General features: G+C 37.8%; 9 protein-coding genes and 3 pseudogenes across 27 annotated transcripts; 5 read left to right on the forward strand and 7 right to left on the reverse strand.

The window, feature by feature from the left end:
* Nucleotides 1-20,524: 20,524 nt before the first annotated feature.
* LOC100582494 lies at nucleotides 20,525-22,427 on the reverse strand (annotated as a pseudogene).
* Nucleotides 22,428-160,588: 138,161 nt separating this feature from the next.
* On the reverse strand, nucleotides 160,589-195,911 carry DTWD1 (DTW domain containing 1). Of its 4 annotated transcripts, none has more exons than XM_030814107.1 (6): nucleotides 195,769-195,911; nucleotides 191,435-191,753; nucleotides 184,558-184,701; nucleotides 182,073-182,331; nucleotides 173,395-173,501; nucleotides 160,589-162,943 (listed from the first exon to the last, which is right to left on the reverse strand). In XM_030814107.1, exons 2-6 carry the CDS (start codon nucleotides 191,696-191,698, stop codon nucleotides 162,794-162,796), a joined length of 924 nt encoding a protein of 307 aa, XP_030669967.1. In that variant the 5' UTR covers nucleotides 191,699-191,753; nucleotides 195,769-195,911; the 3' UTR covers nucleotides 160,589-162,793. The 4 variants fall into 4 exon arrangements, with proteins under 4 accessions (XP_030669967.1, XP_030669968.1, XP_012362600.1 ...); XM_030814108.1 differs by having other exon boundaries at nucleotides 195,777-195,857; XM_012507146.2 differs by lacking the exon at nucleotides 173,395-173,501.
* A 128-nt stretch (nucleotides 195,912-196,039) lies between these two features.
* Nucleotides 196,040-477,701, forward strand: FAM227B (family with sequence similarity 227 member B). 8 transcript variants are annotated; one of them, XR_004030437.1, is made up of 19 exons: nucleotides 196,040-196,190; nucleotides 198,786-198,955; nucleotides 201,689-201,812; nucleotides 205,971-206,024; nucleotides 227,489-227,720; nucleotides 229,352-229,419; nucleotides 241,926-241,961; nucleotides 242,736-242,840; nucleotides 244,471-244,569; nucleotides 251,260-251,361; nucleotides 273,528-273,654; nucleotides 308,942-309,079; nucleotides 443,336-443,433; nucleotides 447,122-447,282; nucleotides 448,248-448,325; nucleotides 449,460-449,534; nucleotides 451,905-451,974; nucleotides 458,576-458,741; nucleotides 477,127-477,701. XR_004030437.1 is itself a non-coding variant. In XM_030814111.1 (18 exons), exons 3-18 carry the CDS (start codon nucleotides 201,762-201,764, stop codon nucleotides 458,579-458,581), a joined length of 1,500 nt encoding a protein of 499 aa, XP_030669971.1. In that variant the 5' UTR covers nucleotides 196,040-196,190; nucleotides 198,786-198,955; nucleotides 201,689-201,761; the 3' UTR covers nucleotides 458,582-458,827. The 8 variants fall into 8 exon arrangements, 5 of the variants coding, with proteins under 5 accessions (XP_030669971.1, XP_030669969.1, XP_030669970.1 ...); XR_004030439.1 differs by lacking the exon at nucleotides 477,127-477,701 and having other exon boundaries at nucleotides 451,239-451,974; nucleotides 458,576-458,590; XR_004030438.1 differs by lacking the exons at nucleotides 458,576-458,741; nucleotides 477,127-477,701 and adding an exon at nucleotides 455,081-455,094 and having other exon boundaries at nucleotides 451,239-451,974.
* Nucleotides 328,843-424,641, reverse strand: FGF7 (fibroblast growth factor 7). Of its 2 annotated transcripts, none has more exons than XM_030814119.1 (4): nucleotides 423,081-424,641; nucleotides 389,648-390,200; nucleotides 333,866-333,969; nucleotides 328,843-332,780 (listed from the first exon to the last, which is right to left on the reverse strand). In XM_030814119.1, the coding sequence occupies exons 2-4, from the start codon at nucleotides 389,931-389,933 to the stop codon at nucleotides 332,586-332,588; spliced, it is 585 nt and encodes a 194-aa protein (XP_030669979.1). In that variant the 5' UTR covers nucleotides 389,934-390,200; nucleotides 423,081-424,641; the 3' UTR covers nucleotides 328,843-332,585. The 2 variants fall into 2 exon arrangements, with proteins under 2 accessions (XP_030669979.1, XP_030669981.1); XM_030814121.1 differs by lacking the exon at nucleotides 423,081-424,641 and adding an exon at nucleotides 392,170-392,542.
* GALK2 (galactokinase 2) lies at nucleotides 455,208-634,214 on the reverse strand. Of its 5 annotated transcripts, none has more exons than XM_030814115.1 (10): nucleotides 633,964-634,214; nucleotides 588,175-588,263; nucleotides 571,480-571,603; nucleotides 552,557-552,647; nucleotides 549,166-549,312; nucleotides 507,307-507,405; nucleotides 505,666-505,818; nucleotides 491,840-492,050; nucleotides 463,851-464,052; nucleotides 455,208-455,784 (listed from the first exon to the last, which is right to left on the reverse strand). In XM_030814115.1, the coding sequence occupies exons 1-10, from the start codon at nucleotides 633,981-633,983 to the stop codon at nucleotides 455,577-455,579; spliced, it is 1,344 nt and encodes a 447-aa protein (XP_030669975.1). In that variant the 5' UTR covers nucleotides 633,984-634,214; the 3' UTR covers nucleotides 455,208-455,576. The 5 variants fall into 5 exon arrangements, with proteins under 5 accessions (XP_030669975.1, XP_030669974.1, XP_030669977.1 ...); XM_030814114.1 differs by lacking the exon at nucleotides 633,964-634,214 and adding an exon at nucleotides 619,569-619,854; XM_030814117.1 differs by lacking the exon at nucleotides 507,307-507,405 and having other exon boundaries at nucleotides 455,213-455,784; nucleotides 633,964-634,206.
* Nucleotides 633,129-633,652, reverse strand: LOC100581165 (annotated as a pseudogene).
* Nucleotides 634,215-634,324: 110 nt separating the features above from the next.
* COPS2 (COP9 signalosome subunit 2) lies at nucleotides 634,325-664,687 on the forward strand. 2 transcript variants are annotated; one of them, XM_003266896.2, is made up of 13 exons: nucleotides 634,325-634,455; nucleotides 644,894-645,007; nucleotides 645,668-645,745; nucleotides 650,326-650,451; nucleotides 652,513-652,623; nucleotides 652,745-652,822; nucleotides 655,462-655,636; nucleotides 655,863-656,041; nucleotides 656,157-656,209; nucleotides 659,161-659,258; nucleotides 660,418-660,500; nucleotides 661,220-661,278; nucleotides 661,885-664,687. In XM_003266896.2, the coding sequence occupies exons 1-13, from the start codon at nucleotides 634,402-634,404 to the stop codon at nucleotides 662,027-662,029; spliced, it is 1,353 nt and encodes a 450-aa protein (XP_003266944.1). In that variant the 5' UTR covers nucleotides 634,325-634,401; the 3' UTR covers nucleotides 662,030-664,687. The 2 variants fall into 2 exon arrangements, with proteins under 2 accessions (XP_003266944.1, XP_003266943.1); XM_003266895.3 differs by having other exon boundaries at nucleotides 634,334-634,455; nucleotides 652,534-652,623.
* A 76,345-nt stretch (nucleotides 664,688-741,032) lies between these two features.
* SECISBP2L (SECIS binding protein 2 like) lies at nucleotides 741,033-799,258 on the forward strand. Of its 2 annotated transcripts, XM_003266893.3 has the most exons (18): nucleotides 741,033-741,320; nucleotides 749,464-749,642; nucleotides 751,565-751,889; nucleotides 754,423-754,558; nucleotides 758,681-758,910; nucleotides 759,191-759,215; nucleotides 759,880-759,995; nucleotides 768,355-768,489; nucleotides 770,267-770,347; nucleotides 770,880-771,047; nucleotides 771,192-771,333; nucleotides 775,076-775,245; nucleotides 776,043-776,175; nucleotides 778,538-778,700; nucleotides 786,788-787,008; nucleotides 787,898-788,052; nucleotides 791,307-791,526; nucleotides 794,971-799,258. In XM_003266893.3, the coding sequence occupies exons 1-18, from the start codon at nucleotides 741,297-741,299 to the stop codon at nucleotides 795,651-795,653; spliced, it is 3,306 nt and encodes a 1,101-aa protein (XP_003266941.2). In that variant the 5' UTR covers nucleotides 741,033-741,296; the 3' UTR covers nucleotides 795,654-799,258. The 2 variants fall into 2 exon arrangements, with proteins under 2 accessions (XP_003266941.2, XP_003266942.2); XM_003266894.3 differs by lacking the exon at nucleotides 768,355-768,489 and having other exon boundaries at nucleotides 794,971-798,762.
* Nucleotides 799,259-814,525: 15,267 nt separating this feature from the next.
* On the reverse strand, nucleotides 814,526-822,197 carry LOC100591986 (annotated as a pseudogene).
* Nucleotides 822,198-823,933: 1,736 nt separating this feature from the next.
* On the forward strand, nucleotides 823,934-963,446 carry SHC4 (SHC adaptor protein 4). The gene is made up of 12 exons (XM_030814122.1): nucleotides 823,934-825,421; nucleotides 862,711-862,781; nucleotides 896,083-896,146; nucleotides 902,548-902,667; nucleotides 914,793-914,846; nucleotides 919,075-919,126; nucleotides 929,111-929,234; nucleotides 930,817-930,988; nucleotides 935,663-935,723; nucleotides 943,620-943,799; nucleotides 952,184-952,437; nucleotides 961,083-963,446. Exons 1-12 carry the CDS (start codon nucleotides 824,837-824,839, stop codon nucleotides 961,236-961,238), a joined length of 1,893 nt encoding a protein of 630 aa, XP_030669982.1. The 5' UTR covers nucleotides 823,934-824,836; the 3' UTR covers nucleotides 961,239-963,446.
* EID1 (EP300 interacting inhibitor of differentiation 1) lies at nucleotides 907,058-908,808 on the reverse strand. The gene has a single exon (XM_030814123.1). The coding sequence runs from the start codon at nucleotides 908,715-908,717 to the stop codon at nucleotides 908,148-908,150; it is 570 nt and encodes a 189-aa protein (XP_030669983.1). The 5' UTR covers nucleotides 908,718-908,808; the 3' UTR covers nucleotides 907,058-908,147.
* Nucleotides 963,447-976,192: 12,746 nt separating the features above from the next.
* CEP152 (centrosomal protein 152) lies at nucleotides 976,193-1,047,992 on the forward strand. Of its 2 annotated transcripts, XM_003266890.1 has the most exons (27): nucleotides 976,193-976,377; nucleotides 981,531-981,624; nucleotides 988,107-988,210; nucleotides 988,428-988,497; nucleotides 988,579-988,857; nucleotides 989,986-990,136; nucleotides 992,680-992,820; nucleotides 994,776-994,915; nucleotides 997,134-997,334; nucleotides 1,001,991-1,002,138; nucleotides 1,003,900-1,003,991; nucleotides 1,004,773-1,004,936; nucleotides 1,013,409-1,013,613; nucleotides 1,017,024-1,017,149; nucleotides 1,017,774-1,017,883; nucleotides 1,018,624-1,018,752; nucleotides 1,018,895-1,019,027; nucleotides 1,023,108-1,023,389; nucleotides 1,025,518-1,025,649; nucleotides 1,029,430-1,030,080; nucleotides 1,033,505-1,033,625; nucleotides 1,037,348-1,037,515; nucleotides 1,040,970-1,041,066; nucleotides 1,041,610-1,041,713; nucleotides 1,043,858-1,044,011; nucleotides 1,044,253-1,044,356; nucleotides 1,046,639-1,047,992. In XM_003266890.1, the coding sequence occupies exons 2-27, from the start codon at nucleotides 981,538-981,540 to the stop codon at nucleotides 1,047,676-1,047,678; spliced, it is 5,133 nt and encodes a 1,710-aa protein (XP_003266938.1). In that variant the 5' UTR covers nucleotides 976,193-976,377; nucleotides 981,531-981,537; the 3' UTR covers nucleotides 1,047,679-1,047,992. The 2 variants fall into 2 exon arrangements, with proteins under 2 accessions (XP_003266938.1, XP_003266939.1); XM_003266891.2 differs by lacking the exon at nucleotides 1,037,348-1,037,515 and having other exon boundaries at nucleotides 1,046,639-1,047,989.
* The last annotated feature ends 90,091 nt before the right edge of the window (nucleotides 1,047,993-1,138,083 follow it).

Genomic DNA, 1,138,083 nt, shown 5'->3' on the forward strand with positions numbered 1-1,138,083 from the left:
TTAAAACTATGATCTAATCATGATTTTAATTGGTTCTTTTCGGTTTACAAACCATGGTCCACCAACTGCTTACAGTCTCAAGGTGGAATTTCTAACTTTCCCCAGAAAGGAGTAGTCATACAACAGAGAGATCCCTGAAGCCAGAAGACTATATTCCATCCATGACTCTGGAGTTTACTAGCTGCAAAATGGTACCTCACAGGACTATTTTAGGATTAAATGAGATGGTATACATGTAAGCACATACAGATGTAGGTGTAAGTACTATTTCACTTGTGTCTCTATGCTCCTCAACTCTCCTCTGCCAAATAAATCCCTTGGCTTATTAAAAACAAAACAAACTTTAAAAACCAGGTCTATGAAGAAAAAGACCAGTCAGATTCATTGACTCCCACTCCTTCCTCCATCACCATGTCCAGAGTATTCCTTTCTCATTAGGAGTAAATGAACTGCAATTGGATCAATGATTCTAAAGTAGCACAAAGAATAAATGTGGTAGAGACTTGGTAGTCATTTTCTGTAAGGCCTACAATGCCAAACCGGGTGTTTAGTCTGCTTCAAGGACACAGTCTTCATCTTGTTCCTGTCACTAACTACCGCATGACCTAAGTCATCCCTTTCCCCTCCTTGACCTCAGATTCATCAAAATGAGTGGTAGGTGCTGAAATTCCTAAGTTGATGTTCATCATAGTCTTGTTTTTAAGTCACCTATAGCTGAATCAGCTGGGCTGCTTCTTAAAAGGTGCAGATTGCCCAGATCCCACTCACAGCTCCCTAATTAGAACCCTTAGGCAAAGGACCTGGGAATCTGCATTTTAACTCCTTTCCCCCAAGTAATTCTAATGCACACAAATTTGAGAATCACTAACGTAAATTCCCTTTCAGATAAAGAATTCTATGGTGTAGGCCAGTGCTTTTCAAACTTCAATGAATTCCTTGGAAATGTCGTTAAAATGTAGTTCCTGATTCAGTTGGCTTGAAATGGGGTTTGATAATCTGCATTACTACTAAGCTCCTAGGTGCTGCTGCTGCTTTATGTGATACTACATGGTCACACAGTAGGCTGACTTACTTTTTGGGATGACAATAATCTAGGCAATGGCTCAAGGGTCCATACACATGGATAAGGGAGAAGGGCATACACATGGATAGTGACCCAAAATATTTGCTTGGCTTGAGTGAAGCCTTAGCTGATTGATTACCTTTGGGTGACTTAGACCATTATTATAGAGAAGACACATCTTTGGAGACAGCAGACTTCATTAAGTCCACCAGTCTGCCACTTCCTAGCCCTGTGATCTGCAGAGTGTGAGTTAAACTTTTAGAGCCTTAAGTTCTGAATCGGCAAAACAGAGACAATAAAATATCCACCTCATAGAGTTGCTGTGAGCATTAAATGTAATCTCATATATAAAATTCCCAGCCCAGTGCAACAATATCAGTCCCCCTAGCTTTTCTGGGGACCCTTCCAAAGCTACTACTTAATTCCCTGAGGAGGCCTACTTATTGAGACCTGCGCCTCTCCCACAGACATCACCACCTGGAGGGCAACAGACTCTCCACCATAAGAAAATAAAACTCTTGATTTTCCCAGGCTACAGAGTGATTTACCACACAGTTGCTCTCCCAGACTTGGAAGGCTGGCAGCAACCCTGCCAGAGACAGATGGGAGAGCTGGAGTCCAGTCGCTTGTCAACGATGTTCACTGAACGCATTTATAAGGCTTTTCACACTTTTCTGGCATCCTCCTGCATTAGCCATACACCAGAGGCAACCACATGCCAGGAAGGAAAGCTGCATGCACACGTGCTGGCCGGGGCCCCCAAGTACAGCTTCATTTTTCTTTCCTGTCTGCTTTCATTACTCATTTATATGTGGTTGTGGTCAAAATACCACCCAACTTTTCATGCCAAGTTCTTCTAGTTTTTTTTTTTTTGAAAGTCATTACTGTCTTTCCTTTCCCCCTAAATAGTTCACTACATAAGAAATGAGTTGCAATAGTACGAACTTAATGTGAAGAATTTTCAACTATTTTCATAGTCATTTGTAAAGGTTATCTACAAATATTTGGTCAGCAATTTCAGTGTGCTCAGCACCGTCCCAGGTGCTTGAGGGATATATAATCAAATTATTTGTTCAGTCACTTGGTCAAGCTATAGGAAGCAAACAATGAAAGTGGTTTTCTTTTTCCTTTAGGACAGTTTCCTTTAATGCAGCTCTGGCTGCATATTGTAATCACCTTACGGAGCTTTAAAAACATACTGATGCCTGTGCCCAAACCCCAGAAATTCTGAGTTAATTGATCTGGGATGCAGCTTGGAGACTGAGAGTTTTAAAAGCAGCCAAGATTGAGAAACATTGCCTTAGAAATAATGTCTACACATAATTTTTGCATATTGACTCAATTTTTAATCACTATTTATTTTCAAGACTACCCATTACAAAACCTTTTCACAGAAACAATCTATTTTAGCCTCAAAAACAACCCCATAAAGCAGTTAGTCAGAATTTGTATATTTGTGTGTTAGCCTCAATTTGTATACAGAAAAGTGGGTCTCTGAGAGGTTAAGTAACTTGCTCTGCAACAGACTGCTGGTAAAGGCAGAAGTAATCTTTGAACTCATGGATCCTGGTTCCACTATTTCTTCCACTACTTTGTAACTGCCTCAGTTCAGTCTATCATTGAAAAACCATTCACTGGACCATAATGCATCCTACTCTAGATTGTGTGAACTTTAAAAAAATTCTCTGATTTCTGTATTGGCAGATTTAAGTAATATTCATAAGAAAAGAAAGGCAGTGATAATGAGAAGATGGGTCCTTCCTGGTTTGGTGACACTTGACAAATACAGTGTTATGTGTCAACAGACATTCAGTGCATGATGCTACTTATTAAAGAATTTGATGTATCCTGGCCAAAGGCTGGATACTCAAAGCTCATCTCTAAGAGCCACAAATCATCTCAGAAAACAGACCACATCCTTCTGTGATGAAAGACATTCTGAGTTCTCTGAAAAGCGGAACAGATCCTTGCTTGAAGACAGAATCATCTGTTGATTCTCATAAATAGAGAGATCAGATAGAAGGATGACATATTTCTCAAGCTGGTGTGATAGTACACTGATGTGAAGCCTCCATCCCTGAGGTATTTTTCATGTCACAGGAAAAATACACATTTTTTAAAAACTATATTAACTCTTGAGGACATGAAGTTACCATATTATCTACAACTTCTTTCATATATTATTAAGCTCACCAGGATGGAATGGGGAAAGACTGGCTGATAAAATGGATTCTCAGCAATCTCTTTGAACCTTATGAAGGAGCTTAGAGTTCAGGTGTCATGGTTCTGACTCAAGGCTGATGCCACAGCAAACGGGAAGGTGATGGTCAAAGGGTACCTACTGATCCATGAGTGAGCATGGGACAGCACATTAATTAGCATAGTGTTGCTCGTGGGGTTGGTCCAGTTAGGCTTCCACAATCATTTGTACTGCATAAAGACACCATCCAATCAAACCGCTGATCATTCTGAAAACAGTTGTTTGAATTAATTCCAACATACAGTTTGCAACCATTCTCGTATTCTAGCATTTTTGTACGTGTGGGTACCACCATAAATGAAGAAGAGAGTGTGCACATTAACCTCACAAATGGGATTATAAGAATTACTAATATCATTCTGAAAGCCCAAGAGTTTTCAACTTGAAAAAAAACACCCTAAAGGGTATCCCTTAACCAATCCTATCAAAATTATCCATTAATGGTATCCTTAAATGCAATTGAAATATGATTTGTCTTTACAGTTTCTCAGTCTCAGAAACTCTGGAGATGGGTCTTCAAGTACAGAGTTTGCAAATCTGTTGAAATGATGACCTTTAGGCAGGACCAACTAGATAATTTATGAGACCCAGTGCAACATGAAGGCACAGGGCCTTTTGTTTAAAAAGACTATTAAAAATTCCAGTATGGTGACAACAGAGCATTAAATCAAGCTCATGGCCCTGTGTGACTGCATAGATTGCACATTCATGTAGCTAGACAGCCCTGTCCTCAGGGCAGCAAGACCCCAATAGTGCTATGTATTCCAGCTACCCATCTATTGAGTCATTGGAAGTAACTGACACTTTGTTGTGTGCTGCCAATTGTTATGTAGGCAGATGGCCCCAGCTGTCCATGGGACATTTGCAGGGATAGCAACAGAAGGAAAACATGATGAAGAATGAAGCAAGTATGTCTGTCAGAAGTAACAGCGGAAGGACAAAGTTTTGGTACAGCTGTCAGGGAACTCAGAAAAAGAAGAGTTGACTATAGAAGAGCCGCCTGAATGCCAATAATGTCCGAGGGAGAGAGTACCTTGGGTATTCTCATACCTAGATGAGATTATGTGGCAGTGTATCATGAGATATTTCTCATATCTCTATCAATCAGTCTATCTGGATCTGCAAAAATCTATTAATTTTTTTTGTATTTCTAACTTTCCACCCTACCCCTGACCTAATGGTTGGCTCTGTACACATTATCTCAAGGGAGAGACCTGCCAGCATAAAAGGAAGAAAGTATCCTAATAGTCATCTTGGATATAGGTACACAAGCCTAGGTCCCAGAGATAAGAGTCAATTTGGGGCATAGAACTTGTCTTGGCCAGAACCATGAAATCAGAATTTTCCCCAGTCTAGAAGAATAATTTTCCTGGTCTTGGAAGGGAGAGTAAGAAGGCCAATGTGTCTCTAAGCAAGAGGATATATACCCCACATCCCAGACAGAACCATCTGGGAGGTAGTCCTAGCCCTACAGAGAGAATAGCTGTATAGGCAACTAGGCAGGTAGAATAACAGGTACCCTTGGCCCCAGGTAGGGCCCGAGAGCACAGAAGCGGCAGGCAGCATACTGGAAAGGGATAGAGGATATCCCACTGGCAAATTAGATAGCCTGGTAATGGAGGATCAAGGACCACATGATATGCAATGTGCTCTCCCCACTCCCACTCTGACATACATAGCTTTGCACAGGATGGAGGAGAGGGAAGCAAGAAAATGACTGAAGCTATATTTTCTAATAGACTGGCAGGAAAAATACTAGAAATAAAAATTAAATCGCAATGAATAATTTTTCTCGTATACCTGTTTGTGCACTGGGATTCATTCTAACTATTCTGTGATGATATCTTAGATAGTTAGAATATTCATTCTAACTATTCTGCTATGATGTTTTCTAAGCTCTTCCAATTCCCATTGGTCTTAACTCTGCTTTCACTGAGCAACTGAAGAAAGCAAAGACTTAATTAAAAAAAAAAAAAAAACCTTTTAGGTTCACAGCAAAATTAAGAGGAGGAGGAGGAGGAAGAAGAAGAAAAGAAGAAGAAGGAGAAAAAGAAGGAAGAGGAGGGGGAGGAGAGGGAGGAGAAGGAGGAGAAGCAACTGCAGTAGCAGCTATATTAGTATAATGTAATAGTGAAGAGTGCAAAGGCTATGGAATCAGATTGCCCAGGCTTATCAGATTCTGGCTTTGCCATTTATACAATGATTTTTAGCAAGTTCAAAAAAAATCTAATAGTATTGGTATGAAGAATAAAGATATTAACACATGTAAAACATTTTGATTAGTGGTTAAGTATATGTAAAGTACTATGTAAATATTAGCTTCTGTTTCTAGTTTTATTGTTCTTATTTAAAGTATTCCTTTCTAGCATTTAAAGTATTCCTTTCTGGCATATGTCCAATTGTATGAATATCTTCTCATGTTGCACATAATAATTTATTCTCATTTTAATCTAACTGCATTATATCATACATATTTTGTATGTTTTTATGATCATTTTTAAAAGTTAGAATAACTCACTAAATATTTCAGCACTTAAAACTGATTATGCTATATGACAGAGATACTAAAATGATAATAAATTGGAAAAATTCGCAAAGGTGACAAATAGTTAAAACACCAAAAAGAAATATATATGGCCAAAGGAGAGGCTTACTCTAATAAGAGGTTGGTAAATGCAAATTAAAGCAATAGTTACTATTTTCACCTAGCAGATTGGAAACAAAATTTGATAATATCAACTTTAGATTAGGGCCTGGGACACTGGGTACTCCCCCTCCTCTGCTGGCAAACTGTAAGCTGGTGCAGCCATTTAACTAGTAACATTTAAACGCATAGACCAGACCCTCTATACCCAACCGTTTCACTCTTCTTTACATGCCCTCAAGAAACAGTCGTTAAAGTGCATCAGGAGACAGAAGCAAGAGTGTTCATCTAAACAACGTTTGTAATTATGAAAATGGAAAGCTACATCAATACCTACCAATACTTGGAGTGGTTAATTAAGCTGTGATATATTCATCCCTAAATTAAAAACAGTGAGATATATCTATCAATACTGACATGAAAATCTTCCAAGGCATGTTGCTAAGTGAAAAAAAAAAAAAAGCAAAAACCAAATTGCAAAAAAACAAGTACAGCCAAGATAGCATTTTTGTAACATACAGTAAACAAAACAGATACCTCCATAGATATGTGTATGTAAGTGTACATATATATGTGTAAATGTATCTGTGGGTGTTTGTGTAAGTGTCTTAAAAAATATCTCAGAGTGCACACCAAACTGTTAACAGTGGCAATTTTTAGATGGAAAACTAAAATTGGTTAAGGAGAATTTTAGCTTTTTATTGCATTAATTTTTTTATAATGACAATTTTTAAAAGTGTTCCTTGTATAATTAAGGTTGAAATTTAAAAAATTAAAAGATGAATAAGACAAGGTTCCTGAATTCCGAAGTTAATATTCTATATGGTGGATATGTAACAATTTACTTAGCCGTTGACCTATATTTGACAGTTCTGGTTGTTTCCATATTTTAATATTATAGATTTTTATATACTTAAGTTTCTTTTTCTTCTGTTGATTTATTTTTCTAGGATTAATTCCAAGAGTAGGATTACCAGAAAAAATGGTACAAACATCTTTCTGGCTCTTGTTATATTTTTCCACACTGCTTTCCAAAAATGTTGTGCTTTTCCTTCCCTATCATTACTACAAAGTTTAAAAAAAAAAATTAGCTCTCCTACTACCTAGCACCAACCTGCTTTTCTATTGCCATCTCCTGGTTCTCAGGAATGTGTACTTTTCACTTCAGTTTTCAACCTGTGTTAGAACTGGAATCTCCTAGAGGACCTTCACTTCATAGTCTTTCTCTCATGCCTAGTGTATGTATATCCCTGGAAGATAGACATGATTAACATTTCCATTTTTACATAGGAAAGCACTGAGGCTCACAGAGGTCAAGTAACTTGCCCAGGGTGCCATAGCTAAGGAGTAGCAGAGCCTATACTTTCGATTGTGTCTCTACTCTCTCCATATCTGGTATGGTTCTCCATCAATTTGGTATGAACAGAGTTGATTTGAACCCAAATACCTCTTGATTACTTACAGAGTCTCTATCTGTCATGGCTTTCCTACCCCATCTGGCCGCTTGGTACCAGCCCATGTCTGTGTCCTTACTGCCTTTCTGCCTGTGCTCCTCTTCTTGGCCTAGTTCTCAGCTGGCCAGCTTGTTTCACATAGTCAGACTTCTTCCCTATCTGCTTCATCTACCTCAACCAAGATGTTAGACCAGTGATTCTTAATCCTGTATACATGCCAGAATCACTGGGGAGCTTAAAACCAAGGAACCAAACACACTGGAGCCTGGATTTCATTCCCAGAAGTGTGAATTTAATTGATACGGGGTATAGTGTGTATGAGCTTGCTTCTGGGATTGTTTTTGAAGTTCCATAGAATTTTGGGATGAGAATCTCTACTTTAGATGCTATTCTTATCTTCCTCCTGGGTTTAGTGAGCAACATGCCTTTGTTTTTGTTTGTTTTGTTAGTAATAGCTCCCCTGCCTCCCTTGGCTGCCACCTCCACTTGCAGTGATTTACCTATCTGCCCTGCTATCATTCTGCCTGTTCTCTTCTGTTCTGTTCCTCTGTGTCCTCTCTTAGCAAAAGCACGTTGCTGATCTTGCCTTCAAATCTTTGTCCTTGCTATTGTGGCGGCTTGTAATCACTCCTCTTTTCTCTATTGGAATCTTGTTGAACCAAAGTTTCGCCTTCTCCATGCAACTCTCTCTCATCACTGCCCACACAGCTGGCTGCTGCTTCTAAACACCTATTTGAATTCCCACCTGCATCATTCTAGTGGCTTTTCATTTAGCGATGAAAGGTGGTCTGTGATTTTCATGTGTGGACAGGAAGCTCTTAACCACTGTTAAGAGCACAGGATTCAGAGTTGGGAAGATTGGTGTTTCAAATTCCAAGCTGCCACTACTTACCTACTCTAAGGCTCAGTTTTCTCATTTATAAATTAAAGATAACAGTGTTGCCTATTTCATAGAGCTTATCTGAAGCATGGAGAGCATTCAACACAGTACCTGCTACATGGTAAAATTTGATACGTCTAAACTACTGGAAACAGGATATATATGGTAATGAGACTGATTTCATTTAATTAAAGTGGTAGAAATGAGAATTTATGCATCCAAATTTCCCCTTATCATCTGCCCCATAAATATTGGGCATAGAAATGGAAGATACCCACTTATTGTGATGATGCTGTATTGCCCAGATCTTTTCCGGAAATCCTCTTTTGGAATTGCTTACAGAGCCAGTTTATGTGTCAGAAAGATAAAGGGCCCTATTACTCGACTCCCTATTTGTTTTTACCAAAAAAGGTAATACTCAGTTTCATTGCACATTGTATTCATCAGCTTTGGTGCCAAATGACCTTTGGCTTCTTTTTTTCCTTTTAACTTCAATCTACCCCAAGAGGATAAAGATGCCACTACTAAGAATATGTACAAAAAGTGTGATGGATTCTTAAGGGAATTTCAGAACAGAAGTTCCCAAAAAGTTCTACCCAGGAGACTGCAAATGCCTTGAGAATGGGGACCTTATCTACAAGCAGGGGTTCTTAACCTGGAGTTAACTAGACTTTCGCCTTACAACTTTTCTGGTTTAGACGGTCTGTAGCTTTCTTAATATTTTCAAAGGGATAAAAAAATGACTAAAAGAGGGTAAGAATATGGTTTTAAAATATTTCATAGGTGCCAAGGCTCCTAGGAGAGGGCTATTTTGTTAATAATAAATTTAAACGTTTAAGGAATAAAAATGTATTATCTTTCAAATACTACAACAGTGATATTCATCTATTATTATAGCACACATTGTTATTTTAACAGTGGGGGATGGCTTTGAATAAAACAATAAACATTCCCTCAACCACTCCCTGACTTCACTTGTGCATGTATTCATCAAACAGCTGGCAGGGTTCTAGTGTGTGGAGTATGACTTTGGAACTTTTTAGAAGTGTTTTATAAAATAGAGTCTAAAGGAAAACCCAGCTATCATGTTTCAAAAACAACAATATCAGAATATGAAAACTGGGAGGAGGATTATTTTACCATTGTGTTTTTTTGTCCGGTGGTGTGCTGGTAAACCAGCTCTCTGGGGCGGGTGGGGGGAGGAAAACAAGCTCTGATTTGTAATGTTTGCCAATTTCTATGGTGTAAATACTCCCACCATGGCCAATTTCAAACTACCAGTATGAAATCACTGAACAGTATTGGGAAGAGATGCACAGAATTTGTTCTCTAAGCCAGTACAAGCTGTCTGTAGTACACCACTGCTTGTAACCCTTGTAAACCTAGATGCCCGGGAGAAGGGTTTCTAGAGGAGGTTCATTTTACGGCAGTGTATTTTGTAAGCAGCATAATTTAAGAGCAAAAAAGGAATTGGAAAGGAATTCTTTTGGAGGGTATTGAAGGAGATTGAAAAACAGTTTAAAACACATTTCCCAAACGTTCTGATAATATTCATCCTCCTCCACCCAACCCACTAAGGTTTTCTCTCCCATTTCTTCTTCCTCCTCTAATTATCCCAGTGTTTTTTGTTTGTTTGTTTGTTTTATTAGATTGACTAACTCTCCTAGTAGGAAAGAGTCCTATTTATGATCTGACTGCAGATTTGGTGGGGAGAGATGGGCTATCTTTTGATGGACAGGGAAGGGGGAACTGAGGTCTGGGAATAGTAAGATATTAATAATCTTTATTCTATCACATTATTTGCCCACTTTTAAAATTTTCCCATTTTTTTAATTTGACCATTATTTTTATTTTCAAATAAAAAAATTTGAGGAGGAAAAAGTATAAAAGTGAAACTACCTTCTCTCAAAGTTTGTGGCTTGTGAATCAACAAGTCTTTATAAACAGTATCCTTTAAAGAAGAAAAAGCAGTGTAAATATAAACCAAATCTTTTTATTTTTTTTTCCATTTTCATATGGGCATTTCTTAACCTGTATGTACGTTTATAAACCAATTTGACTCACGACCTTTGGGATAGTAAGTGAAAAGCCAAGCCAATTGTTTGTCTATCCCAGCTGATTTTATATTTGCTATCTGGTCAAACTTGCAATGTGACCGTGAACAAGTCATTTGGCCTTTCTGAACTTGAGTTACATCATCTGACACTGGGATTGAACCGAATGGTGTTTAAATTGCTTTCTAGCCTTAAGAGCTTGTGGTACTTATATTGCATTTAATAAGAAGCTTCACAATTTTTCTTTTATGAAATAGACTAATTATCTCTACTTTTAAAATGTCATAAGCCTGCTAGTTTGAATAAGTGGATTTATATCTAACTTGACTAGTTAACCAGAACTCTTCTGCCAATAGGAAGAAGAATTTTTGCTTGAGACTCCAGTTTTCTCTGCTGACGTTTTTCTCTGCTGCCCTATCTAGACTTTGAGGTTCACCAAACTCATCTGGAGGAAGAAACCCTCCTGAGGTTGGAAGGATACTAAGCATAGATCAAGGATCCTCCTCTAATGGTCATCAGCATTTCAAACTCTGTCCCTAGATCATTCTGGATTTTCAGGATTCATATTTTTTTAATACACTTGATCTTCTAGGTATTTCCTTCTCTTTCTATTTCCTGCTCCTTCACACCCATCTCAGGGCTTCTGGCCGAGGAAAAGGATACAGTGAGTGGGCAATAAGCATGTCTTTCTATCCTCTCTGGTATTATATCACTTGGCTCTTATCTATCAAATACCTGATGATTCACTTTGTTTAGGAGACTGCAGAAAGATAATTATGGCACTTACAATAGCTAATATTTGTTGAATGCTTATATTTGCTAAGGACTTTACAGACATCTCATTTAGTTTCTAACAACATTAATTCTAGCCCCATTCTATACACAAGGGAACTAAAGCTGAAAATGGTTAACCCAAGGTCAGAACGAATGAGAGAAGCAAGACATGATATACAATCCCAGAACTGCCTGGCCTAACTTTTGTGCTCTTGTGCTCCTAACCACTGACTCTTCTGTGGTTGTATCTGAAGCTGCTAAACCAAAGCTTGGAGTGAAAAGCAGAAGGCCAAGTAAAAGCTTTAAGATGGGGAGGATTAGATGGAAATTTGATTTCATGTTTTTCAAGCTAAAGAGAGGACTTGGGCTGCTCGGGTGAACACACACAGCTCTCAGGATCCGCTCCCTTTACTTGACTCTCTATCCCGCCCCTAGGCTATCTGGTGCAGGAAGTTACAGGCTTAGCCCTCAGCTCAGGTCATTCTGATTATCAAACTGAGGATGGGAAGTTAGTGGTGGGGGACAGGACTCTCAGCTCTATTATTTTAGTTTCCTGCCCGTGTATCACTCATCCAGGTGCATAAAAACTCACCTTTTAATTACACACTGGCGAAAGTCATCACTAAACTAGGCTGGGCATGATGGCTCATGCCTGTAATCCCAGCACTTTGGGAGGCCGAGGTGGGCAGATCACTTGAGGCCAGGAGTTCGAGACCAGCCTGGCCAACATGGTGAAACCCAGTCTCTACCAGAAATACAAAAATTAGCTGGACATGATGGTGTGCACCTGTAGTCCCTGCTAGTCAGGAGGCTGAGGCATGAAAATCACTTGAACCTGAGAGGTGGAGGTTGCAGTGAGAAGAGATCATGCCACTGCACTCCAACCTGGGCATTAGAGTGAGACTGTCTCAAAAAAAGTATCACAAAACTAGTTATATAGTGCCTTCTCTACTGAGCAGAAAGACTAATCTTAAGATGATTGCTTTATGTCCATTACCAATGACTTTGGAACCTTAGTCCTAAGAAAATAAAGAAGACATGAGACATCTCAGAAAGTGTCCAGCTATTTTGGGGCTGCAAAAGCATTTATCTTAAATTCAGCCTCCCTGCATTTTTAGTCTTCCATTTGGAGACTGAAGGTCTTTTGCTTCATGGAGGAAGGCTAACAACTGTTCACTGGCATGACTTAACTCTCTACATTGAAGATGATGAAGTGACAGGGAGAAGCAAAAGCGATAAATGTTTTTCAATTGATAAGAAAACATGATGGCACATATAAATATGAAAGAAGAACTCAGGAAGAAAGAAAATATGCTGATATGGTTTCGCTGCATTCTCATTCATCTTGAATTGTAACTCTCACAATTCCCATGTATCATGGGAGGAACCTGCTGGGAGGTGATTGAATTATGGGAGCGGGTCTTTCCTGACCTGTTATTCTGATGGTGAATGAGTCTCATGAGATCTGATGGTCTTAAAAACAGGAGTTTCCCTGCACAAGCTCTCTCTTCTCTTGTCTGCTGCCATGTGAGATGTGCCTTTCACCTTTTGCCATGATTGTGAGGCCTCCCCAGCCATGTGGAACTGTAAGTCCAGTAAACCTCTTTGGTAAATTGCCCAGTCTCAGGTATGTCTTTATTAGCAGTGTGAAAATGGACTAATATAGTAAATTGGTACCAGTAGAGTGGGGTGCTGCTGAAAAGATACCCAAAAATGTGGAAGCGACTTTGGAACTGGGTAACAGGCAGAGGTTGGAACAGTTTGGAGGGCTCAGAAGAAGACAGGAAAATGTGGGAAAGTTTGGAATTGTCCAGAGACTTGTTGAATGGCCTTGACCAAAATGCTGATAATGATATGGACAGTGAAATCCAGGCTGAAGTGGTTTCAGATGGAGATGAGGAACTTGTTGGGAACTGGAGCAATGGTGACTCTTGTCATGTTCTAGCGAAGAGACTGGCAGCATTTTGCCCCTGCCCTAGAGATTTGTGGAACTTTGAATTTGAGAGAGGTAATTTAGAGTATCTGGTAGAAGAAATTTCTAAGCAGCAAAGCATTCAAGAAGTGACTTGGGTGCTGTTAAAGGCATTCAGTTTTATAAGAGAAACAGAATATAAAAGTTTGGAAAATTTGCAGCCAGACAACACAATAGAAAAGAAAATCCCATTTTCTGATGAGAAATTCAAGATGGCTGCAAAAATTTGCATAAGTAGCAAAGACCCAAATGTTAATCCCCAAGACAATGAGGAAAATGTTTCCAGGGCATGTCAGAGGTCTTCATGGCAGCCTCTTCCATCACAGGCCCAGAGACCTGGGCCATAGCTTCAGAGGGTGTAAGCCTCAAGCCTTGGTAGCTTCCATGTGGTGTTGAGCCTGCGAGTGCACAGAAGTCAACAACTGAGGTTTGGGAACCTCTGCTTAAATTTCAGAGGATATATGAAAATGCCTGGATGGCCAGGCAGAAATTTGCTGCAGGGGTGGGACCCTCATGGAGAACCTCTGCTAGGGCAGTACAGAAAGGAAATGTGGGGTCGGAGCTCCTACACAGAGTCCCTACTGGGGCACCACCTAGTGGAGCTGTGAGAAGAGGACCACTGTTCTCTAGACCCCAGAATGGCAGATCCACTGACAGCTTGCACCATGCACCTGGAAAAGCCACAGACACTCAATGCCAGCCCATTAAAGCAGCCAGGAAGGGGGCTGTACCCTGCAAAGCCATAAGGGTGGAGTTGCCCAAGACTGTAGGAACCCACCTCTTGCATCAGCATGAGACATGGAGTTAAAAAGAGATCATTTTGGAACTTTCAGATTTAACTGCCCTGCTGGATTTTGGACTTGCATAGGGGCTGTAGCCCCTTGTTTTGGCCAATTTATCCCATTTGGAACAGCTGTATTTACCCAATGCCTGCACCTCCATTGTATCTAGGAAGTAACTAACCTGCTTTTGATTTTACAGGATCATAGGTGGAAGACTTGCCTAGTCTCAGATGAGACTTTGGACTGTGGACATTTGAGTTAATGCTGAAATGCGTTAAGATTTTCGGGGACTGTTAGGAAGGCATGATTGGTTTTGAAATGTGAGGACATGAGATTTGGGAGGGGCCAGCGGTGGAATGATATGGTTTGGCTGTGTTCCCACCCAAATTTCATCTTGAATTTTAACTCCCACAATTCCCACATGTCATGGGAGGAACTGGGTGAAAGGTGATTGAATTACTGGGGTGGGTCTTTCCTGTGCTATTCTTGTGATAGCAAATGAGTCTCACAAGATCTGATGGTTTTAAAAATGGGAGTTTCCCTGCACAAACTCTCTTTTCTCTTGTCTGCTGCCATGTGAGATGTGCCTTTCACCTTCTGCCATGATTGTGAGGCCTTCCCAACCACATGGAACTGTAAGTCCAATAAACTTCTTTCTTTTGTAAATTGCCCAGTCTTGGGTGTGTGTTTATCATCAGCATGAAAAGATAATAATACAGATGCCTTTAAAAACTGTTTTGATGAATTATCCATTTGATAGACTCAAAGACAAGCAAGTTTGGTACCTCTTTAATCATATTTCATTTTTTAATGGAGTATTAGGTAAGAAAGGGTCCAGGGGTGAGTGGAGACCAAGGGCATATGTGGGCTTTGTGGAATCTGGATCTTGTACAATTTAGAGGAGGAATCTCAAGAAAAATAATACAAACACAAAATTAGAAATAGAGCCTTGGAATAAGCTCATGCAAGTGAAAAATCTTGAGATGATGCTTTATTCACTTTGTTTAAAAATCCTTGTATGGTTGAGATAAATTTTCTCCATCCAGCTGGGAACACAGACACACCATGCTGAGATGTTCTGAACTGATAGACTACTGAAGAATCAGGGAGAGAGATGGAAAGAGGAGGATACAAAGAGGTCAATAAAATGCTGAGGAATTACAGGGAGTTTACCAGGTGGTGTTGTGCAATATTCAGAGAGAAAGTCATATGTGTACACAATTTTTACACACCAGCGTTGTCTTTAAGAAAGTACAGAGGTGCCCAGGGCTATGTGGACTATCTATGTGGTTTTCTTGCCCAGAATTTGACAGGAGAGATAAGGATCAACAGCTTCACAGCTGAAGTTACTGTTTGTTCTCTCTTCTGGTTTCTACTAATTTTGTTTTGTTTAATATGCATCTTCAGCATGGGCAACTCAAACAACCAACACAGTTCATTTGCTATCCACCTCCTTTCTTCTTTTTTTCCCTAACTATATGGATTGATTATTTTTGCTGTCAAAATAATAATTTATCACAACACAGGAATCAAAAGATGTAAGACATGTAAAACATTTTAAACTTTGAAAACATTTTAACTATCATCAGATTTTTATGACTATTTTTAGATACCTCAAAATGTAGGGTTAAACTAAACTGATGATGTCTCTTTTAAATTCTGGGGCAATAGAGAAAAAGAAGGCCTGAGATAGTCCCAAGTCTCCAGACTGACCAGGGCTGTGGAGAATCCTAATTTTATGGAGTGCAGATGATTTGGATGGTCTTGTTACTAGTCATGAGAATCTTAAACCATTCAGCAGCTGACAGACTGCATTTACGTTGGAAAAGAAAAGTTGTCAGAAGCTTTTATGGTGACCACACAATCCAGGAACAAACTTCTCATTATAGAAAATATGATATCTTTACAGGAAGAATTAATGAAACTCACAAAGAAGCACCTAAACAACAAATATCTAAGTTTTAAAATATTTTACCGGAAAACAAACAACAAAATATACTGCAGATCAAATACAGATGGGCGAGAGAGGAGGTTTTAAAAGCAGATTGGCAGGGGTGTTTGGGAGACATGGTAATAGGTTCTCTCTGTCCTGAAGGGAAGCCAGTGGAGGGTGACAGGGCCAATTTCTCTGAATACTGGCACTCAACTCCTCATAATAATCAGTAAAAGGAATGTTGGATGCCTAATATCTGGCTCCTGATATGTGCCTTAGGCCAAGATACTCATGCAGCAGGAAAGGAATATAAGAATGGTGGGAATGCCTCTTGACATCTCTGCCCTAATGCTGGGGATAAGGAGTGTCTCTCAGTACACCTTCCAGTCAGCCCTCTTTCCACGTAGCCCAAACAGAGGTGAGTCCAGCCAGGGCAGGGGCATTTTCCAACATAATAGATACATAATAGATACAGGTAGGACAATTTCAGCAGAAGAGGATTGAGCAGCGCCCATAATTTTAGTTCACAAGGAGATTCAGTGACTCTGTATGTAGTGATTTGTACTTTTTGATGTTAAAATAGGAAGTAGCTTGCTTGCTTTCTTCTTTCTGTCTTCTGTTTACTTATTTTTTGGATTCCAGGAAATTGCTCAATTTACACACACTGGAGTCATGATTTTATAGAGTTAAGAGGCTTTTTCTCCATCATCATAGAGTAAAATTTACTTTTTTTTTCTCTTTTGGTATACAGTTCTATGAATCTTAACATGTTGATTTCTGTTACCATGACCATAATCAGGATACAGATCAGTTTCGTCTCCCCCAAAACTCCCTTGCATTATCTCTTAGCCTCCAATTGTCTGCTCTTCCAGTTTTATGTAGGCAGATAATTTGTCTCAAGTCAGAGGAGGTAGTCTGATTGTCCACTCATTCATTCCTTCTTTATGGACAGTCTTCTGGGCAGATGGTAGTATTTGTCAAAACATCATAAGACACAATTCCTGTCATTAAGGAAGGTATGGCCTAGTTCAAGGCTAAGATATCTCCACGGTAGCAATAAATTATCAAATGGCAAGTGAATGATACTGACAATATAGGAGATCACAAAAGGCTTAGAAAGGCCAGGAAAGGCTTAAAAGGAGAAAAGAAACTTGACCTATAGTCTGAATAGATGGAAGGAGTTTCGAATGTCATGTAGAAGGCAGGAAAAGCCTTTTGGGTAAAGCAAGGACATAGAGGCATGTATGTGTATGAACTTGGGAAAACCCTTGTAGGAAAGGAAGTGGGACTTTCTTTGAGTAGTAAAGGAAACTAAGTGCAAAAATGGTCACAATTCTCTGTCCTTTCCCATATCCATTCCCATTTCAATATGACTACAGCTCCTCTCATGAACAGATGGAATCTATTCCCTTACTCTTTGAATCTGGGTTTGCCTACTAATTGCACCGACTGACAGAATGAGGCAGAAGTAACGGACTGCCAATCTTGAGCCTAGACTCAAGAGTCTTTGAACCCCTTTTCACTATCTTGGAATGCTGGAAAGCTGCCAGGTGAACAAGTCCAGCTAACATGTTAGAGGATAAGAGACCATATGGCAGACAGCCACATGGTTGTTCTAGCCAATTCCATCCTAGAGCAGGGAAGAACCTGCAATCCCCAAACATGTGAGAGAACCTTGCCTATAGCAGCAGAGATGCCTAACTGACCCACAGCTAACATCAGATAGATGAGTGAGCCCTAAGGAAATGAAAAGTATCCAGCTGACCCATCAACTTGTGAGCAATAATAGATGCTCATTGCTTTATGCCACTAAATTTTGGGGGAAGTTTGTTACCTAGCAATAGCTAACTGAAACAAGTGTCTAGGGATCTCTATCTTATAAGTAATGAAAGAGTTATTAGTAGGTATTGTGACCCAACAAAGAAGGTACATTAGGAAGTTTCCTATCAACATTATAGTAGTGGAGATTAGTGATAATTTTAGTCTATCTAAAATTCATTTTTATTTTTATAAAAACAATAAATGCATAGTTTAAAAGGTTAAACAGTACTATGAGGCTTATCAAGGAAAAATGTAGTCCCAAGCTATACCCTCACTCATGTCTCAGTATTGTTTCTTAGCTTTCTCTTCTGAAATCTGTCTTCATATTTGTAACTATTATGTCTATACTCATCTTTATATTTACCTATTTTAGATACAATCTCTTGCCATCATGTTATTGCAGATGAGAATTTTTCTATTCTCCCTACTTCTCTTCCATACCTTACACCCTTTTATTCCAATTTATCCATGTAATAATGGATATTATCAATTTAATAGCACCATGTTTGTTAAATAAATATTTTACATTTGTATTATAATGTCTATGTAAATATTCTTCACTATTAGGCAGGTGGGTAGAGTACTAGTTTCTTTTTATACAAATTTTGTTTTTCTTTATTATTAGTTCATTATTTTATTTGCTTAGTTTTCTACGTACCAGGATAAAATAGATGCATAATTTTCTCCAAATATGATGATATGAAAAAAAAAACCTCATTTTCATTCTATTTTTCACATAGCCAGATGCATTAGTTTGTTTGTTTGTTTACACAGGTCTCCATCCAGGAGTTCTTTTGTTTTAATCTTGGCTGGTTTATCTTATTTTTTTTAAAAAAAGGTAAAATGTGTTACATTAGCGCCATAACAGTGAAATCTGCTTATATTAAAAAAAAAATAAGTGAAGCTTTGTTTGGACATTATTCCCTGCAAGAGCAGTACATATCCTTAGTAAACAACTACCATATTTACAAGTTAATTTCCTTGATACTTAGGTAGGATTGAAAGCCAGGAGAAATCATGAAAGAGTGAGCTTTGAAATAAGCTTTACAGCTAAGCTGATAACAGTGAAGGTAGCCAAACAATTCCTAAAGCAGACTTGCTTATTTTGTAGAGTATTTGACTAGGTCTGGGTAGCTAGCTTGCTTTGATAAAGGCCAAGGACAAGTTCAATCCCTATTTTGGCCTGTTAAAGCTTTTCCCAGAAGAACAAATATCTGCTGCATAGTCATTCTAATCCTAACCCCAACTAGCCTCACAAAAGAAATTAGGCAAGAGGACTGGGGTTATCATGAAATTACTCTTACTACTAAGAAAATAACATAAAGTGCATGTCCACAGATGGCGAGTCAGCAGGTCTCATTTTCATATATGGGCAGCACAATCAAAATGTGAATTTCAAATAACCCAACATGACTCACTTTCGACAAAGGATAAAAATCCCTTAATCTTCAACTGGTCTTTAAATTCGAGATGTTAGGTCTGTGTTGGAGATAGTAACGAAATATTATCAAGTGTGCACTGGTACCTTAAATGTCAAATCTCAAAAACAACACAAATTCGAGACTTTCCTATTAACACACACGTGTACCAACTGCAATTCATATGCTAAAAGTGGTTTTATGGTCTCTTTCCTCCATCTTTTCATTTTCGAGGAGCAGACTTGTAAAAACATCAATTTAACTTGTGCTAGGTGATAGTAGTTTGTTTTTCTTAAACCAAAACTCTGCCAAACTTGCCGATCTTCTACTTCATCTACTCAGGTAGAATACCAGGTCAAGCTGCTGCTGTGGCTGCTCTCACCACATGAAACCAGTTTGTGTCTGCATTATTACTGTCTTCAGGAAAACTTTAAATTCTTCAGAGCAGTTTTCTTTACTTCTCTCATCTTTCACTTCCTGCCTAAATCCAAGTTAAATTATACAGTTTCCACTGGTCTTCAACACAGTTTGATTCTGCACTGTCCTTTCCTTTGCATGTCACAGTAGCTGTTCACATACATTAAATATTATAGATATGTTCTACTCTTGACATCTACACACTTACAAAAGCAGCTTTGTACTTTGTTTGGTGTGTCTGTTACTGTGTTGGCCCACAAAAAGCAGTCTTCTCAGTTCTAAGCATGGTACTTTACAATTTTTAATGCATTCATACAACAATGCATTGGAAAAGTACTGAGCCTCTACAAAATAGCTTTACATTTTTAAACAAATGAATGTGATTTTTTTCACTTACATAAGCATAGGCTTTTTGATATTTCCACAAGATAAATACCTCAATTAAACTATAAGCTCACTCTACAGTGTGCCACAGTGATGGGCTTGGGAGACAGTTATACACTTAGAAGATCCTAACCTTAGTTTTATTTACACTGACATGTCCAGTATTACCAAGTCTGAAAGGTGAACAAACAATATTCAGAATGTGGCTGAATTTGTGTCAACTAATAACTGGGAATGGTATAGCTTTAATCACTTATGAAACACATACTGTAACTTAGTCTAAACTGGCAATTTCCTTCGCCCCTCTCTCTTATGGCGTGGGAAAATTTAAAGATCAACATGAAACAGGAGCCATTGCTAAGGCGGATCTTTTAAGATAACAAAGGAAAAATTGACAAGTGTATATGATAAACTATCAGTAACAGTGATGCTACCAGTTTAACTGGTACAGAAATCAGATTTTTAGGTCCTAAAACGTGGCTTTTAAAATATTTCCTTTTATTCTGGAACAAAAACTGGAGAAAGGACAATGATTCCTTCAGAAGGCAATGACTCAATTCAGGTTGTTACTTTACATTTAAGTACCACTCAAAAAGTGGACATAAAAGCAAGTGATTCCTGTTTGCCCATCACTACATCAGCTACATAGCTGAGAGTCCAGATCTTAATTACACAATACTTTCTCTGTTACCAGAAGCTAAGACTGCTCTGCGACAAATAGGACAGGTAGAATTCTCAGACAACCAGCGATCGATGCAGCGGACAAGGTACTCATGGGAACAAGGTAGTTTACGAAGTTTGTTGCTTTCTGTATATTCTGTAATGCAAAGACTACAGGTTTTTAATGCATCATTTTCACCAAAACTTCTCATTGCCCAGTTGTCAATCTGTTCTTTAGTGAGTCCTCTAGGTTGGTCATCATCATCCTCATTTAAGAGGAAAACTGAGCCAGGCTAAGGAAGGGCAAAGAGCCACTTTCATCAAATATGACGGGCACCCTATGTCAACCCTCTCGCCTGGCACCTGATGAGCCTGATGATGAGCTTCCTTCATTACTGCCTTCAAATAAATCTGAGCTAGTTTCTGAACTTTCACCACCAGAACTGGAACTAGGACTGGAACTGGAACTGGAACTTGAACTGGAACTCGAACTGGAACCAGAACTACTACCACCACCAGAACCCTCTCTTCCACTCCGTGACTCTGCCCTTTCCATATTTTGATTTGGGACTGAGCCAGTAGGCTCTGAGTCGCTATCACTGTATATAAAATAGCTTAACTCACCCAAACCTGTCATTATCTGCCTTAACATGGTCTGAATTGCAAAAGATGTAGTCTCACAGATACCAGTATTTAAGATAAGATTCTACGAATGGGAATTCTGATGGTACTGACATAGGTTCTCACACCTGCCCACTCAGAACGTGAAAATGTACGCCTAAAACCTCCTCGTTCACTTTCATAGGTGACAGTGTTGTTTGGCCTCTGAGACCTAGACCGAGTTCTGCTGGCTATGCTGTCTCTCTGCCGATATTCTCCAGGACGAACTCTTTTTACTTGAAGATCAAGGACTATGGTTGGAGGTCTCTGTGCTGATCCTGTAGATTCACCATTGGCAGCTGTGTCTGAAGAACCTGCTCCTTGAGAGGCATTTCTTGTTCCAGAAGCTGCAAAAAGACCTCTACTTAGCAACTCACGCCCAGATATTTGCTCTCTCAATGTCACACAGGGCCGGGTTCTAGAACTTCCCTCCATCTCATTTACCAAAGGATGCTCAAAAGTCTGAGATGAGATACTATGATGAGATATTCGTGGAATTTCACTCATTGGATGCAGAGGTGACCTACTTCTCTCAGCTCTTGCTCTGGTTCTCCCACGGTCTGGGCTCCTGCTTCTTGCCCTCCTCTGACCTCTGGTAGGTGGGACTTCTGTTAATGCTTCAGTTGAATTTCGTTCTGATCTAGATGGCCTTGCAGATGTTGATTCAGATCGTGGGTTTTCCACTTGCCTTTGGCTGTTGTTTTCCACATTTTCTCCACTAGAACGTCTTGCAGATGGCTCATTTTCATTCTCTGAATTTTGGCTCCCATTATTACTGTTAACATTTATCTCTAAACTGAATCTGAAATCACCACTGTTTGGATTAGTCCGGCTCACTGCTCTCCAAGATTGGTTTCCTGTTTGCCCACTTCTTGTTGTATTTCCAGTTTGTCTGACAGAGTTAAGCCAGTCTATTATAGTCACCATTAGACACATCATCTGAAGAGTCTCCTCCTCTATTTTCACTTGACATAATGAGGTCATGAGTTTTGCGGTGGTGGGCCTTCTTTAATTTGCTGTAGTCTTCTCAGCAACTCTTCCTCAGTACTTTCACCTGGGGTGCCTAGCAAATTATTATCTCTCATAGGCGTTGAATCTTTTTCACTCAGGTTATTTACAAATGGATAGAAAGCTTCTTCCCGATCCAATCGGTCCATCTGACTTCTGCGCTGTGCTGCAGACTGATGACCACTTCCTTTGTCGTTAGAATCCGAGTTTTCCATATTAATGAACAAGTGGAAAATTACTAGGTTTTAGGGTCAGGGTCCGACTCGGTTGGTTCGGCCGCTGCCTCCGAAGCTGCTCCGCACCTCCCTGGCCGCAGCTCTCAAGCCCGCCTCCAATAAGTAGCTGGTTGAGACCCGCCTCTAGCCCAGCGCCTGCTCGGAGACGTGGCTCAGGCAGCCATTATCTTCCCCATTGTTACCAAGCAGTGACAGGAAAACTCTTGACTGGTTTTCTTTAGGCATTTCCCATGAATAGGCATTTTCTATGTCTCTGAGTATTTTCTCTAGTATTTCCTGTGCTGGAACCATCCTCACACCTTCCTCTGTCTTGGTGTAACCCCTTATTGTGATGAAGAATATCCTCCAGTATTATGTGGCTAAAACACCTTTATTCTATAGTATCTACTTCAAGCTTCACAGTCACGAATAGAAGATAACTTTCCCTCAGAATTTCTAATGCATTGCTTCACTGTTTTCTGGCTTTTAAAGTTTCCTGCCTTTCTTATTCACAATCTTTGGCTGTTGCCTGTTTTGGTTGTTGCTACTGTTCATTTGTTTAATTTATTTTTGAAATTTAAGCATTGAAAATTTCACTATGTTCCTTCATGAATCCTTTTTCCCATTTTCATTCAAAATTGTAGGTAACACAATAGACTCTTTCATTCTGGAAATTTGTGCCTGTCTATGGACTAAAAATAAAAATTTGACCTGGTGCAGTGGCTCACATCTGTAATTCTGGCACTTCAAGAGGCTGAGGCAGGAGGGTCGCTTGAGCCCAGGAGTTCAAGATCAGCCTGGGCAACATAATGAGACTCTGTCTCTATGAAAAATAGAAAGGAACATAGCTGGGTATGGTGGCATGCACCTGTAGTCCTCGTTACTTGGAGGCTGAGACAGGAAGATCACTTGAGCCCAGGAGTTCGAGGCTGCAGTGAGTTGTGATTGTACCACTGCACTCTAGCTTGGGTGACATAATGAGGTCATGTTTCTAAAAAAATAAAAAATAAAAATTCTACGTTGTCATTTTCTCTTTCTAAAATTCCTATTAGTCTTATGTTGGACCTCCCAGGTGATTCTTTAATTTTTTTAAAACTTTTTCTTTTCTCTTTTCTATCTCAGCTTTTTAAAATCCTGCTTTCTGGAAAATATCCTCAACTTCACATTCCAATACTTTATTGATTTTTTTCTTTTTGCTCAAACTTTATCTTTCCTAAAAATTCTCTTATGTACTCTGATTTATCCTTGTTTTCTTCTTTTTTCATTTAGCAAGAGATTTTTTGTTCTTTAGCCACAGTTCTCCCACGTTTTTGCATAATCACATTTTTTCATATTTTTAAACATTAGATACATAATTTATTAGAAATTTAAAAGGAAAGCACATTCTTTTTGCTAAATAATGTCACATATTTAACTTAAAGATTATCAACTTTTTGAATATCAAAAATTGAAGATGCTGGGAATCACATTTATTTGTAGGTCCCAAAATAGCCCTGAGGTCTGAATAGGAAAATATCTTTTATAATCTGTAACAAGACTCTTACCTCAAAATTAAACACTATAAAATTTACACAATTGTATCTGTACTCAGTATCTTTACAATATCCAGAAACTTACTGAAGTTTTAGAAATAACAATGCAAATAGGTTTACATTCAGAAAAGAGAGCTTATACTAAGAGAATATAACTTGAAACAAGGCATCCTGTACAGGAATCTGTTCAATCCTTAGACAGTCATAAAGTCATCTTTGTTAAAAGCACAGGTCCTTGGATATCCCCAAATGTCAGGCAGAACGAAGATAATTCCAGTACATTGGCTTTTACTGTTCATCTGAATGGGGTATGATTTTCAAATTATTGTTCCATGGATATAATATCTTCTCTTCTCTCTCTCTGAAGATATTAATTATAGTTTCTTTACTCTGCATCTATTTTTTCAAGTTTTTTCCTTGTTTTGCTTTTGATCTTTATTTTTCATGTTGAGGCTCATCTGATGATTTTCGATTGTCCATTCATATTTCAGAATGAGATCTAGAAAGCTGGTTGCATATTCTTTGTGTCTGTGAAGGGCTTGTTAACTTGGCGTTATAGTAGGGTAATCAGAAAGTGACTAACTTTTTGGTTCAGGAACCCTAAAACATTGGTATCTGCAGGACTTTTCTCTGGGATTTTCAGTCTTTTCAGAGAAGAATCCTTAAATTTGCTACAAAAAGCAGATACAATTGTCTAGAGTATTCTGGGAGCGGAGCAGAGCAGAGGAAAGTGCTGCAGAGTTCCATTTATAGAATAGTCAGACTTTTGCTTAATTACTCATCTTACATTCTAACACTGCCCTTGTTGTCTCAGTACGCAGAACACCCCTATCGATTTCTGTAGAAAATAAGTCTTCATTTTCTGCAATTTGGAAGAGAATCACTCATTTCACTGCACATAATAATAATAATTATTATTATGTTGCCTAGGCTGGACTTGAACTCACGGGTTCAAGCAATCCTCTTGCCTCAGCCTCCACGTAATCATTATTTTAAGTGAGTATGCAACCATAATAAGTATATGAATAGCTATCTTTGGCCTGGGGATCCTGTTTTCAACCTGTGCCATCAATAGGCCAGTTTAATTATTATATCGTGTTGCTGAAACAAAAATTAATTTCCAAAATGGAAATTTGGTGAGTAACAGAGTTTAAACTGAAGGTTTTGAGGCTTGACAAGTAAGATGATTCACATCACAGATGCCTCACACATTTTGCCATTACACATATGAGTTTCTCCAAATTTCCTCCTGTACAGACAGCTTTCTCATGTCTCTTCTTTTTCTCAATTTACAGTTCCTTACCAAAGCCTATTGTGTGAGCATTTCAGTTCCAAGTCTTAACCCCAGCTTGCAGACCACACTCACCAGCCAAACAATAGGATTTTACTTGAGATGCAGAGCAAAAAAACAAACAAACAAAAAGAAAAAAATCAGAATGGAATACATTTTTCCCTAGCAAAAATAATTTAACTATTATTAAAAGTCATACTGATGAAACCTATCAGTAAATTGAGAATCACAGTAAAGTACTTAATCACAATGACATTGTGCCTGATTTGTGATTTTATTTTCAGAAAATAAGAGAAGTTTAGTGTGAAGCCAGTGTGTATTGATGGTTATGGTTATCTTCTCATGTACTCATCAGCACATGCATGTGAGAAAACTACCTAAGGCTAGGAATGTAACCACCAAAAGAATTAAAGGAAAGAATACTGAGTGCTGCTCACACAGGTATAGGACTAGTTCCTGGTTTCATCAACCAGATTATTAGTGGGGAATAATTAGCCCTATGATATGCACAGCTCTGGTCTCACCTTCTGAATCATAAAAGCAAGACCCAAAAGGATTAGTTTCCAAGTGACTTAAATGCATCCTAGAATAAAGCTCAATAATTATAGGAATACAAAAATATCCAGAATCCAAGAAAGAAAATTTCCCCATGTCTAGAATACAATAAAAAACTACTAGGCATGAAAAAGAAGCAGAAAACTATAACCTTTGTTAAGGAGGAAAAAAAATCAATTTCAACCAGCCAAGAACTGACACAAATATTAAAATTAAAAGACAAGGACATTAAAAACAGTTTTTATAACTACATTTCATATATTCAAAAAGTGAAGTATAGATATGAAAGATATAAAAAAGACTCAAAATTTCCAGAAATAAAAAGAACAATATCTGAAATAAATGGTACACTGAATGAAATTCACTACAGATTGGAAATTTAAAAAGAAAAGCTAAATGGACTCAAAGACAGTTTAATAGGAAACTATCCAAAATAAAAAAAGATTTATTGCGGCACTATTCACAATAGCAAAGACTTGGAACCAACCCAAATGTCCAACAATGATAGACTGGATTAAGAAAATGTGGCACATATACACCATGGAATACTATGCAGCCATAAAAAATGATGAGTTCATGTCCTTTGTAGGGACATGGATGAACCTGGAAACCATCATTCTCAGCAAACTATCGCAAGGACAAAAAACCAAACACCACATGTTCTCACTCATGGGTGGGAATTGAACAGTGAGAACACACGGACACAGGAAGGGGAACATCACACACCGGGGACTCTTGTGGGGTGAGGGGAGGGGGGAGGGATAGCATTAGGAGATATACATAATGCTAAATGACGAGTTAATGGGTGCAACACACCAACATGGCACATGTATACATATGTAACAAACCTGCACATTATGCACATGTATCCTAAAACTTAAAGTATAATAATAATAATTAAAAAACATTGAAAGAAAAAATAAAATAAAATGAACAGAGAATAACTGAGCTGTGGGATAATTCAAATGGTCTAATGTATTTGCAATTGGAGTAGTTTCATAAGGGGAGGGCAAAATATTTGCAGAAATAATCACCAAAAATTTTCCAAATTTGATAAAACTAAAATCTACGGACCTAGGAAGCTAAATTAACCCCAAGCACATAAACAAGAAGAAAACAATGCCAAGGAACATCATAATCAAATTGCTCAAAACAACTGATAAAGATAGTCTTAAAAACAGCCACAGAAAAAGTAGAGGGATAATTATAAAGAATGACAGTAGATTTCTCATGAGAAACAATGCAGGTAAGAAGACAATAGAACAATATCACAAAGTATAAAATACTAAAGAGAAAAAAAACTCTGTAAATGTGGAATTCTGTATACCTAGCAACAATATCTTTGAAAATTAAAAGTAAAATAAAGATTATTTCAAACATAGAAAAGCTGAAAGAATTAATCACTAGCAGACCCACACCATGGTAAGTATTGAAAGAAGTACTTCAGTCAGAAGGAAAATACTACCTGATGGGAATATGAATCTATACAAAGGCATGAAAAGCACAGGAAATGATACTACATGAGTAAATAATAATCTTATTATTTAAATCTTTTAAAAATATACTTAAATGTTTAAATAAAAATAATGACAATGTAGTATGGTATTAATAACATATATAAAAGTAAAATATGGGGCAACAGTAGGATAAAGGCCAGGAAGGGCAAAGTGGAATATATTGTTGCAAAGCTCTTATACTATACATCTATACCTAAAGTGGTATAATATCATTTGAAGATAGACTGTGATAACTTAAAGATATATACTATAAACCCTAAAGCAACCAGTAAAAGACAAGAAAATAAGCACACCAACAAAGGAGATAAATGGAATAACAAAAAAAGATTTTATAATGCAGAAAAAGAAAAAGGGTAAAAGAATGATGGAGCAAATAGAAAACAAATGGCAAGGTAATAGTTGTAAACTTAACCATATTGGTAATCATAAAAAATGTAAATTGTCTAAACACCATAAAAAACAGAGATTGTCAGAGTGGTTACAAAGGAAGACCCAACTATATGCTACCTACAAGAATGCCCTCTAAATATAAAGGCACAAAAGGGTTAAAAGTAAAAGCATGTAAAAATATACACCATTCTAACGTGAGTCAAAAGACAGCTAGGATGGCTATATTAATATCAGATTAAGTAGACTGCAAAGCAAAAAATGTTACCAGGATAAATAAGGTCATTTCATAAAAATAAAGAGTTTAACTCATCAAAGCAATCCTAAAAGTTTGTATATAAAAAAACAAAACTTTAAAACACATAAAGCAAAGACAGAACTATAAAGATAAGTAGACAAATCCCTAGTTAATGCAGGAGACTTTAATACTCTTCTCTTGATAATTGATAGGACAAGTAGACAGAATATCATTAAAGATATAGAACACTTAAATAGTATCATCAATCAACTTGACCTAATTGACATTTATAGAACAGTCCACTTAAAAGTCTCAAAATGTGTATTCTTTTTAAGTGCACAAAAAACATTTATCAAGATAAATCATACGATAGACCATATTTAGATCATAAAACAAGTCTCAGTAGATTTGCAAGGATTCAAGCTGTTTGAAGTATGTTCTCTGACAACCATGTAATTAAATTATAAATCAATAACAATGATCTCTGAAAAACCCCCAAATATTGAGAAATTATTAAATAAATTTGATTAGCTTAATACTCTTCTAAGTAGTCCAAGGGTTAAAGAATAAATCAAAAGGGCACTAAGAAAGTATTTTGGATAAAATTAAAATACAAATTCAATATATCAAATTTGATGCTACTAAAATGAGATGCTACAAAAAAGTAGTTATGGAGACATTTATAGCACTAAACATGTATATTAGAGAAGAAGAATAACTTTATCAAAGATCTGTTTCCACATTAAGAAACTGAAAAAAGAAGAGCAAATTTCACCTAAATAGAAAAAAGGATTAAATAGAAAGAAAATATAGTAAGCAGAAGAAAGGAAATAATAGAATAGAAAGGAAAATAGAAAAAAGAAAACAGTAAACACTGGTTCTTTGAGAAGATCAAAAAATTATAAAACATCAAGCCAAACTAATCAGGAAAATAAAAGAGATAATATACACAAATTATCAATACCAAGAACAATAGAGGTGACATCACTGCAGATTCTACAGGGATTAAAAGGGTAATAAGGGAGTATTTTGAACAACTATAAATTCATCAACATAGATGAACAAATTTCTTAAAAGACACAAACTATTACAGTTTATCTAAGAAGAAATAGGTAACATTAACAGTTCTATTAAATAAATTAAATTTGTAGTTTAAAAACTTCTGACAAAGAAAAAAACCAGCTCCAAAATAGCTTTACTGGTGGAACTTTCAAATATTTACTGGAGAAATAATACCAAATCTACACAAACTGTTGCAGAAAATTGAATTAAGTAACAGAAAGTATTTCCCAATTTATTCTATGAGGCCAGCATTAACTTGATGCCAAAACCACACAGACACAACAAGAAAACTACAGATCAATACCCTTCATAAGCACAGATACAATTTGAAACAAAATTTTCACAAATTAAATCTGGCAATACATAAAATGATAGTATATTATAATCAAGTATTATTTGGTTTGTGGAAGAACTAGAACCCTCATACATTGCTGGTATGAATGTAAAGTGGTATAACCACTGTGGAGCACTGCTTGATAGTTTCTTTAAAACTAATGCACACATCTATCATATAATCCATCAATTCCACTTCCAGATATTTGCCCCAGACAAATGAAGGCATCTGTCCCTACAAAGACATATGAATGTGTACAGAAGCTTTATTTGTAATAGCCAAAAACTTGAAACAACCTAAATGCTCATCACCTGGTGAATGGATAAACAAAGTGGAATGCCCACACAATGGAATGCCACTTAGCAAATAAAAGGAATAAACTACCAATACAATAAGAATATAGATGAATCTAAAATTAATTATGCTTAGTGAAAGATGCCAGACAAAAGAAAGAACATACATTTTTATTCCCATTACATAAAATTCTAGAAAATGCAAACTAAACTGATAGAAAGCAGTTTGGTTACTGCCTGGGGATTAACAAAAGAGAAACAGGGGAGGATGGGAAGGAGAAATTTCAAAAAGGCTCAAGGAAAATTTGGACAAATAGATGTGTGCATCATCTCAATTGTGGTGATGATTTTACAGGTGTAAATAAACTGTACACTTAAATATATACACTTAATTGTATGTCAGTCTTTTCTCACTAAAACTGTTAAATATGTGGGTCACTACAGATTAATATCTATTTCTCAAAAAGCCTCAACAAAATATTACCAATTAAATCCAACAGTATATTAAAGGAGTTATACACCATGACCAAGTGGGATTTGACCCAGCTGCGCAAGACTGGTTCAACATTTGAACGTCAGTTAATGTAATTCATTATATCAACAGGCTGAAGAAGAAAAATCACATGATCATATTAATAGAAAAGTAAAAAGCATTTGATAAAATCCAGTACCCATTTATGATTAAAAACTCTCAATAAACTAGGAATGGGGGGGACTTCCTTAATCTGATAAAGAATATCTGCAAAAGCATCTATAGTTAACATCATATTTAATGGTGAAAAACTAGTAGCTTTCTCACTAAGATCAGAAACAAGGTAAGGATGTCTCCTTTCACCACTCCTTTACAACACTGTACTGGAAGTCTTAACAAAATAAGACTGAAAAGAAAAAGGAAATGAGAAATACACAGATTGGGAAGGAAGAAATAAAACTGTCTTTGTTTGCAGATGACATGATCCTCTATGTAGAAAACCTGAAAACATAAACAATGAAAATCTAGGAACTAATCAAGGTTGCAGGATACAAAGTTAATATACAAAAGTTCATTGTTTTCCTGTATACCAGCAATAAACAAGTGGGATTGAAAATTAAAAATACAACACTATTTACAATAGTACCCACAACATGCCATATGTGAGTATAAATTTAACAAAATATGTACAAGATCTACATGAGGAAAAGCACAAAATTCTCATGAACAAAATTTTTAAAAATTACATAAATGAAGAGGCCGTCCATGTTCATGGATGGGAAGACTCAATATTGTTAAGATGTCAGTTCTTCCCAACTTTATCTATAGATTAAATGCAGTGACAATTACAATCCCAGCAAGTTACTTTTTTAGATATCAACAAATTAAATTTGAAGTTTATATGGAAAGGCAAAAAGTCCCAGAATAGCCAACACAATGTTGAAAGAGAAGAACAAGGTTCGAGGACGGACACTACCCAACTTCAATACTTGCTACACCAATCAAGGCAGTGTGGTATTGATAAAAGACTAGACAAATAGATCAGTGGAACTAAACAGAAAGCCTAGAGATAGACCCACATATAGTCAACTGATCTTTGACAAAGCAGAAAAGGCAAACAATGAAGTAAAGACAGTCTTTCAACAAATGGGTTTGAAACAACTGGATATCCACAGGCAAAAAATTTAACCTAGACACAGATCTTACACCCTTCATAAAATTTAACTCAAAATGAATCACAGACCTAATGCAAAACACAAAAAACTAAAAAACTCCTGGAAGATAACATAGGAGAAAACCTAGATGATCTTGGATATGGTGATGACTTTCAGATACAACACTAAAGTCATGATCCGCGAAAGAAATAACTGATAAGTTGGGCTTCATTAAAATTTAAAACTTCTGTTTTGCAAAAGATAATGTCAAAAGAATAAAAATGCAAGCCACATATTTGCAAAAGACACATCTGATAAAGGATTGTTATTAAAAATATACAAAGAACTCTTAAAACTAAACAATTAAAAAACAACCCAATTAAATGGGCCAAAGCCCTTAACAAACATCTCACCAAAGAAGATATTACAGATGGCAAATAAGCATATAAAAAGATGCCCACAGGGAAATGCAAATTCAAACCAAAACAAGATACCACTATACACCTATTAGAATGGCTAAAATCTGGAACCGTGACAACACCAAATGTCGGTGAGGATGTGGAACAAGAAGAAGAACTCGCACTTACTGCTAATGGGAATGCCACTTTGGAAGACAGTTTGACAGTTTCTTGCAAAACTAAACATAGTCTTATCATATGATTCAGCAATTGCACTCCTTGATACCTACTCAAAGGAGTTGAAAACTTGATATCCACACAAAATTCTGCATAGATGTTTATAGCAGCTTTATTGATAATTGTTAAAACATGGAAGCAACTAAGATATCTTTCAGCAGGTGAGTGGATAACTAAACTGGTACAACCAGACAATGGAATATTATTCAGTGATAAAAAGAAATAAGCTATCAAACCTTCATTCTTCTGTGAACAAACATGAAGAAATCTTAAACACATATAATTAAGTGAAAGAAGGCAATCTGAAAAAGCCACATACTGTAAAATTTTAACTGTGATATTCTGGAAAAAGCAAAACTAAGACAATAAAAGATCACTGGTTCCCAGGGGTTTGGGGTGGGGGATACAGAGACGAATAGGCAGAGCAGAGAGGATGTTTAAGGCAGTGAAAATACTCCATATTATAGTATAATGGTAGATACTTGCTATTATACATTTGTCCAAGCCCATAGAATATATAACACTTAGAGTTAACTCTAAGAAACTATGGACTTTCAGTGATTATGATGTGCTAAAGGAGGTTCCTCAATTGTAACAAATGTACCACTTTGTGGGGAGATGTTGGTAATGGGGGAAGCTATGCATGTGTAGGGGCATGTCCTGCTAGCAGTGGCTCTAGCAGAGATTTTGATTTAGTAAGTCTAAGGTGGAACTCAAGGATCTGATATAACCCATGATTAGAAACAACTGTATTAGGCAAAATTAGCATGCAAGCAAGTATTTTACATTTGCCTCCAACAGAGCCCTCCATCATCAGGCTGCTGTCCTCTCTTCCTCTCATGCCATGTTAACTCCTCTCTCACTTGCCTAATTTCCACCTAAGCAAATAATGATGATATTTTAGAACCCATTTAGAACCATCTCTTCCTACTTCATTTCTTCTCATCTGTCTTCAACCACTGTAGCCTTTCCAATCCCTGAGTCAAAATAACTTGGAGATCCCAGGCTAATACATAATACTCTTCTCTTGCTCCAGGTCAAGGATACAGAAGGAAACCGCTTCACTACATAGAATGAAAAGGGTTTCAAAATAAAGATTTATTTACAGCAAATGAGCTATTCTGGATCACACAAGTCACTGTATCAGGTTCTCTGACATGCCAACAGTTTTTCTTTACTTATTCACTATATTTGACTCTGTCTATGGACAACTAGTGCTATCCAATTTTGGTTTTAAGAAAAATTATTAAGGCTAAGAACAAAGTTGTTTATTTTTTGTCATCCAAGTTTCTGAGATGTTTTAGATAAGCAATTCACCACTGTCTTTGATCTCAAACTATCAGCTTCAAAGTATAACGTTTAAAAATAATTTTATGTGGTTTCTATTATTTTGCCTGTTTTGCATGAACTGAGGATTATTTTAAGATGTCTTTTCTGGTTTTGAGCATTTTTGTAAGATGATCAAGTTAGATGTTTGTCCTTTGTGATAAAACTGAACTCCTTTATATAAATATCCCAGACTTTATTGATTATTGTATCAGACAGAGGTAACATGAATGCATGGCTCTTCTATGCATGACATTTAATGAAAGTTCAGTTGGCCAGGCGCGGTGGCTCATGCCTGTAATCCCAGCACTTTGGGAGGCCAAGGCGTGTGGATCACAAGGTCAGGAGTTCAAAACCAGCCTGGCCAACATGGTGAAACCCCATCTCTACTAAAAATACAAAAATTAGCCAGGCATGGTAGTGGGTGCCTATAATCCCAGCTACCTGGGAGGCTGAGGCAGGAGAATCACTTGAAACTGGAAGGCAGAGGTTGCAGTGAGCCGAGATTGTGCCACTGCACCCCAGCCTGGGCAAAAGAGCTAAAATCAGTCTCAAAAAAAAAAAAAAGTTCAGTTAATGCTCGCTCCCAATCCTTCTGGAAGGGCATAGGCTTTTGTTTTTCCTCTCTCCTTTGTAACTGCACTTAAAGAAAACATATTACACTTTGTGTATCTAATATATTTGGCTGGATGGGAGATGGTTAGCACTATTTCTTTTGTGTGATGGTGGGTAAGCCTTTCTGTTCTTTTTGATCAGATCCAAGAAATAAATCTGTGTTATAGACAATATGTTGCAGAAGGGACATAAATATACCTGAAAGGTCTAATCAAGGGTACATTTTTTTTTGTTTTCCCTGGTTTATGATGTAAGAACCAGTATAATATAGTGAGTGTAGTCAAGAAGCAGCAAGAGCACTAACTGTCTAAAATTAGAGAGGCTGTTTTCTAAATGCTGCTTTTCCACCAATGTGATCTTGGGCAACATTCTTTATTCTTGTGTTAATTCATTCATAAATCCCACAAATATGTCTTGAATATTTTCTATATGTCAGATATTGTGGAAATCACTGACAATGGAAGAGTAACACAGCCCTTGGTCTTATAGAGTGTGGCAGGTATGACAGCGTCCCTCAGAGATCTCCAGCTACAGGAGCAAAATTGATTGAGGGCCTCAGATTCTGTGCTCTGAAATCCAATATAACATTTGCACCAGGCTATGCTTCCCATGGGCGGCTCCGCAAGAGTGACTGACTACAATAGGGATACTAAGGCAAGTTCATTCCTGGCAGACACAGCTGGAAAACTCAGTGATGGTCTGGTTGAGCATTCTTTAGACTGCACAGCAGTCTAGTTCACTTCAACCTAATTTTCCTCCCCTCTGCCCTTCAGTCAGGATCCAGCTTCCAGTGCCTTTTCAGGGCTCTCTCAAACTTACCCTCCCTCCCCGTTTTCTCTCTCAGGCATTTCACCCGACAAAAATCCTGGCGCATTTAATCCCATTTTATTGTTTGCTTCTTAGAGAACCTAAGACTGACATATGGAGTACATTCTAGTGGAGGAGAGAAAACATAACAAGTAAATAATAAGGTAATTTCAGAGCGTGACAATTACTTAAGGTAAAAAAAACAAAAAACAAAAAGTAGTATAGTGGAATAGAGCGATGGCCATGGGTGGTGAGTGGGGACGAGGCACATTGTTCTTTAGCTTGAATTGGCAGGGAAGATTTCTCTGAGAAGGTGACATTCTAGTTGAAAGCTGAATGATGAGGTTTAAAGATGCTGGGAAACAGCAGTCTGTGCAGTGTGAAGGGCTGGAGCCCAGGCTGCGTGTTTGAAGACCGTGAAGACAGGGATTTCAATAACAACCCGCCAGAAGAATATGGCAGCAGGTGAGGTCAGAAAGACAGATAAAGTCCTGGTCATGGAAAGGAGTCTATATTTTATTCTAAGTGCAATGAGAAATTATTGGAGAGTGTAAGCAGAAGTGTAACATAATTTGATTTATATTTTTGAAAGATGACGTTAGCTTCTGAGAGATGATGGACTGTGAGGGGGCAAGAGTGGAAACAGGTTGAGCAGTTAGAATATAGGTATCTAGGAGAGAGATGGCATAGGCTTGGACTATGGTAGTGAGGATGCTGGTGAGAAAAATTAATGATGGATTCAAGATATGCTTCGTGTGTGTGTGTGTGTGTGTGTGATGGAATCTCTCTCTGTTGCCCAGGATAGAGTGCAGTGGTATGATCTTGGCTCACTGTAACCTCTGTCTCCCAGGTTCAAGCAATTCACCTGCCTCAGCCTCCTGAGTAACTGGGACTACAGCCGTGCACCACCATGACCAGCAAATTTTTGTATTTTTAGTAGAGATGGGTAGTACTCCTAATGGTATGAGTCATTGAATACACAGATGTGGAGAAGCAGGAAAGATAATTAAATGTTGATTTGACATATTCTCTGCCCTGCTCCTGAGAAATCTGTGAAATCAGGGAAGATCAGAAAAGGAATATGATAACTTAAGTATGCGGAGAAGGTATGACAGAGGTCTAAAAGAGCCCTTATAAAAGAATGTTCAGTAACATCATGGAATACTGAGAATAACCAAAGTTTCTCAGAGCCTCATAATGCCACAAAGTTCAATGCTACGGTTTTACCTCCCTGGGCTGCCTATTCTTCCCTCACTGATAGGATGAGATCAATAATCTCAAAGGTCAGCCGTGCGGTGGCCCACACCTGTAATCCTAACACTTTGGGAGGCTAACCTTAAGCTCAGGAGTTTGAGACCAGCCTGGGCAACATGGCAAAACCATGTCTCTACAAAAACTACAAAAATTAGCCAGGCGTGGTGGCATGTGCCTATTGTCCCAGGTACTCATAAGGCTGAGGTGGGAGGATCACCTGAGCCCAGGAGGCAGAAGTTGCAGTGAGCCCAGATCATGCCAGTGCACCCCAGCCTAGACAACAGAGTGAGACCCAGCCCAAAAAAAAAAAAAAGAAAAATCCCAAAGGCCCCATACAGTTCTACTATTCCATCACCCTATAATCACCACCCCATCCCAACATTATACTGGTAAGAAACTGAGGCCATATCTTGAGCTTATGGTAGAATGGAAATAAAGCATAGATCTACTCTCTTCTACCCAGTACTCTTTTCACAATAAGAGGAGATAATATTTATTTACATATCATCTATCGTTTAATCCTTAATATAACCTACTATAAGGTAGGTATTATTATTATTCCCATTTTACAAATGATAAAACTAAGGCACAGAAAATTAAGTAGTTTATCAGATCTTCCTTCAAAGCATATCTTGAGGCCAGGCACAGTGGCTTACACCTGTAATTCCAGCACTTTGAGAGGTCAAGGTGGGTGGATCACTTGAGGTCAGGAGTTCGAGACCAGCCTGGCCAACATGATGAAACCTGTCTCTACTAAAAATACAAAAATTAGCCAGGCATGGTGGCGCATGCCTGTAATCCCAGCTACTCAGGAGGCTGAGGGAGGAGAATTGCTTGAACCCAGGGGGCAGAGGTTGCAGTGAGCTGAGATTGTGCCATTGCACCCCAGCCTGGGTGAGAGAGCAAGAATCTGTCTCAAAAAAATATAAATAAATAAATACATAAATAAATTACTCTTCAAAAGAACATGGTAGAATCCAGAGACTCTGCAATGTATAATGTATAATGTCCAGTTGCCATCAAAGATCACTGATACACAAAGACAACAAAAAATAATCTAGAGAAAAAAGGCATTCAGTAGAAACTGACCCTGAGGAAGATCCAGGTAATGGAAATTCCAGACAAGGACTTTAAAACAGCCATAATAAATATGCCCAAAGACTCAAAGAGAAATATACACACAATGAATGAAAAGAAGGGGAGAGTTTCAGCAGAATTTAAGTCCTAGAATCCTTACCTGCTTAGGCCTTGATAGCTCTTCTAAGCCAAGCATTGGGTGCTAATTTACTTTCACTCAGTATTATGGAGCCATAATCAATACTGAGAAGCACCACATATTCCAGTTTAAGTAGCTATAATTGCAATTGGGAAGAGTGTGCATGGTAGTACTGGTGGTGTGGTGGTATTAATGATGTTGGTGTAGTGGTGATAGACAGAACTGGAATTCTAACCAAATATCAGAATATAGGAGAAAATCATTCTAGATTTTTGTTCTAATTAAATGACATTATACATCTGTGGTATTTCCCATGAACTTTTTCATTTGATCATGGCTGAAATTATGCTTCCTCCAGTGTTTCTTGAGAAAGAGATGGATTTCCCCAACTAGCAATATCTAAGAGTAAGAAGACTTAGTTCTAGATTCTGATACTTATCAAATTTGGAAAAGTTAATTAATATCCCAGGAAACCCCAATTTTTTCTTCTTTAAAGCAAGAGGAAGATGGGGCAAAATAATCTTATTATAGCTGTGACATTATATTATTTAATGAATCCTGGACTTGGATTGAGTCTTATTCAATCCCTTTATCTTGGTAATAATAACACCTGTCCTGCTTACTACACAAAGCAGCTATGAAGAACAAATAAGATGATAATAACAACAACAACAATTGGTTACATTTATTGAGGGATTACTATTTTACATGATGGATCTAAATGTTTTCTTTACATGTATTAGCTCATCTAATACAACAACGAGATGGGTACATTTTTTATTATTCCAACTCCACATAAAAGTAAACAGAGGTTGTTTTGCCTAGGTCTCTCAGTAATATAAGAAGTGGGATTTCATCCTTGCAGTCTGTAGTAAAGATGTTTGGAATCAAACTCTCTCAACCCCTACTGTAGATAATGTAAATTAATACAATCACTAATTTACTAATGGATAACAATTTAGATAACAGTTTTACCAAATTGATATCACTAATGGTTAACAATTTGGTAACAGTTGTACAACTAGATGCTCACTCCTATGAACCTGGCACTCCACTCACAGATAGTCGTCAAGAGAAATTCTTGTATATGCACAACAGAAGACAAGACAAAAATGTCCAACAAAACACTATTTGCAACAGGGAAAAATCTAACCTTGCATTATTATGTGAATGGTCCATCAATAAGTGAATGGGTAAATCTGTTACGGTAAATTTTATATATATATATATATTTATTCTATATATATAATTATATATAAATATATGATAGATATTATTATATATATTTAACAATTAAGTGAATGTATATCAAATATGAATAGAACTAGAATTGTACTATCCAATATGGTAGCCACTAGCCATATAAAGCTATTCAGCACTTGAAATGTGGCTAAGGCCATACATTAAAATAATATTTTCAATATACTTGGTTAAATAAAATATATAATAAATTTCATTTTACCTGCTTCTTTTTACTTTTTATGATGCAGCTACTAGAAAATTTAAAATTACATGTATGTCTCATATTATATTTTTATCAGATCACACTGATCTATAAAATATAATTTGAGTGAAAATAAGCAACCTTAAAATGATACAGCACGAAAGAATCCGTAAACACTTCAAGGCATGCAAAGCATGTTTATGAAGACACACACATGCCATTCAAATACAAAAATGTGGACTGAAATGGTACCCTTCAAATTTATAATAATAGCTTCTCATAAAGCAAGAGATAAGCGGTTAGAACTTGAAGAAACAAAAGAAACTTGATTTCATTTATAATATTCTGTTTTACGCATTTAAACAAAATATCTGAAGCAAAGTGACTAAATAGTAACGTGTGATCATCCTTGAGAGTGGGTTCTTTGTAGATTTTGGTATTTTATTTGAACATTTCAAAAATGAAACATAGCAAAAAAGTTCAAATTAGACTAATAACTTTACACACACAGAGACACAGAGAGAGTGAGAAAGAGAGAAAGAAAGAGAAAGGGAGAGAGAGAGCGAGAGAGAGAGAGAGAGATTTACAAATCTCCCAGTCATTAGGCACCATCATCCACCAGAGAATTCAGCAAAGACCACCTTGGAGATATGCAGGTAAGTATGAGGAACTGAGTAGAGAGGCTAATGCACTGTCATAAGACAATTATGTGTGTGAATATTTGTAAAAATAATGACTTTTTGTGACTATAAAAGCAATTTGTGCTCATCATAGTGTTTTAGAATTTTTGAAAAATATAAAGCAAAAAATAATATTCTATAAGCCCATCACTAAGAGAAAGTCACTGGATATTTTGGGTTATTTTCTTTCAGTCTCTGAGTATTTGTATTTTTCCTTTTGCTAATATCTAACAGATATTTTGAAACAAACCCCTGAATGAAATATAATTGTTTTGTCTTTGGTGAAAAGAAGCTTTGCCTTGGGGCTCCAGATTGGGCTTATGTCTTTCTCTTTTTTAAAAAAAATTAAAACAAAAATAAAGTCAATAGCTAATATTTACTAAAAGATGTACCATGCCAGGAGGCTGAGGCAGGAGAATGGCATGAACCTGGGAGGCGGAGCTTGCAGTGAGCCAAGTTCGCGCCACTGCACTCCAGCCTGGGCGACAGAGCGAGACTCCGTCTCAAAAAAAAAAAAAAAAAAGATGTACCGTGCATGCCAGGCATGTTACATGCATCATATAATTTAAACGAATAGTAAGAACTATTGTAATTCCCATTTTACAAAGAGAAAAATGAAGCATAGAGAGGTTTAGTAAGTTGCTAAGGAGGAGTTAGGAAGAGGTAAGACTGTTAATCAAACTCAAAGAATTTGATAAATACAGAGCCAATATCCAACCAAGTCTCCATGGAAGACTCCCTAAGAGTGATTCTTTGGATTTATGTTAAATTTGGATATGTGTGTATGCACACATGCATATGTGTGTAGGTGTGTGTGTTTGTGTGTGTGTTGGCTCATATACCAGAGGCTCATATACCTCGATTACTCTGACCTCAGAATAAAAGGTACACCTGGCCCCTTCTAGGTAAATTCAAAGCTTGGATGGGACTAGTCCCAAGGCTAATGTGAATGTGCAATGGGGCTTAGGCTGTAAAAATACCATATCTTCATATCTTTGAGGGGAGGCAGTCGATTCATCCACTCAGACATGCCTTGTGTTTTTATAGATTCAGAGATTCTCTCTGCAGCCATTGTCTAGCTTACTGAAGCCTCAACAGGCTGCAATTGGAACAAAGAACTCCAGAGTCCCAGAGTCATCAGTGTCTGAGTACATGTACTTCTTTCTGTATCTGAGCACACGAACAGGTATGGGTAAGCCAGGTGAATTTTGTTAATAAAAATACAATTTTATCTTACATTTACCATTTGCTGAGCCCTCATTATGTATTTTTCCCTAGACTAAGTACTTCATATGTTTTACAATGCATTATTTCCTATGAGGAAGGTTGTATTGGGATTCCCATTTCAGTGATCATAAAACTGAGGCAGAAAGAGGTTAAGGAACTTGCTTGGGTCAGAGATGGAAATAAGAATGATGGAGTTGCCCATGCTTTCAAACTGAGGACTAGACTACAAAGTACATCACCCATACTCTTTTTCTCTCCTTTAGTACTCCCCAACATTTAAAGGCTTTCTTATTTTCCTTTGCTAACTCATGTAATGCGGCAACATTTAGGGCCAGTGGAGGGAACATATTTGATATAGAATCCACCAGATAATGATAGAGCCAATCAGATGACTCTTATCTTTTGTAAGGACATTGTTTCCTTAATTTTCTCCCACCAGTCATGCCAAATTTGGGTTGGATCTCTTTTGCCAACTCCTGGTTCCACCCAGTTGGTGTTCAGGAATGGTTTATGACCCAAAGAAGCAATGCTTTAACTGGCTTGTTTTTGCACTGCATGTTGCAGTACTAGGAGGAAACTTGGATGGTTACCAGTTTATAAAAATAAGGAAATGAAAACCATGCTTAATAGCAAAGAGGACTGCCAGCGATTGGAGCCAGCCATTAACCTTTCAAAATACGATGGGAGATGGGTGTGGGGCAAGAAATGGGTCAGGGGAAGGATGAATCAGAGTGTGAAGGCAGCTTAAGCCAAAGGATTGTCCAACAAACAGACTCTAGCCACCTAATAAACTCTAGTAACTCCATAACAGAAGGAGAGGAAGATGTCTTTGAGTTAATTTTTCTTTAATTCCTGTTCATTGGAAGCTAAGGTATAGTCATCATTGGGGGCTTTGACAATTGAAATGACATGCTAATTAGGACAGACCAAAGTGGGTCTGGAAGTGAATGCACCTGTTGCTGGGGGGACCCAGCCACTCCCTTGGCCTTAAACCAGCACTTCACTGTAATACCCTTCCTATTGTATTGTTGGTATGGCTTTCAAACAATGTATTTGGGGTTTTTTCACTATTCCAGGTTCTACTAAAGGCCTGGATCTGCATAATATCGCAGACACATGATGAATAGGAGTTAGCAAGAGAATAATGTTGTCTATAATGAGATTGCAGAACACAGTCCCTAAGGAAAGGGAGCTAGTGAATTAATGGCAGAGGCAGGGAGGATAATCCTCTAAGCACATTTCTGAGCCCTTGATTATTGATGCAGAGATACAATGTTCACATAAAAAAGAGAGTAGATAAAAATGGAAGGGAGTAAGTTCATAATTTTTTCGCTCTTAAGTTCTTTAACCTAGATTAAGGAATGGGTTTTAAGTGTGGTTAAAAAAATTTTTGCTTAACCTTAATGTGTCTGTGATAATTCTCTCTTTTACCAAGGGATGGGTATTGCAGAGAGAAGAATCATGTACTTTCTGGTAAATGACGCCAATGCACCATTTTTTCTTAAGTTAAAGGAAAAAATGATGACAAGCCAAGAAAAAATAATTTCACAGTAGTGCCTTTGAAATTCCTCTGCATATATTTTGTCAGGCTCTAAGGGCAACACTTGTCTGGGGAAGACAGCCCTGTCCTTGTACTCCATGTGTAGGCCTAAAATTAGTCTCCATAGTCACCCAAATATCACAAAATGCTGTTCTTGTTATTCCCACCCTTCACGAATGGGACCATGTAATAGTGGAACTAAGTAGTCAGTCTGAGACAGCTTTACCAGTTATGATGCTGACCTCTTTCTTAACAGGATCTGTTGGAACTTGCTGTGATTCCTTTTTATACAGACAGAAAAGTGGCACTGCACCTGTATCTCAGGCAAAATATTGTCATTGGCCAGGCTTCTAAGACTGTAAAACAAAACAACTAATAACCCCAAAGGGTATAAATCCTCAAAAAACAGGACTATTGGCCAAATCCAGAACTGACTGTAAAAAGTACTAGCAGTTCCTCTCAGTGACAACATGAATCTCCCAGCGATTCGGTGGTGATCAGCTTAATGGGGAACATGTGTTTCTGGGCTGCTGGGGGCACCCCTGGATTTACATTTCTAAAGAATTCAGAGTCATTTTGTATGTCAGAATAAATGGCACTGGGGATAAGAAGAATGGTGAGTTTTTGTAGCGGTCTAAGGCTGGGCTTTACTCAAGGTGTTTTCTTATGGGGGAATGTAGTCTGCACTATTAAAACAACCAGACTTTCCACTCATGGTTTGCTGTTCAGTGCCGAAGTTTCATGGCCATTCCTTTTGCCTTTGTGTTTGGCATTGTTGTTCCTCCTGAACATCTCTGTAAGCAAACATAGGTTTTAATAACCTTGTCTCTCTGCTTTTATTAGTAAGATCATACATTTACAATTCAGAGGATTTAATTGTTTACTTATTGTCTTAAAAATCAAGTGAGGAGGAGTAACGTCAACAAGGTGGTGGAGTAGGAATTCGTAGCCCTTGTTCTTCCACAGAAACACCAATTTAATGATACATGGACCAAAATACCTTTATAAGAATGTTGAAATCTAGTTAAGACATTTCAGTACTCAAGGCAAGCACAAAGCAAAGAATAGCCACATTGAAACAGGTTAATAGGGCAATTTCCCTTTACCTACCCCCTTTCCCGTGGAGAGAAAGTCCTGGCTCACAACTTCTTTCTTGAAGGCGGGGATACCTGGGGGACTTTTCTGTCTCTCCTCATTCAAAGTGCTAATGAAACAGGTATAGTTTGAATGCCTGGAGGCAGCTATGAGACACATGAAGAAACAGGGAAACATGGCCCAAAGAAGGGAACAAAATACATACATAACTGATTGTAAAGAAACTGAGGTACATGAATTACTCAAAAAGAATTAAAAATAACTGTTATAAAAATGCATTATGAGCTAAAAAAATATGTGAACAAAATAAGAATATCAACAGAATTGGAAATATAAAAAAAGAACAAACCAAATAGAAACTGTGAACATGAAGAATACAATAACTAAACAGAAAAATTCACTAGAGGGATCAATAGCAGACTTGATCAAGCAGAAGAATCAATAAGCTTGAAGAGAAGTTATTTGAAATTACACAGTCGGAAATCAAAAATTTTTTAAAAACTGGAAAAGAGTGAAGAAAGCTTAAGGGACTTATGAGATATCATCAAGCAGATCAATATACACATTTATACATTATGGGAATTTCAGAGGAGGGAAAAAATGAGAAGAAAGTTTATTTAAATAAATAATGGCTGTAAACTTCCCAAATGGGAAGAAAATGGATATTCATATTCAGGGTCATTTTATTAAGAAAATTGGTCGATTCATTAAGAGGATATAACAGTTGAAAATATATATGCAACCATCATTTGAGCATCTGGATATATAAAGCAAATATTAAGAGAAATAAAAGGAGAAATAGATAGCAATACAGTAATAGTAGAGCACACCAATACCCTACTTTTGACAATGAGTAGACCATCCAGACCAAATATCAATAATGAAATAGTGAACTTGAACAATACTTGAACAATATGACATAACAGACATATACAGAATATTTCATGTAACAATAGCAAAAAACACATTTTTCTCAAATGCACATGGAACATTGTCTGGGATAGATCATATGTTAGGCTACAAAACAAGCACTAACAAATTTAAAAAGATTGTTATCATGTCAAGTATCTTTTCAAACCACAGTAGTATAAAACTAAAAGTCAGTAACAGGATAAAAATTGGAAAATTCATAAATATGTGAAAATTAACAGTCTCCTGAAATTAGAAAAGAAAATCTTGAGACAAGTGAAAATGGAAACATAACATACCAATATTATGGGATGCAGCAAAAGCAAGTCTAACAAGGCAATTTGTAGTGATAAATGCCTACATTAAGAAAGACCTCAGATACAACCTAACTTTACACCTCAAGGAACTATAAAAAGAGCAAACTAAGTTTAAATTTAGAGCAAACTAAGTTTAAATTTAGTAGAAGAACATAATAAGTACCAGAGCATAAATAAATAAAACAGATTAGAAAAATTAAAAAAATACAACTAAAGGCTGATTTTTGGTTTTTTGAAAGATAAACAAAATTGACAAGTCTTTAGCTAGACCAACTAAGAAAAAAGATAAAAGACTCAAATAAATAAAATCAGAAATGAAATAGGGCCCATTACAACTGATGCTACAGAAATTAAAGGATTATAAGAGAGTACTAAGAACAATTATATTGCCATCAAATTGTATAACCAACAGAAATGAATAAATTCCTAGGAATTTATTCCCCTACCTTATCACCTTACCAAGACAGGATTATGAATAAATAGAAAATAGGAACAGACCTATAACTAGCAAAAAGATTAAATCCATAATCAAAGAACCTCACAATAACAAAAAAAGCCCAAGATCAGATGGTTTCACTGGTGAATTACTGCAAATACTTAAAGAAGAATTGCAGTTTTTCTCAAATTTCTTCTAAAAAATATAAGAGGAAAGAATACTTCCAAACTAATTTTGAGGCCAGAATTATCCTGATGACGAAGAAAAGAAAACTAAAGGCCAATATTCCTGATGAACATAGATGCAAATATCTTCAACGAAATACAAGAAAACCAAATTCAACAGCACATTAAAAGTATCATACACTATGTCAATTGGGATTTATTTGTGGAATTCAAGGGTGGTTCAGCATATGAAAATCAATCTGTAATATACCATGTTAACAGAATGAAATATAAAAACCACATGACCATCTCAATAGGTGTATAAAAGGCACTTGACAAAATTAAACACTCATTAATGATTTAAAACCCACTTAACTACCTGTAGAAAGAAATTATATTGACCTCATAAAGTTTATATATGAAAAACTCATAGTTAGCTTCATATTCAATGCTGAAAAATGGAGAGCTTTTCCTCTAAGTTCAGGAAGAAGACAAGGATACTCACCCTCACCACTTCTAATCACCATAGTATTGGAAGTACTATCAGGAGCAATTAGGCAATAAGAAGAAATAAAATGCACCCAAGTTGGAAGGGAAGTAAAATTGTCTCTGTTCACAAATGACGTGATCTTATATGTAGAAAATCATAAGGATTTCACAAAAACAAAAAACAAAAACAAGAATAAACTTCTTAGAACTAATAGCAAATTTATGAATAACAAGATGCAAAATCAACATACAAAGATCAGTTGTATTTTTATATACCAACAATGAACAATCAAAGGGAAATTAAAAAACAATCCCACTTAAAATAGCATCAATAAGAACAAAATATTTAGGAAAACACTTAACCAAGGAGACAAAAGGCTTATACATTGAAAATTGCAAAACATTTCTGAAATAAATTAGAGAAGATACAAATAAATGGAAGACATCTAGTGCTCATGGATTTGAAGATGTAATATTGTTAAATTTAAAGACAAAAGTAAAATAAATAAAATAAATGGAAATATATCCCATGTTCTTGGATTGGAAAAATTATTAAAATGGCCATACTATCCAAAGCAATCTAAAGATTCAATACATTCTCTATCAAAATCCCAGTGGCATTTTTTACAGAAATATAAAAACCATAAAGACATCTTCATTTGTATGTTTATTGCAACACTTCACAATAGCAAAGACATGGATGCAATCTGAATGCCCATCAACAGTACACTGGATAAAGAAAACGTGGTACATGTATACCATGGAATTCTACGCAGCCATAAAAAAGAACGAGATCATGTCCTTTGCTGAAACATGGATGAAACCAAACGCCATTATTTTCAGCAAACTAATGAAGGATCAGAAAACCAAATAATACATGTTCTTACTTAACAGTGGGAGCTAAATAATGAGAATACATGGACAGAAAGAAGGGAACAACAGATACTGTGGCCTATTTGAGACTAAGAGGTGGGAAGTGGGAGAGGTTTGGGGGAAAAAACCTATCAGGTACTATGCTTAGTCCCTGGGTGACAAAATAATCTGTACAGAAAACCCCTGAGTTATGAGTTTACCTATATAACCAACTTGCACATGTACCCCTGAACCTAAAAGTTAAAATATTTTTTTAAAAATATGAAAACAATTCTAAAGTTTATATGGAACCACAAGGATTCCAAATAGCCAAAACAACCTGGAGAAAGAAGAACAAAGATGGAAGCCCCACACTTCCTAATTTTAAAATATATTACAAACCTGCAGTAATCAAAATGATATGATACTGTCATTGGTGACAGACCAATTATAGATCAGAATATGGAGATCAGAAATAGCTTACATATATATGGTTTTATAAGTCATGGTTCTCCAGAAAAATAGTACCAGACAGATATTTATTATGAGGGATGGGCTCACTTGATTATGGGGTTGAGAAATTCCATAATCTGCCATCTGCAAGCTGAAGGTCCATGAAAGCCAGTGGTATAGTGCCAGTTCAAACCCAAAGGCCTGAGAACCAGGAGAGTCAATGTTATAATTTCCAGTCCAAGTCTTAAGGCTCAAAAACCAGCAGTGCTGGCATCCCAGGGCAGGAGAAGACGGATGTTCCAGATCAAACAGAGAGTGAATTTGCCCTTCCTTCACCTTTCTGTTCTATTCAGGAGCTAAAAGGATTAGATGATACCCATATTGGAAGGGGGATTTTTACTCAGTTTACTAAGGCAAGTGCTAATCTCTCCTGGAAATACACATACACACACACACTCAGCAATTATGTTTTACCAGTTTTGTGGGCATCCCTTAGCCCAGTCAAGTTGACAGATTAAAAGTAACCATCACAACAGTCAAACAATCTTCAATAATGGTGTTAAGACTACAAAATGGGGAAAGGATAGTCTCTTCAACAAATGACATTGAGAAAACTGGATATCCCCATGCAAAAGAATGAAATTGAACACCGACCTTATGCCATATACAAAAATCAACTAAAAACGAAAGAATTAAATGCAAGACCAGAAATAATAAAACTCCTAGAAGAACTTATAGGAGAAAATCCTCATAACTTTGGTCTTGGCAATAATTTCTTGGATCTGACATCAAAAGCACAGGGAACAAAAGCAAAAGTAGACAATGGAAACTACATCAAACTAAAAACCTTCTGCACAGCAAAGGAAACCATCCAGAGAGTGAAAAGACAACCTATAAAATGAAAGAAAATATTTGAAAGCCATATATTTGATGAGATGTTAATATATAAGAAACTCCTGTAGCTCAAAAGTTTAAAAACAGTAACTTGATTTTAAAATGAGCAAAGGACTTGAATAGACATTTCTCAAAAGAAAACACACAATCAACAGGTATATAAAAAAGATGCTCAACATCACTAATCAATGGGAAATGCAAATAAAAACCACAATGAGGTATCACCTGACACCTGTTAGGATTTTCTTAAAAAAAAAACAACAAAAAACAGAAAATAACAAGTATTGTGAATATGTGGACAAATCGGAACCCTTGTGGACCACTGATGGCAAAGTAAAATTGCTATGTAAAATAGTATGGGGTTCCCCCCAAAATGAAAAATAGTATAGTAATATGATCCAGCAATTCCACTTCTGGGTGTTTATCTAAAAGAAATCAGGATCTTGAAGAGATGGTTGTATTCTCATACTCATTGCAGCATTATTTGCAACAGCCAGGAGCTGAAAACAATGTAAATACCCATCAATGGATAAATGCATAAAGAAAATATAATTGTGGTGCATATATATATATATAAATATATATATGCACACGTACACACACACACCCCCCAGATGTGCTTATCCAGCCATCAGAAAGAAATTCTGTCATTTGCTACAACACAGATGAACCTGGGGGACATTGTGCTGAAGGGGATAGGACAAATACTACATGATTTTACTTACATGAGGTATCTAAAGTAGTCAAATTGATAAGTAAAGAATGCTGAATGGTGTTTGCTTGGGGCTACAGGAGAGGGTGAAATAAGGAGTTGCTGTTCAATGGGACTAGAGTTCTTGTCATGCAAGATAAATATAGAAATATTTCAAAGTATTTAAAACTTCCTTTTGAATGTTTCACAATGATTTTTTTCTTTATCTCTAAATTATGACATACAAAAATATACTTTGTATCCAGTAATACTACATACTAAATAATTTTTAATTATTGTATTTCTCCATTAGTTTGTTTGTAATTTTTAAAACTTTCCTTTTGTTGTATACTCCAATTATTGCAACAGGCATTTTTGACTCATTAGAATTTAATGTCAATTAATAATTTTACAAACTTTCCATATCATGCAAAGACCTTGTAACACTAACTTCATTTAACTCTCTACTCATTGTGATTTGGCTATTATGTATTTCAATTCTACATATACTTTAAAACCAACAGACATTTGTATTGGTTTTAAATAATATTTATTTATATTTTCCACTATAGTCACTCTTTTGTTTTTGTTCCTTCTTGCATTATTACACTTGTGTCTAGGATCATTTTTCTTCTGCCAAAAGAATCCCCTTTTGTATTTCTTTTAATGTAAATCTGATAGAGGTAAATTATCAGGAGTTTGTTTTTGTCTTTGAAAAGTATTTATTTTGTCTTCATTTTTCACTGATATTTTAATTGAGTATAGAATTCTCAATTACCACATATCTTTCACTATTTCAAAGACATGATTCCCTTTTTTAATGACTTCTGTTGGTTCTGTTGAAAAGTTGGCTGTCATTATTGCTTATTTGAAGGTAATGTGTGGTTTTCCTTGCTGCTTTAACAATTTTTCTTGTCTTCCTTTGTTTTCAGCAGTTTTACTACGATGTGCCTATGTTTGGCTTTCTTTGAGTTTATTTTGTTTGAATCTATGACTCAATGTGTGGGGTTTTTGGGGTCAGTTTTGGAAAATTCTCAGGTAGTAGTTCTTCAAAATTGCTTCTTTTTCAATCTCACCTCCAGTTACATTTATGTTAGACTTTTACATGGGTTCTCATGTGTCTCTTATGATTTCTTTTAAAAATATTCTTTGTATTTTTTCCCTCTCTGGACTGTATTTTGGACACTTTCTGCTGACCTATCTTCCAGTTCACTAATCCTCTCTTCTACTGTGTCTAATATGTGAAGTCCATTCTTTAAATTCTTAATTCAAACTTTTTCTAAAATTTCCCTTTGATTCTTTTTCACATATTCTATTTTAGTAAAATTCTCCATATTTTATGCACTTGTCAAACATATTAATCATAATGATTTTAAGGTCTATATTTGATAATACCCATATCTAAACCACCTGTTGGTCTGTTTCTATTATCTGTCTCTTCTCTTATTGTTCAGTCACTTGGGCTTTTGTTGTGTTGTGTTGTTTTGTTTGTTTTATGATATGCCGAGTAAAGTTTAATTGAATGCTTGACCTAATATCTGAAATGTTATAAGGGTTCTCTGAATAATATCATTATCTTAAATAAGAGGATTTAATTTTCTTCTGGCAGGCAGTTAACATATGTGCAGATCACCTTGATCTAGTCAAGGTTGGTGTAATTTGATCTGCTCTTATTATTACGTTATAGTCCTTTTAGAGATCTCTATTAAAAACCTGAGGTAATCCATCTACCTTTTCTACTTGAAGGGTCTTGAACTCCAACTTTTATACCCCTAGCACCATGAATTACCAAAATCTTGGTTTAGCATTTTAGCCTGTTGGCAGCTGCTTTTTGCTTTGATTCTTGGTTTCTTATGTCACAGATGCACAGCTTAGGAGTTAAAAACACATCAAAACAAAAATTGCCTGCAGAAAGTCAGCCACACTTTTATTTGGTTCACCTTTTATCCAGGAACTTGGCCCCTCAATCAAGTTCTGTAGCTTTTGTCTTTCCATGTCAGTGAGACTACTATAAGCACTAGGCCACCATTTTCTTCATGATTTCCCTGCCCCATGATTTGATTTGAAAACGCCATGGGTGGGGGGAAAAACAGTGACAAATATTGGACTCTCTCAAGGCTTGCCCCTGCTCTCTGGGAACTTGGCCCCTCAAATTCTGGTTTCCTTGCTTGCCCTCTTATCTGTACAAACTACTGTCTTATGATAGATTGCCTGACTTTTATAATTGTTCTCAATTATTCTGATAGTCAGAAGTGGAAATGCATATTCTGCCTGGAAGTACTGATTTAGAATTTTAGGATTTTGTTTAGAGAAAATGCCAAATTATTTTTATACAAAACCTGGCCCTGATGTCTGGTTTCAACTTTCCCTGAATGGCAACGTAAACAAATTCTAGAATTACTCTTTATCTAAAGCTCCAAATAGATTCTTTTTATCTTTGAGGCTTTGAGAAAGGTTTTGTACTAACTGTATCTGAGAAATAGATACTTAATCCTTTGAATCACAACCCTATAGTTCCTTTAAAGGTGCTTATGGTTCCATCCTTCTACATATAAATAATATATATTAATAAGTGTATTACTTATTAATATAAGTGTATTATATTAAGCGTATTATTAAATAATAATATAAATAAAGAAGTGTATTGCTGCCACTCTTCCCTTCATCCTTTCTCCTTTTCTAGCTTGAGACAACTGAAAAACAATTAGCCCTATATTCAGCACAAAATTGACACAAAATAAATGTTGATGAATGGCTGAATAAATGAATAAGCAAGTGAAATTTCTTCATCCTGTAAAAACTGGTTGAGAAAGGTTTTTGATTCTTCACTTTTATTGTTATTCCACCCCTTATTTTAATGAAAACTAAAGTTTATAATAACTTGAGGCTACTTCTAACGGTCAAAATTTTGTGAGATACAAGGGACTGAATTTTACAGATTTTAATTCATACAAAGGTATGTCAGTATGTTCATCCATTTGTTCTGAATCATTTATTTGCTTGTCATGTAGGTGGTCACCCAGAAGTGATTTTTGACAAAAATATTGGCTGAATGTACTTGACTAATCTTGACTGTTATAAACAGTTCTTGCCATGTGATTGCTATTTGGAGATACAGCTGGTGAGACATAGATAGACTGTTCATTGCCTTGTCTCATTTTTAAAAGGGTCTCTCTTAGAGTAAACTTAGAAATGGGAAGTCACTATGTTATGTACTGAATTTCTGTCAGGGCCTGCTCTGTCTGATTTCTCAGTCTTAGAACATTTTTTTTCTGATGCTTTCAATGTCTTCCTTTTTTCTTGTCTAGTGAACTACACACTTCAGTGCTCAAAATGTTCCCCTTTGTAAAGTTTTACCTAATATCTCAACAACATCACATGCTTTCTCTTCTGGCTTCTCTTTGTTTTCTGATATTCTTCTATAGTGCTTGTCATTGCAGTGAATTATTTGTGTCTCTCTTCCTTACCAGACTCTCACAAGGGCACAAGCATGACCTCACTCTTCTCACTATCTTCAGTGCCCAATAATAGCAATTAATACTTGTTAGATCCTCAGTACATTTTTTTCAAATATAAAATTCAAACATCGAAATTCACCCATTTAAAGTGTACAATTCAGTAGTTTATTAGTAAAGTTGTGCAACAATTACCACTACATAATCCCCTGATAGTTTCATTGCCCTAAACAGAAACCCCATACCTATTATCAGACTCTCCTCATTTTCTACCCTCCTTAGTCCCTGGCAACCACTGATCTGTTTTCTATATTTATGGGCTTACCTATTCTGGAAATTTCAAATAAACAAAATCACACAATATGCGGCTTTTTGTGTCTGACTTCTTTCACTTAGCATAAAAATTTCAAGGCTCTTCCATGTTTTAGCATAAATATTTTATTGCTTTTCATGGGTGAATAATATTCCATTCTACAGATATACCATATTTTGTTTATTCAGACAGATGCTGATGAGCACTTTGATTGTTTTCACTTTCTGGCTATCAGTAATAATACTGCTATGAACATTTGTATACAAGTTTTTGCATGAATATATGTTCTCAGTTCCCTTGGATTATATGTGTAGAAGTGGAATTTCTTGTAACTCTATATTTAACTTTTTGTGAAACTGGCAAACTGTTTTTCAAGGTTTCTGCATCATTTTACACTCCTACCTGCAGTGTATGCGGGTTCCAGTTTCTCAGAATCCTTGCCAACACTTGTTCTTGTCTGTTTTATTGAGTATAGCCATCTATGTGGATATGAGTGGAATCTCATTATGGTTTTGATTTGCATTTCTCTAATGAGTAATGATATTGAGCACCTTTTCATATGATTATTAGTTGCCCATTTTTAAATTAATTTTTCTTTTTATTATTGAGTGTGAAAGCTCTTGATATATTGTGGATACTAGACTCTTATCAGATATGTGATTTTGTCAATATGTTCTCCATTATGTGGGTTGTCTTTTCACTTTCTTGATGGTTTGATGCACATAAGTTTTTAATTTTGATGAAATTGAATTTATCTATTTTTTATTTTGTTTTCTTGTGTTTTTGATGTCATGCTCGAGAAATCCTTGACTAATCCAAGGTCATGAAGATTTACACTTATATTTTCTTCCAAGAATTGTATAATTTTAGCTTTTACACTTCAGTCTTTGATTCATTTTGAGTTAATTTCTGCATATGATGTGTGATAAGAGTATAACTTCATGTTTTATATGTGGCTATGAAGATGTCTCTGCACTATTATTTATTGAAGACTATTCTCTCCCCTAATGAATTGTTTTGATGTCACTTTCCAAAATCAATCATAAATATATGGATTCATTTTGGGACTTTCAATTTCATTATATTGATCTATGTGTCTGTTCTAATGACAGTTCCACACAATCTTGTTTGCCACAGTTTCGCAGAAAGTTTTGAAATTTCATTTCCTGCTTGTACAGAGCCTCAAGTTTGGCCAGATGTGAGCGCATAGGACCTTTTCAGGTCTTTCCTGAGTATGTGCACAGCCCTGGTCATGCTCACTGTCCTACATATGCACATGGCTTTCTACAGTTCCAGGAATGTGTCAGAGTTTTTCAAAGCCCCCTATGGATATCTCATTCTCCAGATTTTCCTTTCAAGCTGTGGTTAGCCTGTTATTTGTCCCAAATGCTATACACCACCTCAGTCAGCCACGCTTGACTGTAATTGTTTTTGACAAATGTCCTCAGGAAAAGATTTTTTTCACTGGATAAGCTCTGTGTTGGATCTGTCAGGTCAGGCACCCTTGAAGTAGGGCTTCCACGGAACCACCAGACAGGACAAATAATGACACTTATCTGGGAAGGTGGCTTTATAGAAACTCCAATCCCATTCTGTTTCCTCCAGTGGCTGCTGGACTGCTGGCTTTCACCATAATTGTAGGCTGTTGGTTTTTAAGGCTACCACAGAGCTGGGGTATTGGGGGCTGGGAATAGTGTAAGTTAAATCACCACAAGGCTCACTTTTCTTACTGGGATTTGTCCATTTTTCTTGGATAAATTATCCTCAGGATGCTGTAAGCTTTTGATTCATTTTTTTGGAATTCTAAAATAGTCGATTCTGACAATATTTTTTTTTTGCTGCTGTTCTCATTGCTTTTAGGAGACAGGATTTTTGGAGGTCCTACTTCACCATGTTTCCTTTCATCCTCAGTACATGTTTTTGAAGGAGCAAATTAATAAATGAATTAATTGGAAATATGTATGCTCACTGAAGTACCCTCATACTCCCCAGTTAAGTCAGGATATTCATTTTTTGAGATGATTTATCTGCTACAACCTGCAGACTCCGAGTTAACAGTCCTAGAATGGACTGTTATAGCAGGAAGTGAAATGAGATGAAAGTTGCTCTCAGTATTGAGGTGCTGCATATTGGCTGTCTAGATTTTTTGCCCAAGGATGGATGGCACCACCTATTGTGTTTCTTGTAGTGTAATTACTTCCTGTCTTCCTACCAGCTTTCAACTCTGGTCTTTGGTCTTGTGTTTGGAATCATATACTTTTGGTTCTTATTTTTTTGCTTAATTAGCAATCGTCTTGCCTTGAATTTAGAGGCTCTGAACCCCTTTGTTTGTTAATTATTTTACTTTTTGTACTCACTGAGTTTTTCTGATGCAAATATCTTAATGAATTTTGAGGTTGAAATCACCTTGTTAAAGTCTTTCTGATCCTTCTTGACCAGCCACCCTTAGGTACATTTATCTGTTATTTTGCTTGACCACTACCCGGTATTTTTGCCCTGTATATGAAGCTAAGCTTCATACCTTATTCCTAGTGATCTTTGTTCACCAGTGCACTCTGCAATGACACCGCCTTAGCAAGATATAAAATCTCTAAATTTTATATCTTTAATTAGATGTGATTTTATATCTTAAATAGATCAAATTAAATCCTTTCAGTTAATCCATAAAAGATTATGTGAATACCCCTTTGGAGATATGTTATCTCTTCCTAGCCACACTGAATGAGTACATTTTAAGATGATGTTTATAAAGCAAGTATTTGTATATCAGATTATATTTGCCCAATAAAACATATTCTAATTCTGGAGATAGGTTCCCATAGAGAAAGAAAAGATATGCATATATTTTAAAATCATAAAAGAACCCCACTTGAAGATCCTTGAAAATACTTTCTCTCCTTGTTTTTTTGTGTGTGTTAGCTAAGACTATGTACTTTCTTCTTCTTTTTTCTCCAACCTTCTCTTAGCTTCACCGTCCAATCAAAAAAAGTATTCAATTTAGTTAAATAAAACTGTTTCTTTGAAAGTTTTTCCTTTAATTGAATAATTGCTTTTCAATAGCTATTAAAGCATGAATAAACATAGTCTATGGCATTTAATTCACCTATATGATCAAATGCCTAATGGAAAACTATCTGCATAATCTTCATGGTCACATTAAGAATTCACATAGATTATCTACTTGTTTCTCTATCACACATTTAATTCTTACCTTACATTCCCTTCATTTTTTCTTTATGGGATTTGATATTGAAATAGCTAGATAGGCAATATTATTTTCAATTTTGAACTCCATTATGAATTTTAGGTGAAAGGGTGGATAGCTATACAGAAATGCCTTATAAAATTTGACTCAAACATTCATTACTGAATGTCTAATAGTCAAAAACACTGCTACCTTTTTTCTGAGGAAACTATACTTGCTTTTGCTTTAAAAGTCATTACCTGAATTCACTTCAATTTAGTACAGATTATTAATTGTTCTGGAAATTCTTTATAAATACTTATTGCAAAAATGGCTTTAAAAGAGATACTATGATGCCAGTTCTGTTCCTCTAAGGATTTATTTTGATTTCAGCCAAAAAGATAAGACTACAAAACCTAGACAAAATCTAATAAGAAATTATTGCCTTTGTATATTACATTTGTATATAGTCCAAACTATGCTAAATAAATGAAGTATACAGCAGATTGCCCTGTAGTGAAGATTCCCCATGCTGTTCATAAATGAGTGATTCCCTCTTTTTTTAAATCCTATGTAATCAGCCTCAGTAACCTTAGGAATAAATAACCCATGCTTTCTAGATGTTGATACTGGGGCATACAGAAATTGGGACCAGTCTCATTCTTTACAAGATAAATTCAGCAGGAAAAATGGAAAAGATGAGACAAACATCCTGCCTATGTGTCTTCCCCAAAGTTCTCACACAAATTCAACTTAAGATTTGCTACAGTTCATACTATTGGTAGGAATTCAAGTTTCAGTCTTCCTCCAAACAAATAAACTTGTTGCCATGGGTGGTGGGCAGAAAAGTGACTTTTGGAATATTAGTGCATTTTATCCATTGTGGTTCTTATTTGTTGAGTATTATCGGCCAAATTAAATAAATGTCAAGTCTCTCTCAGGTCTCTAGTGGTTTAATAAGGATTTAAAAGCCAAAGGTGCTACCACAGGTATTGAAACCTGTTTAGTTTGGACATTTCTAATTGCAGTAAGAACATGAAAACTGTTCCAGCAAAGTCATTCTCTAAGGCTCTCAAAATGAATTGGAACATGATGTACAGATATCAGAATTCATACCTCTTGCTTTTTATATATGTCTTATAAAGGCAGACCTATATACTGGGTAGTACCTCCTTGACATTTGAGGTTTGTATTTGCATTTTCCTAGGGTATAAAGAAAATATGCCAGCAATTGGCTTTCAATTTTTGTGAAGATGTCCACACCAGCAATAATACCCACCATATTTGAGACATATCATCTAAAGAACATAAACAAATCATAATAGCTTCTTCCTTGGTTCGGATAGTTTATTAACAAAAAAAATTATGAGTTTGTAATGTAATGTGACCAGTACTTCCAGAAGTTTTCAAACAATGCCAGCAAGAGTCTATAGAATTTAATTGTGTAACAAAATAAGATAGTCATTAGGAGAAATGTACTTATACAGATTATTAAACCTGTATACGTCTGTCTTTTTTTATTGGAAATGAACTCAACAAGGAGAAGTAAATATTGTTATACATTGGCTATGTATTTTAAGACAGCATTGGTGTTTCACCTTTGACCTTCACCCAGAGCCACAGGTTGATAAAATGCAAGATTATTTGATCGTGATCTTATGGCTTTAATTAGAATCTTACCAAATATGTGATATAAATCTCTTTTCAGCCATGCTTGCAACATATAGAAGTACAGAGTAATGCATGATATCCATTTGATTGTCTTGGCTTAAGTAGTTCATACAACTCACTGTGATATTCATAGAAACTAAAATTGGCAATTATTCTTTCTACATTTTAATGGCTTATTGAGACATTAAATAGTTCACACCCTAGTCATAAAATAGAGGTTTCTTCTAATATAGAAACTACTCTTCAGACCAAGTACTAAATATCTGGTATATGTCTAACTTGCCTATAATCTCCAGAATCCAACTAATCATGTATCTCCTCCAAAGTTGTTTTATGTCATTAAGAGTTTGTTATTGCTATAGAAGACAACTTATTTTACACAGGGCCAAATTTGTTGCTTCAATTTTTTATGATAGCACTGATTATCACAAGACTGTGGTACCCTACTTGTACTGAGCCCTGCTGAATGTAGAACCCAGCTATTTCATGATTCTTTCTCATACAGATACAAACCTAGGCCTGGACTTGCTTTCCCTCTACGAATGAAAAGTATAAGCAGAGCTGGAGACAAACCAGTCTCACTTTCTCCATTGGACAGTCAGGATTAAATTTTACTATGAGTCACAAGCAGGGACAGGCTCCACTCAGGGGACGAGTGACAGCTCTGTGCTCGCTGGCCTGGGACCATTAGATTGTCCAGTTACCAAAGCCTTCATCTGCTGAGTGCTGAATGTGCAAGGATCCTACTGCTGCTCCTCTCCTGGCCCTCCTGCATATGTCTACAGGGCTCCATGAAACATCCACCTAACCCATCATCATTCATAAATAGTCACAATTTGAATCAATTCAAATTTGGAAATGATTCCAGAGTCACTTGGACAAGGCACTCATTAAATGAAAATCATCTACGCTGGTTCATATTGCACCAATTATAGTCTGATACAAGCTACACACTAATATGTTTTCAAGTTTGAATCGCTTCAGACTCTGAACAGATTCAACTCATTTAAAATATAAAATATCATCAAAGTATTTGGGGAATAACAAGAGGTATCCTTTACCGACCTTCTCCTTGATCCCACTCCCATGCCTATCTCTCACAGGCTTTCAACACACAGCTATGTTATCTCAAGGACACTCTGAGGCTGGGTTTTTTGGCTGATCTGACCTGTCCCCCTGAATACCAGCCCCACCCAGCCATCAACAAGGCACAAAGGAACCCCATTAGTTATTGGCTTTCACAAGCATCTCTTACTGGAAGGCACCAGATTCCAATTTGTCTTTCCTTGGCTCTTGTTTGTGCATTTTCAGAGGCTGAAAGAATTCCAAGGCTTAAAGGACTTGAGAGGCGAAGAAAAGTCATGGTCTCAGCCACTGGAAACTGAGCCACTCCAAAAAGCCCTGCTCTCCTCCGAGGTATATGCTTGGGAGAGGAATTGTCTCATTTATCCCACATTTGGAAGGCCTTTTTCATTTTAATCTGCTTTTTCTGCTGTATTCCATTCTTGGTTTAGGAGACTAATAAGGCAGACCAAGTTAGCCCTCCAAGTGAAAAGTATTCATAAGGATAAGTCCTTCTGATCACCGACCCTGTGATAAAATTGTGAGGAAGATGAAAGGCACTTAAGGGCAGTGGTCCTCAAACTTGTTTGGCAAATTGGCTCACTGAACTGTAGGTAGTATCCTTGGAAGAAGTTCTAGCATTTGCATTTTTATTGTTGGCAAAGGCAGCTTTCTTTACGACCTATTCACACTAAAGAGAATGCTTACTCTCTATCTCTTTGCAGCACCGACTCTCACCTTCCACACAGACAAGTTGGGCTCCATTCACATTCAGAAAAGCCAGAACTAGCTCTCTACAGCAACATGGAAATTGCAGAGACAGCTGTGCTACTGCTCCTAGTTTGTTCCAGACAGCACTGGGAGAGAACTCTGTCTGCTAAGGCTGCTTCATGGTTCCCTGGCCAGTGGCTGTGGCATACTGAGCTGGGATGATGCCACTGCTGGGATGGTATCCCAAAGGACAGACTTATCTTTCTTGCTTTGCTAGCTGTCCCTGACTGCACTCCAACTTTATAGTTGAGGATCTCACTGGTTTGTGCAAGTTTCAAGTCTCAGTTATGCCAGCACAAAAAGGTTATGCACCCAAACTTTTTTTTTTCTTGGTCACTATGTAAGGAGCTGGGGCGGGGTGGGGGGGACACAATAATTTATTCAAATGAAAGGAAAATTATGTGTTCCTTGGAATTCTGAAAACAGAGTGTATTTCTATTATTGGCCATGCTAAATCCTTTCTTGCTTTTTGTAACATAATAGAAAAAAAAAAAAAAAAAAAACCAGCTGCATAGTCTTGGAAAGTGAAAGGCAAAGCAGAGACCCTGGTTGAGGTATCTTTGATCTTAGGTGCTTCCAGAGACACTTGTCTTTTAAATCAGGTATAGGAAGAGGTCCAGTCCTGTTCTCTCTAGACTTGCCCTTTCAACTAAGTCTTCCAAGGTACTTAGTGCTAGTTGAGATACTGGTCTCCCAGGAACTGGAGACAGTCCAGGGCTGAGCTCACCATGACTACAGGAAGTTCAACTCATGCTAATGACTTGTGGTGCCTGCCAACCTGAATTAGATGCAAGTCAGACTTAAGAAGCCAAGGATTCCGTATTCCTTCCACTGTCCTCTGGAGTCATCTTCTTTCTTCTGTGCAGTTTCACTTGATGGTTTCCAGAGATAGCACATAGAACCTGAAGTCTTCAGCTAGACTTTAAGGTGAGACTGAGTTGGAGAATGTTGACCTAAATCTGGTATTCTCATCCCATACAATACCCTGTACATTGTCCCTTCATATCGCTCAATCTCTATTTGCATTCATTTTGCTTTCAGGTTATGGTGATTTCTTCTAAGAAAAGTCATTTGCAGGCTTCAAATCTCCTAGGACTGACCACAGCTTGTTGCTTTATGACTAAGGCTCCTGACCCTGGCTTGGCATCAAAAATGTTTTATAATTCCTAGGTCTCACTTTGTAGTACTATAGCAGAATCTTTGTGGTGGACCAGGTATCAGGGTTGCTTTCAGTGTCCTAGGAGATTATGACATAATACTCCTAGTGCACTCCCACTAGACTAGTCATGACACAATTCATCTCTTTCTTGTTTGAGACTGAGAATTGGGTCTCCTAGCTTCTAATCCTTGATTGGCTTCTAAATTTTCTGCATGACCTTGCCCTAAGTCACTGAATTCTCATGGGCTTCAAGTTTTTATCTGTAAGGATGTGAGAGTGGATGGGTGTTGGGCATAAACCATATCACTGTTTATCAAATCTAATTCCCCAATATGTTTGCTTTTGGAAATTTTGTATAATTTGGATCTAGTGGTCCAAATTCATTTCACTTCATTGTATCCTCCTCCAGCCTCTATCATCCCACAAATCCTTTCTGAGGTTTCACACATTCTGAAGCTAGGATGACTGAAGGAGACAGATGGCTTTTAGCATAATAATATATGGAAACCTTTCTTGCAGACATTAATTTTGACTGTGTAAAAGGTCTACTAGCCTTTTAAATAATCACCCTGATGCTAGAGAGTGAATGCTTCTTCAGAGCTTCTTATCTGTCTCTCCTCCTCTCACAGTATCCAGAGCCTTCCCAGATCAACCAGACAGAGATAAACGATTGAATTTGGATAGGAAGCAAAAGGAGGGTTGGCAAAACATATAAACTGAAGGGTCTTGGGAGAGGGGACATGAAAAAAGAGTGCCCAAAGGAAAGAGGTTTCTTTGCTGATCACAAGGGGGATGGCTACATGGGGCAGTAAGGGGTGGGGGTGGGGGGGACACCAGAATTAAGCCCCTGCATCTATTATTGAAGAAGATCGGAGTAGGGATATCCAGAAAAGAGTGAGAAAAGCCATTCCAGACGCTCCACTGCTCTCTGTTGTTGCATGTATTAGAATGTCCCACTCAAATTCAGAGAGCTTTTTGTATAATCTTCTGGATACTGTGTAAAGAGGTAAGATCTTAAGTTTTTTTAATGATGGAATGTACAATCCACCTATAAGTGCTAGGGTACACATGTGATCACTCTTGGGGAGTCTGATTTAATAGATCTGGAGTAGTGCCCAGACATGCATATTTTTAAATATCCACAGGTGATGTGATACACAGCTAATGCTCAGATCTACTTTATTAAGTTAGTTTTTATGTTTTATTTTAACTTGTCCAATTTCTTACCACCCTCTCTCCCACCACTCAAGTTCTTCCCTGCCTTTGTGGGAAAAGGCACCCTTTACCCAAGTCTGAATCCTGCCTGCTTCAGGGCACACAGTTTGACAAGCAGAGTACAGGCTAGAATTAATTTCCTAATTGTCCCATTGCCTGGGTGCTTTGCGGATGGCACAGCTTGCATGCTGTAACCAAAGAAGGAAAAAGAATATGGGCTTTGGACACAGCAGATCTGTGTTTCAGTCTCAACTCCACTTTCTAGCTGTCTCTACTTGGGCAAATTACTTAATCCATTTGAACCTCAATTTGATTGTATCTCAAAGAGGGATAAAGATGCTTACTCAAATGACCAAACTCAATGGCACTAGTCAATCTACCAAAACAATTATCAGGCCTCATTTGACCTATGTGCAGCATTTGCCATGTTTGATCATTTCCATCTTCTTGAGCCACTGCCTCTGTTTAGCTTCTGGGACATTACTTTAGACTTACTTTTCCTTGCCCCTGTGGCTATATTTTTACCAGCCACTTTTGCTGAATTCTTTGTGCCTTCTCAATTTCTAATCATTGGGGTGCCCAAGACTCAGTCAGCAGATCTTCTGTCACCTGTTTACAATTATTTCCTAGGGAACCTCATCCAATCCTATAACTTGATTTATTTGTTTGTTTCAGATGAAGTAAATTTTACTGATACAGTTTTGAAACAAACAAAAACAAATATATAAAATAATAATGACCAGACTGGGAATGGTGGCTCATGCTTGTAATCCCAGCCGTTTGGGAGGCTGAGGCAGGAGGAATGCCTGAAGACAGGAGTTTGAGACCAGCCTGGCCAAGACAGTGAGACCCCTTTCTAATTAAATAAAAACATAGACATTATCAGAGGGACTGGTATTTCTGAAGCCTCATAAAGTTTTCAGGATAAAAGACTTCAAGGTAAAACTAAAATAATAATAACCCATCCAGTTCTATAACTTTAAATACCATTTTTTATGCTGATGACCTTCAAATGTGTATCTCCAGCCCTAAACTTTCTCTGAATTCTAACTCATATCAAATTGCCTAAATAACTCTACTTGCATATATAATAGGCATTTCAAACTTAATATGTCCAAAGCAATCTCATTTTCCTCCCCAAATTTGTCCTTTCCACAATCTTCCCTACCTAAATGGGTAACATCTCCATTTGTCTCATTTTTCATGACTAAATCCTCATTATCTCACTTCACACTTCCAATCATTTAGCAAATCTATTGGCTCTACCTTAAACTATATCCAAATGTTGCCTCCATTACTGTTATTCTGTTCCAATCCTCTGTCTCTCTGAGCTATTGCAATAAAGGAGTAACTGGTCCCCTCAACACATCTTGCTCCATCATAGTCTGTATTCCACATGCTATCCAAAGAGGTCACTTCTCTGGTCAAAATCCTCACATGCCTTTGCCCCTTACTGAGAATTAAACCACAAGGTCTTTCCAAAGCCTTCCCATGAGGGTTTATATGACATGCTTCTCCTTTATTATCCCTCTAATTCTCATAAATCACTCAGCATCTTGATCACTCCTTTCCAGACACAGTGGCTTCCATGTTGGGCCTCAAACATGCACATGAGCTCCTGCCTCAGAGCCTTTGTACTGCCTAGCCCTCTTCCAGGAATTCTCTCCTTCCACATATCTACAGTTCATCAGGTTACTCTGTTTACTTTTTTCGTTCAAAAAACTACCTTATCACAAAGTGCCTCCTTGGTCCTTTATCTAAAATGGAACCCTCCCAACTTCCATAACTCTTTATTTTCTTACCCACTTTCATTTTTCTTCATAAAATGTATTACCACTTGACATAATTACATATTTATTTGTTATATTTTGTTTGTTGTCTGTCTCCTCTCACTTGAAATTAAGCATGTAAGAGTAGCTCTATCCTTAACATACAGAACAGTGGCTGACAGGTAGTATAGGGCTAATATTTGTTAAATAAATAGACACGTGAATAGATATGAGTGATACAATAAGTGAAATAATGCATGTGAAGGGTTTAGTACATGGCTGACACTTATTAGAGATTTAGTAACTGATCATTTCCTCTCCACTTCTAGCTTTCCTCTCTCCTTTCTCAAGGAGTCTGTTGAACTCCTACTACAAGCAACTCACTCTGCTGGATGATGGCGATACAAAATGTCTCAGCTACAAGGAGCTCATGTGCTAGTAGGTGAAATAGAGATATAAAGAACTAACGACCAAACAATGTGGTTAAGAGCTCCAAAAGAGACAACATAGTATGAGAACACAGACAAGATGACAGAGGAGTCAACTCTGTCCTCATAAGTTCAATTGTTTTAAATTTTAGCTCCCACAAATAAGTGAGAACATGTGAAGTTTGTTTTTCTATGCCTGGCTTGTTTCACTTAATGTAATGACCTCCAGTTCCATTCATGTTGTTGCAAATGACTGGATCTCATTCTTTTTTATGGCCAAATAGTACTCCATTTCATATATATACCACATTTTCTTTATCCATTCATTTGCTGATGACGTAGGTTGCTTTCAAATCTTTGCTATTATAAACAATGCTGCAGCAAACATAGGAGTGCAGATATCTCTTAGATATACTGATTTCTTTTCTTTTGGGTATATGCCCAGCAGTGAGATTGCTGGATCATATGGTAGCCCATTTTTAGTTTTTTTGAAGAATCTGCAAACTGTTCTCCATAGCGGTCGTACTAATGAACATCTCCACCAACAGTATACAAGGGTTCCCTTTTCTCCACATCCTTGCCACCATTTCTTATCACCTGTACTGGGGTGAGATGATATGTCATTGTAGCTTTGATTTGCATTTATCTGATGATCAATGATACTGGGCACCTATTCATATACCTGTTTGCCATTTGTATATCTTCTTTGGAGAAATGTCTATTCAGACCTTTTGCCCATTTAAAAATTGGATTAGGCCAGACATGGTGGCTCACACCTATAATCTCAGCACTTTGGGAGTCTGAGGCAGATGGATCACTGGAGGTCAGGAGTTTGAAACCAGCCTGGCCAACATGGTGAAACTCCATCTCTACTAAAAATACAAAAATTAGTTGGTTGTGATGGCAGGTGCCTGTAATCCCAACTGCTTGGGAGGCTGAGGCAGAAGAACTGCTTGAACCCGGGAGATGGAGGTTGCAGTGAGCGGAGATCGCGTCACTGCACTCCGGCCTGGGTGTCAAGAGCAAGACTCTGTCTCAAAAAAAAAGGGGGTTATTAGATTTTTTTTTTTCTTACAGAGTTGTTCGAGCTTTTTATACATTCTGGTTATTAATCCTTTGTGAGATGGGTAGTTTGCAAATATTTTCTCCTATTCTGTGGGTTGTTGCCTTTCTTGACAGTTTCCTTTGCTGGTAAAAGGCTTTTTAACTTTATGTGATCCCATTTGTCCATGTTTTCTTTGGTTGCCTGTCCTTGTGAGGTATTGCTCAAGACATCTTTGCCCAGTACAATATCCTGGAAAGTTTCCACAATGTTTTCTTGTAGTAGTTTCATGGTTTGAGGTCTTAGATTTAAATCTTTAATCCATTTTCATTTGATTTTTGTATGTGGTGAGAGATAGAAGTCTAGTTTCATTCTTCTGCATATGGATATCCAGTTTTCCCTGCACCATTTGTTATAGACTGTCCTTTCTTCAATGTATGTTCTTGTCACCTTTGTCAAAAATTAGTTCACTGTAGATGTCCATACTTATTTCTGCATTCTGTATTCTGTTCCAATGGTCTAGGTTCTGTTTTTATGACAGTACCATGCTGTTTTGGTTACTATAGATCTGTAGTATAATCTGAAGTCAGGTAATGTGATTCCTCCAGTTTTGTTCTTTTTACTTAAGATAGCCTTGGCTATTCTGGGTCTTTTGTGGTTTCATATAAATTTTAGGATTTTTTTTTCTATTTCTGTAAAATAATGTTATTGGTATTTTGATATGGATTTAATTAAATCTGTAGATTGCTTTGGGTAGAGTGGACATTTTAACAATATTGATTCTTCCAACCCATGACCATAGAATACTGTTACATATTTTGTGTCCTCTTCAATTTCTTCAATCAGTGTTTTATAGTTTTCATTGTAGGGATCTTTCGCTTCTTTAGCTAATTCCTAGGTATTTATTTGTAGCTGTGGTAAAGGAGATTCCTTTCTTGATTTCTTTTTCAGATTGTTTGCTGTTGGCTTATAAGAAATGCTACTGATTTTAGTATGTGATTTTGTATCCTGCAACTTTACTGAATTTGTTTATCAGTTCTGATAGTTTTTTTGTGGCATCTTTAGGTGTTCCCAAATATAAGATCATATCATTTGCAAACAAGGATAATTTGACTTATTTCTTTCCAATTTAGATGCCCTTTATTTCTTTCTCTTGCCTAATTGCTCTAGCTAGGACTTCCAGTACTATGTTGAATAACAATTATAAAATTGGGCATTCTTGTCGTAGTCCAAATCTTAGAGGAAAGGCACTTGGTTTTTCCCCATTCAGTATGATACTAGCTATGGGTCTTTCATATACAGCTTTTATTATGTTGAGATATATTCCTTCTACACCCAGATTTAAAAAATTTTTTTTTATCATGAAAGGATGTTAAATTCTATCAAATTATTTTTCAGTATCAGTTGAAATAGTCATATGGTTTCTGTCCTTCATTCTGTTGATACCATGTATTGCAGTGATTGATTTACATATGTTGAACAATGCTTGCATCCTTGGGATTTTACCCTTGGTCATGATGAATGATCTTTTTAATGTGTTGTTGAATTTGGTTTGCTGGTATTTTGTTGAGGATTTTTATATCAATGTTCATCAGGGATATTGACCTGCAGTTTTCTTTTTTTGATGTGTCTTTGTCTGCTTTTGGCCTCACAGAATGAGTTTGGAAGTAGTCCGTCCTCCTCTATTTTTGGAATAGCTGGAATAGGATTGATAGTAGTTCTTCTTTCAATGTTTGGTAGAATTCAGCTGTGAAGTCATCGAGTTCCAGGCTTGTCCTTGCTGGAAGACTATTTATTACAGCTTCAAGATTGTTACTTGTTATTGGTCTGTTCAGAATTTGGATTTCTTCATGGTTCAATGTTGGTAGGTTGTATATGTCTAGGAATTTATCCATTTCTTCTGGATTCTCCAATTTATAGGCATATAATTGCTCACAGAAGCACTAATGATCCTTTGAATTTCTGTGGTATCAGTTACAATGTCTTCTTTTTCATCTCTGATTTTATCTATTCATGTTTTCTCTCTTTTTTTTTTCTTAGTCTGGCTAAAGGTTTGTCAATTTTGTTTACATTTTCAAAAAATAACTTTTTGTTTCATTAATCTTTTGTATTGTTTTCTTTATTTCAATTTCATTCATTTCTGCTGTCATTTTTATTATTTATTTTCTTTTACCAATTTGGGGTCTGGTTTGCTCTTGCTTTTTTTAATTCCTTAAAAAGCACCATTAGGTTGTTTATTTGAATTTTTTTCTTCTTTTTGATGTATATGGCTATAAACTTTCCTCTTAGTATTGCTTTTGCTGTATCCCATAGGTTTTGATATGTTTTGCTTCTATTATCATTTGTTTCAAGAAATTTTTTAGTTTCCTTTTAAATTGACCCACTAGTCACTTAGGAGCACATTGTTTAATTTCCAGATGCAGGTATAGTTTTCAAAATTCCCCTTGTTAATAATTTTAGTTTTGTTCTATTATGGTCAGAGAAAATGCTTGATATTTCAATTTTTTTAATGTTTTAAGACTTGTTTTATGACCTATGTTCTATCCTTAAGAATGGTCACTGTGCTGAGGAAAAGAATGCATATTCTGCAGCTTTGGATGAAATGTTCTGTAAATGTCTATTAGGTCCATTTGTTCCATAGTGCAGATTAATTCTGACAACATTCCATGTTATTATTAATAAGTAAGGACTTACTCCTGCCATTTTTTAATTTGTTTTCTGGTTAGTATATGGTCTTCTCTTCATTCTTTCCTTCCATCCTATTTTTTAGTGAAGGTGATTTTCTCTGGTCATATGACTTAATTTCTTTTTTCTGTTTTTTGTTTTTTGTGTATCTGTTGTATGATTTTTTATCTGAGTTTACCATGACACAAGCCCCACTGTGGCCACCACCGCTGGGACTGAGTTAGGTTAGACCTGAAGGCAAGATAGCACTGGGTTTCATCAAAGGCCCACTGTAACTACTATTTGACTACTGCCAATGTTGGCTCAAGGCTCTAGTGCTCTACAATCAGCAGGTGGTGAAGCCAGCTAGGCTTATGTCCTTCTTTTTAGGGCAGCACGCTTCCCCAGGCTCTGAGTGGATCCACTGATGCCACCTGGGAGCCAGGAACTGACGTCATAAACCATAGAAAACTACCTGGTATTCTATTAAAGTTCAGCTTGGCTGGCACTTAAACCATGAGACACTGCCCTTTCCACTCTTCCCTCCCCTTTCCACACGCAGAGGAGCCTCACCCTTTGGCCGCCACCACCACAGGCCCATAGGGATCATTGCCAGGCTACAGCCAATTTTCACTTACAGCCCAAGTGAAGCTTGTGGTGAAGTCTGCCAGGCCTGGGACTCACCCTTCTGGACAGTGGACTCCCGTCTGGCCCAGGACAGATCCAGAAATGCCAACTGAGTCAACACTTGGAATCAGTAACTCTAAGAGCCTGCTTGGTGCTCTGCTTCCCTGTGGCTGAGCTGGAACCTAAGATGCAAGTCCAAGTCCCCTTTTACTTTTCCCTTTTCCTTTCTCAGGCAAAAACAGTTTCTCACTGTAACCACCACAGCTGGGAATGTGCTGGGTCTCATCTGAAGCCAGCATGTCTCTGTCTCACCCAAGGCCCACAGTGTAGTACCTGAGTATCTCTGCTGGATATTCAAGGACCAAGACCCCTTTAGTCAGCAGGTGATGGGTACTTCCTGGACTGGGTCTATCCCTGAAAGGCAGTGGGTTCTATTCTAGCCCTGTTTATGTCTAGAAATGTCATCCAGAAGCTAGAGCCTGCAATGGGGGTCTCATGACTCTGACTTATTCTTCTATGGCTGAGCTGATATGCAAGATACAAGACAAAGTCCTGTTTACTCTTCCCCTTCCTCTCCTCAAGCAGAAGGAAGAGGTCTCTTTTAGAGCTACAAGCTACACTGCCTGGGGATGGGGGAGAGGTGGCACAAGAACACCCTTAGCTGTCCCAGCTGGTGTCTCAGTAGGTCACATGTCCCCCACATCCACTGGCTGTGAGCCCAGCTCAGCATTAGGACACACCCAGGAATTGCAGTCCTTGTGGCCTAGACTGCCTTTCAAGTGTATTTGGTGCCCCACAGCACTTTTGCCCACAATGGTGACGCTTGCTGGAACTCAAGTTTTGTCCAATGGGATGGACAATTCCCCTCTGACTAGGCCTGGACTAAATACTCCCTCCACAAGTGGGTGTCCACTGAGTTCAGCCCGGATTTGCTTTCCACTGTGACAGGGCATAACTGAGTTCAATGCAAAGTTTCACAATTCCTACACCCTCTCTCTCCCAAGAACACAGATTTTCTCTCTGTGCCAGATGGCCACTGCTAGGGCATGAGAGAAGGGTGGCATCAGCAATTCAAGACTGTCTTTCCTATTCTCTTCAATGGCTCTTTCAGTGATATGAAGCTAAAACCAGATTTTCTGACTGCTCTACTAATTTTTGGTTCGTATGAGGGTGCCTTTTTGCGTAGAAAGTTAAATTTGGTGTTCCAGGTGGGAGGGGAGAGTGAATGGTGTAATCTTTTATTCAGCCATTTATTCCATCCCTCTTCTGCCTTCTGTATCTAAGGATGTTGCTTTTTGTATTTTTTTAAGTTCTATATTATTTTTGATACATAATAGTTGTACATATTTATGGGTTGCTGTGTGATGTTTCAAATCATGTATACATTGTGTAATGATAAACTCAGGGTATTTACCATATCCATCATCTCAAACATTTGACATTTTCTTTTGCTAAGTACATTGGAAACCCTCTTCAGTTATTTTGAAATACATGATATTGTTAACTATAACCACCTTACTGTGCAATAAAACACCATAACCTACTCCTAACTGTAACTTTCTACCCATTTACCAACTTCTCTCCATTGGCCTTTCCTCCTACCCTCCCCAGCTTCTGGTAACCACTATTGTACTCTGTACTTCTGTGAGATCAGCTTTTGTTTGGTTTTACAAATAGCTGAGATCATGCAGTATTTGCATTTCTGTGCTGGGCTTATGTCACTTAACATAATGTCCTTTAGGTGCACCCATGTTACTTCAAATGACAAGATTTCATTCTGTTTTATGATTGAATAGTATTCTACTCTGTTTACATACCACATTTTCTTTTTTTTTATAATTTAAACTTTTATTGTAAGTTCAGGGGTATATGTGCAGGTTTGTTACATGAGTATATTGCATGACGTGGAGGTTTGGGATACAAATGATCCCATCACCCAAGTAGGGAGCATACTACCCAACAGTTAGTTTTTCAAACTTTGTCCCCTTTCCCCACTTCCATCTCTTGTAGTCCCCAGTATCTATTGTTGCCATCTCTATGGGCGTGAGTACCCAATCTTTAGCTCCCACTTACAAGTGAAAACATGCAACATTTGGTTGTCTGTTACTGAATTAATACATTTAGGATAATGACCTTCAGCTGCATCCATGTTGCTGCAAAGGCAGTGATTTCATTTTTTATGGCTCCATGGCATATATTTACTACATTTTCTTTATTCAATCTACCAGTGGTGGGCACCTAGGTTGATTCCACATCTTTACTATTGTGAATAGTGCTGTGATAAACATAGAAATGCATATATCTTTTTGGCAGGACAACTTATCTTATATTGGACATATACCCAGTAGTGGGATTGCTAGGTCAAATGGTAGCTGTTTTAAGTTCTTTGGGACATCTCCAAACTGCTTTACACAGTGGCCAAGCTAATTTACATTCTCACCAACAGTGTATAAGCATTCCCTTTTCTTTGAAGCCTCACCATCATCTGCTGTTTTTTGACATTTTTTTGTAATAGCCATTCTAACTGGTGTGAGATGGTATCTCATTGTGGTTTTGATTTGCATTTCTCTGATGATTACTGATGTTGAGCATTTTTTCATGTTATTGACTGTATTCTTTTGAGACATGTCTGTTAAGGTCTTTTGTGTACTTTTTAATGGGGTTATTTGTATTTTACTCGTTCAATTGTTTGAGTTCCTTATGGATTCTGGATATTAGACCTTTGTCAGATGCACAGTTAGAGAATATTTTCTATCATTTTGTAGGTTGCCTGTTTACTCTTTTGATAGCTTTCTTTGCTGTACAGAAGCTCTTCAGTTTAATCAGATCCACTTGTCAATTTTTGTTTTTGTTGTAATTGCTTTTATGAACTTAGTCATAAATTCTTTCCCAAGGCTGATGTCCAGAGTGGTGTTTCCTAGGTTTTCTTCCAGGATTCTTATAGTTTAATGTCTTACATTTAAATCTTTAATCCATCTTGAGCTAATTTTTGTATACGGTGAAAGATAAGAGCCCAGTTTCATTCTTCCGCATATGGCCAGCCAGCTGTCTCAGCACCATCCTTTACCCATTGCTTATTTGTGTCAATTTTGTTAAAGATCACATGGCTATAGGTATCTGGCTTTACCTCTGGGTTCTTTATTCTGTTTCATTGGTCTATATGTCTGTTTTTGTTCCAGTATGATGCTGTTTGGGTTACTGTAAACTTACAGTGGCTTGAAGTCAGGTTATGTGATACCTTTAGCTTTATTCATTTTCTTACAATTGCTTTCGTTATTCAGGCTGCCTTTTTGTTCCATATAAATTTTAAATAGTTTTTTTTCCACTTCTGTGATAAATGAAGTTGGTAGTTTGATTGGAATAGCACTGAATCTGCAGATTGTTTTGGGAGGTATGGCCATCTTAATGATATTGATTCTTCCAATCCATGAGCAGGAAATGTTCCTCCATTTGTTATGCCATCTCTGATTTCTATCAGCAGTGTTTGTAGTTTTCTTTGTAGAGATATTTCATCTCCCTGGTTAGGTTTGTTCTTAGGGTTTTTTTTTGTGTGGCTATTGCCAGTGGGGTTGCATTCTTGGTTTGGCACTCAGCTTGAAATTTATTGGTGTATAGAAATGCTACTGATTTTTGTACTATGATTCTGTATACTGAAAATGTGCTGATGTTGTTTATTAGAGCTAGGAGCTCTGGAGTAGCAACTATGGGGTTTTCTAGGCATATAATCATATTGTCTGCAAACAGATAGTTTGCCCATCTCTCTATTTGTATGTTTTGTTGTGTCTTTCTCTTAACTAATTGTTCTGGCTAAAACTTATACTACTATGTTCACTAAGAGTGGTGAAAGTGGGCATTCTTGTCTTATTCTGGTTCTCAATGGGAATGTTTCCAGCTTTTGCTTATGCACTATGATATTGGCTGTGTTTGTCGCAGATCTCTCGTATTAGGTTTAGGTATGTTCCTTTGATGCTTAATTTGGTGAAGGCTTTTCATATGAATGGATGTTGAATTTTATTGAATGCTTTTCCTGCATCTATCGAGATGATCATGTGGTTTTTGTTTATAGTTCTGTCCATGTGGTGACTCACACTTGTTGATTTGCATATGTTTAACCAACCTTACATCTCAGGGTTAAAGCCTACTGATCATGGTGGATTAGCACTTTGATGTGCTGCTCGATTTGGTTTGCTACTATTTTGTTGAGGATTTTTGTGTCGATATTTATCAAGCATATTTGCCTGTAGTTTCCTTTTTTCACTGTGTTTTGCCAGGGTTTAGTTCAGGATGATGCTGGCCTCATGGGATGTGTTAGGGAGGAGTCCCTCCTTCTTCATTTGTTGGACTAGTTTCAGTAGGAATGGTATCAGCTATTCTTTATATATGTCTGGTAGAATCTGGCTGTGAATTTCTCTGGTCCTGGGCTTTTTCTGGTTAGTAGGCTTTTTATTACTAATTCAGTTTTGGAATTCATTATTGGTCATTCAGGAATTTGATTTCTTCCTGGTTCAATCTTGAGAGGTTGTATGTTTCCAAGAATGTATCTATTTCTTCTGGCTTTTCTAGTTTTTGTGCATAGAGGTGTTCATAGCAGTCTCTGAGGGGTTTTTTTGTTTTTTTTTTTTTGTATTTCAGTGAGGTCTATGGTAATGTCCCAATTTGTCATTTCTACTTGTTTATTTGGATTTTCTCTTTTTTTTCTTTATTAGTTTAGCTAGTAGTCCATCAATCTTATTATATTCTTTCAAAGAACTAACCTGTATATTTGCTGATCTTTTGTATGGTTTTTCATGTTTTTCATGTCTCAATTTCCTCCAGTTTAGCTCTGATTTTGGTTATTTCTTCTCTTCTGCTAGCTTTGGGGTTGGTTTGCTCTTGTTTCTGTACTTCCTCTAGGTGTGATGTTAGGTGTGATGTTAGGTTGTTAATTTGAGATCTTTCTAACTTTGTGATGCGGGCATTAGCGCTATAAACTTCCATCCAAAACTGCTTTAGCTGTGGCCCAGAGATTTTGGTATGTTGTATCTTTGTTGCCATCAGCTTCAAATAAATTTTCAATTTTTGCCTTAATTTTATTATTTACCCAAAAGTCATTTGGGAGCAGGTGGTTTAATTTCCATGCAATAGTATGATTTTGAGCAATTTTCTTAGTATTGATTTCTATTTTTATTTTGCTGTGGTCTGAGAATGTGTTTTGTATAATTTTGGTTTGTTCAAATGCATTCAGGATTCTTTTATGAATGATTGTGTGGTCAGTTTTACAGTATGTGGCATGTGCAGATGAGAAGAATGTACATTCTGTTGGTGTAGGGTGGAGATTTCTGTAGATATCCGTTAGGACCATTTAGTCCAATGTCAAATTCATGTCCTGAATATCTTTGTTAGTTTTCTGCTGCAGTGATCTGTTTAATACTGTCAGTGAGGGTGTTGTAGTCTCCCACTATTATTTTGTGGTTATCTAAGTATCTTCAGAGGTCTAATAACTTACTTTATGAATCTGGGGGCTCCTGTATAGGGTACAGGTAAATTTAGGACTGTTAGGTCTCATTGAACTCAACCTGTTACCCTTATGTAATGCCCTTTATTGTCTTTTTTGATTGTTGTTGGTTTAAAGTCTGCTTTGACTGAAATTAGATTAGCAACCCCTGCTTTTTTCTGTTTTCCATTTGCTTGGTACATTTTTCTCCATTATTTTCCTTTGAGCTTACACATGTCATTGCATGTGAGATGGTTCTTTCGTGGATAGCTGGATATAGGCCCTCAATACAGTTGGGTCTTGCTTCTTTATTCATCTTGCCACTCTGTCCCTTTTAATTTGGGGCATTTAGCTCTCTTATATTCAAGGTTAATATTGATATGTGCAGGTTTGAGTCTGTCATCATGTTTCTTGCTGGTTATTATGTAGACTTGATCATGTGATTGTTTCATAGTGTGAATAGTCTATGTGGTTAAGTGTGTTATTGTGGTGACCAATAATGGTCTTTCCTGTCCATATTTAGCATTCCCTTAAGGATCTATTTTAAGGTAGATCTAGTGGTTAGGAATTTCCTTAGCATTTGCTTATCTGAAGAGGATCTTATTTCTTCTTCCCTTATGAAGCTTCATTTGGCTGGATATAAAATTCTCTGTTGGGATTTCTTTCCTCTAAGAATGCTGGATATAGGCCTTCACTTTCTCTTGGATTGTAAGGTTTCTACTGCAGTGTCTGCTGTAAGCCTGATGGGCTTATACCCCTTGTAGGTGATATGCCCCTTCTTTCCAGCTGCCTTTATCATTTTTTTCTTTAATTTCAGCCCTGGAAAATTTGATAACTTTTTGTCTTGGTTGTGGTTGTCTTATATAGTATGTCACAGGCATTCTCTGCATTTACTTGATTTGAATGTTGGACTCTTTAGCTTGGTTGAAGAAATTTCCATGGATGATATTCTTAAATGTGTTTTCCAAGTTGCTTGCTTTCTCTCCCTCTCTTTCAGGGACACCAATGAGTCATAGATTTGGTCTCTTTACATTATCCCATATTTCTTGGAGATTTTGTTCTTTTTTTTTTTTTTTTGTCTGACTGTGACAAAAGTCACAGTCTGTGGAACTGGTCTTTGACCTCTGAGATTTTTTTCATTAGCTTGGTCAATTCTACTATTAACATTTTCAATTGTACTATGAAATTCTTGAAGCAAGTTTTTCAGCTCTGTCAGTTTCGTATGGTTCTTTCTTAAAATGATCATTTTGTCTTTTATCTCCTGTATCATTTTATTATATTCTTAGATTCCTTGGATTGAGTTTAAACTTTCTTCTGCATGTCAATGATCTTCATTCTATCCATAATCTGTATTTTATTTCCGACATTTCTGCCATTTCAGCCTGGTGAAGAATCATTGATAGGGAGCTAGTGCAATCGTTTGGAGGTAAAAAGTCACTCTAGCTTGTTGAGCTGCCAGAATTCTTGTGCGGGTTCTTTCTCATCTGTGTTGGCTGATGTTCCTTCAATCTTTGAAGCTGCTGTTTTTTGGATGGCTGTTTTGCTTTTATCTTCTTTGATGTCCTTTGAGGTTTGATTGTGGTGTGAGGTGGGTTGAGTCCACCGGCTTCAATTCTAGTCTGCTCCTGGGTCCTGAAGGAGCCCCTCTGATTACTGTTTCTGTGCCCACATTACTTTTATGCATGGGGTTCTGGTCCGTGGGCCTCCCTCAAACAGGGGCTGAAGATGGCAGACAGGCCATATCTTTGCCAGGTCTGCCCTAATCTGTTGTCTGTGTGCTTTCCATAGCAACATGTGGTTGCACTTGCTTGCAGACTTTGGGCGGGAGCAGGACTGCTGGGTGGAAGTTCTAGCCAGTGTGGCCTGTCTGGATTTGAGAAGCAGGGGTTGATGGAGTTTCCCATCCTGTCTTCCAGGTGTTTCCTGGGCAACAAGAGGCTATGCCCCTCAGCAAATTTAGACAGAAGGAGGACTGCTGGTTTGGAAGTTCTAGCAAGTATTGTTCACCTGCTTGTGACAGTTGGGGGTGGGTGGAGTCCCCACTCTGCCATCTGGGTGTTTCTCAGAACAACAGGAGGCTGTACCCACTGGCTGAGTTCACATAGCAGGAACACTGGGCTAGAAGCTCTAGCTGCCATTTCTTGCCTGGTGACCAGCAATGAGGGTGAGGGGGTGATATGGTTTGGCCTTGTGTTGCCACCAAAATCTCACCTCAAATTGTAATTCCCATAATCCCCATGTATCAAGTGTGGGACCAGGTGGAGGTAACTGGATGACGGAGGTGATTTCCCTGATGCTGTTCTCATGATAGTGAGTGAGTCTCATGAGATCTGACGGTTTTATAAGTGTCTGGCATTTCTCCTGCTTGCACTCACTCCTTCCTGCAACCCTGTAAAGAAGGCACCCACTTCTCCTTTGCCTTCCACAATGACTGTAAGTTTCCTGAGGCCTCCCCAGCAATGTGGAAATGTGAGTCAATTAAACCTCTTTACTTTATAAATTACCTAGTCTCAGGTATTTCTTCATAGCAGGGTACGAATGTACTAATACAGTAAATTGATACCAAAGTAGTAGAGTGCCAATATAAAGATACCTGAAAATGTAGAAGTGACTTTGGAACTGGGTAACAGGCAGAGGTTGAAACAGTTTGGAGGGCTCAGAAGAAGACAGGAAGATCTGGGAAAATTTGGAACTTCCTAGAGACTTACTGAATGGTTTTGACCAAAATGCTGATAGTGGTATGGACAATGAAGTCCAGGCTGAGGCAGTTTTAGATGGGCATGAGAAAGTTATTGGGAACTGGAGCAAAGGTGACTTTTACTGTGCTTTAGCAAACAGACTGATGGCATTTTGCCACTGTCAGGTCTCTGAGCCCAAGCCTGCACATATACATCCAGATGGCCTGAAGCAACTGAAGATCCACAAAAGAAGTGAAAATAGCCTTAACTGATGACATTCCACCATTGTGATTTGTTTCTGCCCCACCCTAACTGATCAATGTACTTTGTAATCTCCCCCACCCTTAAGAAGGTTCTTTGTAATCTCCCCCACCCTTAAGAAAGTTCTTTGTAATCTCCCCCACGCTTAAGAAGGTTCTTTGTAATTCTTCCCACCCGATAATGTACTTTGTGAGATCCACCCCCTGCCCACAAAACGTTGTTCCTAACTCCACCTCCTATCCCAAAACCTATGAGAACTAATGATAATCTCACCACTCATTGCTGACTATCTTTTCGGACTCAGCCCGCCTGCACCCAGGTGAAATAAACAGCCTTGTTGCTCACACAAAGCCTGTTTGGTGGTCTCTTCACATGGACGCATATGACAGCCACTACCCTAGAGATCTGTGGAACTTTGAACTTGAAAGAGTTGATTTAAGGTATCTGGCAGAAATTTATAAGAAATTTATAAGCAGCAAAGCATTCAAGAGCTGACAGAGCATAAAAGTTCGTAAAATTTGCAGCCTGATGAAGCAGTAGAAAAGAAAAACCCATTTTGGGGGGAGAAATTCAAGCCAGCTTAAGAAATTTGCATACGTAATGAGGAGCCAAATGTTAATCACCAAGACAATGGGGAAAATGTCTCCAGGGCATGTCAGAGACCTTGTGGCAGCCCCTCCCATCACAGACCCTGAGGCCTAAGAGGGAAAAAATGGTTTTCTGGGTCTGGCCCAGTGCTCCCCTGCTGTGTGCAGCCTAAAGACTTGGCACCCTGTGTCCCAGCCCCTCCAGTAATGGCTAAAAGGAGCCAAGGTACAGCTCATGCTGTTGCTTCAGAGGGTTCAAGCCTCAAGCCTTGGCAGCTTACACATGGTGTTGGGCCTGCAGTACACAGAAGTCAAGAATTGAGGTTGGGAACCTCCACCTAGATTTCAGAGGGTGTATGGAAATGTCCGGTTGTCCAGGCAAAAGTTTGCTGCAGGGGCAAAGCCATCATGGAGAACCTCTGCTAGGGCAGTGTGGAAGGGAAATGTGGGTCAGAGCCTCCACACCAAGTCTCCATTGGGGCACTGCCTAGTAGAGCTGTGAGAAAAAGGCCACCATCCTCCAGATCCCAAAATGTTAGATCCACCAACAGCTTTCACTGTATGCCTGGAAAAGCCACAGACACTCAACACCAGCTCATGAAAGCAGCCGGGAGTGGGGGCTGTACCCTGCAAAGCCACAGAGGCAGAGCTGCCCAAGGCCATGGGAACACCCCTCTTGGATCAGCGTGATCTGGATTTGAAGCATGGAGTCAAAGGAAATCATTTTGGAACTTTAAGATTCAATGACTGCCCTATTGGGTTTTGGACTTGTATGTGGCCTGTAGCCCCTTGGTTTTGGCCAATTTCTCCCATTTGAACAGCTTTATTTACCCAATGCCTGTACCCACATTGTATCTATGAAGTAACTAACTTGCTTTTGATTTCACAGGCTCTTAGGCTGAATGGACTTGCCTTGTCTCAGATGAGACTTTGGACTGTGGACTTTTTATTAATGCTGAAATGGTTAAGACTTTGGGGGACTTTGGGGAAGGCATGATTGGTTTTGAAATGTGAAAAGATATGAGAGTTAAGAGAGGCTGGGACAGAATGATATGGTTTGGCTCTGTGTCCCCAGCCAAATCTCACCTTGAATTGTAATCCCCATTAAGGGAGGAGACCACCCATTATATTGTCTTATGCCCAATTTCTGCCTCCAAAGAAAGTAAAAACCAAAAGGCAGAAATGAAATCCACAGGCAGACAGCCCGGGGCCGTGCCCTGGGCCTGGTAGTTAAAGATTGACCCCTGACCTAACTGGTTCTGTTATCTATAGATCCCAGACATTGTATGGAAAAGCACTGTGAAAATCCCTGTCCTGTTCTGTTCTGATTACTGGTGCATGCAGCCCCCAGTCACATATCTCCTGCTTGCTCAGTCAATCACGACCCTCTCACGTGGACCCCCTTAGAGGTGTAGGCCCTTAAAAGGGACAGGAATTGCTCACTCAGGGAGCTCGGCTCTTGAGACAGGAGGCTTACCGATGCTCCTGGCCAAATAAACCCCTTCCTTCTTTAACTCTGTGTCTGAGGAGTTTTGTCTGTGGCTCATCCTGCTACACCATAATCCCCCATGTCAAGGGTGTGACCAGGTGGAGGTAATTGGATAATGCAGGTGGTTTCCCCAGTGCTGTTCCTATGATAGTGAATGAGTCTCATGAGATCTGATGGTTTTATAAGTGTCTGGCATTTCCCCTGCTTGCACTGACTTCATCCTGCCACCCTGTAAAGTAGGTGCCTGCTTCTCCTTTGCCTTTTGCTATGATTGTAAATTTCCTGAGGCCTCCCCAGCAATGCAAAACTGTGAGTCAATTAAACCTCTTTCCTTTATAAATTACCCAGTCTTGGGTATTTCTTCACTGCACTGTGAGAATAGACCAATACAGTGGGGTTACCTGCCCTGCTGGGTATTTCCCAGGACAACAGTAGGCTGCTCTTGCTGGCTGAGTTCAGACAGAAGTGGGACTGCTGTGGGCTGGAAGCTTAAATAGGAGTTGCCTGCCTGACTACGAATGCAGGGTTGGGGGAGTGAGGTAGCCTGCCCTGCAATCTAGATGCTTACTGGGAAAACAGGAGGCTATACACATAAGCTGAGGCCCCAGAGAAACAAGACTGCTGGGCTGGAAACTCTAGCAGGCATTGCCTGCCTGGCTACCAGTGATGCAAAGGGGTTGGGCCACTCACCCTTCCATCTGGGTGCTTCCCGGGACAACAAGAGGTTGCACCCTCTGGCTGAGTTCACACAGAAGCAGGACCACTGGGCCAGAAGCTCTAGCAGGTGTTGAGTTCCTGGCTACCAGTGGTGGGTGAGGATGGGATCACCCACCCTGCTGTCTGGGTATTTCCTGGGACGAGAGGCTGCACCTTCTGGCTGAGTTTATACAGAAGTGGGGCTGCTGAGCCAGAACCTGGTACTGAGCACCACCTAGTGAGGGGGTGTGGAGCAATCTTACTGCTCCCAGGCACTGCAACTGTGGCCTCTATTGGGGCTATGGTATCTGTGCTGGTCTACTTCAGGGCCCAAGGCTTGTAGAGGTCCCCTTGGATTCAAGAGTTGCCCTTGGAAAATGTCTGCGTGGCTCTCTGCCTCAATCTAGAAGTGTGGTGAGGGTATGCAGTGAGGCCAGGAGTATTTTCCTGTTCCTGGTGTGCATAGGTTCCTGTGGAGAGTGTGAATCCCCCAAATGGGCTCTCACTTAGTCACTCACCCTCCCTTTTGCTTTTGGAGATGTTCTCCTGGCTCCATGCTGAGCCCAAACAGGCCAGTGCCAGCTTTGCTCCTTTCTGTTCTCTGTGTCCCGCTGCCTCGATGGATCCTGATATGGTTTCTCAAATGATTGGCCTATAGGGTCAATGACTACTAGCCCTTTTGTTTTCTCTCCGTGAGAGCCGTACACATGAGCTGCTTCTAGTCTGCTATCTTGACCTCCCCTCCCCAAATAATTTTTTAAATGAGCTGTTAAGTTCAGCTTGCTAGTATTTTGTTGATATTTACATCTATGTTCATCAGGACCATTAGCCTATAGTTTTCTATTTTTTTGTTGTAGAGCCTTATAGAATGAATTTGGAAGAGTTCCCTCTTTAATTTTGGGGAGTTTTAGAATGATTGCTATTAGTTCTTTAAATGTTTGGTAGAATTCATCAGTGACTCCTTCCAGTCCTAGGTTTTTCTTTTTTGGGAGACATTTTATTATTGATTTAACCTCATTACTCAGTATTGGTCTGTTCAGATTTTCTATTTCTTATAATTCAATTTGTAAGATTATACGTGTCCAGGAATTTAACCATTTTTCTAGGTTTTTTGATTTGTTGGCCTATAGTTATTTATAATAGTCTGTTATTTTAAATATTTCTGTTGTATCAGTTGTAATGTCTCTTTTTTCATCTCTGATTTTATGTATTTAAATTTTGTCTGTTTTTACTTAGTCTGGCTTAAAGATTTGTCAATTTTGTTTATATTTTAGAAAAACCAACCTTTGTTTGGCTGATCTTTGCATTTTTTATGTCTATATTTGTATTTCTGTTCTGATCTTTATTATTTCTACATTTTTTTTTTGGTTTTGAAACAAACACAGTTCTGCTCTGTCATACAGGCTGGAGTGCAGTATGGCAATAATAGCTCACTGCAGCCTCAAACTCCTGGGTTCAAGTGATCCTCCTACCTCAGTCTCCTACCTTAGCTGAGTAGCTAAGACTGCAGGTGCATACCCCCATACCTGGTTAAATTTTTTTTTTTTTTTGTAGAGACACAGTCTCATCTTTTGCCTAAGCTGGTTTGAAACTTCTGGCTTCAAGTGATGCTTCTGCCTTGGCATCCTGCAGCACTGGGATTACAGGCATAAACCATTGTGCCTGGCCTGTTCATGTTTATCAAATTTCTTGAGGTACAATATTAAGTTGTTTATTTAGGACCTTTCTAATTTTTTAATGTAAGTTTTTATTGCTATAAACTTCACTTTTAGAATTGCTTTTCCTGTATCTCATTGATTTTGGTATGTTGCATTCCCATTTTCATTTATCTCAAGAATATTTAAAATTTATTTTAAAATTATTTATTGACCCATTTGTTGTTTAGGAGCATGTTGTTTAATTTCTATGTCTTTGTATAATTTCCAGAGCTCCTCCTGTTATTGTTTTCTAGTTTTATTTCATTGTGTTAACAAAAAAAAACTTGATATAATTTCAATTTTAAAAAGTTTGTTAAGACTTGTTTTGTGAGCTAAAATATGATCTGTCCTGGAGAAAGTTCCATGTGCTGATGAAAAGGATGTGTATTCTGCAGCTGTTGAGTGGAAATGTTCTGCAAATCTCAGATTCATTTGATCTAGAGTGCATTTTAAATCTCATGTTTCTTTGATGGATCTGTTTGGATGATCTGTCCATTGCTGAAAGTGGAATGCTAAGTCCCCTACAATTCTTGTGTTGCAGTCTATCACTCCTTTAAGATAGAATATTATTTGATTTATATATTTAGGTGCTCTGGTGTTGAGTGTTTATGTATTTACAATTATTATATCCTCTTGCTAAAATGAGTCCTTTATCGTTATATAATGACCATCTTTGATTCTTTTTACAGTTTTTTACTTAATGCCTATATTTATCTGACATAGGTATAGCTACTCCTGCTTTTTTTTATTTCCATTTACATGGGACATCATTTTCCATTTTTTTATTTTCAGTCTACGTATGTCCTTACAGATAAGAGTGAATGTCTTGTTTGCAGCACATAGTTGGAGCTTATTTTTTAATTGAATAATCAAAAATATTCAAAGTTTTTTTCATAGGTAAGGATTTATTCCCACCATTCTGCTAATTGTTTCTGGTTATTTTGAAGATCTCTTGTTGATTTTTTCCTCTCGTTTACCTTTGTGGCTTGGTGGTTTTCTGTAATGATAAGCTTTGATTCCCTTCCCTTTCTAATTTGTGTCTCTGTTTTTTTTCTTTGTTGGTACCTCGGGGATTTAAAAAAAAAAAACCTTATAGTTATGAAAGACTATTTTAAGCTGATAACTTTACATTGGTTGCATACAAATATTCTAGACTTTTACACTCCCCCCTACGATTTGTAATTTTTTTGCCTTTATCTTTTTATATTGTATATTTCTTAACAACTTTTTGTATGTATATTGTTGAACATTTTTAATTTTTTTTGTTCCCATTAATGTTTTCCTTTTAAAGAACTCAGTCCACTTGAGAAGAGAACAGTAAGATGGGAGCACAGAAATGAAATATAGGCAAAAATTCAAACATAAGATTGATTCCTGCACAATTTGGCTTGGAGACAGCCTGCAGATGATAGCCTTATTTCCCTTGTTTTCTTGGCTCCCTGAAGCTTATCTGCCCACTTCCAAATCTCCCTCCCCCGCAACTCATTCCCAGTCTGTACTTCAGTTAATGCCAACTTGTAGACCCAGTTCCTAAACCCTGAATCATTTTGAGGGCTTCAGTAACCACTCATCATTACTTTATTAAATCAACATTGAACATTGGCCTTGCCCTTAAAGAGCTCACAATTTCTTGGAAGAGACATTAAGAAAACAGAATAATTACTTTGAAACTATATATTTTGTCCTACTAGAGAATTATTTTCAAAGGGCTGATGGAAGGAAGAGAAAAGATCCAGTAATAACTAGTGGGCACTCTGAAATTAGAGGAGCCTGGCTTCAAATACAGATTCTGATGTTCTCTAGTGGGGAGTCCTTTTCTTTCCCCTTCAACTTTTAAGTTCCAGGGTACATGTACAGAATGTGCAGGTTTGTTACATAGGTAAAAATGTGCCATGGTGGTTGTATTAGTCCATTTTCATGCTGTTGATAAAGACATACCCAAGACTAGGTAATTTATAAGGAAAAAGAAGTTTCATGAACTCACAGTTCCACGTGGCTGGGGAGGCCTCACAATCATGGCAGAAGGCGAAAGGCGCATCTTACGTGGTGGCAGATGAGAGAATGAGAGCCAAGCAAAAGGGGAAACTTCTTATAAAACCACCAGATCTCTTGAGACTTATTCACTACCATGAGAACAGTATGGGGGAAACCACCGCCATGATTCAATTAACTCCCACTGGGTCCCTCCCACAACATGTGGGAATTATGAGAACTACAATTCAAGATGAGATTTGGGTGAGGACACACCCAAACCTACAGTGGTTTTCTGCACAGATCAACCCATCACCTAGGTATAAAGTCCAGCATCCATTAGCTATTTTTTTCTGATGCTCTCCCTCCACACCCCCACAGGCCCCAGTGTGTGTAGTTCCACACCATGTGTCCATGTGTTCTAACGCTCCCACTTATAAGTGAGAGTATGTGGTGTTTGGTTTTCTGTTCCTGAGTTAGTTTGCTGAGGATAACAGCTGCCACCTCCATCTATGTCCCTACAAAGGACATGATCTCATTCCTTTCATGGCTGTATAGTATTCCATGGTGTCTGTGTACCAGATTATCTGTATCCACTCTATCACTGATGAGCATTTGAGTTGATTCCATGTCTTTGCTATTGTAAAAAGTGCTGCAATGAACATACAAACATTTAAAATTTTAGCCTTCATACTAAAGGTTTGAAAAACTATATACCACCTAAATTATAGTAATGGAGTATTCTGAATTTTGTTATGAGTTTACCTCTACCAATGAGTTATATTTTTATATGATTTCACGGTAGTAATTAATGTCCTTTCACTTCTGGTTGAGGTACTCCCTGAAGCATTTCTTATAAGGCTGGTCTAGTGCTGAAGTTCCTCAGGTTTTGCTTGTCTGGAAAAGACTTTATTTTTTCTTCATTTCTGAAGGATAGATTTTCTGGGTATAGTATTCTTGGCTAAAAGCTCCCCCCCACCACCCCCCCCTTTCAGCACTTTGAATATCTGAATCCAATCTCTCCTGGCCTGCAAAGTTTCTGCTGATATATCTATTGATTGTCTAATGGAGATTCTCTTATATGTGACTTGACACTTTTCTCTTGCTGCTTTTAGAATTCTCTTTGTCTTTGATTTTTGACAGTCTGATTGCCATGTTCCTTAGAGAGGACCTCTTTGGTTTAAATCTAGTTGAGGTTCTTGAGCTTCATGGATCTGGATGTGTATATCTCTTTCAAGTCTTGGGAAGTTTTCAGCGATGATTTTGTTAAATAAGTTTTCTGTGCCCTTTTTCATCTCTTCTCCATGTATAATTACCATTATGTGAATTTTTTTTTATTAATGGTATCTCATAGGCCTTGTAGGTTTTCCTTGCTCTTTTTCATTCTCTTTTTCTTTTCCTCTGGCTGGGTTATTTCAAAAGAGCTGTTTTCAAGTTCAGATTTTTTTTCTTCTGCTTTGTCTGCTATTGAAGTTCTCAACTGTATTTTTTCATTGTCTTTGATGTCTTCAGCCCCAAGATTTCTGTTTAATGATATCTATCTCTTGAATTTTTCATTCAGATCATGAATTGTTTTCCTAATTTCATTGAGTTTTTATCTATATTCTCTTGTATCTCATTGAGTTTCTTAAGGTAATTATTTTGAGTTGTTTTCTAGGCAATCTGTAAATTTCTGTGTCTTTGGGGTCAATTACTAGAGAGTTACTGTGTTTCTTTCATAGTGTCATTATCTTTGCTTTTTCATTGTGTACCTGCATTGACATCTGTGCATTTGGTGAAATAATCACCTCTTCCAATTTCACAGAATAGCTATTGTAGAGAAAGATATTTTGCTTGCAGATGTGTCCTAGAGTGTCAGTTGGATAGGGTGTGTAGGCTTTGGTTCTAGCTGGGTTCAGTAGTATGGTCTCTGTGCTGTTTCTTCAGCTACAGTCACTGTCAGCAATGCCTATGAATACTTCAGATGCTGAGGCTCAGGAGTCTGTGCAACTGCTCTGCTGGGTTGGGTGCATCCTCCTCACTGGGGGCAGGGGTACCAGGCTGGTCCACATGTTATGGGTGCATGGGGGATGTTCTGCGAGGGTTGGGTGCAAGCTCTCAGCTGCAGGCAGGGGCACTGAGCTGCTCCATGCACTGTAGGTACATAGGGGTTGCTCTACCATAGTTGGATGTGGCTTCTTTGCTGGGGGAGGGGATACTGAGCTGTTTTGTGCACCATCGGTGTCTGTTCCTTGGGAGGTAGGGTGCCATGTGGGCTCAGGCACTGGAGTTATGGGTGTTTCATTGGGCCTAGGTTCCAAGTAGCCAAGGTTGGGGTGCTGCAGCCACTGGGATGGAGAAGATGGAGAGCTTCTTAGGCAGTCTATTCCCAGGGTGTAGGAATGTATAGCTGCTCCATTGTGGAGTGGTACACTACCTTGTGTTGGGGCAATGTAGTGGTGGCAGAACTTCAGAGACGAGCAGATGCAGTGGCTACTAGCCCCCAGAGCAGGACACACTTTAGTAGTCCTTGAGACTCTAGTCTCAAGATGGTGTTGTATAGTAGCAGCTTAGATCATGGTGAGGGAAGGGGCACAACATGTGCTCCTTCTTCAGAGTCATGCAGCTATGTGAACTCCAGGCAGCTCCCTAGACTGGTCTCAGGTACCAGAAGGACTTTAGGGTTCTCCAACAAAATGACTATAGGTGTCCATAGTTTTAGCAGGGGATGCTGGGGGCCTCCTGCTTACCTTTTCTCTGCAGAGAGAATCCCTCCTGTTCCAAGCTGATCCTGACCGGGGAGATAGGGTGGTAAAGTCAGGGCATTTCATTCTCATCTTTATGTGGCCATCCTGAGTCTCTATGCTCCTCAGGTTCTCTGCCGCTCCTCTGTTGTACTTGATTTCCCACCTTCAGATACTCTCCTTGAAATGTGTTTGTTGTTGTGTTCCTGTGTGTGTGTGTGGGCAGTGGGGGGGCGGGTGGACAAGTGTTAGTTTCGTTTAGTCAGTCATCTTGCTGACATTGTGTTTTTCTTAATTGGCCATATCTAACTGCCATTTATTGAGAACTTATCCTACTATGCATCATGCTAAGTTTGTCACATATGTTATTACATCAGTTTTCACAACAATCGTATAGTAGGTGATATTGTTACTTTTTTTTTTATAAATGAGAAAAACTATCAATTTAGTAGATTTTAAGTGCCTAGTTTGTTAAAACTTAATAAAACAAAGAGGCAGTGCTAGGTTTTGGAATTAGGTTTATTTGATACCAATGCCCATGTTCTTTGAGATCTGTTACATTTCTGAAATGAGATCTAACCAAGCATCCAAGTCCATTTGTCTATTTCTGCTTCCCCTGAGGTATCTATGTAGCAGGGTATGGCATTCTTGGCCTTGTACATGTTATGCAAAATTGTTTAATCACTGGAAATTTCATCTCCCATTGTAATTTTATATCCATATTTATACATTTCTCTAGCCAAGTTATACCACATGTACTCATATACTATTTTTCTGCTTTTGCAGTCATATAAGCAGGATCATATGAATCACTCTCATGTATCCAATTATAACACTGCTAGATAGGAAAAAATGACCACTAATGGTAAAGTTAGCCTAGTCAATATGATTAGTCTTTGTAAAACCATAAACAAAATCAGGAAGAACATTTTTTCAAGCATTTCGCTGACAGCTCTTTTATAATAATCATAAAAAGAAGATGAAATATTTTCTTAATCTACATACATCCTTTCTTAGATGAAGAAAATATTAAAATCCTATTAACCATGAATTTTCTTTCGAATAGGAACTTCTCCCCTGGTGAAGCTCAACTATGCCCTCTATTCATCAGGATTTTTGTGTGTGTGTGTGTGTGTGTGTGTGTGTGTGTGTGTGTGTGTGTGTGTTTAACTTTAGAGATGTGGTGGTGACTTATCTCCTGCCTCTAAAGACACTATTGGTCAATAGATTGGTTGATAGTGTCCACAAGAAAGCAACAAGATTCCTTCTTTGAAGGAAATATGCCAAATAGATGGAGACTTTATTAATTAAATAGAAGGACTAAGCCTTTTTCATAGTGGTGACTATGCCACGATCACTCTCCGCATCAAGAAAATCATTCTACACAGAGTTAACATCAAATGATGGATTCGTGGCCATCTCCAGTGGTCATAATGAAAACTACCCGAAATCCCAGATTCACCATGGATAAATTGCTACTCTAAATAGTCCAGTGCTACAGAGGATCAGATGAATTTGGCTACAAATGGACTTCCTCCTCCCTTTCCTCTTTCTACTTTCTTTCTAGTGATAGTAAGAATAACAATCTTTATGGAGTCATTACTACAAACCAAACATTATGCTGAGCTCCTAATACATATCAAATCATTTAATTCTCAAAAAAATCCTGTAACATAGCTATTACTGTGCCCCTTTTCTAAATCATTATTATGTTATCATTTTATAAAACATATACACTATAAAATTCCCTTCCTCCTATGCCTGCCCTCACTTCCTAATATCCATCACTTAGGAGGTGAGAGAGAGAAAAAGTTTCAAGGTCAGTGTGATTTTGTCTTCAGCTCTGCCTCCCTGCTATCTTGTGCCAAGCAGGGTCTCTAAGGCAATATCATCCACTTCTGGGGCTGTTGCATGCATGTGGATATAATTTTTCTAATCCAAAGAATGTTGGACAGTCCCTTTGGAACTTTGATGCTTGCTTTAATGGAAATCTGTGTCCTGCTGGAAGTCAGAAGCGAAGACATCATATGTCAATGCCTTTCCTCACTGCGATTTGAGTTGCAAGTTGAAGTAGCCACTTTTTTCATAAAATAATGATTGACACACTGAGTCAGTTTGGGTGTTCAGGCTTGGGTTTTTGATAGCATCTTTTAAAAATGAATGAAATGAGCCTGCCCCATAAAAAAAAATATGACTGACAATATTTGTTGACAGCAAATTTAAGCTTTCAAGTGAAAATTAGAACTTTTGAAATCTCAGCAATCAAATTTAAGCTTTCAAGTGAAAATTAGAACTTTTGAAATCTTATGTCCACCACTGAGACTTGACGCCCTCTTAACACGTAAATACTTATCTGATAATACTGGTGTTGATTTTAACAAGCCTGATTATTTTTTTATATGACCTAATAAATTGTGTCAATACTTACAAGATTTGTATAACTCAATAAACCAATATTTTCCAAATGAACAATCAGGCATACTACAAAATCATGTATGGGTTAAAAATTTCCTTCAAAGTGCAGGGGAAGTGACTGGATTTTAAAGTAACAGAGTATTACCTTTAATAAACTAGCACTTATTGATCAAAAAATATATAGAGTTATCTGGAAAGCTTTTAAAATAATTTACCTGTTACAACTTCAAATTGTTTGAGGCCAGATTTTCTTCAAATACTTTAATCAAAACAATATATAACAATAGAAGGAACATAGACTGAAATTCCAGCTGTCTTCTATTAAGCCAGACATAAAAGAGATTTGCAAAAATATAACACAACACAACACTTCTCACTATCTTTTCTTGTTCTGGAAAATATAATAGCTATCTTTATTAAAAATTTTTTATGTTAACATGAAATGGGGTTTTTTAAAATAAATTAATAAATTATTACTAAAATACTTTCGTTTTTAACTTCTACTACAGTAAGCAGTATAGCTATAACTTATACTAGCAAAAGATCTTTGGGGCCCTCGATAATTTTTAAGAGTATAAACAAATCCTTAGAACAATAAATTTTAAGATCTTTGTGCTCTGTGTGCAAAATAGTAAAGTAAATGGTATGGGAGTGCAAAAGTAGAAGAAACAGTATGGGTTAGAATTGGCTTTGCTCCACAGTGGGATGTAGACCACAGACTGCTAAGATTTAGATGAAGGAACCAGAGAAGGAACAGTATGAGAAAGGCATAGTAGTAAGAACAGTCGTGGTAGATTTGGAGTTCTCTGAGTCAATCAGCAGTGAATCAAGCAGTGAGAGTGCCTCTCATGCTCAAAATCTCTTCTTCCACTTCACCTCTCTGACCCTTCTTCCATTATCACCTTTTCTCTCCCTCCTTGCACTCCCTTTCTGTTTCTATCTCCACGTCTAGAAAAGGCTCCCTGCTTTGGAGAATACATGATTATATTGGGTCCACCTGGGTGATAGGCCCTACTCTTCCCAACTCAAGGTCCTTTACCTTAATCACATCAACAAAGGCCCTTTTCCATGTAGGGTAACATATTCACAGGTTCTGTGTATTAGAACGTGGATATCTTTTAGGGTCCATTATTCTGTTTACCACACCATGGGATAGTTTTTAGCAAGAAAGTGGCACAATAACAGTGGTATTGAGAAAACATTCTACAATAATTACCTAGTATGAACTGATCTGGCGCCAAGCTTAGAGCAGAGCTCTGCCTCTGTGGAAAACAGCTTCCATGTGTTTTTAGTACAATGCACATGATGCATCCAGAAGGACATCTGTTGATATTCTGGTAGGCTTATCACTTTCTCATTGCCATCCTGCCCACATTTGTCATTCAGGTCACCAAGGGGACAAACATCCATAGCTTCTGGAAGCAGCTTCTTTGCTTCATTTCCTACCTCTAAAATATTACATGAATAGAAAGGGCGCAGACTTGCCATACTAGATTCTAGAAACTAACATTTCAGCATGGTAAGAAATTTTCCCCTCTCAGGCACTGGGATTTCAAGGGTGACCTTTCACATGAAGCATTTCATTAAAGAGTGTGTTTGGGTTACCAAATATTGAAGTGAGAGGCAACATTTAAATGACTATTTGTTGGGTTACCACCAGTACTCTGGAGAACAATAAGCTTAAGTGATTTTGAGTATTAATTTATCAGAATGGCTAAATTATAAAAGAATGCTTGAATTCGATTTTAAAAAACTCACAAGATGGATGTAGCTCAAATATTTTCCAACATAAGCTTCCTTTTGAAAGTAATTTAAACGTTTGTCTGCCCTCCCATCACATTTATGTGTGATATGTTTGGTAATTAAGTAAGGAGGACAGAAAGGGAATCCCTGCAGTATAAATTCCAGGAACAACTGTAGATTCATCCAAAGGTCACTTATAAATCAGAACAAACCCAAATTCATAAGCTAGCCTCAAACAGAATCAACTATCTTATAAAAATGAGACAAAATGACAAAAGCAATTATTTTCACCCCTAAACATATTTATAAAAAGCAGGATGCTGTTTTTTTAGTCAGGCAAATAACTTACCCAGGGCATTCTTAACTATTGATGAATATTACAGCAGAAGAATGAACTTTGGCATTTGCAACTTGCATTGTGCAAAGCACATCATCTATTCAATTCTCTTGGGTGTGTGGAGCTCACTATTTTTGCCTACGCATGTTTTCTCAGGAAAAAAATGTTATAAAGTCAGAACCATTCTTAAACAGAACAGACAGCATTTTCCCTAACACCTTCTCACTTTTATTTTGCAAGAGTTTCTTCTCCTAAGGAAGTAATCACAGCCCTTCTCTCTGGAACCTACCGCAAATGGTCATGGACAGAACTTAGAATTCTGTACTCTCCTATTCCTAATCCATTGACATTTCTCTAAACTGTATTCCATCTTTTGGACCCAAGGTATTATCCAGCTAATTATAGACAGATGTAACCTAATGGACTGTTTTGTGAGAATGCTAGGTTCTCTTTCAGTAACATTGTAGCCTACACACCCACACCCCACCATAGTATTTTAGTTCGAAATTTGAGCAGGTTTAGTGATTAAGATGTGAAGTGGATAATGACATCCGAAAATTGGAAGGCCAGGGAAAGTGCTAAATTTGGGAGCTCCTGGCATCCAGCTGGGAGAATGCATGTACTATGGGTCCAGAAAATAGGTGTAAGGAGAGTAGACAGTTTTTAGGGGAAATTTAAACACATGAAAGGGAAATTATATCTACTTCACAAGTTTGCCTTTGCTTCTGGTCTGTGATTTGTGTGGGCTTTTTAGTGTCCAGCAATTGCACTGAGGAGACAGTCAGAGTCAGCCATGTGTCTAAATTCTGCTCTATTTTAGGAATCATGAGTACTTGGGCAATTTCCTTTGAACTCCCAGTTTTGTTGGAGAGTTCAAGAGGGAGAAACAGCCGGGCGCGTTGGCTCACGCCTGTAATCCCAGCACTTTGGGAGGCCGAGGCGGGTGGATCACGATGGCAGGAGATTGAGACCATCCTGGCTAACATGGTGAAACCCCGTCTCTACTAAAAATACAAAAAATTAGCCGGGCGTGGTGGTGGGCACCCGTAGACCCAGCTACTCAGGAGGCTGAGGCAGGAGAATGGCGTGAACCCGGGACGCGGAGCTTGCTGTGAGCCCAGATGGCGCCACTGCACTCCAGCCTGGACGACACAGTGAGACTCCGTCCGAAAAAAAGAAAAAAAGAAAGAGAAACAATGAGCCTAGAGAGCTGCGAGTTTGTGTCATGTCACATCCATATAAGCTAAGGGAAATCTCCTGTTAAAATCCTTGGGATGCCCAACCTTGGAAATTCAGAAATGTTAGACTACTGCCTTAATGACTCTGGAGAGACTCCCCTTCCCAGGGTTAATCAATTCCTAGAGACAGTAAAGAAATTGCCCAGGAGCACACTGGCAACCAAACGAATCAGTTCAAATGCAAACCAACCAATCAAGAGCCCACACCCCAAGCACTTCCTTTATTAGAGCTCTCATATTCTGAGCCTCTATCCACTTGCTCTAAGCACTCCAAGGCCAGGTACCAAACAAGCAGGGATAGTACCTATGCCCCAGAATCTGCTGAAATTATTCAAACTAGCTAATCCTAAAACCGTTTCCACTATGTCACTTGTTCCTTCCCACAGAAACAAAAATAATAATGTTCTTTCCTATAGTTCTCCCCTCTCCGTCTGTCTCCTAACTGGCCCTGGTGCTTCCCCATGTGTGCTTGTGGCATGCCCCCTTGTCTTGGGATCTGTGAATATAACTGTCTTTCCAATGGAAGTCATCTCCTAATCTGTTGGCCTTACCATACCTAATAGTAATAAAACCTGTATTAAACAATATGAAATAAAACCTCTCTGGCTCCCTGAAGTAGATGATCTCTAGAGTCTCTTCTAGCTCTAATACTCTTTTATCCTCTTACTTTAAATAGGAAAGCCTTTTACTATCTTTACAATAGGTATTTCAGTTATAATAAGGTCTTGAGCTTCTGAAGTTACTCAGTTTTTAATGCCAAGGGTTTTGTGAATCAGGACTTACATAAAGAGAAATTACACAGAAAGTGTTGTGTAAGAGTCATTGCTTAATCGGAAGCAAGGGAAAATGTTAGTTCTATTTTGGGAAACCTTTCATTTTCCTCTATTATAGCTGAAGGATAAAAATCATTCTTAGTATGCTTTTTCTAGACTCCTGTTAGCTTTTCTACTTTCCTTTGCTTTTCTTTCTTCTTTGCCTTTGGATACAAAGTAGTATAAGGTTCCCTCCTGATGGTGTGATTGTATGAGTTTGGGATGCATGTTGGGAGAATCAGGAAAATATTGGGATAAAATTCTCCCTTTAAAAGGCATGTGGAGTATAAGGCAAAACACAGGAACTATATTCCAGTATATAAAGAATTAGATTAGTAATGGGAACATTACTGAATATTTACTGAACGAATGAACTAAATTCTCATCTAGCATAAACAGGGATTCCCTGTGTAGTCTTAATCCATCACCTCACCTTTCTTTGCCTTTACTTTCTGATAGAAAAACAATTATTCCAAATCCTCCACAAATATAATTAGTAGCACTGTTATGAGGAATCATTTGACTTTCAAAATAAATCTGAAAATTGCTTTCAGTTACTAAAATAAATTGCAGAGGAGGATTATGTTCAAGACAAAATTATGTCTTGTGTAAAGGAATAAACAAGGAAGTGCATTTCGGTGAGAGAATGAACGTTTTGGTTCACATTGTGATACAAGGGTACCATAATTATTTGAAATCAGGAAAACAATTTATGGTATTTTTTTCAAAAAATTTTGTGTGAATTTTTAAATTTTTGTTATTTTGTTTCTGAAAATGCACCCATTTATATAACCTCTGGGAAGTCAGACAAAACAGATGTATGGCTCTCTGAAATGGGCAGGACTCAAACTGAAGTACAGTTGGCTGGATATTTAAGAGTACAGTGAGGAAAAGTCTTACCTTTCTACTCCACCTGAAGTTGTCAAATGAAACTTTCCAAATATTTTAGAGAAACAAAATGCCTCTGGCTCACATTCTGTTTGCCTTTGAGTCTTGCTCAAAATATATTTTTTCAAATGAAAAAAGGAAGGATGAAGGAAACAGACTAAAAGTCAAGGAATTAATTTTGTGCAGAAGGAAAACAAAACCGTGGAATCTCTGGGTTCAAAAATTTGAAAAAAAAAATCAACTTATTTAATGCCCTCTAATTTGAAGATGAAAGAATGGTTGGACTGAGTTGTTCCTTCAGAAAGAGCTCTTTCTCTGTGCCTCAGAGACATTTGAAAGATCACAGAACCTTCCTCCAGAACAATTTCTAAGGTCAGAGAAACTGCCTTCTTCTGCTTACTTCAAATCTCTCTGTCAATGAAAATTTAATACTCTCCCCACAAAAATACTAGCTTCATATACACACAGACAAAAATATTCACAGAACTTTTCAGAGTTATGAGTTTCGCTGGTTTTGTCTTGCTTTAAAGTGAACCCAATGCTGAAAATCTTAAAGACCCTTCCCTCAAATAATAAATACAGGCCGGGCGCGGTGGCTCACGCTTGTAATCCCAGCACTTTGGGAGGCTGAGGCGGGCGGATCACAAGGTCAGGAGATCAAGACCACGGTGAAACCCCGTCTCTACTAAAAATACAAAAAGTTAGCCAGGCGTGGTGGCGGGCGCCTGTAGTCCCAGCTACTCGGAGAGGCTGAGGCAGGAGAATGGTGTAAACCTGGGAGGTGGAGCTTGCAGTGAGCTGAGATTGCGCCACTGCACTCCAGCCTGGGCGACAGAGCGAGACTCCGTCTCAAAAAAAAAATAAATAAATAAAATAAATAAATAAATAAATAAATAAATAAATAAATACAGTGAGTAGCACTCTCCCTTCCCTCCAGAGCTATACTGATATCATCTGTAGGGTTAGGAATTGTGGGACATGAATGAACAGGTAAAAATAAAAATATTGGGTATACCATTAACTCTTCCATTTTGAAAATAAGGTAGCTGAGGTTCAGAGATAGAGGTGCACACTGGAACTTACCCTGAAACCACTTCTGAAAGTAATGTGAATCAGGCCTCAGACACAGGCCTCGCCCAAGGCCTTGTCCTTGCTCTTGCTACAGTGATCAGGGAACTGTGAATGTCTGCACTGGTCTTGGATTCCTTATCTGAGTGACCGAGTGTGACAGAAAGAGTAGGGGGTCCTTATGGACACCCCCTTCCATCCACACCTCGGCCCTATAGATTCTAAACCACCAGAGGATTCTGGGTACAGGCCTTTGAGCAAGCTGTGAAGGTGGTAACTGAAAATGCAAGGTGAGGAGTCAGGGCCTGGAATTTTCAAGGGCAAAACCAAATAATATGGCCTTTTCCTCCCCCATCTCCTATCCTTCATTTTTCCTTCCTTTTGAAGATGTTTTATTATGAGCAATACTCAATAGCAAACAAAATATGGATCAGATGCATCTTCTTTGAGAATTTGGAAGCTATCATTTGGCATCTTCAGGTATGGGAGAAAAGTGAACCTTACCCTCACTGAGTTCCTACATGTCCAGCCCATTGTACTTCAGCTTGAATAATGGCCCATTGTGGAAGACCCTGTGTATATATTCATTTTGCCTAACTGCCCAGGGATTTTGTGAGTGGATCTATTTTCAGAACCAAAATGAATTCTCTACAGCAATCCTCAAATTTTATTCTGAATGAAAATCACCAGGAAAGCTTGTTAAAATACAGACTGCTGAGCCCCATCCCTATCTTTTAATTCAGTAGATCTAGGATGAAAAAAATGCTAACAAGCTTCCAAGTGATACTTACGGCTAGTCCCAGGGTTCAGGGCTAAAAGCAGTGGCTCCTTAGGACCCAGTCATAGATATGATGCTAATCGCCTTACATGCTACCACACACTCTGATAAGCCCTCTCTTTTCCCTGACTCAGCAAAAGGCTATATCCCATGTAAGGAGGAGATGATGAAAATGATGCATTTCATCTTCTTTAGGAAACTTGCTGGTTTTATTCACCTCTTTAATGATTATTTTACACCTCTTTTTAGGCCCATTTATTTTACCCCTCACACATAAGTGACTACAAAATTCTATAGGTTCTGTATCCTAAATATCTGCAGAGGCTCTTCCTCTCCAGCCCTCTTCTCATCTCTTGATTCAGGTAACAATTGTCTCTCACTCACAATTTTGCAAGAGCTTTCTATATTTGGTATTCTTTTCTTACCATCCTTCAACTCATTTTCATTCCACTATCACAGAAAGTTTCCTGAAAAAGAAATGTGATCCTAAAACTGTGCTGCTCAGAATTTCTCCAGTGTACCCCCTTGGCCTTCAGCAGAGAGGAAGAAGGGAGGTGAGGTCTCAGAGACATTAATTTTCACTTTCAGTCATCCTCTTCCTTCCTCCAATCACACCAGTACTCATAGCATTCTAGACCAACCTTGGCAGAAGGAGGAAGAGGTTAAACTGGACAACTTCCTCTACTCAAAACTGCTACCTTTCATTTCAGTTTAATAGCATTTATAGGTACCTGTTATTTGCAATGTTTTGTGCTTTTTCACCAATCCTCACAAAAATCAGGTAGTGTTACGGGGGAAGGAATGAGACACAGCGTGAAGGAGCTACCTAAGGTTATACCAAGCTAATTAGATAAATGTGCCTGTACAGGTTGCTTGCCATTGAACATCACAACAGTCAGTTTGCTTTTCAAATATATGATTTAGGCAGTAGAGGTTAAGAATAGAAGCCCTAACTTCAGGCACTGTTGATTGGAAATCTGATTCTGCCATGAGGTAACTATGAGTAAGTTACTTATCCTTCTAATAATCCCCTTGTGATAATAGCAACCTAAAATAACCCCTGCAGCCTCTGACTCCATGTATTCATGCCTTTGTGAAACAATCTCCTCTTGAGTGTGAGCAGGACCTATGACTTGCTAATAGGATGTAACCAAGGTGATGGGATATCACTCCCATGATTATACTGTGTTATAAGTGAAGGGATTTTGCAAGTGAAATTAAGTTAAGGTTCTAATCTGCAGAACCTCAGAACCTCTGTAGAACTTCTGTTCTAATCTCCCCTAATCAAGTAGTCCTTTAAAAGGGGGTTTATTCCTACCCTGAGCCTAGAGATTCTGGATAGCAGACTCCCTCTTCTGTCCGCCCTAAAGAAGTAAGCCATTATTAATTTTACAGATGTACAGAAATAAATTTTGCCAGAATCCACATGGACTCGCAAGAGGACCCCGAGTCTCAGATAAGACTGCAGCCTCTTGAACATAGTATTGTGAGACCCTAAGCAGAGGAGTCAGATAAGTTTTGCCCAGACTTCTGATCCATGGAAACTGTGAAATAATAAATGCATGTTGTTTTAAGCTGCTAAGTTTGCATTATTTATTTATTTTTTATTACTCCTTAAGTTCTAGGATACATGTGCAGAACGTGCAGGTTTGTTACATAGGTATACATGTGCCACGGTCGTTTGCTGCACCCATCAACCCGTCATCTACATTAGGTATTTCTCCTAATGCTATCCCTCCCATTGCCCCCGGCCCCTCAACAGGCCCTGGTGTGTGATGTTCCCCTCCCAGTGTCCATGTGTTCCCATTGTTCAACTCCCACTTATGTGTGAGAACATGCGGTGTTTGGTTTTCTGTTCCTATGTGAACTAATTTACACTCTCACAAACAATGTAAAAGCATTCCTATTTCTCCACATCCTCTCCAGCATCTGTTGTTTCCTGTCTTTTTAATGACTGCCATTCTAACTGGCATGAGATGGTATCTCACTGTGGTTTTGATTTGCATTTCTCTAATGACCAGTGATGATGACCAATGATGATGACAAGGCATGGGCAAAGACTTCATAAAACATCAAAAGCAATTGCAACAAAAGCCAAAATTGACAAATGGGATCTAATTAATTTAAAGAGCTTCTGCACAGCAAAGGAAACTATCATCAGAGTGAACAGGCAACCTACAGAACAGGAAAAATTTTTTGCAATCTATCCATCTGACAAAGGGCTAATATCCAGAATCTACAAGGAACTTAAATTTGCAAGAAAAAAACAAACAACCCCATCAAAAAGTGGGTGAAGGATATGAACAGACACTTTTCAAAAGAAGACATTTATGCAGCCAACAAACATATGAAAAAAAGCATTCATTTTTTAATGCAGCAATGGTTAACTAACACATCCCTTCTTCCTGTATTTCACCACCAACAATCCTCCTCACACCCGCCAAAAAAGGGAAGGTGGTAGAGGGAAGGCAGGGACCAAAGAGCACAATGTGTACTGGGCCGAGCTGGTTTGGGAGCAATCGCATCTTTACTTATCCGCAACCCTGGACAGGCAGAATGGCTTCAGTAGTGCTGCTCTGAGGAACCAGATAAAATACCCTAGAGGAGTGTGGCCTACCAGAGGGCAGAGGAGTGATGGGATTGGACAAAAAGACACCCTTCTTCTTCCACTTTCCCCACAGTTCTGCTTATTTCTGGAACTCAAGGAGGTAAGAGCTGTGCCAAGCAAAGAGGGTGGAGCTGGCTCTGCTTCTCAGGCTGTAGGCAGCCAGGAGCAGTCAGCTGTGACCACTCAAGCACTAAAGCACCTGAGTACCTAGAAGGTGTAAATCCCCAGGCTGTGGCTCTGTGGGGTTGGGGTTTGTATAAAGACAGGTGTGACATGCTGTGCTCTTTAAGGCCTGTAAAAACTGGTGGGTAGAACAACATTAACATATGGAGAAAGTTAAGTAATAAAGATGGCCACATCAAATGATTGGCACAGGCAGTAATGCATGGAGTGGAGAAACAGAGCTAGGCTTGATGACACAATACCCATAGTCATAGTTTGATTCTGCCACTAACTGCCTTGGGACTTAAGTCCGTCTCAACACATCTTTGGACTTGGGTTTCCTGGACTCTAATATAAAGAGCTTGTATGTTTGCTGGTTTGTAATTTATTCAGAAATAAATTGCCTTTCTCAAGTGAAATGAAGAAAACAGATGAAAAGCAGAGCTGTTCTAGCTAAAGCTAATAAATAAACAGGATATTCATTTTTCATCCAGTGCATTTACTGAACACCTACCATGTGTCTAGTACTGTGCCAGCCACTGTGGATACAGCAGTGAACTAGATAGACATCCCCTAGCACTAGAGGAATAAGTGTGGCATACTGCAGAATTCACTATGCTTATAGTTATTCTGGCTGACTCAATGGCAACCAGCCATCACTGAGACTCACTTGCCATAGGGATTTCTCTGCAGCTGATACCACAGCTATAAAGAGAAAATAATCTTGCTATTTTCCATGGGGAAATTTGGCAATAAGTGGGAATAAGTGTGGCATACTGCAGAATTCACTATGCTTATAGTTATTCTGGCTGACTCAATGGCAACCAGCCATCACTGAGACTCACTTGCCATAGGGATTTCTCTGCAGCTGATACCACAGCTATAAAGAGAAAATAATCTTGCTATTTTCCATGGGGAAATTTGGCTCAAAAAGATAAATGTATTTTAAATTCTTTTTCTGAGATTGTTTAACAGTATACTAAAGTAAGCATTTTCAAGGTGTTCTCTGTTAGGCCTCCTGGCAAATAGTTTCTGTGAGGGTGAAATAGACAAATTGCAAAAGATATGTGTCCTTGGTCGCTTGTGTGCTATCCAGGCTCTCACAACTGGCCATGCCCCTGGCATACTGCTTTGCTGGATAGATTTCAGAGAAGGGTCTTCTGAAGGCCATGAAACCCAGTTTATGGCTCTGAGGGTAGATTAGGGTAAGGTCAAAAGAAAGGGCTTCAGATTCCATGCACAGCAGCTCATGTTTCTGTGAGGTTGTTTTATGACTCTGTGCAAATCCAGAATCCTGTCACTGGACAAAGTGGTCAAGTACAGGATCAGTATCAGAGGATAGAGGATGATGGGGTGCATGGTCCTATTTTAGACAGGGAAGTTCAGAAAGGCCTCCATGAGAAGGTGATATTTGCATTCAAACTAGAATAAAGTAAGGGAATGAATTATAGATTTCTGGAAGTAGAAAATTCCAGAGAAAAAGAAGAAACTGTACGAACATACCAAGGGTGGATAATGTTCAAGTTATAGGAAGAAGATAAGTGCAACTGGACACAGTGAACAAAGGAAAGGTCAAAGGGCTAGATCCTGTGGGCCAGGTAAGCAGACTGAGGGAAGGACTTGGGATTGTCATTTGTGTGTGTGTGTGAAAGAGAAAGAGTGACAGAGAGAGAGAGAGAGAAAGGGAGAGATGGGAAGTTATTAGAGAGTTCTAAGCAAGGGGTGATATAATCTAACATTGTGTGTTACAAGGCTCACTCTGACCAAGGCTAGACCCCATGGACCCAGCTTCCAAGCCCACTACAGTGCCAGGCCAGCCATCATGGCCTCAGGTTCCAGGTCCACCCCAACATCAGGCTGGCTCCTGTAGCCATATGCTCTAGACCAGTCCCTGAAGACCTAGCTTCTAGGCCTACCTCAGCACCAGGACAACTCTTATGGCCACAGGCTCCAGGTCCACCTAGTACCAGGCTGGCCCACTGCAGACACCAGCATCAGTCCCACCCCAGTGAACTCAGGCTCTGGGTTTCCTCCAGAGACAGTTTACCCCCTGAAGCCCCAGGCTCCAGGCCAGCCTTCATGGTTCAGGGATCCAGGTTGTCACCAGTGGACCTAACCTCCAGACCTGCCCCATCACCAGGCTGACCTCACAGCTTCCAGGCTGGCCCTTAGGGTCCTAAGCTCTATGGATCCAGGTACCAGGCCAGTCCCTGTGGACCCAGGCATTGGGATCACCTACCCACTGACCCAGGCACTATGCCAGCTGACCTGGAAACTTTCACAGCAAGCCTGCCTGCAGACCCTGCTGGCTACTCTGCTCAGAGTCTCTGGACAAGCTGACTGGTGAAGGCCTTTCACTGGAGATGTCAGTCTATAAAGACTGGAAAAGGTGCCCACTTGTTCAAATGCAGACACTACTGCAAATCCACAAGGATCACAAATAATCAGGGAAACATGACACCACCAAAGGAAAAAAATAAAGTACCAATAACTGACCCTCAGAAATGGAGACCTATAAACTTCCTGACAAAGCCTTCAAAATAATTATCTTAAAGAAGTTTAGTAAGCTACAAGAGAACATAGACAACTAAACGATATCAGAAAAACAATACATAAACACAATGACAAGTTCAATAAAGAAAAACAAAACAAAACAAAAACCAAATAGAAATTTGGAGCTGAAGAACATAATGACTGTACTGAAAAATTCCATAGGGACCTTCAGCAGCAGACTTCATCAGACAGAAGAATCAAGGCACACAAAGATGTGTTTTTAAAAATTAGCCAGGCAGAAGAATAAAAAGAAAAAAGTGAATAAAGCCTATGGAACTTGGGACACCATCAAACAAATGAATATATGCCTTTTTTGCAGTACCAAAAGGAGAAGAGGAAGAGAAAGGAGCAGAAAGCTTATGTGAAGAAACAATGACAGAAGCATTTTCAAATCTAGAGAAGGAAATGAACATCTGTATCCAAGAAGCTCAATGAATCCCAATAGATTAAACATAATGAGATCTTGATTGAAACGCATTGTTATACAATTCTTAAAAAAATAAAGAATTTTGAAAACAGTAAGAGAAAAGCAACTCATCACTTACAACAGAACCACTACAAAACTATAGGTAGATATCTCAGAAGAAATCTTGCATGCCAGGAGATAGTAGGATAATCAAGTGCTGAAAGAAAATATCCTGGCAACCAACAAGACTATACCCAGCAAAACTGTCCTTCAGAAATGAAGTAGAGATAGAGACTGTCCCAGACAAACAAAAGTTGAGGGAGTTATTACCACTAGATCTGCCTTACAAGAAATGCTTCATAAATTCAAATTGTAATGAAAAATGCTAACAACATATAACAGTACAAAACTCATTGGAAAGGTCAGAGATAGTCAAATTCACAATACTCTAATACTGTAACAATCGTGTGAAAATCACTTTTAACTCTAGCATAAAGGTAAAAAGAAAAAATTGTTAAAAATAACTATAGCTACAATAATGTGTCAAGGAATACACAATATAGAATGTAATTTGTAATATCAGTAATATGTAAGGGAAAGAGAACTTAAAATACAGAGTTTTTGTATGTTAAGTTGCTTATAGCCTAAAATAGCCTGTTATAAGATAATTTATGTAAGTCTCATTATAACCACAAAGAAAAAAACCTGTAGCAGATACCCAAAAGGAAATGATAAAGAAGTCAAAGCATACCACTGCCAAAAAAAAAAAGAATCAAATCACAAAATAAGACAGGAAGAGAGGAATAAAGAAAAGAGCCCAAATAGCCAAGGCAATCCTAAGCAAAAAGAACAAAGCTGGAGGCATTACATTACCTGATTTCAAACTATACTACAGGGCTGCAGTCACCAAAACAGCATGGTACTGGTACAAAAACAGGCACATAGATTAATGGAACAGAATAGAGAGCCCAGAAATAAGGCTGCACACCTACCACCACCTGATCTTTGACAAAGCTAACAAAAACAAGCAATGGGAAAAGACTCACTGTTCAATAAATGATGCTGATATAACTGGCTAGCCATATGCAGAAGAAGCTGGACCCCTTCCTTACACCATATACAAAAATCAACTGAAGATGAATTAAAGACTTAAATGTAAATCCCTAAACTATAAAAACCCTGGAAGACAACCTCGACAATACCATCCTGGACATAGGAACAGGCAAATATTTCATGACAAAGACACCAAAAGCAATTGCAACAAAAGCAAAAATTGACAAGTGGGATCTAATTAAACTTAAGAGCTTCTGCACAGCAAAAGAAACTGTGAACAGAGTAAACATACAACCTACAGAATGAAAGAAAATATCTGCAAACTATGCATCTAATATTCAGGTGTATAAGGTCTAATATCCAGCATCTATACATCTATAAGAAACTTAAACAAATTTACAAGAGAAAATAACCAACCCCATTAAAGTGGGCAGAGGAAATGAACAGACACTTTTCGAAAGAAGACATACATGTGGCCAAGAAGCATATGAAAAAGAAGCTCAATATCAGTGATTATTAGAGCAATGCAAATCAAAACCACAATGAGATATCATCTCACACCAGTCAGAATGGCTATTATTAAAAAGTCAAAAATAACAGATGCTGGTGAGGTTGCAGAGAAAAGGGAGCCCTTATACACTGCTGATGGGAGTGTTAATTAGTTCAACCATTGTGGAAAGCAGTATGATGATTACTCAATGAGCTAAAAGCAGAACTACCATTCAACCCAACAATCCCATTACTGGGTGTATACCCAGAGGAATATAAACCGTTCTACCATAAAGACACATGCATGTGAATATTCGTTGTAGCACTATTCACAATAGCAAAGACATGGAATCAACTTAAATGCCTATTAATGACAGACTGGACAAAGAAATTTTGGTACACAGACACCATGGAATACTATGCAGCCATGAAAAAATGAGATTATGTCTTTTGTGGGAACATGGATGGAGTTAGAGGCTATTATCCTAAGCAAACTAACACAGGAAGAGAAAACCAAATACCACATGTTCTCACTTACAAATGGGGGCTAAATGATGAGAATTTATGAGCACAAAGAAGAAAACAAAGAAGAAACACGCTTCCCTTCACCCTGGTGGAGCAGAAGGGTGTGCAATTAATTTCTGGGCTATGAAGACACCAAGAATGAGCTTGCTCCCTAGATTTGGCAATTTTCAGTTATTTCTAAGCTGAAGCCTGGCAGGAGAGAACTCAAATTATTAATTACATTTGTTTCCAGTGTTCAAGACAGTTTCATGAGTGATATTCACTTCAGAGATATATTCTGCCAGTTTACTACAACCCCAAACTGCTTGCTTCAGAGTCTAGGAGCTCTACATGTCCTCTGGGCACAAGATCTGGGGCAGTTTCAGTCGATGAAAGTAAAATAAGGTTAGAAGCTGAAGTGAGGGTTGTTTCTCCCACCCGCCCCCCAACGCCCTTCACTAGATTTACCATCTCCAGGCAAGAGCTTGAGGTTGACTTACATTTGTCTCATCACTTGTAATGTGACTGTAACACACTGAACTATCTGAATCCCTTTATCTTTCATTTCTGTCTACAGGTTCAGGGAAAGAATGGGATATTTATGAGCCCATCAATTTAATAGACCATGTCAATTTCTGCATCTCAGTCTGTAAAGCATACCCATGTGGATTTGAAAACTGCCTTTCAGACCTGAACTTTATTTTTCATAATGAGGAACAGAGATATTATTGGGGAAGTGAAATGGGGAGAGAGGGAGGAAATAGTAATAAATCTTACCAAGGCAACTTCCAACCCTGGATTAAGTCATTCAATTAGGATATGCTTATATAGATAAAGAGACTAGTCAGTATTTGCTTTCTTGCCTTAGAAAATCCTCCCTGTCACATTAGCTCACACTGGTAGTCCATTCACCTCATAGAAAAAGCACCAAAGCAGAAATCTATATTAATTTTTTTGGTATTTAAAAGATTATCTTATGTTTCATAAGAGTAACTTTTAGATTTATGTCTGCTACTGTTAAACTTCAGCAAGCAAATAGCCGTACATGACTAGTAGCTATAGTTTGATGAGAGGCTACTAGCATTTCAAATCAATGGATTAAAATGGTAATAATACATTTTTAAAAAAATGTATAGTATTTTTAAAGCAATAAAAAGTTATTTTTGTTTCCCTAGCCTATTAAAAAAATCACACATAGGCATTTAAAGATCTTGGCTATTAAAATAGAACAATGGTATATCAAAAGGGAATTAGGATGTAGTCAACCATGCCATGAATTGTTACCATGTATAACAATAATAACAGATGTGCTAGGGACTTTACATATGTTATATTTAAATATATGAATGATTAAGTTCAATACCCTTAGAAAAAATTAAGATCTTCTGATTTCATTACATGATGAAGGGTTTGCAACAGTTAATTTTTGAATTTTATTTTGCTTAATTTAAAAATTAGTTTGCAATTCTAAGCATAAAGTTTATGGTGGACACACAGTCCTGAAACTTAGAATTGTTATCCTTCTTTCATTTAGTTAATGAGTATTTACTGAGTAACTACTTTGTAATAAAGTCTGGGATGAATCAAATAGAAATTTAATTCTAATAAAATGATAAACAAATGCGATTCAAATAAAAACATTTCATGGAAAAATGTTTTTTTCATGGAAATTTTATAAATTTACTTAAAATTTTGATGAAAAAGCAAAAGGCCAAAAATTTCCAGGATTATTTTGCAAAAAGAGAACAAAGTAAGACATTTCTATCTACGAGATACCAGACTTATAATACAGAAAGTTTGTATTAATACAGGGAAAAATAAGTAGTTCAATGGATCACAACAGGAAAACCAGAAACAGACATATATATATATATATGGAACATATGTGAAAGCAAAGACAGTATATAGGTCAGCAAGGAAAAAGCACGCTATTCAATACATGATACTAGAGCAATTATTTATCTACATGAAAAAAATCAAACAAAATTCCTATTTCACACCCTCCACAAAAACCAATTTCAGGTGAATTAAACGCCTAAACATGAAAAGAAAATCTGTAAAACATGTAGAAAATAGTTAATACAGGACACTGTCTTTGTATTGTTAGAATTTCTTAAGAAATACAATAGTAAAATTCATTAAATATATTCATCAATTGCTTACAATAAAATCTGGTTAAATTAGAAATTTTCCGAATGAAAAGACACTATAAACAGAGAGAAACTACAAGCCTCAAACTGGGACTAATAGGAACGTGGAACACAGAAAGAACTCCAGCCGATCAATAAGAAAACAATCCAATTGAAAATGGATGAAGGAAGAGGAAATCCAAATAGCTAGTAAGCTCTTGAAAAGATATTGAACTTCAACAATGGCAGATTAAACAAAGTGACACATTATATCACGACTATCAGAATGATAAATGCTTAAACCTGACAATATAAAATGTTAGCAAGGATACAATGAGAACTTTCATTACTGCAGGTGGGGATTATACAGACTGCAGAGCAATGCAGCAATACCTAATAAAGTTGAATATGCACGTGTCCTGTGGCCTAGCAATTCCATGAGAAATTCTGTCACATTTGCACAAGAAAACATGTGTAAGAGTATTCTTTACAGCATTACTTATAGGAGCAGCAGATTGGAAACAATTCAAAAGTACATCAACAAGAAAATAGATAAATTATGAAATACACTACAGGAGTGAAAATGGACTAGAATTGTATCTTTCAATATGAGTAATTTTCACGAATATAACATTAGATTTTAAATGCAAGTTTGATAAAGACACTTGGAGTCTCCTTATGTTTTAAATGTATATAAGTTTTGAGAGCACGTAAGAACATTATATGTTGTTATGGATTTATGCATATACATATAAAAGCATAAAAAATTAAATATTATATCTAAAATTTATGATAATTATTACCTCTGGGTGGTGGGGGGTGTCAGGCCTCCGAGCCCAAGCTAAGCTATCATATCCTCTGTGACCTGCACGTATACATCCAGATGGCCTGTTCCTTGCCTTAACTGATGACATTCCACCACAAAAGAAGTGAAAATGGCCAGTCCTTGCCTTAAGTGATGACATTATCTTGTGAAATTCCTTCTCCTGGCTCATCCTGGTTCAAAAGCTCCCCTACTGAGCACCTTGTGACCCCCACTCCTGCCCACCAGAGAACAACCCCTCTTTGACTGTAATTTTCCTTTACCTACTGAAATCTTATAAAACGGCTCTACCCTTATCTCTGTTTGCTGACTCTCTTTTCGGACTAAGCCCGCCTGCACCCAGGTGATTAAAAAGCTTTATTGCTCACACAAATCCTGTTTGGTGGTCTCTTCATATGGACGTGAGTGAAATATGGTGCCATGACTCAGATCGGGGGACCTCCCTTACGGGATCAATCCCCTGTCCTCCTGCTCTTTGCTCCATGAGAAAGATCTACCTACAACCTCGGGTCCTCAGACCAACCAGCCCAAGGAACATCTCACCAAGTTTAAATCCAGTAAGCGGCCTCTTTTTATTCTCTTCTCCAACCTCTCTCATTATCCCTTAACCTCTTTCTCCTTTCAATCTTGGTGCCACACTTCAATCTCTCCCTTCTCTTAATTTCAGTTCCTTTCCTTTTCTGGTAGACATGAAGGAGACGCATTTTATCCGTGGACCCAAAACTCCGGCGCCGGTCCCGGACTCAGGAAGACAGTCTTCCCTTGGTGTTTAATCACGCGGGGATGCCTGCCTGATTATTCACCCATATTTCAGAGGTGTCTGGCCACGCGGGGATGCCTGCCTTGGTCCTTCACCCTTAGCAGCAAGTACTGCTTTTCTAGGGGTCAAGAATCCCCCAACCCCTTCTCTCCATGTCTCTACCCCTTCTCTGCTTTTCTGGGGACAAGAACCCCCTAACCCCTTCTCCTTCACCCTTAACAGCAAGTACCACTTTTCTAAGGGGTAAGAACCCCCTGACCCCTTCTCTCTGTGTCTCTACCCCTTTTCCGCTTTTCTGGAGGGCAAGAACCCCCCAACCCCTTCTCTCCATGTCTCTACTTTTTTCTGGGCTTGCCTCCTTCACTATGGGCAACCTTCCACTCTCCATTCCTCCCTCTTCTCCCTTAGCCTGTGTTCTCAAGAACTTAAAACCTCTTCAGGTCACACCTGACCTAAACCTAAATGCCTTATTTTCTTCTGCAATGCCGCTTGACCCCAGGACAAACTCGACAGCGGTTCCAAATAGCCAGAAAACGGCACTTTTGATTTTTCCATCCTACAAGATCTAAATAATTCTTGTCGTAAAATAGGCAGTCTGAGGTGCCTGACGTCCAGGCATTCTTTTACACATTGTTCCTTCTCTAGTCTCTGTTCCCAGTGCAACTCATCCCAAATCCTCCTTCTTTCCCTCTCACCTGTCCCCTCAGTCCCAACCCCAAGCGTCACTGAGTCTTTCTAATCTTCCTTTTCTACAGACCCATCTGACCTCTCCCCTCCTCGCCAGGCTGCTCCTCACCAGGCCGAGCTAGGTCCCAGTTCTTCCTCAGCCTCTGCTCCTCCACCCTATAATCTTTTTATCACCTCCCCTCCTCACACCCAGTCCGGCTTATAGTTTCGTTCCACGACTAACCCTCCCCCACCTGCCCAGCCATTTCCTCTTAAAAAGGTGGCTGGAGTTAAAGACATAGTCAAGGTTAATGCTTTTTCTTTATCCCACCTCTCCGAAATCAGTTAGCGTTTAGGCTCTTTTTCATCAAATATGAAAAACCCAGCCCAGTTCATGGCTCATTTGGCAGCAACCCCGAGACGCTTTACAGCCCTAGACCCTAAAAGGTCAAAAGGCCTCTTATTCTCAATATACATTTTATTACCCAATCCGCTCCCGACTTTAAATAAAGCTCCAAAAATTAAATTCTGGCCCTCAAACCCCACCACAGGACTTAATTAACCTCGCCTTCAAGGTGTACAATAATAGAAAAAAGTTGCAATTCCTTGCCTCCTCTGTGAGACAAACCCCAGCCACATTTCCAGCACACAAGAACTTCCAAATGCCTGAACCGCAGCGGCCAGGCGTTCCTCCAGAACCTCCTCCCCCAGGAGCTTGCTACAAGTGCCAGAAATCTGGCCACCAGGCCAAGGAATGCCCGCAGCCCAGGATTCCTCCTAAGCCACATCCCATCTGTGCGGGACCCCACTGAAATTCGGACTGTTCAACTCACCTGGCAGCTGCTCCCAGAGCCCCTGGAACTCTGGGCCAAGGCTCTCTGACTCCTTCTCAGATCTTCTTGGCTTAGCGGCTGAAGGCTGACAGTGCCTGAATGCCTCAGAAGCCCCCTACACCATCAGGGACGCTGAGCTTCAGGTAACTCTCACAGTGGAAGGTAAGTCCGTCCCCTTCTTAATCAATATGGAGGCTACCCACTCCGCATTACCTTCTTTTCAAGGTCCTGTTTCCCTTGCCTCCATAACTGTTGTAGGTACTGACAGCCAGGCTTCTAAACCTCTTAAAACTCCCCAACTCTGGCACCAACTGAGGCAATACTCTTTTAAGCACTCCTTTTAGTTATCCCCACCTGCCCAGTTCCCTTATTAGGCCGAGACACTTTAACTAAATTATCTGCTTCCCTGACTATTCCTGGGCTCTAGCCACACCTTATTGCCACCTTTTCCCCAGTTCAAAGCCTTCTTCACATCCTCCCCTTGTACCTCCCCACCTTAACCCACAAGTATAAGACCCCTCTACTCCCTCCTTAGCGACCGATCATGCACCCCTTACCATCCCATTAAAACCTAATCACTCTTACCCTGCTCAATGCCAATATCCCATCCCACAGCACGCTTTAAAAAGATTAAAGTCTGTTATCACTCGCCTGCTACAGCATGGCCTTTTAAAGCCTATAAACTCCCCTTACAATTCCCCCAATTATACCTGTCCTAAAACCAGACAAGGCTTACAGGTTAGTTCAGGATCTGCGCCTTATCAACCAAATTGTTTTGCCTATCTACCCTGTGGTGCCAAACTCATATACTCTCCTATCATCAATACCTCCCTCCACAACCCATTATTCTGTTCTAGATTTCAAACATGCTTTATTTACTATTCCTTTGCACCCTTCATCCCAGCCTCTCTTCGCTTTCACTTAGACTGACCCTGACACCCATCAGGCTCAGCAAATTACCTACGCTGTACTGCCGCAAGGCTTCACAGACAGCCCCCATTACTTCAGTCAAGCCCAAATTTCTTCCTCATTTGTTACCTATCTTGGCACAATTCTCATAAAAACACACGTGCTCTCCCTGCTGATCGTGTCTGGCTAATCTCCCAAACCCCAATCCCTTCTACAAAATAACAACTCCTTTCTTTCCTAGACATGGTTAGTAAGGTCAGAATTCTTACACAAGAGCCGGGACCGTGTCCTGCAGCCTTTCTGCCCAAACAACTGGACCTTACTGTTTTAGCCTAGCCCTCATGTCTGCGTGCAGCAGCTGCCGCTGCCTTAATACTTTTAAAGGCCCTAAAAATCACAAACTGTGCTCAACTCACTCTCTACAGTTCTCATAACTTCCAAAATCTACTTTCTTCCTCACACCTGACACATATACTTTCTGCTCCCTGGCTCCTTCAGCTGTACTCACTCTTTGTTGAGTCTCCCACAATTACCATTGTTCCTGGCCCGGACTTCAATCCAGCCTCCCACGGTATTCCGGATACCACACCTGACCGCCATGACTGTACCTCTCTGATCCACCTGACATTCACCACATTTCCCCATATTTCCTTCTTTTCTGCTCCTCACCCTGAACACACTTGGTTTATTGACGGTAGTTCCACCAGGCCTAATTGCCACACACCAGCAAAGGCAGGCTATGCTATAGTACAAGCCAACAGCCTGCCTCTTAGAACTTCTCATTACCTTTCCATTGTGGAAATCTATCCTCAAGGAAATAACTTCTCAGTGCTCCATCTGCTATTCTACTACTCCTCAGGGATTATTCAGGCCCCCTCCCTTCCCTACACATCAAGCTCGAGGATTTTCCCTCACCCAGGACTGGCAACTCTTAACTCCCTCTTAGAGTGGATAGATGATCTTTGCTGGCAGGGGACCCTCCAATACTTTCACCCTGATGAAGTTCTATTCTTTACTTTTATACTCACTCTTATTCTCATTCCCATTCTTATGCCACCCTCTACTTCCCAGCTATCTCCACCACACTATCAACCTTACTCATTCTCTCCTAGCCGTTTCTAATCCCTCCTTAGTGAACAACCACTGGCTTTGCATTTCCCTTTCTTCCAGTGCCTACACAGCTGTCCCCACCTTACATGCAGACTGGGCAATATCTCCTGTCTCCCTACACCTCCGAACTTCCTTTAACAGCCCTCACCTTTACCCTCCTGAAGAAATCATTTACTTTCTAGACAGGTCCAGCAAGACCTCCCCAGACATTTCACATCAGCAAGCTGCCGCCCTCCTCCACACTTACTTAAAAAATCTTTCTCCTTATATCAACTCTACTCCCCCCATATTTAGACCTCTCACAACACAAACTACTATTCCTGTGTTGCTCCTTTATGTATCTCTTGGCAAAGACCCACTGGAATTCCCCTAGGTAACCTTTCACCTTCTCTATGTTCCTTTACTCTTCATCTCCAAAGCCCTTTTCTTGTTTACTTATACCCAGCCCCAAAAATAACAGTGAAAGGTTGCTCGTAGACAACATTTTCTCATACACCATGAAAATCGAACCTCCCCCTCTACGCAGTTACCTCATCAGTCCCCATTAAAACCTCCGACAGCTGTTGCCCTAGCTGGATCCCTAGGAGTCTAGGTACATGATACCCCTTTCAGCACTCCTTCTCATCTTTTTACTTTACATCTCCAGTTTTGCCTCACACAAGATCTTTTCTTCCTCTGTGGATCCTCTACCTACATGTATCTACCTGCTAATTGGACAGGCACATGCACACTAGTTTTCCTTACTCCCAAAATTCAATTTGCAAATAGGACAGAAGAGCTCCCTGTTCCCCTCATGACACCAACATGACAAAAAAGACTTATTCCCCTAATTCCCTTGCTTGTCGGTTTAAGACTGTCTGCCTCCACTATTGCTCTCAGTACTGGAATAGCAGGCATTTCAACCTCTGTCACGACCTTCCGTAGCCTCTCTAATGACTTCTCTGCTAGCATCATGGGCATATCGCAAACTTTATCAGTCCTCCAGGCCCAAGTTGACGCTTTAGCTGCAGTTGTTCTCCAAAACTGCCGTGGCCTTGACTTACTGCTGAAAAAGGATGACTCTGTATATTCTTTAATGAAGACTGTTGTTTTTACCTAAATCAATCTGGCCTGGTGTAAGACAACATAAAATACTCAAGGATAGAGCCTAAAAACTTGCCAACCAAGCAAGTAATTATGCTGAACCCCCTTGGACACTCTCTAATCAGATGTCCTAGATCCTCCCAATTCTTAGTCCTTTAATAACTGTTTTTCTCCTTCTCATTCCGTTTAGTTTTTTGATTCATACAAAACCGTATCCAGGCCATCACCAATAATTCTACATGACAAATGTTTCTTCTAACAACCCCACAATATCATCCCTTACCACAAAATCTTCCTTCAGCTTAATCTCTCCCACTCTAGGTTCCCATGCCGCCCCTAATCCCGCTCAAAGCAGCCCTGAGAAACATCGCCCAGTATCTCTCCATACCACCCCCGAAATTTTCGCCACCCCAACACTTCAACACTATTTTGTTTTATTTTTCTTATTAATATAAGAAGACAGGAATGTCAGGCCTCTGAGCCCAAGCTAAGCCATCATATCCCCTGTGACCTGCATACATCCAGATGGCCTCTTCCTTGCCTTAACTGATGACATTCCACCACAAAAGAAGTGAAAATGGCCGGTCCTTGCCTTAAGTGATGACATTATCTTGTGAAATTCTTTCTCCTGGCTCATCCTGGCTCAAAAGCTCCACTACTGAGCCCCTTGTGACCCCCACTCCTGCCCACCAGAGAGCAACCCCTCTTTGACTGTAATTTTCCTTTACCTACCGAAATCTTATAAAACGGCTTACCCTTATCTCCCTTCGCTGACTCTCTTTTCAGACTAAGCCCTCCTGCACCCAGGTGATTAAAAAGCTTTATTGTTCACACAAATCCTGTTTGGTGGTCTCTTCACACAGACGCGAGTGAAAGGGGGCATCTTAGGTCAGGCCCCAAAACAGAGCCTAATACAGGCATAAATATTGGGAGATGTGATCTCAGGGCAGCCAAGAGTGAAGGAAAGGCAAAATGAGACAGGAAAGGATAAGGAAGAGAAGTACAGTAATGTAACTGCACAGGCAGCACAAAGAACCATCCTTGGAACAGTCCATTAGAGAAAGGAAGGGAGAAGAAATGATTATTTTGGGTTCTTCCAGTCTTCTTGCTCTCATTGGTCATAATTTACTATCAGGAAACTAATTTTCCCACGCTTCCAGGTTCTCTCACTGGGCCTTTATGCAACTGCTGTGGAAGGCATCTCCAGTGCTCTGTGGCATGATAGCTTCATTCAAATCTGGAATTAGTAAGAAGATCTAGGGATTTCTAGTGTTTGCCTGCTGGAACTCAGGGAGTGGAACCTCTGCCCTGAGTGTACTGCAGTGGCACTGGCAGCTCACATGGAACAGCCAAGGGTCAGGAGACATGTGAGGGAGAGAGAATCTGAAAGGTTATGTATAAAATACTCAATATAAAGGGAGATGTGACTGGGAGGTACAAGAGGATTCAGCTGCATTAATAATGTTTTATTGATTAAGCTGAGTATTAGGTTCATAGCTGTTTGTTCTATTTATACCTTTCAGATAGATAAGATAGATGAAATATAGATACAGGTATACAATCATGTGTCACATCACAATGGGAATATATTCTGAGAAATGCATCATTAGACAATTTTGTTGTTGTGTGAACATCACAGAGCATACTTACACAAACCTGCTGTCCTCTCCTATGATAACAATGCCTTCTTCTGGAATACCTCCCAAAGGACGAGTCTGAGTCTGTTTTACAGTTAACTTTTTTCTTTTCTAAATAGAAGGCACATACTCTAAAATAATGATACTTATAGAACAGTGAAAAGTAACACACAAACCTAGATGGTATAATTTACTACATGCCCAAGCTATATGATATAGCCTATTGCTCCTAGGCTACAAATGTGTATAGCAGGTTACTGTACTACATACTGTAGGCAATTATAACACAGTGGTAAGTATTTGTGTATCTAAACATAGAAAAGCCACAGTAAAAATACAGTATAAGGGATAAAAACCTCCAAAGGGCACTTAACATGAATGGAGCTTGCAGAACTAGAAGTTGTTCTGGGTGAGTCAGTGAGTAAGTGTTGAGTGGATGTGAAGGCCTGTGACATTACTGTACACTATTGTAGTTTTTATACACATTGTACACTTAGGCCACACTACATTTATAAAAAAATTTTCCTTCAATAATAAATTAATTTTAGCTTACTGTAACTTTTTCACTTTATAAACTTTTTAATTTTTAAAAATTTTGAATCTTGTAATGACACAACTTTAAACACAAAAATGTACAACTCTGTGGAAATATTTTCTTTCTTTATATCTGTATTCTATAACTTTTTTCTGTTTTTAAGATTTTTTTTACTTTATAAACTTTTTTGTTAAAAATGAAGACAAACACACATTAGCCTAGGCCTACACAGGGTCAGGATCATCAGTATCACTGTCTTCCACCTCCACATCTTGTCCCACTGGAAGGTCTTCAGGGGCAATGCATGATGCTGTCCTCTCCTATGACAACAATGCCTTCTTCTGGAATACCTCCTGAAGGACTAGTCTAAGGCTGTTTTACAGTTAGCTTTTTTCTTTTCTAAATAGAAGGCATATATTCTAAAATAATGATATTTACAGTACAGTAAATAATAAACCAGTAACATAGTTGTTCCTTATTATCAAGTATTATGTACTGTACAAAACCGTATGTGCTAGACTTTCATACGAATAGCAGTGCAGTAGGTTTGTTCACACCAACACCACAACCATGTGAGTAATGCATTGTGCAATGACTTATAATGGCTACAACACCACTCGGTGATAGGAATTTTCCAGCTCATTATAATCCTATGGGACCACCATCATATATGCAATCAGTCATTTACTGAAATGTTAAATACATGACTGTATATTACACATTAAACAACACCTCTAAAGATGTTTTGATCCAGTTCAAAGGGCTTTAAAGATGTTTAATGTATTAAATTGAGCTACATTTTGAAACTTATAGAAACTAGTTTTTTTCCTACTCTTATGTTGGAAGTTGTGCTTAGCATTTTTTTTTTCTTTATACTTTTATGTTGGGAAGCACAGAGCTTGTGAGGAAGTATTGACCAATTATTTAAAAAAACATTTTATTTTCATGTTTGAGTGATGAGTAAGCTAATTTGTACCATTCCTATAATGGAGGTTTCATAGAAGAGGTGAATTTTAAAACTGGCCCTAAAGATAAGAAAATCTGGAAAAAAGTTGACAGGGAAGAGCATTTCATAAAAACAAACTGAGCATGGGATGTTGAAAACTAGCTCAGGGAACAAGGAATAATTATTTGACCAGATCATGTGAAGGAAGAAATGGGATATATAATTGGAAAGACACAATGAAGCTAGAATGCAGAGGACTTGAAATGCCTAGTAGTCTATATTTCACTGGCAAAAGATAAATTGAAAATTCTAAACTATATTTTCCAGCCTGTCAGAAGTTTGATATAGTCACATGTCTGAGTTTTGACCAATAGGACATGTAAGAATGGCTCTTCCAGGCCTGGTCCATGAAACCTCCCTTGCCTGCTAAACAGATAAAGAAAATCTGATGGAGCTCTCTGAGGCCCCAAAAGATGGCAGAGCCGCTCTGGAAGAAGCCTAGGTACCTGGATGACTATGTGAAGCAGAAACCCCACCATATCCTCTCTGTGTATCCCCAGTGGTTGGTGATGTAACCAAATAATAAATCTTTGTTGTGTTAAAACACTGAAAATAACTCTGTTTGTTATAGCATTTAGCCTATTCTGACTAATATGCTACATAATTGCATTTATATGCCTATCTCTTACTGCTAAACAGTGAGCTTTTTGGGGGGCAAAAACATATAGTTCTTAATTCACATTGACTAGCACAAACATATCAATAAGTATTTATTGAATTAATACATACTCAACTAAGGCAGGAGAAAGGACTAATATATTTTATAATGTTCTCCTTGTACCCACCTTTTCTCCTAAAGTGACTGTTGAAACAAACATGCAAAGAAAAAAAAGTTCTTAAACATCAGAAAAACAAAATAGCAAGCCAACCAGATGTCACCATTTCTCAGATATTCTGAGTATCTGACATTTGTTGCAGTAGAAAATAAAGGTTGGTTCTGAGGTTTCCAAAACGCACAATCATACATCCTTCAAAGCAGTAAGGGAAAGAAGGCTTTCCATCCATCATTCTCATCATGAAAAGAGCAAAATTCTCTACATTCTGTAAGTCTAAAGCAATTCCTATCCCTAAGTTGTTACTTGTAACAAGGAAACTTGGAGTCAATTTTGCAAGGCTATTTACTAGAAAGTCATTTTGATGCATTTACTTGGGGCAGCTATTTGTCATAGCTGAGTCAAAATGCATTAAAGTGGCTTGAAATGTGCAAGTTTCCCCCTTTTTTATTACCAGGAAATATTTACAACACATTAACCTCAGGCAATCCTAGGAGACTTTCATTTTAAGGATATCGGCATATGTTTTGTGAGTGCTGAGAGAATCATTAAATATATAATTAAGAATTCCCCATGGAGATTGATGCTAAATTAGTAGATCAAATTACTGCTACCCAAATATCCCCCCTTTCCCAAATTCCATATATATATGTTTGTGTGTATATGTGTGTGTGTAAACATACTAGGAACCCCAACATTTTCAAATTAAAAAAACAGCTACCATTATTAAGCAGAAATTCTATGTATTCATTTAAAGTAAATGAATATGGCTATTATAACTTTAAAAGAGAAATCATGATGACACTCAGAGCATTCATTCATGTAAATTCCTAGAGAATGGGCAGATTAGCTTAAGTTAGGAATGACTGATGGCCTTTTGTGAAATGAGCGAGCTTGGTAAATACAGACCTCTTGGTTATCTGTAGTTTGTCTTTCAGATTGTGTCTAGGTGTCTCCTCATTCTTACTCTTCCCTGATCCTCAGCTCATGCCTTGCTCAGCCCTATGCCAACAGCAATAAGGTGAGGATGATTATATCACACATTTCTTAATACTAAAAACAGTTGATGAGGCTAGAGGATCACTTGAGCCAAGGAGTTTAAGTCCAGCCTGGGCAACATAGTGAGACTTCAACTTTAAAAATAAAAAAATTAAAATTAAAAAGTTGAAATTGTAATACAGTTTGTTTGGGAGCTGTGTGAAAAAGTCCATACATGAAATTGACTGCCTTAAAAGAGCAACCTCAGACTGCCTTTATCCCCCACATCCTTATTCTGCCTAACTCCCACCATCCTGTCAACCTCTATTTTGCCTCAAAGCTTCATGCCAAAGCAACTTCTGGTACTCAGTTTGGTAATTTGGGTTCCTAGTTGTTGAGCACCTTCTGTCTCTGCACATGAATACAAGCACATCTTTTTAATATTCTCCCATGTACATTATTCATGTTATGAACTTTGTTCATGATTTTTTTTTCTTGGGTAAAAACCAACCACTGCTTCGATTATAATGAAAGTTTCAAGTTAAATTTCTCAGGGAAAGTAATAGGGAAATATTTTGAAGTGCTAAGAGGAAACTTAATGGCAAAGTACATCTCCAGTTCTGTTAACTGACAAGTTTAAACTCATGCTAAAGTCTCCAAAGTATTAACACAGCCATACGATTTTAAATTTTTCTAGTAATTCAAGACTAAGACATGGATTTTTAACCTTTTTTTCTAGGTCAGTGAGTTATGCAAATGTATCTGGTTTCCAAGATGCTGGGTTATGGATGTCACAAGAAAAAAAATCAACAGTCCTAGTCACAAAAAGGTAATGAAAGCAAGGAAAGAAGTTCTGTAATTAGAAACTTGAATTAGATGCTAGTGCAAGATGTAGTGTGTTGAATTAAAAAAGTCTGTAGAATCAAATCTGACTTTTAAGAAAGAAATAGTTTTATCAGAGAAAGTCATAATAATGCCATTGCTGTTTGAATCAAGAGGAAAGTAATAAACATCAGAGAAGTAGCAGTGTTTTCTTCAGAGCCATTTCATGTCTGTTCACACAGTGCTTACGCATGAGAATGAAGCACATTATGGTTCAGAAGAAATGAAACAGCAAACAAAATACTGTCATGACACATTTCATCTCAGAAGTCTTAATGATCTGTTGTTTGTATGAAGATTATTATGTTCTGAATATCCCTATTCAGAAATGTTCCCAAGAAAATACCGTAGCCTTGAACAAAATAGAAGAACAACTGCAATCCTAAAATAGCAGGGCAGGAGACAGTGGAAAGTAGAAAAGACCTCTCAGTGTGTTCCTTGATGAGATATGAAGACTGATGATGGATTGCTTTTACTATTTTCTCCCATGATTTATTTTTACAATTATTTGATGAGAAATAGCATTTTATCAGAAAAACACTGCTGTAATGTTGATAAAGCATTGTTCTGAAAGAGAGGGAGGTCCCCTGAAAAATTTAACAGGGTAGTCATTCAGCTCTTTCAATTCTCAACAATCTCTCTATGTGACTCCATCTATGTCAACGTTTTTACACCATACAATAGCTCAAATTGTTAACTTGATAAATCCAGAATAGAGTTCTCTCTTGTTCTACAAACCCATACATCTATATATCCCTTCCTATTTGATATTTACTCCTGAACATCCTTCAGGATCTTCAAATCCACTGAACATATCTTCATCATCTTCACTGTAATTTGTGATCCCTTTGAGAATTGTTGCAATTACTGCTGCATTTGGAAACAGCTCTTCCTTGACTTTCCCCATAAAGATTCAAAGTTTCCTTGCACTAAGAGACATAAATTGCCAATGATAGTTTTAGTCTGTGTTTCTCACAGTGGGTTTTGTTCTTGCAGCAAAGAATAGTATAATCTTCTATAACTGCTATAGATATTAATGAATAAAATGTTACCAACTCTTCTGATCTTGTTGGCAAAAATTCTACCGGTGTGTTAGGACTATCCTCTTTTAGAGGCAGCATTTCTTTTGTGAATAGGTAGGTAGAGAATGGTTAGATAGGTGGATAAAGGGACAGAGAGCTATACACATCAATGATTTACAACATAAAGGAATAAATGGAGGAATCAGCCACTGATTCTCAGTGGGGTGAAAAGTGACCCAGAATGAAGTGAGCGAATCCCTCTTCTGAGGGTTTTTTCTTGATCTGCTGTCAATATGGCTCGAGTTTTAGAGATCAATCCTATTTTCAAATATATTGCTCCATTTTGATACCACTTGTATCAATTTTGGCATTTGGGAAATATGGTCACCAAACTTATGGTAGAAAATGATAAATGTTTGTATCTCATATGTTTTCATTAGGGTTTTTAAAAATATTATGTAAGAGAAAATACATTAAATGTTCAACTGTACGTATACTTCTATTTTTTAACTTTCCACTTTACTTTGGTCATTTCTCAGTCCTCATCTTTCTTGATCTAACAGCAGCTTTCAATAAAATTGAACACTTCCTTTCTTGAATATGTTCTTTACTTGGCCTTAGTGTACCACTCTCTCTCTTAGTGTTCCCTTTACAGCACTGGCTGTTCTCTCTTGTCTCCTTTGGTGGCTCCTTCACATACACTTGACCTCTAGACCTTGTCCCACCTCGGGGGTCAATCTTTGAACATTTTTATATATCTACAATTTCCTGTGGTCTCACGGCTTTTAAAAACTATGCTATCTTTTAAAAGCATCTACCACTGATGCTCAAAGCCTGGACCTGTTACCTGAAGTCCTTTCTGTCTATTCAAAATCTCCACAAGGATGTTTAATATTAATTTAAAGTCAACATGTTTGAAACAGAACTCCTAATTTTTCCCTCAACTCTAATTCTCCTGCCTTCAGCTTCATCTCTACCAACAGCAATTCATCTATCCAGTTGCATGGGCCAAAACCCCTGTACTTTTCTTTGATTCTTCTCTTTTTCTCATACCCCTCCACCAATCTTTCAGGAAATCTTGTTGGCTCCACCTTAAAAATATATCCATAATACTACTAATTATCATCATCTCTTTCTGTTCCAATTTATTTACCCACATCCACTGCTATGACTTTTGTCGAGATATCATCTCTTAGGCTGGGCACAGTGGCTCACGCCTGTAATCCTAACACTTTGGGAGGCTGAGGTGGGTGGGTCACCTGAGGTCAGGAGTTCGAGACCAGCCTGGCCAACATGGTGAAACCCCATCTCTACTAAAAATACAAAAATCAGCCAGGCATAGTGACATGTACCTGTGGTCCCAGCTACTTGGGAAAGTGAGACAGGAGGATTGCTTGAACCTGGGAGGTGGAGGCTGCAGTGAGCTGAGATCACACCACTGCACTCCAGCCTGGGTGACAGAGCAAGACTGTCTCAAAAAAAAAAAAAAAGATATCATCTCTTACCTTGCTTATTGCAATAACTTTCTGTTTTTTTCTCTCTTTCTTTTTGACTTCCCTATAGTCTATTCTCAATAGCCAGAGTGAGCCTTTTAAAACTTGAGTCAAGTCATGTCCTTCTTCTCCTCAGAATCTCCAAAGGTTTCCTATCTTTTTCAAAGTAAAAAGCCTATAAAGCCTTAAATGACTTGGTCCCCCAGTAGCTCTTGTCCTCTCTTCTGTCACTCTTTTCCTTATTCATTATGCTCTAGTCTTACTGGCTTTTTTGCTTTTCTTTGAATTCCTAGCACTCTGCCATCTCAGGGCCTTTGCACTGGCTGTTCCCTTGATTAGAACAATTTTTCTCTAATACTTCCAAGTCTCACCCCTTATTTTATTCAATTATGTGCTCAATTGTCACTTTATCGGAGATAACTTCTCTGACCACATTAACATAAAGTAGCAACTTTCTGTCTCCCTAATCCTGGTTAATTTTCCTCCAATGCATGTTAAAACTACCTCACATACTATATTTTTTGTTAGAAGGGAATGCCTATCCTGTGTTAGTGGGTATGGAGAGAATCTCCTAGGATATTATGACAGTCAGGAGATAGCAGACTAAAAGAAGTAAGAAGGACTGGGCAGAGGCACTGAGGAAAGAGACTGTGGTTTGTAGAAAAGAGCTTTCTTTCTGTGGGCAGGGTTGATGCTGCTGTGCAATCAGCTCTCATGGATTCCATATTGTCTTAATGATCCTGGGAGAGATTAGTGGAAAGACAGAGATTGCAGGCACACATTGTTTGTACATGAGATACTAGAGGTGGAAATGTCACCATTGTTAGCATCAGTTTCCTCCAGTCTTTGCCATGTTGAAGTATATTCATGCTCAAACCGCAAGGTTTCCCATAATACAGCAGGTATCCCAATTATCTTGGTCAATTCCCTGATAGGGATGACTCTTTACATGGTCATATTTCTTATTCCTTTATTTTTTTATTTTTTATTTTTTATTTTTTTGAGTCGGAGTCTCGCTCTATCGCCCAGGCTGGAGTGCAGCGGCACGATCTCGGCTCACTGCAAGCTCCGCCTCCCGGGTTCACGCCATTCTCCTGCCTCAGCCTCCAGAGTAGCTGGGACTACAGGCACCCGCCACCACGCCCGGCTAATTTTTTGTATTTTTAGTAGAGATGGGATTTCACTGTGTTAGCCAGGATGGTCTCGATCTCCTGACCTCGTGATACACCCACTTCGGCCTCCCAAAGTGCTGGGATTACAGGCATGAGCCACCACGCCCGGCCTTCTTATTCCTTTCTTTTAAGGCAATGGTATCGATAGACAGTGGTGAGTTGTTAATGCCATAAGACATCAGTCCAGTAGCTGGTGCCAGGCCTACCACGGCTCACCTCCAAATCCCTGGCTTCCCTAAAACTGCGTGTCTGTACATGTCTGGTTCTAGGGTTATGAAAGCAACACTCTGGCAAAGACCACCTTGAAAATGTGCACCCAGACTGCAATTTCAGGGATTTGAGAAATCACAGAAATAGCTTGTTCTTTCCATTTTTAAAACTGGAAAAATAGATGGCATTTTTAAGGATAAAGAGAAATTAAGTGACTAAGCCCTACTAACTGCCACCCAACGGTCAAAATCCCCAGAGAGGATCACAAAGTAAGAGAAGTAAGTGTGTTTTGTGTATCCCTCCCCTCTGGGAGCCCTCTTTCCCTGCCCTTCCATTTCCAACCAAAGGACAGTCATCCTGTGGTCTATGCATTTCAATTGTCATTCCCCTCCCTAGTCAAAAGCTTCTTTCAGAAAATAACCTGATATAAATAATTTATTCCTCAAATATAAGGCTACTTGCTTTGTTTTGTCTCTGTAAAATACATTTCAGCTCTGCAGCAGGGTGAAGATCGCTCACAGCTCACAGCTGTCAGGAAGATTGAAGTCAAAAGTTGGGGCAAACTTATTCAGGCACCGGGGAAATCAAGACCCACCGGACAAAACTTTGTTGGTGAAACAAAACCAGGGCATGGATTGTACTGCAGTCAGGGCAAGAGGTAGTCATTTGAGGAAATGGCATACACAAAAATTATTCTAAGATCAAAAAATGAATCCAGTCCCAGTGTGGGGAAAGGGTTGAATGTATTCTGTTTTTTAGTAAGGCTTAAGAAATAGGGCATATATGCAGTTGGTCTGGATAAATTCCCAGCCTTGTCAGGACAGGGAATGGGGAAGTGGGGAGTGTCGTTGGGGATGATTCTCTTTGGGAAAGTAAAGACTCTTGGGGGCAGAGCTGCACTTCCATTGTTCTTGAAGAGAGAACTAACATCTACTAAGCACTTTTTTGGTGATAGGTTCTGTGCTAAGAGCTTTGCTTGCATTATCTTATTGAATTATTGTAACAACGTTATGATGCAAATACTGTGTTTATCTCCATCACTTGTTAAAGCTCTCAGAGTAATAAATGTTGAATTCAGGCTGTGAACGCAGCTCTGGCTGTTTCTAGAGACAACACCCACTCGGAACAGCCATATGGCCTCCATATGGTAGAATGTTGGACTAACGCAGTCTGCATTTGATATACAGCAACACTCCCCAGTATCTAAGCGAATGGAATGGGACCTCCTCAAAACTTTCCCTCATATAATGCTGTTTCCCTGAGATTTCCAAAGATCCTTATGATTCTCTGGGTTCAATGATGTTAATTTATGTGTTTTCACATCTCAAAATTTAATGAATTAGCAATGGCCTGCAGGATCTGGTCTCTGAATTACTAGCTTGAGATGGATCTCATATTCTTTTTGATCCAATCCAGATGTGCCTAATGGAGGCAGCCTTAAATAGGTATTATCATAAAGAAAATTCTTAAAAAGGTGTGAGTGGTGGCAATTATATTTTAAATTTTATCATCACCTAACAACATGTCAGGCTGATCCAATTCTTCACTGGGATTTCTGATTCTCCAATAACTGTGGGCCAGGGGACACACTGCCCAAATCCCTGAAGGGAGTTCTCCTAATAATTGGAATATGCTGCCTAACTCCATTTCTAATTCCCTAAACTCTATTCTGGAATACATAGATATTGAATCAATACTTGCTTTGTGTCTCTCATCACAGGGACTCATGCACTATCACACCATTTGTTGGCATTCATTCATTCAACACAGAATCACTAAGCATCTACTCTGGGCCATACTTTGAGACTTGACAGTGAACAGGACAGGCATTGTCCTTTGGGAAGCTTATAGTCCAAAAGTAGAAACCACATTTTAGTGTAACCAGATACTATCCATGAAAGAGTCCCACACCACTTCCCAACAAGCTTCACTTTCTAGACATATTTTTAAATCTTAATAAAAATGCTATAGAGTTTTTGACTCAAGTTGAAACTGTTCTTGGGTCTCACTTAGATGAAGACAGTTCTTAAAAGACTTGAGCTTCCTGACCATAATATATTCCACTTCAAATATGGAGTAAATTTATTCCTGCTTCTGTATATTCTTGCTATGTATACAATTTGCCCTTCCTAGAAAACTTTTTCTTTCTACTTTGTTTATCTAATTCTTGCCTTCCTTCAAATACCAGCTCAGGTTCCCATATTCTTTGAAACTTTCTCTGGCACAAGGGAGTTCTTTGCCTAAAAATTCCCAGGACATTCATTATCTTGTTGTCATGACTCCTCGGATTATTTGTTTCTTCTCATATCTACCTCCAGGAATTTTTGACTTTTTCATCTTTGCATCCTGTTGTTTAGAAAAGTGTGTAGCACATTATGGCTACCCTGAAAATGTTTCTTTATGATAACATATATTTCTCTATTAACTTGATGATTATCAGGCCTAAAGAATAAACTTTTGACACTTTGTGACAATTAGCTTTTGTGACAATTAGCTTTTGGCCAGAGAAATTTACCCTTAGACTTGGGGTCTGCAGTTTTCTTTTAGGTTTCTGCATGGATTACAAGGCAAACTTTCTTTGTAATTAGTCCCAAACATGGCGGCGTATTATGGAAAGCAAGCAGAAGGCAAGAAAGAAGGCTTGTGGTTTCCAAGACTGCTATAGTAGCTGATACTCTTAGGGAAACAGCACTATTGTTTGGCACCATTAATTATATAGGCACTATAAATAACATAGAATAAGAAATTGGATGAAAATCCCAGATAGACTACCAAGAATTAGGTAAACAAGATAAGACAATGGATTCAAATACTGAGAAATGTCAAAACGTAACAAAGAACAGGGTGACTTATTTGATTAATGTCCAGGGAAGTTCTTAAGTATCCAGATCACAGTCTAGGCAGTGAGTGAATCTGGAAACAAATCAAGCAATCTCAACATTAAGGGCCAGGAACCCCAGAAAATTCAGGGCAATAACTCTACAGGGCACCTAGAGTAAATGTCCTATATTTGTCTCTCTAGCCCAGCACTGTCTAACAGAAACATAATGTGAGTCACTTATATCAGTTTTAATTTACTACGGTCACATTAAAAAGTCAAAATTAGGCCGGGCGCTGTGGCTCTTGCCTGCAATCCCAGCACTTTGGGAGGCTGAGGCAGGAAGATCACTTGAGGTCAGGAGTTCAAGACCAGCCTGGCCAATATGCAAAACCTCGTCTCTACAAAAAATACAAAAATTAGCTGGATGTGATGGCACCCGCCTGTACTCCCAGCTACTCAGGAGACTAAGGCATGAGAATCACCTGAACCCAGGTGGCAGAGTTTGCAGTGAGTTGAGATTGTGCCACTGCACTCCAGCCTGGGCAACAGAGCAAGACTCTGTCTCAAAAAAAAAACAAAAAAGTCAAAATTAAAAAGTGAAATTTATTAAACTACTATATTTTATCTAACCCAATAAATTCAACATATCACCTATCTGTATATTCAATATGAAAGTCATATTGAATATAATTGATGTATAAATGACCTAGTTTACATTTTCTTCTTTTCATGGTAAGTCTTCAAAATCTGGTGTGCATTTTACACTAAGAACATAATTCAGTTCAGGCTAGCCACATTTCAAGTGCTGATAGCCAGGTATGGCTAGTTGCTACCATACTGGACAGCATAGTTCTAGCCTACTGGTGAGAGCTGTTTCCTATGACTGCTAATCTTTGGGTTGCTTCACCATCATCCCTTGTTTTGCTTTTTATATACGAAATCACTTGTGGTAACCAATTCCCCAAATAAAAACTTCACTGTTGTAAATACTTGAGGCAGTTTCTGTTGTTGTTTTTTTTTTTTTTAGATCAGAATATGGCTAAAACAAAAGTATGAACCAAAGAAAGAATACATACAGAAGGAAAATCAGAGGGTGTGCCCTAGGAAGATAGAAAAGGAAGGTCACAAAAGCAAACTTTAGTAGCAAACACCAAAGCACTGTTAGAAGGCAGCAATTGTTGGCAATCAGACTTTTACAATTACAAGAATAACATTACTGGTCATGCTGAAAAAGGGGGTCTCAAACTCTATTAGCAAACACTTGACATTCAACTCTTCCTCCTTTTATTCCCTTACTACATTGCTGTAATTCTATGCACACTATGCAATCCTCATTACAATTTGGCTTCTCATGCAGGTCTGTCTACCAGATAAGAAAGCCTTAGCTATGCAGATTAAAAAACTTGCTCTCTTTGGGACTTTATCCAACCCTTGCATAAAGATGTCTCCACTCTTTAGTATCTTGCTGCACATGGCAGATCCTGGCAGGAGTTTCCTATTTTGCTTTCAGTCAGAGACCTGATCTGGCAGGCCTTAACTCTGTTTTTGGGCCTCCATCAGCTCTCCGTCTGTGAAAGAAGAAGAGATGAATTCTATTCACCGTTGTATGATCATAGAGAGCTGGAAGGACTTCTTGTCAGCTGGTCCAAACTCATAATTTTTACAAATGGGGAAAGCGAGACCTATGGGGATTAAAAAAATTGCTCAAGTTCATGCAGCAAGTTAGTAGCAGAATGGAGATTATGACCCATGTTTTCTGCTACAGTGCTCTTTATACGGTGTCATATATTAGATTATTACCTTAGATCACCCAATATTGATTTTGTGATTACAAATAAATTTTAGTAAGTAGGCAAAGTTACAAATACAGAATCCAGGAAAGCAGACTGTGTGTATGTATGCGTGTGCATGTGTGTATGGTGTGTGTATGTGTGTATAATGTGATATTCAGGCTCTGTGCCAAGCACTTTATGTGTATTGCCCTATTTAATCCTTGGAGTAACTCCATGAGATAGGTACTAGTTTTATGACAGTGTGCAAATTGAGGTTGAGTAACTTTCCCCAAATTTGAAAGGAGTAGAGCCAAAACTTCTGTCTTGGGGTCTCTGAATCCAAAGCCTATGTTCCTAGCCATTATGCTGAATTGCCTCCCTAAATGCGTGCCATGAGCTTTTCTTGACTTCAAAATTGCTTTCTTTTCTGGGTAGAGGTCAAGAGATGGTCTGTATTTCCAAAGCATCACTTTTTTGGTGAGTATAATCTAGAGCTGACTTATACTGTCAATCATAGCATTCTCTCTTTTCACTTAACCTGTATGTCTTAAAACACTGACTATCCATGAGATGAGTTGGCAAGATGTTCAGCCCAGATATTTAGGTCTGAATTCTTTAATAGGAAGGGTGATCAATGCTATAAGAAATTCTTCTCAATTTAAGGTAAGGGCTCCAAAGTTCAAATCCATGAAGTGTTTGGAGTTGTGGAATTGGATTTCCCACCCTCATTGAACCACAAATATCAATTTTAACATGATAGAGAATGTAACATTCTGTTTTAGGAATATCAAAAATACATAATTATAGAAGCTATCACTTATTAAAATCTTATCTAATGATTGAATGAGAACACAATTGACAAGGTACTCACTGCTAATATGTAAGTTGTATGGGAAAAGCAATGAATGCTTTCAAAGCTTCCAATATTTTGCTCCTTTCTCTCCACCAAGTGGATCTATAGCTCAATCCTTGAACAGCTTCCAAAATCATCTGCTATTGGCTTATTGTTTTTTAATAGATTCCACAAAAAGCATTAGTTTCATGACTGAATGCAAAGCTTATAAAACTAAGCACTTGGAATACTTGTCTCCAGCAGCTCAGTGTTGTTTTTTTGCTGATTGTTCTGTATTCATCAAATATATTACATGTCAGTTCTGACTGCATGTAAATGGACCATAAGAGCATTTAGGAGTATGACATGAAACAATGACTATCCCCATCCCTTTCCTACTTTCTCAAAAGTGTGTGGTGTTCACTGTTCATTGCCTAGAGGGATTTGCCAAGAACAATGGCTACTCAGGCCAGTAGCATTTATTACAGTTACATCTTGAATTGATTAAAAACTCTTTCTCCATGCAATGATTATTTTTACCTTAAGCCAAAGGATGAGTTTTAATAAGGGATTTGTTGGAATCATCAGAGAAACAATGATATGGAAAGTGAGAATGAAATGATAGTTGTGTTTATCTTGTCAGTTACAACATGAATACTGAATGGAATTATTCAGGTTTGACTGAACCAAATAGCCAATTTATGACTTAAAGATGGAGATGTCACTTTTTTATCCATTGGATTTTAACATTCAAGAAAAATCTGAATACATTAATGACAATAAAAATTGGGAGATTCATTTGTTAAGACTGGGCACTCTATGCTTTATTTTCAGTTTGTGGTTGACAGAAAGTAAGAAATGTTCCATTTAGGTACAACTAGCAATATTCTGGGACAATTTAAGAAAGTATCAACCAATAAAAAAAGAAGTACTAGTTTTGAGGAGTTGGGGAGGAGAAAGAGTATGTTGGCTATTTTGAAATAGTTTATTCATTCCAGGGAATGGATAACTGTTGGAGCTGAAACAAATTCCAAAGAAATAAAAACATCCCAGCTTAATTGACTGAGGAACAGGTATGCTTCAATAATACTAATATGCAGGAAAAGAGATACTTTGGTTACAGATTTCCTAACTACTCACATAGAAGACATGTGAATTTAGTTGCCAACGAATGGATCAATGAGCAAAACACTGGGAAAAAGAACTTGAAGTAGGCATATTAAAAATTATATGCTTTCACCTGTAAAAGAAAACTAGAAATTTTCCAATTCCTCATGAATATCTTTCATAAAGAACAGTCTTTCCTGAAAAGCCTAATTATCTAAGGGACTTTGTAAGGATGGAAGGAAGATTTTGTCCAAAGACAGGTGGGTTAGGGAAAATATGAAGTTGCAATTGATTACTGAATACCAGAGAGCTGGAGTTGCAACAGAGGGACAGGGGAGTTTTTAATGAAACATTAAAAATTTAGCTTATACAGTACTCTGTGAATGTTATACATTCACATTATACATATGTTTCTAAGTATACATTATCACTTTATATATATGCACGAGTGTTACAGTTATGGCTTTTTGCTTAGCAACGTCACATGGCAGGATTGATGGGTTATTTATGAATTATCCATCCTAATTCTCTCCTTGAAGATAGAGGGACAGGCCATTCTGAATCCTTGGAAAAGAATGCCTTTAACCAGGGAATAACAAATCTAGTTTTAAAAATATTTGGCACCCTTATTCCTATTTTTAAAAATTTTAAATCGATACATAATACTTGTATGTTTTTATGGGGCACATGTGAATTTTGATAAGTGCATAGAATGTGTAACGATCAAGTCAGAATATTTAGGATATCCATCACCTTGAGCATTTATCATTTCTTTGTGTTGGGAACACTTTAAATCCTCTCTTCTAGTTATTGTGAAATATGCAATACATTGTTGTTAACTATAGTTACCTTACTGTGTGACCAAACATTATAACTTATTTCTTCTACATGACTGCACGGTTGTACCCATTAACCTACCTCTCTTTATTCCCCTCACCCCACAGGCACCCTTCCAAGCCTATGGTATGTATCATTCTACTCTCCACCCCCATGAGATCACCTTTTTAAGCTACTATATGAGTGAGAACACGTGACATTTGTTTCTGTGTCTGGCTTATTCACTTAACATAATGACTTCCAGTTCCATCCATGTTGCTGCAAATGACAGGATTTCATTCATTTTTATGGCTGAATAGTATTCTCTTATGTATATTATATATACCACATTTTCTTTATTCATTCATCTGTTGATGGACATTAAATTTGATTCCTTATTTTTGGAATTGTGAACAGTGATGTTATAAACATGGTGTGCAAGTATGCCTTTGATATACTGATTTTCTTTCTTTTGGATAAATATCCAGGAGTGGGATTGCTGGATCACATGGCAGTTCCATGGTTAGTTTTTTGAGTAATTGTTATACTGTTTTTCCTAATGGTTGAACTAATTTGCATTCCACTAAAAGCATAGAAAAGTTCTCTTTTCTTCGTATCCTTACCAGCGTCTGTTATTTTTTGTCTTTTTAATAACAGCCATTCTAACTGCAGTGAAATGGTAACTCATTGTGGTTTTGATTTGCGTTACCCTGATGATTAGTGAGCTTGAGCATTTTGTCATATACCTGTTGGCCATTTATATGTCTTCTTTTGAGGAATGTCTATTCATTTTCTTTGCCCGCTTTTTAATGGGATTATTTGTTTTTTGCTGTTGAGTTGTTTGCGTACCTTGTAGATTCTGGATATTAGTCCCTTGTTGGATAGTTTGCAAATATTTTCTCTCATTTTACAGATTGTCTCTTCACTCTGTTTGTTGTTTTCTTTGCTGTGCAGAGCTTTTCAATTTAATATAGTCCCCTTTGTCTATTTAGTTGTTGTTGTTACTTGTGCTTCTGTAGTCTTAGCCATAAAATCTTTGCCTAGATCAATGTCCTGGAGTGTTTCCCTTATGTTTTCTTCTAGCAGTTTTATGGCTTCAGGTCTATACATTTAAGTCTTTAATCCATTTTTAGTTTTTTTTTTTTTTAATGGTAGGAGACAGGGAATTAGTTTCATTATTCTGAATACAAATACTTTATTTTCCCAGAACCATTTAATGAAGGTGTCCTTTCCCCATTGTACGTTCTTGGCACCTTTGTAAAAAAATCAGTTGACTGTAAATATGTGGAGTTATTTCTGAGTTCTCTACTCTGTTCCATTTTAATACTTTCACTGCTCTTTCATAATAGTGAGAGCATTCCTCTGAGGAGCTTTAGGCTTGAATTAACTCTTTATAACTAATATTGTTATAATTATTATATTTGATAGAAACTTCTACATGACTCTGCATGTAGAATCAAGTGAAGTACATGCCAGGTACAGTGTAAGAATAGGCATTGGCAAGCCACAGTTCAAATATTTGATAAAAATAAGTGTTAAGGTCTTTATCTGCTACTCAGAAGGGAAAACACTAATTATAAACAAACTATTAGTTGATCATTAGTTAAATATTATTTAACCAGCTCACTTTAACCTCATAAAGAGTTTTGACTTCAGCCTTAACATATGAAATAAATTTCTGCATGTGTTCACTATACATTTCCGAAATACACAATGGTACATTCTTACTCTTTGGAGAGACAAAGGTACATTTTTTGTGCTTTATTTATGTTTTATCTCCAAATATATGACATGCCCTGAATTTGGTACTGGGGATATCCATGGAAACTCCAGCCTGGTAGAGGAGACAAGCACAGACAGATATTTGTAATACAGTGTGCTGATAGATGATGTGCTAAGTGCTATGAGAGCACAGAGAAGGGAATATCTAACTGTGCCCATGTTAGTTAAGGAGAATGGTCCAGTGGATCAATGAATGCTTGAACTTGGTATTGGAAACTGAATAGGTTGGGCAGCTTCAAATAGGAACCATTTGGAAGCCTGTTATACAGAGTCCAAGTGATTGGTAAGGATCTGAGGATGACACATAATTGAATTTATTTGATGAGAATTTACATAGTGCTAATGTGTCAAGCCATGATCTAAGCACTTTATAAATATTAACTCATCCTGTGTAACTCATAAGATCGCTATGAGGGTAAGTAGTATTATAATCATCCTCACTTTATGGATGAGGAGACCAAGTAACAAATGCCAAGACTTTTGCTTAAGTTAACAAAGCTCATGAATGATAAGGCTAAAATTTGAACCTAGGCAGTTTGGCTCTAGCCTCCTTCCTCTTAACCACTATACCACGCTGCCTTTTTGTATTCCAGAGTAGGAGTTCATCCTTTGACTTGGGTAAATAGGTGAATGGCATCCCATTTATGAAGACTGGGGACACAGAAGGAGCAACATGTCTTTCAGACAAGTGTGGAGCTAATGAGTTCAGTTTTAGGTATGTTGAGTTTCAGATCCTTCTGCTCATTACTTTGCCCAGACCTGAATCACAAAAGATAATTGTTGACTGTAGCTGATTATTTCTAGAGCTCTAGAAAGTGGGCTAAGTGTCAGTGTCAATGCTGGTCTAAAGCTTCTTGGGATCCTGGTAGTGTAAGTTGAAAGCAGTGGCACACCGCAGAAGGAGGCAGGACATGTGTACTCACAGTCCTTCTGTCTACTACCCAAATTCCCTTAAGTCAGACCCCAACATGGGGCAAATCACCGAGACCTGTATTACCCTGATTTTTTTATATAAGTTTGGAAATCTGCAGTTCTTTTCTCCTTTTTGTCCCTCAAATCCACTGCAGAAGTAAAAGACCTTTTGCATTTTGTTGAGCATGTTTTGAACAACAGTCATAATCCAGAGGTCACTGAGTTAGGATCATTGTGACAAAAATGTCAAATAAGTAAGCATCTAGAAGATTTCACTTTAATTCATTTAAGACAAAGCAATGAAAGTAATATCTACTTAAGAGAACTAAACTCAGCCAACTTCTGCCCAAACCCTCAGATTCAACTTTCATTGCTGTCAGTTGGAATTATTCAGAAATATTTAAAAGAGGCAACTCAGTCTATGATGTATCATTTTGCAAGTGCTTTTTGTCTGTTGCTTATTGTTAGTTTTATTTTTTCTCACTTGCCAACGTTTGGGATAGGGTACAAGATAAAACAAATTTTTAAAGCAGGTTTCAAAACTTTGGTGGTTGTTGAATTCCATTCCTTAATATTCTTGTCTCAGGAGAGGAAAGAAATAAAACAATTTCTCAACAAATAGGTAAAGTAAGTCTTGACATTTTGTCCTGTCATGAAACTAGGGGACGGGACAGGGAAAGGCAAATTGTTTTATATTTGAATAAGTGTTGTTTCATGGGCAATGGTTCCTCTGGGAATGTCTCTGAATTCATTCTCTGACTCTTAACTCTTCAATGTGCGTACAGTTTTCTAAGTTTCCATGATGTAACACTCATTCAATAGTTTTCCCATTGTCCTAGAGCATAGTGAATTCTCCCTTAATTTCTCCCAGAAGTTCACAAGTCAGGAAGTCAGAAAACCTCAGCAGACAAACACTTCTAAGTGTTTGGCAGAGTTTGTAGATTATATTAGGGGCATCTCTCTCCAAGTACGAGCTGTACCCATACAGAATGATAAGCATGTGAAGCTACTCAAAACAGTGCTTCTAATACCAACGCATGGGTTTATATTAAGATACTATATTATTATACTTGGAGAAAGTTAGTGACTTTTTCTTTTAGGGACTCAGGACTTATATATCAGACTGCACATAAGTCATCTTTACTAGGATGTCTTGATATTTCAACCTCAATACCTAGTATCTTCTCTTCAAGACAAATTCTTCCTCATACAGTTTCTACTTCAGCTAGTGGCATCATCACATACCTAAACCAGGAAGCCAAGAGGACTTTCCAACTCCTACATTTCCCTGATTCTCCATACTAATCAACCAGCCTTGGCTTTATGTATAATCTTCTAAATATCTCTCAAATACAATCTCTCTTCTCTATCACCATTGCCACAACCATTGCCTTATTTCAGGTCCATATTACCTATCCTCTGGACAATTGCAATTACCTTAAAACTAGTCTCAACCACTTCTAGTCTCTTTACCCATCCTATCTATTCTTCCTTCACCAAGCCATAAAAGCGAAATTTCTAAGTCACAATCTTATAATTCCCTTTCTTAACCCCACCTCCCAATGGCATTTAAATTCTTACATATGAAAGTTCAAGCTCCTCAGTATGGCACCTAAGGCCCTTTATGATCTAGCCCTTTGAAACTGTGTTCTAGTTTTTCTTTATCCTCCAATAGTGAGGTGTCCTGAACTTTCCAAGGCGTTTCATGCCTCTGTCCCTATTCAGACTGAGTCAGTGCCTTCACAGCTACTATTTGAGTAACATCCAAAGCATCTATAAGGACCCCATGCAGCACATCCTAAATAGCTGTAATGGGGTCTTTATGGATGCTTTGGGTGTTATTCAGGGAATTATCCAGGAGTGCCTCTTATCTAGGTTCCATAACTGTCATGTTATACCTATATTTTCCTTCTCTGTCAAGTTCCTTTGGTTCTCAGTAGAGTTCCATGACCTACTTAGCTTTTTACCTAGTTTCTCTTTAAAGCTTTCCTCTTGTTTTCTCACATCTAGTTCCAAGCAGGAAAGCCCTCAGGCAAGTGATACTCCATCTCTACATCCTATACCAAGTTCCTCATGTTAGATCCCGACAAGAGTCCATTTTGGTGGTGGAATGAGTTTCTGCCTTTGTACAACAATGCCATCTCCACCCTCTATTAATTACAGATGCCCTTTATTGTCCTTCAAAACCCAGCTCAAGCCAGGCATGGTGGTTCATGTCTGTAATCCCAACACTTTGGGAGGCCAAGGTGGGAGACTGCTTGGGCCCAGGAGTTCAAGACCAGCTTGGGCAACACAGTGAGACCTCATCTCTACAAAAAGTAAAATAAAAATAAATGATCTAGGCATAGTGGCATGTGCCTGTAGTTCCAGCTACTTGGGAGGCTGAGATGGGAGGATCACTTGAGTCTGGGAGCTCAAGGCTACAGTGAGCTGTGATCACACCACTGCACTCCAGGAAAGGGCTAGATCCTATCTCAAACAAACAAACAAAGAAACATCAGCTCAAATGTCACCAACTCTGAGAAGCTGTTCTTGTCTGGATTAAGATAGTCATCCCCGTTTATCTGCAGCTATATTCCTTGTACATATTTGTATGTCATTTATTCCTCTTTATTGGGTGATCTTGGGCAATGCTTTTAAGTTTGCTGTGCCTGGTTCCGTGAAAATAGGATAAACTCTCACTGTTGCTATCATATTGTAGACAGTAAGTGCGTACTAAGAGCTGGTAGAAAAAAATGCCTCTAACTAGGAATAGAAAACCATGTACACTCCATGGCTATTTTAGAGATCAGAAATAGCATTTCTATAATTGTAAGTTTCACTTACCCATGTGTAAATAATTGTGGCCCTGAAAAATTGTGGCCCATTGGCATAAATGGGTCCTCAATTTCACAAAATGCCTTAGTGAACTTAAATAAAATTAGACAAAGAATGTTACTGTTTGTTGACACAGATTATCTTTATATATCATAAGCAGTAATGAAGTATTTATTCACACAGTGGTCTCCTAACTTATGAGTTGCCCTCGTTTGGTGAAGTGGTCTCTCATCTCTCATCTCTCCTCAGATGGTAAACTGAAGAGCTTATATTCATGATTTATAGATAGCATGCCTTTGCACAACTACATCCTTATATCAGGGCCTCCTATGTAACTCAAGTATCAGGGAATCACATGAAGACAGGCCTAAGAATAATTCTATTCTCTAAATGGAACAGATTCAAAAATAGGTTTTCAACCCTTATTAGATCATTCAGCATCCATTGAACGGTCACCAATGACACTCTCCTCATCTTTTTCTCAGTCTTTGTTCTTCTTGCCCTTTTTACACTATTTATCATTCTTGAAACCCACCTTATTAAAATATTTTCCTCTTGGCTTCTACAATTCTCAATTCTCTTTTTCAAATCATGCCTCTTCTGATTTTTCATTTCTTCTGCCTATGACTGTGGGTGCTTTACCTGCTTTATATCTTGAGCTTCTGCTTTTCCTTCTCTCTATCCTCTCCTCTACACTTGGATGGGTGGATGACACCAAATCAATATCTTCAGTCCTGAATATCCCAAGACCTAGTTTGGAATTTCTTTCTCTCTGCTGGATATTTCCACAAAGATATGCCAACACCATTACTTTAAACTCAACACTCTGTATCCAAAGCCAATAATTGCAACCATCTCAAGAATAGATTCTCCTATCTCTGGTAGTCATGTCTCATGTTTCAGTCATATAGACATTTGATTAATGAACAAAAGTTAAAGAAACATTGGAAGTACATTTTTTCTCCTCTGGTCCCATAGAAGGCAGACAAGATTAGAGGATGCATTTTTCATAATTTTACTTTACTTTTTGAAATTTCTATCAGCAACAGGGTTAAGCTTATGTAGAAGAATATTCAGCCTAATAAATAGTTGTAAAAACGTGTTTACAGAAAATATATCTGGCTTTTTCTTCTTCAAGGGGAAAATGAAAATTAGAAGAAATAAGGCACAAAATTTTGTGCTTTTAGGTTTAGAATAGTATGTTTACAATTCCCTTTTTTTTCTTTCTTGCTGTCAATTTTTTTTATCAGTTAGGAATTCTTGGTTTACTAGGTCTCATTCTTAAGGAATAGCTTTTTGGGTTCCAAGATCTTTAACCAATGCCAATTTATAAATCAAGGTTTTCTAATACAAAGATCTCAAAGGTTCAGTTTTACAAAAATTTAAAATAATAATTTCCCTTGGATCCATACTTGCTAAAAGAGTCAAACTCTCTCATCATTTTCTCCATGATGCCTAACAATACCCTACAAAGCTACTGTAAGAAGAGAAACTCCTTTGTTGCCCCTGCTGGTAGAGGTGAGTGTTCAGTTCTTCTGCTGCTCCTTAGGCCCATGAATATCAGATGTGTAAATAAAACTCACAATTGGCTGAACCTTCTCATCCCATTGTTTAAACCTCACCCATGAGATGATTCAGACTGTGTTTACTCAACTGCAAACTATTTTCTGCTCTCAACATAGAAAATTAGTCAAGCCAGTTGTTGGGCTTACAAGAAGATAGGAAGCTCAGAGAAAGTCTACAGAAAGGAGGTAGAAAGAAGCAAGTTCTTTCCAGAATCCCAAAGTTCCATGAAATAAGGCTTTAAATTATGCAAATTAATAGATTTAGCACTACAAATGTACATGGTCTTAAAATGTTAAGCAAAGATGCCAGGGTAACTGTAGAAGGTGATTATAGGCCTGAAACAGAAAACTTTATTTTTCCTCCTTAAAAAAAAAAAAAAAAAATGTTTTTCCTCCTGTTTTTCTCCTAACAATAAAAACAAAGGGGTCAAAAACATGCCAAAGAATGATGAATTGAAGGAGACAATGCCATTTAGGGATAATTTAAATGTTTGTGTGGTCTTTCTGTTTTAATAATATTCAGTTGCTCAACAATTTTCTTTTTCTTTCCTTGTAGATTTTAAAAATACAGCAGTAAAAGATGTAAGAAGCCATTGGGAAATCTGTCTGATGGTCAGAACTTAAGACATCTACATTTGTTTTCTTCTTCTCTCTACTCCCCCTCCCTTTCTTTTGGTCTCAGGATTCTTTCAACATTTGCATAAAACAAATATTTTACAGTTCAGAGAAATTTTTAGTACAGTTTTCCTGTGCAAATTGCCAGAAAGCCTTGCCTGAGCAAACTGCTCAACCAAAAGTAGCACTATAGAGTGCTCTGGAATGTCAGTTACTGTGAGACAAGGTCATCTACATTAAGTCTATGGTTTCAAATTCCACCTGAAATGGAGTTTGGGGTTAATTGTTTGTTGATTTATTTGTTTTTGCGATTCTGGATCTATATTTTATTTTTAGCCTACAAAAGCATTCAGGGTTGGAAATTTTCTTGCTTCTATCTAAGTAACATGTGTGGCTATTTTTCCAAGAACGATTGATGCCGGATCAACTGAAGCAAGTCCATCAACAGTCAATCTCCATTTCAAGTATCAACATAGCTTCTGATAAAGATTATCGGTACATTACTAAACCTCTGCTTCTTATTAGAACTAGGAGTACCACTGAATTACAGATTCAAAAAGCTCTATGGGAGGTTATTTCTTTCATTAACTGTTTGGACACAAGATTAGTCACAGAAGTTTGAGTCACTAGATTATTTGATTTTAGTACCTAATGCTATTTATTCATTTTGATTATTTTGTAGATTACCCCACTATGTCTTCATCAGGCATTTGAAACTCCTTAAAGCCTCAGGTATTTTGGTTTTCTAAAGTAAAAATAGTTAAAAGAGGCAATGTGTAGAATCTACAATTTAAAAAAGGAAAATGTTAAAGTTAAGCAGACGTATGTGCTACAGCTCCCAACTTACTCTTACTAAAGCCAACAGGCCAACTCAGAGACAGGAAGCATGCAAAGCCTGACACCTAGCAGGTTTCAGTATCCATCCACCAAGTGAATAGAGGTTAGAATCTCAAATCCTAGAAATGAGAGTCGTTTCTCTCCTCCTTAGCTTTTTGGAGTTTAAGAGTTGAAGCAGCCCTGAAAAGTACCGCTTAAGTCAGATAAAGCTATCAGAATTGAACTTTGATTTCTTCTGGGAAACTATATCTAGTTCTTCTGAAGTGTTGTGTGAACTACAGAAAGGTTCCACTGCTGGAAACTTCTTCCATACTGTTGTGCCTTACTACTTAGAAGTGTCCGTGCCGTCTTCAGCTGTGACTCTACTGACCTTAGGAACTCACTTAACAAGGCATGTGGGGACCCTTGCAGGAGCCCTGGTAATGGTGAAATGATCCTATTGTTACACTATTTATGGAGCAACAACTTTGTACAGAGAATGACTTGCTTGGCCTCCAATGCTGAGAATGCTGCTGATGCTGATGCCGCCGCGTAATAGCATCATTTTAGGTGTCCTCAAGGACAGAACTTCCCTTTTGGGTAATGGAAATTAGAACAAAGAACTTCACGGGGGAATAAATATTAATGACTTATGTGACTTTCTTTAAGGAAGAAGAAAATATGCCAGCGTTTATTCCCTCCTGCATCATTTCCATAATTTGCTTTTTTACTGTGAATTTAGAGCAAATGTGTCATGCTGGTGTTTTGTCTTGCTTGTTTGATGCTGGGGGCTTTATGTGTTATACACTTTACCCCTCACATTGTGTAATTTGCATTAAACCTGCGGTAAAAGTCCTTTATTGGTATCTTAGAAAAAAAAAGAAATGTGCTCTATCCAGATAAATATCAGTTGATGAAACTGACTTAACAAACCATGTCCAGAACCAATCAGTATTTGTTAAATCCTTCAAATTTTTTTATTCTAATATACTGAGTTGGAGAACAAAATACCATACTAAATTGTTTATCCCATGCAATATTTAGGATACACTTAAATACTTAAAAAATGTTATTTATCTGAAATTCAAATTTAACAAGGCATCCTGTATTTTATCTGGCAATCTTAGCAAGTAGCAGGCAGAACATGTTGGAAGTCGCAAAGAGGGGACTGTGTTGGGGTGACTGCTGAAAATCAGCCCATGTACCATCTTCAATACTCAAATCTTGGTGACTGATTTCCTATCCATGTTGAGATAGATGTATAATATCTATTATTTATCAGTGTATAGACAATCTCATTTCTACAAATGTAAAGAACAACAAAAAAATAAGCACACTCTGAAAAAAAGTGAATCATTTTGTCTCAGTAGAAATAGTTGAAATTATGGTGCTTTTCCCTCTGAACATATACAGGACAATTCTTTAAAAAACATTTTAATTTTTATTAAAGTGTTTGTTTTACATAGTTTGAGAAATCAAATAGCAGTAGAGTAATACATGGGATTACCGTCCCTGCTCTGCCTACAGTAATACAGGGGATTACCATCTCTACTCAGAGTAGAGACACTGTCCCTACTGCCCTCCCCTACTGTGGAGCCCCACTTCCCAGAGGCAACCCACTTCTAATTTGTTTTGTTTCTCCTGGAGTTTATTTCCATATTTCTAGGTTGCACACATTAAAATGTTATTACTATTTTAGACAATATCTGTTGATTTTTGTCTATAAAAATTAGGATATAGCTCCCTACACAGACCAATGCCTTCCCCCAGCATACACACATTCTAAACTCCTTCTCTGAACTCCTACCCATTCTCTTAATATAACAATCTTTGATTGAATAAAAAGGAACATCATTATTAAGATATAAATATGGTTTATAGCAGAATCACATAGTATATGTTATCTTCCATGTACAACTTATGTTTTCCCCGGACTTAATAACAGCTTAATTTTTCAAAGCTTATTCTTCTATGTACTAACTCTAATTCACCCCCAAATTCTTCTAAAGAATTCTAAAACTGTTTTCATGGTCAAAGTCAACAGAAAAGTTAGAAGTTCCATTCATCTTTTCATTAAAAGTAGCCTTTCTGAAGGCCTCTGTCCTCTTGTTTTGATCTGGACTAGCTACTCTGCAGGCCTGCTACACAGACATTGTTCTATGATTTTTGTTCAATGTTCTCTTTTGGACTTCCCTAATGTTTCCTGTATTGACTTATCAAGATCCTAGATCCTCTGTATTCCTCTTTTTTAAATTAATTCCTTATATTGGTGAAGCATTTTTTTTAGAATTTTGGGAGGAAGGATGCATGGGTGGTGAACACAGACTCCTGAGTATCATGGAATTACATCATTCATCAAAAAAATCTGCACTGATCATAAGTTTTTAGAGTTGGAAGAAATTTTTTAAACTACCCATCATTTCACCAATGAGGAAATCAAGACTGACATAGGTGAAGTAACTCTTGTTAAGGTTACACATTTATGAAACATATATAAGACTATTCAGAAAAATAATTTAACAAATTCTTTTTTAACTTTGAGAGGAAGCTTGTGACACCCTAAGCTACCAGGTTAAGCATGGGCAGAGGTGAGAAAGAAGATAAGCATAATTGTATCCCTATTAAAGCAATTCTTCCTAACCACTACTAGCACAGGGCGCTGGCTTATTAATAATGATCCTGAAATAAATGTATGTACTACATATTGCTGTGATTCACTGACCTCCATTAATTAATAACTAAAGAGAGCTTAAGACTTCTGACGGTTCCAACAAGCCCTTTCAATCTCTTTGAAATCACTTAGAAAAGATATAAAATAAAAATTAAAAATTAAAATAAATACTATATTCTTTTGAGGATTCACATGGCAAGGTTAAAGGGATCTCAAAATTGCTCTCCTTTAAGCAATAAAATACCTTCTTTTTTAACCTCTAACCTCCCTCTTTTAAGTACAGCTTTGGTATCCTAGAGCTTCTCCCAACATAAGAAACTTTTCACGAAAACTGGGGACCAGTCATTTCTAAGGATCACTCCATCTTTATGAAGGAAAGCCCTGACATTCACAGCAACAAAAACGGTCTCTATCACAGATAGGGAGCATAGAATGGGAATATTGTTTTGGTTGAGTCTAATGAAAATAATGTTGGACAGGCAAATGCCTTTGTAATTACACCACAGACTGGGCCTGGGTATGAAAGTGGTGGTTTTACCTTAAGGTAACAAAAGGCCTTTCATTGTTAAGCAATAATATCAAATTTAAATATCAAGGAATTTTCAAAATTGTGTAATACAACAGTCACAATTGATTCAGAGGAGTATAAGATGGTCTGCACCTAGTTAATTAAAATAGAACCACTTTAGCAATGTTAATTTTGGCCTGTGCTGTTATGAAATCTTTTTTCATCAATTCTTGAAGTGTTCTTGCCTCCATAGAATTTTCCCCACTTCTGAAATCATGTGTCAAATCATTTGTAATCTGTTAAAAGCTATTGGTGACCTTTCTTTAAGCTTAAAAAGAAATAACTCCATCTGTTGGTTTCATCACCAGGGAATTCTGGAAAAGAGAAATCTGAGAAGTAAAAAGAGAAGAAAGGCATTTTATCTCCTGACCTTTGAAATTGTAATGTCATTTAATTGAATCTGATTTTTTTGTTAACAGCTATTTCATTGTAACATTTCTGGGAACTGTATTAAGTCAAATGTTCATAGACAAGCAGGTGTTTTCTCTCATGTTTGTGTGTGTTCACATTTTCCCTTTTTCTCTCTGAGTAATTCATTCTCATCATGTGCTCCTCATTTTTTACCTTGTGAATCTTCTCTAGTGAGAAGTTCCTTGTTTAACAAATATTTCTTGACTAAGTGGTAAATAGTTGAAGATCACAGTTTTCCCCCTAGTAAACACTATTCGTAGCTTTATCAGTAGTCATTTGAGCCACAAGACAAATTATGCTTACTTGTGAGATCCCCATATAAATATGGCCTTTGCATTGGCACTTTATTTTATTTTAAAATCTATAAAGTCAAAACGAGTCTATGTATTTTTTTAAAACTAAGAAAAATGCCTTTTAATCTTTATATGTCTTTTTATGTTTTAACCATTTCTTGGGATCTTTATTTCTTTGTGTAGAGTAAAAGGAAAGGTGAGAGAAATGTCTTATGGCATTTAACATTCGAGGATTTTTTCTCAGTTGCCTTTGACAGTCTACTAGTGAATATTTTAAACTCCCTGTAAGATTTCAACACTTTTGCCCCCTGTGAAGAAGCACTGACAATTATAGACCAATTAGTGAGTAAATAGACCAGCTCTGCTTACTCAGAATGGGGTAGAGTGGGGCTGGGGAATAGAAGCACCATACTGTGAAGCTTCTCAGAAACATTCAGCTCATCCTGGTTCCATCAGATAATTCAGCCCTGTGCACGAGCTGGCTAGAGGCCTGCAACAGCCAACCCAACCAACCTTTTAATAAGGTCAGATGCCCATTTTCAGAAGTTAGCTCTTGGCAGGCACTTACCTGATGCAGTTTTGGTCCTAAGGGGCATCTTCCTGCAGCCCACATCCCTGTCCCAGGTTGTCTTCTTAGTATGACTGACACCGCCTCATGTCATCATACTCAGCCCCAGCCTAGCCTCCACTTCGTGCCTTGTTACATGCTGGGATTCATCACATTCTCTGTCTGGATACAAAGAAACCTCGCTGGCTTTAAAGCATCACCCCCAGGGGTTGAAAGGAGTTTAGGAAGGTCTACACTTTTCCATTAATTCTGAGCACAGTCATATTTAGCTTACATTTTCAGATAAAATTTGCATATAATGTAATACACAGATGTCACGTAAGCAGTTAAATGTTTTGACAGTGTATGCCTGTGTAACCAGCTACTCCAATGAAGATATAAAACAAAAGTCCCCTTATGTCCCTTGGTAATCAATCCCTGATCTCTACTTTCTGAGGCAACCACTGTTTAAATTTTTCCCCATATTTTTGCCTGTTCTTGACCTCCTTAGAATAAAATCACATGGTATGTCAAAAAGAAACAACAAAACCCCTCAAACACTATGTGAGCAAGAAGCTAAAACCAAATGGTAAGCTGGGTGTGTTTTTTTGAACCACAAAGAGTGAGTGGAACCAATCTTCAGGGTCACTGACAACTTGGTAACCACAGTAAATCCTGTTCATTATCTTGGGGGGAGTGTTGCAGGATTTCAGAAATGAAATGCTTCCCTGGAGCATATTTCTTCTAATTAATTGGGGTACTACAGGATTATCCAGGTGCAAATTTTTCTATAGGTTTTTTTTTTTAAATACTAAGCCTCTCTTAGGGTTTGTATGTCTCAAGAAGTTCAAGTAGAATCCCTTCATTTTTTCATAAATCATTCCTTAAGAATTCAACCTCTAATGTGAATGGGTAAAACACTGAGTAGCCAGTAAAGTTCCCCAAATGTTTGTTTTATCCCCATTATCAATAGTTCAGTGATTATCAGGGTCCACAATAATTTTCTCACTCACCTCCATTTTTATTTCCATGGCCTCAACTGAGGAATTAAAGGTAAATATGTATATTTTGGGAGACTGTTGATGCATTGTTTGTGGAATCTTCTTGTGGACTAAATTGTTTTAGCTGCTGTGTCATCCTGAAAAATAAATTAAATGTGCTTACAGCCTGACATTTTTACAAAGCTGAGTGCTGGACACACTGTTATTTCATTTTGTTTGATTTTAATCTGAGCTTCTAATGTCAGAATATTCTGTCATAGATATAAAACATGCTCTCACTGACTATACACTACTTTATATCTCCATTCCAGCATTTTTGATACTACAGGACACATTTTTTTTTCTTCCCTTTTGGATGGTACTCAGGCATTTCAGCTTGGTGTAGGTAAATCCAAATGAGTCTCCTTGCAGAGAATATCTCTGTAATCAGATATTGTGTTCTGGGGTGGGATCAAGGAGGTATGAAGCTATTATGAAAGAAAAGTTAAGAATAACAAAATTATCTTCCTTTTAAAAGGAAGCACTTCAGAAACTAAAGTTTAGTTAAAGTCACAGAGGATCAATACCAGAGGAGAAAAGGTGAAGTTATTCAACTAACCCAGGTAGGGAGGCAGCACCTTGGAAAGACTGTGGTCTTCAAAGGTGAGCCAAGTGAAAGTGCCACCTCCATGAAGGCCTCTGAGCCAAACTACATCTGAAGTCTATGTGTTCTCATTATCTGCTCAAGGTCTGTGGGCTGCAGTTCTATGAATAGATGCTGGAAATATGTTCATGAGAAAGATGCAGACCTAGAACCAACTGGAATGTCTACTTATAACACCTTCCTCAAACAAGTGTCTTATCCGTCTGGCCCTAGAGACAAACAGTTCATGCCTCTCAGTGCGTTGGCAATGTCATGTCCTACAACTACAAGAGTTTTAATGTCAAAATGTGGCAAAGGGGTGGAGGTAAGGAAATGGTCAGTTGTACTCCTCACCACTACTCTCAGGTCCAGTCTGTAGGAATATCTGCAGGAAGGGCTGCTCAGGATTTTTAGGCACATGGTGATAATAAAAAGCTGACCAACAACTTTTAGCTGGCTTTATTACTGTTTTCAAATTCTCTGCAGAAAATGCACCCTCTAATTGCCTGTACCCATTGCAGACTGCTCCCACAGATCCTCCCACCCTATAGCCTCCCTTGGGAAGCCGCTGCTGGATTCTCATAATGGGGGTACCCCGGAACACTCCACCATCCTCTTTCACCAAAAATTCCTCTCACAGACCTACTAATTTTGTCTGCTACTTGAGGAAAGCTGAGAAATATAATGGTTTTCTGCCTGCAGGAGACCACAGGAGAGGGATGGGTATTGTTTCCTTGGTAAAAGGTTAGGCAGGATTCGTCAGGGAAAAGAGTTTAAGCATGAAGACTTTGATCAAGGTCAATAAAGTCCAAATGCTATGCCAATAATCATAGTATTTTCTTGATTTAATGTCAAAAAGAGGGAACTGGACACAGTGATTGTTGACTTGGGTGCATCACACTGACTTGTATAAAACAGAAATTCTACATCAGGAACCAGCAGATCTGGGTCCTAATCCTAGCATCACCACTCACTTTATTAGTTTGAACAGATTATTAATAATTATATGCCTCAAGCTTGTGGGGAAAGAGGAACACTTATACACTGTTGGTGGGAGTACAAATTACTTCAGCCATTGTGGAAGACAGTGTGGCAATTCCTCAAAGACCTGAAGCAGAACTACCAGCAATCCCATTACTGGGTGTATACCCAAAGGAATATAAATTATTCTACCATAAAGACACATGCATATGTATGTTCATTGTAGCACCATTCACAATAGCAACCTAAATGTCCATCAATGATAGACCGGATAAAGAAAATGTGGTAGATATACAACATGGAATATTACACAGCCATAAAAAAGAATGAGAGCATGTCCTTTGCAGGGACATGGAAGGAGCTGGAGGCTACTATCCTTAGCAAACTAATGTAGGAACAGAAAACCAAATACTGTATGTTCTCACTTTCAAGTGGAAGCTAAATGATGAGAAGACATAGACACACAGAGGGGAACAACATACACTGGGGCCTATCAGTGGGGGAGGGTAGGAGGAGGGAGAGGATCAGAAAAAATAACTAATGGGAACGAGGCTTAATACCTGGGTGATGAAATAATCTGTACGACACACCCCCATGACACAAGTTTACCTATGTAACAAACCTGCACTTGTACCCCTGAACTTAAAATAAAAGTTAAAAAAAACTATGTGCCTCAGTCTCCTCATTTTAAAAGTTAGGTTGATTACATCTGCTCTGTCTTTCCCAAAGGATTGTTCAGTAACAACATGCAGATGACTGAAGAAGAACTGGGCAGTGGGCAACAAGAGCTGGAAAGAACATTTCCAGCCTTTCTACTGAGAAACAGGCCTCTTCAGCTGGTTTCTGGGCCTCCTGTTCCCAAAGTAAACAAATGACCTCTTACTAAAAGGTATATTCCACACACCTATACTGACTTTATAGTCTAGACATAGACTTACTGGTCTTTATAGTCTTTGTGAAGACTATAAACTGATATCTAGCTGAAGACATAAACTCATGTTTTGAACCAACACAAGGCTGATACTTTGATTATCATAATTGTTACAATTATTGTTTATTTTTATTGAAGTAATCATACATACAGAACAGTGTATAAATAATAAGGGTATAGCTCAATTTTTTTGCACAGCTTGAGCACATTCATGTGACCAGCACCTAGATCAAGAAACAGAGCATAAGCAGCACCCCAGAAACCTGCCTTGTGCCTCCTTCCAATGCTTCCACTTAAAGGTTACCACTATCCTGATTTCCATAGCCATAATTAGTTTTCCTAGTAGCCCTTTAACAGGATAGATATGCTACATCCATGGAGATGCTAATACCTCTTAAACTGTTATAGATCAGACACTCATTTTTTATCAAATGTGCTTCCCGATGAATTAATGAAGAATGGGGAAAAAGTGGGTAGGGTACAGCGGCATACACAGAAGAAAGGACTGGAAATTATCTTCTCCATAATTTGCTGGTTAAGACTAGTGTGTCATTTCCAGCAGGCATATGATCTTGTACTGTAATATTTTTGGAAAAGGAGAGGCTTAATTACATTGGAACTATTATGTTTCTTTTGCCTCGGCTAAATTGCAAAATACAATTTATAGAAATTTTTAAGCATTCTCTGTGGCTTAACTCGATAATTGTCCATACTTGGTGAGAGTTTGAGATGTACAATATAATATTGTAATCTTAGATTTTATTTTGAGGCCCTTTACCTCAAATGATATTCCCAACAGTACAGAATCCAATTGCCAGATCTTGGCAAGATCACCAATATATTTCCTGGGTAGTGATGGGGCGTTGGGAACAGGATGCAGGGGCAGGGAAGGGCAGGGTCTATGCACCAACTGCCTTTGTGCAGAAAACCTTTCCTTTCCCCCATATCAAACCCTCAACTGCATTCCATCAACTGCTAGGCTGGCCACAGCTGTGGCTGTTTCCAAAATGAAGATGGAATCTAGCCACGTTTGGATTTAGTATTTAGTCTAGAACTGCTGTTCCTTTGGATATTATTTTGAGAAGTACAACATTGCATAGGGGTTTAGTTTTTCTAACTGGCTCGTGAAAAAAATTTACAAATCCTCTTCTCCCCTAAATATAAAATATTGATGTAAAAATATTCTGTTTATTACGTTTTCCTTTGGGGTATCCTTATTCAAATGAAAAAAGAGATGATTGCTTGATCTAGCTTGATCTACCTAAAAATCTTTTTTCTCCCCTAGAGCAGATACATTATATACCATATTAGTGACAACACAGAAGTGTATTTGACATAAGAATCTACATCGTGAAAGACTGGTGACTTCTTGTTATATAAGCTGTTTGATTTAGATCAAACAATATTCTCTAAGAGCCTACACTGTACCAGGCACAATGTTAGATACACATGACAGAATGACAAAAAGACATTGACCCAGCCCACAAGGAGTTCACAGACCAGTGAGAAAACAAAAGCAAAACCAATGATAACCATATAACAATTGCTTATTATAATGAAAATACTATATACAATGTTTCTTGGAAGAACAAGTTATTAATTCTCACTGAATGCATGGTCAGGGAAGAGATCACAGAGGAGGTGTTGTAGAATAATTGGCCAGCAGAGAAGAGAATCACACGTGACAGGCAGAAGGAATAAAAAATACAGAGGCATAGAGGAATGACATAGCCTAGTGTTCTTCAGAAACTCAAAAGAAATGAAAATTGTCTAAACAAAAGGTTAAGGTTGGCAGCTGGTGAGGCTAAAGCAGAAGTTTGGAATCAGATCATGGGGAGACTTCATCCCCTAAAATGTTTTAAGTAAAGGACCAATACAGTTACATTTGCAGCTTAAGGATTGACACTGGCATAGGAGCAGAAGCTCAATTTAAGGAGGGTGGTAAAGAAGGCAAGAGGATGGATTAAAAAACAATGTTGTTTTCAGGGTTAAAATATACCAAGTCTTTAGTTTCATGCACACACTCATTCTCACCCTCACCCATTCTCTTGATCACCTCTATCTCTTCTATTTTAAGTACTGCCTTTCTTCCATACCTCTCTAACCCTTTCTTTATTTTTATACTTTAGGTTTTAGGGTACATGTGCACAATGTGCAGGTTTGTTACATATGTATCCATGTGCCATGTTGGTTTGCTGCACCTATTAACTCGTCATTTAGCATTAGGTATATCTCCTAATGCTGTCCCTCCCCACTCCCCCCCAACCCACAACAGTCCCCGGAGTGTGATGTTCCCCTTCCTGTGTCCATGAGTTCTCATTGTTCAATTCCCACCTATGAGTGAGAACATGCGGTGTTTGGTTTTTTGTCCTTGCGATAGTTTACTGAGAATGATGTTTTCCGGTTTCATCCATGTCCCTACAAAGGACATGAACTCATCATTTTTTATGGCTGCATAGTATTCCATGGTGTATATATGCTGCATTTTCTTAATCCAGTCTATTGTTGTTGGACATTTGGGTTGGTTCCAACTCTTTGCTATTGTGAATAGTGCCACAATAAACATACGTGTGCATGTGTCTTTATAGCAGCATGATTTATAGTCCTTTGGGTATATACCCAGTAATGGGATGGCTGGGTCAAATGGCATTTCTAGTTCTAGATCCCTGAGGAATCGCCACACTGACTTCCACAATGGTTGAACTAGTTTACAGTCCCACCAACAGTGTAAAAGTGTTCCTATTTTTCCACATCCTCTCCAGCACCTGTTGTTTCCTGACTTTTTAATGATGGCCATTCTAACTGGTGTGAGATGGTATCTCATTGTGGTTTTGATTTGCATTTCCCTGATGGCCAGTGATGATGAGCATTTTTTCATGTGTTTTTTGGCTGCATAAATGTCTTCTTTTGAGAAGTGTCTGTTCACGTCCTTCGCCCACTTTTTGATGGGGTTGTTTGTTTTTTTCTTATAAATTTGTTTGAGTTCATTGTAGATTCTGGATATTAGCCCTTTGTCAGATGAGTAGGTTGCAAAAATTTTCTCCCATTTTGTAGGTTGCCTGTTCACTCTGATGGTAGTTTCTTTTCCTGTGCAGAGGCTCTTTAGTTTAATTAGATCCCATTTGTCAATTTAGGCTTTTGTTGCCATTGCTTTTGGTGTTTTAGACATGAAGTCCTTGCCCATGCCTATGTCCTGAATGGTATTGCTTAGGTTTTCTTGTAGGATTTTAATGGTTTTAGGTCTAACATGTAAGTCTTTAATCCATCTTGAATTAATTTTTGTATAAGGTGTAAGGAAGGGATCCAGTTTCAGCTTTCTACATATGGCTAGCCAGTTTTCCCAGCACCATTTATTAAATAGGGAATCCTTTCCCCATTTCTTGTTTTTGTCAGGTTTGTCAAAGATCACATGGTTGTAGATATGCGGCATTATTTCTGAGGGCTCTGTTCTGTTCCATTGATCTATGTCTCTGTTTTGATACCAGTACCATGCTGTTTTGGTTACTGTAGCTTTGTAGTATAGTTTGAAGTCAGGAGGCATGATGCCTCCAGCTTTGTTCTTTTGGCTTAGGATTGACTTGGTGATGCGGGCCCTTTTTTGGTTCCATATGAACTTTAAAGTAGTTTTTTCCAATTCTGTGGAGAAAGTCATTGGTAGCTTGATGGGGATGGCATTGAATCTATAAATGACCTTGGGCAGTATGGCCATTTTCACGATATTGATTGTTCCAACCCATGAGCATGCAATGTTCTTCCATTTGTTTGTATCCTCTTATATTTCCTTGAGCAGTGGTTTGTAGTTCTCCTTGAAGAGGTCCTTCACATCCCTTGTAAGTTGGATTCCTAGGTATTTTATTCTCTTTGAAGCAATTGTGAATGGGAGTTCATTCATGATTTGGCTCTCTGTTTGTCTATGATTGGTGTACAAGAATGCTTGTGATTTTTGTACATTGATTTTGTATCCTGAGACTTTGCTGAAGTTGCTAATCAGCTTAAGGAGATTTTGGGCTGAGACAATGGGGTTTTCTAAATATAGAATCATGTCGTCTGCAAACAGGGACAATTTGACTTCCTCTTTTCCTAATTGAATACCCTTTATTTCCTTCTCCTGCCTGATTGCCCTGGCCAGAACTTCCAGCACTATGTTGAATAGGAGTGGTGAGAGAGGGCATCCCTGTCTTGTGCCAGTTTTCAAAGGGAATGCTTCCAGTTTTTGCCCAATCAGTATGATATTGGCTGTGGGTTTGTCATAGATAGCTCTTATTATTTTGAGATACATCCCATCAATACCTAATTTATTGAGAGTTTTTAGCATGAAGGTTGTTGAATTTTGTCAAAGGTCTTTTCTGCATCTATTGAGATAATCATGTGGTTTTTGTCTTTGGTTCTGTTTATATGCTGGATTACATTTATTGATTTGCATATGTTGAACCAGCCTTGCATCCCAGGGATGAAGCCCACTTGATCATGGTGTATAAGCTTTTTGATGTGCTGCAGGATTCGGTTTGCCAGTATTTTACTGACGATTTTTGCATCAATGTTCGTCAAGGATATTGGTCTGAAATTCTCTTTTTTGGTTATGTCTCTGCCAGGCTTTGGTATCAGGACGATGCTGGCCTCATAAAATGTGTTAGGGAGGATTCCCTCTTTTTCTATAGATTGGAATACTTTCAGAAGGAATGGTACCAGTTCCTCCTTGTACCTCTGGTAGAATTCGGCTGTGAATCCATCAGGTCCTGGACTCTTTTTGGTTGGTAAGCTATTGATTATTGCCACAATTTCAGAGCCTGTTATTGGTCTATTCAGAGATTCAACTTCTTCCTGGTTTAGTCTTGGGAGGGTGTATTTGTCGAGGAATTTATCCATTTCTTCTAGATTTTCTAGTTTATTTGCATAGAGGTGTTTTTAGTATTCTCTGATGGTAGATTGTATTTCTGTGGGATCGGTGATGATATCCCCTTTTTCATTTTTTATTGCATCTATTTGATTCTTCTCTCTTTTCTTCTTTATTAGTCTTGCTAGTGGTCTATCAGTTTTGTTGATCTTTCAGAAAACCAGCTCCTGGATTCATTAATTTTTTGAAGGGTTTTTTGTGTCTCTATTTTCTTCAGTTCTGCTCTGATTTTAGTTATTTCTAGCCTTCTGCTAGCTTTTGAATGTGCTTGCTCTTGCTTTTCTAGTTCTTTTAATTGTGATGTTAGGGTGTCAATTTTGGATCTTTCCTGCTTTCTCTTGTGGGCATTTAGTGCTATAAATTTCCCTCTACACACTGCTTTGAATGTGTCCCAGAGATTCTGGTATGTTGTGTCTTTGTTCTCGTTGGTTTCAAAGAACATCTTTAGTTCCGCCTTCATTTCATTATGTACCCAGTAGTCACTCAGGAGCAGGTTGTTCAGTTTCCATGTAGTTGAGTGGTTTTGAGTGAGTTTCTTAATCCTGAGTTCTAGTTTGATTGCGCTGTGGTCTGAGAGACAGTTTGTTATAATTTCTGTTCTTTTACATTTGCTGAGGAGAGCTTTACTTCCAACTATGTGGTCAATTTTGGAATAGGTGTGGTGTGGTGCTGAAAAAAAATGTATATTCTGTTGATTTGGGGTGGAGAGTTCTGTAGATGTCTATTAGGTCCACTTTGTGCAGAGCTGAGTTCAATTCCTGGATATCTTTGTTAACTTTCTGTCTTGTTGATCTGTCTAATGTTGACAGTGGGCTGTTAAAATCTCCCATTATTATTGTGTGGGAGTTAAAGTCCCTTTGTAGGTCACTCAGGACTTGCTTTATGAATCTGGGTGCTCCTGTGTTGGGTGCATATATATTTAGGATAGTTAGCTCTTCTTGTTGAATTGATCCCTTTACCATTATGTAATGGCCTTCTTTGTCTCTTTTGATCTTTGTTGGTTTAAAGTCTATTTTATCAGAGACTAGGATTGCAACCCCTGCCTTTTTTTGTTTTCCATTTGCTTGATAGATCTTCCTCCATCCCTTTATTTTGAGTCTGTGTGTGTCTCTGCACATGAGATGGGTTTCCTGAATACAGCACACTGATGGGTCTTGACACCTTATCCAATTTGTCAGTCTGTGTCTTTTAATTGGAGCATTTAGCCCATTTACATTTAAAGTTAATATTGTTATGTGTGAATTTGATCCTGTCATTATGATGTTAGTTGGTTATTTTGCTCGTTAGTTGATGCGGTTTCTTCCTAGCCTTGATGGTCTTTACAATTTGGCATGTTTTTGCTGTGGCTGGTACCGGTTGTTCCTTTCCATGTTTAGTGCTTCTTTCAGGAGCTCTTTTAGGGCAGGCCTGGTGGTGACGAAATCACTCAGCATTTGCTTGTCTGTAAAGTATTTTATTTCTCCTTCACTTATGAAGCTTAGTTTGGCTGCATATGAAATTCTGGGTTGAAAATTCTTTTCTTTAAGAATGTTGAATATCGGCCCCCACTCTCTTCTGGCTTGTAGAGTTTCTGCCAAGAGATCCGCTGTTAGTCTGATGGGCTTCCCTTTGTGGGTAACCCGACCTTTCTCTCTGGCTGCCCTTAACATTTTTTCCTTCATTTCAACTTTGGTGAATCTGACAATTATGTGTCTTGGAGTTGCTCTTCTCAAGGAGTATTTTTGTGGCGTTCTCTGTATTTCCTGAATCTGAATGTTGGCCTGCCTTGCTAGATTGGGGAAGTTCTCCTGGATAATATCTTGCAGAGTGTTTTCCAACTTGGTTCCATTCTCCCCGTCATTTTCAGGTACACCAATCAGACGTAGGTTTGGTCTTTTCACATAGTCCCAAATTTCTTGGAGGCTTTGTTCATTTCTTTTTATTCTTTTTTCTCTAAACTTCCCTTCTCGCTTCATTTCATTCATTTCATCTTCCATCACTGATACCCTTTCTTCCAGTTGATCGTGTTGGCTACCGAGGCTTCTGCAATCTTCGCGTAGTTCTCAAAACTTGGCTTTCAGCTCCATCAGCTCCTTTAAGCCCTTCTCTTCATTGGTTATTCTAGTTATCCATTCATCTAATTTTTTTTCAAAGTTCTTAACTTCTTTGCTATTGTTTTGAATTTCCTCCCGTAGCTCAGAGTAGTTTGATCATCTGAAGCCTTCTTCTCTCAACTCGTCAAAGTCATTCTCCATCCAGCTTTGTTCCATTGCTGGTGAGGAACTGTGTTCCTTTGGAGGAGGAGAGATGCTCTGCTTTTTAGAGTTTCCAGTTTTTCTGCTCTGTTTTTTCCCCATCTTTGTGGTTTTATCTACTTTTGGTCTTTGATGATGGTGATGTACAGATGGGTTTTTGGTGCGGATGTCCTTTCTGTTTGTTAGTTTTCCTTCTACCAGACAGGACCCTGAGCTGCAGGTCTGTTGGAGTTTGCTAGAGGTCCACTCCAGACCCTGTTTGGCTGGGTGTCAGCAGCGGTGGCTGCAGAACAGCGGGTTTTCATGAGACCACAAATTCAGCTGTCTGATAGTTCCTCTGGAAGTTTTGTCTCAGAGGAGTACCGGGCCGAGTGAGGTGTCAGTCTGTCCCTACTGGGGGGTGCCTCCCAGTTAGGCTGCTCAGGGCTCAGGGACCCACTTTAGGAGGCAGTCTGTCCGTTCTCAGATCTCCAGCTGCATGCTGGGAGAACCACTACTCTCTTCAAAGCTGTCAGACAGGGACATTTAAGTCTGCAGAGGTTCCTGCTGAATTTTTGTTTGTCTGTGCCCTGCCCCCAGAGGTGGAGCCTACAGAGGCAGGCAGGCCTCCTTGAGCTGTGGTGGGATCCACCCAGTTCAAGCTTCCTGGCTGCTTTGTTTACCTAAGGAAGCCTGGGCAATGGCGGGCGCCCCTCCCCCAGCCTCGCTGCCGCCTTGCAGTTTGATCTCAGACTGCTGTGCTAGCAATCAGCGAGACTCCGTGGGCATAGGACCCTCTGAGCCAGGTGCGGGACACAATCTCCTCGTGTGCCGTTTTCCAAGCCCGTTGGAAAAGCGCAGTATTAGGGTGGGACTGATCCGATTTTCCAGGTGCCGTCTGTTACCCCTTTCTTTGACTAGGAAAGGGAACTCCCTGACCCCTTGCGCTTCCCGAGTGAGGCAATGCCTCGCCCTGCTTCGGCTCGTGCACAGTGCGAGGAACCGACTGTCCTGCACCCACTGTTTGGCACTCCCTAGTAAGATGAACCCGGTACCTCAAACGGAAATGCAGAAATCACCCATCTTCTGTGTCACTCACACTGGGAGTTGTAGACCGGAGCTGTTCCTATTTGGCCATCTTGGCTCCACCCCAACCCTTTCTTATATTTTATGTACTACTATAGAAATTTTAGGAGAAATCCTTAAAAATATCCTGCATCATCCCATAGCCAATATGCCTAAGCTCCAAAACCAACTTATGAAAAAGTGAGAGGTTAATATGACCCATAGAAATACTACTTCATTTTCCATTATTATTAAGTATTTTGGAGAAGGCACCTGTTAAAGAATAGATGTGTTTGGTAGCCTCTCTGCTGGCTCTGATTAAATAATGGCAGAATTGGTAGCAGAGCCAAATATAGTTTCACTGCCATAATAAAGAGCAAAGAAAGTTTTTCATTACTAGTGACATGCTGTGCTGCCTAACCTTCCCTGGAGACCTTGCTTGGCCTTAGCCCTTAACCAATCAACCCTGACCTGTCACTAGTGTCCTCATGAGTTGTGACATAGAAGATTCCTTTGCACACTTCTGCATGGGTTAGCTAGCTTTGTGGCCTGCTCCCTTATGGAAGGCATGGGTTTACAGGGAAAAGGAGAAGGTCATCTATGATGATGGATCCATTTCAGAGCATACACATGAGCCACAGTGTAACAAGTTAAGGTGAAAAAGACTTTGAGGAGAACAAGAAGACTGCCAAAGGATCCCCAGATGGGCAACTCTAGATGAATCTGGAAGGAGAAATGATTTGCACTTCCAACATGGGATGTCATCCTTAGGGAGTATACATGAAATCCAGGAGAGGGGGATATAAGAAATTTGAAAAAAAATTAAACATGGCACATGGGTACATATGTAACAAACCTGCACATTGTGCACATGTACCCTAAAACTTAAAGTACAATAATAAAAAATAAAAATAAAAAAAAACAAAGAGTTCTCAATTATGGTGACAAGTGAAAAAAAAGAAAAAAAATTAAAATGACTATTTAAAACTTTTAAGTAAAAAATGTTTCATTTACTTATAAAATTTAAATGTAATAGAAGGAGAGTGTGGGATACTTATATTTGTGAACAGAGAATGTGGGTGTTTTTTTTTTTTTTCTTTAAGACTGGAAAATACTTCTCTAATCTACCCCTCTAACTCATGGAATAGAAGGAGGCAGGGAGGAGTGTGAGTGAAAAATGAAGAAAAGCTCAAATTTGATACCTAATGCAGTGGTTTAAGATATTTTTTTCCTCATTATGCCTTAGTCTTTCCCTCTATAGTAAAACGGAAGAAGCCCTTTGACTCCAAAGTTATTAACTTTTAAAGGAGATAGAAGGACATGCCTTTGAAAATTGGGTATACTAGAAAACATATTTAAAGCCTGTTTCCAATGAGAAATGAAATAAAATATTTAATGTCTGTTTGCAAAGAAGAAGAAAACTTGTACATTTCCTAAGTAGGTTTTGACTTTTCCTTTTTAAGCAAAAATAGAATTTACTTGCAGCATAAGGGTAAATTTAGGATCAAGAATTATGTTTGCTGCATAATACCTAGCAGATTTTTAGACCTTTTAGGAGCTTTTCATGTTTCATTGTGGCATAATGGAAAGGATATCAACTGTACAGTCAGAAAAATCTGAGTTCAAAATCCAACTTAAACTTCTACTGCTGGCCAAGAGTAATCCCACTACAACCTATCTTTCCCATTGATTCTAGAACACTTGACTAACCCTATCAACCAACCTGACCTAACTGTAAAGCAGACTCCAAACTTTTGTTTTCAATTGAAATAGATATTCATGAATATAGATAATATCCTGGACTATAACACAAATCCTAAAAAATTAAAAATAATTGAAATAATACAAAGTGTATTCTCTAATCAAATAGGTATTAAATTAGGAATCAATAACAAAAATTCTGGAAAATCCCCAAATACTTGGAAGTTAAGTGGCACACTTCTAAATAACCCATGGGTCAAAGGGGAAGTTTCAAATGAAATTGGAAATTATTTTGAACCGATTGAAAATGAAGATACAACATGTCAAAATTTGTGGGATGCAGCTACAGCTACGTCCTTCTCAGCAGTGCTTAGAAGGAAATTTATAGTATTAAATGTTTATATTGAAAAAGCAGAAAAACCTCAAATCAATAATCTAAGTTTCAAACTTAAAACAGTAGGAAAAAAAGCTAATTAAACCCAAATCAAGCAAAAAGGAAAGGATAAATAGAATAAATCAATACAATTGATAAAAAGAAAACAAAAGGGAACAAAAAGCTTGTTCTTTGAAATGATCAATAAAATTGATAAATCTCTACTTAGATTTATCAAGAAAAAATAGAAAACTATAGACCTTACAGGCATTAAAGGTAGAAGAAGGGAATCCTATAATCACTGCTTATAGATTCCACAGGTTAGATGAACCGAACCAATTCTTGAAAGAGACAAACTGCCAAACTCACTCAAGAAAAAAGTTAACCTAAATGTTTCTATATCTGTTTTAAAAAATGAATTTTAAGCATAAAGTTTCCAAAAATTAAAAAGTCCAGGCTCTGATGGTTTCCCTGATTAATTCTACCAAACATTTAGGAAAGAAATAATAAAAATCTGTAAATACAAAAATTGCAAGCCTTCAAGAAAACTGGAGATAACACTTCCCAACTCATTTTAGGAGGGTAGCATTACCCTGATACTACAACTACAGAAACACAGCACAAGAAAACTATGGCCCAATATACCTCACAAACAGAAATGCAAAAATTCTCAACAAAGTATTAGCAAATCAAATGCAAAAACATAAAAATGATAATAAATAACCAAGCAAAGTCTATCCCAGGAATGCAAGATTGGTCCCAAATTAGAAAATACAATTAGAGAAATGTATTTTAACATATAAACATACTAAAGAAGAAAAACCACATATATGCATAAAAAATGATAAAGTTCAAATTCCATTCATTGTATATTTTTCAACAGACTCTCAGCAAACTAGGAACATAAGGGAACTTTCTTAATCTCATAATGGGTAGCATGTGCACACATGCACATGAACATGCACACACAACTTAAACCTAGCATACTTAATGGTGAAGGTTTAAATTCCCTCCCTCCGTGATTGAGAACAAGGAAAGGATGTCTGTTCTTATACATCTATCCAATATTCAAGTCCTGGCCAATTCAATTGATCAAGAAAAAGAAATAAAAAGCATACTTACTGAAAAGGAAGAAATAAAACGTTGTCTATTCAGGGATGATGTGATTGTCTATATAGAAAATCCCAAGGAATCTAGCAAAATGTTCACAGAACTAATAAGTGAGTTTAGCAAATTCACAGGATACAAGGTCACTTTATAAAATAAATCACATTTTATAAAGAGATGGCCCCTAGCTTACAATAGTTTTTTATTTTATTTTATTATTGTTATACTTCAAGTTTTAGGGTACATGTGCACAATGTGCAGTTTTGTTACATATGTATCCATGTGCCATGTTGGTGTGCTGAACCCATTAACTCGTCATTTAGCATTAGGTATATCTCCTAATGCTATCCCTCCCCACTCCCCGCACCCCACAACAGTCCCCGGAATGTGATGTTCCCCTTCCTGTGTCCATGTGTTCTCATTGTTCAATTCCCACCTGTGAGTGAGAACATGCGGTCTTTGGTTTTTTGTCCTTGCGATATTTTGCTGAGAATGATGGTTTCCAGTCGCATCCATGTCCCTACAAAGGACATGAACTCATCATTTTTTATGGCTGCATAGTATTCCATGGTGTATATGTGCCACATTTTCTTAATCCAGTCTATCGTTGTTGGACATTTGGGTTGGTTCCAAGTCTGCTATTGTGAATAGTGCCGCAATAAACATACGTGTGCATGTGTCTTTATAGCTTACAATAGTTTGACTTGTAATTTTTCTACTTTACAATAGTGCAAAAGTGACAGCATTCAGTAGGAACTGTACTTTGAATTTTGATCTTTTTCCAGGCTAGATATGCTGTAAGATGCTCACTCATGATGCTAGACAGTGGCAGCAAGCCGCAGCTCCCAGTCAGCCAGGAAATCAGGGGGGTAAACATCCTATACTCTACAGTGTATTGTGTTGCTAGATGATTTTGTCCAACTATAGGCTAATGTAAGTGTTCTGAGCACATGTAAGGTAGGCTAGACTAAGCTATGATGTTTGGTAGGTTATGTGTATTATGCGCACTTTAGACTTAAGATTCTTTCAATTTACAGTGCGTTCATCAGGAATTAACTACAGTTAAGTGGAGGAGCATATGTACTAGCAATGAACATTTGGAAATAAAAAATTTTTAAAAACAGTCACAAGCATGGTAGATATATCTGGCATGTAGTGGATGCACAATAAATATTTATTGAATGAGTAAGTATGCAATTGGACTCTCAAATGTATTCTATTTTTGTTTTTCAATACACTTACATTTCAAGATATGTTCTTCTAGGTATTATTAACATGGTCTTATATCCTTGACAGTATAACAATCATTCATGGACAATAGCAGTGTAGAATAAGCTGTATAGCTAGAAGCAGCCAAACAGGCTTAAAACATTATATTGAATAATCTACCTTAATTTTGATTGAATTCCCTTTACCTGTGGTATTGAAATCGGTACTGTATCCTTCTTGTAAGATAAACTTCTACAAAAACGTTAGCTTCATGTACCTCTGTCATATGTTACATGCTCTGTACACTTGGGTTAATGAACATTTATCATTAAAAATTAAAAATTATATCTGCACAATGTTAGTGACCTTAATTACACTGAACTTACTCACCTTTCAATGCAAATGAAGAGGGACAAATCTCAAGACTAACATTTCTGAAAACGGCAATCTCCAAATTAGTAACCAAGTCCCCCCAAATTAGTATTATACACCTATTTCCAACCCTAGTTTTAGAATGAAAATCACAGACAAGTGGTAACTAGTCAGACAAGAGGTGTCTAGTCAGACAAGATGCCTCTTTGGTGAAGTCAATACATACTGGTTATTTGTGATTAATTTTAGTTTGTTGCATTATTACATTCCTAAACTGTAGTTTTTTAATAGCTGGAGCAATGTTCTATGTTAGTGGGTGAAGTGGGAAAGTTTATTTGAGACACCAAAAGGGAAACATAGCCTTCATTTTAAAGCATTCAGTAATGAAACTATTTTTATCTAACTATTCAAACAGACAAATGGGCTCTAAATATATAAATTTGTTGTCTTTGCTTTGCTTTACTCATTTCTTTCTCCCCTCCCCTCCCCTCTTCTTTCCTTTTCTTTTCTTTTTAGACAGAGTCTCGCTCTGTCGCCTAGGCTGGAGTGCATTGGTGTGGTCTTGGCTCACTGAAACCTCCACCGCCCAAGTTCAAGCGATTCTCATGCCTCAGACTGCTGAGTAGCTGGGATTACAGGCATGCACCACCATGCCTGGCTAATTTTTGTATTTTTAGTAGAGGGTTTCTCTATGTTGTCCAGGCTGGTCTCGAACTCCTGGCCTCAAGTGATCTGCCCACTTTGGCCTCCCACAGTGCTGGAATTACAGGTGTGAACCACTGTGCCTAACCCTAAATATATAAATTTTTAAAAAGTAAGCTAAGAGCTTTAAAAAACTTCTAAATATACGACTGGCTCATCTCTTGACATAGAAAGAACCATTACTTTATGTATTAAAATTGTAGTCAAAGCAAAAATTTTTATAACTACCAAAATACTTATTTGGCCAATGACCTAAAATCAGAAGACTGATAGGAATACAAAAGATTTATTGAAAAAAAAAGATTGATTGCACTATATTCCTAGATCGAAAGAAAATGGAGTTTGTCATTATTCTAGCATGGACTGGAAAATTAGACTACAAATATGGATGCAGCAGAAGTGTTTCTAAGATGAAAGTTTAAATCAATAAACATTTACATCAAAAAGAAGCTAGATCTGAAACAAACAACCTAAAGTTACACCTCAAGTACTAGAGAAATAAGAACAAAGCCCAAGGTTAGCAGAAAGCAGGAAATAATAAAAATCAGAGCAGAAATAAATGAAATATAGATTATAAAAACAATAAAGATGATCAATGAAACCAAAAGTTGGTTTTTATAAAGATAAACAAAATGGACATATCTTTAGCTCAACTAAGAAAAAAAGAGAGAAGACTCAAATAAGAAAAATCAGAAACAAAAGAAGAGACATTACAACTGCTTCTACAGAAACAAAGTATCATACAAGAAGACTACTGTGAACAATTATATGCCAATGATTTGAATTATCTACAAGAAATGGATAAATTCCTGGGCACATACAACCTTCCAAGACTGAATCATGAAGAAATAGAAAATCCAAACAGACCAGTAACACATTAGGGATTGAATCCATAATAAAAAGTCACCCATCAAGGAAAAGCCGAGGACCTGTTGGCTTCACTGCTGAATTCTACCAAATATTAAAAGAAGAACTAATACCAGTCCTTCTCAAACTCCTCAAAAATTTGAAGAACAGTGAATACTTCCAAAGCCAGACAAGAGCACTACAAGAAAAAAGAAACTACAGGCTGATATCCCTGATGAACACAGATGTAAAAATCCTCAACGAAATACTAGCAAACCAAATTCAACTAAAAGGGTCATTCATCATGACCAAGTGGGATTTATCCCAGGGATACAAGGATCATTCAACAAATGCAAATCTGTAAATGTGATACACCACATTAGCAAAATGAAAGACAAAAAACATGATCATCTCAACAGATATAGAAAATGCATTTGACAAAATTCAACATCCTTTCATAACAAAGCTCTCAACAAATTGAGGTATAGAAGAAGTGAACCTCAATATAATAAAGGCCATATGCAACGAACTGACAGCATATAATAGAATTAATGACTAGATAATAAAAAAAATCAGTCAACTACCTGGTTTCTTGATATGGTGCTTATGTGTTATTCAGATTAACTATTTTCAATAGCTGCTTCAAGTGGTGCTGGCTGGGGTTGCTCTTATGGCTGAGTTCACCTTTTGGCTAAGCTGAACGAGCAAGTTCACGAAGGCTTCTCTTACCTGGCCAGGGCCTTGGTGTTGACTGGGGTACTTCAGTTATTTCCCTTCTTTCCTTGGTGTTAATGACTGGAGTACTTCAATTATTCCTTCTCTTTCCTATGTGGCCTTTCTTTCCTTGTAGTGTCTCCAGGGACTTGCCACATGGTCCTTCTCTCCAGCAGGATAGCCTAGATTTCTGAAGATGCCATCTTCCAGCTTTAAATATCTCTGTGCATTGATTTTATCTTAATTTACTTTTGGAATAGCTTCTTAATTCCCATTGTTCAAATAAACTGAGGTGTCCAAGCTTAAATTTGTAAAACATTTTTAACTTTCAAAAATAGTTTCCAAAAATAACAAAGACTTCTATTTTTTAAATACAAACAACATGTTTTCAGGGAAATGTGTCTTGGAAGAAAAAAAAGAAATTATTTTCCCTAAGATTACAAAACATTAGGCCACTTGGTTCAGCCAGGGTATTTGCTTCCTCTCTCCTTCCCTCCCTCCTTTCCCTCCCTTCCTTCATCCATTCTTTCCTCCCTTCCTCCATTTCTCACTCCCTCCCTCCCTTCTTTCATTCCCTTTTATCTCCCTCCCTGCTTCCTTCCCTTCTTGCCTTCTCCTTCCCTTCCATTTCCCTCCCTTCCTTCCTCCCTCCCTTCTTTTTTTCTTCCCTTCTTCCTTTCTTTCTTTCCTTCTTCCCTTCCCTCTGGACAAAGTGCATGAAAATCAGAATATATTGTGCATTGAAGTATTAAAAATTTCTCTAGAGTTGCCTAAAATATTTGTGAAATATTTGCTTGAGAAACTGGAAGGGAAAAAATGTTACAATAGCAAATATTTAATAATACAAAAAGAGACAGGAATATATATCACTGTGACTGTGAAAAAATCCTCTATAATAAATGATAAGAATATTAGGTAATCTCTGAGAATATAATCAATATAGATTTCCTTTAATTTTGGTTTTAGAATCCATTTTACTTGGACCTAAGAATCCTTGAAGGCAACAAACTATTTTTCAGAATCAGGGTGGTTATAAAATTTCAAAATATATGATCAATTAAAATATAAATAATAATCATCAACAATTAGAAAAATTGATTCAATAATTTAGATTCTATTTGCAGCATTGCCAAATATGTATATTTGTTTTTAAAAGTTGACATTGATAATAAAATTATAAACATTAAGGTCTTAGTGTTCAAGGTTAAAGAAATAGTCTTTTAAAATTGTTTGAATTTTTATTTAATTTACAGCAAAGAACCAGGTGCAATCAACACTTTCACATAGGACAAACATAAAGTATTTCTTGAGCTAACAGCCTTCACTTTTAAAAGTAAAACCAGAACTTTTATTCATCTTTCTTTCTGCTTCAGAAATTAACAGCTGCTCATTAAATATTCATTGATGCTTGGTATAATCGTACTGTATTTCACTAAATAAATGTTTATAACACATTTAACTACAAAATAGATATCACGTCTAAGTTTAACTTATATTCATACTAAAATGTAGTATTAATTTTTCAAAGATTTTTATGATAGGCCTAGAGAGGAAGGTAAAATATGTAGACGGCATATCTTCCTATAAACTTAGTGCATATCTAAAATACTGTTGAAGTATTCTCTACTGTTTTCTATTCCCAACTTCAGCCAGCAAAGTATTTTCCATATCATAAATGATCTCAGGGAAAAGATGAGAAAAGCCGAACGTGCCAACAGTAAAACACGGTCCCAGAGTGATAATAAAATCGAAGGCTGTAAGATCCTTTGTGAAGACTTTAGAATGACTTCAAGCTATACCACATCAGCCCAGTAGGTTAGATAATCTTATGGGAATTATCTATAGCACCCCGATTCTTAGCCAAAGGTAGAAAGCAAATGTCTCAATATTTATAGAAGTTGCTTTTGTTCTAATGGGGTGGACTGATCTGATATAAAGGCTCACAGAGTTTTAAAGAAAATTGCATTGATGAAGATACCACCAGCATGGACTAAAAGAAACACAGCAGTATGAAAAAAAGTAGAGGTACGTAGGCCCCTGATTTTCTACATAAGTCTTTTCTTCATAAGTCTTTTTTTCTTACCTCCTCTTCTACAAACAAAAAGACTGTTGTATCAGTTATCAATTGCTTTGTAATAAACCAACCCAAAACTTAATTACCTAAATCAACCATTTAAAAATTTCTCATTTCTGTGTACTGGCTGGTGGTTCTTCAGCTCCAAATGGTGTTACCTGGGGTCACTTATGTGGTTGCATGCAGACAGTGGCTAAACTGAGTTAGAAGGTTCAAGATCTCTTTAACTTGTCTGGGGCCTTGGTGCTTTCTGTGCACTGAAATTCATATGTTGAAGCCCTAAACCTCAATATGCTAGATTTGGAGGTGAGGACTTTGGGAAGTAATTTGGTTCCAAGAAGCCATGAGGTTGAAGACCCTCCATGATGAGATTGGTGCCCTTATAAGGGGACAAAAATACCAGAGTGCTCTCTCTCTCCATTATGTGAGGATATAGCAGGAAGATGGCTGTCTGCAAACCAGGAAGGGAGCGCCCACTAAACACCCAACCATGCTGACACCCTGATCTTGGATTTCCATATTTTCCGTCTCCAGAAATGTAAGATATAAATTTCTGTTGTTTAAGTCCCTCAATCTATGATATTTTGTGTTACAGTAGCTCCAACTGACTAAGGCAGTGCTATTGACTGGGACGTCTCAGTTCTTCCTTAGGTGGCCTTTCTCTCCACTCTTACTACACTGTATTTTCAGGTTCCACACTCTCATTTTTTTAAAGAAAAAAAAGTCACTCAATCTATGATATTTCTGTTATAGTAGCCCAAACTGACTAAGGCAGTGCTATTGACTGAGGCATCTCAGTTCTTCCCTAGGTGGCCTTTTCATGTGGTGTCTCTAGGGACTTACCATGTCCCTAGAGATACGGATATCTCTAGAAGGATATCCTGGAATTCTAATATGAAGGTTCAGGAGAGTGAATGTGAAAACTGCCAGACCTTACTTTTACCACATTCTATTGGTCAAAGTGAGTTAGAAGGCCAATCCAGATTAAAAGGAAAAGGAAATGGACTCTACCCTCTGAAGAGAGGAGTCCAAGGAAGGGAAGGAATTGTTTGAGGGACATCTTCGAAAACTATCACAGTCTGCCCCCTGGCCACAGTTCTTGTCTCACTAACATGCAAAAATATACTTACTCTGTACCCTAAGAGTCTCATTCCATTATGGCATAAGTTTAAGTTCAGAACCTTATTGTCTAAACCATGTCCAGATATAATAAACTTCCTCAGTTGCTGTTTTTCAAGTGAAGATGCTTGAGAGTAGCTTGTCCCAGTTAAGGTTTTCTAGGATGGAATACCACACAGAGACTATCATTCAAAAAAAGGGACAAGGAAACAGGAAGCATAAAACTAAAATTGTTTTCAGGGTCCCCCTACACCAAAGAAAGAGGCTATTCCTTGATTGTGGTTCAGTTCATCCCTCTGGTAGTGGTTTCCTAATCCATTGCTCTCCTTGCTTCGTGGCTCCTCCCTCTGGGATTTTGGCTCCATCTTCCATGTATTTTTCCTTTTCTATAAAAAAATGACAAGTACTAGGTTGGAAAATTTCCTCTAAATTCTGCTTTCAAACTGAACAGTTTCTTCTTTAGTTCACTCAGTAAATGTCTTTCTGTACATTATGAGAAGCAGCCATAATCAGTACTTTCAACATTCACCTGGAAATCTCCTTAAGACATCTACAAGCTATGAAGTTTCATTTTCTGTGCCACATTAAGACAAGCAAAATTATTGCCAAGCATTCTGTCAATGCATAACTCAATACTCCATTTCTTTCAATAATTCAATAATTTATTTACTGCCTTCCCATCCTCCAGTAAGAGTTTGTTCACTATTCTTCAAGGCTTAGCTGGCAGCTTCTTGCCACATGTATTATAGTGTGCTTAAGCAACACAATTTATTCTTATATAGTTATGTAGAAGTCCAACACAAAAATCTCACTGATTTAAAATCAAGATGTTAGCTGAACTGCATTCCTTTCTGGACACTCTGGAAAGAATCTGTTTCTTTGCTTTTTCCAGCTTCCAGAGGCTACTTGGGGCTTGTGGTTCCTATCACTCACCTGTAAAGCCATCAATAGCAGGTTGAGTCCTTCTCATTTCCCATCATTCTGACATCCTCTCATGTATCCGTCTTCCATTTTTAAGGACTCATGCTTATATTGAGCCTACCTAGATAATTCAGGATAATCTCTACATTTCAAAGTGCTTAACTTAATGACAGAGGCAAAGTCCTTTTTATCATGTAAGGTTTAACCTTTTGTTATGGTAACACCCCACTCCTGATACCAATTTCTGTTATCTATTGCTGAATAATGAACTACTCCAAAATGTCATGAGCTGAAAAAAAACTGATTTGGGATTTCTCAAAATTCTGTTTAAACTCTTTGATTTTTTGCTTCCCATGTGCATTAAGGTAACTTTGGCAGCCACATTCAGCTGGACTTCAGTCACCAGACATGGGAAGGGTATGAACTCAAGCACAGTGTCCTTCTGCAGTTGAAGCAGACTCTGAAGGAGCTGACAGTTGGAGGCTGCTGACCTCATTCCTTGCAACTGGGAGGTCAGTCCTTTCTTGAAAGTGAATCAGGCAGTGTAACTCTTTGCTTATTACAATCCACCCTTTGCTCCACATAGATCTACGTCTCCCTGTATGTTTAGGGAGCAGTTCCTAAAGGAATCAAGAAACCTCTTTTCTTGACCCCTCAGAAATTTAAAAGATGGAGATTAGTGGGACAAATTACAGTGCTTGCTGCTGCAGTGGGGCTTGGGAATGCAATAGAAGATGGAAGTAAACAGACCCAACTACAGTGCCTGCTACTTTAGTCAGGCTCAGGAATGCCATCAATAGTTGTCACATCCCCTCAACCTCCACTATCAATTCTAGATTTCCCTCAGCCTCTGCTACCACCTCTGCTGCTCCTGGTGGTTTATCTGGTATAACTCAGACCCACATTCCTTGAGAGGCCTGAGTTCCAGGCCATCATGCCCTTTTGAGGATGGGTTGCCACACCTACACATTACAGTCTCAATTTGGTAGGTTTATCACTTGGGCACCACATTTATTACTTCCGCCCAGTTTGTGTAACCAGGATTCCAATCTCCTCTTGATTAGGGTCAACTGATCTTGACTCCTTTTATTGGCTGCTGCTCCCTGGACACAAGGAACCCAAAGTATCCAAGTAGTTGCTGCAGCTTATGTTTTTCAGTGAGATTTTTTATATATCTCCCAGCAAAAGTGTGTCCCCTTGCGGGACCAAGACCCCTCACTGCAGAGTTCAGAGTTATGAAGAGGTGCAAAGTACCATATGGGTCATTAAAAGTGATGCACAGAGGGGAGGCACCTCTTCTTCCACTCTCTTTGCATCTACCCCTAGGAATAAATGGGTTCCAAGACCCATCTATTCTTCATATTGCGGCACATGCTATATAAGGATAATTGATCCAATATATACTCTGTATCTTGGAGTATGGCATCCTATCCTTGTGGAACTTGCCTATGAACTGGTCTTCAGCTGTACCTTCAGCAGGTTGTTCCAATGTTCTATCAAGCTGACAGATTCCAAGTGGTGAAAAAAGTGATATTATTAGTGTATCCTGCGGATATAGGTCCACTCCTGCACTTGCTTTTCCATAAAATAGGTTTCCCGATCTGATATGATATAATGTGAGATCGCATGCTGGTCAATACAATACTAAGTAAACTCAAATAGTGATACTGACTGAGGCTCTGCAAACAGGAAAAGCAAACTCCTATCTGGAAATTGTGTCTATTTCTATGACAAGGAAATGCTGGTCCTTCCAGGATGGAAGGGGCCCAATGTAACCAACTTGATCTTGAAGAATGGTATTATATCAGGTGTGCAGTATTGTCTCTGTTGCTTGTAGGTTGGACATTCAACAGCAGCAGCAGCTAAGGCAGCCTTGGTAAGTTGAAACTCAAGCTACTGAACCTATGCTTAGTCTTCATCCTTTCCACAGTGGACACTCCATTCATGTGCCCACTGTGCTAGCACTAGGTGGCGAATAATTGAAGCAGGATGGATGATGTCAACTAGGCAATGTGTTTAGTTTGCTTTATTGTTTAGTGACTCTTCAGTACTGAATGCTCTCTGGTGAGCACTGCACGTAATACAGACCTTCACAGTTCATGTACATACTTGACACAAGTATGTCCATTCACATGCCTCTATTCTAGACTTTCTGTGCTTGATCTTCCAGTATTTATTCTTAAGGACAAATACCAGTTTGGCTACTTGGACTATTAAATTCTAGATGAGATTTGTATGCAACCAAAGAAGCCCTCTTTCTACAGAGCATTAGTGGCACTTGGCCATTCAATTCTGTTATTCTTAAATTTACTATTTCCTTCATGAGTCTCAAATACCTGATATACTGCACTCGCTGGTACGTTCTCTTCCATGGGTAAATCTTCTCATTTTACTACTAATAAAAGTTACCACCTTGAGCCATGGGCTTTTGTTCCATGTGCCACATGTGATGGGATTCTCATTGGCAGCTTAGATCACCCCTGCTAACAATTACCACAGGTTGAGTCCTCTAAAGACGAATGCTGAGATGGAGTTTGGGGTGTAAGATGTTTATTAGAAAGTGTCACCTGTCAGGGGAAGGGGCGGAAGCAGGATTGGGCAGAAGAAATTAAGTTGTAATAGAGGGAGCTCTGGGGAAGGTTTTGCCTGACAGTGTAATAAATGAGGCTGAAGTAGCAAGGCCTTACATCTCCACTGAGGGCTGCCCTGAGATCTAAGATGAGGGTAACCTCAGGTGAAGCTTTTTCTATAGCTGTTGCAGATGAAGTGCTGATACTGGTGGATTTCTGTTCTCCACACTCCCTGCAGCTAATTAGCAAGTCCTTCCTAGAAGGGGGATATAGGCAGCACATTTTCATATCTACCACAATGTCTAACCTATCTTCAAATACTGACTCTACCTTAAAAATACATGCAGGATCTTGTCATTCTGTACCACTCGCCCATGATCACAACCCCTGTCCAGGCAAATATCATCTCTCAAATGGACTACTGAAATAGCATTCTAATTGACCTTCCTATTTTATTTCTTACTTTCTTGCAGTCTATTTTTCATAAAGAAGCCAAATAATCCTTTAAAAATATAAGTCAAATCTTGTCACTCATTTGCTTAAATTCTCTGATGGCTTCCTATCTCATCACTCAGAGTAAAACCTTAACATCTTACCATGGCTCCACACCACTATTACTCCGTATGATCTCATCTTCTATCATTTTTTCCCTCCCACATACTGTTCCAAACTAGTGTCTTTGTTATTCCTCAAACATGCTAAGTATACTGCTGCCTTAGTACCTTTGTGTGTGTATATATATATATATATATACACACACACACACATATTGTTCCCTGTAATTAAAACATTATTCACTTAATTATTTGCATGGCTCACTCTCTCTCCTTTCATTTAGGTCTCTGCTCAATTTTACCTTATCACAGGCTTTTCCATCTGACCATGCTATTTAAACTGGCACCCCTTTCCTGCACCAGTCACTATCAGTTCCTTACTCTGCTTTATTTTCTTCTTTGCACTTACTACCTTGGCATGCTATAGCCATCACCTAGACAATAATTTGACACATAGTATGCACTCAAAATTTTTTAGAATGGATGAATGAATGAATCCTGAAACCCTAAAACTTCCCTTTGCTGACTTTTTATTTATTTATTTATTTTTTGAGACAGAGTCTCGCTCTGTTGCCCAGGCTGGAGTGCAATGGCACCATCGTGGCTCACTACAACTTCTGTCTCCTAGGTTCTAAGTGATTCTCCTGCTTCAGTCTCCCGAGTAGCTGGGATTACAGGCACATGCCATCACACCTGGCTAATTTTTGTATTTTTAGTAGAGACAGAGTTTCGCCATGTTAGCCAGGCTGGTCTCAAACTCCTGACCTCAGGTGATCCACCTGCCTTGGCCTCCCAAAGTGCTGGGATTACAGGCATGAGCCACCGCGCCTGGCCTGCTGACTTCTTAATGCTCTCTTTTTTGGTTTTTGGTTTCCTTCTCCATTTTACTGGAAAACATCTTCAGTATTCTCCTAAGCATCTTTATCTCAAGAATATATGGGAGGTAATACCTTTGAGACCTTGTATGCCTTTATACTATATTCATACTTGATTGATTATATGACTAAAAATAGAATCCAAATAGAAAACTATTTTCACTTAAAGTTCTAAAGGCATCACCCCATGTCTTCTAGTTTCCAATGCTGTTTTTAAGAAGTCCTTTAATATCCTGATTATTGGTCGATATACAACCTATTTCTTCTGTTCGAAATCTTTTAGTATTTTCTATCCAGTGTTCTGAAATTCCTTGACGATAAGCCTTAATGTACATCTTTTTTTTACTCTAATGACTTAATGTCCTCAATTTCAGAAATCACAAATTTTTTTCCACGCCTTTCCCATTCTGTTACTCCTATTATTCAAATGAAGGACCTCTTAGATTGGCCCTTAATCTTAAGTTTTTTTCCTCCTATTTTCTTTGACTTTCTGAGAGATCTCTTCAAGTGAAAATAAACAAATTTCAAGCTGGGGTCAGAAATGACCTTTCGAAAGAAAGCCAAAATAAGGCCTCGTTGTTGGATTAGCTAGTAATAGTGGCAGAATTGCTGAATAAAGAGTGAGGTCATAGTAAATTAATCAGCTAAGTGCTGGTATAAACATTACAGCACAGGTCAGTGAATTTTCTCCATCAAACAAAATATTCTGTAATATATAATTAGATAAATATGATTCACTATAACATATAAAATAAGACTATAGTTGTCAGTGCCTCAAGGGAATACAAAAAATGTCATAATTAAAAATAATTCAGGCTGGGCATTGTGGCTCAGGCCTGTTAATCCCAGCACTTTGGGAAGCCAAGGCAGGATCACTTGAGGTCAGGAGTCTGAGATGAGGCTGGCCAAACATGGCAAAACCCCACCTCTACTAAAAATACAAAAATTAGCTGGGTGTGGTGGCACATGCCTGTGATCCCAGCTACTCGGGGGGCTGAGGCATGAGAATTGCTTGAACTTGGGAGGTGGAGGTTGTAGTAAGCTGAGATCGCAGCACTGCACTCCAGCCTGGGAGACAAGAGTGAGTCTGTCTCAAAAATAAATAATAATTTGGGGAGAAGCGCTTTGGCTCATCTCTGCAATCCAGCTAGAAACTCAATTTCATGATAATGATATGCAGTGTATATAAAGCTTAATATACCGTGTATGAATAGACTTTGATTCCATCTACTTAATGCTCATTATTTTTTGTAAACGTAAGTAGTTGGTATACAAATAATCTCCAACCTTCTCCTTTACAACCAAGGGTAATAGCTGTTACAAGCTCTATTGCCTTTCCCCTTAAGGTTTTTAATTAAATATAATGTAACGTAACTAAGATTGGCCTTAGGTATTTGGAATTCAGAATTTTCTATTCTTATGCTATATTTTATCTTCAACTCATATTTAATTTTTATTTCAGCAATCACTTTTTAAATTTCTGAGATCTTTTTATTGCTTGTTCTTTTTCACACTCTCCTATTCTTGTTTTGTGAATACAATACTCTTATTTTGAAGAGTTTCTTTTTGTTGCCATTATTCTCCGTTTGTCTATTTCCTTTGGATTTTCTCCCCTCCTTTTCCCCTTTTTTATTTGAAGGATTTCACCAAGTGTCTAGTGATGTTTGGCTCTTATGTATGGGTGGTGATTTTTGGCTGGTGGCCTTCAACGTAGGGTCAGTGTTTGGCTAAAGTTTTCACTAGGGTCTTTTAATTGTCAGTATTTGGAGATAGAAAGTTGCTATAATTAATGCTTCCAGTAACATGGAAGACAAAAAAATATACCTAATGCATTCATGGCATTTGGTGATATTTCGAGGCTCTTAGGTACCTTATCTATTGTACTTAATAACAGTCAGCTTATTCTTTCAAAATGAAATGTAAGAAACAGACAAGCTCAAAATTAAGGCAATGGGTATGGAAATGGAACTGAAATGAAATACATAACCTAGGATATGCAGAACTGGAAAATAAAATTGTTTCTCATCAAATAAAATGTGATCATTAAAAACAGCCTAGTACAAAGACCAAATCAAGGGATTGCCATTAACATGGCCTCAAAGAAAAGAACAAATAAAAGGTGTGGCCATTTACTCCTTTTTGAGACTTCTGAAGGGATTTAGGGGGACCTTCAGGATGAACCAAAGGGCTCCTAGAAAGATTAGAGGAATGAGACGCTTGATATGCTTAAGATATACGTTTCTACAAATGAAGTCATGAGTACTTTGAGAATCTCCAGCTGACCTAGTTAGTCATTGCTTCTCTAAATCTCTCCTGCTTCGGCCTTCCAGACCTTTATTACCCCAGTAATTCTCACATTGGGGTAAACCTTAATTTATTTATTAAACTTCTTTATTCATGTAATACTTGTAACAATGCTGCTTTTCTAACTAAATCCAGACTAAAACACCTGACTTCCCTAGAAAAAGAGACCCTAAAGGAAATATATCCATTACTTTATTAAAGGTACAATCCAGGCTGGTAAGAGCGAGGAAGAAAGGAAGTGAGGCTGGCAATAATGGGAGGCAAATGCAAACTGATAAATTACAGTGTAGCACTTGCTGCTGTTTCATGAAAAGCCATGAAGAGACACTGCCAATCATGTGGTAAGTACACTTGCTTGGCCACAGAGTACACTTCTGGACAGGCAAGATGAAAAACAGTGTCTCTATACAGTCCATCAGAAGAAGAGCAATTTACCCAGCAGCTTCTTCTAGTCCATTGATCCAAGTTTTTCAGACAGTTAACTTCACAAACCTACCAGACTACATCACCTAGCCTTTTTAACAGTCATTGTGGCATGGGGTTTTTAAAGCCCAGAAGTGTTGTTATAGGCCAGGGATTCTGAACATATGGCTAATTGATCTCAAGCAGAGGAATCATACAAACCTGCTGGTAATCTGTTACTATATGAGGTGGTAGCTAAGGCAAAGCAAGTGGTCAAGAGCTTGAGAAACATGAGACTGAGAATCTTCTAAGGTACTTGAAGAAGATGATCTGATAATGCATCCGAAGATGAGATATCTATAGCCACAATAAATAGCTATAAAACATTGGTGGCATAATAGACATTCCTTGCTCACATATTTGGAATCAGGTAGGTGTCAGTTAGATGACTCTGCTGATCTTGGCTGGAATCATCGATATATCTTGGGTTTGGTTGGCCATCAGCCAATCTAGACAAGATTCAGTGAGGGTGACCAGGGCAACCTGGCTCTGTTCCATGGAGTCTCATGCTCCAGCAGGCTAACTCAGCCATGCATATTCTTATGTCAACAGCAGAAGCACAAGTGTAAGTAAAAATGCACTAAATCTCTGAATGCAGATGACCCAGAATCACAGTGGGGGGAGTACTTCAAAGGAACCTGAAAAATGACCATGAATACAGGCAAGAATAAAGAATTAGGGCCACTGTTACATCTATCACATCAAAAAAAAAAAAAAAAGAAAAGAAACCAAGACAAGTATAGTCAATTCATTGTTCTAACAGGTATTACTAACCTCTTTTGAAAAGAACCTGAGATTTTATCTGGACTTAGCTGTAAATTAGGCTCTTATGAAGTACATGGGTCATCTTTCTTATACCAGCTGAGAGATGGAGGCAAATGAGTGATAGAATTGTTCTCTATCTCTTGCTTTTTTTTTCTTTTCCCTCTGAACTGTTATGTTTAGTTGGTTTGTAAAGCCAGTTAAATGCAATAGATTTTGGCTCAGGGAAGTCCAAATTTAGCCTAGAGAAATCCAACTTTGGCCCTGCTTAAATCAATTCAAGCCTTCCTCTATTCCCAGGGCCAAGTTCTAAACATTAAAAAAAAATCTATTTTAATTCCATTCTTGTAGAATAACTGCTAAAATAAGCAAGCCAGTTAGTTTATTTGGCTAAGACTGTAAGACTAATAATGTTCAAGCCTTATATAATCCACATTCCTTTTTATGAATAGCATAATATAATGGTGACCTTACTGAACCAAACCAAATCAGAAGTTCCAGATTCTAGAACAGGCTCTGCTACTAACTAGGTGTATGATCTATCAATAATTTACTTACCTCTTTAATTCTCAGTTGCCCCATGTATATTAATAGGAATTGCTCTTAATTACAATACTCCAAATGTCCTATTTCCATGGGATGTTAATAAGTGCTACATATTCAAGTAAGTTTAAGATATATCAGCTTAAATAAAGTTAAAATGTTTATTTCAGGACTTTTCAGAACCTTTAAAATGTTTTGCCTTCTGAATCCCTGGGAGGGAAACAACGTAATGTACAGCAAACTAATTTCACCAAGAACTCTTTCCCGCATAAAACATCATGTGTCCCACTGTATATACTTCAGGAAATGTGCTATTATTTCACCCAAACAGGTGAATTTATCAGAGTCCCCAAAAGAAATAGAAGGCTATTTCAAATGGGGATATTTGAGAAGAGTGTAATAAAACAACTACAGTATTTACAAATGTATGAGCAGGGTTTAGGTAAAGCAACAAGTGGTAGTGAACTATCCTGGGGCTAGTAATAACTGTAAGCTGTTACCAGCCCTAAGTGAAAAGGGGTAAAGGGAGGGAGCAGGAACTAAACCTAGTGAGGTAACTGGGATAACGGCTTGGGAACACAAGGGATAGGATTCCTGATAAGGTAATATTTAGTAGAGGAACACAGCCAACTGATGATGACATGGCAGGAAAGGAGCCAGGGAAATAAATAACACCATTTCATTTTCCTCTCAACTTCTAATCTCCCACTGGTGCTTCCCATTTGTTGAACCCAACCAAAAGCAAGAGAGCAAAGGAACCTACCTCACAGAGGAGGGAGCAGAATAGAAAAGAGCAGACAGAAGCTATTCAGCACAGTAGGGCTCTATTCACAAGCAACTAGGTCTAGGTAAATAAATGATGTCATCAGGACTCAGTCTTTTTCTCTCCACTCTGCTTTCCTTTGCTGACTTCATTCTAAGTCAGGCTTTTTTCACCTGGCAGCAGAGATGGCCACTAGCAGCTAGGCTTCAAGTATTATTAGTTCACAATTCCAAATAAAATAAAAAGAGTAAACATATATATAACACTTACTATATTTCAGGTACTGCTGAAAGCCCCTTAGATATTAACTCAGTTATTCCTATAAGGTAGTTGCTCAGTATTGCCTGCTTTGTACAAATGGAAGAAAATCACATGGCTGATAAGGAGAAAGGCTGAGATTTAGATTCAGGTAGTCTAGCTCCAGAGTCTCTGCTTTTAACAAACTTAGGACTTAAAGAAACAGTCCTAGATACCGGAACTCTAATTCTAGTTCTGCCTATGTTTGCTACTAACCTCAAGAAAAATCACTTATGACCTATTTTTCAGCCAGCAGATTGTAACCCCATTTACTTCTAAAGGTGGTCATGAGTACAGGTGAAAAGACATAAAGATGTTGAAATAAATAGCTAATTACATCTAATTGAATATGTTATATCTAATCACAGAGACATAACAGACTATATTAAAATGTAGCAATGAAACTGAGGTTTCACTGAGCAAATAACTTCTGAAACAAGTTTTTCAATCAACAGTATCTCTGAAAAATTCCCCTAGATACAATTTCCTTCCTTTTAAGAAATACGAAGTGATATATACGAAACTGGAATTTTTTCAAATGGTCTTACAGGCATTATATATGATTATTTCTTAAGAAAAAACAAAGCACAAATATAAGTTTATTAATGTTAGCAAAATAAAAAGACATAAGTGGCTTGTTAAAAACTAATGTGTAAGTTTTCCTGTTTCCTTATCTCCAGAGCATTTGGCATTCTTTATCAACTGGTACATAAAAGAATAGAAAAATAAAAGATTGTCATATTGCCCTCTGTATTTCTCTTTTAATATATCAGTATGGTAGTCTACCAGAAAGTAGTAAATGGCTTCAATTGTAGAAAGGAAAGTATCTGGCTTTCCTTTTTGATGGCGCCAAAAGCAAGTTTTTCTTGTTTTCAACTCAACTTGTAACAACCCTGTCAAAAAAAAAAAAAAAAAAAAAAAAGAAAGAAAGAAAGAAAGAAAAAATATAAATATTTCTTCTTAACCACAGGCTTGGTACAATAATAATGATTTCTCTTAATTATTCTAAGAATTTTTTTTTAAAGACCGCAGATAACTTCCTTCAATCCCAGTTTGAAACAAGGTATTTTCTTAAACACCTCAAGGTATATACAGAAGCAACATAAAACAAATAATAAAATCTTATACACGACAGTTAACACTGAGCCTTAGACCAATGAATTAAAAGTAGTTAACATTTAAGATATTCATGTCTTCCAATCTTCTACGTATCAGCATCTTCAAAAATCTGAATCTCTGACAGGACTACATTCACCAATTTTCAGAAGGGTTTCATTTCCTTGACAAACTGACTTTTTTGTTTGTTGAGAGATGAGGTCTCGCTCTGTCACCCAGGCTAGACTGCAGCAGTGTGATTACAGCTCACAGTTACCTCAAACTCTGGACTCAGTGATCCTCCCATCTCAGTCTCCCAAATAGCTGGGACTACATGCGCACACCACCATATCCAGCTAAGATTTTTTACTTTTATTTTTTTTTAGAGATAGCGTCTTGCTATGTTACCCAGGCTGGTCTCAAAATCCTGGGCTCAAGTGACCCTCCTGCCTTGGCCTCTCAAAGTGCTGGGATTATAGGCATGAGCTACAGTGCCCAGTCTAAACTAACTTTTAAAATATCATTCTGAAATTCACTGAGAGATAGGCAGCTTAATGTTCCTTAATACTGGTCAAAGTTTACTTCTTGATTATCACTTTCAGGCTATATTCATGAACAGAGTATCCTAAAGCTGTGGTTTCTTTTGTTTGCTTGTTTGTTTTAGCTCCATCACATGTATGCTGCAGAGCTCAATAACACAGTCAGGTAGAATGCCTTGCTCTTGTACATTTAAAGAGGGAATAATTAATGCAGTCACAGAACAGTACTCTCATTTGTTATAACTCAGCTGTCATCATACAAACCCAGAATGCTTTTAGCTCCTTGGTCCAGTAACTGGACTCATACTGTATTTATTTTTTTGTTTTTGCAAATTTTATTTTAAAGTGTGAAATAAAAGAGAGAAGGTAGCATCAAAACTGGCCCAATGACCAACTGGAATTTCTAAGTCACTAATGATTTCCCACTGTCACATCCCACTTTTACTCAATGTAAAATGTAGCAGAGACAAGAAATAAATAATAAAAGAAATACAAAAATATTCAGAGATATGGAGGATCAAATGACTAACAGGAGTTCCAGGAAGAGAGAACAAAGAGAATGGAAGAGAGGGAGTGGTTAAAGAGATAATGCCTATGACTTTTCCAGAAATTGTTTTAAACTATAAAAAGCCACAGATACATGAAACATCATGTGTCTCAAGCAGGATAAATACAAACAAATCAGTGCCTAGTTCTATTACTTATTTATGTAACTCAAAAACACCAAAGATAAAGAGAAGATTTTAAAAGAAGCCATGGAGAAGGGACAGATCATATACAAAGAAAAGGTAATTAGAATGACCAAAGACAGAATATTGAAGACACCAGAATAATATCTTCCAAGCATCAAACAAACTAACAAACAAACAACAACAAAAAAAAACAGAATTGGCAACCTAAAATTGTGAACACAGCAGAACAACCTACCAAGAAAAAAGTGACACACATTTAATAGACAAATGAAAACTGAACATATGCCAACAAGAGACCAAATTAAAGGAATTCCTAAAGGATGTATTTGATAAAACACTGAGTAAAGAAAATGGTAAACATCTATACAAATCCAGATAAATGTTGCCCATATAAAACAAAAACAATAATAATATCTAATTTGTAGACTGACAATAAAGGACAGAAAAAAATAATGATATTAACAATAACAATGTGAACCAGGAGGAGGCTGAATGAAGAAGCTTCAGCATATGAAGTCCATACAATGTAAAAAAGGAGAGTTAAACATTGTTTGGCTTTGAACTTTTTAAGTGATATGGGCAATTCTCTAAAATAACTGAAATAGGAATAAAAATAGAATAAGAAAAAACCTCAATCAAAAAAAGAAACAAAAATTATAAAAAAGGACAAATAGAAATAAAAATTAAGATGGTAGGAAGTAGATCCAATTATTTCAATACTCACAGCAATTGTAAATAAACTAAACTTACTATTTAAAAGATATAGATTATCAGATTAAAACATGAGAAGGATGACCCCTACAATTAAAGAATTGGGCTTCAATTAAATATTGCATTAGAGGTCTTATTTAACATAGTAATAAAGAACAATAAATTAATTAGATGGATAAGAACTGGAAAGAAATGCAATTGGCATTACTTACACAGAAAATACAAAAAAATCTCAGGCAAATCATTAGCCATATAGTACCTTGCAGAAGAGAAGGATTCAAACAAGACACAAACATAGTGATAAATTCCACACTAAAAAATTTTTTTCCTCAAAAGAAAAGAAATTAAAAAGATGAACCACAAACTGCAAGAAGATATTCTGCAACATTATCTATATTCTAGAATATACAAAGAATTTCTACAAATCAATTAAGATAAAACACTAGAAAAATGGGCATAGATATTTCACAGAATAGAACATGTATATGGCCAAATAAACAAACAATGTAATTATCAATCCTATTAGTAATTAGAGAAAAGTAAATGAAGATGACAATGAGACACCATTTTAAAATACTAAATTGGCAAAAATCAGACATTTGATAATACCAAGGTAGGAGAGATTATGGATCAATGGAGCGCTTATACATTAATGATGGAAATATTCCTTTGTATGTCCACTTTGAAAAACAATTTGCCATTATCCTGTAAAGGTGAATATTCTCATACTCAACAACTCAGCAATGTGGCTCCTAGGGATGTTTCCTAGAGGAGCTTGTACTTGCACAAGAATGTGTGTAGTAGCATTATTTGTAATAGGAAAAACTAGAAATAACCAAAGTGTTTCATTAGCAGGAAACCAGATTAACTGTAGTATATTCACAGATATTATTCAGCAGTGAAACAGAATAAACTATAGCTACAGTGATATGACAATATAGATAAACGCTAGAAACAAAATGTGACTTTAGAAAGAAAGCCTCAAGAAAACAACACACAGGTCAAAATAAAGCAAAACTAAATTATATATAGTTTATGAAAACATATATATAACACTATAATCTAAAAAAGCATAATTCAGGAAAATAACTGTCAGGGGAAGAAGGGGAATGGCACAAGGGAAAACACAGCTAAATGGAAGTTAGAAATACTGGTGCTTGAGTTCTTAATTGTTCATTATATCATTATGCTTTATAACTTAATGTTACATATATATGTGTGCAAGTGTGTGTGTGTATATTATTTCATAAGTATCACAATTTATTCAAAAATATAAAACAGTTAAAAACAAACAAACAAAACCTCTTTGCTTATTTAGTGAAGGAATTGGAGCTTGAAGTCATGTCCCAGCCCAATTCTTTCCATTAGACTTAAAATACAATCTAATCATGTCAATGACAAGCTTAAAAATTTTTTAATGATGCTACAGCACTATGGATAAAAGCACAAATGCCCAGTCGTGCTGAATAAAATAAGACATTCATAATTTGAATTTCTCCAGTCTCTTTTACCATTCTATGTATGCATTCTAGACAACATTAAATATTTCAGTTTCTTGAATGCAAAATATTTTTTATACACTAGTATTTCTAACAATCAGTAACTTTATAATAAAATTATAGTAAAAATCATAAACATTTTTTCTTGAGGTGAGATTTTGCTCTGTTGTCCAGGCTGGAGTTCAGTGGCATGATCATATCTCACCGCATCCTTGAACTCCTGGGCTTAAGCAATCCTCCTGCCTCAGTCTCCCAAGTACCTAAGACTACAGGTGCATACTACCACACCTTTCTAATTACTTTATTTTTTGTTGAGATGTAGGCCTTGCTATGTTGCCTAGGCTAGTCTAGAACTCGTGTGTTCAGGTGATACTCCCACCTTCATCTCCCAAAGTGCTGGGATTATAGGAATGAGCCACTACACCTGGCTTAAAACTAGTAAAATATTTTAGCAGTAGAAACTTAAAGTAGATAATTACAAATGGCTTTTCCTTCCAAAAGTGCTGCCTCAGTTTCTTCAATTGCAAAGTGAGGGTGACATCCTTTACCTCATATATTTGATGTGAGGATTGAATAAGGTAGTACAGGACACAGCACTCACTGACAGGGAGTGTAGTTTAGGCAACGCCTATAATGTGAACAAAGTTATCACTTTAAAAGTTGTATCAATACAGTCAAACTGAAGGGAAAGAGCTGGCTAATTTTTATAACAAATTACAGTATAATGCCATTTAAATATAATTTGCACTCCCACCCAACAAAAAGAAACAATGTCTCCCCCTACATTCTGCCAAGGCTTCCCATGATAAGTCTTTAAGAATGTTGTATCATTCTTCACCTGTAGGTTTAGGTTTACCTTTTATGATTAAATTAGGCACTCTACCTTCAAGTATTTTATTTTGACATTGGTAGAACACACAGAGCTATTTTTCTGTAAAAATTTGGCAAAACTATAAGGTTGTACATTGTTAAGAGGATTCTTAACCTCAGCATTCATAGTAAGATAATGGAAACATAATTTCCAATACACCTGAGGGTTTAATTGAGGTATAGACTCAGTTTGTTCAGATTAATCCCATGAAATGACAAAAAGTTTTAAAACCTAAAGCCAATACTTTATAAAAACCATGGATTGTTTCTTATGGAAGTAACTTGGTTTATTCAGAAATTAGTATTTCACATATACAGAGGTTATAGATATGTATAGAGCCCTAATTGTTTCCTGTGGTGCAATGAGAAGCCACAAAGGACAGGGGTTGAAGTAGGTCATGCAGAAAACTTGCCTCTAGAAATCTGTTCCTTTTATGATTTTAAAGAGATTAAGAAGCCCCTTTAAAAATTTTTGATCTAGCACAGAACTGAAATATATGATACTTTCCATGTGAATTGGGAAGGAATAACAAAAATCTTTTGTACAAATCTGATTTTAGGCAAGCCAAATTCGGACACTCTGAAAAGAGATTTTGAATAATACCACAATAATTCCTTTTATAGTTTTGTCAAGGGCTTTTACTTATGTTTTTTCATTTGATCTTTTCAATTACCATATAAGGTAACTATAAAGAAAAATGGCTCAGAAAAATCTTCAAACTCGCAAGTAACCTGCTGTAAACACCCACAGGAATGTGGCAGGCAGTGTTCCCTTTCTCTCTTTCAAAGAGCACAGCCTTAGGGCTTAGGCGTTTGTCTTTCCATCAAATATCGGCAACAAAATTTCTTAAAGATGTTATGCTCCGTAGTACCTGCCCTTCACTCTCTCCCACACACATAAGACACAAAGCGCACACAATTAGACTTTCAAAGCAACTTTACTAATGTGTAGGAAGATCTCAGATGCATAAACTATATAAATTAAGCTAGTTAAATCTAGTGTTGTCACTCACTTCAGCTTGGAATTAATGAACATCAATCAGACTCCAAAAAGTGTCAAAATGTTCTTTTGTAGATAATGCACATTTTTAACACTAGCCTGAGAGAAGCTCTCCCAGTTTGAAACAAACTGTTTTAGCAACTGCCTAATATCAACTGAATAGCTTTCTAGCCTTCTAATCATACATGGACAAGTAAAGTAACTGTTTTAAATCACTATTACTAGGAACCAAGTTTTTCACTCTAAAAGAAATAAAAATCCTTATAATGTTAAATATGAATTGGAACTATCTGTGTGAACTCATGATACATAACTATGTATTTTTCCTGGCTCTATCCATTGAAGCAATGACATCCCAAAAGTAATGAATTTACCAGATCTTAGTTTCTAATACCATTTCCTATTAAAAGAAACTATAGCTTCTTAGAAAAACAATTGATTCCGGGTCTGAGGCAGAAAAAAAGTACAAGTGAACTTGCCTGTTGTACCAAAAAGACAAATGAGGCCATGCCATGAAGTACTTGGAAGGGTTTCCACTGGCAAAATTTGAGAGAACTAGAGCATCAAAAAGATTATTATCAAAAAGATTAGCATCAATATGCTATAATAAATTATTATAGCATATAATAAATTATAGCATAATAAATTATAGCATATTGAATTAAAAAGAAAATCCATAAGATCATAGTGATCTCAAAAAGGGGTGGAAAGAGAAAGAAATAAAGAACAGGGGAAAAAGGAAAAGCTCTTCTTTACATAAGAATACTGGCTAACTAATGTAGGAAGAAATCATGTAATTAAAATTTCACCATTTTTCAATTCTCAATGTAATTATTCAATTTATGCAGGAATCATCAATGAATACTAAAATCACTGGTGAAAAGTTTTTGGGAAACAGTTCATAGTCTGAAAACATCACCCCATAGATTATTACTACTTACAAAGAGAAAAAATAAACCTTTATAATGGAGAGATTGGGCAATCACCACTTTAATCAAGTAATGAAAGTTATCACAAATATTAGAACAATTTGCATTATGTGCATCCTAATTTGATGCAACAATAAAGTATGAATTCACCTATGAATTGGTTAACCATACAATTTATCAGCTAAAAGGTTCATTTCTGAGAGTGAAATTACATGTTATTAATAATTATACTCAAACGATAAACTAGACATAGACAACCCTGGATTTATCCTTACCTGTTTAAGTATCCTAGCCAACATATTTAGACTGAAACTAATCACAACGAAACATTCAGACAATTGACCTGTCCTCTTCACAAAAGTCTAAGTCATGAAAAACAAAAACAGGACTACTCTAGATTAAAACAGACTAAAGATACATAATAACCAAATAAACTGTGACGAGTTTAAATGCTATATGGGGGAAAGCTACAAAAGGTATTTTTGGGTCAATTAGGGAAATTTGAATATGGACAGTATATTAGATGATATTATGTAATTTTCATTAATTTTCTTAGGAGTGATAATGGTACTGTATTTATTATACAGGAGGACATCTTTTTTTTTTTTTACACAAGTGTCATAGCAACTTTATTTGAAATAGTAAAAAATGGGAAACAACCAGTGTAAATGTCCATCAACAGATAAATAGATAACACTAATTGTAGCATATCCATACAACGAAATACTACTTGGCAATAAATGTATGACCTATTGATACATGCTACAACAAAAATGAGTGTCAAGTTATTTATTTTGTGTGAGAAAGCCAAACCAAAAAAAGGAAAAGAGTACATATTATATGATTCAATTTATATAATATTCCAGAAAATGCATCTAATCTATAGTGATTAGATATAGATCATTGATTAGAGATGGGGTTGGAGAGTGTGGAAGTGTGCTGTGGGGAAAGGTGGATGAGAAAGATCATAAAAGGTCAGGCAGAAACTTTGGCAGGGGATGGACAGGTTCATTTTCTAACTTGTAGTGATGGTCTCACAGCTGTACACATACGAGAAAACTTTAATACTCTTGAAACATATGTAGTTTATTATATGTTAATTCTTCCTCAAAAAAGTTATTTTTAAAAACTGTAAGGAAGGCTGGGCACGGTGGCTCACGACTATAATCCCAGCACTTTGGGAGGCCAGGGCAGGCAGATCACCTGAGGTCAGGAGTTTGAGACCAGCCTGGCCAACATGGTGAAACCCGTCTCTATGAAAATACAAAAAAATTAGCCAGGCGTGGTGGTGTGTGCCTGTAATCCCAGCTACTAGCAAGGCTGATGCAGGAGAATCGCCTGACCCCAGGAGGCAGAGGTTGCAGTGAGCCGAGACTGCACCACTGCCAGCCTGGGCAACAGAGCAAGACTCCCCCTCAAAAACAAACAAACAACAACAACAACAAAAAACCTGTAAGGCAAAAAACAAAAAACAAAAGAGAAGATCTATCTTAGTAAATGTGTTCACCATTAGGGTGTTTATAAAAGAGATGTCATTCTTTATTAATACAGGAGAATATTCTTAGAAAATGTACACTTAGGTCGGACGTGGTAGCTCATGCCTATAATCCCAGCACTTTGGGAGGCCAAGGCAGGAGGATCACCTGAGGTCAGGAGTTTGAGACCAGCCTGGCCAACATGGCGAATCCCGTCTCTACTAAAAATACAAAATTTAGGCAGGTGTGGTGGTGGGCACCTGTAATCCCAGCTACCTGGGAGGCTGAGGTGGGAGGATCACTTGAACCCAGGAGGAGGAGGTTGCAGTGAGCCAAGACTGCACCATTGTACTCCAGCCTGGGCAACAGAGTGGGACTGTCTCAAAAAAAAAAAAAGGAAAATGTACATTTAATATTTAAGGGTGAAGTGTTATAAAGCCTGAAACTTACTTTCAATTGATCAACCAAAAATATATATAATATATAAATACACACTCACATATATAATAAAAAGAAATAGAGAAATAAAGTAAATATGGCAAAATATATAGGTATTCAATGCAACTCTTCTTTCAAATTATCTGTAAGTTTGAAGTTTTTTTCAAAATAAGTCTGAGGGAGGAGCAGTCCAAAAAAACATTTTTTTTTTTTTACCTTGAAGTCGCTCATCAGTGAATATTTTGTTTGTTTGGTTCCAGGTGCTATCTATAAATATAATTTTTTTCAGTGTTGTGCCTTTGCACTTGCTGTCATTCAAATCACAGAACTCTTGTTCTTCAGTTCTTTTGCGTTTAAAAGATGGCTTGTCAGGGTCATCATTTTTGCCTCTAACATTATTTTGAATCCTTTTTTGCAGATGAAAAGAAATATCTTTTATTGAGATAGACTGAGGTCCAGGAAAAACAAGTGCAACCTAAAACAAAGAAAATTGGGTTAGCAGTGTGCTACTATGATCTTCAAAATGTATAAATTTTGATTGACTTAAAATTTTAAGAAAGACATGTTGAATATCTGAGAAACAAGCACTAGGTTGGTTCTATTGTATATGGTTCTTTAATATGTATGGTAAAGTTTTTGGCTCTCCCCTACTAATTTATAATCATAATATACTAATTATAACTACTATTTCAAAATAAGTTATTCACTGACTGATAGATGCCAAGTTAATCATACTTGAAATAAAAAGACTAAATTATATAATTTTTCATAAGATAAAAAGCAAAGTACATTATACTTCGTAAAAGAACCACTGAAAACTGTTCAATGATTAAATGCCATTTTCATCTATATCATAAGCCAAAGATAAAGCAAATGATATAGTGAATGCTGGTGAGGAAATGGTGGTTTGAGGGCAGGATTAAATAGCATAACTTCATGGAAGCAATTTGACAATTTAAATCAAGAGTCTTAAAATATTCATACCCTTTGGTTCAACGATCTCATTATGGGAATGTCATAAAATAATCCTAAACACACTTACAATATCTAAGTATATTTATTACAGTGAAAAATTAAAATGAAAAAATCTAACCTTCCAGGAAAAATTACATAAATATGATACCATTTTTCTTTCCGCACATTTTTACTGAGATTTATGTTGTTAGAGCTTCCAATGTCTGAACAGCTCCTGGCACAAAGCAGGCACCAAGTAAATATTTGTTAAATGAATAAATGTTGGAGAATCAAGGGAATTTTATCCCCATATGTTTCTCTATTTCCCAAATTTTCTTCAATGAGCACACAAATTTTTAAAATAAAAAGATAAAAACAAAATCACAATAAAATAAAATTACAAAACAAAAAATCTTGGCAGGGCACAGTGGCTGATGCCTGTAATCCCAGCACTTTGGGAGGCCAAGGTGAGAGGATCACTTGAGCCCTAGGAGTTTCAGACCAGCCTGGGCAACATAGTGAGACCTGTCTCTACAAAAAATAAAAATATTAGCTGGGAGTAGTGGCGCACACCCATGGCCTCAGCTACTCAGGAGCCTGAGGTATGGGGATTGCTTGGGCCCAGAAATTTAAGGCTGCAGCAAGCTGTGATCATGCCACTGCATTCCAACCTGGGCAACAGAGCAAGACTCTTAAAAAGCAAAAACCTTGAATTTTATACATTTCAAAGTTGTAAAAGTTTTTAAATATTCATAATACATGAAATATATTTCCCCATATATCCAGTTAGCAAAGTCCAGGGCTTCTGAATTTTCTTAAATTATAAGCATATCACATCTCCTTACAGAACATAGCACTACATTCTATTTAATCAACATAAACGGAGTCTAGCTGACCAGAGAAGGAAATATTTTCCTAGATCCAAAACTCAAATATTATTTACAAACATAATTTTTTATATAAACTCAACCAAAATAATACATATATATAGATATAGATATAGATATAAATAGGAAAGTAAAAATTTACCAAGTTCTTCCTGGAACAAATGAATGCACTAATTTTTAATTTTGTTTCTATATTAGCCACACCAACAAATGGCCTCCAGAGACCAAAAGGCTTTTACACGCTTCTTTCAGTACCCAAGGCCTAATTTTTTGAGACACATTGTAAAATTACTTTTCAGCAAGAAGACCCATAATATCTCACCAATGTGACAACTGCAACTGGGTGAAAACCAATTAAGAATCTAAAAATGAGCAACGAAGGCCTCTGAGCAGCCAAAAGAAATGTTATAAAGCCTATGCACTAAAGCTCTTAATTTAGGAGGATTCCTGAATATCCTAACTCAGTCTTTCTTCTTTTAGAAGAAAGAAATTCCAACGAATATTTGTAATCTGGTTTCCCAGTTTGCATCAAATTAGATCATCTATATGTAGCACAAACAGGAGAAGGAGAGGAGAAAAAGTAAAAGCAGGCACAATAGTATTGGCAAGGAGTAAAAACCTGAAGAAATAAGGCAGAAGAGCTATAAAATGCAGAAAGACTCAAAAACGCATAGCAGTCTAGAATCATCTGATCTTTGAAGATATCAATGAAATAAACTGTATATTGTCTAACACTACCTGAGCATAATACTTTATTAAGAAAAATATTAAATTATGTTTGAGTAAGTTCAGAAAGGCAATGGAGGTTAAAATTCATTTTTATATCCAATGTGAAGAGTTATAAAAACTAAGTTGCCTACTTCATGGTCCTTTTCTTCATATTCTGGAATACAAGGATACGTGTAAATGTTTACAAATTCAGGTGCTAAGAGTTTTGCATGTATAGCAGTACTTTTGCCATCTGTTTCATTTGGATGTTTAATGATGTCAATCTTCAACGGAAGCTAAAGGTAAAAAAAAGGACAAATAAAAAAACAAATATAAACATTCTAATTTTTATGTTAATAAAAAGGTCTTTAAAGCTAAATAGGAAGCTCACAATAAATTCCTATAAATACACATATGGTTTAAAAGATATACCAGAATATTAAGAATGGTGATCGTTACAAAACCAACCCAAATTTCTTCCTTGGCATTGTTATTCATGTATTAGGACAACTATTTTCAACTCATTTAACAGAGAATCTTAAAGAAAAGCTCCAATGTCATTTTCATTTAAGTTATATTAACTCCAATTCTTTGCATTTCACCATGTGTGCCAAGGACATTTTTATAAATCCTATAAACTTTAGGTTTGCCTATTTTATGTCATTTTATTTTATTTTTATTTATCTTGAGATAGACTCTCACTCTGCCACCCAGGCTGGAGTGCAGTGGTGTGATCTCGGCTCACTGCAACCTCCGTCTCCTGGGTTAGGCAATTCTGCCTCAGCCTCCCAAGTAGCTGGCATTACAGGCACCTGCCACCATGCCCAGCTAATTGTTGTATTTTTTTAGTAGAGATGGGTTTTCACCATGTTGGCCAGGTTGGTCTTGAACTCCTGATCTCAAGCTATCTGCCTGCCTCAGCCTCCCAAAGTGCTGAGATTACGAGTGAGCCACCACACCCGGCCTCTTACGCTATTTTAAAAGGAAATGTAAGTTTAGGCAAAAAGCTTCAGATCTAAAATTCAAGTTGAAATTCTGTTCCTTGGACATACTTTCAAGTCAAAACTGTTATCCTTTGCAGGAAACATCATGATTTTCAGCATCACATTTTCAACAGCACAAATTAAATAATTATTAATTAAAAAAATAGTAACAATAGATCTAAGAGGTGTAATCTTTATATCATAAACTCTCTTCAAAATCATCTTGCCTAAATAGTCCCCAATCTTTCTGGCACCAAGAAGGACTGGTTTAGTGGAAGACAATTTTTCCACAGACCAGGGTTGGGGGAGAGGGTTTGGGGATGATTCAAGTGCATTACACTTATTGTGCACTTTATTTCTATTATTATTACATTATAATATATAATGAAATAATTATACAACTCACCATTATGTAAAATCGGCGGGAGCCCTGAGCTTGTTTTCCTGCAACTTGATGGTCCCATCTAGGACATGGGAGACAGTGACAGATTTTCAGGCATTAGATTCTCATAAGGAGCATGCAATCTAGGTCCCTTGTATGCACAGTTCACAACAGGGTTCATGCTCCTATGAGAATCTAATGCTGCCGCTGATCTGACAGGAGGCAGAGCTCAGGTGGTAATGTGAGTGATGGGGAGCGGCTGTAAATAGATGGAAGCTTCGCTTGCTCTCCAGCTGCTCACCTCTTGGTGTGCGGCCTGTTTCCTTATGACCAGTACTGGTCTGTGGTCTGGGGATTGGGGACCCCTGTTGTCTAAGTATTTCCCTTAAAGTTTCATTATTTGTTATAGATGTTGTTTGTAACATGTCTTTATGCAAAAATAATATTCTCTTGGATTTCGTAAATTGCATTTTTTTATTTCACTTTGGCTTTTTTGGTTTAGCTCTCTTTGTAATGCTTATACAAGTACTGCATTCAGCCATGATTATGAAAAAAATGCCAAATCATATCTCCCTTACTATATATAAGAAACCCTCTGGAGATGTGTTCTTGACTTCAGCTTTTAAATGACCTTTTGTTTTATTTGGTAGTTCCCACCATCTCCAAGTTCCCATCCCATGCTAAATAAGTAGGATTCTAGGAATTTACCCTGGGCACACTATTTTACCCTGGAGGACAAAACTATTTTTCTTATGTCTTAAACTGTACATATTTAAAGTGTACAATCCAATAAGTTTTAACATATGTTAAATTCTTGAATCCATTGCTACAGTCAAAATAATGATTTGCCACTATCAAAAGTCTTCTCATGCCCTTCTTCCTTCTCCTCTCACCATCAACCACTGCCCTCCTCAGGCAATCAGTAATCCACTGCCACTATAGTTTGTACTTTCTAGAATTTTATATAAATGAAATCATACAATATACACTCTTCATTTGACTTTAGCTAAGAATAATTATTTTGAGGTTCTTCCATGTTGTGTGTGTGTATCATTAGTTCCAAAACTGTTTTTGAATGGAGCAGCTACTAAATAATTTCAATTTCACATTTTTTTCTTCCTGGACAATTATGTTGGGGACAGAACCATATAAATAATACACCCCAGGAAGACCTTGGCCTACAAATAAATTCCTCAAATAGTTTTCAATTAGGGTTTCAAACACTGTATCTCCTACCCTCCCCGCTTAAGCCTAGCAATTATTTATAAGTTAGGCCCAATGATCATTTATAAGTTAGGCCCAATTGCTTCTAATCATCAAACCAACTTCTAGTTATGGGAAATTTACCATTTAAGTTAGCAGTTCACAAATGATTGTACATCAGTCTACTTCTGGCTGAACACTACATCAGAATTTCCTCATGACACTCGGTCTCAGTTGAAACTACCTTCCCTCTTCCTAGGGTCTCTGAGCACCATGTCAGTATTATCTTAGCCCAGGGAAGGTAGGAAGTAAGAAAAGAAAAAGAAGCAGATCATGACAAGAAAAGAAAAAGAAAGCAGATCATAAAAGTGACCTTCTTATATGGCTGACGAGTAAAGCTGAAAATTCCGAAAGCGATCAATATTTCTGACCAGCTAGCTATCTTGGAGGGTATCATTTATATCAAGAACACAGGAGTGTTATTGACAAATTTTATAAATCATGTGCCTAGCCTATTTTTTTAATTATATGATAAAAGAAAAAGCTTTATGAACTAAAGTCTGCAAGCATAATTATGCAAAACCTGTACACAGCCCAGGTATTGTTAATTTTCCATGAGCATGAGATCTCTCGCATCATAAAACCAAAGCACAGAAACAGATCAAATAATGGAAATCCATGTTTGTGTTCTAGTTCACACATGTTAAAAGAAGATTATTTCTTAAGCAATGAGAAGAGTACAGAGTAACAATAATAGTGTTGACCACACAGGAACAGAAAACCAAACAACACATATTCTCACTCATAATTGGGAGTTGAACAATGAGAACACATGGACACAGGGAGGGGAACATCACATATTGGAGCCTGTCTGGGGGTGGGGGGCTAGGGGAGGGATAGCTTTAGGAGCAATACCTAATGTAGATGATGGGTGCAGGAAACTACCATGGCACGTGTGTATCTATGTAACAAACCTGCAAGTTCTGCACATGTATCCAAGAACTTAAAGTATAATTAAAAAAGAAAGAAAGAAAAAAATTTGCTTTTTCACAAGCTACAAAAACATTTGCTCTGAGGCTTCGTACGGACATTAAAGCTTAACTCTGTTTAAAAAAAAAAAAATAGTGTTGACCAGAGGGCAGTCTGAGTAGAGACATTCTGTTTTCAAACAAGTAAAGAATATCAATCTGCTCTCGAACACCTATGTTTTATAAAAGAGACTTACCACAAATCTTTCTGCCCAAGTTTATCAAAATGCTACTGACAAGGAGACCTAAGCATTTTCCCATGGGATTATCAACTTTCCCCAAGAGAGCCTTTTAAATTCTAGGCTCTAAATTCCTATGGCCTAGCGAAGTGTAACCATTATAACATTGCACCATAGTGCAGTATTCATATGCTTGTGATGATGCTGATGTAAACAAACCTACTGCACTGCCAGTCATATAAAAGCATGCTATACAATAATGTTTAATAATGATAATATAAACCTGTTACTGGTTTATATATTTACTATACTACACTTAATTTTTTTAGTTTTAGAGTACACTCATTCTAATTAGAAAAAAGAAATGTCAACTGTAAAACAGCCTCAGGTAGGTCCTTAAGGAGGTATTCCAGAAGGCATTGCTATCATAGGAGATCACAGCTCCATACATTGCCCCTGAAGAGCTTCCAGTGGGACAAGATGTGGAGGTGGAAGAAGACAGTGATATTGATGATCCTGACACTGTGTAAGCCTAGGGTAACGTGTTTGTGTCTTGGTTTTCAACAAAAAAGTTTAAAAAGTAAAAATAAATAAATAATAAAAAAAAGGAAAAAGGTTACAGAATAAGAATATAAAGAAATAAAATATTTTTGTTCAGCTGTACAATGTGTCTGTGTTTAAATCTAAGTGTTATCACAAGTTTTTAAAAAAGTTTATAAAGTAAAAAAGTCACAGTAAGCTAATTTATTATTGAAGAAAAATATTTTTCATAAATGTAGTGTACCCTAAGTATACAGTGTTTATAAAAACTACAATAGTGTACAGTAACATCACAGGCCTTCACATTCACTCACAACTCACCATTGACTCACCAAGAACAACTTCCAGTCCTGCAAACTCCATTCATGCTAAGTGCCCATAAAGGATCACTATTTTTATACTGTACTTCTACTGTACTTTTCTATACTTATATTTGTTTAGATACACTAATACCATTGTGTGTACAACTACGTACAGTATGCAGTACAGTAAAATGCTGTAAAGATTTTGTAGGCTAGGAGCAATAGGTATTGCCCAGGTGTATAGTAGGCTATACTATGAAGGTTGTGTAAGTACATTCTATGATGTTTGCACAACAGTGAATTTGCCTAACAACTCATTTCTCGGGACACATTTCTCAGGATGTAACCCTGTCATTAGGAGACATATGATTATATTTATGAATGCATTCCCTAGAGTAAAATTGGGAGGGAATTTACTCATTATATTGTCATCCTCCCTTCCCAAGTAGGCTATCTAAAAGCAAATGCTGAATGATTTGTTAAAATAAAAATAAAGTAAAAATTGCAAAGAACATTTTGTAGAGTTGTTATTACCATTAATGTATATTAAAGTATAAAATTTTATACAAGGCCATTAAAATATAAACACTTTAGAAAACTCTGCACAGTCCAGACCATTGAGAGATGATCAAACACTAATGTCTTGAGTCATTGCTATTAAATGATGTGTATTAGACCACTGATTTGGAAAATACCCTCTATTACTAAATATCTATGAAAATATCAGCCCTGTAACTATATTACTGATTATTATTATTATAATATGCAATCCATTTTTTAATACAATACACCTTAGGATAAAACTTTTAATGGAATCCCTTCTTTATGTGGCTATGAGAGAAATGTGAAATAGAATAATTCTACGTATACTTCAAAAACCATACTTCAAAATGTAACATTCCTGTAAGATAATGGGAAACCTGAAAATAATTATTACCCTCAAGTTCTTGTTTTTTCTGAGCAAACTGTGAAGCTTATATTAAATTCCACACTTACTTATTCTTGGCTAGCAAACTTTCCATTAGCCTATATATGTGACTTTAGACGCTGAGGAGACCATGGGCTGGCCAAGATGATATAGGCTAAACTGAAATTCAAATAAAACACGAGTGTCAAAGTACTCTTCTTACTTCAAATTTAAATGAACTTTAAAATCATCAAAACAAATATTTTAAAATATAGCTACAACTTATTTTTTTTTGGCAAGTTCTAATGAGTCCATGTGTAGAATTTAGTCTCTCTAAAGTCTTAAATAGTCAAATTTTACACATTAATTGATTTATTCCTAAAGTTTGGGATAATGTTAGACAAATTAACATATATATAAAATAAATTCTTTGATTATGTAGACATGATGTCCTACAGACCTTTTACCTATACAAAAGTAGTCTTGGTAAGCACCAAAAAGTATAAAGGTAAGCAATCAAATCGGGCTTAAAATCACTCTAATGATAACACAGCCCAGGGAATTGGTCTTAGTTTTTAAATTTTACTTTATTTTCATTTTGGTCAATGAAATCTTTTCCCTCCCCATGTATAGGATAAGTCACAAAATCCTAGGTAAAAATCAACTCTAATTCTACTAGAATAGTGTTTTCTCAAGGAGCAGTCCAAAGACATGAGTGTTTGGAGCTCCTTCAGGGTGTCTATAAACTTTTTTTTTAGTATTCATATGGTTATATCACACATTTTTTTGCCATGTTGTAAATAAATTAAAATCATTAATGAAAAATTAATTGGTTTCATTAAAAACACCATTTCAGACCCAGAGACAAGAAAAACAAAGAGGTTTAGTAGTCTGTAGGACTAAATTTTCCATAAATACACTTCGTTTTAATAATGCTAGGAATGATAAATTCCTCTTCAAAAGGTTTAATTGTGTGATGTTCTTGTTCTTTGTTCAGAAGCCCAAGCTCCTTGTACTCTCGTTTCCAGCCTGCAAACAACCCTCCCACTCTTGTTGTGCCCTGACATGGCCAAACATGTCCAGACATGCCTTATACTACAGCAGACAGTCCACTCCTAACCCCTCCTTTTACAAATCGTGCATTTACCCTATTTGGAAAAGTTTAAGTCTTAGCCAACCATAATCAGTTTTGATTGTGTGGTCCAACCCTAGCCAACAAGGGAAGGACACAGGGACAGGAACTGCATTAGGGTTAAAAATCCCTTCCTTCCTTTGTTCAGTGTGCTCTTGCGATCAGGCAGATGCAGGCTGCACCCTTCTGCAGAAGTAAATGTGCCCTGCTGAGAAATTTTCTGTCTAAGTGCTAGTTTTTCTTTGCAGCAGCAAGCACTTGTTTCTAACAATAATAACATTATTTATTAAGTTTATCAATTAGAGTAGGTATACATGAGATGTTTTTAAAAAATCTATTTTCATACTTTCAAACAATTAAATTTCTTACTAACCTTCACAAGTGGAATCTGTTCAATAGGTACATTTTCAACTGGAACATAACATGTATAGCAGTAGAACATTCTGGAACCACCACATTTGAGACATTTTGATCTCCCACTTTGCTGAGCTTTTTGAAGAACTTCTTGAGATGCTAAACATAAGTTTTGAAGGGGATCTTCTGAAGCTATGGGAGTAGTTTGTGACTGTTTTGTTTCCACGAATTTTGAATTATTTTCTTCACTTCGTTTGAGAAATATAGGTGGATTGAGAGACATTCTTCATTCAAACCAAAGTTTAACAGCTATTTCTAAAACACATATCATAGGTGCACTGTAAAAAAAAAAGTGTCAAGAGAAGGCAAAATAAAAACAGAAAACATTTTACTCAGTCTACAAAGAAAATTACTCAATTTAAGTCACAATTGTGTGCTGTTTTAGTACTTATTAAACATGTTTTAAACCACCAAATTGGCATACTTTAAAACATAAGATTAAAAGCAATAAACTCAAACTTATTTCAAATATAAAGTTCAGGTATTGAGAATCCATTTTTCAAGAACCCTTTTCTGTTCCAGAGATGGCAATTTTGTTTTCCAGATATTAGGAATGCAATGGTTCCACGTTAGTATCAGACAGGGATATATTCAATCCTGTTGGCTCTGACTTTGAATTGACATTAATGAAAAATAGGAAGATTCTAGTGGAATTGGCAAAATTTAGTTGGTTATGTTCTAAAAGATATAACCCTCTCCAAATTAAAACACACACTACATATGTGTCTGTGTGTACATGTGTGCATATACATATAAAACTTAATATCCAATAAAAAATAAGAGGCATCTACTACTCATTACAATTTGTAAAATATCCCATAAGGTAAAATATATTATCTTATAAATTTTAAAAATTTACAGAGTAACATTAATGTCCACTTACTCAAAGAATTTATGCTTTTTAAAAACATACATCATTCAGATTCTTTAGTACTAGAGAAAAATGGTAAAATAACTTTCCCATTTAATATTTTCTTCAAAGAAGGGTGATGGCTGCCAAAATTGTTATCTGCATACCCTGTAAGGAAGATATCTTTCAAGGGAGAAACAACACTGGTGCCCTACTGATTCGATATGCATTCCACAGCTGTAAAATAATTCTCTTATTATAAAGCCTCCTGGCATTGTGGTTTAGCTACGAAGCTCCGGGCACTTTAAGTAGAAACAGTGACAAGAGAAATGCTGTGACTCCAGCAGGAAACATTTTGTGGTCTCCCAAATAGAAAGTGAACAAAAAGACCAGAGAAACATAAAATATAACATAATTTGCTGAGAAGAAGTTAGTGACACTAATTTAATTACTCATCAAATAAATTTTTCTTTTCTTTTTTTTTTTTAAGATTGTAAGTCCCAGTGAGTTTGAGACCCAAATAAAGAGATGCAAAGATGCCAGTTATAGTAGAAAAAGGTACTTGCCAAATGTACCCAAGGGGAAAACCAAAATACAGTAAATATTTTTGCTGTGTACTGATTAGGCACAGATTTGCATTTTGGGTAAGAAAGCAGTATTTAAGAACAATGGTCCAATCCCTTGTTCCTGCCTCACAAATAGAAAATCTTACCTACTTCTGACTGCCACTCCAACTCACCTGCCTAAAAATGGCTTTGATCTTTGTGACCATGACCTCAATGACTAAAAGTGCAGGATATTAAAATGCCCTCTTTTCTTGAGCTTCAGATTCTTTTAGGAATCACATGAAAATCTTAAACTTCATCCCTAGAAAATGCATACACAGACACAATATTTTGCACACAATTTCAGGTGGTTTGGAGATCTCCTAGAGTCCATCTATGACCCAGGTAAAGAAGTTCCAAGCTTGGGAAGGGCCAGGCATGGTGGCTCATGCCTATAATACTAGCATTTGGGAGGTTAAGGTGGGAGGATTACTTGAGCACAAGAGTTTGAGAACAGTCTGGACAACAAAGTGAGATTCCATCTCTAAAACAGAGAAAAAAAAAAGTTTGGGAAGAGATCCTAATAGTCCCCAGAAATGAGAGTTGCAAATGCTCTGTTGGCATCTCTTTGCTGCACATACGAAGCTAAGTTTCACCTAAACTCTCTTTGGGTTTGTCCTGGTGTTGCTTGAGGTTTTACAGAGAAACATTTTGAGGCTTTAATAGTCCTGAGTTATTCAGATGATGGGATTCATCCTAAACAATGAAATTTGATTGGAGTAGCTCAACCTGACTTCATTTCCCTGGGTATTCCAGTAGCTATTTAGTGGGATTGCATGTGCCACTCAACGGCCCAGGCATAGTGGGACTGAAAAATGCAGATCCTGTGGATGTCATGAAAGTTACTGTGGTTGCCTGACATTTAACAGAAAACTACTGGTGAGTTTTTGGAGTTATCCGAGGGCCCTCAAAGTGCATTCCTCCTAGAGATACCTCAGAAATATCACTTTGCAGTTCACGGACCTGCTATCCACATAACTAAATGGATATTAGTGAAGCCTTGTATAAATAACCTTCCTCTACAAAAATCAACCACCACAAATACCTGTAAGACAGTAAAAGAGAAATGTTTACGGCTCCACCTCTTAGTTCACCTACATACTCTCACTTATGGCTGAGGTGGCCACGTAGAAGAGGCCAGCAATTGTAAATCATGGGCAGCTCCCTCCAATGGTCTCTGAAACTACATGATCAGGGCATCTGTCCTTATCTAGCCAACAGCCTGCCTCGACTGTGAGAAAATCATTTGTTGCAAATGGGGTTATTTAAAATCTTTAAAACATACTTGTTAACATCAAATATGTGCAAGGAAATACAATTTGAGTCATGGGGGCTAAAAAGACTTAGAAAACATAAAGACTGTTCCTAAGGAACTAACAATTTTAACACCTTGATGGTGTGTCCATCATTCTGGAACTTAAGGCTAAAAATACATTAATTTTTTATTCCTCCTTCTACCCAATTTCCACCCCAAATTAATTATACTCACCAAGTTGCATCAATTCTACCTTGTATATAATCCTCTATCTTCACTCTCAAAGTCAGGACTCTAATTCAGTTCCTTAATAACTCATAGACGGGCCACAGCAATGTCTTAAACCTCTTTGAGTACTTATTATTGGTTCCACATATTTGACATGGAAAAATGCATTTATTGTAGAGGTACTTTAGTGAATCTATCCCCTCCAGCATTCAACTCTGTAAGGGCAGATTCCTTCCCTGATCTCACCTATTCCTGATTCTTATGCAACAGCAGGAACTCAACAAACACTCGTTAACTAAATCAAAACCATTCTGCAAAACACATCCAGTAAGCATCTCGCTACTGAAGTATTTGACAAACTACCTTTATGGGCCAACTGCAGCCTAGCACAAGTGGCAGGCTGGCAATTATTTTTTTCTCCAAAATAATAACAGAAAAAGCTTCTACCTCTTCCATTATTGTAAGCTGACTCACCTCCCAATGGAACATTATATGGACTCCACTAATATATTGTGGACCAATTCAGTATTAGAAAAAAAAAACACTTCAAATTTTCTTTAGAGTATTTTTAAGAACTTGGTCACATAGGACCCACAGGTCCAACATTCATTTTTCATAATCCAAGGTAGTACCCTTTTTTATATAGGATCAATGGCCCCTCCCATCCCACACCACCCGCCATATGGTAGCAGACTGTCTTGCCTTCGTTTTCGTGGTGCATTGGGTTAGTCCTTAAATGCTGCAATCTAAAATATTGATTTTACCATCCAACTTTGTGGGCCTGGCGACTGAAAATGTTAATATACTTCCTTATTGTCCTACATTCCCAATAAATAATTTAGACATAAGAAACAGGCTCTTTTTCTTATTATGTAACCACAACCTCAATATTTTAAATACACTGCATGGCATCACTAATTCTACGTCTGTACTAAGCTTCCCCTTCCGTGATAACCAAACCCCCACAAACCACTCCAAATACTAAAACTAAACTAAACTAAACTAAACTAAACTAAAATAAAATAAAATAAAGTATGGGGTTCCTAGGGAACTGACTTTGCCAGGACATACTTTTCGTTGGGGCGGAATGCACCGAAAATCATTGGTAGGAAAAACAATTTTTTTTTTTTGAAGAAAAATTTGGAAACCCTTTTCCCAAAGGGCCCGCAAGATCCTAAAAAAAGCAAGAGACCGCGCAGGGACCGAGGATCCCCCTCACAGGCGACACCCAGCGCGACCTCCGCTAGGGTCCTGACAAAGAATGTCCACTTCCCGCGGCCGCACCTCTGGGGCCAGACCACTGGTCTCCAGAGAGGCGCGGGGCCCTCCACCAGGGATCGGAGTGGTACTCAGACCTGCACACCCGCGAGTCCTGGAACAGCTCCACGCGTCTCCAGCTCCGCCCGAGCCCAAGCCACGCGCCGGGCCGTGATCGCGCACGGACCAGACGGAGCGCTTTCCCGGCGACACCAGAGGGAGGAGCCAGGCAGTTACTAGCGTCGTTGCTAACGCCGGGGCCGCGCACACCGCACACCGCGCGGCTTAAGCAACAGGCTGGGACGACAGCGGGGCGGGGTTAGACGGGAAGTTCCGCCTCAGCATCTCACTCAGCGGCGGTGTCGCACTTCTCCTGAGAGGCTCTGGCGAGGGGCAGGGCCGCGTTCGTCCGGGACCCGCCTCAAGGCTCGCAGCCTTTCACCCGGTTTCCTCCCGATTCTTGCTGGGACAACATAATTGGGAAGCGGTTCTCGAAACATACTCTCAAGGCGTAGTTGCAGTGAGTTGAGAAGAAATGTTGATCCCAGAGAAAAGTTTGCATTTTGCCCACCTCAAAGATATTTTGGTTGTGAGAACTTGGTTATATTACTCTTCCATGGCTATATCAGTATCATTATTTCGTGTGCTGTATGATAATGAAAGCTATTAGAAAAATCATTTGTATCTTTATGATTTAGTTTGCATAAAAACACGCATATAGAGTTAAGACTACTTTGTGTTTTTCCACTTTGAAGTATAATATGTGGATAAGTTATTAGAACATTCGTCCGTGCCTCTCCCCAAAGAATGCCCAAACTGAAGTGCACTCTAACAACTAAGATTTTAAAACACAATGGTCAAATGTTGAGCAATGTTTTATTGAGTACTCTGAATTTATCAAGTGGTAGATAAAGGGCATTACAGTGCCGTAGAAGTGCTCACGATATCAAGTAAAGCATGTTAAATTGAAGTACAGAAAATGCAATATCCTTATTACTGAGATAAAAAATGGAATTTAATAAATTACAGGAATTTCAAGAAAGCTGAGAATGGAGTGGTCAATAAAGGCTTCTTTTTCGGACTTGGGTAAGGCCTTGAAGAATGATTTAGGTTTAGGACAGTGTTTTTCAACTGGAAAGGGGATTGTGTGGGATCCATTAGTGGAGGTCTTGACCCATTTGTAAGCAAGGAAATCTCTTTACACTTAAAAAAAAAAGAAACAATATAGATTGGAAATATCAGCGCATGTAAGTAAATTTAGTGTTACTTAGTAAAGTACTGCTTTATGGAGCTTTTAATTGTATATATGCATGTATGTGTGCACTAGGGCTTGTTTGTAAAATGTATTTCTTAGTGTATTTCAAACCCTAAAAAGTTTGAAAGCCAGTGATTTAGGGAGAAAGGTGAACTTTCTGGGTAGGGAAAGTAGAATAGCAAAGTCTATAAGCCAAGAATAAGTAATTCACAACCATTTTCCTTTTTAGCTTAACTGTAAATTTTATCAAAGTAGTTAAATTGCAGAGATTAAAAAGCAAATAATACTACTTGTTAGATTGAGCATTGGGTTGCTATCGTATGTAATAAATTACTCCAAAATATGGTGGCTTAAAACAACCATTTTATTATGTTCACAGGTGGTGTCGTCAATAGGGCACAGTCATCAGCTTTTCTTTGGTAACTCAATTAGAAAGACTAGAGTAGGCATGCTAGCAGAGCTTCTGTAACTATAGGGCCGGGGTTTCCTCACAGTATGGCAGCAAGGTAGTCAGGCTTCTTAGCTTAAACTCAGAGCTCCAAAGGGAGTGTTGCAACGAACAAGGCAAAAATTGCCTGACCTTTTCTGACCTTGCCCCAAAAAGTAACATGGTGCTACTTCCCTCACTTTATTTTGCTTACAAGTCAAAGTTCTGTTCCATTTTAGGAAAGGAGACATAGATCCCTCTTCTCAAAGGATTGGCAAAGAATTCTTGTGCATGTTTTAAAACCAGCATAGTGAATTTACTTCTGTAACAGAAAACCCCAAAATATCGATGGTTTAATTCACTTTTTTTTTTTCCTCACAAAAAATCCATTGTGGCTATTTCCAGTCAGACGAAATGTTAAATTCAAGGCCAGATGTTTTTATTTTTAATGGTTCTGCTGCCTTCTAGGACTAGCTTATTTGACAAGAAAGAAAGTATGGCAAATTACCCAAGGTCAACCCTAAAAATGACATATATCAATTTGGCCAAATTCTATTGGCCAGAATTTAGTCCCAAGGCCCCCACTTTAACTGCAGGGGATCCTGGGAAATGTAGAGAAACACACACATATTGGTGAGCACTAACAGTTTGCCACATTCCAGGTTAAAGAAAACCCTGTAGTACCCAACCCTTCTACTCTATTCTCAATTCTTCTCACCAAAGGAAAATTCAAGTCTTTTAAATATTTCATCTGTTACCCCCATGTCTACTTACATTGCAGTTTCTTGATTTTCCAATTTCAGACATTACCCATTGACTTTCTCCTATGAAAGGCAGTGATACAGGTCTTTTATAACAACACCACCTCCAAGTGTGTGAACATTCCCTGTCTACCTCATACACTCTTCTTGTCCCTTCACCTGTCAATATAGTGATATCATAGGCTTTGGCTAAATCAACATTTAGTGTTATCACTACTGTCTAGGTAAATGTAATTCAACCCCAAGGTACATAGTATACTAAGATCGCATTAACTTTTAATACAACCTTTTAATTTCCTTTCTCTTAATAACTGCCATTTTTAATGTATTATTTATCTGTTCTCAAACACTTTGGCAAACTGCTAAAGCATCACAGTGAAATACATCAGTTAATCCAGTAGATTTTTTTTCCTTACAGATACTCTTCCTACAGCGTTACAACCTTTAGTTTATTCAGGATTGCTGGTTTCTCCAACATAATACTGCTCTCCTGTGTGTTAGATCACTTGTTTCCTTTTTCTTTGTTTAATGCCTTTTTAAAAATGAACTACATTCTCTGATACCTTCCTGAAAAAAGGTAAATAGAAGTGTAGTAGATAGAATAATGCCCCCCAAAGATGTCTATGTCCTAATCTCCAGAACCTGTTGATATTTTATCTTTTATGGCAAAAGGAACTTCATATGTGATTAAAGAGATGGGCTAAATTACCCTGGATTGTCTGGGTGGCTGGACATAATCAAAGAGTTCTTATGAGAGGAAGACAAGATGTCAAGAGAGGGGAGAAGACTCTACACTGCTGGCTTTGAAGATAAAGGGAGGAGCTCTGAGCAAAGGATAACAGGTGACTGCTAGAAGCCCCCTTTCTCACAAAAAGATCTTCTGGGAGAAAAAATTATGTGTATTAAACCATTGATATTTTGCGTTTTTTTGTTACACAAGTAAATTTACTATGCTGGGCGACAAGAATGAAACTCTGTCTCACACACACACACACACACACACACACACACACACACACACAAAACATGAAAAGAGCATAGCCCTGCAGACCTATTTCAGATTCCTGACCTCTAGACCTGTGAAATAATAAACTTTGTGATTTTTTAAGCCACTTTGTTAGCTGTTTGTTACAGCAGCAATAAGAAACTAATATGATAATTTTTTTTTAGTATCTTGCAAATCTGAAAAATGCCACACATTTAATTGATGCTTTGTCTATATTTAAATTTACAGATTGAAAGTCATTTTCCTAACATAATCCTATAAATTATTTTTTATCCTCTGATTCTTGTTTACTTTAACATTTCTGTTCTAGTTTCTAGAAGATTTCTTCAGCTATTTTTCACTAGACTGTTGTTGAATAATTTGTATCATTATATTTGTACTTTGCATTTTTTCTTATTCTGTATTCATTTATAACATGCGGTTTTGGTTTCAGGGATGCATTATCTTATTATAGCTCTCTAAGAGTCTTAAAGACTTCTTTGAAGTTTCCTTCTGTTCCCCACATTGTCTGTATATGCCTAGATTTTATTTTTAGTCACTTGTTTGGATTTCTGTTTTTTTGTTTTTATATTTTTTATTTCACAATTAGTCCATAAATAATAATCTTTAGCATTCTATCCATTTTGAAATACAAGGATTAAAATGGTGATAGAAAGCCTCATGGTATCTGAACAGGAATTGTCAAGCATTCAGCTTCATAGTAGAGCAAGGTTTATCACTGGAAGTTTCTCAAACATTTAAAGAAGAAAAGGGACCAATAAAGATAAGAATAAATCAATGAAATTAGAAACAAATGTGCACTAAAGAAAAGCAACAAGGCCAAAACTGGTTCTTTGCAAAGATTAATAAAATTGATAAGCCTTTAGATAGACTGACCAAGATAAAGAAAAGTACAAATTTCAGAAATGAAAACATGAAACATCACCACAGACACTACAGATTGTAAAGATAATAAGAGGATATTAAGAATAAATATTTATATCAAAATACTTGACATTTCAATTTTTCTTGAAAGATAATTTACCAAAATTAAGAAGTAATAGAATAGCTGAATCATCCTGTATTAATTTTGATAGCTTATATCTGTATTAGTCTACCTAGGATGCTGTAATAGAATACTACAGAGTAGATGACTTAAACAACAGTAGTTTATTTTCTCACAGTTTTAAAGGCCAAAAGTCCAAGACCAAGGTGCCATCAGGGTGAGTTTCTAGTGAGGTCTCTCTTCCTGGCTTGTAGACCACTGCCTTCTCACCAGGTCCTTACAAAGCCTCTTCTCTTATACAGACAGAGCATCAGTTAAGTGTGTGGCATTTTTCACATCTGCAAAATGCTAAAAAAAAGAAAAATCACTCTTTCTCCTCATATTAGTTTCTTATTGCTGCTGTAACAAACAGCAAACAAGCAAAGTGGCTTAAAACAACACAAAGTTTATTATTTCACAGTTCTATTTTCACAGATAAAATATCTGTATGTATATGGAGAGAGAGTATAAGCAAGCAAGCTCTCTGGTGTCTGTTCTTATAATGACACCAATCATATTAGAGCCCCACTCTTTTAGCCTCTTTTAACCTTAATTGTCTCCTCAAAGGCTCCATCTCCAAATAAAGTCACATCTTGTTATAAAAGTGTTAGGGCTTCAACATATGAATTTGGGGTGGGGGCATGATTAGGTCCATAACAGTATCCTTAATTTAAAACTTCCCCATAATTTCAGGTTCAGGTTCAGGTTCAGGGAACATAACTAGCAGTGTCCACCAAACATTTAAGGAAGAAAGGAAGAAATAGTACTGATCTTTCAGATTTTAAATTCTTTCAGATAATAGAAAAAAACAGAGGCATTTCCCAACTCATTTTTTTTTGAGACCATAATAGCCTTAATTTCAAATCTTCACATTATAAGATAGAAAAATTCAGGCCAATCTTTCTTATAAACATTATAATAGCTTATATTATTAGCCTTCCCTTGTCCATTTCTTGTTATATGCATGTCGTTTGTCATATGACATAGTAGAACCTCCAGCTTCATGAGCAGAATATCTTTTCCAGCCCCTCCTCCCCTGCTGCTTTCTTGGTGCGTTAGTCCGTTCTCACATTGCTATAAAGAATTACCAGAGACTGGGTAATTTTAAAGAAAAGAAGTTTAATTGACTCACAGTTCCACAGGCTGTACAGGAAGCATGGCTGGGGAGGCCTCAGGAAACTTACAATCATGGCAGAGGGTGAAGGGGAAGCAGATGCATCCTACATGGCTGGAGCAGGAGGAAAAGGGTGAAGGGGGAGGTGCTACACACTTTTAAACAACCAGATCTCGTGAGAAGTCTATCACAAAACAGCACTAGGGGGATGTTGCAAAATCATTAGAAACCACCCCCATGATCCAAACACCTCCCACCAGGCCCCACCTCCAACACTGGAGATTCCAACAGTTCTACGTGAGATCTGAGTGGAGATACAGAGCCAAACTGTCTGACTTGGTAAAAGTCAGAAGTGAGTTTTGGGGGTGAGGGGAAAGGGATTGTTTGGCTGAGTCATTTATTTTTGCATTTGGGTGTCTTTCATACTCCAGTTTGGTCACCCAACTCACATTGATGCCTTAAGACCCAGCTGATTTCTCTTCATTTCTGCAAAGTTACTGTACCATGGCAGGCCAACGAACATGTCAAAGGAGGAGCAGCAGAGCTGGCCCCAGGGTAAGGAAGCTTCCACAGCTTTATGTTCACTTACAAAGGTTATATTTTTCTTGGAATTTCAGGTAATCAGGGCTCCCAGGTAGAGCTGGCTTTGTCACTGAAACACCAAGGGTTTGGTCTAGGTCTTAATGCTCGGTGCACAGATAGCCAATCACTGAGATGAGTATTGCCAAGGAAGAAAGCTTTAATAGGGTGCTGCAGCCGAGGAGATGGGAGATCAATCTCAAATCCATCTCCCTGACTAAAATTAGGGTTTTATATAGCAAGGAAGAAATGTAACCATGTGTGGGAAAACAGAAATTAGGGAATGGTGGTAAGGAGGAGGAGTTGGTTAACAGGAAACAGGTGGTCAGTTAGGCAATCATGATGGGTGATGGTGAGGAGTCTAGAGGCTAATTGTCAAGATATAGTGATTTGGTATGTTTTAGTTCCTTGACACTATCTGGGAGGCCTGATGGTTAGTTTTCTGGGAAGGGAACTCAGATAAGACCAATGTAACTTTCTCAGGTTTTAAGACTAGGAGGATTAATTTCTATATTTATTTAAAGAAACCATAAACATTAGTTCTATGGGACAATTAGGCTTGTTTTCAGCTTCATGGGTTTACAACTTCTGCAGTTGCACAGGGCCTTATGCTGAGAAGTACATGCATTTGGTTTAATGCTCCAATGTTATTATCTTCAAACTCTTAATAATTTTGAACAAGGAACTCTGAATGTTTACAAGTTATTTAACTGGTCCTGCCTCCTGGCATTCACCACTTTTCACTAACCCCATAGAAAAGTATGATTTTTTTTTGTCCAAGTTTGTCTTATTATCATGGAAGTATAGGTGTTTTATATCCTTCTACATCCTACCAAAAGTAGAAATCTGTTTAATTTATACCTTACCTTAATTTAATTTTACCCCAAGAGAAACATGGAATTTTTGAAATTAGTTAGAACTTCACTATGCAAGTTTCACTTTCTTCACTTTTCTAATTCCCTTTAATTTAAATGTGCATAGTATTTTTGGTGCTTTGTACTTGGAGTGGTTTGACAGCCATTACAAGAAAAAAAGGTCAATACTTTAATTGCTTTCATTAAGTTTAATTCTGTATATTTGTAAATGTATTGTGAGTTCCTTCTAGCCAAATTGCTATACCCATTATCCCTGAAGATACTATATCACGAGTATTTTTCTGTCTGTAAGCCTTTTGCATGCACCATGTCTCATATCTCTCATTCTTTTCAATTTGACTAGCTCTGGAGTTCCCTGTTTCCCATAACATGTTCTTCACATCTCTATGCATCATTGCTTCTATCTAAACATTTGTTTTCCTTTTTAAAATTTTTATTTTTAATTTTTAAGGGTACATCATAAGTATATATATATTTATGGCATACATGAGATAATTTTTGATACATACAATATATAATAATTATATCAGAGTAAGTGGAGTATTCATCATTTCAAGCATTTATCATTTATTTATGTTGTAGACATTCCAATTATACTCTTTTATTTATTTTAAAATGTGCAGTAAATTATTTTTGACTATAGTTAGCCAGTTGTGCTATCAAATCTTAGATCTTATTCATTCTCTCTAGCTGTTTTTATTTGTCCCTTTGTTTTTTAGAGAGAGTCTCACTCTGTCACCCAGGCTGGAGTGTAGTGGCACCATCTTGGCTCACCGCAACCTCCACCTCTGGGGTTCAAGCGATTCTCTCACCTCAGCTGGTGAGACTCCGTCTTGAGTAGCTGGGACACCTGGCTAATTTTTTTGTATTTTTAGTAAGAGACAGGGTTTTTACCATGTTGGCCAGGCTGGTCTCTCGTACTGTTGACCTCAAGCAATCCACCTGCCTTGGCCTCCCAAAGTGCTGGGATTACAGGCTGAGCCACCATGCCTGGCCACTCTGTTTTGTTTTGTTTTGTTTTACTTTTTTTTAAATTTTTTATGGAGATTGGCTCTTGCTGTGTTGCCCAACCTGGTCTCAAACTCCTGGGCTCAAGCAGTCCTCCTGTCTTGGCCTCCCAAAGTGTGCTGGTATTACAGGCATGAGCCATTGTGCCTGACCCTAACCTATATTTTTGTACCCATTGACTATACCCACTTTCCCCTCACTTCCCACTACCCTTCCCGGCCTCTGGCAACCATCATTCTATCTCTATCTCCATGAGTTCAATTGTTTAATTTTTTAACTTTCACTAAATACTTATTTTCTATAATGGTTGTCACATACACTCTTTATCTTCTTCTTGTATTATCAGTTATATATTTTCTTATATTCATCATATATTTAGATGAATGAAATATCCCCCAACTCAAATACGTAATTATGTTTTAGAAAATTTTTTCTAAAACATGAACTTGTGGTTCTGTAATCTTGACTACTTTATATATTGATATGAAATATGTTTTAATAAATAAAAATGTAATACAATGTTTTCAGTGATATCATGGATATTAGGGTATTAGACTTCTGAATTCCTCTTATTTTTGTCTTCTCACTGGATTTTCATTCTCTAGAAGTATTTTTATTATTTTTCAAGTACCTGTACATTTCTGACATTCATCTACTCATTTATGCTTTAATTTATGCACACTGTGAGTACTTATTATGCATTGACTATGAACCAGCCACTGTGTGAAATTTAGAAAATTCAGCCATGATTCACATATACACCATGGAATATTATGCAGCCATAAAAAATGATGAGTTCATGTCCCTTGTAGGGACATGGATGAAGCTGGAAACCATCATTCTCAGCAGACTATCTCAAGGACAAAAAACCAAACATCACATGTTCTCACTCATAGGTGGGAATTGAACAATGAGAACACATGGACACAGGAAGGGGAACATCAGACACTGGGGCCTGTTGTGGGGTGGGGAAAGGTGGGAGGGATAGCATTAGGAGATATACCTAATGTTAAATGACGAGTTAATGGGTGCAGCACACCAACATGGCACATGTATATATATGTAACAAACCTGCACGTTGTGCACATGTACCCTAAAACTTGAAGTATAATAAAAAAAATAGCCTTTCCAAGGAATTGGCAGGCTACAAAATAAACATACCAAATTAAAAAAAAAGAGGCTGGGCACGGTGGCTCACGCCTGTAATCCCAGCACTTTGGGAGGCCAAGACAGGCGGATCAGGAGGTCAGGAGATCGAGACCATCCTGGCTAACACGGTGAAACCCCATCTCTACTAAAAATACAAAAAATTAGCCGGGCGCGGTGGCAGGTGCCTGTAGTCACAGCTACTCGGGAGGCTGAGGCAGGAGAATGGCGTGAACCCGGGAGGCGGAGCTTGCAGTGAGCCGAGGTCACGCCACTGCACTCCAGCCTGGGCGACAGAGCGAGACTCCATCTCAAAAAAAAAAAAAAAAAAAAAAAAATCAGCGGTGATTGCACCATAGTTTCTGTCCTCATAGAAATAATCTGCTGTATGTTACCATGGAGAAAACTTTGGGGGATAAGAAAGGCTTGATGGACAAAGTGACTTTTAATTTGTTATTTGAAGTAAGAGTTAAATAGGCCAAGAAAGGACTGGAAGAAGAGGGTTTGGGAAAGGGAGACTTCTAGGCAGAAGGAAGAATGTAGGCAACGTCTCTAAGGCGAAAAGGAGAAAGGTGTGGTCTGGATTAAAATTAGTTTGTCTAATGTTGAATACATTTTGAAATCACAAAGAAACTACTAAAAAATGTGATTTTTATCTATTAGACTGAAACATCCAAACATTTAAATTTATTTTAACTATGTAACTAGTTAACTTTTTAAAATACTTTATCAGCAAGAACATATTATATTTTTGGCTCTGAATTTATTATAGAGGCTATCCATGATACCCCAAAATATCTTGGAACTTTTTTAGGAATCTGAAGTGAGGACATAAAGCAAGATTCATGTAGAGTTTTTCTCTAGGGCTAGTGTATAAGAGGGAAGCCTATTGCAAAATTTGGTTTGGAGGCTAAGAACTTAAACATTTATGTGTGTCCCTTTTCAAAGTGGAGGGATGGTACAAAGTGAGCATTTTATGACATTTTACTGCTCTGAAAATGATAACTTAAATAGAGTGTCATTTTATTTAAGTAAATTATTTGTAAATATTATGAACAGTCTAGTGAGTTTATGCCAATGAACAATGTTGTTATTACTTTATTAGAAAATGCAAGAACCTCCAAAGAGCATTGAAGAATTCTTAAAGTTTCAAAATTGGGTGAGTAGAGCATCTTATTTTATGTGCCAGTACATCATTTTAAAATATCAGTTATGGAGATTTAGAAGGCTTAGAATAAATTTTAAGACTAGAAATTTCAGAAATATGTTTCAATGAGGAAAGTGTATATATAAATACTTATGTCCTTTGAGTAGGCTCTGTGTTGTAGTCTTTCCCTCTTGTCAACATTCTATTCTCTTTTTCACATTAAAAAAATTCTAGCCCTATACAGACATTTCTCTATACTTTTGTTAATGTAAGATTTTTGTCTTAGGTATTTAAACCTTAAAGAATATCCATCAGTTATGCTTACTTACCTCATTTATTTATGCACCACACCTGAGACAGGTAATTTGTAGAGGTGTTACATCAATATTCCTTGATTATTGAATCAGAGTGAAAAATTCAAAATGTGTTTTCATGTTGAAAGTTCAGTTTCCATTGTTATGTATAATTACTGACTTTGCCTGGGGTTATTGGACTTGCTAAGTCTTCCCTTGGATCCATGCACCTGCAAGTGTGAAGGTCATATTTGTTTTGCATTGAGGAATGTCAAGTAAGGGCCAGAATAAAGATGTCAGTATAGAAAACAGAGAAAAGGTAGCTTTTTAATGAGATATGTTTGTATTTTGAGTGGATTGGAATATAAATAATTTACATTTATTTATGCTTAAATGTAAATAGTATTTGCTATGATTAAACTGCTAACAATGTAGTTTCAGAAATATCTACTTTTAAATATCTATCTTCTGTTTTTGTATTTGTTTAGATAAGTTTTTTTTGTGTTTTTTTTTTTTTTTTTTTTTTTTTACTTTCAATGTTTTGGGGAAAGGATTGTGCTCGGATGAAAACATTCCTAGTTATAAAAGTTTACTTCAGTCACATGGTGTATCTAAGTATGTTGAAATACTTTTAGAACAAACTTTTTGTAACTATTTTGATTTAAATGATGATGCAAATGTGCTGCAGCCTAATGACACTGTTTAAGGACTTTTTAATGTTTTAAGTTTTAAGTTAAAATTAAGCCAAATTCAGCAAATAATGGAGACTGTATTATTATACATGTTTGAGGACCTATAATTTTAAATAAAAAATTCTAATTATTTGAAGTAGTAAATACGTTATCCCTTTGCTTAAATTGAGAATGATACCAATCAAATCAAGATAATGGGTTTATGCCAGCTCTTCACTAAATACAGGATAAAATCAAACCATGTCTTATTAATAGTATGTCAGTAGTATCATCTTTGTATGCAAAGGATATATTTATATTTGTATTCAAAGGCTATATTTATAGCCTTCAAGTTTTATCAGATAGCATTTGATAAAACAACATATCCATTTGTATCATTTTGTCATTTATAGGTTTCTCTGTAAATCTTTTCTTATTGTCTGAATTTCCCAACCAAATACTCATATTCTGTAGTTATTTTTTATGGTTTGACTGTGTTTATACATTGCCAAACTATTGGATAGTTGAAAATATTCAGGAATAAAATGACTAGATGTTTAATTTTTTGTTTGCTATACAAAGTCTTTTTCTAATAGACAATGGTAGAAAAGTAGTGACTGCCATGAATTCATTTAAGAAATATTTTTGAACACCTGCTATGTGCCAGGCACATAGATGCTTAGGATATACCAGTGAATAAAAACAAGCAAAGATGCCTGCCCTCATGGAGCTATTATTCTTTTAGAATTGAATCATATTATTAATCCAAGCTCTGCTATTAACTAACATTATAATAGTACTTGCAACCTACATGTTCGCTGCTTGTTTCTCTTGTCTTCTACTTAATCTTTTATCGTATCATCTAAAGTCCTCTCTTTTTTGCCAGTTCCTACCATTTCTATCTTTTTTGGTAATTTTAATATTTTATATCATCTACTCCTCTCTTTCACCTCTTCCTATCTCCTGCTGTACTTCTGTGTATCTTTTTATCTTCAATTGTTTTTATCCTCTCATTTCTCTATTGATCATTTCCCACATTCCCTTCACTCCATCACAATTCTATTTCTAGTTTTATTTTTATAAAAATATTTTTATGTTTTATTTTTATAACATCTTCTTTTTCCACTATTGTTGTATCAGTGTCAGCTCTCTTACTTATCCTATTCATTCACTCATTTAGTTATTTCTGTTCACTACCCACTATTTTGCCAAATATTTTTCTGGGCACTGGAGTTACAGCAATGAACAAAGACAAAAAATTCTACTCTTAAGGAATCTACATTATCTTCTCCCTTTTTGTCTCATTTCTCTTTACTGTCACACTTTAAAAAATTCTTTTTGGTTCTTCAAGTACTAAAGTGTTGATTACAATTTCTTCCATATTTATATATTATACTTTTGATTTTTCATGTTATTTATTTCTTATTACCTTTTTTCTGTGTCCATGCAACTTTTATCTGGTAGAACTTTAATTCATCTTCTCTTAGTTCATCAATGTTAATTTTTGTTAACAGGCCTGTTAGATTCGTAATCTATATCTGGAGAGTACTCCATGCTAAGATTTTTCTTAGAGGATCAAAATTATTTTATGATAGAGAAAATAATTATTTCAATCCCATTCTCTTTTTTGAGGGAATAGCTTGATTTATTTGCTTATTTATTTATTCATTTATTTATCATTAATCCATTTAAATCCTTATATCAAAGCTTAATATAAGGGAAAAAGAGCTAAATAATAGTCACTTTTCCTACTAATTCTAGTCATGCTTCTTATTTCTTAGCTTTTGTTTGATACTTCAGCGTTGTCTCTTGGGCTTTGGGACATGGGTGAAGACTTACCGATATATTCAATAAAAAAAATTCCTCTCTAAACTCCACAAGAGCCCTTTTGTTTGTCTACTCTCCCTTCTCCATCTCTAGTTTTGTATTAGCATATAATAATTTGTGCTTCTGCCACTTCCAAAGTTAATTGCATAATTAAAATAAACATAACAAATACATAGCCAATTCTTGCTTCACTGACCCTGTTTTAAATAAGATAAATGTTCTTCTTACTTATCACTAAGGACTACAGTGCTATAATGTAGAATTTAACTCCTTAGGGAACAAAAACTTCTAGTCCAATTCTTTTGTTCTTTTGGGATTTGAATACATTTATTTACTTTTAATTAATATAATCACTACAGACTCTGGATGCTCATACTCTAGTAGTAGTGTTGATTTTATTTCTGTCAGTATGAGCTGCCTGACAGCTAATCTGCCTGTTAGCTGCTAGTTGACTCAATTTGCCTTTTTAGGTCTGGCCACAAAATGTATTTTTTAGATAACACTCTATTCAAGAGGTATCTTATTGAAGGCAAAATATAAAGGAATAAGGAAGGAAAGTAATAGAGAAATGAGATGGGGAAAATAGATTATGATCTGCTACAAGATATGATCTACTCCAAGATAATCATCTAGTATCCATTTAATACAGCCACAAAGAATTAAAAGAATTTAAAAATCACCTTCTTTGTATTAATGGCTTTGGGACACCAGTCAATTCCTTGATTACCTTGGTAATGTAGAGAAGACAGAGTCTCATCAGCCTTGTAGAATTTCTGGAAACTTTATTCAGCTCATAATATTTCAATATCTTGGGGAAAAGGATTGTGATATCACAAGTCTGACATAAAGAATACATTTTCATCAAGATTTGTACATATTATAACATCTTTTCAAATTCCTATTAGCCTCTTCCTTCCCCCTCAACTCCCCTAACAACAGCAACACATGACTCATAAGGACTGTGTTTTCAAATGTGGCTGCCATTCTAAATTGACAGTGTTGGTCTTCAGGGATTTTACCCTGTGACCTTCTCTTATTCTTCAAAATCTTTTAATTTTTTTTTTTTTTGAGACAGAGTCTTGCTCTGTCGCCCAGGCTGGAGTGCAATGGTGCAATCTCGGCTCACTGCAAGCTCCGCCTCCCGGGTTCACGCCATTCTCCTGCCTCAGCCTCTCCGAGTAGCTGGGACTACAGGCGCCCGCCACCACGCCCGGCTAATTTTTTTTTGTATTTTTAGTAGAGACGGGGTTTCACCGTGGTCTCGATCTCCTGACCTCATGATCCACCCGCCTCGGCCTCCCAAAGTGCTGGGATTACAAGCGTGAGCCACCGTGCCCGGCGAAATCTTTTAAATTTTTGACACAGTTTTCCAGATTTCCGTGCTGGAAAACTTTCCCAAGTGGCTATGTTTCTTATTTAAGATACACATTTACAGGATTTGGAAGAGGGCACTTACACATTTATATAGCACTCTTTTTTTCAAAATGACAGGGGGACCTTTTTGGAAAAGTTTTGCAGTGTTAAGCACTGGGTATTGTTTTCATATCTTACTGTTAGCACAGTTAATAAATGAACACATGTATGATGAGTTTAGGATTGCTTTTAAAGGAAGAAAAAAGGAGATGGAACAGACCAAGGTGGGTTTGAAATTTCTGATCTGCAGAGCTCAGATTTCTTCTCCTTAAGCTAAGGCCCCAGTGTATTTTACCCAAACTCCATTGCAGAGTTTCATCCTACACAAGTCTCCCACCATTCCAAAAAGTATTCTCTTATTCATAAACTTTTAATTATGTTGACTAACTTTCTTTGTTTTGCTATTATTTGATTTATCTTGTATTTAGATTTGCAAATATTAATGTTGTGGTTCTACTTCCCTTCTCCTCTTCATTTCCCTTGTTTCCCTTTCATTCCATCTGCTTCCTTTCCTAAACAATTTAGTATTAAAGCCATTTGGTGGCCAAAACAAGGCAGGCTTCCACATTGAGAAAGAAGGGTTTGCTTGGTGGCCCAGAGCAAGATTTCTGAGCCCAACAATGGTGCGGAGGATGTCCATGTGACACCACAGGCATCAGAATCCAAGGGAATGATGATGATATTCACACATAAAGGGAGAAGAGGAAGGTAGCCTTCACTCCGATGTGAGAGGTCAGAGATCAAGTGGGAGTAAGGAGGATGTCCTCACAGAATTGGCAACCTAACATGGGATATTAGAGCCCAAGTAGTATGAAAAGGATATCCACGTAGGGAAGAGTCTGGGAGCAAATATGAGAGATTGGTTACATAAAAGGATTGATCAAATAAGTAAATATATTAAAGATAATGGTAGCTAGGTTTTTAGTTGTTAGGGATGGCAATTATAATATGGAAAGAGAGAAAACTAGAATGGTTAGAATTGGAATTAGAGGCATCAGTGTGAACTCATGGCTTTGAATATATAAAAGTAAAAAAAAACAAAAAAGATTTAGGAGGAATGACTCCAGCAACATGGCAAAATAGCCTTTATCCCTTTGCAGAAATATCAATTTGAACAACTACCCTTGCAAGAAAAGTACCTTTACAAGAGCTAAGGAATCCAGGTGAGATAGTACTAGCCTTCACTATATGGGAGTCCTAGGTGTAGCACAGAAATAAGAAAAGATACCTTGAAGAGGTTAGGAAGGACATTTTCAAGTTACCAAGCAAGGGCAGAACAGTGTAGAGAGATACCTTTCATGTGGGAAAGGGAAAGGAGAATGAAGTGAGCACGTAACTTTGCCATGGACCGCAGCAAGAGGACTGTGCAAGCCCACCCTCCACAGCCCCAAGCTCCAGGCCAGCACCTGTAGACCCAGTCTCCAGGTCCACTCCAGTGGCAGGATAGCTCCCACAGCCCCAGGGTATCCCTCTCAGACTCAAACTCCAGCTCCATGCCAGCCCCTTGGATTTTTCATTTTAGGCTAGCACATGAGGACCCAGGCTCCAGGCCCACTCCAGCACCAGGCTGCTGCAGGCTCCAGGCCATTTCCAGGGGAGGCAGGCTCCAGGGCAGTCAGACTTCAGGTCCACTCCAATGTACTCAGGACCAGGTCTGCACAAGTAGACCCCAGCACCAGGCCAGCCCATGGACCCAGGCTCCAGGACTGCTCCTGAGACCTAGGCTTAAAGCCAAACCCCACAAGTCCAGGAACCAGGACATCCCCCAAATAGATTCCAGGCCCACCCCAGCACCAGGCCAACCCCCACTTCAGTGTCAGGTTGGCCCCTGTGGACCCAGGCTTCAGTCCTGCCTCCACAGATTAAGTGTACAGGCTGTACCCAGTAGACTACTGTGCCAGGTCAACATCCCTTGAGCCTAGGACTCAGGACCACTCCGGTGGACCCAAGAGGTAATACCACCTAAGGGAACCCAGAGGCCCAACCCCATAAACCAAAGTACAAGGCCAGCCACTGTGGGCTCAGGTAACAGGCCTGCCCACATACTGAACCAGATACCAAGTCAGCTTGCCTGACAATTCCAGCAGGAAGTCCATGGACCCCACCAGCTGGCCTGCCTACATTTTCTGGGTGGGCTGACAGGTGAAGGGCTTTTGTGCTGAAGCCAGCCCCCAGAAGAGGCGCCTGTTCTTCAAATGTGCAGACATCAAAACAAGGCCACAGAGGTCACAAATAGTCAGGGAAACATGACATCATCAAAGTAACAAAATGAAGCATCAGTTACCTAAAAAAATAGAGATCTACAAACTGCCTGATGAAGACTTAAAAATATCTTCAAGAAGCTTAGTAAACAAGAGAACACAAAGAAAATCAGGAAAACAATAAAGGAACAAAAGTAGAGGCTTATAAAAGAGATAAAAAATCATGAAAAATCCACACACAGAAATTCTGGGAGCTGAAGAACATAATGATTAAACCAAAAAATTCCATAGAAAGCTTCAACAGCAGATGTGATCAAGCAGAAGAAAGAATAGGGGTACTCAAAAACAGATCATTTGAAACTGCTGTCAGAGAAACAAAAACATAGAACGAAAAATAGTGAATAAAGCCTATAAGACATGGGACATTGTCAAGTGAAACATATATACATAATAGGAATTCCAGAAGGAGAAGAGAAAGAGAAAAGGGTAGAAAGCTTAAAGAAAGAATGATAGAAATATTCCTAAATTGAGAGAGCAAAATAAACAGCAGGATCCATGAAGCCCAAAAAACTCCAGATAGATTAAGACAAAGAAGAAATCTTCCCCAAGATACATTATAATGAAATTCTCAAAAGTCAAAGATGAGATAATTTTGAAAGCAGCAAGAAGAAAGTTATTTATTATATACAGATATAAGATTATAAGCAGATTTATCAGCAGGTACCTTGAAATCCAGGAGAGAGGGATGATACGAAGTGCTGAAAAAAAAAACAAAACTGCCAACCAAGAATTTGATAACCTGGCAAGGCTCTCCTTCAAAAATGGAAGTCAAGATAACAAGTTTTGCACATATGGAAAAAGTGTTGGGAGTTTATCACCACTAGATGCTAAAGGGAGTTCTCCAAGTTCAAATGAAGAACACTAACAATATAAAAACATTAAAGTTTAAAACTCATTATAAATGTTAAGAATATAGTCAAAATCAGAATACTGTAATAGTGTATTAGTAGTATGTAAATTACTTTTAACTCTATTATAAGAGTTAAAAGGCAAAAATATTAAAAATAACTATGTATCAAACTGAATTCAACAAAACATTAAAAGTATCATTCATCATGGCCAAGTGGGATTTATTCTGGGGATGCAGGGATGGTTCAACATACACAAATCAGTCAACGTGATATGTCATATCAACAGAATGAAGGACAAAACCCTTATGATTTCCACTGATGCTGAAAAAGCATTTGATAAAATCCACCATTCCTTCAAGATAAAAATCCTCAAAAAACTGGATATAGAAGGAATATACTTTAACATAATAAAAGCTATATATGACAGACCCACAGCTAGTAACATACTGAATGGAGACGAGCTGAATGCCTTTCCTGTAAGATCAGGAACATAACAAGGATGCCCACGTTCGCCACTATTATTCTAACTTTCACCACTATTATTCAACCATAGTACTGGAAGTCCTAGGTAGAGCAATCAGACAAAAGAAAGAAATAAATGGCATCTAAATTGGAAAGGAAGAAGTCAAATTCTCCTTGTTTACAGATGATATGATCTTATATTTGGAAAAACCTAAAGACTTCATCAAAAAACCCTCTAGAACTGGGAAAAAAAATTCAGTAAGCTTGCAGGATACAAAACAACATACAAAAATCAGCACTTCTATATGCCAAGAGAGAAAAATCTGAAAAACAAATTAAAAAGTAATCCCACGTATAGTAGCCAAAAGTAAATGAAATACCTAGGAATTAAATTAACCAAAGAAGTGAAAGATCTCTGCAATGAAAACTATCATGAAAGAAATTTAAGAGGACACCAAAACGTGGAAAGATATTCCATGTTTATGGATTGGAATAATCAATATTGTTAAAATGTCCAAACTACCCAAAGCAATTTACAGATGTAATGCAATCCCTATCAAAGTACCAATGACATTCTTCACAGAAATAGAAAAAAAAAAAATCCTAAAATTTATATGAAACCGCAAAAGACCCAGAATAGCCAAAGCTATTCTAAGCAAAAAGAGTAAAACCAGAGGAATCACATTACCTGACTTCAAATTATACTACAAGCTGCGTTAGCCAAAACAGCATGGTACTAGCATAAAAACACATACACACCCATGGAACAAAATAAGAGAACCCAGAAACAAATCCACACACCTGCAGGGAACTCATTTTCAACAAAGGTGCTAAGTACATACATTGAATAAAGGACAGTTTCTTCAATAAATGGTGCTGGGAAAACTGGATATCCATATGCAGAAGAATGAAACTAGACCCCTATCTCTTGCCGTATACAAAAATCAAATCAAAAGGGATTAAAGACTTAAATTTAGGATCTCAAACTATGAAACTACTACAAGAAAACATTGGGAAAACTCTCCAGCACATTGATCTGGGCAAAGATTTCTTGAGCAATATGCCACAAGCACAGGCAACCAAAGCAAACATGGACAAATGGGATCGCATTGAGCTAAAAAGCTTCTGACCAGCAAAGGAGACTGCCAGTAAAGTGAAGAGACAGCCCATAGAATGGGAGGAAATATTTGCAAATTACTCATCTGATAAGGGATGATTAATAACCAGAATATATAATGAGCTTAAGCAACTCTATAGGAAAACTAATGATCTGATTAACAAATAGGCAAAATATTTGAATAGACATTTCTCAAAAGGAGACATACAAATGGCAAACAGTCATATGAAAAGGTGCTCAACATCACTGATCATCAGAGAAATGCAAATTAAAACTATAATGACATACCATCTCACCCCAGTTAAAATGGCTTATATCCAAAAGACAGGCAATAACAAATACTAGTGAGGATGTGGAGAAAAGGGAACCCTCGTACACTGTTGGTGGGGATGTAAGTTAGTACAACCACTATGGTGAACAATTTGAGGGTTCCTCAAAAATCTAAAGATAGAGGTACCATACAATCTAACAGTCCCACTGCTGAGTGTATACCCCAGAGAAAAAAAATCAGTATGTCAAAGAGATATCTGCACTCCCAGGTTTGTTGCAGCACTGTTGACGATAGCTAAGATTAGGAAGCAATCTTAAGTGTACATGAGCTGATGAATGTATAAAGAGAATGTGGTACCTTTACACATGGAGTACTATTCAGCCATAAAAAAGTGGGAGATCCTGTAATCCACACAACATAGATGGAACTGAAAATTATTATGTTGAGTGAAATAAGCCAGACACAGAAAGACAAACATTGCATTTCTCACTTATTTGTGGGTTCTAAAAATAAAAACAATTGAACTCATGGAAATAGAGAGTAGAAGGACGGTTACCAGAAACTGGGAAAAGGAGTGGGAGGACTGGGGGGGAGATGGGGATGGTTAATAGGTATAAAAATATTAGAAAAAATGAATAAGACCAAGTATTGATAGCACAATAAGGTGAGTATAGTCAATAATGATTTAATTGCACATTTAAAATAACTAAAAGAGTATAATTGGATTATTTGTGACACATAGGATAAATGCTTGAGGGGATGGATACCCCATTTTTCATGATGTGATTATTATGCATTGCATGCCTATATCAAAACCTCTCACATATCCCATAAATATGTATACCTACTATGTACCCACAAAAATTAAAATTAAATTATTATAATAATTTGATAATGGATACACAATATATATAAAATGTAAATAGTGAAATCAGTAGCATAAAATGTGAGAGTGGGAGTTAAAGTGTGGAGTTTTTGTATGTGGTACATATGAAGTTGTTATCATCCCAAAATATAATAACTGTAAGATGTTTGATGTAGGCCTTTTATAACCACAAGGAAAAACCTTGTGGACATACACAAGAGATAAAGAGAAAGGAATCAAAGTGTACCATTATTAAAAAAATCATCAAATCACAAAGGAAGAGAGGATTAGAGGAAGAAGAGAATGAAGTTACTATTAGGTTGGAGCAAAAGTAATTGTGGTTTTTTGCCCTTAAAAGTGGCATTAAAAGTAATGGCAAAAACTGCAATTACTTTTGCTCCAACCTAATACAAAACAATCAGAAAACAGTGAATAATGTGGCAGTATTAAATTCTTTTTTTTTTTTTTTGAGACAGAGTCTTGCTCTGTCACCCAGGCTGGAGTGCAATGGCACGATCTCCACTCACCGCAACCTCTGCCTCCTGGATTCAAGTGATTCTCCTGCTTCAGCCTCCTGTGTAGCTGGGATTACAGGCACACACCACCACACCCATCTAATTTTTGGTATTTTTAGTAGAGATTGGGTTTCACCATGTTGGCCAGGCTGGTCTTGAACTCCTGACCTGGTAATCCGCCTGCCTCAGACTCCCAAAGTTCTGGGATTACAAGTGTGAGCCACCACGCCCTGCCCGGCAGTAGTAAATCATTCCTTGTCAATAATTGCTTTAAATGTAAATGGGTTAAATTCTTTAATCAACAGGTATAAGTGGCTGGATGGATTTTTTTTTTTTTTTTTTTTTTTTGAGATGGAGTCTTGCTCTGTCACCCAGGCTGGAGTGCAGTGGTGCGATCTCAGCTCACTGCAACCTCTCCCTCCTGGGTTCAAGAGATTCTCCCTGCCTCAGCCTCCTGAGTAGCTGGGACTACAGGCACACACCACCACACCTGGGTAATTTTTGTATTTTTAGTAGAGATGGGGTTTCACCATATTGGTCAGGCTGGTCTCAAACTCCTAACCTTGGGTGACCCACCCGCCTTGGCCGCCCAAAGTGCTGAGATTACAGGCATGAGCCACCATGCCTGGCCAGATTAAAAAAAAAAAAAAAAAGAAACAGCTATATGCTGCATACAAAAGACTCATTTTAGCTTTAAGGACACACACAGACTGAAGATGAAGAGATGATTAAAATAAATTTATGCAATGGTAATAAAAGAGAACTAGGATAGCCCTACTTCTATCAGATTAAGTAAGCTTTAAAGTCAAAATCTTTTAAGAGAGACAAAGAGGGTATTCATATAATAATAAAAGGGTCAATTTGCAAAGAGTGTCTAACAATTGTAAATATATATGCACCCAGTGTCAGAACACCTAAATATATGAAGCAAATATTAACAGAATTGAAGGGAGAAATAACAGCAATACATTAACAATAGGAGACTTTAAGGCCGTGTTTTCAAAAATGGATAGATCTGGAGAGAAAATTAATAGGGAAATAGAGGACTTGAACAGCTCTCTAGACAAAATGATCCTAACACATATACAGATCATTCTATCCAAAAGCAACAAAATGCAAATTTTTCTCAAGAACACAAAGAAAATTCTCCAGGATGGATTATATATTGGGCCACAAAACAAGTCTTAACAAATTTTATAAGATTGAAGTCTTATCAAGTATCTCTTCTGACCACAATAATATTAAACTAGAAATCAGTAATAGGAGGAGAACTGGAAATTGAACAAAATACTCTTGAATAGCCAGTAGGTCAAGGAAGAAATCAAAAGGGAAATCAAATTATCTTGAGATAAATGAAAATGGAAATAATGTACCAAAACTTGTGGAATGCACCAAAGGATTTCTAAGAGGGAAGTTTATAGCAATAAATGCCTACATTAAGAAAAAAGTCTCAAATAAACAATCTAACTTACATCTCAAGTAATGAGAACAAGCAGAACTAACTAAGCCCAAAGTCGGTAGAAGGAAGGAAATAGCAAAGATCAGAGCAGAAATAAATGGAGAGACTGGAAAAACAATAGAGATGATCAACAAAACTGAATTGTATTTTTTGAAAAGATTAACAAAACTGTCAAATCTCTAGCTAAACTAAGGGAAAAAAAGAAGAAAGATTCAAATAAATAGAATCAGAAATGAAAGAGGAGACATTGAAGTTGATACCACAGAAATATAAATAATTATAGTAGGCTACCATGAGAAATTATATACAAATAAATTGAATAACCTAAAATAAATGAATAAATTCCTTGAAACATAGAACCTACCACGACTAGATCATGAAAAAATATCTGAACAGACCAATAATGAGTAAAGAGATTGAATCAGTAATTGAAAACCTCCCAATAAACAAAAGCCCAGGACCCTTTAACTTTACTCGTGAATCCTACCAAACATTGAAAGAATATCAATCTTTCTCAGACTCTTCTGAAAAATAGAAGAGGAAAGAATACTTTCAAATTTATTTTATGAGGCTAGGGTTACCCTGATACCACAAGGACACTACAAGAGAAGAAAACTGTGGACCATTATGTCTTATGATGAATAGTAATGGCAAAATCCTCAATAAAAACAAGTGAACCCAATTCAACAGTATATTAAAAGGATCATATACCATGATCAAGTAGGATTTATTCATGGGATGCAAGGACGATTCAACATATACAAATCAATAAATGTGATAAACCACATTAGCAGAATAAAGAAGAAAATCATTATCAGCTCAACAGATGAAGAAAAAGCATGTAACAAAATTTAGCATTGCTTCATGATTTTAAAAACTCAGCAAATTTAGGTACAGAAAGAATTTACTTTGAGATTATAAGGACCATATATGAAAGCCCACATCTAACATCATAATCAATGGTGAAAAACGGAAAGGTTTTCCTCTAAGAACAGAAACAACACAAGGATTCCCACTCAGCACTCCTATTCATTGTGGTATTGAAAGTTCTAGAGCAGTTAGAAAAAAAAGAAACAAAGCATCCAAATAGGAAAGGAAGAAGTGAAATTGTCTCTGCAGGTAACGTAATCTTGTATATACAAAACTCTGAAGACTCCAGAAACTGTTAGAAATACTGAATGAATTCAGTAAATTTGCACAACATGGAATCAACATTCAAAAATGAGTAGTATTTCTAGGTACTGGCAATTAACTATTTAAAAAAGAAATCAAGAAATCTCTTTTACAATAACATGAAAAAATACTTATGGATAAATTTAAAGAAGGAAGTATTAGCATGTAGCTTTTTTCTGTTGTCTTTTCCTAGTTTTGGTATTAAGGTGATACTGGCTTCATAGAATGATTTAGGGAGGATTCCCTCCTTCTCTGTCTTTTGAAATAGTTTCAGTAGGATTGGTATCAATTCTTCTTTGAATGTCTAATATAATTCATCTGTGAATCCACCTTGTCCTGGACTTTTTTTTTGTTGGTAATTATTTATTACCATTTCAATATTACTGCTCATTATTTGTCTGTTTAGAGTTTCTATTTTTTTCCTGGTTTAATCTATGAGTGTTGTGTATTTCCAGGAATTGATCCATCTCCTCTAGGTTTTCTAGTTTGTGTGTGTGAAGATGTTCACAGTAGCCTTGAATAAACTTTTGTATCTCTGTGTTATCAGTTGTAATATCTCCCCTTTCTTTCCTAATTGAGCTTATTTGGATCTTCTCTCCTTTTCTTGCTTAATCTCGCTAATGGTCTGTCAATTTTGTTAATCTATTCAAAAAAAAGAACCAGCTTTTTGTTTAGTTTATTTTTGTCTTGTTTTTGTTGTTTTAATTTCATTTAGTTCTGCTGTGATCTTATTTCTTTTCTTCAGCTGGATTTGGGTTTGGTTTGGTTTCTGTTTCTCTAGTTCCTTGAGGTGTCACCTTAGATTGTCTTCTTGTGCTCTTTCAGGCTTTTTGATGTAGGTATTTAATGCTATGAACATTCCTCTTAGCACTGGTTTTGCTGTGCCTCAGAGGTTTTGATAGGTTGTGTCAGTATTATGGTTCAGTTCAATTTTTAAATTTCCATCTTGTTTTCATTGTTGACCCACCGACCATTCAGGAGCAGGTTATTTCATTTCCAGGTATTTGCATGGTTTTGAGGATTCTTTCTGGAGTTGATTTCCAATTTTATTCTATTGTGGTCTGAAAGAGTACTTCATGTAATTTTGATTTTCTTGAATTTATTGAGACTTGTTTTGTGGCCTGACATATGGTCTGTCTTGGAGAATGTTTCATGAGCTGATGAATAGAATGTATATTCTGCATTTGTTGGCCAGTATGTTCTGTAAATATCTGTTAAGTCCATTTGTTGTAGGGTATAGTTTAAGTCCACAATTTCTTTGTTGACTTTCTGTTTTGATGACTTGTTTGGTGCTGTCAGTGGAGTATTGAAGTCCCCCACTATTATTGTGTTCCCATCTATCTCATTTCTTAGGTCTAGTAGTGATTGTTTTATAAATTTGGGAGCTCCAGTTTTAGGTGCATATATATTTAGGATTGTGATATTTTCCTGTTGGACTAGTCCTTTCATCATTATATAATGTCCCTCTTTGTCTTTTTTGACTCTTGTTGCTTTAAAGTTTATTTTGTCTGATATAAGAATAGCTACTCCTGCACTTTTGGTGTGAATTTGCATGGAATATCATTTTCCACCCCTTTACCTTAAGTTTATGTGAGTCTTTATGTGTTATGTGAGTCTCTTGAAGATAACAGATACTAGGTTGATGAATTTTTATCCATTCTGCCATTCTGTATCTTCTAAGTGGAGCATTTAGGCCATTTACATCTAATGTATTGAGATATGAGGTACTATTCTATTCATCATGCCAGTTGTTACTTGAATACCATGGTTTTTTTTCATTGTGTTATTGTTTTATAGGCCCTTTGAGATTTATGCCTTAAGAATGTTTTGTTTTGTTTTCAAGATTTGTTTCAAGATTTAGAACTCCTTTTAGCAGTTCTTTTAGTGCTGGCTTGGTAGTGGCGAATTCTCTCATCATTTGTTTGTCTGAAGAAGACTTTTATCTTGTCTTCATTTATGAATCTTAGCTTTTCTGGATACAAAATTCTTAACTGATAATAATTTTGTTTAAGGAGACTAAAGATAGGACCCCAGTCTCTTCTGGCTTATAATGTTTCTGCTGAAAAATCTGTTGTTAATCTGATAGGTTTTCCTTTATAGGTTACCTGATGCTTTTGCCTCACAGCTCTTAAAATTCTTTACTTTGTTTTGACTTTAGATAACCTAATGACTGTGTGCCTAGGTGATGATTATATTGCAGTGAATTTCCTGGATGTCCATTGAGCTTCCTCTGTTTGCATGTCTAGATTTCTAGCAAGGCAGGGAAGTCTTTCTTGATTATTACCTCAAGTAAGTTTTTGAAACTTTCAGATTTCCTCCTCAGGAGTACCAGTTATTTTTAGGTTTGGTCATGTAACATAATCTCAAACTCTTTGGAGGCTTTGTTCATTTTTTAAAAAATTATTTTTCCTTTGTCTTTGTTGGACTGGGTCAATTCGAAAGCCTTCTTGACTTTGAGCTCTGAAGTTCTTTCTTCTACTTGTTTGATTCTATTGTTGAAATTTTTCAGTGTGTTTTGCGTTTTTCTAAGTGTGTCTTTCATTCCAGAATTTGTGATTTTTATTTATGATATGTATTTCTCTGGAGTTTTTTTGTCCATATTCTGTATTTATTTTTAATTCCTTCATGTTTGTTTTCACCTTTCTCTGGTGCTTTCTTGAGTACAAAATTCAGCATCCCTTTATGATTAAAACCTTCAGCAAAATCAACATAGAAGGGACATACCTTAAGGTAATAAAAGCTATGTCAAATGCACAGCCAACATTGTACTGAACAGGGAAACGTTTAAAACATTCCTTCTGAGACCTTGAACAAGACAACTATGCCCACTTTCACCACTTCTATTCAACCCAGTACTGAAGTCCTAGCTAGAACAATCAGATAAGAGAAATAAGGGCATCCAAATAGGTAAAGAGTACGTCAAACTGTCACTGTTCACTGTTGATATGATTATATACCTAGAAGATGATAAAGACTAATTTGAAAATCTCCTAGATCTGATAAATGATTTCGGTAAAGTCTCAGGATACAATATCAATGTATACAAATCAGTAGCACTGGTATATACAAATAACAACTAAGCTGAGCATCAATTCAGGAACTCCACCTCTTTTACAATTAATTAAATTAAGTTAATAAAATATAAAATAAAATTAAAAATACTTAGGAGTATGTCTAACCAAGGAGATGAAAGACCTCTACAAGATAAACTATAAAACACTGCTGAAAGAAATCATAGATGACACAAACAAATGGAAACACATCTCATGTTCATGAATGGGTAGAGTCAATATAGTGAAAATGACTGTACTGCCAAAAGCAAGCTACAAATTCAGTGCAATTCCCATCAAAATAACATAATCATTCTTCACAGAACTAGAAAAAACAATCTAAAATTTATATGTAACCAGAAAAATGCCTTCATGCCCAAAGCAAGACTAAGCAAAAAGAACAAATCTGGAGGCATTATAATACCCAACTTCAAACTACACTATAAGGCTGTAGTCACCAAAAAAGCATGGTACTGGTATAAAAATAGGCATATAGACCAATGGACAGAACAGAGAACCTTTAAATAAAGTCAAATATTGACAGCCAACTGATCTTCAACAGAGCAAACAAAAACATAAAGTGGGGGAAGGAAACCCTGCTCAACAAATGTTGGTGGGATAATTGGCAAGCCACATGTAGAAGGATGAAACTGGATCCTCATGTCTCACCATATACAATAACCAAATCAAGATGGATGAAAGACTTAAGTCTAAGACATGAAACCATAAAGATCTGAAGATAATATTGGAAAAACCCTTCTAGACATTGGCAGAGGCAAAGACTTCATGACCAAGAACCCCAAAACAAATGCAACAAAAACAAAGATAAATAGATGGGACTTAATTAAACTAAAAGTCTTCTGCATAGCAAAATAAATAATCAGCAGAGTAAACAGACAACCCATAGAGTTGCAAAAAAGTCTTTGTGAACTGTGCATTGGACAAAGGACTAATATCCAGAATCTACAAGGAACTCAAATCAGCAAGAAAAAAAAAATAATTCCATCAAAAAGTGGGCTAAGGATATGAATAGACAATTCTCAAAAGAAGATATACAAATGGCCAAAAAACCTATGAAAAAATGCTCAACATCATTAATTATCAGGGAAATGCAAATCAAAACCACAATGCAATGCCACCTTACTCCTGCAAGAATTGCCAAAATTAAAAAATAATATATATATATTGGTGTGGATATGGTGGAAAGGGAACACTTTTACTCCATTGGTGTGAATGTAAAGTAGTACAATCACTATGGAAAACAGTATGGAGATTCCTTAAAGAACTAAAAGTAGATCTACCATTTGATTCAGTAATCCCATTATTAGATATGTACCCAGAGGAAAAGAAGTCATTATATAAAAAAGACACTTGCACTCACATGTTTATAGCTGCACAATTTGCATTTGCAAAAATGTGGAACCAGCCCAAATGCCCGATCAACAAGTTGATAAAGAAAATGTGGTGTACATATACCATAGAATACTACTCAGCCATAAAAAGGAACCAAATAATGGCATTTGAAGCAACCTGGATGGAGTTGGAGCCATTATTCTAAGTGAAGTAACTTAAGAATGGAAAATCAAATATCGTATGTTCTCACAAGTGGCAGCTAAGCTATGAGGACACAAAAGCATGAGAACGATACAGTGAACTTTGGGAACTTGGGGGAAGGGTTCGGGGGGTGAGGTACAAAAGACTACACATTGGGTACAGTGTATACTGCTCAGGTGATAGGTGCACCAAAATCTCAGAAATCACCACTGAAGAACCTATTCATGTAACGAAAACCACCTGTTCCCCCAAAACTATTGAAATTAAAAAATAACAAAAATAAAAATAAAAAACAAAATGCAGATTCTGACAGCAAAAAAATTTTTTAAAATGAGGTAAATGATCTATACACTGAAAACTATAAAACACTGATGAAAGAAATTGAAGATGAGAGCAGCTCCAAAATGGCCAAATAGGAACAGCTCCAGTCTACAGCTCCCAGCGTGATCGATGCAGAAGATGGGTGATATCTGCATTTTCAACTGAGGTACCTGCTTCATCTCATTGGGACTGGTTGGACAGAGGGTGCAGCTCTTGGAGGTGAGCCAAAGCAGGGCGGGGCATCACCTTACCCAGGAAGCACAAGGGGTCGGGGAATTTCCCTTTCCTAGTCAAGGGAAGCTGTGACAGACTGTACCTGGAAAATCGGTACACTCCTGCCCAAATACTGTGCCTTTCCCACGGTGTTAGCAACTGGCAGACCAGGAGATTCTCTCCTGTGCCTGGCTCAGTGGTTCCCACGCCCACGGAACTTTGCTTACTGCTGGTGCAGCAGTCTGAGATCAATCTGAGAGGCTGAAGCCTGGTGGGGAGAGGGGTGTCGACCATTGCTGAGGCTTGAGTAGGTAAACAAAGTGGGCAGGAAGCTTGAACTGGGTGGAGCCCACTGCAGCTCAGCAAGGCCTACTGCCTCTATAGACTCCACCTCTGTGGGCAGGGCATAGCTGAACAAAAGGCAGCAGACAACTTCTGCACACTTAAACGTCCCTATCTGACAGCTCTGAAGAGAGCAGTGGTTCCCCAGCATGGCGTCTGATCTCTGAGAATGGACAGACTGCCTCCTCAAGTGGATCCCTGACCGCTGTGTAGCCTAACTGGGAGACACCTCTCAGTAGGGGCCAACAGACACCTCATACAGGCAAGGGCAACTCTGGGACAAAGCTTCCAGAGTAAGGAGCAGGCAACAATATTTGCTGTTCTTCAATATTTGCTGTTCTGCAGCCTCTGCCAGTGATACCCAGGCAAACACGGTCTGGAGTGGACCACCAGCAAACTCCAACAGACCTGCAGTTGAAGGACCTGATTGTTAGAAGAAAAACTATCAAACAGAAAGGAATAGCATCAACATCCACAAAAAGGACACCCACACCAAAACCTCTTCTGTAGGTCACCAACATCGAAGACCAAAGTTAGATAAAACCACAAAGATGGGGAGAAACCAGAGCGGAAAATCTGAAAATTCTAAAAACCAGAGCACCTCTTCTCCAAAGGATCACAGCCCCTTGCCAGCAATGGAACAAAGCTGGACGGAGAATGACTTTGATGAGTTGACAGAAGTAGGCTTTAGGAGGTCAGTAATAACAAACTTCTCTGAGCTAAAGGAACATGTTCTAACCCATTGCAAGGAAGCTAAAAACCTTGAAAAAAAGACGAATAGCTAGCTAGAATAAACAATGTAAAGAAGAGCTTAACTGACCTGATGGAGCAGAAAACCATGCCACGAGAACTTCTTGACATGTGCACAAGCTTCAATAGCCAATTTGATCAAGTGGAAGAAAGATATGGAATCAACCTAAGTGCTTTTCAACGTAAGAATGGAAAAAGAAAATGTGGTGTATGTGTGTGGCTATATATACATAGAACACATTTTCTTTGTGTGTGTGCGTGTGTATCCATGCACACATACACAAAATAGAATATTATTCAGCCTTAAGAAAGAGGCTGGGGGCGGTGGCTCATGCCTGTAATCCCAGCATTTTGGGAGGCCAAGGCGAGCAGATCACGAGGTCAGGAGTTTGAGACCAGCCTGGCCAACATAGTGAAACCCCATCTCTATTAAAAAATGCAAAAATTAGTTGGGCATGGTGGTGCGTGCCTGTAATCCCAGCTACTTGGGAGGCTGAGGCAGGAGAATCACTTGAACCTGGGAGGCAGAGGTTGTGGTGAGCCAAGATCGTGCCACTGCACTCCAGCCTGGGCAACAGAGCAAGACTCCAAAAAAAAAAAAAAAAAGGAAGGAAGGGCCAGGTGCAGTGGCTCACGCCTGTAATCCCAGCACTTTGGGAGGCTGAGGAAGGGTGGAAGGAAGGAAGGAGGGAGGGAAGGAAGGAAGGAAGGAAGGAAGGAAGGAAGGAATGGAGGGAGGGCGCAGTGGCTCACGCCTGTAATCCCAGCGCTTTGGGAGGCCAAGGTGGGCGGATTACAAGGTCAGGAGATCAAGACCATCCTGGATAACACAAACCCCATCTCTGCTAAAAATACAAAAAATTAGCCGGGGATGGTGGCAGGCACCTGTAGTCTCAACTACTTGGGAGGCTGCGCCTGTAGTCCCAACTACTCGGGAGGCTGAGGCAGGAGAATGGCATGAACCCGGTAGGCAGAGCTTGCAGTGAGCCAAGATTGCACCACTACACTCCAGCCTGGGCAACAGAGTGAGACTCTGTCTCAAAAAAAAAAAAAAGAAAGAAAGAGAAAGAAAAGAAAAGAGAGATCTCTCTATTTTTGACAATGTGGATGATCTTGGAGGACATGATGCTATGTAAAATAAGCCAGGCACAAAAAGGAACTGTGGCATGATCTCACTTATAAGTGGAATGTATAAAAATGGAACTCATAGGAGCAGAAAGTAGAATGGAGTCTTACTGGGGCTTGTGAAAGAAAGGGAGAAATGGATTAAAGGGTGCAAAGTTTCAGACAGGACAGATAAATTCTGGGGATCAATTGGTCAGCATGATGATTATAGTTAATAATAATGTATGGTGTACTTGAAAATTGCTAAAAGAGTAGATCTTAAATGTTCTCAACACATAAACCCTGTGAGGTGATGGATATGTTATTTACCTTTTTGGCAATCATTGCACAGTGTATACATTTATCGAAGCTTCACATTGTACACCATAAATATTTACAATTTTAATTTGTCAATTATACTTTAATAAAACTAGAAAAAAATGAAAATAAGTTAAAATTATCTCTTCTAATCTTCCCCCTTCCGTTCCCCACAGATATTATGGAACTGTCGTAGACTGAAAGGGACCAAAGAGACATGAAGCCAAAACTTAACATTTTTCTTCTGAACTAGATTCTTTTGCTATGAAGGGCATAATTGGTTCCACTGAAACTTGAATAGAGTCTTTATATTAAATATAAATAATGTATCAGTGCCAATTTCCTGATTCTAATGGTTGCATTTATTATGTAGGAGAATGTTTTTGGTTTTTGGAAATATACACTGAAGTTTTAAAGGATGATGGGCTATCATATAAGCAAATTATTCTCAAATGATTCAGGAAAATAGTTTTAGTAAAGCACTTGTAACTTTTCTGACGTTTGTGATTGTTTCAAATTTTTAAAAAGTGATAAAAAACAATGCTGTGGAATAAAATCTCAATTATAGCTCATTGGTTTTGAACTCTATTATTTAAATTCATTAAAAATGACTTAAGCTATATTCTCTCTTTCACGTTTTTTGCAGGATTATTGGCCAAGGGAAATCCATTTTAGAGATGATGATAAATGGTCATGCACTCTGAAAAAAATAAAAGAAGATAGTTCATTTGTTTCAATTTATACACACCTATGGAAAAATGTTCCTCGAATATTTGAAGCACTTTTGATCATGGAATCAAAATTAAGGGAATATTCACTTATTTTGCAAAACCACACCTCTAAAATATTTAAGTGGAAAAGCATGATTCCTGAGACAAGTGAGCCTTATTTATTTTTATCTTTTATAGAAATGGAGTCTCACTATGTTTCCCAGGCTGGTCTCCAAATCTTGGCCTCAAGTGATCCTCCTGAGTCACCCTCCAAAAGTGTTGGAATTACAGGCATAAGCCAGTGCACCTGGCCAGTCCTTATTTTTTGTGTTAGTAAAGTAATGGTCAGTTGTCTGTGTGTGTGTATGTGTGTGTGTGTGTGTGTGTGTGTGTGTGTGTGTAATCTCATAAAGAATGAAATTCTAAGGTATAAATTTTAAAAATATTTTATTTTAAAACCTCTTCATTTCAAAATGGTTGAATACACATTTTTTAGTTGAACATAAATATGTGGTTTCAAAGGAAGTATTACTAAAACAAAGCCTTAAAACAGTTGTTAAACTGTTAAGCTTTTGTTAAATTGGAGTGGAGGTACAGAGTATTAGGAAAACAGGAGAGCAAGATTGCATCAACTAATATTTTTACTAGAAACATATCAGTAAGGGTCAGGATAGAACAGAAATATCTAAAACTGAAAGTAAAAGGGGTGATAGTTAACCTATATGGGCTCTCAGGCTGGTTTGTAGGAGTAGCTGGTATTCACTATGGAATAGCTGAATGAATGAGAAAGCATACAGCAAGTAATGATAATTTTTACTTCTTTTCAATATTGTATAACATTTTTCTTATCTAATTGTATTAACATTTCCAGAATAGTTTTAAATACTTATAATTATTCTTGTCTTATTCTTGATTTAATGGGCAAATTTGTCATATATATGTCTTGAAAATGATATTAATTGTACTTATAAAGTATTTTTAGGTATTAGATTCATTATGTTATTTCGGTATTTAATATTCTTTTTTGAACTTAGATTTGTGTAATTCTGAAGATGTGTTTAAATACACTTCTATTAAATTAACTTTTTCTAAATTTTCATATTTAAATTGTAAATTTTTAAAATTTTATATATATTTTTAATGTATAAAAGTTATAGCTTCTGTGTATGTATATATAAATACACATATATATAGCTTGTATACACACATACAGACACCCATGTGTGCATATAAATTAGTCTTGTAATGACATAAAATACACACAAGTAAACAAAGTATGAACATATCCTTTCATGTCTTCCTTCTGTTTTTTAAAAAAGGTAATTTTTTATATATATATTGTCCTCAATATGTAGATATCAGAACTTGGATTCAAGTCTATCTAGGTTTTCTGACTTCAGAGCCCCCCATATTGTCTCACTGAGCCATGCAGTACTGCACTTTCTTGAAATTAAGGTGACCACGAAACAACCAAGTGTAAGTGGCTGAGCTATTTGAAAAATGTGGACTTTTTTAGGAGAAGGGATTGACATAAAACTTTATACATAGGAGTAAGTGCCACAGACATGTTAGTTGGAACATGATATTTCAGAAAAAGGAAACAGAAGATATACTTTATATAATAATTACAATTATTCATTCAGCTAACAGTGTGTATTAACATATACTTATCAAAATTGCTAGTTGATTTCATTGAATAATTTTGTATATAATTTGTTTAAAGTATTTAAAATTTTGTTTATTTTTAGAGGAGGTACATATGTATAATATATATACTGTGAATTCTTATTTTCTTAAAGGTTCTTATAGAAAATTGGAACGATATGGGGAATTTCTAAAGAAGTACCATAAGAAAAAAAAGATAATGGTATGGTATCTATGTTTTTATTATCCTTGAAATTTGGATTTTCACAGAAAATATAAACGCTACATTTCCACAGATGAGCACTAATAACATTTTTGTAAATGTCCTTTTAGTCTACTGTTACGAATCTATCATCTCTATGTTTTAAAGATAGCTGCACATACCTTCTTTTCATACTCAATATTACTGAGTATTGGCATCTTCACATAACTACAAGTTATTTGAAGACCTATTTCAAGGTATACTATTACATTTTTTGGTTATTTAATAATGTATAACATACTTAGTAGTGCAGGTCCTATATCAGCCCTCTTATTTTAGAAAATTAATAATTCTTTTTGATGACCTTTACTTTGCCAATTTTAAAAAATCTTTTTGAGATTTTGATAAAAATGGCAAGTCTTTTGAATTACTTTCAGATACTTAGTCTTTTAAAATATATGCTCTAAAATTATATAATGTTAGAGCTAGAAAAACTTTGTATCACCATTAGTCTAGACACCTCATTTAATGCTTTATTTTAAAAAATTTAACTTTTATTTTCAGTTCAGGGTTACATGTGCAGGTTTTTATATAAATAGACTTGTGACATGTGGGTTTGTTGTACAGATTATTTTGTCACCCAGGTATTAAACTTAGTGCCCATTAGTTATTTTTCCTGATTTTCTCCCTCCTCCTGCCATCCACCTTTCAATAGGCCCCAGTGTCTGTTGTTCCCCTCTATGAGTTCATGTGTTCTCATAATTTAGCTCCCACTTAAAAGTGAGAACATGCAGTATTTGTTTTTCTGTTCCTGCATTAGTTTGCTAAGGATAATGGCCTCCAGCTGGATCCATATACCCACAAAGGACATGATCTTGTTGTTTCTTAGGGCTGCATAGTATTCCATGGTGTATATATACCAGTCAACCATTGATGGGCATTTAGGTTGATTCCATGCCTTTGCTATTGTGAATAGTGCTGCAGTGAACATATATTTGCATGTGTCTTTATGGTAGAATGATATATATTCCTTTTGAGTTCTTTCAGAAATCATCAAACTGCTTCCCACAGTGGCTGAACTAATTTATATTCCTACCAGCTGTGTATTATAAGAATTCCCTTTCTCTGCAACCTCGTCAGCTTCTGTTATTTTTTGACTTTTTAATAACAGTTATTCTGACTGGTGTGAGATGGTATCTCATTGTGGTTTTGACTTGAACTTCTCTAATGATCAGTGATGTTGAGCTTTTTTCATGTTTGTTGGCTGCATGTATGTTTTCTTTTGAAAAGTGTTTGTTCATGCCTTTTGCCCACTTTTTAATGGGGTTAGGTGCTTTTTTCTTATTAAGTTCCACGTGAGTTTTGGATATTAGACCTTTGTAAGATGCGTAGTTTGCAAATATTTTCTCCCATTCTGTAGGTTGGTTGTTTACTCTGTTGGTAGTTTATTTTGCTATGCAGAAGCTCTTTAGTTCAATTGGATCCTATTTGTCAATTTTTGCTTTTGTTGCAATTGCATTTGGCATATTTGTCATGAAATCTTTGCCCATACCTATGTCCAGAATGGTATTACCTAGGTTGTCCTCCAGGGTTTTCATAGTTTTAGGTTTTACATTTTGGTCTTTAATCTATCATGAGTTAACTTTTGTATAAGGTGCAAGGAAAAGGTCCAGTTTCAGTCTTCTGCATATGGCTAGCCAGTTATCCCAGCACTATTTATTGAATAGGGAGTCTTTTTCCCATTGCTGGTTTTTGTCAGCTTTATCAAAGATCAGATAGTTGTAGATGTGTGGCCTTATTTATGGGTTCTTTATTCTATTCCATTGGTCTATGTGTCTGTTTTTGTACCAGTTCCATGCTGTTTGTGTGGCTATAGCCCTGTAGTTTATAATAGTTGGAAGTTAAGTAGCATCATGCCCCCAGCTTTGTTGTTTTTGCTTGGGATTGTCTTGGGTATTTTAGCTCTTTTTTTGGTTCCATATGAATTTTAAAATAGCCTTTTTAAAAAATGCTATATGTTCTAAATGCTCTAGTTCTGTGAACAATGTGATTGGTAGTTTAATAGGAATACCATTGAATCTACAAATTGCTTTGGGCAGTTATGGTCATTTTAACGATATTGATTCTTCCTGTTCACGAGCATGGAATGTTTTTCCATTTGTTTGTGTCATCTCCGATTTCTTTTTTTTTTAATTTAATTTAATTTTATTATTATGCTTTAAGTATTAGGGTACATGTGCACAACATGCAGGTTTGTTACGTATGTATACATGTGCCATGTTGGTGTGCTGCACCGATTAACTTGTCATTTAGCTTTAGGTGTATCTCCTAATGCTATCCCTCCCCACTCCCCCCACCCCACAACCGGCCCCGGGGTGTGATGTTCCCCTTCCTGTGTCCATGTGTTCTCATTGTTCAATTCCCACCTATGAGTGAGAACATGCGGTGTTTGGTTTTTTGTCCTTGCGATAGTTTGCTGAGAATGATGGTTTCCAGCTTCATCCATGTCCCTACAAAGGACATGAACTCATCATATTTTATGGCTGCATAGTATTCCATGGTGTATATGTGCCACATTTTCTTAATCCAGTCTATCATTGTTGGACATTTGGGTTGGTTCCAAGTCTTTGCTATTGTGAATAGTGCCGCAATAAACATACGTGTGCGTGTGTCTTTATAGAAGCATGATTTATAATCCTTTGGGTATATACCCAGTAATGGGATGGCTGGGTCAAATGGTATTTCCAGTTCTAGATCCCTGAGGAATCGCCACACTGACTTCCACAATGGTTGAACTAGTTTATAGTCCCACCAACAGTGTAAAAGTGTTCCTATTTCTCCACATCCTCTCCAGCACCTGTTGTTTCCTGACTTTTTAATGATGGCCATTCTAACTGGTGTGAGATGGTATCTCACTGTGGTTTTGATTTGCATTTCTCTGACGGCCATTGATGATAAGCATTTTTTCATGTGTTTTTTGGCTGCATAAATGTCTTCTTTTGAGAAGTGTCTGTTCATATCCTTCGCCCACTTTTTGATGGGGTTGTTTGTTTTTTTCTTGTAAATTTGTTTGAGTTCATTGTAGATTCTGGATATTAGCCCTTTGTCAGATGAGTAGGTTGCAAAATTTTTCTCCCATTCTGTAGGTTGCCTGTTCACTCTGATGGTAGTTTGTTTTGCTGTGCAGAAGCTCTTTAGTTTAATTATATCCGAGAAGTGTTTTGTAGTTCTTGTAGAGATCTTTCACCTCCCTGGTAAGCAGTATTCCTAGATATTTTTGTGTGTCTGTGACAATCGTGAATGGGATTGTGTTTGTGATCTGGCTCTTGGCTTGAGTGTTGTTGGTATATAGGAGTACTAATGATTTTTATACATTAATTTTGTATCCTGAGACTTCGCTGAAGTCGTTTATCAGCTTAAGGAGCTTTTGAGACTATGGGGTTTTCTAGGTATAGGATCATGTCATCTGAAAACAGAGTAGTATGACTTCCTTTCTTTCTATTTGGATGCCCTTTATTTCTTTCTCGTGCCTGATAGCTCTGACTAGGGCTTCCAATACTATGTTCAATAGAAGCGGTGAGAGAGGGCATCCTTTTCTTGTGCCAGTTTTCAAGGGGAATGCTTCCAGCTTTTGCCCATTTATTATGACATTGGCTGTAAGTTTGTCATAGTTGGCTGTTATTATTTTGAGGTATTTACCTTCAATATGTAGTTTAATGAGAGTTTTTCACATGAAAGGATGTTGAATTTTATCGAAATCCTTTTCTGCATCTATTGAGATAATCGTGGTTTTTTAATTTTAGTTTTGTTTATGTGATGAATCACACTTATTGATTTGCATATATTGATCCAATTTTGCATCCCAGGGATAAAGCCTACTTGATTGTGGTGGATAAGCTTTTTGATGTACTGCTGGATTCAATTTGCCAGTATTTTGTTAAGGATTTTTGCATCAGTGTTCATCAAGAGTATTGGCCTGTAGTTCTCTTTTTTTGTTGTATCTCTGCCCAGTTTTAGTAACAGGATGATGCTGGCCTCATAGAATGAGTTAGGGAGGAGTCCTTCTTCCTTAATTTTTTGGAATAGTTTCAGCAGGTATGGTACCAGCCCTTCTTTGTAAATCTGGTAGAATTCAGTTGTGAATTTATCTCGTCCTGGGCTTTAATAGGTTGATAGGCTATTTATTACTGATTCAATTTCAGACCTCATTATTGGTCTTTTCAGGGATTCAATTTCTTTTTGGCTCAGTCTTGGGAGGGTATATGTGTCCAGGAATTTATCAGTTTCTTCCAGGTTTTCTAGTTTATGTGCATAGAGGTGCTTATAGTATTCTCCGATGGTTGTGTTTCTGTGGGGTCAGAGGTGATATCCCCCTTATAATTTTTTTTTTTTGCAAAGTGAAAGCAAGTTTATTAAGAAAGTAAAGGAATGAAAAAATGGCTACTCCATAGACAGAGGAGCCCCAAGGGCTGCTGGTTGCCCATTTTTATGGTTATTTTTGATGATATGCTAAACAAGGGGTGGATTATTCATGCCTCCCCTTTTTAGCCAAAAAGGGTAACTTCCTGACATTGTCATGTCATTTGTAAACTGTCATGGTGCTGGTGGGAGTGTAGCAGTGAGGATGACTTGAGGTCTGTCACTCTCGTCGCCATTTTGGTTTTGGTGGGTTTTGGCCGCCTTCTTTACTGCAACCTGTTTTATCAGCAAGGCCTTTATGATCTGTAAACTTTTGTGCTGACCTCCTATTCTCTTATCATTTCTGATTGTGTTTATTTGATTCTTCTCTGTTTTCCTCTTTATTAGTCTAGCTAGCAGTCTATTTTTTTAATTAAAAAAAAAAAAAACAGGAGTTGTCCTGGATTTGTTGATCTTCTGACTGTTTTTTTGTGTCTCAGTCTCCTTCAGTTCAGCTCTGATTTTGGTTATTTTTTGTCTTCTGCTAGCTTTGGGGTTGGTTTTCTTTTGGTTCCCTGGTTCTTTTAGTTGTGATGTTAGGTTGTTAACTTCAGATCTTTTTAACTTTTTGATGTCGGCATTTAGTGCTATAAATTTCCCTCTTAACACTGCCTTAGCTGTGTCCCAGAGATTCTGGTATATCTTTATTCTCATCAGTTCCAAAGGACTTCTTGATTTCTGCCTTAATTCCATTTTTTTTCCTAAAAGTCATTCAGTAGCAGGTTATTCAATTTCCATGTAATTGTATGGTTTTGAGTGAATTTCTTAGTCTTGATTTCTAATTTGATTGTTGTGTGATCCAAGAGACTGTCATGAATTCAGTTCTTTTGCATTTGCTGAGGAGTGTTTTACTTCTGATTATGTGATCGATTTTAGAGTATGTCCCATGTGGGCAATGAGAATGTGTATTCTGTTATTTTGGAGTGGTGAGTTCTGTAGATGTCTACCAGGTCCATTTGACCCAGTGCTGGGTTTAGGTCCTGAATACCTTTGTTAATTTTCTGCCTCAATGATTCTGTCCTAATATTGTCATTGGGGTGTTAAAAGTCTTCCAGTATTACTGTGTGGGAGTCTAAGTCTTTTTGAAGGTCTCTAAGAACTTGCCTTATGAATCTGGGTGCTCCTGTGTTGGGTGCATATATATTTAGGATAGTTAGGTCTTCTTGTTGAATTGAGTCTTTTACCATTATGTAATTCCCTTGTCTTTTTTGATTGTTGTTGGTTTAAAGTCTGTTTTGTCTGAAATTAGGATTGCAACTCCTGCTTTTTTCTGTTTCTCAGTTTCTTGGTAAATTTTTTTCCATTTCTTTACTTTGAGCCTATGTGTGTCATTGCATGCAAGATGGGTCTCTTGGAGATAGCATACTAATGGATCTTGGTTCTTTATCCAGGTTTCTACTCTATGCCTTTTAACAGGGGCATTTAGCCCCCATTTACATTCAAGGTTAGTATTGATATGTGTTGATTTGATCCTGTCATCATGATGTTAGCTGGTTATTATGCAGATTTGTTTATGTGGTTGCTTTATAGTGTCAGTGGTATGTGTACTGCAAGCAGGTGCAGCCAGGCTGGGACCCTGGGAGAGGCCAGCAGACCAAGGGGTGCCCAAGATGGACTGGCCCCATCTTTTGGGCAAGATGGCCTTGCGTAGTTCAGGTCTGACAGTTCCCCTAGGGCTGTCATCTTGTTGTTAGTTTGTTATTATGCAGACTTGATTGTGTGGGTACTTTTTAGTGTCACTGGTGTATGTACTTAAATATGTTTCTCTGGTGGCTAGTAATGGTCTTTGATTTCCATATTTAGCACTCCCTGAAGGACCTCTTGCAAAGCAGGTCTGTTGGTAATGAATTCCTTTAACATTTGCTTGTCTGAAAAAGATCTTATTTCTCCTTCACTTATGAAGCTTAGTTTGGCTAGATATGAAATTCTTAGTTGGAATTTCTTTTCTTTAAGAATACTTAATACAGCTGGGTATGGTGGCTCAGGCCTGTAATCCAGCAATTTGGGAGGCCGAGGCAGGTGGATCACATGAGGTCAAGAATTTGAGACCATCCTGACCAACATGGTGAAACCCTGTCTCTACTAAAAATAAAAAATTAGCCAGGTGCAGTGGTGTGTAATTCCAGCTACTTGGGAGGCTGAGGCAGGAGGATTTGAACCCGAGAGGGGGAAGTTGCAGTGAGCCAAGATTGTATCACTGCACTCCAGCCTGGGCAACAAGAGCGAAACTCTGTCTCAAAAAAAAAAAAAAAATACTGAATATAGGCCCCCAATCTCTTCTGGCTTGTAGGATTTTTGCTGAAAGGTCTGCTGTTAGCCTGGGGAAGTTCCCTTTGTAGGTTTACCTGCCCTTCTTTCTAGCCGCATTTAATATTTTTTCTTTCGTATCAACCTTGGAGAATCTGATAACTGTGTGTCTTATGGATGGTCATCTTGTATAGTATCTCACAAGGGTTCTCTCTACATTTCCTGAATTTGAATTTTGGCCTCTAACGAGATTTGGGAAATTATCATGGATGATGTCCTGAAATAGTTTTCCAAGTTCCTTTTCTCTCCCCCTTTTTCAGGAACACTATAGATTTGATCTCTTTACATAATCTCATATTTCTCAGAGGTTTTGTTCATTATTTTTTATTTATTTTTATGTGACTGAGTTATTTCTGAGAAGCAATCTTTGAGGTCTGAGATTCATTCCTCAGCTTGGTCTATTCTGCTGTTAATACTTGTGATTGTATTATTAAATACCTGTAGTGTGTTTTTCAGCTGTCAGTTCAGTTTGGTTCTTTCTTAAAATTATCATTTCAACTTTCAGCACCTGTATTGTTTTAGTGTAATCCTTAGATTCTTGGAGTTGGTTTCAGTTTCTCCTGAATTTTCATGATCTTTATTTCTATCCATGTTCTGAATTCTTTGCCTATCATTTCAGCCATTTCAACCTGGTTAAGCACCGTTACTGGAACTAGTGCAGTCATTTGGAGGAAAAAGACACTTCGGCTTTTTGAATTGCCAGAGTTCTTGTGCTGATTCTTTCTCATCTGTGTGGGCTGATGTTCCTTTAACTGTGGTGTAATTTGAATGTAGTCAATTCGCTTTGTTTCTGGATGTTTTCAGAGGGCTGAGACTTTGTGTTGGGTCTTTTTTTGTAGCTGAATTATTGTCCTTGGTTTTATCGGGGCATGTATTTGCAAAGTATTTTTAGTGTTGAAGTTTGGGATGTGATTCAGTAGATGGTGCTTAAGCATACTGGTTAGTAGCTGGGCACTTGCTCAGCCAAGTGGCTCTTCTGTATTTCCTCACATTTACAAGGCATGCTCCTTTCAAAGAAGTTTTAAAATTCTCACTACTTAATTTTATCAAATGACTTTTCAAAATCTATTGAAATGGCCTTTAGGTAAATTATACTAACAAAAGTTTTAATAGTTATTCTTTTTGTTAAATATAAAAGTTTTATTGGATTTATCAATCAGAATTTTAACATGTATTTATATTTTTGTGGTCTCATTTTCAGGTTATATGACCAAAAACTATGTTTTTTGTTACTGCAACTCTGCTGCTTGAAAACTTCCACTATTTCTTTTCCTCCTGCAGAATAAAGCCAGGACTTGGAGATTAACCTTAACATTTAATTAAATCTGACTTCATCTTTTTTATTGATACATAATCATTGTCCCCATTTACAGGGTACCTGTGATATTTTGATGCATGCATAAAATGTGTAATAATCAAATCAGGTTATTTAGAATAGCTATCATTTTTTGTGTCAGGAACATTTCAAATATTCTTTTATAGCTATTTTGAAATATACAATACATTGTTGCTAACTATAGTTGCCCTACTATGCTATCAAACAGTAGAACTTAATCATTCTAAATAACTATATGTTTGTACACATTAACCAACGTCTCTTAATCTCTTCCACTCCCCAAACACCCTTCTCACAGCCTCTGGTAACCACCATTCTACTCTATACCTCCACAAAATAAACTTTTTAAGTTCCCACATATGAGCAAGAACACATAATACTTGTCTTTCTGTGCCTTATTTCACTTAACAAACAACCTCCAGTTTTATCCATATTGCTGCAAATGACAGGATTTCATTCATTTAATGTCTAAATAGTATTCCATTGTGTATATACAACACATTTTATCTATTTATCCTTTGATGGAAACTTAGGTTGGTTCCATACCTTAGCTATCGTGGATAGTGTTCCAGTAAACCTGAGAGTGCAGGTATCCCTTTGTTTTCCTTTCTTTTGGAGAGATATTGAGTAGTGGGATTGCTGGACTAATTGTATGACAGTTCTATTTTTAGTTTTTTGGGAAACCTCTGTACTGTTTTCCATGATAGCTGTACTAATTTACATTCCCACCAATAGCATTATAAGAATTCTCTTTTCTCTTCATCCTTACTAGCATTTGTTGTCTTTTGATAATAGCCATTCTAACTTGGATAAGATGATATTTCATTGTGGGTTTGACTTGCATTTCTTTGATGATTTGTGATGTTGAACGTTTTTCATAGGCCATTTGTATGTCTTCTTTTGAGAAATGTATATTCAGATCCTTTGCCTCCTTTTTCATGGTATTATTTGTTGTTTATTTTTGCTGTTAAGTTGTTCCAGTGCCTTGAATACTAATATATTCTGGATATTTGTCTCTTGTTAAATAAATAGCTTGCAAATATTTTCTCCCATTACAAAGGTTGTGTCATCACTCTGTTAATTGTTTCCTTTGCTGTACAGAAGCCTCCTATTTTAATATAGTCCTATTTCTGACCTCATCTTTATTGATCTGTAGCTTTCAAGCACATAGCCTTCTTTCCAATCATATTTGATCTCATTTTTCCTAAAAAGTCTCTCTTTCTTATTCCTGTGTACACTTTATTTTTTTTTTATTTTTTTTTTTATTATACTTTAGGGTTTTAGGGTACATGTGCACAATGTGCAGGTTTGTTACATATGTATCCATGTGCCATGTTGATTTCCTGCACCCATTAACTCGTCATTTAGCATTAGGTGTATCTCCTAATGCTGTCCCTCCCCCCTCCCACCACCCCACAACAGTCCCCGGAGTGTGATGTTCCCCTTCCTGTGTCCATGAGTTCTCATTGTTCAATTCCCACCTATGAGTGAGAACATGCGGTGTTTGGTTTTTTGTCCTTGCAATAGTTTACTGAGAATGATGTTTTCCAGTTTCATTCATGTCCCTACAAAGGACACGAACTCATCATTTTTTATGGCTGCATAGTATTCCATGGTGTATATGTGCCACATTTTCTTAATCCAGTCTATCGTTGTTGGACATTTGGGTTGGTTCCAACTCTTTGCTATTGTGAATAGTGCCGCAATAAACATACGTGTGCATGTGTCTTTATAGCAGCATGATTTATAGTCCTTTGGGTATATACCCAGTAATGGGATGGCTGGGTCAAATGGTATTTCTAGTTCGAGATCCCTGAGGAATCGCCACACTGACTTCCACAATGGTTGAACTAGTTTACAGTCCCACCAACAGTGTAAAAGTGTTCCTATTTCTCCACATCCTCTCCAGCACCTGTTGTTTCCTGATTTTTTAATGATGGCCATTCTAACTGGTGTGAGATGGTATCTCACTGTGGTTTTGATTTGCATTTCTCTGATGGCCAGTGATGATGAGCATTTCTTCATGTGTTTTCTGGCTGCATAAATGTCTTCTTTTGAGAAGTGTCTGTTCATGTCCTCTGCCCACTTTTTGATGGGGTTGTTTGTTTTTTTCTTGTAAATTTGTTTGAGTTCATTATAGATTCTGGATATTAGCCCTTTGTCAGATGAGTAGGTTGCAAAAATTTTCTCCCATTCTGTAGGTTGCCTGTTCATTCTGATGATAGTTTCTTTTGCTGTGCAGAAGCTCTTTAGTTTAATGAGATCCCATTTGTCGATTTTGGCTTTTGTTGCCATTGCTTTTGGTGTTTTAGACATGAAGTCCTTGCCCACGCCTATGTCCTGAATGGTATTGCCTAGGTTTTCTTGTAGGATTTTAATGGTTTTAGGTCTAACATATAAGTCTTTAATCCATCTTGAATTAATTTTTGTATAAGGTGTAAGGAAGGGATTCAGTTGCAGCTTTCTACATATGGCTAGCCAGTTTTCCCAGCACCATTTATTAAATAGGGAATCCTTTCCCCATTTCTTGTTTTTGTCAGGTTTGTCAAAGATCAGATAGTTGTAGCTATGCGGCATCATTTCTGAGGGCTCTGTTCTGTTCCATTGATCTATGTCTCTGTTGTGGTACCAGTACCATGCTGTTTTGGTTACTGTAGCCTTGTAGTATAGTTTAAAGTCAGGTAGCGTGATGCCTCCAGCTTTGTTCTTTTGGCTTAGGATTGACTTGGCGATGCGGGCTCTTTTTTGGTTCCATATGAACTTTAAAGTAGTTTTTTCCAATTCTGTGAAGAAAGTCATTGGTAGCTTGATGGGGATGGCATTGAATCTATAAATTACCTTGGGCAGTATGGCCATTTTCACGATATTGATTCTTCCAACCCATGAGCATGGAATGTTCTTCCATTTGTTTGTATCCTCTTTTATTTCATTGAGCAGTGGTTTGTAGTTCTCCTTGAAGAGGTCCTTCACATCCCTTGTAAGTTGGATTCCTAGGTATTTTATTCTCTTTGAAGCAATTGTGAATGGGAGTTCACTCATGATTTGGCTCTCTGTTTGTCTGTTATTGGTGTACAAGAATGCTTGTGATTTTTGTACATTAATTTTGTATCCTGAGACTTCGCTGAAGTTGCTAATCAGCTTAAGGAGATTTTGGGCTGAGACAGTGGGGTTTTCTAGATATACAATCATGTCATCTGCAAACAGGGACAATTTGACTTCCTCTTTTCCTAATTGAATACCTTTTATTTCCTTCTCCTGCCTGATTGCTCTGGCCAGAACTTCCAGCACTATGTTGAACAGGAGCGGTGAGAGAGGGCATCCCTGTCTTGTGCCAGTTTTCAGAGGGAATGCTTCCAGTTTTTGCCCATTCAGTATGATATTGGCTGTACACTTTAAAAAGTGAGAATAATATGATCCTCTTTCTGGAAGCAATACATCATTCTTTCCGATTTGTTTTATATGTTATATGTCATCTCCTTTCTAATATATGTGTATGTGTAATATGTGTGTCTGTGTGGTATTGTTTGTGTAAAACTTACTTGTAAGCTAAGTTATTGTTGGAGTAATTAGGAATGTGGAAATTAACCTGCCATCTATCTATCTGTCTGTCTGTCTGTCTATCTATGTCTGTCTATAGTATATATATATTATGTATGTTTTATATATATATATGTAAACATGACTAGATGATCAAAAACTAATCTATGTATATAAAGCAGAGTAGTAGACATTAAAATTGGCCACCCAATTCCCTTTCAAAGAAGTACCTGTGCTCTAGGGCCTAAGAGTGCTGTTAAGAGACACCCTTCAACTGTCAGCCCCTTCATTGGTTTACTTACCTCCAGAGAACTTCCTCTTCTGAGGAAATATCTTTCCAGGAACCATCTGGTGACTGCTCAAGTTGGAGCAGAAAGGCTTGGCTATTTCAGTCCAATGCAGGACAGCTCTGATCGATACTTTCAGCTCTAGAAGTCTTCTTCAAGCCAGTTGTGGCTATTAGGCCTCCATCATAGCTAATTTCTCCATCTGCCCAATTCTGCCTCTTCCCTTGACTGCCAAAGGCATTGATTCCAAAAGGCATTGATTCCAAAAGCACTCGCAATAAACATTCTGAACACTAAACTTCCCCAGAGAGTCTATTTCCCAGGGAACCTGACTGTAATAAGTAGTTTGTTTATTATAGCCCTTATATCTATTTGTTTTGTTTGTATATATATCTGATTCCATTTTTGAACCATAACTAGTTTGAGGGCAAAGGCCATCTTTGAATTTCCAGTATCAAACACAGCAATAGTATTTTAGGCCTCTAGGATATATATACATGTATCTATATTTATCTATGCATACTAGTTAACTGAACAAATTTACTAAATGTAAAATTTCTTTAATTTAGAGTTTTAAAGATTTTATTTAAAATGTTTTCCAGCTTTCAGATGAAATGGAGACAGAGAAGAATATAGAGGTACTTAAAATTTCTGTTCTGCCAGATTGTATATCAAGTGTATTATGTAGGACTAAAATAATGTTTACAACAATATAAACATAGCTCTAAATATAGAGAGAGGTACCAGAGGAGAGAGTTGGAAACAAGTATAGAAGCTTTCTCTTTCTACCTAGTCTTTATTTACTTAAGTGTAGTCTAGCTAAAATTCTTGATCATTTGAGTTTATATCAAAATTCTGAAATATGATTCTGTTTTTATTTTAGATATGGCATATGAATGTGCTAGGGTTCTTAACTTCAAAGAAGCAGAAAATATGAAGGTTTTTCTTTTTTTGCAGGGGGTGTGGGGAATGGAGCCTCACTCTGTGGCCCAGGCTGGAGTGCAGTGGCGCAACCTTGGCTTACTGCAACCTCTGCCTCCCAGATTCAAATGATTCTCCTGCCTCAGCCTCCCAAGTAGCTGTGATTACAGGCGCATGCCACCACGCCCAGCTAATTTTTGTATTTTTAATAGAAACAGGGTTTCACCATGTTGTCCAGGCTGGTCTCGAACTCCTGACCTCAAGTGATCCACCCACTTCAGCCTCCCAATGTGCTGGGATTACAGGCATGAGCCACTGTGCACAGCTGAAGGTTTTTCTTAGATGGGTTATATAATTTTTAGTTAATTTAGTAAAAAGAAGTAATTATGTGAGTGAGTGATAGTTAAATGTTGGTCTTCTGTAGTTATATGAGTCTACTACAGTGAGAAGAGTGAAATATTTACTCTCCTGTTATATTTTCCTATTTCTAGGGTTGCAGCTTCACAGAATTCAAAGCAAATGAACTTACTCAGCTACCCAGACATTTGGATGCTGAACAAATTTATCTTTTTATTTTAAAAGCCCATAATTTTGATGTATGTAAATATTTCATTTTATTGTAGGTTACATTGTGACATTATGATTTAATGAATCAGACCTTTACTTAAAGCTATGATAAATTAGGTGTTCAATGAGATTTGATCCTTTGGGCATTAAATTTGGCAGGAAAGACCAGTGATGTGTCTAACCCACTGATTACCAGAAAAGAATGTTTTAAACTCTGTGTTACTGCTTTGGGACCCTGAGGTTGCTAGCGTACACTGGCTTGGCATGTAACCGTAACAGGTGTTTCTTCCTTCTGTCTATTCCTGCTCTGTCAGCTCAGGATGTTTTAGCCTGCTCATTTTTGATCCTGAAATAAGTTGTGAGTGCCCTTCTTTACAACCCTCTGGGTGTTTCTTTTGAGTCTCCAAGTGTCTGTGGGAATTTTTGGGTAGTATCCCTATAGGGTAACCAAACTATGAAAAACTGCAGGTGTTGGGAGGTAATTAGATCAATAGCCAGTGAATACGAGGGCTAAAATGAGGGTGGGATGGTTACCTGGTAAAACTGGTCATTTTGCCCTCTATTTCAATTTTCTGCTCTTTGTGTTTATGTACATTACATATGTTCTTTTTCATTAAAAAGTATTAAATCCAAGTTGGAGCTGTTACCAGTGTACATCATACTATACTTAGTGGCCCATGAAAAAGATGTGTCCCCACAGAATACATAATAATTTTCTTGCCATGAAAGTTTATATGATGTCCTTTTTATAGACCTGTACTTTAAGAGGAATTCATACCTCTGGATGCACTTAAAAGAAATCTTGAATGTTACTCAATCTGGCATTAAAACATTTTTTGAATAAGGAGATAAAATAATATACTGAATCTGCCTATTTAAACCAAAACTTATATTTTCTAGTAGTTACAGCAGACAAATTTAGCTGTTTATTCCAATTTTGATTAATTGTTTGCTTAGGAAGAACACTAGACAGGCTCAGGATAGGGGTTTATTGGAATATAAGTCCATGATTGATTGTTGATATTTGTCCTCAGTGGAAAAGGGGGAAATAATGGCATGAATCTTACATTTTTGCTGTTCTTGGTGTCCTTTCAATATCTACTAACCAAATGTGGTTATTGAGCATATGAAATATGACTAGTATGACTGAGGAGCTGAATTTTTTATTGTATTTCTTTTAACTACTTTATATATAAATCTAAAAACTAAATTTGATTTAGTTATTAAAAAGCTTTTAATTATGTTTGGAAGAAAATTACAAACATGTATTCTGTGAAGTCTAAATATTAATCTAGTACTTCTGATGAAAATGTAGTGTTCAAGTTGAGATATGCTATCAAAAATATATACCGTATTTCAAATACCTAGTACTAAAAATGGAATGCAAAATATTTTAATAATTTTTATAAAAATTATGTTGAAATGATATTTTAAATCTATTTGGTTAAATAAAATGTCACTAAAATTAATGTCAGTTTTTACTTTTTTGATGTGGCTACAAGAAAATTTAACATTATGTATGTGGCTCATGTTAAATTTCTGTTGGACAGTTCTGATCTATAAGCAATGAAAGCATACTCTTTATAAAGCCTATTTATATTAACATGTTTTGTAATATATTTTAATTTCCATGCATCTCTCTTTTGTTTTTTTCCATAGGAAAGAGTTTTTAAAATCTGGAAGACTCATTTTCTCTCAGAAGCCTCCATTGCTCTTTTGCATGACTCCTTTTGGTGGTGGTTTCTCCATAAATTTCGGGTATAGTGATTTTTAAAAATTTATTTTTTAAGTTGATTTTTGGCATAATTAATTTTTCAGTAGAGATAAGTCTAGTGCAAAAATGCTTTTCTGGATGCAACTACAGAGATTAGTTTTTGAGCATTCCACACATTAGAAATCCTATTTGATGTCTAGAGTTCTTTCAGAGGAGTTAAAACTTTAATATAGATTTCAAAAGATGCTGGATCTTTGAAATTAGACTTCATATATTATATGTATCATAATATATATCACATATTATATAGTTAGAGTCTTAAGTCAGATTTTTAATCAGAAGATCCAGAATTAGAAAGGTGAGAATTCTGATTAGGATTGAACAGATAAAGAAGGTGTGTTAGTCTGTTTTCACACTCTTATAAAGAACCACCTAAGACTGAGCAATTTATGAAGGAAAGAGATTGAATTGACTCACGTTTCCGCATGGTTGTGGAGGCCTCAGGAAACTTACAATCATGGTGGAAGGCAAAAGGGAAGCAAGCACCTTCTTCACAGGAAGGCAGGAAAGACAGAAAGGGAAGGGAAAGTGCCACACTTTTTAAACCACAGATCTCATGAGAACTCACTGACTATTACGAGAACATCATGGAAAAAACCATTCCCATGATTCAGTCACTTCCCTCCAGGTCCCTCCCTTGACATGTGGGGATTACAATTCAAGATGAGATTTGTTTGGGGAGACAGAGCCAAACCATATCAGAGGGGGTATCTGGGAATCAATAAGAGAAGAAATAAACAGCACCTGAAACTGTGTTTTACTAGAAAAATTTCAGTAATAATATTATAATACCCTTAATGTTTAAAAAAAATTGTTCTTGGGACCTTGACTACAAAAAAGGCAAATACCTGGAAAGTGCATCATTCCCCTCCAAACAACAACAAAAGAAAGGCATTTAACTTGCAAAGTCAGTTTTTTTTTAATCCATCATACAAAGTAGATTTCAAAGCAATGTTGCCAGGGATAAAGAAAGTAATTTTATAATGTCAAAGTGGTCAATTCATCAACCTAACATAATTCCAAATATTTATGCACCTAATAAAAATGCTTCAAAACACATTTAATAAGAACTTTTAATACTTCAAAGAGAAATACACAAATCAGTACGTATAGAGACTTCAGCCCCTTCTTTGAATAGTTGGTAGAATATACAGAAAATCAGTAAGGGTACAGAATGATATAGAAGGCTTGAACAACACTGTCAAGAAACTTGACATAATTGACATTTATTAAACATCTCTCTTGTATTAGTTGGTTTTGTGCTGCAATAACAGAATGGTGATTTATAATGAACAGAATGAATTGGCTCACAGTAGGCTGGGAAGTCCAAGATAGAGGGGCCGGCATGTGGTGAGGGCCTTTTTGCTGCATCATCCCTTGGCAGCAAGTAGAAGAGTGAAAGAGGGAACAAGCAAGAGGGCCCCCTCCTATGATAACAAACCCACTTCTGTGATAATGGCATAATCTGTTCGTGAGGATAATGTCCCCAAGACCCAAACACCTCCCATTAGGCCTCATCTCCCAACACCACTGCATTGGGGATCAAGTTTTCAATACATGAACTTTGAGGGACACATTCAAATCATAGCACCTCCCAATAACAGCAGAATATACATTTTTCTCAAGTCCACATTAAACATTTGCTAAGATTAACTATATTCTGAGCTAGGAAAATATCCTAATAAGTTTATAAGAATTCAAGTCAAACACAGTGTTTCAGATCAACATGGAATTATATTATAAAATAATAACAGATACCTAGAAAATCCCCAAATATTTGGAAATGAACACAATTCTCAGTAACCATGGATCAAATTAGGAATCAATAAGGAAATCAAAAATTATTTTGAACTAAATGAAAATGAAAACACATTAAAATGTGTGAGATATAACTAAAGCAGTATTTAGAGAGAAAATCATAGAATTAAAATGCCTACATTAGAAAAAAGAGAAAGTTCTCCAGAAAGAGAAAGTTCAGTTTCTACCTTAAGAAAGTGGAAAAAGAAAAAAAAGCCAAACCTATGGAAAGCAGAAGAAAATAAAATAATAAAGATCAGAGAGAAAATTAATAACATTAAAAAGAGAAAATAAAGAAACTCAATTAGGCCAAAAGTTGGTTATTTGAGAATTCTAAAAATGAGGTAGCACAAGAGCAAATTGAAGCCTGTGTTTCACTGAGAGTGACCATAGAAGAAACAAAACCCAAATACAGCTCATTACTTGACTTAATTGAGTCCAGCTCCTAAAGGCTTAGCAAAAGAAGAGGAATGCTTATTCCCAAGCATAAATATTATATACCTCAGTTTCTACAGGCCTATGAAACTGCCCTGCTCTCAAACAGAAGGTATAAGACATAAAAGAAGGAAAGGAATTGTGGGGTTGTTTGGTATGAAAATGATCAGCTTAATGAGAAAATGTCACATTGTTTTTCCAGGTGAATGTACAATTTTATACTCCCATTGTTAATATATTGAGTTCCCATTGTTCCTGAACAACCAATGGGTCAAAGAACAAATCAAAAAGGAAATCAGAAAATAACTTGAGACAAATGAAAACAAAAACACAACATACCAAAACTTATGAGATGCAGCAAAAGCAATGCAAAGAGGGAAATTTATAGCTGTAAATTCTTACATTAAAAAAGAAGAAAGCCATAGCAATTAGGCCAGATAAAGAAATAAAAGTATCCTAATAGAAAAGGAAGAAGTGAAATATCTCTGTAACAACATCTTATATATAGAAAATCCTAAAGATTCCACCAAAAAACTGTTAGAAATATTGTGTGAATTAAGTTGCAGGATACAAAATCAACATCCAAAAATTAGTAGCATTTCTGTACACTAACAATGAATTATACAAAAAAGAAATCAAGAAAACAATTCTGTTTACAGTAGTAATAACAAAAAGTAAAATACTTAGATTTAAACTTAACCAAGGAGGTGAGAGATCTGCATACTAGAAATATAAAATACTGATGAAAGAAATTGAAGATGACACAAATAAATGGAAAGATATCCTGTGTTTATAGATTGAAAGAATTAGTATTATTAAAATGTCTATACTACCCAAAGCAACCTACAGAATCAATGCAATCCCTAACAAAATTCCAGTGATCTTTAAACAGAGATAGAAAAAAACAGTCCTAAAATTTATATGGAACTACAGAAGATCCTGAATAGTCTGAGCAATCTTGAGCAAAAAGAACAAAGCTTGAAGTATCACACTACCTAACTTCAAAATATACTACAATGCTGTAGTAACCAAAAAAAGCAGAGTATTGGAATAAAAACAGACACATATACGCGTAGAATAGAAAAGAGAGCCCCCAAATGAATCTACACATTTACAACTAATTGGTTTTCAACAAAGGTGCCAAGACACATAACAGAGAATGGACAGTCTTCAATAATTGTTGGGATAACTGAGTATCCACATGCAGAAGACGGAAATTGAACCCTTATTTCACATCATATACAAAAGTCAGCATGAATTAAAGACTTAAATATAAGATCTGAAACTGTAAAACTACTAGAAGAAAACAGAGGAAAAGCTCCATGACATTGGTTTGTACAATGATTTTTTGAATATGAAGCCAAATATACAGGCAACAAAAGCAAAAAATAGACAAATGGAATTGCATCAAACTAAAAAGCTTCAGCAGAGCAAAGCAAACAGTCAATAGATTGAAGAGAGAACCTGTAGAATGGGAGAAAATATTTGAAAACCATACATCTGATTAAGGGTTAATGTCCAAAATATATAAGCAATTTAAACAATTTAGTAGCAGGAAAACAACCTGATTTTAAAAGGAACAAAGTAAATTAGTACAGTCATTTTGGAAAATAGTATGAAGTTTCCACAAAAAAACTGAAGGTAGAATCACCGTAAGATCCAGCAATCCCATTTCTGTTTATATCCAAAGGAGTTTAAACTGCTGTGTTGAAAAGATTTGCACTTTCATGTTCATTTTAGCATTAATCGCAATAACCAAGATATGAAAGCAACCTGAATGTCCATCAATGGATGAATGGATAAAGAAGGTTTGGTATATAAATATATATAATATATATTTAATATGTAATATTAAATATATTCATAATAATATAATAAATTATATACGTTCATAATATGTAATATTAAATATATATTTAACTGTATTTCTATATTCTATATTCTATATTATATAAAAATATATATAGCCTTTAAAAAGAAGGATATCCTGTAATTTCCAGCAACCTAGATGGAACTGGATGTTTTACTAACTGAAATAAGCCAGTCACAGAAGGACAAATACTGTATGATCTCACTTACATGTAGAATCTAAAAAAGTCAATCTCATAGAAACAGCAGAAAGGTAGTTATCAGAGGCTGAGGGTGGGGAGGAATGGGGAAAGGTGAGATGATCAAAAGGTACAAAGTTTCACTTACACCAGAGAAATAAGTTTTAATGATCTATTATACTGCATGGTGACCACAATAAATAATACATTTCAAATTTGATAAAATAATTTGATAAAATTTTTTAAATGGGCAAAGGCTCTAAACACTTCTCAAAGGAAGACAGACAAATAGCTATGTGAACAGTATTTGAAAAAATGCTCAACATCACTAATCATTAGGGGAATACAAACCAAAACCACAATGGGATATCATCTCACACAACTGTTTGATGTGTGAGATTTTATCTCACATGGCTGTTATCAAAAAGATGAAAGATAACAAGTTTTGGTGAGGTCATGGAGAAAAGGAAATGCTTGTATACGATTGGAAATATGAATTACTACAGCTAATATGGAAAACAGTATGGATTTCTCAAAAACTAAAAATAGAACTACCACATGCTCCAGTAATCCCACTTCTGAATATACATCCAAAGGAATTGAAATCAATATGTCAAATAGATATATCTATGTCCACGTTCATTGCAGCACAATAGCTAAGACAGGAAATCAACCTAAGTGTCCATCATGGAAATCAACCTAATTGTCCGTCAACGAATGAGTGGATAATGTGGTGTAAGTACACAATAGAATATTCTTGGGCCTTAAAAAAAGGAAATCCTAACATTTGTGACAACCTGAATGAACCTGGAGAACTTTTTGCTAAGTGGAATTAGCCAGGCTCATAAAGACAAACATCACATGATCTCACTTATATGTGGAACCTAAAAAAGTTGAACTCACAGAAGTAGAAAGCAAAGCAGTAGTTACAGAGGCTGGGCTGAAGGCTGGCAATGGGCACATGTTCAAAGGGTAAAGAGGTTCAGTGAGACAGGAGGAATAACTTTTTGAGATCCATTGCACAACATAGTCACTACAGTTAACAGTACTATATTATATACTTCAAAATTGCTAAGAAAGTAAATTTTAAATGTCTCATCTCAACAAATTATAAGTAACTGAGATAATGGATGTATTAAGCAGCTTGATTTAATCATTTCGCATTGTATACATACATCAAAATGATACATGGTACCCTATAAATAAATACAATTATGATTTATAAATTAAAAATAATAAAACATTAAAAATCAAAGAAGAAAGATCTGAAATCAACCACACCGTCTCACACATTAAGTAACTGGAAACAGAACAAATTAAATCCTAAGTTAACAGAAGGAAGGAAATAATAAATATTGCAGCAGAGATAAATGAAATAAAGAATTGAAAAACAGAAAAAAAAATAACAAAACTAGAAGTTCTGTCTCCGAGAAGAACAAAATGGACAAACCTTTAGCTAGAATGACTATTAAAAAATAGGGAAGACTATAATTACTAAAATTATAAAAAAGTGGGGACAATATTTTCAATTTTATGGAGGTTAAAAGGATTATAAGAGTGCTGTAAATGAATATATGCCAACAAATTGGAATAATGTAGTTGAAATAGACAAATTCTTAGAAACATACAATCTAACAAGATGGAATCACAAAGAAATAGAAAATCTAAATAGATTGTAACTATTAAGGAGATTAAATCAGTAATCAAAAACCTCCCATCAAAGAAAAGCCCTGTACCAGATGGCGTCACTGGGGAATTCTACCAACATTTAAAGAAGAATAAACACCAGTCCTTCTGAAACTCTTTCAAAAAGTTAAAGAGGAAACACTTTCCAACTCAACCTGTGAGTTAGAAGATATTACTCTGATACTAAAGCCCAAAAAGACACTACAATAAAAAGAAACTACCAATATCTTTTATGGTGAATTTTGACACAAAAATCCTCAACAAAATACTAGCAAATCAAAAGCAACAGCATGTTAAAAGGATTATACACCATAACCAATGAGATTTATTCCTGGAATGTAAGGATAATTAACTCATCAAATGTTTGCATGCTTTTTGTTGCCAGGTACTGTGCTAAGGCCTTGAAATACAAAGTTATAAAAATATGATCCCTGTCCTTATTTAATTTTACTACACGCCTTTAAGATAAGTATATATTACCTACATTTGACAGATGAGCAACCTGGGACTTAATTAACTTGCCCAGGGTAATACAGCTAATGCGTAACAGCCAGTTTTAAAATTTGGGTCTGCATTATGCGAAAACCCATGCTGATTCTCTTGTACCAATTGATCTGCTCATGAGAATAAATAAAATTGCTGTCATCACGTAAACAAATTCCAGTTTTAAATTGTAGTACTGACTTTAATTTTACACATTTTTTTAAGCCTGACAGAGAAAACCAAGATTGCTTATTCGATAGAATTTCAGAAAGTTATGTGACACTTTTCATGAGCATACCTCTAAGTCGAAAGGATGCATTTTTTCAGGTAAGCATTGAAATTAACAGTTATGCTAATTATTTTTAAAGTGAATGAAATAGAAAAAATAGTTATTTTATTTAAACCCATATGAGAATATATTTTGTTACTTTTGAAAGCAAAGTTGGTGTAGAATATTAGTAATATTTTTAAAGTTATGCTCTTATTAACCCCTCAAAATATTGTATTCCCTGGCATCAAGGTCTTACATAATCTCCTTAGTGACTACAGGTACTTTGTTTGCATATTAATAATTTTAAAACTACTGAGTCATTCTATGTATGTTCCTGTTTTTTTTCTGTTTACTTACAAAATTATTTATGACTTTTCTTTTACTTTATAATGAATCTTGATCTGTTTAAGCAGACTTTACAAGTTTATTTTATGCCCAAGGACTAAGCACCTGTTACAGTAAAGTACAATACATAAAATTATGAATCAAATGCTTGCCGTGCTTTTCTGTTATTGTACTAACTGATGGACAGGATTTATTCAAATAAGTAATGTCCCTGGGTAGTGTGAAATGGAGATGGTAAGAATCTCACTGGGTATTTTTAAGTTTAATATTTAGCATTTCAAAACACAAGCCATATTCAAATACTTTGTTGCATTAGCAATTTGTAAATCAGAAATCATAGTAAATACTTTGGAGTTTGTAAATGTTTTCATGAGAAAGCCATACCCAAAATAAAAAGGTAAGTGTCTTTCATGATGAAAATATGAACAAGCCTAAATTCACAAATTTGCCAAATATTTATATTTAATCTTGACCTATCTTACTCACAAACACATTTGTAAAGTTTGATAGAAAGAAACTACCACTAGTAGACTGGGAATAAGGATACTTGGCTTCATGTCCAGAATATACTACTGATTACCTGGGTGATCTCAGCAAGCCACTCAGCCTCTCAGGTTGACAGCTGGGTTGTATATCAAATGAAGAGGTTGATTAGATCTTGATTATTTTAAGACAGTGATTCTTAAATTGTTATCAAACAGTGATGTTCTGACAGGTTTTTTCTTATTTGCAGCAAAAAGTTAATGATTAGGCATGTTGCAATTAAATTGTCTCAAGATCACAAAAACAGCTGTTTCTGCTACCCATATTCTTTCAGTTAACCTATTCTTCTATGGCTTTTATTTTAACTATTTACTGAGAGTGCCTAATCCACCTACATGATTTTATGAAATCAAGCATGTTTTAGTACAGGGCCCTTAAGAAAAAGATAAGAGGCTTTTAAACATGGACAAAGAATAAAATGGTGGTAACATTGTGTATCCCCCATTCTTTAGTTTCTGTTTCTACTTTTATGATCCAAATGTTCTCACTTGTGATGGATGTGTCTTTTGATAAATCTTATACTTACAACCTCTCTCAAACCATGATTTGATTTTTTTCTGGGTTCTGATTTTCAGTAACTTTTTCTAAGAAGAAATTAGAAGTTGTTTAATTAAGTTGCAAAGCCTCATTTGAGAACAGACAAGATGTGCTTAATGATTAGACTCCTAGACTTGCACTAAGTCTTCCTTTAAAACTCCCTGTCCATGCATTTATATGCGAGAGCCACCTGCCTTCAGGATCTCATCTTTTATTGACCATAATTTCAATTATTTTTAACTAATTCAAATAAGTGAGGGTTTTCTTACTATTAACTCATCTTATTTATATTTCCTAAGGAAGATAAATGTATTAATATTTAAGAAAGAAAAAAATTATCTTTCAGTCCACTATTTAGCACAAATTAATCTGAACTTAAATATATTTTGTATGGCTTTTACTTTGCTTTCTTCCAACGTCACACAATGATATTCTCTCAGAAATTTTCCAAATAGTTTGACACTTAATCTCCTTCATCTCCTGAAGGCAGGATATTCATAGAAAATGTTTAGAAGTTCCCTTTATTCTCCTTATTCAACATTTTAATTTTAACCATTGGTATAATTTGTGTACCACAAATAGAATATGTGATCATTTCTGGTAGAAAAAAATGCTCATGGCTCATTTAATAAAATTAAATATGTCAATGTATTATAGAGTTTTTCCCTTTTCTCTTCACTTCCAAGAAAAATCATGGAGATCTTAAAAGAACACCATCACTTACCAGCAAATTTGAGCACTAATAGATTAAGTGACTGTATTAGTCTCCTACTACTGTTGTAAAAATTATATATTTAGTGGCTTAAAGCAATAGAAATTAATTTTCTTAGCTATGGAGGCCAGAAGCCCCAAATGAGTCTCACAGGGCTAAAATCAAGGTGTCAGCAGGACCAATGTCTTTAGGAGGGCCCAGAGGAGAATCTATTCCTTGCCTCTTCTGTCTTCTGGAGGTTGCCAGTATTCTTTAGCTTATGGTTGTATCACTCCAATCTCTGCTTCTGTTTTTGAATTGCTTTCTCATTTTCTATAGTCAAATTTCCCTCAGCTGCCCTTTTACAAGGACACTTATGATGACATTTAGAGCCCATGGAATAATCTCCTTATTTTAAGTGGGGATTAAGTTAAGATCTTTAATCTTAACCCCCACTGAAGATCTTTAACTATCACATTTGCAATATGCTTTTGCCTTATAAGGTAACATTTACAGGTTCCAGGGATTAGAACATGTATATATTTTGCACCAATATTCAGTCTATCACAATGACTTGTAAGAGACCTTCTAATTCTAAAATTTTACAAAGTGATGGGCTTAATGTGTGATTATAAATACTTATCTGAATGCAGAGTATGCAAATAGTTGTATCGATTTGTCTTTAATATAAAAATATTGTGTTTTTCTATGTTGAGTCACTCCCTGAGAGAAATTTAATAGTTTAGGGATTTGAAAGCTAACAGGATACTGGTAGTCCCTTATATTTGTTTATTTCTGATTTTTTTTTTTTTTTTTTGAGATGGAGTCTCACTCTGTCACCCAGGCTGGAGTTCAGTGGCGCAATCACAGCTTACTGCAACCTCCGCCTCCTGGGTTCAAGCGATTCTTCTGCCTCAGCCTCCCGAGTAGCTGGGACTATAGGTGCCCATCAGCACCCCCGGCTAATTTTTGTATTTTTGGTAGAGACCATATTGGCCACACTGCTCTCGAACTCCTGACCTTGTGATCTGCCCACCTCAGCCACCCAAAGTGCTGGGATTACAGGTGTGAACTACCGTGCCCGGCCTCTGATTATGGTTTTAATATTGAAATAATACTGATTGCACTATATAAACTCATGAAAACAACCTACAGTTACTTAAAAATATACTTTTTATTGCTATGGCTCATATGCATCATTTACAAAAATTACAACATTTACTTTAGGTTCAGGGAGTGCACATGCACGTTCATTACATGGGTATAGTGTATGAAAGATCCTGTCATCCAGGTAGTAAGTATAGTATAGTGAGTTTTTCCTCCTCACCCCCAACACCTCCCTCTTCTATCTAGTAGTCCCCAATGTCTATTGTTCTCATCTTTATATCTATATGTATTCAATGTTTAGCTCCCACTTATAAGTGAGAACGTGTGGTATTTGGTTTTCTGTGTTAATTAGCTTAGATTAATGGCCTCCAGCTGCAACCACGTTGCTGCAAAGGACATGATTTCGTTCCTTTTTATAGCTGTATAGTATTCCATGTTGTATATATACCACATTTTCTTCATCCAGTCCACCATTGATGGATAGTTAGGTCGATTCCATGTCTTTGCTATTGTGAACAGTGCTGTGATGAACATACAAGTGCATGTGTCTTTTTGATAGAACAACTTATTTTCCTTTGAGTAAACACTCGTTGTTATGGGATTCCTGGGTCTAATGGTAGTTCTGTTTTTTAAGTTATTTGAGAAATCTCTTAACTGTTTTCCACAGTGGCTGAACTAATAAACATTTCCACCAACAGTGCATAAGCATTCCTTTCTCTCTGCAGCCTTGCCAGCATCCATTGTTTTTGAATCTTTAATAATGCACACTCAGATTGATGTGAGATAGTACGTCATTGTGGTTTTGATGCATTTCTCTAATGGTTGGTGATGTTGAGCATTTTTTCATATGTTTGTTTGCTGCGTGTATGTCTTCTTTTGAGAATTGGCTGTTCTTTTCCTTTATCCACGTTTTAATGGGATTATTTCTTCTTTGTTGAAATGCTTAAATCTTAAGTTTATAGGTTTTGGATATTGGGCCTTTGTTGGATGAATAGTTTGTGAATATTTTCTCCTATTCTGTAGGTTGCCTGTTTATGCTGTTGATAGTTTCCTATGTTGTGCAGAAGCTTTTTAGTTTAATTAGATCCTGCTTGTCAATTTCTGTTTTTGTTGTAGTTGCTTTTGCAGACTTACTCGTAAATTCTCTGCCAAGGCCAATGTCCAGAAAGGTACTTCCTAGGTTTTCTTCTAGGATTTTTATAGTATTACATCTTATATTTGTCTTTAATCCATCTTGAGTCAATCTTTGTATATGGTGATAGGTAGAAGTCCAGTTTTGTTCTTCAGCATATGGCTAGCCAGTTACCCCAGCATCATTTATTGAATAGAGAGTCCTTTCCTGATTGCTTGTTTTGTCTACTTGTTGAAGATCAGATGTTTATAAGTGTGCAGCTTTATTTTTGGCTTCTCTGTCCTGTTCTGTTTGTCTGTGTGTCTGCTGTTGAACCAGTACCATGCTGTTTTGGTTACTGTAACCTTATAGTATAGTCAGAAGTCAGGTAATGTGATGTCTCTGAATTTGTTCTTTTTGCTTGGGATTACTTTGGCTATTTGGGCTCTTTTGTGTTTCCATATGAATTTTAGAATAGATTTTTCTACTTCTGTGAAAAATAGCATTGGTAGTTTGATAGGAACAGCATTAAATTTGTAGGTTGCTTTGGGCAGTATGGCCATTTTTAACAATGTTGATTCTTCCATTCCATGAGTATGGAATGTTTTTCCATTTGTTCATGTCATCTGTGATTTCTTTGAGCGGTGTTTTGTAGTTTTTGTTGTAGAGATCTTTCACCTCCCTGGTTAGCTGCATTCCTGGGTATTTTATTTTTGGCTTTTGTAAATATGATTGCATTCTTGATTTGGCTCTCAGCTTTAACATTATGGGTGTATAGAAATGCTACTGAGTTTTGTACATTGGTTTTGTATTCTGAAACTCTACTGGAGTTGTTTATCAGTCTTACAGACCTTTTGGCAGAGTCTTTAGACTGTTCTAGGTATAGAATTATATCATTAGTGAAGAGAGATAATTTGACTTCTTTTACTATTTGTATGCCTTTTATTTCTTTTTCTTGCCTGATTGCTCTGGCTAGGACTTCCTGTACTAGTTAAATAGGAATGGTGAGTGTGGGAATCCTTGCCTTTTTTGGTTCTTATGGGGAATGCTCCCAGCTTTTGCCCTTTTAGTTTGATATTGGCTGTGGGTTTGTCATAGACGGCTCTTATTATTTTTTGAGGATTTTTATCATGAAGGGCTGTTGAATTTATCTAATGCTCTTTCTGCATCTATTGAGATTATCATATTTTTTAAAAAAATTATATTTATGTGGTGAACCACATTTGTTGATTTGTGTACGTTGAACCAACCTTGCATCACAGGAATAAAGCTTATTTTATCGTGGTGAATTCACATTTCGATGTACTGCTGGATTTTGTTTGCTAGAATTTTGTTGAGAATTTTTGCCTCTGTGTTCATCAGGGATATTGGCCTATAGTTTTTTTTTTCCTTTTGTCTTTTCCAGATTTTGGTATCAGAGTGATGTTGGTTTGGTAGAATATGTGAGGAGAAGCCCCGCTAAGGTTCCTCAGTTTCTTTGAATAGTTTAACTAGGGTTGGTACCAGCTCTTCTTTGTTCAACTGGTAGATTTTACTATGAATCCATCTGGTACAGGGTTCTTTTTGGTACGTAGGTTATTATTATTATATTATTATTATTATTGTTATTACTGATTCAACTTCAGAATTTGATATTGGTCTGTTCAGGGATTCAATTTCTTCCTGCTTCAGTCATGGGAAGTTTTATATTTCTAGGAATTTATTATTTATTCTAGATTTTCTAATTTGTGTGTGTAGTGTTGTTCATAATAGTCTCTGAGAATCTATTGTATTTTTGTGGGATTGGTTGTAATATCTCCTTTGTCATTTCTGACCGTGTTTATTTGGATCTTCTCTTTTTTTCTCTTTATTAATCTAGCTAGTGGTCTATTGGTGTTGTTTATCCTCTCAAAGAATCAGCTTTTGGCTTGGATGATCCTTTTTATGGATTTCTGGGTCGCAACTTCATTAAGAACTGCTCTGATTTTACTTACTTCTTGTCTTCTACTAGCTTTGGGGTTATATTGTTTTTATTTTTCTAGTTCCTTTAGGTGTAATATTATATTGTTAATTTGAGATACTTGTAACTTCTCTATGTAGGTGTTTAGTGCTATAAACTTTGCTCTTAACATTGCTTTGGCTGCATACCAGAAATTTGGATATGTTGTGTCTTTATTTTCATTTATTCCAAATATTTTTTTTATTTGTATCTAACTTAGTTGTTTACCCAAAAATTATTTAGGAGCAAGTTGTGTAATTTTCATGTAATTTTGTGGTTTTGAGAGATCTTCTTGATATTGATTTGTGTTGTTATTTCACTGTGGTATTATTTAACTTTTTTTGAATTTATTGAGACCTGCTTTATGGCTGAGCATGTGGTTGATCTTAGAGTATGTTCTATGTGAAGATGAGAATAATGCACATTTCTAGTTGATGGGTGGAGTGCTCTGTAGATATTTATTAGGTCCAACTGATCAAGTGTTGAATTTAAGTTCAGGACTTCTGTGTCAGTTTTCTGCCTCGATGATCTGTCTAATGCTGTCAGTGGGGCGTTGAAATTTCCTACTAATATTGTGTGGCTAAGTCTTTTCATAGGTCCATAAGTACTTGTTTTATTAATCTGGGTGCTTCAATATTGGATGTGTATATATTTAGGAAAGTTAAGGCTTCTTGTTGAATTGAACCCTTTATCATTATGTAGGGCCTTCTTTGTCCTTTTTTACTGTTATCAGTTAAATGTCTGTTTTATCTTATAAGAATAGCTACTGTTGCTCTTTTCTTGTTTTCCCTTTGCATGGTAGATCTTTCTCCAACCCTGAGGCTGTAGGTGTCATTATATGTGAGATGAGTCTCTTGAGGAAAGTAGATAGATGAGTCTTGTCTTTCAAGTCAACTTGCCACTCTTCCTTTTAAGTGGGGCATTAAGACCGTATACATTCAAAGTAAGTATTGATATGTGAGATTTTGATTCTATTGTGAAGTTCTTATCTTATTGTTTTCTATCTTCTACTATGTAGTTGCTTTATTGGGTATGTGGGTTATATACTTAAGTTTAATTTTGTGTCAGTAGGTGTCATTTTTTTGTTTCTACATTTAGAACTCCCTTAATGATCTCTTATAAGGCTGGTATAGCGGTAATAAATTACCTTATTGATTGCTTGTCTGAAAAATATTCTGTTTCTCCCTTACTTACGAAGCTTAGTTTAGTGGGATATGAAAATTCTTGGTGGGAATTTATTTTCTTTGACAGTGCTGAAAATAGACCTCCAATCTATTCCGGTTTGAAAGGTTTCTGCTGATAAGTCTGCTGTAAGCCTGATGAGATTCCCTTCATACATAATCTGACTATTTTCTCTAGGTGGCTGTAAGATACTTTTATTAGCATTGACGTTAGACATTCTGGTGACTATATGCCTTCATGATATTCGTTTTGTATGGTATCTGGCAGGTGTTCTCTTGATTTTTTAAATCTGGATGTCTACCTCTCTAGCAAAATTAGGAAATTTTTCTTGAATTATTTTTTCAAATATGTTTTCCAGGTTGTGAACTTGTTCTCCTTCTCTTTCAGGAATACCAGTAATTCATAGATTTCATTGCTTTACATAATCCCATTTTTTTTATACTTTGTTCATTTTTCTTAATTATTTTTTATTTATTTTTGTCTGACTGGGTTAGTTCAAAGTACTGATCTTCAAGCTCTGAAATTTTTCTTCTGCTTAGTCTAGACTATTGATAAAACTTTCAGTGGTATTTTGAAATTTCTTCAGTGAGTTTTTTATTTCCAGTGCTCTAATTGATTTATTTTCATGATGTTTAGCACTTCCTTCATTTCCTGGATTCCTTTAGAAGTTTCTTTGTGTTGATTTTTAATCTTTTCTTGAATCTCATTGAGCTTCCTTGCAATCCATGCTTTAAATTCATACTTGTCATTTCTGAGTTTCTTTTTTGGTCAGGAGCCATTGCGGAGGAACTAGAGTGATCTTTTGGTGGTGTTGCAATATTCAGATATTTTTGGTGTCAGAATTTTTTTTTTTTTTGAGACAGTCTTGGAGTCTCGCTCTGTTGCCCAGGCTGGAGTGCAGTGGCACAATCTCAGCTCACTGCAGCCTCCACCTTTCAGGTTCAAGTGATTCTCCTGCCTCAGCCTCCTGAGTATCCGGGATTACAGGCACGTGCCACCACGCCCTGCTAATTTTTGTATTTTTAGTAGAGATGGGGTTTCACCGTGTTGGTCAGGCTAGTCTTGAACCCCTGACCTCGTGATCTGCCCGCCTCAGCCTCCCAAAGTACTGGGATTACAGGTGTGAGCCACCTCACCCAGCCTATAGTGTTAGAATTCTTATGCTAGTTCCTGCTCATCTGGAGAGGAGTGGGTGGGTCTTTTGGTATTGCCTCTATTGCCTTATGGTGTTTTAGCTTTGCTTCTATTGCCTTATGCACTTCTGTGGGCTGGTTTTATATTGAGCTGTGCAGTTTGACCTACAAGTTGGTCAGTGGTGCTTTCAGGTGAGAGCCAGTTGCAACATAAGCAGGTAGGTATGTACCTGATCTTTGTTTATTGAGGTGCTCTCTGTTGTTTCAAGTGAAGGACTCAACATTGGAGTACCTGGTGCTGTAAGTTTCCTGTTCTGTGGGGTTGGAGAGACACAGCTGCATCAAGCTGGAGCCCCTTGCTTTCCCACAAATACCCAAATGGCAAGCACAGGCACCTGCCCTGATGAGGGTTAATGGGAGGAGTTCCTTATGAAGTGCACTAAAGACTTTGCAGGGAGTTGAGATGTTTGCACCAGCTTCCTGTCCTATATAGGCAGGCACTTGATCTGTTTTCCTATTACACAGTTGTTCCAGGGCTCATGACTCCTAGTTTAGATTCATATTCTAGTCTATCTCCGGACTACAATGAGGTTGAGAGCCACAATAAATGCCTGTTTTATGACTGTCTGTGAGAGTGGTTTCAGGGCATAATTTAATCTCTGAACCTGTTACAGACAGTTTTATGGCTCACCTCTTTGTCAGTGTGACAGTACTGCTGCTGCTTGTAAATGGTAGGTGGGCAGGGGGGTCTCCACCTTTGGGCCCACATGAGTGAGTTTTGGTTCTGGTGGTGGTGGCTGGTTAGGTCAGCCTGACTTCAGGCCCTGGGGAAGTGGTCCAGTGCCTGTAGAGTTGGAACAGGGTAGGGGTAGGGTACGTAGGTAATTTCCAGGCTCCTAGATGGCTTGCAGAGCAATGGGTATGAGTCCTGAAAGGGCTGTGCCCGAATCAGGCTAACCCAGAGTTCAAGTGCTGGTTATGATGAAGAGTGGCGGGTTGGTCCCTGGGTCACTGGCCAAACTCTTAGGTGGTGGCAGGTAAAATGCTTACATGGTGGAAACCAGGGGCAGGCGGAACACTTAGGTGGGGGGAACCAAAAGGAATATCACAAACTTGTGGGAGTTGGGTTTTCAGAATGGCTGTGGACTGCAGATGAAATGTTCAAGTAGGGTAAGAGTGGCTATGCAGTGGGCCTTTCACTGAGGAGGGGAAGATCCCTCAGCTGGAGCAATGGAGACTGGCAGCTGTGGGGCACATGGCACACTTGCACTTCACTCTTACCCAAGCAGTGCTAGACTTCACTGTCAGAACAATGCAAAGGTGCCAAGCCTTGTTTGTTACCTTTTGGAGTTTTGTCCCAGAGAAATGCAGAGCTGTGACTGACAACAGGTGTTTAGGTAGATCCAGGGCTGCTGCACTGGGAGCCCAGGTTGGCAAGCCCTGCCTTGCAAGGAGCAGTGTGGGTAGGGTTCACACGGTCTTCAGTCTGGGTGCTTCCTGGAGAAATGCAGAGCTGTGACCACCCACAATATTCAGGCAAAGTTGGTGCTGCCGCATTAGGAGCCCAAGTCAGCAAGCCCTGCCAGGTGAGGAGCAGTGGGGATAGGAGGTCACATAGTCTGCAGCCTGGGTGCTTCCTGGAGAAACTCAGAGCCATGACCACCCAGGTTCAGGTAGGGATGGGGCCACTGTGCTGGAAACCCATGCTGACAAGCCTTGTGTAATGAGGAGCAGTGGGGCAGTCTGGCTGCTTCTTAGCACCATGGCTGCAGCCTCTGTTGGGGCTACAGCAGATGGCACTGGACTACTCAGGGATTCAAGGCCTGTAGGGCTCCATGTGGGCTTGAATGGTTCTTCTGCAAAGACTCTAGGTGGCTCTCTATCTCAATCTGGAGGCTCCTGGGGGTCAGGAATATCTCTCATGTCCGGTATTGCAAAGGTCTATCACAGAAGTGTAGATCCCCTCAGGACTCTCACTCACTCACCTTTCCCTGCATTAGGGAGCTTCCTCTACTCTACATCAGTTCTGGGTGGGCAGCTGCCTGTCTTCACTCCTCTTTGTTCCCTGTTGGTCCTGTTGCTTCCTTGGTGACTCTTCATTGGATCTCCTTGATAATCCACTTGAGGAACTAGTATTTACTCACCACTTTGTTTCATCTCCATGAGAGCAGTGTATACTAGTTGCTTCCCGTCTGTCATCTTAAACTCCTCTGTACATGACTTTCTAAAAGAGGATAGCAACAGCAAAGTTAAGTGAAATGAACAATTATGAAGCCTTAAGTGTTCATTTGATTCTCTATCTGAATTAAGTTTTTTTCCAAAACATTGTCAGATTGACTGGATTTTCAACTCTTACTTGTTTATGTCCCTCAATTAAAGGTACAAAGAAGTAATAAAATGGCCAAAACCAAGTTATAAGAAGAAAAAAAGACAGTATATTTCATGAAATAAATAATAATTTCTAAGGTGGCTGACTAGATGCAGCCAGGAGGAATATCTGCTACCAAGGGACTGGGACACTGGGAAGACTGATGCACTCTAAGCATATCATCAGAGGGAAGGCACTGAGAGTGGATGGAGGGAGAATACACATGCTGGGATAGAGGGGGAGGAATATGGGAACTCTGCATGGGGCTACCATGCACAAGGACTTCTTCCTGGCCCCAGTGACTCCTGAGGAAGAGGTGAGATGAGCAGGCAAGGGGCAACTCACTCTCACCAGGGACCTCTGGAATCCTGGCATCAAAGGACCCATGACCCCTATGAACACTTGAGCTAGCAGGGAGAGCTGGTTGGAGATATGTTGGGGCAGGACTGTAGCCTGTGCAGAGGCCAGAGGGATTAGTGCGGGAATGTCTGTGATGGAGCACAACCAGGAATGCCCATACCTGAAGGCTTGCCATGCTACCCTAGGAGACTTTCATTTTAGGGGAACTGTCAGACCTGAACAGAGCAGGGTATCCTTGCCTGGGAGATGGGCCAGTCTGACCTGAGTGCCTCGCTGTCTGTCAGCCTCTCCTTGCGTCCAGCCTGTCCATGGTTGCTTGCAGTATGGCATTGGATGCCCAAATGGGTTGCCTCCCGGGAGCCTACATTAAAGCTCTTGCAGTGGCAAACAGTGCCTGGCCATCAAGAGTTCCAGCAGAATGGCCCCTGTCTGATGAAGTGCTTTTGCTGGCAGCACACATCAGAGTGTTGTGGCCTGTGGCCCAAGAACACTTTAGCCCACCAGCACAGCAGATTTCTAACCTCAAGAGGCCTGGGAACAAAGCTGGGGCAGGATACTAGCTCTCCAGAGTTACAGCACCCTGCCCAGGGGTGCTGAGCTGAGCTGTATAGCCTTCTAATTTCTTTCAGAAACAAAGTCAGTAAACTGAACCCACCTTATACCACAATTAAACCCCTGACAAAATCAAGTAAGATAAAAGAAAAAAAATCCAAAGAAAGCAACTTTAAAGATTGAAGAAACATCAGCTCACAAAGATGAGAAGGAACAAGTAGAACTCTGGGAACTCAAAAAGATAGACTGCTTACCTCCCAACAACTTTACTAGTTCCCCAACAATGGTTCTTAATCAGGATGAAATGGTTCCTGGGTCACTTGTCAAGACTCGATGAGCTGGTCAAATCTGCATCAATAATAACCTAATTCTAGATACAGAATTTAGAATACAGATTAAAAAGAATTCATTGAAACTCAATCCAAGAATTCTAAGGAATACAATAAAATGATACAGGCGGTAAAAGACAAAATGGCCATTTTTAAAAAGAAGCAGCACTGACACAGCTGAAAAACTCACTTCAAGAATTTCAGAATACAGTTGCAAGTATTAACGCAGAATAGACCAAGCTGAGGAAAGACTCTTCACAGCTCAAAGACTGATTCTCCGAAATCAACCAGTCAGACAAATACAAAGAAAAAACAATGAACAAGAATGAACAAAACCTTCGAGAAATATGGGATTATGTAAAGAGACCAAATCTATGACTCTTTGACGTCCCTGAAAGAGGGAGAGAAAGCAAGCAGCATGGAAAACATTTCAGAATATTGTTTATGAAAAATTACCTAACCTCACTAGAGAGGCCAACATTCAAATTCAAGAACTGTGAAGAACTGCAAAATACTATACAAGAAGACCATCTCCAAGTCACATAGTCATCAGATTCTCCAAGGTTGACATGAAAGAAAAACATTAATGACAGCTAGAGAGAAGAGGCAGTCACCTACAAAGGAAACCTCACCAATTTACCAGCAGACCTTCCAGCAAAAGCCCTACGACCCAGAAGAGATTGGCAGCCTGTATTCAACATTCTTAAAAGAATTTCCAAACAAGAATTAATATCCAGCCAAACTAAACTTCATAATTGAAAGAGAAATAGTTCTTTTCAGATAAGCAAATGTTAAGGGAATTCACTACCAACAAATCTGCTTTATAAGAGGTCTTGAAGAGAGTGCTAAATATGGAAAGGAAAGGTTTTTACTGGCCACTAAACCAACGACATTATAAAACAATCACATAAAGAAGTCTGCATAATAACCAGCTAAAAACACAATGACTGGATTAAATCTGCATATATCAATAATAACCTTGAATGTAAATGGGCTAAATGCCTCAATTGAAAGGGACAGAGTGGCAAGTTGGATAAAGAAGACCCAACTGCATGCTGTCTTCAAGAGACCAATCTCACATACAGTGATACCCAGAGGCTCAAAGTAAAGGGATGGAGAAAAATCCACCTAGCAAACAGAAAAGAAGCAGAAGTTGCTATTCTAGTTTAAGATAAAACAGGCAGAGGCAGAGCACAATGGCAGAATAGAAACCTCACTGATTGTCCCTCGACAAGGACACCAAGTTAACAACTATCTACACAGAAAAAAACACCTTCATAAAAAACAAAAATCAGGCAAGTACTTACAGTGCCTAGTTTTACCTTCATGTCACTGAAAGAGGCACTGAAGAGATAGGAAAAGCAGTCTGGAATCACCAACACCACCCCTACGCAACCCCTAGCAGTGGCAGTGTAGTGCAGAGAGCATTTCTGGGTGCTGGGGAAAGAACACAACATTGTGAGGCAGTTAACTCAGTGCTGTCCTGTTAGAGCAGAAAGAAAACCGCGCCAAACTCAGCTGATACTGGCCCACGGAGGGAGCATTTAAACCAGCCCTAGACAGAGGGGAATTGTGGATCCCAGTGGTCAGAACTTGAGAACCTGCAAACGTTGCCACAGAGGGCTACACATTCTGTGTCTCCAAGTAAATCTGAAAGTCTAGGCCATAAGGACTGCGACTCTTAAGCAAGACCTATTACTGAACGAGGTCCAGAGACAATGGACTAGCGTGTGCACACAACATAGTGACACATCAGTAGGGGCAGCCAAGGGAGTACTGGCATCACCTCTCTCATAATCCCAGGCTGCACAGCTCACAGCTCCAAAAAAGACCGCTTCCTTCTGCTAGAGGAAAGGAGAGGGAAGAGTGGGGAGGACTTTGACTTGCGTCTTGGATACCAGCTCAGCCGCAGCCGGATAGGGCATCAGACAGAGATGTGAGGCCCTTATTCCAGGCCCTAGTTTCCAGATGACATTTCTAGACAATCCTGGGCAAAAATGGAACACACTGTCTTGAAGGAAAGGGCCCAATCCTGGCAGCATTATCATCTGCTAACTGAAGAGCCCTTGAGCCCTGAATAACTAGCAGCAATACCCAAGTACTACATTGAGGGCCCTGGGTGATACTCTGAGACTTGCTGGCTTTAGGTACCAGCATGGCCACAGGTGGGGAGAGCACCAGGTGGGCTCTTGGGGTCCCCAGTTCCAGGACTTGACTCTTGGGCAGCATTTCTGGACCTGCCCTGGGCCAGAGAGAAGCCGACTTCCTTGAAGGTTGTGTCCCAGGCCAGGCAGCATTCAACAAGAGCTGATTTAAGAGCCTGTGGCCCTTAAGGGAACATTGGCTGATAGTCTGGCAATATTCCTCATAGCATGGTGTGGCAGTGGCTACAGGGTGAGATGACTCTGCCTTTGGAAAGGGGAGGGAAGAGTAGGAAGGACTGCATCTTGTGGTTTGAGTGCCAGCTCTAAGGTTTTTTTCTTTAGTCTCTGGCTGCCAGGCAGCACACCTGGACCTACCAGGGGCCTGGGGAACCTCGCCACCCTGAAGGGAAGGACACAGGCCTGGCTGGCTTTGCCACTTGCTGATTGTAGAGCCCCAGGGCCTTGAGCAAACATACACAGTAGTTAGGGAGTGATTGCTGCAGGCCTTCAGTGAGACCCAGCGTTGTTCTGGCTTCAGGTCTTACCCAAAGCAGTCATAATGGTGATAGCCACAGGAGTGCTTGTGTCAGTCTACCTACATTTTTAGGTGTCAGAACAGAAAGAGAGATTCTGTATGTTTGGGATAAAGTAAGGGAGGAGAACAAAAGTCTCTGCCTGGTAATTCAGAGAATTACCTCCACAAGTCTGCAAGAACCACAGTGTTACTGGGCTTGGGGTGTCCCTTAAAGTAGATACAGCTTATATCACAACACCCAAGCTCTTCCAAGTATCTGGAAAGCCTTCCCAAGTAGCACAGCTACAAATAAGCACAGACGGTGAATATTACAATAAATACCTAACTCTTTAATGCCCAGACACCAAAGAACATCAACTGGCATCAACACATCCCGGAAAAGACTTCAGCAATTAACTAAATAAGGCACCAGGGACCAGTTTTGGAGAAACAGAGATATGTGACCTTTGAGACGAAATTTAAAAATAGCTGTGTTGAGGAAACTCAGATAAATTCAGGATAACACAGAGAAGGAATCTGAATTATATCAGATAAATTTAACAAAGAGATAGAAATAAAAAGAAGCAGAAATTCTGGAGCTGAAAATGCAATTGGCACACTGCAGAATGCATCAGAGTCCTTAAATAGCAGAATGGATCAAGCAGCAGAAAGAATTAGTGAGCCTGAAGATAGGCTATTTGAAAACACACAAGGAAATCAAAAGAAAAAAGAATAAAAGACAATGAAACATGCCTACAGGATCTAGAAAGTAGCCTCAAAAGGGCAAATCTGAGTTACTGGCCTTAAAAAGGAGGTAGAGAAAGAGATGGGGTAGATAGGTTATTGAAAGGGATAATAGACAATTTCCTTAAACAAGGAAAAATATCAATATCCAAGTACAAGAAGGTTATAGAACACTGAGCAGGTTTAACCCAAAGATTACTTAAGATGTTTAATAATCAGACTCCCAAAGGTCAAGGATAAAGAAAAGATCCTGAAAGCAGCAAGATAAAAGAAAGAAACAACATACAATAATTCTCCGATATATCTGGCAGCAGGCTTTTCAGTGGAAACCTTATAGGCCAGAAGAGAATGGAATGATATATTTAAAGTGCTGAAGGAACAAAAACATTTATGCTAAAGTAGTATATCTGGCAAAAATATCCTTCAAACATGAAGGGGAGATAAAGATATTCCCACACAAAAGCTGAGGGATTCCAGCAATACCAGACCTGTCCTACAAGAAATGCTAAAGGGAGGACTTCAATCAGAAAGAAAAAACATTAATGAGCAATAAGTGATCACTTACATTTACAAAACTCACTGGTAATAGTAAGTACACAGAAAAAACACAGAATATTAAAATACTGCAACTGTTGTGTGTAAACTACTCTTATCCTAAGTAGAAAGACTAAATAAAGGAGGAACCACTCAAAAATTATAATTTCAACAACTTTTTAAGACATAATACAGTAAGATATAAATAGAAACAACAAAAAGTTAAAAAGTTGGGGGACAAATTTAAAACATTGAGTTTTTATTAGTTTGTTTATGGAAATAGTATTATGTTGTTACCAGGTTAAAATATGGGTTTTAAAATAGTATTTGCAAGCCTCATGGTAACCTCAAACCAAAAAACATACAGTAGATACACAAAAAATATGAAGCAAGAAACTAAAGCATGTCACCAGAGAAAATCACGTTCACTACAGGAAGACAGGAGCAAAGAAAGAAGGAAGAGAAGACCACAGAGCAAGAAAATAAGTAACAAAATCACAGAAGTAAGCCCTTACTTACCAATAATAATATTGAGTGTAAGTGGACTAAACTCTAATTAAAAGACTGGCTGATTGGATGAAAAAACAAGACTCATTGTTCTGTTGCTGACAAAAAACACGCTTCACCTATAAAGATACACATAGACTGAAAATAAAGGTATGAAGAAAGGTATTCTATGCCAATGGAAACCAAAAAAAGAGGAATTGCTATACTTACATCAGACAAAATAGACTTAAATACAGAAACTATAAGAAGAAACAAAGAAGGTTATTACATAATAATAAAGGGGTCAATTCAGCAAGAGGATATAACAATTTAAAAATATATATGAAATCAATAACGAGAAGACATTTTGAAAGTAAACATGTGGAAATTAAACAATATGCTCCTAATGACCAGTGGGTCAATGAAGAAATTAAGAAAGAATTTGAAAAATCTCTTTAAACAAATGACTGTGGAAACACAACATGCCAAAATCTATGGAATAGAGTGAAAGCAGTACTAAGAGGCATATTTATAGCTGTAAGTGCCTACATCAATAAAGAACAACTTCAAAGAAACAGTCTAATAATGTGTCTTAAAGAATTAGAAAAGCAAGAGCAAACCAAACCCAAAATTAGGAGAAGAAAATAAATAATAAAGATCAGAGCAGAAGTAAATGAAATTGAAATGAAAACAAATGATAAGAAAGATTAATAAAACAAGTTTTTTGAAAAGTTAGAAAAATCTAACTTGTTAGATTTTCTAAATCGTTAGCCAGACAAAGTAGAAAAGACAAGATACAAATCATAAATGAAAAAGGAGACATTGCAACTGATACTGCAGAAAGTCAAAGGGTTATTAGTTGCTACCATGAGCAACTGTATGCCAATAAATTAGAAAATCTAGAGGAAATTGACAGACTTCTAAACACTACCACCTCTCAAGATTGAACCAGGAACAAATTCAAATCCTGAACAAACCAAGTAATGAGATCAAAGCCATAATAAAAAGTACCCCAGTAAGAAAAAGCCCAGGACTTGCTGGCTTCACTGCTGAATTTTACCAAACATTCAAAGAAGAACTAATACCAATTCTACTCAAACTATTTCAAAAAAAGAGAGGAGAAGGGAATACTCCCAAACTCATTCTACAAGGCAGTATTATTTGGATACCAAAACTAGACAAAGGCACATCAAGAAAAGAAAACTACAGACCAGTATACACTGATGGATATTGATGCAAAAATCCTCAACAAGATACCACAAACCAAATTCAACAGTACATTAGAAAGATCATTCATCAATACCAAGTGGCATTTATTCCTGCAGTGGAAGGATGGTTCAACATATGCAAATCAATCAGTGTGATACATCATATTAACAGAATGAAGGATAAAAACCATATGATCATTTCAATTGATGCTGAAAAAAAGCATTTGATAAAATTCCATATCCCTTCATGATAAAAATTATCAAAAAATTGGTGATATAAGTAATATACCTCAGCATAGTAAAAACCATATATGACAGACTCAGAGCTAGTATCATGCTGAATAGGGAAAAACTGAAAGTTTTTCCTCTAAGATCTGGAACATGACAAGGATACACACTGTCACCAGTTGTTCAACATAGTACTGGAATTCCATCTGCTGATGAAAAGAATGTATATTCTGAAGTTGTTGGTAGACTATTCTGTAAATATCTATTAAGTCCATTTGTTCTAGGGCATAATTTATGTCCATTATTTCTTTGTTGACTTTCCATCTTGATGACCTGTTTGGTGTCGTCAGTGGAGTATTGAAGTCCTCCACTTTTATTGTGTTGCTGTATATCTAATTTCTTGTGCCTAGTAATAATTGTTTTACAAATCTGTGAGTTCCTATGTTAGATGCATATAAATTTAAGATTGTGACATTTTCCTGTTGGACTGATTGCTTTATCATTATATAAATGTCTCTTTTTGTCTTTTTTAACTGCTGTTGCTTTAAAGTCTATTTTGTCTGATATAAGAATAGCTAGCTACTCCTGCTCCCTTCTGGTGAGATCATATGATAGGCCACAAAACAAGTCTCAATAAATTTAAGAAAATCAAAATTATATGAAGTACTCTTTCAGACCACAGTAGAATAAAATTAGAAATTACTCCAAAAGGAACCCTCAAAATGATACCAATACATGGAAGTTAAATAATCTGCTCCTGAATGATCTTTGGGTGAACAATGAAATTAAGATGAAAATTTTAAAATTCTTTGAACTGAACAATAATACTGACATGACCTATCTAAACCTCTGGGACACAGCAAAAGCCATGTTAAGAGGAAAGTTCATAGCATTAAATGTCTATACCAAAAAGCCTAAAAAAGCACAAATAGACAATCTAAGGTCACATCTCAAGGAACTAGAGAAACAAGAACAAACCAATCCCAAACCCAGCTGAAGAAAATCAACAACAAAGATCAGAGCAGAACTAAATGAAATTGAAACAAAAAAGTATAAAAGACAAACAAAACAAAAAGTTGATTCTTTGAAAAGATTAACAAATTTGACAGACCATTAGCAAGATTAAGCAAGAAAATAGAAGATCCAAGTAAGCTCAATTAGAAACAAAATGGGAGACATTACCACCGATACCACAGAAATACAAAAGATCGTTTAAGGCTACTATGAACACCTTTATGCACACAAATTACAAAATCTAGAGGAGATGGATAAATTCCAGGAAATATCCAACTCTCCTAGATTATATCAGGAAGAAATAGAAACTCTGAACGGAGCAATAACAAGTACTGAGATTGCAACAGTAATAAAAAAATTGCCAAAAAAGAATTTGAGGATCAGATAGATTCACAGCTGAATTGTATCAGACATTTAAAGAAGAATTGGTACCAATTTTACTGAAACTGTTCCAAAAGATGGTGAAAGAGGGACTCCTCCCTAATTCATTTTATGAAGCCAGGATCACCCTAATACCAAAACCAGGAAAGAACATAACAAAAAAAGAAAACTACAGACCAATATTCTTGATGAACATAGATGCAAAAATCGTCAACAAAATACTAGCTAACCGATTCCAACAGCATATCAAAAATATAATACACCACGATAAAGTATGTTTCATAACAGGGATGCAGGGATGGTTTAACATACCATCAATATGTCAATAAATGTGATACATCACAAAAACAAAATTAAAAAGCATGTGATTATCTCAATAGATGCAGAAAAATTATTTGACAAAATCCGGCATCACTTTATGATTAAAACCCTCAGCAAAATTGGCATAGAGGAGACATACCTCAGGGTAATAAAGTCATCTATGACAAATACACAGCCAACATTATACTGAATGGGGAGAAGTTGAAAGCATTGCCCCCTGAGAACTGGAACAAGACAAAGATGCCCACTTTCACCACTTCTATTTAACATACTGGAAGTCCTAGCCAGAGCAATCAAACAAGAGAATGAAATAAAGGGCATCCAAATGAGTAAAAAGGAAGTTATACTGTCACTGTTTTCTGTTGATATGATTGTATACCTAGAAAACCCTAAAGACTCATCCAAAAAGCTCCTATATCTGACAAATTAATTCACTAAAGTTTCAGGATATGAAATCAATGTACACAAATAAGTAGCACTGCTATACACCAACAACAACCAAGCTGAGAATCAAATGAAGAACTCAGTCCCTTTTACAACAGCTGCAAATATAAATAAATAAAATAAATAAATAAATAACTTGGGAATATAACTAACCAAGGAGGTGAAAGACCTCTACAAGGAAAACTATAAAACACTGCTGAAACAAATCACAGATGAGACAAACAAATAAAAACACATCCCATGCTCACAGATGGATAGAATCAATATTGTGAAAATGATCATACTGCCAAAAGCAACCTACAAATTCAGTGCAATTCCCATAAGAATAACATCGTCTTTCTTCACAGAACTAGAAAAAATTCTAAAATTCATATGGAACCAAAAAGCCCACAAAGCCAAAGTAAGACTAAGCAAAAAGAACAAATTTAGAGGCATCACATTACCCGACTTCAAACTATACTACAAGGCTATGTTACCCAAACACCATGGTACTAGTATAAAAATAGGCAAGTAGACAAATCGAAGAGCATAGAAAACACTTAAATAAAGCCAAATACTTACAGCCAACTGATCTTTGACAAAGCAAACAAAAACATAAAGTGGGGAAAGAAGACCGTATTTAACAAATGGTTCTGCGATAATTGGCAAACCACATGTAGAAGAATAAAGCTGGATCCTTGTCTCTTACACAAAAGTTAACTCAAGATGGCTCAAAGACTTAAATCTAAGACCTGAAACCATAAAAATTCTAGAAGATAACATTGGAAAAACTCTTCTAGACATTGGTTTAGGCAGAGTTCATGACCAAAAAACCAAAAGCAAATTCAAAAAAAAACAAAAACAGATGGTGGGACTTAATTAAACTAAAAAGCTTCTGCACAACAAAAGAAACAATTGGCAGAGTAAACAGCCTCCTGAGTGGGTGCAAATGTTTGCAAACTATGCGTCTGACAAAGGACTAATATCCAGAATCTACAAGAAACTCAAACGAATCAGCAAGAAAAAAACAATTCCATTAAAAAGTGGACAAAAGACATGAATAGACAATTCTCAAAAGAAGATATACAAATGGCCAACAAACATATGAAAAACTGCACTACATCGCTGATTATTAGGGAAATACAAATCAAAATCAAAATATGATACCATTTTACTCCTGCAAGAATTACCATAATTAAAAAATCCAAAAATAATATATGTTGGCATGGGTGTGGTGAAAAGGGAGCACTTTTACACTGCTGGTGGTAATGTAAACAAATAAAACAACTATGGAAAACAGTATGGGGATTACTCAAAGAACTAAAAGTAGAACTACCGTTTGATCCAGCAATCCCACTACTGGGTATCTACCCAGAGGAAAAGAAGAGATTATATGAAAAAGTCACTTGCACATGCATGTTTATAGCGGCACAATTTGCAATTGCAAAAATATGAAACCAGCCTAAATGCCTATCACCCAACAAGTGGATAAAGAAAATGTGCTATCTATCTATCTATCTATCTATCTATCTATCTATCTATCTATATACATATATATATGAAATGTTTATAAAAAGAAATAATCTGTTCACAAAACCTCCTTAACATGTAATTTACCTATATAAGAAACCTGCACATGTACCCTTGAATATAAAATAAAAGTTAAAAATATTAAATAAATGTAAAACTAGTTTTAAAAACTAAAATTTAAAATCATAAGGAAACCAAAGAAATTTAATTTCCAGGTGGTTGGAGGGAGTGGAGAGTGTGGCATTGCTCCTTACTGAAACATATTCCAGTTAAAATTTAGCTTTCAGGCATAGTGATGTACATTAATTTATATAAATGTGATTTTAGAATTTAAAAAATGGTGAATTTTTGTTTGGTTAATAAATTGTAAGGCAAATTTAAAAAATAATTTCTTTGACAGCTGACATATATTAAAATCTAAAAATATAAAATTAATCTAATATGATTTTATTTTGGTAGATATATCCTGATTGTTTGGCACAAGCCATATATACAACGTTCCATGAAGCATTTCCAGAATCGAGTTACCTCTTTAATGATGAATTTAAAGAAGATCTAGGGAATAACATTTTTCTTTGGTGTTCAGGTATGAATATATCATTTAAATATTGATCATTGTTTTGGTTTCTAAAATTTTGGGGTTGCAGTATTTTATTTATTCCATCCAAAAATATTGGTAGTTCTTTTTCTTACAAAGCATGCCGTAGCAGTACCCATGTGTTAAAATAAATGTTATTTATTTTCTTCTGAAAATTTCATTATACCATAATTAATTACTTATTAAATTTAGAGCCAAATATCTTATAATCAATAGAATTATTATGGAAAACTGAAATGTCACAGAAATAAAGTCATACCATGTATGTACTATACTTGGACCATACATGTTTTAAACTGCTTTTAGAATACTACTTACATTTAATTAGCAAATAATATTATTTAGGTTAAAATCTAGAAATAATTTAATTTCTCAGAGAACATTAATCAAGGAAAACCTGTTTGTGAATCACTGTGTGTGTGTAGGTGAAAATGGTAGGATTGAAAAGCTAAAGGAAAGCAAAACTCTATCCTAGAACATTTATCAAGAGATTTAAGTACTAGAGTTTAAAACTAAGGTATAGAAATATAGTTTCATGTTCCTAGAATGACCTCCCAGCATTTTTTATAAGATTATTATTATTAACCACCAGAAGCTATTAACTGTTTTCACATAGTTCTTGTAAATATTTCAATCTAAATGTTATCTGATTTTTAAAACTGCTTAATGTCAGTTTTTACTAACCAAATCACTTTTATAAGAAAATGTTTTATACTTTATGGAGGGAGCCTTTGAGAGGTAAATACTTGAAAACAACGCTGAGAAACCACCTATGAATACACACAGGTAAGAATCTCCTGCTAGTTATATAAAAAATCAAATTAATTCAAACATAAGAAACAAAAAACGAAATGACCACAGCATTCAAACAATGAACATGATGAAGGGCAGAAGAATTTTCTACAGACCTATTATGAACTGAATTGTATCTTCCCCAAAATTCATGTGTTGAAGTAAATTCATCTCTACTACACCTCACAATGTGGCTGTATTTGGAGGTATGATCTTTAAAGAAGTAATTAAGTTAAATGGCATTACATGGGTGGGCTCTAATCCAGTATGACTGGAGTCCTTATAAGAAGTGGGAGAGATAAATCATATGAGCAACACGGTGGATTAGGTTATACCAGCTTTTATCTCTCTCACACACAAAAAAAATAATTAGACAGCTACCCATGAACAAAAATAGTCCTAGAAGGGCTTAAGAGTCAAATTTAAAACCTACAGCAACACAGTACAGCAAAAACCAATAATTGCACAGAAAGGATTTCTGGGGAGATTCGCATATGTGAGACATCTGGATACAGCTAGGAACAAAGAAAGATGCGGAATATCAGAATCAGTCGTGAGGCAGGTACCACTCTGGTCTCCAGTGGCCTGCTCTGCAAAGGATCCTTGCAGCCTTTTCTGCTAAGGACTTCAACAGTTCCTGAGGCAGCCACACACTCCCTGCAGCTTTCACATCAGATGTCCCCTTAGTGTTCATCCTTTCTGTCTTCAGGACACAGAGGACACTGCTGGCTTTTGCCACTGAGATGGTTAACCAACAGCCATTGCTGTTTTGACCTCCTGGAGAGAGAGAGAGACACTGCTGTGCTCCAACCTCAATAAGAAGCCACTGTTATGCTACCCAGGGCCAGGACCTACTCACATCCAAAACCATGCATGCCACAGACTCCAGAGCCACAGACACTCTCTGCATACCCACATTCTAGGCCTCAGCTTTGTTGCAGGAGCGTGCATGTCCATGTTTCATATTCCAAAGTCATTTTCACAACAAGCTAGCCTGCACCTGGGACCATGGAACCACTTTTACTCCACACGTCTGCACTTTAAATTCTAGCTGTACCTCCACTCCATAAACACCTCCTATGGACACCAGAGCCACTGCTGAAGCAGCTGCATCTGCATTGTGGACTCTAGAGCAACAGTAAATTTGCACATGCCCATGCTCTGGACCTCAGATCCTAGGGCAAACACCTGCACCCATGACACTGGACCCACTGCAACACCACCTCAGATTCCTGAGCTCTGCCTGAATTTACTCTCCAGACCTCATTTTCTTGTTTCTCCAAAAGTTCCCACGTCCTACAAGCCATTATTAATGCTGCTGCAGAGGGACCTGCACCACAGGCACCAATATCCCTACTGCCCCAGACCCTGGAGCCACTGACTCCTCATGTGTACTCAACTCCAAATCCTGGCACCATGGCCACTTTGTGGGTACTGGACATCAGACAGTGATGCCACCACTACTACCACCACGAGGATGCCCACAAACTGAACCTGGCATTTTTAGGGATATCTGTGGACATGAATTCCACTATGGGAGAAAAAGAGATTAGTAAGATCGCAGCAGCCTTTGTAGCTGAAGACCCCAACAACCCTCACAGCCATTGAAGACACCACTAGCCTTGGCAACTGAGGATGCTGCAATTTTCAGTGATGCTGTCCTCATCTGACAGAGCTGCATGGGGAATGTAATCTGTTGCATGCTCACCAAGCCAGAAACACTACACCTCACCTAGCCAATACCTTCACACCCACCCATAGTTGAAGCTCTTTCCCCACCAAAACCAGCATGTAAATTCTGGAAGAGGTGATTGCACCATCAAATGTGCAGACATTAATGCAAGGCAAAAAGAAACAAGGAAAACAAAGAAACATGATACCACTAACAGAATGCAATAATTTTCTAGTAACTGACCTAAAATAAATGGATACTCAATAATTTCCTGATAAAGAATACAAAATAATTAAGGAAACTAAGTTAACTAAAAAGAGAACACAGATAGACAACTAAACAATAGAAAAAGATACTTGAACAAAATGAGATCAATGAAGAAATAGGAATTTAAAAAACCAGAACTCTGGAGCTTAAGAATACAGTGAATGAAATGAAAAATGCAATAGACAGTGTCAACAGGAGGCTTGATCAAGCAGAAGAAAGAATCTGTGAACTCTAAGACAGGTCAATTGAAAGTATCCAGTCAGAGGAGCAAAAGGAAAAAAGAATGAAGAAAGTCTACAGGGTTTATAGGAAACCATTGAAAGAGTTAAATTTTACATTGCAACCTTTTCAGATCAATAGAGAGAAAGGGCAGGACCTGAAGCCTTGACCCACTGGAGCATTTGTACCCCCGGTACCAAGGTGAAGTAGCACCTCACCCCCTGGGGACCCAAAGTCTCAGCCTGCTCTGGTATCCTGCTTCTCCAGTGCCAAATCTGAGGCAATGCTTCACCTTCCAGGGACCCTAAGCTTAGGTCCCCCAGAGCAGTTGTGCCTTCTGGGGCCAAACTGATGAAGTGCTCCATGTTCCAGGGAATCAGAAGCTTGGCTGAGCTGTCCTTGTCATCTTCATGTTGAGTAGGCTGAGGAAAAAGAGAGATTGGTCTTGGCGGTGGTAGAGGCAGATGAAAATCCATATGTAAGTGAACCCAAGTACTTCAATTTATATTCTTCAAGTGTCAGCTGCATAATCAAACTCTCTCCTGGCTTGCAAAGTTTTTGTTGAAAAATCCACTGAAAGCCACCACATTCCCTTGTATGTGAGGAACTTTCTTTACCTTATTGCTTTCAAAATTTTCTGTCCGTGATTCTTTTTTTAACAGTACAGTTTTATTAACTAGTACCTTCATGTTGTACATTAGATCTTCAGACTAGTTCATCCTACATATCTGCTCCTTCATAACCTCTAACCTTTATCTTCCCATTCGTGCTGTACCCCACCCACCTTGCCTGGTCCCAGTAACCAATGTTTTATTCTTTATTTCTGTATCTTTGATTTTTCTTCTTTTCCAAATATCAGTGAGATCATGAAATATTTTTATTTATGTGTCTGGCTTATTTCACTGGATTATTCCTTCCAGGTTCTACATTGTGGGGCAAATGGCAGGATCTCCTTTTTTAAAATGCTGCATAATATTCTGTTTTACATAGACACCAAAATATTTTTATCCGTTCATCAATCAATAAGCACTTAGGCTGTTTCTATACCTTGGCTATTGTGAGGAATGCTGCAATGAACATGGGAGTGCAGATACCCTTATGATGTGGTGATTTCATTTCCTTTGGGTAATATACCCAAAAGTGAGATTGCTGGGTCACATGGTAGTTCTATTTTAAATTTCTTTAGGAACTCTCATACTGTTTTCCTCAATAGCTGCACCAGTCTACATTCTTACCAGTAGTGTACAAGGGTTCCCATTTATGCACACCCTTACCAATTTTTTTAATCTCTTGACTTTTTAATAGCCATTCTATGTGAGGTGATATTCATAGTGGTTTTAATTTGCATTTCCCTAAAAATTAATGATGTTGAGCACCTTTTCATATACCTGTATGTCTTTTCATATATTTGTATGTCTTCTTTGAAGGAATGTCTATTCAAGTCATTGGCTTATTTATTAATTGGGTTGTTTACTACTTTGAGTTGTATGAATTCTTTACAAATTATAGATATTACAATTAATAGATAGTAGTAGTTGTATTATTTGCCAATATATTTTCCTAATTCATAGGTTGCCATTTCATTTTGTTGATTATTTTCTTTGATGTGCAGAAGACGTTTAGTTTGATGTCGTCCCATTTGTTTATTTTTGCTATTGTAGCCCAAGCTATTGGTATGATCTCCAAATATTCATCACATATGTCACTGTCAAGAAGCTATTGCTGTATGTTCTCATTTAGAAGTTTTATGGCTTTATGTCTGACATTTAGGTAGCCTATCCATTTTTTTGTGGAGTTTCTGAGTGGCATAAAATAAGAGTCCATTTCATTATTTTGCATGCAGAAATTCAGTTTTCCCAGCACCATTTATTGAAAAAACTATCTTTTCCTCATTGTGTTCTTTTGGTGCCCTTGTCAAAAATTAATTCACCACATATGTTTGTCATTTATTTCTGGGCCCTGTATTCTATACCTGATCTCTATGTTGGTGTTCATGCCAATACCATAGTTTTTTAAAATTATTATTTCTATCGCTTTTTAATATACTTTTAAATCAAGAGGTTTAATGCCTACAACTTTTTTTTCCTCATAATTGCTTTGCCCTCTCAGGATCTTTTGTGGTTCTATACAAATTTTAGAATTGTTTATTCTATTTCTGTGAAGAATGTCATTAAGATTTTGTTAGAGATTGTGTTGACATTGTATATAGGTTTGGGTAGTATGGACATATTAACCATATTGATTCTTCTGATACATAGCATGGGATATCTTTATTGTCTTCTTCAATTTCTTTCTTCAGTGTGTTACAATGTTCAGTATGCAGACTTTTTACCTCCTTAGTTATATTTATTCTTAAATAGTTATTTTTGACACTCTTATTAAATGGAATTTTTAAATATCTTTTTTGGATAGTTTGTTGTTAATAAATGATTCTTGTATATTGACTTAGTATCCTGTAACTTTGTAGAAATCACTTATCAGTTCTAACTTTTTTGTGAATGCTTTGGGATTTTCTACAGATACTATCATGTCATCTGTAAATACAGATAATTTTATATATTTCCTTTCCCATTTTCATGTTTTTTCTTTTTTTTTTCTTTGTCTGATTGCCCTTGCTAGTACTTCCAGCACTGTGTTAAAGAGAAATGCAAAGAGAGAGTATCCTTGTCTTGTACTGGATCTTAGTGGAAAAGTGTTCTGATTTTTCCAATTGATTATAATGTTAGTTATGGGTTTTGCATAAATGGCCTTCATTATGTTTAGGAACTTTATTTCTACATCTAAACTGTTGAGAGTTTTTATCAAAAGAATGTTGAACTTTATCAAATGCTTTTTTTTGCATCAATTAATATGATCATGAGGCTATCATAACTGATTCTGTTGGTATGATGTGTCACATTGATTGAATTACATTTATTAAACCAGCCTCGCATGCTAGGGATAAAGCCCACTTAGTGATGATGTATGATCTTTTTCATGTGCTTTTAAATTTGGTTTGCTAATATCTTATTAAGGATTTTTACATCATTGTTCATCAGAGAAATTGACCTGTAGTTTTCTTGTGATATCTCCATTTGCTTTCAGTACCAAGGTGATGCTGATCTCACTAAGTGTGTTTGGGAGTATTTGCTCTAGTTTTATTTCTAGAATTTAAAGAGTATTGATATTAATTCTTCTTTATATGTTTGGTAGAATTCACCCATAAAGCCATCTGGTGTTGGGCTCTTCATTGTTGGGAGGTTTTTAATTACCTCTTCAATGTCTTTATTTGTTGTTGGTATGTTCCAGCTTCCTATTTCTTCCTGATTAATATTAATAGGTTGCATTTTTCTACGTATTTGTCCATTCCATTTAGGTTTTTTCAATTTGCTGGCATATAATTATTCATAATAGTCTCATAATTCTTTTTATTTCAGAGGTGTTTCTTGTAATGTCTCCACTTTCCTTTTTATTGTATTTATTTGAATATTCTCCCTTCTTTTAGTCTAGCTAAAGGTTTGTCCATTTTATTTCCTCAAAAAATGAACTCAGTTTTATTGATTTTTAAACGGTTTTTCTATTTTCTATTTGCTTTGTTTCTGTTCTGTTTTTTGTTATTTCCATCCTTCTGCTAACTTTGATTTTAATTTGCTCTTGTTATTCTAGTTCCTTAAGGCATAGTGTTAGGTTATTCATTTGGGATTTTTTTTCATATAGGCATTCGTTGCTATACATTTCCAACTCAGAATTCCATTTGCTGCATCCCACAGGTTTTAGTATGTCATGTTTCCATTTTCCTTTGTTCCAAGGTTTTCTTTAACTTCCGTTTTGATTTCTTCTTTGACCCATTGGCCAGGATTACATTGATTTCCAGATATTTTTTAATTTTCCCACATTCCTCATTATTAACTTGTAGTTTCTGGCCATTGTGGTTGAAAACAATACTAGATATGATTTCAAACTTCTTGAATTTGTTAAAATTTTTTTTGTGGCCTAACATATGGTCTATCCTAGAGAATGTCCCATTTGCATAAGACAGAAATGTGTAATCTACTGCTGTTGGATGGAATGGTCTGTATGTGTCTGTTATCACAGTGCAATCCAGTAATTTCATTATTAATCTTCTGTCTTCTTAATTTATCCATTGTTGAAAGCAGAGTATTAAAGTCTCTTGTTATTATTGTATTGCTATCCATTTCTCATCTCATGTCAAATAATCTTTGGTTTATTTAGGCACTCTGATGTTGGGTGCATATATACTTTTAATTGTTACATCCTCTTGATAAATTGATCCATTTATCATTAAAAAATAATGTTATTTGTCCCTTGTGACAGTTTTTGGCTTAAAGTCTACTTTGTTTTGCTATCGTAAGAGTGTTCTTGCCAAATTCATGTGGAACCTTATTTCTCAGCATGGTAATATTGAGAGGTGAAACTTTAAGTAGAGTTTATTGGGAGGTGTCTGAATCATTTGGGCTCTACCCGCAGAGGTGACTTGCTGTTGGTCTTAAGGTAATGGGTTCTTGCTCTCATGAACCTGAAATGGTTCTCATAGGAAATGATTACTTCCTGTGAGTGTGTTATGATATCAAAATAGACTGCTGTAATTATAATAGGATTTATGTAAGTCACATGGTAACTACAAAGTAAAAACCTACAGTAGACCCACAAAAGATAGACAGAAAGGAAGCAAATTATACAGCCAGAGAAAATAATAAAATCACAAAGGAAGACAGCAAGAAAGTAATAAATGAGCAAAGGATCTACAAAACAACCAGAAAACAAAAAACAAAATGGTAGGAGTAAGTCCTTACATTTCAGTTACATTGAATTTAAATGGATTACAATCTCCAGTCAAAAGATAGAGAGGGGCTGAATGGATTAAAAAACAACACCCAACTATATGCCACCTACAAGAGACTTATTTCAGCTTTGAGGATGCACTTAGAAAGTTACAAGAGGAAAACAGATAATCCATGCAAATGGTAATAAAAGAGAGTGATAAAAGCTCTACTTCTATCAGATAAAATGGACATTAAAACAAAAACTTAAAAAAAGAGATAAAGAGGTTATTCATATAATAATAAAGCAGTCAATTCATAAAGAGGATATAACAATAGTAAATATATATGCACTAGATGTTGGAGCACCTAAATATATAAAGCGAGTATTAACAGAACTGAGGGAAGAAGTAGACTACAATGCAATAATAATAGGAGACTATAGGACCCTGTTTTCAAAAATTGATGGATTTCTACAGAGAAAACTAGTAGGGAAACAAAGGACTTGACAACACTCTAGACAAAATGGACCTAACAGACATATACAGAACATTCCATCCAAAGCATCAGAATGCACATTTTTCTCACGTGCACACAAAACGTTTTCCAGGATAGATCATATGTTTGGGCCACAAAACAAGTCTTAACCACTTTAAGAAGACTGAAATTGTATCAAGCATCTCTTCTGACCACGATGACATGAAATTAAAAATCAGTAATAGGAAGAGGAAAATTTATAAATATATAGAAACTGAACACCCATTGGGTCAAGAAAGAAATCAAAAGGAAAATCAAAATATCTTGAGGAAAAAATGAAAATGGAAGCAACATATCAAAACTTATGGGATACAACAAAAGCAATTGGAGGATGTGCCATTGATGGAGCAGTGGGGGGACACACAAAAATGTGCACCACAAACTGTTTTAAACGTAAAAAATTTAGGGAGTTTTGGTCACATGAGCCTTTGTTAAGGAATTACAAGTGGCCATATGCTAACCAATTAAAATATGAAAAAGATTGTATGGTTTGTACCTACGAAGATTTGTAAAGATAAATGTAAATATTTTGGTGAATGAGCATAAGTAGTTTTTTCTTCTTGTTTATCTTTGTAGTTAGAGCTGTGTGACTCTATGATCTTAGAAAAATCACATCATTTTCTTGATCTGTTTACTTTGTAAAGTTGTTCTGATTAAACAATAAAATGGTTTTTTGAGAAATCTAATATTTTAATAATGTTGAATATTAATTATGATTATAATTGGAAAAATTCTGTAAATGCTCTTTTTTAAGAAGATATGGGATACTTGATGCTTTTTGCATTATTCTGGAACAATTTTCATTCCTGTTTTCTCTAGACTATTTTGTCTAATTTTCCACCAAAGAAAGAATCATTTTATTTGCAATTTTTACTTGACAAAAATATTTGTCATTAATTGCTTTTATTGTCATTACTTTCTCTCAGTCTTTTTAAATGATTGTTTACTCTTCTTTTTTAACTTACAGAGCTGAAAGTTTTGTACATTATTTTCATATTTATTGCTTAGTAATAAAAGATTCAAGGCTGTGAGTTTACCCCTGAGTAAACCTTTATTTATATCTCATGATGTTTAACTATAATTTTTTCACCACAGGCTTTCTTCATTATATGACTCTAATCCCTAAAAATGTGTCAAATAGCAAATTTTCAAATAGTGGTAACTGACATTTGATAATTTAATTGAGAGGAATATCAATGTGCTCCCAAGCCATTCAAAAACACCAACCAGCTTCCCTAAATATCTGTTATCATTTATCTATTATATATAGATAATCCCTTAAATATCTATATAATATGATGTATATTTTATATATAGATATTCCCCTAAATATCTATATAATATTATGTATATTATATATAGATATTCCCTTAAATAGCTATATAATAACCCACCAAGGATTTCTTCATAAGTCATTTAATAGACAAAGTAACTACCTGTTTATCCAGTAACAAACTTATTAATGGGTATGTTTTTTGGCAGTATTCAACAACAATGTACAATAATGGCCACAAATTATATTTGGCTTCTTAAGGCAATGAATAAGTGCTGAAATGTAAATGAACAATGAAATATGTAGTAAACATATTGAATATATTATCTAAATTGTGCCAGGGTTGCACGTTCTCGCAGGCGTTTGGCAGAGAGAAACACTGAGCCTCTTGGAGGACTAAACCCACAGTCGAAAGACAGGGAAGATGATGGGAGTAATGCACAATGCTTTTAAACAATAAAAGCATGAGACATGATCCTTTCTGGAAAATAGCTGATATACAAGTGCAGCATTAGCTGTATCTTCTCACCTAGGCTCCCAAGAAATCTAAACATTTTCACAATGAATGAGATATTTTGTGTTTTTATATTCAGAAATGGAATTTTGATTTTAAATATTTGCAAGTTGTTATAGAGAATATTCAAATCTTGAAGAATTCTGATAGAGATATCTTATTTCCCTACACTTTAAACATTTTATTACTGATTTTTAAATTTTTCTATGATTATTTGTTTTTAACATTATTTTATTGAAATCTAATATACATCCAGTACATTATACAAATCTGTAGGGTGTGCCTTGATACATAGTATATACTATATATAAGCATACACAATACATAATATATATACACAGACATATATACATGAAATCAACATACACATCAAGGTACGGAACATTTCCAGCATGTAGTTGCAATTTTGGTTTGTATTTTTACCTAAGAATCTTTCAAAATAGTGCTTTTTAGTGGCAAAGAATTTCATGTTTATAATTTAATTATTAGTTTAAACTTGTTTATATTATCTTAAACACTGTGGCCTGTGTATTATCCTTGTATTTTAGAATGTATTGAGTTGTTCTTGTCGTGTAATAATGCATAGTAAAACATTATAAATGGAATCTAATGACTTGAAAACAAAAGAATATTCTCTGTTGGAAATAGAATTCTTTGTATTATATTTGTGATTCTATAGAATGCTGTACACTTGTGCTTCTGTGGGGTTTTCTTTATATTTATATTTCTTTATATTTACAGTAGTTTTTAGTATGTGTTGTACTTTTAATTAATAAAAATATATTTTCTTCTATTAAAACTCAAATGAGTTTACAAATAAGAGAAATACTCTCTTTTTTGTCTAACATATATCTTACTTGAACAGTTTAGATACATTTCTTACTCTTCTTTTTACAATAAGTAAGTTTTTGGTATTTTAGCTATTAATAATTTAACATTGGAGCAATTTTAGAGATACATACAATTCAATTTTTTCTAGCCTTTCATTATAGTTCTATTACAACAGAGGCAAAGAAATTGATTTCACTTTTACCCAATGGTATCTCAAAACATGTTAACTTTTTTTGTTGCAGAAAGAATCTCTTAGTCGCTTGCGATAACTATTTTGATATCTTCAGATTAATTCTACCAGTCATAACCTTATAAAACTTCCTGAAACAAGATCAGTTTTTGTTTACTTTAGTTAGAACTACCTATTCTGATATTTAAGTAGTATAGAGCATTTATATTAGTGTTCTTGCTAGGCAGTTTGTGTGTGGAATGATTTTATTGATACTTTGAAGTATGCTTTGAAGACCCATAGGAGTGGCCTAAAGTAAACATTCCAAACTGAATTTACCACAGGATTTCAAAACCATTCTGTGTGAATCTCCTGGGTAATTGATATTGCCTCATCTTCATCTGTTACATATATTGTTTTTTAAATACGCAATAGAAATCAGTTAAAAGCATAATAATTGCAAAAAGTATTAAAATTGTATTTGTAGATGATATGATATATCCATGGAAAACTCTAGACAGTCAATAGTAAAACTAATTTGAACAAAAGGGTTTCAAAGGTAGCCACATACAAAAATTTAAGGGCGAATGATTAAACAAACTATGGTACATCTGTGCCATGGAAAACTACTCAGCAATAAAAAGGGAATGGATTATGGATATATGAAATAACTTGGATAAGTCTCTAAAGAATTATGCTGAATGAATAAAGTCAATCCCAAAAGTTCATATACTATTTGATTTCATTTATATAACAATCTTCAAGTTACAAAATTACAGAAATTGGGAAATGATTAGTACTAGCCAAGATTTAGAGATGAGAGAAGAAACTGGGAAGGAAAAAGAGTAGGTGTGGCTATAAGCAAGCAATTTGAGAGATACTTGTGATGGATCTGCTCTGTATCTTGACTCTATCAATGTCTGTATCCTAGTGTGATATTACACTATAGTTTTACAAGGTGTTACCATTGTGGGAAACTGAGTGAAAAGTATGGAGTATCTCCTTGTATTATTTCTTGCAACTCTATATACATCTACAATTATCTCAAATAAGAAGTTTAATTTAAAAAAATCACACTTACATTTTCTTTTGTGTGTATGTTGTTTTTTAGATTATTTTAGATTATTTTTGATGCAGGTACATGTGCAGTTTTGTTACATAGATATATTGTGTAATGGTGATATTTGGGCTTCTGGTAAACCCATCACCCAAATAGTAAACACTGTACCCAATAGTTCATTTTTCAACTCTGACCCTCCTCTCAACCTCCCCTCTTTTGGAGTCCTCAGTGTCTTTTTTTTTATCTTTATATCTGTGTGTACCCATTGTTTAGTTCCTACTTATAAGTGAGAGTATATGGTATTTGGTTTTCAGCTTCTGAGTTATTTGACATAGAATAATGACATCCAGCTCCATCCATATTGCTGCAGAAACATGATTGTATTCCCTTTTATGGCTGCATAGTATTCCATGGTGTATATATTCCATATTTTCTTTATCTGATCGTCCATTGATAGACCTTAGGTTTATTCCAAGACTTTGCTATTGTGAATAGTGTTGTGATAAACATATGAGTGCAAGTGTCTTTTTTGTATAGTGACTTGCTTTCCTTTGGGTTTATACCCAGTAGCAGGACTACTGGGTTCAATGGTAGTTTTATTTTTAATTTTTTGAGAAATCTCCATGCTTTTCCCATAGGGGTTACTGTATTACACATTCCCATAAATGGTGTGTAAGTTACCTTTTCTCCACATCCTCACCAATATCTGTTATTTTTGACTTTTTGATAATAGCCATTCTGATTGGTTTGAGATGGTATCTCATTGTGGTTTTAATGTGCTTCCCTGATAATCAGTGATATTGAGCATTTTTTCTTATGTTTGTTGGTTGCTTTTATGTTTTCTTTTGAGAAATGTTTGTTCATGTTCTTTGCCCACTTTTTAATGGAGTGTTTTTCTCTTGTTGAGTTGTTTGTAGATTGTGAAAATTAGTCCTTTGTCAGAGGCACAATTTGCAAATATTTTTCTCATTCTGTAGATTGTCTGTTTACTCTGTTTATTACTTCTTTTGCTGTGCAGACGGTTTTTAGTTTACGTCTTACTGGTCTGTTTTGTTTTCATTGCATTTGCCTTTGAAGTCTTAGTCATAAATTCTTTGCCCAAGACAATGTCAAGAAGAATTCTTCCTAGTTTTTTTTCTGGAATTATTTTATAGTTTCAGTTCTTATATTTCAGTCTTTCATCTTAGGTTAATTTTTGCATACGATGAGAGATAGGGGTCCAGTTTCATTTTCTGCATATGGCTATCCAGTTTTCCCAGCACCATTTATTGAATAGGTGTTCTTTCTCTATTGTTTATTTTTGTTGACTTAGTCCAAGATCAATTGGTTGCAGATATGTGGGTTTATTTATAGGTTGTTTATTTTGTTTCATTGATCTAGTGTCTGTTGTACCAGCACTATGTTATTTGGGTTACTATAGCTTTGTAGTTTAACTTGAAGTCATGTGATGTGATACCTCCAACTTTGTTGTTTTTGCTGAATTGCTTTGGCTACACAGGCATTTTTTGATTCCGTATTAATTTTAGGGTTGTTTTTTCTAAACCTGTCAAAAAAAGACATTAGTAATTTGATAGGAATTGCATTGAATCAGCAGATTGCTTTGGGTATCATGGTCATTTTAATGATATTGATTCTTACAACCCATAAACATGGGATCTTTTTTGATTCATTTGTGTCTTTTGTGATTTCTTTCATCAGTGTTATGTAGTTCTCTTTGTAGAGATCTTTCACTTTCTTAGTTAAATGTATTCCTAGGTATTTAATTTTTGTGTACATGTCTATTGTAAATGGGACTGAGTTTTGGTTTGGTTTTAGCTTGAACATTATCAGTGTGTAGAAATGCTACTGATTTCTATACACTGTTTTATTTCCTGAAACTTTACTGAAATAATTTATTAAATCTATGAGTCTTTTGGAGGAATACTTAAGTTTTTCTAGGTAAAAGATCATGTCATAGCAAACAAATAATTTGACCTTTTTTCCAGTTTGGGTGTCTTCTATTATTTCTCTCTTGCCTGAGTTTTCTGGACAAACTTACAGTACAGTGCTGAATAGGAGTGGTGAGAGCATGCATCCTTGTCTTATTGTGGTTCTCATGGGGAATGTTTCCAGTTTTTTCCCATTTATTGTGATGTTGGCTGTGTGTTTGATGGTTCTTACTATTTTGAGGTATGGTTCTTTTGATGACTGAAGGGATGTTGGATTTTGTTGAATGTTTATTCTGCATATATTGAGATGATTGGATGGTTTTTGTTTTTAATTCTGTTTATATAGTATATCACATTATTGATTTTCATATCTTGAGCCATCCTTACATCCCTGGAATAAAACCCACTTGACCGTGATGCATTATGTTTTTGGATGTGCTGTTGGAATCAGTTTGCTGGTTGTTTTTTTGAAAATTTTTACATCCGTATTCATCAGAGATATTGGACTGTAGTTTTCTTTTTTACGGTGTCCTTGCCTGATTTTGGTACTGGGTGATACTGGTTTTGTAGAATCAGTTAGATGAGAGTCCCTCCTCCTTGATGTTTTGGAGTAGTTTCAATAAGATTGAAACTAGCTCTTCTTTGAACATCTAGTAACATTTGACTGTGAATTTGTCTGGTCCTGGACTTTTTTGTTGTTTTTTTTTTATTGATTCAATTTTATTACTCCTACTTGATCTGTTCAGAATTTCTGTTTCTTCCTGGTTCAATCATGGGAGGTTGTATATTCCACAAAATTTATCCATTTCTTCTAGGTTTTCTAATTTGTACACATAGGGATGTTCAAAATAGTCTCTGATGATCCTTTGTATTTCTCTAATATCAGTGGTAAGTCAGTTTTATCATTTCTGACTGTGCTTATTTGAATCTTCTTTCTTTTTTGTTTGGCAAATCTACCTAGTGGTCTATCAATCTTGTTTCTCCTTTCGAATAACCAACTTTTCATTTCATTAATATTTTGTATCACTTTCTTAATCTCAATTACATTTACTTCTGCTCTGATCTTTGTTATTTATTTTCTTCTTGTAGCTTTGGGTTTAGTTTGTTCTTGTTTTTCTAGTTCCTTGGGGTAAATGTTAGGTTGTTAATTTGAGATCTTGATATTTTTGATGTTGGCATTTAACACTGTAAACTTTACTCTCAGCACAGATTTTACCATGTCTTAGATGTTTTGGTATATTATGTGTCTGCTTCATTGATTTCAAAATTTTTTTATTGCTTTCCAAATTTCATTTTTTACCCAAAAGTCCTTCAGGAGCAAGTTGTTTCGTTTCCCTGTACTTGTGTAACTTTGAGAGTTCATTTTAGGATTGATTTTTAATTTTATTCCACTGCGGTCTGATAAGATACTTGATACAATTTCAGTTTTTCAAATTTATTGAGACTTGTTTAATTGCTAAGCATCTGGTCAGTTTTGGAGAATGTTCCATATGCTGATGAGAAAAATGTTTCTTTTGCAATTGTTGGATAGAATCTTCTTTAAATGTCTATTAGGTTCATTTGGTCTAGAGTCCAGTTTAAGTCCAGAGTTCCTTTCTTGATTTTCTACCATGATGGTATCTAGGTCTGTCAGTGGGGTGTTGAAGTCCTCCACTATTATTGTATTGCTGTCCATCTCTTTTCGAAGGTTTATTATTCTTAGTTTCATGAATCTTTGTGCTCCAGTGTTGGCTTAATATATATTTAAGATCGTTAAATCTTGTTGAATTGAACTCTTTAATATCATATCATGTCCTTCTTTGTCTTTTTTTTTACCATTGTTGTTTTAAAGTCTGCTTTATTTGATGTAAGAGTAGCTACTCCTGTTCATTTTTGTATTCTATTTGTGAGATATATATATGTATATTTCTCCACCCTTTAACTTTGAGTCTGTAGGTATCTGTACACATTTGATGGGTCTGTTATAGGCAGGTCCTGTAGAACTGCTCTAATGGTGACAAATTAGTGTTTTATTTCTCCTTCATTTAGGAAGCTCGGTTTGGCAGCGTATAAAATGATTGGCTGGTTTATTAGTCTGTTTTCATGCTGCTAATAAAGACATATCCGAGATTGGGTAATTCATACAGGAAAAAGGTTTAATGGACTTAAGTTTAATGGACTTACAGTTCCACATGGCTGTGGAGTCCTCACAATCATGGCAGAAGGCAAGGAGGAGCAAGTCATGTGTTCCATGGATGGCAGCAGGCAAAGAGAGAACTTTGCAGGGAAACTCCCATTTTTAAAACCATCAGATCTCATGAGACTTATTCACTATCCCAAGAACATCAGGGAAAAACCTGCCCCCATGATTCAGTTACCTCCCACTGGGTCCCTCCCACAACACATGGAAATTCAAGATGAGATTTGGATGGGACACAGCCAAGCCATATCATTTTACCCCGATTCCCTCCCAAATCTCATGTCCTCACATTTCAAAACCAATAATGCCGTCCCAACAGTCGCTCAAAGTCTTAACTCATTTCAGCATTAACTCAAAAGTCCACAATCCAAAGTCTCATCCGAGACAAGGCAAGTCCCTTCTGCCTATGAGCCTGTGAAATCAAAAGGAAGTTAGTTACTTCCTATATACAATGAGAGTACAGGCGTTGAGTAAATACAGCCATTCCAAATGGGAGAAATTGGCCAAAACAAGGGAGCTGGCTGGGCGCAGTGGCTCATGCCTGTAATCCCAGCACTTTGGGAGGCCGAGACAGGCGGATCACGAGGTCAGGAGATTGAGACCATCCTGGCTAACATGGTGAAACCCCATCTTTACTAAAAATACAAAAAATTAGCCGGCCTGGTGGTAGGCGCCTGTAGTCCCAGCTACTCGGAAGGCCGAGGCAGGAGAATGGCGTGAACCCAGGAGGCAGAGCTTTCAGTGAGCCAAGATTGTGCCACCACACCCCAGCCTGGGCAACAGAGCGAGACTCTGTCTCAAAAAAAAAAAAAAAAAAGAAAAAAGAAAGGGGCTACGGGCCCCATGCAAGTCTGAAATCCAGTGGGGGAGTCAAATCTTAAAGCTCCAAAATGATCTCCTTTGACTCCATGTCTCACATCCAGGTCACACTGATGCAAGAGGTGGACTTCCACGGCCTTGGGCAGCTCCATACCTGTGGCTTTGCAGGGTATATCCCTCCTCCAGGCTGCTTTCACCAGCTGGCGTTGAGTGTCTGTGGCTTTTCCAGGTGCACAGTGAAGGCTGTCAGTGGATCTACCATTCTGGGAACTGGAGGACATTGGCCCTCTTCTCACAGCTCCACTAGGCAGTGCCCCAGTAGGGACTCTGTGGGGGCTCTGACCCCACATTTTCCTTCTGCACTGCCCTAGCAGGGGTTCTCCATGAGGGTCCCTCCCATGCAGCAAACTTCTGCCTGGGCATCCAGGCATTTCCATACATCCTATGAAATCTAGGCGGAGGTTCCCAAACCTCAATTCTTGACTTCTGTGCACCTGCAGGCTCAACACCACATGGAGGCTGCCAAGGCCTGGGGCTTCCACCCCCTAAGCAAACCACCCGAGCCCCTTTTAGCTATGACTGGAGTGGTGGGAACACAGGAAACCAACTCCCTAGGCTGCACAGAGCAGGGAGCCCTAGGCCCAGCCGACAAAACCATCTTTCCATTCTAGGCCTCCAAGCCTGTGATGGGAGGGGCTGCCATGAAGACCTCTAACATGCCCTGATGACATTTTCCCCATTGTCTTGGGGATTAACATTCAGCTCTTCATTACTTATGCAAATTTTGCAGCTGCCTTGAATTTCTCCTCAGAAAATGGGATTTTCGTTTCTATCGCATCGGGCTGCAAATTTTTTGATCTTTTGTGCTCTGTTTCCCTTTAAAACTGAATGCTTTTAACAGCATCCAAGTCACATCTTGAATGTTTGCTGCTTAGAAATTTCTTCTGCCAAATAACCTAATTCATCTCTCTCAAGTTCAAAGTTCCACAGATCTCTAGGGCAGGGCCAAAATGCCACCAGTCTCTTTGCTAAAATATGACAAGAGTCACCTTTGCTCCAGTTCCCAACAAGTTCCTCATCTCCATCTGAGACCACTTCAGATTGGATTTCATTGTCCATGTCACTATTGGCATAAAAATGCTGATAGTGAAAGCCATTCAACAAATTTCTAGGAAATTCCAAACTTCCTCACATCTTCCTGTCTTCTGGGTCCTCCAAATTGTTCCAACCTCTGCCTGTTACCCAGTTCCAAAGTCTCTTCCACATTTTTTGGTATCTTTTTAGCAGCACCCCACTATACCAGTACCAGTTTACTGAATTAGTCTGTTTTTGTGCTGCTAATAAAGACATACACGAGACTGGGTAATTTATACAGGAAAAAGATTTAATGGACTTAGAGTTCCACATGGCTGGAGAGGCCTCACAATCATTGTGGAAGGCAGGGAGAAGCAAGTCATTTCTTACATGGTTGGCAGCAGGCAAAGAGAGAGCTTGTGCGGGGAAGCTCCCATTTTTAAAACTATCGGATCTTGTGAGACTTATTCACCATCCCGAGAACAGCAGGGAAAAACCTGCCATCATGATTCAATTACTTCCCACTGCAACCTTCCCACAACATGTGGGCATTGAAGATGAGATTTGGGTGGGGACACAGCCAAACCGTATCAGCAGGCTTTTTGTTTTCTTTAAGAAGACTAACCCTAGGCTCACTCTTCTAGCTTCTCTTCTAGCTTCAAGGTTTCTGCTTAGAAGTCTGCTGTTAGTCTGATGAGATTTTCTTTATAGTTGATTTGCTGCTTCTCTACATCTGCTCTTAAGATTTTTTCTTTCACATTGAAGAGAGTAAAAGAGAGTCTGAGTACTGTATGGAGAGTAGAGATGGAGAGTCTGATTATGTATGCTTTAGTGAAGCTTGTTTTGTATAGTATCTCCCAGGTGTCCTTGAATTTCTTGTATTTGGATGTGTTCATCTCTAGCAAGATCAGGGAAATTTTCCTGAATTATTCCCTCAAATATGTTTTCAAATTCCTTTTTCTTCTTCTCCCTCAGAAGTGTTTATAAATCATAGGTTTGGTTGCTTTACATGATCCCATATTTCTTAAAGACTTCCATCATTTTAAAAAATTCTTTCTTTTTTTAATTTTTGTATGACTGGGTTAATTTGAAAGACTAGTTTTCAGGCTCTGAAATTTTTTTCTTCTACTTGGTCTAGTCTATTGTTAAAGCTTTAAACTGTATTTTGAAATTCTTTCAGAGAGTTTTTTTATTTTTAGAAGTTCTGTTGGTTCCTTAAAATATATTGATTTCCTCTTTCATATTCTGAATTTTTTATCTTTATTGTTTTTCAACTTTGTCTTGGGTCTTATTGAGCTTCCTTACAATCCATATTTTGAATTCTTTATTTGTCATTTTAGAATTTTCATTTGGTTCATATCCATTGCTAGAGAAATGAGTGTGATTCCTTTGGGGATGTCAAAACACTCTTTCTTATTTGCTTCCAGAGTTTTTGCACAGAATCCTTCTCAACTGAAGAAGCTATCACTTATTTTTAAATTTGCTATCATTTAGATGGGACTTTTAAATTTTTTATTCTTTTCTCCTTTGTGGGTCTGACTGTAGTGTATTTTGTGTATGATCATTTTGGTTTGTTCCTGGGTGATCTCCAAGGGCTAAGACACTGTTACGGGTTCCTTGCTTATAGATAGCTTTTGTACATGATTTTTGCCAATGGCTCTTGTTGTAGCTGTGTATTGGGTGTATGAGCTGACTCACTGTCTTCTGTGGGGCTGAGAGTGTGGACGTCTTAGGAAGCTCATCTCCTGCCCTAGCATGGTGTGCTTCAGCAGGTTATTTGGTGGCGCAGTTCAGTCCCCAGTACAGTAGGTGGTGCTTAAGACTGGAAGCCAGATCACCCGCCAGTATCTTGATAATGAGTGGAAATGCCGCCCTGATAGGGGTGGTGGAGGGAGTTCATGGTTGAATGTGCTGAGGTCTGGGGTGGAGAAATGGGGTGGGGGCTGCACCATCTCCTCATCTTTGGCAGGTAGAAATATAATTTGCTTTCCTATCATTCCCCTGTCGTAGGGCTTGCAAGCTTCAGTCAAAATAGATTCCATTCTTTATCTGGAGACCACAATGTGACTAGGTCCACGGAAAACACCCATCTGGTAGCTACCAAAATGGCCTGGGGAAGAAACTCTCTCCCCAGCTCCAAACAGTTCTGCAGCTGGTCTGCGCTCTTTTGCAGGAAGGGGAGATAAGCCCTCCCTTTGTGCAAGCTCAGGTGGCAGCAGGCACACTTTCAGGGAGGTGTAACTGACACAAATAGCATAGGAAAGGCTGTCTCCAAGTTCGTTTGCCTTAGTTCCCAGTGGGGAAAGCCTTGGCTATGTCCACAGCTATAGACAAGGGGAGTAAGAGATGAACCCCTCTCCATGCCCATTGTCAGCCACTGGTTGCTGCCCTTTTGCTAGGCAGAACAACATTGCCCCTTTCAGAGATCACCCCAGACCCATGTTTCCTTTGTTTCAAAGGGCACTTTAATGGGCTGCACTCCCCCTTTTCCTTGGGGCAGCCCATGCTAAGGGCTAGGTCTCCAGGAATCCCACAGCTCCCTAGGGTCTGGCTGGTCACCTGTGATTTTCAAAGTCAGAGTGTGTTCCAGAGCAATTTCCAGATGATCTGGTGATGCAACAACACAGGGCTAAGATTCCCTGGATAAGACAGTGTCCCATAACAAGTGTACAAACAGTATGGCACCCACCACCTCAATTCAGGTTTGAGGGGAGCGTGAACACACATGCACAATCTGGCTGCCCTGTGCTGCACCCCCAGGAAGTTCCCATATCACCTGCAACAGCATTGCTTGTGCTCACAAGGGAAGAGGGACTCTGACAATTCAGTGGTCAGTAGTCTGTCTTGGGGTGAGGGGAGCAAAGAAATATTTCCACCTATCCTTTCAGTGGGACTTGAAGTTCTCCAGGCATCAATCTCTACCAGACTCGCACTGTCTTCCTTTCCTGCAGCCCAGTTTCTTCCTGGGGGTTTGATATGGTTTGGCTGTGTCCCCACCCAAATCTCACCTTGAATTGTAGCTCCCATGTGTCATGGAAGGGACTTGGTGGGAGGTAATTGAATCACGGGGATGAGATTTTCCCATGCTGTTCACATGATAGTAAATAAGTCTCACAAGATCTGATGGTTTTATAAAGGGCAGCTCCCCTGCACATGCTCTCTCTTGCCAGCCACCATGTAAGATGTGCCTTTGCTCCTCCTTTGCTTTCCACCATGATTGTGAGGTCTCCCCAGCCATGTGAAACTGTGAGTTTATTAAACCTCCTTTTTCTTTATAATTTACCCAGTCTTAGGTATTTCTTCACAGCAGTATGACAACAGACTAATACAGTAAATTGGCACCAGGAGAGCAGGGTACTATTAAGATACCCAAAAATGTGGAAGCAACTTTGGAACTGGATAACAGGCAGAGAGGTTGGCACAGTTTGGAGGGTTCAGAAGAAAACATAAACATGTGGAAAAGTTTGGAACTTCCTAGAGACTTGGAGGGCTCAGAAGACAGGAAGATGTGGGAAAGTTTGGAACTTCCTAGAGATTTGTTGAATGGCTTTAACTATCAGCATTTTAATGCTGATAGTGATATGGACAATAAAGTCCAGGATGAGGTGGTCTCAGATGGAGATGAGGAATTTATTGGAAACTGGAGCAAAGTGTTTCTTGCTACGCTTTAGCAAAGAGACTAATGGCATTTTCCCCCTACCTTAGAGATCTGTGGACTTTGAACTTGAGAGAGATGATTTAGAGTATCTGGCAGAAGAAATTTCTAAGCAGCAAAGCATTCAAGATGTGACTTGGGTGCTCTTGAAAGCATTCAGCTTTATGTATTCACAAATATATGGTTTGTAATTGGAACTTACCTTTAAAAGGGAAGCCAAGCATAAAAGTTCAGAAAATTTGTAGCCCAATAATGCGACAGAAAAGAAAATCCCATTTTCTGAGGAGAAATTCAAGCCAGCTGCAGAAATTTGCATAAGTAATGAGGAGCCAAGTGTTAATTGCCAAGACAATGGGGAAAATATCTCCAGGGCATGTCAGAGGTCTTCACAGCAGCCCCTCTCATCACAAGCTGGGAGGCCTAGGAAGAAAAAGTGGTTTTGTGGGCTGGGTCCAGGGCCTTGCTGCTTTGTGCAGTCTTGGGACTTGGTGCCCTGTGTCCCAGCCATGGATAAAATGGGGCCAACATACAATGTACAGCTCAGGACATTGCTTCAGAGGGTCCAAGCCTTGGTGGCATACACATGGTGTTGGGCCTGAGGGTGCTCAGAAGTTAAGCATTGGGGTTTGGTACCTTCTGCCTAGAAATTAGAGGATGTATGGAAATGCCTGGATATCCAGGCAGAGGTGTGCTGCAGGGGTGGAACCCTCATGGAGAACCTCTGCAAGGGCAGTGTGAAAGGGAAATGTGGGGTGAGAGTCCCCACACAGAGTCCCCACTGGGGTACTGCCTAGTGGAGCTGTGAGAAGAGGGCCACTGTCCTCTAGACCCCAGAATGGTAGCTCCACTGACAGCTTGCACCATGTGCCTGTAAAAGCCACAGACACTCCATGCCAGCCCGTGAAAGCAGCCAAGAGGGAAGCTGTACCCTGCAAAGCCACAGGGGTGGAGCTGCCCAAGGCCATGGGAGCCCATCTCTTGCATCAGCATGACGTCGATGTGAGACATGGAGTCGTAGGAGATCATTTTGAAGCTTTAAGATTTGACTGCCCTGCTGGATTTCAGACTTGCATGGGGCCTGTAGCCCCTTCATTTTGGCCAGTTTCTCCCATTTGGAACAGGTGTATTTACCCAATGCCTGTACCCGCATTTTATCTAGGAAGTAATTAACTTGCTTTTGATATTACAGGCTCATAGTCAGAAGGGAATTGCTTTGTCTCAGATGAGATTTTGGACTGTAGACTTTTGAGTTAATGGTGGAATGAGTTGAGACTTTGGGGGACTGTTGCAAGGGCATGATTGTGTTTTGAAATGTCAGGACATGAGTTTTGGGAGGGGCCAAGCATGGAATGATATGGTTTGGCTGTGTCCCCCACCCAAATCTCATCTTGAATTGTAGCACATAATCCCCATGTGTCATGGGAGGGACCTGGTGGAAAATAATTGAATCATGGGGATGGTTTTTTTCCATGCTGTTCTCATGATAGTGAATAAGTCTCCTGAGATCTGAAGGTTTTATAAAGGGCTATTCCCCTGAACGTGATCATTCTTGCCTGCTGCCATGTAAGACCTACTTTTGCTCCTCCTTTGCCTTCTGCCATGATTGCGAGGCCTCCCCAGCCATGTGAAACTGTGAGTCCATTAAACCTCTTTTTTCTTTATAAATTACCCAGTCTTGGGTATTTTCTTCATAGCAGTAAGAAAATGAACTAATACAGTGTTCTCCCAACAGTTTTGAGCATAGTTCCCTTAGCTTTTCACTCAGGTCATGACCATCAACCTGTAACTTTAATTGTTCTGAGGAGTACTGGCATTCAACATCCATAGGCAGCCATCTTAAAAACCTATAAAAATACAAACCTCTATTTTTTAAGATAAAAGATAACCATGCTGGGGAGAGTGTAGGTTAATACGATAATTTTGGACAACTGCCAATATCTACTAAAGCTGAGCATATGCATACTTTTGGCACAGAATATGTATGACGTCCAGGTATATGCCCTATAGAAATGTACACATTTCTGTACACCGAAAAAAGTGCAAAATGTTCATATCAGGCCTATCTATAATCATCAAGACAGAAACTGTAAAAATGCCCATGAGTAATATGAAGTTTACATAAATTGCAGAATATTCATACAATAAAATATTACCAGAAATAAGAGTGAACAAATTATATCTATATACAACAATATGGTTGAATCACACAAACTTAGTTAAACGAAAAGAAAAAGCCAGACACAAGTGAGTAGATGCTGTATGAGTCTATTTATATAAAGGTCAACATCTATAAAACGGGACATAGGTGTGGGCAACGACTTCATGTCTAAAACACCAAAAGCAATGGCAACAAAAGCCAAAATTGACAATTGGGATCTAATTAAACTAAAGAGCTTCTGCACAGCAAAAGAAACTACCATCAGAGCGAACAGGCAACCTACAGAATGGGAGAAAATTTTTGCAACCTACTCATCTGACAAAGGGCTAATATCCAGAATCTACAATGAACCCAAACAAATTTACAAGAAAAAAACAAACAAGCCCATCAAAAAGTGGGTGAAGGACATGAACAGACACTTCTCAAAAGAAGACATTTATGCAGCCAAAAAACACATGAAAAAATGCTCATCATCACTGGCCATCAGAGAAATGCAAATCAAAACCACAGTGAGATACCATCTCACACCAGTTAGAATGGCCATCATTAAAAAGTCAGGAAACAACAGGTGCTGGAGAGGATGTGGAGAAATAGGAACACTTTTACACTGTTGGTGGGACTGTAAACTAGTTCAACCATTGTGGAAGTCAGTGTGGCGATTCCTCAGGGATCTAGAACTAGAAATACCATTTGACCCAGCCATCCCATTACTGGGTATATACCCAAAGGACTATAAATCATGCTGCTATAAAGACACATGCACATGTATGTTTATTGCGGCACTATTCACAATAGCAAAGAGTTGGAACCAACCCAAATGTCCAACAGCGATAGACTGGATTAAGAAAATGTGGCACATATACACCATGGAATACTATGCAGCCATAAAAAAGGATTGAGTTCATGTCCTTTGTAGGGACATGGATGAAACTGGAAGCCATCATTCTCAGCAAACTATCGCAAGGACAAAAAACCAAACACCGCATGTTCTCACTCATAGGTGGGAATTGAACAATGAGATCTCATGGACACAGGAAGGGGAACATCACACTCTGGGGACTGTTGTGGGGTGGGGGGATGGGGGAGGGACAGCATTAGGAGATATACCTAATGCTAAATGACGAGTTAATGGGTGCAGCAAAACAACATGGCACATGTATACATATGTAACAAACCTGCACATTGTGCACATGTACCCTAAAACCTAAAGTATAATAATAAAAAATTAAAAAAATAAAAATAAAAAAAGATAACTCATTATATCGACACTTAAAAAAAAAAATCTATAAAACTAATCTATTGTGTTAGTAGTGAGACTAATAGTTACCCTTGGAATGGATAGTAACTAGAACAGAGGACTCCTAGGTGCTCGTTATGTGAGCACTATATATTAAATTTGTAAAAAATTAATTGAGCTATACATTTATGATTTGTTCATTTTCTGAATATTTATATGAATTAACGAAAAGTTAAGTTGAAAACAAAGGCAATAGTAGCTGCAGTAAAGCCTCTATGATTTATTTAATCATTAATATCTTTGTATAGATTTCTCTTACACTGCTTTCTCTTACAGTTTATATCCATCAAGAATCACATGTTTTTTGAGTCTAATTCTCATAAATGATTTTCTCAATTTATATTTGTGACTCAAATAGATTTTTATCTTTCATTTGTGACTGTTTCGTGCTGGCAAAAGCACTTGTTGAAAGAGTTTTATAAAACATATTTTTATTTCTTTGTTGAGGAAATGTTTGTATTACAGATGTAAAATACTAGATTCAATGTTCTCTTTAATGTATCATATATTCTTCTTCAGGATAAAGTAATCACTTTCTTAGGCTCTTCACAGTATACTGAGTTCCATTAATTTCATTAACAACTGGCTTTAGTTTTGGTTCATTTTTTCACAACTAAACTTATACACAATAAGAGAAAAAAAGGATCACAAGAGGCTGTATTAGTTTTCTATTGCTGCTGTAACAAGTTGCCATTTAGTGATTTATAACAACACAAATGTATATCTTACAGTTCTGGAAGTTAGAAGTCCAACTGGAGTAAAATCAAGATATTGACAGAGATGTGTTCCTTTAGAGGCTTTTTGGGAGAATCTTTTTCTTTATAGCTTCTAAAAGCTCTCTGTATTTGCTATAAAGCTCTTTTCCATTTTCAAAGCCATAAGTGTCTGATCTCATATCACATCACTTTGACACTGACTGCTTTGCCTCTCTCTTCCACATTTAAGGATTCTTGTGAGTTCATTGAGCCTGCCTGAACAATATAATCACCCTATTTTATGGTCAGCCAATTAGCAAACTTAATTCTGTCTTCTCCCTTAAGTCCCCTTCACCATATAACAAGTCATATTCATAGTTTTGGGGGATTAGAACATGGATGATTTTGAAGGCTACCTCTGCCCACCACAGAGACACATTAAGGTTTTGTATAACTGGCTAGACTATGTCACAAGCTTTATGACTGAATTCCACATCCCAGCCTTACAAAAAGCAAAATTAAAACCTGTGCCATTACTTATGGCTTCTGCCTAGGATTTAGATAGCTAAAAATATATTGCTCCCTCCCTTCTACCAAAAAACACTGAACTATCTGCAATTTCAAAACCTTTCCTGAACCCATCAGAGGTTGTAGGCACCAATCCAAAATCCATTTTAAAAAAGTAGCCACCAAGCAGAGAGGGGATGCAAGCCTTGTTTACCCGGAGGAGATGCAGTACTTTGCCATAAAATCAAGTAAGAACAATTTAGCAGAAATTTTTAGTGAATTGCTAAAAGCTGAGCATAGATTAGTGTGCGGATAAAAGAGAAGTTGCCCTACATTTATGTTTTACACCATGGACCTCATAAGAAAGCTTAGGGATAGTGTGACAATCCTGAGAATGTCTGGGAGAATGGAAGAGCAGTCACTGAAGGAAAGGGATAAAGCCCCTACTTTATGTAAAAAATAACAATAAAATTTTTTTTTAAGTATTGGCATGGGGACAGCATACCCTGTTGTCCTTAAAGAACTGGTGAAGACCTGATTGACCTACAAGAAAGAAGCAGAGAAAAAACCCTCTACTTCTGAGGCCAGGACTACATACGAGGTCCAAAATATTAGAGGTGTGCTACAGCTGGAGCAAGTCTGGATCATTGAGAAGACCCCACTCCAAGACACAGTAACATAGCCCATCACTGAGCTGATTCAGGGCAACGGAGGATATCCCATTGCCACCCATCTAACAAACATCAATTAACAAATATCAGCAGTTTATTTCTGAGAGAGGGGAAAGTAGTGTATAAAAATACTGTTTTTGAGAAGAAGGCACAAAGAGAAGATCTAAAGTTGATAGACAAACAGACAAACACAACAAAACACTTGTGGAATAATAGTTCCCATCCTAAGAGGAATTTGAAGCATGTGCAGTACTAAAAGTAATAATAGCAACAAGAAAACATAAACACAGTTTATTCTAGACTAGATTTGGTCAGTTTCTCACACTAAATTTGAGCAAAAGAAGAAGCCCATTTTCAGGCATGAAAACTACTTACCTCATCTTTACTACACTACATAATATATTTGGTCTTCAACAAAAATTATAAGTTATGCAAAAAAGCCATAGAAAAAGAAAACACCATCAAGTGAAAAAGCAATCAACGGAATCAGTTTCAGGTAAGGCTCATATATTGGAATATCAGACAGGAAATTTGAAATAACCATAATTAATATGTGAAAGGCTTTAGTGGAAAAGGTGCATAACATGCATACTTAGATGTGTAATTTCAGCAGAGACATTGAAAACTCTGAGAAAGGATCAAATGAAAAACACATGAACAGAGATGAATGTCATTGACAAACTTATCACATAAACTTGTCACACCCAAGGAAAGAATCCATTAACTTGAACATAGATCAGAGAAATTACCCAAACTGAAACACAAAGAGAAAAAAAGAGTGAAAAGTACAGAACAGAGCATCCAAGAGCTGTAAGACAACCTCAAACTGTCAGGCATATATGTAATTGGAATCCCTAAAGGAGAAAAGAGAGAATATATTATAAAAGAAATATTTGAGAAGGTAATGGCTGAGATCTTCCTAAATGGAAAAGAGTAGTCTTTTCAAAAAATTGTCCTGAGGCCGGGCGCGGTGGCTCACGCTTGTAATCCCAGCACTTTGGGAGGCCGAGGCGGGCAGATCACGAGGTCAGGAGATCGAGACCATGGTGAAACCCCGTCTCTACTAAAAATACAAAAAAAAATTAGCCGGGCATGGTGGCGGGCGCCTGTAGTCCCAGCTACTCGGAGAGGCTGAGGCAGGAGAATGGCGTGAACCCGGGAGGCGGAGCTTGCAGTGAGCCGAGATTGCGCCACTGCACTCCAGCCTGGGTGACAGAGCGAGACTCCGTCTCAAAAAAAAAAAAAAAAAATTGTCCTGGAGCTCATGGATATCCATAAGTTGAAAAATAAACTTTGATTCAAATCTTCTAAACTATGCAAAAATTAACTGAAACGGATTATAGCCCTAAGTGTAAAACTTAAAACTATAAAACTTTTGGAAGAAAGCATGAAAGACATTTTTGTGACATTAGGTTAGGCACAATTTCTTAGCTAAGACACCAAAGGCATAGTGCATAAAAGAAAAATCTTGCCGGGCGCGGTGGCTCAAGCCTGTAATCCCAGCACTTTGGGAGGCCGAGGCGGGCAGATCACGAGGTCAGGAGATCGAGACCATGGTGAAACCCCGTCTCTACTAAAAATACAAAAAATTAGCCGGGCGTGGTGGCGGGCGCCTGTAGTCCCAGCTACTCGGAGAGGCTGAGGCAGGAGAATGGCGTGAACCCGGGAGGTGGAGCTTGCAGTGAGCCGAGATCGCACCACTGCACTCCAGCCTGGGGGACAGAGAAAGACTCCGTCTCAAAAAAAAAAAAAAAAAAAAAGAAAAATCTTGACAAATTGTATTTAATCAAAATTAAGAACTTCTGTTACTCAGAAGACACTGTTAATAGAAATGAAAAGAAAATTCACAGCCTGGAAGAAAACACTGGTGTATCATATTTATAATAAAAGATTTGTATCGAGACATATGAAGAGCTCAAAACTGACTGAAAAGAAATCAAACATCTCAATTTAAAAATGGGTGAAATATTCAAATGAAATAGGAAGAGAGGAAGTCATATTATGTCTGTTTGCAGATGACATGATCCTATATTTAGAAAACCGCATAGTCTCAGCCCCAAAACCCCTTAAGCTGATAAGTAACTTCAGCAAAGTCTTAGAATACAAAATCAATATACAAACATCACAAGCATTCCTATACATTAGCAAGACAAGCAAAGAGCCAACTCATGAATAAACTCCCATTCACAATTGCTACAAAGAGAATAAAATACCTAGGAATACAGCTAACAAGGGACATGAAAGACCTCTTCAAGGAGAACTACAAACCAGTGCTCAAGGAAATAAGAGAGGACACAAACAAATGGAAAAACATTCTATCCTCATGGATAGGAAAAGTCAATATCGTGAAAATGGCCATACTGCCCAAAGTAATTTATAAATTTAATTCTATTTCCATCAAACTACCATTGACATTCTTCACAGAATTAGCAAAAACTACTTTAAAATTCAGATGGAACCAATAAAAGAGCCCACATAGCCAAGACCTTCCTAAGCAGAAAGAACAAACCTGGAGGCATCACACTACCTGACTTCAAACTATCCTACAAGGTTACCGTAACCAAAACAGCAAAGTAATGGTACCAAAACAGACATATAGACCAGTAGAACAGAATAGAGACCTCAGAAATAAGACCACACATCTACAACTATCTGATCTTTGGCAAACCTGACAAAAACAAGCAATGGGGAAAGGATTCCCTATTTAATAAGGTGCTGGGGAAACTGGCTAGCCATAATGCAGAAAACTAAAACTGGACCCCTTCCTTATACCTTATATAAAAATATAACTCAAGATGAATTAAAGACTTAAATGTAAAACCAAAAACCATAAAAACCCTAGAAGAAAACCTAGGTAATACCATTCAGGACATAGGCATGGGCGAAGATTTAATGATGAAATTGCCAAAAGCAATTGCAACAAAAGCTGAAACTGACAAATGGGATCTAATTAAACTAAAGAACTTCTGCACAGCAAGAGATCATCAGAGCAAACAGGCAACCTACAGAATGGGAGAAAATTTTTGCAAGCTACCCATCTGACAAAGGTTTAATATCCAGAATGTACAAGGAACTTAAACGAATTTACAAGAAAAAAAAAACCATCAAAAAGTGGGCAAAGGATATGAACAGACACTCCTCAAAAGAAGATATTTATGTGGCCAACACATATATTAAAAAAAAACTCAACATCACTGATCATTAAAGAAATGCATATCAAAGCCACAGTAAGATACCATCTCACACCAGTCAGAATGGTGGTTATTAGAAAGTCAAGAAACAACAGATGTTGGTGAGGCTGTGGAGAAATGGGAACACTTTTACATTGTTGGTGGGAATGGAAATTAGTTCAACCATTGTGGAAGACAGTGTGGCTTTTCCTCAAGGATCTAGAATCAGAAATACCATTTGATCCAGCAATTCCATTGCTAGATATATACTCAAAGGAATATAAATCATTCTATTATAAAGATACATGCACATGTATGTTTATTGCAGCACTATTCACAACATCAAAGACATGAAACCAACCCAAATGTCCATCAATGATAGACTGGATAAAGAAAATGTGTTACATATACACCATGGAATACTATGCAGCCACAAAAAAGAATCAGATCATGCCCTCTGCAGGGACATGGATGAAGCTAGAAGCCATCATCCTCAGCAAACTAACACAGGAACAGAAAACCAAGAACCTCATGTTCTCACTCATAAGTGGGAGTTGAACAATGAGAACACGTGGACACAGGGAGGAGAAAAACACACACCAGGGCCTGTCGAGGGAGGAGAGGGTGAGGCGAGAGAAGGGAGAGCATCAGGACAAATAGCTAATGCATGCAGGGCTTAAAACCTAGGTGACAGCTTAGGTGCAGCAAACCACCATGGCACATGTGTACCTATGTAACAAACCTGCACATTCTGCACATGTATCCCAGAATGTAAAGTTAAATAAATAAATAATTAAAAAAATAAATATTTGAATAGGCACCTCATCGAAGAATTCGTATGAACCTAAGAACATCATCTCAATTATTGGCATAGCCATAATAATTCTGGAAGATTGTGGGTAATGAAAAGGGACAAAAAATAATTCAGAAAGAAATGTACAACTCTTAGTAATTAATAGAAGAAGCAAGCAAAAAAATGAAATCTAGACAGGTACAAACGATTTAAATAACATGATTAACAAACATGAAGTAATATATACATATAGAACACTACAATTGAAAAATATACATTTCTTCCAAACACAAAATATTTTTAAAAATTCTTTTCATATTCAGCCAAAAATCAAATACTTCCAGCTTTCAAGAGATTTAAATCATATGGAATCATTCACTGAATGCAGTGCAATACGTTAGAAACTATGACCAAAAACTAGGAAGTCTTTATGTAAGTTGAAGATTAAAAATATGTGCCTACGTGTGTAACTATGTAACAAACCTGCACGTTCTGCATATGTACGCCAGAACTGGGAGTATAATAATAATGAAAAGAAATATGTGCCTAATAACATGCTCATTTATCTAAGCCTCCACCCAGTTCTGTTCCCTTGCTGGAGAGGCATTGTGATCACTGGGTATATACCCAAAGAAATATAAATCATTCTATTATAAAGACATGTACATGTATGTTCATTGCAGTACTGTTGACAATAGCAAAGACATAGAATCAACCCAAATGCCCATCAATGATAGGCTGGATAAAGAATATGTGGTACATATACACCATGGAATACTATGCAACCACAGAAAGGAACAAGATCATGTCCTTTGCAAGGATATGGATGCATCTGGAAGCTATTTTCCTGAGCAAACCCAGGAACAGAAAACCAAACACTGCATGTTCTCACTTATAAGTGGGAGCTGAACGATGAGAACACAGGGACATATGCAGGGGAACAACACACACTAGGGCCTGTTGGGGATGCAGAGGGAGGGAGAGCATCAGGAAGAATAGCTAATGGATGCTGGGCTTAGTACCTAGGTGATGGGGATCTGTGCAGCAAATCATCATAGTACACGTTTACCTATGTAACAAACCTGCACATCCACACATGTTCCCTGGAACTTAAAAGTTAATGAAAAAATAAAATAAGAAATATGTGCCTACTAACTCGATCTTCAAAGAAGATATCATAATGGAAATTAGAGAAATGGAAACTAGTTTTGAACAAGTTGACATGAATAAATACTATGTCTCAAAATATATAAGATGACAGCTAAGGTTCTTGGAAAGTAATTTATGGCCTTTAATGTGTATTTTCAAAAAAGAATAAAGACTGAAGACCAGTGATCTGTTTAAGCATCCATCTCAAATGGGAAGAAACTAACCCTTCAGAAGCCTTTTTGTTTTTGACATCTCAATTCTCTATATTATATTCAAAAACAGAAAACAGAGAGAAAGCAAAGTAAGAAATAATCAAAGAATTACTTCAAAAAGTTTTCCATGCTTGAAAAACTTGAGTTTCTAGTTTGAAAGAGATTATCTAGTGCTTAGGACAATGGTTAAAAATTGCTGTATGCCACAGTAAATTGTTGTGAGTCCTTAGAACCCAGAGAACAAAAAGAAAATGCTAAAAAAAAAAACTTCCGGAGAACAGAAAGATTAAGAAACAGAATTGTATCATCCCTTCTATCAGCTACTTTGAAAGATGGAAGAGAATGGAAAAATGTCTTACAAATTCTAAGGGAGAATTATTTATAACCTAGGACCTTAGACCCAACCAATTTGTCAAGTAAGTGTAAAGATGAACTAAAGACATTGTTAACTTATATACATCTTTTCTCATCAAGTTATTGGAGAAAAAACCACTAAAATAAGGCGTAAATTAATGAAGAGGTTAAGATGAGAGTCAAGAAATGGAGGCTTTAACACATGAGACATGTAAATTGAATCTCCAAAATATTGGTGAAGGGAGCTCCCTAAATGATAACTGCACAGGCCTAATGAAAAAATTTGTTCAGATTCGAGCACATTGGCAGGCTTTGGGAGAGATGTCTCCAAGAATATTAAACTGAAAGTTTCTATAATGCATCTGAATATATTCAAAGGCAATTTAGACAATAGTGGGGGGAACAGTTTGGAGCTAAGTTAATTGTAAGTACTTAGAACATAAGAAAACAAAAACATCCAACAATTATTAACTTCAGATAAAGAAATTTTCTTAAGAAAATAAGTATAGCAGATTCATTTTTAAAGTCTCAATTCTCCACATTATTCTCTATATTCAAAAAGAGAAAACTGGTTCAGCTGTCAACAAGATTTTATATAGTTATAATAATGTAAATGCTGATATTCACACAGTGAAAATTATAATGGTTGATATTATGTAAAGACTAGAAAGTTAGCTTGTATGTGGTGATAATGGGTTAGGATGGTGAAAGATCGTTAAATCTTTATCTTCCCTAGTTGGACGTCAATAGATAATGCCTAAAATTAACACATCAAAATGTAACAATACAGCCCTTTTTTGTGTGTGCTATGGTTATGGGTCCCAAATAAAGATAGTTGCTTCTGGGAAGCAAGATATGGTCTTGGGGATGTGTGAGGAACTATGAGACTTTGGAAATTAAACAAATAGTTTGACATATAGTTTCACTCTTTAAATTATATGTCTGTATAAATTTTATAAAATGAAAAATGAAAATTCGAATATATGTAAGTTACCAAATAATTGCAAAGACATTTAAGGTTTTTACCTCCTTTATTTTATGTGCCATTTGTTTCTAAATCCTGTAGGATAACAATTTCCTAGGAAATACTTGAATAGATCCTACTAGAGTTTAGTTTTTTAAAATTGGCAATGTGAAAAGATGAATTTCAAGTGTTGTGGCTCTATATTAATGTCATTCTTTGGAACAATTCATGTTTTGTGACCAGTTTGAATTAAAACTTGTAAATAATGTTGGAATGTAGTCTGATATCAACCAGTGGCTAATTTGCAAAAAAAAAGTAACAGTGAAACTAACTTATATTAAGTGCTTACTATGGATCAGGCACCATGTTAAATAATTTCAGGTCTGCCTTGATGGCAGACAGGGACTAGATTGAAATGACTTTTGTGCCCCTTGTGTCAAGCACATAGTTTGGTACATAGTAATCCCTCTCTCTCTTTATATATCAGGACCAAGTAGGGTTTATGCAATACTGGACAGTATTAACCATGTATTTTATTTTCTATATTCTGATACTTTGATATCTGGGACCTTGATGACCCTAGAAGGACTGCACTTCCTAGGGTTAGTTAATTCCTAGAGGCAACTTGCCCATGAGCATGTTTTTTAAATGCTTTTTGATTTTTAAATAAACCAACCAATTCAGAGGTCACACACAACCGTTTCCTTTATTTGGCTCTTAAACTCTGGGTCACTATCCACCTGCCCTAATCATCCCAGGACTAGGTACCAGACTAGGGATAGTTCCTATGCACTAAAGCCTGCTGAAATTAAACTAGTCAATCATAGGCCTTCTTGCCTTGCCTCTTCCTTCCTAAGGAAAGCACAATAAAGACTCTCCCCCACAGTTCTCCCCTCTTTCTCTGCCTCCTGACTGGCCCAAGGGCTTGCCCATGTGGCCCCCTGTGGCATGACATCCCCCTACTCTTGGGAACTGTGAGTAATAAACTGTCTTTACAAACGCAATCTGCTGATCTGTTGGCCTTACTATACTTCAATTTTTCTATTAATGCACAATATTTTAAAACACGCAATCTATCTAGAAGCACTCAAGTGAATCAAACTGAAGTCTTCTGCTAAATAAGTGGTAACTGTATCTAAAAACATTTAGCAAATTATAATTTGATGGCTCAGTCTAGTGAATAATCCTCATTGAACACTCACTACTGAGAAAATGTTGGCTACATTTATGAGCATGTTAGTTTATAGTCATAATTATTGTTAACATATAATATTAATAATAATATTAGTTCATATTTGTGTCGTACTTTCCCATTTACCAACACTGTAACATATATTTCAAAATAATTTATGTTATTCTCATTTTTATTGCTGAGGACACAGATGTTTAGAGTGGTTAGATGACTTATCTAATCCTACGCAGCTTAAAAGGAACAAAAAAGGAACTTTTTTGTTGTGAGGATGAAGTGTATAATTATCATAAAAATGCTTTGACAAATTAAAAGATATTTTCAAAATCCAAATTTATTTGGCTAAATATGTATTTTATATTAACAGGTTTAAAACCTCAAAAAGGCTTTTGGACCCACTGGAAACTGAAAGAACTCTCCACAACCACCATTCATGGTAGCAAAAAAGCACCTGCAAAATCAGTAAAGGAAAGAATTGCAGACAGTCAAGAACGTATATCAACTAGTAAGTAAAGTTTTTGTATACTGAAAATGGAATAGGTAGCAAAAATCAATTAATTTATTTATTAGGCAGAATTTTCTAATGATTTATTTTTTGGTGACGGCCTTAAAATAACATTTGATTTATAGGTTGATGTCATAGTGGTACATACTTAAGTCCTTTTTCCATTTGCCTGTTACAAAATAATGATTTTTTAAAATTTTTATCCTTTTTGTCTTTATGTATATTACAGATATTCTCACTTACTTGTATTGCTAACTGGTTAATCATGTGTTGTCTCAATAGATAAATTTACATTTTTTATTTTGTTCATTTAAATTATGTTTTCTTTAGGGTTTCAGTTTTGTGGTGTGTTTGTCAAGATTTAACTAAGATTATAAAAATACCTACCTATATTTTTTCTAGTATTTTTAAATTTCCATATAAATTTAACTCTTTGTTATAAACAGCATAGTTGTATTCCAATATGATGGAGTTTTTTTTTCCAAATGATCCGTTTATTAAATAGTCCACTTATAGCCTACTTGAAATACCAGTTTATTTACATTTTAATACTCTTTTCTGTTCCTTTGAGCCACGTGCCAAATTCTTGTGCCAGGACCAAAGTCCTCAGTTACTCTACATTAATAAGCTTTGTAAGGCGAGTTTATTTCTCTCCTGTTTATGCTATTTCTTTAATACTAAACATAAGTCTAATGCTCAGGTCTCATGTCTGACCAGTTAAATCAGAGTCTAGGCTTAGTAATGTTTAAAGCTCCTCAGTGCCTCGGATGATTTCATGTGCAGGCCATGTTACAAACCACTAATGCAGAGGGAAATACCTTTCTAACCTATACCTTGATATAGGCCACGGAAGAGGAGGAATTAACCTACCCAGCCTACTCTTTGGGAAGTTATTCTTTAGTTAATCTTTGATTCTAGAATTATTTAATTAGGTAATTATTCTTCTTCAGATCTGAGAATTTTGAATTTAGAGCATCAGTGTTTTAACTGTGGTTTTCTGTATTCTTATCACAGTATATATCATCCAATATGATTTCTATCTTTTATTAGTTACAGGAAATTTTCTAGTTTGCTGTCACCCTCAGTGTTTTACCAAAACTTCGTACATATTTGTTATGGGGGATGGGGGGCTATTTCTAGGGATTTCTAATAGAAAGAGTAATAGTCTACTACTCACCCAGGCTGGAGTGCAGTGGCGCAATCTCGGCTCACTGCAGGCTCCGCCCCCCGGGGTTCACTCCATTCTCCTGCCTCAGCCTCCTGCGTAGCTGAGACTGCAGGTGCCCGCCACCTCGCCCGGCTAATTTTTTGTATTTTTAGTAGAGACGGGGTTTCACCGTGTTAGCCAGGATGATCTCGATCTCCTGACTATCTTGAGCCAATTTTGTTTATCTGTTTTGATTTCTCACCCTCACATGTGAATAACTAAATTGAGAGTATTTTGTGAACTTTCCATTTTTTTTAAGTAACAGAAAAGTGGTAAGAATAGCATAAAGAACTCCTATATATCCTTTACCTACCAATTATTTATATTTTGCTTGTTCTTTAAATCATTCTCTTTCTTCTTTTTTCACATAAGCAATTAAAGATTAAATTTCCCTAAGCACTGCTTTAAGTGTGTTGTGTTTAGATATGTTGTATTTTATCACTTAATTAAAAATTTTCTAACATTTACTATAATTTCTACTTTGACCCATTAGTAGATCGAAGTAGGCTTATTTAGAAATGTATTGTTTAATTTCCAAATGTTTGGGACCTTTCTAGATATCTTAAAATTACTGATTTCTAATAAAAAAAAAACTACTGTGGTCTGAGGGCATACTCTGTATGATCTTTTGCAATGTATTAAGGCTTGTTTTATGGTCCAGAATGTGGTCTGTCTTGGTGAACATTCCATGTACACTTGAGAAGAATGTATATCTGCAGTTAGAAAAAATCTCAATTAGATCAAGGTGGCTAATAGTATTATTCAGCTCTTCTGTATCGAGTCAGCTAACTGTAGCCTGTGGATTAAATCTGGTGTGCAGCATGTTTTTATACATTCTATGAACTTAGAATGGTTTTTGCATTTTTAAGGGTTGTAAAAAACAGAAACATAAAACAAAATAAAGAATATGTGACAGAGACTACATTGGCCTGAAAATCCTACAATACTGACTTGCCTTTTATAGAAAAATTGTGCTCACCCTAGTTCTATGTCTTTATTGATATTTTATTTCATTCTATTAATAACTGAGAGGGGATATTAAAATATAATTTTAGAATTATCTATTTCTCCCTTTAATGTTATTGATTTTTGCTGTATCCATTTTTAAATTATTGAGCAAATATACTTTTATTAAGTTTTTCCTTTAATCATTATAAAATTTTCCTTTGTAGCTATGATAATTCTCCTTTTCTTGAGTTCATTTTGTCTAATCTTAATATAGACACTTCAGATTTCCTATGCTTATGGTTCACATCGTATCTTTTCTCATCATTTTACATATAAATAGTTCATGTTCTTATATACTTTTTGTAAACAATCTGTAGTTGAGTCTTGTTTTTTTATTCAGGATGACAATCTCTTCACTTGAATTTGGAGTGTTACTTCATTTACGTTTAATGTAATTATTGATATGATTAATCTTATTTCTACTAGTTTCTATTTGTTTTGAGATTTATCCCATCTGTTCTTTGTTTTTCGGTTATACTTTCCTGTCTTCTTTTGGTTAATTGAATATTTTTGTCATTCTATTTTAATTCCTCTATTGGCTATTTACCTATACCACTTTTGTATTTTTAGAGGCTGCTTTAATGCTTGCAAAATGCATTCTTAAATTATCAAAATACTATCTAAAGTTAATATTGTCCTACTTCACTTAAAATGTAGGACCTTGGAGCAGTGTAGTTACATATACACCCCCTTGTCTTTTTTGCTATTGTCAAATATATCTACATAAATGATAGCCTCACATTATATAGTGTCATGACTTTTGTTTCAAATAATTACGTTTTTTCAGCTTTTTTGAGATCTAATTGGTGTTCAATAAATTGCATATATTTAAAGTGTAAAATTTGATGAGTTTTGATGTATGTATAAATCTGTAAAACCATTACAACTCGAGCTAAAAAACATATCTATCTCTCTCAAAAGTTCCTTATGCTTTTTTTGTAATTCCTTCTTGCCACCAATCCGCAGGCAATCATTTATGTGATTTTTGTCACTATAGGTTAGAATGTAATTTTCTAGAATTTTACATAAGTGAAATTATAGAGTGCATGCTGTTTTTCAACTAACATTTTTTATTCCACATAATTATTCTGAGATTCATTCATGTTGTTACATGTATTAATAATCTCTTCCTTTGTATTGCTGAATAGTAGTACTCCATAGTAGGAATACAATACGATTTGTTTATCCATTCATCTCCTGGTGGCTACTTGTATTGTTCTCAGTATTTGGCTATTATAAATAGAGCTGCTGTGAACATTTATATACAAGTATTTGTTTGGATATAGGATTTTATTTCTCTTTGATAAACATCTAGTAGTGGGATGGCAGAGCAGCATGGTTATGTAATATATTAGGTCATTCTTGCATTGCTATAAATAAATATCTGAACCTGGGTAATTTAGGAAAAAAGAGGCTTAATTGGCTCATGGTTCTGCATGCTTTACAGAAAGCATGGTGTTGGTATCTGCTCAGCTTCTAGGAAGGCCTCAGGAAGTTTACAATCATGGCAGAAAGCAAAGAGGGAGCAGGCACATCACATGGTGAAAGAAGAAGCAATTGAGAGAAAGTGGAAGGGAGGTGCTACACACTTTTTTTTTAAACTTTAACATGCACATGAATGACCTTTATTTTATTAAAAGTTTCTGTTCAGTGGGTCTGGGGTGGGACCTGGGATTTTGTTTCTTGCAGGCTTCAGGGAATGCGAGTGTTGCTAGTTCCACACACTTTGAGTAACAAAGTTATAAACAATATATATCTGATCTTTTCTTTTTTTTATTATACTTTAAGTTTTAGGGTACATGTGCACAATGTACAGGTTTGTTACATATGTATACATGTGCCATGTTGGTGTGCTGCACCCAGTAACTTGTCATTTATATTAGGTATGTCTCCTAATGCTATCCCTCCCCCCTCCCCCCACCCCACAACAGGCCCCGGGGTGTGATGTTCCCCTTCCTGTGTCCAAGTGTTCTCATCATTCAATTCCCACCTATGAGTGAGAACATGTGGTGTTTGGTTTTTTGTCCTTGCAATAGTTTGCTCAGAATGATGGTTTCCAGCTTCATCCATGTCCCTACAAAGGACATGAACTCATCATTTTTTATGGCTGCATAGTATTCCATGGTGTATATGTGCCACATTTTCTTAATCCAGTCTATCATTGTTGGACATTTGGGTTGGTTCCAACTCTTTGCTATTGTGAATAGTGCCGCAATAAACATACGTGTGCATGTGTCTTTATAGCAGCATGACTAATACTCCTTTGGGTATATACCCAGTAATGGGATGGCTGGGTCAAACAGTATTTCCAGTTCTAGATCCCTGAGGAATCGCCACACCAACTTCCACAATGGTTGAACTAGTTTACAGTCCCACCAACAGTGTAAAAGTGTTCCTATTTCTCCACATCCTCTCCAGCACCTGTAGTTTCCTGACTTTTTAATGATGGCCATTCTAACTGGTGTGAGATGGTATCTCACTGTGGTTTTGATTTGCATTTCTCTGATGGCCAGTGATGATGAGCATTTTTTCATGTGTCTTTTGACTGCATAAATGTCTTCTTTTGAGAAGTGTCTGTTTATATCCCTCGCCCACTTTTTGATGGGCTTGTTTGTTTTTTTCTTGTAAATTTGTTTGAGTTCATTGTAGATTCTGGATATTAGCCCTTTGTCAGATGAGTAGATTGCAAAAATTTTCTCCCATTCTGTAGGTTGCCTGTTCACTCTGATGGTAGTTTCTTTTGCTGTGCAGAAGCTCTTTAGTTTAATTAGATCCCAATTGTCAATTTTGGCTTTTGTTGTCATTGCTTTTGGTGTTTTAGACATGAAGTCCTTGCCCATGCCTATGTCCTGAATGGTATTGCCTAGGTTTTCTTCTAGGGTTTTTATGGTTTTAGGTCTAACATTTAAGTCTTTAATCCATCTTGAATTAATTTTTGTATAAGGTGTAAGGAAGGGATCCAGTTTCAGCTTTCTACATATGGCTAGCCAGTTTTCCCAGCACCATTTATTAAATAGGGAATCCTTTCCCCATTTCTTGTTTTTGTCAGGTTTGTCAAAGATCAGATAGTTGTAGATGTGTTGCATTATTTCTGGGGGCTCTGTTCTGTTCCATTGGTCTATATCTCTGTTTTGGTACCAGGACCACGCTATTTTGGTTACTGTAGCCTTGTAGTATAGTTTGAAGTCAGGTAGCATGATGCCTCCAGCTTTGTTCTTTTGGCTTAGGATTGACTTGGCAATGCAGGGTGTCACACACTTTTAAACAACCAGATTTTCTGTTAACTCAGAGTGAGAGCTTACTTATCACCAAGGGGATGTCCCAAGTCATTCATGAGGGCTCTGCCTTCATGATCCAACCACTTCCCACCAGGCCCCACCTCCAACACTGGGGATTACATTTCAACATGAGATTTGGACAGGGACAGATATCCAAACTATATCATTTCACCACTGACCCCTCCCAAATCTTGTCCTTCTCACATTGCAAAATACAATCATGCCTTCCCAACAGTCCCCAAAAATCTTAACTCATTCCAGCATTAACTCAAAAGTCCAAAGTCTCATTTAAAACAAAGCAAGTCTCTTCCGCCTATGAGCCTGTAAGGTCAAAAACGAGTTACTTACTTCCAAAATACAATGGGAGTATAGGCATTGGGTAAACATTGCCGTTCCAAAAGGGAGAGATCAGCCAGAAGAAAAGAACTGAAGGCCCAATGCAAGTTCAAACCTGGCAGAGCAGTCATTAAATCTTAAAGCTCCAAAATAACCTCCTTTGACTTTATGTCCCACATCTAGGGCACACTGGTGCAAAGGATGGGCACCAAACGCCTTGAGCAGCTTCACCCCTGTGGCTTTGTGGGGTTCTGCCCCCACAGCTGCTCTCACAGGTTATTGAGTGTCTGTGGCTTTTTCAGGTTCAGGGTGCGAGCTGCCAGTAGATCTACCATTCTCGGGTCTGGAGGGCAGTGGCCCCCTTCTCACAGCTCGACTAGGCAGTGCCCCAGTGGATACTCTGCGTGGGGGCTCTTACCCTACATTTTCCCTCTTTACTGCCCTAATAAAGGTTATCTATGAGGGCTCTGCCCCTGCAGCAGGCTTCTGCTTGGGCAACCAGGCTTTTTCATACATCCTCAAATCTAAGCAGAGGCTACAAAACGTTCTTCACTCTTGCATTCTGTGCACCTACAGGCTTAACACCATGAGGAAGCTGCCAAGTTTTATAGCTTGCATTCTCCAAAGTGGCAGCTCAAGCTGTACCTGGACCTTTTAAAGCCCCAGCTAGAACTGAAGCAGCTGGGATGCAGAGAGCAGTGGCCCAAGACTGTGCAGGGCAGCAGGTCCCTGGACCTGACCCATAAAACTATTTAGTCTTCCTAGGCCTCAGGGCCTGTAACTGGATGACCTGTGTGTTAGATTTCTGGTATGCCTTCAGGGCCTTTTTCTGTTGTCTTGGCTATTAGCACTTGGCTCCCTTTTGTTAGGCAAATTTCTCTAGCAAGTGATTGCTACAAAGCCTACTTGAATTATTCTTCCAAAAGAGCCTTTTCTTTCTCTGCCACATGGCTAGGCTGCCAATTTTCTAAACTTTTATGTTATGCTTCCTGTTTAATATAAGTTCCACATTTATCATTTCTTTGCTACTGCATCTGAGTGTTGGTTGTTACAAGCAGCCAGGGTTACATCTTGAATACCCTGTTGCCTAGAAATTTCTTCCACCAGATACCCTAAATTATCACTCTAAAATTCAAGCTTTCACAGATCCCTAGGGTGGGAAAACAATGCAGCCAAGTTCTTTGCTAAGGTACAACACAGATGACCTTTGCTTCAGTTCCCAATAAGTTTATTATTTCCATCTGAGACCTCATCAGCCTGGGCTTCACTGCCCATATCACTATCAGCATTTTGACCACAACCATTTAACTAGTTTCCAAGAAGTTCTGAACTTTCCCTCATCTTCCTGTCTTCTTCTGAGCCTTCCACACTCTTCCAGCCTCTGCCCATTATGCAGTTCCAAATCTGCTTCTGCATTTTCAAGTATCTGTATAGCAATGCCCTACTCCCGGTACCAACTTTCTGTATTAGTTCATTCTTGCTATAAAAGAATACCTGCGACCAGGTAATTTACAAGAAAAAGAGGTTTAATTGGCTCATGGTTCTGGACGCTTTACGGGAAGCACAGTGCTGGCATCTGCTTAGCTTCTAGAGAAGCATTAGGAAGCTTACAAGCATGGCAGAAGGTGAAGGGAGAGCAGGCGTGTCACATGGCAAAAGCAGGATCAAGCAAGAGGGGGGCAGAGGTGCCACAAAATTTTAAATAACCAGACCTCATGTGAACTCAGAACAAGAGCTCACTTATCACCAAGGGAATGGCCCCAGCCATTCTTGAGGGATCTGTCCCCATGATCCAGCCACCTCCCACCAGGCCCCACATCCAACATTGGGGATTACATTTCAACATGAGATTTGGTTGGGGGTAGATATCCAAACTATATCATGTATGTATAACATTTTAAGAAATTGCCAATCTCTTATCCAAAATTTTACATTTCTACCAGTATACAAGTTACATTTACTTCCTTACTAACACTTGGTATGGTCTTTTTAATTTTAGCTATTCTTGTGAGTTATATACTGATATTTAGTTAGGTTTTATTTTAATTTCTCTAATGATCAATCACGATGAGCTTCTTTTCATGTGCTTATTTGCCATCCACGTATCTTAAAGCTCCAAAATAACCTCCTTTGACTTTATGTCCCACATCTAGGGCACACTGGTGCAAAGGATGGGCACCAAAGGCCTTGGGCAGCTTCACCCCTGTGGCTTTGTGGGGTTCTGCCCCCACAGCTGCTCTCACAGGTTATTGAGTGCCTGCTGAAGTGTCTATTCAAATATTTTGGCCATTTTTATTTGTTTGTCTTCTTATTGAGTTGTAAGAGTTCTTTATATATTTTATGCTTATTTATTTAGTTAGTTCATTTTTAAGACAGGATGTTGTTCTGTCACCCAGGCTGGAGTACAGTGCCATGCTCACAACTCACTGCAGCCTAGAAAAAAGTTATTCATATATTTAGAAACAGGTCCTTTTTCAGATATATATTTTACAAATATTTCTTAATATCTTTTAAAAAGCAAAATTTATAATTAGAAGAAACCCATTTATCAATTTTTTAATATAGTTTGTGCTTTTTGCAGTTTATTTAATAACATTTGTGAACCCAATTTCACTAAGATTATATTCTATATTTTCTTCTAGAAATTTTATAGTATGTAGCTTTATAGTTTAGAGTTGTAGCTCTTACTTTTAGGTCTCTAATTCATTTTGAGTAATTTTTCTTAATTATATGTGTAAACATTAAGAATCACTTCTTAGCATATTGCTTCAGCACCATTTGTTGAAAAGATTATCCTCTCCTCATTGAATTATCTTGGAAATCAATTGACCACACATATTGGTTTATGTCTGTTCTCTGTATTCTGTTCCACTGATGCCAATAACCGGCTACCTTTAAAACTGTAGTTTTATAATATATCTTGAAGTTAGGTACTATAAGTCCTCCAACTTTGCACTTCTTTTACACAATTATTTTGGTTATTCTAGATTCTTTTCATTTCCATATAAATTTGAAAAACCGCTAGTCAGTTTCTAAAATATATACTCAGGCATCTTTATTTTAAATATATTGTATTGATCAATTTGGGGAGAATTGGTATCTTAACAAAATGAGTTTTTCAGTTCACAAACATAGAATATGCCTATATTTATATAATACTTCTTTAATTTCTCTCAGCAGTGTTTTCTAGTTTTTACTATACAGACACATCTTTTTCCAATTATACATGGCATTTTAAATTTTCAATTTTGATTATTCATGCTACTATATAGGAAAAAACTATTTTTACTTTGCATTTTTATTGGGTGCATGTATATTTAGGATAGTTAAGTCTTTTTGTTGTAGTGATTACTTTATCATTATGTAATGCCCTTCTTTGTCCTTTTTGATTATTGTTGTTTTGAAGTCTGTTTTGTCTTGATATAAGAATAGCAACCCTTGCTCTTTTCGTTTTCCATTTGGCTGACAGATCCTTTTCCATCCCTTTGTTTTGAGTCTATGGGTGTCATTTCATGTGAGATGGGTCTCTTGAAGATAGCAGACTATTGGGTCTTGATTCTTTTTTCAACTTGGCACTCTATGCCTTTTAAATGGAAAGTTTGAAAGTGTATTATATATTTTATTTATCTCTAAATATTTGAAATATGCTTTTTATATCTGATGCTAAAACGTGACAAGATTTTTTTGTTTCTGGATGAGATGGTCTAAGCTGTGGGAGCAAGGGCCAAGTTATAGTGGCTGTTTCTTTTAATTTATTGCTAAAATTTTAATTTAATAGTTCATGTTCAGCCTGGGAAAATCTTCAGTTTGAAATATGTACTTGATAAAGTGTGTTAACTTAATAGAGCTAAAGCTCTGTTAACTGCCTTACTCTCATAAATGAGTAATCTTTTTATGTGACAGGTGACTTTTATTATCATCTTCATTTTTATAAGTGATGAAACCAAAATGTAAGTTAAGTAATTTTCCCAAAGCCACATAACTGATCAGTGCTAGAATATGAATTGAAATTCAAGAAATTTTGGCCATAGAGTCTGAACTCATAACCACTTCACATACTGCCTATCAGTCATTTGATTTTACAGGCTTGTAATTATATTAGGCTTAAAATTATCATCGTAGAATAAGTGTTGTAACTTATGAGAGTTACCATAGACTTAATACTTCATTTATGGCAAATGTGAATGAGTTTTTAGGTCTTTTCCTGGATTAAATTTTAATAGATGAAGGTGAATGAGGAAAGATGCTAGTAGAAAGGCCAGAAAGGTAGCAGAAGACAGGACAAAAATTTACTTGTTTTCCAGTTTTGTGTGTGAATTTCTCTAGAAATAACAAGCAGTGGTTAGGGGACTTGGAAAATTCACACTTTGGGGCCAAAGTGGTGCAGAGGCACAATGGCAACAATGGGCCAGAATTTCTAAACCTCTAAAAGAAACGCAGCCTCCACTGAGAATCACATGTCTACCACACACCACTGTTTTTGATGGTGGAATTAAAAGAGAAGTTGTTGTACCATTTCAAAGAGGTAAAGGTCACTAAAGAGGTATTTTTTCTATAATCTTCTGCTTAGATTGTGACTACTAGGAAATCTACTTAAGAAAGATGTTTGTTCAAATTTATGAGTTTCTTTTTTGGACTTTCAGCATCTCATATTTCTCCAGAGCTTTAATCTACTTTTAAAACTATCTTCTGTGTTTTTATATCAGTTAGTGGTCAGTGAGTGCCTCCCCCCAACTCATTGATTTTGTCCTTGATGGCAGAGCAGGGTATGGATTGACAGTTAGAAACTGAAACATTCCTATCCTATAGGAAATTATTGCAAAGGGGCTTGGCTCATGGTATCTGAGAGCTTCTATATCCTGCTTGTTGCTTTACACTTTCTGTGTTCCTTACCCCCTAGTCTGGACACAGTCATTATTGTGGAGAATTCTCTGAACATAAGATTCAGATCAATGTATTTACTGGTGCCATAAGTATGTTTTTGTTTGGAGGCTTTCCTATACTATAGTCCCTAATGTTTCATCTGCTCTAATGTATTCAACTTGCACGTAAAGAACTTGAGTGTCTTTGAGTAGGTCATACAACCCCTCTGAGCTTTATTTTTACAGCTGAAAAATGAGGTGAGTAGAATATTTCTATATTCCCCTTTTCTAGCATTTTGTTCTTTAATGACTTCTATCCATAGGTGCTGAATAATCTTCCAAAGTGATTGCTGACTGTTCAGGTGTAATTAGTAATAGAGACTGGTGGTTTAGGATTCATGATTTGAGAACTCCTCCTTCTCTACAGCTGTGTGTGTGTGTGTGTGTGTGTGTGTGTGTGAGTGTGTGACTTTGTGTATACTAAAACCTTATTCTGTGTGCTGGAGGAAGGCTAAGGCAGATAAAGAGCAGAACTAGGGTAAAACATTAGTATATGTACATATGCATGCATATACGTATATATGACTTAAAAGAAATATTCTGTGTTCCATATATACTGCTGTCTTAGGATTGCTTCTTCTAATCTAAAACATATTTAAAACATAATTTTTTTCTACATTTGAGATGTCACTTATTGTAATGTGGAGTTAACTTTTTTCCAGAATTTTACAAAGAGGACTTTCTGTTTTGTTTTTAATGAAATAAACACACAGTGGATAGTTAAAATTTGCCTTCCAAACAAAATGTCATGATATCTCCCTTTTTAGGACTGGAATGTAAGCAGTTATAGAATTTCAGTATCTGGAATGACTCATGATTTATAAGCCAGCTCCTTTTAAACAGTGTATTGTTAGATTATTTACAAGACTAAAGTTTTAATGTTAATTTCTTTGTTGTGGTACAATACCATTTAAGCTTTTGAACTCAAAGATCATTTTTAAAAACTATTTTTATACCTCTCCCCCAGTTTCTAAATTCAATTTTTTCTCTTTGTCGGATTTCAAGGTTAAAACAATAACAAGTCTCATTATTTTTATAAACTATAGCTTAAACCACAAGCAATAAGAAAAATCCTTATATTCAACTAACATGTACTTTTATGTACCTAGTACACGTTACTGTACTTGGCACTGTAAGGAGATAACAAATAAAAAGAAACACAGTAGTTACTCACATACAAGTACTAGGTGATATTTAGCAAATGACATGTTACAGAAATATTTAAAGTAATAGCCAGATGCTTTAGGATTCCATATGTTATAAAGAGCTACTTAGATTTTATTATTTATTTATTTATTTTATTTATTTTATTTTTCAAGACAGAGTCTCACTCTGTCACCCAGGCTGAAGTGCAGTGGTGGGATCTTGGCTCACTGCAACCTCTGCCTCCCGGTTCAAGCAGTTCTTCTGCCTCAGTCTCCCAAGTAGCTGGGACTACAGGCATGCACCACCACATTCAGCTAATTTTTGTATTTTTACTAGAGACAGGGATTCTCCACGTGGGCCAGACTGGTCTCAAACTCCTGACCTCAAGTGATCTGCGCACCTTTGCCTCCCAAAGTGCTGGGATTACACCATGAGCTACCATGCCCGGCCCGGATTTTAGTTTGCACCTCTAATTTTGCTACCTCTTCACTATTAGCAATGCTCAGGGACAAAAAAAAAGAAACCATTAAAAGTAGGATATAAAATAGCACTTTGAGAACTAAGCCAGTAAAATTTCCACATTATGCTTTTCATTATACATCATTAAAAGAAAACCAAGAAATTTGCACAGCTAAGGAGTGAGGAAACCCCAGAAATATGCTATTAAGATGGTCAGACATACAAACTCCCAATGTGGTAGCAATTTGGTAAGTTGTATTGTTGTTATTGTATTTTACACTATGTAGAGAAAGACTATATGAACAGAAGCAGAGTGAATAACATAAGGCACAGAGTAGCCCAAAGAACTGGAAATTTGGTAGAAATTTAACAGAACTATTCAGATTATTATGAGTTAGATTTCATCATAATTTGGAGAATATGTATATTTCAAACCCATTTTCTCTCCTTTTGCTTTGATGCCATGCTCACCAAGCAATTTCAAGTTATTTAACTTCCAAGATAATTTTCCATGTCTACCATAAGATCACCTGCAAGTACCTCCCCCAGATATATTGGTCTGTTGGTTGGTAGCAGTAGTCAGAGGGGCTGGGTTTAATTTTGAAACAGCGGGTTTCCATTATATTATGAAATGAATTATTAGCATATTATACTAAATGACATTAAAATGCAGTGTTATGGAGAAGTGAATGATAAGAGTTTGAATACCGGAGAGATTTAGTCATCAGTTTGCACAAAACAATGTGATATATTTCTATTCATTTTCAACAATCACATTTGTATCATGCTTGGGTATTAGAATGACTCTTTGCAGTGAGGTGTGCTTATTATTCTGTCACTGCATTGGAATTGGTTTGTCCATTAGTTTAATAAATATTTGCTGAGTGCAATGAACATTTACTGAGTCCTTATATTTCCTGAGTATTAAATATATTTACTGAGTGCTTAACAGATACTCTTAAAGGAGCTTCGGATACATAAGGGAACAAAACAGATAATATCCTTTTCCTTATGTAACTTATGGGCTAGTGAGGAGAGACAGACAATAACCAACAAGTGTGATTAAATAAGTTATATAGAATGTGTAGTAGCCATACATATACCTACCACACACCTCTAGACTGTGGTATGAATACCGTGTGAGGAAAAAAAAAGAGCCTCCAACTGAGAGGATTGCAGGGGAAGCACTATCTTAAGAGGACAGCTAAGTTTTCATTAGAGTAAATCAGTGCAATGTATAAATCTGGCAAAATGTTAGGAAAAGTTTTCACTAATAAAGTCCATCTTGTAACATGGACTTCCAGGACAATACTGGACCCTGTTAAACACAGAATGAAGTCAACTAGAAAGTTTGCAACAAAAACAAGACTAAAATTGCAGTTCTTGACAATATACATTTTTTTGTTCAACTGAATTTTTTGAATTTATTGCTGACTCTATGTTTAGGGTGTTGTGTGTGTGTGTGTGTGTGTGTGTGTGTGTGTGTCTCCCACTAAGGTAATAGAGATGATACTGGTTTGACAGTTGTTTAATATATGCATATTTATATTTAAGATTCAAGCATTAAAATTGCTGTTCCGGTCAAAGCACGATGGTAACTTATACATGTGCTCTACAACTGACATGCTAAAGACTTAGGAAGTTTTTTTCTTGACAGTCTGTCAGCTATCACTTATGGTTCTTAGTGGTTCCAAAGGCTCATTTGTTCCAAATCTGATCCTCATAAAATTGGTTATATATCTATAGGTATGTAATTGTTTTAAATTTTGAAGCATGGATTTTATTAACACTATTACAGTGCCTGACACTGTACTATTGACTACACACATACACACACACACACATATATATATATACACATACATACATACACAGACCCCTTTATATATTTGTGTAACTGAAATAGATGTGGGCATATATAACATAAGTGTGTGTGTATTTGTGTTGCTTAAGTAGATAAGTGTAAATGGATGGATAGATAGACACACAGGTATGCCTAGTTGCTTAAGTAGATAAGTGTAGATGGATGCATAGATAGACATATGGGTATGCCTATCCATCCTCTACTGAGATAGAGATAAAAATTCTCTAAATGCTAGATTAATGGCACAGATTGACATGCAGTGGGAATTTATAGAAGAGAAAAATCATTGTAAGGCAGGACCAAGTCTGGTAATAATTCATTAAAGAGGAGAATCTTGATTTTGTTCTTGATGGCAGAGCAGGGTATGGATTGATAGTGAGAAGTTGAGACATTCTGGATGATAGAGACAATATAGACAAATCACAGAGACACAAGGAAGTATGGTGTGTATACAAAATGACATGAGAACAATGGTCTAAGGAGACTATGAAGTTTGTGAACAGTGAGGAGATTGGACCAGATGGATGGAACCAATTTGTTGATGGTTTTGATTTCTAGTTTAAAGAATTTTACCCAAATTCAGTGAACCCTAGAGAGACAACATGGGTTCTACAATTGGTAATTGACATAGTTTAAATGACATTTTAGGAATATTAGGTAGCTAAACAGGAACTGAGACAATGAGGACTTGGAACAGAAAAACAAATAGGATGCTATTGCTAAACTTTAGGTACAATTTAATGAGGTCATGAAAGTAGTGAGGAAGAGATGAGACTGAGGGACATTAGGTAAGAAGAGTTGAGCAATCTTGGTGATTACTGGATAAAGGAACAGGCCCAAGAAGAAGATTCAGGACACAGTCACCACTAAAATATGATAACAATGACTACATTATTATGAAATTATGGATTTTCAGTAAGTTTAGTTAATTGAATGAGATGAGCAATGTGGGTGCCAGGTTTGATCATTCACGTAGAAGACCATGCTATTTATTACATCAATGCGGCACCAACATCCCACTCTTCCAGCTCCATAAAAACTGAATGTGAAGATAATTTTTTAAAACACATTTGCTATTGTTATTCTAATAATAAATATCATATATATTAATGTAGAAAATTTGAAAATAAAAAGTATTTAGAAGACAATAAAATATCACCTGTGATTTAACCTTAATAACATTAAGGCATGGTAAATATTTCTCTTTTGAAAGGGAATAAAAATTCCAATATTATTTTTGAAACAGTGAATGGAGCTAATTAGGAAGATTTATTCCAAGAAAGTAACATTTTTCTTTTTTCATTATAGAGCAATATCATAAAAGTTGGACAAATGAGTAGCTAGTTGAGTGACATGTACAATAAATGAGAAATATGAAAAATTAACCATGCTGTTAACTATAGAAACTTAAAGTTGAATTGAGATAAGCACTGTCACCTAGCAAAACAATGACAGACAGGAATAAAGAAAAGGGAGAAAAGCTGAAAAATGTTACATGATTCATTCTAAGAAGGCCTATGAGCATGAATTGCTGAACACACTAAGCTTTCAAGGATAAGAGATGAAGTACTTCAAAAGCAAAAAGTTTTGATCTCTTGCTTTTCCTGATGGATTCTATTTAAATTGTATACAGGACTAGCATCACTATCAATGCTATCAAATATCTTGTGCATTCAAACCTGTGACCAATAGAATTTTATTTATAAAATTTTATAAAAGTATAGATGTGTTTTTACCTCACATAGTGATTGCTGCATTTGTTAAATAAGATATTTGTAAAAACAGATTCTAAAGGACCTTGCCAATATATAACACAGACCTTTGTATAGCAATAGATAAGATTATGTAGGCATGATGACAAGACTGGAAAGATCTTTGTATATAAAGTTTATTATATATTTTATCAATAGATTATTAATATGGATCAGTTAGTAAGCAAGTATTAATATTATTAAGTACTTTTTGAGGTTCTATTTCCTTACCAGATTCCATGGGGAATTTTAATAAGGCAATAGTTATTTTTACTTTTATCACACTCGACATATATTTATCATACAGTGCCTGATACAAACATGGTTGAATTGTCAATATATGCTTGTTTAACTGAAGTAGATGAAGACACATATACATAAACATATATATGTGTGTGTGTGTATGCATATGTGTGTGTGCGTGCAATCAATTACTATATTAGAATGCAATAGGATTCAGAGAAGGAAAAAAATTGTTATAAGGCAGGGGCAAGTTTGGGAATAGCTCGTTAAACTTGAGCTTTGTCCTTAAGAGCAGAACAGGGTATGGATTGATTGACAGTAGGAAGTAGAGATATTCTAAGCAGTGGGGACAGTATAGACAAAACTCAGAGGCAGAATCAATTTACAACTTGTGTAAATCATGATAAATAAAATGGACTAAAGAAACTACGAGATTTATATTGACCAGTGAGAAGATTGGACAGTCAAGTTAGAGCCAATTGTTTGACAGCTTTGGGTGCTAGTTTAAGAGATTTAAACTAAACCCAATAGGCAAAAAAGGGCCAATATGGGTCTTCAATTGGCGACTGAAATAGTCAAAGTAGTATTATAGGAAGATTAAAGAATTAGGCAGCATATGAGATGGGAAGGAATTTGAAACAAGAAAGATTAAGGAGCTGTTGCTAAATTCTAGGCATGAAGTAATAAAGCTGTAGGAGGATGAAGAAAGAGATGAATCTGAATGGATGTTGAGAAAGAAGTTAGCTGAGTGTTGGTGATTTACCATATTCACAGAGTCAAAGGGAAGGAGAGACAAGAATAAGAGCTGACTAAATTCTGAGTATAAAAATGAGAATATTTACTCCGGCACTGCTGATTAGAATGTATTCTGAAAAAAACTTTCAGAAAATCAGTTTTTCAATTTTATTTCCTGTAATTGTCCTAAGAAAATCAGAAATATAAGGAAGCATATATAAATTGTTCATATTTATCTTAGTAAAAAAATTGAAATAACCAAAAATAATCAACAATAGAAGATACATAATAAAGAAGTGATAGTAAAGTAGAAGCCCTCTCATCTAGCCTGGTTGTATCTATTAATTGGCTGATTAATGGAAAAATTTCACTCAAGTGGAGAATCATTAAGGTGATATGTACCTGCCCTAAATATATTTACTTCAAACATAAAAAGGCACATTTATCATTTTTCGATGTAGAGCTATGCCCTTTCCTCTGAGTATGATTCTAATAATGATTATACCCATTAAATATTGTCTATAGTATCCAGTATCTGTTTCTTTAAAATGAACCGAGAATTCAGTGATATCTGCCAAACAACTTAAGTGCATAATTTCTGTAGATTTTTGTTACTTTTTCTTGTTGTTTTGCCCACCTAATTAAGCAGCAAAGTTTTTAATTACTCACCTTCTTCCATTGCCACTCCTTAGCCACTATAAGGACAGGCTCCTATTCTGAAGAATATGGAAAACAATTGCAATTTTAAACAGAGGATGCATGATCTGAGATATATTTTAACAGAATCACTCTGGCTGCTCTGTTTGAGAATGGACTGTGGTGGGGGAGGGAGAACTTTTGTGCACTTTGTATTCCATAATCATTCTGATGCAAAAACAACTGTAACTCTCTTTCTAGTGTCTACATTTCCTGTGAGCCCCAGTTGTGAATAGCAGAAAATACGGAGGCATCTAGGAAAACCTAGGGGCAGGAGGGGCTGGGAGGGAATAAGGCCTTTCAAGGTGTTTAAAGAAGAGACAAAGATGAAGAAGCAGGCATAGTTTCTGAAGAGCTTTTTTGGTTTTTGTTGTTGTTTGCATTTACCTAATTAGTTCTCGACTGCAGAGGCACATTAGAATCTTCTAGGGAATTTTTAAAATACCACTGCATGGGCCACCTGTCATATACACTGATGTTAATTGGCCTGCGTTGGGGCCTAGGTGTCTCTCTCTCTCTCTCTCTCTCTGTCTCTTTCTCTCTCTCTTTCTCTCTCTCTCTCTCTCTCTCTATATATATATATATATATATCTCCCGTTCTGTATATATCTATGTATCTATAGATATATAGAGAACAGGGGATACCAGTGTGTACCTACCACTGAAATCAATTGTTTTCAAGTCTTTTTAGGTCTTATTCTCAGATGGTCTTGGGTAACTGGTGGCTGATTGCCTTCAGCATCTAGAACAAAACACTCTAGGCCCAGAGGAATTCCAGCTAGCATCTATGATCTTATTCTCTTGAGGTAGGGCAGCTAAAGGGAGGATTATCTTCACGTTGAGTCTGATAGCAGGGTAATTTGCTTCATGTGGAGGCAAAGGGATATTGTTAGTTTTCCAGCTACACTGGGAGTTCTAAGTCGGCACATCTCAGGCTAATAGGAAGTCCAGATTGGTTCAAACCTTTTCTTAATTATCCTATGTAGGAATGGACCACACAGTATCCCTCAAGGAAGAATCAAGAATGTTTCCACAGAGAATATACATATTTCATCTCTTTCTCTGCTGAATGGATCCCCACTGAAAGCCATGAATTACTCTTATTAGACCCTGTAGAATCCCTGTTTATGGCAGTGACATTAAAAACATCTAGTTTATGACTTGGATTAGGCAGCCTGTAAAATGGCTTCCAGTGATCCCTGCCTTCTGGTATGTATGCCCTTGTATAATACCCTCCTCACGAGTGTAGGCAGAGGTAACATCACTTTTGAAACTAGGTTATATATATTAAAACAAACAAACAAACCTGTGGCTTCCATTTTGGGTACTTTATCTCACACTCTGATTTCTTGCTCCGTGGGAAACAGACTGTAATGTTGTAAGCAGTGCTATGGAGAGGTCCATGTGGTAAGGAAGTGATAGGTCCTGATAACAGCCAGTGAGGATCTAAGGTGGATCACTTTCTGAGTTGAATATTGAGATAGATGACTACAGCCCTGGTCTACACCTTGATTGCAGCCTCCTGAGGAATTCTGACCAAAAACACTGTGCTGAACCATGCCCAGGCTCCTGAGCCACATAAACTATGAGAAAACAAATATTTGTTTGAAGCCATTAAGTTTTAGTTTCTTACACAGCAATAGATAACTAACACATGGAAGGATTCATCAAGAGAAGGGTTTTTCATAAGTGAAATGTTATTTTCATCTCACATTTCAATTATCAGAATATAAATGAAAGGAAATAAATTTGGATAGGCTCTCATAAATTCAATGATAAGAATTTGGAAAATGCAACCACATGATAACCAGGAAGTAAAAGGAAAACATAAGAGGCATCTTCCCAGACGAGAGTAAATATCTAGTTCCCTGAGAAGTGTAGTCTGAGAATGGAGAAATCAGATGTTACTGGAAAGAGGCTAGGACTGTATTATTTCTTGCTTCCTGTCAAGCCTTTTCAACTCAAGAGAAAGTAAATTTTCTTGACAAACCATTCAAAATTAAAGGATAGGTGGGAGTATATGTGTTCCTGAAGGAACAAGTGACCTTCATTGAAAGCAGCAGCTTGGTTGAATAAATACTGTACAGAAGTGGAATAAAGAGTAGCTGACAACAGTGCTGAAATAGTTACACATGAAGTTTTAATGAGCTATTTCATATTAAGATACATATTGAGAATTCAAACCAGAGAGACGAGTTAATAGATATTTTCCCAACTCTGTTTAAGGGTGATCATAGAAATGATACCCACAAGTTAGTCATAGTGGCCTGCATCCATTTCGATATATCAGTGATGTATTCTGATTGGCCAGTAATCACCCATACTGACTGTTAAATATTTTTGTTATCACTCTTATGCATGGTGAATTTGAGTTCTGGTTTTCTTTAGCCTTGTGTTATTTATGTGTAAAGTTGGATTATGGGAGGCAAAGAATCTCTGGTGTCTCATTCACGCTCAAGTAAATGGCAGTGGGTTAGGGATGTAAATGAAACTGCATGATAAGCCCTGCAAGTCATTCTGATGTATCAGTTTTGCTTACTGGTGTTTAATTGCAGACATTGTCATATTAACGCAACCACAAATACATTATGGAGTAAGATGCAAAAATCACATGAGTCTTAAGAGAAAAGAAATGTTCTGTCTGTGGTGGGCCCCCTTTGCATTATTCTCTAACTTCTCTACTATTAGAGAAATTTCAGTAGGAAATCGTGAGGGGCACTGTTTTAGAGTTTTTGTTGTTATAGGATTGCTTTTACTACAGCTAGGTCCCCTCGTACATCTTTATGTTCTTTGGCAGTCTAGAGAACCAGAAGAGCAAACTCTATGGGATAGAAACCCTAAGAATTTACCTCCAGCATCCCTTCTCTTCTGTCATTAAATTGAATTTGTAGCCAACTCAAAGGCTGACAATTTATACTATGGTTTTTATATTTTTATATTATAATTTATATTATGACATGTCAAAATGTTTTGTTCACTGCTTTGAAAGTATCTTTTGTTTACTTTTGTTATCATTTCATATTTTAATTTTTTCCTTTCTAATTGTTAGAAACTCATGTATTTAATTTTATCTTTCAAAGAACATTTTTAAAAGGCTTACTCTGCTTATATGTATATTTTGCACAGAGCTTTCCATCCATAAACAAAAGGCAAATAGGAATCAGAATTGAAAACAACACAATTTCTTTTCTCCTTTGAGTCAAATCATCACAGTATAGATTAGTCATTGTGTATGAAGTGCATTGCCAAGACATAGTCACATTTGTGTACAAATGTAAAGGCTGTATCTCAATAGAAATAAAAAACAAAAAAATGCAGAAGACCATTAGCTAATAATACTAATAATCTAAGAGTAGAAAGCATGTGCTAACTGATCTAGACTCTTGTGACAGTTGTATATCTACCCAGCTGCATGACCTTAGGTGTATCAAAATCTCAATTTCCTAGACTACAAATGAGTAAGAGGGATGGGGGCGCCTTACAGTTTTAAGATTCTAGAATTCTAAGTGTGTGTAACTAGAGCAAATTTTATTTTCTAAAATTTGCATAATAAATTTAAAAATAGGAGAAAAACAAATAATTAAAGTACTTATTTCTAGAAGTCTTTTTTAGGTGACTTATACTACCAGGAATGGATTTACCACTAAATATTGGTTTTCCCTAATTCAGCATTGCTATGTAATTTGATGGAAGTATAACTCCATAGACAAAGAGCATTTGGTCCTAACATAGCTTGTATTTTATGTGTATATACACTATTTCTATTTAAATTTCTATATAGTCATGTTTTACCCTTTTAAAATGAAGATTAGTTTTATTATGTATTTTCTTTTGTCTATAAACATTCAGTAAATTCACACTGAAAACTGATTATGAACAGATAGTCTGCTAGGCACTAAGGAAACACATATGAAAAACTAAGTCCTCCTCTGCCCTCAATATGCTCACAAGACTACAGTTACTGCAGCCTGACCTCAAAACCTAGCTAGCAAAGTCCTTGAATCAGGTGATAGTTCACAATACCATTCATGCTCTCTCCCAAGAGTGTATCTGAGGAAGGGCAGTTCTTTCTAGTTTTCTACATCCTGGTCGTATAGGTCAACCACAGGAAAATTAAATGAATCTATTGTTTTTGTTGACCTAGCCTTTTCATATAACTCTCATCTATAAATGTATTACCAAATACTATTTATATAAAGGGACTTGAATGACAAATATTTTGAAATTAAAACCACAATGGTTAGCATACCTTTTCAATTAGATAAATGTTGACCTCCCATTGGTGAACATATAAAGTGCTACCAAGATCTGCCAATGAAAGACTTTTAAAGTGGAAATTCATCTTTGTAATAATCCTGTTATCTGTAGGCCTACCTCAAGCCTTCAGGACATTCAGGGCCCCTTATTCCTGACTGTATCTTCTATTTTGGACATTGTGCTCTTGCCCTCTAACAGGAAAACAACTTTCAGTGCTGCCACCTTTTGAACAGCAGAGATTTCTAGAGATTAGAAAATTACTAAATTTAAATATACATAGTTTTAAAATATGATACTTTTCTACCCATGCATTCAAATGTATTCTAACTTTAAAATCCTGTAAATACTTATATTTGTAATGATTTTACTTATATGATCCAATTAATTGGCAAGAATATGTGGTGAAAGATTTTTTACATATTTGTATTGTTCTGTGTGAGACATCTATTGTAAGCGTTGCTTCAGGCTCTCATTTTTGTCTGCCTTCCAGGATTTGCTGGCCCAAGTGCTGTGTGCTAAACTTCGTGTCAGTCACAAAGGGGAGGGAAACTTGCAGTTGAGCCAGACAGTTTTGTTATTCCTTTAAAATTAAAAGCATATGAAACAGATACAGCTTATTAAGTTTTTTTTATAAATAACATAAACTTAAATAACAAAACAATAAAGTTCAAAAACAACTTAAAATAGAGTTTAATGCTGTAACCATAGGAAAAAAAGCATGATTATTTGTGGGAAGAACATTATTAAAAGCCATATTCCAAAATATGAATTATACAAAGATAGATTATGTTACTTGAAAAAAACTTAAAGATTTCTCAATTTTACTTTGAGGAATTATAAAATGTTATTATGTGGCAAGTGAGATGAAGTATAGTATTATCATCAATCACTGTTGCTATCTTATATACAAGATTTTTGGAAACATCCTTTTAGCAATACCCTTTCCACTTGAGCAGCATTAGAAATTTTGTTCTTATTAATAGGTATAAGCATGTTCTAATCCTGTACTTTTGTTATCTATTTTATTGACTTTCATAATAGATTTTTTTGAGAATATTCTTTTTTTCTGGTTAGAGTTTAAGTAGATTATAATTTTTCACTAGAAAGCATTTAAAATGCTGCTCATTTTCCATAGTTAGTGTGGCTTGATTATCTGACAAATCCTGCCAGCAGCCTGTAGGTCTGATATACCTTATATAACATCATCTGCATTATTATTATTATTATAGCAGCCATTTTATAAGCAGATAGGAATATTTAAATAATCATTATCAGATAATCAAATCTAACATACTCTTTAAGGGTAAATTAATTTAAGAAAAAAATTACTATTACTAACACCATGATTGTACAACCAGTTTTACAATTTTTTACAACCTTTAGTTACTAAATCTGATTTTTGTGTATACTTTTCAAATCTTTTTTTAATGCAGTGTCTTAAAACACACATAAATGCACAAGTCCAGCTTGATCAGTTTTTCAGTAGTTTTCCAGCCTTTCTTGATTACTAAAAAATAAAAGGAAAGAAAATTTTGAGAAGAAAGAAAACAGTCCACTTAAAGAAATCTCCCTGCTGGAACTGGTTCTTTATATACCATATGCAATTAAGTTATTGCCATAGGAAGAAAGTGGGCTGTTTTTTGTTCTTTCTTCGTTTTTTTTCCTCTTACAGGAATCCCCTTTTGATTTAAGGCAACAAACATTTCCCCTCCATTGTGTGTCCATTTAGCTGATGCATATGTGTTGTAATGGTTTTCCAGAATTAGTTCTTTGAAGTTACAATCTTCATTGCATTCTTTCTGTTAAAACAAACAAACAAACACACATTATCCAAATGATTTTTAGAGAGGCTCAATTAAACAAAGAGTAAGCAGGTAATATTTGGTAGAATTGAAACATACACAACTTTTTTTAACCCTCAGATTGAGCAGGCCTAATGTGGTTTATTAGCTATACTTATGTAGTATATTTGCATAAAAAGATGTCTTAAATTTGAAATAAAAACACCACATAATACACAGCTAGTTATGAAATATGTGTAGCTTTTTGGAAGTTCATGTCAACTATTCTTTAAAATTAGGACCTATTTCCCCCTAAGTAACAGGCCTCATATTACTATTCCCACATCACTCATTCTTTAACCACTGGAAATTTGGTGTAATTAGCAGAACCTCTGCCTCCCTCAGGTGAGAGACTTGTTTCACAACTTTTCTTTATTTACTTCTACATTGTCTTCAATGCTAATGGAAGATAAAAGGTTAATTTGTTCATCCATGCAACCATTTGTTCATTCAATTAAACCTGTATCATTATATAATTAGCCTGTTCCAGGCATTATGCTGAGCTGTGGGGAATACAAAGGAAAGCCAATTATATTTTATTATAGTGGGATGAACTGTTACATATTTTGCATTGTAGTGAAGTGGGAACAATATGAATAATTACAGTTCAAAGCCCATGATTGTGAGATTGATGTTGATGAATGAACTAAACATTTCAAGATTTTTTCCCAAGAATTTTCATGTCAGCTATGTGCAAATTGGGTGAACTTTAACAAAAAGAGCTTTAATACTGGCAAATGGAAATTTTGGATTTTAAATATCTAAAATGCACATGGAATTTTAGAGCTGGAAGGATCCTTAGAGGTCAGTTAATTCAACTCATTTTACAGATGAAGAAACCAAAATCCAAAGAACAAGCCATTTGTCCAAAGTCACACAGAAAACATTTTTTCTTTTAACGTTTGAGTATAAAGTGTTTTAATAAAATCATTAAATTATACAGTTGGAGATAAATTAATTCCATTTTTACTTTTCAGAAAGGTGAGATATTTTGACAAAAAATGAGTTTTAAAAATTAAGCCTAAGTTATAAATTATCAATACCTTTGCATAGAGTTTTCCTTCCTTGTTCATTGCAAGATAGAATTCACTTTCCACCCCTTTGATTGCCACAATTCCAACTGCCACTGTCCTGATTTCCATGATATCTGCAAGGAATCACAGAAAGACATGTTAAATATTCGTTCAGCTTTGCAAATGATCCACGAATGGCCATTTGTTCTTATTTCCGTTTTAATCGGAAGTTTTTAAAATTTTTAATGTGATTATTTACTCAGCCCAAGACCCCCGACCCACAACAGATACACACAAACACCAGAATAGTCATTATATAAGGGAAGTGCAAACTGACGATTTTTATTTTGTAGAAAATGTGTCTGTATCAAGCAAATAGTTACATATTTGAGTTCAGCTTTTTATTCTCTAGAATTAAATTTCTAATTTACTATAATAATAATAGCTAATGTTTATTGAACTCATACCACATGCCAAGGATTATTGCATTGCTCTTATGTATTAACTCATTTACTCATAACCACAGATTGAGGCAGGTAGTCTTGTTATCCCAGTTTTACAGATCAGGAAACTGAAGCACAGAGAAACTAAGAAATTTGCCCAAATTCTTATACCTGATAAGTAGCAGAACTGGAATTTGAACCCAGATATTCTGGCTCTTAATCATTATATAATTACTTTTCTATTTGGATAAACTTTATCTTAAAAATTATTGCCAACAGAATAGCTCTTGAATATACTGAAAGTGAAGAAAATTCTAATTAAAGCAATTGTAAATGATGGTAAACAGAGCCTACTGCCTTAAAAAAAAAGATTGTTTTAAACTGATAGTATTTTGATACATGAAAAGACCATTTAAAAGAAAATTGTGAATCCTGTTTATATAATACTTCATCACTTTATACCTTTGTAATTAACTTTTAAATCTTGAAGTAGTATTTACAAAACATGTTTACACAAGAATGGTAACTTACTATTTTCCTTTATTATATATATCTTCCTTAAATCCTGTGTTTTAATGACACACTAAAGTAAAATCTCAAGAAATTTATTAAAATGATATAAAAATTAAAATTTTAGTGCACTTTTATGCAATTTGCTATTAATTACATTTTCTACATGAAGGTACAGTCCTGAGACATTCTTTTACCTATGTCTAACACAGTACAAAGAAAAGTCGAAGTGTCAATTATCTGTGTGATTGGGCCTTCAAAAGCTATTTTCTAAAATATTGACTTAAAGAAAAAACTAATTGTTTTGTACCATACCTTCACTTCATTCTCTTATTTATTTTTTTGACTTCATTTTTGCTACCTGGATAATAAAATTTCTATTCATGTCATTGGGATTTAACGTAGCCCAGCTAATATTTGTCATTTGCCTCACATATATGTTGCATATAGAAGCCCTTTTCCCAATATACTGTACTTAACGCTAGTCAGAGCTCGTCCAGTTGAGAGTTTCACAGCTACTCATCTAGAAATTGGGTTTTATTAAGAAAATGCAAATGAATGGATATTAATCTTTTTATGTATTTATTAAGCATTATCACAATGCATACAACCCTACTGTGGTTTTAGGACACAAATTAAGAAAAACAGCCCTGGTTTCTGACACCAGAAGTTAAAACCTAGTAGAAACAGCAAACACGTCCATATATTTTGAAGAATTTTGAATAGGCTAGAGAAAATTTTAATAATTGCTTACAAGCACATGAAGGATTATGATGTTGATGCATTCATGTAGTGTTCAACAGATCTTCACTGAGAGCCAATTCTATGCTAGGCTCAATTCACAGACAAGCCTTGCCCTTTTAGAGCACTCTTATTTGGTAACTACAACTTCATTGCATCAAAGGAAGCACAAAGGGAAATAACATGCAGAAGAATACTATTAGGTTAAATTTGTACTAATACAATGAAAAGTACTGAAGAAATTCATTGATTCAACATATTTGCAATACCTCCAAAATGGAATAAATGTATCAGTTAGGTTGGTGCAAAAGTAACTGTGGCTTTTGCCATTACTTTTATGACAAAAACTATAATTACCTTTGCACCAACCTAATATTAAAAAGACATATGGAATAGTTGGTTTCTAAAGATCTTAGCATTGTAAAATATCATTAAGAAGTCAATATTTTCTTTTCCTTCAAGTCTGCCATTCCTCCCTTTATGTAATATATTTTCTTTTAGATAAAAGAGAATGCTGATGCACAAGCTGAGAGTGTCTTTCATGATCAGTTATTAGGGACTGGAACCTGTAATGTTTGCTGGCTTTTCTTTTACAGAACAATTGTACAACATAAATGTTGACTGATAGAGTTATTATTAATTATGATAGGCAGACATCTTCCCTTTTCGGTCCAGTCATGACAGTAAGTTCAGATTGCCCCACTCCCAAAACATTTTCCTCTATCCCCTCCCTGTCTATTGCCCACTATTTCTTTACTGCACTTTACAAGAGGTGATGGCTGGTTGTGGTAGCTCACACCTGTAATCCCAGCACTTTGGGAGGCCGAGTCAGGCGGATCACTTGAGGTCAGGAGTTCAATACTAACCTGGCCAACGTGGCGAAACCCCGTTTCTACTAAAAATACAAAAAATTATCTGGGTGTGGTGGCGGGTGCCTGTAATCCCAGCTACTCAGGAGGCTGAGGCAGGAGAATTGCTTGAACCCGGAAGGCAGAGGCTTCAGGGAGCCAAAACGGCGCAACTGCCCTCTAGCCTAGGCAACACAGTGAGACTCTGTCTCACCAAAAAAAAAAAAAAAAAAAAAAAAACAATTAGTTGGGCATGGTGGTGCATTCCTATAATTCCAGCTACTTGAGAGGCTGAGGCAGGAGAATCACTTGAACTTGGGAGGCAGAGGTTGCAATGAGCCGAGGTCACACCACAGCACTCCAGTCTGGGTAGAGTGAGGCTCTGTCTCAAAATAATAGATAAATAAATAAATAAAAACAAGGTGATGAACATTTTTAATCTTATCCCTCCACATATTAGGGTTAAGGATACCAAAAATTCTTTGTAAAAATTCTACGTTTAGCCAAGATGAGAATAGACTTATATTCTTAATTGCTTGACATATTTAAAAAATACCATTCACACTGGGAAATCAACATATCTAGAAGACGATTCCTTGAGGAGAGCCTTAAGCAGTGTTGGCAGAATTAGTACCTTATCAACCCTATTTTCTAGTCTATTTTGTTCCATGTCCTACGACCCTCTTTTATTCAAGAAAAACTCAAGAATAAAGAAATTAACATTATCACTCTTTTGTTCAGTTGCAGTGTGGGGAGTGATGTTCCTTTCAATATGCACAAATATTTATAGAAGTATTAACTGGGCCGGGCGCAGTGGCTCACGCCTGTAATCCCAGCACTTTGGGAGGCCAACACGGGCGGATCACCTGAGGTCAGGAGTTCAAGACCAGCCTGGCAAATATGGTGAAACCCCATCTCTACTAAAAATATAAAAATTAGCCAGGCATGATGGTGAGTGTCTGTAATCCCAGTTACTCGGGAGGCTGAGGCAGGAGAATCACTTGAACCTGGGAGGTGGAGGTTGCAGTGAGCCTAGATTTCACCATTGCACTCCAGCCTGGACAACAAAAGCTAGACTCCATCTCACAAAAAAAAAAAAAAAAAAGAAGAGGTATTAACTATGAAATCCTACCCTCCAAATCAGAAGCCACAAAGTTGCTCAGAAAACATAAAAAAAAAATATGTAATATACAAATATTAAGTTAGTTACCAATATAAGTTAATTATACTTGGTCTTTTTGTCTACAATGTATTCATTGCCTCACATAAAACAAATAGAAGAGGCTGTCTTTCTTTGTGGATTTCCATTTGTGCTTAAGAGAAGTTTGTTCACATAAGTAGCACTCAGTGAATTTATTCCCAAAAATTTAAGGCATATTACATAGATGCATCAAATTGTTGACATAATGTCCATGATAGCATAATGGTAGAGTTCAAAAATATAAATAAAGGAGAGAGAGAGAATCAGCTCATGCAATAGAACATGAAAAACCAGGCAATATGTCAAGCACATTGACCATTTAGCCTTGTCAGCAATATTGTCAACAATAGCATAAATTTATGATTTAGGATGTCACCCTTATACACTAGAGACTATGCCCTAAATAGCTTCCCTATTTTTTATCCTCTGGTTCAATAATTTATGAATTTATCTAAACCTTTTTGTCTGTTTGTTATTTAAACCTGTATCACACTTGGAATGAAAAGTGGGGAACTTTGATCTAAATGGCAATTACTTTTTAAAAAAATTCTCTAAAATCTTTCAGAATTTTAGGTGTCCCTCTAATCTTGTATTTCAGAAATTGATACCAATTCTTTTTTTAATTACCAATAGCTTTGTGATTTTAAAGTGTTTTAACTTTCCTGTTTGAAAAATTACTTTTTAGTGTCTCACTACACAGAATCCATGCCCACCAATCTCAGCATCATTAATATTTCTTTTTCCTGAAACTTTAAAGCTTTATATTTAAAGTTTTGAAGGGGTATATATCAATATGGCTGTGCTAAAATGATAACTAAATATTATTTTCAAGTTGGAAAAAAAAGTGGAGGCAGCGGTTTGATGGTTAGCCAATCAGAACATTTAATCTTGTCCTTGATCAAATATACCCTCTTCAGCATGTTAAAACTAAGAACTAGTATCAACAACAAAGAAACATTTAAATTTAAATACATTTTGTGATTTTCTGTCAAGCCTGGATTGTTGAGTGGGAAATCTTAACCATTATATATTTATGTTAGGTTTAAGGCTATAGATTCCATTCATTTTACATCACTAAAATACACCGACATATACATATATGCAAAAAATATAGCAATATATCCAACATATACAAAAAACACTGAAAACACAACAATAAGAAAAAAAACTAGTTAAAAAGTGAGCAAAATCTGGACACCTCACTAAAAATACACAAAGGGCAAATAAGCATATGAAAAGATGCTCAATATCATAGATCATTAAGGAATTGCAACATGGATGCAGCCGGAGGCCATTATCCTAAGCAAATTAGCACAGGAAAAGAAAACTAAATACTGCTTGTTTTCACTTATAAGTGGGAGCTAAACACTGGGTACTTAGGGACATAAAGATGGCAACAACTGACACTGGGGACTACTGGCGGGGAGTAGATGAGGGAAGGGTTGAAAAACCATTAGGTACTATGCTCAGTACCTGGGTGACGGGAGCAATCATACCTCAAACCTCAGTATCACACAATATACCCAGGTAACAGACCTGCACATGTACCCCCTGAATCTAAAATAAAAGCTGAGATTATTTAAAAAGGAATTGCAAATTAAAACAACAGTGAGATACCTCTGTACAACTATTAGCATGACTAAACTCCAAAAAACTGACAGTGCTGTATGCTGGCAAGGATGCAAAGCAACCAAAACTCTTTCATTACTGGTGGGAATGCAAAATGGTGCAGTCACATGGGAAGACAGTTTGGCAGTTTCTTAAAAATTAAACATACTCTTACTATATAATCCAGCAGTCATGCCCCCAGGTTATTTGCCCAATTGAATTGAAAACTTATGTCCACACAAAAACGTGAACATGACTATTTATAGAAGCTTTATTCATATCATCAAAAACCAGACGCAACCAGCATATCCAATAGGTAAATGGATAAACAAACTATGGTACACGTATACATTGGAATATTATTTAGCAATAAAAAGATATTGAGCTGTGAAGCCACAAAAAGACAAGGGGAACCTTAAGTACATATTGCTAAGTGAAAGAAACCAGTCTGAAAAAGCCACATACTGTATGATTCCAGCCATATGACATTCTGGCAAAGGCAAAACTTTAGAGACAGTAAGATCAGTGGTTGCAAGGGCCTTGAGGAGAGCAGAAAAAGGATGAAAAGCTGAATCACAGGGGATTTTTAAATCAGTGAAACTATTCTGTGTAATACTGTAATAGTGGATACATGATATACATTTGTCAGAACTCGTAGAACTATACAAAGCAAAGCGTGGACCTTAGTATAAACTGATGGTATAAATAAATATTGGCTCATCTATTGTAATAAATGTGCCACATTAATGCAAGATATTTATAATGGAGGAACTGTGGGGTGAAATGGAGATTGTTTATGGGAACTCTATTTAATCTGCTCAATTTTTTTTTTTTTTTTTTTTTTTGAGACAGAGTCTCGCTCTGTCGCCCAGGCTGGAGTGCAGTGGCACAATCTCGGCTCACTGCAAGCTCTGCCTCCCACGTTTGCGCCATTTCCCTGCCTCAGCCTCCCGAGTAGCTGGGACTACAGGCACCCGCCACCACGCCCAGCTAATTTTTTTTGTATTTTTAGTAGAGACGAGGTTTCACTGTGTTAGCCAGGATGGTCTCGATCTCCTGACCTTGTGATCTGCCCACCTCGGCCTCCCAAAGTGCTGGGATTACAGGCGTGAGCCACCGCGCCCGGCCTGTCTGCTCAGTTTTTTTTTGTAAATCTAAAAGTGTTCTAAAATATAAAGTCTACTAATTTTTAAGTGCAGCTGAATTTAATAATATAATATCATTGAGTGCAGAGAAACTATTTGTACTGACATTTTACGTTATTTATTTATGTCCCAGATATATAGAACATATGGGATTTGTTATTAATTATTATTAAAAATGTCTTTGGTAATGGATTAAGATCTTCTTACCCAATGGATAACTTCTTTTTGTGAAATATGGATAGTAAGGAGGAGTAAGGTCATAATAAAAACACACTTTGGAAATTGTAGGATACAAATACTGGATATACAGACCACTGTTTCACTTGTTAAGTGTACAGTATCTCTCAGGTGTTTGGGAATGGAAAACAAGAGCCAGTAATATTTTAGAAACTTTATCTGATTACTTTAATTATGATATCCTATCTGGATATTAATAAATATATACAAAAATTCAGTTAGTATTTTCTCTTTCCACAGAAAAAATAAAATGAGTGATACCTAGCAGTATATGCCAATTGCAAAAAAAAAAAAAACAGGAAAATAAATAGGAATTCAGAAGAAAGAAGTGGTCAAGGGAGGATTTGAGGAATAGATAGAGCTTGAATTAGATCTTGATGGATGAATAGAGTTGACATAGGTAGAAAAGATGGAAACATGCTAATTGAGAGATAAAAGTACTATGTGCAAGGCCATGGAAGCAAAGATTCAAAAGTCATGTTCAGAAGATTGAAACTAGAGCTGTATGTCTGGAATAGGAAGTGTAACAAAATAGTGAGAGGGTGGAAAAAGAGTTAGGGCCAAATTGTCAAGGGTCTTGAACCTCCCAGGTTCAAGCAATTCTTGTTCCTCAGCCTCCCTTGTAGCTGCAATTACAGGCATGTGCCACCACACCCGCCTAATTTTTGTAATTTTAGTAGAGACCCAGTTTTGCCATGTTGGCCAGGCTGGTCTCAAACTCCTGACCTCAGGTGATTCACCTGCCTCAGCCTCCCAAAGTGTTGGGATTACAAGTATGAGCCACCATGCCCGCCCCTAGCTGTAAATTTTCTGCAAATTGTGTACATTCTTGGGAATTGTTACAAAGTAAAAAAATATAAAATTGTTTTTAGATGTTATGAAAAAATTAATACACTTAATAAATAATAAAGTTAGCATAATATTTTATTTGTTAAATATCTGCTAATCTGTATATTTTATTTTCAAATTTTACTGTCACTATCTTAATATTAAAGTTTAAATACATTTGCAAGCCTTTGAAATGTTCACAGGCTCCCATCTCTGTGCATATAGGTCAAATGAATAAAATGTCCCTGTCCTTAACTCTGAAATCTTTTCAAAGGACTACCCTGGTTCCTTTTCACTAGCACCAACTTTCTTGAACATGTAGCCAGAATCTGCTCATTCTTCTTCAATTTAACTTTTGCATCCTAACTTCTATCTCTTTATTGGCGTTCTCTCTTCAAGCTCATGGATAAACTCCTAATTGCCAAATCCAAGAGTTCTTTCAGTAACGCTTTATTTTATGCACTATTTGGCTCGCTTCACACTCCTTGTTCTATTCCTAATTCTCATGTTTCACTAATTGTGCACTACCGGAGTGCAGGGTGAAAAAATTAATCAAGCTGATCAATTTTTGTGTAACCAATTCTATATGTCTTTTGTGATAATTTATTATATTGTATCTATGCTTAAAAGTATGTTTTCCATACCATTGTCTGAAATATAGTTTATTCTAACTTTTATAGTTTGAATTTTAAATATAAATTCAAATTATCTTAAATTCATCTGGAATTAATTCTGGGGTATGATGTGAGATGATACTCTAAACCAGCAGTCAGAGGACAGGGGCCGGGGGAAGGTTCAGGATGAAACTGTTCCACTTCAAATCGTCAGGCATTAGTGAGATTTTCTTAAGGAGCACACAACCTAGATCCCTGGCATATGCAGTTCACAATAGGGTTCACGCTCCTATGAGATTCTAATGCCACAGCTAATCTGACAGGCGGTGGAATGCTTGCTCACCCGCCACTCACCTCCTGCTCTGCGGCCTAGTTCCTAACAGGCCGCAGACCAGTACCGGTCCTCAGCCCAGGGGTTGGAGGCTCCTGCCGCAAACTGATATTTTATTCCTTCAAATAGCTATCTAGTTTTTTCAACGTTATTTATTAAACATTCTATTCCTTTTTTTACTGATGCCTCTCTTTTACCTTTTATTGACTGTTTTGTCCCACTGATTTACCTGTCTGTCAGCTATATAATCTCATTAATTTATTGTAGGTTACCAGTTTTCAGGTGATTCATTACATTTACAAGTAGCTCTGATTGTGTTACCAATTATACGTGAATATATCCTCTGAAGCTATGCAGAATAAATCAATACCATTTCCACATAACAGCCCTTGAAAGAGGTGAAGACACTGATCATGCTTCCCGTTATCCTTAGTTTCTTTGGCCCTTTCTCATACGGTATGAATTCCAGACTCTTTACCAGCTACATTATTTACTTAAAATAAGTATCTCAGCAAGAACTGGACTGATATAGATAGCCTAAGACAGAATATTGTTCATTATTTTCCTTGATATAGAACATAAACATATTTTACAGTAATACAATCTCACCATCTCCTTAAAAATATTTAATCCTGCCATTATTTTAGAGTTTGAATATAATAAAAAGTTTGCCTATCAAAAATAAATTTTGTTTTAGGTTAGTATATTTTTCAAGGTTATATTATAAAGTTTGTTTAAATATGTTTTATATATAAAGGCAAATGTCAACTGTTCCCCTTCAACAAATGATGAATGTTCTTCATTTTCTTTAAATTAATTATGTTTTTAAAAACCTCATGATTTTTGAAAAAATAAGTTTTAAAATGACCTCATATAGCATGTGTAGAATTAAAAGTGAGTTAAATAAATATATGTTGAAATATAAATGTTATAACATCAAAGATGACAAAATCTAGTTTTGGGATCTAATCATTAAAATTCTTTCTATGCTTTAAAAAAATTAACTCACTTATTTTTACAATTTCTTTGGTTTCTAAATGTTGAAATAAGAGAAATAGTTTTATTCTTCTATTTGCAAATAGTGCTCCATAAATAAAATATTGCAGGGGTAGAGAGTCATTATACCCCTCCAAAATGTGAGACCAACTCCAATATGATTGTCACAATATTTTCTGTAACATACAAAGCTATTTAACAAGTATTTATTGAGTGTTTATTGCCAGACCCATTCTTGGCGCTAGGACTGTAGTGATCTGAAGAAAATTATCTAAAATTAACTGTAAATTGTCAAATATACGTCAATTTAAGAAATAAAATAAAAGCAAATTTTAAAGTTATTTTATGCTTCTAATAACTTATATTTAACTCAATGTTCTTTATACTTTCTCTTGTTAACCAATGGTTTGTTAAGGTTATAAATTTAGCAGCATATGACAATGAATGAACTTATTTATATAATAGTGAACATCATCATGACTTCATTAAATGATGAAAGGATGAGTTAACTAAATTGTGAGTAAATCTATCTCATCTTTCTAAATTCCAGGCATTCATATTTGATATGTTTGTGGAGGCACTCAAACCATTCTTTTCTAAATTGAAAAAATACAAAAATTTTTTTAAAAAATATTAAGTTGAAAAAAGATTACAGTATGCCTTTAGTTAAATTAATCCCCCAAGTACCTTTGGAAACATTTGAGTGGTCCACATACAATTGCTTAAGAAATGGTGAGTTTTAATTCAGTCACTTTAATTCTGTTTATAATTTGGCATGGAATGAATCACAAATAACTGATACATGAGTATATTAAAATTTATGGTACCCAAAATATTAGATACTCCTTTCTCTTATTTGTCATTGGCAAATTTGGGAAATGTCTTCATCTGTAATGTCATGTAACTTTTCCATCTACTATTTATCATTGCATCTGTGCTTTTTTTCTACCCATTTGAAGTTACACGTTTTGATTCTGGCCCTTTTCTTATGAGGCATAATAAGCTTTCTATTCTCTTCTTGTCATATCTTCGCCCCTTAAGTCTTCAAGCTTATGATAGTATAATGTCATTCATTATGATGTTCATTCCTTCAATCATATGTAGGCATTTTTCTCCCCAACTTTCTGAGCAAAGACTTTTAATTGTTCCCAACTTTTATTCTCTCCTTTTTCCATGGCAATAGAATTTTTAGCTGACTGCACAAAATAAACTTTGCATTTCCCAGTCTTTTTTGCAGCTTAATGTGGCCATGTGACCAAGTTTTAGCTGATGTGATTTAACTGAAGTGTCCTATGGCAACTTCCAAAAGTCTTCCATAAAAGGTAGCCAGCAGAAGCCCTTTGTGCTCATTTTTAATCCCTTTATTCCACCTTCCTGCTGGAATTTGGATTTACCTTGGGTTATGAGAACAAAGAGATTATGGAACGGTGAGCTAAATGGACCTGGAAACTTCCAGATGTTTTTGTGGAGCAGAGTTGTCACTCCTCCAGACGTTTATTGCATAGAGAAATAAACAATTTTTTTAAGCCAAACTGAATCTTAACTAATGCACCCCAATTTCATTTTACTTCAAATGCATTCTTCATAAAATGTACATAAAACTCCAGCAGCCTATTTTTTCAGTTATTCTAAGCTAACAGCCAGAAAGACAAGTCTTATTTTCAACACTGTTGTTAATGGCCATGTGTTTACTTTCACAGCTTTTTTTTTTTTTTTTCACTTCTAAAGTCATGAGATAGAACTAGAAGAAAAAATGAAAACAACACCTGTGCTGTCATGTCTTTCACTTTCTTATCCAGAACTTCACTGTCACGAGGGATTCCAAGTTTCTTCTGGTGCTGTCATTTATTCCTACATGTGTCAGCATTTAGTTAGCTTGATAAATCTTTTCTGGCTGCCCTTTACATCTTGATACACGTGTCAGAAGACCACAGCTCCCCCGTCAGCAAACTTTCAAACCTGTGTTCAACTGCTTCCTAGCCAAGAAATTACCTAATATCAGCTAGCTTTTCTGGATGCTCATTATTGTTACATAAAGCATGAGATGCTGTTGTCACTCTCAAAAAGACCAGATTCACCATTCTTGGTTAGAAAATCGTAACTTTTCATTTTTGAATAAAATAAGTTATTGATTACTTAACTATGTTCAGTACTCTACATATCTGTCATCTTTCTTCTGTATATAAATTCATTACATTTGCCATATTATTATTATTATTTTTTGAGATAGAGTCTCACTCTGTAGCCCAGGCTATAGTGCAGTGGCGCCATCTAGGTGCACTACAACCTCCACCTCTCAGGTTCAAGCAATTCTCCTCCCTCAGCCTCCCGAGTAACTGGAATTACAGGTGTGTGCCACCACACCAGCTAATTTTTGTATTTTTAGTACAGAAGGGGTTTCGTCATATTAGCCAGGCTAATCTTGAACTCCTGACCTCAGGTTATCTGCCCACCTCGGCCTCCCAAAGTGCTGGGATTACAGGCACGAGTCACTGTATCCAGCCTCACATTTGCCATATTCTTAATGATGGTTTGGATTCCCTAGCCTCTTTAGATTTTTTCTTCCTGGCTTCCTTTCTGAATTAGTTTTTCTGCTCCCTTTAAAAGTACTTATCTTTTCTAATAAGCTGTAGCATAGAAAAGAGTATCAACAAGACTTTTTACTTTCACATCTAGTCAAGAAAAACAGTTTATATTATACATGAATTGGTAACCATCTCAGGCACAAGATGTGGAACAAACACAACAAATGTGTTCCAAGTGGGCTGCAGTAGTTCCCTTGGTGTCCTTACATCCTGGAATTTCTCCCAGCAAGCTGTTTGAGTTCTTGGATGTATTTCTTTTCATTCTTTCTAGATGACACCCTTGTCACTGCATTTCTACTTCGTTGATCTTCTAGAAAGTAATACATAATACTGGAATGTACCACCTTAATGCCAAACTTCAGCAAATATGATAGATCACAAATACTCATTTATACTTAACAGCAATGATCCAAATTATTTCTATCACATTTACACATTCCTCTTGCTATGCCCATTTTTTCAACTTCCAGGCCCAATGGATGTTGAGGCTAAAGCAAAAGAAGTTAGAGAAGTCAAATATCATTTCAAAAACAGGTCATTTTGAGAATTAAGTTATGATAAAAGTTAAGGGGATGCTATTTTTACTAGGTGGGAGTGATAATGTGTTGGAGTTTTTATGAAGATATTAAGTTTGAAGTGATAGTGGTTGTGTATATACTTGTCCTAAATTTGGCATAAGAAAATCACTTTGTGATCTAGATCCACAGTGAAATTGTAGCTGTACTAGATATGTAGGATCAACAGAATTGCTTATTGGTAATAGAAAAGAAATTTGCTCAGCACCAAAAAATTTCATATCTGACTTTTTAAAATATAGTGATGATAGTGTTTTAATTTTAAAAATATTTAATATGTACTCAGTGTTCCCAATGTTCCCAGTGTTAAAGAATTATAAGGTGTCACTTAAAGTATTCTCACATGTGGTTTTTCTATCCCTGTCTCCCTCTTTAATTTACAATCTACAGTAACATTTTAGAATTCCATCATTTTCCATGCTCTGATCATAATACCGTGGTCTTCGAAAGATGGAGCAACATTAGAATGTCCCATTTTGATTATGGTTTTTTGTAGGGCTTAAATTTTACCAGAGAATTAAGAAATATATTAAAGCATAGCTACCATTTCTATTTAATGCCATCCTCTAATGAAAAGATGGAATCATTAAACTCTTAATTGTACTGTGAAGGTGAGAATTCTTTGGTTTGATGTGGATTTATGTTTTCTCCATTCTCTTTATCACCATTTCTCATTTTGAGTTTGCTTATCATTATGACTTCTTAGAGTCATAAAAAATTGAAAGATAATGACAATATGTTTCAGCCAGTAGCTTCTCAATCACATTACTGCTGTTATCAATCACTTTTAAAGGCATAACTTAATTGTAACCAGTGTCTTGATAGTGAAGATTATTTCATTCTCTGCCAACTACTAATTAGTTCTTGCAAATGAAGTCCTTGGCTACTTTTTGTCTGCCTTATAGTAAAATCAAGGAATTTAAGTAAATACTTTATTGAATTATTTCAATTCAATACTTTATTGAAGTGACACCTAATAATTTAATCCATAAGCCACTGTTTTGGCCTTGACTACAGAAATAAATTTTTCTTGTTCTGACTCTAAGAAAGGGAGTAAAAATTGTGCTATGAAAAGCCAAGTGATTTGTTGGTCTGAGATTTCAGAATGAAGTAAACATAGTGCTTATAAATCACATATAATGTATTAAAATTAAATATAATTGTAATGCTCCATATCCTTCAAATAGAAATAGAATTAAATTTAATTTAATTTTAAGAGTATCCCTGGAGTAAACAGCAGTTTTCTGTGTAGACAATATTGATGAGATAAGTGGTATAATTATCTCTAACCAGGAAATGTTTCTCTAAAAGAAAATATGTTTGAAAGCAGAGTAATATAAGTTTTATATCAAGTGTTATAGACAAATGTCTTATAAGAAAATAAATGACTCAAGTACCATTTTACATTTATTTCATTCAGTCTTACATTTATTTTACAGATGTTTTATGAGTCATTTCTTTTCTTGTAAACAACTTGTATAAGTCATCTCCATCATGAACCAAGTCAAAATCATGTAAATATATACATATACATAAAACATGTAGCTGTATTTTTTTAAGGTGTCAACCTGAAACATAAGCAAATGACCTTTAGTAATGTATGCATGTTATTCAAAATTGACTTATTCAAAAGTGACAGTGAAATAGAAAAAGCCCGAATTATGAGCACTTAAGTTGAAATAAACTTGTTCCATCAGTTAAGCAGAGTAACTGCTTAACATGGAAGACAAACCTCTTTTGTCAGTGCTAGTGTTGGGATAGGACCATTAACTGGATATGCTGTGCACATGTTGGCTTTGCTGCCTGGAGGGAATGATTCAATGTTTGAGTTAGGAAAGAACTGAGTTCACTTTCTCCACATTTCTTTATTGACTTTCACTTTGAAGGGGTAACACAGAGGACTCTGTGGAGGTAGTGACCTCCAGCAGGCTGTATACAGAACCTGCTTCCAGGTTCTTCTCTTTTCCCATGAACCCTGGAGTCCACTATTGTAAAAAAACACAATGATACATATGGTCAATAATGCTAATCTTGTCACTGGATCACTTTACCCTAAGAAAGCATGCCCTGTAGCTGTTAAATAACAGATTTAAGTCAGAACCTTGGAATACACTAAAAGAAATTAGAAAACTAATCGAAGCCTGCAAGAAAGAAACACAAGTAGATAAATTATTACTGAAACCCAGAAAGTATAATTCCCCTCAAATCAGCATGAAATTCAAAACAGTTCCACATGATTGCATAATTGCTGGTATCAAGTATAACTGAAATGTCCTGCAACAAGAGAACTGATTCCACATCATCCTCATTATTAGGGAATAAATCAAATATACTTCTTATTAATCCCATATATATTTTATAATGATGTCAAAAACCATTTAAATGACATGTCTGGTTAACCAAAAATAATTATGTCACTCATTCAAGGATTTATTAAGAAAATAAAACATTAGAAAATCTTTAGAAAGTATATCAGCTTGTGGTACAATTATAGCAATACTTTCCTTTGAAAGAATTTAAGTTGCAGCAGCTTGTTTCAGCAGGGTTAGAACTATATCAGAATTTGAAGTAAACTATTCGGTTGTGCAATATACAGTGTGATATTTATCCAATAGCATATTACTGAAGAATGTCATGGGAACATCATTGAACTGTATTGCACAGACTTAATTTCTATACCAATTTACTGATCATTTTCCTCATCATTTATGGCCTCTCAGGAATGCAAGGGACCGACCTTTCTCCTTTGGGCCAGAGAAGATATATTCCCTGAATCAGACAGGGGGAAATACTCTTTGTTTACTTTCTAATCGCTTAAGATTCTAAACTTTTATCCAGAAAGAATTATTTGTCTGACAATGTAGACTATTTACATCTGCTAAATACTACACTTCACTATGTTTTTTAAAAAATGGCTCCAAAATTATCAGAATAGGTGTGGATATTATAGTCCCAGAACACATGATAAAGTATCAGATTTTTATGTGAAATGGAAATAGTTGAAGCAATCTCTTCCCACCATCTAGAAAATCTCTTCCATTTTCTGGATTTTCCTAAAGTCTAAAATATCTTCAACAGGAAACCAGATTTTCATTACATAGGATGAGAGGTAAGTTTCAAAATACAAATGTACCAGGGAGGAGTTAACACCTATGCATAAATTTATACTGTGTATAAGTGACTATACCTTCTCTGAGAGCAGAATTTGATTGGGCTAGAAGGAAGTGATCACAAGGGCACTAAGAGTAAAATTGAAGGGGGGAAATGGTCAGAAAAAGAAGTTATAGAAACTTTCATTAACGTTTTGTTCATAGCTACCTCTAGGAGTCACAAAGCATGTTATGCTACACTTTATCTAATTCAGAGACACCAGCTTAGATGATAAACTACACATCCACTTTCTCCCTTTATTTTAAATACTAATATACTCCGTGAAATTTACCGTCCAGTAGATATGTAATGTAATCTTTCTTCCCTCCCTCTTTAACTTGTGTTTAAATGTTCTGCTACTCAGGCATAAGATAATTCTAAACATTTTGGTTTCAAATCATGCTGGTCATCAGCATGGAAAAATTAAAGCACAATTTAAAGTCATTTTGGTCATTGGCTTTCTTAGGACTTTTAAAGCATATGTTCTTTGCTAGCAGTCTAAACAAGGAATTCTTATGTGGAGTAGTTAATATTTTTTCACAGAAATGAAAGTGAAAGGAAAAAGAGACAGAAATAAAAACATCTGAGTTTACTTAAGAAGATAATTAAAAGATTTGAAAAGGGTTAAAGACCCCCAAGCTCTTACCAGAAACAATTATGTGTCCTCTCTATATTACCAATGTATATCCAGCCGTTCTCTTCTGTTTCCATTGCCATCACATTAGTCCAGGCCTTCATTTTCTGGTGCCTCAACTATTATTATAGTTTCTTAACTAGACCTTTGCCTCCAGCCCTTCTGACTTTAACCCTTTATGTATTCATAAGACATATGTTATAAAGGTTACTCTTCTGCTCCAAAAGTTTCAGTGGTATACTCTATTAAAAACGAAAGCAAACAAAAACCTCTTTTATTTACATCCAAAGCTGTCCAAAATCTGACTCCAGCCTACAATATTTTCTCCCACTTTTCTTCTACAACTTAGAAGATCCTTTGACTTCAAACAGATTTACTAATTGTCTTCCTCTCCCATGCAAAATGTCAGAGTCTCTACCTGCTCTGCCTACCAGTTCCTAGAATTACATAGAATGCTCTACTCAAGTACTTCCCAAATGTTGCCTCATGGACTGATTGCATGGAATTACAAGATGAACTCTAAAAGATTTTCAGGTTTCCAGTTCCCATTCCTCAGAAAGTCTGATCCAATAGGTATGAGGTGAAGCTTGATAATTAGTATTTTAACAGCTTCCACCTACCTGAGTACCCAAATTGAACTTCCAGTTTCTCCATAGTGATTAATAGTTTTCTAATCTGTGGTCATCTATTTTACTTTAAGAACATACTGCTGTACTATTAATTAGCACCCACCTCTATTGTTCTCTTGTTATTTATAAATTTTGCCTATTTTTAAATCTAGGTTGTCAACTATGTGAAGAGACTATCTTATGCTTCTGCTAACCCCCAATACTTGGTACAGGGATTTGTATTTGACACACCCTCAATAAATGACAAAAACACCATATTAAGTAGTGTGTCAAATTATAAGTTGGCATATGAATGTTATTATTCCAAGATTAAAGAATCAACAAGTTTTCTAATCATACTAAATGTCGAAAAACTAAGGTTAGATTGAATAACAAAAGTATTTGCTAAATTTCCTTCTAATTTTCATTACATTTTGGAGTTTAATTAAATAAGCACAAAATTCCTTGGTTAATTTAAATAATACTTTATCTCAGATTGTATTTTATGACGCCAACTCAAAAAGGTTGAGAGAATCCCAAATATCTCTAGTTTTCCAATCAATTATAGGTCTCTCTTTTTTGGTTTTGGCTAAATCTCTCTTGAATCTATTTGTATTTTCAACATGCAACACTCATATTATGGGTAACAACTTACATATGTTTTCTATGTACTATGTAAGATAGCATATCTGTTTATCTGTCTTACTCCTAACACATTAACACTTTAAGAAGTAGGCCGGGCACGGTGGCTCACACCTATAATCCCAGCACTTTGGGAGGCCAAGGTGGGCAGATCACTTGAGCTCAGGAGTTCGAGCAGCCTGACCAACATGGTGAAACCCGTCTCTACCAAAAAAAAAAAAAAAAAAAGCCAGACATGGTTGCCTGTAATCCCACCTACTTGGGAGGCTGAGGCAGGAGAATCTCTTTAACCCAGGAGGCAGAGGTTGCAGTGAGTTAAGATCATGTCACTGCACTCCAGCCTGGGCAACAGTGTGAGACTCCATCTCTAAAAATAAAATTAAGAAGTACATTCTAGTTCTAATATTTCATGAGTTATCCAAGCCTCTGTTCTTATCCATATTATGATTTTATATACATTGAATACAGTCCATTATAGTTTCTTAACTAGACATTTGTAACATTATAGTTTCTTAATTAGAAACTAGTTAAGGTGTTTATTATCACCTTAATAAACATTTATTATTCTAGATGATAGCTAAAATGTTTTTTAGGTATGTCATGTATGTCTTACGTTATTCATTTATTCATTCTAATTGCAGGATGCTTCCATTGTACTATATAGTTTTTATTAATGCTAAGCAAGGAGAATGGCATCTGTCTTCCAGATGTAGATACACCACACTGTTTACACAGAGATACTATGTGTTCTGTTTTGTGTCTTACATTCTTCCTGATAGTGTCCATACTTTATTGGTCATTTGGGACCACTGCACATTAAGATAACATTTTTATGGGAACATCTGAAATGATTTATTGGTGTCATTTTTGCAAGGAAATCATTATTCAGTGACTTTTATCTTGTAAATATAATTTAAATTTTATTACAAAATTTAATACATTAAAAGTCATCTGCCAGTTTTTTGCCTACCTATATATAAATGTTCTGTCTTCCAACATTTTATCATCATTAGCTTAGTTCATGAATTTAGAGATGTTAGTCTAACCTACAAACTTGGAATTTTCACTACACATACATACTTTTAGTTCATTTATAAAAATGTCAACTAAGTTGGATCATTTTAGAGGAATCTCACTGTTAACACATTTTTATTTAAAATATTAATTCAAACTAATTCCTTTTCTGTTTCTCTTTTAAGAAACAGTGATTCTCAACATGATAGACTAGAGGTGCGGGCAGAAATTGTTGGGCAAAAAATATCCTTCGGGAAATAAAGTGTCAGAATCACTGCTTTTTAAATCTACACATACTCTGTGGAGATTCTGATTACCTACCCTCCCTACACCCTCATTGAGAAAATCCATCCCCTGCCTAACCCATCCCTCATGAGGCTTATCACAGTAGTTAGCCAATGAAACTAATAGAATTATTGTCCATACATCAGGTGTTTGGGGATGGAAAAAATATCATAACTTATTCAAAGCCAGGTTTTAAAAAGCGTCTCACCTCTGCCAATGAAAAAGATTAGCTTTATCCTAGGATAAAAATAGTAACTCTAAAACAAACAAACAAAAAACAAACAAAAACCTTGTTTGTTGAGCCACATCAAATCAGTTTGAAGTAGTCTAAAAAACGATATTTATGTGCTTATAAGAGCGTTAGCAAATACTTAACAATTTTCCCCTTACAGAAGCTGCCTTGCCTTTCCTCAGAATCTGTTCCGTAAACATTATAAGTACTTTGTAGCAGCATAGTAGTGAAGCAGAGAAAATCAGACAGAAGGAACTGTGTGAGAAAGGCACAGAAGCATAAAACACTGTGGCATTTGGGGGTTAACTTGGTGTGCTTGCAACTTATACACAGTGAACTTCCAGGAAAAGAAATAAGAAATATAGGCAGGGCTAGACCGTTAAGAACTCATGCAGCTAGTTGAGTTTGGATTTTTTTTTTTTTTTTTTGAGACGGAATCTCACTGTGTCGCCTAGGCTGGAGTGCAGTGGCACAATCTCGGCTCACTGAAACCTCTGCCTTCCGGGTTCCAGTGATTCTCCTGCGGCCTCCCAAGTAGCTGGGATTACAGGCGCCCATCACCACACCCGGGTAATTTTTGTATTTTTAGTAGAGGTGGGGTTTCACTATGTTGGCCAGGCTGGTCTCGAACCCCTGACTTCAGGTGATCCACCCACCTCAGCCTCCCAAAGTGCTGGGATTATAGCTGTGAGCCACCGCACCTGGCCGAATTTGAATTTTTATTCTGTAGGGGATGGTAAGCCACTGAAAAGTTTAGAAAAATACTTCTAGCAGCAGTGTGGGAGATAAATTGGCAAGAGGCAAGACCAGTGAAGAGATTGTGGTACTGATCTAAGCAGGAGTGGATGGAGGCCTACTCCAGGGCAAGAATCGTCAGGATTGGGAGACAGTGAACTTGTTTCTTCAAACAGGTTGTATTTCCATAAATGGTTCATATAGATCCTGAATCTGTTTTGAGTGATTTAAGACACAAACTCTTTAAAGACCTCAAAGTTTTGTTGATATTTAGAGAATCCAATAATGCTATATTTATCATGACACAGTTCCATTCTGCTAAAATTGAATGTATAAAGTGCCTAAGTTAGGACCTAGAGAATAAAATGTATTTATTTATTTTAAATGTAATATCATTTATAATTTATCAATAATCTTTCAGAATACAGTCATCCTTTCCATACATGCCAAAGTCTTCACTAGTCTAAGCTGCTTTCATAATCTGATATATCATATCTTATCTTTCAAGGTTGTATTTTAACTTAATTGGAAGTAAAATAAATTGAATGAGAGAAAGAAGAAGGAAGAGCAGTCATAGAATCTGTGAGCAACAGTGAGTTAGCTTTCCTCTTATTGGTAAGAGTCACTGTAGCCTACCCTTACCTCCCTACTCTATACTTTCCAGTTCTGTGCCAAGGAAAGTGGATCATGCACAATGAATCAAAAGATACAAAGTTAAAATAGAATCAGTAGAGACTTTTTAACAAATTGTATTAGAAATTATATTTGACCATGCTGGAAAAGAGAATTATGAGACTGGACTAAAAATATTTCTGGACTAAGGCTGGCCCTCTAGTGAGTACAAGGGGAAAAAGGGTTGTGATTAAGAAATATCATCCGAAAACATCTAAATTTAGTATATATATGTTAGGAGCTTACTATTTATCTTGCAAAATACATGTTTAGAAATTATTTTCTGCAAGATATTTTAAATAATGAGACCATTTTCAGTGCACTCATATATTATTAAAGTATAAAAAAGCAATAATCAATCTTTTTTTCATCCCAGATCCTCCAAAGTCATCCCAGATCCTCACACATTTCTCCTTTCACCATGCTCTCATACTACTTTTAAATACAATTTTTTTTTTTTTTTTTGGGACGGAGTCTCACTCTGTCACCCAGGCTGGAGTACAGTGACATGATCTCAGCTCACTGCAACCGCCACTTCCCAGGTTCAAGCAATTTCTGACTAATTTTTGTATTTTTGGTAGAGATGGGGTTTTGCCATGTTGGCCAGGCTGGTCTCGAACTCCTTACCTTAAGTAATCTGCCTGCCTTGGCCTCCCAAAGTGCTAGGATTACAGAGCCACTGCCCCTGGGCAATAATTAATCTTAAAGCTACGTGTATTAGATAAATGAGGATACCCTAGTAACCATATGTAGATAGTGAGCTCCCAGTTGTTTAATTTGAAATTAAATCAATACCATAATTAGCATAAGAAAATTCAACGTGAATTTCACATGTATCTCTTTAAGTTTTAATGGAGTATAAAAATTTTTCATCAAAAAAATAAGGATTGCTCTTATTCTTTTTCATGCTTTGAGAATGTGCATATTGTACCTGCACTATCTGAATACATAGTGTACAACTTATTCTAGCCAGTATCTGCAGGGATTAACTTCATATGCCTAAATTAAACAGAAGTGCATGGCTCTTTCAGAGACAAGACATCTAGCAGTAAGTAGGAGAAGTATAGAGCATGAAATACGCAGTTTCTCAGATTAGCTAAAGTCTGCACTGAAAATTGACATGATGTCAGATAAGCCACTCCTCTTTTTATAGCTTGGATGATGGCTAAGGAATGTGTATTTAATGTTTTTCAAATCTGCATAAAATGAATCAAAGTTATTGACTGTATACCTACTCAGTATCTAACATTGTGCATGGATTTGTACAGGGAATACAAAAAATAAATTGTTAGCTCTCTATCTTTGAGGAACTAATTGCCTTTTGAGATAATGAGACCTGCAATTAGCCCAGATGACAAGGAAGACTCTAAGTGGCAAAGTAGTAAGGAAGAGAAAAGATCTGTCACTAGTCCAGTCGAGGAGGACTTCGACAGATAGGAAGAAGAAGTTCATCAGGATGGAAGAGATATTTAAGTCAGGGAGAAACATACTAGAAAGAAATAGACTAAGAAAAATGGCAGAGGTGGGATGAAGCGTAGTATTTTCAGGGGAAGGCTGGCCCCACAAGATGAGTATCACTCATTCTTTATGGTCTACATGGATGCCAGCTATCAACACTGAGCTTTGACATAGGGGAATTTGGCTTGGACAATATTCCTTTAAGAAAGAAAAATGAAAAACAAACCAAATGCATTCTGAAAAAGACAAAAAAAACATAAACAACGCTCTTCTTTGATATCTGCCTCACACACAAAGCTTTGCCCTCTAATATGTCCCTGCTAAGGACAGAAAATCATATTGCCAAAACAAAGAAGCTGCATAGTTTTTACAAGTGCCAGAGGGGTTTTAGATGTTTAATTATTATATACATGACTGGTATCAAGAGTCCTATTTTTTTCAGACTATAATGAATACAATGTGTGTGTGTTAAAATGTTTTATGACTTGGCTGTTGCTAGAACATTTTTGGGATTGGCCAGTACTCCCACCTCGAATATTTGGTAATGATCGCCTGAACTGTGAAGAAATGTCAAAATATAAGTAGTAAAAACATAGTCCTTCAAAAGGAATCCTGGTACCACAGATTTAGAATTTGAGCTAATTTGAGCACATGCATTCAGACTTTGCAGTGGAATCAGAGATCATATATGGACACCCACTACACAACTAAAACACTTAAGTAAATTATATGTCATTCCACTAAAATCAAACTTCACCTTCCATAAGCATGCCTATATGTTTGTCTCAACATATTGTTATCTGTGGGTGGATCAGTACTTATGTACTATGTAAGTAATTGTGCAGCTTACCTACTTCTAGGGACACTGAGTTTTTTGGACTTTTTTTTTAAGGCTTCAGAAGTAACTTTGGCAGGTACTAGGAAAAATAGTATCACTTTTCTTCCTCTCTTGGGGCTTGCCTCTTCCATGATACCTGATGCTCTGGCTTGACATTCCTTGCACAGGTTGTCACAGTGCTAACAAAAACATAAAGTTTGTTGTTGGTAGAGATGAACTAGGCAGTGGTGAGGTGTGGTGTCAAGGGAAGAAAGTGATAGCTGTGGAAATTTCGTCTACAGACAGTGTGTGGGTGGATAAATATTTAAGAACAGACTCTCCAGAAGAAAAGAAAAGTCTCTGATGTGTGGCATTTGCCCATTTACATTGTGTAAATACCTCCACCATGTCCAGTTTTATGCCCATGTCAAGATACCAACATGGTGTTGGGAAGAGATGAATGTGGAGTTGGAAAGAGATGCACACAGGAGCCAGGATGAGCCATCTCCAGCACACCACCAGCTACAAATCTCAAGCACAGTTTATGTCATGAACTATAGCCTGGTTTTGGCCCCTGAAAATGTGTAAAATCACTTTAGAAAGCATAAAATAATAGTGTAGAGCACTATAGAAATACTAGTTGTAATTATTCCTCAAACTCTATAAATTTACATAAAAGCAATATTTGCAAAATATAGAAGAGATAAAAGAAAACAAGAGGACTTTAAAATATATTAATTAAGATAAAGATAGAGGAAGGGAAAAGAAAAGCACTTAACACAATGCTGAAATGCAGGTTCATTTTAAAAATCTCTTTTCACTCTTCTATCTCAAAAAAAAGAAAAGAAAGAAAACAGCACTGCAAGAATGGACAACACATGGACTAGGAGGTTCAGAAAATTCATGGAATAAACATACTAATTACAGGTGTTCTGATTCTAAGAGAGTTTTTGAATTTGTTGCAGGCATCACATGGTGTGCTGCTCCCCTAGAAAGCACCTAATGCAGAGAACCTATCGGGAGCCTACTCCTCCATGTCTGAAAGTAGCCAAATGTACAATTCTCTCCTCCTCTGGCCAGGACAGCTGACATCTGCACACCAATTACAATGTGGTGTGAGAAACATACATGCACACTCTTTCTCCTGGACAAAGATTCAAAGCATTTTGCAACTTTCTGGGAAACTCAGAAGATATTCAGTAATGTTTGTATTTATATCACCAGAGAAGGAAGATATATTAGTTGAGTATTAGTTATATGACAGAAGATTTTGTGTGTTTTTTAATAGAAATGAAGGACAGTCAAATGAATTGCTTTATTGTTCTGGATAGCAGATCAATATTTTTATAGGCAGTGGTAATTTTTAGCAACTAGTCTCGTAAAAAATAATTATTACTAAATAGAGTAGTAGATTCTACTTAGTAATAGTAGTAGTAGGTCAGTCTAGAAAAAATAGACAAAATACTAGTGCAGGGGAGAAATACTTTGAATTCATCTGCAACACTTATTTTTTATTTATAAATTGAATTTATAGAATAAATTTCTAAAAGACAGGATTTTAGGAACTTCAGAAATATCCACAACTGTAACTAATCCTATTGCTTTTAGGAAACATTATTATGAAGTTGATTTTGAGTTTTGTTTTCTGATGTATTAGATTCCCATTTGTATGAAAGTCAGAAAATATGGGAACATAAAGTTCCCTTTGATTTCTATAAAGACAAGAGCTTGGCAATGGTAAAAAGCAATTTTTAGTCATCCTGTTCTTAAAGAGTTTCTTCTAGTGAGTATTATCTTAAAATGCATAAAGTGTGTTGAATCTTAAATTGGTAAAGAGGGAACAGGAAAATCTTGGATGAAAAATAATCCAAATAAAACCAAAACCTTTAAATGAGAATTAATTAGAAACACAAGTTAACTATGCTGGAAGTGCATGTTTATGAGTTTAAGTGACCTTTAAAGATGACTCAAAGCCAAGTAATAGTTTATTTGTGGATTATGACTATTTAAATGTGCTATTTGGCAGGTGGGGGGGTTCTTTTTCTCCAGAGTATATTAATTCAGTATAAATGAATTAATATACATTGGAAATCTATTGTCATTGGGACCTGAGGACCACTTCAAAAATCCTGCTCTAAGATCATACTCATATCAATAATTTATGTTAGTGATTATAAATACCTTCACTTATCCATCTTATCAAGCTGAAGCCCTACCTCAGCACCTTTCACTAAGTTTTCAGAGAATTTTTACATGTTTTATCTCATTTGATCTCCCCAACAACATCTTGCTATAAAGTGAATATTGTGCTTTTGGGGAAAAAATATTATCAATCGAGAAAGTGATGCCTAACGAAAGATAAGTAACATCAGTAAAGGCTTAATTTTTCTAACATTAATTAAATGTTTAACTTGTGCTAAAATTAGCACAAAAATAACTAGATTCATTTAATTGTAAGTTTTTTATATCATTATGAACGCTTTCCAAAAATATACCATTTAACTGATGACTATAAAAACTCCTATTCTCTAATATAATGTATTAATCAATTCTCTTAATTTTAAATATACTAAATAAAGCCTCAAGACTTGCCATCTATTTTCTAAATACTGAAGTAATAGACATTGGAAATCTATTGTCACTGGGACCTGGGACCACTTCAAAGATTCTGCTCTAAGATCATACTCATTTTATGGACTCATTTTTCAAGTCTGTACTCAAGTTTTCTCTCCTCTTGAGAAATGGAAGTAGAAAAGTTTCTGTTCTCTAAGGAATTTGATAATATATTCACTCATAAAAAGTTATAGATTTTTAAGAAAAAGTGACTCAAGTATTTATATTTTACTGAAAAGTTCAGTCCTCTTGATTTTCCTGTTTTAGTTAATGGCATCATAATTTTCCAAACCATTCAGCTTTGAAATTTGAATGCTTTTAAAAAAATGTTCTCTCTCATAGCCCATATCTAATTACCACTTTCTATGGATTCCACCTACAGTGTAGTTTACACACTGATTTGATTTTTTTCCATTTCTATTGCTAACACCATTGTTACCGCATTTGGAATATTATAGTATTCAACGAACTCTTTCTCTCTTTGCCTACTTTCTCCTCATTCCAATCAATCCAATAAACTGCTTCCTGCTTTCCCAAAGAAAAAACACTGTTAAAAGTTTTAGTAGTTCTCTACTGTTCATGAAATGAAACCCAAACGTCTTGCTGTAAATTATGGAGTCTTCCTATTTTGACAGGCATGGTGGTGTAGTAGTAAAAATGATACTGGCTTTGAGACATGGCTTTAAATCTAGATTCATGCACTCACTAGCTCTGTGATTTTGAGCAAAGTGACGACTTTTTCAATTCTGAGTTCCCTTCTCTATAATATAAAGGTATCTTTAAAAATTAAATTGGATTGAATTGTAATGCACTTAACACAGTAAAAACAGTTGCCTGTCTTTTTCTGGTCCTATTTTTCATCGACAAAGTTGGACTTTGATTCTCACAACTCTGCATCTTTTGCTTATTTGTGACTTCCATCACCTGTCAATACCCTGTTCATCTTTCAAAGTGAGACTCAAGTTCCTTCCCTGGTCCTTTCCTCTTTTTTCTTTTCAGAAATTCACAAAATATAGTATCTCTCACTCTTTTTGGAAAGAACACTTATCCTGCCTTATTTTGTAGTTACTTATGTTAGTTATCTCTCCTTCTCAAACATTTATTCCTTGAGGAGAGAAAGGCAAAGGAAAAAAAAGTAATTCTTGAATAGTCTTATTTTTATATATATCCAGTTGAATGCTTGCATAGAGTAGAAACGCTGAATTTATTGAATAAATGGAAATATAATGGTTGAGAAATTTTACTTCAAGTATGTTACCCACATAGCATTACATTTTACATTAACCTTTCCTAACCCTGTCAAGAAATTTTAATTGGCAGAAATGACTTGTCATATAAGACACTGTCCAGCTGCTTTCCCTTTCCATTATTTCTTTCAACTTCTAAATAAAACTCTGCACTTTGTGCTTCTTTCACAAAGCATTCTATTATGATCATCAAACACATTTTGGGAATTGGGGTAATAATTCAAGTCTCAGAGGGAAATAGGGTAAAAAATGAAATTCTAAAGAATTAATTCTGAAATATAGCATATCTGGAAAAAGAACTGAAAAAAATCTCAATCAAATGTGTTTAACAAAATTATAATACAGAGTCTAGACTTACTTTTAACATTTTAGAATGTCTTATAAGTTAGTGAAAGGCAGAAGTGGCATCAATATGTGGTCATATTAAAGCATGTAACAGCATGTTGAGTTAGTTCTTATTTATGTCAATAGCTCTTCTAGAGTGTTTCTGATACTCCCCTAAACAACATAGTTCCCATTCTGTAGTAATTTCCAACACATTTTGAGCTCTAGAGTGAAAAATTAAGAGGAGCATATTTCTGGGTACATAAAGAAAAAAAAGAATAAAGCCATGGTTCAATAATACCCAATAGTGATAAGATAAGCTACGTGAGACAAACTGAAAAATTTCTTCTATTGACCATACCCAAAGTGGAGCACATTTTATTTTCTCCATTTTAAGCAAGAAAATAGCATACATTTGATGTTTAAAACATCAAAATCACTTATTTAAGTGCTGCCATTTAAAAATATGTCTGTTTAGAAATATAGGACATTAGATTAAAAATTGCTAAATATATTTCTTTAAAGACTTTTATCTAAATCCAAAAACTTTTTTATAACTGACGATGGACCTACCCAGAAATTCAGTAAAGAATATTTGTCTTATCTTTTTCAGAGTAGTGCAATTGAGCACCCATATGGTATCATACCCATTATTTTTAACATTGCCTTACTACAATTTTATTACTTAAGGAAACATACAATTTATTTGAAAAATGCTGGGGTTTTATGCATTTTTCTGCACACAGTATTCATCATGAAGTAGATATTCTTAAAATGAAAGCTGTGTATAAATACAGATTGACCTTGATTTTCATGCTAGATGAATTCATGACAAATATAAGCGCTATACATTAGGGATTCCATGGCCACTTTGTTAACACTGTGTATTCACCACCTAGCGGAATGGCTGACACATAGATGACAGGAATATCACCAGACTTGAGGTGCCTGTCACATTGCATACATACAAATCACCTGAGACGCCAATTAACAACAGAGATTTTGACTCAATAGGTGAGGGTTAAGGCTTAGGGAATATGCTTTAAAACAAGTAAAATAGGTGATCCTAATACAGGTGATCCCCCAACTACACTTTAAATCATACTGCTGTTTAGGGGCAATGTACCTGTTTTCCATCCCACCTCACTAAAATCCCTGGAATTGGTTAATGGAACATGGTGAAACTGAAGGCCTGCAGAGAGTGCTTTCAGAATATATTATGGGCCGGGCGCGGTGGCTCACGCTTGTAATCCCAGCACTTTGGGAGGCCGAGGCGGGCGGATCACGAGGTCAGGAGATCGAGACCACGGTGAAACCCCGTCTCTACTAAAAATACAAAAAATTAGCCGGGCGTGGTGGCGGGCGCCTGTAGTCCCAGCTACTCGGAGAGGCTGAGGCAGGAGAATGGCGTGAACCCGGGAGGCGGAGCTTGCAGTGAGCCAAGATCGCGCCACTGCACTCCAGCCTGGGTGACAGAGCGAGACTCTGTCTCAAAAAAAAAAAAAAAAAAATATATATATATATATATATATACTATTCATTTCAACACCTCACAGAAGAAAAAAATACTGTATCATTATGATACTAATTTTGTGCCTAATAAAACTTTTTTAGTTTTTATAATTTCTTCTCTCACAAAACCTTAGCCTCTATGATACGTAATATATGTAGTTGTCAAACTTTCTGTAGAAATTGGCAAGCTCTAATTGGTTAAAATTTTAAGTGACAGTATTATTTATTTTATATGTAAGTATCCATATTCTTAGTTAATATTTTGGAAACAAATACATATAAACCCTAAAGGAAATTGGTTTTTGATATACTTTTTCTAGGTCATGGGATTTATATCTGACTTAAAATTTTGATTGAATTAAACTGTCATTTTAAAAAAAACAGTTTTTAGACATATGTTTCCCCACTCACACACATACAGATGGCACTGACCAGGGAAATATATTTTGGGGGAAGGAGCATTCAAAGGAGTTGATTAGCTGTAGCTATGCTAACTATATCTATAGTTTAGTTTTTTTCCCAAATAGGTTCAGCCCACACGTGGAAAAGAATAACTGGGCAGCTTCAGACAAAAAACCTAAGCTATCCAATTGCCTGTAACAGATTTTACAGTAAAACGATGAGGTTTATTTTTAAATGAACTATCATAACAAACTCAGTGTTATTAATTTTGTTATACTGGATTTAAAGATCAAGAACGTAATTGAAAACCTATGATGTGGGAATCAAGAGGCATAAGGAAGTTTTTGTTCTCTGAAATGTCTTTCTTATCCAGACTCTTGCCGGCTGCAGCCCTTGAATTGTAGCATTGGAAACTAGTTGCTCTACATTAAACATCATATTTTCAGGGGCACATAACTAAAGAGTAAGTATTTCTGAGAAAGTTTACACATTGAGCTATTAACCATTAATAATGTCAGTTTATAAAATGGCTCTCTAATGGTGTGGCTGGCTAAGAGGAGGGACTTAAAAAAATGGCATTCAGGATAGTTTTGAAGGGTCAGTGTAAGGGAAAAAAAATTATCTGTACCAACATATTCAATGACATAGGCCCAGAGAAATGAACTCTAGACAGTCAGGAACACAATAAAAATTCCAAGATTTGGAAGAAAGAGATAGCTTGTATTGACAGGAAACTGCTAAAAGATGATGATGAGGGAAATGAACACACACTTCATCAGTTGTTCAATTGTTATTCTTCTGTCACTTGAGTCTTGACATAGAAACTAAATTCACTCTTCTGCCATTCTAATTCCATTATTCTGAATTTCTTTATAGTGAATTTCCCTGTAAGAAGGCATGTTTATTCCACAACTCTGTTTTAATTTGTTTCTTCTCTGTTTTAAGTTGTATAAATTATGGATTTATACAACTTTGGCACATGCATTGCTGATCCATTCCTTATGGGCTCATGCAACCACATTTGTATGAATGGCAGCATCACAATCTAGTTTGTGATTGAGCATGACATTTTCTTTGCATATGTCTGTAGAGTGTTCCCTCTATACATTTCCAAAAACCTGTTTTCCGACTCAGAAATTACAACATTAGAATTCACAAGATGACAGTATCTCTAAAGTTAAGTAATCTCTATGGATATCTGATCTCATTTGCATGTATCTTTATTTATAATTGACTGTGATATTGGGATGAAGCTAACAAAATTTAAGAAAGAGAAAAGCAAGGCACTGTAAATACAAAAAGCAATTGCACAATTATAGAAGCAAAGGAGACCTAACTTGGCAGCAATTCATCTGAAAGGGACCTGGACAAGCTTAAGATGAGCCGATAGTATGGCATATTTGCCTCAAACTATATTAATGGGAAGGCAACCTTGGCTGCCTTAATAGAAGTGTAAGGTTGCCAAGGAGGCAGTAATCTTGCTGATTCTGGCCCCACCCTATGCAATTTGGAGCACTGCATTCTGGGTATCCTATTTTAAGTGGTATTCTTAGAGGACTGGTGGGTGGTGAACATCTGAGAAATCATGTTTAAGTGTAATGGTTGAGTGAATTTACATTGCTTAGCCTAGAAAAGGTAAGATTAAATAGAAATATAACTGTCTTTATATACTAAAATCACTGTCCTATAGAGGACAATTTGTAGGTATAGAAGTAAAAAACATTTACCTATTTATGGTCTTATTTTAGATTGATTTCATGATTGTTTTATTCCATATAGAAATAACTAGCAATAAATACCAGGAGCCCAATATGAGCCTATGCAGGTGGAAATTAGGTAACAAGAAAAACTTAGACTTAGTAATGTAGTCTGAGATAGTGCTAGAGTGAGCAGTTCTCTACAGACTGAAGGTATCATTCAAGTCTCTGTTCGAATTCCTATGTTAGCCAGACCAGCATTTAAAATAGCCAAAAATTACTTATCAAGGGGATGAGTGCAGACGGAAAAGAATGTTATTTCTCCTATGAAAGTGGTTTTTTTAGTGGCATATCCATATTATTCATATGCAAATAAAGAGCATGAGGAAAGGGGCTTAAACTGAAGCAGGAGTAATTTCCCTAGATATGAGAAAGTATCCAGCTGTTAGGGTAATATAATATTGGAATCGACTGCTAAAGAAAATTGTAGAGGGTTCATTCTTGGAGAGCTTCAAGAAAAGTGTTGCCAGTTATCTGTCTTGGGTTGCTTAGTCTACTGGGTATTTGGGGGAGCCTTTCTTATCTTATCAGAGTGTGATGAGAGGAAATTGACAGCCACATGTATTAAAAGCAACAGTTTATTTTATATATATATATGTACATATGTGGATGTTCATCAAAGAATAGTATATGCTCATCAAAGAATATTTGGAAATCACTGAAAAAAAGTAAAGAGAATAACCAGAAATATCACTATTGTAATCTAGTATATTTATTTTTAATCATTTTTCTGTGAATTTTGATTAACTTAGGAGTTTTTTAAAACAATAAATATACTCTTTTAAAATTGCTTTTTAAATTTAAGCACAAGGAATTTACCCAGTCACTTTAATGAACAATTAATATGCACTTCAGTTCTATATTGTGGTTAGTTAAAGCAAAGAAATGGAGAAAAGGAATTAAAAGAGTTAAATGGAAAGAAAGGAGAGAAGGGAAGAGAAAAAAGAATAAGGAAAAGAAAAGAGGGAGAAAAGGTAACAGGAAAGAAGACAAAGTTGGAAGGAGATGTAGAAAAAACAGAAGAGTTGGGGGGACAACAATAGTGAAATGTTAGGGAGAAGGTTGAAAAGAAAGTTCTAGTAATTTATGATAGAGATCCTCAGATAACCCTCATTCATCTGGCCCTCATATATGTTAGCTGTAAATAGGAGCATAATATGTTGGTTCATATTTCTGTCTTTTGAAGCTCTAATAAGTCTGTTATTTACTGATTATAAATCTGTATATACTTTCGGACATTAAAATAATTTCAAACTCTCAAATCAATAAGATATCTGGAGCAGCTTTTGAAAGATGAAGTTCTTCTCTGGTTGCAGAAGTAAAGGCTAGATCTTTAAAGGACAAGAGCCTGAGGATTCTACCTCTACCTTATATTAATTGGCATGAAAAACAAAAGGCAAACCTATTGTTTATTCAATGCATTCTCGTTCTGTGTATCTTGGATTTTATGTTTTTATGTTTTCTCCTTCATGTTGGTGACCAGTTAGTTGAATTAGTTTGGAGCAAGCAGTAATGAGGACAAAGTCATTCCACATAAAAATTTCCTTAAGCATTAACAATTATCCATGAATCGATTGCATGTTTTACCCAAATCATCTTCTTCAAAAATGAAGGAGATAGCTTTGAAATCTATCAATTTGCATAAATTTACCAGAAAATTCACCCCAAGCAAATACACCACTGATGGTGAACATGTATTTTAAACCTGACAAACAATACATCAATGCATATGCTACGAAGACTTAGTAATTAAATCACATTAAGATTGAGAAGCTCTTATTCTAGCATGATTTCTATACTAGCTGCCATATTTGACTCTTTTAATGCACATCTGGGTATCTAGAAACATATGTTCCAAATCTGACTCTATCACTAACTAGCTCTGTGATCTTTGCTGACTTCTTAACCTCACAGAAGCTCAAAATGTATTTACCTCTAAGTAAAGTTCAAGTGATGAGAGTATTTTGCCAGCCATGTTACAGAGTTTCTTAGTTAATATCCTCAAGCTCTTACAAGTGTCAAAAGAAATAACAATACAGTGCAATATTATTTACAATGGGCCTGGTGGATTATATAACAACACTTTGTCCACCTAAATTATTATTACAAGGAACACATTTTGAAAGCCTTATATCAGTGTAGGAAACCACAGGCTTGCATATTTGACCTTTAACATGATTTTATTCAGTGTTTAGGGTAACGTTAGTAGAATCACAGTCCATTTATTCAGGACGAGTTCTCGCACCCCCAAATTCCAGTGAGTGTTCTGGTTATACCTGTCAAAATCTCTAGAAACTTCAGAACTTCCAGAGTATCTCTGCCTTGTATCTCTCCTGCTTTCTTGATGTATCTGTGTATTGCTTTTCCTTCTCTTTAGTGAGCACTCCTTCCTCACTTCTCCCCCTGCTTGTATCTTTCTCTATTTGCTTCCTAACATCCTTCCTTTAATTCTGTCTCTCCCATTTATCCTTGTTTTGCGCTATCTACTCTTTTTATAATATGAAGTTAAAATATGTTTTGAAGCATTTTATCTGTTCACTAGCTCGGTGTTACCACTTTCTTTGCACCATATTCTCCAGCTTAGACGAGACAGAGATCCCCATTCCTCACTGTTGTCCTAATGCATCTGCACCTTTTTTTCACATTTTGTTCTCTTCTTTAAAAAAGCTCTTTACCCTCTATGAAATCCTCCAACCAATCCTTCCTTCAAGCAAATGCACCTTTACCAGGAAATTTTCCTTTCCCAGTTCTTCCATTCTGTCCTCTTTACCTCCTTAGGTGCACCCAGAAATATTCTCTTTCAGTCTCCTTATCACTCCTTTGTTCATATGAAACTTACTAGCAACTATCATAACTTACCAAATTATTTCCTACGGCAGTACATTAAGGGTAAAAGTCACATTGTTTATCTTTGTATCCGCTATTACACAATGTCACCTGTACATCGAAGGTGCTCCATGAGTACTGAATTGAACTGCACTAATTTAAATCTTAATGAACTAGATCTAATTGCCCTTTGATTCCATGTAACATTCAGTTAAGATTTTCTAAGATGAGTGAGTGGCTCTTAACTTAAAAAGAAAAAAGTATTCCCATATTTATCAATGAGTGAAGCCTTCCTCAGTGAAAATTGTTGTCAGCCTACTCCCAATTATAATACACTAATTACTTCATCTTTACTTAAAGGTAGTGAATTATTTAATAAAACATTGTTATTTAGAAATACAGCATAGTTTTAATGTACAAGAAAACTAACATTGTAAATATGTCTATTCCAGTAAGGAAAAAATTCATGAATTTATATAAAATTATAATGTAGATGGGGAAGTCTGATACTTGAGCATTTTTAACAAGAAATTATTAATGATAGTATAGATATGTTTGTCTAGTAAACTTTCTGTCTAATTTCAAATGATCATACTAAATTTTAGTTTGAAATTATCTGATAATTGGAATCTGGTGATAAGAGAGTTTCAAATACACTCTTTTACTATTATTTCTTGGCTAACATGAGCAGGACTTTAAACAGATACCTGAAATTTTTAAAAACTGGACAGCTATTATCATCTGAACTTGATGGATCATATACTTTTCTATATTTTATTTTATTCTTTCAATTGACATAATAATTGTACATATTTATGGTGTACACAGTGATGTTTTCATATATACAATGTATAGTGATCAGAGCAGGGTAATTAGTATGTCCATGATCTAGACACTTATCTGAACGAAACTAGTAGAAAATTAACAAAATATAAAACAGCTTAAGCAAAAGGTCCATTTGTTTTGGATAAAAATGTTCTAAAGAAAAAACAATAGAAAACTTACATTTCAAGTGGGAAAAATGTCTAGAGAGGAAAATTTAGCATGATAAAAATAAGTTTGCCACAGGAACAGAAAACCAAATACTGCATGTTTTCACTTATAAGTGAGAGCTAAACACTGAGTACTCATGGACATAAAAATGGCAACAATACAAACTGGGAACTACTAGCAGGAGGTAGAGAGGTAGGCAAGGGTTGAAAACTTAACTATTGGGTACTATGCTCAGTACCTGGGTAATGGGATCATTCATACCCCAAACCTTAGCATCACACAATATACCCAAGTAACAAACCTACACATGTACTCCCTGAATCTAAAATAAAAGTTGAAAAAACACCAACCATTTTAAATTATGAAATTTTAATCTGTAAAGAAAAGGATTACAGAGGATAGGTCTCAAATCTATATAATAATTAGGACTTTAACCAAATGAATATGAATTCATATATAAATATATGAATATGAATCAGAATGAATATGAATACATGAATATTTGTTCTAAAGTATTTTATTTAAATTTACACACAAAGCTTCTAATTACCAGTATTCTGAGATGTGATAAAAACAAAAAAAGAAAGGCCAAACTTTATGCATTAGGTTGTAAATTTATTTTTTTAGCTCAAAGTATATCACAAAAACATTGATTCAAGATGGCTTAAATTGATTATTGAATGATAGATTCATGCAGAGTATTTAAAAAGCTGGAGATATTTGCAATTTATTTCTAGCCTTTGAGACAGACCACAGAAGATATGCACAAAGGGTCCTTGGTCTGCAGTCAGCAACAGAATATAGGCTAAGAAGATTCCTGATTCAACTTAGATCTGCTTCATTAGGCTTCATTAGATACCAAGTTATTTCAGCTTGAGATAAACCTTATGTTCTCTCACACACATAGCATTTTAACTGAGTGTAATTAGACCCACGTACTACAATCTATTGATGTTTTGAAGCAGATAATTTCAGTGTTATTTCTTTGTCTACTTACTTTTTATCCTAAAAAAGTTTTTAAAGACAAATATGTGATCATCTATATTCTTTATTTTTTACTTTTTCATACTATAAAACAGAATCTGTTATAGTTTAAAACAACTTTGGTTCCCTGCATTTTCAAATCTTTTCATAGTAGCATGTTCTACTGAAATGTTAAAATGTTAAAAAGAATAAACACTGGGCTAAATAGCTGGATTGTGGCCTTCCATTCTCCATTTTTTCATTGTCTTGAGAGCAATCATAAATCCTGAAAGGGAGAATGGATACTATAATGAAAAATTAAATAGCACATATGGTTCTCATTGATGAGTTTTCTGCTATCCCAGCAATGCCACTGCCTACCCCAGCATTGCTTCCAACACTGCCCTAAGATCCTTGTAAGAAAGGTGACCTTGCATCCTTGTTTGCCCAGCACAATCTCAGTTTACACCTGCTATCCTGATGTGTTTATTTACAGCACAATCTTTTACTCTCAAAAGTGTTCCAGTTTGGATGATAGATTATATGTAGAAGCATGATGTAAATGTTTAACAACTGACTCTCAGGGAAAAAAAGTGTACATATATATGCACACATAGTTCATTACAAATTCTATTGATATAAAGGAAGCATAGCACACAAGCATATAAATAATAAAATACAATACTCACAAAATGCTTTCACTATTTCTGTTTTTCTCTGAAGCCAAACCATGGTTGTAATAGAGGAACAACTATAGTTCTGACAATAACATTTGTTGATATTTTCATTCATGTTAATAAATAAGAAGAAGGTAAATGAATGAAGATGTACATTGGAACTTCACTCACTTCTCAATGATATGAGTGACTTCTTTGCTGAATTAGATCATAGTTTTTAGAGATACTAGAAAACTATTGTCTCATTTTTGTTCTATTCACAATGAAACAGTTATAGACGCAAACCCTTAAAGTTTAATCTACATTATTAACGTTTTTTTGTATCTTCGCTTAAATGTAGACCATCAACAAAATAGTGAATCAAGCCCTGATTTGTAGCACTGGCCAATTTATGTGGTATAGGTGCTCTTATCATAGTTGGGTCCAAGCTACCAACAAAACATCACTGAACAGAGTTGGGAAGAAATATACAGACACATACCATTATCTAGTATTTCCATCGTATAAATACGTTAGAAATAACCTAGTAGTAAAGAGTTTTGGGTATTTATTACTTTTAATGTAATTTATTTCATTCTAAGTTTATGTAATTAAATGTTTAATAATGGCTGTATTTAACAAGTTTATAAAATTTTTGAAAATTTAACAATTGGCTGTCATGGACCAGTACAAGCGGCTTCAGCAGACCACCAAATATGGTCACCCTACTTATAACTAATCCCATATATTCAAACATTCATTGGCTACATATTTTCAAGCACTTAATATGCGCCAGGAATTGCGCTAGTTTTGTGAGATGCAATACAGCAGAGTTCGAGATAGAAACTATTTCTGCCTTCACACGATTTCCAACAGCCTTTGACTCTCCCACTTCCAATCTCTTTTTCCCAATCAACCCAATCATTAGTGGTGTGAGCAGCACATATTTGGTGGATTGTAGTGACTTAGTAGGGATATAGGTGTCATGTGGAAGCACAAACAGGGAATTAAAAAGAAGAAAAGCCAATGGTTGGGTATTTGAAGTGTCTAGTATAAATAGTAGCAAATTAGAACTGAGCTTTTTCTGTCAAATGTTTAAATAACCATGCTAGTAGATTTCCTTTACCTGCAGCTTTATAATGGCAGGCAACAATAAAAGACACTGCAGTCATGTAATTAGTGAGTAACAACTCTATGCAAAGCACTAGTCTAATGCTGAGATGGGAGGTGAGGGATAAGGAAAGGCGAGAGAGTGACAAGGGAATTTGAAAAGGTTGACATAATAGATGGAAAGACCTATAATACTTCCAACTCCTGGTTCTAAAGTCTAGGAGAATACAATAATCTAAGGAGAAAATCATAACAGTAATGCCTTATATTTGTATACTGTTTTACAGTTCTCACATTTTACTCTCACAAGGTACTCAGCAGTGTGCAGGGGTGGACTGAAATGGCCAAGGGGAGCTTCATGGAGAGTTGAGACTTAATCTGGGCCCTGAAGAATGGGTAGATACTGAGAAGAAAAATTCTAGTCAATATTGTCATGCAGAGTGAAAAAGTACGGATGTTTATAGTCTAGGAAAAATAGTGAATAGATTGGCTGGCTAGAATAGAATCTTTCCATTAGCAAACAGTAGAAAATAAGGTAAAAGAAAAAGCGAGCCAAATTATAGAGTTTCTTAATGATGAGCTGAGAGAAGCCTTACAATACCTTTATTCACTGAAGTTTTTATTGCTTCTTACTTAATTCAATTACTTGAACACATTGTTTCCTAATGTGCTGGACACTATAATGGATCTTTTGATAAAAAGATGAAAAAGAAAAGTTCCCTGCCCTCAAAGAGCTCTAGCCAGACAGACATATACAAATAATTATAATACTTGAGCACTACACGAAATGATAAAAATAAATGTGTAAGTACAATGAGAAGGTTGCTCCCTCCTCCTACTGACCACTGGGAAACACCGTATGCGATTAGTCATGTGACTGATAGGAATTCAATGAGATAATACATTTTCTTTAAAAACTTTACACAATACTGCTATTAAGAATAAGAATTATGAAAATGTGTAATAAAATAAAGAATAAGAATTATGAATAAAATAAAATAGTATTATAATCATTATCATTGTTATTTGAGAGGCTGAACATATGCAATGATGTGGAGCCCCTGAGGAGTACTGCTGTGGTGAATCAGAAGAAAATTATACCATGTCATGAAATGCACTCTCCTTTTCTCTCTCTCTATGGAAATCCTAACTAATCTTTATGTCCCACTTTGTCTGTAATGCTTCCTGGTCTACTTTCCTGGTCTACTTCAATCCTCTGGAGCTCCTGTTGGAACTGTGGCCAATACCATATGATTTAGCCTTTAATGTCTCTCTAATTTTATTTTTATTTTACTTCATCTTGTGTTGATATTAGTTTTATTTCTAAAATTGGATTTTTAGAGGCTGAATCCAAGACATATGTTATGCTTCCTAATCGTTGTATCCCCTAATGAGCCTGTAACACTGCAGACTTAAATTGATGCTAAATAAGTATGAATTGAGTGTTTAATTTGAAAATCTAAGTCATGGGCACCCAGGCAACATTGGCAGTATTGTTTGGTGAGCCCTCTGACCTCCTTCTGCAGTCTCTTCCACTTCTGTATTCTCTTCTCCTTTTAAGGTGATCTCATGTTCTCTGTGTTCTACCCAATCAAAACCCACATTCAGGAAATTATCTTATTTACTCATTCATTTTAAAGGTGTAAGCTATTCATAAGTATTTAAGCATTATGTTTTGGGGGTAATTTACACTTTGAAAGATAAAACATTAAGCCAAAAAGAATGAATCTCTAAGCAGTAAGCAGGTTGAGTTTTCTTGTTACAGTTTTTTGAGTCTAAACCAACTTATAACCAGTATCATCTTGATAGAAAACTTAAAATGTAAAATATTAGAATGTTTAATAATACCTCAGTAATCAACTTCAGAATGTTATATAACAAAACAACTCAATGGGTGGAAAGAGCATTGGCTTTTCATTTCTTTAGAGCCCTGAGTTCAGGTCCTGACTCTGTTGTTTACTAGTACCAAACCATTCTCTGACTGTCAAACTGAGCCTCATTTTCCTCATTTATAAAATGGAATTAGATGAGAGAAATCATGTAAAGCACCAAGTATTGTGCCTGACAAATAGTTAATGCCCAATAAAGAGAAGTTTTTATTCCCCCATCTATTTATTTAATAAATATTAATGCATTAATTTGGTTAATTTTATTTTAGCTATATGACTGTACAACAATATGTCCATTTTAGATAATTTTATGTAAATAGTAGGACATTAAGTAGTTTCAATTTCAGTTTCAATTAAGTATTTGGTTTTATATTATAGATGGCCAACTATAATCAATTTGCTGATCTCTTTTTCCTATATATATAAACATTGGCTTTTCACTATAAATACTTTGGAGCAATATTCTACCCCTCTATGATGACTCTTTTACTTATAAGAAATATGTCAACTTTTTGACATTTGGTGGGGGAACAAAAGGGGAAATGATCCAAATTGTAAGAGTGTATAAACAGAAGGAAATCAGCTAAGCTTTTGGTGTTACAAACCACAGTAATAATGCATATTGTTTACACAGTGAGTTTGACTAAAAGTATGCTGAACTAAAAACCAGAAGACTTCAATTCCAGTCCAAACCACCACTGCCACTAATTCATGATGTCATTTTGAAAAGTTATCTTCTTGTGACTCAGTTCCCTCATCAAATAAAATAAGCATGATAGACTAGATCAGTGCTTCTTAAACTTTTATTGGAAACACAGATACTTTTGAGAATGTGATCAAGGCTTTGAATCCTGTCCCCAATATTTGTGCGTATTTTTTCCTTTCCAGTTTCCCTGAGGGCTATCTGCAAACTTCATGTCAAAATCTTTGGACTCTGATCTCGTGGCTTCCTTCCAGACCTGTAACTCCAGAATGGAGCTGTCTTTGTTTCATACAATCATTAGTGTGATTTTAAGCAAGCAAATCATCCAGTTTATTTCTCAATGCCATGAAGTGGGGTATTAACACATGGTATAAGGTTTCCTCCCTCTGTCTGCAGTAAGAGAAGAGAGCCACGTTCCTCCTAAGGAGACCCTAACCCAAATTAGCAGTTCCAGTAAGGAAAGCTATCTACTTCCTCAGGCTTGTTCAGAAACAAACTTATTCCACAAACGTATTGCTCTGTTTCTCTTCTATTGTTGCTTTAACTTAATTTTATGTGTATTTAGAATTTTAACTTGACTAAAAATTCTTCAGATGCAAAAACCATGCATGGTAGTTAGTCCCTGGTTTGGCCCCAATGATCCCTAACACTTAGTATTCACTATTCACACCCTTGGGTAGTTCCCTCCCCCCACGTTTTACTGTTTTACTAGGGTTGGTGTGTGTGACCAATAAAATAAGGCAGAAATGATGGTACGTCACACTGCAATTTCTATCTTAAAGATTCTCTCTCTCTTTGCCTCCCTTTGTCTCTCTCTTTCTCCCTCCCTCTCTCTCTTTCTCTCCTACCCCTCTCATTGCTCAGTCTGAAGGAGGCCAGTTGCCATGTCATAAGGACACTCAGGAAGCCTGTGGAGAGGCCACATAGCAAAGAGGAAGTTTCCGGCCAACAGCCTAATAGAAACAGAGGCCTGCCAACAAGCATGTGAGAATGCTTTATAGGCCCCAGTCAAGATTTGAGAAGACTTCAGCCCTAGCTGACATTTTGATTGCAACCTTGTAAGAGTCCCTAAGACCAACCCATTCAGCTAAGCTACTCCCAAATTCCTCACCCTCTGAAACCGCAAGACAATAAATACAGTTTTAAGCTGGTAAATTTTAGGTAACTTGTTATGCAACAATAGATAACTAATTTTCTCTCTCTCTCTTTTTCTGTCTCTCTTTTTTCTCTCTCTCTCTGTTCTCTCTCTCTCCTTCTCTCACCTCACCACCCACTCTCTCTCTTTCTCAGTTGCTTAGCACTATCGGTAACATTTAACAACTGAAATCTATTCAAGAAATCTGGCCTACCTCTCTTAATTTTTATTTATAAAACAAATACAAAACCAAAAACTGAGGCCCAGGATAGTCAAGTATTTGCCCAAGGTCATTCAGTTAATTATTGGAAGAAAAAGGATTAATACCCAGGTTCCCTAATATATGATACAGTATTATTTCCTTGTCCTCATGCTCCCTCTCACTTTCTTATCAACTCAGTCTACTCCTATGCTATATATAATGTGTATTAACATTTATACAAAATAACGGTATTGGTGTGATAAGCTAAGAATGACAAATCATTGGTGAATTTTCTAGCCTACTTTTCTCCCTTTTCTCTTCTGCAATTGACAATCTGGTCCATTTATAAATCCCTGTATCAAAGACTGGGTGGAACAAAGCAATGGATATTCATTATCATGAGTTAATTTCATTGCTTTGTGGGTAGTTCTGGTAAGAGGATTTGGTAAGAAAGGTTAAATTTTTAACAAAGTAGTATTTGAGTTATTAATTGATATTAACTATCCAGGTCATTTTTGTGAATAATGTAAATGAATGTTTTTGATTAGTTACTGCTTCTACTATTCTTCAATGGCTCCTTATAGCCTATGGGTAAAGCTTCATATTCCCTAAAACAACTTTCCAAGATATAAGACTTCCCTGCAGTCTTATCTCTTCCTACTTCCTATCTTGAACTTGGTACTCCTGAAACACTAATTCCCATACAAACCTACTGACACACAACTCAGCTTTTTCTTCATGTGCTATTTTCCAGGAAGGGATACCCTTTCTTCTGACTCCCTTCCCCATTTCCTACCCTCTTCTCTAGCCTGATTCACTCCCACTGGCTCTTTGAGATGTGGTTAAAATATGTTTTTTGAAAGTCTTGCCCTTTCTCTCCCAGGTGCTGTTAGCTGGCCTCCACTAGAGTCCTCTAACTCCCTGAACATATCTTTATCACAGTACTTACTATATTCTACTGAAATTGACTCTTTGGTGTTGGTATCCACACATAGGCTGAATTTTTTCAATAGTGGGTCCTTGCGTTGTGTATCTGTGCATACATAGTACATAATACGTAATATATGCTCAGTAAATATTGCAATAAATAGTATTCTAATTGCTGGAAAGAGCCACTGCAACTTTCAGAATACAAACCTTCTAAGATATTCTTAAGACACTGAAAGAACCTAAAGTTAATCAAGTCACAAATAATGCATGTCTAGTTTTCAGAAAAATATTGAGAAGCAGAGATATGATTTACCCAGAATCACACCCCAAAAAAATCCTTAAAATAGAATTCCAGATATACTATCTTTGCATTAATTCATCATTTTTATTCCCTTTCTTTTGCCTCTTACTTTTTGTGGAGCACAGTCCTAAAAGGATTAAAAATAAACTAAGGACATGGACAAAAGAAAGAACCTATTTGCCAGTAAACTGTTTCTTTTTCACCATCCTTCAGACATGCTTGTTAAAACAAACTCTCTGCTGTTTCTTTTATTTGTTTTTGTGTTGCTTTGTATTTGAATTTAGTGGCTTTAGGGAAGGAAATTATCTTTAGGCATTCCTAAATATGACTAAGTTATCTGAGATTATCTGAAATTAAACTGTATATATACAATTTAATATATAATATATGTAGTGTCTGGATAATTATTATTATGCATTCTATAATAATTTTCCAGACACTAAAGAACAGAAGTATAGCTTTAATAAATGTCAGAAATGTGTTTAAAATACAACCAAGTTAAATTTTGTAGCATCTTTAGCAATGTGTAAGCAAAATAAACTGAAGGTTGCTACGCCTTCTCAGAGGAAGACAGATGGATATGTTTTGTACAAGGAAAGTTGGAGTAAGTTTGTATTTAATAAGATGAAGATAATGCCAAGTATTCGTTGGGTCATATTACAGAGAAGAAAATTTCAGTTGTTTGTATTTCTTCAGATGCAAATTATCCCACTGCTTGATACAAATTAATATGTGATGTTTTAATAACACCAGTGACAGTATAGTGATACATGTGGTGATACTAAAACTGTGCTTTGGAGTTAAACCTACTTGCATTCACATCCCAACTTTGACAGTTACTAGCTATGTAACCTAGAGCAAGTTACTTAATTCTGTGAGCCAAAGCTCCCCCATCTGCAAATGAGCATAAGTCTGCCCACCTAATAAGAGCCCTGTGAAGATTAAATTAAATAATGTATATAAAGTGTTTAACACAGTGCCAGGCACATAGAAACCACTCACACATTTAATTTTTGTTGTAGTAGTCTTTTTTGTTATCTTAATACTAATGGCCCATGTTTTCATTGAGGGAAAAAATTTACTTAAAAATGCCTCATTTTTCCTCTTCTCAGTCTCTTAGTAACCAATTGGTGTTGATTATAGGAAAGCTGGAAGGTTTAAAGCAGGATTCCTGCATAGTATTCCATGGTGTATATGCAGCCATAAAAAATGATGAGTTCGTGTCCTTTGTAGGGACATGGATGAAACTGGAAAACATCATTCTCAGTAAACTATCGCAAGGACAAAAAACCAAACACCGCATGTTCTCTCTCATAGGTGGGAATTGAACAATGAGAACTCATGGACACAGGAAGGGGAACATCACACTCCGGGGACTGTTGTGGGGTGGGGGGAGGGGGGAGGGACAGCATTAGGAGATACACCTAATGCTAAATAACGAGTTAATGGGTGCAGGAAATCAACATGGCACATGGATACATATGTAACAAACCTGCACATTGTGCACATGTACCCTAAAACCCTAAAGTATAATAAAAAAATAAATTAAAAAAAAAAAAAAAAAAAAGCAGGATTCCATATATGAACTTCTTGCTCCTTAATATACAATGATGTTAATCACACAATGGACTCATCAGACCTACTATGCAATATATAATCTTTGTAAGTTAACTGACTACTCAAATATTTTCAGGAAACAATCAACATTGTATGCAAAGGTTTTTGATAGGATCATCTGAAACACTGGCTAATTTTGAACACCAATCTTTCTTCATTAAAATGAACAACATCTAAATAGGAAGTAAAACAGGCCCATGTATGATTTTAAGACAGTTAGAATTTATATACCAGCAAACTTATTAAGCTGGCCAATTTCCTGAAGGTCTTTTTTTTCTTCCGTGAAATGAAGTAACAGTGTAATTGCAAGCTTACAGCATGGAGATATTTTGAGAATTAATCAGAATGGAATGTACTCTGTACCAATTTCATTATTGGCATATGTATTTTTAAAGAATTAACATTAATTATATACTTACATTTATTCACTCAATAAAAATGTTCCCAGTTGTACATTGTAAGATTTTGCAGACTAAATTAAAAGATTTATGGCAACAGTAACAAATTTACTTCTATACAGTGCAGTAATTTTAGTGGTAATATTAATTTGAATATCTAATAAACTACTAAATAGTACTTCAAAACATCATAAATTTTAAATTACAACAAAGCAACTATGATGTAGATTTATGCTCATCTTCTTTGGGATATCTATTATTATTCAATATCTGGCCATCTTCCAGCCAGTTAAGAGAAAATTTGAAGACCAAATTTGGCCAGAATCTTTTCAAAGCTGAAAGCACTTCTGTGTGCCTGTTAAACATCCAACATTATTTTATAACACATTATTTATACAAGAAGGGAGGTGAGCCTAATTTTGCAGAAACAAAGACATATCAGTAGTTTTATGAAAGTAGCATACTTCATGAATTAGAGGGCATAAAACTATGCACAGCTGCTTGACTACTGAGTGTCTTGATTACATAGTTGAAACAGGTGATCCAGTGCTCATGGTAGTAAAAGTATGTCTTATCTTAAAGAATGTGGTAGATAACCTTCATAATTTTGTCCTTACATGCCAAACATATGACTCAAAATTATTATTTTTCTCACATTTTAGAAACTGTTAGGGAAAAAAACTCCATAAAGATAACTTCGATTTTACAGCGATTGTCAACAGCTGACATAGGCAAGTTACACTTATGATCAAAGATTGAAAAGGCATTAAAAAGTGAAAAATATTTCATTCTTTTTTTCACACTTATGCCTTTTCCAGATGTACCCCCTCTCACTTCATACACAATGATTTTAATGTATACCATTTTGTATGTGTTCGAAATGAACATTACTGTTTTGTATGAATGTATTTTTATTGTTGTAAAATACACACAACATACTGTTTATCATAAAAAAGTGAAAAATATGCAGTTATTCAGAAAAAATATATTATTCCAATTGAATTATGCCTTTAAAATTTCCCTTTAAAGGAAAAACATTGTATGAACTTTGAAAAATTGGTTCTCTTTTTTTATTAATTCAACAAATAATCATTGATGTTTTCCCTTGCCAGATTGAGCATACACAGTGAACAAATTCACAGTCTATGTTTTTAGATTTAATTTAAGTTGCTGGTAGTTTTTAATAAACATAGCAATCATTCAAAGCATGCAAATTAATAAAGAGTAAATGTTCTTATATTTTTAATAGAAAAAAAAACTTTTACCTTGGTGAGTTTAACATTGATACTTGGAAAGATGTTAAATCTCTTTTCATTTCCCAATCTTGCAGTACTGTTACTACCAAACATCTACAAAAAGCATTTCCTCTGAGGATAATACATCTGTCCTCTATCTTTTGTCCTTTCATCCTTCGGGCCATTTCCTCTCAGAAAAGATTTCCATGGCCTTCTCCTTGTGTTGGGTTAGACAACCTGCAATATGCTCTAAACTTACTCACTCTGACTTGGAGTTCTCCCTTGACTCCCAACTGTTAATTCTGTAAAAGCATGGACTGTATATTTGCTTACTATTGTATTCTTAGTCTAGCAAAAAGAGGTATAAATAACTTGGTTGAATTAATTAAAAACAAAATTCATTAGCCTTTAAAATTTTGCATATCTTCATTATTCATGCAAACAAAGGAGGAAACTATGTAGCACCTACAAGTGACCTTCCTATGAGAGCTGCCTCAATATGAACCAGATAAACTAGGCCTATGGTCAGAAGTACAGTTAGAGACCCCGTAAGATACCAAAAGACTCCTGAAGATCAGGCTACTGGCACTAAAACGAATTGAGAGTAGATTCACCAACTTTCTCGACTTCTCCCTAGTTCTCTCTTCCTATGCATATGCCCTCTCCTCCCTTCAGTGCTGATCACGAACTCCAGGATCAATATTAGTAGGCAGATCCCTGCCCCAAAATTATCAGTCCACTGCTTGTTTTCTAGCATAGCTCATTTAATTATTAAAGACTTTTTCTGTTTTTGTCTCTAATGCAGATATTCCTTAAACCAGTATCAACTATGAATTACTATTTTTTTCTGTTTATAGTTTTTGGCATGCATGGATTAGCTGGCAGTCAGGTGGGAACAAGAATGGGTGTCATGGAGGGCCACAGCTCCTCTAGAATTGGTCTTCACTATGCCCTGCCAATCAACCTTCCAGTGTCACCAGTGGTAACTGTGTCTGCTTATATAGTCGGCCTCTACAATAAACCAAATTTTCCACCAGTTCCTTGAAATCACCTAGAAAGACATTAAATCAAATTGGTTCTGGAGGCCATTTTTTTTTAATGATAGAGAATGAGAGGGAAGTGAGGTGTATTTCTCTTTTATTTCAGCAAGGCTTTTAATTCTTGCCCACTTTAAATTTTCATGATAATTTAGTAATCTATTTCTTATTTACAACTAATTTTAAATGTGTAATAAATTAAAGGATAAATATATTGAGTGATCACCAATCTTTCTCCCCTCTTTCACCCTTTCACCTCTTACACTGGGCTAAGTGCTGCTGTTCCTACCATTGGAAGATTTAAAAAAATAAAAAGTAAGATATGGTAATTATTTTCCCAGAACTGGCATTCTAGTGACAGTGCCAAATGCAAACAGAAAGAATTATAAGACAAGGCAGATGTGCTGTGCACAGGTAGAAAAGCAACTGGGGCACAGAAAGAGAATAAGACCATTACTGGCTCTGTATTTAAAATCTCAAATAATTGATTTATTTGAAGAATGTGGAGATTAATTCATTAAATTTGTAGTCCTTTCATCAGATTATGTTAAATTTCTAAATAATTTTTAGACAGTAAATGAAACTTATTTCTTTATTGAAATAATTGAAATAGCAACAACTTTTGCTCCAACTAGTTTTTTGAAAACTAAAAATTTATTGTTTTAGATGTATACAGTAAGAATTTTTCAATCATATTAGGATCCTAAAGCATTTTTAGGTTACAGCATAGGAAATGTTTTTGGTTAGTTTATCGGTGGCCCAAATAATAGCTGTTGGGCATCATTTCTTGTTACAGGAGGGTGGTCCTATAAATCTGCTCAGAACTCAGAAAGAATTTTATATTAGGCTTAAATCCCGCTGCAAATCCCTGGATTTCTGTCCAGTATTCATGCATAAAATATTACTCTAATAGTCCGAAAATATATATAATCTTCTGACTTTGGCATACATGCTTAGTTGGTCATTATTAAAATGTTAGTTCAGGTCAATTGTATAGTTTTTTTATTTGGTTCAAACAATTTAGTGGCAACTTCGTTTAGTTCTCGACAACACCAAAGATAGATCCTTAGACAATAGCTCTCAAGTTGAAATTTAATAAAATTTAAATATTCCACCCAAACCAGGGACTAAGAATGGAGGTGAGGGAGAGGAGGAGTGTTATGTTGTCAAATAAGTTTAAGAAATCATGTATACTCCTTTACTAGAGTTTTTAAAATTCACATTAGTATAGTATAGACTCAGAGAAATTCTGCTGAAAAAAAATTGTTCGATTTTATTTAACCAAAATATTTCTCAGCAGGTTAGTTAGAGAAGCTGTGCTGCAGGAAACAGCCTTAATATCTCAGGGGGCACTACTGTTATAAAGAAACACAGTTTGGAAATATTACCTTAAGAAAATTCTGCAAGCTGAGTTCATTCTGAATTTGGTCTCAAACCATTTTCTTAGCATTACTTACAGTTACATCTAAAGTTCAAATAGCCAGATAAAATGGGAAATATTACAATAGAATATAACAAATGTGGTATTTGAGGATATTGAAATGTGTCTTATTTCTCTTACATTAATCTTAAAAATAAATTCAGTTTCAGAATAATTCTGCTAAATAAGCAAAGATTATTACAGTTTTCGGCACAAAATCAACCAAGAGATTCAAACCTATTTGAGTAATACCTGTAATAATCTATTATCATTTCAACCCCTCTGTATTATTATCTGACATTATTATTTCAATTTCTAGGTAAATCCAACCCCCAGCATTTTAGTGGTTTTGTTTCTTCCCTCTACTATCTTGTCATTCCATTGTCTTATTCTTTAAGTGCATCAAGAAAGTTAGTGGAGCTATATTTTATGAGAAACTTTGCTTCATTTTAAGTTTACAGAAGATTTAAAATCCATTAATTTTTATGTAAAGTCTTTTTCCTTTTCTCTTTTGCTCTTTTTCCTCCTGTTCAAAAAGATATTTTCTTCCTCTTTATTTTTAGATGGACACTAGCTAATGACTCTATCAAGTACTCATGACCACTCCAGTAGAAGAGATTACTTTCTTCTGGAGGGAAGTTAAGCAACTGGAGAATCTCTAAAGCCAATTTTCCCCAATATACATCAAACTTTTTTCTCTGAGAATGATGTTGCCTACCTAAAGACAAGGTTTACCTGGGCATGGGTACTGGATAATTCTCTCTCACTCCCCATCTTAATCACTGTGTCTTTACATATTGCTACACAAACCCTTTCATACACATAGTTAAGGAACTTTAATGACATTTTTGTTAGTGAATTTGACATGACTTCTCTACTAAAGATATGTCCAGATATAATCTCAAATGAAGATATAAAACTTGGTCCAAAAGCGGTTAAACATTCAGGAACTCTTTAACATAATTTTCCAAATCATGTGAAAGGCAGAGGATTTTCATTTACAACCTATTTGAGGGGTAAAAATATTAGATATTGTTTAGTAAAGGAGTTTATATTGAAGTCTATTTCATTGAACAAGAGTCATTTTTCTCCATATTACTTAAGTATACATAATTTTATTGTATGTGAGATATATAAAATTTAAAAGTGAAAAAGTATTGTATTCCAATAGTGATGTTAGAGAAGTTATTGTGCTACCAAAAATTGTGTGATACAAAGGAAGAAAGCTATGATCCTTAGAAAATAAAAAAAGCTTTGCCTTAATGTTGTGCATCATTCCAGTCTTAAAAAGAGAACAATCCTCTAGCTTTATGTCTTTTCTCTGATCTGGATAGACCCTTGCTATGGTTTGAATGTCCCCTCCAAAACTTGTGTTGAAATTTAATTGCCATTGTGATGGTATTAAGAGATGGGACCATTAAGAGGTGATTAGGCCACGAAGGCTTCAACCTTCTGAATAGATTAATGTCATTTTCTCAGAAGTGGGTTATCAAGAGAGTGGGTTGTTACAAAAAATGATTTCAGCCCTGTGTGTCTCACACTCTCTTACTCTCATACATTCTTACCCTTCTACCTTCCACCATGGAATGACACAGCAAGCAGGCCCTTGCTAGATGCCATTACCTTGATATTGGACTTCCCAGCCTCCAGAACTGTGAAGAATAAATTTCTTTTCTTTATAAATTATCCAGTCTGCAGTATTCTCTTATATCAACACAAAGCAGACTAAGCCAACCCTCTAGAATTGTGGTTCCCTCCCGCTGGGTTTCCTAGGCTGGAGGTTGTCTCCTTAAACCTCTGCCTTTGAACTTGGTGGTGTGGTCATGAGAGGTGAGATCCTAATCTGGGGGCATCTGAGTTCATAGTCATAAGGGGGCTCATTTAAGTGCAGAATAAGCAGACATTGAGGCCTGTACTCCAAGTACCCTACTGCAACACCACTTTAGAGTGTCAGAAGAGATGCAGACCTGCCTGTCATTGTGAGACTGTGGCACAGAACCTATTCTTCCCTGCAGCTAACTCATTCACCAAAGCAGTCTTCTTAACATAGTAGCTACAGAGCTATCATCATGTATGTTTCCAGGCCAGTTCACCAAATGTTGGAGCCACTAAGATTTGTCAGAGAGGTCAAATGAGCCCAGAAGAACCCTCTCAGTGCGTAAGTCAGAGATTTATGCCTAATCAAGCCTATTTCAAAATCCTCTAGGGTTCAAGTTAACTTTGAATCCCTCTACAGGGTCTGAAACATTCCCAAGACACCTGAGGTGGTTCAGGCTGAATTAGAATTCTTGGTCTCCATAAGCAGTGGTTTGCAACCTTAGCTGCACTTTAGAATAATTGGAGAACTTTAACAAATACTAATGCCTGGTCCTTCCCGTCTTTGTGAGATTCTGACTTAATTCCCCAGTAATCTAATGTGATCCCCTTAGTCCAGTGGTTCTCATCCCAGGCAGCATGTCAGAATTATCTGGGGAGCTTTTAAAATTCCTGATGCCCAGACTGTACCTCAGATCAATTTAATGAAAATTTTTTATGGGTGGAATCTGGCATCAGTATTTTTTTAAACTTCCCCAGCTGATTGTAATATTTAGACAAGGTTGAGAATAGAAAAATCTAGAAAAGGCAATTCTTTCAATATATCTAAGAGCTGACTTCTTCCATCCTCTGTAATTCACTTGGGCCTCTGAATGCTCTAAAACTATAGGCTAAAGAGTTATTGTACAGCTGAGTCATAAGGGTCAGTCTAGATGAGGATTTACAAAAGAGAAAAGAGATGGTAAGAGATGCACTCATGGCAATGAATGAACTTATTAGCACTTCGTAAGTGCCAGGCACATGTGATAGCCAAAAAGAAAAGATTATAAAATTAAAAACTAATCAAAGAATAGCTAATATTTTCAAATCTGCTCTCCAGCAATTTATCCATTCTCCATAATTTAAAGCCCTAACAAGTTACTTAAGGGAATGCGGGTCACCAGTTCTACAAGATTCTACCTTGTCTATAATTGCTAGGATTTTGGTTTGACTGCATAGATATGTTACTTATTATCTATTTTTTTAAAGGCAGGGGTTGCCCTTACATTGCTATTTTTGATTCTGATAATGTGAATTATTGTTCTTTTAGATAACTTGCTAGGAACTGTTTAGAATATAAGCAAATTTACCATCTCCATATCCAGAGGCGATATGTGTATTTGCTAGCTTCTAACAGACATTATTGTTAAGTAGGAGCCTATCCAAAGAATTGTTGACAAATGAGTCGCTGAAGGTTTTGTAGCCAAAGTCTAATTCAGCAACACTGTGTTTATTTGCCTTTTGCCAATTGTTAGGCCATATCCCATCACAGTCTAACAGTCTAAAAGAGAATATTGCCAAATCATTGGCCAGTTTTCAGAATGGCTAACCCTTTTCTTGCTATGGAACTAACAATGCTTCATTATAATCAAGTGAGGCAATTTATGACAAGAAATTCTTAAAAGGAGTAGATGATATTGACTATTTTTGGGAAGAGCACAACTTTTTAGTAATTGGATACCAAAAGCAAGAAAATTATCCTGAGGGATTGGATTCTGTCTTCCACATCTGTCTCTCAAGGCGGTCACTGAGTGCCCAGTGCACTGCTGCTGTCTCTCACTCGGCACCTCAATACTCAGCTTAAAGAGCAGTGTTATTTCTGTCAGGTGCAGAATGATAGCCTCTGTCTGCTGTTGGACTGCCTGGTGCAGCAGTTATCTAAATTCACCCTCTGATATTGTCCCCATGGGGAGAGTTCTGACAACAAAAGTGGAAGTATTGACCATTCATTTCGCCCTTTTATGATGTTCTCAATGCTCTTCTTCTTCTTCTGCAGAGAAAATGAATATTTACTTCATTTTGAATGTGTACTTTGGAGGGACATTTTATGCTTTTAGTATTCTTATTATTAGTTAAGGTTAGGTACCAGTTTCATCACCTGGAAACCCACTGTTAGGCTAAATATGAAGCCACCGGAGAGATAAGTAAAGAGGAGAGACTTTCTGCCTCCTGGGTAACAGTAATACACAATCCTTATGACCAGTTCTCTAGTAGCAGCTTCTGTCCCCTCAAGAGTCTGAAATGTGGTCCAGTATCTCTTGGCCTCTCATGAATTCCCCCATCTTCATAGTTCTTATTTATATGTCTACTAATACAAGTCTTATTTCCGTTGGGTTGCTTGGTACACTCTTTCTGTAATATATTCATTCTAATCTAAACTTAAAATATTTCACAAAACAACACAGTAATTAAGGTAAGACTAAAGTAAGTGACAACCTCACAATCCAGGATGGCTTAAGTAATTTTTAAAAATTCCCTAAAGCTATGAGACATGAGCAGTCACATCCACTTGCCCACCACTCCCTTTTCCTTCTCCATGCCCTCCAGCCATCTACCCCAGCCCAAAACATTCTGGAAGCAGAATTATACATCTAGATATTTTACTTCTCCTGCTAGCTCCAATACATATTTACTAGTATCTTAAAAAACCACATTCCTGTCTGAAAGCGTTGCTTCTGCTGGTGAAGTGAGTAGTCCTCTGAAGCCTATTGACATTCTCAGGTCAGTCATTCAAAAAAAAGTCATGAGAAAAGATTGGGGACTTTCTTTTGGTAACCAAAAGAATAATTATATTTTGCATAGCTGGCATATTACTTTTCATGTAAAATTTTATCTTCCAAGACACTAAAATCTATACCAACTTAAAAGACCTCCAAAGAAAGGTGATTGACAACCTGTTGAAAAAATTTAAGGCATCAAAACATTGAAAATGAAATTCTGAGTTTGATTCTGATCTTTAATCAGAATCCTGCTGCATTTCATTCTAGTAGACAATCCAATTACCTTTTTCTCTCATTTTAATGAAAATAGGAAGGAAACATTCTTTCATTAATTTGCCCAGTCATTCAATTAATGATTGAGGAATGTAAACAATCTTCAAATGTCATAATTTCAAGTTTCCATTCTTGTTATTTTAAATAAATTCTGGGCATTTTTTGAACCTGGATTTCCTAATATAGCAGCTTCAACTTCACATGTGTCAGTTAGCACAATTGGACATTCACTCTTAAAATTATTATAGTAAGGCTACCCTTCAAATAATAGGAAATGGCTATCAGAATTTTCTTCTAACATGTTATTCTCCATTGTAGCATTTCCCTCTGTACCTAAGGACTTCCTATAGGAAAAAAAAAGGGTGCCTTATCTTCTTTTTAACTTTGGAGAAATCTTACTGACTTCTTCTCTAATAAGATAGCCACATAACCTGACAACAGTTTTAGGGTTTACTTAAAGGATTCTGATGAAAGTTTCCCTTTCCAGGATAATTAACGGTATCAAGAAAGTATACCATATATACAGCCTATTAAAAAGTTTATAGAAGTAAAAATTATTTACATGATGTGTATCTTGTCTTTTTAGTACACTGGTATTGTGACATTCTAATTTATAACAATATAGAGCAACTTCCTTTTTTTTTCTTTTGTGCTATAGAATTGGTGTTAGAGGAGATGGTTTACAAAATTGGCTTTAGGGTTACTCAAAGTTAGCACTAAATTGTGTTTCAAACTATAAAATAATTTTAGCATTTTATGCATGTGTACTACCTGAGTTTCATCATTTCAAGAAATTTTAACACAAAATAAAATTTACATATGCGAATGTGTTCCAATTGAAGATATTGTTGATCCTAAATAATTATGCATAGTATTCATTTTCACTGGATTTTACATCTACTTTTTTACTTTTTCATTACTCGGTAAAAGGATTCAAAAGGAGTAGTCAGCATATAGAATTCCACAGTTAAGGTTTGGTAACCTTATTACTATAATTTGAAATTAGTTCTGACAGCTCATCCTATTACTTTCATCTCATTCATTGTGTGAGATAATTATACAATGGGTATTTAGGTTTCTTTATATTTATGAAATATATTCTGTGGTTTAAAATAGAATAGATTATAAGAACTGGAAAGTATCTTGGAAATCATCTGTACCTATCCCACATTTTATAGATGAAAAATTGAGGGTGAGAAAAACTAAGAAATTGTCCCCAGATCATAATTCAAATTATGACCCATGTGTCATAATTTTTACCTAGGCTGTGTCCTCTCCACCAGGTTTTATTATCCATGATATTATTATTGATATATAATATTATCCATGATAATATTATATAATATTGTTACTATATCCATGATATTATCCATGATAAATCTGAGCAACTTTTAAATAAATTAATTATAAGCCAAATTCTGTTGCTCATATAGAAGTAGATATCAAAAAAATTTTCTCCAAATAGTCATTTCCTTAGATAAACTTTAGTATAATAAGAATGATCTTCTAGGACTAACATGATACCTTTATTAATCTCAGTAATAATAATAAATAATAATAATAAAACCATAACTGTCCAGTCATTAAAATGGCCTTAACATTCTATATCAATTATGTTTAAAAAGAAGGTCCTCTCATTTTCATATTGGAAACAATTCTCTGAAATTCCCATTTATTGGTTGATTAGTTCAGAACCCTAAAAGTCATTCAGTAAACAGGCAACAAAAGTTTGAGTAATTGCCGCAAGCCTGGCACTGTGATTTGCACATGTTTACACCAGTCTCCCCATGCATTCTTTTTCAAATGACTTTAAAACAATCAATATGAAATTGTATATTAATAACAATGTTGTCTGAGTGCTAGTAATGTAAACAAAATTTATTTTTACTAAGTATTTTAAATCCTTAATGTATATGTTGAGGTGTGTATCTTATTCCATTACATTTAATACTATTGAAGTTGGTTATTCATCATAACCATTAAATGCAAAACACAACCCTGATATTTTAACATAAGAAGAATAACTGATTCTTGGGAAAAGTGTAAGGCATTAAATTGAAAAACATGGAATTATCATCTCTTCCAGCTTACTTTTTTTCCCTCACATTTACATTTTTTTTAAGGTAGCACAGAACTTTTATGACATAAAAGATTTAGTTAAGGAAAATGTTAGGAGAGATCTGTTTTTCTGCCTAAGTTGATAAGTAATCAACCAATCAATTAATACAAGCTCATTATGACTCAAATGAATAAGGATACCACAGATTCCCTTCTGTCATTATACACAATTGCAAAGGAATGCACATCTTAGCACAGATTAAGTATTTTAATTTACATCATGAAAATATTATTTCAAAGAAAATCAAATTAATAAAAATAATTTCCCTACTCTTTAAACTAGTGATAAATAGCTTTTAGTGATAATTTATGAAGTTCTAAATTAGATATCTTAATGAGTTTTGCTAGACAATATTAAGTCACATTTTGGTGTGAATAATATTATTTACATTTTGCTTAACTTATGAGCATTTTCAGGACAAGGAGTATATATTTTCAAATTGGCTTAGATTATTGGGTCCAACTATAATGTAAGTAGATTTACCCTGTTCCAAGAGATATTTTTAGGGGCATAGTTCAACATAGTTCAATTTAGAGAAATTAGATGACATTTTATTTAACTTTTTTTCCAAGAAGCAAAAGGAAGCTGAGAAAACATGTCACCTGAAAATTGATCCATTAACAGATTGCTAAGGTTCATAAGCAGTACTTAAAATAAAATTACTTACTGTAATTATTCTTCATCTCTTGGGTCCCTTTTACTTTGCCTCTTTTATCAATCCTCAGGTACCACTGTGTTCGACAGAAGAGTCTTCTCACTCTTATATCCCCTCCTTCCATGTAATCATAACTTCTTGTGTGTCGCTCAGGGCTGGAACAGTTCACATTTGTAGCCATTTGCTCTGGAGTCATGTCATTGCAAGCTAAAGATATAGTACCCACTAGACAGATAATGTGAAAGTATGATCTGTAGAGCAAAGTTGGCAGGATCCATGTCAGTATCCATTTGTGCATTATAGTGTAGTGCTCCGGGTGTTCATGAATAACATAATGAAAATTGAATCTTGAGTTGATTGTTACTCCTAGGTCATTGACCTCTTCCTATCTGTGAATTGTAGATTGATTTAAGAAAGAGTAGTTGCTCTTTCCAAATTGTTAGCCTTATCCTTTTTGTTCCTGATAACAACACAGGATTCCTCCTTAAATAACTCTGTTGATAAATCCTCATAAAAACAGTTCGTAGTAAGTTCAGTTGCTGTGACGCTGTTTGCTATTTGACTTCTGTTTGCAATGAGAGATTAAGAATAGGGAGGGGAGGAGAGAGGAAGATAAAAAATTGTATGTATAAATTTTAGTGGGTAAGTAGTAGTATTAATATACAGTATAGGTTATTCTTTGAAGATACATTTAAAACAGCCTTCACACAGGATATCAAAATCTTTACCGCTTTATGTGTAGATTTATAAAATTTATGCATGAGTAGAGACAAAACAATATGACTGTATCATTCATTCCCATTGCTATTTTGTGAGAACCATACTGCACTCAGAACTGTTGATTTAAATTAAGTTTTTACAATTACTACTAACAAAGTGTAACTGCTTTCTCCCTAGACTTCTTTATTATATGCTTTTACATTTGTGGTTAATCAATTATTTTCTCCTGAACTGCCCAGGTTTTTTAAGTTAAATGTCAGGATTGCTCTGGAGAACTTCAACCTTATCTTTATGTTCTACAGCATAATTACTATAGATAGTTACATGGCTTAAAAATCTTGTAACTTTCCTGCTCAGTACTAAAATCAGAAAAAGAGATAAACTTTTAGAAAACATTCAGCATTGTTTTTAAAGACAAATAACAGTAACTTACTTGTTTTGTTGATAACAGCTGGATATATAAGAATTCCATGTCTGTTGTCTGCCTTGTGCAACTTGAGCCTTTCTACTGTAGCTACAAACTATTTCTCAGCTGAAAAGTTCTCCAGCAGAATCATAATTGTTTCCATAAATCAACAGGCAGGAGAATTTTCTCTGTGTGTGTGAGCGCGTGTGTGCTTGTGTGTGTGTGTGTGTGAGCCTTTTATTCAGGGCTTTTCGATAAATACCTTTGCTGACCTCATTGGAAGCAATTAAAACTTAGCCAGTGAGCTGTTAGTTGAATACAACAGCGAGAATAAAAGGAGGCTTGTATAGTATTCAATGGTCATGAGAGGGAGCTATGAACATGTTTTATGCTTAAATCTACAAGTGGGTACCTACTTTGTAGAAACAGATCTCTGGTTCTGAAGCAGTTAGAAGGGGAAAGGGAATTTTTTAAACCTTCTTTGCAATATAGCAGTTGTATTATACTTGGAAAATTATTCATTTGAACATATATATAGGGTTTTTTAATATTTAGAAAATCTTTTCCATAGCTTTATGATACATGCATTTCTTCAATTACTTCTTTGTGCTCAGAATGTTAGAACAAAACTAATATATGTTAACTAACATATGAGTGCCTCAAAGCACTGTGTAAATAAGTTGAATATTATCACATCATAGAGACAATTCATTGAATATGAATATAAGTTCAATTTTTATGTATTATATTCCTAGGCTGAAAGTGAGAAGATCTAGATTCTTATTTGAGTTGGACCACTAATGACCAGTATGACTTTGGGCAAGTTACCTGCTGTTCCAGAGTCTCAGCTGCTACATTTGTAAAATTGGTGTATTGGTCTAATGCCTCTATATGGTGCTTTACAATTCTGTGATCTGTGACTTATACTCACTACTAATACAAGGAACAGGGCACCTACTTTTAAAAGCTGTTATTCTTTAAAAAGGAGGAAATGGTTTCACATTGATTATCAGTGTTTGATTTTTGCCTCAATAAGAATATTGGAACAATAAATGTTAATTTAGAGATGGAATTATAAGATGTATTGCTAAGGTAAATAAGAGAAAGCTATTTTACTTTCAGCATGAGTTCTCTCCTTTACTTCCTGTTCTGGTATACATGAAGTAGTGCTGTAGTGTTGTATTAGATTCTTGTTGTAGAATAATTGTGTTGTCTATCTAAATCAGTATTAAGAAAGTATATTAAAATTATCTTTTTCATGTTATATACTCCTCAAAACACACACACACACACACACACGCGCGCACGCACACACACACAGACACACACACACTATGTGAAATGCACTACTTTACCACCAGGTGGTGCATGTAGACCAACTAGGAAAAGGAAATTAAATCTACTCAACTGGATTATAGTTTATGTGATTTCTCTTTGTATCTGTCCCTTTAGGGAACAGAATGAAGAGCACAGAATAGTTCAGATGTACCCAGTTACTCTTTATATGCCAAATGTTGAATGTTCCACATTTATTAAAGCAGAGGAGGACAGACTCTTTGATAATTGCATCTGTTGAAAGCTAAAAAGCTGAAAACATCCTATCATGTATTCTCTAAAAGGAGGAAGAGAAGGAGGAAAGAAAATATAATGTTATTGTGTTCTGAATCACACTCCGCTAGTTTTGGAGGTAACAATAATGAGCAGGCTCAGAATTCCTAGGACTTAGATATTGCTTCTAAAGAAATAAAAGTTATCAATAGTAAGTTTACAGTGTAAAGATATTCAAGAGCTACTAAATCCATTTGTTCCATACTGAACCCACGGATTTTAAACCAAGAAATCAGTAAGTTAGAAGTCCACATTTGCTAACTAAGTGCTAAATACTAAAATAAAAGAAATGGATAGTTTGTTAGCAAAGAGTGCTTAGTGCCTCCTTAATATCTGCTATATAGGATTAACTGTAAAATGGGAAACAAAAGAATAAAATTGTGCTCTATGAAAGTGCATTAGATGCTATTACACTCTGTAATTTGGAAATATGATCCCAGTAATACTAATGAACAGATTAATCTCAACAAGGGATCTATATCAGTGGTTTAAATTCTTTGATTATCATTTTTTATTGGAGAATTATTAATTCAGGATGGGCCCACAATTCATTAGGACCACAGCTATAATGGAGAACCAAACTTAGATTTCACTGTGCCCTTATTATGCTTATGCTTCTAAATGAATTCTCCAGTAACTAAGAATAACTTTAGGCAACTCTAGATGGGGTAACCCTCTGGATGTTTTAAGTTATACATTGGCAATCATTTGTTGCTCTTGTTTTAATAGACCTATAGTGATAGATTAAGCACAGGAATACTTTGAATCATTGTCTTTTTTTGTTATTTGTAGATTGAATTTTCTTTTTTAACACACCATTGCTGGCTTCAAAGAATTAACTGTCCTGGCATGGTGGCTCACGCCTGTAATCCCAGCACTTTGGGAGGCTGAGGCAGATGGATCACAAAGTCAGGAGATCGAGACCATCCTGGCTAACAAAGTGAAACCCCGTCTCTACTAAAAATACAAAAAAATTAGCCAGGCGTGGTAGCCAGCGCCTGTGGTCCCAGCTACTCGGGAGGCTGAGGCGGGAGAATGGTGTGAACCCAGGAAGCGGAGCTTGCAGTGAGCAGAGATCGCGCCACTGCACTCCAGCCTAGGCGACAAAGCGAGACTCCTTCTCAAAAAAAAAAAAAAAAACAAACTGCCTCATTCATAATCATGTATGATATAATCAGTAGAAGGGAACATAATTAAATATTTTCATTACTTTGCATTCTTACATCTTATTCTGTTCCATATCCTCTCAGTTTTCATTCTTCCCCAAAACATAGATAATTCTTTTTATTAGTTTCTTGTGTATCTTTTCAGAGTTTCACTATGCTTATACAGGCAAACTGGATACATATGTTTGTGTGTATATATTTATACACATACATATTATTTTTTACTTTTACCCTTTTTATACAAAAGGTAGCACACCATATGCATTGTTTTGTCTGTTTTTTTTTTAACAGAAAAATCTTCCTATCTCATTATTTAGGAAGCTTCTCACATTTTTGTTGTTGTTATAGCCACAGGGTAGTCTGCTGAATGGGTATATCACAGTGTATTTGAGCAGCCTCCTATTGAGGAACATTTAATTTTTTTCAGTACTTTTCTATTACCAGAAAAATGCTGTAATGAATAAAGACATAAAATATGGACATAAATTTTATACTATGAAAATAAATCTATAGGATCAATTTCCAGAAGTAGACTGCCTGGGACAAAAGGTATAAAAAAAAGGTATTGCCCACTTATCCTCCACAGAGGTTGTACTAGTTTTATAATCCCACCAGCAGTAGGTAAGAGTGCTCATTTATTTCAAAAAATTTATTGTGAAAACATTTGGAGTTTTGTTAGTCTGACAAGTGAAAATGCCATTAAATTGTAGTTACCCTTTGCATTTCTCTTCTTATGAGACAAGGTAACCATCATGGACAAGTGCTACAAAGAAAAGATACATAGTGCCATGAGTATCTATAATAAGTGGCAATATGTAAGCTTTCCCTGCAAAACTTCCACTAAAGGTGCAACTTTACAGCATGAATGGGAGTTAACCAGGTGAAGAGGTACTATACAAAAAAAAAAAAAAAAAAACCCTGTCCTTTTCACAGTGAAACACAGGTTTGGTCCAAGTAGAGAGAATGAGAAGGGACTGTGGTGCATGAAGAGGTTGGAGAGGCAGGCAGGATCTCCATGTGCTTTATTAAGGCATATGATCTGTATTCCAGGAGCAATAGGAAGCCATTATAATATGGTAAGCAGAAGAGTGACATGATCAGAATTTTACTCTGCCTCTGTTCTGATCAAAACTTAATTCCTATTGGCAGAATGGGCTTATGAAATATTAAACTGTGTTCATTTAAACAATTTTTTTCTGTTCTTCATATTTTCAAAAAGATATTGGAAAGGAAAGGTTGAGGGAAAAAGTCATAAATGCTTCCTGACTAGGGCAAAACATGAATCCCTTTCAAAAGGTCATGCCAAGTGCACTGAAACTAAAGGAAGCCCTAGAGTGCATTTGAGAAGCAGCCCAGGGAAACTGTCATAGAGTCCCATGGACCTGGGAGCATAGAGAAAAGTTTATGGCCCCCATATTTGGGGAGCCATGCTTGTATATATATCTGTACCACAGCACATAGCAGAGGCAGCAATACTGCAGAGAATCAGGGCTGCCTCATGTGTCTGAGCAAATAGGTCCATAAGGACCCCTCATAAATATTTCCCATATTTTAAAATAATTCTGAAAGTAGCAGGGAGTTCAGACCTGTAGAAATCATGTGAACAGAGTGACTGAATACCCCAGAAGAGGAATCAGGGTAGACAAATGACTCAACACCTAGATGGCCTAGCTTTGGCCATGCATAAAACTCTTGAAATCTATCCCATCTTGAAACAGAAGAGGGAAACCCAAGAATAACTGAAGTTAAGTTTTTTACCAAACTGGAAGAGCAGAATTCTCAAAATTAAAGCTAGGTTGATTTATATTTATAAATATAAATTTATATGTTATTCTTTGCATATCTGAAATTGTGGTCCAATGCATATTTCTTTTTTTTTCTTTTTTTTTTATCTTTTAGGTTCAGGGGTACATGTGCAGGTTTGTTATACAGGTAAACTCATGTCACAAGGGTTCAGTGTACAGATTATCACCGAAGCACTAAGCATAGTACCTGATAGTTATATTTTCTCTTCCCTCCCTCCACCCTCAAGTGGACCCCAGTATCTGTTGTTCCTCTATTTGTGTCCATTTGTTCTCACTATTTAGCTCTATTTATAAGTGAGAGAATATGGTATTTGATTTGCTGTTCCTGTGTTAGTTTGCTAAGGATAATGGCCTCCAGCTCCATCCATGTTCCTGCAAAGGACATGATGGCTGCAAAGTATTCCATAGTCTATATGTACCACATTTTCTTTATCCAGTCTACCATTGAGGGCATTTAGATTGATTCCATATCTTTGCTATGGTGAATAGTGCTGCAATGAACATACACATGCATGTGTCTTTATGGTAGAATGATTTATATTCCTTTGGGTACATACCCAGTAGTAGGATTGCTGGGTCAAATGGTAATTGTGTTTTTAGTTCTTTGAGGAATTGCCACACTTCTTTCCATAATGGTTGAACTAATTTACACTCCTATCAGCAGTGTATAAGTGTTCCCTTTTCTCTGCAAGCTTGCCAGCATTTATTTTTTGACTTTTTAGTAATAGCCATTCTGACTGATCTGAGATAGGATCTCACTGTGTTTTTTATTTGCATTTCTCTAATGATTAGCAGTATTGAGCATTTTTTCATATGTTTTTTAGACACATGTATGTCTTTTCAAAATTGTTCATGTCCTTTGCCCACTTTTTAATGGGGCTGTTTGGTTTTGCTTATAAATTTGTTTAAGCTCTTTGTAGATGCTGGATGTTAAATCTTTGTCAGATGCATTGTTTGCAAAAATTTTCTCCTATTCTGTAGGTTGTCTGTTTACTTTGTTGATAATTCCTTTGCTGTGCAGGAGCTCTTTAGCCTAATTAGATCCAATTTGTCAATTTTTGCTTTTGTTGCATTGCTTTTGGCATGTCTGTCATGAAATCTTTGCTAGTTCCTATGTCCAGAATGGTATTTACTAGGTTATCTTCCAGGGTTTTTATAGTTTTAAGTTTTACATCTAAGTCTTTAATCCATCTTTGGTTTATTTTTGTACATGGTGTAAGGAAGGGGTCCAGCTTCAATCTGCTTCCTATGGCTAGCCAGTTATCCCAGCACCGTTTATTGAACAGGGAGTTATTTCTTCATTGCTTGTTTTTGTGAGATTTGTCAAAGATCAGATAGTTGTGGGTGTGCAGCCTTATTTCTGGGCTCATTCTGTTCCATTGAACTGGATGTCTCTTTCTGTACCAGTACCATACTGTTTTAGTACTGTTGCCTTATAGTATAGTTTGAAGTCCGGTAGCATGATGCCTCCAGCTTTGTTATTATTTTTTTAAGAGAGTCACCCAGGCTGAAGTGCAGTGGCATAATCATGGCTTACTGCAGCCTCAAGTTTCTGGGCTCAGTGATCCTCCCGCATCCTGAGTAGCTGGGACTACAGGCATGCATCACCATACCAGGCTATTTTTTTGTATTTTTTGCAAAGACAGGATTTTTCCATGTTGCCCAGGCTGGTCTCAAACTCCTGACCTCAAGCAGTCTGCCTACCTGGGCTTCCTAACATGCTGGGATTGCAGGTGTGAGCAACTGCACCCAACCAGCTGTGTTCTTTTGGCCTAGGATTGCCTTGGATCTTCAGGCTCTTTTATGGTTCCATATGAATTTTAAACTAGTTTTCTTTAGTTCTGTGAAGAATGTCATTGGTAGTTTGATAGGAATAGCATTGAATCTATAAATTGCTTTGGGCAGTATGGCCATTTTAATGATCTTGATTCTTCCTATCCATGAACACGGAATGTTTTTCCATACATTTGTGTCATCTCTGATTTCTTTGAGCAATGTTTTATAATTTTCATTTTGGAGATCTTTCACCTCCCTGGTTAGCTGTATTCCTAGGTATTTGTGTGTGTGTGTGTGTGTGTGTGTGGCAATTGTGGATGGGATTGTGTTCCTGATTTGGGTTTCAGCTTGACTGTTGGTGTATAAGAATGCCAGTGATTTTTGTACATTGATTTTGTTCCTGAAACTTTGCTAAAGTTATTTATCAATTCAAAGAGCTTTTGGACAGAGATTATGGGGTTTTCTACGTAGAAAATCATGTCATCTGCAAACAGGGATAGTTTGACTTCTTCTCTTCCTATTTGGTTGCCTTTTATTTCTTTCTCTTGCCTGATAGTTCTGACCCGGACTTCAAATATGATGTTGAATAGAAGTGGTGAGAGAGGGCATCTTTGTCCAAGACATATTTCTACTACATTCTCAGAGATGTCCTTACACTATGAATTTATCTTCCTCTTTTCTTCTGTCTACCCATTCCATAAATCGGCTTGAACCCTGGGTCATGCCATATAACCAATCTTACTTATTTTCTTGATTCATCCATCTAACAAATATTTATCAAATAGATACTTGGTGCCAGATGTTGTGCTGGCCTTTTGGAGATACAATGGTGAATATTCTGGAAGTGACCTTTGCCCTAACACAGCATGCATTCCAGTGAGAGAAAAAACATAAACAAGTAGATTGGTGGGGGTTGGGGGTGGGGGTGGATCTTGGTGTGTTCCAAGAACTGAATGAAGGCTAATATGAATGAAAAATGGAAAAAGTAGTGAGAGATGAATGAGCCTGAAGAGGTAGGCAGGGACCAGATCATAATGAACTTTGTAGGTCACGGTAATAGGAGTTTGGGTTTATTCTAAGTATTAATATAAAAGGAGGCTGTAGTGTGGACGCGTCAACCCAAACCTGATGGGCCTGGTCAAAGACAGTAGTTTAAACTCTGGCATAAAATCCCAAAAGTAATTGAGCAAGCCTGAGGTCCCTATAAATCCTCAATTATGTAAACTTGTGCTTACCCTTGGCATAATGCCCTAACATTCTAAAACTAACTGTATATAAGATACAAAGTATGAGTCATATGTTCAAAATTGTGGTGTGCTGGTGACTCAAATATATAAATATCTCAGTTTACAAAAGTTACTTGACTCTTGTATCTCTGAGTCTATAAAAATTTATGCTTTAATTTTATATTTATAAGAAGTTACCTGAAATGCTAATCTAAATTTAAAGTTCTTAAAATTATATTATGAATTTACTGAATTGTGATACAACTTTAGGCCTAGAGCAAAATCTCTAGTTGGAGCTACTAGTTTGGGTTTTTATTTTCCACTTGTACATTTCTATACAATGAAAGCGTATTATGTAATTCATTCTTGATTGTCTTGATTCCCCTTAAGTTACTGCTTAACTTTAGGAAACAATCAATTTCCTTGAGTAAGTGCTTTACATTGGTGCCTAGTTTTGACAGCTTCATGCCATTCTAAATGTTGAAAAATGTTCTAACAGAGAGAGTTTTGCTTCATCCCTAGAAGAACATCATGACAAACACAAAGACCTTGCGCAATTGAGGTTATTACATTGTTAGCTCTAAATTGTCATTATTTGGTTCTACATGAATTGTCTATGTAGCAAGGCAGCAAAATGAGGGATAAAACTAGCAATAGCAATTTTTCTTTTAAAAATGTTTCATGGATATCAATGTGTTAGTAGCAAAACTGGCTTAATTTTTAATTCATTAGCTTTCAAAGCATGTTCAAAAGTGAGAAAAAGAGGCAGAGTAAAAGTAATTACGATAGTAAAGAAGAAAGTTAGGGAGTCCACCACCTTAATTATAGAGCTACATCCATGAAAAGCCAAGTATTCAGTAAAAATTTGTATTTGTGTAAAACTGGTGGCTATCACAATAACTTATGCATGAGAAAGGAGGTTTATACTTCTGCTTAAGCTCCTCTTCAAGCTAAACGTTATTTCTATCCTCAGCTACAACTTATATTTTTCCTTCAATAGTTTTTAATATTAATTCAAACATAGTGAGTCCTTATTCCTCTAATTTATTTCAAAGAATGTCAATTCTACCACAACTTCTTCTACACCTGTTTCTTCCTATCAATTATCACTGTCACATCCTAGATCAAGTTATTGTTATAGTTCACATTAATTCTATTCCTCATCCACCTCTTTGTATCTTCTCTCCCCAATCTCCAATCCGTTTTAAATGTTGCTATGAGATTAATCTTTCTAAAATATAATTGCAACCATGTTATTTCTCTGCCCCAAAGTCATAAGTAACATCCCCATTTTTCCTAAATAAAACTCTACTCTTCTTTTTCCAATATGCAGACTACTGTTTCCAGTGCCCTCTATGATCCTCAACATCCCCCAAACACTGGGCTCTCTCACTTGGTTTGGAGTGTAGGGAGATTTCCCCCCTCCCTCCCCACACACACACTTCTCTTCTTGGTAGAGAAGTGGACTAACAGAAATCTCCCTCACGAATTCTCTCTCTCTCTACCTTCTCTCCCTCACTATCTCCCCATCTCTTTCTCTCTCTTACATATTCAGTCTGTGTGAGGGACCCAAGAGTCATGTAACCAATTATCAGATATTTCCTTTGAAATTTTACATATTGAGTTTTTAATGATGCAATGAAGTCCTTGGTCCTATTTAACTGATAACTCAGCTAATTATTTTAAATCAACACTGTGTATTCAGATAGTGTGCATTATGACATACTGTTCAATAAGATAAGCAAGGTCCCTGACTTAGAGCTTAAATTATTGGAGGAGGGGGCAGATAATAGACATTAAAAATAACTCTGATGGGTATTACAGGAGGAAATAAATAGGTTGTTATGGTATCATTTAACACAGAAAGGAGAAGGATGTTTCAAATCTCATTACAAAATGTCTTTCTGTAGAATTGCCATTTAAGCTCAGATCTGATACATGAGAAGAAATCAGAAGTGGAGGTAGAGCATTCTAGATAAAGGTAACAAGAGCAAAAGTTCTGAGGTGAAAATGAGCTTGTTGTGTTCTAGAAACCAAAAGATAGTATAACTGGAGCATACTGAACAAAGGGAAAGTTGGGCAATACGAGACCAATGTACATAAGGCCTTGATACCAACATTAAAGACTTTGGATTTGATCCTAAGTATAATAGGTTGTAATTAGCAAGTATAATGGGTATAATCATTCTGAAAACTTTTTGGAGAATGTTTGGGAGATGGCAAAAGTTGAAATAAGGAGACTGGTTAGGAGACCATAATTGAAATACAGGTCAGAGATGGTATCTTAGACTAATTATGGTAGGGGAGATGGAAAGGAGTAGGTAGATGTATGTTGGAGACTGTATTAGTCTGTTCTTACGCTGCTGATAAAGTCATTCCCGAGACTGGGCAATTTACAAAAGAAAGACGTTTAATCGACCCACAGTTCCACATGGTTGGGGAGGCCTCACAATCATGGTGGAAGGCAAGGAGGAGCATGTCAGGTCTTAACACGGATGGTAGCAGGTAAAGAGAGAGAATGAGAGAGAAGCAAAAGCTGAAACCCCTTACAAAACCATCAGATCTCGTAAGACTTATTCACTACCATGAGAACAGTGTGGGGGAAACTGCCCCCATGATTCAATTATCTCCCACCAGGTCCCTCCCACAACATGTGGGAATTATGGGAGTACAATTCAAGATGAGATCTGGGTGAGGACACAGAGCCAAACCATATCAGAGACAAAGCTTTATTCAATGTAAGAGACAAAGAGGAGTCAAGGTTAAATTCCAGATGTCCAATATTTGTAGCTGGGTAAATGGTGATGTCATTTGCTTAGCTAAGGGAGACTGGGAGAAGACCAGGATTAGAGGGGAAAATCAGACAACTGAAAAGTTTGGCTGAGAGAAATGCTATCACCCAAAGGCCAATTCATTCTGGATCAGAGAGATCTGGACCTTTTTACTCCTTTGAATGAGAACCAAGAAGCATCTTGAAATTCAATTTCCACACAAGTGTGGAAGTAGAAACAAAATCTCTTTTTAAGGATATCTGGTGCAAAAGGAAAGTTTTTCTTGTGCAGTATTAACTATGCATTTTAATGAAAATAATAAGGGCCATCCTCCCTCATTTTTCTAATTAAGGATGTCTCTGACAACCAGCATATCATAGGCCCCAGTAATATAATGTGTGATATTGGAAGTCAAACTATATTATGGGACCTTATTGTGAAAACCTAAAACTGATTTATTCTTTCATTTCAGCTATAAATGGGTTTCAAAGTTGCCAAAAAATGTCAATCTACTTAGTGTTCAAATCAATTCTTGTGACACTGAGAAAAAAAAAAATTTAAGAATAACAGTGTTGATATTTTGAAAAAAAATTAATCCTTAGTACCCTCTCTGGTTATTTGACCTGAAAGAAAATTGCTTTCATATTCCTGAAAGCTATACTTCTTTCCATAGAAGGATGTTAGCAGAGAAACATAGTAGTAGAGTTGCTCATATCAGATTATAACACCACGCTGTATTGCACAACAAAAAGAATATGTTAAAACTAAAATATTGTCTAATGCCAAGAAAAAATGGCTAATTTGGCAAAAATTATATTAATCATTTTATAGTGCCCAGAAGAATAACAAAATAAGACTGATTTTTTTCTAATATAATTTTTTGGCTACACATGATTATAGCTTTGATTTCTTAGCCTAAGTAGTTTGGAAGTTGGAAACATTGTAGCATGAGCTTAGAAAGCTGCTGAATAAGTAGAAATACAAAATTATAGCATGTTTTAGAAGAAATATTGCTTCTTAATGCCAAGTACTGTATGTGTAATAAATCAAACTGTCACCTGGTTTAATTGAATCAATAAAAGAATATGGAAATAGCTTATTAGCTTATCTGCAAATGAGGATGTAAAAGTACTGAAAGATGTTTGAAAATTGCTTTCTCTCTAAAATATGTAAAATTCCCCATAACAATTGATATATCCTATTATTTGTGCACAATTTTGGAAATGTCTGCAAAGCAAAAAGGACAAGTTTGAATTCAAAACCCAATTTGAATGGTAACAAATTCTGAATTGAGAGATTCCAAATATAAGAACTTCTGCCATATTTTAAATTATGCTAAGAATACATGGTTTATTAGGATAATATTTATTATTTTTGCCTTGAATAAATAAAATTAAAGGGGATAATTCTAGTTCTTAGTACAACTAAAGGATTAAGTAAAAGTCTACTTCAAAAATGGTAATGACATTTTTTATATGTACTCATCCTTTACCTTGATTGCCTTCTTTATGCCTTCCATTCCATTTTGTGCCACTCACGTGTCGACATATTGTGACAATAAATATACTTTATTTCCAGTGTCATCAAATATAAAACCAGAATGCAAACTCAGAAGTATCAAAAATATCATTGTTCATCTTATCTCTCATAAAGCTGGACAAGAAAGAATGAAATATATAAAATTTTTTGATTATTTTAGCATACCTAGAATATATTTTGATTTAAAAGGGGACTTTTTTTCTTTCAACAATGTTCCTCATCTCGTTAGTACTTAATTTATCCCTTTTAGAAGGAGAAATCATCTTTTTTTCTGTTTTTCACTTCCTTGGTTTACAGATAAAATTATATTATGCTGTTACCCTGGTGATACCAAATATTTACAAAGATTTAGAGATTTTTTTGAGGGGTTCTATTTTCAATTCTGCAACTGTTTTTTATCCTATCCATCCTCCTTCCCTTTCTCTGCATTTTTATTTTCCACTTTGTTATTTTTTTTTCCTAGCTCCCTCTCTCATTTGTTTACTTTCACTCCCTCTCTCCCTGCCCACCCCCCACACACACAGATACACACACACACACACACACACACACACACACACACACTCAAATGCTTTTTCTGTCATTCCCATGCTTCAGGTTTCTAGAAAACTCATTAGGTCATTCTTATATTAATTTTCTACTTGCTTATCATTTTTTCAATCTGGTCTTGAAAAACACATCTGGTTTCCATTCTAATCAGTATTCCTCTGAGAGTAGCATCATGTTATAGAAGTCAAAGAATTCTCAAATAATAACCCATAATGATGCAACTTCTGGTAATTTAAACTTTTATCCAGTAACTTTAAAAGAGCTATTCATGTAGTCTAACTTGGCAGCCTTTTTTTTTTAAGATAAAAGTTTATGGAGGTGGGGTTTGTATGGGTAATCATTTAAAGAAACAATATTTGGAAACCTTTTTCAAAATGACAAATTTTTAACTAAACATGGAAAATGATTCGCTATTTTCAGTAGCAATTCATTTCTGAGAGTTCACAATTGAAATGACACATACAACTTATGTGCTATGGAAATGAGGTGATAGTGAAGCCTATGTACTGAAAAAGGAAGACAAAAACCTTAAAACTACTAAGAAAGAGCAAATAGATGTTGTGAAAAATTATTGAAAACTACTTACAAAACATAAAGCTATGTGCATTATGAGAGGATATAGTATTCAGAGGTAGCATGGAACAACGTGGCCTATGGGGAGCTGTCAGGGTTCAAACAATTTGCAGACATTCTGCATTTGAATTATCGTTCTTAATAATTGTGTGACATAGGCAAGTTATTTAACTTCTCTGAGTCCATCACATGTTACTAGAATAATAGAGGACAAATTTCCACTTGAAGAAGCTTAAAGGGCTGGAGAGTGGATGCAAAAAATAAATAGGGTGCTTTAGAAGATCCGAAGTGAGAGTACAGTTGTGAAAGAAGATAATTAGATAATTCTAGTGCCAGCATTATAGGTGAGATTTAGCAGAAACCTCACGTGGGAAGGTGAGCCTGAAAAGAAATGAGAACAAGGGAAATTTAGAGCCTGAATGATCCTAATAAACAATAAAAGCAGAGATGAATACAGTAGAAAACAGAAAGAGACTAATCTTCTGGCATATATCTCTATTTTATATATTAAAGCCTTACATAGCACTTACTGCATGCCAGGTAGTTTTCTAAGCATTTTATAAAATTAAATAATGCAGTCATATTAAGTTGGCATTATTTTTATCCTCATTTTGCAAGTGATGAAACTAGTCTTAGGTATAGTTTGCCAGAACAGAGAAAGAAGTGGAATAAAATTTGAGGTGACTTCAGTTCTCCAGCAAACATTGCTAGAAAGTTAAGGGAGAGATAGTTCTGTCCAGGAAGAAAATAGTAATAACAATAATGATTACAACAACAGCATTTATTGAGCCTTTATTAAGTGCCAGCCACTGTTTTAAGTTTATATAGATATAGAAAGAGAGAGAGAAGGAACAGTAATAAAAGAGTACAAGTACTCCTTTATCCTCATTTTCCAGATGAAGAAACAAGGCACAAGAGAGTTTAAGTAACTTTCACAAGTTAATAAAGTTTGAAATAAATTGGAATATTGATACAGAAAGGCTAATTTGAAGCCTGAGCCTTTAGTCACTAAATACTTTCAACATACGATTTATTTTCATAAAGGGGGTGGGGAGGGTGTCCCTAACATGCTTCACTTTTTCAAGTGTGCCACATCTTAAAGTGGAATATGCTAGTTGACATGGTCAGTTCACATGTAAAGAACCCAAATAAGAAGCCCTCCAATACTGAAGTGAAACTTGATAAGAAAAAAAACATACTCATCTCCAGAGGACTCTCATGCCAGCCATCCATAATACTAAACTTAATCTTTAATCATACATATGAACCAAAGATGACAAACATTTGGAGAAAAGAAGAAAGATCAAAGTGAAGGCACCAAGAAAACTGATCCTTCATAAAGGCAATCCAAGAAATATAAAATGTGTATTTCAAATTCTTACTAGAATTTATATACTCATTCATTTTAAAAATATTCACTACACACCTCCTACTATGTATCAGACTCCGAATTGTGGTAGTAAATGCCATGGTGATATAACCCTACCCCTCCACCCCCAGAAAAAACCACCACAACAACACATGTTACTTGCTCCCGTGGAGCTTATCTGAAATTATATTGCATTATTTTAAAAGCATAATCTGACAGAAAATGAAGCAGAAAAAAACAAGATTAAGTATCAAGACTATGATAGCAGAACAAATAATTTGGCAGAATGGTTAAGTAATAGACTGAATATGGCTAAAAAACAAATAAATGATTTGTAATGTCCGGCATCCAAAATTAGAACAAAAAACAGAGAGGCAGAAAATAGAGAAATGTTAAAGGATGTGGAAGATCAATTTAGATAGTTTATCTTCACTTCAAAACGAATTCCAGGAAGAAAATATGAAGGAAAAGCGAGAGAGCAAAGAACACTTCACAAAATTGAATAAGAACTCAAGTGATCAATTGAATGACCCACCAATGGCTAAGCATAATGAGTGAAGACCCACGTCATGGTGAAACCTCTGAACTCAAACAATAAGTAGAAAATATTGAAAGTTTCTAAAAATAAAATTTGCACAAGTTGCGTACAAAGGAACTAGAATCAGATTGGCATCAGATTATATCATTAGGCAGCACTTGATGCTAGAAGAAAGTATGGAATACCTACAAAGATTTGAGCAAAATGATATTAAGCTAAAATATATACCAGTTAAAATATTATTCAGATGCAAGTATAAATAAAAACATTTTCATGCAAATAAGAACTTCAAATGTTTCCCAACTTTAGACCCTCCCTGAAATAATTACTGTGGCAAAATAAAAAATGTTTCCAAGAGGAAGTGTGGGATACAAAACAAAAAGGATGAAATACTACTCAACAATAAAAATAAACTATTTGCTGGTATGTAGAACATGTGCATGAATCTCAAATGCATTATGCTAAGTGAAAGAAGCCAGACCCAAAAGGCTACATGCTGTATGGTTCCATTTTACATTCTAGAAAGGCAAAAACTATAGGTACAGAAACAGATTGCCAGAGGATGTGGTGTGGGGATGAGAGATTGACAACAATGGGGCATGAAAGGATTATTTGGGTGATGGAACAGTTCTATATCTTGATTGTGGGGGTAGTTACACAATCATGTGCTTTTGGCAGAACTCACAAAACTAAAGGTGAAAATTACAGCATATAAATGATACCTTATATATAAATACGTATTATATATATATTAGTACGATATATAATTAATATAATAATATAATATATTTTATATTATATATTATATATTATATTATATATAAATAATATAATATAATATATTTTATATTATATATAATATTATATATAATATAATATATTATATAATATTATATATAATATAATATAATAATATAATATATGTATTAAATACATATATATATGTTAGTACTAATGAGGGACAAAACAGCAGAGAGTAAAGAAACTAGTTAAATATATATTTGAATCTCAGTGTTAAAATTTTAAAAACAGGGGAGAGGGCAAGATGGCAGACTAGACAAAGCCAGGTGGAAGAGCTGCCACCGAGGGACTGAGGTGACTGGTGTACTACTAACAGATCTTCAGAGGGAAGGCACCAAGTGTGGTCGCAGGGAAAACACAGAAGCTGGGCTGAAGTGGGAAAAAGCCAGGAACGCTGCCTGGGGCTATGGTGCACCAGGACTTGTTCCTGGTTCCCAGCGACTCAAGGAGAATGGGCCAGTTGAACTGGCAAGGAGCAACCGGCTCTCACCATGGGCCTCAGTGCAGGAGGAGACTCCTAAACCACCACAGACACTCGAGTTGACAGGGAGAGCTGCTTAGAAAAGTGGTAGGGACAGCAAGCCAGCTGATGTGGAGCCCAGAGGTTTGGCATGAGAGCATCTGTAGCAGAACGAGGCCAGGGACAGCCATCCTCCTAGGCTTGGCTTGCTCCCATAGGAGACATTAGCCCCAGGAGAACTATCGGACCTGAACTTTGCAGGTCAGTCTTGCCCGTCAGACGGGGCCAGTCCAACCTGAGCACTTCTTGGTCTGCTGGCTTCTCCTGGGCCCCCAGCCTTGCCACATCTGCTTGCAGGGCATCCTCGGGTATTCTGGGGTCCTGCCTCATAGCTCCTGTACTGGTGGATCATGCTTGACTGGTGTAGAGCGCCAGTGGGGCTGTCCCCATAGCCAGCCCAGCCGCTCTGCCTGCTCCCTCTCCACACTGTGTCTTCCCTCAGGTCCACAGCAAACCCCAATCATGTTACTGGCACACGTGTGTATGGGTGGGTTTTGCTTTCCTTGCCCTGCCAGTGTGTGTGTGTGTGTGTGTGTGTGTGTGTGTGTGTGTGTGTGTCTGTGTATGCACCCTGCCCTCACACTGCTGGGTCAGAAGTACACTCTGCTCCCCCACGGCACTCCCCACCACTAACCATCATTGCAGTCGGAGCCTTGGCTGGCACTTAGCCAGCTAGCCAGCGCCACCCCGGCCAGCACCCCACCCTCCGGCCAAAGCTGCTGCTGTGGGAGTGAAGCTAAGCATGGAGAACAGCAGATCCTCCTCCACCCTGAGCGATCACCCCTGCCTGCAGTGCATAGATCACACACAGTCCTGTACCCTCCAGCGCCCCAACACCGTGCCAACACTACCAACAGTGCAACCGCCTGCAGTCACCAGCAGGGACCACCCCCCCCAACCCATCAGTCCTGGAGCCATATTGCCTCTGCCACTGAGATGAATGCCCATATGAAAACAGGAACCCTGGCATCCACTAGCATCCTGCTTCAGCCAATGAGTGTGCACCCCACCACGTTGCTGCTGCTGCTGCTGCTGCTGCTGCTGCTGCTGCTATGTGTGAACGAAGATGGATCCTGCTGTCACTGCACTATGAAAAGCTTTGACCGACACCACCCATCAGAATGTAGTGACCAGTGGTCTGGGAGCAACTCAGCTCCCCCAGGACAGTGGATTTCTAACCTTGAGGAGCCAGAGAACAAAGTCAGGGCGCAATACAAGTCCCTCAGAGTTAGAGCTCGCAGCCCAGGAGTTGGGAGCTGAGTGTTCGCCCCCTAGAATCTTCCAGAAATGAAGCCAGTTGGTTAAATCTACCTTATACCACAATCAAACCTTCAGGGTCATCAAATAGGATAAAAGAAATAACTATTCAAAGGTCAGCACTTCAAAGACTGAAGGAACATAAGCCCACAAAAATGAGAAAGAACCAGCTCAAGAACCCTGACAACTCAAAAAGCTAGAGTGCCTTCTTTGCTCCAAATGACTGCACCACTTCTCCAGCAAGGGTTCTGAACCAGGCTGAGATGGCTGAAATGACAGAAATAGAATTCAGAATATGGATAGAAATGAAGATCATTGAGATGCAGGAATACATTGAAACCCAATCTAAGGAAGCTAAAATAAAATGATGTAAAAGCTGACAGACAAAATAGCCACTATAGAAAGGAACATAATCAACCCGATAGAGCTGAAAAACATGCTACAATAATTTTACAATGTGATCACAAGTGTTAATAGCAGAATAGACCACATGGAAGAAAGAATCTCAGAGCTTGAAGACTGGCTTTCTGAAATAAGACAGTTGGACAAGAATAGAGAAAAAAGAATAAAAAGCAACAAACAAAATCTCTGAGAAATATGAGATTATTTAAAGAAACCAATTCTATGACTCATTGGTGTCCCCGAAAGAGATGGGGTGAGTACAAGCAACTTGGAAAACATATTTCAGGATATCATTCATAAGAACTTCCTCAACTTAGCTAAAGAGGTCAACATTCAAATTCGGGAAGGCAGAGAACCCCAGTAAGATATTTCACACTAGAAGATCATCCCAAGACACATAATCATCAGATTCTGTAAGGTTGAAATGAAAGAAAAAATGTTAAAGGCAGCTAGAGAGAAAGGTCAGGTCACCTACAAAGGGAAGCCCATAAGACTAACAGAGGGCTTCTCAGCAGAAACCCTACAAGCCAGAAGAGATTGGGGGCCAATATTCAACATTATTAAAGAAAGTGAATTCCAACCCAGAATTTCATTTCTCACCAAACTAGCTTCATAAGTGAAGGAGAAATAATATCCTTTTCAGACAAGAAATGCTGTGGAAATTAGTTACCACCAGACCTGCCTTACAAGAGCTCCTGAAGGAAGCACTAAATATGGAAAAACCATTGCCAGCCACTACAAAAACACACAGACCAGTGACACTATAAAACAACCACATAAACAAGCGCCCATACGAACCAGCTAACATCATGATGACAGGATCAAATCCACACACAACAATACTAACCGTGAATGTAAATGGGATAAATGCACCAATTAAAAGACACAGAGTGGCAAGCTGGGTAAAGAACCAAGACCCATTGGTATACTGTCTTCAAGAGATGCATCTCACATGCAATGACACCCATAGTCTCAAAGTAAAGGGATGGAGAAAAAACTACCAAGAAAATGGAAAAGTGAAAAAAATAGGAGTTGCAATTCTAATTTCAGACAAAACAGACTTTAAACCAACAAACATAAAAAAAAAAGACAAGGAAGGGTGTTACATAATGATAAAGGGTTCAATTCGGTAAGAAGACCTAATTTTCCTAAATATATATGCACCCAACACAGGAGTACCCAGATTCATAAAGCAACTTCTTAGAGACCTTCAAAGAGACTTAGACTCTCATACAATAATAGTGGGGGACTTTAACACCCCACTGACAGTATTAATACAGATCATTGAGGCAGAAAATTAACAAAGATACTCAAGACCTGAACTCAGCACTGGATCAAATGGACCTGATAGATATCTACAGAACTCTCCACCCAAAACAACAGAATACACATTCTTTTCCTTGCCACATGGTATATACTCTAAAATTGATCATATCATTGAACATAGAACATTCTTCAGCAAATGCAGAACTCAAATCATAACAACCAATCTCTTGGACCACAGCACAATACAATTAGAAATCAAGAATAAGAAATGCATTCAAAATCATACAATTACATGGAAATTGAATAACCTGCTCCCGAATAACTTTTGGGTAAATAATGAAATTAAGGAAGAAATTAAGAAGTTCTTTGAAATTAATGAGAACAAAGATGCAACATACCAGAATCTCTGGGACACAGCTAAGGCAGTGTTAAGAGGGAAATGTATAGGACTAAATGCTCACATAAAAGAGATAAAAAGATCTCAAGTTAACAACCTAACATTGCAACTAAAAGAACTAGAGAACCAAGAGAAAACCAGCCCCAAAGCTAGCAGAAAACAAGAAATAACCAAAATCAGAGCTAAACTGAAGGAGATTAAGACACGAAAAAACATTCAAAAGATCAATGAATCTAGCAGTTTTTTTTTCGAAAAAAATTAATAAACTAGATAGACTGCTAGCTAGACCAATAAGGAAAAGAGAGAAGATCCAAACAAACACAATCACAAAAGACGAAGGGGATATTACCCCTAGCTCACAGAAATACGAACAACCATCAGAGAATACTATAAACACCTCTGTGCACATAAACTAGAAAATCTAGAAGGAATGGATAAATTCCTGGACACATACACACTCCCAAGACTGAACCAGGAAGAAATTCATTCCCTGAATAGATCAATAACAAGTTCTGAAATTGAGGCAGTAATAAATAGCCTACCAACCAATAAAAATGCAGGACCAGATTCATAGCTGAATTCTACCAAAAGGTACAAAGAAAAGCTGGACCATTTCTACTGAAACTATTCCAAAAAATTGCAAAGGAGGGACCCCTCCCTAGCTCATTCTATGAGGCCAGCATCATCCTGATACCAAGACCTGGCAGAGATACAACTTCAGGCCAATACTCTTGATGAACATAGATGCAAAAATCCTCAACCAAATACTGGCAAACTAAATCTAGCAGCACATCCAAAAGCTTATCCACCATGATCAAGTTGGCTTCATCCCTGGGATGCAAGGTTGGTTCAACATACACAAATCAGTAAATGTGATTCGTCACATAAACAGAACTAAAGACAAAAACCACATGATATCTCAATAGATGCAGAAAAAAGGCCTTCAATAAAATTCAATGTGCTTTCAAGTTAAAAACTCTCAATAAACTAGGTATTGAAGGAACATACCTCGAAATAATAAGAGCCATATGTGACAAACCCACAGCCAATATCATACTGAATGGACAAAAGCTGAAAGCATTCCTATTGAAAATCAGCACAACACAAGGATATCGACTCTCACCACTCCTATTCAACATAGCATTGGAAGCTCTGGCCAGGGCAATCAGGCAAGAGAAAGAAATAAAGCATATTCAAATAGGAAAAGAGGAAGTCAAATTATCTTTCTGTGCAGATGACATGATCCTATATCTAGAAAACCCCACTGTCTCAGTCCAAAAGTTTCTTAAGCTGATAAACAAATTCAGCAAAGTCCCAGGATACAAAATCAATGTGCAAAAATTGCTATCATTCCTATACACAAACAATAGGTACAGAGGACCAAATCATGAATTGTGAATGAATTCCTACTCACAATTGCTACAAAAAAAATAAAATGCCTAGGAATTACAGCTAACAAGGGAAGTGAAGGACCTTTTCAAGGAGAACTACAAAAGACTGCTTAAAGAAATTAGAAGACACAAATGGAAAAACCTTCCATGCTCATGGATAGACAGAATCAATATTGTGAAAATGGCCATTTGGCCCAAAGTGATTTGTAGATTCAATGACATTGACATTCTTCACAGAATTAGGAAAAAATTTTACAATTTATATGGAATCCAAAAAGAGCCCAAATAGCCCTTTCTCTGCAAAAACAAAGAAGAGCCAATATACACATCATCTCTGTGTCTTTCTATCATGCCCTTTGCTTGTCTTGCAATATTTTATTGTACACCAAGCTTGTATATAAAAGAACTATAGAGTCTGGAGATGATATTATTTGTCACCAGAGGTGGTTCTTCCTTTTCTCATTTAAGATGAGGGACCGAGACTATTATTTAATCAGTGGTTGAGCTAGATCAGAGCTGGAATGCAGTTTTGGTAAGATTAACCCACATTTTGTTCTCCTCTGTTCTTTGGACATGGCATTCATGGGCCTTAAATTAAGAAACTGGAAGTTTCTGAATCCCCAGCCATGAAAATTTAGAGAGATTCAACTCTATCCTTTGAATGTGTTGAGCTTAACTCTTTAACCTTTGATACCACACATCTTCAAAATTTAATATATGTCTTGATGAGAAGACCAACCAGGTATTTACAAGACTGCCTCGCAGTCACTGTAAGAACTGTAAAAGACTTCATAGAGACTTCAGAAGTTTCTGACCCAGCCCTGCCTCAGCCTTTCGAAACACCACATAACTCAGCAAATATCCTGTGGTAAAAATTAGCTGCCATGTATGTGATGCTGCTTTAAATTTTTATACCTGCCTGCATAATTGTCCAAAGTTCTGATGGTTCATCTCTTCCATAGTAATGTACTTCTGCCTATGCTAACCCTGATTCTCAGCAGTACTCAGAATCTGCAGATGCTTTCAAGGGACGAAAATAACTGAGAGTGACAGCTCACATAGGAAAGACTCTTCCCTCTAGAATTTTAACCTCTCCCTTGCCCATTGTTTCCAGTGTCCTTAAAATAGCATTTTTGTAATATCTGTACTTTTTTCTCATTATTGAAGTGGAAACATTGCCTACAAGAACTACTATATCCTACTGAGAACCAAAAGTGATTTTTTAAACCATCTTTATTCTTCTTACAAAAAAAAACTTAAAACCCCCTAGAAAAGTTGAAAACAAAGCAATAGAAAAAGAAAATACCACATAACTATTTAGCAAAAGAAAGCTAACATAGTAATATTCATATAGAATAAATTAAAATTTAAGGAAGAAGACATTGGTAAGTATTAATATGTGTATACCAAAAATATTGCCTAGAAATATATAAAGCAAAAATGTTCAGACTCTCATGGATTAACTGACAAATCCGTAACAACAATATAATATTTTAATCCTCCTCTCTCAAATAACAGTAGTTAACTCTGGCAAAGAATTGTTAAAAGAATATTAGGAGAACATTTGTAAGTTTGGCATGCGTGTGTGTGTTTGTGTGTGTATATTAGACACTGCATTCAACAGTCAAGACTATACATTCTTTTCAAGTGAAGGTACAAATGGAACAATTACAGACATTTTCCACATACTGTCATAAATGAAATCTCAGCAATATATAGACTTTATTACCTTCCTACTGCTCCTCACCCACTGAAGTCCTTTCTTCCTTAACTAAATTAACCATGGCTAATCATTATAGTTATTTATTTGCACTCACCTTCCACTCTTTTGCAATTCTTCCTTTTCAGTTCACTGAAAAAGCCACAAACCTAATTAAAGATAATTCTCCACACCTGAATTTGTGCAGCTAAATGTATACAGAAATTATACAACCGTGCTGAATAGTCTCATTTTAAATTCATAATTATATAACTCAAATCGGCCTTAATTCTGTCAGACAATCCTACTGCATTCCCTATTACTTTATTTCTCTCATTCACCTAGACAACTACTTCCACCTTTATTTCTCTTCAACTCTCCAGCACCACCTCCCCATCTTCAATCTCAGATGGTGACTTTGCATTCTACTTCAATTAGAAATTTAAAGCAATGAGAACCTCCACAAATTCCCACCACCACATCTACCCAATTACCAGCATTACGTACCATATTCTCTGCTTTCCCTTCTTTGCTCCTACCTAAGGTCAACTTTTCCTAGCATTTCACAAATATAGCTTCATTTACTCCTCCAATTATCCTATGAACTGGTGTTGATGGTATCATTTTACAGCTGGGGGGAAAGCTTCAAAGTCAAATCATTAGAGAAGGACTGTTCTAGCTCTGTGTTCTCTATCCCCTTGTTACTCAAAGGTGATTCCACAGATCAGTATCATCACCAACACCCGTGATGTTATTGGGCCCCAGACCTAATTAATCCAAAAAAGCGATGCATTTTAAAAAGATTCTCAAGTGTTTCTTATGCTGTTTGATATTTAAAGAACACTCCTGTATACCAGTTTGTCCCACCCCATGCACATTCCACTATAGTATAGTGGCACCAATTATTTAAAAAATAAAACTGGTTCTTAGATTATGTTTTACTAGAACTCAATCCTTCTCCAAGGTACTAATTCAAGCCCTCCATAAATTCTATTAGTTTCTTGCAAATGAAGTTTCTGATGGTGTTCCTTCTTTTGGTGTGATTGATTTGATTAAGCTTGGATTCAGTTAGTCTCAGTAGTCAGGGTAGGAGCTTGGTGGTAGCCAGATCAAAGAATTTGGAATTACCAGCCTTGTAAGAGCCAATCCTTATTGTATTCATTCATTTTAACTGTTAATTTCTCATTCACTGAGAAAGGACTTGGTTTAATTAACAACAGAACAAAATTTTGCAAATTTGATCTTGATATATGGACTTATTTTAAGGCATATTGTTAGTGGTGAAGATTGGGAACCCACCTATGGAAAAAATTTGAAAGCCTATAATTTATTTTTTTAAATAATGGAATTAAATTTTAGTTTTTTGTTCAGTGCAGAAGTCTGACTTACAGTAAACACTCTGATGGAAATATTTTAGTGAAAGGGTAGGGAACTGACACTACGTCATTAAGACTTCTGCTAGCATTTTTCCCATTAGAGCACAATGGCTCCAAACAAAGAGGAAATGATACTGGTGAACCACAGCACCCTCCATTTACACTAAGAGGAAAACACATTGAACTCTCATGAAAGTTTTCTCTCTTTTACATTTGAGCCCTCTCCCCACATTTTGAAAGAAACCTGCATTTCAAATAAAGTATACATACACTGACCTCACCAAAACATAAATTTTGTTATCATTTTGATTGCATTATTTCAAGGTTTTAAATGTTTAAATTAAAAATACTCCAGTTTATACTTCTATAGTAACAGGTAACTATGTACTCCTTTGCTCCTCTTTTCTTCATGATTTTCACAGTGGTAGGATTGGTCCATTCCTGTTGCTATTACAAAAAACTACACCCAGCTAACAAAAAGTTTCAAGCAAGCCCTTGGCAAACATTTCAAAATTCTCTCTTCCAATTCAAAATCTTCCAATAGACTATCATGTTACCTTTCTCTACTACAAATAGTCTGTGGGGAAATTAAGTCTATGACCATTTGAAATAATTAGGCTCATTAAGAGCTTATGACCTAAGGGGTAAAGCCACATCACTCACGTCGTTCATTAAGCAACTATAATATTTAAATGAACTTATAATTACCCACCAGTTATTTCAATCATCCTCAAAGATTTGAGTTCAATGCATTATTTCTTGACAGATGCATTTTTAAAAGCTTCTTACACTTGGATAACCACTCCATCTTAATGTCCTTTGCTGTTTGTCTTCTTCACGTTCTTAAAATAAGGACACTCAGGGTGGTCTGTTCATTGTCTTGCCTTGTTACTCAGCTTCACTTTTATATACACTCCACTGCCTGAATTCATTTTCCATGTTTGAACCCCTGCAAATCTAATCAGTTTTTAAGACCTCACTGACTACCTCATCACACAGTCTCTTTTGCATGTCCTTCCCCATGCACATTCCACTATAGTGTAGTGGCACCAATAATTTAAAAAATAAAATTGGTTCTTAGATTATGTTTTACTAGAACTCAATCCTTCTCCAAGGTACTAATTCAAGCCCTCCATAAATTCTATTAGTTTCTTGCAAATGAAGTTTCTGATGGTGTTCAGTTCACAGTCTCTTTTGCATCCTAGAAGTTTCATTTCTGATGCAATATATTTGCCTCTTTATGTCATATTAACTTTATAATAGATGTTGAATTTTTTCACAAGTATGACCTGTAATATGTTTTATCAACTCATTTGGTCATAATTGACTGTTAAAGGCTGTATTCTTTACTTGTCTTGAAACTTGCAGTGTTTTTCACATTGTCTACTGTTACTAAACCAAATATGGGTCTGCTTGCCTGGCACAGTAAAGCCAAACACCCACACCAATGTTTGCAGTAAGAGTAAGGAGGGCGTTTATTTGCAGGGTGCCAAGCAAGGAGAATTAGGCAGCTAATCCTTAAGAGCTGGCCTCCCCAATGGCCTATAAGCAAGGGCTCTTAAAAGCAGAGACACCTCTTTTTAGGAAAGCAGAAGTTACAGTCAAAATTGTAAATCAATACCTGGAGGTTATATTAATACATTGGTTTGACCCAAAATGGCAGGCTGTCTTGAAGTGGGGGCTTACAGGTCATAGGTGGATTCAGAGATTCTTTGATTTGCAATTGCTTAAGGAAGTCAAGGTTTTGTTTAAAAACTTGGGGTCATCAGAAGGGAATGTTGAGGTTTGACCTGTGGGCATTACTCTCTCAAGGTCCTTTAGGAAAAAATTTAGAACAAAGAACAGCAATTAGATTTCATATTCCCTTTATCTGAAGTCTGTGTGACTGTGGTTGGCCTTTTCCATCTGGTGGGTTTCTGAAAAACAACTTAGGGACATCTGTCATCTTTAGTTTCTATAGGGAACCAAACATCTTATCCTTCTTGCTTATTGAGTTGCTGATTTACTTCTCAAGGCTAGCTATATGCCTGGAATTTCTCTTGAAGGGACTCAAGGCTTTTCCCTTATTTTCATGCTTGGGGTGTCCCAGCAGGCCCCTAAGAGGGGTCTCTGTTCTGTCTTGCTACAAGAGGTATTTCTTAAAGAAATGTGTGAATAAATGAATAAATGGCAAATAGCTGATTTAGGCTGGAGAAATACTATTTGTGTTTTTTTTCCTGCTTAATAGAGGTAGATTAATTTGATCTCTCTCTTCATGTCTTAATTCATATAATCTAAAATAAAGGACATAATTTGAATATAAATAAAATTTTTTGAAAGGCCTCACTTTTACAAATGAAGAAGTTGAGACCCAATTGGAAAGTGAGTTGCCAGAAACTACATATATAGTCTGAAAAATTTAAACTAGAACTAGTCCTGAATCTTCATCCCATGGTCTTCCTAAGGACAGTTCTTTCCAATGGAAATACCAGGTTAATAGCAGTGTCTCAGTTGTTAGGCTGTTTCAAGGAAGGGATAACTGAAAGGTATGGCAAAGCACAAAGGTCAGTTCATACTGGTTGTCACATGTTTAAAGTTTTTGTTAGTATTAAAACAATGGGCAATATATTTGTATATATATTTACGTATATGCCCATTTTTTCACATAAGGTTTATTTTACATAGCTGTACATAAACGTGTTGAATACAACAGCATAAAATAACATGTTAAATAAGCAGATAAGGAAAAGAGGATTTAAAAAGTGAGATAGGAGGGAAGATAAAAGCCTGAAATGAGGTTAGAATGTGAAATTCTATTGAAAAATCTTTTACTTTTGCTAGACTTGGCCCATGAATTAGATTGGCTCTGAGCATTCTATCTGTCAAGGCAGAGGAAATGACAATGCCACTTTGGATAATTGGGAAGTATCCAAAAACAAAACAATGTGCACATCAAGTACACCTATTCCTTATACTAAGAACAAATAGTATTTTTTTCTTGTGGATCCCTATATCAAACAGGATAGACAGAATTATGCTATAGTAACAAACATTAATAAAATCTTAGTGGCTTATGCTGACAAAGGCTTATTTTTCACTCACACTGTGTGTCCATTGCATATAAGATGGGGTCTCTATCTACCACAGTAACTCATATATACAAGCCAAAGGAGACTTCATCTCATTTATAATCAGTGCAGCAGGAGGAAGAGAAATGGGTGGCCCGTATAGTGGTTCTTAAAGCTTCCACTCAGAAAAGACACATTTCATTTGAGCTCAAATTTCTTCATTTCATTTCCCAGAGCAAGCCCCGTGTCCATACTTACCTTCAATGAACTTAAAGATAGTTTGCAGTCCAACCTTGTGCCTTGGAAGGATGAAAAGGTGAATATTTCTGAACAGCCCAACTGATTACCACACTTCCCATAGAGAAGCACTGCGTAAAGTAATGAGTTATGTTGACACAGAAAATACGGCCAGAACTGAGTCTATGACATTGCACAATGTTGACCAAGGGCATAAAGACAAGGCAAAAGCTGGTAAAAATGGTTCTACCGGTGGCTAGGAAAAATCAGTTCTGATACATAGCTCTTTACTGGTCTACCTGAATTCAGGAATATGTTTCAGCTTTCCTAAAGAAAGGGATAAAAGTTACTCCTACATATATATTTCTTCTCTCAACAAAGCTTTTCTATGTATGAACTAATAGTCAGTTTGCATTTATATCCCTTAAGAAATATTAATAACAATACTTTTTTCTTCTTTTTTAAAATTCAATAGCTTTTGAGGTACAATGGTTTTTTTTTTACATGGATGGATGAATTACATAGTGCTGAATTCTGAGATTTTAGTGCACCCATCACCCAAGTAGTGTACATTTTACCTAATGTGTAGTTTTGTATCCCTAGCCCTCCTCTCACCCTCCCCGCTCTGAGTCTCTAAAATCTATTATATCACTCTGTATGCCTTTGCATACTCATAGCTTAGCTCCCACTTAAAAGTGAGAACATATGGTTTTCAGTTTTCCACTTGTATGTTACTTCACTTAGAATAATGGCCTCCAGCTCCATCTAAGTTGCTGCAAAAGAGGTAATTTCATTCCTTTGAATGGCTGAGTAGTCCATGGTGTGTATGTGCCACATTTTCCGTATCCACTCATTAGTTGGTGGGCACTTAGGTTGGTTCTACATCTTTGCAATTGTGAATTCTGCTGCTATAAACATACATGGGCAAGTGTCTTTTTTATATAATGACTTCTTTCCTTTGGGTAGATACCCCGTAGTGGGATTGCTGGATCAAATGGTAGTTCTATATTTAACTCGTCAAGGGCCCTTCATTACGGTTTTCCATAGAGGTTGTACTAATTTATATTCCCACCAGTAGTGAATAAGTGTTCCCTTTTTCCCACATCCATGCCAACCTCTATTGTTTTTTGACATTTTATTAATAATAATGGCCATTCTTTCAGAATTCACTGTGATATCTCATTGTGGTTTTAATTTGCATTTCCCTGATGATTACTGATATTGAGCATTTTTTCACATATTTATTGACCATTTGTATATCTTCTTTTAAGAAATGTCTATTCATGTCCTTTGCCCACTTTTTAATGGAATTATTTGTATTTTTTCTTGGTAATTTGTTTGAGTTCCTTGTACATTCTGGATACTAGTCCTTTTTTGCATGTGTAGTTTGCAAATATTTTCTCCCATTCTGTGGGTTTTCTGTTTACTCTGTCGATTATTTCTTTTGTTGTGCAGAAGGTTTTTAGTTTAATTAGGTCTCCTTTATTTTTGTTTTTGTTATATTTGCTTTTGGGATCTTTGTTATAAATTCTTTGCCTAGGTCAGTGTCTGGAAGAGTTTTTCCAATGTTGTCTTCTAGAATTTGTATAGTTTCAGGTCCTATATTTGAGTCATTGATTCATCTTGAGTTGATTTTTGTATAAGATGAGAGATAGGAATCCAGTTTCATTCTTCTACGTGTGGCTTGCCAGTTTTCCTAGCACCATTTAATGTAATAAATGATGTTAATTCCCTAACTTATGTTTTTGTGTACTTTGTTGAAGATCAGTTGGCTGTAAGTATTTGGCTTGATTTCTGGGTTCTCTATTCTGTTCCTTTGGGTCTAGGTGCCCACTTTTATATCAGTATCATGCTGTCTTAGTAACTGCAGGCTTATAGTATAATTTGAAGTCCGGTAATGTGATGCCTCCGAATTTGTTCTTTTTGCTTAGGATTTCTGTGGCTATTTGGGCTCTTTTTTGGTTCCATATGAATTTTAGGATTGTTCTTTCTAATTTTGTGAAAAACAATGTTGGTATTTTGATGGGAAGTGTATTAAATCTGTAGATTCCTTTGGGCAGTATGATCATTTGCACAATATTGATTCTTCCAATCCATGAGCATGAAATGTGTTTTCATTTGTTTCTGTCATCTATAATTTCTTTCAGCAGTTTTGTAGTCCTCCTTGTAGACATAGTTAAATATATTCCTAGATATTTTATTTATTTTTTCTTTTTTGCAGATCTTATAAAAGAGATCACATTCTTGATCTGGTTCTCAGCTTGATGCTATACATGAACAATGATATTGTTGTACATTGACTTTGAAACCTGAGACTTTACTGAATTCATTTATTAAATCTAAGAGTCTTTTGGAGGAGTACTTAGGATTTTCTGGGTACACAGTCATATCATCTGCAAACAGTGATAGTTGGACTTCCTCTTCTCCAGTTTCAATGTCCTTTATTTCTTTCTCTTGCCTGATTGGTCTGGATAGCACTTCCAGAACTCTGTTGAATAGGAGTGGTGAAAGTGATCATCCTTGTCTTGTTTCTGTTCTCAGGGGAAATGCTTACAACTTTTCCCCATTCAATAAGATGTTGGCTATGGGTTTGTCATATATGGATTTTATTATTTTGAGATAGGTGCCTTCTATGCCTGGTTCTTATTATAAAGGGATGCTGTATTTTATCAGATGCTTTCTCTGCATCTATTGGGATAATAATATGGTTTTTGTTTTTAATTCTGTTTATGTGATGTATCACACTTACTGACTTGCATATATTAAACCATCCCAGCATCCCTGGGATGAAACCCACTTGACCATGATTAATTACCTTTTTGACATCCTGTGGGATTTGTTTAGCTAGTATTTTGGGGGCAATTTTTGAATCTATGTTCATAAGGAAAATTGATTTGTAGTTTTCTTTTTTTGTTGTGTCTTTTCCTGGATTTGGTATCAGGATGATACTAGCTTCACAGAATGATTTAGGGAGGATTCCTTCCTTCTCAATCTTTTGGAATAGTTTCAGTAGGATTAGTACCAATTCTTTGAATGTCTGGTAGAATTCAGGTGTGAATCCATCTGGTCCTGGGCTTTTATTTTGTTGACAATTTTTAATTCCTGATTCAATCTCACTGCTTCTTATTAGTCTTTTCAAGGTTTCTATTCCTGATTTAGTCTAGGCGGATTGTATGTTTCCAGGAATTCATCCATTTCCTCTAGGTTTTCTAGTTTGTGCATATAAAGGTGTTCATAATAGTCTTGAATGATTGTTTCTGTAATTCTCTGGTGTTGGTTGTAATGTCTGCAGTTTCATTTCTAATTGAGCTTATTTGGATCTTCCCTCTTCTTGGTTAATCTAGCTAATGGTCTGTCAATTTTATTTTTTTCAAAGAACTAGCTTTTTTTTCATTGATCTTTTGTATTGTTTTGTTTGAATTTTATTTAGTTCTGCTCTGATCTGTGTTATTTCTTTTCTTCTAGCTTCAGGTTTAGTCTGTTCTCGTTTCTCTAGTTCCTTGAGGTGTGACAGGTCATCAATTTGTGCACTTTCAGACTTCTTGATGTAGGCAAAACTTTCCTCTAAGCACTGCTTTTGCTGTATTCCAGAGGTTTTGATAACTTGGGTCATTATCATCATTCAATTCAAATAATTTTTAAATTTCCATCTTGATTTCATTGTTAACCCAGATATCAGTCAGAAGCAGCTTATTTAATTTCCATGTATTTCTATAGTTTCGAGGGTTCCTTTTGGAATTGATTTCTAGCTTTATTCCACTGTGACCTGAGAAGATACTTGATATAATTTTGATTTTTTTAAATTTTTTGAGATTTGTTTTATGGCCTATTATATGGCCTGTCTTGGAGAATGTTCCACGTGCTCATGAGAAGAATGTATATTCTGGAAATCTTGGGTAGCACAATCTGTAAATATCTTTAAGTTCATTTGTTCTAGCATGTCATTTAAGTCCACTGTTCCTCTATTGACTTTCTGTCTTGAAGATCTGCTAGTGCTGTCAGTGGCACACTGAAGTCTCCCAATATTATTGTTTTGCTGTCAGTCTTGTTTCTTAGGTTTAATAGTGATTGTTTTATAAATGTAGATGCTTCAGTGTTTGGTACATATAAATTTAGGATTGTAATCTCTTCTTGTTGAATTGATCCTTTTATCAATATAATAGGGACCATCTTTCTTTTTTTAGTGTTGTTGCTTTGAAGTCTGTTTTGTCTGATAAAAGAATAGCTACTCCTGCTCACTTTTGGTTTCCATTTGCATGGAATACCTTTTTACACACTTTTACCTTGAGTTTATTTGAATCTTTCCATGTTAGTTGAGTCTCTTGAAGTAGATATTTCTATTGTGATTTTTTTTTATCTATTCTACCATTCTGTATCTTTTAAGTGGAGCATTTAGGCCTTTTACAGTCAACATTAATATTGAGATGTAAGGTGCTGTTTTCTTCATCATGTTGTTACCTAGTTTGTTTTTTTTTTTCATTGTGTTACTGTTTTATAGGCCCAGTGAGTTTTAAGCTTTCAAGAGGTTCTATTTGGGTGCATATTGGCCTTTTGTTTTAAGGTTTAGAACCCCTTTTATTAATAACAATATTGATTACCATTTATATAACCTTTACAATATGCCAGACACTGTGTTTTTACATATATATTCTCATTTTATCCACTTACCAAGTTTATAAGGTAATTATTATAATCTCCAAATTATGTTTGAAGAAACAGGCTTAAAGAAATTAATTTGCCTAAGGTCACTTAATCAGCAAATGGCAAAGCTGGCATTTAAATTTGTGTCCGTCTGACTCCAAAGCCTATGTGCTTAACTAATATACTACTCTGCATCAGAAATGCAGGTTAAGGTTACATGAATATACTTTAAACAATTGGTCAAGAGGGAGTTAGATCCACTCTCCTAATAAATAGGAGAGGAGAAAACCTGGCCTGATAAGAAACCTTGCCAAACCTTTCTCCAAACCTCCAAAATTCCTGAGTGACATTGTCTTAGGAGATACCTTCAGAGAAGACTCAAATGCTATCAGAGCATGTTTTACAGGAAGAGCAAGGTCCTGAAATTCTCTGCCATTGGTGGGCCATTCACTTTGAGTATAACTGAAATGTTTTTCATGGAAAAAAAACTGGAGCTGTGGTCTGAAAAATAGAATAGTATGTATAGAATCATACATATAAAATATTGTTCCAATAAATGTTCCGATCAATTAAAAAATCTTGTCAAAGTAATTATAAAGAATGTATAAAACACAACAAGAAAATAAGATAAGGAGAAATATTTAAGGGAATTATTAATTAATACATATTGTTGTCATTTTAAATCTTGGGTCTATAATCTTAACTATTACTAGTCACAGCAGAACAGTTTATAAGGCATTTTTATACCACAGCTTATTTATACTTTGAGTGGCAGAATGAAAACAATGCCAATCTGGTATAATATGACTGTTTAATTCTGTTGGTAGGAAAGTCACACACACAAGAATGTTTTCCAATTCCTTGAAATTCCCAAGTGATCAACAACTAAGAGGATCACTGTGTTCCTGTGGCACTTCCATATTTTTTTCTGCTATAGAGCTATTATGTTGCATTGCAACTACCTAAGAATACATCTGAGACTCGTCCCCACCCCATCCCCACAGACAGTGAGCCCTATCTTCATCCTTGTATCCCAGGCATTGAGCATAATTAACACTCAGTAGGCACTTTTGTAATGAATGAATATGGGTAGAATGAGTGATAATATATAGCAGTTTTTGCTACTAGTGCTCAAAGAGTAAAATATCCTTGAGAAATTGAGGAGTTCATACAAGTTTCTTAGTCAAAGTTTTTTTGGTTGTAACACAAATCCGCTTGAACTGTGTAATGGATGTTAAAATGAGGCTGTTTCTGTTCTAGTTTCTTCTGAATTCTTAAAGGCTGATGACATTAATAGGTACACCTAAAGAGAAGTCCTACCTTGCAGGATATTAACCCACCTTGAACCTATAAAACATAGCAAAGAGGAGTGTTGAGGAATCAAGAGAATTCCTTAGGACAGAAGTACCTTTGGAATACTTTTTCCCTCAGTCCCAGTGAGGAACACATTGGGATGTTAAAGAAACCAAGAAACAGAAGCTGCTGCCTCCTCATTCAAAGCCAGGTGTCTCCTGTATTTGGGGGGAGTATGACAAATGGTAGAGAAAACTATGGCCCATCATTAGCACGTGAGATTATGAGTCTCAACAACCTGGCACATTATCTTTTTCTTTATTTGTTTGTCTTTAAATAGCATATCAGCATTTCTTTGATTGCTTTAGTTTCTGGTGAAATTAAAAAATTATTTGCCAATCGTATTCCTTTTTTATAACTTAGTTCTTATGTCTGTCATCTGTTATCTACTGAGGTTTTGTTTCATACTGAGGTTTTGTCATCTGTTATCTACTGAGGTCTTGTTAGAAATATTTTTTGCCAGTTTTCCTTTTGTGGTACTGTACTTTTTGCCTAGCAGGACTTTTGAATTTTTACATAATAAAATATAGGCATACCTCAGAGATATTGCAGGCTTTGTGTAAGACCATTGCAATAAAGCAAATATTGCAACAAAGTGAGTCACACAAATGTTTTGGTTTCCCAGTGTATATAAAAGTTATGTTTATACTATATTGTAGTCTCTTAAGGGTATAATAGCATTTTGTCTAATAAAAAGTACATACCTTAATTTAAAAATACTTTACTGCTAAAAAATGCTGACACAGAGACAGGAAGTGAACACAGGTGTTGGAAAAATGGCAACAACAGACTTGCTCTACACAGAGTTCCATGAACATTCCATTTGTAAAAAAGCAGTATCTGTGAAGTACAATAAAGTGCAGTTAAACAAGATATGCCTGTATATTAATGTTTTACTCTATAATCTCATCTTTTGTAGACTTCTCCACCACCTATACATATATTTTTTCTAGTTTATATATTGTTCTGCTTTTTTTAATCCAGATTTAATTTTCCAAACCATCAACTGTTTATTCTTTGTTAGGGAGCTAAGATTACACAAGAATGGAACACCTCAAAATGATTTTGCATAATAGCACAAAGTAGGAGAAAAAGACAACAGAAGAAGGAGATTGAAATAAATGTTAAATGAACCAATTTACATTTCTACCACAATGAGAATTCAAACCTTGCTTCTGAGTTTAATGGCTTTTTAAAATTGTGCTTTTTAAAATTGTACTCAGCATCTACCTATGATTGTTGCTTTTTAAAAGGTTGTGAATTTCATTCTCGTTATGGTAAAGATATTCTCAAAACCTTTATCAGCTACCCATAGAGTGTTTTCTTTATAAGGCCTGCATAAAAAAAGAGAGCTCCATCTTACCCTAACAAAAATAGCTAGCTGGGAATCTTCACAGGGATTGTTCTTTTTTATCTCATAGACACTGTGAAGAGTGTAATGAATAAGATGTCCTTGTTTATTAAGTTAGCTGTTAAAAAAAATGTGCATTTTGAGAATGATTCCTGGCCCATTTTGTTGCCACTTCTGCTTTTCTCTGTCCTTTCATTACACTTTAATTGCATGCTACGATTGCAGTATTTAGGTACCTTTGTAAGTGCACAAGACATTTCTACATGAATATGGAGAGAATAAGAAAAAAAGGGAAAGAAATTTCATTTCAATATGTGATGCAGTAGAGATCAAATTTATTTTTTCCTAAAGAGTTAACATTTGCCTTATTTCTTTTTATTCAATGATTCATCTTTTCTTAATGGTTAGGAATGTCACATTTGCTAAATAGTAAACTCATTAATATTTGCTTGAAATTATAAATTATGTTACTCTTTCCTAATGATTGCAATACCTAATTTTATGTCCACACCATGTTATTTCAATCATTATTGTTTTATATATTTTAATATCTGACAGTATAATTCTTCTATCATGACTTTTTTCACTACTTCCTGCATATTGTACCTATACTAAACTTTTTAATTTGCACTTTAGAATAAGTTTGCCCTGTTCCCCTCCCCACCAAACAATCATATATAGATTGTTTTAGAATTGTATTTAATATTTATAAATTATTTGGGGGAGAACTTATACCTTCATAATTTTTATTCTATACATTCAGAAATATCATGTGTATCTTTAGTTTGTAATGTTCTGCATCTAGGTCCTAAACATTTCTTAAATAATTTCTTCCTACATATTTCACATATTTTAAAATTAGGAATGAGATTTTAAAATATTTTATTGTCTAACTGGTCAACTGCTGACATTTATAACAGCCATACATTTTTATGTATTTGTAATTTGCAACTAAACTCTCCTACTTAACAATGCTTATTAAAATGATTATCTTGTGTTTGCTTGGAAGACCATAATATCACTTGTAAAAACAAAAAGCAATTAGTGTTGTCTTCCTGATTCCAATATTTACACCTCCTATTTATTTTTATTGGCTTACTGAATTGGTTAGGATTTACAGAGCAGTGTTAAATAACAGTTGTGATGGTGGGAATATCTACTAAAATTTCAGCTATTAGCAAATACAAAGTACCTTATAAATATCACTGAAGCAAGTAAAGAGTTAATATTTTACATAACAAAAAATAATTTTTACATGAGAAGAAATATAAAGGTAGCTATTACTTCTCATGGATGTCACCAAGGAACCATGTTTCTTATGTCCTCCTGCTTCAGCATCCTTAGCATGTTACTTTTATATTGTCACAAGATAATTGCTGTATCTCCTGGCATTCCAGCCACACAGGAAAAAAGAGAAAGGACACCAGGCATATAGTAAGCCTTTTCTTTATCAGGTTTTGCCTTTTTATTTATGAAATAAAACCTTCCCCAGGGGTGATATGATTTGGATGTGTGTGCCCTCCAAATCTCATGTTGAGATATAATCCCCAGTGTTGGAGATGGGCCTAGAGGGAGATATTTGGACCAGGAGGTGGGGGCAGATCCTTCATGAATGGCTTACCACCATCCCTTTGGTGATGAGTGAGCTCTTGCTCTGAGTTCGTGTGAGATCGGTTGTTCAGTTGTTTAAAAATGCATGACACTTCCCCTCCCCCTCGCTCTTGCTTCGTTTCTCACCAGATGACACATGGGCTCCTCCTTTGCCTTTTACCATGATTGTAAGCTCCCTGAGGCGTGCACCAGAAGCAGATGCTGGCACTATGTTTCTTGTACATCCCGCAGAACCATAATCCAATTAAACCTATTTTCTTTATTAGTTACCCAGCCTCAGGTATTTCTTTACAGCAGTGCAAGAATGGACTAACACAAGGGGCTTCTGCCTACATTTCATTGGCCACAACTGTGTCACAAGGGGCCAATTAAATCAAATCAAATCAAATTCAGAGGAGTTAAGTAACTCAAGTGTTTAGCTTGAGTAGAAAAAAATAAAGGGCAGAAAAAAATAAAGTAGAAAAAAAAAATAAAGGACTTTGAAGTTTATGTTAAATGAGCCAATTTACATAACTACCATAGAAAGAATCCAAACTTTGTTCCTGATTTTAATGACATGCATCAAATTATTCTGCATTTAAGTAATATTTTGAATTTTTATTTCAAGATGATTTCTTTAGCATGTTAGAGACATAACCTTCTTTTATGGGTTTACTTAGTGTTTCATTTGGAATGAATATTACATTTTATTAAATATATATTTTTTAATCAATGCAAAACTCCTGCTTGAGAAAAGTGGAGGGAAAGGTAAAGAGGACTTTGTCTTCACCTTAGGTACCAGCAAAGCCATGGCAGGGCAGAGCACCACGTGGGCACTTGGGGTCCCCGATTCCAGGATTTGACTCTTGGACAGCATTTCTGGACCTGCCCTTGGACAGAGGGGAGCACGCCACCCTGAAGGGTGAGGCCCAGGCCAGGCAGCATTCACCACAAGCTGACTGAAGAGCCTGTGGGCCTTAAGGGAACTTACGTAGTAGTCTGGCAGTACTCCCCATGGCCTGGGGTGTCAGTGGCTATGGGGTGAGGCTCCTCTGCCTTTGGAAAGGGGAAGAAAGAGAGGTCTTGTGGTTTGAGTGCCAGCTCAGCTGCAACACAATAGAATACCAGTTAGACTTCTAAGGTTTTTGACACTAGTTCCTGACTCCTGGATGGCACCTCTGGACCCACCCAGGGCCTGGGGTACCTCAACACCCTGAAGGGAAGGAAATAGGCCAGGATGGCTTTGCCACCAGCTGATTGTAAAGCCCTGGGGCCTTGAGCAAACATAGGCAGTAGCCAGGGAGTGGTTACAGCCGGCCTTGAGCAAGACCCAGTGCTGTGCCGGCTTCAGGTCTGACCCAGTACAATCATAGTGGTGGTGGCCACAGTGGTGCATGTGTCACTCCAGCTCCAGCTTCGGGTGGCTCAGAATGGAGAAAGAAACCCTGTTTGGGAGAAAGTAAGGGGTGAGAAAAGAGTCTCTACCTTGTAATCCAGAGGATTCTGCTGGATTATGTCCAAAATCATCAAAGTACAAATAAATAAAATTAGAAATGAAAAAGGAAGCAATACAACTGATATCACAGAAATTGAAAGGATCATTAGTGGCTACTGTGAGCAAATATATGGCAATACATTGGAAAATCTAGAATAAATGGACAAATTTCTAGACACATACAACCTACCAAGATTGAACCATAAATAAATCCAAAACCTCAACAGATGAATAACAAATACTGAGATCAAAGTCCTAACAAAAAGTCTCCTGGTAAAGAAAATCCCAGGATCTCATAGCTGAATTCTAGCAAACATTTAAAGAAGAACTAACCAATCCTACTCAAAATCAAAAACTAGAGAAGGAGGGAATACTTCCAAATTTACTCTACAAGGCCAGTATTACCCTGATACCAAAACCAGATACAGACACATCAAAAAAAGAAAACTACAGACCAATATCTCTGATTAATATTGATGTGAAAACCCTGAAGAAAACACTAGCAAACAATACATTAGAAATTAAACAATACATTAGAAAGATTATTCATCAGATCCAAGTGGGATTTATTCCAGGGATGCAAGCATGGTTCAACATATGCAAATCAATCAATGTAATACACCATATCAACAAAATGAAAGATAAAAACGATATGATCCTTTCAATGGATGCTGAAAAAGCATTTGATAAAGTTTAACATCCCTTCATGATAAAAACCCTCAAAAAACTGGGAATAGCAGGAACGTACCTCAACATAATAAAAGCCATATACAACAGACCCACATCTAGTATTATGCTGAGTGAGGAAAAACTAAAAGCTCTAAGATTTAGAGCATGACAAGGATGCCCACTTTCACCTCTGTTATTCAACATAGTACTGGAAGTCCTAGCTAGAGCAATCAGACAAGAGAAGGAAATAAAGGGCATCCAAATTGGAAAGGAAGAAGTCAAATGATTGTTATTTGCAGATGAGTTGATCTTATATTTGGAAAAACCTAAAGACTCCACAAGAAAACTATTAGAACTGATAAATTCAGTAAAGCTTCAGGATACAAAATCAACATACAAAAATCAGTAGCACATCTATATGCCAACAGTGAACAATCTGAATAAGAAATCTTAAAAGTAACCCATTTACAATAGCCACACATAAAATTAAATACCTAGGAATTATCAAAGAAGTGAAAGAACTCTATAATGAAAACAATAAAACACTGATGAAATGAATTGAAGAGGACACCAAAAAATGGAAATATTAGAAAAATATTCAGTGTTCACAGATTGGAATAATAATATTGTTAACACGTTCATACTAACCAAAGCAATCTACAAATTCAATGCTATCCCTATCAAAATACCAATGATATTCTTTACATAAATAGAAAAAAAAATCCTAAAAGAATACCAAGAAGAACCAAAGCTATCTTAAGCAGAAAGAACAAAACTAGAGGAATGACATTACCTGACTTCAAATTATACTACAGAGCTACAGTAACCAAAACAGCACCGCTATCTCTTGTCATACACAAAATGAAATAAAAATGAAATAAAGACTTACATCTGAGACCTCAAACTATAAAACTACTGCAAGAAAACATCAAGAAACTCTCCAGGACATTGGTCTAAGCGACAATTTTTTGAGCAACACCCCACAAGCACAGGCAATCAAAGGCAACTTTGAAAGATGTGAACACATCAAGTTAAAAAGCTTCTGCACAGCAGAGGATACAATCAACAAAGTGAAGAGACAACCCACAGAATGGCAGAAAATATTTGCAAACTACTTATCTGACAAGGGATTAATAACCAGGGTATATAAGGAGCTCAAGTAACTCTATGGGAAAAGAATTGAATAATCTAGTCAAAAAATGAGCAAAAGACTTGAATAGACCTCTCAAAAGAAGACATACAAATGGCAAACAGGCATATGAAAAAGTGCTAAACATTATTGATCATCAGAGAAATGCAAATCAAAACTGCGAGATACCATCTCACCCCACTTAAAATGGTTTATTTCCAAGACAGGCAATAATAGGTGAGGATATGGAGAAAAGGGAACCCTCATACACTGTTTGTGGAAATATAAATTAGTACAGCCACTATGGAGAACAGTTTGGAGGTCCCTTAAAAAACTAAAAATTGAGCTACCATATAATCTAGTAATCTCACTGCTGGATATATACCCCCTAAAGAAAGGAAATCAGTATATCAAAGAAATATCTGCACTCCTGTATGTTGCAGCACTGTTCACAATAGCTAAGATTTGGAAGCAACCTAAATGTCCATCAGTAGATGAAAGAATAAGAAAATGTGTACATATACACAATGGAGTACTATTCAGCCATAAAAAGAGTAAGGTCAAGGCATTTGCAACAACATGGAAGAAACTGGAGTGAAATAAGCCAGGCACAGAAAGAAAAATATTGCATGTTCTCAATTATTTATGGGATCTAAAAATTAAAACAATTGAACTCATGGACTTAGAGACTAGAAGGATGGTTACCAGAGGCTGGAAGGGTAGTGGCAGGCTGGGGAAGAGGTTGGGATGATTAATGGGGACAATAAAAAAGGTAGTTAGAAAAAATGAATAAGACCTAGTATTTGATAGCACAACAGGGTGACTATAGTCAATAATAACTTAATTGTACATTTTTAACAGAAGAGAAAACCACCCCATTTACAATACCATAAAAACAAATAAGATACTTAGGAATAGATTAGCAAAAGATGTGTAAGGCTTATCCACAAAAATTACAAACCAGTATTGAAAGAAAGTATAGAAAACCTTAATGAATGAAAAAACCTCCATGCTAATGGATTGGAAGATTTAATATTGTTAATACAATACTCCCCAAAATGGTCTACAAATGCAACACAATGCCTATTAAATTCTAGCTACCTGTTTTGGGAATGATATAGAAATTCATATGGAAATGCAAGGGAACAAGAATAACCAAATCACTATTGAAAAAGGAAGAACAAGGTTGGAAGACTCACAATTCCTGATTTCAAAACTTGCTACAAAGCCACATTAATCAAGACAATGTGGTACTGGCATAAGGGTAAACATATAGGTAAATGAAATAGACTGGAGAGTCCAGTAATAAATTTCACATTCGTGGGTCATTGATTTTCTAGAAGAATGTTGAGACCATTCAATGTAAAAAGAATGATTTTTTCAGCACTGCTGTGACAACTGGGGTATTCACCTACAAAAGAATAAAGTTGGACTTGTACCTCACACAATATACAAAATTTAACTCAAAATGGATTATATACTTAAATATAATAGCTAAAAATATAAAAATCTCAGAGAGAAAACAGGAGTAACTCTTCCTGACCTTGATTTAGGAATGAGTCTTAGATATGACACCAAAAAAAACAACAAAATTAAAAATAAATAAATTGAACTTCATTCAAATGTTAAAACTTAGTGCTTCAAAGGACATCATCAAGAAATTAAAAACTTAATCCACAGAATGGAAGAAAATATTTGCAAATCAGGTATCTGATAAAAAAGATTTGTATTCAGAGTATATGAAGAACTCTTATAACTCAATGAAGAAAGACAAACCAATTTTTAAATAGACAAAGAATTTAAATAGACATTTCTCCAAAGAAGATACACAAATGACCAATAAAAACTAAAATGTTGGGTTCAGTGGCTCACACCTGCAAATCCTAGCACATTGAGAGGTCAAGGTAGGAGGATTACTAGAGCCCAGGAGTTCACAGCCAGCCTGGGCAACATAACGAGATCTTGTCTCTACAAAAATAAAAAAATTAGACAGGTGTGGTGGCACATGCCTGTGGTCTCAGCCACTCAGAAGGCTGACGTGAGAGAACTGCTTGAGTCTTGGAAGTTGAAGCTGCATTGAGCTGTGTTTGTGACACTGCACTCTGTCCTGGGTGACAGAGTAAAACCCTATCTCAAAAAAAAAAAAAAAGATGGTTCAACATTATTCAACAACAAGCAAACACAAATTAAAACCACAGTGAAATACCACTTGACACTCATTTGGGTGGCTAAAATAAAAAAAGACAGACAATAACAAGTATTGGCAAGAATGTGGAAAAATTAGAATTCTCATACTTGTTTATGGAATTGTAAATGGTGCAATCACTTTGGAAAAATAGTTTGGTAGTTCCTAAAATGGTTGCATATAAAGATAATATATAACTCAGCAATTCTACTCCTAAATATATGCCCAAGGTGATTGAAAGCACATGTTCACAAAAAAAAAAAAAAAAAAAAAAAAAAAAAAAAAACTTGTACACATACCTGAGACTGGGTAAATTATAATGTACACATACGTGAGACTGGGTAAATTATAAATGTTTAATGGACTCACAGTTCCACATGGCTGGGGAGGCCTCACAATCATGGCAGGAGGCAAAAGGCACATCTTACATGGTGGCACACAAGACAGAATTAGAGCCAAGTGAAAGGGGAAACCCCTTATAAAACTATCAGATCTTGTGAGACTTATTCACTGCCATGAGAACAGTATGGGGGAAACCACCCCGATGATTCAATTATCTCCTACCGGATCCCTCCCACAACGTATGGGAATTATGGGAGCTAATTCCCATAATTTGACTGGGAACACAGCCACACATATCATTCTGCACCAGATCCTCCCAAATCTCATGTCCTCTCACTTCAAAATCAATCATGCCTTCCCAGCAGTCCCCCAAAGTCTTATTTCAGCATTAACTCAAAAGTCCACAGTCCAAAGTCTCATTTCAGACAAGGCAAGTCCCTTCTGCCTATGAACCTGTAAAATCAAAAGCAAGTTAGTTCTTTCTAGATACAATGGGGTTACATGCATTGGATAAATACACCCATTCCAAATGGGAGAACTTGGCCAAAACAGAGGGGCTAAAGGCCCCATGCAAGCCTGAAATCCAGCAGGGCAGTCAAATCTTAAAGCTCCAGAATGATCTTCTTTGACTCCAGGCCTCACATCCAGGTAACACTGAAGCAAGAGGTGAGTACCCATGGTCTTGGTCAGCTCCACCCCTGTGGCTTTGCAGTGTACAACCTCCCTTCTGGCTGCTTTTATGGGCTGACATTGAGTGTTGGCAGCTCTTCCAGGCACACAGTGCAAGCTGTTGTGGATCTACCATTCTGGGGTCTAGAGGACAGTGGCCCTCTTTTCACAGCTCTACTAGGCAGTGCCCCAGTGGGGACCCTGCGTGATGGCTTCAACCCCACATTTCCCTTCCACACTGCCCTAGCAGAGGTTCTTTATGAGGGCCCAACCCCTGCAGCAAACTTCTTCCTGGACATCTAGGGATTTTCATACATCCCCAGAAATCTAGGCAGAGGGTCACAAATCTCAATTTTGACTTCTGTGCACCTGAAGCCTCAACACCACATGGAAGCTGCCAAGTCTTGGGGCTTGCACCCTCTGAAGCAATGGCCTGCGCTATACCTTGGCCCCTTTTAACCATGGCTAGAGTGGCTGGGACACAGGGCAACAACTCCCTAGGCTACATACAGCAGGGGGGCTCTGGGCCCAGCCCATGAAACCATTTTTTCCTCCTAGGCCTCTGGGCTTGTGATGGCAGGAGCTGCCACAAAGGTCTCTGACATGCCCTGTAAGCATTTTTCCCATTGTCTTGGTGATTAACATTTGTTTCCTCATTACTTATGCAAATTTCTGCAGCTGACTTGAATTTCTCCTCAGAAAATGGGTTTGTCTTTTCCATCACAGCGTCAGGCTACAAATTTTTCAAACTTTTATATGCTGTTTCCCTTTTAACACCGAATGCTTTTAACAGCACCCAAGTCACTTCTTGAATGCTTTGCTGCTTAGAAATTTCTTCTGCCAGATACCCTAAATCATCTCCCTCGAGTTCCAAGTTCCACAGATCTCTAGGGCAAAGACAAAATGCCACCAGTCTCTTTGCTAAAACATTGCAAGAATCACCTTTACTTCAGTTCACGACAAGTTTCTCTTCTCCATCCGAGACCATCTCAGTCTGGCTTTCATTGGCCATATCATTTTCAGCATTTTGGTCAAGGCCATTCAACAAGTCTCTAGAAAGTTCCAAACTTTCCCACATTTTCCTGTCTTTTTCTAAGCCCTCCAAACTGTTCCAAACTCTGCCTGTTACCCAGTTCCAAAGTTGCTTCCACATTTTCAGGTATCTTTACAGCAGCACCCCATACTACCAATACCAATTTACTATATTAGTCCATTTTCACACTACTGATAAAGACATAACCAAGACTGGGTGATTTATAAAGAAAAAGAGGTTTGATGGACTCACAATTCCATGTGACTGAGGAGGCCTCACAATCATGGTGGAAGTGAAAGGCACATCTTACATGGTAGTAGTCAAGAAAGAATAACAGCCAGGGAAACCCCTGGTTTTATAAGGGAAACCCCTTATAAAACCATCAGATCTCATGAGACTTATTCACTACCACGAGAACAGTATGGGGGAAACCACCCCCATGATCCCATTTTCTTCCACCAGGTTCCTCCCACAACATGTGGGAATTATTGGAGTTACAATTCAAGATGAGATTTGGGTGGGGATACAGCCAACCCATATCAAGTGGCTACTATGAAAAAAAAATATATGCCAATAAATTGGAAAATCTAGAAGAAATGGACAAATTCCTAGATGCATACAACCTACCTAGATTGAATGAGAAATAAATCCAAAAGCTGAACAGCCCAATAACAAGTAATGAGACCAAAGTAATAATAAAAGGTTATCCAAGAAAAAGAAAACCTGGGACACAATGGCTTCACTGATGAATTCTACTGGGAACTAATGCCAATTCTACTTAAACTGTTCCAAAACATACAGGAAGAGGGAATACTTTCAAACTCATTCTCTGTGGCCAGCATTACCCTGATACCAAAGCCAGATAAAGACACATCAAAAAAAGAAAACTACAGGCCAATATCTCCAATGAATATTAATGCAAAACCACTCACCAACAACTAGCTAAGCAAATGTAATGGTACATTAAAAAGGTCATTCATTACGATCAAGTGGGATTTATCCCAGAGATGTAAGGATGGTTCAACATATGCAAATCAATCAATGTCATACATCATATCAACAGAATGGAGGACAAAAATTATATGACCTTTTCAATTAATGCCAGAAAAGCATCTGATAAAGTTTAACATCCCTTCATGATAAAAAAAAACCTCAAAAAATGGGTTTAGAAGGAACATACCTCAGCATGATAAAAGCTTTATATGACAGAACCACAGCTAGTTTTATACTAAATGGGGAAAAAAACTGAAAGCCTTTCCTTTAAGATCTGGAACATGACCAGCATGCCTACTTTCACCACTATTATTCAGTATAGTACTAGAAGTCCTAGCTAGAACAATCAGACAACAGAAAGAAATAAAGGGCATTCAAATTGGAAAGGAAGTCAAATTATCCTTATTTGCAGATGATGCGACCTTATATTTGGAAAAACCACCAAAAAAAATTAGAACTGACAAATTCAGTAAAGTTGCAAGATACAAAATCAAGATACAAAAATCAATAGCATTTCTATATGCCAACAGTGAGCAATCTGAAAAAGAAATAAAAAATGTAATACCATTTGCAATAGCCACAAATAAAATTAAATACCTAGGAATTAACATAACCAAAGTGAAAGACCTCTACAATGAAAACTATAAAACATTAATGACAGAAATTGAAGAGGACACCAAAAAAAATTGAAAGATATTCCGTGTTCCTGGATTGCAATAATCCATATAGTTAAAATGTCTGATCTATAGATTCATTGCAATCTCTATTATAATACCAATGACATTCCACACAGAAATACAAAAACATATATACAAAGCTATAGTAACCAAAACAGCATGGTACTGGCATAAAAACAGACACATAGGCCAATGGCACAAAATAGAGAACCCAGAAACAAATTCACACACCTACAGTGAACTCATTTTCAACACAGTTGCCAAGAATATATATTGGGGAAAAGACAGTCTCTTCAATAAATGGTGCTGGAAAAACTGGATGTCCCTACACAGAAGAATGAAACTTGATCCCTATCTCTCACCATATACAAAAATCAAATTACAATGAATTTAGTACTTAAATCTAAGACCTCAAACTATGAAACTACTGCAAGAAACTGTTGAAGAAAACCTCCAGGACATAGGTCCAGGCAAAAATTTCTGGAGCAATACCCCCACAAACACAGGCAACTAAAGCAAAATGTACAAATGAGATCACATTAAGCTAAAAAAAAAAAAAAAGAAGAAGGAGAAAAAGCTTCTACACAGCAAAGGAAACAATCAAGAAAGGGAAAAGACACAGAGAATATTTGCAAAACTATCTATCCTGACAGGGAATTAATAACCAAAATATATAAGAAGTTCAAACAACTCTATAGGAAAAAATCTAATAACCTGATCAAAAAATTGGCAAAAGAATTGAACTTTTCTCAAAAGAAAGCATACAAATGGCAAAACAAAAAGTGTTCAACCTTCTTGATTATCAGAGAAATGCAAAGCAAAACTATAATGAGATATCACCCCAATTAAAATGGCTTATATTCAAAAGACAGGCTATAACAAATGCTGGCAGATGGAGAAAAGGGATGTGGAGAAAAGGGAACCCTTATACACTGTTGGTGGGAATGTAAATTAGTACAACCACTATACAGAACAGTTTGGAGGTTCCTCAAAAAGCTAAAAATAGAGCTACTATACAAACCAGCAATCTCATTGCCAGGTATATATACCCAAAAAAAGGGAAATCAGTATATTGAGGAGATATCTGCACCCCCATGTTTGTTGCAACACTGTTCACAATAGCCAAGATTAGGAACCAACCTAAGTGTCCATCAACAGATGAATGGATAAAGAAAATATGGTACGTATATACAATGGAGTACTATTCAGCCACAAAAAAGAATAAGACTTTGTCATTTGCAACAACATGGATGGAACTGGAGGTCATTATGATAAGTGAAATAACATAGGCACAGAAAGATAAACATTACATGTTCTCACCTATTTGTGGGATCTAAAAATCAAAACGAACTCATGGAGATAAAGAATAGAAGAATGGTTAATAAAGGCTGGGAAGTGTATTGGGGGTCTGTGGGGAGGTAAGCATGATTAATGTGTACAAAAAGAAATAGTTAGAATAAATAAGACCTAGTATTTGATAGCACAACAGAAGGACTATAGTCAATAATTTAATTGTTCATTTTAAAATAAGACCAAAACAGTGTTATTGCATTATTTGTAACACAAAGGATAACTGTTTGAGGGGATGGATATCTAATCTTTTATGATGTGATTATTATACATTGCATGCCTGTACCAAAATATCTCATGACCTCCATAAATATATACACCTAATATGTACCTGCAAAAATTAAAAATTCAAAAAGTTTGTTTAAATGTGATTTACTACTGAAAGAGATTAAAAAAAAAAAAAACAAAAAACGCATGACCATCTCAGTAGACACAAAAAAAAGCTTTTGGTGAAATCCAACATCCATTATAAAAACTCTCAACAAACTAGACATCAAACAAATATTCCTCAAAGGAATAAGTGTCATTCCTAACAGAACCATAGTCAGCAGCGTACTGAATAAGCAAAAGCTAGAAGTATTCCCACTGAGAACTGGACAAAGACAAGGATGCCCACTCATCACTCCTATGCAACAAAGTACTGGAAGTCCTAGCCACAGCAATCAGGCAAGAGAAAGAAATAAAAGGCATCCAAATAGGAAAATAACTCAAATTCTCTCTCTTCATTGGTGATATGATTCTGTAACTAGAAACCCCTAAAGACGTCGGGCACGGTGGCTCACGCCTGTAATCCCAACACTTTGGGAGGCCGAGGCAGGCAAATGACAAAGTCAGGAGATTGAAACCATCCTGGCTAACATGGTGAAACCCCATTTCTACTAAAAATACAAAAAATTAGCCAGGCGTGATGGCATGTGCCTGTGGTCCCAGCTACTCAGGAGGCTGAGGCAGGAGAATCGCTTGAACCCAGGCAGAGGTTGCAGGGAGCTGAGAACCCTCCACTGCACTTCAGCTTGGGCAACAGAGCGAGATTCCGTCTCAGAAAAAGAAAAAAAAGGAAAACCCTAAAGACTCTGCCAAAAGACTTCAGCGAAGTTTCAGGATACAAAATCAATGTACAAAACTCAGTGACATTTCTATATACCAATAACATTCAAGCTGAGAACCAAATCAAGAATGCAATCTCATTTACAATAGTCACATACAAAAAATTAAATACCTAGGAATACATCTAAGCAAAGAAGTGCAAGATCTCTAGAAAGAGAACTACAAAACACTGCTGAAAGAAATCATATTTGACACAAACAAGTGGAAAAACATCCCATGCTCATGTATTGGAAGAATCGATAACGTTAAAGTGGCCATACTTCCCAAAGCAATTTACAGATAAAACCCTGTTCCTATCAAATTACCAATGTTATTATTTTTATATCATATATGTTGTCTTTCATACTATTTGTCTAATTATTCTAGTTGTTCTACAATAATTTAGCTTTTATTGCAGTTTTAATTACTTTCCCACACTGAAGCACAGAATGTGCTGAGCATATCAAATAATATGTAAGCACCCCATGAATGCTATTGCTAATAATTTAGATTTTGCTCATTAAATGAGATCAAAAGAAATAATAGAGAACAGTCATAATGTTAAGAGTAGCATATGAAACCATGAGGATTATGGACAAGTTTAAAAGAAAAATGTGGTACATGATAGAAATTATATGGGAAAAAAAAGTTGAATATTTGCCTTTCACACAAAGTATTGCAAATTTTCCTGGCCTTCTCTTTTATGGGACATTTTCAGATATGGAACTGTGGAAACATGGTTTCAATGAGGGACACATCAATAATAAGTTCACACAATCACTAATACAAAGGAGGAACACATCAATAATAAGGTCAAACCATCACTAATACAAAGATGGTTAAGAATTTTTATGACAGTACCAGTCAAGACTGTCAAGGTTTGGTTATAAAATAAAGATAGTCTCAATTCCTTCTAATTTTATTATTCTCAATAAGCATAGTTTGTACTCCACATACAATTAAATTAGTCTCAATTTTATATCATCCTAAAAGGTCTTGTGTAGATAAATTTACATATCATGGGAAAAGTAATTTATCAGATGGTATGCTCTAAGTTTTGCCTCTGAACCCATTTAGTGGTGGATTTTTAAAAAATGTTTTTCATTCTATAGGAAAGATTTTTAAATGGGTCAATAAGTTTCTTCACCAGCACCTTTGATCAAATCTTAAGCTTAAAAGCTACTCTTTTATAAAACATATGTAGTGTTTGGCTTCACAGAGCCTTAGTTCATAAATAAATACATCAGTTTCTTATTCAGATACTTGTCACTTTGGTTCTTATAAAAAAAATAGAAATACTTTAAAAATAATAACTTGTGTCTTGCATCTATAACTTGCCTGAGCAATGATTTGGTCCTTAGAGATACAACTATAATTCATAGTAAGAAATAGTGGATAAAAGTAACTCCCAAAAATGCCAAAATAAAGTAATAATAAGATGGCACTTTCCTTGGGAACCAAATGTGATATGAATATACTAAATTTGGTACAGAATTAGTGAAACCTAAGGATGCTAGTGACCTACATAAGCATACACTTCATAGTTAACAAAGTATATGTATAAACACTCGGACTGTATAATCTCTCTGTGAAGTTATTTATAATTATGTATATTATGTTAACATAACATTACAAGGAGAAGCAATTCTAATTTAGAGCATTGTGAAGGTCCTTAATCTTTCAGTTTGCCAATTTGAACCATGAATTTCACACAGAGAGGTGGGAGGATGGATCTGTAAGTAGGTATGTAGAGAGATATAACTCATTTGAGATTTAATATATATACAAACCAATGACTGGGCCTGCAGATGATCAGATTGAAAGGACTTGGAAGTATGCATATAAAGATCTGAAACAGTCAGAGAAGCATGATCAGAAAATACACACAATAAGACATTAAGAATATACTCACGAGGCCGGGCGTGGTGGCTCATGCTTGTAATCCTACCACTTTGGGAAGCCAAGGTAGGAGGATCTTTTGAGGTCAGGAGTTCGAGACCAGCCTGACCAATATGGTCAAACCCAGTCTCTACTAAAAATAGTAAAAATCAGCTGGCCATGGTGGTGAACGCCTATAATCTCAGTACTCAGGAGGCTGAGGCAGGAGAATCACTTGAACCTGGGAGGCAGAGCCTAGATGGCACCACTGCACTCCAGCCTGGGCAACAGAGCAAGACTCGGTCTCAAAAACTCATGAATATGCAATACTTTATTTGAAATACTCATCATTTTCCTATATTATTGGACAAAATTGCATTCACATTTTATTTTTTATTTGCTCAGATCACATACATTTTGCCTAATGGATACCTATATTTTCTCTTTATTTCTCCTGGCATTTCTTTTCTACCCCTCTCTCCAAGGTACATTCCAACTCTTGAGCTTCTAAAATTATTATTACTGTGCTATTTTGGTGCATTCTATAGTTCTTATTTATGAGTCTTATTGGATTCCTTCCTAGACTTCATTAGAACAACTAAAAATCTCGGGAATTCTGACCATTTACAGGATTTAAAAGTCGACGGTAAAATTATATCAGGCTTGGGTCTCAGGTATTCTCTTTGTAAATGACTGAAAGATCTGATCTTGAAGTAGTCTAGCTTCAAAAATTCTTGCTTTGATACCAACTATCTTTATAAAGTAGAGCTTTTATCTGGTGTGGTTGGTTAATGGAAAAACCAGTTACCCAAATCAGGAATCATGGAAAATGATACTTGTATCTTTTAACAAGTTAAATATTGCATCATTTGTCTGTCTTTTAATGCAAGTATGAGGCCTTTTCTTGAATTATCTTGCATTTCAATACTAGATTAAAAGTCTCTTTCTGAGAGTAGTTCTGATTTTAATTACATATATTCTAAAGTGTATCTATCAGCAATACTTTTTCTGTTTCTATAGTTTAGTCAATTATTGTATTAATATTTGTGGCCTACACTTGACCTTTCTTTAATTTTTCCAACATGTAGGAGTTATTTGCATTTCAGGAAGACTGTTAGAATAAAAACTGCAAAAGTGGATAGTAATAACCATACTTACTTACATGTCTCCCTTTTAGGGGGGATAACATCTCAAAAATAAATAGGAGATAATTATGGAAATGAAAGTTTCCCAGTGCAAGTGGAGGAAGACTGGAACATTTTTTCACTAGTGAAATTTCTGGAGGCTTAGTAAGAACAGTTAAGACATATTTTATTATAGTTTTATCAGATAGAGTCATTTTTGGATTTTCAGGTAATATTCCCAAGCTTTCAGAGATACTGAGAACAGAAGAGGCACTAAAACTATAATTCGGGGGAATATTAACATTTTTCCCTAAAACTAATCAATGGGTTAGAGGGAAAAAAGCTAATAAATATAGGCATTTTAATGTTATTGATTAGTCATCATATCTAGATGAGTTTCTTTGCAATTTTTATTTGACTCTTTTTCTCTTCAAATTGTTTTGCTTTACTATTTTGCCATTGCCTTACTACCAGCTTAGATATTTTGCCTCATATTAATGTATACTACTGTCTGTTAAATAGCAATTCCACAATTAAGCTCAGGTGATCTGAAAAGTAAGCTTTTTATTGTGTGTACAGTGAACATGAAGGAGAGGTTCTTTTATTTTTTTAATTATACTGGTTCATAGAAGACTAGAAATTAAGTAATATCATATATATTAAGTATTATATGTGTATTTAAGAATTTTCAAAATTGAGCAAATTTTGAAGAAAAAAATATGGTTTATTACTTTTCTTGCCCATTCTAATTCTAAATCTAATATTCTTTCTACTCAAAATGTTTAAATGTAAGTTCCTTGCTAACCAATTCTTTAATCCCCGGTGGACATAAATGCTTACCTGCCTTTAGTATTTCAAGCTAATGCCTAATATTTCCTAATGTCTAATGTCAAAAATCAACCCAAGTAACTTTCTTTAACTCTTAAGAGGTTTGTCATCAACATTACAATCACTAGATCTGATTAGTCTACCCAGTAACTGATAATCAGTGCCAGAGTCTAGAACAAACCTCTCAGATCACCTTTTTTCTCGGATGTTAAGATACACTTAATACCTAGCTTGTGCTTTTAGGCTGATTGACATATCTGATTAAATCACATGGTTCTCTTTTCCTTTAAGAAGTGGCACGAATCCCTCTGTACCCTCATACATATTCATGCCGGTTGAAAGGAAAGGTCATCAAGTCTCGTCTTATCTGGGTGTATTGTCAGAATATGGAAAAACAGGACTCTAACAGGTAGAGGCCCAAGTTGCTTATTGCATTTAATTAGAGGGTCATTGCTCTGGACTTAGAAGCAAAAGACCTAGATTTGTGTCCTCTCCTTCTACTACTTAGTAAATAGTAGCGTAAACAAGTCATAGAACTTGCACTTTAGTCTTCTCAACTGTAAATTACGGAAAATGTTTCTTAGCTCATCGAATGGTTTGCGAGGATGACATAATGTAAATAAATGAATTTTATTTCATTTATAAATGAATATTTATAATAATAATAAAGCCCTATTGAGTAAAAATATGAAATGTAATGTTTATTTCCTCTTTGGGACAAGTTATAACAATGTCTTAACACTCTTTATCCATGTTTGCCCTTCTCCATGTTTAGGGTGCATCGTTAAAAGGCGAAAGAGGTATCATGCTTTTTCTGTGAAGGAAAAAAATACCAGAATTTTAAAAAGTATTTTATTTTCTGTTTTAGCTATCGACTTCAATATTATAAAGATTCTAAACAATCCAAGAGCATATACATTGCCCATATCCAAGGAAGAATCAAGATTATCAAGACTAGCAACAAAGGTTTGGAGTATAATAGTTATGAAAAAATTTCATACTTGTTTAATTTGCAATATAATTGCAATTGACTGTGCTGTACATAGGCAATGCTGGTTATTACATTCTTACCATATATTTTGAAAAAGAATTTAATGGTCAAAAGAGATTTGTTTGAGGTTTAATCTTAATATTAAAAAGTTTTATTTTCTTCTGAAAATATCCCCATCTCTAATGAAAAATATCATAATATTTATCTTTTTTCCCCACAACATGTCTTGTCACTGTTTCTCCTTTGGTTGACATACAAAGGCTCCATCTGGTGTTTGCACATGAATATGATCTGAATAAGCAGCAAAGCTGCAGGCAAAACTTCAAAGGAGTATCAGTAATAGTTGACCTGTCCTTACTTCTTAAGCCATGGTCCTAGAATAATTGACCACATGTAGATACTGTTACTCTTGAGTCTTGAATGCTTAGTTTCTCGACATTCTTGAAGGTGCCATGCAAGTAGAGATTTCATGTACTCACCACCATGTGTTGCCTTAGCCAAAATTTGATGAGATTATTGACCCGAAATTCTGAATTTGGTATCTTAATTTGTTAGACAATTAGGTTTTAAGTTGGTTACAGTCTTTATTGCTAAAATATTGTCTACATCATCTTGTCAAGTCTGATAAGATAATTTATTTAAAATTAAAAATTATGCCTATATAAAAACCACTTTCTGAAAGTCAGTATTTATGTTTTTCCCGGTATTTAATAACCCAAGTTTAATAAAATATCCTCCTACTTTATTCTGACCTTCACAGTAAGGCTAAGGATGGTTTGCAGGCACTTCAGATATTAACTGGTGATGTATAGAAGTCAATTTTGAATCAATGACAATGTCACACCATTTCCTTTGGGGCAATATTGCCAGATTTAGAAATTAGAGATAAGTAATAGAAATTGTATATCTGGTCTTCAGCAAACACTAAAAATGGTCTCTTGTACTTTGTTTAGTAGCTAACACATGGGTTTGTAACAGATTAAACAACCTTTTTCAGAGGATGCTGTCAACAGAAATTGGAAATATATCTTTAGTAGTATAGCACATTGCTGCATTTTTTGCCCTGTCCCATTGTACTAGTCAGCTTGGATTGCCATAACAAAATACCATGGACTGGGTAGCTTAAACAACAGAAATTCATTTCTCATAGTTCTGGAGGATGGGAAATCCAAGATCAAGGAGCCAGCCAATTTGGTTTTCTGGTGAAGGCTCTCTTCCTGTCTTGCAGATGGCCTCTTCCTTGTCGTGTCCTCATATGGCAGAGAGAGTGAGCTCTGGTCTCTTCTTCTTCTTATAAAGACTCCAATTCCATCATTGACAACCTCATCTAAACCTAATTACGAAGAGCTCTGAAATCATATTGCTTCAGCAATGGCCAAACTATTTATAAGTATTTCTTCTGGAAGGAAAAGACTCTGAAGGCCATAATAACTGTTTTCAAATACGTAGAGAGCTACTGTAGGAAAGCAGAATTAGAGTTTTTCTGTATGGCTCCAAAAAAAGTATAACTTTTGCCAAAAAATAAGTGAAAGATACAGGGATATAGATTTCAGCTCAAGATGAAAAATTTTCTAGGCACCAAAGTTGTCCAGATGCTAAATGGGTGCCTGTGGGTTTCTAGTCCCTGAAAGTGACACTGGGTATGAGCATTAGCAGAACATATATTCAAGCCTCAAAAATCAATGTTTAGCTTTCTACTCATTGTAGCAATTATCCTTTAATAAATTAACTGAGAAATTAGGCACCCAAATCACCCCTTGGACTTTCTATTTCATCCCTTATGATCATTCTTAAGTTTATGGAGTTGCTTGATTCTTTGAATTTAGGCTAGGTTGACTTCACAATAAAAGTCTTGTTTCATGGAATCTTAAAGTGTTCTGACAAATTTCTGCTATTATCTTTCATGGGATGAATGGAAACATTAGGGTTTCTGCTCATTGGTTTGGCTATTTGGAGTGTCTCTAGCAAGAGGTTTTTGGTTAACTTGCGACATTCTGCTTTAAAAACCAAAACACCAGGCCGGGCGCGGTGGCTCACGCCTGTTATTCCAGCACTTTGGGAGGCCGAGGCGGGCAGATCATGAGGTCAGGAGATCAAAACCATCCTGGCTAACACGGTGAAACCCCATCTCTACTAAAATTAAAAAAAAATTAGCCAGGCCTGGTGGCGGGCGCCTGTAGTCCCAGCTGCTCGGAAGGCTGAGGCAGGAGAATGGCGTGAACCTGAGAGGCAGAGCTTGCAGTGAGCCAAGATCGCGCCACTGCACTCCAGCCTGGGCGAAAGAGCAAGACTCCGTCTCAAAAAAATAAAAACAAACAAACAAAAACAACAACATGGGATTTGCATTTAATACCTATTTGCCTCTTACCTGGCTGAAGTACTCTTAAAAACCATGAATTCTTATAGAGGAAAAAGGGCTGCAAACTGTGATTTTCTTAACTTAATAACTGATAACTGCAGAAAAATAACAGAAATGTCTATTTCTAGAATTTTAGTAAGATAGAATGTTTATCTTATAGTACCCAAGAAAGAAACAGGAAGAGTGTTGCAAAATATATATCTAGACAGGCAAATTTCTTAAAAATCTAAACTGAGCTTGGGCTAGTTTTGCATACATTTTGAAGATTGAGCTATATATAACCCAATGTGAATTATCATGGGAGCTTAAAATGAGGGAGTGATTTACATCATAGAAAACATGTCTGATATTGACATTAACTTTTTACTAGCAAAGAATTGCTATTGATTATGATAGTCCCATTATTTGAAATGATTTTGTAGCTGCTAGGAATTCTGAAACATATTTTTTGCAAAAACCTATAGAATAAAAAAGTGACCATAAGCAAAAGAAATTAAGCGAACTTTATGTATCAATAAAAGCAAATGAAAACAAAATTTTATTTCCCCACAGTAAGTGGAATCAATAAAAAATCTTTCATAATGGTATTACAAAGATTGAGGAAAACTTAAAATATTAGTAGTTGCTATACTGACATTTCTCCCATAAGAAGGGAATAATAGAATCTTGGAGTAATTATATTTATGGTTATTGTATTCTTGACATAGAATTTTTGGTCAACAGGTTTTTTTTTTTCCATCAGCACCTTGATGCTATCCCACTGCCTTCTGGCCTGTTTGTTATGATAAGAAGTTAGTTATTAATCCTTTTAAAGTTCCCCTATATATGAGTTGCTTTCTCTTGCTGCTTTTGAGGTTTTTCTTCTTGTCTTTATTTTTAAAAACTTTGTCTAGGATGTGCTAGGTGTGACTTTATTCTACTTAGAGATTGCTGAACTTCTTGGATGTGTTTTTCATAAATTTTGAAAATTTAGACCATCATTTGTTCAGATATTTTTCCTATGTCTTTTCCTGGCTTTGTTCATTTTCTTTATTTTTTTTTTCTGTTCTTAAGACTGAATAATATCTATTGCCTATATGCAAGCCTGATGATAAATCAAAAGGGTAGAAGAGCCTTACTGCACATACTTACAGACTCATACTTTGGTAAATTCCTCTAATTAAGAAGATGCTTTCTGGAATTTCCTTTATTTTAATATATCAAATGGTAACTTTATTTATGCTAAATATGAAGTTATATTTTATTCACAGTTTTTTAGAAACACAAAAGTAATCATCGTCTTGATTCTTTTCTTCCTCTTACAGTCGCACTATAGTAGTACTGGTCCAGAGTTTAATCGTGTTCTCTTCAATTTTGGAGGTCAGAGTCCATTGATTTTATATTATCTTAAGATGCATGAGCTGGCTGGTATTTCCAAAGCTTCTAAGAAAACCAAGATTAAACTCACTAGGATATTCCAGGAACCATATCCTTTTTAAAGCTTTGCTTTAATATAATTTGTTTCAAAAATAATATTCAAAACGTTTCACTGAATGTCTCAATTGAGAAAAAAATTGAATGTATGTTTTATCAATGCTTCTCTTTAGTATTAATATTTACTTATGCTTAAAACTTTGGTAGTATGTTTGGCTTTTCTTTATTAGATCTAATGCTATGATTTTGCATGTAAGAAAAATAAAACAAACATTAACCAAATAACTTAAAACTGGTATACTTGGTTCTCTGATAAAAGGCTATCTTTGCAACTTTACTGTTCAGTGACTGGTTTCAAACATTTGTCAGAATTATGAGGCATGGGCTTCTAGCCTTCTCCAAAGAGAGTCTTACAGGCTCACGCCTGTAATCCCAATACTTTGGGAGGCCAAGGCAGGAGGATTGCTAGAGCCCAGGAGTTTGAAGTTCAAGACCAGTCTGGGCAAGATAGTGAGAACCTGTCTACTACTCAGGAAGCTGAGGCAGGAGGACTCCTTTGAGCCCAGGAGTTTGAGGTCACAGTGAACTATGATCATGCTACCACACTGCAGCCTGGGTGACAAAGCAAGACCCTGAGTCAAAAATGAATAAATAAATAAGAAAAAAATGAATTTTGGTACATTTTTAATATTTTGGTAATTTTTAATATTTACATTTAACAAGTTGCTGCTTTTAAAACAAACACATACAAAAGGTAATTACAGGATTTATGAGACTATTAAATCATAGTGCCCTGTGGTTGCTGTGGTTGAGATAATGGGACACAAGTTTAAAGTGATGTTGTCTTCTTTCAGTCCTCTGAGTGTAACTCCAGACATAATATTCATGTTTATACTTGAGACTCTTCATTACTGAAAAGTGAAGGTCACATGGTCCCCTTGGTTCCTCTGTGAAGGGTACTATTTACTTCCCAAATGTTTCTAATTGAAAATCATTCCTTAATAATAAGCCTAGCACACTACCTGCTCCAACATACCGTGATGTTATAAAGGAGGCAAAAAGACAATTTGCAAGGAACCAAAAGGATTTTAGGATGTAAGTTGATGCTATACTATTGTTAAATATAAAATAATACTTTTTAAGAGCTGGAAACAATCAGAGAAATCATCTAAACTAAGTTCCTTATGTTAATGATGAGGAGAGTCATGTCTGAGCATCTTATAGACTCAGAGATTCTTTTCAGGTAAGTGTCAAGGGTGTATGTTGTAACCATGGAGCCATGGCAAGTGAGAGGGACAGAAGAAAGGAAGGAAGCTTTGCTTGGTGTGACTGGAGGGGTGCACCCCAACAGGAAGAGGCAAGAGCTCCAGGGAATGGAGATTGGAGTATCGTCCATTTACAAAGATAAGCCCTGGATGACTAGCAGAAAAATTCCCTGCAGTGGAAGGAATTCCTTGGAGATGGGGTGGCAGCTGGGCTGGTGTCAAGCAAGGAAATCAAGGCAGCAAAGTCCTTCCTGAAATGTTTTCTTGGGGGAACATTTTCAGTTATTCATAATAATTTGTAAAATAATTGCTTGTGGTCAGTCATGATAATCTTATGTGCTAGGAAGCCAGGAATGGGTTAGTGAGCGAATATCCATCAATTTTTACCAGAACAGATTGGCAGGGTCCAGTTCTTCTGTCCATGGCTGTCAAGGTTACTGCCTTGAGATGTCATTGCCTTTAGGGGGAGAAAGGATGATCCTCCCTTTTGGGTGCCTCCTGCTGTCCAAGGAGCACCTCCAAGAGAGGTAAATGGAGGACCACCAGTTATGTCCTATCCAGCAGGTAGATCTAAAAGCCTGCACCCCTGCTTTCCAAGAGTCCCCATTCCCCTCTCTCCCACCCACCCACCCACAGATGCATGTGTACGTCCACACACACATATCCCTTAGACTTCCTGTGCTTAGTGGGAAAAACGGATGGACACCTTTCTAGAGGGCCCCTGTGGTAGCAGAAGGTGGAGTCCAGCTGTACTCAGGTGTGGTGTGTGATACCTTCGGCATATGTTTGTAAGAGGGAATGTGCTGAGGGATTCTTTACACTAAATAGTGCATAGGGAGGGAATGAATTCGTTTGTAGAGGGCTTTTACTAACACGTGTATATCAGTAAATTGTTGATTTATTCTTTCGCAATTAGTAATGCCTGCATTATTTTAAAATTTAACTTCAAACTTTGACTTTATAGGGAAAAGCTCAGAATTAATGAAGAAATAAAACTTCTAAAACGGCAGCAGGAAAGAATTGACAAGGAGCTTGATAGGTTTGTCTCTTATTCAACTTGGTAGTGCTTAAGATCATCTTTAATTGAAGAGATGTTAAATAAAACCACAAAACCGCAAAAAAGTTTTCTAGTTAACAGTTAATCTGGAGTAACATTTTAACTTTCTTTAATCACAAAATCATCTACTCTGCTAATTAATTGCTAAACATTATCATCATCTATTTTTACTCTCCAGCCATAGGACTTAAGCTCAAGCCCTTTTCAAAATAAACCTATAAGCCTGCCCCGTCCTATGGAAGTTGTAAACTAGAAAAACAACCGATTTAGCTGGTCTCTCTTGGGCTAGTTTTTTATTTCCCTTCTTCCTCTATGCATATAAACATTTTTCCTCAATGAAGCAAGAAAAATTGGGCTCATTTGTTTATTTTATAAATTAAACTATAAGAAGAAAAACTATAAAGTATTGAGATTAACCTACTTCTTCCAACACACCCGCAAGCACATGCAGAATAAGAAGTACCAGACAAGTTCAGCCCTTCAGACAAGCCCCCTAGGGAGACTATAACTTTGTGCCAGTCACACTTCATACTTCTAAATACTATTTTAGAACTTATAAAGCTAGTTTTCCAGTCACATGAGAAAATTCAACCCACTACTTTAGGATCTTATCTCACTTTTCACCAAAAACTTTATCACCCAGCTTTCTGCTTCACAACACCTGTTATAAGGTTCCATTCCAGGTGACTCTTACAAGTTTCCAAAAATCAAATCCACATAGGACAAGAGTTTTCACCACTGAGAATATGCAGAAGAATGTAGGACAATTCTCAGAGTAACTCACAAGAAGTATTCAAATATGTTTAATGCAATAGCACACTGTTGAAACATATGTATTTGGATATAGAAATCCCATGTGCTTGTTAAAGTTATAGGCACAATGTATGAGCTTCCATTTGTAATCTTCAAAAGAGATATTCATGAGAGGAAAGGCAATCAGAAAGAGGGAGGATTAGCAACGTTATAAAACTTCATGAATGTACTAAAACCACTGAACTGTACACTTTAATGGGTCAATTTTATGGTATGTAACATATATCTCAATAAAACTTATTTTTTTTTAAAGGGGAGATTGTAAACTTTTTAAAAGAGTGACTTGGAAGAGGGAGTGATTTTACTTAGTGAGATGAGACAGATTCTAAGGATACTGTGCAGTTCAAGGAGATTCTAAGAAGGTGTTACTGAGAAACGACACCATAAGAGCCAGATTCGAGACAAGCATGGAAGGAAAAATGTGAGGCCTAAAGAGCAATCAGTGAGGAGGAAACCCAGCTTGAGAAGACAAAACAAGCAGAGAGAGAATGAGTGAGGGCGCATGTGCCAGTCACAGAGCACAAATGCAAGAGAACTTCCGACTAAGTAATCCCACTGTGCCTTCAGGGGTGCACTAGTCTAACTGCTGAAGAAACCTTGGATAGGCCTGGCAAGGGGTTAAATAGCTCATCTAAACTTGCTGCTTCAGCAATGTGCATTTGGGATTTGCAGAAAATTTTACTTCCTGCCAATTTCATGGAAAAATAGGTTTTAAATATTTCACTTGAAAATTGCCAGTGAAATTAATAGTCTTATATATCCTTTATTCCGTTTCTCTTTCTCTCATCTGTGTTACTTTTACTAATGTTTCTCCTTGTCTCAAGTTTCTATCCTTCCTTGCCTAGCTACCATTGCTTCTCCCCTCATTCTTAGATCTCTGGAAAGGTTCCTACTGCTTCCTGAATTCAACCATTCAAGTCCTTCATAAATATTTCTTGAATGAATACTTGGTGACAGATACCATGAGATTCCTGGATCCCTGCTCACAATGAGCATACAGTCTAGTAAGCGCTCTCACCCACTGGCCTTTTCCATCTCCCTCTCTTTCTTTCCTGTATTTCTCCCTTGCCAGTCTCTTTTACTCTTCTCTCCCCACTGTCACTCCTTAAACTCTGGGCTGGAGCCTCATGAGTGGAATCAGTTAGAACAGTACTGTGTGAACCAGCTAACTAAAGAGGATGTGCCACGGCTGGGACGAGAACCACACAGTGGGTGGAATTGAAGGCTTGAGTCACAATGCTTGGGTTCAGACTGTCTCCTTGCTAAGTGTATGACTATTGTGGATGTGTGTGTGTGTGTGTTGCACACCTGCACATGCAGCGGGGGTGGTTGTCTGAACCTATCTGAGCCTGTTTCCTCATTTATAAAATAGGATAAAAGGAGTACCTACTTCAGAAGTTTTAAGGGTAATTGAATTAATATATGTAAAGTGCTTGGCGAATGCCCAGCATATTAAATTCTTAATAAATGTTGGCTATTAGATGGTGTCAATACAAGGACAATTAGTTTGGTTACTGATTTTCTTTATTCCATGATTAGACTCCAAGCAAAGGCTACCAAGAAACCTCATGAAGTGAAACAGGACTTTGAGACGTTCCTACATAAACTGGTAGGTTTTCTTTCTGAAAATAATTGAGAATTCTCTCTCTAGCTTCTTTTATATAGACTGGACGATATTTCATAAGCAATGTATGGTAGCACACCCAAATTACAGTGGCAGGAGAGGATACATTCTTGTCACTTAATCATCCACATGCACATGTAAGAAAATCTCTGTTTTACATATTTAGTGACAACTCATGTTCACGTTCCCCATTTCCAGCTTCTGACCAGGAACAGTTTATGTAACTGAAAAGCTCCAAATGCAGTTAGAATTACAAACTAATAATCACTGATGTTTGAAGTTGTATTTTGTTTTTCATTAATAATTCAACAAAATCATATTGGGTACCAACATTTGTGTTAGATGAATGGTCCCTGCCCTCAATTAATGGAAACACAAGGCAGAATATGATAAGGTTCTAAACAGGACTCAAGTATGAGAAAGAAAAGAAAGGAGCCTGTTCCATCTTTCTGATTTTCCTTGTCATCTTCTCTTTTGCTTCTCTTTACTTATGGGCAGTCTTGTTAAGTCTGAAGGGCTTCTTCCCTCCCAACAGACAAGAACATGTAGAGACTAGTGTATAATATGTCTGAACACTGGAGAATTGGAGGTCAGGGATAGAGGAGAGCCTTTTATTTTCAGCATGTCAAGGCTTCCATTCAAAAATCTAGAGCAATCCCATTGGCTGCTAGTATAATGTCAAAAATGGGTCAAATCAAATTCCTACATGGGCCAGAAAAGTGATAGGAAGAGTGAAACACCTCAGTGTTGTATAATATACAAACAGGACAGTATAATAAGCAAACAGGACTATTCTTTTTCTTTTTTTGTTGTTGAAACAGGGTCTCACTCTGTCACCTGTCATCCAGGCTGGAGTGCAGTGCTGCAGTCATGGCTCACTGCAGCCTTGAAGTCCTCAGCTCAAGTGATCCTCCTGTCTCAGCCTCCCGAGTAGCTGGGATAGCAGGCACATGCCACCACTCCCAGCTAAGGACTATTTTTTACATCCACACACAAAAATATTCATTCTCTCTTGTTTTTTTTCTTCGGTCTATCTTCCCGACTATTGATAGGAACATGGGCACAGAGAAATACCTAATTAGAATAGGAAAACAACAGTGCAAGTGTCCTGATAAAGGGCAAGTGACCTCAGCTGGTAAGTGGTAAATGATGTGAGTGTCAGGGAAACTATTATACAAGCAGTTGTGGAAACTGTAGCGCACGGGAAAGCCATGCCTCATCTAACAAGGCAGCTGCTATCTCAGCCCTAGTTCATTGATGCCCTGTAGAAATGTAGGACAAGTAGTATCAGATATTCCACCACTCAGTAATCCAGATTCTGAGTAATCCAGAATATCTGATACTGCTTATACAATCTCCTGATTTGGAGCCCAAGTTTTTAGTCATTCTGTGGGCCAAACTATATCCATCTGCAGACCAGATGTGGCCCATGGGCTGCTGGGCTATAACCCCTGATCTAAATGCTGCCTGGATTTGACTCTTCAAAAGCTAGCTCCAGCCAGTGTAGTCAATCTTATTCTTCACTACATACCAACGCAAACCCTTCACTCTCACTGAGCCTCCTACACGCACCATGTTTGCCTATAACCATGGGCTTTGCTCATCTGCAGTGTGCACTCCACAGCTTTTAAACTCTACTTATCCTTTAGGGCCATGCTCAAAGTCCATTTACTACATGATCTTTTTTCTAATGGTCCCGGCCCTATCCCTGCCAGGTAAGTTTAGCATCTCTCATAACGTCTAGAATACCACATAGTGATAGTAAGACTGAAACATAGTTCTTTTTATCAAGAGAGAAATCAAAACAAATATAGAATAGATTCCTTGCTTAGAATGACCATGTGTGTCACCCAAAGAAGAGTGCACACTGGAAATTTTTACTCACCTTTTGTGAAGAAGAAATCACCTGGTGAAAATTGTAAATGGAACAGCAAAGCAATGACAAGTGCCTTTTTTTTTTTTTTTTACACTGATCCAGGTATCTTTAAAGAATTATATACCAACCACAAATCCTTTGTGGAAAATGGCACGGTATTAAAAAATAAAGGATTATAAATTTAAATAAATTCAGGTTTCGGATTTTTGGGTTTATAGAACTCAAAATTATTTTAACAAATTTGACTCCAGCTTTCTCAAGCATTTACCTCTCTGCTAAGAATGAAAATGCATCAGAAGTTTATTTTAAAATAGAATATTGGCTTTCCTAGTATTCTATGTATGACTGCTATCCTTTAAGAAATAAAACCAGCTTTGCGCAGGCCTCCCTTAAACTGAAATTCTAGATGGTGATGCCCAATCTGTGAGTTAAACATTAATGAGCTAATGAAATCACAGAATAATAAGTAATTGTGATTTTTTCTGGATAATTCATGCCATAAAACCATTGCTATCTCAATTACCTGAGTATTTCAGCAGAATACTTTTTGGTCCAAATCATTACGTAATTCAGAAAGTGCTTCCTATAGTCCATCTGTAAGAGAAAGCCAGTCATTTGCCATCACCAGCTAAACATTTCTACCCACTCTTGATATACATACAGAGGTACCCATCAATACCATTACAAATCCCAGAACTCATTAAGTCTTTTCATAGTTACTTTCACCCACATACCTGCATACCTGCTTTACACTGGGGTGCATATATACAAACAAGATTTTCTAGACAAGCAAAAAAGGGATATAAGGAGTGTGTGGGATTTCTTGGAGGTGCCTCTTGGATTAGAGAGGTATTTGAGAAAAAGTAGTAGAAAAAGAGTGATAAGAAAGTAAGTTCCATGAACAAACTGAATTATCTGAATTATCATTTAGATAATTCTTTATTTCAATGTGAATAGAAGAGACTTAAAGTGTTTTTTATCTAAGTTTTTCTATTAAGTAATGGAGATAGCTCAGGGCCAAAAGAATTGAAAGTGGTTATTTATATGATGTCACATGGTTTAAAAATATTCAAATGAGTCTGAATTTTCTTCCTGTATCCTCCTTTTGTCAAAAAAAAAAAATCCTTACTCTCTTCATAATTGGAGAAATCTCACATTCAGTTATACAATGTCCAAGAAAATCTGTGAAACTTTAATCACGTATTATCTTCATAGCGTTCTGAAGCTGAAATTGAGAGAGAATGTGTGGCATTACTATCGTCATCATCATCAACAGACAACTACAACTTTGAGGAAGAATACTAAGAGAAACCAGAAATGAACTCTATTCAAGAATAATACATACAATTCAGTGGTGTCAGTTAATTGTAACAATATATTTAATTCAAGTCCAATCCATGTAATCAGTATTAAGAGTGTATTTTACCATTCATCTTTAAAATCTTCAAATCAATAAATCTCAGTAAATTATTCTTAAAAGATCTGTCCAAGCATGATCTTGGCTCTAATAGTAAAACCATATTTTAAGATGGAAAAATAATCATTATGAAGCATAGAGAGCTTTCAACCATTTCTTTGAAAATATATCTTGATATAATAGCAACCATTCATCATAATACAAAACAGAAGGAAGATTAATTTACTGTGGCATAGAAAGTCCTGCCAATTCCTAAGTGCCCTAAATAGTTTCTCTGAGACTTTTTACATTTTTTCAGGCCTCAAGGAAAACCAAAGCCCCGCCTCCAGGTTTGGTAGCAAACAAACTTTGCTTCTCCGGCGCTAAGCTCCCATCACTCCCCTGGTAATAAGCTTTGTGCACATTTGCTAGGAAGCTGGGCAGCTTGTCCGCAGGTACTATTGATACTGTGCAGCCTCCCCATCCTGCTCCAGTAAGTCGTGACCCTTGAGCCCCAAACTTCCTAAAACAATGAGAAAAAAAAATATTAGAACCTATACATGAAAATACAAGTGATTCGCTTGGTGTTTGTAGAACACATAGCCTATCTAAGTTCTAAGAAGAAAATACATGCGGGGTTTTTAGGTGTCATCAAACATTTTAGGACGTTAAGACATTTATACCGTTTCAGACAGTGATGTGGAATTTTTTCATTGTATCTAAATCTAGTCCCTGGTTTTGACTCCAAGTGGTAAGTCAACAGTACTCCTCCCATTTCATGACTGGCAATAACCCACTGTAATATTGATTCCATAAAGTAGCCACTTGAAGAGTGGTATAGCAAGCTTACAGGTAAATCAGGAAGGAGGCATTAAAATAAAACAGGCAATGGTAAAAGAAATGCAGGCAACCCTGAATCAGAAGGTCACTCCAAATGAGGGCAAATCAAAACTTAAAATGTACAGTCTTACACAAGTTTTCCCCAATGGCTATTTCAGCTGCATTCTTAAGGCCGGGCTGTTTCACAAAGAAGAATCAGTCCCCTAGAACAGATAGCCTAGTTCACTGAATAAACTTATCAACAAAAAGCTTGTTATTAAACTCCAGGTTGGGTGGGTGGTTGGTTGAATCTCTAATGGAAAATTAACCAAGCCTTTCCACAAAGGGGATGGCAGTCCCTAGAGGTCCACACCACCTTCCCTGTGCCTTCTGGAGGTGTTGTGATTACTGGATTCAGAAGTTGACATCAGATGACATGTATCTGATTGGGATGGCAACAACTATATAAAGGACCACACAGCAAGAGTTAATTTTAGTTACTGTAAACCAGGCACAGTTTCAAACCTAAGATTTTTAACCAAAGTGAAAGGCCCTATCACAATGTACACAGATCACTTAGCTTTAAAAGATGCAATTTATCCTGATACGAAAGTTAACATGTACTTACAATTAATTCTTCTTAACAAAATTCACTTTAAATTATTAGTGGATTAAAGGCTCTATGATTAATTTAGCACAATTTTGTCTCTTTTTTTCAATCTAAAAGAGATACTTTACTTCCTGGACATATCAATAGAATACTACCTCTACTCTAGAACATCAGAATTACCTCATGTCAGTAATTGATTTTCCCGTCAATGATTCTTCTCAGTTGATTTCTTTTTATCATCTGCTGTATTATATATATTAAAATATGCTTTTCAAATGAAAATAGGTATTTAAGAAAGAAAAAAATGCTTACAAACAAATAAACATCACTGATCTCCTCCTATCCCTTAAACATTCAACTTATGGCCCAGTAGCTGAACTAAGCCTGAAATCCCATCATCTAGGCTAAAAATTTTCTCTGACTTTGGGATCCTTGGATTATTCTAAATTTCTAGGTTGGCAAAGGGCCTGTTTGCAGTTTGTTGGATTTAAAAAATGGTTGTCATGCCGGGTGCAGTGGCTCACGCCTGTAATCTCAGCACTTTGGGAGGCCGAAGCAGGCGGATCATGAGGTCAGGGGTTCGAGACCAGCCTGACCAACATAGTGAAACCCCGTTTCTACTAAAAATACAAAAATTAGCCAGGTGCACGCCTGTAATCCCAGCTACTCAGGAGGCTGAAGCAGGAGAACTGCTTGAACCCAGGAGGTGGAGGTTGCAGTGAGCCGAGATTGCACTCCAGCCTGGGTGACACAGTGAGACTCCGTCTCAAAAAAAAAAAAAAAAATGGTTGTCATATGCAGTCACATCAAACTCTTACTGTGGAAGATGCTGGGGAAAACTGAGGTGCCACTGAAGTGTCTCTGGAAGACCCTAAAATATGGGCATTAAAGCCAGCCATGACATGGTCTAGAGAAGAACAGTGTGCCTTCTTTTTGATTTTCTAAGATCCGAAATATGCCATTTTGCTGGACTCAAGTTATTAAGTCTTTAAAGGTCCTCAATCCAACTTCTAAAAGGCATATTTTATTATACTTTCTCATTTGAACAGTTTTTGAAAGCTATTGTTTTTCAAAATTGAACCTAAAGCAAACTGAGAGTATTGTTTTTAATCTGGCTGTAAAACATATAGGAACTGGGCCAGAGGTCTGTTTTCCTGAGACTTTTACTAGTTTCCAGGGAGCAGAAGCTGGAAGTCTTTGTAGGTAAAGATAATTTGCTACTGAGTCTCCAGAGCTGCTCTGTCACCACCCTGTCTGCTACAGATGAAAATGGACTGAATTGCATCAGTCACACGGTCTGAAATCATCAGGGCTCAAATTTCCCAAATGAAGAATGATAAGTGCTATTATAAATAGCCTTCTGCCCCCAAGTCAGTGGCACATCTGATCACAAGTCAGGGCTGCCCCAACAGCTGGTCAGCAGCCTGCCCAGCTATATACACTTATAAAGGCAGAAAGATCTGTCTGCAGTGTTCCCTGCTGGTGCTTAATAGGCCCTTTGGCATATGCCATAGAAATTCTGAGAAGACCAAAAGTTAGGAGACCAATATACACTTTAAATTAAGAAAGAAAAGTAAGTGAACCAAGGGCGTTTAGTGAACTTTTCACGTTTGCGCCTTTTTCTGGAAGAACAATAAAACATTAAAAATATATCTCCTGAGCTATTGCACATCAGAGAGGCAATACAAGAATTACAAAAACCAAAACCTTAAAATCCCTCGGATCCCACTTTGATGATTGTGATGGCTGGACTGGGAATAACGTAGAAGGGTTTGTTAAAGCAACAAAGGCAGCCTCTGCTTTATAAAGCATGATGGCAAAGGCTAGGGCAGACAAGGGATGGAGATTATGAGGAATGTTCTCTTTGATCCTTGTGTATTCACAGAATTAACTGTCCAGGCACCCAATATAGCCAAAATCAAATTTCCTACTTTTAAGTGAACTAATTCGACCATAAGGCGCTTACTAAGTTGCAAGATACAGAGCAATGGAGAAGGTGGGGAGGAGATCCAGGAGACCCAACTGCACTACACACTTGGAAAAGAGGGAAGGTAAGAAATTATGCCTCGTATTTAAATTCTGTGTCATTTCTTTCTAAATAAGTAAATATATATTATACAAATGGATATGAAATAAATTATTTCAGGAAATCTTGAATTTAGGAACAGGTCACATCCATCTCTCTGAACAGAGCCCAGCACAATTCTAGGAACTTAATAGGTTCTAATAAATGGCTGCTGGACTACAATATTTCCCTTAAAATATTTTTAAAATTATATATAATATAAGCAATCAGCAGTGTACTTTTTTACTTGGGAAGACTTCTAGCTTCTGCTCTCTGGGAAATGGCAAGAATCACAGGTAAGGGACCTTCTAGCAGTTTCTATGATTTTTACAGCCAGGTTAGACACCGTGCCTTCAAATTGCTTTACAGTCGAGAACCACAGCCTTCAGTGTTCAAATGAGAAAGGATAAGAAAATATGCCCACATGTCTACTTTAGAAATGTAAGCCACTTAAAGGCCATTGAAGAGCAGTGGGTTTGGGTCCTGCAAATGGCATAAATATTCATAAGTCAAAGAGGCCCAAAGAGAAGTGAACCCCTAAGGGGAGCTGAAATGGCTCGCCCCCTCTTTTTTTTTTTTTTTGACAGGGTATGCATATTAGCACTTAAGGTCATGGGGAAAGAGCATGCAACAATGGATTTGCACTTCATTCTTCCCCATTATGACCTTGTTAAAGAATGGGTGCGAGAGGCTGAGCAGCCTCACCATGGAATACATTGCAGAAAGACTTCTGAGGAAGACAAAGTAAATTAACTTTTGTAATCATAGTTGATCCACTAAAATTTGTCATTCATCTCCCTTAATAGCTTGGGCAATAATGCAGCAATTAATCCTCTCTAATTTCAACAAGTGTCAAAACAAAAATAAAAGGCATTAACCATTTTGTCTTAAGTAAAACCAGGGAACCAATAGTGAATGAGCTGTCTCACATATAACTGACTTGGTTTCAAAATTGTTTTGTGTTCTCCAGTAAATTCTACTTAAAATTTAGTCATTTATTTCTGTTTACATTTTGTTTGGTTACAAAAGATATTTTATAATTCAGCAAACATTATCTTTTTCCTTCATTATTTACTTTGTTTCATATAATTTAAGTTCTAACATTAATTTAATTTTTTAAAAAAGCCTCACTCTGTAAGTATAGTTTCCTTCCTCCTCCCTGCCCCTTTCTTTAGATTCTAAACTGATTTTCTCTTGAAGAGCAGGAAAAGGTTCAACTGAAAAAGAGAGCTAGCAATGGTGCTCTTTCCCAACCCCCCTTCTCTCCACTTGGGTCACAAAGTTGTTCTATACATTGTCTTATATGCTAACTAGGAGATGCCTTTTTAATTCAGTCTAGCTCAGATCACTCTAAGATTTGCTGCTTGTGTATAGCAACTTAGGTATTCTAGGTATTCAAGCCCTTAATTTACTCACTCAATTAGTTGTCTTTTCATACAAATAGTTTCCAAGAAGCCCTTCAGAAACACCAAAGGAATTTTGAAGTGCCGTAAGTGGACCAGGGAGGGTGATGTAAGATTATTTTTGGCAGTGCTCCTCCTTGAACCCATTTCAGCTTCCCTCCTCCTCCCTCTTTTGGGGAAAACAAGCAACCTGCTCAGGCTGCCCAGTCTTAGTCACACCTTCCCTACTGATGTTAACATTTTGAATGGTGGCAGGGTAATTGTGGAGGTGGTGGTGGTTTTTAAACAAAGCAATACTTTGCCAGAGGTTGTGTCTGTGGCACCAGTGGCTCACACCAGGCCTTACCAGGACCCCTTCCAGTATGTCCAACACCTTCTCTGCCTGACCCAGTGAGACAGTCACAAGGCTTCAGAAGGAACTAGGGCTTACGAGTAGCTCCACTGTTCATTTGAACCTTTCCCCATGTTACTACCTGCTACTCTTGTACCGTCTGTCTTCCCCATCCTTTTTAACTGTCCTTTATCCATCCTTTATCTTATTCCCACTAATTTCTGCATTCTTCTGAACCCCTCCTTCTTCCATCATTACTTTTCAGACATCCTTTTTTTTTTTTTTCCTGAGACGGCATCTTGCTCTGTGGCCCAGGCTGGAGTGCAGTGGTGCAATCTCGGCTCACTGCAAGCTCCACCTCCCGAGTAGCTGGGACTACAGGCGCATGCCACCGCGCCCGGATAATTTTTTGTATTTTTAATAGAGATGGGGTTTCACCGTGTTAGCCAGGATGATCTCGATCTCCTGACCTCATGATCCGCCCGCCTCGGCCTCCCAAAATTCTGGGATTACAGGCGTGAGCCATTGGGCACAGCAAGAGAAAGTCACAGCTTTTGAAAGTGGGAAAGTGGAGAGTAGACTGCAATTTTACATGGTACACAGATACCCATGTGAAAATATGTATTGACTGAAGGAGGGAAGGACATAATGCCTGCATCAACTTAATTCCCCTGGGGCTATCCTCCTCTGAGGTTGCTCTGCCACTTAGGACCTTTCAGTAACTTGCAACCAACTGAAACATTTGAAGAATATTATCTGCTGGTCACAGTGACAGCAAAGAAAAAATTAATTATATAAGAAGCTTTAAGGACCAGACAACTATTCTGGCCAACAAGCCAGAAGATAATCTTTCAATATGGAAAACTTGGACCCTGTATGGTTATGGAATAAGTAGAAAATAATTTTGATACTTAGCAATTGACTTTCCAAACAAAACAATCGTGAAAAAGTGATGGAACTCCTGAATTTTTCACAGAACTTAATTTTTCTCAGAAAATAAATACAGCAAATGAAAATGAAACACTTTAGCTGCCATTAAGAAAGGATTTTCCAAAAACAAATAAAATGAAAAGATAAATAAAAGGTACTCTTCCAAACCCATTTAAGACATAGCCATAAACTTTTTCACTAGAACCATATTTTTTAAATGTGTAGATCTGTAGACTGCTAGAACAGAAAGAGCCAATGGAGATCACAAAGCGAAGCAACAGTTCCAGCTCAGAGTGAAAAGAGAGTCGGAATCCAAGCTTCCTCACTTCCAGCCCACTTTTCATCCTACTCTACACATTACGTTCCTGCTCAACATGACTTTGCTTAATGTTCAAATGCTGGAAACTATGACAACAAAGGCCTCCATCATAAAGCTTCAAAGCTAGGAGATGAAAATAGGTTACAAACACAAATGTACACACATGTATATATGACCCACATTTGAGTGTAATCACATCTCAGTATAACCCAAGGGGAGAGGCAGGTGTGGCAAAATCATTGGATTGGGAGCCAGGCTTTCCAATGAACTCATATGTGAAACTTACTCAAATTATTTAATCTCTTACTGCCTTCTTGGATCTCTAAGACCCCTTCCTGATCTAATATTTTATGGTACTCTAAGATACCTCTTACCCACAATGGTGAAGTGTGCTTTTCAAAAATGTGGCTTTTAGAGGCACAAGGAAAGTTTCTCAGGACAAAAACCCAGGAGTCGTCTTGATTTCTCTCTTTTACCCACACAGCAATTATCTAAGTCTTCCTTCCAGGCATATTTGGCATAGAATTGCCTAGTATTTCCATTGCCCCTTTTCTCTTCTCAAAGCCAGAAGCCTTCCGATGGCCTACACGGCCTATATGGTATGGCTCCCCACTTCCTCCCTTACTTCATCTACTACCTCTCCTTCCTTCCTGGCCCTCTGCCATGTTGATCTTGCTGAGCCTCACACCTGACAGCCAAGTATCCACCTCAGGGCCTATGCATTTGCTGTTCTCATTTATTGACCTCCTTCAGGTCTCTGCTCAAATATCTCTTCCTCAGAGTGACCTTCTTCAATCACTCCATAGAAAGAGTACCCACCCAAACCTGTAGTCTCTATTCCTTCTCATTTTTTTCCACACTTATCACTACCGTTCAAATTATTTTTAATTGTCATTTCTCTCTTTCCCACGAGAATGTAAGCTCCATGAGAACAAGTACAGGTTGACCACTCTAGGAAGAGAAAGTTCATTTGAGAATTCCAGGAAGCTGGCAAATGCCCTTCCACAGCTTTTCAGGTGGGATTCCAACCATCCCACTTCCTTCCAGGAAAAGACATTTCTTCCTGATCTCTGCAGAAATAATTCCACTTCCTCTTATTTCCAGAACTAAACAATATTTGTCCCTTCCGTATACTAGGCCCTTGATATTTTCAGAAAGGAGTACTTAAAATGAAACAAGCTGGGGAAGGCTTTTGGCAATGAGTGAGCAAACATGTCAGCAGAGTGATCTTCATCAATGCTGTGATGATCAGGCCATTTGTGATCACTGGAGTTACTTGGTTTGAACTTTTCAGGCTGGGAGTGTGGCAATGACTGAGGCAGGCCACAAGTGCCAAGTGGTTAATTACATTTCCATTACTAATTGTAGTGTAGCATTGTGTTCTCACAGTGAAGTAACATCTAGCGTTTGAGAGCTCTCCCAGTTTCAGTTCTCCCAGGGTCACTGAGCTCCTTCCTGGGTAAGAGGACTAACTCTATTATCTCCATTCTTTCACAATTTTAGGAAAGCTGATTTTAGGCTTTGTGAAAGAGTTGTCCTTTTTACATTTCTGCTCAAAACCCATGTATCACCTGGGCTTTCTTCAGCCCTTATTTCCTCAAACTGCCTAAACTAAACCTGGATGGCAGGAAATGCTGGCTTTCTGGGTGATTCCTTCAGCAATCTCCCCACACATTCCCATCAAGCTTGAGATCCTCTGTCAGTTTTCTCCCTTCTTCTGAGTAGAACTACTAAACTTAATTAGGACACTGGACAGGAGTTTCTGGCAGAGCAGCAGTATAATAAAACATATCATGAGAAAGTTAACAGGGCCCAGCTCTGAGCAAAGTTACCATCCTGAAAAGTGAATCATCCAGACAGAAAGGTCTTTCTCATGATGTAAAGAGCTGACTCCAAACTGACTCCAAACCCAGAGCCTCATAAAATCATGGAGCCAGGTAGCAAATCTCATCCTACCAGTATTTAGAAGGGAACAAGTTTAGCTCTATATCATCGGAGACCCCTCATATAGGAAGTGGGGAACGATCTTCATTCCCGTAGATTATGAAATGTTGCATTTTTTTCCATTAATTTAAACAATATTATTTGATGGCCCCCACCAGGCTGCCTCACCGACAGATGTCCACCAGCTGGTCCAGCTCAGGGCAGCTGCACTCATACATGTCCCGGCAGCTCATGTGGCTCTGGTTCATCAACTCGCCCAGCAGCTGGACCATGTCTTCAGGTGCTTCTTCACATATCTTCTTAAACTGGAGCACTCGCGCAGCCTCACTGTACACATGCTTTGCCCGCTGATAGAGTTTGAAGATGAGCACTGAGGAAGGAAGGGGATGGGGAAGGAGGTTAGGAATAGTTACTGGACAACCCAGTATAAAGAAAAATACACTTTTGAAGACTTTCATTTCTGTTTTCATTATCAATATCTTTAATAAGTCTCTCTTTTGCTGAAAGGATTCTTTCAATTGAAATGTGTCTATTTGCAAGTCAGTTTTACTTTTTTCTTGATACTGAATAAAATCTTGTAACGATATTTCCTTCACTTCACTCAACACACATGTGCATACACTTGTGTGCAATCTAATCCATCCTAATGAAGATAGACCTAACATGTATTGAGTACACCCTACATGCCAGACACTTTAAAATACTACTTTGTGTAGGCCAGGCGCAGTAGGTCACATCTGTAATCCCAGCACTTTGGGAGGCTGAGGCAGGTGGATCACCTGAGGTCAGGAGTTCAAGACCAGCCTGACCAACATGGTGAAAACCCGTCTCTACTAAAAATACAAAAATTACCTGGGCATGATGATGGTGGGTACATGTAATCCCAGCTATTTGAGAGGCTGAAGCAGGAGAATTGCTTGAACCTGGGAGGCAGAGGTAGCAGTGAGCTGAGATCACACCATTGTACTCCAGCCTGGGTGATACGGCAAGACTCCATCTCAAAAAAAGAAAAAAAAAAGTACTACCTCGTATAGTTCTCATCACAGCACTGAGGGATGTGCAGTATGATCCCTGTTAACAGAAAAGAGAAGGAGGCTCAATAGAGTGAAGTGACATGCTTAAAGGACACACATCCAGAACGTGGTGGAAGCCAGACAGATCAGGGATGCCTGGCCCTAGAGCCATATTCTTTCCACTCTGCCCCAACAGAAAGGACCACTGGAAATTCTTATGGTGGCAATTTTTTTAATAAAAATATTATATGTCCCAGATAAACACAATTATTTATATGGGATATATGTTTATATATGTACCTATATATATACTGCAGCATTATTTATCATAGAAGAAAATAAGAAACAAATATCTAATAACAGAGGACTTTAAAAAAATTATGCTATATTCATTTTTGAAATATTACTGCTATCAAAACTCAGATTCTGGGGCTGGGCGCAGTGGCTCATGTCTGTAATCCCAGCACTTTGGGAGGCTGAGGTGGGTGGATCAGAAGGTAAGGACATCGAGACCATCCTGGCTAACATGGTGAAACCCCGTCTCTACTAAAAATACAAAAAATTAGCCAGGCACGGCGGCGGGCGCCTGTAGTCCCAGCTACTTGGGAGGCGTGAACCCGGAAGGCGGAGCTTGCAGTGAGCCGAGATCGCGCCACTGCACTCCAGCCTGGGCGACAGAGCGAGATTCCATCTCAAAAAAAAAAAAAAAAAAAAAAACTCAGATTCTAAGGCAATTTGATATATAGAAAATTATTCATTATTAAGTGAAAAAACAACCTACAAAACTATATGTACAAGTGATACTAATTTTGCATACACATATTTATGTACATTTTAATTTAAAAAACTGATAGGAAAGCACAAATATGTTAATAGTAGTTATCTCTGTGGTCCATTATGGGTGATTTTATTTTCCTTTTGACACATATATGTATTTTCCAGATTACCCACAGTGATACTGTAATTTCAGCTACAGAAACATGGTCTATTGCAATGGCTATGTCTATAATGCTTACACATTCCTGTGAATAACAACTGAGACTTCCTTACCATTTTCACCCATGCTGAACAGTGGCTGAGCTGGTGTGGTGGGTCTGGGAAAATTTTGGAAAATTTATGAAAATTCCCAGGCCTAGGGGAAAGAGACAGGGCTGAAAATCAAAAAGTCTATAATTTCTTTCTTTCTTTTTTTTTTTTAATTTTACTTTAAATTCTGGGATACATGTGCAGAACGTGCAGGTTTGTTACATAGATATACCATGCCATGGTGGTTTGCTGCACCCATCAACCCGTCATCTCTATTAGGTATTTCTCCTAATGCTATCCCTCCTCTAGCTCCCTACCCACCGACAGGCCTCAGTATGTGTTGTTCCCCTCCCTGTGTCCATGTGTCCATTGTTCACCTCCCACTTATGAGTGAGAACATGTGGTGTTTGGTTTTCTGCTCCTGTGTTAGTTTGCTGAGAATGATAGTTTGCAGCTTCATCCATGTCCCTGTAAAGGACATGAACTCATCCATTTTTATGGCTGCATAGTATTCCATGGTGTATATGTGCCACATTTTCTTTATCTAATCTATCATTGATGGGCATTTGGGTTGGTTCCAAGTCTTTGCTATTGTGAATAGTGCCGCAATAAACATACGTGTGCATGTGTCTTTATAGTACAATGATTTATAGTCCTTTGGGTATATACCCAGTAATGGGATTGCTGGGTCAAATGGTATTCCTAGTTCTAGATCCTTGAGGAATCGCCACACTGTCTTCCACAATGGTTGAACTAATTTACATTCCCAACAACAGTGTAAAAGCATTCCTATTTCTTCACATCCTCTCCAGCATCTATTGCTTCCTGACTTTTTAATAATCGCCTTTCTAACTGGTGTCAGATGGTATTTCATTGTGGTTTTGATTTGCATTTCTCTAATGACCAGTGATGATGAGCGTTTTTTCACGTTTTTTTGCCACATAAATGTTTTCTTTTGAGAAGTATCTGTTCATATCAAAAAGTCTGTAATTTCTTAACAGATCTGTGACAACTAGCTGTACACAAATTGCTACCTTTATAATGCTCTCTTTATTTCATCACCTCTAAAATGAGGTTGAGAATCACTTCTCAGGATCCTTCCAGCCCTAACATTTTATAATTCTATGAAGGACTTCTTCCAAAAGTATCTATCCTTCAACATTCCCCCCATATTGTTATACTTTGTAAAGAAGATACTGTCATTGGTAGCTTTTGTTTACACCCCCAGTTCTACTCTCTGCCCTTTTCCACCCTACTATCAGCCCCAAAGGCCGACCTGTATAGACTACACCAGTGAGTCCCTTGCCATCTAGATTTGAGAGCAGGAAAAGATCAGCAATAGATAGGAGGGAAGAGAGTGAGGTCAGAGGATTTATTCCCCGGCTCCTCCCTTGCAGAGCCATTTAGAGCTGGCACTGTCCCTCCACTGAAGGACACTGAACATCCTTCAAAATCTCCTTTTCTACATGACTTTATCTCCTCCTGGGTCTGCCTCTAGGTTCCTCTCCCCTAAACTATGATTACTTTTTCGGAAGCACTGTTACATTTCTACTAATGAACCAATAATTTTTTTTTTGCCCTTGATTTTTCTTATTTTAAAATCTTTTTTATTATACTTTAAGTTCTAGGGTACATGTGCACAACATGGAGGTTTGTTACATATGTATACATGTGCCATGTTGGTTTGCCGCACCCATTAAGTTGTCACTTACATTAGGTATATCTCCTAATGCTATCCCTCCCCACTTCCCCCACCCCACACAGGCCCCGGTGTGTGATGTTCCCCTCCCTGTGTCCATGTGTTCTCATTGCTCAATTCCCAGCTATGAGTGAGAACATGCGGTGTTTGAACCAATAAATCTTATTAAAGTTTCAGGTTTCGTTTTTTCCCCCTCCACAGCACTGTCCTTATAACTATTACTTTCGTAGATAACCACTATAGCATTATCACACCTAACAAAGTTGTCAGTGGTTCCTTAATATTGCCTCATATTCAGTCCATATTTAAATATTCCCAATTGTCCACCAGTTTAAATTTCAACTGGTTTACACCAAGATCCAAACAAATTCCACACATTATGTTCAGTTATGTCTAATAAGTCTCTTTTAGTCAATCAAGAATTTAGTAGTTCAGTGATTTTTGATACTCTGGATTTTCAATATCCCATCCAAGCACATTTTAGGGCCATATCCTATAATAAAACTCAATATAGTCCATCAGGGAGAGTACACTTTGGTTTTCCTTTAGGATTACATATTTCTTTAGGAATAAATATTTTCTTTTAGGATTAAATATTTTAAAATAGAAACTATCCAGAGAAATGTTTTCTATTAAACCCAGGACTGGTGCTTTGATTTTGACAAAAAACATTCACAATACACCCTGCAGACTACCAGAACCTCACAATCCTGGCACCTTCCTGAATCTGTTCTCTTCTTGCAGAGGAAGTGTGTCACAGCAGGACTTCTGAATAGGAATGTCTAACGAGGACTCTTGCTGGGCATTCTCAAGATGCATGAGAGATTGCCATGGCTTGCAATCTCCTGAACGGTAGTAACTCAGACAACAAGGGAAAGGGCAGAAAGGGCATCTGTTTTCAATTGTGATATAAAAATCTTGCCAAAAGCTACAACAGATTTGGAGACCACCCTTTGGGTGGGAAAGCAGTTCTGTGTTGGCTGAATGTCACAAATGCTCTCTGGATCCAGGGTTCTGGCTTGTTATGTGCTGGCAACTCATCAGGTCTCTGTTATACAGATACCAAAAAATCCAAGAAAATCTGAAGCTTTATCCATAACAGCTTTCTTCCCTGTCCAGCTAACATTATAGCTGGATGTTCCAGCTGTCTATAAGCTCTTGTAATCCTTGGGGGCAATTATTACATTAAAGGATGAAGGAAGCTGTTTCTTACTATGTTCATTGCATGCATGATTACTTCCAAGGCAAATTCAATTTAAGAATATAACACTAGATGATATTTTCCTCCAATATTGTTAATGGGCTATCCTATTCAAGAGAAATCCAAAACTTCAAAGTGGGATATACCGCATAGTCTTCAGAACACTGATTTTCTCCAATGTGAATCTTACATAATTACTGAATCTAGTCATGAAATCATGGCACAAATTCTGAAATCTAAATGTTCATGGCCATATATACTTAAACTGCAAAATAAATATTTCATTTTGTTGCTAATAATTTTGGCTTGTATAATAAATTCTATTGGCTAAATTCCTTCTGACTAGCCTCCTAGCTGGGCTTCCAGCACACCATGTGGCTCCTGCGATAGGCCCGTGGCAGTAGCTGTTTTGTTGTCTTGAAATGCTCTTCCCCAAGATCTTCACATGGCTGGTTCCTTCTTGTGGCTCAACACTCAGATGTCACAGCTTTAAAGAGACTCAACTCCAATCTGGAGTAGCCTCCACACATACATATTTTCTCCATTCTATTTTATGCTCCCAACACTTATCACCATCCAATATTTTCCTGTGTGTTCATTTGTTCATTGGTTTGTGGTTGTCTCCCACCAATGGAAGCTCAGCTCCACGAAAGCAAGGGCCTTGTCTAGTTTCTTCATAACTATCCCTAGCAGCTAAGATAGGATCTGGCACTTAGTAGGGGTTCAATAAATGTTTGTTGAATGCATGATTCAGATCCTTCTCCTTGTAACAAAACTGCACTGAAACTAGGCTAAATAAACAGTAGTGAGACAAGTACAATATGGAATATAAAGGAGACGTACTATTTTGACAATTTACACTCACTCACTGACAATTTTCCTCACCAAAAAGTGGGGAAAGTTTGCTAAAATAAAGTTTGGAAACAATTAGTAAACTTCAGTACCCAAAGTCTACCCTAATATTCATTATCACAGATGACTGAGAATTGTTTATATTGTATTTTGCTTTACAGATGTGAAAGAAAAGAGATTTCTAAAACAAAATCTGTTTCAAATAAAAGAGAAATAATACAAAAATAAATAATCGTAAACAGTTAAAATTAGTTTTTTTTCTTTTAGGTAATCTTTGTAACAAAGAGTTGCCTATTAACGTTTTCCTTTAAAAGATAGTTATATAGTTTATGATCAGAACCCATCTCTAATCAAGGAATCTAAATCAGGGCACACATAATTGGTTATTTTGTTGGATCTCTGGTGGGAAAAGGTGAGGGAAAGCCTTTGACAGGTGAGGCACACTGAGCACCATTTTAAGCTCTGAGGACAGCAGGTCAACAGTAGATAGAGGACATGTCTATTTCATCTCTGAAAGAGTCCCACTGATTTAAATTCAACCTCTGCATGCAAGGGCTAGTGGCCTCTTCTTTATTACCTCATCTTCTGCTAAGAGCAATGCCAAAAGCACTGAGTCATCTGAAAGAGCTTCACTAATTTAATTTTAAGTTCTCCATGCAGGGCTGGTGGCCTCTTGTTTATTACCTCATCTTCTGCTAAGAGGGATGCCATAAGCACTGAGTATGATAGTCATCTAGCAACAGTTAACCAACAGTTCTTATTGAGCACCTGCTATGCACCCAATACCATGCTCCAAATGACAGGAAAGCCACATGAAGTAGAACCTCTGCATTAAGGGAACTTATAACTTAGTTACACAGGTAAGACAAACTACAACACTGCTAGACAGTGAGCAATTGCAGCAGACATCCGAGTGCTGGAAATGCTGAAGGTGCACTAAGAAGACAGGGCTTGCTGGGGAAGGGCCAGTAGTGGGAGATGTCACAGGAGAGGGGCCTGAGCCACACAGTGTCCCTGCTGTGAAGAGATAATGGCCAAAGGCCCAAGTGGGAACAGGCAGAGTGTGTTCATGGGCCTGAAGAGAGCAAGCTGACCAGAATCTGGCTCTCTAGAAAGCTATCCTCACATCTGAGGCTTTAACATCCTCAGCTACATCCACTACACAAAGATTATAAACTAACAACCCATGTGCCATAGCCAGCCACGGTGATGCCTTCTTGACTCAAATATCTTTATATTGGAAGATTTACCTAAGAATCTGGATTTCTACTTACTTTTGGAAAACCCAAAGTTCTGACAGTGCTGGATCTGCATTACTGTCTAGCAACTGTTGCCTGGAGCTAAGGAGTACCTACCCCTTTGAGACAGGGTACACACACTTTATTCCACACAGTTCTCACCATTCCCAACTATGTGACACTTAGCCTGCCTCACTAGTTTATATGCCAGCCTTGTCCTTGCAGGTATGTGCTTATGGTCCTTGTTCTATAAAACTTTCTATAATAGGACCTCTCAGCAGAAGAGTGGGCAAATGTCTTCCCTCAGTGGGTCATCACACCACAATGAGCCACTGTTACTGTTACTATCAAATATCACCTCCCATAGGTGCACTGATAAACAATGAGTTGAATTATAATCTGTCTTCCTGTAACTTCTACTCTTTGGTCTTGGTTCTGTTCCCCAGACATATGTAAACACAAGGTAACCCTTCAGATATCTGAAGACAGCTCTCATGCACTGTGCCTTTTACACATTGTTGAGGGTCCACTATGTACCTGCTTAGGGACCAATAATGAATAAGTGTATTAATCAGGGTTCTCCAGTGGGACAGAACTAACAGGATATATAGGTATACAAAAGAGGGAGAATTGGCTGATATAATCACAAGGAGAAGTCTCCTTGATAGGCTGTCTCCAAGCTAGGGAGGGAGAGAGGACAGTAGTATGACTCAGTCCAAGTCTGAGAACCTCAAAAGCAGAGAAGCCAACAGTGCAGCCCTCAGTCTGAAGCCAAAGGTCCTAGGGCCCCCAGAAGGCTGCCGGTGTAAGTCCCAGAATCCAAGGCTGAAGAACCTAGAATCTGATGTCCAAGGGCAGGAGGAGAGGAAACAAGCCTCTGACATGGGAAGAGAAAGAGAGCAAGAGGACTCAGCAAAACCTATCTCCCTTCTTCTACCTGCTTTGTTCTACCCATACTGGCAGCCTGTTGGATGGTGCCCACTCACATCACAATAAGATAAGCTCTTTACTCTCCACAAGTAATAGTCTACTGGAAAGAAATCATTAAATGAGATCAATAAAGGGCAAGAGATGCTAAAGCAGCATCTCACAGCTAAAATAGAGACACACAGTCAAGAAGGTGTCTGGATCTAGATGCACCTGAGAGTAGAGCTTGAGATAAAGACTTGGATGCAGGGAGCAGTAATCTAGGAAGCAGGGGTGAAAGAGGAAGGAAAGTGATTCAGGAAAGAAAGCAAGCCAATAAAGGGGGCTTAATGAGCAGATTGACTGTGTGGACAGCCCCCAGCCCAATCTCTCAGGGATCTCTCTGAAGAGTCATGTCGAATGTGCCTACCATTGGCCCACAGGCAATGGGAAGGCTGGGGCATTGACCCATTCACATTCTCATTGTTTGAGTGTTTCCCCCAAGAAGGGTTAACTTCTCCACAAAGATGTGCCTGGGTAACACAACTGCCTTCAGTGACTTTGGAGAACGCACAATGGCTACAAAGAAGAGGCACTCATACAAGCTGCTAGCTTAACATGGGCTGCCAGCAATGCTGAAATCAGGTGGGCCAAGGGGATGTAGCACAGTAATCATTACATCCACAGAGGAATTAAACCAGTGAAATCTAAATAGATGAGTAGGTGTTCAGCAAACCAATGAAATGGTGGGATAAGAAGCAAAGAAAAGGGTTGGGCAGAAAGAACATCAAAAGCAAAGATGTAGAGATTATAAACCATTAGGTGCTTTTAGAGAAACAAAATACTTTGACTACTGGAACACGAAAAGAGGATAAAGAAATAGAAGCAACAGACAATGTAACAGGAGAGAAAATCAAAGCAATGGGCTGAGGCCAGCCAGATAATGAGGACTTTGTATGTCATGCTAAGATGTTTAAATTGTATCTTGCAGATAAGTGGTTCTTGGCCCTTTAAGGATTATAGAAACTTCTGAGAAGTAAATAAAACAATGGACCCTCTCCCCCATGTGAATGAACAAATAACCAAAATACTGCATATAACACAACATACACAGATTCCATAAAGCTATTGTTGAATCCAGGTTAAAAATTCCAGTTAGATTGAGGAAAGGATATGCTTGTCAACAAATGGTGCTGAGAAAACTGGATATTTATATGCAGAAGAAGACAAATAGACTCCTATCTCTCACCATATAAAAAAAATAACTTAAAATGGATTAAAGACTTAAATGTAAAACCCAAAACTATAAAACTACTAGAAGAGAACACAGGGGAAATGCTTCAGGACACTGGTATAGGCAAAGATCTTATGGGTAAGACAACAAAAATCACCGGTGACAACAACAAAAATAGACAAATAGGACAACATGAAACTAAAAAGATTCTACACAGCAAAGGAAACCTATCAACAGAGTGAAGAGACAACCTGCAGAATGGGAGAGAATACCTGCAAACTACTCATCTAACAAGAAACTAATATCCAGAATATACAAAGAACTCAAACAACTCAACAACAACAACAAAATCCAATTAAAAAATAGGCAAAGGGTCTGAATAGAGATTTCTCAAAAGAAGACATATAAGTGGATGACAGGAATATGAAAAAATGCTTAACATCACTAATCATCAGGGAAATGCAAATCAAAACCACCATGAGGTATCGTCTCACCCAGTTAGAATGGCTACTATCAAAAAGACAAAAAATAACAAGTGCTGGTGAGGATGCAGAGAAAAGGGAACTCTTCTACACCGTTGGTGCGAATATAAATTAGTACAGCCATTATGGAAAACAGTATAGAGATTTCTGAAAAAACTAAAAATAGAACTACCATATGATTCATCAATCTCACTACTGGGTATTTATCCAAAAGAAAGAAAATCAGTGTATCAAAGGGCTATTTGTACCCCATGTTTATTACAGCACTATTCACAATAGCCAACATATAGGATCAACCTAAATGTTCACCAACAGATGAATGAAGAAAATGTGGCATGTACACTTAATAAAGTACTATTGAACAATAAAAAAAATGAAATCCTGTCACTAGCAGAAATATGGATAAACCTAGAAGGCATTATGTTATGTGAGATAAATCAGGCACAGAGAGATAAAAACCACATGATCTCACCCATCTTCAGGAGCTAAAAATAACTGAGCTCATGGAAGTAGAGAATAGAATTATAGATACTAGAGGCTAGGAAGGGTAGTGGGGGAAGGCAGGTAGGAAGAGAATGATTACAAAATTGTAGCTAGATAGGAGGAATAAGTTCTAGTGTCCTATAGCACTGTAGAGTGACTACAGTTAATAAGAATTTATTATACATGTTCAAAAAAACTAGAAGAGGTCTGGCACGGTGGCTCATGCCTGTAATCCCAGCACTTTGGGTGGATCACCTGAGGTCGGGAGTTCGAGACCAGCCTGACCAACATGGAGAAACCCGTCTCTACTAAAAATACAAAATTAGCAGGGTGTGGTGGGGCATGCCTGTAATCCCAGCTACTCAGGAGGCCGAGGCATGAGAATCGCTTGAACCTGGGAGGCAGAGGTTGCAGGGAGCCAAGATCGTGCCATTGCACTCCAGCCTGGGCAACAAGAACGAAGCTCCATCTCAAAAAAAAAAACAAACAACAAACAAACAAAAAAAACAACTAGAAAAGAGGGTTCTGAATGTTCCAACACAAAGACATGCTAAATGTTTGAGGTGATGTATAGCCTAATTATCTTGATTTGGTCATTACATATTTGTATACCTGTATTGAAATATCACTCTGTACCCTATAAATATGTATAATTATCATATGTTAACAAAAATTAAAGAAAAAATTCACTTAATAGTAAAAAATAAAATAATTCCAGTTAGAAATAAGGAATCATTATAAGTTTTTAGTAATTATATCATTCAGGATTCTTGTTTGTAAACAGAAACCTACACCAACTACCTTAAGCAAAAAAGAAACTTATTTTGAAGATATTAAGACGCTCACAAAATCTTTTAGGATTATATATTTCCATTCTCTATTAGAATGTGAAACCAGGTGGGAAGTGGTTAGAAGCTAAGGGAAGCAGCCAGTGAAGAACACTGCCAAAATCATTCCACAAGAGCAGTCTGGATATGACATTGGAATCTAGACACTTTATCAACTGACCTATGCCTGTTAGACTCAAAGCCCCAGCCATAAACATGTGCCTGGACACCAGAAGAAGCCTAGTACCCTTGTCCACATGCAGGTGTCAAGTGACTCAAAAGAGACAAATCTGACCCTTCAGCTTCTACCATAGAATGCAAGACCTTCCCCATCACCAACATACACATAGCAGATTTCCCTGAGATGGAAAAGGGGCCCAGATGCTAGGTAGCCAAAACTATGGCAGCTGCCACCTGCCCACTGCAGCAGTGAAATACCACAACTATTTGAGTCTTCTCTCCAGAGCAACCTTCCAAGTTCCAACATCATCGAATTTCCAGTCTCCTTCACCTGTTTATTCTTCCAAATACACTTTAGTCTGTGTATGCCCTTCTTGAAGGGTGCTTCCCAGGCCTGAATGCAGTTCTGGATGTCAGTTGATGACTGCAAGGGAGAGCTGGACCATCATCTCCCTCATTCTTTATGCAGCAAGTTTCTCCATGTAGCCTCATGTCACCAAACTGCATAAAGGTTTATAAATAAAGAAGAATGCAGAGCATTGGTTTTCACCTATCAAGCTAAAAAGTAATAAGTATTTTAAGAATATTTTATTACCTTGAATGAAGACTATCTCGGGATAATTAATCATAAAGAATAAATATGCTGGTCTGAGATAATTGGCAATCTTTATCATGTAAGTGTATAATTAATCTTTCTGAGACTTTCATACCCCGGAATATTTTCCCACTGTTTGAGTGAGGGGCTAAAAGTAGTTGTGGCTGTAGCTGGCTGTGTACAATCATATAACTACACATTACTGGTCAATTTCTCTAACAAATAGAAAGCTCTACTAGGCTAAACCAAGAGTTGGTCTCCAAGAAGAGCAATCCAGAGGTGGATGAGGAAAACCACTTCAGAACGCAGAACAGAGTCCTCTGTTTTCCTTTGCAGCGAAGTCATAATAAGAAGTCCGTGCTCTGAGGCAAAGACTCTTTGGAGCATTTAAGCAATATAATTGAAAAACACTTGAATAATCCTCATTGAAGTTGGAATGTGGTTTCAAATTTATTTTCCTAGTAATAATATTTTTTAAAAATGTTAAACTTCTGAAATGGTCAAACCCACAAAAAATAAACTGCTGTTTTCAGCCACATTAGTATCCCATTCCCATGCTGCAAAGACTAAATTAAATTAGCATTTTACATTTAAAGGGAAAATATCTTTACCTGATTTTAAAAGCAAACCCACTGATGAAAAAAATGCACTTTCAACATAAAACACACTAATCCATGGAAAAGTACATTCCAAGAAGCATTTGTGAATATTTGAAAATCAACAGCATAATGCTGTTTTATGGAGAGTAACAGTGCTCCTCATGTTTATGGCTTCCCTTTTTCAGATTTCCAAAGTAGCAAGAGCCTTCAAGGTCTGTTCCATAGTACATTTTACTCCGCTGATCAAAACCTTTGCCTCACTCCACTGTAGTCACCCTCACCTGCATTTTATACGCTGGCATATGCTAAGCTCTTGAAAATAACTCCAGGGTCATACACATTACAAGACAGAGCCCATCACTCTCTTCTTTCCATTCTATCCTCTACCTTTGTAGTTTGGATTCTTATCATCCCTTGTCTGTACCATTGCACTACCTTCTAACTGGTATCCCTCTCCCCTCTAATCAACCTGCTCCTACATACCATAACAAACTTCCCAAATTGCCATTTTGATTGTGGCATTTGTGAATATTTCATTGCATCGAAATCTAGCATATTTTTCCATTGCCCAGCAAATGAAAGCCCCTGTATTTCAATTCATCAAGACACATCAACAGTCCCGCAAATGATATGGTTGTGACACTATCCTCTCCCCGTTGACTTGAGATGCCTGCCCTGCACCATCATTGCCTGTCCACTGGCAGCATGCAGAGTCCCAGAATGAAGATGCTACATCAGCATCCTACCCAGTCTGATTCTGCAATCCCCACATCTCTTTCAGTATCAGCCTGGATGCCACCTCTTTCACAAAACTCTCCAAAAACATAACAGTCAGGCATCCATACCTCCCATCTCGGCACACTTCTTTAATTACTTTGTGTTCCTTTCTAATTATAGTTACCATATACTGCTTCTGGAGGGCAGGGACTGTGTCTATCTTTATAGCCCCCTTGGAACCTAATAGAGTGTCTTGAATATGGCAGGTTCTCAATACACATCATCTTGCTCTCATCCCATTAGCAAGGGAAGAATCTGAAACTGCTCCCTGGATGAGCCACATTTTTGTGTCTCACTCTCTTGAGGGAATTACTTTCCCATTAATTTTCCAGAACTTCCCTAAAACTTCATTCTTGGAAAATGTGAAAAGAGGACACAATTTCAAGCCATTTAAGAAGGAGCCTAGAGAGTGAAGAAGGAATCTTGGTCAATGCAGAGCTGCAAGAAGGACTATGAGAAACATGGTCATGCTTGCCTAGAGCTGGCCTGGCCTGGTATTTTTACATGAAAGGGAATAAGCTCTTGTCCTAGCTTTCTTCTATTAATTGAATTACAGGAAAAATATATAAGAGAATAAAAAGGGATGAAAGAGAGGCAAAACATCTTGAGGATATGAGGAAAGGGGCTGCCTGAAAATGAAGCCAACCCGAAGAAACAGATCCAAGAATTGGATTCTGATGATGGCATCTGCGCCCTGGATCAAGCTGCATCTGAAGCTATGTCTGCTTTTGGACTCTTCTGTTCCATATAAGTCAGTTAATTCCTTTTATGGGTTGAGTTTTCTGTTACTTGGAACAGCAACGATCACATCTATGGTCAGATGATAATTTTGTAAAATACAAATACTGTGCAAATACACTTCAGTATTTCCCTATTATATCACTTATTTCTTTGTTACAGGTTTATAAAAAGGGGCATAAAACTTCCTGAAAATTCTGCCTACATAATGTGTATGAGTTTCATAATTAATAAAAATATACAAAGGTTTCAAAACTAAAGAAACTAAAAGAAAGAGAGGGAAAAGAAAAATTAGTGCTTACCTGTGAAATAAGTAGCATATTTCTATTAGAACACTTTAGTTATTATTTTATTGTTGTCTTCCCACAAAATTAAATAAGAATAAGGATTATGCTGGCCTTACTAATTTCTAATACACAGTACCTAGCACAGTGCTCAAATAGTTGGTTCTCAATCAAACATTTGTTGACAAAGGAATAAAAATCTACCTCTATTATGTTATTTATTTCCCAAAATGATGAAAAAGTAGTAGGTGAACAGATTATGTCAACAGTTTAAGCAAGTATGAAACTATGTTATCTGGCATGTAAAATGACCCTACTAGATTACATAGGCTGTTGTCCAGAGTTTGCTTTTGGAAGTAGGCACTGGAGCAGAACAGGAAGAGTGACCCGGGGTGACTGAAAGTGAGGGAGCTCTGAATCATGTGCCAAATGTGGCCCTTCTCTGAATTTCCTCATGGCAAGTATTGAAGGACAATACACCTACATTATACCTGAACTTTCCAAAATGCAGTGCAGCATTAAGAAGATAAAAATCTTTCACTTTCACAAACATCTAGAGATGTCCCTATTCTCAAGGTGTTTATACTATAACTGGCAATATCCTGAAAGAATAAATCAAGATGCTGCTATTTCATAGTACTCCATGATTACAAATGTGCTTATGTAGCTCTCCGGAAGCCAGTTGGGAAGTGAATGCACACAGGTGTGTTTGTTTGTGGTTTCTCTGCACTTGTGTTTATGTGCTTTTCCATAAGCAACCTTCCCCACTTTATCAGATTCTTTTTCCTGTTTTCTTTATTCATATGACTCTTTCCCTTGTGATCTTCATCCTCTCTGTCCCCCTTCCCTTTTTAGGCTAAAATAGAGAAATGAAACATGTATCTTGCTATTTCTTGTGTTAATTAAGTAGACTTTTATATTGCTTCTTCTTGGAACATTGTATAACTTCTCACTAAAAGACTAAATTATATTGCTTTCCTATGTAGGTGGTCTCTGGTCTTTTTTTACTGTTCCATCAGTGGCTCTTGACAGAATAAGGGTTTCCCAATATTAGAGAAGTCCTAATGGACTAAGGGTGTTAATCTTTGTGGTCTCTCCCATTCTAATCCTTTCTAAAGACAAAACAAGAAACCATCTTCCTCAAACATTTTCTAAAAAACTATGGAGCGTCTCTACCCTGAATATAGAGTGGTGGCCTGTCATATTTTCATCTGAAACCTGCAGCATGAATGACGATCAAATGAGATCTCATATGGTTAAACTGTTAGTGTCTATACACATACAATAGGTCATTATTTTTGTTGTAATTACTATTGATATTTGGCAATAACCTGCTAAAAGCCACTAGATCCATCCACAGTTACTCACCTCAGCTGACTCTCCCGGAAACAAATGGCATAGTAGGTAGAAAGCAGCATACAATTTCTAATTTAGAAACTATTAGGAAACTTTCTTCCACCTGAAGCTAAGTACTTTGAAAAAGGACTACAGAAATTGAACAACTAATAAACAGAAGGAGATGTTTTCTTGACCTAGGATATTAGAATGACTGGCTCCTGAAAAGAGACCATGAACTCTGCAAGACAGGGAAGAAAGTGACAAGCCATCATTACCAAGTAAGCTTTCACCAGATCACATGCAGATAAAATGCCAGAATGAGAGAAATGTGTAATATAAAAAGAGATCACAGTATGTCTGTCTAATTCTTAAATGAAAATAACTTGAAATTTGATCAAGAGCAGTATTCATTGTCTCAGATGTTTGGAAAAAATGTCAACTTCATATCTGTATATGAGAAAGTAAATTGGTTCTCATTGGTATCACCAAGATTTGATGGGATGAGACTCATAGCCACTCAACATGGGAAAGTACAGTTGTCATTAGGCTGCTTCCAAATATTCCAGCTCTCCTCACACATATTAAGACTGTACTACCTCACCCTCACTGAAGTTCATCACATCCATCTGACTGGCTTTGGCCAATCGAATGAGCATAGAGGTGATGCTGGTCACTCTGGCAGATGTTAAGAGCCAGAGAGCAATTAACAACATTACCTTCCTCCTGCCTCAATGATTGTGGACAAACGTGTTGAGATGGAGCCCTCTGCTCCTAGCTCCGCAAGTGTCTTAGATGAACAAACTCTTTTGCTGACTTGTGTTAGATATAAAGAGTGAGTAAGAAATAAACGTTTGCTTGGTCAAGCCACTGAGACTTTGAAATTGTTTGTTACTGAAGCACAATCAGTTTGAGCTTACCAATACAGGAGAATCACTTTGACCAAAATAAATGAATTTCCCCATAAGAAAAGCTGCTTTGTATACAAAGAGAACACTTACTGATGTGGAAACCTACAAAACATAAAAATGAAAGCATAAGTAGCAAAAAAGGAAAATAGGATGGCAAGATGTTGGCCTCTTAAGTAGATGATGACTATAGAAGATGCTTTCCTATAGATGTTTCCAAACCAGCAGAGGAGTGACAGAGGAGACAATGAGATGTCCTTATATCTGCAGAAGCCTCATTCTACTCAAAACATAGTATCTAATAACTTCACAGCTAATCCTTTGATAATTTCACTCCTGAAAGACAGAGATACATCCAAGATAAATTTGAGCAAAGGGAATACTGAGTAACATTTCCTTAGACTTAAATACATATATTTACAAGTTTAGAAATTACACATTTTCCTTTCCTTTTCTTGCCTTCCTTCCCCTCGAGGCAGCCACAAATGAGAAGACCAGCAAGGCTAGACCCAAAGAAGCAGCTGGGGCTGAGGAGATGTATGGGAACTACAGGGTCAGAAACAAAGAGGCCCGCAAGGCTGGACCAAGGTGGTGGTCAGAGCTGAGGAGACCAAGTCGGCCAGTGATGCCAAGGCCAAGGAGGCAGCTGGGGTGAAGAAGACAGTTGGCAGGGTCAGGAAACCAGGTACATACAGGGAGAATGAGCAAATAATTAAATATACCAAGAATGATGAGAGACATGTATTTTTCATGCTTCAAAGGTCTACATAGGAGCAGCTGGTGCCACGGCAGTTCATGCACATTGTCACTTCTCTGCTGGCCTCAGAAGCCAGAACCATGGTCACTATTAGCCTTGTGGGACAAGAGGCACACTGTGAGTACTGACCTACCTACCAGTGGCTGAGAAGCTGACCAACACACAACACAAACCACTGGTGTGATTCCAACACACGTCCTAGGTTCTTCCTACAGAAGTTGAAAGTTTTATGATGCCATGCCTTTAAAAATCCTACTTAATAAGGTATGCTCACATTCATTTTTAGTTTTGAAAGGGGAAGGTGAACGAATGAATAGAAACATATCATGCACACATCTGAAAGAAGAAGTGGAATTTCCTGGTTATCTGCAATATCAGGTGAGCCCATTTTTTTTCCCTAGGAAACAAGGTAGGAACCTTTATTCCTGGCATGAACCTGTCCTCCACAGCCAGACAACTGAAAAGTCAATAGAAGCTGATGGGCAAAAAGAAGTGACCAGGCAGAGAGAGAAAGAAAAAAGGACTAATGAAAACAAATTTTCTGCAAACTTGACTTCCAAAATAAAGAATAATATCTTTTGTGTGAAAGAAAAATCATTATCATATGATTTATTCTTTTATACTTTGTTTTACAACAGTCTATTATTTTTCTCATAAAAACAAAAACAATAGACAAAACCAAAGGACCATTTTATTGGCTTTCTCATTAGAAGTCCATCTCACAGATTTTAAGGATTTCTGTTCAACCAACATCTGTAAACTCTAGAAGGGTCTATAACTTCCTTTGGAGTTTCACCTAGCTTTTTATGGAAAACTTTTCTTCCAAAACATTTACAAGAAGAACAATGGAATCTGTTGAGATCACAGAGTTTAGTGCTTGATATCTTATAAGCTACATTTAAATCAATTTCCTTCATAATTGAGAACCCTTAACTGGACATTTAAATTACTAAACAACTGACCCTTTTTACATTGTAAAGCACCTTTATACTTTTTATTAGATAAAAACAAACTACTCTTCTTAGACTTAACCAAGATAATATATGAGAACTGCATTTTTATTAAACGTGAAAATTCCATAGCACTTCTCACAGCTCTTTTAGAACACAACAGCTTATGCATATTATGGCCAAGTTGAGTTGTTCCTTAAATAAAGCAAGCTTCTAGATGCCACACAGTCTTATCTCTTCTAAGGCCAAAACACTAGAATGGGAAATAGCCATAAAGGAAACTCTTTGGACATAAAGCTACCTATCTTTATCATTACTCCTTAGTCTCAAGAAAAAATTAGAGCCAAGCAAAGTCAAAATTAGATGTCACCTCCCGTAATTGGTGCAGGATTGCTAAGGGCAGCTTGTAAGTGTGCCAAGATTTAAGAAGTGATGGCAGAAAAAATATTGGATTAAGTTAGAAGACTAGGATTTGGGGTCTGGCTCCAGCTCGTACCACCTATGTGGTCTTGACAAATCACTAAATTCTCTCACCTCAGTTTCTTCATCTGTGAAATGCAGATAACCCTGTGCCCCAGGATTGTTGTGAGATTCAAATTAGATGGTGTGTGTAAAGGGTCATGTGGGAACTATAAAGTGTATAACAAGTTGTTTTGTTCTTTTTTTCTTTACCACTGACTCTAGGTGTCTTCCTAAAAAGCAGTCTACATCAGGGCTTTGCTCTTTATTAAAAGCCATGATTATCACCCATGACTCTGGAGATCATACAAGGCAAACAAATGAGAAAGGAACTGACCAGCACTTAGTCAGCATGTGGTCACAGGCAAAGTTGATAACTGAAGTAATGAAATTCGGGTCTACCCCAGCACAGTGTGGCCAAGCAGCTGGGCCACCCCAACCCAGATCAGTTTGGACACTCCCAAAAGAAATGCTCCCAACAAATTCCTTTTTTTGTTGTTGTTGTTGTTGTTTTTTAAGCTAGAATCTAAACCACCTGACCCATTCTCTCTACTTTACTGCCCATTTACTTCCTCAGAAATTCTTCTGTCCTCCAATGTGTGTTCTTGAGTTATACGCTTGATACATGTGCCTATCTCTCCTCACCCTGACCACAGCTTCAAATTTTCTTCTTGGGTCACACCATGGGAAACATCCCTCCCAATTAAGTCTGGCCCCGGAGGCTCCAAGACTCCAGACCACTCTACCATACCCTTAGACAATTCCTACCTGTGGGTAAGGCCTGGCAAATAAGCCTGAAACTATTCCTAAACAGTTTCTAAACAACATCTAAAGGATTGAAGGATTTTGCTTTGTGTGTGTTTAATTTGAATGGCTACTGAGCATTTCTAAATCTAATTATTAGAAATTTGGAAACAGAAAATAGGAACTGCACATGGGCCTTTGGAAGTCTGGCTGGTTTAACAGAAGCTTCAAGCCACAGCTTGATTTGAACATCTCTCCCTACACTGTCACCTCAAGGTCAACATCCTTAAAAAAAAGAAATTCCGACCAAGAGTTTCATATCCGGACAAACAAGTTTCCTAAGTGAAGAGGAAATAAAATCCTTTTCAGACAAGCAAAGGCTAAGGGAATTCATTACCATCGGACCTGCCTTACAAAAGATCCTTAAGGAAGTGTTAAACATGGAAACAAAATACTGGTACCTGCCACCACAAAACACACTTATGTACATAGCCCACCAACACTATTGTATTAGTCTGTTCTCATGCTGCCAATAAGGACATACCTGAGAGTAATTTACAAAGGAAAGAGGTTTAATTGAAATAGTTCAGCATGGCTGGGGAGGCCTCAGGAACTTATAATCATGGCGGAATGAGAAGCAAACATGTCCTTCTTCACATGGTGGCAGCAAGGAGAAGTGCCAAGTGAAGGTTGGAAAAGCCCCTTATAAAACCATCAGTTCTCAAGAGAACTCACTCACAGTCATGAAAACAGCAGCATGGGGATAACTGGCCCCATGATTCAATTACCTCCCAGGATCTCTCCCATGACATGTCGGGATTATGGGAACTACAATTCAAGGTAAGATTTGGGTGGGGACACGGCCAAACCATATCAACTGTAAAGCAATTATATAATCAGTTCTACAAAACAACCAGCTAACAAAGCGATGACAAGATCAAACCCTCAAATGTCAATATTAGCTTGGAATTTAAACAGACTAAATGCCCCACTTAAAAGACACAGAATGATGAGTTAGATAAAGAAGCAAGAACCAACTGCATGCTGTCTTCAAGAGACTCATCTCACATGCAATGACACCTGTAGGCTCGAAGTAAAGGGATGGAGAAAGATCTATCAAGCAAACAGAAGACAAAAAGAGCCGGGGTTGCTATTCTTATTTCAGACAAAACAGACTTTAAGCTAACAGTGATCAAAAAGGTCAAAAATGGGCATTACATAATAATAAAGGGTTCAATTCAGCAAGATGACTTAATCGTCCTAAATATATATTCACCCAACATTAGAGCACCCAGATTTATAAAACCAAGTTCTTTGAGACCCACAAAGAGACTTAGATAACCAAACAATAATAGTGGGAGACATTAACACCCTACTGACAGAACATCCAGGCAGAAAACTAACAGATATTAGGGACTTAAACTCAGCACTTGACCAAATGGACCTAACAGATATCTATAGAATACGCCACCCAACAACAACAGAATATACATTCTTCTCATCTGCATATGGCATGTATTATAAGACTGACCGCATGCCCAGCCATAAAGTAATTCTCAACAAATTAAAAAAAAATCATACCAATCACGCTCTCAGACTACAACACAAAAGAAAGAAGGAAGGGAAGGGGAGGGGAGGGGAGGGGAGGGGAGGGGAGGGAGGGAGGGAAGGGAAGGGAAGGGAAGGGAAGGGAAGGGAAGGGAAGGAAGAAAGGCCAAGAAGATCTCTCAAAACCATATGATCCTATGGAAACTAAACAACTTGCTCCTGAATAACTTTTAGGTAAAGAAGGATATTAAGGCAATGAAATTAATTTTGTAAAACTAATGAAAACAAAGATATATCAGAATTTGTAGGACACAGCTAAAGTAGTGTTAAGAGGAAAGTTTATAGCACTAAACACCTACATCAAAACGTTAGAAAGATCTCAAATTAATAACCAAACATCACACCTAAAAGAACTAGGAAAACAATAGCAAACCAACCACAAAGCTAGCAGAAGAAAGGAAACAACCAAAATCAGAGCTGAACCAAATGAAATTGAGACATAAAAATCCATACAAAAGATCAATGAAACCAAAAATAGTTCTTTGAATGAATAAATAAGATTGACAGACTGCTGCCTAGATTAATAAAGAAAAAAGGGAGAAGATCCAAATAAACATAATCAGAAATGACAAAGGTGATATTACCACTGACCTCAGAGAAATACAAAAAATCCTCAGACACTATTGCAGACACCTCTGTGCACTCAAACTAGAAAACCTAAAAGAAATGGATAAACTCCAGGAACTGAACCAGGAAGAAACTGAATTCCTGAACAGACAAATAAAAAGTTCTAAAACTGAATCAGTAATAAAAAATCTACCAACCAGAAAAAGCCCTGGAGCAGAAGGATTCACAGCCAAATTCTACCAAACATATAAAGAAGACCTGTTAGCAATCCTACTGGAATTATTCCAAAAATTGAAGAAGAGGGACACCTGCCTAACTCATTCTATGAGGCCAGCATGATTCCGATACCAAAACCTGGCAAAGACACAACAAAAAAAGAAAATTTCAGGCCAATATCCCTGATGAATATAGATGCAAAACTATTCAGCAAAACTAGGAAACTGAATCCAGCAGCACATCACAAAGCTAGTCCACCACAATCAAGCAGCCTTCATTCCTTGGATGCAAGGTTAGTTCAACATAGGCAAATCAATAAGTGTGATTCACAACATAAAAAGAATTAAACAAAAACCATATGATCATCTCAATAGAAATAAAAACACTTTCAATAAAATTCAAGAACTCCTTATGTTAAAAACTACCAACAAACTGGGCATCAAAGGAACATACCTCAAAATAATAAGAGCCATCTACAACAAACCCGCAGTCAACATCATACTGAACAGGCAAAAGCTGGAGGCATTCCCCTGAGAACCAGAACAAAACAAGGATTCCCATTCTCACCTATTCAACATAGTATTGGAGGTCCTAGCCACAGCAATCAGGCAAGAGAAAGAAATAAAAGGCATCCAAGTAGGAAAATAGGAAGTCAAACTATCTCTCTACACTGACAATATGATCCTATACCTAGAAAAACCTATAGTCTCTGCCCAAAGGCTAGTGGAACTGACAAATAACTTCAGTAAAGTTTCAGTATACAAAATCCATGTACAAAAATCAGTAGTATTTTTATACACCAGTAATGTCCAAGCTAAGAGCCAAATCAAGAACACAATACCATTCACAATAGCCACAAAAAGAATGAAATACTTAGGAATATAGCTAACCAAGGAGGTGAAAGATCTCTACAATAAGAATTACAAAACATGGCTGAAAGAAATCAGAGACAACACAAACAAATGGGAAAACATTCCATGCTCATGGGTTGGAAGAATCAATATTATCAAAATGACCATACTGCCCAAGGCAGATCCAATGCTTTTCCTATCAAACTACCAATGTCATTTCTCAGAAAAAAAAATTCAAAAATTCAAATAAAAAATGGGCCCAAATAGCCAAAGCAATCCTAAGGAAAAAGAACAGAGCTGGAGCCATTATACCACCCAACTTTAAACTATGCTACAAGGCTACAGTAACCAAAACAGCATAAAACAACAGACACATAGACTGATGCAATGGAATAGAAAACTCAGAAATAAATCCATACACCTACAGCCATGTGATCTTTGACAAAGTCAACAAAAATAAGCAATGGAGAAATGACTCCCTATTCAATAAATGGTACTGGGATAGCTGGCTATTCATGCACAGAAAATGGAAACTGGACCCCTTCCTTTTACCATACACAAAAATCAACTCAAGGTAGATTAAAAACTTAAATGTGAGACTTAAAACTATAAAAATTCTAGAAAAAAAAGCCAGTATATGCAGTTCTGAACATAGAACTTGACAAAGATTTCATGATGAAATCTCCAAAAGCAATTGCAACAAAAACAAAAATTGACAAGTGAGACATAAACTAAAGAGCTTCTGTACAGCAAAAGAAACTGTCAACAGAGTAAACAGACAACCTACAGAATAGGATAAAATTTTTGCAAACTATGCATCTTACAAATGTCTAATATCCAGAATCTATAAAAAATGTAAACAAATCAACAAGCAAGAAACAAATAACTCCATTAAAAAATGGGCAAAGGACATGGACAGATACTTCTCAAAAGAAGACATACACATGGCCAACAAGCATATAAAAAAATGCTCAATATCACTAATCATTACAGAAATGCAAATTAAAACCATAATGAGATAACATCTCACACCAGTCAGAATGGCTGTTACTAAAAAGTCATAAAATAACAGATGTTGCCAAGTTTCCCAAGAAAAGGGAATGCTTATACACTGCTGGTGAGAATGAAAATTAATTCAGCCATTGTGGAAAACAATTTGGAGATTTCTCAAAGAACTTAAAACAGAACTACCATTCAACTCAGCAATCCCATTACTGGGTATATACCCAAATGAATATACATCATTCTACCAAAAAGACACATGTGGACGGGTGCGGTGGCTCACGCCTGTAATCCCAACATTTTGGGAGGCCGAGGCAGGAGAATCACGAGGTCAGGAGTTCAAGACCAGCCTGGCCAACATGGTGAAACCCTGTCTCTACTAAAAATACAAAAAATTAGCTGGGCATAGTGGCGGGTGCCTGTAATCCCAGCTACGCGGGAGGCTGTGGCAGGAGAATCTCTTGAACCAGGGAGGCAGAGGTTGCAGTGAGCCAAGATCGCACCACTGCACTCCAGCCCAGGCTACAGAGTGAGACTCTGTCTAAAAAAAAAAAAAAAAGACACATGCACTCATATATTCACTGCAGCACTATTCACACTAGCAAAGATATGGAATCAAACTAGATGCCCAATGGTTGACTGGATAAAGAAAACGTGGTGCAAATACACTGCGGAATACTATGCTGCCATAAAAAGGAATGAAATAATGTCCTATGTAGCAACATGGATGCAGTTGGAGGGCATTATCCTAAACAAATTAATGCAGGAACAGAAAAGAAAATACCATATGTTCTCAGTTGTAAGTGGGAGGTAAACACTGAGTACATATGGTGACAAAGAAAGGAAAAGTACACACCAGGGCCTACTAGAGGATGGCCAGTGGGAGGAGAGTGAGAGTCGAAAAACTACCCTTTGGATACTATGCTCACTACCTGGGTGACAAAATCATGTGTACACCAAACCCCAGAAACATGCAATTTACACATGTAAGAAACCTACATGTGCATGCCCTGAACCTAAAATTAAGTTGAAAAAGAAAATAAATAAAAGTTCTGGAAAAAAAGAAATAAGATGAAGCATGCCTCATTTTTACAAAAACTGTGAAGTCATTATTCTTCAGGGGGAAAAGCTTATGAATATATACATAGAAAGAGAGGCAGAGAGAGAGCAATACATGTTGTTTGATAAGCAAATTGCTCTTTGTATTTTCCAAAGCATTCTGGGAAATTTACTTATTCAAAAAAAGTCTAAAAGAAAGGAAGGAAAGACAGGCAGATGCAGAAAGAAACGAAGATGGATACAGAGAAAGAGAATAGGTTGTGGATTAAGAAGTATAAGCAAAAGATAAGAATTATATTAAGCTTTTAAGACAGGTAGAAACTGCATTTCAGAAAGGGGAGAAAATTCATTTATAAAAGCACAGTAGTGTTTAGGATTAAAAGCCCAGAGGGAAGACCAAGCTTCCAATTAGTAAGTGTAATGGTTCAACCAAGGTAACACTGTCCACACGGGCATGTATGGGCTCAAAAGGGACACAGGACAGAACATAGTTAAGACAGGACTAGAACAGTTCAGGAATTTAGGTAATGGTTAAGCCTCTGAAAGGCTTCTGAACTAAGTGATACCATGAAATGACTCTTTTAAGATCATTAGACAGTCAACATTTTCAATGTCCATCAAGACTTTCTCACCTTTTCAACAATAACCCCCAAATCTAATTATTATATCATTTGGATCTTTACCTGTTTTACATCTCTATTTAGATATCTTGCTATCACACCAGACAAATTCAATGATAGATAGATAGATAAATCTATCTATCTATCTATCTATCTATCTATCTATCTATCTATCTATCGAGAGAAATGAGCTTGTCTTCTTACTGCCAAAATCACTTCGATACTATAATTTCCTAACTTTCCCAGTTATCCATACCTTGGACTTATTTACCTTATATTTCTTTTCTTCTTCCCTTCCTTCCTTCTTCCTCTCCCTCCTTCCCTTCCTTCTTCCCTTTCTTCTTTCCTTCACTCCTAGATACCAGCAATTGCCAATTGCAACTGAATTCTATTTTATAGTCTTGAGAATCTACCAGTTGAGCCATCTACCCTACTTCAGGCTCTTCTCATTCAGTATAGAGTATAGAGCAATAGTTTCCTAACTGGCATCCTTTTAGGCAGTCTTTTTGTCCTTCAACTTATACTGCACACAATACCTCTTGGTGCATGTTCTCCAGTACTCCACTCCTTGTGCTACTTTGTCTTCATTCAAGCTCTACTCTCTGCCTGGAAAGGCTGGTCATCTCTCTAAGTCTAGGAAATTCATAACTTTCTCTAAGGATCCAGCCAAAATTGAACCACCATCTACAGGACCTGAGCTACTTTTCCCTCCATACTCTTAGGGTTCTTGATAAATACCTTTATTATAGAAGGTATTATTTACTGTGATCATTGTATGGCACTCTCCCCCAATTAGACACTAAGTCACTATAAAGTAGAGACCGTGTCCTGATTATCTTTGTATCCTAGCACAATTTCCAGTCCACAGAAGTCAATACGTGTTTGTTAAAGAAATCAATATCTTAGGTCAAAGGAGAAAGGCAATTCCCCTGAACCTCTCCCTATCCAATACCTAACCCCACTTCTTCATTCAATAAATACTGATTACCTCCTGAATTACCTATACAACACACACACACAAGTTATTTAATACGGCCTTTGGTGATCTGGGTCTGTCTACAACCTTGGCCTGATACTGTATCATTCTCTACTATGTACATTATTTTCAAGAAACACTGAACTATCTGTAGTTCTCTGGACATATAATCTTCTCTCACTTCTTTCTGCCTCTGTATCTACTGTTTTGTCAGACTGGAATTCTTTCTGACTGTTTGCCTACCTAGGAAATACCTATTTATTATTTAACTTTTGGCTGGTTGCTAACTCCTTAGTTAAGCTGGCTAGCTTGCTTGCTTATTTATTTATTTATTTATTTATTTATTTATTTATTTATTTGAGACAGGGTCTCACCCTGGAGTGAGTTATTTATTTATTTATTTATTTATTTATTTATTTATTTATTTGAGACAGGGTCTCACCCTGGAGTGCAGTGGCACAATGTCAGCTCACTGCAACCTCTGTCTCCTGGATTCAAAAAATTCTCATGCCTCAGCTACCTGAGTAGCTGACATTACAGGTGCTTGCCACCATGCCTGGCTTATTTTTGTGTTTCTGGTAGAGACAGGTTTTACTATGTTGGCCAGGCTGGTCTCGAACTCCTGGCCTCAAGTGATCCACCCACCTTGGCCTCCCAAAGTGCTGGAATTACAGGCATGAGCCTCTGCACCCGGCCTTAAGCTGGCTTTGACTTCTTTGTTTTCTGGTCTCCCTAGACCCAAGTACAACTCCATCACCACACTCATCACTCTATTAGTACCTCCACTACCAAGCATTATTCTTAGCACATTATACAGATTATTCTTAGAAGCATTCCTGTTATGCCTATTTTCATGGCAAAACTGAGGTAAACTTCAGTCTACTGCCTTTCTGGAATGAGAGCCAGCAAACATTTTCTGCAAAGAACCAGCTAGTAAATATTTTAGGTTTTGTGGACTATTTAATCTCTATCACAACTACTCAACTCTTATAGTGCAAAGGCAGCCATAACTAATACATGGCCATGTTGTAGTAAAAGTTTATTTTATAAAAACAGATGGCAGGCCTGATTTGGCCAGTAGGCCATAGTTGCTTATTCTGGTTCTAAAGACTCAATCAAGCTTCATCAAATTAAATTGGATCGACAGTGTTAGAAACTAAAACCCAATCCCTGCTTCCATATGATTCCCTTATCTCATCCCGAAGTTTTCAGTACTTGCAGCCTTTAAGATATTACTTTGTGGGTAAATCCACAGTAGCAACTCAACAATCAGTTGTAGAACTGAACTGAATGAGACAGAAATGGGTCCCTGAGGCTGATGTTTGTGTTAATCTCCTACTCATCCCCCATAACCCTCCACTAAGGGCAACTGGATCTTAACTAGATGTCCTTACCCCCAGTACTGATTTCTCACAAATAGATAACCTCTAGTCTAAGCGGAACAGCCAGCCCAAGACTCCATCCTGTGCCTGCAACATTTACCTGGGCTTCATCTCAGTTTCTGATGTTATTGGTATAAAAATAAAATTAATTGAAAGCAGACCACAAATAGAAATAAGCTTCCACACTAAAGTGGGCCACAAGTTTCAACCTAAGAAGTGAACATTTTATAGTGTTCTGAGTATTGTTGCACAGAGTTAGAGCAGTTCTCTTAGTCCATTTTTTATACAAGTAGCATAATAACCAGAAAAAAATGGATAAGGCAAAAAAAAAGATAAAAAAGAGAAGCTTACTGAATTATAAGCCCCTGGAAGACAGGAATCATGTCTCATTCACCCTTGCCTACCCAGCATAGTGGTGAATGAAAGAATGAATGAATACATTTATGAAGCTAAGATTCTAAATAATTAAGCTTGCCAAAACACAGTCTCCAAATTCCCTCAAGTATGCTTTAAAACCAGTGGAGATGTTGAAACCTTCCAGCTGTGAGTGAGGGAATAACCTATATCTTACTTTCTCCAGCCAACTCACCATCTTGAGTGTTTGGACTCAGGATTTGGGTTCGGAGTTCCTCCAGGCTAATTTCCAGACACCTGCAGATCTCCTCAGGGTTATAGGGTTCAGGATGAAGGGCATCTTCTGTGACCAACAGCATTTCTTCTAGACTAATCCCTAGTTTAGCCTGCACCTCCTCCAGCCTCAGTACTTCGTCCCATTGCAAGCTTTTGTATTTAGCCAGGAGCTGCAAATTCAAACCAAGATAATGGTCAGTTTTGATTCAGAATTTGATGTGTACTATTTTAATTAGCCAGATTTAACTTTAAGCTGTTTGTTGTTGTTGTTGTTGTTGTTGTTGTTTTCCATTCAACCTATCCAACTTTCCCACCATTACTTGGAAATGCATACTGGCTTCAGATGCCTGGAATTAAACATGTATGACACTCACAGACTAGTTAAGTATTTGTCCTGAAACACACACACACACACACACACACACACACGCACACACAACTAATCCCTCACTGATTTTTTTTTTGGCCTGTCACCACTTTCCCTCAGAGCTATTTCTTTGAATAATTTTACTCTTTTATCCTTATTCAGTTCATGCCTACTGCATTCCTCCCTAGGAAGTCAAGAGAAAACTATTTAAATCTCATGTGACCTGGGTCTTGAGAGGATACTGTACGTCCAATTAGGGTACTTCCTGTTTACTATATGTCTCTGAAAATGGCATTATATGGGCATTTGGGGTAAAATCCTAAATTTGAAATGAAAACCTTATTGATGACCTTATGTGAAGCACTTCATTAGGTCGCTGGTGGTAGTAGCTGTATGTTCCTCTACCCTCAAGAAAAAGAGTTTGGCTTCTAACTGCATCCTGAGGTACCTCCTCAATCTGACGGTGAGGGTTAAGTATAAACCAAATCTGTAACCACCCATGGGAACCCCAATCCAGAATATACTTCTGTCATTCTCCCCAAGCAATATCAGAGTGGGTGGCAATCAAAACAGTGAGGATTTCTCTCATCCTGAGGTCTACAATATTCATTGCCTGGGTGTGAAGACAGAGGGGCATTTTAAACAGCAAAAAGAAACAAGAGAAGGGGAAATCAGTCTTCAAGAAAATGTGCATCTGATTTACTCTTCCATTATGTTGATGATTTTCTTTCTTTTTGACAGGAAGCAGGGTTTACCAAAAGACTATTGTACTCTGGTTACGGCCACTGACTTCTGAAGAATGTTAATAACAGAAGTTCTTATATTAATTTAATCCTCTTTTTAAAACCCTGGCTCATATATTTGAAATGAGTTAATGATTTTAAGGCCAAACTGGGAAACAAAACAATAGAACTATGATTTTCGGTTTGATTATTTCATGGAACATGGTGTCATTTAAAACAAAAAACAAAAAGCAAAAAAAAAAAAAAAAAAAAAAAAACATGAGCTAAGACTTCTTCTGACCTGTTTGCTTAGCACATTTAGTTCATGGTTATTAGCAGTACTGGACTGATAGCTCCACAGACTGACCCATTCATTCATTCATTTCATTCACTCATTCTTGTTCTATATTCCAATGTATTCCAAAAATAATTTGAGAAAACTTACAAAGATATACATAATACAAAAGAATAGATATTTATTTTATATGAAAAAAAGAGCTGAAGTTAATGATCTCCTACAATGATGCTTTCTGGCAACACATCCACAATCCAACTGAGATAAGCAATGAAGCTAACAAAAATAATAGTGTGGTATAGTCTAAAATATGCCCCGTATTTCTTATAATCTTCAACAACCCTGTGAGACAGATATTATTATTCTATTTAGAAAATAATAGTAGGCTGGGTATGGTGGCTCAAGCCCGTACAATCAATCCCAGCACTTTGGGAAGCCGAGGCGGGTAGATCACTTGAGGTCAGGAGTTCAAGACCAGCCTGGCCAACACGATGAAACCCCATCTCTACTAATAATACAAAAATTAGCTGAGCGTGGTGGTGCATGCCTGTAATCCCAGCTCCTCGGGAGGCTGAGGTAGGAGAATCGCTTGAACCCGGGAGGCGGAGGTTGCAGTAAGCTGAGATCCTGCCATTGCACTCCATCCTGGGCAACAAGAGCGAAACTCCGTCTCCAAAAATAATAATAATAATAGTAAGTGACTTGTCCAAAGTCACTTAACAAGGCTGGGTGTGGTGGCCTCATTAATCCCAGCTTTGGGAGACTGAGGTGGACAGATCACTTGAACCCATGAGTTCAAGGCCAGCCTGACCAACATGGCAAAACCTCGTCTCTACTAAAAATACAAAAACTAGCTGGGCATGGTGGCATGTGCCTGTCATCCCAGCTACTCAGGAGGCTAAGGAATGAAAATCACTTGAAACCAGGAGGCAGAAGTTGCAGTGAACGGAGGTCATGCCACTGTGCTCTGGCCTGGGTGATGAAGTGAGACTCGGTCTCAAAAAAACAAAACAAAACAAAAAAACAAAGTAACTTAACTAGTTAATAACAGAGTTGGAAACTGAATCCAGGTCTTATAACTCTTTCTTCCTTCCCCTAGGCCACATTCTCAATGAGGTATGGATGATAACTATATCATGTTACCCATATGAATTCAAATCACTGATCAAGTCTTAGAAACGCATTTCAAAACACAAACCTAGATCTGTGCTAGAAGTGAACATTCCAGAAATTTAAAAACACTTTGATAAATGGGTTCCTTCCAAACTAAAAAAGAAAAACGTCAGAGAACTGCCCCCAAGAGATGACAGTGGGCTCTTTCTAAGAAGCTTTCAGTCCACAATGATATCCAAGTTCCCATTCCCATTTTCTCTTGAACCAGTCACATTGCCCCAGGCACTTGATCCAAGAAAACTGCGCCAGTGATATGTGGGGAGAAAGTCTGCAAGGGATGGCTGCAGCCCACAAGATTCAGTTTTCAAAGGCAGCCTCCTGATGTGCCTTCTGCAGATTGAGGCACTAACATAGAGTTCACATTCACTCCAGCAATATCCCACTTTACTGTGACACCAGTTGTCCAGTGAGCCCTCAGCTGGAGAATCCACACAGCCAATTTGGTATGTATTTCAATTAAGGATGAAATCTACCATATGCCCTCAATGACAGCTGCACAGCCCGTGAGCTGTTGAATTACACTACATTGAGGTAGTCAAATAGAAAATCCTCTTAAGCCCTTTGAAATTTGGCTTGGAAAACAGAAAGATGACTTGCAGATGAAGGAAATGGGTGGATAAGATCACCGTTGCTCAAAGACAGAGCTTCATGAAGGCACTTGTGGCCCAGGTGACTGGCCTCCTTCACATTTCACTTGTGGCCCAGGTGACTGGCCTCCTTCACATTTGTGAAGCAGGGCTATGAGTCAGGGCTGTGGGTTATTTTGTCACAACTTTCTCAGTCAGTAGTAGGGTGGGGAAATAAGAGAAGGCAGTTCTTTGTCCACATTCACCATTTTCTTTTCACCATGGCAAACATTAAGTATTCATATCAGATACCACTTCTGAGAGCTTCCTGAGCTCTGTTCCATGCTCTGTGGATAAGAAAGCAGGCAACAGGTGCTTTTTCCACAGTCATGGAAAGAGGCACTGATAAATAGTGCTAAAACTCTGTTTTAGGTTGGTTTCTCTCAGACGCAGGCCCTGTGACAAAAATTTGAGGGTAAGAATTTGAGGGGAAGGTGATCCTAAGAAGCATTAAGAGGAATAGAAAGTGAGACAGGAAGAGAAGCCAATATGAGGTGTACTGATGTTGGCAAGTGAGTCTGGGCCTGCTGAGCTTCAAATCACAGGTTCTCTGGAACCTGTATGTGTAAAGCTCAGTCATGTCCTACCATGGGCAAGAAAGCCAAAGTATTTATCCAATAACTCCCAGTTATCACTGATTGAGGCAGCTCTCAAGGATATTAACTCCCTAGCACTTTCAGGTTGTCCCAGACACAAACAAAAATACTAAGCCCTCTGCTCTTGGTCTGAGACTCCTTGGGTCTTCTGGTAAAACGGTATGGTAGAGAAAGTGTTAAGATATTCATGAAGAATTCTCATCATCTCCTACTTTGTAGTCAACTTCTAGTGCATCCTACCTTCTCAAAACCTATCACTGGCAGCACTATGCTTTTCACCAACCATTGCACCTTGAAGCTGTAGCTCTTATTGAGTCAACACGTTTTCTTCATTTCCTTCATTCATGTGCGTCTGCTCACAGTGAGTGTCTACTGAGTGCCTGTTACTTCCCAGGCTACAGGCAGAGAGCAGTGAGTAAGGCACACATGGCTCCTGACCACGTGCAGCTCACAGTCCACCAGAAAAGACAGAGGTTAAATTAAAACTACGTTTAACATAAAGAACTTAATCCAATTATGATAAACTTCTATAATAGAAAAATACAGGACATGGTAAGAGCACATAAAAGGGTGTTTAACCTAATTGAGGTCAGGAGGTAGTCAAGGAAAACTTCCTCAAAGTAATGAAGTATATGCCAGAAGGAAAACAAAAATCCAATCATAGACAGGCTGTACCCAACCCTTACCACATCCAGTCAGAGCTTCTCTCACATCTCTCCCTTTTTATCCCATCCTCACTGATACTCTAGTACCTACTTCTCTTCAACCAAGGCAAAAGCTCCTGCTGCCATATTAATATTTTTAAAATACCTCACTAACAACCACTGCTTTCAAAGCCAAGCCTGGGTAAGCCTGAGCATGGCACTGAAGGTCCTGCCACAATCTGGCTCCATTAAACACATTACCCCTATTCCGCAGTATGTATGTCCTCTGCCATGCAGCTCGGACTCACCATTGCCTGAATACTCCATGCCAGAGTCTTGGCAGAGTATGCACTATTGAATCAACTGGCTGCATGAAATTGGCTACATTCTTGAGTATTTGGTTTTTCTCTGCTCAAATTCAAGGAAACTGCCAAAACCCTGAGAATATTATGCCAACTATTCTGTCACCAGACAAAGAATAAGTTTCATACTAAGTGACAGGAGCTGAAAAACTGGGTGACTGATGGCCCCTGACCAGACAGGCCCTGTAAAGAATCACTGTAAATTTTCCTTGAAGTGTCAAAGGATCATATGAAACTCTCTCCTTCACTGCTTCTCATGTTGCCACAAGGAGCTCAGGGTATACAAAAAGCAACAGTATAATTTCTCTTCCCTACTTGACTTCCCATAATACTTATTATGGGCATCACACATTTTATTCTTCAATGTAACTAAGGGATACTGTATAAGAAAAGCACTTCTGGAAACATTTAAGCCCCAAATGTGTGTAAAATATGAAAAATTTTGTACCTACTAGAGATCCCTGGCTACTTTATCATAAAAATGTGCTTCATTAAGATATCATTTGTACAAGTAGTAATTATAAATCTCTATTGAGTTTGCCTTCAAAAATTTTTAATTTTAGTCAAATGCTCTACAAGGCTCTGATTTTTTATGAATTTGCATCAATTAGCTTTTGAAAGCTGATGGAGAGAGAGAAAGAGACAGAGACAGAGAAACAAGATGAGAAAGACGTTAAGAATAGAAGAAATTGCTAGCATTAATGCAAAACAAAGAAAAATTGTCTCTATTGGTTTAGTGTACTTCCCTGTGTTAACTTGATTTTAACAAGGTACTCATTTTCAAAAAAGAATCTGAGAAAAATAGGAAGAAAGGAAAAATAAATGTTATTCATTACAACTTTGCCATGTAGAGCCCTAGCTGATCAGTCTCAGTCTCATTTTCAAAACTATCTTGATTAGCCATTCTTCAGCTGACACTTCATTATTGTTGTTGGAAAACAAAGTTTGCTCAGGTTGAGATAAGCTTTTTTTTTAACCTTTTTACATGAGAGTTTAATTTATTTAATGAGACCATCTTCAAAAAAAAATTATATTCATTCACATGTTGCCAAAAATGGAAGAATAGAACCATATTGCAAAGAAAATATGCTTAGTAGGATTCCAGACTATATTCCTAAGCAAAAGCATATTCCTAATATCCATATCTCTGAGTAAAGTGCACATTAGCAGTTTTATCTTCATTTCCCTTTTGTATAAAACCTGGGATTTTAGTGATTTGCAGCAACATGATTTAGAAAACATTTTCCATCTTGATAAAGTCTTTCATTTTTCTTTCTTCCACATTTTAAAAGAGAAAAATTCAGAGTATTTAAAACCGTGTGTTTATCTACGTCAATTGGGAGGAGTGTGTAGCAAAAAGCCAAATTCAGATGCCAATTTTGCTGACCAAAGTACCTCTAAAATGCATATGGGGTTATGCAGTTAAACTGAGAAAACATCCTCAAGAACAGGAGGTTCTGCAGTGGATTAAGATCTTCAGCTACTACTGCTTCCAAAGGAGATGCCCTTTTTCTAGTTAACTCTCAAAAAACATTCCCACATCACAATAACTTTTACTACAGAGACTCAGCACTACAATTTTATCCGTCATTTTCTTCTTGTATCTTTGGGAGAGTAGTCACAACATGAACTGATTTTACGTGTCTAATACTTGTTTCAGCTCACCTATGGATCTGGTAGAGGATATCTAATTTCGTGATAAAACTTTGAAAACAATGTTGTGTATGTTTGAGGTCTCCTTAGGAAGGCAATACTTACTCATCAACCTCAAGATAAAAGGTCAACAAGACTAAGCCCTCAAACAAATAAGACACTAATTTCTTCCATCTCCTGAGAAAGGAAGTGTGTCGTGAAAGAAAGAAAGTTCATTGAACGCTTGATATTAAAAAGTTTACAGCACTGTTTCTCTGCACATATGCACTGATCAAATACTATGAAGAGTTCAATGTTAAAGCACTTCTATTACTTTATTTTTAGACATTATCTTAATAAGTAAATTAAAAATTCAAAACATTTAAATCATAATTTTTCAAAAACTGTATGCCCCCAAATATTCCAGAAACAAAAAGCTTTTATTTTCCTCGCTCAGTATATCTCTAATTTCCTGAATTTCCCAACCTCAGAGGATAGAAGTAAGAGGAGAAGTGCTAAGTCAGTAACAAGGGAAAACTACACTTTACACACCTCCACAGGATCTAGGCCAGTGCTCAGCATACAATAGGTACTTGTAAAAAACTGAGAAATTGTGCAAAAGAAAGTACAGAGCAGGTGATACAGGGAGTAGTCATTCATCTATTCAACAAATGTTTATCCTGTGTCTCTTCAGCTTAAGCACCACATCAAGCATTAGGGATATAAGAGTTAACAAGACAAACACAGCCTCAGCTCTCAGGTAAAACTGAATCCGAAAGAAGAGACAGACATTAAATAAATGATTGTGATAAGTGCCATAACTGAAAAATGAAGTGCTTCAAAATATAAAGGGGGCTGTAACTTAGTCTAAGAGTAAGGAAGTCAGGGAAGGCTTCCTTGAGGGACATTTAGACTAAGACTTCAAAGTGGGCTGAAGGAAGAATGTCCTGGGCAGGTGCAAAGTCTCTGAGATGAGAACGAGTCTCATGGCTGGAGTGTAAGGAAAGCACGTGATGCTAAGAGATGAAGAGGATGAGGTGCACAGTTCTCAGATATGGTGGCTCTCCAGGTGGTGATGTGGACTTTTTACTTTATTCCAACGAAATAGGAAGCTTCTGAAAGGTGTTAAGCAGGGGAATTTAAATCTCTCAGATTTAAATTTCTAAACCGTCATGCTGTTATTTAAAGAATGATTGGGAAAGAGATGAGCATGAATTTAAGGAACAGTGAGAAGGCTAATGTCATAGTCAATAAGTGATGATGGGACCGATAGAAAAATATAAGGTCTGTGAAAGATTGAGTTCAATTTCAACATGCTCAGTTTGAGAGGTCTATGATTCATTCAAGTAAAGATGGTCAATAAGGCATTGGATATAGAGGTTTGGAGCTCAGCCAAGAAAGCCTTAGTTGAAGATGTTTATTAGGAAGTCATCATCATAGAGATGGAAGTTGAAACTGAGGGCATGAGAGCAACAGAAGAAAGACCACTAGAAAGAAGACGACGACCAAGGCCAAGGCCTTGAAGAACACCAACATTTAAACATCTGTGGGAGGAGGAGTGAATTCCTGCCATCCCTTCATCCCTGCCCGGTGTGGGTCGGTGGAGGGAATGGCTAAAACTAAAAAGAAATAGCAACAAAAATATAACAGGGAAAAAAAAAACAGGAAGTGAAGTATACTGGAAACCTAAGGAAGAGAATGTTTCAAGAGGGAAAGACTGGTTAACTTTGTTGAAAGATAACAAATAACAATGAGTTTCTTAATCCTGAGTTCTAGTTTGATTGTACTGTGGTCTGAGAGACAGTTTGTTATAATTTCTGTTCTTTTACATTTGCTGAGGAGAGCTTTACTTCCAACTATGTGGTCAATTTTGGAATAGGTGTGGTGTGGTGCTGAAAAAAATGTATATTCTGTTGATTTGGGGTGGAGAGTTCTGTAGATGTCTATTAGGTCCACTTTGTGCAGAGCTGAGTTCAATTCCTGGATATCCTTGTTAACTTTCTGTCTCGTTGATCTGTCTAATGTTGACTGTGGGGTGTTAAAATCTCCCATTATTATTGTGTGGGAGTTTAAGTCCCTTTGTAGGTCACTCAGGACTTGCTTTATGAATCTGGGTTCTCCTGTGTTGGGTGCATATATATTTAGGATAGTTAGCTCTTCTTGTTGAATTGATCCCTGTACCATTATGTAATGGCCTTCTTTGTCTCTTTTGATCTTTGTTGGTTTAAAGTCTATTTTATCAGAGACTAGGATTGCAACCCCTGCCTTTTTTTGTTTTCCATTTGCTTGATAGATCTTCCTCCATCCCTTTATTTTGAGTCTATGTGTGTCTCTGCATGTGAGATGGGTTTCCTGAATACAGCACACTGATGGGTCCTGAATCCTTATCCAGTTTGCCAGTCTGTCTCTTTTAATTGGAGCATTTAGCCCATTTACATTTAAAGTTAATATTGTTATGTGTGAATCTGATCCTGTCATTATGATGTTAGTTGGTTATTTTGCTTGTTAGTTGAAGCAGTTTCTTCCTAGCTTCGTCAATCAAAACCGCTCAACTACATGGAAACTGAACAACCTGCTCCTGAATGACTAGTGTGTGCATAATGAAATGAAGGCAGAAATAATGATGTTCTTTGAAACCAACGAGAACAAAGACACAACATACCAGAATCTCTGGGACACATTCAAAGCAGTGTGTAGAGGGAAATTTATAGCACTAAATGCCCACAAGAGAAAGCAGGAAAGATCCAAACTTGACACCCTAACATCACAATTAAAAGAACTAGAAAAGCAAGAGCAAACACATTCAAAAGCTAGCAGAAGGCTAGAAATAACTAAAATCAGAGCAGAACTGAAGGAAATAGAGACACAAAAAACCCTTCAAAAAATTAATGAATCCAGGAGCTGGTTTTTTGAAAAGATCAACAAAATAGATAGACCACTAGCAAGAATAATAAAGAAGAAAAGAGAGAAGAATCAAATAGATGCAATAAAAAATGAAAAAGGGGATATCACCACAGATCCCACAGAAATACAATCTACCATCAGAGAATACTACAAACACCTCTATGCAAATAAACTAGAAAATCTAGAAGAAATGGATAAATTCCTCGACAAATACACCCTCCCAAGACTAAACCAGGAAGAAGTTGAATCTCCGAATAGACCAATAACAGGTTCTGAAATTGTGGCAATAATCAATAGCTTACCAACCAAAAAGAGTCCAGGACCTGATGGATTCACAGCCGAATTCTACCAGAGATACAAGGAGGAACTGGTACCATTCCTTCTGAAACTTTTCCAATCGATAGAAAAAGAGGGAATCCTCCCTAACACATTTTATGAAGCCAGCATCGTTCTGATACCAAAGCCTGGCAGAGACATAACCAAAAAAGAGAACTTCAGACCAATATCCTTGATGAACATTGATGCAAAAATCCTCAATAAAATACTGGCAAACCGAATCCAGCAGCACATCAAAAAGCTTATACACCATGATCAAGTGGGCTTCATCCCTGGGATGTAAGGCTGGTTCAACAGATACAAATCAATAAATGTAATCCAGCATATAAACAGAACCAAAGACAAAAACCACATGATTATCTCAATAGATGCAGAAAAGGCCTTTGACAAAATTCAACAACGCTTCATGCTAAAAACTCTCAATAAATTAGGTATGGATGGGATGTATCTCAAAATAACAAGAGCTATCTATGACAAACCCACAGCCAATATCATACTGAATGGGCAAAAACTGGAAGCATTCCCTTTGAAAACTGGCACAAGACAGGGATGCCCTCTCTCACCACTCCTATTCAACATAGTGCTGGAAGTTCCAGCCAGAGCAATCAGGCAGGAGAAGGAAATAAAGGGTATTCAATTAGGAAAAGAGGAAGTCAAATGGTCCCTGTTTGCAGATGACATGATTGTATATCTAGAAAACCCCATTGTCTCAGCCCAAAATCTCCTTAAGCTGATTAGCAACTTCAGCAAAGTCTCAGGATACAAAATCAATGTACAAAAATCACAAGCATTCTTGTACACCAATCACAGACAAACAGAGAGCCAAATCATGAGTGAACTCCCATTCACAATTGCTTCAAAGAGAATAAAATACCTAGGAATCCAACTTACAAGGGATATGAAGGACCTCTTCACGGAGAACTACAAACCACTGTTCAATGAAATAAAAGAGGATACAAACAAATGGAAGAACATTCCATGCTCATGGGTTGGAAGAATCAATATCGTGAAAATGGCCATACTGCCCAAGGTAATTTATAGATTCAATGCCATCCCCATCAAGCTACCAATGACTTTCTTCACAGAATTGGAAAAAACTACTTTAAAGTTCATATGGAACCAGAAAAGAGCCCGCATCGCCAAGTCAATCCTAAGCCAAAAGAACAAAGCTGGAGGCATCACGCTACCCAACTTCAAACTATACTACAAGGCTACAGTAACCAAAACAGGATGGTACTGGTACCACAACAGAGACGTAGATCAATGGAACAGAACAGAGTCCTCAGAAATGATGCCGCATATCTACAACTATCTGATCTTTGACAAACCTGACAAAAACAAGCAATGGGGAAAGGATTCCCTATTTAATAAATGGTGCTGGGAAAACTGGCTAGCCATATGTAGAAAGCTGCAACTGGATCCCTTCCTTACACCTTATACAAAAATTAATTCAAGATGGATTAAAGACTTAAATGTTAGACCTAAAACCATTAAAATCCTACAAGAAAACCTAGGCAATACCATTCAGGACATAGGCGTGGGCAAGGACTTCATGTCTAAAACACCAAAAGCAACGGCAACAAAAGCCAAAATTGACAAATGGGATCTAATTAAACTAAAGAGCTTCTGCACAGCAAAAGAAACTACCATCAGAGTGAACAGGCAACCTACAGAATGGGAGAAAATTTTTGCAACCTACTCATCTGACAAAGGGCTAATATCCAGAATCTACAATGAACTCAAACAAATTTATAAGAAAAAAACAAACAACCCCATCAAAAAGTGGGCGAAGGACATGAACAGACACTTCTCAAAAGAAGACATTTATGCAGCCAAAAAACACATGAAAAAATGCTCATCATCACTGGCCATCAGAGAAATGCAAATCAAAACCACAGTGAGATACCATCTCACACCAGTTAGAATGGCCATCATTAAAAAGTCAGGAAACAACAGGTGCTGGAGAGGATGTGGAGAAATAGGAACACTTTTACACTGTTGGTGGGACTGTAAACTAGTTCAACCATTGTGGAAGTCAGTGTGGCGATTCCTCAGGGATCTCGAACTAGAAATACCATTTGACCCAGCCATCCCATTACTGGGTATATACCCAAAGGACTATAAATCATGCTGCTATAAAGACACATGCACACATGTTTATTGCGGCACTATTCACAATAGCAAAGAGTTGGAACCAACCCAAATGTCCAACAACGATAGACTGGATTAAGAAAATGTGGCACATATACACCATGGAATACTATGCAGCCATAAAATATGATGAGTTCTTGTCCTTTGTAGTGACATGGATGAAACTGGAAAACATCATTCTCAGTAAACTATCGCAAGGACAAAAAACCAAACACCGCATGTTCTCACTCATAGGTGGGAATTGAACAATGAGAACTCATGGACACAGGAAGGGGAACATCACACTTGGGGGACCGTTGTGGGGTGGGGGAAGGGGGGAGGGACAGCATTGGGAGATATACCTAATGCTAAATGACGAGTTAATGGGTGCAGCAAAACAACATGGGACATGGATACATATGTAACAAACCTGCACATTGTGCACATGTACCCTAAAACCTGAAGTATAATAATAAAAAATAAAAATAAAAAAATAAAAAAAAAAGAAATAACAATGAGAAATAAGATGAAGACTGAAAAGGGTCCACTGGATTTACCAATGAAAAAATCTTTGGTGGCCTAAGAAAGAGCAAATTCAATATTGTAGAGAATGCAGAAGTGAGATTTTGGTAAATTCCAGAATAAGAGGGAGGTAGAGGAGTAAAGATAACATATATAAAGCAATTTTTGAGAAGTTTAGCTGTGAAGAGAATGAAAAAGTAGAAATAGAAATAGTAGATGGAGATAGCTGTGAGGCTTAGGGTAGACTTTTCTAATACAAAATACTAGAATAGGTGGAGTCTGATAGAAAGCATTTAGTAGAGAAATATAGGTGAGGAACAGGTTAAAGATGGAGTTCCCTGCAGCCACACATGGAAGGGCTGGCTTTGACATGAGATGCAGATATAGAGAGACATGCAGATATGATGGCAGGAAGCCAAAGTCTATGTGACCACATCTATTTCCAACATGAAATATGGGAGAAGATCACTTTTGGAAGTTAGGCTGAATCAAGTAATGGGTGTTTGAGAGAAGTAAAGAAGGTCTGAAATTATTACTACTGAGAAAATAGATTTCAGGCTGTATTTAGGAGCTGGTAAATGTTGGTGATCATAAGTCTTAGGTGATATCCATCAGGAGATCAAAGCAAGAGTGGAAGAAAGCACAGTGGAGCTCCTGACCCAGAATCCACTTCCTAGCCTCCAGCCTCAGTCCTCTCTCCAACTTTCTAGTCGTATTATGAGCTATTCTGGATTATTTATAACATTTAATTACTGTGTCACTTTTTGGATCACTGGATTACTTACTAACTGATCACATATTAACCATTTCCTGTTTCATAATCCCTTAACTTGAACTCTTAACTCTATTGTCCACTCTCTCTAGTCCCATGTCCTATGCCCCTTTGTATATCTTCATGCTGCTAGAACTACAATAGCTACTCGATGAATACTACCTAAATAGATTTAAGGTTTAACTGTGGGGGTTTTCTAAAGAAAGACTTCCAAGACTCCCTGCTGGTTTGTGTTTCCCTAGTAGACATGTAAAAATATTTTTTCTGGGTATGGGCTCTGGGGGGACTGCACCAATCCTGTATTTTTGGAGTAATGAATGATAACCCAATACAAAAACTGCATCTTAGAGGACCAGGAGGGGTGAGGCTGCCATCACTTTTGTTGAGGAAATAAGACCAGCTGTGGTCATTCCCATCAATTGTCCCCAATTATCTTTCTCCACCCACAGACCCAACCCATAACTCTGCTTCACATATATAAGCTGCCCTTTTCTTCCCAGTGCCACCCCAGAAGACTCAACTGGTTCATCTGTCTTCTGAGTTAAAAATCAGATTTCTCTGTACCCAAAGACCTTCAGTTGGAATGCTGTTGCAGTCAGAATGTTGCCCTAAAATTTGGGGAAAGAGATAAAGTAATAGAGAACAATTAAAATAAAGAAAAGGAAAACTCTACTTCAAGTTTCACTAGCTTGCCAAGTTCATACCTTCGCAGCCAGCCGACACTCCATCACCCTGATATTGAAATGGGAAGTTGCTGCCTTATTCATCTCCACACAACTGTTGGCAATCACAAACACTGCTCCACTTGGGAGTTTTACATCAGTTGCCCTCAGAGGACTAAATTCTATCAACTTGGCCTGTTAGAAGAAAGATGAAAGGAGAAATATAATTTATTAGAATGCAGAAAATGTTCAAGTGTTTATGTATTTATTTATCTTAAAGTGTTTTGTCAAAAATGCATTCATTGATTCAAATATTACTTATTGACCTCCAGGTGCTGTACTAGGCACTGGAAATACAACAGTGAACAGGAAAGACACTGTCACTCCTCTCATAGAGCCCACAATCAAGTGGGAAAAACAGTCTAGTAGACAGACAAATACATTTCCAAGTTGTGTTACAATGGTAGCAAAGCACAGATGCTATACGGATACATAGCTGAAGCATCCAATCAGATACGGCCTACTGTAGGCACCACTCAGTTGAAAAAGAGAAATCTAAACTGAGTCCTAAAAGATGAGCAAAAGTAGGGCAGACAGAGGGTTTCTTTCCTCAAAAAGCATGTCAAGAAGAGGGAAGAACTTAGGCAAGTCCAGGGGCAAAAAACAACATGGAATGTTAATGGAGCTACGGGCATGGAAATTTGGTTAGAGCTTACAGTTTGGGGGGTAAGAAGTGGTGAGAGGTTAGGATAGAGGGGTAAAGCAGGGGTCAGATGGTGAAGTGTTTTGTAAGTCCAAAGAACTTGGACTGTGTTCAGACTCTATAGCTAACTTACATTAACATCAGGACTCTGGCCCTCATGTCTGCCTGTTGAGTCTCATCCAAAACACCCAAAGTATTTTCTTAGTATTAAAACAAATTTCCTCATGCCTCATGTCTTTGGCTTAGGGGAATCAATAACAAATATTCTTAATAAGAAGGAATCCAGGTGTTCTTGGAAAATAGCCAAGCCTGTAGGAATCTGATGAAAAACTAAGAAAATGTTTTAAAGAAATGTTTGCTCTATTTTGGAAATGAGCAGCTTATGAGCAACAACTAAAACCTCTGCTCTGCCTAAAGGAGTTGATAGCCAAGGGGAAGTGGTATCCAGCTAAGGAATTCATTCCTGGCTTACTGTCAACATTCTTTTTCCCACCACTGAAGCCCCAAAAATGTTGACAGAGAAAAATGATACCAAAGAGTAAATTATAAAAAGAGGGACTGTGAATATATGTGGTAAGAGAACTATGATTTGGGTTTAAAACCAACATAAGATTATAAAAATGCATGAGATGAAGTGATTTAGGACAGGAGCGGGAAATGAGGTTCCAATAACTAGGGAATTGAGAAAGCTCACCTTAACAATGAAGAAAAATAGAAGAGGGGAAAAAGCTAGACACATGAGAAAAACAGACCAGAGGTATCATTCTGGAAGTGTAAGAGAAAGGCAATCAACATGAAATAGAGTAGGTTAACTGGTGGCAGCCTTGAGTTACAAGCAGTTGGGAAATAATATCCTACAATAGAGCCTAATATAGTAGGCTGTCCATAACCAAGCATCCTGGGGCTTTCAGGGCCTTCCCCTCCATGTAAATTTTCCCACTAGGAATTTCCGAATGGCTCCTATTTGGAATGCTACCTACAGTTCCTTCTTCTGCAAGAAATGATATAGACTGGTCCATGCCTCCTCCTTCAGTGCCAATGTAACGCTCACTCTTGGCACAGATTTCTGCAAGTTCCACCTGGAAAGGTAAAAACTGATTTATACTGTGAGTAGTCATAACCCATTTCTCATTCATTTCTTACTACATGCATGACAAATAGGTTTGAATTCCAGCGCCAACTCTGATCAACTAATAGTAGCCTGCCTGGAGCACTGCATTAAAAAGGGCTCCAGACTATAGGAAAATATACCAACATCAATTAACAATGTCTGCTATGGGTATGAAATAAGATATTGACTGTGCATGCTATGTTTTTGTCATCCCTAAAAGTCTCCACAGAGCAAGCAGTTTCTACCATCTTTCTATTTACTCTATCCTTCCCTAGACTAGTATCACTGAGAATCTCATATGGGCAATCATTCATTTTTGCCTCAGGTTCCTTTGTCTCCCAACAGTGAACTACTATTCCACAGTCTACCCATAACCAAAGTGGGGTCATTAAACTTTATTTTCCTGCCCAAAAGTAATGAAGTCTCTCTGGCATTTCCATTAAATGTAAGAATCAGAACTGGTGTCATCTCATCAGGCTCGTCTTCCTCCAACCAAGATGTTCTAACCCAAAGTGAAAATATTAAAATATCTGTTTAAGAATCTTTAATGGCTTCCTGTTGATTAAGAAATAAATCTAAACACCTCAACCAGGCATTTTGAAGGCTTCCAAAATCTGGGACCATTGTGAAATTGAACACTCTTATCCAGTTAGATTTGTCTCTTTGACCATTTCACACATGTTTATGCAACTTGGTATTACTTCCTGTCTTCTCTCCTGTATAAATTGTACTTTTGTTCAATATCCAGTTTATTGGCTAGCTACTATAGATAAATCTCTGGACTGACCACCGAAATCTTTCATCATGGCTGGGCACTGTGGCTTACGCCTGTAATCCCAGCACTTTGGGAGGTCAAGGCGGGCAGATCATGAGGTAAAGAGATCAAGACCATCCTGGCCAACATGGTGAAACCCCATCTCTACAAAAATACAAAAATTAGCTGGGCGTTGTGGCCCATGCCTGTAGTCCCAGCTACTCAGGAGGCTGAGGCAGGAGAGTCGCTTGAACCTGGGCAGTGGAGGTTGCAGTGAGCCGAGATTGCACCACTGCACTCCAGCCTGGCGACAGAGTGAGACCCCTTCTCAAAAAAAAAAAAAAAAAAAAAAAAAACTTTCTTCATCATGGAGTCTTCTTTGAATATTATTCCCATCATGGTGTCCCCTTTTTCTAAACTCCTAAAATATTTGTAGTTAGTATCATCTAATACTCACACTACTATTCATTCATTCATCTATTCAGTTTTATTTATTGTAAGACTTTATTCAGGCCCTTATTTCTGTTTTACTATATGATGCTTCTAGAATAATTATTCTGAAACACTGATATAATCATCTCTTGCCTGCTTGGTTGCCAACATCTTAATGCTCATACTCTTCAGCATGGTACACAAGGTCTTTAATGACTTAACCCTAGTGCACTTCTCCAGCCTGCTATCCCACCACTCCTCCTGTAAACCCTAAGCTCCAGCCAACAGTGATACTAAACAAATGCTGTTCTTTACTACCCCAGGCTCTTTCACATCTCATTGTCTTAACAAATACGATTTTCCATTCTCTTCACTCAATACTCCCCCCAGCATTCCCAACTAGTCAACAACTCAAGCAGCACCTTGCCGTGGAACCTGCACCACCACCCATATGCACACATACCACATAACTCCTCCTCAGCACTCCCTGTTAATAACTCTATTATCATGTATTGAATATGCTTTAAGTGTGGGTCTACTTGTCTTTTTATCTACATGTCTGTGAATCACAGTGCTATTATTGCTCCTTAATTGTTAATTGTTTCATGTTTCTATCATATCTGTTTCTTGTGAGAAATGAATAAAATATGGTGTTTCTTTCTTGTCCCCTACTTCACATAATGCCAAACACATAGTAAATATTAATAAACACCTGCTGCTTTCAATTTCTGAGAATAGCTGCCCAAACACCATCTGACAGATTCTGCAAGTGTCATATTCCTTGTTGGTCATGTGGATTCACTAACATTAACTTTTGTCTTGTGACATGAGGTAAACTTAGGATTTTGATGCAATAGGCATTGTTCACAGTCTGCTGACACACAGAGCCAGTGTCCATAATATGTACATTAAAAATAAATTAGTAACCAAAAGATCAAAACACTTGGATTTAAAATGTAGAGAAACAACATACAGATGAAGCAGTACATTCATCATTATGTAAGAGATGATGGAACCTGAGTGCCCAACTAACTGTGACCCTGGGCCAGTGTAAAAAGTCCGCTCCCCTCAACAGCAATAACAGCCACATTTACTGAGTCACAGTATGTGGTAAGTATGCTAAGTACCTTGCATTACTTCTTTTGTAAGCATTATCTCCTTCAAACCTCCAAACAAATTTCTGCTTATCCCCATTATAGACATGGGAAAAATGGGGTTTAGAGATATATAACCAGAAGTGCAAGAGCCAGGATTTGAACCTCACCCGACTCCAAAGCCTGTATTCTTTTCTCACTGGACTTCAACTACTCCCTGCAAAATGGAGATGATGTAATCTATTTTTCACTACCTCAAAGGGATATGAAAAAAATGAGATTCACCAAAATTTAAGTATCCTCCCTCTTAAGAGGAAAAAACCAAAACACTGAGAAGTTTGATAAGTTTATGCTTATTATTTTTTCCATGTATTCATATTCTATTAACAATGCTAATAGTCTTAGTAATTAAGGTTTATTGAGCACTTATTAAGTGCTAAGTAGTGTTCTAATTGCTTTGCCTGAATTATTTATTTCTCACACAACCCTATTGATACGGTTTGGCTGTGTCCCCACCCAAAAGCTCATCTTGAATTGTAATCCCCATAATCCCTATGTGTCAAGGGCAGGACCAGGTGGGGGTAATTGGATCACAGGGTTGGTTTCCCCCATGCTGTTCTCATGATAGTGAGTGAGTCTCAGGAGATCTGATGATTTTATAAGTGTCTGGCATTTCCCCTGCTTGCACTCACTCCGCCCTGCCGCCCTGTGAAGAAAGCACCTGCTTCTCCTTTGCCTTCTGCCATGATTGTAAGTTTCCTGAGGCCACCCCAGCAATGTGGAACTGTGAGTCAATTACATCTCTTTCCTTTAAAAATTACCCAGTATCAAGTATTTCTTCATAGCAGTATGATAACGGACTAATACACCTATAAAATAGGTCTCTGCAGCTTACAGATTAGGAAACTGAGTGGGTTTATTAGCTGAGACTAGGCTAGTAATTATTAAAGATATAATTCAAACTCAAATGATCTGACTCCAGCACCCATAATCTTCACCACCACCATATATTACCTCCTATCCATAATAAGGAGAAAAATACCCACCTCCCTAGCCACAGGATTATTGTAATGATCCAAGAAACTAAAGTTTAAAACTTCAAATAAAAGTACCTCATAGTGCTCTAAAGTACTACACAGTTGTTGTTATCTTTACATGATGAATAAGGAATCATCTGATTTACACAAGAAAGCAGCTAAGTCCCAAGCCAAACATAAAGACAAGTTATAATTACTATAGAATACAAGACCATTTTTTAAGTGTTCAGGGAAAGAGAATTTAAAGAATCTGGATTCCTCTAAAACAGCCAATTCAACATTAAGGAGTAATGAAGCCTAAGGCAAACAGGAAAATATATGCCCGATTTTTTTTTTTTTTTTTTTTTTTTGAGAAGGAGTCTAGCTCTGTGGCCCAGGCTGGAGTGCAGTGGTGGGATCTCGGCTCACTGCAAGCTCCGCCTCCCGGGTTCACGCCATTCTCCTGCCTCAGCCTCCCAAGTAGCTGGGACTACAGGCTCCCACCACCACGCCTGGCTAATTTTTGTATTTTTAGGAGAGACGGGGTTTCACCATGTTAGCCAGGATGGTCTCGATCTCCTGACCTCATGATCTGCCCACCTTGGTCTCCCAAAGTGCTGGGATTACAGGCATGAGCCACCGCACCCGACCATATGCCCGATTTAAAGCATTTGGGTCTACTTACAGGGGCAGGGAGTCTCCACTCACAAAATATAAAACATGCCTGTAGTAAAATATTCAACTGCAGGCCCACCAGCTGGTTTCCCTAGCGGCCCTACCTCTTCACCCCAGTACCATAAGCAGAAAGGTCAAATCCTTTTTGTTTGTTTGTTTGAGACGGAGTCTCACTCTGTCACCCAGACTGGAGTGCAGTGGCCCGATCCCCGCTCACTGCAAGCTCTGCCTCCCGGGTTCACGCCATTCTCCTGCCTCAGGCTCCCGAGTAGCTGAGACTACAGGCGCCCGCCACCACACCCGGCTAATTTTTTGTATTTTTTAGTAGAGACGGGGTTTCACCGTGTTAGCCAGGATGGTCTCGATCTCCCGACCTCGTGATCCACCCGCCTTGGCCTCCCAAAGTGCTGGGATTACAAGCGTGAGCCACCATGCCCGGCCAGAAAGGTCAAATCCTAAATCGTTATGAGATGTAAAGAAACTAGAAACAGCCGGGTGTGGTGGCTCACACCTGTAATCCCAGCACTTTGGGAGGCCAAGGCGGGCGGATCACGAGGTCAGGACATTGAGACCACCCTGGTTAACACGGTGAAACCCTGTCTCTACTAAAAACACAAAAATTAGCCGGGCGTGTTGGCGGGTGCCTGCAGTCCCAGCTACTCAGGTGGCTGAGGCAGAAGAATGGTGTGAACCTGGGAGGTGGAGCTTGCAGTAAGCCGAGATTGCACCACTGCACTCTGGCCTGGGCAACAGAGCGAGACTCTGCCTCAAAAAAAAAAAAGAAAAAAAGAAAAAAAAGAAAATAGAAACAAAGGTTAAAAAAATAAAAACCAAACAAAACAAAACAAACAAAAAAAACCCCTCAGATTCTATTAAGAAAAATACTTGCATTCTTCTGATGGTAAACAAAAATTAGGCCCACAGAAATCAAAGAAATAATAAATAATTAATAAATAAATTAGGCCCATGGCCTAAGCCAGAGATAGCATGACCTGAACTCAGAGAACAATTAATGAAGGGATCTGGTGCCTTAACAGCACTACAATGTAAAAGGAAGCAGAGAATGTTGTCATTATGGATGATGTGAGGGAGACATGTGAGTGAGTCTATCCATGCTTTTTCTGTCCTTTTGGACACTGAAAATAGAACCATAAAATGTCCTCCAAGGATTATAATCAGACAGAGTGACTTGCAAAGACACTGAATCAATTTTCTGTCCTTTCGGACACTGAAAATAGAACCATAAAATGTCCTCCAAGGATTATAATCAGACAGAGTGACTTGCAAAGACACTGAATCAATACTCCATACCTACTTAAATTATATAAAATCTCAATAGATTTCACAAGAATAAGGAGTAGCTGTCAAAAGCACATTATCAAAAGCATATAGAAAAGAAGCTTATCGGAAGCTAACTTCATGGATAGAACAAAATGAATTCAGGAACCCCATTCTCTTTAGCAAAAGACAAAGGCATATTTCTACCTGATGGCTAAGTGATTCTAAGGCTTTTCCACCGTACCCCATAAACACAAACACACAACCCGAAAACCCTCAAGCTAGATCAGCAAAGCTCTAATGAAGAATGGGTTCACTCCCCTCTCTACCATGTATTTTATTTTGCTCTTAAACTTGAGCACCACAAGAACCCCAGGGATTTCCAAACTAGTCACTTGTGACATTTTGCTCTCTATCCCTTCTTTCAAAACCCTAATGACTGAGAATCATTAGGGAAGACAACTTGACTGCATGGGAAACTTTGCCAAAGTGTGTAACCAATAAGCTGCTATCTATTCAGACATCTGCCCTCTGGACAGTTAGGAGAAACCTGATATTATTTACAGATCTTCTTCTAAAGCTACTAAACATAGTTAATGAAGCTACTTTAGCCCTTTGTGTGGTTCTCTTGAAGCAGCCTGGGAAGGAAATAAAAGGCTTGTGGCCTTCCTAAATTAAACAGTTTATCCATCTGCACGCCAGTGGAACTCCAGGTAAGAGGAGAAATGAAATAACAGGGTTCAACTTAACAGAGAATCTAATTAAATCTAACTGATTAGCACTGAGAAAGGCTAAAGATTCATGAATGTTATGCCTCACTAAACGTGGATATCCACAAAAAAACAATAATAATAATACAAAAAGACAAGAAAACAGTGACCTGTTTTTGTTTAGCAGTTTCAATAATGAGATTGTTAAAAGTTGAATTACACTGGAAGGAATGTTTCTCTGAGTTAGTTAACCATGCCTACGGGAAGTCTAACTATTCAGAACACAAGGCTCTAACCAAGACAAAATTATACTGTTATATTCGGCTGCCATAAGTGCAAGTCGAGGGAAAAGAAGGAAATAAACAGACCCATTCATTCATTCAACAATCATTTAAATAGTGACCTAACAGATAAGTGAATAGGCCAGTGTCTGCCCTCAAGGAGCTCACAATATTGATAGTGTCTTTAGGTGAACAAGTCTTCCAAAAGAAAATGTAAACCTGGAGTGCCAGACAGCTTCTGTTTGCCTGTCCAGATCTGTCCACTTCCCTTCACCCTGCTATCTGCCCCAGAAGGCTGCCCAGGATGAACTACAGTCATGTGCTGCACAAAAACATTCTGGAGTGGTCTCATAAGAGTAAAATGGAGCTGAACAATTCCTATCACCTAGTGACACCATAGCTCAGAGCAGTTGTAACATCACATTACATTTGTGGTAGTGTTGATGTAAACAAACCTACTGCACTGCCAGTCATATAAAAGCGTAGTACGTATGATTATGCACAGTACATAATACTTGATAATGGTAATAAATGACTATGCTACTGGCGTACATATTTATTATACTTTTTATCATTATTTTAGAGCATATGCCTTCTACTTATTAAAAAAAAGTTAACTGTAAAACAGTCTCAAGACAGGTCTTTGGGAGGTATGCCAGAAGAAGGCACTGCTATCACAGGAGATGACAGCTCCATGCATGTTATTGCCCCTGAAGACCTTCCAGTAGGACAAGAGGTGGAGGTGGAACACAGTCATATTGATGATCCTGACTCTGTTTTAGTTTTTAACAAAAAAACTAAAAGTTTAAAAAGTTAAAAAAAAAAGAAAATTTTAAAAATAGAAAAGAGCTCATAGAATAAGGATATAAGGAAACACTTTGTACAGCTATACAATGTGTTTGTGTTTCAAGCTAAGTGTTATTACAAGAGTCAAAAAGTTTTTTTTAATTTTGTTTATAAAGTAAGAAAGTTACAGCAAGCTAACGTTAGTTTATTACTGAAGGAAAACATTTTTACATAAATTTAGTGTAGCCTACATGTACAGTGTTGATAAAGTCTACAGTAGTCTACAGTTATGTCCTGGGCCTTCACATTCACTCACCACTCACAGACTCACCCAGAGCAACTGCCAGTCCTACAAGCTCCATTCATGATAAATGCCCAATATAACTGTACCATTTTTTTCTTTTAAACCATATTTTTACTTTACCTTTTTTATGTTTAGATACACAAATACCATTGTGTTACAACTGCCTGTAGTATTCAGTACAGTAATATGCTGTACTGGTTCTATAGCCTAGAAGCAATAGGCTGTACCATATAGACTAGGTGTGTAGTAGGCTACACCATCTAGGTTTGTGTTAGTACGCTCTATGATGTTGACACAATGACAAAATCACCTAACAGCACATTTCTCAGTCCATAACCCCATTGTTAAGCAATGCATAATTGTGCATCAACAGGCTCAGGTGCTCTCTGCTTCCCATTAGGTTCTTCTAACAGAGGACTCTGGCAGGAAATGGGGAAGGGAGGGAGAGTGAAGTGAGATCTCTCCCTGTCGAAGGTACCTTCAGGCCCAAGGGCAGCAACAGCACAGCTACGGGTTAGTCCTGGATGTCCCCTAAACCCACATCTTTGTAAACAGTCCCAGTGAAATAAATTGTCCTTTAGTATTGAGTGTGCCATCTGTTTTCTGTTACAACCCTGACTGTTTCATCTAGATAAGGTAAAAACATTAATGGCTCCTCTGACTTTACCTCAAATATTTTCTCTATTTTCTCCCTCTCTAATCCTTCTCCACCCTAACTTTCAAAATTTCTATGTTCTTATCTGGGGGTATTTTCAAATTCTTCCCCAAGTTGTCAAACATATTAGGTAGAGCCCATCCAGGACAGAGAAATTCTCCATGAAATAGCACCAAAATAACTCTAAAAGAGACTGAAGCAGACTTGCTTTCTTTTGAAACATGACTGATGACCAAGCGCTAACTTACAGACACTTTGTAAGGAAAAAAAAAAAAGCCTGTTCTAATATTTTTTTTTCAAGAAGGAGGCTATTATTTCTTCTTCACATCTGTAACCTAAAGAGATGTAATGCAAAGGAATTAGTAACTTTTGCATTTTTTACTTCAAGAAAAGTTGCCTGAGGACAAAGACAGCCAATTCCCAAACTGGGCACAGCAGATGCAAATGACCCTGATGGTTCAGGCTGAAAAGTTCCTGTAAATAATACAGGAAAGAAAGGAAGGAGTTTAAATATCAAAACAAGCAGAAACTAGAAAAAAACAACAACAGTGAGGAGGTTTCTCCAAAGTCAATCTAAGAAGTCTGCAAAAATGTAGAAACACCACAGAGTTTGCATTAAGCACTCCGAGTTTGCATTAAGTACTCATGCTTTTTTCACACATAGCTTGTTTTTAGTTCTTAGGGCTGGATATTCACATGTTCCTATAAAAGCTCAATGGGCTCAGAAAGTGTGTATCACAAAAGAACAAAAGTACACTCTCCTATCTGTGTACAGTGGAGAGAACATGATCTAATGAACCTGGAGAAAGCTAGTAGTTGGGACATGTGGCTCTAAAAATATCTCAGGTGCTCACTTAGGGCAGAAGCACAGTCTTCCAGTGGCTCCCTCCAGACGCGTCGTCGACAAGAGAAAGACAAAGACCACTTCCTTAACCTAACTGACCTGCAATCCAAGTCACAGAGGGACCCAGATTCTGAGAAGGGGCCTTCAACAATGAGGCTGGAGCAAAGTATTTTATTCAAACACTTTGGGATCCTAGGCCCATGGGAATCCTGGGGAAATGTCTATGATAGGTTTCTTCTAGACCTCAACCATCACGGCCTGTGCTGGATGAGGAGGAATCTTATTAGTACCCAACAGTGTACAACCTTGGATATTTCTCCCGATGATGATTCTGGATGTGCAAATGTGTGTGGTAAAACTGTTAAAATATTAACATGAATCTAAAAGGTAATAATGAGATGCAAAGGGAGAAAAGAGTTCAGTATACTCTGCTACTCCAAGTGCGGTCTTCACACGCAGCATTGGTGTCACCCGGGAACTGGTTAAACCTGCACAATCTCATGCTCCATCCCAGACCTACTGAATCAGAATCTGCAGCTTAACAAGATCCCCAGGTGATCTGCAAGCACATTAAATCTGAAACAGCCCTTTAAATGATTTCCTACATGACAAGGCTTTCTTGATAAATTAAACAAATTGGGAAAGAATTTAATAAAAAAGTGAAGAAAGCTGACAAATACCAAATGTCTTCTAAGGCTAGACACTGTGCAGGGTATTTTGTACATCTTATTTAATTTACAAAACAACCCAGAAAAAGAATTATAACTTTTTATAGAATTGTAAATTCTCTATCTCATAGAGAAGGAAATTGAGGCTCAAAAAGGTCAATAAACTGACCTAAAATAAGATTCAAAGCCAAAAAGGCCTGGCTCCAAAGTCCACCAAGCTACCTTGTCATTCTGCTTCAGGAAACAGAGGCTGTGCCCAAAATTGGGCAGTGGTGAGCCAATGGAGCACAATTTGTGCATATCTGAACTGAAACTCCTTTTCATTAGAATGAACAATGAAGTTGACCATAAGTTCTAGGAAGCAGACATTTCTGATTCATCACAATGTTCCTCCATTTTCTCTTCAAGTTAAAAAACGTGTACCTTGCTGGATGGTCTGAGGCTTGGAAGGCTTTGCCATTATCCATCTCCAAACACAATTCCCAAATACTTTCCACCCAAAGATCCCAATGTTCTTCATTGTTTCGCAATCCAGAGTGATCTCAATATAGGGCTAATATCTTGGTATGATTTCTATAGCCCGATAATTGTAATGCCAGCTAACACAATGCCTCAGACACTGTTCTAAGCACTTTTTGTGTTCTATCTAGTTTCAGATTCGTGAGGGAGGGAGTTTCAAATCCATTTTATAATGAAGAAACTGAAGCATAGAGAGGTTAAATAAACTGCCCAAGATCATTCAGCTAGTAAGTGACAAGGCCAGAATTTGAGCTCAGAGTCTTGGTTCTATGCTTTTAAGGATAATACTATACTTTATCTCTCAGGGAAAGGTTTCAGGATTAGACCAGGAACCCAAAATTCAGTAGCCCCCAAAGCCTTCCCTGCATACTTATCTCTCACTAGCACAATTGACTGAATCCCTTTCATTGTTTAAATTCTTAAAAAACACAGGGTGGGAGTTGGAGGGAATAGTCAGCAAACACATACCAAAGTAACTACTACTGGGAAGAGGAGAAGAGGGGACAAAAAACTGCCTAAAAAAAAGTTGTTGGGGAAAGCCAACAGGAGGCAGAAGCCTGGCCGGCCTGATGGAATCAGACAATAATATGACCCAAGTCACTGATACTAAATACCAACAGGGCCTCCATTGCCTGTGGTAAAGGCTAGTGTCACTCCTTTGGCTGGTAGAATACTTATTTTGGCTCTGACCTTCTAAAAATGCTAAATAATGATAATAATGGATGGGCGGCAGGCTTACAATCTCTGTGGTTTGGCAAGCATGTCCTGGAATTGCACATTCCTTCCCATGGATACAGGAACCCTCCTATTCCCTGGAGGAAGGGTTCCTTATACTGTGTTTTGAGCAGAACAGTCCTGTCCTGCCCTTGAGGTCCTAACTGCAGGATCTCTAGTGGCAAACCAATCTGTACTCTCCTAGAGAATGATAAGAGAGGGGCATTTGATGACTAGTTATTATTTCTTTCCCTAGCATAATAATAACTATGAGAATACTTGCTAATTTTCCTAATATGGATCTGATCATACAGATATAGATGCAAACCAAAGAGAAAGAAAGAACCTGTATGAATCATCATCTGAGTCAACCGAATACATATCTCAGTGTACACATTTGCCTTGGGGAAAGGGTTTTATGTATACAATAGTTAATTCGCAAACACTTTGACATGTAGTGGGAAGCATCTTTAGGGTCAGGAAATGCTGAGGGTGTTCCAAGAGTTGTTACATGAAATAAATTGATTTTCCTGCACTGTGCTCAAATGTTATGCTCAGAGCATCTACTGAAGGTCATTATAAGAAACAGTCATGTGAACACCACTTTTGCATTTGTTTTCAGACATTGCAGAGGTGATTTTCATTATATTTTATGTGCTCTAAAGAATCCATGTGAGAAATACATTTCAGAATTTAGCACCCCCAGGGAAAATACTGCCTCTTCTGAAGAACTGCAATGATTCCTCTATTCTGATCATGAGACCCCTATAACTTACTATTGCCCTTTTCACCTTGGCCTCCAGGAATCTTAGTAAGTAAGATTAAACAAAACAATTACATTAAGTAATTAAGAGTTGGTATGTTTTTATTCTTCTTTCTTTTGTCCTAGTTTTCTACTTCTAATTTATTAACCTTATTGAATATTTTGGATTGTATAATTCCTAGACACTTTAAACATAAAGAAAATAGGCACTTGGTACAAGTAGAATAAAAAACTGAGACATAGCAGATGGGAGGAATAGTTACGTTAAGGGAGTGATGATGAACAAGAGTACATTCTAAGAAGGGGGAGCAAGAATGGTGAGGAGGTCCAGTAGCCATATTCCATAAGGAAGAGTTGAAACAACAGTGGATGTGTGGCTTAGAGAAAGAATAAGAGGACACACAAGCGGTTCCTTCAAACTTCAAAGGATCCTAATATCAAAAGGAGGAGACAATTGGGGATACATAGGTAGAAAGGGTAGAGTTTGATTAAATAGAAGGAAAATCTTTCCAGTGATTAGAGTGGTCCAAGAATGAAAAGGGCTAATTTGTGAAGCAGTGAGATCACTACGGTAACAGAGGCTAGAAAATGATCTCCTATTAATATCTCAAGTTGGGAGGTGACTGGAATAAAAATGCACATAGGGAGAGGGCCCCTGAGTTCTGGGGTTCAGAGACAGCAGCCTCTTAACTTCAACTCCTAGGGAAACTACACTTCCTTGTCCTTCTCCAAATTTTAAAAATTTATAAATATTCTGTTCTACAAAAGATGAAAATGTATGTGGAAATGCTGAAACGAAAGGATTAAATTCCTCACTCTTTGCAAAATAGGAGAGGAAAGTAAAAGGAAAACTTCATGAAAGAGTAGAGAATTTCCATTTTGTCCTGTCTTCCAAAATGTGCATTCTTGGGCACAACTCTACTCCCCATGATGTTTATAAGGCCTATGCTGAGTTGAGGCTACCACAAGAGCTCACCTTCACCCTCCATGCAATCTACCAGGCCCCTGACCTTGCACTGCACAATATACCATATGGAAGAAGTACCTCAGGGGCAGATTCATTTTATCTCTTGTATAGCACTTTTTAAATATATATTTGCGGGTCTATGCTACACACCATGGGAGAACCAAAAGAAGTGCTGACAACCAATAACTTTCATGAACAATCTAATTACAAATCACAGCCCAAGTACACTCTAATACATAAGGCAAAAAGCTGACCTAGAAAACCTATCCTTTGAAAAATAAATGATTGTAATCTCTTTCTCCAGATTTTCATTCCTTGAGTACCTATGTATAGTTACTCCTGACACTCCCCCAAATTATAAATGTTATAAATACTATGCTTAACAAAACTTAGATAAAAATAGAAACAATATTGTAGATGATGTTGCATAATCACTATCTTGGATGTAAATATAAAAATGTCATTTAGTTTAGCACACTATTGGTAGAAGGGCTCAAAGGAGAGGGAAGTAATTTCTAATGGAACAAAAGCTAACCTAAACCAGGAGATGTACCCAATTGGTAAGGTAATTTGCTAGAAAATAAATCCATTTTACACACTGCCAATCCATGGAGCAAAAGATGCTAACATTGTCTAAAGAGAGACAGTAGAAGAAGGGGAGAAAAAGAAGATGATCATTTCTAAGGTATACCAGTAAGGATAGAACCCTGGCTGGCTGCTTTGCAAGGTGGATAATGGGCTCCCTGCTACTGAACCAAACAGCAGCCCGCAACATCAGCCACTGTCCTTACATTACACCACCTGTGCCTCAGACTGCAGCTCTGCTCGTTTTCTCTCTTCACTTCATGATTCTTTCTATCTACATCTTTCAGAGGATATATTACTTATTTCTATAGCTGAAGTTTTAGCTGTGCAAAGCATTCTAGAACACTCTGCATTTTACATTGACATATGACATAGTGACTTCAAAAAATGAGCAATTTTTGGCTTGCACCTGCAACTCAGCTTTTACATCTCAGCTGACACCACAAAGCCTTTCCCAAAACTACCCTTTCCCATTTAAATTGGGGTCTCCCTGTTCTCTCTCATAATATGTTTCCTTCATAACATTTATCAGAATCTGTTACAGATATTTGTGTATGTTTGTTTAATATTAGTCTTCCTCCATTAGTCTAAGCTCCATGAGGGGAGGAGTCATTCTGTTCACCTTGTATCTCTGATACCTAAACTATTTGTTGATAAATGAATGCTGAATAAATGAATGAATGAACAAATGAATATACAATGTCAACTCCCCATTTCTCTGCTAACCCACCATATTCAGAGACAAAAATCTTCCCCTAATAAATGAATATGTACCAAATTAAAATCCTGGAACTATGCAGTCATTACATGACACTGGCACATCTTGGAGAGTGAAATATCACTTTCTTTTGCTTCATTCAGAGTTTTATAACAGACAAACCTATCTCATTCTTCTTTATATGTTTATGTGCTGAGATACAGAAAAAAAAACAGAAAATTCACTACAGTCAATATTTTCCAACTTCCTTCTTTGATAAAAACATGAAAGAAGTAAGGATTTTACTTCTTTCCATTTTTCTGATTTATTCAACAAAAATGTGCCAATAACTATCAAAACATCTATAATGTGACCAATATGAAAAGGAGGAAATAAAGAACTAGAAAATTCCACTAAAATAGAAATAACATGTTATCACAGAAATGGCATTATGTGTAGAAGAGAAAGGGTTTAAGTGATAAAACCATCCAAGACATACCCAAACAGATTTCCCAGTCTGTTACTAGAAACACTGCTGCCATTATTGAAGGGATTGGTATTCCCCATTGGACTGAGACTCTGGAGACAGAAGGCCTTGACAAAGATTCTTTGCTTGCCCAAACTTTAGTCATGCTCCTGAACCAGCTACTAGGCCCATCTGTTCACCTTGCTAAATCAGTTTAGTAAGAACACCCCACCCTCAATATCTGATCTCCCTTGAATCTGATAAAGTTGGTCATCTTCCACCATCCCCCAGGTAATGACTGATGACCTTGGCCTGCATTCAGCAAGAATCCTTTTAGGTCAGGTTAGCTGGAATCCTCATTACTCCTGATGTTTAATTTCCCATTCACTGGCTCCTACCCTGCTCCTTGGCTATAACTTCCCATTTGTCCATGCTGTATTCAGAGTTGAGCCCAATTTCTCTCTCCCATTGCAAAATCTCATCACAATGGTCCTTAAGAAAGCCTGCTTTGCCATGTTTTAACAAGTATCATTGAATATTTTTTTTCTTTAACACCCTTTACCCCTTTACTTGGCTCAAGTAACTCCCTTCCATACTGGTTTTTAGTTCATCATCTCTTGTTCCTCCCAGGTCCCAGCCACAACTCTCAATCCCCTGAAATTAATACAGTAGTTATAAAACTCACTGTAATGGACCCATGTGAGATGTCTAGCTACCCTCTTCCCATCTCTACACTTTTCTGGGGACACTGAACTCTTTTTCCTCCTTCTTAGCCCTCTACCTCCAACTATTAATACCACAAGGTTATAACGATATAACTCATAATTGCCAGATTCACACACATACCCAATCTCCCATCCACCCAACAAAACGCTTTATCACCGTTCATAGATCCAGGAGTGGGTACCTGGCTGAAGACACTAACCAGATTCCCTTCTAGAGCTCCTTCTTCAGAAAAATCTTCCCAATGGGGAAAGAGTCAGTTTTAAGCGATCTATGTCTATCTCATATGATCATAGAAGCTGTCAGCAGCCATATTTTCTAAAATGGAGACCAGAGAAGTAGAGGAAGCTGGTCTGAAGATTAAGAAGAGTGAAACAGACAAGCAAAACAGAGAGCAAGACAAGTGAGAGAGGCAGTCTTAACAACACTTAGGTTTCTGGTTTCTGTGCATTCCTGAAATCCAGCTCCATTATATTAGACTGCAAAATGACCACAAATTCTTCCCCTCTCTGTTTCTGTTCCCTTGCAATGTGACTTTGCAGCTCCTCCCATCAAAAGATGAAATCTGTTTCTCCACTCATTAAATCTGGGATAAAACTTGGTTTGCTCAATTTGGATAGAGGCATATGAGATATAAACAGAAACTTGAAAAGCACTTGTACATTGGAGCTTGCCCTCTACCTGTTCTTGGAAGCTGGAGATCTCCATTTGGAGAAGCCTGGACTAGCCTGAAGGATGATAAACATGTGGCCCAAGTCCTCCTATCATGTCGGCTGACAGCCAGCCAATCCAGAAACAGAACTGCCAACCTGACCAGCAGCTGAGATCAGATGTCTTAATGAGTCCAGCCAAAATAGAATTATTGCCAAGCTGAACCCAGTCCAAGTGGTGGTTGTCTTAAGCCACTATATTTTGAAAAAATTTGTTACACAGCAAAAGCTAACTGACATACCCTCCTTTGCATTTTAGGACACATACTTAAAGCAAACAGTCCTTTTTTAATGAAGCTGGCTTGAGTGGGCTATTTTTCCTTGCTAGCAAGAATCTTAAAAACTCAGATGTGCTTTTGGAATATTTTATCTTCACAGAAGCCCAAAGAATATTCAACCATTCAAACAATTTTAAACATTTTGTTCCATTCAGTTAAAAAAAATGGAACTACTCACTTTATCCTTCCCTGAGGTCTATGATCATCTTCTCTATAGCTTATCAATTTTTAGTATATACATATATGTGTACTTCCAAATAAACATGCTTCTGGGGATATAGTAACAGAAGAAAACAGACCAGAATTCTAAACCCTTCTCATGTTCTACTTGCTCTTTCACTACAACTAAATTCAAGGAGCAACTCCTCTGGGGAACTTTTCCTGGCCTCCTGGGATCTGAGTTACATATTTTAACTCTCTGCTCTATTACATCATGTGGGTGTATAGCACAGTGGTTAAAGCATGTAAGTTTCCTCCTCTGCAAAATACAAATTATAATAATTACCTACTTCATTGTGTCACTGTTAGGATTTTAAAAGCCTAGCATATAGTTAGCACATCAATATCCCACCACCTCAGGATCTTTATATCTACCATTCCTTCAGTCTGGAATGCCCTTATCCCAAAATCTCTGCTCAAATGTTACCTCATCAGACAGACCTTCCCTCACTTCCTTAAAATATACTAATAACCCCTGCCACTCTCCACCTCAAACCCTGCTTTTTCTTCAAGGCTTTTACCACTTTAGGTTATCTTTTCACTTATTTCTTTTCTGTCACCCTTCTTTCCCCACTTAATTGTAAGCTCCATGAGAGCAGGCACTGCATTTTAGTAATTGCTCTACCCGAGTGCCAAGAATAGTGCCTGACACAAAATAGATGTTATTAAAAATTGTTAATTGAATCAACATATGAGCTAAATGTAGTCTCTTTGAGTTGTAATATTTAAAGATACAAAGATTTTATTTTTCTCATAATACTTAAGGTGACCGTGAGTCCAATATTTGGTTGTGTAAGATTATGGATAATTTCTTTAATTTCTAATGAAATAAAATTTTATTTTATTATGATTACAATTAAAATTAAATAAAATAATCCATAATCTTATAAAATAGAATATATTGCTTTTACAGTTAAAAAAATTTAAGGAACATATAATCATTTCTAATGAGATCAGGAAAAACCTACGGTTATTAAGAAATATAGTTTCACCCATTTAAGATGTTGTGCTGTATTTCCCACTTCTACCCATGGCTTTGGGAACACCCAGCTCATGAACTAGCCCTCAGTGCTAAAACTCACACTTGAAAACTGTATTCTCATTGCCATTGCGTTCAGTCAGTATTTATAATTTTTAACTACAACACTTTAATTAGAAAATATTTAATTGATCTTAAATTTCTGATAAACAAAAACCCTAACTTTACTAGTTATAATAGCTATGTAATGCCTATGCTTTACACTAAAGGAGAATACAATCAGGGATAAAAGAGAGGTTTCCAAATGCATCCAGAGATATTTATGCCTTTAGAAACATCTCCATTTTGGGTAGCCAATTATATTATAGGAGTGCATCCTATTTCCTTGCCTCTGTTGCTCCTTTACCACCTCCCTGTGTAATAACTCCTTCATCTGAGAATGTAAGAGGCAGGTGACAAAATTCAGCAAGTTCAAGTGTGACATCCAAGAGGAACAGTCTTTACTAGAACTGTTACTATGACAACTTTACGAATTCACATGCTTAAATTTATGGGATTTATGTCTGTATATAGCAGACAAAGCCTATTAGCAACTAGGGGGAACCCAGCAACTAGCACAAATGCCTAAAACTAATGATGATAGTCACCAGCCAGTGTGGCAGAGACACCAACAACTCAGAATAGACATCAGCCATAAGAGAGGCAGGAGAGAGACCAGTGGATCAACCATGCCTGGAACATAATAACTCCTCAGTAAATGTGGATAAATGAATAAATCTTCTGGATTAAACCAAATTGTAAAATTGATAGAATCTCAAGTTAAAACTCAAATAATTATTTATGTCATCACCAGGAAATTATCATGTTGCAAATGAGACTACATTTTTTTTTATTAATTCAGTTAGGCATCATACTGCCTGATCTAAATCAGTTGTGATTTGAGTCTATGGGGATCCAAACATTTAAAAAATAAATAGTCTCTATGCTTGAAAACCCCATGATGGTCTAGAGGGAAACATCTTTACAACACAAACTGAGAAGCAATAGTAAAGTTAAAAGTTAATAGGATATTGACATCTTACAGGCCAAGTTGCTTTAATCAAGGGGGCAACAGGGGAGAATCTATTTAACCAAATACATCTGGCTAAAGCTTGCAAATTGACACGGATGGTACTGAGTAAGCAAATAAAAATGAATGGTTCAGTACCAGCAATACAACTATCTGTCTGCCTCCTATAGATGAGGAAAGGACTGCACTGTTTATCTTTTCTTTCTTCCAATGTGCTAACTACATGACTAGAGAAACCTGAAAAGATCAAATACCAATCAAATGATGGTTCCATCAACACCATCCATCTGGAAAGAAAGAAAAGGCTAAAACACATAAGAAAGCAAGCACATGAAAAGCAGCTATCTGCCCATGTCAGGGCTCTCTTAAGTCCACCTGTTCCCTACAGAAGCTCTGGCTTATGCCACTTTATCTAGAAGGGCTACAGTATCATTTTTACAGTTATATATACTACTGATCAGCCTCTTTTAATCTAACACAGAGCTCTAGAGAATTAAGCCTGTGTAGCATAAACCCCTTAAAAGATTACAATAATTACAGACACAAAGACATGTAAATATTTGTTAGTCAAACCAAATTCACGTTGCCTGGTATTTTCTTTGGAGCCTGCCCATGTCATTATACTGAAATGTGATATATACAAACCCTGAGTGACTGCAAGTGAAATAATGTAACCCTATATACACAGTGGCAGTTTAAAATTACATCTGCTTTGGTTATTTTTATGTTAGACATCTCAAACAGTTTATTCCAAGCTTAGTACATTTTGTTTCCTAAACAAAACAATGAAGAACGTGAACAGACTTAAATAGCAGTGCAATAATGAAGAATTGAAATTCCTTGACAAAGTTGAGAATTTGTGATTTTTAAGTCATCGGTATTTTTCACTCATTTGACAAACATGTATTATTATATTTATTAAAACACGTAATAGAAGACTATGTTATAGTCTCTATCATCACTTTTAATATACTTTTAAAGAACTTTTATTAACAAAAACTCCACCTTTATAAAAGGGAATTCATATGACATACCTAAACTATGGCATTATTTTGATAGGCAGCAGATCTCTACCTATCTCTGTGTATTAAATAATGTTAAGTACAGAAACCATGTGATGCAATTCACCAAGAAGGACATCCATCACCTATACAGTATTCTTGGGGGAAAAAACCTTAGTCTCTATCTAATAATAAGGCAATCGTCTGACAAATCCAAATTCAGAAAATTTGAAGAAAAAAATTTGGCCTGGACTCTTCAAAATTGTCAGTGTCATAAAAGACAAAAAATGCTGGGGAACTGTTCTAAAATAAACTAAAAAAAAAATGAAAAAAAAACTAAATGCAATGATGATATTAATTAAATCCAATTATTGGTAAAACTGAGTATTATTGTGAGTAGTATTTAATTCCTTTCTTTTAAATTTTTCTGATCCAGAATGTATTCAATTATCTTGAATAAGTAAATTCTCAATCAGAAAAAATTAAAAGAAAGAAAGAAAAAGAACAAGAAAAAGAAGTTCTAAAGGACATTACTATTGAGACAACTGGAAAATTTGAATATGAACTGCATATTAGATAATAATAGTATATCAATGCTAAATGTTCCAATGATATAGTGTGGCATGTTAAAGAATGCCTTGCTCTGAGGGGATGAATATTGATGTACTCAGAGGTGATGTCCGCAATTAATTCCCAAATGGCTCAGAAAAAAAAGTAGAGAGAAAGATAAAGCAAATGTGGCAAAATGTTTCCAAGGATCTATGTGAAAGACATACATGTTCATTGCCTATTCTTGCCTCTTCTATACTTTTGAAATTTTCTCATAATTAAAAGTTGGAAAAAAAATTTTAAGTGGTACATTAACAATACATCTAATCGTGTGTGAGAGAGATGTAACATTGCTGTCAATAGGTAACAATATTATCCCAAATAATTGAAGAAAATCAATGAAAACTTCTAAATATAAAAGCACCCTGCATTAACACATAGGTTTCTGTGAACTATCCCTAAAAAATCTACATCTTTTAAATTTTTCCAATAAATTTCTTCCTTTATCACCAAATTTTCTTTTATCCAAATTTTCTGCTTTATCACCAAATTTAAACCATAGTGACATTATTTGAAGAATTATTTATAAAACCTGATGAGAATTAAAATATTTTGTCATGAAAATAAATGTAAATACAAATTAAATTATAAAAATAAAAAGGAGCACTTTCATTACAATGAAAAGGTCTTGACAGCATAAAGAGTTCTGATTACTTAGATTTTTGCTTATATTTTATAAAGCAATAACATAATTTTATCAGAAGAAGAAATAATCAGATAATCTCCGAATGCCTTTGTAACCATAGGACTCATCACCAATTTTACTTTCCCTGTAACTTGCTTAAAATATAAGACTTATGGTCTTTGATGGTCATAAATAAATTCCACAGGGTCTTGCTTCCCTTTAATTTATATAAATACAGTCAAAATTAACAACCAGTTGTTAATTCATCGAAATATAGTACTAACACTAGGGGAAAATGGCTGCTTTACAGATGAAGGTAGTTCACTAATTCAACCCAATCCTATTACTTGCCTCCATTATGTCAGGCACTGTAAAGATGCTCATAAGAAAGTGATACAATCATCTCTCTTTAGGGAGAAAAGTTTTAAGGTTATTTACAATTTGCCAGACTAACTGCACTTCTTTTATTCTGAACAAATTTATATGTCCTTCAAGATTGAAAATTCATCCCTATTGTCAATACCAGTGGCTGACCCAAGATCCAGAAGGGCTGAACGAACCTAAGCCTATCCACCCAATGACTGTGCCCCTCAAGAGTTTTGTGTAGTTGTTGATGATGATGATGATGATGATGATGATCCTTGGTGTTTTAAGGTCCAAAGATGAAATGGGGACAACATTAATATACTATAAAAGTGAAATCTTCCATATCTCTTTGATATAACATGAAGTCTAGAGTCCTAAGTAAACACTCCTATAGCTAGGCTCCAGGAAGTCTCTGAGAGGCAGGGCTCTGGTCTAAGAAGTTGGCAGTTGTACCTTACTTAACAGAGTTAAATGGCCTATCATATGGATCATGGTACAGTTCTTTGAAACTTTCCAAGTGCTAAACAGATGCTAAGTTACATTATTCATGATTCAAAAGTGTATATCTTACTGCACAAATGCTATTGGAAAAAATATTCCTGCTGGCTGCTCTGCCTATCGAGTAGTGATTCTTTTATTCCTTTAATTTCTTAATAAACTTGCTTTCACTATAAAAAAAAAAGAAAGAAAAAATATTCCTGCTTACAAATCTGTCACAGTTTTGGTTCCTCTGAATAAGCTTCTAAAGATAAAAGGTCACACCTGTAGTAGACAAGAACCCTGGGATCCATTTAGTGGAGAAGGTGGCTTACTCCTGAGAGATGCTAAGTAAAATCCTTGAGTCTATGAGGCTCCCTGTGTCCAAGTACTTCAAAATGAAATGAGAGATTATAGAGTATTTTCAACTCAAGGAAGATAAAATTGAATGCACATATAATGATCCTATGCTATATGTGATTAAATATGACTAACGTGACTTTTGCTTCACAATTGTTAGTGTAAAAGAAGTCAAACAGAAAATTAGTTTGAGTAGGGATAAATACTTGCAACATATAATAGATGAATGGTTAGCATATAAAGAGTTCTTACAAAGTAATAAGATGATTGATAAATACTCCAGGAGAAAATGAGCTGAGTTGATATACAGCCAAATCAAAAAATGCAAGTGATCAATAAAAGACATGGAAAAGATTAAACATTTAAACTATCTAATTAAACTAATAATTAAAGAAATGACCATGACAACATCTTTCAGATTAGGAAAGATTAAAAAGATTGATAGAACTTTAGTAGTAGGGAAATAGATCCTTTCATGCAATATTCCTGCATTGCTGGCAAAATATTTCCAGATTGGGCAGTGTATTTCAAAAGTTAAAATTATCATATCTTTTAACCCAGTAACTTTATGTTCTGGGATTTATGCTAAAGAAAAAAGTGAATAAGTATGACAATAATTGTCTACAAGAATATTCATCAGAGCCTTCTTTATAACAGTGGAAACTTGAAAACAACCTACATTTCCATCATAGAGGTCTAGTTAAATAAATTATAGCATATCCTTATAAAGAAATATTATTAAGTATTAAAACTGATGTTATACAAAACCCTGGAAACAACTGAAATGTCCAGTAGTCAGGCCAATTTTAGAACATTGCCATCACACCAAAATCTATAATTGCACATTATAGTATGACCATATATTAGAAAACAAGGCAGCCATTAAAGAGAATTCAGTATATGTAGATGTGCTGACATGGAATGATTCCCAATTTATGGTTTTAAGTGAAAAAGCAAAGCAAGGGGAAAGATGTGTGTGTGTGTGTGTGTGTGTGTGTGTGTGTGTATAATTTTTTTTTTGAAACGAAGTCTTACTCTGTCGCCCAGACTGGAGTGCAATGGTGTGATCTCGGCTCACTGCAACATCTGCCTCCCGGGTTCAAGCGATTCTCCTGCCTCAGCCTCCTGATAGCTGGGATTACAGGTGCTCACCATCATACCCAGCTAATTTTTTGTATTTTTAGTAGAGACAGAGTTTCACCACGTTGGCCAGGCTGGTCTCAAACTCCTGACCTCAAGTGATCCACCCACCTTTGCCTTCCAAAGTGCTGGGATTACAGGCATGAGGCACCGCACCTGGCCAATATATACATATATTTATATATAAAATTTTCCTGGGTGTTTTACAAAAAGGGGAAACATATGTATATATTACATTGAATAGAGTATTTCTGGAAGGATTCATTAAAAACCTTTAACAGTGGTTAATCCTAGGGTTGAAGAAAGTCTTGCTATTTTTTATGTTTAGGAAGTATAGGACATAGAGAAAAGTATATAAAGCATAAAAATAAAGCTCAATAATTTGTCACAAAGGAAACATCCTTGTAACCACCAACAAGGTTAAGAAATGAAGCACTTAGAATCAGAGTGGAATGATGGTTGCTGGTGCAGGGTGAGGGGGATGGGGAGTTACTAATCAACTGGCATAAAGCTTCAGTCAAACAAGCTGGACAAGCTCTAGAGATCTGCTCTACAACATTGCACCTACAGTCAACGATAATGTATTATACATTTAAAAGTTTGTTAAGAGGGTAGATCTCATGTTAAGTGGTCTTGCCACAATAAAAGAAAAGAAAAAGGAATGAACCTCTGCCAGCACTCTAGAAGGTCCCTTCATGACTCTACCTAATCATTTCTCTTCCCTAATTCCCAAAGGCAGTCATTATACTGAATTCTACTAATTTGCTAAGAGTTTTTTATCATGAATGCATGTTAAATCTTATCAAACTCTTTCCTTTATAGATCAAGATGATGTTTTATTGTTAATATGGTAAATAACACTGATTGATTTTTAAATGATAAACCAACTTTAAATTCTCAGAATAAACTCATCTTGGCCACAATGTATTAGCCTATCATATTACCAGATTAAATTTGTGAACATTTTGTTCAGAATTTTTTGCATCCAATGTCATGAGAGAGATTGACCTGTAATTCTCTTTTCTTGTGATGTCCTTGTCAGGTTTGGTATCAAGGTATCACATTTGGTTTGGCAGAAAGGTTTTACTGGCCTCATAATACAAGTTGGGAAGTGTTCTTTGTTTTCATATTCTTTGGAAGAATTTGTATATGCTACTTTTGCATGACATTTCCATTTTTATGTTAATCTAATCTCCCTACTGAAATTATAAACTTCTAAGGCCCAAAGACTGTATCTAAGGTTTCCTATATCCTAAGAATCCAACCCTTTGCTTTGGATATAGTAGAATTTCAAAAAAATATCATTATAACCTTCACAAAGAGTATAAAATCTGTCAACTTATTTAAAAAATCCAATTCACATTAATTATATACCTGAAAATTTATAATTTACTTCCCTGTCTTTTAGGACATCAGAAGGATCACAGAATGTTAAGGCTGGACCTCATCTCCAGAGTGTTCCTGATGTCTATGATACTGATTATGTTAGACAATATGGTATAATTACATTATACCATAGGTAGCATCATGGCTGAGTAGAAAAGTGTCTATTTTGGATCAAAAATATGTGAGCTGGAATCCAGATAACTCCACTTACATGTGATTTGTCTTTGGTGACATTATATAAATTCTCTGAGCCTCATATTTTCCTCTGCAAAATTGAAATAGTAGCAAAACTTATTTACAAGACTACCACAAAGTTAGAGGTGATGTGCATAAAACATCTAGGTACTTAATAGTAATTTTTTTAAAAAGACATCTTTTACTCTCATGAAAATTCTAACATAAAACTTTAAAGTCATATTTTGTAGTAATAACCTCCAAATCTTTGTGTCCCCAATACTGCAATGCATGCTTTAACCAGTTTCATTTATTAACCTTTTCTCTTTGAATCACTTTCTTCTCCACACAATACGATTTGGCTCCTTACTCTTCCCACGACCACTGTTAGAAATGCTTGTTCCCCAGTGCCATAAAGAAATAGCACGTGAACATAAATTTAATTTCCTCAGCAAGGCCATTTTTACTTTCTGCAGAAAGGGTACACTCACCAGCAGCTTTGCCACAAGAGTACACTGAACAAAGGAGACAGAGTCATTTATAACCTGACACGTCCACCCTACTGCTATGTCCGGTTTCCATTGGCTAGAATGGGACCTCACATTCTGTATTTGTCCTGATTGGCTAGCAACTTAGAACTTTTTAAAAGAGGCACAGGTAGACGAGAACAAAGGAAGGAGGAAGTAACTTGTGGAATGCTGAGAAAAGTAAAATACCTCCAAATAAAGAAGAGGAACAGGCCATGACCTAATGCCTGCTTGGACCACTATAAGCATGCCGGGGCAAATTCTTAGGCTAAATTGTGGGAGCTAAGAACATAAAGTACATTGATTTCTTTATTAGAGCTAGCAGATATTTAAGAATGTTAGCACAGCTTTTTGAATAAATTTTGCTTCTAAGAGAAGTACTATTTATTCCTAATTAGACAGGCAGGAGAGTCTCTTTGAAGAGGAACCTCTACTTTACTTTTTATACCACCAATACACTCAACAAAACTTCATACAATTACAAAAACTTCCCTGACTATTAATTTATTTTCCTACCTTACCTATTTTCTTGCTAAACTCTTTCCCTGAACTTCATCAAAATCTCCTATCAGGAAGGTCAGAGAACTGTAGGTATTAAGCCAGTTTAACTGAGTCATCCTTGTGAAGTTAAAGGAAGAACTATTCTCACCCTCATTTTAGAAACAGAAACTGAGGCATAGGGAAGTTATCACAAGTTACAGAGCAAATTGGCCACAGAGGGGACAAAGTTAAGTCAGCCTTTCATTGTCTTCCTTACTCTACCAAATATTAGTCTGGGAGTCAGCATAGGTAACTCTTGACCAAGATGGCTACCATAACCTCTGTGAAACAGAAATGCATAAAAATAAATAAGAAACACTTCTGAATTTGGTAGGGGGGTTATCTATCCTTGTATTTTCATCTTTATTTTCAGTGCACACAACTGATGTAGTAGGTAAATGCTATGCACATATGTGTAGTACTTAATATCACTTGCATTGTTCCAGTTAATTATTTAAACACTGTATAAGACTTAGCTTATTGTGGGGTGCAAGTCAAAATCTGGAGGCCTTGAAACACAGTCACTGAGTAATAACCATTTAAGGATCACAACAAAAGTTCAAAACACAACCAGGCATACATATGAATTTGTAGCAAGAGTGGTTTCATTTGCAACCACTTGCAAACAGTGACCCATACTCCTCAAATCTGCTGTTCCCTAATTATGCTTGTTTGCCTTCGTTTATGCTAAAGGTAAACAAGTATTTAGCCTAGAAAAGAAAACGGAAAAAAAACCCAGAAGTGACCCAAACAATGTCTGCAAAGACAAATAGCTTAGTCATATCACCCAAGTGAATCCAAACTACTCAAAATCATTAAATAAATGATTCAGTCTCCAGTCCTACTCCTAAAAAAGGATACAACCAGAGGATCTCTTTTAATTGACAAAACTACGTGAATGGTTTTGTATTTACATTATTAACTTAAAACTTAGAACACATTTAAACACAGGCCACCCAGAGCTAACACTATAGCTTCCTGGTTTTTGTACCAGTGAGCACATGGCTTCAGTCCATGTTCAACACTTAATTAAGAGATTCTTTTCAAAGATTGTATTCTGGATTTACCATCTTTTCAGAGGCCATACTGCTGCAGTTCATTAGCACTCAACATCTGGCTGGAATGTTTTAAACTACTATTTTCCTTAACCATTATATGGATGAGGTTTCATTATTCTAAGCAAACTGAAACAATGTCCTTGTGTGGACTTCTAAGCGTAATAATTAGTGACAGTGCAAATTGGTTTCTGATTTTTCTTATACCATGTAACAAACTATTAAAACATTCAAATCATAGTTTATATAATCGTGAGATCCTTTTCATTTTATAACATAGACATATCTTTATTCTTTAGGCACAAGATCTTATTCTGAAGGCCAAGAAATATTTCACTGAAATGCAGCTATATGTGAAGAAAAATATAGTCTTGTACTTTCTCAAGGAAACAGCACTTATAAACTCAGAAAAGTGAAAATGTGGACATATTTGGCACAGAACTTTGAACATTCCACTTACTCTGTTTATGAACCTCAGAGGTCTCCAGTACAGTACGGATTTCAAACTTCAAAAACACTCCCCTGAAAAGAGTATCAACCCATGTCTATATAACTAATTTGCCCCTGAAATGAAGTTAAGTAAATCTGTTCAGGGACTTAAGCAACTAGAAAGCATCCCTGTAGTCAAAAAGTTTTTAAAAGGAATTTCATGAGGCTGCATAAGAATTTCTAGGCCTTGGCTGACACCTATTTATAAGTCTGGCTCAGAGAACTGTTAAAATACACTTATGGAGGGTGGAGCCAAGATGGCCGAATAGGAACAGCTCCGGTCTCCAGCTCCCAGCCCCAGCGACACAGAAGACGGGTGATTTCTGCATTTCTGCTTGAGGTACCGGTTTCATCTCACTAGGGAGTGCCTAACAGTGGGTGCAGGACAGTCGGTGAAGCGCACTGTGCGCGAGACGAAGCAGGGCGAGGCATTGCCTCACTCAGGAAGCGCAAGGGGTCAGGGAGTTCCCTTTCCTAGTCAAAGAAAGGGGAAGCAAACGGCACCTGGACTATCGGGTCAGTCCCATCCTAATACTGCGCTTTTCCAACGGGCCTGGAAAATGGCACACTAGGAGATTGTGTCCCGCACCTGGCTCGGAGGGTCCTATGCCCACGGAGTCTCGCTAATTGCTAGCACAGCAGTCTGAGATCAAGCTGCGAGGCGGCAGCGAGGCTGGGGGAGGGGCGCCCGCCATTGCCCAGGCTTGCTTAGGTAAACAAAGCAGCCAGGAAGCTCGAACTGGGTGGTGCCCACCACAGCTCAAGGAGGCCTGCCTGCCTCTGTAGGCTCCACCTCTGGGGGCAGGGCACAGACAAACAAAAACTCTGCAAGAACTTCCACAGACTTAAATGTCCCTGTCTGACTGACAGCTTTGAAGAGAGTAGTGGTTCTCCCAGCACGCAGCTGGAGATCTGAGAACGGTCAGACTGCCTCCTAAAGTGGGTCCCTCACCCCTGAGCAGCCTAACTGGGAGGCACCCCCCCAGTAGGGACAGACTGACACCTCATTCAACCCGGTACTTCTCTGAGACAAAACTTTCAGAGGAACTATCAGACAGCTGAATTTGTGGTCTCACGAAAATCCGCTGTTCTGCAGCCACCGCTGCTGACACCCAGCCAAACAGGGTCTGGAGTGCACCTCTAGTAAACTCCAACAGACCTGCAGCTGAGGGTCCTGTCTGGTAGAAGGAAAACTAACAAACAGAAAGGACATCCACACCAAAAACCCATCTGTACATCACCATCATCAAAGACAAAAAGTAGATAAAACCACAAGGATGGGGAAAAAACAGACCAAAAAAACTGGAAACTCTAAAAAACAGAGCACCTCTCCTCCTCCAAAGGAACGCAGTTCCTCACCAGCAACGGAACAAAGCTGGATGGAGGATGACTTTGATGAGTTGAGAGGAGAAGGCTTCAGACGATCAAACTACTCTGAGCTACGAGAGGAAATTCAAAACAACAGCAAAGAAGTTAAAAACTTTGAAAAAAAATTAGAAGAATGGATAACTAGAATAACCAATGGAGAGAAGGGCTTCAAGGAGCTGATGGAGCTGAAAGCCAAGTTTCGAGAACTACGCGAAGATTGCAGAAGCCTCAGTAGCAGATGCGATCAACTGGAAGAAAGGGTATCGCTGATGGAAGATGAAATGAATGAAATGAAGAGAGAAGGGAAGTTTAGGAAAAAAGGATAAAAAGAAATGAACAAAGCCTCCAAGAAATTTGGGACTATGTGAAAAGACCAAACCTACGTCTGATTGGTGTACCTGAAAATGATGGGGAGAATGGAACCAAGTTGGAAAACACTCTGCAAGATATTATCCAGGAGAACTTCCCCAATCTAGCAAGGCAGGCCAGCATTCAGATTCAGGAAATACAGAGAACGCCACAAAGATACTCCTCGAGAAGGGCAACTCCAAGACACATTATTGTCAAATTCACCAAAGTTGAAATGAAAGAAAAAATGTTAAGGGCAGCCAGAGAGAAAGGTCGGGTTACCCACAAAGGGAAGCCCATCAGACTAACAGCTGATCTCTCAGCAGAAACTCTACAAGCCAGAAGAGAGTGGGGGCCGATATTCAACATTCTTAAAGAAAAGAATTTTCAACCCAGAATCTCCTATCCCGCCAAACTAAGCTTCATAAGTGAAGGAGAAATAAAACACTTTACAGACAAGCAAACGCTGAGTGATTTTGTCACCACCAGGCCTGCCCTACAAGAGCTCCTGAAGGAAGCACTAAACATGGAAAGGAACAACCGGTACCAGCCACTGCAAAAACATGCCAAATTGTAAAGACCCTCGAGACTAGGAAGAAACTATAGCAACTAACGAGCAAAATAACCAACTAACATCATAATGACAGGATCAGATTCACACATAACAATATTAACGTTAAATGTAAATGGGCTAAATGCTCCAATCAAAAGACACAGACTGGCAAACTGGATAAGGAGTCAGGACCCATCAGTGTGCTGTATTCAGGAAACCCATCTCACGTGCAGAGACACACATAGACTCAAAATAAAGGGATGGAGGAAGATCTATCAAGCAACTGGAAAACAAAAAAAGGCAGGGGTTGCAATCGTAGTCTCTGATAAAATAGACTTTAAACCAACAAAGATCAAAAGAGACAAAGAAGACCATTACATAATGGTAAAGGGCTCAATTCAACAAGAAGAGCTAACTATCCTAAATATATATGCACCCAACACAGGAGCACCCAGATTCATAAAGCAAGTCCTGAGTGACCTACAAAGGGACTTAAACTCCCACACAATAATAATGGGAGATTTTAACACCCCACAGTCAGCATTAGACAGATCAACGAGACAGAAAGTTAACAAGGATATCCAGGAATTGAACTCAGCTCTACATAAAGTGGACCTAATAGACATCTACAGAACTCTCCACCCCAAGTCAACAGAATATACATTTTTTTCAGCACCACACCACACCTATTCCAAAATTGACCACATAGTTGGAAGTAAAGCTCTCCTCAGCAAATGTAAAAGAACAGAAATTATAACAAACTGTCTCTCAGACCACAGTGCAATCAAACTAGAACTCAGGATTAAGAAACTCACTCAAAACCGCTCTACTACATGGAACTGAACAACCTGCTCCTGAATGACTATTGGGTACATAATGAAATGAAGGCAGAAATAAAGATGTTCTTTGAAACCAACGAGAACAAAGACACAACATACCAGAATCTCTGGGACACATTCAAAGCAGTGTGTAGAGGGAAATTTATAGCACTAAATGCCCACAAGAGAAAGCAGGAAAGATCCAAAATTGACTCCCTAACATCACAATTAAAAGAACTAGAAAAGCAAGAGCAAACACATTCAAAAGCTAGCAGAAGGCTAGAAATAACTAAAATCAGAGCAGAACTGAAGGAAATAGAGACACAAAAAACCCTTCAAAAAATTAATGAATCCAGGAGCTGGTTTTTTGAAAAGATCAACAAAATTGATGGACCGCTAGCAAGACTAATAAAGAAGAAAAGAGAGAAGAATCAAATAGATGCAATAAAAAATGAAAAAGGGGATATCACCACCGATCCCACAGAAATACAATCTACCATCAGAGAATACTACAAACACCTCTATGCAAATAAACTAGAAAATCTAGAAGAAATGGATAAATTCCTCGACAAATACACCCTCCCAAGACTAAACCAGGAAGCAGTTGAATCTCTGAATAGACCAATAACAGGTTCTGAAATTGTGGCAATAATCAATAGCTTACCAACCAAAAAGAGTCCAGGACCTGATGGATTCACAGCTGAATTCTACCAGAGGTACAAGGAGGAACTGGTACCATTCCTTCTGAAACTATTCCAATCGATAGAAAAAGAAGGAATCCTCCCTAACACATTTTATGAAGCCAGCATCGTCCTGATACCAAAACCTGGCAGAGACATAACCAAAAAAGAGAACTTCAGACCAATATCCTTGATGAACATTGATGCAAAAATCCTCAATAAAATACTGGCAAACCGAATCCAGCAGCACATCAAAAAGCTTATACACCATGATCAAATGGGCTTCATCCCTGGGATGCAAGGCTGGTTCAACATACGCAAATCAATAAATGTAATCCAGCATATAAACAGAACCAAAGACAAAAACCACATGATCATCTCAATAGATGCAGAAAAGGCCTTTGACAAAATTCAACAACCCTTCATGCTAAAAACTCTCAATAAATTAGGTATTGATGGGACGTATCTCAAAATAATAAGAGCTATCTATGACAAACCCACAGCCAATATCATACTGAATGGGCAAAAACTGGAAGCATTCCCTCTGAAAACTGGCACAAGACAGGGATGCCCTCTCTCACCGCTCCTATTCAACATAGTGCTGGAAGTTCTGGCCAGAGCAATCAGGCAGGAGAAGGAAATAAAAGGTATTCAATTAGGAAAAGAGGAAGTCAAATTGTCCCTGTTTGCAGATGACATGATTGTATATCTAGAAAACCCCATTGTCTCAGCCCAAAATCTCCTTAAGCTGATTAGCAACTTCAGCGAAGTCTCAGGATACAAAATTAATGTACAAAAATCACAAGCATTCTTGTACACCAATCACAGACAAACAGAGAGCCAAATCATCAGTGAACTCCCATTCACAATTGCTTCAAAGAGAATAAAATACCTAGGAATCCAACTTACAAAGGATGTGAAGGACCTCTTCAAGGAGAACTACAAACCACTGCTCAATGAAATAAAAGAGGATACAAACAAATGGAAGAACATTCCGTGCTCATGGGTTGGAAGAATCAATATCGTGAAAATGGCCATACTGCCCAAGGTAATTTATAGATTCAATGCCATCCCCATCAAGCTACCCATGACTTTCTTCACAGAATTGGAAAAAACTACTTTAAAGTTCATATGGAACCAAAAAAGAGCCCGCATCGCCAAGTCAATCCTAAGCCAAAAGAACAAAGCTGGAGGCATCACGCTACCTGACTTTAAACTATACTACAAGGCTACAGTAACCAAAACAGCATGGTACTGGTACCACAACAGAGACATAGATCAATGGAACAGAACAGAGCCCTCAGAAATGATGCCGCATAGCTACAACTATCTGATCTTTGACAAACCTGACAAAAACAAGAAATGGGGGAAGGATTCCTTATTTAATAAATGGTGCTGGGAAAACTGGCTAGCCATATGTAGAAAGCTGCAACTGGATCCCTTCCTTACACCTTATACAAAAATTAATTCAAGATGGATTAAAGACTTATATGTTAGACCTAAAACCATTAAAATCCTACAAGAAAACCTAGGCAATACCATTCAGGACATAGGCGTGGGCAAGGACTTCATGTCTAAAACACCAAAAGCAATGGCAACAAAAGCCAAAATCGACAAATGGGATCTCATTAAACTAAAGAGCTTCTGCACAGCAAAAGAAACTATCATCAGAATGAACAGGCAACCTACAGAATGGGAGAAAATTTTTGCAACCTACTCATCTGACAAAGGGCTAATATCCAGAATCTACAATGAACTCAAACAAATTTACAAGAAAAAAACAAACAACCCCATCAAAAGTGGGCAGAGGACATGAACAAACACTTCTCAAAAGAAGACATTTATGCAGCCAGAAAACACATGAAGAAATGCTCATCATCACTGGCCATCAGAGAAATGCAAATCAAAACCACAGTGAGATACCATCTCACACCAGTTAGAATGGCCATCATTAAAAAATCAGGAAACAACAGATGCTGGAGAGGATGTGGAGAAATAGGAACACTTTTACACTGTTGGTGGGACTGTAAACTAGTTCAACCATTGTGGAAGTCAGTGTGGCGATTCCTCAGGGATCTCGAACTAGAAATACCATTTGACCCAGCCGTCCCATTACTGGGTATATACCCAAAGGACTATAAATCATGCTGCTATAAAGACACATGCACACGTATGTTTATTGCGGCACTATTCACAATAGCAAAGAGTTGGAACCAACCCAAATGTCCAACAACGATAGACTGGATTAAGAAAATGTGGCACATATACACCATGGAATACTATGCAGCCATAAAAAATGATGAGTTCGTGTCCTTTGTAGGGACATGGATGAAACTGGAAAACATCATTCTCAGTAAACTATCGCAAGGACAAAAAACCAAACACCGCATGTTCTCTCTCATAGGTGGGAATTGAACAATGAGAACTCATGGACACAGGAAGGGGAACATCACACTCCAGGGACTGTTGTGGGGTGGGGGGAGGGGGGAGGGACAGCATTAGGAGATACACCTAATGCTAAATGACGAGTTAATGGGTGCAGGAAATCAACATGGCACATGGATACATATGTAACAAACCTGCACATTGTGCACATGTACCCTAAAACCCTAAAGTATAATAAAAAAAAAAAAAATACACTTATGGGTTCACTCTGCCTGAAATGCCCTTGGGCCCCTCCCAGTGCTTTGTTTCCCAGCCATTCCTTCCTTTAACATTTTCTTAGAACTCACCAATTACTTGAAATTGTCCCTGTTTAACTTCACCAAGGAGACATTATTTCAACCTCTTTATTCATTTACATATAAAATACCTTACACTTTGTATGAGATAGATGGTCAGTTAATAAATCTTCTGTTACTATTCCACTATATGCATTTAAGTTCCATAAGGGCATTGACCATTTGTCTTTCTTCCTTCATTTCTTTTTTCTCTTCTCTTCTCTTCTCTTCTCTTTTCTTTCTTATTGTTTCCTCTCTTGCCACTGTCAGGGGTATGGTATAATATTCCCAGGTAAAAGAACTTAACCATGTAAATCACATCTTGCCATCCTCAGCTCACAGCTCTCCAAAAGTTTTCCATTACACTTAGAATGAAAGCCAAAGGAGATGCTACACACCATAGCCCTTGACCAACTCTCTCAACTCACCTCCCACTTCTCCCCGCTTCTCTCTCACCACACCCCAACCACAGGGACCTCTTATTCCTGAGACATGACAAACTCTCTTTCACCTTAGGGCTTTTGCACTTGCTGTTCCCTCTGACACTCTTTCTCAGCTGCTCACTCCCTAAGGTCTCTGTTCAAATGTCCTCTTCTTGCAGAGAACTTCTCCTAGCTCCCTAGATAAAATATACGATTTCCCTTAACTACGGCCTAGCTGATATTATATATTTATTTGTATAGCTCTTCATTATCTATCTCATACCATCACTTCCGCCAGTATGGAAACTCCATAAAAGCAGGGGCACTTCACTGGTTTTATTCACAGCTGTATTTCCAGTGCCTAGAACAATGCATGGCATATAGTAGGTATTCAACAAATGCCATTGAATCACTGCTTTCAAGTGGTAGGATAGGAAGTTTATACTGTCTTCTTCTCTTGAAAGCACTCCTCACAAATCCAGTATTATACATGTTATTCTGGGCTTCCCAATACAGGATTCTTGATGCCATCTAAGAGATTCCCCAGCTTCCTCAGTGAACTATAACTCTCAAAGGAAGGTTTTATGTCCAATTCCTATTCTGGGTAACTCAGAATCATGTAAATTGTGTTTTTGACAAAATGCCAGAGATATCCACGTACAAGAATTCTCCCTTACCACACTATTCCCAGCTGGCTCTTTCAGTCTTCATCAACCAAGATAATATGGGTTTTCTCTTCCTTAGACTTCGGTATGGGGGATGCAGCTCAACCCTATACTTCTCTACTGTACCTCCCAGATCCTCCAAAGTGGGTCTTCTGAATATCACCTGCTCAGTCTACAACCTCATGAGTTCAAAATCTACTCCCAACCCCACACCAGCAGAGGGAGGAATTTGTGGATAGATGCTAGTCTAACACACCTTACTACCCAAAACTAGCTTTTAGAGTTGCAACCTGTTTCCCAAGTAGGCCAGCTATTTCTATTCTAAGATTCCTAAGAGGCACTTGGTCCTTTCTTCTTGGTCTCCAAGGACAACTCCAAGAACAGACAGAAACTGGACACTAGAGCAGCCCAAATCCCATTCTTACAAAATACAGGCATACCTTATAGAACACCTCAGCAACTAACGTTTTCTTGGTGAAAGACTTCTTGATTTTTGACACCCAAACTTCATAGAATGTTCATATCTCTCAAAACAACACTTTCTGAAAGGTGTTTATGTAGGAAAACATACATATTTACACCCTAAAACCTAAACACAACATTGTTAACAAAATAGTATGCAGAGTACTGAAACACCAGGTGTCAATACAGAAGACATACCGGTATTACTATATAAAGTAACTGCTTGTTAACAAACATATTAACTGTTGAATGTTCAAGAAAATTGGTTTAAGCATTTTTCATGCTACTTCTGTGTGACTTATATAAAGAAAGTTTTACTGTATTTTTATAACATTGTAGGAAATTACTTAGAGGTTTTGAGTTGAGGAATAATGCATTATACTTTTTCCTATTTTAAAAAAATAGGCCCTTGCTGAATCATTTTGTGCAGAACATCTGATTTGTTGGAATGGACTACTGCTACTAAATGGAAGATGCCTGTATTTTCTTGGATTCTTCCACCCAAAACCCATCAATAGGCCTCACCCTAGGCCATTGATTTGGTCACATTCCAACAGCTCATCTGTTCTCAATCTCTAGCCTTGACTCGTTGAATCCCTTCTCATCTCTTCATTTTCCAGGTTCCCCCAGGTGTGGTCATACAGGTCATCTTACTTTTCATTCTATTTCCATTCTTATTTTTCATTCTATTCACTTCTTCTCTCTATCCTTTATTTTACTTTTGCCAAAGTGATATTTGCATATAATCTAAAAGATTAAATAGAGGTAAAAGGCTTATAACAACAACAAAGGCAGCCCCTAGCTCACTCTGTCATCCCTATCCCCAATGCAATGTGTACAGCAGCAAATACTTTTGGCTCTTTGCTTTTGCTTCCAATTCCAAATAACATTGGTAAATGTTATTGCCTGTTGTTTCATTTTAAACATTATTTATTGCCTTCCTATTATGGTAAGTGAGGATTTTAGCTCTCTTACATCCACCTTTCCTTTACCCTCCTCCACCTTTCTCAATAAAGTTATGCCCAAAATTTTGTTTAAATTCATATTTGGTGTGTTAATTATTGAGATTATTGTTCACTTATGAGCAAAAACAGATTGATTTCATTTCTGTTACAAACTTTTTTGTTTTTCCTATATTTAATAATTGCCCCATTTCTTCATTTGCTTAGATTTGTATATCTAGCTGAGCTTTGTCATATCCTACAACAGCTCTGTGAAATTACTCTGAATCCATTTTCCACGTGGTTGAACATATCAGATTTGGCAGTTTTTTTGGCTTTTTTTTTTTTTACTGACAAGATTTATAAGTTCCATTTTTCCCTCTCCTCATTTTAATCTGCACTGCTTTCTAAGCTGCTGGATATTATGGGTGTTATGTTGGAATTCCCCTTATGTTCTATAAATACCAATGTTCTATAAATACCTAACCCCCTCTCATGTATTGGATTTCTCATTTCCTAGTTCCCATGCGATCTTTCTTGGTTTACTCCCTAGTTTTGGTGGATTACATCCTCTAGACTTTCACACTTTACATGTTGAAAATGTTTTAGTATACCCTCACACTTGATTAATTCATTTAAACAGATAGCCTAAACTAAAATTTATTAATATTTTAGAGACATTTATCAACTGCCTTTATCTTCCAATACTGTTTTTGAGAAATTAGTTTACATTCCTGATCCTTTGATTATGATTTCTTTCCCTTCTTTTCTCTTGCTCTGTCAACTAGCTTTTAGTGTCTTTTCTATAAACACTCAAGTTTCAAAATTTCCAGATGATATTCTTTGGTTTGGCCTTTTACATTTATTATACCAAACACCCAGTGAGCCCTTTCAATCAGAATTCACATTTTCACTTTGGAGAAATATTATTTTTTAAAAAAAAATCTTCTGGACAGACACAGTGGCTCACACCTATAATCCCAGAGCTTTGAGAGGCCGATGAGGGAGGATCACTTGAGGTCAGGAGTTTGAGACAAGCCTGGGCAAAATAGAGAGGCCCCAACTCTATTTTTAATAATAATAATAATTTCTAATAACTGTTTTTTCTGTTTTTCCTTACTAGTTGGATGGATTTCTGGAATTGATCCATAAATTTTCCTGTTTTTCTCTCTTATTGTCCAGCTCTTTTATTCCCTACTATATCAGAGAGTTCTTCCAGTCTGTTCTCTTTTTTTGAGACAAGGTCTTACTGTGTTGCCCAGGCTGGTCTTGAACTCCTGGGCTCAAGCAATCCTCCTGCCTTAGCCTCCCAAAGTGCTGAGATTGCAGGCATGAGCCACCATGCCCAGCTGTTTCCAATCTTTTTGCTAAATTTTGTCTTGTTGTCATATTTTAATATGCAAAAGCTCTATCTTATCGTTGGTTCCTTTTTTTAAAAAGTCACACTATTATTTTTCAATGACTTAACATTTTCTTTTATCTCTCTGAGGACATCATGTCTTTGATTCTTCTGCTGTCAGCATGGTCTCTGTTTCCTCTAGGTTCCTGTTTTCTCTGTTTTTTTCTTTGGTTCATTTTGGAGGTTTTCTTCCCAAATCTTACTATAATTTGATGCCCTATCACATTTAAGACTGAGTCACTAAAGAGCTTATTAGAAGCTTTGTAAATGGGCTTCTAACAAGGTCATAGAGGAGCTGGAGAAGGGGGTGACCAAATGTCAGTATCTGTATGAACCATCTCTGGGATGGTTAAGTTTCCTTTGAGAAGGACCCTTCAACATTCCTGCTGGAGTGTAGGGTGGTGAGGTTGCCAGTGTGCCAGTAATGACTAGAAGAAGGGAGCTAAGAATTTCACTTTTCAGATGCAGAATGTCCTCTAATCTCCCAGTTTTCAAGTCTTTCTCGTCCTGCCTTTCTCGGTGCTCAGTGTCCCCAAGTACAAATGATCTCTGGTTGTTTCTCCAGAGACTCCTGCAAAGGTAGGGGGAAATGGTCCAGGTCAAGAGAGGCCTTTTAGGGTCTAAATAGTCCTCACAAAGGCTTTCAGATAAATCCCCACCCACCATATTACCCTGCTTTCTTCCTAAGCCTTGCCAGAGAGCTGTGGGATGAGTCAGCTGCCTTTCCATCTACAACTCCCTCGCAGGCACTTGGCTCTGACCTTTCTCCATTCTCCTAAGTCATGTAACATTCCTCTATCCACTTTCCATCTTTGTATTTTGTGGTTTATGGTTATTTATGTCTCCTTGGCTTACCAAAGATAAAGCTTGTGCTTCCTTTTCTTATTTTCCCTGTTGTTTGGAAATGATTTTTAAGAAAAGAAGATTAATTTAGGGACACAGAAAACAAGTATGTAAGTCTTATTCTGACATGTTGAAATCAGAAGTCTCTAGATTTTCCTTTTTCACAGATCTTTTACTACATCACACTCTCTTATACCAGTAACATTCTGATTCATAATTTCTGGCTTCCAGATTCTCTGGGTGATTAGCCATATTGTTTTCTGGTTTCAGATATGCAACATTTAGTGTATTAATGAATTAACAAGTTCCACATCTACTTATCATATCCTATCTGCAGTAATTGTTGTCTGCAACTGAATGGGGTTTACTGGATATAAAATAATACGAAAGGCTTTAGTCACCAATCTGTTGTGGGACTTAGTGTCCTTATCAAATAGGCTGGTTATTTTCAGTCGTCCCTCTGTCCCTCTATTCTCACACTTCCCCTATCCCAAAAGGCTGACCTCTATGGACAATTCCCCTCAACTATTCCCACTCATTGCCATTTTCACCTGTGTCATTCTTTCTCTGCCTTGCTGCATTTCTGGCAACATTACTCTACATCCACAGCTCCTAAAGTATAATGGCTTCCAGTTTCACAAGAGAACCCTTCCTAGTTAGTTCCCTTGACCTTACCCACACCTCTGTAAAAGTCTCTTTATTAAACTCTCTTCTGTTATACCTAACATGTCATTTGTTTCCTATGGTAACACTAATACATCAGTAAAAGGAGCATTTTGAACTAGCTCATCTCTAAAGTCCCTTGAATTCTTATATTCTATGATTTTTACAAGAGTAAAATCACATGGCATTTAAATTAAAGACTCTGAACAAATTACAGACTTCCTTTCATTCAAGATTCTGTCTCACTCCAGAAAAAAAAAAACTCTCCAAATAATTATGCTCCGTCCTTAGAAAATATAAATATTGTTAGTACAACTTAGACTAGCTGAGAAAGCCAGGATATCCATTATTGTTCCCTTTTTGCTTAGGCACTGCAGTAAGATAGTTCTGATAAAAAATGTATTTGCTATTTCCGACTTTGAAAACAGACAATCAGAATTCATTCCAAGGGTTCAAGTGTTTCTCTTTATCTTCTTTCCTTCCTATTTCTTAGATATGTATATTATCAAAACACCAGAAAAATAGAAAAACTAAGTTTCCCATTAAAAGTGAAATGAATTCCTTGATTTCACACCCTCCTCCAAATACCAAATTATCTTTTTCCATGCATCGCCAGACTTTTTATATCCACTGAACTTTATCACTTTCTTACCCCTTATAGACCCTTCAACCCATTTCCATCTAAAACTGCTCTTGCCAAAGTTTTGTACAACTTCTTTGTTGTGATATTCAACGGATACTTCTCAGAACTTGTGGTAACCTCTCAGAAGCATATGACAACACTATCACTCCTTTCATGAAACATTATCTTCCTAGTCTTTGCTGTTGCCTCACCTTTCTGGTTTTTCTCATACTTACTGGACTACTCCTCAATCCCTTCAGTGGACATCCCTTCCTCTGCCCATTCCTCAAATGTTCATGCTTCTTGGGGCTCTGTCCTAGTTTTCCTTATCTTTCCACCTATATTCCACCACCAGGTATCTTGATCCACTCCTGTGACTTCAAAAACAATGATAAACTAATGATTCTCAAATGCACCATCTCAAGTCCAGATCTCCCCCTGACCTTCATATTTTTTTCATAACTAAATACTAAATAACTCCATCAGTATGCCCACAGATTCCTCACACTCAACATTTCAGCTTCCACTCAAACCTATTTTTCCCCCATATCTCTTATTCCAATGAATCATACCACCCAGACACCAATATAATCTTTGAGTCTTTGCTGTTCCCCATTCCCATGCCCAATCAATGACCAAGTCCTACTGATTCCGAGATCTTGAATCTATCTAATTCTAACCATTCTCATTGCCACTTCTCTAAACCAAATCATCTCCCTACTGCTAAAACCCTGAAATGCAGACTTTGTAATATAGCCAGGGAGATCCTTCTAAAATACAGATATGATCACCTTACCCTCTTCCTAAAACCCTGCAATGGTTTCCCACTGCTATGAAGATGATGCCTAAATTCCTTAACAAAGTTTACAAGGCCCAGCAACTGATCTCCTGCTCTGTTATCCAAATTGCTGTATGCTTCAGCCTTATTGAGACATTTTTTTTGTTACTCCAACAAGACATGATTGTTTTTACTCTGGACATTTCCACATGATGTTCTCTCCACCCAATACATGCTTATCTGATGTCATCAGTGTTATCATGCCATCAATATCTACAACTCCTTTAATCTTTGGTCTCTCCATTTAGATGTCCTATGCTCTCTAAATCTGGGTTATATCTGCTCCCATAGAAAACTACTTATCCACTTACTATATTCTATTGCAGTTGCCTATTTACTTGTCTCCTTTCCCTTTTAGACTATAAGCATAGTGAAAGTTGAGACTATACCTATTATATCTCCAATGCCTTAAACATTATATGGCACAAAATAGCCATTAAATAAATAATGGTTGGATGATGAACAAACAAATGAATAAATAAACAAATCAGATTAAAAGTTGTACCAGGGGAAACACATTTTACATATGGACTTCCTGTCCCTTGCTTCTTCTCTTCTCAAAAAATAATAATAATATGTAAGCCCCCTTTCCCTCCCAACCAGCCATTGCTCACTAAGGGCTAATTAAGGTACACTTACGCAGGACAGCTAAAAAAAAGGATTCTGTCTGAACCTTTGCTTTCTCCTTCATTTCTGCCTTTCCTCCTATATATAAAATTTTCAAACTGAAAGTTTAAACATGCTTAAAAGAGACTAAGCATGTGGCTGCCTTTCTCTTGATCTGCCCAAACCATCTGTAAACCTGGTAGTATATGTACATGGGGTAAAAAGAACCTATGATAACATTTTATTTGAACCAGAATGCTAAAGCATTAATTAAAGCTGAGCACACCTGCTCTAAACTGCAGAGTCAGAGATTTATGTGAACTTATAAACTTGAGGCTTTCTGACCTCTTGTACAATTTATATTTCCTTTAAATAAGCATTTCCTCTTGTAATGCAATATTTTAAAGTTTATTTCTGTGACTAATCTGCTGGCATATTCAGTTCCTTTATTACCTAGTCTTTACCCTTGTAACCCACTACTTGTCAAATTTTTAATTTAAGGTTTTGGGTGAAAATAAGCAGGCTCAACCATGAGAGGAAGAATTTCTTGCCCTAAATTTAACTTGTTAATGAGATGATCTAAAATGATATCCATACATTCAAATCCCATATTTAATACAATGTATTTTTATACAGTTATTCACAGATCTATTCACTCACTGTTTGGAGGGCATAAGCTACTTTATAGTGATTTATCACTTGTTAAGTTACAATGCTTGTCCACATGTGCAGTCCTTTTAGAGAAGACAGTTTTTCAATCAAGGAAGGCATTCTGACTTGAGATTTGGATGCTAATGATATTAGAAGGAGAGGGTTCTAAGAGGTTTCCTATCAAAGGTAGTTACCTTGGATAGATTCCTTCCCAGCACTGTGAGCGTCACCAAGCCAGCACAACAGACCAAAGCACTGGAGCTGGAGAGGCCAGAACTTGGTGGGATATTTCCATCTACCAGGCAATTCATTCCAGTCAGGTTACTAAGACCAAAGTGTTCCTAAGAATATAAGGAAAAAAGCAACAGTAATTCAGTATTGAATTCAAGGAGTAGTGAAATCTTCTTTCATTCCCCAGAGAACAAAAGTCTATCAATAGACTTATAATAGTTATAGAAACTACTTACGCAATTCAATTTAGTTGAGACTATATGTGACATTTTATTTAATGACTCTTGGCCACAGGGTAATTCCCTTAAATGCCTTTAATTTTCTTGCCTTGAATGTTCTTTTTCTTGAATATTAATTGATTTGAATATGGAAAAAATATAAAATTGCCTTGAATTTTTTTTTTGAGTATTAACTGATTTGAACAAATATGGAAAAAATATAAAACAATTATAATTCAATTTGTCAAGTAGCAAGACAAGAAATATACAATTATCTGTGAGGTGATCTAAATCTCCATGCAGCACAACTCCAGCATTCTGTTATTATAAAAGTCCAGCCCCCAAGCAGTGACTTGTTTCTAAGGAGTGCCTTACTTCAGAAGGTTCTCTGAAAAAAAAGAGTTCCAAACTTTCTCAGTTCTGTTTTACTTATGAAAAAACCTAGGCACCAAGAGATGAAGAAACTTTCCCAAGATGACACACAGGGAGACGAGAGTAGGGCCCAGGTCTCTGATTCCTGTTTGAAAACTTCTCCACTGCAGTTAGAAACCTGAGCCAGCAAACCGTCATTGTGATTTAATATGCCAGCTATGTGAGAAAATCCAGATTCTTACTACAGTTTATAGATACAGTTTAGCCATATGGTAGCTTTAAAGATAGTCAAATTATAGTTCAGCCACAAATGAGAATACAGACCCTAAACAAGTCGAGGAAACTCTATTTCTACAAATAGGAAAGCTCAAAGAAATAATCAGATTCTGATTTAAATATGGAAAGCTCTAGTATACTTACATGACTTTCTAACACTAGGACACTTTGGATGATATCATATCTTAACCTTTGTGGTTTAAGTTTACAAATAAATTCAAGTCTACCTCCTTCTCAAGAAAAAGTACCACAGTCTTTGCAAATTACTCAAATGACTGAAGATTAATGTATGAAATACTATTACCTAATTATGCATTTCATCATACATATTATACAAGGGAGAATTTCAATAAGCTAGCTAGAATAACTAAAATAACAAAATTCTGCAAATAAAAGACTTTTTTCCTTAATTTTTGTCTGTCTGTCCTAGCTAGCAAAACTCTCGCACCACAATAAGAAGAAATTTAGCTGGGTGTACTTCTCTTCCTGATTTCAAGTCATCTAAAAATTTCCTTCCAGAAATACAAACAAACTATAAACTGAAACTCTACTGTTGCCAATGCCCTTTCATACAGAATATTAGACAGCTTGTTTTAAAAAAAAAAAAAACTTGAAGAATACAATATATTTAATATAAACTGATCAAACACAGGTGTCTTGAGTGGGAATCATACTTCAGAACTTATCAGCCAGGCGCAGTGGCTCACACCTGCAATCCCAGCACTTTGGGAGGCCGAGGCGGGTGGGTCACGAAGTCAGGAGTTCAAGACCAGCCTGGCCAAAATAGTGAAACCCCATCTCTACTAAAAATACAAAAATTAGCCGGGCACGGTGGCAGGCGCCTGTAATCCCAGCTACTCGGGAGGGTGAGGCAGGAGAATTGCTTGAACCCGGTGGGCAGAGGTTGCAGTGAGCCGAGATCATGCCACTACACTCCAGCCTCGGCGACAGAGCAAGACTCCATCTCAAAAAAAAAAAAAAAAGAACTTATCATGCAATGTTTAAATGAAAATGTATAACAAATTCAAAATGCAAATGGGTATATGCCATATTCTGTAATAGCTCTATCCCAAAAGCATAACATGTTCCATTTAATATAAGCAAATTATCCTCTGAAACTTTCTAGTATTTGAATTTGAAAGTTTCTGAACAGGCTAGCATTTAAATTACCTTTCTGCCAAAAGTTCATTGTATAAGTTTGCTTTTGCACATAAATTGTCAAACCAAACAGGAAGGCTTTAAAACCTGAAATGCTCAAAAATAACACAAAGCAACATGCATTATTTAGGCCACTTTACCCATATGCTGCAAAAAGGCATGTTGTTACAAGGAAGATTAAAATTGCATTTGCCAGGCAAATGCTTCGAAATACTGTAATTCCCACTAATGCATATGATAAGCCAGATGATTTGAAGATTTAAAACCTGCCAATAACTTTTCCCGTAAGTTATTACCATGTGTCTGAGAGAAAGGAAAACACAAAAGAAACAAAGAAATGAATTCATTAACTTTAAGAACAAAAACCACCCCTGTTACAGTATAGGACTACACATTAGAAATAAATTTGATGTATTTCTGTAATGGATGTGCCACTAAGTCCTAGCTGCTCATTACAAAGTTTCAGATAGGACTGCCAGGCAGTAAGGAGCACAAGCTCTCTAAAACACGGGTCAGTTTGTTTGTTTACTTTTAGCTCACAAAGGCAAAATTTACTTCTTGTTGTCCTACTGTGATTCTATATAAGTCACTACATCTAAAATAATTATTGCAATATAAAAGTGGTTCTAAAAACAGCAAATATCAATTTTCTTTTGGTCCTTGATACTTTTTCAATTATGAGAGTGAAAACATTTTATTTTCTTGTTCTTATGTGTAACATTAGAGATTTTCAAAGTAATTATTCAATGTTTCTTGGAAAATACTTATACTAATACATTTCATTATGTCTTTTTTAATCCCTTCTGAAGTAGCAATAACAATACTAGTTACCATTTATTAAATGGCTACCATCAAGCCTTATGTAATTCTTTTAACAACTCTTTGTCAGGATAGCAATGACATCATTTTACGGATAAATCTGAGACTTAAGAGGTTAAATTACCACAGCTGAGAAGAGCCCAGATTCAAACGTGGGCTGACTCTAAATCCTATTACAGTATACCCCTATACATCCCAAGTATAAATGTAAATAATAGTATTAAAACATATCCTCAAAAGTATGTTTAAACAAAGATTTTAAAACCAGACAGATGTTTGTCAGATGCACCTATTTATGAACAGCCAGCTATATAAAAACCACTACTGCCCCCTGTGAACACTACCCCAAAACAGTCATATCTTCCCCACTCTGAAACACAAACTAGCAAAACAGAACAGAAGCATCGGTTAGTACTGTAAGGAGATGAAAAAGATGTAGTAAATACAATAAATCTGACAGAATACACATGATAATCTCAACTGGTAGTAAGTGCCTTATAAACCAATTTACCTGAATTCCTTTAACTCCACATAAGAAATAGTTATGCCACAAAGGCTTGGTTTTATCAATCTGGATGTTATTAGCACTAGTACTGAAGTCCCTGCGAAGACAAAAGACACCATTAATTTAAAATCTGTAGGCCTTGAGCTGCAAAATCAATGGCTGACTGCTGCCATCTTGTGCCAACACAGTGATACTGACTCTCCTTTCCCTTTTATGTTCAAACTGTGTCTACAGCAAAACATCTCCAGCTGCTAAGAGTTAAGAGAGGAAGTTGTAGTGGCCTTAATGACTAAACTACCTCCAACTGACCCTTTTTATTTCCTGAAACAGACAGGAAACAATATATTTTAGAGTAATCTACAACTATTTTCTCTTTCATGTTGGTCCTTGTTAAACTGGTGTAAACCACATGAATATTATCCTCTGGGCCTGCTGTTTGGCACACTCCCAAACTGAAACAGAAGTACTCAAAGCCATCTCTGCCACCCATCCAATTTTACCGTCTGCAAAATTTAAGAAAAAAAAGAACAAACAAAATAATGATTGGATGCATAATCAACTTAACAAAATAAGATTCCATGAGTCTATACTAATGTAAGTTAACAAAGGAATACAAAGCTAAATGAAAAGGAAGGAAAAACTCTTTATTATGGTAAAATGCTAACTGATAGATATAGAAGGAATGATGTGAATAGAAAAGTCACTACATGGTAAACTTTATGATAATTTGTTTCAGGAAACAATCATCAATGGATTGTTAAAATCAATAAACTGGCTAAACTGGGCTAAACTTAGTAAAAATGTGATGAGAAGCAAGATATTTATAGTATTTCCCCACCAGAAACTTATGAACTACAATGGAAAAACATAGTATCCAGGCTGGGCACAGCAGCTCACACCTCTAATCTCAGCACTTTGGGAGGCCAAGGCAGGCGGATCACAAGGTCAAGAGTTCGAGACAAGCCTGGCCAATATGGTGAAACCCCATCTCTACTAAAAATACAAAAATTAGCTGGGTGTAGTGGTGGGCGCCTGTAGTCCCAGCTACTTGGGAGGCTGAGGCAGAAGAATCACTTGAACCCGGGAGGTTGAGGTTGCAGTGAGCTGAGAACATGCCACTGCACCCCAGCCTGGGCGACAGAGTGAGATTCCATCTCAGAAAAAAAAAAGTATCTGATATGGTTTGACTGTGTCCCCACTCAAATCTCATCTTGAATTGTAGCTCCCATAATTCTCACACGTTGTGGGAGGGACCCGATGGTAGGTAACTGAATCATGGGGGTGGATCTTTCTTGTGCTTTTGTCATGATAGTGAATAAGTCTCATGGGATCTGCTGGTTTTGCAAAGGGGAGTTCCCCTGCACATGCTCTCTTTGCCTGCTGCCATGTAAGATGTGACTTTGCTCCTCATTTGCTTTCTGCCATGATTGTGAGGCTTCCCCCGCCATATGGAACTGTGAGTCAATTAAACCTCTTTCCTTTATAATTACCCAGTCTAGGGTTTTTCTTTATTAACAGCATGAAAACGGACTAATACAGTATCTTTATGGTAGAAAGATCTGGCAGATGGCACCTTAATCAAATGATCAAAATTACCACCACCAGTAAAGGGATGTTTTGTGCCTCCTTGATACAATATACTAAGCATACATCCATGGAATGTGGGATTTCCTTATGCTATTCTTGTGTCTTCTTTGTAAGTCAAAAAAAATACTTCAAAATGAAAAATAGGTAGATAAATAAATAGGCTCCTAAAATCAGCCAAAGGACAATGTATGTGAAATGGGAGAATCAATTAAAGAGGAGGAAATGAGGCAAAATTCCCCATATCGACTGAGTGCTCTAATATAACTGACTAAATATCTACTATATGCCAGTCATTGTAATAGATACCTTCCATGGATTATTTTAACTCAATAACATGGATACGTTATCTCTTTCAAAATATATTAAGTGGCTAACCACTTAAGCATACAAAGCATGCATGGGAATATAAAGGTAAAAGGCAGAAGGCTTGCCTTTTAAAAGTTCACAATCTAGCCAAGATGACATGAACATAAATAACTACCAAACAGTAATGGCATGTGATAATAATACTGGGTGGCATATGTGGCTAAGAGAGTATTATTTCTAAAAGTCCACATTTGATAGAGAGAGGACGTCTTCCCGGAGGCTCAGAGAGGTTTAGTTGCTTTCCAAAAATGCATAGTCTGACTTCAGCTCATCAGAATTTTACTCTACTGTCACTCACAGAAGTTGAAAATATGTTGCTCACAGTCAACAAGAGGTCATAGAATTTGAAAGCAGATAAAGTTATGTTAGCATATCTGACAAGTTCTATTCCTAGTTAAGAGGACATCTTGAAAGTCACTAAGAAAAGAAAACCAGAAAGAGATTTTGAGAGGGGAATATGAACAGAGGGGGTAGGCAGATATGAGGAGAAAAAGAGGAGGATCGTTGCACATATATAGGAAGCTACGTGAGCAATGTTCCAGAAAGAACTGTGATATAATTTGGATTTGCATCCCTGCCCAAATCTCAGGCCAAGTTGTGATTCCCCAGTGTTGGAGGTGGGACCTGGTGGGAGGTGATTGGATCATGGGGGTAGATTTCCCCCTTTGGTATTGTTTTCATGATAGAGCTCTCACTAGATCTGGTTGTTTAAAAAGTGTGTGGCACTTCCCACCTCTCTCTCTTCCTCCTGGCTCTGGCAATGTAGACATGCCTGCTTCCCCTTTGCCTTCCACCATGCTTGTAAGTATCCTGAGGCCTCCCTAGCCATGCTTCCTGTACAGCCTGTAGAATTGTAAGCCAATTAAACCTCTTTTCTTTATAAATTACTCAGTCTCAGGTATTTCTTTATAGCAGTGCAAGAATGAACTAATATGGAAAATTGGTGACAAGGAGAGGGGCATTGGTATAAAGATACCTGAAAATGTGAATTTGGGTTGGGAACTGGGTAACAGGTAGAGGTTGGACCAATTTGGAGGGCTGAGAAAAAGACAAGAAGATGAAGAAAATGTGTAACTTCCTAGAGACTTGCTGAATGGTTGTTTCAAAAATGCTGATAGTGATATGGACAATGAAATCCCAGCTAAGGAGGTCTCAGATGAAAATGAGGAACTTCTTGGGAACTGGTGTAGAGGTCATTTTTGTTATGCATTAACAGAGCCTGGAGGCCTTGTGCCCCTGCTCTAGGGATATGTGGAACTTTGAACTTGAGAGTGATGGTTTAGGTATCTGACAGGAGAAATTTCTAAGCAGCAAAGCATTCAAGATATAGCCTGCTGTTGGCCGGGCGCGGTGGCTCACGCTTGTAATCCCAGCACTTTGGGAGGCCAAGGCGGACGGATCACGAGGTCAGGAGATCGAGACCATGGTGAAACCTCGTCTCTACTAAAAATACAAAAAAAAATTAGCCGGGCGTGATGGCAGGCACCTGTAGTCCCAGCTACTCGGAGGCTGAGGCAGGAGAATGGCGTGAACCCGGAAGGCGGAGCTTGCAGTGAGCCGAGATTGTGCCACTGCACTCCAGCCTGGGCGACAGAGCGAGACTCCGCCTCAGAAAAAAAAAAAAAAAAGATATAGCCTGCTGCTTCTAACAACCTATGTTCATATGCATGAGCAAAGAAATGACCTGAAACTGAAACTTACATTTAAAAGGGAAGCAAAGTGTACGAGTTTGAAAAATTTGAAGCCTGGCCATGTGGCAGAAAAGAAAAGGCCTTTTTGGAGGAGGAGTTCAAGCCAGGTACAGAAATTTGCATAAGTAAAGAACAGTCAAATGCTGATGGCCAAGACAAAGGGGAAAAGACCTCCAAGGCATTTCAGAAACCTTTGCAGCAGTTCCTTCCATCACAGGCATGTAGGTCTAAGAAGGAAGAATGGTTTCATGAACAGGGACCAGGATCCCACTGCCCTGCACAGCCTCAAGACACTGCTCCCCATATCCTGGCCTCTCTGCCTCCAGAGGTGGCTAAAAGGAATTCCAGATACAGCTCAGGCTGCTGCTTCAGAATGTGCAAGCCATAAAACTTGTTAAGCCTGCCAATGTTCAGAGTGCAAGAGTTAAGGCTTGGCGAGCCTCTGCCTAGATTTCAGAGGATGTGTAGAAAAGCCTAAATGTCCAGGCAGAAGCCTGCTGCAGGAGCAGAGCCCTCATGGAGAATCTCTACTAGGGCAGTACTGAAGGGAAATCTGGGGTTGAATCCCCCACACAGGGCCCCGACTGGGGCACTACCCAGTGGAGCTGTGAGAAGAGGGCCATTGTCTTCGAGACTGCAGAATGGTAGATCAACCAGGAGCTTGCACCATGCACATGTAAAAGCCACAGGTGCATGAACACTAGCCCATGAAAGCAGCCTCAGGGGCTTTACTTTGCAAATCCTCAGGGTGGAGCTTCTCAATGCCTTAGGAGCCCACCCCTTGCCCCAGTGTGCCCTGGAAGTGAGACACGGAGTCAAAGGAGATTATTTGGAGCTTTAAGATTTAATGACTCTCTTGCTGGGTTTCAAACTTACATGGGGCCTGTAGCCCCTCTCTTTTGGCTAATTTCTCCCTTTTGGAAAAGAAGTATTTACCCAGTGCCTGTACCCTCATTTTATGTTGGAAGTAATAACTAACCCATTTTTTATTGTACAGGCTTATAGGCAGAAGGGACTTGCCTTGTCTCAGATGAGATTTTGGACTGTGGACTTGTAAGTTAATGCTGGAATGAGTTAAGACTCTGAGGACTGTTGAGAAGGGATGACTGAATTTTGGAATGTGAGTACATGAGACTTGGGAGGGGCCAGGGACAGAATAATATGGTTTGGATTTATGTCCCTGCCCTAATCTCATGTCAAATTATAATCCCCAGTTTTGGAAGTGGGGCCTGGTGGAAAGTGATTGGATCACAGAGGTGGATTTCCCCCTTTGGTACTCTTCTCATGATACAGTTCTCACTTGACTTGGTTGTGTAAAAAGTGTGTAGCTGCCCCCAGCCCTCTTCCTCCTGTTCCACTCATGTAAGACATGCCTGCTTCTCCTTTGCTTTCCACCATGTTTGTAATTTGCCTGAGGCCTCCCCAGCCATGCTTCCTGTACATCCTGTAGAGGATCATGAGCCAATTATACCTCTTTTATTTATAAATTACCCAGTCTCAGGTATTTCTTTACAGCAGTGTAAGAATGGACTAATACAAACTGAAAAGTGCCAGCTCCCACAGAATTAGAAGTATAGCTTAAGTCTGTCAGAAAAAAAAACAACAACAAAAAAACTGCTTTTTGATTATTGATCTTTGCCCTTTCCCGCATCCCTATCTCACCTCTCTACCTAGCCTTTTCTTGAGGTTCAAAACGAGACACTCATTTTCCCACCAACTCTCAACCCTGCATTACATTATCCATTTGCTTTCTCTACCCCCACTTCCATGTTTGTAGAATTCTGAGAAAAGAATCCTTAAAATGAGAAGACATGACCCATTATTATATTAATACTTTCCACTTACATATTTTATTCGTTTACTTGTTCTTCAAAGAAACACCTGCCCAGTGTCTACCCTGTGTGTGTCTGGACCTGGGGTAGGTAGACCATTATAAGACAACTGTGTGTGTCTGGATCTGGGGTAGACCATTTATAATAAGAGTAGCATCAAAAAATACATGAAGTCGGAGGCACAGAAGAATGCCTATAGGCATCTGGTACTTGCCTCCTCCACAAAGAAGAACCAAAATAACAAGTTGACAATCATAGTTAGAATAGATCATGTAAGAGAGAACACTGAATTCAACAAGAAGTGACAAGAAACACCTAAGGCAAGGAAGGAGAGGAAATCAGGGCAGCCTGCTCAGCCAGAATCAGCTGGGAGCCTGGAGAGGCTCTTCAGTGTGGGTAAAGGGCAAGAGAAACACCCCAAGTGGTCCACATTACTATCAAGGACTCCTGCAATCCTAGCCATAGGAGAGCTCCTCAACCCTTCAGGACCATGTGACTGACAGAGGAACTACTTGGAGATCACATGATGGCATTGCTCCAAAGAGGAAATTCATGCTGGGTTTTACACACCCCCAAGTCCTAAGCAACTCACTATCCTGAGATCCCAAACTCTACTAGACTGCATCCTGCCATGGGGACCAACAGCTCCTGTCTCCACATCCTTGCAACCTCTCTGATATCCCCTACCCACAGACACCACGAGTGCTAACTGCTGTTGTCAGAGCCAAAATGTAAGCCACTGGCAATAACTACAATACTCCCAGCAGTGATGCTGCTGTGTATTTTCACGAGCCCTAAATATAGACTCCCTCACTCACAGCAACTTCCATTGCACTGCTGGGGCCAAACCATGAGCCACTGGCAGAACCCTGGTATTCATAGCAGCAGAGCCACCATGCATTTTCAAGTGCCCTGAGGAAAGGCTATGCCACCTACAGCCACCACCTGGAGCCAAAGTGCATGCTCCCCAGCCAATTGTCTATGACTGCTGCCAGTGAAAGCAACCTCACTCTCCCCCGCAGCTGGGCCACAACGCAGCCACTGCCACCACCACCTGGGCATTCCACTAGGTGGCTTGGTTCACTCTACTGCTGCCTACCACTTGCATACACCACCAGGGGGCCTGAGGATAGGCCTGCCCTGCCAGACTCCACCCCTATGCCTAAGCATACCACCCAGGGTACTAAGAATGGCTGTGTCCAATCTACCACCATTGGCACCTGAACACTCTCCCAGGGACCTAAAGATGAGCCCACCCAACCTACTACTACTATCACAGCTAGCTTCCAACTGCATGCAACACCTGTGGCATGGGGGACCAACTCACCCAGCCTAACACAGCCACCAACAACAATGCAAAATGCTTAGGAGCCAGAGGGTTGTTCTACTACTGCTACTGCCATCACACAGGTGACACTAACTACCCAGGGGTCCAAGGACCCAGCCACACGCACGGCTGACTGCTACAACTGCCAGGATCCACAGTCTCCAATAACAACAATATCCTAAGTCACTGAGGAAATCAGAGACCACTGATACTGTTTATGGCCAAAGGAATTATACAGAGACTACAATACTACAAGTGCCAAGAATCAATGCCAACATGCCAAGCCAACCAATAACATAGGTACATCTTTGAGAAAAAGTCATTGTCTATAAAAGCAAATTCTAAAATTTGGAAGAAGCAAATTCACCAATTCACCAGCAATAGATTCCAATGACAAAGAAATTTATTAAATTCCAGAAATAGAATTCAAAGTAATGACATTTAAAAAGCTCAGTGAAGCCGGGTGTGGTGGTTCACACCTATAATCCCAGCACTTTGGAAGGCTGAAGCAGGCAGATCACTTGAGGTCAGGAGTTTTAGACCAGCCCAGCCAACATGGTGAAACACCATCTCTACTAAAAATACAAAAATCAGCCAGGTGTGGTGGTGGGTGCCTGTAATCCCAGCTACTCGGGAGGCTGAGGCATGAGAATCACTTGAACCCAGGATGCAGAGGCTGTAGTGAACCAATATCACACCACTGCACCCCAGCCTGAGCAACAGATTGAGAATCCATCTCAAAAAAAAAAAAAAAAAATATATATATATATATATATATATATATCAGTGAAAGACAAGAGAACACAGATACAAAGAAATCGGAAAAAAATTCTAGCATATGAAAAAGAAATTTAACAAATGGATATCATAAAATAGACAAAAATATTGGAACAGAACAATTCACTGAATGAAATAAAACATGCATTTGAAAGCTTCAACAATAAACTAGATCAAGCAGAAGAATTTCAGTACCTGAAGATAGCTCTTTTGAAATAACACAGTCAGACAAATATAAGGAAAAAAGAATAAGAGAGAATGAGAAAACCTTATGTAACTTATGAAGCATCATAAAGCAACCAAATATTTGAATTTTTGGTGTTCAAGAAAGCAGAGAAAACCAAAAGGATAGAAAACCTACTTAACAAAATAATAGCTGAAAACTTCCCCAGTCCAGTAACAGATTTACATATTCTGATACAGGAAGCTCAGAGATACCCAAACAAATATGACTTTAAAAGGTCTTCTCCATGGCACATTATAGCAAAGTTGTCAAAAGTCAAAGACAACAAGAGAATTCTTAAAGCAGAAAAAGAAAAGCATCTAGACACTTATAAAGGAGTCCCACCAAAACAACAGTGGATTTCTCAGCAGAAACCATACAGGCCCTGAGAAAATGGGATGATATATTCAAAGTGTAGATAGAAAAAGACTAGCAGCCAAGGATACTATACTCAACAAAATCATCCTTCATAAATGAAGGAGAACTGAAGTCTTTCCCAGAAAAACAAAAGCTGAGCACATTTATCATGAATGGGCTGAACCTACAAGCAGTGCTTAAGGGAATACTATACCTGGAAGCAAAGGGATAATATATACACCAACAGGAAAACATATAAAAGTATAACGCCTACTGGTAGAGTAAACTCATGAGTAAGAAAGAGAAAGGACTCAAATGTTACCACTACAGAACACCACCAAACCACAACAAACAAGACAGAAATAAAAAAAAAAAGAAAAAAAGATATATAAAACAACCAGAAGTCAATTAACAAAATGACAGGAATAAGCCCTCCCATATCAATAACAACATTGAATGTAAACAGATTAAAATTTCCAATTAAAAGATATAAACTAGGATAACTGATTTAAAAACATGACCCTAAAATAAGCCCCCTACAAAAATAAAACCTCTTTTCATCCTGAAAAAAACACATATATATTGAAAGTAAGGGAATGAAAAAAATATATTCCATGCAAACAGAAACCAAAAGCAAGCAGGAATAGCCATGCTTATATCAGATAAAATAGACTTTAAGTCAAAAAAAGTAAAAATAGACAAAGAGAGGTATTATATAATGACAAAGGGATCAAATTAGCAAAGGATATGACAATTCTAAACACATATGCATTCAACAACAGAGCACCCGGATATATAAAGCAAATATTATTATGACTAAAGGGAGAAAGAGAGCACAATACAATAATACTTGGGGACTTCAGCAGCCCACTCTCAACATTACAGAGATCATCACAACAGAAAATTTAAAAAGAAACACTGGATTTAGACTGCACTACTGACCAAATAGATCTAACAGAAATTTATAAAACATTTCATCCAGCAGCTACAGAATATACATTCTTCTCATCAGCAGATGAAACATTCTCCAGGATAGACCATATATTAGGACACATAACAAGCCTCAACAAATTTTTTAAAATGGAAATCTTGTCAAATACCTTCTTAGATACAACAGAATAAAACTAGACAGTGTGTATCAAATATCTTCTTAGATACAATGGATTAAAATTAGATAGTAATAAAAAGAGGAACTTGTGATACTGTACAAATACAAGGAAATTTAACAGTATGATTCTGAATGACCACTAGCTCAAGGAAGAAATTAACATAGAAATAAAAAAATTTATTCAAATAAATGAGAACTGAAACACAACATACCAAAATCTATGGAATACACTAAAAACACTGCCAACAGAGAAGATCATAGCAATGAATGCCTACATCTAAAAAGAAAGAGTTCAAATAAGCAACCTAATTATGCATCTCAGGGAATTAGAAAAGCAATAAAAAACGAAACCCAAAAATAGTAGAAGTAAAGAAATAATGAAGATCAGAATAGAACTAAATAAAGTAGCTACTAAAAAACACAAAGGGTTAAAGCTTTTGGAGGGATAGCAGATCAGGTGGCTGACTAGACACAGCCAGGAAGCACCACTCCCACTGAATGAGACTAAATATTAAGTAAACTAACACACTTTGAGCAAATCTGAGAAAGAAAACACCAAGAGTAGATACAGAAGCAACACAGACACTGAGGCTGAAAAGAGAAGAAGCTGGGAACCTTGTGTGGGGTTGCTGAATGCTAGGGCTCATGCTCAGCCCTGAAAGCCTCCTGATGGAAGGGTTAGTGAAGGGATAGTGGGGCAACCCACTCTTGCTACAGATCTCCAATCCTAGGTACAAGAGATCCTATGATGCCCATAAACATTTAAACTGGCAAGGGGATATGCCTGGAGAGTAGGCAGTAAAAGTACTCCAGCCTATATGGAATGGAGGTTTGGCACACATGGCAGCCACAGCAGAATACAGCCATAGGTGCCCATCCCCCAAGGCTCCCCTTCTTCCTCTGAGTAATTCTAACCCCAGTTGATCACTGGGTCAAGAGAACAGGGCTGACTTTCCAGTGGGAATGGGGCATGTCTGTTCTGCAGGCACTCCTTCCCACCAGCCCCTTCCAAGGCCTCTGCCCAGCTGCTCTAACAGGAGCATGAGTACAGTGCAGCCTCCACTGCCCAGTACAGGTGCTTTACCAAAAGGCCAGCCTGAGTACTTTCTCAGAGGTCTGGAAGCAGTTGGAATCCCTCAGCACAGTTGGTGCTGTGCCAAAGGAGCCAAAAGATGGAGCTGTGGGCCAGTCCCAACAGCTCAGGGTTGCAGCATGCAGCTTGGGAATCTTGAGCCAAGATCTGTAGCCAGTGCTAGAGCAGGGAAGGAGCCCACACCCTCAGAAGACAGAGAGGAGTGAAACACACAGGCTTGTAAGCCAGCACCAGAGAAGGGCATCTCTCCCTCTACAGCAGCAGTCCCCAACCTTTTTAGCACAGGGATCAGTTTTGTGGAAGACAATTTTTCCATGGATGGTGTATGTTGGGGAGGAGGGGATGGTTTCAGGTTGAAACTATTCTACCTCAGATCGTCAGGCATTGGATTATCGTAAGGAGCATGCAACCTAGATCCCTCCCACATGCAGTCCACAATAGGGTTCATGCTTCTATGACAGTCTAATGCCACTGCTGATCTGACGGGAGACCGAGCTCAGGTGGTAATAATGCTCACTCACCCACTGCTCACCTCCTGCTGTGTGGCTCACTTCTGAACAGGCCATGAAGCGGTAACAGGGATTGGGGAACCCTGCTCTACAGGACCAGTCCAAGAATGGTGTGGCCTATCTGCAGGTCACAGCCTCTGCCTGAGGGAGCCCTGCAGCCCAGAAGACCTAATAAAAAAAAAAGACAGGATCAGTGCCAGTGATCAGAGGGGGCTTCCTCAAAGCTCAGGAACAGACCTGCTGAGAAGGTCATGTGTCTCCCACTACCCCACTATAGAGCACTACTGCAAATGCACTGAAATACAAAAAAAGCTGTGAAGCTGATTAAGAGCCTATCTGCTGGCCACCATTCTTAAGCACCATTTACTGGATCACAACCCAAATTAAAACACCAAAAATAATCCGCCAATATACACCACTTGTGAAACCAGGGGCAAGAATCTAGCCACAAATAAAGATCCTGTACAGAGCCTTGGCCCTCTGAAAGCAACCAGAAATGAAGCCAACTGACTATCCTCCATTTAAACCACAGTTAAAAGAACACCAGTTCTCTCAGAGGAGAATCAGTGAAAAAACTAAAGTAAAAGGAAAAAAGTTGGAGTTATCACATTACCCAACTTCAAAGTATACTACAAGGCTATAGTAACCAAAACAGCATAGTATTGGTACAAAAACGGATACATAGACATAGACTTATAGAACAGAATAGAAAACCCAGAAATAAAGCTGAACACCTACATCCATCTGATCTTCCACAAAGTCAACAAAAACAAGCAATGAAGGAAGGGCTCCCTATTCGATAAATGGTGCTGGTATAACTGGTTAGCCATATGCAGTAGAATGAAATTGGACCCCTATCTTTCAGCATATACAAAAATTTATTCAAGATGGATGAAAGATTTAAATATAAGACCTCAAGCTGTACGAATCCTAGAAGAAAACCTAGGAAATGGTTAGAATTTGGCAAAGATTTTATGGCTAAATCTCCAAAAGCAACTGTGATAAAAAAAAAAAAATTGACAAGTGAGACCTAATTCAAGAGCTTCTGCACAGTAAAAGAAACTATCAACAGAGTAAACAGATAACTCACCAAATGAGAGAAAATATTCACAAACTATGCATCTGACAAAGGTCTAATATCGGAATCTGTAAAAATTGTAAACAAATCAACAAGCAAAAAACAAATAATCCCATTTAAAAATGGGCAAAGTATATGAACAAACACTTCTCAAAGGAAGACATACAAATGCAAATCAAAACCACAATGAGATACCATCTCACACCAGTCAGAATGGCTATTATGTAAATGTCAACAAGAAAGAGATGCTGGCAAGGCTGTGTAGAAAAAGGAATGCTTATACACTCTTGGTGGGAGTGTAAATTAGTTCAGCCACTGTGGAAAGCAGTTTGGAGTTTCCTCACAGAACTTAAAACAGAACTATCATTTAACCCAGCAATCCCGTTACTGGGTATATACCCATAGGAAAGTAAATTGTTCTAAAAAAAAAAGACACGTGCACTCATATGTTCATTGAAGCACTATTTACCATAGCAAACACATGGAATCAACCCAGGTGCCCATCAGTGGTGGGTTGGATAAAGAAACTGTGGTATACATACACCAGGGAATATATGCAGCCATAAAAAGGATGAAATCATATCCTTTGCAACAACATGGATGCAGTTGGAGGCTATAGTCCTAAGCAAATTAACACATGAACAGAAAATCAAGTACTGCTGCATGTTCTCAATTATAAGTGGGAGCTAAATATGAGTACACAGGGACATAAAGATGGGAACAATAGACACTGAGGACTAGTACGCAATGGCGGGGGCAGTAGGGAGGCAGGAAGTGTGGGCTGAAAAACTGCCTAACTACCTGGGTGATGGGATCATCTGTACCCCAAACATCACCATTACAAAATGTATCCAAGTAACAAACCTGCACATGTAACCCCTGAATCTAAAATAAAAGTTGAAATTATTTTATTGAAAAAATACAAAGAATCAAGAAAATGGAAAGTTGATTATTTGAAAAGAACAAAATTGATAAACTGCTAGCCAGATTAACCATGAAAAAAAGTGAGAAGACCCAAATAAACAAAATCAGAATCAAAAAAGGAACATTACAACTGATACCATGGAAATACAAAAGCTTATCAGACACTGTTATGAACAACTATACTATACACAAACAAATCAGAAAACCTAAAGGAAATTGATAAATTCCTAAACACACAACATACCAAGATTAAATCAGGAAGAAACAAAAAACATAAACAGACTAGTAACAAGTACCAAGATTGAAACAGTAAAATGAAAAGGCTTCCAACAAAGAAAAGCCCAAGACTGGACGGCTTCACTGAAAAACTCTACCAAACTTACAAAGAACAAATACCAATCCTCTTCAAACAATTCCAATAAATTGAAGAGAAGGGAATTAACCTAGTCCCAAAAGGCAAGCATCACTCTGATGCTAAAATCAGACAAAGGTGTAACAAAAACCAAAACTGCAGGCCAAGATCCCTATTTACATATATGTAAAAATCTTCAACAAAATTGCAGCAAACTGAATCCAACAGCACATCAAAAAGATAAAACACCATGATCAAGTGGAATTTATCCCAGGGATGCAAGGATTGTTCAAGAAACACAAATCACTAAATGTGACACATCGCATCAGTAGAATAAAGGACAGAAACCATATAATCATCTCAATAGACATAGAGAAAGCATGTAATAAAATTCAACATCCTTTCACGATAAAAACTCTCAATTATCAGGCATAGAATAAATACACCATAACACAATACAAGTCTCATATGACAAACCCACAGCTAACATCACATCAAATAAAGAAAAGTTTAAGCCTTTCCTGTAAAACCTGGAACCCAACAAAGATGACCAATATCACTACTCCTAGTCAACATAATACTGGAAATCTTAGCCAGAATAATCAGGCAAAAATAAAAATAGAAGGATCCAAGCTGAAAAGGAGGAAGTTAAATTGTCCTGTTTCACAGGTGACATGATTTTATATCCAGAAAAACCTAGACTCCAAAAAAACTCCTACACCTGATAAATAAATTCAGTAAAGTTGCAGTATAAAAAAACCAGCATACAAAAATCTGCAGCATTTCAATACACCAATAATGAACTAGCTGAGAAAGAAATTAAGCCAGAAATGCTGTTTATAATAGCTACAAAAAAAATACCTAAGAATAAATTTAACCAAGGAGATGAAAGATCTCTAAGGAAAACTAGAAAACACTGATTAATGAAATTGAAGAGGACACAAACAAATGAAAAGACATCCCATGTTCATGGATTGAAAAAATTAATATTGTTAAAATGAACATACTGCCCAAAGCAGTCTACAAATTCAGTGCAATCCCTATGAAAATACTACTGTCATTTTCACAAAAATAGAAAAAAATCCTAAAATATGTATAAAACCAAAAAAAAAGAGCCCAAATAGCCAAAGCACTCCTGCACAAAAAGAACAGAGCAAGAGGCATCACACTATCTGACCTCAAAATATATTACAAGGCTATAAAAACCCAAACAGCAAGGTATTGGTATCAAAACAGACACTTGTACTAATGGGACAGAAGAGAGAACCCAGAAATACATCCATGTATGTACAGCAAACTCATTTTCTTTTTTTTTTTAATTTTTTAATTTTTTTCGAGAGTTTTTTTGCTCTTGTTGCCCAGGCTGGAGTGCAGTGGCATGATCTTGGCTCACTGCAACCTCTGCCTCCTGGGTTCCAGCGATTCTCCTGCCTCAGCCTCCTGAGCAGCTGGCATTATAGGCATGCACCACCATGCCCAGCTAACTTTTTGTATTTTTAACAGAGACAGGGCTTCATCGTGTTGGCTAGGCTGGTCTCAAATTCCTGACCTCAGGTGATCTGCCCGCCTCAGCCTCCCAAAGTGCAGGGATTATAGGCATGAGCCACTGCGCCCGGCCAGCAAACTCATTTTCAACAAAGGTACCAAGGAAATACATTCAGGAAAGAACACCCTCTTGAATAAATGGTGCTGGGAAAACTCAATACCCATACGCAGAAGAATGAATTGAACCCCTATTTCTCACCATCTACAAAATTCAATCCAAGATAGGTTAAAGACTTAAACATAACACCTACAACTATAAAACTACTAGAAAGAAATATAGGGGAAACGCTTTAGGATATAGCCAAAGATTTTATGGCTAAGATCTCAAAAGTACAGAAAAATAAAACAAAAATAGATAAATAAAACTATTTTAAACTAAAAAGCTTCTGCCCACGTAGGAAGCAATCAACAGAGTGGGGAGACAACCTGTTGAATGGGAGAAAATATTTGCAAACTATTCATCCAACAAGGAACTAATATCCAAAATATACAAGGAACTCAAAACACTTGATAGTAAAAACTAGTAATAATCCCATTTAAAAGTGGACAAATAACATGAAGAGACATTTTTCCAAAGACATACATACAAATGGCAGATAGGTATATGAAAACTGCTTACCATCACTAATCATCAGCAAAATGGAAATCAAAACCACAATGAGACATCATCTTACCCAAGTTAGAATGGCTATTACTAATAAGACAAAAGATAACAGATGCTGGTAAGGACACAGAAAAAAAGGGAACACTTATACACTGTTGGTGGGAATGTAAATTGGTGCAGCCGTTATAGAAAACAGTAGGGAGATTTCTCGGAGCACTAAAAACACAACTACCATATGATCCAGCAACCCTAATACTGCGTATTTATCCAAAGGAAAAGAAATCAGTATATCAAGGGGATACCTGCACTCCATGTTTATTCCAGTACCATTCACAATAGCAAAGATAGGGAATCAACCTAAGTGCCCACCAACAGATGAATAAATAAAGAAAATGTATATATACACAATGGAATACTATTCAGCCATAAAAAAAATAAAATCATGTCATTTGCAGCAATGTGGATGGAATAAGCCAGGTACAGAAAAACAAACATCAGATATTCTCACTCATGTGTGGGAACTTAAAAAATTGATCTCATGAAGGTACAGGGTAGAATGATAGATAATACAGGTGAGGAATGGTCAGTGAATGGTGCATAAAAAGAGGTTGGCAAATAGGTAAAAACATACGGTTAGATAGAAGGAATAAGTTCTAATGGTCTATAGCAGAGTAGGGGGACTATAGTTAACAACCATGTATTGTATATTTCAAAATAGCTACAAGAAAGGACCTGCAATGTCCCAACACAGAAGTGACAGAGCAAGACACTGTCTCAAAAAAAAAAAAAAAAAAAAAGACTTCTATCTATAAGAAACTCAAAAACAGGGAAATGATTTGAGAAGACCCTTCAACAAAGAATACATCTAGGTAGCAAATAAGTAGATGAAAAGATGTTCAACATCATTAATCAGAGAAATTTTAAAACTTGAAATATGCTACTACACATTTATGAGAATAGCTAAAATTTTAAGACATCTTAGTAACACCACTGGTGAGAATGTAAAATTATACAACTTTGGCAAGCAGAAAATATCTTTCTTTTTTTTTTTTTTTTTGAGACAGAGTCTCGCTCTGTCACCCTGGCTGGAGTACAGTGGCGTGATCTTAGCTCACTGCAACCTCCACCTCCCAGGTTCAAGCGATTCTCCTGCCTCAGCCTCCTGAGTAGCTGGGATTACAGTTGCATGCCACAATGCCCAACTAATTTTTTTGTATTCTTAGTGGAGACAAGCTTTTGTCATGCTGCCCAGGCTGGTCTCGAACTCCCAGGCTCAAGCGATCCATCCACCTCAGCCTCCCAAAATGCTGGGATTACAGGCGTGAACCACAGTGCCCAGCCAGAAAATTTCTTTAAAAGGCTATATTAGTTCGTTTTCATGCCGCTGATAAAGACATACTTAAGACTGAGCAATTTACAAAAGCAAGAGGTTTAATGGACTTACAGTTCCACGTGGCTGCAGGAGCCTCACAATCATGGCAGAAGGCAAGGAGGAGCAAGTCACGTCTTATATGGATGGTGGCAGGCAAAAAGAGAGCTTGTGCAGGGAAACTCCCATTTTTAAAACCATCAGATCTCATGAGACTTATTCATTATCACAAGAACAGCATGGGAAAGACCCAACCCCATGATTAAATTACCTCCCACCAGGTTCCTCCCAGGACACGTGGGAATTGTGGGAGTTACAACTCAAAATGAGATTTGGGTGGGGACACCACCAAACCATATCAAAGGCAAACCAGGATGGATGCAGTGGCTCAAACCTGTAATCCCAGCACTTTGGGAGGCTGATGCAGGTGGATCACCTGAGGTCAGTAGTTCAAGACCAGCCTGGTCAACATGGTGAAATCCCATCTCTACCAAAAAATACAAAAATTAGCCAGGTGTGATGGCATGTGCCTGTAGTCCCAGCTACTCCGGAGACTGAAGTGGGAGAATCTCTTGAACCCAGGAGGCAGAGGTTGAGTTAAGCCGAGATCGCCCCACTACACTCCAGGCTAAGCAACAGGGTGAGACCCTCTCTCAATAAATAAATAAATGGCAAACCAGACACTCCAATCATAGGTATTTACCCAACAGAAATGAAACATATGTCCACACATATATTTGTACATAAATATTTGTAGCAGTATTATTCATACAGGCAAAAACTGGGAATGATCTAAATGTCCATTATTGGCAAACAGATAAACAAATTAAGATATACCTACACAATGAATGCTAAAATGAATGGACAATTCTAGGAGGCATACTGCATGCTTCCTAGGGGTCCTGGTAGAATCGAGCCTCCTGCCTCTAGCAGGGACTATATATCTTGATAATTCACCTCTAATTGCCCAACTCATTCTTCATGCTCTTTCCTACTGCTCCTGGGACCATTTCTCAAATATACTACCTTCATCCAGGTCTGCCTCAGGATCTACTTTTGTGAACAATGAAACTGAAACCACATATTCATTATTGTGGGAATGATTAAGTAAATTTTATTAAATCAAGATGACAAAATATTATGCACCGATTTTTAAATGTTCATAAACAATGACATGAAAATATGTTTGAGATAATGTGAGCTTTTCAAGGGTCCAAAATGCACATAAGATATATTATCAGACATGTGAAATGAAAAGGAAAAAAAGATCTTCTACAGTAAGTTCCATATAAAAGTAAAAAACTTCTACTTCTTGCACAAGCTGGTATAGAGTCTTATCAAAAATATTTTCTGAATACATGAATGTTATTGCAGATAAACTAGCCAATGAATAAGCCAAACATATAATATGCCAAATATAAGCCAAAATCTTTTTCTGTAATTATCAAGTCAAATCCACTATAATACATTAGAAGCAAGTAGAGTTTATCCCAGAAATGCAAAAAGGGCTCAACATTAGAAAATTCATCAGACTAATTCACCATATTTTTAAAAAACTGATCTTCAATTCTAGACATTTAATTAAATTCAATACCCATTAGTAAACTTGTTTAATCTTAGCAAACTAAGATTTTTTTTAAAGACTTTGTTAACTTGATAAAGCATATGTACTAGAAACTTACCTCTATTAGGCACCAGACTCTGTTTTATATGCTAGGGCATTGAAGAAGAGAGGCAACAGTGCCTGAAGTCACAGAGTTTACAGTCTACTGGGTGACACAGGTAAATAAACAGATAATAATAATACAGCATAATAAGATGCTATGACAAGATACTTAGAAGGTGCCATAGTAACATAGGAAAACAACAGACCTGACTTTGCTGGAGTTAATTAGATCAATAGATGATAAGTACCTATCGGACAAGAACAGAGTTATTTATCTTTGTATCACCTGGTATCTAAGACTATGTCTAGCACATGGTAAGTCTTTGGTAATAATCCTTAAATGAATTGACAAATGAACAAAATGAACAAACAATAAATAATGGCCTTAGAATTTTTTTAATGTCAGGTACAAAATATCAGTAAATTAAATGACTTGTTATAAATTTGATATCTCCTAAAGAGTTCATTTGGGTACAAACAGAACCATACATACACACACATTAGCAATTTTAAATACTCACGGATACAAGGGATTTGTATTGGCCAGTTGGAGAGTGTATGTTTTCACAGGTTCTACAGCTATTAGCACATCTTGTTCTACAGCCATAGGAAGAACAGAATATCCACAATAATCTATATGCTCTCCTAGAAAAAAGAGAAAGCTTTTTTAATCATTGCTAATACATAAAACAAAAGCACCTCAAGAAAGTTTACATACAGGAAAAAACTGACCATGAGCCAGGTTTTAACAGTAAATAAAAATAAAGGGAAGCAGAGCAAGATGGCCAAATAGAACCCTTCCATGCTCAAACTGAGCAACTATCTATGCAATAAACACCTTCATAAGAACCCAGAAAATTAAGGTGAGTACCTGAAAATCACAGTACCTGGTTTTAACATAACATCAGGGATAGAGGAATTGAAGAGGACAGGAAAGACAGTCTTGCATTGCCTACAGGATCCCTCCCAAAATGGAGAGAGAAACTGTGTTTGGGGGAGGGAGGGTGAAGTGAGTGTGGGTCTTTGCACTGGAACTCAGTGCTGCCATGTTACAGCAAAACACAAAACAGAGCAGAATTCTGCTAGCACCCAAGGAGGGAGCATTTAGATCAGCCCTGGACAAGACAGAATTCTCAATCTCAGCAGGAGGAACCTGAGTCCCAACCAACCTCACCTCTGGCTAACTAAAATGGCCTGGTGCCCAGAATAAGCTTAAGTGGCTGTCAGGCCACAAGTACTGCAGTCCTCGGGCAAGCCCTGGTACTGCACCGGCCTTGGAGGCAGTAGACTTGGGATGTGTGACCAAGTGTGACACCAGCTGTGGCAGCCAGGGGAGTGCCTGATCACATTGCACCCAACTCCAGGAAGTGCAGCTTGAGGAGAGATTCCTTTAGCTTAAGGAAAGAAGTGGGAAGAGTACAGAAGACTGTCTTGTGATTTGGGTACCAGCTCAGCCAAAGTAAAGCACCAAGGAGATTCCTGAAACTGTCAATTCCAGGACTTAGTTCCTGGACCCACCCTCATTCAGAGGGAATCCACTGCCCTGAAGAGAAGAACCCAGTCTTGGCAGGATTCACCTGCTCACTAAAGATCCCTTGGGCCTTGAATAAACATCAGCAGTAACCAGGCAAGATCCAGTATTATACAGGCTTCAGGTGTGACCCAGCACAGTGCCAGCTGCGGAAGCCATGGAAGTGCTCTAGGCAGCCCAGTATGGAGAGAGCCTACTTCTGACTGGGAGGAGTAAAGGGAAAACATCAAGAGGACTTTGCCTGACAACCCAGGGAATTCTCCTTTACCTTACCAAAACTCGTCAAGGCAGTGCCTCTCTAGATGTCAGGAAGAATTGCAGCATTCCTGGGCTTAGAGCACGTCCTTGTGCTGATATGCCCATAAGGACCACAGGCTTAGAACACAATACACTCAACCCCATTTGAATACATGAAAAGCCTTCTCAAGAATGAAGGGTACAAACAAGCCCAGACTACACAGACAAATAAATATCTAATTTATCAATGCCCATAAGTGATGAATGTCCACAAGCATCAAAAGTATCCAGGAAAACATGACCTCATTAAATGAACTACAGAAGATACCAGTGACCAATCCCAGAAAGATGGAGATGTATGTCCTTTCAGACAGAGAATTCAAAAGAGCTGTCTTGAGGAAGCTCAACAAACTTAAAGATAACACAGGGAAGAAATTCATTATTCTACCAGAGAAATTTAACAAAGAGATTAAAATAGTTTTTGAAATTTCAAACAGAAATTCTGCAGCTGAAAAATTCAACTGACAAACTCAAAAATGTCTCAGAGTCTCTCAACAGCAGAATCGATCAAGAAAAATAAACAGTGAACCTGAAGACAGGCTATATAAAAATACACAGTCAGAGGAGAGAAAAGAAAAATAATTTAAAAAGAATGAAGCCTCTCTACAAGATCTAGAAAATAGCCTAAAAGGGGCAAATCTAAGATTTATTGGCTTTAAAGAGGATGTAGAGATAGAGAGATCAAGGTAGAAAGTTCATTCAGTGAAATACTGACAGAAAACTTTCCAAACCTAAGAAAAGATACAAATATTAAGGTATAAGAAGATCACACAACACCAAAAGGATTCAACCCAAATAAGACTAACTCAATTAATATATTAATCAAACTCTCAAAGGTCAAGGATAAAGAAAGTATCCTAAAAGCAGAAAAAGAAAAGAAGCAAAGAACATATAAAGGGGCTCCAATATGTCTGGCAGGAGACAACTCCGCAGGAAACTTAGAGGCCAAGAGAGGGAGATGACATATTCAAAGTGTTGAAGAAAAACAACTTTTGAACTAGAATATTATTTCCAGTAAAATTATCTTTAAAACATGAAAGAGAAATACTTTCCCAGACAAACACAGCTGAGGGATTTCATCAACACCAGACCTGTCTTGCAAAAAATGCTAAAGAGAGTTCTTCAATCTGAAAGAAAAGCACATTAATGTAAAAAATATATACCACATGGTGGTACAGAACTAACTGGTAGTGGTAAATGAACAGATGAATACAGAATACTCTAACACTGTTAACTATAGTGTTAAAACACTCATATCTTAGTAGGAAGATTAAAAGACAAACCTATCAAAAATAGTAACTGAAACAGCTTTCTGAGCATAAAAAGATATAAACAGAGACAATCAAAAGTGACAAAGCAGCCAGGCATGGTGGCTCAAGCCTGTAATCCTAGCACTTTGGGAGGACAAGGCGGGAAGATCACGAGGTCAGGAGATCGAGACTATCCTGGCTAACATGGTGAAACCCCATCTCTACTAAAAATACAAAAAAAAAAAAAAAAAATAGCTGGGCGTGGTGGCAGGTGCCTGTAGTCCCAGCTACTTGGGAGGCTGAGGCAGGAGAATCGCTTGAACCTGGGAGGCAGAGGTTGCAGTGAGCCGAGATCACGCCACTGTACTCCAGCCTGGGTGACAGAGTGAGACTCCATCTCAAAAAAAAAAAAAAAAAAAAAAAAAAGTGACAGTGAAGAAATGGGGTTAAGGTGTAGTTTTAGGGGGTTTTTTTTGTTTTCTTTTTGCTGATTTCTTTTTTATTTTCATTGTAATCAGAGTTAAGCTGTCATCTGCTTAAAATAATTGGTTATGTTATTTGCAAGCCTCACAGTAACCACAAAACAAAAACCTGTAACAGATACAAAAAAAGCTGGGTTTGTTTGTTTGTTTGTTTTTGAGACAGAGTCTTGCTCGGTCGCCCAGGCTGGAGTGCAGTGGCATGATCTCAGCTCACTGCATGCTCCACCTCCCAGGTTCATGCCATTCTCCTGCCTCAGCCTCCCGAGTAGCTGGGACTACAGGCACCTGCCAGCATGCCCAGGTAAATTTTTTTGTATTTTTTAGTAGAGATGGGGTTTCACCGTGTTAGCCAGGATGGTCTCGATCTCCTGACCTCATGATCCGCCCACCTCTTCCTGCCAACGTGCTGGTATTACAGGCATGGGGCACCGCGCCCAGCCCAAAAACAGTTTTAAATAATAAATTAAAACATTGTCAGAAAAAGTCACTTTTACACAAAGGAAGACAAGAAGGAAGGAAGAAAGAGAGGACCAACAAAACAACCAGAAAATAAATAACAAAATGGCTGTAGTAAGTCTGTACCTTATAACTATAACATTGAATATAAATGGACTAAATTCCCAATAAAAGACAAAGTGGATGAATGGATTAAAAAAACAAAAACAATAAGCTAACCTCATCCATAAAGATATGCAGACCAAAAAATATATATATAAAATGGAAAAAGATATTCCGGAACACACACCAGGGCCAGTTGTGGGGTAGAGGGGAAGGGGAGGAAGAGCATTAGGACAAATAGCTAATGCATGCAGGGCTTAAAACCTAGATGATGGGTTGACAGGTGCAGCAAACCACCATGGCACATGTATACCTATGTATCAAACCTACACATTCTGCATTTATATCCCAGAACTTAAAGTAAAATTTTTAAAAAAAGAAAAAGATATTCCATACAAATGAAAACCAAACGAGAGCAAGAGTAGTTATGCATAAATAAACAGGATTCAAGATAAAAACTCTAAAAAGAGACAAAGGTCATTATATAATGTCAAAGGAGTCAGTTCAGCAACAGGATATAACAATTGTAAATATATATGCACCCAATGCTGGAGCACTCAGATATGTAAAACAAATATTATTAAAACTAAAAAGAAGGATAGATGCCTATAGAATAATAGCTGGGGACTTCAAAACCTCACTTTCAGCCCTGGGGTATTCATCCAGGGAGAAAATCAACAAAGAAACATCAGACTTAATCTGCACTATAGAACAAATGGATATTTATAAAAACATTTCATCCAACAGCCCCAGAATACACATTCTTCTCATCAGTGCCCAGAATATTCTCCAGGATAGATCATAAGTTAGACCACAAAACAAGTCTCAAAAAGTTCAAAAAAGTTAAAATAATATCAGGTATCTTCTCTGATCATAATGAAATAAAATTAGAAATAAACATGAAGAAAAACTTTGGAAACTAAACAAACACATGGAAAGTAAAAAATATGCTCCTGAATGACCAGTGGGTCAATGAAAAAATTAAGAAATTTTTTAATTTCATGAAACATGTGGGAGTGAAAAGACAACAGATCAAAATCTCCATGATACAGAAAGAGCAGTACAAAAAAGGACATTTAAAACAATAAACACCTATATCAAAAAGGTAGAAATATGTCAAATAAGCTACCTAAAGATGCATCTTAACAAATGAGAAAGGCAAAAGCAAATGAAATGCAGAATTAGTAGAGGAAAAGAAAGAATTCGGATCAGAGCAAAAATAAGTAAAATTGAAATTTAAAACTACAAAAAAAAATCAATGAAATTAAAAGTTGGTGTTTTGCAAACATAAACTAAATCAAAAAACCTTTAGCCACACTAAGTAAAAAAGAGGTCAGGCACGCTGGCTCACACCTGTAATCCCAGCACTTTGGGAGGGGAGGCCAAGATGCGCAGATCACAAGGCCAGGCGTTCAAGACCAGCCTGGCCAACAGGGTGAAACCCCATCTCTACTAAAAATACAAAAATTAGCCAGGCATGGTGGTGGACACCTGTAATCCCAGCTACTTGGGAGGCTGAGGCAGGACAATCACTTGAACCCGAGAGGCGGAGGTTGCAGTGAGTTGAGATAGCGCCACTGCACTCCAGCCTGGGCAACAGAGCGAGATTCCATTTCAAACAAAAAAGAAAAAGTAAAAAATAAAGAAGATTCAAAAAAAAAAGTCAGAGAATTTTTTTAAAAGATATTATAACTGAGAGCAGAGAGTCAAGGCATCATTAGAGACTATTATGAGCAACTATATACCAACAAATTAGAAAACCAAGAAGAAAGGGATCAATGCCTAGACCCATATGATATGGCTTGGATCTGTGTCCCCACCAAAATCTCATGTTGAAATGTAATACCTAATGCTGGAAGTGAAGCCTGGTGGGTGTTGATTGAATCATGGAGGTGGTTTCTAATGGCTTAACAAAATCTCCTGAGTGTGGTTCTCATGATAGAGTTCTCACAAGATCTGATCATTTAAAAGAGTATAGCACTTCCCCTCCCTCTCATCCTCCTGCTCTAGCCATGTAAGGCGTGCCTCCTTCCCCTTTGTCTTCCACCATGCTTGTAAGTTTCCTGAGGTTTTCCCAGCCATGCTTCCTGTACAGCCTGCAAAATTGTGAGCCAAATAAACCTCTTTTTTTAATAAATTATCCAGTCTCAGATACTTCTTTATAGCAGTGCAAGAGCAGATTAATACAGAAAACTGGTATCAGAAGTGGGGCATTTCTATAAAGATAATTGAAAATGTGAAAGCACCTTTGGAACTAGGTAAGTGGCAGAGGTTGGAACAGTTTGGAGGGCTCAGAAAAAAGATACGAAGATGAGGGAAAGTTTGGAACTTCCAAGAAACTTGTTGAATGGTTGTGTCCAAAATGCTGACAATAATATTAACAATGAAGTCCCAGCTAAAGAGGTCTCAGATGAAAATACAAAACTTTTTGAGAACTAGAGTAAAGGTCACTTTGGTTATGCTTTAGCAAAGAGAACGAGTTTGAAAAATTTGAAGCCCAGCCATGTGGTAGAAATGAAAAGGCCTTTTTTTTGTGTGTGTGATGGCCAACATTGGGAAACCCCATCTCTAGTAAAGATACAAAAATTAGCCAGGCATGTTGGCACATACCTGTAATCCCAGCTACTCAGGATGCTGAGGCACAAGAATCACTTGAGTCCAGCAGGTGCAGGTTGCAGTGAGCCAAAATCATGCCACTACACTCCAGCCTGGGCAACAGGGCGAAACTACATCTCAAAAGTTAAAAATAAAATAAAATAGGCCAGGCACGGTGGCTCACGTCTGTAATCCTAACACTCTGGGAGGCTGAGGTGGGTGGATCACCTTAGGTCAGGAGTTCGCAACCAGCCTGGCCTTCATGGTGAAACCCTGTATCTACTAAAAATAAAAAAAATTAGCCAAGCATGGTGGTGGGTGCCTGTAATCCCAGCTACTTGGGAGGCTAAGGCAGGAAAATCACTTCAATCTGGGAGGCAGATGTTGCAGTGAGCTGAGATCGCACCATTGCACTCCAGCTTGGGCAACAAGAGCAAAACTCTGTCTAAAAAAAATAATAATAATAAAATAAAATAAATGCTCAGCCACTAAAAAAAGGTAGAAATTTTGCATATAAACAACCTAATGGTACATCTCTAGCAAAAAACAATCCAAATCCAAAATTAGTAGAAGGAAAGAAATAATAAAGATCAGAGCAGAAGTAAATTTGAGACAAAAATTAATGAAATGAAAAGGTAAACATAATAGCAAATCTTTAGCTAGACTGAGAAAAAGAGAACACACAAATAAATACAATTTAAAAAAACAGAAAAGGAGACATTACAAGTGACACCACAAAATACAAAGGATCATTAAAGCCTATTGTGAACAACTATTATGCCAACAAATTGCAAAACCTAAAGGACATGCATAAGTTCCTGGACACATAAAACCTATGAAGATTGAACCAAGTAGAAACAGAAAACCTGAACACACCAATAACAAGTAACAAGATTGAAGCAATAATAAAAAGTCTCCCAACGAAGAAATGCTCAGGACCAGAGGGCTTCACCCATGAATTCTACCAAACCTTTAAAGAAGAACTAACACCAATTCTTTTCAGACTTGCAAAAAAATTGAAAGGCAGGGAATTCTTTGAAACTATTCTATGAGGCCAGCATTATTCTGATACCAAAACTGAACACGGACACAACGGAAAAAGAAAACTACAGGACAATATCTCAGTTGAACATATAATCAAAAATCCTCAATAAAATGTTGGCAAAATGAACCCAAGAACCCATAAAAAGATTATATACCATGATCAAGTGGGATTAATCCTTGAAATGCAAGGAAGGGGTTCAACATACACAAATCCAAAAATATGATATATCACATCAACAGAATGAAGGACAAAACCCATATAATCTTTACAATCAATTCAGAAAAAGCATTTGATAAAATTCAACATTTCTTCATGATAAAAACTCAACATACTAGGTACAGAAGGAACATGTCTCAATACACAATAAAGGCCATATATGACAAACCCATAGCTAACATCACACCAAATGAGGAAAAATGGAAAGCTTTTTGTCTAAGCACTAGAACAAGACAAGCATACCCAATTCCACCATTCTTATTCAAAATACTACTGGAAGTCTGAGCCAGAGCAATCAGGCAAGAGAAAAATGTAAAGGGCATCCAAATTGGAAAGGAGGAAGTCAGATGGTCTCTACTTGTACACAACATGATCTTATACGTAGAGAAACCTAAAGACCACAAAAAGCTTTTAGAGCTGATAAATTCAGTAAAGTCACAAGATACAAAATCAGTATTAAAAATAGCTAGTGTTTCATTAAATGTAAATGGCCCAAATGCTCCACTTAAAAGATAGAGAATCATAAAAAGGATAAGGACTAACTAGCCAACTATCTACTGCCTTCAGGAGACTCACCTAATACATAAGGACTCATATAAACTTAAAATAAAGGGGTGGAAAAAGGCATTTCATGCAAATGGACACCAAAGTGAGCAGGGGTAGCTATTCTTATATCAGACAAAACAAACTTTAAAGCAAGAGCAGTTAAAAGAGACAAAGAGGGATATTATACAATGGTAAAAAGGCTTTGTCCAAAAGGAAAATATCACAATCCTAAAGATATATGCACCTAACACTAGAGCTCCCAAATTTATAAAACAATTACTAATAGACCTAAGAAATGAGATAGACAGCAACACAATAATAGTGGGGGACTTCAATACTCCACTGACAGCACTAGATAGGTCATCAAGACAGAAAGTCAACAAAGAAACAATGGATTTAAACTATACCTTGGAACAAATGGACTTAACACATATATACAGAACACTTCATCCAACAACCACAGAAAACACATTCTTTTCAACAGGGCATGGAACTTTCTCCAAGATAGACCACATGACAGGCCACAAAACAAGCCTTAATAAATTTAAGAAAATTGAAATTATATCAAGCACTCTCTAAGACTGCAATGAAATAAAACTGGGAATCAACTATAAAAGGAACCTTCAAAACCATGCAAATACATGGAAATTAAATAACCTGGTCCTAAATGAGCATTGGGTCAAAAACGAGATCAAGATGGAAATATAAAAATTCTTTGAACTGAATGACAATAATGACACAACCTATCAAAACCTCTGGGATACAGCTAAGGCAGTGCTAAGAGGAAAGTTCATAGCCCTAAACACATGCATCAAAAAGTCTGAAACAGCACAAACAGACAATCTAAGGTGACACCTCAACGAACTGAAGAAACAAGAACAAACCAAACCCAAACACAGCAGAAGAAAGGAAATAACCAAGATCAGAGCCGAACTAAATGAAATTGAAACAAACAAACAAACAAAATACAAAAAGTAAATGAAATAAAAAGGTGGTTCTTTGAAAAGATAAAATTGGGCCAGCGCAGGGGCTCACGGCTGTAATCCCAGCACTTTGGGAGGCTGAGGCGGGTGGATCACCTGAGGTCAGGAGTTCAAGACCAGCCTGTCCAACATGGCGAAACCTCGTCTCTACTAAAAGTACAAAAATTAGCTGGGCATGGTGGTGGGTGCCTGTAATCCTAGCTACTCAGGAGGCTGAGGCAGGAGAAGCTTGAACCCGGGTGGCGGACATTGCAGTGAACTGAGACTGCACCACTGCACTCCAGCCTGGGTGACAAAAGCGAGACTCCATCTCAAAAAAAAAAAGAAAAAGAAAATTGATAGACCATTAGCAAGATTAACCCAAGAAAAGAAGAGAGAAAATCCAAATAACCTCACTAAGAAACAAAAGAGGAGATACTACAATTGATACCACTGAAATACAAAAGATCATTCAAGGCTACTATGAACACCTTTACACGAATAAACTAGAAAACCTAGAATAGATGGATAAATTCCTGGAAAAATACAACCCTCCTAGCTTAAATCAGGAAGAATTAGATACCCTGAACAGACCAATTACAAGCAGTGAGACTGACATGGTAATTTAAAAATTGCTAACAAAAAAAAGTACAGGACCAGACAGATTCACAGCAGAACTCTATCAGACATTCAAAAAAGAATTGGAACCAATCCTTTTCACAGTATTCCACAAGACAGAGAAAGAAGGAACCTTTCCTAATTCATTTTATGAAGCCAGCATCACCCTAATATCAAAACCAGGAAAGGACATAACCAAGAAAGAAAACTACAGTTCAATATCCTTGATGAACATAGATGCTAACATCCTTAACAAAATCCCAGCTAAAAAAAAAAAAAAAGAAAGAAAGAAAAAAATACAAAAAAAAAACAAAATCCCAGCTAACCAAATCCAACAACATATCAAAAAGTTAATCTACCATGATCAAGTGGGTTTCATACCAGGGATGCAGGGGTGGTTTAACATACGCAAGTCTATAAATGAATTAAAAACAAAAATCACATGATCATCTCAATAGATGCAGAAAAAGCATTCGACAAAATCCAGCAAGCTTTATGATTAAAACTCTCAGCAAAATTGGCATAAAAGGGACATCCTTAATGTAATAAAAGCCATCTATAACAGACCCACAGCCCACGTAATATTGAATGAGGTAAAATTGAAAGCATTCCCTCTGAGAACTGGGACAAGACTAAGATGCCCACTCTCACCACTCCTTTTCAACATGGTACTGGAAGTCCTAGCCAGAGCAATCAGACAAGAGAAAGAAATATAGGGCATCCAAATTGGTAAAGAGGAAGTCAAATTGTCACTGTTTGCTGATGATATGATCGTTTACCTTGAAAACCCTATGGACTCCTTCAGAAAGCTCCTGGAACTGATAAAAGAATTCAGCGAAGTTTCCAGATACAAGATTAATGTATACAAATATAGCTCTTCTATATACCAACAGCGACCAGACAATCAAATCAAGAACTCAACCCCTTTTACAATAGCTGCAAAAATAAATAAATAAAAAATAAAATAAAATACTTAGGAATATACCTAACAAAGGAGTCAAAAGACCTCTACAAGGAAAACTACAAAACACTGCTGAAAGAAATCACAGACAACACAAACAAATGGAAACACATCCCATGCTCATGGATGGGTAGAATCAATATTGTGAAAATGACCATACTGCCAAAAGCAATCTACAAATTCAATGCAATCTCCATCAAAATACCACCATCATTCTTCACAGACTTAAAAAAAATTATAAAATTCATATGGAACCAAAAAAGAGCCTGCATAGCAAAAACAAGACTAAGCAAAAAGAAACAAATCTGGAGGCATCACACTACCTGATTTCAAACTATACCATTAGGCCATAGTCAACCAAAACAGTGTGATACTAATATAAAAATAGACACGTAGACCAATGGAACAAAATAGAGAACCCACAAATAAACCCAAATACTTATAGCCAACTGATCTTCAACAAAGCAAACAAAATAAAAAAGTGGGGAAAGGACACCCCTTTCAACAAATTGTGCTGGGATAATTGGCTAGCCACATGTGGGAGAATGAAACTGGATGCCCATCTCTCACCTTATACAAAAATCAACTCAAAATGGATTAAGGACTTAAACCTAAGATATGAAACTAAAAAAATTCTAGCAGATAACATTGGAAAAACCCTTCTAGACATTGGCTTAGGCAAGGATTTCATGACCAAGAACCCAAAAGTAAATGCGATAAAAGCAAAGATAAATAGCTGGGACCTAATTAAACTAAAGAGCTTTTGCATGGCAAAAGGAACAGTCAGCAGAGTAAAAAGACAACCTACAGAGTTGGAGAAAATCTTCACAATCTATACATGTGACAAAGGACTAATGTGCAGAATCTACAATGAACTCAAACAAATCAGTAAGAAAAAAACAAACCATCCTGTCAAAGAGTGGGCTAAGGACACGAATAGACAATTCTCAAAGGAAGATATAGAAATGGCCAACAAACATATGAAAAAATGCTCAACATCACTAATGATCAGGAAAATGCAAATCAAAACCACAATATGATACCACCTCACTCCTGCAAGAACGGCCATAATCAAAAAATCAAAAAAGAGTAGATGTTGGTGTGGATGTGGTGAACAGGGAACAGTTCTACACTGCTGTTGGGAATGTAAACTAGTACAGCTGCTATGGAAAACAGTGTGGAGATTCCTTAAAGAACTAAAAGTAGAACTACCATTTGATCCAGCAATCCCACTAATGGGTATCTACCCAGAGGAAAAGAAGTCATTACTTGAAAAAGATACTTGCACACGCATGTTTATAGTGCCACAATTCACAATTGCCACTATATGTCATTGGTATTATGGAACCAACCCAATCGTGGAACCAAGCCAAATGCCCATCAATCAATGAGTGGATAAAGAAACTGTGGTATATATACAATGGAATACTATGCAGCCATAAAAAGGAATGAATTAACAGTATTTGCAGTGACCTTGATGAGACTGGAGACTATTATTCTAAGTTAAATAACTCAGAAATGGAAAACCAAACATCGTATGTTCTCACTGATATGTGGGGGCTAAGCTATGAGGATGCAAAGGCATAAGAATTAGGTAACGGACATTGGGGACTTGCGAGGAAGAGTGGGAGGGGAGCGTGGGATAGAAGACTACAAATACAGTGCAGTGTATGCTGCTTGGGTGATGGGTACACCAAAATCTCACAAATCACCTCTAAAAAACTTATTCATGTAACCAAATACCACCTGTACTCCAATAACTTATGGAAAAATAAAATTTTAAAATAATAAATAAAAGTACTTTGAAAAAATTTTAAAAATCACTAGTGTTTCTATACACCAACAACAGACTACCTGAAAAAGAAATCAAGCAAGCAATCCCATTTGAAATAGCTATAAAAAATGAATAGGAATAAATTTAACCAAAGTGATAAAAGACCTGTACAACGAAAACAATAAAACACTGATGAAAGAAATTGAAGAGGATACAAAAAAATGGAAAGACATCCCACATTCTTGGACTGGAAGAATTAATATTGTTAAAATGACCATACTACTACAGATTCAATGCAATTCCTTGTATGATACCAATGACATTCTTCACAGAAATAAATAAAAAAAAATTCTAAAATTTGTGTGGAACCACAAAAGACCCCAAATAACCAAAGCAATCCTGAGCCAAAAAAAAAAAAAAAAAAGAAGAAGAAGAAGAAAAGCTGGAGGCATCACACTATCTGACTTCAAATATACTACAAAGCTACAGTAATACTATGGTTTTGGCGTAAAAACAGACATACAGACCAATAGAACAGAATAGAGAACCCAGAGCTAAATCCATGTATTTACGGCCAACTGATTTTTTTTTTTTTTTTTTTTTGAGACAGGATCCTGCCGGAGTGCAGTAGTGGTTTGATCTCGGCTCACTGCAGCCTCTGCCTCCCAGATTCGAGAGATTCTCATGCTTCGGCCCCCTGCATAGCTGGGATTACACGTGTGTGCCACCACACCCAGCTAATTTTTGTATTTCTAGCAGAGACGAGGTTTCATCATGTTGGCCAGGCTGCTTTCAAACTCCTGACCTCAAGTGATCCACCCTCCTCGGCTTCCTAAAGTGCTGGGATTACAAGTGTGAGCCACCATGCCTGGCCAAGGCCAAATGATTTTCAACAGTTACTTTCATTCATAGGGAAAAGGATAATCTGTTTAATAAATGGTGATGGAAAAACTAGATATCCATATGCAAAAGAATAAAAATAGGCCCCAATATCTAACCATTTATAAAAACGAATTTAAAATGGATTAAAGACTTAAACATCAGAACTGAAACTATGAAACTACTAGAAGAAAACATAAAGGAAACACTTCAAGACATTGGTCTAGGCAAAGATTTTATGAATAAGACTATAAAAGCACAGGCAAAGAAACAAAAATAGACAAATGAAATTTTATCAAACTCAAAAGCTTCTGCACAGCAAAGGAAACCTGCCAATAGAGTGAAGAGACAACCTGTTGAAAGGGATAAAATATTTGTAAACTATTCACCCAACAAGGAATTAATCTCCAGAGTATATAAAAAACTTAACAGTAGTAAAACAAATATTCCAATTAAAAAATTGGCAAATGGTCTGGGTGTGGTGGCTCACACCTGTAATCCCAGCATTTTGGGAGGCCAAGGTGGGCAGATCATCTGAGGTCAGGAGTTCAAGACCATCCTGGCCAATATGGTGAAACCCCATCTCTACTAACAATATAAAAATTAGCTGGGCATGGTGGCACGTGCCTGTAGTCCCAGCTACTTGGGAGGCCGAGGCAGGAGAATTGCTCGAACCCAGGAAGTGGAGGTTGCAGTGAGCCCAGATCGTGCCACTGCATTCCAGCCTGGGCAACAGAGAGAGACTGTCTCAAAATAAATTAATTAATTAATTAAATAAAATAAAAATTGGCAAATGATCTAAATAGACATTTCTAAAAAGAAGACATACAAATGACTTACAATCATAGAAAAATGCTTAAGATCACTAATAATCAGGAAATTGCAAATCAAAACCACCAGGAGATATTATCTCACTTCAGTTAGGATGACTATTATCAAAAAGACAAAAAATAATAAGTGTTAGAGAGAATGCGGAGAAATGAGAATTCTTCTACACTGTTGGTGGGAAAGTAAATTAGTAAAGCCATATGGAAAACAGTATGAAGGCTCCTCAAAACTAAAAATAGAACTACCATATGATCCAGCAATCCCATTACTAGGTATATATCCAAAGAAAAGGACATCAGTATGTCAAAGAGATATGTGGCTCTCTTGTTTATTGCAACACTATTCACCATAGTCAAGATACAGAATCAACATAAATGTCCATTCACAGATGAATGGATTTTTAAAATGTGGTGTATGTGTGCAGTGGAATACTATTCAGCCACCTAAAAGAGTGAAATCCTGTTATTCACAGCAACATGGATGAGCTTAGAGGACATTATGTTAAGTGAAATAAGTCAGGCACAGAAAGATACATACCTCATGTTCTCACTCATATATGGAAGCTAAAAGAGTTGATCTCATAAAAATAGAGGATAAATTAATGGTTACTAGAGGCTGGGAAGGATAACATGTAGTGAGGGCAGGAAGAGCAGGTAGAGAGGTCAGTTAACAGACACAAGAGGCCAGGTGTGGAGGCTCGCGCCTGTAATCTCAGCACTTTGGGAGGCCAAGGCAGGTGGATCACTTGAGGTCAGGAGTTCGAGACCAGTCGGGCCAACATGATGAGATCCCGTCTCTACTAAAAATACAAAAATTAATCAAGTGTGGTGGTGCACACCTATAGTCCCAGCTACTTGGGAGGCTGAGGCAGGAGAAGCACTTGAACCTGGGAGGCAGAGGTTGCAGTGAGCCGAGATGGAGCCACTGTACTGCAGCCTGGGTGACAGAGCAAAACTCCATCTCAAAAAAAAAAAAAAGTCAAAACAATCATAAGTTGAGCCATCATTAAGTCAGGGACCTTTACAAGTCTGTACTTGTAAGTTCAGTATCTTTTTGTGGAAAATGAGCAACTTACTAAATCTTATGAAAGGGAGTACATCCTCTATTCTACTACTTCTAGTTTCCATCCTTGAAAACAAATAAACCAAAAAAGTAATACTCATTGGAAATAATAAAATGATAAAATGAAACTAAGGTATCCTTTTTATGAAATTACCTGCTATAATAGTAAAAACAAAATCAAAACCTGGAAATAGCTTTAGTTACAATGAGAGAAAGTTGTTAAATAAATTATATTAATTTAGTAAGCTATCATGAAGTCATTAGAATAATTATGAGCACTATACAGAACCACAGTGCTGTGGTTTGAATGTCTCCTCCAAAACTCATACTGAAATTTAATTGCCATTGTGACAATATTAAGAGGTGGGACCTTTAAGAGGTGATTAGATCATGAGAGCTCTCCCCTCAGGAACAGATTAATGCCACTATCTCCGGAGTGGGTTGGTTACCTCACGAGTGGGTTCCTGATCAAAGGATGAAGTTCAGCACACATCCTTTCTATGTCTTGCATGATCTCTTGCCCTCCTGCCCTTCCACCATAGAATAACTCAATAAGAAGGCCAGACACGGTGGCTCACGCCTGTAATCCCAGCACTTTGGGAGGCTGAGGCGGGCAGATCACCTGAGCTCGGGAGTTCGAGACCAGCCTGACCAACATGGAGAAACCCTGTCTCTACTAAAAATACAAAAAATTAGCCAGGCATGGTGGCACATGCCTGTAATCCCAGCTACTTGGGAGGCTGAGGCAGGAGAATCACTTGAACCTGGGAGGCAGAGGTTGCAGTGAGCCGATATTGCACCATTGCACACCAGCCTGGGCAATAAGAGCAAAACACCATCTCAGAAAAAAAAGAGAATAACACAATAAGAAGGCCATCACCAGATGCGAGTACCATGATCTTGAACTTCTCTGCCTCCAGAATCATGAGCCAAATAAACTTCTATTGTTGATAAATTACCCCATCTGTGGAATTCTGTTATACCAGCAGAAAATGGAAATAGATACATGGAAATATTTATGATATATTAAATGAAAAAAAGATAAAAATGGTATGTAGTCTAAGTACAACTATGTCAATTATTATATATAGGGACATTGATAAAATGATAGTAAACGAAATGTTGAAAGGTTGTGTTATTTACCACTAAAAGGTAGTAAAATTCAAAGTACTTCACAGGATAAACAAAAGGAAAAATAAATTCATCTAGAAGGCCTGCAAAATCTGGACCACACTTTTAGTAGCAAGGAATTGTAAGGTTTCCCTGTGCTCCTCTAACCCAATGAGTAAATATAAAATCATCAAAACTACTTACCACAGTCTAAAATTTTAACATGTGGCCTAGAAAAATATTTTCATTTTTTATGAAAACAATATTAACAACTTGGTTTCAACAAATCAATACATTTAAAAAACAAATGAACAATACTAATAACATGGATTGGGAAAGATAAAAGTGAAGTGTGTTCCTTATGCAAAGGCACATCTTACTATTAGTAGATATATGTGAAATACTCTATTTTGGGAAAAATTGAGAAAGAAATATATTTTTAAAAATTTAGATCTTACCAAAGGATGAAGAAAAAAATTAAGAGAAGGAACTTTTGAAATACCTATTATGTTGACTCTTCCTGGTGCTCGAACATAAAACTTGGGAATAGATCCAAACTTGGAGTTAAACATCTCCTTTAGCTTCAGTAACCTGAAAATAAAAGTACAATATTTCAGAATATCATATAACAGAAAATCCATAAGATAACATACACACACACACACTCCATATTCCTGCCACCATTAATTATTCCTTAAAAGAATAAAAGCAAAATTTCCTAGTGACATACTTCCTTGAAAATCCCAAGATGAACAATACTGTAATCTCTAAATGGCACAAAAGTATAGCTAAGCACACTGAAGAATTTAAAAGTTAAGATTGATATACCCAACAGAAAAAGCTATTTCCTTCCCTTTTGAAGAATGTAGTTTCTGTATACTTTTTTGGCGACATTCAGGGAAGAATCTCTTTACATTAAAAGTGTACCATGCGGTAGTATATTTGGTTTCCTAAGGCTGTCATAACAAAGAACTATAAACTGGATGGCTTAATACAACAGAGATTTATAATCACAATTCTGCAGCCAGAAGTCTAAAACCAGAGGTCAGTAGTACCTCTGAAAGCTGTAGAGGAGAATCATTTCTTCCCTGCCTCTTTCTGCCTTCTGGTAGCAGCCATCAATCCTTGGTGTTCCTTGGCTTACAGCTTTATCACGCTCATCTCTGCCATGTCATCACATAGCATTCTGTCTGTTTTTCCTTCTTATAAGGACACCAGTCATATTGGATTAAAGTCCATCCACTCTAATTGAGTATGACCTCTTCTTAATTCATTACATTTGCGAAGATGCTAGTTCAAATAAGGTCACATTCTGCAGGTTCAAGTAGATATGAATTTGGGGGGTTATACTGTCTAACTCAGAACATGTAGTCAAATGAAAACTAGACTGGTATCAGGAAACCACAGTTCTAATTCTAATGAGACCTCTAATTCAACATCAAAGTTTGGCAAATCATTTTCTCTTGGCCTCTCTTCTCTAAAATTTGAGAATTTGAACTAGATATTCCTCATAGGTCCCTTCCAAATCCAAAATTCTTGTAATATATTTAATAACTTGATACTCTCAAATTATCTCAAGTCAATTCTGTGAATAGCCCTCATTATTTGTAGTCCCACATCATACTGTATCTGGGTAATAACACCAGGATGATAAACATTTATTAAAGCCTAATATATTCAGGAAATTAATTAATTAAGAAACAGAGACCCACACCCAAAAAAACTCAAGAAAATGTAATATAATAATAGAAAAATATGTTGAATATTGTTGGAAGTTATTCAAGCTCGTCTCTTGGGAATTGAATAGTCATCAGAAACTGTTTATATCAGTTTCTTTGGCTCTCTTCCTGCCTCATTCTCTTGTTGCTCCAAAGACACCATTATAAACTTCTCTCTGCTCAGTACTCTTTGCATTCCACCTGCCTCTGTGAACCTCTTAGTTTCTGCTCCTCCATACCTTCAGTTTTCATGACACTGTGGCCTTGACTCTACAAGACTTAACAGCTCCAGCATCCTACACTAACTGATTACATTTCTGTGTCCTTTCGTTCAAATCCTCAAAAGATATAATCAGCTTGGCAGAGTTTAGGTCCTGTATCCATACAGGTCTAAACATCTGTGGCCAAAGGGTGAGGTCGTTTAGTACAAATAAGGTCACCTGTTTTAGTTACAAATATGATCACTTGTGTTTACTCCTTCAGCAGAAGCTGTGGATGAGAACAAAAGATCGCAGCAGGGAGACAATAACTCATATCGCTAGCATATCACTCACAATACATCTACTGGACTACCTGGCAGATGCAGCTGCCTAAATCTTTCTCTATATATCCTCAAAAAACAAAACAAGAACAAATAAAAGTATACAAAAACTTTGTCTTCAGTATAACTAGAAGACAAAATGTCAAACTTTAAGTTATCTATAATAGGGGGAAAAAAGAAGAAGGGAGAAAAGACCATAGTGAACTACAAAACATTAGTGAACTACAAAACATAGTGAAACAAAAATTAAGCAAAAAAGCCAGGCGCCCTGGGTTTGCCTGTAGTTCCAGCTACTCTGGAGGCTAAGGCAGAAGGATCACTTGAGCCTAGAAGTTCTGGGCTGCAGTGCGCTACACTGTCCAGGTGTCTGCACTAAGTTGGGCTTGAATATGGTGACCTGTGGAAGCCAAGGGATTACCACGTTGCCTAAGGAGGAGTAAACCAACCTAGGAGGGAAATGGAGCAGGTCAAAACTGCCACACTGATCGAGTAGCCACTGCACTCTAGCCTGGGCAACATGAGACCTTGTCTTTGAAAAAAAAGGAAAGAATGAAAGAGGAAGGAAGGAAGGAAGGAAGGAAGGAAGGAAGGAAGGAAGGAAGATTTATCAACAGCATCATTAAAGGAAGGAAGGAAGGAAGGAAGGAAGGAAGGAAGGAAGGAAGGAAGATTTATCAACAGCATCATTAAGGAAGGAAGGAAGGAAGGAAGGAAGGAAGGAAGGAAGGAAGGAAGGAAGGCAGGCAGGCAGGCAGGCAGGCAGGCAGGCAGGCAAGGAGGGAGGGAGGGGAGGGAGGGGAGGGGAGGGGAAGAGGGGGACAGAGGGAAAATTGAGTAAAATAAAGAGAAAAGAAGGGAGCCACCAAAACTAAGATTAATCTAAAACTACTATGAGAAAGAAAAGGTCCACCTATTAAAAAACAGGAGGTGTAGGAAAGAAAAAGAGGAAAGTAGAATAAGCTCATTGATTACTAAATAGGCAAGAGGTAAAAGTTAAAAGATACCAAAAAAAACTCACAAAGCAATGACTTTTTTTAAGTTATAGTACAGGCATATACAAGGTATTATTAAACAAACAAACAAAAACAAAGAACAGGGCCTGTGTAGTCAGGTAGACCTGGGCTTAAAACTCTTCTCTACACATGATGAAATTCAGTAATCTCATTCACCTTTAAATGGGATAGAAACATGTATCCCATAGATTTGTTGGGAAGATTAATAAGGTCATTTGGAACAGTGTCCAGCCCAGCACTGGCATGAAGTATGTGTTTAATAAATGGTAGTTATATCTTAGTTCCTGGGTTCAATATCATTTCCAGTCTGTAGCAGGTGAATAAGAATACATCACAAGCTGGGATTACAGGCCCAGGTGGAGGTTGCAGTGAGCAGAGGCCACGCCATTGCACTCCAGCCTGGGCAACAAGAGTGAAACTCCATCTCAAAAAAAAAAAAAAGAATACATCACAAGCAATGAGAGATGGTAGGTAATTAAGTGTTTAGCTTATGTCAGGATAGGAAGTAATGTTAGTGCACTGGGTAATTTTAATGATGCTGTTGATAAATCTCGCTGCTCTCTGCCCAGCTTCTTCTATTTTATAAAGAAGTTTGTTGAAACAACTGAGGTTATTTGTCTGGATTTGAGATAGAATGACATAAAATATTAGTGCTTTTCAACAACCACCACTGGAAAAAAAAAAAACTGACAAAGCAGGTAGTAGAAGTTAAATAAGAAAATATTCCCCTATTTTCTAAGGGTGTTTAAAAATATAAGTACAAAGGTAACCAATAAAACAAAAATATAAATCTTCTTAAATACCACAGAAATTTCAAAACTAAAGGAGAAAAGAAAAATATCTGGTAGATAAAGAAAAACATAAAATGTACCAAGGTATATAATTACAGGTTGAGCATCCCTAATTCAAAATTTCAAAATCCAAATCATTCCAAAATTTGAAGCTTTTTAAGCACAGACATGACGTCATAAGTGGAAAATTCCACATTTAAGTATTTAACACAAACTTTCATAAATAAAATTATTTAAAATATTGTATAAAACTACCTTCATGCTATGTGAATAAAGTGTATATGAAACAAATAAATTTCATGTTTAGATTTGGGTGCTATCCCCAAGATATCTCATTACGTATACGTAAATATTCCAAAATCCAATAAATCTGAAATCTGAAAAACTTCTAGTCTCAAGCATTTTGGATAAGGGATACTCAACCTGTATAAAATAATATGACAGAACTGAGATCAAACATATTAGTCACATTAATAAATGTGAATGAGCCTCAACTATTAAAACATAAAGATTTGCAATTTTGCTCCTAAAACACGACTGAATGTATTATGCTGTACACTAGACACATAACTAAAACAAGGTGATTCCGAAAGACTAAATATCAAGAAATGGGTAAAGGTATTATAGGCAAATGAAAACAATAAGAAAACAAGTAGTAATCCTGATCAAAATTGTAGAATTTAAGCTTACACATTAAATGTGCATAGAAGGATACCTTTCTTTAGAGAGAGAGAGATAGGGACTCGCTCTGTTGCCCAGGCTAAAGTTCAATGGGCAGTGGCATGATCATGGCTCACTGCAGCCTAGAACTCCTGGGATCAGGCAATCCTGCAGTCTCAGCCTCAGCAGAACTACAGAGGCATGCTGCCATGCCTAGCTAAAATATTTTTTAATTTTTTGTAGAGGCATAGTCTCACTATGTTGCCTAGGCTGGTCTCAAACTTCTGGCTTCCAGTGATCCTCCTGCCTCAGCCTACCAGAAGGATATTTCTTAATACTGACAGCCACAAATCAAAATGAAGATATGGCAGTTAAGAACTATCCCAAATGAAACAGTAATCACTTGTATAAGGCAAAACTACAAGGCAATGTAAGGAAATACAGGCAGAAATACATTAACAATAAGAGATTATAAGGCACCTTAGTAGATTAAGGAGTCCAAAAACACAGAGAAAAGACTCAATAAACTTGATAAAGTAAATTTTATGGATGTATACTTACATCAAACATTTTACCCTGATAATAGGCAATCTAACTTCTCAAGAGTACATGGAACATTCAGAAATACTGATCATATATTTGGTTACAATGAAACATTAGTAAATTCCATAAAGTAGAAATAATACAAACAACACTCAATGCAATAGAACTAGAAATTATTAACAAGAAAAATAACAAAAAGGTCTTCCTACCTACAAATTTCTTAAGTGTCTTTTAAACAACTCTTGGGTGAAAGGGGAAATGAAGTGAAAGATAAAATCTAAAAATAATGATAACATTAAAAGCTCTACTCATAAAAAATATATGGGATACATTTAAAGCAGTCAGAAAACTCCATAGCTCTAAACACTTTAGCAGTAAAAATGAAAAATGTTAATCAAAGGCTAAATTCTCAGCTCCATAAGCTAGAAAATAAAAAGAATGACACAAAAAGGTAAGAACAGGAAGTAATGATATGGGGAGTAGAAAACAGCAGACCTAAATTAATAAATTCAAAGCCTGCGGTTTTAGGAAAAAAGTTAACAAAATAAGCCATTAGCTAATGAATTAATAATATGGGGGATAAAGCACAAATGTACAAAATAAAAAAGTAACAAAGGGAAAATACTACTAAACAGAAGACTTTTTTTTTAAATAAGAAATGACTTTGCAGACCTCTATCCAAATATATCAGAAACTATAATAGTCTGATTCCATTTTTGATGTTTGACTACTGCCAGCTTTTAGACCTTAACTCTCCCTCTTTCCCCTTTCTACTTCACATTAGGCAAAGGCATTAAAAAAAAAAAGCCCCTCTCTTTTGCCACCAGCCAAACCACATGTAGAAATCCTCTCCCTGGCTGTACCCTCTAACCATCATAAAAACCCCAAGTCAGTCTCCTTTCCCTGCTCTTTCTAACCGGTTTTGGACCAGCTTAGGCAACCTGCCATGCTCCCCAAGAAAGCCTTATAACGTCAGTAATAAACTTCTGGAAAACCACAGAGAATTAATGATAAAACCAACCTGAATAATAAAAGAATTCACGAAGGTAACAGGATGTAAGATTAACATACAGAAATCAGTAGACTTCACATGCAAAAACAAAAACCAATTGGAGACTAGAATGGTAAAGAAAATATTAATGTTAGCACCAAAAAACACTAAATGCTTACAAACAAACTTAATAAACGTGCAAAATCTATTTAAGAAGAGTTTTTAAACATTCTTGAAAGACAAATAGACTTAAAAGAAACGGGCTGGGCACTGTAGCTCATGCCTGTAATCCCAGCACTTTGGGAGCCCGAGGTGGATGGATCACGAGGTCAAGAGTTCCAGACCAGCCTTGCCAACATAGTGAAACACCATCTCTACTAAAAATACAAAAAATTAGCCAGGCATGGTGGCACGCACCTGTAATCCCAGCTACTCCGGAGGCTGAGGCAGGAGAATCACTTCAACCCAGGAGGCAGAGGTTGCAGTGAGCCAAGATCGTGCCACTTGCACTCTAGCCTCCAGCACAGGTGACAGTGTGAGATCCATCTCAAAAAAAAAAAAAAAAAAAAGAAATGAAAAGATATCCCTGTTTTGGATAAGATGATACAACATCATAAAGATGTAGTTCTCCCAAAGTTAATTTACAAATTCAACTAAATCTCTCAAAAAATACCAATAAGCTTTTCTTATGGAGATAGACAAGTTAGCTAAAAAGATCTTATGAAAAACAAATATGTAGCCAGGCATGGTGGCTTACGCCTGTAATCCAAGCATTTTGGGAAGCCAAGGCAGGCGGATCACCTGAGGGCGGGAGTTCAAGACCAGCCTGACCAACATGGAGAAACCCCATATCTAGTATAAATACAAAATTAGCTGGGCTTGGTGGCACATGCTTGTAATCCTAGCTACTCGGGAGGCTGAGGCAGGAGAATCGCTTAAACCTGGGAAGCAGAGGTTGCGGTGAGCCAAGATTGCACCATTGCACTCCAGCCCAGGCAATAACAGTGAAACTCCATCTCAAAAAAAAAAAAAAAGAAAAGAAAAGAAAAACAAATATGTAACAATAGTGGGCAAAACACTAAAAAAAGAAAAAACAAAAACAAAAAAACCCTGCTTTGAGAGAGGAGTAACCTTACCAAACATTAAAACATACTATAAGGCCTCCGTAATGAAAACAGTGAGATATCAGCACATAAATAGACTAGCAGACTTCAGTGGAATAATATCATGTCCAGAAACAGATTCAAATAAAAATTTAATATATGATGATGGTGGCATCTCAAATCATCACACAAAGGTAATTTTTTTTTTTTTGAGATGTAGTCTCGCTCTGTCACCTAGGCTGGAATGCAGTGGCGGATCTCAACTCACTCCAACATCCGCGTCCCTGGTTCAAGCCATTCTTCTGCCTCAGCCTCCCGAGTAGCTGTGACTACCGGCACATGCCACCACACCTGGATAATTTTTGTATTTTTAGTAGAGATGGGGTTTCACCATTTTGGCCAGGCTGGTCTCGAACTCCTGACCACGTGATCTCCCCTACTCGGCCTTCCAAAGTGCTAGGATTACAGGCATGAGCCTCTGCACCCAGCCTACAAAGGTAAATTTTTAATAAAGAATGCTAGTACATCACACCTGTAATCCCAGCACATGTGGAGGCTGAGGTGGGCAGATCACGAGGTCAAGAGATCGAGACCATCCTGGCTAACACGGTGAAACCCCGTCTCTACTAAAAATACAAAAAATTAGCTGGGCATGTTGGCACGTGCCTGTAATCCCAGCTACTTGGAAGGCTAAGGCAGAAGAGTCACTTGAACCCAGAAGGCACAGGTTGCCGTGAGCTGAGATTGCGCCACTGCACTCCAGCCTGGGCAACAGAGCGAGACTCCAACTCAAAAAAAATAAAAATAAAAATAAAAAAATAGAGTGCTAGTACAATTGGTTAGACTTCTGGGAAAAGGTAAAATTAGATCCATATCTTACACCATACACAATAATAATCTCCAAATGGATCAGGAGTCTAAATGTAAAAAAGAAACTACAGAAAACTAGAAGAAAACACAAGTGAATTTCAATATAACGCAGGCTTAAGGGAAGGTTTTCTAATATGACTCAAAATACAGAGGCAAATTTTTTTAATTTGATAGAGTTGACTATATAAAAATATTTTAAAACGTTTATGGCAAAAACACTACAAAATTTAAAAAACAACAAACAGAAAATAACATATATTATAGATAAACAGATAATATCCCTTACATTAAAAAAAAAAAAAAAAGCCTCTTAAAAACCATGTGAAAAAAGACCAAAGCCTTGATAGAAAAATGTGTAAAAGGTATAAACAGGTCAGGCATGGTGGCTCACACCTGTAATCCCAGCACTTTGGGAGGCCAAGGCAAGTGGATTGCCTGAGGTCAGGAGTTCGAGACAAGCCTGGCAAACATGGTGAAACCCTGTCTCTACTAAAAATACAAAAATTAGCCAGGAGTGGTGGCACATGCCTGCAGTCCCAGCTACTTCGGAGGCTGAAGCAGGAGAATTGCTTGAACCCAGGAGGCGGAGGTTGCAGTGAGCCAAGATTGCACCACTGCACTCCAGCCTGGGCAACAGAGCAAGATTCCGTAAAAAAAAAAAAAAAAGATATAAACAGAAAATTCGTAACAAAAGATAGTTTCATAATGACCCTAGGCCAGGCACAGTGGCCCACACCTGTAATCCCAGTACTTGGGGACGCCAAGGCATAAGGATTGCTTGAGGCCAGGAGTTAGAGACTAGCTTAGGCCACATAGAGTGACCTGTCTCTAAAAGAAAAAAATTTTAAAAAGGCCCTTAAACATATGAAAAGATGTTCAGCCTTAACTTTTAGATAGAAATACAAATTAAAACTACACTGAGATACTATCAGATGGTGAAAATTAAAAAGTAACAACGCATTCTGACGTTGAGATTCTGGGTAAACAGGCAATCTTCTATTATATACTGTTTTGGGAATACAAATTTGGTACAACACTTTCAGAGAGGAAGTGGGCATTGTCTAACAAAAATACGTAGGCATTAATTTTTACCTAGCAATCCACTGTCTAAGACTTTGCCCTGAAGATACACCTCCAACAATATAAATATATATATATAAAAAATATTCATTATAGAATAGTTTATAATCGCAAAATACTGGAAACAATGTAAACACTCTTACATAGGAGAATGTTTGAATAAATTCTGACTTGTTTCCAAAATGAAGTGCAATGAAACTGTTAAAAAGAATATTATTTCTAGAAATGTTGATCTAGCAATTTCCAGAAATACTATGTTAAAAGAAAAAAGCAAAGTGCTTTATCTGCTGAAATGGCCTGGGATAATTACTATCATATTAGCAATGAGCATCTCTAATGCCCAGATCTTTATTTCAAAAGAAATTACAGTTCCTTAAAGAAATGGCTGATTCCAGAACTGGAAAGAGACAATACAATATAGACCTGAAACATCTCTCTGTGCCAGAAAGTAAGGAAGTGCTCAATGATAGTGACATGTCACAATGACACAGAAACCCACCTGAAAAGGTTCCCATTGCCCAAATCTGACCCTGAAACAATTGAGCAGCAAGATAAATACAACAATAATGGAAACATTAGAATCCATAGAATAAAAACCCGAGTCCATAGTGATATAAAAGGAAGAAAAGGAAAAGCATTTCCTTACAGTAGAATGCCAATTAATAAATGGCCGGGCGCGGTGGCTCACGCTTGTAATCCCAGCACTTTGGGAGGCCGAGGCGGGCGAATCACAAGGTCAGGAGATCGAGACCACGGTGAAACCCCGTCTCTACTAAAAATAAAAAAAAATTAGCCGGGCGTGGTGGCGGGCGCCTGTAGTCCCAGCTACTCGGAGAGGCTGAGGCAGGAGAATGGCGCAAACCCGGGAGGCGGAGCTTGCAGTGAGCCGAGATCGCGCCACTGCACTCCAGCCTGGGCGACAGAGCGAGACTCCGTCTCAAAAAAAAAAAAATAAATAAAAAATAAATGAAAAAGTATGGGAAAAAAACACAGAAAATCACCACTTAGAGATCATTGTAGTAATAAGTGATTCAGGCAAGAATCAACAATGGACACTAAAATCAGTAAATGAAAATTTGGTAAGAAATAGGATACCAACATATTCTCAAAGTCTTTCACCAAAAGATACTTATAAATTACAGAAGAGAAAACAGTAACTGTACAGTGGAAAAACCAGCAGACACCTCCTTAAGTGATTTAGGTTAACAGAATTGGTAATGGGACAGACATACATCATGTGCCTTTTGATATGATGTACTAAAGAAACAAAATCACTTTTGTTGTATTCCTCCTAAAAATACATAAGCTGAATCTAACCATGAAGAAATATTAGACAAACTCATTAAGGGAGAAATTTCTTTAAAGTATGTTAAATGAAAATTATAGGAAGCCATTGTTTTAGACTAAGCTGTTGCACTAGACCCAACAGACCAAACCAAAATGTAGTACTGGTACTAAAGTTCCACATCAGCAAACCAAAACTAAGTTAGCTGACTTTCCAAGAAGTCAGGAGAGAGAGAGACAATAGCCAAATTTCCCAAACAGGCCAGTCTCAGTCAGCATAATAATAAAGTTCCCTCTGCCTTTAACAACAAAAAGTAACCTAAGTAGCCTGATGTTGACCAACCAGTAATTTTTGTATTATTTTTTTCCCTATTCCTCCCTTAATAGGAAATTAACATTAAAATGACCAATCCACTTTTTGTTCTTTGTTTCTGCTTTTTTCAGTCCTTTGTCTATAAAACCAACCTCCTCTGTTTAGCCCATTGGAACACTTATTCTATTTTATAGAATGAAGTGCTGCCCAATTCTAGAATTGCAAATAACACCAAGTAAGGTCTTTAAACTGTTAAAAGAAAAACTTCGGTCAAATTAAATTTAAAGGGGTTTAACTGAGCAATGAACAATTCATGAACTGGACAGCCCCCAGAATCACAGTAGATTCGGAGAGACTCTAGGGATGCCTCATGGTCAGAACAAATTTATAGACAAAAAAAGGGAAGTAACACAGAAATCAGAAGTGAGATACAGAAACAACTGAATTCCTTACAGTACTACATTTGCCTTTTTCTAACACAGTTTGAACACTCAGCAGTGTATGACTGGTTGAAGTACGGCTGCTGGGATTGGCCAAGAATCAACTATTGTTACAGGAGCATACTCTCAAGTTAGGTTTTCAATCTTGTCTACCTATTAAGTTAGGTTGCAGTTCATCCACAAGAACTCAAATATAGAAGTAGAGAGGCCTTCTCAGGCCATATTTAATTTGCTTTAACAAAACTAAATTTGTTGTGCTTTTGTCTTTTGACAAATATCATCATGACATATAAAATGAACATATGTTAAAGATTTTATTTATCTCAGTAATTAATGACAGAACTGGTAAGATGTCATAACCAAACAGAAAAAAGAATCCAAAGTCTCACCCATATACAGTAAAATAAGGAATGGCCAATATGCATTTAGAAATATATACAAAACAAATTGAAAACATTAACAGCCAGGGAGCAATCAGTTGCATTCCATCAGATGCAATTTGCAATTTCTATGGAAAAAAAAATCATTTGCATTGCTATCAGTTTTATATGACCTATAGAGTTGTAAAATACCATGAATCCATGAATACAATGAAAGCCTCAGAACTCACATAGAAATCAGATAATTTGAAAGCGTATACTAGACAACTTCTAGTTTTCCTTTGACAATACCTGGTAATCTTTTGGTCCATTTCGAAGTTTTTCACAATTTTCCCTAAAACTCAAACTGAGGAATATTCTATAAAATAGCTGCTCATAAAACACATAGAAAGGCTGAGGAAGTATTCCACAATAAAAAAGATTAAAGAGGCAACAAGTAAGTATAGCATACATCCTAGATTGGATCTTGAAACATGAAAAAATATAGCAGTCCACCCTTATTTGTGGTTTTGTTTTCTGTGGCTTCGGTTATCTGCTGTCAACCATGGTCTGAAAATATTAAATGGAAAAATACAGAAATAAACAACTCCTAAGTTTTAAATTGCACACCATTCTGAGTAGCATAATAAAATCTCACACTGTCCCATTTTGTCCTGCCCAGGACATGAGTCTTCCCTTTGTCCAGCATATCCACACTATATATGCTACCCACCTACTAGTCACTTGGTAGTCATCTCATTATCAACTTGACTCCGTATTGTCTCTATATGGCAGTGCTTGTGTTCAAGTAACCATAATTTTACTTAATAATGACCCCAAAGCCTATGAGTAGTGATGCTGGCATATTGTTAAAATTATTCTATTTTATTTTTAGTTATTATTGTTAATCTCTTGCTATGCCTAATTTATAAATTAAACTTTATCATAGGTATTTATATATAGGAAAAAAGCAAATAGTATATATAGGATTCAGTACTATCTGTGGTTTCAGGCATCCACTGAGGGGTCTTGGAATGTATCCACCAACGTATGCTGTATTTTGCTATAAAGAACATTAGCAGGATAACTGGTAACACTTCAGGTCTGTCAATTAGATAATACTGTCCTACCAATGTTAATTTCCTAATTTTAATCATTATGCTTCCATTATATAAAAGAATGTACTTGTGTTTAGGAAATATGCATTCAAGTATTTAAGGTTAAAAGAGCATGTTAAATAAAATTTATGGAAGACCATTGTTTTGGGCTGAGTTCCTCCACTAGGCCCCAGTAAACCAAACCAAAATGGAGTCATTCTTGCTAAAGTTCCACATCACCAAACCAAAACTAAATTGTTTATCTGATCTATAAAAAAGCAGGGGATCCATGGTAGCCAAATTCCTAAATAGGCCAGTTTTAGCCTGCATGGTAAGGAAGTCCCCTCTGTTTTCACTCTTACAAGAAAAAGAACCTGAAGTAACCTGATGTTAACCAATCTGCTTTTTATTATGCTGTTTCCTTGCTCTTCTTCAAGCTATTTTGTAAAAACCAACTGTTCTGCCATGCCTAGCCTAGCACCTCTCTATTTTTAGATGCTGCCCAATTCAGGAATTGAACATAATAATAAAAGCTAATTAGAGCATTTAATTAAATTAGTTAAGATTTTGTCTTCTAACAGGAATCAGGTCCTCAACTTAATCTCGAACTGTTCAGGAAAAAAATTATAAGGGGATAGGAGCAAGATAACCGAATAGAACCCTCTAGGGATCATCCTCCTGCAGAAATACCAAGTTGAACAACTATCTATCCACAGAAGAAAGCACCTTCTTAAGAACCCAAAATCAGGTGAGTAATCACAATATCTGGTTTTAAAATCATGTCAAGGAAAGAGACACTGAAGATGGTTGGAAAGACAGTCTTGAATCATTGACACCACCTCTCTCTTATCCCCCAGCAATGGTGGTGGCCATGTAGCATGGAGAGAGAATCTGTGCACATGGAGGAGTACAGTGATTATGGGGCTTTGCTTTGGAATTCAGTGCTGTCCTGTAACAGTAGAAAGTAACACAGTGCACAAATCAGCCAGTGCCCAGGGAAGGAGCATTTAGACCAGCCCTAGCTAGAGGGAAATTGCCCATCCCAGCAGCCTGAAAGTAAGTTCTGGCTAGCCCAACCACCATGGGCTAAAGCACAACAGGTTCCTAAACAAATCTGAAAGGCACTCTAAGCCTTTATAAGGCTGTAAACCCTGACAACATTTCTACACATCCTGGGCCACAGGAGAATCTGCCTTGAAGAGAAAGAACTAGTCCTGGGAGAATTCATCACCTGCTGACTAAACAGCTGTCAGACCTTGAATAAACATCAGTGGTTGCCAGGTAGTATTTGTCATAGGCCTTGGGTGACCCTGTGCATTCCCAGCGTGATGGCCATGGGAAGAGACTCGTTCTGCTTGAGGAAAGAAGGAAGATTAAAGGGAACTTTGTCCTGAAGCATGGGTACCAGCCTGGTTACTGTGATGCAGACCACCCAAGGACTCCTGGGGTCCACAATTCTAGGACTTGGCTCCTGGATGGCATTTTTGGACCTGTGCTGGACCAGAGAGGAGCTCACTACCCTGAAGGGAGCATCCCAGGCCCAGCAGCATGTACTACAAGCTGACAGAAGAACCCTTGGGTAAACAGTGGTAGCCAGGCAGTAAACATCAGCAATAACCAGGCATTACTCGCTACAGGCTGGGGGAGGTGGCCACAGGGAAATACTTCTGCTTAAGGAAAGAGGAGGGAAGAGTGGGAAGGACTTTGTCTTGCAGCTTGGGTGCCAGCTCAGCCACAGTGGAATAGAGCACCAAGTAGATTCCTAAGGTTCCTTACTCTATGCCCTGACTCCTAGACAGCATTTCTGGACCAATCCTGGGCTGAGGGGGAGCTCATCACCCTAAAGAGAAGGCCACAAGTCTGGCTGGGTTTGCCACCTGCTTGGGCCTTGAGGGAGCATCAGTGGTAAACATGACATGGTTTCTGCAGGCCTCAGGAAAGACCCAGTGCTGTGTGAACTTTGGGTCTGACCCAGTGCAGTCCCAGTGACAGTGGCCACAAGGGTACTTGTGTCTCCCATCCCCCAACTCCAGGAAACTCAGCATGGAGAAAGAAATTCTGTTTGGGGGAAAATAATGGTAAAGAATAACAGACTCTGCCTGGTAATCCAGGGAATTCTCCCAGAACTTACCCAACACCACCAAGGCAGTACCTCTACAAGAAGGCAAGAGACACAGTGTTACTGGGTGTGGGGTACCCCCTAATAAAGATATAGCTGCAGTGACCAAAGACTTAGATCGTAATACTCAATTCCCTTCAAATACCTAGAAAGCCTGCCCAAAAAGGATACAAATAATTGCAGACTGCAAAGACTACCATAAATACTTGAGTCTTCTATGTCCAGACATTAGTGAACATCCACAAGCATCAAGACCATCAAGGAAAATATGACATCACCAAATGAACTAAATGAGGCACCAGTGGCCATTCCCAGAGTGGCAGAGACAAGTGACCTTTCATACAGAGAATTCAAAATAGCTGTTTTGAGGAAGCTCAACAAAATTCAGGATAATAGACCAGGCGCAGTGGCTCACACCTGTAATCCCAGCACTTTGGGAGGCCAAGGTGGGTGGATCATGAGGTCAAGAGATCGAGACCATCCTGGCCAACACAGTGAAACCCCATCTCTACTAAAAATACAAAAATTAGCTGGGTGTGCTGGCACACACCTGTAGTCCCAGCTACTGGGAGGCTGAGGCAGGAGAATCGTTTGAACCCAGGAGGCGGAGGTTGCAGTAAGCTGAGATTGCACCACTGCACTCCAGCCTGGTGACAGAGTGAGACTCCGTCTCAAAAAAAAAAAAAAAAAAGAAAAAAAATTCAGGATAATACAGAGAAAAAATTCAGAATCCTATCAGATAAATTTAACAAATAGATTAAAATAATTTAAAAGAAACAAACAGAAATTCTAGAGTGAAACAATTGAAATACTGAAGAATGCATCAGAGTCACTCAATAGCAGAATTGATCAAGTAGAAGAAAGAATTAGTGAGCTTGAAGACAGGGTATTTGAAAATACACAGTGAGAGGACACAAAAGAAAAAAGAATAAAAAAGAATATAGCATGCCGACAAGTTACAGAAAATAGCCTCTAAAGGGCAAGTCTAAGATTTATTGGCCTGAAAAAGCATAGAGAGTGAGAGAGACTGGGATAGGATGTTTATTCAAAGGGATAATAAAAGAGAACTTTCTAAACCTAGAGAAATACATCAATATTCAAATACAAGAAGGTTATGGAACACCAAGCAGATTTAACCCAAATAAGACTACCTCAAGACATTTAATAATCAAACTCCCAAAGGTCAAGGATAAAGAAAGGATCCTAAAAGCAGGAAGAGACGAGAAACCAGTAACATATAAAGGAGCTCCATTACAACTGTCAGCACACTTCTCAGTGGAAACCTCACAGGCTAGGAGAGGATGGCAAGACATACTTAAAGTGCTGAAAGAAAAAAATGTTTATCCTAGAATAGTATATCCAGCAAAAATATCCTTCAAACATGAAAAAGAAACAAAGACTTTCTGAGACAGACAAAAACTGCTATCACTGACAGCAGACATATCCTACAAGAAATGCTGAAGAAACTTCAAACGGAGAGAAAAGGTTGTTAATAAGCAATAAGAAATCATCTGAAGAAATGCAAATCAAAACCAAAACCACAATGAGATACCCATCTCACGCTAGTCAGAATGGCTGTTACCAAAATGTGTGAAAAACTAACAGATGCTGATGAGGCTGCAGAGAAAAAGGGGACATTTATACACTGTTGATGGAAATGTAAATTAGCCAGTGTCTGGAGTTTCTTCAAAGAACTTAAAACAGACCTACCATTTGACCCAGCAATCCCATTACTGGGTATACATCCAAAGGAAAATAAATCATCCTACCAAAAAGACAAATGTACTCATGTGTTCACTGCTGTGCTATTCACAATAAGAAAGACATGGAATCAAACCCAGGTGCCTATCAATGGTAGACTGGATAAAGAAAACGTGGCACATAAACACCCTGTAATACTACACAGCCATAAAAAAGAGTAATACCATATTCTTTGCAGTAAAATGGATGCAGTGGTAAGCCATTATCCTAAGCAAATAAACACACAAACAGAAAACAAAATATCACATGTTCTTACTTATAAGTAAGAGCTAAACATTGAGCACACATGGACATAAACGTGGAAACAAAAGACACTCCAGACTACTAGAGGAAGGAGAGGAGTGGGGTATGGGTTGAAAAACTATCAGGTACTATGCTTATTACCTGAATGACAGGATACAGGCCCCAAACCCCAGCATCACACAATATTCCCATATAACAAATGTGCACATGTACCCACATATCAACAGTAAAAGTTAATTTTTTTAAAAAAGAAATCATCTGAAGATAGAAAATTCACTGGTAATAAGAAGGACACAAACACAGAACATTATAACACTATAATTGTGTTATGTATACTACTTATATCTTGAGTAGAAAGACTAAAACATGAACCCATCAAAAATAATAACTACAATAACTTCTCAAGACACAGACAATAAGATATGAATAAAAACAACAAAAAGTTAAAAAAGAAGGTAGATGAAGTGTTTTTATTAGTTTTCTCTTTTCTTGTTTGTTTCTTTTTGTAATCGGTATTAATATCCGTTTAAAAAAATGGGTGATGTTACTTGCAAGCCTCATGGTAACCTCAAATAAAAAACACAAAACAGATACACAAAAAATAAAAAGCTAGAAATTAGAAACCAGAGAAAATCACCTTCACAAAAAGCAAGACAGGAAGGAAGGAAGAGAAGACTATAAAACAACAAGAACACAGTAATAAAATGGCAGAAAAGTCCTTACTTATCAACAATAACATTGAACGTAAATGGACTCAGCTCTCCAGTCAAAAAACATAGAATGGCTGAATGGATTAAAAACAAAACAAAATCCAATGATCTCTTGCCTACAAGAAACAAACTTCACTTCTAAAGACACACATAGACTGAAAAAGAAAAGGGATGAAAAAAGATATTCCATGCCAATGGAAACCAAAAATGAGCAGGTGTAGCTACACTCCACTTCAACACTCCACTTTCAGCATTGGACAGATCATCCAGACAGAAAATCAACAAAGAAACACGAGACCTAATCTGCACTATACCAAATGGACCTCATAGTTATTTACAGAACATTTCATCCAACGGTGGCAGAATACACATTCCTCTCCTCAGCACATGGTTCATTATCAAAAACAGAACATATGTTAGGCCACAAAACTAGTCTTTTTTTTTTTTTTTGAGACAAAGTTTCACTCTTGTTGCCCAGGCTGGAGTGCAATGGCATGATCTTGGCTCACCACAACCTCCGCCTCCCGGGTTCAAGCCATTCTCCTGCCTCAGCCTCCCAAGTAGCTGGGATCACAGGCATGAGCTACTACGCCTGGCTAATTTTGTATTTTTAGTAAAGTCGGGGTTTCTCCATGTTGGTCAGGCTGGTCTCAAACTCCCGACTTCAAGTGATCTGCCCGCCTTGGCCTCCCAAAGTGCTGGGATTACAGGCATGAGCCACCGCACCCAGCCAAAACTAGTCTTTAAAAATTCAAAAAAATGAAATCATATCATGTATCTTTTTTGACAACAATGGAATAAGACTAGAAATCAATAAGAGGAACTTTAGAAACTATACAAACACAATTAAACAATATGTTCCTGAATGACCAGTAGGTCAATGAAGAAGTTAAGAAGAAAATTTAAAAATTTCTTGAAACAAATAAAAATGGAAACACAACACAGCAAAACGTTTGGGTTACAGTGATGGAATGCTAAGAGGAAAGTTTATAAAAATAAATGCCTACATCAAAAAAGTAGAAAAACACCAAATAAATGACCTAATGACGCATCTTAACATGGAAAGACAAGAGAAAGCCAAACCTGAAATTAGTATAAGAAAAGAAATAATAAAGATGAGAGCGGAAATAAATAAAATTAAAGCAAAAAATACAAAAGATAAACAAAAGGGGAAGTTAGTATTTTGAAAAGATAGACAAAAAACATTGGGGAAACATCCAGGACATTGGTTTGAGCAAAGATTTTTTTGTCTAATGTCCTAAAAGTAAAGGCTACCAAAGCAAAAATGGACAAATCAGATCACATCAAGTTTTTTTTTTTTTTTTTTTCTTAAGACGGAGTCTCGCTCTGTCGCCCAGGCTGGAGTGCAGTGGCGCAATCTCGGCTCACTGCAAGCTCCGCCTCCCGGGTTCCCGCCATTCTCCTGCCTCAGCCTCTCCGAGTAGCTGGGACTACAGGCGCCCACCACCACGCCCGGCTAATTTTTTTTTGTATTTTTAGTAGAGACGGGGTTTCACCGTGGTCTCGATCTCCTGACCTCGTGATTGGCCGGCCTCGGCCTCCCAAAGTGCTGGGATTACAAGCGTGAGCCACCGCGCCCGGCCAGATCACATCAAGTTAAAAAGCTTCTGCACAGCAAAGGAAAAAACCAATGCAGTGAAGAGACAACCTACAGAATGAGAAAAAATATTTGCAAACTATCTGACAGGGATTAAAAACCAGAAAATGTAATGAGCTTAAACAATGTAATAGGAAAAAATGTAATAATTCTATTCAAAAATGGGCAAAAGATCTGAATAAATATTTTTCAAAAGATGTAAAAACAGCAAACAGGTATATGAAAAAGTGATTAACATCATTGATCATCAGAGAAATGCAAATTAAAACTGCAATAAGATATCATCTCACCCAAGCTACAATAGCTTTCATCCAAAAAACAGGTAATAACAAATGCTGGTAAGGATGTGGAGAAAAGAGAATCCTCATACACTGTTGGTGGAAATGTGAATTAGTACAACTACTATTGAGAACAGTTGAGAGGTTCTTCAAAAAATTAAAAATAGAACTACCTTATGATCCAGCAATCCCACTGCTAGGTATATATCCAAAAGGAAATCAGTGTATTGAAAAGATACCTGCACTCTATGTTTATTGCAGTACCATTTACAATAGCCAAGATTTGGAGGCAACCTAAGTGTCCAGCAACAGATAAATGGATAAAGAAACGTGGCATATACACACAATGGAGTACTACTCAGCCATAAAAAAGAACGAGATCCTGTCATTTGCAACAACATGGATAGATCTGGGGGACATTATGTTAAGTGAAATAAGTCATGCACGGAAATACAAACTTCATACGTTCTCATTCATCTGCAGGAGCTAAAAATTAAAACAATTGAACTCATGGAGAAAGAGAGTAGAATGACGGTTACCAGAGGTTGCGAAGGGTAGCAGAGATGAGGGAGTGGGGATGGCTAATAGGTACAAAAATATAGTTAGATAGAATGAATAAGATCTAGTATTTGATAGCATAACAGTTATAGTCAACAAAAATTTATTTTACATTTTATAATAACTAAAAGATTATAATTGGAATGTTTATAACACAAAGAAATGATAAATGCTTGAGGTGATGCATACACTATTTACCCTGATGGGATTATTATACATTGTATGCCTGTACCAAAATATCTCATGTACCCCATAAATATATACATCTATATTATGTACCCATAAAAATTAAAAATTAAAAAACATTAAAACAGATAATGATAAAGCAAATGTGGTAAAATGTTAAGTTTGAGGAATTTGGGAGAGGAATATACAGTAATTTTTTCAACTATTATTTGACTTTTCTATAAGTCTAAAAATATTTCAAAATAAAAAACTATTTTTTAATACAAAAATTAGCCAGGCATGGTGGCAGGCTCCTGTAATCCCAGCTACTCAGGAGGCTGAGGCACAAGAATCACTTGAACCCAGGAGGTGGAGGCTGCAGTGAGCCGAGATCGTGCCACAGCACCACTGCACTCCAGCCTAGGCAACAGAGTGAGACTCCGTTTCAAAAAAAAAAAAAAGTCTTTTTTTAAAAAAGAAACATTTACTGATGCTTTACTAAGTACTCTTTGAAAGGAGATGAATAAGAATCCTTGGCCTTAAGAAATTTAAAAGTTGGCCAGGTGCGGTGGCCCATGTATGTAATCCCAGCACTTTGGGAGGCCAAGGCAGATCACTTGAGCTCAGGAATTCCAGACCAGCCTGAGCAACAAGGCAAAACCCCATCTCTACAAAAAATACAAAAAATTAGCTGGGCACCATGGTGCATGCATGCCTGTAGTCCTAGCTACTCAGGAGGCTGAGGTGGGAGAATCACCAGGAAGTCAAGGCTGCAGTGAGCCATAATTGTGCCACTGCACTTCAATCTGGGCAACAGAGTGAGATCCTGTCTCAAAAGAAAGAAGAGGAGATGAGGGGAGGGGGGAGGGAAGAGGAAGGAAAGAAAAGGAAGGAAAGGGAGGGAGGGAGGGAAGGAAAGAAGGAAGGAAGGAAGGAAGGAAGGAAGGAAGGAAGGAAGGAAGGAAGGAAGGAAGGATCGGTCTAGCAAAAGAGGAAAATAGGTAAGCCAAAATTCACAATACAGTGGGACAATACAGAGTGATAAGTTGGCCAAATACAGTCCTTTGGGAGCACAGAGAAACATCATTTAGTCTCTGCTATGACAGAATATGATATGAGTGGTAAGATAAATCAAAAAGAGGGAAGGTACATTAAAAGATCCCCAAAGAGGTGGTAATGTTTGAAATAAATTTTAAAGGATGATGTCAGACAGGTGGGGTAGGGTGAAGCATTCTAGGCAATTGACATGAAAAGGTCCAAGCATACAGCATTCAGAAAACTACAATTAGGTTTCTAAAAACATCAGAAGAGAAAAGGAGGGGAGGAGGTTGGAGACTATCAAGTCTCAGATCTTAAAGGCCCTTATTATGCCATATTGAGAAACCTGGCTTTTAAGATACAGGCAATGGATGTGAACAGACGTTTAAAAATGAAGTAAATCATCAATTTTGCATTTGAAAAAGCTCACTGGGTAGTGTGTGGAATTTGGATTGTAGAAATAAAGAGATCTAATAGCAGTTCATTGTAATATATCTAGAGAGAAATGCTGAAAGTACTTTAAAGCTATAGGTAGAGAAGGGTGAAATTAAGGTGATATTTAAAATGTCAAATCCAAAGGAATTGGTACAATTAAATGTGGGAAAGAGAGCAATAAGTATAACTCCCACTTTGCTGGTTTAGATAATCCTGCTAGCCTTAATAAGGGTTAATGTTTCTGCCTGTGAAAATCATATACAGATGAAATTCAAGTTCTCCTGAACTTGAATCCTTATTAATTTGTTTTTATAAGGACTGCAAACACAAATAACATGAAGTGCTAACAGCAGAGTTAGAATAAGTCTCCTAAAATGTGTCTTAATGAAATTATTTTGAATTATAAAACTTTGTCATTTTCCTAGACTTCCTTGGGAAGGCAGTCTGTTCATGACTTATAACTGCTTCATCGCCAAGAGGCTTACTATACAACATTCCTACCTTTGAAATTCAAATGCATGGAGGCTATAAAAGGAAACAAGGAAAGCATTTTTCTCTAAGAACAGAAAGAACTGAAGTGTACAATGTTTTTCTAAACTTCATACCTAACCCTCTAATAATGAATGGTAGGGCTGTAATTGGGGGAAGTAGCTGTATTTTACCTCTAGGTGAGCTACCAACAAGACCTTGTGTCTTAATGCAGTCACTGAAAGTATGCCCCCCAAAAAATGCAATGAGCATTTCAATATGAAAATAAGAGATCCTACAAAGATCATACTGTTAAAGGGGGAATTGGCCAAAGTATTGCAGCACAAATTGCTAGCTCTGGTGCTCTGAATGCTCTTTTGACTTAAAATCTTAAAAAAAAAAAAAAAAAAAAAGAAAGAAACAAAGAAAAAAGAATAGCAGTATCAGTAACAGAACTTGAGAAACAAAGCTATGACTGTCGTGAATGAAATGGACTTTAATAAAAGGACTGATTCTCTCAGACCATGTGGCTAACTGCAGAAATGAATGAATTAAAATTTCAGGAGCTATGACATGTATTTTCAGTCTTCCACTGTGACCTTGGGCAAGTCCCCCATCCTGTCTGTGCTTCTTTTCTCTTCAATATCAGGATATCGAGGCATGGCATTACAGAAAATGTTAATTTTTAATACTAATTTAAGAACAATTGGTTATAACATGAATTTTTATGTTAATTTGTATGAGTTGCTCCATGCCTCAACTTTCTTCATCTACAAACCGAGGCTAATACTAGAACTCACTGCAAAGGTTTGTTTGAGGGTTTTATAAGTATAAAATAATTATTAGTTATTACTATTATTGCTGTTATATTTGAGAATTTAATATATGTTAGAGATGGAACTTCAAAGTATGGTAATTACCATTGGGAAAGGAGGGTGAATTTGAATCTCTGTTTTGTTCCTTTCATCACAATAAATTTCTCCAAGATCAAAAATTAAACATAAAAATAAAACTATAATTATATTAGAGATCTTAGAAAACAAGGTTATGATGGTGAAAATAAAAATAGTAGATAGGTTGAATAGAAGAATGAAAGGAGTTAAAGAGCAAATTAATGAGCAAGAAGCTGAAGGAAAGTGGAAATTAAGGCCACAGCTATAGCTATTTTGAAACTAATGAGAGGTCTACATATCAAAACCCATGAGACACAACCATAATAGCACTCAGAAAATTTTCTAGCCTTCTATTCATATAAGAAAATAAATAATGGGGGAGAAAGGCTCTTTCCTTTCCATCTGGCAACAGCCATCAGGTAAGCCAAGATAACTGCATACAAGTACATTCAGGAGCTATGAAGGAAGCAGCAGTCTGATACCATGCACTTTCTTCGGAGAGTCCCTGCTAGCAGTACTGACAGCTCTCTGCTCTACCACAGGGCTCCACATCCCACCCAGCCCAAAAAAGTGCACCGACAGGGCTACAAGGCCAAGCAAGTTTACGTTATATATAGGATTCGTGTGCGCCATGGTGGCCGAAAATGCCCAGTTCCTAAGGGTGCAGCTTATAGCAAGCCTGTCCACTGTGGTGTTTTTTTGTTTTGTTTTGTTTTTTGTTTTTTTTTTTGAGACGGAGTCTTGCTCTGTCGCCCAGGCTGGAGTGCAGTGGCGCAATCTCGGCTCACTGCAAGCTCCGCCTCCCGGGTTCACGCCATTCTCCTGCCTCAGCCTCCCGAGTAGCTGGGACTACAGGCGCCCACCACCACGCCCGGCTAATTTTTTGTATTTTTAGTAGAGACGGCATTTCACCATGGTCTCGATCTCCTGACCTCGTGATCCACCCGCCTCGGCCTCCCAAAGTGCTGGGATTACAAGCGTGAGCCACCGCGCCCAGCCCACTGTGGTGTTAACCAGCTAAAGTATGCTCGAAGTCCATTGAAGACAAGAAAGCTGGACACCACTGTGGGGTTCTAAGAGTCCTGAATTCATATATATATATATACACACACATATAATGTACATATATTTTTATTTATACATATACACAGACATATTTATACATTTTATTTCTATATATACATATATATATATATATATTTCTTTTTTTTTTTTTTTTGAGACAGAGTCCTGCTCTGTCACCCAGGCTGGAGTGCAGTGGCACAATCTCCACTCACTGCAACCTCCGCCTCCTGGGTTCAACCAATTCTCATGCCTCAGCCTCCGGAGTAGCTGGGATTATAGGCGTGCACCACCACGCCCAGCTAATTTTTGTATGTTTAGTAGAAACAGGGTTTCACCATGTTGGCCAGGCTGGTCTCGAACTCCTGGCCTCAAGTGACCCACTCACCTTGGCCTCCCAAAGTGCTGGGATTACAGGCATGAGCCACCATGCCCGGCTAAGAGTCCTGAGTTCTTACTTTGGTGAAGATTCAACATACAAAATGTTTGAAGTTATCCTCATTCATCCACTCCATAAAGCTCTCAGAAAAAATCCTGCCACCCAGTGGATCACCAAACCAATCCACAAGCAAAGGGTGATGCATGGGCTGACATCTGCAGGCCAAAAGATCCATGGCCTTGGTAGGGTCATAAGTTCCACCACACTCCTGGTGATTCTCACTGTGCATCCTGGAAAAGGCACAATACTCTCCAACTCCACCGTTACCACTAATGTAAGTAATGTTTGTAAAGTTGATACCTAAAAAATAATTTGGGACGGCCATGTCTGCTTACAAGTATTATTTGTCTGTTAAAACTAGTCTGTAGATGGTTTCATGAATTCTTTGTCAAATTATGAAAGTTAAAGTGCAATAATGTTTGAAAACTATAAGTGATGGTGTATCTTGTTTCTAATAAGATAAACTTTTTTGTCCTTGCTTTATCTGATTAGGGAGTTATATGGCAGTGTTTAAAACATACTGTGTGGTGTAACAGGTTTAACATAAATTATTTAAAAGAAAAAAGAAAATAAATAATGAAAATAAATAAAGTATGCATATAACACAGGAACCTAGCAAAAAGTAATTAAATAAATTAGAAGAAGCAAATTAACAGATAAAATCAAAATTTATTGAACCAGGGGAAAATAGCAGATTGGATAAAAAAATTACAAGGTGGTTCTTCAATTTAAAAAAATATATAGAAAAAAACTTTGAGTGTCATTAAACATAATCAATACTAGAAATAATAGACAAACATAAATTTTAAAAAGGTTTAAAAATTTTTAAATGGCTGATTTTTCTAAAAAAAATACAAATTTCTAAAATTGACACAAGAGGTTAAAAATAAAGAAATAGAAAAGTCAGAAACAAAGCCCGAAAAGTGTTATAACAAGTTAGTTGGACCTTCAAGGAAAAAGTGGTATTTTCTTTTTATAAATGGTTCTAAATAATAGAAGCTGTGGAAAGTTTCCCATCTCACTGTAGGCTAGTCTAACCCAGATGTTTACATTTGACAAGAATGGCCCTCAAAAGCAAACTATAGGCTAATCTCACTTGTGAAATAGATAGAAAAACTCTAAATAAAATGTTGGTAAATTTAATGCAGTAATCACCTAAAATAACCTATGTGACCAAGCAGAGTTCATTCCAGGAATATGAAGGTAATCAGCACCAGAAATCTGTTGATTAAATGAACTATGCTAACAGAATAAAAAGAGGAAAATTCTATGACTTCATGATCCTCTCAAAAAATCCAAATAAGAAACAAATGTATTTTCATAGCCATTCCTTATTTTTTAAAATAAAATATAAAACTTTTTAAATCTCTGTCATGTGTTGATCTAAAGACAAAAAAAGTGAGGCAAACTTAATACAGAGTTTATTTGGGCCAAGTTTGAAGATTGCAACCCAGGAACATAGATTCAAGTTAACATGAATATACCCTCTGATTAGCAGTAGTTACTAGTGGTTTTTAAAGGGAAAAAATGGGGTGGTTCCTAACTTGTTTACCAAGAATTTACATTAAAATAGCATAACCTATTGATTGGCTGTACTTTGTTCTTTGTATCACAGATTACAGGAACATCAAGATAACAGGGGAAGCAGGAACAGGAGAAGTCAGGAACAAAAGGCCTTTAAATGATTGCCCTCTGGCACATGGGTTCCAGGAGGGTGAGGGATGTGACTACAGTGCCATATTCATGTCTCTCTGGGCCTGATAGATTTTTGCATATCTCACATTGTAGCAGGACAAGGCACAGACAAAATCCCTCAGACACCAAGTTAAAGAAGGAAGGGGTTTATTCGGCCGGGAGCATCGGCAAGACTCCTGTCTCAAGAGCTGAGCTCCCCGAGTGAGCAATTCCTGTCCCTTTTAAGAGATCACAACTCTAAGGGGGTCCACATGAGAGGGTCATGATCAATTGAGCAAGCAGGGGGTACGTGACTGGGGAATGCATACACTGATAATTAGAATGGAACAGAACAAGACAGGGATCTTCACAGTGCTTTTTTATGCAAATAACTGATTAGATCAGGGGTTGATCTTTAACTACCAGCCCAGGGTGTGGCACTGGGCTGTCTGCTTGTGGATTTCATATCTGCCTTTTAGTTTTTACTTCTTTTTTTGGAGGCAGAAATTGGGCATAAGACAATATGAGAGGTGGTCTCCTCCCTTAACATAGCTCAGATGGCTCGGAGCTATTTTTCTTTTCTCACCTACTAGAAAAGGGCATGTCCTTAATTTAATAAAGGGTGTTTACCAGAAACAGCAAACATCATATTTGATGGCAAAATATTAGAAGCATTCCAATTTGCGATCTGAGAAACTAAAGTAGATGTCTCTTTATCAAGTAAGGGGGACTCTAAAGTTAAGGTAACAAAAGTTACTGGTCGAGGTGTGACAACTTCCTAAATTCTCATGGCTACAAGTAAAACCACACTCTTGCTAAACCCCCTAGCAATAGGAGCTATTGGACACCTCCTAACTCTGACTTATGATCCAGACCACTACAACTCTGAATGGACAGAGAACCAGCCTTACAAACATTCTTTTCTGATAAACAACTGCAGACCTTTAGCCAGTTTCAGCCAGCCTATAAAGGCTGTGCACTAATTGTCTTTGTGTCCTACAGTTCACCTTGTTATGTAAAGAGCCAAATTCCACCTCATTTTAATGCTAAAACCTGCCGCAAAGTGAACATGGGATGTATGTTACATATATGTTTACCCACTGCGCATGTGCTTGGCTCCCCTCATAAATATGTATAGCTTTTCCCCAAAACCTGCTGAATATGTATGACTCTATTGTATAAGACAGACTCTGTGGGACCTAAAACCCAAACTTCCTCTTCCCTACTCGAAGTTACAGCACCTTCAGTCCACACTGCAGACTCTCTCTTTTTGGTCTACAAACTGATATTGCCAAAAAAGCTCTCCTTTCTACTGTCTCACCATTCTGTGGTTATTTGGATGACATATTAAAATAAGGGTGAAGACAAAGATGCTATCATCATTATTATTCAACATACTACACTGCATAAATTATAAAATGTCTACATAATAAAAGATGTCATAAAGTTAAACTAGAAACTCTATAATATATATAGAATAAATGGTTTCTATTAAAAATACATATACATACAAAAATACACACATATAAAAAAAGTTTCTAAAAATAACAAGAAACAGGCCAAGTGCTGTGGCTCATGCCTGTAATCCCAGCACTTTGGGAGGCCGAGGCAGGCAGATCACGAGGTCAGGAGTTTGAAACCAGCCTGGCCAACATAGTGAAACCCTGTCTTTACTAAAAATACAAAAATTAGCCAGGCGTGGTGGTGCGCACCTGTAGTCCCAGCTAGTTGGGAGGCTGAGGCAGGAAAACTGCTTGAACCCGGCAAGCAGTGGTTGTGGTGAGCCGAGTTCACGCCACTGCACTCCAGCCTGGGCAACAGAGTGAGACTCTCTCTTAAAAACAAAACAAACAAACAAAAAAGCAAGAAATAGGCAATCCAATAACATCTTTTTTGCAGGGCCATTTGACAGGAGCTATCAACATTTTAAATGTTTATTACCTTTGGCTCTGCTTCCATTTTCATGAATGAACTTTTAAAAATTCACACAAATGCTCAGAGAATATATATACATATATGTATATATATATTTTTGTGTGTATATATATATATACACATACACAAGGATGTTTGTTGCAGCATTGTTTATAAGAGAGAAAAATTAGAAATCTAAGTGTACTAAATGTTGAGTGGTTAAATAAATAATGGTATTCATGCTACAAAATACTCTCAGCCCTTAAAAACAGTGAAATAGTCTGGGGCACAGCGGCTCAGCCTATAATCCCAGGGAGACCAAGGTGGGTGGATCACTTGAGGTCAGGAGTTCAAGACCAGCCTGGCCAATATGGTTGAAATCCTGTCTCTACTAAAAATACAAAAATTAGCCAGGCATGGTGGCACATTCCTGTGATCCCAACTACTTGGAAGGCTGAGACAGGAGAATCTCTTGAACCCAAGAGGCAGAGGCTTCAGTGAGCCAAGATAGCGCCACTGCACTCCAGCTGACAGAGCGAGACTCTGTCTCAAAAAATAAAATGAAATAAGTAAAAATAGTGAAATATATCTGTATGAACTGATATACTGGATATCTGAGAAAGATTACGTAAAAAAAAGTAAAAAACAACAAATATATTATAATTATTGGACTTATGTGAATATATCATTTTTATAAAATATAGTAACAATGATATAAGGACACAATAATATTACAAGGATACAAACAAAATGAATAACTTCTAAGAAGGGAAGTAGAAATTGGCAGCCCAGGGTAGAAATCAGAGACAATCAGGAAAGAAACTGTGGGATTTTCAGGCTTTACTGAATATACTTTTAAATAATCCAAATTTGTAATATTAAGAATGTATTCAGTGTCACCCTGCTAGCTCAACTGGTAGAATAGAGACTCAAGAATGTGTTCATACCAGCATTATTCATTAAGAGCCAAAAGATGGAAGCAACCCAAATGTCCATCAATTGTTGAATGTATAAACATAATGTATATCCATTTTTTTATGGTCCTTTTTATTTGACCATAAAAAGGAATGATGTACTGATACATGTTAAATGACATACTGATACATGAACCTTCAGAACATTATGCCACATGGAAGAAGCCAGTCACCAAAAAAACACACATTTTATATGATTCCATTCATTTGAAATACCCAAAGTGACTAAATCTATAAATACAGAAAACAGAGCAGTAGTTGTTTAAGGCTAGGTGAGGGGAAAGGGAATGGAGTTCCGGGGCGTGATAATCTAAGGGATGGCTGGGTTCTTTCTGAGAAGAAAACATTCTAAATTTGATTATGGTGATGGTTGCATATGAATACACTAACCCCATTTAATTGCAAACTTTAAACGAATTAGTTATATGATACGTGAATGTCAATAAAACTGGTCCAAAAATAACAATAATCCAACAAGTTTTACAACTTAATCCAAAAGAGAAAGTAAAGATAAGAGATACAACTGCTGGTCGGGCGTGGTGGCTCACACCTGTAATCCCAGCACTTTGGGAGGCCGAGGCGGGCGGATCACGAGGTCAGGAGATGGAGACCGTCCTGGTTAACATGGTGAAATCCCGTCTCTACTAAAAATACAAAAAATTAGCCGGGCGCAGTGGCGGGCGCCTGTAGTCCCAGCTACTTGGGGGGCTGAGGCAGGAGAATGGTGTGAACCCGGGAAGCAGAGCTTGCAGTGAGCCAAGATCACACCACTGCACTCCGGGCTGGGCGAAATATTAACAATAAATATTTGTTACATGAATGAATAATATAAAAATCATGAAAAGCAAGAAGGAACACTAAGGAAATTCAGTAAACAATTCTTCACTTTTAGTACATGTACCTATACTTGTTACCACCATCCTCCCCCAAACAGGGTAAATATAGATAAAAATGTTGATCTTTATTTTTACAATCACATAAAATGGAAACACATTAGGAATTTACACATGGATATGTTTTATGTAGAAGACTAAACTATAGGCCTGGCACGGTGGCTCACGCCTGTAATCCCAGCACTTTGGGAGGCTGAGACGGGCGGATCACCTGAGGTCAGGAGTTGGAGACCAACCTGGCCAACATGGCGAAACCCTGTTTCTACCAAAAACACAAAAAAATAACCAGGCGTGGTGGCGAGCACCTGTAATCCCAGTTACTCGGGAGGCTGAGGCAGGAGAATGGCTTGAACCTGGGAGGTGGAGGTTGCAGTGAGCAGAGAATGCACCACTATACTCCAGCCTGGGCAACAGAACAAGACTTTGTCTCAAAAAAAAAAAAAAAAAAAAAAAGACTAAACTACAAGAGATCAGGTTATTTACATGTAACAAATTTCTCATTAATCTTATTGGAAGCATGCCTTTAACAGTGTGTCTTAATTCATTCAAATACATAAGGGCAACAGTGCTATACAAGAACCTCTAGAGTATATTAAAACATTCAAAGACATTGAAAAGCAGTCCAAAGCTGTGCTGGACTCTATAATAAGAAATCATGTTTCTTTCTGGTAACTAAAGACACACTGTTTGCTGGTTTAAGGATGAAAGAACATTTTCAAGTTGTAGTAAAGTATAATATCACCAACTGACACATGGTGGTAATAAACCACCAAGTAGGAAGAGCTTAAGGACTTGATGTCAGAGAAAAAAGTGAACAGAAAAAAACTAAAAACAGCAAAGGCAGAGGGCCCGGCACGATGGCTCACGTCTGTAATCCCAGCACTTTGGGAGGCCAGGTTGGGCGGATCACTTGAGCTCAGGAGTTCGAGACCAGCCTGACCAACATAGAGAAACCCCGTCTCTGGTAAAATACAAAATTAGCCGGGTGTGGTGGCGCCTGCCTGTAATCCCAGCTTCTCAGGAGGCTGAGACAGGAGAATCGCTTGAACCCGGGAGGCAGAGGTTGTGGTGAGCCAAGATCGCGCCATTGCACTCCAGCCTGGGCAACAAGAGCAAAACTCCGTCAAAAAAAAAAAAAAAAAAAGAAGGAAGGAAGGAAGGAAGGAAGGAAGGAAGGAAGGAAGGAAGGAAAAAGAAAAGAAAAACAGCAAAGGCAGAGTCAGGAAAGCCTTTGGCTAATGTAGCAGGGGAGAGACTTCATTTTATGAGACCTCAGCCCCATTAGTCAGAACGAAGTATTTCTACAAGTACCTGTAACTGAAAAGATCCTCCCAGAGACATCACTAAACTATTGGTTACTCTGTAGCTAGGGACTGCCAGCAAATTAATTCCCTAAGTGACAGTTCAGAGATTCTCGTGTTTTTTGTTTTGTTTTAAAGAGGATGCAGACACCAAGAGGGTTTTTGTGTTTGTTTTCAATGAATATTTAGAAATAAGACTTTTAAAAAGCAGTATCAACTGGCATGCAAGACAAAGAGAGGAGTTCAGTGTGGATATGGGCATTTCTGCTGAAGCCCAGTAGAAAGAGTGTACTAATTACAGCAAGAAAAGGAAAAGAATCTGCATGAACGAAGCAAAAAACATACAACCCTTCGTAGTAGTCAAGGTGGAATGTGTTTGCCGCGTGATCTTTTTTGCAAGCCCAGCCACGTGTCCTTATAGAATCCCAAGGGTTCTACTTGCTCCCTGGGACCAAAAGCAGCGCCCCAAGGGAGCAGCCAAGTGCTGTGGACCCGATCTACACGTAGCCAACCCAGGAGATCCCAAAGCCCGGCGTCTCCTCTCCCCCACCTGGGATGTTCTGCCACCTGGACCCGACGCGTAGCAGGGCTCTCTGTAGCCATATTTCGCTAGATCCTTCTTTCTTCTGTAGTTTCAAGTGTCTAAGCAAAGCTACCAGAGCAATCACGAGACTTCTGTGACAGGAGCCGTTTTCTTCCGGGAGATAAACAGCTCCCGCCCTGCGGAAATCCTGCAGCTTCGCTGAGGTGGCTGCTTCCAATCGTCCCCGCCTCTGGCTCCTCCTCCCTGGACTCAGCCAGGGTTCCCTCCAAGCAGCAGTCAGGTACAGCCTCCGTCCTGCTCCCAGGGAGGGACTAGGGCCTCGCGGGAGCTCCTGCGCAGAGCACGTGCGAAGCTGACTAGTGAGGTTTTCTTTTCGCGCCGTGTGGATGTCAGAGAACAATGTCATAACCTGGCGCCCTACATACACCTAGTTTCTGATCTGTCTCGGGCTGCGTTTTTTTTTTTTTTTTTTTTTTTTTTTTTAAGTTATGGTTTTGGTCTTTATTGTTCAGCAGCTACTCCCCAAACCACTAAAATGTTTAGCTATTGCTTCTTTTGCGGATTACTTCCAAATCAAGCAACATAAAATTGATGTTTCACTTGATTTAAATAGATTTGCATTTATTTACAGGTTAGAGGCATTGGTGGGCCTTCCTAAACAGTAGTGAAAAGACGGAAACACATGCCTTTTAATGTGCAAGACCCCTTAGCATCCAGTTAAACCTCTTCATTTTTCACTTACCTAGAGAAATCCTAGATGCCCTATCTTAAAAAGTACACTATCCCCAGTACATCACTTGCTTTTCCTTCCTTCACAGTTCTATTTGCTTATGTATTTATTGTGTCTCTTACCACCTCCATCATCACTACCACTAGAAAGCAACGGGAGGCAGGCAGATTGGTTTTTAATGAATAGGTAAGATAAACTGAATGAACGACGAGAGGTGACATGATGTGCCTGAGGTCACAGTGATCATTGGGAGCAAAACTGGAATTAAAATTCAGATCTATTAACTCTCAATCTAGTGCACTTTGCACCTCAGAAATATTGAGATTAAACCCAAGTGAAAACAGCTAGCAATAAACCCACTCCAAAGTTTCCTGATTAAGGAAGTTTGAGCCAACATGCCCAACACACTAGGGGTAGTAGCATAACTCAGAGAGATTCGATAAGTTGTACACATCAGTAAGTTGCTGCTCCAGAATTTCTATATGTATGTGCATACTTTGTCTCCATGTTTCCTTCCCCCTTCTGTATACATGTATACAGGAGGAAGGGGGAAGGAAACATGGAGACAAAGTGTGAATGGACAATAAAGCATAGCCAAAGAGTGGCAGCCCCTTGGCACCCCTTTGGGTTATTACTGTAAATGGTACATCAAAGAAACAAAGTTACTCTGGTCTCAGGGCAGCTTTCTCACTATTATTTCAATCCCTCTTTACCATTTTCAAATGAATAAATTATATCTTCTTGTTTCTGGGCCCCAATAAATCCCAGTTTGATGTTCATTTTGGTTTAATTTTGAGTAACAGGAGTCATCACTGTCACTTGTAAATAGTTTTAATAGGGAGATAACCTAAATTTTTTAAAAAATGTAAAATGTTTAGGGACATCAGTAAATACAGAAAAGAGCAGAATCTTCTTTTTTTTTTTTTTTTTTTTTAGGTGGAGTTTTGTTCTTTGTTGCCCAGGCTGGAGTGCAATGGCATGATCTCTGTTCACTACAACCTCCACCTCCCAGGTTCAAACGATTCTCCTGTCTCAGCCACCCGAGTAGCTGGGAATATAGGCGCCCGCCACCACATCGGCTAATTTTTGTATTTTTAGTAAAGACAGGGTTTCACCACGTTGGGCAGGCTGGTCTCGAGCTCCTGACCTCAGGTGATCAGCCCACCTCGGACTTCCAAAATTCTGGGATTAAAGGCGTGAGCCACCGTGCCCAGCCCAGAATCATTTTTTATTCAGATGTTTCTAATATATTCTTTTGCATTAGTTGAAAAATAACAAATTTTAAAGTTTTGAATTTTTTTAATAGTCCAAAATAAACTCATTTTATACAGGGTTAAAAAAATGACTGTAGAAACTGTTTCAAAAAAGAATACTTCCTACTGAATGTGTACTTGATGACCAAACATTAACTTTGCTAAATGAAACCAGATGGCAAATCATTAGTTTGGACCTTGGATACATTGCTATTGCAGTCTCAACAAAACTGACGCAGACTAGAAAGCACCTTACAGAGCAACTAGTAAAGCATCCTTTTTTGAAATGATTGGCGCAAAGTAAAACAGGATTAACAGAGCTAGAATTAAAACCTAGGTCTCTAGACTCCTAGCCTAGAGGCCATACTACTTCTGAATGTGTGACCTTTGTTGAGACCCCAGTAAACTGTGCTTAAAAATAAATTATTGAAATAATTAGAATCCTTGTCCCAAATTAAAATGTGTACATTATAATTTTCATAAAACATTACTCTTAAAATAACCTGTCCAAACTACTAGAGAACCCCAAATAGACACCAAAAATAAAACTAACATTACTTTCTTATACTACCTTCCTTATACTAGGCATCTTGCTAAGTAAGCACTTTGCATATATTATTGTCTCTTTAAACCTTTCCAACAATCCTTATGGGATAGAAAAATATTATTTCCTTTTCAATTTCAAGAAGATATTCCTTTAGTTCTTATTAGACATATCTAATAGTGAAAATATTTAAGCATTTGGCTGGGTGCAGTGGCTCATGCCTGTAATCCCAGCACTTTGGGAGGCCGAGGTGAGCAGATTATCTGAGGTCAGGAGTTCAAGAATGGCCTGGCCAACATGGTGAAACCCCATCTCTACTAAAAATACAAAAATATAGCCAGGTGTGGTGGCAAGCACCTGTAATCCCAGCAACTTGGGAGGCTGAGGCGGGAGAATCGCTTGAACCCAGGAGATGGAGATTGAGTAAGCCAAGATCATGCCATTGCACTCCAGCCTTGGCAACCAAGACTGAAGCTCCATCTCAAAAAAAAAAAGAAAAGAAAATATTTAAACATTTATATTTTACAGTATTTTTATTTTCACAAATCCTGAACCTCTTGGTTCTTTGCTTTTTGCAAGTAGGCACTCTTACAATAGGTTTAGAATCTGAATTATAAACTAATAAATGGTATATTATGATGGAGTCTTAAACAGAAACCTAATTAATAAACTTGAAATTGTTTCTCCTCAAAGGATATTAGTCTCCATTCAGATAAAATATTATAGCAAACTAAACAAAAACAAAACAAACACTAAAATGAAATAAAACAAAAACCTGATCCAAAATATGAGTTAAAGCATGGGTGTTAGAGACTTACAGATCTGGCTAATGCCTATTGATGTTTCTCAGCTTAGAAATCACTTCCTTTAGGAGGTTTTCCACATTCTCTACCCAAAACTAAGTGTCTAAGACCATAGAGGGATTGACCATTTATCTGAAATAATGTTATTTCTGTATTTCTGTGGTTTAATCTGTTTGTGCAACCTCTGGAAAATATTTCCGATTTTGACTTACAATAAAAACTATTGTTCACAATTGGGAGAATCTACTTCAGTGACCTATTTTGGATATTTTCTCATTACAGTAAATAATATGTAATACTTGTTTATGTCTTCTTTATAATGATGTTACATTCCTTCTTTTTCTTTTTTTTGTTGAGACCAAGTCTCACTCTTGTTGCCCAGGCTGGAGTGCAATGGCGCGATCTCAGCTCACTGCAACCTCCGCCTTCCGGGTTCAAGTGATTCTCCCGCCTCAGCCTCCCGAGTAGCTGGGATTACAGGCACCTGCCACCTAATTTTTGTATTTTTAGTAGAGATGGGGTTTCACCATGTTGGCCAGGCTGGTCTCAAACTCCTGAACTGAGGCCATCCACCTGCCTCAGCCTCCCAAAGTGCTGAGATTACAGGCGTGAGCTACTGCACCCAGTCCCTTATTCTTCTGTTTATAGAATAGATACTGCTCTCTAGTGTATATAATCATTAAATGGCAAAAGATAAACTCATGAATCAGAGAAATCTATATTTATGTAGTTATGGAGGAAATAAAAATTGTGCAAAAATGCTTTAACCCAACATAGATTGTTTTGCAGAGTGAAAAACAAAGCAAAACAAAACGAAGCCTCTAAGCACCTTCTGCTTGCCCAGTCATACAAAGCATCACATCAGTACTCTATTACTTGTGTTTTCTGTCTAGTCTAAATTTTTCTACTCAAAGTGTGGTCCTCAGAACAGCAGCATCAGCATCACTTGAAAGTTTTTAGAAACACATTATCTTGGGCCGGGTGCGGTGGCTCACACCTGTAATTCCAGCACTTTGGGAGGCCAAGGCGGGCAGATCACAAGGTCAGGAGATCGAGACTATCCTGGCTAACACGGGTAAAACCCCATCTCTACTAAAAATACTAAAAATTAGCCGGGCGTGGTGGTGGGCGCCTGTAGTCCCAGCTACTTGGGAGGCTGACGCAGGAGAATGGCCTGAACCTGGGAGGTGGAGCTTGCAGTGAGCGGAGATGGCGCCATTGCACTCCAGCCTGGGTGACAGAGCAAGACTTTGCCTCAAAAAAAAAAAAAAAAAAAAGAAATACATTATCTTGGGCCCAGACCTACTGAATCAGAATCTACAATGTAAGTCAAACATGTCATTTTAAATTTTCTAGAAGCCACTTTCAAAACAGTAAAAAGAAATGTTAAATTTAATAATATATTTTATCTAATACACCAAAATATCATTTTAAATATAATAATTTAAATTATTCAGACATTTTACTTTTTTAAATAAGTCTTCAAAATCCAGCATGTCTCAATTACAGCATATCTCAATTATGATGAGAAACAAGTGGCTGCTATATTAGACAGCACAGAGCTAGATTATAAGCTCCCTGAAGGCAAAGACTGTTTTACTCTGATTTTATAGACTCTGGCTCAGTGTTGAGCAGGCACTCAAGGAATGTTTAATGAAGGAATAAATTAATGAAACTGGATTAGCGTGGTTCCACTACTTTGTGACCCTAGGCAAGTCTGAAATTCCTCTTCTAAAAAAGGGAGATAAAAATACCTACTTCATAGGGTTATTATGAAGATTTTAAAAACCATCCCAACATTCTCTCCAGTTATTCTATATCACCTAAATCTGGTTTGCTGTCTTTAAGGCCATCTGAAATTACATTTATTGATTTTTATACTTATTACCTGTCACCTCCACTAGAATTCATATTCCATGTTTCATCCATTATTCTACCATTCATTCATTCATTTAACAAATGTTTCTCTGTGCTACTATGTTCTAAGCACTATTCTAGACACTGGGGATACGACAATAAACATAAACAAAAAGCTCCTGCTATTATGGCAAATTAAAATTAGTTAAGTAAATAAATGAATATATTACAAAAATTGATGCAAACTCTGCATCTAGTATACATTCCATCATCAAAACGAAATCTGATAAACAAAAATTTAGATTCTGAAATTAGAAGTTTGCATTTCAAGCTTACAGTGTACATTAGCCTGACCAAATTACAGATAAATTGCCCCAATTTAAAACTATATTTTGTTTTCTCCTTTTTATTTCTTTTTTTTTTTTTTTTTTTTTTGATGGAGTTTCACTCTTGTCGTCCAGGCTGAGTGCAACAGCACAATCTCGGCTCACTGCAACCTCCGCCTGCTGGGTTCAAGCGATTCTCCTGCCTCAGCCTCTGGAGCATCTGGGATTACAGGCATGCGCCATCACGCCCAGCTAATTTTTGTATGATTAGTAGAGATGGGGTTTTACCATGTTGGCCAGGCTGATCTTGAACTCCGGACCTCAGGTGATCCACCTGCCTCGGCCTCCCAAAGTGCTGGGATTACAGGCATGAGCCACCATGCCCAGCCTTCCTTTTTATTTCTTAACCCAGAAACTAAATATAGTACCAAGAATCTTCAAACTAGACAATTCTTTCCTCACCTTGTCATAACCATCCAATGTTGCCCACCTCAATGAGGAGCTGATTGTGGTTATTACCTTAAGCAATTTTTTTTGGTTTTTTTTTTTTGGGGGGGGGGAATACATTTGCTAACGCTCTCCAGTGACTGACATAACTGCATCTACTGGTTGTCAGTTGGCTTTGGCTCAAAATAATACTTAGGCCAAAGTAGCATATTTCGGGGTGGCATATTCTGAACCCATTCAATGCTTAATCATACTGTATTAGCATATTCCTCCTATGTCAACTATAGAGATGAAAGATATAATTGCAGTCTGGAGCATTCTGAAGGCTTAGTATAAGTAGTTGTTGGTTCCCTTAACCCTGCCTCCATCTCTATAAATAGTCCCTTAATTAAATTTTCAGTAAACTCCCCTGAGTATGCCACGAGTTTTCTTTCCCGAACTTTACTAATACAAAAGGAGTCCTCTTTTTCTGCTCTTCTAACACACAGTGTTCAGTCTCCCCAAATTAATATAGTAAAAAAAATTTAAAAGGTGATTGGTCTGAAAGGATGCCAAATCATAAACCTGTTTGGTATGACTCAGCCAAGGCCTGTGAAGAGTCATGAATGCTAAAGTTTACTTAAACACATCACATTTTCATTGAGAATCTTCTATAAGCAAGGCATATGCTGTTTCAGAGAATTCAGAAGTAAGAAAGACAGTTGTGTCCTCAAGGAGCTTTCTGTTTAATAATGAATAAATGGAAATAATTGTAATACAAGGTAGCACACAATTATGCAAAATATATTTTAAAAGGATCAAATTATGCTGACAATTAAACTGTCATTGGATTTTTGACAAAGGTGCCAAGACAACTCAATAGAAAAAGCTATCTTTTCAACAAATGATGCTGGAACAATTTGATATCCATATGCAAACTAATGAACCTCCACATTCATTCACACTATACACGAAAATTAAATTTGAAATGGATCGCAGACCTAAATGTAAGAGGTAAAACTACATAAAACTTCCAGAAAAAAACGTAAGTGAAAATCTCAGTGCCCTTGGATATGACAAAGATGAATACAACACAAAAAGCATAAAGAACTCTTACAACTTAACAGTAATAAGATAAACAACCCAGTTTAAAAAATAGGCAAAATATATTTAAAAACATTTCACTACAGAAGATACATGAATGACAAATAAGCACACAAAAAATGTTCAACATTAGTCATTAAGTAAATGCAAATTAAAACTACAATAGTATACTGCTACATTCCTGCTAGCGTAGCTAAAGTTAAAAAGATTGACCACACTAAATGTTGGCAAGGATGTGGAGCAACTAGAACTCTTATGCACTGCTGTTGGATATGCAAAATGGTAAAACCACTTAGGAAAACAATTTGAGAGTTTCTTAAAAAGTTAAATATATACCTACCATAGGACCCAACCATTTCACTACAAGATATTTACTAACTGCATTCACATCTATTCTGCGTAACAATATTACTACAAATGTAGTAGTATAAATAAATACACATTTATTATCTCACAATTTTCCGTCCTGTTTTAAGGTCTCACAAACGCTTATTTGAGGCTCAACTGGGGAAGGATTCACTTCCAAGAGCACATGGCTGTTAGCAGCATTCAGTTCCTTGTGGGCTGTCAGACTAAGACCATATATATATTTTTTTTTTGGCTGGCTGCTAGCCAGATGCCACCATCAGCTCCCTGTTGTGTTGTCCTTCCCAACATGGGCACTTGCCTTCCTCAAAGCCAGCAAAGGAGATCATCTTTCCTGTCAGGATTGACTTAACAATCTTGTATAATGTAATCATGTATATATAATCATGTATATCACCTTTGCTGTATCTTAGTTAGAAGCAAGTCACAGATCCCACTCATGCTTAAAAAGCAAAGAATTATTCAAGGAAATAGATAATGGGTAGCCACCATAGAGTCTGTCTATCATAAATTACCCAAGAGAAACAAAACATATGTCCACACAAAAACTTGTGCACAAATGTTCTTAGCAGCTTCATTTATATTAGCCACAAACTGAAAAAAACTTAAAATATCTATCAACAGATAAATGGGTAAGATGAATTGTAATATATCCATGTAATGAATATTCAGCAATAAAAAGAAACAACTGATACATGCAACAACCTGGACAAATCTCAACATAATTATACGAAATGAAAGAAACCAGGAAAATGAGAGCACATATGGCATGATTCCATTTATATAAAATTCCTGAAAATGTAAACTAATCTATAGTGACAAAAAGTAGATCAGTAGTTACCTGGGAAAAGTTAAAGGGAGAGGAGAGAAATTACTGCAAGGAATCTGTGAGGAAACTTTTGCAGTGATAATATGTTCATTATCTTGTGTCGTGATAGTTTCACAGGTGTATACATATGTCAAAGTTCATTAAATTTTATACTTTAAGGCTGGGAGTGGTGGCTCATGCCTGTACTCCCAGCACTTTGGGAGGCCAAGGCGAGTGGATCACCTGAGGTCAGGAGTTCGAGACCAGCCTGACCAACATGGCGAAACCTCATCACTACTAAAAATGCAAAAATTAGCTGGGCGTGGTGGTGGATGCCTGTAATTCCAGCTTCTAGGGAGGCTGAGGCAGGAGAATCGCTTGAACCCAGGAGGCGGAGGTTGTAGTGAGCCGAGATCATGCCACTACACTCTAGACTGGGCAACAGAGCAAGACTCCATCTCAAAAAATAAAATAAATAAATAAATTTTATACTTTAAGTATGTGCAGCTTAATTTACCTTACTGAGGTAAATCAAGCTACTGAATAATACCTCAATAATGCCATTTTATGAAAATATGTTTTAAAAACATAGGATCCGCTTTCAACAAGGGCAGCATGTCACACAAATGCACTCCGTTAAAATTACAATTTTCTATTATTTACCATTGAATAAAATTAATGTCAAGAAAAAATAAAAGAGAATATCTTAACGGTATAAAGTATTCAGGACAGGCTATGTGAATAAGGTCACATTAACATGGATTTTTAAGGACAGAAAAAGATTTTGATGTGTGATACAGAAAGATTAATCTATTAACATTTTTATTTATCCAACAAGCACTTATTAGCACCTGTGTACTCAAGCAGCACGCTCAGCACAGTGAAGACCTTTTCAACTGCTGTTAGTAAATTTCCAGACTAGACTTAATAAATTTGGTCATGGCCAAGGAAATTATACTCAAAATTTAGCTGCCGTTCACCCAGTCTTCCTACTTACCAGCTTATTTTCATACTTATTTTCCCATTGTTGGAATAAGGCATTACATTTAAAAGCAGCAAATTATGTAATATATTTAAATGTAAATCAACATGCAGTTTCGTATATGTGATCAGTATGCATTTGTTAAGCATATTATCCATTTTGCAACTGCTATCTTGAATACAAAGTAAAACTATGAAACTTTGATTACTCTGAGCAAATAAACCTCTTTACCTCAGGATCCTATTTTCTCTTTTGAACAATTACAAGTAGAGTAACCATGTGATTTACTGTCTAACTTCTGAAAGTGATGGGTGCTATTAATTTTTTTTTTTTTGAGATGGAGTCTTGCTCTATCACCAGGCTAGAGTGCAGTGGCACGATCTCAGCTCACTGCAACCTCTGCCTCCGCCTCCCGGGTTCAAGCAATTCTCCTGCCTCAGCCTCAGGTAGCTGGGACTACAGGCGCACACCACCACGCCCAGCTAGTTTTTGTATTTTTAGTAGAGATGGGGTTTCACTATGTTGGCCAGGATGGTCTCGATCTCTTGACCTCGTGATCCACCCCCAAAGTGCTAGGATTCCAGGTGTGAGCCACCGTACCCGGCCTGGGTGCTATTACTATCATGATGGGTCAACAGTAGTAAACGAGATCAGTCCCAGGAAAACTGGGATGTATAGTCATCCCAGGTATAGGGAGTTTTGTTTTGTTGTAAAGTTACAAGTATAGGTTTCTGAACGCCACTCAGAACTACTGAATCAGAATCTCTACTGCGGGATTTGGGAAGCCTTATACTGTAAAGTGATATCATTAAAGGCTCTTCCAATTCTAATTTATACATTTAATATGGTAATTTTGCATATAGACTGGATATTGAATGATAGGGAATTATTATTAATCTTTTTTTTTTTTTCTTTTTTGAGACAAACTCTCACTCTGTCGCCCAGGCTGGAGTGCAGTGGCGCAATCTTGGCTCACTGCAACCTCCACCTCCCAGATGCAAGCGATTCTCCTGCCTAAGGCTCCTGAGTATCTGAGATTACAGGCATGCGCCACCATGCCTGGATAATTTTTGTATTTTTAGTAGAGACAGGATTTCTCCATGTTGGCCAGGCTGCTCTCAAACTCCTAACCTCAGGTGATCCACCTGCCTCAGCCTCCCAAAGTGCTGGGTTTACAGGCACGAGCCACCGTGCCTGGCCAGTATTATTAATCTTATATGTAATAATGATGTGATTATATAGGAGAATGTTCTTATTTTTAGGAAATACACATAGCTGCATTTAGGGGTGATGTGTCATGATATCCAAATCCTCCTTTCAACTGATACAGGGAACACACACATACATACAATCAAAGCTGATAGTGGGTATATACATGTCCACTGTACTATTCTTTCAATTTTATGTATGCTTGAAATTTATCATAATAAAACATTGAGAAGAAAAGACTGTTAGGGAAAAACATTTGTATGTATAGGTGAGAACACATTATTGTCACAAATACAACTTAAAAGAACTATGACCAAAAAGGTGTCAATTCAAGTAATTACTAAAAAAGAATCAAGTCTGTAATTTCTCTTCTTGGAATTATTTCTTTCTCTCTTCCTTTTTCTTTTTTTTTTTTTTTTTTGAGACAGAGTCTTGCTCTGTGGCCCAGGCTGATGTGCAATGGTGCGATCTCGGCTCACTGCAACCTCCACCTCCCTGGTTCAAAAGATTCTCCTGCCTCAGCCTCCTGAGTAGCTGGGATTACAGGCACCTGCCACCATGTCTGGCTAATTTTTTTTTTTTTTGTATTTTTAGCAGAGACAGGGTTTTGCCACGCTGGCCAGGCTGGTCTGAAACTCCTGACCTCAGGTGGTCCGTCTGCCTCGGCCTCCCAAAGTGCTGGGATTACAGGCGTGAGCCACCGCGCCAGAATAATTTCTTAAAGAATAAAATTTCAAAGATATTCACTGCAGAATTGCTTAAAATAGTGTTATTTCTGCAATACTCTGAATGTATAACAATGGCATGAATTATGGTACACTGGTACATTCAACAAGGAATTATTACACAGCCACTATAATAATTATTATTAGGAATATATTTTAAGACTGGGCAATGTGGTTCACACCTGTAATACCAATGCTTTGGAAGGTTGAGGTGGGAGGATTGCAAGACCATCCTGGGCAACATAGTGAGACCCCTGTCTCTACAAAAAAAATATTTTACATTCATCAGGAATGGCGGCATGTACCTGAAGTCCCAGCCACTGAGGAGGCTGAGATGGGAAGATCACTTAAACCAAGGAGTTCGAGGCTGCAGTAAGCTATGATGGTGCCACTGCACTCCAGCCTGGGTGACAGAGCAAGATCTTGTCTCTAAATATAAACAAACAACCAAACATTGACCTATGCTGCTACATAGATGCAAAAATAATCCAAATCTATATCTATGCTTAATTACATAACATTTTGTGGAGTCACGTGGACAGATCTGGAAGTTTACGTGGAAAATGCTACCTATTTGAAAAACGGTTTTTCCCCTTTATTTCATTTTTTTCCTTATTTTGAATTCTGCCAATGATTTTGTGTAATAGTATTTTTTTAATGGTATGGGAAGAAATCCTTTATCATGTGACACCACATAACAGCTGCCTAACCACACAATGTAGATATGAATAAAGATGGCTCAGAAATAAGAGTGTAGTAGTATTAGTGACTCAACTAGTGACCATTATGACAAATGGAATAAAGTTTTGACTGATTTACAGGAGTTTTAAAATGCATTTTATATTGAGTAGTTATTTCATGTTTTCTTAAAACAATTATTATACTGAACTAAAAATAAAGTAGGTACTTTGTTCACCTAACCAATCTACATTCAAAGACATGCTTACAAATTTTCCACTTAGTCCATTTTTCTGTTCTCAGCATTACTACAAATGCCTCATTCCGTTACCATGTTGAATTCTTTAACATCTTCTATATCATTACCAGGGGCATCTCTGGGAAGTAGTGATGCCTATCTTCCCTCAGAAGCACACTGATAACACTAATATACCCACAATTCACACTTACTCCCTTCTTTGAGGTGTGCTGCTTTTTGGCACATCAGAAAAAACACACTACTAGGATTTGAAAAACTAAGTTCTGGGCCTGGTTAGGTCATAAACTACAGAAACCTTAGGTCATATATTCTCCCCAGGCGTTTCTCCACTACAAAAAAAAATTCACTATTTCCTTGGTCTTTTGTAGTCCTTTACTATTTCATTTATCTTCATGATAACTCTTAAATTTTAGTAAGGTAGCATTATGCTCATTTTATAGAAGAAATTCAATCTCAAAGAGGACATAGTCTCCCAAAGATCCCACAAGTAGTAATATATTAGGCAGAGCTAAACTCACACACTCTTACTCAAGATCCTAGTATTGGTACATGCCGTGCTAATAAGTTTGCTAAAATGGATGAAGCAGCAATTTCTCAGGTCCCTTCCAATGATCCTGTTCTCTGCTTCTACTTGCTATTTTTTCTCTCTTCTCTCAACTAGCATTAACATCCGAAACTATATATAATCACCAAATTTCATTTACCATGGTTTTTTGATTTAATTATTCTTTAAATTTTTCTAGTTCCATGTTAAATCCAGAGAAATGTTACTTTTTCGAAAGTTTCTGCTACTGCCTCCCTCTCTGAAGGCCACGGGACTTACTTATTTGTCAAAGCAGAAATTCCCAACATTTCGTAAACACCACTAATTACTTTTTATAACTGTAAAGACAATTATTCCATACTTAATACCAATTCAAAATAAAATAAATCCTCAATACTTCTTATTCCCTGGGGTAGTCATTTTAATTAGATTTTATTGATTCGTTATTTTCTCCTATGTGCCTTTATTTGGGTAATACTGTTAGTCTACCTTACTATCGAGTCTCTTTCCCTAACAAGAAAATGTCAGTCTTAAGAGTCAGGAAAGCTTTTACTTTCACTATCGCATATGAAGAATGAACTAAACACCTAACTTGGAAAGGAAAACTTAAATGAGGGATTCAGGACACTTCCCAAAGGGTCATATGACCAATTTAAAAGTTGGTATGATGTGTCTAAAATAACAAATTAACTCTTTTACTTATAATAAAGGTACAGATGTGCTGATTAGTCATGCTAACATGTACATATGAAATATGCCTAAACCAAATTAAAATAAAATAAAATACAGTCTATGGCAATCTTGAAAATTCAGGGAGCTCAATAAATATTGAGGATGCTCTCACAATGAGAGCATTAAACACTTGGTAATTAACATAATTTAATATGCAAAAATAAGAAAATATACAGCATGAGGGATGAGGAGTACACATAGGAAATTTTTGTGATTTTCTTCATTTTGATTGTATTGCTTTCTCGTCTTCAGGAGGGAAGATTTTGACTTCAAAAGTAACAAAATATTTAAGAAGGGAATTCACATGTTTCTGTTCTAAATGATATTCTTGGGCTATTTTCTCAGCAGTTCATGTTTCTGGATAAAGTTTATGATTATTGAAAAGTGTCAATGCTTCTACAGTGGAAATTTTGCCTTTGGGAATGCTCTAAATATTTATCATATCAAAGTGATGGCCTTTCGGCAATCTGAATTCCTTTGGCTCCTGACGTGTTTCAGCAGCTTTCACCTGCACGGAAGACACAGGATCTTTGGAATCAACATACACATATTTTAGAAATGACAGCAGCTTGTCATCTTTACGAGCAATCTCTCCCTTAATTTCTGTATAGAGACTAATCTGCTCTGGCAGGAGGCTGTCGGTAGAGGGGTGCCTGGGAGCGAGACAGGGCTTCATGTTGCCGATTTCCCGTTCCGCTCGGTTCTCTTGAAATTCCCGATCCCGCGAGTCACCGCAGCCCACATCTCCTCACAACATGATGCCCTCAGGTTCACAGTAATGTATTTTTTAAAAACCAGTCGTTGTTACCTTAATTCGGTCCCAAGGGCTGTAAAGGTCAGTTTACAATTCGTTGAACAACTGAGTTAAGATTTAAGGCAACTCAACTGATAGCTGCATACCTAATTTAGGATATCCACAGAATTGTTTTGTCAACTACAAATATAACAAGCATTAAGTGTAAACTGTGTTGCTGAAAAGTACTCCAAGTATCTTAGGAACACCCACCGCAATGTGTGGGCTAAATGCACACGTACAATGATAGCAGAAATAATACCTGTCATACAGGACGGACATGTCAGCCTTTTCTCCGCGAAAGGCTTCTGGTCCTAAGCTGTCCCTTACTTTCACCGAAATGAGATGCTTCCAGAGTCCCAAGCAAGGGAGGAGACTGCTCCCTTACCCAGGAGGCTGGAAACTGCTCGACGCGAGCGCAGTTTCTGACGCCCTTGGGCTGAGACCCGCAGCACCTGACGAAGTCCCAGTTGCTAGGTTTAGTTGCTAAGGCACCAACCGCTTCGGAGGAAAAGGGAGGCGGTGCAGTCTCTTTTGGAGTCGTAGCGAATCATCTACCTGTCGAGATAATTGGTTCCGGCAGGAAACAGCTCCTCTAAGAGGGACTGGAAGGCGGAAAGAAGCTGAGAGTGACGCCTCTGAGCCGCGGAGGATTGTGGGAGGAGGTTGTCTCCAATTTCTCCTCCCCCTCCCGGCCAAGATGTCTGACATGGAGGATGATTTCATGTGCGATGATGAGGAGGACTACGACCTGGTGAGGCGCAGGGAATAGAACTCTGGGGGTGGAGACGTGTCTAGTTTTCGGGGTCTGGGCCGGGGCGCCCGCGGCCTCTCCCAGTAGAGCATGTGCCGTTTCCAGCTTCTCTCAGTGCAGTGACAGGACTGGTTTACCTCCTCCCCGTTCCCGCACCGGGCCCGGGCCCTGCTTCTCCAGCATGGGGGAAGGGAGGGCAAAGGAGGCAGCGAAGGGGGCCCCGGGCCTTGCCCTCCAAGTCTGAGCGCCTCTTCGGTTTACACGGATGCCCCTGGCCCCAGGCGTTCGGTTCTCTGTGTCTTCTGCCTCCCCACCGCGCTAGCCGCCTCGGTGACCATGCTGCGGTGTAGGCCCTGGCTTTGCCCTTTCGGGCCCAGCGTTCCGGGCCCCCACTTCTTCACACTTGAACTGGGCGGGTGCGAAATGCTAGAAGTCTGAAAACTGGGGGGGTTTTACTGCTCCCAGGCCTGACCGCGAAACGCAACTTGTGAGTCTCCTGGAGACAGCTTAAATAGTCTTGCCAGGGCCAGTTTTGGTCCGAGGTAAGTGTGTAGGGGAGAGTTCAGAGCAAAGATAACTGAAAAAAAGGTAGCCGAACCACTTTTTCAGTTCTTTATAAAGAAAAGCTGGGGAGAAGGTTTTGCTTGTGGTGTTTTTGGAGGACGGGTGAAAGATAATTGAACCCATGGCTTTTCCCTTAGAAATTTACCAGTATACAAAGTTTAAAACAGCAACAGCATAGAAATAAACGAATTTATCTGACTCAATGGAGATTTTTAAAGATTCAAAGCTTCATTTATTAATGGATTTGCAAGTTTGAATAACGTTTGCTATTCAAAAACATCGTGTGGCAACTCAGAAAATTATCTTGACCCAGAATTAACGTCAGTTTTGCTGTGTTTCTTTATTTTGGGGGTGTTTCATATGGTTCTTTTATGGTGATGCTGCATTATCATAAAATTACGAAATAGATGTTTTGGGACGTCTGACTCATTTTAAGTGCCAGAGATTGTCAAAATATTAATACATTGTTTTGAATTAGTCTATAACTTCTTCGTATATATTTTCAGTTTTTTGCATTGTAAAATAAGGCACACTTTGCAAAAGGGAGAACGGAAATTCTCGCTATTATTTGAAAGTCGTAGTAGAGATTTTTATAATTTTTAAAGTTAAATGTAGTTTCGCTAATAGTTATGGTTTCTACCTTACATTTTAGTTTGTGCAAGCCAGTTGTAGGCAGTGACTTCAGTTCATTAAGAATATGTATCTGTCCGTTTTTACTTATTACCTGTTTATTCATATTACAGGTGTTTTCTTATCAAAATGTTGGTTTTAAATGTGCTTGTATTTTTTTAATTGATTCATAGTATTTTGTACATATTTATGGGGGGTTTTGTTACATGCACAGGATATGTAATGATCAAGTCTGTATTTAGGATATCCATCACCTTGTGTTTTTATCATTTCTGTGTCTAGGGAATATTTAAAGTCATCTCTTCTAGATATTTTGAAATATAAAATACGTTTTAACCATAGTCACCCTACTCCGCTATCAAACATTAGAACTTAATCCTTCTATCTAACTGTTGGTTTGTACATACCATTAACCAACTTCTCTTACTTCCCCACTCCTCTTTCCCCCCAACACCCTTCCTATCATTCTACTCTCTACCACCATGAAATCAACTTCTTTTGCTCCCACATCTGAGTGAGAACATGTGATATTTGTCTTTCTGTGCCTGGCATATTTCACTTAACCTAAATCTCCAGATCCATGTTGCTGCAAATTGACAGAATTTCATTCTTTTTTATAGTCAAATAATATTCCATTATGTATGTATACCACATTTTCTTCATCCGTTTATCCATTGATGGACACTTAGGTTGATTCCCGTCTTTGCTGTTGTGAATAATGCTGCAATGAACATGGAGTGCAGGTATCCCTTTAATAGACCGATTTTCTTTCCTTTGGATAAACCCAGGAGTGGATTGCAGGATCTTATGGTAGTTCTACTTCTAGTTTTTGAGAAATCTCCATAATGGCTATACTAATTTACATCTCCATCAAAAGTGTAGAAGAGTTCTATTTTCTCCACTTTCTTGCCAGCATTCTATTATTTTTTGTCTTTTTGATTAATAACCATTCTAATTGTGGTTTTGATTTGCATTTCTTTGGTAGTGACATTGAGCTTTTTTTTTTTCTTTCATGTATGTGTTGGCCATTTGTATGTCTTCTTTATTTATTTATGCGTGTATATATTTTTAGAGATGGGATTTTGCTGTGTTACTCAGGCTGGGCCCAAGCTCCTGGGCCCAACCAATCATCCCGCCTCAGCCTCTTAAGTATCTGAGACTACTGGCACGTGCCACCGTGCCCAGCTGTATGTCATCTCTTGAGAAATTGCATTTGTATTATTAGTTTGTGTTTGTGTTTGCGCTTATCTCTTTCCTAAGCAATAGTCTGTTGGATATGTAACTTATTAGCACCGTGATTAAGCTGAAGATCATCTTTGAGAATGTAATGTAGTAATAGCAGTGAGAATCTTTTTGTCCCATAAAGTACTTGATTAACTTTTGCAAGATTTTTTATTAAACATACAGTGTTTTAACTTGGTTATGTTTTCCCAGCCTTTTAGGGCCTACACTACATGAGCAGTATAATAAAGTTGAATATATAATTGCGTTAACTTTATTTTTTTTTGAAACGGAGTCTCATTCTGTTGCCCAGGCTGGAGTGCAGTGGCACAATCTCAGCTCACTGCAACCTCCGCCTCCCGAGTTCAAGCGATTCTTCTGCCTCAGCCTCCTTAGTAGCTGAGATTACAGGCGCCTGCCACCACACCTGGCTAATTTTTTGCGTTTTTATTAGAGGCGGGGTTTCACCATGTTGGTCAGACTGGTCTTGAACTCCTGACCTCAAGTGATCTGCCCCTCCTCAGCCTTCCAAAGTGCTGGGATTACAGGTGTTAGTCACCACAACCAGCCTTGTTTTAACTTTTTTATTTCTTAAAGTAAGATTTTGCACTACTACATAATGGAATGAAATGTTGGAGTTTTCTGTTGGGTTTTTTGTTTTTCTTCCCCTAGCATTATATTAAATAGCTCTTCCTGCCTTCATCTGTCTCTCATCAGGTGTCTAATTGTAAAATTATTTATGATGAATTTACTAACAGTTAAAACTTTTGGTGGCATAAAATTTATTTAGTAATTTGTTTTTCATTTCCTTAAATCATATATTTTAAAAAAAAAGATTAATGAAGCAGGTTACCATTTCATGCTTACCTTTTGCCAAAAGAGTTTTTCTTTTTTTAAAATAGTTATTTTGTCTGGGATTTTCTTTTTTTTTTTTTTTTTCTGTTTCTTAGTATTTAAAAAATGTGCAGAATTGACTTGCTTTCTCAAGATTTATTTTTATAAAAAATGTATTTTTTTTTTGGAAAATTGGTCATCACCTCGTTTTAGTTAAAATGTTAACTAAGAGCAGTGAGTATTGCTGACCACAGTGATACTCAGCATATCTTTATTGGTCATCCATTGATATATTTTAACACCCTAAATCACTTTGTTCTTCCCCAATCTGATAGAAATAGGTAGTTAGGATACCACCTGAAAAACTAAGTCTGTTTCTAAAACTGTACTGTTTTTACCCAAGAAAGTAAATAATGATTTCTGCCTAAGAAGGATCTAAAATAAAACAAACTTATTTAAAAAAAAAAAAAAAAAAAATGAATGTAAAAGAAATTCAACATACCTGTATGGTCATGTATGTTCTAAGATCTGTTTGATTTTCATTAGAGGCAGAAGCAGGCATTTCTAAACATAGTAATCTGTAGTAGGCGATGGTGCTAGTAAATGACATTTAATGCAATGCTAATTTTACAGGTTTATAGATTATTTGCTGATCCAGTAATACTAAATAATAACCATAGTGCCATTCATTAAGTTGGTAAGGCCATTGATAAGCTGTTTTAATTCCTCAGTCCAATCGTTCTACCGTGAAACTTCTAATAATCTTTTTAGAAAGAATTTAAGACAAATTGACTTTATTCCAAAAATTAGTCTTTAGTTAAGTCCTGTTATATGTAGGATATTATATATTTGAATATAATTTTTTTTTTTTTTTTTTTTGAGGCAGAGTTGTGCTCTTTCGCCCAGGCTGGAGTGCAGTGGCGTGATCTTGGCTCACTGCAACCTCCACCTCCTGGGTTCAAGCGATTCTCCTGCCTCAGCCTCCTGAATAGCTGGGACCACAGGCACCCACCACCATGCCCGGCTAATTTTTATATTTTAGTAGAGACAGGGTTTCACCATGTTGGCCAGGCTGGTCGCAAACTCCTGACCTCAGGTGATTGGCCTTCCTCACCCTCCCAAAGTGCTAAGATTACAGGCGTGAGCCACCACGCCCAGTCTATATTTGGATATAATTATTTAAATGTATTACAAGGAAAACATTGTCTAAAAATTAGAATAATTCCACTTGGTTAAATATATGACCAGCTGTGAGCCTCATTATATTCCCCTAGTCAAGCTCATAGTTGGGATTAGGAAATAAATGTTTACTAGTATTGTTTTTCTTGTCTTAATATATAGCAGTTTTATTTATTTTTTTAACTTTTAGGTTCAAGGGTACATGTGCAGGTTAGTTATATAGATAAGTTCGTATTACAAGGGTTTATTATACAGATTATTTCATCACCCAGGTACTAAGCCAAGTACCCAATAGTTATTTTTTCTGCTCCTCTCCCTCCTCCCACCCTTTTCTTTCAAGTAGGCCCTAGTGTCTGTTCCCTTCTTTGTGTTAACGAGTTCTCATCATTTAGTCCCACTTAAAACAGAGAACATGCAGTATTTGGTTTTCTGTTCCTACATTAGTTGGGTAGGAAAAATGGCCTCCAACTCCACCCATGTTCCCATTATTTTTTATGGTATAGCAGTTTTAATGCTCTACATTTTTACTTGTCTATTTTTTTGTGTGTAGTGGGGAGGAAAATGAGTCTTAGCTACAGGATCTCTTACAGACTCTCGTATTTGTCATCCTTTTAATAAAAAGATCAGTGGAAAGATGATGGTCAATTGCCAGTGCTATGTACATAGTGAACATGTATTCAGTATAAATGTTAAGTTCAAAAAATATCAAAGACGGTATAATACATATTATCCCAATTTTGTTAGGTGGGAAAAATATAGAAAAATGTCTGCAAATAAATTATCAATGGTTTTAATTTTTTTTTTTCTTTTTTTTGGAGACAGAGTCTTACTCTGTTGCCCAGGCTGGAGTGCAGTGGCGCGATTCTCGTGCCTCAGCCTCCCAAATGGCTGGGATTACAGGCATGCGCCACCATGCCCGGCTAATTTTTTGTATTTTTAGTAGAGACAGGGTTTCTCCATGTTGGTCAGGCTGGTCTCGAACTCCTGACCTCAGATGATCCACCGGCCTCTGCCTCCCAAAGTGCTGGGATTACAGGCATGAGCCACCGTGCCCAGCAGACAGTTTTTTTTGTTTTGTTTTGTTTTTTAATTCTAATTTACTCCATAGTTAACAAATCAGCACCCATTAACTTGTGTGTATTTTTTTAAATGGATAACTTTATCAGTAGCTAAACCATAAATGGCTACCTGGGATTTGAATCGTGTCTGCTTTTTAAGGATAATGAAACACTGCTCTGTACCTCTTAGTGTGCCAACATATGGTACAGCTGTTAGACAAGGCTCAGAAAGCATTGTTAATGGTCAGGATTGTTTTCCTAAAGTACATTTCTTAGGTCTTCTATTGCCAATAGATACAAGAGTAAGTAAATGAGCTATGGAACTGATCCTGATCCTGGAACTGATACTGTTCAGCAGTAGCTACATTCCAGATATAGTCAAAATTGACCCTGGCTGCTGTGTGTTATTTTGGAATGTTTACCCACCTTTTATTTTAGTTAACCAAACACTTACTAAGCGTTTTGTAATATCCCAGGCTCTCGGAATACACAGATGAATAAGAAAGTTCCTGCTTCTGGGAAGTTCACAATTTGGACTGTTTTAACATACAAAGCTCTATGTTAGAGAGATGCATGTCATACGGAAGCATGACTGAGAAAAAAAATTTAGTTTGCTAAGAAGAGTGATGCTAAGATGAGTTGATGAACACATTTCCCAGCAGTATTAGGGCAGGGGAGTATCTTAGGAGAAAAGCAGAAAGTTTGTTAGGAGGGAAAGTGGTTTAGAATTCTAGCAAAAAGAGCAGTTTATGCCAAAGCAGAGATTTAAAATTGTGTGGCATGTTTGAGAAAGAGTAGATTTTGGTTGTGTGGATGGATCACAAATTGCTTGGGGGAAATAACAGGACATGAGTAGGTTGGAACTATTATTGAACTTTGGGGGTTTTTTTATTTTTAATCCCTTTTACAACTGTTCTTGTAAAACAAGTGCTTGTTTATCTTTCATAATTTGCTTAACCTCTTCATTTGTTTTTAAAGCATTCTTTATATACTAATTAAAATTCCACTTTCTCTTCTGTTAAAAAACATTTAAACTTTTACAAATTATTATCTCTTTTTCATTTGATGTAACTAATTCAGTTTAGCAGTACTTACTCAATACTTCTAGATTTCCTATTCTGGGTAATGGCATCATGTGTTACCAAGCCTTCGATTGTCATTATGGATAACTTTATTTTCCTTTATCTTGTGCACATATGGGCACTTTTATTTTACATCCTTAACATTGTTTAACATCTTCTGTGTTTATTCCATCATTTATCGTGTCCCCTACCTTTTCTCCTTATTCTACTTCTTGGGATCAGGCCTTCACAGCTCCTGGCCAGACTTTTAAGATTATCCAGTGGGCCACCTCATTGCTACCAGAGTACTCTTAAAGAAACACAAATCTATTTCCTTGTAAAATCTTTTAGAGGCTCTTTATTGGATCTAATCTCCTTGCAAGACTTCTGTTGTCCTGTTCCTCTGTTCAATACCAGTTCATCTTTCATCAGCCCTTTACATAACATCCTGTGCTTCAGCCCAAACTATTCATACTGTTTCAAGCTTCCTTGCATTTGCATGTTAATTGCATTATTTCGGCTGCCCTTCCTCATTGCTGGCGATTCCTATTCATACTTTTATACCTGACTTGGGTATCTTTTTCCTTCCTCTAACTCAGAAGTAGTTGATTACTCCTTTTCGAGATGCCAGTAGTCTTAGTATGTGTGTCTATTATTGCTTATATTATATTATATTAATGGTTTTGTTTGCATATCTGTTCCTTAATAGACCATGAATAGCTTGAGGAGAAGGGCTGTTAATTTGGATTTGTGTGAGCAATAATTAATTGCTGGCATATATTAAAGATCATGATTGTTGAGTATAAATAGTAGAAGCACCTAAACAATAGAATTGTTCTTCCAAAGACTTCAAAACATTAGTTTGAAAAATTATACCTGTGTAATAACTGAAGAATAATTTGCAGTAGTGCACAGCTTGTGATAATTGATTCAGTGGGGTGCAAATGACGGGTTAGTGATGTCATGATGGCTGATTCAAGCCTACGAACATGGCGTTGCAGATCATAACAAGGAACTGCCTATTTGTAGTCAATCAGTAGAACATCAGTTGTGCCAATCCTCATGTATTTATATATTTTAGCAATAACATTTGTTTAAGAGTTGAATTGCAGTTATGCAAAAGCATTATACATGCCATTTCTTAATCCGTATGATATGAAAAACCAAAAGAATGTAGTCACAAAATGTAGAGGGCTGAATCAAATCTTTTCTCATTGTGATTTTTTTTTTTTTTTTTTTTTTTTTTTTTTGGAGTTGTAACATCTAAAGTTTAGAAATCTCTATCTGAAATCTATCAGGTCCCAGAAGTTACAGATAACTACTCTTATTATAAGTATTCCGTGACTGAATGACAAGACACTGTGTGACATATGACAGGAAATGTCAAGGATCCTGTTTTTAACAATGTTATAATTGGTTCAGTAATTTCCAGACAATTGAAGTTAATCTATTCCCTTTCTAAAATACTGTTTCTTTTGCTAGGAAGCTCCAAAACACTAGTCCTACTGTTGTCATGTATACCTTTCAGCTTCTACTTTCCTCTTCTCAAAACCTGACCTAATTGTTTTTTCTAATTTGTTTTGAGCCAAGAAACCAAAAGTAAATGGACTCTGAATTTTTACTTTGTGATCAGTGTAAATCAGAAATACTTTTCATTTTACTTCCAGGTTCAAGGCTGCATTCTGAAGGTTTGGGTTGCAAAAAATAGTAATTTTCTGGTTCAGCGAGCTATTCCTCTATCTTATTCAACAGTGTTAAGTGAAGTTTTTATTTTAGTTATTGTATGATAAATCATATATGGTAAATCTGTTTATATTTGTTCCAACTTAATAAAACAATTAGAAAAGAGCTGATTTCCAAAGGCATAGAGTGGGTTTTATAGCTGCGATTCTTTATTCCAAGTCTTCTTTAGAATACCCTTAGGCTGAGATCTGAAATGATACACAGTAGTTAACTAGATGAAGAGAGGTAGAGGTAGAGGTGGAAAGAGATAGAAATAGCACATAAAAGTGGGAGAATTTGGCACTTGTTAAGGCCATTGAGTTAAGGCCAGGATGGCTGCAGCAAAGTGAATGAGGGAGAACTTGATAGGAGATAAGGTTGGACACAGGAGTCAAGTTTTGATGATTTTGCTGTCGATTTTAAGAGGAATAGGAACCATTTTTGAGGAGAGGAATAAGATAATTTACATTTTGTGAAAATTATTTCACCTGCTTAACCATGAGGATATTAGAACTTAAAAAGGAGAATGAGAAGGCTGTTAAAGTTTGTGGAGAGATGAAAGTAGTTGGGTAGGGTAGGGTGGTAGCAGGCAGGGGGTTTGGGAGTGGATAGATTTGAGATTTATTTTGAAGGTAGAGTCAATAAGGGCTTTTATGTTCCAACAAATAGTTACCTTCCATTGTTTATGCTGTTACTACATGTACTATTCCCTTTATCCTCTCCCGTTTTGTCTAGCAGGCAAACTTCCATTTATCTTTCAAAATCCAGGTTTGAAGCCATCACCGTCACAGCATCATTCTGTGCATGGTTGGCTTATTCATTCTTTACTAATTTCTCTTTTTTTAGCTTGATCAGTTTCTTTGTAGTCAAGCCTAGATTACAAGGGTTAAGAAGTAAATGAATAATTATGAAACTTATTTACTACCTAGTTTCGTCTTGTCCCTAAAAGAAGTGTTTCAAGTGATTTTCATATGTTAAACATAATGGAATTCCAGGTCTTAAATCTGTAAGACTGACAGACATGTCTTCACACGAGGAAGGAATTATCCTCCAGAGGGCGCACATTACAAAGCCACTCTTGATTATTGAAAAGTTCATCTTGTGTTAATGTGTTTTTGAGCTTTTGAGTAACTTAGTATACACAGCATACCTTTCTTCACTCCTATGCTTTTATGAGACTGTAGCAGAATTTTTCATAAATATCTCATAAAGAAATTTGTTACCTATATTTGGATTTAGAAATAACTATAAAACTATTCTTGTCTTTTTGTGTTTGTTTCCAGGTACTATTCTTAATTTGATATAAACTTGCCCTCTGTAATGACTTAAAGCTGAGAAGGAAATCATCTTTATCTTATGACTCATAAGATAATAATTTCCGTTATACCAATCCATGTGTATTTTGTAATCCTCATTATTTGACTGAATGTCCTGTAACTGTGTGACACTCTTGTTTACACTGCTCCACAAAATAGTTGTTTTATTCCAGTTTTCCCTTCTGCCTTGTTTTTTTTCCACTAAGAATTGAACTCGTGTAATGGAAAGTCTCATAAAATTATATAAATCCATTTTGTTTTATTCTGATTTGTTATAAAGCTGATTAACATTAGTATAAACAGCTGTTGTGTAGTGCACGTAAGGCAAGTATTCTTATTAACATAATTATATTCAGTGCTAGATGACTTTGCCATGTGTAGATTACCATCCTAGCTAGTTTTAAACCATGTTACAATAATGAAATTTAGACTTGGGGAATAGAAAAATTAGATTACAGAACCAAAAATTAATAATTAGAACACATCTACATTAGGATTCCCTCAGATTTCATGACCAACGAAAGCTTAACCACTACAGAATTGGGGTCATTAACCAATATCAGGTCTTTGCATTCTTCTTTTATGTTGATTCTATAGACATTTTAGCTTTCATCTGAAAGAAAGAAATGATTATATTCTGCTATACACTTGATTTTGACTCCTCCCTCCTCCTCTCTTCAACCCCTGATTTTATATACCAGTTGAATTTCAGTGGCATTTTACGTATGTATTCAAAGTTGTTTTGTTTTGTAAAAATATGTGGTTTTTCTGTCTTAACAGCATTCACTTTTTACATTGCTATGTGTGGGTTTCTTTTTTTTTTTCTTTTAATATTTCTTTCTTTCTGACACAGGAATACTCTGAAGATAGTAACTCCGAGCCAAATGTGGATTTGGAAAATCAGTACTATAATTCCAAAGCATTAAAAGAAGATGACCCAAAAGCAGCATTAAGCAGTTTCCAAAAGGTTTATATTCTTTTCCATTTGATTCTATGTGTTAATTTTTTTAATGATATGCTAGAACAAATAAGTCCCAGGTGATTTTATCTCAGAAATGTGTTTTGAATACTTAATTATCCTATCAGTTAGCATTAGGCAGCACAAGCAAGTGTTTCAAAAGGGTTATCCTGATGTTTTTTTCCAATCAAGCTGTCTATGGAGCAGGGCCATTGTCCTGAAAAGCTAGGATGGTTCTGGTAGAAGAACCACCAACATGATGGTCAGTAGGTATTATCACTGCAATCTTGTTTCTTTTAGGGATAAATCACACAGTTGTGGTTTCATTATTATAAATAGCTTGATTTCTTGATTTACTGATACACTTACGGATTATTTTTACCATAGGTTGGTTATTCAGGGCAAAAAATATTTCAGAAACTGTATAATAATCAAGAAGTGGCTCTTAATTTTTCTGATGAAGGAACTTTAAGCCTGCTTATCCTTATGTAGGCATCTTACAACTTGTTTTTTTTAAAGACTGAAAAATGACATTGAGAAATGGTGATATCCTTGGGGAAATGTTTTTTATGCATTAGTGTAAAATTAATTCAGTACTTACACATTGGACATTATTAGAAAATAATGTGTTAATATTAAGATAAACTAAAAATTTCTTCCTCTTTTTAGGTTTTGGAACTTGAAGGTGAAAAAGGAGAATGGGGATTTAAAGCACTGAAACAAATGATTAAGATTAACTTCAAGTTGGTAAGATTTGTTTTGAGGAGAATTAAACTAATAAATTTTGTAGGTAAAAACCTCATCACGACAAAGTACTATTACATCTACTTTTCTAAAGTACTTCTTTGGATGTGTTTTTATATTTAGTCTGCTTTGCAGCTGGGACTATAGTAATACTAAGTAAAAAAAAAATGATTCTTCATAGGATACAGAAGTTTTCTATTTAAGAAAACTTATTCTTTTAGATGCATTTACAGTATTTGCCTTTTTTTTTTTTCTTCCCCGCTCTGTCACCCAGGCTGGAGTGCAGTGGTGCAATCTTGGTTCACTGCAACCTCTGCCTCCTGGGTTCAAGCGATTCTCCTGCCTCAGCCTCCTGAGTAGCTGGAACTACAGGCACGTGACACCATGCGCAGCTAAATTTTTGTGTTTTTAGAAGAGACGGGCTTTCACCGTGTTAGCCAGGATGGTCTCGATCTCCTGACCTCGTGATCTGCCCGCCTCGGCCTCCCAAAGTGCTGGGATTACAGGCGTGAGCCACCGTGCCTGGCCAGGGCTGCATTATTAATAGATTGACTTTTCCACAAAGGATTAGTGTTTACTTTGGAGTTTTAAAATTCTCCTGTTTATTATAAAGAGTTTCTCTTCCATTGACTAGGGCCGAAACATTATGCTTAGCATTATGCTTAACTCTTCTCATTGTCTGTTACCCCACAAATAATCCGTTGGCAAATCCACGTGGCTTTATATCCAGTATGACTGCACTTACCATTTCTACCTCTGCTACTCTGGTCCAAGGCACCATGATTTCTTACCTGGATTATTGCGATAGCCTCTTAACTGGTCTCCTTACTTTCATCATTACCCTGCTGCAGTTCTCCACAAGTAGCAGAGTGATACTTCTAAAATAAGTCAGATTATGCCATTCTTTTGCTCCATGTCTTCTAGTGGTCCCCATCTCCCTCAGTAAAATCCAAAATTCCTACCATGACCTACAAGTCCCTATGTAAGCTCATCCTTTGCTGCTGTTTTTATTTGCTCCATCACTGGCCTTCTTGCTGTTCCTCAAGTCATCCCAAGCACAATCCTGTGTAAAGGCTTGCACCTGCTGTTTCCTCTGCCTCAGAAGCTCTTCTCTGATATAACCATAGGGGTTTTTTCTTCATTTGATTCAGGTCTCTGCTCAATGGCACCACTTATCAGGATGGCCTTCCCATGACCACCTGATATAAAATAGCATTCTTCCCATCATTACTTAAATTTCTTCTTTGCTCTTTTTCTTTGCATATGTCACCATGTGATCTATTATTTATTGCCCCTCTTCATACCACCCCTCCCCCCAAGTAAATTGTAAGCTCCATGAGAGCAGGACTTTGTTTTATTCGTTGTTATATTCTTAGAACCTATAATGGTGGCTGTCATTTGGTTGGTACTCAAATATTTTATTGAATGAACTCATAACTTATTCTAGAGAAACTGGAATTATGACATACTCAAAATGTCATTCCTCGGTTTCTTTAAACTGGTAAAGAATACAGGGTAGAAGTGGAGGGAAAAAGGATCAGGAGATGATAGGACTAGGTACAAACATGAATCTTAGATCACTAAAGAAGAAGAACTTTTGAGAGAAAGATAAAGTTGAAGCTCAGATTAGCAGGAAGTGAAGCAGTTGGAAGGTTCAGGAACTATGGCAAATTGAAGAATAGCTGATACGTTAACCACTTTCTTTTTCCCCTATTTTTGTATTTCTCATATGGTATGTTTCCTTTACCTCCCCATTAGCTTCTCTATCCCATCTGACTAGTACTTGTATCCAGGTTAACTTCTACTAATCTTGTACCTCTTCTTTTTGAGGTACTGTCACTCTGGTATGGTTTATCTCACCTTTAATAGGAGGGGCACTCCATGGCATCTCCTACAGAAGCTGTTGACAAAATGTTTTTGTTCATTTCTTCCGCAAAATATATCAGAACAGTTCAAAACATGTTAAATGTTATTAAGTATATTGTATATTGCATTTAAATCTAGTTAAAGAATGAAAATTATCTACATTATATTTACCCTTTCTACTCCTACTGCTCTGATACTCTCAAAACATTTCTATGTTGCCCAGAGCCCCGTGCTTTCTTTCCATTTTTTGTTTGCAAGAATATTAAACACAAACATTTACTGTATTCAGATTAATAACTTAGAAGGCTGTGGAAGAAGCACCGAGTGTTTCAAGGGACAGAAATTTGTGATTAAACAATTTTAATGCCATTAGGGGCTGAATGTTTAACTCGTAGGTTCTGTGATTTGAGATAATACCAAGAGTCCCTATAGAAATCTGCTATTTTAATGTACTAGCAGTGGTTTCATTTTGAGTCCATTTGAACACTGTGCTACCCTTAAGACTTGGTTTTGCCATTTTTACCTTGAGCAGAGTGGGAAGGAAGGGAGAGGGTTTTTTGCATTTTGTGTTATTTTGTCTACCTTATCTACCTTTTGTTTGCTGTAGCAGCATCCGTGAATAAGTTATGGTTCACAAGAGTGATTTCAGCTTCTGTACCTGCCCCTCTCGTTTTCTGATTGGACTCAGAGTAGGACCTATGTTATGTGTAGTGATTTTAGATAGTAAAAAGTTGGAAGGGTTCACTATCAACTGCTCTGGGACCAATTTACCTACTCTTCCTTCAGTCTTTAATTATAATGTAATTGTTTTTTAAGTGAGCTATAAATTATTATAACATGAGGTAAATTCAAAACTAACTTTTTTTTTGAGGTGAAGTCTTGCTCTGTTGCCCAGGCTGGAGTGCAGTGGTGCAGTCTTGGTTCACTGCATCACTGCAACTTCTGCCTCCCGGGCTCAAGCTATCCTGCTGCCTCAGCCTCCAAGTAGCTGGGACTATAGGCGCGTGCCACCACACCTGACTAATATTTGTGTTTTTTGTAAAGATGGGGTTTCACCATGTTGCTCAGGCTGATCTCAAACTCCTGGACTTAGGCAATGCTCATGGCCTCTCAAAGGGCTGGGATTACAGGAGTGAGCCACCAAGCCCAGCCCAAAACTGTAACTTTTTGCAAAACTCCTATTTCAGTGCCAAGATACAGCTTCAAAGTTAGGATAGTCGTATTTCTCTGATTTCCCTTTTGCTGCAAGATATGTACTGTAATGTGGATTTAGCAGCTCATTGACAGGATGTTACCTATCATTTACCCTCACATGAAACTTGGAAACAGAAGTGGTTATATATGTATACATATATATTTCCATAGTTCTATCCCTTTTTTTTGTCCCATTCACCTCTACTGTTTTCTTTATTGTAATTCAATTCTTGCTTAGAAGGTTTCAGGGATTGTTCTCAAGTTTTCTTGTTCTTCGTGCTGTGCCTCAGGGTAGAATGTATTGTCATAAGCAAGATAATTACAGCATTATTAGTTTATTCCTCACCCTAATAAATACATATGTTCAATTAGTCAAGGAAAGAAGCATTTGTATCTGCCAATGCTTCATGTCTTTGATTAAAAAAAAAATAGAACTCAGTAAAAAGAGAGATTAACAGCAGTTGCAGATTATGAGGATTGTGGGTGCAGGTTATAAGGTTAGACTCACAAATTGACTTACAGTATATACTTAGGAATGGTAAACCTCTCCCAGAATAAGTCTCAGTACTCCTTTATTTTTTAGACCTTTCTTGTTTCCTGGAACAACCTCAGTAGTACAAATACAAAGAATAACAACATTAACTATATCTACTATTGAGTAGAACCTTAGATGGTGGGTCTTTTCTTGACTTGAAACGAGTATTGAGGCTTGAAAAGATGTTTAATTTCACATTTTTATATATAGCCAGCCAGTTGTAGGGAGAAAAGAAACAGGTAACTCTTATTGCAGAGTTTCCTGAGGAAGGGATGAAATTACAGGGGAGAATATAGCTACTATCCTGCATAGAAGGTACCCAAGGCGTTTGCAAGCTTGGATTTTGGCCGAGTGCAGTGGCTCACACCTGTAATTCCAGCACTTTGGGAGGCCGAGGCAGGCAGATCACCTGAGATCGGGAGTTCAAGACCAGCCTGACCAACATGGAGAAACCCTGTCCCTACTAAAAAAAAAAAAAAAAAAAAAAAAAAAATTAGCCGGGTGTGGTGGCACATGCCTGTAATCCCAGCTACTTGGGAGGCTGAGGAAGGAGAATCTCTTGAACCTGGGAGGCGGAGGTTGCAGTGAGCCAAGATCACACCATGCACTCCAGCCTAGGCAACAAGAGCGAAACTCTGTCTCAAAAAAAAGAAAAAACTTGGATTTTATTTGTATGTTTTGGCTTATGAATATTTTAGTAGGTCTTATGATTTAAATATGTTGTGCAATGACAGTTTCTGAAATTTGGAAAATTTAGCAGTTGTACTTGTTTCATAAGCTAACTTTATACATTTGGTTTGAGTAATCTAGTCATTTCAAATTTAAGATAATTATAATGTTCCTGTCATAGTTCCTTTTTTACAAAACTATATTAGGAACTATATGAACTACATTTCATTATGTAGTAGTGTATTCTATAACGTTAATCATGTGTACATATTTTAGTACCTAAATTTGCATCTGATAATTCATTTTTCTTTTCTCACAGACAAACTTTCCAGAAATGATGAATAGATATAAACAGCTATTGACCTATATTCGGAGTGCAGTCACAAGAAATTATTCTGAAAAATCCATTAATTCTATTCTTGATTATATCTCTACTTCTAAACAGGTTAGACTCAATTTTCCCCTCTTGGGATGATCAATGTGTTTATTATTTATAGTAAGAGCTTTGTTCTTTATAGATGGAAAGGCCTAGAGCTTCTATTTAAGTAGTTATGCTAGTTATTAGTATGCTTTAAAAATGATTAAGTACTATTTTCCTGGTTATATTACTGATTATATAATAGTAAAAGGTAATAACTCCAGCTTGATCTCTTTAAATAATGCCTTCAGATACTAAAATCTGTAAACAACTTTTCAGGCTTATGTTAGACTCCTATACAGTTGCTACCACAGGTCCTTCTAATAAACTCCATTAGCACTTTAGCCATTCTGAGGTATTAAATACACTGAATCACAGGTTATTTGTGTGGATTTGGTTATATTAAAATCTTTGAGAAGTGCCTGTGCTCTTATCAGTTAGTGTTTGGCATTACTCAACAGGTGCTCAGTAAATGCTTCTGCAAAGGATGGGTGGATAATGAAAGAAGAGCTACTGAGGAAAGAAACTAAAGAAGGTATTGGGAGTGATAGTGCTTTCATTAAGAGTCTAGATTTTGGTTGTTAAGAAAACCAATGATTATTTTATTTATTTTTTTGCTAAGATAATTTTTAATTGGATCATTTGTCCTTATCCTTGTAAGCAGTATAGTCCTCAGTTTTAGTTTTTCGTCCTCTTACTCTGTGATATTTGAGTACAAGATATAGTCTCTATATCATTTAGTATTTCTTAGAATATTTGATACTTTTTGTACTCATAAAGAATGTTCAGATCAGAATCAGCCTCATTTAATGTCTTTTCTACTAGATGTCATTTTTTTCAGGCAGTTTCTACTCTTTACATTTAAATTTTATGTAATGCCAATAGACGAAGCTAAACTTACATGTTTTGTTAGAATATTAACACTTAACGACACTAATTCAAGAGTTAAGCTATATATCATGGAGCTTTCATAAAGTGGGAAAATGTTTTCCAACTCTTAAAAACGAGTGTCATCAAAACATATTTGGTACACTGTTTATAAATATTATGCCAGTAATTGGAGCAGGGAGAGGGAATCAAGTGATTTTTGAAACTTCAGGACTGCATGCTCTGTGTGCGGTTATAAGTAAGGTTTTTGTCTTTTGAAAGTAACAACAGATATTGGGTGGGTGGTACTCTGTTCTATTCAGTATGCCATCAGTAGTCATGCACAAATAGAGAGTGTTTTCTGAAAATGTGAAATTTTCCTGCTCTTACAGTCCCTTGATCCTGTTAAGCAGAGAATTAGATATTCAAACAAAGGCAAAGCCAGAAGCAGGGGGAAGAGGGTGGGCAGGGGAACTTAACAAGATGTAAAACAAATCATGATTTCCATGAAAAAATGCCACACAGATTGGTGAATTGGTGGTGATTAGACATAGCTAAAATTATACTAGACTTTTCTCTCCACCCACCTCCATGGTTTACCAGTGACTTAAAAGTTATGCAGTAGAGTTACTTAGTCACATTTATAGAAGAATTTTGAGGGAAGGAGCTTATTCTTTGTTTCTTCACCAGCATGCTTAGTGTTTGCCACATTGTAGGCTCCAAATAAGAGTTGAGTGAATAAGATAACACGTTAGTAATAATACAGCTAGTTCTATGTACATTTCATTTACTGCTGTTAATATGAAATGAGTGGCTGATCTGAGTGGAGTGGTATTTACAGCTAATTGAGCACAACCAGTTACAGATTACTTTGTTCCTTCTCCACTCCCACTGCTTCACTCGACTAGCTTTTTAAAAAGTAAAATAAAATACAGAATGAATTATTAGATTGGGAAGGAGAAACATATACTATTACAGCATGAGAACTTACGGCACTATGTTTATATGGGGAAATATTTTCTGGGTTCTGTAAAACAACAGATCATGGCACTTGTAAATTTGGTCTGTATTTTGCTTCAGTTTGTTAATTTTTTGGACTATAGAAGACATTCAGTAAGATACAGATAGTGTATCTTATGTGTATTAAAGTTCAAAGATGCACTTTTAGTTTGTTCAAATTAACTTTATTAACAGGTACAAATTTGCTGTTTACAATTATAGAATTCTGATTTTTTATGTCAGATGGATTTACTGCAGGAATTCTATGAAACAACACTGGAAGCTTTGAAAGATGCTAAGAATGATAGACTGTGGTTTAAGACAAACACAAAGGTAACAATTATAATACTTAACATTTTTCTTTTGAAAAGTGGGTGGGTGTTTTTAATAAAGTCTCCTAAAGATACACATCTTCTGTTGAAATCTTGATTTTAATAAGTTTGCTTTCTTGCAGCTTGGAAAATTATATTTAGAACGAGAGGAATATGGAAAGCTTCAAAAAATTTTACGCCAGTTACATCAGTCCTGCCAGGTAGCTTTCCCTTATTTTTTTCTGAATATTTCTTCATAATAAAAAGTATAAGCAATAATTATATTCAAAATATTGTTTAGGGATGTTTTAGTTTAAGCATTATCCGAAAAATAAAATTTAGAAAATAAGTTATAAAATTACCTTTTTTTTTTTTCTTTTTCTTTTTGAGAGAGGGTATGGCTCTGTCACCCAGGCTGGAGAGTGCAGTGGCGTGATCTTGGCTCACTGCAACCTCTGCCTTCTGGGCTGAAGCAGTCTTCCCACCTCAGCCTCCTAAGTAGCTGGGACTACAAGTGCACACCACCATGCCCAGCTAATTTTTTGTATTTTTTTGTAGAGGTGGGTTTTTGCCATGTTGCCCAGGCTAGTCTTGAACTCCTGAGCTCAGGCAATCACCTGCCTCGGCCACCCAAAGTGCTGGGATTACAGGTGTGAGCCACCATGCCTGGCCCCTCAATCTTTATTCTTTGTATAATGAGGTACCAGTATCAATAAACAAACAGGCCTATTGTAATACTTACTATTATATTGATATTTAGTTATATACCCTATGAAAATAGAGCCAGGATATTATAAACGTGTAATAAAGATATTTTTATATTCCAATTTATATGAATCCTAGCAGCATTGTCCAACTTTAAGTGATACTGGGAATGTTCTGTATCTGTTATTCAATATGGTAGCACCAGCTGTGTGTAGCTATCAAGCATTTGAAGTATGGCTATTGTGACAGAGGTACTGAGTTCTTTATTTTCTGTAATTAATTACTTTAAATTTGAAAAGCCATATGGTCAGGAGAGAATGGCTCTATAACTTTTTAACCAGGCTTTCATTTTATATTCCCTTTTTTGTCTTAACCGATTACATCATTTAATACTAGTTTAAATTGAATGTGGAAATACTGCTTTAAATATTTTTCAACTCTTCCAATGCCATGTACTATTTTTTTTTCAACTCCTCCCCACGCTTGCCACCATGTAATATTATTTTAACGATATATGTGTCATTTCTGTGAATGGGAGAAGCGATCAAGAAACTGTTGTGAATGAATCACCTGCAGATATTCAATAGTTTTGTTTTGTAAAGCGGATTAGTCACTTAGGAATTATTTCTTACCTACACATTGTTAGGATGCTTTAGTCTGATGCATAACGAACTGAAGGTTCAGTTCCCTATGAAATGGAAATGCTGGAGCAGCCATCTCTGAATGGTGGAGGGTCTTTCAGTATGTATATAAGGAATTTGAGAAAACCCTTTGAAGAAGTTTTGCTTTAAGAACATAAAAATGCTATCAGGATGGTAAATAGCATTATATTACTTAGTACTTTGATGGAAGTATGTTCAGGGAAAGATGCAGGATACTCTAGATGTATAAATTGTTTTGTATATTGTATGTTTGACTCTGGTTATGATTCATTACTGAATAATTATACAGAATTTTAAGTTTGAAGACCCAGTAAATTTTGGCTTAGTGTATGTCAGTGTGAGATATTTATGAATATCTTCCTGTTGACCATATTGCTATTTTTCATGGCCCACATTTCGTGGGCTGTTGGTCAACTTTAAAGTCATGCTCAAATGTCAGCACCTTTTTGTGATTCCTGTGACGTCCTCCAGGAAAGTTAGTCCCTATTTCATTCTCCTAGGCACTTGGTTTGTGCTTCACCTAGTCATTGTCACTTATATTGTAATTTATCTACTGACAGATTAATCTTCTACTAGAGTGTGAACTTTTTGAGACCAAGAACCTTGGCTTTTTTAACTTTGTATTTCCCCATGATAGACGCAGTGCCTGACATGTGGAAGGGACTTAGGAAGGGCTTTTTAATTGAGTAAGTGGTTCTAAAGCAGTTGTGAAGATTTGGGGAAGACAATAATAAATCTCCTAGATAAAAACAGAAACATTAAAACATTTCATACGTACAGCAGTCCCCCCAACCCTTATCCACGGATTGCTTTCTTCAATTTCAGTTTCCTGTGGTCAGCTTATTTCCTGTGGTCTGAAAATAAGATATTTTGAGAGAGAGAGAGATCACATTCACATAACTTTTATTATAGTATATTGTTATGTGTTCTGTTTTATGATCAGTTATTGTTAATGTCTCACTGTACCTGATTTATAAATTAAACTTAATCCTAGGTATGTATGTACAGTAAGTTTTCACTTAACATTGTTAATAGGTTCTTAGAAACTGATTTAATGTTGTTTTGTTCAACACCACATTGATGAGGGGAAAAAATGATTTCATTGTACATTGTTTTGCTTAAGGTCGTGGTTTCCAAGAACCTATCGACAGTGTTAAATGAGGACTTACTATATAGGAAAAAACATACTACTATACATAGTTTCAGGCATCCACTGGAGGTCTTGGGATATATTCCCTGTGGATAAGGAAGGACTACTATACAAAAAACCTTTGGCTACTTTTTCCTTATCTCATAACTAAAAAGTAGAAAGGATGTGTTAGTTTCTTTTTGGCCATTACAAGTGGTATTCTTAGTACTGTAGCTCTGAATTAAAATTTGTATTGTGTTTTCACATGGAAATAGTATTATAAATGTAAGATTTCCAGGCTAATGCAAATAAGAATTACTGTCTGAATTCTATCTTGTCTAAAGTTAAATATTTGCTTTCCTAGACTGATGATGGAGAAGATGATCTCAAAAAAGGTACACAGTTATTAGAAATATATGCTTTGGAAATTCAAATGTACACAGCACAGAAAAATAATAAAAAACTTAAAGCACTCTATGAACAGTCACTTCACATCAAGTCTGCCATCCCTCATCCACTGATTATGGGAGTTATCAGAGGCAAGTTTGGTTTGGAGAGGGTGGGCAGTGGCATGGGGAGATATCAAAGTGTTTAATTAAACTCTTGCTTTTTAGAACTTCAGTACTTGGGGCCAGTACTATTCAAGTTATAGAATTTAAAAACTGAAAGGCACTGAAATAGTTTTCATTTGGCATTTATGAGGTGGTCAGTTTTGTTATTACAGAACTGAAAATGTCCTATTTTCTCATGTCTTATTGTTCACAGAATGTGGTGGTAAAATGCACTTGAGGGAAGGTGAATTTGAAAAGGCACACACTGATTTTTTTGAAGCCTTCAAGAATTATGATGAATCTGGAAGTCCAAGACGAACCACTTGCTTAAAATATTTGGTCTTAGCAAATATGCTTATGAAATCGGGAATAAATCCATTTGACTCACAGGAGGTACGTGTGTTTTGTTAATTGCTCTTGTCAGCTATCTGGAAATAAATGTTATTTCTTTTTTTAAAATGTTTCTTTGTACATATACTGAGTTAATTGTTTTCTTTACTGTGTTTAGGCCAAGCCGTACAAAAATGATCCAGAAATTTTAGCAATGACGAATTTAGTAAGGTAAGATTTTATATTTCAGTTAAGGTAAATTTCCTTAAAGCAGTTCATAAAGGAGAGAGATAAAACTTTTCAGAACTCAGTTAATATTCAACATTTGCCCTTTTGTATTTTCTTAGAAAAGTTTGTAGAATTTTTATCTTCTGAAGTTATTTATTACACTGTTTTCTGTAGCCACAAGATTTTATAAAGTATCTACTACTTAGTTTTCCCATTATCCATGTGTGTGTCTGTCTGTGCGCGCATGCATGTACCTGTGTCTTTCAGTGGAAAACTGATTGTGGATGTCTTAAAACATTATTTCACAATGATACTGCCTATACCTCTCTTAATCCAGAATGAAATTATGAACTAGTCCAAGATGAGTCAAGAATTTTCAGTAAGACAAGATGGCATAAGCATATTTTTTTACTCATATATTTTCTCAATGACAAGATGAAAGTATTTTTAAAAATGTTTACAATGGATAGGCTGGGCGTGGTGGCTCACGCCTGTAATCCCAGCACTTTGGGAGGCTGAGGCGGGTGGATCACAAGGTAAGGACATCGAGACCATCCTGGCTAACACGGTGAAACCCCGTCTCTACTAAAAATACAAAAAATTAGCTAGGCGTGGTAGTGGGCGCCTGTAGTCCCAGCTACTTGGGAGGCTGAGGCAGGAGAGTGGCGTGAACCCAGGAGGCGGAGCTTGCAGTGAGCCGAGATTGTGCCACTGAACTCCAGCCTGGGTGACAGAGCAAGACTCCGTCTCAAAAAAAAAAAAAAAAAAAAAAATGTTTACAATGGATAATTTTCTGAGGTGGAGTGTGGGGTGACAGAAGGGTCATAGTGGTAAGAAACCCAAGATTGATTGAACGATTCTGTGGAGAAAGATGTAATGATAGTTAACCACTGAAGAACCTACCATAGTCAACTAATATTCGACAAAATTATGGAAGAGAAGACCAAACAAAAAACCTAGAAGGAAAGGCCCATTTTTGCAAAAGGAATTAGTGAGTAAGAGAAACTTTCCTCCAGGCATAGAATAAATGGAACCCAGGGTTTTTGTGGGTTTTATTCATTAAAAAAGTATAAGAAATTTACTAAGTTTCTTCAAGTCTTTTATTTTAAGTTGTACAGCTGAGTTTTACCACAGCTGGAAAAATGTAGTTAGGGACATGAAGCAGGGCTTTTTTTTTTTTTTTTTTTTTTTTGCAGATATATGTAAATAATTTAGGTGACCAGAAGTTCTATTTATAGTACTTTTTCATTTAACAGAAAATACTGTTAGACTGCACATTATGGGTCACCTACATATAAATTGTATATACTTGGAGAAGATAGCTTATTTCATGATATTAAAGTTCCTGTGTAAAATGTCCTCATTTAACTTTTTTTAAAGAAACCTTAATTTTGGCTGTAAAAAAAAAATAAAAGGGTTTTTTTTAGGGGGACTAAGAACAGTTTGGAATTAAAAACGTTAAGTTACCACATTAAATCAGTTTCTTTATTGTTTACTTCTTTATTTTAATTTGTTTGTTGAATTAGGTTGCTTTTCATTATTAAAGGAAACTTCATCTTTATTTCAGATAGTTTATTTCATTCACATTTGGTCACATTAACTAAGAACCAAAGTTGTTTATGATGTTAAATTGCTAAGCAGCAGTTTACACTTTTAAAACTCTAAGACATATTGAGGAAAAGCTTTACCCTAGACATTGATATTTTATATAAATTAAATTGGCTAAGTACATTAAAATCGGTTAAAGGACTGATTTGTCAGACCTTTATCTGACCTATATCAGAATATATAATGATATTTATATATTTATTATATCCAACTACTCCAGCGAAGCCACTATATTAGAACTCAAAACTTATTTTAGTGGTAAATTTTGACCCACATGGTGTGACGCATGGTGTACCACAATTTTGTATAAGATGTTTTTTTTTGAAACCCCACTTAAGAAATGGAAGAATGTCTTACAGTTAAAATATGTATGTATACAAATATAAAACAAATGTTTGTGCAAGTGTTTTCAATGCTTGAATATGTCCTCCTATAGTATATTACAGCAATGTATTTGGGGTAGGTAAGAAAGTAATGCTTCCTAATTTTATCTTCCTAGTCAGTTGCCAGGAGACTAGAGGAAAATAATTCCTGTTGAAGCACTTGAATCACGTGCCCCTAACATGAAGTTACACTGGGACCCAACAGATGGAAGCACTAGCAGAGGGCGTGCAGTATAGCTGATGATAATATCTTACATATAAAGCAGACAGTGGTGCCATATCCAGAAGGTTGGATTCTTCCTTCTCAGCACCTTTAGCAATTCCCATAGAGCTTTACAGAATTATTTCAAGAGGAGATACTAGATACCTCAGAGAATTATGAATATAAATCAGTCTTTGGCCTTGCAACAGGGGATTGAGAAATGTTCCTTTTGAAAATTTTGACAGTTGTTGGTAGCTTTCTAGAAGATAAAAATTAGGAAGCTGCATTTTCTGAATAACCTACACAGAGGATATACTTTCTTATTTGAAAGACAAGGCTACACCCCTTCATGTAGTGTACATGAAACCTGGTTCCTTTCATTATGAACAATTAGGAATTAAATGCACAATTTCATTTGAAAACATCAAACATTAAATAGTTGTTAAATGTTTTATTGCCAACTTTTAACAGAAGTAAGATATTGAGGTGATTTTAATTAACTATGTATAAATATAGTCTATAACCCCAAAGGAAGATTTATGTAATCTTTCTTTTAAAAAACCAAAAGCATGAAAAGGAAATTTGTATTTTTTTGGCAGAAGGTTATGTGTGCTTGCTTAACTGTGATTTCCATGACAGAAAGTATAATATTATTTAGATTTTTGCATATGAAAATTGAGAAATGGGCTCTTTGGGTTATCTGATTTAATACATAACTTCTTCATATTTGACATAATTTACACTTTTTGTTTTTCTATTAGTGCCTATCAGAATAATGACATCACTGAATTTGAAAAGATTCTAAAAACAAATCACAGCAACATCATGGATGATCCTTTCATAAGAGAACACATTGAAGGTATGTTCTTTCTGCCAACTGGATTCTATTACTTTCTTTGCCACTGTCAAACAAATGCTTCTTAATGAAGCTGCATGGCATTAAGCTGTTTTCTTTCTGTCTATTGCAAAGTATAGATATGTTTCTAAATGCTGTCATTGGATGGGATATTCCTTAAAATTATGAAGCTCTTTTAAAGAAATTGGCCAATTTCATATTAATATAGTCAAGTTTATATATAATGTCCATTTTGTTTAAGGTAACTGTCCCTTTTTAAAAAAATCTAATATAGATGCTGTTGCATATTTATTATTGATGCTTAGGTTCAAAGTTAATTTTTAGTGTTTATTTTTGACAAATAACAAAAGTTATGAAAATATCCTGCTATAGATAATGCTAAGATGTATGTACTATGAAAGATAAGGTAACATTGTGAAGGTTTCATACCAGTAAGTGAACGAGGTTTTTAGCAAGTTATATTGAATTACCAAAGACTACAATCATCTCTTTGTCCTTGGACTTCTTTTATAGCTCCAATTTTCCCACCTATTATTTAGCTATTTGAAGGTTTTTAAATGACCATTTGAAACTAAATTTCAGATGCATCAGGAGTAATGTTCTGTTCCCCATCTTCCTTTCTCTTTTAATCAACAGACATTTTAAAAGTTCTTACATGAACCTGGAATGATACTGCAGTTTATAGATATAGAAAAATGTAGAATCTTTGTACATGAATTTCAATCTGGTTTTTAAAAATTTTAAGAACTATTGTACAGACAAAACTGGAGGAAATTGTAAAAGCATTATATAAAATATAGTACTCTAGGTTTTGAGAGAGTCTAAAACAAGGAACTTGGCTGGCTGGTATAAATCAGAGCTTCTTTAAAGATATTAACTGTTGAGGAAATGATAAGTAGTGTAATACTGAGAAGGCAAAATACTATTTTAGTAGAGTCTCAACATCAGCAAAATCAAGGAGGTGGGAACAAGAAATTATGGGATAGGCAGCAACTGATCATACTGTGCATCCATTGACCCAGGTATTTTAAAATCTAAACACTTTATATCTTTGCCAAGCAGGAAGATGTATTTTGAGAAGATAATTAGGAGTACATAATGATTCATAAAGATATCATACAAACTGTTAAATAAAATGTTATTTTAATTTTTTGTCTTTCAGAGCTTTTGCGAAACATCAGAACACAAGTGCTTATAAAATTAATTAAGCCTTACACAAGAATACATATTCCTTTTATTTCTAAGGTACTTATATTCATAGATTTTAATGATGTTTATAATTTATAGTTATAAATGCAGTATACCAGTCTTCCATTTAAGAGTCACTCTAACTTGGTAACATTTTATTATAATAATACATTTTTTAAATTAAACATAACTTAAGGGCTTTACTTTTAATTTTTTTTTTTTTTTAAGAGACAGGGTCTTGCTGTATAGCCCAGGCTGGAGTACAGTGGCTATTCACAGGCATAGTGTGGCACAGTATAGTCTTGAACTCCTGACCTCAGGCAATCCTCCTACCTTAGCCTCCTGAGTAGCTAGGACTGGGCTTTACTTTTAATGTGAATTTTTCTGTTTTCTTGGCATAAATTGAGTTAACAGAAAAGAGCCTTAACATTGTAACAAAGAAATTAGGAATCACTAAATTTCTTTTTAAAGATTCTTTCACCCTCAGAGAAAATTGTAGGGGAGAGTAGTGGCTAAAATATGTAATTCCTGAAGGGTTAACTTCAACCACAATAAAATTGTTGTAGGAATGTACTTCAGAAGTTAAAAATTTAAGTCTTTATCAGACCTGTGTTCTCGGATATATTTTGAAGTGATAATGAAATATGTTTAAAAATCTTATCTTCTCTTCACTAATTTTCCTTTAAGTGATAGAAATGAATTAAAATTAGAATGATTATGTAAAATTATGAAGTCTTTAAAATGTTAATTAGTATATAACAAGTCTTTTGTCTTAGGAGTTAAACATAGATGTAGCTGATGTGGAGAGCTTGCTGGTGCAGTGCATATTGGATAAGTAAGTACTTTACTATTTTTTATCACAAAATATTTGGTACCATAAGTTTTGAGTAATAGTGACAAAGGTAGCAATTGGATTCTTGATTGTTCATAAAAAGCACCCTCGGGAATGGTTTTCTATTAGAAGAGATATATATGTATGTGTGATGGTTTTTGATGAATGAGCATATTAAACACATCTCAGAAAAAGTTCTAAATGATTTTTCAGAAGGATTTCTTATTATATACAGCCAAAGAATTATTTAATGAATAGTATTTATGTACGTTTTTAAGTATAGGGTATGTGGTACATAACATTTTTGAAATTATATCTTACTTAAAAACAGTACATTGTTTAAAGCTTCACAGGTGATACCTGCCTTTGATTAATCGGATAAATCTATGCCTTATGGTTCTTTCAGTGAAACTGATGAAAAGTATCTGAAATCTGGTTTCTATCTAGAGTTTGAATAACACAGTGAAGTTAAAACTAACACTGAACTCATTTAATGTAGGCAGCTGCTTTTTTTTGGCATTTGTTGATACTGTATTTTATGAAACATTAGTCCAGAAACTGTGCTTGATGAAAGTCTTTTGTAGACACATCTTATTTATTTATTTCTAGCACTATTCATGGCCGAATTGATCAAGTCAACCAACTCCTTGAACTGGATCATCAGAAGAGGGGTGGTGCACGATATACTGCACTAGATAAATGGACCAACCAACTAAATTCTCTCAACCAGGCTGTAGTCAGTAAACTGGCTTAACAGAGAACAAGCTTTTACAGACGTCCTTAAGGCAACAGTGCAGAGATGTAATCCTTAAAAGAACTGGGAATGGCAAAACTACTGTCGGTTGATGTGTCCTGAAAATTATTGGAGTTATGGCAGAAGTGCTTTTTTGATCAACTGGTTTGTGTTTTGCTGCTGCATTTATCCCAAGAAAAACAGCTTTAATCTCCAGAAGAAAACCAAAATACCATGGGATTTATGCTGTATTGACATCTTGCCCTAAACATACAACATCATAGTAATTTGTCATGGGCAACATGACCAGAGAGAAGATTTTTGTCATGATTTTAAATACACTGACACGCTACTGTTGGTTAAATTTAAACATGTTTTACCTGCAGAAATTCTCTCACAAATAACCTGCAATAACTTGAAATGCATACCCTTTTGAACACTTCCTTTTCTCATGTATAAATTAAAATGTTTGCTGCATTTTGCAAAATGTCAATTCTCTAAAAATGTGTCCGTATATTTCTGTACCTGCAGTGTAGTAAAGGTTTAGACGAAACCCCATAATTATAGTGGCATACTGTCACTTAGGTTTCAAGCAGCAAAATAAACAGTGCAGCTCAGAAATTGTAGTTTGGTTCTTGATGTGTTTTTATTACATTTGGAGTTCTTTTGTTTTTTAGTACCTTCGAAATTTCAAATTATTTTATCTTCAGTTAACGATTTTAAAAAGCCTGGGGGCAAATAAGTTGGTTATTTGCTTTCAAGTTTTTAAAAGTAGTCTTTATTGATAGAGTAAGGAGAACTACTTTCTAACAAAACACGTGCATAGTTATGACAGTGATGCTTTAAAGGAATGAAATTCTTTTTTTTTAAAGAGTGATATTCCTTTTCAAAAGAATACTAACTCTCAGAATGTTCACTTTAAACGAATATGCCAGAACATAGACAGCTAAATGAATGTTACTCTGCATAGTGATCATGCTGGAAGGTTATTTCCTAATGCCAGCAATCTACCATTGCCCCAAACCTGCTGAGTTTACTCTTTTAGAATTGCATTCAAAGTTAATTTGTCACACATGCTAAACTTTATGATTATACATTGTTTTAAAAAATATAGTATTAGGAAGCTTGATTATTTTTAGTTACCATTATTTGGCACCAAATGAAAGTTTCCAAAACTTCCACCTAACTTTGAGGTAATGCAGAAAGTATATAACTGGCTTTGAAAGCAATCCCAAAAGAGTTTTAAAGGTTTTTTGAGCAGTGGCAGTATACTTAGGAGAATGAACTGTGGCCTTCCAAGGTAACTACCTTAAAGGAACTCAGCTCATTTGAATGTATTGAGTTTTGGATGTATTTGTTTCATTTTTTTAAAAGTTCACATTATTTTATAGTGTCGAAAGGAAGAACTAAGATTAACATAATTTCTTTGGTTTTTCTATTGCTTGTTATTATTATGTAAAAACTGGGTGGCAGTTCAGAAGGAAGATTGTGGTTACAGAAGAGTGACGACCAAGAATTTTTTGATCATTAAATCAGATTTTATAAACAGTGGAAGGAGCATGGACTTAAAATAAGGCATGCTTATTCGGTTTTGTCAAAATTTTACGAAAATATGTGATATATATTTATACTAAAATATATAATCCTTAGATTTAGAAAAGCAATCAGTTAATGTCTTTAGCAGACTAAAGCAGTATTAAACACAGGTACAAGTTGGAAATTGTAGAAAACGGAAAGAAAACAAAAGACAAAATGTCTATGGTAGGGAATAAAAGAGTTTAACATATTATAAAATTATGTGTATTTTCTTCTCTTTTACATAAATCATTTGTGAAAAGTGTGCTAAACTTTTTTTACAAGAGCGATATTGATTAGGATTTATTTTTCAATATAATTTGAAGACCCTTTGTTATCCAAATAAAAATGATGAGTTTTTGTGCCTGTATTCAAATATGTATGCATGTGATAACCCTTGAAAGCTAAAGCCCTTCTTAACGTAGAGTTGATGGAATTAGAATTCAAAGATTTGAATGAAATGATTTAACCTTTATCCTCCAATTCTTACAGTGCCCAGTTCTCCTGTGCTATCTTTGCTTTGTACAATAGTGCATCTTCCACTTTCTAGAGAGAAAGCATGCACTTGTTATTTGGAAAACTGGGCTAAATATATAACAGTATCCAAAGTTATACCATAATAATTTATTGTAATTGTGTATTACATAGCTTTGTTTACCCAGATATAGGTGTGTTCTTTTTTTTCTGTTAGTCATCTGTGACTTTTGTTCTGGAATACAGGTTTTTAAATATATCTTAACAGTCTGACTAACTTAAAATAATTTATTCTTTCCTTAAAACATTTTTCTGTGTTTTTGTGCATCAAATATTGTAGAGTTGAAATCTTAGAGATTGCTTATCAAAATATAAATTTAGGGGAAGTTAAAAATCGATTGGCAAATTTGTAGCATTTATTCACTGATTAAATCTTTTCCACTTTTGTGAAAACCGTACCAGTGGTTTACATCATATTGTAATGTGTTCATCTCATTTTTCTTTTTATCCCTAGACCTAGCTAAAAGTTACTGCAAAGAAATCTTTGGCTGCCGCAAGTAGATGCTGTCTACTACAAGAGCTGGATTTCCATTACTCATTCTTGCTCTTACATTAAAGTTGTTGATTAAATACTTTTTCTCTACATCTTAATGTAACATAACTGATTTCTTTTTAAAGATGAGTATATATGTACTAAGTAATGCTCTCATTACATGAGTCCCTTCTAACTACAGGCTGATACATCTTTCAAGAAAACTGAGAACCTAATATTTAAGTGAGGCCTATTTTAAATGAGCTATGCTGTGGGTGATACTGTTTGTTACCTTATACAAGGCTTAGATTTGTCTTAGACTGAAAAAGTCTTATTCTTAGTATTTAAAATATCCGTGCTGGTAGAAATTTTGTGGGAAATTTTCTTTTTTAATCAATAGTTACAATTCTTCAGTAAACACAGGTATGTATACTTTTGTGGTGTCAGTGTCAGTCTAAATCTATGGGTGAAGCAGTTAGTCCATAAGACAAAAAATTATTTGCCTAGTGGATTCCCTTTACCTCTTTTTAAGAAGCTCAGAGATCTGTAATCATTAATTACTAAGGATTTTTAAAAATATTATTTTAGTCACTTTTAAACCTGAAAATTTTTCTTTTGATTTAGATTTTTGAAGTGAGACTTGAGCATACACAAGTAAAGCTGGGAGTTTCATTCTTCGTATGGGATTTATGACTAAATATTTCTAGCATTTTGAAGAAGATAAACATTTTGAACTGAAATATATAACAAAAAAAGGAATTTGACATTTAACTATTTTGTTTCAAAGTGTTTAAGAACACTATCCAGAACAAGAGATGGAGTATCAGGTTTCAGAATGTGACACAAAAGGCATTTGGTCTTCATTTATGTGACCAAAATTAAAATTTTCTTCTCTGTCTTTTTCTGGAGGTTTTCTTTTTGTTTTCATTGTTTTAGGTTTTTTTTTCCCCGAAGTCAGCATCCTATTTATATTTGTTTGATACAGTTTTTTTGTTTTTGTTTTTGCTTTTTTTGGAAACAGTTTCGCTTTTGTCACCCAGGCTAGAGTGCAGTGGCGCAATCTCAGTTCACTGCCACCTCCACCTCCTGGGTTCAAGTGATTCTCCTGCCTCAACCTCCTGAGTAGCTGGGATTACAGACACCCGCCACCACGCCCAGCTAATTTTTGTATTTTTAGTAGAGATGGGATTTCACCATGTTGGCCAGGCTGGTCTCAAACTCCTGACCTCAGGTGATCCACCGCCTTGGCCTCCCATAGTGCTGGGAGTACAGGCGTGAACCACCGCGCCTGGCCTGATACAGTTTTAAGCAGGAATTTGGCAGAAATTTCATAATGAAGACAAATTGGAGGTTCTCTTTAACTTGAGATTATTAAATTTATAGTAACTTCTTGGGCCATTAAAATGTGAGTTTAAATGCCATTTGGAGGATTTGTGTTATATTAAGCATCACAAATTTAAACTGTCAACTAGTGATTCTACATGTTTCTCAAAATGCTAAAATTTAGCATCACTTATTTGCTTTTGAATTTTAAGATTTGTCTTAGGTAATGTCTCAGAAGAAACCAGTGTGTGGTTCTCTAAAATTTTACTTTTTTAGTGTCATGTATAATAATATCTAAACTACCTGTAGTAGTTAAAAATATTAGGGCATCAAAGGTATATGCCAAGTCTACCTTAAAACCCTGTGACAGGAAAAAAGAAAAAATTATTTCTTAAATACTTAATATTCAGGGGCAACTTTGTTCTGTGTTGGCAAAATTATAAACTTTGCTCAGAATTTCCACATGAATAGCTGGCCAAAACTTTTTTGTGTGCATACGTATACATATGTAATAAGTGAAACATACTTGTTGGAGTACAAAATTCATCACCAGTTTATCACAGTAATTTTCCAGTTTTCTATTTTACTTAATATCACTTATTTCTGACACAGGCAAATGTCATATGCCATGAAAAGAATTACCAGCGTACCAGTAACTTGCGTGTTATGACTAGGTTTCATGTGGAAGACTGTCCAAATTTACATAATCTAGAGTAATTTTTTAATTCTGAAGTAAGGGCATTTTAAAATTTAATTGCTAAAGGTTGTTTTATTGTACATCCATTTTATGGGAGTTTAGAGAGTAGAAAAAGTAATCTCTAGCGTCATCCCATGAAGTTGTCAAAAGTTTTGGCATGCTTATTAGCAACATATTAATGCCAAGTGTTGAGTATCTAATTTCTGTTCAAATTTCTGTTCTGGCTATCCCTTACTGCTTACTACAGTAATAAATTTTTATGCATCTATTTTAAATTACACTGAAGAAAATTAAAATATATTTCAAGAAATGGAGCAATGATGTGGAAAATAGAAAGTTGTTTGGTTTTGCAATGTGTTACGTAATGGGTTGCATTATAAATTTTCTCCATTTTGTTTATCATAAGCTAATATAAAAGGTAACAAATTCCTCGAGCTAACACTAGGTGGGAAGGAAGTAGTAGGTGATTAGGAATGTAACAGGACGTCTGCCTGAAGTGGTCAGTTCCACCAATTAATAATTGAGAACTGATTATATGTGCAGGATGTGTCATAAGATGCTATAAGGCTTAAATACTCAAGGGTTTTTTTACTTAGCTGGAAGTGCACATTCCTTATTGGTAATAAAAAGTATGCAATCTACTTCTTAAGTATTAACTGTATTACATTAGTTACAATGCCCAAGATCAGCACAGTAACTTTACAATATATATGCTTGATCTAGTACTTCAAAAATGTATACTTCTGTAAAATAGCTGTTGAATGTTTTCAGAATGTTTCTCTAAAGTACTAAAAATCTTGTTCATTTGGTTTGAAAGGATTTTAGTATTTTCCATGTTGAAGATTACCTTTTTATTATGCTTTGAAGCATTCATGGAGGAGCTGGTCTCTCCTGAGCTGTTTAATTATCTGACCTGGAACAATTCATGTTGCAAACAAATGTCTCTTAGGAATTATTCCTTCAGTATAAAATTAAACCCTTTAAAGCAGGAAATTAAGCCAAGGAAAGACGTGGGGTAAGAAATGTTCTCTCCCAAGCTTTGTAAGCCTTGTTATGGTGCTTTAAAATGAACTATTTAAGGACTGCAACATCTAAGAAACCACTTGTGAATTTATTATATATCCGAAAATAGTGGTCTCAGATGTAACGTTCACCTGGTGGAATGGACCACCCTAATCTCGAAGTACAGTGATAACGCAATCTGACAGCTTTTGAAAGTCAAAAGAACTTTCAGACTAATAGCCATATAACCAAGGTTCCAATGTAAGTGTCTAAAACTAATGTCACTGCAAGTTGTCATTGCAAATCCTTTGGCCTTCCAAGTTGTGGGAGTAGAAGAGGAGTGAAGCAGATTAACTACTTCTATTTCAGCTGCATTTCACACAGCAGTGGTAGGTGGTATTATGTTGATAGCATTAGCCCAGCAAGAAACTACATAAGCAATATACATCTGACATTTGAGTTATTTTATTTGTGGTACTTAATAGTTTTATATTCCCAACTCTCAATTTTTAGAGTAATGAATGGAATTTTTTGGTTTCTTTCCAGAAACCTATTTTAAGCTTTGGATTATGAACCATTGTAGGTTAGTGGTCTTCAACTGAAGAAGAGTTACCTAACTCAAAAAATAAGTTTTGTGGCCAGGCAAGGTGGCTCACTTCTGTAATCCCAGCACTTTGGGAGACCAAGGCAGGCAGATCACTTGAGCCCAGGAGTTTGAAACCAGCCTGGGCAACATGGTGAAACCCCATCTCTACAAAAAAATATAAAAATTAGCCAGCATGATGGTATGGGTCGTGGTCCCAGCTTCTCCAGAGCTATTGTGGGAGGATCACCTGAGCCCACGGAGATTGAGGCTGTAGTGAGCCATGATCATGCCACTACAGTCCAGCCTGGGTAACAGACCTTGTCTCAAAAAGTTTTGGGACTAAATATAGATAATAAACTAATGTACTAATTGGGTAAGGTAGGGTTGGTTGTTAAAACTTAAGTCACTGTCATTACCATCTTTACCACCAACAGGTAAAGAAAGGAATTCAAACATGCTAGAATACTAAAAGGGTTATATCCTTTCTCTAACCGCTTAATCTGTTGAGACAGGTATTTATTGTGCCTACCATGTGCTAGGGACCATTTTAAAGTTGAAGAATACCATATGGAATAAATTATACTTGAGCTTAGCTGTATGGGGAGAGGCAGATACACAAGTTAATTTTAGAGAAAAATTCTATCAATAAAAGTTTATTTCACACTTAAATGAGGAAAGAAGCTGGACATGCAGATCTAGAGGAAGAGCAGTTCAGGCAGAGGTTAAGTGCATCTTCGTAGGGATGAGTATCTCAGATTCAAACGAGGCAGGGTATGATAAGACTTTAGAAGTGGGCGGGGACCAAATTATGTGTAGTCTTAGGGGTAATTAGCTGAGATTTTATTCTAAATACACTGGGAAGACTGGAAATTTAAAAGATGATACTGGCTATTATGTGGAAAAATTACTGTATGGGGCAAGAGTGTGGGCCGGGAGACAGTAGGAGTCCATTGCAGAAGTCTGGATGAAAGATGACGGAGATTTTTGGACTAGGACGGGAGAAGTCGGTAAGATCAGGATAAGGCCGACAAGGATTTGCTTATGAGTTGAATTGGGGGGTTATGAAGGAGAGAAACATCAAGGATGGCTCTTGGATTTGTTACTGAGTAACTGGTAGACAGTGGTATGATTAAATGAGAAGACTAAGAAAGTATTTTTTGGTAAAAGAAACAGTGGACAAGGAGCTAGGAAATAAAAGAGTGGTGTCACAGAAATGGGCATTTCAAACAGTATTAACTGAATGCTGCTGAGAGGTTAAATAAGGGCAGAGAAGGGCCCTAGGATTTAGCAAGATGCAAGTCTTTGGTAATGTTAATAAGCATTTTCAGTGGAATGATGGAGATGTTCCAGCTCTTCTATTTAACTATGAGTAATTTCATCTAAATAGTCATCCTTCATTTCTCACTATAAATTGAAGTTTTTTTTGTTTGTTTTGTTTTTTGAGACAGAGTTTTGCTGTTGTTGCCCAGTCTGGAGTGCAGTAGCGCGATCTTGGCTCACTGCAACCTCTGCCTCCCGGATTCAAACGATTCTCCTGCCTCAGCCTCCTGAGTAGCAGAGACTACAGGTGTGCACCACCACGCCCAGCTAATTTTTGTATTTTTAGTAGAGACGGGGTTTCTCCATGTTGGCCAGGTTCTGCATATATATATATATAAATATATATGCATATATTTATAAGCATTTATATATAAGCACTGTATATTTATAAGCAGGTTCTGGCCAACATGGAGAAACCCCATTTCTACTAAAAATACAAAAATTAGCTGGGCGTGGTGGTGCACACCTGTAGTCTCCGCTACTCGGGAGGCTGAGGCAGGAGAATCGTTTGAATCCGGGAGGCAGAGGTTGCAGTGAGCCAAGATCGCGCTACTGCACTCCAGACTGGGCAACAATAGCAAAATTCTGTCTCAAAAAACAAAACAAACAAAAAAAACTTTTAATTTATAGTGAGAAATTAAGGATGACTATTTAAATGAAATTACTCTCCTGACCTCGTGATCTGCCTGCCTCTGCCTCCCAAAGTGCTGGGATTATAGGCGTGAGCCACTGCACCCGGCCTAACGTTTTTTTTTTAAGTCCTTTTTTTGGTGGTTGTGGTGGTTTTGTTTGTTTTGTTTTTTGAGACAGTGTAAGAACACTAAACATGAGATTTTTAAGGGTACAATAGAATATTATTAACTACAGGCACAATGTTATGCAGCAGACCACTAGAACTTTTTCATCTTGCATAACTGACTTTATACTAATTAATTAGCATCTCCCCATTTCTCCAACCCCCAGCCCCTGGCAACCATTTTATTCTTTGCTTCAGTGAGTTTGACTATTTTAGATACCTCACATAAATGATCATGCAGTATTTGTCCTTACCTGAAAGTTTGTTCTTTTTTCCATCTTCTGAATGTTAAATAGAATAACTTAGGAAATTTTGAAATAAAGCCAACTATAACTCCAGACATTAATAACAAACAGCTTTCTACAAAATGTCTCTTCCTATAAAGTATTTTAAAACCAGTTTGTTTCCTTTCCAACACTGTGTGTGTGTGTGTGTATTTATATATATTTTATTATTATTATTTTTCAGATGGAGTCTCGCTCTTGTTGCCTAGGCTGAAGTGCAGTGGCGCGATCTCGGCTCACTGCAGCCTCCGCCTCCCGGGTTCAAGCGATTCTCCTGCCTCAGCCTCCCAAGTGGCTGGGATTACAGGTGTGTGCCACCATGCCCAGCTAATTTTTTAATTTTTAGTAGAGACAGGTTTCACCATGTTGGCCAGGATTGTCTTGAACTCCTAGCCTCAGGTCATCTGCCTGGCTCAGCCTCCCAAAGTGCTGGGATTACAGGAGCTAGCCACTGTGCCTGGCCTAACACTGCATAATTATAAGCATTTAACTTTAAAGTTTTTCTTTGATGCCTATTAACTATAAAATTGTTGAAATCCATGGCTTTACCTAACATTTGTATGTCCCCACAAAAGCTGTCAATTTTTCCTTGTTGATGAAGAATGAATTTTTTATATGTAAACAAAGCCCTTTTGGTTTATCAATTTTTGTGATATCTCAGAATATCATTATAGCTAGATGTTAATATAAAAATCATGAATTATAGGAAAGTTTGGGTTTGTCTAGAAGAAACAAACCAGTTCAAATATAAACAACATTGAAAAATTGTATTTTGAGTAATCTCAAATTCACAGTGGAATAACAATACATCTAAAACTACCATGTTTTATTAGATTGGTGCAAAAGTAATTGCAGGTTTTGCCATTGAAGGTAATGGAAAAAACTGCAGTTACTTTTATGCCAACCTAATATCTGAAAGTACATACTTGGCTTTATATATTTGAATGCTCATGAAGCAAGAATAATTAAATTTACAGGCAATCATATCTCAGAAGTAATGGCCATTTCTCCTCAATAGAAAATCAGAAAACAGTTGAGTGAGATTGTGCTTCTGTGGAAAAAATAATGAATTCTAGCAATAGGTTGCTATCGTTTTTGTTTGTTTTTTTTTTTTTTTGAAACAGTCTCACTCTGTCATCCAGGCTGGAGTACAGTGACACAATCTTGGCTCACTGCAACCTCCGCCTCCTGGATTCAAGCAATTCTCCTGTCTCAGCCTCCCAAGTAGCTAGGGTTATAGGCATCCACCATCTCACCTGGCTAATTTTTGTATTTTTAGTAGAGATGGGGTTTCACCATGTTGGTCAGGCTGGTCTCGAACTCCTGACCTCAGGTGATCCACCCACCTCGGCCTCCCAAAGTGCTGGGATTACAGTCGTGAGCCACTGTGCCCAAGGTTGCTATCTTAATAGATGCCACTTTCAGCTTCCCAGGAAAGAGAAGTGTGGTAGAGTAGAAAGACCTAGGAAACAGGCGACCTGCATTATATGGTTGACTAAGAATTGAGATCTTGCCACTGAATCTCTCTGGGCTTCATTTTTTTTACTTGAGTGATTCTTTTTAACCTCAGGTATATAGAACAGAGAAAATCATAATCCTTGTCACTTGGCATAATAGCACGTCTTTTCAGTTTACTTTCCATGTATTTAGTTATGTGTATATTTTGAAAAAAATAATATACATATGCCTATTTTTAACTTTTTTTTTTTTGAGAAGGAGTCTCGCTTTGTCACGCAGGCTGGAGTGCAGTGGCGCAATCTTGGCTCACTGCAACCTCCACCTCCTGGGTTCAAGTGATTCTTCTACCTCAGCCTCCTGAGTAGCTGGGATTATAGGCATCGGCCACCACACTCGGCTAATTTTTGCATTTTTCGTAGAGATGGGGTTTCGCCATGTTGGCCAGGCTGGTCTCGAACTCCTGACCTCAGGTGATCCGCCTGCCTCGGCCTCCCAAAGTGCTGGGATTACAGGCGTGTGCCACCACGCCTGGCCTTTGATTTTTATAAATGACAGATTTTATTGATAAATAATACTTGTACATATTTACGGGGCATATGTAATATTTTTTATGTGCATAGGATGTGTAACGATCAAGTCTGGCTATGTAGGGTATCCTTCACCTTGAGAATTTATCATTTCTATGTGTTGGAAACATTTTCAGTCCTATCTTCTAGCTATTTTAAAATAGGCAATACATAGTCACACTACTCCACTATCGAACATTAGAATTTATTCCTTCTAACTGTGTATTTATACCCATTAGCCAACCTTTCTTCAACCACCCCACATACACACCCTTCTCAGCCTCTGGTATCTATCATTCTAATCTCTATCTCCATTACATCAACTTTTTTAGCACTCACATGTGAGTAAGAACATGTGATATTTGTCTTTCTGTGCCTGTCTTATTTCACTTAACATAATGACCTCTGGTTCCATCCATGTTGTGGCAAATTGACAAGGATTTCATTATTTTCTATGGCTGAATAGTATTTGTGTGTGTGTGTGTGTGTGTGTGTGTGTACACACCACATTTTCTTTATTTGTTCATCTGTTGATAGACATGGGTTCTTTTCATGTCTTTGCTGTTGTGAATCATTCTACAATAAACACAGGGTACAAGTATCCCTTTGATATACTGATTTTTTTCCTTTTGATAAATATTCAGTAGTGGGATTGCTGGATCATATGATAGTTCTCTTTTTAGTTCTTTGAGAAATCACCATACTGTTTTCCATAATGGCTGTACTGACTCACATTCCTATCAACAGTGTATAAGAGTTCCTTTTTCTGCATCCTTCCCAGCATCTGTTATTTTTGTCTTTTTGATAATAACCATTTTAACTGGTGTAAGATGATATGTCATTGTGGTTTTGATTTGCATTTCTTTGATGTTTAGTGATGTTGTGCATTATTTCATGTACCTGTTGGCCATTTGAATGTCTTTTAAGAAATGTCTATTCATATCCTTTGACTACTTTTTAATGGGATTTTGTTTTTGTACTGTTTAGTTGAGTTCCTTATATATTCTGGATATTAGTCCCTTGTTGGATGAATAGTTTGCATATACTTTCTCCCATTCAACAAGTTGTCTTTTCACTCTGTTGATTGTTTCCTTGTCGTGCAGAAGCTTCCTAGTTTAATATAATCCCATTTGTGTATTTTTGTTTTTGTTGCCTGTGCTTTCAAAGCCTTAACCATAAAATCTTTGCCTATGCCAATCCCCTGAAGCATTTCCCCTATGTTTTCCTCTAGTACTTTTATAATTGCGTGTGGTATGTTTTTTTTTTTTTTTTTGAGACGGAGTCTCGCTCTGTCACCCAGGCTGGAGTGCAGCGGCGCAATCTCGGCTCACTGCAAGCTCCGCCTCCCGGGTTCCCGCCAGTCTCCTGCCTCAGCCTCTCCGAGTAGCTGGGACTACAGGCGCCCGCCACCACGCCCGGCTAATTTTTTTGTATTTTTAGTAGAGACGGGGTTTCACCGTGGTCTCGATCTCCTGACCTCATGATCCGCCCGCGTGTGGTATGTTTTAAGTCTTTAATCCATGTTGAGTAGATATTTGTGTATGGTGAGAGATAGAGGTCCAGTGTCATTCTTCTGCATATGGATATCCAATTTTCCCAGCACCACTTATTTAACAGAGTATTCTTTTCCCAACATGTGGATTTATTTTTGAGTTCCCTATTTTGTTTCATTGGTCATTGTATCTGTTTTTTACCAATGCCATCCTGCTTTGGTTGCTACAGCCTTGTAATATTTTTGAGGTCAGGTAGTATAATGCCTCTAGCTTTGGTGGTTTTTGTTTTTGCTCAGGATTGCTTTGGCTATTTGAGCTCTTTTTGGTTTCAAGTGAATGTTAGGATTGTTTTTTCTATTTCTGTGAAAATGACAGTGGCATTTTGATAAGGACTGCATTGAATCTGTAGGTACTTTGTGTAGTATGGTCATTTTAACAATATTCTTTAATCCATAAGAATGGATGTCTTTCAGTAAGTTATTTCAATTTCTTTCATCAGTGTTTTGTAGTTTTCCTTGAAAAGGTCTTTCGCCTACTTAGTTAAATTTATCCATATGTATTTTATTTTATTTTATTTTTATACCTATTGTAAATAGGATTGCTTGGTTGATTTCTTTTTCAAAGAGTTTGTTATTGGTGTATAGAAACACTAGTGATTTTTAAAGTTCATTTTGTATCTTGCAACTTTACTAAATTCGTTTATCAGTTCTAAGAGTTTTCTGGTGGAGTCTTAAGTTTTTCTATGTATAATATCATGCTGTGTGCAAACAAGGACAAATTGACTTCCTCTCTTTGAGTTTGGATATCTTTTATTTTTTTCTCTTGCCTAACTGCTGTGGTAAAACTTCTAGTACTATGTTGAATGACAGTGGTGAAAGTAGGCATGCTTATCATGTTCCAGTTTTTAAATAAAAAGCTTTCCATTTTTCCCCATTCAGTATGATGTAAGCTGTGGGTTTGTCGTATGTGGTCTTTATTATGTTGAGATACTTTCCTTCTGTATCCAGTTTCTTGAGAACTTTTGTCATAATGGGATGTGAAATATTATCAGATGCTTTTTCTGTGTCTTTTGAGGTGATCGTATGGTTTTGTCCTTCATTCTGTTGATGTGATGTTTCACTCTTATGGATTTGCATATGTTATACCATCCTTTCATCCCTGGGATAAACCCCACTTGCTAATCGTGTATTATCTTTTGGATGTGCTGTTGGATTTGGTTTGCTAGTATTTTCTTGAAGATTTTTGTGTCTGTGTTTATCAGGGATATTGGCCTGTAGTTTTCTTGTTTTGTTGTATCCTCTTCTGGTTGTAATATCAGGATGATGCTGGCCTCATAGAATGAGTTAAAAAGAATACCCTCCTCAGCCAGGTGTGGTGGCTCACGCCTGTAATCCCAACACTTTGGGAGGCTGAGGCAGGTGGATCACCTGAGGTTAGGAGTTTGAGACCAGCCTGGCCAACATGGTGAAACCCCATCTCTACTAAAAATTCAAATTAGCTGGACGTGGCGGCATGCGCCAGTAATCCTAGCCACATGAGAGGCTGAGACAGGAGGATTGCTTGAACCCAGGAGGTGGAGGCTGCAGTGAGCTGAGATCACACCAATTCACTCCAGCCTCAGTGACACAGCAAGACTCCAGCTAAAAGATAGATAGATAGATAGATAGATAGATAGATAGATAGATAGATAGATAGATAGATAGATCGATCATGCCACTGCACTCCAGCCTGGGCAACAGAGTGAGATTTGGTCTCAAAAAAAAAAAAATAAATAAATAAGAATACCCTCCTCAATTTTTTGGAATAGTTTGAAAAAAAGTTGGTGTTAGTTCTTTTTTTGGAAATTTGGTAGAATTCAGCAATGAAGCCATTCAGTCATGGACTTTTTTTTTGTTGGGAGACTTTTTATTACTGATTTATTACTCATTATCAGTCTATTCAGGTTTTCTGTTTTTTCCTGATTCAATCTTGGTAGATTGTGTATGTCCAGGAATTTATCTAATTCCTCTATGTTTCCCAGTTTGTTCATGATAATCTCTGACAATCTTTTGTGTTTTTGTGGGTATCAGTTGTAATGTCTTCATTTTCTTTTCTAATTTTGTTTGAGTCTTCTGTCTTTTTTTTCTTGATTAGTCTAGCTAATAGTGTATTGATTTTGTTTATCTTTTCAAAAATTAAAATTTTTGTTTTATTGATTCTGTATATTTTTATGCTCTATTTTGTTTAGTTCTCTAATCTTTATTATTTCTTTCCTATTAACTTTTGGGTTTGCTTGTTCTTGCTTTTATAGTTCTTTGAGGTACATCATTGGATTGTTTATTGAAATCTTTCTTCTTTGATGTACACATTTATTGCTACAAAATTTCCTCTTGGCAGTGCTTTTGCTATATCCCATAGGTTTTGGTATGTTGTGTTCGATTTTCATCTGTTTCAAGAGCTTTTTAAAATTTTCTCCTTAATTTCTTTCTTGACCCAGTGGTCATTGAGGAGCATGTTGTTTAATTTTTATATATTTGTACAATTTTTAAAGTTCCTTTTGTTATTGATATCTGGTTTTATTTGACTGTGGTCTGAGAAAATACTTGATATGATTTCTATTTTTAAAAAATTGTTAAGACTTGCTTTGTGTCCTAGCATATGGTCTATCCTGAAAAATGTTCCATGTGCTGATGATAAGAATGTGTATTCTGGAGTTGTTGGATGAATTGTTCTGTGTATGTCTGTTATGTCCATTTGGTCTATAGTGCACTTTAAATCCAATGTTTCTTTGTTAATTTTCTGTCTATATGATCTGGGTAATGCTGAGAGTGATGTGTTGATGTCCTCAACTATTATTATATTAGAGTCTATCATCTCTCCTTTTAGATCTAATAATATTTGCTTTATATATATGAGTGCTTAGGTGTTGGGTACATATATGTTTAGAATTGTCCTATTGCTGAATTGATCCCTTTGTCATTACATAATGACCTTCTGTGTCTCTTTTTACTATTTTTGACTTAAAGTCTTTTTTATCTGATGTAAATATAGCTACTTCTGCTCGCTTTTTTAACCCATTTGCATGGGTGGATATTTTTCCATCCTTTGACTTTTAGACTATATGTGCTTTTATAGATGAGATTAGTTTTTTGTAGGCAGCATATAATTAGGTCATGGTTTTTAAAAAAAAAAATCCATTCAGCCATCTATATCTTTTAAGTGCAACATTTAATCTGTTCAAATTCAATATTATTAATATGTAAGAACTTATTCTTGTCATTTTATTAATTGATTTCTGGTCATTTATATATCCTTTGTACCTTTCTTCTACTCTTCTTCTTTGTCATTGTGGTTTGGTGGTTTTCTTTATTGGTAACTTTTGAGTCCTTGCTGTTCCTTATTTGTGTGTTTACCGGTTGATTTTATACATTTATGTGTTTCATGATAGTAGATAATATCCTTTCACTTCTAAGTGTAGGACCCTTCAGAGCACGTCTTGTAGGACCAATCTAGTGGTGATGGATTCCCTCAGCTTTTGCTTGTCTGGGTAAGACTTTATTTTTCCTTCATTTATGAAGGATAACTTTGCTGGATATAGTATCCTTCGCTGATGGTTTTTTTTCTTCCAGCACTTATATATCATCCAATTTTAACCTTACATCCCAGCCTGTAAGGTTACTGCTGAGAATCTACTGTTAGTCTGATGGAGATTCCCTTGTAAGTGATCAGATGCCTTCTCTTGCTGCTTTTAGAATTATCTCATTGTTTTTCACTTTGACAGTTTGGCTATAATGTGTGGAGATTTTTTGAATTGTATCTGTTTGGGGATCTCTAAGCTTTCTGAATCTGTATGTGTAAATCTCTTGCTAGATGGGAAGTTTTTAGCTATTATCTTGTGAAATAGGTTTTGTATCCCTTTGGTTGACTCTTCACCTCCTGGGACACTGAAATTTTGAATATTTGGTTGCTTTGTGGAGTCCCATGCGTCATGTATGCTTTGTTCATTCATTTTTATTCCTTAAAAAAAAATTGGGTTATTTCAAAAGAGTTGTCTTCAAGTTCTGAAATTCTTTCTTCTGCTTGTTCTAGTCTATTGTGGAAGGTTTTAATTGTATTTTTTATTTCATTCAATGAATTCTCCAATAATTTTTGTTTAGTTCTTTTTTATGATACCTATCTCTTGGCTAAATTTCTCATTCATATCCTGAATTGTTTTTCTTATTCTTTGTTTATCTGTGTCCCTCTGTATCTCACTGATACTTTTAATATCATCATTTTGAATTCTCTTTCTGGGATTTCATAAATTTCATTTTCATTGGGATCTGTTGTTGGGGAATTATTATGTTCCTTTGCAGGTGTCATATCTCTTTGCTCTTTCGTGTTTCTGTGTCTTTACATTGATATCTGTGCATCTGGCATAATAGTCACTTCCTCTTGGAGGAGGACTTTTTCCTGATGATGTATCTATAATGTTCGTTGGGTAGGATACTTTGGCTTTGATTATGGGTGTGTGCAGTAGTATAGGATCTGTATGATTTATTTGGCTATAAACAGCATCTGTGGTGTATGTATGTGATTTCCTCAGTGGCTTAGGGTGTGGTTGTTAGTGGAGGCTCTGGTGAAACTTTACTGGGAACAGAGACACCAGGTAGACTACTCCTCTGGCCCCAGTGGTGGCCATGGAAGGCTGGACATGCCTGTCCTTGGGCCCCAGGACAGCATGCACTGGCACTTGTGTTAGTTGCTTCGGTTGGGTCACTTCTTGGGCCTTCCGCCACCTTGCTTGGGTGCCAGCAGTGGCATTGGTGGCCTGGTGTGTGGGCAGGTTGTTGAGCTCCTGGTCAGTGGGTGGTATGTGAACAATGGCAGTGGTAGTGACAGAACAACTCCCTGGCTCCCAAGTTGTTCACACTGGTGTTGGAGTGGCTGCAACAGGTACTCAGGCCCTCAGGTGATGCATTCAGGTGGGTGCCAGCTGTGGTGGTAGTGGCAGGTTGGGTGGTCCCATCCTTAGGACCCTGGGAAGAGTGCTCAGGTGCCAATGATAATGGATGAGGCAGGGTGATCCCAGGCCCCAGATGACATTCTCAGGCACTGGCCAGAGGGTGGAGCTGGGCTCGGCAGACCTGTCCTCAGGTCCCTCAGTGGTACATGTGGGCATTGGCTATTGTTGGCAGAGGCAGAGTGATCCCCAGGCCCCTGTGGGGATGGCAGGGTTGCTTTCACTGGTAGCCAGCAGAAAGCAGGTGGCTGGGTAGCACATGATTTGGCCTCAGAGTATGGCTGTGGATAGGATAGCCTGTCCTCATGGCACTCATAAGTATGCCACAGCCCTGCTTCTGGGGACAACAGGATTATTGCCAATGGCTCCCACTTCAGCCCTGGCAGCAGTAGCCAGCAGTGGCAGTGGCTGTAGGCAGGGCATGTCAGTGGGACTCCAGGAATGTGGAGATGCAGAGACTGTTGGGCCCCATGGCAGGATGCAGTCTGGTGGAGACTGAGCTCTCAGTATCCTGCCATGTCATAGCTACTTAGGACTCATAGGGATGCGTGGGGCCTAGCATGAGTTTCCTCTTTGGAGCAAGGGTGTTGTGTGGTATGGTCTCCAGGCAGTTCGCTATGTTAGTCTCAGGGCCTGTGAAGGTAAGGGACTCTTCCTTTGTCTAGGACTCTGGGAGTCCTCCATAGGAATGTGGACCATGGGTGGTCTCTCCGTCTCTCACTTACCCTTTCTCCACATTGAGCAGCCTCTTTAGGCTACCAGCCAATCCTAGCTGAGCAGGCTGCCTTGATTCCCTCTCCTTCTTTGCCTTAGGTGTTTCCTGTCACTTCTCTGTTGAATTCTAGTTTTCTTTCTTAGATTATCCATTCAAAGTGTGATTATCTACTTGCTATTTTGGTTCCTCTTTGTGGAGGAGACAAGTATCAAATGCCTCTACTCAGTCCTCTTGAACCCATCCCTTTAACACTCTCAGTACCTTTTTAGACTATGCTTTTATCCATGTTATTTTTAAATCTGGTTTATTACTTCTGACTGTTGTTTTGTCACTTATATCTCATATGCATGCCACAATTTACGTATTTATCCTGTGATAGACATCTATGGAGGTTCCTTCCAAATCCTTACTACATAAATAATTCTGTGATGAACACTTTATCCTTATCTCCTTATGTACCTATGCAAAACTTATTCTGGCATGTGTATCTGGAAATACTGGGTCTTAGGGCCTAGTACTTAATTTCACCAAGTACTGCCAGATAACTCATCAAAATGGCTGTATCATTTATGTTCCCACCAGTAGTGCATGAGGGTTCCAGTTTTCTTTTATCCTTGACAGCCCTTGATAATATCTAACTTTGGTATCTTACTGTTATTTTAAATGCACATTTTTATTACTAATGAGCTTGTACATCTCTTCATACATTTATTAGCCATTTAGTTGTTCCCTTCTATGGACTGTCTACTCTTCACAATCTGTTATTGGCTTATTTTTACTGATCTATGTCAGGTCATTTGTGTATTCTAGATATTAAACTCTTATCTGTCTTGTTTTAGATTTGCAACTATTCTCTGAAGCATTGTCTCGTATGTCCTTATTGAACATAAAACTTTCATTCTAATGATAAGCCTATCCTTTTTCCTCCTCATCAGCCATACTTTTTAAGAACTCATTTAAGAAATCTTTTCCAACACAGAAGTGTTGTTTTATAGTTTCCCTTTTATATTTAGATCTTTATTTGGAGTTTATTATGGTGTATGATTTGAGGTAAGCATCAAGCTTTTCATTTCTTTGTAATGAAGCACATTTTCTCAATTTCATCTACTAAATTATTACTCCCCACTGATTTGTGATGCTACCTTTTTTAACTACCATTTCTACAAAGGCAAGGGGTATATTTCTGGGTTCTCTAGTCTAGTTCTATTTGTTTCTTCACCAGTGCCACGTTGTGTTTTTATTACTGAGCTGAGTGATGTCTTCATTACCAGAGAATCTCTCCACCCAATTTTCTGCTCATTTTTAAAATTATTTTAGTATTCTTGTATCTTTATCTTTATTTTTCTGTGTCAATTTTGCCATCAGTTTGTCAAGTTTCTTTAAGTTACTGTGGAGTTTTAATTGGAATTACATTAAATTCAGAGATAGATTTGTTTCCTTTTATGTGACTTTTATGTGACTCTAGTTTTTTTCACTATAAAGATTTTGAGCATTCTTTGTTATGTTAATTTCAAAATCTCTATAGCTTATGATCTGTTATTTTCTAAAATATTTTCTATTTAGTTATTATTGAAATAGAAGAATGATATTGATAATTTGCATACTGGTTTTTATGTTTACCAACCTTGCTGAACCTTATTTATCAATAGTTGGTCTTTGATTCACGTGTGTATGTGTGTGTTTGAGACGGAGTCTCACTCTGTCGCCCAGGCTGGAGTGCAGTGGTGTGATCTTGGCTCACTGCAACCTCCGCCCCCTGGGTTCAAGCGATTCTCCTGCCTCAGCCTCCCAAGTAGCTTGGATTACAGGCACGTGCCACCACACCCAGCTAACTTTTTGTGTTTTTAGTAGAGACGGGGTTTTACCGTGTTAGCCAAGATGGTCTCGATCTCCTGACCTTGTGATCTGCCCATCTCAGCCTCCCAATCACTTGTGTTTTTAATGTGGATAATCATATCAAAAATACACACACACATTTATTTATTTATAAGCATCTCAAGTTTCTCCAGTAGGCATGAAGTTCGTTATCAGTTTTGAGGAGTTAGCATTCATTAAATTACAAAAATTTTCTTCTGTTTCTTGTCTTCTAAAAGCTCTTTAAAAATCATAAATAGGTTTTATGAAAATAGGTTTTATGAGCTATATAAAATATTTCTCAACCTAATAAGATGAACATGTGTACAGTTCACATAGTGAGTTACATGATGTTAAATCATCCCAACATTCTGGGATAAACTCAGACTGATGATTATATGTTCCTTTTCAATACAATTTTGCATTTAATAGCCAACGTTTTAGAGGTTTGCCACCTATGATTTTAAGTAAAATTGGGCTATAATTTTCTCTTCTTGGACCATCTTTAATTGGTTTAGTTATCAAGGTTATTTTACATCATAAAATGAATAGGCAGCTTTCACTCTATTTCTGTTTATTATAACAATATTATACACATAATATACATTATCATATTATATGTATAATATATATGTATATATGTATAATATATGTATAATATATATGTATATATGTATAATATGATATGTATACATATAATATGTATAATATGTTCTTGAACTCACTTGTAATGCTGTTTGGACTAAGACATTTCAGAGATAGTAAGATTTTTAAATTAATCTTGCAATTTCTTTAATGATTATTCATCCTTTCAAAAACTTATCTTGTGCTATTTTCGCATTTTATTTGTTTTCAGAAATATACCTGATTTATATCAGTCTTCAAATTTATTAGGATATAGTTTGTGATATTCTTTTTATTTTTAATATCCATTATATTTATGATTATTCCTCTTTTTTGTTCTGTATTTGTTTATTATGTCTATCTTATTAGTCTTTCTAAATTTCCAGTTTGGGGCTCATCTTTATTATGTTTTTTGTTCTCTTACCGATTTTTGCCCTGATCTGTATGACTTCCTTTTTTCTCATTTCTTTAAATATATATTCTGTGGCTCCTTTTCTAGCTTCTTGAACTGAATCATTTTTAAATTAAATTATAGTAAATTTGCTCAAAACTATATGAAAATCCTCTTTGGTATTTTCCTTATATAGATCTGCTGATAATAAATTCTTCTGGTATTTATTGGTCTGAAAATGTCTTTATTTCATCTTCATTTTTGAAGAATATTTTCACTGGGTATATAAATCTAAGTGTGCTATTATTTCCTTCTAGCACATCGAAAATATTTTACTATCTTGTGGTTTTTATTGTTTCTTTTGAGGAGTCAACTGTCAATCTAATTGTTTTGCCTTTGAAAATTAACTGTCTTTTTAACTTTAGCTGCTTTGAAGATGTTCTCTTTGTCTTTGGTTTTCCACAATTTTACTGTGATGTACCTAGATGTAGACTTTTAAAAATGCATCCTCTTGGCATCCTTTGGGTCTCCTGAATCTACAGATTGATATCTCTCACCAGTTATAGCAGAATATCAGATATTGTCTCCTTGGATATTGCTTCTGCCACGTTTTCTCTCTTCTTTTTTTCTGAAACTCCAAATAAGCATATATTAGACCTTTTCATTGTATCCTATGTCTCTAACCTTAATTTTTATTTTTTTATTTTTATTTTTTGCCTTTATATGCTTTATTTTGGATTTTCATTTGCCTTTTTTTAATATTGTCACTTAGCTATGTGTAATCCATTATTAAATTTATATTGGTTTTATATTGTCATTAGCTATGTGTAATCCATTATTAAGCCCATTGTAGTGAGTTGAATAACGTCACCCCAAAATTCATGTATACTAAGACCTCAGAATGTGACCTCATTTGGAAGCAGCGTCTTTGCAGATGTAATTAAAGATCTTAAGATGAAAGCATCCTGGATTTAGGATGGGCTCTAAATTCAATTATTGATTTCTTTATAAGAGAAAGGAGAGGAAGATTTGGACACAGACACACAGAGAAGAGGTCAAAGTGAAGACAGAAGCAGAGATTGGAGTTTTGCTGCCATAAGCCAAGAAACCAAGAGCCAAGAAACACCAGAAGGTAGGAGAAAGGGAAGGAAGAACTTCCCCTCTAAAGCCTTCAAAGAAAATATAACCCTGCCAGCACCTTGATTTCAGACTTCTGGCTCCAGAACTGTGAGAGAATAAATTTCTGTTGTTTTAAGCTACCAGGTTTGTGGTAGTTTGTTCTAGCAGTCCTAGGAAACAAATATCCCTATCCAGGAAGTTATTTTCCAACATTTACGGGAAATTCCTGTGAGCCAGTTTGTCAATCAGTCATACATACCTTTGTTTTGTGTGTGTTTCTGTTTAAAAACAACTTATTTAATGTGTATTATTGATTCATTAAGGTTGACCTCATGGCCGACAGCACTATAAGTCATGCCTGAACATAGCTTACTTAACACACGTATTTTCTCCATAAGATACAGCCTTCCTGCACTTAGGAACACTAGACAGCACTTCAGCACTATGTTTTGAGGGCCATTAAACAGCAAAGTCACCAACACAAAGCCCAAAAATGCAAAAACTGTGGCACTAAATAGGTCGCAAGAAGAACAGTTGTGTATATTCTGAGAGCTGAAACTAGGAGACAGAGAATCAGTCCCGGCTTGGAATGTGCACTTTGGGTTACTCACATTTTTCATTAGTCTTTGCAAATGTATGTTCATGAATGACTGTGAAAGCACCAGAAATATTGATTTTCTGGTTACAAATACATTTTAATGAGTAGGTGAATTCTCAGATATGAAATCTGCAAACAATGAGAGTCAAGCGTACAACTAATCCAGGTATGCATTAAACTTCCAGCTGGGAGCTGAAAGTCAGATTTTATATAATGTCAAATATGAAGCTATGGTACTATGTGGAGTTTGAATACCATTCATTGCAGAAAATGATTTAACATTTTCAATAAATTGACTTTCCGTGGTTTCTCACAGCTAGCTGCCTAAAGCCCCCACTTTAATACATCTTCTACATCGTGCTATCTGGTTTTTTGTTTTTGTTTTTTAAGACGGAGTTTCACTCTTGTTGCCTAGGCTGGAGTGCAATGGCGTGATCTCAGCTCACTGCAACCTCCACCTCCTGGATTCAAGTGATTCTCCTGCCTCAGCCTCCCGAATAGCTGGGATTACAGACATGCACCACCATGCCCGGCTAATTTTGTGTTTTTTTTTTTTTTTTAGTAGAGATGGGGTTTCTCCATGTTGGTCATGCTGGTCTCGAACTCCCAACCTCAGGTGATCCACCCGCCTCGGCCTCCCATAGTGCTGGGATTATAGGCGTGAGCCCCCGTGCCCGGCCTACATTGTGCTATCTTAACCCAAGTAAAAGGACACCTCCCTTCTTTCCTTACTTGTTTCTCACGTTTACCTGGTAGGCTATTCCCTTGCCCTGTTACACACTTTTCTTTAACAGAGTCCCAGCTCTCTCACCTTGTCTCCAGTGACACAGGTTTGGGGTCTGCCATCACCACCACCATTATGCCTTATTTGCTTATAATGCAGCAAAAAAAAGGTGAAGGCTGAGCAGATAGCTTGGCTTAGATGAAATCTGGAACATTTGTTATAATAGTCAAAAGCTAAAACGAATCCAAACAATTCAATAATCTTACCATGAGTCTTCTATCCTGTTTTTTCTCCAGGTACTTGTCAATAATGTGTATTTTATACTTGTGCCAGAGACAGAATCCAGCCAGTTTCCTCTTTCCTGTGACTTTGAATCAATATATTTAAGGGTTTGGTTTTTTTACTTCTTATTCTTTTTTTTTTTTTTTTCCTTTGAGACAAGGTCTCACTCTGTTGCCCAGGCTGGAGTGCAGTGGCATGATCATGGCTCACCGTGACCTTGGCCTCCCAGCCTCAAGAAATCCTCCCAACTCAGTTTCCCGAGTAGCTGAAACTATAGGTGCACACCACCACACCTGGCTAGTGTTTGTATTTTTTTTTTTTTTTTAGAGGTGGGATCTCACTATGTTGCCCAGGCTGGTCTCAAACCCCTAGCCTCAAGCAATCCTCCCACCTCAGCCTTTCAAAGTGCTGAGATTATATGCTTGGGCCACCGTGCCCAGTGCAAGGGTTTGGTTTTTTATAGTGCTTCTATCTGGGAAATCAGGCATAGAGGAATAGATTATAAGATGGTTTTGAAAAATACAAAGAAACCCAGATGAGACCTACAAATTCACAGTGACAGAAGACATATTTTTGCAACTTCCTTTTGAATCTCCTTTGCAGAGAATCGTGTCCTCATTTAGCCCAGACCATAAGAAAGGATGTAACAGAAACTGTCATGTTAGTTGAAAGCAGGAAATTTATATTGGCCAGTGATTTCTTTCTGTAAGCCTGAACAAAGTAAAGCTTCATGCTCCATAAACTCTTCTCATGCTACCCATATATATAGGTTCACTCACTGTCCATAGAGCAGTTAAAAATGATCATTGTTTGGGCAGAGAAGCTATAAGTTTTTGGATTATTTTATTTTGTAGAGCAAAATATTTACTGAAGACACCTGCAGGGGAGGTTATAACAATCTCCATAACTTAGAGAGGACTCTGTCAATAAAATGGCATTTTGTCTTGTCTTCACCAAGACTCCTATTTTTGCAAGGTTTTTCTTTAATTTTTAGAATGCTTTTCTTACCTTAGTTTGAAGCTTTTGGGAGGTCTCTTAGTGACTTCATTCTCTGATTTAAGTCACTTATGACTATACCCCCATATCAAGAGACTTCTTACCAAGATATTTTAATTTTTCACTAGTTAAATGTCCATTTTTGTGTAAGAGTGCATGACATTTAATTATGAGCAAGTTATTTGGCTTTTCTGTCATAATATCCAAGAGTCAGAGTGAGGGCATAGGACAAAAAGCAAAGTACTTAGGAAACGTGCTTTCAGTCAATATAGGGATTGGGATTCCATTACTACTATGATACAGCTACAGCCCTAGGGTCATTATTCTGACTCAGTGAAGGAAAAGCACTGAGCAGAATTGGATGTAGCAGCGTAGATACATCCAGATACTAAATGTGGCTAGAACCTCTGAGTCAGAAGTTTCTTCTGGATTGAGCTCCACTGGGTTCCCTCATTTTAGTGAAAATGCTGTAGCTGAAACCCCCACATTTATGGAATAACCCTGGGAATACTTGGAGGTAATTCTTCATGGTATTACCCATGAAGAGATCCTGGTTCTCTACATGAATTAGCCTGTAGGTGTCATAATGTGGTTTTTTTTGTTTTGTTTTTTGTTTTTTTTGTTTTTTTGTTTTTGAGACAGAGTTTCGCTCTTGTTGCCCAGGCTGGAGTGCAGTGGCACGATTTTGGCTCACCACAACCTCTGCTTCCCAGGTTCAAGCGATTCTCCTGCCTCAGCCTCCCGAGTAGCTGGGATTACAGGCATGTGCTACCATGCCCAGCTAATTTTGTATTTTTAGTACAGACGAGGTTTCTCCATGTTGATCAGGCTGGTCTCGAACTCCTGACCTCAGGTGATCCGCCCACCTCAGCCTCCCAAAGTGCTGGGATTACAGGCGTGAGCCACTGAGTCCGGAGTGTCATAATGTTTTAATAGTTACGTGCACACACATATATTTATTTTTTATCTGTTATGTTTGTCTTTTATCTTGAAAGACAGTCTCACATGACATTTCTTATGCCTTCTCCTTAAATTATTTCTATAGTTTTGAGGCCTATACTATTAATCTGGCAGTGTAATTTTTTTTTCTGTATGCATTTTCATATAGCTTAGAAAATTATTCTGCAAATAATACATGTTCATTGGTAAAAAACTCAAGGTATGCAGAATATATCATGAAAAGCAAAACAATCAGGCCAGGCACGGTGGCTCACGCCTGTAATCCCAGCACTTTGGGAGGCTGAGGCGGATGGATCACCTGAGGTCGGGAGTTTGAGACCAACCTGACCAACATGGAGAAACCCCGTCTCTGCTAAAAATACAAAATTACCCAGGTGTGTATGCCTGTAATCCCAGCTACTCGGGAGGCTGAGGCAGGAGAATCGCTTGAACCCGGGAGGCGGAGGTTGCGGTGAGCCGAGATTGCGCCATCGAACTCTGGCCGGGGCAATAACAGTGAAACTCTGTCTCAAAAAAAAAGAAAAAGCAAAAGAATCTTGACCTTAGATATGATCATTATCAGTAGATTATTTTCTGTCCTTCCAGAAACTCTCTGTGCATATAAAAAAATACAGTTTTTGCATAAGTGGGGTCCAACTAAATGTTCTGCCACTTTTTTGTATCTAATGTGTATATTTTAAATTGATATAAAGAAGGCACAGCAAGACAGGGCCCATCATACAGTATGACATTTCACAACATTGTATTCTTTTATTCTTGACTACAACATAATGTGCCTTTAAAGTGACCTTTTGTTTTAGTATGTATGGAAGGAACACAAGAGTTTTACAATAAACAGTATCTTACAATAATGACTCATTATTTGGAGGAAAAAAAACCTAGCAAATATCTTGGGAAAATGTCATTGTGCATCTGGTGGTCAGCAAACTTGGAGTGAGATTCCTGTCTAGTTCTGTGGCATTCCATATTCAGTCTCACAAAGAATGGGATTGTGAGAAAACTCATTTTACCAGTGGGATGTTTCACAAAAATTTTTTTGACCAAGATACTCCCACCATTCTCAAGACCTATAATCTAGTTAGATTTGTAAATGGAAAGCTTAATGCTTATTATTTTTAGCACTGCAAATGTTTCCACTTTTGGCTTTTAGAAAAACAACTTCCACCGTTAATTTTCAGGCCCACTGTGTGCCAAGCTATGATGAATGCTTTTGATGTGTCATTTAATCTTCACTGCAACCTATGAGGTAAATACTGTTCTTTTCTGATTCCCTTTCTGTTAACAAAACAAAGGCACACAAAGGTTAAATAATGTGTTCAAGACCACATCACTAAGTGGAGAAGCTGAGCTTGAGACCAAGATTAGTGTAACTCCAGAGGCCATATGCTAACCTCTGTGCTTCCTAGCTTCTCCTGTGCAGTATTTTATCCCTTCTCTTCCCACCTATTGCCCTTGCACTGTTGGTGCACCCTACTCAGCACATCTGCAGTGTTAGCTTAAACAGCATATTGCCTTTACCTTTTATTTGTTTCTTTTGAATCTCCCTTCTAGAAAGCCCTGTCCTCATTCAGCTCAGACCACCCTAGTACAAGAAGAGTCAGCAGACACTGCCTATTAAACTGAAAGCAGGGAGTTCACATCGGCCAGGTGGTCTCTTTCTGAAACTGGAACAAAGATAACCATCAAATGAATATCAACTCTGTATGCTACTATGCCTGTTTACGAAACACTGGCTTTTAGTATGACCTACATCCACAAAATAGTGGAAAATTAGTGTAACTCGGTAGTAGAATATGTTACAGAGAAACTCACCTTACTTGGTCATGAGTCTTCTCCTGGGCTTCAGCAATCTGAATCTCAATTCTCTCTCTTAACTGTCATACTTCCGATTCTCCTTCCTATCTACCCAGTCTTTTCTCTCACGAACTTATGTTGTAAGCATGTTCTTTTTCTTCTGCATTTGCATCCTTGAAATACTGTTTCATAGATGCTCACAGGCATGTGCAAGTGGGGAAGGGTGAGTGAAAGTACATATAGTAGAGTGTCTTGGTGTGTATGTGTATGGATGAGAAAATGGTATATTTGTGTGCCCAATTCACTCTCTGATATACACTCTGGTATATGTTCAATGAATATGATAAATAAGTGCTAATAAAGACACAAAATTCCTTTTCTTTTTTTTTTTTTTTTTTTTGAGACAGAGTCTTGCTCTGTCTCCCGGACTGGAGTGCAGTGGCGCGATCTCGGCTCACTGCAAGCTCCACCTCCCGGGTTCACGCCATTCTCCTGCCTCAGCCTCCCGAGTAGCTGGGACTACAGGCGCCCACCACCACGCCCGGCTAATTTTTTGTATTTTTTTTAGTAGAGACGGGGTTTCATGGTGGTCTCGATCTCCTGACCTCGTGATCCGCCCACCTAGGCCTCCCAAAGTGCTGGGATTACAAGCGTGAGCCACCGCGCCTGGCCACAAAATTCCTTTTCTATAACAGAAATGTGGTAGTAGAGCTAGGGAATTTCTCTAAGGCTCTCTCTGTCTGTCACTAGCTAACCTGTGCCCTAGTCAAGGCTTGTAACATCTCTTGTCTTGATCCTTACATAGAGCTTCCAGATTAGTCCCCTAAGCTTTTCTCCTTCAATTCATCCTAGTAGCCAATATCAGATTTGTCTCCCCAAAATTCTCTAATTGATAAGCTACATACTATGAGCTGAATTATATTGCTCCCCCTACCCCCCGCCAAATTCATATGGTGAAGCCCTAACCCTTAATGGGAATGTATTTGGAGATAGGGTCTCTAAGAAGGTAATTAAGGTCAAATGAGGTAATAAGAGTGGGTTCCCAATCCAATAGTATCGGTGCCCTTGTAAGAAAAGAAAGACCAGAGTTTTTTCTCTTTATGCCAGCACAGAGGAAAGGCCATGTGAAGACATAGCGAGAAGCAATTATCCGTAAGCCAAGAAGAGAGCCTTCACCAGGGACTAAATTAGTTGGCACCTTGCTATGGAACTTCTAGCCTCCAGGACTGTGAAAAAATAAGTTTCTGTTGTTTAAAGCATACAGTCTATGTCATTTTCTTGTGGCAACCCTACCAGACTAATATACTAGGGTAACTCCCTATTTTTCTGACTCTAGACTCCTTTATACCCCCTACCAAATCCAATCCTACCATAGTTACCCATCATCTCCAACTTGGCATTCTCTGCAGTCAAGTATGGCTCTTCAGTGTTTCCTGAATACTACCTTTTGTTCATGGTGGCTCCTGCTTCAAAATAAGACCATGCCAATAGATTATTTCAACAGCCTCCCAGTTGGTCTCTGTGTCTTTCCCTTTCAGTTTATCTTCAGTCTACTCCTAGCACAGCTGCCAAGTGATTCTATTAAAGCATGTCCAAATACCTTACTCCCTTGTCCAAAACCTCCCACTGGATTCCCATCTCACTCAGAGTAGAAGATCATATTCTTTAAAATGGCACCCAAGGCCCTGCCCAAAAAGTTCTCCCATTGTCTTTCTGACCTGATCACCTACTACTTACTTTCTTGTTCATTTCGCCCCTGCCATATTTGTCTTTTTGCAGCTTCTCCAACCTGCCAGGCACATCCCTCCTCAGGCTGTTGCGCTTGCTGTTTTCTGACTCTGGAATACTATTTCCCCTGGACAGCCACATGACTGATCCTTCATTTCTTCAGCCGTTTGCTCATATGTAGCACCTTCTAAGAGACATGGTCCCTGACCAACCTATTTTAATTTGCACACACACATCGCACTTTCTGCTTTATTTTTCCATGGCCACCATCTGTCATACTATTTATTTTACTTTATTTTTTCTTATTTTCATGTCCTTAGAATGTAAGCTCTCTGAGGGTAGAGATTTTGTCAACTTTGTTCATTGCTATATCTCTAGTGACTAGAACAGTGCCTGACTGTTCCAGAAAAACAAATTAAATGAATCCCAGGGCCTCTGCCTTCCTTTTCCTGTCTTATTTAATTTTTCTGGTTTACTATCCCAAACCATAGTATCTGATCAGACATCAATTGTTCTGTTTAACATGTGCTTGTTTTTTTTTTTTAAATTTTCCCAGCCAAATTGTAACTTTCTTGAGGGCAAAGACAACAAAGGATTAATTTTCTGCAATCCACAGCTCCTAGCAGAGTGCTGGGCATGTAGTCAACATTCATTAGATTCTTGATGATTAGATTCTATCTACAGTAAACTAGAGTCTTTCAAGGTGAGGCTGCCTATTGGATAACTATAAAAAATTTCCAAAGGGGCAGACAACTAGGCTAAAGGTATACTTCCTTCTTGAACACTCAAATTCTTTATGATAGAGATTTTCATAGCCCAGAAAAGCCAAGCAGAGGGTCTGTTGTTTATTGGTAGCTTAAGGAAACATGAAGGATGCACAAGAATCATCAATAATTTCTCAGGTGATGTCTTGGGCCAATACAAGTATGGTTATAACTTTTGTAATAGTCTGTCTCCTCAGTCACCAGCTAAATCTGCTGAGAAAAGGATGAAAAAGCCAGATCCAGCTGTCTATCTAAAGGCCAAGAAGCATACTTTAAGTTCTAGGGTGGAGTCCTAGAAGCTAATATATACTTACAGAAAAGGGCCAGAAAAGAATGTTAATGTAGCCACTTTGGAAAACAGTTTGGCAGTTTCTCAAAAAGTTAAACACAAAGTTGCTGTATGACCCAGTGTTTCACACCTGAGTATCTACAAACAAGAGAAATGGAAACATATGTACACATAGAAACTTGTACGCAAATGTTCATAACAGTATTATTCATAATAGCCCCCAAATAGAAACAACCTAAATGTCCGTCAATGGAGGAATGAATAGATAAAATGTAGTTTGTTCATATGATAGAATACAGAGCGATAAAAGAAAATAAATTGATACATGCTACCTGGATGAACCTCAAAAACACTATGTTAAGTGAAATAAGCCCGACACAAATAACCACATGTTGTATGAATCTATTACATAAAATGTTCAGAAAAGTAATAGGGACAGAAAGTAGATTAGTGGTTGCTTGGTGCTGTGGCTGAGGAGGAGGAGCATTAACTATAAATGAACATGAGGATTCTTACTGGGATGAAGAGAATGTTATAAAACTGATTTATGATGATGGCTGTGCCACTTGGTAGAGTTATTAAAAACCATTGATTTGGCCAGGTGCAGTGGCTCACACCTGTAATCCCAGCACTTTGGGAAGCCAAGGCGGATGGATCACTTGAGGTCAAGAATTTGAGACCAGCCTGACTAACACGGTGAAACCCTGTTTCTACTAAAAATACAAAAAAAATTAGCCAAAGGTGGTGGCGTGCACCTGTAATCCCAGCTATTCAGGAGGCTGAGGCACAAGAATCACTTGAACCCAGGAGGGGAAGGGTGCAGTGAGCTGAGATGACGACACTGCACTCTAGCCTGGGTGACAGAGCAAGATTCTGTCTCCAAAAGAAAAGAAAAAAAAACCAACAACATTGATCGTACACTTGAAATGAGTGAATTTTATGATAGAGCCTCACCCTGTTGCCTAGGCTGGAGTGCAATGGAGTGATCATAGCTCACTGTATCCCTGATCTCCTGGCTCAAGCGTGCCTCCCGCTTCAGCCTCCCCAGTAGCTATAGGTGTGTGCCTGGCTAATTTGAAAAAAACTTTTTTTTCTATAGACAGGAGTCTTGCTATATTGCCTAGGCTGGTTTCCAAACACCTGGGCTCAAGCAGTCCTCCCACCTTGGCCTCTCAAAGCACTGGAATTACAGGTGTGAGTCATAACGCTTAGCCTAAAATAGTTTTTTTAAAAAGTTAATATTACCTTTTTTCTGCTGTAAAAGGAATGCATACTCAGAAAGTACAGAAAAGCATAGAAAAGAAAATCAATACCTATCCAGAGATTAAAAATTAGCTATTTCTTTCTGGTCTTTTTTAAAAAAAATGTGTGTGTTTTACATAGTTGATATCATTCTCTGTGTGCAATTTTGCATCCTGATTTTCTGACTATTATATGATAAGCATTTACTTTCTTCATCAAAGCCTTTCGATAATATCAATTGCTGAGTAATATTTCATCATGGGGATGTATTATAATTCATTCAACTACCCTCTATTGCTGGACATTTCAATTTTATAAATAACACATGCTGAATATATTTGTACAAAAAAATCACTAAGGCTAAACTAGATTTTTCAATCTAGTTTATTTCTGGTTCTCAGTCTATCTTACAAGTCTTGAATTTAGAAACATGACCTTGGTAATAGGGGCTTCCTTATCCTCAGTTGGTGAAGTGAGCCCTGCTGAAGTACAGAGAATCACTCATGATTTCAAAATAGGGCAAGGGTTACAATAGAATGAAACTGATTGGCTGGGCCTGCTTGCTCTCGTGAGAAGGCCACGCCAGTGTCAGGGACTGGGATCTGCAACAGAGGGTGAGGACTCCAGTGCAGCAAGAGGTCAGGAACAAGGCCAAGAGCCCTAGAAAAGGTGGTCAAGGCAATAGAGCAGGCTCCAGGGTGTCAGTGGGTCACCTGTAGTCAAGAGCGGGCTGGAGTCTGGAAGCCAAAGGGTCTGAAGCATCAGCTCTCCCAACTCCTGGCAGAAACAAAGGTAGATCAAAACACAGCACCAGGAACCAGAAGTGAACCCAGCCCTAAGACAAAGACTGTTTGCTAAATGCTCTCTCACATGTTGACCCTAGGGAACTGTGTGTGTTGGTATATAGGAACTCTAGTTAACCTTCCTACCTATCCAGAGGTAGGACTGGAGTTAGAGGGTGTTAACCCATCAGTCTTGGTGTGAGAAACCTTATTTTAAATAAACAATTGTATAAAGGTAATGAGTGGGTACTGATTTCAAATGCCATGTGAAATAAAGGTATTCGCTTTCTCATCACTCATAGAAATTGACCATGAATGTTGTAAAATTGACTATGGTGATGGCTGCACAAACTCAGTGACTATACTAGACATCACTGAATTGTACCCTTTAAATAGGTGAATTGTATTATATGTGAATTATATCTCAATAAAGCTATTTTTAAATTTTAAAAAGAAAGAAAAGAGAAACTGACCATGACTGGCTACTCTTTAATATCTAGAGGATGGGGCCTATGAACTTCCCCCCATGTTCAAAATCTCTACCCCATCTGCCTCCCAGTGAACATAAGGTTTCAACAGTGAGAACTGATTCCTCCGTATCATTCTATTGCTTCATCTAACCATCAAGCTACCCTGAGATCCCCAACTCCCAGGGTTATGAAAGAGAAATGGTGGTTAAGAAAACGTGCTACTTGTCCCTGGAGTGTTTAGTGCATAGGCATTAAAGGCTGTGGAATGGCCCGGCGCGGTGGCTCACGCCTGTAATCCCAACACTTTGGGAAGCTGAGGTGGGTGGATCACCTGAGGTCAGGAGTTCAAAACCAGCCTGGCCAACATGGTGAAACCCCGTCTCTACTAAAAATATAAAAATTAGCCAGGCATGGTGGCTAATCAGGAGGCTGAGGCACAAGAATCACGTGAACTCAGGAGGCAGAGGTTGCAGTGAGCTGAGATCGCACCACTGCACTCCAGCCTGGGTTACAGAGTGAGACTTCGTCTCAAAAAAAAAAAAAAAAAAAGTCTGTGGAAAACCAAGTTGTGGAATCCATATATTATATACATAGAAAAAGCCTAAGCAAAGAAAAAAAGTTTAGCAGCAATTAAAATGCTAACAGCAGTGTAAGAGAAAGGGGAGAATGATTTTTCTCTAACAATTTGTATTCTAATGTTTCTTTGCCTGTCAAGAGATGCCATTCTGTGGTTTTTAATGATGAATTATTCTGGAGAGACAACACATTCAGCTCAGAGAACTTGCTCTGTGAGACGTGCTTTTTTCCTGTGACAAAAGGAATCCAGGGAAATATGAAAACTTAGGGTGCTTGTAAGAGCTAAAAGAAGAGAAAAAAATAGCAGGGGCATAAGGGAGCAAATAAAGTTACCTCTTATTGTTCTTGTTCAGAGTTTTTGTCTGTTTTTTCAATTATATAAAAAAAAAAAGTCAATTGGAGATTATAGCTATGTAGCACAACCTGACTTATCTTCTCATATCTTGGCCTCTTCTACTGGAAAATATTTTCTTTGTGAAAATACCAAATACAGCTGCTACTCTCTCCCTCTTAAAGGAATATCTTGTACCAAGTGAGCTGGAGTGAATTCAACAGTATCTTATCTGCAAGGAGAATAGCAAAATAATACAAATGCAAATAATACAGACACAAATAAAAACATTTATGTGGACATAACCAGCATAATGTGAAGGACAAATGTTACCTTGTCCTCCAGCATTGGGAAAGGAGGTAGGGTCTGGTATGGAGTGGTTTATTCAGTTCTGGCTCGGCAGGTAGATTTTGATCTGCTTGAAATGAGCAGATGGTGCAATGGAAGGAGTCATGAAAACTGAACTGTCATTTTGCAAATGAAAAAACTAAATCCCAGAGAAGCGATGACTTATCCAAGGGCATATCGGTGGCAGAGTCAGAATCAGACACCACGTCTTAGCCTTGTAGTCCAGCACCAGGCTTTTCAGAAGCAAACCCAAACCTGACTCTAGAGAAGACCTGGTTCTCATCTCTCCTCAAGATTCCTTTGAAACAAACTGGATCCTAATCTGGATTTCTTTTCCCAGAGATGCTTGGATTCAGAGGAGAACCAGGTCCGGCCTGCCCCTCTGGAGCCAGGCCAAAGCTGAGCAGCAGTTTGGGAGGGCCTGAGGGGTTCAGTACTTGGGCAGATCTAGCTAAGTAGTCTCTGGATCTTTCCACATTTCAGTTTTCAGGAGCAACAGCACCAACTCCCCTCAAAAGTAGCAAACATGAATAGCTAAGGCACAGGTATAACACTAGTGGTCCCAAATCATTGTCACATTCATTAAATACCAGCATACTGGTCATTTGAGAGACAGAACTGGGGAAGATCCTGGTCCACTGTCTGATGACAGCTTTGTGTCTGGGTATGATCCCAAGAAAGAAGCATTCACTCAGGGAACACAAAGGGGGCCTGTGTGGAAGGTAGAACTGGAAGAAAGTAGCATTGTACCTAAGGAAGCTCTGGATGGCTTCTCTTGAGAGGCAGGCTGGAAGAGTATAGGAAGGAGGAGTGCTTGGTGACAGAGTCTTGGAAAGAGAAGGTGAATGCTAACTTCTCTCTACTTCCTGCTATTTATCAAGCTGAGAGCTACAAAATGTTATATAACTTCAGCAATATTTTTTCTAGCACATTTGAAGTGTGTCTTACAGTACAAAATCAAAATCAAATAACGACAAAAATCAAAATGTCTTTATCTGTTGTCTTTCTGAAGAGCAGCAGGTCATGTATTACATTGAGAGTTTTAGCAGATTCTTCTGATATTTTGATAAGGTTTAACCAAGTATTCATAGATAACTGAGTTATTCATGTTGTAACAGAATTGTTTTTATATGAAAATACCAGAATCATCATTTAAAAGCATTTTTTAAAATAGAGTACACCAACTCTCCACTGAAAGTGTAGCTCAATTGATAAGAAAATATTTCTGGGTTTTTTTTTTTTGTTTTTTTTTTTTTAACTAGAAGTGACTTTAGAGATTATGTAACCTAATCCGCTTATTTTAAAAGTGCTTCTGGCCAGGCACAGTGGCTCACACCTGTAATCCCAGCACTTTGGAAGACCAAGGCAGATGGATCGCTTGAGCTCAGGAGTTCAAGACCAGCCTGGCCAACATGGTGAAACCCCGTCTCTACAAAAAATACAAAAACTAACTCGTCATGGTGGTGAGTGCCTATAGTCCCAGCTACTCAGGAGGCTGAGGTGGGAGTATCATGTGAGCCTGGGAGGTCGACGCTGCAGTGAGCCGAGATCACACCACTGCATTCCAGCCTAGGTGACAGTGAGACCCTGTCTCAAAAAAAAAAAGTATATTAGTATTGTTTAGAAAAATCCTAAAGCATACTCTTCACAACCTAAAGATAGATGGACTGGGCATAGTGGCTCACACCTGTAATCCTAACACTTTGGGAGGTGGAGGCAGGAGGATCACTTGAGGCCAGGTGTTTGAGACCAGCCTGGTCAACTAGTGAGGCCTTGTCTGTAGGAAGGAAGGGAAGGGAAGGGGAGGGAAGGGGAGGGAAGGAGAGCGAGGGGAGGGAAGAAGAGGGGAGGGGAGGGGAGGGGGAAAAGCTAGAGGCTCATGCCTCAGGAGTTCAAGACTGTAGCAACCTATGATCATGCTACCACACTCCAGCCTCGGTGACAGAGCAAGACCATGACAAAAAAAAATGTGTGTGTGTGTGTGTATATATATATATATAAAATAATATATAAATATATAAAATATATATATAATATATTATATATATTTGGAGGTTTTATTTAAAGCCATAATAAAGCATATTTCAAATTTGTATCACTGAAAAATTGAACTTATTTTATTATTTGACAAACCAAACTAATGTTTATGAAGTTACAGGAAATCGTCTCTAATTCATGAGCTTAATCTGATTATTCTGGAAATATTTTTAGACAGTAAAACATCTGTCACTACTTACATTATCTTATTGGAATAAAAAACATGTGTTTCAGATACTTAAAAAACAAAACACGTGTGCATATATATGACTTTTATGTGTCATTTAAAAATAAAAGTTAAATACTTCAGATGGGTTCACATGAGAAATGTTTATTTATTTAAGACAGGATCTCACTGTGTCCATCAGGATGGAGTACAGTGGACCAATCATGGCTCACTGCAGCCTTGAACTCCTGGGCTTAAGCCATCCTTCAATCTCAACCTCCCAAGTAGCTGGGACTACAGGTATGCACTACCAAGTCCAGCTAATTTTTTTAATGTTTTGTAGAGATGGGGTCTCACTATGTTGACCAGGCTGGTTTCAAACTCCTGGCCTCAAGTGATTCTCTGGCCTTGGCCTTCCAAAGTGCTCGGATTACAGCCATGAACCACTATGCCCAGCTGAGACATTTTTTTAAATAGATTAAATAGTTTTGTCTTCACTATCCTATTTTTTTTTATTATTTTAAACTGGAAAAGAAAGATGACTCCTACTGTTAAAATCCTTAAATGTTTTCTCAGTATATTTCAAAGGCAGGAAGATAAACTTAGGTGTCTAATACACTGAATCTAGAATAAATATTTAAATATTTCCATAAAGTGGGCTAGCTGATGAAAGCAATAAAGTAAAATTTACCAGTAATTGATATAAAATTTTATATTGAGTTCCAAAATATTTTGCATCACTTGGAATTTTTAGTGTAGATGAGAGAAGACTTAGTGGGGAGAAAATAGCTGTTTTCAAGTATTTAAAATGTATTCAGAGAAAGAGAAATTGGCTTTGCAAGGTGTTGCTTTAAAAGTTAAAATTAGGAGCCCGGTGGGAAGTAGATATTGGGCTATAATGAGAAATAACTTATTTTAATTACTGCTATAGGCAGAGGAATGGGCTGCTCTGTAAATGGCAACCTTTGCATAAGAGATTTTTTTGGTGGCAGTTGTGTTACTATCTTACTCCCTATGATTTAAGGAAAATAAGCTAACCATTACCCCAGCACCCAACCCCGCTTTTGAAGGCCAGCATGGTGGCTTATATATAATAGACCCTCCACAAATATTTTTGAGTAAGTGAACTGATTATGGCCTAATTATTGCTACATATCAGTAAAATTATGGAAATATAACAAATTAAAATCAAAGTATGTAGTTAATCTGATAAAAGACATTTTAAAAAACTAATGAAGGCCGGGAGAGGGGGCTCACACTTGTAATCCCAGCACTTTGGGAGGCTGAGGCAGGCAGATCACTTGAGGTCAGGTGTTTGAGGTCAGCCTAGACAAAAGGGCGAAACCTCATCTCTGCTAAAAATACAAAAATTAGCCAGGTGTGGTGGCACGCACTTGTAATCCCAGCTACTCGGGAGGCTGAGGCAGGAGAATCACTTGAGTCCAGGAGGTGGAAGTTGCAGTGAGCCGAGATCTTGCCACTGAACTCCAGCCTAGGTGACAGAGTGAAACCCCACCTCAAAAAAAAAGGATGAAACATTTATAATCTTTTTAACTTAAGCATTTCTTTTAATGTTGAAAAAAAAAATTTTTTTTTTTTTTGAGACAAGGTTTCACTCTTGTTTCCCAGGCTGGAGTGCAGTGGCACGATCTCGGCTCACTGCAACCTCTGCCTCCCGGGTTCAAGTGATTTTCCTGCCTCAGCCTCTCAAGTAGCTGAGATTATAGGCTCCCACCACCATGCCTGGCTAATTTTGTGTATTTTTAGTAGAAACGGGATTTCACCATATTGACCAGGCTGGTCTCAAACTCCTGACCTCAGGTGATCCACCTGCCTCGGCCTCCTGAAGTTCTGGGACTACAGGCATGAGCCACTGTGCCCGGCCAATGTTGAAAATTTTTTTGACTTTTATTTATCCACGTTACTTTGAACTTAAGGTTGTGTGCAGATTATTAAATAAAAGTCTCACAGCAAATGCCTGCTGGACTGTGAAAGAGTATGTTTTACAACAAAGCCATATTTAGATTTAGCCCAGCTAAGAAACCAATCAACCCAGAGCATCACATGACACAGTTTAAGATACGCTGTAGCTAGGGATGGTACTTTTACTACTGGAAAAACATAACCATGGACATCAGCTGTTTGATTTGTTTTTGTTTTTTTTTTTAAGACAGTGTCTCCCTCCATTGCCCAGGCTGGAGTGCAGAGGTGCAAACGTGGCTCACCGCAACCTTGACCCCCCCGGCTCAAGTGATCCTCCTGCCTCAGTCTACCCTGCAGCTGGGGCCACAGGTGTACACCACCAAGCCTGGCTATTTTCTTTTTTTTTAATGTAGAGATGTGGTGGGAGGGTGTCTCAGTTTGTTGCCCAGGCTGGTCTCGAACTCCTGGGCTCAAGTGAGCCTCCTGCCTTGACCTCCCAAAGTGTTGGGATTACAGGTGTGACTCCCCCGTACTCAGCCCTGTTTGAATTTTTTTAAAGCAATCCTTTCCTTCTTGACCATAGAGGAGGGAAAGTAACTCAGGTTCACCAATACATACATACTTACATAAGTATCGGAACCATTAACTAAAATAAGAAAAAATACCAAATTAAGTTCTAGAATTCTTCCACCCAAAGCATATTCAAAACAAGCAAACAAAATATTCTGTTCTGACTCTTGCTTCTTTTTAACCTATATTCTTGGTTAGGCCTTAGACATGGTAAAAAAGAAGCATTCTTTCCTCTTCCTTTAGTTCTTTGTCCTACAGTATTAGGGTCTTCCTGACTTCATCCCCCGTGCCACCTTTTTAAATTAAAAATTTGAAGGCATTTGTCCATCCTACTTGAATGTCGTTGTTTAAAATTATAAACTGAAGATTTGCAAATTCCTTAAAGTGGAATTTAAGAAAATCTTTAACATTTCATAAGTCATATCGTAGTCAATGTCCTATTTTCAGGACATTGTCTGCTTTTTTCCAGAGCAGACAAATTCCGCAGAGTTATGCAGCATGCCAGACCATCCTCCTTTTTATTTAATTATTTCGAAGTATGAAAAGCTTTTTCATAGCACCCCCACAAAATCTGTTATACCAAGCACCATAAGAAGTCACACATAGCACTGAGCTCAACACAATGCCTGTGATTGTAACTCCCCTCCTCGGCTTCTTGCCTCTCCACTCCTCAGGCCTGTAACTTGTACGCTTTATCTCTTCTGAATGCAGGCTTAACACTAACATACCCAGCAATCACACACAGCTTCTTGCACCCACCTCAAAGTGGTGGGCTGTTGTTCCTTCAGCATGAGTATCCAGCTATGGAAAACAGGAGATTACATTTTCTTTGGTTGCCTATGAACTAGTTCTGTCATGAGATGCTAGGCAGGGCCATGCTTGCATAGCACTGCCAATTATTCCAAGGCCAAAGTGGTCCATTTTGGTAGCTATCTCTCAAAATACAACTGGCTGAAACTTAATGACTGCCTTCAGCAAGGATTTCATTCAGATACCTACCCAGGGATACTTTGACAATTTAAAAGCTTCACCAAATCTATTGCTGATGGTTAGGTTTTCTATGGGTGTTTATGGAGAATTTTCTTGTGTGTTCACTTTTGTAATTTGGTAAAACTTGCTTTAAAAATGCTCCCAGCTGGGTGCAGTGGCTCATGCCTGTAATCCCAGCACTTTGGGAGGCCAAGGCGCGTGGATCACCTGAGGTCAGGAGTTTGAGACCAGCCTGGCCAACACTGCGAAACCCCATCTCTACTAAAAATACAAAACAAAATTAGCTGGGCGTGGTGGCAGGTGCCTGTAATCCCAGCTACTCAGGAGGCTGAGGCAGGATAATCCTTGTCACCCAAATAATATCCTCCCTTGAACCCAGTAGGCGGAGGTTGCAGCAAGTTGAGATTGTGCCGTTGCATTCTAGCCTGGGCGACAAAGCAAGACTTCATCTCACAAAAAAGAAAAAAAAATGCTCCCCACCGTTATCTCAGCAAGACTTCGTCTCACAAAAAAGAAAAAAAAAAATGCTTCCCACCAGTGTTCTATGCCATAGCATAGAACATTTGGCCTTGGATCACTGACAAGTCCCAATGTTGACTGAGGGTCATTCAGTCAACCTATCACATCTGATTCAAGCCAAGTGTCAGCCTCCCAGGTAGATCTGAGTGGCTGTGTTTCGCCAGTTTCTGTCTCACAGATCCTGTGAATCAGGTAACTGACTCTGGCCCCTCAGTTGTAAGAAAGTTCAGACTCACATTTGTGACCCAGCTCTGGCAAGTATGTAGGACTTTAAGGCACATGTACTAATCTCATGGCAGGCTTTATTATTTTTTTCACTATATTTCTTTGTTACAACTCTGTCATGGGTATTTTATGTATTTTTGCAAACCACCTAAAGTTCTGGTTTAAGTCAATAATTTAATCATTATTATACTTATTAGTAATCTGATCATTTTAAATCAATTAATTTATCATTCTATACTGAACAGAAAGTGTTCTGATTGAGTGCTGTCACATTGAAGAGCCATTCTTATTCATGGGTATCTGTTTAAAAGTTATGTAGACTGGGCTGGTGCAGTGGCTCATGCCTGCAATCTCATCACTTTGGGAGACCAAGGTGGATGGATCACCTGAAGTCAAGGATTCGAGACTAGCATGGCCAACATGGCGAAACTCTGTCTCTACTAAAAATACAAAAATTAGCCAGGCTTGGTGGCGTGCACCTGTGATCCCAGCTACTTGGAAGGCTGACACAGGAGAATCGCTTGAGCCCGGGAGGTGGAGTTTGCAGTGAGCCGAGACCACGCCACTGCCCTCCAGCCTGGGTGACAGAGCAAGACTCCATCTCAAAAAAAAAAAAAGATGTAGACTGCTGCTTTCTGGGATATTTAAAAGTCCATCATCAATTACCTCCTTCTGCTATTCATTTATTACTTTTTGTTGAAGGAGAATTGAAAAGGCAATCGGGAGAGTCCATGTCAAAAGGAAAGAAAAGACTACATGAGGCACACGAACTCAAATTCATTTAAATGTTTTCAGAAATATGTCATGTATATTTAAAATAATATACACATTGTTTTACTGAACTAGGATTCTATTGTTCTGGGCGAATTACTAGAATTCTTACACAAGTTGATAGGAACTAGAGGCTGAGCAGACTTGATATGATATCTAGTAAATAAATTAAAGATATTAAATTATATTACACAGAAGAAAGTAGGTTATGTCCTATATGAAATTTAATCTCAAATTATTTTCTCTTTCAATTGTCTAAGCCTTTTACAATATTATTTTGTTTGGTGAATGACTTAAGAGTTTAGATCTGCTTTCGGTTAGGAAGTGACTGAGATGTTTAGTGGAGAAAGGAGGAAGAGTAACAGGTCATTGCTACTTGGTAGTAGAATCAAAGAATGGTGATGAGCTCATCACCATCAGGCATGTTTATATAGAAAAATCAGTCTTTTGTAAGATAATTTGCTAGCAAAATTATCATTGAAAAGAATTTCTTGTAGCCAGTTCAACAGAATAGTATTGTTGAAGACTCTCTAAACTGTATTCTTTTGTATATAGAAGCGAACCTTTCTTATAATGTTGTGCAAATATATATTTTTTTCTACAACATATTAATAATATATAATATATACTTCTATGTATACAAATATATACTTAGCATTTCCTCACTTCTATTGATAAAGGCACAATAAGTTAAATAAAAACGGTGACAATTTGGTGGAGAATAAAATTTCAAGGTGAATCTCAGTCTGTTTCCACCACAGCCTACCTTCCTGTGGGTCACCTTGAATGATGAGGCCCTGGTGGATTTGAATTTAAAATGAATTGACTCTCACCAATTATTTTGGGATGTTTATACAATCTTCAAACTCTTTTGATTAACTGACATCTATCTGGTCTTCACTGTGTAGATGTAGCAGAGCTAAGACTAGAATTTACCAATCTTGGTAGTTGTTGCTTTCTGTTCTTGATTGATTATCCAGGAGGAAGCAAATCTTGATCTTTCACATTACTGCTTGTTAACTAACACTATATATTCAGCTTATCTCTAGTTTTCTATAATTTCTCTGGTCTAATTACTTTAGCTTTTCCCCTCATTCCTTGCTTAGAATTAAAAACTTTAACTTGGTTGTGTAAACTGACATTGCACAATTTCTTCTATTTCACAAAATAAATTCTCTACAATCTTACCTCGTTATCTATTACAAACTTTGCTGAAGGTAAAATAAACATCTTAAAAAGTGCTTGAGTGCAATACTCAGTCTCCTCATGCATTTTGGTACAATCTAATTTTATTAGAAGCTATTTTTCACACAAAATCTCAACTACTATTTCTCGCTCAAGAAACTCCAGTTATTCTTTCATCTATAGACCCTGAGTTTACTTTTGATAAAAAGGCAGCATTTTGTTGGCTCTAATTAGGTTTGGCTCAACCCATTAGCTTTGCTAACAATAAACTAATTGTCGGTGAAACTTGTGTTTTATCTGTCACCCTCTCCCCTCCTCCATTTTCTAGCTTAGTGTGGTGACAGGAACAGGCACAGCTGACTTGAAATGAATTATTTTGTCTTTCTGAGCCTCCGTTTTCTCATTTGCAAATACACCCATCTTAGGATTGCTGAGCAAAATTGATCCCAATTCCTCCAAAAGAATCAGCACTCAATAAATGTGAATGTCCTTGCCCTCAGAGAAGGATCCTGTAGGAAATTACACCAGCAAAGCAAAGTCACTGGAAAGCAGTAAGTCATCTCTTCGTCTGAGTTTTACATCCAGGCTTTGACACACAATAGACGGTGGTGGTGGTGGTGGTGGTTTTTTACTAGTCAAGTGCAGCAGTGAGAGGTGGAGAAAGAGTAGAACAAGGAGTTCGAGTTGTAGCTGACTGCAAACAATCAACAGGACTCACTCCCTGTTTTACCTTTAGCCCACAATACATGTTTTGAAAAATCACTCTCCCAAACCATTTTCAAAAACTTAAAGAAGAAAGCCCACATTGAAGCCTGGGGAAAATTGTTTAAATTTGTCCCCTCATTTAAGATTAACCTCTAGCTCAATATCGTAATGATGATAAATTCATTCTCAAAGCATTTTGCACTTTTCCTTTATAATGTTTATCACAATTATAACGAAATGCCTTGATCCTTGGTATTATGAACTCTATCTTGAAGAGAGGAACTGTGTCTGTCTTGGCAACTTCTATATCTCCAGTTGACATACAATAGGTGATCTTAATAAACATTTGAAGAGTCAGTGAGTGCAGTAGTCTTTGTTTCTGTTTAAAGCAGTGCCTCTGAAAGGCTGTAAGTGAATCCACTTTAAATCCATTTTCCCCCCCTCCAATAACTTGTGGTAAAATTATCACCAATGCCTTCTCCCCATTTCAGCCTGCTCTTCACTTGTCATTATCTCATTAAAAGAATCTGTGTCTCATTGATCTTCCTTCTGCTCTGTAAATAAATGCTTTGGGGAGATAGGCTAAGGGTCAGAAAAGAAATTTAAACAAATGCTACTGCTGAATTATTTTATTAAGGCAAAATTTCACATATGAAAAGTTTGTCCTTATATTTTTGTGTAATAATGTTAGATTTTCACTTGTTGCAACTTCATTAAAAACATATGCACAGATATCTACCTGGGACACTCCGTAAGGGTGCTTAAAACATTTTCCTAAAAGAGCAAAAACCGTATTTTTTGCCTAAATTTCATTTTAGCTTCTTTCTAATTCTAAGCAAAAAGAGTATTTGCTACAACTATACCTCACATTTTTTACTCAGTATTTAACTAAAAATTTATTGTAAAATCTGTCTTCAAATCCATCAGTAGAAAAGGAGAAAGGATTTAATATTTCTGTAAAACCGTGGACTTGGAATGGAAAAAATGTATCATGAGTTTGAATTCTTCAACTGCTAATTTTTCTGGGGGAGGGCTGGAGGGGGCTACGGATGGGAGGCCTTACTCTAAGAGTTATTGTGATAGGATCTTTTGACAAAGGCAGCTCTTTTTAAATTGTTTTTCAGGCCCTTATGGGTTGGGATAAGGACCTATGGGCTGGAACTTATGCAAACGGAACATTTAAGCTGGGGCTTTTTATATTTCCAGGACATTTCTGAAGAACATGAGAGCCTTTTGCTTTGCAAAACATAAAATTTCAAAAACAGTCTTCTAAATCTGCATATGAGTAGTTCCCACCTTACCTCATTCTTTAAAACAAGATTTTCAACACACTTAAGAAGTACCTTAGAGTTTGTGAAGAATGCACATTCCATAGTTACAGAGCTGAGCTCTGGCATTGCATGTTAACCCGCAGGTTATGAGATTCTTACTTACATGATCAATATAAACTATGCTTTGAAAAAAGTTATTTTCAGATAGAAGTGGGCAACTGGGTTTCAATGACCTCCCCACTTTTCCTGTTTTTCCTTCTCCACTTCCACTCAGTCAGTGCCTCAGATTACTTTCTTAGACATTCTCCTTCCACTTCTCAACGGAGAGGCAGCCTATCCAGAGAAGGTCCATGACAGAATTTGGTCTCCCACTCATCCTGTCCTCGATCCACACTCCTATCCTGCACTTCCTTTTTTAGCTCACTTGCTTATGACGGTTTCAGAATGGTTTTCTCTCCGACTTTGTTCCTTTGTCCACAGGCTCACCATTAATATTTCCCCAGGCATTTTGTTCTGGACCTCTGTGAACCACAATGACAATCTGAGAATGCATCTAGAGTGAGGTAATCATGGAAACCATATCCATGAGGCCCAGAAATGGGAAATAGGGTGTTTAGCTTAGAGGGAAGGGATGTCTTATGGAAGTTAACTTAGACTCATTCTGTGCGGTTCTATGAATCCTAACTACAACAACTGAGTAAAAGTTATGCAAAAGCAGATTTTGGCTGAGGAGCAAGGAAAACTTCCAATGAAACAGTAGCTTTGCAAAGTTATAAAAACCCAGTCACTGTGAGTGTTCAAATAGAAGATGGAGAATTTCCTGTAAGCGTTTGGGGAAGGAAAATATTCTATTAGTGAAGATCAGAATTATTCATTTGTTCATTACTCTATAAACATTTGTGTAGCACCCACTGTGTGGATGGTGCCCCAAACCGTGGTGATACAAAGATAAGATTTATTTCATGTTTTGGAGGAGCTTAAGGTCTAGCAGAGAACCAGACATTTAAACAAAAACATTGCAATATAGTGTGTTGAGTGTAATAGTAGAAGAATGCACACAGCTGGCATCAATCACAGGCATGTGTGTGAGCAAGATTCAGAGATTCCAGCTCTCAGACTTTAAGCTGGAAGTCAGACTTTGTTACACTTTGACACCAAGTGGAGTAGCAATGAACTCCCCTCAACCCCTAAGCTTTGCCCGAGCTGCAGATTTGGGAGCAAAATATATATTTTGGTTGTTTTAAGCACTAAATTGTAAGGTGGTTTGTTAAGAAGCAACAAATAACTGGAACAAGGATGAAATGAATTAATTTATATAAAGAGCATAGAACAGTAATCTAGCACATGGTAAGTACTCAATAAATATTAAGCTACTATGGTTATTGTTTTATTATTACTTATCATTGTTGCAAAAGTGGTATTATTTAAAAAGCATTAGTATCAAAATCTATATCAATTTATTCAGCTTTATCATGCCATAAACTGTCTGCTCATATTTCCTGCCATTTCCACATGCTTTTCCTCTTTCTTTTGCCACTTCTGCATTGCCCATAGCCACATGGAGTATGTTTACAAAGAGCTAAGTATTTTGCATTTTCTATTTACCTTACCTGGAATATAGCAATACTCTCCTCCCTGGTCAAGCCACTTTCAGATTGTCCCTTCTGATCCATTCACTTACATGACAGCCAGAGAGAGTTTTTTTTTTTTTTTTCAATTCAAACCTAACCACATCAGTTGCCTACTTACTATCTTTCAGTGGTTTCCCACTGTTCTTAGGATGCAGCCTCCAACCATAATTGTGGCTTCAAACCCTGTATGGTTGTCCCTTTGCTCACTCTCTCCCCCCTGAATCTTATCACCTTTACTCACTGTATTCCAACTAGCCTGGTCTGCCTGCACCTCCTCTCCTTTCTGCCTTAGGGTCCTGGAACACTGTTCCCTCTGGGCCCTAGGCTCTTTGAAAAGCTTTTTTATTGAGTTAACTCCTCCTTGGCCTTCAGGTGTCACCTTAAATTTTACTTTCTTATGGAAGATCCTGAGCTCCATAGCACTTCATCAGTGGTATATAAATAATAATAATTATTATTAGTATTGTATAATTATTTGTTTAATGTCTGCCTCTACAAAGGCAGGGATGATTTCTCCACAGCCACATTCCCACCACCCTAGCACATAGGAAGCAAATGAGTGTCAAATTGACTCATTTCAGTGGATTGTGCTTAGGTTCCTAATGCTTATACATATATTAGATATAGAAAATATGTATACGGTCATGGACCACTTAACAGTAGGGATATGTTCTGAGAAATGCATTATTAGGTAATTTTTTTACTGTGCAAACAGCATGGTGTGTACTTACACAAACCTAGATGGTATAGCCTACTACACTCCAGGGCTATACGGTATAGCCTATTGCTCTTCAGCTACAAACCTATACAACATGTTACTGTTCTGAATACCGCAGGCAATTGTAACACAATGATAAGTATTTGTGTGTCTAAACATAGGAAAGTACAGTAAAAATACGGTATAAAAGATAAAAAATGATACACCTGTATAGGACACTTATTATGATTGGATCTAGGAGGGTGAGTCAGTAAGTGAGTGGTAAGTAAATGAGAAGGCCTAGGAAATTATTGTACACAACTATAGAATTTATAAACTACCGTACACTTAGGCTACATTAAATTTACGCAAAATTTTTTTTCTTCAGTAATAAATTAACCTCAGCTCAATGTAAATTTTTTTATTTTATATAAAAACTAAACTTCTTTCAACTTTTTGACTCTTTTGTAATAACACTTATCTTTTTTGTTGTTGTTGTTTTTTTTTTTTTTTTTTTGGAGATGGAGTCTGGCTCTGTCGCCCAGGCTGGAGTGCAGTGTCTCGATGTCTGTTCATTGCAAGCTCCGCCTCCCAGGTTCACGCCATTCTCCTGCCTCAGCCTCCCGAATAGCTGGGACTACAGGTGCCCGCCACCACGCCTGGCTAATTTTTTTGTATTTTTAGTAGAGACAGGGTTTCACTGTGTTAGCCAGGATGGTCTCGATCTCCTGACCTCGTGATCTGCCCACCTCGGCCTCCCAAAGTGCTGGGATTACAGGCGTGAGCCACCGTGCCTGGCCAATAATAACACTTATCTTAAAACACAAACGTTGTATGGCTGTACAAAAAATATTTTCTTTCTTTATATCTTTATTCTATAGGCTTTTTTCTACTCTTACATTTTTTAATTTTTTTAACTTTTTAAGCTTTTTCATTACAAACAAAGACACAAACATACACATTAGCCTAGGCCTACACAGGGTCAGAATTATCAACATCACCATCTTCCACTTCCACGTCTTGTCCCACTGGATGGTCTTCAAGGGCAGATGACGCATGAAGCTGTCATTTCCTATGATAGCAGTGCCTTACAGAATATCTCCTGGAGGACCTGCCTAAGGCTGTTTTACACTTATTTTTTTTTTTTTTGTAAGTAGAAGTAAAGGTTTTCCAAACAAAAAAATCAATGCACGTGATTATATGGAAGTTAGAAAAAAGAAAAAAAAAATTTTAAAAACCAGAACCGTGCCAAATGCTCCACGTATTTTATTGCATTTTGTCTTCACAATAATCTTGGCAGAAAAGCACTTTTAACTTAGGCACAGAGAAGTCACTAAGCTCATAAGGAGCAAGTTGGCATTTGAACCCAGTGACTCTAGGTCTGCGCTGTGAGAGTAACATTCAGAATCGGTGGTAATTCAGGCGAAGATAACAGTGGTCTGCCCTGAGACAAGGGCAGAGAGGTTGAGAACAGTGGACAGATTTGAAGAGTATTAAGGAGATAGGAATGAAAGGACTTGGTGATTGGCTAAAAGAAGTGAGGAGAAAGAAAGAAAGAAAGAAAGAAAGAAAGAAAGAAAGAAAGAAAGAAAGAAAGAAAGAAAGAAAGAAAGAAAGAAAGAGAGAGAGAGAGAAAGAAAGAAAGAGAAACAGAGAGAGAGAGAAAAGAAAGAAAGAAAAGAAAAGAAAAAAGAAAAGAAAAGAAGGAAGGAAGGAAAGAGAGAGAGAGAGAGAAAGGGAGGAAGGGAGGGAGGGAGGGAGTATTAGTCAGGATGCTTTGCAGTGCAAGGAACAGAAGCTCAAGACCAGCCTGGACAACCGAGCAAGACCCTGTCTCTACAAAAAAAATTAAAAAGAAAATTAGCCTGGCGTCGGGGAGCGGGCCTGTGGTTTAAGCTACACTGGAGGCTGAGGTGGGAGGATCGCTTGATTTGAGGAGTTTGCGGCTGCAGTGAGCTATGATCGTGTCTCTGCACTCCAGCCTGGGTGACAGAGGGAGACTCTGACTCTAAAAACAAAACAAAAATGATATAAACCAGAGGCAAAGCTGTTGGAAGGGAAGGTTTGGGGGATTCCAAGGTGTTTCTAAGGACAATTCTCAGCATGCTGGCAGTGCTGTGCCCCTCGTAGCCTCAGAATATCTGTTTCACTTTCTGGTGTCAGAAGCAGACTTTCTGCTCCTAAAGAGTATAAGCAGAGCTCTCCCAAAACTTTCTCCACACGGTGCAGCAACCTGCGCCATTAGGGACCTTACACGCATGCGTGTGGCCACCCTGGCGCACCTCCTCCTGCAATTGGCCACCCTCTGTGTCCAGGGATAAGCACGCTAGCGGCGGGGCCTGCCGTCGGTCGGGGAAAGGACTGGAAGAGGCCCTCTGAGCCCCTGGCAGGGGTTAGGGCGATGAGCCTAAGGAGTTCTGCGTCCTGGGTACACGGAGAGTGGTGTGGATGGGGGCCACAAGCTCCGCGTGGGAATGTCCCCTTGGTTCCAAGACACCACCCTTTACAGGGAAGGGCGCCGTTAGAGGAGTGCTAGGGAGTCCTTCTGCTACATCCCCTCGTGGCTTCCCAGAACCTCCCTCCCCACCCCTCACTCCCAGCGGAGTTTTCTTCAAGTCTCCGCAGCCAGGTGGAGCCACGTGCCCTGGCCACAGATGCAAAGGGTTCTGGGAAAGCAAATGTCACCTTTTCCGCTTCTGCAGTGGAAGAGAGAGTGCAAAGTAGGGGATGGAATATGAGATGGTTGTTGGGAAGGCAGCCAACTAGGACTGCCACAAAAAGTCAAGAGTAACACCCAGAAGTTTCTTTAAAAGTTAAAACAAAATCATACCTACCATGTGACCTTGACATTCGGCTCCTGCAAATTTAACCAAGAGAAATGAAATCATAGGTACATACCAAGGCTTGTACATGAAATAGTAGTTTTATTTGCAATAGCCAAAACCTAGAAATGATTCAAATGGCCTTCAACAGGCAAATGAATAAACAAATTGTGGTATATCCATATAATGTTATGCTACATGCTAATAAAAATGAATGAACTATTAATACACACATCGACATGGATGAATCTCAAAATAGTTATGCTTAGTGAAAGAAACCAGACAAAAAAGTACATGCTACATGACTCCATTTATATGAAGTTCTGAAAACTGCAAATTAATCTATACTGACAGAAAAGCAAATCAGCAAATATGTGCAGTTTAGTGTGGTCTGTAATTTATACCTCAGTAAAGCTGTTCGGAACAAAACAAAGCAAAATGTTGCCAGGGTGTTTGTTATTTGGGCAATTGGTGATTCACTGAAAGGACCACAGGTTGGGAGGAAGACGAAGAGCTCTGTTTGGACATACAGTGCTGAGTTTGAATAGAACCATAGAATATCCAAATAGAGAGGTCAGTGAGTTTTCAATACTAGAGTCTCTTTAAGGAGAAGTATGTGGGCTAGAGCTGCTATTTTACACCTGAAATATGCACATGAAATTTTATGACAACAGCCATTAAGGTTGAATGGTGAGGACAGAGCCAGACTCCAGTAGATTGAGGCAGAAGCAAAGAAATGTAGAGAGAAAAATAGGCAAATCTTTTGATAAGTTTGGCTGTTCTGGATAAAAGAAAAATCAAGCAATCGCTGGAGGAAGTGTCTGAGCTGAGGGGACAGGATGTTTGTTTGATTTTTAATATGGAAGATAATTGAGTTACATTTAAAGTCTGAGTATAAAACTCCAGAGGAGAGGTAGACATTGATACAGGAGAGAAAGAGACAACTGATGTCACTAAGTGCATCAAAATGTAAGAAAGATTGGGATCCAGAGTGTTCTTCTACTGTAACCAAAAGGAACAAGAGACATGTACCCAGGAGTTGGTGGCAGGTGTGACAGCTGTGCTGTCCTCATTGGGAGAGCACCTGCTGCTGACTTGAAGTTTGTTTTTTTTTTAACAATAATACAATCATTATTCTATTCCTTATAAATAAATATATGTATATATTCAATATATTCATTTTAAGCCCCCATGTACTTGAAAATGTTTTCATTTTCCCAGCCTCAGCAATTATCAACTGATGGCCTATCTTATTTCATCTCTACGCCAACTCTTCAACTCCCCGATACAGATGATTTTGAAGCAAATCCTAGACTCTTTTAAAATAGATATATAATTACTATGCCATTATTCAAACTAAATAAAAATTAATTCCTTAATATCTTCCATTATTCAGTTGTTGTAGAACCAGATTATTGACCCTGCCTACTGATAGGTCATAGGTAGGGTCTTCTGGGAGAAAGAAACTAATAAAGTTTTGTGCTGAAATGCATACCCGGCTCCTTACTGCACTACTGTCATGAGTGTCTTCCCAGTTGAGACCTGGGCACAAAGTAGAGCCACAGTTATAGCCCTGGGAAGTCAAAAAGCTCAAGTCCTAGAGCATGAACTGTGGCAAATCCAGACATAGGAGCTGAAGCCTCAGTAGCATTTGATTCATCCATTTATTCATTTAATGTTTTCTAAGTACTTATTCTGTGTCAGGCACCGTTGAAGACACTGGGCATATAGAAGTAAGCACATTGGACATGGTCTCTGGCCTCATGGCTATTCCAGCCTACTGCAGTGGGCTCCCTTTACCCTTTATGGAGAATCCATCCCTCCCTCCCTTCTTTAGTTAACCTAACATTGTTCTCTCTTCCAATTTGTATTTGTTGTTAAAACAACATTTTAACATTGGGGGAATTTTTTAAGAAAAAAAATTATCTAAAAAATAGCTAGATCTTTTCATAATTGTTTTTATTTTTCCATGTACCCTTCTAGTGTTTGTTCATGTATTAAAGTTGGAAGTTGGCTGTAATTTCAACGCTTTGGGAGGCCGAGATGGATGGATCACTTGAGATCAGGAGTTTGAGACCAGCCTGGTTAAAATTAGCCAGGTGTGGTGGCAGGATCCTGTAGTCCCAGCTACTTGGGAGGCTGAGGTGGGAGAATCACTTGAACCTGGGAGGCAGAGGTTGCAGTGAGCCAAGAACAAACCACTGCACTCCCACCTGGGTGACAGAGCGAGACTCCATCTCAAAAAAAAAAAAAAAAAATGGAAGCAACCTAAATGTCCATGAGTATGGAATCATTAAATTCATACCACCATTAAAAATGAAGTAGATCTCTATACATGTGCATATTACAAATATATAAACTCAAAGTTTGCCTAAGTCAGGGGTTCTCAAGCTTTAGCATGCGTCAGGATCACCTGGAGGGCTTGTGGATGGCTTCACAATCAGTAGGTCTATGGTGGGACCTGAGACCTTGAAATTCTACCGAGTTCCCAGGGGATGCCAATGCTGTTGGTTGGGGGACTATAAGAACCACTGCCTGATCATTTAATCTTGCTAAAGCAAGGACAAGTTGTAAAGTCTCTACAGGTGCTTTGTGCTATTCAAGTGTAATGTTCCAAAGCAAATGGCTATTTATTTACGAGGCCATTTTGGTGAGTACAAAAGTTGCCCAGTAGCAGAGTTTGAGGTAGAAGCAAAAGGTACTGAGCTCTGCATAATAATAAAGTGGGAGGACATTTGAGTTCTGGGGAAAATTAGGGGAGAAAAAATAGAAATGAGGAAGAAAAATGACTAGAGATAAGTGGACAAAAGGATTTTGGAGCCTACTGAAATATTCAATTTTAAATTATTTGCTTTCCTTTTCTGCAATAGAAACCATTCAATTGTCTCCAAGTATTCTGATATTGCTTAGTCAATAGTATTTTGCGAAGTGGAGATCAGAAGTGTCCAACATGCAGTGTGTGGTACAGAAAAGGAGAAACACATACAGAAGGTGAGACCAAGAGCAAGAATCAATAATTCAGCAAAAGCAGGATGTCAGAAGAAGTGACTAGGAGAAATGAAAGCCCCGAGAGTCCCTGAGGAAGAAGAGAGATGAGAGATGGTGCTCAGAGCCATTTTTACTTGCTATTATGAAAATGGGTGTGCCCATAATGCTGGAGGACTTGTAATACTATCAGCTGATATCCAGCTAGGGACTGATACTGAGCATAGATGACAAGGTCAAGTGTGACAACACTTGTATGTTGCAAACAATGGGGGTAGAGTCATGGTTATGGCAAAGAGTTGAGACAAAATGTAATTAAGAGACTATGTTTACTCTTAGAATAGAATCCCCCCAGAGTCTGTGGTGAGTTTAAGCTGTTAGATTTTAGTCAGAAAGAATAACTCCCACAATAACAGCAAGGATTTCCTGGTCAGTAACTGTGTAGTTCCATTCAACAGGAAACATTATCTTTAGGAACAATCTGTACCTTAATGCCACATGGCATTGGTGTCCAAACAGAAACCAGCAATGTAAGGAGAAACACCTAAGGTAACAGTGCTCTCTTTTTCTGATAATAAATTAGCACAGTCTCTGAAGCCAACAACTGTTTCACATTCTAAAAAATATTGCTTTGTGATGCATAAAATTTGCTTTTCCACTAGCAATGCAATAACTTGTTATTTTGTGGAAGGCAGATAGAGTACAGATGCTCTTTCACTTAGAGTACATCCTAATCTATCCATCATGAGTAGAGAATATTCTAAGTCAAAAATGCATTTCATATACCTAACCTCCTGAACATCATAGTTTAGCCCAGCCTGCCTTAAATGTGCTCAGAACACTTACATTAGCCTACAGTTGAGCATAATAATCTAACACAAAGCCTATTTTATAATAAAGTGTTGAATATCCCATGTAAGAGTATAATACTGATTATCGCTAGCCCAGGAAAAGGTCAAAATTCAAAGGATGATTTTTGCTGAATCCCTATTGCTTTTGTGTTATCATAAAATCGAAAAATCTTAAGTTGAACCATCATGTGTTGGGACCATCTGTATGAGGACTGTCCCTACAATGCGTCCCATGGGGCTGGATAGCCTCACATGTGCTCTCATGGCACCCTGTGTGTCATTCAGTCACAACACCTATTATATCGCATTTTTAAAATTATTATTATACTTAAGTGCTCGGTTACATGTGCAAAACGTGCAGTTTTGTTGCATAGGTATACACGTGCCATGGCGGTTTGCTGCACCCATCAACCCATCACCTACATTAGGTATTTCTTCTAATGTTATCCCTCCCCTACCCCCCCACCTCCCACAGGCCCTGATGTGTGATGTTCCCCTCCTTGTGTCCATGTGTTCTGATTGTTCAACACCCACTTATGAGTGAGAACGTGTGGTGTTTGGTTTTCTGATCTTGTGATAGTTTGCTGAGAATGATGGTTTCCAGCTTCATCCATGTCTCTGCAAAGGACATGAACTCATCCTTTTTTATGGCTGCATAGTATTCCATGGTGTGTATGTGCCACATTTTCTTAATTCGGTCTATCATTGATGGACATTTGGGTTGGTTCCAAGTCTTTGCTATTGTGAATAGTGCTGCAATAAACATACGTGTGCATGTGTCTTTATCGTAGAATGATTTATAATCCTTTGGGTATATGCCCAGTAATGGGATTGCTGGGTCAAATGGTATTTCTACTTCTAGATCCTTGAGGAATTGCCACAGTATCTTCCACAATGGTTGAACTAATTTACACTCCCACAAACAGTATAAAAGCATTCCTATTTTTCAACAACCTTTCCAGCATCTGTTGTTTCCTGACTTTTTAATGATCCCCATTCTAACTGGCATGAGATGGTATCTCATTGTGGTTTTGATTTGCATTTCTCCAATGACCAGTGATGGTGAGCATTTTTTCATACGTCTATTGGCTACATAAATGTTTTCTTTTGAGACGTGTCTGCTCATATCCTTTGCCAATTTTTTTGATGGGGTTGTTTGCTTTTTCCTTGTACATTTGTTTAAGTTCTTTGTAGATTCTGGGTATTAGCCCTTTGTCAGAAGAACAGATTGCAAAAATTTTCTCCCATTCTGTAGGTTGCCTGTTCACTCTGATGATAGTTTCTTTTGCTGTGCAGAAGTTCTTTAGTTTAATTAGATCCCATTTTTCTATTTTGACTTTTGTTGCCATTGCTTTTGGTGTTTTTCACATGAAGTCTTTGCCCATGTCTATGTCCTGAATGATATTGCCCAGGTTTTCTTCTTGGATTTTTTTTTTTTTTTTTTTTAAGACAGAATCTTGCTCTGTCGCCCAGGCTGGAGTGCAGTGGCGCGATCTCTGCTCACTGCAAGCTCTGCCTCCCAGGTTCACACCATTCTCCTGCCTCAGTCTCCCAAGTAGCTGGACTACAGGCACCCATCACCACACCCAGCTAATTTTTTTATATGTTTAGTAGAGATGGGGTTTCACCATGTTAGCCAGGATGGTCTCAATCTCTTGACCTCGTAATCCACCTGCCTTGACCTCCCAAAATGCTGGGATTACAGGTGTGAGCCACCGTGCCCGGCCTTCTTCTAGGATTTTTATGGTCCTAGGTCTTACATTTAAGTCTTTGATCCATCTTGAGTTGACTTTTGTATAAGGCGTAAGGAAGCGGTTCAGTTTCAGTTTTCTGCATATGGCTAGCCTGCAAACAGAGACAATTTGACTTCCTCTCTTCCTATTTGAATACCCTTTATTTCTTTCTCCTGCCTGATTTCCCAACACCATTTATTAAATAGGGAATCTTCTCCCCATTGCTTGTGTGTGTCAAGTTTGTCAAAGATCAGATGGTGGCAGATGTGTGGTATTATTTCTGAGGCCTCCGTTCTGTTCCATTGGTCTATATATCTGTTTTGGTACCAGTACCATGCTGTTTTGGTTGCTGTAGCCTTGTAGTAAAGTTTGAAGTCAGGTAGCGTGATGCCTCCAGCTTTGTTCTTCTTGCCCAGAATTGTCTTGGCTATGGGGGCTCTTTTTTGGTTCCATATGAAGTGTAAAGTAGTTTTTTCCAATTCTGTGAAGAAAGTCAGTGGTAGCTTGATAGGGATAGCGTTGAATCTATAAATTACTTGGGGTATTAAGGCCATTTTCATGATACTGATTCTTCCTATCTATGAGCATGGAATGTTTTTCCATTTGTTTGTGTCCTCTCTTATTTCCTTGAGCAGTGGTTTGTAGTTCTCCTTGAAGAGGTCCTTCATATCCTTGGTAACTTGTATTCCTAGGTATTTTATTCTCTTTGTAGCAATTGTGAATGGGAGTTCACTCATCATTTGGCTCTCTGTTTGTCTATTATTGGTGTATAGGAATGCTTGTGATTTTTGCACATTGATTTTGTATCCTGAGACTGTTGAAGTTGCTTATCAGCTTAAGGAGATTTGCGACTGAGACGATGAGGTTTTCTAAATATACAATCATGTCATCTGCAAACAGAGACAATTTGACTTCCTCTCTTCCTATTTGAATATCCTTTATTTCTTTCTCTTGCCTGATTGCCCTGGCTACAACTTCCAATACTATGTTGAATAGGAGTGGTGAGAGAGGGCATCCTTGTCTTGTGCTGGTTTTTAAAGGGAATGCTTCCAGTTTTTGCCCATTCAGTATGATATTGGCTGTGGGTTTGTCATAAATAGCTCTTATTATGTTGAGAAACGTTCCATCGATACCTAGTTTATTGAGAGTTTTTAGCATAAAAGGCTGTTTAATTTTGTTGAAGGCCTTTTCTGCATCTATTGAGATAATCATGTGGTTTTTGTTGTTTGTTCTGTTTACATGATGGATTACGTTTATTGATTTGCGTATGTTGAACCAGCCTTGCATCCTAGGGATGAAGCCAACTTGATCTTGGTGGATAAGCTTTTTGATGTACTGCTGGATTCAGTTTGCCAGTGTTTTATTGAGGATTTTCGCATCAATGTTCATCAGGGATATTGGCCCACAATTTTCTTTTTTTTGTTGTGTCTCTGCCAGGTTTTTGTATCAGAATAATGCTGGCCTCGTAAAATGAGTTAGGGAGGATTCCCTGTTTTTCTATTGATTGGAATAGTTTCAGAAGGAATGGTACCAGCTCCTCTTTGTACCTCTGGTAGAATTCGGCTGTGAATCCATCTGGTCCTGGACTTTTTTTGTTGGTAGGCTTTAATTATTACCTCAATTTCAAAACCCGTTATTGGTCTATTCAGAGATTCAAATTCATCCTGGTTTAGTCTTGGGAGGGTGTATGTGTCCAGGAATTTATCCATTTCTTCTAGATTTTCTAGTTTATTTGCGTAGAAGTGTTTCTAGTATTCTGTGATGGTAGTTTGTATTTCTGTGGGATCAGTGGTGATATCCCCTTTATCATTTTTTATTGCATCTAGTTAATTCTTCTCTCTTTTCTTCTTTATTAGTCTTACTAGCGGTCTATCTATTTTGTTGATCTTTCCAAAAAACCAGCTCCTGGATTCATTGATTTTTTTGAAGGGTTTTTTGTGTCTCTATCTCCTTCAGTTCTGCTCTGATCTTAGTTATTTCTTGCCTTCTGCTAGCTTTTGAATGTGTTTGCTCTTGCTTCTCTAGTTCTTTTAATTGTGATGTTAGGGTGTTGATTTTAGATCTCTCCTGCTTTCTCTTGTGGGCATTTAGTGCTATAAATTTCCCTCTACACACTGCTTTAAATGTGTCCCAGAGATTCTGGTACATTGTGTGTTTGTTCTCATTGGTTTCAAAGAGCGTCTTTATTTGTGCCTTCATTTCATTATGTACCCAGTAGTCATTCAGGAGCAGGTTGTTCAGTTTCCATGTAGTTGTGCGGTTTTGAGTGAATTTCTTAATCCTGAGTTCTAGTTTGATTGCACTGTGGTCTGAGAGACAGTTTGCTGTGATTTCTGTTCTTTTACATTTGCTGAGGACTGTTTTACTTCCAATTATGTGGTCAATTTCAGAATGAGTGCAATATGGTGCTGAGAAGAATGTATATTCTGTTGATTTGGGGTGGAGAGTTCTGTAGTTGTCTATTAGGTCCACTTGGTCCAGAGCTGAGTTCAAGTCCTGAATATCCTTGTTAATTTTCTGTCTTGTTGATCTGTCTAATATTGACAGTGGGGTGTTAAAGCCTCCCATTATTATTGTGTGGGAGTCTAAGTCTTTTTGTAGATCTCTAAGAACTTGCTTTATGAATCTGGGTGCTCCTGTATTGGGTGCATATATATTTAGGATAGTTAGCTCTTGTTGCACTGATTCCTTTACCATTATGTAATGGCCTTCTTTGTCTCTTTTGATCTTTGTTGGTTTAAAGTCTGTTTTATCAGAGACCAGGACTGCAACCTCTGCTTTTTTTTGTTTTCCATTTCCTTGGTTGATCTTCCTCCATCCGTTTAGTTTGAGCCTATGTGTGTCTTTGCACGTGAGATGGGTCTCCTCAATACAGCACACTGATGGGTCTTGACTCTTTATCCAATTTGACAGTCTGTGTCTTTTAATTGGGGCATTTAACCCGTTTACATTTTAGGTTAATATTGTTATGTGTGAATTTGATCCTGTCATTATGATGCTAGCTGGTTATTTCACCCATTAATTAATGCAGTTTCTTCATAGCGTCGATGGTCTTTACAATTTGGCATGTTTTTGCAGTGGCTGGTACCGGTTCTTCCTATCCATGTTTAGTGCTTCCTTCAGGAGCTCTTACAAGACAGGCCTTGTGGAGACAAAATCTCTCAGCATTTGCTTGTCTGTAAAGGATTTTATTTCTCCTTCACTTGTGAAGCTTAGTTTGGCTGGATATGAAATTCTGGGTTGAAAATTCTTTTCTTTAAGAATGTTGAATATTGGCCCCCACTCTCTTCTTGCTTGTAGAGAGATCCACTGTTAGTCTGCAGAGAGATCCACTGTTAGTCTGATGGCCTCCCCTTTGTGGGTAACCTGACCTTTCTCTCTAGGTGCCTTTAACATTTTTTCCTTCATTTCAACCTTGGTGAATCTGATGATTATATGTCTTGGAGTTGCTCTTCTCAAGGAGTATCTTTGTGGTGTTCTCTACATTTTCTGAATTTGAATGTCGGCCTGTCCTGCTACATTGGGGAAGTTCTGGACAATATCCTGAAGAGTGTTTTCCAACTTGGTTCCACTCTCCCCATCACTTTCAGGTACACCAATCAAATGTAGATTTGGTCTTTTGACATAGTCCCATATTTCTTGGGGGCTTTGATTGTTTGTTTTCACTCTTTTTTCTCTAATCTTGTCTTCTCACTTTATTTCATTAATTTGATCTCCAATCAATGATACCCTTTCTTCCACTTGATTGAATCGGCTATTGAAGCTTTTATGTGCTTCACAAAGTTCTTGTACTGTGGCTTTCAGCTCCGTCAGGTCATTTAAGCTCTTCTCTACACTGGGTATTCTAGGTAGCCATTCCTCTAACCTTTTTTCAAGGTTTTTAGCTTCCTTGCAATGGGTTAGAACACGCTCGTTTAACTCAGAGGTTTGCTATTACCGACCTTCTGAAGCCTACTTCTGTCAAATTATCAAACTCATTTTCCATCCAGTTTTGTTCTCTTGCTGGCAAGGAGTTGTGTTCTTTTGAAGGAGAAGAGACATTCTGGTTTTTGGAATTTTCAGCCTTCTGTTCCGGTTTCTCCCCATCTTTGTCATTTTATCTACCTTTGGTCTTTGATGTTGGTGACCTACAAATGGGGTTTTGGTGTGGATGTGCTTATTGTTGATGTTGATGCTATTCCTTTCTGTTTGTTAGTTTTCCTTCTATCAGACAGGCCCCTCAGCTGCAGGTCTGCTGGAGTTTGCTGGAGGTCCACTGGGTATCACCAGCAGAGGCTACAGAACAGCAAATATTGCTGCCTGACCCTTCCTCTGGAAGCTTTGTCCCAGAGGGGCACCTGCCTGTATGAGGTGTCTGTCCACCCCTACAGGGAGGTGTCTCCCAGTCAGGCTACATGGGGGTAAGGGACCCACTTGAGGAGGCAATCTGTCCATTATCAGAGCTCAAACATTGTGCTGGGAGAACCACTGCTCTCCTCAGAGCTGTCAGGCAGGGATGTTTAAGTGGAGAAGCTGTCTGCTGCCTTTTGTTCAGATATGCCCTGCTCCCAGAGATGGAATCTAGACAGGCAGTAGGCCTTGCTGATCTGTGGTGGGCTCTGCCTAGTTTGAGCTTCCCTGCCACTTTGTTTACACTGTGAGCATAGAGCCGCCTACTCAAGCCTCAGCAATGGCGGACACCCCTCCCACCACCAAGTTCCCATATCCCAGGTTGATCTCAGACTGCTGCGCTAGCAGTGAGCAAGGCTCTGTGGGCATGGGAACTGCCATGCCAGGCACAGGAGGGGATCTCCTGGTCTGGTGGTTGCGAAGACCATGGGAAAAGTGCAGTATTTGGGGAGGAGTGTACCGCCTCTCCAGGTACAGTCACTTATGGCTTCCCTTGGCTAGGAAAGGGAAATCCCCCAACCCCTTGCACTTCCTGGTGAGGTGATGCCCCGCCCTGCTTCAGTTCACCCTCCGTGGGCTGCACCCACTGTCCAGCCAGTTCCAATGAGATGAACCAGGTACCTCAGTTGGAAATGCAGAAATCACCCATCTTCTGCATTGATCTCACTGGGAGCTGTAGATCAGAGCTGTTCCTATTCAGCCATCTTGGAAGTGACCTCCCTATATTGCATTTTAATATCTGATCATTTGTCTTTTTCCTCCAGTGGACTATAGGCAGCTTGCAGTTGGGGACTGTGTCTTTCATTAGGCACTAGAACATTATACAACCTCATAAGAGGAACTTTTTAAAATAAGTGCATCAATGGTTATATGTGTCTTACAGTAGCCAAAGAAAACAATATTATGCCTCAAAGTCCTTCTCTATATAATGACAGGGTTGAACTGCATGATTGCCAAGATCTACAAATCTAAAGGGTATCATGTGTCTCAGATACTTGATATATTCAAATAATTTAGAACTGCCTGAAGCTTTCCCAAGAATCCATCCACCGTTGATTCAAGTACTTTATTAACAGAGGACAGAATCTGACATCCTGGAGATCAGAGTCTCCATGAGAAGCACTGGAAAATTCCAAGCCTATCAGAGATGAAGGGATGGAGATTCTTTTGGGAGTCTGCAGCTTCATCTTCAATAATAAATCATTGTATATGAAAGAAGCCAGAAACAAAACGTTGCATATGGTATTATTCCATTTACATGAAATATCCAGAATAGGTAAATCCATGGAGACAGAAAGCAGTTTGGTGGTTGCCAGGGGCTTGGGAGAGAGAGGAATGGAGAGTGACTGCTTAAAGGATAGGGGGTCTTCCTCAGGGTGATGAAATTGGTCAGGAACTAGATAGTGATGATGGTTGCAAAACATTGTGAATGTGCTAAATGCTACTGAATTGTACACTTCAAAATGGTTAATTCTATTAGCCATGCACAATGGTGAATACCTGTAGTCCCAGCTATTTGGGAGGCTGAGGCAGGAGGATCACTTCAGCCCAGGAGGTTGAGGCTGCAGTGAACCATGATTGAGCCACCACACTCCAGCCTGGGTGACAGAGCGAGACCCTGTCTCGAAAAAAAAGTTAATATTATGTTATGTGAATTTCACCTCAATAAAAAAAGTCACTGATAACCTTGAACTGGGCCAAGATTTATACCAAACTTCAGTCTCTAAAATTACAAATAGTATAGTGTTAACTGACTGCAGAAACTTGATGAAGGGTCTACTTAAGTATCTTATTTGTATTGGGTCTATAGTTCCAACAGTCTCTTTTCCAATGGGCTTTAAATTAATAATGTTCATCATTGTCATAATAATAGCTAACGTTTGTTGTGTTTACTATATTCTAGATACTCTACTAATCTTTCTGAAGGTATTAACTCAATTAATTCTCATAACAACATTATGAGGTTGGTACTATTATCATTCTAATTTTACAGTAACCCAAGTTTACCCACCAAAGCAATAAGTGGCAGGCTGAATTCAAAACTCTAATCTCACTGATTGAAAGCCTATGCCTCTTGTTAATAATGCCAAGGACACAAATGACACAGTTCATGGTAGTACATGCAACTGATTTAAAGATACCTTGTTTGATAAGATAAGCAAGATTTTTACATATTTTTCTAATTGCAGAGATATACCTGTCTAGTTTTCAAGTGAATGAGTGCAATGACAGGATCTTGCTGGTGAACAGCAACCTCGGTGGAGGAGATGCCAAACAGACTTGACCCAGTTAAAAGAGACAAAGTCAGAGTCAGAGTGAGCCTTATAAGCTTTCAATGTCTGGAGAAATACCATGAGAAATCTACTGACACCTTCTTCAATCAGACTTTCTCATGGTACAGATGCTGTGTACCCAGGTCTCTATGTTCCTTCTCAGAAGGTGTTATCTCTAGAAAGTATAGGTGGTACTCTCTTCACAAAGGAGTCCTTGCAAGATCAGCTATGTGAGCATTATAACGTTAAAGGAGTTTTGGCTAATTTGGTAATTCTGGCAAAACATCTCATGAAAAAATATTGTGAGCAAAGCCTGTATTGATTATTGAAATGTCATGCTATGCTTCATTTATTCACTTATCCTGTTATATACTCTAGAGTATCCTAAGGCATATATCCTCAATTTTTCTGATTATGACGCAATTCTTGGATCTCAGTGCCCTGTCAAGAATCCAGATCATCATGTCCGGTGATGTGACCCTACCGCATAAGTTCTGGGCTTCCATCCATCAGCATTTGAATAGCATGCTCTTTCAAGGTGGCCTTTCCTCATTCAGAATCAACACTCCATATCTTTAAATCTGTGACTCACCACATCCTCTGAAAAAGGTTAAGATGCCTGAAACTGATCTGCAGACATTATGGAACATGCGTTCCTTGTGTTCAGCTGCCTCTGTTGTCCAGAGTTTCTGCCTAGGTTAGGGACAATATTTAAGGAGCACATAGCCTCACTAGTTCAGGCCCTTCTTTTAGTTGTTGTTTTTGTTGAGACAGGGTCCTACTCTGCTACACAGTCTGGAGTGCAGTGGCATGAACACAGCTCACTGCAGCCTCAAACTCCTTGGCTCATATGATCCTCCCACTTCAGCCTCCCAAGTAGCTGGGACTACAGGTGCTCATCACCATGCCTGGCTAATTTTTTTGGTATTTTTTGTAGAGATGAGGTTTCACCACATTACCCTGGCTGGTCTCGAAACTCTTGGGCTCAAGCCATCCACCTGCCTCAGCCTCCAAAACTGCTAGGATTACAGATGTAAGCCACCATGCCTGTCAAGGAGCCTTTCTTAAATGTCAGATTTTAATTGCTCAAGAGGCAGTATCAGAGGATACGATTGTGAACTCCATAAACCAGGTGATCCCTCGACATCTCATCTAACAGTCTGTGACCTGTAGAATGGAAACGGAGAACAGGGCTCTGCCAGATAGAGTGCAGTGCCCTCGCCAGGGGCTGAGTTTATTTTGTGTTTTAGTTAGTAAATAGCACCTCTCAACGAGCTTCAGAATTGCTTTACAACTGCCTACTTGGCATCTCCACTTAGATGTCTTAGGCCATCTCAAACTTAATATGTTCAACACTGAGCACTGGATTTAGTACCTTCCTCCCATACTTTTCCAATCTCAGTAAATGGCTCCGTCGTTCACCTATTGCTCAGGCTAAAAACCTAGGAGTGACTTTGAATCTTCTCTTTCCCTCACACCCAAAGCATCATCATATTTTTCTAATGCAGAAATATACCTGTCTAGTTTTCAAGTGAATGAGTGCAATGATGGGGTCTTGCTGGTGAACAGCAACCTTGGTGGAGAAGATGTCACAGGTCTTGACCCAATTAAAGGAAACAAAGTCAGAGTGAGCCTCTTGTCTCTATTTATAAAATATATCCCAACCCTGACAGTTCCTATCTTCTCTTACTTTGGCTACTCTAACAGCCTTCCTGCTTCTTTCCCTGCTTTCCTGCTTCTCTCCCTGCTCTCTTATGTCTATTATTTAATCAGAGGCCAGAGTAATCTTTATAAAACATAAAACAGATCATGTCATTCTCCTGCTCAAATCCTCCAGCGATTTCTCATCACATTTACAAGACATTCACAACTATGAAATATAGCCTATCAGGCTCTGCATAGCTTTGTGACCTCACAAGTACTGCTTTATTCCTGAGTCTATTTTAACTTGACTGGCCCTCTTGCTATTCTTCAAACTCATCAAGCTCATTTCCATCTCAGGGCCATCACATCTGCTGTTCTTTCCACCTGGAACATCACTCTTCTGCAGATGTTTTCATGGCTCACTACCTTACTTTTTTCAGGGCTCTATTTAAATGTTACTTTTTCAGGAAGGCCATCCCTGTCCACCTTATCTAAACTAGCCTCCCCTCCATTTTCAGTCCCTTTACCATGTTTTATTTTTATTCATAGCATATATAACTTCTGATATATTTAAGCATGTGTCCAATGAATGAATGACTTCCTAATAGTGCTAGAAAGTGAATTTTCACCACCTAATTAGTTGTGCAACTTTATATATAAAGACATTGCATCTTTTCTCTCTGAATATACTCCTTCAAAACATACTTTCCTCCGGCAGTAAAGAGATTATCTTAATGATCTTGAAACTGAGTCCAAACTAATCACACCAGTATATACAATTTCAAGAACACCAAAGTGCCCAAACACCAGCAAACATCTCAGAAGAAATCAGAGTAACAGCACTGAATCACAGATTCCCATTGCACGCAAACATCTTTCCCCTGCAGCGGTAGGATTGCAAAATGTTACATGTGATAAAGATCAAAGGCTGTCACAGGGACCTGGGTGGAGTAGGCAAGGACTTCAGGACTGAGTTATACCATTGAAAGTGTTAGGATGTTATCAAATTCTGACCTAGGACCTGACCTCAATGAGAATAAGGGCGCTGAATGCTTCGGACTTGCTTTATTTCACTCAGTCCATTTCCTAGTACAACAACATAGTAACGAGCCACACGCCACAGCCAGGGCTAGCAGCTCTTTCAGTGCTACCTGTTTCTGAGTTGAGCATTTACAGAGTGAGAAAATAGAGAAGAAGAAAGTAAATGATTGGGAGATGGAAAAGGGAAAGAGAGTGGCAAAATGGGGAAGGAAGAGCAGGAGAGAAAGAAGGAGAAACTTGATGGGCCGGGACAGAGCAGCCGAGAAGGGTCAGCATGTGAGTGATTCTATCAGAACACCTCCTTGGTGCTGGTGCTGCAGTCAGGCTTTGGTTGGTAACGGGTATGTTGAGAAACGAAGAGCTTCACACACAGGGCTCTGCCCTATGTGGTCTCTCTTTTATTTCCTCTCCCTTGTCGCTCTTATTTCTCCTCTCCTTTCTTTATTTCCTCTGCATATTCCTTGTCCCTGTGCTTTCCTCCTGACAAACACCCTGTCTTACCATCATTTGCAATGGACACATTTATTGCCTGCAAAGGAGACATTAGATTTTCTTGGGCCCTGGGAAAATATATGAACAGACATAGGGACATCTGTACCTGTGAAGTAGCTTTGCTGAAGCAGCAGCTCCTCTTCTCTAATCCCAGCTGATTGGGACATCCAAAATCATTTCCTCATACTGCAATCGGGTTGCGAACTTGCCACAAGGACTTTCTCCTGGAGGCTTAGTTCCCTTTTCTGTCCCAGACGGAACACTTTGATATGGAAGGTGGGTGGGGAAGGGCTGGGAAGGGAAGGGAAGGGCGGGTCCCCAGCTAGGACTCTGCCCACCTGCTGGTGGTCACGAACCTTGGTGAGGACAGGCACTCCTGCCTTCGTGCCCAAATGTTGCATTTCCCAAGACCACGCTGGCCCACCATGCCCCCATCCTGTGCCTATAATCTGTGTGACCTGGAGGTTCTCAGGCTTATTGTGCAATGGAGTGTCTGCCCATTCTCTAGAAATGGAGTAGGAAGAAGTCACACTCCCCTGCTCTGGGGCCTGTAAAAATGAGGTGGGAAGCTTAGGAAGAGCCCTAAAATAGTCAAGGAGAATGTGAAAGATGAGGCCCAGGACAAGACCATAGCAGGCAGGCACACAAGCCTCTGGACGTCGAGAGGAACACATTGGTCCAAGAAGACACAAGCAGCTGGACTGTGAGAGGATGTGAAGGGGAGCATGCTGGTGGAAGAGCACATGACAGACGGCACGTGGGCAGGCCATGGACTGGCAGAACAGGGAGGAGTTCGGCTGGGGCAGTCTGAGGAGAGCCGGGGCTGCCGAGTGGCCCAAATCCAGGGGAAAACCGTCTCCCTTTTGGCTCCCCCATTTGCTGAGAGCTACTTCTACTCAATAAAACCTTGCACTAATTCTCCAAGCCCACATATGATCCAATTCTTCTGGTACACCAAAGCAAGAACGCTGGGATACAGAAAGCCCTCTGTTCTTGCCATAAGGCAGGGGTCTTATTGAGCTGACTAACACAAGCTGCCTATGGACAGCTAAACTAAAAGAGCACATGGTAACACACACCCACTGGGGCTTCGGCTGTAAACATTCACCCCTATACACTGCTGTGGGGTTGTAGCCCCACAGCCTGGCCGTCTGTATGCTCCCCTAGAGGTTTGAGCAGGGGGGTAATGAAGAAGCGGGCCACACCCCCATCGCATGCCCTGCAAAGGGGACAAGGGAAATTTTCCCATTTCACCTTCACTAGGTTTGTGGTTATTTTCTACACCAGGGCATTTCTGGCTGGCGTGAGGAGCAAACAGTATAACTCAGGGTACATGTGATGAGATGCACCAGTTAGGAGGCCTTGCCCAGGACCTAATAGCCTGTGAGCTCCAAGCTAAACTATGAAGTGTCTCCTGTATTAGTCTCACCAACAGGAAGGAGTTGTTTCCTTATGTACAAGTTCTTTTGCTTGCTGCCTTCAAATTCCAACTCTGCCGCTTCTATCTATACAGGAATTTTGTGTGAGCTAATTACCATATATACATGGTAATTATATATATCATGTATATAACATATATGTCTCAGTTTCTCCTTCTGGAGAAAAAAAAGACAGTAGCTTTTCCCTCAAGGGTGCTTGTAAAGGTTGAATGAAATGTTTTCTGTAAAGGGCTCAGCACTGTTTCTGGAACGATCAGTGTAAGCTATTATTACTACTTGGTAAGAGGTCATTGTGAGCAGCCTCTTATCATTCATTGTTCTTGATGGCCAGGGGCTGTAGTTCCTATTATTTCTTTTAGAGACCTTGACCAGTTCAAAGACTGTGAATTTTAACCTGTTAGAGTTTGGCACAGCTGGGAATCTGGAGACCCCGCGGTCAGCTAGCGAGTGAATGGCCTGCCTGTTACAAGTGAATGTGAAGAAGCAGGGCAGGTCAGCCAGAAGCAACAAGACTGGGATTGCAACAGTTGTCTTCCTTAAGAGTTCTGCCAACTCTGGTTAAGGATGGACTGGAGAAGAGGCTGGGGTTTTATAAGTAGGTATAGTTTCTGATTGACTTTGGTATTGATGGGTCTTTTGAGATTAAAACCCCACAGGATAGTATTGGTGCCCTTCTCTCTATCTCCAAAACAATTTTAGGGTTTTACATTATTATAAATAATTTCTTATTTCCCTCAATGTTTATCTTATACTACCTTCTACCTACAGGACCCAGATAACACAGGGCCTAGATAGTTTGGCAAGGGAGGATTGAGTTGATATAATTGTCAACATGAAGATTCCAGCTATCCTTTAAATGGATGGAAATGATATTCTCGTGGATATACCCTGTTCTGTTTTAGAGTCAGTGATGGATCTCTGGAGCTCCCACATCATGCATCAAGCCAAGTGATACATACCTTCAGGTTAGTTCTAGGCCTCATCTCTCACATTCCCCTTGACTATTTTAGGCTCCTCCTAAGCTTCCACACCTCATTTATACAGGCCCCAGAGCAGGGGGCAGTGATTTCTTCCTACCCTATTTCTAGAGAAGGGGCAGACACTCCTTTGCACAATAGGCCTGAGAACCTCCAGGTCACACAGATTAAAAATCATGTTACACGCACATAGATGAACAGGAACTAAGAAATATTTTTCTTATGTTAGAAAGTTAAGTTGGTGGATTTTCTTTCTTTTTATTGTGCTATTTTTGCTATGATGTTATTTATGCAAAAACATTTAAAACTCTTTCTTTAAGAAAAAAAAACAAATTCTGTCATCTATAATGTATGCTTCCTGTCACGGTATTCTTTGAAGCAGGAATGTTTTCAGAGATGGTATCTCTGCTAGTTTTAGTTATTTAGCACTTGTTATTTTCCCTCTGAGACTGGCGATATCTTGCTTATCATTGGAAGCCTTAAGGAAACTTGATGACACATCAAGGTTAACAAGAATTACACATTCACAGGTTGAGCTTCGTCCATTTTGAGTCTAAGAATCAGGGCCTGCTGATGAAGAAATCGCCTACTGGTTCAGAAAGGACATTCCAGAAAGAATGTTAGGTTTGGGGAGCTGTGGATGTGAGTCACTGACATGAAAAATCTAGATAGCTTGTTTGCAAAGGTTTCTAAGGACAGAGTAAAAAAAACTGTGTTTTTCTTTTTAAATATTAAAAATAGAGACAGGGTTTCACCATGTTGGCCAGGCTGGTCTAGAACTCCTGGCCTCAAGTGATCTGCCAGCCTAGGCCACCCAAAGTGCTAGGATTACAGGCATGAGCCACCATGCCTGGCCAGAAAACATTGAGTTTTGAAGGATATTTTTCAATTTCAGATTGTATAGTACTTCTAAATGAAGGGGGACTATCAAAGATTTATAGTTTTCACTATCATAAGACAGCATCCTCTAGAGAAAGGTTGAGATTTGGAATAGTTCATGAAAATACTATGATAGGCCAGGCACAGTGGCTCATGCCTCTAATCCCAGCACTTTGAGGGGCCGAGGCTGGTGGTTCACTTGAGCTCAGGAGTTTGAGACCGCCTGGGCAACATTACAAAACCCTGTCTTTACCAAAATACAAAATTTAGCCCAGTGTGGTGGCATGAGCCTGTAGTTCCAGCTACTGGGAAGCTGAGGCAGGAGAATCCCTCGGGCCTAGGAGGTTGCAGTGAGCCAATCTTGGCTCACAGTCTTGAGCTAAGATTGTGCCACTGCACTCCAGCCTGGGTGACAGAATGAGACACTGTCTCAAAAATAAAAAGAAAACAATCTCAAGGACATCATAATAAATCTGGGAAGTTATTTCCTGTTTTTAGTTGGAATGGTCTGAAGACCTCACTGCCATAAAAATGAATGTCATGTCCAATTTTTATCTAGTTCTCCAAGTCCATTTATGCATTTATTTATTCTTTTTCAACTCGCTCTTACCTAAACTAGATTGTTTACAAGACAGCTAATTATGTAGTTGACCTTACCATCCAAAAATCATTTTTTGATGTTATCGTCTTCTGTTTTCATTTTACTTACCTGCGTCTAATATTCTCCAAGTAGTTAGGGAGTTTTCCATTTAAATCCACCATTTAATTACCTGTCTTCCTTTTTCTGGTAAATGTCTGACTCAGCCCTAAAGGCAAGCTCATTTGTTCATTCAAAAAACACTGTAATTTCTCAAGAAGTGTACGCTCTTAGAAAGGAGATAATTACATAAATAATTATACACAGTACACAAATAATTTCAGGCAGGATATGGCACAACAAGCTAGAGGAATTTTGAGGAGGATTCGTTTCATCCAGGAAATGGAGGAAATGATTTTCAATATAAAAAGGACACACTAAGTAGAAAAATAATGTGTGTACAAAGTCAGGGAGGTGGGAAAGCACAGAATACATTTGGGATAGGCAGTGAGCCATCAATGAAGTTTGTAGATTGAATAAGGTGCATGCTCAGAGCTTCCATTTGGAATAGCAACAATAAACGTGTTCTGAGGGCTTGCTATGTGCTAGGCAGTGTTCCAAGCACTGGAAACATTGAGTAGTGGGCACAACAAACAAACAAAATCCCTGCCTTCCTGGAGCTTATATTTGAGATAAAAATGACAGCCAATTAACAAAACAGACAAATATACAGCATTTTAGATGATGATAAGTGCTATGGAGAAAAAGTTGGAAAGGAGAGGGAGTGTGTGTGTTTGCATGCTATTTTTTTTTCTTTTTTCTTTTTTAAAAATTTCAATAGCTTTCAGGGGTACAAGTGGTTTTTGGTTACATGGATGAATTATATAGTGGTGAAGCCTGAGATTTTAGTGCACACATCACCTAAGCAGTGTACATTATACCCAATATGTAGTTTTTTAAATCCCTCACCCCCTCTTCCACCTTCCTCCTTCTGAGTCTCCATAGTCCATTATATCACTCTGTATTGCATGCTGCTTTAAAGAAGGTGGTCAGGAAAGGCCTCACTCCAAGGTCACATTTAAGAAAAGGCCTGAAGTGAGGGCTTGAGCCATGTGGGTTAACTGGGGGAAGAGAGTTCCTGCCAGTGGAAGCAGCAAGGCCAAGGAATCTCAAGATGAGAGTGTGCTTAGAATGACAAGGGAACAGCAAGGAGTGAATAAGTGAATACCAAGTGAGTGAGGAATAGGAATTAAGGCCAGAGGCATGGTAGGGGCTTGATCACAGGGACTTTAATGGCCACTCCAAGGACTTGGGCTTTTACTCTGAGATAGGAAGCTCCACTGGAGCTCCTTGGAAGACAGGAGTGACATGATCTGACTTAAAATTTTATGGCTGACTATGGCTGATTGGGAGATTATCTGCTCCAGAGATTCTGACTTAATCGGTCTAAGAGGGGACTGAATATTCTAGCTTTAAAAGTGCCACAGATTGAGAACCACTCCTCTAGGGCTTGCAATGTGTGCTTGCATTCATTACCTCAACTTGAACCCCTCAACAACCCCGTGCATTGTGCAGATGAGGAAACTGAGGCCCAGGGAAGCTTAAGCGACTTTTGAGGGCACATGGCCTGAAATGGGTATAGATAAAATTTAAACCCAAGTTATCAAGTCTTAGTCTAGTAGTGCTCTTTCCATCATAACACTTATATTATCAACGGTATCTTTTTTCTTATCAGTTTGCCACTAGTTTATAGGAATTTTGGTGGATTCATCTTATATGCTGAAAACATAAAGATATTATCTCTAGTAATTTTGATTCATACTATCTTTGCTCAGGTTTGATTCCATGGTCTGTTCTGTTACCCTAACCACCCTCTTGCCATTAGATCATGTTGCTCTCCTGCAAATAATGAGAGATACATACTCCAGTTCAGCTGTACCCTGGCCTCAGCATTTGGCCAAAATTTGCTTTTCAGTTTCACCTTCAGCGTTGGCCTTTGGAAGGTCACATTGTCAAATTTCTATTTCACCTTCTGGCAAGTCTAAACTGGATATGGCCTCCCCATCAGGTGATCTTACTGGGTAACTATTATATCTAATCAGCATAACTATGTAAATTATAAGAACAAAGTATGTTAGTCAGAGTTAGTGTTAATATATGAATATGCACTTTCAAATATAGGTAAGCATTTTGGATGTATTTCCTCATGTTGAAATTCTATTAATTGTTTAATACAAACTTCAGTAATAATGGTAATTGTGAAAATTGTTAATTTTGTGCAAAAATGTAGAACTTTCAAGTAGTTAGGTAAGAAAATAATTGAAAATTAATACAATTATACAAAAGATGGACTACATAAATTTAGAAAGAAAATTACATCCTTTTGAACCACTAATATTCATACAATTTAATTAATAATAAAAAGCATGCAGAAATAAACATATTAGAAATTAAAATTTTAAATGAGAGTAACAATCTTAGGTGTGCATCTGAAAATATCCACAAAGCATCTTCTTTAAGCACAGCACAAACTTCAGTTTCTAGGGGGCTTCAATGGAATGGAATCATGTCCATTGGCCAAATCTTCAAGTCCAGCAGCAGAAAAGCAGATAAAACTTAGTGTCTATTAGAAAGGAAGGGAAGCTTAATAACAGACAATGACATCACTATCAGAAGTATCCTATACTAGCAGAGCTAGCCAAAAATAATCTTGTTCCTCATATGACTTTGGTTAATAGTGGACTTTAATATTTAAAATTGCAATGTGCAGTATCATGACTGTAGGAACACTAGTAATGCTAAGAAATTCTTCCTGCATTATTTAAGCTTCTGAAGTTTGACTACTGCCAAATAAGAAATGATGTTTAATCTTCTCATGTTATATTTTTAAGGATATGGTATTAATATATGTTCCAAAATTGTATGAGAGTCCTAAAATTCTGATATGTCTTGGTATATGTTATCAGTCATAGTTATAGTTAGTATGTTTAATTATTGTAGGTCACAGAAATAACCAAATTTCATCGTCGATTGTGTCTTTAACCATGACCATTTTAAGTCTTTCTTCCACTTAATTGCTTAATTCTGGTGTATTTTCTGAAAGCTATTTATAAGCAACTAAAATCCTAGAGTATTGTGCCTTCAAGGAGGCTCATGGAAAGGATGGAAAGGACCCTGAGAAGCACTCTTGAATACAGGGTTCTGATAACTTTGGGATCATATAATTTGGACTGGGTAGGAATTCCTAGAACTCTCATGAAGAGACTGACTGATTCATAAAACTGCTAACCCAAGCAGGACAAGAACTGATTGAATATCAAGAAAAAATTTTGCCAAATGTTATGCAAAATGAGCCAGTACTGAAATTGTTAAGAAATTCAACTTAAATGAACTCCATGGCCCAAGGCAAATTACCTATGATAACAGATTTAACAAACAGTGCTGTGCAACAAAATTGCTATTTAAGAATGATAAAAATCCAATGTTAAGTGTGGACTCATGGAAAGTCTGGATGGCTGCCTGGCCCTTCCTGAGTCCTTATAGCTTCCGTTATTAAAAGCTGTATACCCTATGACTCATTAGGAAAGAGGTAAAATGATTCAAATTATGTATGTGTGTGTGTGTGTGTGTGTGGTGACTATTCTAAACTGATAAAATGGCTCATGATCAATGTTTAGTTTGTCAAATTCATAATTACGGGAAAATATCAAAATTTGAGGTACTTTTCTGCTACATGATGAGCCTTTTGAACATTTAGGAGGGCATTTCATTCAATTGCCATTTTCTGCGCACATTTTCTGATTGTATAGAAGCTTTCCCATGCAAGAAGGCCAATGCTGTAACAGTAGCTAAAAGGTTATTTTAAAATGTGTTTCCCTCATGGGGAATTCTGAAGAAATCTCCAGTGATGGAGGTACTTGTTTCACTGCACAGGTTGTAGAACAGTTAAATAAAGTATTATAGCATTAGGCAAAGCTAAATGAATCGACTGGATTGCCTTGATCCAAAGTATTGAAGATTGATGGCAATCAGATCCACTTCCAGAGGAAAACATAAGTTGACCCTTTATGAAACAGTCACTGGAAGGCCTATCCCCCTAATAATAGAACATTATATCTCTTCCATTCCTATACTCTGATATGACTAATTGCTGCAAGGCTTTAATGCATTATGCCAAAGTGTATTTTAGTCAGGCAAAGGAAATTTTAATGACCCATTGACTCAGGATAATTAAAACATTGATGATATAGAACCGAGATATTGGGTGCTCTGGAAGTGAAGAGAAAGACTGCCCTTGCCACACACACTGCAGCAAAACTTTGGGACCGCAAACCTTGTATCCACAGTCTCATAACTCTAAACAGCCTTTCCAGACTCCTAGGACTGTATACCAGGGGTCTCCCTAACAGGTACTGGTCCATGGCCTGTTAGGAACGAGGCTGTACAGCAAGAGGTGAGCAGTGGGCAAGCAAGTGAAGCTTCATCTGTATTTACAGCTGCTCCCCATCTCTGGTATTACCGCTTGAGCTCCACCTCCTGTCAGATCAGCAGCAGCATTACATTCTCATAGGAGTGTGAACCCTATTGTGAACTGTGTACACGAGGGATCTAGGTTGCATGCTCTTTATGAGAATCTAATGCCTGATGATCTGTTACTGTCTCCCATCACCCCCAGATGGAACTGTCTAGTTCAATGGTCCCCAACCTTTTGGGCATCAGGGACGGGTTTCGTGGAAGACAATTTTTCCATGGATGGGGGAGGAGAGGAAGGGGCAGATGGTTTTGAGATGAAACTGTTCCACCTCAGATCACCAGGCATTAGATTCTCATAAGGAGCGTACAACCTAGATCCCTTCTGTGGGCAGTTCCCAATAAGGTTTGCTCTGCTATGAGAATCCAATGCTGTTACTGATCTGAGCTTGCTTGTCTGCTGCTCACCTCCTACAGACTGTACCAGTCCACAGCCTGGGGTTGGGGACCCCTGGTTTAGTTGCAGGAAAACAAGCTCAAGGCTCCCACTGATTCTATGTTACGGTGAGTTGTATAATTATTTCATTATATATTACGATGTAATAATAACAGAAATAAAGTACACGATAAATGTAATGGGCTTGAATCATCCCAAAATCATCCCCCACCCCCACGTTCATGGAAAAATTGTCTTCCACAAAACCAGTCCCTGGTGCCAAAAAGGTTGGGGACTGCTACTGTATACCTATTGGAGACCTTAAGGTAAAGCTAACTGGAAATTTTCTCCCCAGAAGCAGACAGAATCCTAGACATGAAGAACTTTCTCAAGATCATGGATCAAGGACCTGCCATCCTGTGATGCTTACATCTTCTTGCTTATGCCTCTGTGAACAATAGAACTGGAAAAGGTGCTTTGGGTGTACCCATGCGGTATACTTTTATGTGTGGAGGATTTTACAGCTAACTTTATACAGGGGAAACCTTATGCTTTAATGCAGTGGTCCCCAACCTTTTTGGCACCAGGGACTGGTTTCGTGGAAGACAATTTTTCCATGGACTGGGGGTGTTGGGTGGTAGCGGTGATGGTTTTGGAATGAAACTGTTCCACCCCAGATTATTGGGCATTCAGTTCTCATAAGGAGTGTGCAACCTAGATCTTTCGCATGCGCAGTTCACAGTGCAGTTCTCATTCCTATGAGAATCTAATGCTGCCACTGACCTGATAGGAGGCGGAGCTCAGGCAGTAATGCTTGCTCACCCACTGCTCACTTCCTGCTGTGCGACCCAGTTTCTAACAGGCCCCTAGCTGGTACAAGTTCATGGTTCAGGGGTTGGGAACCCCTGCCTTAAGAAATGGAAGATGAGGGGCCAATGTGGCTAGGGATTTTTTTTTTTTTTAGAGACAGGGTTTCACTCTGTCATCCATGCTGGAGTGGAGTGATGCAATCATAGCTTACTGCAGCCTTGACCTCCCAGGCTCAAGCAATCTTCCCACCTCAGCCTCCTGAGTCCCTGGGACTACAGGCACGCATAAGTACACCTGGCTATTTTTTTTTAATTTTTTAAATTAATTTTTTTTTTTGTAGAGGTGAGGTCTCACTATGTTGCCCAGGTTGATCTTGAACTACTTGGCTCAAGCAATCCTCATGCCTTGGCCTCCCCAAGTGCTGGGATTACAGGCATGAGCCACTGTGGCCAGCTGGACTAGGAATTTTAACAGTACCTTTGTTGCTCCACTAACGGTCAAAAACAGAACCTTAGTCCACTCTTCTTAGCATACATCATAGGTTAAAGAGAACATTGCCAGGAGGACTTCACCTTTCTGGATGGGCATCATTGTTAGGTCTTCTTTTCTGTGGCATGTGGTAAATATAAATCAGACAATGATTAGAAATGTGTTCCTTGTAGTAGACTTTATAGAAGATTTTACTGCAAAGGCTATGGTTGCACAACAAACTTTTAAAAATTATCTTGCTAAAGTTGTGCTAGATGACAGGATTACTCTAGATTATTTTCAACTGAACAGGGAAGGATCTGTGCGGTTGCCAACACTTCTTGTATGAATACATCAGGTTTTATAAAGACTCACCTGCAGGGGATTAACAAACAGGCTGATTGGTTAAAAGAAGATTCTTTATCAGGCTCATTCGTAGATCTATTTGAGTTTAGTTGGCTTAGTTCATGAGGACACTGGCTAGGGAGCATACTCCCAACTCTTGGTATTATCCTTCTGGTAACCATAAGAGTAGTATCCCTGGTGCACTGTATTTTCTCCAAAATTTTAAATGCTTGCATATAGCCATCTGTAGAATGTCAAATGATCTCCCTTTTATTGGAATGACAAAAACTCAAAGAAATGAGTGATCATGAAGACACTGTAACCTATGAATGATGTGCTGTGACTAGAAATCCAAAATTATGGCAACTGGGAGTAATGCTAAACCCTAAATTTTGGTTACACTCACTTAGGTGAGAACTTGAGCAAAAGGGGGAAATTATTAATCAAAATTATGGGAAGCCAGTGTTCTAGACAGAGCTCCTGCAGTAGGTCCCAACAGACCAGACCAAACCAAAATGGAGTCATTCATGCTAAATGCTACATAATCAAAGTGAAACATTATGGAAGCGGATCAATCCCAAAACAGATCAGGACTGAGCTGGGGAAAAGGAGAAGTTTTGATGTGGAATAAAGTTTGTGTGACCTTCATGAGATTTCACCCAAGGCAGAAAAAGAAATAGTCTTCAGAGAATTTGAAGGTACAGGACAATAAATAATAATTCTACTTGCACCCTAGTGAATCCTCCTCCTTCAATAAAATGCACATGCCTATGAAACCCCAACCCTGGATGAGAGAATCCTGATTTAATATAATATTACAGTTTATTTGTTCAATAAATATTTATGGAGCACCTGCTGCATGCTAGGCTTTGGTATAGGTAGTAAGAATAACAACAATGTATAAGGCAAGCATTTGATACAAGTAGAGAAGTTTTCAATGTCACTGGAGGTAATGGTGACATTCTATGTTTTGATAGAGATTTGAATTACATAGGTGTATGCATTTGTTAAAGCTAGAATTCAATATTTGGTTATAGTTTTTTCTTTTGAGATAAAATGTACATATAATGACATGTGCATAATTTAACTGTATGTTTGCTGAATTTTGACAAGTGCCTAGTCACCACAACTCCACCTCTGTTTATTGTCAGCAGGTAACCTTGCCTCCTACATCACAGAAGCCATTAGGCATTCCCTCAACTTTTGGCACCAAACTTATAAATGTATATAATCTGTAGCCATATTGATCTTTTCTTCCTTTCTTCTGTTACAGTAGATAACATGCCCCTACTCCCATCAAAGGCCTATTTCTTGCCCTTGGTATTTGTATCCTATCCCCTCCGAGCTTCTCAGAGGCCTTCATCTATTGGATTATCCCTCACATTCTGAACCCTCATCCCAAGGGATGAGCTTGTGTGAGTACTAAAGGCTGAATTTTCTCTTTCCTCAGAATGCTAACATGTGCCATTTCCTCTTCTTGAGACAATTTTCCTACTTCTTCTCCTTTACTGATCATAACTCCTACTCACCCTTCTGGTCTTTTTGTAGATGCTATTTACTCAAATATGCCTTCCCTGACCTTCCATCCCTTACCATGGTAGCACCTATTGTACTTCCTTTTTCATTACACTCATCTCACTTATAATGATTTCTTCTAAGCATGTCTTGCCCACAAGACAAACATGGTCTCAGCCCTCAAGGTGTCTCATAAACTGCTGTACCTCTAGTATTTAGCATAGTACCTCACACATTAAATATTTATTGGTGAATAAAATAATTTGCATTCATTTATATCATCTGTAAAATGTAGTATTTTTAAAATGCCTTACTTTTTTTCACAGATTTTAATTTTTTATCTACTAGCTATTGCCATCTTTTTAAAGATTACATTAAATGAGAAGGGCATTGTGACATTTCTGTTCTCATAATTCTTATGATTCTGTTCTTATAATTTTAATGAATGTCTCGTACATAGAAGATTCTCACTGAAAACAATTTTACAGTCATAAAAATCCTATAATGTGGAAAGATCCTTGGGAATCCTATATTTAAATTTCCTCAGATCATTCCTCAGAAGAGGGAAGAAAAGCAAAAGTACTATAGTATTTTTACGAGTGCATTGCTATTATCTTTTTACTCAGATGAGGGTATATTATGGCTAGAGACCACCAGTAGGAAGAAAATCTGAAAATTCAGAGTTATTTTATCTTTCAATTGTGAAGGAGGATGGTCATCTGTTAGTTTACATAACTACTCCTTATAAATAACTTAGTTTTTCTGAGCAACCAACCCTAAATTCATTCAGCATTCATTGAATCCCAGCTAGGTGTGTGATAGGCACTAGGGATCTAACATTACGTTAATTGCACATATAGGTACAAATGTTACATACATTTGCAGTTCAAATACACATGCATTTATATTAAATTTGAGGAGGCAGAAAAGTTACCAAAATTAAATAAATATATTTAAATGTAAATATAAATGTTTCTCCTTTCAAGATGTTTCTATTGCCAGCCTTGATATAAGTCTTGCTGACACAATATAGCTCCTTTCAGCAGGCCAATATATAATACAGGTTGAATGTCCCTTATCTGACATACTTGAAACCATAAGTGTTTCAGATTTTGGATTTTGGAAGATTTGCATTATACTTACTGGTTGAGCATCTCTAATCTGAAAGTCCAAAATCTGAAATGTTCCAATGAACATTATCCTTAAATGTCATGTCTGTGCTCAGAAAGTTTCTAATTTTGGAACATTTGGGATTCAGGAGGGCTTGGGATTTCATAGTTTCCAATCAGAGATACCCAACCTGTATCAACATAAGTACAGCAAGGGGCCTTTACATAACAAGCCTCATATTGGAGTCTAATAACCAGACTAATAACCTAGACTAACTGAAAAGGCAATTAGTCTTTACTGATGTCTCCTGAAGCATGACAAAGCAAATTTCTTAAAATCTCTTTCCCGTTCCTAGCTGTGGATCTCCACACCAGTGCCCCAAACAGCAGCCACCTCAACTCTTCCTTCACTTAAGTGTAATTTAGCTTATACAGTTGTCCCTAAGTATCCCAGGGGGATGTTGGCTCCAGGATCCCTGCTGATACCAAAATCCATAAGTGCTAAAGATCCTTATATAAAATGGTGTAGTATTTGCATATAATCCATGCACATCTTCCCATATACTTTAAATCATCTCTAGATTACTTATAATACCTAAAACAATGTAAATGCTGTATAAGCAGTTGTTAAACTGTATTACTTGTATTTTATTGTTGTACTTGTTATTTCTTTTTTCCCCAAAATATTTCTATCCGCGGTTGGTTGAATCTTCACGGAGGGTGTGGGTGTTGGAGGGTGTGTCTGAGGAGATGCCCAGAAGAAGTTTGCCATGCTAACGGTAGTGCTCAGTTTCAAGACAGTCTCTGTCCTTAAGGAGCTAAGGATCTGAAGATAAAATAATTACCGTTGGGTGGTGTTATACAGATCCTGCATAAAATTAGGAGTTCTGAGATGGGCGAGGTCAGCCTGGATGTGAGCCTAGAGGTGGGCATGAACCCGGATAATTAATTAACTCATCAGTAGATATTTGTGGGGAGCTTCCTAGCGGGCCTCTTCCAGTCATTCTGCATTTTACATATGCATTTTTCTAGGGCAAGACTCCATTATTTTCAGAATATTCTCATTCCTTTATAGTCATGACTCCCTTTATTTGCGTAACATAAGGAAGGAGCAGATGTACGGTGGGCAGATGAAAGCTTTTCCAACATCACTAAGAGGTGGTTTCAGATCCTGAAGAGGTCTTTGAGGTGCCGGGTGACCTGGGTCCCAAGTGGTCTGACACTTTTCGTTTAACAGTCGCAGGGGTGGCGTGTGGTTCGGGGCACCTGCTCCTGGGCGCCTCCACCTGGCGTTAGCCTCCAGGCCAGGCCGGGTTCCTGCTACCCTTGCTGAGGCCATTTGCTGTCACTCCGCCCACTGCCCCTCTCTGCCTCCTCCCCACTCCTTTTCCTTCCGTGCGCCTCCATTTCTTACTACGCCTCCAGCCCATTCGGGCCCTCCTCGGCTTCCGTCCCAGATGATCCCTCCCCGAAGCTGCCACCGCCTCCTCCATCTCCGGGAGCTGGAGCCGCCTCCTCGGCCAGTGGCGTAGCCGAATCGGTGTCGCGGCCAGCCAGATAGGGGCGGAGGTCCGGAACCCAGTCTGGACCCTAGCGGGGGGCCATGGAGAAAGCGGCCCGAGGCGCTGTTTACACCGACTAGCGCGGGCCCGTTGCGGCTGCAGGCACCATGGACCGAGCCCCCACAGAGCAGGTACGCGGGTTTGGGCTGGGCCCGCCGAGCCGGGGGTTGGGGTCGCCGCTTCCTCACAGGCCAGGCCCAGGTCTCCGAACGGGGGGACCGGGGGCCGGTCCTGCGGTCGCAGACCCCCTCACCTGGGAGCCTGGCAGCTCCCGGCTCTCCTTCATTGTTCCAGCTGCTGCCTGGGACTTGGGGGCTTTTCCAACCTTGATTACTTCCCAGGCGGAGGGCTCGCCGTTGCCGCTTCTCCCGGCTTGGTGAAGGGATCAGAAGGCTCCAAGTTGTCCCTGCTTTCCTGGGAGGAGGGCTTATAATTTCCAGCAGTCTCCCCGCTTCCCCCATTCCCTTCAGCTTTGGAATGTGTTTTCAAGGTGGAAAGGCGTTTGAAGGCTTCTCACCCGGGAAGACTATAAGAGAATGTGTGGTAACTACAGATGAAGGGAAGTCACGGGCCTTTTAGATCTGTGTTCAGTGGAGCGAAGCATTGTTTTTGCAGGGGTTTTACGGAGGTGTTTCTTTTAAGAAACGATACTACGATTTCCCCTTGTCCTTTTATCCAGTTATTTTGCAAATAATTGTAATTAGTGGGGTTTTTTTTTTAAAGCTAGCTTCTATTTTAAGGGTGTAAAGCATAAGCTTATTTTCGAACCCGTTTTCATATTCGCAAAGTAGTACTATTAGTGTTCTGTTTTGTTTTTATTTGCATCAAATTCCCGATTATCCATGCTAGCAGGTGGCAGCAGGCAGGGATAATAACAGTGTTAAAAGTAATCGAAAACAATAGTTTTCCCCACAGTGTTTTCCACTCTTAAGATCTCTGCGAAACGACTTAATTTGAAGTCCAAGTTTATTCACTCTCTATTCCCTTCTTCGAAGGCCTTGCCCATTGGTGACTAGATGACGGAAGAAGAGAGGCTAGTAATTTCTGCCTATTAACTTTACAGATGGATAACTAGCACCTGAATTAATGAGATAAGATTTCCCAAATTCCTGTATGTGTCTATATGTAGTTGAAGCCGGTTCGTATTTTGAAATCGGACTCTTAGCAGGCCAAGCACAGCTTCCTAGTTGTGTATACTTGTTTGTACAAAAGACTTTTTTTTTTTTTTAAAAAGCTTTATGTGAATATAACTCTGAAGACACAAATGAGTTTTATAAAACAATACATGGAATTCCCAAAGAGAAATTGATACGGAGTCTCTTGGCAAATACACGTAGGCATTTATGTGACCCAGAAGTATTCTGTATACAGCCTATATCTAGTTTAATTTAAAAACATTTTTGAAGGTATCTATCATAAATACCTGAGATTTCAAAGCCTGACAAATGAATACGAATTTTCCTGGAATCGTTTCCTTGTATGTGTGTTACTAATGAAAGGGTTCAATATTTTGTTCCTTCACTAGGATGCCAGGACTAAAACCAGTAATGCTACCTTATGTATACTTAGAGTTCCTTTCATCCTAGAGGAAATATAATTAACTATTTAGATGGTAATTTTTAGCATAGCTGTTTGTGATTATCCTAGCAGCAAGTGCTGTGAGCAAATTATTTAAACTAGAGAGCCTTTTCCTCTTTCATCTCACATCTTTGCAAAGTCCACGATCTATTAAAACCTTGTAGAAATTTAAGAACTAGGAAAAAAACATGGAAGGTTTTCTGTTGACTTTTTTTTTCTTCCAATACCTCTTCCCTCTTCCCCAGCTTAACCCTAAATGAAAAAATAATTTGAAAATCCTCCACTCCGTATACACTCAGAAAATATATATAGAAAAGTGATGTCTTCACCTCGTTTATGCGATAGGCAGTTAATTCAGGGGTCCATGAATGACCTGGAAGGAGTATGCTTCTTTATATGCCTTTTTCTAGGGCAAGAATCCATTATTTTCATCGTATTCTCAAAGGACGGCTAAGAACCATTAACTTAATAGTAGATTGGGAACTGAGATTTCTCAATTTTGTGGAATTCTTGATTCTTTATACCATAGAGTCATGTAATGGCTTTTCCAGGACATTTGGATTATACTTTTGTACTTCTACTATTGAAGTGAATTTAGGTAGATTAAAGTCATTGAAAAGTATATGTAATATGTGTCAATTTCCATTTTTCCTCACAGAATGTTTTTTTCGCTTTAGACCAGTGTTGACATACTCAGAATTTCTCTAGATGCCTATAGCATTAAAACTTACTCATTATAGTATTGTAGTAGTTAGCAATTCATAGAAGTTTGGTTTTTAAAAAGTATAGACTTTCTGCATTTTATCTTAACCTAATTAAATCCTTGTGTACTTTACAAGTGTAACTTTAAAAAAAAAAAAACACAACTTTTTTTTTGCCTGAAGGCATTCATGTTCTTGTTCTTGTGAATTACCTTTTACCTTTTTTTAATACATAAAATCTTTTTATAGAAAAGGTAAATTGTATGTGTGCTGATCAAGATTGTAAAAAGTAAGTTACTGGGAATACAGTGCTAGATGGATAATCTTAATTGCAATAATGATTTTTTGAAAGAATGTTATAACTAGAAGAAAATCTCAAGAGTATCCTCTTTCAGCACTTTTTATAGAGTATTCTCTGTATTTAATCAAAATAGCTAGCTTAATTTTAACTGACAGAGTTAAATGTTCTAAGAATATGTGTTGCTTGGTATATAATGCATTTTTTCCCCTAAAAAAAAAAACTTTCATTATGAGATGTGAAGAATAAATCATGGAGTTCATTTTGTTTATAAAGACTTACTGTTTCTATTTTTAGGAAATTTATTGAGATTTTAAAAAATAAACAATGGGCTTAGAAGTGACAGAACACTTGAGGTTAACAGTCTCTTTTCTGTTATCACAAATAATTTAAATGTTGGCTTAATTTTTAGTACATTAGCATTAGATAGTTCTTTTAAAAGAATTTATAAAATTACTAGTTATTAATGTCTTTAATTTTTGGAAAAACTAATGAATACATATGATTTCATGCAACAGGCTTTTTACCAATAAGGATACAAAATTGTCTAGCTTTTCATTGTTTCCTTTAAATAATTTATAAACTTTAAATAATGTCAGTACTCCAAATGAAATGTATTCTAAAGAAGTTATTTTAAATGTTTATTATTCAATAATACATATAGTTGGCCCTTACGTAAGGATATAAGTAAATGACTTGTCTTATCAGGTTTAAAAAATAATATATTCATAATAAAAAGAAAGTATTAATATATACATTAAGGGAAAATAACATTTGGAAATTTAAAAAGACATTTTCTGTTTTTTCTTTTTGAAGCAGAGTCTCTGTCACCCAGGCTGGAGTGCAATGGTACTGTCTCAGCTCACTACAACGTTGCCTTCCCAGTTCAAGCAGTTCTCCTGCCTCAGCCTCCTGAAGCTGGAATTACAGGTGTGCACCACCACACCCGCTAATTTTTGTATTTTTAGTAGAGATGGGGTTTCACCATGTTGGCCAGGCTGGTCTCGAACTTCTGACCTCAGGTGATCCACCCACGTTGGCCTCCCAAAGTGCTGGGATTACAGGCATGAGCCACTGCACCTGGCCAAAAAGACATTTTCAAGCTCTTAGGTCAAAAAAGAATAAAAAATAGTATGATACATTATTAAAAATGTGTTAATAATAAAATACCACATATGAAAAACCTATGGGGCCCAGCATGGGGGTGTATACCTGTAGTCCCAGTTGCTAAGGAGGCTAAGGCAGGGGCGTCGCTTGACCCTAGCTAGGTGGTCTGGACTGTAGTGTGCTACGTGGATCAGGTATCTGCACTAAGTTCAGCATCAATATGATAACCTCCCTGGAGTGGGGAAACTCCAGGTTGCCTAAGGAAGGGTGAACTGGCCCAGGTCAGAAATGAAGCATGTAGAAACTCTGGTGCTGATCAGTAGTGAGATCACACCTGTGAATAGCCACTGTACTCCAGCCTGGACAACATAGTGGGACCCCATCTCTAAAACAAACAAAAAACCTATGGAATGTGGCTGAAGCTATACTCTGAGGCAAATGCATAGTCATAAATGCCCTAAGTGTTAAACAGTTTACAAGGAGAATGAAAATTAAGCATCCAAGGCAAGAAGTTAGAGGGGAAACTCCATCAAATCAAAAGAGAAAATAATAAAAACAAAGTAGTAGATAATTCAGAAACTAATATTAAATCTAGAAAGCTGGTTTTTAAAAAAAGTAACCATCAGATTTAAAAAAATTAGATTTGATCTGTTTTTTAAAAAGGAAAAGTATGGGTAGCAAAGCATTCTGCCCAGTATGGGCAGAATCTAGGTTAAATACTTTGATTTTTCTTCCTCATTATTGTCTGGAGTCTGTGAAACTTACACATGTAAGTACTGTGTTTTGTTTTGGCATTTTAATCAAAAAACAGCACAGCTAGTTTTTATCTCTTAAGCATTAATGATTTTTCCCTTCAGAGGACATTTATTCTTTTGCCATGAGATGTAAAATATCTTAAAGTTTGAGATATTCTATTTTTACCTTAACATAGAAAGAATATGGAGGGTTTCCATGGTCATATTTTTTCTGTGGGTGTGTGGTACATACTCTGGAGTTTCACTGTGGGAGAGTGTCTTGTTATGTTCCAACTTCAGTTTTGATTTTAAGTGGGTGTCAGTTTTTTATTGCTTAATCTGGGAAAATTATTTGCATTCATCTGGAGGTTCCATCTCTGAGGAATTTAGTGTACATTCTCTGCCGACGTGTGCTTGTGATAATGTTTGCCCATTTTCCCTAACCCAGTCCAGCACAGTGCTCTTTCTGGAACGTATGCTAAATGCACATTTGTTGAATTATATAGGCTGTCAAATATCTGAATACATTTGTCTAATAAACTCTTTTAAATAACATTTTTGTTTCGTACTCTGACAGAGTCTTGAGCTTTCTAGATAATTTACATCAAAGACATTTTGTTTATAGACATTTGCCTTAATATACACAAAATAAAAAGTGAACATGAAACTGCTTCAATATTTTTACAAAGATGATGCTGGGACTCTGATTTTTTTGATTAATTTGGAAAATTCTGAAATAATTTCTGAAAGATGAAGATAGTTTTGCTATGTAGATAGTCGTGCTTTTTTGTGAAGCAAATAATGCAAGAATAATTAGACTTTGTCAAGTGTAGTTTACATTTATTCCGTATTTATTTCCTTTATGAAGACAACTCCCTGCTATGAAAGTTCTTATTCCTAAAAAATAGATCTTGGCAAAAGTAGAGAGACTAAACACAGAAATTCAAACTGAGGAATAACATTCTATAATGTATCTAGTCTAGTTTTTTCATACATTTTGTTGTTCACTACGCAAGGCTTTTTATTTCTATACTAATATAATTAAAATACTGCCAGAATTTGTTATTTATTTAACATGTTAATTTTATGGGCTTTATTATGTGGACTTTTAAGAATAGTTTGGGATCTTAACACTCCTTTTCAGTCCTGAGAACAACAGATGCTGCATTTTGATGTATATTACTGAATGCCCCAAAGTCAAAATAAACAGCTTTTGAAACCATACAGAGTTGTAGCTATAGGAGAAAGTTTGCCAGTCTGTTCCTACTAGTGACATCTTCTGTTTGTGCAGCTGTTGACTGTAGCAGCTTCTCTCTCTCTCTTTTTTTTGTGTGTGCTAAAAACAAAGGATCATTTTAGTGTTTGTGAGTTTTATTGTTGAACTCTGATAACTAGAATTGCACTTAGAATAGAAACCAATACAAACTTTAATAAAGGCACATACTGTGTATATGTGCAGACATTAGTTTTGAATTATACATAATACCTCTTAAACAGTAGGTTGCCTAAGTTTATAAAACTTTCTATAAAGTACAAATGAAGTGGGGTGTAAAAATTTTTTGCAACTTTTGACCTGAGCAAGAATTTGAATTTATTGCTACCAAAGTAATTTATGAGTTGATATTTTTTGGGGGGAGAGGTCAGAAAAAGTGTTATTTTAAAATTATTTATTTATAATTATATTAGTATGGTTAAGACTGATAATTTGATGTACCCATATACCTTGCTGGAAAAAACCCTGAATGTCTACTAGCTCAGATTTATAAAACTGCTCAGTGAGTTCTCATATGTCGTAAAGAACTTTTTGTTTTTTAAAAGAAATCCTGGCCAGGCTCATGCCTATAATCCTAGCACTTTGGGAGGCCGAAGTGTGAGGATCACTTGAGCCCAGGAGTTCAAGACCAGCCTGGGAAACATGGCAAAACCCCATCTCTACATTAAAAAGTTTGCTGGGTATGGTGATGTGCACCTGTAGTCCTAACTACTTGGGAGGCTGAGGTGGGAGGATCACTTGTGTCCAGGAGATTGAGGCTGCAATGAGCCATATTCACACCACTGCACCCCACCCCCACCTCCACCCTGTGACAGAGCGAGACCCTGTCTAAAAAAAAAAAAAAAAAAATCCTAAAAATTACATTTTTAGTGCAGTTAAACCGTGATTTTAGTTTCTTTTCTTATGCTTGTATGTGTGAACTGTATAAAGCAAGCTTCCATTATCTTTGCATTATTGCTGTCTGTCGGCTTTTCTTTTTCCTAATTGGGGAAATATTTATTGTTTTGATATATTGTGTTCTATATAAGTGAGTTTGGGTTCTAATGAATATCACAGAGTGAAAATTAATGCTTGTATCATGAGAGTTTGAAGATATTTTTGCCTCTTATGTTAATCTTTAAGAAACCAACTTCAGTTCACTAATATTTGTATTATTATTATAGTATATCTACTTCTGATTTGGTTAATAGTACAAATGTAAACCTCAAATCAGGTAGGGAGGAAGGATACTGAATTAATACTGCTGTACAGTTCAGATTTTACCATCCCTGCCCTTTCCCTTTTAACAAGCATTTATGAATATTTACAGTGAACTTTTTAGAGAACTTAATTTTTCTGAAACAAATGAGCATATCTCGTCTTCAGATTTTTTTACTTGGATTCCTTACTAACTGCTTTTGTGAGAAACATGAAATTTATTCTTACAACTTTGTTTTGGTGGGAGCCTCTAATGAATATCACCCTAGCGGGTTTGTTGGGGAAAAGTTCTGGCCAGGACCATGGCTTTTAAGGTAATTTTTTACAGTAGTTAAAAACATTCACTTGCATTTCACTTACTGGTTTCATTAAAACATGTTTCATATCATTTGATATTATAATATTTATATGATTTTTTACAGAATGTACTTAACGATTTCAAAAAATAACTTAAAATGTTAAATTTGTTGTTAACTATAACGTATAGAAACTGCATAAAACCAATGTACAGCTTGATGAATTGTTACAAGACAAACACCTTGTAAATTTTATCCTGGTTAGGATATAGAACTTTGCCAGGCACCCTGGAAGCTCTCCAGATTCCTCTTAATCACAACTCTCTTTGCTAAGAATAATCCCTATCCTGACTTTTATGGATTTTATTTACTTTTCTTTATATTTTTGTTGCCCATATGTGCATCCCTAAATACTACAGGTTTTTTTTATGTCTTTTAAATCTCTATAGATTTCTCATAAGAAAAGATACAAAGTAAACTAAAATGGATTGCATATCTTGGATTACTTTAGTTTACTCACATGTGTACTGGGAAACTGAAGTACTCATATCTTCCCCAGTTTAACTGTGCAGATTTTTTCTTCTTAATGTTAAGTATTTTTTCATCTTAGACATTTTCTTTTCTTTTAATGATACTGATCTAATTTCCAGAAATGGACAGAAATAAACAACTTTTAAGACTATTGAAACAAATATAGAATAATAACTATCATTCATAATTTTGTTCAATTTTTTTCCCCCAACAAAATGAGTTAAAAACACATTGTTTTGTCTGAAGAGCTACATCTCTTACTACCAACTTTATTTTTAGACCCTGAGGTATAACTTCTGTGTTCTCTCGATTGTTTTAACAGCTTTAATTACATTGAAATGTAACATTTGGTTTATTTTCCTTATTTGATGGCTTTGTCTAAATAACTTGATCATTATTCAGTTATTTTAAAATTGACATTGCTCTTCCTTTTGGATGTTTTATGAATGCTGAGACCTAATTACTATTTGTAAGGACTGACTCTTCTGTTGTTAAATTGTGAATTTGTAGGAAGTTGCTTGCTCATTTGTTATTAATGTATTCTACTTTCTCTTTGAAGAATGTCAAGCTGTCAGCTGAGGTAGAGCCATTTATTCCCCAGAAGAAGAGTCCTGATACATTTATGATCCCTATGGCTCTCCCAAATGATAATGGAAGTGTTTCTGGTGTAGAACCAACTCCAATTCCCAGCTACCTGATTACTTGTTACCCATTTGTGCAGGAAAACCAGTCCAATAGGTAATTTATTTTTATTTTCTTTTTGTAGGGGTGACTATAAAAGCTGGCAAAGTGCACTTAGTATTTCTCTTTTGCAACTTTTGGACTTCAACCATTTCTCTATTAAGAGGAGTAAATAAAATGATACTGAAATTTGGAAATTGTTAATATGGATTAGTTTCTTATTTTTTCTAAGAGAAAATTGAATTCTTAGGCTGTGTCTCCTTCAGTAAGTCATTGAAATTTATTTGAAGTAAGTCAACTCAAAGGGAGAAATAAAATATTCAGAGGTGAACAAAAAACTTTTTTTTTTTTTTTTTTTTTTTGAGATTGAACATCTAATCTCATAGTTGCCAAGACAGTCCCTGGTGTAAAAGAAAATACCAAGCAATAGTCCTTAACTTTGAAGCTGTCATGGTTAGCATATATTAGTATTTCTAGACTCAGATTTTAGTTTAAATTTATGTCTGTGCTATACTTATCGGATGATTTAGCAAAATTGCCCGCAATTAGGTCATGTGTAACCTAGTGGTTAGGGTGTTACTTAGGATAGTCATGATAGCCATTCTAACCCTGCTTACACTGTCTGAGTGATTAGCACTTCATTGGTATAGTTTATTTTATTGCTGTATAAAAATACTTTCAGCCTTTTTCAAGTTATGTCACACAGAAAATTTCGTTTGTCTAGGACTATAAATGGATGAGGCAGCTGGTAACTGGCTATAGGCTCTGTCATTCCTGAGGGCTGAGTCAATCAATATTTCCACCCATCTATAAAACACTGTTGCACATCAGTGTGCCAGTGCACATTCTTTGAGAAATTGTGGATGTATGGTATATAAGGCCATTCAACTACTCAAATATTAAGTGTTCAAGTTAATATTCTGAGACTCTTAATCAAGAGTCTTGAGGGTTAGACAGATAGTAGAAGCTAAGGAATCATTTTCAATTGAAGTTAGCATGATATTAAATATCTTTGCCTATATTGGATAATGTGCAAACTGATTCATGAAACTAAATTTAATAATACTATTTTTCTATGTGAAAAAATGGCCAAGTGTACAGTATGATAAACTTAATTGATTTTCTTGGTTTACCAAATAATCTTTATGAATTCATGAGTAAACCAGCCAACAGATTATTTAAAAAATATTTTTAGGAATATGGCCGTGAACATTTTACTATTTTGCTTTGTCATGGGAGTAATGAGGAAAAGCTCTATGCTTCAACTCCCTAGTCCCTAGGACCCCATATTGATTTGGCGAGGGGCTGCTGGGACAGGAAGAATTTTGCTAGTGTTTTATATGCACTGCATTAGAAGAAGCTCCACTGTTGAAGATGTCAGTGGACAGATTTGCCTCTTCTCTTCTTTTCCTTGGACCCAGAGCCTGCTTCTATTGCTGGGAGGGGAGCCAGGAAAAGAGCTGGACTTGGCCAAGTGATTAGGGGAGTATGAGAGGTGGAGTAGGAGGCTCTGGGATTGAGCTGAAAATGAGGAATTAAATCACCCTATGTAAAGATCACCTTACACAATGGTCACTTTACTCTGTTCTTTACAGAAGGCTGTCACAGTTGTGTACCTGAATGGGAACTTTGGACTGTCATTGTTGGTAGATACAGTAGCTAGGTGTTTAACTTTTAGGTAGAAATATCTTGAGGAATTTGAAGGCAGAGTTACAGACAATGCTGGTATGTGGAATACTGTAAAACCATCAGATTGGGTTCGTTTATACTGTTGTTTACATTGTTACTGCATGTACATAATGATCTCTATAGCAAATAAATTTATAAGATGATGATAGTTTTGTCTCATTTCCCAAAATTATCATGAAGCCACTGTTCTGTACTGTTTTGTCTTTTATTAGTATAAGTTAAGAGATTTTGCTTTAGTGGTATTTTCAGACTTGTCAATAGATTTGTTCTTCTTTGATTTGGTTTTGCAGACAGTTTCCTTTATATAACAATGATATACGATGGCAACAACCCAATCCAAACCCTACTGGACCATACTTTGCCTACCCCATTATATCTGCTCAGCCACCTGTTTCTACAGAGTATACATATTATCAGCTGATGCCAGCACCATGTGCCCAGGTTATGGGTTTCTATCATCCTTTTCCTACACCTTACTCCAACACCTTTCAGGCTACAAATACTGTAAATGCTATCACCACAGAATGCACTGAGCGCCCAGGTCAGCTTGGACAGGTCTTCCCATTGTCCAGCCATCGAAGCAGGAACAGTAACAGAGGATCAGTGGTCCCAAAAGTAAGTGTCTGGTCTTTACTGGCTTTTAAATTTGATCTTACTTATATTAGTGTAAGTAATTTGCTACTTGGATTGATTGGCCGTTAATGCTGAATTTACTATAAAACATATTGTTCACTATTGTAAAATGGTAAAGGGTATGTAATTCTTAAAATAATTTTCTTTGTGTTGTTTGTTCCTCATTCTTAATTGTGATATGATTTATAATCATTTTCACATTCCTTTAGAGAGTTTTACATAACATAAGGCAGAAATATTTGCAAATAAATTTAGTGATAAAAATTGCATGGTGACACTAAAATTTGTAAGTGATTAGTGTGGATCTTGTGCTAGCTGTGTTGAATGGCTAATGCACTTCAAGATATTTCAATGGGCCAGGTGCAGTGGCACACACCATAATCCCAGCACTTTGGGAGGCTGAGGCAGGCTAGTCGTTTGAGCCCAGGAGTTTGAGACCAGTCTGGGCAACATGGGAAACCCCATCTCTACCAAAAATACAAAAATTAGCTGGGTATGTTAGTGCATGCCTGTAGCTCCAGCTACTTGGGAGCTGAGGTGGGAAGATCGCTTGAGCCCAGGAGGTCAAGACTGCAGTGAACTGAGATAGCACCACTACACTCCAGCCTAGGTGACAGAGTGACACCCTGTCTCAAAAAAAAAAAAAACCCAAAAGATACACTTTCAATCTTCAAAAGTTAGCTGGAGACATTATGGAAAAGAACATTCGTGGTTCATTAGATCCCTTCAACTTTATTGTTTCTAATCTGTGAATTTTTAGTAGGAATAGCACTTTGTTATTTAAGAGGTGCTTTACTTTTATATGAACAAGGGTCTCCTAGGACTGAAGAAAATTAAAGATAAATATGTGAAACCACTTATTCAGTACCAGCCTTTTGACTTTTGACTAAGTAAAAAAAAAAAAAAAAAAAAAAAAAGAAATGAAGGCTTTGAATCACAAGAGAATTAAGGTTTAATTTTAGTTAACTTTTTAACTTAAAAGGCTATTTTACAGTTGAAGCCTTATTGTCAAAGCTAATGGGAAGCGAGAATGTGTTTCTAGTTGGCACTTTTGAGCTGATAGAAGAGGGACATCTTAGACATATCTTACGAGTACATCATCAAGGAGTTGATGCTTTCCCTAGATTCCGTTAGCCCAACTTCTTCAATGAAGTCTTTGCTGCCTCCTCGTATAATTTCTAAAAATTGAAATATAAGCAGCAGAGATTGCTTTAAAAAGCTTTTAGTTTTTGTTCATGGAAACATTCTTGGTCAAGAAATATTCTTTCAGGAACTCAGAATGAAAAAAAAGTGTTGGAAATAAGATAGTAGTATATAATTTACAGATGTTTAAGAAACATGATTTCTTGGCCAGGTGCGATGGCTCACACTTGTAATCCCAGCACTTTGGGAGGCCGAGACGGGTGGATCACAAGGTCAGGAGATCGAGACTACAGTGAAACCCTGTCTCTACTACGGGCGTGGTGGTGGGTGCCTGTAGTCCCAGCTACTTGGGAGGCTGAGGCAGGAGAATGGCGTGAACCCGGAAGGCGGAGCTTGCAGTGAGCCGAGATCGCCCCACTGCACTCCAGCCTGGGCGACAGAGCGGGACTCCATCTTAAAAAAAAAAAAAAAAAGAAACATGATTTCTTAGAATACATTCCCAGCACTTCAATTTCGGACGTTCAAGAAGTTAAATAAATTCAGAGTTCTATTGTGTAAGTTGCTATTAAGTGATGAATACTTATATTTTTAAAAGTAAAGGAAGAGATCAGTTTATTAACATTGATTGATTAATTGACAGGGTCTGTCTCTGTTAGCCAGGCTGGAGTACAGTGGAGCAGTCATTGCTCACTGTAATCTCAAACTCCTGGGCTCAAGTGATCCTCCTGCCTTAGCTTCCTGGGTAGCTAAGACTACTGATGCCTTTGTTTTTTTGTTTGTTTGTTTATTTTGTAGCAGTTGGGGGTCTCTATGTTGCCCAGGCTGGTCCCAAACTCCTGACCTCAAGTGATCTTTCAGCCTAGGAGCCCAGGAGTTTGGGATTATAGGTGTGAACCACTGTGCTCTGCCAGGATCAGCTTTTTTATATTTTCTTTTTGAACTCTGAAGCAGAAACCATTTTTCATGTCATTGCTTTTCTGAAACTAAAATTTACTTTGGGATAGGTTACTACCCTTTTAAAGAAACTTACAACCCCTTATATGACATTATTATACTCCTGCTATTAATTATTTTTTGACTGAGAAAATAAAAAATACAAGTAGTTAAAAATGAATTCATTTATTAATCATACTTGTGTTAATTATTATTTGAAAAAGTATATATATGTGTGTATAATACATTGTTTAGCCTCTTATGCTTTGCTGCAGGTGTTTCATGAAACCCTAATACTATTTCCCCATGGAAGCCAAGAATTTTGAACATACACTTAGGATGTGTACTTTATAATGTTTATTTTAGATGTGTATTTTATAATGTTTAGTACATTGAATAGTTGCGTGTTTTTTGTTTTTTTGTTTTTTTTTTAAATCAGCAACAGCTTTTACAACAGCACATAAAAAGCAAAAGGCCGCTGGTGAAAAATGTAGCTACTCAGAAAGAAACAAATGCAGCAGGTCCTGATAGTCGATCAAAAATTGTGCTTCTGGTAGATGCTTCACAGCAAACTGGTAAGGCAAGGGTTCTTACATGTGCATCACTGATTTTTATCTGTTTTCATTCATTCACTTTATAATTGTGGTCTGAACCACTTGTCAGAATTGTAGACTTTCATCCTTTCATTTGTCCTGCCACTTTGTGAAATTCTCCAGGAAGGATAAAGCAATCTATGTCCTTAATGTTCTTTCAATTTGCTTGCTGGCCTTACGTACAATTTTGGGCGGGTTTAAGATGTCCTTTCTTTTTGTAAAAACAGAGCAGTTCAGAAACCAGAGATGGAATTTTGCAGATACTATAGAAATTTGAGAAACTCATTTTCGTTAAAATTAAAATTGTACATGTTTTTATAACTAGATTAAAGCCCTTTATAAAACATCCTAATATCCTATATCTCTTTGTAGAAAGAACTTAGGAAGTTTTCTATGCCATATTTTAGCATAGATCTGAACCACACGTATGTATGTCATGTATATCCTGTTAAACAAGTACAAATTTTGAACTAGTCAAATATCATTTTGTCAAAAATTTTTAGAGGTCTGTGCAGGCATTAAATAAAAAAGCTTTCACCTGGTAATAGACAAGAATTAATATTCTTACAATGTGCTATTTTTTACAGTTTATATTATGAAATTTCACTTTGTATCTTTGATCTCAGTACAGAAACTATCTGTAGAGTAGATGTTTATCTCCTCTCACCCATAGTCATTGACACTAGTAAAAAATCTTTGTTTGTGATCCAAGGCCAAGATCTGTTCAAAGGCACAATTAGCTTTTTTATCTCTGTACAGCCTCCATTCAAATGAAGTCTGAGTTGGAATGAATAAGATGGCTTATACTTTTTTCATTTAGATTATACGTTTTCTTTTGGAGATCTATATATCTTTTTACAGTTGCTTAGATCCATTAGGAGCAGAGAAAGGATCTGAAAATCAGTTTAAAAAGTCTTGCTGATAGTCCAGTCATTGTGTGGTTAAAGCATAAAGGCATGAAGCTTTGAGATTAACAGACTGACAGATACTTGGAGTGGCCATGGAAAAGAATCATAATGTAATATGTTACGAAGTTCTCTGGTTTGGTTGTCTGTAGTCATAGTGACCCGTTTCTATGTGCTTTTAACCCTGGGAAGGCTTTAAAATATCCTTACTTCTTTACGTTGCTTATTATTTTAACCACAAAGACACTCTTTCTAAGGCACAGGAATTAGAAAATGAAAAGATGAAGGTAAAATTTGAATAGAATATTATATATTGTACATCCTATTAGTATTTTTATTTTTAGTTTTCAAATCCGAGGATTTTAATTCTATCAGTATTTTTATTCTTCAGTTAAGTTTTTAATTTCTGAGGATTAATTGGTATCAATCAGAGATCAAATTAAATATTATAGTTTATTAGGAATGTCTTTCCATTTGTAACAGATTTTTACATTTGAACACAAGCTCATTATTTAATAAGAGTTTATAAGATGGCTGGATCTAATATACAGAAGTTAATTGCATTTCAGTTTGCCACCCACAAAATTTAAAAAAAAGATGTCATTAACACTGAAAAAGAGAGTTTCTAGAAATCTTAGAGAAGACATATGGGATGTATAGGCAGAAAATGGTAAGACTAGGCTGGGCGCGGTGGCTCATGCCTGTAATCCCAGCATTTTGGGAGGCCGAGGCAGACAGATCACTTGAGGCCAGGAGTTCGAGACCACCCTGGCCAGTATGGTGAAACCCCATCTCTACTAAAAAATATAAAAATCAGCTCTGTGTGGTGGCACATGCCTGTAGTCTAGCTATCTGGGAGGTTGAGGTAGGAAAATCACTTGAACCTGGGAGGCGGAGGTTGCCGTGTGCTGAGATCGCATCACTGCACTCCAGCCTGGCAACCGAGAAAGACTCTGTCTCAAAAGGAAAAAAAAAAAAGAAAATGATGTCTTTATTATGGGACATTAAGAAAAACCTAAATATCATGTTCACAGTAATTTTGGGGAAACTTGATAAACTAATTCTAAAATAAAGGAACAGTGGTCTCAGAAGACCCAAGACATCCCTAGAAAAGAACTTTTCCTCTAGATATGGAAACTTATAAAGGCATCTTAATTCCTATAGGTTTATATTGTCAATGCAGTATACAAAAGTTGAACAGAACAGAGAGCCCAGAAACAGACCCCACATGTGTATGAAAACATGTATATGGAAGATGACAGAGATAGCATTACTGATTTATGCCCCATGCAAATCTATTTTAGATTGATTAAGGACTTAGGGAAACCCAGTGGTAGAAGAAATATATAGGCAGATAACTTTATGACTGCAGGGAGGGAACTATTTCTAAAATTAAGAATTTCTATTTATTAAAAGTAAGTGAAAGAATAATCCCCAACTTGGAAAAGACTTTTACCGTGTATATAAATGACAAAGGATTAGCATGAGATATATAAAGAATTAATATGAATCAATAAGAGAATGATCCCACCCTGTCCTTGGGGCCCATGGAACACTGTGCTAGCAGGCTAAACAATTTTGCGGGAATATGGGAATTTTTCTTTGGACCCAGTCATCTCATTCCTATGGATGTATCCAAATGGAGCTTCCTCCTAGAAAGAGAGGGGGTATTTGATTAAAGATGCATATTGCAGCAGTGCAGCAAAAGTACTGAAGCTTTCATAGTGTCCACTAGTAGCAGGTAACAAGTCCTGCTTGGATACTACTCTAAGTACAGGACACCCACTCAATGGAATAATATGGAGTCATCTTATAATTATGAAGACTTGTCATAGCACGACATCATATTAAGCAGAGCACAACTCAAAATTGTATCAGTGTTGTATAAAAATTATGAATGGGCAGAAATGTAGAAAAAGGAAAACTTGTAATTTGTTCAAAGAAAGTCTTGTTTTTTGGTTTTTTTTGGAATGTCTTGCTACAGTTATAATTTGTGAAGTAAATAAGAAATACAACTCAGTAGAAAAATGGCAGAAGTCAGATAATTCAAAAGTAATATTAATAAAAATTTCTCAGAAGGGAAAACACTTGTGGCTAAAAGCAAAAAAAAAAAAGATCAGCCTCATTATTAAGCAGGTACATACAAATTAAAACCCACAATGAGCCACCATTTTATAACCAACAGATTAGGTACAGTCTGGATGATAATGTAAAGTATTTAATGAATATATGGATCATTGGGGGTATATACTACTGTTGGAGTATAACTGTCTATTAAGTACCTTTGAAAATGATTTGGCATCAAGTAAAGTTGGGTATATGCATCCCCTAAGTTCTGGCAGTATTTACCTTAGAGAAACTTACATATGCATATATGCATGTTCATGTGTCTGTGTATCAATGTCAACGGTACTATTGCTCTTAGTAGCAAAACTCCAAAACAACTCAGGTATCTCATCAGTGGTACAAAGGATAAGTACACTGTGGTATATTCATGTAAAGGCTTTAGAAATACAGAAATCCATGGCAAATGTATAAAGAAAAGTGAGGGAATGATATGCACAGAATTCAGAATAGATGGTAAGCTCTGGGTAAGAAAACGGTATAGTAGTGGAGGGGAGCACACAGCGACCTTCAAAAGATTGACGATGTTCTCTTTCCTAAATGGTTGATGGTGGTTTTAGTATTTTAGTGATATATTTTATTCTATTTTCATAATAAAAACATATAGGCTGGGCGAGGTAGCTCATGCCTGTAATCCCAGCATTTTGGGAGGTCAAGTCGGGTGGATCGCTTGAGCTCAGGGGTTTGAGACCAGCCTGGGCAACATGGCGAAACCCTGTCTCTACAAAAAATAACCCCGGTGTGGTGGTGGTGCGTGCCTGTAGTCAGCTACTTGGGACGCTGAGGTAGAAGGATTGCTTGAGCCTGGGATGCAAAGGTTGCAGTGAGCCAAGATTGCGCCACTGCCCTCCAGCCTGGGAAACAGACTGAGACCCTGCCTCAAGAAAAACAAAAAACATTATGAACCAACTTACCAGAAACATCTTACCTTTTAATGACCTTTTCAAAAAGTTGTCACCTATTTCTTCATTTATGAAGTTTGGTGTCTATTTTCTTACAATCTTAATGATGATTTAATGAGAATTTATCAATTTGTTCATCACAAAGAATTGTCAAACTTTCCTTGCCTTTGTAGATTTCCCATCAGATATCGCTAACAAGTCTCTCTCAGAGACCACTGCAACAATGCTCTGGAAGTCCAAGGGCAGGAGAAGAAGAGCATCCCACCCTACTGCTGAATCTTCCAGTGAGCAGGGGGCTAGTGAAGCCGACATTGACAGTGATAGTGGTTACTGCAGTCCCAAACACAGCAACAACCAGCCTGCAGCAGGGGCTTTGAGAAATCCTGATTCTGGGACCATGAATGTATGTGACATCGTCTTGATTTCTTTATTGGTCATTGATATCAGTATTATTATTTTGCATCCTCTGCTAAGCTTAAGTATCTGTTTCCATTAACAATTCCTGTAGTGATAGGATAGTTACAAATGTATTTTGTATTTTATTAATAAAAATGTTCATTTATGAAGAAGTATAATATTGTGATATGCATGCTTCACACTAGGATAAATTGTAAAACATTTAGCAACGTATGTAATGTTGGTTCTCAAGTAGAGTATAATTGTCTTTTTGTTTCTTTTTTTAGCATGTGGAATCATCTATGTGTGCAGGTACTTGTTTCTGCATTGTGTTTTTGCTATACTTTCTACTTTGTCCATATCAGAGTTTTCCTTTTAAGCATGAGGCTTGCTGATACTGCAAAAAAAAACTTAGAAACCTTCCAGAAATTCAAGGTAATTTGGAAGTACAGTTTTGCTGATCAGCTTGAGAAAATACCAGCTGGAGATATTCTGTAAGAGGACACTTGTATTACTAAGAGCTGTAGTACTGCTTAGAAGTTTATAGGGCCGGGTGAGGTGGCTCACGCCTCTAATCCCAGCAGTTTGGGAGGCCGAGGCGGGTGGATCACCTGAGTTCAGGAGTTCGAGACCAGCCTGGCCAACATGATGAAACCCAATCTCTACTAAAAATACAAAGAAGTTAGCTGGACGTGGTGGTGAGCGCCTGTAATCCCAGCTACTTGGGAGGCTGAGGCAGGAGAATTGCTTGAACCTGGGAGGTGGAGGTTGCAGTGAGCCAAGATCTTGCCACTGCACTCCAGCCTGGGCAAGAAGAGTGAAACTCTGTCTCAAAAAAATAAAATAAAAAAAGGTTTATAGAAAAATTTTCACTATTACATTTCTAGTGACTGAATTTCAGTATGTGAAGTCAGGTCAATTTAGGTTTTCCTATCTTTTATAAGTAAATTATAATTTAAAATTTCATTTGTTATAGGTGGTGTAAATTGGTCCAATGTAACTTGCCAGGCAACTCAGAAAAAACCTTGGATGGAAAAAAATCAGACATTTTCTAGAGGTGGAAGGCAAACTGAACAAAGAAATAATTCACAGGTAATTCGAATTAGGTTGGAGAAAATTGATTAGGTATGAGATGAATCATTTTAGATTTGTTAGTTACAGTGGTGTAGTGGATATGCACATTGATTTGGAAGTGAACTATCGTGTAACTTTAAAATGGCTTAGCTAATAAACTTACTTAAATAATGAAACAAAATGGCAAAGTGTTGAGTGGGTATATATGGTACCATTTTTCTACATTTCTGTATATTTAAATATTTTATAATGTTAAAAAAGGATGCCCTTTAATCCTGTTTCATTTGCCATGTCTTTTTCCCATATAAAAATTCAAAAGCATTTTGTGCTTTAAGTATTGATTCTTTGATCTTAAGGATTGTAGCCTTGTCCACGTGTCTTTGCTTAACTGTAAATACCCTTTTGTGCTAATGGCAGTGCCATAGTGATGGCTTGCCATGAGGTAGTCAGACAGGGCAGTTTCCTGAGGCCCAGAGGAACAAGGTGTAAACTGCAGTACAGTAGAGCAGGCTGTGCACTGCCATAAACTACCCATAACTGTATCTTCCTGCTTTGGTTGGCTGTAACATCAGGGAGTTGTTTAATGGTCATTATTTTTCCTTTTCATTTTTTAGATGACCTTCTTGGATTCCTTAACTCTATTTAAGGAATTAAAACTGTCATATGACTATATGGTCATGTTCATCTGTGAATAAACTTAAATAGGAGCAAGTTACTAGTGGGTTAAATATACTAACTCTTTGCCTGTTCCTTTGCCTCCCTGGAATGAAATACAGGTTGAGCATCCAAGAAAAAAGTTTCAGATTTTAGAGCATTTTGGATTTGGGATTGGGATTTTAGAGCATCTGAAACTTTTTTCTTTTTAGTCGACACATGATAACTGTACATAGTTATAAAGTATAGTGTGATATATTGATATATGTATACAATGTGTAATGATCAAATCAGGGTGATTAACATATCCGTCATCTCAAACATAGATCATTTCTTTGTTTTGGGAACATTCAGAATCCTGTCCCCTATTTGAAAATAAACATTAAATTATTGTTAACTGTAGTCACCCTACCAGGGCTATAGAACACTAGAATTTATTCCCTCTATGTAACTGTACTTTTGCATTTGTTGACCAACCTTTCCCTATCCCTCTCCCTTAACCCTTCCCAGCCTCTGGTAACCACTATTCTACTCTCTACTTCTGTTAAGATCAACTTTTTTAGCTTCCACATGTGAGTGACAACGTGTGTTATTTATCTTTCTGTGCCTTGCTTATTTCACTTAACATATTGTCCTCTAGGCTCATCCAGGTTGCTGTGAATGACAGGATTTTGTTCTTTTTATGGCTGAATAGTATTCCATTGTGTATATATACCACATTTCTTCATCCATTCATCTGCTGATGGACACTTAAGTTGATTTCATATATTGGCTATTGTGAATAATGCTGCAATAAAGAAGAGAGGCAGCTATCTCTTTAACATACTGACGGCCTTTTCTTTGGATCTAGTAGTGGGATTGCTGGATCATATGATAGTTCTTTTTTAGCTTTTGGGGAAACTTTATACTATTTTCTGTAGTGGTCATACTAATTTACATTCCCAAGATCAGTGTGTATACGAGTTTCCTTTTCTCTGCATCCTCACCGGCATACCAGCATTTTTTTTTTTTTTTTGTCTTTTTGAGAATAGCCATGCTGAGATGAGAAAATACCTCATTATGGTTTTGATATGCATTTCCCTGATGATTAGTGATGCTGAGCATTTTTTCATGTATGCCTTCTTTTGAGAAATGACTGTTCAAATCATTTGCCCATTTTTTAATTGAAAAATATGAAACTTTTTTAGTGCCATGACGCCACAAGTAGAAAATTCTACACATAAGTACTTAACACAACTTTGTTTAATGCACACAGTTATTTAAAATATTGTGTGAAATTACCTTCAGGCTATTTGTATAAGGTGTATGTGAAACACAAGTGAATTTCTTGTTTAGTCTTGGATCCCATCCCCAAGATACCACAGTATGTATATGCAGATATTCTAGAATGTGAAAAAATCTGAAATTCAAAACACTGCTGGTCCCAAGCATTTCAGATAAGGAATAACTCAACCTGTACTTTATATGTACCTTTTTTTTTTTTTTTATTATACTTTAGGTTTTAGGGTACATGTGCACAATGTGCAGGTTTGTTACATATGTATACATGTGCCATGTTGATTTCCTGCACCCATTAACTCGTCATTTAGCATTACATTAATTAGGCTGTCAAAAAAACAAAATAATTCACTCTTCCCTGTGGTTATTGCAAAAACAAATCATTTATGGCAAGCTTGTGAGGCAGTCTAACTTCATTTGATTAAAAACAAAAGAGCTAAAAGAGGAATCATTTATGTAGATTAGATAAACGAATTCTACGTAATATTTACATATGGGCTGAAATTTTCTGCTGAGACTAATTGCTAGTCCTACCCATGTTTACAGTTTCAGTACTATTGGTTTTGGTATCAGTAGCTCACTACAGAGGAAATAATACTGAGATGAAAATCATTTTATCTCTTTCTCAAAACTTGATGAGGAATGTTAAAAGAACAAAAAAGAAAACTTTGCAAATATATATGGCATGAAAGAACTAGAGCCAGATGTTTGATAATGTATTTGCTTTCTACTTCTGATGCTTTGTTATCCTTGTACTTTACTTAAGTGTATTTGTTTGATTTTTGAGATGCAGAATCTTTTGAAGTCAAAATGTTTTTTCCCTGTTTGCAATTTCTGATTGTTTTTAGGCTCTAAACATCTTTTAGAAATCAAATAAATATTGACCTGTATGTTCTGCTACTTTTTATAATATAATATTTCAGGGCATTTTTATCTGAGATTTATTTTGATCCATGGTAAAACAAAATGAAGTAGATTTTCAAAGTAGTTAACCAGTTGTCCTAACATTCTTTCCCTGGTTTGTGTTTCCATTTTAGTGATTTGCTGATTTCTTTCTTTCTTTTTTTTTTTTTTTTTTTTTTTGAGACAGAGTCTTTCTCTTGTTGCCCAGGCTGGAATGCAGTGGCACGAACTTAGCTTACTGCAACCTCCGCCTCCCGGGTTCAAGTGATTCTCCTGCCTCAGCCTCCTGAGTAGCTGGGATTACAGTTGCCTGCCACCACGTCTGGGTAATTTTTGTATTTTTAGTAGAAACAGGGTTTCACCATGTTGGCCAGGCTGGTCTCGAACTCCTGACCTCATGATCCACCTCGGCCTCCCAAAGTGTTGGGATTACAGGGGTGAGCCATGGCACCCAGCCTACTGATTTCTTATATGTTATTTTGGGGCTACTTGTTTTGTTCAGTTCATCGGATTTTTGCACCTATACCATGCTGTTTAATTACAGGAATTTTAAACATCCTTACCGGTGTTTTAACATTGGGTAATATAGATCATTTCTTTAGTCTAGTATAGGTCTAATTTTAAATGATGGAAGTGTCCAACAATCATAGACTGGATTAAGAAAATGTGGCACATATACACCATGGAATACTATGCAGCCATAAAAAATGATGAGTTCATGTCCTTTGTAGGGACATGGATGAAACTGGAAAACATCATTCTCAGTAAACTATCACAAGGACAAAAAACCAAACACCGCATTTTCTCACTCATAGGTGGGAATTGAACAATGAGAACTCATGGACACAGGAAGGGGAACATCACACTCCAGGGACTGTTGTGGGGTGGGGGGAGGGGGGAGGGACAGCATTAGGAGATATACCTAATGCTAAATGACGAGTTAATGGGTGCAGCAAACCAACATGGCACATGGATACATATGTAAGAAACCTGCACATTGTGCACATGTCCCCTAAAACCTAAAGTATAATAATAAAAAATAAAAAATTAAAAAAAAAAAAAAGAATCCAAAAACTTGAAATCTTTTAAAACAGCTTTATTTTATGGAGTAGGTTGAAAAGTAAAAGAGATTTAAAAAAAAAAAGATTATATACAATGTAAAAGTCTCATTTCTCCTCTGCTTCTCCTTGACTTCTCCTCTCCCGCATACCTCTCCCACTTTGAGTAATTTCTTGTAGTCTTCTGGAGTTTTTTCACTTCATTGTAAGTAAATAGAAGTATATATCTTATTTTTGTTCTTTCTTTACATAAAAGAGCATATCTACTCTGTTCTCTGCTTTGCTCACTTAACAGTGTATCTTGGAGACATTTCATAATTTCCATATTACTACGTAAAGGGCTTCTACACTTTTTCCTTTTAGACAACTCGTAATATTGTGTGGATATAATCTTGTTGATTTCTGTAGTCTTACCAGTGGACACTTGAGTTGTTTGCAAACTGTTGCTGTTATAGACATGCTGCTGTGCCATTTAGAAATGTGTATGTATAGAATCAGTTTCTAGTTAGGGACTGCTGAGTCAAAAGGTAAATTCATCTGTTGTTTTGGTAAATATCACCAGATTGTATCAGTTTGCATCCTCAACAACAATGTGGAAAGTGCCTAGTTTCATACGGCCTCAGATATAGTGTGTTTTCAGGATTTTGGGTGTATGCCAGTTAGATAAAAATTATGTCTTAATGTAGTTGATCATTCTTCCATGTGTTTAAGGAGCATTTGTATTTACTTCTTTTCCTGTGAACTTACCTGGTCCTATCCTTTGCTCATTTTTTGAATCTTGATCTATTTCTTTCTTTTTTGGGGTACATTTTAAAATCAGTTTGATCAAGTTTTTATCAAATTCCTGAAGTTACTTAGAGTCTTTAATATGTAATACAAGTTGCAAATATTTTGCTAGGCTTTCCTTTTTATTTTTTACTTTGCTCATTATTATCATGATCATTGCCATGCACAGTTTATTTTTAAAATAACATTAAGAAGTTTATATTTATAAATTGACTTTATTGGTCCTTTTTTATGGCTTCTAAAGGGTTTTAAATCATAGTTGGAAAAGCTTTGCCCTTACTCCAAAGCTGTAAAGGAATTTGCTTGTTTTTTCCTCTAGTGTATTCATGGCCTTGCTTTTTACATTTAAATCTTTATTCCATTTAGAGTTTTTCTTGGTATATGATGTAAGATATGATCCTACTTTGTAATTTTGAAGTGACTTTTTAAAATCTTCCAGCACCATTTGTTGAAAAGTTGATCTCTTCTTCACTGACTTTTAATTACCTTTATCACTTACTAAATTCCCAAATATATTGGAATCCATTTCTGGACTTTCTAATCGGTTCCATTGGTATTTAAATTAATCTGTAAACTTAGAGAGAATCAGCTACCTTTATGATGTGTCATCTTTCTATGCAAAAACAATATGTCTTCCTATTTTTGAATCTTTTTTTTTTTTTGAGACAGAGTCTTGCTCTGTTGCCCAGGCTGGAGTACAGTGGCACAATCTCAGCTCACTGCAACCTCCACCTCCTGGGTTCAAGTGATTCTCCTGCCTCAGCCTCCACCCAAGTAGCTGAGATTACAGGTGCCTGCTACCACCTGTGGCTAATTTTTGTATTTCAGTAGAGACCAGGTTTCACCATGTTGGCCAGACTGGTCTCGAACTCCTGACTTCAAGCGATTCACCCGCTTTGGCCTCCCAAAGTGCTGGGATTACAGGCATGAGCCACCACACCTGACTTGAATCATTTTTTTGTGTTCTTTAGAAGTGCTGTAAGGCAGGCATGGTGGCATGCACCCATAGTCCTAGCTACTTGGGAGGCTGAGGTGGGAGGAGCGCTTGAGCCTAGGAGTTTGAGGTTACAGTGAGCTATGATGGCGCCACTGCACTCCAGCCTGGGTGACAGAATGAGACCGTGTCTCAGTTAAGCAGTCAGTCAGTCAATCAAATAAATGGAAGTGTTGTAAAGTTTTCTTTAAATGAGTTTGTACGTATTCTTAGTGGCAATTTCTAATATTTTTTTCCTTTTTATTGTAAATGGGGTATGAAAACTTTAAAATTTTTAAATTAATTTGTGCTACTCATTTAAGAATCTTAATATATATTCAAAGCTGTAGCTTCTGCTTTGTTTTGTTCAGTATACCCTCTTTCTATCAACAAAACTCTTTCTTAGAAGAGCTGAGAAAAAGTATTTCGATGTCATGAGGTTATTGATTCATTCATGAGTTTATTGGAATACTTGCACATTTGGCTCACGTGAACTTTGTTGGGACCATTAGTTTGGGGGTTTTAATTTAATCCTGGTGCTTTATGTCTCGAAGTGTAAGAATCAGGTTGCATTTGTTTTTAAAGGAACTTGTTTTACTGTTTGTAACACCATTAATGCATATATACTAATTCTGGTTTACAACAGCAAGCGCGAGAATCCAGGTGGTTCCAGGTCTTTGTGTGCATCTGTTTGATTTCAGAATCCAAGGCCTGTGTACCAGCACCTTCTTTCCAATTTGCAGTTGTTAGAATTTTGGAGTAGCTGTTACTGAAGATTGTACTTTTCATATCTTTTAAGTGTCCTGGTTAAAAGAGGCATTTACTGTTAGCTACATTTGGTACTTGAGAGGTAACTTGAAATGTCTTAAGAGTCTTAAAATGCTTAATTTTTTTTTCTTGCCCATATGACAGTTGAACATTTTGCATATTTGTTAATGGGATTTTTTGGTCTGTTTCGGCTGCTATAAGATAATGCTATAGACTCAGTGACTTAGGAACAACAGAAGTTTATTTCTTTCAGTTCTGGAGGGTGGGAAGTCCAAGGCACTGGCAAATTCGATGTCCAGTAAGGGTCTGCTTCCTGATTCATAGGTGGCTGTCTTCCAGCTTTGTCCTTATGTGGTAGAAGGGGTGAAGGAGGTCTCTGGGGTTTCTTATATGAGGTCACTAATCCCATTTGTGATGGCTGTGTCCTCATAACTTAATCACCTCCCAAAGGCTGCACTTTCAAATACCATCTCATGGGTGGAGGGAGTATTAGGATTTTAATACATGAATTTTGGGAGACAGAAACATTTTAGTCCGTAACATACAATAATAATACTAATTTATGTGATTGAATAAAAGCTTATTCTCTTAAATCTTGGAAACAAGATTTGTATTAAATAATTCTCCTGTTTTATCTATTTTATAAAAAAATAAACTGCAAGTATCAGAAGACTTACAGTAGTTAAATTAAAGAGTAGCTGGGCATGGTGAATCATGCCTGTAATCCCAGCACTTTGGGAGGCGAGGCAGGAGGATCCCTTGAGCCCAGGAGTTCTAGACCAGCCTGGACAATATGGGTAGACCCTGCTTCTACAGAAAATAAAAAAAAATTAGCTGGGTGTGGTGGTGCACACCTGTGGTCCTAGCTATTTGGGAGGCTAAGGTGAAAGAATCACTTGTGCCCAGGAGGTTGAGGCTGCAGTGAGCCTTGATCGCACTACTGCACTCCTGCCTGGGTGACAGAGTAAGATCCTAATTGAAAAAGTAATGTAAAAGGCCAGGCATGTGACTCATCCCTTAATCTCAGTACTTTGAGAGGCCAAGGTGGGAAGATTGCTTGAAGTCAGCAGTTCGAGACCAGCCTGGGCAACATATCGAGACCCCTGTCTCTACAAAAATACAAATAAAACAATTAGCTGGGTGTGGTGGCATGTGCTTGTAGTCCCAGCTACTTGGGAGGCTGAGGCAAGAGAATCACCCGAGCCTGGGTGTTTAGGCTGTAGTGAGCTACGATCAAGCCACTGCACTCCAGCCTGGGCGACAGAGCAAGATCACGTCTCTAAAAAAAATAAGTTTAAGTAAGTAATATGCAGTTTCCCCCAGTGGTAACATCTTGCAAAACTGTAGTGCAATATCACACCCGGATATTGGCCTTGATACAGTCAAGACGCAGAACAGATCCATCATCACAAAGGACCCCCCTGTTGGCTTTCGTAGCCACACAAACTGCTCCTTATGCCCTAGAATCCACTGATGTATTCTCCGTTTCTAATTTTGTTGTTTCAGTAGATTTTGTATGCCTTCATACAGTCTTTTTGGGATTGGCCTTTTTCACTTCCATGGTTCTCTGGATGTTGAGTTTATCAATACTGTAGTTTATTCCATTTTGTGGTTGATACAGACTTCTATACTATGATCTGGATATGCCACAGTTAGTTTAACTGTTCACCCACTATAGAACATCTGGTTTGTTTCCTGTTTTCACTTTTGTGAATAAAGCTGCTAGTAAATATTCATGTCGAGGGGAAAAAAGCAATGTGCATTAATTGTCTCATTTTTCTATTTTTCTTATAAGTACCTTATTTGTCAGAAACTTGATCTTTAAAATAAGTGATGCACTTGGTGAAAATTTATTGAGTTGTACACTTGTGTGTACTTTTCTGCCAGTGTTATATACTTGAGTGAAACATTTATTTAAAAATAATTAGATTTTTTTTCCCCTCTGGGGTTTACTTAGGTTGGATTCAGATGCCGAGGACACAGTACTTCCTCAGAAAGAAGACAGAATTTGCAAAAGAGACCAGATAATAAGCATTTAAGCTCTAGTCAATCCCATAGAAGCGATCCAAATTCTGAGTCTTTATATTTTGAGGTATTTTTTTCAAACTCTATTTGTAAGCTGTTATAGGAAATGTTCCCATTAAGAAATTAATTTGTTACATTGTGAACATTGTGAATACTTTTTATGTCTTAACATGTGATTCTAATATTAAATTATAAATTACTCAGAAGTATTAACTCATTTTTGTCTTGGTTATATATATTTAATCTAACATTAATTTTACTGATGTTTATTTTTATAAGTTTTTGTCCTGTGTGTTCATCATTTTGAGGTAATGTATAGAGGTAGAACTTGATTTCATGTGGACTTTATTTAGTATGGAGCTTTTTCACTTAATTTTTGTTGTTATTCAATCCATTTGAAAAGCTTTTCAGATTTGAGTGGTTCAGTCTAGTTAAGTTGTGCTGCCAGCCAGGAGAATTTTAGAGAAGGAAGAAAAATGTTTTACTTTCTCTGATAGACAGTTCATATCCTAATTGCATTGTTATTCGTCTAACAGATTCTTACTGGTGGTCTAGTATATGTGTGCAGTAAGGTGCTCTGAATGATACATTAAGGTGAATAGACCTGCTATCTTTGGGAAAGTTGCTGTGTAGTAGGAGAACGTAGGCATATACACACCTAATACTTAGTTGAGTGTGGTTAGAGTTGAGCGCAGAGACAGGTCACTGGGTTTGTGGCAGGGTAGGTAACGTTTGAAATGAATTTAAGAAACAAGTAGAATTTGTATGTGTCAAGATGTTTTTCACCACACATCTCTGGTAACTCATTTGAGTAACTCATTTTGGTTGGATCATAAATTCTATTAAATGAGTTAATAGATGGGAGATTAAACTGGAAAACTTGCTTGAGGTCAGAGGATAGAAATCAATAATATGCTGGGCATGGTGGCTAACGCCTGTAATCCCAGCACTTTGGGAGGCCGAGGCGGGCAGATCACTTGAGGTCAGGAGTTTGAGACCAGCCTGGCCAACGTGGTGAAACCCCATCTCTACTAAAAATACAAAAAATTAACTGGGCATGGTGGTGGGTCCCTGTAATCCTAGCTACTTGGGAGGCTGAGGCAGGAGAATTGCTTGAACCCAGGAGGCGGAGGTTGCAGTGAGCCGAGATTGTGCCATTGCACTCTAGCCTGGGCAACAATAGCGAAACTCCATCTCAAAAAAAAAAAAAATCAATAATATGTTAGATAAGTTTAGTAATTGAGCCAAAGGACTTGAGAGTATATCTCAATTATTCTATCAAGAATAGTTTCAGTATATCCAGATCTGGCAATTGTAGTACATGTACTCAACTGTACTATTGGTTCTATACTTATATTTAAAGATATTAGATATAATTTTCAGGATAAAGGAAGATATTAATAAATTAATTTCAATGGAAAAGATTTTTTTTAACTTTATTGGCAATCGTATGGAGTAATGCAGAACAAGGAATATATTAATAAAGTTTACATGAAGCTGTCCGTTAAACACTTTTTCAAATTATCTGAATATGATAAAACCCAGTTTGAATTTCTTTTCAATTACCCACCTATCTGAAGGTAGAATTATTAATAAAAATGAAATAGTAGGTGCAGAAATCCAAAAAATGGAGATGTGTGGATACGCCCCTATCCTTGAATAATTAAATTGTTTATGTTTTAGCATGTGAGAAATGACATTTCCTCTTTAAGACTGACTTTGAATAATTCAGTAGTAGAATACAAGAAATAACTTCCTCATTTTTCAATACTTCTAAGCATTATAAAAAGTTTTTTTAGGAGTTTACCTTGAACTCTTTTTACTTAAAATGTGAAATATTTCAGGATGAAGATGGGTTTCAAGAACTAAATGAGAATGGAAATGCTAAGGATGAGAATATTCAACAAAAACTTTCTTCTAAAGTAGTAAGTAACTCTTTAAAAAGAAAAGCAAAATATAACATCTTTTGAACAGTGGCTATGTTGAAGGGAAATATTGAAGATAAGTGTAAAGGCACATGGAGCAGCAGAGTGTGCAGGAGATGGTGTTTAGTACCTATCTTTAATATTTCTTTCCAGCATAGCCTGAACAAAGATAATTCTCTATGAAATCCACAGTTCTATTACTAAAATACCATTAATTAAATGATATCATCATACAACATACAATCTGTACTGAAATTTTCCCAACTGTTGCAAAATTTTACTTTGGATGTATTTCGTTTTATTTCATTCAAGGATCCAGGCAGCCATCACCCACTGCATTAAGCTGTTTTGTCCCTTTATTATTTCCCAGTCTGAAATGGTCCCACTGTCAAATCCTGTTCTTTATGACATTGAATTCTTTGAAGACTCTAGTCCGGTTGTACTGCAGAATGTCTCACATTCTGGATCCTTTTTCCTTATGATTGACTTTTATGGGATCACTAACAAATGTTTTTTTTTCTGGTTACCATAGTTGGATGATTTACCTGAAAACTCACCAATCAATATAGTTCAGACTCCAATTCCCATTACCACCTCAGTTCCTAAACGTGCAAAAAGTCAGAAGAAGAAAGCTTTAGCAGCAGCCCTTGCCACAGCTCAAGAATATTCAGAAATAAGTATGGAGCAAAAAAAATTACAGGTACATATTCATTTTTATGAACAAATGTGATAGTTTACTTGCTAGGTTTGATGGAATAGATAGGAGGAGTGATAAATATAGTCATCTTAAAATGCCAGTTTCATACCGTAACAAAAAAATTAATTTTTTGTATTTATTTTGTAGGAAGCTTTATCAAAAGCAGCTGGAAAAAAGAATAAAACACCTGTGCAGCTAGATTTAGGGGACATGTTAGCTGCTCTGGAAAAACAACAGCAGGCAATGAGAGCACGGCAAATTACTAACACCAGACCTCTGTCATATACAGGTGATATCATTAGTCTGAGCAATTTGCTGTTTGTCTCTGGTAATATCTGTTAGATGTTGTTAATCGAAATTTTAAAAATTTTATATATGTATGTGTGTATGTATATATATGTATGTGTGTATGTATATATATGTATGTGTGTTTGTGTGTATTTTAAGTCAGCTTAAACCACAAGCCTTGAGATCGTCCATGCTCCTTTTCTTTCCACACCTAGTCCTTTAACACGTCCTATCTGTCCTGCCTGTAAAACATGTCCATACTCTAACTACTCACCAGATTTCTTGCCACCACAGTAGCCCCCATTATTGTACAGTACTAGACTGAGTAGCTTCCTTATTACTACCTGCTTTTCCCTCCCCACAACCCCTAGTCTATGTTAAAAGGAGGGACCTTTTTAAAATGTAAGCTGGATTATATCACTTCACTGCTCAGAATCCTCTGATAGTGCTTCATTTCACTTGGCATGAAGCCAGACTCCTAACTAAAGCCATATTTTAGCTGACCCCATTACCTTTTTGCCTTCATCACCATTCTCTCCTAACACACTCTGCTCTAGCCACATTAGCAGTCCTCAGACACACCCAGCATGATCCTAGCTCAGTATCTGTGGCCTTACTATTCCCTTTTCCTGGGATGCTCTTTCTTCAGGTATCAGCATAGTTTGCTTCCCTCAGCTTCTTTAGATCTCTGCATAAATGTCAGTTGGTATGCATTTTGACTCACCCAAATTTTTTCTTTTTCAAAGATTGAAATAAAAAAAATCCCAAGTAATCTGGCTCTCTTAAATTGTCCAGTTTAAAACTCAGTTGCATACAAGGGTTTTGATCAGATTGTGTGTATGTGTATATGAGAAAATGATCTGGCTTTCTACTGAAACAGTAATTTCTATTTTAACAAACCTTGTCAGATTTAGAGCTCAGCTTTTCTGTGTTCCCTCATTTCTTTTCATAGTCTTTTTTTAGAAGGTGAGGAATAGAACAAAGGAACAGGAAAGGTACCAATGTACAGCACCAGCACCGATGCTGAGAGGCAAAATTGAATTTTGTGTTTCTTCTGATCCTATGTAAAGGGACAATTACTTATTAGACAGAAAGATAAATTACAACGTATAATTTTAACCTGTGTGCAAAATGTTTAAACCTATCTAGTTACCAATCCACTATCAACCTTTGTTATTACAATAGTTATTTGTAATAACTATTATTACAAATAGTACTGAATGTATATAAAGCTTTAGAGTTGCATGTTGAGATGGGGAGAGTGGCAGTAATCTCTCACTTAAGAGTAAAAATAGGGAATAAAACTGACAGTTAGCAGTGTTCTGGAGGCGGTATGGCCTAGTAGCTAAAAGCAGGGGCCCTGGAATCAAGTTGCCTTTGTTTGAATCCTGTACTTCCATGTGTTTCATTGGCAAGTTACTTAACCTTCATGTGCTTCAGTTTCCTCACATTAATATGAGAGTACCTACTTCAGGATTGTCTTGAGAATTAGATGAGATGATATATGTAAAGTGCTTAGAGTATCTGGGTTATAATCACTCAATAAATGTTTAATATTATTATAGAGACAAGATTAACCTGTGATATTTCAGATGGCTTGTTACAAATTCGATTAATTTAGCAACTTAATATATGTTTATATATGTACATATATACAGTATATATAATGTCTATATTATATACATATATACAGTATATACTGCTAAATATATACGTTTACATATGTATACATATACTGTTAATATACATAAATGTATATATTTAGCAGTTGCTAAATGTTAATATAATTATATTACTATAAATTATGTAACTATATATTTTATATATAATGATATATCTTTTTTAATATATATACACCCATATATACACATGTTCAAGAAAAGGATGAGACTGATCATGATGAAAAAGAATTATAGGGAAATGATGGATCTGGAAACAGGTCAATGATGACTCCAGACTCTGTCTTGGATGACTGTGGTGGTGATAACGGCTGCGATGTTACTACACAAGATAGGGATTATAGAAGAATTTTGTTGGGAAGAGCAGATGCTGCCTGTTGTATTTTAAATGCTAGCATGGGAGATTCTGGTGGTTCCTATTTAGCATATAGTTATGAATGTATAGTTTAGGTTACAAGTCAGTGAGTTTCAAATACAGATGAGTGTTGAAGTTGTGGAAATCAGATTGTTGGGGGAAAGAAAAATTAGGAAAAAGATGTTCACAGACAAAGACTTGTGGAATGCTCACATTTAAAGGATAAGAGGAAGAAGAACAAGAAACATAGATTTGAGAAAGAATAAGAAAAATAAAGGAGTGTAATGTTACAGAAGGCAAGGATAGAATTTTGAGGAAAAGGATGTAGTCCTTGGTACCAAATCCTGAAGAAAACTAGAGTAGAATGAAGAGTCAGAGAATTGTATTTGGCAATTGCAAGATTATGTGTGACCTTGACAATACGTTTCAAGAGAATGGGTTGGGCAGAGGTGAAATTGTAATGATTTGAAAAGTGATAGTGAGAGAAAAACTGTTTAGAAGTTTAATAGGGAAGGAAAGGGGAATGATGGCACCTTAGCTTGAAGGGAAGTCAGTCAAGGGAAGGGTTTAGTTGGTGTGCCTTTTTAAAAAACCCTTTCTTTTTTTTAGATAGAAGATTTTAGCATCTTATTAGGGGATCAAGAAAAAAGTCAAGGGTCAGGGAGGAACATGAAAGATGCAAGGGTATAGGAATAGAGTTAGATCCTAGAGGAACTGAGATGGGATATTAAGAATAAAGACAGTTGGTGAGCCTTGGACAGGAGTAAGGATGTCTGCCACCTCATTTCAGGTGGTTTGTAAGTTTATATTGGATAGCATCTTCTCAGGGAAGTGGCAGGAAAGCTCTGCTAGAGTGAGAGGACTGAGGTTGGGGATTTAGGTATAGTAAAGGATTGGAAGAAGCCAGTAGAAACTGAGGGTATCAACCAGACATAAAAGAATTACTGAGACCGGGTGTAGTGGCTCACGCCTGTAATCCCAGCACTTTGGGAGGCTGACGCGGGCGGATCACAAGGTCAAGAGATCAAGACCATCCTGGCCAACATGGTGAAACCGTCTCTACTAAAAATACCAAAATTAGCTGGGCATGGTGGCACGTGCCTGTAATCCCAGCTACTCGGGAGGCTGAGGCAGGAGAATTGCTTGAACCCAGGAGGCGGAGGTTTCAGTGAGCCGAGATCGTGCCACTGCGCTCCAGCCTGGGCGACAGAGTAGACTCCATCTCAAAATAAATAAATAAATAAATATAATTACTGAATGAGGCAGAGTGCATCTGAGTGGGTAAAATCATTATTCTTTACTGACCAACTGAAATAAGGAGAGAAGTGATAGATATCTTACATAAGGACAAATAGCAGATTCAGTAGGAATAAGAAGGGGTGCAGCATTGTGAAGTGTCAAAGGTAGAATGGTTCTGACTGAAGACCAGTTGCAAGGAATTGCCATATTTGAGGGTTGTACAGGAGAGTAGAACTAATTATTTATCCCTATAATGGACCTCTAAATTGGTTAGTTGCATTGGCTTAGTCTCTAAAGGATAGGTAAAAGCTGTATCTGAGGGACACTGCCTAGCCATGTGTAGTGCTCCACTGTTACGATGTCATTTTTTCCATGGGAGGAGGACGTCCTTGTTTTTGTAGTTATTGGAAATTTTGAAAGTATGTGGGATTGGCCCTAATGGTGAAACTAATGTTCCTCTTTGTTTTTAGTAGTTACTGCAGCTTCTTTTCACACTAAAGACTCTACTAATAGAAAACCTTTAACCAAAAGTCAGCCCTGTTTGACATCCTTTAATTCTGTGGACATTGCTTCTTCTAAAGCAAAAAAAGGAAAAGAGAAGGAAATTGCAAAACTAAAACGACCCACAGCACTTAAAAAGGTAAACTGAAATCTGGTGGGATATTTATTTTATAGGATGAATAAGGATTTTAATCTGTTTTGTAAAAGTAGGTTGTGGTGTCGTAGCCAACAGATTGTTGTGAGAAGTATTCATACACATGAATCTTGACGATAATGTGTTAATTTGAAGCTCAGGATATCATCAATATCATGACTGTCTTTCATCAATATCATGACCGTAGAACAGGGCCCTGGAAAATGAATTATTTCTGTAAGGTTTAAAAAAAAGTCAAATATGTAGTATCCCAAAACATTAGACTCCAGGAATCAGAAGCCCTGGATTTCAGTACTAACTTCAGTGCTTGCTACACATATCATTTTAGGCAACCATTTTACTCTCATCTTTCTCATCTATAAATTGGGGATCATATTTGATTTAACTCACTATTGTTAAAGGGTTCAAAATGAGATAATTCATGTCCAAATAATTGAAAACTGTAGAATGTCAATCAAATGTAACTGTATGACCTGGGTTCCAAACTTTTTAATTTAACCTTTTTTTTTTTTGGAAACTCTAGTTTGCCACCTAAGATTTACAGCATCAGATATGGTTTGATAGCTGTATATTCTATAACATAATTGCTTTTCTTTATTTTGTATGCAGTACTTCCTTCAACTTACAGTGTCTGAAATTACATTTGCCTTTTTGCCAGTTAGCCAAACTTCTCATGTTCATGTTTAAGTGAACTACTATACCTGTGTTATAATGTATATTGTCATCATTTGTACATAGTTGAAGAGTAATCAGTAATTGAAGACTAGTGTAATGACTTTTAGGTTATTTTAAAAGAAAGAGAGGAAAAGAAGGGGCGCTTAACTGTGGACCACAATCTTTTGGGATCCGAGGAACCAACAGAAATGCACTTAGATTTTATTGATGATTTGCCACAGGAGATTGTTTCCCAGGAAGGTAAGGAGCTCCCCCTTTCTCCTCTTCTCATGGAATGGTCTGAAATATTTTAATAGATACGTAAGCTATCACTAGTTAATGCTCTTGATTGGAAGACGTGCTCCATATTTTACATAAATCTCTTTATTTTTTAGAGTGGTTTCTTTTAAAGATGCTTTTTTAGGGAGATGGTTAAAGAGAAGGGGACAGGTGTTATATAGTAGGCCTATGACATTTTTGAGTCTTAAATCCTGAATTTGTAGCGAACTCTCAAAATTAAGATGTCACGAATGCATGAGATCTCTGGAATTGTCACAAGTATTTTCATTTTGTTTTCTTTTACGTCCAGAATACTTTTGGCTATCTTTCTTTTTAGGGCTACTTTTCATTGAGTCATTTTTGTTGATTTTCTTGCTTTCATGGAATTAATACATATGCCACAATGAATGCAATTGCAAAGCAGAATCTAGTTAGTCAGTAAGATTCAGTGTCATACAGTAAGTAGCAATACATATGATTCCAGTTGGTAACTTAGCAAAACCAAGATTTCTTCTAATATTTATACCACCATAGAAGAAAGATTTTTCTGCTAGTATATCTTTATTGCCCAACTTTTTGCAACACATTTAAATCTGGTTTACACATAGATTAAGCAACAATGTTTCATTGTTTTTAGAAAAATGAGTTGATTTCTAAGGATTGTTCACTGGGGACATGTTTGTTTAGGGTTCTCTTTTATTCTCAATTTAATGATTCCCCTTGATTTTAGGTGTAATCATCTGTCCATTCATTCAGCAAATGTTTACTGAATGTTTACCCCATGTATTTGAGTAACTAGAGTGGCAGGAGGACGTTGGGGAATGTAATAAAGATATATAGTAGACAGGTCCTACTGTTGAATAGCTTACAGCCCAGTAGGAAGGTAAGAAGATACATGTGGGCTGGGTGCAGTGGCTCATGCCTGTAATCCTAACACTTTGGGAAGCCAAGATGGGCAGATCACTTGAGCTCAGGAGTTTGAGACCAGCCTGGGCAACAAGGCGAAACCCTGTCTCTACAAAAAATACCAGAATTAGCTGGGCATGGTGGCTCACACTTATAGTCCAAGCCACTTGGGGGACTGAAGTGGGAGGATTGGTTGAGCCCAGGAGGCTGAGGCTGCAATGAGTGGAGATTATGCCACTGCACTCCAGCCTGGATGACAAAGTGAGACCCTGTATCAAAAAAACAAACAAACAAACAAAAACACCATGTGTAATTTTGCTAATTAATGGACTAGATATACAAATATGAACTAATTTCCTGAGTTTAGCTGTTTAGGAAAGAAGCAATAACTAAACGAAGGAGACAGTAGAGTCAAGAAATGGCATTTAATAATGTGGCTTCTTGAACACAGAAGCAAAGACCAAATAAGAGAGAAACCGGGGTGGTGCCTGGAGAATCAGGAGTGGTGTGGAGAGGGTGAGGTAGAATTTGACATTGCCAGCAATAATGGGAAGTTTTAGATTGTTTTAAAAAAAAAAGATTTCTAAGAAATAGATGGAAAACTAGAAATGAAGAAGTGAGTAATGTGATCTGGAAAGAGGTATCTTTTTTTGTTTGTTTGTTTCTTTTTTGTGTGTGTGTGTGTGTGATAGAATCTCTGTTGTTGCCCAGGCTGGAGTGCAGTGGCACGATCTTGGCTCACTGCAACCCCCACCTCCTGGGTTCAAGTGATTCTCCTGCCTTAGCCTCTTGAGTAGCTGGGACTACAGGCATGTGCCACCACGCCCGGCTAATTTATTTGTATTTTTAGTAGAGATGGGGTTTCACCATGTTGGCCAGACTGGTCTTGAACCCTGGACCTCAAGTAATCTTCTGCCTTGGCCTCCCAAAGTGCTGGGATTACAGGCATGAGCCACCACGCCCGGCCTAAGAGGTGCAGATTTTTTCCCTTTAATTTAAATTCTCTAGGAATACGTGTTTTAGATAATGTATATTCTACCTCATCCCTGTGGAGACTTCTGGGCTATGCTTAACTTTTGAGAGAGAGAGGGAATGTTTTTTTTTTAAAGAGATGGAAGTCTCACAGTGTTTCTCAGGCTGACCTCAAACTCCCAGATTCAAGCGATTTTCTCGCCTCACCCTCCCGAGTAGCTGGGACCACAGGCATGCACCACCTCACCTGGCTAAGAATATACTTCAACAGACAATAGGAGAATTTAATTTTTGTAGTGTATGAAACATGTTTATTTGTGATATGAAAAATGCCCACCTTATTAGCTTCTGGAAAATTTGGAAATGACCCAAAAGACAACAGCTGTTCTAAATTACATTGATCAACATAGAGCTTTTCAGCATTTGAAGTTTCTAAATTTTTTGCCTTCACTCCACATCTCCACAGATACTGGACTAAGCATGCCCAGCGATACTTCACTCTCTCCAGCAAGTCAGAACTCTCCATACTGTATGACACCTGTGTCACAAGGCTCTCCTGCTAGTTCTGGAATAGGCAGTCCAATGGCATCTTCAACAATAACCAAAATCCACAGCAAAAGATTTAGAGAGTAAGTTTTATACTCATTATTGAGGTTGAATAGTTTAAGGATCTTGATTGTAGTTCTGAATTTAGTATTGTCATTGTTACTCAGTGAGTCCAGCAGACAAAAGACCAGAGATCTTTAACTCCTTTCGGATTTTGTTTAACAGCTGGGTTTATTATTATTTAAAGCATTGCCTTCTGTCAGCTGTTAGTATTCACATGAGAGTGATTTGACAGTAAGTACATTCTCTTTATATCAGGTAGTATTTCTATTCTAGAAATCTAGACTCTTAATATCTTATATATTAAATGTTGTACTATCAGTTTTCCTCCTACAAATGCTTTTGCTTTTTTGTTTGTATTGTTGGCCCTTCAAAAGATCACTGTAACCAATTAATAGGTTTCTAAGACCCTATTATATGAAGTGAACCTATTACATAAAGCTATTTGTGCAAGTATTTCTAAGTTCTTAAATTGAGATAACTGGGGGATCACAAAATATGATACCCCATCTGTGAATAGCTTTAACAGTTATTGCTGTGAAGGATTTTAAGATTTTAACGTTTGTGTTGATGAATTAATTTTACCTTTAAAAATGACATATGAAAGAATCCCAGGGTGAAAGTATAATCTATGTGAGTCCAAATTACATTGGTTTATTCTGTTCCTTTTCCTTATATCATTGTTTTTGAGCAAATACTTCTTGCCTAGCTTTGGAAAGTTAATTAAATATCAAATCACAGATGTGGAGCAAATGAAACACTTGGGGGATAAAATGTTACATATGTATGAAATGAACAGCTTGAAGGAAAAAAGGAAAAAAAAGAATGAAGAAAATTGCATTTTGGGATGTTCTAGTCTTCGATTGCATTCTTCAATTTGGCACACTTTGACAGTTAAATGTTCCTCAATCTCTCCATTTATATATATTCTTCTGAAGTAGTGTCATACTTGTACTTATTTAACTAGTTTTCAAAGAAATACAAAAAATTCCCCTGCAAATTTTTTTGCACTAAAGAAGAACAGGCACAGATTTTCCCACTATATAATATAAAAGTAGACATTTGCTTGCCTGGTTATTCATAGTTAAGAAACACCAATTCTCCCTATTAAGTACCTGCTTATGGTAGACATGAGGGGTGATTACTAGAAAAGATGGAAAGAGATGGAAAGAGATTACTAGAAAAGATGGAAAGAGTATACAGGAGAAGTATATACTTAGATGACTTCTTTATCCCAGAAATTAGGTACTGTAGTGGCCTCATACTTCTGACTTTCTATTTCTCACATTATAGTCATACATAATCTCAGAGAGCCCTATTCATTTGCTTTGTCTGATGTAAAGGCATGTGATTTTTATCTCATGACCTCTTTGGTTTTGGCTTCAGTTTAATTATTAAGTTCATCCTCCATAGCCATAAATTTTTGGAGCTCTAGGGATCCTTGAGGCCATTTTACCTAGCTCCTTACTTTTATGACTGAGAAAGCCACTGCCCAGAAATCTATCCAAGCCCAGAGGAGGAATTGTTGGTAATAGGACATTCAGTTAGAAATTGTATATATTTCCTACTAGAAGCATCTTTAGTAAGTCTTTACCAAAATCATTATATTTGTTTTTATCTAATAGCAGGTTGTCATGTGGTTTATATCCTTAGGAATTTAATAATTAGTAATTCTGATCGTCCTTCCCTTAGTTTAACCTATCATTTACATAAAATCTATCTGAATCGAGCTTGGCAAAGCCGCTGTAGCCAGACTGCCTCTTTAGATTCCTCTTCTCTGGACGGGGCATCTCTGAAAGAAAGACAGCAGCCCCGGTCATGGGCTTGCAGATACAACTCCCATCTGCCCGGGACAGAGCATATTGGGGAAGGGGCAGCTGTGGACGCAGCTTCAGCAGACTTAAATGTTCCTGTTTGCTGGCTCTGAAAGGAGCAGCGGATCTCCCAGCACAGCGCCCAAGCTCTGCTAAGGGACAGACTGCCTCCTCAAGTGGGTCCCTGACCCCCGTGCCTCCTGAATAGGAGACACCTCCCAGCAGGGGTTGACAGATTCCTCATATAGGAGAGCTCCACTGGCATTTGGTGAGTGCCCCTCTGGGATGAAGCTCCAGAGGAAGGAACAGGCAGGAATCTTTGCTGTTCTGTAGCCTCCACTGGTGATCCCAGGCAAAAAGGGTCTAGAGCGGACCTCCAGCAAACTCCAGCAGACCTGCAGCAGAGGGACCTGACTGGTAAAAGGAAAACTAACAAACAGAAAGGAATAGTATCAACATCAACAAAAAGGATGTCCACACAAAAACCCCACCGAAGGTCACCAATATCAAAGACCAAAGGTAGATAAATCCACGAAGATGAGGAAAAACCAGTGCAAAAAGGCTGAAAATTCCAAAAACCAGAATGCCTCTTCTCCTCCAAAGGATCACAACTCCTCGCCAGCAAGGGAACAAAACTGGATGGAGAATGAGTTTGACAAATTGACAGAAGTAGGCTTCAGAAGGTGGGTAATAACAAACTCCTCCAAGCTAAAGGAGTATGTTCTAATTCAATGCAAGGAAGCTAAGAACCTTGAAAAAAGATTAGAGGAATTGCTAACTAGAATACAGTTTAGAGAAGAACATAATAAATTACCCGATGGAGCTGAAAAACAGCATGAGAACTTCGTGAAGCATACGCAAGTATCAATAGCTGAATCGATCAAGCGGAAGAAAGGATATCAGTGATTGAAGATCAAATTAATGAAATAAATCGTGAAGACAAGATTAGAGAAAAAATAATGAAAAGGACCGAACAAAGCCTCCAAGAAATATGGGTCTATATGAAAAAACCAAACCTACGTTAGATTGGTGTGCCTGAAAGTGACGAGGAGAATGGAACCAAGTTGGAAAACACTCTTCAGGATATTATCCAGGAGAACTTCCCCAACCTAGCAGGACAGGCCAACATTCAAATTCAGGAAATACAGAGAACACCACAAAGATACTCCTTGAGAAGAACAAACCCAAGAGACAAAGCATCAGATTCACCAAGATTGAAGTGAAGGAAAAAATGTTAAAGGCTGCCAGAGAGAAAGGTCAGGTTACCCAGAAAGGTAAGTCCATCAGACTAACAGCAGATGTCTCTGCAGAAACCCTACAAGCCAGAAGAGAGTGGGGCCAATATTCAACATTCTTAAAGAAAAGAATTTTCAACCCAGGATTTCAAATTCAGCCAAACTAAGCTTCATAAACAAAGGAGAAATAAAATCCTTTACAGACAAGCAAATGCTGAGAGATTTTGTCTCCACCAGGCCTGCCTTACAAGAGCTCCTGAAGGAAGCACTAAATATGGAAAGGAAAAACCGGTACCAGCCACTGCAAAAACATACCAAATTGTAAAGACCATCAACACTATGAAGAAACTGCATCAACTAAGGGGCAAAATAACCAGCTAGCATCATAATGACAGGATCAGATTCACACATAACAATATTAACTGTAAATGTGAATGGGCTAAATGCCCCAATTAAAAGATACAGACTGTCAAATTGGATAAAGAGTCAAGACCTATTGGTGTCCTGTATTCAGGAGACCCATCTCATGTGCAAAGACACACATAGGCTCAAAATAAAAGAATGGAGGAATATTTACCAAGCAAATGGAAAGCAAAAAAAAAAAAAAAAAAAAAAGGGGGTTGCAATTCTAGTCTCTGATAAAACAGACTTTAACCAACGAAGATCAAAAGAGACAAAGAAGGGCATTACATAATGGTAAAGGGATCAATGCATCAAGATGAGCTAACTACCCCAGATATATATGCACCCAATACAAGAGCACCTAGATTCATAAAGCAAGTCCTTAGAGACCTACAAAGAGACTTAGACTCCCACACAACAATAGTGGGAGACTTTTTTTGAGATGGAGTCTTGCTCTGTCACCCAGGCTGGAGTGCAGTGGCACGATCTCGGCTTATTGCAACCTCCACGTCCTGAGTTCAAGTGATTCTCCTGCTTCAGCCTCCTGAGTAGGTGGGACTACAGGCCTGTGCCACCACACCTGGCTAATTTTTGTATTTTTAGTAGAGACAGGGTTTTGCCATGTTGGCCAGGCTGGTCTCAAAATTCTGACCTCAGGTGATCCACCTGCCTTAGTCTCACAAAGTGCTGGGATTATAGGCGTGAGCCACTGCACCCAGCCAATAGTGGGAGACTTTAACACCCCACTGTGAATATTAGACATGACCGAGACAAAATTAATAAGGATATTCAGGACTTGAACTCAGCTCTGGACCAAGCAGACCTGTTAGACATCTACGGAACTCTCCACCCCAAATCACAGAATATACATTCTTCTCAGCACCACATTGCACTTATTCTAAAATTGACCACATAATTGGACATAAAACACTGCTCAGCAAATGCAGAAGAATGGAAATTATAACAAACAGTCTCTCAAAACAAGTGCAATCAAATTAGAACTCAGGATTAAGAAACTCACTCAAAACTGCACAACTACGTGGAAACTGAACAACCTGTTCCTGAATGACTACTGGGTAAATAACGAAATTAAGGCAGAGATAAGTTCTTTGAAACCAATGAGAACAAAGACACAACGTACTAGAATCTCTGGGACACAGCTAAAGCAGTGTTTAGAGGGAAATTTATAGCACTAAATGCCCACAGGAGAAAGTGGGAAGGATCTAAAATCAACACCCTTACATCACAATTAAAAGAACTAGAGAAGCAAGAGCAAACAAATTCAAAAGCTAGCAGAAGACAAGAAATAACTAAGATCAGAGCAGAACTGAAGGAGATAGAGACACTAAAAACCCTTCAAACAATCAATGAATCTAGGAGCTGGTTTTTTGAAAAGATTAACAAAATAGACCGCTAGCCAGACTAATAGAAAAGAGAGAAGAATCAAATAGACACAGTAAAAAATGATAAAGGGGAGATCACAGCTGATCCCACGGAAATACAAACTGCCATCAGAGAATACTATAAACACCTCTATACAAATAAACAAGAAAACCTAGAAGAAATGGATAAATTCCTGGACACATACACCCTCCCAAGACTAAACCAGGAAGAAGTCGAATCCCTGAATAGAGCAATAACAAGTTCTGAAATTGAGGCAGTAACTAATAGCCTACCAACCAAAAAAAGCCTAGAACCAGACAGATTCACAGCCGAATTCTGCCAGAGTTACAAAGAGGAGCTGGTACCATTCCTTCTGAAACTATTCCAAACAATAGAAAAAGAGGGACTCCTACATAACTCATTTTATGAGGCCAGCATCATCCTGATACCAAAACCTGGCAGAGACACAACAAAAAAAGAAAATTTCAGTCCAATATCCCTGATGAACGTCGATGCGAAAATCCTCAATAAAATACTGGCAAACCAAATCCAGCAGCACGTCAAAAAGCTTATCCACCATGATCAAGTTGGCTTCATCTCTTGGATGCAAGGCTGGTGTTACCATATGCAAATCAGTAAACGTAATCCATCACATAAACAGATCCAATGATAAAACTCACATGATTATCTCAATAGATGCAGAAAAGGCCCTCAATAAAATTCAACAGCCCTTCATGCTAAAAACTCTCAATAAACTAGGTATTGATGGAATGTATCTCAAAATAATAAGAGCTATTTATGACAAACCCACAGCCAATATCATACTGAATGGGCAAAAGCTGGAAGCATTCCCTTTGAAAACCAGCACAAGACAAGGATGCCCTCTCTCACCGCTCCTGTTCAACATAGTGTTGGAAGTTCTGGCCAGGGCAATCAGGCAAGAGAAAGAAAGGGTATTCAAATAGAAAGAGAGGAAGTCAAATTGTCTCTGTTGGCAGATGACATGATTGTATATTTCGAAAACCCCATCGTCTCATCCCCAAATCTCCTTAAGCTGATAAGCAACTTCAACAAAGTCTCAGGCTACAAAATCAATGTGCAAAAGTCACAAGCATTCCTATACACCAGTAATAGCCAAATAATGAGTGAACTCCCATTCACAATTGCCACAAAGATAATAAAATACCTAGGAATCCAACTTACAAGGGATGTAAAGGAACTCTTCAAGGAGAACTACAAACCACTGCTCAAGGAAATAAGAGAAGACACAAACAAATTGAAAAACATTCCATGCTCACAGATAGGAAGAATCAATATTGTGAAAATGGCCATACTGCCCAAACTAATTTATAGATTCAGTGCTATCCCCATCAAGCTACCATTGACTTTCTTCACAGAATTAGAAAAAACTACTTTAAACTTCATATGGAACCAAAAAAGAGTCCATATAGCCAAGACAATCCTAAGCAAAAAGAACAAAGCTGGAGGTATTACGCTACCTGACTTCAAACTTTACAAGGCTACAGTAACCAAAACAGCATGGTACTGGTACCAAAACAGATACATAGACCGATGGAACAGAACAGAGGCCTCAGAAATAACTCCACACATCTACAACCATCTGATCTTTGACAAACCTGACAAAAACAAGCAATGGGGAAAGGATTCCTTATTTAATAAATGGTGTTGGGAAAACTGGCTAGCCATACACAGAAAACTGAAATGGGGCCCCTTTCTTACACCTTATGCAGAAATTAACTCAAGATGAATTAATGGCTTAAACATAAAACCTAAAACCATAAAAACCCTGGAAGAAAACCTAGGCAATACCATTCAGGACATAGGCATGGGCAAAGACTTCATGAGTAAAACACCAAAAGCAATGGCAACAAAAGCCAAAATTGACAAATGGGATCTAGTTAAACTAAAGAGCTTCTGCACAGCAAAAGAAACTATCATCAGAGTGAATAGGTAACCTATACAATGGGAGAAAGTTTTTGCAATCTATCCATCTGACCAAGGGGTAATATCCAGAATCTACAAAGAACTTAAACAAATGTACAAGAAAAAACAACCCCATCAAAAAGTGGGCGAAGGATACGAACAGACACTTCTCAAGAGAAGACGTTTATGCGGTCAAGAAACATATGAAAAACTCATCATCACTGATTATTAGAGAAATGCAAATCAAAACCACAATGAGATACCATCTCATGCCAGTTAGAATGGCAATCATTAAAAAGTCAGGAAACAACAGATGCTGGAGAGGATGCGGAGAAATAGGAATGCTTTTACGCTGTTGGTGTGAGTGTAAATTAGTTCAACCATTGTGGAAGACAGTGTGTGATTCCTCAAGGATCTAGAATCGGAACCATTTGACCCAGCAGTCCCATTACTGGGTATATACCAAAGTATTCTAAAGCATGCTGCTATAAAGAGACATGCACACGTATGTTTATTGCAGCACTATTCACAATAGCAAAGACTTGGAACCAACCCAAATGCTCATCAATGAGAGACTGGATAAAGAAAATGTGGCACATACACACCATGGAATACTATATAGCCATAAAAAAGGATGAGTTCATGTTCTTTGCAGGGACATGGATGAAGCTGGAAACCATGATTCTCAGCAAACTAACACAGGAACAGAAAACCAAACACTGCATGTTTTCACGCATAAGTGGGAGTTGAACAATTAGAACACATGGACACGGGGAGGGGAACATCCCACACCGGGGCCTGTCAGGGGGTAGGGGGCTAAGGGAGGGATAGCATTAGGAGGAATATGTAATGTAGATGACGGGTTGGTGGGTGCAGCAAACCACCATGACACGTGTATACCTATGTAACAAACCTGCATGTTCTGCACCTGTATCCCAGAACTTAAAGGATAATTAAAAAAAAAAAAAAAGAATACAACGTGGAAGACAACAAATATATTTGTTAATTTATCAGATATTTTTGAGTGTTTAGTGTGTGCCTTTTTCTAGGTGATGGGGATAAAGTGATAAAACCAGTATCATAATAAAAGCAAGCATTTGTTGAATACTTAAAAAAATCTATTTGAAATGCAGAAACAAGGAATATCTGTATCACTCTTCTGTTTTTGTAAATGACTAAAGGATTTAATAAGTTTTAAACACTTCTTTGAAAGACTTTTCATGAAAACTTCTTACTGTATATATTTTCTCTTAGAGATTTTTTTAATGTAGTTTTATAACTATAGGGGAAAAAAATTGGGATGGAATTACCCGTTTTGGTTTTTTTTTACAGGTATTGTAATCAGGTTCTTTGTAAAGAGATTGATGAATGTGTGACTCTTCTTCTCCAAGAGCTTGTCAGTTTCCAGGAACGCATCTACCAAAAAGATCCTGTAAGAGCAAAAGCAAGGAGACGACTCGTTATGGGTCTAAGAGAAGTTACCAAACATATGAAGTTAAACAAGATCAAATGTGTTATAATTTCTCCAAACTGTGAAAAAATCCAGTCAAAAGGTATGCGCTTTTTGCTTTTGAAGTGTTTTGATAATATAGCTGTGGGATATACAGTGAATATAAAGTGGAAGCCATATGTCTTTCTCATCAGAGTTTAGGTATAAAGCAGAATATTGGAGCATGAGAAAAGAAAATGCAGTCTTTCAATACCTGAAATTAAGTAATAGAATTGAGACTGGATTGTAAATAAAATCCTCATGTATGAACACCAGTGGAAGATTTCAGTTTGGCCCACCAACTGTCCCTTCTGTTGTGATCAGATGGAGGTCTAGCCAGAATGCATTTCTTCTGCAAATATATTCTGCTTTTAAAATTTTATGATGGTGATTTGTCTCTGAGAAACCAGCAGTTTCATTTAGAGGCACTTAGGCAAACCAGCACACAAGTACTTTGAACTACATCATGCATCCTTATTTGTCCTTTTTGATGGGCAACTTTAGGTGACTGTAGTAGACAAAGCTGGTAGTAGTAGTAGGCATATGCATGGCGAGGAATATCAGAGAGACCAGTAATGTGTAATCAATCTGCATTGTGAGAGATCTTTTCTTGAGCTGAAACATTTGCAAGTCAGCCACTATTAACAATTTTAATTAATTTCTTTATAATAAATATTTGTTGAGTTGCAGTTTGATTGCTGCTGTGCTAATCCCTATGGAGAAAGAAAAATACTGGATTTGAGGGAATTTGGAATTTAATAGGGGAGAAAGAAAATACATATATACTTCCATGTATAGTATAAAATCAAATAGGATAATGTGTGTAACAGCGTTAAGTGCTACAAGTGTTCATAGAATTCTTTGCTGCGATGTTTTATGCTTTAGCTATTGGGTGTGCAATTAGCTCCATGTAGGCAACAACTAAAGGCGTCTGCATGTGTTGATTTTCTCAGGTGGTCTGGATGAGGCTCTCTATAATGTTATAGCCATGGCACGGGAACAAGAAATTCCTTTTGTGTTTGCCCTTGGAAGGAAAGCTCTAGGACGCTGTGTGAACAAGCTGGTTCCTGTTAGCGTAGTGGGAATCTTCAACTACTTTGGTGCTGAGGTAAGAATTTAGAAGACACACAGTCTTGCTCTCCAGCACATCCCCCAGATAGCACATTTTTCAATTGACATATGCCAGTGTTATGTTTAAGCATTTGAAGGAGTGAGTTGACAACCCTCAAAGAATGAGTGGAAATTTTTTGAGTATTACATTTCCTTTTTTAGTGGTGGAAAAGATTTATGTAGATTAATCCTAAAGCATTTTGAAAAGGTTTTAGTTCCTGTTTCTGCCAAAGTGGTTTTTTTCTTCCGGGCTCAACTGCATAGTACATGGTAATTTATTTTACTGCTGGTTAAAGATATCTGATATTATGTAATGTAATTTCTTCAGTCTCTAGATGGGTATATTTTGTGCTACTAGGAATCAGGAGACAAAAGAATCCTTTAATTGGAAGGGATTTTCCTTTAGGAAATGAAATTTCTAAACCAATTGTCACAATAGTTGTACCCATGATACTATCAACCATCATCTCTTTGGCAATCTGCTAATATAGATCTTTATCTATAGGAGCTGATAATATAATGGTTATCAATTTAGAGTAATGCTCATCAACTGTAGTGTTTAAGACTGTTTTTTTACAAAGTTGATTCTAAAGTACTTTGTGATATCATTGACAGACTATTTTTCCCAACCACACTATTTTTGTGTATGTGTCTATCCAGTCACCATGTTTGCATATCCTACATTCCCCTGTCCATTCTGTTTCTTTCCCACCACCCATGAAATTCTCTACCCACCTGCTCTATGAGCATATAAATATTTGTGCTCCCACAATAGCCCGTGCTTTTGTCACGTTTAGCATAGCACACTGCCTTGCTGACAGGTTACGTATGTTTCTTTCCCTTTAACTGTGAATTCCTTGGTGACAGGCCTTGTCTTTATATTCCTGACACCTTTCACATTACTTGAGTGTAAGCAGGCAATATATGTTTGTTGAATGATATTGTGAGATAGATGTATATCTGCCCACTATGCTAGACTGTATGTGAGAATTTCTTGGTGGCTCATGCCTGTTAGCCTAGTAACTCGGGAGGCTGAGGTGGAAGGAGTACTTGAGGCCAGGAGTTCCAGACCAGCTTGGTATATTATCAAGTATGTCTATTCACAATGGATGGTAGTGCACCTGTTACTGTTACCTTCTGATACAACTAATCTTGGAATTAAGCTTCCAATCTTTACCCTCACATTCAAGGCTTTTATTCCTTGATCCTAGTATCTCTCTTCAGTTTTTCTTCTCTTTCCTTATATTCTTTTATTCCTAACAATTTCTTTCTTTCTTTTATATTGTAAAACCAATGTTAAACTCACATATCCATTTGCATATTTTCTTTTTATTGTTTTCACTTCAATGCTTAGTTTGTTAAACACTGCAAATATTTGTCAAGCCTGTTACATGTAACCACATAGGGGCTGTTGTTTTTTGTTTTTAACAGAATCTGTCCTTCCTCCTTTTTAAAAATAATAAATCCTGATTATATTTTTTTACACTACTAGTAGGTAACACCTACCACTCTTCAAAAATCAGTACGATTAGCAGCATCCTGTATTATACCTGCTATTTTAAACAATTTAAAATGCAGCTGGATAAAGGATGCTACTTATATTTTTCCCTCTTGAGATGAATCTTCAGAGACTTATTATTCTACAGCAGTGTAGCACTTTTTGCCATGCTTTCATCCTGAAGGTTTATACTTACTATAAAATTAAACAGATTCTCAAAAATGTCCAGGTTATGTTTAATTCTTTGAAATTCTTAATGTTGTGAGTATGTTGCATTGTGATACTAAATTGGACATTTAACAGGAATGGGATGCATTCCTGTTATGCCAGAATTATGGCATAACTAGAAGTCGTATAGTTGGCCTTCTGGTGGCTGTAGAAACTTAAATCTTTGGACATCATTAGGTATCATGGTTATTGAAGTGCAACTTTAATGCTATATGAATTGTGCCATCTTATTTTTTTTTTTTTTTTTGAGGCGGAGTTTCACTCTTGTTGCCCAGGCTGGAGTGCAATGGCATGATCTTGGCTCACCGCAACCTCCACCTCCCGGGTTCAAGTGATTCTCCTGCCTCAGCCTCCTGAGTAGCTGGGATTACAGGCATACACCACCACGCCCAGCTAATTTTGTATTTTTAGTAGAGATGGGGTTTCTCCATGTTGGTCAGGCTAGTCTCGAACTCCTGACCTCAGGTGATCCACTTGCCTTGGCCTCCCAAAGTGCTGGGATTACAGGCGTGAGCCACTGGGCCCAGCCGAATTTTGCCATCTCATTAAATGTGAATATGCTCAGTGTATCTACCACTTCATGGAAATTATTTATTTTGTTCCTATTTTTGTTTCAGCAGTGAAAGAACATCTGGTGTTTTAGCTCCATATTCTACTTCCAAGCTCTATATTCTAATTTGCATTTGGCCCAGTAGTCATGCCTTTCTAGCTTGTGTTATCTTTTCATCATCTTCAAGGTCCTAGCTCTCCATATTATCACCAAATTACTTTTGGTCTTTGTCTGGTTCTTCCAAAAAGTAAACATTACAGGAAAACTTAATGCCTATAGAGACTGCCATGTTCTTCTACATTCCTGAACATCACTCAGAATACACTCATTCCCTTATATTCTAACCCAGATAAAATTCTTTACTGCTCCCCTAACAAGCCTTATACTTATGTCTGTAGCTTTATTAATGATTTTGCATATTTGGCTTTGAAGGCCCTGATTTCACCCCTCAAAACTGTACCCTTTTCAAGGCCAATGCTGATGTCATCTTCCCTTCATGACTTCCTCAGTGATGCCCAGCAGTTTAGAGTTGATGCCTCATCTAAAGCCATAACTCTTTGCACCTCTCAAGGCATGTAAGGTGTTATGCCTTGGATTATAGGCGTCTCTTACCGTCTTTTTCCAGCCACACAGAAGGTTCCTTGAGAGTAGAGTTGATATTCAGTCATCTTTGTACCCTCTGTAGTGGCAGACACTAAAGGAAGAGTGCACTTGTTGAATGTTGTAAGAACTTATAATATATCACATTTAGTGGCTAGTGTTGGAATCAAGAAATTTCCTCAGACTTGTGAGAATTAAATAAACAGTAAATGTAAGTTAGAGAGTAATTTCATAAGGTTCTGTGGTTTGCATACCATTTGGATTTTGTCCTCATCGAAAGTGTGTCTGACCCTGAAACAAACAGTAGAGATATTTATTATCCCTAATAGGAATAAAAAGTGTAACATGGATTAATCAAAATACTCTTTCTTTTCAGAGCCTGTTTAATAAGTTAGTAGAACTCACTGAGGAAGCCAGGAAAGCATATAAAGATATGGTTGCAGCAATGGAACAGGAGCAGGCTGAGGAAGCCTTAAAGAATGTGAAGAAGGTACCACACCACATGGGACATTCTCGGAATCCCTCTGCAGCAAGTGCCATTTCTTTCTGCAGTGTTATTTCTGAACCGATCTCTGAAGTAAATGAAAAGGAATATGGTAAGTTGTTGAATACTATTTTAAATGACTTAAACTATGAGATGATTTAAATGACTTTCTATTCTACCTTTTATTTTTATCTTTATTCTTGGTTATTCAAATGTTGCTCGAAATTTGGTTTAAAACATTGCATTAAACATGTTCATTAAAAATCAGAATATTTGGGACTGAGACTTCTTATGAGACCCTGGAATTTAATCACAGTTCCAAATCTTTATAAAAGCCTCAGGGGCTTTAAAAAGCAAAACACACCATACTTGTGACCTATCACTAACTAAACATTAGGAAGTTTTATTCCAATACTTTATGCTCAGTTACTAAAATTTTATATTTCCTAAGGGCTGGTCTTAAGGTAGTGAGTTATCTAATTTGTTCACAGTCAGTTATAGATCAATCTCCTTGTTCTGCTCTTTCCCCCCTTCTCACTACTGCACTTGACTAGTCTTAAAAAGAAAAAAAAAATTAAAAAAAAATTAAAAAAAAATTTAAATGTTGTATTTACTAAGTAAACTACAGACCTAAATATTATTCACTCTAAGCTTATAAAACCTAGACATGATATTTGCCTTAAGTAAAGTCTGATTGTAATCAAGAAGATTTACAGACTAAAAAATAGTATTTAATGTTTAACATTTATTTATTGAAGTCTACATCTCAGTAGTTTCTTTGCCTTATTCCTATAACACTTTGAGCTCTTTAGTTCTCTTTCTTGGTTTAGTTTATGGTTTGTTTTCCCTATGTAACTTTCTTCTTTTTTAAAAATTTTAAATAGTATAGCCACCTGCTTTCATTTGGCTCTTTGTTCGTTCTTTTTTTCTTTTCTCTGGGAGGTTATCAAATAGCTTGTTGCCACCTAAAATTTAACATGTAAAAAAACTGAGTCCTCATTTTCTTGCCATTTTCCCCTTCCTGGCCTGCCTGTCTGTGGTTGTAGTTAGATGTTTGGAATGCTTTCAGTAAAGCTCCAGAGCAGAGGCAATTAACAAGTCGTTGTGGGCCCTTTGGAAACTGTTGGCCAGGGATGAGTGATACTGGTTTAGAGGCAGACATGTTTCTTTTGCAGGAGTGATACTAGTTGAAAATTAAGAAGATAAAGGGAAAGTGCTAACATTGTAAATGAGCATGATCCTCTCTATATAGTGAAATGCCACATCTCAAAGGCAAGCCATAAGAGAAACCTATAAAGCTGTGGGTTTGGGCAGATGACAGAGTAACAAATAATATTCATATGGGCACATATAAACACAAGTAGTGTAAAACGAAAGTCTCAGAGATTGAGGTGATGTTTTCAGAAAGCACCAGATTCAAAGTGTTCAAAGATTGAAGCCTTGGTTTTTCTCTACTCTGCCTAAAGGTTTTAGGTGTAATCAGTTAATCTCGGGGACTTGGATTTCTCTTTAGAAAAAAAAACTGTTGAAATGTTAATGTGCATCTAAAATTTTTAAACATTTTATGCCTTTCAGAGTTTTTTTCATAATTAAATATATGTGGGAAAATTTTCACTTACTAGACTGTTTTTTTTTTTTTTTCCCAGCACTTACTATATACCAGTAATAGGGACACAAAGATGAGCTGGAGTGGAAGTGAGGAGGGATGAGGAAGGTGAAAAAGCAAACACAAAACAAGGCTTTTGACTGTATATGTAAAAAGTACTGTGAGAGTTCAGGTTAGCGATTGCCTTCTCAGGAGTCAGGAAGAACTTCATGAAGGAACTAACATTTAAGAGTGGTTATCAAAATGAATAGGAGTCTGAAGGGGAAAGGAGGAAAACACATCTACAGAAAGAGTATATAGCTTGTGTTCCAACTTTAGGGAACATTGAGAATTTAGATGACACTGAGCATGGAGTGTGTAGTCCATGGCGCAGGGTCAGAATGAAATAGGACCAGAATGATAGATAAGGGCCAGATCATGAAGGGCTTTGCTGTGCCACGCCAAGGATTTTGGATTCTATCCTAGGGTGATAAAAAGCCAGTTAGACGATGATATAATCAATTCACAAAACCAGTTAGGAAAATGTTACAAATGAACAGCAAGAAAAAGAAGGCCTGAGCTAAGGCAGTAGTAAACAGATGTAGTAGTTTTTGAGCTACAGGTGTCATGGTATAGTGATGAATTCAGTGGGCTAAAGGGATGTAATATTAATAAGAGAGAAAAGTAGGATCAAGTGTTACTATAAGGTTTCTTCTGCTTTGAGATTGTGTAAATGATAATGTCATTAGCTGAGAATGAGAATATAGGAGGAGGTGATTTTTTTTTCATGAGGTAGAAATGACAGTGGAAAGGACTCATTCTACACTAAAGTAGCTTCAGGAAAGAAATTTTTTCCCAAACAGTGTATGAAGTTCCCAAAACATGTTCTATATCAATATATAGTCCATAGATGGTGAACATATTGAACATACTAACGTGAATAGATTTGCTACAACTTGATTAGAATATTATACCTATAAACTGCAAATAGTAGATGTAATGCCAATATGATAGAATTTTTATTTTTTAAAAAAAATTGAAAAAATAGAGGGGTGAGAGATCTTTACTGATTCTTGGTACGTTTTTTGCCTTCAACTGATTTCCTATCATGAGAAATAATTTAGTTTGTCATCACTGTAGTATATAATACTTTTTTTGTCCTCCGAAATCACTTTGTAAGCCAAGCTATATATATATTGTAAAACAACCTTTCACAGATGTTAGAAACGCATGGATGGATTCTTTGCTTATAATTGGAAACACATGTCCCATTACAGGCCAAAAGATAATTTAAATAACTTGCTGAGTGAGCATGGTACAAACACATGAAATCAGAATTATTATTGCTGGACATCTTGGCTCTTCTATCTCTTGGGTTGTGGGTCCTTGAGCCCAGTACACCTCTAGACTACAAAAAAGTTAGGCAGTTCACTGATTTTCATGAATATATGGATTTTATTTATGAATGCCAGTGAGCTCCTATTGGTATAAGATCTCTTGCATTCTGAAGCGTTAATATACTTATTTTTACCTCCCTGTTTCTTTATCTTGAATGTACATTTTTGGGAATTATTTTCCCCTTATAACATTTAAATTAGGTTGGGCACAGTGGCTTACACCTGTAATCCTAGCATTTTGGGAGCCCAAGATAGGAGGATAACTGAGCCCAGGAGGTCAAGGCTGCAGTGAGCCAAGATCATGCAACTGCATTCCAGCCTAAAAGACAGAGCAAGACCCCATCTGAAACACACACACACACACACACACACTCTGTCTCTCTCTCTCTCTCTCTCTGTGTCTCTCTCTGTCTCAAAGTAGTACTAAATAAACTAAATTTGTAGTTTTTCCAGTCAGTTTCTAAGCCAACAAATTTATATATTTTGTTGTTCTTTCTTTTTTGGGGTTTTTTAAAGAGTTGCATGATTTTGAAACAGTGTTCTGGTTTTTTAAAAATCTGCTTGATACTTGTAGAAACAAATTGGAGAAACATGGTGGAAACTTCAGATGGACTGGAAGCATCAGAAAATGAGAAAGAGGTATCCTGTAAGCACAGCACTTCGGAAAAACCCAGTAAACTTCCATTTGACACACCCCCAATTGGTAAGCAGCTGTCATTAGTGGCTACAGGCAGTACTACCTCAGCTACAAGTGCTGGGAAATCCACATCAAGTGATAAAGAGGAAGTGAAGCCAGATGACCTGGAATGGGCCTCACAGCAGAGTACAGAGACTGGCTCTTTGGATGGCAGTTGCCGAGATCTTTTGAATTCCTCCATCACCAGCACCACCAGCACTCTTGTACCTGGCATGCTTGAAGAAGAAGAAGATGAAGATGAGGAGGAGGAGGAAGATTATACTCATGAACCCATATCTGTAGAAGTGCAGCTCAATAGTAGAATTGAGTCTTGGGTCTCAGAGACCCAGAGAACTATGGAAACCCTTCAGCTTGGGAAAACCCTTAATGGTTCTGAGGAAGACAATGTAGAGCAAAGTGGAGAAGAGGAAGCAGAGGCGCCTGAGGTGCTGGAGCCCGGGATGGACAGTGAGGCATGGACTGCTGACCAGCAGGCCAGTCCTGGGCAGCAGAAGTCCAGCAACTGCAGCTCGCTCAACAAAGAGCACTCTGATTCTCATTACACAACGCAAACTACGTAACTCAGGAAATGTCGGCTCTCTATCTCCAGCTGTGGAAGGGTTGCAGCCATTACCTTTTATGCTTCATCTCAACATTTTGCACTGTCCAGTATTTAATATACGTATTTAATTCCCAACAAATATTTTTGTAGCTTTTACTTGTTATGATCTGTAGCTTAGCTTTTAATTAGCATCTAAGTGTCTTTCTAAGAGTGTGGAAAATTCAGATCTGTTTCAGCTTATTTTGTAATCAAAAATAATGATAAAAAGAAGACCAGATCTTAAAGAAAATAAATGTCAAATGCTTACTTAAAAGTCATTTTGAAAGTTAAAGAACAAGGTTCTAAGGATAGAAGCAGTTATCAGTGTTTGCTTCAGGACTCCACCTCCTCTACTCTAATTTGACCAAAAAGTTGTTTGGGCTTCTTTAAAAAAGAACTGGGGGTGGAGTCAGAAAACTAAATGAAAGGGTGAGGGTAACTGAGTCCACCAGTGTTGTATGTTACAAAATCAATGCAACTTTTATGTGGTCCACAAATGTTTAGTCAGAAGTCACTGATTATTGTAATTAATTAATGTTGGGATGGGCTAAAATAGAGCCTTCAAAACTTTAGCTAGCAGTGGAGCCACCATCTTAGATTATAGCTAGCTAGCCTCATTTGTGGAAAGTGATAGATGCTGTCTATAATAGTGAACAGTCACCCATGATAGGACCTCCAGGTTCTGTCTCATATTTGCTTCTTACTTACCTCAGGAATGCTCTTGTACATAGACTTATTTACAAAAAGCTAGGCACATTTTGACAGGTGAATAACTGTAACCGATTGTATGACTGCTGCACTTACATGTAAACTCTTCAGAAACAGAGTCTTTATACTGGTGTGTTCTCTTGCATGCTTCTGGTTCAGGACTCTTGATTTGAGATATGGATTTGATTGAGTATCCAAACTTGTCCTGAGTGCAAAACTGTTTCACCTTTTAAAAAATACCTATTTTGCACCTAGCCTTGAGCACCTTCCACATAGCAATGACCATAGTTACTGTCAGGAGGTCAGGGAAAGGAACTTTGCACAACTTGTGACATGTATCCTGATAATCAAGGCTTAGATAAGGAAGTTTTTAGAAGATAAGAGAAAGTTGTTCTAATTGTGCTGAAACTATTAGATGATTTAGAGTATACAGATATGTAGGTATTAATTCTCTATTCACTATTATTTATCTCTGCCCTTCTCTAGGAGTTTGTATACCTGCTTAGGAGACAATAAATGAGCTAAATGTTTTATTTGCTAGTCAGTCACCACGTGGACTTCAGTGACTTTACAAGTTTATGTAATGGTGGAAGAATGACAAACTATGTAATTTTTTTGTCTTCCATCCAACTCCCCACCACCCCCAGCTGTCCCCCCCACCCCCCCACACACATGCACACATCCGTGTGTGTGTGCCAGTTTTCCACTTACAAGCTTCCATAAGCAGGCACAAAACTGAGAAGGAAGGGGTATTTTCCCTGCCCTGATTATCTGGGGCAGGGCTTTGCCTCACAGAGGCAGGAGAGAAGAATTGGGCAGATTCTTTACTGAACTCATTGGGACTACTGTGCTAGTTTTGATGTTTTATAATGCTGGCATTTAATTACTGGAGAGATTGGATTCTTGGTTGATGATTTAGTATTTGTGAATTGTGAAAGTTTAGGAGCATTGCTGTGTAGAAAATGTTAGTCAATCAACTTTATTATTGTGCTAAAAGGGGACATTCTTATACTGTCCTGTCTAAACTGTTCTCCAGTATAGACTTCCTAGGCACTAAATATCCAATATTTAAAGGAACGCAGCAGGTAAGGAATGAAGCCTCAGAAATAGTACTCATGGATTTATACATGGCAGATCTTACTGTCTCTACACATTTGGAAGTGTTCGTTGGTTTAAAGAAATGATAGAGGTTTTGAACTACTGACAGTCTTAAAGTGAATTTAAAAACTGTTCATACTTTTTATGGTGTAAATTTCCTTTGCTCGATGTCAGTGATTCAGATAACTCTTGACCTTGAGATGATGGCTTTTCACAGTTTTCTTATATTTTATATCTCTTCTGAACATGAATTGTCATTTTAGATTTTTGACATTTGTATCAAAAGAGAAGTTGAGGAAATCTTCAGAACACTGGTTAACTTTTAGTTTTGCTATAGACTTCAGAAGTGTTTATTTATATGTTCGGTAAATGCTCTCGCATATGCAGTACCTCTTCTGCCAGCAAATCCAAGGGACCATAGCCTTTTTATGAGACAGGTCACCTCTAGAGGACAACCCAAGAATTATTAAAGGAAATGTTACCATTTTGAGAGCATGCTTAAATAAATATTAATAATGTCTTTATAACTTGTTTCCTTTAAATTTTGGAATATTGAATTACAGGCTTTGGAGGAGTTGTGAAAATTAGGAAAGTTTTCATATATTTTTTGAAGTGGTCATGGTTGGCTCTTTGAAGACCCATAAAGAGATCCAGTGGGAAGAGTAAGGGTTGGTTCATCATCACAAGAAATAAAAAACATAGTGATTTTTTTTCTTAATGTGTACAGGTGGTTTTACTGGCAATAATTAATAATAGATTTCTATTTCAGTATATAAGTATATTAACTAAAATATGAATTACACTTCCAAAGTTAGATTTCTTCAGTAGGTTTGTTTGCTGTGAAGATTACTTCTCAAAAGACAAATGTTCATATTAGCTTAATTTTTGGTTTAAATATGTTTGTAAATGATGTAATATATTTCTTTTGACTAAACATGGAAAAGTAATGTGTGTTATACATTGAGAAGTTTTTACTGGCTTTGACTGGAGGTCGTTTTTGCAGAGATGGTATTTTATATGATTCCAGTATTTGGAAAAGAATTAGTCAAAAGGAATTCACATAGTTTAAATACTGAGAAATTAATATCCAAATATGTACTTGTCTGATTTTAAATAAGCTGGGGGAGGTGGGAGGGGTGGGAATTGAAATGTGCAAATGAGTAGTGAATGCTACACTCATTTTCAACTCTTTAACATGAAACTGTTCAATCTTAACACATTGTTACTTTAATATATGTATAAAGAAGTATTACTGTTTGTAAAGCTGCTGTTTGCTTAAAAAACAAAACACCCTTGTCATGTATTTTCTGTATGTTGGGCCAACAGTTAGAACATCAACCCATTTAAAAATTTTTATCTTTTTTTGATTTTAAAAAATTCTGTGAAATAATTTATTTACAGACATCTTCCTCCTCCCTCCTCCCTTCCAACCTTTACGTACATCACAGAATCAACCAAATTGTTTGCCTAATCTGAAATCTGAATCCTAATGAGAAAAATTTAAACTTTGTTGGCACATCACACCTTGAAAGTATTTGTATTATTTTATAATTTAATTTCTAAATATACCACATAAGTTTATAATTTAATGTCTTAATTGTAATGCTCTAATAAAAAACTAGCAAAATTAGTGTGAGTTATAACATGAAGGGATTTTCATCTTTTGCTGTATGAAGGATAATTGTTATATCACATTTGGGGGGTAATAACAGCTTTTTTGCACTATGTAAATACTAGTGGGGATTCTTCTGTACTAATAAAATGATTATTGAAATGAAATCCGTCCTTTCAGAAGAGATACTTAAAGAGTTCATGACTCCCCACATGTAGAAGACAGAACAGAAAAAAGAGTCCAGCTTGAGTATTGATTGGTGGTCATATGGGGTTACCAAAAAAGGCTGTAAAATCGGCACGAAGGAGTTAAGAATAAAAATCTCCATCTGGGGTGGTTGGTGTGATCTGTGGCATGGGCCCAGGCTTTTAGCCAGAGACCATCGTGGTATTAGGAGAAGGCTTCTACAGATTCCTTCACCTTTTTATGTTAGTTCCTCTGTGCTGGGCACTGTTCTAAGTCTTTTCTCAGTATTAACTCACTTAATCCTTAAAACAATCCTGTGAAGTAGATTTTGGTTACTATTTCTCACTTTTCAGATGATAGAAGAGTCACGGAGATGTTAACCCAGCCCCATACCAAAGCCCATGCCCCAATCACTGCACTGTGTTATGTCTTGGCACAAAGTGCACAGGGTGTGCAAAGCAAACATGCTTCCTTCACCTTCAGGTGTCTTCGGGAATGTGGAACCAGGAGGACTGAAGAGGGCCTTGGGGACTAAAGTTATTGGGCCTCACCTCATCGCCCTTTCCCTAAGTAGCCCCAGAATTTCTCACTATGTCACAGTGAAATGTAGGGAATCTGAAAAAGAGTACATTCATCTGTCAGAAAATAGGATACTAATTTTCATAACAAAGAAATGAACTTTTTGGTGATCACAAAGAGAAGGAGGATGCCTCATCAGTTGTATCAGATACTTCCTTTTTAACCAGTACATGTACCACTCCCTAATTTTTTCCAGTAGTGATCAGTTTTTCTCCTAACTGACCAGAAGAGGGTGTGCATCGCACCTGAAAACAGTCAAAAGCTACATGTAATATTAATACTTTTTTAAAGCAGGAAACGGTGAAAGAGAAGTAACCTGAACTATGGGCCTTGCCATTAAAGGTGCTTAGTTGAGTCTAAGCTCAGAACTGGGAACCATACCCATGGGTATCATTTCATTTTAGAAAGAACATTTAGACATGTTGAATAGTCAGGTCATGTGAAATTTCTAGATTAGCAATTCAGTCAGTACTTTTGGCTTGATTTGGGTTCTTCTGATGTTACTGTCATGGAATATTACACTTGGCTTATATATTAGGCATCAGTGGCAGCCTTGTGGATTGCAGAGCCAGAGTATGGTTTGTGAAATGGGAATGATGTTTCAGTTCTGGACCCAGTCTCAATCTCTGTATTTCTCCCTTCCCAGTCCTTCCATTTTGACACTTTGAGTAATTATTTAGCAACCATGTGGCAAGCAAGGTGACCCTTACTCTTGCAGAAATGGGTTGGATAATTGTGCAACTATAAACTGGCTGTACCTGTATTTAAGGTTTCAGTTGGAAGCAGAGGATTGGAGCAAATAAGATAATGAGCTGCATGAAATTTGGAGCTTCTGGCTGAGCATGATGTTCTTTATGTAACTACTGAGGAACCGACCAAAGAATGGAATTGTGATCTGGTGTGCTAAGGTTTTGGAGGCTGGCGTAACAGGTTTCTGTGGAAGGAATGAGTGCTTCATCTAGCCATGGCTTTTAATTACCCAGAGGGAACAGATAATAGCTACAGCATTCCCGTGGTAGGCCTCTGATGGGAGGCAGTGTCAGTTGCATCCTCATCTACCAGGGGATGAGTGATGTGAGTAAGGCGGTTCCTACTTCACCGTGCAGATTTCTCCAGGTAATTGTTTTCACCCTTCTCAGTCTTCTCTCTGTTTGAGTTAGAGAATTTCATTGCCTTGTAAACCCTCAGCTTGAGAATGGAGTATTGAATTGAAATTAAAGCAGTTAATGTTTGTTAGCTCTGGATAAAGAGAAATGAGAGAAAACTTTTAAAATATTGGCTTCTCAATCACAGAAATATTAGAGGTCATCATCCCTCTCGTTGTTCCTTTTCCTTGCTTCCCCCTTCTTAAAGCCAATATTGTAAGGAAAATGGTGAGCTTCTAACAAATCTTGTAACATCTGTAATTAGAAAGGTAAGAAATTACTGTGTTCCTATTTTACAAATACTCAAACACCATGATGACCAAGAAAGATAAAACTATGTCCTTAATTTTCTCTTTTCCTAATAAAGTGTACCAATTAAATGATGTAATCTTTTAGATAAGGTGATCAGCAAACTATTGCCTTATAGCCTGTGGGCCAACGCTGCCCAGCAGCCTCTTTTTGTAAACAAAGTTTTGTTAGAACACAGCCACACATTATTTACATATTGTCCATGGTTGCTTCAGTGCTACAATGCAGAGGTGAGAGACCATATGGCCTGCAAAGCCTGAGATATTTATTCTCTGGCCAACCTCTAAAATTGAGATGACGTCCAATATTTTACACTCACGTGATTCCCGCCCCCAGTTCTTTTATCTCCAGAGATGATACATTTGTTGTGGTTTTACATATTAAAAGACGTACTAAGCTCTGCCCAGTGGTAGAAGTCATGCAGATGCATAGGAGGAGCACCACCCAGAAGCAAGCCTGGATGCTTTGACAGTACTGGGGTTTGGGAAGGCCTGAATTCTTGTTTCTCTATTCTCTAATATTGGGCAAGTCCCTCGAATCTCTGGTTCTTGATTTCCTCTTCTATCAGGGGATGTACTGGATGAATCAGAACTTGGCTCCTCAGAGAAACAGTGAGGCCATTTTTTGGTCAAGGATGGTCATGAGTTGGATGTGAGCTGGGCACTTTCTAAGGCTACCATAGCCAAAGACTGCCAGCACCCTCAAAGTGGCCTGGATGGGTCCTGTCCCCAGAATGGGTCATGGCAATTAGGCTGATCACCTTAGTTCTTCCCGCTCCACCCCTCCCCCACACCACCTCCTGCTAAAATTTGAACTGGAGGCCAGAGAAAGCAGAGTGGCACAGGTGTGCAGTATGCAGGTGTGCAGTATGCAGGTATGCAGAAAGTAGGCTATGAAAGTAACAAAGCAAGACTGACCACTTTGCATTTTTTTAGCTCATGCTGTGCTTTAGTCAACACTACTTTTCCTTAATTGTGTAGAGCTTTTTATGTACTTAAAATATTTTATGAGAATAACCAAAAGGAATGGGCCAACTACAACGCAACTATTTTCTATCCCATAACTGACTTCCCAGATTTTGCACTGACTTCAATAAATTGACAAACAAAAAAAGTATTAGTAGTGGAAATGGAATTGGAAGCCAGATTTAAACCCCTATCTTGATTGATTTAGCAAATAACAACTATGTGTTAAATAGCCAAGAGCTACAAATTTTATTTTCTTCCCATGAATGAAAAACTCTTCATCTTTTCCCTGGCCTAACCCTCCCCCAGGTAGTGAGAAATATGGGTTCCATCTATGACTCTCCCATCTGCTCTTTAGCTAGAGCAAAGTGCTTTAATCTTCATAGAAAGTTCTAAGATTGTGTTAGCAACCCACTTATTTGGTTTCCTTAGCAACCAGAACACAGTATTTAAAGTAATGGCATTCCTTGCTCAGAATAGAAATTGAGTAAGCTGATCGTGGTGCCCCTGCTCTGCTCAGGGCTGCTTCACTTCTTCAAACACTATTTTTCACCTGCCAATGCACGGTAGCAAACCTCTAAATGGTAGCACACGGGCAACTATCTGGAATACAACATAGTGAAAGCTCTGGACCTGTATCCACAGCCAACTTCACCCTGGCCAGCTGCAGGGGCCCCTACAGTAGCCCAGTCTGTGGAAATATTGACAAAACAAACTGTCTCTTTTAATTCCAGAATTTAAAAAATGTTTCCATGTACTTGTAACTTTTGCAGCAATTTAGGTTAGTTGCCACCAGCTTCCAAGAAATCTGAACACGAATCAAGATGATGAAGCTGCTCAGGCACTTAGAAAAAAAGCATAAAGAAAGAAAAATGAACTTTGAAAGGAAATCAGTACTAAAGTAGTATTAACTAGGCATCTGTTGTTTCGTCTGGTTAGTACATCCATTCTTTGGGGAACAACACTTTATGCCTCACACAGCCACCAGCGATATAATCTCTTAATTGCAACAGGAGCAGGCAGTTAAATGACCCCGAAACCATGGATTAGTCTGGAAATCCTGAAACACTTGATCTGTGCTGGGCCAATGTGTTTTTTCTTTGGGAATTTTGGACTTGGGACTGAGAGAGTTTGGCTCAAATGGTTTGGGGTGTCTGGCTTTTAAAAGAGGAATCTCTAAAGTCATTTTTGGCCAAGAAAAAGCAAAATCTGGGTCAGGCAGTGTTGAACAGGTTTCCTTACTGTCAGACATTTTACAGCCTCCAATATCCTAATGTATTTTGACCCTCCATGAAGGAAGGATTTATTATATATCAGGCTGCATTTCCTCAACGTGTTGGACCATGGCACACAGAGTTCTCCAAATTTAGTCACGGAGCACTTTCTCTGTGCAGGAACTATGAACATCCTGGAGAACTAGTTTTTCATGTAATGTGCAACAAAATCTATGTTGCTGAAACTCTGAAGGTCCAGGAGGATGAGGCACATAAGGAATACCTGGACTGCTGTAACTCGCAGATTCTCAACCAGGGGCAATTTCACCCCCAGGGGACATTTGGCAATGTCTGGAAACAGTTTTGATTGTCACAACTGAAGAAGGGACTACTTGTCATCTAGCAGATGAAGACCAGAGATACTGCTAAGCACCTTATGGTAAACAAGAGAGCGACCCCACCCCACAAGAAAGAACTATTTGGCCTGAAATGTCAACAGTGCAGAGGTTGAGAGCCCCTGCACTAACTCAATCCTGGGAGACTGCATTAGTCCCATATAGGTTCATGGCCCCAAGAAGGTGGGCATGTGTTCATATGGTGAGTTGTCAAATGCTCTTGACTTCTGTTTCTGGCACATGTTTATACATTCTCTGATGTTCTGGAGTTGGCTTAGCCAGAGACGTCCAGGTCTTCCTGATACAATAGGCCTTATTTTAAAAAAGTGTTTTTTTCAACCGCCCGGAGAAGAGAATGAAGAGAGTTTGACCTGGAGCTTCTGATCACGTGCCAGTACCTCCTCCCATGTCTCCCACTTGTTTCATCCCATCATGTGGGCAGGCGTGTGAGGAGCAAAAGGGCAGGGAGGCACCTCTGGCAAGGGCTGCTCAGTGAACACTCCAAGAAAAGCACAACTCAAGTGTGAACAGGAGGCCAAAGGAATTCGGTGGTCTGGCCGTATCACACAATTGAATCAAGCAAAGGTGGCCGGGACTGAGTTTTCTAAGACACTGTGACATGGCGTCCAGCTGCCTGCCCTGCTGAGTAGCATCTCTGAAGGAGACACAACAAACCCTCTGCAGGATACTCCAGCCACCTCCCAGGGACTGGCTGCCCTGGAACCAAGTCCCTCAGGAGAATCACTGGACAGGGGCTTGGAAATGCCTGAGCAGCTCCTGTAATTCTGGAGAGAATGGAACACAAAGTCCCTGTCTACAAAGAAGAAGCTCCCTTCTTAAGATTACTCTACTGTTGAAAGACATAGGGAGACTTACTAAGCCACAAACTAAGGACCCTCTGTTATATTTTAATCAAATCAGTGTTGGTTGATGCTGATTCTGGGCCACGGTTGAGTTAGTGCCCTGGCAGAGTTGAAAGACACACAGGCTGCCGCATCTCACACATGGCTGTGTACTGAGAGTTCCTAAATTGCTTGAAACATGGAACATTATCCCAGAGTAGCCATATTAAAGTGCTCATTATATTCCCAAGCTAAGCCCTAGAAACCCTTAACCATAACTCGTGTTGGAGCTGAAATGATAGGAAACACCCACAGTTATAGGAAACTATGCTGCTACAAATGCGTTTCAGCTTTTGAATCAACAGTGAAGTACATTGAAACTGTTGTTGAATTCCCCTTGTTTCTAGGAGAAAAGTGTATAATTCAGGAAAATAAGTACACATTTCCAATTACCTGGCCCCTCCTACTCACACCTATAAATACACACACACACGCACACACACACACACACACACACGGTCTTTCTCTTACCCAAACTCCCCACCAGTGGGGCAGTGTGAGAATCAAGGATCAAGGTTTCCCGGTGCAAAGGCAGGTCAGCAGCACTTTCCCCTGCTGGGTGTTGATGTCTCAGAACAGACACTCTCCTGGCTACGGCCTCCAGATGCAACGACAGGGATAAGAAAACACAGCACACTCCCGAAATCTGTCAAATAGAGACACAGGGCAGGCGGCATGTTTCCCCAACACAGAGGTCCCAGGTTAGGGGATCTTTAATATGGAGAGAATCGTAAAGATGATTCAGTCCAAGCCCCTCATTTACAGATGGGGAAACTGAGGTCCAGGGAAGTGAAGGGATCTGGCTAAGGCCACTTAGCTCTGTGGAGGCATATTAGGGCTGGGATTCCAGATCCACCAATCCCCAGGCTGTGCTCTTGTCCCTGCATCCTGAGACTCAGAAACTAGAATTTCCCTCAGGCTCCTTCCAATGCCCAATTCTACTGTTGCTAAAATAGCTGTGCTTGCTGAGTTGAGGTCATAGAACTCTCAAGGCAGAGAATGCCAAACTTTGCCACCCCACGATACTGCAGATGCTGCAGTTTCCCTGCACCTGGAATCTTCCTTCTCCCAAGCAGAAATCAGCAATTGGCAGCACCACCAGACACCAGCACATGTCTCCCATCCTCACCATGTTTATCTCCACTCATTGGAAAGGAGCTGCCCCGCCTCTGGCCATCTGACCAGAATGTTCTTAACTCTCAAGAGGAGAGAGACTGCTCTTTGTAGGTGTGTGATGGTGATGGAAGAGGAAGTGCAAACACTTTGTCGAAAGATGTAGCACTGGTGCTCCATGGCCCTCTGTCCACAGATGTCTGATAAGCCTCCAAACCTCTTTTCTTATCTTGGTCAAAGCCATGCTGCTCTTTATGAGGTCCTCAGGCTGCCAGAGCGGGTGGATCAAGGAATTGACCTTAATGATACCACTATGGTATAATAATGTATTCCATGTGCAATGCTGTTCACACCTTGAAAAATGCTTTTGTGTAAATGATCTCATGTGGCCCTGTGAGGGAGGTAAGGGAAGTGATTCTTATACCCATTTTATGGACAAAGAAACTAAAAATAAATCTGATTATTCTTCAAATGTATCCAGTGGCAGAGGCAAGATCAGAACCTGAGCCTCTTGGATCCAGTGTCTTTTCCACCAAACATATAGCAGTCTTTTCAAAATTTTTTATTGTTCTTGAATAGACAATATCTACACATGGTTCATAATTCCAAAGACACCAAAAGATGTACAATGAAAAGCAAGTCCCTTTCCTGCTTCTTTTTGTTCCCCAAAGGCAGCTCCCTAAAGATGCAGCCTTCCAGAGCCCATCTATGCACATCCCAACAATAGATATGTGTATGGAAATACATCTATATGTGTGTATTTGTGCATGTGCATAAACACAAATGAAAGACAGCTTTTATCCTCTTAAACTATGTATTTTCCACTTCAGCCCATGTGGAGCTGCATTCCGAAAGGATCAATAATGCTCATTTGGGTGGAAGGTGGGCGATGTATCTTATAGGTCAGTGCACAGGCACTCTGCCGTCAGGCAGATCTAGGACAGACAGTATCGATCATGTACATGTGACAAAACCTCTCTGGGCTTTAGTTTTCTCATCTGACAAATAGACATCATGATTCCTAATATGTAAGTGAGAGAGTGTCTGTGGCATGTTTAGCACATAGCGTGTCCAATAAATGGTGGCTAATTACTGTATGCCTACTATGTGCCAGATACTGTCCTGGGTACTGGAAAAAAAAAGCATTGGCCCTTAAAATGTTTACAACTTAAGGTTGGAGAAGGAGATCTAAAAATACAAATTTATTTATTTTTATATTTATGTTATACTAAATGCTTTTATATTTTATATTTATTACAGCAGAATGGTTGGGAAGTCATTCACAAAGAGAGTAAGAGCATAGACTCTTACCTGCAGGTAAGACATTCTTGTGGTCCAATCTCATCTTGAATGAGTTATTCAACTTGCCGTGAGCATCAGCTTCCTCATCTGTAAAATAGGAATAATAATATAGAGCTGTGAGCATCAAGTGAAATAATGCACAGCACTTAAAACAGTGCCTGGCACTTGATAGACATTCAATAAAGGGTGATTTTCAGAATCGTACAGAAGGAATGCCACTGTAGAAACATGTAGAAGGCACCCAGGTGGCACATGGAGAAGGCAAGCCTTCCAATGACATGAGAACGGCCACGTGCCAGGCCCTGTAGTTGATGTTTTACCCGCATCCTCTCACTGAATGCTCAAACTCCCTCTGAGAACTGTGTTACCCGCTTTTCACAGAAGAGAAAATCAAGGCTCAGAGAGCTTCTTCCCAGGCATAGACAGAAATGGCAATTTCCTTCTCATTCTTTTATCACCTGGCTCCCCAGAGAAAAGTCACTAAAACCAAGACATCAAGGACCTGGGGCGCTTCGTAGGTGACATTCACTTGCTCACACATCTTCAGATGTGTGCTGAGCCCTCTTGTGCCGGAGCCTCTGTGCTACACCCCGGTCCAGAGCAGAGATGGCAGCTCGGATCCTCAAGGAGCTCCTATCCCCGTGGCTGGACAGACCTCAAAGTCTCACTACACATCTGATTATTCATTCACAGCCATGATAGAAAGAAAGGGATGTGCCTGGCTTGGGACCTGATCTGGTTCAAGAGGATGTGAGGTTCCATCTCCATCTGCTGTTGCCTTCCCAACATCTCAGTTTGTGAGGGAGACTGGAGGGTAGACAGGAAGAGACTATGAGCAGAGGTAGAAGTAGCTGGGCCCGTTACTGCATGGAGGGGAAGAAGGTCTTTTTTCAGCCCAGAGATCACAGGGCAGTCCTCTTGGGGGGCCTCCCATTGCCACAGCTGTGATGAATGCTGACCTTGGCCAGGCAACGCCTCTCACACCCACAGCCAAGGAAGGTGTGGAACTGACAAGATGCTGAGTGTATAGCTTCTACTGCTGTCATCGGTGGCATTGTTGAGAATATCCTTTACATCTAATTTACATGGCAGGTTCTAGTCTACCCAGCACTTTTGACATCCACCATTTCATTTTATTAGTTGTACATAATATTTATATACAATATTTATATACAGTTGGGGTGGGTGGGCCAGGTGAGGTTGGGAATTACTTCTCACTACTGCTACTCCTCACTGTAGTTCAATTTTCTACCTTCTGAGGTAAACTAGGTAGATATTGTCATCCCCATTTTACAGATAAGAAAACTGAGGCTGTGAGCATTTAAGTGACTGGCCCGAGGTCACAGAGGTCATTTGCTTCCAAGCCAGGGATTTGGTCAGTAGGGTCCTCACGTTGACATGCAGTGATGCCACATGTTGGTCCCTTGTCAGACTCTGCCCAAGTTTCACCCTGTGACAAAGAGCCTCTTAGCTCCACATTCTTTGCCAGGTAGAATTAGGCTGTGTCCTGAGGAAATAAGGTCCTCATGGCAGGTCTGGACTGCTCTCCTTCCCTATGTTCTAGTGACACTCCTCCCTCCCCACTTTGGCTCCTGTTATGAACTGAATTGTGTCCCCTGCCTCCATTCATATGTTTAAGCTCCCACCTCCAATGTAACTGTATTTGGAAATAGGCCCTTCAAAGAGATAATTAAGATTAAATGAGGTCATAAGGATGGAAACCTAATATGACAGGACCGGTGTCCTTATAAGAGAAGGAGACACCAGAATTCTCTCTAAGCATGCTCAGAAGAAAGGTCATGTGAGGACACAGCCAGAAGGCGGCCATCTGCAAGCCAGGAAGAGAGGCCTCACCAGGAACCAACCCTGGCACCTTGATCTTGGACTCCAGCCTCCAGAACAGTGAGAAAATGAATTTCTGTGGTTAAAGCCACCCAGCCTGTGTCACTTTGTCCTGGAAGTCTGAGCAGACTAATATAGCTACTATGTCCTAAATCTCCACCCTCCACCTTCACATAAAGGCATTGAGCACAGGTATTTTACCCAAGACTTTCTTTCCAGGGTTCCCCTCAATTAACTGTTTAAATTAATCTCTCTTGCAGTGTTTATTTTCACAAAAACTTTCAAGAGAGTTTTCCAAAGAAATAGCTTGTGACCCTGAGAAACAGGTTTGGCTTCATCAGTGAACAGCATGAATTATGAAACTGATCATGTTCCCGTTTGACATGTTTGCTTGGGAGCTCAGAATTAGACTGACAGCCTAAACTTCTAGAAAGTTTACTTGCCCTTCTGTGAAACACTTTATATACTGTCACCACTGCTTTCACCTTAATTTCCTTCTTGTTTTTTTCTCATCAGTTGCTTCTTACATTCGTTTATTTCATAAGTTAATGGATGAATAATATATTCTTGTTGTAAATAATGAAAAGAATTCAGAAGTATACAGAACAAAACTTGAAAGTATTCATTTATTACGTCATAGTACTCTCTGTATTTGTGTAAGTAGCCTCAAATCCATTTGGAACAATATTAGGAATAATCAAATTTTTTAAAACAAATAAAAGATACCTTTATCTGAAAAACAAATAAATAGGTACCTTTGTTTGAAAGCTTACTACCATGCTAGGAATGTTCAGTATGCTTTCACTTTTGATTGTCACAGCAACTCTATAAGGCAGATTTCATATGCTCACTTCACAAACTAACATAATTGAATGAGGTTAAGTTAGTTGTCCAAAGTCATAGTAAGTGGTAAAGTCAGAATAAAACTCAGATCAAGAGTTCAAAGTTTGTGTGTTCAATAGCAAAGTCATGGAATCAACCTAAATCCCCATCAGTGGTGGACTGGATAAAGAAAATGTGGTATATATACACCATGAAATACTACACAGCCACAAAAAAAAACGAGATCAGGTCCTTTGCAGCAACATGGACAAAGCTGAAGGCCATAATCCTAAAAGAATCAACACAGGAACAGAAATAACAAATACTGCATGTTCTCACTTATAAGTGGGAGCTAAACATTGAGTACACATGGACATAAAGAAGGAAACAGGCGGGGGGCGGTGGCCCACGCCTGTAATCCCAGCACTTTGGGACGCTGAGGCAGGCAGATCACAAGGTCAGGAGATCGAGACCATCCTGGCTAACACGGTGAAATCCCGTCTCTACTAAAAATACAAAAAAATTAGCTGGGTGTGGTGGCGGGCACCTGTAGTCCCAGTTACTCTGGAGGCTGAGGCAGGAGAATGGCGTAAACCCGGGAGGCAGAGCTTGCAGTGAGCCGAGATAGCGCCACTGCACTCCAACCTGGGCAACAGAGCGAGACTCCATCTCAAAAGCAAAAAACAAAAAACAAAAAAACAAAAACAAAAACAAAAAACAAAAGACACCAGGGCCTGCCTGGGGCGGGGGGGGAGGCGGGAGCGGGGGAAGGGTGAGGGGGGAGGGGGAGAAGGAGTAGAAAATTTTTCAAAACTACCTATTGGGTACTATGCTTCTTACCAGGGTGATGAAATAATCAGTACAGCAAACCCCATGACAAGCAATTTACCTATATAACAAACCTGCACATGTACTGCGGAACCTAAAATAAAAGTTGAAAAAAAAAAGTTTGTGTGTTAGTTTATTTGTTTGGTTTGGTTGTTTGTTGTTGTTGTTAACTATCTTGACCCTCTATAACAAAGAGAAGGTTTAGGAAATTGATGTACAACTGGGTTGTGTGGATATGCGTGTGTTGCAGGGCAGGGACTGTGAACTGCTCTTCAATCACAGCTACTCCTCTGTCTGGTGCAAGCCATTGGCATTATTTAGGCAATTCAGCCAAGAGCCAGGTTTTGTTTTCCCTTAAGTGGCAATAGAGACCTGACCCCAGCCAGCTGATCTTGTGTCAACTCCAGGAGAAAACAGCCAAGGCCAAGTGTAAGGACCGTAGCCTAAGTCACCTTCCACCACTGATCAGTGGGCTGCTGCTATCAGCCAGAATACAGGGCGGCTTCTCTCTCTGGGGAAGAGGCAGTAGCGGAGTATGGACAGCGGATAGTTGGTGGGAAGAAACTTGCCCACCTCCCACCCGCTACTTCTCCCCAACCACGGCAAGCTCGCATTGATATACAACACGTGTGCATAGGCGCCTTCCGGACCGCTGGCTACAGTAATTGCTACTGGCGTCCCCCTCCTCGTAGGTCCTGGCCAGAGGACTCAGCTCTCGATAGAAACACTGACCGCTGTCAAAGCTAGCAGGCAAGCCCATTTCTATTTTCATCTGAATTCCTAGCATCTTGGGGAAAGAACTTGGCCCTTCCTATCGACCAGACCCATGACGAGGGAGGAAAGCCTGCAGGCTCCTTCTTTAGCCTTCTTTGACTTAGACTCCGAAGACAAAGGTGAACTTGAGTGCTGCGGAGACACAGCTTCCCTTATGCTCCCAGCAGGCCCCCGGGCCGCCTAGTATCCGGCACTGAGGCCCTATTGTCCCGGCGGGGCACCCGGGGCCTGACTGCCCACACTGTGAAAGCGCAGTTCCAGGCCCGCTCCCCTCCCCCTGAGTCGCTGTGCCTGGAGAAGGGCTTTGGAGTTTCACGGAATGCACACTGGCCCTTTTCTTCTAGGGGCGCCCGCAGCTTTGATGCTGTGCGCCTGGCAGCCGGGTGCTCCGCTGGTCTTTTTTAGGGAGACCGTGCGAAAGCGCGGACCAGACGCTCTCCCCGCCGCCAGCCGGGGCTTCTCGACAAGGGCAGAGCCCGGGGAGGCCGCGGAGCCGGCGGCCTGCAGCTCCCGCCGCCGCACCGAGGGGGCGCTGCGCCTGCCCGCGGGGAGCCCACGCAGCCGAAGCTCATCCGGGAAACTCCTCCGCGGCCCGCCTTTCAGTCGAAAAACAGGCAGCCCGGGGCCCGGCAATGCTACTTCTGGGAGCTCATTCTGAGAGCTCATTCTGAGATAATTAGATTGGGATCTGTGAGAGGATATGTCAAAAAAAACTTCTGCAGCCAAATCTTTCTATGAAAAATTGTAATCATGCTAAAAAGTTGGAAGAATGGTACAATAGACACCTATATACCCGCTATCTGGCGTCTGCAATTAGCATTTTGTATGGAAGGATTTAGCAACAATGGCTATCACTGTCCTATTGTGTGTGTGTGTGTGTGTGTAGGAATCTAAATCCCCCTCTCCGATTTGTTAAATTATGCCACATTGCACAATGGTACTATATAGCCGTTAAAGTAACATCGTATATTCAGTGATATGGAGATTTTTTTTGTTAAGGTAAAAAAAAGCAGGTGGAAAACCGTATGCACAATATTGTGTTGTTTTTGTTTGAAAAAAATATGTATAGGGGAAAAGCAGCCTGAGGTGGTTTTTGTCGCTAAAATGTGAATAAGGATTGTGGCTAAACTAGGATATGGATGAATTTAGTTTTCATATCTGACTTATCTTTGTAACCTATCTATCAGTGAAGTACTTCTATGCAAAATGAAAAAAGAAATTTAAAACGTGGTCAGCTCAAGAAGCTGACCAGTCTCCGTAGGATTATTTCAGCACTATTTATCATGACAGAAGTCCTGGCTCTCCCAGCCCACATGCAAACACTACTGTGTTGCCCCTTCTGGCCATTTCCAGCTCCACCAGCCCCACACAGGTTCCTAAATTTGCACTAGATCCTCCCTTCTCTTATCCCTGCTTTCCTGCAGCAAACTGCATTCCTCCCTCTCATCACTTACTCTTAAGCCAGAGAGGTTCCTTAGTCTCTATAAAGAGAGAATTCTACCATGCTATTCACTTTTCCCACTAAAAGCAAAAGTCTTGTAAGATAAAATTCCTCTTCTTAAAAAGAAGTCTGGGGCTTAACCCAGAGGCAGACCCTGACCTGTCTCTCTGTGAGAGGCCTGTCCCAGTTAGTCTCCTGGGAAAAAGCATTTTTTTTTTAGTATGGGTTCTTTAGGCATCTTTAGGACCAGCTGGACGATATTTTCATCACTACACAAGCAACGGCACTTTGGGAGACTACAGCAATAATAGCTCACTTTGTACACGTATTTTTAGTTCACAAAGTAAATCCACAGACTCCCTTACAGTGATTCTCAGAGCATATCCAAAATCATTTGGAGATAGAAATAGGGTTGCTAACTTACGTTTTGCCAGGTAGAGCCATTTAAAAAACTGCCTAGTATCCATGTTTGCCATTACTTCATAACAGAAAAGACATTTTACCACACACAGAAAATAGGAAGGACAATCTCAATTTTTTTCTTTTTTAAAAAGCACTACTTAAATAGAACTTCACTATAAGGTTCTCCTTTTCCCCCATGTATTTTGAGATTATTACTATTTCTATATAAACTGGAGAAAACATTTTTACAGATAATCAGTGGTTTGGGAACAGTGCTCCATTGGTTTTGATACTTAAGAGTTACCCACTTGCAGGTGAGGAAGCCAAGGTTTAGAGACTATCAGCTGATGGAATGGTTAGAATCAAATTCAAGTCTGTCTGCTACCAGTGGCTTTTTCTTATTGCAGATTGCCTCTGTCTAACCACATTGCCAGTGTGATTCTACCAAGAGAAAACCTAACCGAAAAGCAAATGAAAGTCTTGGCTACACTTGGATCACCAGACTACACCCAGTGGGTCAAATTTTATTTTTGATTGAAAAATCACTGAGCTCATCGGATGGAATTCGCCTTTCAGGAAAGTTCCTCTCTAATTTCATTATTTGCTTTATCAACAAAGCCATTCATATAGGTGGTTTCTAGGGGAGAATTATATCTTAGAATGCTAATATATCTACTCATATGTATCTATCCATATACGTCTATTGACTGGTGCTTGAAATTCCCTCATTTTGGTCTCCTTTAGTGATAGGTTTTTAAACATCACTAAAAATTTAAGAATAAGGCAAAAATGTAGGCAGCATGTCCTTTCAGTGTAATACTGAAGCATTGTTTAGTCAATTTTTTTTAACTTTTATATTCGGGGGTACATGTGCAGGCTTGTTATAAGGGTATATTGCACGATGTTAAGGTTTGGGGTACTAATGATCCCATCACCTAGGTACTGAGCATAGTACCCCATAGTTTTTTTATTTTTTGTTTTTGTTTTTGTTTTTGCAGAGCTAGCTGAGGTTTTATTTTGGAAAAAAAAAATGGAATTGCTTTGTAACTGGAGGCATGGGCAAGGCAGGTCCCCCAGGCAGTAAATTTCCCCGCGGGTGGGCTGAGGGCCAGGGCTGAGCCTCAGGTGGGCCTCCTGTTCCCTGTGCTCCCCTGCGCAGCGGCCTCCCTCTCAGGCTCGGAGGCAGCGGCAGAAGGGATAGGCTGCCGTGGCCATTCACTTGGGCAGGACATCAGAGGCCTCGGACACCAGCTTCCCATCGCGGGTCTTGATCGTTTTCGAAACCACGGCCCTGATGGAGCTGGTGTGGCTGAAAGCGCTGGAGGCCCGGCCAGAGCCAAAGCTGGAGTCCCAGGCCTTAGCTGAGGTCAAGGCTTGTGACGCTCCGGTTGGCCGAGCTCAGTGCACCTGCATAGCCGCTGGTGGTCTTCCTATGGATACTCATATTCTGCATCCCAGACTCCAGCCGGCTCTCCTCGCCCTCCAGCAGCTTCCTGTAGGTGGCGATCTCGACGTCCAGGACCAGCTTGCCGTTCATCAGCTCCTGGTAGTCAGGCAGCTACCGTGCCATGTGCCATATCCTGCTTGGCCCGCTGCTGGGCGGCCTCCAGCTCGGACAGCTTAGCGTTGGCGTCCTTAATGGCCAGCTCCCCGCGCTGCTCAGCATCTGCGATGGCGGACTGCAGGGAAGCCCTCTGCTCTGGCCTTTGAGGCAGGCCCTCAATCTCAGCCTGGAGCCTGCTGATGTTCCGGTTCATCTCAGAAATCTTCGTCTTAGTACGACGCCGGTCATCCCAGTGCTTCCCAGCCAGTGTCTGCAGCTCCTCATACTTGATCTGGTACATAATCTCAGCCTCGGGCCGGCTGCAGTTGGCCATCTCCTCGTACTGCGCCTTGACCTCTACGATGATGCCGTCCATGTCCAGAGAGCGGCTGTTGTCCATGGACAGCACCACAGATGTGTCCAAGATCTGGGACTGCAGCTCTGGGATCTCCTCTTCATACAGCTGCCTGAGGAAGTTGATCTCGTCAGTCAGCCCCTCCAGGCGAAACTCTAGCTCTACCTTGTTCAGGTAAGCTTCATCCACATCCTTCTTGATGAGGACAAATTCATTCTCCATCTCTGTAGGCTTATTGATTTCATCCTCGTACTTTTTCTTGAAGTCCTCCTTCAAGACAAACATGCAGAGCCCCTGCATGTTGCCAAGCTCCGCCTCCAGTTTCAGCTTCTCCTGGCCCAGGATCTCTAGCTGCCGCAGAAGGTTGTTGATGTAGCTCTCGAACATGTTGTCCATGTTGCTCCGAGCCTTCTTCTGCTGCTGCAGGAGGCTCCAGTTGGTCTCCAGCATCTTGTTCTGCTGCTCCAGGAGCCGTACCTTGTCAATGAAGGAGGCAAACTTCTTGAGGGTCTTGATCTGCTCTTTCTCCCGGGTGTGCATGCCTTGCATGTTGGGGTCCACTTCCAGGTTAAGGGGGCTCAGCAGGTTCTGGTTGACTGTGATGGCTGTGATGCCTCCCATATGCTGGCCCTGCATAGCCTCCACACAGACCCATGCTGGTGCCCAGGACATCTCAGAAGCTGCTGCTGCCCACTCGGGAGAAGCTCAACAAGCTTAGTCAATAATTTTTTTTAACTTTTATATTCAGGGGGTTCATGTGCAGGGTTGTTATAAGGGTATATTGCATGATGCTAAGGTTTGGGGTATTAATGATCCCATTAGGAGGCCCGGGGGCCAGAGATGGACACCTTGTAGGACTTCTGGGTCACCCTGATGGACATGGTGGAGGTAGGAGTGGAGGCAGGCAGGCTGAACCAGGCAGAGATTCGAGAAGGAATGGAAAAGCTACTTCTAGGTCCTGTAGTTTTTCAACCCTTGCCTCACTCCTGGCTTCTCCCCCAATAGTCTCCAGTATCTATTTTTGCCATATTTATCTCCGTGAGCACCCAATGTTTAGCTACCACTTATAAGTGAGAACATGCAGTATTTGGTTTTCTGTTCCTGTATCAATTAACTTAGGAAAACGACCTCCAATTTCACCCATGTCAACGCAAGGGACATGATTTTGTCTTTTTGGTGGCAGCATAATATTCCATGGTGTATTTGTATGACATTTTCTTTAATCTGCCATTGATGGGCACCTAGGTAGATTTAATGTCTTTGCTATGGACAAGTGGGACCTAGTTAAAGAAAACTAGGGTTGCTATGGTGAATAGTGCTGCAATGAAGATATGAGTGCATGTGTCTTTTTGGTAGAATGTTTTATTTTCTTTTGGATACATACCCAGTAATGAGATTGCTGGATCAAATGGTAGTTCTGTTTAAAGTTCTTTGAGAAATCTCCAAACTGCTTTCCACAGTGGTTGAACTAATTTACATTCCCACCAACAGTGTATAAGCATTCCCTTTTCTCTGCAGTCTTGCCAACATCTGTTGTTTTTTGACTTTTTAATAATAGCCATTCTGACTGGTATGAGTGGTATCTCATTGTGGTTTTGATTTGCATTTCTCTGATGATTAGTGATACTGAGCATCTTTTCATGTTTTTTGGCTGCTTGTATTTCTTCTTTTGAGAAATGTCTGTTAATGTCTTTGCCCACTTTTTAGTAGAGTTGTATGGATTTTTTTTTTTGCTTGTTCAATTGCTTAAGTTATAGATTCTGCATATTAGACTTTTGTCAGATGCATAGTTTTCAAATATTTTCTCCCATTCTGTAGGTTGTCTGTTTACTCTGTTGATAGTTTGTTTTGCTGTGCAGAAGCTCTTTAACTAGGTCCCACTTGTCCATCTTTTTGTTGCAATTGTTTTTGAGGGCTCAGTTATAAATTATTTCCCAAGATTGATGTCCAGAATGGTGTTTCGTAGGATGCTTATGGTTTGAAGTGTTAAATGTAAATCTTTAATCTATCTTGAGTTAATTTTTGTACATGGTGAAAGGTAGGGGTCTAGTTTCGTTCTGCTTATGGCTGGCCAGCTATCCCAGCATCATTTATTGAACAGGGAGTCCTTTCCCTGTTGCTTGTTTTTGTCAACTTTGTTAAAGATCAGATGGCTGTAGGTGTGTGGCTTTATTTCTGGGTTCTCTATTCTGTTCCATTGATCTATGTGTGTGTTTTTGTACCAGTACCATGCTGTTTTGGTTACTGTAATCTTATAGTATAGTTTGAAGTTGGGTAACTGTTCTTTTTGCTTAGGGTTGCTTGGCTATTTGGGCTCCTTTTTGGTTTCATATGAATTTTAGAATAGTTTTTTCTAATTCTGGGAAAAATGATGTTGGTAGTTTGATAGGAATAGCATTGAATCTATAGATTGCTTTGGGCAGTTTGACTATTACAATGATATTGATCTTAATTTAGCCTTTTCTGGTGATGCTCCTCAAAATTTTTCCAGCCATGGCCTATTGCCCAATTTTGAAACCACTTCACATGTTATATTTGTTATAGTAGTACTTCACTTGTGGTGCCAAAATCTGTATTAGTTTTCAATTGCTGCCATAACAAATTACCACCAACTTAGTTTAAACAACACACATTTATTATCTTGCTACTGTAATGGTTGGGGTAGATGTTTGACACAGGTCTCTCCAATCACCTGCTTAAATCAAAGTATTGGCAGGGCTACATTTCTTTCTGGAGATTTTAGGGAAGAATCTGGTTTCTTGCTTATTCAGACTTAGCAGAATTAAATTCTTTACAGCTCTATGACTGAGACCCCTGTTTCTTTGTTGGTTGTCAGCTGAGGACCCTGTCTTCATGGCCCCTTCCTCCATCTCCAAAGGCAGTAACAGTAGGGTGAATCCTTCTCACACTTCAAATTTTTCCTCCATTTTTTTTATATCTCAAATCTCCTAGCTCTTACCACAATGAGGAAATGTTCTCTGCATTGAACAACTTGTGTGTTTAGATTGGGCCCACGCAGATAATTCCCCCTTCTCAAGGTCTGTAATCTTAATCACATCTGCAAAGTTTCTTTTGTCATGTTCCCAGGATTAGGGTATGGACATCTTTGGGAGTGCTTAGTCTGCTTACCACACTGTCAACATCCAAAGTTGAACCCAGGTTGATCTGACTGCTTTTGGACTTTTCCTACCTGATTCTATAATCTCCTCTCATAACTGTGCTTCTGTCTCATGCCTAGAGGCCCTGCTCTTCTTATGATCCTGTTCTTGCCACTGTATTTGTGTCAGGTAGCAATGTGTTGGGCTGTAAGTACTAACTAACAGCTAAGAGCTGCTTGAGTTGCTTGAACTGTTGAGGTTCATTTTTCTCACATAACAAATCTAGAGGTGATTGCTGATGTTGGTTCAGGGATTCAACGATGTCAAAGCATTGGCTTCATAATTTGGTTGGTCTTTCCTTCATGGTTGCAGTATGGCTACCATAACTCTAGCTATCATATCCACATTCAAGACAAGAAGACATGGGGTGAAGAGAGTGGGCTCCGGTTTTATCTTCCCCTTTAATTAGGAAGCAGATGTTTTCCCAGAAGTCCCCATCATATTTTCACTTGCATCTCATAGATCAGAACTGTATCAAATGCCCCTATTCCCTGCAGTTGCAAGGAAGCCTGAGAAGGAGAGTATTTAGCTTTTCCTGGTGGAGGTGGGCAAAGGAAAAGAAAGTTGGAAATGAGGATTGGATTAGCCAATTCATAGTGTCAGAGTTTCAACCTATCAGGACTCTATCTTTGCCTTTTTCTCTTGCCAGTCACAATTAGAGTGGAGATTCTGCTCCTGAATCAGACACCTGATGATTGTACTCGGACCACTTTAACACCCACTTACTCCTTATAAAATATTCCTGGCCCCAATTAACTACTTGGCCTGCCATCTGACATGGCCTGGGTGCACTTTCTGTTGCTTCTTGCTGCTGGCCTCTGGAAGCACCTGACCACCTTTCAGAGGCCTAGAGGCTCCATCAGTCCCCTGGCTCTGCAGAGGTAAGCTTCTATTCTGACAGTGCCTGTTTTTACATGGGTCATTTATAAGCATTGTGTGTGTGTGTGTGTGTGTGTGTGTGTGTGTGTTTTCATGTACTAAAAAGGGGGAAATTGGACCACATTGGCCAAGAACATTTTAATCCTATGCTAGGTTTAAATTTAATAAAGTAGAAGGACTTCTAAAAATATTACCATGGCAGATAATATCTGTTTTTATCTTCTTCCCCCCAGTAACAGAACTGTGATTTTCTGTGCAGCAACCATGCACCCAGACAAAAGACTTTTTCATTCTCAGATGAAGAAGACTTTGTCTTCTTGTACAGCTAGGTACAGCATGTGATTAAGTTCTGGCTAATGTGGTAAAAATTAAAACATTGTATGGGGTATCCAGAATGTTTCTTTCAAGAGAGAGGGCATATCGTTCTTTGTCCTTTCATCCATTTTGCTGCCTGGAGTGCAGATGAAATATCTGGAGCTCCATCAGCCATTTGGGGCTATGAGGAGAAGGACTATACTTCGGGAATGGCCAAGAGCTCACACTGCCTCCGGATGTCCCACCTCCAGAGTGATAAACTTTCTATTTAATCTATTGTAATTTTTAATTTTCATCTTATTTTCAACTGAACCTGACCCTAAGTAATTCGTCTACTTTTCATCTGCATGCTGTCTAACTCTTTACATAGCCTTCCCAGGTACATTATTTTCTTTTCAACAGATAGGAAAATATCCATTTTCCTGTACATTTTTTTAGCTGGTCCTAGTTCTAGGAGTGTGAGATCAACAGCAACCATCAGAAAACTGTTGACCTACAGGGCTGGAGACTGTGAAAAAACAGAAAACATTGGGTTCAGGAAGCAAAAGGCAATTATTTCCAGAGTTAATGACAACTTTGGGGGATATGATCCTGCCTTGATTTTTGTGAGGCTAGGCCCTTACTCTCAGAGATACAACTCTTCTTCATCATCTCATTTCCCCATCCTGAAAATGATATTTTGGTCTCTACCAAGAACTTTATATAAATATTTTCTTGTGGAATTTTTGCCCCAAAATAGAGCTTCAGCAATGTTTTCATTCCCAGCTGATGGGCTGTTAGACTCATTGTGGGTATTGCTCAGTGAAAATCCTTCGCTAGTAGGTCTGCTTTATGGTAGAAATTGTAGTGGAGGGATAGAGTAAGAGTCCTTGTGCTATAGCACTCAGATGCCACCTGCTCCACTTTGTTCCAAAGTAGCAATCGGCCTACAGCCCCCCCGGGTTATTATGTTTCCGCCTTGGTCTCTTTCCTCTTCCCCATATCCTCTAGCACAACCTTCCTCTACCCCAAATTCCATATCGGGTTATCTTCAAAAGCTGGGCTGGCATTTTTGCAGGTTCTCTTCTCTCCTCCTCCTGGACCTGGCTCATTGTAGCATGGCCCAGCCTGACCCAGGTCTTCCTTGAAACTGCCTGTTCTACTCAAGAAGCTCAGCCAGCACAAGATGTCTCTTAAGAAGCTGACATGTTGTTTCCTAGCAGGTGCCTTTGGAGGGGGGATGTCTCAAAGTAAAGGAGGCATACCACTGGGGTCTAAGCAGAACTCTGTTTTCCAAGGACAATGATGAGGCGTTCATAGTTCTTAGATGTTTTAATGACAATAATGGTTTTTCTTATCTATTTACTTGTGAGGTATTTAGGGTGAATTTTATAGGTATGCTTTCCAAGGAGGAGAAAGGAGCAAGAACTAACATTTATTGAGCATACAGTAGGAGTTAGGTTCATATACACTGGATCATATGACAGTGGTTAAGGACATAGTTTGGAGTGAGTCAGTGCTCGGTTCTACACCACAACTACCACTCCCTGGTTATGTGACTTGGGCAAGTCAGTAAATGACAGCACCTGCTGCATAGACTTGCTGGGGGTCTTAAATGTGAAGCGCTTAGTTCAGGACCTGATCTGGAGTTAGTGCTCAGCAGATATTATTGATTATTATTGCACACATATACAAAACCTAAGTCTCAGAGAGGTTAAATGACTTACTCAAAATCCCACAGCTGGTTCTGGAATTCCCAGATTAATGTTCATCCAATTATATTTTGCTGCTGAGTGCATACTGCTTGTAGGTAGTGGCCCAGTTACCAAGGTTTCCTGAGACATCTAGTCTAGTATTATCTTCTGAGAAATGATCTTTGGGCTAAATACACTTTCCCTGGGGGTTTTGGAGGGGTAGATACAGGAAAACCATAGATAGGAAAATATTCTGCCAGCCCTGATCTCATTGATCTGTGAGGGCCAGCTCAGGGGTAGGCTTCCCAACAACCCTAGAACCTCCAAAAATCCCCAGCTCATCTTCCTGTCCAGTCATTTCTCAGAGCTTTAGGAAGCAGTAAGATGCCCTGTAGCCATCATAGGCCTGGAAACTAGACTTGAGCTCTCTGGTCCCCTGGGAGGCAGCAGAGTACAGTGGCTGCCAGCACAGGCTTTGCAGTCACGCCCAGAGGGATCCCGGGATCATTGTTCAACAGCTGGAGCACCTTGAACAAGTCACTGCCCTTTCTCTCAGCCTCATTTTCATATCTGTAAGGCAGTGAGGAACATAATCCAAGCCTCCACAATTTGTTATAATAATTGAACCAGAATGTAGGTAAACTGTCAGGTGTTCCACAAATAGCTCTTAATATTATTTTAATCAGTACTAATTGAAGAGGATGTTCTAATGCCTTGGAAAAAGCAAACCATCTGCCTTACCCACCCATCTACCTAGAATGAAAAGCAATTCAATCAATGAGCCTTCTCTTGGGCTGTTAGGACTGAGAGAGTGGTCCAGCTGGGCAGGCTCAGCCTACAGGCTATTCCCCACTTCCCAGTTGCAGATCTGGTCTCTTTCACCCTCATAAAACGCTGTGGCAGAGCTACCCAGGACAGCCAAGGTCTCCAGGCTTTCGGAAGAGAAGGAGCCCACAATGGCCATGACTGCTTTCTTACCTTACCTAGTCCCACTTCGCAACCCCCAACCCTCCCAGGACTCACACTTTCTGAGGAGTGTAGGCTGGTCTGAGCTCCTGGAGTCTGGCCAGCATGGTGCCTACCTAGATGAGCTGGCTCCCCTGGACACCCCATCCTGCAGTCATGAGACCTCTGTAAGGATTCCTATCAGCCAGGCAGGCCCCTGTCCTTTCCAGCCTTCTCCAGGCCCACCTGATTTAAAAAATTGTTTTCTGTGGACAATGTTGACTTTCTTGGCTTCTCCCACTTTGTACTAATTTTTCTTTTTAGTTGCCTAGAATGATGTAAACTCTGCAGTGTGAGGGGTAAGAGTATGAGCTTCAAGGGGAGGCAGCTCTGGTTCCAATGGCCATTTTTTCATACTGCCCACATGTACTTAGTGAGATGGGCACTGTATGGAGCATTGGGCCTCATAAGCCCTCATAACAACCCCATTAGATGGCTGCTGCCAACATATGAGGACATTCACGCACAGAGAGGTAAAGTAACTTTCTAAAGGAAGCATATGATGAGGTCATCACAGCATAGCAGAAGCAAGGCAGGGACCCAGGGACCCCAGGGAAGGCAAGAAATATGAGAGGAAGAAAGCAGATGAGGAATGAGGAGGAATGAGAGGTAAATATTCTTGCCCAGGGCCTGTCTCCTCAGTCCCAGGGATGTGGGGTCCAAGCTACTTCCCTCAGTTTTGCCAGGAGGAGAGGTAGGGGAGGGAAAAGGAGGTCAACAAGGGTTGAAGGGAAGATTTATGAAGATGCAGAAAGGCCTTTCCAGGGAAAGAAACGTCTGAACAGGCTTGGCAGACAGGATGTGATAGGTGCGTTATTTCCCTGGGGGACCAGGGAGCTTGGGAGGAGGATGCCGCTTTCACTGGTCACTCTAGACCATTTAATTCAGAACCTGTGTTTGGATCCCAAGGGAGCTCAGGCTCCCAAAGTCATGAATATACATAAGGCTAATCCAGCGTTAGGGTCAATAAGATAATGAAGGTGGCACCCTTGATTCCTTTGGTTGCCAGTTTGTCTTAATTTTTTAATTAATGAACAATTTCAGATGTCAAAGCCTTGAGACATGGAGTAATGTAGTCTTTTCTGAGAGTTCTTCATCTCTTCCTATGTGTGATTTCCACCCCACCCCAACACCCCACACTCCCAGTGTTTCAGCAGTTTCCTCTTCTCCATTCCTGAAGAACCTGCATTTCCTTTTCCCAGCTCTGGTTTTGGCTTCCTGTGTGCTAAGCCTTTGCAGTTGTCATCATGTCTTCAGGATGCATTTGATAGGTACAGGAAGTCGCACCAGACGGAAGATGGAACCAACAATCAATAAAAAAAGAACTATATGTCTAAGAAAAATGCATCATGGCTTCCCACAGGAGTTGTGAACCATATGTCCTAATATCCCTGGAACAATGGGTCTAATTTTTAGCTCTTCTGCTCTGCCCTCCCGGCCATCTCAACAAGAAAGAAAACAGATCTTTTAACCTGCTGCTCCCCGGCTAATGATCTGTAGTAAAGATTGCCTTTCCTTTTAACTCATTCATCAGATACCACAGAATAAAATATGTCCCTCCTCTCCTGCTAGCTTTATTTCTCTCGGCTACTAGTTTAGTATATTTATGGTGTATGAGTCATCAAGCTGCCTCCTGATTGGATAAAAACCAAGCACCTCTGAGACCGTCAGTCAATTACAGCTATTCTCAGCTTCATTCACAGATTTATTAGCTTGCACACACAGCGAGAAATTCATTCGGCAAAGTTCATTCATAAAAATTTCAACACGCTGCGTATCATCCTGCACATCTCAGCTTTTGGCTGCAAATGGGCTTCTGAGAAAAGCTCCGAGAGGAGTCCAGGAGGGAGGGAAGCTTGAGCGAGGGTAGGCAGGCTGGGAGGGGATCTGAGGAACACGGACCCATCACAAGTCAGTGAAACAATGAGGAGCAGCGCCCGTCAGTAGTACTCCTGGCTGGTGGCCCAGAACGGGATGCAAGACAAGATCTTCCAAGAGAGGGCAGCCTTTGGAATCAACGAACCCAGGCAGAAGGGCCTTTGGTTCATAGATACATTTTTTTTTCCTTTTTAAATGAACAATCACTGGAACAAATAAAGGGTTAATAGGCCAGTCATTTGCCCCGCCCTGTGGGAGCAGAAGGGAGCAGGTTCGAAAGTTCCTGTGTGCAGAACAGAAGGCTGGGGTGAGGGTGGGAGTCGGGTGCTAAATATTTCTACTAGGCTCCTGCAAGGCTAGTGATGCAGCCGGTCCCCCTGACCGGCGCTCTCCCGGGTTCTGTGCCTAAGAGTTGGCGGTGAGCGACCCCCGCCGCCGGGAGCCTGGGTCTAGGCTCTCCGGACAAGGATTCCATGCGAGAACACTGGTGCCTCTGCCTGGGCCAGGGAGGGACTGAAATCAGAGCAGGGGAGGCGTTTCCCCCATGGGCTGTCACCCTTAAGGGGCCGGGAGCCGAGGTGGGCGAGCTCGAGAGCAGAGTTGGAGAGGTGGCTGCTGCGAGTTGCATCGGGCGTTGAGGCATTTGATGTCTGCACCGTTTATCTACCAGAGGACGAGGCGATTTATGCAACAGTATCCTGTTTCAGCATTGCCAAGGCTATGCGAGAACGCGGCCAGGACAGCCTGGCAGGACTCGTGCTGTATGTAGGACTCTTCGGGCACCCCGGGATGCTGCACAGGGCCAAGTACAGCCGCTTTCGGAACGAGTCGATCACGTCCTTGGACGAAGGTAGCTCCGGAGGCTCGGTCGGGAACAAGGGCTCGCTGCAGCCTCCACACCCCGCCCTGGCACCTCACCTGCCGGCTGAAGATGCCACCTTGCCGTCGCAGGAGAGCCCCACCCCACTGTGCACCTTGATCCCCCGCATGGCAAGCATGAAGCTGGCCAACCCGGCCACTTTGCTGAGTCTGAAAAACTTTTGCCTGGGTACCAAAGAGGTGCCTCGGCTGAAGCTCCAGGAAAGCCGGGACCCAGGTTCCAGCGGCCCCTCTTCCCCAGAAACCAGTCTAAGTAGGTCCGGGACTGCACCTCCACCGCAGCAGGACCTGGTGGGCCACAGGGCAACCGCCCTAACCCCTGATTTGTGCCCGCTTCCTGGCCCTGGGGAGCCACCCCTTAGGAGCGGGCAGGACAGGCACTTTCTACAGCACCTGTTGGGGATGGGCATGAACTACTGTGTGAGGGTAAGTCCATTTTCCTCTCTGCACTCTTTCTACGAACTTCTGTGGAAGGGGGCATCTTCTCTGCTTTCTGCAAGGGGTCTAACGTTACCTGCCTGGGTTCTGTGTTTGGACAGGACATGATTCAACTGGACCAAGGCGGAGGGGAGCTGGGTTTACAAATGTCGCTACAACTACCTAACTTGTACTGGAGTCAGGCAGCCTTTGGTTCAAGGACATGAACTGGTGCTAACTTGTAGGACATGAACTTGTGGGTGCTTGGCAGATGTAGAGGCAAGTTCTGATAGAGGCAGCTGATGGCACCACTTCGTCCCCACTGGACCTAGTATTCTGGCCAAAAATAGTCAAGGACTTCAAATCTGATCAGTGATTGAGACCTGGTAGGTTATACTGGCCATTGTATTTTGGACGAATACAGTAAAGATTTCTGTGCTATAGAAACACATGGTGTGTAAGGGGCTTGAATTATTCTTTAAAAATTTATTTCAGCATTTAACAAACACTTTTCAAAACATGTCCGAGTCTCTAACCTTGTGCTAGGAGCTAGTCTTAGCTCTCCGGTGCACATTTATTTCCTTTACTGCCTACGTGGCAGCAAGTAGGCCTTGTCCATGAGCTATGGGCAAAATCAAGGTCCTTACTGGCCTTGTATCTGTCCTTGCTTGGTCAAGATTTGGACAAATGAAGATTTGGCCTGTGCCCTTTTGGGGCTCAGATTTCAATGAGATCAATGAATACATGTGAAATACTAAGATAATAATACTTGGCAATAGATAGCTAATATGAGAATGCTGAAGGAATTCAGAAAAAAGGAAAGATTATGTGATCTGGGATTCATTCCCATGGGGAACCCTCAGGAGAAGATGAATCTTGGAAGAAATGTCAGATCTGGGTTGGCAGAAAGGAGGAGATTCCTGGTAGGCCAAGAATAGGAGCAAAGTCACTGTGGTGGCTGCAGGGGAGCATCACACAGGCTGGGCCTTATGGAAGAGGAAGGGGAATGCTGGAGAATAGTGGGTGACTGAGGGAGGGGCTGGCTTGTAGTACTCAAACAAGTATGAGTTGAATAAAGACAAATAGAGATCACGGGTAGCTTGGGAGACCGAAGTTGACTGAAGCTCTTAAATGCCAAATGAGGAGATTGTAAATACTCTGATTGGTAAATGAGAATCCTCCTAGGTTTGTAGGGCATGACTTGCTGAAAGTAATTTTTAAAAGACCAGTCGGTTGATTTATTTGACATGGATTGAAGCAGGGAAAAATTAGAGACTTGGAGGGCAGTAAGATACTCTGAGAGTTTAGGTATGAGGGAATGAGAACACTGATTAAGGTGGAGAGGAGAGAAAGGAGGTGAATGGTAAGGCATTCTGTGAGAGAAGAATGAGAGAAGCCTCAACAACCCTGGGAGATTAAGCAGATCATTTCAGATCATAATATAACTAATAGAATAGTGAGCATTTATGGAGCAGGGGGTAGATTGATTAGTTTGTTACCATTGTTGTTTATTGGGGTTGTGAATGATTATTGATGGAGGGTTGTAAAAGGTGAAAAATAAACTTTCAAATTGAAGTCTCAGAATGACATCAGTGATGCCAATGACTGAAGCAGAGTAAATTAGGAAATGGACTCATTTTAAGTTTGTTTTTGACATATTAAATTTAATGTAATGATTTCTAAATAATGCTAATATGTAAGAAGACAGTCATACAAGGCTAGCACTCAGGTGAGATGTCTGATCTGAAGGTACAGAGAGCTATCCCAAGAACTGTATTACAAACAGACAAATAGGATCTCAGGGAAGGTCAAATAATAAACACTGGAAGGGTTACAGAGAAAGCAGGCTTGGGCAGTCCTGGCAAATGGGTAACTAAAACCTCTAAAGCAGATAAATGTATGGGACATGCAGCTCTCACCCACACCCACAGTGACATGGCACATAATGGAAATATTTTCATGTTTCTACTCAAAGTTCATGGGCATATTCTCATTTATCAAGATTAGGTGTGTGCCAGCCCCTCATGGGAAAACGAGTGACTCTCCAAACCTGGGCTCTCTGCACCTGCCTTACCATCACCTACACATCCTCTAGCCTCTGCCTCAGCTTTCCTTTCCTCTTGTACCTCCTGCAAGCTCCCCATACCCACACACCTGTACAATTTTAAATGTGAAAAGAGTTGCTGTGTGATCTCCAGTTTCCCTAGGAGTGCCTCCTCTGGCGTTTTAGATTTTTAACAGGGGCACCATCTGTCTTTTCATGGCAATAATCACTGACTCCAGAAAAAGTGCCGACCCCATGACCCAGATGAACCTCACAAGATTGCCAATATCCATGATGTCCAATACAAGCTAATGACGTCTCTTATGAAGTCAAAATACGTGAAAGAACTTACTTAGTAAGTTTTATGGAATCCTAACTTTGAAAGATGGAAGACTCAGAAGTTACCAAGGTCAATTCCTTTATGGTGCAACCAAACCCCAGGTTTTTCAAAGGCCACACAGATGAGTTAAAGCAGAGTGAGATCTAGAGCCCAAATCTCCTGTGTGCCATTCTTATCTGTCTTCACCACAGGTTTCCATCCTGGTTGTTGTTCAGTTCCTCAGAATTCTTTTGAGATGTGAACCAATTTTGAAAAATGAAATGCTAAGCTATTAATTTACAGTAAAAATATCATACCAAATGAACCAAAGTTGTGAGCTCTGCATTCCCATCTGTAGGAAAAAGCACACAAAAATTTTAAATCAAACCTTACTTGGAAATAATGGATTCAGAGAAGAGAACTGAGAGAAAGATGATCTTAATGGCTAGTTGACACAGGGCTGGTGGATTTAGGGGCAAATTTTACAGGAAAAAAGCCACTTCATATTCTACTTTCTTATCCATATCATGTGACTGCTCCTCTCCCTGCCCCAACTTATTTGCTAATCCATTCATCCATTTATTAAACAAATATGTATTATGAATCAATTATGCAGCAGGAACTGTTCTAGGCACTGGGCATCCATGAACAAAACGAATCAGGTTTAAGCATGAGTAAACAAAAGAGACCAGGTCTGAATCATTGTGAAATATTTTAGTGAGTGGAGATAGGTTCAATTGAATAAATGAAAAAATATACACTATTTCAGATGGCATTAAGTGCTATGGAGAGCAATAAAGTGGGGTAAGTGAAAAAGGCAGTAGCTTGGGTGGGAATGGAAGCTATATTCCTCCTGAGTAAAAAGTGGGATTGTTATAGCTACTCTTTATTTTGTTTTCTTGCATCTTTTCTCTTTATGATAGGGACTATATTTTCCATTTGCACGAAGCTAGAGTTGACTTTGTGTTAAATATTCTTTTTTAAAAATGGTTCTTCATTTGGTCTTATGATGTAGAATCAATTATACAGCTGAAAACACTTTATGAATCCTGACCACCTATTTTGAGTAACTTTAATTTAAGCTCAGACTTTGGACCCCCTGAAAGTCTCTCAGGGAAGGGGGCCTAGCAAACCATTCTTTGAAAGATATTGAGCCAGAAATAGGACAGTGAGATCCCAGTCTGGGCAAAGTAGTGAGGTGGGCAAAGCCCATTAAATGGTGTCAAATGCGACTTCATTCTCCCGATAAGACTAAGTCTCCTTTCTTTAGAGGCCTTTCCAAGTCCATTCATCCATCAGCTGACATTCACTTAAAGGTCTCCCAGGTGCCCAACATAGTGGGGGATGTGGAAAATCTACAACGTGACCGTGTTCTCCTCTTTAAAATGAGAGAACTGGCCTGAAAGCCCCCTCGCAGCACCAGTATTTAATGAATGGAGGGTTCCTTTCTCACACGGGAGGTGTTTAAAATGTCAGCTTCCTTTCCAACTCTCAACTTGGCTCAAAGACTTAATAAAGCAGAGGCAAAGAAACCAACCTTGACGAGCTTTGGCAGGTAACTGCAGTGGCCGTCACCACCACCCCCTGAGGAAGGCCACATTCTCCAGGTGAGGACAATGAGAGCCCAGGTGTCTGTGATCCACAGGATACTTCACAACTAGTAAGTAGCAGACTGAGGATTCCTATCCAGGTGTGTCTCACTCCAGTGTTCCTCCACTTCCCAACCTCTCACTTGCCTCCAAGCAAGACAGGCAGTCTCTGGAGTATGGGAATGGAGTAGCGTAGATGAAAGGCCACACTGTGCAGGATAGCCTCGTCATAGGACCAGCCCATGGAACTTGCCTTGTGATACGCATTTGCATGATTTCAGTCTCTTCACTTCAGCCCAGCCCAGCCAACTCTTTCCCAGATCGTATTAGTTTCCTAGGGCTTCTGTAACAAGTCCCACAAACTGCGTGGCTTACTACTATAGAAATCGATTCTCTCACAGTTCTTGACGTCTGAAATCAAGATATCAGCCAAGTCACGCTGTCTCTAAAAGCTCTAGGGGAGGAATCTTAGAGCTCTTCCTTGTCTCTTTTAGCTTTTAGTGGTTGCCAGCAATACTTGGTGCTCCTTGGCTTGTAGATGCATCACCCCATCTCTGCCTCTGTCTTCACATGCATTCTGTGTGTCCATGGCCAATTTTCCCTCTTTTTTATAAGAACATCAGTCAGTGGATTAGGGCTCACTCTCATCTAATATAATCTCATCTTCACTTGATGACATTTGGAAAGACCCTATTTCCAAAGAAGGTCACACTCACAGGTTCTGAGGGTTAAGACTTGGACATATCTTTTTTGGTGGACATAATTAAACCCAAAACAGTCCCCAAGAACATTTATTGCAATGTGTTTGCTCACATAGGCCTTCTTGGGTATCAAGCTCATCAGCTTTGTGTGCAAATAGAAATTTGTGTTGAAAGATTTTCTTTACTTCCTTTACAAATCCCACAGTATACTCTTACCATCCATCTTCTCCTGTCTAAGGTATCTTATCACTGATCCAGTAAACTAGTATTGTCAGTCATCCGTTGTCTAGACTAGATGTAGTCCACAGTACCACAATGTCATGTCTACCTCAAGTAGCTTTTCCATAGGAGAGTAGAGGTCTAGGAGTTTGGAGACTTGTATTAAAGTAATGGCTCTGACACTAAGCTGTGTGATCTTGGGTGGGTCTCTTCACCTCTGTGGGCCTCATTTTCTCATATTTAAAAGAAGTTTCAGCCAGGCACGGTGGCTTATGCCTGTAACCCCAGCACTTAGGGAGGCTGAGGCACACAGATCGCTTGAGGTCAGGAGTTCGAGACCAGCCTGGCTAACATGGTGAAACCTCATCTCTACTAGAAATACACAAATTAGCTGGGCATGTTTGTGTGCACCTGTACTCCCAGCTACTTGGGAGGCTGAGGTGGGAGGATTGCTTGAACCTGAGAAGTGGAGGTAGTAGTGAGCTGAGATCGTGCCACTACACTGCAGCCTGGGCGACAGAGCAAGACTCTGTGTCAAAAAAAAAAAAAAGAAAAGAAAAAACGAAGAAGTTTGAACAAAATGCTGCTTAAAATCCTGAGACTCCAGGTCTTCTTTCCTACCTGTTTGAAACCCCTTACTATTAGGATCTCTTTTGGTTACAGTTACCTTGAGGAAATAATGTTTATGCACTTTATGTTAGCAGAGAAGAGAAAGAATGTCCTTCAGGGATGCATTCACTTCTATTTTAGCACCCTCTTACTAACACTGAGCTGGCTTCAGCAGTAAGGCAGAAAGGAGGGTGTTATACTGGCATGGGTGGAGGCAGTAAGTTTTAGAGAGATGGAGGGTGGTAGAACAGCATCCAAGAGTAGGATTCCAGGGAGAAGAAGGGTGTGCTAGTTCGGGGACAGGCCAGGGTTGGAAGAGGTGAGCGATAGTGGATGGGACTGTGGGAACATGGCATTCCTCACGTGTCTGGCCAGCTAGGTCTGACTGGACTTGGTGTCCAACAGGAGGACTGCAGCAATGACAGAAATTAAGCCATCTCTATTTTCTCTGGACAAAAGAACCAAGAGAAAAAGGCCTCGCCACACACGTAGTCTGGTAACTCTAACCTTGAAAGAGGGAGATTTGTAACTCCAGGAGACTCCTGGAGAGACAGTCCCATGGTTTACACAATGAAGCCAGACCTGGGTCGCTCAGGTACCCACAGCAAAGGGACATGGCTTTCTGCCTCTGTAAATTTCCTTCTTTTCTAAGTTATTGGTGGTTGAGAGGGAGGTAGGCTGGATGGGAGGAAATAATTCCAGCTAAAACTGATGACTTGGCATTGAGGGTATTATATTTTCCGTCCTATTTCTTTCTTGGAGTAGATGTGGAAGTAGATTCTGCTGGAACTTGGAGAAAGCCTGGCAGGTTTGACCCGTTCCCATGTTCTTCTCTCTAGACCTTCACATATCCCTTGACTGGTGCAGTCCTTTCATGCCCCTGGACACTAGAGCCTTAACTGCAAGAAAGAGTCTTAGAGATCAGTGAGTCCACACACTTCATTTTGCAGTTGAGGAAACTAAGGCTCAGACACGTGAAGTGACTTGCCCCCAACCACACATCTACCAGTGGTGGAGCCCAGACGAGAGCTCCCAGTTCTGTGTACAACACTCTATTTTCTACCTCCACCTTGCTTCATGTTCCCCCACTCCCTGAAATAAATGTGCTACACCAAATGCCTCTACATGATTAAAATGCTGGGCGTGCTTTTTAGAAAGATAATTACAAAAACTTCTTTCTAATGGGAAAATTGTCTTAAAATAGCAGGGAGAAGAAAAGAGGGAGCATAGAAGGGTGGCAAGGAGACCAAAGAGCCCTGGCTTGGCCAGTTTCAACCTTTTGATTAAGGAAGTCCTTGTGGATGGCAGTGTGTCCGTGTTGGGCCAGGACTTGTTACCACGTGCATGGACTGACTCCCATTTCATTCATTTGCTACAACCCTAATGACCTTAGGGTTATTTCCCCAATATGGCTTCCTCTCATTTCCATGTTCATTTTACTCTGAAGCCAATACGGTGTTATCATATGGAGGGACCGAACCAAGCCTGGATCCCAATATGACAGTTCCATCACTAGGAGAGTGATCTAAATGATGCACACAGGCTGCCCCACACCCCCCTCCTACCCAGCTTCACTCACATCATCTGTCTGCACCTGAAGGTGGCTAGGTTTGCACACTCACCCGTGGCATTGGGATGTGAAGACATTTCTAGTCCCTTTGTCTTTCATTTTCCACTTCAGAATATGTGGGAAAGAAGCTGAGAATGTCCCCTTCCTGGGTAAACATACTGGGATGTCTTTCTTTTATGCAAAGGGACAGAGTACTGGGGGCTGCATGAGACCCAAGAGAGGGATCCTGCCTTCTCAACTCATGGAGCTTTTTCTCATTCTAACAATGTTGCAAAGAGTTTTTGAGGGTAGTAGCACTCTAGGATTAGTACAGGCTGTTCCTATTTCATGAAGAGATTGGGGGTGAAGAGTTAATTTGTACATCAGTTCTTTGAGACATGGAATTTCTCAGAGAAATAAAACTAGAACTTGATAAGCCTTCTCATACAGTTAGGGAGAGGATAAAATAACAAACTGTATGTAAAAAGCTTAGCGCAGAGCCTGTCTCATAGTAGGTCCCAAGTGGAGGGAGGAGAATGAATTTTCAATAGTCTAGGGTTGCCTCTCGGCCAAAAACTCAGGATAGACTAAAGTTGGTTTTGGCATTTCCCCACATTCCTTTGGCATACTTTCTCCTGGCCAGCAGCGCCACCCTGGCAGAACTTTCTTCCCTAAGTCTTGCCTTGTGCTGCTCACCAGGGAGGGCCTGCCTGCCTTCTTCTCTAAAGCTGCCTAATGTTTATCCGCTAGTCCCCTGCTCATCCAGTGCAGCACAGTGAAAAGCATCTGCATTTTGGAAAGATGTTTACTTACTTCACTCTTTTTTGTAGTGTTTCCCAAAGTTTGCTGAGGACCATCTGTATCAGTTAAAAATGCTTGTTAAAATGCAGATTCCCAGTCCCCATCTTGGACTTATTGGACCAGAATGTCTGAGGCTGGGGCCCAGAAACCTGCATTTTGGGCAAACTCCTTATGTGATTCTGCAGCAGAGAAGATTTGGGAACCTCTGCTGAGTCCAGTCAGAGCAGTGGTTCTCAACTGGGGATTATTTTGCCACTCAAAGGACATTTGGTAATGTCTGGAGACATTTTTAATTGTCATAACTGGGAGGAGAGGTGAGTGCTACTGGCCTTTAGTGGCTGGATGGCAGGATGCAGCTAAACAGCCTGCAAGGCCCAGGGCAGCTCCCACAACACAGAATTGTGAGGCCCAACACATCAGAAGTGCTGAGGCTGAGAAACCTTGAGCCAGTGGGATGAAGTGTATGAACCCGGGACGTAGGTTAAGAGGCAATATTAAATGGAAAAATAAACAACTGCTCAGTGATTCCTGTAAATCTAATCTAAGCCACCTCTAAATCTTCTCATTTTCTTCTTTCCCCTCTTTTAAATCTACAGATTCTCTAAAAATTATAGTTCACACCACTTTCCACCTAAACAATATTCCTGTGGCTTCCATATCAGGATCTCAAGTCATGGGATGAGGGTGGGCCACATGAGCCATATGTTGCTATGAGCCACTTGTACATCAAGGATGTCCACATTAGGACAGATTCTACCTTAACCTAGGAGCACTCGGGCTAAGTGACATTGACAGGCTAGCTTACTTTCTTTTTCTGTGGAGGGGGACGGAAATATGAGATTTTATTAGCATTTGTTTGGAAATATAGGAACACAACATCACATTCTCATTAACATAATAGCTGTGATTTGTCGAGCTCTGTGTATGTTGCAGGAAGCTTGCATCAATTACCTCACAATGACCCTGTGGAGTGGGTAGATGGAGAGGAAACTGACACCGAGAGGCCTGTTATCTGGCCTTGATGCTTATAAGTAGCAAGCATCAGTATTGAAATGGGAGTCCAACATGTCAACTCCACTACTGTAGTTTGCTTTACACAGTGTTTTTTTTTTTTAACTTTTATTTTAAGTTCAGGGGTACATGTTACATAGGTAAACTTGTGTCATGGGGGTTTGTTGTACAGATAATTTTATCACCCGGGTATTAAGCCTGGTACCCATTAGTTATTTTTCCCTAATCCTCTCCCTCCTCTCATCCTCCACCCTCTGATAGGCCCCAATGTGTGTTGTTCCTCTCTATATGTCCATGTGTTCTCATCATTTAGTTCCCACTTGTAAGTGAGAACATGCAGTATTTGGTTTTCTGTTCATGCATTAGTTTGCTAAGGATAATGGCCTCCAGCTCCATCCATGTCCCTGCAAAGGACATGATCTCATTCTTTTTTATGGCTGCATAGTATTCCATGTATATATGTACCACATATTCTTTTTTTTTTTAATGTACCACATATTCTTTATCCAGTCTATCACTGATGGTCATTTAGGTTGATTCCACGTCTTTGCTATTGTGAACAGTGCTGCAGTGAACATACACGTGCATGTGCCTTTATAATAGAACGATTTATATTCCTTTGGGTATATACCCAGTAATGGGATTGCTGGGTCAAATGGTATTTCTGTCTTTAGATCTTTGAGGAATTACCACACTGTCTTCCACAATGGTTGAACTAATTTACACTCCCACCAACAGTGTATAAGCATTCCCTTTTCTCCACAATCTCACCAGCATCTGTTATTTTTTGACATTTTAATAACCATTCTGGCTGGTGTGAGATGGTTTGTGGTTTTGATTTGCATTGTTCTAATGATCAGTGGTGTTGAGCCTTTTTCATATGATAGTTGGCCACATGGATGTCTTCTTTTGAGAAGTGTCCATTCATGTCCTTTGCCCACTTTTTAATGGGTTTGTTTTTTTTCTTGTAAATTTGTTTAAGTTCCTTATAGATGGTGAGTACTAGACCTTTGTTGGATGCATAGTTTGCAAAACTTTTCTCCCATTCTGTAGGTTGTCTGTTTATTCTGTTGATAGTTTCTTTTGCTGTGCAGATAGCTTTGTATCTTAATCATGGTATCCTACTGTTACTAGTACCTTCATCTCCACAGGGAAACGCATTAAGATTTTTAACAACTAATTTACAAGTAAATTTTAAGAGAAGAGGCTGTCTTGGGGATGAAAACTTCCTCTATTTAGAGGGTTGACATTTCAGAAGGCAGGAGGCTTGAAAAACCCATGTGCTTTAAGGACAACCCCAGAAATTGGATTTTTACCCTCAATATCATCAGAGAATAATTTATTATATATATGAATCATTTATTGGGAAGTGGTAAAATGCATAATTCAAACTTAATTTTTTTTAACCTAATGCCAATCCTAGCTCCTTGAAAGGCCATCGTCCCTCCCACGTCCCTCTCAGCTTGGTTCCTTTAACCCTGGACTCAGAACTCCTCTGAAACATTAGACTACAAAGTTCTGTTTCATGGTGAGTTAAGCTCTCCAAGGTCACAGGGCTCATCGGCAGCAGAGCAAAGCCTAAATTTCACATCTCCTTACTCCCAGGCCAGTGGTCTTTCCACTACATTATGTGAATGAGACAAAATTCTTGCATGAGGAGGTGTAGTAGGAAAGTAAAGCAAAGATGTCCACACACATTACTGTAATAAATGTTAGGTTATAATAAATGAAACCAAAGTGATACCAATGAAGGATTATGGGAGTTCAGAGAAGAAAGGGCCCACCTTCCATCTGAGATGATTAGAGAAAGTTTCATGGAGGAAGAGGTATCTTACCTGAGTTTTAAGAAATGGGTAGAGTTTCCATAGGCTGAGATGGAGAGAGAACATCCTAGGCAAAGTGAAGGCATGGAGGTGGGAAAGTGGAGGATGTATTTGGGGAGCAGTGAGTGGTTGACTTGGTTGAACAGTGCAAGAGGCATATGTAGGAAATCAGAGGGAAAATAAGATGGACTGATACAACAAGGTTGCATAGTACCTGAAAAGTTGGGTTTTCAACAGAAAGCCACTGGATTTTTTTTTTAATGGGGGAATGACAAATGCAGAGATATGCTTTAGGAAGATTACATGGGCTGCAATGCTCAGAGAGGATGCAAGAGGAGGGAGCCTGGAGAAAGGCAACCAGAAGAAAAACAGAGTGGTAACAAAGGCAGTGGCACTAGGAAGAGAGGAGAAAGATGGGACACCTAAGGGAGGAAGAAGCCACCAGCTTCTCGCCCCTTTGGAAATGGGTCACAGGCAGGAAAGTAAGGGGGGCAGGAAGGATGGGGCTGGGGACGAGTCCCATTGTACACCTGCTGTGTTCAAGGTGACCTCAAAGCATCCAGGTGGAAATCTCCAGCAAAAAATAGAATAGTTACGACTGGGGAGAAATTATTTTTGTTGTTGTTGTCATCAAGGCCCATGGAATGGATAAGGCTGCCACAAGGAGAGGGTAGAGCAGAATTTAGGATTTAGGTGTTCTATGGAAAGGGAGGAAGGGAATGGGCAGTATGAGGAGCAGGATGAAGAGATGGCAGGTCACCTAGGGAGAGGGTGGAGAGAGTTTCCAGGAGAGAGAGGTTGGTCAAAACCATGTCAAAACCCATGGAGGGTTCAAGGAAGATGAGAACTGAGAAAGAACCACAGGGCTTGGTCTTTTGTCTTCCTACTCCTACCCTCCTGCAGGATATTAACGCCAACCATCGCGACCCAAGGACACCACTGGATATCCCACACCTCTGCTGTCACCTCCACACACTCAGTGAATGGTGCCTCCCTGTTGTCCAAGTCAGAAGTCTAGGCGGCATTCTAGACCACTCACTCTGTCTTGCCACACACAGCCTCCTCTTATCACAAACTGTCAATTCCACCTTTATGACATTCCTCACACACTCCCATTTCCCTCCATCCCCACTGCAGTTTCTAAGGTGGGGGCTCTAGCATGCATCATTTTAAAACTTATTTGATCAGCTTCTCATGGAGCTAATATTCTGTGAAACACAGGTTGGGAAACTCAGTCAGATACATCAGTGTGATGAAGTAGATATGTCTTCTATCTGGTACAGATGTCTTCTAGCTGAGTAGTCAAGGAAAGCTTCCTAGGGAGATGGCCTCTGAGATGGTCCCTAATGATCAGTTAGAATTCTGTTTAACCACAGGGAATATATATATATATATATATATATAAAACTTTATATATTATCTAAAATATATATGAAATTTAATAATATATAAATTTTACATATGATAATATAAATAAATACAATTATATAATATAAAATAAATATATAATAATATAAATATATATAAAATAATAGAAATGCAATTATATAATATAAAATAATATATAATTACATAATATAAAATAAACACATATTATTACATAATTATGTACTTAATATAAACATTTATTTTATATATGTTTATTGTATGTTAATAAATATGTTATATGTTGTATCATATTTATATTATTAATAATAAATGTTTTAATAATCTCAATATATTATTTTATATATTATTTCATATTTTATATTTTATATATTAAAATTATGTAATATATAATCTGCATATTAATATATAAATTATATGTATACTTTATAACTTGTATACATTATAAAATTATATGTAATATACTAATTATAATATATTAATATATAATTTATATCTATTAATTTACAATTATATATAATTATAAAATTATATTACTTTACAGATATATAATTTTTTAGAGGTATTGTAGATGAGGGAACATAGATAAGGAATTATAGGTTATCCACAAGGGAGAGCATCAATTTTAGTTGGGCCAGAGTAAAGGCTGCTGGAAAAGAATGGTGGGTAATAATGCTGAGATTCGATCCAGATTATAAGAAGTCTTAAGTATCAGCCTAAGAAGTTTAGGTGTCTGAGCAGAGGCATGAGGATTTGCGCTGGTAAACGAAGTGCCTTGAAGTGGGGAAGCCCATTAAGGGAAGATTACAGCAACAGTCAAGGTGAGAACTGTTTGTATCAGGGTCTTGATACAGGCAATGACGTAAAGAGATAGAGATATCGTGGAAGAATAATTTGATGAGGAGGGAAAGGGGAGAGGGTAGAATTCAGTCCAGCCTGCCTAAGGTTTTTTTTTGTTTGTTTGTTTTGTTTTGTTTTTTTGAGACGGAGTCTCACCCTGTCACCCAGGCTGGAGTGCAGTGGCATGATCTAGGCTCACTGCAAGCTCCGCCTCCTGGGTTAATGCCATTCTCCTGCCTCAGCCTCCCAAGTAGCTGGGACTACAGGCACCCACCACCACGCCCAGCTAATTTTTTCTATTTTTAGTAGAGACGGGGTTTCACCGTGTTAGCCAGGATGATCTCGATCTCCTGACCTCGTGATCCGCCTGCCTCAGCCTCCCAAAGTGCTGGATTACAGGTGTGAGCCACCACGCCTGGCCAGCCTGCCTAAGGTTTTGAGGTACGTGGCCTAGGATGGGATGGGAGAGATGCCAGTGGAAGACACAGGACTACAGAAGGACAAGCAGTATTGAGAGGGAACAGATGAAATTCCATTCCCAACATGTTGAGTTTGAGGTGGCAGAGTCGTCTAGATGAGAGCGAGGTGTGTGATTTTTCTTTTTTGAGACAAGGTCTCTTTCTGTCACCCAGGCTGGGATACAGTGGTGCAATCACGGCTCACTGCAGCCTCAACCTCCCAGGCTCAAGCCATCCTCCCATGTAAGCCTCCCAGGTAGCTGGGACTCCAGGCAAACACCAACAGGCTTGGCTAATTTTTTAAATTTTTGTAGAGACTGGGCCTTGCTATGTTGCCCAGGCTGGTCTCAAACTCCAGGGCTCAAGTAATTCTCCTGCCTTGGCCTTCCAAAGTGTTGGGATTATAGGTGTGAGCCACAGCGCCCAGTCCAGTGTGTTTAAGATCTGCCTAAATTGTGTGATTTCAATAGCAATTACAATTGTGATATACAGGTGCCATATACAGCAATTACAATTGCACAAACATAGCAGAATTCTTGGTAAGCCCACAATTCAAATAGTCACAGCCAAAAGTGTGGACATACTGGTAGCCTGCTGGCTTCATGCAGCAAGTTGTCAACTGGAGATCAGTCAGCAGAGTTTTATGGTATTGAATTTTGTGTTAACAATTCAGCCACATGATTTGTTGGTATGTCTTACAATGCGTTTCCTATTTTTGTCATCACATGTAAATGCTTTGTTGTATAGCTTTAATCAATGAGCCCATTTTACATTCAATTCTTTTTCTACTAAACTTGACGACAACATCTTGCCCTTGAAGAGCAGAGAGCATTTAACGAACGCTGTTGTACTTACTCTCAAAATGGTTTCTGTTCAGGGAAAATGATATATAGAGGGTGTCCCAGGGCAACCTAGAAATAAAAAACACAGCTAGGAATACAACAGATATCTTGGCTGCCCATGCAGAATCCTATCCAAGACCCTCTGTATTCATGAGATGAAACTGAATCAGCAACTAGAAGGGTATCTCTGGGGATGGAGGTTTAAATTTAGAAACTCATCTATGGCCTTTCCCTTTATAAAGAAAGCCAAAACATGTGAGTTTTGAGTTTCTCCCACTGTTGTCAATATTTTTATCAGCTGAAGACTAAGTGAAGATGCCTTGATTTTTGTTTTCTTGATAACAACATCAATCTTCTAGAGGGCGCTTTGCATCTCCATAGCATTCTGCAAACATTAAACAAATTATAATAAAGGGTGTTACAAAAGCAGGTGTAATTTTTTTCAATAGCTTTTGTTTGTCATTTGCAAAAAATGTATACCTTTCTCAGGTGTGATGATGTTAACTATCAGAAATACGCTGGCAAAAACCAAGATACTTTACCCACAAAGTGGATATATTTTAGCTCTTACTTACCCAGTGCTTCTAGGGACTCAAAGGCCTCCAGGATCCTGGTGAATGAGATTGTTCTCTCACTTGTATTTTTTAAATAGAGGAGTCAGTACAAGAAAAAAGGATGACATGCAATGACTTTTTGAGGGGTAGTTGCACTGTTTACAGCTTGTTTTGTATTCTTTCAGACTTTTTTCCTAAGTGTTGCATATTTGTATATATACACAAATGTAATTGTTGACACAGATGAAAATTAATACTGTGCATGCTGGTCTGCAATGTGTGTGTTTTTTTCTCTCTTGTGGATCGGGGCACCCTTGCATGTCAGTACCTGTTGATCCATCAGTGGCAGGAGAGTGTCTTGGGGAAGGGGTCACACTTCTAGCCATTCCTCTATTGAAAGACAAGACCCAGAGGTGCTGGAGGACCCTGGCCAGAGGCTGGTCTGTTTTCATGCTGATTTTCTTTTGGCTTCTGAAATAATGTTAAAGATGCTCATTTTGGCCAAATGAAGACATACTTAGAAATAGTTTTTGATTTGAAAAAATACGTATCTTGGAAATACTGACAGTTTGAAATAAAAGACTAAAACTTTTCAGAGTAGCTCTAACTGAAGCCTCATCCCCTAAACCCCCCTAGCATAAGCGTTATATATAGCTCATAGGAGCTCACACAGCCTATTTACATAATGCCGGACTCTCAGGACCTGTCTAAGTTATGTCAAGTGTCTCTTCTCAACCCTTTCAAATGCAGAGGTGAGTTTAAAAAAATGTTAATCCATCTGAAATAGATACCTGCTGTTCACTTAAAAACAAAGAAACTCTTATTCAACGCTAAATCTTGATTTTTTTTTATCTTTTATGACAAGCAGCAATAAGTTGCAAAGTTCTGTGAAATAAAGGCAAGTACCATATCATTGTGCCTAGTCCGGTGATAGGAATGTTCTGGGGAGAGAATATTCCAAATGCATTGCCCAGAGAGCAAGAAAGATAAGCAAGGAACGGGGAACAGCCATCCAGTGAAAATCTCAACATGAAACAAGTGAAAGAGATTCTGGCCTGGGATGTGTGATAAATCTCCAAATTTCTCTTCAGAAAATGTAAGAATCTGATTTTACAACTAGGCTATCACTTAAGAAAAGAAGGAGGAAGAGGAGAGGGAGAGGAAAGGGGGAGGAGAAAGAGAGGAGGCAGAAGGAAGAGGAAGGATGAGGAAGGACGTGGGCATTGCTGTGGGAGGCCCCTGGGCCCTGGCGAGGAGTGAGTATTGATTCTGGAGGCCTCCAGGAAGCATAATGTGCACAGTCATGGGTAATATATTTATTTATGATTTATACCCTGCTGACTTCCAAAAAGGTTTGAGGTGGCTCACCTGCTAGTGAGTTAATGCTTCCTACACACACTGAGCAACTCTAAGCAATTGAAAGAGCAGAAACTCTGAGTCATCACCCAACTGTTTAAGTGATAAGAAGGGAGAAGGGAGCTATTTCTTCTGAATAAGATGCCCACAGACATTGTCAACACTCACCAGTAAGAATCTTGACACAGTAAAGCTCATTTAGTTGACATCACTAGGCAATCATTGACTTTTTCAGATAATTGAAGCTTCTCCCTTTAGATGTCAGTCTTCTAAAAATGTAGTATTTTACATGGAAACCTCTGTATAATGAAGATTATATGCTTCTTTCTCTTCATAGACAGATGATACTGTTAGAAAAAAAATTTGGGGAGGTAAATGTCAGGTTTTTTTCTAGATCTATGGTTTATTTTTATAACAGTTTTATTGAGCTGTAATTCACATACTGTAAAATTCACTCTTTAAGTGTACAATTCAATTGTTTCTCATATAGTCACAAAATTGTGCAACCATCACCATTGTTGCAATGTTAAAATGTTAAAACCAATGTTAAAACATTTTTAGCACTCCAAAAAGAAACCCTGTAACCCTTAGCAGTCACTCCCTCTTCTTCCCCTCCAACCCCTGGCAGAGACTAATCTACTTCCTGTCTCTGTGGATTTGTGTTTTCTGGCTATTTCTTATAAATGGAATCATATAATATGTGGTCTTTTGTGTCTGGTTCCTGTCATTGAGCAAGTGTTTTCAAGATTCATCATGTTGTAGCATGTGTCAGTTCTTCCTTTCTTTTTATTCCAGTATAATAGTCCATTGTATGGCAATACCACATTTTGTTATCCATTCACCAGTTACTGGACCTTCGGGTTGTCTCTACTTTTGGGCTATTATGAATAGTGCTATAATAAACATTCATGGGTACGTTTTTGTGCAGACGTGTTTTCAACTGTCTTGGGTGTACACCCAGAAGTGGATGCTGATTGGAATTCAATCTCCTTTTTTTTTTCTGATGGAAATGGAGCCTTCATTCTAACAGTCATGGAATGCAATGGTTGGTTGCCCCTGAAGTCTGGGTTCCCAAGCGGTTGAGCTTTTTGAACTTATCTGTCTATATTTTTATACTTTATCAGATTTCTTTTTGACTCAGAAAAGAGTCAGCTATCACTTTTTGCTTTTCAGAGTGAGTCTCTCTCTGGGAGGACCCAACATTTCGATTTGGGCTCTTGAGCTCTGGAGAGGACAACCCGTTACCACGGTTACGGAAACCAAGGGTAAATGGGCTCTGAATGAAAGACTGGGTTGCTCTCCTAAGAGAAAAACATAAGCATAAACATTAGTGTTGACTTAGTTGTATTTTTAGATGTTTTTGGGCGCATATTTTCGTATTCTTGGTCATGCTTAGGACATTTGAAGTTGTTAGGTGTAATACTTTCAGTAAGGTGTTATTGTGTAAAGAATCTACTTTCAGATAATGGGGATTAAAACGTTACTTTTGCTGACATATAGGAAAGTCTATTTAAGAGCTGCTGAACTGATTCGAATAAGAAACCTTTTCACAGAGCCCTTTTTTGGTAGGAAGGGGGCTGCAGAGGAACCTGGACTCCTCAGCTGCCATCTGAAAGCGCAGTTTAAAAGATCCCCCTTATCACTTCAGATTAGATCACTACAAAACTCAAATAGCTGGAGTTTAAACAAGATAGAGGTTTCCCTTTTTGTTCATGTTAGGTAGGTTGGCCAGGGATTCAGTCATGAATAACCCAGGATCCTTCCAGCTTTCTGTTTGGCCATCCTTAACACATGGCTTCCATCTTTGGGCTCATTCAAGATTACAACAAGGCTGCTGGAGCACCCAGTGTCATACCCATTTTCCAAGCAGCAGGAAGAAGGAATGGCAAATACAAATGGTGTACCTCCTGGCTGAGTCAGCCCCCTTTTAAATAGTTTTCCTTGAAGTCCTACCCAATAACATCCTCTCACATCTCCTTGGGCTCCTGGCTTCCAGGGAAGATGAGAAATGGCAGTTTTTAAACGAGGCACATTGGGGATCTGTTAGTAAGGAAGAAAGAGGGAAAGGAAAAGGAACAAAAGATGTAGGTAGGACACCCTGAATCTCTGCCCTGGCCGCCTAGGCTCTCATGCTTTAAGATGGATGCAACAGAGGTGGGCACCACATGGTGTTGCACACAGAGCTGGGCAGAGCTTTGCAAGAGCCCATCCCTTTACCACTTGAAAGTTTGTAGGCTCAGATTGTTGAAAAATAAATAGACCTTTTTCTAAAGAAGACATAAAAACGGCCAACAGCTATATAAAAGGGTGCTCGGCCAGGGCAGAGACTCTGGGTGTCCTACCTATACCTTTTGTTCCTTTTCCTTTCCCTCTTTCTTCCTTACTAAGAGATCCCCAATGTATGCAGCTTAAAAATTGCCATTTCTCAGCTTCCCTGGAAGCCAGGAGCCCAAGGAGATGTGAGAGGATGTTATTGGGTAGGACTTCAAGGAAAACTATTACTGATCATCAAGGAAATGCAAATCAAAACTATATGGGATATCATCTCACACCTGTTAAGAGGGCTATTATCAAAAAAGAGACAATAAGTGAAGGTGTGGAGAGCAGGGAACTTTTGTGCACTCTTGGTGGGAATGTAAACTGGCACAATCTTATGGAAAACAATATGGAGTTTCTTCAAAAAATTCAAAGTAGAACTGTCATATGACCCAGCAATCCTATTGCTGGGTATATACCCAAAGGAAATGAAATCAGCATTTTGTAGAGCTATCTGCACCCCCATATTCATTGTAGCATTATTCACAGTAGTCAAGATATGGAAACAACCAAAGTGTCCACTGATGGATAAATGGATAAAGAAATTGTGGTATATATACAATGAAATATTATTCAGCCTTAAGAAAGAAGGTAATCTTGTCATTTGTGACAACATAGATGAACCTAGAGAACATTATTCTAAGTGAAATAAGCCAGATATAGAAAGAAAACTACTGCATGATTTCACTTATATGTGGAATCTTGTAAAGGTGGAATATATAGAGGCAAAGAGTAGAACAGGGGTTACAAGGGCGAGGGAGCGGGAGAAAATGGTGAGGTATAGGTCAAGGGGCCCAAACTTGCAGTTACGTAGGATGAATAGGTCTAGAGATCTAATGTGCAGCATGAGGACTATTGTTAGTAACATTGGATTGTAGACGGAAAATTTGCTAAGGGAGTAGATGTTGGGTGTTTTTACCCACATACATAAAGACTATTGAGAGGAATGTTTTTGGTAATGGTTGAATTGTCTATCTCAGTTCTTCAGCGAGACTTTCTGGAGGATATGGGATTTCAGAAGAATGTTAAAGGAAGTGATGCTATCAGCAGACCCTCTTTAGGTATTATGGGAATGGCTGGCTTACAGCCAGCATGGTATCACCTACACTTGGTTTCCATTGATGTACTCATGAATGCCATTGGTCAGGGGAATTCAGGGCAATGGTTGAAGGTTTGGTGTGTAGTCAGTGACTGGGCAAGAAAAGGAGCTGCCTAACTTCTATGAAAATCTCAAGCCTGAACTACACTTATTATTAGCTATAACCAACTGACCTCTCCCTGCTCCTAGACTCTTACTTCAGCCTTCCTAATTTTTGATTACTTACATCAATCTATGTATCCTTCTAGAAAGTCATTACTTAATGTAATAACCAATGATAATAATTGATTATCATAAGACCTTCAAGCAATGTAAAAAATAATTGGATAATAATAACCAATAATTAATAATAATCCACTCATGCTAGCAGACTTTAAAGGAAAATAGAGATCTCCCTGTGCCCTTTTATTCTCCTTAGCTAAAAATGCTGTTTCTTTTTTTTTTGTAAAGAATACAAGCTATAAAATAAGCAACTTGAATCTAGGATCCTATTTACATTGCATCCTGAAGGTGTTGGTTATTTAAGTTATAACGGCGTTATTTGAGTTTGATTCAAAAATCTATGTTCGATTTTAATGGGAACCTGATGTTTGTGATCGAATAGCTTAGCAAATTTCTATGCTTGCTTAGAGCTTTGTGCTGCGGGGTGATCTTGTTCAAGTCACTTAAACGCTTTGAAAATAAAGGGGTTGGGACAAATAGTGTCGTCCATCACAAAGTTTTTATGAATCTAGGGTTTTTGTTTTTTTTTAAAAATACTGACTAACAGGTCACCTCGTTCTAGCTCTGATCATGATGACCCTGTGATGTAATCCTGAAGCAACCCTACAGTTACTGAAGTCACAGGATCCTGCTGCTGTCCATCTTCATAGCATTGCCATTTACATAAAATTAGGCTCAATCCTGATTATTTATAAGAATATGAGTCAAATACTGCATGTTCTCATTTATAAATGAGAATGAAATAATATGTACACGTGGGCATAGAGTTGAAATTGATAGACATTGGAGACTCAGAAGGGTGGGAGGGTGGGAAGGAGGTGAAGGATGACAAATTACTTAATGAATACAATGTGAACTATTTGAACGATAGTTACAGTAAATGCCCAGACTTCACCACTACCCGGTATATCCATGAAACAAAACTGCACTTGTACCCCTTAAATTAACACCAAAAGAAGATTCCCCAAAAGATATCCAGACATGTGAAAAGGGCAACTGTATCTTCAACTTTCAAAGTTACTTGATTTGAATGCTTGAGAGAATCTGATTCATAATTAAAATAATTTATTTGAATCAGGTCTTTCACATTTCATGGGTAGTCTTCACTCCTTCCTCCCCAGGGACTGTGATCTCGCCATTATTTCTCTTCTCTCCTGTTACTGTCAAACTTTCTATCAATAAACATGCTCAAATCTGTTCTACCCTTAAAGTAACACCCTCCCCTAAGCTTATCTTGCCCCTCTTGTTAAAATATCAATTTCTCAAAACAAAAATATGCTCACCGGTTCACTGCCTCATCTCCATATCAAATTTTAAATCTCTTGCTACCTGGCTTCTACATTGACTATTCCACTGATATTGTTCCACAAAAGCCAACAGTTGCCAAACTCCTATGAACATTTTCCAGTTCCTTAGCCTATTGACCTCCACTGCCCTGAATTCAGTCAACAACTTCTTCCTCCATGGAGCTCTGTGTACCCTTGACTGCTGCTGTCTTATACTCTTCTGATTCACTTTGTACATCTCTGACTTTTGTGTCTTTAGTAGACTGTTCTCTGCCTTCCCTTTAAATGCTGAGTGACATCAGATAAGCCATTTAAATTTTTATCCACAAAAAGTAGAGGAGTTGGAATGGATCATCTCTAAGGTCCCTTTGAGCCCTGGTGTGCTTTTAGTCATGTTATCAGGGGTCAGAATTCACTGCTGGAGGTACAGACAACTCTTGTGTTTCATGTAAAAAGAAGTATAATGAGAAATGATTAACATTTGAGCTGCATTTCTGCAAAGCCGTATTGTTGACTGCTGCTTTTTCAAAGAAGTCATAAAAGCTGAAAACTAATACAGCATAATTCAGCAGTTTATCACCATGTGGGAGAATGACTAATGTGAGTCATGGTTTCAGTATAACGAACATTGACCATTCATTTAGGACTTCAGTGCTGTGACATAGAGGGAGAGTGACGTCAATGATGTTCTTTGCCCACATGGTCCCCAGGAATGACCACACATTGGACATGCAAAGTCCTAGAGTGCTGGGAAGATTGAAACCACCATCATACTGATGCTGCTACTAGGGACATCAACTTTGACCAGACATGGCAACTGATGACAAAAATTTTGGCCTTTGACACTGCTGAGTCAAATGGAAAATGGAGTAGAAGAAAGAGTTTGATGGAGCTGCTGTTTGTCTACCTTGTGGCAGTACTTGCAGATGCTCTCATTTGTGAATACACAGAGTTCCTCCAATAAATATTTAATTAAATCAAAACTCGACGTCCTAGGTACTCAAAGCTGAGTCAGATTTGTGTGATTTTAGGGTGTAGGATATAATTATTTAATTTTGTTGAGGAGCTTATAATTGAGAATGAAGGTCATAATATCCCAAAAATGTTCAATTGTAAGTGGATTATGTGTTGGCAGGAGAGACCATAAACACAGTGTCACTATTAGATTAGATCATATTCTCAACTTAACTAGACAAGAATACAAAATATAATTGGTAGGTCATTCACTAAACCATCCTGCAAGGGCATTGCCTTGGCTACAGCAGTAACCATAACCAACTTGATGGTGGACATGTTGGGCCACTGAGAAAATCGACAGGGCCCTGTGCTTAAGGTGTTCTTAGCAGACACCTAGAGCAACCTTGTCAGCATCTGTGTCTGGGCCCATCCCTCTGTTGCCCCGTGATGGGGTGCACAGGGCTGCTGCCTCTTGGCATCTCTGCCTAGGAGCCTTGGAATACCAGATGGGCTTCCAATGGCAGGCCTAGTCTTTAGATTAGCTTTGTCTGCACAGCTATGATCCTGGCTTTTCGCCTAACCTTTCAGAGCAAAGGACATCCAGTAAGACTCTCCTGGGAAGCAGATTAACTTCTGTGAGTCACTGCTCTTCCATCTCATTTATGATTCATGACCTGAGCTATATTTTTAGCTTTTATTTATTTGGGTCTGAGAAGTGGGCTGGGTGGAAGTGTAGTTGGGAGACTCATGAAAGAATAAGGAGAAATTGGCATCACATCTAAGCGAGGGTGGACTGAAACTTGGTTACAGTCCTCAGACATTCAGCATAGTGTATTGGGAGGCTACTGTGTGTCACATATTGTGCTGGACTCCAAGAACAAAGGGGAAAATGAGAACCAGCTTATGCCCTCTAAGAGCTAATTGAATTGTGTGGGCAGATGGTTAATTGGATGATTAATGTAATGTAGCCCCTGCTGATATCTCAGCCATATCCCTGGACATTAGTCATATTGAATGAAGTATTTGGTATTTTTGGACCACCCCTTATTTTTGCCCTTACCTCTTGCACATGCTGTGCCCATTGTCTGGAAATTCCTCCACCATCACCTCTCATTGCCTGCCCTTCATAACTCGCCCCAGCATCCTTCCTCTGACCCTTCTTCCCTGATTCCCTGAGGCTGGTCTGGAGCCTCTCTGACACACTCCCATAGCCCCTTGCATCCCAGTGCTCATCACACTCCTATGGAGAGCCATTGATTAAGGTCCCTGCACAGTAATTGAGGCTTGTTTATCAGCTCCCCATACTAAGGCAGGTAGAACTGAAGACAATCAGGAACAGCAGTATAGTCATCCCACTGTAATGATGAACATATGCTGAGACCTTTGTATGTGCCAGTCACTGTGCTTAGCACCACACATGCACCTGATTGGATCCTCACAATAACCCTACGAAACACATAAACTATTGTTCTTGTTTTATGGATGAGGAAACTGAGGCTTTGAGAATTAAAATTATTTGTCCAAGGTTTCACAGCCAGTACGTGTAAAGCTGAGATTCAAACCCAGGCCCTTCTGACTCTCAAAGCCCATGCTCCTAGACTCTGTGCCATATTCCTTCTCCCCTCTCATGGTTATTGTATCAGTCAGGATAGGGCAGGTCATTCTATGTTAACAAGTAATTCCAACATCTCAGTGGCTTAGACAAAAAGGTTTACTTCTTGCTCATGTCATGGTCCGTAGCACATTGGCTGGGGGCATCTGCTGTATGTTATTTTCATTCAGCAAAAAGGCTGAAGGTGGCTGTCTATCTGTGCTTCCCCAATTGCAAGAGAAAGGACATGTGACAAATCACTCCCACAGTGATATCATTGGCCGAATCAGGTGCTGTACTTATCTTCAAAGGGGCAGGAGAAGTGCAATGCTACTGTGTGCTGGGAAGGTGAAGAATTGGAAATATTTGTGGAACGGCACTAATGACTCCCACAATATAAAAGAAAGGAGTGAGGGAAATGGAGAAATGAAAATAATAGAGGATAAACTGTTCAGAGGAATAAGGGCCTTCCAGGGAATAGGAGAAAGCTTGCCTTTTTAAACCATAGGTCTCCAGTTAAATGGCTGCTGGGATCAATTATTCAGTTGTTCTTCCTGTAAGTTGCATTGTTAAGGCTTCTTCTCTTCTGAATGTATTAATACCTTGACACAGCCTGGGATTTTGCTGGATCTATCAGGAGAGAGTGGTCAATTGCTATTACAAAGGCATCTTAATCTGAGTAGGGTCAGCTTTTGCAAGCCAGTTTTCCAATTCTCATTTTCATTACGGAGAACCAGTCCCACCATGTTAAAGACTTTCTCCAACAACAGAAAGCAGCATTCCTGGTTTCCTAGGATTAGGCCTACATGGTGATAAAGATCTTAAAAGTTTCTTAAGAGGCTTGGCTACAGTGCCAACACTTGCTCCTCCCCACAAAAGACTTGGGTTAAAGCTATTGGTTGCAACTTTTAGATCTCAATAACAACATTAAAATTGAATATAAAATACAAGCCCTCAAGGAATTTCTGCAAAGAATATATTGGGAATATTTTGGTCAAGGAGAATTCACCTTTGTACAAAGCAGTTCCTGTTTTCAGAGAACACAGAATGGCTGACACAGTATAAAACTGAGCACAATACTTACTGTCTTAGGTATTGGATGCAGCAATCTTTTGTCAAGTCACTGTACGTTATTAGATAATGTAAAACATTTGCTACGTACAGGGGGTGTCTGGCCTTACCACTCCTCTGTCTCTTCATGATATGGATAGATAGATCTATATGCATATCATGTTTATCTCTATCTATCTATCATCTATCTATCTATCTATCTATCTATCTATCTATCTATCTATCTATCTATCTATCTATGTGTCCGTGTGATAGAGTACTATCTTCTATACATACTATATGCAAGGCATGAGTCTCCCCTAGATGGTAAACTTCTTTAGGTCAGGATCGGAGAGATGACATGGAACAGCAGCTTTAAACATCAAAAGATCTGGGTTCTTCTCCATTAATCAGCCCTGTGGCTCTTGAGCACAGCATTGAACCTCTGAGAATCAGTTTTTCCATCTGTGAAAAGGCATCAGGGCCAGGCGTGGTGGCTCAGACCTGTAATCCCAGGTTTTTGGGAGGCCAAGGTGAGAAAATTCACTTGAAGCAAGGAGTTTGAGATCACCTGGGCAATATAATGAGACCCCATCTCTACAAAAATAAAAATAAAAAAGGAGATCACCTACCTATTCAGGTCTCATCACAGTTTCATTATGAGGATCAAATGATATAATACTTTTGAGACTAAACAGAATATACATCTCTATTTGTGCAAAAACACGTGATCAATCACATAGCACAACTTTTCTGGCCATGCCCAGCAGCAGAAAGAGCCATCTGTGGCTCCCAACACATTGGTGCAAAGTTATTCCTAGGAGAAGTGATAGCTCTCCAAATGCTATCAGTATAGTTTTTGCCACACGGATGACCTCCAGCTGGCTGACTTTGTCTGTGCTCAAGTCTGTAGGCAGAGATGAAATCTCTCTTAGTTCAAAGAAATTCCCCCGTGTAAGGGATTTGCAATGGGAGTAGGACTGTTGGAATGAGACAGTGCATAGCTGCCTCACGGGATGCAGATGGTTGTCATATTTTCCTTGCCCACAGATGACTAGTACTTTTTTCAGAGAAATCGAAAGATTTCTTTGGACAGTTGTAGGCAGCTCATTTCCCAGTGTATTAGTCTGTTCTCACATTTTTATAAAGAACTACCCAAGACTGGGTCATTTATAAAGAAAAGAGGTTTAATTGACTCACAGTTCCGCAGGCTGTACAGGAGTCATGGCTGGGGAGGTCTCAGGAAACTTACAATCATGGCGGAAGGCAAAGGGGAAGCAGGCACAAGCTTGGTTCAGCTTACTTTAGACGTACTGGGAATAGAATCCTGGGGATGGAGACAACGGAGACTCTCTCCATCTGCTGGGGTGGAGTCCACTTAGCAGGGAAAGACATCGAAGGAGATGGATTGGGCCAAGTGAAAGGCCTTGCTCACTTCACAACCCTGACTTTTGACTTGGGCAGGAACCCTGAAGAAAGGAGATCTGCCTTTTGTAAGAGCAAACAGAACACACAACTTACTGTTAGAAGGTTCCATCATTATAATGACTAATGACTTACAGGGTTGAAATTTCCTGGTTGTTGAGTCTCCAATGTGAATGACTGAACAAATCCAGATTTTCAGGCTTTTAAACCCGGAGCAGAAGGAGGAGCTTTCAGCAAAAATAGATGTTTGTATTTTAAAAATATATATTCAATTCAATCAACCAAAATGTATTTGGAGGGTCTACTATGTTCTAGGTGTTGGGGATACAACACTCCCTGTTCTCTGCTACTAATCTTCTAGTAGGGGAGACAGATAGCCAACAAATACATAATAATTTCAGCAGTAAGTGCTCTGTAGAAAAGCAAATAAAAGAGGACAGAGAATAGTGAAGAAATGGAAAGTGTTAGCAGCTCTATGCTCCTTGATGCTATAGATTATAATATACATATTATTATATAATGCTATTATTATAGCATTCAAAGGTGCTGTAAGATTATTCCTAAGAAAAGTCAGTTTTTGCCAAGACCACTTGCACCTCCTCCTTAAAGTTTCTAAGCAGCTCATCTCTCTGTCCATCTTATTGAGCTCTCTCTAAACTTGCTTCCCTATTCCAGGGCAGGAGATCCCCTACTCCCATTGCTTCAAAACCCTGCCCAGGTTTTCATTTGATTGGTGTTACACTAAAAGGGGAAGGATTTTCCATTCCCTTCTTACACGACCCACATTCCAACTCAAACCTGGCACAAGGAGGGCTTTGGCCAGCTTAACTTCAGGATTATTTTAATTGACAATATACCCCTTTAAGAAGGAACACATTACAAATGGTCCAGTTAGGATGCAGGTTATTTTGAGACTTCCTGAACATCATTTCTTGGCTAGTTCATTCAAATAAATAATTTAATTGCACTGTAAGAGGTGCTGGGCATAATGATGACTAAGAATCACTCCCTGCCCTTGAGAAGCCCATAGTCCAGCAGGAGGCATAGACATTGGAACAGATAAATTGCAGCACCACAGGGTGACTGCAACCTAGACGTGTGACCAAGATGTTCTGGGACCCCAAAGGAAGAGCAATGAACTCCACCTCAAGGCTACAGAATATTTCAAAAAACTGTAGTAACTGCTGATGCCTCATTCATTTATCCATTATTCATCCATTCATACATATTTCCTGAATAGTTTATATCAAGGATCACACACTGCCTGCAGATATTGCTTGTTTGGATTCCTTTTGTTGTTGTTGCGTCTTGGTAATTGCTTTACTGAGATGTAATTCACATACCATATAATTCACCCATTTGAAGTATACAATTCAATGGTTTTTTAGTATATTCACAGAGTTGTGCAACTATCACCAATTATAGAACATTTTTATCAACCCCCAAAGAAACCTTGTACCCGTTGGAGGTCACATTCCATTCCCCAAAAACCACATAGCCCTACTTTCCAGCTCTACAAATTTGTTTATTCTGGACATTTCACATAAATAAAATAAAATCAGTCTTTTATGATTGTCTTTTTTCACTTAGAATTAATATTTTCAAAGTTCATTCATGCTGTAGCATGTATCAATACTTCATCGCTTTTTATTGCCAAATACTATTCCATTGCATGATATACTACCTTTTATTTGTCCATTCATCAGTTGATGGACATTTGGTTTATTTCTACCTTTTGGCTATTATAAATAATACTGCTATGAACATTTAGGTGCAAGTTTTTGTGTGGACATACGCTTTCAATTTTATTGGGTTTATTTCTAGGAGTGGAATTGCTGGGTCATATGGGTAATTCTATGTTTAACTGTTTGAGGAACTGCCAAGCTGTTTCCCCTAGTGGCATTACCATTTTGCATTCCCACCAGCAATGTGTGATGGTTCCAGTTTCTCCACATCTTCACCAACATTTATTTTCAGTTTGCTGGTTTGTATTTTAAATTATAGCCATTCCAGAGGGTGTGAAGTTGTACCTCACTGTGGCTTTGATTTGCATTTCCCAATGGTAAATTATATTGAACATCTTTTCATGTGCTTATTGTCTATTTGTATATATTTCTTGGAGAAATGTCTGTTCAGATCTTTTGCCCATTTTTAAATTGAGTTATTTGTCTTTTTATCATTGGGTTGTAAGAGTTTTTAAATATATTTTAGATGCAAGTTTCTTAGCAGATATATCATTTGCAAATATTTTCTCCCATTCTCTGAGTGGTTTTTTCACTTTCTTCTTAGTGTCATTTGAAGCACAAAATAATTTAATTTTTATGAAGTCCAACCTATATATTTATTTCCTTTGGTTGCTGGTGCTTTTGGTGTCATATCTAAGAAACCATTGCCTATTCTGAGGTCCTGTGATTATGACTGTTTTCTTTAAGGAGTTTTACAGTTTTAGCTCTTATATTTAGGTCTTGTAACCAATCTGAGTTTATGTTTTGCTTATGGTATGAGATAGAGGTCCAACTTTTATATACAATTGCTCTGGTGCCATCGGTTGAAAACAATGTCATTTTTCCATTGAATTCTTTTGTTACCTTTGTCAAAATTCAATTGACAGTAAATACAGGGTTTATTTTTGGACTCAGTTCTGTTCTACTAATCTATATGTCTATCATTATGCTAGTACCACATTATCTTGATTGTGTAGCTGAGCAGTAAGTTTTGAAATTGGGACATGTGGATTCTCTAACTTTGTTCTTTTTCAAGATTGTGCTGATTATTTTGAAATTACACATGAATTTAAGGAAATTACACATGAATTTGAAGTTAGACATGAATTTTGGGATCAGTTTGTCAGTTTCTACAAAGAAGCCATCTGAGATTTTGATAGGGATTCTGTTGAAGTTTTAGATCAGCTTTTGGGAGTATTACTATCTTAACATTATTAAGTCCTCTGATCCATGAACATGGGATGTTTTTTCCATTTATTTCACTTTTCTTAAATTTCCTTCAACTATGTTTTTCAGTTTTCAAGGTGTAAGCTTATTCTATCAGATTTATTCATAAGTATTTTATTATTTTTGATCACATATTACAAATGAAATTATTAATTTCGTTTTGGATTGTTCCTTGTGACTCGCTGGAATTAAAAATTCGGAAAACTTACAAATAAAGTCAATTTCTGACCTGTTTTGAAAAATCACAGGGTCTGGTTTCCCAAATGGTAACGAGGGACTGGAATGATTGGTTTGGGCCTTGTTCTTTTTGTAGGCCATATGGTTCCAAGCTTGTCCTAATCTAGCTACTTTCTTATATCGAGTTTACTTTACTCATTAATATCTTTATTATTAAGTGTTGAGTTTTTGGCCTTTATGATTATTCTTTTGGGAAATCTAAGTTAGATGAGATTCAATTTGAAAGAGCAGTTAATATTATTTAAGTCCTTAATGTGATTGTTTTTACATGCATATCCCATTCTTTCTTAAAAGTTACCTCAAGCCATATCTTATTTGCTCATCTCAAGAATATTGTTGATCCAGGCTTTACACAGAGGATACAAAGAAGAAACAGACACCATTCTTGCTATAAAAGAGATACAGACACATTGACCAAGAAGTAGTTCCATATTAGCAAAGGAAGTTTTATTAAAGGTCTGCTAGAAGTTCATACAGAGTATAGAAGAGGGCCCAAAGAAGATCAAGCCTGCAGGTAGGGACGGGGAAGAAGAGGAGAGATCTCATAAAAGAAGTGACTTTGCATTTCCTTGTGAATGATGAGTAGGTGTTAATCAGATGGACATGGATAAGAAGGACATTTCAAGAGGAAGGTGCAAAGGAAGGGGTTGTTCTGAATTTTGAATGCTGAGTTCAGGCAAATGATTAGAGTGCAAAATGAGAGGGCAAATGTGGGGAGGAAAAGGCTAAAGAGTTCAGCAGGAGCCAAATCATGAGAGGCCCTGTACATCATTCTAAGAAAGCTGGATCTTTTCCTGAAGACTGGTGTTTTCTCCAAAGTGTGGTTCCTGGGCAACCTGTAGTAGAAGGACCTGAGTGCTTATTAAAATGCAGCTTCACAGTCTTACTGAAGAAGAATCTCTCAGAGCCCGGGAATTTTATTTTTAAAATCTGATTTGTAAGTTTCCCTGGTGATTCTGAAGTTCTCTAAAGTTTGGGAAGCTCTGCTTTAAGGATGGGGGTCTTGGGAGTGTTTTAAGTGAGAATGATTGGGGGATAGGACGGAATGATAACATGCCATATATGTGTTTTAGTAATGTGCTGGCTGCACTGGGAAAGACAGATTCAAAAGGTGGGACACCAGCAACCCCATCTGAGGGAGGACCATATTCTAAAGTCAACAGTAGAATAAAACTCAGAATAAAGAATACACTGGATCATCCTTGAAATCTCCAACACCGGTGCATCTGGATGATCAATTGTCAGAATCAATGTCTTGTGTTTCTGTTTGCATTTGTGGAGAGATACTCTTTCTTTGGGGCAGAGTATGTCTCCAGAAATGCAAACAGAAGCACAAGATATTTATTATTGCAAACAGAAACACAAGACATTATTTAACTCTCCATAAATTCAGATACTCTTTCTCTGGGGCAGGTGGTTACCCTGCTCTCTGGCAAATAGGGCTGAAAGACTGAGGAGATGAACAAAGGGACTAATCTCTCGCTTTCTGCCTGCCAAATGGATGCAGTTGAATTCATATGCTTTGCCCACGAATATGATGTGAGACCCCAGTATTGCAATTGAGAGACAGAATGTGCTAAACTTGGATAGTAAATGCTGGGGGTAGTGTGCAGAGTTCAGGGAAGAAGACAGGGAAGTTATGGCGATGATAGGGAGATTGAAAGGATGGGGCTTGCCTCTTGATTGGTTGATGGATTTGAAAAAAAAGTAAGAGTTGACTTTTCTGGTTTATGTAATTAGGTAGATAGTGATACTATTGGTTTAGATCAGAAATGTAAGTAGATGAATAATTTGAATGTATTGAATTTGAGATGCAATTAGAATATTCATGTGCTGATACACATCTGAAGGTGGGAGAAAACCTGGGCTAAAAATGTGTGTGGCATGAACATGAGGTAGTAATTGAAAGCAAAGGAGTGTACGTGCTAGAGACTGATTTTATTAGACTATAGTAGAACCTAGGAATCGGAATTTTTAATACTTCCCAAGTGATTCTAATATGCAGTCAGGGTTGAGAACCACTGGTATAGGGAGAGAAGAGAAGGAACCATTGTTTTTAAAAAATAAGAAACTAGCAAAGGAGACTGAGAAGGAATAGTCAGAGAAGAAAGATGAGGAATTGGAGAAAATGTTCTCAGGAAAGCTAAAGAAGAGAGGTTCAGAGGAAAATGAAGGGGTTGAGTAAAGGTCAACAGCAGTAGGTGACCCCGATAGGTGAGTAGGAAAACAAAAGTCGTTCACTAAAGGAACTTTGAGGAAGTAGTTGGTTTGCTCAGGCAGTTTCACTAGAATGAGGCCAGAGACTTTACTATTGTGAGTTGAGGCATGAGTGAAAGGAAGGAAGTGAGACAATGTTTCAAGGTTATGAAGGGAATGTCCCTGTTTCTTAATCTCCCATTTTCTTTTAAATGGGAAAGACTAAAAATTATTTAAAGGTGGCAGAAATATCCTGCTGTGTTTTCCTGCCATTTTGGTGGCCTCTACCATTGTTGAACATTTATTGCATGAAGGTCAGACCCTCCTTATATCATAGTTGATTATATACTGTTCTTCAGTGTTTCTTTTTAATTCATTACTTATTTTTTATTTAGAGACAGGGTCTCGCTCTGTCCCCCAGGCTGGAGTGCAATGGCACGATCATAGCTGACTGCAGCCTCAAACTCCTGGGCTCAAGTGATCCTCCTGCCTCAGCCTCCCAAGTAGCTGGGAAGTGATTTTCTTCCTTGTCTTAGCACTCTTATTATAAACTTACCAAGTGCAGGGCCTGTGCCTTAAACTTCTTTTGAAAAATATTCTCCCATACTCCTAGCCAAGATGCAGGTATATTCTGAGAAAGGGAATACGCCACGTATAAAAAGAGATTTCACCCTACTCAATAAAACTGTGGTTCTTATAGGTGAAGTGGTGAGCTTTGCTTATTTTATTTTTCAAATCTAAACTAATACTACTACTTATTTTTAAAAATAAGTATGTTTACACTTATTTGTATAAATAGTACAAAAGTATAAAGTAAAAAGTAAAAACCTGCCTCTCTCCCATTTCCAAAGGCAACCACTGTTAGTTTCTTATTATCCTGCAGACCTTCTTTCTAAGAGTATGAGAATATGTATCTTTTTTTCTTTAGGTAACATGCTTGCAGTCATCATTCTGTAAGAGAGTTAGGATGAGACTTCCCATAAGTAACTATCATTCCTTTTCTCTGAAAATCCCAGTAATTTCTTCTCTGGAGAGCAAAGCCCAAGATACACATGGCCATAAATAGCCTGTTCACCTCTCCCTGGGAGCGAGTGGTTGTAGCTCAGACAGTACAAAAATATTATGACTGCCTTGGGGCATAAAGGGAAGAAGCAAGCTGGGAGTTAGGTAAACCTATGCCAGGGGCTGAATGGGCAGGTTGTCTGAGTAATGCTGAGCTCCGCTGCTTTCCCACCGTTCCTGTAAGGCTCCAGATAAAGGTCTTCAGTGTCCTCTCCTCACCACAGGGTGGGGAATTAGGGAGTGTCCTCTGTCTCACCTCCTGCAGTTCCCAGAGCAGTTTGGATTCACATCTGCTGTTACCATTGTGGTCCCCCGTCTCGACACTGTGTCACTGTGTTCCTGGGTAGACCAAAGGGAGGGTAGTGGCAGCCAGCAGGATAACTCCTCTTTTCACTTTTTCTGTTATACAGGGTCCTAGCAATGGACTGCAGACTCTAGAATAAACCCTGATTCAGTACCAGTAAATAAATGAAACTGAGCCAGGCACTTCTCTTTAATAGGCTTCAATTTCCTCATCTCTTAAATAAAGTTAGCAACAATGACTAACCTCATAAAAAGAAAAGATAAGTCATCTCTTTTCATGGTTGTCCTATCTGAATGGGGCCAGGTTGCTTAAGAACAGAGCCCATGTCTTATGCAGATCCGCATTTAATACATGAGTGAGAAGTATTTTCATCTCTAGTTTATAGCTAACAAATTAAACTTCTCCTCTCTCAGGCCTTGATATTCAGCCAGTATCTGCTTATGCAGTCATCAAATACCTAAAGAAAGAAGTGGGCGGAGTATTTTTATGCACCGCCCCCTCCCCGCTTCCTCACCGCGGTGGTTTTTAAGTGAAATGGGTTGTGTGAGTCAATGGGAAGACCCACTCCATTCTTGTTTTTGGGGTAATTGTGGCAAAAATCAGTTGTGCTTTTCTCAACACATGCCCACAGTGGAAGGGGACTTGTCCTCATTGTCAATCATCTCAGGCCATGAGTCATGTTTTTCCAGAAACTTCCGTTGTATCATTCTGAAGCTTGCAGGAGTCACCTGTGCCATAGCTGACAGACAAGTGTATGAATCAAAACAGAGGTTCACACGAAGGGAAGGGGATCCCGAAGCCATGCTTAGGCTTGCCTTAGTCCGAAGCAGATAAGGTGGTTATAACCATGAAGTGTGATTAAGAACGAAACCGTGGAGGAGCTCCTCTCACCCCCAAGACACTAAAAATTCCTCTCTTCATTGATAAGCAAAATGAATGGCAACTTATTTAATAACTGGGCTGAGAATAGCCTTCACTTTGACACTCTCCTCACGTGGGTCTCAAACTTGATCAGCCTTGGGTGTCCTTGTTCCAGCTGTTTCTGTTTGTCCCTTTGTCCCCCTCCTGTTCAGACATGCAGCCTACTCTCCTTTCCTTTTAAAGTTCCCACTTTCGACTCTATCATCCAGGGCTGTTCCCACCCACAGCTTATAGCCCGCCTGAGAAGTAGGGCACATTCTTGCCAGCTTCCCACTTCACTACAAAACCTCCTCGGTCTAGGTTGTGTGTCGCCACTCCAAAATGAAGAACAACAAAAATAACAAACATGAAGTACATTGCTGAGAAATCTAGAAACCTTGCAAAGACATCGTTCTGGCCTGTAGCACCTAAGGCTGAGTCCTTGGTGCTCTTCTACTCCTGGGTGGAGAGACCAGCCAATTCTTCACCTCCCTCAGTCCCTTGGCTCCCCCCAGTCCCCACTCATTGTAAAGGTACAATAGAATTGAACAAAAGATGCTTCATTCATTCTTTCAACAAGTGTTTATTGAGTGCCTACCAGATCCTAGGCACTGTTGCAGGGAATATGGCAGTGACTGTGATCTTTACTCTTACAGTGGTTATAGCCAAAGGAATAAAAAGAGGTACTAGTCAAGCAAATTAACAAGTAAACCAATAATCAATCAATGATGAATAGGGGCTGAGATGAAGGGTGGCAGGAGGGGGCCTCTGAGGTGTGTCGTTTGAACTGAAACCTGAAAGATGAGAAGGGGTCTGTCCTGCAGAACCGTGTAGGAGAGCCAGGCGGAGGGAATGTCAAGTGCAGGGAAGAGCTGGGGTGTATTTGAGGAGTAGAAAGGAGGCCAATGTGGCAGCAAAGTGTGTAAGGGGACAGTGACACTGATGAAGCTGAAGGGGTGAACCGGGGCCAGGAACCCCAGGGTCTAGGGGTTTATAGTAATGAGTTTTTTTTGATCATAGATGCCAGGGGTTTCACATGGTGGAGGAACATGATCCGATATGCAATTTTGAAGAACCACTGTGGCAGAGTGTGAAAAATGCAGGTGCTTGGTCACCTTTTCAAAAAGTGTGCACTGATAGGCCAGTTGGTATCACCTTGTCTTCAATCGGTGATTTACAGCTAAACGGAAAGATGATACCCACCTCCTCACCAACAAGGCCTCCTGGGGATATTGGAGGGGATCCAGGCCTGCTCCCCAGCCTGTGTGGGGAGTCCATTCTTTCCAGGGCCAGGAGTGCAGGATATAGGGATGCAAGACCTAGGCTCTGGGGTGGAAGAGGGCGCTGGAAGGCACCAAAACCCAGAGCAGTCAGTGAAGACATAGGGACAATCCTTTCATGCCACCTGGACGTGGAGCTTGGATGCTTGGAATCTCCTTTCTTGACAATTCTGAGATGGGCTTCCTAACCTACTTCCTATATCTAGCTTTCTTTTCCTAATAACACTAAAGGTTGAAGAGAAATCTCTAGACATCACTTCCTTAAGGTACCCAAGGCTTGGGAAGTTAAGTGTGATGGGGACAGAGTAAAATATCCAAAATGTTTCAGTACTAGAGATCCCAAGAGGAGTGTAACTGAGTGTGACTAACAGGAGTCTGGACGAGACTGGCAGGGTGATTGTCCCGGCCAGCATGCTCTTCCCAGCACCAGGCTCCAGGCAGCACTTGGTGCATCAAGGAGTTCTATCTATACAATCTGCTCAGAAATACTATTATACAGCAGGACACGGTGGCTCATACCTGTAATCCCAGCACTTTGGGAGGCCGAAGTGGGCAGATCGCTTGAGGTCAGGAGTTTAAGACCAGCCTGGCCAACATGGTGAAACCCCATCTCTACTAAAAATACAAAAATTAGCCAGGTGCAGTGGCATGCGCCTGTAATCCCAGCTACTCAAAAGGCTGAGGCAGGATAATTGCTTGAATTTGGGAGGCAGAGGTTGCAGTGGGCCAAGATCGTGCCACTGCACTCCAGCCTGGGTGACAGAGTGAGACTCCATCTCAAAAGAAAAAAAAAAAAGAAATACTATTATACAACAAGTGTCTGGGTAGGTGCCCCTCCCTACCAGCTCCTGACATCTTTTGACAGTGTTTTTGCCATTCCCAAGCATAGAGATGCTGGACAGCCTCCAAAGGAAAGCTAAACAGGAAGCATATCATTTCCAAGGAGACAACAGATCACTTTCAATTGGACCTTTTAGCTTTAGTAACATTTCTAAGGCAATTCTCAAAGAAGCACTCTCCCTCCTCAACCCAAGCTCTTCTGGGAGGATTGACTCTCACAGCCTCACCTGGCAAAGCTACACAGAAGACTAGTAAGTCCACGTCCCTAGGCTGAATCCTCTCAGGACTCCAGAATCCAATTTTCAGCTGCCAGCCTGTTATTTCCTGGATACCCAACCAGTGCCTTAAGTCAACGGCTCCCAAACCAATTCATCATCTTCCCTTCTCCTGGCTTTCCTGTTTCTGTCGATGGCATCACTGTTCCCTCTGCTACTCTGGCTGGAAACGTCTGAGTGAGTCATCCTTGACTCATCCTTCTCTCTTATTCTCCATATCAAATCAACTGCCGAATTCTGTAGTATCTGTTTCCATGATGTCACTTGAATCTGTCCCGTCCTTCCTATTGACACCATCCCTCTTCAGTGTGGGCTGTCATTACTTCCCTCTCCACAGGATCATCCTAACTTATTCCCTCACCATTAACCCACCTTCATTCTGCCGCTGACTTAAGCCTCCTCCAACACAGATCTAATCGCATCCTGCTGTTGCCAGCAGCCTGCCATGGATCCTCACTGCTGCCACACTAAATATAAACCATCTTTCAGCTTTATAAGTCACAATTCCTTTTGCAATACATGGTGTTCGAGCTAACCATACTAATCACTGATGCAGCACATGACTTTTGTCCTTTCAAGAACCCCCTTAATATTTAAATTGTCTGCAAAGGATGATAAGATCTTATATTGCTAAGTCTGGTATTCTATGCATTTATATGCTTGTTCTATCCACTTAGAAGATTTGACATTCCTGTATTCTTTATCTCACATTTATTTTTGCTTCCTCTACTATTTGGGCCTTTGTATGTACCAGGCGTTGTTCTAAAAGCTTTATTTACATGTAGGAAATAATTTCACTCTCCTAACAACTCCTATTGTATCCCCATTTTACCAATGACAAAACTGTGAGGCACAAAAGTTAACTTGCTGAGGTTCAGGTTCCATAACTAAGAAGTAGTAAAGCCAGGATGCAAATTCACATGATCTGGCCCCAGAGCCCATGCTCTTAATAACTGAACCCACATTTGTCTTTGTTACTTGCGTTATCTATATTATGGTTTGGATTTAACTGGTGTTTTGTAATTGAATTGAACCTTTAGGCATGTGTCCATTAATAGTCAGAAATAACAACGGTAGGCAGAGGGTGCAAATGTAACTTGATAGCACAAGCTGATTTTAGGTACTTCCCGGGAAGTTGCTGTGAAGCTAAGAGACAGCTTCTTGGAATTTTTGTCCTACTTCTTCTTTTTTTTCTTCTTATTCTAGTACATGGGCTGTATCGAAGTGCTGCAATCAATGAGATCACTGGATTTTGGAATGAGAACCCAAGTTACAAGGTAAGAAGCCAAAAATGGGAGGGGCTTTGAGGAGTATGGTTTAAAGTCACAATAATTTCTCCCACAGGAATTTTATGCAAACCTTCCAATTCGTTATGCGCTTTTATTCATGCGACTGGAGCACAGAAGTCTCGCCCAGTGACCTTCAATGAGTGTCTCGGTCTCATCGTGTGAAAGATTTCTCAACTGTGTGGCAGTGCATCTGTGTTTCATGTGAGGATGAATAAGATGATACAGTCTACAGAAATAGCTGGTTTCCCAGGTACCAAAAGTATTTAAAATTATGCCTGGCAGGAAGCCATTACAGAATCAGACCTGTCAAGGAGGTAGCAGAAAATAAGACCAAGTAAGACTTTCAACATGAGAAAGCCCAAGCTTTACCCAAGCTCTTCCTGACGTGAGAACCTGCTTACTCCTTGCCTGGGTCTCCCTCCTCTATGTACAGTGAGCTAGATGGAACAGTGGAACCAGGGAAGCTTTACCCAGGGTGACCCCAGGGAGCTTAGGGGAAGAAATCAGAATCTCTGTTATGTGGAGCTCAAGTCAGAAGCAGAAATACAAGGCATGGTTCATTAAAGCTAAGCCCAAAGCAAGGATGGAAAGAAGGAGTGAATGCAGACTGGCAACTGGAAAAATTGTGAAGTGAGGGAGATGAGGTGAGAGGACTGGGTCAATATGAGTGGTTCAGAATGAAGACTTGGGCATCCATTGGATGTGGTGCCAAGGTTTGTCTAGGGGCATGCCACAGTAGATCTGTGCTTACAGGCCTCCTGTTCTGAAGGTGAATGTTGTCATGTAGAGAATAACTCTCCCTAATGCCCATCCCATGAAATTCTAGGCCTAGAAAAAGAAGTATCCTGTGGTCAAAAAATGTAGGGAAAGGAGCCACATCACTCTTTAGGAGACTACAGTATACAATAGTATATTTAAGACTCTGAGCCTGCTGCAGTGGCTCACGCTTGTAATCCCAGCAACTCAGGAGGCTGAGGTTGGAAGACTGCTTGAGGCCAGGAGTTTGAGACCAGCAAGGGCAACATAGTGAGACTCCAACTCTACAAAAGTAGAAAGAACATAGCCAGGCATGGTAGCACATGCCAGTAGCCCCAGCTACTCAGGAGGCTGAGGTTGGAGGATCACTTGAGCCCAGGAGTTCAAGGCTTCAGTGAGAGATGATTGTGCCAATACACTCCTGTGTGGGTGACAGCAAGACCCTGACTCTTAAAAAAACAAAAAAAAAACAAAAAAAAGACTGAGTAGTCCTGTGCTGCTATAGTTGAAAAAAACTCTACCCCTCAAAATTCTCTTTTTCTTTTTTCTTTCTTTTTTTTTTTTTTTTTTTTTTTTTTTTTTTTTTTTTGAGACAGAGTCTCACTCTGTCTCCCAGACTGGAGTGGTGCAATCTTGGCTCACCGCCACCTCCGCCTCCCAGGTTCAAGCAATTCTCCTGCCTCCACCTCCCAAGTAGCCGGGACTACAGGTGCCCACCACCACGCCTGGCTAATTTTGTATTTTTAGTAGAGATGGGGTTTCACTATGTTGGCCAGGCTGGTCTTGAACTCCTGACCTCAGGTGATCCACCTGCCTTGGACTCCCAAAGTTCTGGGATTAAGGCGTGAGCCACTACACCCAGACTTACCTCAAGATTTTCTAAACTTATTGGGCCTTGGATCCTTTTTTCATATAACAGAAATGTACATCCTAGGGTTCCATGAAATGTGCCTTAGGAAATGCTGATTTGGACTCTCTGCCTCATGATGCATTCAAATCTGCCTTTCCAAACCTCTCTCAACCTATCCTTGGTATTTCCTCTGGAGTCAAACATATTATATAATCCTGTTTTTTGTACTCTTGGTGCCTACGTCAGTCACTGGCACATGGCAGAGGCTCAGTGGGTATTTATTGAATAAATTCATGGTTCCACCTGAGTACACTTCCAGTATTTGCAAGCAGCTACATTTCTTCTCCCCTTTAAATCTTCTCTTACACATTCTCAGTGCCTTCAATTACTCTTCAAGTGACATGGTATCTAGACTACTTTCCAAACTGTTAGCCCTACTTTGATGGACATATTTCAGGGTTTACTCCATTTTGATGATTCTTAATCTTGAGAAAATTTTTCTTCCAATCCTCAGCAGGCTACAGATGAGAGAAAGAGGGCTGATACCCCAGGTGGGCACAGGACAAAGGAATTCCCACTGTCCTAACCTGAGAGCTATGGTCTGAATATGTCCCCTCAACATTTATGTATCGAAACTTAATTCCCACTGTGAAAGTATTAAGAGGCAGGGCCTTTAGGAGGGGATTAATTCATTGGCCAGAGCCCTCATGAGTGGGATTAGGAATCTTATAAAAGAGGTGCAAGGGAGCATGTAAGGATGCAGCAAGAAGAACCCGGCTAAGAAGCAGCGTGAGCCTTCATCACACACCAGATCTACTGGTGCCTTGATCTTGGACTCCTCAGCCTCAAGAAGTGTAAGAAATACATTTCTATTATTTATTCATTACCCAGTCTGGGGTATTTTGTTATGGCAGCAGGAATGGACTAAGACACTGAGGATGACTAATTTTCTGTTCATTCACCCATTCATTCATTGATTCTTTCTCTTTCACTCGAATGTTTATAGAGTACCCATAAAGTGCCTGAAACTGTTCAAGCATTAAGGATCAAGCAGTGAATAAGACAAAGGCTCTACCCTCATGGAATTTACATTGTTGCTGGGGAAACAGACTATAGGCAAGGAAACAGATAAATAAGCAATATACTTTCAGATAGGAAGAAGTGCTTATTTCCTGCATCAAAAAAGCAGGGAATGAGGATAGAGATTTAGGTGGTGGGTTTTTAAATTTTATTTTATTTTCTAGTTGTAAAATGTTGCATGTTTACTTAGACGATTTGGAAAGTACAGAAAAGTATGAAAGAGAAAATTACTCAGAATCTTACCTAGGGAGGGTGTCTATTAACAGTCTGTGTTTGAAATCCCTTTCCAGTATTTTTTTCTATACATGAGCTTACAAAGAATTTTACACAAAATCTGAACAATATTATATACTAAGTCTCCCATAATGAGCAATCTCCTGTTGCTAAAGATTCTAAAGTATGTTTTATCATGGTAAAATACACATAACAAGATTTACTATTTTAATCATTTGTAAGTGTATAGTTCAGTGGCATTAAGCACATTCACACTGTTGTGCAACTATCATCCCCATCCATCTGCAGAACTTTTTCATCTTCCCAAAGATGAAAAACTGTATGCATTAAACTCTGTACCCATTAAACAGTAACTTCTGGCTGGGCGTGGTGGCTCACACCTGTAATCCCAGCACTGGGAGGCTGAGGCAGATGGATCACTTGAGGTCGGGAGTTTGAGACCACCTGACCAACATGGTGAAACCCTGTTTCTACTAAAAAAATAAAAAATTAGCCAGGCATTGTGGCACCTGTAATCCCAGCTACTTGGGAGGCTGAGGCAGGAGAATTGCTTGAACCTGGGAGGCAGAGGTTGCAGTGAGCCAAGATTGCACCATTGCACTCCAGACTGGGCAACAAGAGCAAAACTCCATCTCAAAGGGAAAAAAAAAAAAACGATAACTTCCCATTTCCTCTTCCTCCCCAGCCCCTGGCAACCACTGTTCTACTTTTTGTGTCTATGAATTTGACTGGTCTAGGTACCTCATAAAAGTGGAAACATACAGTATTTGTCCTTTTCTGTTTGGCTTATTTCCTTTAGCACAATATATTCAAGATTAATTCATGTTGTAGCATGTGTCAGAATTTCATTCCTTTTAAGGCTCAATACTACTCTCTATTTTATGTCTATACTACATTTTGTCTATTCATCCATCAGTCAATAGACATATGGGTTGTTTTTCTAAAATTTTAATGACCGCATAACATTCTCTTCTCCTCCTCCTCGTCTTCCTCCTCCTCCTCCACCTCCTCTTCTCCTTCTCCTTCTCCTTCTCCTCCTTCTTCTTCATATATAGAGACAGGGTCTCGATGTGTTGGCCAGGCTGATCTTGAACTTCTGGGCTCATGGGATCCTCCCACCTCAGCCTTCCAAAGTGCTAGGATTACAGGCATGATCCACCATGCCTGGCCTCTTCTATTTTTCATTATTATAAGTAATGCTGTGATTAACATCATATGTATATGTTGATTATATTTCCAAAGGACAAATTCTAGAATTAGGATCTCTAGGTCAAACAATATAAATGTTTTAAAGGCTTTTGATATGTATTGCTGGATGGCTCTGCAGTCTATTTGTACTAATTGATACCCCCTTTTCCCAGCCATTTATCTATTTTTATCTACTTAAAAAAATCTCTGGCCAGGCGCGGTGGCTCATGCCTGTAATCCCAGCACTTTGGGAGGCCAAGGCGGGCAGAATAATTTGTAGATTTTTATTTTTACATACAACTAGAAACCCACCAAGTAAGATATAGGAAGTTACTAATATTAAGAATTTGTAAATTAAAATGAGCGCATTATTCGGGTTTATCAAGAATGATCATTCATCATTTGGATGTGCAATATTACAAAGCCCCTGCTCCTGCACAGTTGAAGGTAATTGGAATTCCCATGCCGGGCGCAGTGGCTCACGCCTGTAATCCCAGCATTTTGAGAGGCCGAGGCGGGTGGATCACGAGATCAGGAGATTGAGACAATCCAGGCTAACACAGTGAAACCCCATCTCTACTAAAAATACAAAAATTAAAAAAAAATTAGCCAGGCGTGGTGGCAGGTGCCTGTAGTCCCAGCTACTCAGGAGGCTGAGGCAAGAGAATGGCGTGAACCCAGGAGGCAGAGCTTGCAGTGAGCTGAGATGGCGCCACTGCACTCCAGCCTGGGTGACAGAGCAAGACTCCCTCTCAGAAAAAAAGAAAGCTCTGTAAACTTGTAAGTCTATATTTCCCTATTATTTTGTAAATAGTAAAAGGTGAACTGTTTTTTTTTTTCCCCTCTGCTTTGAGGATTCAGTTATGTCTAACATACACACCCAGGGGAAGATGTCTGGTATGGTATCTGGATATTGTTTCTTGTAGATGTGTCTATACATGATTCAGGCATGGCTGATTGTGTTCTAAGCAGTTATGGAAGCTCGAGGGTAGTGGTCTTTTATTTTAGATCTGGTGGTCAGGAAGCCCTATCGAAGGAGAGGACATTTGAGCTAGGGCCTGAATAAAGGGATCCAGCCATGAAAGTATCTGAGAGAAGAGAGCTGAAGGCAGAGGGAAGATGGCCATGGACATCATGGGTCCATGGTGGCAACATTCGGTCAGGGAGTTTGATAAAAATGTGAGAGAGGTCGGGCACGGTGGCTCACACCTGTAGTCCCAGCACTTTGGGAGGCCAAGGTGAGAGAATCATTTGAGTCTTGCAGTTTGAGACCAGCCTGAGCAACATAGTGAAATCCCATCTCTACCAAAAATAAAGCATAGTAGTGCAAGTCTGTAGTCCCAGCTATGCTATAGGCCAAGGTGGGAGGATCACCTGAACCTGGAAGGTCAAAGCTGCAGTGAATTGTGACTACACCACTGCACTCCAGCCTAGGTGACAGAGCAAGACCCCATCTCTAAAAAAAAAAAAAAAAAAAAAAAAAAAAAAAAAATTAAAATTAATTTTTAAGAGTGTGAGAGGATATGCATCTTCTCCCAAGAGTGGATGCAAAAACATTCAATGGTCAACTCAGGAGAAGGAAAGGCTGACTGGAGGGGAGGGTCAAATTTTAAAATGTCCTATGGTGTCAAGTGGTCCTACTTGAAGTCTGGAGATTCCAGCCACCAGTAGACTGGGGACCTTATCCAGGGTGGGTCTTGAAAGCAGTGAGGCTGATTTCCAAGTGCCAGGGCCAGACATCACTCCCTTGCTTCAAAATCCTGTCCCCATCCCAGCTTCTTGAACTATTTCCCTGGGGCTTGTTGAATTTGAAACGCTGTGACTTGCAGCTACTTGGATGTGAGAGCAGACCTGGAACTCCCTGACCCAGAAGGGAGAACAAAAAACCCCGTCAAAGAAGGGTAAATTTAAAACAAGAGAGAAGATATAAAATAGATTATCTCTCACTTTAAAGAATTAGCAAAAAATCAAAATTTGCTGAACAGAAAAATTATATTGCAGAATTCACCTCTGACTCCCTTTTAATGGTGAATTCCTTGGTGTTTCAAATAACGTTTTGTATGGAAATAAATTACTTTCACATTTTTTTCTCAGGAGCTCACATATTGCTGAAAGAGAGGGTGATCTTTGAAACTCTTCTTTGAAACTCTAGGTCTTGAACTAAATAGGACTATGAGCTAAATGAAAAGACTTTATAAGCATAAAAAATTTAAAGAAAAAAATGGAAACGATTCAACAGTAATGTTTAATGATAACATCTAAGACAATCGGTAACAAAACAACCTGAATAGTTGTTGACCATCAAAAATACATTGCAGTTGAAAGAAGAGAGATGGACAAAAAAGGAAAAATTAGAAGGAAGAACAGTATTTGGGAAGTTGGGTGGGAAATAGAGGTTGTTGAGAAAGTGGTCCATATGGCCTTGAGAAACACACATTATTGAATGAGCCAGTTTAAAGTCAAGGTGAGAGAATGTCCTATGGATACCACACTCAAATCAAATATTTCCATCCAGTTAACATATGGGGGAGTTGGGTGGGAGGGAGGTGGACGGGATCTTTTGTTGTGTTTTTTCAAAAAAATTTTCCATGGACCAAGTTAGGATTTCACAAGAAAAAACTGTATTTTGTGTGATCATAGCTATCTCTAGACATTGACATACCACCAAACACAGAGTAATTCAGGTGTGAATGCTGACAAACTGGTGTAAGTAATTACCGCTACAGATACAAACAATTGGAGGCTGATGTCTCACCCACTGTAAATAACTCACCATCTCTAGATTCCAAATATCAGGGAGACGGCAACATGAAATTCCTGATAATAAAGGAGGAGCCATGATTAAGAGTCAGCCTTTGAAACAAAGGAGAAAGATGGAGCAGAATTCTTGTCTTTAGAGGGACCTTTCTGCCAACCATTTGAGGGCTGAATCCACAGACTTAGAACACAAAAAGTACTCAGATAAGAGCAGAGGAAAATAAAAGGACAAGAGGCCATTGACTTTCTCAGCCATTCCCGGATGTCACCCCTTTCAAAGCTCTCATCTTGCTTCCCTACCTTGACTCTAGATTTAGTCCCTGGGGGAGCCACTTGAACGGCTTTTACTGCTTGTTCCTCCACTAATTCTCACCCAGGCATTCATCCCCTTGACTGATTCTGGACCAGATCTCCATTTTTAATAATAGAATATTCATGCAAAAGGGCAAAAGAGGAGGTTTTTACTGATAGTAAAGAGAAACAAGATCATTAGGAAAACAAAGGTTCCTAGCCGCAGTTGTCTTTAAAATGTCTGGAACTGTATCAAAAGGAAACAAGGGAAGAGAGAAAATGAAGATCATGCTAAGAATGACATTGCTACTTAATCTCTCCTATAAAAATGTTCTCCTTATGTTTTTAAAAACACAGTTAAAGAAAATAAAACAATAACAACAACAAAAACACCAGACCTAAATCAGGAATCTCACACACACACAAGAAATCAGGTCACTAAAACTTAAAGCTCAGCTTCCTTCCCTTGAGTAAGCATCCACATCAAGTAAAGAAGAAAAAAAATCTTCCTTCTCTTCTAAGGATGGCTACCTCTTTGTGTCTAGGTGGGAACCTGCCTCAAATGCTGAAGGAGGAATAGACACATCAGGGTAAACCCAGTAAGTGGAGCTGGTGAGAAAGGGCTTGCCTTTCAACCCTGAAGAACAGAATACATTTTGATACCCAAGGAAATTGCAAAGGGAACACTTAGTTCACCACCACAGTACATAATTCACCTCAAGGGGCGGAGCACACCATTGGCAGGAGGGACCTCCAGATCACTGTCTTACTACTCTGTACTTTTCTGATATTTAGTGCCTTACACATGTGACTTGTATTCAGTAATAAAATCAGCCAGGCTCCCAGCACAGGATCTGCCCAAGCCAGGCTTACAGGGCAACTAAGAAGCAGTGGCTTGGAGTGGTGCGTTTTCCTCCTTAGTCTGATTGCCACCCTGGGGGTCTGTGAAGGAAAATGAGGAACTGTTAAAGAATGGGTGGCGAGTGTTCCCTTTTGAGGTCCTGGCTTCGGATTCATTTTCTCTAGCCGATCTCTACCTGTGCCTCATGGTGTATCTGTCCCATTCCATTCTGTGAAGGAAGAAACCCTGAGTGGTGTTTTTTTTTTTTGAACTGATGCTATAGACAGTAAGGAGGCTCTCTGGGTGATTTGGTACTAGCTAAAGCAACAAGGAAACAGATCATCATTCAGAAGATATTGTAATTGCATTAATTTCCTGTGTATAATGTTATTGCTTCTGAGCAGTGATTCTGCAAATTTCATTCACTATGTTGAAAATTTGGATTATTGGGCTTCAGCAGGACATTAAAGGCAGTGACAAATGCCTTTAATGACAAATGCATACTTCTGGGGATATGTGTGTGTGTGCGTGTGTGTGTGTGTGTGTGTGTGTGTATGTGAGCAACCATCAGCTGCAAAGCAGATTCAAGATGCAGCCGAACAATTACATAAAGTCCTGTACATGTGGTTTTCAAGAAACGTCAACTCGAGAAGGAAAAGCATTCTAGAGAGGTCAAATATCTGTATATTAGGTAGCTAAATTAAGATATGTTTGAAAACAGTCTGGCATTTGTCTAAATTTTCTGAGGATTGTAGGAACAGGATTAGTTACAGCAATGTATGGATGAGTGAGAGTATCTCTGCTAAGCCTTGGAGTAGTTGAACGGCATATGATATGTGTATTCTGTGTTGACTTGTTGCAGTTAGGAGTAGGATTGCAGCCACATGTCATGTGAAATAAAGACCACCAGAAAGGGGGATAAAAGGCCAAGTCTATTAATTTAGCAGGCAAGGGAACACTCCCCAGTGAAGAAATTTACTGAGCAGAGTGCTAAGGGGAAAAAAGTCAGGAGTTTTGAAGTTCTAATTTATAGCGATTATGCTAAGGATTGAAAACAAGCACACTGTAGCTAAGGCAGAATGTCCACGGTTGATTAAAACAGGTCGCATTGTTCATTGGTTAGGAAAGCGTGTTAAGACCCCTGCAATGGTCTGCTGTCCCAGGGTCAATGTTCATGGCCTTTATCAGCTGATTAGAACAATACACCATGCAATAAAACATAACATCCAAAGTTGATCTCCCCTCAGCGAGCACTGGTGTCAGTGGAAGGATGATTTCCTTTCACACATGTGCAGATGTCAGGAAGCCTTTGCTGGAAGTCTGATGTTGTGTATGTGAGTGTGTGCACAGTGACCACCTCTTTTAGTTTCAGGTTTCACTGCTCTCCAGTTTTGCCCAATCTAAGATCTCACTTTTCAGATACTTGAGATAATTGAAATAGCCAACTAAATTCCTTTTAGAAGCCTTCAAAGATCTAGTCATTTTAAAAAACAATTTCCAATCAATTGGGAATGGTTCTGATAGCATGACAAAGTCAAATGCAGACAGAGAGGGTATGAAAGTCAATTGAACCTTTTTGCTCTGTCATTAACACAATATCTTTCACATAGCAGGCACATAGTTACTATTTGTTTGAACAAACAGGTGTAAAGTCAAGAAATATAGCTGCTAAGGCAACCCACGGAATGGGAAAAATATTTGAAAATCACATATCTGATAAGGGATTAATATCCATAATATGTAAAGAAGTCCTATTACTCAACAAAAAATAAAGAACCTTATTGAAAAAATGGGCAGAGGACTTGAACAGATGTTTCTCTGAAGAAGATATACAATCATACGCATAATTCCTCTTATATGGGGTACCTACAGTAGTCAAATCCAAAGACAAGAAGTAGAATGGTAGCTGTCAGGCAATAGGGGGAGTTACTGTTTAATGCTTATAGAGTTTCAGTTGGGGAAGAGAGAAAAAGTTCTGTTCTGGAGATGGATGGCGGTGATAGTTGCACAACAATGTGAATCTGCTTAATGCCACTGAGCTGTATGCTTAAAAATTATTAAAATGGTAAATTTTGTATTATGTATATTTATTATATATATTTAAAACTGCAGTTACCAGATGAGTTATATTTCTGGGGTACTGAAGTATTCAATATTGTATATATTTTATTCTTTAAAAAGGGTGAAAAGCAAATAAGAAAAGGATAACTGAGGCTTCGGGGCTTAAGTTTCTAGCAGGTCATACAGCAAAGAGAATTTGGTAAGGAGTGTGTAGTGGCCTCTTCTAATTTCTTGACAGCGAATTCCAACCAAAAGCCACACTGGCAGAGAGGAGCTGCGGCAGAATAAGACAATGAAAGAGTAGCTAATAATAGCTAATGTTTGTTAACACTGCACAGAGCTTCTGCAACCACAAAATCACCTCGAAAGGAGTGATTTCCCCTTCTAAAGAAGGGAAAGTTGAGGCTCAGAGAGGTAAGTGGTCATTGTAAGACCACACAGCTGTTTTGGGGGGACTCAAACACTTAATGTTTCCTAGTGAGATTGCTTTGGATTGAAACTAAGAAACGGTTCTTGTGGGCTGTGAATGAACTAATCTGGGAGACAATCAAACGAAAGGCTCAAGTCTTTAAAAAGCACAACATGGCGCTGGGCGTGGTGGCTCATGCCTGTAATCTCAACACTTTGGGAGGCCGAGGCAGACAGTTCCCTTGAGCCCAGGAGTGTGAGACCAGCCTGGGCAACATGGTGAAACCCTGTCTCTACCAAAACTACAAGAATTGAAAACCAGCAATCCCGAGAGGACCCACAGACCCTCTGAAGGAAGCAGATTGCTCCTACGGGACCCAGGAGAACCCCCAAAACTGTGAGTGCCCTGGATGTGGAAGTGGGAAAGGGAGACCCTCCTTTCCTGAACAAACACACCCACTGGAGAAGCTGAAGGTCTGGTTTGCAGGAGAAGTTTCCAACTTTACCTGGAGCTGAGTCAATTTGGAGAGCTGAACGAAATACAAGGGTAGAGGAAGCAGTAGAAAGGCCCTGGGAGCTCGCTGGGCCCCCTAGCAGGCCATTCCTGCCTGCAACCACAGGGATCCATCAGGAGGGTGACCAGAGGAGCAGGGGTTAAAACTCCACAGGGAGAAGGAATTCTCTAGTTGAACTTTGTGGCAATTTGAATGGGGTGAGAAGCCTCCTGGCCAGAACCTGGGGGAGGGCACAAATCCTGTGCTCAGACTCCACATGTAGGGAAAGAACCAAGCCCTTTACTTTTGCAGCTGGGAGACGGGTAGCCTGGAGCTGGGGCAGGTTTTCAAGCCCCTGTCTCTCTCCATCTAGAAATAGACTGGGGGCTATTGGGGAGAGCACGGTGGGAGTTAAACCGGACCTTCGGTTTGCATGGGAGCTGTGTGAGGCCTGTGACTGCCAGCTTTCTCTGACTTCCCTGACAACCAACATGACTCAGCAGAGGAAGCCATAATCCTTCTAAGTACACAGCTCCAGTGACCTGGGAACCCCACCCCCATCCCCCACAGCAGCCACAGCAAGACCTGCCCAAGGAGAGTCAGAGCTCAGACATGCCTAGCCCCACCCCCAACTGATGGTCCTTCCCTACCCACCCTGGTAGCAGAAGACAAAGGGCATATAATCTTGGGAGTTCTAGGGCCCCACACACTGAGGGCTCCTCTCCATACTACTATAGCTGATGCTCTCTGGAAAGTGCCACCTCCTGGCAGGAGGCCAACCAGCCCAAAAATACAGCATCAAACCACCAAAGCTAAGGACCCCCATGGAGTCCACTGCACTCGCCCCTGCCCCCGCCCCCTCCACTGGAACAGGCACTGGTATCCACAGCTGAGAGACCCATAGACAGTTCACATCACAGGACTCTGTGCAGATGACCCCCAGAACCAGCCCAGAGCCAGGTAGACTCACTGAGTGGCTAGACCAAGAAGAAACAACAATCACTGCAGTTCGGCTCACAGGAAGCCACATCCATAGAAAAAGGGGGAGAGAACTACATCAAGGGAACACCCTGTGGGACAAAAGAATCTCAACAACAGCCTTCGGCCCTAGACCTTCCCTCTGACGGAGCCTACCCAAATAAGAAGGAACCAGAAAACCAACCCTGGTAATATGACGAAACAAGGCTCTTCAACACCACCCAAAAATCACACTAGTTCACCAGCAATGGATCCAAACAAAGAAGAAATCCATGACTTACCTGAAAAAGAATTCAGGATGTTAGTTATTAAGCTAATCAGGGAGGGACAAGAGAAGGGTGAAGCCCAATACAAGGAAATCCAGAAAATGATACAAGAAGTGAAGAGAGAAATATTTAAGGAAGTAGATAGCTTAAAGAAAAAGAAACAATAAAAAATTCAGGAAACTGTGGACACACTTTTAGAAATGTGAAATGCTCTGGAAAGTCTCAACAATAGAATTGAACAAGTAGAAGAAAGAAATTCAGAGCTTGAAGACAAGGTCTTCTAATTAACCCAATCCAACCAAGACACAGAAAAAAGAATAAGAAAATATGAGCGAAGCCTCGAAGAAGTCTGGGATTATGTTAAATGACAAACCTAGGAATAATTGGTGTTCCTGAGGAAGAAGAGAATTCCAAAAGCTTGGAAGACATATTTGGGGGAATAATCAAGGAAAACTTCCCTGGTCTTGCTAGAGACCTAGACATCCAAATATAAGAAGCACAAAGAACACCTGGGAAATTCATCACAAAAAGATCTTTGCCTAGGCACATTTTCAAAGTTAAGATGAAGGAAAGAATCTTAAGAGCTGTGAGACAGAAGCACCAGGTAACCTATAAAGGAAAACCTATTAGATTAACAGAAGATTTCTCAGCAGGAACCCTACAAGCTAGAAGGGATTGGGGCCCTATCTTCAGCCTCCTCAAACGAAACAATTATCAGCCAATAATTTTGTATCCAGTGAAACTAAGCATCATACATGAAGGAAAGATACAGTCTTTTTCAGACAAACAAATGCTGAGAGAATTCACCATCGCCACATCACCACTACAAGGACTGCTAAAAAGAGCTCTAAATCTTGAAACAAATCCTGGAAACACATCAAAACAGAACTTCTTTAAAGCATAAATCACACAGGACCTATAAAACAAAAATACAAGTTAAAAAGCAAAAACAAAACAAAAAAAAACTAAAGTACACAGGCAACAAAGGGCACATGAATGCTCTTCAGTCTAAACCTCACATTTCAATACTAACATTGAATGTAAATGGCCTAAATGCTCCACTTAAAAGACACACAACTGCAGAATGGATAAGAACTCACCAACCAAATATCTGCTGCCTTTAGGAGACTCACCTAACACGTAAGGACTCACATAAAGTAACGGGTAGGAAAAAAGCATTTCATGCAAATGGATGCCAAAAAACGAGCAGGGGTAGCTATTCTTGTATCAGACAAAATAAACCTTAAAGCAACAGCAGTAAAAGAGACAACAAGGGACATTATATAATGGTAAAAGACCTTGTCCAACAGGAAAATAGCACAATCCTAAACATATATGAACCTAACACTGGAGCTCCCAAATTTATAAAACAATTACTAATAGACCTAAGAAATGAGATAGACAGCAACACAATAATAGTGGGGGACTTCAATACTCCACTGACAGCACTAGACAGGTCATCAAGGCAGAGAGTCAACAAAGAAACAATGGCTTTAAACTATATCTTGGAACAAGTGGACTGAAGAGATATATACAGAACATTTCATGCAGCAACTGCAGAATACACATTCTTTTCAACAGCACATGGAATTTTCTCCAAGATAGACCATGTGATAGACCATAAAACAAGCCTCAAAAAATTTAAGAAAGTTGAAATTATATCAAGCACTCTCTCAGACCACAGTGGAATAAAACTGGAAATCAACTCCAAAAGGAATCTTCAAAACCATGCAAATACATGGAAATTAAATAACCTGCTCCTGAATGAGCATTTGGGTCAAAAATGAAATCAAGATGGAAATTTAAAAATTCTTTGAACTGAACAAAAATAATGACACAATCTATCAAAACCTCTGGGATACAGCTAAGGCAGTGCTAAGAGGAAAGTTCATAGCCCTAAATGTCTACATCAAACAGACTGAAAGAGCACAAACAGACAATCTAAAGTCACACCTCAAGGAACTAGAGAAACAAGAACAAACCAAACCAAAACCCAGCAGAAGAAAGGAAATAACCAAGATCGGAGCAGAACTAAATGAAACTGAGACAAAGAAACAAACCAATACAAAAGATAAATGAAACAAAAAGATGGTTCTTTGAAAATATAAATAAAATTTATAGACCATTAGCAAGATTAACCAAGAAAAGAAGAGAGAAAATCCAAATAGCCTCACTAACAAACAAAACAGGAGATATTACAGCTGACACCACTGAAATACGAAAGATCATTCAAGGCTACTATGAGCACCTTTACACACATAAACTAGAAAACCTAGAAGAGATGGATACATTCCTGGAAAAATACAACCCTCCTAGCTTAAATCAGGAAGAATTAGATACCCTGAACAGACCAATAACAAGCAGCGAGATTGAAATGGTAACTTAAAAATTACCAACAACAAAAATAACCTCCAGGACCAGATGGATTCACAGCAGAATTCTACCAGACATTTGAAGAAGAGTTGGTACCAATCTTTTTGACATTATTCCACAAGATAGAGAAAGAAGCATACCTCCTTAATTCATTCTATGAAGCCAGCGTCACCCTAATACCAAAACCAGAAAAGGACATAACCAAAAAAGAAAACTACAGACCAATATCCTTGATGAACATCGATGCTAAACTCCTTAACAAAATTCTAGCTAATCGAATCCAACAACGTATCAAAAAAGATAATCCACTATGATCAAGTGGGTTTCATACCAGTGATGCGGGATAGTTTAACATACACAAGTCAATAAATGTGATACACCACATAAATAAAATTAAAAACAAAAATCACATGATCATTTCAATAGATGCAGAAAAGACATTTGTCAAAATCCAGCAATGCTTTATCATTAAAACTCTCAGCAAAATCAGCATACAAAGGACACAGCTTAATGTAATAAAAGCCATCTATGACAAACCCACAGCCAACATAATACTGAATAGGGAAATGTTGAAAACATTCCCTCTGAGAACTGGAACAAGACGAAGATGCCCACTCTCACCATTCCTCTTCAACATAGTAGTGGAAACCCTAGCCGGAGCAATCAGACAAGAGAAAGAAATAAACGGCATCCAAATCAGTAAAGAGGAAGTCAAACTGTCACTGCTTGCTAACAGTATGAGATACGATTTTTTACCTTGAAAACCTTAAAGACTCCTCCAGAAAGCTCCTGAACTGATTAAAGAATTCAGCAAATTTCTGGATACAAGATTAATGTACACAGATCAGTAGCTCTTCTATACATCAACAGCGACCAAGCTGAGAATTAAATCAAGAACTCAACACCTTTTACAATAGTGCAAAAAAAAAAAAAAATCCTAGGAATATACCTAACAAAAGAGTCAAAAGACCTCTACAAGGAAGACTACAAAACAATGCTGAAAGAAATCATAGATGACACAAACAAATGGAAACACATCCCATGCACATGGATGGGCAGAATCAGTATTGTGAAAATGACTATACTGCCAAAAGCAATCTACAAATTCAATGCAGTTCCCATCAAAACACCACCACCATTCTTCACAGAATTAGAAAAAACAATTCTAAAATTCCTGTGGAATGAAAAAAGAGCCTGCATAGCAAAAGAAAGACTAAACAAAAAGAACAAATCTGGAGGCATCACATTACCTGATTTCAAACTATACTATAGTGCCATAGTCACCAAAACAGTGTGGTACTGGTACAAAAATAGGCACATACACAAATGGAACAGAATAAACCCAGAAATAAATCCAAATACTTACAGCCAACTGATCTTCAACAAAGCAAACAAAAACATAAAGTGGGGAAAGGACACCCTTTTCAACAAATGGTGCTGGGATAACTGGCTAGCCATATGTAGGAGAATGAAACTGGATCCTCATCACTCACCTCATACAAAAATCAACTCAAGATTGATTACGTATTTAAACCTAAGACCTGAAACTATAAAAATTCTAGAAGATAACATTGGAAAAACTCTTCTAGACATTGGCTTAGCCAAGGATTTCATGACCAAGCATGCAAAAGCAAATGCAATAAAGACAAAGATAAATAGCTGGGACCTAATTAAACTAAAGAGCTTTTGCATGGCAAAAGGAACAGTCAGCAGAGTAAACAGACAACCCACAGAGTAGGAGAAAATCTTCACAATCTATACATCTGACAAAGGACTAATGTCCAGAATCTACAACGAACTCAAACAAATCAGTAAGAAAGAAAACAAACGATCCCATCAAAAAGTGGGCTAAGGACATGAATAGACACTTCTCAAAAGAAGATATACAAATAGCCAACAAACGTATGAAAAAATGCTCAACATCACTAATGATCAGGGAAATGCAAATCAAAATCACAATACAATACCACCTCACTCCTGCAAGAATGGCCATAATCAAAAAATCAAAAAACAGATGTTGACGTGGATGTGGTGAAGAGGGAACACATCTACACTGCTGGTGGCAATGTAAACTAGTACAGCCACTATGGAAAACAGTGTGGAGATTCCTTAAAGAACTAAAAGTAGAACTACCATTTGATCCAGCAATCCCACTACTGGGTATCTACTGGTGGTCTTAGAATGGCCACTTACCTCTCTGAGCCTCAACTTTCCCTTCTATCTACCCAGAGGAAAAGAAGTCATTATTCGAAAAATATACTTGCACACACAGGTTTATAGCAGCACAACTGCAAAATCATGGAACCAACCCAAATGCCCATCAATCAACAAGTGGATAAAGAAACTGTGGTATATATATATGTATTCATTCATTCCTTTTTATGACTGTGTAGTATTCCATCATATATGATTTGCATTTGCAGTGACCTGGATGAGACTGGAGACTATTATTCTAAGTGAAGTAACTCAGGAATGGAAAACCAAACATCATATGATCTCACTGATAAGTGGGAGCTAAGTTATGAGGACACAAAGGCATGAGAATGATGCAATGGACTTTGGGGACTTGGGGGGAAGAGTGGGAGGGGATGAGAGATAGAAGACTATAAGTATGGTGCAGTGTATACTGCTCGGGTGATGGGTGCATCAAAATCTCACAAACCACCACTAAAGACCTTACTCATGTAACCAAATATCACCTGTACCCCAATAACTTATGGAAAAAAAAACACAGACTTTAAAAAAATACAAAAATTAGCTGGGCATGATGGTATATGCCTGTAATCTCAGCTACTGGGAAGGCTGAGGGGAAAATCGCTTGAACCCAGGAGGCAGCAGTTGCAGTGAGCTGATCTAGTGCCACTGCACTCCAGCCTGGGAGACAGGGCACAACTCTGTCTCAAAAAAAAAAGGAAAAGAAAAAAAAAAAAGAAAGAAATCACACATCACCATGACCATTATCATTGGTAAGGTCAATCCTCTGGGCCACATCTAATTCTTAATTTTTTTTGCATTTCTTTTCTGATTATGAAAAGTAAATCTGGCCTATTGTAGAAATTGGTAAGTAGAATAAACTTTAAAAAAAGGCAAATCACTGGAGATAACCCATAGTAACAGTTTGATGTATGGTTTCTCTAATTGCATATTTAAAAACTAAAGTGATATCCTGTGGTGCATATTAATTTGTAACATGTTTTTGCCACTTGTTGGGCACATTTTGTAGGTCATTGAGTATGAGCAGTAATTGCTTTGATTTGAGCCTTAAGATAGAGGGAATAATTTTCAGTTCATCTGCTTGCCCTAGGCATATTTACTTCTGGGTTTTAAGTAACAGAAAATGATTGCCTAGCTTAAGCAAAAAGGGGAATTCCTTGAAAGGATATTGGGGCAGCTCATGGAACCTGAGGAGCAGTGAACAATCAAACTAATAAAGGACAGGGGCCAGGTCTTCTGAGGCCTTGGCAGCAGGAGTACAGGGACGCCCCCATCTCTGGTTCTCTTAGTTCCAAATACTAATTTCCAGTAAATATGGCGATTGAGGCTTAACCCTGGACCAGACATCTTTAATCAGGACAGCACTGTATTGTGGCAATATAGTAGTTCCATGGTAATCCTGTATTGAGAAGGGGAGTGGGTAGGGAAAAGGGGATGAGATGGGGAAGTAGGAGAGGGGAAGGGTAGGGGGAAATGGGGGAAGGACAAGGACAAGAAAAATCAGGTGGAAAAAGAAGTTTGTAAAATGAAGGTAGTAGACACAGTAAAAAATAGATTTCAACCTCAAAAGGAAAAGAAGACATTAGATCCATTTCTTTGGACTATTTAAATTATCCCTAAATATGCTCTACTAAAATCTAATATTTGCAAAATTGTTAATCAAATGTTTGATGTTATTATAGCAGTGAGTTAATTGTAGAACATAGTTCAATTGAGCTGTATTTTTATGTGGTGGTTAAACATTTCTAAACTTTGAGACTCCATGTATAGGTACTGTATATATTTAGGCCCCTTTTATAGGACTTAGGGCATTGTTTTAGTGTTTTAGATATTTATAGAGGTATATAAAATAGTCATAGTTTTCGTTCCATGACAAGCTGTTGGCAGTTTCTATATTTCATTTGCTGAGGAGTCCTTGGTCAGGAACGAAACTCCCAATTATAGTATCTTTTCCATGGAAAATATGATCTACATTATGAAGTGGTTTCTAAAAATATGTTGCGGCTAAAAGGAGGGCCTGCTAATTTATCCATATAAATCTATAGAAACATACAGATGTGCAGATATTATTACACAAACACAGCTCCTCAATCAGGCAATATATACACATTCACTAGCCTAAGCAAGAATAGTTATATATCTGTCCATGTTGAAATATAGATGATAACGGATGGCTTCAAGTGTTTGAAGAGAAACAAATTAATTCAGAGATTAAAACATATGAATGTGAAAGCCTATGCATGTGTATTTTTAGCTCTGATTGCTGAATGAAATAGCTTTCTCCAGTGATTTCTTCCCAGGCCTTCTTTATCATACAGAGTCAGATGACAACACATTCTAGTATCTCTGTTTGGTGGCCCCTTTTTGCTTTCCTTAAGCCTGGATTTCTAATTTTGATTTTGATAGATACAGTGGCCAGCCTCTAGTCTTAATCATTTTACAATGCAAGTAAGAATAGGCCTTTTGAACCATTGTTCTGGGAAGCACAGAAGCTGCAGTCGAATGGCAGCCTCCTGAGAAAGCTCAAGAGTGTGCCCCGGAGGATGTCTGGCCTGGAAGGGATTGGGTTCCCTAAGGTCTTTTTTCAGTGGATCAACCACAAGGGCTCCATCATCCATCATTTTTGGGCTTGAAGGTTTTCCTCAGAAGCCCAGTCCCTGCAGCTGGAAGGATTCAGAGCCACAGTTTCTAGAACATAGTTGTGTTGATAATTATTTATCGAATAACGGAGAGGTTTCTAGGCTTCTCAGGCCTGGATCACAGATCTTGAGATGACCCCGGAGGTCTTGAACTTTCCACGGTCACTACTGCTTAGAGAAAAGCAGAAAAGACCTAGAGAATCGAAAACATAGGATTTGACATGCTGAACCTGGCCAAATTCCAAAACAAGAAGCTCTTGGACAGTTAGGTCAGGTCCCTGGCTCAACGGGAGAGTGTTTTGCTTATGGGTGCCATCCGTGTGTGTGTGTGTGTTGTGTCTGTGTGTGTGTGTACGTGCGTGTGTGTCGTGTTTAGAGACAGGATCTCCTACTGTAACCCAGATCCTGTAACCCAGGCTGGAGTGCAGTGGCATGATCAGAGCTCCTTGCAGTCTCAAACTCCTGGGCTCAAGTGAGCCTCCCCCCTCAGCCTCCCAAGTAGCTAGGACCATAGTCATACACCACCACATCTGGCTAATTAAATTTTTTTTTTTTTTTTTTTTTTGTGGAGTTGAGGTCTTGCTATATTGCCCAGGCTGGTCTCAAACTCCAGGCCTCAAGCAGTCCTCCCACCTCAGCCTCCCAAAGTGCTGGGATTACAGGTGTGAGCCACTGTGCCCAGCCAGGTGTATTTTTGAACAAAGGAATAAAAATAAATTCCGTGAAGATACTCATTTGGATCAGACAGCCTTGGGGTCCACAAGCTGATTCAGATGAAGGGAAGGATTTCTCAATCACGTGGAACTGGATGAGCCTTAACCTCTTTCTAGTTGAAGAGATCAAACATGGTTTCAACTACTAGCAGGCTGTTGAAATAGCAGTTTATTATTAATTTATAGCGACTCTTATCAACTTTGTCATCACAAAATTTAACATTTATAAAATAGATATTACCATTAACCCTGTTTTGTCCATAAGAATATTGAGACTTAGAGAAATTTAAAAATTTACCAAGGTCATCTAGCAAGTCAATGGGTGGTAGAACTGGAAATCAGATCTGCCCTGCCTCTTGTGCATTATGGGTCAACCAAAGTGGAATAATTTTAAGGGACAAATCTTGGGGAAGTTCTGAAAGCCAGAAGGGACAGAATAAGGAAATGTTTAATCCTGGGTTTAAGATGCCAGATTCCTTGTTTGTGAGTTCTCTCTGGAAGGGCTTCATAAAGATACTCATACATCTGTAGGAAAAGATACTTTAATGTCCTTTTGTGATTTCTAAGGAGAAAAAAAATGCGTGAGATAGTAATTCTCAAACTTTAGTATGCAAAGGCTTGTTAAAACAGAGAATGTTAGCTGGGGATGGTGGCATGCACCTATAGTCCCAGCTACTTGGGAAGCTTAGATGGGAGGATCACTTGAGCTCAGGAGTTTGAGGCTGTAGTGTGTGATGATGACACACTTGTGAATAGCCACTGCACTCCAGCCTGGGCAACATAGTGAGCCCTTGTCTCTGAAACAAACAAACAAATATGTAATATTGGACCCCAGCCCCAGAGTTTTTTGATTCAATAATTTGCATGTCTAATGAGTTCCAGGTGATGCTAATGCTGCTGGTCCGAGGACTGCACTTTGAGGCCCGCATGTGCAAGGGAAGCCTATCCAGTGATTTTAAAATGAGGTCTCCACGTAATTTGGACCACAGATTACATGGAGGCTCCTTATTTTTGAGCAGGTGGTTCCCCAGAAAATCCCCCAAAGCATCTGCAAGTTTTAATTGTTGTTTTGTTTTTGCTTTTAAGAAAGGAAAATAGGAATATCAGGGAATGTGAGAGCAGTGAGTTTTAACTATGCTACATCCTAAATAGCTAGAAAAAAAAATAATGATATAATTCCTTTTGGGAAGAGTGAGCTAGATGGGAGGCACCCAAAACTCATCAAAAACCAATCTCATCCAGAGATAGTCTTTTCATTGGTAAAAGGAGAGCTTTGTGGCCAAAGTAAATTCAGGACAATTGGTGCATCTCTCTACCTGCCAGGCAGATTTATTCCATTTCCCGCTGGTGTTCTCAGTAGGGAAGCTGAGAAATGCCTTATAGAGTAAGTGCACAGCTCTGGTCCCTTTAATTATATGTGATTGAGTTGTAGTTTTTGAGAGCTGCACTTACTTTAGGAAATGTGTACTGTAGTGTATGTTTGAACAATTAAAAAGTGGGTGTTTTTGATCCAGATCATCTGTGTCTCTTATGAGAAATTCTCTGAAAATGATTTTTTTCACTGTTGTCTGTGACAAAATAGGTTCTTGAAAGACATCATCTAGTTAAGTGTATGCAAGTTTAAGGGGGCATAACTCTGGCAGCAGCTTGTTAGCAGGTCTCAGGCTGGATATTGAAACATGTTCTGAGATGGAGAGTTGAATGCAAAAGGTTTACTGGGAGGGCTCCTTGAAATCAACCGTCAAGGGAGTGAGGGAAGCAGGGCCTGGCAGAGGGAGAGGCTGAAAAGCAGTGAAGTCACAGCAGACTCCATGGGCAATTCTGGAGCTAGGATGGCACTTCAGAGTCGCCCCATATTGAGGTACGGGGACCAGGCCTTGGAACCCCATATTGACCAGTCAGGTCGTTGGATGCCTGCTGCCGCTGGGGTGGGGACATAACATGGGCAAGGCAACTTCCCCTAGAGAGCACAATTTCTGCGGAAGGAACTCAGCTATAATCCATGAGAAGTGAGCATTCCAGCAACTGGAGGAATGAGTACCTCTGTCCTGAAGGGGGATTGGATTTATATAGGGAGACAAGGGTTACACTTTGTTTTGACGACACAGCACTACCTAACATTCATATATTGAATACATTGTATTTCCAAGGCAGCCTACTAGGTACCATGCAATATCTGAAGAAAGCCAGACATGTATTCTGCCTTTATAGAAACTTATACCATCCATTACTATACACATGATAGACATAATTTGACCTACTATATAACATATTAACTATAGCATTCCAGTTATAACACAGAGAATACTTTGCTGGGTACTAGGTGTTGTATAAATTAGGTTAGACCCAGTTCTTTTTTTTTTTTTTTTTGAGACACGGTCTCACTTCCTTGCCCAGGCTGGAGTGCAATGGCACAATCTCAGTTAATTGCAGCCTTGACCTCCTGGGCTCAAGCAATCCTCCCACTTCAGCCTCCCCAAGTAGCTGGGACTACAGGTGCAAGCAAACACACCTGACTAACTTTTGTATTTTTTGTAGAGACAGGGTTTTCCATGTTGCACAGGCTGCTCTCAAACTCCTGAGCTCCAGCAATCCACCTGCCTCGGCCTCCCAAAGTGCTGGGATTACAGGCATGAGCCACTGCACCCGGCCTAAACGCAGTTCTTAAAGTAGATAGCCATTATAAGGATAAAGCAATAATAATGGCTAGCATTTACTGAGGTATTGTTCAAAGCACTATTATTATTCTTACTTTTTATATTTAAGGCATTGAGACATAGAGAGCTTTAAAAACTTGTTCAAGGTGACAGAGATTGTAAGAGACAGCTAGATTTTGAACTCTGGCGTCTAACTGCAGAGTCTACCTAACTAGATTTTCCTCACTTTCTATTCTCATAAGAAAGTAGAGTTATAGATAAAGCCATCAAATATTAACAGTTACTATAATTTTGCACTTTTGTTTATTTCTGTGTTGCCTGCCCAAACACTTTGCACTGTTTCATGTACATAGTATCACTTAATGAAGGTTAGATGATAATTAAAAGGAAAAAATAATTTGCTTCCATCTGCCTCTACTGAGTGCTGTTAGAATAAAAGAATGGAAAAACAATAAATTTACAGCATAAAGGGAGTCCCATAATTCTTATACTGACATAGGGAAAGACCCCTTTCTTATAATACCCAACTTCTTGTACCAAGAAACTGAACAAGACAAAGTTCAAAATATGTATAAACAATCCTTGCAAAAGATTGCACTCTAATAAGCTTTGCACCATGCACAAGCCAATAACTGACCATGACCCCAAAGCCTGTTACATTTGTTTCTGATTTGCTTTAGAGCAAGAGTCAGAGAACAACAGCCTGCAGGCCAAATCCCATCTGCTACCTGATTTCGATATTGCCACCTTGTCAGCCAAGAATGGTTTTGACATTTTTTAAATGGTTGGAAAAAACACCCCAAAAGAATATTTTGTGACACATGAAAATCATATGGAATTCAAATTTCAGTGTCCATAAGTGTTACTGGCACACAAGGCACATCCATTTGTTTATGTATTGCCTATGGCTGTTTTTCTAGCTACAACAGCAGAATTGAGTAGCTGTAACAGAAACTGTATAACCCGCAAAGCCTAAAGGATTTCCTACCTGGCCGTTTTCAGAAAAAGTTTGCCAACTGCTGCTAGAGTGATTCTCAACCTTAGCCTTGTTGGAAGCATTTGGAAGAGATCTTAAAACTTCTGACCCCCAAGCCCTGTCCTGCACCAATTAAGTCAGAATCTCTGGAGCTGAGACCCAGTCTTCAGAACTTCGTAACATTTTTGGTGGTGTAGCCCAATGTGCAGCCAAGGCTGAGAACCACTACCTAGAGTGTTGAATGCATTTGAGGGGCAAATGGATTAGATCTTGCTGCCTCCAGGATGACCTTGCTGCCTCCAGATAAGAGAGAGAATGCAGGCCACTCTCTCACTGCTTGTGTGTGCAAGGGGTGATGTAAGCAAAGATGTTCAGGACCTCCATGTGCCCTCTGGTAAAAGCCTTTCTTCTTTTTTTATTTTGAGATGGAATCTCACTCTGTAGCCCAGGCAGGGGTGCAGTAGCACGATCTCAGCTTACTGCAGCCTCCGCCTCCCAGGTTCAAGCGATTCTCCCGCCTCAGCCTCCCGAGTAGCTAGGACTACAGGTGCCCACCACCACTCCTGGCTACTTTTGTATTTTTAGTAGAGATGCGGTTTCACCATGTTGGCCAGGCTGGTCTTGAACTCCTGACCCCAGGTCATCCTCCCACCTCGCCCTTCCAAAGTGCTGGGATTACAGGTGTGAGCCACCGCGCCCGGCCATAAAGCCCTTCTTCTTTAGGAGATGAGGATGGGGGAGGCAGAGAGGAGAAGAGAGGATTATACCAAATATCTATCCCAGAATATAGAGTGACTACGTTGAAAACAAAATTCCCCAGAATGGAATATCATCAAACGTATAGGCAGTGTAACCTTCCCTAGCCTAGCCTCTAGGAATAGGTGACCTGATTCCTTAACACCCACTAACACAACCATCTAGTCTAAGCTATAGAGCACAGAACCTGTTACTCTGTGCAACAAGTCCAAGTAGGTTTAATCAGCTGTGTGCTTCATGAACTCTGTATCAGAATCACTTGGAAGGTTTGTTAAACTGTAGATTCCTAGGCCTCACCTCAGAATCAAAACCTCTAGGAACAGTCCTAGAAATCTGTATTTTAACCAGCACCCAGTTGATTCTTAAGAACTTTACAGTTTGATCACCACTTACCTAAATGGTGTACTCTCCGTGGATGTGCAAGCTGAAGTTGTCCTACTATTATTTGTCAAGGTGGATTAACTGGCTAGGCCAGTTGTTCATTCCTTCCAAAGGTGCACACACATTTAAAAGAATGGAATTCCCAATAAAATTTACAACATATATGCCAAATAGCCTTTAAAAGAACCAGAGTTATTTAAAAAACAAAAACAAAAACAGTGGTAGAAGTAATATATTCATTACACCAATTGCTGTCTTGCTCAATAGTATAGACACCTGTATGACGAACTGTTTTACTGTTTGTGTTTGTTTATTTGTTTATTTATTTATTCATTTATGTATTTATTGAGACGGAGTGTTGCTCTGTCACCCAGGCTGGAGTGCAATGGCACAATCTTGGCTCACTGCAACCTCCACCTGCCGGTTCAAGCAATTCTCCTGCCTCAGCCTCCCTAGTAGCTGGGGTTACAGGTGTGCACCACCATGCCCAGCTAATTTTTGTATTTTTACTAGAGATGGAGTTTCACGATGTTGGCCAGGCTGTTCTCAAACTCTTGACCTCAAGTGATCCGCCTACCTTGGCCTCCCAAAGTGCAAAGATTACAGGTGTGAGCCACCACACCTGGCCAAACTGTTTTAAATATCTTTAAAATTCCAAGTATTCTCTGAAGAATTTTTGGAAGTAGATATACATTGTTTAGAGTGAACCTGAATGAATAAAGTGGGTGACTGAGTAAGACCTGTTTTCGTTTTGTTTTTTTTTTAAATGAGCTTTGGCTTTTAAGTGACCACATTATGCATCAGTGCACTCTAACTCCAAAAGACACACCTTCATAATATTTTGAATATTTTGTCAAAAACAGAGTTGTTTTAAAGAATCCCAGTTTACCCTAAAGTAAGGGAGAACAATCTTTTGAATTTATAAATTCCCATGTATTTTATATGAAACCAACTCTATTTCTCATTGTCATTTCTTTAACCACTTATAAAGCCTATAAGCCAACAGTTTGTGGGTGTAGGTGTTTGAATTTTGAGATACATGATTGTATTACAGGAAATCTCTGTGGGGACAGGAAAAAACCAGCACTTAATGTCCGTTAACTAGTGAGATTTATAGGGGAGATGTGACACCCTAGACAAGAGGGTCTTTCACCTCATTCCAGTGTGATTAATGGGTTCACATTTGCATCAGAGCCAAAGGGCAGAATCACAAAGTAGACAGACAAACCCATTTCCTATGGTTGCTGAGCTGGGTTGGCTAGCAAATGTACTTTAGAATCAGACCTTAAGTACAATTCAGGTGAATAGAGTGATATACTAAGTCAGTGTGGGGATAAATGCTGTGGGCAGTACTCAAAGGTTTTATTTGACCATCCTGGGACTCGAGGTGCCTGTTTCTAAAGTGAAAGGATGTATTTTATGAGCTGAGTTCACCCTCCTAGAGTGCACGGGTGATGCCCCTTGATAATAGCACAAAGCAAGTTTAAGGCTTTCCATTTTCAACTGGTCTGTGGGCATTGACTGCATTCATTGTGTGCTTATCGCCACAGAGGCAGGCTCCTGTTCTAAAGTGTCCTGTCTGAGGGCTTTCACAAATTCTTGGATGTCTTTAATTTCACTAAGCTGGACAAAATTGAACACATAGATCACTGAGCCTTGTTGTCCTGGAGGCAAAGATTTAAAAAAAGATGGTACTGGTTTCCCTAGAACAGTAAGAACAGCATAATACCACATGGATGTGCAGTCTGAATTACTCAGAGTCTCTTCATTAATAACAAGTAGGCAATCCGAGACATTTAGGGCCCAACATGTCCCTTAGGCTTTGTTAACTGATTTCTTTAAGGACTTATGTTGGAGATGCAAAGTGAAAGAAAGTCCTTTGGGAAATGCAGGTGAATTTGTTTTGGCTGAGTATCATTGACTTTTTATTTTGGAAAGGCTCTTGCTGTGATTAAAATTTTATTCTCATTCCTATTTGCAGGGACAAAACTGGAACTACTCCTTCACTGCATATGTGACTATAGGGGTGTGTGTGTGGGGGGGGGGGGCGGATATGGGGATCATTGCCTTTAATCATTCCAGCGGGGCCCCTTTGCCTGGTTTCATGTTGCACATTTTCTGGCTTTCCTATTTACTGAAGAACTGCATCTTGACATTCACCAGAAAATATCTGCCCCACAGCCTCTCCTCCCATTAAATGCTCCCCTTTGTCTTGGATTGTGATATTGCCTTCCAAACTTAAAAAAAAAAAAAGTGTGTGTGTGTGCGTGTGTGTGTGTGTGTGTGAGGCGACATTGCTTCCAGAGGAGCTTAACTGTTTAAGGGTTAAAGACACAGAAGAATTATAACTTAAGTGTTGTAGTGGCCAGGAGTTGGTGAAGAAAGGTGGCTTTGTTTGGATGATTAGTTTGGACTCTGTTAAGACAGACAAAATATCTTTTTTTGGTCTTATGGCGTAGGCAGAGTTTTATATGCTTAAAAGCAAATCTTCAACGGCATTCTCATTCTCTTACATCAGCCCACTTCTCCCCTTCTCTCTCATGTGGCGAAACAATAAACAAAGTGGCCACTGTTGGTGCTCTGGGGCGTTTCTCTTTCTTTCTAATACAGGCTCCCAAGATGGAAATCTTTAGCCATTGAAACCCCAAAATTTCTGCTCCTCTAAGAGCAGACACTTGCTGAATGTTTGCTAGCTGGAGAAAGTCTCACGGCCACTCAGCTCCAAAAAGGTTCTGCAGGAGCGCAGCTGCTTGGGCTGCAAGAATGGCGGGGACCCCCTCGGCCCCAGGAGAAATGGCTCTCGACTCTGTTTTCTTTTTCTTTTCCCTCGGCATTTGTAAAGTTGGCCCAAGGGTGTGGCTGAGACTCCAGAAAAGCACTGAAAGTACTATTTGTTCTTGAAAATGTTACAGTTAATGTCTTGGTCCCAGTAGCAGGGAAAGAAAAGATCTTTGTGAACAAAAGCAACAAAATGCAGGCATCTATCTGCCTTTCCTTGCTGGGATTTCTTTCAGGAGATTTGTTAACGCTGCTATCAGCAAGGCAAGTGGACAAATAGGTCTTTTACTGGAGAGAAGCATGGCTCATCTTAGAGTCTCCAATTCAAAAAATTAATAACTGCTATTTTTTTGAGAAAAGGTCTTGCTCTGTCGCCCAGACTGGAGTGCAGTGATGTGATCCTAGCTCACTGCAGCCTTGAACTCCTAGGCTCAAGCAATCCTCCCGCATCGGGCTCCTGGGTAGCTATGGCCACAGGTGTGCACTGCTGTGCCTGGCAATTTAAAACTATATTTATTTTTGTGGACACAAGGTCTCACTGTGTTGTCCAGTTGGTCTCGAAGTCCTGGACTTGAGGGATCCTCCTGCCTCGGCCTCCCTAAGTGGTGGGATTACAGGCATGAGCCACTGTGCCTGGCTAATAATTACTTTTTAAAGCAAGTTCATAAGCACAAGTTTTCCCCTTTTTTTCTTTTGAGCAGAGTTTTGTACATCAAGAGATTTGGGGCGCTCTGTAAAGCCTCACATGCCTCAAATATACAGTTCTGAGTGAGCGTGTGAGTGCACACTCATATGTGTTTGCCCAGGTGGGAAGAGCCTGGCTCCAGATGCTCGTTTCTTCCAGGAGGTGGCAGCCAGCGCATAGACAGCAGAGGGCTGGGGAAGGGCAGGGGCATCCGAGTAAGCCTTTTCTAGAGTCGGCCCCTACCACTTTGTCCTTTTGCCTGGGTAGTTTACCAGCCACGCTGGTGTTAACGATTGACCAAAGAGCCGCCCCTCACTATGTTAGGGGAGTGAGCAAGGGAAGGACAGTCAATATATTACTTCCCCTAGTCTCTAGAGCCTAGGACTCCCTCCTTTTCATCCATCTGGCAATATGGTTCCTCCCCGGTGCTTGTGGGTTTTGAAGTCAGAACTGGATTTGCATTCTGTCTCTCCCACTGTCAATTGCCTTATTTGTACAGTTATTTAAATTATTTGAACTTTATTATCCTCACTGGTAAAATGAGGGTAAAGTCCATACCTTGGAATGGTACTGTCACGACTCAATGAAATGATGTACATAAGGTGCTCACTTCTGGGCCTGACCATAAAGAGTGCTCAGTAAATAGGGGCTGGCCAGGAGGTGGGGCTCACATCTCTAGCCTCAGCACTTTGGAAGGCTGAGGTGGGAGTCTCACTTGAGCCCAGGAGTTTAAGACCAACCCAGGCAACATAGGAAGACCCTGTCTCTACAAAAAATAAAAAAACAAAAAGAAAAAATTAGCTGATTGTGGTGGTGCTTGCCAGTTGCAGTGGTCCCAGCCACATGGGAGGCTGAGGTGGGAGGATTGCTTGAGCCCAAGGAGGTTGAGGCTGCAGTGAGCTATGATCGCACCACTGCACTCCAACACTGGGCAACAGAGTGAAACCCCCATCTCTACAAAAACAAAAAATTAAATAAATAAATAGGGGCTGTTGTTTCACTGAAACTTGGGCTCTCTGCTACTGCAAGGTGTACCATTCTAAAAGGCTTTACTAAACGCGCTCAAGATTTTTCATCTTTATGAAACTTTTGGGTAACTCTACTTAAATAACTGAAAAAGGAAATCTGGATTTAGTGGCTACAAAGATGGAGGAGTTAAAAGCCAAGCTGGAATGGGAGCAGAGAGAGAAATAAAGAACATCTGTTAGTATCCATAACAGGAACATCGTCCCATCTCTCTATGGGTGTCACCTCTCCATTGGGACATCTTTCATGTGCCTTCACATCTCAACACCTTTGCCTCATACTAGCAAAATTCCTGCCGAAGGAACTTACTTTGCATTATTTTCAATATTTTAAAGGATTACTTATCCAATCAAGTGCACAATGAAAATAAAACATAACATTGTTTACCTTGTTTGTATCTAAACATCAGTAGAATCAGAAACAAAATAGCAAACCACAAAAAAAACACCTAAAACCAAGCCATAGTTTGTAAGCTCTTTCTATATTACTATTGACACAGGATTAATTTTATATAGCTGCTACCAATGTGTATATACTGTTGCAAGTTCTACTTTTTCACACTAATTTATATAGACTTCTTCATATTTCTATAGTCTGAGTGGCAATATTTATTTTGATATGTTTTATCTCTATATCACAAGACTTTGTGTTGGTTTCTTACTTGAAGTGTTTCTTTTACTTATATACTCAATGCTATCCCAATACAGCCTTCTCCCCACCTTGTCAAAGGCTGTAATAAATTATTTAAACAAATTGTTTTTAGAGACAGGGTCTCACTCTGTCACCCAGGCGGGAGTGCAGTGGCGCTGCAGCCTTAAACTCCTGGGCTCAATCCTTCCAAGTAGCTGGGACTACAAGTGTGTGCCACCATGCCCCGCCTGTGCTCTGATAAATTTTGACATTTGTCAACTTTTACCAAATTACTCACCAGAAAGATTGTATTAATACTAACCAAGGCCCCTGGCAATGGATAAATATGCCTAAAGCAGAATATTTCCCATCTTTTCCAACGCTGGGTTTTGTATCTTTTTTCCTAATTTAATATGAGTGAAGTATCTTGTTGTTTTAATTTTCAATTTTGAAATTATAATGAATGTGAATATTTTCCCGTCTTAAAAAACCAAATGATTTCTATCTCCTTTTCTGTGAATTATCGGATCCAGGGGTCAACAAACTATGGCCCATGGGCCAAATCTGGCCAGCCACCAGTTTCTATAAATAAAGTTTTATTGGAACACAGTCATGCTCACTTGTCTACATATTGTCTAAGGCTGCTTTTTGTGCTACAATGGCAGAGTTGAGTACTTGCAAAAGAGCAAAGTCTGAAATATTTACCGTCTGGCACTTCACAGAAACAGTTTTTAGACTCTTATCTCTTAGTTAATATTCACTCTTGTACTACCATATGTTATGCTTCAGCAATATCAAAGTATGAGTAATTCCCCTCATATCGTGATACTTTGTGTTTTGGTGTCTTCACCTATGCTCTTCTGTCTGTCTAGAATTTCCAATCCCCTCCCTGCCAGGAAGGTTCATCCTTTCAAAACCTCCTTGAGAGGTATTCATGCTATAAAGTATTCCCTTCAACTTAAATTCACTGCATTACTTTTTGTTAGAAGATATTGATAATTGGTGTGAGAATCAAAACAAATGTGTGGGAAAACAGTTTGTGAAATTACAAGATGCTATATAAAAGTAACAACTTCTAATAAAAAATTACTATATTTGGCATATAATTATTGTTATATTTTTATTATTGTTATTATATTTGGCAGCATCAATATCCACCTTTGTTTTTACTTTAAGTTCACATCATTTATAGACAACTTTTTTTTTTTTTTTTTTTTTTTTTGAGACGGAGTTTTGCTCTTTTTGCCCAGACTGGAGTGCAATGGCGCGATCTCAGCTCACTGCAACCTCCACCTCTCGGCTTCAAGCGATTCTTCTGCCTCAGCCTCCCAAGTAGCTGGGATTACTGGTGCCTGCCACCACGCCTGGCTAATTTTTTGTATTTTTAGACCAAAACATCCAACTCACTCTCATGGAGTAAAGGATCTGCCCTATCTTATAATACCTCTTTATTAAATACTGTCAATAGAGTGGGGTGCCTGGACTAGCTATTTTGGCAGTATCAGTGCCAATTTGGATTAATAATGAGTCTTATCAATTATTGAGTAATCATTAAGATGACTCAAAACGTCAATCAACCAACCAAGCCAGATGGCCCAACTATCTGTGTTATCCTTGTATTTGACTCCAGAGAACAAAGGATAGAATCCTAGAGAAACAATAAATATGAAATCCTGAGAATATATGCTAACCGAAGATCCATTCTATCCTTTGATTGCAGATAATTATGCAAAAATCAGACAAGATAATACCTTGAAGAAGAGTTTCATTTATATAGAAAAAATGATCTGAGCTAAAACATACATTATAAGTGCAAAATAATGCCTAGAATCTTTGGGAATTCTGCTTATCTTTCCAAAGTATTTTCTAGAAGAACATCGCTCTGCACTACAAAATATCATAGCTGTAGTTTTAAAAATGGGTATGCATGGCCGGGCGCAGTGGCTCACGCCTGTAGTCCCAGCACTTTGGGAGGTCGAGGCGGGCGGATAACGAGGTCAGGAGGTCGAGACCATCCTGGCTAACACGGTGAAACCCCATCTCTACTAAAAATACAAAAAAAATTAGCCGGGTGTGGTGGCGGGCGCCTCAGCTACTCGGAGGCTGAGGCAGGAGAATGGTGTGAACCCGGAGGCGGAGCTTGCAGTGAGCTGAGATCGCGCCACTGCACTCTAGCCTGGGCAACAGAGCGAGACTCCGTCTCAAAACAAAAACAAAACAAAACAAAACAAAAATCGGTCTGCATTCCTCTCTCTGACCTCTCCCACTTCCTTTGGGAATCTAAACTGTAGAAAATATTATTGTGAAATATAATATATATAAAAACTATAATACAGTGTTGCATGTGTATGTGTGTTGGTGTGTGTGTGAGAGAATATAGTTTATTAATTTAAACAATGATCTCTGGGGAATCCAGAAGAGATTTCCATTTGCCTTGTGAAAAGTTTAATATATGTGTTCAAGGCCACAAGGCTAAGGTTCAAATCACACAGAGTGAAAGCTTGGGCAGTTATGAATGCTCAGAGTCCCAGAGACAAAAGCTTTTAGTTATAACTGCATTTCTGGAAAGGAGGGCGCCAGTTCCTTCACCACTTCCATTAAGGAGCAACTACTTATTTTAGCGGTGCCTTTCTCTCAGGAAGTGCAATATATAGGAAGGGCAGAAAAGTAAGCAAAGGAGGAAATTTGATATTGATTTCTTTTCTTCTGTGAAATTACATGAAAGCTCAATGGCTTGCAGCAGCAACCTAGTCAATAAAACTCCATTTGAGACCACCTTGAAGTTCAATGTTCTCCCGATCCTTTTAAATTTCCTCTAGTGTCAGGTTCTTTTTGTATTTAATCGTCTTTAGTTCTGAGATACTATGAAGCTTTTTATTCATAACATTACAGAGATGATTTTGCTAAAGATAAAACTGCGAAGTATTTCCAGATGACAATGCCCTGCCCCTCCTTTTTGGTTAAAAATCAGCAACACAAAAAACAAAATCTGAAAACCCAAGGGAAAACAGAGATGAAAAAAGCGAACAGTAGAGCTCCTTGTTGTAAAGCAATTGCTCAGTATTCGGGTGCTGCAAGGTTTTCCTGCAGGAGTAAGTACAGCATTTCCTCCTGTGGGGCTGGGAGAATACCGTTTGTGTCAGACTCACTATTATGTATGTGTACTTTTTGGTCGTGATAATTTCTAACATTTCTTAAACCCTTACTGTGTGGAGGTAGTATGCTAAGTCTTTATTTATATGGTTTCTATTCTTTAGGGAAGCAATAAGTCGCCTGTGTGAAGCTGTCCCCGGGGCAAGTGGAGCCATTAAAAAGCGAAAGGTAAATGTTGATGTGGTTTTCTTGTTTATGTTTCCCTAATTATGGCAAAGATAGTGTGAAAATCGCTGTTAGTTCATCCCACCATAAGACCCAAGGTCCAGCCTGGCCCTTATTAGGTGGCATGATATCAGAGCTGCACTCAAAGCTGCTCTTGTCCCTCGAATCTTTCTGAGTTGCCTGACACTGTCTGACATGGTGATACCTCCAGCTGCAGAGGGGAGAAAGCCCCTGGGCTTTATGTCAGAAATGTAGGGTGCCAGACTTGGCTCTTACTGACCAGTGAGCATGGGATCTCATCTTGCTGAGACTCTGTTCTTATTTCCTGTGGAGTTAGGGAGTTGCACTAAATGGCCAGTTTAGTGCCTTCCAATTTCCACATTTTATAATGTATGTATTCTGCATCATAACATTTTTGACTTTTTAGGCTTCCTGGCCTATTTTCTAGTATAAATATGGATAGTGGTAAAGGTGAGGTAATAGCACATGGGTAGAGTAGCTTTCCCTGTGGAAAGAAAGCAAAAGTTTTGATGTTAGACAGACTCGGATTGAAGTCTTGCCTCAGCCACCTACAAATGGTGTACTCTTGGACAAGTCACTTAACCTCTTGGATGCTTGGTTTACTCATCTGTAAAATGGGAGAAAATGGCACTTACTTTATAGGGTTATGTAAGAAATAAATTAAATGATGTCTACATACTACATACTACAGCGTCTGTCATCTATTATGCTTTCTGTGTTAATGGTAGCTAGTATTATTGCTATTAAGCTATGAGCCCTAGAATGTTTTGTTGGTTTGAAAAGTCCAAAGGGCCAATGCAAAAGCTCTTATGATAACTATATAAATCATATAGAATTGCAGACTGTTTAAGGGAAGGGTTTTTTTTGTTTGTTTCATTTTTTGTTTTTGAGACGGAGTCTTGCTCTTTTGCCCAGGCTGGAGTGCAGTGGCGCGATCCCAGCTCACTGTAAGCTCCGCCTCCCGGATTCAAGCCATTCTCCTGCCTCAGCCCCCCGAGTAGCTGGGACCACAGGAGCCCACCACCACGCCCGGCTGATTTTTTGTATTTTTAGTAGAGACGGGGTTTCACTGTGTTAGCCAGGATGGTCTCGATCTCCTGACCTCATGGTCTGCCCACCTCAGCCTCCCAAAGTGCTGGGGCCACAGGCGTGAGCCACTGCGCCCGGCCGAGAAGGGATTTTTTAAGATGTCTTCTGGCCTAACCTCTTCATTTTACCAGCTACTAAACTGAGTCTGAGACAAGAGATAGTATTTGTCTGAGTCACTAGGATGATTAAGGTCAGAGCCAGCTGTAGAAGCCAAGTCTTCAGATTCCCAGCTTAGGGCTCCATTTCTATACCATTCTGCCCCATTTTTGGTTATCATTCTTCATTATATTACATAGGGGTGAACCCAGTGTCACCCAGAGAACCCACAAGTTATAAAACATTCTGACAAATGGCTCTGAAATTCTATCAAGGACTCCCTATGACTAGTTTATTTCACAGAACCCATGGTTCCAAAGTAATCTCTAACCTCTTCCTGCTTCTCATAATTTCTGATTAGGATGCTTCAACTGGATGATTCCAAATAACAGGCAAGATATTCTCATTTAAGGAGCAGGGATTCCCCATCCCAAAATAAAACAGAGCAAACCTGGCTATCATCTATCCAGAAAGCACACTTGCAGAGAAAAACAGAAAAGCAGCTAGTTTCCTTCAATAGCTAGCATGTATTGAGTACTTAATATGAGCCAGGGACTCTTTCCAGCACTTTAGGGTTTTTTATTTTCTTTTCTCTCCACTTTATTGTGGTAAAATATCCATAACATAAAATTTACCATCTTAACTTTTTTTTTTTTTTTTTTTTTTTGAGACAGTTTCACTCTGTCACCCAGGCTGGATTGCAGTGGCTTACTGCAACCTCTGCCTCCCGGGGGTTCAAACGATTCTCAATGCCTCAGCCTCCCGAGTAGCTGGGATTGCAATCATGTGCCACCATGCCTGGCTGATTTTTGTATTTTTAGTAGAGATGAGGTTTTGCCATTTTGGCCAGGCTGGTCTCTAACTCCCTGGCCTCAAGTGATCTGCCCACCTCAGCCTCTCAAAGTGCTGGGATTATAAGCATGAGCCACTGCTCCCAGCCTCATCTTAACCGTTTTTAAGTGTACAGTTCAGTGGTATTAAGTACATTCATATTTTTGTGCAGCCATCACCATCATCCATCTTTAGAACTCTTTTCATCTTGCAAAACCGAAACTCTACACATTAAACAATAACTCCCCAGTCCCCTATCTCCCCAGCTCCTGGCAACCACAATTCTACTTTCTGTCTCTATGATTTTGAGTACTCTAGGTACTTCATATGAGTGGAATCATACAGTATTGGTCCTTTTATGACTGGCTTAATTCACTTAGCATAATGTCCTCAAGATTCATCCATGTCATAGCAGATGTCAGAATTTACTTCCTTTTTATGGCTGAAAAATCTTGCATTGTATGTATATACCACATTTTGCTTATCTATTCATCTGTAGATGGACACTGGGTTGCTTCCACAGCTTAGCTATTATGAATAATGCTGCTATGAACATCAGTTACAAAATCTTTCAGAGACCTTCCTTTCAATTATTTTGGGTATATACCCAGAAGTAGAATTGCTGGATCATGTGGTTATTCTATTTTTAAATTTTTTTAGGAACTGCCATACTGTTTTCTACAGCAGCTGTACCATTTTACATTCCCACCAATAATGCCCAAGGGTTCTAATTTCTCCATATTCTCACCAAGCCTATTCACATTTTCAGTTTCTTTATGATTTCGTCTTGATAGGTATTCTAGGAATTTGTCCATTTCATCTAGGTTCTCCAATTTATTGGCATACAGTTATTCACAGTAGTCTCTTATAATCCTTTTTATTTCTGTAGAATTGGTAGTAATGTCTTCACTTTCATTTCTGATTTTAGTAATTTGAGTCTTTTCTCTTTTTTGCCTTAGTTCATCTAGCTAAAGGTTTGTCAGTTTTGTCGATCTTTTGTGAGAACCAACTTTTGGTTTTATTAAATTTTATCTGTTTTTCTGTTTTCTATTTATTTTATCTGTGTTCTAATCTTTATGATTTCCTTCCCTCTGCTAGCTTTGGGTTTTGTTTTTTTCTATTTCCTTAAGTTACAATGTTAGGTCTTTGACTTGAGACCTTTCTGCTTTTTTAATAAAAGTGTTTGTATCTATGATTTTTCCTCCTAGCACTCACTGTTTTCACTGCATCCCATAAGTTTTGGTATGCCGTGGTTTTTGTACTTTGTTAATCATCAGAAAAAACCTAGCCACAAGTGTTATTATTTATCCCCATTTTACAGATGAGGAAACTGGGGCTCTGAGAGGTTAAGTAACTTGCTTAGTGACCCAGTCAGTGTATGGAGGAGCTAGGTCAAGCCCAGGCAGTCTGGCTCCAGCATTTACATGCTTAATCACGATGTTATCTGCTTCCTTGCCAAGCAAATGCCCTGGGAGGAGGGAGCCAAAAACGATTCAGGACCAGTTGAATATAGTCAGATCTTTGTCTGATTCCTTTAGATCTTTTAGATACTGCATCATTAGCAGTTTGGAGTGCCAATGGATAAATGATTTATTCATTTATGTGATCTCCCATGAGTTTTGAAGTCTAAAAGTTAATGAACAACCGAAAGAACTGGGGGTTCCTGAGAGACTATGCAACATAGAGTAAGAAGAGCTAGGCTGCTATGTCAGTACCAATAAATTGACCCAGATATAGTCAATTAATGTTTCCCTATCTTAATACTTTTCTCGTTTGAAAATGTGGATAAGCACCTCTGCCAGGCCTGCCTCCACTCTTTAGTAAAAGTTGGTCAGTATCCCATCCTCAGCCTCCCTTTTCTGTTTCCTTCTGCTCTCATTTCCATAATGACCTCTCCCAAGGCCAGGGTCTGCAGTTTCTCCCCTATCTTTTTCTTGAAGGAGAAATCCTATAGCAAAATTGCCAAAATTCATTTTAAAAGTAGTAATTATAATCACTACAGTTTATTAGCACTTCGCTGTGTACTATGCATTTCCATATACTTTATTATTAATACTAAATTTGATTCTCCTAAGACCTCCCATGGCTAGAGGTAGAAGAATGGAAGTGATAGTATTATTACTCCTGTTTTGAAAACAAAAACATTGAGGGGTTCCGGAGTTGTCTAAGGTCCCTTGACAAGTTAGGATCACACCTGGGACTTGAATTCCAGTTGCCTTACTGCCCATCCCGTGTGCTTTCCACTCCTTTCTCTTCCACGGGTCTTTTAACTGTTAGGACATTTCTAATAATGGCATGAAAGACTTTGTCTCCTATACAATAAATACATTTTGGGCATTTCTCACGAGATTAAGGTTATGGTGAGAACAAAATTAAGATGATTTACGTAAAAGTTCTTACAGATAACAAAATGCTTTTCAACTATGAGACAGTGTTATAATTTAATTTGCATTTCATAATAATATATATATATATTTTGAGACAGTCTTGCTCTGTCAGCCAGGCTGGAGTGCAGTGGCCCAATCTTGGCTCACTGTGACCTCTGCCTCCAAGGTTCAAGCGATTCTCCTACCTCAGCCTCCTGAGTAGCTGGGATTACAGGCACGCACCACCACTCCTGGCTAATTTTTGTGTTTTTAGTAGAGACGGGGGTTTCACCATGTTGGTCAGGCTGGTCTCGAACTCCTGACTTCATGTTCTGCTCACCTCAGCCTCCCAAAGTGCTGGGATTACAGGTGTGAACCACCACACCCAGCCTCATAATAATATTTTTAAAACTAGCATGGAAAAGAAACTCTAGAGAAGCAAATGAGCAACTTGCTATTAAATAAAATCACCGTGGGGAACACACAATCCCTGAATTGTGTGGCTCACTTTGCCCAGAGCCGTGTAAGAAGCAAAGAAAGTAGACCAAGAGTCAGCTTTATGATGTGGTGATAGCTGTGAGGTTTAGCGCTCCTTCCTCACATTGTTTGCACTACATTTTAGAATGTGCTTGGAATTAAAAATAAAGCTGTACATTAAATTTCAACAGTGTGTGTTTAACAGTTTGGTATGGCTCCAGAATGAATCAAATGAGAGTAATATAAAAGCAAAACTAGGAAAGAAACAAATTGTGTTTTCATTGATTGCCTCAAAGTATTGATTCATATGCTGAGGAATCACTGATTTCCATCATCTGGTCCACTTTCCAGCAGAGGATTTCAGGACTTAATCCAAGCATCCATCAAAGCATTCAAATCTCTCAAATTATTTCTTAGAATTTTTAATGTTAGGAAGGGCAAAAATAAGTAATAATAATAATAACAGCTCTCATGTAACCAGCCAATTACTGTGCTAAATATTCTCTAGTTATTATTTAATCTTCACAACAGCCCTTATGAGGTGGATACTGTTTTTCCCCCACATTTTATATAAAAGGAAATTGAGGCTTAGAAAGTTTATTTGTCTAAGGTCATCAGTTGGTAAGTGGCATTTCTGCCTGAGGAAATCTGCCATCCCAGCCTCTCGCCCCACTGTTGTTACCTTTTTCCTGACATATGACCCCAGTGCTTTTCTTTATAATTCCTGGGTACCCCCTGCTCTCATGATTCTTCACCAAACCCCCACACCTCTTCTCCTTGAGAAATGCCTCGTCTAGAATTTTGACTTTTATCAAAACATGTCCCTTTCCTCAGGATCTCCCTTTAAATCTCTATTAGTAATTTCTGGTAAATCATCTTTATTAATGAGTTAATGTGGAATGGGCTAACCCCTTCCTAGTAATATTTGTTCATTTTAACAATTGGGACCTTCTGAAAACAATGGTTTAACCTAAAAGAGTGCCCAGTGGTAGAATTTCAGGCATCATGATTATCTGAAGGTAACAGTTAGACTAGTAGAGAGGACTTTTTAACTCTGGCAAGGGAAAGATGAGGAAGGAACAGGGATGGCTTCAGAGAAGGAAGCAGTTACGTAATTGGAGAGTTCATCAATGCCTTCTGTGGCATTAGATTCAGTGGATTGCCAAATTTTAATTTTTTTAGATTTGTAATATTGAAAAGGACTCAAGAGTTCAGCTGGTCTAAACTCTCACAGGAATTTGTTTACATTAAAGCAGGAGCTCACTCCCAGCACCTGGGGAGGAGAGAAACTATGAGAAAGTTCTGAGGGCCTAAATTTCACTACTTAATAAAGAATTTGCTGCATCCTAATTTTAAAAAAATGTTTATTTAATAAAAACCATTCCCTTTCATTTGATTTACGTAAAGTAAAATAGAGAGGAAGAGTTTGGACTTTGACTCATTTTTAACATTTAAAAAACATTAACATTTATTCTGTAACAAAATTCCTAACAGAGTTTTGTTTTTCTTCTTTAATTTTTAAAGCCTCCAGTTAAGTTCCTATCAACAGTTCTTGGCAAAAGTAATCTTCAGTTTTCAGGAATGAATATAAAACTGACCATCTCAACATGCAGTCTCACATTGATGAATCTTGACGACCAACAGGTAAGATCACAAATGTCATTTATAGACAAACATATCTATTTTTCCAGAGATGCCTGGGGATACTGAAAAGCATAAAGTACAACACAAGGGAAAAATCTGCTGAAGATTTATGCATAACAATCAGTAGAACGACAGCATTACTAATCCATGACTGGGGCATGTAACCACCTACATAGGTGTCCCTACCTAACTGGCTTTGAATGAAGAACTAAGGTGCAAAGAACATAGAAAATATCATTTAGCAACTCATATCCTTGAATTGATCATTGATGTCTCCACCAACCCTCCCCAAATGGATAGCAATTCCATTATCACAACTAACAGACTGTGTGTTGGGCCAGGGTGCAGATGAGGGACAAAGGGGAAAGGTGATGTTGGGGTTAATGTTCTAGCTAACTGAAATTTAAGCAGAAAATATTTTCTTCCAATTCTTGTGGTTGAGAAGCTTTCTAAAATGTTATTGTATAAAAGATAATGTTTTCTTCCTTAATAATTTATGGTACTGTGGTGTGCCTAACTTTTCACTGTGAACCTCATTTCTCAAAGAACAGCATTGCTGAAGCAAATGTAGAAGATACGCAGGCATTGGGCTCAACATGTACCTAAACCAGGACATTTTGTTTGGCTTGCTTTTAATTTTTTAAACGAAATTCCTTCTATCAGGTTATGTATGTGTGTCGGGATCTGATTTTCCTCTTTGTCTAATATGTTGTGATCCAAGTTTCTTTACACTTAAGGTTTTACTGTATGGAGTGCTGTTGATCAAGGTTTAATATGTACTTGGCAATAATAACATGCTAAAAGTCTGAGGTTACATATGGGTTGAAATGCTGGCTTTGCCACTTACTAGCAAATGACTACTACTCTGGGCTTCAGTTTTCCTCATCAGTGAAATGAGGATTATGGTACTTATTTATAAGGTTTCTGAGAGGATGGATTTTAAGTGTCTCATAGGGCTGTTTAGAGGATTAAATGAGATAATACATGTAAATTATATAGCATGTGCCAGTCACATGATATCTATTATTATTATTTACTCAAATATTCTCAGAGACCTTTTCATATACTCAGTACTTAATAGGAAGAGCATATTATAAGATTATAAAATGATCAGTAACATGTAAGTACAGGTTTTGAGGGCTATTTTATTTTCTAAATTAAAAAAACAGAATAAAATATACTGTTTAAGCAGTAGTATACAACACCTTAGAGGAAAAGTGTTAATATGAAATAGTGACAAATAAGTTCTTGTCTAGTTGGGTCCTGACTGATCTTCCAAGAGTGATGATACCATTGGTATCATGAGAGCATAACATTTTGGGCTGCACTTGGAAGACACAACACATGTGGGTGGTGAAACATTCATTCAGTCATTTTGATATTTTGACTCCAATACAAATGTAGATGCAAAATTTATTTTTAGTTTTCATTCACATGGATGGTGCCACGCAAGCTCAATGCTTTTAGTTATGAGATCTCACTAAGTAGAGGAGCCCTCGGATTATCTCAGAGTTTTGTAAGGGAGGAAGAGTAGGCAAAGCTGAAGCCATCATAATGACAGCCTTTTGGGTAGAATCTAATGATCATTTTTTAAAATGGCCCTTTCTGTGGGGCGTCTTAAACAAATGAGGAATTTATGAATGGGATTGTGGTGTATGTGGTGAGGCAGAGTTTATTCTCAGCCTCTTTCCTCTTCAGTACCCTTCTTTAGGGCAAAGTATTACTACCCATCCATAATCTTTCAGGCAAAACAGAGGTGAGGATAACGGGTGGTTTTCATTACCAGTAACTATAGTAATATTATGTGCCTTTGAAAGTAATCCATAGCTTTTCTGCACTGGTGGCATGGAATGGGGTTGTATTCAGCCCACTGCTAGAGTGGGGACCAAAGTTAAGATCTCATTTATCTCAGACCTGAGGGCTGATTTTTAATAACTATTTTGAGCTTTTCTGCAGGCATAGGGGAAATGGCTGGGGGGTATGGGGGAGAGATGTGCCACTGTAGAGGCCTCAACTCAAGAAGCTTTATATCCCACGAGAAAGACAACTAAAATGTTTAAGAAGTGAAGGCAGCAAAGATGGGAGACCTTATGGATACAGCACAAGAAAAAGGATTAATTAAATCCTTAACGCTACCAATGGAAGTTCCAAAATAAATACAAAGAAATACTAATGCCTTCCCCATCCCCACTTAATTTCTAAGATATACTTTGGACTGAAAACAAAGGTTCAAATTTATGGATATATTCATAGATGATAGCATTTATGGAACAGATAGTTCACATTTCTCTTTGGCCACTGAGAACATCAAGAATATAACAATTCATTTCCAGAAAATATTTTACAAACCTCCAGAGGCAGAAAATATTAAACATGCAGTGCTTGCAATTTTTAATTACCATATTTCAGGATGGGAAAATGCATTTTTGCAAGGGTAAGTTATAGGTATTTCCTTGTTTTAAAATTCAAGCAACAGACTTTATTGACATACTTTAATATAGTATTTTAGGGCCTCAAGCAAAGTCAGAGAGTCTCAGTTACTCACACCCCCACTAATTCTTTACTGATTTTTACAACTCTAACAGGTACTGAATTCAGAAGGGTAATAGAGTTAAGGTAAAAGAGGCAAAAATTGAGACATCCTTTAGTCTCTACAAGGAGAGGCAACTTGACATATTTAGAAGCCAAGTAGGTAATGCAAGCTGTGCAAGCACAAGAAAAAACAATGGTGCAGGCCCAATGATAAATGTCAAGTGCCACCTGGCCTCTATGTTGGGGAGACAACACTGAGGGACTTGGCAAACAGAACACCTTCCTTGTCTAAAGGTGAATCAGATGGTTTTTTTGTTTGTTTGTTTGTTGGCTACATAGGTCTATAGGTCAAAGGCTCCCAGATCTTTTACTTTAAAAAAAATAATAATAAAAAGGTAAGAATCTAGATTTTTAGCTGCTGTCTCTGTACTGAGATGTTGGTCTCTTAAAATTATAAGCATGAACCAAACAAAATAGATCTGTGGCCTGAAGACAGCCAACATGGGATATCTGATCTAAGTGAACATTTATGATACATATGGATAAATTTGGAAAACTCTCCCTAATCACACCGTGTACTCAAAAGCTTCTTTAAATCCCCTATCTTGCAAAATCAGTTAGAATTTCCCCAGAACTCCTTTCTCTAGCTCCCTTAAATGAAGATACACACACACACACTCACACACATCGTCATTTAGTCCTCACAATTTGTAAGGTACATCCAATTGTTCCTATTTTCAGTTTAGGACCCGAACCAGAGAGATTAATTTCCCAGTTACTGAGCTAATAAATAGTACAACCCAAATTTTAACCAAGTAGTCTGGTTTATCTGTGGTAACTGCATGTAAAAGAAATACAACTAATTTTACACCCCTAAAAGGGGTGTTAAAATGTTAATTTTCTATCCTCAATAAATACAAGTAAATATTTACAATTTTCATTGTCTCTCAGCTTACTGCCTATTTTTAAGACTGAAAAACAACCGAGCCAATTGCAGAGCCCAGGTTTTTCTCCCCAAGATGGGCCTTCAGATGCAGTAGTGTTTCCCACCCCCACCTCATGTGCCCTACTCAGTCCCAGAGAGAAACAGAATCACAACCTTCTAGTTTGTGGACCTCAGATTTTTTTTTTCAAGAGTTTATCTTTCCTAGTAAAGATAAAACTTTCCTGGTAAAGATAAAGATCTGGAGGTAAATACAACCAGCCAGTTTATTGTGCACTAGCATACCCCCACCCACACTAATTTACATCATGCATGCAATTAATTATCTATCCACACTCATCTAACCGTAGCTACACGCTAATTGAGAAAGCAGTGGAAGAGGTAGTAGGATTAAGAAGTCTAAGCACCAACATTTTATTTCCACCATCTCTCCCTCCTGACCCAGCTAGTGTCTGAGCAATTCTGATCAGCCTTGTCACAGTCCTATCTTTTACAGATCTCTCTCCCCAAAAGACAGGATGACCATAAAATAAGCCTCTGAATTGTCCTGTTGCACTGGATATTCGTTCTTTACTGCTATAATGGAGCAGAAGCATTTGGAACCTTTTTACTGATCATGATAAAACCTGCCGATATACTCATTTTGCTGAACCTAGCCTTCTGATGTAATCATTACTCTTCTAGAACTTCAGCATCTTAGTAAGGTAACCACGGCAACATACTCATTGATAGGGCAGGTTTTCCCAGACCAGCAAATTCTTATAGGCAAAAACTTAATTTACAAAGTTTAATTTCCAGAAATTAATTTGTGAATTAGATAGCTGAAGGTGGATCATTTTCCTTTAATACTGGTTAACACATACAATAGAAAGTAGTATACAGAGATATGTATGCAATACTATTAGCCAAACAAAATACACAGAACAAGAAATTTTATTATCTCCAATGCTGGTGCATAACAAATAACAAGCTTAATTAGAGGAGGAGACAGAGGGAAACTTCAGATACCAAGGTAATTTCTGGGCAGGTTTAAAACCTTTAAAAGTTGATAGAATAACTGTTCATAAAGTCTTTTTAGATATAGGGCTTTTTACTTGACAACTTTTATTAACAGTTCTTACAATATGAAGTTCAACTAAAGTCTTTCACCTGTCAAGTTAAAACAGCAAGCAAAACAAAATTTCTCTAGTATATAACAGCATGAGCAATGGTTTGTTTTCTTTGTACATTCACACACATTTAGTGTCTAGATTTGAAACTTTTAAATTAAGGATGTCTTAATTTTTGACTTTTAAAAATGGTTATACAATGGATTTCCTTGATTTATAGATCACAGTGGCTTTATAAATGATCAAGATACATGTACAAACAAAATTTCAGATGCTCTTGGAAACACATCTTAAGATACAGAGCACACGTGATACATATCTGAGTTTACTCATCCTTTTGGAATAATGAAGAATACTCCATTTATCTTACACTGAAAATGTAGCCTTTGATAACTGTGGCTTGACTAGATCACAAAATAGAATTTTCCAAGACTTCTTAAGCTTTCAGTCCAAATAACTCAAAAGATATGTGTCCTAGTTGGATACATTTTTTTTCTCATTATATAATTAGTATCAGTGGGCTCTTGTATTGGCAGTTTGTCTTGGTCATGACTTACTCTTGCAAAACCATCTTTACAGCAAACAAATATGAAAGATATTTTCCCCAATGCAAGGAAAATAATCTGGATCAATAACAAAGTCAAAGCCATAGGTGTTTTAGGACATTCTTGATAACAGATTTCAACGGTCTTAAAATCTTTTTTTCTTTTTCTGTAATGATTCTCTTCCTTTTTCACAACTGTGCAGTCACTGTCCTATTGTCTTCTATTCTGAAAAACAAATTTTTTTGAAGGTCAAGTTTTTCAATGGCACAAAACTATTTGGAATGAACCCAAAAGATAGCGGAAAGTTGGGTCCCTCCTCAAGTAGTTTCCTCCTCTTTTAACAGCATGTAACTACTCTCTATCAATAATCTCATCACAACCGAGTTCTTCGGTCAGACGATTGACAACCATCAGTGAAAAAAGCTCTTCGATAAAAGCTAACTGATCAAACGGGGTTTTCTCATAATGCATCTGAAACCCGCCATCCAGGGCTGCTTCTCTTGTTCTCAGAAACATCTTGTCGGCTTCTTCAAGGGCGGCTGATACTCTGTAGCCGGCACCACTAAGCTGCTCCTCTTCGGGATAGTCGTAGTCGTCCTCCCAGTCATCAAATTCCTCGCCCTCGTCCTCGCTCTCGAAGTCTGCGCCCGCCACCTGGCCTGGCTGCTCCCCAGCGTTGGGCCTGTTAGCAAGGCTCCGTTTCCCCTCTGGCGCCGCCATTGGCTGGGCCTCCTCCTCCTCCTCCATTGGGCCTTCCTCCTCGAGCTGTGGCTGGGCCCCGTTGCGGGAGGGACGCAGGGATAGCTCCCGGCTCCCGCTGCCTACCTCCATCTGCGGAAGGTCACCCTCGCCAGGCATCACATCCATCTGCAGGTCACTGCTCTCTTCATACAGCTCGGACAACTCAGCCATTTCCGACATTGTGCAAACCGCTCAACCTCTCGGAAAAAGCTTCCAGCAAGATAGATGCTGCGCGGCCGGGCGTTCGTGCGCGTGCGCAAAGGCTGCGCGCTTGCGTAACCCCGCGCGCAGGCGTGGTCCTCAGGTACCGCCTCCTGCTTGGCGCGCCGCTGTGGTTGGAGTAGCTCAATGTTTTCCCCGGGGTGTTGGCGTCGCTTTTTGAGCTAGGTTTCCATCGATTCAAACTTAGTATCTAGGGACCCTGCGTGTAAGAGCGTAACAGTTTCTGTGTTACTTAACCCTACTGCTGCTTGTAATGCTGCAAACCAGAAAATAACCTTACATGGCCTTCGTAACATTTAATGCTCTTTCCCCCCCTTCTTCCTCCTCCCCTGGGCAATTTCCCGATGTACTGATGACTTCTAAATCCACGTCTCCAAACCAGACAACATCCATAACCACAGACCAGCATATTAAGAACTAATCCATTCTGTCCTTTTAGTGTTGTCATTTAAAAAGTTAAATTCACAAACAACAGATATATTGTACTTTTTTTTTAGTTATAGTGAAGAAATACTTGGTCCCATTTCTTTTCGCCTGGGAGGTATCTTTCCACTGTTAGCAATGCGGTGTGTATTCTTTAAATTCTTTTTATTTGCATTTACATGTATCTTTATGTATTCATAGCAAAATACTATCTTGTGTGTTTTTTAGAAACATGTTTTACCAGTTTTTACCTTCAATTTAAAAGCTGAGGCTTTTAAGTTTTATGTACTTATATGAATTATATGACTGTGTATACTTACAGGATTCAAGCACATTTCATTTATTCTGCACTTTATTTCTATTATTATTACTTTGTAGTTATGTAGAGTTACAACTCACCATAATGTAGAATCAGTGGAAGCCCTGAACTTGTTTTCCTGCAACTAGATGGTCCCATCTGGGGGTGATGAGACACAGTGACACCCGAGGTGTGTTCCTTATGTCGGGTCTATTCTGTAATCGAATTTTGGTTGCTGTTACTGTGGAAAATCCTGCCTCACAAAGATAGGATGTTGAAAATGGAAGGAGGCTTTTCAGTACTTTTGTGGCAATCTCAGGATGTTCGGCCTTGACTTTAATCGAGAACGTATGGAGATCTGAAGTTGTCTCAGACATACTTTTAAGGCCACTGTCATTTGCAATATCAAGCAGTTGATCCTCTTCTAGCGTGGACAAAGTGGATTCACCTGGCTTATTCACAAATTGGTCACAGATCCATTCCGTCTTTTGTGGATAAGAAGTGTGATGGTTAATACTGAGTGTCAACTTGATTGGATTGAAGGATACAAGTATTGATCCTTGGTGTGTCTGTGAGGGTGTTGCCAAAGGAGATTAACATTTGAGTCAGTGGGCTGCAAAAGGCAGACCCACCCTTAATCTGGTTGGGCACAATCTAATCAGCTGCCAGCTTGGCTAGAATACAAGCAGGCAGAAAAATGTGAGAAAAGAGACTGGCCTAGCCTCCCAGCCTAAATCTTTCTCCTGTGTTGGATGCTTCCTGCCCTTGAACATCAGACTCCCAGGTTCTTCAGTTTTAGAACTCAGACTGGCTCTCCTCTCTCCTCAGCCTGCAGACAGCCTATTGTGGGACCTTGTGATAGTGTGAGTTAATACTTAATGAACTGCCCTTTACATATATGTACATATATGTGTGTGTGTATGTGTATTATGTGTGTGTGTGTGTGTATATATATATATATATGTATATATCTATTCCATTAGTTCTGTCCTTTTAGAGAACCCTGACTAATACAGGAAGTAATACTCAAAATCTTTTGAAAGCTGGGATAGGTGATCATGCATCAGCTGGGAGAAAGAAGACCCTGGCTCAGTCTCTTTCAAAATCTCTGCTAATGTTTGAAATGTCAGAAATCCCAGTGTTCGTTTCTCACCCCCGTGAATCCAGTGTGGCTTTGAATGCAACCACTTTATCTGCCAAGTTGAACACAGTTGCTGTTCGTCCCTGAAGGGACAGAGTTCATTGAGCAGGTTGAATTTGTCACACAAATAAGCAAGTTTTGTGACCCATTCTGTGTCACTGAAATGTGCCGCCAATGGTGACTGTTTTTCTAAAAAGACATCTCTGAAGCAGCTCTCTTAACTCAAAAACTCTGGCCAGTGATCTACCTTTAGAAAGCCATCTCACTTCTGTGTGTAAGAGAAGATGTGTGCTCTGCATCCATCTCCTCACAGAGCTGCACAAACAGATGTGAGTTAAGGGCATGTATAATATGGTTAATAATTTTAATTACATACTGCAAAATGTTGTTAAGTTCAGGTGACATTTTCCGACTAGCCATCATTTTTCTGTGGATGACACGGTGCATAGACTTACATTCAGAAGCGTCCTCTTTGACCTGAGTAGTGAAACCAAAATGCCATCCAGTCATGGCAGCTGCTCCACCCGTGCATATACCAACGCAAAATGACTGATTCCACTTTCCTGATATGTAATCATTCAACGACTTGAATAGTTCTGCAGCTGTGGTGCTGGTTGGCAACAAAAGTGCATATAATATATCCTCATTCACATCCTCCTGAAAAATATATCACACACAAAAAAGCATTGTTGCTGAGTTGTCAGCATCAGTAGACTCATTAACCTGGATTGCATACCACGGTGACTCATTAATCCTCTCTAACAGTTGTGCCTCATTATCCTCTGATATTTCATCAATTCATCTAGTTGTGGTGCTAGCCAAAAGAGGAACACATGCCACCTTTTGAACTGCAGCCTCTCCTGAAAGTTCATGACAAATGTCCTTAGCAGCAGGCAGGATCATCTCTTCATCAATAGTAAAGGGCTTCTTAGCTTTAGCAATGTGGTTAGCCACTAAGAATGATGCTGTCAGCGCAAACACATCTGATGAAGTGGTAGCCTTCAATAATTGCTTCTATTCTTTGTGTTCACATTGTTTTCTTTTGAAAAACTCCAAAGGCTTAGTATTAATGCAGGGTGTGTGGTCTCCATGTGACAAAGCAGTTTAGAAGGCTTCATGGCTTTGTTAGATAGCAACTTGCTACATACTATACAAAGCAAGCTTGGAGAATGTGAATCACCTGTTGCAATGAACTGGTATTTTAAGTAGGACTCTTGGTATTTTCTTTTAAATGCAGCTTGCTTTTTGTTGGCAGTCTTAAAGTCTTCTGCAGTCTCATCACTGGATCTTTCCCCCTCTTCAAAGAACCTCTCCAGTGAAGTTTGTTTTTTACTCATTTTGGCTAGGGTTAGCTTATGGGCTTACCAAAACTGTGACTGAGAAAGTGCACGGTGCAGGAAAGAGACATGGACAGAAGTGGTAAATAAAATAATGGGCGGGCCAGGCACAAACTAAAATCGTCGGATTCTGACTTAAAGCCTGCCATCAGCTGCAGCTGTACAACTGAAGTACATCAACTCACTTGCCACTATGTAGCCTGCCACCAGATGCAACTTAAGTGGCACTTGCTACTTACTGATAGGGTTTTGATATGAGTCTGCAAGCAATTGATTTATTGTGGTCTCTGTGCAGTCAAACCTCTCTGCTATTGTTAATCTGTATTTGTAGCCACTCCCCAGCACTAGCATCGCCACCTCAGCTCTACCTCAGATCGTCAAGCATTAGATTCTCATAAGGAACATGCAACCTAGACCCCTCGTATGCGTAGTTCACAACAGGGTTCATTCTCCTATGAGAATCTAATGTCGCCGCTGATCTGACAGGAGGCAGAACTCAGACAGTAATGTGAGCAACGGGGAGCAGCAGTACATACACATGAAGCTTCTCTCACTTGCCAACTGCTTACATCCTGCAGTGCAGCCCAGTTCCTAACAGTCCACAGACTGGTACTGGTCTGTGTCCAGGGGAGTTGGGAGCCCCTGCTCTAGTTCTCCTCACCATGGACACATAATTTCTGGCTGACTGCTGCTTGGTGTCACATTTATCATAGACTAAAATTCTTAAATACATGAGTCTATTTTTAGACTTTGAATTCTTGTGAAATTTCTACAGTTTTATATATTGCTGTTTGATCAGGAATATTTTGTCTTTGTTCTTTAAAAAATCGCCCTCACTCTTCTTGCGCATGTATTCTTTTATATGAATTTAGGAGCATCTCGAATATGACATTATAATATTTCTTCTTATCTGATAAGGGAATTCTTATGAATTTGTTCTTTTAAAATTTGCTTTAGCTCTTCTTGCACATTTATTCTTCCATATGAATTTTAGAAGCATTTTTATTGGAATTGCATGGAATTTATAAATTAATCTGGGGTAGGATTGACACCTTTGTAATACCATCTTCTCATCCATGAAAGTGATATATATCTTTCTATTTGTTCAGGACTTATTTATACTCTTCAATGAAGTTTTCCAAAAAAGCATTACATGATTCCTATTAGTTTTATACTAAAGTACTCTTACAAAGTGTACCTTTCTCCCCCAAATACAGTGTCTAATTGGCTTTTTTTTTTTTTTTTTGAGACAGAGTCCTGCTCTGTCGCCCAGGCTGGAGTGCAGTGGCATGATCTCGGCTCACTGCAAGCTCCACCTCCTGGGTTCACACCATTCTCCTGCCTCAGCCTCTCAAGTAGCTGGGACTACAGGCGCCCGCCACCACGCCCGGCTAATTTTTTGTATTTTTAGTAGAGACAGGGTTTCACTGTGTTAGCCAGGATGGTCTCGATCTCCTGACCTCTTGATCTGCCTGCCTCGGCCTTCCAAAGTGCTGGGATTACAGGCGTGAGCCACTGCACCCGGCCGACTATTGTTGATATATGGGAATGACATTGATCTTTGTATATTGACTTTGTTTTTACTGAAATATAAATGTAGACAAGTACACACATAATAAGTCCATAATAATTATCACAAAATGAACAGTTGTATAACCAATACTCAGATCAAGAAACTCCAACATGCCAGAAAATCATTTGCCCCTTCTTCCTGTGCTCCAGAAATAACCACTATTCTGATTTCAAATACCATAATTTTGCCTAGTTTTGAACTTCATATAAATTAAGCCATGCAGTATATATTCTTTGTGTTAGACTTCTTTTGCTCAACAAACATGTTGCTGCTATATAGTATGCCACCATTTGAATATTACAATAGTCATCATTGGAATTGTTTCCAATTTAGGGCTGTTATGAACAGGGCAGTTACTATCTTCTTTGAGAATGTTTTTTGTTGCACATATTTACACAATTGTGTTGGATATACATCGAGAAATAGATTTTCTTGGTCATATAATCAGCTTTGGTAGATTCTGTCACACAATTCTGAAAACAGGATTAGTCAATAGGTGCATAGTTGGTGGTTTAATGAACCTTCAAAATAGCATGACAAATATGTCTCTGCAAATGATCGTTACACTGTGGTTTGCAAACAAGCAATCCTAGACTCTCAAATAAAAGACAATCTTCTTAGCTAATTAATGCAGTTTACTTGGCGATTCTTACTCATATTAGAAGTCTTAATGTAGCCTTACTCAGGATACATTTAGTAGTGAATGACTGAAATCAAATTCAAACTAACTTTTGCAAAAAGAAACAAAAATATAAAGGGAGTGGGTAAAATATATTGGTTAAAGTGATGGAACAAATGTTACCACCAGACTTTTTTCCTATTTTTAGTTCTCAGTTCTGATTTTCATCAGAAGAAAAGCTTCATATTCCAGCAGACTTTTCTCACATGGCAGCATAATATGGCCCCTAGAAGCTTTGGGCTTACATAGTTTTTAACGGCAGAGAGAGATGCTTTCTCTCCTACTATTCATTTCAGTTCTTCCCAATTGATTGGTTCTGCTGTATCCAGAGAGATGGTATTTTCTGATTGGCTAGCCCTAGATAATGTTCCACCTAGGTGGGCAAGGGCAGTGAGATGGGCATCACAAAATCATCGGAATCTCATGGTTTAAATGAGATTATTATAGAGTGTAGGTGGGGTGGTTTTCAAAGGGATGCTGATCAGGCAAAAACAAAAGGAACAAATGTATGTCTATTACTGTTAGACTGTATATAACTAGAAATAATTAATTTATATTAGCATACATGTTTATGTTTTTCAGATTATTGCAAATCATCATATGCAGTCTATTTCATTTGCCTCTGGAGGGGATCCTGTAAGTATGGATTCACAAAAGTTCTTTTTATGAGTTAAAATAACTGCTTGACATTTGGGGCTGGATGATAAAAAAATAAAATAAAAGAACTTGTACATAAACCATATTAGCCACTACATGTCTTTTCCTAACATACTATTACAGTCTGTGAATAGCTACATGTAGCAGATAATAAAATATTTGCTTTGGGCAAAATATTTCCTATCATTAGTAGATGAGCTAGTAGTGCTCCATTGTTTTATTAGCCATGGAGTTATCATCTAATAAGCTTCTTGTTGATAATATCGAAATCATGAAAAGCAAGTATGTCATACATGTGTTGTTCAATCCTTCCTTAGAATTCTTCTCAACACAGAGTTTCTGGCACACTTTACTAATCAACTGGACTTGGTATATCAACCAAGTCAGCTAAGTCTAATCTGGAATGAGCAACCAGGTTTGCAGGAACTCATGCAGGAAATGCTGAGCTGGGGAGAGAGAACTTGTAGTTCTTGTCTACCAAGAAGGGGTCGTGTGGTACTCATTTCCCAGAAATCGTACAGGATTTCTCCAAGCCTACTCTGCAGAATGGAGTGTCATTCCTTGACTCCCTACTGCACCATTTCTGGACCAGAGCAAAAGGAGAGGGGCTTTGAAGCTAGGCAGCCTGCAACTGAGCAAGAAGCCAATCTGTTTAAACTGAGGGAGTAGAAGAATACTTTTGCCACTCTGTGACATTATCGGTCTTTTTATCATACTCTTTCCTCTTCTAACCTTCCATATGTTTTGATGAAAGGTTAGAAGAGGATGGAATATGACTTTCATAATGGTTAAACATCAGTCATGTCAAGAAAACAGGGGGAACATACACAGACCTTGTTCTTACTCAGAATGTATTACCTTCTTTTCTGCAAAGCATTTTTTTAAGAAGAGATTATATCCTTCAGGAATGAACCAATAAAATTCAGTTTCACAATTGATTGTTTTCTATCTACCACATTTAGTTTTCACCTGTAATTGAGGAATAAAATGTAGAGTCATAAATGATAGGATGATAACCTAGAAACCCAAGAAAGATATAGAAGATGCTAAAAACTAAATCTGGCAGCTGATACCATGGTAGTTTTCATTTGTTTTAAACTTTTTGCTAAATATTCAATGGGGGATAAATAACTATATATCCTAAAAGGAAGTAAAGTTCTGAAGTTACTCGGTAATCATTGCTTCGTTTACTGGCATCTAAAGTATTTAAGCAGGTTCTTCCACTTGGGTGTTGGTGTAACTTACCTGTATATAAAATATATAGCTAAATGCTATTTAAACTAGCCAATTCTTAAAAACACTTCAATAATTACTTGTTTTCACATTGGCTACCAGTGACCCAGAGTATTTAAGCATGTGAAACCAAGACATGCTTTTTTTTTTTTTTTTTTTTTTTTTTGAGATGGCGTCTCACTCTTGTCACTCAGGCTGGAGTGTAGTGGCACGATCTTGGGTCACAAAGCATACGGAAGAAAAGCAGCCTTTATAGGATTTCAAACCCTTGTTTTCTAATTAATGGATATTCAGTTTCCCCTTTAGGCATTACTACTTCCTCATCTTTTAGCCTGGGGTATAGTTATTTTCAAATAACTATTATATATTAGTTCCATGATGCTGCCATTTTTAAAAGTAAACTAAATGTTAAGAGTTCTACCTTTTCCCCAAGAAATTCCACAGATGCCTAATTGTAAATTCCCATTAGCAAACAAGGGACATACAAGGTGTCTGGTGCTTAGCAGCTGCTATTTGAGCCCAAGAGCCTATCTGGACTCTTTTCCATCCAGCCTAGTAATCTGGCCTCAATAGCAACACTAAGGATGGTGGCTGGCAGAGAGGGTCAACTGAATCCAGGCTGAAAAATACCAGCACTTTCTCTTCTTCCTAGCTCAGTCATCCATGAAGGAACTCAAATACTTTTCTTAAAAGATTTAAAGTAGTGTTTATACATGTAGTGTGAAAAATAATTATTGGCATTTGCCCTAAATTTCTCAAGGGTTGTCATCATGTTAGAATTGGTACGCAAACATTCATTTACTCAAGGCATGTCCTGAATGATTTCTGTTATTGTTCTCCAGAATCTTAATTTTTTCACACTCTCTTCATGTGCCTTTAGTTCTTTAAATTGACTAAAGCACTGTTCCTATCAAAACAAACAGTAAATAATTTGTGGCCGTTATAGGAAAGTTTGTACCTGCTGCATTGAGAGCACCTCTGTGCTCTCTAAAGCTGGTGAGAAAGCCTGTTGCTTCTAATTTAAAGTAGAAATCTGGTGGCGGTGCCATGGCTTAGTTGGTTAAAGCGCCTGTCTAGTAAAATAGAAGTCTGGAGCCGCCCTAAGCATTGGCATTAGAAATCATCTCTATGAAGTTTTACCATCAGGTCAGGGAGGCAGTATGGTGTACTGCCAGGCTTTGGAGTCAAGTAGACATGACTTATTTAAACTCCCTAAACTCCGGAGTCCTCATATGTAAATGGAGGATAATCCCTATTGCCTGACAGTGTTGTGGGAATTAAGTGAAATGATACATGGTTAGTGTTAGCACAGTGCCTGGCACACAGTCACAAGAAGCAACTACTACCACAATTGCTAACACATGCCCATATTTGTTTTAGGATACTAACTGAGATTGTTTACAGCTTCACAGTGAACTGTGTACAAGGGTAGGAAGCTGGCTTAAAAGTCCCTGTGGTCCAACATAGTAATCTTTCTACAAGATTTCCTCTAAAATTTCAAAAATAATGAATAGTCTTCTCATCTCTTGGCCTTTGCTCACCCTCATTTTAACTCTCTTTGCAAAAATAGTTGTTTTCCATCCGTCAGCCCTGAAAACAGTTGTTGGTAATGCCTCTATAACCATATATACTTTCTCCACTTAAAAAATGCATTGTATGTCAAAAATTAAATACATTTAAACATATTTTCCCCTGCTATTTGTGCTTTACTTTTAGCATTCTGTAAATTCTCCCAAATGTTTACAGCTATAGAATTTTAGAACTATACCAATGTTGGAGGCTGTTTTGAAGATGAGGAAACTGAGGTCTGGAGAGGTCTCACAGCCTCTTTCCCATAATTGGACCTACCAGACAGCATGGCTGGCATCAGACCACCTCTTCACTTAAATAAGAGTGGCAAAGTCCCCAGCAATTGTGGCTTTCCTTCTAAATTCATACAAAACAAAGCCCAAGGATATGGCCTTATTTATTTAGAGGATATTTAAAACCTTTTTTCTTTTTTGCGTAAAAGAAATTTACTTAGGTATGTGTTATTATTTTTTTTAATTGCCCAAGACGAGTTATGCTGACCCTGAGATCCACTTCCTGTGTGATTCATTGTGGGTTATTAAGTGATTGTCCTTGAGGGTATTACAAACATAGGCTTTTATTTCCTGCCAGTTGATTGCATCTTCCCTCTAGAGAGTCATACTTCTAATCTGCAAATGGCATTGTGTGTATTTTTTTCCCGAGAACTCAGATAACAAAAAGCATCTTTAATTATTAAAACCTTATCATTCATCAGCTTACTGTTTTCAATAAAAGCTGGAATTACCAAGTGGCGTTTTGTTGGTTTGTTTTTATGAAGTCAGCAGTGCATCTCTTTTTGAACTTCTTAAGTTTTTCAGGGGGTCTCTTTTTTTAAAAATGATTTTTCTTTTCTGTATATTGATAAAATAAATTCCTTGTATTTTCACTTTATTCTCCCTTAAGTTGACTTGCACTGCATACAAGCAAGCTAACAACCACAAAATCCAACATGTCTCTTTAGTCAACTAACTTTCTGATGTATGTGGTATATGTTTGGACAACAGGAAATCATGATACCCTATCTTAGTTTATGTCACCTTCGTGATTGCATAATCCCTGATATTTCAACTTTCAACCTAGGACAGCATCATAGTCTCTAGCCATTTTTAAAGAATATGTCCTAACATATTCCCTATCTGCTTTCTCTTTTATTCTTAATGACAGTCTGCCTCTAAATTTTTAATTTTCTGATTCTTTCCCCAAGGGACAGAGAACATGGACTCCATAATTGTTAAACTATATAGTGTATATTTGTTTATGTTCCCTTTTACAATGCTTTTCTTTTCTCTTTAAATAAAAAACATTTGTATTTAAGTCCTTGCCTCAGTATCATGTCCGAAATATATGTTTCTTTCAACAGTACAGTTCATCCATTTTAAATACAGTCATTTTCCCTTTTTTATAGGATACTACAGACTATGTTGCCTACGTAGCTAAAGATCCAGTTAATCAACGAGGTATGGAAAGCAACTTACAGATTTTTTAAAGAGCTGGTATATACCAACTCTAAAAAGTAACCAACAGTTATTTTCAATGTACAGAGTGATGAGTATCACTAGGGTGCTATATTGCATTATAGAAATATTATGCAAATTTGAGTTGGAAGTAAATCACCCTGTTAGCAGAGCAAAGTAGAAAAACTATGTAGATGAACTTTAAATCATTTTAAAGATCCACAAACCAAAGGCTTAGCTATTTGTGTACTCAAAAGAGAAGCTATTATGGTTATGATAGAGGGGGCTGGTTGTCACATCCCCACTGGACAAATGAATTACATGTAAGATCAAAGCCAGTGAGGAGTGAGGTTATTGGCCTGCATTGGCTTTGGGGTGCGTGTGTGTGTGTGTGAGTCTGTGTACTTGCTGTTCAAGAGCCTGTAGTATCTCTTTGAATGCTTGACTTCATCATGTGGATTTCAGCTTAAATGCCTCTTCTTCAGAGACCTTCTTTGATAGCACCTCCTGTCTCCAGTAGCATATGCTACCTTGCTGCATCACAACACTTATTTCTCTCTTCATTAACACTCCACATTTCTATTATAGGTTAGTGCAAAAGTAATCACAGTTTGCCATTGCTTTTAATGGCAAAAACTGCAATTACTTTTGCACCAACCTAATATATTTTATTTACTCACATATTGCACTTGTTTGTATGTTAAATGTATCCTTTCTACTAGGCTAAAATCTTCATGAGGGCAGGAACCTGTTTCTCTTACTTGCTCTTGTTCCCTAGTACTCACCATGATGCCTAGCATATAGGCGATACTCAAAAACTATTTTATTGAATGACTGAGTGAATGGAAGAGTGATTTGATGGGAATTCTTGTTTCAGGATTTAGCAAGGTCACATGGTTAGTATTGCTTCTCATCCCTAACGCTGGGACATTCAGACTCCTCTTAGGGAGAAGTGTTAGGTTGGTTCTCCTCCTTAACTAGAACGTATTGGTTGGGCCACATCCTCTGCTGTCCCGGGGATGGAGTTTGCCCCCAAACATTTATTAAATGGACATGGAGTAGGACTTGAAAATTTAGAGAGCTATAAGACACCGAGGTGGAAATGCACATGGGATGCTGGGGAGTAAATAAATAGAACACCCTGGACCTCACAGTGTAAAAGTCTAAAGGCATCTACAGGACAGAAACCAGAGAGCTAATAAGTAGGGACTTAATCCCATGGGCAGATGGGTGGAGAGTACTGTTTACAAAGTAGAGTTTAGACAGATTGGTTTGGCAGCAGGATGTAGTAGACAGATTCAGGGAGAAACTTAAGGCAGGGATATCCATTTGGAAGCTATTGTGATTGTCAGAAATGAAATGATGAAGCCCAGCTGCTGGCACAGAGCCTGGCACGTAGTAGATCCTCAGCAAATGTTTGCCAAAAGAATGTGGCAGCAAAAATATGAAAAGGAAGGAACAGAGGATAAACACTATGAAATACTCCATTAAAAGTGACCCAGTCTAAACCAAATAAGAAGAATGAATCATGGTCAAAGAGTGAGCAGGAGAGACAGGAACTAGTAAATGGGGCAGTGGGGATGTAGGAACAGGGTGCAACAAAGGATACCAGAAAAGGGCAACTTCTTCTAATCCCTGCCTGAACTTCCCTAAATAATAACTGCTTGCTATTTCTGGGAAGGCCTCTGAACAACAACACTTTTTGTCTTAACATGGAAATGACGGGGTGAAAGGAAGAAAAAAATACATCAGGAAATCTAGATGTTTAGTAACTTTGCCATCAGTTACAGAATATCTCTGGGCATGTCATTGCTCTTAAGTAAATGATGGTGAAGAGTTCAAAGATTAATGTTGTTGCTAAGGGTAATGGCCAAGAAGGATCCACATGCTTGCAAAGCTCTCCCTTAAGTGAAACAGGAGAGGCAGAGAAAATTATGATGCAGCACATTCACTTTGAAAGCCCCTGTTCTGGTGCCTGAGTCATTCGTCAGAGCTGAGCTGCTTGAAGAGGACCCCTGGGGATCCTGGCATGGGGATTTTGAGAAGGTATTCGTGAGAACTGTTGAGCGAGGTCCTTGATGGGAGGTGAGGGATAGAAACAGTCCAAATCAAGGTTTCAGTTTTTTCTTTTTTTAGCCATCAGCCTGTGTATAGGAAATAAGGTTGATGCTGGAGTCAGAAAGACTGGGTTGGAATCATAATTATTTCATCATCTCACTGTATGATGTCAGGCAGATAGTTTCACAATCTCAAACCTTGATTTCCTTATCTTTTAAGTGGGAATAATAACATCTGCATAACACATGGAAAGCATAGTTTTCTTTCCTCCCTCATTACATCTTTCTTTCCTATAGGAAAATGGGTGTGTCCAAGAAGATAACTTAGTAACATAGGGTAGTTTTCTTGGCTTTAAAAGTTAATATGTCTCTATCACTTCTTCCTCCTTTTCTGATCTCGTTCTCTCTCATATAGCTTGGCTATAAAAATCTCTGTGAGAAGACACTGTTCTCAACATACCTCCTGCTTGCACACACTCCTCTAGTGCTAAATCTTTTCCCCCAACCTGAGCCCTTGGACTGACAGTACCCGCAAAGAGGTGATGACACAGCTTTTGAATACGCAAATAATTATTAATGATTATGGAAGGAAAATCCCTCCATGGTATTATCATTTAGTAAGAGGGAGAAACATAATCCCTAAGATGTGCGTAGAGAAAGAGGGATGCCTAGAGAACAGTGCCTAAAACATAGCAGTTGCTTAGGGTTTGTGGAGTAAGTCAAAAAAGACACAGGTGAAAGAGCAGTGTAATGAGAGCTTACAGCCAAGTGTTTGCAGGGTGTGCGAATGTGCGTGTACAGGCGGGGTTGCAGAGAAAGGAAAGATTGGAAGTAGGGGTCCCACAGCTGAAAAGATAGACCAGAGACCGTTTGTGGGGGGCTTTGAATACTGGCCAGGAAGTCACTGGAGCCATCAAATATTTTGAGCTTTAAAAATATTATTATGTTTTGCTATTCTGAAATTACTAAATGATCATTTTTCTGGCAGTTGTGTCTTTAAAAGTGGTATTGGAGGCTGGGCACGGTGGCTCACGCCTGTAATCCCAGCACTTTGGGAGGCCGAGGCGGGCGGATCACGAGGTCAGGAGATCGAGACCAGGGTGAAACCCCGTCTCTACTAAAAATACAAAAAATTAGCCGGGTGTGGTGGCGGGCGCCTGTAGTCCCAGCTACTCGGAGAGGCTGAGGCAGGAGAATGGCGTGAACCCGGGAGGCGGAGCTTGCAGTGAGCCGAGGTCACGCCACTGCACTCCAGCCTGGGCGACAGAGCGAGACTCTGTCTCAAAACAAACAAACAAACAAACAAACAAACAAAAAAAGAAAGTGGAATTGGTATTGGAAAGCAGAAAAGCCACCTGGAATTATAGAGTTCAATTTAGAGGACATCTCATTAGTCCTGGGCAGCAGTGTAATGTTCTAAAAGGCTGGAGGAGGAAGGAACAGTTTGGATCAAATTTGTGAACTAATAGTACTTGATGACTATTTAGATATTTAGATTGATGGAGAAATAGGAATCAGATATTCCTGAGGATTTAATGAGATATCATATGCAATGCAAATGTTTCAATACCTGGCTTATAGCACCTAGGCAATAAATGGTAGCTATTATTACTATTCTGTGTGATGTTGAGTGGTGTTGCCACTAAAGAAACAGAAATTCTCATAAACAGAAAAAACAAACAAATAATCCAGTAAAAAAATAGGCAAAGAAAAATGGCTACCATTTGTTGCATGCTTACTATCTGCCAGGCATTTTCAGTACTCCGTCTGCATTATCTCATTTCATCCTCACAGCAGCCCTAGGGAGTATGTAAACATATCATTCCTTTTTTTTAATAGAAGAAAACACTGGAGGTGAGAAAAATCAGGCGGTTTTCCTAAGATTACCCAGCCAATAAGTGGATGGACAGATTCTACGTCCTGAGCACACAAAAGAACATGGCAAGGCACCAAGAAACATTTGAAAAATAAAAAAGTTTAGCCTCACTAGCAATCAAAGACACACAAATTATAATTAGACATCATATTTCATCTCCAAATTTCAAACATTGAAAAAAGATAAAATGTGGTTTAGAGTAGTAGTTACTCTTGAACACTGCTGATAAAGAGTTTAGATACAAACATTTTAAAGAGCAATTTGATCATTTGCATCAAACATCTTAAAAATGTAAATGCCTTTGAACCAGTAGTTTTATTTCTGAGGAAATAATTAGGATATATACAAAGATTAAGCAGTATAGATCATTTTTGTATATTATTTATATCATAAGACAAAATTAGTATTCATAAGTAGCAAATTAAATAAACTCATAGAATGTACTATGGTGCAGCAATTAAAGCTAGTAGTAGAAAAATAAGTAATTATATGGGAAAAATATTCACAATGCTGTTAATGCAAAAACCATTATGAAGATTGTGTATAGTATAATCCCAGGTGACTTTTCTGGGTAGATACACATTATAAAAAGATAGGAAAGACATATGGCAAAATGTTCCTAGTGGTTATTGAGATAACCACTGGATAGTGAAATTTCCTGTAATTTTTATTCTTCTTGGTGCCTTTTTGTTTTCTAAAACTCTTATAGTGAATATTTATTACATTTATAAAAAGAAAAATATCCAAAACCCTTGAATAAATGTTTTAAAATAATGAAATCAGAAAGATGATGTTATAAAATTAACTAGCAAGTTTGGTTCATCCAGGAGAAAATGGCAGACAAGAGAAGCCCAGAGAGTAGGTCTGGGGCTGGGGGTGGGGCTGGGGTTGGGGCTGGCAGGGAGGGGCGGGAGGCAGGCCAGGCCTGCAGGTGCAGAAAAAAAACTGCAACTTCTTAGCAGAACCCAGAAAGAAGAGGGCTAAGGATGTCAGGGAGTGGGAGAAGCCACAGGAGACAGTGACTTGCCTAAGGAGTAGTCAGGGGATGGGAGGAAATCAAGAAATGAGTATTACCTAACAGAGGGGAAGAGCAAGTTTCTTCTGAAGGAGACATCTCAGATGGTCACACACTGAAAAGGAATTAAGGGGCATGAGGGTGGGAAGATGCTATTCTGCTCAGCAATTAACAGGCCACTGGTCACTCTGGAAAGCTCAATTTCTGCATACCTATAAAGGCAGGAGCCAGATTGCAGGGATGAGGAGGAGAGTATGGTTGACAGGAAGTGGAGATGAGCAGAGGAGACTGGGCTTCCTGCTGACAATCCCAAAGCTTCCCACTTTTCCTTTTGCTTGATTCGCTTTTAGCATTAGTGCATTTAAATCAGGGCGTTTCCACTTTTCCCTTCACTAGGACCCTTTAGTGAACTCTTCATTTTATCAAAGGCCTTTTCTGTAGAAAAGGTAAGTTCCAGTAAGAATGTTTTGAATTCAGTTAATGATTAATACACCCTGCTTCTGTAATTGCTGTAAATAAGGAAATCCACATTGTCTTACTCCAAATGTGTGGCAGTCCAGGAATGTTTTAATATTTTCTCTGAATCTAGTCTGTGAAGAGGACTGGACTGCCTGGACTACCTGGTTATAGGAAGGCCATGCTTCTGGGTCTCTGAAGAAAGTTTAAAAAAAAAAAACCCCAAAACCAGTAAAACCAACTTAAATTAATCCACTTATTTTTATTTATGTTTATAGTTATAAAGTATGCGTACGACTGTCTTGGTGGTATTAGTTAGCTATGAACTGAATACTGGCTTGCCTCTTTGAGGTTGTTTCTTCCTAAAGTATGGAGGACTCCCTGCTTTGATCCCATAGCACCATCTGGTGGTTGACCTGAAAAGCTGAACATTTGAGTTTCTAGTTTTCTAAGTATAAAAGGAAAAGACAGAAACAAAACAAAAAAACTGTTTATTAAAAACAAATATAAAACTAGTAAAGAAGAGTCTGTTATCCTTTAATAATAGTTGTAATCCTCTTGTTTATGACTACCTAATTCAATAACCAAATAAAAAAGACAGACGAACATGTATCTCAGGGTCTTTTGAATCTTAGTGTAGTACTTGATACCCAGGGCTGGAAGTGTGAGCCCATCCTGCTACAGGTGGGATGAAAAAAATCCAGACTTTCATCTGATTCCAGACATGGAAAGCCAAGCTCAGGCCTTGGTAACAAAGTTACCATATCCCTGAAAAGGCACCCTCTTTTTTTGTGACTTGGCTCTTTTTATGTATAGTTACTTGTCTTTCTTCTTTCCCTTTAGCTGAAAATTGGGCAATTCTTGGCCAAGCTTTTGGAATTGGTTCTAATCCTGGGAAATGGGCATATTTATATGTGATTCAAGGCCCACCTCTATCCTGTCCCATGACCAACCTAAAAAAGACCATTTCCACAGAGCAACATAACATGTCTATGAGAGGCAACAATGGAAACGTGAAAGTACATGTGCTCCCTGAAGGTGTTGAGACTGGGCAGAACATCTGCATGGGGTCAGTCTGTTTGTCTGCTGTTGCATCTTGCCTGGAGACAGACACCACTGTTTGTTCTTTTATTTTTGTCCAGTCTTCTCAAGCTGGGTGTGTTGGGGCATGCCTGTGGTCCCAGCTACTTGGGAGGCTGAAGCAAGAGGATCACTTTAGCCCAGGAGTTCAAGTCCAGTCTGAGAAACATAGTGAGACACCTGTCTCTATAATAAATAAAGTAATATGGTAGTAAAAGGCTAATCCAAAGAAAAGCAGAAAATTATGTTGATAGCATCAGCCTATGAAGAGGACCCAAACCTCAAAGCATCAGAATCAGAAAAGTTGAGATAAGTAAAACATTCTAGAGGTACGCCAAAGGCATTAGAGGCTGGTTGATGTGTCTGACTGATTCATTCATTTCTGTGTACCCACATGCCTCCCTGTTCCTCAGAGACTTTGAGCTTCTGTGACATAGGAAGAATAGGATTTCTATAAAACAAAAAGGGACTTCAAAGACGACTCAGGGCATTGTCTTGGTAGACGAGGACCTTGCCATAAAGTGACTTGTTCAAGGTCACATAAATAGTGGCATAATTGGAACTTGAACTCAGATCTGAATCTTTTCACAGAGTTCTTTTAAACATCCTATTCTCTCATCTCCCTCACTGGAAGTACAATTTAGCTTTTCTTATTTATTTATTTAGGCTTAAGTATCCTGCTTCTCTCATTATCTTCCTCATCTTTATCTCTCAACATCTCATCAATCCTAAGAAAAAATAAAATCGCAAAAATTGTTGTTTCCATTTTGATATGACTTTCTGTTTTGACTTCATTTTTATTTTTATTATTATTATTTTTATTTTTGAGATGGAGTTTCACTCTTGTCGCCCGGACTGGAGTGCAATGGCGCCATCTTGGCCCACTGCAACCTCCACCTCCCAGGTTCAAGTGATTTTCCTGTCTCAGCCTCCCAAGTAGCTGGGATTACAGGCACCTGCCACCATGCCTAGCCAATTTTTTTGTATTTTTAGTAGAGACGGGGTTTCACCATGTTGGCCATGAACTCCTGACCTCAAGTGATCCACCTGCCTCAGCCTCCCAAAGTACTGGGATTACAGGCATGAACCACCGCACCTGGCCTTGACTTCATTTTTAATTGGACTGGGACTTTATGAGATTAAAAACAAAAGGATTACCCTTTCTTTTTTTAAAAAAAGTATTTATTTGGTTAGGTTGCTAGCATATTAGTGTTAGGAGATATTTTATCATTTAAGCCATATTTGATATTATGTAAGCTCTCTCTCTCTTTCTTCCTTTCTTTCTTTTTTAGAGACAGGGTCTTGCTATGTTGCCTAGGCTGGGGTGCAGTGGCTATTCACAGGTGTGATCACAGTACACTACAGTCTGCAACCCCTGGGCTCAAGTGAACCTCCCTCGTCCCTCCTTTAAGCTTCCCAAGTATCTGGGACTAGTGAATTACCTTTTCTTACAATGTAACACAGCTTCTCTTGGCTCAACTGGAGGATACATCTCCAAGGGTAGTTTTTAGGTCTCAGGATATGAAGCCTGACTAGCAAGGAGGAGACTATTTCCACAAATGACCAAAGAAATAATTTATATCACCTAGTAGCTATAAGAACATGTCCCATTGCAGGGACTCACTGCAATTCTCACTTCAAAAAACTCAAAGACAATTTCATACGGTAGAACTATTCATATGATTCAGAGAAATCAGTATTTATTCATTCAACAAATATGTTTAGAGTATTTTCTATCTGTTGGTCACTATGTAAAGCTACTGTGGAGAAAAATATAGGAACAATATAAAATGGTGGTCTAAAGATAGACCAAATATTTTCCTTTGGTAGGAAAGATATAGATTTATAGATATTCTTAACTGGGTTTCAAAACTGGAATTAGCTCCTAAGTCTATTTCAAGATCCAATTTGTACTTTAAAGGGGCAACTTTATAAGAATGAAGATTTGACACCTTAGCATTGTTTGATTTAGTAATACCACCACACCACCATCACGCACACACACACACACACACACACACCCCTTTCAAACGTGTTCAGACAAAATTTTTAAATAAAAGTCAAATTAGTTTTGGAATGAGAATATCTGAGATTCCTTGAGATGATTATTAACATAAGGCGAAGAAACACTGTTATGGGTTCTGTTATAACTTACTGTTGTCAGCTCTACAAATTCTATTAGATGTGAATGAATTGCCTTTTACTTCAAATAAATATGAATTTTTTCCAGGACGATGGAAAGCATAGAATCATGCTTCCAAGTTAGCACAGTTAAACCAGTCCATAAAGACGGCTGTCTTTCCTCTCCTCAGATATCCCTTTTAGTAATGTGTTCCAGGTTTGTTTTCAAAATGCTGAGACCCAAGATACTTTCCCTGGTATTTAATCTGATTCTTCTTGCACTCCTTTAAGCCCATTGCCTCTCCCCTGCTTTCCTTTTCTCAGAAAATAGCTGACAATTTTTACAACACTCTTGTGTATATTAAACTGTTATTGGGCTTTTCCTCATCTCTCAATTCTTCTGGTTATCCCAATGTTCCTTTGTAAAAATTCGTCATGAGACTTATTGCCTCTGTCTTTAAGCCATCCTTAGGACTCTTTCTAGGTCATCGTTAGGAAACTTCAATGAATTATATCTTCATTTTGCAAGGCCATATTCTAACCAAGGCAGGAATGATGTTACATGTGGTAGGGAGATTAATTTGCAGTCCCTAACCACAAGCTCCTCTTTTCAGTGGCAGCAGCAGATTTGCTTACTCATTTGTGATAGTCGGATGCCTGCCCGCGCCCCAACTTGTTTATTTTTGTGTGAAAACTAGCGCCTTCCCAGTAACTGTGTCTCAGAAAAAGTATCTAATATAAACTCTCATATCTTCTGGTAATGACACCTTCACCCAATGCTGATTTTGATGCTTACTGAAGACAGTTTTTTAGTGGGATTTCAAAGATGGGGATTGCTGTACTTTTCAGTGCTTTGTAATAGCAATGACAGGGAAAAGGGGTGGCGGCCGGGGGGTATTCCAAAGTCCCTATCTTTACCAACAGCTCATTCCCCACTTTTGGAAGGGATTTGGAAATTCATATTTTTTCAATCTTCCATAGCATACCATGCAAAGATGACAAAGATGAAACCTCAAACTTTGTCCTTTGTGTAGATTAGTGCCCTAAGCATCATCTATATTGAATTCAAGAGCTAGCAGTTAAACATTCATCACATTATTGGTCAAATCAGTGTACTTTTATAAAAATGGGGCCCCCAAATCCCTGCCTTGAGCCCCCAGTTTGTAAGTGTTGGATATATTTTGATGTAAAATTTGAATGTTTCTTCTCTTCGACTCATGTGAAATGTGAAGTATTCTTTATACCATTTCATGGCTGCAGAGAGCTTGTGGTCCTGCTCCCTTTTATTCAATTATCAGTTCATGGTTTTGAAGTACTTTGATTTTATGTAATCTTCTCTTTCTAAAAATTTATTATAATATTTTTTGTATGTCCTCTTGCAGCCTGTCACATACTGGAATGCCACAATGGAATGGCCCAAGACGTCATAAGTACCATAGGGCAGGCTTTTGAACTCCGGTTTAAACAGTACTTGAAAAATCCTTCTTTGAATACTTCTTGTGAAAGGTCAGTCAAGAGTTTTATAATAATTTGGCAATATATATACGTGTGTGTTTATCTGTATATATTTATTTATTTGTGTGTGTATATATAACATTAATGTGGCATTTTAAAATGAACTAATAAAATTAGTAATTTTTTTCTTACAAATAGACACAGTCTCAGTACAAAATAATATTTTCCTTCCATTCATATTTATCCAGTTATATCCTCTTGCTTTGCAACAAGATTAAAAGAGATCCCTTCTCGCTAAAAGTAAGAATAGATTATCTCTATTATTGTAGCACTATAAAGAGCTTTGAATTAATTAATTGAAATCAAAATAATAAACATCAATAAACTTCTCAGATTTGTATCAACCCCAGATCCTTTGCATATCAGTTAAAAAAAAAAAAAACACCAGCAAGAACAAAGAGCAAAATAAGAATCAAATGTCTCTTGTAGGAATTCCTGTCAGTTGGTTTGCAATGTAAATAGATAGGCTTCAGCTCAACTGTGGTTGGAGTGGAACACGACAGGACCCAAGGTTTTGGTTGTTCTAAGGCACAGAAAGTCTGCAATGAAAGCTGAACCCTTTCAGGCCTGTCAGACTCCACCAAGTGTGGAATGCAGTGATGCCTCTGGCTCACACAATTCATGCCGGAGAAACAAAACTCTTGGGTACTTTAAAATGCATTTTCCTCTGGTATGTCACTTTGTGTATCAACAAATACTAGGTTTGGAGATCTCCTTTTATGGTGTAGTCTGGGGTAGCAAAGGAGAGGGTGTTACCAGGAGGCCTTGATGCTTAATTTTTCCCAGGATAGCACTTCTCTCTTAGTGCTATCATTTTATTGACATGTAATGAACCCAACAAAACTGTGTGAATTGTCAGCTGAATCAGTTCAATCCAAACAGACTTGATTTATTCTTTTTTTTTTTTTTTTTTTTTTAGTAGGAAACTTTCCCTGATTCCAATTTGGGAGAAAAGTCTGTTTGTTTGTTTGTCTTGCCCTCTTTCAGTTTTAAAAACAATTCCATGTTTATATAAATCTACCCACTTGCCACATATGGTTCTAATATTTCTTTATTAATCCCATATACTCCTCCAGATCTGTGCAGACAAGATAGCTGGCCATACCTCTCTTATTTTTTTTTTTCATCTTGGTTTAATAAACTTGGACAGGCCCTGTACCCAAAGAACAATATTTAAATTTTATCTGGGCAAAACATTTCCAAAATGGAACAATCAAAGTGTGCTGGAGATACTCAAGAATACTTTGTATTTTTATGATCTTATGACAAAAATGTCTTACATTTAGGGAGTTCATATATTGTTATTATCATTATTTTTATCACTGGAGGAGACACAAAAGCATCACCCTTGGCACTTTCTATTGGCTTACCCCATTTTGTCTACAGAAAGCTAAACAACTCAACCATCTGACTGCTTCTATCCAGATGTTTAACATCACTTAAGCACAGCTATAAACTGAAAACATAAATGCAAAGTTTTTCAGGATGATTTGCTTGGTTCTGATCCCCTTGCATCCCTTACAGTATTTGAATTTTCGCCCAGCCTCTTGAGGATTCTTTTTTTCCTTCACAGTGAGGAGGTGCATATTGATAGCCAGGCCGAGGAGAGAGAAGATCATGAATATTACAATGAAATTCCAGGGAAGCAGCCACCAGTAGGTGGTGTTTCAGATATGCGGATCAAAGTTCAAGCCACGGAACAAATGGCTTACTGTCCCATACGGTGTGAAAAGTTGTGCTATTTGGTATGTAATGTTTTATTGTTGTTGGAACCAGCAATGCAATTCTGCCCTTATCACTAGAGCATTTACTTTGAGGATTTCCAAATGCTAGTTTAGAGAAAGTCCTGTCTTCCTCAAATACAGAGCCAGAGAGTGAATAACTGTCAGAGGCTGCACTAGATCATTTTTACTCCTAATCCCTCAATTGTAGCCTCAGCAGATGATCTCATATCTCACTTCACTGGGAAGACTGAGGCGATCCAACATGTTATCCTCAGCTTCACCCCTCCACAGCTCTAAGTCTGCCCATGCTCTCCTTGCTTCTCTTCCTTAGCAACTATCTCCAAAGCTAATCTTTTCCCTGTGCTTCTCATCCAATCCTCTCCTGCCAACTCTGTGTCCTAGTTCTGTCCAGTAACCTCTGTCTCAATCTTCACTCTTTCTCTATTGGTTCCTTCTGCTTGCAAAAAACTTGGACTCCCTCAACCCAACCTAATAATGTTCCACCTCCTTGTCATCTTCCTTTCACCCACAAACTTCTAGAAAGCATTGTCCCTGTCTTTGTGTTAACATGTGCACTATACTGGAAGATCTGAACTCTGCTTGACAATCTGATGGAAGTTACTTTTGCAATGGTCACCAGTGGTTTAATTGCTAAATCTATTTCCTTCTTCAGTATTCTGTATCTGTTTATAATGTTTGACCACTCTTCTTTTTTGTTGTTGTTATTTTTATAATTTCAACTTTTATTTTTGTTTTAGTTTTTTTCTTTCCACCTTTTATTTTAGGCTCAAGGGGTACATGTGCAGGTTTGTTAACAAGGGTAAATTGTTTATCATGGGGGTTTGGCATACAGATAATTTTGTCACCCAGGTAATCAGCATAATACCTGGTAGCTAGTTTTTAAATCCTCACCCTCCTCCCACCCTTCACCCTCACATAGGCCCCAGTGTGTCTATTGTTCCCTTCTTTGCATACATGTGTACTAAATTCAATTTTTATTTTAGATTCAGGGAGTATGTGTGCAGGTTTGTTACATCAGTATATCGCATGATGCTGAGGTTTGAGATACAAATGATCCCATCACCCAGGTAGTGAGCATAGTAACAGATAGGTTTTCAGCCTTTGCCCCCCTCTTTCCCTCCTCCTTTTAGTGGTCCCCAGTGTCAATTGTTGCCATCTTTATGTCCATGAGTACCCAATATTTAGCTCCTACTTATAAGTGAGAACATGTGGTATTTGGTTTTCTGTTCCTGTGTCAATTCACTTAGGATAATGGCCTCCAGCAGCATCCATGTTGTTGCAAAGGACATGATTTTATTCTTTTTTGTGGCTGCGTAGTATTCCATGGTGTATATGTACCACATTTTCTTTATCCAATCCACCATTGATGGGCACCTAGATTGATTCCATGTCTTTGCTATTGTGAATGGTGCTGCAATGAACATACAAATGCACGTGTCTTTTTGATAGAACAATTTATTTTCCTTTGGGTGTATACCCAGTAGTTGGGATTGCTGGGTCAAATGGCAGTGCTGTTTTAAGTTCTTTGAGAACTCTCCAAACTGCTTTTCACAGTGACTGGACTAGTTTACATTCCTACCAACAGTGTATGAGCATTCCCCTTTCTCTGCAGCCTTGCCAGCATCTGTATTTTTGCCTTTTTAATGATAGTCATTCTGACTGGTGTGTGATGGTATCTCATTGTGGTTTTGATTTGCACTTCTCTGATGATTAGTGATGTTGAGCATCTTTTCATATGTTTGTTGGCTGCTTGTATGTGTTCTCTTGAGAAATGTCTGTTCATGAAATTTGCCCACTTTTTAATGGGGTTGTTTTTTGCTTGTTGAATTAAGTTTCTTATAGATTCTACATATTAGACCTTTTTGGATGCATAGTGTTTGTGAATATTTTCTCCCATTCTGTAGATTGTCTGTTTACTCTGTTGATAGTTTCTTTTGCTGTGCTTGGAAGCTCTTTATTTAGGTCCCACTTGTCCATTTTTATTTTTGTTACAATTGCTTTTGAGGATGTAGTCACAAATTCTTTCTGAAGGCGGATGTCCAGAATAGATTTCCTAGGTTTTCTTCTAGGATTCTTACCATTTGAGGTCTTACGTTTATATATTTAACGTAATCCATCTTGTCTATGGTGAAAAGTAAGGGCCCAGTTTCATTCTTTTGCATATGGCTAGCCAGCTATCCCAGCACCACTTATTGAATAGGGAGTATTTTCCCTATTGCTTATTTTTGTTGACTTTGTCAGAGATCAAATGGCTGCAGGTGTGCAGCTTTATTTCTAGGTTCTCTATTCTGTTCCATTAGTCTATGTTTGTGGTTTTGTGCCAGTACCATGCTGTTTTGGTTACTGTAGCCTTATAGTGTAGCTTGAAGTCAGATAATGTGATGCCTCTGGCTTTGTTCTTTTTGCTTAGGATTGCTTTGGCTATTTGGGCTCATTTTTTGGTTCCATATGAACCAACTGTTTTAGGATAGTTTTTTCTAATTCTGGGGAAAATGATGTTGGTGTTTTATTGGAATAGCACTGGATCTGTAGATTGCTTTGGCTAGTATGGCCATTTTTATGATATTGATTCTTCCAATCCATAAGCATGGAATGCTTTTTCATTTGTGTCATCTGTGATTTCTTTCAGCAGTGTTTTCTTGTTCTCCTTGTAGAGACTTTTAACCTCCTTAGTTAGATGTATTCCTAGGTATTTTATTTTATTATATTTTGGTGGCTATTGTAAGTGAAATTGTGTTCTTGATTTGGCTCTCAGTTTGAATGTTACTGGTGTATAGAAATGCTACTGATTTTTGTACATTGCTTTTGTGTCCTGAAACTTTATTGAAGTTTATCAGTTCCAGGAGCCTTTTGGCAGAGTCTAGTGTTTTCTAGGTATAGAATTATTATAGTCAGTGAAGAAAAATACTTATTCTTTTCCTATTTGTATGTTTTTTATCTCTTTCTCTTGCCTGATGGCTCTAAGACTTCCAGCTCTTAATTTTCTTATTTTTTATTTTTATTTATTTATTTATTTATTTTTCGAGACAGAGTCTCACTCTGTCACCCAGGCTGGAGTGCAGTGGCGTGATCTCAGCTCACTGCAACCTCCGCCTCCCAGGTTCAAGCGATTCTCCTGCCTCAGGCTCCCAAGTAGCTGGGATTACAGGTGCATGCCACCATGCCCAGCTAATTTTTGTATTTTTAGTAGAGACAGGGTTTCGCCATGTTGGCCAGGCTGCTCTCAAACTCCTGACCTCAGGTGATCCGCCCGCCTTGGCCTCCCAAATTGCTGAGATTACCAGGGTGAGCCATCACGCCTGGCCCTACCTCTTATTTTTTGAGACCTCTTCTGTAAGCTTCCAAAACATTTCCACCTTATCATTCTCTTTCTGCATCTCTAGTTGCTGCTTTCTTTTCATTTTTTCACATTTTCCAACATTTTATTATGAGTATTTTAAAACATATAGACTATTTGAAAGAATTATACAATGAACACTCATATACCATCTCAATTCTACAATTAACATTTTGTTATATTTGCTTTATTACATATGTAGCTGATTATCATCCATTGATCCATCTTATTTTTGATATGTTTCAAAGTAAGTCTTACCTTTTCTTTTTATGTTATCATTCATTTCATCTCCTCCAATAAAAACACAAGCCCTGCCCTACCACCACATTAGCATTCTCCTAGGCTCTACCCTTGGCCTTTATCTTGCTTCTGGCAGGCCACCTGTGTACACATTTCCTCTACTTTCTCTGTCTCTGGCTCTTATGTATCTCTCTAGCTGCAATGCCACATTGCACTACATTGCTTATCTATATCAAGGTTGAACTCAGCATTTTCTCCCTGACTCCAAACTTGATTCCTCTACTGTTTGCTCATGTTTATTGATGGCACTGACAATCTTTCATTAATCTACAGTCTTCTGTTTTTTTCACACGTTGGGCCCCATATCAGTTCAGTCTTCAAGACCTAGGATTCTACCATGAAAATATGTTTTGAGTCTATCCAAACTTTCCTGCTTCTACTGCCTCTTTCTAAGTCCTGGTCCTCACTTGCCTAGATGATTCTGAAAGACCGTTTCCTGACTCCAATCTCATTCCCTCAAACCCTCCTCAACAGTGCTGCCAAACTAATCTTTCTAAAGACACTGCCCATCTCAAAGGCATCAAGTGGATCCCTCCCCCCAGTATATTGCTGACGAGAGTTGTATGTACAGGGATGATCGAAGCTCTTTGGATGAGATTTTCAAGGGTGAGATGTGAGCCTGGCATAAACCTGAGTAGAGTAGAGATCCAATCTACCAATTCAAAGTTAAACAGAGGTTGGCTACATGGCCAATGTTTATAGCAATGTCCTGAAAATCACTTTCTGGCTGGGACTTGGATTGCGTTCTGGCATGCGACTTTTCAAGCAGAAGCAGTAACCCTCAGGACACAGGACACTGGTAGCCTTTAGAACCCCCCAGCCCAATCAGAACCAACTCTGCAGCTCCAAGGCAATGAACTATGAAGAGTGTACTCTGTTCACCCCAAATATCAGTTTTCTTTTCTTACCTGTCAAACATTTCCTGTGTCAGAAAGTGAAGTCTGCTATATTCTTCTGGGAGTATTATTAATTTTTTCTTTTAAGTTTATGAATGTGTACTATGTTTGTAAATGTTTCATAATTTGTTGTTTATGCAGCCTGGAAACTCCAAGTGCAGCAGTGTATATGAGAACTGTTTAGAACAAAGCAGGGCAATAGGTAGGTACAATGCCCTTCTCCATCTGCCACCCTCCTTATTCCTTGTAAGTCCTATGGACATATGTGGCCCTTGCTCTTAAATACTTCATTGAAAAGTCAGGTATCCACCACTAAACACATAATCCTTTGGCTGTAGGCTTCTCAGAGAGGCCCAGAATGTTGCATATGTGTCATTAGGAAGGCTCATGGTTCTCCCTTGCTCTTGTGTGATCTGCCATGCTGATGGTTTTGCTTTATGGAGTCTTTTACTGCCTTGACATCATGAAAGCTCTCTCTCTGGAAAGGTGCTTTCTCTGCTCGAAACCCAAGGGAGTTCCACTTCAAAGAAGATCAGGAGTAAGCTAATGTGAAAATTGATGCCTGTCAGGTCCATTAGGATTAAGATAAAATCTTTATTCTGGCTTGGCAAAGGGAACGAAAGGATGTCTGAAATGTGAGAATCTCAATTAGGAGCTTGTCCACCCCATACTTGCCAGAGTATTAAATGTTTTATTACTGCATGTGATCATTGATGTTGGACAAAACTTCTCCACAAACTTGACTATCAGATTGGAAATATATTTTAATTAAAACATGTTATATTGTGAGTTAGTCATTTTAATTCCTGTTAGTTGTTGAGCACATTTATTTCTTCAGGAAGGAAAGTTTTGCAGTTTTAGAGGGGGAGATGACTGAACTGTATAAATAATGCAGTGGAGAATACAGATGGATAACCATATTTAAGGACTCAAATTAGCAGGAACTTGCCATCTACAAGGTAGTCACTTCCCAGGATAGTTTTTTATTTCTTATGGAATTACACAAATGTAATATATTAATTGTATTATTTTTTATATAGTGAAGGATACATGAAGATTTATTCTTTCTGGTATAGGTATGAGTACCACCTTCCTCTATCTTGTAAACAGAGTAGTGAACTAAGGCAACATTTTAGTTTAGTTTAGTTTATTTATTTATTTATACTTATTTATTTTTTTTTTCGGGACAGAGTCTCACTCTGTGGCTCAGGCTGGAGTGCAATGGCACAACCTCGGCTCGCTGCAACGTCAGCCTTCTGGGTTCAAGCGATTCTCCTGCCTCAGTCTCCTGAGTAGCTGAGATTACAGGCATCCGCCACCATGCCCAGCTGATGTTTGTATTTTTAGTAGAAACGGGGTTTCGCCATGTTGGTGAGGCTGGCTTCAAACTCCTGACCTCAAGTGATCCGCCTTCCTTGGCCTACCAAAGTGCTGGGATCACAGGCGTGAGCCACCATGCCGGGCCTAAGGCAGTATTTTAAGTTCTGTAAAAACATGCCTTCTTATGATAGAAATTAAAATTCCATGCCATTCTTTAAAGTTATTTAAAATTCCAAACCAATCTTTAATAATATTACTAAACAAATTAAATTAATGGCAAGTATGAATCTCTTAAAAGTTTTGCTCTCTGGCAGCCATATTTCCTTCCTCTCTCCTTTCCGTCATCCTGGAGGTTCTTAACCTAAGGATTTAATAGTCAGGAATGTACCACGCATGCCTTGTGGTACTGCAACCATGTTCTCCCCTGTACTGAAGCTCACTTAGAAATACCTCCATGTCCTATTTTATCTCATTCGTATATTCTTCATTTATTCAACACTTTATTTAATGACTACTTACTGAAGACTTCCCATGGGTCAGGCACTGTGCTAGGTGCTACAGCTAGAGGCACAACTGGCACTCTTGTAGTTTGCAGTTTAGCCAGGAAGACACACCTTAAACAAATGCCTACAAATATGAAGAGTGCTTCAAAGCCCAAGATGTTATAGGAACAAATAATGGGGAAACCTAACTTAATTTGGGGGGCTGTAGAGGCTCTCCCTAAGGAAGTGACAATCCAACCAAGGCCTGAAGGATGAGTGGGAATTATCCAGGCACAGAGAGGGAGGTAGGAAGGAAGTAGGAAAGGGACATAGGGAGAGAGGGAGAGAGAGCAGGGGAAAGAAGAGAGAGAAAATAAATGGGCACCAGAACTAAGCATGCCAGGACCAGTTCCCAGATCACTGCGACAGAGAGAGCTCAGGAGTAAAGAGAGAAAGATGAGTGTGGAACCTACAACAGCATCCTAAGTATCTTCAAAATGTTCAGTCCTGCCCAAATACCTCCCTTCCCAGCTTGTTTCCCTCCTCTCCATTAAATAGTCAGCATAGCCACATCCCTCCTGTCCTTAATAACCCAGCTTCTGAAGGGAACTCACTGAATAAAGGTCTGGAAATGGACATTTCTAGAATTATGTTGAATGGGCTAAATCACAATACTACCACTAGAAAAAGGGGACATTGTTTCCCTTCTTTTTCCCCCAAGAGTTCTCAACTTGATTAATTAAAAAAAATTCTTAAAACACTCATCTCCAAAAACATAAATTTATGAAGGAATTAATGGATGTGAAAGTATTTTAATGTTTATTCAAGATTTTTCTTTTTGTTGGTGTAGTCTTGCCATATAATTCAATTTATTGTTTCAGATTATCTTAGTTTTATTTCTTCTTTAAGCCAACAAACAATATAATCCCTTATTCTTATTTACATATATATTTCCCTAAGCCACTATAAGAATATTCAAACACATTAACAGACTTTAATAAAAGTTCATTTGGAGCCTGGGATATATTTTTATATAATTAATCCTAGCCATGATGGTTAACTCTTAGACAAGTATACTGTATTCTACTATTCTGGTTTGCCTATATTGAAGCTTAAATGTATATTTTGTAATGACAGATAAAACAATAGAAAGTTCTATTGGATACTCCCTTTCTTAATGGTGGCTCTAAGGTAATGATTGTAACTGGGAACTTCAGAATCTTGAGGGGGTGAGATGGTGTTTGCAGTTAAGAAAAGTCCTCCACCTAGATACTTTGCTCCCCTGTAAATCACTGAATTACAACATTGTTTCCATAAAAAAGCCATTTCTGAGTTCCAGTGAGGAACTAGAATGCTCAGAGGCTATCTCTCCAAACCTTAGCTACTAAAACCATGGTGGGATGGAAGGACTCAACCCATGTCCCAGTGGCCATGACAAGTAAGGTCCCTTCTACTGTGGCAGGAGAGAGTTTCCTACTAGTGTCCTTTCATCCCTAGGCACCTATAAATCAGGTAATCCTATCTTGAGACCTGTCTTTGATTACTTGGTCATATGTTTTTTTTGTTTGTTTTTCGTTGTTATTTTTTTTTAGACGGAGTTTTGCTCTTGTTGCTCGGGCTGGAGTGCAATGGCACCATCTCGGCTCACTGTAATCTCTGCCTCCTGGGTTCAAGCGATTCTCCTGCCTCAGCCTCCCGAGTAGCTGGGATTACAGGCATGCGCCACCATGCCCGGCTAATTTTGTATTTTTAGTAGAGACGGGGTTTCTCTATGTTGGTCAGGTTGGTCTCGAACTCCCAACCTCAGGTGATCTGCCCGCCTTGGCCTCCCAAAGTGCTGGGATTACAGGCGTGACCCACCGCGCCTGGCCAACTTGGGCATATGTTTTGAAAGTAATCCAAAATTCTTGACCAATGAACAATTTAATAGCAGTTGCCAGAATAGCAAGTATGTAGTTTTTGTGGCTTTTCCCAGAGATTCATATATAGGCATTTGAGAGATACCTATAGAAATATTTTCAATAACCTCCAAAGACATCCATTTATTCAAATATTGACTTCAAACTTGAATTCCAGTGTATTATAAATACTGCAGTAGCCTCTGGTTGTTGAAAGAGTTAATTGTATTTATCACTAGACATAGAAAAGATCCCTATCCTTCATACTTATGGAAAAATTCCCTCATGGAAAACGATAATTAGCAAAATAGAATAATGTTTCCCTGACCTTCCAGTTAAAATTGAAATGTTGATTTTTTTTTTTTTTTTTTTTTTTTTTGAAACAGAGTCTCGCTCTGTCGCCCAGGCTGGAGTGCAGTGGCACAATCTCGGCTCACTGCAAGCTCCGCCTCCTGGGTTCACGCCATTCTCCTGCCTCAGCCTCTCCGAGTAGCTGGGACTACAGGCGCCCGCCACCACGCCCGGCTAATTTTTTTTTGGATTTTTAGTAGAAACGGGGTTTCACCGTGGTCTCGATCTCCTGACCTCGTGATCCGCCTGCCTCGGCCTCCCAAAGTGCTGGGATTACAAGCGTGAGCCACCGCGCCCGGCGTGAAATGTTGATATTTTTAATCAAAAAGACATTAAGGTCCCACAAACCCTAAGGGCTTACACTTTAAAATGTTGTTACTTACAGTGTGTATACTGTGTATACATTTATTTTCCTCTACAAATCTTCTCTTAGGAAAGTTGGATAGGATCTTGGAGTAATACTTGGCACAAAGAACTTTTGGAAGGCATACTAGCTGGCATGTGTGTCTAAGCCCTCGTGAACCATACACTTCAGCCTAGAATGATTTTAAATTTGGGTCTGGGGTGGGCTTTTTTTTTAAAATTTAAGGCAACATTACCAACTTAAATATGATGGCCCATATAAAAAAAAAAGGGGGATGGCAGTTTGCTTTCTTTTTTTTTTTTTTTTCGGTACTCTATTGTGCACTTAAAGGTGGCAGTTTTCAAGAGAGGCTAGATATAAACACCGATGTTTTTGGTGTCATCCTATGGGATGGTAAAATTGATGTGGTTAGCTCAGGCTGACGCTTTGTGAGGGGCAGATGCATTAGCACCCTGTGCTATGGGTTGATCCAGAGTCTTCAAAACGTGGTGGGGTTAAATATGCCAACAAAGGAAGATTGGATAGACATGCAGTTATTTGTCCAATCAGCTGGTAAACATTTTTCTTTTGAGCACCTGCTCCATCCTAAGCACTGAAGATGCAGAAGATACACAAATTAGATGGGTTCTAGTCTTTCCTCAAAGACACGAGGAATTTGCAGTCTCAAGGGGGAAGACAGAAGTAAACAGATTCTTGCAGTATATCATGAAGTGGCACCATTGGGGGAGGGAAGGATTCAGAGGAAGGCTTCCTGAAAAAGATGGTTTCAGAGCAGAATCTTAAAGGACAAATAAGAATCAAATAAAGAAAAGGAGGGGGAGGATATTGCAGTAAGAGATAAGCATCATGTATGGAGGCCCAGCATCAATGACTAAATAATAACTGAGCATCAGTGGGAACTATCTATCGAATACCTGCTATAAGGCAGGCACTATGCTCAGTGTCTCACCAACATTATTTCACTTAGTCCTCACAACAGCATTTTAAGCTAGGCAACCACATTTTACAGATATGAAAATTGAGTCTTAGAGAGGTTAATTAACTCATCCCAGACCACTCAGATAGTAAGAGATACCACAAGGATTTGAACTCAGGTCCATATGAATTTAAAAGCTGACCTCTAGCCAGGCCTGGTAGCTCACACCTGTGATCCCAGTGACTCCGGAGGCTGAGGAGTTCGAGGCTGCAGTAAGCTGTGTTTGCATCAATGCATTTAAGCCTGGGTGACAGGGTGAGATGTCAACTTAAAAAAAAAAAACTGACTTAGCCACTTTCAAGCACTTTTGATTATATTTCACTTTCAGTAAATTTTTATGAGCAGGCACTCCTACATAAATGGTTATTTAATAATGTATAAGTTGTATACACATGTGCTAATATATGAATATGCATATATCATAAAACACACAAATATAGGAAAATTTAAAGTTAGAGTAGATGATAAATAAACATTTTTTACAAAGACTTGCTAATTACAACAGCCGGGTGCTATCATTAGATAATATCTCAAGGTCTAGTATGCATTTAGAGCATTTATTGAAAAAGAAAATAGATGTAAATCTACATTTAATTCCTGATAATTTGAACATTTGAGGGGCCAAAGCTCTGATCTGATTAGATCATTCTTGTTTATAAGCTCATAATGCAGCTAAGGAGGAGCTTATACTAAAAGAATTATCCTTAATCCTTCACTTCTTTGCAGTAATTTTTTAGCCACTTTCCATTTGTAAAAGCAAGTTTAGTTTAAACTAGATAATATAACTTATAAATCCACTTAACTAAGCAGATGGAAACTATCTTATATGTGGCAAAACTTACAAAACAAATGAGGCACCCTGTCAACTCCCCCCTCTGTAGAAATCTCACTCGTGTTTTAGGATACCCCACATACAGAGTATGACATATGACAAGATGACATGTAACAGCTGACAGACAAGGAGTAAAGGAGAAGCAGGTGGTAAGACTGCAGACTTCTGACTGGGCTTCTCCTGCTTGATGTATTCTTCGTTTCCATACTATGAGTTACAAGTATCATAGCATTATGCACCCTGATGTGAAATGCAATATGTGGTTGGTCCTTGGACCACAGTGAAAAGGTTTAATGACTAAAGCAATAGAAGGACTAATGTTGTCTTACATTATGGCAATGGAATGTCACTAGTTCAGGTGCAGCCTCATAATGACCGTGAGAACATATGGCTAGCTATATGGCTAGCACATATTCTGTTTAACTAAATAAAAGAATAGAACATAAATAATAGAATGAATTACTCGCATGATATGGACTTTGGAGGTTGTATTCATCTGTTCTCATGCTGCTAATAAAGACATACCCAAGACTGGGTAATTTATAAAGGAAAGAGGTTTAATGGACTCACATTTCCACATGGCTGGGGAGGCCTCACAATCATGGCAGAAGGCAAAGGAGAAGCAAAGGCACATCTTACACGGCAGCGTGCAAAAGAGCTTGTGCAGGGGAACTCCCACTTATAAAACCATCAGATCTGAGACTCATTCACTGCAAGGAGAACAGTATAGGGAAAACTGCCCCCATGATTCAGTTATCTCCACCTGGCCCTGCCTTTGACACATGGGCATTATTACAATTCAAGGTGAGATTTGGGTTGGGACACAGCCAAACCATTATCAGAGATCAAGTCAAACTGCTGCGAAAGCAGAGATCTATTCTGGTCTGGAAGGTCAGGGGAGGCCTTCCTAAAGAAAGAGATGTTTAAGTTAATATCTGAAGGATGACAGTGATGGAGAAAAGGAGGGAAGAGCATGTTAATTAAAGGAGACAGCCTTTCGATGTGAGATCATACTGAAGGAAGGCCAGTGTGACCCCAGACAGAGGAGAGGAGAGAGGAAGAAGGGTAGCTGGGTAGACAGAGCAAGGCCTATAGCTTGTTAAAGAGCATGGGAAGCAATTGAAGAGGTGTGTGAAACCTCTGAGAAATATGACCGGATTTGCGGTTTTTAAAAGATTATTTGGGCTACAATGTGTAGAATAGAATGGAAGGGGAGAGAACAGATTAATAGAGGAGGAGGAGATAACCTGAGGCTTGAGTTCTTTTCACTGAATAACAGAATTAAACATCAGCAATTGGTGCAAGGCTGAGGTTGGCAAGAGCAAACTTTGAGCATAGAGAGAAGCCAGACTTCCTACTCTTAAGAATTTTATTGCATTCATTCATTCATTTCTTATTTATAAATTAATCTAGTTCACAGGAAATAAGGATTTAAAATTAATCAGTTTTGAAAAGGAGTTTAATTATAGATATTCAAGTTCAATATGACATGTGTGTTTTCCTGATTCCTGGGCAACCCCTCTGAGGAGTGTTGAGTGCGGGTTTGTGCTGTTTGCTGAGACTATCAGCCCTCTTTCTTCCACGGCCGGTCAGTCATCTTTGGATCTTCCTGCTTGTCTTCTGTCCGCTGTTGATGCAATTGGTCAGCCGGGGGCTGGGCCTGAGAAGGGAAAGAAGCCCAGTGAAAGGGTGGCTTTCCCTCAGAGACTGGTGCTTATTTTGATTTTCCAGGTCAAACCTAAAAGTTAAGTGTTCAATCATTGTATAGGGTGGGGCATGGCCTTTAGGTTTCTATCAATTCTAGGCTCAAACATGATTTTATTTACTATTTACAAAGAAAAAACATAATGCATTGATCACTACTAATCACTACAGGTAATGTCCATCCAAGAGGGGTGCAGTCCCAGCGAGATACCTCATTATTGAAGCACACGTGCCGAGTGGATCTCTTCGATGACCCCTGCTACATTAATACACAGGCTCTTCAAAGTACACTTGGCTTTGCTGGAAATCAAAGCTCAGCCCAACCACTGGGGAGCCCATGGCATTGCGGAAGTAAGTAGCTACTCACTGTCTGTATTCATTTCTTAGGGCTGTTTTAACAAATTACCACAAACAGAAATTTATTCTTTCACAGTTCTGGAGGCCAGACGTCCAAAATCAAAGTGTCAGCAGGATTGGTTCCTTCTGGGGCCTCTGGAAGAGAATCCATTTTATGCATCTCTCCTAGCTTCTGGTGGCTGCTGGCAATTCTTGATGTCCCTTGGCTTGTAGACACATCACTCTAATCTCTGCAACTGTCTTCATATTGACTGCCCCTGTGTCTCTATTTCTTGATCTCCCTCTCCTTCCTCTTACAGGACAACAGTCACTGGATTTAGGAGGAGATGAAATGATTGGATGAGGTGAGACTAATCTCATCTCAAGATCCTTAATTTAATTACATCTGTAAAGACCCTTTTGCCAAATTAGGTCATGTTCACAGGTACCAGGGAATTGGGCTTGAATTTATCTTCTCTCTCTTTTTTTTTTTTTTTTTTTTTTGAGGCAGGTTCTCACTCTGTCACCCAGGCTTGTGTACAGTGGCATGATCACAGGTCACTGCAACCTCCGCCTCCTGGGCTCAAGCGATCCTCTCATCTCAGCCTCCTGAGCAGCTGGGACTACAGGCATGCAACAATATGCCCAGCTAATTTTTGTATTTTTTGTAAAGACAGGGTATCATCATGTTTGCCCAGGCTGGTCTCAAACTCCTGGGCCCATGCCATCTGCCTGCCTCGGCCTCTCAAAGCATTTGGGATTACAGGCACCACCATGCCCGGCCTTGAATTTATCTTTTTGAGGGCTACTATTTAACTAATTGTACTATCTCACATTTCAAGAAGGCTATTTTCTTGGTATCATTTTCAGGGATTGAGTTTTCTTTCTTTACCTCCATCCTTCACCATAGTTAATATCGATTAGAGCTTTGTGGAGTTGTTTTAGGTTTCAAGGTTTAGAAATGTTGATTTTGAATAATCCTTTCAAATACTTTAAATTTACTCCCAACTTTTGATTTCTACTATGTACTTTTGCTGAAAGAAGGGCTGTCAAGGCCAGGAGATAATTTTGAATTTGTTTATTTGCATGAGTCACAGTGGCTACTGTTTCTGTTAGGGATAGCATTAATTTTATTCATTTCAAAACCCCTTAATGAGCCATCTATAAAGCACTAAAATAAGTTGGCTCCCTTCTTCACCCATGTACTGTGGGTAAAATACAATAAGACAAACATCTTTCCTGTCAAATTACTATCAGGGGTAAATGCATAAACAGGAACATAAATAAAAATAAAACAAGCCAAAAGCCTATAATCAACTGAAAAATAAAACAAAAAATGCTTTTCATAAAATATTGAAGCTTGTTTTGTTCAGAGATGGGCATGGTGTCAAATTTGGTTTGCTCCAATGATGGAGAGCCAGTCACTGAGAAAATCCTTTTAATAGTCCAGGAGATTTCTCCAGAACTGCCAAAGACAGCTTTCCGGTTAGTGTGGCTACAATGAAAGACCAAATTTAAAAGAATTTGTTGAGCCTGGATCTCAGCAGACCATCTTAACTGTCTAGATTAAGAACCAGGGGTCCTCATTGTCAGCCAGGTGACAAGTGATCCCTCTTTATGCTGACTTTCTAAGATCACACCTGACACCCTATCCAACCAAGCTGGATTCTCTGGAAGCAGATGCTAAGATGAAGCTTGGCAGGCAGGGTCTGTAAGAGGATCAATATCAGGAAGCAATGGAGAGGAAGTAGGACTGGCCGGAGTGGGAGATGGGACTACAACGCAGGCCTGACAAAGCCTCGGCCAACACCAGAAAGCTCATGTGGTCTGTCGGAGTTGTCCTACATTGGGCTCAAATGGCTGAGCCTATATAGCCACATTTATCTCAGTCTTGGGATGTGGGCCACACCAGGAAGGTCAAACCCTGGGCAGCTGAGGCAGAGCCAGAAGGGCCGGTCAGTTGCAGGCTGACTGCTGACACCTGGGGCAATGGTGCTTCCTTGAAGGGAGATCTGGGCAGTGCATTTCTGTGGCTACCACAGAGGACATCTTATGTGACGGGTGATGAGATGTGAAACAAATTCAGATTTTTGCTGTTAAGCTTACTCAATTGTGCAATGGGAAATGTCCTGTGTGGATAGGTAATGTTTGTTACAACTTTTTGGAAAAAACCCCTTCTGGACCTTAGATTTTATAAGAGTATATTCTTGATACCTTTCATTTCACGGACTTTTCAGAGCCACACATATTATCAGAGAACTTATTTAGTGGGTGCCCCAAATTAGGTGATCTGGAATATTCTTTGATTCACAACTCCAGTTCCTTTATAATTTAGTCTTCAAAGTTAAAATTATTCATAATCCAAGCAAAGGAACTTTGCCTTTTGTCATAGGCAATTCAATAATATGAAATGGCAAAATTAACACATAACAAAATTTCTATCATTCATTAAAAGTAAATAAATTCTGCCTTGTCCAAAATTGTAATGTCAAAATGTATTTTCTCTGACTCTAGCCTTTTTTCCCCCACCTTTCTCCCTTTCCCTGCTTTGGTGGCAACATATTTAATAATTTAGGCCTTTGGTACGATCTCTCTATTTCCTATTAGGATTTAATGTACCATGGCGCTCTTGGGCTCCTTGCTGCCCTCTTGAGGTTAAATTCAACATTGCTCCCTCCAAAACAAATCCAACTCCAAAACCTTAAATTATGTTGATTTAAGAACATTTAATAAAGAGATGGGGTGAGGCTTCGTGGCTTAGCTGGTTAAAGCACCTGTCTAGTAATGAAGAGATGGAGTGGGGATAGCTTTATACATACTTTTTAATAAAATGTCTTAACTGCACCTTTAACCTTCCCCCATAATGGATCCTTCTATTTTCTTCCTTCCTCCCTCAAAAATCTTCTTTAGCTTCTTTAGGCATACTTAGCCTCCCTTAGCCAGAAAAAAAAAGCTTCTGATAATTCAGTATAACCAAACCAAACAAAAACAAATCCAGAGTTACTAACCTAATATCTCTCAGGCGTGCTCGTAGGGCTCCTCAGTTCATCCTGTCACACTACCAACAGAAAGAAAGGTTTTGACACAATCTTTATTCTCACCAAACATGGCAGAAAGATTCCATGAGTTCTGGTACTAATTTTTGTTTTGATTTATTGTTAGTTTCTGTCTCAGTTGCCGTAACAAATACCGCCCCCACCACCCTGCCAAATGCTGTAGTGTAAAAAGGGCTGACATTTATTTCTTTTACCTAAAATCTCAAAGATTAGTGCCATGGGATTGGTAGGGTAGCTTTGTCATTCTCAACATCTGGTTTCCATCTCTGGTCCAGAGTGGCTGCTTGGGCCCTCATCATCACATTTGCACTCAGCTAGTGGGAAAGGAGAAAAGCAAGAGGAGCACATATATATTTCCTTAAAGGACATGACCCAGAAGTGGCAGACATCATTCCTTTTCACCTGCCATTGGCGGACCATAGACATGTGGCCACAGTTAGCTGCAAGGAAGGCTAGAAAAATTACTCTAGCTGGGTGCCCAGCTAAACTTAGGAGTTCTGTAATGTAATGAAAGGGAGGATAGATATTGGTAGACGACTAACTGTCTCTGCCACAAATATTCGTGAACTTTTCTTTTCACATAGAACATATTTGCCCTCTTCCCAAGGAAGACATTGCAAGTACTTATACCATTACAGCATCTAAGATTAGATGAAGATCCTTATTATCTGCCAAGTTGTCTGCCACCCTCCATACCCCAAATTAGTGGGGGAAAAGGAATAAGGTAATTGCAGTAGAAACTCACATTCACAAAAGGGAGGAATGCAACAGTGTGGGACAGCAGTCACTGATCTACAACGATGACCAAATCTGGCCAGGCTAGAGTTGTGAAGACTACATGAGCTGGAAGTGGAGAAAGCGATTTGCCTGGATCCTGGTTCAGCTTTAGGAAAGGACTTTTGGTGTCCACTGTCATCTGTGGATCCAGATGATACCATGTGGGTTGTTCCTACCATTGTTCTTCATGTGCATACTTAAAGTAGATATTGGAGAAAGTGCCTTTCTTGGGGGCTTCGCCACTTTTACAGCCTATTTCCCACTGTAGTCGTGAGAGATTAGAGTTTGCTTCAGGGGCCAAAAGCCATAGACTAGAAGGGATTGTGATTTCTTTGGCAATGTAGTTTCCTTGAAAACTTGGCAGGATGCCATTTTATTAGCTTAGAGGCAGTTCCGTATGAAGTTTTCCACAATATTCCTTTATTGTCTTTTTATTGCCTAAAACATCCATAGTGATATCCCTTCTGTCTTTCCTGTTATTGGTAATTTTCTCCTTTTTACTTGATCAGTCCTCTTTTAGGTTTATTAATTTTATTTATCTTTCCAATGTGCCCAGGTTTTGGTTTAATTTTCTCTGTTGTTTTTTGTTTTCGATGTCATTGATTTCCATTTTATTTTTATTATGTTTTCCTTCTACTTGCTTTGGATTAAATTTTCTCTTTTTTATCCAACATCTATTATATTTTTAAAATATTGGCTTCATAGTTTTATTTTCATAATAAAATATTTACTCCCCCTGACCTTTATAGATTATGTGAGGTTGGGGATCTAACTTAATTTTATCCATGTTTGTCAATTTTCCAAACACTATTGATTGAGTAGTCTCCTCTTTTCCCTGATGCTACTTTCTATTATATCAAGCTCTTAGTATATATGTGAATTTGTTTCTGGGATCTTTATTACGTTTTTTCTATTGGACCACTTGCCTTTTCTCAACCAGCATCTTAATTACTATATACTAATTGCTATGCCTTTGTAACATGTCTGACAGACATTTAATTCTTCCTTTACATTACAAATAATTTTTCTCTGGGTACTATCTGAACCTCTCTCTCATTTATGCTTAACATTTCATGTTAACATCTTTTTCTACCAAATTTTCGGATACTTTGTGTAAATGAACAATGCAAATACATTTTTATTTTAGAGTTTTCATACACCCAGTAATCCATACTAATAAACAGTATACAGTTAATTATCATTATTCACAGATTGCATATTTGAGAATTAGCTTACTTGCTAAAATTTAGTTGTAACTCCAAAATCAATGCTCATGGTCCTTTTGTGTCATTTGTGGCCATGCACAGAGCAACAAAAATTTTCAGTCACCCAATGTGCACATTCTCAGCTGATGTTAAACAAGACAATGCTCCGCTTTCTTGTTTCAGCTCTCAGTTATGATAATCCCCTTGTATACCTCCTTATTTTACTCTTCTCTTTTAGAAATTTGTCTGTATAAACATACAATCCTCACTATTTTAAATTGCTCTATAGTATTCTATTGTATGAGTGCATCATGATTTATGTAATCAGTCCCTTATTGATGGACATATCAATTTTTCCAGTGCTTTGCTAAAATAATAATACTATAAAAATTGTATTACACGTGCTTTTTAAAAATGGGATTCATCATTGTGCCATCTTTACAGTTCATATTGGTTTCTTTAAATGTCTCATCCTTTCTTTCTCATTGAGATTACTTTCAATTATTTAATCCAGATTTTGCATGTTAGATTTTTTTCTCTTCCTTAAACTGTATTTTCCCTTTTAGAGGTTTTGCCCATTAGATCCATTTGGGTGTGGATAGCCATATCTATACTGTGCTTTCTTGAAGGTCTGATTGTGAACAATATGTCTTTAAGTGCCAGTAGGAACTCCAAGATGATATAATTACTTTCTTCCATAAGTCCTATCACTTTTTTATGGTTTCAATTAAATCTAGATTGGCCTTCCTTATTACTTCCTTAACCTTCACCACTTCTTCTCAGAAAATATGGTTATATCAATCCAACAATTTATTAAATATTACACATAAATTATATATAAATAACCATATTTAGATTATAATTATTATTGTCAAAGTCAACTTATGCATTAGAAAAGGAGCAAGATAATGGATAATGTACCACAGTGTTAAGAGCGATTTTATTTAGTGATGAGACCATAGGTGATTAATTTTATTTGTTTTTCTCTTTCCTAGATTTTAAAAAGCTAGTATGTGTAACTTTTAAAATTAAACAAAATAAATTGTCATCTATTCTGGCAGAATCAGATTTTCAGCAAATGTTTGGATGATTGAAATCTCCCAGCGGAGTATCTTGTCCTTGTGCTAATTTGGGAAACTGTTAGGGAAACATTGTCCATTTCCTCTGGTTGGCCCATGATCCGTTGCCTCTTTTCAAGATGATATAATGTCTGTTTTTCTATTGTTTTGTCTTTGTCCAAAAGCTCTTCACCATAATCTCAGAATAGACCAAAAGCCATCATGCATTAAGATGTGTATACCCACACACACTGCCTGCATGCATTCCTCCTACACTCACACACTTTTTCACACACACAGACACACACATAGCCACTCATTAGAAGTTATCCATTGTGCCTGAAAGCAGGCAGCACTAAGGCCAATTACAAGTATTATTCATCAAATTGCCATACATTTTGTCAGGCTATTTCTGGCAACAATAGAAAAGATTTGATTGTAGAAGAGAGTGTTTCCAGCCATTAGATTTAGATTAATGATATTTTTTAAAAGATCTGTTTGTGAATACTGCATTATAACTGTGTGCAGAAAGAAGCCCTCAAGTAGAGACAAAACTATAACGTATTAATAGTAGAACTGAATTACGACTACAGGACACTGGTTGCCTACACCAGTGACTTCATGGGATGATCATGTGTAAATTGTAGTCATACAAACTCATAGTCAAGAGAATTTCTCATTTGCAAGACCCTTACCTAAGGACACATAAACACATAAACACTTCTTTGTGTTTATAAAGATAAAGACTGGTTTCTATTTAAAACACCCTTTGTGTTTAAAAAAAAAAAAAAAAAACAAAGTCTGGTTTCTGTGGTTATTTTCCTGGTAAATTTGCCTTATTAAACATACAAGTTTCAGACATAAGAACCTGATTTCAGACATAAGAATTTTACGTTATTACTTCTGGAGATGCTGAAGGCTACCCCAAGTAAGATTAGCCTTGCTACCTGCTAGGGACCTTTGTGGGTACTACTGAAGCAGAGTGGCTAGATTCTACTAAAAGAAAGATTTTCACATTCAAGGCAAGGGCTTTAGAGTTTAGTAATTAAGAATCTAGGCTTTGGAGTCAGATGATCTTGTTTCGAATTTCAGATCTACAACTATTAGCAGTGTAAATTTAAGTCCCTTAACCTTCCTTTTTGTTTGTTTGAGGCAGGGTCTCACTGCCGCCCAGGCTGGAGTGCAGTGGCGTGATCTTGGCTCATTGCAACCTCTGCCTCCCTGGTTTAAGCGATTCTTTTGTCTCAGCCCCCCAAGTAGCTGGGACTGCAGGCACGTGCCACTATGCCTGGCTTTTTTTTTTTTTTTTTGTAGAGACAGGGTTTCACCATGTTTCCCAGGCTGGTCTCGAACTCCTGAGCTCAGGTAATCCACCTGCCTTGGCCTCCGAAAGTGCTGGGATAACAGGCATGAGCCATCCTGTCCGGTCACCCTTCCTAAAGATTCATTTCCTAGCCTGTCTAATTTTGAGAGTTAAACAACATAATGTATATAAAGCATTTAGCAGTTTCTATCACACTTGATAAATGAGAACTATGCAGTAACTATTATCACTATTATGAGTGTGGATAGTACTATAAACTGCTAACTGGAGGTCCCTTCCCATCCCCAGTGCTCCCAACTCTGGACAATACTTATTCAGCAGCGCCTTGGGGAGCTGCCTTGGCCTGTTCCTCCCTGATGATTTGTCTTCTTTTACCTCATCAACTCTTTTTGTCCAGGCAGGTGAATGACACAAACAACAAAGTAGTCCTTTAGTTGGAATGCTGTGAGGTTTAGCAAAGTTTTGAAGTTTTGGGTCAGAAGAATGACTAGACACACATTAATAATTTGGTTTTAAAAAGGGGGGACAAGAGCTAAATGCTAAAAAGTGAGGATGGCCCAAAGTTATTATAGCTATTTTCAAAGTGTTTGGAAACATTGTAGAAATTATTTGTAATCTAGGTACAGCATAAGCCTTTTTCTCTTTAACATGCAACCCCCAGGACATAAAGAGCCTCTCTCTGCAGTTATAAAAGCTGTTCTCATGGGTCTGTTCCATTTCCCATCTGAAAGAAAAACTCCTGCACCTGGGCAAGGCTTCCCTGGTAATAGAAGCCAAAAGCAATGTTTGGATCTACCATTAAATTAAAGCCTGTTGGGAGTTCTGAAAACAAAAACCTCATTTGTTCCCCCAGCAGTATTATTTAAACAATGCCTGGCACACAGTAGGACCTCAGGTTATATTTGCTGAGTGAATACATGAATGAATGGATGGATGAAGAGGTAACTCGATGATGTCTCTCTTTGTGTTCTGACTTCAGAGGCACCAGAAACTGTTCAGCCGGGTGCCACAGCCCAGCCTGCCAGCTCACATTCTTTGCCACACATTAAGCAGCAGCTGTGGAGTGAAGAATGCTATCATGGCAAGCTGAGCCGGAAGGCGGCAGAGAGCCTCTTGGTAAAGGATGGGGACTTTTTGGTTCGAGAGAGTGCAACATCCCCTGGCCAATATGTGCTGAGTGGACTACAGGGAGGCCAAGCAAAACATCTTCTCCTGGTGGATCCTGAAGGCAAGGTATCATTGACTTCTCATTAGAGGTTTCACAGGATGTTGTTCTAATAAGCATACCCTGAATGATTTCCAAAACCTGGTATTGAATAGTGCTCAAGGCTAAGTGTTTGCTTTTTCTGGGACCTTCCAGCTGGAGCAGGACATGCTAACTAGAGGCTAGTGGAGGGGTTAGAGTAGGAGGCCACCCTGGAGTATCAAGCAGAGGACAGCCTCTTTCTGCCCTTTTCAATTCAATTCAATGAATTAAATGAATACCTGCTATATAGAAGTAAAGGAATTTGCAGCTGATTGTTGTTCAGTATCACATACATAGTCCTTGCTCTCAGAGTGCTGATAATTTCATAAAACAGGTGCTTAAATAATTATAATATAAAGCTGAATGAGATAAGAATGGTTCAACCAAAGCATTATGATGTTTCTCAGAACAAAGAGGTCATTCTGGTTGAGGCAAACTGAGAAGGCTTCTTATAGGGTCCATCGTGTAAAGCAAACCTTGAAAGAAGGCAAGATTTCAAAAGGGGGACATTTGGAGTATAGAGAAGGAACCATAGGTGCAGACAGAGTAATAGAATGGTATTAAGCCAATAGAAGATGAATGACAGTAGCAAAGGATGCCTGTAGACAGAAAATTATCCTGGGAAAGGTAAGTTGGAGCCATCAATATGGGGCAGAAATGCCTAATTTGCCAGGCAGTGGGGAGGCATTGGCAGTTTTGAGACAAATGATGCAATCAAAGCCCATGTGAGTGGTGACATCAGCAAGATGGCAGAATAGGAAGTCCCAGCCCTTGTTCCCCCAACAGAAACACAGAATTAACAACCCTATATTGACCAAAATACCTTTATGAGAACCACAGAATTCACTTCAAAAGTTGCAGTACCTCAGATGAGCATAGAGCTGAAAACAGTCATGTTGAAACAGGTAAAAAGAACAATTTCACTTTATCTGCATCAACTCCTTCCCCAAATCAGCATAGCTCAGTGGCAGGAAGGAATTCCATGTCTCATGACCTGTCCCTTGTAGGAATGGGGGAAAGAGAAGAGTAGAGCTTGCATGCCATGTTCTGGCTTTTCAGTAGGTTGCCTGAGGGACTGGTTTCTGTCTCACTTCACATGGAGTGTCATGGTACTGCCATATTTTGGATGCCAGGAGCCACTGAGAACAAAGAAGAGCACAGGGTAGCTTGCTGCAGCTGGCATTCCTCAGTACAAATAGGAGAAAGTACACAACTTGAAGGTTCTCCTTCAGAAGGGAGGGAGGGGAATGAAGTGTGTCCAGAATTCCAGCTTTTTGGAGGGATGCCTGATGAACCAGTTATCTGTCTTGCCACTTGGGGCACTGAAAGGAAGCTGGCATACCTTGGATGCCTGTGACCACAGAGAACAAGGGAGAGTGGGGTGGCTTGCTGCTATAGAACCAGAGAACTTGCAGTGCCACAGACATCAGAAGGAGCAAGAGATTACAAGTTCCTAAAAAACTGGCAAACCTCTGTAATTGAAAAATTGAACACACAGGCCCAGAAAAGTCACATCCCCCCACAGAAGGTTTTGGAGACCCCCAGAATCTCTATTTGGGCTGGTTGGTGTGATTCTTCCCTTGTGTGAAGCCAGTTTGTAAGGAAAGGGAGAGGTGGCTGTTTTTCAAATGCATAGATCCCAACACAAAGTTACGAAACTCAAAAAGAATCAGGGAAACATGGCCCAAACAAACAAATGAAATAAATCTCTAGAAACAGATCCTAAAGAAACAGACGCATATGAATTAACTGACAAAGAATTCAAAATAAGTATAATAAAGATGCTCTATGAGCTCAATAATACTATCCATGAACAAAGTCAGAATATCAACAGAGAGAAAGAAAATATTAAAAAGAGGCAGACAGAAATTTTGGACCTGAAGAATACAATAGCTGAACTGAAAAACTCACTAGAGGGGTTCAACAGCAGACTTGATTAAGCAGAAGCAAAAAACCAGCAAACTCAAAGAGAGGTCATTTGAAATTCTTCAGAAAAAGGAACAACAACAACAAAAATAATAATTTTAAAAAGTGAAGAAAGCCTAAGGGATTGTGATACACCATCAAGCAGACCAGTTTATGCATTACTGGAGTTCAAAATGGAGAAGAGAGTGAAGGAGAAGAAGGAGAGGGAAAGGGGGCAAAAGCTTATTTAAAGAAATAATGTCTGAATCTTCCCAAGTAAGGGACGAAAATGAACATCAGATTCAAGAAGACCGATGGACTCCAACTATGAGGAACGCTAAGACATTCATATCATGATACATTATAATCAAATTGTCAAAAACAGAGAATTTTGAAAGCAGCAAGAGAAGAGACTCATTATGTACCAGAGAGCCTCCATAAGACTATCAGCACATTTATTATAACCCCAGCAAGACTATCAGTGGGTTCAATATATTCAAAATGCTAAAAGAAAAAAGACTGCTAACAGAGACTACTCTATCTGGCAAAACCATCCCTTCTTTTTTTTTTTTCTTTGAGACAAAGTTTCACTCTTGTCACCCAGGCTGGAGTGCAATGGCGCCATCTCGGTTCACTGCAACCTCTGCCTCCCAGGTTCAAGTGATTCTCCTGCCTCAGCCTCCCAAGTAGCTAGGATTACAGGTGCCCGCCACCACACCTGGCTAATTTTTTGTATTTCGAGTAGAGATGGGGTTTTGCCATGTTGGCCAGGCTGGTCTTGCACTCCAGACCTCAGGTTATCCACCTGCCTTGGCCTCCCAAAGTGCTGGGATTATAGGTGTGAGCCACCGTGCCTGGCCAAAACCATCCTTTAAAAATGAAAGAGAAATATAGACTTTCTGAGATAAACAAAAGATGAGGAGTTTGTTACCACTAGATCTGCCTTTCAAGAAATGCTAAAGTCCTTCAAGTTGAAACAAAAGGGATACCAAACAGTAACATGAAAGCATATGAAAGTACAAAGCTTGCTGGTAAAGGTAAATATATAGAAAAACACAGAATACTATAATATTATAATGGCAGTGTGTAAATAACTTTTAATTCTGGTTATAACTTTATAAATTAAAATAACTTTTAATTCTGGTTAAAAGACAAAAATATGAAAAATAAGTCATATATCACTTAACAATGGGGAAATGTTATGAGAAATGCATTGCTAGATGATTTTTTCATTGTGCAAACATTTTTGAATATATGTACACAAACCTAGATAGTATAGCCTACTACACACTTAGGCTATATGGTATAGCCTATTGCTTGTAGGTTGCAAACCTATACAGCACGTTAGTGTACTGAATACTGTAGACAATTGTAACACAATGGTAAATATTTGTTTATGTAAACATAGAAAAGATGCAGTGAAATAGGATGTAAAAGATTTGAAATGGTACACCTATGTAGAACATTTACTGTGAATGAAGCTTGCAGGACTGGAAATTGCTCCAGATGAGCCAGCGAGTGAGTGGTGGGCGAATGTAAAGACCTAGGACATTACTGCACACTACTGCACACTTTATAAACACTATGCGCTTAGACCACACTAAGTTTATTTTTTAAAATTTTCTTTCTTCAATAATAAATTAACTTGAGTTTACCATAATTTTTTTACTTTGTAAACATTTAAATTATTTTAATCTTTTGACTTTTTTGTAATAACACTTAGCTTAAAATACAGGTTATAGAGCTGTACAAAAATATCTTCTTTCTTTATATCCTTATTCTATATGGTTTTTCCCATTTTAAAATGTTTTATTTATATTTTTTACTTTTAAACTTTTTTGTTGTTGTTAAAAATAGAGACAGAAACACAGACATTAGGCTAGCACTAGACAGGGGCAGGATCATCAATATCACTGTCTTCTATCTCCACATATTGTTCCACAGTCTTTAAGGGGCAGTAACTTGCATGGAGTTGTCATCTCCTATGATAACAATGCCTTATTCTAGAACATCTCCTAAAGGACCTGCTTGAGTCTCTTGAGAAAGTGTCACTATTTTCAGAAATATGACCTTGGCAGTTTGCTTGCTTTGTTTCTTTTTTCATCATAGATTTGCTCGTACGCAGATAATGCAACATGAGCATTCTTTTCTATTAATGAAAACCTTTTGGTGTTGGGGGTCCATGTTTTTAGTCTTTTCAAGGAGCTTGTTAAGGTCTGAAAAAGCTTCTGCTAAACTCCTTTTGTTAATTTTTGAGGGGGTTCTTCTTCTTTTTCTTTGCCTGCACTTTCCTTTCCTTTTGTCTCCTCTTCAGCTATGCCTTCCTGTTTCAGTTCCAACAATTCATTAGTCAATTCTTCAGGACAATTGCATTAGGCAACAGGAATTTTTCAGCTTCATTATAATCTTATGGGATCACCATTGTATATGCAGTCTGTTGTTAACCAAAATGTTATTATGCTGCAATAACTATATAACTATAAAATATGTTAATGAATACACAAAATTTAAAAATGTAATTGGTGACATCAATAACATAAAATTGTGTGTGGAGAAATAACAGTGTAGAGTATTTGTATGTGATTGAAGTTAAGTTGTTATCAGTTTAAAACAGATTGTTATAGCTATGTTTTATGTGAGCCCCACGGTAACCACAAAGAAAATACTTCTAGAAGATACACAAAACAAAATGATAAAGGAATTAAAGCCTATTCACTATGAAAAATCAATGAAACACAAAGGAAGACAGCAAAAAAGGAAAAACAGGACCAAAAAAAGCTTTAAGACAGAAAATGATGGTAATAGTTCTTCTCTAGTATTAACTACTTTAAATGTAAATATATTAAATTCTGTAATCAAAAAGCAGAGTGGCTGAATTGATTAAAAAAAACAAGATCCAACTACATGCTATCTATAAGAAACTCACTTTATTTTATTTTATTTATGTATTTTTTAAGACGGAGTCTTGCTCTATTGCCCAGGCTGGAGTGCAGTGGCACAACTTCAGCTCACTACAACCTCCGCCTCCTGGGTTCAAGTGATTCTCCTGCCTCAGCCTCCCAAGTAGCTGGGACAACAGGGGTGTGCCACCATGCCCAGCTAATTTATATATTTTTAGTGGAGATGAGGTTTCACCATGTCCGCCAGTCTGGTCTCAAACTCCTGACCTCAGGTGATCCACCTGCCTTGGCCTCCCAAAGTGTTGGGATTATAGGCGTGAGCCACCACGCCTGGCAAGGACTCACTTTAGATTTAAGGACACACATAGGTTGAAAGTGAAAGTTTAGAAAAAGATATTCCATGAAAATGATAACCAAAAGAGGGCAGGAGTGGCCACACTTATATCAGACAAAATAAACTTTAAGTCAAAATGTCAAAAGAGACAAAGAAGGACATGATATAATGATAAAAGGATCAATTCTTCAGGAAGATATAATAATTATAAATATATATGCACATCAGGGTACCCAAATATATGAAGCAAACATTGACAGAACTAAAGGGGGAAATAGACAGCAAAACAATAACAGTAGGGGGTTTTAATGCCCCACTTTCAATAATGGATAGAACACCAGACAGATCAATGAGGAAAAAAAGAACTTGAACAACACTATGAACCAAGTGGATCTAACATACATATACAGAACATTCCATCCAACAGCAACAGAATACATATTCTTCTCAAGTGCACACAAAACACTCTCCAGAATAGATTATGTTAGATAACAAAACAAGTCTTGACAAATTTAAGAGGCTGACATCATACCAAGTATCAGTGGAATGAAACTAGAGGCAGAAGGAAAACGGTATTTCCACAGGCAACAAAAGGGACACTAGAGAAGTGGAATTACATTAAACTAAAAAGCTTCTGCACAGCAAAGAAAACAATCAGCGTAGTGAAAAGGCAACCTACAGAATGAGAGAAACTATTTGCAAACAACGTATCTGATAAGGAGTTAATATCCAAAATATGTAAGGAACATCTACAACTCGATAGCAAAAAAATAAAAGCAACCAATGAAAACATAGGCAAAGGACTTGAATGAATAGAGATTTCTCTAAAAAGACCAAAAAATGACCAACGGGTATATGAAAACATGCTCAACATTGTTAATCATCAGGAAAATGCAAATCAAAACCACAGTGAGATAATACCTCACACTTGTTAAGATGGCCATTATTTTTTTAAAAAGAGGAAGAAAATAACAGATGTTTGCAAGGATATGAAGAATTGGGGCCCTCGTGCACTACTGGTGGGTGTGTAAAATTGTACAGCCTCTATGGAACACAGTTTGGAGGTTTCTCAAAAGATTAAAACTACCATATGATCTAGCAACCTCACTTCTGGGTAATTATCCAAGAGAACTGAAAGCAGGATCTTGAAAAGATATTTGCACTCCCATGTTTATTGCAGCATTATTCACAATAGTCAAGAGGTGAAAACAAAGATCCACTAAACGATAAATGGATAAAGAAAATATGATATATCCATATAGTGGAACACCATAGAACAACCATAGAAAAGAGGGAAATCCTGTCCTATGCTACAGTGTTCTCAAGGAAATGGGTAGTTGCTGTTTGATGGGTATAAAGTTTCAGTCATGCAAGATGAAAAAGTTCCAGAGATCTGCTATATAACATTGTACTTGACAGTTAACAATACTGTACTGTACACTTAAAAATCTGTTAAGTGTATAGTACAGTATTAACTGTTACATAACAGATACATATATATATATATACACACACACACATACATATATAACAGATCTCATGTTATATGTTTCTTACCACAGTGAAAAATCTTGTGTGGGTGAGGTTACAAACACATGTGTCTGCAGGGCTAGGCCAGTACTGTAAGTGAATAAAGCTGGGCAGGGGATAGAGTGAGCATAAGGTACAGTGGGCTGTGTTAAAAAAGGCACATACCCTGTGTAAGGGGGCAGTCACTACTCAGCTCCAACCAAATGCTGTCATGCAGAGCAGAGACCCAGTGGGACCAGATTTTATTTTTTTAAATAAGTCATAAAACCAGAGTTTTATAGGAACTCTCCCTATTTTTAATTCAAAATAGTTGAAACTCTCTGTGCGTAACCTCCCCTCCCTATCCTAGCCCCTAGCAAACTAAAGCATACAGGGCATTCGGCCAGAGTGGCCTGTTTACAATCTCTGTACTTAAAAGATTAATTTCACACTTGTATACAGGATTGATTAAAGAGAAGGGGAAAGACCAGAGACAGAGAGAGTAATTAGAGGCTTCTAGGTAAAAAGCAGTGAAAGCCTGAGGCAGAATGAAGGCAGAAGAAATACAAAGAAGAAGGCAGAGTGACTTGGCATTAAGAATATAGAATGGCAGGATTGGTCAGCTGATTTGGTGTGGGATGGGAATGAGATGGAGGAGATGAAAACCTGTTTGAGGTTTGGAGCCATTTGAGAGCAAATTGGTGCCATTGTGTCCTTTTCTGTAAATCCTTGAATGTGTATTTCCTAAGAACAGAGATACTCTCTTCCATAGCCATAGTACAAAGATCAAAATCAGGAAACTTAACATTTGTACAGTACTATCTAAGTCATAGTCCATATTCAAATTGTGTTAATTATTCCAGTAATTATGCATGATTTTAATATGGCAAAAACCAACATCTAGACAGAACTCCAAGAATCCTTTGTAGGAGAGCTGGCAGAAATACATAACGAGGTGCTGCCTTGTTGCATGCCTTCCCCTTTCCTGGATGGTTCCTAGCCACCCTCCAAACAGGAGCACGTGTATAACCAGGCCACCAAGCTGGTGGAGCCACAATGGATAGTAATGTACAGCTTCTGTCTATGCATAAGGTACTAGGAAGGGAATTCCATAGAAGGCATGCCATAAGAAAATTGAATTTCTTTGGCATGCAGACAGTAAGTTCCATGCAACAAATATCTGTGAATCAGCTACTATGAAGTCTGTGGGAAGGAGACATGAATGCCAATTAGAAAGGTCTGAGGAGGCTTCTTGGAGAATACAGGAATGCTGAGCCTCCAAAGAGAGGTAGGAGGTAGGACTTCTCCAGAAAGGCCTGCTTCTGACAGAGACAAGGTGATACGGAAGCACTCTGATTAACAGAAGACAATTACAATCCTGGGATTCATGCTTGTATACAAACCAGTTAAATAGTTATAGAGATAGTGACATAGAATATACCAAACAATAATACTGCAAAGAGGCTGATTGCAAATTTGGATTGGGTGACAAGTGCCTACCATTTTCCTAACTTATGGGAATGGTTGCTTTAAAATGGTAATGAGGAATGAGAAAATTGTTGACTAGGGACTACAGAGTTTAAAAGCACCTTTTCTCCTAGCCCTTTGGGAAGCCAAGGTGGGCAGTGGCGCTCAGGAGTTCGAGACTAGCCTGGGCAACACAGTGAAACGCCATCTCTACTAAAATAAAAAAAATTAGCCAGGCATGGTGGCACGTGCCTGTAGTCCCAGTTACTCGGGCTGAGGCACTAGAATTGCTTGAACCCAGGAGGCAGAGGTTGCAGTGAGTCGAGATCGTGCCACTACACTCTAGCCTGGGCCACAGAGTGAGACTCTGTCTCAAAAAAAAAAAAAAAAGTACCTTTTCTTTTTTCAGCAAAGTATCTACTTTAGGGATATATCTGGCATTTTCCCCCTGATTATTTATATCTTTCAGGAGAACTACTATAATTTAACCTAAATATATTTGTACTTCTTTTTCAAGGTGAGGACCAAGGATCATGTATTTGATAATGTCGGCCACCTTATCAGATACCATATGGATAACAGTTTGCCAATCATCTCTTCTGGAAGCGAAGTAAGCCTTAAACAACCAGTGAGAAAAGATAATAATCCAGCACTTTTGCATTCCAACAAATGACAGTATTGAAGCACCATCACACTGATATTTCAAGAAACCCCATTTTGTATTAGGACACAAAGATAATTTAAACTTTGTAGATAAAATAGAGCACAAACTGTGAAGTGCATCTTTCCGAGACCATTATGGACCAGGTCCTCTATAAAATGAAGAACTAACAAAAATTGGTCTTCAGAAATGAAAATCAGAAAAGAGGAAGAGGGTTGGTCATTTTAAAAGAAATTATATGTATGCACGGATGTCACTTTTTAAGGCCATAATGCATTGATAACAAGCTAAAAGCACAACTAAAATTTCACATGCTAACGACAACTTGAATGAACTGCTGGGGCAGTGGTATGTGCCTTTCAACTTGATAATTTGGGGGACATTTTCATATTGGGAGATTAATTCTAAGTATCTTCATGTTCTATGACTACAGAACCATTTGCCAAAAAAAAAGCTTTTCTTGCTACAAAAAATAAGTAATTTTCTTGAGCCTTATTGACTTTATTACATTTTCTGTTTAGTAGCATTTTTCACTGCAATGTTAAAATAAATATGACATTGAATTCGAACTGTGTGTATGTCAGTGGAATCAAATCAAAAGCCATTAACATGGCTGTCTGTTTCATTGGACTGTCCCATTTGCTGGTTAAAAGGATTGGGGCCCAAATCCTCTGGCCTAGCATTTCTCAGTGTTTGCTATTCAGACTGTTTAAATACAGCATGTGACAACCTGAAGAGGCCAAATCTATCAGTCATTTCTGATTTCATTATATTCTCCCCCTCTTCCTGCTAAAAAAACAAAAAACAAACAAAAAAAAACTCATGAGTGCATGGATTTAAAAGAGGGCAAACAAAACCAGTATTCTTCATATTTACTATTCACATTGGTTTCATGCTTAGTAAAAGTACAGAATCTATTTGAAATTATAGGAAAATTTCTTCTTGATCGGCTGACACTGAATCATAGTTTCTCACCTACATATATCCTTGGCACCTTGTATAGATATGATCAGACAAAATGCAGAAGGAAAAAAAAACATTGAATGAAGCACTTGGAAAGATTTTCCACATGTAGGCCAACTGGTAAACTAACAGAGTGATTAAGCGTGGTGTACAGAAAAGCATTAAGCTGAGTCTTATCAGTGTGACCTTCAGCAAGTTGCTGAATCTGTTTGGGTTCCAGTTTCCTTGGCAATAAAATGAGCTAAATGGGCTAGGTGAATTCAGAGGACTATTTCAGTCCTAACTTATAGTATGAGTCTCTAAAAAGCAAGTTTTTCATTTGTTAGAGGTCGTTATTGATAATCAGTCTGTATAGTTAAGGTAAAAAATTAAGCTTTTCTTCTATAGTCTGTGTCCATACTCACAGAATGAATGGCACACCTGAGATCAACATTCACCTAGTTTAGACTCCAAACCATTCGGTCTAAAATATTGAAACTTTGGAATATAGGGAATGATGATAAAAGTGGATTTGGTTTGAGTAGCAGAAAACTACTTCCGTCCTTTTCTTGCCTTTGCAAGAAAAATGTTGTTGTTTTTTTTTAATCTTGAGTTATCTGGATATTGCCTTAACTCCATTTCATTTTGGCTATGTAGATACAACTTAGTCTTTGTGATTGTGATATATTTGCTAAGTTTTAAATAAAACTTCTTTTGGATAGAAATCATTAGAAACCAAGCATACTGAACTCTAGTATTTTACTGTAAAGGCTTATGATTTTTATTTCTACTGCCATTAATTTTTTAGATGGATTTGTTTCCTCTTACACAACTAGAATTAATGTATTTTTCACCAGTTTTCCATATACCTTAGGTCTTGATCATTTGTCCTTAAAGAGGGGATCAGCATGAGTATAGATAGTAGAAATGTATGGGTAGTCTAATCACTTTTATCAGAGACCGAGCAGGGCTGTGGTCTCAGTCTGGCTGAGCAGAGTATTAACTTGGTAGCAAGAGTTCCTGATACAAATAGATGCGATGACTGTAAATGGTGTCAGCGGTACACATGGATAATCAGTATTTGACTGTAATAGTATAGTAGTTAAATACAGCACTTAAAAATACCACAGACACAGTTAAAACAAAAGGAAACAATAAAAGGAATGTCTGCATGCTATTTTAATCTCACATTCTTTATCTGTCTTAAAGTGGAAATCCATTTGCCTATAAATACCTGTAAACGACTTTAAAAAATAAATGATTATTGCTTTGTGACAATTGACAGAATATGTCTGATGTTTGGGATTTGGAAACTGTCATTTGTAAAATGGATCAAGGAAACACATTGGCTCAATCAAACTGGATAATTCAAGGTGAGTTTAATAAAGGGACTATTTACAAAGGTGTGGGCAGAGTTTAGGGAAATCAGGAGGGAGAATGCAGTGCCCTGGGACCAATTAAGGGAGAAAGGGAAAGAACAGCTAACAGAATCTGGAGAGGGAGCTGTGTGCAAGGGCTGCCTTTTAGGAGCTGTGGCCTGTAGTGGAGGAATGCAATCAGCCCTGCTGACTTAACTAAGAGGCAGTGAGGGGCATTCATAACCCAATATTTTTCTGCTCCCCCTATCTGTCTCCTGCTGGGATTCTCCACTGGCCCAAGCAACTTGAAGACAGAGAGCAAGGGAGCTCCTTGATGCAGTTCTGGAGGTCAGCCTCCTGGGAACAGAAGGGGATGGAAAAGACTAGAGGGGCAGATCTGGAAGGACAAATAAATGGAGTACATCTAGCACAGAGGACTTTGAAGAGAGTCAAGCTTCTAAAAGCATTAGAGAGGCTTTGGGTTAGCCAGTAAGGCAAAGCTAATTTGCAGAGAAATTAAGTCCAGATTCTCAGGTAACCATAAATTAATTACAGCAAAAATGTCAACTTGTTATTATTATTAAAACTCAAGCTATATTTTGAAGCATTGGTTATTTTGCTCAAGAACAACTTCAAATGCATTTCAATCTTACAGAGATACTTTTAATCCCACCTTCATGTTTCTTGCAATTCCTTCTACTAATTTTGCCATTTTATTACTTGTAATTATATATGGAAAAGTAATGAACCTGACCCTGTTACCTTTTATGATTGGAATTATAGACCGACAAAAATTATAATATGAAATCACTATGTCAAACATATGTGAAATATACCATCTGCATCTGTGGAAAATATTTAATTATCGACATATTAGTGTTAAAAATGACTTGTCTGTAGTTTGCCATAGTCTTACTAATGGGACAAACGGTTTTAGTCTGTGAATGAAAGAGAATTTATCACTACAGACTCTGAAAACATCAAAAGAATAATAGGGGAATGCAACACACAGTTCTACACATATAAATTTGACAACAACTTGGATGAAATAGACCAGCTCCTCAAAAAGTACAAACTACCACAATTTAGCCAATATGAAACTGATCATTTGAATAACTTTATAACTATTATGAAAACTGAATTCACAATTACCTCCCCCAAAGAAATTCCAGGCTCAGATGTCTCACTGGAGAACTCTATCATTTGAAGAAATAACATTAATACTGTACAATTGCTTCCAGAAAATGGAAGAGAAGGGAATACTTCTCAATTCATATTTTGAAGGTAAAATTACTCTGACATCAAAACCAGACGAAAACAGCACAAAAAAAGAAAACTACTGATGAAATCTCTGTGAATATGATCAAAAATCATTAACAAAATATTAGCAAGGATTATTCCCCAATATGTAAAAAGAATTATGCACCATAATATGACTAAGTAAGGTTAATTCCAGGAATACAAGGCTGGTTCAACGTTTGAAAATCAATCACTGTAATCCACTATATTAAGAAGCAAAAGAAGAAAAACCACATGATATCAATTGATGCAGAAAATGCATTTGATACAATTCAACATCAATTTATGATAAAAATTCTTAGTAAACTAAAAATAAATAAAGACCATCTACAGAGGCCACAGTTGGTGGCTCACACCCGTAATCCCAACAGTTTGGGAGGCCAAGGCAGGCAGTTGCTTGAGCTCAGGAGTTTGAGACCAGCCTGGGCAGCATGGCAAAACCCCATCTCTACAGAAAATTTTTAAAATATTAGCTGGGTGTGGTGATGTGCACCTGTAGTTCCAGCTACTCAGGAGGCAGACATGGGAGGATCACTTGAGCCTGGGAGGCCAAGGCTGCAGTGAGCCATAGCTGTGCCCTCGCACTCCAGCCTGGACAATACAGTGAGACCCTGTCTTAAAAAAAAATCTACAAAGAACCTACAGCTAACTAACATTATACTTAAAGTCATGGCCTGAGTCATTTCCCCCTAAAATCAGGAGAAAGGCAATGATATCTATTACCACTATTCTTGTCAATATAGTACTGGAAGTTCTAGATAGTGCAATAAGACAGGAAAAGGAAATAAAAGGTATTTTATTTGAAGATCAGAAAAGAAGAAATAAAACTGTCCCTATTTGCAGATAACGTGATTGTTTATGTGCAAAATTCCAAGGATCTACAAAAACCCTCAAAATCCCCAAATTCAGAAAATGACCAAAAAAATCCCTCCTAGAACTAAGTTTAGCAAAGCTTAGAGGATACGAGATAAACATACAAAATTAAATTGCATTTCTATATATTAACAATGAACATACAGACACAAAATTTAAAATGCAATACTATTTACAGCTGCTAAAAAGGACATGCATGTAAACCTAACAAAATACGTACAAGATGCATACTGCAAACGACAGAATGCTGATGAAGGAAATCAAAGAACATCTAATAAATGGAGAGGCATACTGTGTTCATGCATTACAAACTTCAACATAAGAAAGATGTCAACTCTTCCCAAATTGGTACACAGACTTCATGCAATTCCTGTCAAACTTTCAGCAAGATTTTTGTAGATATAGACAAGATTATTCTAAAATGTATGTGGAAAGGCAGAGGAACTAGAATAGCTAAAACAATTTTTAAAAAGAACAGGGTGGGAGGAGTCATCTTACCTGATTTTAAGCTTATTATATCATTTTAAAGACTGTATTGATGTTGGTGGAGGAATAGATACATAGGCCAATGGAACAAGATGGAGAACCCAGAAACAGATCACTTAAATATGTCCAACTGATTTTTGACAAAGGTGCAAAGCAACTCAATAGATAAAGGCTAGTCATTTCAACAAATGGCGCTTGTGATGGTTAATACTGAGTGTCAACTTGATTGGATTGAAGGATGAAAACTATCATTCCCGGGTGTGTCTGTGAGAGTGTTGTCAAAGGAGATTAATATTTTAATCAGTGGATAGGGAGAGGCAGACCCACCCTCTATCTGCGTGGGCACAATCTAATCAACTGCCAGGCAACTAGAATAAAGCAGACAGAAGAAGATGGAAGAACTTGACTTGTTGAGTTTTCTGGCCTTCATCTTTTCTCCCATGCTGGATGCTTCCTGCCCTCGAACACCAGACTCCATGTTCTTCAGCTTTTGGACTTTTGGACTTACACCAGTAGTTTGCCAGGGGCTCGTGGGCCTTTGGCCACAGACTGAAGGCTACACTGTCAGCTTCCCTACTTTTGAGATTTTGGGACGCGGACTGGCTTCCTTGCTCCTCAGCTTGCAGACGGCCTATCATGGTACTTCACCTTGTGATCTTGTGAGTCAATTCTCCTTAATAAACTCCCCTTCATATGTACATATATCCTATTAGTTCTGTGTCTTTAAAGAACCCTGACTAACACAGTGCTGGAATACTTGAGTATCTTTCGGCAAAATGAACCTCACACTTTACACAAACCTTAAGTACATTGTGGACGTCAATGTAAGATGTAAAACTATAACACTTTTAGGAAAAAACCTAAGAGAAAATCTTCAGGATATAGGACTATGCAAAAACTTATTAGACTTAACATGATCCATAAAAGGAAACACTGGTACAGTGGACTTCATCAAAATTACAGATTTTTGGCCAGGCACGGTGGCTCGTGCCTGTAATCCTAGCACTTTAGGAGGCCGAGGTGGGCAGATTGCCTGAGCTCAGGAGATGGAAACTAGCCTGAGCAACATGGCAAAACCCCATCTCTACTAAAAATACAAAAAATTAGCCAGGCATGGTGGTGTGTGCCTGTAATCCCAGCTACTTGGGAGGCTGAGGCATGAGAATCACTTGAACCTGGGAAGCGGAGGTTGCAGTGAGCCAAGATCACGCCACTACACTCCAGCCTGGGCAAAAGAGCAAGACTCTGTCTCAAAAAAAAAAAAAAAGTTACAGATTTTTGCTCTGTGTAAAACTCTGTTGAGAGGATGAAGGACAAACCATAGATTGAGAGAAAATATTTGCAAACCACATATCTGACAAAGAACAAGAATCTAGAATGTAGTTAAAAACTCTCAAAACTCAACAGGTAGAAAAAATACAACAGAGGCTGGGCACAGTGGCTCAGCCTGTAATCCCAACACTTTGGGAGGCCGAGGCGGGTGGATCATTTGAGGTCAGAAGTTCAAGACCAGCCTGGCCAACATGGTGAAAACCCCGTCTCTACTAAAAACACAAAAATTAGCCAGGCATGATGGTGCATGCCTGTAATTTCAGCTACTCTGGAGGCTGAGGCAGCAGAATCACTCGAACCCATGAGGCAGAGATTGCAGTGAGCCGAGATCACACCACTGCACTCCAGCTTGGGCAACAGAGCAACACTTTGTCTCAAAAAAAAAAAAAAAGAAGAAGACAATAGAAAGTGGGCCAAATATATGAACACAGATTTCACTGAAGAAGGTATACAGGTGGCAAATAAGCACATAAAAATATGTTTGATATCATTTGCCAGTAAGGAAATTAAAACCATAATGAGATATCACCACACACCTATCGGAATGGGTAAAATGGAAAATATCAACACCACCAAATGCCAGCCATGAGAAGAGAAAGTAGATCACACATACAAACCTGGTAGGGACATGAAATAGTACAGCCACTCTGGAAAAGTCTGGCAGTTTATTAAAAAACTGCACGTGCAACTAACGTTCAACCCAGCAACTGCGCTCCTGGGTATTGATCACAAAAGAAATGAATCCCTGTGTTCACACTAAAACTTGTACAGGAATGTTCATAACAGCTTTGTTCATAATAACCAAAAACTGGAGACAACCCAGATCCTTCCATGGGTGAATGATTAAACAAACTGTGATGTATCCATACCATGGAACACTATTCATCACTAAAAAGGAAGAAGCATTGAGAGACACAACAACTTGGATGAATCTCCAGAGAATTAGAAGAGTGAAAAATGCCAGTCCCAAAAGGTTTTATGCTATATATATACATACACACATATGTATGTATATATATACACATATATATACACATATATATACACATATATATACATATATGTGTATATGTGTGTATATATATAGCATATATACAGCATATATACATACATATACACATATATAAACATTTTGGAAACAATAAAATTATAGAAATAAAGAACAGATTGGGGTTGCTATAGTCTGAATGTTTGATCCCCCTAAGATTCATATGCTGAAACCTAATCATCAATGTGATCATATTAGAAGGTGGGGCCTTCGTAAAGTAATTAAATTAGTGCCCCTATAAAAGAGGCCTCAGAGAGCTCCCTTAGCATTTCCGTCATGTGAGGACGAAGTAAGAAGGTGCCTTCTGTGAGCCAATAAATGGGCCCCCATCAGACACCAAATCTGCTGGTGCTTTGATCTTGAACTTCCTACTCTCCAAAACTAGCAGAAATAAATTGTTGTTATTTATAAGCCATTGAGTTTATGGTACTTTGTTATAGCAGCCCCAGCGGACTAAGACAGGGGTTAAGGAGGGAGTTAGTAGGTGGGAGGGAAGTGGGTACAATTATAAAAGGACAACATGAGGGATCCTTTTGGTGGCAGAATTGTTTTGTATCTTGACTGTATTAATATGGATATCCTGGTTATGACGTTGTAGTATAGTTTTGTAAGATATTATTGGTGGAAACTGGGTAAAGCTTACAGGAGATCTCATTTCTTCCATGTGAGTCTATAACTTTCCCAAAATAAAAAAGTTTAATAAAGTTTAGGGGTAAAACCTAGATATATCAAGAGACTTTAGGCAAATTTCTACTTTAACACTTGGCAGCTCCACTGAATATAGTATATTCACAGAACATGGTGATAAGATCATCTTGGTAGTCCTGGGTCCCATCATGCTAGGACTAGGAGGGTCAATTGGAGGAGCTGCATGAGGTTACATTCTTGAAGGGCCTCAAATGTAAATATCTGATATCATTTCCAGAGATACGCTGATAAGATCAAAGCATGGCAAACAAGGATGTTGTAGGAAATACAGCCAGTGCTTTGTCCAGACCCCCTGGAGTCCCTCAAACCACTTCTGTCTACCCCTCCCCTGGCTTCTGTGTGTTTTGCTTCTGACAGCCTGCATTGTCACTGTTCATTCTGAGAACAGATGCAGGCTAGTGAAGCTGCTTTGGGTCACCAAGAACCAGAACGGCCTGTGAGTTTACTCCTCGCAGCATCACTCGTACAAGAGTGTGAAAGCTCAGTTGCTTCGCGTCTGTTACATTCCAGAGTTCAGGATCAGGGTGGGGGCTGGTACTTCTGAAATTATACCCTTACGTGGCCTCTTCTCTTAGCTTTACCCTTTTCTTCACTTCCTTACTGGTTTCTTCTGGAAGCCCTTAAAAAATCATCTGTATGACTTTTCATCTGGGAATCTAACCTCAGATCAAATAACTTTCAACATGTATTCCATTACTGGACTACTCCAAGTATTCAAATGCATTAAAATTTTTAATAAATATGAATGCATACAAATTTATAAATGTTAAGTTATACATTTTCTTATGAATGGCATCATTATATTATGCTGTATTTTGTCAATATGGATTGAACACACTAGGTAAGCATTTAAAATACACACCAAGTTTATAATCTTGTTTTGGTACATCTTTCTTTTTTAATCTGCCGAATGTTTTAAGAAACAAAAATGGAAGGGCCTGAGCATCACTTGCCATTTGGGTGGGTCTTAATTCCACATTCAAATATAATTATTGCAGCTTTGGATCTTTAAAAATGGTCAGTATCACTTCTGACAGCTTTTACTGGTTTCTGATTAAAAGCCTGTGGTGATTAAAAGCCTGTAATTAAAAAGCCTAAACATGAAATCCAAGCCATTGGTGCCTACACTCTTTTGACCAAAGTAGCAAAAGACCTAACTTTCATCCAGCGCATCTCTTTCTTGGGCAGGGAGAAAAGAACTTGGTGACAACAGAGAACTGGAGAGGAACAATAGGAATTATTTACTTACTTACTTTTTTTTTTTTTGAGACGGAGTCTCGCTCTGTCACCCAGGCTGGAGTGCAGTGGCACGATCTTGACTCACTGCAAGCTTCGCCTCCCAGGTTCACGCCATTCTCTTGCCTCAGCCTCCCGAGTAGCTGGGACTACAGGTGCCTGCCACCACGCCTGGCTAATTTATTTTTATTTTTTATTTTTTATTTTTAGTAGAGACAGGGTTTCACCGCATTAGCCAGGATGGTCTCGATCTCCTGACCTTGTGATCCGCCCTCCTCGGCCTCCCAAAGTGCTGGGATTACAGGCATGAGCCACCGTGCCCGGCCTATTTACTTACTGTTAAGAGAGGAGTATGATCTCATTCATATGATTTTATATTCCTAAATACTGCCCTATTTTTCAAAAAACAAGTAATTTTTCACACTTGCCTTGATAAATGTTATTTAAGCAGAAAAAATTCATAGCCAGCATATTTTCATAAAGTATAAGCAAATTTCAGAGGAATTACAAGTTGATTGTTTTAGTAATAAGAACTTGAACCTCTAAATGTCTATTATTTTATTTATTTATTTAGTTTTTTGAGATGGACTCTCGCTCTGTTGCCCAGGCTGGAGTGCAGTGGCTGATCTCAGCTCACTGCAGCCTCCGCCTCCCAGGTTCAAGTGATTCTCCTCCCTCAGTCTCCCGAGTAGCTGGGACTACAGGCATGTGCCACCATGCCTGGCTAATTTTTATATTTTTGGTAGAGATGGGGTTTCACCATGTTGCCTGGGCTGGTGTCAAACTCCTGACCTCAGGTGATCTGCCGGCCTTGGCCTCCCAAAGTGCTGGGATTACAGACATGAGCCACGGCACCCTACCTAAATGTATATTATTTTAAAGTCGTTATAGAAAAAGTGAAAATATTTAAAGTAGTTAACACTATATAGAGTTGGTTTAACCAAACAACTCACAATAAACTTACTTGATATTGATGAAGCCAAACAAACATAGTTAATAATTAAGCAGTAATAACAGCTCGTAAAGACCACGACTTCCTGGGGGAATGGTGCTATTAACATCCTCCTTCCAAAACTGGGAATTCCAACTACTTTCAACTGTGCATGAGCAAGAGCTTTGTAATATTGCACATCCAAATCATGATCATTCTTGATAAACCCGAATAATGCACTCATTTTAATTTACAAATTCTTAACATTAGTAACTTCCTATATCTTACTTGGTGGATTTCTAGTTGTATGTAAAAATAAAAATCTACAAATTATTTTCCTATGATAACTGAAGAAATGCCTTGGGCATTTGTATCGCTTAATACAAATGAGGTATACCAGTGGGCCATGGCCCTATTTGGAGTATCACTGGTCTAGACTTTTCAAATATAATCACTAAAAATGTATCTTAGTCATGAATGTTTGGTTGCCAAGAATGTAAACCTACCTTTATTAACTTCTTAGGGCTACTGTAACTAGTACCACAAACAACAGAAGTTTATTCTCTCACAGTTCTGGAAGCTAGAAGTCTGAAATCAAGATGTTGGCAGGGCCATGCTCCCTCCAAAGGCTCCAGGGAAAAATCCTTTCTTGTCTCTTCCAGCATCTGGTGGCCCCAGACATTCCTTGGCCTATGATAATCTAACCCCAATCACCACCTTTACCTTCACATGGCTGTCTTCTCCCTATGTGTCTCTTTGTGTCCTCTCTTCTTCTTATAAAGACACCAGTCATTAGACTTAGGGCTGATAGCACTTTAGATAGCACTTCTGTGTTGACATTGCTTTAACCTGATAGCTTTGACACCAAAAAAGAGGAAAAGGGGGAAATGATGGTTTAGCTTTACCTAAGTTTAATCCCAAATGAGCTCATATTAAACAATTGTATCAGCAAAAACCATATTTCCAAATAAAGTCACATTCTGAAGTTCTAGGTGGACATGAAATTTTAGAGAACAGGATTCAACCTCTACAATGACCCAAGCCAGCTCAAGTCAAAGTTTTTAAGGTTTAGTTATCACAGAATCCAAGGAAAACTTAAACTGTTTGGCTTTTCAAAGTACAGGAACCAGACAGATCCATGGCTTTCAGTGGCAAAAGTTCATGATCTTCAGTCTAGGGTCTACCATGTATGCGACACAGTTATGGAGGAAGCATATTTCCCATAAAATACAGGGAAGTGTAATAAAAGTCTGCTTCTCCTCTGTATGGCTACCACCTTGCTCAGTTTTGTGGAATCTTAGTTATCTGGGAAGGGAATATGATTGGCCCAGCTTGGGTCTAGTGTTCCCCTTTGATTCAGTCAAGTCTGGCCAGGACTGTGGGTGGTAGGATGGTGATGGTGATGAGGTCATAATGACTGTGAGCAGGAGCAGATTCTGTGAGAAGGGGCTTGAGCAGAGTGGGCATTTTGACCCACATGTCAATATTAAACGATCCCAGCACAGTGTTTGGCACAAAGTAGGTGTTCCCAAAATACTGTTGAATAAGTTGTAAATAATGGTCTGATCTTCCTTGGTTCTTTCTAAGTACTCCTGTTCCATCTCTAGCACTTCCTATTTTTGTCCTGTTCTCATGAAGTCATATCCTTTGTGTAGACTCTTTGTTTGTCCCATTCCATAAGCTCCTGTTGCCCTCGGCACACATTCACCCTTGTCTTTCTCTGCCATCCACTCCCAGAACACCTTCCTGGTTTTTCCTTACTACCTCAGACCCCAGAGTGTTCTCTAATCCAATAAGCCATAGTACATAGAAACACAATGGAAAATAATGTGTTTACATTTAAAAGCTGTTTCACACAATCTCATCTCATTTTTTTTTTTTTGGCCACAACCCTGAGAAGTGGGTATTATCATCCCCATTTTCAGATAAGAACTTTGAGGCTTTTGAGTGTTAAATTGTTATGGACAATGCTAGTAGGTAGGAGAGCTGGGACTTGAACTCAGATCTTCTTACTCTAAGTTCTGTGTTCCTTTGAGGATAGTACTCCTTGATGATAGCACTCCTTGATGATAGCACTTTGGATAGCACTCTTGTGGTGGCATTGCTTTGACCTGATAGCTTTGACACCAAAAAGGAGGAAAAAGGAGAAATGATGGTTTAGCTTTACCTTTATAAATGCTTGTTAGTGGGAGGGACCCCATCTCATCAACAATGTGACATTTTCTCTTGAAATGTCTCACCCAGCTCATAGGTGTGCCCATTTAAAACATGCAAGGTAAACATCGAGCCAATGTTTCACAGATAATCTTTTGTCCAGCATTTGAGATCTTTGGCAGTTTTACTTTCTTCCCCCACACTTGCCTTTGTTATCCCAGAATGCCTCTGTCTGCTTGTGTTTCTTTGGATGTTAGACTCATTCCTTGTGCACACCATTACCTGACCTCTGTAGAATGCCTTTCCTATTCTCCCAGGCTTAAGGCTCTTCTATGGACTACATCCTTCCTGCCTTCTTCTCCAGACTTACCTCTAAATGTAAGATTCCTGCACTTTTGCTGGTCTGTCCTTCAAATTGCACTCATGCTAATCAACTGAACTGTTGAGCTCTCGCCTTCTCTTCTTCCTTGAACCTGCCTTGATAGATTCATCTTTAGGTGTTCACTTTCCCTAGAATTTATTGCCTATTCTACTCTTATTACACTTAGTAAACAATTTTTGTTATTATTTATCTTTCTATGTAAGCATCTTGTAACTCAGAGTGTTGGTACCTTGAGCATAGGGGTCCTACCCTGCACCTAGGCCAGAACTTAAACAGGATAGGTGGTCAAAGAAATTGAGTTGAATATATCCATAACTCCACCAAAAACCATTTTTAGAGGCATGGCAGGATGGGAGGTTGATTTATTCTTTATTTTCCCTCTTTGTCACGTATATGCTAGTCTCACTAAGATATTTTGTATGTAGTGATGAGCTCTGGGTTTGGAGATAAAGGACCTGGTTTCAGATTCTGTCTGCCTTGTATTAGCTGTGTAGCCTTGGAAAAGTCATTTAATTTATTTTTATGTAAGTTTCTTCAACTGGAAAATGGGGTAGGATTACCTGTCCTAACCCCCCACAGTGTTGTAGTGAGAACCAAATGAGATAATGCTTGTGAAAGAATTTACCAATCTGTGAAGCACTGTGTAAGGGATTATAAACACTGCCTCCTCATGTGCTTCCCGACACCTTTTATGCTTTCATCCTTCTAAGAAGCAGTTGTTTGTGCATGGGGATCACCTAGCATTCTTGCTGCAGCACTCCATCATAACCCTCAGTACGGAATGCAACATACAGTTTGCCAATCGACTTCAGTGGGATGTGAAAAGTGAAAAGTGCATTTAATTCTCACTAAGATGCCTTGGCTCAGATTCAACAAATGCCATTTACTTGAAAGTCTTTTATTTGCTTTTTCTGCCCGCCCCCCCTGCCAAAATCTTCATCTATTTGTTCATTTATTCATTTACTCATTTAACGTAATTGTTTTGAGTGCCCACCAGGGCACTCATGTTAGATACCCAAGAAGTAAAGTGAGTACTTCAAGATACTCACATTGTATTGAGTGTAACAGACACACAAAAACTTACAGTAGGTATAAGAACTATAATAGGATATATAGGATACACTGTGTACAGAGGTAGGAAAGATCATTTTTGCGAAGTGAGGGAGTGTGTGTCATGAAAGGCTTCAAAGGAGGTGCTAGTCTATCTTGAAAACCAAGTAGCCGGAGAAGTAAGGTAGAGGCAATGCAGGTGAAAGAAACAGCTTTCACAGCAGGTGAAAGAAAAAAAGCCCTCTGGGAACCATTGTTAGTTAGCTCAGCCTGTGATTTCATTCATTCTATTACAGTGGATTAAATTACCTGTTATTTGCCAAACCCTATACCAGTTTATGGGGTTACAGGGGTCAGTGTAGGCATCATGGGGGTGGACGGTGAAGTAGCAAAGGAAAACTAGCCACTTTATGAAGAGCCTCGAACAACCATTTTACTCCATGCCAGTACACATGGGAAAGGGTTGAAAGGATATGTGAACCTGCCGCCAACAATTCCTTGATTATTCACTGGAACCCTTTCAGCCAGAGAAGATAGACACAGTACTGGGCTTTACTGAGGACTGGGTGGCGCTGTCTTTAGGGGCAGGTTAATAATATACACCTAAGTGACAAGAACACTTACACCCGAGGAAATTAGAGTAGTGAATAGACACGTGGAAAAATGTGCCATCTTATCAGTAACTAAAGAAGCAAAAATGTAAACAAAGCGGCACCTAGTAAGGTAAAAGACAAAGCAAAATATCTAAGGCTGTTAAGTAATGGGGAAGCAGGCACCTTAGAAAACAAGAAGGGCAAATGTAAAAAACCTCTAAGGCAAGAGTTCGGTGGGGAATTCTGTGCGCTGAAGCGCAGCAGGCACGAGTCACCTTTGCAGTCTCCGGTACCAAACCGGCAAGAGGTCCCCGTAAGACCGCTGCACCCTGGCGGAAGGTGGCGGGTGCAGCGCATCGCGTCTCTAGGCAACCGATCAGCCCGCCCACTCCGGAGTAACTTCCTCGTAATTGGCTCTCGAATCCACCAATGGGCGCACCGGGGGAGCTTCCCGCCACCTCTGGCGCCCGCTTTCAAACAGCCGTACTTTGCAACTGCAGGCTGACTTCTCAACCAAGCTTGAGGAAGGCGGAGACTTCTGCCTCCTCGCTCTGCCCCGAGCCGGCACGGCTCCGCCCACCGGGCGAGCTTCTAGTCGGCGATTGAAGGAGGCGAGTGCTCCTAAGGGTCTCCGCCCCGTCAGTTCGGTTGTGACTAGGAAGGAGCTAGTGGACTAGAGCCAGGGTAAGGGGATTTGCTAGAAGTTGGTCTTCCGCCAGGACTAGAGTTTCCTCGCGGTAACAGCCTCTGTGGCCTCCGGTGAGTTCTGATTCACGGGTGGGCTTGGACCTGGGGTTAGAGGAGTTGCGGGGTTCTCGGGATGCTGGCTCAGGGTTCCTGGGGCGCTGACCTGCCCCCTCCCCAAATCCCGCGGTGGTGGACTGCCCGCATGTTGCGGGCTCAGCTTTTACCTTTAACGTGTCATTTAGACCTCTTCATTCCTCTTCCTAAGTATCCTACTTAGAAGTGACATATGGGAAGCCCGCCTCGTTTCCAGGCTGCTGGGGTCGCCCCGGGACCCTACTCTGCGGACCCCGTCTTGGTCACCCTGGCGTCACGCCTGGCTCACAGTAGGTGCTCTGTGCACGTGTGTTGACCGAGTACAAGTGACGCTGGCACCCAAAGCCAGCAGCCCCAGGCCTCCTGGGCCGCGTGCGGCTTTGATTATGTTTGCAGTGCCGTAGCTGACGCAAAACAGTTCCTCAAGGTCATTCGTTCAGCCTGTGAATGCTTATTGCGTATTAGCATTACTCGCTCCGCTCTCTGGCAACTTGAATCAATTTGTCCAAAGTGCTGTCATTAGCGCTGATCACAAGATGTTGTGATCATTTGTTTATATGTCTATTTTCTTTCCCTCCATCATATCCTGTTAAAGTTTGTAATCTTGAACAGTGCTTGGTAAATTGTCGAATGAATGAATAGGGTGCCTTCACCAGGTGTTGCAAGTCTAAACCGGGCTATGTGCTCTGGCTATTTCCATTCTAGAAGGCGAGTTATGTCAGCAAGTAAGTAGAATTTCCCAACTCCCAGTGCAATTCTTAGAAACCCCTTTTGTGGGGATTTATAACCCTTTCTATATCGTAGTCATGAACTCGAGTCTGATTTAAGCCTATTATCACCTTATACCTTCACAGCGCGTGACAATGAACATGCACTCCCTAGGCAGGTGAATGCACTCAACTAAAGAGACGCTGAAGTTGAAGCCATAAGAAAAGCATAAGAAATATAGTCTGAAAGTGCAAAGGAGTGGCTAACTCCATGGGGGAACAGGCTTGGGAGGGCATCTTGAAGGAGGGTGGCATTTTTGTTCCATAGGAGGTTGCATTATTTGAAGTGACATTTCTCATAGGCTGCACATTCACCTTTTCTCAGATATGCGGAATCCTCTTTATTCCCTTAACCTCTTCGGTAGCTGGCAGACTCCTATTCATCAGTAATAATGTCATAATAGTAATAAAACTAGAATGTATTGATTGGTACATAGTGCTAATTACTTTACATGTATTATCTTGTGAATCCTCAGAATCAATCTTTGAAGTAGGTATTGTTTTTACCCCCATTTCTTTAACGTAGAAGCAGAAAGTTTACTCAAGATTGCACTGCTGAAAAATAGAGCCAGAATTGAGCCCAGGTTGTCTGAATGAGTGCCCTCATTCTTAGAGCCACTTATAGCCATATTTGTGTCCTTTAAGATTTATTTCTAATCTAAAATCTCTTTTTTTCCTGTAAAACTCCTCTAAACTATCCTTTCTTCTTAGGAAAAGTTAATTTGTGCTTTGTACTTTCATCTACGAAATTTATTACAATATTTTATTGTAACTGTTTATATCAGTCGCTCTATCTAAGAGAGGATGAGCAGAGACAGTGAGCTCCTCATGGCTGGTACCGTGTCTTAGATGCATCTAGGATATGATCTGGAACACAGTGGGTATTCAATAAAATTTTATTGAAATAATGAATTCGTATAAGGTAACATGCCTATATCATATTCAGTCAACAAATACTTGTTATGTGCCTACCATGTGCAAGCGGGCAGATACATTTTAATTCTGCCTTCAGGGTGCTTATAGTTTATTAGATGAAGCAAAAACAATGCTACTTTTGCTTTGTAATCTTTTGTCCAAATAAACACCCATTGGTTTTGTTGCAAGGAGGGCAGAGAAAACAACCGGGGACAACAAAAGGAATGCTGGGTCAGAGCATCCATCTGAGTGTAACAACAGGACTTACTTTTTATAGTCTTGTTAAGGGTTCAGAAAAAGTTATCTAGGAAGAAAGTCTACCAGACTGCTATTGAAGAAGAAAACCAAAACATACTGTATACTTAATCTGCATCTTGATTTCTTAAGTGGTCAGACTTGAGTCAATAGATATAGAAAATTTTCATTATTTTTACTAGTGGCATCGTATTGACAAATTAATTCAAAATAATTTTACTAGTGTAAATGTTAATTTTTAATATATTAATATTGATAGTTTTCAAGATGGTTTAGCAGTTGATATTTTCACCAGCAACTCATGAGCCATACAAAATACAGAATAGTCACCACTGGGTGATAACAAGTTTTTTTTTTTTTTTTTTTTAATCTAGTGGTCGAAAATGGCATATTGTTTAAATGGCACTTCTTTGAAACATCACAAGCTTAAGCATCTTTTCAAACTAGTTGATTTACACTTTTTAAAATAAATTGTCATGTCAGTCGCCCAATTTTATATTGGATTGTCTTTTTCTCATTTCTTTGTAGTAATTTTATACTGGGACTTTGTCAGGTGCTTTGCAAATATTTTTCTCATTCTTATTTTTCTTGACTTTGTTATTGATGTATTTTTTTCATGCATAATATTTGACTCGTTAATGATGTCTTTTGCCTTAAACAAAATTTTATTTTTTGTGGTTAGGTTTCCATCACATTTCTCTTTATGGCTTTTGGGTTTACTATCTTGCTATTTTTTTTTTAAAGAAGTCTCTTTTGTTGTTCTGAATATTATACTAAAGTCTCTGATAGCAGTGATAATGAGTGGTGATTAATAAGGTATTAGCTTTTATTTTAAGTCCCATTTAAAATATGTATTACCTTTTTACTATATATATATTTTTAACCACATTAAGTTGATCAGATTTCCCTTTATGTCTGAAATCATTTCTTAAAGTCTTTTATAATTTATAGTTCTGATAAGGAAAACTTACACCTTTTCCTCTTTAGTGGGGGAGATTTTGGTCTTTTCAGGTATTTTTAGATGTCTTCTTTTAATGACATGTTTTGGATTTAAAATAACATTAAAGATATATACTTTGATATTTTACATTCTCTTTACTTTAAAAACAAAACCATAAGTATTCTCTATCTGAGAAAAAGTAGCTTTCTATTTAAAATATTAGTAGCTATGTTTTTAGCAATAGGCTCTTATAAATCTTAATGTTCTTTTTCAATAATCAACATCAGTTGATGGCAGGTTAATAAAGGATTGGAACAAACCTCTCTTCTCTAACTTAATGAAGGAGAAATTAACCCAAATTCCATATTTTGTCTTGTATTTATATTTAAATGAAAGAAAGGTAGAAGACACAGAATTCAGAAGCAGAAAGGATTTTTTCTGCCTGGAGGATTCACGAATTTCTTTAAGGTCCAGCTTAATTTCATCTCTTTTAAAGACATGGGATTTAATTGGGCTAGTATTTTCATTATATATAGTGTTCTGTAGATTATTTAGTCTATTTGCATAGTGGAAAAAATCTAGAGACATGAGATTGTGTGTTTTTCCTTCACCATTTCATGTTACAGGCTCTTTATCATACTCATATCTTCGTCTTATGTTGATATACAAAAGGATTCTTGTAGATAGATTTATTTTCTTCGATATGCATGTCTCTTCCCCCCTTTAGCCCTGGAACAAGGGTAGAAAGGAGTAGGTGTGGTCTGAGAAGCAGAGGCTGGAGGGTTTTAAGTTGGGGTAAAGAGTTTTGAGTTGATATGAGTTAAAAGGGACGGGTTGGATGTAGGGACCAGAGAGGAAGGGATTAGAAGGTAGACTGCAAATTAGAGGTTGGCCAAGAAACGTAACTCAGTCTTTGAAAAACAAGAACTTGTCATAGGGGGATTTTCACCACTGAAGTTCATATGTGTGTTAATCATTAATACCATATTCATCTATTCTAGCTTGCATATTTTCTTCTCACACTTTAATATCTATAACATAGACTGCGTCCTAAAATTAATGTTATGTCATAATTTGATTGGCTACATCTTGTTCCTACCGCTACAAATGGAACTGCATCATAGAATCAAAGACATCTTAGATCTGATGAAATGGGATATTGTCTGCTCTAGAGCTATTGGCTTCCACAAAAGTTTGTGATATAGTTCGTATCTGTTAAGACGAGGGAGCTAATTTCTCTATGGTAAAATGCATTTGGATTGTTGGGTCTCCATGCTTCTGATTTTACTTCCAATTTAGTGACATTTTAGAGCTTGAAAGGTGTAGTGAATGAGTTGTGGCTCAGGCTCACATCCAAGTGCATTTCATTGGCGTGAACAACGGTGGACTGAATGGAGGGCAGTGTTAGGCCAGGTAATTGATGACACCTGCCTACTTTTTTCTTGTGCTTGTTCAGAGCTTTGAAGTTCTGAGGAGTTTATGTATAGTGTCAGGATCCCTAAGTATAATTTAAATCAGCAGCAGCTTTTTTGAATGTAAGTAGTTGAAAACCCATTTCCTGCTGCTGCTTCTGCTGCAGCAGTGACTACTCCCCAGGGAACTCTTGCTGTTGCTTTTGGAATTGAAAGTCCACAGTGGTGGAGCTTCACAGCCTTCACTTCTGTTTTTCCCGAGTATATTGCCAGAACCTGATTTTATCAAGCTTAAGAGGAGGACATTTAAGACTTATATTTTGTTATGTGCTCTATGGCATTTACTGAGTTGTAAATGGTTTCTGGGTAGCAGTCATTCACTCATGATTTAGGGGCCCTCTTCTTGTAAAGCGTGATATTTGGATTTCTGATATTAAAAAAATGAAGCAACAGGGTACTGCCTGTGCCATGTTTAATATATCACATTTGAAATTTTGTTTGAGCTTAAGATTTTTACATTTGGCACATTTCTAGTTTATTATTTATAGTCATCTTATTTTTCATGTGGGCAAAAATCTTACTGTTTTATACTTTTCAGACCACTAGAAAGGTCTATTCATAGTTTTATTACCTATTTGCATTTTTTCTTTTCCATGAATTGCTATAATATAGCTATTTTCTATGAATCACAATTATTTGTATTGGCCATAACTGAGTTATACATATTTTCTCCCAGTCTGTTTCTGTCTTTTCACTTTGTGTATGTATGGCATCTCTTATGTAGTTTGTTCTGGGGAGATATTATGGGGTATTCAGAAGCCAAACATCTTTCCCTTCCCACAGGAGGACCATGTCATTAGACTTTGGCAGTGTGGCACTACCACTGCAAGATGAAGATGAGGAGTATGGCAAAGAGGACTATGAAAGAGAGAAAGAGGTAAGTTGTTAAAAAAAAAAAAGAAAAGAGACACTAAACCCAATCTTTAACAAGTTTTATTTCTTGATCAAAATTATATTATCTTGTGTCATTTTGAAGGGATTTGGATTTTTTTTTTTTTTTTTTTAAACAAAACAACCCTAAAATCTGCTTGCTATTTAGACTGAAAAGGTGAATAAGTGGAATGCTTCTGTTTTGGAGACAAGAATAAAACACAACTGTGAATAATACCATCAGATAAATGGTTAAATTTTTCTTTTCATTTAGGAGGTAATGGGTTGGCTTTGGAAGTGGAAGGTTAGTTTCTAGGTGCTTGTAACATTGCCATGAACAAGTCTGACAAGGCTCTTTGCTTTGGGTAGTTTACATCCTAGTGGAGGCAGATAATAAGTAAACAAGTGAGTAAAGTAATTTGAGTGAGTGATAATTTATCATTGATAAGTGACAGGGAAACAAACTGGAGTGCTATGAAAGCAATTGGTAGGGGATTGCTGTAGATGGGGTGGTGAGGGAAGATCTGTGGGAGGAGGCAATATTTGAGCTGAGATTTGACTCATGAGAAGGAACCAGCCATGCAGAAGCCTGAGGAAGAGCAGTCTAGGCCAAAACACCAATGAGCGTAAGCTGGGAAGTTGGGAAGAGACCCCATGTATGCCACAGATCATGTGGAGCAGCCAGAAGGCCATGGTGTTGGGTATATATGAGCCAGTGTTGGCTGGTAGATGTGGGTGTCAGATCATGGAAAGCCATGATAAGGTGTTTGTATTTTATTCTAAGAGCAATGGGAAGCCAGTGGAGGATTTTAAGCAGGGAACAGTGATATCATATTTTAGAAGATCTTTCAGAAGGCTGCATGGTGAATAGATTATAGAAGGAAAGGAATAAAAGGGAGAGACCATATTATTTATATATAAAGTGTTTAGCAGAATTCTTGGCACATAGCAAATGTTCAGTAAATGGTGGCAATAGTAATAGCAGCAGTAATAGTGTTATTGGTGGAAGTCAGTTTAGTTGTTTTGGTTGTTTTTAGTGTAAGTCAAATTTCTTGATTGTCTGTGATAAAAGGCTTCTTTTGTCCTGACACTATTTTTTATATGACCCATTTTCTAACATGTAAAGAAATCTTTTTTAATAGTTATTGGGGACCAGTAGTATTAACATGAAGCAAGGAATAGGGTCAGTTGACCATTGCTCATGTGGCTGGTGGTAGAATTAAGGCAGTGATAGAAAACTGGCAACTTGCTGGATTTGGTTCAGACAGGTATTGTTTGGTTGCAGAGTACTTTTAAAAAATTGAATCTGTATTTGAAGATGGGAAAATTTTATGCAGCACTGCAGAGTCTCTGGCTTATCTAAAAAACATCCAAAGCCCTGGCCACACCTGGCCTGTATTTGCACATGGCAGCAGGCAGGCTGGAACTGAGCAGTGGCTCTCCTTCCGCAGCTGGCCACAGTCCCCATTTCTCACACAGACAATGGGCTTATGCACTCAGACCTGCCTGCTTCACTCTGGTAAATTCTCTGCCAGGGCCCTGAGGGCATTTGAGTTTATGACCCTGGTAAGGGTTTCCGGATTTTGGCAGGGCCCCTCACAACAATTGTTGTGGCAAGGATGGGAATGAGGATTTTCTGTTCCTTTGAACCTGCAGCATGAGGTTTTCATGACTGGGCTTGGATAGTTGGCTGGGGTTTAGCCACTGGGATTCTTGAGAAGGTCAGTTTAAGTAATCACTACTGTAAAGAAGAAAAAATATTTTGACAGGTGATTTTTCATTGAGAAATATATTAGATAGATAGGGTGTTAGAGAGAGCTTACTGCCAGTGTATTGTGTGGTTAAAATTTTAGAGGGGATACTATTTAGAGGATATTTAGACCAGTGGATCTCAAGCTAGAGACCATCACAAATATACCCATATTTTGGGGGGAAAAAAGAATTTTGTAGAAAAGTCCTATAATCTATTTCTAAAGTGCTACAACTCTTAATGGTACATTAGTAAAAGTTGGCCCACTGTGGGTCAAGGCATAAAGGCATAGTAGAGAGGTACATAAACCACAGCTTCTCACGGTGTCTCAACTGAAACTCTATATCTTAAAAATAGTCGACAGAGCAGATGAGGGTGCAGATCAGTGAGGATGATGACATCATAGAGATATGTATCATGTCAGTTAATATCAATTAATTGTCACACATTACTTATGTTTCTCCTAACTAACTGGAGGACATTACTTTCTGATTGTACCACTTGAGAGCTGCTGGTAATACTTGTCCTTCTTGCTAAGAAGGAGATCTCATCCAGAGCAAACTTTTCATTATAAAGCTGTCCCAGAAAATAATTCAGAAGCTCTTGTATTAACTCATTCATAATGTAACAATATGACTTTGCAAAAATGCTTTTCACCTAAAGTCTCTACACTTGTGATTGCACAGTCGGATATTACAGAGATATAGTTCTTTTTTTTTTTTTTTTTTTTTTTTGAGATGGAGTCTCGCTCTGTTGCCTATCTGGAGTGCAATTGCAGGATCTCCGCTGACGCTGCCTCCCAGGTTCAAGCGATTCTCCTGCCTCAGCCTCCCAAGTAGCTGGGATTAGAGGCATGTGCCACCATGCCTGGCCAGTTTTTTTTTTTGTATTTTTAGTAGAGACAGGGTTTTGCCATGTTGGCCAGGCTGGTCTTGAACTCATGACCTCAGGTGATCCAACTGCCTCGGCCTCCCAAAGTGCTGGGATTACAGGCGTGAGCCACTGCACCCAGCTCCAGATAAAGGTCTTTTTGTAATAGGCATGCTTGTTATAAGCCGCTTAGTTGTTGGTAAAGCCACAGCTTAAAGAAGATTGCCATTTTGGACTCTCACAGTCAGCTGGAGTAGACATGTACTTTCTGCAATGTCACCAGAAGTAGCTCTGTGATTGTTGTTGGTTCTAGATAGTAAAATTATCTGTTTATATGTGTATATATTCTGGAGCTGGTGATTTGGGGCAGAAATACTTGGTAATCTATGATATCAAGATAATATTTGCTGATGATGGATCATTTAGTGTTGATGGGTCATTTAGTGATGATGTATTTGAAAATGATCTTGAGTAGAAAGGTAGATGGTTTAGGTAGCAGGTGGCAGATAGAAACTTGCACCTGGCAATACTGACTTGGTTTTTATAGTGGTACTTCTCTAATAGAATAATAAAGCTCCATTGAGCTCAGCATCATGTATTTTAGAGGCAAGGTTTCCATTGCATAGCCTTTCTTCCACTTTTTAACTGCCTTGTTTGATGTAATTGCGGAAGCATTTTGATATTTTGTTTCCACTAGAGGGAGTTGTAAAGCTAGTATTTGTTTACATTTAGCGTGTATCCATGAAAGCATTATTTAATAATTCATATTTGAAAATATCAGAATCTTTTTAGAAGCGTACTAAGAGGTCACCTGTTCAAAGGGAATATGACCGTTAGGTATTCCATTTGCTACCCTTTCTCTTGGGAGAAGATTATTATATGGTTTGTAACTTGAGGCCTCTTACCTTCATGAATATTGAGGATTATAGGCTCTGAAGATAATCTGTTTAGTTAATTTAAGTTGAAAATCCTAACAAAAGGTTTACATGTTCTCTGTTTTACATTTGCCCCTGAATGTAGGCTTTTGTATATTCTACATGGGTTATTGCAAAGTGTTTTGTTAACAAAGTTCTTTGAGTAAAATGCTCTCTTTTTTTTTTCTTTTTAAGAAAGAAACATGAAGTAGAAAGGGAGGGGAGTCTATAGAATGATTCTGAATTTATTTCAACTGAAGCCTTAGAGTGGCAAATTATCTTTCTTACAGGGAAGGTATCTGTTAAATTTTTTAACTCAGTTAATACACAGTAATATCCTATTGAGATTGCTGCTTGCTGCCAAAAAGCTGTCTGATGAATTTTAAATTAATGAGTGGTATTAAATCTTATCACTTATAAGGATTGTTATTTCTGTTCTTGAATCTGTATTTGGAAATTTGATAGATCTTTAATGAGGAAAATTTATAGTTTCTAAATTTTTCTATTTGGTAACATGCATAACTAGATATGGCAATTTTGTGTTTTATTGCACAGGGTTCAGTGATCAAAGGGCAATTTGACAATGTATAAAATGGAAACACTGGAGGTGGGATTTTGTTCCTGAATGGCCTTATTTAGGAGGACTTCATTTAGCTTTTCTCTGCCCTGAAACTTATAGAAAGCCAGGGAATATGACCCAGCTATGCCAAAGAACTTGATGGATAAATTTTTTGAAGATAAATTTTAAAATGTTAGCATATATGTAAAATATCTTGCAAGACTCTAAATACTATAGGGATGATTTTGCTAGTTGATGTTTATGTATGGATCCAGAAGCATTTTGATTAGCTGATTGCTCATACTCAAATTAATTTTTCTCTGTGGATGCCAATTTTGTGGTGTCACAAAGCTACAATAACTGCTGAATTATTACGTAGTTTTTTGTTTTTGTGCGGGGAAAAGAATGTACTCTTCAGATGTCCCTGTCAAGGCGCCCCTGAATTTTAAGGCTATGTACTTGAACCTCACTGAAGGTTTAGAAGAAAATATTCTTTCTGTTCAGGAGTCTTTACTTAATGTAAGTATAAAAGATTTGTTTTATTTTTCCTTGTGTAACATGTGGGGGTAGTCTTTTTCCTTAAAGCAGTGATGCATAATTATAGACAACAAGTGGTACTACTTTTAAAAGACCTCATAGATGTGATTTTTTTCTCAAGTGAATTTGTGTCTTTGTAGAATTGCTTTGCTACCTTTCATTTGAGGCATGTTGTATACAAATATGTTGATGTGTTCTGTTTTGTTTTTCATGTTGTGTCTTTTGTATTGTTTTTTATATCTCTCAGTCAACTCTGATATGGCTAATTCTCAAAATGATTTTTCGAGTACCTTGCATGTGGAGATGAGCAATAAATGAGGGTCTTGCATGTTAATGTTAGCGTTAAACAGATTTAAAGATGAAGATAACTTTTCCTTGAAGAAAATATCTTTCTCTTGTTGCATCCTTAGAAGACAAACGGATTGAGAAAACCTTAAAAAAAAAAAAACCCATCCAGTGAATATTAGAAATAAATATAGAGTGAGGAAGTATTCCCACCCACCTCCAACATACTCTATTCCCATTCCCAAATTTTATTTCACCAAAGCTCAGTTAAGAATTTGGGGCATTCCTTTCAGACCTTCCATAAAATATATTTATTTAACTTTTACTATACATATTTTAAGAAACTTTTTTTTTCTTGGTAATTCTTAACATAATACTCAGATGTTTTATGGACACATTCCATTTCTTTTGTACTAATGACAGGTAAAGTGGAAAAAAAAAAACATGCTATAGACCAGGGAGCATCTCATTTTTTTTTTCCTGAAAGGTTTTACAAAGTATTTAAAGTCTTTAAAATCCACTTGCATAATATTATGGGTTTGATTTATGTACTTTGGAGGGATGTAATCAAGTTGTTAATTAAACTGGTGCATAGATTCTTAAAGAGAAGTAATTAGAAACAGTTTCCCTAAAAAGTATTTAGGAACATAATATTTGATCTTCTAATTGTTACCTAATTTAAGACATATATTGGGATTTTTAGGGTAATATTATTATATTGGGTTTTGAAGAAAGACAATAGATAGTTATTGAAATCCTAAAAGTTATTGAATTATGTCTAATAGACTAGCTGATTTATTCATCTTTTTATCATGTTTGAAATTTGAATTAATTTTGTCTATCTAGTTTATATAATAAGCAGAATGCTAAAACTGATTTTTTTCTAGAAAAAAATAGGAGAGAGAAATCAAATATTTAATGTCAGATTCAGTGTTATGCTTTTGCATGTGCTATCTATAGAAAACAGTCTTCCAACTCTTCTTTTACTCAGATGTTGTATGAGAGCAGAGTATTGTGTATCTTTTCATCTTTGGAATTAGATGGCTCTCTACTAATTAGTGACTCCCACTGGTTTCTACATTATCAGAGCATCTAAGGGCTTCTAGGCCACCTGTTGCTGCTGCTGTTCTCATCACCTGGCCAGAGTGCATCTGGCTACTCACATTCCCTGTGGGATGTCTAATTGTCAATTCCCCAAGGTCTGATTACTGGTAAAACGGGATTCTGAGACTTAGTCTGCCTGCTCTGTGATAACATAATACATTGATTGTACCATTATTGTGACTTGCTGTGTTTCCATAAAAAAAATTTTAAATTCTGCTCTATGTGTATTTAAATCTGAGACCTTCATAAAAAAAAAAAAAGCCTTCTGATATAAATCCTAAAATTATGCAGTCCCCTTTCCCCAAGTGAAATGATGAATACAATTTGTGTGGAACTTAAGAAGTTAATGAAAGGAGGGAATTACGAACTTCTTTGACCTCTACAGTAAAAAACCACTCGTTCCAAGGCAGCTTTGGCTTGGTGTCTTGTGTTTAGGTTGGTACAATATTGATGCAGACCTTTTGACTCAGTTGCAGCAGTTACTCACAGACCTTCCCCATGACATGCTGGATGATGACCTCTCCTCTCCAGAGCTCCAGTATTCAGACTGCAGCGAAGATGGCACAGACGGACAGTAAGCACCTGAAGTCACTTTCACTTGTATATTGCAATTCTATAAGTCTTTCTCTTTTGATGAAGATTAATAATTACATGATTATAAAATTATAAATTGATTCTTAAAATTTTGGGTGAAGGTTGGAAGGAAAAATGTTAAAATCTTGGGGTTCTTTGTGTTATCTATGTACAAATAAATGATAGGCTTTAAATCGAAAGTATTCCTTTTTCTCAAGACCACATCATCCTGAGCAATTGGAGATGAGCTGGAATGAGCAAATGCTGCCCAAATCTCAAAGTGTAAATGTAAGTATCTGGTGTGATGATGACTTTGATGAGGGTGGGAATGGGTCTTTGTGCTTTCGTTTTACTCTTGTTATCTAATAGGACTATAATGAAATTCAGAGTTTATATGCTGGAGAAAAATGTGGCAATGTCTGGGAAGAAAATAGAAGTAAAACTGAAGACCGACATCCTGTGTACCATCCTGAAGAAGGCGGAGATGAAGGTGGAAGTGGTTATAGTCCGCCAAGTAAATGTGAACAGACTGATTTATATCACCTTCCTGAAAACTTTAGGCCATATACCAATGGTCAGAAGCAGGAATTTAATAACCAACCAACCAATGTAATTAAATTTTCAGATCCTCAGTGGAACCATTTTCAGGTATTGTAAAAATTTGACTTTCAAGAACTTGTGTGTGTGCACACGCATTTGCGTGATGTTTGTGTGTGTTCAGGAAATGTATGTGAGTACAATGGTAAGATGATTTAACCACATGAAGTTCTGAGAGGGCACTTATTCAGGTTCATGGTGAATTAGTCATGGTATTTTCTGTTTACAGTCTAATACAATCATGATCTTAAGTCAGAAGTTTAAAATAGAGGCTCTTCGGACACAGTTGATTAAACATTAAAAGTTAAGTCTGCCAAAGAATAACTATCCTCATTTACTGCTGCTTCTACCACTGCACTGTGCTTCAGTGAGAAGCTATGTTCAGGTCTCTTATTGTAGTTTTTAAAGCACTAATTCTGTGTAGGTGACAACATTTAATTTCCTCAGTTTTCTTGCTCACCACCCACAACGAATTTTAGGTTAAACGTGTCAAAGCTGATATCTGTTTTGTATGGTGATATAACAGTAGACAGGATGAATGTGAAGGAAAAACCAAAAAACCTTGTTTTTCCTGGGGGGGAGTTTAATGAAGTAAGACCTCAGGATATAGTTAGTTGCTTCTTAGAATTTCTTGATGACAGCAAATACCTCAACAGCTAGTCTTTGTCACGCAGTGACAGGATGGATTTTTTAGGGCTGTTAAGTGGTTATTTTCTCTTAATTCTATCTCCGTAGAATGTTGTTATTCATCCCATAAGAGTTACTGACTATTTATTAGATATGAGGCACCGTAGTCCATGTTCATGTTATTATGTGCATTTTTATGTTCCCAAGATGCTGGCATGATCTAAATCATTTCTAACAAAATATTTGTATATAGTCTTATTGGAATTCTTGGGTTTTATTTATAAAATTGCCTTCATTGTGTGCTCAAAAGTAGAATTTAGGTGTCTATAAATTATGTATTGCAACTTTCAATTAATAGTGTTAAATAACAATAAGTGCTACTTTTGAGCAGATATGTGTGTGTGTGTGTGTGTGTGTGTGTGTGTGTGTATAAACAACTTTGAACTGTACCAAAAATAAGTTCTGTAACATAAAATTAATTTACGTGGCTAATTCAGATAATTTTGGAAGAAAAGGCCAAATCTTAATTGTCGGTTTCATTTGTTATCATAGGGTCCCAGTTGTCAAGGTTTGGAACCGTATAATAAAGTGACATATAAACCTTATCAGTCTTCTGCCCAGAATAATGGCTCACCAGCCCAGGAGATAACAGGAAGTGACACATTCGAAGGCCTGCAACAACAATTTTTAGGAGCTAATGAGAGTAGGTATCAAGTTTATATTTATTTTTTAATACCACATAATTGGAGAAATTTGAATACACAGTGAATATTTGAGCACATCCAAGAATTATTATTTTTTAAGTATGACAATAGAATTGTGCTTGATATTTCAAAGAGCCCTTATTTTTAGAGATAGATACTAGAGTATTTATGAATAAACTGACATGAAGTCTAGGATTTACTTTAAAATAATAGGCTTTTGAGGGGTAATGTTGGGTGGGAATATAGATGCGGCCAAATTGGCCATGAGTTCATAATTGTTGAATCTGGGAAATGGGTTTGTGGAGATTCATCATATTATTCTCTTTACTTTCTTACATATTTGAAATTTTCCATAATGAAAAGTTAAAAGACATTTTCCCAACTTTATATTTCAGTCATTCTAGTTTGTTAAGCCTTTTCTCCTCATTTGTATAGTGGTTAAGTATCTTCGCCTATCCTACAGGATACCTGGACTTATTTGAAATTTAAAAAAATTTTAAAAGACTTTTTATGAACTTTATATATTTTTTTGACTGAAGCCTAATTTGGAAAATGAAACATAGTTTTCAATCTCAGATTTTTGACTATATAGAAGTGTAATTTAATACATCAGCACTATCATCAACTTTTTTTCTTTTGATTTTACAGTTTTTAGTCAACTCTGATATAAATTACTTTATATTCAGAATTACTTAGATATCAGGTTCAGTCATGTGGCATTTGCCAGTTTTTTTTGTATCGTATGTATATAAATAGAATGAAAAAAGTGCTTATAGCTACTAGAGAATTCTGAGATGAAATGCTAGTATCAAAAAACAAAAATCCCAAAATATAAACCCGTGTAGTGATTGTACTGAATTACTCTTGTCATGCTGTCTGGCATACTAAATAGCTTCTAATTATTGTGCATATTGAAGAGCCAGTGTAATTCTAGAGTGTGGCAGCAAGTTTTTTTGTTTTACTTTTTGTTTCCCTTTAATTAGTAGGGGAAAAGTCATACTGGATATTCTGGCTTACCTGGGCTATACCAAAGAGAAAACTGGACTTTTGGGTTGTGACTTCATATTGTTGCTTCCATCGTACACCGGGACAGCAGGGTAGTTACAGGAGGAGGCCCAGAATTCATTTTCCCCTGAAGGAGTCAACAGCACATATGAGGATGGCCTCTCTTTGTTCTTAAGTTTTTTCTGGAATGAGGAAGTGGACAGTGTATATGACATAACTGGTTTTAGGTTGAGTAAATGAGCCTCACAGCAGTGGCCTGACATCTCCTTAGTGTTTACTCTTTCAGTTCCCTTGAAAAGTTATATTTGTATCTCCTGGTCTTTCTGCATATAAAAACCTTTCCTTACCTTTCTTAACAGTCTGCACTTCTTCAAGTTGAGTCAGTTACACATTTGTCTAAATTTGACATTTGGAAGTTAATTAAATAACTTAATGGTAGTGCCAATTTAGTGATTATAGTTTCTTAGCAACAGTAGTTTAAAAAATTTGGAGATGGAGCTAGTTCTACTATAAAACCTGTGAGGAGTTTGACTTGTATAAACTTTTCAGTCTTTAATTTTCTTTATTTAACCAGGTCTCTTTTTAAAAAGAGGACAGAATTATTTAGTTAGCAAGTGGTTAAAACTCAGTAAATGCATTTATTTCTGATTGTAAGCTAACAGAAACATTGTTCTAGTAGTAAGTGAAGAATATTTATCATTATGTAGTTGACGCATACCTACCAATCCTTTTTTCCATTTTTTTCTCTCTTTTTAAAGTGGTCCCCAAATGACTAATTGTTTTTAAAAGAAGACTTCAAATTCTTTTTTTTTTAAATTATGTATTCGAGGAGTACAGTTGCAGGTTTGTTATATGGGTATATTAAATAATGCTGAGGTTTGGCTTCTAGTGAACCCATCACCCAAATAGTGAACATAGTACCCAATGGATAGTTTTTCAACCCTTCTCCCCCGCTCCCTCCCCAAAATTCTTGATTAATCTATTCACTAGCTAATTAATTCAGTTATGTGCCAGCATCAATATAAATATAATATTTTCCCCACTCCTGCCTAAAATAAAATATTTTGAGGCTGTCTAGAAATTTTCTTTAAAAATGATTTTATAGAAGCTGATGTACTTGTTTTGTTTTTAATTTTCTGACAGCATATTTATTTCATTGCAGTTATATACTGATTTTTAACTGGCTGAAATGGTAGTTAGTGATTCAGGGTTATAACTTAAACCAGTGACTTTCAAACTTTTCTAGCAGTGACCCACTCTAAGAACTATTTTTTTTTACATTGTGATACGGTCTACAACATGTATCTATATGAACAGGTATATATAAATGAAACAAGTTTCACAAAATAAGACTGATTCTTACTACATGATACACTCTGATATATTCTCTCTCTTTTTTAATCCTAGTCACAATTCACTGAATTGATTTCATGATGCTCTAAAAAATTGTAGTCACAGTTTGAAAAACACTGCTTTAAATGACTATAAATTTATATTTTGGTATGTTTTTATCTAATAAATTGTCTTTAATTCCCAGACTCTGCAGAAAATATGCAGATTATTCAACTTCAGGTTCTTAACAAAGCAAAAGAGAGACAACTGGAGAACTTACTTGAAAAGTTAAATGAAAGTGAACGTCAAATTCGGTATCTGAATCACCAGCTTGTAATAATAAAAGGTAAGATGCTGGATGCTGTCATTTATGAGGTACACTGAGCTAGATATCTTGTATCCAATAACCTCAGATTAAATACGAAGCTTAGAGAGTAAAAACACTTGGTCAGAGGGCTCATAGTGAGTGAGGCATAGCAAAACAAAACCCAGGATTTCTGAGTGTTGGCCTTGGATTACTTCTCTTTGGAACACGCTGTTCTGGAGACCAGGCATGGTGGCTACACCCGTAATCCCAGCACTTTGGGAGGCTGAGGTGGGCAGATCACTTGAGATCAGGAGTTCAAAACCAGCCTGGCCAACATGGTGAAACCCTGTCTCTACTAAAAATACAAAAATTAGCCGGGCATAGTAGCAGGCACCTGTAATCCCATCTACTTGGGAGGCTGAGGCAGGAAAAGGAGAATCACCTGAACCTGCAGGCGGAGGTTGCAGTGAGCAGAGAAAGTGCCACTGCACTTCAGGCTGGTGACAGAGTGAGACTCCGTCTCAAAAAAAAAAAAAAAAAAAAAAAAAGACACTCTATTTTGGAGTCCTCATATTTTCCCTTTTCTCACTTAGGCTTTTAGAATCATTGAACATTATTTAACTGTACTGATGGCATTCTGTCCTAAAAAGTTGTTGATTTCTTATGTCTGATTCCTTATGTCATTACTCTGGATGAAGTATTCCAACTTTCAGAGTGATTTGTGTTTAGTTTGCACTGCAAAGTTTTCTGAGGCTACAAATTAGCATAAACGTTTTAATCCAAATAAGAGTTAGTGATTGTGAAGTGCCATGTCCAGGATAAACACATAGAGTAAATACAGATTCAAATTATAATTGCTTACTCCTTGTGCTTTCTCTAGTTTTGGTCCACATTGAACTTTCATTTGCAGAATAATTTTGTGATTGAACTGTAGCTCATTTCAAATTTAATTGACAGTAAAAATGTCTCTTTCTGTAATGCTCATGACATTTATTTTGAGAGAACTTGTGAGCTGTTATAGCAAAGTATGTGGGAAGAATTTAACATTAGGTGAATTTTAGAGTTCATTCCAAGTGGGTTGGGCACGGTGGCTCACACCTGTAATCCCAGCACTTTGGGAGGTCAAGGAGGGCGGAATCACGAGGTCAGGAGATCAAGATCATCCTGGCTAACACGGTGAAACCCCGTCTTTACTAAAAATACAAAAAATTAGCTGGGTGTGGTGGTGGCGCCAGTAGTCCCAGCTACTCGGGAGGCTGAGGCGGGAGAATGGCGTGAACCCGGGAGGCAGAGCTTGTAGTGAGCCGAGATTGCACCTCTGCCCTCCAGCTTGGCGACAGAGTGAGACTCTGTCTCAAAAAAAAAAGAGTTCATTGCAAGTATGTGTAGGATAATTAGTCCTCAGATAACTTCTTTGATTAGCAGGGGTTTGTCCCCAAAAACGATGCAATAATAATTTTAAAGGAAGTAGTTCTGCTTCTCTAAAAAAATTTTTTTGGTGTCAGGTTTTTTTTTATTTTTAATTTTAAATAATTTATTTATTTGGGGCTGGGTGAGGTGGCTCACACCTGTAATCCCAGCACTTTGGGAGGCCAAGGTGGATGGATCACTTGAGGTTAGGAGTTCGAGACCAGCCTGGCCAATATAGTGAAACCCCATCTCTACTAAAAATACAAAAATTATCTGGGAGTGGTGGCAGGTGCCTGTAATCCCAGCTACTCGGGAGGCTGAGGTTGTAGTGAGCCAAGATTGTGCCACTGTACTCCAGCCTGGGCGATGGAGCGAGACCCTGTCTCAAAATAAATAAATAAGTAAGTAAGTAAGTAAATTCTTTATTTGAATAATTTTCTCTAAATCAACTAAAGTTCATTTTTCTGAATTAAATTTAATTCAACAACATTTATATATGATACAGATGTGATATCGGATAGGGATCATGACATTGGGGTCCCTCTACAGGAACATTATTTATATAAACATTTTTAATACCATAGATGAAAAGGATGGTTTGACTCTCAGCCTTCGAGAATCACAGAAACTCTTTCAGAATGGAAAAGAAAGAGAGATACAGCTTGAAGCTCAAATAAAAGCACTGGAGACTCAAATACAAGCATTAAAAGTCAATGAAGAACAGGTACCTATTTTAACTTATGTATGGTAACAAAGTTAAAAGTTTAGTTATTTAACAAAACTTTTTGTAGGGTAGGACTAAATTTAGAAGAACTTTGAAGTTATTGACAAAGCATTAGAACTTAAATTTCCTGACTTCAATAGTTTGCTTCAGAATTGGTATCCTGAGAAGCTTTTATTTTTATTTTTCCTGCTGTTTCTCCATTGGAGAACTGTTCTTTAAACTTGAGTTTAAAGTGGTGACACATTGACATTCTTTGATTAATGAGATAGCCATTTGATTTTTGGAAATAGTCATAAGTCATTGGTAGCTAAGCCTGGTGGTGGTTGAGTCATTTTTTGGCAGGGGGCAGGGTTAAAAATGAAAGTGATGGCCGGGCGCAGTGGCTCACGCCTGTAATCCCAGCACTTTGGGAAGCCGAGGCAGTCGGATCACTTGAGATCAGGAGTTTGAGACCAGCCTGGCCAACATGGTGAAACCCCGTCTCTACTAAAAATACAAAAATTAGCTGGGCGTGGTGGCAGACGCCTGTAATCCCAGCTACTCAGGAGGCTGAGGCAGAATTGCTTGAACCCAGGAGGCGGAGGTTGCAGTGAGCTGAGATCGCGCCATTGCACTCCAGCCTGGGGGACGAGAGCGAGACTTTGTCTGAGGAAAAAAAAAATGAAAGTGACTATGAAATAATGAGCTTGGTTTTGAGGGAGCTAAGTCTGAGGATGGTTTAATGAAAGAGTTTAAACTGTTTTCTCATGTCTGGCTCCTCCTCATCTTTCAGGTCTTAGCTAAAAACAGTTACCTTTTCAGATAACTTGCTATTCACTTTATATGTAAGGCAGCCCATAGCTCCATCCTCCAACTCACCTTCATCATGCCATATTCTATTACTCTATAACTATCTGAAATGATCTCATTTGTTTACTTGTTATTTATTGTCTTTTCCCACTAGAAAGTAGTAAGAGCTTAGACCTTTTCTGTTGGTCATTATGTTCTTAGTGCTTAGAACCCTGCCTGGCACAAATTATCTGTGTCATTCATTGGATGGATCTCTTAGCAATGAAAGCAGTATTGGAATAAATAGGCAATCTCTGGAATAGAATGAAGAACAATCCTCTTGAAATTTTAATTTTTGTATGTAATGTAGATTATTTTTAACTTTTTGAAAACCAATAGTTATTAGATTAAAAAGCTAAGTTGCTTTTATGTGGTAAAAGGTTATAACTTTGTAAACTTTTTATGTAAGCAGCAGAATCACCAAGTGTATTAGTTTCCTATTGCTGCTGTAACAGATGACCACAAATTCAGTGGTTTAAAACAACACAAATTTATCTCACAGTTCTGGAGTTCAGAAGTCTGACATGGATCTCACTAGGCTAAAATCAGGGTGTCAGCAAGGCTGCATTGCTTTCCGGAGGCTTTAGGGGAGAATCCATTTTCTTGCTATTTCCAACTTCTAGAGGCCACCTGTGTTCCTTAGCTTGTGGCCCATTTCCATCTTCAAAGCCAGCAATGAATGGCTGATTGAGTCTCTCTGGTTCTGATTTTTCTGCCTTAGTTTTCCTCATTTATGGACCCTGTGGTACATTGGGCCCACCTGGATAATCCTGGCTACTCACCTTATTTTAAGGCAATCTAATTAGCAATATTAATTCCACATACAATCTTAATTTTCCCTTGCCATGTAATATAACTTATTCACAGGTTTTGGGGATTAGGACATGGACATTTTGGAGGGCTACGATTTTGCCTACAATATCAACTGTGCAGTTATAGCTTTGAAAACTTTGTTTTTAGTAAGTGACCATTGGCAGGTTTCATCAGTCTTTCAAGGAACAGTTGTCAGTTTTCTATGACCTAACAATTGGGTTACCCGACACTTTGGTCATAGAGCAATGCGAACAGCACTGGGGCCATCATGGCATCAGCAGATTCCGTGCCTGATAGCCAAATCCATCATGCTGTGCAAAATCCTCTTTCACTCCCCTCAGGTATCTACCAAATGTATTTTCTCAGGGAACATTGTTTCCAACAACTATGGGCCTGGAGGGTCCCAGCTAGGGATGTTTTAAGGAGCTTGAGCCATGATGAGCGGAGACCCCTTCTCTACTCTCATTAAAACATGCTTGAGTTTTAGTTTATAGTAAAAGTAAAAGTTTATAGACAGCACAGAGCTAAAATACTCTGTGTATATTTTAAACATGGATATCCTGTGTGTATTTACTAGATGATCAAGAAGTCCAGAACAACTGAAATGGCTCTGGAAAGCTTGAAGCAGCAGCTGGTGGACCTTCATCATTCTGAATCACTTCAACGAGCTAGAGAACAGCATGAGAGCATTGTTATGGGCCTCACAAAGAAGTACGAAGAGCAAGTATTGTCCTTACGAAAGAATTTGGATGCCACAGCCACTGCACTTAAAGAACAGGTTGGGATGATTTCAGTGAGCAACTGTTATCAACAAGTAAAGCTGGTTATGTTTTGTAACTGATATTTTATGGTTCATCATATAGAAGTCTTGAATGTTTGTAGTAAATGTTAGATTGTGTGTGACGTGAGTGAAACTTAAAAGCCAGTGATATTGGCCGGGCACAGTGGCTCACGCTTGTAACCCCAGCACTTTGGGAGGCCAAGGCAGGCGGATCACCTGAGGTCAGAAGTTCAAGACCAGCCTGGCCAACTTGGTGAAACCCCGTCTCTACTAAAAATACAAAAAAAAAAAAAAAAATTAGCTGGGCACAGTGGTGCGTGCCTGTAATCCCAGCTACTTGGGAGGCGGAGGCAGGAGAATCGCTTGAGCCCAGGAGGCAGAGGTTGCAGTGAGCTGAGATCGCACCACTGCATTCCACCCTGGGCGACAGAGCGAGACTCCGTCTCACCAAAAAAGAAAAAAAAAAGGAAGCTGAGAATCTGAGAATACATCCTAAAGGTATACTTTTGGAAACCCTACTTCTTATAATATTATTAGTACTTTCTCAACTTTCACATTACTTGTTCTTTATTTGTAGGGTATTTGTGTATGTTGTTTATATGGTCCTAGAATAAATCCAGACCAAAACAAATGAGTCTACCAGTGGCTGGCTAGAACTTGGGAGGTTACCTTGGAAGCTTAACCAGTAGAAAGCCTTACTTGAGTCTCCCAGCATTAGGTAATTCACCTGTCAATACAGTCTGTTGAGAAATGATTCTTGGGAGGAGAGTAAATTTTGAGGACAGTATAATTTATAAAATAAGACAGTCTGATCTAGACTTAATGAGATTTGAATCTTGAGCATATTGCACAGTGAATTTTTATTTTCACTCAAGGGGGAATAAAATATTGAAAGCTAAATGTGAGTCAGGTGGTGAGTTTGCTTGTGCTCTATAACTCTAGGTAATCACTTGAGTGAATAACATTTCAGAATGCATTTTTCTTAATGTAATTTCAAAATTGATTTAACCTAAGGGAAGGAGAGAAGAAAAATCAGATGTGAGGGTATGGAAAATTTCACCACACTTAAAATTCATGCTGATTTGGGTTATTTCTGACCTATATAGCTGCCTCTAATTCTTCCATGCTTTTAGGTAGAACTATGTAAGAGTGCATTACTGGCAATAATTGTTTATCATTTTATTTTATTTTTACATGTATTTATATGCGTTTTTATTATATCTATTTCATTATGTATTTATTTTATATAAGAAAATTGTGAATTTGATCAATGTGGAGGATATATAGGAGTAGGGAAAGATGAAGGCCAGTTACAGTGGCTCATGCCTGTCATCCCAGCACTTTGGGAGGTTGAGGCAGGTGGATCACTTGAGCCCATGAGTTCAAGACTAGCCTGGGCAAAATAGTGAATCCTTGTCTTTACAAAAAAAAAAAAATTAGCCGAGCATGGTGGCATGCACCTGTAGTCCCAGCTACTTGGGAGGCTGAGGTGGGAGGATTGCTTGAGCTCAGGAGGTCGAGGCTGCAGTGAGCCGTGATTGCACCACTGTACTCCAGCCTGGGTAACAGATTGAGACTCTTTTTCCAGAGAAAAAAAATGAGACTCTTTTTTCCAGAAAAAAAAAAAAAAAAATGAAGGCCATACCAAATTATTGAAAAGTCTACTTTATAGAATATTTAAACAAATAGAATTTGAGATGTAGCTTCATAAATTTTTATTTTATTTATTTTATTTTAAAGTTAGTTTTGGCCAACACAGGGTAACATTGAAGTTAGTTGGACTTGGACAGTAGCCCTTCTTGGATGATTAGAGAAGAGTGGATCCTGGTGGCTTTTCCTTATTGGGTTGGGGGTTTCCATTCTCTGTTGACTTAAACACAGTTTCATTAGGGATGGATTGGAAGGAATTTCTAGTGTTTTCTACCCCTATGCCCAGTGCATTCTCTGTCGTCCACTGCCCCACCCCCTTCAATAGAAGAACTCTACAGTAAAGTCAGAACAAATTCTTGATTCTGTGCTGGGTGGGCTTCAGACCCCTGAACCCATAAATTGAAGGTGTTAAGGTCTTTTCCCACTGTTACGTTCTTTGCCTATTTTTACTTTGTTTTATTATTATTTTTTTAACAGAGCATGGCACTGATGTTAGGCTTTGCATATAATTGCATAGCTGCTTTGCAAAGTGGGTGTTCCAAAGCGCCTAACAGAAGCCCAGACCTCAGCATCATGCCACATATCCATGTAACACACCTATACATATATCCCCTGAATCTAAAATTAAAAACAAAATGTCTGTAACTAGTATATTTTGAGAAATTTATAGATTGTAAAATTATTAGCGTTTTTCTTAAGACACCAGCTTTTTTGGGTAGAAAAGATTGTATGCCCTCACAACATATTATAATAGTTCTTTTTTTTTGGCTGATTTTCCCTTGAATTTTTTTAGTAAGACAGAAAAGGTGAAAGAAATGGGCTTCTTGGAGCTCATAGTGTTCCTCCAATGTCATAATTCTCTCCTAGTAACCCATCTCCTGGACTCTCTCCACCAAACTGACTTTTACTTCCTTCCATTCATAGAAGTGTCATGTTAAGATCTCTGATTATCTCCTTGTTGGTATATTACTTTTTTCCTTCTGTCTCCTTGAAATCTTCAGCTTTTGGTGAAGTCATGGACTTTGGTTTCTATGTCATAACCTTCTACCTTTTCTTTAATGTTATATTTAAAGGCTCCACTTTGAACACTTTCTGTTGGCTTTAGAGAGTCCCACAGACTTCTCTGTGTGTGGTCTAGTCCTCATTTTCCTGTGTGCTAGAACCCTGTCCAGTTCTTTTCCCTCCCACAGATTCAGCTGTCATCTCTATCATCTGTCTCTCTTTTTTTTTTTTTTTGAGATGGAGTCTCGCTCTGTTGCCCAGGCTGGAGTTCAGCTGTCATCTCTTTATCATTGCACTTGTCTCAGTCTTGAAAAATGTCTGCCCCTATCAGTCTTGAACTACTCAAGCTAATCATGGCAAACATTGAACTACTCAATCTTTTTTGATTTTTGGTATTAAAACTTTAAAGTTTTATGAGTATGATCTGTTTTCCTGAACTCGTCAACAGGATACACGATAGTTTGATTGTTACATATAATCAAATTATTGGCAGAGTCTGCCTTTTCTTTACAATTTCTTTATACCTAACTTTTCTTTAATTTTGTTTGCTAGTTCCCAATCCCTTGTTAACACTATTGTGACCTCCCCAGAATATAAATATTAGCTGTCTCCCCACCCCTTCTTGCTGTCATTACTGTCATGCTGTCATTAATATGAGCTCATTCATTGTGTTTGCCACGTTACTTTGGCGCTTTAGAACCAGGTTTCTCAAGCTGGCCTGGAATTAGCAGCAGTGTGCCAGGAGGTTTGCAGTGCTGAATAAACATGGACTAGTTTCCAGAAGCTTCATTTTGCTCAAAAATTTAGTAGAAAAAATTTAAAGCAAACACAGCTTCATTATGAAATAGAATACAAAATTCACATGGATTTTTAAGCTAAAATGGGAGACTTCAGAGTCTCTTTGTTTCAAGGTACTTCTGTGTTAGTGCTCTTATGGGATGTACCTTGTGTTAGTATCCTTAAGGTATTATTGGGCTTTAGGTTATACTACAGATCAGGCAGCAAAAGCCTAAGGCCTTTTCTCTACTTCAAAGCCCTTTCTCAGTATTCTTCTTATTTCTTGTTTTCGTTAGGTTTTCTCGGGTAATTTCAATTAATTAACTTAATTCACTCCTCTGCCTCTCCCATGCTCGGCCATTTGCCTGGAATTCAGCCTGTGTAGCCTTTTTTGAAAGAGAGGTGATGATTTTGACAGTGTATTTGTTCTACCTGGACTCGGGACTTCCGTGGTTCATTACACCCAAACATATTTTCTTTTGGAAGAAACTTGAGTGTATTGCATACACACTCTATATTTTATGTAATCCCATATAGTTATGCACATGCACATACACATTTACCCTATTTTTCTTTGTCATTTATTTTTCAAGTGTTTCTTACAGCACTTGATATGTCTAAGGCACTGCAGAAGCACCTTCAAGGGGGCTATTAAGAGAAATAAGACATCTAAAAGGTGGAGAAAGATAAGAGAGAAACAGATCAAGTTTAAAAGAATTTCAGAGGAGGGAAAGATTATTTTTGGCTGCTCTTAATGGAATGAACTTTTGGCTGCTTAGAATACAGTGAGTTTTCATGCATTTATCTATATCCTTACTGTTTTGGGATACAAATTGCATGATTCAAAGTAGTCTGCCTAAATATATATACATACACTAAAACTGACAATATAAAATATGTATAGGAATGTAATACATTTTCTTTGGCTTGAGTAAAATCTTATTTTTGAATAACTCATTGTCTTGTGAATATAGAGTCGAAGGAGACTTTAGACTAATTCAGCCTTTATTAGCATAATTACAAAAGAAGAAACAGACTGAAGAGTTGAAGCTTCACCCAAGCTCTTGACTCCCAGTTCTGTGCACTGTACCTTGTAAAAGAGGTGATGCTCCCATGTGATGATCTTGTGTTTGACATCAAATCTAATTATGAATCATAATTTTTAGTTTACTCTTTATTAAAACTCTTTATGAAAATGACTTCCTGAACTTTTTTTCTATTTAGGAAGACATTTGCTGTCGTTTGAAAGATCACGTGAAACAACTGGAAAGGAATCAAGAAGCAATCAAGTTAGAAAAGACTGAGATCATTAATAGGTTGACAAGAAGTCTAGAGGAGAGTCAAAAGCAGTGTGCCCACTTGTTGCAGTCCGGTAGGTGTCTGGTAGGGCCACTGTCTCCCCGGAAGGTTGGTTCAATATGCAGAAAGAATGTAGTAGGATCCATGAATTGTAAAAATCCAGAAGGGACAGAAAACACAATCAGCAATAAATTTCTTAAAAAAAAGAAATATATATATATATACACACACACACACACACACACATATATAAAAATATATATATATATAAAGGTTTAGTTTGTTTTTATTAAATAATTTGGAAGCTGGAGACCAGTATAAAGTACCAAATAAAAATAAGCATAATTCTACTACTGAGATTATTATTGTTAGTGTTTAATGTATTTCCTTCAAATGAAATGAATGTACGCACATAGACAATGTCCTGCTTCTTTATGTAATGCATTTCTGAAAACATACTAAAGCTGAACATGCAAAAATTGAACAATAAAATACATTATAAGGTAATTTCTATCCCTGAAAACTAAAAATGATTGTAAAATCCGATTATATTTTGCTTTTCTCAGCCCAATATTTGATCATATAGTTCTATCCTTTGTATAACTTCTTTCATATTTTTCCCCTCATAATGGAATAGTGACTTACCTAGTCAGTGGAGGCCAGAGAGTTACATTTTTGTCATGCTTCAGATTTCTAATATGGTCTTTATAGTATTAAGTTTGAGACATATGCTTCCTATCATTTTAGTTTCAGCAGTTGTTTTATTTCTTATTAATTTTTATAAAATGATATTAGAGCAAAGAACAATAAAATGATGACGTTTGTACAAACACTGCTGTATAGACAAAACTTCCCTGTTTGCTTGTAAGTAGCTCACATTGTGAAAACAGGTCAACAGTTATTCACTAACTGATATATGAAAGTCACACTTTGGCATATGAAAGGTAATTTAGACTGTTGGTACAATATGTGAAAGGGTGGGTTATTCAAAAGCTGAAAGTACTAAAGTCAAAGACCGCCTAAATGTATGTGTATATATGTCTTGATAAGGGGCAAAATTTGGATTATGCTTTATTAAGGGCCCCTCCCTGTTTAGTTTTATAGCCTTTGTTTTCATTTGGCATTACTTGGTGAGCCTTTTTCCTGGCTGTTAAATGCTTTGAAAATATTATGTTCTTTATGCCATCATTGCTTCTCTTGATCATTTTCCAGATGGTCATTTCCTTTTGAAACCTAATAATGTCCCTTTAAAATTGGGAACAGTCCCCCCACCACCTTGCCCAGTACATTTAAAATATTAGATTTCTAAAGTTTCAGAATTATAACCCTAATACACTTCATTTACATGTGGAGGTGGGGATGCTGGATAGAAAAAGCATCTACAAAGAAGTTAAAGGCAGCACGGTATAGTTTTCTTATTGCAGGGTGGAAATGGGTTCCAAAGAATTTTTTCTTCGACTTTCCATGAGTTGGAGTGCTATGCTTCTATTAAAGGACTTCTGGAATGTTAAGGTCTGTAAATGTGGCTGATTCGATTCGTAAAAAGTCATGTAGCTACATGATTCGTAAATGTGGCTACATGATTCGTAAAAAGTCATGTAGCCCATGCCTTTAACTGCCCAAGGTCATATGGGATGCCATACTAAATCTGGAAAATGTCTGGCCCAGACCTATGCCTTCTGGGTCCCACGGGCTCTGTGTATTCTAAAGAGACAGTAGTAATAAAGCAGAACTTTACTTTCTGTAGCCTCAGTGGATTCAAGTCTTCTGTAGATCATAAGTACTTTGTGCCCTTACATTTTTTCAGTATATCCTATGGTTCTTTCCTCTGTAGGGTCAGTACAAGAGGTGGCTCAGCTACAGTTCCAGCTGCAGCAAGCACAGAAGGCACATGCTATGAGTGAAAACATGAACAAGGCTTTGCAAGTGAGTGTTGCCACTTAGAAGAGACTCTATGGGTATCTGAATTAAGCGGTAGTTACATCACCTATTTGAATCTTGGGTTTCTGTGTATAATAGAGGTGGTTGGACCACCTTCAAACCAGCCCATGGGAGTTGTTCACCATCTCCTTCACACAGTTGGCAAGTCAAACTCAGGTCTGTCTAATTGCAGAGCCAAGGCCCTGCACTTCCTGCCAGCCTGCCTGCCACCTCCTTCAAGTGGCACGTCCTTTTATCTTTGGGTGTATCCCATAGATCAGTTCATTTATGGGGGTGGGGAATGTTGAATTTTGCTGCAATTCTCTCATATCCTCCAACAGTGCTATTTACATTTTCCACTGGAGGGGGAGGAAAATATGGGAGAAGAGTTCCACTGTTACCTCCACCTTTTCACCACTGGCATGCTAAAGTACAACCCGTTCTTGGCAAACCAGCGTACTTTGTCCTGTACTCTAGTAAGCTGGAAAGTGCCACTATCAGCATTTAAGCCCAAGGAACACGCCACTTTCCATGGAGGACCAAATCTAAGAGACAGAGATGTGACAGGAAATCCTTATGTTTGTTTTCTCATTCATTTATTCATTTAGGCTTTACTTGAAAACCTGATATATGCTGGCCTTTATAAAGTATAATGTATATTAATAATATATTTGAAGAAGTGTTTTTGCCTTCTGTTGATCATTAAAACAAATTTTGAGACATAGAATGACTGATTTCTTCATATAGGAAAATAATGAAAATTATTTTTAATAATTTTGTGTTGTAGGAAGAATTAACGGAACTAAAAGATGAAATTTCTCTCTATGAATCTGCTGCAAAACTAGGAATACATCCAAGTGACTCAGAAGGAGAATTAAATATAGAACTCACTGAATCATATGTGGATTTGGGTATTAAAAAGGTCAACTGGAAAAAATCCAAAGTTACCAGGTATGGAAAGAATATTTTAGTTTACTGTAGAAGAACCAACATTAGTAATACTGATGATGCATGGTATCTGTTTTAAGGTGAGAACGTATTATTTTCATATGTTAACACTGTGTATTGAATGCAGATAGCTTGCATTTATCAGTGATAATATGAAAAATATACATTAATTTTTCCTAGAAACCTTACTATGACCTTTTAAAGTACAGATTCTGTCTTTTATATTACTGCTTAATACAGGTATTTTAGCAATCTCATAGAAGGAAGTATTTTATCACTCCTGCCAGAGACTGACTGGGGAGGGAGTAGTGGTGGTTGTAGAAGGAGAATTGAACACTTAACGGACTTTAGAAGCACTTGCTGCGTGGAAGGTGCTATACAAGGCTCTGGGAATAGGGTACAAAAAATGAGATAGGAACTGTCCTTCCCACAGGGAGCTTACGTGTTTTCCAGTCAGGGAGAAAGAAACATTCTTGGAAACAACTAAGTGCTATGCATTCAATGTTATGTTTGATGTATAGAGGTGGGATTTACACATTTCCTGTACTGGTTTTGGATAGGGAAGAGAGATACAGTGTTTGGAAGAGATTGTATTTAGGTTAAGGAAAGATTTTTGGATGCGTTTGGCCCTTACCACCACCCTTTTGTTTATAGTTTAAGACGGAGTTTGTCATCATTATTGAATTATAGTTTCCTGAGAGTGTTTAATACATGTTATATTTCAGGTATTACACAACTAAATACAAATATATAAATGTCCTGAAAAGTTTGCTCTACGATAGGTTTTAGAAGTTACGTATTTTGAGACTGTGATCTCATTTGAAGAACAGTAAGATGAGATTCAGTAAGTTGAAATATAAAGTGATCAGGTGACACTGTGAAAGAAGATGGTATTATTCTGGTTTAGTAAGGCTCCATTTATCTAGAGGTCTGTCTTCAGGGACTCTCCTCCCTACAAATCACAGCACTACTATCCAGAAGGAAGCAAAGAAGAAAATATCAGAACTGGATTATATGATGTATTTAGTAGGAGCCACCTTCAAGTTCTTATCCCGGGACCATATTGACTTAGATTTATTTGTACTCCATGAATTGTCTCATTTCCTAACCGACTGCAGAGGGCTAGGGCAAGGGTTGGGAAAGACAGTATCCATCCTTCGGCCAGCAGCTCAGCCTTAGCAAGGAGAAAACTATGGAAACCCAACAGGCCGGAGTTGCTGAGTATCACAGCAAATAGCTCTACACGTTTACATATGCTTGATCCACATCAAAATATCCACATTTATGATCCCAAGTTGTCAAAGAAAGGCTTCCAGTTTGGCTAGTAAATTAAAGCAAAAAACGAAGTGCATTATATCTTTTTTAGACAGATTTACATAAAATGTTAATATAGTCACCTGGAAAATTCACTGCTGTGAATGCCTCATGTCCTGCTAATGCCAGATTAATTCTAAGGGGCTAATGGAAAGAGCACGGGCTTTAGATCCAGATTGTTTTGAATAATAGTTTTGCCATTTTATTACTAGCTTTGTGAGCTTGGGCAAATTTCTTAGCTTTTCTGAGCCTGTTTTCTTGTCAAGCTTAAAATCCCTTGGAGGTTAAACTGAGGATTAAAATAATGAATATAAAAGGCCTCATGTAACACATTCTAACATATATTAGGCAGTTGATAAATGATGGCTGTTACTATTGTTATTCAGTAGATGGTTGATTAAAACATATCACTGATCAGATTTTATATTAAGTCACATGAATTTTATATTAATTTAATACATACTTTGTAAAATGTTCTTGATTCTCAACCTTGTGAAAAATATCAAATCCAATATTAACATGTGAGAGTTGGAAAAACCAGAGTGAAGTCCTTTACTCAGTAAGGCAGACAATTAGTAGCAGAACCAGTACGTGAACCCAAACTCCTGAGAAAGGCTCGGTTGTCTGTCTGTTCATATTTACATGTCAGTTAAACCTTTTTGCCTTAAACTCCTTTCTTCATGTCTTGTATTTTTGAGGATTAAAGATGTGGTTCATGCTAAAAACGATTTTTCTCCAATTTGTGATTACTTTTAGTTTCTGCTATAGTTGGTCTGGGAATTGGATAAATAATAGATTATGTATGTTTATCTTTTCAAATAGTTACTTCTTCTTGATGTCTATTAAAACATATTCTGCTACCTTTACACTTTCTATTTACTTAGTGCTCATAGCCAAAATCCTGTACTCATCTTTTTTTTTTTTTTTTTTTTTTTTGAGATGGAGTTTTGCTTTTGTTGCCCAGGCTGGAGTACAATGGTGTGATCTTGGCTCACTGCAACCTCCGCCTCCCAGGTTTAAGCAATTCTCCTGCCTCAGCCTCCTGAGTAGCTGGGAATACAGGCATGTGCCACCATGCCTGGCTAATTTTGCATTTTTAGTAGAGATGGGGTTTCTCCATGTTGGTCAGGCTGGTCTTGAACTCCCGACCTCAGGTGATCCTCCCACCTTGGCCTCCCAAAGTGCTGGGATTACAGGCTTCAGCCACCACACCCGGCCTCCTGTACTCATCTTAAAGCACATTCCTATAGATAATAAACCTGAGACACCACATCATTATTATAGTAAAAGGAATGATGGACGCATTCAGTGGGAAAGTGAAGAATAAAGCACAGTGTGATTAGTCACTGAGGCTCGGCAAAAAGACATCCAGTGAAGCACAAGATAAGCAAAGAAATGTTTTGCTTGTAGTCATTCCACCCACCAGCAGTTTATTAGATGATATTTTGGCTTCGTGGAAAACTAAAAGCAATTATACTCAGATCAAATTGAAAGGAGATAAAGGAGAAGATATTTGTCCCTTTCCCCTGGTCTACTGTGATTCCTAGAATAAGAGGAAGCAATAATTTTCCTGTGTTGGGAATTTTAGTTCTTTGTTGACTTGGGTTGCTTTCAAATCACTGACCCAAATATTGGTGGCTACAAGCTTTTATTACCAACTACCTCCTCTCTCAAGCTACTGCCTAGTAAATTTTAAGGGTTTAGCCTCAACGTTCTATTTTACATTCATGGAATTTGAGTAGCTAAATCTGCATGCAACTTGCAGACAGCTTCCTCTCTCCCTTATTATAGTTGGCCGCTAAGCTCAAATAATAAACATTTAACAAGTGGAATGCCTTTTCCCTTTGGTCTTCTCAGCAGGCTTCATAAGGGACTACAGTTTATTTGGATTTAGGAGAACTGACTTCCATAGGGCTCAGTAGTGAGCCTTTTTCAGGATTGGTCACCACCACTGATTTTTTTCCCCTTTGAGGAAAGAAGAGAAAATTATTTTAGCAAGCACTTTCTCTCTCTCTCTGACTTGGCTCCCTCTAGGAGTACAGGATGTGCTATTTCAGTGGTCAGCATTCAGTAAGAAAAGAAATTAGGGATGCATAATTTGTTAACTGAGCAAAATAATCATTCTGCTTAAGGTTAGTTCACCATGTCTTATAGCACAGGAAGTTATATCGTAAAATATTTTATATTTCTTATAATTTATATTTTCTACTTCAATGGAAATAGAAGTGGTTTAAATAAGATCTATGTATATAGACAGACTACTTACACAATATATATATATTACATATGCAAAAGTTGCATTTTGTATTGCAAAAGCTCCTTTTATAACATTAAAAAGCCTACCTAATAGTTTATTCATTTTCTCTGTCTCACACACCCATACACACAAACGCACACAGACACACACCCACACACAATATTCTAAGATTTTATTTGGAATCATCTAAAACTGAAGAAGAGTAAACATTTAACTCAGGTATTATTATTTTTTTTTCTAATAAAGGTTTTTTAAAAAAATATTTTTTGAATAGTTTTTAATTTACAGAAAAATTTATATTATGCAGAGTTCCTATATATAATATGCTGCACCCATTTTTCCCTACTAATACCTTATGTTAGTATGGTACATTTGTTACAATTAATGAGCTAATATTGGTATATTATTATTAATTAACATCCAGGGTTTATTTACATGCCCTTGGTTTTTATTTAACATACTTTTTCTGTTCTGGGATCCCAACCAGGCTACCCCATTACATTTAGGGGTCATGTTTCCTTAGATTTCTCTTGACTTTACTTGTTTTTGATGACCTTGACAGTCATTAGGATTTTGTAGGAAGGCTCTCTATTGGAATATGATGATTTTCTTATGATTATGTTTTTCTCAGGGGTTTTGTGGAGAAAGACCACAGAGACTTTCATCACCTCATCATAAGGGCAGATACTGTCAACTGTTTATTTCTTTTCAAAAGTAACTTAATCCTCCATTATGAAAAAATTAGAAAATACGGACTAAAAAAGAAGAAAATAGAAATCACCAATAATTTCACCTTACTTCCCATGAAGAAAACCACTATAATATTTCAGTATAAAACTTCCACATCACCTGTTTTGTATGTTTCTAAAAGATAAAATAATGTTGATAGTATTTCTTTATAATGTCATTTTACTAGTATATTCTGAAATCTTTGAATATCAGTGAATATTTTTATATATTACTTTTAGTGACTATGTAGATGAATGAACCAGTTTAGCTACTAAATGGCTGTTTAAAAGTTTTGCTGTAAATAATGCAATATCATTGTTATAAGCATCCTTGTAGTCAAGTCTTTATTCACATCTTTGATTACTTCCTAAAGAAGTAGAATAATTGTCTTGCTAAAGGGTGTGCACTTATTTGAGGGATTTGATGCATGTTACTAAACAGCCCTACAGTTTACATTATTACTCACGTCCTGAGGCTGTCCCTATTTTCTTGTTAACCTAGCCAGTATTGAGAGTTATCACTTTTCCTGTTTATAATTTCTATATAGTTAGATCTGTCACTGTTTTCATTTATGGTTTCTTGATATTTAAAAATAAGGTATTTCTCTAGTACTTTCTATAGTTTTATTTTGCTTTTTAAATCTTTCAAATTGTGAAATATACTGTATAAAGAACATGGAACATAAATATATAGCTTAATGAATTATTTGAAAGTGAATATTCGTGGGACCACCACCCAGGTCAAGAAGTAAATATTGCCACGAGCTGCCCATATTCTTTGTTATTGTAACCTTGAGGCTAACTACTATCTTATCTATTAGGGCAATCATTTTCCGTTTTTTTTTTCCCTTAGCTTTTTAATACCCAGTTATTCACACCTAAGTACTACGGATTATTAGATTTGCCTTCATATAAAGGAAACTCATAAGGTGTTTGGGTTTCTTTTTCTTTTTTTTTTTTTTTTACTGTTTTATTGAGATATTATTTCACATACCATAAAAGCCACCCACTTAAAGAATACAGCTCAGTGGTTTTCCGTATATTCACAGAACTGTGCAGTCATCACCACACCTAATTTTAGAGCATTTCAACATCCCCACAAAGAAACTCCATGGCTATTACCAGTCATTCCCATTACCTCTTCCTGCCTCCACAGCTCCAGACAACTAATCTACTAATCTACTTCCTGTCTCTATGGATTTGAGTGCTCTGTGCATTTCATATAAATAGAATCGTATAATATGATCTTCTGTGAATTTTCTTTACCATTTCTCCTCAAGCATGTCCGCTGCTGACAGTCTGTTGCCTTTTATGAAAATATCCTTATATTTATTATACAATTCCTGACCAATCGTTCTTCTATTTCAGCACATTAAAGCTATGTTGGTCCACTCTCTCTGGACTCAATGGTTTCTGTGAAGAAATTCATTGTTATTTGAATTAGTGTTTCTGTCAGTAATGTAGTTTTTTCTCTTGCTGCTTTAAGAATTCTTTCCTTAATTTTTGGTACTTTGATTATGATATGTTTAGGTGTGTTTTTCTTTTAGTTTATCTCATTTTGGGTTCTCTGAGCTTCTTGAATATATAAATTTATTATGTCTTTCACTAAATTTGTGAAAATGTCAGCCATTAATTTCCTTAAATACCTTTTCTGTCTCTGTGTCTTTGTTCTCTCCTTTTGGGTCTCCGGTTACATGTATGTTAGATTTTTTGATATTATACTACAGTTTCTTGAGGCTCTGTTCATTTTTTTCTATAGTTTTTCCCTTTTTATTTTGCATAATTGCTACTGGACTATTTTCAGGTTCACTCCTTTTTTTCTTGTCCTCTATACTCTATTGAGCCTATCTAGTGAAGGTTTTGTGGTTTTTTTTTTTTAACTTTTGTTTACTTAATAACATTTCTATTTTGTTCTTATATCACTTTTCTTTCTCTGTTAAGAATTCCTGTTTTTTCATTCACTTCAGGTATCTTTTTCTTTACTTCATAAAGCAGAGATATAATAGCTACTTTAAACTTATAAAACTCTTTTAGTGACAGTTCCAGCATTTGGATCATTTATTGATTGTCTTAAGAACTGGCCACATTTTTCTGGTTAGTTGCATGTCAAGTAATTTTAGATTATATACTAGACATTGTGAATTTGTATGAGTGTTTTAAATCTCAGTTCGGTTCTCCAAGCCTTTGCCACATTGCTTTGAATCTAACCTGTGTATGCATCCCTTGGGGGGGTTAGTCATTGTGAGACTTGAATGTGTGGTTTAAATTTCAGTTAAGTTTTTAAAATCTTTGATATGCTGGTTTGAGGGTTGCCCTGTACATGCATAGTTCAGGGCTTAGACTGAGGCTTGTACAAATTTATACACAGAATTCAGGATTCCTTTCTCTGGTTCTCTTCTCTCCAGGAGTCTTCCTACACTCTCTTTTTATCACTGGGTTTCAGCAATCTGACATTGGTGTGATGTATGCTGGTTTTCTTTGTGTTTCTTCTTCTTGAGATTCACCAAACTTCTGGGTTTTGTGGGGTTTTCATTTTCATCAAATTAGGAAAAATTTGGCCATTATTTTTTCAAATACGTTTTCCATCCCTCTCCTCTTCTGGGACTTCAGTTACACATGTTGGAAAATGTAATATGTTCTGTGTATTTCTGTTTTAGTCTTTTTTCTCTTTGTTTTTAATTTTATAGTTTTATTGCTATATCTATATGTTCACTGATCTTCTGCAGTTTTAAATATGCTATTAACCCCATCCAGTATATTTTACATTTCAGATATTATAATTTTTTCTGTAAGTTTAATTTGGGTCTTTTCTATACCTTCCATTTTCCTTCACATGTTCATATCTTCCTTAACCTTCTAGAACATATGAAATATATTAATTCTATTGTCTGTGTCATTGATGGGTTAGTTTCTATTGATTGGTTTTTCTCCTGGTATGGTTCATATTTTTTTCCTACTTCTTTGTATGCCTGATAAATTTTGATTGAATGCTAGACATTCTGAATTTTGTTTTGGGTGCTGGATATTACTGTATTTTTAAAAATACTGTTGTACTTTTTCTGTGACACACAAGTTACTTGGAATCAGTTTGATCCTTTCAAAGCTTTCTTTACAGGCTTTACTACATCAGGTTTAGAAAAGGCTTTAATCTGGGGCTAATTTAGCCCCACTACTAAGGTATTATTTGATGCCCTTTAAATTAGGAAGTCTTTGCATTATGGCTCATTGAAACACAACATATTCCCAGCCTTATTCATTTCCTGTGTTTTTTTCCCTAGCCACACATAGACAATAGATCTCCAGAGCTCTTTTTTTGTGCAGCTTCTTTTTCCCCAGTATTTCTTCCCTTCATATTCTAGCCACTCTGGCCTCCCCAAACTCTGAATTCTTTCTCTGAAACTCAGTGAGATTACTGGGCTCTGTTTGGGTTTCACCTCCCTGTCCTATGGCCTGGACACTCTCCAGGCAGAAAGCTGAGGTAATCTTAGAGCTCACCTTGTTTGTTTTCCTTTTCTCAGGAATCCCTGGCCTGTGCTGCCTGTTGTCTAGTGATTGAAAACTATTATTTTATTTGCTTTATTTGGTTTGCTAGTTTTTTAAGAAGGAAGATAAAGTTAGTCTTGTTAATTCATTACGGCAAGGAAGCAGATAATCTCTCAATCTTTAAATTTATTGAAACTAAAATTGGGTTTAAATTAGCATGGTTTTATTTTTGTGTTTTTCTAGTTACTCAGATATTCACCCAGACTTGTGTTTTAGTAAGTTGAAAAAAATAACAGAAATTGTTGGTTAGGATGGCTAGTGTTTAGTATTCTTTTCTTCCTTAATATTTATGTTGTTTCCATTAGAGTCATAAAGGGCATGTATATACAGCATGCAATTTTCCAATAACAGAAATGTAAATTATGTCAAAGTTCACATTTCTAAGCTACTTACAGTGAGCAGCAGGACTAAGCTTGAGAAGGCTCTTCCTGTGAATAAACGTATTTCTGTATATAGAGACATGGCAAAGGTGATAGTCCTTGTGTATGACAACATTTAAAATTGTTTTGAAATACTAGTATATAATTGTATAGGTGACAAAACATGTTCACCACTGTGGTCAGTGCTTTTAGGGAATAACCATGTCTGATTTATTACTTGATTTAATGTTAAAAATCACAATTTCTCCATTAGCATTGTACAACAAGAAGACCCAAATGAAGAGCTTTCAAAAGATGAGTTCATTCTGAAGTTAAAGGCAGAAGTACAGCGTTTGCTGGGTAGCAACTCAATGAAGCGTCGTCTGGTGTCTCAGTTACAAAATGACCTCAAAGACTGTCATAAGAAAATTGAAGATCTCCACCCAGTGAAGAAGGATGAAAAAAGCATTGAGGTTGAGGTCTGTAAAGCCTATAGAGTTAAAAAACCATTTTTAAAAGGCTCAATAAAGAAAACTTTTACACTTTTTTTTTTTTTTTTTTTTTTTGAGACAGGGCCTCACTCTGTCTCCCAGGCTGGAGGGCAGTGGTGGAAACATGGCTCCCTGTAGCCTCAACCTCCCAGGCTAAAGCGATGCTCCCACCTCAGCCTTTTGAGTAGCTGGGACCACAGGCATACTCCACTATGCCCGGCTAATTTGTAAATTTTTTGTAGAGACAGGTTCCCACAATGTTGCCCAGGCTGGTCTCAAACTCCTGAGCTCAAGCAATCCTCCCACCTCAACCTCTCAAGGTGTTGGATTGCAGGTGTGAATCACCACATCCAGCCCTTTTACACTTTTTTAAATTAATAAACCTTTGGCTTTCAGGAGTTTGACATTTTTAAAAGTAAAGTTTAAAGAAGGAAATACCATTTTTAAAGGGATACTGACAGTCCCCGACTTAGGATGGTTTGACTTACAATTTTTAGACTTTACAGTGGTGGAAAAGTTATATGCATCCAGTAGAAGCCATATTTCGAGTACCTGTAATACAGTTCTGTTTTTCACTTTCAGTACAGTGTTCAATAAATTTCATGAGATATTCAACAGTTTATTATAAAAGAAGCTTTGCATTACATGATTTTGCCCAACTGTAGGCTATTGTAAGTGTTCTGAGCACATTTAAGGTATGCCAGGCTAAGCTATGGTTTTAATAGGTTAGATGCATTAAATGCATTTTTGACTTAATGATATTTTCAACTTATAATGGTTTTATTAGGCGATAAACCCATTGTAAGTTGAAAAGCATCTGTATGTTTTTTCTGGTTACTCTTGGCACCTAGTAATTGAGATACCAATTAGGTAAAATTCCTTTACTATAAATACAAGGAAGTATTCTCTGTAACAAGGAATCTGCATTTCTTTAAGATTGGCTTTTACCAACAGTGCTCTAAAATCTAGTTAAAATAAATCCTCCATAGAAATCCTTTAGTATTTTCTATGAGATTTTCCTGGTCCGTGTTCTTACAACAAAAGTCTTTCTATATGAGGACATTAATTATATAGTGATGATGGTACAGATATTACATAGTGGTGGTGGTACAGATGGGAAAGGCACAAAATCTGGTTATGTCAGTCATTGAAATCCACCTCTGTATTCTTCAGTTCGGAAAATGAAGCTGGAGCACTTTGTGACACTTGAGTTTACAGAGCCAATTTCAGACAAATTGAAACTAAACACATGACTAATAAGTAAGTCAAAGATATTTCTGTAAGATCATGCTATCACAGAGATCTTTAGGGCTGCTCTCCTTTATAGATCCTTTTTTTTACCCTTCTATATTTCACAAATTGTCAGCCATCTATACTCCCAATAGAAAATAATATATAAAACACCTAATAACTAAGAAAAGGAAAAGAAGAGGGAAAAGGAATGTGGGTAGTGTACTCCTTTTCCTCCTGGGTGGAGATAATTGTTTACTTCCTTCTTTAGTACTGTTTTATGTCCTATTCCTTTAAACTAAGAGTTGTGTTCATTAGAACAGTTCTGCTAAAGTATGTATAATGTTCTGTGCTAATTATTGTGGAATTTTAATTGTGGCTAATTTATATTTTGGAAAAACAGTGTTTTTGCTATCAAAATCTTTTCCAGTCTGATTCCCTCTTCTAACTACATTTGATGACTAAAACATAGATTTTAATATTAACAACAAATGAGAGAGACTCTTCCCCGCCCTGCCCCCTGCTCATTTAACATCTTTAAATCAAGCTGTTTTCATTGTTGCCCTACATTTCTTTAAAAGGATGGGAATGAAAGCTTGTTTCTCAATTTGTATTAAGACATTAGAGTTTATTAGTTTAAGCATTTTGGTGGGAGTGCTCTAAGATTTAGGATACTAGAAACCTGATTTTGAGTCCGAACCTTAGCTCAGATATCTTGGTGCTTTCTTTGTTCTGTATTAAAGTTGCTAATGGCATTTGCTATACAGATACACTTTATCATGTGTAGCAGTTGATAGTGGTCATGCATTGTGCTGTTTTTTAGCCTTTCCATTTCCCTCTGTAGTCTGGTTGATCAATAGATCGAAGGAATAACTATCTCATCTTTGAGTCTTCTTTTTGTCCAGCTACTGTATTGCCATAGTGAATTCTTGGTAGTCTATATCTAAACTCTGATTTTTCTCAAAGTTACTTCAGCCATGGGCTCAAGTGATCTGCCCACCTCCACCTCCCAAAGTGCTCGGATTACAGGGATGAGCCACTGTGTTGTGGCAAAGAGCTCAGAGTCCAGGTACACAACAAGTGAATGGAGTAGATATATTTTTAAAATCTTTGTAACCCCCATCAATGAATAAAAAGAAAAGTAGATAAGGAAAACACTCAGTAAGAGGAAAATATGCAAAGTTATATAAACAGATAAATCTGGGAAGATGGAAAAACAAATGAACAATGAAGGTATATGAGGTTCCACTTTGGTGGTGACACAAGAAATACAAATAAAAGCAATTGTTAGATATTCTTTTCCCATCAAAGATAATTATTTAAAGATAATCACTGCCATTGGAGGCAAAGAGAGATGGGCAGACCCATGTACTACCTGACAGTATACATTTGGATGGCATTTCTGGAAAGCAATTTGCCAAAGTCTATCATGAGTCTTAAAAATTGTATGTATTGAATAAAATATATGTCCATGAGTGAATGCTGACATAAATGAATACATACAGAAATAGGATAAATGCTTGATCTTAGTAGGAGAACATATGATGAGAAATAGGATATTTGCATTGTCTCAAAGTATCCTGTAAGATAACTTATCATTTATTGTAAAACAAAAAATAGTAAGTTTACAATGGAGATGACAGATCCCACCTTCAATTGATTATTACCAGTGGTGAGACATAGTGATATCGTGTGTCTCCTGCAGAGAGCACATATCAGTTCTTGACATGCATGCCAAAGATGCATAACCTGATTTTAATAAACCTAAAAACTCCAAATTGAGGAACATCCTACAAAATAACGGGTTAGTATTCTTAGAAAACATCATGGGTTTGAAAGACTGAAGAGCTGTCCTAGATTGGAGGAGACTAATGAAACATGACAACTAAATGCCACTCAGAATCATGGATTTGATCTTGGACCAGAAAACAGACATTTGGGGCAAATTGGAGACATTTGTATAAGGTCTGTAGATTACTTGATAGTATTGCATCTGTGTTAATTTACTAGTTTTGATCACTGTGCTATAGTTATATTGGGGGAAGATGAGTAAAAGCTATATGGAGATTATTTGTACTGTTTGCAATTTTTTTTAAGTATGGAATTATTTCAAAGTGAAACTTAGAATTTTTTAAAACTTGAAAAACTTTTGACTTTTTAATATTCAGACTAAAACAGATACCTCAGAAAAACCAAAGAATCAATTATGGCCTGAGTCTTCTACTTCTGATATTGTCAGAGATGATATTCTGCTGCTTAAAAATGAAATTCAAGTTTTACAACAACAAAATCAGGTGATTAAAAATATTTTTTATATTTTATGATAATTTTTATTTCCTCATTAAATACAAAGGATATAATAGAGTTTTTGCAAATAAAGAGGCAATGTGAGTTAGTAGACAAGTATATTAGTAGGTGATTCTGAGTTCCAGTTATTTCCCTTTACTAGTGAACTGTTGGTTATTAGTTTCATTGGAAGGTAAGCTAGTGTAGTTCCAGTTCTCTTTCTCTGTGGTAGCATGGCTGACAGAGGTATTCTTTCCTCCTTAGCCAGCTCTTGACCCAGAAGTAAAACTTTGCTTATTTAGATGGTTGCTGAAGATTATTGAATTCTGGGACTTATTTTAAGGCATCAGCTAGCCAATACTTCTCTGGTTAAATATTTTCATTTTATATATTTCAAAGTAAATACAAAACTTACACGTTTAGTCCTGTCAGAAAGCGACTTGTCAAATAAATGAATCTATGTTCTTATCAAAGCGTGAAGAGACTTTTTCTTTTGCAGAATTGTAAAAATAATATGTCAAATATTGTTATAGGGGAGAGAGAAAGCATAGAAACTATTAAAAAATAAGATAAAATTAATCAGTGAAAATGTTTATTTTCTTTAAGTACTAAGTATATTCTTTTGTGTCTAGGAACTTAAAGAAACTGAAGAAAAACTGAGAAATACAAATCAAGACTTATGTAATCAAATGAGACAAATGGTACAAGATTTTGACCATGACAAACAAGAAGCTGTGGATAGGTAAGGTCTATATAGATGCCTGACGACTGTCTCCTGGGTACCCTTCCCCTCTAAGTCCCTGCCCTTCCCTGTGACAAAAAGATTCAAAATGATTGAGTGAATTCTACCCTGTTGAGATCTTGGATTGGCAGAGATGAGTCCCTGGCTTCTCAAATTAGAATTCGAAACACATTTTCCATAGAAACAGTGTTATGTAGTGGGTTGGGTTCTGTAGTATCATTGAAACTGTAGTTCACTGAAATAGTATAGCTTAATATTTTTTTAACTCATCTGGGAAACTATTCTTTATAAAGAAAAAAGTCTGTAAGAGGGAATATGTCTTCCAAATACCAAATCGTAAACTTGGAAACAGACTTCTGGAACATAACTTACTTGTGAGTTGGGGACTGCTAGTATTTGTGTTTAATATAGATGACTTGAAATTTTGGAGCCACACCCTCAATTATTGCCATTAATTTTTTATAAACAGAAGTCCTCGACATAGATTACTATCTCTATTTGAAGGACTGGGGCAGTCTCACATCCAAGTTTCTAACTGTTCTCTAGAAACATTTGAAGAAAGAAAATTTTGAAAATTCTCATAAGATTGTTAGTTATTAATTAATTATTACCACTTTCAGTTGGGGAAAAGTAATCTGACCTCAATTATAATTTGCATTAGAGGAGGAAGGAAGGAAGCCAATTCATTTTGGTGTTTATAGTGAGACTGGGCATTGCCTTTGATTCCGCTCTGTTTCCAGGTGTGAGAAGACTTATCAGCAGCACCATGAAGCCGTGAAAACTCAAATACGTGAAAGCCTATTAGCAAAGCATGCTTTGGAGAAGCAGCAGCTCTTTGAGGCTTATGAGAGAACTCATTTGCAACTGAGGTGAGAATAAAGAGTTTAGCTGCCTTTTAAGCTGTAGAGACTACATTCCCCTATTCCATAATTTAGAGGAAAATTGTTTGTTATGCAGCTCTTGTATTTTTTTGTGGTTAAATCATTTAGTTGCTGGTTTTGTATATCCAAGGTCTGAGTTGGATAAGTTGAATAAGGAGATGACTGCTGTGCAGGAATGTTACCTAGAAGTGTGCAGAGAGAAGGATAATCTAGAATCGACTCTCAGGAAGACCATTGAAAAGGAGCAACAGACTCAGGAGAAGGTACAGTACAAGTTTATGTTGTATCGACATCCTTTCACTCTTCAAGCCTCAGTATTATCATTTAAACGAATACATTTGTTCTAGAGAAGTGAATGGGGAAGGTATTCATAGGTTCTCTTTACTTTTGGCTGTATCACACTCACATAGCTCACAAATAAAATACAGTAAATACCGAAATGATTGTTAAAACCTTAGTGTACAATGGCATATAGATAGGAGAAAGTGATTTTTTTCTTGAAGATTTATTCTAAAGGGCAAAAAAAAAAAAAAAAAAAAAAGATCAGTGTCACTTTAAATCTGAAAATCACAGATCCTCATTTTTAGTGTTGACTGTTCAGGAAACCCTATGTAGTCCTGTGAGCACTGCACGGAGCATTCCTTCTGAGCCCTTTTTCTTGGATCCATTTCTTTCTCACTACCTCAGTGTCATTTTATTCTTCTGGGGAGAAGAGTAGGAATTTGAATGTTGGTCTCGTGATAGGGAAAGTGATGATGCGGTGGATATGGACAGCAAGGTCAGCATCTTCGTATGACCTCCTTCAGGGAAGCTGGAGGGGCTAGAGTAGATTCTCCAACTCTGCCTGATTCTTCTGAGTCACCCTTGGTGAGTGTCCAGGAGTAAAATCACATGTAAACAGTCACATCTCCTCTTTTCTTCCCTGTCCTGGCCCAGCGCCTTAACAGGCCTGACTGTCCTTCACACTTTGGACCAGCGGCAAACCACAGTTTGAAAGCTATCTGCCTCAAGATTAGAAAATATTTTGAAATACTTAAATAAATGTTCTATACAGAGGTTTTTGAATAAGTTATGTTAAAGCAAGCTATTACTACCACACACTTAAAAAGAATAGTAAAGAGCAGGCAAGGAATTCAGTTCATTCAATATCTTGATTATTGTTGAATAGATCAATATGGTGAAAAACGTGCCATGTATACATATCATCTAGTGGAAAAAGAACTTCTAAAGGGAGCTGTTTTAGGTAGGGATGGCAGTATAAAAGTGAGAAAGGATCTTATATTACCTTGAAATTGAGGACTTAGCTTTCAGTAATGTTTTAAAAATTAAAATAGGGAAATCACTAGTGTGATTCTTCTATATGTATAAAAATTGGCAAGAACATAAGAGGAATTTTCTCAAAGAGGTCATTTCAGGAATGTTTTCTGATACTTTTAATGAATCAATTTGACTATAAAATTTGATCTCATATAATGGGTCAGTTACAATTAATATCTGCTACTGACTGATATTTTGGTTCATGAGTGTTTGTACACAAGTCCAAGAAGAAAAGTTAAACTGCTATTTGATCCTTCAAAAAAACCAAACTTAGAGGTTAAATTTTGCACGTGTATCCCAAAACTTAAAGTATAATTTAAAAAAAAAATTAATTGTTATACAGTAAAATTGACTTCCTCCCACCACTGGGCGTATAGTTCTATAAACCTTTAACATGTTTATAGGTTTATCAGGATACAGAACAGTTTTATCACCCTAAAATGCTCCCTTTTGCTATCCTTTTGTGGTTACACTCCTCCTCCAAGCCCACCCCTCACTTAAAGGGCCAGTGTACTTAAAGCATTAGAAGTTTAATTTCTTCCCTCTCTGGGAATTCATTAGTTTTTTACTATAGAATTATATAAGCCCTTAGTAGTATAAGCCAGTCAGAACTGAAACATCTTTATATTTAGGAGACTATCTAATCTTCTCACATTCTTCAGAAGTAGGCAAAAATACACCTTTTTTTTTGTTTTTAAAGGAAATGTTTCACATACACGATGGGAGAATCTTATTAAACTCTAGAACAAGTGAGGGATAGCTCTTTGGGGTAGCTCTTCCATGCAGGACATAAGCCATTTTACTGCAGCTTAGCTTTAGGTAGAGAACTTAACCTGGATACAGAATATATGGGTCAGGTAACAATAAGAGTTAAAGGGTGTTTTTTTATGTTTCATGCATTGTTTTCTGAAACACTTGCTGAGTCAGGTTGCAGGTTAAATAGGAGCTCAATTCCAAGTTTTAAAGCTTTTATTAGCACACAGAACTTTCCTCACATGTTAACCTGGCTCATTGAGAGAAAGGGGGAAAAAGTCATATACACAGAATCCTTCAGGTTGGGTAGTAATCAGTGAAGCCTATGAATTTGCAGACAAGGCAAAGATGGTCAACATTCCCATTCTTGATGCCATTTCTATACACATTAAGGCTTATTTATACAATTGTAATATGAGTTAGGTAGGTGCATTTTAGAAGTTAGAGGGATTTTTTTGCTATCCAAGCCATGCACAACAAGTTCGTATGTTTTAACTTGGAGACTGTTAGTGTTGTAGAGAGATGTTTATTTGAATTTTGTTTAAAGAGACAGCTATTGGAGGAAAGAGAAGAATATGTAAGCAAACTGCAGGTGGAACTTGAAAAAAAGTACCAAGATACACTTACGATGGAAAAGAGCAAGTGGCTGAAAGATCAAGAAACTGATATTAAACAGCAAGTTGAAAGTGAAATGATCTTAGCGAAAGCACATTGGGATAAGGAACAGAAAGAGGTGTGGATTAAAATTTCTTTCTGGTCACCACATTTTTAAAATGTGGGTACTAACTTCAGAAGACAATTCTTCCTGAACAAGATACGTAATTTTTATTTGCCAGGCACTTACATAATCACCCATTTTACCTTTCGGAATTGAGCTATTAGCAGTTACCACACCAGTTTTATTTTTAGGGATTTAGCCACCTCTTGACTTTTTGACCCAACTCAGGATATAACAAGTTTTATGGGCACTTCTTTGATTCCTCAAAATGAAACCATGATCTGATTTCATATTGTGGAATGATTATAACTAGACTAATATTTATAACAAATAAATAAGCCATATCATGGATTAGAAACAAAGAAGTAATGGGCAGTCTCGGAAGCACATAATTTGTTACCTCTATTACTTAAATAGCAAATGAGATTAGGAAATGCTAATAGTTCCCTAGCAAGTTAGGGAACAAAGTATGATCCTAAAAGCTTATTTAGAAATGAAAACAAAAAAAAAATTCTCAAGCTTATTTAAACTAAATTTTTTTTTTTTTCCTTTTTTGAGACGGAGCCTTGCTCTGTCTCCAGGCTGGAGTGCAGTGGTGTGATCTCGGCTCACTGCAACCTCCGCCTCCTGGGTTCAAGTGATTCTCCTGCCTCAGCCTCCTGAGTAGCTGGGATTACAGGCAAGCGCCCCCACACCCAGCTAATTTTTATATTTTTAGTAGAGGTGGGGTTTCGCCACGTTGGCCAGGCTGGGCTTGAACTCCTCACCTCAGGTGATCCGCCTGCCTCAGCCTCCCAAAGTGCTGGGATTACAGGCATGAGCCACTGCACCTGGCCTCAACTGGATTCTTTTATCTACAAAATGGCTATTAATTGCTATTCATCTGGTAGCCAGGGAAACAGTTGGAGAACTTCAGATACCCAGGTGGTGAACAGAAAAAGGGAAAACCAAATTGTGCTGTTTCATAGTTTTGCCTAAGACTGTGTTTAGCTCCACCTCACTGTACTGTTAAAGTGGAAAAATCATTAAGATGTTCTTCCAATAATACTGCCTCCCTTTTGAATGTAGTCTACTTAGTAAAATTTAACATTGTAACAAATAAGATTCTAATGTGTTCAAGTGAGTAAAACTATTTTTTAGATTGTTCAGGTTTTGGTTCGTTAATTAGATTTACTCAGTCCTTTGTGGAGAGCATGGTGTTGATGGCAAGACACATTAACTGTAATTTTTTTATTTTTTTAAATCCTGCCGTCTTTGTAGTGGCAATAGGAAAGATTCCAGAAGGTTGCATATTGAGAGCAAGATATCCTGACTTTACACAACATACTTAAATCTTTCATGTGATTTTTGTCATATAGTTAAGTTCAAAGAGTAACTTTCAAGTTTTACTCGAGAGTGTATTTTAATTGACTAAATTTCTAAACCTTTTATAATTACTACAACAATATCTAGATGGTTTTCAAACAGCTGTGGTTGCTTTTCTGGCTAGCGTTTAATTCTAGTTTTTACTTATTTGAAAATTTTTCTTCTCCTATGATTTTTCTTCTGAAAACAGATCAAAGAAAAACTCATTCAACAGCTTGAAAAGGAGTGGCAGTCTAAGCTGGATCAAACTATAAAGGCAGTGAAAAAGAAGACCTCAGATTGTGGCAGCCAAACTGACCAAGTAACCACCAGTGATGTTATTTCCAAGAAAGAGATGGCAATCATGATAGAAGAGCAGAAGTGCACAGTCCAGCAAAACTCAGAGCAAGAGAAGGACATAGCCATCAAGGGGGCTATGAAGAAACTCGAAACTGAATTGGAACTCAAACATTGTGAAAATATTACCAAACAGGTAAAAGGCAGGTTTATTCTAGTAAATTTATTGGAACTGCCTGTCTCTTAATGAAAACCCGTAAAATGCTATCATTGAACTCGTTCATAACTTTATACTTTTAAGATTTTGTGCATTTCTAGGATAGAAAACCTGTCATGTTCCTAAATTTTTCTTCATAATATTTCTGTCATAAAGCTGTCACCCCTCGGTTTTTCTGTATATTCTTTCGGTTTACAAAATATTTGCTCCTTTGAGATTAGTCTAAGCATTAAGATTCCCGAGGTTAAAGAGGGTGCTTTTTACGTCTGAATGAATCACAGTTTAATTATGAATCATATCTAATTTTATAGAAAATATTCCATTAAGGTGGTTATACATAAGTAAACCTGAGCATATAAGGTATTTAACAACATTTGTGTTGAGACTTGATGTAGCTGGATCTGCAGGCATGCCCTTAAATGGAACCTTGTCTATCATTCCCATCAGCTGCCCAAAAGTGGTGCCAATACCTTTCCTTTGAGGCACTCACAAAACTAGCTTTTAACTGACAGAATTACTTGATTTGAAAGAAATGTCATACTGAGAAAAGTACAGCCTATTATAGCAGACTAAAGATGAGTTATCTGTTATATCTCTCTTACCTATTACAGTGATTCTCAAAATTTTTGGTCCCAGGACTCCTTTACAATTTTAAAAATTGGGGACTCTAAGGAGCTTCTTTTTATGTGGGTTATATTTATACTATTGGAAAATAAATCTGAGAAATTTTTAAAAAACAAGAATACCCAAGCACACATTCCACTGGCTGTCAGAACAATGACATGATCATAGAATGCAGCATTTGGAGAACTGTGCTGTTTATGCATGAGAGAACAGCAATAAAACAGTGTCTTAATATTATTTTGGAAAAAGTTTTGACCTCGCAGACTACCTGACAGGGTTTCTAGCCTCAAGAGTTCCCTGGACTTTGATACATCTATTATGTATTTATCATTTTAATTTTATTTCTTATTATAAACTCTTAAACAAAATAGCACTCAATGTAAAGTTTTTGAAAATACGCTCTGCTTTTGATAAATACTTGAAATTCTGCTTATTTGTTACATCGTTTTACATGATTTTACAGGGCACCCTTAAAGTCTGGAAATACAGGCAAATGTATGTCATGGTGCCAAGGATATCTTCAGTTAGTTTACTGAAATGTTTACTGAAGGGGGTTTCAGAAGAGTTAAGAAAACGTTCCATAGACAAAAAGTTGAGTTTAAAGGTGCTGCTTTGGTATTTATGAAATTATTAATCTTAAAACAAATAGCATAATACAGCAGAAAGGAAATGTTTCATAATAACTTTTTAAGTAGGTAAATTTCTACAAGAGCTTTATCTTTTCCCCATTTCTTAACTCCTTGGAGTTTGTACATAGAGTTTACACATTGACATATTTAGCACTCTAACAAGAAATACAGCCTCTTATATCAACCGTGCTTTTGTGTGTATGTACGTATATATACATATATCTGCATATCTATGTGTATTTTAAAATAAAGGAATAAAGTAAAATTATTTAACATAATCTTCTGGTAACTGGTAGCAGATTTACAACCAGATCACCCTCATAATTAATCAAGTCTTAATTTTTTCCCTTCAGAGGTATCACCCTCATTCTTTAGTATAAACTCATTCTCGACAGTAGGAAAGTTCACAGGTATAGGGCTCTAAACTATATCAGTGTACGTGTTCATGCACATGTGTAGAACATGAGGAGTCAGGAAGGTGATGGGTGTAGTGATTAGACAGCAGTTGACACCAAGCAGCCCTCCAGGAGGCCTTCTCCTTTTTCCCAGGATAAATAGGAGTTGTTGGAAATGGTAATTGGTACTTCGTATGACACTTTCTAAGATAGTACTGGTCATCAAACATTCACAGATTCCCACTTCCTCTGTGGCATTTGTATGGGATGCTATGGGAAGTTTACAACAAAAGGATTAGAATCCGCTGTTTGGGATAGGTAGGGTACTTGAAGTCAGTTTGACTTTATTATGTAGTGATATACAGTATAAAATACTGAAATCATAATTGCTGTTTGAAAATGGGGTCTTTTTGAAATTTTATCGTCCACTTTACCTGTTTCTTTTGCAATGTCCTACAGGTAGAAATAGCTGTGCAAAATGCTCGTCAGCGATGGCTGGGGGAACTACCTGAGCTTGCAGAGTATCAAGCACTTGTGAGGGCAGAACAGAAAAAGTGGGAAGAACAGCATGAGGTCTCTGTGAACAAAAGGGTAAGAGCTCTTCTGCAAAGAAACTTCAGGAGGCCGTCTTGCCTGACCCCTTCTCTTATCTCAGCCCTTGGAATTTGTACCTACTCATAGAATTGTTGAAGGATAAACATGTCGATACATGTTAAGCAACAGCTCAAAGCCTAGCAAGTGTTCTTGTCATCATCAAGTTGTTCTTAGAGAAAGAATGTCTCTTCCTATGAGGATAACTTAGAAACTATTTAATAACTCCCATTCTATCTTGCCCTATCTTTAGATGAAATTGAGAACAGGTGTATATTTGTTTATTATTAGCTATACAATATCCTTTCACATGCTTAAAGATTGTTTTCTCTGTTGTGTCAGTAGTCTTGTAACATTCTTGTTGGTAAATAGCCAGTTCTCCTTTCCAGAAATGTCATGTTTCTTGACTGGAAAATACAGATACTACAACCATGTGTACTCTTCCAACTTAATTACTGGTTTAAACCAATTCTAATCAAAGTGCCAACAAACTGAATGTATTTGAAGTTGACAAAAGTAATTCTATAAAATGTTTTTGGAAAAATAAAAGGACTAGACATTTTTTTAAAGTTCTGGAAAAATTATAGTCAAGCCCTAACACGTAATGGAATATATTAGAAAGCAACAACTCAGACTGTATTGAGTCACAAAAATAGAATTCATTTTAATTCAGTGCAATACAGATTTCAGAGGTAGGCCCTACTATAAATAAAAGCTTAATAAATTGTTTTAAAAACAAGAGAATGAGGAATTATTTCATAATAGTCTTACGATAGCCAGGTAACACTTTGGAAAAATTAAGTTTACCTAACGTGTATCACAATAAACTCTAGGTTAATGAAGGAGTTAAACATTTTTAAATAAAAGTGTAGAAAAATTAAAAGAAAATTGAAGATTTCAGATCTGTACCATAATAACAACTCAATTTCGAGGCAACATATCCAACAGCAAAGATAAAGTAATAGGTTGAAGTATGTTTTGTTTTTGTAGTAAAAAAGTAAAGGGGATAATAAAAATAAGGAGAATGGATAAAACATGATAAATTATTCTCTATACTTTTTAGTATGTCTGAAATATTTTGAAAGGAAACTTAGAGAAGAAACAATATGATTGTGAGGATATGTGTCTCAGAGCTCAGAAGTCAAGTAGAATAGTAAAGTTGAGTAAAATATAGAAAATGAAACAGGTCAAGAGATCTTTTCATAAGAACATAGAAGGCTATATGTTTGTGAAGGCAGACATATAGAAATGAGAGAAAAGTGTTTTTGTTGCTTCTCAAACTTCGGCAGGCCTGATAATCACTTGCAGGGTTTGTTAAAGCATAGCTATCTGGGCTTTCCTCCTAGAGATAATGATATAGTAGGTCTGGAGGGTGTCCTGGGAATTTGCCTTTTTTTTTTTTTTTTTTTTTTTTTTTTTTTTGAGATGGAGTCTTGCTGTGTTTCCCAGGCTTGAGTGCAGTGGCGCAATCTCAGCTCACTGCACCCTCCATCTCCTGGGTTCAAGTGATTCTCCTGCCTCTGCCTCCCAAGTAGCTGGGATTACAGGTGCCCGCTACCTCGCCCGGCTAATTTTTGTATTTTTAGTGGAGATGAGGTTTCACCATGTTGGCCAGGCTGGTCTTGAACTCCTGATCTCAGATGATCTTGCCCACCTCGGCCTCCCAAAGTGCTGGGATTACAGGTGGGAGTCACCGTACCTGGCTGGAATTTGCATTTCTAACAGGCTCCCAGCTGGTCTTTGGACTACACTTGGATGTAAGTAGCACTATTCCAGATAATTATATCAGCTACAAAAAATAATGTCAACATGTTATGCATCCTTCCTCCAAATCAAAAGAGGTCCAGAAAGGGCCAGTACCATAGCATTGGCTATAGAGTTATTTTAAGATTAGAGTGATTAGTTGAGATCTGTGACAGTGTGAAGCCGGTTTCTAGAATTCAGAAGTAGTTAAGTTGGTTCAGTGGTTCCCAAACTTTGCTGCACATTGGAATAACTTGAGGATCTTTAAAAAATACTGTTGCCTGGCCCCTACCCTTAAACTTTGTTTTGTATAGGCCCTGGCCTGGGCATCAGGAGTTTTAAAAGCTCCTCAGGTGATTCTAATGTGCAGCAAAGCTTGGGAACCACTGAGTTGATGAATGCTGTCAAATTCTCTTTGTAAAACTTCACATGAGAAAATGCACATTTTGGTAAGGTTGGGCAGGTCATACAAATTCCGTGGAATCCATCACCTCTATCCGAGTCACCTGGGAATGACTTCCAGGCATCCATTGCAACATGACCTGTTTTCTCTAAAAACACTATTTAAACATGTTTCAAATCACTACTGAATTATTCTGCTGGTAGCAAAGGAATTTTGCAGTGAACTCTTTTGTAAAGCTCACCTTAGATACTGGGTTCCTTTAGCAGAAAATTTATTTAGTAGATACTCTATCCCATCATCCCAGCCATATATATAGTATTAATTAATGTATATATAGTATATAGTAATGATTAATAAACACGTTTCAAATCACTACTGAATTATTCTGCTGGTAGCAAGGGAATTTTGCAGTGAATTCTTTTGTAAAGCTCACCTTAGATACTGGGTTCCTTCAGCAGAAAATGTATTTAGTAGATACTCTCTCCCATCATCCCAGCCGTATATATAGTATTGATTAATGGTAACCACCATTGTCTAGGCCAAGCCTTTGGAGATGTCCAATTCTGTCTTTTGACAGTATTGTGTCCTTGTGCCTTCTTAGAATTCAGTTAGAAATTCAGTCAGAAATATTAAAAGTGAAAGGGACTCAAGGCCATTATCTACTCTACTCCTTTATGTAGGTGAAGATGTTAGTGCCAAAGAGATTAAGTGACTTTTGCAAGGCCATGCATCCAAAAGTAATAATTACATAACATTTATTGAGCCCTTATCTGCCAGGCTCTGGGCTAAGTACTTTAAATGGATTATGTTCTTATGTCATTTAATCCTAAAGGATGTTATCAACTTGGCATTGTAATTATCCCCATTTTATAGATGAGGAAATTGAGGCTCAAAGAAGTTGAGGAATGGGACTTTAGTTCCTCAGCTGGTAAGTTAATTCCAGCAGTTTGTCTCCAGATTCTGTTCTGTTAAGCACCTGTGCTAGGCTTCCTCTGCAAATTGGTGTCAGGATTGGAGCTTAGGTTTTTTTTGATTTCGCTAAGCTTTTTGGTTATGTACTATCTGTTGTTTTCTATGATCCACTAGTTCTATTATTCTGTCATACAAACAAATTAGACTAATGAAAAATGACTTTTTCCGTTTGGTATTGTCCTTTAATGAACTGTTCTAGCCACTAAAAGTTCATTAAAATACGGTTACACTTCTCAGCAAGTAATTATGCAGGTGTGTGCTATATTCCTAAGTAATAGTAAAAAATCCTTATGGGTCCGCTTTTGCTTTAGGTAAAAGACACTTAATTTGTTGGAGGCACAGATAAAATTTGAGATTGTATCTGTATTAAAAAAACTAATATGAAATTTTTTCTCACATTAGTTTTGGCTAATTATATAATTATATATGTGTTTATGTGTCTGTACATACACATAAACACACATTTATGTATATCTTTTGACCAGTTTAAGTATAGTGTAAGTATAGTTTTTAGAATAATGTCTTATCTAAAATTATGTTTCCTTTTAATTTTGATTTTACATTTCCTAGCTTCAGAGGTTAACCCAAATAGTTACTTTAATTTTTTTGCGAAGGAGGAGAATCATAAAGACTTTTAAAATGCATGTTGTTATGTTCTTTAGATATCATTTGCCGTTTCTGAAGCTAAAGAGAAATGGAAGAGTGAGCTTGAAAATATGAAGAAAAATATACTTCCTGGAAAGGAATTGGAAGAGAAGATTCATTCTCTTCAGAGGGAACTCAAGTTAAAGAACGAAGAAGTCCCTGTGGTCATCAGGGCTGAGTTAGCTAAGGCTCGGAGTGAATGGAACAAAGAAAAGCAAGAAGAAATCCACAGAATCCAAGAACAAAATGAGCAAGATTACCGACAATTTTTAGATGATCACCGAAATAAAATTAATGAGGTGCTTGCGGCAGCTAAAGAAGACTTTATGAAACAAAAAACTGAACTACTTCTTCAGAAGGAGACAGAATTACAAACATGTCTAGACCAGAGTCGTAGAGAATGGACTATGCAGGAAGCCAAGCGGATCCAGCTGGAAATCTATCAGTATGAGGAAGACATCCTGACTGTACTTGGGGTTCTTTTAAGTGATACCCAAAAGGGGCACGTCAGTGATTCTGAGGACAAGCAGCTTTTGGAAATCATGTCGACTTGTTCTTCAAAATGGATGTCTGTGCAATATTTTGAAAAACTAAAGGGCTGCATACAGAAAGCATTTCAAGATACACTTCCTCTGCTTATAGAAAACGCTGACCCAGAATGGAAAAAGGTATGTTCCTGAGAGTGAGAGAAGGTATTGAACACCAAGAATGATTATAGAAGTTGTATATAGTGTTTTTTCCTTTTTTCGTTTTAAATTTTAGTAGATGTAAGTCTTATGTTTTTGTCAGTGGTTTAAAAAACTTTCTGTAGCGAAATCCAAAGGTTTGCATGTTTTGTTGCCAAAAAACTTTACTACTTCATAGTGTCACAAATACAAGACAAGCTTTTAGCCTCTAAATATCTTTTTCCTAAAGAATATTTAGGACAAATACATAATGCATGCGGGGCCTAAAACCTAGGTAACAGGTTGATAGGTGCAGCAAACCACCATGGCACATGTATACCTATGTAGTAAACCTTCACATTCAGCACATGTATCCCAGAACTTAAAATAAAATAAAGAATATATGCTATTCTTTCTAAGGGCCTGAGATTTCAGAAACTGAAAAATTTTTTTTCAAAATTCTGTTTTCTGGGCCTGACCACTTCATGAAATGTGCATCATAAGAGTTTCTTAAAAGCTTGTAAAGAGTTTGGAAGCCTATTTATTGCCCTCCATAAATTTATGTCTCTTTTAGGCAAAAAAATGCCAAACAAGTACAAAGAGTATTGATGTAGAAACAAGCAAATAAATATGACTCACTCGCATAAAATTCTGAAGCCCAGTTTCTGGATGTACTATATATGTGCATATAGAATTAATTATATTCTTTTAGTTATATAAGTACCCTCTGAGATAAGCTTTTAATTTGTATGAAAGTTTCAATAAACCCAAAGTCTTGCTACCTTATGATCAAAGCAATTAGGTATGCATGAAAGATCCAGAATGATATTCTGAGCATGGTGATTAGCCAATTTCAACATTTGGAATTAGAGGCAGGAAAAAAAAAAAAACAGCAGTCTTATAAGGTTTGTCTCATAGAGTTGAGACTTAAGAGTGAAGTTCCATCAAAATATTGTGATTAAAGAGTTTCAAGGCCAGAATTGAGCATTTGGTATTAATACTACTTGGGAGAGTTATAAACTAGAAAAAATAACCTTGAGTTTCAGTTCCATATTCGATGATAACTAGATTATTATATTGGGCAATCACATAGTTGCTCACTGGAAAAATAAAATACAAATCCCCAGCCTAATTCCTTGGGTTTGGGTAGGATAAGCATGGCACTGCTTAGCCTTTCTGGGTCCTGCATTTGAAACAGTATAGAATTTTAGAGCCAGAAGGGATCTGAAAGATCAGCTCACTCCATCCTACTTCACCCCAGTTGATATTTTTATCCTTGACCTCACAAAGATGTTGCTACTGACTAGTTGCCTTCAATGTAAAAATTACTGGGCAAGATCACTCCCCATGAATACTGCTTCACACTTAATTGAGATTTTTTGGAGAAAATAATTAAAATAACTTGGAGAACACAGATAATTAAAATTATAGCAGATTTGGAGATGAGAAATGATGGGAAAATCATGTTTACATGCTTTCATTTGTAAGCATGTTTCGATTTTTATAACAGTTATAAAATCTGTTATAAAAATCAAGAAACTATGACACCTTTCTCCTACCATTAATATATACATATAAAATCAACCCTGGTGTCTTTTTGCAGGGCTTATAATTGTGCAAGCAGTATAAGATCATCTGTGTGACTTAATGAGGCTCATAAGTCTATGGAGACAGAATCACATAATCTGGCTAAGAATTTAGATGTTTACGGCTTTTGTTGGGTGGGTCAGATTCCATTCCTGAGAAAAGGATGGCTTTGAAATGCCTAATCTGGAATTTGTCATAGAAGTAATACTTGACCTTCTGCCGTTTTCGAGCTATCTTCACTCAGGACCTTGAGGTAAAGCTATGATTATAAAGCAGTGATTTTAAATTTGTTACATAGGTGCTGCACATGTGAGGAACTATAATTTATAATTTATTAAATCTCTAGTTTTAAAAATTGTTCATGGAAATTAAAACAAAAAATGGTTTATTAATATATAAAAACAAGTCATTAAAATAACTGAGACAAAATTTTTTTTAAATAGAGAGGATGCAATAAATGAAAAATACAGCTTTCAAGAAAATGAATGCCTTACCAAAATATATTAATACAGTAGTTCATGACAGATAAATATCAAATGGAACAAAATTTTCAAGCAAACTTAAGGGTGTGTGTTGTCTCTTTTACCATCAGAGTCAAGTTAAAACTAAGACAAAATGTTGTTGCTTTTCTCCCTTTTCTGTCATCTTGACTTTTCTTCCCCAGTTTTGAGTAAAAACTGGAAGCACTGACTGCATTTTGGTTCAGCTTTTCCTACTCCTTTTGGCCTCAAACCCATAGCTTCTTGATTGCCTCTTCTCTATAATTGCTAACCTCTGCTTCTGTTGGACATTGTTAAGTAGGTTTTCTGACAGTCAATTAAATGGTTTCTCATAATCAAAATCAAGGCTTCTAGAATCAGGCATATATAATGTGTTTTAAATAATCAATAAGACTACTTTCTCAGTACCACCTATTCTGTTCCTTTCTGATTTAGTAGTCATCTTAAATCTGAAAACATTGCCATAAAAATCCATTGATTTGGCCAGGCGTGGTGGCTCACGCCTGTAATCCCAGTACTTTGAGAGGCCAAGGTGGGCAGATCACGAGGGCTGAGGCAGGAGAATCGCTTGAACTAGGAGGTGGAGGTTGCAGTGAGCTGAGATCGTGCCAATGCCCTTCAGCCTGGCCGATAGAGCAAGACTCCATTTCAAAACAAAAACCAAAAATGAAAAATCCATTGATTTAGTAGCTGTATTGCTGTGACAAGGACTGGAACATAAAAACGTTCAATAAATATTAGTGAAGAAATGGTCTTGTGCAAGATGTTTAATTTAGCTAAGCCTAAACTGTTCCTGTCCTTAACTTTGGCATTCAGCTGGCCTTCTTTACAAAATTACTGTGTATGTTAAAGTATTTAGAAGCATATGAAGTACTATATAAATTTAAAATGATTTTTGACTGTTATTTTCAATTCGTGGGAGGCAGAGAGTTAGCATTATACTTGCTAATTAACTTGTTCCTTGCTGTAGTAAAAATGTTCTAGATTTTTAAGAACAATTCTGATTTTATATTGTCTTTCATGTGGTTTAATCACATAAACCATTGAAAAATCTCAAATTCACATATATAATATGCAGACCATATCTTCTGTCTGTCTCATAGCTGCCCACCAGTCGCCTGTCAGACAGTGTTCTAATTTGGAAAGTTTCACAGGAAGCTAGTTCCTAGTACAGTGACAGTACTTATGTAACACCCTAAGAAAAATAATGGCGATAGATAGTTCAGGCAAGATTTTTTTCAGGTAGTGTTTTCTCTTTGTATTTTTAATATTAGCATTTTAAATATAAAATTGTATAAAGATTTTTACTAAGCATTAACTTTGAAGATACTTTATTTCAGAGAACTATGGCCGAGCTCTCTAAGGATTCTGCCAGCCGGGGCACTGGCCAAGGAGACCCTGGACCTGCTGCTGGACACCATGCTCAGCCCTTGGCCTTACAAGAAACAGAAGCAGAAGCTGGTAATTGGATTTTGTTCCCACCAGTCTTTGTAGCATCCATAATCAGCCTTCTGAAGGGTCGCTTTGAGGATTAAAGGAGATCATAGATGTGAACAAATGTGTAATACTCGTCTGACTTAATGTCCCCTTTTCCTAGATTTCATTTTGAATTTAGAGAAGAGGGTTGATTTAGGCCCTCTTCTTCTATTTATGGGTTTCCCTCCATTCACAACTGATTCTTGTTACAAGGAGAATCATGAGAGTTTTAATAGAGAAGTCATGTTTTTATTCCCTGAAATCAAGGGTTTCACATCAGAGAATTGCCAAGTAATAGAGACTTTTTCATTCAAATTACTGAAACTAATTTCAATCACTTTTTCATGGAAATCTTTCTGAAATGTATTAGATGTTTTCTAATTGATTTGCAAGTTTATCTGAGGGCATGGGCAGTGTTTTTAATCTCTTCCTTTCCAACGTATGGCAGAGTGATGAATTAATAGTTTAACTTTTCCTTAATAACTTAGGCTCTTCATCATGACAAAAGAATTCTTGTACTGTACTAGAGCCCCTTGTATTCAGAGCTTACTGAGGAGTATAGGACTTATATTGCCTATTCATGGAGATTTCTGAGCTAGAAATTTGCAAATCCTTTATTAGCTCCCATCCCTTTTAGCCTCTTGATCATTTGCAGCCTGCTCCTTTCCTCCCCACACAAACACACAGCAGCCTCTCTCTGCTGCTTATTTGCTGTTTCCAATGTAACCTGGAAAAGAACTAATAATTGCCAAGGCCAGTCATACCTACTAAGTAAGTAACCTCAGTTTCCACACATTTCTAATTCAGTAGGCAATGTTACCAGAATCTTAGAGAATCTCTGCCTGTACCATCTCTGCCTTTCTCATTGTTCACAAACCCTTTTCCCCTACTTTTAGGTTCTAGGTGGCTGAGAATATCTTACTGCCAATTCAGTGGATGATAATACTACCTTAATTTGTATTTTGCATCATACTTTTTATGTCCTATTTGGAATAGCCTGAGAATTCTATCTTAATCTGTGAAATGAATGGGTAGAAACAAGTTTTAGATGTTATTTAGCTTTAGGAAGGCCTATAAATATAAAAGCAATTAGTTTTGGCCAAAGACAAATCAGACTATAATAATATTTTTCTTTAGTCTTTTTTCCCTTAAAAACAAACACATTAATAAATTCATTAGAAAGGATTAAATAATACAAAACATGTATTAAGTGATAAAGTCCTTTAAAATCCTACCACCAGAGAGTACCACTGTTGGATGTTTGGTTATATTCTCCTAATATCTCATATATAAAAGTACTTAAAACATTAATTATGAAACACTTAGTTCATTCAAAGAATATATGTATGCATCTGTAAGTTATGGAGCCTAGCAACCAGGAACCCATTGTTCAGCTTAAGGCACAGAACATCACCCATGCTGTTGATCACAGTTCTATGCCTGCAACTTCTCCCCAGTCTGAGCTAACAGATATTCTGATTTTCAAAAATTACTGTCTTTTTTAATGTTTTAATTATGTGTATGTACCCTCAAAAAGTTGTTGCCTTTTTATGTTTTAACATTATAAAAATGGTGTAATACTCATTATATTCTTTGTAACTTGCTTTTTTCCCATTTAACAGCATGCTACTAAGATTTGTCTGTGTTGATGCAATAGCTCTAGTTCATTCATTTTCATTGCTACATAGTATTTCAATGTATGAATATACTCTGAGTTATCTGTTCTCTTGTTAGTGGTATTTGCATGAGTTCCAATTTTACAACAGTATCCTAGATGAAAAATATAAATGCGATTTATGGTACCATTGTGATGTTTCATTAATCCTTTAATGTTCATTAACATAAATGGCACCACTTAAATGAAACTAAAGTGTCAGGAGAGAGCTAAGAATAATTTTGCTGGATCAATGGCTTTACAGTAACATTTCGGCCCCTGAGCCTATGCTAACTTGTATTCCTGCTTTATTATATCACTTATATTAACAGTCTACTTTTTAATCTTCTTTGTATATTTTAATTTTATAAATTTTATATATTACTAATGACAATGTCTGTTATTTATTGTGTACTTGCTCTGTGCCAGCTACTGTGCCAAACAGTTCTTATATATTTACATCTTCTAAAAGTTTTAAATCATTTTTTAAACTTGGAAATAATTTCAAACGTATAGAAAAATAGCAAAAATAAAATAGTTGTGAAGAACATTCACATACCCTTTAATGAGATACACCTATTGTTAACATTTTACTCCATTTTATGCTCTTATGTATATATGTGTATGTGAATATTTCATTTTTTTAATGAACCATTGGAGGGTAAGTTATATATACATTGTGACTTTTATGGCTAAGTACTTCAGACTGTATTTTCCAGGAATAGGAATATTTTCTTTTTTAACCTTAGTACAGTAAATTTAACATTAAAGTATTGTATTAATCTACTGTTGTATTCTAATTTTATCAATTGACCCAATAATGTCTTATAGCATTTTTTTTTTCTCCTCCGGTACAGAGATTTGTCTAGGGTCAGCTGTTACATTTAGTTGTAATGTATCTTTAGCCTCCTTTAATCTAGAACATTTCCACAGCCTCTCTTTGTCTTTCATGACATTGACATTTTTGAGAAATATTCTCTGCTTCCACCTCCACTTTTTTTTAACAGAACTTTTCTCATTTGGGGTTTGTCTGGTGTTTCTTCATGATTGATTCAGGTTGTGTTTTCTCAGCTGGAGCACTGCAAGGGTGATATGTTGTCACATCTAAAAATTGTGGTGTCCATATGTCTTATTGGTGAGGTTACTTTTCATTACCTGGTGAAAATGTTGTCTAATTTCTTCACTGTATAATTACTGTTTTTTTTTTTCACCCTTGCAACTGATAAGCAATCTGTGGGAGACACTTTTAAGACCATGCAAATATCTTCCCCTCATAAAAACCTTCTCTTATATTTGGCAGCCATTGATGATTCTTGCTTGATCCAGTCTTTACTATGGTGGTTGTGAAATTATAATTCTTCCAACTTCCTTGCTCTATTTATCCCAGTTGGCACTAAGCATGTTGAATCAAGAATCCTTTCCTCTCATTTGTGTATTTATTTTATCTCTCTGTCCATCGATCCATCTACCTACCTACTTACCAACCCACCTACCTACCTACCATTCATAAAATTATTGGTATGATTCATAAATTCCTATTTTTAATACTTTATAATTCATTACTATATTTCATTAGTGCTCAAATTGTCCCAGATTCAGCTAGTGGAGCTCCTTCAAACTGGCTCCTATGTCCTTGTGACATGCCTGTATTTTTGAGTGCTTTCTTACTTTCTGGCATAGGAAGATATTTCAGTCTTATTTTGTATATACCCTCTCCCAGTACTGGAGTTAGCCATTTCTTGAAGATCCTTGACTCCTTTTAGTAGGGAATGGTATTCAATACCAAGATCCACAGCAATAGGTTTCATGACTATTTTTAAAGTAGATGGTAGTATCCAGTAGTGCCTTAAACAAGTTAAGTAATATGCTCCAAGTCACACAGCCAGTAAGCAGTAGAAACAGTATGTAAACCCATGTCTCTCTATCTTGAGCATCACATCTTTCAGTCATGCTGTAGCCTTTAGTCATGAGTCATCTGCTTTTCTTTCTTTTTTTTATTGATAGTTCTTAGTCTAAACTGATATAAAAGTTTTCTGTCATTTAATTTTTGCAGATAAGAAAAAGATCCTTGAAATTAAGGATTTATGCTGTGGACACTGCTTCCAAGAACTTGAAAAGGCAAAGCAGGAATGTCAAGATCTGAAAGGAAAACTGGAGAAATGCTGTAGGCATCTTCAGCATTTAGAAAGGAAGCACAAAGCTGTAGTGGAAAAAATTGGAGGTTAGCATTTAAAGTAGCACTGCTACCAATATGAATTTCTTTGATCCTTGTTGAAATGTTCAAATGTGACATTTTAGTTAATGTGTGCACTGATCCTCTTTTGGGATTAATGTAAACTAATTTGGATCTTATTTTTACTAATCAAATTATTATTACAAAGCTCAAAAGAGGAAGATTTCAGCTCTGATTAAAAGGTCACATTCCTTTCTTCCTTTCTTGGTTGAACAGATATTGAGGGCCCAGTATGCGTCAAGCAGGCTTCTAAGCACTGGGGATGCAGCAGTGAATAAATCATACAAAATTCCAGTTCTGGTGGAGATGTGTTCCCTTCTTTTGGTTAAGTGAGGAGATCTAAAAACAGATTAACAAATAATTAAACGTTGAAAGCTCTTGGCAGTGTTTTCCTAAGAAAAAGGATTGTTAATTCTACCTCTTATTAAAGTTAAGAAAGGTTTGACTAAGCCTTGAAAAATAGAGGTGTTTGCCAAGGAGAACAGCCTTTGAGATAGAGGGAAAAGGCATAAACAAGGGCGTGAGGGTCTGGACTGGCCTCCTAGTCCATTCATCACAATGCTGTGAGGCATTTGGAAAGGGATATCTTCTACCATTTCCCAGTGCCCCTCTGAAGAAGGGAAGTTTTGGAGCCTAGATCGCTGCTCCCTCTTCTTACCTTTCACTATTGCTTATAGCGCTATACGCTATACTCTTTACATTTGAAATGCTTCCGATTCCTGAGCTGGTCCTATTTCTTTTACTGCTGAACCTTCGTTGCATATGATGTTTGTATTCTGTCCTGTACTTTTTCCCAACATTCTTTTTAGTCTTACTCGTGTCCTTTAGGATTCAACTCAGAAGATGCTTTATCTGCAAAGCCCTCCTTGATTTTCCCTAGTCAGGGTGAAGTGGGCTGCTCTTGTGCGGCCCTGTAGCATTGGCTCTTCCTCTATTATCACCATTACTATTCTGTATTGTAATTGTTTGGTCACTTGTCGGATACCTTCTCCAAATTCTCCAAGAATTTTCTGAGGAGAAGGAATATGCCATATCTTGTTCATCCTAATAGCCATGGTGCCCACCACATACCAGATAATAAATGTTTAAATGGACAAAAAACAAAATGCCAGGGTCCTAAATAATGGTGTCATTCAGAAAAGACCAGGTTAATAAGTTTATTTTGTACATCCACTTCTTTCTCTTGCCTGGACACTGGCAATAATCCCCTGACTCTTTATGCTTCTAGTCTAGCTCCTCTAATCCATTGTCCATAGGGTAGCTGGAGCAACCTTTTTAAAAAGTGAATTGAAACATGACACTCTTGTTTAAAGCTCTTCAGTGGCTTACCATGGCCTTCAGTATAAAACCAAAAACACTTAGTTTAACGGGGTTTGAAAAGATCTTGATCCAGCGCCTGCCAGCCCCTCCAACCTTGTCTTCCCCCAGCTCTCTTAATTTCTCTCAGTAGAGCCATAGCATGGATTTCATTGTTTTCTCCTTTCACTAAAACATCCTGATCTCATTTGGCTGGCTAACTCCTTCTCGTCTTTTCCCCAATACATTACTTCCTCAGGGAGGCTTTCCTAACCACTGCAGACCTGTTTAGTCCTCCTGTTATACACTCCCCATAGTTCCTATGCTTTTTATAACATTCACCATCCTTGTAATTATTTGCTGTCTGTACTTCCCTTTGGAGTGTAGTCTTTATAGCAATAAGGATCAAGTCCTGTTCCAGCACTTAGCACAACACCTGGCATCATAGCACAACTCGGGAAATAGTGCTGACTAAGAGAAGCCACGTGTAACTACCACCGACTGCTTATTACTAAGGCACTTATTACTCTTAGTACTTATTACTAAGAGATAGATAATAATTACTTTAAGACCGGAAAGGGTTTTGAGAATTTTGAGATTAAAAATTTAACAACTGCAATTCATTTTGTGATTACTTAGCTCTTTAGTAGAGGCCAGGAGAGTAAATGAGTTATTTGTCCAACTGTAGATATATTTAAAACATAGATATGTTAAAATATGATGAAAACCAAGACAATTTGTTTTACAGAATACAGTGACAAGGGCAGTTGGATATGATTATTATTTATAAATAATAATATTTAGCACCATACTATTCTACACAGTGCTTTTTGAAGCTGATATCTTCTAAAACTCGTAGACTTGCAAATAATCAAAGAAAGTTGATATATCACTCAAAACAATGAGTTGATACAAAGGGTCTGGGTCAGAATTTAAGTCAATAGTTTAATTGAAATTTTTTCTTAATATAACTTTAGTAGGTTATTATATCTTTGCTATTGAGATTGCTTCTTTGTTTCTTAAATTCTATTTTTCCACTCTCTTGGTAGCATTTATTAAAAAATAGATGGGGTGGGAGTGAGTTGTTTAAAACAAAAAGTTATATCCATCACCAGGGGGAATAGAGTAATTTTGTTCCTCAACTTACGGTGTGTTTAGAGGGTCGCATCATAGGAAACACGAGATGCCATGTTCACATTTATATTGGTATTTCCAGGACTTGTGTAGCTGTTGTGCATTTGTTGTTTTATTCTATTATAATCTGTAAGTTAACATGTGAAGAAAGGTTCAGAAAGGTTAATTTTTCCTAGGCTTATCCACCTTGTAAGCAGCAGAGTTAGAATGTAAACTGATGTCTCTGACTCTGAAATTCATGTGTTTTCCTTCATACCACATGGACTCTTATCAGTTTACTCATCCTCTTTTTAAAAGTTCAAAGAATTATAACCTCCCCCACCCTTAAGAAGGTTCTTCGTAATTCTCCCCACCCTTGAGAATGTACTTTGTGAGATCCACGCCCTGCCCCCAAAACATTGCTCTTAACTCCATCGCCATCCCAAAACCTATAAGAACTAATGATAATCCCATCACCCTTTGCTGACTCTCTTTTTGGACTCAGCCCACCTGCACCCAGGTGAAATAAACAGCCTTGTTGCACACACAAACACACACACACACACACACACACAGTTCAAAGAATTGAAAATCTTATATTATTTCTGAAAAAGACACCTACTTAAGGTTAATTTTCTTTTTGTTTTATATTGAGGTGCATGTTCAATGATCGTTTATGTGCGCATAAACTGTCTACCAGGATCCATAGGGAACGTGGAATTAGAAAACCTAGTAGGTTTCTACAGAGCTTCAGCACAATTGGAAAACAAAACACAGGCATCTGAAACAGTTGAAACCCAATTCCAGGACAGTGTGTAACCCAAAGCAAGAAGAAGATGGGATACAGATTTTAAGTGCTGAGAAAACAGAGCAAGGGAATGGTCTGAGTAGGGTTTCTAAGGGAATGAACATTACAGAAGAGCGACTGGAAATTACACAGTCTTTTCTATAAACATTTGTACTGGGAACTTAAGGGAAAAGAAGGCTTAAAAAATTTTTAACTGTCTAATATACTATAAACTTTCTGTTATAGAAGAGAACAATAAAGTTGTTGAAGAATTAATAGAAGAAAACAACGACATGAAGAATAAATTGGAAGAATTGCGAACACTTTGTAAAACACCACCGAGGTATACTTTTACCATTTTAAAGTGCTATTTTAAAGAAATCTAAGTACAAGTATCTTTAAATTTTTTTAAGTATCAATTTTTTTTTGTTATACAGCAAAAAGTATAAAAAAGAAGAAAATCCCCCAAAACCTTATTTCCTGAAGATACCCTCTAGTGACCTCTTGTTTTATATCATTTAAGCCTCTTTCTACACATACTCCACATGCACAATGTGTTTTTAAAATTGAGGCTATAGTATAAGGTATTTTATAACTATTAATATTACTAGATAAGCATTTCTCTGTTATTAGATATTCTCCTACATATGTTTTTCAATACCTGCATAAATTTTCATGTGGATTTACCATTATTTATTGAAGCAACCATAACATTTATGTTGTTTCCATTTTTCCCCTATTTTAAATAACTGTATAGTGGAGATTGTCCTATATGAGATTTTTAGCACTTCTCAGTTAACTTTATTAGAATATATGGATACATATATATTTTTCAAATGAAATTTTTCACTTACCATTTCTGTTTTTGTAATCTTTGGTTTTTTAGGTCATTGTCAGCAGGGGCCATTGAAAATGCTTGCCTGCCATGCAGTGGGGGAGCCTTGGAAGAACTTCGTGGGCAGTACATTAAAGCTGTAAAAAAAATTAAACGTAAGTCCCTAAGAGATTCCGAAGATTTTAAGGATGGCTTGGGCTTTTTTTATTATCACTGTTAAAGTAAACTCAGAGTTTACCAGCAGTAGTATTTTTAGGGAATTTTCCAAATTACCTTTTTCTTCAATCTTAAAAGAGATTATTGATGCCTTTTCAAAATTATGTAGTCATTGATCATTTTGCCCAAATAATATCTTTTGGAAGTGATGTGAGAATAGTCTTATGTTTATATTGTTGATTTTCTTGTTTCTTTTTGGACACTAGTATTAAACTGAAAAGTTAATAATCTTACAACTTAACTAATTTGTAGTAAAGAAAATGTCACATGGGTTTTAAATGAACAATTAACTATTACTTCCTACCATAAACTTTTTTTTTTGAGACAGAATCTCACTCTGTCAACCAGGCTGGAATGCAGTGGTGCAGTCTCGGCTCACTGCAATCTCCGCCTCCTGGATTCAAGCGATTCTCTGACCTCAGCCTCCCGAGTAGCTGGGATTACAGACATGCGTCACCACACCCAGCTAATTTTTGTATTTTTAGTAGAGACAGGGTTTCACCGTGTTGGCCAGGCTGATCTCGAACTCCTGACCTCAGGTGATCCACCCACTTCGGCCTCGCAAAGTGCTGGGATTACGGGCGTGAGCCACTGCGCCCGGCCTCCTACCATAAACTTTTAAGGACTGTGGAAGTGGATCTAGTTAGCAATTGTTCTGTTGTTTCTGGTTATTATTTCTCATACCTATAAATTTATCAAGTCCTTGTCAGTACCAGGTTGTGCCAGCATATCCTGTAGAGCATTCTCCTGATGTGTGTTTTCCCTGTTTTGAATACTTCTTGGTTTTTAATTATAATATGCATAGAATGGATATATGTCCCAAAACAATAAGTAGTGTTTATATAGGAAAAATGTATATTAACCTCCTAAAATTACATTTCTTTTTAACAAAAAGAGCAGGAAAAGTCTGAAGTTTCAAATATAATTGGTAGATTCAGAATCACGTGTAGATGTTCTGCAAAGCTCATTTGGTATTAATAAGGGAATTTACTTCTCCTTTGTTACTGGTACTAATAAAGGGCATATTGCTACAAGCAAAGCAACTTTTTGTTAATAATGTATTAATTGGGAAGTGGAATTTTAAGCATGTTTTCATCCTAATGTGATAACTTGTATGTATGTGTGTATATTATGTTTTAGTTATTTTTTAGAAAGTTGGTTGGAGGTTTTGTGTTGACATGTACTCCATTTCATTTTCCATTTCAAATAATGAAAAATAGTCTCCCAGTTAGTATTTTTGCATAGAACCGCTAATTTTCAGATGCTTACTGACATTAAGAGGGAGATTCCTGTATGAATTGGTATCCTTAATATAACAGAGATGGTGAAATTCTAGATGTAGGATGTAGTCTTGGATTTATTTAAAAAAAAAAAAGTTAGACTTAACTAATAGTAGTCCTAATCAAAGATATATTGAGTTAAAAAAAAAAAAAAAGAACTTGAAAGCTGTGGGCTATGTTTACATGTAAATTTCAGAGGCCAACTATAAGTTCCATCACCCTCCTTGTAGTCTCATTTTGTACATATCTCTTATGAATTGTAATATTGTATTTAGTTAGATGCTCCAAAAGTGCTGCTGAAAGAATTTTCAATAAATAATGGAACGTAGATTTTCAGAGCACGAGAGAAGAATGAGTCTCTCCAGCTCATACTGCCTCCTTTTCTTCTTTGTGTTTGCTTTTTCCTTTCTTTCTGCTTAACCTTTTCTCTATATTGTATTTTTCTCTTTTCCTAACTGGACATAATGTACAATTGAAATACTAAGTTTCTGTACCTCATATTTACAGTATTTTCTTCGCTAAGTGTTTTAGAATATGACAAAATTTAGCTGGGGAATATGCCATGTTTCCTTACTATATGTAGCTGTCATCATTCCGAAAGAACTTATAGAGTACTTCTCATTTGAGTCTACCAAAATGATGATCTAAAATATTCCATTTTAATGACTGTGGAAAGTATAATGTTTAAACTATACTTAAAATCACTTCATCTACCAGAAAATTGATCTGAAGTCTGCCTCTCCTGTTTCTGAAAAAGTGCTAATAAACATACATTCTGTGGGCGTTTTCTCACTTCCCTATAGGTGACATGCTTCGTTATATTCAGGAGAGTAAGGAACGAGCTGCAGAAATGGTAAAAGCAGAGGTACTGCGAGAACGTCAAGAAACCGCCCGAAAGATGCGCAAATATTATTTGATTTGCCTCCAACAGATTTTGCAGGATGATGGAAAAGAAGGGTGAGTTCAGTCTGAACAATGTGTCCTGAGATTACCAGGACAACATGTTGTCATTTTTAAAGCGTTTTCCTTAACCACTAAATTAACTATTTCTACATGATCAGCCATAGGGGGTTAAGAGAGGTTTATGGCTGTGCTACCCTAAATGTTGGTAGAGCCAATAGGAAAACAGAAACCATGAGGCTAAGCAACTCATGTTTTCCTTTAAACTATATTTTTAATATTCTGGAATTCCCCACAGGGCTGAGAAAAAGATTATGAATGCTGCTAGCAAACTTGCTACAATGGCAAAATTACTGGAAACACCTGTTTCTAGTAAGTCCCAGAGCAAGACTACACAGTCAGGTATGTCAAAGTGAGTCACCAAATGGTTTTTCTATCTCTTCTTCTTTAGCTATTTAATATTTTCAGTGTGAAAAAGGCAGGGAAGGTAAGGAGTGAGAGTTAATTTGTGAAGTTGTGTATGTTTTACTTAAACTAGAAGTTTACACAAAAAGAGTACACAGTTTCCAATTTAAGTAGGCAAACTGAGCAGGCCCATCAGCTTCCTGTTGCTGCTTCCATCCCTCGAAATGATAGAAAAGATTTTAAACAGCAAATAAGGAATGAGAAAAAGAAGAAATTATGAGTGGGTTTTAAAAAGTTGCAATGGGCCAGGCATGATGGCTCACACCTGTAATCCCAGCACTTTGGGAGGCTGAGGTGGGAGGATCCCTTGATCCCAGGAATTTGAGGTTGCAATGATTGTGCCACTGTACTCCAGCCTGGGTGACAGAGTGAGGCCCTGTCAAAAAAAAAAAAATTGCAGTGGATAGACCAGAAGCTACAAGAAATCCCTGAGAGAAAGAAGACAGTATAGGATGGAAGATGGAAACCTCAGTTCAAAACCACCAGGAGATGACAACTGCAATTAGGAGCAATATCAAAACTGTTCCACATATGACGGTGATATGTTCCAGGAAAAATAGAGGGCCTAGGGGATATGAATGGGGTAATTAGTTGGCGTTCTAAACCAACAGCAACCTGATGGGGTTAATCCTCTCTTTATTTCTTCTTCTCCCCTCCCTTCCCCAACCTCAATATTGAGCTGGGCAACAACAACAGGAACAAAGAATCTGGGAGCAGGGCAGTGTTCCAGGTGGCTAGCCATATCAAGCAGGAACTGGGAGCCGACATGCCTTGGGAGGCTGAGATGGGAGGATCACTTGATCCTCTGGGAGGTCAAGGCTGCAGTGAGCTGTGATTGCACCACTGCACTCCAGCCTGGGAAACAGAGCAGACCCTGTCTCAAAAAAAAAAAAAAAAAAAAAAAAGAGTAACCGACAAAGACATAGAACATATAACTTTAAAACTGGTAAAGGAAAAAGTTGGAAAAAAACATTTTCAATCCAACAAAATCAGGAAAGAGGAAAAAAACCTAGAAAGCATGGGTAAGTAGGACGTAAGAGTGGTTTGAAACATCAACAGTCACACTAAATATAAGTAGGTTAAACTCAGTTATTAAAAGACCACAACTTTCAAATAGGGTTTTTAAAAATGTGGAAATTTGCTATTTTTACAAGAACATCTAAAATTAAAAATCAGGGGATGGAGAATAATATACCAAGCAAATGCAGTGTTGATATTAGATAAATTATAGAGGTAAAGAAAAGATTAGATAAATTAGAGTTAGCATTAAAAGGGACAAAGTCGATAGTTCATAATGATGATGGAATAGTCTCCCAAGAAACTATAATTGTTTTCTTTCTGTAGATAATACAGCTTTATATAAAGCAAGAGCTGATAGAAATACGTGAAAAAGACTGGTAAATTCCCAATCACACTGGGAGATTTTTAACATATCAGTGGGGAAATGGGATTCTTGAACCTCTGGAAAACTTGAAGCTGAGATTGTTCAGGGGTCCATGAGTCTGATGTTGGTAAACATTCCTCATGTACAAGCCAAAGATTATTTGTATAAATTTTGGAATGGTGATGTGAACCTTAGGTATGAAAAGGCAGTAACATATAACAAGAAAATAATTTTCTAGGTCTGGGGCAGCAGTGTGCAAATAATGTTCCCAGTAGAGAAGCAAATCCTTTTCATGGACTCTAGGGCTTGCTACTCTGAGATACAATGCCTCTAATTGCATGCTATGTGGCTGCTTTGTCTTTGATCAGATTTAGTGTCTTGGGTAATTAAATCAGAAAGTCTTTTTAGCTATTCTAGAAGTGTATGTGTAGGTATCGGGTGGGTGGGGTTCTTTGAGCAAACTTGTCAGAAACTCCATTCTTGACATCAGAATCAGGGCAGGATTGAAAACATTGTGGCTGGATCTTGAAATTGCTATAACATCTATTGCAGAAAATGATAGGTCAGATGGATAGCAATAACAATAATATGTCAGATCTTAGTAACAAAATTACCAAGCTTTATCTAGTGGATATATGTAAAAGAATATTTTTTAATGTCCAGCATTGATGTATTTTCTTTAAGAATTATTACAGTATATAAGCATTCTTTGGGAATACAGTATAAAAACATAAATTTTTTTCTTATTTTTAATTTTTTATTTTTTCATTCAAGGATGAATCTTCCCTTTAAATATTAATTTTCTCTTAATTTCATGTTTCCTTGCTCATAATAGCACTGCCCCTAACTTCAGAGATGCTGATTGCAGTTGAAAAATCAAAAAGAAATGATGTAAATCAGAAAATACCATGTTGTATTGAAAGCAAATCAAATAGTGTAAACACCATCACCAGAAGTCTGTGTGAACAAGCTCCCAAGAGGAGGGCAGCTTGTAACTTACAAAGGCTGTTAGAGAACTCAGAGCATCAGAGCATAAAGCATGTGGGATCCAAAGAGACACATTTGGAATTCCAGTTTGGGGATGGTAGTTGCAAGCACCTAAACAGTTTGCCAAAGAATGTTTCTCCTGAGTTTGTTCCTTGCGAAGGTGAAGGAGGCTTTGGTTTGCACAAGAAGAAAGACCTACTCAGTGATAGTGGTTCTGAATCACTTCCGCATTCAGCTGCATACCCCTTTCTTGGAAACTTAGGAAATAAACCCTCACCTAGATGTACCCCTGGTCCTTCTGAATCAGGATGCATGCATATAACCTTTCGCGATTCTAATGAAAGACTTGGTTTAAAAGTATATAAATGCAATCCACTAATGGAAAGTGAAAATGCTGCATCTGAGAAAAGTCAAGGTTTGGATGTTCAGGAACCTCCAGTAAAAGATGGAGGGGACCTTAGTGACTGCTTGGGCTGGCCTTCCAGCAGTGCAACCTTATCCTTTGACAGTCGTGAAGCATCATTTGTACATGGTAGGCCACAAGGAACTTTGGAAATACCAAGTGAATCTGTTAATTCCAAACAGTTTTCACCATCCGGTTATCTTTCAGACACGGAGAAAAGTAATATGATTTGTCAAACAATGAAATGTCAGCGTGATGAAACTCCATACCTGTCAGAAGAAACCACATATTTGGAGCCAGGAAAGATCAGTGTGAATCGTGGACACCCATCTCATCATAAGGCTGATAGATTAAAGTCAGATTTCAAAAAACTGAGCAGTACATTACCATCTTCAGTGTGTCAGCAGCCTTCAAGAAAATTAATTGTTCCGCTATCTAGCCAACAAGATAGTGGCTTTGATAGCCCATTTGTTAATCTAGACTAATTATGGTACAGTATTTAAGAAGAATCATTAATATATTAACAAAAATGGAAGGGAAGACCTCATACTGAAAAAAATTGTGAGCCCTGCCTCTTTTGAGATGTTTTAATAACATCTGTTATATGAGTAAATCCTTCTCCTAAAATTGCTTGAGATATTTATGTTGCCTTAATATTCCAAAGGCCTGATGGTGTATGTATAATCTGCTTTTGTGTGGTGCTTATTTTTGGTTTCTAAACCATCTATTTTTATACTTATAAATTGACTCACTCTGCAGTGTTAACTTATTTAAATAAACGTGCATATGGTCTGTAGAATTGTGAATTATTTTGTAGTTCAGAATACAGAAATGTCATATTGGCATCATGTTTGAAATTCACTCAGAAAAAAACATAAATTTTGATTATTTGTATGTGTTAGTCAGATTTAGTTTTTGAAATTAGTCATGTTTAATGAGGCTATAAACTTAATCTACATAGACTTTTCCTAGAAATATCTACTCAAAATTTTGATCTTTTTTTCAGTTAGAGGTTTTCCAGGGTTTGCTACAAAATACATAGCTGTGTCCTGGTTTTATTATTTAAATATTAGTCTGAATTCTTTTAGTTCTTACTTGCATTATTTCAGATCACCTGTGACATCCAAAAACTTTGTCTCTTTTATGGCTTCACATTTGTTTTTTCATCTGAAATACGACCTTTTGAAAAATTGAGATAAGTTTTGTCATGTAGCAAAAAATGTAAAACGATTAGATTTTTACATTCATTTATAGTGCAGAACTGGCTAATTAATGCTCTAGGTTAAAGGTTATAATTCTAACCTGAGGAATACATGCAGAAATGAATGACTACCTAAATATCATTGTTTTTAGGTGAATTCTTTTTCAGATCTCTAGCGATAGGTATGAACATTTAGCTGTATGCATGTGCTTCCGAAAACAGTTAACTATAGCTTTCTCTCCTATCTCCCACACCTACTGTATTATGGATTGTATTTGGGGGTTAATCTAGTGTATTTTTCCACCCAGAGCCAGATAACTTAGGTGGTGATGGGGAGATGGCAAGATGCATAACCATCTCTAAAAGCAAGAACCTAGAAGGAAAACTTTTTGGGCTTGGAAACCTCTGTCACCTTAATGCTTGACCAGGGATAAATAAGTCTAAAAATTGGCCCTGGACTTCAGTGCTTGAATTCACATACAGCTATAGTAAGGAACAAACCATCTTGTCAAAGTCTCGCTTGTATTCCTGAAGATACAGTGCTCCTTCTCCAACGGTTAGGCTGTCATCTCTCACTCTAGAAAAAAACTCTAAACCAGGCAAGCTTATGCTCCCTATGGATCTGATTGGTGCTTGATCGTTTTAAGCCCTTGTTTTTACTAAACTTAGAATCTAGGCTCATTGCTCACCTACCTTTTCCACTTGGTTCAAAATCCATGTCAGTTATGTAAACTCTCAACATTAAGGTTGAAATTGGAAGTCCTCTTGCTTTCTGCTCCTTTTAGAGTATCCTTAGTCTTTTTTGATACTCATAATCTCAATAGGATTAAGTTATTTTATGTCATACATCCTATATCCAATTGCTTGGAGATAGGGTGTGGTATAGGGTGTATGATATAAAGTAACCTAATTCTATTATGATAAATTTGAAGGTATCCACTTATTAGTGTGCAAATGAAGGGACTACACAGCCAAACTATGACTAGTGATGTACCTTGGTTTGAAAGGTCATGGCAGAACAAAAGCGAGGCAGGAGCCCTGTAGATATCATGATCACATAAATCTCACTTTGTCATGATATTTAGTCCTTTTTTTAATGTTGCTGGATTTTTATTTTATACTGTGTTAAAGATTTTCATGTGTATGTTCATGAGAGATATTGGTCTCTTGTTTTCCCATGCTGTCTGTCTTGCTTTGGTAAAAGGGTAATACCAGTCCCATAGGATGAGTTGGATAGTGTTCCCTTGCCTCTGTTTTCTGAAAGAATTGGTGTAGCATTGGTATTATTTCTTCTTTATATATTGGATGGAGTTTACTAGGTGAAGGCGTCTAGCCTGGGCTGGTGGTGGGGGTGGTGCAGAGTGTGGATTTTAAGTAATGTATTTTCTTGTTATAGAGCTATTCATAATTTCCATTTGTTCTTTAGTCAGTTTTGGTAGTTTTTGGTTTTTGAGGAATTTGGCTATTTTATCTAAATTGTCTAATTTGTTGACACAGTTGGCCATAGTATTCTCACAATCCCTTAATTTCAGTAGGCTTGATAATGATGTCCCCCTTTCATTCCTGATTTTGGTATTCTGTGTCATCTCATATTTTTCTTAGTCTATCTAAAGGTTTATCAGATTTGTTGATTTGTTTTCCCCCAAAGAACTTTTGGGTTCTTCTCTTTTCTCTTGTTTTTCTATTTCCAATTTCATCGATTTTTCCCTCTTCCCTCTGTTTGCTTTATGTCTAATTAACTCTTTGTTCTTTTTTTAAAATTTATTTAATTTTGAGATAGAGACTTGCTCTGTCGCCAGGCTGGAGTGCAGTGGTGCTATCTTGGCTCATTGCAACCTCTGTCTCCCAGTTTTAAGCAATTCTCCTGCCTCAGCCTCCCGAGTAGCTGGGACTACAGGCATGTGCCACCATGCCCAGCTAATTTTTGTATTTTTAGTAGAGACATGGTTTCACCATATTGGCAAGGCTGTTCTTGAACTCCTGACCTCAAGTGATCCGCCCACCTCAGCCTCCCAAAGTGCTGGAATTACAGGCATGAGCCACCACGCCCGGCCCTTTATCTATTCTTAAAGTGAAAGTTTAGATTATTGATATGAAACTGTTATCTGTTGATATAGATGTATGTATAAAGCTCTGAATTTCTCTCTAAGCACTGTTTAAGTTGCACCTCATATGTTTTGATATGTTGTATTGTTTTCATTTAGTTCAAAATATTTTCAAACTTCCCTTGCGATTTTTGTTTTGACCCACAGATTATTTAGAAGTATGTTACTTCATTTCTAAGAATTGCAGATTTTCAAAGTTTCTTTCTTATTTATTTTTAATTTACTTGTTTTCAAATAATATACTTTGAATGATTTCCATCCTTTTAAATTTCTTGAGACTTGTTTTATGGTTTGGCATATGACCTATCCTGGAATGTTTCACATGCACCTGAAAAGAATGTATATTCTGCTCTATTTGGATGGAGTGTTCAAAAATGTCAGTTCGAGTTGGTTGATAGCGTTGTTCAAGTCTGCTATAGCCTTGCTGATTTTATTCCTGTTTGTTCAACTGGTTATTAAGAGTGAGATATTGTAATCTCTGGCTGTAATTGTTAAACTGTTTTTTCTTTCAATTCTGTCAGTTCTTGCTTCATGTATTTTGAAGCTTTGTTGTTAGGTATATATACCTTTATATCTGTTATGCCTTTCAGATGAATTGGCCCTTTATTATTTTAAAATATCCCTCTTTGTATCTACTATATTTCTTGTTTTAATGTCCATTGTGTCTATAATTACTACAGCCACTCCAGCTCTCTTATGTTTACTGTTTGCATGGCTTGTCTTTCTGTTTTTTTCCTTTTAACCTATTTGTATCTTTTAATTTGAAGTGAGTCTCTGGAAGACAGTATAGTGCTGGATGTTGCTTTTTTTTTTTTTTTTTTTTTTTTTTTTTTTTGGTCAGAGAAGCTTTGATTGGAGTTTTTAGGTGTATTAAAATTTACTATAATTTTGTTAGGTTTGCATTTTCCATTTTGCTATTTGGTTACTGTGTATCTTTAGTTATTGAATTGATCTTTTATTGCCTTCTTCTGCATTAAACAAATATTAGGGTACCATTTTAGTTTTTTTAATCTTTTTTTTTTTTAGCTATTTTTCTAAGTGGTGTCTCTACTTATTATCATAGGTATCTTAACTTATTACAGCCTACTTCACATGAATATTGACTAACTTCTGGTACAATATGGCAACTTTGCCCCAGTTTAGCTTCATTTCCTTGCCCCTCCTTTGTGCTATTGTCTTATATATGTATATATTACAGTGTTATAATTATTGCTTTATACAATAAAGCAATACATCTTCTAAAGAATTTAAGAGAAGAAGAAATGTATATTTATAGTTCTTTATATTTACCGACATAGAAATCATTTCTGCTGCTCTTTCTTTGTTCCCATGGATTCTAGTTGCCAGGTCTGTTGTCATTTGCTTTCATCTGTATTCCACTTCCTTTAGTATTCCAAGTAAGGCAAATATGCCAGCAACAAATTCTCTCAGTCTTTGTTGATTTTGGAATATATTTCAAATTTATATTTGAAGGACAGTATGTGACATATTTAGAGTTCTTGGTTGACTTTTTTCCTCCAGCGTTTTGAGTATGTCATTCCACTGCCTTATGGCCACCACTATTCATGATGAAAGGTCAACCGTTAATCCTATTGTTCTTTATATATGATGAATTGTTTTTCTTACAGCGTATTTAAGATTTTCTCTTTGGCTTTCAACAGTCTGAGCATGGTGTGTCTAGGTCTGAATTTGTGTTTATCCTACTTAGAGTCTGTTGAGCTTCTAAGATTTCTAGATTTATCCTTTTAATAAAATTTAGGCAGTTTTTTGGCCATTATTTCTTCAATTAATTTTTTCTGCCCTTGTTTCCTCTTTCTGGGGCTTTCATATATATTAATATGCTTACCATTGTGTCACAGGTCTTTGAGGCGCTGTGCATTCTTCTTTAATCATTATTGTTTTTCATATTGGATAATTTTATTAATCTATGTGCAAGTTTCCTGATCTTTCTGCCATCTCAATTTTGCTGTTTAGCCTATCTAGGAATTTTCATTTCAGCTATTGAAATTTCTGACTCTAGAATTTTCATTTGGCTCTTTTTAAATTGATGCATAATAGTTGTACATATTTTGGGGATAGACATATTTTGATACATGCATGCAATGTGTAATGATCAACCAGGGCAACTGGGACATCAATCACGCCTTCTTTATATCGGGAACCTGCCAATTCCTTTCCTCCAGCAATTTTGAACTTTACAACAAATTATTGTTAACTGTAGTTACCCTACTATACTAGAGTGGTTGCTTAATGGATACAAAAACATCATTTATATACATATATATATATATATATTTTTTTTTTTTTTTTTTTTATTTTTTTTTTTTTTTTTTTTTTAAGATGGTGTATCACTCTGTCTCCCAGGCTGGAGTGCAGTGGCGCAGTCATGGCAGCCTTGAACTTCTGGGCTCAAGTGATCCTCCCTGCTCAGCCTCCCAAGTAGCTAAGATTACAGGTGTATGCCACCATGCCTGGCTAATTTTTTAAAAAAAGTTATAGGCAAGGGATCTCACCATGTTGCCAAGGCTGATCTTGAACTCCTGGCCTCCCAAAGTGCTGAAATTACAAGCATAAGCCACCAGGCCTGGCCACATTTGGCTCTTTAATAGTTACTTATTTTAAAATAGCTACAAAGCAGCTATTACAAATATGTTTTAAAAATTAAGGTAAAATGTTTAAAGAATTAAAAACATGACTTTTTTTAACCAGAGATTCATCATTGATCATGTATTCTTTTTTTCCCCTTTATTCTAAAAAACAAAACAAAACAATACATGTGCAGAACGTGCAGATTTGTTACCTAGGTATACAAGTGCCATGGTGGTTTGCTGCACCTATTGACCCATCCTTTTAAGTTCCCTCCCCTCACCCCAAACCCCCAACAGGCCCTGGTATGTGTTGTTCCCCTCTCTGTGTCCATGTGTTCCCAATGTTCAACTCCCACTTATGAGTGAGAACATGCAGTGTTTTGTTTTCTGTTCCTGTGATAGTTTGCTGAGGAAGATGGTTTCCAGCTTCATCCATGTCCCTTGCAAAGGACATGATCTCATTCCTTTTTATGGCTGCATAGTATTCCATGGTGTATATGTACCACATTTTCTTTATCTAGTCTATCATTAATGGGCATTTGAGTTGGTTCCATGTCTTTGCTATTGTAAGTAATGCTGCAATAAACATATGTGTGCATGTGTCTTTATAGTAGATTGATTCATAATCCTTTGGCTATATATCCAGTAATGCGATTGCCTGGTCAGATGGTATTTCTGTTTCTAGATCCTTGAGGAATTGCCATACTGTCTTCCACAATGGTTGAACTAATTTACATTCCCACCAACAGTGGAAAAGCATTCCTATTTCTCCTCAGCCTCTCCAGCAACTATTGTTTCCTGACTTTTTAATAATCGCGTGAGATGACTGGCGTGAGATGGTATCTCATTGTGGTTTTGATTTGCATTTCTCTGATGACCAGTGATGTTGAGCTTTTTTCATATGTTTGTTGGTCACATAAATGTCTCCTTTTTAGAAGTGTCTGTTCATGTCCTTTGCCCACTTTTTGATGGGGTTGTTTCTTGTAAGTATGTTTAAGTTCCTTGTAAATCTGGATATTAGCCCTTTGTCAGATGGGTAGATTGCAAAAGTTTTCTCCCATTCTGTAGGTTGCCTGTTCACTCTGATGACTGTTTCTTTTGCTGTGCAGAAGCTCTTTAGTTTAATTAGATCCCATTTGTCAATTCTGGCTTTTGTTGCAATTGCTTTTGGCGTTTTTGTCATGAAGTCTTTGCCCATGCCTATGTCCTGAATGGTATTGCCTAGGTTTTCTTCTAGGGTTTTTATGGTTTTGGGTTTTACATTTAAGTCTTTAATCCATCTTGAGTTAATTTTTGTATAAGGTGTAAGGAAGGGGTTTTCTGCATATGGCTAGCCAGTTCTTCCAGCACCATTTACTGAATAGGATATCCTTTCCCCATTGCTCGTTTTCGTCAGGAAAAACATGACTATTTTAAAATAGCAACTATAAGACAATATTCCCTGTTGAGTCATTGTCATCATATTTTCATCATATTTTTTTTCTTTTTCATATATTTTTCTGGTAAATATTTTTTGTCTGGTAAGAACACAAGAAGGTAAGATATACTCTTAACAAATTTTTAAGTGTACAATACAGTGTTGTTAACTATACATACAGTGTTTTACATCAGATCTCTAGAACTTTTTCATCTTGAGTAACTAAAACATTATACCTGTTGAACAGTAACTCCCCATTTCCCCTGACAGCCCTCCTTCTATTCTGTTTCTGTGAGTTTGACTGTTTTAGAAATCTCATGTAAGTGAAATCTTGCAGTATTTGTCCTTTTGTGACTTTTAGGCTTTATTCAACATCCAAGCACATGCATAGTTTTTCTTGACAGCTTTTTTCTTTGATATAAATCAGACTTTCTGTTTCTTTACATACCCTATAAATTTGTTGAAAACTGGAAATTTTATGTAACATATTGTAGCAACTCTGGATTTGGTATTTGTTCCCCTGGGGGTTGTTATTGCTGGCTTGTTATTATTGTTGTGTTGTTTCATTATTTGCTTAGACTTTATCTGCAAAATCCTCTATGGTGTGTGCCTGCTGATTTCTCCACTGTTGTTTTAATTTGCATTTCTAGTTTTTAGCTGGTCATTTTAGGGGATTTCTATGCATCTGTATTGCTTAATGACTATTCAATTATTGGTTAAAGGTTGTATTAAAAAACCTTGAGTCAGTAGGTCTTTATCCTCTGCTGATGTGTCTGTGCATTCAATGTTCAGGCAATTTTCCAGTCTTCCTCCACTTTGCTTGCCTCTGAGCGCTTCCAGGTCTTCCTGCTCATGTGCACATCCTCATTAGTTCAAGGATATGTGGTGGGCATGGTCCTTCTTAGGTTTTCCCTACATATGCACACAGCCTCCCACTCCAGCAGAGATGTGTGGAGAGCTTATTTAGCCCCTCATTTCTAGACTTTCTTCCTGTTAATTTAAGAATTAGTCTGCTCGTCTCTTGCCCCAAATGGGACTGCAATCTCAGACTAGCAGAGCTATGCGTCTTCCCTGTTTTTTTCCCTCTAACTTTACTGTTTTTAACTAAGCCTACTACTGGGCATGGGCTCCTCTCCTTCTACTCCAAATCAAGTGAGCCCACTGTAGCAGAGAAGCTGCTAATGTTCACTGTCATTCCTACACTGTTAGCACTACCTCACTGATCAAGCTGGGGAGGGGAATGGGAGCAGCCCCTGGTAAGAAGTCTCAGAGTCTCACTGATCTTCCAAAGTTCAGCAGCTTCTCAATTTTGGTTGTTGCCTTTTGGTTGATTTTCGGAGCCCTGAAATGGTTGTTTTTGTTCTTTTCCCAGTTTTGTAGTTTTTTTTTGGGGGGTGGGGGGGAGCTTCTTCACTCCAGCATCACCAGAAATTTCCTTATTTTTATTTATTTGTTAGGTACTGGAGTAATCTCTTTTCTGTGTATTTACTAATTTTTTCTTTATTTTCCCCAACTTTTTATATTGAAAATCTTCATAATCTATAGAAAATAAACACCTATATACCCTGCATTTAGATTTACCAATTGTTTACTTTCTACATTTGTTTTACATTTGTCTGTAAATATACCTACATATGCATGTACATAGTATGTATATGTATATAAAAACATTTTTTCTTAACCATGAAGATTATTTGCAGACACCCTGAGTATTCCTTCCTAAATACTTCAACATATATTTTCTAAGAACAAAAACATTTTATTTCTTAAATACAATTGTCATATTGAGGACATTGAATATTGATAAATATTCACTTTAAATATACACTTAAAAAATTTTTTTTATTTAGGAGATGGGATCTTGCTCTGTCACCCAGGCTAGAGAGCAGTTGCTCAAATCACTGCAACTGAACCGAGCCTTCAATTGTTGGGTTCAAATGATCCTCCCCGCTCAGCCTCTTGAATATCTGGGACTACAGGTACACAGCACTGCACTTGGCTAATTTTTAAATATTTTTGTAGACACAGTGTCTCACTATGTTGCCTGGGCTGGTCTCAAACTCCTGGGCTCAGGCAGTCCTCCCACCTTAGCCTTCCAAAGTGTTGAGATTACAGGCGTGAGCCACTGTGCCCAGCCAACATACATACATTCTATATTCAGATTGCCCTAATTGTGACAATAATGTGTTATAACTTTTTTTTAGATCTTTGCTGTTCACCTTCAAGCTGAGGACTTACCACTTTTCTTCGATTATGAAAAATGCTCAGCCAGTAGCTATTCATTAAACAAATATGAGGTGTCAGCAACCGATTGTTAATGTTCTAGGGTGATACACTGCTTATCAAAACATGAGTTTCTACCTTCATGGTTCACACTCTAGTCAGGGGAGACAGTAAATACACATAACTTATGTAGTGTGTTAGAAGTTGGTAAGTGCTATGGAGAAAATAAGGGCAGGTAAGGGTAAAAAGAGGAGTAAAGAGGGAGTGATTGCAAATTTAAATAGAATAGTGAGGGTTGGTCACGCTGAGATGGTAACATTTGGGTAAAGATTAGAAGGAAGCCACTCTAACTCCACCATTCCTTCTGTTTCCTACTTCTGGAACTTCTCTTAGACATAGCCCCATCCTCGTTTCTCTTCATTGTTCTTTTGTATACTTTTATTTTTCTGTGCTACTTTGTGGAGGTCTTTTTTCACTGGAAGTACTATCTTCCAGTTTGCTAATTCTGTCTTTGTTTATTTAATTTATTGAGTTTTGAAATTTCACTTCTGGGATTTCTAGTTGGTGTTTTTACACCTACACTTTTTGTAAAATTTCTACCTGTTTAGTAATCTTGTTTTCTAATAGATTCTATTTATTTATATTTTTAAAGACTAAGAAATTCTTAAAGTTACTTCTAGAGTAATTTATCATGTCACTTGGGAGTGAGTTCATATCCAAATTGTTGCTTTTTGCTTGTTTGTTTTTGCCTTACACAGAATTAGTTTCCCCCATGTGTATGGAATTTTGGCTTGCAGTCTAACAGAGAAGAAGATTTTTTTTCTCCTTCTGAGTTCGCTCCCACCACTTTGTCTAGTTCTTTTGGTTGCCTCCATATGGGCTCCATATAGTCCCCAGTCCAAGATTGGGTCTTACATAGGTGGTTTCTGATCTACTGGGGCTATTCTAAAGCTAGTCACTGAGCCAGCAGGCAGCTTGGCCCAGTTCCTGGCTGCAAAGCTCTGCCTTTAACCTCTAGGCTCTCTAGATAACATAGTTTTAATATAACTTGTGGCCTCAGGTGGAGAGCGTAGCTTTTTCAGCCTCCCTGAGGTAAGGAACCCCTACCTGGACTACTACTTTAGACAGCAAGCTTATCCTTTGTTCCTTTCCTCAGTTGGATGCTTTTGGTCCTTGTTATTCTGCAGAAACTCCTGGCCACCTTTACTACTTTTTTTTTTTTTTAAGCCGAGTCTCACTGTGTCGCCCAGGCTGGAGTGCAGTGACGCAATCTTGGCTCACTGCAACCTCCGCCTCCGGGTTCAGGTGATTCTGCTGCCTCAGCCTCCTGAGCAGCTGGGACTACAGGCATGCACCACCACTCCCGGCTAATTTTTGTATTTTTAGTAGAGACAAGGTTTCACCATATTGGCCAGGCTGGTCTCAAACTCCTGACCTCAAGTGATCCACCCACCTCAGCCTCCCAAAGAACTAGGATTACAGGCATGAGCCACCGCACCAGGCCTACCTTTACTACTTTTAGATACAGAACAGGTAGTACCTTACCTTTCAAGTCCTCAGGGACATTTTGTGTTTTAAATGTCTTTTTTCTCTATATACTTTTTCCATCATTGTTATATGTTGGTAGATGTTGGGTCCTTCCAAAGTGTAAACTTAGAATGCCATCAAGGACCTAAAGTCTGCTTTGCCATTAGCTCTGTGACTTAGCTATTTCTGTAGCCTGTCTGGGCCTCAGTGTTTGCTATTACTGAGGTTTAGGCATATGATTACGTAAAGATTCAGGTAAACCAGATTTAAAAGTATGTGAAGGCCGGGCGTGGTGGCTCACACCTGTAATCCCAGCACTTTGGGAGGCTAAGGCGGGCACATCACCTGAGGTCAGGAGTTCGAGACCAGCCTAGTCAACATGGTGAAACCCCGTCTCTACTAAAAATACAAAAATTAGGCAGGCATGGTGGTGGGCACCTATAATCCCAGCTACTTGGGAGGCTGAGGCAGAATTGCTTGAACCCAGGGGGCAGAGGTTGCAGTGAGCCGAGATTGTGCCATTGCACTCCAGCCTGGATGAAAAAGCGAAACTCCCTCTAAAAAAAAAAAAAAAAAGTACGTGAAGAATAGTGAGATAGGTAAATTGAGGCTAGATCATGGATGGTCTTGGATGTCAAAGCCAAAGAATTTGAAATTTGGCTCATAGAAAATGGAGAGTTGTTGAAGTTTTGGTAGCATGATTTAGAGAGATTAGGGAAGCCATATTATAGGAGGACTTGGAGGAACAGAGGAAACAGCCAAGGAACTAGGATGACAATGTCCAAGGAAGTCAGGCAAGGAACAAGGCCAGAGCCAGGGTAGATGTGGTGGAAATGAAGAGGTGACAAGATTGAGAATATGACACCCCCATGCTTCCAGGACCTACTGAGAAGTACCAGAAGGGATTTAGAGACTGGATGTTTGTGAAGATGACTGTGCTATCAACAGTGCTGGGGAATCAAGACAGGGTGGATTGAAGGGATCACACCCTCCCTTGAGTACTGAAGTGCTCAGTCCTTTGGTGGGCACAGTCATGAGAACAACTAATTTACAGATACTAACTTGATGATGAGCATTGTGCCAAGCACTTCACTAACTCCTTTAATCCTCACAACAGCTTTTTGAGTGAGGCTCTATATAAGCACTTTATGGTTGGCTAAAATCAAGGCTTAGAGGAGATAAGTAATTTGTTCATGGTTAACACAAGCTTACACCAGGCAAAGCCAAAAGTTATACCCAAGTCTTTTTTTTTTTTTTTTTTTAAATAATAAGCTTTTCATTTGAGAATAGGTTTAGGTTTACCAAAAAGTTGCAAAGATAGTACAGAGTCTCTATACCTCTCACCCAGATTCCTTTGTTGTTAATGTCTTACATCACTATGGCAACTTTTTCACAACTAAGGAACCAACATTACATTTAAATATATATGTATTTTTTTTTTCTTGTGACGCTAGAGGCCACGGGTTTAATCCCTATACTGTCTTTATTTGGTTTGGCTTACAGGTGAGCTGGAATTTATTTTAAAGGGGAAAGTCCTTTTCTTTTTCCACTCCTTCCACTTCCCCTCCATGCTTCCACGCGGGAAAATGAGTTCAGCCGGCTCCTCCACGTGTGAAATCAGTTTAACTGCGTTCTAAGCAGGATGTAGACAAGCAATAGATCTTACTCTTTAGCAGGGGTTTATAGAATACGACATTATATGAAGATTATGCTGCAGCTAGAAATTTACCAACACAGTGGGAAAGCCTGTAATATTATAGAACCATCTTTTGTAATTTTAAAATTCAACCAGTTTCATCTTGAAAAAAGATATTTAGAAATTTCCTAGTAGTAAATATGCCATTTTTAAATCTCTTGATATAATTGTAACAACTTTTCCCCTTAAGGATGAGACTAGGAAATTAATTAGAAATCAAAATGGTAAAACATCATTAAATAGAAACTTTGTTATTTTCAAAAGTAAGATAAATGAATTGGCTTCTTCCACAAAGGTCAGCAATAATCTGGAAACTTTGAGAACATATTAAATCTTGTGCTCTTAAAAATGTTGTCTGGTGAGTAAATTAAGTAGAATCAACAAAACTTTTAAAACTTATTTTTGGTTTTGGTTCAGGCATAGCCCTTGTCTGAAATATTTCCTCATTTCACAATTTTATCAATCATGTTGTATATAGAATGCACTGGATGAAATTCTGCTTCTTATATTTCCTTGACCCTGTGCTCTTACACAAACTGTTTCCCTAGGAACGGTTAATAAAAATTGAAACACCCTATTTCACCCTATTCAATAAAAGTTGAAATATCCTATCTGTGTAAGAGCACAGGGTGAACTCAGTACATGTATTATCACAATGACCCTGTAGATGTCAATGATTTCACTGGCTACCAATTAGTTTTCCTGAAAAAGTTTTTGAAACTGTGGTCCAGTGTCACAATCTACTCTGCAAGGTCTTCAAGATTATACATTAAACATTACAATGGATCAGTTATCATATTAAGCTCTGTACCTACACTTTTGTCTTAATCCTTCCAACAATTTTTCAGACTAGGTCTTATTATCCTCGTTCTATAGATGAGAAAGAAGGGAAAAAACTTATGCAAAGAGTCTCATGTGGCTGAACAGGAGTCCAAGGAAGCCATGGAGTTACTGCAAGGTGAATATGAACTCATTTGCTGGCCAAGCATTGTCTACAAATGAAAACAACAATATATCTCTAGCATCAATATGGCATTGTTTTCAAACATATGTAGATGCCGTTGTTATCATTGATAAAAGGCCTTTATACGAAAAACATTTCGGAGCTGCTGCACTGTTCTGAAAAATATCCTGTTAAAATTGGATCAGACCTGTACTGAATAGTTCAGATCTAGTTAGTACAAAGCAGACTTCTCAGAAGAGGTAGTGACTGGGATCAAACTTTGGTATCAAATATGTTGCAAATCTTTATTCTATCACCTTCTGGTGAGCCTAGATTCCACATCTGGAAAATGGGAATATATAGTGGACACTATTGGTTATCTACCCAACGTTATTACCTACTTCTTCCTTGTTGGCAGACCAAGGGGGGCATAGCTGTCGCTTCCCCTCATGACTCAGTTTCAACTCTGTTGCTGACTCCTGTTTGGCCTGAGTAATCCCAGTGGCCTCAATTCCTGTTACCGTGACTTGTTTAGGGATGGGCATATGACTCAGTTCTGGACAATGCCATATAAGGGAGAGGCTGCAGGGCTTCTAGAAAATGTTACTTTCTAAAAAGTATTTTCTTCCACACTGGAAAGAACTGACTTAAAAATGACGAATGTGCAACTTCTAGATCAGTGGTAAGAGCCATTTTTTAGATGTTACTGTGTCTGGTTTTAACACCTGGATTTGCAGCAACCATCTTGCAACGCTGTCTTCCAAATGAATAGCTGTTATTAATGTTATTCACAGAAACATAAAAGGCCTCAGGCATCTGGGAAGGACTGGCCTCACACATCACTCATAAGTAAATTTTTGCTGGCCTCCTATAAACAAGGACATGTCAATTGTTACTTTAGGTCTACCGTCTAAGTCTAGCTCCTAAAACTAAAGCCGTTTGATTCCACACTGATTATGTTGCTTATAAGCTTATCTTCCAGGTGCAGAATAAGGACAAGACAACATCAGTCATCTCCTTCACCTGCATAATTGAGACAACTGCATAATTGATTCATTCTTTTCTCCTTTTTTTCTCTTCAAACATTCATCTTATCTCTGTAAAATGTAGATTTACTGGGCACTAACTAAAGTCTCAAGAGAATATAACCATTCGCCTTACCTTCCCCCCTTCCTGCATGCCTATCTCACTTTAAAGAAATATATAAATTCTAAACCTCCTAAAAACCTCTTCAGGAAAACAGCCACAGATGTGCCTGTGGCTCATGTTTTCCCAAATGCTCCCTAAAACTGGTGTAATAAACCTCCATCGATTGAGACTTTTGCCTCAGTCTCTCATTTCAATGATCAGTTCAAATGAGAATTTTTGCAAAGGAACTTATGCTAACTGGAAGATAGTAAGGACTCAATAATCAATGTTAGCTCTGAGTGACAGTGATAAGGTGGTGCTTTTAGTTTTTTCAAGCCCCTAAATCTGGTGTGAAATCTCCCCCACTAAACAGTGTCATTTCTTCTATGTTGTTTATTGCTCGATAAAAATTGCACATGGATATATCAATCTAGGTCAATATAGGACAACACAAATTTGTGTTCCCAGAATGCTGGGAGGTTGAGAGACACCTAAAACCAAGTTTTAAGAAAGGCACATTCTTTTCTTCCCCTCAGATAAAAATATATTTGGCCCATTCCTCCAAAAAGTAAGCAATATTCCCATATGGAGAGAGAAAAAAGATCTCACCTATTGAAAGCAAATTATCTTCCTCAAGTCAATTCCTGAATAAATACTGTAGGAAATTTACTTTCAAAGTTCTCTTCCCTGGAGCAAATCAGATTATTTACATGTATTTGCCTGCTCTGAAGAAAAAACACTTGAACACCAGAAGAAAGAAAAGCTGTACTTGCTCAAAGTCAAAATACCAAAGAATAAAGAAAGAGGTCTCCTTAGGAGAAATGAAAAGTTTTGTTCTTCTCGGAAGAAGTCTTCAAAGATTTTAGAACAAGATATATACAGGTATGAATATTGGTATGGACACCATAAGATTAAAAAAAGACCTCAAAAAATAAACATGTTTTGGCTTTAGTCCCTCAGTGTAATTAACATGTTGCTGTAGCTGACAAAATCTGTGGCCAGATAGAAACCTGCTAGTTGAAAAATTTGGAATCCTGTAGCCTCCCATCTCTGCCTAAGATCAAGGCCAAACATCTGCTCTCCTCCCACTTCTCGAGCCATAAGCCTCTTTAGAGGAGTCGGGTCAGTTGTCTTGCAGAGAGGGTGCAAAGGTAAGTGGCAGAGGGGCCAAAGCCCAGTGCCAGGCTCAGCTTTCATAATGTGCCCTTTGATGGATGCTCAGAGTTCAGAACACCCAGCTGGCCAGAGAGAGGCTTTTGGAAACAACAGAGGATTGACGTTCTTCAGTACTCATTTTCCAGCAAAGACAAATATCTGATTATATAATAGAGAAGTTATGTCTTCTGGCACCCAAAGAACTGACCTACAATGACAAATGTGCAACTTATTAAGCAAATTCCATTGAGCCTGCAACACATACTAGTCGTTTTCTCAAGACATGTAGTTGCTTTACCACCAAGAACCCGTTCCTCAATGGTTCCAGCTGGCAAAACTCACTGTCATTTGGATCTGTTGCTTTGTAATCACACAAAGCTTCTCCGTGGGTTTTTCAAAATTAAACTAAGTTGATCTGCTCTGATTTCCCTTTGCTGCCACGATTCTAGAGACCATAGATAATTGTTTAAGCCGAAATCCATAAGGCGAGTTTCTGTTGGAGAAAAACCAGGGAAAGAGTCCTTCCGTGATGTATCTCGTATACACTGGCTCCTCTGGGGTGGGTGCAACTTTGTTTGCTTAACCAGGATGCACACCCTAAGCAGAGATGCCTGGTTTTGATTTAAATGGGTACAAAATGTGTTCCCTTTGTTCTGGAGCTCTCACTAAAGCTAGTACAGAAACCTTGGCTCTATATGTTATTGGGGTTTCTCCTTTTCCCACAAAGCACATGGGGTGGGTGGTCATGGCAATGGTGAGCAGGATCATTGCGGCGCATTAAGTTAACTGGCACAAATCATTTGTTTGCTGAGGAGGAACAGAATCATACGTGGCAATACCTTCCCGGGGAGTGTTGCATCACTGTCATCACAGACTGAGCTTTGGAGAGGCGTAGAAAAGGATAGCAGTGGCTGACTCCTCTATGTGTTTTACTTACATATAGGTGCAGCAGAGAGAATAATCAATATCTATGGTGACAATTCATAAGCAAGTCCACATTTAAAACATTAATATATAAAAAGCCCCTTTCCCAGCTCTGGTCCCAGTTGCCTAATTCTCCACCCTTGAAGCAGAGTTTGTTACTCAAAACCTATTTACATGAGTATAAATGAATATATATCCCTCATTTTACATGAGTGGTAGCATAGTATACCTACTGTTCTGTACCTCGCTTATATCAAAAATTTTAAAGCAAGCGTATGAATAACATTGTTATGCTTTTTAGTACTAAAAATTGAAGACCTGAAAATAGTGAAAACTGGAACAAAAAAAGATTAGCCACTTACACATATGGGGTGATACTCCACAGATTATTTATAACTGAAGCGTGAGGCAACCTACTAGTGGAAACGGCCTTCCCTTTCTCAAGGAGGGGATGATGACAAAGGAGGACAAAGCTAAACACAGGTGTACCCTATTTGTCTCCCTCTCCTTCGTATGGCCTCACTTCTTCCCTTCCTCCAGATCCTCTCTCTGTGCCTTTCCCAAACCCCCCATCCTGCTTCCCCACCAATCTTGTTCCTCTTCTCCTTCTCCCTCCTCCTGTCAATCAATCCCTCAGTTCTTTGCATCTACCTTTTTCACCTCCATCCCTTCTACCAGGTCATTCTTCTGGATTCCCTGACTTCGGCCCTTCCTTGCCTTCCAGGTCCTCTTTAATGGGAGTGGAGGAGCTGCCTGTGTCATTGGGGGTCAGAGAAGGACACGGGTCACAGAAAAACTGAGTCTGGAAAGGATGACACTGAGCTAGTGGGGATGTGTAGGAGGCACAGGGACTGGAATGAGAACAGTGTTCCACTGCCTTCCCTGCCTGCCCACGTGTAAGAAGTAGTGTTATCAGTCAGGGTTCAAACAGAGAAGCAGAACCAGTAGGAGATAAAGATGACTAATGGATAGATAGATATTAAGGAAGTTACTTATACAATTGTGGGGGCTGGGTAAGTGAGTCCAAAGTCTACAGAATAGGCAGTCAAGAAGGGAAGAGCACAAGCAATCTGGGACCCCACGTGCATAGGTCAAAGCTACTGTTCACAGGCAGGGTCTCTGTTTCGTGTAGGGCCTTCCAACCAGTTAAGTCAGGCCCACACAGGATAATTTCCCTAATTAAGGATCACCTGATTAGGAATTTATTTATACCCACAAGTTCCTTCATCACAGCACCTACATTCGTGTTCGATTGCATAACTGGCAGAAGCATGGGAATGCCACAAAATGGCTGCTATTTCCCTTCCATCCCCCAGCTCTTGCAAGAGATTATCTCCTGTAGCCCAACCCGGGCAGAACCTATTAGCAAGGGAATTCTGGGGAATACAATTTAACCCAAACAAGTTGAGCCACTACAAATAATCAGAAACAGTTACCGTAATGGGCAGCTGCTGGGCAAATGCCCCAGTCCTTGCCAGGCCAGACTCATCCTAGAGGAACCTGCAGCTATGGGCCACTGCACTGCTGCTTCTGCAGTGCTCCTTTTTTGATTGCCCTTAAAGAATGGCACAGTAGAAATAGAACATTCCAATATGCCCTCCATCCTTCCCCAGAGCTCCCCAGACCTTCAGAGTAGCACTTCAAGGAGCACTTGCTGAAGGGGAAGATCCTTCTGCTAATAATAATAATAATAAGGCTTTTCTCACATGTTAGGATTGGAACTGTAAGTCAAAGTGGAGATGTTACAGGAATAATTTTGCATCTGCTTGTTAACTGTTTGCTCCTCCAGACCCTCTCTTCATCTTCTCCACCCTGCTCTAGACTTTGGGGCTCTGACAGGTTTGAGCTGCATCAACCGTGCTTCCTCATCCTCTCTCCAGCTCCCAGTTGGGTTTGGTCATGGAGTAGCGCTGGCAGGAGATAGGAAGGAAGAAGAAAGTGAAGTCCAGCTGTTTAATTACCTGGCTTTAACCCTGCAGATTACTTTGGGCTCCCCATGTCCCTAAACTAAAGGGACTTCTTGCTTCAAGGCAGCCTCTGTCCACCAGTGCTTCTCAAGCTATACATAGTGAAGGAACAAGTTTTGTTGTTTTCATCACCATTTCCTTACGGACTTACAGTTGAAATCAACTAATTAATCTAGGATTTAAACTCTTGTCAGCTGACTCTAAAGTTAGTGATATCCATTCTTTATCATTCTGTAACTACTAGGAAAGTAAGAAATGTAGACACCCTCTAGAAATACAAATTAATGTGTGTGCCTGGATTGTCCTGATGCCTAGCCTTCTAAGCTGATTCTCCAGTGGAGCCTCAGTAGGGGCCACCTTCCTTCTCCTGCTCGTGTCCCCGCTTCTCTTTCCCTGAAAATGTTTCTCCCTGGGAACAAGAACCAGGGCCCAGATCTTCTTGGAAAACTTTGAAGAGGTGATGAATTTACTGTGTTAAAATTAGATTTCTTTAAAGTGGAAGTAGTAAACTAATGGGCCAGGGTCTTTAATAATCTTAATGTGAGGGGACCCCCACCTAAGGACTCTTCAGCTTTTGGAAATCAGCTTTTGGAGTGCAAAGAACTTGGAACAAAGAACTTGGAAATCAGCTTTTGGGGTGCAATGAACTTGGAACAAAGACAATGTTCTGCAGTCTCTTTAAATATTGAACTACTCAAGGATCAGGAACACTGCAGTTGCTTTTGCCTTTCAGTGAGAATTAGTGCTCAGAAGGAAACTTCTCTTCTGAATTAAGGTTTAGGGAATCTTTTTGGTCACCATAACTTAGTTGTAAGTAAAAAGAAAACCAGAAATGGAATGGGCATGTGTATTGTTTTAAGGAACTGCTCTTGTTCCATTAGTGAGTAGCTTTAAAGAGTAAAAAGACTCCCTAGCCTTCGGCGTGGGCCTTTATTCCACAGAGCAGAAGACTTTCACATGGAATCAGTGATTCCCTCACATCTTTGGGTTTTAAAGCAATTAAGTGAGATTGATCAGAAACAGTAGATATAAGGCAACAGTTGCAAATATAATTTATACAGGATACCCAACTTGAGTTGTGGTATGTTCTCATTTAATGTTTTACTCCCCTCTAGTGGATTTTTATATAGCACATGATACCCTGAGTGTGGTATAGGATAGCAGATTTTAGAGGAAAAAAATGATTTTGCAATATGTTTAAAGCGTGTTTATGTTTTGTAGAATTTCTGTACAAGTCTATATAATTTCGGAGATTAAAAAGTTGGCTGGGTGCGGTGGCTCACACCTGTAATCCCAGCACTTTGGGAGGCCAAGGCGGGTGGATCACAAGGTCAGGAGTTCGAGACCAGCCTGGCCAATATGGTGAAACCCCATCTCTACTAAAAATACAAAAATTAGCTGGGCATGGTGGCGTGCACCTGTAGTCCCAGCTATTCAGGAGGCTGAGGCAGGAGAATAGCTTGAACCTGGGAGGCGGAGGTTGCAGTGAGTCGAGATTGCACCACTGTACTCCAGCCTGGGCGACAGAGCGAGATTCTATCTCAAAAAAAAAAAAAAAAAAAAAAGGTTAAAGGCCTGTTAGTTCACTTTCCCCATTTTGCAGGTGAAGAAGCTAAGTCTCAGAAAGATAACTCACCCAAGAGGACACAAGTATAAACCTGATACCCATGGCAGTAGAAAGCCTACACTTACCCACTCAGATGCTCATCAATGGAGGAGAGACTTATGCCTGGAGGAACTTGGAAATCAAATTCAGTAAGTGTATTATGGGTTGTTGATACTCTAGGAGGGGAGGGGTTTGCATCAGGAAGGGAAGGGTAAGTGTTAACAGGGACTTGTAGAGATGAAAGTATTAACAATATAAACTCTGAGTTGTTTTCCTTCTTGCTACTGCCAATTGGTGCAGCACTTCCTTAGAGGTGTCCTTTGGCTTGGAGACCTCCCTAGTCTATATAGTCTGAATTTTTGCTGTGTAATTTTTAGTTCTGTTTCATTCTCCTTAAATTTTCACAACCATTCTCCAAAGAATTTCTACTTACCTCCACTCTCCTAAATAAATGTAAAGTTTTACTCTTTTGTATGAAAAGTTTTCATCAACATTCCTAAAGTTGATGGTTCACTTTAGGAATGTCTGATTAAGCTTCTGCTAGACTGGTTCTCCCACAGATAACAACTATAACCTCTGGGCAAAATAAAAAACAAAAATATACCTGGAGGCAATGGAGCCTGAACAAAATGAAATTTATTCTGGAGGGAGATTGGCATTTGGGAGAAGGGAATGGTAAAGGGTAGATTTCCTGTGTTTTAACAGCTCTTTGCCTGAAGGCAGACCACAGTTGGCAACATGTGGTAGCTGAAATGCCCATAGAAAATTGGGAGTCTTTCTGGTATAAGGAATCAGAGCACGGAGTTCAAGGCAACTGTAGGTACTGGAAAGTGAAGGGGGAATCCTAGCAATCATAAAACCAGGAAAGGGAAACTAAAAATTGCTCAAATCTTTGTTGATCCGTGACTTCTTCATGGATGGACCAGATTCCAAGTAGCTTCCTTAAGAATAAAATAACTGGACTGAGATTTGGGTTAGTGCCCAAGAGAGAAGAGTTTACAGTTTTGGTCTAACTAAGTCACTTGCCTGCTAAAACAAAACAAAATAAAAAGTAATACTCTTTGGAGGAATATAACCAAATCCAGAGTCTTCTCACATAATTTTCACAGTGTCTAGGATATAATCCAAAATTACTCAACATCATAGAAACAACAAAAAATGTGATCTATTCTCAAGAAAAACGATAGTCAACACAGACCAAACCTGAGATGATCCAACTGTTGAAAGTAACAGGCAAGAATTTTGAAGTAGCTGTTGTACACATGCACAGTGATGTAAAAGGAAATATGCTTACAATGAATGAGCAGATAGGAAATTTCAGCAAAGAAATAAACCATTAAAAGAACCAAATAGAGACTCTTGAACTAAAAATTAAATTATCTGAAATATAACATTCACCATGGGCTTAATGGCAGAAGGAGATGACAGAGGAAAGAGCCACTGAACTTGAAAATAGAATCAATAGATTTATCTAATAGGCAATAGAGTGATCAAAGAAACTTAACAAAGGAAGCAAGCAAGCATCAAGGATTTGTGGTACAAAGCCAAAAGGTTTAACATATGTATAATAAGAGGCCTAGAGGAGAGGAGAAAAAATTAAACAAAAGAAACATTTTAAGAGTTAATGGACAAAATTTCTCCCTTTTTTTTTTTTTTTTTTTGTTTTTTGCTTTTTGTTTTTTTGAGACGAACTCTCACTCTGTCACCCAGGCTGGAGTGCAGTGGCGTGATCTCGGCCCACTGCAACCTCTGCCTCCCAGGTTCACACCATTCTGCCTCAGCTTCCGGAGTAGCTAGGACTACAGGTGCCTACCACCACACCTGGCTAATTTTTTGTGTTTTTAGTAGAGATGGGGTTTCACCGTGTTAGCCAGGATGGTCTCGATCTCCTGACCTTGTGATCCACCCGCCTTGGCCTCCCAAAGTGCTGGGATTACAGGCATGAGCCACCGTGCCCAGCCCCCAATTTTTATATGAATTATAAATTTACAGTTTAAAAAAGCTCAGCAAACTTGAAGTCATAGCATAACCGAAGTGCTGAAAACCAAAGACAATGAGAAATTTCTGAAAGCAGGCAAAGAAAAACAACAAACTATATATAAGGGAACAATTATTTGATGACCACTGAAGTCTCATCAGAAACAATGAGAACAGAAAACAATTAACCAACATCTTTAAAAAGCTACAGAAAAAAGAAATCCTTCAAAAAAAAAAAAAAAAAAAGGGAAAGGAAGGGAAGAGGAGAGGGGAAGGGAAGGAAAGGTGAGCATCAGGACTGGTAACTAGAAAATATTTTTCCTCTGTTTCTTTAACATATATATATAACAATTTTAAGCAAAATTATAACATTGTCTCATGTTTATAATGTATATACATTTAATGCATATGACAATTATAGCATAAAATAAGGGATGGAGGTGGCTGATAAGTGGACTATATGATTGCAAGTGCTCTGCAATTTACATGAAGTGATATAGTAATATATCTTGATAGCAGTTTGGATTACACAGATGTTCGCAATCGTCAAAACTCAACAAATGTACACTTCAGGTTTGTACATTTTACTCAGGTTTTACCTTTTACTTCAGGTTTGTAAGTTTTACCTCAAAAGAAAAGTACTGCAGACAATGTTGAACTCTAAATATTAACAATACAGAAAATATTGAACTCTAAAATGCATGCTGAAACATTTAGAGGGAAGAGTATGGATGTCTGCTATTTATTTGGAAATACTAAAAAAAAAAGAGGGATTGATGTGGATAGAGGGATGGGCAGACAGGGGATAAAGCAAGTATAGTAAAATATTATTCATACATTCTAGGTGGTAGGTATACAATGATTCACCAATAAATTATTTTAACTTTGCCATATGTTAGAAAATGTCTATAATAAGGCTGGGCATGGTGGCTCATGCCTGTAATCTCAGCACTTTGGGAGGCTGAGGCCAAAGGATTGCTTGAGCCCAGGAGTTCAAGACCAACCTGGGCAAAGTGGAGAAACCGTGTCTCTACCAAAAATACAAAAATTAGTCACGTGTGATGGTGCATGCCTGTGATACTAGCTACTTGGGAGGCAGAAGTGGGAGGATCGCTTGAGCCTGGGAGGCAGAGGTTGCAGTGTGCTGAGATTGCACTACTGCACTCCAGCCTGGGTGACAGAGTGAGAACTTGTCTTAAAAAAAAAAAAAGAAAAAGAAAAAAGTCTATAATAAAATGCCAGCAATATGAGGTTAAAACTGCATTTATAAAGATTTATAGTAATCTTCTCCTTTGTTTTTTTCCAATGTAATATTGATATTTATTGCTGGCTCTAGGAAGACTTTAACATAGCATTAGGACACATTTTTCAAACCCAACTGTAAAAATAAACAGGTTTTAGAAATGTTTTTAATACAGATGTTACTAAAAAGAAGAAACTCCCAAAATTTTATCATCCAGCAGCAGTACTTTTAATATTTTGGTGAATTACTTTTCAGTATTTTAAAACATAAATATATAATCTCTTTCATCATGGTGATTTTATTATGACATCAGATATTTTTATAAAATATAAGTTTTTGTTTTGTTTTGTTTGAGACAGGGCCTCACTCTTTCGCTCAGGCTGGAGTACAGTGGTGTGATCACACCTCACTGGAGCCTCCCCCTTTTTAATGGCTTAATTGTGTACAGACATTATATTATTTGACCTGAATGAAAAGATAGAAATAAATAAACCTCTTATTTGACATATAAATTGTTTTCAGCCTTTCACATAAATGTTTACATAAAAAGAGGTCATAGAACAAGAATTAAAAATTAGAAGGTTATCAGACTTCTTACTTGCAACAAATAAAATTAGAAAACAGTGGAACAGTGCTTTTACAATTCTGATGGAAAAAGACCTTCAATTCATAATCCAGTACTCAGCCTGCCCATTTAATAATAATGCAATGCCTTTAAAAATTTACTCTTTCCAGGTACAATAGCTCACACCTGTAATCCCAGCACTTTGGGAGGCCAACGCGGGCAAATCACTTGAGCCCAGGAGTTCCTGACCAACCTGGGCAACATGGTGAAACCCCGTTTCTACAAAAAAAAATACAAAAATTAGCTAGGCGTGATGGCGTGCACCTGCAGTCCCAGCTACTTGGGAGGCTGAGGCAGGAGGATCACTTGAGCCCAGGAGTTCAATGCTGCAGTGAGCCATGATCATGCCACTACACTCCAGCCTGGGTGACAGAGCAAGACCCTGTCTCTATTTAACAACAACAACAAAACAAAAATTGCTCTTTTTTTAAGCAAACAAACAAAAAACTATTTTGGGATGTGCTTTCCCAAAACAAGTTGGCAACAAAGAAAGTAGAAGACACAGGATCCAGGAAACAAGGATGGAATGCAACACAATGGAAAAAGGAAGGGAATTCCCAAGACAAAAAGGAAATTGCCAGGGTGGTTGTGAAGGGGAGTTCCAGCAGTATAGTGATTATGGAATGCAGCCCATCTAGAATCATGGAAAAGAATGGAGATGCTCATGAAACAGAGTTCTTGAAGAAAAATGAAATGTATAGAATACCCAGTGAGTTTAAACTTGAGAGAATAGTTTTAGTTCTGTTGGGAAACTGTGGATGAAATGATGAGAGGATGATGAAATGATGACGGTTGAAGTTTTCTCAACTTAAAAAAAAAGTTGAGAAAATGTAAAAGGCAGTATTTTTTCCAGAGAAAGAGTTGTACATGGAAATAAATATTATCATTGTATGCTGTAGGCTTATCCCTGAACAATATTTATTTTATCATAATAATGTAAACACGTTACACTCCTTAAAAAAGAATAATAAAGCTATATTGAGATTATCAGGGAAGAAAAGTGTATGTATGTGTGGAGAAGCAGGGTATGTACAAGCAAACTCCTTATTTTCCATAGTTGAAAATAAATAGATAATATCTAAAACTAAAAAATATCAAGAAAAATCAGTATAAAGGTGTCATTGAGAGGCCAGGTGTGGTGGCTCACACCTGTAATCCCAACAGTTTGGGAGGTTGAGGCGGGAGGATTGCTTGAGCTCACAAGTTTGAGACCAGCCTGGGCAGCATGGCAAAACCCCATCTCTACAAAAAAAAAAAAAAAAAAAAAAAATTAGCCAGGCATGGTGGTACATGCCTGTAGTCCCAGCTACTCAGGAGGCTGAGGTGGGAGGATGGCTTGAGCCCAGGAGGTTGAGGTTGCAATGAGCCAAGATGGCACCACTACACTCAAGCCTGGGCGGCAGAGCCAGAACTTGCCTCAAAAACAACAACAACAAAAAGATGTCATTTGGAAATTTGGAGCTAAGCATGTTCTCACTTATAAGTGGGAGCTAAATGATGGGAACATGTGGACATATAGAGGGGAACAACACACACTGGGGCCTTTTGGAGGGTGGAGGGTGGGAGGAGGGAGAGGATCAGGAAAAATAACTAATGGGTACCAGGCTTAATACATGGGTGATGAAATAATCTGTACAACAAACCCCCATGACACAAGTTTATCTATGTAACAACAGACCTGAACTTGTACCCCTGAACTTAAAATGAAAGTTAAAAAAAAAAAGAAAAAGGCATTTGGAGGTAAATACTAGAAAACAGCTAAAGGGATTGAAAGTTGCCCTGGGGGACAATACATTGTTGCCCCAGGGGACAAGAATTTGGACTAGAAAAAGCTAGGCTAGAATTTTGCTGTTTTCTCATTATGTCTGTTTTTTATTATGATTTTTTTAAGCTCTCAATTATTGGAGAAGTGTATGTATTCCACCAGTCCAAGCTAAGGCACTTCCAGGTTGCAAAATCCCCTGAGTAGGGCTTGCAAAGCTTAACCACATCATCCTGAAACTCCACATAGTTGCCCTGTGTGGTTATACAATAGCTTTTAGCAGGCACGGTCACCTAGACCTGACATCTGGGTTCTGGGTGGAATTTCTTACACCATGATCACGAGACCCATCCTGTGACATTGCCCACAGTCCCTAAGATAATGACTAATTAGCTCAGATGTGCAGTTGAATTGCTGCTATGAATTTGCAGGCATGCTAGCCAGTTAAATGTTGGAAGAGGCTGAGAGGGCTGCTCTGGGACTATCACATTCCCCCTTGTGAAGAAATTTAAACAGAAGCTAGATAAAGGCTTCAGGAGGATGTTGTGGAGACTTGTAGATTCGGGATAGGGTTGGCATAGGTGGCTGTGAAGTCCCTCCACCCTGAGATTCTATGAAAGACTTTCTTCAGGCCTTGCTTAGAATTGCTACCAGTTAGTATTTAGGGCAAGGATTAGAACCCAGGAAGAGATGTTTTTTTTGTTTGTTTGTTTTATTTTTATTTTTATTTTTATTATTATACTTTAGGTTTTAGGGTACATGTGCACAATGTGCAGGTTTGTTACATATGTATCCATGTGCCATGTTGATTTCCTGCACCCATTAACTCGTCATTTAGCATTAGGTATATCTCCTAATGCTGTCCCTCCCCCCTCCCCCAACCCCACAACAGTCCCCGGAGTGTGATGTTCCCCTTCCTGTGTCCATGAGTTCTCATTGTTCAATTCCCACCTATGAGTGAGAACATGCGGTGTTTGGTTTTTAGTCCTTGCGGTAGTTTACTGAGAATGATGTTTTCCAATTTCATCCATGTCCCTACAAAGGACATGAACTCATCATTTTTTATGGCTGCATAGTATTCCATGGTGTATATGTGCCACGTTTTCTTAATCCAGTCTATCGTTGTTGGACATTTGGGTTGGTTCCAACTCTTTGCTATTGTGAATAGTGCCGCAATAAACATACGTGTGCACGTGTCTTTATAGCAGCATGATTTATAGTCCTTTGGCTATATACCCAGTAATGGGATGGCTGGGTCAAATGGTATTTCTAGTTCTAGATCCCTGAGGAATCGCCACACTGACTTCCACAATGGTTGAACTAGTCTACAGTCCCACCAACAGTGTAAAAGTGTTCCTATTTCTCCACATCCTCTCCAGCACCTGTCGTTTCCTGATTTTTTAATGATGGCCATTCTAACTGGTGTGAGATGGTATCTCACTGTGGTTTTGATTTGCATTTCTCTGATGGCCAGTGATGATGAGCATTTCTTCATGTGTTTTTTGGCTGCATAAATGTCTTCTTTTGAGAAGTGTCTGTTCATGTCCTTCACCCACTTTTTGATGGGGTTGTTTGTTCTTTTCTTGTAAATTTGTTTGAGTTCATTGTAGATTCTGGATATCAGCCCTTTGTCAGATGAGTAGGTTGCAAAAATTTTCTCCCATTCTGTAGGTTGCCTGTTCACTCTGATGGTAGTTTCTTTTCCTGTGCAGAAGCTCTTTAGTTTAATTAGATCCCATTTGTCAATTTTGGCTTTTGTTGCCATTGCTTTTGGTGTTTTAGACATGAAGTCTTTGCCTGCGCCTATATCCTGAATGGTATTGCCTAGGTTTTCTTGTAGGATTTTAATGGTTTTAGGTCTAACATTTAAGTCTTTAATCCATCTTGAATTAATTTTTGTATAAGGTGTAAGGAAGGGATCCAGTTTCAGCTTTCTACATATGGCTAGCCAGTTTTCCCAGCACCATTTATTAAATAGGGAATCCTTTCCCCATTGCTTGTTTTTGTCAGGTTTGTCAAAGATCAGATAGTTGTAGATATGAGGCATCATTTCTGAGGGCTCTGTTCTGTTCCATTGTTGTGGTACCAGTACCATGCTGTTTTGGTTACTGTAGCCTTGTAGTATAGTTTGAAGTCAGGTAGCGTGATGCCTCCAGCTTTGTTCTTTTGGCTTAGGATTGACTTGGCGATGCGGGCTCTTTTTTGGTTCCATATGAACTTTAAAGTAGTTTTTTCCAATTCTGTGAAGAAAGTCATTGGTAGCTTGATGGGGATGGCATTGAATCTATACATTACCTTGGGCAGTATGGGCATTTTCACGATATTGATTCTTCCAACCCATGAGCATGGAATGTTCTTCCATTTGTTTGTATCCTCTTTTATTTCATTGAACAGTGGTTTGTAGTTCTCCTTGAAGAGGTCCTTCACATCCCTTGTAAGTTGGATTCCTAGGTATTTTATTCAGGAAGAGATGTTAATTATCTCTTTACCTCTCTTAGTTTTTCTAACAGCCTTGAATACATTCAATATATTCCCACTGCCTTTCAAATGTTCCTAGTGTGTTTGAAAAGCATGTGTATTATCCATTGTTGGCAATCTATGTTTTATATGTGATCATTTGATAAAAATTGACAAATATGTTGTTCAAATTTTAATTTCTTGCCTGTTCAATCTGTCAATTGTTTTAAGAAGTATGTGAAACTCAGTTTCTCCTTGTAGTCATCTCAATTTTTCTTTATCTATTTTGAGCCTATCTTATGTTCATGTACATTTAGAATTCTTATTTCTTCCTGATTTATTAAAACTTTTGAAAACTATGTAGTGACCTTTGTTATCTTCACGAATATTCCCCTCTTTCATTTAAAATTAATACAGCTATGCCAGACTTTTTCATTAGTATTTTCCTGGTATATATTTTTCCATCCTTCTACTTTCAACCTTTCTGTCTTATGCTCATACCTTCCTTCTGGAGTTATTTTCTTTCTTTCTGATGTACTTGAGAAGTTCCTTTCCCACTGTCAGCAATGGACAGATAATGTGGACAGAAAAATCAACAAAGAAACATCAGACTTAAACTGCACCACAGAACAAATGGACCTAACAGTCATCTATAACACATGCTACAGAATACGCATTCTTCGGAACTGCACATGGAAGATTCTCCAGGATAGAACATGTTAGGCCACAAAACAAGTCTTTACAAATTTAAGAAGCTTGACATCGTATTGAGTATGTTTTATGGACAAAATGGTATAAATTAGAAATCCACAAGAAGGAAAACTTCAGAAACTTTACAAATACATAGAAATTAAACAATATGCTCCTAAATAACCAATGGGTTAATGAAGAAGTTAGGAGGGAAATTTAAAAATTTATTGAGGCTAACGAGAATGGAAACATATCACACCAAAACCTATGGGACATAGCAAAAGCAGTTCTGAGAGGAAGTTTATAGCAATAAATACTTATGTCAAAAAAAGAAGAAAGATTTTAATAAACAACATAATGATGCACCTGAAGAAACTAGTAAAGCAAGAATGAACTCAACCTAAGATTGGTAGGAGAAAGGAAGTAGTAAAGCTCAGAGCAGAAATAAAATAGAGACTAAAAAAAAAACCAACAATTCAAAAGGTCAATGAAACAAATAGTCATTTTTTTTGAAAAGATAATAAACCTTTAGCTAGACTCAGAAAAAAAAGAGAGAAGACTTAAATAGGTAGAATGAGAGATGAAAAAGGAAACATTACAACTGATATCATAGAAATACAAAAAATTGGGTGACAGAGCCTTGGCAGAAAATTAAATAAAAATTTTAAAAAATACAAAAGATCAGCTGGGTGCAGTGGCTCATGCTTGTAATCTCAGCATTTTGGAAGGCAGAGGCAGGAGCATCACCTGAACACAGGAGTTTCAGACCAGCCTGGGCAACATGGTGAGACACCCCGCTTCCATCTCTACAAAAAATTAAAAAATTAGCCAGGCGTGGTGGCAGGTGCCCGTAGTCCTAGCTACTCAGGAAGTTGAGATAGGAGGATCCCTTAAGGCCAGGAGTTCCAGGCTGCAGTGAGCTATGACCATGCCACTATACTCTAGCCTGGGTGACAGAATGAGACCCTTTCTCTCAAAAAAATTTTTTTAAGGAATACAAAAGCTCATAAGAGACTCCCCCCGGCCTCCGCATTTTGCCATGCCTTTACAAAAATCGCAGATCATAAGTGACTATTATGAACAACTACATGCCAACAAATTTGACAACATAGAAGAAACAGATAAATTTCTGGACACATACAACTGTCAAGATTAAATAAAGAGAAATAGAAAATCCAAACAGACCGACAATGAGTAGGGAAATCAAATCAGTCACAAAAAGTCTACCATCAAAGAAAAACCCAGGATCTGATGGCTTCGCTGCTGAGTTCTAACAAACATTTAAAGAAGAAAGAATACCAATCCTCCTCAAACTATTCCACAAAATTGAAGAGGAGGGAATACTTCCAAACTCATTTTACAAGGCCAGCATTATTCTGATTCCAAAACCAGACAAGAACATAACAGAAAAAGAGGAAACTACAAGCTGTACCCCTGATGAACACAAATGCAAAAATCCCCAAGATACTAGCAAACTGAATTCAACAGCACATTAAAAGGATCATTCACTATGATCAAGTGGGATTCATCCCAGAGATACAAAGATAGTTCAACACATGCAAATCAATAAATATGATGCACCAAATTAACAGAAAGAAGGACAAAGCCATCTGATCATTTCAACAGCTGCAGAAAAAGCATTTGACAAAATACAGCATCCTCTCATGATAAAAACTTTCAACAAATTAGGTATAGTTAGAATGTACCTCAACACAATAAAGACCATATATGACAAACCCACAACTAACATCTTACTGAATGGAGCAAAGCTGAAAGCTTTTCCTCTAAAATCAGGAAAAAGACAAGGATACCCACTTTTACCACTTCTATTTGACATAGTACTTAAAGTCCTAGCCAGAGCAATTTATACAAGAGAAAGAAATAAAAGACATGCAAATTGGAAAAGAATTCAAATTGTCTCTGTTTGTGGGCAACATGATCTTATATATAGAAAGCTCTAAAGACTCCACCAAAAAACTATTAGAACTAATAAATTAAATAAAATTGCAGGATATAAAACCAACATACAAAAATCAGTAGTATTTCTATACACTAATAGTGAACTATCTGAAAAAGAAATCAAGAAAATGATCCTATTTACAACAGTTACGAACAAATGAGTTACGTAAGAATAAACTTAAGAAAGGTGAAATATCTCTACACTGGAAACTATAAAACAATGATGAAAGAAATTGTAAAAGGCACAAATAAATGCAAAGATATCCTGTGTTTATTGACTGGAAGAATAAATATTGTTAAAATGGCCACACTACCCAAAGCAATCTACAGATTTAATACAAACTATCAAAGTACCAATGAAATTATTCACAGAAATAAAAGAAACAATTCTAAAAGTCAAATGGAACTACAAAAGATACAGAATAGCTGAAGCAATCCTGAGCAAAAAGAACAAAGCTACAGGCATCACACTACCTGACTTTAAAATACACAAAGCTATAGAAACTGAAACAGCATGATACTGGCATAAAAGCAGACATATAGACCAAGGAAACAGAATAGAGAGCACCTCTGGGGAAAAGACAGTCTTTCCAATAACTGATGCTGGGAAAATTGGATATTCACATGTGGAAGAATGAGAGTAGACCCCTACCTCTCATCATGTGCAAAAATCAACTCAAAATGCATTAAATACTTAAATGTAAACTTGAAACTCTGAATTTACTAGAAGAAAACATAGAGAAAATGCTTCATTACATTGGACTAGATAAAGGTTTTTTAAATAAGACCTCAAAATAACAGTTAAAAGCAACAAAAGAAAAACATAGGCAAAGGGGGTTACATCAAACTAAAAAGCTTTTGCACAGCAAAGAAAAGAATAAACAGTGAAGAGGCAACCTACCTATTTGCAAACCCTGTACATCTGACAAGAAGTCAATATCCAGAATAAATAATGAACTTAACAGCAAGACAAAAATAAAAATGCAGATAAAAAATGAACCAAAGACCTGAATAGTCATTTCCCAAAAGAATATATACAAATGGCTAACAAGTATGTGGAAAAATGTTCAACATCACTAATTGTTAGGGAAATACAAATCAAAACCCTAATGAGAATGGTTATGAATGCCTATTATAAAAAGTTAGAATGTCTATTATAAAAAAGACAAAAGAAAACAACTGTTGGCAATGATGTGGAGAAAAGGACAAACTTACACACTGATGGTGGGATTATAAAGTAGTACAGCCATTATGAAAAACAGTATGGAGTTTCCTCTTTAAAAAAAATAGAGCAACTTCATGATCCAGGAAGTCCACTACTGGGTTTATACCCAAAGAAAAGTGAATCAGTATGTCAAGGAAATATGTACACTGCTATGTTTATTTCAGCACTATTTGTAATAGCCAACATATGGAATCAACCTAAGTGTCCAACAAAGAATGAATGAGTAAAGAAAATGTTGTATATATAAACAATGGAATAATACTCAGCCATGAAAAAGAATGAAATTCTATCATTTATGACAACATGGGTGAACCTGGAGGACATAATGTTAAGTGAAATAAGCCAGACACAGAAAGACAAATACCACATAATATCACTCATGTTGAATCTAAAATAAAAAGTTAATATCATAGAAGTAGAGAAAACAGTGGTTACCAGAGACTGGGGATAGGGAGACAAGGAAGGGAGAATGGCGAGAGGTTGATCAATCAGTACAAAGTTACAATAAGATAGCGGAAATGAGATCTGATATTCTACTGCACAGTAAGGTGACTGGTTAGTACTAAGGTATTGTATATTACCAAATAGCCAGAAGGCGTGTTATTGAATATTCTTACCACAAAGAAATGATAAATTCATGAGGATGGATATGCTATTAATAACTACCTGGATTTGATCATTGTATGACATATACATATATTGAAATATCAAATTGTGTCCCATAACTATGTATAATTACAATGTGTCAATTTAAACATGAAAATAATAAAAATCCAAAAAATAAGTTTTTCAAAGTAAATATATATTGGAAGTTACTTCCTTCAGTTTGTTTGTCTGAAAAACTTTTTTTTTTTTTTTTTTTTTTTTTTTTTGAGACGAAGTCTCTCTCTGTGGCCCAGGCTGGAGTGCAGTGGCGCAATCTCGGCTCACTGCAGGCTCCGACTCCCGGGTTCACGCCATTCTCCTGCCTCAGCCTCTTTGAGTAGCTGGGACTACAGGCGCCCGCCACCACGCCCGGCTAATTTTTTTTTGTATTTTTAGTAGAGACGGGGTTTCACTGTGGTCTCGATCTCCTGACCTCGTGATCCGCCCACCTCGGCCTCCCAAAGTGCTGGGATTACAAGTGTGAGCCACCGCGCCCGGCCTTAAGTTAATTTTTTACTTCACTCTTAAAAGATAACTATTCTGGGTATAGATTTATAAATTGGTGATTATTTTCTTTCAGTGTTTTGAGGCATTATTCCATTGTCCTACTTTTATTATTGTTGAGAAATCAGCCTTTGGTCTAAATATTCCTTTGAAAGTAAAGTAATCTGTTCTTTTTACTCTCTATTGATTCTCTCTTTCTTTCTTTCTTTTTTGGAGGGGGAGTACTTTCAAAATCATTTCTTTAACTTGATGTATATTCTCACTACAATGCATCTAGGTTAAGATTTGTTTGCATTTATGCTGCTTGAGATTCACTGGGGTTCCTGAATCTAAAGATTCATGAGTCTAATGGATTCTGGAAAAGTTTCAGCTATAATCTCTTCAAAATATTGCCTCTCCCCATTACCTCCTACAACTCTCATTAGATGTAGTTCAAACTTCTCAAACTGTGCTCTATGGTTTTTGATTTCTATTTCATGTTTTCTATTTCTGTATCTCTTGAGTTGCATTCTAGTTAATTCCTTTGGCCCTATTATTCACTACACAAAGTTTCTTTTCAGCTGTGTCTAATCTGCTGTTTAAGCTGTCATTGAATTTCTAATTTTAGTTTCCAAATATTTAATGTAGTTTCAAAAAATGATTTCTATTTTTGATAACTCTTATTCCTTGCCATGTTTTTGATAGCTCTCGTTTTTTCTTTAATTATGTTAAACAGTTACATTAGTTTTTAATTGTTCTAATATGCCCCATCTTTGTAAATATAATTCTGTAGTCTATTATTTTTGTCTACCTCTAGCTCGTGATGAGTTGTTTTCTTTTTATGAGTATGGTGATGGTTTTTGTTTCTTTGTTTGTTTTTTAATTTTTATTTTAAGTTCAGGGGTAAAAGTTCATGTTTGTCACGTAGGCAAACTTGTGTCATAGGGGTTTGTTATACAGATTATTTCATCACCTAGGTATTAAGCCTAGTACCCATTAGTTATTTTTCCTGATCTTCTCCCTTTTCCCACTCTTCACCCCTCTGAAAGGCCCCAGTGTGTGTTGTTCCCCTCTATGTATCCGTGTGTTCTCAGGTGATATTTTTTGAATGACAGCTCGAGTACCTTGGAACTTTGTCCTTAGAAATTCACTGAAGCCTAGGTTTAATCAAGATGTACTTCTCTGCAAAGAACTGTGCTCTGTGCTCACTTCTGTGACATGTCTAGAGGCCTTTCCAATCTGAGAATGCTTTAAAGGCATTTTGTGTGTGTGTGTGTGTGTGTGTGTTTGTGTGTGTGTGTGTGTGTGTGTGTGTGTGTGTGTGTGTGTGTGTGTGCATGCGTGCCTTATAGAATTTCAACTCCAAACTATGATTTGGGTTAGGAATTTCAGGACATTTAATTTCTTTCTGCCTGAGGCAAGTCTCACAATTTGCTTCTATGAGTCGTTTGTTTCTTTGTTCTGTATTTTGTTCACTAAGAGTGTTACCTTTCAGGGGTCTCACTTTACGTGGGGATCTTGACCTGACTCACCTTGTATGGGACCTGTGCTTTTTCTCCTATGCCTTTTTTTCATAGGCCACCAGGGATTGACAGATGTGCAACCTTTGGCTTCAGTACTTTCTCACACTCTCAATTCATGCTTTCTTGTTTTTTGATTTGAGGCCTCTGAGGATTTTCCTAATTTTCTTGCCATATCAACTACTTGTTTGATGACTGTGACTTTAATGAATATATATATATATATTTATATATATGAATATGTTTTAATATTTTAAAATATATTGTACCAGGATTAATTTTTGCCATTTAGTTTAGCATATTGAAGAAAATAGAAATGCCTTGCTTTCTTTCACCCTTGATTTCTTTCTTTTACTCCCTCTCTCCCTCCTTCTCTCCTCTTCTCTGTTTTCTTTGTTTTTTCTTTCCCATTATTTCATTTTTCTTTTTTGTCATTCTATTTTTCTTTTCACATGCCCTTGATATTTTCTGTTTTCCCTCTTTCTTGTCCTCTTACTATTCTTGTTTGTTTTATCTTTCTTGCTCTTTATTTCATTTTCTTTTCTTTCCTTTTTCTATCATTCATGCCATTTTTCAAAGAAAAGCCCCCAAAATTGTTTTCAGTTTAATACAGAGTAATGTTTTAGTAATCTCTTTTTGTAAAATTAGTTTGACTATCACTAATTAGGACAATGAGGTTCTGTGTCATTGGAATGAAGTACTATTTATTGACTATAATGCTTTTCATATAATAAGTGCTCAATAAATGTTTTTGTTTTTGAACGAAACTTTATTCAATATTCTAACTCTGTTATGGTGAACACATTGTGAGATCCAAATGTTGCCAAGTAGACTGTACCTGTGACTCAGTCAAGCCTAACCCAAACTGACAGAGAAATTGATGGAATGTTAATTGATAGCAGCTGGATGACTGGCATGAGCGCAGCCACAGGAAAGGGCCAAGGATCTCTCAGTGAATATAAAACTTACATTTATCAAAGGACCCAGAGGCTTTTTAATGAGAATGACCTCTGGTTAAAATTAGAGTGAAAGGGAAATAAAGATAATAACTTAGGGACTTTGGGTTCTAGCATATTTTCCACTTAATAGCCACTGACTTAGAAAATGAAACTCATGGAATTCTCATAATAGTGGTGACTTGGCTCTAATGATCCCGAAACCCCAGTAGGTGGGTTCATGACTTGTTGGTTAGCAACAATGGAAAATATACTAAGTGGAGAAAACAGGAATAAGTCCCCAAATTTGAAATATCATTATCAGTGTTTTGGCTGATAGAAAACAGGTTGTGGTTACTGAATTTGCCTCTTAGAGTGGGCTGAGTGGGGGTAGCTTATTCATTGGAATTGAAAACAACTCTAGATGGATTTGAGGGGAATAAGATCGGAGTTTTTGTGGATCACAAGCTGGCTGTACATCAGTAAAGACCTCCCATTATATGAAAAATTCTAAGTTAATACTGGAATAAGTGACAAGGCTAAACCTATCATAGGTCCTAGGATGTGTTTTGGTGGGGACCCTCCAGGAAAATCTCCTTTTGGGACTGGAGAGTTCCCCAGAGAAATTAGTGATCACCCTGTCCACTAAATGAGGTCTCTGGTCTCTTACTATAAAACTGGCTGATGCAGCTTGATTGTAATATACTAGTTTGACTTCGGGTGTGTTCAAAATATTAAAGCATGATAGCGTTTAACAATATACTGATGAGTTGTTTTATCTATTTGCCTTCCCCAATACACAGCTTTATTTCTGTAGCATTTTAAAGCAAATTCCTGAAATTATTGCATTTTATCTGTAAATTCTTTAGAATACTGGCTACCTCTGAGAAGGGTTAAGGTTGTATCTGGTTGGTCCAATAGAGGATGCCACAAGACATGAGCCTGGTCCATGATACTTCTTCCTCATCTACTAGTGCTAACATATGCATACTAATTTCTAGATATGTGTCAGGAACATTTTAAGTGCTTCACATGTTTTAACACCCCTGACAAACTTGAAGGGAGTCCATTTTCTTGGGGTCCCACAGGCTATCAGAACAACTCTACCTACATATCCATCAATATGTGCTCCACTCTGCTAAAAGTGCTGGAAACTGCAACCCTTTGGATCTTTTTGGCTAGGGTTTCTCTTTTTTTCATTTTCACTGTGGCTCAGAGGATGAAGGTGACTTACTGCTTGCTTGTGTCTTACCTATACATGAAAAGTGTGTTTCTCTGGATAAAGGATCATTCATTCAGAAGACAAACAGCTGTTTTCATTCTTGGAACCTGAAAGGTATTTCTTTTTCTTTTCTTTTCTTTTCTTTTTACTTTTTTGAGACAGAGTCCTGCACTGTTGCCCGGGCTGGAGTGCAATGGTGTGATCTCGGTTCACTGCAACCTCTGCCTCCTGGGTTCAAGCAATTCTCTTGCCTCAGCCTCCCAAGCAGGCGGGATTACAGGTGCCCACCACCATGCCTGGCTAGTTTTTTGTATTTTTGGTAGAGACGGGGTTTCACTATGTTGGCCAGGCTGGTCTCAAACTCCTGACCTCGTAATCTGCCCGCCTCAGCCTCCCAAAGTGCTGGGATTACAGGCCTGAGCCACCGCGCCCGGCCAGAACCTGAAAGGTATTTCTTCATCAGATTCATATTTGAAGACATCTTTAATTTTTTTTAACCATTAAACAGTGTTCACTTCAGTTGTGGGCTCTGCTTCTCTGGGATGATTATGAAGAAATGGAAGATGGCATGTCGAACATACAAACTTACTTTGGAATTTACCAGCTTGCTTTCCTTTGAAGGTGCAAGCAGTTATTAGGAGTCATCTCTTAGCCTGGACGTTGCTGTAAACACCACCTCTCGCCAGTCTTCAGCGAAGGGTTCTGGCTTGCCTTTGAGCTAAGTCAGCAGGCAGGTGCTCTCAATACACAGCACAGCAATTCTCAGGGAGGCGAAGAAGAGGACTCCCTCCACTCAGGAGGGAAAAGGAACGGGGAAAAGAAGTTTCCCATCAGGATCTGGTACTCTAGGGCACATTACTATATCCATCTACTAGAAATTGTTACCTACTGTGGTAATCTTTTCGGTTGGAATATTTTAGACTGGAAAAGGAATCTTTTCCAACCTTGTAATCCAAGAAAGTTTGACCACTGGTGTTTTGACTCAAAAATAAATTTTGAGAATTATTTGGATTTTTAAGAGAACAGATGAAGAAATGGTATAGTATTTTTAATATGTTATTTTGTAGTTAAAAAATTATGAATATAAAGTCTGGTCTCTTAGAATTCAGATGTACAAAGAAGAGTTTTTCATTAGAAACCGGGCTTGAGCAGAGAACAAGCTGTAGGAAAGACAGCCCTGTGCTGCCTCCCTAGAGGGCAGGGACAATGTGGGGGACTGTGTATCCTGACAGGTACCAATATCACATGCTACCACAATTCAGATAACTTTAAAATAAACTTTCATATCTGATAGATACACTTTTTTGCCCAGATACTTCCTGGCTATTATTGCATACTTTGTCCAGAAGAAAAATTTTAATCATTAGTTAAAATTTTTAAATGGCATTTGAATTCTATGGAATTTATTATTAATTAGGTACAACTGACATTTTCGTATTGATGAATTTTTCAATTTGAGACATACTACATTTGTCCTTTTAATTTTTTATGTTTTTAGACAAGTTTTCTTGTTGTATTGCTTTTGTTTTCTTTATATTGCTCCTGCATTTTCCTTAAGTTTATTTGTAGGTATTATACATTTTGTGTTGTTTCCTACATTGTAATTTCTGGTGGACTAATATTGGTATTATAAGAAACCTGTTGGCTGGGCATGGTAGCTCCAGCCTGTAATCCCAGCACTTTGGGAGGCTGAGGCGGGTGGATCACTCCAGCCCAGGATTTTGAGACCAGCCTGGCCAACATGGAGAAACCCTGTCTCTACCCAAAACACAAAAATTCGCTGGGCGTGGTGATATGTGCCTGTAATCCCAGCTACTCAGGAGGCTGAGGCAGAAGAATCACTTGAACCTGGGAGGTGGAGGTTGCGGTAAGCTGAGATCACCCCACTGCACTCCAGCCTGGGTGACAGAGCAAGGTCCTGTCTCCAAAAACAAAACAACAAAAAAAAAACCTATTGATTTTTATGTATTAATTAGTATGATACTGGTTGCTTATTATTTTTAATAGTGTTTCAGTTGTTTTTCTTGTTCTTCCAGAAAGGCAGTTATCAGAAGTAAATAATAATGATTTTTGCTTTTTCCTTTGCAAAATATATATTCCGTGTTTTGTTAGCATATGTGATTGTATTGGCTAGCATATATGTTGTATCTAGAGTGATATTAAATCATATGGTAAACAGGATTCATTCTTGCTTTATATCTGATTGAAAGGGAAATGTCTTTGCAGCAGTATTCTCAAAGTTCCTGAAAATACCGTATAAAAAACAGTAGTCAAATATATTTTGGAAACACATATTAATATGTTAAAGGTTCTGAAATATCTATAGTAAAGAGATTTGTTTACATGTGATTAATTTGTTCTTACCATTTCCTAAATGTACTTAATAATTTAATAATAAACCATTAATCTATCCCTTCTTTTTTTTGAGACAGGGTCTTTGTCTTGCTCACGCTATAGTGCAGTGGTGTGATCATAGCTCACTGCAGCCTTAACCTCCCAGGCTCAAGTGATCTGACACCTCAGTCTCCCGAGTAGTTGGGACTACAGGGATGCACCATCGTGCTCAGCTTACTTTTTATTTTTTGTAGATACAGGATCTCACTATGTTGTCCAGGCTGGTCTCAAACTCCTGGGCTCAAGTGGTCCTCTTACCTTAGTTACCCAAGTTCCTGGGATTACAAGCATGAGCCACTGTGCCCGACCCCTTCTTTTTTTTCTTTTCTTTTTTTTTTTTTTTTTTTAACATAGTAACTGTAACCTTACCTAACCAATACTCTGCATATTGAAACATGCTATTGGATATTGGTTGGAAACAATTTTTTATTTTTTGACATGGAGTTTTGCTCTTTTGCCTAGGCTGGAGTGCAATGGTGTGATCTCGGCTCACCTTGACCTCTGCCTCCCAGGTTCAAGCGATTCTCCTTCCTCAACCTCCCAAGTAGCTGGGATTACAGGCATGCACTACCATGCCCAGCTAATTTTGCATTTTTAGTAGAGAGGGTGTTTCTCCATGTTGGTCAGGCTGGTCTTGAATCCTGACCTCAGGTAATCTGCCTGCCTCAGCCTCCCAAAGTGCTGGGATTACAGGCATGAGCCACCATGCCCAGCAGAAATAATTTTAAAGACCATTTTACATAAATTTATTTGATTCCTATTTTATTAGTAAATGCTAAATTTTACCAAATGAATTTTTAGTAATCAAGATGATTGAAATGTCTTTTTTCCTTTGATCAATGTGATGAATTATATTGATAGATTTTTTGATATTAAACTATTTTTGAATGTTTAAAAGAAACCATTCCAGCCAGGCGTGGTGGCTCACGCCTGTAATCTCAGCACTTTGGGAGGCCGAGGCAGGTGGATCATGAGGTCAGGAGGTCAAGACCAGCCTGACCAACATGGTGAAACCCTGTCTCTACTAAAAATACAAAAATTAGCCAGGTGTGGTGGCACGTCTATAATCCCAGCTACTCGGGAGGCTGAGGCAGGAGAATTGCTTGAATCTGGGAGGCAGAGGTTGCAGTGAGCCGAGATCGTGCCATTGCACTCCAGCCAGGGTGACAGAGTGAGACTCTGTCTCGAAAAAAAAAAAAGAAACCATTCTGTGACTGTGGGGTTTCATTCCTTTAATATTCTTCCATATTTCATTTGCTAATATTTAAGATTTTTTAGGCCTATAGATCTTAACAATAGCAGCCAAGCATTAATGATCTAGGATACTTAGATAGAAGTAGCCTGCTAACTTTTTCTAATTATGTTACCAAAAGTAACCAAGACATTTGTACCTAAATCCAAAATACTGGGTTATATTCAAGTTATAGTCTTGATATATATTAATATAATCCTACTTGGTATTTTTGCTGTAATTCACATCTTTTCCAACAAAAGACTTGATGTGAAGTTTCACCAGAAAATAAAAGAGAATTTCAGTTATCTTCACTATCAATTACATAATTATATATTTTAAATCCCTGACATATAAAAATTACATATTTTATCCAATTTTACTCAGTTTTAAAAATAAAGATTAGGAGAAGAGAAGGGAATTACTAATGGTTTGTTAATCAGCTGTGGCAAACCATGCTTGTCAAATGATGACTTAAATAAGTAAAAACGTTCTGGGAGAAAAAAGTGTATTATGTAACAGTAAGTCCTCACTAGATTCTGAAATAAACAGAAAATAAAATTATTCCAATATCTTTTTTGGAAGAAATACTTCTTTACACATTCACAGGGGAAGCCACGGGGGACCTAGTAGCGTATCTGCTTGGTAAGTTGGCATTTGAGATTCATATAGCTACCTCCTCCCATTATGTGATAGGATGACAAGATCCCTTAATAACTGCCAATGTCAATTGTTTATTGTTTTGTTTTTTCTTGCTGTATGTCTATGATTAAGAAAAAAAAGTCAACACATTTTAACAAAATCCTATACATGTGGTAAAAAAAATTTAAAGCCCAAAGTGCTGAATCTAGGCCTTTGCTTAATAATAATCGCATATATGATGAGAATTTTGGAAACATTTCAATTGCAGGTTCAACTTGGATGGCATTATTAGTGCATGTAATTATAATCTACATGCCAGTGAGTATAAATGTGTAACCAATAACTTGTGAACTTTTGTTGCTGATTGTATCTGTTAAGGTTTGGTGCAAATAACAAATATCCCAACAGCAGAACACCCCGTCCTCCATGTTCCTCCTCCGTCCCCACAGATCACTTTTAATATTTCTGTGTGTCCTTCCCCCATTTTCTGTAGGTCTTTACTTTTAACCACCCACACCTCTCCAGAGGACTGCCCTTGGGTTCCTGGAGCCACTTTGTCTGCAAGCACAGGGCGACCCCTGCGCCCCACAGTATGGTTCATACCCAGTGACGACAGTGTGAGGGTTTGAAAGCCCAGCTGTCTTACCTCAATTTAGGACAACCTCTGAGCTGTAATTTCCCTTCCAGAGCACTTCTGAACGATCTGGCTGGGTGGGCCTAAAATTGCACCCTCACTTGACTTTTTCCCTTTCCTAGTCCCACCTCCCTCATCTCCTGAGTGGTTTTTCCTGGAAGCACTTCCTTAATCAATCATTGGCACATAAATCTTCATCTCAGAGTCTGCTTCCAGGAAAACTGACCCAAGACACAGCATAAGTATTTTCTTTAGAAGAAAGGGATCTAATGCAGGGAATTGGGTGCTTATAAAATCATTGGAAGGGAACAGGAATCAGAGGCCACTATTAAGCTTAAGAATATCCTGCCATAATCAGAGGGCCGGTGTATTAGTCCATTCTCACACTGCTGTAAAGAAATACACAAGACTAGGTAATCTATGAAGGAGAGATGTTTAATTGACAGTTCCACATAGCTGGGGAGGCCTCAGGCAACTTACAATCATGGCGGAAGGTGAAAGGGAAGCAAGTACCCTCTTCACAATGGCAGGAAAGAGAAGAGTGAGGCGTGAAGGGGGAAGAGCCCCTTATAAAACCATCAGATTTCGTCAGAGCTCACTCATTATCAGGAGAACAGCATGGGGGAACCACTGCCATGATCCAATTACCTCCAACGGGATGTCTCCCTAGACACGTGGGGATTATGGGGATTACAATTCAAGATGAGATTTGGGTGGGGACACAGCCAAACCATATCAGCAGGGAAGCTGCTGCCAGCATGGACACAACTACCTCTCAGTAGCCAAAGCTGGTGACTAGATAGCAGAACACAGTGCCTGGCCACTGTCTTGTAGAAGCTATGTCTTTAAGACCTTGATTCCAGCTATAACCCCTAGCATCCGCAGTAAATTTGCATCTGACTCAGTTCCAGCTTCCTCATCTTGCAACTGCAGATAACTTGCTATTTTAAATGTAGAACCCAGCTGCAAGGGAGTATGGGAAATGTAGTTTTTACTTACCAGTCTCTGCAGCTTAGGAAGACACCCTAGAAGGAAGACGGAAGCTGGTTGCCAATTGATCATAATCACAGCACTAGGGATAAGAGGAAATGAGTTAACATGCAGTCACTTCAGGGACCTTGGGCATAATGGTTTTTTGCCTGGAACATGTGTCTGCTACCCTCAATTCCTACTCTACCCCAGAGCTGGCTAAGTGATATTTAACTTTAGTTTTAGATAAGTGTTTCTCAAACTGCAGATATCACTAATCAAAGGGTCATAAAATCAATATAGTAGGTATTTACCACCAAGATAGAAAAAAAGTATAGAATATAAATCATATTTCTTAGTGTAGGTCATGGTCAAAAGGCTTGAAAAACGTTCCCTTGAATGTAACTCCTCAATTTCCTGGTATTTTAAGTCTGAGTGTGATGCCTTTCTTGGAAACACTGTAATTTACTCATTATAGTTCTTATCACACACACACGTGTATGTGTGTGTTTGGGTGTGTTAAATGTCTGTGCTCTTCATTAGACTCCAGCTTCCAGAGGTCAGGTACTGTGCTCATCTTGCTATCTGTAACCTTGGCACCAGGTCTGTCACAGTTTTTATATATATATTTTTTAACATATCTCTTGAATGAATAAAGGGGAAAAGGATTGTTATGAACGTTTGTATTACTTAGCCACTCTTGGGATTAATAAGTAGACTTAAGGCTCAGAGAAGACTTTGAGCAAGTGCATAAGCTAGAAATAAGATTAGTAATAGGGGCACTGAAGCAAAGTAAAAAAATATCCCAGCACAGATCAATCAGGTAATACGGAGCAAGAGCATCATGGAACCCACAAGGGAGAAACTGTAGCCGGTCAGCATGGAAATCACTCCCCTAGCCTCACTGCAAAGGCTTGTTGCCTGCTTCTTAGCACTGGAGAATAGGAAGCATGTACGTATAGTTCATTGAATAGAGATTTCATTTGAGTGTGGGTTCAGTTTTTCTCAACAAGTCTTTATACAATTCTCAGTAAGTCTTGAATTAATGAATTCCTTAATGATAATTATGTGTAGATTCCTTTGCTGACACACCTATTTGACCAGAGAGTGAAGAATCTCATGAGTAAAGCCAGTAAACAGGCCCTTACCCCTTAGAGAATTCTGCTGGGGGAGGTGTGTATATAACTGCTGTTATTTAGTGAAAGGTACTGATGGCTAATTGAGTAATAGTATGATAATGTATTAAAAAATAAATTACTAAAGCCAGCAGAATTCTTACAACAACTCTGGAAGATTTTAGATACTTTTTGTAGATCAGAAAGCTCAGACACAGGGAGAGCAAGTAACTAACTTGCTCAAGGTAGTAGAGGTGGTGCACACCAGTGAGGACTCAAACCCAGATCTGTCTCATTCCCAAACTATGCTCTCAACCACTCTGGCAGAGCAAGTGGTGACTAATTGTCTAATCCTTTTTCTAGCCCTTAATTATTGCTTTTTGCTTCTTTGTGGCATGAAATTTATTTTAATTTTTCCTGAGGTTGATGGCCCATGACATAAGATTCCACACTCATATACTAAAATTGCAAAAATTGCATGGATGGCCAAGAAAAACTTCCCTTTCAGATTGCAATCACTTGGAAACATTTCCTTTACTGTCTTGGGTTTGCATTTATGGTTGGAATGCATAAGCATTCCTAGTTACTCTGCTTGTTCATTTCTTTAAAAAATGTGTTCTGTACTTAACTATGTCACAGGCAGAGTTCTAGACATTGGGGATATTGGCAAAGTCCCTGCTGTCACAGAGTTTTCATTCTGGTTGGGAGAAATAGACAACTAAATTTAAGTTTGAAATAGGTAACATGAAAAGTAGTCATAACTATAATAAAACAGCAATGTTGGGAGACAATGACAGCTGTTTATGTGTGTGAATGTGTAATACATATTTTGTAGGGTAGTCGAGGAAGGCTTTTATGATAAGGTGGCTGCATTCGTGAGTTTTCACACTGCTATAAAGAACTACCTGAGACTGGGTAATTTATGAAGAAAAGAAGTTTAATTGACTGTAGTTCTGCAGGCTTAATAGGAAGAGGCCTCAGGAAACTTACAATTATGGCAGAAGGTGAAGAGGAAGCAAGCACCTTCCTCACACATTGGCAGGAGGTAGACAGCAAGGGGGAAGTGCCACACACTTTTAAACCATCAGATCTTGTGAGAACTCACTATCACGAGAACAGCATGGGGGAAATCTTCCCCTACAATCCAATCACCTCCAACCAGGTCCCTCCCCCGACACTGGGAATTACAATCCAACATGAGATTTGGGTGGGGATGCAGAGCCAAACCATATCAGTGGCATTTGAACAGGGACCTGAAAAAAGTGAGAGAGAAGAGTCCTGTGGGTATATGGAGCAGCATTTTCCAGGCAGAGAGACCAGCAAGTGTAAAGGCCCTGGGGTAGAAGTGCACTTGGTTTGTTTGAGAAACAGCAAGGAGGCCTGTGTGATGACACTGAAGTGAGTGAAGGGGAAAATAGTAGAGATGAGATAAGCGCAAGGTCGTATAGGGTCTTGTAGGTCCTGTTAAAGATTTTAATCTTATTCAGAGTGAGACCTTATATTTAATAATGAGAAATAATATACTCTAAGTTACTTTTCAGAAGGATCATTCCAGCTGCTGGGAGAAGAATCCAGTACAGGGAAGCAAAGATGGGAGGTGGGAGCTAGACCTGAGAGGAGGCTATGGCAGTACCCTTGGATTGTCGTGGATTGGATTAGTATAGCAATGGAGGAGTTGGAGAAGTGGTAATCTACATACAGTTTGAAGATAAGCTTATAGGAATTTCTTATGTATTCCTGTGATATTAGATAGAGAAATCAATAATGACCAAGATGCTTGCCCTGAGAATCTTGGAGAATGAAGCTGTCATTTACTGAGAAGAGGAAGACTATGGAATGAGCAATTCTTTTTTTTCCAGGGGCAGGGGAGAGTAGTAGTGAAATCAAGAATTTGGTGTTGCTGATGTTAAATTTTAAATCTCTGTTGCTGTCCAAAAGGAGCTTTAGATACGCAGTTCTGGTGAGTGAACAGGGCTGGAGAAGTTTCAGTTGGGAGTTGTCAGCATAGAAATGAGGCTGAATGAGATCATCTGGTAAGCAAATATAGAGGAAGGATGAGAGTCTAAGATTGAGTTCTTGATACCACAGTCAGAAAGATGAGGATGAACCAGCCAATATTTCTGAGGAGTAGTCAGTGATGGAGGAGAAAACCCAGAAAGTATAGCATCCTGAAAACTAAGTGAAGAAAGTGTTTCATGAGGACTGAGAGATTGAGTAGAATGGGTTGGATAATTGAGGACTGACCACTGGATTTGAAAACACTGAAATTGTTGACAACTTTGATAAGAGCTATTTATGGGCATAGTGGCATTGAGAGAATGAGATGAGGAGTGGAGATGGCAGGTAGAGATCGCTCTTTCTAGGAGTTGTCCAGAGAAATGGGCTGGAGAAAAACAGTGATAGAGACTTTAATTTGCTTTTTAAGGATAAAAAATGTCTGCTTGTTAATGGTATTTATCTAGTAGACAGAAGAAATTTAGCCTTAGATACAAGTATGAATTGTCTACCTTAAAAATTTTTTTTTGGAGTTGGGGACTCACTCTGTCATCCAGGCTGGAGTACAGTCTCATGATCATAGCTCACTGTAACCTCAAACTCCTGGGCTCAAGGAGTCCTCCTACCTCACCATTCTGAGTAGCCGTGATTACAAGCATACAGCACCATGCTCAGGTACTTAAAAAAAACTTTTTAGAGATGGGATTTCACTGCATTGTCCAGGCTGATTTTGAATTCCTAACCTCAAGTGATCCTCCCACCTTGGCATCCCAAAGCACTGATTACAGGTATAAGCCACCCCACCTGGTCACTGGTTTTTAAATTCTACTTTTTGTAGTAACCCATAGCTGTTAACAGTTATAGCTTACTTACGACTTGGTTCTTTCTCTAAGCTTGAGGAGAACATATCATTCCAAGTCATTTTAGTTGGATTAGGGCTTTGAGACCTATAGATAGCTTAAATTTACATTCTTAGCACACTCAGCTTCTGCTTTACCTGATTTTTGATGACCATAAACTTTTTCACTTTTCTAACCATAAAATTATCCATTTGTGTCTATCATTTCGCATTGTAGCCTAAAAAAGTAATAAAGAAATATAGATTTCAGGTAATTTTTTTTTTCAGATGGAATCTTGCTTTGTCACACAGGCTGGAGTGCAGTGGCACAATCTCAGCTCACTGCAACCTCTGCCTCCTGGGTTCAAGCGATTCTCCTGCCTCAGCCTCCCAAGTAGCTGGGATTACAGGTGCCTGACACCATGCCTGACTAATTTTCATATTTTTAGTAGAGACAGGGTTTCAACAAAGGCTGGTCTCAAACTCAATTTCAGGTAAATTTTACAGACATATCTACACTGAGAATCCTCTTGCTCCTTTTCTAGTTATAAAAGGATGTTTTTCTCTTTAATACAAAAGTATTTTGTTTTTCCCTATCATGAGATATTTAGCTTATAAGTGTCCACCAGTGGAATTCCTGAATCTGTATACAACTGGTATCCTTGCCAACAGTGAATGCAAGACTTCCAGATCACTTGCAAATCAGGCTCTTTTAAAAGATCTCCCTCATTGTCTTTTCTGGAAACATTTAAAAACCATGTTTAATCAGAACCAAAGACGGTTTTATTTTCTACTGAAAGAAAATTAACATTTCTTATCAATGTTAGTGGGTTGTGATAAGGATTCACTATCCCCACTGTTTTTCATTAATGGCCAAGTTTGTTTCTGACTTCTCTTTTGCTTAATCCCCTGTGGAATAGAGGCAAGTGCATGTTTTTTAACATACAACTATTTTCTCTACAACCCAGGAAATGTGAACTGTGTGTCACATCCAGTAAAACATGGTGCCTCCACCATGGAGTCTGCTTTATTTGAACATTTAATTTTTGCTTTTCAGAGTGTTATAATTTTATCTTTCTTGCTCAGTCTAAGGCAGAATGAGTGGTTCGAGTCTCCTTATTCTAATATTAGATTTCCCAAACTAAATTCCCTCTTTACAATGCACAATTCTAGATTTGAATATGATGTAAAAAATTCTACTGTCTTTGTATGCTGGTTTAATGTATCTCCTGTGTTAAGAGCAAGATTGAAAATGGACATGCAGATGGACACAGCCAAAGAATCAATGAGCTTGAAGATATGGCAATGGAAACTTCCCAAACTGAAATGGAAAGAGAAAAAAGAAGAATAATGCAAAAGTCAATATACTTTTAAAGGACCAGGATAAAAAAAAAAAAAAAAAAAAAAAAAAAAACAGCCAGAACAGAACATCTAAAATCTGTGGGACAGTATCTAGATGTGTATACGTGCAATCAGGAATACCAGAGGGACACCAAACCACAGGTTCCAAAGCTCAGAAAATAACAAGCAGGATAAATAACAAAAGGCTACACTTAACATATTATAGTCAAACTGAGACAAAGAGAAAATCTGGCAAGAAGCCAGAGAAAAAAAAACAACCCACCTCATCTACAGAGGAACAAGGATAAAAATTACAACAGGCTTCTCATCAGAAATGATACAAGAAGAACGTAAAGTTTTTAAAGTGATGAAAGAAAAAATCCTCAGCAACCTGGAGTTCTTTTTCTTTTAACTTTTAATTTTTGTGGGTACATAGTAGGTATATATATTTATGGGGTGTTTGGGATATTTCGATACAGGCATATATGTGTAATAATCGCATCTGGGTATATGGGTTTCCATCACCTCAAGCATTTACCCTTTGTGTTACAAACAATCCAGTTATATTCCTTAGTTATTTTTAAATTTACAGTTAAATTATTACATCACCATGTTGGACTATCAAATACTAGAATTACTCATTCTTTTTAAACTATTTTATATACCCATTAACCGTCTCCACTTCCCTCCTACCACTCCTCGATGGCCCTTCCCAGCCTCTGGTAACCATCATTCTACTCTCCATGAGTTCAATTTAAAAAATTTTTAGTACTCACAAATAAATGGGAGCATGAGAAGTTTGTCTTTCTGTGCCTGGCTTCTTTCACTTAACATAAAGACCTCCAGTTTCATCCATGTTGTTGCAAATGATAGGATCTCTTTCTTTTTTCATGGCCAAATAGTACTCCATTGCAAATAAGTATCACATTTTCTTTGTCCATTCGTCTGTTGACAGACATTTAGGTTGCTTCCAAATATTGGCTATTGTGAACAGCGCTTCAATAAACATGAGACTGTAGATATCACTTTGATACACTGATTCCCTTTCTTTTGTGTATATACCTACCAGTGGGATTGCTGGATCATATGGTAACTCTATTTTCAATTCTTTCAGGAACCTCCAAACTGGTTCTCTATAGTGGCTATATTAATTTACATCCCCACCAACAGTCTATGAGGTTCCCCTTTCTCCACATCCTCACTGGAATTGATTATTGTCTGTCTTTTGGATAAAAGCCATTTTAATTGGAATAAGATGGTATCTCATTATAATTTTGATTTTCATTTCTCTGATGATCAATGATGTCGAGCACCTTTTCATATAAATGTGCCCTTTGTATGTCTTCTTTTGAGAAATGTCTAGTCAGATCTTTTGCCCATTTTTAATTAGTTTATTAGATTTTTTTTCCTATAGATTTGTTTGCACTACTTATATATTCTGGTTATAAATCCCTTGTGAGATGGATAGTTTGCAAATATTTTCTCCCATTCTGTGGGTTGTCTCTTCACTTTGTTAATTGTTTCCTTCACCATGCAAAAGCTTTTTAACTTGATCTGATCCCGTTTGTCCATTTTTGCTTTGGTTGCCTGTGCTTGTGGGGTATTACTAAAGAAATCTTTGCCCAGTCCAATGTCCTAGTTTCTCTAATGTTTTCTTATAGTAGTTTCGTAATATGAGGTATTAGATTTAAGTCTTTAATCCATTTTGGTTTGATTTTTGGATCTGGCCAGAGATAGTGGAGTCTAGTTTCATTCTTCTGCATATGGATATTTAGTTTTTCCAGCACCATTTATTGAAGAGACTGCCCTTTCCACAATTTATGTTCTTGGCATCTTTGTCAAAAATGAATTCATTGCAGATGTATCGATTTGTTTCTGGGTTCTCTATTCTGCTCCATTAGTCTGTGTCTGTTTTTAAGCCAGTCCCATGCTGTTTTGGTTACTATAGCTTGGTAGTGTAATTTGCAGTCAAGTAATATGATTCCTCCAGTTTTGTTCTTTTTGCTTAGGATAGCTTTGACTATTCTAGGTCTTTTGTGGTTTCATATAAATTTCATAACTTTTTTCTATTTCTTTGAGAAATGTCATTGGTATTTTGATAGAGATTGCATTGAATCTTTAGATTGCTTTGGGTAGTGTGGACATTTTAATGATGATTCTTCTAATCCATGAACATGGAATATCTTTCCATTTTTTTGTGTCCTCTTTAATTTCTTTGATCAATGTTTTATAGTTTTCATTTTACAGATCTTTCACTTCTTTGGTTAAGTTAATTCCTAGCTATTTAATTTTATTGGTAGTTACTGTAAATGGGGTTCATTTCTTGATTTCTTTTTCATATTGTTCACTCTTGACATATAGAAATGCTACTGGTTTTTGTGTGTTGATTTTGTACCCTACAACTTTAATAAATTTGTTTATCAGTTCTAATAGTTTTTTGGTAGACTATTTCGGTTTTTCCAAATATGATCATATCATCTGCAAACAAGGATAATTTGACTTCTCTCTTTCTGATTTGGATACCCTGTATTTCTTTCTCTTGTCTGATTGCTCTAGGTAGGACTTCCAGTGCTACGTTGAATAACAGTGGTGAAAGTGGGCATTGTTGTCATGTTCCAGATCTTAGAGGAAAGGCTTTCAGTTTTTCCCCATTCACTATACTAGCTGTGGGTCTGTCATATATTGCTTTCATTCTGTTGAAGTACATTTCTTCTATATCCAGTTTTTTAAGGGCTTTTATCATGAAGGGATGTTGAATTTTATAAAATGCTTTCTCAGCATTAATGAAATACTCATATGTTTTTTGTCATTCATTCTATTGATATGATGTATCACACTGATTGATTTGCATATGGTGAACCATCCTTGCATCCCTGGGATAAGTCCCACTTGGTCATGGTGAATGATCTTTTTAATATATGGTTGAATTTGGTTTACTAGTATTTTGTTGAGAATTTTTGCATTGCTATTCATCAGAGATACTATTCTCTCTCTCTGTCTCTCTCTCTCTTTTTGATGTATTTTTGTCTGGTTTTGGTATCAGGGTAAAACTGGCCTTGTAGAATGAGTTTGAAAGTATTCCCTCCACTCTGTTTTTCAGAATAGTTTGGGTTGGATTGCTATTGGTTCTTTAAATATTTGGTAAAATTCAGCAGTGAGGCCATCATTTCCTGGGTTTTCTTCACTGGGAGATTTTTTTTAACTGTAATTTTAATTTTAATGTTAAGTTTTGGGGTACATGTGCAGGATGTGCAGGTTTGTTACATAGGTAAACATGTGCCATGGTGGTTTGCTGCAGCTATCAACACATCATCCAAAATATTAAGCCCAGTATGCATTAGCTATTTTTCCTCATGCTCTCCCTCCCTCCACCCCATCCCCCAGTAGGCCTTAGTATGTGTTGTTCCCCTGCTGGGAGATTTTTATTACAGCTTTGATCTCATTACTTTTTATTGGTCTGTTCAGGATTTGGATTTATTCATGGTTCAGTCTTGGTAGGTTGTATGTGTCTAGGAATTTATACATTTTTTTCTAGATTTTCCAATTTATTGGCATATAATTCCTTACAGTAGCCTCTAATGATCCCTTGAATTTCTGTGGTATTGGTTATAATGTCTCCTTTTCATCTCTGATTTAATTATTTTTTTTAAAGACAGGTTCTGGCTCTGTTGCCCAGGCTAGAATGCAGTGGCAGGGTCTTGGCTCACTGTAACCTCTGCCTCCTGGGTTCAAGTAATTCTCAAGCCTCTGCCTCCCAAGTAGCTGGAACTACAGGCGTGTGCCACCACACCTGGCTAATTTTTGTATTTTTTTTAGAGACAGATTTTCACCATGTTGACCAGGCTGGTCTTGGACTCCTGACCTCAGGTGATCCACCCGCCTCAGCCTCCCAAAGTGCTGGGATTACAGGTATGAGCCACCATGCCTGGCTTGATTTAATTTATTGGTTCTTCTGTCTTTTTTTCTTATCTAGTCTGACTAAAGTTTTGTCACTTTTGTTTATCTTTTTAAAAATCTTTTTGTTTCATTAATCTTTTGTTTTCTTCATTTAATTTCATTTATTTTTGCTCTGATCTTTATTATTTAATTTCTTCTTCTAACTTTGGGCTTATTTGCTCTTGCTTTTCTAGTTCTTGAAGATGCAGTTAGGTGTTTCTTTTTGTTGGTTTGTTGTTGTTTTTGAAGTTTTTCTCCTTTTTTGATGTAGGCACTTACAGCAATAAACTTCCTTTCTGGTACTGTTTTTGCTGTATCCCATAGGTTTTGGTATGTTGTGTTTCCATTATCATTTGTTTCAAAATATTTTTCAATTTTCTTCTTAATCTAGTCATTGACCCACTGGTCATTCAGGAGCATATTATTTAATTTCCATGTTTGTATAGTTTCCAAAATTCCTCTTATTATTGATTTCTAGTTTTATTCTATTGTGGTCAGAGAAGATACTTGATATTATTTCAATTTTTTGAATGTTTTAAGACTTGTTTTGTGGCTGAACATATGGTCTATTCTTGAAAATTATCCATGTCCCCAGGAGAAGAATGTGTATTCTGCAGCTTTTGGGTGAAATGTTCTGCAAATATCTATTAGATCCATTTGGTCTATAGTTCAGATTAAGTCTGATGTTTCTTTGTTGAACTTCTGTCTGGATGATCTATCCAATGCTGAAATTGGAGTGTTGAAGTCTTTAGTTGTTATTGTATTGGGGCCTTTCTTTCTCTTTAGCTCAGATAATATTTGCTTTATATATCTAGGTGCTCCAGTGTTGGGTGCATGTATATTTACAATAGTTATAATCTCTTACTGAATGATTCCTTTATCATAATGACCTTCTATGTCTCTTTTTATAGTTTTTGTCTTGAAGTCTATTTTGTCTGATATAAGTATAGCTACTCCTGCTTTTTTTTGTTTCCATTGGCATAGAGTATGTTTTCCTTCCCTTTATTTTCAGTCTATGTGTGCCTTTATAGGTGAAGTGTGATTCTTGTAAGCAACAGATCATTGGGCCTTGTTTTTTCATCCATTCAGCCACTCTGTATCTTTTCATTGGAGGTTTAGTCCATTTATATTCAATGTTGTTATTGACAAATAGGGACTTTTCATTTTATTATTAGTTTTCTGGTTGTTGTGTGGTCATCTCTTCTTTCCTTCCTTCTTGTCTTCCTTTTAGTGAAGATAATTTTCTCTAGTAGCATATTTTAATTTCTTGATTTTTATCTTTTGTGAATGCATTGTATGTTTTTAGATTTGAGGTTACCATGAGGCTTGCAGATAATATCTTATAAACCAATATTTTATACTGATGACAACTTAAAACTGATTGCAAAAACAAGCAGAAGGAAATCTAATAAACACTCTGTACTTTATCGCCTAGCTTTTAAACTTTTTGTTTTTTCTATTTATATCTTATTGTACTATCTATGTCTTTAAAAGTTTTTGTAGTTATTATTTTTGATTGGTTCATCTTTTCAACACTCTACTCAAGGTTTAAGTAGTTTACATACAACAATTACAGTTTTATAACATTCTATGTTTTTCTGAGTATTCACTATTACCTCTGGGTTTTGTACCTTCAGATGATTTCTTATTGTTCCTCAGCATCCTTTTCTTTCTGATTGAAGAACTCCCTTTAGCATTTATTATAGGACAGGTCTGATGTTGATGAAATCTTTCAGCTTTTGTTTGTCTAGGAAAGTCTTTATTTCGCCCTCATGTTTGAAGGATGTTTTTACCAGATATACTATTCTAGGATAAAAGTTTTTTTTTCCTTCAGCACCTTAAATATATCATGCCACTCTCTCCTGGCCTATAAAGTTTCCACTCAAAAGTCTGCTGCCAGGCATATTGGAGCTCCTCTGTATGTTACTTATTTCTTTTCTCATGCTGCTTTTAAGGTCTTTTCTTTATCCTTCAGTTTGATTATTAAATGCCTTGAGGTATTCTTCTTTGGGTTAAATCTGCTTGGTGTTCTACAGCCTTCTTGTACTTGAATATTGATATATTTCTCTAGATGTGGGAAGTCCTCTGTTATTATCCCTTTGAATAAGCTTCCTACCCCCACCCCCACCACCTCCTTTTTAAGGCCAGTAACTCTTAGCTTTGCCCTTTTGAAGATATTTCCTAGATCCTGTAGGTGTGCTTCATTCTTTTCTCTTTTGTCTCCTCGGACTGTGTATTTTCAAACAGCCTGTCTTCAAACTCACTAATTATTTCTTCTGTTTGATCAATTCTGTTATTAAGACACGCTGGGCTGGGCGCAGTGGCTCACACCAGTAATCCCAGCACTTTGGGAGGCTGAGGCGGGTGGATCACCTGAGGTCAGGAGTTTGAGACCAGCCTGGCCAACATGGTGAAACCCCATCTCTACTAAAAATACAAAAATTAGCTGGGCATGGTGGTGGTTGTCTGTAATCCCAGCTACTCAGGAGGCTGAGGCAGGAGAATTGCTTGAACCTGGGAGATAGAAGTTGCAGTGAGCTGAGATCATGCCTCTGCATTCCAGCCTGGGTGACAAGAGCAAAACTCTGTCTCAAAAAAAAAAAAAAAAAAAAAAAGGAGATTCAGATGCATTCGTCAGTATGTCAGTTGCATTTTTCAATCCCAGAATTTCTTCTTGCTTCTCTTTAATTATGTCAATTTCTTTGTAAAATTTATCTGATAGGATTCTGAATTTCTTCTCTGTTTTATCTTGAATTTCTTTGAGTTTCATCAAAACAGCTATTTTAAATTCTCTGTGTGAAAGGCCATGTATCTCTGTCTCTCCTGGATTGGCTTCTGGTGCCTAAGTAGTTTGTTTGGTGAAGTCATATTTTCCTGGATGATCTTGATGTTTGTGAATGTGTCATTGGTATTTGGGCATTGAAGAGTTAGGTATTTATTACAGTCTTTGTAGTCTAGACTTGTTTGTACTTGTTCTTCTTATGAAGGCTTTCTAGGTATTCAAAGAGACTTGGATGTTGTGATCTAAGTTTTTGGTCACTGCAGCCATATCTGCATTAGAGGGCACCTTAGGGCCAATAATGCTGAGGTTCTTGTAGAATGGTAGAGGTACTGCCTTAGTGGTCTTTGATAAGATCCAAAAGAATTGTCTGGATTATCAGGCAAATACTCTTGTTCTCTTCCCTTACTTTCTCCTAAACAAACAAAGTTTCCCTGTCTGTGCTGAGCTGCCTGGAGCTGGGGGAGGGGTGACAAAAGGACTCCTTTGGCCACTGCCACTGGGACTGTGCTGGGTCAGACCTGAAGCTGGCACAAGACTGAATCTTGCCCAAGACCTACCATAGCCACTACCTGGTTATGTTCGCTCAAGGCCCTAGGGCTCTACCGTCAGGAGGTGGCCAAGCCAGCCAGTCTTGTGTGTTTCCCTTTAGGGTGGTAAGTTCCCCAGGGTCCTGGCAAGTCCAGAGATGCTGTCCTGGAGTCAGAGACCTTAGAAATATACCTGGTGCTCTATTTTATTGCAGCTAAACTGGCACCAAAACCATAAGATAAAACCCTTCCCACTCTTCCCTCCACTTTCCCCAAGCAGAGGACTCTCTCCTTGTGTCTACCACCACCACAAGTTCCTGGGGGAGTACTGCAGGGTACCACCAATATTCACTTAAGGCCCAAAGGTTCTTGTGGTGAATGCTTCCAGGTCTGGGTCTCAACCTTCATGGCAGTGGGCCCCCTCTGGCCCAGGAAGAAGCAGAAATGACATCTAAGAGCCGAGGCCTGGAATTGGGGATCCGAAGAGCCTGTTTGGTGCTCTCCCGACTGTGGCCAAGCTGGTACCTAAGCTGCAAGACAAAGTTCCCTGTATTCTTCCATCTTTTTTTCTCAAGCAGAAGGAGTCTGTTCTCATAGGCACCACAGCTGTGAATATGCTGGGTGACACCCGAAACCAGCACATCTCAGAGTCTCATTCAAGGCTCATAGCATGTACTACGTGGTTACCACTGCTGATTATTCAGGGCCCAAGGGTTCTTTAGTCAGCAGATGATGAATCCTGCCAGAACTGGATCCTTCCTTTCAAGGTGGTGGGTTCCCTTTTGGCCCAGGATATGTCTAGAAATGTTGTTTGGGAGCTAAGACCTGGAATGGGGGCCTCACGACTCTGCCTGATGCCCTATCCTTCTGTGGCTAAGCTGATATTCAAGATGCAAGACAAAGTCTTTTTCACCTTTCCCTCTCTTCTCCTCAGGCAGAAGGGAGCAGTCACTTTCACTGTTGTGAGCTGCCCTGCCTGGGGTTGGGGCAGAGGTCATGCAAGTACTCTGTTAGCTGCACCAGCTGGTATGTCACTAGGTTGCATAACCTCGAAGTCCACTGGCTTCAAGCCCAGCCCTAGGAGTTGCCTAGGATTTGCAGTCCCTGTGACCTATGTTGCTTTTCAAGTTGACCTAGGATCCCATAGCACTTTAGCCTGTGGTGGTGAGGGTTGCTGAATCTCAAGTTCCAATTGCTGGGATGGGTGATTCCCTTCTGGTTAGGGGTGATCTAAATGTTCTTTCTGTGGGTCTCAGCTGAGTTCTGCCTGGTGTTGGCAGCACTGAGTTCCAATGCAAAATTCCACAATTACTGTGCTCTTCTTCTCGCAAGTGTACAGATTCTCTCTTCTGTGCCATGTGGCCGTTACTGAAGAATTGGGGAGGGGTGGCGTTGGCAATTCAAGATGGTCTTTCCTACCCTCTTCAGTGCTTCTTTCAGTGATATGAAGTTAAAACCAGGTACTGTGATCACTCACCTGATTTTTGGTTCTCATGAAAGTTCTTTTTAGTGTAGAAAGTTGTTAAATTTGGTGTTCCTGTGGGGAGGATGACTGGTGAAGGCTTCTATTCAGCCATCTTGCTCTACCTCTATTTAGAGTTTAATGTCTAGCAAAATTATCCTTTACAAGTGAAGGAGCAATAAAGACTTTCTCAGGAAAACAAAAACTGAGGGAATTCCTTGCCAGCAGACTGTCCTACAAGAAGTGTTAAAGTATGTTCTTTAGGGAGAAGGAAATTGATATAGTCAGAAATGTGAATCTACATAAAGAAAGGAAAACATCAGAGAAGAAATAAATAAAAGTAAATTTAAATCTTTTATTTTTCTTATTTTTAATTGATCAAAAAGCAAGCTGTTCTCTTAAATTAATAATTGTGGCAATGTAGTGGGTGAATATATCTAAGGGGTAAGTGAAATGAAGAACAGCAATCTCATAAGTGACAGGAGGGAGGAATTGGGACCTTCACTCTATTTGAAGTGCTGTAGTGTTTTTTGAATATAGGCTTTGATTAGTTTTAATGGAGTATTGCAAACTCTAGGTCAACCATTTAAATTTTTTAAAAAAGAAGTATAGTTGATATTTAAGAGAAGATAAAATGAAGTTACATAAAATGTTTCTTAATACCAGAGAAGGCAAAAAAAAATTGGGAAAAAAAGAACAAATACAATGAATACAAAGCAGTTAAAATCATGGTAAATAAATTTACATTATATATTTTTGGTTAAGTAAAATTGTTTAGAACTGATGCATGCCATTGCCTGTTTTAACCAACTTTTTCATTAACATCCAGTGCTCAGTTCCAAACAGGTCAGGAACACAGCATCTGCTCTGTTTGTGGGACATGGAGGAACCACATTGCCCTCAGCTTGGGGTTCCTTTGCCCATTTCTGGGCCTCTTTCTCCTTTGCCATCTCCTTTGTGAAACTGACTTAACTGGAACCCACAGAACATTAGACTGGAGGCAAATGCTGGACCAACTTAGGGAAAGAGTTTTTCCTGCCAAAGAGAGAGCCTGTGCTGACTGTTCAGTCTCATTCTTCTGCCCCGTAAAGCCCTCAGGAAAGATGTCTCACTCAGAATTTTCTGATAAGTTAGTGTACATAGCAACAATGATAAACCGTTGGGGAACTAATAATATGATTTATATCCTGGAATTCCATGACACCATTAGCTCATGCAAATAACAAGCAAGTTCTGGCTCCCTGGCTCCCCTCCCCAGGAATAATCTAATTGCCAGGTACACTTACCAAATGTTAGTTTTGCCAAAAGGCATACATCATAAAGCTTCATGACTTGGCTATTGATTTAAGCATTCACTGGATGAATAGAGTCAATTTAATGTAATGTTAAGAGCTGTCACCAGTGAATGGCCTTCAAAAGATCTCCATGCTTTTTCTTATCAAGCATATTCTTCGCATGATAACTTCAGATGCCAATTGGGCATAAAACTATGTATGTGATTCACTCACATATCAATTTGTTACTGAATTGAGTCCATTCTGTATGCTCTATATAGAATTAGCATTCAAGTTAATCACAAAAATGTACTTTTTTTAGTATAGTCACAAACCACACAATGATGCTTCAAAGATGAATCACATATACCTCAGTGGTCCCATAAGATTATAATAGAGCTGAAAAATTTCTGTGCCTATTTACATCATATCTGTCACAGCATTCTAGTGCAACGCCTTACTCATGTGTTTGTGGTGATGCTAGTGTAAACAAACCTACTACACTCACTACCAGTCATAGAGTAGCATATACAGTTATGTATAGTACATAATACTTGATAGTGATAATAAATGACTATGCTACCAGTTTGTGTGTTTACTACGTTTTTGTCATTATTTTAAAGTTTATTCCTTATACTTATTTTTTAAAAAGTTAAATGTAGAACAGCCTCAGGCAGATCTTCAGGAGGAATTCCACAAGAAGGCATTGTTATTATCACAGGAGATGACAGCTCCGTGCCCGTTAATGCCCTTGAAGACCTTCCAGTGGGACAAGATGTGGCAGTGGAAGACAGTGAAATTGATGATCCTGACCTTGTGTAGGTCTGGGTTAATGTGTGTGTTTGTATTTTCATTTTTAACAAAAAAGTTCAAAAAGTTAAAAAAAGAAAAATAGAAAAAGCTTACAGAGTAAGGATATAAAGACAGAAAACATTTTTGTACAGCTACACAGTGTGTTTGCATTTTACATTATTACAAGAGTCAAAAAGTTAAAAAGTGTGTAAAGTAAAAAAAGTTACAGTAAATTAAGGTTTATTACTGAAAGCTTATTTATTATTATTGAAAAAAGACAATTTTAAAGATAAATGTAGTGTAACTTAGGTGTACGGTGTTGATAGGGTTAAGTGCCCAATATAGCTACACCACTGTTTATCTTTTATTCTGCATTTTACTGTACCTTTCATATGTCTAGATATAAAAACACCATTGTGTTACAATTACCTCCCGTATTCAGTACAGTAACATGCTTGCTGTACAGGTTTGTAGCTGAGGAGCAGTAGGCCAGACCAGATGGCCTAGGTGTGTAGTAGGCTATGCTATCTAGGTTTGTGTAAGTACACTCTATGATGCTCACACCCCATCACAGAAATTGCCTAATGACACATTTTTCCGAATGTATTCCTGTCATTAAGCTGTGGATGACTGTAATGAAAATCAGTCGCCGAGGACTACGACATGCCTGAGTGACAAAAGATCCATTCAGTTTTTCCTGGGGATTCCATCAATGTCAGGCAAAAAACAGTCTGTGCCTTTATTTTCTACACAAAACAGATACTGATCAGTTCATTTTCCTTCAGAGGTTTGTCGAATGTTTATCATTGTAAATTATTATTATAAATTACTATAACTTCAAGGCTTTCAAAAGATATTTAAATATTTCCCATATTTTTATGGATTCAGATGCTTTCATACAATTACACTATCGTTTCCTAAACTGCTGCTTTGTGGGTGTTGAACGTTTGCCACATATTTTCTTGTTGGAATATTGAGGAGTGTATTAAAATAAGTTTAAAATATTTTTAATATACTAATATACATAATAAGTTTCCAAAGAAGGGTCTTTTATTAAATACTTGGACAGTTTAATAGGACACTCACTCAAAGTCTTTGCATGGTGAATTTAGTAGTAAACAGGCAATTATTAATTTTTAAAATGTAATTTCATTTATTTACTCTTCTCGAACTTATAATTCAAAAGGACATGTCACATTTTATTTTATTTTATTTTATTTTATTATTATTATACTTTAAGTTTTAGGGTACGTGTGCACAATGTGCAGGTTTATTACATATGTATACATGTGCCATGTTGGTTTGCTGCACCCATTAACTCATCATTTAGCATTAGGTATATCTCCTAATGCTGTCCCTCCCCCCTCCCCCAACCCCACAACAGTCCCCGGAGTGTGATGTTCCCCTTCCTGTGTCCATGTGTTCTCATTGTTCAATTCCCACCTATGAGAGAGAACATGCGGTGTTTGGTTTTTTGTCCTTGCGATAGTTTACTGAGAATGATGATTTCCAGTTTCATCCATGTCCCTACAAAGGACATGAACTCATCATTTTTTATGGCTGCGTAGTATTCCATGGTGTATATGTGCCACATTTTCTTAATCCAGTCTATTGTTGTTGGACATTTGGGTTGGTTCCAAGTCTTTGCTATTGTGAATAGTGCCACAATAAACATACGTGTGCGTGTGTCTTTATAGCAGCATGATTTATAGTCCTTTGGGTATATACCCAGTAATGGGATGGCTGGGTCAGATGGTATTTCTAGTTGTAGATCCCTGAGGAATCACCACACTGACTTCCACAATGGTCGAACTAGTTTACAGTCCCACCAACAGTGTAAAGGTGTTCCTATCTCTCCACATCCTCTCCAGCACCTGTTGTTTCCTGACTTTTTAATGATGGCCATTCTAACTGGTGTGAGATGGTATCTCATTGTGGTTTTGATTTGCATTTCTCTGATGACCAGTGATGATGAGCATTTTTTCATGTGTTTTTTGGCTGCATAAATGTCTTCTTTTGAGAAGTGTCTGTTCATATCCTTTGCCCACTTTTTAATGGGGTTGTTTGTTTTTTTCTTGTAAATTTGTTTGAGTTCATTGTAGATTCTGGATATTAGCCCTTTGTCAGATGAGTAGGTTGCGAAAATTTTCTCTGATTTTGTAGGTTGCCTGTTCACTCTGATGGTAGTTTCTTTTGCTGTGCAGAAGCTCTTTAGTTTAATTAGACCCCATTTGTCAATTTTGGCTTTTGTTGCCATTGCTTTTGGTGTTTTAGACATGAAGTCCTTGCCCACGCCTATGTCCTGACTGGTAATGCCTAGGTTTTCTTCTAGGGTTTTTATGGTTTTAGGTCTAACATGTAAGTCTTTAATCCATCTTGAATTAATTTTGTATAAGGTGTAAGGAAGGGATCCAGTTTCAGCTTTCTACATATGGCTAGCCAGTTTTCCCAGCACCATTTATTAAATAGGGAATCCTTTCCCCATTGCTTGTTTTTGTCAGGTTTGTCAAAGATCAGATAGTTGTAGATATGCGGCATCATTTTTGAGGACTCTGTTCTGTTCCATTGATCTATATCTCTGTTGTGGTACCAGTACCATGCTGTTTTGGTTACTGTAGCCTTGTAGTATAGTTTGAAGTCAGGTAGCATGATGCCTCCAGCTTTGTTCTTTTGGCTTAGGATTGACTTGGCGATGCGGGCTCTTTTTTGGTTCCATATGAACTTTAAAGTAGTTTTTTCCAGTTCTGTGAAGAAAGTCATTGGTGGCTTGATGGGGATGGCATTGAATCTATAAATTACCTTGGGCAGTATGGCCACTTTCACGATATTGATTCTTCCTACCCATGAGCATGGAATGTTCTTCCATTTGTTTGTATCCTCTTTTATTTCATTGAACAGTGGTTTGTAGTTCTCCTTGAAGAGGTCCTTCATGTCCCTTGTAAGTTGTATTCCTAGGTATTTTGTTCTCTTTGAAGCAATTGTGAATGGGAGTTCACTCATGATTTGGCTGTTTGTCTGTTATTGGTGTATAAGAATGCTTGTGATTTTTGTACATTGATTTTTTATCGTGAGACTTTGCTGAAATTGCTTATCAGCTTAAGGAGATTTTGGGCTGAGACAATGGGGTTTTCTAGATATACAATCATGTCATCTGCAAACGGGGACAATTTGACTTCCTCTTTTCCTAATTGAATACCCTTTATTTCCTTCTCCTGCCTGATTGCCCTGGCCAGAACTTCCAACACTATGTTGAATAGGAGTGATGAGAGAGGGCATCCCTGTCTTGTGCCAGTTTTCAAAGGGCATGCTTCCAGTTTTTGCCCATTCAGTATGATATTGGCTGTGGGTTTGTCATAGATAGCTCTTATTATTTTGAGATATGTCCCATCAATACCTAATTTATTGAGAGTTTTTAGCATGAAGGGTTGTTGAATTTTGTCAAAGGCCATTTCTGCATCTATTGAGATAATCATGTGGTTTTTGTCTTTGGTTCTGTTTATATGCTGGATTACATTTATTGATTTGCGTATGTTGAACCAGCCTTGCATCTCAGGGATGAAGCCCACTTGATCATGGTGGATAAGCTTTTTGATGTGCTGCTGGATTCAGTTTGCCAGTATTTTATTGAGGATTTTTGCATCAATGTTCATCAAGGATATTGGTTTAAAATTCTCTTTTTTGGTCCTGTCTCTGCTCGGCTTTGGTATCAGGATGATGCTGGCCTCATAAAATGATTTAGGGAGGATTCCCTCTTTTTCTATTGATTGTAATGGTTTCAGAAGGAATGGTACCAGTTCCTCCTTGTACCTCTGGTAGAATTCGGCTGTGAATCCATCTGGTCCTGGACTCTTTTTGGTTGGTAAGTTATTGATTATTGCCACAATTTCAGAGCCTGTTATTGGTCTATTCAGAGATTCAACTTCTTCCTGGTTTAGTCTTGGGAGGGTGTATTTGTCAAGGAATTTATCCATTTCTTCTAGATTTTCTAGTTTATTTGCATAGAGGTGTTTGTAGTATTCTCTGATGGTAGTTTGTATTTCTGTGGGATCGGTGATGATATCCCCTTTATCATTTTTTATTGCATCTATTTGATTCTTCTCTCTTTTCTTCTTTATTAGTCTTGCTAGCGGTCTATCAATTTTGTTGATCCTTTCAAAAAAACAGCTCCTGGATTCATTAATTTTTTGAAGGGCTTTTTGTGTCTCTATTTCCTTCAGTTCTGCTCTGATTTTAGTTATTTCTTGCCTTCTGCTAGCTTTTGAATGTGTTTGCTCTTGCTTTTCTAGCTCTTTTAATTATAATGTTAGGGTGTCAATTTTGGATCTTTCCTGCTTTCTCTTGTGGGCATTTAGTGCTATAAATTTCCCTCTACACACTGCTTTGAATGGGACGTGTCACTTTTTCTTAACCTCTTTGGTGATATACGACAGTTTTATTGGTTCAAATCAAGAAAGAGGTCACGTGTTGTTTCCCATCATGACATACGTGATGTTAAATTCTTTGTAGATGGAACTCAGCAATTTGCTTCCTCTGTGTCTGCTGGGTATTTCCTGAACGTCTGCAGTGCCTGCCTTGAATCTATGGGCTTATTTGTTAGTTGAAAGGCATTGTGCTTTTTGATCTTTTGGAGTCAAATTTCCGTGACTTGTGAGAAGCTTTCTTGGACCCCACTTTCTCCTGCTTGGTGTGATGCATTTCTTTTGGAGCCTGCCATAAGTGCTTTCACAGCCGTCGTATCCCTTTACCTTGGATATCATAGGGATTCTCTCACATGTACCATGCTTCCACTTGCACCTATTTCCAGCAGGCCAGACAGTGAGTCACGGGAGTGAGTGAACTCTCAGCGGGCATCCAGATGATCCTGCAAACCTTTCACTAACACCTGCCTGTGGAAGGAGTCCGCGTGTCCCATGGACTAACAGCCCAACATAACATCATCTTCAGCTTCCTCTTTCACCTTCCAGTCTTATGAATCCTTAGGGAGTGAGATGTTCAAGGCAGCCTTTCTTTCTTTGACAAATAGGTTGTCTTGCAGTTGAGGAGTTAATGAGGGTTTCTTGCTTCTTGCCTTTTACATTCTTTTAAATCTTTGCAGTTTTTGAAATTCTCTTTACAAACATCCTCAATCTCATCTCTCATATCTTCTTTATCTGTGTTGTATTTCCCATTATTGATTGCCCATTTCTATTACAAATTTTTAGTTGACGTTTCCAAAGGAAGCCATGATCATACATTTAAACTCTGAACACACAGAGAAAATTACCCTAGTAACCTTGTTTGTGTTGTGTTTGCTTTTGTGCATAAGGCAATCACCAGTCATGGAGGGACTGAGCTTGAAGATAAGACTTCAAGCCTTAAGAAACACTGAATATTCCTGTTTATTAGAAGAGACGAAGAGATTCTTAAGACAGATAAAATGCTTAGAGTAGGAATCCAGGAGGGAAAAGATTATTGACGAAGAAGCTGGAAGTTGAAAGTATGACAAGAAATTGTTGAATAGAAAAAAAGAAATTACATCCTTTAAGCTGTATGAGATTCAAGAGGTTGGATCTGTAGAGAGAACATTCAGAAATAAAGCGGTAACATCCACTTCTTGCTCCTACATATTAAGGAGGCTTTTCAAGTGTGGGTGGATTATGGAAACCTGTTATCTCAGCCTGAGGAGGAAGGGACACATCCATGGCAGTTGGTGGAGACTCCATGTTGAGAAGAATGGAGGCAGCCACAGAGAGCCACACATGGTGTGTAGGGAAGAAAGCATTTCTCATGGATTATGTTCCCAAGACAGGATGGCTAATGCTATCCCCAGTTACTGCTACCCATGTCTGCAGGTTCACCTGGAATGAATTACATTGCCTCGGGAGACATGGGCTGTTTATCTAATAGTCGCAGTCCTGACAAGGAAGCCAAAGGGCGCATAGCAGAAATTAATGAGCTTTAGAGTCAGAAAGAACTGGGTCCCAATCCCAAGACTGCTGCTCATAAGTAGTGTGATTTGGGACAAGTTACTTAGCCTTCCTAAATCTTAGGATTTTATTTCTAAAACGGGGATGATGTCTGCTTCTCCAGGACATGTTAAGGTGTCTAGAATAGAATCTTGCACATATAAGCCACTTACATAAATACATTTTTTAAATCTCCAAATGTCTTTAATTCAGCTTTGTTTAAAATTAAAACAAGAGGCCCATGAGTTATTCTTTAAGTAACAAACTTTAGAGACTAAGAAGCAACACACTTTAAAAAATCAAAGCACTAGGTTAGTTACAGCCTTTGGTTAGATAGATAAAAGACAGCAGATATTTATATACTAATTATCTTAACATTTAAGTATATGTTTTGTCATTGTCCAGTTTCTGTGTAAATCTGTTTGCCAAAAATATTGTAAGGTTTGTTTTAATTCTTCTAAGGACTATTGAATTGTGATTATACATGCTTGTTTTGGGAAACTACATTTGTTAAAATGTATATGTGGAAAACAGTTCACTTCAAATGACAACTACATCATAAGCTACTAATTTCACCCATCAATATAGTTAAAATTAACCCTGTCACTATGTTTTGACCAATTTATTGTACAAATTAACCAGTATAGAAGGACTATGAGACTCTCTTAGAATTATAAACATATCTAAAGGGATTTTCCTTTGAACAATTTACGTTACACATCAAAGGAAATGTGGCTAAAACAGATGACTTTAAAATACAATACAGAAACTCAATTTTCCCCAACACATTTAAATATCTGTCCTAATCCACTCGAGTCTGCAACTTATTCCCTATTCTTTGAGAGCTCATATTCCAAATAGTCCACAGTCTGGCCAAACCTTGAAAATTCTAAATAGCATATTTTGATAGAGGAAGACAGCCCTGCCTTTCCTCACTGTGTACTTGCTTCCAAGGGGTTATAACCTACCTGGCAGACATGTTTGCTGGCTTAGGAGAGCCATTCTAACTTAGCTGAGGGTGGGAGGACAAGGGGGAGCCCTTATGCAGATCATATGTAGCCACAGCCATCCTCCGGCACATGAAAGTTTTCATTTTCTATGGGTTTGCTGCTGTTTTGATAGGAATCTTCTATATTGGGGTGTGTGTGTGCATGTGTGTGTGGTGTGCATTCATATATATGAGAGGAGAGACAGAATGATTAATTAGCAAGCAAGGCAAAATGGTAACAATTGGTAAATCTAGAGTATATGGGTATCCTTTGTACTATTACAATTTTTTGAACATCGAAAATTATTTCAAAATACAAAATAAAAATAAAAGAGAAACACCCCCCATATTCCATGTCTAAGAATCCCCCCAATACCTCATGCTAACCAGGGCGCTGCTCGGCACAGGGACCGTCTGGCCTGGCGTCCTGTGTCAGCTCTGATTTGCAGCTCTGACTGTGCAGCGGTGCACCCACATGGTGTGTGCAGATGAGGAGCTGGAGACTCAGAAAGGGTGGAAGCTAGGAAGAGATGGCTTGATGAAGAAGACACGCTATGTCTCTGGTTAAAAAAAAAAAAAAAGGTTGAGAGACATATCTAGGCTTCCTGACTTTATGAGGATAATAACTGACTAGAAAGGTCCAACAAAGACAATTGGGACTCTCCAACTTCAAACCCTAGTGAAGTTTTTCACCAAGAAAGAATTAGGTGGGAAAACACGCACACACACACACACACACACACACAGTACGTTTATACATAGAATCTGTATGTGTGTGTGTTTGTACATGTGTGTTTGTACTTATGTGTTTGTGACAGGCGTGGCTGGACCATTTTTCCTCAACAAACTATCTTCTTGGCTCATAGTCCCAACATTTACTTTTCCTCCTAGCCTCTCTCACCCCATGTCCCCGGGGCAAGGCAGACTAGGAAACTTCCCAGTGGAATGAGCCATACTAGAAAGTCAACAGAGGAAACAGAGAACATTGTAACCGAAGAGAGGATCCAGAAACAATGGAGAAGACGGTCATTTGGTGTCCCTAACATGGGCCATTTCCTTGTGGTTCTCTGGTGTTGTATAACTCCCTATCTTTTTGCAGCCCTTATGAAGAGAAGGCTCAGTGGGGTGGTGAATACTGGTCTAAGTGCCTAGGGGGCTGACCTTGTACTACTGACTTAGTGAATCCTTGCCTTGGGTCCTTGTAATTTTGTCTTTCTAGGCTTCTTCCTGATCTTTCCCAGTTTTCTTATATTTCCTGAATAACATGTGACTCATAACTGGCCCTCTGGAGACTTTGAGGAGCATTTTGTAATAACTGTGCCTACATTGGTCACCTCTGTGAAATCGGTTGGGAGCTTTGAACTATTGAATCATTTGTTTTTATGTTGGGCCACATAAGAGGGTGTTGGCTATACTAATACGTAAGGCTTTCCTTTCCCATGTGGTGCCTGGCTCCTAACTTCTTGTGATACCTCAGAGTATATCCCCCTAAAATTTGTTTTGACCACCCAACTGCCAGCTAGAACCAAGACTTTGATATCCTGGGTGGCAAGATTTAATAAGTAGATTTTATTAATTCCTAGATAATAAAACTTAAAATAAATCTTAGATGCATTTAAAAATGTGTCATGTATTATTTTAGGCATGCGAGCTATGAAATAATGGCAATAATGATGTGTTTAAAACCATTAAATCATGTAGCTGGCTGAAAATGTTCCATAAAATAGAGTGACAGCAATAACTGTAGGTCAGAATGAATTCTGAAAGATGACCACACAGGGACCAGGCAGGCTTTAGGACATGAACATGCTCTGAGGCAGAAATCATTTTAATGGAATTTCCTGAGGTTCACAGAAAATTTACGTAGTTCTTAAAACAAAGATAGTACGAAGGTCCAGACATTCAACAATTGAAGCAGAGTTCAAACAGGACAGCATACTAAGACAGTCCTGCCATAAGTCAATCAGTGTTCCACAAGTTCTGTGTTTAAAGGAAGCTGGTAGGCACTGAGGAATTCACAGCTGATTTGTTCTAAGTTGCTTTAATGCACAGCGTCCCATTCAGTCCTCCCATGAACCCTAGAGATATAGGCAGAGCTAATAGTTATCTTCCCAACTCAAAGATGAAGAAATTGAAACCTGGGCAGGACCTCTCAACTTTAATGCACATATAGAGCAACTGGAGCTTCCATTAAAATGCAGATTCTATTATAGAACGTCTAGAGTAAAGCTTGCAATTTTGCATTTCTTTTTTTTTTTTTTTTTTTTTTTTTTTGAGACGGAGTCTCGCTCTGTCACCCAGGCTGGAGTGCAGTGGCGCAATCTCGGCTCACTGCAAGCTCTGCCTCCCGGGTTCACGCCATTCTCCTGCCTCAGCCTCTCCGAGTAGCTGGGACTACAGGCGCCCGCCACCACGCCCGGCTAATTTTTTGTATTTTTTAGTAGAGATGGGGTTTCACCGTGGTCTCGATCTCCTGACCTCGTGATCTGCCCGCCTCGGCCTCCCAAAGTGCTGGGATTACAAGCGTGAGCCACCGCGCCCGGCCGCAATTTTGCATTTCTAACAAGTTTCCAGGTGATACTGATGCTGCTGTGTGTTTTAAGACCTTAGAGAATATAAATGATTCCCATTGGCCTGGCCCAGAAAAATTGAAAAGTTTCAAAGCATAGTGGAGAAATAAATGGCTATTATATGTTTGGTAAGTAAGTATCCTGATGCTATTAGCTAATAATTTTTAAAAATTGGGGCACACTTCTATAACAAATTTACCATGATGAATTATATCTTACTGATGTGATTAGCTTCCTTGAGTAGCCTGTAGGTTCCTTGAGAAGAAGTAAGAAGAGTGGTGGTGGTGGTAAGGGGGTGAGGTGGTAATAGTAATGACCAAGATGATCCTGAGAATGGCAACAATTGATTGAGCACTTACCTGTGTCAGGCATTGGATTAAGTCTTTCACATTACTGCCCTTGATCTTTATAACAGTCCCATGATATATCTTTATCCCTAATTTATAAAAGAGGTATTTAAGGGCTAGAGAAGTTAAGTAACTTAGAGCTGGTCTTAAACCAGGTCTGTTTCATTCAAGACGGGGGCCATAGCTTGCTGGTGTTTGTGTTTTGCAACTTGCACAGAACTGGAGAGAAGTGGCTTTTGTTTCTGTGAAATGGGAAGCTTGGCCCAAGAAGAGGTTGTCCTTCCTAATAACTATCCCAACAGTAGAATGGGCTGCCCTGATGGAGTAGGCATCCTGCTTCCGGGGATTCTTGAACTGGGTGGGCTGTTGGGCTACCCAGTGGTTTTAAATCTACCTTTTACAGAGTTGCTTCAGAGGGGACCCTTAACTGGAGTAAAGAATAGACCTGGAAGGCAGGCTCTGGGCTCTTCTCTGCTTTTAGCAGAGTAGCACTTCTTTATTTTACTTACATATTAGAGTTGTGTTTGAATAAAGTTTTCTGATGCCATAAACATGTTCAAAGCCTTCAGACTAGGTGATCTCTAAGATACTGTCTAAAATTAACATTGCATGATTTGGCCAAGGTTTCATGGCAGAACTTGGACTAGAGTTGGGTCAACTGGCTCTTTCTTCTAACCTATGCTGTCTTGAAGTCCAGACCTAGTACTTGCTTCCTTAGATAGTGCATTGACACAGTCATTGCTCTGAGGCTCAGTGGTTTAGGGGAAAGAACTGTGAATAGGATGATCTTGGTACAGTCTAGCTTCTCCACTAATTAGCTGTGGAAACTTCTGCAATCATTTATTTATTCATCAAATACTTATTCTGACTCACTATGGACCAGGCACTGTTCTGTGCACTGGGAATATCATGGTGACAAGACAGGGGCCTTGGCTCTCATCAAAATCACGTTTAAAGGAGTTATATAGAAAATAGAAAGTAAATACAGAAGATAATTCTGCTTATATGTTGCACCACACACAAAATAAAATAAAACCAAGAAATGTGATAGTGATTGGTGGTTTTGTGGGCCACTTGAGGCAGGGAAATCATCTCCTCTTTACAGTTTGGCTGAGACCTGAAGGAAGACTGTCCATGTAGTGACCTGGGGGAGGGGATGAGGAAGACATTGAGGGTGAAGTAGCAGCAAACACAAAGTCATGACATGGGAATGAATTTGATACTTTGAGGAACAGAATATGTCAGTGTAGTGGGAAAATTGTAGCTAGAAGGAAAGTTGCTCTAAGAAAGACTGGGGAGGTAGACCAGGACACACATACTGGCTTTACTCAGAGTAGCATCATTATGAGGATAAGATGAGACAGTGGAAGTGAGAACCCTGGAATAAGAATGTATCTTGGGCTGCTGCAGAGGCTCATAAATAGCCCTTCTCCGCTTTCCAACAGAAAAGAACATCTAAACAGAAACAAAAAATGAAACGAAACACAGCAATCCAGTATCTCTTCCCAGTTGTATCCTCCTTTTGGTGTTATCTGACTCGTACTCAGTGGGAAGAAGCATAAATGCTCAGAACTTCTGAGACCCCATCTTCAGAAGTCCTGCCTTGGGGCGCATGGGCACTCAACAGACATATGGGGAGGAAAAGAAAAGCCCCACATGTGACTCCAAGGTGTCCCAGTTGCTCCTCCCCCTTGGTTTTCACAGCTTGCCCAAGCAGTGAGAACATCTCCTAAGAAGGAACAATTGGCTTCCAGGTATTTCTGCTGTTTCCTCCTCCTGCCTTGTCTTGGCAAACAGTTCACTTTAGTAAAAAGAGCATTCTATCAGGGGACATGGGCTCCAGTTAAGGATCCACCGCTAATTAGTTTGGTGACCTTGGAAAGTCCTGGAATTTTAGAGCACAAAACACCTTAGGGAAATTACTCATTTTCCTACTTCATGTCCAGATAAGGAAATGAGATTCTGAGAGGTCAACCTCAACCCAAGGTCATTTGTTGCATGGAGAGTCAGGTCTAGAACCTCAGGTCTCATCATTTCCACTGCAGTGTTCTTTCTATCGCTAAGTGCTCTCACTCCTCGCCTGGGTCTCAGATACCACAACTGTAAGATGAAGCAACTGTGTTGGCTCAGGTGTCTCATCAGTGCACAGTTGTGCTTTATCTGGCTAGCACAGGACTGTAAAGTCCTTCAACGTGAGCCCTTGGGTTGGGGCATCAACTCTCCTGTTTGACACTCCCATGTAACCCGTCTGTCATCTGCCCAGCCTGTTCACACGAGCTTAGGACTCTGGACCAGAAGATCTCTTAGGTCTCTTCTAACCTTCAAAGTCTCTGATCCTGAATCTTCTCCTTTCAGATTTTTAAAGAGCAAACAGGATTCTTGATGGGAAAAGAGAACCTTTTGGACTAACTTTGTCCCCTTCTGGCAGAAACACCACCCCTCAAACCAGAGGGGAGTAAGAAATCACAAAAGTTTAGTCATCAACCCAGAGCGGCCAAAGTCTGACTAAAGACGGCCTCAGCTTATTAAATATAACTTGTAGAAAACCACCCAGCAAGATCAAGAGGATAAACCCTTTCAGGGTTAGGAATAAAGGGCCTCTTGTAGTTAAAACAGCACCCTTTCAGGGAGACCCCAGCATCACACACGCCAAAAGTATGTGAGGCTGGAACACCATGTTTCTGGGATGGCAGTGTCCCAGTGGACTCAAGCTGAAGCTCAGTGCTGGGAGGAGCAATGTTGGCTGCAGATATTGGGTTGGCCTTGACTGAAACAATGACTATGCATGCTTTAGGGAATTTTAGTAAGAATGAGATCACCCTGGCTGTGCCGGGCTTTCTTCATGTAGCGTGTTATCAATAATGGAAGAGTTAGAAAAGGCAATGACTTTAAATATCCCAGGGAGACTTCACCCTTCTCCATAAAGTGTAGGTCCTTCTCCAACCCTGCTACATCCCTGCCTGTAGAACACCAGCCTCAATCCAGGGGGATTTTGCCTCATGTTTTTCTGTGGTAGAAATGTGAATTGCTATATAGTTTGCCCTATCAAAGGACCTGTAGGGCCTGAGTAAAAATACATCAATTCCGTTATGCCTATATTCCTCATCTATTCATTCATTCATTTGTTCATTCTTTCAGCCAATATTTATTGAGAGGCTATTATGTACTGGACATTATTCAAATGCTTGGAATACATGAATGAATAAATTTTTAAATCTTGCCTTCATGGAGCTTATATTCTATGTAATAGGTGGGTTATTCTGTGTAGATACTAAAGAGGTTTAAAGTTTTATGATCATCTTCTTAGCTATTTGGCACCCTTTTCAATGGCATTTTTAAGAGATACTAAGGGTCTAATACACTTTCCCTTCACTCACTTTTCTTCTTACATCCATAATGACTGTGAGGAGCAAAAATATAATTTTTCACTTTCTATGGCTTTTTCTTCCTGCAATCTTTGCAGGAACCTCAGGCTTAATTATTACAACATCAGTTCCCACCCTAGATTTCTGAATGCCAAAATGAGCTGTTTAAACCCCTGGTTTGTATCTCGAGTTTCAAGATACTTCTTGGATGTCTGTGTGAAAACTCAAGATGTGTAAAAATGAACTGATCTCCTCCACAACCAACTATCTTTCCTAGTTCTAGTATCAGTGTTCTCAACACCAGGTTTTTTTTTTATGTTCCATTTGAAACCTTGTCTTCAGTCACTGTTATGACTCTGATACTCAGTCAGCTAATCTACTGACTTCTTTCATCTTGCTCCTTGTGTGTGTCCCTGTCTCTGTTCTCACTGCCTCCCTCAGATCCTTTCCAGCTCATTCGTGGATCAGTGCATCAGCCTCCCGGGGAAGCTCTCCTACCCCAGGATCCCCTGTTCCAATCTATCCTGCACATGGACCCCAGGTGAATGTTCCTTTCATCCCACCTGTTGCTTTCATCCCACCACTGGCTGCTCGTATCTAACATAAATCTCTTGCCAGATTTCTGAGGCGCTTCATGGTGTGACTTGCCTATACCAACCAATCCAGCAGCTCTTCCCCTTTTCTCAACATGGTCTCCCTGCTGTTAATATTAAGGTGGGTCTCTTAACATCCCTCAAATGCATAAAGCTCATTTAATTTGTGTTCACACTTTTCCTCCTCAGCCTGGGCAACATAATCTTTTTCCTTTAGCCTAAATAGATCACATACCTCTTATTTGCAACAGAACTCTAGTGCTACCTCCTTCGTAGAACTCCCTTCCTATGAGCTTTGATAGAGCTTCAGTTGCATCATACTGTTCAGCAACCAATCCCGTTAGTCTTTAAGGATTTGATGTATTCATAATCTTGCCAGATGAATCCTAAGCTCCTTGGGCGAGGAACTATAGAGTATACTGTAATATATATATACTATATTGTACTACACTATACCATATTCTACTATACTACATAAAACTGTACTCTACTATTTTGTACCTACGTTTTGTTGTTTTTTTTTTTTTTTTGGTTCATTGTTGGTTTATCTAGGTAAACTCTTCCCCCACTCCATATGCCACCATCAAATATGATGTTATTTCACTTCATCATTCCCTCACAACTCCACTGTGTCAAAGATAAATAAAAAGAGCTTTTTATTAAGGGGAAAAATATATACAGTATATTACTAACCATGTTTATCCCATCTTTGAGAATCCATATTTATGTACACAGATATATTACACATTTTTGGGTACAAGGTTTATTCTGGTGTCATGGCCACATCTTTTATATTCATTTGAAATTGTTAATTAAGAGCCTGGCTATTTTTTTTTTCTCCTAGTAATGTGATCTCAAAGGAGAAAAATAATTTAAATAGACTATTAGAGAGGTTCACTCATCTTTAATAAAGGTGTTTTTATGCAGAGAGCTAAGGTTTGACAGACATTTACTTTTTTAAAAAGTCATTTTATGCCTGTCCACATGGAAAATAATTTGCCCAGAAGAAATGAGAATATGGTTGTTTATCCTTTAGCAATATATGCAACTTCAAATTCAACGAGCTAAAAATCTGTTTCTTTCAGAATATAAATTAACTGTCAAAAATCTGCATCTCAAATGATTGTGTGCTGCGTATTTCTCTCTTAATTCATGCACACCATGGATTGTATAGCATTACCTCATATACGGTAATCATCATGTGTCAATGTGAGATACTGAAAAATACACCATGAGTGTCCCACTAGAGATCAAAGCCATCCAAGTCTAAATTAACTTGTTTTGCAAACTGTTTCTAGTTCTTGTCCCCAAATATACAAACATTAGAAATCAGAAGTCAGTGTAAATATTCGAATACCCATGGCTGGGTGCAGTGGCTCACGCCTGTAATCCCAGCACTTTGGGAGGCCAAAGCAGGTGGGTCGCTTGAGGCCAGGAGTTCCAGAGCAGCCTGGCCAACATGGTGAAACCCTGTCTCTACTAAAAAATACAAAATCAGCTGGGCGTGGTGGTGGCGTGCCTGTAGTCCCAGCTACTCAGAAGACTGAGGCACTAGAATCACTTGAACCCGGTAGGCGGAGGTTCCAGTGAGCTGAGATCGTGCCACTGCACTCCAGCCTGGGCAACAGAGGAAGACTCCCTCTCAAAAAAAAAAAAAAAAAAATCGAATATCTTATTGCACCAAATAATAAAATTTTAACTTGCTATTCTTTGGTTATCTGTACTTTTAGTTTGAATTTATATACTTTGTGCTTTTTAACATTGTCTTGGAACAATTTAATAAATGTTACAAAAGGCATTCCTTTCCATATGGAACAGACTCATGAACTGTGAATTATTGCATGTGGGTCATTTACCATTTTAATTCATCATTGGTTTTCCTAGTGTCAAGAATCTATCTTGCTTCACTGCAGAGCAAAAGTTATACTCCTTTCAATTCAGGAGGATCCATATATAAGAGAAAATCCTACAGAAGACAATAGAGCTGATTATCTCTACAAATCCAATGGGCATATTGAAATTTCTAGCCATCCGGGATCTGCACTATGTTAGAGGGAGATCAGGCCAGAACTTGGCAGGGCACAGAAGAGAAGTGCATGATGTGGCTCAGCCTCCATCATCTTTTCAGTGCAGGGTGGTTGTATTCACAGAGTTCAGGAAAAAGATAATAAAAATGGCTTACGCATGTCCCGTATTCATCCGAGCCAAGCCTGCTACAAAGTTACTCAGTCTCAGGGTATAAGAAGCCCTCACCCTTCCCAGAAGAAAGCAAAGAAAAGGAAAACTAGGAAGAGTTCAACAGCTTGGGTTGTAATTTCTGCACTTTTTATGACAAATTCTTGTAATGTTTACTCATTTTTTCCAATTTTTTCCAGAAAAGGTTATATCTCTGCCTCCCAGGGTTTTGTAAGTAATGCCGACACATTTTTGTAGCAGCTGTCATTGAACAATATTTACTTTTCTCCTAGTTTTCATAATGAAGTTAGAATTCATAGAAAAGGGACATATGAAATATTTTATCTGTGGTTTTGAGACCATATTGAAGCAGCAGCAATAAAGGAAATGGGTGGAGAATTTTCATTAACTCTATTAAACTTGAGTTTTCCCAAACTGGACACATTATCTGCTAGAAAGTTACCCTGAGCTCCCTGAACACCAAATTCCTTTCTTTTTGCTCTCTCCAACCTTACCTCCTTTATTTTTAACTAATCTGAAATGTGAATTATTTTGCCTAGCAAAGAACATAGAATAACTATAGAACAGTGCTTTGCAAAGAATAGGTAGTCAATAAATTGTTTCAGAATGAAAGAAAGTCACTTGTAATTTTAATTGGCATGCTTAGGAAAGATGAATTTCAATAAATCATTTTTCTTCTGTACTTTAAAATAATGTTTATTTCTAATGCATAACCTTTGTAGTAAATTATATATAATATAATGAGAAAATAAAAACCACTGATAATCTTATCACAATGATAACATTTTGATGCATTTTTTGGTATTTTTCTTTTGATATACATTTCATATATATGATTTGTTTCCTGTTTCTTTTTTACTTACCATTGTATCATGCACATTTTCCTAAATCATTAATATTTTTCCAAGACTTGATATTTCAATAGGAATGTCATGTAACGGTATCACTGTGTATTCAACTGTTGCCTTTCTGTTAGTCAAAAAGATTATTTCTAATATTTCAATATAATAAATAATACTGCTGTGAATATCTATATAAAAATCTTGTTATAGTTCTGATTGTTTTCTTAGTTTGGTTCCTGGAATTACAATTTAAAGTAAAGGTATATTGGCATTTTAAGACATTTTTATTGTGGACAACTTAAAGCATAAAGAAAAGTGACAAAATAGCAAAGTGAAACCCGTGCACCCATCATTCTGCTTCAACAGCGATCAACTTGGGCAAACTCGCTTATCCTCCACCACCAGCCACATCCCTTCGCCTGGGTTATTCTGAAGCAGATACCAGGTGTCTGGCCATTCCATGGTAGAACTCATCCTTGACTTTTTTCCCTGGTCCCACACATCCAATCCATCAGCATGTTCCATTGTTTTTGTTTGTTTGTTTTTGTTTTTAATCTCCAAGGATACCCTGACTGTGTCCTGCCCTCTATCTCCATCAGTGTTACTCTAGTGCGGGGAACCATCATCTCTCACCTGGACCACTCCAAGAACCTCTTAAATTGGTTTTCCTGCTTCTCTTGCCCACATATTTTGAGGTAAAGATCTAAGATTTCTAATAATGACTTTAAGACAATTTCCCATAACAATTTGTAACAAATTCATCTTGCCTAATTCTTAAATTTTTCTGTTGAGCTTATTTTTTTTTCAAAAGAATTACAAAAAGTGTCCAATCTATTTCTTTTTTTTTTCTTGAGACAGTCTCACTCTGTCACCAGGCTGGAGTGCAGTGGCACAATCTCGGCTCACTGCAACCTCCGGCTCCCGAGTTCAGGTGATTCTCCTGCCTCAGCCTCCCGGCTAGCTGGGACTACTGGCACATGCCACCACACCCAGCTAATTTTTTTTTTTTTTAATTTTTAATAGCGACGGGGTTTCACCATATTGGCCAGGATGGTCTCAATCTCCTGACCTCGTGATCCGCCTACCTCGGCCTCCCAAAGTGCTGGGATTACAGGTATGAGCCACTGTGCCTGGCTCATCCAATGTATTTCAAAGAGGTTATTCTTGGTGAAACATCAGCAAATAATTTATCTCTGTGTGTGTGTATATATATATATATATGTGTGTGTGTGTGTCTTCCTCCCTTTCTCTCTTTCTCTAGAGATATAGAGGTATAGAGAGAGAAAAAGAAAGGAATATATGTAGGCATATATCTATACATCTATCTAGATCTAGATCTATATTATGAGCACAGTTGGATGGTTGAGGGATAGTTCTGTCTGGAGAGAGGAAGTTAAATTAAGTGACTCATTAGGGTTCCTTCCAGGTATTGAATTTTTGGAGTCTATGAGACCTCTTGATATAATATAAATTTCCAGGTAAAAATTAAACGAGAAGAAGCTTATTGCTTTTGAAGATATGGTAAAGAAGTAATATTAGATTAAAGCCAAGAAGAGTTTGATTAAGTGAACGATGATGATATTTGCCTAATTACTGAATAAAACATGTAGATTTATGTCTTGTCTCTCCTGTGGTTATTGAAGCCACTGTTATGGAAAATGTTAGGGGACTAGGATGTGATCATTTATAAATAATAGACATTTGGAAATTTGACTGTGCTCGTCCCTCAGAAGACTCAGTTTCCATCACTTCGATATTTAGAGTTCAGACTCATATCAGACAGCTCTAATCTTCCTTTCTCACCTACATGGCAACCAGCTCTGTTCGGACTCCTTCCAGCCTCCTGCAGGTGCAGGGTTACAGACTCTCTCTCAAGGCCATCCACATTAGGGTGGACCCACGGCTACTTCAAGAGCTTTTCACATGCTGCACAGAGACTTCCCACGAAATCCCACTATAAGCTTGTGTTTGCACAAGTTGGATGAATCAATGAATTCATGCTTTCTGGGGCAACACTTTAATAAACAAACTTTCCTTCCTTTCTGTTTCTGGATAGACAGTTCTGAGAAGTATTTCTTGAGGATATTAGCCTACTTGCTAACCCATTTGGTATTGGCACTTCCTCTGTCCCTGCACTGTGCTCCCCACCCTCCTGTGTTAGGCAGCTCCAAAATGATCCCCAATGTCTAGGCTCATGATACTCATGCCCTTGAATAATTCCCTCCCTTCGAGTGTGGGCTGGACCTAGTAACCTCTTCTAAAAACAGAATACCATTCAGAAACACTGATGGAATGTCACTTCTGACAATAGGTTATAAAAGCACTGGCTTTCATCTTGCTCTCTCTCTCTCTCTCTCTGTTTCTCTCTCTCTCTTTCTGGAAGCCCTTGTTCTCAGGAAAGCAATCTGCCATTTTGTGAGTATCCCTGAGAAGAGGCCCATATGGCAAGGAACTGATGCCATCAACAGGCAGTGAGAGTACGAACACTGCCAACATCCACATGAGTGAGGTGGGGAGCAGATGTCCTCGTCCAGCCTTGAGATGACTACGGCCCCAGCAGATACATGATTGCAGCCTTGTGACAGACCCCAAGTGTCACTGAGGTGCTCAGCTAAGTGGCTCCTGGATTCCTGACCCACAGAAACTGTGAGATAATTACATGTGTGTTGTTTCAAGTGGCTAAGTTTCGGAATGTAATGTGACATTTATCATGCAGTAATAGATAACTAATACACTCTACACCCTACCTCATCCCTACCTTTCACACCTGCCCACAGGGATCACATTCCCCAGGAAAGTGCTCACAGGTAGGTTTTTTTGTCTTAGGGCGTGTTTCTGAGAAACTTTGGCCGAGACATATTTTGTTCATGTTCTCTGGTAGTTACTTGTTGATAGCTCATTCTCAATGTTAGATGCAAGCCTCTTTTTAAACATTTATTTGGCCTAGAAGACAGCAAATTTTTTTGATTTGCTCATTCCCCTCTTTTCTCAGCTCAGGATAACTTTCCTCAGGGGTGCTTTCGGCTGATGCTTCTGTACCAGTTTTCCTCATTTCTCCCTTAGGGTCCCTTACAAGTTTTGGGCATGCATCTGCATTTCCTACCCTCCCTGACTGCTATCTTCTCTCTCTTCACGTCCTCCTTTTGTATCATGAAATAGGTTCTCATGTTGATTTTTCACATTTTCGATTCAGTTTTCAACTAAGTTATTTTCACTCCAGCTCCAGATGATAGTAACTTCTAGAGTTGTTAAAGATACCTTTTGTGAAAAATCTTTAGCTACTTCTTATTAAGTTTTATATTGCCCTTTCTTTTGGTTAAAAATCTATGTTTGCCATACAGGCGATTATGGTAATAGCCTAGAACACTGGGGAACTCAGGTGAGGAGCAAAGTAACTCAGAACCTGGGGTGTGGCAATGACCTGGGGACAATATGGAGAGAGTGGAGGGGGAGCTGCAGACTTGTTTTGATGACAAACGCAGCTACATTAAGATCAGCCTACATGTTTCCCTTGAGTTAACACCATGAGAAGTGCAAGCTGGAAAAGATCATCTTATGTGTTGTCCTGAGGCTGTAGGTTGCCTTTCTGGGATGGCCTGTCTCCTTCAAAGCTATTCTTGACATTTATTTGAGTTGGGTTTCATTTATGTCAGAATATTTAGAGTGAGGCCACAGTACCATGATTGATTTCAAGTTTCACCCTTCCCTAGGAGTGACCTTGGAAATAAGCAAGGGATGTCTTCATTTCACATGTGGGAAAAACTGTTGCACAAAGAAGTTAAGTAATTTATCCAAGATGGGAAATCTGGCGGAGTGGCGGGGCAGAGAACTTTTATAATCTTCTAATATTTGTAGAAATTATTTAACAGTTATGCTGTTTTAGAATCAGGTATTTATGAAAGTTTTTAAAGTTTAAGTGAGGACTGACATTCAGTGAAGTCCTCAATGTTTATCTTCCATATGCCCAGTCTTCCATTTCCACAGACTTTGGCGCCTTCCCTGTTTTTCCAACTCTCCCTACGTGTGATGTTTCAACCAAGGATCCCTTGTCAAAATCTGACCTCAGCAAAGGAACCGAATCTATGCCCTCATACAAGAAAAGCATTTATGAATGCTTAATGTATTACTTCCCTTTAAAAATTATTACAAATAAATGAATCTCTAATTGTAGAACTTGGGGACTCCAAAAGCTGGGAAAAGGGTTGAAGAACTGAGGTGACGAATAGGGAAAGAAGTTTTGAAAATCTTTCTTTTCTTGGGCCTTGTTGCTCACCATGTAACAACATCCTCTTACTCTTCCTGTGGTGGGGAAGTACCCTGTAGTACTAGCAAGGTGCACCCAGGTAGAGGACAACAGGAATAGTTATCCTACTTGCTCAGGCTTACATTTTTACACATGAAACATAGTTTCTTTTACATGTTTATTTACTTATTTGTTCTCAGGAAGACTGACAGCTGGGTGATGTGAAAGGGACATTATGCTTTGATATCCTTCAGATAGAGAAATCCTAAATTGCGGTTAATTTCTTGTGCATATTCAGCTGCTAGATTGCATACATCACATCACTAGCAACCTGTGCAGAACGGCCAAGGGTTGGAGTATGTGGCACTGGGAACAGAGATTGTCCTTGGAGATTTCTGCTATATTCCCTGCAACTTCAGGACCTTCTTGCTCTTGAAAGTTGCAGTTTCATATTGGCTGCTGGACCAGTCCTGTATGATGTGCCACTTATCAATAAAATGAATTGGTTTCTCCAGGGTGTGGTTATCTCATTATGGTTTTAATTTGCATTTCTCTGATAACTAATAATGTTGAACATCTTTCCATATGCCATCTATATATCTTTTTATGCAAAACTTAAATATTTTGTACATTTTTCTAAAATTGGTTTATTATTGAGTTTAAGAGTTCTTTATGTATTCTGATATAAGTCCTACGTCAGACATATATATCATAGTCAATTCTTTTTTTTTTTTTTTTTTTTTTTGAGACAGAGTCTCTCACTCTGTTGCTCAGGCACTAGTGTGATCATAGCTAATGAGCTTCAAACTCTTGGGCTCAAGCAATTCTCCTGCCTAAGCCTCCTGAGCAGTTGAGACTACAGGTGCATGTGGCCACACCTGGCTAATTGTTTATTTTTTTTGTAGGGATGAGGTCTCACTATGTTGCCCAGGTTGGTCTTGAACTCCTGACCTCAAACAATCCTCCTGCCTCAGCCTCCCAGGTTTCCTTACACACACACAAAAACGCTAAAACAACAACAACAACAAAAACCCTGTTCTCTGCCATCAAAGAATGGGGAAAAGAGTGGCCTAACAACAAAACACAATTTTTTTGGCAAATTCAAAATTTGCCAAACTCTGTTCAAACGCCAATGGAAAAATTGCAGCCTCCTCCTCTAGCCCACAAAGACAGACTTGAGTGCTATGATTCCCCAACTGAGTGGTATCAGCAGGGCTGAGGTGGAAGCTGATCGTTCCTTCTCTACCTAATGAAAGGGAAGGGTGCTCTGATTCTCTTGGAAGTGAAGGGTGTTTGGACTCTCATGCCAGGGTACCATCTGCAGGGTCCTGTGCTAAAATGGGCCTCCATGCTCACCCGGAACCAACAAGAATTAACAAGGCGGTGTGAGGCAACTGTAGTCACCACTAGGTTGAAAGGAGAGCTAGACAAATCCACAATTATAGTTGGAGACTTTAATACCCTACTTTCAGCAATTGATAGAATTATAAGATAAAATTGTTTTGGCTATTCTAGTTGCTTTATATTTTCCCTATAAAATTTGAATCAGTTTTTCAATTTCTGCATAAATGTATACTAGGATTTTAATTGAGATTATGTTTATCTATTGGCTACTTTAGGAAAAATTTAATTCTTAACAACATTGAGTCTTTTGATCTATAAACTATTACATCTTTCCATTTATTTAGATCTTCTTTAATTTCTTTTAGGAATATTTTATAATTCTTATATGAGTCTTGCATATATTTTGTTAAATTTATTTCTAAGTATTTCAAATTTAAATGACATTTTTTAGAATGAATATGCCTTTGGCCTTCGTTTTGGAGGATATTTTTGGGGTAGAGAATTTGGGGCCAACAATATTTGTTTGTTTGTTTCCACACCCTGAAGATATTGTTTCACTGTTTCTTTACCTCTGTTGTTTCTGATCATAAGTCAAAATTAATTTGCATAATTGTTCCCCTGTATGTAATGTGTCACTTCTTTGGCTCCTTTGAAGATTTTCTCCTTATCTGTGTTTTTTTTTTTAGCAGCATAAACATAGTCTTTTTTATATTGATTCTTCCCCAGTTTGCTGAGCATCCTCAATCTGTAAATATAGCAACATTTTTGGTCCTGGTTATTCAAAAACTATGCTTTCTGCTGCCTGTCTCTTTCTCTTCTTCTATAACTTCAGATGCTTGTATGATAGATCTTTTGTTATGGTCTCAGAAGTCCTCGAAGCTCTGTTAATTTTTTTAAGTCTTTTGTCCTTTTTCTTTGTGTTCTTCATATTGGATAATTTCTATTGATTGATATTCAGGCTCCCTGACTCTTTTCAATATGATCTCAATTCTAATGTTTAGCTCATCCAATATATTTTTAATTTCAGATATTAAATTTATAAATTCTAGAATTTCTCATTAGTTCTTTTTTATACTTTGTTTCACTGCTATTCCTCTGCCCTTTCATTCATTATAAGCATATTTTCCTTTACATCATTCATCACAATTATTTTTATTTTTATTTTTCAACTTTTATTTTAGATTCAGAAGGTACACATGCAGGTTTGTTACCTGGGCATATGGCACGATGCCAAGATTTGGACTATGAATGATCCCATCACCCAGGTGCTGAGCATATTACCTAACAGTTTTTTACCCCTTCCCCCATCTCTCCCTCCTCTCTCTAGTAGTCCCCAGTTTCTATTGTTGCCATCTTTATTTCCATGAGTACCCAATGTTTAGCTCCCACTTATCAGTGAGAACATGTGGTATTTAGCATGTAGTATATTCTATGGTGTATATGTACCCCATTTAATTGATCAGAATTATAATACCTGCCTTAAAACTTCTTTTCTGATAATTCCAATATCTGGGTCATCTTGGAGTTTCTATCTCTTGATTGTCTTTTCTCCTGAAAATTGCTCACATTTTATTGTTTCTCTGTATTTTGAATGCTAGGAGTTGTATACTGGACATTATGAATGTTTAATAGCAAAGACTCTAGATTTTGTTGTATTTCTTCAAATAGAGTTGTGATTTGGTTTTGTTTTGTTTAATGGGCAATTAACCTTGTTGTATTCAAAGTTATGAATACAACAGACTATGAACTCTGTCTCTTGGACAGTAGCTCAAACTGCAGTTCAGTTCTTACAGCCTTTACTGGGTTGGATGCAGTCTGTCCATCTATGAATATTCACAGGCCAGGCAGACATTTGAAAAGCATGTACACACAAAATTTGTTGTTTCCCCTCTTTGATTCTTTCCTTTTTGGGATTCTCCCCTTACTTTCCATCAGCTGGGTTGCCCTGAACTCTGTACTCTGTTTCTTCAGTCCAGAAAGACTATGGATTTTCTCTCAAAATTTTAGTCACCCTGTACCATGCTGGTTGCAGCCTGTCTTCAGACCAAAAGTCGTAAGAAATAGAAAACTCACCCTGTGCCATTTCCTTCCTCTGGGTATCAGCTCCTCTCCAGAATCAGCCTGCCTTTATTCACACTCTAGTCCTTTAGATAATTATGTTGTTATAATTATTGTTTGTTTCGTTTTTGTATTTTTTCTAGCTTATTGTTATTTGTAGAACGGTTCATCTAGCAGGAACCAGTTTAGTCAGACTAAACGTGAAATACCAAAAGGTACTGTTTTTAAAATGTTCTTTAAAAAATCTATTTTACTTTTTTTTGCTAATATGTAGAATGATATTGGATTTTTGTATAATGAACTTGTGTCCTATGTCATTGCTGAATTTACTTTCTAGTTCTAGTCACCTTTTTGTCTATTGTTAGTGTACTCTGTCTAAATAGCTGTTTTGTCTGTGGCAGTTTGATTTCTCCCTCTCCAATATATATGCCTTTCATTTCTTTTTCTTGCTACAACATTCAGTACAGTGTTAAATTCAGTGGCAGTATCAGAGATTCTTCCCTTCTTCCTGACTAAAGGTGAAAACATTTGGTCTTTCACCACTGAAAGTGAAGTTAGTGTCATTTCTCCATAGATGTTCTTTATCAGGACATTCCCTTTTATTCCTAGGTTGCTGAAAGTTTTTTATTACAATTTTGTGTTTAATTTTCTCAAATGCTTTCTCCGTATTTTGTTTTTCTCTTTTAATTCATTAGTATGGTGAATTACATTGATTTTTGAATGTTAAAAAAATACCTTTGATTCCTAGGATAAACTCTGCTTGTTCATAATGCATTTTCCTTTCCATATATTGCTGATTCTGATTTGCTGAAATTTTGTTTAAGATTATTGCCCCATATTTCTAAGGGTTATTGATCTGTCCTTTCTTTTCCTGTAATGCTCTTGCTTGGTTTTTTCAGAATAATGGTAGGCTAATAAAATGATTGGGAAGTGTTTGCTCTGCTTCTATTTTCTGGATAAGTTTTTGTAGGAATGTTACTATATCCTCCATAAATGTTTGATAAACTATATCAGTGAAGCTATTCGTACCTGGTATCTTCCTTGTGGAGATATTTTAAATTATGAATTTAATATCTTTAAAGGTATCTTCAGCCCTGTTTCTATTCTTTTGCACCAGTTTGGTAATTTATGTCTTTCAAGAAATTTTTGTATTTCATTTAATTTTCCAAATTTATTGGCACAAAGTTGTTCTTAATATTTCCTTGACCTTGTAATGTCTGTGGGACTTTTAACAATGTCTTGTCTTTTATTTTGAAATGGGTCATTTATCTCTTCTCCTTTCATCTTGAAGAGTATTGAACTTATATTATCCATAACAGACTTTTAGGAATGTTGGAAATATTGGGCCACACCCTAGAAGAGGGCATCACCTTGAGCTAGCAGTTTTCTGAGGCCAACGGCAAAGCTCAAAGAGGGACACAGCTGTGACCTGTTAGCAGTTAACATTCCCAGCAACTGGGGGCTGTGTGCGTCGGCACAGAAGAGGAGAGCTTGGCAAAGAACAGCATTAGCCACTTTGTAAGGGAAAACACATTCTGAATGTGAGGTAAAGTTTGAGCAAAAGCAGGGTATTAAATAGAAAGAGATTTGCAGTGACAATATGGAATTGGGCTTGGTGAGGGCCAGGGGGCAGAGAAATAAATGTGGAAAGGGCCCCAAACAGTGCCGAGCAACCTGAGTTCCCTGGATCCATAGGGGCCTAGGAAAATAGTTACGTGCATCCTAGAAACAAGGACAAGTCAGCCCAGCTGACGGTATCAACCTTATGTATTTATGTTGATTATCTCATGCTGATGGGCACTCAGACTAGTGAAAGTGGATATTTATTTTTCTCAATAAATATGAAATATACTTCCTGGTTCCTGATCAAGAAAGTAATTCAAATGTATTCTCAAATCTTAAGAGCTGAATATTTATCTCTGGAAATGTAAATTTATTATTGTGTATTTTAGACAGTTTTTAAACAAAAAAAATTCTCTCTTGGAAACAAAACCATCTTGCAAAGCTTTCTTTAATTGATAATCATTTGAGTATCTACATGCACTAATAATATTTATTATTCACAAATTATCCAGACATGAATGTATTACATGAATGTAGTTTCTTTATCACCTCCCAAAATTCTGACTATCATTCCAAATGGAGACATGTAGGTCTTTTTTTATCCTCGTGTTTGCCAGGAGCAGAGTCTGTTTCTGATATTTAGAGGTTGTCCCTCCTTTCCTCTTTAATTACACAAGATTCCTACCCTTCTTGCCATGAGAATCTGTTTCCAAGAATATATCTGAAACTCAAAGAATAAATGCTGGCTATCAAGAGGGTTATCCCTTCCAGGTCAATTTTCAGGTTTATTAGGAATCAAAAGTCTAAACTATAGGAAAATGCAATCCTAATTAGCTGGTAAATTTAATTTCTTACAGATGCTCACAAGTCTGAATCCCAGGTCTCTTCAAAACTGTTGCATCTCCTTTACTGACTGGCAAAATTGCTCCAAAACCTCTGCCTTCTGGCTACCTCACCTCGGCTGGCCTGCCTTCAGAACTGCCACATGTAACAAACACCAAGCTCACCATCTTCTCTCTTCCCCATTCACATCTTGCTCCTCCTCAGTTCCTTAGTTCTGTTCCTTCTCTGGCCAACCAAATTCAAGTCTCAGTGTTATCTTTGGCTTGCCTCTCTCCATTGCTTTTCATATTCAATCATTCATTCAGCTGTAATGATTCTATCATGAAATGACACTATAATTTTCTATTCATTTTCATGTGTATTGACACATCTTTGGAGCACGTGCTCATCACCAAGACCCAGCTGCTGCCTTAGCCTCCTGATCTCCTTTCTTAAAAGATTTCTGTTTTTCAGTTCTTCTTGCATGGTGACAAAATATTAATTTTCTAAATCATGTCATTCCCATGCTTTACATTCTATAATAATGTGCATTTCTTCACAATCCATAATCTTCTGGTCCCAGCCCACTTTCTAATCTTCTCTTTCTTTTTTTCTTCTTTATACATTCCACCCAGTTTTGTCCATTCTTCTAAACAAGTTGCATGCTTTCCTATCTTTGGTCTTTCCTTGTACAAGAGTTTATCCTCCAATATGACAGGAGGGCTCTACTGTTCACCTGTAGAAGATTTTTCCCAAGTTTTCAACCCTCAGCTTATCTCCTCCTTTCTCCATGAAAACTTTTCTGGTCACTGTGGCATAGAGGTCTCTTCCTCTCCTCTGAACATCTAGAACTCCCATTCTCTGTTGGTTTAGCACTAATTGCCTTACATTGTTAGTTTCCCCTTTTTTTCTTTTTTGGTGTACAGGGTTAAAAATATACTAGACATTAACTGTGATCCTGTGTTCCCTTTCAACTGAAAGCAAATCCCAGGCTGAGCAAATGGGAGAAGCTGAGAGAAGGGGAAATAACTCTGCCTAATAGGGGGCTGGTGGGCCTGGAGGGTAGACTGAGTAATCTTGGGAAAGAGGCCGGGGTAGAGAGGAGGAGAACCATGGCAAGCACAGGTGTAGGGGTGGATTTGAAAGATTTGGAGATGGGAAAATTAAGGTCTGAAGGAGACATGGGGATTCTACAGTAAAGAGAGAAAACTGTGCTGTGTGTGGTGTGGCACAATCTTCCCTTCACATCTCATGAGAGTCCTTCAGTAACAACTTACGTTACTTTTTACTGAAGATCATGTCAGATGTTTTCTCATTAAGACAGATTCTGTTTCTTGTGATATGACACTGTATGGAGATGGGCTTTCAGGTGAGAACAAGAAGGGCTAACTATACACACACACACACACACACACACACACACACACACACACACACCTTACACTTCTTAGTATTCCATGTGATGCCAAGCAGTACCATGAGTAGAAGGAGCTTGCCTGCTACCTTGGATGTTTGTCTTGGTGTTCTTAGACCTTTGTACCCCTTTTCACCCAATTCCCATAGACCTGTCACGGTCTCCAGTGTTCTCCCAAGATTCATGTATTCTAGTGACGATGCAAGGAGATCATTTAGGGTTTGGGAAGAAAATAAAATGAAAAAAACATATGCACAGGCACATGTACAGACAAAAAATTATCCTTTAAAATTTGCTTTTTGCGGGATATGTTTTACAGACTGCATGCAAAGTAGAATTGCCATATAATAAACACTGCTTCGCAATTACAGCACTAGAATTGTAAATATTCTTTGAAAGGATCTAATTCATGGATTTCCATACCTTGTTATACTTCAGATAACTGGACACTTTAAAAATACAGATTCCTGGACTCCACCTCAGACCTACTGAATCAGCATTGGGTGAATGTTAGGGACAGGAATCTGAAGTTTAAAACAAGCTCCTTGGTTTATCCTGAAGCAGCCCACTCGTGGCCTGCCTTTCACTGAAATCTAACTCCCTCATTTTCCTACAGAGAAAAAGGAGGACCCTAGAAGTAAAGTGACTTTCTGAGGCCACAGCAGATGGGTAGCAAAGCTGAGACAGGACCATAGTCTTCTGTCTTCTAATTCCATGCTTGTTCCATCCCTATTTATGTGGTTGATTTTCAAACTCTGGGCAGAATTTTCTAGCATTTCCCAGACTCTTCCTTCTCCTATTCTATCACTCTGGACACTTCCCCAAGTTTTTTTTTTAATCTGTGGAAAGATATCCAGTATGATGTCATTAATATTGTTGCTAGCAGAATCATGCAGAAATTGAGAAATTTCAAGCTGTAGCACAAATGGCTTGAGTTCCAGATGGAACACAAAGGGAACAAATTTTAAGACTACTAAATCATACCAATTGTGGTTGAAAAATACAAAAAGCATTCAAGCTTTCATAGATGAGAGAAACACAAATAAAGGACCTTTGATAAACCTTTTTGCAAGCATAGATGAGTGAGAACATGGTGGTCCTAATAATTAAAATAGAGAATTTAGGGGAAGAAACAAATTTAGGGAGTTTGCTAACATATTAGTTAACTCTTTCTGTGTAACAAATAACCTCAACATTTAGTGGCTTCAAACACTACACATTTGTTATCTCACTGTTTCTGTGTCACAAATGAGGCACTGCTTAGCTAGATGCCTCGGGCTGAACGTTTCTCACGGCTGAATCAAGGTGTTGGCTGGGGTTGCAGTCTCATCTGAAGACTCCCAAGCTTGCTTGTGTGATTGTTATCAATAGCAGAGTTCAGTTCATCAAGGGTGGTTTGGACTGTGGGCCTTAGTCCATCACTGTTGGCCGGAGGCCTCCATCAGTTTCTTGCATAGAGCCTCCCTGCAGGGCAGCTCACAACGTGACAGCTGGCTTCCATCAGCGTGGGCAGGCAGGAGGGCAAGAAAGGGCAAGCAAGACAGGCTCCTGAGTCTTTGTGTAACTTCATATTGGAGGTGACATCCCATGGCCTCTGCCATATTCTGTCTGTTAGAAGACAGTGACTAGGTCCAGGCCATGCTCAAGGGGAGGGGATTACCCCTGGGCATGAGTATCCAGAAGGGGGATCTTTGGAGGCCTTCGGAGGGGCTGCTACCACAGTTGAGTCTGAACGCCTGTGGGAGGACTAGGTGGAGGCATCCAGCAGGAACTTGGACATCTGAATTTGAAGCTCTAGGGAAATGTCTGGGCTGGAGATTCAGATTTGGGAGTTAGTAGTATGTTATGAGCAAGGGGTGAAATCATGGGAATAGATCAAGTCAGCCAGGAAAAACATTTTTTTAGGTATCAAGTAATTACTGGTATGTGCTAATTAGTAACTTTTTAGAGAAAATTCAGATCTAGAGTGAAAACAAAAACAGATGTAGGAAAACAGAAAAGTCACTAACCAAAGCTACTTGTTACTCATAACTTAATCAAGACTTTCATATTTGCCATGAATATTTGGGTTAGGGCAGGTGGCATTTTCTGGTATCATTAGAATACTAAGATCCTGAAGAAAAAGTGCATTCTTTACAAAAATTATTTAAAATAGGTGACCAAATGAAATGTAGAATGCCTCTGGATGGAGAAAAATAGGTCTAGTTTGCCTTTCATCAGGTTTAAACCAGAGATCAGATGGATCTCAGTGTTTTCAACAAGTTTTGGGTTATGGATATTATTAACATTCATATAATATGATTAATTGTAGTCATTTAAAGACTGACTCCTACAGGCCCACAATACCCCTTCTCTTCATAAACACATAGCCCAGGGTGTGTCACAGAAACCTTGGAGAGCTAGAAGTATGTCACCGTGAAGGATGGTGAAACACCCCGCATGTCCCCTTTGGCCCATAATCTTCCCTCCCTCTGTGCCTTGGACTCATGCTCATCACTTCCGCCTGGAATGTTCTCCCCATGTAGCCAAATCCTACCCTCCCTTCAAGGCGATCCTCAAATCCCATTTCTTCCATTAAGTCTTCTGACTGGACCACTCCACCCCACCCTACCTCTCTCCTCTGTGGATCCCTGTCTTGGTGCCAGCCACTTTGGAGAATCATGCCCAAGCCAGGTTCTGTGCTGGCTTTTTTCTTTAACTCCAGAAGTTGGTAAACTATGGCTGCACAGAGTAAATCTGCCCCCACGCCCTGTTTCTATATGGCCTGCAGGCTATGAATAGTTATTACACTTTTAAATTGTTGAAAATGATCAAATGAATATTTCATTGCACATGAAAATTATATGAAATTCAAGTTTCAGTGTCCATAGACAAATTTTTATTTTTGTCAGTAAAATGCATGTGGAAATTTGTTTTCTTTTGCCTTACGGTTCATGAAGCTTAAAGTGTTTGTTAGCTGTCTATCACTTTATAGAAATTTGCTGACCTCTGCTATAAGCACTCATTTTCTCCCTCCTGAGAGAGAGCAGGCTGCAGGATGGGCACATTTTGGTGGCTTCTGTAGCGTCTCCCATAGTCTGCAACACAAGGCTGGTGTTTGGTAACACTTGTTGAATGGAGCTAAGAGAGAATGTTTTTAATTTGTGATGGATACAATGTTATGTCCTTTCCTGCTGTCCAGGCCTCCGCTTTATTCGCCTCTGCCGTTGGGCTGGTATCTGTTATGTCTGGTAGAAAAAATGACAGGGAATACCAGGGTGGGTCACAGAACTCATGGAAAACACGAGTGAAATGAAGCCTGGGAACCAGAGCTTTTGTTTTGGGTGGAGAGCAACTGTTTGCTTTGGGGGATTGAGGTAATGAAAGTTATTTCAATAACATAATTCAACAGTTGTACATGCTTTCTGCCAGAAAGATGGCTAGGCAGACCTCACCCAGGGACCCC

The sequence above is a fragment of the Nomascus leucogenys genome, chromosome 6 (assembly GCF_006542625.1).
Source record: "Nomascus leucogenys isolate Asia chromosome 6, Asia_NLE_v1, whole genome shotgun sequence".
NCBI classification, from domain to species: Eukaryota; Metazoa; Chordata; class Mammalia; order Primates; family Hylobatidae; genus Nomascus; species Nomascus leucogenys.

Coding starts and splice junctions, on each gene's coding strand:
- DTWD1 (XM_030814107.1), bottom strand. CDS start 191,698: ATGTCTCTCAATCCACCTATATTTCTCAAACGAAGTGAAGAAAATAAT. Junction 182,332..184,557: donor ATGAAGAAAAGGACCATGAA/GTAGGCAACTTA, acceptor TCTTTGTTTTAG/GTTGCACTTGTTTTTCCTGG. Junction 162,944..173,394: donor AAGCCATTTACTACTTTCTG/GTAGACTACCAT, acceptor ATTTTTTTATAG/AAAAGGAAAAATACATGGAA.
- FAM227B (XM_030814109.1), top strand. CDS start 201,762: ATGGCAGGCCAACGAACATGTCAAAGGAGGAGCAGCAGAGCTGGCCCC. Junction 447,283..448,247: donor ACTAGGATATTCCAGGAACC/ATATCCTTTTTA, acceptor TAAGCCTAGCAC/ACTACCTGCTCCAACATACC. Junction 448,326..449,459: donor AACCAAAAGGATTTTAGGAT/GTAAGTTGATGC, acceptor TTGACTTTATAG/GGAAAAGCTCAGAATTAATG.
- FGF7 (XM_030814119.1), bottom strand. CDS start 389,933: ATGCACAAATGGATACTGACATGGATCCTGCCAACTTTGCTCTACAGA. Junction 333,970..389,647: donor AGAGATGAAGAATAATTACA/GTAAGTAATTTT, acceptor GATTCCTTGCAG/ATATCATGGAAATCAGGACA. Junction 332,781..333,865: donor AAGGAAAACTCTATGCAAAG/GTATTGATAATT, acceptor TTGTTTTAACAG/AAAGAATGCAATGAAGATTG.
- GALK2 (XM_030814114.1), bottom strand. CDS start 619,621: ATGGCTACAGAGAGCCCTGCTACGCGTCGGGTCCAGGTGGCAGAACAT. Junction 552,648..571,479: donor AATACAAATCCCTTGTATCC/GTGAGTATTTAA, acceptor TTGTCTTCGCAG/GGACTTCAGTACTAGTGCTA. Junction 464,053..491,839: donor GAGTCCAAACACTCAAGATG/GTGAGTTGGCTG, acceptor TTCCTTCCTCAG/TGCTCATCTTCAAACTCTAT.
- COPS2 (XM_003266896.2), top strand. CDS start 634,402: ATGTCTGACATGGAGGATGATTTCATGTGCGATGATGAGGAGGACTAC. Junction 634,456..644,893: donor ATGAGGAGGACTACGACCTG/GTGAGGCGCAGG, acceptor TTTCTGACACAG/GAATACTCTGAAGATAGTAA. Junction 656,042..656,156: donor ATCCATTTGACTCACAGGAG/GTACGTGTGTTT, acceptor TACTGTGTTTAG/GCCAAGCCGTACAAAAATGA.
- SECISBP2L (XM_003266893.3), top strand. CDS start 741,297: ATGGACCGAGCCCCCACAGAGCAG. Junction 754,559..758,680: donor AGATGCTTCACAGCAAACTG/GTAAGGCAAGGG, acceptor TTGCCTTTGTAG/ATTTCCCATCAGATATCGCT. Junction 787,009..787,897: donor TGAAAAAATCCAGTCAAAAG/GTATGCGCTTTT, acceptor TGATTTTCTCAG/GTGGTCTGGATGAGGCTCTC.
- SHC4 (XM_030814122.1), top strand. CDS start 824,837: ATGCGAGAACGCGGCCAGGACAGCCTGGCAGGACTCGTGCTGTATGTA. Junction 862,782..896,082: donor ATGAGAACCCAAGTTACAAG/GTAAGAAGCCAA, acceptor TCTATTCTTTAG/GGAAGCAATAAGTCGCCTGT. Junction 902,668..914,792: donor TGAATCTTGACGACCAACAG/GTAAGATCACAA, acceptor TATGTTTTTCAG/ATTATTGCAAATCATCATAT.
- EID1 (XM_030814123.1), bottom strand. CDS start 908,717: ATGTCGGAAATGGCTGAGTTGTCCGAGCTGTATGAAGAGAGCAGTGAC.
- CEP152 (XM_003266890.1), top strand. CDS start 981,538: ATGTCATTAGACTTTGGCAGTGTGGCACTACCACTGCAAGATGAAGAT. Junction 1,023,390..1,025,517: donor GTGAAAATATTACCAAACAG/GTAAAAGGCAGG, acceptor AATGTCCTACAG/GTAGAAATAGCTGTGCAAAA. Junction 1,044,357..1,046,638: donor GAGCAAGACTACACAGTCAG/GTATGTCAAAGT, acceptor TGCTCATAATAG/CACTGCCCCTAACTTCAGAG.